Genomic DNA, 1153433 nt, shown 5'->3' with positions numbered 1-1153433 from the left:
CCAAAGAACACCGGTACCCACGATATAGTATTCAAATCCGTATAAATCATACGGTTATCTGCCCTGAGATAAGTCCCTGGCACTATGTTCGCCTCCATTTTGCTGTATTCGGCGGAACATTTAAGATCTTTATAGTTCCTATTCATTCATTTTTAGATCATCTACAACATTTACTCTTTTTTGTATCTTCATCTTTGTAGCACTGTATTAATCAATCCTTCTCCTCTTATGATATGACCCAGCCAATTCATGTTCTGATAAAGATTCTTTTTTCATTATCTCTCCTCCTCTTATTTTAATACAATTAAAAAATGCTTCTAATATAATTTTTTTTTAAATCATTTTTAGATTTTTTTTAAACCGTTGCTTTACTTATGAGTTTATTTCAATAAAGATTTATCATAATTCTTTCTTTGTATTATTTTACAATCTAACATAAATATCAACAAAAAAAATATCAGTAAAAAAAAAATATCCACATGTAACATATTTATAGAACAATAATAATTTTACACTCAAAATAAAAACATTTATGAACGTAATAACGCGATTCCATTCGAAATATTCTTTATATATAGAGTTAAACAAGACATAAATCAAGAAAAATATGGCAAGAATTTCAGATCGATACAAACACTCTACTCTATATTGTGACAAATGTTTCTATCAAATCCACTTACTGCACAAATACATGATTTATCAATATAAATATTTTTATACATCAAAACGCTATAAATAAATAATTGATCAATTTTTTTTTATAAAAAATTTAATTTCAAATATTGAATAATTTTACTTCTTAGTAACAATAAGTTAAAAAATAAATAATCCGAAAAATTATGTTAAAAACTTAAAAACAAGAATTTGAATATTTCATAATAAATAAATATTCGAGCAATCAGAATTCAAGATGGAGTTCGATCTGCTATAATTACAAAAATATGTTTATTGTAAACGTTCAAATATAAATTTTATACTTTGAATTTACTGTAAAAATAATTCTAACTAAAGTAATATATTTATATAAAATTGAAATACCTTTGTATGTAAACAATGTAAATTATAAAAAATAAGTTTATATGTAAATAAAATTAATATTTCTTACCTAAACGCAAGTCTAATGACAAATCTTGCTAACTAATCAAATACTGGAACGTTATTATTTTCTCTATTTACTATATATTTTTTTTTAACCTCCGGATCCGCAATCAATTCTTTCTGCAGAGGATGAGATGAGTGTTTTGTAGCGAGTGTGACAAATGCCATGCCTGACCGGGATTCGAACCCAGGACCCCCTCTATTGCTATATAGATAATATTAGAAGTTATCTTCCATTTGACTAGTAAAATTAACTTTTACTGTCCGATAAATTAAAGTTATATAAATTCTTATTTATTTAGTTATTTTTTTGAAATGAATATATATACTAGCGGACCCGACAGACGTTGTCCTGAAGCGGCATTATTCTATAATAAATGCACATACATAAATATAAGTAACTTAATCAAGTTAAAATTAGCAGGAACGTGTTCTAAATTTCATTAAAATGACTATTAGTATGATATTATCAGTTTGTGATTGTTGTATTATTGTAATGGGTTTATTTATTAATTATGTGTAGTATGGTTAATATTTATTTTCACTAAATATTGAGATGTCCGATGAAAATTGAATTAAAAAATCGAAACGTCGTAAAATTAATAATAAGTGTAATTAATAAATTTTCATCCACATTTAAGTGGATACTACTAATTTTCACTTAACAGCATTCTAAAAAAGTAACTCCTACATATTTTTTTTTTGTTTAATAATTTTGATGTTCATAACCATGTAATAGCTTAATTAATCAATTAATAAAAAAATTAAAGCACTGTAAAAAAGCAACGTAGTTAAAATTTTAGTAGAAATTTTTATCATTTTTCTCATTCTTTATTTTAACATCTATTTTATCAAATTTTAGATAATTGTAAACTAAAAATAATTTTAGAAAACTTTTTATAAAATTAATCAGCTAAAACATTATAAATTCAACTTTTTAAATATACTTTAAACAATATTATAAGTAACTTATATTTTAATTTTATAAATGTTATAATTTATTTTACAAACTTAAATTTTTATTTTCAAAGAGCCGTTCAATACTTCATAAATTGCATAGAATCAAATGAGAACTGATAATTTAAATTTGTAGGTTAAGTTGATTGTTATTGAATGCACGTGTATACATCATTAAAATTCATGAAAAATCATGTAAAATACTCACTTCAATACTGCACCTTACAAATTTGCACAATGTACATTTTTTAATTAAACTTTGAAACGTTATTTCAATAAATAATAATATAATATTCTCAATACAATTCTAGCAGACTCGGCAATGCTTCGCTATGCTGAGTATACACACAGATTAAATGACAACAATTGAAAGTTTCATAAAACCTTAAAAAACTGAACATTAGCAATTTAACAAAATTTAACCTTTCACTTTATAAAAGTCAGAATGTAAATAAATCCAAATGGCAAAACAACAGCACTACCTATCGGATTTAATTCACACCACTCTATAATCACAATATTCGGTGGAAAATAAATTTTTTACGAAAAGTGTTGTGGCTGCAAAATAATTACAATTAATACTGAACATTAAGAAACTTACAAAACATTACGGAACCTTATAAAATTTCACCTTTAACTTTATAAAATTCAGAATGTAAATAAATCCAATTGTCAGAACAGCACTACCTATCGGATTTAAGTCAAACTATTCTCTAAACACAGTAGTCCGTTAAAAATACGAATTTTAATGTAAGAACAACACTAAGCTACAACACAAGTAACTGATATGCGAAAAAGCAACAAAATAAAAAAAATTCCTAGAATCCGATCCGGGTTTGACTGATAAACCAAAAATTAAAAAAAAACTTCTAAAACGCGATTGCAGCTCTGGCTACCGGACCCACACGCTGCCTACCAGACCCAACTGTGAACCTTAACCATCCCAAGATCAACAACACATATATAAATGTTAAAAAAATTTTCACTTCAATACTGTACCTTACAAATTTGCACAATGTATATTTTTTAATTACACTTTAAAACGTTATTTCGATAAATAATAATATAATATAATATTTCTCAACACGCGCACAAATCTAAACGCGATCGCAGTGCTGCCTACTTGTTACTTAATCAGTTGAGATTTTGTTTACATTGGCAACGGCCATACGGGCTCTTTGTGATTGGTCGTTGTGTTTGACAGCGGCCATCTTGCATTGATTTGGTTTTCCTTTGTTTACACTTCCATCTGATTTATTAGCCTCTTATTTATTAAAAAACTGTTTTCTCGCGATTTTTTGTAACACAAATAACACAAAATTACGAAATATTTTTCTTAATTTGATCGCAGCATCAACTGTTAGGACAAACTTTATTAAAATAGAATATTATTGAATATTCGATACTGCGATGGTAGCGCAATCTGCCGGATCCAATGTAAAACATTTCAAAATCAACAACTACTAATAAATAAAAAATTAATTAAAAAATCATTTTCCAGTGGACCAAATTGTGAATCTAAACCATTCTCGAATCCCCTTGAACACACACAAAAGATTTCATCAAAATCGGTCCAGCCGTTTAGGAGAAATTCAGTGACACACACACGCACACAAGAAATATATATATATAAAGATATAAGATATATATATATATATATATATAGGAGAAGATATATTTTTTTAAAAATAGAATTATAATATTAACACTTTTAATATTAGCTTTTTCATTAAAAAAAAAAGGTTTAAAAGATACTGAATCAGTATAAAACTCCATGATTACAATTGATACAAGTGTAAAATAAAATACCATACATAAACAATAAAATAAAAGAATAATCTGAAGGTTTTGGAGATAATTTTTCATAATAAGCTTTCATTTGAATCACCATTCAGAATAAGATCCTTATTTTTATTACCTATTTAACAGAGTTACTTTAAGTCAAACATAACAAAATAATTCTGAGTTTTCAGGGCAGAAGAGAAATTGAGTTTGGAGGGGGTAGCTATTGACTTGATGTTTGCCAATGACAATGTCATGTTCACCGACAGTGATGCTGAGGCCACCGGTATTCTCTATGATATCTCCCGCATTGTCCAATCTTATGGCCTAAAAATAAATGCGGATAAGACATATGTACCAACAACAGACGGCTCACACCTCATCGTCCAACTGGATGGTATGCAAATTGAACAAGTGCAAGAATTCAGATATTTGGGCTCAATGATCCAGGAGAACAAAGTAGCACCTACGGTGGAAATCCGCAGTCGAATTGGTCAAGTAACCGCAGAATTTGTTTCTCTAAAGTGGTGCTTGTGAAAACAAAGCAACATCTCGCTGAAAACCAAACTTCGTCTTTTCCGAACCCTGATCCTGCTAGTTTTACTGTACGGACCAGAAACGTGGACACTACTTAAGACAGACCTGAGCAAACCTGAAGTGCTCCAAATGTGATTCCTAAGTAAGATCATCAGTATCACTTTACGATCACATCCGAAATGAGGATATCCGCCATCGCTGCGAACAACAGCCAACAATCGAGGAACAGATTCAAAACGAAGACTGCGGTGGTGAGTCCATGTCTGCAGAATGACTGAAACCCGATTATTTTACTAACTTTTCTGGCATGGACTACTCACCCACTGGAGAGTCCAACGAACAGCTCCAAAGAAAACGTGGATCAAGCAGATAGATGATGATATAAAAAACCGCAGGCTAAAGCTTAATGAAGGCAGGACAACGGCCATGGATTGCAATGCACGGAAGCGTCGTATTAGTGAAATCAAAAACACCATTTCCACCCGCAGCAGCAGACGGGCTTAGGAATCGATCCAATCCAAACACCAGCTAGGGATCAAAAGAAAAAATATGTCAAACATAAATGATTGTGTTTGTCAATCCCCAAATTTTTGTCTTTTACCTCAGATTTCTCAAAAACTACTAAAAATACAGTTCTGGGACCTATTTAAAAAATTTTAAAATCATATCTCATATAAAACTGCTACATTTACCCAGTAATTTGAGTCCCAAGAACTACAGTTTGGCTTAATATTACCAATACCCAGAAATCGGCGAAATTTATCGCCAGCTTACAAAGCGTATCCGAACTTAAGTTTTGATGAATTTATTTTTTTATTTTCACCAATAGAACATGTTCTGAAGGTTTGTTCCATTTTTCCTGAATTACTGTGTGCGTGTGTATATATACATATGAAACTTTATTTTATATTTTTTAAGCCCCCAAAGTATTGTTATTAACACGGTTCAGTAACAACATAACTATAGGTCTGAACTTTGTAAATCAAACGAGAGAGTAAACTTGTTGATAACTAAGATTGATTGCTAATATTTTATAGTACAGCTTAAAACCGTTAACAATTTCTATCTTTGTTTACAATATGCATTACATAATATATATATATATATATATTTTTTTACAAGATCAACTTATTGATGTGCTATTTAACCATCCTTATCATCTAATATAATCCGATCTACAATATGGATGTATTTTTTTTTTATCTATCCTCATTAGCTGTGTTTTCTAGGAAAATGATTTCATCTGATGGAAAATTTTCGTAAAATTTCATTTTACCTAACCTTTTTTTTCTTGAGAATTAATTCACCGCAGAAGTTCGAAGCTTATACCTGGGAATAAGAAAATTGAAATTTTTTAACCTATGAAAATGCCATACCTGACCGGAATTCGTACCCGGATCCTCCGGATGAAAAGTCGAGATACCACCACTCCACTACGGAGATCGACGGAGATGTGAATACCAAACAGACAAGGTGAAGACTTGACATTTTATCACAGTTTTGAATATATCTAATTAGTAGAAACACACCTCTGTTTAATAATTTAAAATAAAAATTCTATGTTAGTCTGTGTAATGACATTCTCTGAATGAAATTTGTGTGTAATGGTAACATTCTCAAACAGTTGCCTTCTTTTTTTTTACGAAAACTAGGAAGTTTATTCGATCTTGATCCTGAGTCAAGGCGGTATAATATTTAAGAAATAAGCCCGGGGTGGTTCCTTGATCTGAGGAATGTATTCATCATCACTTTCTTGAATCCATTAATTTTTTCTAATAAAAAATTAATTCAACTAAATATTTAATCCCCATAAAGATTTGAACAACCTTTTTTCTGAAACAAATGTTTATAACTCCGAAAATGTCCTCCCGGTGTTATTATCCTGCTTACATCATAGGATACATTTACAATATCCACGCCATCATGAATATTATAAAGTAGTTTTTATTGTTAATTCGATTTATATTTCATAGAAGCTAAGCAATCAATTAAAAAATGTTACTGTTGTGTCTAACTATTTGTAATACAAAGGTTGATGAATTACAATATTATGACTTTAAATAAATTACGTATATGACAAACCGGAATTACTTTTCAAGTTTTATGATAATACTGACACCGATGGCTTGAATATTTTAAAGATTTTCATTGATTCTTTTATTTGTCCAAGAATTATTTTTTTCTAAAAAACAACCTAATTCAAAATTTAAAAAAAACCTGGGAACAAGTTTTATATGAACTATTTATGACAGTTTTTTTTATACTTACAAGTAACAAGAATTACTTTTTTACGCGAGATGATTTTTTTTTTTTTTAACAGACTTCAAAAAACAAAAGGAAGTTCTCATTTCGACCCGTAAAATTCTTTTCTTCATTATTTTTACAAATACCATCAATTAAAATAAGGTGGTTCCATATTGTTACTGAGTAGTATTGGATCATTAAAAAAAATTATTCGGTAAAACACTCTAATCTAGGCAGCAGAACAAATTTATTGCTCTTATAAAACTTCTGCATTGAATACTTGCCTTACTCGATGCTTATTTCTGTAAACGAATATGTCTTTTACCGACTCTTTCGTTTTGAAATTTTTCACGTTGATGCTTTCCTACAACAGTGAATGAATATTCTTCAGGAATTTCAATAAAAATACGTTTCTGGATCGATGGAAAACTGTGATCTTTGTTCTTGAGTCTCATTTGAAACCGCTTGTGGATCAAATAATCTCAAAGTTCCCTTACAGATTACATTTCTTTTGATAATGTAAATTTTATTTACTAACACATTTTAGACAGCCTCTGCTAATGTATGATATCAGAAACTTGATTCCGAATCCTATGTATCTTTTCCCTCGTATCTTTAAGTTGTTTTGAACGAGCCTGTTTGTTCTAAGAGAACGTTCTTTTCTCTTACCAGTCCTTTGCAGGCTTGGTAAGAGAAAAGACTTAACACTATATTTTAAGTCAAGTTATGTAAAAAAAATCCATTCGGGAGCCGGAAGGCGGAAGTAGATTTCACCGGTGCTAAGTAGGGAATAAGACCCACCGGGTTGGTCTAGTGGTTAACGCGTCTTCCCAAATCAGTAGATTTGGAAGTCGAGAGTTACAGCGTTCAAGTCCTAGTAAAGCCAGATATTTTTACATGGATTTGAATACTAGTTCGGTGACACCGGTGTTCTTTGGTGGTTGGGTTTCAATTAACCACACATCTCAGGAATGGTCGAACTGAGAATGTACAAGACTACAATTCATTTACACTCATACGTATCATCCTCATTCATCCTCTGAAGAATTATCTAAACGGTAGTTACCGGAGGCTAAACAGGAAAAAAAGTAAGAATAAAAAAGATGTCCACCCTAAGTTAAGAAAAACTTCAAATTTACTCAAAACAACAATAGTTGCATGTGAAATGAAAAACAATTTCACATGTTTAGCATATCACAAGCCCCATCTTACAATTCCAACTACATTTTGGTCATACACAATTTTGATTCGAAGAAATTATAAAAATAAAAACATTAAAATAAATGTTTTTGAAAAAAAAACTTTCGCCGATTCCGGAAAAAATCATTACATGATGATGTACTGGGAGAAAAAATAACTTTCCATTACATGCTCAGTACAATCTTTGAAAACTTATCTTTGAAGTGGGAACCAAATTTTAGAATTAGCCTAAAACCTTAATTAATACCCAATACATATCTCAAGCGCTCGAAATTCATTTAAGATATGGTTCTAACATTTAAAAAACTGATTTCAAAGATTATATTGAGGGAATAATGGAAAAATTAATTTTTATTTTCTGTAGAATTGTTTTAACTTCTTGGAGTGGATTTTATTGAAGAACTTTTTATAAAAAAATAAATAAATATATCTAGGTTGACAGTTAACAACGTAAGACTTTTTATAAAAAAATATTGTAACTATTTATAAAAATTTGTTAAAATTAATTATATCTTTTTTATTGTAGTACATTACACCTAATTCCAAGTGACATACTTGAATAAAACACCGGTATCCACGATCTAGTATACGAATTTGAATACTGAATCGTGGATACCGATGTTCTTTGGTGATAGGTTTCAATTAACCATACATCTCAGGAATGGTCGAACTGAAACTACAATATTACACTTCATTTACATTCATACATACCATCCTCATTCATCCTCTGAAGTAATGCCTAAACGGTAATTCCCGGAGGCTAAACAGGAAAAAGAAAAGATATAGTTGAATAATAGTTAATTACTCTTTAGCATTTTTTTCTACCATAACTATCCACATATCATTTTAATTTTAATATTACTACAATAAAGTTGTTTTTTTGCTAAATAAGGGAAATTTAAAAAAAAATTAAATAATATTTATTACTTCATTGATATTTTGGTAAGATTTAAAAAAAATTAAACAAATGCATCCTGTATAATTTTTTATTTACTTTTTTTGAGTTATATATAATAATACAAATATTTATTTTTCAGGTTGTGATATGGGTGTTGTACCATGGCCTGTACCCAGTGATGAATCGCCAAATAATATTAAACTAGACGAAGAGCCTCTAATTGTTGATACAAAGTAACAGTCATTAACTGATTAAGACCAAAATAATTACCGATATTTTTTATTGTGATTAATAATTAGTATATAATTTAATATAATAAAACTGTCATTCTCATAATTTTTAATAAGTAATTATTATTAAAATAATGAATTATTAGAAAATTAATTAATTAAAGATTTTTTATTTATTACTTTATATAGTAGTTCGAAATATTTTTTAGTTATTACTTCTTTGATTCATGGTTTTAGAAGAGAATGTATGGTTAAATGTAAACTTCAATACAAATAGAAATCCAAATTGTGTGTTTGTTTGTGTGTGTGCTTGTGTGAGTTCGCTCGTGTGTTTGTCGTGGGGTTATGATAAGTTTTATTTCCTCGTATCGTTTCGTAGAATATTATAGATGTATATGTATGGTAATGGACATTAGAGAAACCACATATCAAAGAAAACGAAATACGGGTTATGAATTTAATTGAAATAACGTAATTGCTACTCGTATTTGCTATAGCTGAAAATTTCTACCAAATATCTTATAATTATTATTTATTATTTTTAATAGGTAAAACATTTTGCCAAAAAAGTTTGTTAAAAATAACATTGTTTTGGACAAATATTATTTAATTTTTCTTAAAAGAAAACATTTAATTTAAAAATAGTTTTCTAATACAAAGTAAAATAACCATAGAAACGGTAGACAAGAATTTACTTTACTTGATAAGAAAGTTGGATTGGGGAGACTCCTTCAGAAGTTAGAAAGACTTTTCAAGATATAAAATCACGTTAGATCTTTGTTTATGTGCCAATAAATATAATATATTATATAGTAGTTCAATTTTTTTCCGCTACATGGTAGCGCTCAACAATGGCTGCGCGTAGCCGCCCGGTGCACCACGTGTCCGCTCTGTGCCAATACCAGCTAAATTAAAAATGTGAGTACATACAACAAACAAATTCACCCACCATGTTTGGTTGAGATGAATGACAATTTTTTATGGCTGTGAAAATGCCATGTCTTACCGGGATTCGAACCCGGGACCTCCGGATGAAAGGCCGAGATGCTACCATTCACCCCACGGAAGCCGGCTCTAATAGTACTTAGTGTTGTTCTAACCAAGAGGTTTAAACAACACTAAGTACAAAAAAAGATGAGATTTTTTCGCTGGTAAAAATACTGATGAATCTCCTTTTGTTTTTATGGTTTAGTACAGCTATCCATACATGACCTGATATGTACGCCATTTTAGGCAAAATTTGAGGAAATTTACCTAATCTGAAAGAGTCGATCTCCTCTTGCTTTGGTTGTCAGTTTAAATTAGGAACACGACTCATCATTCGTTCCAGTTAGACATGAATCCAAGGTTAACGAAAATAATGTACTCTATGATAATCCGATCAAAAATGGCTGATTGACACCCACAAACTGCGGTTAGTTCACCTAATTACCAATTTAGTATGGTATTTTTTTTTTTCTTCTCTCCTTAATCAAAGGGTTGGTTGACTTTACAGTTTTTATCGTTGTATAATTATCTGTTAATATACTGTTATCTATTAATATCTGTTATATACTGTTAATTATCTGTTGTATAATTATACTGTTTTGTATTTTCCTCCCTCCTTGATTTCATCCATGTATTCCTATCATGGTCTTCTCTTTTCCATGAGTTCTTCCATTCTATTTTCAAGTAATGTTGAAAACCACTTGAATATTTTATTAAATAGTCCATCGTACTAATTTGCATTAATTTTTGCATGACTGATCGATTTTCATCCAACGTCAAAACTACCTCTTCATAATTTACTTATTCCATCTATGGAATCTTAGGAATTCTCCTCTAATCTCGAAAGATTCAGTCTTTTTTCTGATTTCCAAGACAATGATGCCTAATTTAAAAGTTTTAATACTTTATCTGGATCAAGTGATAAGTTGTTAATAATTTAGATTAATAGGCGAGGTGAGTTAATGGACGCTTTTAGTCAAGGTAGGTAGCCTAAACTTAACATAATGCAGAGTGTAATGAATAGAATTTGAAGAAAGAAATGCACTATTAAAGATGCTTCTAAACAAGATAGTTAATATTCTTTGTAAAAACTATTTAGCCCGTACTTATACAGAATGTTTTGAAATATATTTTTAAACTGAGATAAAAGTGCAAATAAAAGTAACATTAAATTTATAATAATGAATTTAACAATTGCTATCATCTGGAATGAAATTAAAAAAAAATAGCTAATGTAAAAGTTTTAATACTCTCATTGCAACTAAAAGAAAATCTGTAAAAACCGTACTTATTCATACGGAAAATGTAGATTCCTACCAAATTACAAAACTTTTTTCCTGTTTAGCCTCCGGAACCAGAGTAAGGCGTTACTTCAGAGGATGAATGAGGTTGATATGTACGAATTTAGATGAAGTCTAAAGTCCTGAGTCTTGTAAAGTCTCAGGTCGACCATTCCTGAGATATGTGGTTACTGAAACCCAGCCGTCAAAGAACACCGGTATCCACGATCTAGTATTCAAACCCTATAAAAGTAACTGCCTTTACTGGCATTTAAGTTAAAATAAAACATAAATTAAAATACGGTTGAACAGCGTTAAAAAAAAATATATAAATAATGCATTAAAAAATTTTAATGCATGAAAAAAATATACAGGCTTAAAAAATTATAAAAAGCAAAAAAAAACTTAAAAGTTAGCCTTAAAACATTGTTTGCTTGTTTTGGCACTCTCATCATCTTAAACCTTAAATTTTGAGTACTAGCTTAAATTTTTGCCTAAAATCTTGATAAGTTAAACGTAAACAGTCACAGCAAGGGACGATTTCTGAAAAATAGGACATCTTTTGGTCCATTAGAAATCTATAGTTTATTTGATGTGCGTTAAGCCCAACAAACAAAAGAGGAACACCTTCTTGGAAAGGCTGTTTCATATTGACCAATTATATTGAATACGTATCTTTTATATGCAGTAGCATACATTCGACTGCTAATTATTCTTCCGGTGAAAATGCCCTCAAGCGATATGTCACAATTAATAATCAGAATGAATAATGCTCTCTATGTACAGTGCAAATTTCCTTCCTCAGATAATGAAACATCTTTATGGACAGCATATCCATCATTTAGAAAATAAAAATATCTGTCAGCTGATAGTTCAGGAAGAACCTAAAATTTATTTTTACTAATCGTATTTCACAATTTCAACAAAAATACCGTACACCGTTGTAAAAGGAACGACGATCCGGCGGATATTGCTATCAGATTATCCTCAAATTGTTAAAAAAAAAAAAATAATTTTTTTTTTTGCTCCTCAGCTTTATTAATATGGATTTAAAAATAGTTTCATTTATGAGAAAAAAATTCCTAAATTTTTTGTGACGTATCTGATTTTATTTTATTCAACTGAAGATAAAAATATATAAATTCCTACAAAGATTAAAAATTAAAAATAAAAATATGAAATAAATAAAAATTTGTATGAATAAACATACAAATACGTACGTAAAACTAAAAAGCTTACTTCTCTTACAGGTTGAATAAAAATTAAAAATATATATATGTTTACGTATAAACCACACAATAGCATTCAGAAATGAAAATTTCTAATCAATGCACTAAAATATATTCTTTGATTAAAGTAAATTTTTATCGAATAAATATTTCTTGCTTTAATAACGGAAAAGTTATTTTTGAGAATTTTTTCAAATTAAATGTAAAAATAAATACAAATAAAGATTAAAAAAAAATTAAAGTAACATATTAAATGAAATGTTAATAAACAAAACTGAAATTCATAATTAAAATGTTGGAAATAAAATACAAGCCCTTAATAAATGCAATGCACATTGTTTGATTATATAATTGCATAAATTGAATCTTGTACTCTGAACATTCACAAAAGAGCAATTACAGAAACACAATAGCTGTAACATCCATCAAAATAGAACTTCATTTACACGTACTCGAATAATTACACCACACTTACTATATATACGGCAGTAAATTTCCTCTAACAATTCTAAATTCATAATGTTCAAATAAAAAGTGAATAAAATAATGAAAATTTTCTCCGTAATTACAAGTTTTTAACGATGAAAATAATTGAAAAGTCAATAAAAATTGTACGATTAGATGAAATATTTAATTAAAATAATCAGCAATGACGTTGCTATACAATCCGGGCAAACGATCAGAGATATGTCTCATGACCTTAATATTTATCTCACTACACCTGTGAGACCTGGACTTTAACCTAAAATAGTATAAATATTACATTCATAGAAGTCGGAAATACGAGTACATATTTAAAGTATCTTTTCCCAGCCAAAAACGAGTTATTAATCTCCCAAACACATTTACTTGCATAAATTTAATCCTCCTTTTTCTATATTTTATGGTGTTTTATGAGCCCTTGTGTTTTCAAAAACCAAAAATATGAAAAGGTGTTTTTTTGGCATAATCATCATAATTTCGTCTTGTTTTACAAAGTAAGAAAATAAAAGGATTATTTACTTAAATATAAAATAAAATTCTTTTTTCTGTGTAAACCCTAGATTTACTGTATTTTTATTTATTTATTACCACAATTTTATACAATAGAAATCAGTCAACAAGGCATGAAAGTCATATTACAATTTGATTTAAATTGTAACTAATGGAAAGAAAGAGAAATAGATATAAAAATAATAAAAAAATGTGTTGTTAATGACTTAAAATTAGTTAATGACCAACTGACTACAACTCAAAAGAGAGCTTTGGAGAAAAATATTAAAATTAATGTAATGAACTAATATTTAGAATCGAGTTTAATATGAAATTAATGTAATTTTTCAATGGTTATCCAGTTAGGATTAATTTTCTGTAAAGAATAATAACAATAATAACTGAATAATAACCATTTTGAAGAACAATAAGCGTTTATTTTTTTAAAGATTTTTTTTTTTTATTTATTCAGAAATATTATGGTAAATTTTGAAACTATAGTAAAACGGTACGTTTGTAAAAGACGAAGTTTTATGCTTAAGGAATAATACAGTATTTTTATGGCGAGTATTATAATTATCATAAGGAGCTATCATTATTTAATACAGGCATTAAATATTTAAAACTAATCAAAATCTTACTAAGTAGGTAAAAAAAGCATATTAAGTTTATTTGTAATAAAAAGTAATGAAATCATAAATTATCTCTTTTATAAAAAAGAGGTCAAGTAAATGGAAGGCAATTTGACGCTTTCCTTAATTTTTCTAGTAAGGACGGATGACTACTCAAATACTTAAAAAAGATTAAAATATAATAATTATAAAAACGAAATCGAAAAAAAAGAATACTGTCAATAAAAATTTACCCTAATAATACGAATTTTTTCTTTATGTTTGGAGCGTTTTTAAGAATATTTCATATATATTTTATGATCATTTGATTACTGTAATGTTCCAGGAAAAGTCTAAAAATAATCCAAGAATAATGCAGCAGTTTTGATATATTAAAGGTAACGTTATATTTAAAATCTCATGCGTATATTTATCAAAATTAATTAAAATAAGTATTGGATTTATAAATATTATTAATCTAATATTGCTTATGTATTTCAGCTCTGATTAAGAAAATATTGTACAAATAAACGAATACTTGACTGCTTTAAATTTTGTAAAAGTCAGCGTTTTAGTTGATAGATCCATTGATCTAGAAGGCCCTATGTTGTCTGACAGTAACATCTACATCCCCTGCCCAGGTTTTGAGAACCACCACCCTAAGCAATTTATCATTTCCGTTGACTAAACATTTACAAGTTGTAAATACTAAGAAAAACTATTAATAATGTAGGGTTATAAGCACAGTAAACTTTGGACTTGATGGTACCGATTGACTTGGAGTTTTGACTGTAGAATCGACCCAGAGATTGTAACCCCTTGGTCGTTCGTGTTCATGAAAAAAAAACCACGCATACAAAGCCTTATCTAAATGCCCAAGTTTGGATTTCTTTAGAGTAGCTCTATTTCCTAAACTATCTGTACCGACCATTTTCGCATAAACATTTTTAATGGCTTCCTATATTTTTTCAGTCGGAAACGTTTTGCTTCGCAACTCCTAAATAAGAGGGAATCTTTTTTAAGCTTTCTCCTTTGTATGTACTGTTAAGCGCATTCATTTTTTCTCTCATAGAAACTGTTACGCTTTTTCTTTTCGAGGCGATATTCAGTTACAAAAAACCAAACACGCTCGTATGAACATACATACAAATAAACTTTCAGCTCACCTATTGTACTCTATCAGCAATTAAGTTACGTATAATCTTGAACAGTCGTCATTAGTTATCTTATTCCCAAATATATGGCCTACAAACAATTATTAATACTACATTTATTTGTAGCATTTACGTTTACTTTTTTTTTATTGAGGCATATATGGATCTGAAATGTTTAATACAGTGTGTTTTTAAATCGGTTCGGATTTTCCGGCGGTCTGTATCATCGGGATCCAAATTAGCGCGAGTAACCGCGCTAGAAAAGTCTGCTCGTTTAGGTAAACTCATTTAGCAACCTAAATAATAATTTGCTCAAATCCAGTACTGGATTTATTTAATTAAATTCACTTGTAAGTTAATTTTTAACTTAAATGATTAATTATATATAAATAATATTAGTTGGATAAATAAATTCCAAAATCGTTTATTATAAAAATTTAATTTAAAATAAATAATTAAGTTTTCTTTTTTTACTAAAACTTCTACTTCTTTTATTGCTAAAAACATGTAAAAAAAATTTTGATTCGTTTGCAACAGTTGTCTCATTAACTAAATACTGCCTGGGATACCTTGTAATAAATTACTTCTGCTGCCCATCAATGAATATTTTCGGTCACGGTATTAATATTTATTTATTTTTACATATTTGTGTACATTTTTACTTTCCTGGAATCATAGCTCTCAAAACATTTATACATAAAAACCATAAACTAAAAATTATGATCATAAAACCACTGCTACTAATACTACTTACTAATACCAAACAATGAACGATCGAATTTGACCGAGGTCTAAAATTATTTGTTGAAAACAGTGCCGAATAGATAAATGTGAAACGTTATTTTGGTAAATGGTTACTTACTTCTATCAAAAAATCTATAAAAATTATCTATAAACAAAAAGAAAAAAGTATGGTAATTAAAAAAATAAGGTACGGTCTTTTTTTATTTCTCGACATTTCATGACCCAGGGACCCCAAAAAACAAACAAAAAATTAGGAGGTAATGTTCGTATAAGTACATTTCTTGACGTGTTTGAAGCTTAATAATTTTTGACTGGACATACATTAATTGTTTTATGAAAAAAAAATTTTTATTAAATTTTGTACAGATATTTGTGTATATACCTATTGGTAAAGTTTTGGGGTCAGTATCTCTATATATCTAAAAGTGGGGGAGGTGTTTTTTTGGGGGGGGGATTAGCACATACGTACATGCTTATCTTACCTTTTTTTTAATTTTTCCCCAACATTTCACCTTCCACAGAAATTGAAAAAAAAAACTTTTTAGTTAATGCATATTTTTTTTTAAATGAATTTGTTTTGTCTTCCTTTAGTTTTGCAAGTGATAAAAAGAATACTTTGGGTTCAATATTGGTGGTGGGAGAGCCGATCAAAGTTTAAAAAGATGGATTTTTGGAATTTTTTTTAAACTTTTTTTTGTTTTATTTTCGTATATAATTATTTTTCCACTATATAAAAATAAATAAACAACGCTAGGAAGGTATTACAATTTTTTCTAAAATTATTTTAAGGCTATTATTCAGAATAAATTGTAAATTAGTTTACTAAAGATATCCACATTTAATCATCAGCTTAGGGAAATCCAAACAATCTTTTAACAATAGATAATGTGAATCAAACTGTATTAAAATGACTTTTCTTACTTAGCCACCTGTTGCAAGTAGATAGACTCGTCTAGACTTTACAAACCACAATATACGATATTTATCTTAATAGAAGCTCTTATGTGATATTTTCAAAGTCATGAATTTGTTGTTTTAATTTTATATTTTTCATAAGAATCATAATGTTAAATACGAATCAAAATTAATAAAATGTTTAGTAGTAAGAATAATAATAAAAATTTCACTTCATCGTAAACATAACTTTTATCGTGAAGTAGTTCGACCTTAATTTTATTTTATTCCTCAGTTAAACGAGTTTTTTTGTGAAGTTCTTTATTACTTTTTTATTAAATTTCTACTATACAAAAATCAAAAAGATTCTTTTGTTGTAATAATATCATGAAATATTGTTTTTTTTTTTTTTAATATATCGTTGTAAACTTATATGTAATTGAATGTGAAAAGAATACAAAATAATGAAAAAACTAAATTTAGTTTTAATCAATATTAAACACAAATAGTTATTAAATATTGAAACTTTAAAAACAATGGAAAGACGATGTTTGCTTATATTTGTTTTCAAAGGGAAGTAGTAGGGAATAAAAGAACAAAAAAAGTACTTACTTAATATTTGAGATGCCTCAAATATTGTACTTTAAATTTATATTCTTGGATTATATTTTACTTGGATTGTATTAGACTAGTTATAAACAAAAATATTAAGTGAAAGTTATTTATAAACAAGTCACTGCCATCAAAAATACGTATAACTATTTCAATAAAAGAGTTGATCGTATATGGATGTAAATAAAGCATTTTACACTGATGTTTTTGTATTTGATGTTTAATTAGGTAGTTATTTATGTACAGAAAAGTAATAACTTTTTACTGCTTGTAATGATATTTATAAATTATTAATTAAGTGCATATGTGTAGCTTAAGGTAAATTATTTGTAAAATAACGCATAAATAAATAAATTACTTGTTTAATGAACATTACTCATTTATTTCTTTAACCCTCATTTCCGTTTTTTTTGTTAAAAATATTTGTATGAAATAAAAATAAGTACAAAAAATAACGGTATAAGTTTACAGTAAAACGCTCAAACGCTGTTTGCAATATAGTAAAAATATAAAATTAAATACTCATTTCAATTATTTAACGATTATCATCGGTAGTTTATAAAAGAAAAAATGTATTTCTTTTTTTCAGAATTTACAGGCTAATATCGGATTATAATCCCATAATATGACAGCGATAAAAGATGAATTTTGTAACGTGTAAATGTGTCTGTCTATTCATACAGAGATTCAAACGTAGACCTTTTAAAATAAAAGGCAGAATAACTGATAAGTAGAGTCAAGCAGAATAATAAACTTCGCTCACCTGAATTAACAAATTGAATTCTTTAACAAACTTGAATTATTAAAGTGAAAATTAAGATAACGTACTAAACGTAATTTTAGATGGTATTTGATTGTTCTAATTTTAGTCACTGTCAAAAATAACAATAATTTTAGTGTTTTTGGTAATATTATAACCAGGAATACCTGAATATTGATTCCAGGAATATCATACATTACTGATTGAGGACTACCTTAACTATAAACATTCATATATATACTATTTACATTCATACATATCATCCTCTGAAGTAGTGCCTTACGGTGGTTCCGGAGGCTAAACAGAAAAAGAAAGAAGAATACGATACCTTAATTATACACCCGTACTTTATTTTATTTTTTTTTAATTTATAAGATTATTTGTAGACATAAAGCAAAATTAGTATTTATAAACTTTCTTTTTCCTTACCTTTAGATAATACTTCACAGGATGATATGTATGAGTGTAAATGAAGTGTAGTCTTGTACAGTCTCAGTTCGACCATTCCTGAGATGTGTGGTTAATTGAAGCCCAACCACCAAAGAACACCGGTATCCACGATCTAGTATTCAAATCCGTGTAAAAATAACTGACTTTACTAGGACTTGAACGCTGGAACTCTTCAACTTCCAAATCAGCTGGATTTGGAAGAGGGATTCACTCTTCAATCGTATATAACTAAAATCAAGCAGACCGTTCAAATCATCTTACCAAAAGTCTCAGCTAATGGATAAATGGATTCAGTCATAAGACTTAAGCACTTTATAAATGATCCAAAAGGGAAGGTTTGTGAATTAGATCTTTTCAGATTTACTAGATCAATATAAACTTTTTCAGGACCAGACAAAAAATAAAAATAAAGAGTACCTATGAGGTGAGGAATAGTATGTGTTCCTCGCTACCTATATAATTATCGCTACATATAGTTTTCACTTCCCCACATTACCTTTCCCTGAGGGGTTATAGAAACCTCTCAGCTTCCTTAGCTAAGGAACACATCAAACAATGGCACGAAAATTTAATATTTGATATTAATACAGAAACAATTTTAGGATTTCGGATATCACTGAAAAGAGATTAATGAAATATAGTGACATATATATAGCTTTCATAGAACTAGAAAAAACATTTGACATTTTTGAGATTCTGAGGGTGGCGAGTGTAAAATATAGGGACAGAAGATTGATACGTAGTTTGTACTTTGATGAAACGGCAGTGATACGATGTGAAGAACATCAAGAAGAGGCCAGTACTCAACAAGATTGTACGACAGGGCTACGCGTTATTACCCATTTTTTCAATGGTTACAAAAGGAAAGGACTGAATGAAGTAGCAGAGAAGTTAAACGAAGTGGGAGAAGTAAGGATAAAAAGAGAAAAAATAGATGTGGTGAGACTTGCAGAAAATAAGCAGGATTTAATTAAAATTTTTGAAGAGAAAGATTCGTGCTCATTACAGAGTATAATATGTTCATAAATGGCACGCCAAGTTGGATCAAACTAAAGCACAATGCGTGCCGGAAGGAGATGTTAAGAAAATGTAGGTTACTTTACATATCTTTTTTTTCTTTTGAGGTGAAAATGCATTTACTCACGGAGTGTTCGACTCCTACTGATAGCTTTACTGATCGCCACCAGCAGACTACAGACTGAAACTACCCCCGTTTGGAGTAATCCTGCACACCCCAGAACCACCACTAGGCATAGGGTACGCGGGTTCCAGACCGGTTCACTCTAGCTTCAACGAGAGTTTGAACCAGCAACACGCCACAGGGACTTAAACTAAATTACTGTAATACTAAATTATAGTAACTATTACTATATCACTAAATTACTATAATACTACAATAATTATGTTTTATATATATATATATATATATATATATATATATATATATATATATAATACTACGACTACAACAGGAATTTTTTTGTTTCTTTTTTATTAGCCCTATGACTACTCAGGTGCGAACGGATACAAAAGTAGACACGATCACACTTAAACGCAAATAAAAACTCCGAAAACACAACATGATAAGCGACCCGACGCAACACGACGATAACACGGTAACGAAAAACGCAATAACGCGCGAATTACCGCGCTAAATTCACGAGATAACCTCTCAACACGCAAATAACATTACAAGAATTTACAAATACACAAATTACACTACAAGCTAAAAATTATACTTAAACTACAAAAATACACACGACATAACACTACGACGCGTTTTTTTCCTCTTTTATTTTATTTATTTATTTTTTCTTTTAAACGTAGATACGTTCACACGAAAACAAACAAATCCAAGAAAAACAACATGATAAACAACCCGACACAAACTACACTATAAACTAACTACTACACAAATTACACTACGAATTTCACCGGTTCTTGTCTTCCCCCCCCCCCTTCAAGGACATGGAGGACGTTATAAACCTGACCACGACCACCCATGACTCCTTGATTAGGAGCATGATTTCAGCTATGTTGTCCGAGGAGATGTGACCTACAACCCAGACAACATATCTCTCTCTCTCTCTCTCTCCCTGTGCGGGCAGTCGAAGATAGTGATCTCGGCGGTGTCCCAGTCCTCCGAGCAGTACCCTCACTCACGGGTGTCTCTCCCCCTTGCGGAGAGATAAGAATTGAAACACCTGTGACCGCTGAAAAATTGGGAGAGAAAGTAATCAAGCTCACCCCAATTCCTGCTGCACACCTAACTCCTGGTCCAGGCCCCTTTGTTGGAAGTGTGCCACCTCCTCTGCCATCGCTTAAAAAGGTTCTCCCTGGCCACACTGTGGGTGACACCCTCCTTCCTTTCACACCGCTCCTTGGTCATCAGATCCAAGGGAGGATTCCCGCCAAGACCATACCCGCCTCGTATGAGACGGTTTTATGGGAGGAAATGACCTTTAAGGCCATCCTCCTACATAACCTCTCCAGAATCTCTCTACCTCTTGCGACCTTTAAACCCGCCTCCCAGACCTCTCTCTCTTTTTTCCTGTTTAGGCTAACAGGTAACTACCGTTCAGGTAATTCTTCAGAGGATGATATGTATGAGTGTAAATGAAGTGTAGTCTTGTACATTCTCAGTTCGACCATTCCTGAGATGTGTGGTTAATTGAAACCCAACCACCAAAGAACACCGGTATCCACGATCTAGTATTCAAATCCGTCGCCGGGAGGCGACCCCACCGGTCTGATTGTCAGACTTGGACTACGTATTCTTTACATATCTGGACAGTAAGATAACGTCAGATTGCCGATCAAAAAAGGTATAGTGAGCCGTATCAATCAGGTTAAGAATGAATTTAACGAAAGCGTAATCTAGTCATTTCAAACAAATATAAAAATAAACTCAAGAAGAGGTTGTTAAAAAGCCTCTTAGAAAAAGAAGAGACTGTGCAGTGTGTTCTTGTACGGAAGCGAGGCACGGGCTTTTGGAATAAAAGAGGAGAATTAAAGCTTTTAAGATGTGATGCTACCGCAGAATGAAGAAGAAAATCTAGTGGACAGACAAAGTGACTAATGAAGAGGTTTTAAGGATGGTTGAAACTGATAAACCTTGCCTCTTGATCAAGTTAAAACAAAGAACTAATTTGTAAGATATAACGGGTTGAATAAAACAATGTTGGAAGGTGAAACGCTTTAAATAATGTTAGAAGAAGACCGAGGTTCAAGTATATCGACGAAATTATGAAATAGTGGTACCTACAGGACGTTAAAAAGACGTCCTGAAAATCAGAAACACTGGAAATCTACAGCAAACCATTCTAGGATTGTCAGTAATCCCAGTAAAGGCACCTTATAAAGTTACTTTTATACGGATTTGAATACTAGCATTTTTAGATTTTTTAAATCTTAATTTTTTAGGCTTGTGTATGTTTCATACTTTATAGCCTTTTATGCATTTTTTATATTTTTTTAACGCTGTATAACCGTATTTTAATTTATGTTAAATCCAGTAAAGGTAGTTACTTTTATACGGATTTTAATTCTAGATCGTAGATACCGGTGATATTTGGTGGTTGGGTTCCAATTAACCACACATCTCAGGCGGTCGACATGAGACTGTATAAGACTACATTTCATTTATATTCATACATATCATCCTCTTTCATCCTCTGTGAAGTAATACCTTAGGTGGTTCTGGAGAATAACAGAAAAAGAAAGGAAAAGTAATGTCAACAAAAGAAGAAAGATTATTATTATGCTATCATCAAAATTGTAAAAACTTCAGAACGATTAAATTAGGAACATTCTCTAATTTTTACACGACAGCCCAAAAATAAGTGCAATTTATTTAGGATGTACGTTTGTGTTGTATGTATGCATGTTTGTTCACTGCAGCAGCTCAATGGCTGAACCGATTAAATATATGACACCGCGTTGGAATCCTTACGTTATGGAATGACATAGGTTATATAAATAAATACATAGGCTATATAAATATAGGCTAGTGACATAGGCTACATATATAAAAACCAGGTATATATATATATTTTTTTTATATATATGTATACAAATTTTATTTGTTTCAGAAAATAATTTTTTTTTCATTATATACATATTTTGTCTTTTCAAATCAATCATTGAATATATAGCCAAAGTACTTTATTGTATTCAGAAAACAGTTCTATTCTCTAGTAATCTTTATTATATCTAATCTGTCAATATTGAATACTTACACGAGTAAAAAAAGGAACTCTATAAAATAAAAATAAGAATTTTCTGAAAAGAGAACAAAGCAAAAAAACAAACACAAATAGAAGAAAAAAAACTGTTGTAAGTACTGTGGATCTGTCGTACAACATCAATTTGTCGAACATCTTACGACTCTGTAAAAGATAGATTGTGTGTCCGAGTAGCACAATAGCTTCTCAGATCAAATGGAACTTTATCCCGGAATCGACTTACTTGGTAAATAATACATAAAAAGCTTTCCGGGTTCCATTCGTGAATGAATTACGAACCCGACTATCAAATATCCGTTGAAATAGTACATTGTTACGTAAAAAAGAGGGATATAAAAAGCGTTTTACTGCTAGAATAAAATACAAATAGACATTTAGTTATACATTTTTAAATATATTAAGCATTTTTCGTTACAAAAAAGATTCTTTTTTTCCTTTTTTTATATAAAAATACATTTCCCCATAAAATAAAACAAAAAAATAATATTTCATCCTTTTTTGAAAACAAAATGATTAAGAAATAATCTATAATGCCTTATTTTTCTATTTATTAAAATCTCATATGAAAGATTTTTTTTTATTAACAAGTAGTAATACAATTGCACGGTTTGTATTCATTACATAGGTAAAACTTCTATTTTTTTTTAATTTTATAATAAGAAAGGTGAAAGCAGTGAAATTTCAAATTAGTTTACAAATTAAAATTTTAAGACAAAGATTAATTATATAGCACAATCTAAAAAAAATGTGTTTCAATGTGATCGTCATTTTAGAATAGTAGTCGTAAAATAAGATTGAAATTCAGAACAAATAATTAATCCATCATTTTTTGAAAACTTATATTGGTTTTTCATTTCAGATCCACTATAATACTCTGAAGCTTAATTAAGGATAGATTTTATAATTTCCGTACATTCTAGAAGCTGAATTTACTCTGAAAGTAACTCCAGCAATATCTAAAACAAAAATTGAAATTTCCCTTTCAACCAATCCAACAAGGATGAAACAGGACGAACATAGGTTACCTAATTACGTGGATGTTCTTACATACATATTAGAAATTAAAACTGTAATACAAAGCGTTACACGAAGAATATAACAAACTTTCTTGACACGTTCTAATGGTCAAAATAAAGAAAAAGGTTCATATAGGTAACATTTCATTAGTGTTGGAGAAAGATTTCACCCTGATCTGCCCTTCGGTAAATTTAAGCCAGACCTATATTAAATTCTTGAGACCCATATTAAAAAGTAAATTTTAGTGGTTTTATATGAAATCTGACAAGAAAAATCGAACAGAATAGATTCCAAAACTTTATTTTTAGTAGTTTTCGAAAAATTTGAAATAAAAGCCATAAGATTATGTTTAAAAAACCAAATAATTTATGGTAATCTTAAAATTAGGAATCTTTCCCTTTAATTGACGTCTCTAATAATATCGAATATTCCATTTTAAATGAAAAAAGATATAAAAATAATTGTGCAACTTTTCAAGTTGAAACAAAAAATTATCAGTATCAACATAATGAAAATATATCAAATTTTTATGACGATTTAATGATTTCTCAAAAAATAATAAAGGAATGATTTTCAGGAATAAAAATTTAGACCACTGAATGATAAATTTAAAATAAGTAAATGTAAATTCATATTTAATAAAAACACAAAATCAAAATAAATTACATTTTCAATATATATACTCGTATATTTTACGCGATTAAATCAGAAAAATACGTGCTAGAATTTTATTTTGCTAACTATTGCTGAGATTTGTTAACCACAGAGATATAATTTAAAAACGGCATCCATGACCTATATAACAAATTGAACTACCTCAATGTAAGTTTAATTTAGCTTAAAATATATAATTTAATTCTTCCATCTTTATATTAAAATGAAGAACTTTGTTATATCTGTACAAAGTCCTCAACGAATAAAGTAAATCATATTTGGTTTCGCTATTTAAATAATAATTTTAACATCAAACAGAAAAGTCTGTCGCTAATTTGTTTACCCTTTATATTATTAAAATCTTGCTAAATTCTTTGTGGTTGTATACGGGTTGTTTAATGTGTAGCATTATAAATTATTAATGTTAATCAAGAAAGAATAAACTAAATTTTTGATATAATAATATAAGTGAAAAAATGTAAGAAAAACTACATTACGAGATAAAGTGGATCAGACTTTAAATCAGATTAAAGTGATGTGGAATTAATGTACATATAAAACATAGCAGTCTCAAATTTTTCTAAATCATTTTAAATGCATTTTGTAATCAAACTCTAAAACTAAAATTAATCATATCTCATCGTACAAAAATTTAAAAAAATTCAAAGTAAAAAAAGACAAAAAATTTCTTCTACTTCCCTTGGCATTGGTTATTATTCTTATTTAATGGGAAAATAATGCAACAAACTAAACATTTCTTGCGTTATTCTTATTTCTTAGATATTATGAAATATTTAAATAATAATATCTAAGTAGGAAATCTTGCGAACAGAAAATAAAATCGTATGTATTATTGGGAATAGAATTATGATTTAGTCTAAGTACGAAAATAATTCAATGTGAATGCAATATTCTATGTACTTACAGTCCATCTATAGAATAGAGTTTCAACTAGGAAATACCTAAAATCATCATTAGATATTCAGTAGCGGTTTTGCTTTAAAATTTTAGTAATTTATAGTGTATGGTAAAATATTCCGGAGGTAAAATAGTCCCCCGTTCGGATCTCCGGGTGGGGACTACTAAGGAAGGGGTCACCAGAAAATTAAAAAATAACATTCTACGAGTCGGAGCGTGGAATGTTAGAAGCTTGAAAAAGGTTGGTAGGCTAGAAAATTTAAAAAGGGAAATGGGTAGGACAAATGTGGATATAGTAGGAATTAGTGAGGTTCGATGGGAAGAGGAAGGCGACTTTTGGTCAGGTGATTTTAGAGTAATTAACTCAGCGTCAAATAATGGGCAGGCAGGAGTAGGTTTCGTGATGACCAAGAAGATAGGGAGGAGAGTGGAGTATTTCAAAACGCATAGCGATAGAATCATTGTAATAAGGATAAAATCAAAACCTAAACCGACAACGATTGTTAACGTCTATATGCCTACAAGCGCCCATGATGATGATGAGGTAGAGTGTGTATACGAAGAGATTGATGAAGCAATTAAACACGTAAAAGGAGGTGAAAATTTAATAATAGTTGGAGATTGGAATGCAAGCATTGGAAAAGGCAAGGAAAGAAATATAGTGGGCGAATACGGGCTGGGCAAAAGGAATGAAAGAGGGGACCGACTTATAGAATTTTGCACAAAGTATAATTTAGTAATTGCCAACACCCAATTTAAAAATCATAATAGAAGAATATACACTTGGAAAAAGCCAGGCGATACTGGAAGGTATCAGATAGATTATATCATGGTTAAGCAAAGATTTAGAAATCAACTCGTTGACTGCAAAACTTACCCTGGAGCAGACATTGATAGCGACCATAATTTGGTGATAATGAAATGTAGATTGGGGTTTAAAAACCTGAAGAAAAGGTGTCACATGAATCGGTGGAATTTAGAGAAGCTTGAGGAAGAGGAGGTAAAAAAGATTTTTGAGGAGGACATCGCAAGAGGTCTGAGTAAAAAAGATAAGGTAGAAAATGTAGAAGAAGAATGGGAGAATGTTAAAAAGGAAATTCTTAAATCAGCAGAAGCAAACTTAGGCGGAATAAAGAGAACCGGTAGAAAACCTTGGGTTTCAAACGATATATTGCAGCTGATGGATGAACGTAGAAAAAATAAGAATGCTAGTGATGAAGAAAGTAAAAGGAACTATCGGAAATTAAGAAATGCTATAAACAGGAAGTGCAAACTGGTGAAAGAAGAGTGGATTAAAGAAAAGTGTTCAGAAGTGGAAAGAGAAATGAACATTGGTAAAATAGACGGAGCATACAGGAAAGTTAAGGAAAATTTTGGGGTACATAAATTAAAATCTAATAATGTGTTAAACAAAGATGGTACACCAATATATAATACGAAAGGTAAAGTCGATAGATGGGTGGAATATATTGAAGAGTTATACGGAGGAAATGAATTAGAAAATGGTGTTATAGAGGAAGAAGAGGAAGTTGAGGAGGATGAAATGGGAGAAACAATACTGAGATCTGAATTTAAGAGAGCATTAAAAGATTTAAATGGCAGAAAGGCTCCTGGAATAGACGGAATACCTGTAGAATTACTGCGCAGTGCAGGTGAGGAAGCGATTGATAGATTATACAAACTGGTGTGTAATATTTATGAAAATGGGGAATTTCCATCAGACTTCAAAAAAAGTGTTATAGTTATGATACCAAAGAAAGCAGGGGCAGATAAATGTGAAGAATACAGAACAATTAGTTTAACTAGTCATGCATCAAAAATCTTAACTAGAATTTTATACAGAAGAATTGAGAGGAGAGTGGAAGAAGTGTTAGGAGAAGACCAATTTGGTTTCAGGAAAAGTATAGGGACAAGGGAAGCAATTTTAGGCCTCAGATTAATAGTAGAAGGAAGATTAAAGAAAAACAAACCAACATACTTGGCGTTTATAGACCTAGAAAAGGCATTCGATAACGTAGACTGGAATAAAATGTTCAGCATTTTAAAAAAATTAGGGTTCAAATACAGAGATAGAAGAACAATTGCTAACATGTACAGGAACCAAACAGCAACAATAACAATTGAAGAACATAAGAAAGAAGCCCTAATAAGAAAGGGAGTCCGACAAGGATGTTCCCTATCTCCGTTACTTTTTAATCTTTACATGGAACTAGCAGTTAATGATGTTAAAGAACAATTTAGATTCGGAGTAACAGTACAAGGTGAAAAAAAGATGCTACGATTTGCTGATGATATAGTAATTCTAGCCGAGAGTAAAAAGGATTTAGAAGAAACAATGAACGGCATAGATGAAGTCCTACGCAAGAACTATCGCATGAAAATAAACAAGAACAAAACAAAAGTAATGAACTGTAGTAGAAATAACAAAGATGGACCGCTGAATGTGAAAATAGGAGGAGAAAAGATTATGGAGGTAGAAGAATTTTATTATTGGGAAGTAAAATTACTAAAGATGGACGAAGCAGGAGCGATATAAAATGCCGAATAGCACAAGCTAAACGAGCCTTCAGTAAGAAATATAATTTGTTTACAACAAAAATTAATTTAAATGTCAGGAAAAGATTTTTGAAAGTGTATGTTTGGAGTGTCGCTTTATATGGAAGTGAAACTTGGACGATCGGAGTATATGAGAAGAAAATATTAGAGGCTTTTGAAATGTGGTGCTATAGGAGAATGTTAAAAATCAGATGGGTGGATAAAGTGACAAATGAAGAGGTATTGCGGCAAATAGATGAAGAAAGGAGCATTTGGAAAAATATAGTTAAAAGAAGAGACAGACTTATAGGCCACATACTAAGGCATCCTGGAATAGTCGCTTTAATATTGGAAGGACAGGTAGAAGGGAAAAATTGTATAGGCAGGCCACGTTTGGAGTATGTAAAACAAATTGTTGGGGATGTAGGATGTAGAGGGTATACTGAAATGAAACGACTAGCACTAGATAGGGAATCTTGGAGAGCTGCATCAAACCAGTCAAATGACTGAAGACAAAAAAAAAAAAAAAAAAAAAAAAATAGTGTATGATGTGCATCATTATCGAAAATTTAATGATGTTTTTAATAATCATTATGAAAATTATTTTAGGATAATTCTACTTAAATCATCCAATAAACCGTAAAAACATATGTAATTATCACAGCTTCATTAATTTAAAAAATCTGATGTAGACAATACATGACTCCCTTGAACACATTTTTTGCTGCACTTCATTTGAAAGTGAGATACAATCCTGTAATTCTTTAATAAAGTGGTAGACACCACATTTTTTTGTTGTATCCATATCAGCATTTTGTATTAGTTTATGTATTAATTTTGTTTCCCAGCCCAATTTACATAAGAATCTACCAACTTTACTCCTTAATTTGGGTCCAAAAAATTACAGTAGGACTTCTTTTTATTAGAAGAGCTGAAATTCGGATTATGTCTTTCGCTAGCTGTAATTCGAAAACAAAGCTTTTCCAAACCTATTTTTATATAGTACACACATTTTTCATTATTTTCACTAATAAGCATGTCCTAAAACTTTCTCCGTTTCTTCATGGGACTCTCTCACTCTCTCTCTCTCTCTATATATATATAGTGTGTGTGTGTGTGTGTGTGTGTGTGTGTGTGTGTGTGTGTGTGTGTGTGTGTGTGTAAATATATATAATATATTATATTATATTTCTATCAAATCCATAAAATGAAGTATGATATTATATCTTATTACTAAAAGTGCTCTCGAATCCTAAGGTGCATCATCAGTTAATATTCAAAAAGTATCTTTTGTCATGAAAGTACCCTAGAATGCAATAAAATCAAAGCGCAGGTAGACTAAAAAGATTTACACCCTTACGTACACACAATCTTAAAAATACTAATTCAGCTATTAAAAAAACCTTAAAATTTTTCAATTCTAATAGTAATAAAAAATTAGCAAAAAAAAATTCTGTAATATTAATAGAATTATGTATTAGTTAAAATCTTATTATTATATTGTTCAGCAAACAATCTAACCTATATCAATAAAATTGTACAATGTAGGTTTGCCTGTTTTATAAATAGCGATGATATTAAGTGTCTCACAAATATTAATTTGGTATTTAAAAATTTTACTGACATATGCTTCTTTATTAGACTACGAGTACACAGCACGGATGCCGTTAATGGACGGAACAAAAGGGGAGAACTAAAGCTAAAGCGTGGCCTTATTTCACAATTTATTAGTAGAAATAGATTATTTTGCAGTAAATAAATGTTATTTTTTTCATTTGCTTCTTATTTATTCTTTCAAGAGAACGTTGAAAAGTTGCTGGAATTTATCCAGAAACTTAGATTTGTTTGTATCTAGGTCTTAAATATGAAGAATAGTTGGATTTATTTCAACCAAATCCATGTCTAAAATATATATATATATATATATAAATATCTAACAGCAAAAAAAATTATTAAAATTATTCTCCATAATACAACACATCGAATTTCTATCCTTATATATTAAAATCCCTTGTCTGTATTTGTAACTGTAAAATTACCTGAATATGTGGTACTAATATTTTTTTTTAATTTTCAGTAAACTTTTTTTCTTCATTAAATCTATTTATTTTGTTATTTTAGTTTTTGAGGCGACTAAACTGTATTCGTCACGAATTTATTTTGTTGAATAAATTCATTAAATTTTATGAAATAAAGTTAGCATGATCCAAATCCATCCGATTTGACCTGATAGTAAAAATATTTCAGATATCTTCTGTTAATTGCTCAAATTGAAATCACATGTAGACATCATTAAACAATTTTGAGATGCATCTAAGACAGTTGAATAAATCTACTTCTAAAAAATGACAACTTATCGAAGTTATTTCAGATTTATATACGAAAGTAAAATCAATTTCCATATAATCAATCCTTACTTTCCTCGGAACTACGAATAGTTACTAAATTACCACAATTTATAATAATTTCAATTATAAGCAAATTTATATTTATTTTATATAAGTAAAATATTTTATTTAGATGAGGTTCAAAAGATTTATCTCTCAATCCAAGTTATCGCGATTTAAAAACGGGTTTGTCTACCACACCAGTAATGTTGATTACGTGGTAGGTTTAAATGTGGAACTTCAAGGTTTTTTATCTTGAAGTTACCATTCGAGACGTTACCACCCACCACGAAGATCGGCTTTGTCATATAACATTAAAACTAATTCTGAATCAGTATAAAGTTATTAAATAAAACATTCATAAACAGTAAATCTTATTTTTAATTTCATCTCGATAAAAGTGAAAAACTCCTTAAAAAATCGATTTTTTGTTGATGTTACAAAGTAACCTACTCGTTATTTTCTAATTCAAATGGTATGAATTTTTCAACGTTTGTAACGTCGCCGTCTTTGTACGGATTATTAAATTTGAAAAATGTAGTAATTCATTCGTCAGAAAATACTTTCGACCTTTTTATTATGATCTTTATGTATGTTTATAAAAATTACTTACAATCAAAAACTTTATTAGAACGCAAATTTTTCATGTCAATCCAAATATCATGACACTTAGAATAAAAGCTTCTTATACAATAATCAAATAAGTAAAAATCAACAGTTTATTAATTTCATTATATTTCTTAGTATATTAAGAATGTGCAAGCATTCAGCCATCAAATCAGCCATCTATTCCTGATGACTTATTTGGTAATAATCACGCTTAAAACAAAAAATTATAGGATTATTAATAAAATGAAATATTTCATAAATTTGTATATAAATTTATTAACGGTTAGATTTACGTTAAAATTGTAGTAAACAAGAAAATACGCCTAATGCTATTTTCTATAAGAGTAATATATTTTGAATATTAGTTAAAGATGGTGACGTAGGATTGATATTGGATCCCTTCACGATTGATATTGGTCCTTCTTTTCTTAGACAAATTAACATCTAGATAAAGAACATAATGCACGTAAAGAAAGCTCCTGCGTGCAAAAATAGAATTGGAGATTATTCTCGTCTGAAGATTTCTTATTAAAAATAATAATAAATGTATCAAAATAACATCGATGTAAGATTTTATGTTGAATATTTTGACGAAGGCAGACTAATATGTATAATATTAAACTAAAAATAAATGGGTTTTAAATAACTTATATAAATAAAATTATATAATAATAAAATTACCGGCTTTCAGCCGGTAGGTGGGGAGGTCTCCTTAGAGTAAAAGGACACTCTCCTGGGCCGAGCTTTACGTAATTGTATGTCCGGTCCAGGGGAGTAGGGGAAAAAAAGGTTAACGTAAGGATTCCATCGCGGGTCACACATCTAAATCGGTTCAGCCATTCAGCGGCTACAGTGGAACAAACATAAATACATATTCCCTAAATACATTACACTCCTTTTTGGGCAGTTGTATAAAAATAATAAATATGTTAAAAAAGGGCTCTTAATGATAGAACAGCTGTTCTTAAAACAGTGTTCTTAAATCTGTTGATTAATAAACCTAAAAAAATCTATACTTTTTTATTATGGCTAATTACAATATTTATTTAAGTAGTTTGTTTTTCCGGAGGAAAAAGCTTTGCCAGCAGCCGCCAGGCTGGCTCTGACGGCAGTGCGGGGTTCTCCACGTGTCAAGTTGTTTTATTTATAGTCTTTTTTCATGATGCAGTGTAAAGAAAAAAAAATTTTTCTTTTACACTGAAAAATAAAGTTGTTTTAATAATTTCAAATAATAATTTTTTAATTTTCTAAAGACTTTTCATTATTCTAGTTTTATAAACTTTGTACAAGGAAGTACCTTTCGGAAGTTTATGAAGAAGATATTAAAATTTATCCTTTTTTTAAGTTTTACGTTTTTTTATTACGTAAAAAAATTTCAGCCTCTTTACTTGAGAGGGATTTTTAGGTACAAATGAAACAAATTGCAAATTTTTTTAACTCTTTTCTCGAAAATCTTATTCTGATTTTGATAGTATACTTAATATCCATATAATACGATCGTTTCAAACTTAAAATAATTCGGCATAGTGTTTTAAATGAATGCGAATTTTACTTCATTAACTTTTTAAGGTGATTCACAAAGAATGTTAACAAACTTTCAGAATTTGTTTGTATTTAATTTCGTGAATTTCATTCATGCGATTTTGATCAGAAACAATTTTTTTTTAACTTTCATGTGCTTATTGTCCATTTAACACAGTTATTTTACGTCAAACATAAAATAGTGTGTTTTCTGACCCCCAAAAGTTTGTCTTTAACCCCAGAATTTTCGTAAACTTCAAAAAATACAAATCTGGAACTTATATTTTCAATTCTTCAAATTATATTTCATCTAAAACCACTATATTTACCCCTTAATTTGAGTCCAAAGAATTACAGTCTAGCTTAATTTTACCGGAAACGCAGAAGTTAGGACAAAATCTTTGGGAGTCAATACTCGCTAATAAAGCGTTTTCAAAGCTCCGTTTATTTGAACTTTCTTCTTTATTTCACAGCAGAACATGTCCTGAAAGTTTTTTACATTCTTCGTGAATCGCCCAGTAAAAACCAACCAGAATGGAAAATAATGAGAGATGTTATAAAACGAATATATATTTCTTCACTCATTACTTTCGAAAAGAAAAAAACTGTTTTGGAGCTCATGTAATGAATATATAAACCAGTTTATTTGTTACATGTATTGTTTGAATCTAAATTACAAAACGATATAGTTTTCAAAAAATGCTCAAGTTTTAAATATAAATGTATACGATACATATAAGCCTGTTCATAAATGATGCATATGTTCTAATATAGGTTATACTAAGATCAATACAGCGTAATCTATGATTATATATTACAGAATTGGAGATTAGCATATTGCTGATTATGAAGCTAGTGTACACTACAAGGGCAGCAGATGCACAAACATTCCACAATGTTGCATTGTTATTGGCACACATAACAGCTGAATATTGCATACGAGAATGGGTTAGAAGTCTGCATGTAAAAGAAAAATTAATACTCAATTAAACGACTTTGTTGGATGAATAATTGGAACCATAAAGTGAATCCCAAACCAGAAGCGTGGCTTCAGCATTCAAAAATCCACACGAGAAAATTTCTCAAAAAAAAAAAATTATTTATTTTTTAAACATTATTATTCCTAACGAAAATGGCTATTATTTCAAAATCGAAGAGTGGTGGAAACTCAATTATCCAGATCATATGAGAAACCTATTTATACATAAAATATAAAATATCCTCAAACCCATCTGAAGTAAAGAAAATATAGATATAGTTTAGATTCTTTACAAGCCTAGAACAATCTGAAAACCTAGAGAGCCAATAAACAATTATATTAATCAATGAGACGTTCAAGATCCTAACAAATAACACCTCCACTCTTGTGGAGGGTACTGATGAATTGGACAAGGGAGTTGGAACCGCATGTGTTGTTGTCATGGAGGCTGGGATTGAACATTCTCCGCATATGACAGTACGCCGGAAAGCTCCGTGGCTTAGGGACTTGACTGCTACAGGTAAATTGAAACCTGAACAGATTCTCTTTTTGCAGTCGACTACTCGGGACCTTTCCGAGAAGGATAGCAGCAGCATGGTTGCGCTCGGTCGAACGGATTACGTTTTGGTCGTTGACTCTTCAGCGGGGACCGTGGAGTGGCCTCTGATATCTGCAGGTCCATCCCGCGTGGGTGTTGGAGAATGGACATGATCGACAAGTGTGCTTTTGTTGTCCGCTGGGGCGGATCGGGAAAATTTTTCGACATGTGAGCAGAAGGTTGGGAAAGCAACTTCTTATCCATCTGATACGGGCGTCGCCACCACCGATGGCTGCAGGCAAGAAACGACTCGCGGGTCCACCGACTACCACAGTTGTGGTTAAGGCGGTGGGGCGGATCTTCGCAGATCTTCTCCGTTCGGTGAATGGGGCAGTTTCACCGGTGGAAACCCAATTATACTTTTTTTTATATTATATCTCACGGGGGTTAATTCTAAAATGTTAATTTCATTTCAAAAGCAATTATTCTTTCCCAGTTATATAGAATACATTACAAAGGAGGAGTCAAACTCCCTCTAATTAAAAAATTAATATTTTGACGTATGTACGTTGTATGTACGTGTATTAGCTTGTCTTTTACTTGACATCTCCAGACTGAATGTATCTTTCCGGATGAAATTTGCATAATACTTCATCATCATCATTTGGATAATTTCTACGAACGAGCATTGATTCCATTTAATTTTTATCATAATCGGTGAAGGCAACAGTAAAATACTAATCTTAAAATCGGTCCCACATCTTAAAATTTTACTCAAACGGTAGAGCAAATCTTTTCACATAGTTTAGCTCCCTTCAGATAAACAAAAACATAATTTTGATGGCCTTTTTCATGTTCAAACCTCCATAAAGATCTAGGAACAAAAACCCCTTTTTTCTTATTGTCGTTTCTGAACTCAGTCACAATATTGTAATAATTATTTGATACATTAATAATGTATCATTCTGGTTATTCATTTTGGCAATATCAAACAGGAATATGAGATAATAAGCCTTTTTTTCTTTCTTTTTTTTGACAGTTATAATTTTCCTAAATAACTTGAGACTGATCAAATGATTTTTATGAAATTTTGAAGAACGACTTCTAAATATAGGTCATTGATGCCATTTAATTTTAGTTACAGTTGGTAAAGAGGATGAGGCGCTACAGTCATCATGAGTTCCATATTTCAAATTTTTTTTCTCAGAGAGTAGAATGATTTACACAATTATTTACTTGCACACTCATATACTTTAACGTTCCACTTAACTTTCCTTCTAAGTAGTAGTCTCTCGAGGGTGAAACCCTCGGTAACTAGAGCGTTACCAAGGCTCTGATTATCAACTCTGCTTAATAATAGTTAAGTCTGGTTTTAAACTTTTACCGCTTTTTTTAACAAAAAAAAAAATTATATATAAATCCCTACGAAAAATAAACCCTTTAAATTCATTCCTACATATATATAATATATATATATAAAGTTAAAATTTTTCAGTTTCGTAATCTATAAAATTTAAATAATGTTTTCATTGAATTCTTCCTAAACTCTAGAAAACTCCAACTGTTTCAATCTTATTCCAGAGCTCCAAGAAACGTATTTAAAATCTCGACTATTATATAAAGAGACAACGTTTTCGTTTGTTCCCGATAATCGGCAAACTATCAAAGCAATCATTAGGAAAGTTTAAATAAAGCTTTCTTATGATCTCCGGAATGTTTACCATAAATCATACCTCATCAATTTCCCCTAAATAAAATAAAAATACCCCTATATATATATATAAAATATAAATTAAGTAAATTATAATTAAAAAATAAATTATAAATAAAAGAAAGTATAAATAGATAACCTAGAATTTATTTAATTTAATTTAATGACATTGTTTATGTCAACATTGACATCTGCACACAGACATAGAATTTATTGTCAATAAAAGATCAATTTTAATTATTATCATAATATGCGTAAAAAAAAATTAGTTTGATAATAAGATAAAAGGGAATGACGACTGTTTACATATTTAAAAAGTATTGATGGTTGGAGGAATACGAAATTTCGATACTGATATGACTTCTTCAGAAATTTATTATGTGTTTGATCACATTTAACATTATTGTCTAATCTGGTGGCGACCCGCGAGAACACATCCTCACGCGAGTAATATACGAGGGTAAGTCAATTATTATCCGTAATTTAGTTATATTTTTGTTTATGTTGGTAGTACTGTCGTGTTGCGTAGATGACGCATGCGTGGTTTAATTTTTGTTATGTCTGTGTAGGTTTGATGCTACTAGGTTAGTTCCATTATCGCTGCTCTGCCGTTAACCATGGCTGCTCCGCTTTCTGTTTGCACCAAAGAAGAGTGATCCGTTTAGTGATCCGTTTTTTGTAGTCGGAAGGTGTATCAGGGGCCGAAATTCATGGAAGACATTCGGTACAGTACGAGTGTGTTGCCGCAACGGAGTGCCTACGAATGGATTGGAAAACTCAAAAATGGTCGCACAAGTGTTACGCACAACGAAGGAGCCGGATGACCGTTTACCGCCACAAATGAGGAAAACATTGAGCGTGCACGTGACATGGTTTTCTTAGACGAGTAACTATCGATGAAGTGGCACGTCGCCTGCAAATTAGTCACGGTTCTGCCTACAAAATCATCTACAACAGACTTGGGTTTCATGAAGTCTGTCATGGATTCCAAAACAACTCACACAGTTGCATAAACAAACGCGCATGAACATCTGGCAAAAACATTTGGATCGCTATGGTAACGAACGGGACATCTTCTTAGACAGAATCATCACCGGTGACGAAACATGGATCCATCATTACCAGCCGGAGAGTAAACGGCAGAGTATGGAATGGAAACACTCAAATTCGCCCTGCAAAAAAAGTTTAAGACCCAACCGTCCGCAGGAAAACTGATGTTTACGGTTTTTTGGGACTCACAAGGCCCAATACTGGAACATTATGAGGAAAGTGGCACGACACTGCGGGTTACAGTGAGATGCTTACTTGCAAGCTGAAGCCTGCAATTCGAAGCAAACACCGAGAACTGCTGTCGAAAGTGTTGTGTTGTTGCACGACAATGCCCGTCCACAAACTGCTGCCCACACTGCTGAAACGCTCCAGAAACTCAACTTTGAAGTACTGGCTCATCCTCCGTATAGTCCTGATCTTGCCCCTTCTGACTACCACTTGTTTGGTCCACTCAAAGAGGGGCATTAAGGGGCCGTCAATTTATCTCGGACGAAACAGTGAAAGAAGCAGTGCATTCCTGGCTCGCAGCTCAACCAAAAACCTTCTTTATGAGGGCATCAGGAATCTTGTGCAACGAAGGACCAAGTGCGTTGAAATTCAAGGGAACTATGTTGAAAAATGATCTACATGTAGGTTTCCTATTTGTATTGCAATAAAATTTATAACTACATTGCGGATAATAACTGACTTACCCTCGTAACACTGTAGATTTTTATATACAAACTAAGAAATTCAATCGTTTACGCTTGGCTCAAAATCGAGTTCAAAGCCTTTGAGAAATAAGCAGCTTTTGATTACCACCCTGAAATTGTTAATCTGAATCTGAAAGATATTCATATAGGTAACAAATACGTAACCATTGCAATGCCAAACATGGAGTGATGAAACTCCTGGACTTTGCTGTGCCAGGGGCAACGTAGTTGAGTAACTTCAATAACCGCCTGATTTTTATTAAAAAGTTGATATTGGGAACTATCTGATATTTTTTATCTAAAAACTTGTTAAGATGATCCTAGACGGTACAGTATCGTGTTTCAAATGACATAATTTGGAGCAAAAGAAATAAGAGAGGGGAAGTTATGAATAATGATAACTCTGAGTTAACAACCCACACCTACTTACTAAAAAATACGTATTTCCAATCGTTTATGTTCTATACGTATATAGTGCGAGCGAAGCCGCGACGGGAATGGTAGTTCTGGTATATTTTCCCCAAACCAATTAAACAACATGAGCCGCGTATGGCTCATGAGCCTTTATCTGTTCATCACTGAGAAACTATATTCATAAAGTTCATATATATATATATATATATATATATATATATACATTATTTTTCTCTCTAAACGGAAGAATTGAAATAAATTAATTCCAAAAAGATGATCTTTAGGCAATTTTCGAAAGATTTTAATTTAACATTTTATTTGATAATATTTTCCATATTTCAAAATAATATGATATGAATACTGGAATGCAATATGAATAATAAAATAACTTATTTCTTTATTGGAACACAGTGCAACATAAAAAGGGTACATTAATTTATTTCTTTATACTATTTATCCCATACCAGCAATTTATTCCAAATGCGATGCCTACGCCAAATCATCAGAGTCTCACTTCGCAATCACATCCGAAACGAGGATATCCACCATCGCTGCGATCAACAGCCAACAGTCGAAAAACAGATTCAAAAAGGAAGACTGCGACGGTTTGGCCATGTCTGTAGAATGAATGGAAACCCACAACCATACAAACTGGCATGAACGACTCACCCATTGGAGATTCCGACGAATAACTCCAAAGAAAACATGAATCAAGCAGGTCGATGATGATATAAAAAACCGCAAGCTAAACCTTAATGAAGCTAGGACAACGCCCACGAATTGCCATGCATGGAAGCGTCTTGTTAATGGAATCATTGACACCCACAGCAGCGCACGGGCTTAGGAGTGGATCCAAATCCAGACGCCAGCTGGGGATTAAGTAGTAGTAATACTTTGATAAGCGTAACATGCTGATATGCAACAGTTCTTCTTAGTGGAAAAGGCAATGGGGAAATTTTTTAGTAAAAGTGTCATATCATGCTTGTTAATTAGGAAAATTTCGTTTTGTCGCTATGTCATTTTTAGAAGTAACATGTCACTGAATCATATCAGTTCGCCTTCTACCATTAAATGTATAGCATTTAAATTACATAATAGTCTTCATTATTTAGTAATCCTTTGAAAATTATGATTTATTAAAGAAGATATTTTTTCGGGGGGAAGCAGAAAAAGAATTATAATTAAATAAATTAATGGAAAACGTTGAAATACTGAAATTCGAAATATACGTTACGCAGATTACAACATCTGGGTTCAGTGAAGCATCGTATACATACAGTTGTACCTATGATTACATAAAAATTTAAAATAATTAAAGCAAAAGTGTGCAAGAGTAATTCTGAAAGGGAAATATAAATGTTAGAAAAAAAAACAGCAGCACGTTTCATATTTTATCTCATGTATTTTTCACCAACTGAAAAACCGACGAGGCTTCAGATGGAAAATATGGTTATTTTTTTCTTTAGTCATAACTTGAATGAATAATAATTATACGTATGGATAGACATATATGTTCTCTACAAAACCGAATTTAAATATACTTTGTGATTTATATGTAAAGAAATTCTTGAGAAATTTAACGCCTGAATGTAACGCTAACTCTAATATTTCATTTTAAAATAAATTTCATAGAGGTGAATAATCTTATATAAAATTAGATGCATTCTGATGAAAGTATTTATCATTTATAAAGAGAAAATAAATCAAACAATAATATTTCGTTTCTCAATATATATATATATATATATATATATATATATATATGTAATCGACTATTATTTATCAGAAATGTTTCATGATATTTACAAAAATGAAAAATCATTGAAGAAGAAAAGCAGACTTAGTGAGTAATGAAATGAATAAAAAACTGAATACACTTTTCCTCTTTTTTTCTTATTCTTGAACAATCCTTGAATACAAAATATGTTTACAAGTTACAGAAAAGAAATTTGCAAATATATTCAATCAATTTAAACACAAGAGTAAGCGAATCCTACCTAACCAACAAATATTTACAATTTTCTCCTCTGATACTTTATCTCCTGAAACGTTTTTATAAAATATTTCGCTTTTATTAACATAAATTCAAGAAAATGATTATTATTCGTGAAAATGTATAATTATATGTGGATTTAGCATATTTGTTTATTCGTAATTTAAATCAGCAATTAATTTAAATTAAATTAATTTAAGTAAGAAGATAGTAATTATTTTCTTAACAAAATTAAAATAATAAATAGTAAAGTTCATTAAAAAGATAATTAAAATAGTATTATTTAGTAAAGAAATGCTTCTTCGAATACCAAACACAAAATTAATCGATTTAATTATTTTATAAAACTGTATTATTCCCTACTTCTATTACTCTTTGAAATCAAATCAATCTCGTACTTAAAACAGAAACAATCAAAATGAAAAATATTTTAAAAAATTACTAAAATACCTCCCTCTTTTTTTACTTTCCCGTCTAGATAGCGCTATAGCAGGAAATACAGCTCTAGAAGGGAAAGTATTGTAATCGGTCCAATTTCGGAATAAACGGTTTTCACCGGATCTTGACGTTTTGACACCTAAGGAATTCAAAAACCGGATGGATTTTTCCGGATGTTAATGTTCGTATGTACGTGTGTTTATTCAGTATTGGCTTCTAAATCACCTTATATATCCAGAACTACTGGACCGATTTTGACCAAACTTGGTCAGATTACTTGTATATGTGGCACAATGATGCCATTAAATTTTCAAGAAGCTGTAGAGCAAGGTCAACCTCAGTATCTCAAAATTTCGCTTAATTAAGGTCATATTTTTCTTAGGCACATTTGTTAATTATGAAAAATGACAAAATTAGCAAAAAAACCTTTTGCAAAATCGCACCCTCATCCCGAAAAATGCTGTTGTAGTCGTCTGTTATGTTGTGACGTCACAGGTGAGCGGTAGAATTAAATAATTGAATAATATTAAAGTGTAAAAATGTAAGTCGGTCTGGCTGGGTCACAAACTCGAACGCCCAATTGACTCGGTACCTGGTACGTTAAGCCTCGCGGCTACACCAACTGCCGACCGTACATGCGAAATTTGTTCTATATAACTTGTGAGATTACATTATTTTTGTTAGTGCCGACCGCTAGTTGCCGCTAGTACCTCTACACCCGCGCGAAGTAAATACGGTATGCGCGCGTGTTAGTTAGAATCATTGAATTAAATAAACGAAAAATATTATATTTAAATAAAATTATAAATATTTTAAATTAAGTTGTGTGTGTAAGCCGTGCATCACAAACAACCCATAGTTGAAGGATTTTCCCGGAGCGCGGCTTTAGCCGCGTGACAACTAAAAAGAAAAGAAGCTTTTTTTTTGGGGAGATTAAAATATATTCATAAATAATAACCAATCACAATCTAATAAAAATCTGATGTGGACACCATATGACTTACTTGTACGCCTATTAAATTACATCTACACATTTTTTTAAAATAAAGAGTACACAAAATTTTATTTCAGTAATTACTTCTGTTATTTTTTTTGGTTTTTTTTATAATTATTATTGAACTATTTATCATAATTTCTCTTTTACAGTCTGAGATTCATAATTATTAAAAAATCAATATATTTAAATATAATTTTTTTTTTTAAATAAAAAGGAGATGAAGTCTGATTCAATTCTATGTGCCTTTCCCTTATAAGATGCAAACATTTCATTAATTAAAATTTCATTTGGCTAAAACTCGGAAACAATGAAAATAAGTACCACTTGTGATATATTGTTGAAAAGCTCTCAATCTGGGCTTATTAGCTTATTACTGCAGTTTACTATCTATCTGTTTATTCGTACAGTAATAACAGGTTGACCAATTATAATTACTTTTTACTTTTTCCTGTATACTAGATAAGAAATGATTTTCCAGCGAATGAAAAATGCTAAGTCCAACCGGGATTTGAATCCAAAACTTTCTGGATAAAATTTAGACACTTACCACTCTGCCACGAAGATTGACGAATTAATGGGGTTATTTATTAACATTAATTAGCATACTTAGCTCATTATCTCAAATTCAAGATTTCTCGTACAAAAAATTATCGATGAACATTTTAATTAGCAAAAAACCTTTTGCCGAATGAATTTTTTGACCAGTGTCTGTAGAAAACATAAATAGATTAAGAACGAGCTTTTTTTAAAATAAAGGAGAGGGCGATGAACTACTGAATCATAATTTAACTGGCGATGAAATCTTCTTATTTCGGAAAACTAATAAAAATAAACGCAATCAATATATTGTCATCATCCACGAACTCCTTTTAAAACCGATGAAAGTTAACAGAAACTCTAAACTCTCAGAAAGTGATACTGAAATTTTTCTGCGACTGATGGACTCTTACTTGTTGATTTCATGCAAAGTATACATATATAGATACATGATACTTAACCGAATTTGTCGAGCAATAATAAATAAACAACGCGTCAGTCGTGCAGCATTAGTTTGTTTTATGATATCAATCCGCTACAACTCAAGCGTTACTTCAAAAATTAGGCTGGAAAATATTCACCTATTTACCATATATATCAGATCTAATTGATTTTTTTCTCGTTTAATAGACTAAAAAGGAATTAATAAGGCAGTTATTATGGAAGTTACATTGTTCAAAAATATGTCGGTGAACGGCTCACCAAATAACGACGGTTTTCTTTATTTGTCAATAAAAGTTTTATAAATCACATTGTATTTCAAACTAAATTGTATGAAATGCAAAAAAAAAGCTGCACCATATTCAATTGCGCACAAATTTCCCTTTTCAAACATTAAAAACAAGTGAAAGTGAAAGACCTGCCTCAACGTAAAAGTCATAAGTTGTTACGAATATCATCTAGCTCTACCGTTTTCCTGCAACCCGCACGAATATACAAATGTAAAATAAAATTTAATGTTCTCATTTTTAACACATTTTATTAAAAGTACGGCTGTAATTTGACATTTTTTATGAACTTATTCTTAAACGTTTCTTATTATCCTGCACTTCCTTGTATCGTACAAACTGATACGTTTATTATTAATACCTAAAAATTTAAGTTAAATTATAAATTTTCAATACAAATATGGATTAACTCTCGTAATAATATAATACGTAAACGATCACTATGACACTATGAGATCACAAAGTCAGTGATAACGTTTTGTTGTTGTTAGATGAATAATTAAGTTGGCAACAGTTAATATTTATCATAAATTTAAACGCCAATGAAACGAAACGAAACGAAATTCCGAGTCAAAATCGGATTGCAATAGAAAAAAAACTTATCTTAACAGAACATAAACCGAAATGAATTTACCATTAACATTTCATTTATCTCGTTTCATTTACTGTTTTTTTTTTTTAATCTGGAGATAGTTTGTTATCAAAATAAGTATTTTATTTATTAATATTAAATCTTTACATTATCGTGTTTTTAATTTTATTTACTTCGGTGATTTGAGATGTAATTTTTTTCTAATTATACTGTGCTAATGATTTTAAAACTTTGTTTTACAAGTTATATTTATGATAATTTTATAATGTACTCATTTGACTGCTCTTACAGATTGTGTTATGCTGCTTTATTACGGTAATTCCCAATTTTATGAAATGAACACATTTCATTTTAATGTTTAAATATTATTACACAGTTTATTGAATCACGTTAAAATGTTAAAGATAAACTGTCCTTTATGGTCTTGAAATAAATTCATAGTTTAATTGACCCCCCTCCGCTGATGTCTGCAATGTAAGTAAAATTTAACAGCTTATCTGATACTAAACAGGATATGCTTCAGTCATTTACAATGAAGTTAAAACATGATTATCTCATATATAGCATTACAACAGTTACAGCCGTCTGATAACTTAGTTAACTAGTAGCTTCATATTAGTAATACTATAATATTATTGCTATTATTACACTGCAGTCGCTATAGTGATAATGATGTTCCAAATTTAACATTGCTAAACCCCATGAGAGACCAATATCTGTTATTCAGATTAGAGTATTTCATCTCTTTATGTTACCGCATGACTACCGCCACAGACTCCAATAATTCTATATCGTATTCGTCGTATGATGCCAGTAATTAAATTATCTCTTTACAATATTTATATATTCGCATTGATAATAAATCTGTATAGATAAGCAATTCCATAATAAGAATAATAATAATTTGAAGATTACCGTAAAAACGTATTCCCAATTCTTAATAAATAATATTTTATTGTAATAAACATTATCTTCAATCAACATCAACTCCTTTTTTTATGGGGGTTGGTCAGTCATTCATAACTATCTACGAATTGAGTAATTAAAAAAATATATAAACACAAAGATTGAAGATATTAAACAGCGATCAATATTGCATTTTAATGTTAGATCAACGTAACTTTTTTTCTTTTTTTCTGTTTAGCCTCCGGAACCACCGTAAGATATTACGAATGAGGAAGATATATATGAATGTAAATTGTTCAGACAACGCTGCTGTTTGACACCATGCAACATTAAATATGTGTTAGTATTCGTTAATTGTTAATGGGTAACACGCAATCATACGATAAGGCCTAGTCACCAAGCTTGTTGAATTATTGTCGTAAAATGTATTAAATTATGGCGGGTAATATGTTGAGACACAGCTCTTGATGATTCATTCGGCTCCTGTCGGATGCACACAGCTCCTGGCGGTTCACTCGGCTCCATCTTTACTACGTAAGCCGACCCGCACTACATGTCAGTCAGTCTGCAGTCATAGTCTCAGTCTCGCCAGTCTCGATTTATCATTTGAAGATTCATATTGTACATACATTACACTATATACATTTTTCAATAATTTAATACAAGTTAAGTTAAATCGTAAACATGTTAACGTACAATTGTTAATTCGAATCGGTATTTGTTTTATTCGCAGTCCATTTAACATAAACAAAAATAAGTGTAGTCTTGTACAGTCTCAGGTCGACCATTATTGAGATGTGTGATTAATTAAAACCCAACCACCAAGGTACACCGGTATCCACGATCTAGTATTCAAATTCCTATAAAAGTATCTGCCTTTACTAGAATTCGAACCTTAGAATTCTCGACTTCAAAATCAGCTGATTTGCGATGACGACTTCATCACTAGACCATCCCGGTGGATTTATCAACGTAACTTGAATTTAGATTTTCTACACACACACACACACACACACACACACACACACACACACACGCACACACACACACACACACACACACACACACACATATATATATATATATATATATATATATATATATATATATATATATATATATATACACGAGAGGATTTTAATGTATTAAGGATAATTATTTACCCGATTTAAATAAAGGGGTGATCTTCATATACAGCTATATTAAAAAGAATGACCCAATTTCAAAACCATACACTTATGCAACCACACATGCCCAGTAAGAAAAATTTTGGACCATTTGAAAGTGCGCTTCCTAGAGTTTCAAATACAGACTACCAGATTTTAATAATAGCGCTCAAATGTACGCTAACCTCAGTTCTAAACAACATGGCGTTTATTCAACACAAGGAGTTTTGTTTTCTACAATTTAGCAACACTGAGTCCGTAATAACTGTTCAGCGTGCGTTTCGATACCGTTACAGTATCGATCCAAACTCGGCTAACAACATTTGTCGCTCGTATAAACATCAAGAAGAATCGCAGTATTTATATAAGAGGAAGAGTCCTGAGCACCAGCTCTACTGAGGAAAATGTACAACGAATTCAAGAGGCTTTTCAGCGAGGTTCGAAAAATTCACTCGTCGCGTTAGCCGAGAATATGAGTGTTTAGTGTGTTTCAAGAGATTCCATTTCGAGCCACACATATAACAAATTGTACAAATTCCTCGTGTAAGTTGCAAAAAAAAAAAATGTTAACATTTTTGTGATATGCTCTTAGTTGATATGGAAGATGATAAGTTCTTACCGCGGTTAATTTTTAGTGATAAACAAACATTTCATTTAAATGGTACAGATTAACGTCACAGTGTTCTTAGGGACTTGGAAATCCGCATTAGATTGTGTATAGCAGGATCGAGATCTTGCAAAATTAATTGTATTTTGTGCGGTTCAATTTATAAAAATTTACGGCTCTTTCTTTTTTGAAGAAACAAAATAACCGGGCCTTTTTATATTGATATTCTGCAGGATTGTTTTTCCTATATTTAAAAGAAGACTCTGAAAAGTTTATTTTTCAGCAATTGGGGCCCCGCCGTAAATGATCACCTCGACGCTGGATAGGCTGTACGGGAGCCTAAGACTTGACATTACGCTCTTGATCCCCGAGATCCCCAGAGATTACACTTTGTGCCTTTTTCTTGCGGAGATATGTGAAATAAAGTATTTATGTTCCACCATTACCTGCTGATTTGGATGAGCTGAAACCAGGAGCTTCAGCAACGTCTGCAACAGAAGACTGTCTGCAACGCTTAGTGGACGAATTCAGCTATAATTCTGATGTTATCCGTGCAGCAGATGGAACGAATACAGAACTTGGTAAGTTAAATTTGAACAGTATATAATTTATCTTGTAATTTTAACATATCTATTATGAAATCGGGTCATTACTTTTGATATAAATTCTATTTTTCCAGAACTTCACTAGAATACAAAATGTATAAAACTAAATTAGAATTTAAGATACACATCAAAAATTAGAAAAGAAAACATGGAACCTGAGAATGAAAATCCTTAATTAGCGTAATTTTAAACAAATCTACACAAGAAATTGAAAGAGGATGCATCCTATTTAACAATTACATCATTAAGTAAGTGTAATTAAAGTAAGAAAGAAAATCATAAGTACAATTTTATAAAAAAATAAAAATAAATAAATCTAAATAATTCTTTATTATTTAGATTTAGGGTGAACATAAAAGGCTTTCCTATACAATAAAAACAACAAAAAATTAATAAACTTTAACCAATAAATCTGGGGCACGTATTAGAAAAGAGTACAGTCGCTTCAACGGATTCCTGGCAATTTTAATGGAAATTCTTCTTTCTTTCACAACCCTTTTCCCATCCCGCTATTAATTAAAATAATGTACTGACCACAATAATTTCTGCTGTTAAAATACTCTGCTCAGCCGAAAAAAAAACTTCCTATTTATAGTGAGAGATATTCTTTTTTTTATGACCACTATTATAGATTGAAACGACCATCAGAAAATTATATAATAATAACAGTAGAATGCTACATATAATTTTGTTGTTAAATTTACTTAAAGTACATTTTTTTAAAAGAATGTTTATCCGATATTTATCTAACCCTAACATTGTACTACGAGGATAGAGATGCACAATGGTGTATTATTTGTGCGTAATTTTCTTATATCTTTTAGGTATGTTTTTCAAATAGATTAAAAATGAAAACATTAACGTAAAACAAGTTTTAAAATGATTAAAATACAATGTTTTAAATGAACAAAAATAAAATATAAAAGAAAGTTAATCTAAAAAAATAGTTTAATTGTGGATCCAAATTCTAAGGAATAATATAGGATATTGCTTGTCGTGTAGTCAGAATTTTATACGCCAATCTGATAAACCATACTTGTACTAATATTATATTAAACAGAGAGATTTCTAGAAGTAGAAAGGGCTGGAATGATATATATAGATAAAATGAAGAAAAATACAGACAAAAAAAAATACAAAAAGAGAAAAATAAAAAAACCAGCAACAAAAAGGAATAATGGAAGAATTTTTAGAATAGAATAGACAACTCGAAACAAATAATTTAAAAATAATAATTGGAATAATTGGAGTTTTGAAATCATAAATTTGAATGATCAAGGGGATGGCTCGGTCGCTCTAACGTCAGGACTACTGCAGAGGCCCCGAGATATAAATAATGCCGAAGGCCAATGAGTGATATAGTATTTGCGATAACATTCAGTGTGTACGAATGAAGAGTGTGCGATAACAGTCAGAGCGTATGTGCGAAGAGTGTGTCACGAGTGTTTTCCATTTTTTTATAAAAATGCGACAGTATTTATTATGCGGTTACGTGCAAGCTGTTTTTGTGAGTTTACTTGTGAAAATCATAATTTATTTTTATAAGTATTAACTTGTTTCCTTTTGTAAATAGTTGGTGTAAATAATCCTTGTATAAAGTTTATTATTGTTTTTGTGATTATAATCTCACTCGCCTAATCGCTTCTAAAATTTGTATTTACATTCTTTAGTGATTAATAAATAAACAAGTTAATAATAAAGCGGAGTATTGTTTTTGAAATGTAACATAATTAATTTGTAAACAGTGCGATATTCAGTAATAAATAAATTTCACATTGTATATTTTTAAGGATTTTATATAAATAAAATAAAAAAAGTTTATTACTATTAAAACGATACATAAATTCCTATATTTTCATTTAAGCAACAGTTATTCTTAAAATGCCTCTTAAGTAAAAACATTCTTGTGTTAAATTAAATCATCTCAATAAAAGATACTGGAAACATATTACTGAAACATTTTGATGAAATAATAAAGAAAAAGAAACTCTAATAAAACAAAGAGAAATAAAGAAAAAATCTTATATCAAAATAGAATGGAGTACAATGAAATTCTTTCAATTATCTTCTTTTTTGTAATTTCCCAATTTTTCCTTGTATTTTCATTGGTATTACGACGAAAATATTTCTTAGTATTTGTATATTCAATTAATATTTTTTTATATTATTATTTTTTTTAATAATTGTAGAATGGTCCAATTGATTTACAGATGAGTACATATGATATTTCCAAAAAGTTCGATTTTAGAATGTCATCGAAGGGATATTTTTGTTTTTTATTATTAACTACTTTTATTATTTTTATATGTTCATTAGAGATTTTTGACATTTCATCATTCAGGGACCCAAATTTTTTTTAAAAAATCGGGGATAGTGTTCGCACGTACGTGCATGTTGGCGTGTTTGAAGCTTAATTACCTTTAATTGAATAAGCCAATTTTTATTAAATTTGACACCGAGACTGGTGTATATGAGACAATTTGTTGACAGAATTTTTTGACCATTATTTCAGCGGTGGGGAATTTTTTGGGAGTCAATTTTTTCAAAATTTTGCTAACTTAATTCAACTTTATATTAAACTCAGTACATTCGTACATACATATTATCTTACCATTTTTTTTAATTTGCCCCAAAAATCGTCCTTTCCGATAAAAAATCGAAAAAGTTTCTTTTATTTATTGCATATTTTTTCTTATTTAAAAATATAATTGTTAAAATGGTTGCCGCAGAATGTAATTGGTTGCTACCTTACATAATCTAACATTAATCCATGCAGGTTGTTGAAATTTTGCCTATTTGATGTGAAACTGAATGTTTCATATTTACAACAGAATTATGAAAATTATTGTAGCGGAATGAAGCTGACTGCTACCTTACATAATTCAAGATTATTGATCGTAGACTGTTGAATTTGCCTTCTACCTTACATTAATTTATTTGATGTGAAACTGAATGTTTCATATCATTATACTCGTATTTTCTTAGCCAAAGTAGTAGTGCAAGTAATTCAAAAAAAATACTTTTGGGGCAATACTGCTGGTAGGGAATCGATCAAAGTTTATAAATTTCAATTTTTTATAATCTTTTAAATCTTTTTTTGATTTATTTAAACCTTTAATACAACAAAAAAAAGAAAAAATTTATTAGTTGTAAAATCTCCAGTGAAATTTTTTTACGTTCTTACATTTAACATATTAAATGAAGAAAAATTAAAAAAATGTCTAACAAAAAGGATTTTGGAGGTAAACAGCAGAAAAAATTTTAAAAATATACCTTTTTTTAATTTTTAAAAATTCTTTTGGTTTACTTAAACGTATAAAGATAATTTTACAATAAAACTTCATCATAAATTACCTTTCCCTCAAAAAAAAAAAATATGAATCTTAGGTAACGTTTTTCATATATCATTATTTTTACACTATATAAGAATAAATAACCAATGCAATGAATTATTACAACTTTTTTGAGAGTAAATGAATCCAAAATTATTGAATTACTTCAATAATTTACACTAGTATTACCTAAAAGATCTCGAATAGTTTATCCCCTCACATGGATTCATCTACTGAGAATTTAATCTATTCAAAAAACATTAAGTTACATTTTACTTAATTTTTCTTTTCTTTTATTCATTACTAATCTAATTTCTGTAAAGATATATCTACATTTCTAAATTTTACTCTTTTTTAAATTAATAAATTGATTTTGAATATTTTTACGGTTTGTTGGATGATTTAAATAGATCTTAAAGTAGTTTTCATAATTATTAAAAACATCATTAAATGTTTGATAATTATGACCGTACTCTACCAATTACTAAAATTTTAAAGTAAAACCAGTACTGAATATTTAATAATGCTTTTAGGTACGTATTTCAACTTTTAAGCTCTATTCTATTGATTGAGTGTAATTAAGTACAATATTGTATTCACTTTGAATTATTATTAGAATATACCTTAATTCCATTATCAGCAATACATAATATCATTTTATTTGCTATTCACAAGAAATTTTACCGACATATTTTAATATGAACTTTAAATTATGCTACTAAACTACACTATACTTGCACTATTCATTGACACCACATTTCTATACAATTATTCTCTACCATACCCACGATTCTTTATGTTCCTGTAAAATAGTTAATTGCGTTATTACATTTATTATTTAAAAGAGTAAGCGTCCGACATTTTTGTAGTAAGTTTTTCAAAGCGTTTTTACCAACTTGATTGAATTTTGTTAATCGGTAGGATTAAACAATAATAAAAAATTCATATTGTACGTTAAAATTTTATACTTTTACTCTCCTGGCATCTAGCTATTGAGCTATTATGCAAGAAGGAAATATAGTAATCGGTCAAAAATGGAGTATGGAGTTTTTTAATTTCTCGGTTTTTCATCATCCAACGATCCCAAAAAACAATACTAAGTAGGGGTAATATTCGTACGTACGTGTTTTGGAAGTTTGGAGGTTAATAACTTTTGACTGGATAAATCGATTTTGATGAAATTTAGCACAGAGACCCTTGTATATGTGGCAATTTTTTTGTTAAAAGTTTGAGGTTAACAACTCCAAGCGATGAGTGGATAATTTCTTTAGGATCAATTTTCTCAAAATTTTGCAAACATAACCCCCCCCCCCCTTTATGTTTAGTTCAATGCATGCGTGCATGCTTATCTTACCATTTTTAAAACGTTTTGGTACCCAAATTCTCCTCGTTCCTCAAAAACTGAAAAAAAAATGTATTTTTACTTACTGTATATTTTTTAGCCAATTTTTACTTCCTTGTACGAAGTAAAGGAAGTATTGTGATCGCGAAAAAATATATGTTTTCAGGTTTCAACGGAAATATCCATTTTGAGCATTCCTGAATTCAGTTTCGTCGTGATATCTGTATGTATGTATGTATAATACGCTCGCATAACTCATAAACGATTAACCGTAGGATGTTGAAATTTTGGATTTAGAATTGCTGTAATATCTACATGTACACCTTCCGATTTTATTGCAATCAACTGAACCAAAAGTGTCCAAAAAAGCCCAAAATTCAAAAAAATTGAATTTTGGACTTTTTCTTAACTGCAGTAATAAGCCCTCATTGAGAGATTTTTAACAATATATCATATGTGGTACTTATTTCCATTGGTTTCAGAATTATAGTCAAATAAAATTTTAATTAATGAAATATTTGATCTTACAAGAGGAAGGCACATCAGTTCGAATCAGACTTCATCTCCTTTTTTTTTTTTGTTTTAATTTTTTTTTTTAATTTTAATATATTGATTTATTAATAATTATTAACCAACAATTGTAAAAAAAATTTTACGGTGAATAATAATTCAATAATAATAAAAAAAGAAAAACTATGAAAAAATATCAGAAGTTATTAATGAAATAAAATTTTATGTACTGTTCATTTTTTTTTAAAAATGTGTATATGTTTTTTATTAGGCGTACAAGGTATGGTGCTCATATCAGATTTTTTATTTGTCTTCCTAGGCATAGTAGCAGTGCAAACGATAAAAAAAAATTCTTTGGGAGAAAAATCGGGGGTAGGATAGCCGATCGAAAATTAAAGAAATTAATTTTTGGAATTTAAAAAAAAAATTGAATTTATTTAAATTATTAATAATAATATTACATTAAAATTCATCATAATTATCCCCACCCACAAAAAATAAATCATAGGTAACTTTTTATTGGTTGTACATTTTCAGTGGATTTTGTTTTAGTTCCTTCCATTTAACAAGTAAACGTAGACAAATCAAAAAAATTTTCTTAGGAGATGATTTTGATGGTGGGCGAGTAGAAAAAAGTAAAAAAATCTTTTTTTTAATTTGTTTAACCTTATTCGTGTATCATTATTTTCTACTATATAAGATTAAATAACAAGTGCCATGAAAGCATAACAACTTTGTTGTCTGCTTTTTTCATCATATCTCTTAAGTTTTCAAGCCACCAAACTAACATCGCTTTTTTAGCTTGCTATTAAATACGATAAATAAATTTGTATGAAAAATTATTAACATAAAACATCTATGACTATGCTTTATGCGGTAAAATCTAGTGATATCGTAAGTTAGGATAGTGTGATGTAGAATATTATATATTTTTACCAACAGTGCACTGGTGCCGGAACGCCGTTCCGGTACTGCTTTTTGTGAGAAATAAAACAATTATTTTCACAAAAAATTTTTATTAACTCCAAACTTGGCGCTATTTAACATTAAATGTCATATTTCTTTGGTTTAATGAAAGATATTATCACTTCCTTAAGTGGTGTGTGATGGACACAGCATGTTGTTTAAACATATTCTACAATACTGAGCAAGCGTTGTAAGTCCAGTAACTCATTTTTTTACGTCTAGCAAACAGAAATCCATATCTAATAACGTAACTTCGAAAACACCGGACCGTAGACAACGCTCCAACGAGACAAGCAAATACCAACTACTTTGAAGATCGCTAAATTTTTGTTGTACTCTGATGTTTCAACTATTAAATTTTAAGTTGTTCAAATATATTAAATGTTTTTGTTGATATAAAAATTGTTTGGTTTGATTTGATTTCTAACCCTTACTTCATTTTTATTTTTATAGTTATGTTATTAAAAAATTATCAATCGATAAAAAAATAACCTAAATTATAAAAATCAGACCGCCGAAAAATGTAATTTATGTCAGAGACATTGTTATTTTTCGGTGTGAGAATATCTCGTTGTTACGTCAATAAATAAATTCTTAAAGGATCTATCCTGTAATAAAATCGTTTAAGTTGTCACTTTTGTGTATAAACCATCAGGAATCGAAATTCCTGCAGATTCAGAATACTTGCATCTCCTATGTTCAACAGAAGTTGAGAAAACTGATCAGAAAAAACGTCATCTCTCAAATGAATTCATATGTTTTTTTTTTTTTACAAATAAATTTTCTCCTCAATTATCTGAAGAGTATTTGCAAGCCCAAATCGAATAAATATCTGGTTTATTATAGTCGCAAATGAGGAAAATTTGCATTTGTTGTTCGACATTTTTTTAATTTTCTTCACCCCTTTCAAAGTCAATTTCCTCAATTTATCTTCAATATTTTTTCTCTGGGCGTTGTATATGAATCAGTCAGGATAACTTATTTTATATATAATACGGATATACATTTTTTTCAAACAATAAAATCTACTGATTACTGAACAATCGAAACGACAACCTAATTTTAAATTTTAAAAAACATTTTTGGGAACGGTTTTGTTTTTCATTTTATTTCCGTTTAGCAAAGCTCTTTATTTTATTTAAAAATTAAATAGATAAAATAATTTCTATTAAAAGAAAATGTATAGTCGTATTTCAATTAGCAAACACTCAATTAGGAATATAGGACAAATAGAACAAATTTAAAAGTTTTATTAAAAAAAAAAGGAAAAAAAAGTAAACCCATTAATGATACAGTATGACAATTGTATAACTATGTATAAGAGAGTTTTACTTATCAAAACAGTTTGAACTTTTATCTGATTGTATATACAGCAGTAGAGAAGAAAGACATTATAAAGTAATATCCTTTGTGTATTCAATGAATAATAATGCAATCCCACCATATGCGGTACAATTTATTGCTCTCCTATCTACCTGTACGTAGTTATGAAAGATAGATTATTAACTGCAACAAATCTTGATGCATAGTTTGTAACAAACCGTACTTACGTTTCCATTCAGCTGGGACCCGATTCCTTAGAGCAATATACGAGTACATTAGTTTTATCAGTGAAGCTAAATGTGAGAAATAATATTAATTAGTTTTATCTATTCTCTAACTATTTGGGCTAAATTCAAAGTTCTTTCAAGGTTCATAATTAATGCAGCAAGAAATAAACACTAAAAACATTGAGTTATACTCAAATATTTGTATATAGTTGTTATATACAGTGTCTCCTTTAGATAGGGTTTGGGGTTTTTTTATTAATTGTATGCATTTTTTTAACCGACCGGTTTGGCTTAATTTTCATATGGATACAAAAAAAAATATTTAAATGAGCACCATATTTTTTTATGTTGCATACAAAGGAAATGCCGTCGTGTCAAAATAAAACAATTAACAGTTATTGATACCGTATGCAGAATATATATCTTGAAAAGCTGAAATTTATCAATAATTTAAAATCAAGAAAAAAATAAGGATAATACACATAAATTAATGTTTATTACCCGCATTTATAAATTGATAGCATCACATCAAAATTGATCTATAAGAATACATGAAAAAATCCTAAGTATTTAATGAATTTCATCAGAATTTAAATCACAGAAGTACAAATGTCCTTTCAATTAGCTCTATACAAAAAATAATCATCTACTGATATCGTTATCACAAGCGAGTGTCAACAGGCTGTCGAGGGGCAAAGATTCGCAGTTTACAAAGCTACAGTGCCCAGGACGCTGATGGGTTTGAAACTTAAGGCCAGCAATGGAGATGTGGATGGACATATAACATATCTGGTTCTGAGATAATACCGTGAGATGGGCCTGGCTTCTCATGTGGTAGAGGAAGGAATTCCAGTGTGTAATAAACAGAGTCATTGAAATTGAGATTCCTATATTCCTATAATAATATTCAACAGATTTAACATTCTTAAGATATGGTCATTCAGTAACCACCTCACTTTTCCACTCTCATCAAATCACTCACTCACTCTGAAACAATAACGACATACCTGCTGTAATTTTTTTTAGTCATATGGGCATCGTGAACCCTCTGTTACGATAGATTGTTCAACTTCCATGATCAGTTAATCCCTCTGTAGCAAGGCTAGCTGCCGAAGCACAACCCCACTCTAGAACTGCCAACCCTAGGGGTCGGTTCGGTACTCCTGTGGAACCAGCATATGTACTGGCGTAGAACGGATGCCCAATCTCGCATTAACTATAGGAAACTACTCACCAGAGCTTTCAGGGCTCCTCTGCTCCGACTTACATGGGCACGTGGACTACGGAAGGGTCTCTGTTACAGCTGCAATCACACTGACCCTGGCCACCACATAGCCAGTTGTAAAAAAGTGTAAGTGCGTATAACAATTGAAAAGAAAGTTTACATTTCCGAGGAAAACGCTAGGAGCCCGTTAGTCAATTATTGTAGTATTGTACTTATGTACAGCTGTTGCCGCCCTGGACATGGATCGTAGATGATATATTTCCAACGTGGGGATTATATACCTCAGGACGTTGTGTTGTTAATATGAAAAAATAAATACGAAAAATGAATGACGACATAATTTTTTTATACGAGTATACATTATATTTTATTAAAAACACAACATTAGGTATCGTATTTATAGAAAATAGTATTTATGCACTACACTAAAGAAAGAAGTTCTTTGTTTATAGATTGAATATAGCTTTTCAATATACTAACTTAACATTTTTAACAGCTTAACTAGGTTCTAAAATAGTTCATAACAAATATTTACAAGTGACACTATTGTGCAATATAACTGATGGGTAGTACAGTTAACATTAACATTTTAATTGTAATTACGTAATATTAACATTACTAGAAATACTTTTGTTATCTCGTTTGAAATTAGGCCAACATATCATGTGATACATAACATCTGATTAAATTAATGATTCGAATATATATTTTAACTTCCTCTTATGAAGTAAAGGAAGTATTATGATCGCGAAAAATTTCGGTTTCCAGATTTCAACGGAAATATCCATTTTGACCATCGCTGGATCCATTTTTCGGAGTGATGTCTATACGTACGTATGTATCTCGCATAACTCAAAAACAATTAGCCGTAGGATGCTGAAATTTTGGATTTAGGATTGTTGTAACATCATTTGATTGTAATCGACTGAACCAAAAGTGTCCAAAAAAATTAATAAAATTATTAACCTCTCATTGTAAAAACAATTTTACGATAAATTTTTTTTTTAATAATTCAATAACAAAAAATGAAAAAAAAATATATATATATATATGAAACAATATCAGAAGTTTTTAACGAAATAAAATTTTATGTTTTTTCAAAATGTAATTTAATAGGCGTACAAGGTAGTCATGTGTTGTCCACATCAGATGTTTTTTATTATGATGGAATTTTCTCTTATAACATAAAAGAATGCAAAGAATTTCTTTTAGCGATCATAAAATTCAGGGGTTAATGTTGCATTTTTTTTTTTTAATTAATAAAATTATATAAATATTTAATCAAACTTATATTTTTATTATTTTTGCATACTTTTTAAAAATTTTATTCCTAAAATAAAACAAATTTTGTATTAATCGTATACACACCTATAATATTTTAAAACTCTAATATGTTATAATTGCTAAATATACTAAATTCTGATAGCATTTAAAAAGATACTACAATTTGTACAAATTACAATCGATTACAAAGTAATTTTATTATGCCTTACAGCGAAGATATTTATATAGATAGCACTGTCCTCTATTACAATGTGAGATATGACCGTACTATCCGTTCTCTCTTTAACGTAAATAAAATAGTATGTTTATTTATTTATTACATTTGTTCACAATTCTCTATGTTTAACACAATCTATTTTAATCATTTAATTAGAAAAAGGATTTTAAAAATTAACAACGAAAAATAATTAAATAAAAAATATCCACTGCACAGTTCTTTTTTTATAAGTTTATATTTATATTAAAATATAATCTATTGAATGAGTTTTTATTTTATTCACTTAAATAAATAAAATCTAGAATTTATAAAAAAATTCTAATTTCTTTTTATTTATTTATTTTTTTAAGCTTGTACTGTGGGAATATGAAATAGAAATTTTGTAGCGTATAAAAAATGTCATGCCTGGAACCTCCAGATGGAAGTTCGAAATGTACTACTCCCCCATGGAGGTCGGTTATTTAATAAAACTTTATTGGCAAGGAGCTTTCAAATATAATAGCTCTCAACAACGGTGTTCTATAACAAGAAAGAAAAAAAGAGAAAACAATTTTTGATAAGGCTTAAATTATTTAAATAGTCATTATTAAGATAGTCGGTGAGAATAATCGTTAAAAAATATGGAGTAGAAAAGAGTAGATGTGTATAATACTTGCATTTTTTAAAACTTGTCTTGGACATTAGGTTTATATATACTACATTGCCCCCCCCCCTTAAGTGATATGTAACCGTCGGCCCCTTTACTAAAATGTACCGTAAAATAAAAAAGTAAAGTGTATCCCTTTTTTATTTTTTATTTTATTTTTTGGAAATAAAAAACGAAATAGATAAATAGATTCTGAGAGGAATCTGATCGACTTGTGAGTGAGGTAGAACATTTTTGTTTATGCAGTAGTATTAACAACGTGATATTTCATATTATGGTTCTTCCCGAGACGCCCTGAAATGGAATAACTTCACCCGTGTTCCTTATTATATGGATCGTGTGTAGTACTCACTCAACTATAAACAGTTCAGCCAGAATCCTGTAAGAGATGAAATCGAATAAGTACGTAATATCTTTAAAAAAATAATACCGCATGATTTCTATTGGTGGGATTCATTAATCAAAAAATTAATACAGAATATTTAGATATTTACAATAATTTATATAAATTTTCTCTTATCAGTGACTCCCAAATTTTTCTACCTGGCACCCTTAACGTCCTCGATCCTTAATAAGGATTTTCAGAAATAAGGAAAAATACTGAGCGTTTATTACATTAAACATTATTCAACAAAAAAATAGCAATGCAAACTTGTTTAGGCAATACAAATTTGTAGAAGTTTGTAGCGAAAGAAAATGCTATTCCTGACCGGGATTTGAACCCAGGACCTCCGGGTAAAATGCTGAGACGTTACCACTATGTATATATACTATTGTAAATTTTTTTTTAATAAATAAATCACTATACTTTATTGTTAAAACAAGTGTAATAAAGTTTATATTGTTAAGTTTAAAATCCTATATTTTATAACTTAGCTTTACTATAAAGAGAATTACCGCTTTCTCTCTGGTGTCTAATGCCATAGCTTCCTAGCGCCCCCCAGAGAGGATAATAGCATTCACTTGGGAATCGCTGGACTGGAAGAAGAGTTTACCTTATTTATATACATTTAAAATTTGTTTAATGTGAAATCAATATATGAACTTTTTTTCTTTTTCCAAATTCTAATTTCGAAATATTTATTTATAACCGTAAAATGAAAGTTAATTATAACGTGTTAATAGAATTTAAATATTTTAATTTCACCGTTCATTCATATTTTATTTATTTATTTCGCTCCAGTAATTGAAGGCTTAAGCCTAATTACAACTACATATGCGCAATTTTTATGATGGCAAATGAATTTTTTGCTGATGAAAAATGCCAAGCTGACCGGGATTCGAACCCAGAACCTTGCGGATGAAAATCAAATAGATTAATACAACTCTACAACGTTCGGTCATATTTATTTATTACTTTATTTTAAATTTATTCTTGCTAAAATTTTCATGATCACTTCTAATGGGTTTAGTCGTTTTATTTTTTATTTTAAATATTCTTTATGTCCAACATATTTTAGAACTCATTATCACAGTCATATGTATTCCTGAATTCCGCTTTCTAAGAACTTTTATTCATTATCTTACTTAATAAGTCATTTGGTACTGAATATTCTTCAGATTGTCAGGTATCTTGTTTTACTATTTGATAAAACAAATCGTTAAATAATTTTTTTTCTATAATCGGTCCAGCCGTTCTGGAACTACAAAACACAAACAAATGTTAACATACCCAAATACATAACTCCCAATCTGATGTAGTCGAGTAACAAACTTAAAAATAAAATAATAAATTTAAAAATTAGAAAAAACAGTAAGTGTTTATCCAATAATTTCAGAAATATTGTCAAACATTTTTATTTTGTAAAACAAAACCTAATTTCAAAAGATTCATGTTACTGATTAAACTGTTGGCATACAAGTGTAAGCGCAGTTACATAAAAGCATAATTTTTTTTAATATGACAAACACGAAATGCGATTGATATTTTATCACATCTATTAGTAGTAACGAAAACGTCTAAAAATGTCAATATTTTCTATATTCCATAACCTACATCTAACAAATTAAAAAGTTAACCTCACGTACTGATTCTGAAGTGTTTAAAACACGAAATATGCATATTTTCTCAAAAAATATTGCAAAAATAAATTTCTCAAATTAAAGTGTGTTGTTTTTTATGTACCACAACCATGACGGATAGAGACCTAAAAAGAAGGAGCTACTACGCGAAAATGGCGTAATTATTCTCAAGAATAAACAGTATTCCATGTCAGGATGACACAAGAAAATGTAGAATGAGTTAGTTTCCCGTTGGTGTGTTTTTGAATAAGGCGAATATATTGCAGCAAATCATCATTGCATCATTGCAGCAAATCATCATTAAATGCATATAATATTTAGTTGTAAATATGAGTTACCTTATCTACCACAAAAACCGATTGTATAATAAATATCTTTAATCGCAGAGAAAGCAACTGTAATCGTATAATTGTTTTTTACTTTAATTGAATAATAGCTGTAAGAAAGTATGACAAAGTAAAACACCAAAATAATGTATTTCTTTCTGCGGTTTCGAGCACGAATGTGCTTCACTGACCCGACCATTTTCTTAGAATAAATTTTGTAGAAATAGGGTAAATATGTTTAAACGTTTGCTAATGAAAACGTATATTAAATTAATTTCTGCATTTATATGTTATTCTTTGCATAGATACTGCCATCTGGAAATTTTTCCGCGAATATTTAACGCGTTTCTTGAAAGGTTTAAAAAAAACATAGGTTTGGACTGTAGAAATCCTTTCCTCGTTCGAATAAGCCATTTTAGAAAACCCAATTGTAAAGAACGAACCTAAACTACGATGAAGCATTAACAGTTTACAACTGACAACACTAGACGAGCGTAATGAATATATAACCAGTATTCGTGCTAGTAATAACAGCGATGATAGCAACATTTTACACATATTTACCAAAAAGTGTTCGGTGAACGCCCTGGGCAGCGATGCACTTTTGTGTTCGAATAATCATAGTGAGACAATTGACGCAAAACGTCTCATCAATTCCAATAATTTCTTGTTGAATGTTCGCCTTCAGTTCATAAATAGTGCAGTGAACTAATTATAAACTCTATTCTTCAAACAGACCCGTAGATAAAATCGCAATTAGATAAATCAGAAGAGCACGAAAGCCGCCCACCGCCCTTTCCCTGACAGTTCGTTCTTGTTGAACGACATGTTAAGCTGCAAGTTGATACACTTCATAGTTTCAAACTGAAATCATAAAGAATCTTTTGGCAAGATAAGTATTTAATACGCTTCGTTGTAATAACTTACATATAAATTTTTTCGGACTGGCAGAAATCTTTCTTTGAATCGGTTATTCTCTAAAGTCCTGATAGAAGGTTGTCTATTTCGTTAACCGTTTTCGTCAGTTTTTAACTAGATTGTGTGTTTTATTCTTTCCTGGGATATTGGTATTCGGAAATTTTTACGCGAATATTTAAAGCATTTTTGAAAGGATCCAAAACAAACATAAGTTTGCACTATAGCGTAATCCTTTCTTCGTTCGAATAAGGCGTTTTAGAAAACACAACTGTAAAAAACGAAAGTATACTACACTGAAGCATGAACAGTTTACAACTGGCAATGATGAATACAGAATCAATAGTGCTGCTGGTAATAGCAGCGACGACAGCAACGATAAAGGTAATTTCCTTACCTGAAGTTCGAGCCGGCATGGTGGGATTTTAACATTTTCTTCCTTCACAATTTCAAGCTGTCAAAAAATAATAATAGCCGTGAACCCCCTGGAGACCAAACATAAATAATTTTTCTTTTATTATAAAAATAGAATAAAGTATAATGGAATATTATTTCTGGGATATGTAAGAGCAGTTATTAAAACATTTTTACTAACAAAAGAATTTACACTTCTGTATATCCTCTTCTTTAAATATTATCAAATCAACAATAAAGACAATGGTCATAATAATAATAATAATAATAAGAAACAATAATAAAACAATTAATGAAAAATAGCTCACAATAATAATTAGAACAATGACAATAATGGCAACGGTAAACATTAATATTAAATGTCATTTAACAAACAAATAATCATAATTTGAATAATAAACAGAGATTACATACAAAACAGAATTCAAAATAATCGTCAGGATTTACTTACAGGTAGATAAATTAAATGAAAAAGCAGAATTCAGTCCCACTGACTCAAGACATAGCATGACTCCTACTCTTAACACTTTTAACCACTAGTCTTGTATTTCCAAACAGTAGTATAATAGATAAGGCAAGTATAAAGTTCTTCCACTCCAAATACGTTTGTTGTCCACAAATAAAACCACCCTAACAATTTATGAATGAAATCTAGTACATTATCTCTTTCACTTATAGTCTTACAGTAACTCACCGAACCACTACTTGTGACATTACCTAAATCGTGTCGATTTAGTTCACTTTGAAATTCGCTCCTTCCTGTCCTTTCCGCAAAATAGTCTCGCGGACTGATTCGCAGAACTCACATCGCAAACTCACATCTACAGACTCTCTCGCGGAACTGACGTCGTAACTTCTCACTAGGCTGGTTCGCAGAACTGATTTTTTACTGGTCTTCCACGGAGTATTTATACTCCTATCTTCTTTACCTGCCGGATTGGACCCAACTCGAAGCGTGAGAACGATCTACCGAGCCCTTTCATTCCCATGTATTCCTTAACCTGGTCCTGTAACTCTTCTCACGGAAGAACATCTGTTCGTTTGTCAGCGGGCAGTATTACAAAAGACGATTGTTAAACGAACCTGTTTTCTTTACCATTATTATATTTTCTTCTTAATTGTCAGGGACCCGTTACTCAGGCCCGTTATACCTTGTATAACGGTCTTGTTGCAATATGTTGAAAAAATTACTCTTTTTATTACTACTATTATTATTATTATTATTATTATTATTATTATTATTATTATTATTATTATTATTATTATTATTATTATTATTATTATTATTATTATTATTATTATTATTATTATTATTATTATTATTATTATTATTATTATTATTATTATTATTATTATTATTATTATTATTATTGCAATAATTATTATTATTCTACAGATAATACAGCAATATAACAGATTAGATTAAATAAAGATAAGCATTAAAACAAATAAAATATCTACACTTGTACAGTTAAATCGGCTGGAAAATACAAAAATTTATTAAATAAAAAAGAAAGATAATACAAATAGGAAGTTGAACGGCAAAGAAAAGCGTATCTAAATCCAGTTTAAAGGATTAATAATGAAACAAATCGGACAATTTCTTTCATATAAATTGAAACCGTTTTAGAGAGAAAAAACGGATTTAAAATCCATTTAAAAAGGATTTTTATATAGATATATATGAATGTAAAGACTTTATTCTAGTAACATTAAATACATTTTACGAATTAAAAAAAAAACTTATTCAAACCAAATTAATCATAAAATTAAATACAGATTACTTACAAATTAGGATTTAATTATTACTTAATTTATAACTTAAAGCGCTTCAAATTGTATAGAGTCAAATATTTAAAAACCTTCCTTTTTTTCTGATATACAAATCGAAAAGGCTTGACTGTATGCACTGGTGTTTTTAAAACAACCTTCTTCGAGGTTACTACCGTATTGAGAAAGGCACTCCCAATCGTTTTAGTAGTGAAAGTTCGGGCAGCCATGTGGAGATTGCGAGAGGTCCGGAGGCTGAGGTATTTGGGATGCGGTTTCGAGCTTGGCCAGTATCGTAGCCTCGCTGTGGAAGCATGGCGGCAGGAATGGAATATCACGACTAAGAGACAATCCTCGTTTAAATTTATAAGGATCGGTGGGGATGGAAGGTCCCAAGTTCATTTTTAAGGACGACGGAAGCCCAGGTGCTCGCCAACCACGTTAATTTGAGACAATATCTAATGGTGTATTTAATAAGCTTTTACCGTTCACGCTATTAAGTTAGCTCTAGGAGCTAAATAGGATAGTGGGCGCTTAAATTGTTTGAGGCACAGTAACCCTTTGTGGTACGGACGATCGGTCTTATTCTGTAGAGCGACCGAATATGATAGTGGCGGGAGAAAGCCAAATAAAATAAAGTAAACCAAATACTGCAAAACGATATTTAGTTCTTTATTTCCATACATTGTTTTCTTTTTTAGTTCGATTTATTGTTTTTTTAATTCAATTTATTTATTTATTTTTTTTTTTTTACTTTTTATTTTGCAGTCGTGTATTTTAATTTTTATAATTGTTTTTATCATTTAAGAATTGTTTATTTCGAGAAAAATTTACGATTCGAAAACTTATGTATATAACGTATTTAACGTACTGAGCCAAATGAGGAAACTAAATTTATCAGTTTATTTATTTATTTAATTGGCGTATACCAATCTAAACGCACATAATTCTCAAGCAATCGAGTTCCTCGAGAGACTTTTTAATGTGCAGATCATACAGTAATTTTCTGGCATCCAAACAACTAATGGCTAAACTCTCCAATTGTCTCACGCGACTCAGTGCTAGATAGGCCTGGTCCTTGGCAAAAATGTGAGTACTCAGATCTACGACAGCTCTATCTAAGGTAAAAATTGGAAGATTGGTTGCGAAGACATAACATTTCCGAATAACCGTGATCTGTTAGATCGAGAGTGTACCTAATGCATGCAAAAGTTAGCCTTCAATCTACTAACAAATACCCCGTCTGAATTTTGAAAATCGAACGATTATTTGCTGAGACATTATAAGAGTAAGAGCACCCCACTGCACCTCCTAAAACAGGGGCACCCCGTTTGTTACCAGTTGATGGTGATGATTGGTCTAGCCTCGCACGACGTGATCATAAAAGACGTATTTATTCAACAGAGATCTTTTTAATTTATTTAATATTTTATTCTATTTAAAGTAAATTTAGTTAGATATATATAGCCTATTAGCAGACCCGGTAATGCTTATCTATTGCTAGATTTGAGTATATATTTACACATTAAATGAACACAATTTAAGGTTTGATAAAACATTAAAAAAACTAAGCATTACAGAACTTCACGAGATTTAACCTTTCACTTTATAAAACTAAGAATGTAAATAAATCCAATTGACAAAACATCGGATTTAATTCAATTTACTCTCTAAAAACAGTAGTCAGTGGAAATAAACTTTTTAACGAAAAGTGATATGACTGAAAAATCATCACAATTAATATTGAACATTAAGATATTTACAAAACATTACAGAACTTCACAAACTTTAACACCTTTCACTTTATAAAAGTCAGAATGTAAAAAAATCCAGTTGTCAAAACAGCACTACATTTAGGATTTAATTCAGAGTACTCTTTAAACACAGTAGTCAGTTCAAAGTACCACGAACTTTTTTTACTGGTCAGATCGAGGATTTCAATAGCTTTAAACCTTTTCTGGACAACGCGGACCATTTTGCAAAAACCCGCGCGTAAATCGGTCCAGGAGTTTTTTAGTGTACAGCGGACACACATAAGAAGATAGCTTTTTACATATATAGAAGAAAAAAGTCTGTATGTACTCGTATATTTGTTTGTTTGTTTCGTAAATATCTCGACACCGGCGCCAACTAGCGGGTCCATTTTTCGCAAAAATATTTCTTTTCATGTAAATAATATATGTTCTGAATATGAACCAAATCGGACCATAAATACAACTGTTCGAAATATCTTGACTCCAGCGCCACCTAGCGGGTCCAAACAAATTCAGAAACCTTCGTGGGCGTGCGCACTACAACTCACTAAATTTTCATCGCAATCGGATGAATGGTATAGGAACGCATACGGGACAAACAAACATACATTTTTATTTATATTGATAACATTTTCAGTAACGCAAGATTTCCAACGCGGGGTCATACATCTAAATGGGTTCAGCGGTTGAGTTGCTACGGTGGAACAAAGATACATACGTACATACACTCTAAATTCATTACACTCATGGAATGTAAAAATGACGAAATCATTAAAATACTTTGAAAAGCACGTTTATTCCACAAAACAAAGAAGTTCAGAACAATTTTTCTGAATCAACACATCAAATAAATAAGAAAGGATAAAGAACTTTTAATTATTTAGACTAGTATCAATTTTACATAGTTTGTACCACTGTAATTAATCAATTCACGCGTATATAGCAGATTACAACAATTGCAGTATACACGGTCAAACATCGGCCGTAAGATTGCAACAGTAAGACAAATTATTAATAGATAAGAATAGTTGTGCATGTATTTTATTCTTAAACTGATCTGGGCTAAAGTGTAGCTTCGATTGATTCATGTTATAAAAGTGCGTTAGCAGGTAGAAAACAAAACACACCGATTCATAGACTTAACGGCATTTTAATAAATTACTCATCACAAACAATGGCCAAATACAAATTATGTTTCAACTAATGACGTCATGAACATTAATCAGGATAAAGCTATGAGATACATATATGAACGAAAATCATCAGTTCGGCGATTAAAAAAATAATTAACGAAAAAAGAAACAGCAACTGAAAATGGAAATAAGTTGTTCATATGTGTAGGTACCAAAAATAATCATCAGAAACTAATTATCTTTTTGAAAGTCGTTTGAAAAATAATTACTATATTCAAATTATTTTTCTCGTGCACAGTTATTTGAAGTTAACACCATAATAAAATGTTATTCCCCATTCCTACATTAAAAAAATAACAGTTTTTTATTGTAATTATTTTTGGGATTATTTTTGGGATTAAAAGAACAAAAACAAATTTTTAATCAAATGCTTTCTACTTTCAATTTTGTTTATCATTCTATTGGTAAAAAGTGTACACTGTTTAAATAAACAAATTTTTGTAGTTTATTTTATATTAAAATATTATATAAAAGTAATCTTAATTTAGAACTAAAACTCAAATTTTTATCCCTTTCCTTTGTTATTCTTGATCAAATACTTAAGCCCTTAGTAATCCTACCTTTGAATTTTCACATCGAACTTGGTTTTAAGTAAAAATAAAAAATAATTTTCATGAAACACACTTCGAAATCAAATTATGATGCGTTATTTGACCAAAAACTAATAAATGATTTGATAACCTGTAATAATAAACTAACAGAAGTAATATTTATTAATAAAATATTATGTACTGACAGTACCAATCTATTTTAATAGTCATTCTTTTCTATTTCTTTCATCAGTTTAATGATTATACGCTTGGAAGAAAAAATTAAAACATAAATAAATAACATAATTGTTGTCAGCTAAGAAAGTTTTAATAGTATTATTAGACGTAATTGCTTGATAATGGATAAGGAAAAAGACGACTTATCGATCTAGTTAGGGGTGGTTATTTATCGCTCAATCTAGTCGCATCAATAACTTTTGTGAACAAATGGCCCAGTGAGTTACATTTTAGCTGCAGTTTTTAACTGTAATTCTTCCAAGATAAGGAATCCAACCACTGACAAGTACAATAATTTTTAAAACTACCCGAATAATGTATTTTTACGAAAAAGCTTTATTACCTTTAGCGATGTAAAGAATGAATTTTATAGATGGGCTTTGATTAAATATATCGAATATTTTATAGTCCAATTAAGTGACAGGAAATTTATCGAATTTATTTCGTTTAATGCTGAATTCATAAAAGGCAGCCTACTTAAATGGTTTTTTATATTTACAAAAAACATTACAATAAGAATTGTGATTAGAATTTCTAATCATAACAGTACCACGATAATACAACTTTTTATTAAAAATTCCAAGTTTTGCAGTGGTATAATCTCTCAGTGTAATAAAACTATACCAAAATTATTTTACTAAACATTTATAAATTTACAGTAACTTTATTCAAATTGACTACTTATTTAACTCACAACTGAAAAAAGCCACATATGTCAAACCCGCTGCTGCAGCATGAATATTCTGTGGTTCTACGTCTACGCAACAATTATGGTTCTACGTCTATGACGACTACAAATTGGCGTTGTGGTTTAGGTTTACTTGTTTTGGCAGTTGTTTAATTGTTTTTTCATAGATTTTATTGAAAAAAAACGTGTCAAGCAACTCAGATTATTAATTCTTGTTTAATGAAATTTTATTTATTTCACTTAGTAAGTAACAACATATTGAAAAAATATTTATTGAAGGAACAAGAAATATTGACGCATTTTAAATGAAGGCATGTAGACGGTAGAGAAATATTAAATAGACAGACAAAAAGCAAATAAGGACAGTAAATGAGCAAATGAGAACACAAGCTCAATCAGAACATTTCTTGGAAGGTAATTTTGGAGGTGAGGGGAGCAAAAAAATACCAATTTTTTTGGTTTATTTAAACATGTGATGATGATAATTTTACAACAAAACTTCATTAAAAATTACCTATACATTTTTTCATCCATCATATTTTTCTACTGTATAAGAATAAATAACCAATAAAATAGAAAAATATTAAAATTTTGTTGGCAGCTTTTTTGTGTTATTTGTATATACTATTTGCCACTGAATCGAAATATAATCTAAAAATTTGTCTTACTGGTCTCGTTTGTTGGAAATGAGAAATCCAACAATTCTTCTAGCTTACGCATCACAATTTAAGGACATGTATAGCAATAAGAGAATTTTACTATTTTTTTCTAAGGATGATACAATATGATTCTTACCATATATGTGAAGACCTGAAAGAATTTGGCAAAATTTTATCAAAGCAATGCATCATAAAGGGCAAAATTTGTTATTCCTTAAGGCCATTTCCAGGATCAGTAGGGCAAAAATCGTAGAAGGAATATTTAAGATACGTAAGCTAAAGAAGGCTTCAGACTTTTGAGAGGAGTTTGAATGTCTGAGAAAGTAGGATTTGGTGTCATTTTAAAATATTGTAAATGTCATTGTTGGGCAAAAAGAAGGCTGAAAACAGTATTTTTTGAAAACGATAAAAAAAATAGAATGCAATATGTCTCTAAAAAACACACTTTGCATACGATGTAAGTGATGAGCTAGGTGAACGTTTTCACCAGGATACATCAATGATAGAAACATATGCTACCAGGGAAAATGAAGCCCGATTATGTTTGTCGATTACTACTGGAGACTGAAAAGGGATGTTACAAAATCTGAATACAGGAGAAAATTAAAGAAAAGCAGATGCTGGAAGATCCATTATACTGTAGACTACATAATTAGTTAAAAAAATCAGGTTTTATCTTAATCCATTTTAGTAAAACAATCTGTCCTTAATTTAATTTTGAATTGAAATCAGCATAAATAATATTTTAAAACACTCCTTATTGAATTCATTATTAAACAGAAAAGTTTAAAAACTTTTGTAGACCAGAGGAATTTATTGTGTCTATATCTATATATATATATCTAAACTCTAATATTATTACCTTTACTCTATTTTATTACCTTTACCATCTAAACCTAATATTATTTACCTCAAAGTTAGATTTTTCAAAACTCTCCAATAATTGGTTATCAGGTAATTTTTTTGCACTTATAAATATAAATCATGTGGACCAATTTTTTTTTTCTGGTTGGGGGGGACGAAAAGCACTTTTCCGTTATAATCGCCCGGACACAATATGTTAAAAATTCACAATTAAAGATTAATTATAAACAATCAAATATATTTTTAAATTAAAATAATATAATTACCATCTGCTTTACGGCAAATGGCATACACATAGCTGAAACACAGTAATTCAAATATTTGAATATAAACAGCCCTAACGAATATTAAAAAATAAGATAACTTCGTTTCATTATCTCCTAAAATTGTTCGTATGTTAGCCCCTAAGTTAAATTTGCGACGTAATGCCGTATAATAGATATAACCACAAGAATGTGGTGGATTCTTAGTTGGCAGTTGCAGCGAGCACAACAAAATAAGAAACAAGTTATTTTGGGGATGCGTCCATTGCTTCATCAGATATCCATGAGTGAGTGCATTAAGATATCCATGATGAGCCGAGTGTGCCCTATTCGTAAACAGCAGATAACAACCTCCTCTCAAAGGTTATTTCTGCATGAGGAGCTCCACGGTGATATAGTGTTTTTAACTAGGCGAATTTTATTTCTCATGGTAGCATCCCGTTAACTTTGCCAGTCATCATGAACTACCCTTTACAGAACCCAGACCAAATCGATAGAAGCAACGCAATTGGTAAAAGTAGGCTATAAACAAACCCACCGGGTTGGTCTAGTGGTTAACGCGTCTTCCCAAATCAGCTGATTTGGTAGTCGAGAGTTACAGCGTTCGAGTCCTAGTAAAGCCAGTTATTTTTACATGGATTTGAATACTAGAACGTAGATACCGGTGTTCTTTAGTGGTTGGGTTTCAATTAACCACACATCTCAGGAATGGTCGAACTGAGAATGTACAAGACTACACTTCATTTACACTCATACATATCCTCATTCATCCTCTGAAGAATTATCTAAACGGTAGTTACCGGAGGCTAAACAGGGAAAAGAAAAAAAAAGCTATAAACAAGCTTCTTTTGCCGCACTATCTGCGCGCTCGTTGTCTGAAATTCCTATATGACTGGAGATCCAGCAGAAACTCACTGTTGTATTACATCTGGTAATTTGGGAAATGGACTGAATTTCACATACAACGGGGTGTCTGGGGCAGTATACGTCACTAATCGCCTGTAAGGCACTCGTGGAATCCGAGCAAACAAGTACATGTCGAAATGTTGGGCTAATTATACTTAAGACCTTATTAATAGCAGAAAGCTCCCCAAAGAAAATGCTAGTGATGCTAAGGAGGGCAAACACGTGTTTATAGCACAAAATTGGGCACAAAATCACGCCCAACAGAATGTTCGGTTTTCAAAACTAGTTTCGGCGTGACGTCTGTACGTACGTACATATGTATCTCGAATAACTCAAAAATGATTAGCCGTAGGATGTTGAAATTTTTGATTTAGGACTTTTGTAACATCTAGTTGTGTACCTCCATTTTTGACTGCAATCAACTGAACGAAAAGTGTCCAAAAAAACCCAAAATCCATAAAAATTTGTATTTTGAACTTTTTCTAACTGCAGTAATAAGCCCTCATTGAGAGCTTTTCAACGATATACATAAGTGGTATTTATTTTCATTGGTTCCAGAGTTATAGCCAAATGAAATTTTAATTAATGAAATATTTGGATTTTAGAAGGCACATCGGTTCGAATCAGACTTCATCTCATTTTATTTTTTAACTTTTTCTTTTAATTTAGATATGTTGATTTATTAATTTGTAAAAAAATTACAATAAATAATAATTCAATAATAATAATAAAAAAAAAATCTGATGTGTACAACACATGACTTCCTTGTACGCCTCTTAAATTACATTTACACAATTTTCTAAAATGAAAAGTACACGAAATTTTATTTCATTAAAAATTTCTGATATTTTTTTCTTTAATTTATTAATCGTAAAACTAATTTTACAATCAGAGGTTAACAATAATAAATAAATAATTAATAATTCAATATGTTTAAATCAAAAAAAAAGGTTAAAAAAAGGAGATGAAGTCTGCTCTCCTAAGATCCAAATATTTCATTAATTAAATTTTTATTTGGCATAACTTTGGAATCAATGAAAATAAGTACCACTTATGATATATCGTTGAAAAGCTCTCAATGAGAGGTTATTTACAACAGTCCTAAATCCAAAATTTCAACATCCTACGGCTAATCGTTTTTCAGTTATGCGAAATACATACGTACATACAGATGTCAAGCAGAAACTAATCAAAATGGATTCAGGGATGGACAAAATGGATATTTCCGTTGAAATCTGGAAACCGAAATTTTTCGCGATCACAATACTTCCTTTACTTCGTACAAGGAAGTAAAAATATGAAAAAATATCAAAAGTTGTTAATGAAATAAAATTTTTCGTACTTTTCATTTTAATAAAAGTGTATATGTAATTTAACAGGCGTACAAGGAAGTCATTTGGTGGCCACACCAGATTTTTTAAATGTAAAATTTTTAGATAAAAAGCAATGGAAACGAATTTACTAACAAAAGGTGAAATTAGGAATTATTGTCTATTAAAACTAAGTTTTTCAAAATTTATTGAAAAAAAAAAAAAATAATATATATATATATATGTACAGCATATATATATATATATATATATATATATATATATATTCGTATTTAAAATTAATTAAATAACGGTAATTTTTTCTTACAAATACTGGGATTCATTTCAGTGTTTTTAGTAGTTAAATTTATGTAATTCTTGTAACATTAAAACATAATGAATATTATATCAAATAATATAACAGTTATTCAACGTCCAAATAAATAACCGAATATACAAGCGAAAGAAAAAAAATTTGTTTTGACTCATTATGTTTACAATTAAAAATTATTGCCATATTGATAACGTTTTATTAAAAGAAAAATTAGGTCGGCAATTTGAAAGAGTAAAATGTAGAAAAAATATGGCAAAATTCCAATTTCAAGGAGTGTGGATGTATTTACTAAAGACTTTTGTTCCAATTTTTAACTAAGTTGGATTTTATTGGAGTTAATTTTTCATTGCTCGTATATCTAACCCCTTAGAGATATAATATCTTTATATCATATCTACCGTTTTACCTATGTTTATTTGTCAGTAATATTTAATATATTATCTGAATATTTTTATAAATTTAAAAAAAATTTGTTAAATGCATTTCAAATTTAAATCCATCGCGCAAGTTACCTATTAGATTTAAAATGTAAAAATCTTGTTTTTTTTTATTGCTCTTACTCTTTAGTGTTTCTTGAATAAAATGTGAGCCAAATTTTTTTTTCACCCCTCCCCTTTCCAAACAACTTTAGAATTATGGCTATATCTCTTGTGTTTTTTAAACAACTTTAAAAAGTTTTTTTTTAAAGTTTATTATTACCACTTAAGGATTGTTTGCTTAAAAAATTAATATTACCCGAATGCTTCCCCTTGTATATTTTTGACCCTCCAAAATAAAAAAATAAAAATTTTTGTAATGCTTAAAGCGTATTCTGTTAAAAAATGAACTCCCTAAAATAACTTAATACCCCCCTGATGGGAAGCTTCCATATTTTTTTTTTTTTTAATTTCGATTTTAATTTATTTAAAATTAGTTTTATTGAATATTTTAATTATTAAAAAAATCCCCCTGATTAATTATCCTTCATATTTTCAAAGGTTGAAAAAATATTTTTTTGAAATTGTGATGTTGCTTACTGTTCCGTAACAAATTGCAAAGTATACATTAGGAAAATACATAAAATATAACTTTTTTTTTTTAAATATGTTGAAGAAATAATTGAAGCTGGGCTAATAGAATATTTTTGGTTAATATTTTGTTACACATTTGAACATTATATTTTTTCTGTTTTTGTATTTTTCCAACAATAAATTGCATATCTTGAATGACATACCCGAGACAGTTAAAGTTACAACCCTAATTTAAGTAACAAAATTTTAAAAATTTGTAATAGTTTTATATGTTTTAAAATAATTTTAAAAAACTTAACTTTAAAAAATATCTTCAATATAAAAAATAGTACTTAGTATTCTTCTCAGGGGATTTATTTAAAAAATATATATAATAGATAGAAATGCAAAGATGTTATGATTCCTACGCGTAAACGGCCAACTAAACACGAAAGAAATATAATTCAGTAACTGTTAAATTGATTTTACGGGTCCACAATTCCATTGTACAGAATAGATAAGAGTCCACTTCATTTATATCTTTCAGAACGTTCTATATATATATATATATATACATATATATATTCTTATTTATCATCTACCTTTCTACATTCTGAAAGGAGAAATGTACAGTCATCTATAAAATATCACCCATTTGAAAGAGGTCAGTTGTTTCATTTCCACGATTTTCACAATATGAAATAACCTTTAGAAATTATACTTTCTATTGGATAACTTTTATTGACAATCTTACTGTACGATCTTGAACGGATAAGGAAAATTTATCAAAATATTATATATAAGTTTTATAATATACTTTTTAAATAATGAATCGCACATGCTAAAAGGTTTAGAAATTTATCATACTATATCTTTCTGCTTTGAAATAAAATACGTAAATTGTTTTTAACTTTTCAAAGCATGTTTTTAATCTGTAGGAAAATTTTTTTTAATTCAAAAATTAGACGAAAGGAATTTTAAAATAAGGATTTAAAATAACAATACAGTTGTTTTAAATTTAACGGTATTTCTATGGACATAATCCTTTTTTTTTTTAAATTATATTTATATCATAAATTTACGTTTATTATTTATCGTTAAATCTCAATTTTGAGAATACCGTATTTATTCAAATACCCCCCGCCCCCGAATAAGCCCGGCACCTCGAAAAAAAAATCGAGTATATACCGGTATTTTAAAAAGCAACAGATATGATAAAAAAATTCGTAAATACGAAAATATTCAGAAAGTAAAGCATTTAATTCGTTTATTTAAATTACAATATTAATATTACATTAATAATTAATTACCGTAAGTACTAGTTTACTTCAGAATCAGTAGGCCAGTAAAACGAAAAGAAAGCATCATGTTGAAAAGGATCATTTCAATACGCTTTTTAATATGGGATTTTATTTTTAATTAATCACTGTCACTGTCAATATCTGTAGAAAAGTTACCGGAAGTCTCCACGTCGCTCTGCCAAAGGTGATCGTCTTCTCTACCATCAAGTTCATTGGATATTCCGCATTTTTTAAAACTTTTCCTTACTAATTCTGTAGAAATACCTTCCCAAGCGTCTTTTATCCAAACACAAATCTGAATAAAATCTGGGAGTTTGACTCTTGCTGTAGGCGTCAGAAAGAAATTTTCATCAGCCATCCATTTACTGTACAGTTGTTTTAATGCAGAATTGAAGAGGTTATTAATGCAGATATCTAGTGGTTGCAATAGAGATGTCAATCCGCCTGGAATTATTACTTGGTCTGTCATACCCTTTTTTAAAATGTCTTTCACTTTATCAGTCGTATACCCCCGATAACTATCCATTACTAGCATACCGGTATTTTTTTTATTAAGTAAATCTCCTGATCGCTTTTGCCATACATACCTGATCCTATCTAAAATTAAGGTTTCGTCCATCCAACCTGATTCCTGAGCTCTGATAATAACTCCATTTACCTGTACGATAAGAAGAGTTTTTCTTTTAAAAACAATGTACGGAAGTAATTTTGATCCATCAGAAGTAATGCAAAGCATAACACTACATCTTTGTTTTTCATTACCACCAGTGCAAATCGTAACACTTTTTTCACCTTTTTTGTTTACGGTTTTGTCAATGGCATTTCAAAATATACGGGGGTTTTATCAGCGTTTCTTATTTGAGAAGGCAAATAGCCTTTATTTATTATGTATTTGTGGACATGTAATATTTTTTATGATTTTTAAGATCGATAATTAAAATAAATCACCGTATTAAACTTTACAAGATAAACTAAACAGATAAAATGCACATAACCGTCCACATATACAAACAGTACAATGACTATGGCGAATAGACAAGACGACGATGGGTAACTGATACTATAACTGTAGTGTCAGTAGAACCGGAGGCAGCCTATAGAGAATGAATCAGTTTTTTAAAAACACCGTAACTTCGTTCCTATCGATAATATAAACAGGATGTTAATAATTAAGGATGTATTCAGTATAAGCGGCATCCGGTATTGATAAACGAAAGCCTAATGTAACTATATTTATGTGATTGAATTTAGGTACTTCTAAGAAAACGTTTACATTACATAAATTATCCTGGCTAAAGGCTATGTTTCAAGTAAGCCCCGCACCCTTATTTTTTTCTCTTCAATTCCAAGAAAAAAGTGCGGGGGGTACTGTAATAAATACGGTATTCTAAGTAATAATTTTTTTTCCGATAAAGGTTTTAAAAAATTTTTAAATTAGAACTTGTAATTAAACTAATTATAAATAAAATTCTATAATTGTACATTTAGAATTTATTTATAAGTAAATTTTTATTTATTTATTTATTTTTTTTTATGAATGAGTGAGCATCAACAGCTATTGTCATTAGTCCAATTGGTAGCATATGAAAAGATGCCATGTCTGATCGAGATTCTAATTCGGGACCTCCGCATAAAATGCCGAGACGTTACCCGCTCAGCCAGGGAGATCGACTTATTCTTATTATTTGAATAGTTAATTAATTTTGTATTAACAAGGAAACAATAGCTATTTAAAAACTTTTATGAAATTCTGAAAAGTTTAATAAAAATAAAGTCTAATGAAAAATTACCTGCTAACAAACTGTGTTCCTCAGTCTATTTTTCCTTCATGAAAACTTTTGAAATTAAATTATCACATTCAGTTAACTGAATTTAAAAAAAATGCTCAGCTTTTTATATTCCGACAACGGTTTTCCAGATTTCTTTGATAAATAAATCCTTGTTGGGTTATTTAAATTGAAGGTTCTATAGGTATTTATTTAGTGTGCGTTCTATTAGGTCCAAAAATTTATTTATTTGGTATGCTTCAACAGATTAGAATGAAGATCTGTTAATTTTTTTTTTTAACCATTAGACGTTTATTAATTCATAGTATTTTTTTTCATTTAAAATTTCATTCTGTTTACTTCACGTTTTAATTGTTAAAGTGTTAATAAATAACAAACAAATCACACAATTTTTATTTCAGATTAATTAAGAAACAAAACTCATATAATTTCTTAATCTAAATTATTATTATAAGCAAAAATTAAATCTGTGTTAAGAAATGGCTCATTTGAAGAGATAGAATCAATATATTCTACGATCAAATGTTGGTAAAGGAAATGTTATAGTTGTCTAGCGCGTCACTGCCACATATTTACATTATACTACGTGAATTTCTTCTTTTTTCAGATTTAACTTATTATTATATCAAATCCTTATCCAATTACCAGCACTTGTGCATTTTAGGTGCTACCACAGTTTGAAAAAATGTTTTCTCTAAAAATTATCGATACATGCTGATTACGAATATGTTACTTTGCCTATTTATTTAAAAAATATAATTTAACCAAACTTAACCTACGCTCACTTCGCTCGATTACCTTGACCAATTAACACAGTAATGTTTTGAGTATTTAAATAATAAATTAACGTAACGGTGAATGTCCTCTTCTTGAGGTCTTCGTTTGGAGAGACAAAGGTAGCGACGGTGGCGGTTCCGCCTCTGCTGGCTGATGAATTGCTGAAGATCATGCGCATTCGCGTCGGATGGGAGACTTGTGTGTTGAGGAGGTCCGCCGAAGAGCAATGTTTTTGGTGCTGAGGGTAGGGCACCGATCTAGGTCCTGCAGTGCTCCCGACAGGAGGAGGCAATGCTTTAATTGCGGGAGCGAGAGGCACCTTCGGAAAGATTGTCAAATGGAAGCCAAATGTTCCTTACGCAATGTTAGGGGACATTCATTTAGGGGCCGTGGCTGCAGGACCAGCAACAAGAAATGAGACCTGTACCCCTTCGTTACCGGGGATGGCCTAGGGATGGGACAGCCCCGTTCAGGAGGGATGGAATGCTCAGCTGTCCCACCTTCGATGACTGGACGGGACTACCTTGGTACTTCATAACGTTGAGAGGATAAAGTAAGATCGTACTCCCGGTGGAGGATCCCTTTGGGTTCCTCATTAGAGGCGAGGCGTCAAGGCCAGAGTCCCGGTGGGGAATCTCTTCAGAATACCCTCATTAGAGGCATGGTATGCAATTTTAGACTGGATCCCGGCTACCTGTGGAGAACCTTAGTTCCTGCCGAGGCAGTTTGAGGCTATGGCACTCCCTGGAGTTATGTAAATGCTTAATTGTGGGTCCTGCTACGGGAGAAGAGAAACAAAGGTAAATTAAAAAATTAAAAAATTCAGTAATTATTGCAATTATTTATTCATTTAAATAATCAAAATGTTACTGTTAATTAGTCGAGGTTAGCCAGCGAAGCGAACGTAGGTATAGTTTGGTTAATTTATATCTATAATTATAAGTAGCAAACTTTTGGGTTATTGTTAAATAATATCACCCGATATAAAAATAAATATCAAAAGAAAAAGATATTCTTAATCAGCATGTAAAATAGGTCTAGAATCGATCATTTTTAGACAAAAACGTTTTTCAAACTGTGGTTCCATCCAAAATGCACAAGTGTCCAGTCACCTTTTCACGTAACTAAGTCCATACATTTTTCTATAACATTTAAACATAAGTGATCATTTTTCATCAATTCACGGCAGATTCATCACAATACAAAATGGATTACAATAGCCAATTCGCCTAAACTATTGATCTATCTAACCAGAACCTGGACCCTCAGGGCCCAGACCGGCCCAGGAGAACACCGAAGCCAAATCAGGGTCTTCCCGGTGCCACGGGGAATATTCCAGGGCCGCAGAGCTTGCTTCGCTCGCCATTCCCGTCTACTCAGTTCGTTATCCTCTTGATTGTGAGAATAATATTAATTAACAATTAAAATATCAGGCTTTATAGAAACCTGCAAAAAGAAATTACAAAAACCAGAATAATAGTAGCCGGTAAGTGCACATACACCTTTGACAACGAAAAATTCGTAACTTATTTCTTTACCATGGTGACAATATAACAATGAAGTAAAAGAATTAATCTTTTTTATTCCTTAATGAATATCTTTAATTCGTAGCTTTACCCTCCTTGGTGGTGAAGAAATAATGAATATTTTTAATATTTTAATCTTCAAGGTAGCTAGAGCCTTAGTCTGTGGCTTAAATCCTTCTGTGGTATAATACGAATGTACCCTGAAAATTTGAAAGCAATCAATCGGTTGGTTCTATCAGATTTTTCGAAATGAAATATATCTATAAACCTTCTCAGTTATGCCAAAAAACATATGTATAAAAATTTGGTTGCGATTGATGGAGTAGTTTTTTTGTCTATCTAGAACAAACAAAAACCCTCTTTAACTTTATATAATAATACAGATATACACTCCGAAATATGTGCTTACTTATTTATAATATTTTCTTCGTCATTTATTTGTATTCGTTTTGCGACCTTTCCTTTTATATATTTATTTTCAGTGTGATGGATTATTTATGCATTGTTTGGTTGCTTCGAATTTAAAAATTGTTTTTAGATATTTTTATCGCTTCTATTTTTTTTTCATAATTTTTAACCAAATAATTATTTTATTTAAATTATAGCGTTACATTTTTTTTGTTTATGTTTGAGTTAAAATAACCTTCCTGCTTGTTCATCCATTGAAAACATACAAAAAACTGGTTTTAAATATCATTTATATTGTGGTTTTAAAATAGTATTAAATGAAAAAATTAGCATTCATTTTTATACAGTTATCTCTGAAGTGGATATAATTTTAAAGTTTTGACGGAAATGTAACCTATAAAAATATTTTACTCATACTGGATTTCCTATTCTTGCCGCTTTTTATTATTTCCTTTGTTACATTAAAACGATATCAACTCCTACAATTTTGATAACAATGCTTACATAAAAAGATTAATTTAATATTTTATAACTTAACATAATTATGAGTTTATTTAACATGATAAGCTCAGTATAATTCGTTTTTTTTCTACCGTAAACTAAGCGAAAGGAAGTCTTTTTCAAAGTTTAGATGTCTTATTGTTAAAAAAGAAATCTTGTATAAGTAAAGCAAGCAGTTATCAAAACAGATAAAATGTTATTTTATTTTATTTTATTACAATCATCAATAAATTCAAAATGTTATGAACGTGCGGGCATCAAGAGCTATAGTCATTTGCCCGGTGAAAATTGGTAGCGTATGAAAGATTCCAAGCCTGACTGGGATTTAAAACAAAACGTTTTAATATACATACAAAAAATATCTATTTATCAATAATATTAAATATTAATATTAAATAGATATAAACTACACAAAGAAAATATTTTTTCAACCAAAAAATTGTTCAAATAAACCATGAACATGCGTTATTTAATAAATATTTTATTAACTTACCAAATTTAGTGCGTATCAAAAAGAATGACCAGATTCAAACAGATATATTTTATAATAAAAATGTCTTACAATTACAAGACAAATTACATACTATTCAAATTTTTTTTAAATTTCATTTAACATGTTACAAATTTTCAATGTGGCCTTCATCTGCTGCATGAGTAGCATCAAAACGATAGCTGAATTCTTTCGCAAAGCGTTGCAGACAGTATTTTGTTACACAAATTACTGCAGCTGTGAATCCTTGTTTTCCTCTCATCCAAATCAGGAGGTAATGGTAGAATATATTCACTTTGTTTCTCATATCCTTATTCCACAAGAAAAGGTTACCAGATGTAATGTCTGCGGATCTTGGGAGCTAAGTATGTAGTGCCAAGTCTTTGACTTCCGTACACCCTATCCAGCGTTAAGCGGTTTCATTTAAAAACAGAAGAATTGAATTGTGCAGATCTGACGGGCTCTAGCTTGCTGAAAAATAAATTCTTCAGTCTTCGTTTAGTTGTGGAAACACCCAGTCTTACAGTTTCTCAAGATAAAAATTCCCTGTTAATGCGTTTCCTTAAAAAAAGAAGGGACCGTAAATTTTGTAAACGAAACTGCACTAAAAATATTAACTTTTAATGAATCTCGCTCCTGCTGTACAACCTCGTTCGGATTTTCAAGTTCCCATATGCGAACATTTAGACGTAAAGCTTCACCGATTAAATGAAATGTACTAATACTTAACCGCACTAAGAATCTATCCTCTTCCGTAAAAGCTAAGAACACATCACCGAAATCTTTACTTTTTTTGTCACACGAATCGCTTGAACTAGTTGTAATCTGTGTGGCCTGAAACGCCAGCGTCGTTTATTAACACATGACGAATAGTCATACAAGGGATTGCAAGGGTTTCTTTCCCTTACATAAAAACCAGGATTCTTCAAATTTTTACGATTAAGGTTACCGTTCGTTTGAGCGCTAAAATGGCAGTACGGCGGCCGATATTTGTAATTCTAGGACGCGCACTTTCAAATGGGGCAAATCTCATTCACTGACCATACGTAGTTGCATAAGTATATGATCTTGAAATCGGGTCATTCTTTTTGATACACGCTAATATTAACAGACAAAGAAAAGCTATACTATACAATAATAATTGGAAAAAGCTGGAGATTTAGAAAACCCTCAAAAAGATTTAACTGTAAAAAATCTTACTTAAAATCTAAAATTAAATGGTCATTTCGATTGTTAAGCAATCAAGATCAGTTGATATTGAGAAATAGAAATTGATATTCAAATTTTTACTAATTCACCGATAGAAAAAAACAAGTTTAATGTTTTCCAAGTTTGATGCCATTTCTTGAATTGCTTTTTTGCGTACATTACAAATCTGTAAATATAATTTTTCTATGACCCTTAGTTTTAAATAAATTACACTTCAAAAAAAATTAAAGGAAAATATAGTTAAAATCTATAAAATTTATAATTTTGCTTGGCCATACCTGTGTTAGAATGATTTCGCTGATTCTTTTCTTTTATAAACAGCCAAAGCATATCCCGAATTAATATCCAACAGTAATCGGCTAGTATTACATTTCCCTTTTTAGCGACTTTCCATCACCGAAATGCCTTGGTGGAAACGTTCACCGTGTTCATCACTTACGTCTCCGAAGTTGTCGGAAAAAATCCACATGTGAGTGCAGGAAATGTATTTTCAAAGACATATTACACGCCATAGCTGTGTTTGAAGTAAGAAGTTGATTAAGAATATCGAGGTAATTGTCGGATTTTTGTTTGCCGAGAAAAGTTTTGGAAACGTCTTTAAATGAAGCCCAAGCCGCACTTTCTACGTTATTTAACATCGTGTTAAATACATAATCGTTGAATTTTTTTTTCACTTACATTCGGAAATTTCTGCCTGATGTACAAAAATCCGGAACTATCCTTCTTTATTGTTTTACAAAATTTTTCGTTAGTTCTAGCTTGTTATGGAGGGGGTAAAAATATTATTTGGGTTCAACTAAGGACTCACGAATAATTTTTTCCCGATTTGGAGTGAAGCTGTCTCATTTTTTCCACTCTTTGATTACTTAGTGCTTATCCCTAGCTCGGCTGTCCCATTCGCAAAGAAAACACATGTACTTAGTATAGCCTAACTGCACGCCTAACAAAGTAGCTATAACTTTCAAATCACGACATATGTTTCAGCTATGTTTTTTATAACTTATTTTTCAAGAACGTCTTTCATCACATCGTATTTTTCTTTCAAATTAATACCATAAGCGATTGGTATCGAAGGATATTTTTTACCGTTGTGTAGTAGATCCACTTTTAAACTATACTTGGACGAATCTATAAAAAGGCGCCAGTCCTCAGGTTTATGAACTTGTATTAAGTGCAACATAAACTCATCAATATTTGTGTAATAAACCAAATTATTTTCATCAATAAAGTACTGAGAAAGTTATTTTTGTCGGCTTCGAAAACCCGAAATTTTTGTATTTTTTTGAAGTAAATTCCAACCTTGCAGTCTTGATCCTAACAGTTCAGCTTGTTTTTTTAATAAATTTAGATCCCTAATCAAGTCATTTCATTCACTTTGTGATATAAAATGTGGCTTATTGGAAGATAATTCAAAATCAAAATCATTGTTTTCTTCTTCAGTGCTGCCTGATTCTTCATCGCTGCTTTTGATACACATTCAGAGAGGTGGCTCAGGAAGTACAATAATTTCACTGTGAGGTACAGGCCTGATTGTAGATTGCAATGAAGGATATTTTACAATATGTTTAGATTTTTTAGAAATTCCAGACACACTTGTTAAACAAAAGTAACAGTCGGTAAGATGATCCTTAGTTTCACGCCAAACCATAGATACCCAGATGACAAAGCCTGCCGTGTACCTTTCAGCCATCCTTTTAAATATACAGAACAATTAGTGCATACTATATGAGAGCCCACGTCTTATCCTGATCACCAATTTTGCACTAGAAGTACAAACGATATACCTTTTTAATTAAAGGTGTAATGTTTTTTCTATTTGATTTTACGGTAAACTCACCACGTACATAACAAAAGGCATCCACATCATTTACACAATTTCGAGGCATTATGACAGTGCACTGTTAACAAACTTAAGACAGCAATAAGACTGAACAAAATTAATTCTTTTCTTAATACTAACAACACAACTGTGTTTTCAGCTACATGTTTTGACCTGCACAGACATGATTAATCTTGTCTATGAAAGCTCACTCTTCAGTATTAGATATGATGTCATAATGTATGACTATGATATGATTTAATTCTTTGTCTAGTATTGTTTATTTATAACTTAAAAATTATGTTAAAAAGTTAAACAATAAAGAATGAGCTAACAAAATCCCCTATAGGAGCTTAATATGTTAAAATACGGAGCTTAATGTTAAAATATTATTTAACTATACGTTGAAAAATGAAAAAAAACCCTTTAAACATTTTTCAAAAATGGTGGCTGATAGAAAGATTCTGAGTTCATATTCGTTTTCAGCATCAAAAATCAGATTAAAATCGTGTGTCGCATGTTAGGAAACAAAAATTATGTTTATCAGTGATAAGTAAATTCTAGGATTTTGTTTGTTTTATGTAATTTGTGTAACACGATTTTTTAACAGTTAATAACTATATCCCGGTGATTTCTAGTTATTTTATAGTTTTAAACTGTCTCGATTTGAAACCCAAAGGATGCTTACATTCTTTTGAATTCATTTTAACTCTGTATTTTTTTTAATAAGACGCATAGCGATAGAATCATTGTAATAAGGATAAAATCAAAACCTAAACCGACAACGATTGTTAACGTCTATATGCCTACAAGCGCCGATGATGATGATGAGGTAGAGTGTGTATACGAAGAGATTGATGAAGCAATTAAACACGTAAAAGGAGATGAAAATTTAATAATAGTTGGAGATTGGAATCCAAGCATTGGAAAAGGCAAGGAAGGAAATATAGTGGGTGAATACGGGCTGGGCAAAAGGAATGAAAGAGGGGACCGACTTATAGAGTTTTGCACGAAGTATAATTTAGTAATTGCCAACACCCAATTTAAAAATCATAATAGAAGAATATACACTTGGATAAAGCCAAGCGATACTGCAAGGTATCAGATAGATTATATCATGGTTAAGCAAAGATTTAGAAGTCAACTCGTTGACTGCAAAACTTACCCTGGAGCAGACATTGATAGCGACCGTAATTTGGTGATAATGAAATGTAGATTGGGGTTTAAAAACCTGAAGAAAAGGTGTCAGATGAATCGGTGGAATTTAGAGAAGCTTGAGGAAGAGGAGGTAAAGAAGATTTTTGAGGAGGACATCGCAAGAGGTCTGAGTAAAAAAGATAAGGTAGAAAACGTAGAAGTAGAATGGGAGAATGGTAAAAAGGAAATTCTTAAATCAGCAGAAGCAAACTTAGGCGGAATAAATAGAACTGGTAGAAAACCTTGGGTTTCAGCCGATATATTGCAGCTGATGGATGAACGTAGAAAATATAAGAATGCTAGCGATGAAGAAAGTAAAAGGAACTATCGGCAATTAAGAAATGCTATAAACAGGAAGTGCAAACTTGCGAAAGAAGAGTGGATTAAAGAAAAGTGTTCAGAAGTGGAAAGAGAAATGAACATTGGTAAAATAGACGGAGCATACAGGAAAGTTAAAGAAAATTTTGGAGTACATAAATTAAAATCTAATAATGTGTTAAACAAAGATGGTACACCGATATATAATACGAAAGGTAAAGTCGATAGATGGATGGAATATATTGAAGAGTTATACGGAGGAAATGAATTATAAAATGGTGTTATGGAAGAAGAAGAGGAAGTTGAGGAGGATGAAATGGGAGAAACAATACTGAGATCTGAATTTAAGAGAGCATTAAAAGATTTAAATGGCAGAAAGGCTCCTGGAATAGACGGAATACCTGTAGAATTACTGCGCAGTGCAGGTGAGGAAGCGATTGAGAGATTATACAAACTGGTGTGTAATATTTATAAAAAAGGGGAATTTCGGTCAGATTTCAAAAAAAAGTGTTATAGTCATGATACCAAAGAAAGCAGGGGCAGATAAATGTGAAGAATACAGAACAATTAGTTTAACTAGTCATGCATCAAAAATCTTAACTAGAATTCTATACAGAAGAATTGAGAAGAGAGTGGAAGAAGTGTTAGGAGAAGACCAATTTGGTTTCAGGAAAAGTATAGGGACAAGGGAAGCAATTTTAGGCCTCAGATTAATAGTAGAAGGAAGATTAAAGAAAAACAAACCAACATACTTGGCGTTTATAGACCTAGAAAAGGCATTCGATAACGTAGACTGGAATAAAATGTTCAGCATTTTTAAAAAATTAGGGTTCAACTACAGAGATAGAAGAACAATTGCTAACATGTACAGGAACCAAACAGCAACAGTAACAATTGAAGAACATAAGAAAAAAGCCGTAATAAGAAAGGGAGTCCGACAAGGATGTTCCCTATCTCCGTTACTTTTTAATCTTTACATGGAACTAGCAGTTAATGATGTTAAAGAACAATTTAGATTCGGAGTAACAGTACAAGGTGAAAAGATAAAGATGTTACGATTTGCTGATGATATAGTAATTCTAGCCGAGAGTAAAAAGGATTTAGAAGAAACAATGAACGCCATAGATAAAGTCCTACGCAAGAACTATCGCATGAAAATAAACAAGAACAAAACAAAAGTAATGAAATGTAGTAGAAATAACAAAGATGGACCACTGAATGTGAAAATAGGAGGAGAAAAGATTATGGAGGTCGAAGAATTTTGTTATTTGGGAGGTAAAATTACTAAAGATGGACGAAGCAGGAGCGATATAAAATGCCGAATAGCACAAGCTAATCGAGCCTTCAGTAAGAAATATAATTTGTTTGCATCAAAAATTAATTTAAATGTCAGGAAAAGATTTTTGAAAGTGTATGTTTGGAGTGTCGCTTTATATGGAAGTGAAACTTGGACAATCGGAGTATCTGAGAAGAAAAGATTAGAAGCTTTTGAAATGTGGTGCTATAGGAGAATGTTAAAAATCAGATGGGTGGATAAAGTGACAAATGAAGAGGTATTGCGGCAAATAGATGAAGAAAGAAGCATTTGGAAAAATATAGTTAAAAGAAGAGACCGATATAAGTCTGTCTCTTCTGGTGGGGGAACCCTCTGGGGGTTCCCCACGAGAGGTAAGGCATAAAGACCGAGATATATATATATATATATATAGTTAAAAGAAGAGACAGACTTATAGGCCACATACTAAGGCATCCTGGAATAGTCGCTTTAATATTGGAAGGACAGGTAGAAGGGAAAAATTGTGTAGGCAGGCCACGTTTGGAATATGTAAAACAAATTGTTAGGGATGTAGGATGTAGAGGGTATACTGAAATGAAACGACTAGCACTAGATAGGGAATCTTGGAGAGCTGCATCAAACCAGTCAAATGACTGAAGACAAAAAAAAAAATTTTTTAATATATCTCTTGTATCAATTGTAAACGTTTTTAATGATATAATATTTTTAAATTTAAAACATTAATAATACTAATAAATAAATATTTTTATTTTAATCTAATTTAGTCAATATTGTTATTTCTCTTTAATAATCCTATTTCTTTTGTTCAAATAAAACCGCTTAGAGCACAGTTCACGTACATTCATTACTCTTTTTGTTTAGTGTGCATTAGTGTATGTGTGATTCATACATATTACCACACTACGTTGTCGGTTATTGCTCTTTCATACGTTTTTATTTTTATTATTGTATTTTATTACACGCTGTGCGAACTGGGAATGTATTATTTTATATTTACATTGCAAGTTCCAAACCCAGTACCGAATGTAGTAATTCTTATATTTTTCCTCGTGTGTGTTCGCTGAGTTTTAAAAATGTATGTTTTAATTTATATTAAAAACAAATTTAAAAACTTATGTCTAAAAAATATCATGTGGTAAGTGAATTCCCTATTAAATTAATTATTTTATTACGGGAGTATTTGCTAGCTAACAGGAATAATTTGTGAAAAAATGTTCACCACATAATTTATTTCCCATTTGATACAAGTGAACTGCACACAAAAATATTTTAATATTAAAAGTGGAAAAGATAATAAGAGTAGTATTTATGTTACTTTTATTAATATACATAAAACCAATGTACATATTAATAGAAAAAATCTACTTGACTTTATTCTACTACGCTGTAAACAATTTTTACTTTTCTGAAAAAAATTGATCGCCGTTTTATTTATTCTGCTGTGTATTGATGTTCTACTTAGTAATCCGTATTTTAATCGGTATGAAATATTCCTCGATCACAATTTTCTAATGGTTAACAGAAATCGACGCCAACTTATTTGCTGAAATTTTTTTACATGTATCATTATTTTTCTACTATATAAGAATAAGAAACCAACGCCAGACAGCTTTTTCCTTTTCCGTCTAGATAACCCTATAGCTCTGAAAGAGAAAGTATTGAAATCGGTCCAACTTGTGCATTTGCGATTTCACCGGATCTTGACGTTTTAATACCTAAGGAACCGAAAAAACTGGATGGAAATTTTCGTATTTATTTTAGCATTAATAAATACGAACATGCACTGCGTGCGTGCTCTCTCTCTCTCTCTCTCTCTCTCTCTCTCTCTCTCTCTCTCTCTCTCTCTCTCTCTCTCTCTCTCTCTCTCTCTCTCTCTCTCTCTCTCTCTCTCTCTCTCTCTCTCTCTCTCTCTCTCTCTCTCTCTCTCTCTCTCTCTCTCTCTCTCTCTCTCTCTCTCTCTCTCTCTCTCTCTCTCTCTCTCTCTCTCTCTCTCTCTCTCTCTCTCTCTCTCTCTCTCTCTCTCTCTCTCTCTCTCTCTCTCTCTCTCTCTCTCTCTCTCTCTCTCTCTCTCTCTCTCTCTCTCTCTCTCTCTCTCTCTCTCTCTCTCTCTCTCTCTCTCTCTCTCTCTCTCTCTCTCTCTCTCTCTCTCTCTCTCTCTCTCTCTCTCTCTCTCTCTCTCTCTCTCTCTCTCTCTCTGTTTGTGTGTGTGTGTGTGTGTGTGTGTGGGTGTGTGTGTGTGTGTGTGTGTGTGTGTGTGTGTGTGTGTGTGTGTGTGTGTGTGTGTGTGTGTGTGTGTGTGTGTGTGTGTGTGTGTGTGTGTGTGTGTGTGTGTGTGTGGTCAGATTACCTCTACATATATCTCGATATTTCGCCTGATTAAGGTCATATTCTTCTTAGACATATTTTTTAACGATTAAAAAATAAAAATATTTACAACAAAACCTTTGCAAAACTGCACCCCACAAAAAAAAAATACTGTTGTAGTTGTCTGCTATGTCGTAACGTCACAGGTGAGCGGTAGAATTAAATAAATGAATAATAGTTAAAGTGTAAAAAAGTAACTCGGTCTAGCTGGCTCTCGAACACGATCGCCCGGGTAATACCGGTTATACCTGGTGCGTTAAGCCTCACGGCTACACCAGTCTGCCCACCGTACAAGCGAAATATGTTCTATGTGAGTTGTGAAATTACATAAGTTTAGTTAGTGCCGACCTCCGTGGCGCGAGTGGTATTTTATCCGGCCTTTCATCCGGAGGTCCCAGGTTCTAATCCTTGGCAGACACGGCACATTCACACACGCTACAAATCATTCATCTCATCCTCTGAAGCAATACCTAACGGTGGTCCCGGAGGTTAAACAAAAAAAGTTAGTGCCGACCACCCATCGAGTTGGTTAAGTGATGAACTGGTCATTGCAAATCAGCTGATTTCCAAGTCGAGAGTTCTAAGGTTCAAATCCAAATAAAGACCTTTATACGGATTTCAATACTAGATTGTGGTTAACAGTGTTCTTTGGTGGTTGGGTTTCAATTAACAACACATCTCAGGAATGGTCGACCTGAGACTGTACAGAACTACACTTCATTTACAATCGTACATATCATCCTCATTCACCGTCTAAAATAAAACCTTACGATGGCTGAACAGAAAAAGAAAGTTAGTGGCGACCATCGCCGCTAGTACCGCCACACCCGCGAGAATTAAATACTGTGCGCGCGCGCTTTAGAAAGAATCACTGAATTAAATAAACGAAAAAATATTATATTTAAATAAATTTATAAATACTTTAAATTAAGTTGTGTGTGTAAGCCGTGCATCAAAAACAACCCACAGTTGTAGGGCTTCCCCGAAACGCGGCCTTAGCCGCGTTACGGGAAAGTTCTAGGACTGTGTTATCAGCTTTTTTTTTGTAAAAAGAGTCGGAGGGACGAGGTTATAATATGCCGTCCACCTCTAGGATATATACAGGTATCTTATGACATCAAGCGTTATCCCCACGTTTCTCCGATGTAACTGCCATTTAACTGTCCATCACATTCTAGAATACTGTTTCGTGGCGTTACATCGTCTGTTTAGGCTGCAAAATAATAACATGCGTAGTATTTCGAGTGATAGATATAGAATGTTAGATAATGTTTTAAGTTTTGTATTGGGCGTAGGATAAAAAAGTAATCATTATACTGTGTAATGTAGCAAATATATTTGTTACGCAGAATTTGTTGAAGTTTTTTTTTTAATACTATTAGTGTCATAGGTATTTCGAATTTGCAACAACGCAGGAGTAGTTGGAAGATCTCAGAGCTGTACACAATCACTGTCCATCACCAAAAATAGTAATTACACTTCTAGAAAGAGGATCGTAACTGTAGAGCATCTTTCAGATTCTACTATTCTTTCGATTGCATCGCCACTATTTTTATTTGCTGTTAAGTTTTTCCAATAATTTGAATATTTTTTTTTTAATTTCTAAATTAGTTTATCTGACTTAAGACTTTCACCAATAAGGAAAATATATCAGGTGTTATGGAGATAACTCCACAAATAATTCGATGTCTATGAAATCTCACAGATAGCTAGCTATTTTTAAAATATACCTCCTTCTTCAGCCAAGTAATTAGAAATCCTATATTTTGAATTACTATCATATTTTTGAAATCATATAAAAACGAAACATATTTGTCTAACTCGTTTACTTTCTCAACACTGTCAATGGAAAAGAATTAAAAATATATATAAATGACTTGAAAATAAAATAAATTTTTTGCACCACTTCGCAAATACAAAAAAAAAGAACTAAAATGTTTGAAAAAAAACTTTTTAAGATTTAAAAGAAAATGAAATAACCCAAAATATCTACAAATAGAGAAAAATTATAAAAAGCATGCATGGAAATCACTTCCCAAAAAACGAGAAGCAAAATTAACACAAAAAAGAAGAGAGAAACCCTCAGAAAGAATGAACAAATGTGGAAAAACATACAGAGGAAAAATTCTAAATAAAATTTGGTAATCAAAAAAACCGCATAAAAAAATAAAAATAAAAATAATTCTATCCAATTCTTCTTTAAAATTTAATTCCACCTTAATCCTTTGTATCGATTTTCAAAATATCGAAATTTAAAAAAGAAGTGAATACAATTTTTTTTGTTTTTTTATTCGGATTTTATGTTTTTTAGAAAGTTTTATCTTAATATAAATTTTTACCTAAAAATAAAATTATTTTTGCTGGAATATTAATATTTATTTTAAATATATATTTTTATTTAACGAAATAATTATACGGTGTAAAAAGATAAAAACGTATAATTAATTATTGTATATTGTTTTTAAAATCTTTTCATTTTCTTTTTATTACCGAGTTATTCATTATTATTATTAGTATTATTATATTATAGCTGTATCTTTTTTAAATCCCTCCTGGTTCCGTTTTTAAATTTAGGTTATTGTTGATTTCATGTAAAATTTCCAGTGATGAAAGTGGTTTTATGGGAAGAGAAAGAGAAACGGGGTTAGCTGATTATTCAAGTGTCTCTTCATCATTTCCTCTTATGTTATGTGGCTGACTCAACTGCTTACTTAGATGTTTAGCAAATAAGTGAGCCTTTTGGTCGTAGCTTTTAGCCACAATCTATTTGGAGTCTTTAATGATGGAATTTATAGTGATGGCCGATTAAAGTTTCTTGTGGCTTTCCACGGCGAATAATCGTCTTTACTTGAGGGAGAAAGATTTTTAGATGACTTTTAAACGTTTCATTTTTAATTTTCTGGTTGAAGAGACTAAGTCTCTTCAACCAGCAGTCCTGTTAATCGTTTTATCTGCAGGATTTGTATTACACTACCAAATTCTCCTAATTCGTCTATTAGTAACTATTAGATCCATAGCTTCCCTTGGGTAGTCCGTGCCTTCCCATCCTTTATATCTTTTTCGAGTATTGAATGCCATGCTGCTTCTAGAAAAACGGATGTTAAACAGCGGGTTCCATTATTTATATCATAAGGGCGTTTCAGAGAAACATCTAAATTCAATTCCACTTATATCCAGCTTTGATATGAATCTAAGTCGGTTCTACTTTTATGAAGTATGGGGAATTTCCTTTTTTTATCACCATTAGCTAACCGTAAACAGAATAGCTGAATGACTAGAATAGAATAGCAGTTGTTTTTAACATTAGTGTAAAAAGAAGAAACTTCTGAAGCGATAAAAAAAGTCCAAAAACAGTTCGGAACTTTTATAAGATCTGTTGGTCAACATAGTTGAAATTACGTTTAGATGCGTTCTGTTTATACAATTTTTTAAGGCTTTCCCTCGAGTTATCAGTCGAGAACCCCAGTGCAAGTGTTTAGCGTTCCAGTCTCCTTCTTCAATAAAACGGGAACCAAGTGTTTTCGAAAATTGAGAAAATATATCATCTGAGGTCGTGGCAATAGATCGTGGATAACCTGAGAGGTCCATGACGATCCAAAATTTCAACGAAGTCGTCTTTATGTAATCGGTGCTGTTTGTCAGCAATTTATATTTTATTGTCTATTAGACAAGAACTGCAGTACCACCATGCGCTCTAAACTCCGGATGCGGGTTTCTGAAATAAATATTACATCTAACAAGTTAGAAAAGATCATAGTTTCTCATTTTTGTCGCTAATTTCCAAGACCATTGATGTTCCAAGTTTCAATTCGTAGAAATTTTACCATTTAGCTTAGTAATAACTTTGATTAGCAGGCCTAAGAGACTGGCAGTCTCTTGTTCAACAGATCGGCAATCTGTTGAACAAGAAATTCAATACTATTCAAGAGATTGTTTAGTTTTTCAAAAACTTCAGAACTGTTATAATTACCACAGCAGCGGAATAGAATCAAGTAAAATCACCGGAATGGCTCCTGAATTATTAAACCTTGTTTTTACCCAATAAAGGAAAGTTATTAATATTCAAACGGGGGTTCCGGAGGCTAAACAGAAAAAGGAAAATCAACAAATGTATCCGGTTTAATCCTTGATTCCTGAATAGGGGCATATTCTGCAGTAAAATGTATCCTATATTTTCGTTTCCTTTCAAGAATCTCTTTGTATATTCTACTTTTTTATTTTAATTAACAGGATGGTCCGAATGATATAAGGCACAAGTTGCCAGCGTACTCTCATCTTTTTTTAGACAATCTGCAATCCTATGGGTAACTGCGCATTTTACATGACGGTATGGCCACATAAAATTGTTTTTATTGTGCCCATTTTGTTGACAGCGCATGCACTGAACGATTTCAGGAGATTTCCTTGCCATCTCAAAATGTACACCACAGTTATCTATGTACTTTAAATTGAATATATTTTTGTTATTTCTTGGGGATCTAAATTAATGAAAGTTGGTAACGTCTGGTTTCTATGGATTGCATTAATATTACAAATTTTATGGCCGTGATTCTAAATTTTGTCCTTAATTATTTTAACAGGAACTGAAAAGTATACATTTTTTAGTACTACGGGAAAAGCCTTCTCATCCTTTTTAGTAATGACCTATTCGGTTATGTTCCAGGATTTTAACAATAATCGTTTTAGAAACATCCACACCCTTCAAATCTATTCTTAACTGCTTGTTAACGATACGTACACTACATTCGCTTTTGGCGACTACCGTTCCAGTTAGGTCAAATAGTTTCAATATGTCGTTACAGAACAATAGGAGGAGGTGTAACGGTTTTCTTTTCAACATTCTCATCGATAGTTCCTTCCCCGTTGGAAGGTCTTCAATAATATTTTAGCGGTAAGTCGGCATAAAAAACATCACATGACAATTTCGGTTTACGTAAAACCGGCACAGACTGCCACGGCAGACCAAGTTTATGAAATTCTGACACATCGTTTTCAATTTCACTGCCGGAAAAATCACTCAAACTATCCAAAATACCATCAGTAATTAATGCACGACTCGAGATCTTTCTTCGATCTGTCTTAGATTATTACGAGGTCTCCGTTTTCTGTTATTTTGTATGTTATTACTAAAGATGTTGATGGACTGTAAATATTTAAATCAACTGATAACTGATTCACGGTTACGCGGCTACACATTATGTTATAGGTTATATACTATTTCTAAAGAATTAAAATTATTAATAAACTGCTTTAACAAATAAATACTACTATCAAGAATATTACTGTAGATCGGCTATTTTACATGATGAAGTGAATGTTATCAACATAAGCTTTTAAAGAATCGAATATATTAGGAGCAGCAAACAAACAGTTCTTGTCACCAGTAACAACAGCTGATTGGAAAACAGAATTTTTATTTTATTTATTCTCCTAATTTGAACGTTGCAATCTGTTCGACTAGCGAACAATAAACAACTCCCTTCGGCCTAATGAGATGAGGATGATAAGTATGACATGTAAATGTGGTGTTTTGTTATACAGAATCAGGCCGATCATCCTGACCCACCAGGTTGATCTAGTGGTGAACGCGTCTTTCCAAATCAGCTGATTTGGAAAGCCGAGAGTTCCAGCGTTCAAGTCCTAGTAAAGCCAGTTATTTTTACACGGATTTGAATACTAGATCGTGGATACCGGTGTTCTTTGGTGGTTGGGTTTCAATTAACCACACATCTCAGGAATAGTCGAACTGAGAATGTACAAGACTACACTTCATTTACACTCATACATATCATCCTCATTCATCCTCTGAAGTATTATCTAAACGGTAGTTACCGGAGGCTAAACAGGAAAAGAGAGAGAGGCCGATCATCCTGAGACCTACGGTTAATTGAAGCCCAACCACCTAAGTACATAAATATCAAATGTCTAGTATTTAAATCGGTAAAAATCAACAAAATTTTACTAGAATTTGAGCCTTAAAACCTTCGACTTCGAAAATCAGCTGTTAAACAATTGATTTGCGACGAGTTAACCACAAGACAAGGTGAGCTACAAAATTTTAAACATAAATATATTAACAAATCATTTTCAACATCGTATTTATTTTAAATAAGATTTTTTTTATAATTATTTCATTAAATTACGGTTATAATATTTTGATTTTGTTATAAACAGAACTTTGTTTTTTAATATTAACTTTGTTTAATATTAACTTTTTAAATTGAACTTTGTTTTTTTAATATTAAAAAAACAAATTATACCTTAGTTTTTAAATGTTTATAAAATTTTATTCAGAATGAGTTGAATAACACTTTTCAAACAAAATAAAATAACAAAAATATCTTGTGCAAGTCGATCTTGCACAAGATTTTTTTTTATTTATCATTGTTATTTTTAGATTAACTATTGAATGAATATAGAAAATAGCAATTGATCTGTAGTCACAGAGGAAACTTTTTTAAGAAGTCTTGAAACAGAATCTTACTTTTTTCTTTTACTTAAACTTTTTTGTTGCTTTTTCTTTTTTTCTTCTTTTTGAAATGCATCCAAATGTCTGTTATTCAATACAAGTATTGAAAGTATTTTTAATACAAACATTTTACAACATATGTAATTGTTAAATTCACTTAAATTGAAATCGGAACTGCTTTTACAATACAGATAGATCAATTTACAATATCGATATAAACCTTTTTCCTTTAATTAAGGATTAAAATTAAAATTTGTTGTTGATTTATAAATCATCGTATAAGTAGCATTCATGCTACTTCAAATTATAATAATAACATGATCTAAATTTATAATAATTATGAATAATAAAAGGAATTGCTGACTGTGTGTGTGTTTGTGTGTGTGTGTGTGTGGGGGGGGGTGCGTTTGCGTGTGTGTGTGTGTGTGTGTGTGTGTGTGTGTGTGTGTGTGTGTGCGTGTGTGTGTGTGTGTGTGTGTGTGTGTGTGTGTGTGTGTGTGTGTGTGTGTGTGTGTGTGTGTGTGTGTACTAATACTATATAAGAGTTATATAATAGCTCGTATGTAATATATATATAAATAATGTTACACCTTAAGGATAGTGGAAGAACAAAATTATTTTTTTCAGCCGTTTATAAAATTTTCAGCTTCTAAAACATTTATTTGTGTTATTTTATTTTTAATAAAACAAATAAAAAATATGAATTACTTCTTCAGTTATAAACAACTTAATGAACTAAATACAAAAGATACAAAAGATAAATACTAAAGAAAGAAAATACAAAAGAGATCAGTACATATTAAAAACACGTGTCTTATAAGTAGCATAAGTCAACAGCAATTGTTTAAAGTACAGCTGCAATGGTAATAAATTATTCTTTTTACACATGAATCAACAACTCTCAACTCAGCCTAGATAGTGTGAGACTTAACACTATATATTCAGTTACTGTTATTTCTAATTTTGACGTTAATAGTACGAGTAATCTAACCGACTAACGATTTCGTATTCAGATTTATTTAACAGATACTCTACTTATTAATTCAACATAATACTACGATGATGAGAAAGCCTCTTAGTGGATGATGATTTTTACCCACCATGTGATCAGAACAAAAAAATTAATAAGGGATTAGTGTATAATCAGTACAAAATTCTATCGTATTTACTTCGTGACAATAAAAGAATATCAGTACTATCTATTTATTTTTGGCGACCGCTTGTAAGCAGCGGGGTTGAGAGTGACGATGGACACGGCTTCTTCGAATTATTTTACACATGAATCAACAATTCATAACACAGCCAAGCATGTGTTAGATTAAAAACTGTATATTCAGTTACTGTGATTTCTAATTTCGACGTTACTCGTACGAGTAATCTTACCGACAAAAGATTTCGTATTCAGATATATTTAACAGGTAATCTTCGTATTTAGTTAATAATCTAGTTAATAATTCGACATAATACTACTATGATCGGATGGCCTCTTAGTGGAAGATGGATTTTACCTACGATATGGCCGCAACAAGCAGATTGTTTAGGAAATAATTTATAATTTGTACAAATTTTCTATCGAATCGACTTCGAGAAAATAAATTAATATTACATCAAATAAACTAAATCCTTTTATAAATTATCTATTTTAGTTTGGCGCCCGCCGAAAGCAGCGCGGGTGAGAGTGATGATGGACACGGTAGTGTATCGTCGCGTGGTTGGTGCTTCTTCGAATACTTTTTCAAATGATTCAAAAATATTTAACAAAGCCAAGCTGGTGTGGGACTTATATTAAGTTACTGTTACTCCTAATTCCGAATTTTGTCGTACGAATATTCTAACACACTAATGATTTCGTATTCAGATTTACTTAACAGATAATCTGCGTATTTAATCATCATAATACCACGATGGTAGGATAGCCTCTTGGTATGTAATGATTTTTATTTACCGCGAGACCTGAACAAATAGATTACTTAAGAATTAGTGTGTAATTGGTGCAACACTACTATCGTATTTACTTCTAGACATAAACTAATATCACTTCAAATAAATTAATACCTTATTATAACATAGCTATTTCTGTTTGGCGACCGCTGAAAGCACCGGGGATGAGATTGACGATGGATACTATATTTTCATCGTCACGTAGTGGGCGCTTCGTGTAAATACTTTTGCACATGAATGAACGCTTCATAACACAGTCAAGCATGTGTAAGATTTAAAACTGTACATTCAGTTACTCTTATTTCTAATTTCGACCTTAATCGTACGAGTTACCTTACCTACTAAAGATTTTTTATTCAGATTTATATAACAGATAATCTACTTATTAATTCGACATAATATACTACGATGGAATGGCCTCTTAGTGGAAGATGGCTTTTACACATCATGTGACCGGAACAAAAATGTTACTTAGAGATTAGTGTATAATTAGTCAACGGTACTCTCATATTTACTTTGTGACAATAAACTAATATTAGTTGAAATAAATTAAATCGTTAATATAAACTATCTATTTATATTTCGCGACTGCTGAAAACAGCGGTGGTGAGAGTGACGATGGACACCGTGGTACATCGCTACGTTGTTGGCGCTTCTGCAAATTCATATACAGATAAATCCATTAAACGAAACACAGATTAACAAGTATGAGACTTAAAACTCTATATTCAGTTACTGTTATTTCTAATTTCGACGTTAACCGTACTCGTAATCTAACCGAATAATGAATACCTATTCAGAATTGATCAACAGATAATAAACTTAGTTATACGTCGTAATAACACGATGATAAGATTGTGTCTGGGTGGGTGATGATTTTCACCTACAATGTAGCCCAATCAAAAGGAATTACGGTCTAGGTATTTGTGTATAATTAGAACAAAAATAAGTAATACAATAATGAAACCGCCGATCCTACACTACTCTCATCATTTCAAGAATTACTGTATATGTATATATAACCATGGACACAGTAAGTAAATAACATTACGTTGTTAATTTATACCTACTTATATAATCTCAGTATTTGAACATGGCTCACAAAAACGGAAATAAATTGATAGGAAACTACATAACTTTAAATAACACATCGGTAGCAATAAACGGCGTATAGTTTAATGTAATTAAAACCTTTATTGAAAACTATCGTTTTATGTTTGGTGACCGGTGAAAACAGCGGGGGTGAGAGTGACGATAGACATTTTAGTGTCTTTGTCACGTGGTGTGCGCTTCTTCGAACACATCTATACATGTATCCGTTACTCGTAACACAGGCAAACTTATGCGAGACGAAAAACTACATAACAAATCACTGTAAAATCTTACTTATCTTAATCGATTTGATACAAAGATGATGGGTTGTACTCTTCATGAATAACAATTTTCACCCTCCCTGCGGCCAGAACTAAATGTATTATCTAGAAAAAAATGATTAAGAAGGGATGGTCACACGGTGGATAATATTTTGCAACCACCCTGCGGCCAGATCCAAAGGAATAATTGATATTCAAATACGACAATATGATGGCCCATTGATGGATGACTTTCTTACACAAAATGCGGCCAGATTCAAAAAAAAATCTATGGGTATAGTCTCCTCGTGAATGACAATTTTCAACCGCCCTGCGTCCAGATATAAATTTATTATCAAGAAATAATGATTAAGAAGGGATGGTCACACGGAGGATGATATTTTTACCACCATGCGGCCAGATCCAAAGTAATCATTAATATAAAAATACGACAGTGTGATGGCCCATTGGTGGATGACCTTTTTCAGACACGGTGCGGCCAGACACAAAAAAAACGATTTGTCTAATGACATAATAGATCCTATACTAGGAGTTTTTCTAATAATATGTATAGTTTTTGTCTAATCACGAACAATTATTTCCACTAACACTGTACTTAGGTCCTATTTAACACAACTTATAATCTTAACCATAATCATAATCTTAATAATAATCTCAATTTTAAATAATAATATTTCGTATAAAACTCATCGTTAAAATTAGTAGATATAGTTATAAATCTATATAAATGAAAATGTAAATGTTCGTTTGCTCAAAATCTTAAATCTCCGAAAGTTCTTCACCGATTACTTTGAATTTTTACACGACGTTGCATTCGAATACGCGCGCGTTTTTATATACCTAAGATGTCACACCTGTGACAGGTAAAAACATGCTTTTTTGAAAAACAGCTCTATATGTTGGACGTAAACGCAACACACGCTATACTATATATGTTACGATTCCATTTCAGTATTTCCGATATGTGCGTCCGCTATAGTCTAAAAAACTACTGGACCGATTTACGTTCGGGGGAAAAGAGAGAAAGGGAAAAATCGAAAAAGTTAAAAGGGAAGAAGGGGAAGAAAGATAAAGCGGGAAAACAGGGAAAGTAAATAAAAATCTTGAGTCTTTTTTCACTTGGGACGACCCAAGTGATCTTGGTTCGGGACGACCCAAGATCATGCGTACGTACCTTTCTTTTTCCTGTTTAGCCTTAGAGATTTGTCGTTCATGAATTACTACAGAAGATGATATGTATGAGTGTAAGTGAAGTGTCTTATACAATCTCATGCCGAGATGTGTGGTTAATTGAAACCCAACCACCAAAGAACACCGGTGTCTGCGTACTAGTATTCAAATTCGTATAAAAGTAACTAAACTGCCTTTAGTAGGACTTGAACGCAAGCTACGATCCCAAAAAAAAATTAATTGCTTAACTTGACGGGCGTAGCTATGCAATTCACTGTAGACTTTTTATCCTGTCTACTACTATTATTATTATTATTATTTAGTTATCAGTAAGTTTAAAATTCAAAATGTAGAAACGAAAACAGAATTCTTTTATTACATTTTACCAATTTATTTATATGTCTGTACTTTAAGAAGTTAATTTTAAGATACATTTCTTAAAAAATGTTTCCTTTGATTTGAATGTTTTTTTTTCATCCTAGAAGTCTATTTAATGTTGTAATAAAACAAAAGTATAAATATCTTCCTGTAATGAAATTTATATCCTATATTACTGTTCAGAAAACCTTTTATAGTTACGAAAGAAACGATTTAACTCGTTGATTCTAAAAAAAAAACAAAAATATTCTACAATATGAGCCTGTAGGCTCAAGAATATACAACTTTCTTAAATAATATATTAGTACATAGCTTACAAAAAGCTTACATTATTTCCATTTCAAATTATATCTTCAGTAGGAATCTTACTTTCTTCCATGAATACTCCATTTTAACAAAGCAAACCAGATGTCTATATATTTCACTTTTTTTCTTCTCTCTTGTTTGTGTTGTTCCTTTTTTCTCACTTTCGTTTACTTTTTATTTGATTTTTTTTTTTATTTCACGAATTTAAGTCTATGATACTCTAAATCTGAATTTTATTCAAAATTATGAATTATAATTTCATAAATATCTATTTATATTTTTTTTAAATAATAATTTATTATTTAATTATTAAAACTTAGTTTCAATGTAATCTGTTAATTATAATTTTTAAAGAATAATTTAAAGGAAAGTTATCTAATCATTCATTTCTATTTAAATTTAAATAAAAAAAGTAATAAATTTGTAACACTTTTTTTATAATAATTATACGGTTACGTACTTATTTATTTTCTTATTTTTACTTAACCCTTCACTGCTTTTGTTCCTTGTAATATTATCCTTCTTTTCTAATCCTAAAGGATTATTAATCCGTAGTATTTTAATACGGTTTTATGTAGGTTTATTTTTATCATCCTGCGCACTTAATAATTTTTCCTCGGTGTTGATATTCTTTCATGTTAACAACTTTTTTCATATTATTTAATCTACCTATATATTTTCTCAACTTATTCGGTGTTATTTATTCTTTCTTATCCATTTTTCTACTGAAATAGTGAATTATCACAATGAAGATTCTTTAAATACGAATAATATGTTTTTGTAAAATACGATAAATATAATACAATATTTCTCAAGAGTTTTACATCTATCATTAGTGGTAAATTTTTTATTAACTCGGGAATTCAGGTACATTTACACGATGGATATTGTTTATTTGAAGCCAAACGTTGCGCTAGATCGTTCTTTACCAAATTTTTTTAATGGAAACCTTTGAAAAACATAGTGTATATATTGTACTTATCTTGTATGGTAGGATATTGATTAACATAAAAAATGAATGAGCAAGCTCAATTTTAAAATAATAAGATGTAACCTCAGCCGACGACCGTGGCTGAGTAGATAGAGTCTCGGAATTTCGTGCGGAGGTTCTAGGTTCGAATCCCGGCTTCTTTTCATACGCTACAAATTTCCATCGGGCTAATGACCATACCTTTGATGCTCGCTCTTTCAAAAAAATATGTTAAATATTAAATACACTTTTTTTTGCGCGAGTTGGATCTACACTTACCACGATAAGGTATTTAATAAAAAAATGAATGATTTGTTGGTTTTCATCTCTACGATTTTTCATTTGTACTGTACGTACAATTTGATGACACACGCATACCACGTACATTTTTCAAACGTTTCAATAGCTTTGAAATTTATAACATAAGAAAATACAGTATCTTATGCTCCTAAAATTAGCATGCTGGCAATATAAAAACCACATATTTACATTTAGACCACCTAATCTTATTTCATATAAAAAGGAAGTTTAAGAAACAAAATTTAAACATAAAAATCTATTTGTTTTTACGTTCCCCTCTCTCATTTACACGCCCGCTCACTCACTATTTCTTATACGCGCATACAATTTAACCACCTTCTTCCGCTCTTTCCAGTAAACCAGAAACAAACTAACTACGAAAATGAAAACGCAATATTATTAAAGTAAACTTCATTCAACCCCTATTTACAGCACATTTACTCGGTATAAATTAAAATAAATCCGTATTAATTCCGTATAAAGTAAACATGAACATTTACTTTAAACATATTACGAAATATAAGCAAATCGTATTACAACTTCTGCGGTAAATTTGGTTAAAAAAAGCACTTATTACTCACTACTAAATAAATACTAACCAAAGAAAAATTACCATTCATTTATTTCATTTCTACGCTATTGAAAACAGTTATTAAAAAGTTTTTCGTTTACTGTAGTCGAATAAATATTTCAATTATGTAATTCTTTTTTTATTAATTCTTACACTTTAATTTGTTTACTCGTTATATTAACCGATCTCTTCAACTTATCTAAAAAAACACACGTAATTGTGATTCTAATATAAATTTTAAAAACTCATGAAATGTAAAAATAAGATTCTATAGTTATATCTAAAAGATACAGAAATATTCATTTTTATTAAGATTTCACGTTACTTAGTCCATTACTCCAACCTACGTTAACGTCAGGCCTTATTATTTACTTTCTATTTTTGATAAATTACGGTAACGATCTAAAAAAAAAATTGTTGGGAAATTTATTTAAAATTAATGGGTCAAACAATTTTAAAATATCTGATTTTACTGAACCCATTATTTAACTCGATTAATGAGGTTTTTTTTTACTGTTGAGCCTATTTAACACAAAAATTTTGAAACTTGTTCGTGAGTATATGGATATGAAATTTTGTAGCGTATGAAAAATGCCATGGTTGACCGGGATTCTAACCCGGGATTCTCCGGATGAAAGGCCGAGACGCTACCACTTGGCCGCAGAGATCGGCTAAATTATATTTATTAAATGATATTAATTATATTATTTATATAAACTTAAATTTAAATATTTTAAAATTATATTAATTAAATAAATCTGAATTTTAAATTTTTACACAAATTGTACAGAAAAATGATCAATGATGATTAATCGATGTTTAGTTCTTTGCATTATTCAAATATTTAATGAAGGTATCAACATTAATAAGGAAAAAAATTAGGGTTACGTGAAAACACAATATGGGTTATAAGGAGTTCGTGGAAATGAAAAGGTTGGGAACTGCTGCTGTAGAGCTATGATATGCCACGAAAGTAAAAATTCACCGACAAGTAATATTTTTCTGAATAATAGCGATGCGACTATGTTAAGATGAAAGAGAAAAGAAATTGATACGAAACAAAACAATTTTTATAAAGTTTGTAAATAAATGTTTGAGAACGGTATTTAACGTACATGTTAAACGAGTGGGCAGAAAATTCAGATTTATTTAATTAATATAATTTTATTTATTTGAATATAATTATTCAGAAAAATATTACTTGTCGGTGAATTTTTACTTTCGTGGCATATCATAGCTCTACAGCAGCAGTTCCCAACCTTTTCATTTCCACGAACTCCTTATAACCCATATTGTGTTTTCACGTAACCCTAATTTTTTTCCTTATTAATGTTGATACCTTCATTAAATATTTGAATAATGCAAAGAACTAAACATCGATTAATCATCATTGATCATTTTTCTGTACAATTTGTGTAAAAATTTAAAAAACCTATTAGTTCTTCAAACTCTTGCTTTGAAGAAATTGCAATACAATGACAGTTTCTATAAATATCATTATTATTCTCACACGCATGAGTTTAACACACAAACACACACACACACCACACACACACACACACACACAAAGGGTTTTAGACGCCGACCTCCGTGGCGCGAGTGGTAGCGTCTCGGTCTTTTATCCGGAAGTCCCGGGTTCGAATCTCGGTCAGACATGGCATTTTCACACACGCTACAAATCATTCATCTCATCCTCTGAAGCAGTACCTAACGGTGGTTAAACAAAAAAAAAAAAGAAAAAAGAAAGGGTTTTAGAAGGGAATGGCGAGCGGAACGAACTTTCAACCATATGGCGCAGGCAACGCCACAACGGAGATACTATTTATTAATAACACATTACAATAAAATTCCTCATAATTTATCCGCATCTAAAATAAGAAATCTTAGGTAATTTTTTATTGGTTGTACGTTTTTAAGTGGACTTTTTTAGTTTTTCGTTTAACAAAGTAAACGTAGAAAAATCAAAAATTTTTGTTGGGAGGTGATTTTGGTGGATGGTGGAGAAGAAAAAAGATTTTAAAATATCGATTTTTTTTTTAATTTTTAAAACTTTTTTCAAGTATCATTATTTTTCCACTATATAAGAATAAATAATATCAGGAAAGTATAACAACTATGTTGTAAGCTTTTAAATAATACTAATTTAAAAATATTTTTTAAATGTTTGTTTTTTTTGTATCCCTTGTACATGTGCTAATAATAATTTTCATTAACACCTTCTGAATTCTGAATTATTTTATAATATTTTTTTATTTTTAATTGTTTATATTATTTCGTGTTTATATTTTAAAAATTAAAATTTATTTTATGATGCAGAAGTGGTGTACAGTTCCAGTTTTATTCTATTCATTAATTCTGTACATAACAATCCTTCTCTGATCGGGGTAACTACCCGGTTACGGGTAGTAACCGTAAAGTGTATAAGAAAATGTAACGTAAAATTATATTCTGATCTGAAGACTGTTAATTTCGTAACATCTAAATTACTTAAATATTAGCTGATATCAGTCCTAGTTTACAGATTTCCGGGTTTTCTTAACGTATCTCAATAAATTTTTCTATGTTAGTTTATTTAATAAAACATTAGCAGATACGGAATAATTAGAAAATTATAAGGTAGGCTAATTTTTTTTGTAATCTAAAAATCAGTGTAACATATAGTCTAGCTGAATTATAAATAAAAATGTTACACAATTTGATATCATAGCTATGAGCAGTTATGTCTATTTATTCTAACTTGACTCGCTTTTTTATCTAGGAAGCTAACAAATATGCGAAAAAACCCACAACCTTAACAAGAATTAACTGGGAACGGTTTTTTTAAATCACTTTATTGATTTATAAACAAGCTTGTTTTTTTGTGTAAACAAGTAGAAAGATTATTACCCAAGCTGTAGAGTTAAAAGAATGCATTAAAATTGTATTTAGTTTTGCCAAATATTCCAGTATAATAAAGAGCAGACAAAAGAAAATTTGCTATTAGTGCCTTATAGTGTTATAAAGAAACAACACTAGGGTGTTGTAAAGGGACCCGACTAAAATTATGAAAAAAAAACAGCAAACAAGATTAGCGTTAAAAAATAGTCTTATTAAGTTTTATTATGAAAAGAAAATTAGAGACAAAGATTAACTTAAAAATTACAGTGATCCAGTTTAATTTTTAATGAAATTTCAAGAGAACAAAATAAAAGCTTCCCAACCGAATTGAAGAAGATAAAAAAGTATTCAGATATTAATTATAATTAATAATACTAATAACTATGTGGAACAAAAAAAAATTTTTTTCTCAGGAAGAAAAATACGAGATTCTGATAGTATTTTTTCTCCGGAATTCAAATATGATATCGGATTTCTCCATCACGCAAAGTTTCCAAGAGACAAGCATTTATAATTTCAAACATTTTAATACTTTCTACATTCTTAACTACACATTAAAACATTTGACTCACCTAGAAAGTAAGAAATGACGATTTTCTGCTATATTTCGCCTGTGGAGCATCCCTCTTGATGGTCCAACAATAATCGGCCACTATATTAGGATTCCATTTGTCTTGATACCTCTTTTCCATAGTTGAAGTCTCTTGATGAAAGTGTTTCCCGCCCTCACTGCGCCTAGATTTTCCGGGAAGATATCTAAGTTCGAGTATAGTAAGTATACTTTTAAGGACATATTACAACCCAAATTTTTATAAGATGTTATAAGATCGTAGACAATATCACGGTAATTTTCCGCCTTTCGATTTCCCAGTCATTTTCTTCAGAAAAATAGTCTTTAAATGCAGAATGACGATTACGACAAGATATGGCAAAGTATATATCTTTATATTCTTTTGAAGAAGATTCCATCCTTTTAGCAGGGAAGCATGCATTTCAGATTTTTTTTTTTTTTTTTTAACTTTAAATCTCGTATGAAATCGTTAAGATTTTCTTGAGTCAATAAATGAGATTCAGATAAACTGCTTTGTTCAAAAGTTGTATCACAAAAATCGGTTTCTTTTCCTTCCTTACTTCAATCAGATTCTGAGCTTTCTTCATCTAATGTCACATGTTCTGGAGGCTGTTCTTTGGTATGGACAATTCTTCGCAGTGTAGAACTGGTCTCATTGCAGATTGCAAGTTAGGGTACACCACTGTATGTTTTAACTTTGACGTAATCCCTTTAATGTTTGTTAAGCAGAAATAACACTTAGAAGAGTTATCTTTGGGTTCCCTTCAAATCACAGAGATTGCAAATTGGCATGCGGCGTGTGCCATTTTTCTATGCAGCGAAAAGCCTAGAACACGATAACAAACAGATATATGGGACGCAGGCTCTGTTTGGTCCCCGACTTTACACCCAAAATAAAGTTCATAACATTTTTTTACTAATGGAGTAAGGTTTCGTCTTTGAGATTTGAGCGTCACTTCACTACATAATTGTTAGGATGATTTAAACAAACTCTAGGCATTTTGTAACTAACGACTAATTAAAAGAAATAAAGTTGTAAATATGAAATACACAATAATTCAGACACACAATGACGTGTTTACTGGTTAATTACTATCTCACAGCTGGCATCGTTCTGATAAATGTGTGCTACACCAGATCACGTTTATACATGGCTATGCACGTTTGAATCTGCACAACACTAGCAACGCTACCCTTTGAGTTAGCTCATTTGGTTCCATCATATTTACAATGCTCTAGGAGCTTTTACTTGACAATGGACAAATGGACGAAAAACGTTTTAAAATATTTAAAAATTTCAAATAACAAAAAAGCTGCGGGTGATGGAGAAATTCCAAATACATATTTGAAAACAGGATAAATAATGCATTAAGTACTCGCAATGCATTGGTACTCGTGAGACAAAAATCATGTTGACCAGTGTAATTTATAATACTATATACTATACAACATAATAATATTTTATATATATATTATTAAAATTCAAAGTAGACAATTATAATCACTACTATCTCACCATCAAATTTTGTTCTTTTCATATCATGATTATTATTTTTTTGCAATATATGGCCTTCAAAGTCTAAAGTCATTAACCCTCGACACAATATATAAAAAATAAATAAATCAGCAGCAGAATCGTCCGATGAAAAGCTGATAGAACCCTTACATTTTAATAAAACACAAAAATAAAACTAACATGAAACATTTAAACAAAACATACACACATAATACTTGTAGAGTGTAAAGGCCGCTGACATTTACATAAAAACACAAATAGAAATAAAGCACACAGTAAAATAAAACACACAAAAAGTTTTGACAATACCATGTAAACTTGAGAACTCTATGTTCGAATGAAAGTGCCTTCATAATTCATACTGACTTCGCAGAGGGATTGCTGTAAGCTCAGTAGTAAACCGCGACCACATAGATAAAGAGCTATGTTTGCCATTTTCTAAATCGCCAGCAATATCATTTCTTAGTTCTTACCTCTTTCTGAGGTTTTCATGTATTTTAGATGCTTAAAAATAAGTGGTTTATCACATACACTGCACATTGGTCTTTCTTCCCCGGTTAGCAAATATGAAGTTTTTATTCGTGTGTAACCAATTGTTCACAGCGAGTTACTTTCGAGTCGCTCTTCCATTTATATGGAGTAGTTTTAATGACATTTAATTTCGTATTTAGTCTTCTCCGTTCACTAATCCACGTGTTTTTGATAATGCGAGACGATTCTGCCGTTACACACTGGCCATATCTGACAGTTTCCATAAATGGGCTTCTCCATTTATATATATATATATAGAACATCCAAATCTGAACATTGGAATAGATAGCGCGATTTCATATAATGCATCCATAGGACTGTTATTAAAGGTTTTACAGTTTGTATACTGGTTGGAAAGCCCATATATTTGCTACATATTTAATAAGATGGCGCTTCTGTTATATAGATATTGAATTAAGCTCCTAGAACGGAAAGCGCCTGTGGCATATCTGATTCCGTAGTTATGTGTGACGTCTAACTTCTTAGATGCGAGTTTTTTTGCCGATGAATATGCAGTACACACAGGTAATCGAGATTTATAATCCCAGCAATGTTCCTTTTCTGAGCCCTAATTGATGTTCGATAAACATCTAATAATGTTTAAAAGATGGCTCTTGCATCTAAGACTCATACCCTGTATGTGTAATTCCAAAGTGAGAGATTTATCTAATACACATTATTTTTTACTGAATAGGATGGTTATCGATGGTCAAAACTGAACATCGATAAAAGTTTTCTTCATTCAGAAGTGTAGAAAAATTTTGTGACGATCATAAACAAGGTACTCCGCAACCTCAAGTTATCGTCATTCACGTCCTCGTTATCTTTATTATCATTGTCATCATCGCCTTCACCATCACAAACTTCGTCGTAATCATCGTCGTTGAAGTCATCGCCAACGTCTTCACCGCAGTTATCATCGTCATCATCATCAACCTGATCAACGCCATCGTCATTTCCGTATTTTCATCATTATCGACTTCATGATTGGCGTTGTCATCATCTTCGTCGTCGAAATCTCAGCCTAGCCGAGAAAATTATGCAAATTCATTGCCGGATTCTTTTTACCAAATTATTTTTGTATGTCAGATATTCGTAAAACATTAATATTTTCTATAGAACTGAAAAGTTTTTCGGGTTTATAGTATCTTTCGAAATTATTTTTTATTCTCTAGGTTTTGTTCTCTTGTGAATCTTAATTATTTTTTTAAATTCTTTTTTCTATTTTTCCTTTACTGTCAAAGATTCCGATGGATAAAGATTTTTATTTCGAACGCTTTCACCGTTTTCCCAATTTTTTATAACCGTTATTTATTAATACATTATTATTTTATCGTCCTTTGTTTAAAACAAAAATAATAGTACAGAAATATAGCTGTCCTTATCTATAATTAATTACAAAAAGAATAATTTAAACACTTATTTCAAATCTTTATAAATACATTGATAAGAAATTAATTTTCTCATCAATTATTAGTTCACTTCTTGTCATGATTGAATAATTAAAATCCATATTTTTGCGTTTACTGTGTCAAAAGGTTAAAACCAATATCGTATTACGTCTTGTAGATTTTTAAAATGATATATTCTTTTAGAATACATTTTGTGACATGCATTAATATTTGTATACACTCAGCACAAACCTTTTCGTTCTTTACCACCATCCATATTACTTTGCATATTCCTTTTACTTAAGAAGGTACAAAAATATAGATGCATACTTCATACATCATTAAAATAAGACGTATTATATATATATATATATATTTATATTCTATATTACTACTTATATATACTGTATACATATATATACTTATATATATTACTACTTACATACTTATATTATATACTATCCAGGAAAATAAAAATATATTAATCGATCATATTAAAAATTAATCTTCAAGTATAATAATATTTCAGCGTAGAAATACGTGTTAATATTACATTTAAACGCGTATTATTATAGCACAATGAAGATTTTCTTTATTGCATTAAATAATTTAAATATTGTTATAAGAAAATATCATCCATCAAAATGTAACAGATCTCTTACGTAAGAATTCAATAGACAGCATTAAAGTTATGAATAACAATACTTTGACAAAATTAATTTTCATTTTGGACAACCATTAATCATTTTAAGTTGGCTTTGAATTCTGTCATTCTTTAACATTATTATTATTATTAACTATCCTTTCTAAACAAAAACAAAAGTAGAAAAATAAATTCTTCTTTTTAGAATTAATAATAATAAAATAATTTCTGAAAAAGTTCTTCTCAAGTAATAATTTATTTTTATAATGAATTTTATTTAATTTCATTTTGATTAATTAATAAAAAATAATTAGTATTATACAAAAATAATAATAGATTTTTGGTTGTTAATAAATTAAAAATGTCGGGTCTTATTTGTAATACGACCACCAGTCTCCAGTGATATTTTTTCATGAATTGAAGCTGGTACGTCACGATACGATAACTTTTAAAAATCAACAAAATTTTAATAGAAAATATTAACAAATATATAAATGTATGAAAATTATTAAGAAAATAAAAACAAATTTTAATTTAACTGCTTACAAGAAAACCAGTTAAGTTAGAAATTATATTAATTTTTCTGATGGCCAAAAAAAAATTTATAACGTTTTGTAAAATTTTCAATAACAAATCTTACTCCCTGATATTTCGCGATTCAGAAGTGGTGGAGTTAAAGTTGTTATAAAGATGAATACATTATTTCTTGAATATAATATTTAATTACATTACTAATAAAATCAATGATGTAAGATAAATTAAGTGAAGCTGATCGAAAAATGCGCAAGCGGTGGTCGTATCAATATTTCATTCATTCAGTCATAGTGTTCTGCAATTAAGGCAGGTCCTGTCATAGCTGCTGGTCTCCGCCTTATTCTATCCTTCGCTAACACCTTTGTTTCCACATATTTTCCCTTTTTCATAACTCCATCCATCATTTGAAATCTCTTCCTTCCTCTTCCTTTCCTTCCATTAACCTAGCCTCCTATCGCATCCACTAATAAACACCTTCTCATAAAATGTTCTAGCCGGTTCCTTCTGCTATATTCAATCGCATTTAAAATTTTCCTGTTCGCTACGATTCTTCTTAATACTTTATTTGTTCCATGGTCTCGCCATCTGACATTTATCTGCCTTTCTCATCGTCCACGTTTCAGCTCCATAGATCATCACTTTATAAATAAAACATACCAATAAAAACAAAATATAAATTTATATCTCATAGATATGCAATAGTAAGCAAGTATCCTATTCTAGACTTACGACATAACAGGTTAACGTGTTATACGAGTGATAACAAATAACACTGTTAGTATAGTCGTTTAGTATAGTCGGAAACAGGAAAAATTAGCAATGATTGTTTGAATTGTTTTCTTCAACTCTTTCAATGTGGACCAAAACTCTAGAAATTGGTTTTTAAATATTCACATGAAGATTAAGTATTCCAAAAATCAAGTTACGTTCATTTGTTACAGAAGATTAAAAAAAATATTAAAATTTAATTTTACTCCGTTTTAACCCTTTAAACTCGGAAGTTCAAAAAATCTAGAAATTAGCTTTTAGATATTTACATGAAGATTACACACACTAAAATCAAGCTCATATCTTGATTTGTTATCGAGAAATTAAAAAAATAAAATAAATAAATTTCATTTTTACTCCACTTTAATCCTTTAAACTCGGAATCTCAAAAAATCCATTCCTACTATGCACTTACGCCGTAAAAAGACCATGTATAAAAATTTTCATCAATTTATCTTCAGTATTTTTTGCTGGACGTTAATTAATCAGTCATTCAAGACAAGTTGCTTTATAGGTAAAGATATTTTTTTTATTTTGAATGTAAAATATAAATACACATTTTTCCGCCTAGATAAAGCAGTTTTATTCATAATGGGAATAGTTTTAAATTTTTATTGGGTGTAATAAATCGATTCAGAATGTTTTAGAAATTACTTTTTCAGATAGAAAAGATTGTAGAAATAAAATAATTTTCTGTTTATTTAGGTAAGAACCGAGGAGTTAAATTTTGATAAATTCTTAGACCCAGAGAGTAATTATGCTAAGGATATAACCAATTCGTATGCTGAAAAGCGTGAGAGTATCATGGTATCAATTTAAACGAAAATCTGAATTTTCGTTCGAATTCGTTATATTTCGAATTTCGTTATATTTTGCATACCGATGTACAAACGCATAGTTGGTTCAGTGAAGAAAGCAAAAGGAAACAAGTTAACAAATAAAATTTTCTTTAATAAGCCTGGTATAGGATTTTGTTACCTTAAAATCACGATTACTATTAGTTTTTTGATTTTTTTTTTTGAGTTCATCAGTTTTTATCCCCCCACCCTGGAACCAGACCCGAAACCAAGCATAAACACAGCTCCAGGGGGTGCCATCGCTTCAAACTGCCTAGTCGAGAACTGACGTTCTCGGTCTTTAATTAGTCGCCATGCCTCTAATGAGGGGAACTCGTAGAAATCCCCCCGCCGGGTCACCGGTCTTGACGCCACCCCTCAAATTAGAAACCCCAAAGGGATTCCACATCGGGACCTCGATCTTTCTTTACCCCCCCCCCCTTATCGAAATTCGATCGGAACACTAAGGGAGTCCCTGTCCAATCACTAGCAGCGGAACACCTAAGGGACCCACCCCCTCCTAGACAGGGCTGTCCCAATCCAGGTCTTCCCCAAGACACAGGAAAAGCACCTCATTATTTGGTTGGTCTTAGTCCTGCAGCCGCGTCCCTCGAGAATTTTTTGATTATTGCATTTACATATCATCACCTAATTAGGTCATACGAAAAGAAAAAGTTCTAGCGGAAAATTTCAAATGTTCTTGTAAATTGTTGATAGCGAAATTAAATTGCTTTCACAATAATCCCACAGAACCAACTCCAGACAGCCGTCTGCAATACATTAGAAACGGATACAAAGTTGAATTTACGTTATCGTAGGAACTTAATCTTATCCTTTCCGTTCTTCATTTAATCAAATAACATTCTTACATTGTTAAAAAGAAATAAATTGAGTGTTTAAACAAATAATCAGCGGCGTATTCGATAAACGTACTCTTTTAAAATAAAATTTAATGTAAGCAATAAAAGTGCATTGGATAATAAATGAACAAAATGAAGGCAAAAGCCACTACAAGAATAAAAATATATATATGTAGTGTATATGTAAGAGATTTATTGTAACACAATACCAAATCGGTTACGGTAGGCAAAACTGGATAACAAGCAATAACGATAAGCTGCTACTATAACAAGCTCTATATTACTATTCACAACTCATTCACCCATCAAAATATTTTAGAAATTGGCAATTACCATTAGAAATTAACAATGTAAATATGGCCTAGTAATAAAAACGGAAAATATAATTTTTAATAAATAATTGAACAAACGAAATATGTACGTTCAATTTTACTTGTATAAAATTAAAACAAATTTGTATATAATTAAAAGGAAATGTACTAGTAGATTATTTTAATGAATTACAACAAGAGAAAAAACAATCACCCAAATAAAAAAACAAATTTATTCAACTAATTTCCTGAAAAATAAGTATAGTAAATAATCTCTTATCTCTTCCTTATGAACATTAATTTTAGACACAAAAGTATAAGTAAATCATTTTATAATGAACAAAGTAACAATATTACATATATATATTTAAGCCCAATGAAAATTAGAAAGCTTTGTGCTGTAGCAAACTATAATTTAAACAGATCAAACTTCCTTCCTTCCGGAAAATGTATTTTATTTAACAAAAAAATAATCAATAAATCTGCTAACACACAAATACATATGTTTATATATATTATGAGGAATAAATAAAGAAACATTGAAATAAAAAAGTGTTCAAGAAAAATTATTTGCTTTATTTCCCTTAATTATCAAAATTAATTGTTGAGAATTCTTTGAAAATAATATTTTTACTACAATATTTATTTTCCTAATGTTTACGAGGCAATTTGTCAACCCCCTCTCAATTGAACCTCAACCACCAAAGTATACCCAATACACTGTCAAGTGTTCAAGTCCGTATAAAAGCAACTAGCTTTTACTAGGATTTGAACTTTAGGTAACAGGCTGAAATACATTAGATATAGGTACATACCTGAATTTACGTCATTGTGATAAGGAAATTAACTCTCATCTTATCCTTTCCGTTCGAGGAAATTAATCAAGTAGCATTCCTATATATTTAAAAAGAAATAAATTGGATATTCAAAAAAATAATTAATGTGCCGGTATTCGATAAAAGTATCCTTTTAAATTAAAATTTAATTGTAAGTAATAAAATTGGGTCGGATAATAAACGAACAAAATGAAGACAGAAGTCACTACAAGAATAAAAATAATAAGCAGTCTAAAAAGTAGTATGCCTTTTGCCCAACGAGATAGCGTTAGCGTATTCTGGCGGAAGTCGAGAAAGACTGGTATGTATGCAGCCATGACATCGCCAATGACCTAAACATCCATCACAAAACAGTGTTAAACCGTTTGGAGAAAGCTAGCTACAAAAAGAAGCTCGACGTTTGGGTGCCACACGATCTGACTCAGAAAAATTTACTCGATCGAATTTCTACCTGGGAATCTCTATTGAAACGTAACGAAATCAAGCCACCTACGAAGCAGTTGATTACGAATGATGAAAAGTGGATAACCTTCAACAACAAAGTGCAAAAAAGATCGTAGTCGAAGCGAGAAGAATCATCACAAACTGTGGCAAAGCCCACAGGAAGGTTATGTTGTGCTTTGGTGGGATTGAAAGGTCATAGTGCACCATGAGCTGCTGCCGCCAAGCAGAACGATAGTCTATCGTTCTGTAATCAGAGTCGATCTCAGTAAATGTCTGAATCAGACCTTTACTTTCGACAATTAGCTCGATTCCATCTAGCATTCAAAAGAAAGCTAAACGTTTGCATGCCACATGATCTGATTCAGAAAAAATTACTCGATCTAATTTCTATCTGGGAATATCTACTGAAACATAACGAAATCTAATCACTTCTGAAGCAGCTGATCGTTGCACCCAGCAATTCAAAAGAAACGGCCTTAACTGGTCAAGAGAAAGGGTATCTTATACCACGCTGACCACGCCAGATCGCATACATTTTTAACAACCCGTCAGAAACTGAGAGAACTTGAGCAGGAGGTTTTAACGCATCCACCATATACCCCGGACCTGGCACCATCTAACTACCATTTGTTTCGGTCTCTGCAGAACTCCCTGACTGAATGGGGTCAAAAGATTAGTTTCAAAAGAAGCCTGTAAAAACTACGTGTCACTATTTTTTGACCATAAACCACAAAACTTCTATAGCGACAGGATTATGGTATTGCCGGAAAAATGGCTGAAGGTCAGAGGAAAAAATGGTCAATATATGGTTTCAAATGTTATTTTCCAATAACAATAAATGTATTCTCAATTGTGGCCTCCAAAGGCTGAATACGTTTTAAACAACCTATATATATATATATATATATATATATATATATATCGTTTTATTAATATCCTTAAATAATATGCTACAAAAAGTTAGTTTCTTTTATACGGATTTGAACTCAGAACCTTCAAGTTCTAGAACAACCCGGTGGACTGAAATAACATTATGTTCAGGTTTTTTAACGTATCCTATTAACAAAATATATCGAACATTTATTTTATCACGTATGTATTACACGTTTGTATTTAACAGATGTAAAACTAGTTATTTTAGGTCATAAGAAACAGAATATAATTTACATAATTTTTTTTACATAGCTTATAACGTATTTAATACAACGGAATAGTTTCTTTTTAATTTTCTCCTGTAAAATATGTATACATTTTCATTTCAACATAGTAATCCTACATAGCAATTTAAAAATTTACTATTTTTTGGTGTTAACTATATTATTATTATATAAAACTTAAAAATAGATTCACGTTTAATCTCATTCATTTGTTTTCAACGATGTGTGAGCCCATTAATATTTTTATTTTATAAGGCTTTCTTTATTTATATCAATAGTTGAAAATTATATAAGTCCGTTATAATACAAAATTATCAACTCGTTTAATCCTTAGCATTTCTTACTTTTCCTTATTTATTTCCTGGATAGCGCTAGCGACACTTTATCTCCAGCTGCTGCAGAATGTAGATTGTTCAAACAGGAATTGTTTCTTGAATAAATATACAAAGTGGAGTAATAAAATCAGGGGAGAAATGATTTTTTTATCAAAATATTTATCAGCATCTCCATAGTAGAACCAGCCGTTTGACAAGTTAAATTTTCCTAAACTAGCATTCAAGCTCATCGCTTAAAATAAAGCAGTGAATCATTGATTTATTTTTAGTAGGCTTTATTAATCAGAACGGGTTAAAAAACAAATCTGACTTATAACAAACATCAGACTTGATTATTCGTCGATTTGAAATCGTATAAATTCTCCATTTTAATGAGCATAATGGAGATTTTGCAAAATTTTAATAATTCCATTCGAAAAACGCTAGATCTAAAACGCTAATTTTGCCAAAAATGTATTTCTTTGACTCATCAATACGATCCGTTTACGATAGTAAGTATAGTTATTTCATGAAAAAGTTGCATTTAATATTAATACAACTTCAGCAATTTCCTTGTTATAGGCTCTAACGAATGAATCTAAAGAATATGTTTTTGTCTTAATTTTTCAAATAATTATAAATAAGTCTTATAACTGTCGGATAAACATCCTACAATACATCTGTTGTTAAAACTACTTATCGAGACGATTTTATATTCAATACTGAACCTGTTTCATGAAATGTTTTTAACCGGTTTCTAAAAAATAACACTTATCATTGGCGGTTGCATTTTAAAATGATCGTTAAATATGAAAATAATATATTTATTTTAGCTTAATTTCCACGATAAACACGATTTCTTTCATTTTTCTTCGCATTTTAGTCCGACTAACCGATTAATTTGGTACCGACTAAAAAAACTGAAATGTTCTGACGAGATACGGTCCTCCCAACGTCTTATCATGCTTTTGATAATTTTATATCAATAAAAATCATTTGTAACAAAAATCGGAATCAAATTTTCACGAATAATATAACGGTTTATGTTTAAGCTGCACAATTTGTAGTTCAATAGTTAGTATTATTTATTTTATTTCTGTTTTTATTTAGTTATTCATATTTTAATAACAATTACAAAATAAAAATTTATATAATCATTTTAAATATTCATTCAACTTGAAAAAAATAAAAATTAATATATAGTAGACTAGATATAAATGCATTTATAATCAAAATAACTGGATTAAAAAATTTATAGTATCATTTTTTAGGTAATACTCAAGAATACGAGAAAAAGAACGGAAATCTCGATTAAATTCTTAATATTTTATCACTATAATTTTAAACATGAGGTTAGGAAGAAAAAATTTAATTTAATAATATTCATAGCATGAGAAAATTTTATATCGCATTAATAGTCTATTAATTAGGATCATTTTGCATTTATTAAATCTATAGATTAAGATTACTGTAATCTTTCTTAAACCTTTACGGATAAAACTAAAAAAATTTGGTAATACTGAGCTACCACTTTATCAACGAAAAATGTTTTTATATTAACATATGATTATGTAAACGTTCGGGTCAACATAAATTAATTGTTGGAAATGCAAAATAAACCATAAAATAAGCTTAATAGTCGTCAGAGTCGGACTTGGAGTCAGTCGTTAAGGTAACTGACCGTGTTCTTCGATGATTCTCCGTCGTACACATAAGTAATAACAAGGAACATATGATACAGTCTCTCACTCACTCTCTCTCACTCTCTCTCACACAATCTCTCTCTCTCTCGCACTCTCTCTCGATCTCTCTCACTCTCGCTGCCTCTCACTCACTCTCTCTCTTTCCCTCCCTGTAGTGACAATATTTCTTTTTAAATACAAAATCGCCAAGTGTTCTACGATACGATATTTAATATTACCAAACGTTTACTCTTTACCCTCAACCTCTCTCCACAAATGTTTAACTAAATCTAATTCTATCCTTAAACCTAACATCAGTCTACAGAATGGATTAGCATCTGAACAGGTCGTCATACCTCACAAAATTGATTAACTGATTAGACTACTAGTAACGCAGCGCCGATTTTTATTTCGTACGATTCACCCGCGGTCCAAACCTTTTTTCCCGACATTTAGGTCTTGTGTTTTACCTGATCGTAAGCATATTTACTGTAGTATATTAATAAATAAAAAAAAGTAAGTCGAGATCAATTACTCAGAATTACCAAAATTTTAAAAAGATGTTTGAAAAGTATAGCGTTCCTTCGTACTTTTAAAAGTAACACCGCCACGAACCGCAAGGTTAGCGTGAGATTTATGAATTTTCTCACTAAACACAGGGCCTTTTTTTAGTCCTTTTTTTAAACACTATGGGGACGACCGGTAATCGCCTAAATAAAAGTTGCCTCGATCGTGTACTAAACACAGAGCCTGAACAAAAGTTCCTTGATGCTGTGTCATTCTTATTTTCGGGCGGGTATTTGTTTAACTGGTGGTTATATATTAGTTTTTTTAGTTATGGTCGGAGTTGTGGATTGGATTTTAATCCTTTAAGACCAGACCGAAATCTTATACGGGTTGACTTTAGGAGACTAGCCGCGTGTGTTTCGTTCTCCCGGTGCACTATTCCTCTTCAGTCCATCCGCTTAAGGCCTGTCGGTGCAAGCACCTTAAGCGTTCATCACATTATAACAGTAGAAGTTTTTGAAAATAACAAATTTCACTGAGCATTTAATCATATTAAATTAGCAACTAATTAATTAGCACCATCAGGTTCTAATTATTAAAGAAAATTAAAATTTTTTCTATAAAAGTCGATTGAAATTCGGTTTTTACTAAAGTTTTCTCGACCAAACTAAAGTTTTCTGTAAATTTCAACCAAATTCGACCTCGTAAACTGACCTTTATTCATAATGTTTGGCAAGTAAGTTATATCCGATAAAACAACTCAAAACGAAATTAACTTTTTTTACTTCCTTGTTCGAAGTAAAGGAATTATTGTGATCGCGAAAAATGTCGATTTTTAGATTACAACGGAAATATCCAATTTCACTATCCCTGAAGCCATTTTGACTAGTTTCGGTGTGACGTCTGTATGTACGTATATACATATGTACATAAATAGCTATCTCTCATAACTCGAACACGATTAGCCGTAGGATGTTGAAATTTTGGATTTAGGACTCTTGTAACATCTAGTTATGCACCTCCCCTTTTGATTGCAGTCGACTGGACCAAAAGTGTCTAAAAAAAGAACAAAATCCAAAATATTTGGATTTTGGATATTTTCTTAAGTGCAACAATAAGCCCTCATTGCCAGATTTTTAACGATATATCATAACTGGTACTTTTATTTCCATTGATTCCAGAGTTATAACCAAATAAAATTTTAATTAATGAAATATGTGGATCTTACAAGGGGAAGGCACATCGGTTCAAATCCGACTTCATATACATATATTTATTAACTTTTTTTTTAATTTAAATATATTGATCTATTAATAAATATTAATCTCTGATTGTAAAAAACGTTTTACAATAAATAATAATTCAATAATAACAATAAAAAAAAAATACGAAAAAATATCAGAAGTTATTAATGAAATAAAATTTTATGTATGTCTCATTTAAAACAAAAATGTGTATATGTAATTTAATAGGCGTAAAAGGAAGTCATGGGGTGTCCACATCAGATTTTTTTAAAACTGCCTTAGGAATTAACAAGCATTTCATTATGTTTAAACTATTATCCGATTAAATATTATATTCACTCTTCGTTTAAGGATAATTGTCTCGAAAATATATTTTCTTAAATTTTCTAAAGTATTCAGCCTTTTCAGTTTTGGGCTAGTTGAAGTCATATTAAAGTCATCTATAGAAGTCATATTAAATTTTATTTTCGAAAAGTTTAATCAAAGTCGGTTATAATTCGTGAACTATATAAATAAACCGATTCAAATGTTACTATGACAAATAATTCTTTAACATAATTATTTAAATAATCTTGAAAATATTAAATTACAGACATTTATAATTTTCCTTTTTTTTATGAGTATATAACATCTTAACTAAAACTCTTAGAAATATGGGACATACTACGTTGGCTTTGTTGTTACGTTGAATTTAGTGTTGTAAATTAAATATTAAGGTAAAAATATGATGAGCAGGTATTTTATTACAACTTTTTTTTTATCTATTACATGGTGGTCGTGCAGGAGAAGGAAACCCAGCTTTTCCCGGTTCCATAGTCGCAACCAACGTATATGCCTGAAAAGAAATCTATTTATTTTTATAACCCAAAGGAAGTAGTAGTTATGAGTTTTCTCAAATCATGGATATAAAATGAAAATAAGTTTTATTTTTTAAACTTATTTTATTTTTACATAAAGAAAAATATTTAAATCAATTCTAACATGCTACGTATACCTTACCCAACTTTATTTCAGTACAAAAAAAAAATATGTAAAAAACTGAAAAAGATTTTCCTGGCATTTGGATAGAGCGAACATTTAATTCCTCATTCTCACTTAAAAATAAATAAAAATATTATTTTTAATTTTACAATCTTTCTTTTAACTGGAAAAAAGATAATTTAAAAAATATTTTTTATCGATTTAATACACCTAATAAAAATATAAAACTATTCCCATTATGAAAGAACTGCCTTATTGAGAAAAAATCTGACGTAGACATCACATGACTTCCTTGTACGCCTATCAATTTACATACACACATTTTTTGCTGCACTTCATTTAAAGTTATTTCATTTGAAAGTGAGATACGATCCTCCAATTCTTTAATAAAGTGGACAGTTACACAATTACTCTGTGGTGGGCTTCACATTTTTTTGTGGTGTCCGTATCAGCGTTTTATATTAGTTTATATATTTATTTTGTTTCACATTGCTTAAGTAGTTATATGGTGTAAGTGAAAACCTTGCGGAACTCGGATTTGAAACCTTGCATATATCGGTTCGAATCCGACTTCAATTATTAACTTCTGTAAAAATTTTTGAATTAATGAAAAGTATATAAAATTTTATTTCACGAACTTCTGATTTTTATTATTATTATTATTATTATTATTGCTATTATTATTACTGAATTATTATTTATTGTAAATTTTTTTGCATAAAGCTTAATAATTATTAATAAATTAATATATTTAAATTAAAAAAAAAGGTTAAAAAATAGAGATGAAGTCGGATTTGAACCGATGTGCCTTCTCTTTGTAAGATCCAATTGTTTCATTAATTAAAATTTTATTTGGATATATCTCTGGAACCAATAAAGATAAGTACCATTTATGATATATCATCAAAAAGATGTCAATGAGGGCTAATTACTCCAGATAAGTCCAACATCCAAATATTTTGCATTTTGGACACTTATGGTCCAGTCGATTGCAATCAAAAGGGGAGGTGCACAACTATATGCTACAGCAGTTCTAAATCCAAAATTTGAACATCCTACGGCTAATGGTTTTTGAGTTATGCGAGATACATACGTACGGCCTTACAGATGTCACGCCAAAACTAGTCAAAACGAATTCAGGGATGGTCAAAATGGATATTTCCGTTGAAATCTGAAAATCGAAATTTTTCGCGATCACAATACTTGCTTTACTTCGTACAAGTAAAAAAAAAAATATACATATAATTTTATAGAACTCGCATTTTTATAGAAAAGGAAACATTACTATCGCCTATTGATCTGAAAACGTCTAAAATGAGAGATAAATAGTTTCAAAATATTTATTCCACAAGAGTAAAAAATTAGAAAATTAATCAAAATTCAAAAATAAAATCAGTACAATTTTTTCATCGAGGGGATATTATTTTTCAAAAATTTAAATTTACTACCGAAGCGAGTCTTCAACATCTCTTATGATTTTTTATGTTTAAAATGTAGTTACAAACATGTTTTGCTATTTCTATCAATTTTAACTGAAATATAAAAGTGATTCCTTGATATTATAAAGAATGACCTATATATATATATATCTTTCATCAAATTTTCTGTCCCGCCAGCCTCCGTGGCGCGAGTGGTAGCGTCTCGGCCTTTCATCCGGAGGTCCCGGGTTCGAATCCTGTTCAAGCATCGCATTTTCACACGCTACATTTGTCATTCATCTCATCCTCTGAAGCAATACCTAACGGTGGTCCCGGAGAAAAAAATTTTCTGTCCCAAAACGGCGACTTTATTTAAGCATTATTTACAGAATTATCGAAGCGGCGAGCATTATCTGAATTCAATTAATTTTGTGGTTGATGAATTCATGTTTATGAACCAGATAGGCCTACTAAAGACATTTTATACAATTCAAGAAAAGAACGTATTATAATTGTCAGGAAGTAACGTATTAATTGTATTATTTTTATCCTATTTTTGTAGATTTCAATTGGAATTCTCGTTGACATCTCTACTTACTGAATACATTTCCGTTCTACCTTACTGTAATGAATTTCAAGTGAATACTGATCAAGATTGCAAAGGAAAAAAATGTTTTAAGAAAGACAATTACTATTTTAACTGAAAAAATTGGATGGCTACCTTTAATTAATAATAACAAATTTTTATAATTATTAATTGAATTTATATTTTTAAGGGAGAAGCCCACAAAATTTCAAAAATTATAAATAATTTGTTTAACCGATATTAATATTTTCCTTAGTTTTGTACCATTACACACATGAAATTTTTAAACGTCTCTTGCATAATTTAATTTACAAAATTAAATTTAAAAGAAATAAAAACATTTATTTTTAATCTAAAAAAATTGTGCAATAACCACATCTCAGTACTACATAGAGATATTTTTTCGTTTGTTCCCGGTGATCTCAAAAACGACTGAACCACTCATTACGAAATTTAAGTGTAGCTTTCTGACCTCCGGAATGTTTATCACAGTTCAAACCTCACCAATCTCTTATATAAATTATAAATAAAAATAGCATATAAATAAATAACCTAGAACTTGTTTTAGTAAATTTAATATCATTGTCTATATCTATAGATATTGTCTATAACGATCATTGTCTAATAATAGCCATTTATTCAGAAAGTTATTATGAAAAAAACAATTTTTATTTATATCGTATAATACACGTAAAAATAAATTATTTTTATAATAAATTAAAGGGAAGACTGTTTACATATTTAACAAAGTTTTGATGGTTGGAGAAACACTAAATTTTGATTTTGATATCGACTTCTTCAGAAAGTTAAGTATTTTACTAATATCATTGTCTAAACTGGTGGTGACCCGAGAGAACTCATCCTCACGCAAGTAAAGTAGCACGCTATAGATTATTATATCCTGAACTAAGAAGTTTCATCAGGGTAAGCCATACACATAATTGACATAGATTCTACTTTCAATTTGGCATTAATATTTTCATAATGTCTAGGTCGTTGAGATCACAGATAGGAAGAAGAACTTCTAGGTCTACAGAATTTATGTTCGTAGACAACGTGAATATATGTCAGAGCATTTTCAAAGAGCAATGTATATTTGCGGCTCAAAATTGAGTTCAATCTTCGACAAATATTTTAACTCTCAAATTATCATTTGACTATCTGAATTTGAAAGATATTTAGTTAAAAAGATATTTACGTATTAAAATACGAAATACGTCCATTGCAATGCCAAAAATTGGAATGATGAAACTCCTGGACTTTGCTGTCCCGGCGGGGAGGGGGGAGCAAAGTAGTTTCTGAACAACTTCAATATCCTTATGATTCCATTAAAAATGTGATTTTGGGAAAATATTTTTTGTGTCATTTCTTAAATAATCCTAGACAATACAAAGCTGTATTTCAAGTTAAATCATTAGAAGCAAAAGAGATGAGAAGGAAAGTTATGAATAGCCATTATTCTAAGAGTCAAAAGTAAGTATTCTATAAGTCCAAAAAAAATATTTTCAATTTTTGAAGTTCTGTACTCATATAGCGTGGACAAAGCTGCAACGGGAGATGCTAGTTAGCATATAATTTCTTCTAAATTTGTGTTGTGTTTTTTTGTAAAAAAAACTCTGTGTTTATATATAATAAAAAAATATATAGATTAAACTCAAGATAGTATTTTCATAAATTTTTATTTTTTAGGTTACTATAAAAATATAAAAAATAATTAAAAGATTTAAAAGATAATGAAGCCAAACAAAATTAATAAATTTTTTTTTTTTTTTTTATTTTAAAACTATTTTAACTGAAATTAAAAGTATAAATATTAAAATCGCAAAGCCGTTATTGCTTAACGGTCATTGTACTGGATAATTGGTCAATCTCATAAATACTTGCTTTCTGGTCGCGCCAAAAACAACCCTTCTAAAACTCTACGAAATAGATTTGTATACATTTTTAGCTTGATGTATATTAAAATATATATATTTTTTAAATTTAATTTAATATTCCAACAAAATTTTTATAAGCCTGAAAAATAAAAAGATAGAAACATTTGTTTAAAAAAAAGAAAGTTTACGAAGGATTATGACTTTTTTAACTATTATAAAAAAAATAAATTAAAATTATTCCTAAAGTTTTCTGTAATTTTAATAAAAAAAGTTATAAAATAATTTAAATAAACCTACCTATTTTACTTTATAATTTAATTTATTTCTTTTAGATATAAGAAATATATTTTGTGTTTAAAAATAAAGTTCTTAAAGGCTTTTGTAATAAAAATAGAGGAAAAAATTCTAAAGCAGTAAACATTTACGTGAACTGTCTGCTATAAAACGACAAATGAAAACTTCTCACCCTTTAACATCACGCATTTTACTCTGAGTCTACGGTGTGTGTATGTATATATATATATGTATGTATAAAACATTTATCACATCTCAAATGATTTCTGCAATGCGCAAAATTCGGTTCATTAAACGATACGTAAAATGAAATCAGATACTACTTAAACATCATCATAAAACAAATATTGTTACGTACCATCAAAGTAAAATTTCTTAAAGGAAAAGAGCTCATTACTGTGATAATCTAAAATCAGTAACCAAATATTATTTCAAAATAAACATATAAATGCACAATACATAAAACAAAAAGATATAGTCTTTGCCTATTATTATTACTTTTTAGAAATAATATTTTAGTAATACAATAGGAATTTATTTATTAAATAAGGTTATTTTAGAAATTTATTTCATAACTATTATTTTTGTTACTGTCGGTTAATTAACCTTTCTTTGTCAGTAAATCTGAACCTTTATACGAAATTAATAGAAAAAAATAAGGTTTTTTGCTAAATAACTTTCCTTTATTTTAATTACAATTTCTTTTTAGACTAGTGCCCAGAAAGGAGTGTAATGTTTTTAGGATGTATGTATGTTTGTTCCACCGTAGCAGCTCAACGGCCGTACCGATTTAGATGTATGACTCCACGTTGGAATCCTTACGTTTTTGGGAGTGTCATAGGCTCTATAAATATTTATACACAATATATATATATATATATATATATATATATATATATATATATATATATATAATTATATAATGTATAAAAATATTTATATAATAATTACCCCCCACTAGTTTTAGTGCACCAGCACTTACATATATATATATATATGTCAGTATATATGTATGTCAGTGCTAAAAACGTGCTGGTACACTAAAATTAGAGGGGGGTGCTCCAGAAAATTCTTTTATGGGCCTTTTCAAGGCCATGGTTAAGTTTTGTGTAAAATAAAAGAACCGAAAAAATGAATCAATAGAATAGCTGGAAGCAGGATAATAATCTAATTCTACACTTATCAAATTCAAGAATACGGTACATAAATACATTGTGCTTAAAAACCGTATTCGGTTTAACCGAATAAATAATTAAAATATCAATACAGATAATATTTTTTAGTATTATTAGATACTGCAGGACCGACCCCGGAGGAGGAGGAGAAACGGTGAGATATGAGTTTTAGTCGGTAGGGTGCGGGTACACATAGGCTCTTAATAGCATCTAGCCGAACCCGTGCGAGTCCGACACTCCCCCGTTTATGGGGGATGCGTAGATGGTATTTCTCAGACGCATCTGTAACAAAAACAAAAACCTTCCCTTTGACGAGTTCCTTAAGTTTATTTTTAAAAATAGCATTCACTGTTTCTAGTACAAAACCACAAAAACTCAAAAGCTAGTGTCATTGTGTTATATTGATATGATCAGAAACAGAAGCAATTTTTGAACACGTTCTTGGAATTATGTCTATTATTATATATTCAAGACACAGAGAACAAAAATAATAAAATAAGATTTCGTAATAAAAAATGAAATTAATTTTTTATTAAAGATTATTTATAACGTGAAAATTGCTAAATACCAAAGAAAAATAACCTCATATTATACAGACTTCTTAAACAATGGCTGTGGTCAAGCAGTATAGCCACAACATAGAAATAAACAAAGCATTCCCTGTGTTCGGAATAATTTGCACACTGCAATAGTTAATCTTTATAAAGAATAAAATAAAGGTATAATTTGTAAGACTGTTTTTATCTCCCTGCATTTCGATTGGATATGCATATTGATTTGCAGTAATATTTCGATTCAGTGAAGAATACAACATGAATCCAATTTTTCTCTTACTTCCTCTATAAAACCTAGCTTGTTATATTTTACAAAAACTATGTCATTTTTGGGAATAATTTAAATTCATGTCAGGTCATCTACAACTATAAGGTACATCACCTAACATCCACTATTAATTATGGAAGATTTATCAGCATTCATTTTATGTTTTCTCCAAAGTTCTTGTGACATTCATTTTTAAATGTAGAAATACTTCTGAGATTAATGATATTTACTAATTTGAAACGAAATTCTTTGGTGATCAGAGTGTAAGGCTGAATATTATTATGTTTCGGTAGCAAAAATACTTCCAGTTCTGTATAGAAGTCGTTTGTTTAAATCTGGAGGCTGAAGCTCTTGGACTAATCGTACGCGAAACGGATACAATTTCGATTTTTTAGCAGCTTCCTGAAAACTCGAATATGACAAACCAACTGGAAGGTTTTCGTAAACTTTTCCGTGAAGAATTGAGCAATCTTGTTTTCCTAAAACGTCATCTGTCAAACGAGTTGGTCGACCACTACGTTTTCTGTCGCAAACACTAACTGTCTCTCGAAATCGGTTTACTAGCCTATAAATTGGCATTTTTTCTGGAGGAGGAAAACCAACAAATTTAATTTGAAATGATTCTTTTACACTCGCGTACGATTTCGTACCAAAATATTGTTAAAAAATGAAAACTCGTTATTCTATGGTAAAAGACATTCTGTTCGTAACACGACCGGTAACGGCACAAAAGTTTACACAACTCAAGGAAAATCAACTCGCACTGCCGTATCTATACTGGTTGAGTAGCGCTACTAACTTCGAGTCACGAAACAAAAGTTCCCTTTCTTAGAAAATAATTACGAGACATTAACAATTGGGTAACAGGACTAAAAAATCACCCTGTACAATATAATGCAAATAATGAGATTTAATAAAATCAGTGATTAAAAAAATAAAATAAACTTAAAAGAAAACGCTCAACAACCATTTACATAAATTAAAAGTAAACAACTAAACGTGCAGTTAATTATTAAATTGTCTTCATCATTCGTAATTGTAAAATAAACACTTATGAAGTAAAACAAACAAATTTTTTTTCTACATACATAGTTAAAACTTTGTAGTACAATCTCTCTATGAACAGTCCAACTTGAAAAAAACTTTAAGCTTGCAATATATCCTCCGACAGCACTGTAAGCTAAACATTTGTTTTCAGTTCGGACTGTTCATAGCAACGATATTTAGTGTACAGTTTTCATTTCAATTTATAAATTAAAATAAATTCTTTGTTGTTGCTTCGTTGATATCTTTTATTTTTTTCTTTTTTTTACTTTCCCGTCTAGATAGCGCTATAGTAGAGCTATAGCTGTAGAAGGGAAACTATTGTAATCGGTCCAATTTGGGCATAGGCGGTTTTCACCGGCTCTTGACGATTTGTGATACCTAAGGAACCCAATAAACCGAATTAAAATTTTCCGGATGTTAATGTTCGTACGTACATGGTTTCATGTGTTCGGTGTTGGCCTTTAAATCACCTGATATCTCCAGAACTAGTGAACCGATTTTGACTAGACTTGGTCAGATTACTTCTATATATGGGACATTGATACCATTAAATTTTCAACTTAAAAGGTCAAGGGGATGAGACCGTAGAACAAAGTTACCCTCAGTATCTCGAGATTTTGCCTAATTACGGTGTTATTTTTCATAAACACATTTGTTAACTATTAAAAAATTACAATATCTGCAAAAAAAATATTTTTGAAAAATTGCACCCCTATCCCAGAAAATGTAGTTGTCGCCTCTATGTTGTGATGTCACAGGTGAGAGGTAGAATTAAATAAATGAATAATATTAAAACTGTAAAAAATTTTTTCAGTCTGGCTGGGACGATCACCCGGTATATAGTGCGTTAAGACTCGCGGTTACATCAGTCTGCCACCGTACAAACGAAATTTGATCTATTGATTCGTAAGTTGTGAAATTATATTAGTTTAATTAATGCCGACCGTCGCAGCAAGTATCGCCACAACCGTGCAAATTAAATACGATATGCGCATGCGCTTTAGTTAGAATCATTGAATTAAATAAACGAAAAAATATTACATTTAAATAAAATGATATATATTTTAAATTAAGTTATATATACGACGGTTATTTTCTGTTCAAGGTCCGATCGGTCACAAAATTAAAACCACAGTGAAGAAAACAAATTTTTATTTGTAAGTACTTACATATTTACGTTATTTCTCTACATAGTCGCCACTCCGATTTAGACATTTGTCGTAGCGTAGTACAAACTTTCCAATATCCTCGTCATAGAAAGGAGCCGCCTGTGTTTTCAGCCATGTTTCTACGCTGGTCTGCAACTCGATGTCTGTGCCAAAATGTTGTCCTACTAGCCAACGTTTCATCAGATCAAAGAGGGGAAAATCGGATGGAGCCAAGTCCAGGCTGTATGGTGGGTGATTAAACAGTTCCCAACGAAACCGCTGCAGGAGTTTCTTTATTACAGCTGCAGTGTGCAGCCGACAATTGTCATGGAGAAAGACAATGCCTGGATGACAACATTTCTCTCCGCTGGTTCTTATTCACCCACCATACAGTTATTTTTTTTTGTAAGTACTTGTTACAAAAAAAAATTTTATTTTCAATGTGGTTTTAATTTCGTGACCGATCGGACCTCGAAAAAAATAACCCTCGTACTCTCACCTTATGATTGGTTAAAAAACAAAGAATACGATCGGGTGAAATTTTTGGCCCGAAATGACAAGAATTACTCTCACCTTATGATTGGTTAAAAAACACCGAATACGGTGGTTTGGTATTTCACCCACCTGTGTGGTGGGTGAATAATAATAAGCGTAGAGGAATGTTTTCAGCAGGTATTGTCTTTCTCCATGACAATCGTCGGCTGCACACTGCAGCTGTAACAAAGAAGCTCCCTTAGCATTTTCGTTGAGAAATTTTTGATCACCCATCATGCAACGCGGTCTTGACACCATTCGATTTTCACCTCTTTGATCACATGAAACGCTGGCTAGGAGGACAACATTTTGGCACAGACATCGAGTTGCAGACTAGCCTAGAAACATGGCTGAAAACACCGGCGGCTCCGTTCTATGACGAGGGTGTTGGAAAGTTGGTACCACGCTACGACAAATGTTTAAATCGGAGTGGCGACTATGTAGAGAAATAACGTAACTATGTAAGTACTTGTTACAAATAAAATTTTTTTTATTTTCACTGTGGTTTTAATTTCGTGACCGATCGGACCTTGAAAAAACATATCTCTCGTGTATATATATATATAAACTACTGGTGATGGTTATTTAACAATCGAAAAGAACCTTCAGTTTTAGAGTTTACTTTAAGAAATCAGCTCTTCAGCCAAAAATTAATTATTCTGGGTCATTATATGAGTCGTTTTATTCGTACGATTGATTTTCTCATTTATGATTAGTTAATGTTTTGCGCTTTGAAAGCATCAATCTAACTTATCACGTCAACCGAATGGTTGTCTACAATTATTTAGTTGCGTTACCGATATGACATTTCATACATATTCATATAATGAGCATAATTTTAAATAGCATACATAAAAACGACCCTAAGTAATCACAAACATTTTTACAACAGTAAGGCTAATTTAAAATTATTGTCGAATTGAAATATGATAGTTCTATTCTGCTGAGGGTAAATCCATTAATGAAATAATTCACGAACGGAGTATAAAATTACACAGTAAAGTTAAATAGCTAAGTAAACAACGTCGTAGTTAATCTACTCAACAGCAGCGAATAACTGAGCGTATTACAGTTCTTATACTACTCTAAAAGCTTTTCAATTTTAAGTTTAACAAACAGATTTTATCAGAATTGAATATGTTACATAATAAACCTTAAACAACCAGTAAATCTTTATAAACTGTTATAATGAGAATTTAAATTTTTAATTAACATTTTCTTCAGCTTAGCTTTGGAATATTTTTTAACTTATAACCCAAAATAACCTAAATAATATTTAATCGAGTTATCAATAAGTAAATATTGAAAAATATATTGTTCTCGAGTAAATACTGTTAATTATTAGAGCAATTTTTTATTATTTGTTAACATACATTAAACACAAGAAATTCGAAATGCTTGTCCAGATTAAAATGAATTTATATAAATATAAAAGTAAATGAATTAATTTACTTTTATATAAAAATAAATAGAATTGGTTACTGTTGTATTTATATATTAACTTATTTCTTCTTACATATGCTATAATTTTCATCTTAGTTATTAACACCAGTATAAGTAGACGCCGCTATTCCAGTAGTATAAATAAATATTTTACAATTCGACAAAAATGTTACAATTAATAAAAATATAAAACAAATCACAATAATTTAATAAAATTACTTTACATTTTTTCCTATTTTGTCAATTAAGTATTTTTACAGAAATTTTGTTTCTTCAGAACGAATTTTTAATTATAATAAATCCCTTAAAAATATAATCCAGTTTAAAATTGTAGAGATAGGTATTTACTACTATTTCAGTTATTGAGATGAAATGGATCACTTTAATTCAATGATTGAATGATTATTTTTTTAAATTAATTTATTAAAATAAAGAGCTCTAGCTCTTGACACGAGCACCGGCGTTCAAACGCCATGCCCAACAACGTTAACGTTATGAACTATTGGAAAGATATTCCGGTTACTTCCCGTAAATCCCTTTTTCAACAAAACGACTTGACTAATTCATCTTAATTTTATCCTGATGTAAACGGACTAACATACTAAAATGTTTTCTAATCTGTTCGTCCAACAATAACGAATCAGTGAAATCATGCGCAAAGCGTATATTACACTCATCTTCCGGGATTATATTGTACAAATTCATTGTTCAAACACCGTTATATTGTTTCAAACAACATGCTTTATATAGACACTGTTAGAAAAAAAAAGTTATTTCTTTACGTTATTGCAGAATTGAAATGATTTTTTCACATTTTTTCTTTTTAAACGCCCACTATTGCTAAAATATTAGACGAAGCAAACTGAAACTGGATGAGGGTTAGATAGGGGTCCAATTTTCTTTTAACCTCCGAGACCGCAGTTAGACATTTCTTCAGAGGATGAGATGAATGATTTGTAGCGTGTGAAAATATTATACCTGACCGGGATTCGAACCCGGGACCTCCGGATGAAAGGCCGAGACGCTAACACTCGCACCACGGAGTCCGGCAGGGGTACAATTTTAACTTACGTTAACCGCAAAAATCGTCTTCCCACATTTTCTTCGAGCCCCGTTTATTGTTATTTAAATAAGTTCTTTATAAACCAATACAAACAGGAACAAGCCTTGATTTGGTACATTTTGCATTTTTTACGATGATTTATTCAGAAATTTTTGCAATCTATGTTCAGACGCAGTCTTTCACTTGCCAGACTATAGACTGAACCTCCATGAGTTCAGTTTGTTTACATGAGAATAGAACTTTAAAAAAATACAATACAGGTTTTTTTATAAGAATTAACTTGATATACAATAGTTACGAAACTGTAATTAAAAGACTTTCTTTGCACAAACACATTTTTACCGATGATGTATTATCACTTTGCATTAATCAATCTTTACACTAATCGTCAAGGTTCATAAATCTCAGTTGATGCGCAAGGTGGAGATGGATTGTCGGACAGGCAAAACTACCTTCGACGTCCTTTGCGAGTATGCTGTTCCCTCTATTACAATATTAACAGTGTCAGCATTACCTCAGGCGCGCCAAGTAAAACTAGTACGTATCTGTGTGTTTACGCTTATTTAATTTTGAGTAAGAATTCATCGGTCACTTAGTGAATAAGCAATTTCTTTGCAATTGTTGAAAAATAAATTACATTTTCGTATTTGAAAATGTAATTTAAATCATGGTTGTATGGATGAACAGTGTTCAATATAATTATTAAATAAATCATGAAAATTACTTTCGGTATTGTTATATATATATATATATATATATATATATATATATGAATTTGTATAAAATTTCGAGACTCAAAAATATCCAAACTACATCAGTTTCATTGAGTCGTTCTTGATCGATCAGGATGAGCTGATCTCGGTTGGACCACTTCTGAAGTCTGAATATTTTTAGAATAGTTACTGTGGGGCTTTGATGCGCTTCAATAAAATAACAAGAATTCTAATCGAAAAACTATTTTGCGCAGAAGATTAAATCTTTATTCAGGATTCTTTAACAGTTCATATATCCAAAATACTTCTTATTTATTTAAAAAAATAAATTTGAAGATACGGAAGACATAAAAACCCTATTTTTTAAAGATTATAGAGGTCAAGTTGTCATACTTGCCAGAAGGGGCGCTAGCGACGCCCCTCGATCATTCTAGTAACTCATTGAGAAATTCAAATATAATGGTCCAAACCGACAATTCTTTAATTTCTCAATAAAAATTTAATATGGAAAAAATATTTCGATGAAAGAATTTAGATAAAGATCTTAAGAAAAGATTGGCGAAATATTTCATCCGGAACGAGATGAAGTAGTATTGAATCATTTCTCATCTGAGAAATGAAGAAGTATTGAACAGAATTAAAGAACAAAAAAAGAAGATAATTAAAGTAATAAAGAACGGAAAAAGAAACCGGATAGGACAATGGTTAAGAAGAAAGTGTCATCTAATGGATAGTCTAGAAGATAAGGTGGAAGGAAGGAAAGAAAGAGGAATGAGAAAGTGTCAACTAATTGATGATATCAAGATGGAAGGGAACTACGGGAAAACAAAAAGATTGGTGGAGAATCGATTGGGTTTGGTGGTTGGCTACGTGCAGAAATCAACTAGACGGCAGGACGCCATCATCATCATCATTATATTGAAAAAGGACATACATTTTTGTCCGTTTCAAATTAAAATTTAGTTTTTGCAGTTTAATACCTAATTTATCTTTTTGTAAGCCTACATGCTGTAAAATGTAAATTACATTATAAAGTAGTTATGATAAATAAAATTAACATCACAATATAAAAATAAAAACTTAACTAATTTAAATACATTAAAAAAAAAATATATTTAAAAAGTGAAAAACTAAAAAGTAAGCCTTTTTTCTTCACGCACACACGCGCACATATATATATATATAAATATTCTCCCTGCAAAATAAGTTAATACAGTACTGCAAATAGAACAACAGATGAGAGTTGAGCTGTAATTACCAACTTAGAAAATATAAATTTCTCTATAATAATTTTTTTAAATTTTGAATAAGAAGGTACATTAAAATTCTATTATTTATTAAATAGACTATCTTTAAGAGCAAATTAAAATTATTATTTTTTATATATTTTTATTTATAGTCGTATCAACAATTAAAGTCATTAGCGACTTTTCTTCTTTTTTTTTTTGAAGGCGTAAAACGCTTTCGCACTATCATCGCCCGGATCAAAATAAAACTAGATTAAAATTAACGTATAAAAGAAAAATAACTAAAATGAATGTAAATTATGTAACATATGATTAAAAAACTTACGACTAATATCACATAAAACAGAAAAAAATAAAAAGCTAAAAATTAGATTAAAATTTAAATACTAAAAACTAGGAAAAAACTATTAAACCTTAAAGCTAATATCACAGATATCACTAAAAACTTAAAACTAAAAATCACAAAAAGCTTCTTACAACTAATATCACAGTCAGAATGTTAACAGTAAAATAAATTTATTTAAAAAAACAAATAAAAATGGAGAATAAAAATAAAATTTAACAAAATCCGTAAGCGGTCTAAATGGCCCCTTCACGGATAATAAAGTACGTTTATAATTAAAATAAAATAATAATAATAATAAAAAACATTCGCTCATGAATAAAGATTACAAGTACTAGAACTAGGCAGATATATATTTCCTGAGTCATATTTATACTTCGTAGGAATAACAGTACTTGATCTCACACTTTGTTGTCATTGCCCAGGATACTGCGAATGTTATTGAGTAGCTTAAATTTGCGACGTAAGGCCGCATAACGAACGCAACGCAATCCTCTAGGATGTGGCGCACAGTTAGCGGCAGTCATATCTTACGCATAGTGGTGTATTTTCCGCTGACATCAGGTAGCGGTGAGTGGCTCTCGTATGTCCTATCCGCAATCGACGGAGGACCACTTCCTCACGACGAGTTTTTCTGCATGAGGAGTCCCATGGCAACACAGAATCTTTAATGTGCCGGAGTTTATTATCAACGGTAGCCGTCCAGTCACCTTGTTACTTTGCTCGTAGAAATTGTTTTATATAATTAATAAAGTCAGAAGTAGCAATAAGTGTGGTGAAAGGAGGTTGATTACATGCGTCCCTGACAGTGGAATCTGCATGTTCATTACCTGGAATCCCTACGTGGCTAGGGAGCCAGCAGAAACTTACTTGTGTGTTGCGATTATTCAACTCAGCGACTGTGTTCTAGATTTCAATGACGACAGGATGTCTGGAATAAAGGTTTTCTAAGGCTTGGAGAGCACTACACGAGTCACTGCAAATAAGGATATTTCGGTACTTAGGGTTAATGGCATTTAGAGCCTTATTTATAGCGCATATTTCAGCAGTAAACACATTCGTAATACCAGGTAGACCAAACATATAAGTTCTACCATTGATAACAAACGCGCAACCAATGGTGTCGTTCTGTTTCGATCCATCAGTGTATATCACCGCGTCTGGGTCCATCTCGGAGAGAACACACTGAAACATTTGCTGAAAGACAGTACATGGTGTTGATTGTTTATTGTATATCGTAAGGTCAAACATAAAATTGATAAGGTTTATTCCCTACGGAGAATATGAGCACGGATACGTTGGAATGATTGAAAGTGTGTCAACATTTACATGGTGCAGTAAACGTTCGATACAAACACCTACAGGTGCACATTAGCGACATATCAGTGTAATTTAACTATACCCGTAAATTTGTAGTCTTGAACAAACTCAGGTCGACTACTCCTGAGACGTGTGGTTAATTGAAACCCGACCACCAAAGAACACCGCTATCCACGATCTAGTATTCAAATCCGAATAAAAGTAGGATTTTATTCAAATCCGAATATCTTTATTAGGATTTGAACCTGAGAACTTCAACTTCGAAATAAGCTGATTTACGACGAAGAGTTTACCACTAGACCAACCCGCTGGGTTCTCAATTTTATTTTAATTATTTATTTTCCAAAAAAAATAATTTATTTCTCACGTTTTCTTTTTTAATTCGTAAATTACTTAAACAATATTTCAACTGCAGGCTTATTTACATCGTTGTATATTTAATTTTTTTTTTTCAGTTTAATACTTGTTTTCATCATTAATGTAATAAATCAAATAGGCATTTAATTTGTTTCTGGTTATTTCATCTCTCCAATGAAAAAGCATGGTGCATTGGTTTGTTTGCTGTATGTTCTCACATTTTTATTTTAGCTGCTATTGGTAAAGAGCGGAGTGGTGCGCCGGGTGGCTGCGCGTGGCCGACTTTCTCCCGCTCCCTGTGCTCTCTTAGTCTTTCTTTCCCACAATCCGTTGTAACGTTCGTTTAAATAATTCGTTAAATAAATAATCCCTTTTTTTACTGCTAAATATTAACTAATAATCCCTCTTTTTTTATTAACATGTTTGAATAATATAATTATATAAGAAATTATTTTAAATAGTAATAAGAATTTTTAATTTAAATTTAATATTAAGTTATAAATAAGTAAATAACAATTACCTAATAAATTCTAATTCATACAGTATAAATAAAATAATATATTATTATATATTATATAAATACAACTAATAAATAATAATAAATAAATCTACGCATAAAATGTAAATTAATTGACAACGGACTGCTTCTAGCCAGTAACGTTTAGCTGTTTCTTGAGTTTTGATTTTTTAACACGTGAAACGCTTCATTCAAAATAAAAAACATATACAGCAAACAAACCTACTACCATAAGCATAAAACGTGTAAAATTTTCGTGGCAGCCCATAGTCCTGCCTTTTTTCTGGTAGGAAAACCTTTTGATTTGTTTTTTGTAGTTAAATTTTAATTCTGCAGTTAAATTATTAAACTACAAAATACATTAATTTCTCAAACATGGTACCGCTGATATGTTAAATGAATAAATTACCAATTAATATAATCCACCTTACCAGCACGTTGATATATGCACTAGATCTTTCGGTTTACTTGGAAGCCATCATCAGGAGTTAAAATTAATACATTTAAAGTCAGGTGTTTAAAAAAATCATAGTTAAGTATACTAGTAGTACCGGGACAGTCGTGACTTTTTTTAATATTTTTAGATTTTAACTATGAATTTTTAAACTCTTGACTTTAAATGTATTAATAATTTTAACTCCTGATGATGGCTTCCAAGTAAGCCGAAAGATCTAGAGTACATATCAACGTGCTGGTAAGGTGGATTATAATTAACTGTTAATTTATACAAAATAGATGTATATATTTTTTAAGTCCTTTTTCATTGCATTAAAGTAATTTTAATTCAGAAATTATTTAAATGGTTTGGCTTTGACCATCTTATCTAAATTTTTCACTGATTTTTTTACACTACAATCATTAATTTTATCGTAAAAATAGCACACATTTCGAAAAATCTAAGTTAGTTTACACAATTTAGCCAAAACTTAACTAAATATTTAGCTAGATTATTAACTGTGTTTTATGAAAAAAACGGTTTTAGAACTACGTAAATTTAACATAATTTTTTTCTTAAGTAGAACGCTGCAGTAAAATAATTCCACTTCTTTACGGTACCGTTTGTACTATTATAATATTCCTTTATTTCTCTCTACCAACATGATGAAACTTTATAAGAGGGTTGTATTTTAGTGTACTGATATCAAAAAATTACAATCTTTGGTACTTACTAATTAACGGTGACCATGTGAACAAAAACGTGTTATACTGTTGGTTAGTTATATTACTTAGTATAATAAAACTTATTCAGATGTTTACTTACGTTATAGGTTATTTATGGCGGTCAAATGGTTTTTATGCCAAAGTACGATACAGATGATGTCTAGCTGTACCATGTTATCTCTAATACATATGAAAAGTTGACTGCATTACAATAAACAAATATATTTAAATGAAAAATAATAAATGTATAGAGTAAGAAAATTAAATCTCTTAATTTATTATTTAAAATAACTTTGACATAATCAATGAACAAATAATATTAAAACTTAGATAGAGTAAAACGTAAACTTACGATTTATTATTCAATGAATACAATTTGCATAGTAAATCACGTGATACAATTAACAACAAGACTTAAACGGCTTAAAACTAGAACTGGATTAAAGAAAATAACAATAATAAATTACATTAAAAGTTAAATTAATTTCATTAGTTTAATTAACTAAATTAGATAAATTCACAACTATTGTAAAACGGGACAAGTTTAATTGTTGAAGGGTTTTTCTTAGCGCGCGCGCGCGTGCGTGTGTGTGTGTGTGTGTGTGTTGTGGGCAGGAGAAAGGCGGATTTGTAAAAATAATAGCTCTATATTGTAATGCCAGTCACTAGATTAAAATCAGTTACATGAAATTTATTCACTAAATGAATAATTACGTATCAATTATCATTAGACAGACTTACCAAATATAATATTTCTCCCAAATTAAGAACGAAAACAAATTTTTTTTAAGTAATCCAACTTATTCACAATCAACAACAGCTATCAATTTAATACGTAACAGATTATGTCATCAAATAAGTAAAACATATATTATTAAGTTTAATGTATTAATTAATTAGACAGAAAATAATCACTTTAACTAATAATACTTTTAACAAATACTTTTAATAATAACACTTTTAACTAATAAAGAGACAAAATAAATCATTTCACCAACTACCAATCAAGCAACTAATGTAACTGAAAAGCTGGTTAGTAAACAACTGATCGTCAGCTAGCTACCGGCTAGTCCAGTGAGCTATGCGTGCGCACCTTGTATTGGTAAATGTAATGCTAGCAGTAAACCAAGCTACACCGTACGTCCCAACACACACAACTCTCAGTTCAATGTAACAACAATTTGATACATAAGCACGACAGCCTTTAGTTCTGTACGTACTGTACATACGTCAAACACTTTGAACGTAACCCGTCTGAGCAAATTTGCAGTACAGTATATTTTATAAAAATAAAATTATAAAAACGTTTTTGAAATAAATAAATAAATAGTTTCCTATCTACTTAAAGTAATGTAAAGACTGCAGTAATATAATTAAAATACTTCATTGTTAAAGTGTCCATCTAATTAACAGTACTTATTATGTATTTAGATTTAAATAATAGTATGTACGAGTACGTTCAAGTTAAGATAATATTTAAAAGTTTTCGTGATTTATTTTTACAGTCTTTCTTAAATTTTTTTCAGTTTACTAATAGAATGACAATTAAAATTTACACTAAGGACAAAAAAATAATAATTATATCACTGATATTTTATATTTTCTTAGAACAATAAACTTCGCAAATAGGAATATTTTAGTAACCCTGGAAAATAATGTTTATTAACATTATTCCCTCGATGTTTAATAAAACTAAAAATGAATACTGAAATACTGAAAATGAATAATTAACACCAAAATGTTACAAAAAATTAAAACGCATAAAGAAAAATTACATTTAAAAAACTTGTAATTTTTTTACTTTCCTGGCAATCATAGTTGTACAGCTAAGCTCCAAGAAGGAAGGTATGGTATTCATTTAAAAAATTGGGTATGTGGTATTTTGCATTTCTAGACGTTTCATGACCCAGGAACCCCAAAAAATAAAAAAAAAGATAGAGAGTAATGTTTGTACATACGTACGTTAGTAGTACGTTGGCGTGTTGGAAGCTTAATAAATTTTGACGGTATAAACCGATTTTTTAAGAAATTTGATACAAAGACTCGAGTATTTGGGGCAATTTGTTGGTAAATGTTTGAGATCAATATCTCAGGAATGGGGTAGACCCTTACCCAAAAATGGAAAAAAGCTATCTTTTTATTTTATTGATGCCTACCGATTTTTTTCCTAATTTCGATTTTTTTTATGTTTTCCTAAGCATAGTAGCAGTGCGTGTGTCCCCCAAAAAATACTATGGGGAAATATTGGGGGTAGAGAAGCCGATCAAAGTTTAAAAAGTATCGATTTTTTCTTCCTTGTATGAATTAAAAGAAGTATTGTGATCGCGAAAAGTTTCGGTTTTCAGTTTTCAACGCGAATATCCATTTTGACCATCCCTGAATTCATTTTGACAAGTTTCGGTGTGACGTCTGTACGTACGTATGTATCGTATCTCGCATAACTCAAAAACAATTAGCCGTAGGATGTTGAAATTTTGGATTTAGGACTGTTGTAACATCTAGTTGTGCACCTCTCGTTTTGATTGCAATAGACTGACCCAAAAGTGTCAATAAAGCCCAACATTAAAAACAAAATTGGATTTTTAACTTTTTCTAAACTGCAGTAATAAGCCCTCATTGAGAGCTTTTCAACGATATATCATAAGTGGTACTTACTTTCATTGGTTCCAGAATTATAGCAAAATAAAGTTTTAATTAATTAAATATTTGGATCTTACAAGGAAAGGCACATCGGTTCGAATCGGATTTCATCTCCTTTTTATATATATATATATATATATATATATATATATATATATATATATAATCTAAATATATTGATTTATTAATAACAAATGATTTGTAAAAAAACAGTTTTACAATAACTAATAATTCAATAATAACAATTAAAAAAACAAAAATAATAACTTTAGTTATTAGTGAAATAAAATTTTATATACTTTTAAAAATGTATAGGCTATATGTAATTTAATAGGCATTATTACATATGTATATACGTTATAGATTTGGTGAAACATCTAATTATTTAATATTAATTGAAAATTATAATTTAGAATCTTATTATTTTTGGATTTTCTAGTTTAATTTCTGTTTAATTTTATTTAATTTTTCTGGAATTTCTGCTTAATTTTATCTACATTAAAGTTAACAAAAGGGTGACTGAAAAATAGACCACAAGAACAACATATATACTGACGCATACATACCCGATGTTTAATAAATTGCAAAAAAATTTTAGCTTTTAGTTCATTACTCCTCTGATATTGTCGAACAATATTCTTCATAAGTCGGAGTTGATCATTAATCAATCATTTAATCGCTCTTGGGTTTGATACAATTCTTCTGATCTTAATTTGTGTACACGTTCTCTAGTTTTCAAATTTTCTCTCTCTTTACATTCATCATCCTCTCTTAAACTTTTTATTATTTCCACGGTCTTCTTTTCTCGTCGAGTAAAGTTCTATTGCAGTACTCGTTCGATTCACTTCATCGTCCTATTTAATTCATCATTAACATATACACAAAATGATGTTAAAAGTTAATTATTTACAGTTAATTGTATAAATAAAATTCATGTTTGATTTATTAATATTAATTAATATTATAAAATTGATTTATTAACCTCTAATTGTAAAAAAAATCTTTACAATAAATTAGAATTCAATCATTGACCTCTGATTGTAAAAAACTTTTGCAATAAACTAGAATTCAAAAAGTTATTAATGAAATAAAATTGTATATACTTTTCATTTTTTTTAAATGTGTATATGTAATTTAATAGTCGTACAAGGAAGTCATGCGATGTCCACGTCAGATTTTTTTTAATTCATTAAAACTTTTTTTATTTTATAACTTAATAATAATATTATAATAAAACGCATCATAAAAAAATAAATCCAAAAAAAAATAAATCATTGATAATTTTTTATTGGTTGTACATTTATCAGGGAAATTTTTTTAGTTTCTTCTATTTAACATAGTGTAGAAGGAAAAAATTGTGTAGGCAGGCCACGTTTGGAATATGTAAAACAAATTGTTAGGGATGTAGGATGTAGAGGGTATACTGAAATGAAACGACTAGCACTAGATAGGTAATCTTGGAGAGCTGCATCAAACCAGTCAAATGACTGAAGACAAAAAAATTTAACATAGTAAACATAAACAAATAAAAACATTTTCTTGAGAGGTGATTTTGGGGATGAGTGAGCAAAAAAGTAAAAACTATCGATTTTTTAATTTTTTATACTTTTTTCATATCGTTAATTTTCTGTTGTAAAAGAATAGATTACCAGTGCCAGAAAAATACAATAACTTTGTTGTCAACATATTTACCCTGGATTTCAAACTATGTCGAAGAAATGTTAATATTGTAGCAATTGTTGGTAGTGTACGCTTGTTCGACTGCCCAAAATGTTGAGCAATCCTTATTTGGTATATCCCCTCTTTTCAATTCTCTTCCACTAACGTAGATGAATATCAGTCCTACTTTTTTTGTTAGATTTTCTACAGTAGACGCCCCGATTTCTGAAAAAATCTATAATACCTTAAACTAACTTAATCTACCTTAATCTGACCCTACGTAATCCCTACTGTTCCCTACTGAAAATAGGGTTCACAAGATTTTCACTATGGTTGATAAAATAGTTAGTTTAAAAACTCCTGGAATTCTAGAAACAGTGGACACCCAACGTAGAGTTGGGTATCCAAGGTAGAGTAGCTGTAGAGTTTCAACTTATAAACGTTTGAGAAATGGGGCGCCTACTGCTTTGAACACAAAGACCCTTTGTGTTTAATTTTGGACTCGGTAATTGTCTGCAATTCTTATTTTTAGCCAGCCTTTGATCTTACTCTTCGTTATAGTGATAACGAGTCGATCTGCTCCCGTTACAATAAAATTCTTGCTATACATTTGAAATGTATTTGAAATCGTTTTATTCAGCAAATATCTCTTTAATCCTTCAAAGTTAAAGTTGTCTTATATGTCGTAATTTTTAATTGATTTAAAAAAAAAGCAGAGGCGATTCAACTACAATTTTTTTGCAAAAGTCTTATTCTTCAACAAATGGAGAAGTAAATTTTTCCCAGATAATATAAATAGATGAATTTTTAACAAAAAATGACATTGTCTGCTGTTCTTGAAGATTTCTTTCTTTTGGTCATTACTTACTATAGCTTTATAGTCTGTTGTTTAATATTCACAGTATTTTCGTTCAAAAACTTTAAAGAATATCAGGTTAGAAGTAATACGGTACATATCTAATGTTCACTCCAGTGCCTTACCTGACGCTCGGTAATATTCTATTTCGTAATTTCATCGCATTCTTTTTCTTACTTTTATCAAGACACATGTTTCTTATCTTCTTTTCTTTCTTTCTTTTTCCTGTTCAGCCTCTGGGAATTACGGTTCAGCTATTACTTCAGAGGATGATATGTATGAGTGTAAATGAAGTGTATTGTGCAGTCTCAGTTCGACCGTTCCTGAGATGTGTAGTTAATTGAAATCTAACCACCAAAGAACACCGGTATCCACAATCTAGTATTCAAATCCGTGTAAAAGTAATTGCCTTTACTAGGACTTGAACGCTGGAACTCTCGACTTCCAAATCAGCAGATTTGGGAAGACGCGTTCACTACTAGACCAACCCGGTGGGTTACATGTTTCTTATCTGCCTTCATGTTTACATTACTAACGGCTTCTTTTAAAAGCAGCGTTTTTTTTTTTTTGTAGTCTTAACCTTATTTTAAATAAACAAAAAAGAAAAATAATAAAACCCTCTTACTAGAATAAAAAAAAAATATATGTTTTTACAATTCTTTTAGATTTCAGTTTATTAAGTCTCAGTTTCTCAAGTTGAAATTTAAAAAAAAAAAATTGAAAACTTATTAATTTTTTTTTTTTTTTTTTTTTTTTTTTTTTAATATTGTTACTTTTTAATTCTTAATAAATGTACCTAAGAAAAATCTTACCTTAATTAAGCGTAATCTCGATATACTGAGGGTGACCTTGCTCTACAGCCTCGCTCCCTTGATCTTTTAAGTTGAAAATTTAATGGCATCAATACCCCATACGTAGAAGACCAAGTTTGATCAAAATCGGTCCAGTAGTTCTGGAGATATAAGGTGATTTAGAGGCCGACATTGAACGTAAACATGTACGTTTGAACATTAAGATCCGGTTTTTCGGGTTCCTTAGGTATTAAAACTTCAAGTTCCGATGAAAACTGCATATGCCCAAATAAGACCAATTACAATATTTTCACTTCTAGAGCTATAGCGCTATCTAGACGGGAAGGTAATTTTTGATAATAGGAAACGAATTTTTTTAGCGTATAAAAAATGCAAAGCCCAGCAGGGGGATTCGAACCGAGAATTTTTCAAATGGACAATTTGGTGCAACCACACAACACGCTACTTTAGAATCCATCATATTGTTTTTTAATTTACTAAAAAATCAAAATTTATTTGAATATAATATATTAAAAACAATATTAAATTAAAAATGTAATATTGTTTTTTTTCGTGTATTATTAGAATTTTATTTTTCATTAAGTGTAAAATTTCATTTGAAATACTATTATCTTTCTTTCGTTCTTTAGCTGCAAAGGATTACATTTATTTTATGTAAATTTATTTATTTATCTTTAAAATATTGTATTTAATTTTATTTAATCGTGACTCATTTATAAAAAGAGTAATAAGTTGTTTAAATGTTAATTAATTAAATTATGTAAATAAATAAGAAAATTCTAATTCTTTCTGTGTTTTACTAGAATAAAAGATTAGAGCCAAAGCTTTTTTAATTAGAATAAGAGGTATCTATTTTAAAGGTAGACTGTATTTGCATATAGCTTAATAACCGCTTAATTTTTTATTTTTTTTTTTTATTTTTTTTTTTTTTAGATAAATTACAGACAGGGTCTTAAAGTTAAGTAGTATTAAACGTAATTTTTAAGAACAAAGCTTTAAAATAAATGCAATACTGAATTTCATTTAAATATTTTTAATTCCTTTATTTACAACATATTAAACTCACAGTATTAGAAAGTTTACATCAAAATCTGTTGTCTTGTGGTTACGTTTAAAACATACCTTCTATACAAAGTACTAAGTTTATAACTAGAAGAGGAATTTCCATCTTGTTTCTACAAAACTTTTCAATATTTACATGAATAAACAAACATACACGAGTATATTATATTACATACAAAAGATGTTAGCATTGTTATTCTTACAAGCCTGGTTAATAAGATAGTATTTCTGAAGTGACAAAATTTCTAATGAGATTTCATAGAAAATAAATAAAAATTGTGATAATTATCTTCTACAATTTTAACCGATAATAATACCTTTGGAAATATTGTTAATTAACATTTTATTATTAGGTTTTAATGCTCAAAGCCTTTTTTCCAAAAAATAATGAATAATTTTGTTGTTATTTATTGTTACTTGTATTATTTCCTTTATATTACACATGTTTCTCAGGCGAATGATATTAAATCACACATTTCAAAATTGCATCTTTAGAATCAAAATGGGATAACCTTTGGTAACAAAAATTTTACAAAAACTATTGCTGTACTAAAATAAATTTTAATTATTTATTAAATAGAAGTTGAAGTGCCCGTTCTTCAAAAATGAAATGAATTGAATTTTTACGTTTGCTTTCTTTGCCCATCGAGTGCAAAAAAAAAAAATCTTGTAACAAGTAGATACACAGTTTATAGTAATAAGGTCAGTTTGAAATTCGATCTGTAAATGGAGTATAAAAATGAAAATCTGATCTTAAAGTTGCATCCACCACAAGATATTCTTTTTACAAAAAAATTTTTCAACAGTTAAACTGTATATACTAAATATATCTTTCCAGTTTTACTCTCTTAAAAAAGGTTTAAAGTAAGATAATCCAATATATTTTCACAGAACCTTTAATATTAATTTTTAATTTCTATATCGCATGTTAAAAATCTATCCCCTACACTTTTATGGTTGGTTAATAAGGGACACCCAAGTGGAACGGAAATCCCAAATATTTACAGATATCGTTTGATTTAATTTCAGAGAGTAATTATAACTTCTGTATCATTGCCCGTAAAAATTAAATCCTCGCAGAAATAGTTTAAAGGGAAGCTGTTCTTCTTGCAGTTATAATTTATGCTAAATTTAAAGCTTCTACAATAAGTTCAGAAAATGTACGGAGATTAAATGGAATATATGAAATATAGCTTTATTCCGGTTTAAACCTCTTACGGGTGGTTCTAAGGAAATATTTCAAATCTTAGAATTATTAAAGATTATTATTGAAGTAAATGTTCCTGATAATTTCAGTATTAATTCTCAACTGGAACAAGATATGCTGGTTTTAAAACATTGATTTAAATTTTTTTTTATCCTCTTAAAGTGAGTAAATAATTACTATCATTCTAAGTGATGGAATACTTACAGTCTTGTGTAAATGAATGTGAACAAGAGGTAATTTTTAGTTAGTTATGTTAATCACTGATTCCAAATGTAGTACAGCTGTTTCCCTCCATTTCAAGTATTGCCTGAAAATATGTTTGTTTTGAGACGTTATGTATATTGCTTACCTATTATATTTTGGTTTTTTCTAATTTAAGTGATCTTTTGATTTCGTTAATAAATAGAAAAAAGTAGCAATATGGATTTAAATCCTAAGAAAAGAAGCAAAATAATAACATTCTATGAACATACTCGTATGACTCAAAGACAGGTAGCAGTAAAGTGTAAGTTTAGTCTAGCTATAGTTAATAAGATAAGTAGACAAAATCTTGAGATGAGTACAATTTCACCCCGACGAAAACGTCGCTGTGGAAGAAAACGTAAAACCACCGTAATAGATGGATGATGCTATTTTACTGTAGTAAATAAAATTAAAACCCAGAAAAATAGTTTTAGTTACAAAAAGACTTAGAATCGGCTAGTCTGAGAATTCACGATTCCACTGTACGCAGAAGACTTCTGGAAAGTGGTCACTGGAAAGTGGAAAGTGGTATAAGAAAACAACTTCTTACGAACGCCATTAAAAAGAAAAGGCTTCTTTGGGCCAAAAGTACAAAAACTGGAGTGCTAAGAATTAAGAAAAGTTCTTTTCTCTGACGAGAGTCAATTCCTAGTTCAGAGCGTAAGCGTGTCACATGTGCGAAGAAACGGTAATGAGCGGGTTTCGCCAAAACAAATCATACAAGTTGTAAATCATCCTTTAAAGAAAATTTTTTGGGTATGATTCAGCTACTCTGGACATAAATCTTTAGTATCCATCTCTGGAATAATGAACAGTGAAGTACATCCCATTATTGGAAAAGGGCTCTACCAAAACTTCAAAAAACTTGCAGATTTACTTTCGAAAACGTTGTTTTACAACAAGATTTGGTCACCTGCCATTCATCAAAGAAAGTTAAGCTTTTCATCTCTCAAAAAGGGATTCATAATTATGACCGGCTTGGAAATTCACTTCAGACCTGAACCCAAATGAAAATTTGTGGGCAATTGTGAAGAAAAGACTGGGAAAAATGGACTGCACTACCAAATAGAAGATGATTTGCGCTGAGATAATGGTGTGGTTTCACGGTAAAAAGAATTTGATGTGGACATCACATGACTTCCTTTGTACGCCTTTTAAATTACATACACACTTTTTTTTTTCTTTTACAATCAAAGGTTAATAATTACTAATAAATCAATATGTTTAATTAAAAAAAAGGAGATGAAGTCGGATTTGAACCGATGTGCCTTCCCCTTGTAAGAACAAATATTTCATTAATTAAACTTTTATTTGGGTAAAACTCGGAACCAATTAAAATAAGCATCACTTATGATATATCGTTCAAAAGCTCTCAATGAGGACTTATTACTGCAGTTAGGAAAAAGTCCGAAATTTAAATTGTTTGGATTTTGAGATTTTTTGGACACGTTTGATCTAGTTGATTGCAATCAAATGGGAGGTGGTCAATTAAATGTTACAGCAGTCCTAAATCCAAAATTTCAATATTTTACGGTTAATCGTTTTTGAGTAATGCGAGATATAGACGTACATACAAACGTCACGCCGAAATTAGTCAAAATTGATTCAGGGATGGTAAAAAAAATAGAAAAAAATAAATAAAATAAAAATATTAAAAAAATAAAAATAAAAAAAAATAAAGAAAAGAGAGGAAATAAAAAAATATTAATTAAACGCGTAAAATAACTTATTTAATAGATTTTTACTTCCTTGTACGAAGTAAAGGAAGTATTGTGATCGCGAAAAATATAGGTTTTCAGATTTCAACGGAAATATCCATTATGACCATCACTGAAACCATTTTGACTAGTTTCGGTAGGACGTCTGTATGTACGTATATACATATGTACGTACATAGGTATCTCGCATAACTCAAAAACGATTAGCCGTTGGATGTTGACATTTTGGATTTAGGACTGTTGTAACAGCTAGTTATGCACCTCCCCTTTTGATTGCAATCGACTGAACCAATAAAAGCCCATAATCCAAAAACAATTTGGATTTTGGACTTTTTCTTAACTGCAGTAATAAGCACTCATTGAGAACTTTTCAACGATATGTCATAAGTGGTATTTATTTTCGTTGGTTCCAGAGGTATAGCCAAATGAAATATTTGGATCTTACAAGGGGAAGGCACATCGGTTCGAATCTGACTTCATCTCCTTTTTTTTAATTTTTTTTTAAATTTAAATATATTGATGTATTAATAATTATTAACCTCTGTATGTAAAACATAGTTAAAAAATGTAAAAAATAGTACGATAAATAATATCAATAATAAAAATAAAAAAAGTTTAAAAATATGAAAAATTATCAGAAGTTATTAACGAAATTAAATTTTAAGTACTTTTAATTTAAAAAAAAATGTGTACGAGGTCTGTTCAAAAAATACGTAGACTAACGTCATAAAACAAAATGTACTTTATTTAGAAGTTACTTGTCTGGGTCCCCTTCAAAGTACTCTCCTCTCCGACACATACACATATCCCAACGGTGTTTCCACTTTTGGAAAGAACCCTGCAATGCTTCTTTTGTGATGTTCTTCAGTTCCTTCGTCGCATTTGCCTCAATCTCGGGAATCGTCTCAAATCTTCTTCCTTTCAAAGGTCTTTTGAGTTTGGGGAACAAGAAGAAGTCACAAGGAGCGTGATCAGGTGAGTAGGGTGGGTGGGGAAGAACAGTGATCGAGTGTTTGGCCAAAAACTCGTAAGTTCTGAGGGCTGAATTGGCTGGAGCGTTGTCGTGATGAAAAAACCGTCACCACTCTCGTAAAATGATTTCGAAATCTCGTAACATGATCCAACTGATATCCCACTCTTCAGCAAGCTCTCTGATGGTCAGATGTCGATTTGCCAGAAACAGGGTGTTGATTTTGTCTACGTGTGAGTCGTCAATTGACGTGGAAGGACGTCCAGGCTATGATTTTTGTTATAATCTTTTTTTTTCTTTTTGTATTTATTTATTTGAATATGATATAGGTTTTTTTTTGAGTGGTTATTTTTATTTTTAATTCTTTTTCTACTAGTTTAATTTTTTTTATGCAATTTTTTTTTGCATTGAAGACGCTCATCGTCTTGAATCGACTGACAACGATCTTTAAAACGTCCATGCCACTTAAAACATGTCGCATGCTTCATAGCAACGTCGCCGTAAGCCGTCTTGAGCATATCAAAAGTTTCACTCGCAGATTTTCCAAGTTTAACACAAAATTTACACAGAAACTCTTTGCTCGTTCAAGTCGCTCATTCTAAAATTCGCCAAACGAAAAAAACACATTTCAGAAACAATCGCGTATCTAAGCAACCAATAATGATAATTGCAATAAAAAAACTGCGTTGTAATCATCTGATCTGTCCGAACATGGTGACGCCAAGCGGATTTGACTGAAACCAACTGGACCCGAGCAATTCAAACAGTCATACGTATTTCTTGAACAGACCTCGTATATGTAATTTAATAGGCGTACAAGGAAGTCATGTGCATGTGCTGTCCACATTAGATTTTTTTGGAAGAATATCGCTGACTTTTCTGTAAGAAAGTAAAAAAAATTATTGGTGCTAAAATATAAAATTCTTGATTTTTTTAGTCTGGTTAAATTTAAATAAATAAAAAAATTATTATTTGAATTTTAAAAATATGTCAAGGGTTTCTACTTTAACATAGTGTAATATGATTACATAGAAAATTAAATTTCACGCTAAATACTTTCTTTCTAGTTCACTTTATAAAGCATTCAATCATTAGTTAGGCCGAATAGTTATTTATGCTTTATATTACATGGATGGTGGTTTATTTATTTGTTTTTATTTAAAAATGTATAAATAATAAGTTGAAAAATTTACAGAATTTTATCTAAAAACAGAATAATTGGAGCAAACATCTAATTAATATAATTTGGTTACTTATGGTTCTTTAGCTTAATTAATATTGAGTATATTAAACACGTATTTCAGAGCTTTGATTGACAAAGTGATAAATTTTGTGGTTTACTAAATACCTCTGTTAACTTTATAATTAATTTTGTAACAATTAATTATAATAACTCGATAAACAATATTTATTCTCGTACATAATTAAATAATTATTCGATTTTTAACCACTTTCAGTAAAATGAGAAATCTTTCAATTCGATCCGTGACATTATTTTATGAATTAAGTCTTTCTTTTTAATAATTGAACCGAATTCAATGATACGTTTTTTAAATCTATTTTGTAGAAAAGTTCCTCTGCTGATTCTGTTGAAAGTTTTTTAAAATAACTTAAGAGAAAAATATTTTAAATGGAAAAATGCTTAGGTATAATTGTATGAGTGATTTGGATAAAAGTCAGTAATTACTTTTCTTGAGTGGTTTTTTTAAGAAATTGTTTATGAATCTGAGAATAAAATATCAGAAATTGGTATACTTTTATCTTATCAGGTATTTCTTTTCCTTATAAGTAATTGCTGATAACTACACACAAATATTGATCCTGCATTAGTAATTTCTTAAAAGGCGTGAATAAAAGGGACAAAATACTTATTCTTATAAGAAATTACTTATTGCTTATTAAGGTACCTCCAAACCAATCTTATAATCAGTTATGGCTGCATTTATGAATGTTCATGATAGGAAAAAGTTATAAAAAGAGACAAAAATCAGTTGATGTAAAGAGCTACTCCGTTCTGAAGAAGAATCAATCGTTTGTATGACATTTTCCTACCGGACGAAGTAAACGAGAAAAGAGGAAGAGCATTATCATAGTAACAGAAAATGGAAATATTTCTTCGATATCTTGCAGACCCATGTTTTCAGACTGGAGAGGGAGAAAATTTTGGTGTTTACCGGACGACAGTAAGTAAAACATTCGATTATGTTTTGGATAAAATAACGTCAAAACCGAATGACTAGATTCATTTCCCGCAAAATGCTCAAGATGTTAATAAAGGCAAATTTATATGGAGTTCGAGGTTAAAAATGCCGTGTTTGCTGGGTGCCGTAGATTGCATCCATATTGAAATTAAAAAACCGGCGCAGTTTGGTGAGTTACATCAATCGCAAGGGTTATGCGTGTATTAATGTGCAGGTAACTTGTGAAGCACATGAGAAGGTAACCAGTGTTGATATGTCATGGCCAGGCAGCACCCATCATAGTCGTATTTGGAGACAAAAAGAAAGAAAAAATAAATCCCTTATCACCTTTTTATGCGCATTCAAAAAAAAAAAATGCGTAAAATTACTGGCAAAATTACTATTTCTGATACCCATTTCCTACTTTTTTGTTTTCTGTTTTTTTTTGTTTGGTTATTTTTTAACCATTTTAATGTGAATTTCAATTCTGCCGAGGCCTCCGTTTATTTCGCTCTTACCGGCAATTAAAGCTGACGAACCTCTCAAATGGTAATCAGTTTAGAGTGTATTGCGCACTGGTTACGGGAGAATATTTAGATTGATATTTCAGGTAAACTAATGAACCAGAAGATAATACAAAACAAAATGGCAAGTTAGTAAAATGAATAGTGATTTATAAGTAATAGTACGCAAACAGGGAGTTTATTTTTCATTTACTACTGAAATATGTATTTCTATGAAGAAGTATCTAAAAAGTTGCAAACGGGATTCAAAAAATGTCGGAAATGTATTATTCAGCATGGAAATAATCTTTGTTGTACGTGTGAAAAAATCCGTAGTATTATTTTTTATTACTAAACGAATAAAAACATTTTTAATTATTTTTTAGTCTAACACGATTCAGAAAGTTGTAAAAGCATGCAAGTTGGTATTATTCTCATCCGAATAATTAGATTATATTATTTTATTTTTAATTTTAATAATAATTTTCTACTTAATTGAACAAAATGGAAAAGTTATAAAAATAACAAAGTAAAAAAAAAAAAAAAAAAGTTATGACCTGTAAATTTAATCTACTATGAATCATACACTACATTACATCTTACGAGTTAAACAGATCTGTCATCAACAAGGGCAAAAGGACAGACAGCTGGTCGACTAGCCGACCAGTCGGCACGTGAACATCAGAGGGAGGGGTAAGAAGCCTTTAAAACGAGGAATTGCTGGACGTAGAAAGAGACAAGGTGATGCTTGAGCAATAGTAATAAACGTGACATCATTTATGGACATTTTCTGAGTTTTATAACGTTAGGATTAACTTTTATTATGTCCCGTTGAACACTTCCCTAGAACAGGCTATATACTTCATTCTTATATTTCAGTAAAATTTTATTAACTAAAATATAAAATCTACACCAGCAGTAAATAATTAAAATAATGTTAACTAAAATGCATATGAAGACTTAATACGTTAAATCGTGTATTTTACGGTTGAAAATTATTTTTAATAAAAAATGTTAATTTAATGTACAAATAAAACCCTTATTTTGTATAATACTTTAAAATTGAAGAACCGCTGGGCAGATTTTTGTAAATTTCTTCAAAACATTCAAAATGTTTTGGTTCCAAGATAGGTGATTAATTATTTTATTAAAATTTATTTTAACCCTTACTGATTTTGTTTACTATCGCTGTTTAATATTTTTACATAAAACTCTCTTCTCTAATATATATATATATATATATAGTCTAAAATTGAATGAGCTTTTTTGCACAATATAGCATTAGCTTCCCAAATCTCACAGTATATGAAACTCAGTGGGTCAGGCCAAATGTAATTTGACAGCTGGCAGTTGAAGGTATTAAGTGTGCAAAAAGTGTTGGAATTCATATATTCAGAAGTAAGTTATTGCACCATGAAGATGAGTGAACTTTCCACAAAACTGTGCTAAATTTTACAATTTTATTTTAATAAAGCTGCAGACCTGTGGGAAAATTTGTGCTGTTTATGGGCAAGATATGTTATCAAAAGTAACTGGCATCATTGAAGGCTGTGGCAAATATAAAAAAATGAATTATTGCACTTCACTTTGACTTAATAATACTGAGATATACTTTTGACTATGTAATTAACTGTGGTGCAGCATTCATTTTTGTGGTGATAACCATAACATATAGAACAAGTAATGACCCTTCTGGTTGTTTATTGTTCTAAAAAAATTTCTTTTTGCTGAAAAAGTATAAGTAAGTTTAGTGAATTGTAAATATGCGTTAATTAAGCAATACTATAAAAAAAAGCTTATTGACTGTAATAATTAAGGCATTGGAAATGAATCGAATAGACCCAATACATCACCAATCTACTTAGTGACCACAAAGTCAGTTCCATTAAAAGAAATAAGTATGAGTAGTTTTTAATTATTTTATTTAAAGCTTTTTTTAAATACATTTGTATGTGTTCCTCCATTCTTTTCACATTGTTTTATCAGTTGCCAAATGTGTATACATATTCTCTTCCATGTAAGAAGGATCAAAGTTGTTAAAACAGTCTCTGACAGTAGTTTTCACCTTACCAACATTCTTCAGGCTGCAAAGGGGAGATTTATTCTTTGTTTATGCTCCAAAGGGAGTTGTCACAGGTTGTTAAGCCTGGACTTCTAGGCAAAATTAAATTTCATAGTTTCCTCTGATCCACAGCCCTTCAAAATATTAATTTAAAAAGTACATTACCAACTGAACAAAATGAGCTGGAGCCTCTATCCTACTGTAAAATGGCAGAAAAATCCATAACAATCAATTGAAGCTAAGGAATAAAATAATTTCAAGCATGTTAAGATATGAAATGCTATTTACACTTCCTTAAGAAAAGTATGTTATAATCAGAAAAATTCCAGATATCGCCGATTTTACAGAATATTTACATATTCTGTAAAAATACTGAGAATGGCACTTATTTATCCTGGAAAAATATTATTAATTCATCTCACAATTCCAACAACCAAATTAACGCTTTCAACTGTGATAATCATCTAATTCTGTATGGAAAAAAGAGATTCTTTTTCTTTTTGCCCATTTTATCGCATAGTTTAGCAAATAGCCTATTCTGTAATGATCGACTTTTAATGAAATTAACCATTTTTTTGAGTTTACAAAGAATTTGTTTGAAATTTTCTGACATTTTTTTGTGGCAAAGCATGTCTATGAAGGAAGTCCATTCCACTCTTGATATAAAACAATCTTTTAATTTTTTGAAATCCATTGTTCTTTCCTTTTATCACCTTTGCACCATCACTAAATATTCCAATAAATTTTGTCCAAACTATATTATAGTTTTTAGTAACTTTATAAAAAACATCAAAAAGACATTGTCCTGTTGCATGACCAGATATCAATTTGCAAAATAACACATTTTCTTTTATTGATCTGTCCCTATCGTATTCATATCTCACAAAACATAAGAACTGAGAAATATTTACCACATCTGTTGATTCACAAAATTTAAAACTGAAAAATTCAATTGAACTCATTTGCTGAATTATCTGATCATGAACATCAGCAGTCATGTCATCGATTTGCCTTTATACTGTGTCATTAGAAAGTGAAATTTTTTTGCTTCTTCGTGCCTATTAAAACACTGACCATATCAATTGCAACAGGCAATATGAGATTTACTATGATTGTATGGGATTTGGACATTTTAGCTACTTTTAATGCTATGAGATGAGATGCTTCAAGTGTACTTTATCTGTATGGCTTGATTTACAAATAGAACCTCGTTGGTTTCTCAAAGTATGTAATTTCCTTTTGAAAAATTCCAAGAGTTTCCTTTTATGATCCGGATGTTTAGTTTCCAAGTGTCGAATTGGCATGATGGCTTCATGCTTTCATCATAGAAGACTTGAAACAAACAATGCACTGTGGCTTTCCGTCTAATGAGGTAAAACCACAATTTAAATAACTGTTATTGTCAATCTTGATCTTGTCTTACCAATCTATTCACTGGATGTAGATGGCTCACTTTGTTTTTTCACAAATTTATCCATTTTGCATAAGAATTTAATTGAAAGAACCATAAATAACTAAAACTAAGGCACACTAAAAACTAAAAAACTGAAACCTCAGTTATTATTTTCAATGAAACTACACTTTTAAAAACTTAAATAATGGCATCAAATGCACACTTTGGATTTGCAACTAAACTAATGTTCTGCAATCCCTTACCCCTGTTTTATACTACTGAAAGCACATGACATGTTCAAACATATCATATGCATGTTTGAACATGACACTCTCACAGCAAATATCATGCAAGCAGACAAGATTACAAGGAGCACATGCACATCAAATTGGAAGCTGTAAATTGCTCATGTTTGTACAGTTCATACATTCATGTTCACATGTGTTACTATCAACACAGCTAAATAGTTTTAACCAGATTTCATTAGGTTGGGGTTGGGGCAGTCACAAAATATTCATAATACTCGTATATTTTTTTTTACTTTTTGGGGGTTGTGGAACTAAAAAGGTTAAGAATCACTGCTTTGCACTAATGGTCCCAGCCTTTCTTGTGGCTATGATGAATGAGATACAAGGGTTACTAGTCAAAGTTGCTTTCTCCAATAGTAATGATATTCATTATATAATCAGTCCTTGAGATAACAGAATGATGTCACTCATAAACTTGAATGACCTGCTTTTAGTGGGATTAGTATACCAATATGCAACCGTACATTTGACTCAGCGAAAAGGTATTGGCAACCACTTCACTCCTCATTTCTCCAAGTAGCTGGCATGAAATGTTGTTCTCAAAGAATATTATGTTGTTTATTGAATTTAACACTTGTAGGTGATAAATCATGTCAAATCAGCTAAAACCATTACAGTTATGGCATTTCACATATACAGTAGTAGATATGGCATATCTAAACCAAAAAAATGATATAAATTAAACTTTAGATTAATAAATAAATGGTAGTAATAAAATAAAATTACTATAATAACTTAAAAACATACAATATTATTTTCAAGTAATTTAATCCTTAATGGTTTGAAATAGTCATGAGCAGTGGTATTACTTTATAAATGATATCCCAGATGTAACTGAGGTAAGAAATATTATATATCACATGAACTGTTTCAGTGTCTGTTAAATTCAATTTGTGGCTTTCAGTTCAATTTGGTTGAAGTAATAGATGTAGTAATATGAACAAAACAAATTGATTCTTCTATATTGTTCTAATAGTAGTAAAAGACTATCAATACTATTTATTACCATTTAAAGATAATGTGACTAAACGTTCATCTCCAATATAATTCTATAAATTTATCTTGAAACAATTATATTGTCATTATAGCAATCTAAAGATTCATTTATAAAGTAAGTTATAAGTGTCTATTATAAGTATTATTATGTTTCCTAAAATAATATCAATTTATAAAATAAAACTTATTACTCATGTAATTGGAGTGATTCACATAACACTTTTTTCCATATAGTATGTTAAAATCACATTTTAACATGTTGTCATATTTAAATATAAAAATGTTGTCATCATTTAAATTATTATGTCATATCAGCTTTTGCACATAGCAAAATGATAAAACTATATTTCCAAAGAAGGAACTAGCTACAGACAAAACAAAATTTGTGATAAGAACAAGTAAACTATCAGACCAGTTATTAACAGAGAAAGATTAAGAGCTTCATCCCTGTTAATCTATTACACAACAATCCTTAAATGTTAGGCAATTCATTTTGTTCCAGTGAAACATGTTTTCGTCTTGATGAAGCAGTTAGTAGTAGTAAGCTGACTGAAAACTTCTCATCAGCAACCTTTTCATAATGTAGGGCAACAGCTTTTTGCTATGCTTTCTCACAAAACTTATCTGTTTGAAATTCGTTTTGGAAACATAGTAACTATGAATGTTGATCTCTAGACAGACATATTAAACAGTTTTTTACTCCAAAAATCAGTAATATTTTTAATTGAGAGAACTTACAATTTAAGCTACTTGGAACTACAGCAAAAATAGTGTGAGCATGACATGATATATAGTAACACTACAGATTAAAAACATCCTATATGAAATACTATAATATGTAATGTTCAGTTTCATTCAGCTCCAAAATTAAGTTAGTAGCGTGTGCAAAAACAGACGCCGTTGAATTATACAAATTTTAACCACTAATTTTCTATTAAATACAAATTTCTTTTCTTAATATTATTGGTACACCAATAAAGTTTAATGCTGAAAGTTCATTTTAAGCAGTAGATATTCTGAATGTGTGCATGTCCATGCGCGCGCGCCCGCACGCACGCGCACACACTTACATACATACTCATAAAACAAAGTATCTAATTTAAGTATGTTGGAGTAAATAAAACAAACAAAATCACTTGTTCATTTATTTAATTATTATTTTTCATATAATAAAGGTAGATAAGCTTTTCTCCCTTCCCCCTCCACAGTTTTTGCTGTGTTTAATTTGGAGAGATTGGTGGAATATTTTTTCTAGCACTTTGCCCTTCCTATGTTAACCGATTGGAGGATGCCAGAAATACAAAATGTAAACAAAGACTGTCAAAAGAGAATGATTTTTTTTTAAATACTCTATCATAGCTTTTTTAAATACTCTGGTATGTAATTTAGCCTTTACTCAAAAAACTTTAAATTAATTAACAATTTTTAATTAGTATCAGTAAATTATTTTATTTTATTTAATCAATTAATCAATTTATATTATTTTAATAAAAAATACACAATGTTTAGTAATACCACATTAAGAACATTTATAGTATGAGGTGATGTTTTTAAAAGATTATACATTATTTCCTTTGATACTAGATTAATATTTCAAAAATATATGTATTGTCTAAAAAGATACTGCATTTTTGGGCTTTGTTATAGGTCTTTGGTTTACAAAATACAATGCACTACAATTTTATAACAAAATGAAACTGAAATAGTATGTATAAATGTATAGTATGGACCTATTTTCTTCATTTTTTCAGATCAAAAACCATAAGAAATCACTAATTCTGTCCCTTAGCATCCTAAAAATTTCAGTTCAACCTCATTTTACCAGGGTAGCTGAAACCCAAGCAAAATCTTTCACTAGCCGTAATTCACAAACAAAGCATTACAGGATATGTTTGTAGAACTTTTTCCATTATTTTCATCAGTAGAATAGATTATGAAAGTCCTGAGAGAACTTCGTGATACACCTGTATGCTTTCTAAATGACAAATAAACCATATTTAGAAAGTACGAAGTTTCAGCAGACTGAATTTCTGAGTAACTGATCAGCAACTAATTCACTGAAGATATCCACAATGTAGATGTTATGAAAAAATTTTTTAAGTATAATATTTACGATTAAATTTAATTCAACTTATCATTTAAAAAGTTTAAGTTTTATATGTTTGATTTTGTATCTCAAATCCCTTTTTGTAGCACTAACATCGTGTTTTTTTTTTTGTTTTTTTAATATATAAATTACAATGAGATTACACAGAAGTAAATAAATAGTCCTACTTCATACAAATTCAGTTTATCATTAAAAAATTTAATAGTTTTGTTTTAACAACTCTTATTTTTTTTTTAAATCAATATATTTGATTTCTTTGTTTATTAATTATATAAATATAATAGAATTCATTCTTGACATAATTTTATGTATTATTGGACTATATGCATCCATTTATTTATCATTTCCCATATAACAAAACTATGATCTTTATTTGGGAGCCAGATTATTAATACAGTAAAAGCTGGTGATAAAAAACAAATTAATTTTTAATACCTCAACATAAAATATTAAATTTAAACGTAATCTCTAACTTATAATGTCATACATTATTATTAGTTTAATAATAATCAGCAAACAGAATTATACATAACAGAGTAAATTATTAGCTATATAAATCTAAAGATACACAATATCAGATTCTTCAGATTGTATGACACGTGGATGTAATTAAACCTAAATAGAATGTTTATGTGTATGTATGTATGTTTACACACACAGGCTGCTTATCGTGTATGTGTTTGCACAATAGGGTAGATGATAGTTGTCGATTATAGGCAATGATGTTTGAGTATGTCTAGAAATGGGGTTAACTGTAAGTAAGCAAACAAGGACATAGTATGGCTCTGTCATGTTCCATTAGTGAACTAAATATTCTGCTGCCCTACACTCAGCATACTAATACACTGACAACCCCCTTACTCTTTCAACAGCATTAATGTTGCAAGAAACTCTATCAAATCTACTTATATATTAGATTAAGTAAATGTAGCTTAATAATAAATTTTTGATGATACTTTTTTTTAATGTTTTTAATCTAAATGTTAACCTCTGTTTTGAAGTAGTTCTATTTTGGCCATTTATTTAAAAGATTCTAGGTTTTAATTTTGGTTCTGGATTGGTATTTATTTCACAATACAAATTTAATTTACCATATGACCAATATGATCACAAGGGTTGAGGCTTCCTTTGGTAAATTAATCATAAAAATAAATTAATAAAATATAAAACTTTTTTGGTATGAAAATTAAAACTAAAAGTGTTCAATTTAAATACCACCCTTTCATCAATTCAGCACTTGATCAAATATATATTATCAACATCCCTACCACTTACTGGAATCAAATCATTCACATATGACTGTTGTCACAATACACTAAATTCTTTAAAACTACTAAGTTTTTTTTTAATTAAAACTGAATCGGATGTAATTAATACATAGGTTTTAAAACTCACATCACAATGCTTCCAGTTGCTCTTGTAGTGACTTGTGTATCTTGCAGTGATTCCTGCTCTTTTCATCCAGATGATAGGTAATATTATTGCTGATTTTTTTTGTTTTGTTTTTTTTTAGATGATTCACCACGTAAGCTTAAATGAGATATGAAATATTTGCAGAATATAAAAAAACCAAGCCGGCTGTGATTCCACAGCCGGCTACAGTCGACTTTCCGGATGCTACCACTGTATCATGTCTGTTTAGTTGGTATATTTTTAAATGTGTAGGTTTGCCATTGTGGGTTAATCATGTTTCATTAAACTGAATATGTACATATGTCTTTCTTTTCAATTTTAAAGAACTATGCTATGATATTTTTAGACATCACCTGATCTTGGTATATTAAGATGTGAAATAACTTTTTTCATTCCAATAACTCACGAAAGTAGTTCAAATCTATCAACTTTCTCTATGAGAACAAAACCAAATTTATTAAATATAAAATTGTGACAGGGCAACTTAAATCAAGATTTTTTATTTTTGTACTCTTATGAAACTGCTGCCAGGGTGAAACAGCAGTACCAGTCACTAAAGATGATAGCAAAAGTGACTAAAAGTTTTATGAGATGAAATATAAAAAAATCTAAATTTAATAAATATGGTTCAGTTGTCATTTAAAAAGTTAAAGTTAAGTAATTTTCAACAGCAACCATTGTGGACAAAAAATGGTATATAAATTGAAGATTTGTTTTATTCACAAAAGGAAAGTGTTTAAATTCTTGATACATTTTTCATAACACTATTTTTAATTTCAGTACAAGAAATTCTATTACAATTTACTCAAAGAAATCAGATTCTAATAAGATACCAAAACTGAGATCAGTGGTAAAATACAAGTTCTGTTAACAGAAAGGAAAACAAAGATCTGCAACCGCATTGATTGTATAAATAGTAATTGATCTTTGTTCATTAATTGATTGCCTACAATGACTGATTTTTTATGTCACTAAAACTAATACAAATATATTCATAAAAAATAAATAAAATTATGTTTTGAAATATTTGTTTTCAAATAAACAATTTGGAAGATTAGAAATTCTTAAAAGGGATTGCTTATTAAGACTTATTAAGAAAGTACAAACATTTTTTTTAAAAATAAATTACCTTTAATAAAACACATACAGTGAGTATTTATAATTAAATATTTATTTAACTTTATTTTGAAAAATAAGTATAGCAAGATATATGTCCGGCATTTGTATTAACTTCCACTACAGTAAAACCATTTATTTGTTTAATATGTTTATCTAATAATAATAAAACAATTCAAAATTAAAATGATGTAAATATTTAATTCCAGTCAGTATATAATATTGCATTAAATATATCATGTTAGGAGTGGGTGGCTTTTTTCTCTCTTCTCCTTTCTGGAACTGCTCTTGGAGCATTACCTCTGACAGGGGAAGTATACAGCCATCAGATGCAGGCATGCGGAGTGCCCGCAACTTCATTGCAGGCACTCCGCAATGGTAGCTATGCTACTGTAAAATTTAACAATGAAGGTATTTTATTTTGTATGCATATTGAAAAAAATTTATAATACTGAAGTTTTAAAAGAAAATTCTTTCATTTAATTTACTTTTTTTTAGGATTTAAAGTAGAAAGTTACATTAAAAATTATCGCTTTTAAGAAATTACAATTTTTAGTTTCATGTTTGTTCTATATTAGTAAACATTGTAAATTAACTAGATGTTACATAATTTATTCTCTACAGATCATTACTATTGTGTATTAGTAAGTAAATCTTCATTACCTAGACTAATGCACATACTTCAGTTCGAAAATATTGATTTATTTGATGACAGTGCTCTCTCACTAACATATTACAACAAACTGAACAACTAGTATTCATAATATATTCCTATTACCTGTACCAACTTGTTCTTTGACTAGATTGGAAAAATAGAGATCGTTAAAAACGTCAAACAACCAAACCATTATTTTTTTATTAGACAGCAACACTTAAAAAAGGATTGTATGCTTGGCTCTCTTTGTATATATGTTTGTAGCAATATAAGTCTTTATCTTAATTGACTTTTATCATTACAGACTCAAATAAAGTTCTAATATACAGAGTAGCAAAGATTAAATGTTTATTTAGAAAAAAAAAATATCTTTTAATTTATGTGACACCAGGAGGAGGGTTAAATATTTGTGTGGTACATCTAAACAATCTTTGTAACTTTAAAATGACTTGATCAATTTTCATGAAAAAAGTATTAAAGAATCCATTTCAACAATATGAGAGAGCAGTTATATAAGTGTTTTGAAGAAAGTAAAATGGTGGATGGTATGTGTCATTTTCTACAAACTGAAAGACTGAAAATATTTGAAACTTATCAAGTGGGATATCAAATGAAAGTGCATGAAAAGCAAATTTAAAAATCTGATGTGGACACCACATGACTTCCTTGCACGCCTATTAAATTACATATGTACATTTTTTTTTTGTAAATGAAAAGTTCATAAAATTTTATTTCATTAATAACTTCTGATACTTCATTTATTTTGTTATTGTTATTGCTGAATTATTATTTATTATAATTTTTTTACAATCAGAGTTTAATAATTATTAATAAATCAATATGTTTAAATCAAAAAAAGGAGATAAGGTCTGATTCAAACCGATGTGCTTTCCCCTTATAATATTCAAATATTTCATTAATTAAAAAGTTATTTGCCTATAATTCTGGAACCAAAGAAAACAGTACCACTTATGATACATTGTTGAAAATCAAACAATGAGAGCTTAAGTTAAGAAAAGGTCCAAAATCCAATTTTTTTTATATTTTGGGCTTTTTTGGACATTTTCAATCCAGTCAATTGCAATGAAAAGGGGAGGTGCACAACTAGATGTTACAACAGTCCTAAATCCAAAATTTCAACATCATATGGCTAATCATTTTTAAGTTATGTGAGGTACATACATACACATGTACGTATTTACAGACATCACTCTAAAACTAGTCAAAATGGATATTTCCATTGAAATCTGAAAACCAAAATTTTTCACGATCACAATATCTCCTTTACTTCACACAAGGAAGTAAATATGAGTTATGTTATAAAGTTTCATAAAATTTTTTTAAAAAATATATTGATTACAAGTAGCTGTCAAAACATTTTTTTAAATCAACGTGAATTAGAAAATTATTTAATGAATCGATAAAATGGAGTTACTGTAATATGAGCAGATATTTAAAACAAACCAAAGGAAATTCTTTTAAAGAAATTGTTTGAAATTAGTTTTAATAAATTAGTATTTAAAAAAGGCATATTTACAAATAGAAAAGAAACATTTAACAAATATCGATAATTCCAAATTAGAAAAAGCGAATCAGACAAACAAAATTTCCATCCAGTTTTTTGGGTTCCTTAGGTGTCAAAATGTCAAGATCTGGTGAAAACCACATATGCCCAAATTGGACCGATTACAATACTTTCCCTTCTAGAGCTATAGCTCTGTTATAGCATTATCTAGATGGCAAAGTAAAAATCCTTAAATTATTAAAATAATATTTTTAGAGTTTTAGATTTTTATTTCTTTATAAATAGCTTTTGAGTGTTTTCTATTTATAAATGATCTCCGTGGCAGAGTGGTAGTATCTCAGTCTTTCATCTGGGGGTACTGGGTTCTAATTCCAGTCAGGCATGACATTTTTCATACGATAGAAAACTTCCATTTCATATTCCCATGCATAAGCTTCAAGCTTATATAATGAATTAGTCATCCCAAAAAATCTATTATTATTGTAATTAAAGATGCACATTATTATTCATTATTCTGTTTCATAATAAAGTTTTAATAATCTCCTTTAATTTTTAATATTCATCTTCTTTTTTTTTTGTTTTAACCTGATTAAATCAGTATTGTAGCCCTGTAATTTCAGAATGGTTGTATCAGTTTTTATTAAATACATAGAAATTATTTTATAATTTTGCCTAGTGACAATGGTTATATGATAATTTAAAAAATCCAAATTTAAAACTATATATGCAGTTTTTTAAAAATCACAAAAAAGTTATTTAAAACTCACAAATGGAATATGAAATAGATTTTTTTAAATTCAAAAAACAAAATGTCAAATGGTGTAGATTGAGTCCTTCAGATATTCGGGTTCTGCTATTAGTCAAAATGGTAGAATGGAGGAGGAAATAGGTTCTAGAGTTTCTGTCAGGGGGATAAGTTGTATTTTGCTGTATCCAGAGGATTACTCCACACGAAAGAAGTCAGTGTAAACATGATGGCTGTTTTTAGATCTGTTATTTTCCTAGTTATATATGCAAGCAAAACATGAACCCTGAATGAGAGTAGTAGAAGTCAGCTGCATGTGCAAAAAATTAGGTTTCTAAGAAGAATATTAGGAAAGACTAGACAGAATCATATAAGAAACCAAAATATATAAGCAGCTTTGGATAGCAAATCTATAACACTATATAAATAGTGGGAGAGGCTCAACAAAAATGGTTTAGATGGACAAAGAAGGCTTGAGAATGCAGAGAGATTGTCAGAGAAAGCTTGGGAATGCAAAGTCAAGGAAAAAGAGGGAAGGGAAGGCCAACAGGAAGACTATATGGAATTAGGTCAACATCAGGAGTTGACTGGTAAATGATTGGAAGTAAAGTCTAAGATCACAGAACATGAGCAGCTCATGTAACCTCGATACTATAATGAGTATGGCTAAGTGAGAAGTAATTATGAACTTGTACTTTTTAAATGTTTTAGTTGTTTTATAGTTATAGAAAACATCTAACTTTTAAAAATTCACTAGGATTTACAAGTCTACACTCGTAACGTTTTGAAACATAATTTCACTTCACTTGTTGAAAAATCTCCTATAACGAACTTTAATGAAATAGGTCCTGGTGGTTTAGAAGTCTTTATTTTACATTTTTTCCTTACACAATGTTAACTTGATCACACTGTAGTAAGCTAAGAACTAAGACTGAATCAGATTGATCAAATAATATTTTATAAAACTGTCCTGAATTGCTATCATTTCTTTCAAAAAATGTTTGCTTTTAGTTATATACATTTTTAAAAACATTCTCAAAACATTTCTGTGTATGATGGTCAACATTTTCATGTAATTAACAAGTTTATATTTATAGTTTCATGTTTTTCTGTTGTATTATTAGGTAAATATTCTGTCATGACAGACAGGCAGTCAGCAAATTTAATTCACGTTTATATTTTGTTCAGTAAAAATATAAATGATTATAAACTAAAAGAAAATAATAAACTCACAGTACATCATAATAATATAACCAGATATTACTTCCAGTATTTCCTGTGCAGAACAATAAAATATCCAATAAACTCTATCTTTAATACCCATAACATACTACTCTAGTAGCCTTACAAAAGCAATAAATGATTTAATTACCAGGAATTAAAATCAGAAATAAGTCAATATTAACTATTAAAACAGTATATAAGGAATAGCATTAATAATACTACATCATATAATATTAAAGAGCTAATGAGTGGTGCAAAATAAAACGTGAAATCACAATAAAAAGCTGCTTCATGTATTCATTATTAAAAAATATTAACATATAAGTACAAAATAATAATAATTGTAAAGATATTTTTAAAGAAAATCTGTTATTTTGTTAAAAGAACTTGAAATATTATATCAAATAAATTCAAAAATATTAGATTCTAGTTATTCAACATTACTACCTTGAATCCATCTTCTACAGACATGATTTATTTTTACATCCAGCTTCCTAGGTAATATATATCATTCTACTTTCAAAAGTTTGGATGTGACTTTTAAACATTTCTAATGAAACTTAAATTTAAAGCAGTCATAACGTCAGTTGTAATGTTTCATCAAAATCAAACGTGTTTTACATATGATAGGAAGGCAAGGTGGGAATGAAAAACTAGCTGACTTCTAGCCCAAAACAATATAAATTGAACATTTTTTAACAATACTGAAATCAAAGAAGTAAATCAATTTCGAGAAGCACTGTTCTCGCACAGATAATCAGGTAAGTTAACTGACTGATTACAGTGCTCTCAATCAGGAGGAAGGAAATCTTGCAAGTATTTCAGTTATTCTTTTTGTTAGAGTGGCTTTCATTTCTGTTGCAATGTGATTTATTATCCTCATGCAAGCAAATCTAAAATGGAATTGAACTCATGTTAAATCCATCCTTGTACTTCAATTTCTAGCTCAAAGTCATGAGAAGCTTGATTTTTTGGCAACTTTATAAGCTGTCCTAAAAACATTAGCTGTTACAAATTTTTCACTCTCTAAGTTATTCATACAAACAGTTTCCAAAGATTTTTCTTTCCCAGAAGCCATTATTTTAACAGCATCATTTTGAGCTGACCCTTCTCTATGATGAATGGTTTCTTACAAAGAAATATCATTTGAGCATCTTTACTTTCTTCGAAGTAAAACACTGAAACAGTTGGTCACTGCTGTGAAATATCTTGTATGATTCATTCTAGGCCTAGTTTTCCCACCTCTTTACAAGCTTTGCATCCCAGTTTTTTGTTTTACACAATTAGCCACCTGTTTCTTCGACAAAAATCAACTTTTTGTTTAAGAGTCTAACAGTGAAGGAGATTACTTACACTCTTGAAACAAGAGGTACTACTACTCAAGGCAGGCCCCATGGAATGAATTTCTCTTCTTCTGAATGTTTGTGACCACTATTTTTTCTACCAACATCTTCAGAAAACATCAAATTTTTATTCAAAGTGAGTGAAAACAACAGAGTTATTTTCTGATTCCACTAGCACTTACACTCTGAACCGAACTTCTCAAACACATACATAATATATATATAAAACCAGCAACCCCAACCAGAAACAACAGAAAGCAATATTTGATATCCAGGAAATGACATCACCGCATCAGTTATGGCTGACAGAATCACTAAAATAAACGATGTAATTAAGCTAAAGGTAGATAGGTAAATTCGTAAATATAGCAGTGCTTTTATTTCTCTTAATGAGATGTTTAATAAATTTTTTTCTCCAGACAGTGAAAGTTTAGTGATATACATCTTAGTGTTCCTATGGAAACACCTCTACATTTAATAGATGATTGGCAAATGTTGACTACACTGCTATAGAGACTAGAGACCTTTTAACTGTTTTTGTTTGAGTTTGTGTCCTATTTTATCAGTAAAGAACACTATGTACTGGTATTTAATGAATGTGCTTAAGCCCATTTATTAAATACTAGTACTCACCATTTGGTGAGAGGTAATATTTAACAGTGATGAATTCTTCAATAAAGTCTTCCAGTGAAATAGACAGCTGATCAGTTTGTGAAACATACTTTTAAAAGCAAAACGGTATGTGAGGTTGGGTGCAGTAAAGTGTTGTAGATAACAGTGTCTGCTGTTGAATATCTGTATATTTTAGAATTGTTATTGATGATTGCTTTCTGTGATGGTGAGGTCCAGAAAAGTTATTTTTTGTGTTTATATTCATTTTTAAGGTTTAGTTTAAGGTAAACTTTGTAAACATATGTTAATTATTTTCAAACTGTTTTATGCACAATAAGATTATATCTCAACACATCTATACTAACATATTATTGTCAAATATTTTATTATTGGTAAGTTACAGAGAGACTTCTGCTAGGATGATGGAAATGAAGGTCAAATCCATAGGAAGACCACCAGTTTATGTGCAATGTTTGTTTTAGTATGTAAAGTAATTTTGTTTTATAACATTTAGTATGTTTATGTTCAGAGATGTCTTCTTCATGTATTCCATTGCATTTGTTTTTTTTTAGAATTAGGAAGCTTTCTATTACTAGAACATTAGTGTGTAAGTATATTATGTACAAAATTGTTACAAATAACAAGGTTAGTTGTTAAATAATAAATTTATCTTTAGAAACAGATTAATTTTTTCTGTCATCCTATAATCATAAATTTTAATTCTACTTTTAAAAATAATCTTGACTAGCATGAACAAATTAACAGATTAATCTTTCTTAAAAAGTAAATTTAGAAACTGTCTCACTTTTAAATAAATGTAAGTGTGATTCCAAAGTATTTTTTTTATAGTTATTGTATGGCTTCTTCACAGTTAGTGTTCCAGGTGTTACTACAATCAAATGATTCCAGGTTCTGATCTTAAATAGCCCTTTAAAATTTGGTCAAATAATGTAATTATTCTATATAGAGTTTATGTAGAATATTGTAAAACAATATATGTTTTATATTCAAACATATATTGTTTTAATTATTTAGTTTTAACATATTGTTTAAAAACAACATTTTATGTTGTTTTTTATTGAATGTAATTTGTTTGCAAACTTTAAAATGAGTGTGGTGAGTTCATAGTTTTTAAATACTCTGTAAAATCTCTACATGTTCTGGTTAATATCTCTGGTTGTCTGCAGTTTCTGTAAGAAAATTGTGTTATGAGTTCTTTTCATATATAGTAGAATGTGGAACCAATCTAACCAATGTGGTATTTAACACTGTCACTACAATTTAATCTGTACACAATTGATTTTATAAATGTTTATTTTGTTAGTTTGTGGTATGATTTTTAGAATTCGTTTTGTGATCTTGAAACTAATAATAACCTACTTTTCTAGAAAAATAGACAACTTTATAAAGATGTGTGTTAATATATATTAGTACAATCTTTTTTATTATATGTTATTCACAAGAAGACTATATATCGATTAACATGTAGATTGGTTTTTATTTAGAGCTTCTTAAGGTTATAAGCTAGTTTACTATATTATTCACATATAATATGCATTTATGCTAGTTGTTACTTCACAGTAGAAATGCATGTAAGTTTCTTAAACAAACAAATTAATGGCATAATGCTTATCAATATTGTAAATATGAAGAAGAGGATTGTAAATTAAGCCCTGAGTTCAAATAATTCTTAGTAACTTTTAACCTCTTAACTATCTTCCCAATTTATACTTTAGATTCTTATGACAGAAACCCCAACTTTACTTGATAGGCAACTCAGCCACTAGTCTGGCTTTTGGTACAAACCCTATTCAGAAAACAGTGTCTCTCGACAGTTCCACAGGCATAGTTGCTACCTCACTAAGTACAATAATGTAACTGTTCCCCTACCAACCTGCCCTTACAAAGCTAGACAGGTGACTAAAACAATCCCCATAGTACTTAACCAAGATAAAAAGAATGAAGAATATGAAAATGCAAAGGTAAAACACAATTTGTTTATTCCCTCTATGGAAAATGATGTTTTTATTTTAAGTTAAAACTTAACCACTTCCGGCTGCTCTGACCAAAACCTGATGACCAGCTTGGGCAGAACCTAACTCATTCTTCAGGTGTTATGTATATTTGTAACAAAATGTTATTATATATAACAAATCTGCAATTCTTGTATGTAATAATTAGAACAAAAATAAAAATTATACTTGTTTGCTAGAACGACAAAAAATCACTTCTCTGTTTCCCAAAACTATTGGTTGAAACAGACTAATTTAAAGACGTAACTTTACAACCAAAAACCAATTAACGTTTATTTGAACATTAACGCGTCTGACAAACATAACAGTTAGTGACTGTCAGTAGCACGGTTTTACATGACAGACGATGAAACACAAGACTAAATTCATTTTAGAATATTTATACGAACATATTTACAATTACAATTGGTAATACAAATAATAATATTATTTTTTTTACTGTTCAGGAAAATAGTTCAGCCGTATCTAATAAAATCAGTTAATTTTATATTTTGAAATTCAGACATTAAAGATAGTAATTAAAGATTTTTCCTCACTCTAAACAAATACTCAAAATTTAAAGCTTTTGGACAAGACCATGAAGCATAAATTCGTTCACAATTTTAATCATAAAATATAATTTGTCGTCATAATTGTCAGTTTTTACTACACTCGCCATAACTTGAATTAAAGTTTAAAGTAGACTTTTAAATCTCGTGAATCTAATTATTTTACAAAATAGTTCAAGAAATAATTACATTCTTGTACTAGTGAATCATTGTTCTTGCAATGCAAATCAACGTCTGTTAATACATTTAACATTTAGTTTCATTTGTGGAATATTTTGTTGTATAATGTTGGTATTAGTTTTAAAGACCAAAAGCCATAATGTTTTATAAGCTCGCGTTGGGTAATCCGTTAATGTTATGAATAATGTGTATTTTCTTAAAACTAAAGTTTTATAGTGTGAAAATGGTGTACAAGAATTTTGAAAAATTATGATTCTGTAAGTAAAAGATGAATGATTACTCTGAATATTCGTTACCTGAGACAATACTACGAGAGGGACCAATACTGGGTGGGCTATTCTGTTATTTCCTAATTGTTTTTGGTGGCATATTTGCACTTTTGAAATTGAATCAGTTTTTGTTAATTAAATCTGCTTTTGGCGTTTTACTATCGTTTTGGCTAGTTTAATATTTTATTATTTGTTAGACTGATCAGCCCGTACTTATGGCTATGAATTTAACGTATGTTGATAATGTTTGTGCTAATATTTTTACGTATTTAGACATCGTTAGTGTTAATGAAACGGAAAAATCTGGCCGCTACACATTTTTTTGTTATTGATCAGTCTGTAGAAACATATTTTGTTTGTTCTTTGCTTTAGATTTTTTAAAACCTTTTAACATATATTCAGTACTATACTTCGAGTTCTTAGACTAGTTTAATTGGGTAGAAACAAAGCAGTTTTCAATTATCAGTATTACTATTCTTCACGTAAGTAGTAGATTGAATCATTTATTTGAGCGTATGATTTTTATCAGTTGATAATTATTTGCTCCTGCTTTTGAAGTATAATGATGTGCAGTAAACTAGGATGAACTACATTGTCCAAAGTTACTTTCATTTAATATATATGTGTGCGTGTGTTTGTTTATGTGAGTATTTAAATCAACTATATTAGTAGTAGTAATAGTTGAATTGTTATGTTTTTCTTGAAAGAAAAATTGCTTGTTACCTGAAAATTATTTACAAATTTCTGGGTGATCATTAATTAAGAAATTTTTAGGATTATTAGTTACTTGATAGAATAAAGCTATAATTGAGCATGTTCTGTATTTAACTGTTTAGGGCTAACTTAATTTCTTATTGGTTGTGGTTTATAATCATTACTTCATGTTATGTTTAATGAAAAATATTGACAAATAGAGTAGCAACTCCAAGTACATACTGTACTGCAGTGTTCTGATTTTCAAAATAAGTTACCTTATTCCATTTAAATTAATAACAGTCATCAAATTGATAAAAAGATTATTGCTTGTAAAATAGAGTATTTATATAATTTGTGTACAGAACTCTGGCACTAGTATCCCAAATTTGAGAGTATTTCTTGATTTTCTTTACAAATGTTATATCTGTCAGTACACTTGCTACCCCCACAGATCCCTAGATCCCTGAGGTGATTTTATAATTATGTACTAATACAAATAAAATACTTTTTATGCAGTAATTTTTAAATCAAATGTAAAAAACTTGGATTGGTGTTTACTACTGGTAGCGATACTTTTTCGCTTTATGCCCCCCTCACCTTTTTTACATTTTTTCACAAAAGTTACTTAATATAGCATGTTTTATAATAATTGATGAATAAAACATTAGAGAAAACACACTAGCATCCTGTTTTATACCAGTCATTTTAAACACTTTACATATTAAAAAAACAATTGCTGAACTTATTATTGATATAATCAAAACATTACTATTAATTGGTCAAGGTTAGCAAGTGGAGACTAAGTTTGGTTAGTTTATATTTATAATTACTCTGTAAATACTTAATGATGTGGAAGAATCTGCTTCTGTTGTACTTTCTTTTTGTAAATGAGAACTCTTCTATTTCTACCATCATTCCTGGACCTTTTTTGGGTTTTTTAATAACTGATCAGCACACACCTCTCTCAGGTACATTTTCCAATCTATTATTGCTTCACTTGACATTAACCTACGCTCATTTCGCATGCTAACCGTGACTAATATATTATTACATTTAAAATTACTGGTATAAAACAGCATGTTAGTATATTTTCTTTAATGTTTTATTCACCAATTATTATAAAACCCTTTTTGATTTAAGTAATTTATATGATATAAATTAATTTAAGTAATTTTTAGGCGAAAAAAGTGGGTGGCGTAAAATAAAAAAGGTTCCCATGTAGCTTAGAAGAAAAGAGATATTTTTGAACCCACACCAGCTTTTTAGAAAGGTAGATGATGAAAAATAAGGTACTTACATATTGCCACCGCCGCTACAGCTTTATTTAAAATTTAGTATTTATTTTATTGAGTCTCTTTATTAATTTTAAGAAATGGTTATTTATATTTATTTACTTTATAAATATAATTTAACCAAACTTAATCTACGCTCGCTTCGCTCGCTAACCTTGACTAATTAACACCATAATTTTTTGAGTATTTATTTAATAAATTCAGTAATTATTGCAATTATTTATTACTTAAACAACAATAATTACTGATTAAAGAAATACTCAAAAACTTACGGTGTTAATTAGTCAAGGTTAGCGAGCGTAGGTTAAGTTTGGTTAAATTATATTTATAAAATAAATATATTAAAATTAATAAAGAGACTGTTTTGAATCTTTGAATATCGGCCCATTTTCCACCGAAATCCAATTGACTACTTTGTTTTTAAATAAAGCTGTCGCTGCGGTGGCGTTAATATGTAAATACCAAAAATAATTTTCAGAGTAGTGAAGAATTTTCAAGAATAATACTTTTTTGTCAATTTTCTCACCGAAAGAAGAGAGATAGGTAAATAAAACATTGGGCCAATCTTTTGCCTTGAGAAAATATGATTAAATTCCTTTTTGTTTCATCCTTCCAGGACAAATAGTTTTACAATTATGATTTTTCCGTAAATCCTTACAATCACAAAAATAGGTGTGCACACCGTAACAAAAATAGTTGCGCAGGTAAACTGCTTAAATAAAAAATGTTAAAAAAATAGTTTTGAGGTCCTGAGACATGTAGGAAACAAGTGGGTAAGTTTCAATTTTTTTGAATTGGTCAAGCAACCAGCCATGTTTTTTTGGGACACTACAAATGGATTGACCCTGTCCTAAAAATTTCAGTGCAACCTTATTTCACCTGAATACCTAAAATCCAAGTAAATCTCTGACCAGCAGTAACTCACAAACAAAGCATTATAGGACATATGTTTATGTGAACTTTTTCTATTATTTTCATGAGTATAGCAGGTTATGATAGTCCCAGTAGAACTTCATGATATATCCCTGTACATCAATATTTTTAAATTTATAGGCTATTTATTTATTAGTATTTATCAAACTGAAATGTTAAAAAAAGATTAATGTAATGTAATTTTTGTCAGTTTCACAGTAATATTTTTTCAATTTATTTTTAATTTAAAAGTAGTAAAACCTTTTGTTTAATGATTTTTTTGTTTTATTATTATTAAACTATGTCAATTAACATAACACTAATGGAACGGAGTAAGAAAATATTCTTATATAAAATTTTGTTGTGTAAAGTTCTTTTTTTTGGTCTATATGACAACCACAAAATTTTTATTTATACTATATTTACTTAATAATTCATGCACCTGAATTTTTAAACAATTTTTTTTTTAAATATACAGTCAAATAAATATAATTTTCTCACAGATTGCCTTATTTTAGTTTTATTATAAACCTACTTAAAATCATTTCCTTACATAAATCATGAACCTACTTTTAGATAAAAAATATTAGTTAAAAAATGTGTGTAAAAAATTGCATGAATTTTGCAACTATGATATATAAAATAATCACAGCATTGTTTGATGTTAGTGACAATATTTTTTAGGTAAACGTATCTTTATATGCCCATCCTTGCTGTACATAGGTTATAACTAATTTTTTATTAGTATGTAAATATGATTGATTGTTTTTTATTGTATGCAGATCAATAAATTTTTTTTCCATTTTTATTTTTGCCATTGCAGTGTTAAATTTTATCAATCTACTATTGTTATTTAACGAACATCTGTAGTTATAGATTATCCCTTGTTAACAGAGGTTTAAAAGATAGTTCTTATGGATAGAGCTATAGTATAGAGCAGTGATTTTCAACCTTTTTAGCTCCACGACTCCCAAAAAGTAAAAAAAATATATATTGAATATTTTGCAACCCCCAGCCCAACGTAACCTAGTTAAAATTATTTAGCTGTGTTGATCACTGAAATATAGAAATACTGGAATGGGCACTAGCGTTAGAAATCTGTGCCAACAAAGATAGCTGATTTAGATGTATACCTCTCTTTGTCTACAGTCTGTTCAAAAAGTTTGTGACCTCTCTCATCACAAATCACAAATTATCTTTCATAATTCAAGTTATTGTAGAAAGTTTTTATAAAAACATTTATATGATACAATGATTAACTCAACATTTATTTAATATTCATAAGCATTGAAATTTTTCTATTAATTAAATAGAATTATGAGATTTTATCACTTAATATTAACTACAATTAAGTTTTATGGAATCACTTTCTGAAGGGATGGTACGTTAGGTACAATGCGCATGCGCTGCACTGTGCGACAATGAAAACTATACCTCTAAATCTATCTGCCTCACGTTTGTTTTCCGCTCACGTTGGACATAGGCAGTGCCCATTCCAGTATTTCTATATTTCAGTGGTGTTGATAGCAACGGGTATAAACATGCATGTATGTAGTGTACAAACATGAGCAATTTACAGATTCCAACTTGATGTGCTTCTTGTAATTTAGTCTGCTTGCCATAATATTCGCTGTGAGAGCGTCATATTTGAGCATGCATATGATACGTTTGAACACATTGTATGTCAGCAGTATAAAAGAGGCATAAGGAATTGCAGAACATCAGTTTAATTTCAAGTGCGAATCATGCGTCTGATGCCTTTATTTAAGTTTTTATAAGCATAGTTTCATTGAAGATAATAAAAACTGAAGTTTTGGTTTTTTAGTGTGTGGTCAAAAGGTGTAGCTGTTTTTTGTTTTGTTTTTTCTATTAGATTCTTATGCAAAATGGATGAATTTGTGAAAAAACGAAATGAGCCATCTACATCTAGTTAATAGATCGTAAAAAGACATAATTGTACAGTTATTTAAATTATGGTTTTTTTACTTAATTGAATGGAAAGGCACTGTGTGTTGATGCTTTCAAATCCTCTCCGATGAAAGCATGAACTCATAAAAATTAATGGCTTGGATGCAGATCATAAAAGCAAACCTTGGAATTTAAAAATATATATATATTTAATTTGTGAATTCAACAAGATTCTATTTGTAAATCAAGCCATATTGATTAAAAAAAAAAACACTTAAAGCATCTTATCTCATAGCATTAAGAATACGTAAGATGTCCAAACATCAAACAATTGAAAAAAACCTCATATTGCCTTCTGCAATTGATATCATCAGTATTTTAACTGGTGTGGTCAAAGCAAAAAAATTCTGCTTTCTAATGACAGTATCAAAACAAATCGATCAATAACATGGCTGCTGATGTTCGTAATCAGATAATTCAGCAAATGAAAGTGAATTTTTTAGCATTCAGTTTGATGAATCAATATATGTGGCAAACATTTCTCAGTTCTATTGTCTTGTATGTTATTAATGCGATAGGGACAGATCAACCAAAGAAAATATGTTATTTTGCAAATCAATACCTGGTCATGCAACAAGACAATGTCTTTTTTATGTTGTTTATGAAGTTACTAAAAACTATAGAATTATTCACTGATTTCCTTTAATAACAGGAACAAAAGTAAATTAAAAATGATTAAAAATTAAATTCTCAATTATATTTATAGGAGTAAACCTATCATTCTTCCTACAACATTTCTTAGGATTAGCAGGAATACCACGATGATATTCAGACTACCCAGACACATATCTAATATGAAAATTAATCTTATTAATAGGATCATTCTTTTCAATAATCAGAATTATAATATTTTTGTTTATTATAACATAGATTGGATAAAACGTATTGCAGTGTGTAGTGATGGTAAAAAAGGCAACAGAAAAGAACTGTGGATTTCCAAAAAAACTTAAAGATCATCTTATACCAAGGGTGGAATGGACACACTGCTTCCTTCACAGAAAATATACCTGAAAATCTCAAACAAATTTTTTATAAAACTGTAAAAATGGTTAATTTTATTAAAAGTCAACTTTAAGAATAGACTGTTTGCTAAACTATGTGATGTGGATGAAAAGAAAAAATCTCTTCTTTTCCATACAGAAGTCAGATGGTTATCACAGGGAAAAGTGTTAATCCAGTTATTGGAATTATGAATTAATAATATTTTTGCAGGATAAACAAATACCATTCTCATTGTTTTTACAAGCTAATGAGTGTATGTTACTCTTTGCTTACTTAGCTGATGTATTTTCGCATTTAAATGACTTGAATGTGATTTAAAAGGATGTGATAAAAACAGTTTATTGACGACAGACAAAATTCATGCTTTCATTAAGAAGCTTGATATATGAGTTATTCACCTTCAAAGCAAAAATGTTTATAAAAATGTTTCCGCTCACTTCCAATTACATTGAGAAAAATCTGGAAGAAATGCTATTATTCACCATAGTTTGGATAGCATGAAGATACATTTGCATGAGCTAAAAGTTCAGTTGGAGGAGTATTTCCTGGAAGATAGATGATTTCTGAAAAAGAGATGGGTTCAGAATCAGTTTAGTCAAAACATTGGTGCAGCTGCTAAGTTAACAGTTGAGATTCACGAACAGCTCATCGAAATGTCTGCCAATAAAAATTACAATTTACATCTGAAGATTTAGATATGGTTTGGCCTGCTAGTCGAAGTGAATATGTAAATTATTCACAGAAACATGGAAAATAGTAATCCCTTTCACCTTGTCTTACCTCAGTGAAAAAGTTTTTAATGATTTCATTATTATTTATGTTTAAACTATAGGCTAATTTGGCAACCTCCAGATTGAGAAACGCTGTTATAGAGAAATTAGATAAACTAGTTATTAACTTAGATAGATAGGTCATAAATTTATTAGTTTATTCTATGTTGTACTTATTGGACAAATTATTTTGCAAGTAACATTAATTCTATGCTATATTTAAGATTAAATAAATATAATCATTACCAAAGATACGTTATGTTAGTTAATATATCATTATGTTAGCCTTAGCTAATGTATTTAGTAACATTATCTGTCCACCTAGTCATTCACAACAATACACTTTTGATAACAGCATGAACTGGCCAGAACATAGTTGAACTATTGAATTATTCCATTAAATTTTGTGGTCAAGCAATGGAATGCATATTGTAAAAATTGTATTAAGACAGCTTACAGAATTTAACCATATTAATATTAAACATAATCAGAATAATAATAATAAATAGAGTATGGTAATAAATTTTATTTATCTTTTCAATTGCAATTTCAAAATTATTTTTCATTTGGTGTTTTATTCTTTTTTGGTCCTTATCTGATATATTACAATTAATGAATTTTGAACTTTATCTTTTAACTTGTTAAAATCAAAAGATAGCTTAAAATCAGTTGATACAAATACAGAATTGTATCCATTGTTGATATAAAATAAGACTTACTCTTTACCTGGTTTCACTTTGTAATAATTTTTATTTCATTTTCAGATAACTGATGGAAATAATTTATAATTAGTATAACTTACTATATTTAATTTCTACTAACAAATAACAGAATGTCATTAAGTGCAAGCGCAGACAATTTGGCTGCTGATAATCAGGTATACATATATATTTTTTTTAAGTTTATCTAAGTACTTACTGTAATGTGTAACTAAGAGTTTGTTGTTTCTAACCTTGTATTTTATGAAGATTTAAGTTTTGAATTCATCTGATTTGGTTACAGGCTGTCACTAAGATTCTATTTCGTAAAGCCTAAAGGTTATAATTTTATTTATGAAACAATTCCAACATTTACAACCATATGAAATTTTCAATAACTCCAGTGATTGAAGCCTGCCAATTGTTTTGTATTTACAAAACAATTGCATAATTAACTTGTAAAAAAAAATAGTCCATAATAAACTGCTATAATTAATCTATATACAAATTAAAGTCTAATCTATAAAATTATCCTTAACAATTTTTAAAGCATATAACCCAGTACAACTGTACCATAAAAATCATTGACATATTAATTCCCGTTGATTGTGAGTAGGGCATACCACAGCTACTCATGGATACCTGATGTCAGTAGAAAACGTACCACTGTGCGTATGATGCGACTGCCGCTTGATTGAGCACCACAGCCTTGTGGACTGCATATGTTATGCGGCAAATTTGTTATTCGTTGCAAATTTGAACTATTGAGGGACATTCATCACATTCTAGGAAATGACAAGAATGTACTGGGTATTGTAACTTCTTAGAAGAATCAATATACTTCATAAGATTTAATGATTACTAACCATAAATTTTGATTTTATTTTGTTATTCATGTTACATATTTTTTCATAATGGTTTCACTTCTTTTATTATTTTAGTTTTTATCGTATTGTAATCTTAGCTTCCATCTTGGTTTTAACCTTATTTTATTAATATTTTAATGTCCAAGAAGGGGCATTTGCGATGACAAGTTCACCACTAGACCAACTTGGTGGGTTGGTCTAGTGGTGAACTTGTCATCACAGATCAGCTTTGAAGTCAAGAGTTGTAAGGTTCGAATCCTAGTACAGGCAGTTACTTTTATACTTTATACTGATTTGAATACTAGATCTTGGATACCAGTGTTCTTTGGTGGTTGGGTTTTAATTAAGCACACATCTCAAGAATGGTCAACCTGAGACTGTACAAGACTACACTTCATTTACATTCATACATGTCATCCTTATTCATCCTCTGAAGTAATAAATACTGTATGGTGGTTCTGGAGGCTAAACTGAAAAAGAAGAAATGACAGGAAAGGGGCTTTTTTGTTAATTTTTTGACCCAAGCAGTGATAATGTGAAAGTGTTTTTCATGCAAAAAAAAATGTTATTACAAATGTTATTGAATATTAGAATGATGAAGATTTAGAAGAATTAGTGAGGTAGAATTCTGATATGAAGAATAAGAGTGACTGTAATGAATACCCAGGTTGTGAATGCAAATCTAATTTTCTATTAAATAAATTTGATCTAACAAGATGAGCATACTCTTGGTTAATGGAATGAAATAAAAAATTAGAAGAAGTCTTGAATCTAATCCTGTATAAAGAAATTTATTTATTTAAATAAAATACAAATATTAATTAATATCTAGGCATATAAACACAACGAAATAAAATATTAGACATAAAAATATTTTTATCACCTTGCATGAAGAATTTCAATGATTGAAAGATAATTTTGATCATTGAAATTAGTTTTAAGTACAAACATCTGATAGTCTGCATACACAATTAGCTTGCATGAATAAGAAATCCAACTGTATATAAATGTCATACATATTGATTAATAAATAGAGAATATAAATTGGCAGTGGTAGTGAATATTACACCATCTGTATTCGGCATACATATGATTCATGATACTTGCCTGTATAAATATGTTCAAAAAGTTTTTTACGAGCACATATTTAACTTTAATAGTGTATCAGTCTATAATCAGTACTAAAATACCTTGATTATAAATTATTTTATCAAATATATGAGGGTGGTCTGAAAAGATATCAGTTTCATCCATAGAGCACAGCACTATGGTTTCATGATTTCTTTTTCCTGCATGTTATTACAATTGTTAGAAGGCCCCAAGTGAAATTACTTGTCATTCTGTCCAGCAGAAGCGGGTGGTCAAGTTTAAACGTAACCCACCGGGTTGGTCTAGTGGTGAACGCGTCTTCCCAAATCAGCTGATTTGGAAGTCGAGAGTTCCAGCGTTCAAGTCCTAGTAAAGCCAGTTATTTTTACACGGATTTGAATACTAGATCGTAGATACCGGTGTTCTTTGGTGGTTGGGTTTCAATTAACCACACATCTCAGGAATGGTCAAACTGAGAATGTACAAGACTACACTTCATTTACACTCATACATATCATCCTCATTCATCCTCTGAAGTATTATCTGTATGGTAGTTACCGGAGGCTAAACAGGAAAAACAAAAAAAAAGTTTAAACATGGCCATGAAAGTGTCCAGGATGATCCACTTGAAGGACATCCAAAACGTGTAGCCACACCGGTAATCATCGAAAAAATGCACGTATGATTTTGGAAGATTTACAAACAAAGGTGCATGAAATTGCTAAGACTGTAATGATTTCAAAAAAATATGTCAATTATGTTTTCCATGAATTTCACCTAAAAAAGCTTGTTGCGTTCTACAAAAAAAAGTGATTTTCTGTATTATGTGACAATGGATGAAATACGGATTCACCATTACACACCAGAATCGAAACAATCCATGCAGTGGACAGAAGCCGGTTCAACTATGAAGAAGGTGAAGCTGGTGACATCAGCAGAAAAGGTCTTTTTTTTGGGATGCAAAAAAATTTTGTTAATCAACTATGTTGAAAAAAGTAAAACAATAACTGGGAATGTTATTCTAACCTAAAGAAACTAGATGCAAACATTTGTGAAAACAGATCTGGCTTGCAGAAAAAAGTTATCCATCAGGACAATGTGCCTGCCCGCAAAAGTGTTTTGGTAATGGGAAAATTGAGGAATTTACACTATGAAGTGCTACAACATCCACCCTATTTCCTAGATTCGGCTCCCTCGGACTTCTATCTTTTCCCAAAACTCCAAGTCTTCCTCACTGGTCAGCATTTTACATCCACTCAAGAAGCAATTGCAACTCTAAACAGGTACTTTGCAAGCACTTCAGGAGTACAGAACAGAGACGGGAACTATGGCACTGGAACACTGTACTGGATGAAATGTAATAATATTAAAGAAGATTTTTTTTTTAAAAACATAAATTCTCATTTTCAGTATCAGGCCAAGAACTTTTCAGACCACCCTCATATCATTAATAAATAACAATCTTATAACTGTTCAGAAATCAGTAATAAAAAAATAAAATGCTGATATTCACCATATTCTATACTTCTGTCAGTACAAACCATATTGCAATAAAAAGCTTGAAAAAAGAAAGAAAGAGAATGATAAAAATTACACTAAGTGATCAGTATTAATTTATCTTTTAATGTACTAGTAACATATAAAATTAAAATTCAGTAACCTAGCATTAAATCGGGAGTCCATTCATTATTTAGCTTCTTTAGTGAATCCAGTATACCTTGAAAAGAAGAGAGGGTAGGTAATATCCTTTTTGATAAAAATAAGGAGTGAAAACAAACATATAAGATAGGTTCAAAAAATATTCATACAGTTTAGAATAGCAATTGTAGTACTGTTCCAAAAACTTTGTCTGCACATTTGAAAGAAACTCATATGGCACTGGCAGGGCACCAAGATTATAATAGGAAATTGTATATTTTGTACAATTCACAGGCAAAATTTCAGTCACCAGAATGGAAATCATCATTTCTGTATTGGCAAAATTTTATTTGGATAGGAGCAAAAATAAATTTGTATTGAAAGTTTTTTTTTTTATTCATAGAATATTATACATTACAAATTTATTCCTGTTGAACAGACCGTGAATAAGGAACTATACATTTTGCATCAGTATCCTTCGTCATTTGTGGGATCTGGTAGGAAGAAAGCATCCTGAAAAAAAAGTAAAAAAAATTGGAATATTTGCCCGATTGATTCTTGTCAAAAAATGATCTGGTACGACACTATGTATCAACTCTGGAGTTTATAATATTTATTAATATAAATTTAAAAAACATTGAAAACAATAAAACCTCAGTGTCACATACTGCATAGAAACAGGAATATATATTGTCTTTAAATACCTCAAACTTTGGTTGCAGCAGATCATATGTACCAGCACTTGAAAGAGATTAACGAACACAACCTATAACAATCTGCATAATTACCACTTTTAGTCTAAGTTTTCTACATTTAAAAAAATATATTGTTTATTGGTTTATTGTTTTTTCAGAATGTTGACCCTGTGTTTTTACCAACCACCTCATTTAATAACTCAAAACAAATTAATGATTTGGTATGTGACCTGGGTTGTAAAAAAAAAACAAAAAGCTGAATTTCTTGTTTCTAGACTTCAACAGTGGAACCTGTTAGATAAAAACACAAGTGTTTTGCTTTTTCAAAAATAGATTGTAACATTTTCAAGGTTTTATAAAATGGGAAGATCATGATCTTGATGGTTTAATGAATGAACTTAATATGGAACATATGCCCTCTCAGTGGCATATTTGCATAGATTCATCTAAATACAGTCTAAAAAATGGAAATCGTCCAATTGATGAAAAAATAATAAACTGCAAAAATTAAAAACTAACTTATACACTTACACTGTGTGCTGCTACAATGCGTTTAAAGATCCGTGAGCAATAAATAATCTAAAACAATACCACCCTCGCATGCAGATCTGTGTGATTAAGCACTGAGCATATTATAGCCATCATTCCAACTTACGTGATCAAGCACAGAAGTTACTGTAGCTCTTACATGGATCTGTGTGATTTATCATGAATGAGGTGGCTGTAGGTAAGTTATTCTTCTTTGCATGTCATGTGCTGCTTTAGTACATAAAAGAAAAATTGGTCCTGTTTGTTTTAATAACTTTTTTCCATTATTTCTGAATAACTAAATGAATTGTTTTCTTAGATTTATATTTTTAAATTGAAAAAAAATTTCAGAGTACTGGAGGCGGAGATGGAGGAAATATGTGTCTTGAATTAGCTTTGGAAGGAGAACGACTTTGTAAAGCAGGAGATTGTCGAGCTGGTGTTGCATTTTTTCAAGCTGCAATTCAAGCAGGGACTGATGATTTGCGCATTCTTAGTGCCATTTATAGCCAACTTGGTAACGCATACTTTTACCTTGGAGATTATAACAAAGCTATGCAATATCACAAACATGATCTGACACTAGCTAGGTAAGGATTTCTTTATTGTTTGTTGTATTATCAAAGCTAAATTTGTAAAATAAACTGATATCTCTAGTAACTTTAAATAAAATTTATAATTATTTATGATTTAATTTTTTTTGTGCTAGTGAAATTTAAAAATCAGGGTGAACACAGTATTATGGTTATGTTTATATTGCTTCCAGTGTTAACTTTGAATACAAAAAAAAAAAATTATTTAGAGATGTCACTTCAATAATAAAATTAATAACCTTAAATTGTTGTAGGATTCACATAAATAATAAATTTAAGTTATGCCACTTAATTAAAATAATGTACTTTATAATCTATTTGTATTTTTATATTCAATTCAAGGATTATACGCCAAAAAAACAATTATTCAAGTTTTGCCCGAATTCAGTTGGTTAGTGTGACTTCAAGTATACAATGTTGCTTATACTGCAATATACTAAATCAAAGTTAAAACTATAATTCATGCTTGATTACATATGAATATTATATATAATTACATCAGTTTATCCTGGTTTTGTTCACCTTTTATTAATATCGTACAATTCCTTTTAAAATATTAAATACCAAAATCTATACTACTTGCATAAATGTGTTAAATTTTTAATGTCATCTATGTTGAGAAGTCAGTGGATGGCTTAAAAGCCATATATTTTATAATTATAAACCAAATAGAGTAGAGTATTCTGAAAACTGAACCATTTGTTTCATATATTTCTTTTGATGAAGAATAACATTGACATATTTAGAGCCTGTTAGATGAAGTACCCATTCTTCATGAGGAAAAATGCTAATTTAAACTAATCATTATTAGTCAAAGAAACTTTAGGTAATTTTTCTTGACCATTCCTTTAAAAATAATCATCTAATTTCAACTTCCTGGCTATTCACAGAATTGGGAGAATTAATTAAAAGCTACTCTGTGATGCTTTTCCCCTATTTAAAAATTAACACCTCAGCAGTATATCATTGCTAACTTAAATGTTACATCACTTTCAGTATAGTCACTATAAATACAAAACTTGTTATTCAGTTTCACCTTCTAAAGAGGAAGCTTTAAAGTGAAAAGCAATATATTTTTTGTGGACTTTCATAGTATCAAATATGTTAGTGTTAGTTGCTATCATAAATTAATGCAGGAATTAGGGAATACATTCTATTTTACTTTAATAGAGGCAGTTGTAATTCATAAAAGTGCCATGTATGAGTGTTTAAAACATATTACATATTTATTGCACTATTGATTAGTCTGAAAATCCTCAAAATTACCTTGGCAAAGAGGCCTCTGTGACAGTCTTTTGCAAGTTTAGCAAATTGTCTGTTTCATATATTGCAGTCATATTTTAGTGAAAAAATTTTGATTCTGATTCCATTGTAATAAGTATGCCCATCATCAATTGTTTCTTTTGATTCCAGACCATATTTTACCGGAGCATATTGAATATAGTAATTTAGAACCAAGAATCAATATGTGACAGACTGAGATACTTTGGTGGAGATGATTTTATTTACTCTCTTTATGAATAAAAATGTGTATGAGCTTGTATGTATACTGGGGGGATATTGCAATATTGATACTGGGTGAAGAATGGAAAGGCTTTATACTGCATTCTAAGAGGTATTTGTTGGCAGAAAGAAATTAATGGGGTTCTACATAATTAAGAAAAAATCTGCATTATGGTTGTGGTTTTAATTTTTGTTTGCCATTCTAATTCTTGTAAATAGGAAGGTGGACATTGACACATGATTTCTGATTTAAAGTTTTACAAGAAAAACAGTGGTGTAACCAGTTTTTCTGTTAATGACTTCATTTTCAAGTTATAAGCATTCAAAGTTGCAATGGCAGAAAAATCATGTTAACAGTAAAAGAGGTAAAATGCGCTGCATTAACAATTTTATTGCATTTTAAATTCATAATCCATACAATAATGAACTTTAAACAGTGCTATAATATTGATAATAAACAATAACTAATAATTAACAACACAATAAATTAAACGGCTATATCAACTAATATTTATATATAGTACAATACTAAAGCCTAATTTTTAATATATTTTTTTAAACTGTTTGGTTTTCAGCTACTAAACAACAGTGTGTTTTTGCATCATCGTAAAGTAAGTTATATTAAGCATTTTTTTAATCATTTTACTATAGAGAATCCAGTTTGGCAATATAATTTATCTAAATCATAATTTAACATTTTCAGCTACTATTCTCAAGATATTTCCGATGTAGAACCATAAAGCTTTAAGGAGGCAATTTATTGTCTTACTTTGGAAACAATTTTTTCATAATTTTTATTTCAGCTAGAAAATAAGAATAAATAGCAGAAGGAAATTTGTTTTCTCTTATAAAGAAATGCTTTATACATTTCAGAAAATGTGTAACTTATTTATTAACTGGGGTACTGCGATCATTTTAACCAAAAACTTTCTACTGATTAGCAGACAAATGTGCTGAGATACTCCATACTATTTTGGTAAATTACAATTTTCTTGAAAAGGGCAATTTGAAGCATAGATAATTAATACTTTAAACCAGTTGAAATATAGGAAATTGAAAACATAAAATATAAAGGGCAGGTCATAGATAGGTAATTGAAATCATAATTAGTCTGTCAAGTTATTAATAAGTGAAAACTGATGTGTAAAATATTGTTGTGTTCAAACACTTCCATGAAGGATAAGTTATTGTTAAAGTTATATACGAGGTGTGTTTTTTTAGGTAAGGGCCATTTTGATATAAAAATTGAAATAAGCGAAATAGAAAAAACTTTATTTAAACAAAATAAACTTACATATATTTATACCATTATTTTACATATTTGCCATTCAATGCAATACATTTTTTATATCAGCTTACCATTTTCGTTTTCCGTTAGTAAAGAATTCTGCTGCCTGTGATTTAAACCAATAAATTACTCTGTTCTGAAATTCCTCATCATCTTCAAACTTCTGCCATTCAAGCCATTGTTTTAAATGGAGAAAAAGATAATAATCACTTGGTGCAAGATACTGACTGTAAGGCAAATGTTCAAAGATTTCCTAACAAAATCGTTGCAATTGTTCAGTGGTTTTGTTTTCCCTGTAAGGTCATGCATTATCACGGAGAAACAAAATCCCATTGGTTAGCTTCCTGCTCCTTTTGTTTTGAATTAAACATCTAAGTTTTGTAAGCGTTTCACAGTACGTATCGGCATTAACAGATCTTCCAAGTTCAAGAAATTGAATCAGCAATATCCCTTCAGCATCTCAAAAAACCATAGCCATAAGCTTTTTCATTGAACTTTCTCACTTAAACTTTTTGGGCTTTCGAGGTGAAGAATGCTGTCATTGCATTGATTGCTGGTTTGTCTCAATATTTGAATATTCATGTCTCATCACTAGTCTCATCAAACAAACGACAGCATTTGTGTACTTTACCTTCATATATAACACTGGTTCCATAAACATTGACAGTTTCTCTGTGAATATCAGCAGCAGATTAGTTTTTTGCCAATAGATAAGGAATTACTGATCGCAGTTCACAACTCACAGGATTATTTATTGTAGCACTCATTTCAGCCAGGCTATACACAGCAACTAACATGAATAACGTTAACCTATTGCTACAAACAGATGATCATTGATATAAATAAGCATGCTAAACTAGCGCCATCATTTCCACCGCATCTAATGGCAACAAATTGAAAACAGCCCTTACTTAAAAAACACACCTCGTATATTAAATTACACTGAAGTTGTGGAATGTGCAGATGTTGATTATTTATATTGTCATTATTCTAATGTTTTAGAACTATGGGAGACAAACTTGGTGAAGCTAAATCAAGTGGAAATCTGGGTAATACATTGAAGGTTATGGGAAAATTTGATGAAGCTATGATATGCTGTAAACGTCACTTAGAGATATCTCGAGAATTAAATGATAAGGTATAAGATCTTTGTATTTCTTAACATTGATGTATAAGATATATTTTCCCTAGAAAAATAAGTGCTTTAAAATTGCCAGTTTTAAAAATTACTACATATTACACTTTCTTTCTGCAATAATTCATACGTACATGCAATTAATCCGATTCAATAAATTATTCTCAATAAAACATTACTAAAATATTAAATATGCAGTTATAATAAAATAATCTACTGTTTGTGATTAAGTACACAAACTTAACCATATTAGTGCAGACTTTGCAAATCATCTGCCAACATTGTTTAAATATATTTGTATAAGATGACAATCATTTCTATACAACATAAAGTAAGTTCCTTTACATAGAAAAGATTAATATTTTCAATTCACTAATAATGCTAAAATTCTAATGTAAATTTCAATATCATGAAATTATTACCAAATTAAGGGTTTATAAGTTCTTGCAATCATGAGGTTGTTACTTCATGTTATGAAGTTAGTTCCCAAATTAAAAACAAAAATCCAAATGCAAATAAAAATAAAAGTATTGATTTTCTTTATTAATTTTTAGGTTTGTTTTATTTTTAAGTTAATTTCCTTGCTTCTGTTTAAATAAAATGAAGGGATTATAATTTATAAAACTTGGTATGTCAAACAAAATTATTTAAAACATTTTTTTTTGTCTAAAATTACTTATTTCTAAAGATAAAACAGCCAATATCTTCATGATGAAGTAGTAGCATCTCAGCCTTTCATCCAGAGGTCCCAGATTTGAATCCCAATCAGACATGGAATTTTCCATACACTATAAATATCCATTTTCAAATTCCCTCGCACAAGCTTCTGTGGTGAATTAATTCATCGGTCAAAAAATACATAAAAATAATAATGATGCAATGGTGAACATCATTGTAACCATAGAATAATTTATTCTGGAAAAAGGTATCTGAAACAAGCTCAAAGTGAATATCAAAGGTATGTGAGAGAGGATTACAAAAGTAATAATAGTAAACAAAAATTTATTGTGACTATGTAAATTTAAAAAAAAAATTTCAGCAGTAATAGAAAAATTTCTTAATAAGTTTCTTACAATATTAACACTTTTACTTGACCATCCTGTAAATCTTTTAGCTTTTTTACACTGTAGCATACATGTTTAACATTGCTACAAATTAGTTTGTATTTAGATTATAACTATTATACAAATTCGCTTTAAAAACATGATACAATTAATTAACAACATTAAAAATTAATTAGTTGATTATAGATTATTGGAAATTGGTTGCACATTAAAATTTAAACAATTTGAAATTTCTTACTTTTTTGTAATTATTTTAGGCCAAGTTAAAACTGAAGATACAGGGGTTATTTACCAGCTGATATGTAGATAAACAGGAGATTAAATAATGCAATGGAAAAAGATTTATTAACTGCAGTGCCCTTTCTCTTCTTCAAGTTAAACAGATTGCATTCTTCTTATCTCTTGGTACATTAAAAACTTCTAACTGATAATTCTATAACATTTTCTTCTATTTTACTATTTAATTTTATTTGTTATTAATTTAAAAATATTTGTCTTTAATGTAATAAACTATTTTCCACTGCTTTTTTTTTAATTTTTTTTTGTATACGATAATGTTCCGAACAAATGTCTTTGCTTGAAAATTGTATTTTTTAGTTTATGTACTTATAAGAATAATTTGAATCATATGTTCCTGATAACTGATAAAAATTAAATTTTCATAACTTATTCATTTTATTTAATATATTCTTGAAGAATCATATACTTTTAAAAGTTTTAAAGTGAAGAGTATTTACATCAAAACACTGCTGATCATTTTTATTAGTTATAGTACCCATATTTTTTTATGTGATTTGGTGTTGGTTATATGATATTTATGTTTTTCTAGTTAAGTGAAGGACGAGCATTATATAACTTAGGCAATGTTTACCATGCAAAAGGTAAACATATCGGTCGTGTTGGGCAGCAAGATCCTGGTGAATTTCCTGAAGATGTACGGGCTTGTCTTCAACAAGCAGTAACTTATTATGAGTAAGAATATGAAGTAATTTATTTGGTTACATTTATCAAATGTAAGTTTTATTAACCTCTTTGTTATTTGGTTTATTGAGAAAAATTAGTTCAAATCACTTTACATTAAAAGAACAAATTTTGAATGATATGATAATCATTCAGCATTTGGATGCATTGCTCAACGTAACGGACTTGTTTCTTCATAGATTACTCCACTTCTCATGACAATGCACTTCCTGTTTTTTGTTTTTTTTTAACGATTCCAGTCCCTTCTTCAGTTAAGTAGTACAAAGAAAAACATAAAACGATTGTATACCAAGAAGATGCACTGTACAAATTGGTGTGGTAGAAGAGATAAACTGAAATATTATATTGGCAACATTTGATAATAGTGTTCAGTTAAGTGAAAATATTCACTTATTCCTGCATCAGATATGCATAAGTAGTTTTTTTTTAGTTTCTATCCGGAGATATAGAATTCAAAACAGAAATTTGAAGGTAGTGGATCAGAAAAAATTTATGGAGCTTTGCATGGTTCTACTTTTGTTAATATAGACTAGTAAACTTCCTAGTAAAAGGAATCCAGGTTAAGGGAAGAGTTTTTATAAAGAAATATATCTCTTTGTACTATATTCATTGTAACAAATGTAAGTTTGTTTTTGTTTTTTTTTAAGTAATTGATGGATGAAACTGTTACTTAATAAAAATCCATCATAAGAAAAGAAAACTGATAATTCTGTATTTTCTTCTATTTTACTAAAATTTTTTTAAAAAATATTTGTCTAAATAAACTCTACAAATTGTTAAATCCTTTTTTAATTGCTCTTTTTTTGTATAGATAATTTTCTGAACAAATGTCTTTGTTTGAACATTATATTTCTTAGTTTATAAGAATAATGTAAATCATTTGTTCTTGATAATAGATATATTTTCATAGTTTATTTTGTTTATATATGGTTGGAGAATCATACAATTTTAAAAGGTTGTAAAGTGAATAGTATTTACATTTAAACACTTTTGTTTAAAAGACAAGACACGAGCAGTTTATTTAGGCAGATAATTGTCAACAATTTTTTTCTCCATCGTAGGTCGTAGAGAAGTTTTCAGTTTCATGCTGAATATCAGTTAATAAGTGGATTGTTCCCCACCATCTCTGAAATCTAAAGTTTTCCCATTAATAAAAATATATCTTATTAGTTAAAAATCATTTATATTTAAATAGCTAGACAATAGTCTAGATGTATCCCTCTCAGACTGTTAATGTTTATGTAAAGGTATTGTTTTGTTGTACCTAGTAGACAGTCTTTCTGATTGGTAACAGAAATTTCTTTCATGCTTTTATTCCTGATAGCAATGCTTTAAATCTACATTAGTAGTACCTTTTTCAACATAGTCAGATCTTGTATTGTTAACTAACGTGAACTTAGTACATAGATCAGTTATTGTTTACCAAATAGTCCTTCTAAAAGTAGGTTATAACACATATCATTTTCCTACCACTAATATCAAAGGCATTAAAGTGCTTGAAATTAAGAAAAATTAAATTCTAGTATGATCTGCTGCCTTAGGTGTGATAGTGAAAATGCCAGGATTACCTTTGGCCTCCATGCAATCACTTACTTGAGTTTTTATTTTTATTGTTACCTTAACTAAGTCAACAGCACACTGATATTTTTCCCAAATTTATGCTTACAGTCTGCTAGCTAGTAATAACCACTTCGCCATACAGGTTACTGCTTGCTAGTTTGTTTTTTTTGTCCAGTTTTAGACTGACCACTTCTAAGGTGAAGTGGTCAGTCTATCACCACTGAATTGAATCCCAGTAGCATTCGAAATTAGTTAATGTTAGCAGTACTTTATAGCTTTAAATTTGAATTCAAATCATGCAGTCACAGAACAGCTTCTTATTATCACTGGTGCTTACAGCACATCCAGTTTTTGTAGTTTATAGAAATAATAATATTGTAACCTTATTTCATTTGTTTATAAACTCATTGCAATAGACATATCTCTTTTTTTTGTATGATTGTTATTATTATATTTATATATGTTTGTTTTTACAGAGAGAATTTACAATTAATGCGGGAATTAAATGACACTGCTGCTCAAGGAAGAGCATGTGGTAATCTTGGAAATACATATTATTTGTTAGGGAATTTCCAGCAAGCAATAAGATACCATCAGGAGGTATGCTGTAATTTAATAACTATTTATGTTAAAATAATCTAAAAAAGTAGTCAGTTTTAAATTAAATTTAAATATAAATTCACAACATTTATGTTCTGTGTTTATTGAAATATAAATAATACACACAGAGTGCATGAGAAAAAAAAGGTGTATTTTATTATTTATTTAAAAGGTCCAGTTAAATTTTTTCGTATTTGGGTTTGTTTGTTTAAAAGTAATAGAATTGTAAAGATTTCAGTTACAAATTACATTCTAAAGTTAGTAAATAAAACACAAGTATTCATTTTAAAACTTAAAAGTAATGTATATTAATTTAATCTTTGGAATATTACTATGATTAATTTAACAGTTGTATTGTGGCAGTTACCCAGTTTCTTTTTTAAAAAGCAAACTCATAAACATTCTGTTATATAAAAATTACATTAAGATGAGGAAAAAAGATTATTACTACCATGTTACAAAGATTAGAGATTATTATGATATGTTTCATCCTATCAACTAAATTTACTTTACAAAATATTTGGATGGGCATGTAACCCTTACCATTCTTGTCAAGTTGTAAGGTTTTAATGTTTTCTGCCTAAAAAATATGCTTTCTTTTGTACATTTTTCTTTAAAAAATCAACTGTAAAAATATATATATATATATATTTTTTTTTTATTTATTATAAAGACATTTAAAATATTAAAAAAAATATATTTTTATATATATGCATCAAACAGTATATGTATGAATTGGTACATTCATGCAGACATTTTTCCTCTGGAATGTCAATTCCTAAAATATATTATTTTAAGTTCTTTTTGTATCTTAATGATAAAACAATTAAAAAATGGTCCAATTAACCAACCTCAGTTATTTCTTCATCAACATATTAAAAAAGATAATAAATAAATTAAACTAAAAAAATTACAATAAATCAAACAAAAAAAGCAAGATATGGAAATAAAGGACTAAACATCATTATGCAGTATTAAATAAAATAAAATAATGTGACCAATCAACTTTCAGACAGTTTTAATTAGTTAAAATATATTTTTCATGTTGTAGAAATAGCAGACATTTAAAGTTGTGTAATGATTAAATTCTCACCACATCTTACACTGATAAGAATGTTTTCTCCTTCAACAAAAATATTTAAATGCAGTCGGGAGGGCTCTGTAATGTAGGGCAATTACTTACTATTGAGAACCCCCTCCCACAACTGCATTTAAATATTTTCATTGAAGGACAGAATTTTCTTAACAATGTAAGACCTGGTGAGAACTTAATCATTAGATAACCTTAAATGCCTGCTATTTCTACAATATGAAAACTATATTTAAACAAATTAAAACTGTCTGAAAGTTAATTGGTCACCTATTATTTTATTTTATTAAATACTGCATAATGATGTTTAGTCCTTTATTTCCAAAACATGTTTTTTTTTAGTTTGATTTATTGTCATTTTTTTAGTTCAATTTATTTTTTTTGACATCGTGTTTTTCAATTTTTAAAATTGTTTTTATTATTTAATACTTTTTTAGTAATCATTGAGAAAGTTCACAATTCAAAAACTTATGGATATAAGTTATTTAACTTGCTAAGGCAAATGAGGAAACTGTAAACATTTCAATTTATTTATTATTTAATTTATTTATTATTGATCATCTTGGCTCAACAAAATAATGCAATAACCAAAATTTTTAATATTAGTATATTAGCATCACAATTTCAGAAAATATGTTTTTGATTTTTTGAAAATTTGGGGATCATGCATCATTTTGGGAGCCTTTTTTTAATGATTAAAATATTTACTAAAATTGATTTTAAATAAATATCAGATTTTTTTCAAAAAATTGAGTTTTTTTTTGTTTTAGTATTTGGGAACTCCCCCATAGGGTATTAAGTTAGTTTAGGGATTTGTTTACCAGATTATATTTTAAGCATTATAAATGTAAAATTGCAAAAACAAATTAGTTAATTTTGAAGAAAATAATTTCTAACTGATGATAATAAAATAATTTAAAAAAAGAACTTATTAAAATTATTTAAAAATATGAAGATACACCCATAATTCTAAATAAACAAGGTTTTAATTTTCTAGCAAGAGGTGGAACATTTTTGGCTAATTTTCTTTTTTTTAATAAATTCTAAAGAGTAAGGGCTATAAAAGAATTGAAATTAAAAAACAAAATTAATATTAATTAAAAAATATTTTTTGTTACCAGACAATTGGATAGGGATGGGTAAAAAAAAGTTATAGTGATTTGAAAAGGCCCCTATAATATAGAAAATATAAATTCCCATATAATGTACAGCAAAAAATTCCCATTAACTCCTTTTGTGAAACAAGATATAGTTAAAACAGTGATATATATGTAACGATAACTAAACTCTATTCCTTAATAAGTTAGAAAATTATTCAAATTAATAGAAACTTTTCTATGTTTCGCATTAGAAACCTCGACGTTTCACATTAGTAAATTTTCTAACTTATTTAGTTTATATATATATATATATATATAGTCATTTTTTGTTTAGGGGGTTGAATATTAAATAAAAATGTTTGGTAATTTATGATCTTGATAAAAAAATTCAACATTTGTAAGAAAATGTTTTACAAATTACCCTAGTAAAGATTTGAAATTTTATTTCTTCCAAAACACTCCGCACTCTGAAGGTAGTACCTGTCTACAAAGTTTGAAGAAAATCAGTCCACAAAGTCTGGATTTACAAGACCAATTACAAGCTAGTGTATATTAATTAATATATACAAACGTTCATCCGACAAAAAAATATTTTTTAAACTTGGGAGTATTGGAATAGAAAAATTTTTTGTAAGATTATTTACAATATATTTAAATCTATTGTCGCATGTTCGCAGTTCAATAAGCATATTTAGAAACTAACAAACAAAAAAATGTTATAAGTACACTTTATTACTGTAAAAACATAGAAAATAAAATAAATAATAATAATGACAGGTAAATCATAACCAGAATACAGCCTAATTTATTAAAAATGTTATAATGATTGCTAGAGACTAATATTACATCAACAGCAAGATAACACTAGAAAAATCTAAAGTTCATATAATTTAATCTTTGCTGTTATTATTTCTTTTATTGTTTTTAAAAAGACCTATCCTACACTTTATGAATGAACGTAAAACTGTCACCTTCATTATTGTTTACCAATAACTCATCAAACAACTTCTTGTATTCACCTACTGTCCACACTGGTATATTCGTGATGTCACTCATAGTTACCACACGCTTAGGCTGATATCACTGTTATTACGAATGCACCAAACATAGCCTCACTGAACTGCTCTCTTTCTGCTGGTCCCTGGCTGTATTTATACTTCCTGGTCTGCAGAACTAGTACCCGACTCATCCTTTTAATGAGTAAATGGAATAATTTTCATTGTCTGCTCTCTTACATATCTAACTTTTTTTTATCAATCTATATGCTTTCCTATTATTGCTGTAGCAGCAAATATCACTATAGCCAGGAAAATAAAAACAAAAATATTTAAAGTCTGTTGTAAACATCTTTTATAGTACATATTATAAATTGTAGTAAAATTATGCACAACTGCATGTCACAAGAGATTTGAGTGATTTATGTCATTGAATGTAATTATTTTAGTATCAAATATTTTTTTAAAATGTTTTACAATTAACGTATTTTAAAAATCAATCTCATTCATAAAATCCATGAATGCCTGAGAATTACTGTTATAAATCATGGCTGTGATAAACTATGATTATAAGAAAGTAGTGTTTTATGCAGCTGCAGCTGATTTTCTTTAACTGTATACAATAGCCATCTTTGATTATATGTTAACTTTACTAATACTAATTTATGTTGTAATACATGCATTGTGGAGCACTATGTACTATTGCTTCTCTCCTCTTATTAATGAACTAGAGGATTCTGTCTTTTAATAGTTCAGTACATTAATGTATATTCAGAGTTTAAATGTACTATTTAAATGAATTTTTAATGTAAGATGGTTAACTTAAGAACACCACAATTTTTAATTTATATTTTAAATTAAAATTCCAAAAAATGTAGTTTTCTAAAAAAAAATTGCGAAATGAGAATAATGAAAAAAGGCAATTAATGTTAAATAAAGGATTAGCTCATATAAGCATTCAGTAAACTGCATACAGTATAATAATATTCATTATTTTTCTCTTCTGACTAGGAGTCAAACATTGTAGTGAGATTGTTCTTTACTTAGGATCATTTAATAATTATTACATAAGCAGTTTTTTTTTACCCTCCATTGTGCATGAATAGAATCAAATAATCATACCCTCCCTTTCCTTATATAAAATTTCCTGGTTTAAATTTATTATTCATTTTATTATGAAATAATGATTATTACTCATTAATATTTTTTTTTTATTTTGCTACTATACAGTCTGACTTCCATGAAGTAGCATCTTTTCTTCCTTTAATTCTGGTTCAAATCATAGTGAGAAATGGCTTATATACATTACAAAATTCACCTTTATTAAGTAACTGTAATTAGGTGGTTAGCCTGTAGGTTATAAAAAAATTATTATCCCCTGATGTTTAATATGTATAGAATTGTTAGAATTTTCCTAGCATAATATCATTTCTCAGATTCATGTCGGTGAAACATATTTTGGAATGTTCCTAGAATATTACAGAAACTATATAAAAATTTATTTAAAATTTATTTGGAGCTGTCTATCTCAACTTTTTATAATCATTTGAGTAGCCCTCCTTCACACATTGTCAGAAAAAAAGCAAAGTGGAAATTCCCCTCTACTATAAATAAGATGGTTCTATAAATATTGAAGAGCTACATATCTTTAAAAGATATTCTTAATATTATAAATGTTCAGTTCAGAAATTCAGTGTGTTCTTTTTGTTTTAGAGATTGAAAATTGCCAGGGAATTTGGAGATAAAGCTGCAGAAAGACGAGCTAATAGTAACTTGGGAAATTCACATATTTTTTTAGGTGAATTTGAAACAGCTGCAGATCATTACAAGTGAGTATGTTGTAATAATTATTCACAACATTGTACAAAAAATTGTATTGTGTTTTAATATCTATTTTTAACTTTATAGACTATAAAGTAACACTGTGTAAATGCCAATGAGTAATGTTTGTTTTGTTTTATTATGTCAATGTGGTGCAGGAAGATGGATATAGCAGCTGAATAGCATGTAACCTGATTACATGTTGCAGGAAGTTTTTTCAGTTGTCATTGGCTATAAAAAAAATTTTACCAGTAAGTGCAAGTTCTTTCCCAATTAGGTTAAATTTTTCTTTGTCCAGTGTTCTTTAAAGTGTTACTCCCTGAACCTATATTGCAGTATTTAATTAATTCATCAACTAAGAGGTTTCAGGGATGAAATAAACCAATCTATGGCTGTCTTGTTATAAAGTTGGAACAGTAATAACTTTTGGTTATTTAACCTTCATAAAAAAAGTACGAGAAGATGTAGTAACTGATTTTACTGCATTTATGAAACTTAAAGATTGTTTGAGGTTCACCATTTACATGTATTTTAAAGAAAATAACCATTAAAAATGCTGCATATATGTAAAAGAGGAATCATGAAACTAAATATATCTCATTCTAGTTTCATAACTTTATCAATTAATTTTTGAAGACTATTATTTTCTTAGGCAGAGTTCTCCTTTTTTGAGTCGAGCAAATAAATTTTTCATTATTTATTTCAATTCATTTCTTTTATTTATTTATTTCTTTTTTGTACCATCCAGTACATTTTGTGAGAATTTTAATATGTTGTAGTTTCTTCAATTAATGTGATTTATTTAAAATATAGTTTATTGTTTTTTCCACTGGAAACTTTTTATCTAGAATCAGTAGTATTGTTTCTTGTCCATTCCACTAGCATGATGTACTTCAGTTGATTTGTTTTGTATTCTGAGATGTATTTAAAGACCTATTGTCTGACTTAAAACTTGTGTTTCAAAATTAATATCAGGGTTTTAAGGTTGTTATATTTGTTAAGTTTTACTTATATTGATAAATTTATACGTGAAATGAAAGAGCAACTCAAACAGGTTTTCCTGTAATTGTTCAGTGTGAGCACCATTCATCACACGGCACACATCCAACCGATCGGAGAGTCATCCTATAGTTTAATCAGCAAGTCTGGCGTAATTGATGCAATATCTGTTTCAATCCTTTGTCTCAAGTCTCTAGGTCTGCTGGTAATGATGACATATACACACTTGATCCATGATAAACCCCCAAAGAGAAAAATTGCACAGGGTCAGATCAGACAAACATGGAGGCCACGGCAAACAAGCCCTGCATCTGGTCCCCAGCGACCAATCCAGCAGTCAGGGAGAATTTCATTCAAACATTCACGTTCAGCATTATGCCAGTTAGGAGGTGCACCATCTTCTTGCCAAATAAAGTTCTATGATTTGTGTTGCAATTGAGGAAAGAGCATAGTTTTAGCATATCAAGATAGTTCATTCCAGACACGCTTGTGTTGAAAAAAAGGCCTGTAGACTTACCGTCAGGATGCGGCACAAAAAACATTCAGTTTTGTGGAGTCACATTCACACTGAATGATTCCCATTTCATGAGGATTTTCTAATTCCCAAATACACACATTATGAATGTTTACTTTTTTATTAACATGAAGTGTTGATCGTCACTGAATATTACAAAATAAAGAAAGTCTTCATCATCCCAGTGTATCATTTCATTTGTGAAGCTAGCACACAAACCATAATCTAGGCTTTTAGAGGTTGTTACAGCTGTAAACGATATGGACGCAGTTGTGTTTCCTTAAAACCCTCCAATGGATTCGTACAACTAACCAACCCTTTCCTAACGGATTTTCTAAGGCTACATACAAAAAATTCTCTTACACATTCAACATTGTCTGAACAGACTCGGTCATCTGGTACTCTTTGCTTTACAAATACAGCCTTTGGTTTCAAATTGCTTATACCATCTGTGAATGTTATTGTCACTTGGGATCACATTGAATGCTAATTGCAGATTCACACTTCGAAACACAGAACGCTTTCTGTTGGGTCCTCTATCTTTGCTACTTGTGTTTTCAAGCAGAAGGTACACAAAACAGTTTACGAGCTTGCATGCAGCTAAAACTGTTGAGTTGCTCTTTCATTATATATATTAATAAAAAAAACCCCAATATTCATTTTGAAACACAAGGTAAAATCTTCAGTATATTCTGATATAAATTACAAAAACTTAAATTCTAAAGTGTTTCAATTCTTTTCCACAAATGTATGTCTTAAAATAGATGGCAGTAGTAACATTTTATTATGTGTTATCTTGGTTTGAACTGACTTCAGTGATGTAATTAAAGTATTAAATATGATAAAAAATATTAGGCAAAGTTGAATTTCTTTACTACACAGTTTGCTGTGTGTACAAATGAAATGGACTGTATTTGTATCCTCTTTACATTTTTATTTGAGTCTGGTTTAAAAAAATAGTAATAATATTAAGATGGGTGACAATTGGGAAACTTTTAAGATACTCATTAATAACTTATTCTAATTTTTTATTACTTATATTTATTGGAATTAATTTTTAATTATTCTTACAGACGTACTCTTGTACTAGCTCAAGAATTGGGAGATCGTGCAGTAGAAGCTCAAGCGTGTTATAGTTTAGGTAATACATACACACTGTTGCGAGATTACCCAACAGCTATTGAATATCATTTACGACATCTTATTATTGCCCAGCAGCTCATGGATAGAGTTGGAGAAGGTTAGTCTTATAATTTTTTTACATACATTCGGTATAGCTTCTGCAGCTGTTAAAAAAGAGTGTTGAAAAGTTATTTAGAACTTATTTCCTTACTGAGGAGTTCACATTCTAAGAAAACCCCTTTAAAATTCATACCGTAGTTATTTAAAATAATCAGCTTTATTTTACATTGTGTAGAATGTTTAGCTAAACTCATCATAAATGAAAAGATTATAAAAGAAAGTTTGTCAGTTGAAAATGAGAGATCCTGTTAAAAATTTCAGAAGTTGTTTCTTATAAGAGTTGTTAGAGAATTTGTGGGCTTCACATGAGCTTTAGGTTAACTTAATATTCATACTGCTTTCTGCAAGCAGTTAGTAAACTTAATTATTGAATAGCCTCTGTATTTTATATTTATATATTTAAACCTCCACCTCTATTGCTAGTATTTATTTGATTGATAAACTTTAGTAGGAATGTCTAGCAGAAAAGTTTATAATTAAACTGAACACAAATCATAAAATTCTGGGAATGGGTTTTTGTTTGTTGTGAAAGCATGATTTTTCTCTTTGGCTGGATCTTCATCTAGAGGGAAATAATTTGTTGGAGGATATCTTTAAGCTGATCAATGCTAAATCATTCACTAATAATCATCCTGGAAAAAGGTACTCATTGGCCAGTAGAATCATGGATTGATGAAAACCTATACCTGGAGAGCCCTAGAAGCACTTTTTTTGTTTTTTATCTGTGACTTTGCCTGGCTCCTGTTCTTATTACCTCTTGAGTGTTTTACAGATTTGATTTTGACAAGTACTCACTGGAACCACATTAAGAATGTAGGGACCTGTAAAGCTATTAAATCCCCATGTTTATGTGGTGTGGTGAAGACAGCTCTTCTTAGGGCAAGTCAATGTAATGTTTCCTTTAGAAAAAGACCAATTTAGCCAAGAGCTTGCTGACTAAAAAAGCCAGGTATCTTAATCCCTCCTAATATTTATATAACAAATGAAGTCATTATTTGAAGATACCTAATTCCTTCCTCCAATTTAAATATTTATAAATTGCATGTACTTATTTAAAATATGTATATATTGTAGGAACTTATAAATTATAATTTTTTTTATTTCCATAATGCTGTCTTTGGAAGTGGTTATAATGTTGGTTTATTAAATAAGTATATTCAATGTTAAGTATATTGATAAATTGTGTTAGGTGGTGAATTTCTTCCACAAATACATACATGCATACATACATACATACACCTATATCCTGAATTGATAGTTCCAACAAATAAAGTGAAGTTAATGAAAAATTGTTATTTTAATTGGACAGTACTTAGATTGTATAATTTTTTTCCATTGAAAATATTACATATAAGAATAATATAAAGTTATTTGTTTTGATTTTTTTACAGGTCGAGCATGTTGGAGTTTGGGAAATGCTCATTCTGCTATGGGAAACCATGAAAAGGCATTATATTTTGCTATGAAGCATTTGGAAATATCAAAAGAAGTAAGTGTTAATATTAACATTTAAATGTAAAATTAATAGTGTAAATTAACATACCCTCAGGAAGTTCTATAATCTTGAAGCTTTTAAACATTTAATTTTTAGTTTATTGTGTAATAGATAGATCTCTTAATTTAAGTTAGTTTTATTATTTTCAGCCTTTTGTAATTTATCTGTTAAAGGTATCTGGTCTATTAAATGTTACAATTTTTTTTAAATTTATTAATTATAATTTTAAAAGCTTTTGTTTCTTTTCAATATAATCTATTAACTAACTTCACAAACATATTTAATCGCTTTTTATACATTAGCTTGTGAATCTTTCAAAAAGCGGCTAGATAAGAGTTGGCTCTAAATATTTTTCAGAGTATTACATTAAGGTTATTCTTATTTATTTGCTAAGTATTATTTGCATACCAAGCCCTCCAAAAGCCTCTAAGTGATGTCTGGTGCTACAACTGAACCTCATTCACCACAGGGACTAACTTTATAGGAAATAGCTTTACTCTAGATAAAGAAACTCTTGACTTGTGCTCCTTGAATTTAGCTATCATTGCCATAAGGACTAGTGGGGCAGATAGGCTAAAGCAATGTACGATTGAAACTATTTCCTGCTTTGAAATAATATATGTTTCGTACATTACTTCCATTCAGCATGAGAAAAAACTATGTAACAAAATTGCTTTTATGTTATCTTATATATTTTTTTTATTTTATAATCTTTATGGCATATTAATAAGTACCTTTACTAAGTAGTAATTATAAATCATTCATGACAACAAACATGCAAAATAATTACATTGAAGGTCTCTGACAGGGATTTTAGAAAAGGAAGGTTTTCCCTTAAAATTACTACCCTGATTTTAGAAGAATTCGTGTGTTTATAATTTCTACTTTCTTGTACGAAGTAAAGGAAGTATTGTGATTGCGAAAAATGTTGGTTTTCAGATTTCAATGGAAATATCCATTTTGACCATCTCTGAATCCATTTTGACTAGTTTCGGCGTTGACATCTGCACATATGTATGTGTGCATATGTATCTCGCATAACTCAAAACGATTAGTCATAGGATGTTGAAATTTTGGATTTAGGACTGTTATAACATCAAGTTGTGCACCTCCCCTTTTGACTGCAGTCGACTGGATCAAAAGTCAATTAGGCGAGCTAATTGTGAACTGTAAATTCCTCTTTCCACTGTTGACAATATTTTACATAAACAGCTCCATTTTCAAGCAAACAAGTTATGACTTCTTTACCACATTAAACCAAATGATTGTTGCCTACCATATCAGTTTCCTGTGGAGATAATGCATCTTGTCGAAAACAATCATAATTATATCGATACATTGTTATTTAGTGATGAGCAACCTTTTATATATGCAAGAAACTTAGCAAACACAATTGTTGAATTTGGGGCACTGAAAACCCTCACGCAGTAATCAAAAATGAAATGGACACAAAATCAGTAAGTGGTTAGGACTGCACAAAAATGGTGTCATCAGTCCTTTTTTTTTTTTTTATGGAGCCCACTGTGACAGGACACATACCTTGACGTGCTTGAGAACTTTGCTGTTCCTTAGATTACTGCAGGCTTTATATTTTTCAACAAGATGGTGCTCCACCACCCTTTCATTGAGATATTACAATGTTCTTAAACAGCACTGCCCTCAAATGTTGGATTGGACGAGGAGGTCTAGCTGCATGGCCACCTAGGTATCCAGATATCACTGCTTTGAACTTTTTTCTCTTGCTGATATTAAAAGTTGTGTATACCAAATAAAATTTTGAGATTTTGACGATTTAAAACAGAGAATTGTTGAAGCTGTTTCTTATAACGCCATAGATGCTTCTAAACACTTGGTATGAGTTAGATTATAATCTAGACATCTGCCAAGCTACAAAAGGTGTACTCATTGAACTTGACTAACATATATTAAAACTTGGTGAGTTACTGTGTTAATCACAAAAAAGTATAATTATATTTACTGATTCTCTTACATAAACTGTTGCTTTTGGATACCTTTAGTCCAAACATCCTGTATAATATTGTAATATATATTGTTTGATTCAGATATATCATAACAGCATTTAATTTAGGAAAATATGTCAGGTTTAAAAAAAGAATATTAGTATGGCTTTCAGTTTTGGTATTCTTTTTTTTTTTTAAGTTGGGCGATCCAATGGGACAAGCAACAGCTCAAGTGAATGTGTCCGATCTAAGAAAAGCATTAGGAATGCCTGGAGATGAATTATCACCTGAAAGTCAGCAGCTGATGAATACATTTTGTCAGCCATCACCAGCTCCTACCCTTCGTCGATACAGGGTGAGAAGGCAAAGCATGGAACTGCTCGACCTTATTAAGGTAGCATGGTTGTTGTTTGTGTTTATTGTTTTCGTATAAATTTAAACGTAACGTCTATTGGTTATAAAGATTTTCATCATTTACTTCAGTATTCAGGTACATTTCTCTAGTTATTGTGAACATTGGTTTTTTTGTCACTGTTCTTGTTCTGTTTTATTTTTTGTATTGCTTTTGATGTACACAGCTTTAGTAGTAAATTTCTTTCACTGGAACACTGAACATTAGTAAAGAAAATTTTCTGTCATTACAATTGCTTATTGTATAAAAAGGGAAATACAGTAACATGCAAATTAATTTGAACACAGTAAATATTTTATTTCTATGTTTTGGTTACACTGTTGGACCACACACATTCTTTAAGTTGTCTGTGTAATGTGAAGTTGTTCTTGGTTATTTAACAATTTTCATTAAATATTGTTTAGTGAAATTTATTTAATTTTTTATTACAAAATCATATATTTGTATTTTTTGTTCTGTACGTCTTGAATATTTAATAATAACCCTCAAGAAAGCATTCAAATTGTTTCTCTTTCTGAGCATACCAGTACTGCATGACAAATAGCTTCTGAATGTGGTGTTTGACTAGAGACAACGAATGCTATTTTAAAACAATTTAAAGAAATGTTCCTATTTACCTGAAAGGAAAGGCAAACGTAGTTGTAAAAGAAAAACTACTCCAACACAGGATCGGTTATTGGTGAGAAAAAGTATAAATTTGAGCCAAAATTATCTTCTGTGGACTTAAAATGAGAATTAGCAGCCAGTGGAACAGATTTACTTGTAGTAACTGTTAGACACAACTTCTTACAGTTGGATGGAAAGCTCATCGGCCAGATAAAGAGCAGCTTTTATCACCATCAATGTGCAAAAAAAGGCTCTTGTGGGCCAAAACATGTTAACTGGACCAAAAAAAAAAAAAACTGGAAAAATGTTGTTTTCCAATGAGTCACATTTTTTTGTTTAGGACAAAGGATTCCATATGTTAGAAAAGCATCAGATGAAAATACATCACCGGCTCAAATCCAACAATAATCATCCCTAGAAAAAAATGTTTTGGGGTTGTTTCACATTTGAAGACTCTTGTTCATTACTTTCACTAGATGGTATATTGAAAAGTGATTGTTATCAAGATTCTGATGGAAAATGTTGTGTCACAACTTCAAAACAAGTTCCCACAAGGTAACAGAGTGTTCCAACAAGATTTGGCACCATGCCATACCACCAAAAAAGTGGGGAAAAAATGTCAACAAAAAATGAACAAAATATTAAAGTGCTCTAGTGGCGAGGCAACTCCCCAGACTTAAACCCAATTGGAAATTTTTGGGCTATAGTCAAAAAATGACTCAAATGAAATGTACCACAGAAATTTATCTCATTAAAGCAATAATAACAGAATTGTTTAATGATGAATGTATCAAAAAAATGTGTAGGGGACTTGTTGAATCAATACCAAATCATGTATGTGAAGAGTGATTAAGAATGAAGGACATATTAATTACTAAATATTCACAAATTGTACAGGTATGATTTTTTTTCTAAATATAGTTCGTTTTTATTTGTGATCAAATTAATTTGCATACTATTATACATCTATATATGTATATTTCTTTATTTTTTTTTACTAAAATTAATCTTTTTAAAATTTCATTTTTTTTTCTATACTGTTAAATTATATTTAAATTCTATTAAATAATACACCACCTAGTTCAGAATATTGAGTTAAGACAGTATCTTAGATAAGAAATAATTCTGTTGTAACCGATTTATTTCAATCATGACTGAGGATGTGGGATCCCACAAAAGTACTTTCTTGAAAAATTAAGGTAAGCTATGTCTTATCTCAGTATTCTGTACTAGGTGGTTTATTTAATAGAATTTAAATATACAAGGTCTGTAAATAAAGTAATGAGACTGGACAGAAAGATTTTTTATTTACAATTCAATTATATATGGACTCTTATCACCTTTGAAATAGTTCCCTTGGGAAGCCACGCAACACACTCTTCCCACTCTTCATAGCAGTGTTGGAACTCAAAAACTGGAATATCCTTCAGATAGTCACTGATATTTTTTTCTATGTTTACTACTGTTCCAAAATGGTGTACTTTGAGGTGTTTTTTTAAAGTCTGGTACAGGAAAAAGTCGCAGGGACTCAAGTCAGGTGTGAATAAGATGGTTGAGGAACTACAGGGATGTTTTTCTTTGCCAAAAACTCATTAATTGAGAGTGCAGTGTGACAAGTGGTGCATTGTCATGATGCAACATACAATTGTCTTCGATGGCTGGTCTCACGCGGGCAACTCATTTCCACAGTCTTTCAAAAATTTATTGATATACATATTGATTTATAGTCTGTCATGTAGGCAAAAATTCCTTATGTAGACAATGTCATTACTATCAAAGAAACAAATTAGCATGGTTTTGATTTTTGATTTGTTCATTTTTGCTTTTTTGGGACATGGTGAGTTTGAGGTGTGCCACTGCTTGCTCTTTGTTTCTGCATTCCACTGCATTTTGTTTCTGGGTCATACTCAAATATCCAAGATTCATCACCATTAATAACATTTTTTAGAAAATCAGGATCAATTTCAATTCATCTTAGAAGATCACGACACACTTCCACCCTCTGTTTTTCTGTTAAACAGTGAGATTTTTTTGAACCAATTTTACACAAACTTTTTTCATATCCAATCTGTTTGTCAAAATTTGATGGACTGTGGTATGGTTCAAATTCAATTGCTCTGCAATTATTCTGACAGTTAATCGCCGGTCATACCGTATCAACATTAAACAGTCTTCAGAGTGTGAATCGTCTGCAACTAATTCCTTGTCATCTGAAGATGCTTTAAACCACCTAACCACTTGGGCTGCTGATAGAGGGTCGTCTCTATATGTTCTTTTCAATTTTGAAAAAGTTTCAGTAGCATTCTCACCAAGTAACACTAAACTTGATTGCACAACGTTGCTCATAGTTAATATCACTCATTTTTGTAATGCACAACAAAAACTCATTTCACGAAAAGTTTGTTTACATCTCATGTGGCAACAATAGACCAAAAAATATTAATACCTAATATAAATCAGCTGTTCATATAACCTTTACAGTTCATATAACTTTACAGTGTTGCCACTTTGGCTGCCAAAAAAAACTACTCTCATTACTTTATTTACAGACCTCGTATATTATACAGTTTGCCCGTAAAATAATAGTGACATTTTAAATGGTTATAGCTTTGGAACAAAGCATTGTAACATGATGAACAGTATGTTAAATGAAAGAGAAACACTTCATGTATATGTGTGTAAAAGTTAGTGCATGCGTGTTGTGTTTCCAGTACATTCAAGCAGCACATGTGCATTAGTAATCATGTGCGGTGCAGAGGAAGTGTATTGTGGCTTCCTATGTTTGAGTCAGGTTACACGTATTAGGTGTGAATACTGTCGTCTGTACAATGAAGATTCCCCACATGAAAATGTGGGGAAATGTAACCTTTGTGATGGGACAAACAACTAACTCAAGAGCAAGAGATTTCTTGCTTTGTCCAAAGAAATCTGTGCAGAAATGTTCCAGACTGTTGAGCATTCCTAAAACAGCTGTTCACATAATGTATTAAAAAGATGGTTATATTGCAGTGTGTACAAAATTCAGTTGTTACAACAACTTTATCCACAGGACAAAGTGAAGCGATTTGATTTTGATATAGACATTCTGGATAGGTTAGAACTGGGTGATGATTTTTTAAACAAGTTCATTTTCAGTGATTATGAAGCAGCATTTCATGTTTCTGGATGAGTAGATCAGGATAATCTTCATGTATGGGGGTACTGAACCTCTACACGCTGTTGTTCAACAACACACGGACAGTAAAAAGTGAATGTGCGATAAGCTATTGGATGAGACAGAGTTATTGGCACCTTCTTTTTTGTTGAAAAACATTAACAGGAACATCTTCCTGGATATGTTAGAAGGATATGCAGCACCCCAAATACCAGAGAATTCCATCTTTCTGTTAGAGATCTTCCAGATTTTCCCAGAATCATGCAGGATTTTCGTAACAAAACATTTCCTCTGTGATGGGTCGGGTGATGACTGGCTCCCTGGGTCTCCAGATCTTATCCCCATGGATTTCAATTTTTGTAGTATTTAAAAGCACAAGTACATTCCATTCAAGTTCAAAATCTGAACCATTTAAAAGAAAGGACCACTGAAGCTGTTTCTTCTATCATGCTGGATGTTCTCTGCCATGTATGGCAAGAGACTGAATATTATTTTGATGTCTGCAGAATAACTAAGGATGCATACAACAAAATCTACTGAACAGATAAGAAACGTGGAGTGTTTCTCTTTAGTGTGTAGTTCATCTCTCTACAATGCTTTGTACCAAAACTACAACCATTTAAAAAACCTCGGTATTATTTTACAGACACAATACATATATAATAGGTAGTTTATCAGATATAGATGTGTAAATAGTTTATCAGATATGTTTGTGTATCAGATCTAGATCTACAGTATAACATTTTTATTATTTTTGATTACAATAAAACCTATATTAACTGAAATTGGCTTAATCAAAACAGCCTATGTATATTTTTATTTTTACATGCAACCATAAAGTGAATTCATTTTAGACTAATTATATGTGTCCAACTGTTTACACAATTCATGAAGGCTCTCATTCAATCGCTATAAATCTTGCAAACAGCATTCTGTTTTTAAAATCTTGTTCAAATTCAAAGGTGACAAATCTATCCTTAATTTACTGTATTCCTATAATTTTTAAAAAGTTTATTAAAAAAATGTTAACGATGTGTTTGATGTTTGAACGCGACTCATGTTTTGTCAATGTTTAAAATTTCATAAATATTTTGATCAAGGAAGTAAGACAAATCATTTATGAATTATTTCAGTATAAAAATAATAAAAAATGTAAGCTAGCCATCTGATATTCTACTACTCGCCTAAAAATTAATGAAACTTCTACTGCTTTAAAATTAAAAATCTTGTTTAACCTGAAACTAACTGAAACGTGCTATTTTATTATTTTTTTTATTTTTTGTTGCACTTTCCATGGATTAGTTGTCAGCTGTTCTCCATATGGATTATTTTATAATCTTCTACTTCATTTCTTTATATAAAGTGCAATTTATGTTCTTTATTTGAGTTGCGCATTATAATTTTGATTTTCCTCTTTATAGCTTCCCGTCAGTGTAAACCCTAATCCCTTATAATGTGCCCATAAGTTTTATCTCTGTACTATACAAATTTTATTTTTTTTTTAAGATTTTTCTCCAGTTCTGTCGTGAACTTCATTGCTGACTTTGTCAGTCCACATTATTATCAATTATCTGTAGCACTACAGTACTGTATTTCAAATGAATCTAGCCTTCTTTTTCTGTTCCTGTTTTCTAGGTTAACAAACATGTAAATTAATGTTAACTATAAATTTGTAATTATTGTTGAATGCAGCTTTCATTAGTCTTATTTCATATATTTACCAATTTTACTTGTTTAAAAGGAAACTCCAACTTCCTCTAGCCTTTCTTCGTTAATTTTATGCATTTATATTATTCTGTCTGCCTTTCCTGCAGCCATGACTTTTGTTTTATATATGTTTTCATTTTGGTTATATTCTTTACTGAGCTTCCATTACATGAGTACATAGTGTTTTGTGAGATATTAATTTTCATCAATAATCTTATTTGTAGAACTACTGTATTAATTTTTTCTACATCTACTGTCATCCCCACTAGTTTCTTTTTTAAATCTGGAGAATATCTTGTAAATATGTATGTATATGTTAAACAATGCAGGGGACATGTAACAGCCATGTCCAATACCTTTTTGTACTTCCACTTCTTTCTGTATTTTTCTAAAATGAACCAGTTTATCACGTTAAAAGTAATTTTGAACTCTTTTAATTTTAGATTTAGTTTGCTTAGTATTTTGGTTAATGAAGGCTCTAAAATCAATATGAAGACTTTGTATATTATAAATCTCTGTGTCATAAAACACACCTGTCGTGTAAATAAGTTAAGATTTATATATCAGCTTCTTTAATATGAAGAAAGGCAAAACTACTGTAAAGATAATTTTCTTAATTTCAAGTACCTCTATAAAGTTGCCATATGTCCATGATTCTTTGAGAGATCAGGAATCAACCCAGTTGGTATCTGATTATGAACATCTTCAGGTACATTGATCAAAATTGTGTATCTAACATGTAAGCGAGTATCTAGCATATATTATTTCTTGTTAAAAAACATACCCCTTTATTATTATTTTAATTTTATAAAATATTGCTTATTTTAATGTTTTTAACTGAATTGTTCTTTTACCTTTCCATCTTAATCTTTAAGATATTTATTCAGAGAGTATTGATTTAATTAAAGTTTAATAATTAAGTTTATTGAAACATATACATTTTTACTTAATTGTATTGATTTTATTACAATAGCTTTAAAAAAACTGAAATTTACGATTATTTAAATCATATTTGAGTTCTAATGTATTTATTTTGCACCTTAAGAATACTTCATATTTGCAAGATTTTGTTGAATTAAAAAACAATAAAAAGAAAATTGACATTTGTCTTTCTTTATGCCCCTTTAGTGGGTAGATAGTCCCTGTCTTACAGCTTACCATTGTTCTAGACCTCTTGTGTTTATATTTATTGGGTTCAAACAAAATTCCCTTGAATCTGTTGAGTAACTGGATCTTTGGTATTTGTGCAGTTTTATGAGCGCAATTGTGCCTACAGATATATACTGCAATTGATATCTAGTAAGTCTACAGTTTATCAAAGAAGCCAGATTTATTATTGCTAATTTATTTCCATGGGAGGTGTGTTTTATGACTGAGAAATTCCTTAGAAAGATTGTAAAAATTCTAAATTCACACAATTATTTATAATAATATATCCAGTTTTCATATTGATTATAGAGTAAAGCCAAACAAACAAAATACAGGGCTGACCCAATCTAAAATTAAAAGAATTGTAAATTATTTGTAATTGTTAAGTAACAAAAAAAATAAATTACTAATTTCAAGCATCTTAACAAATTAACAACTACTAACTTACTATATAGACTTCGTTTACAATGTAAAATGAAATATGTTAAAATTGTTTTATTGTGCTGCTTCAACTGTCGTTAATAGAACAAAATAGACCAAAGAATTACTCCAAAGAAACTGTGGACATAGGTTACATGCAAATAAAATAATTTAAATATATTGATAACAAAATATATGTAATACATCATTAGAACAGGAGTTCGAATGATCAAATGGTTCTAATGGTCAAAAGCATTTGACCAGTGACATATTGACATTACAGTAGGCTCGAAAAATGATAGGCCTTAATGAATTTTTCTGTAGTTCTCTGAAGACTGGTTGAAAATGACATCTAATACACTTCGTACAAAGTTGAAATGGTGGCAATAAACTCTTGCGTAAAGATTCTGCATGAACATTTTGATGAAGAAGATGGTTTCTTTTATTTCCTATACTTTGTTGAATGTATTTTAAATTAGTTTTCTATTAATGCAACATATTAATATAGGAAACAGAAAGCCTTAGAGAAACTGTGCAGTAAAATATATTACCCAGTATATTAATAATATATTAGGTATATTATGTACCTTTTTCTTTTTCCTGTTTAGCCTCCGGGAAATACTTGTTCAGGTATTACTTCAGCGGATGACATGTACGAGTGTAAACAAAGTGTAGTCTTGTACAGTCTCAGTTTGACCATTCCCGAGATGTGTAGTTAATTGAAACCCAACTATCAAAGAACACCGGTATCCACGATCTAGTATTCAAATCCGTATAAAAGTTACTGCCTTTACTAGGACTTGAACACGGGAACTTTCAACTTCCAAATCAGCTGATTTGGGAAGACGCATTCATCACTAGACCACCCCGTGGGTTATATTATATACCTTCTTCTTTTTCCTGTTTAGCCTCCGGTAACTACCGTTTAGATAATTCTTCAGAGGATGAATGAGGATAATATGTATGAGTGTAAATGAAGTGTTAGTCTTGTACATTCTCAGTTCGACCATTCCTGAGATGTGTGGTTAATTGAAACCCAACCACCAAAGAACACCGGTATCCACGATCTAGTATTCAAATCCATGTAAAAATATCTGGCTTTACTAGGACTTGAACGCTGTAACTTTCGACTTCCAAATCAGCTGATTTGGGAAGACGCGTTAACCACTAGACCAACCCGGTGGGTTTATATTATATACCTAAAGTGAACATGTTTTGTGCTATTTTCTGTGGGAAGATGTGTAGACTTGCAACTTTTTCACAAGCACACAATAACTGGAGGAATTTATCTCAACATGCTGATTGAGTGACTAATGTCTCAACTTGAAATCGCTGAGAATTTGTTCTTGTATAGGATGGACCTCTGCCTCATTGATACATAGAGATTGAAAATCATCGGCAGAACACCTTCCAACAGGTAGATTGACCAAACAGGTGACAAAGACATGGCATTGATACATTGGTCATCTAGAAGTTCAGCCTTAACGCTTTTTGACGTTCTCGTTGTAGGGTTTTTAAAAGACAAAGCTTTTGTCCTTCCTATTCCTTTTGGTATAACATTTAGATATAAACTTTACTAAATTTTCTGTACAAGTGTGTTAACTAATAATTTTCATATTTGAAAAACAAATTTTTCATTACCACTTAAAAGTATAATATAAGTATTAAAAGTATTTTATTTCATTTGTAATTATTCTGTGTATTAGCCAATATTTTGAAATTCAGAAGCTTGTAAAATTATAATGAATTTCTAAACTATATTCACATTATATTACATAAGAGTGAAATTTTATTAAATTATCACCTAAGGATTCATTGTTTTCAATAAATATATTATTGTAGTCACATTTAATGATACATAATAATAGACACATGCACATATACTAACATTATAGTTATATACATAGTTTACAATTCATGTCATATATCTGTTTTATGGTTTATTAATCAGAGATTTTTATTCTAGTAGAATATCACTTCAGTTGCAATGACATTTACTGTTTTGGTACTATACAAGAAAAATATCTTGTGTTGTCTATATATGTTGTGCTGTAGAAGGAAATTAAATTTAGGAGATAATGCAATTAACTATTTTTAGTTTTTTTTTATGTTATATTAGGTTATGTGCTCACATAGACAATGTGTTGGTGCAGTCACTTGAATCATGATTTTTTTATTTGTTTTAAAGGATGTTTTGTAAAGCAATTCTTTTTTTTATTTTGCATGATTTCTGTTTAATAATTTGGCTGAATGCATTTAATTTATTTACTGCTTTTGTTTTGTTTTTTGTTTTTTTAATTGCTTCTGTTTTATGTTAATTGTTTTTAAGTGTTCTTTTTTTTGTGAATTTATGTGAATATTGTAGTGGTTTATAACCTTTTAAACTCCATATTGCTTTAGCTTAATACTGTATAACTTTAAATTAATTCCATCTGTTTTTATCTATCTTCACCAATGTGCTCATTAATTTTCTGTTTGTCTCATATTAACATAAACGTTTGTGTATTCTAAATTAATTTATTTTGTGTGTAAATTTGTTTAATGATCCAAATATAAATTTATTAAACATACATGTGGATTACATACATACATATACATACCTTTAGAATATGTACATAATTTTCTTTAATTAAATACAAGTTGTGATTGGAAAGTTTTAAGACTGGGCTTGTAATTTCAAAATGGCAGTACATACAGGCTACTGGAATGGATCTTCTTCAAAGTCCCCATCTCACACCAACTCAAGTATTCAACACTTTTGGAAGCATTCTTGAATATTCTCTTTCTTAAATGTGTTAAGAACTACCCTCTTTGTATCTGCCTGGATGTTTTCAGTTGAGTCTCTTTCGGCAAAAATTTCAGTTTAGGAAACGGGTAGAAGTTGGCAGGGACTAAATTAGGGGATAGGGGGTTGCAGAAGCATAGGAATTTGGAATTTAGCCAAAACTTCCACCATTGAGAATACACGATGAACCCTTGTGTTGTTGTGAAGAACCCAATTCGTATCTCATCATAGTGTAGGCCTTTTCTTCTACACATATTTGTGCAAATGCTGAAGGACACTATAGTATTCCTGGTTGACTCTACCCCCAATGACAAATTTGTGATGCACTACACCTGTAGAATCAAAGAAAACCGCCAGCATTATCTTCACATTTTACTGCCTTTATCACAATTTTTTGGTCGTGGCAAACTTGGACACTTCCAGTGAGAAGATTATGCCTCTGTTTCTAGGCCATACCCATAAACCCATAATTCGTTGCCTGCAATTACCTTATTTAACAAGTCTGGGTCAGTTTCAGCTTGATTGTTCTTGAGACACTTCAAGTCACTGCTGTTTTTGCCTGTCTGACAACAATTTTGGAATGAATTCAGAGATATTCTATGCATGTTCAGATCTTGACTTGACTTAAAATTGACTGAACCATGTAGAAACTTAAATTCACTTCATCGACCATTTACCTAAATGAAAGTATTGTCACTAAATCACCAACTTTCACTATGTTATGAATGGTTTTGAAGTAGAAGGCCAGCTGGACCTGGGATCATCTTCGACTGATCTGTGACCGTCTTTGAATCTATTGAACCTGATAAAAACATTTGACAGGTGCAGACATTTATCCCCAAAAGTTGTTTTTAAAAGTTTTAAGACTCTGAATCTGATTCCCGGTTTTCAAAGTTTGACACAAACTCATTGTTCATATCCATTTTGCAAAATCAATACCAATATCAACCAAGAACCAATATCACATCTTCACTCACCAACCAGGATGCCAGTCTCTACTGAACAAAGATATCGCGGTGATCTTTTCAGGACGTTTCAAGGACAAAACAAGCTTCCCCTTCTACACTTGCAAATAAATCTAGCCGCGCCTATTTAGCAGTGGCTAAATATCATTAGTCTTACAATTTTCGAATCGCACTTCATCTAACATGTCTAGCACTGACCGTTTTTCTAGCATTTAGTCAAGAGACCTTTTTTTAGAATAAGTTTCTATCCTGTTCTGTGTCCCTTTAAGTATTGGCAATAAATAATAATGAAATACCATCTTTTCTAGTTTATTAACAATAGATTAATATACAGTTCAAGAAAAGTTTAAAAATCACTTTGACAAAAGAAAAAACTAACAAATATAATTATATACTTAAAAGGTAAATAAAAAAAATTATAGAAAAGTTGATTAGAATTGATGTAAACAGGTGTTTCCAATCAACTATATTAATTGGTTGTAAAAAAAGTCTAAAGCATTTTGGCAACTTAAATAAAATTAATATACGATTCAGTTATGAAGAGGTCAGTCACTAGTTCCAACTGTAATTCCTCCTATTTTTTACTTATTGTTGTAAAACATTAATGAATTAATTATGTAGAATGACTAATCTGAATATTCATACAACAAAATTTTTGATCTTGTATAAATTCATGTTTTTAATTTTGAATAAACTAATAAAAGTAAAATAAAAAATTAGCACAAAGTATTACAAAATTCAATAGGACTTACATAAAAGTAAGAATTAAATAAAAAAATAAAAATACATTTATAGAAGCATTTATTTTTATTTAACTTTTGGAATTACTTTACAGTTATTCTTAACTAAATAATTAACAATTTGTGTTTTTACCAGACAGGCCAGATCTGTTGAAAATTAAAAAAAAAAAAAAATTTAACATGTTCAGGTCGATTATGCTTTTCTTATTGTAAATAAGATGTTTGTAAACTTTAAACAGTGTGTAATTCGTTAAAGCAATGATAGAGACTCTTTTTTTCCAGTATTTGAAAATTTTAGAAGCAAAGTTTCTTACTGATACTTTCCAGTTTCTTCTTAAGTATTTAATTCAAATTCTAAGTATTGTGTTGTATTTTAAGATCTTTAATAATTATTTGAAATCGCTAATAATATTCATTTATCACTAATTAGGAGGGTAAATCAAAAAGTAAAGGGAAATTTTGATTTCCCTTCCAATAACATGTATGGCAGCAATGATTGTTCTGCTATAACTATTTACCTCTTTATCAGCTGTTCATTGAAAGTATTGTTTCATTGTTAGCTATTTGTGATTATGTTTAAAAGTTAATTTAAAATGATTGCTTCTTTCTCTGATTGCACCAAGAAGAAATGCGAGCAGTGATACGTTTCTTCAGTTCAGAAGGGGTGAAATCAGCAGAAATTATTCTTTGAATGCAGCAGCAATGAAGAGTTAAAGCCGTAAATATGGCTTTAACTCTCCATAATACCATATATATGGCTTAAATATAGAGAGCATGTTAAATTAATAAACATTATTACTTAACCTTGTTAAAATAATAACAAGGTTGTTGTGTCGTTTACAACATGAAGCACGTGCATTCTTTCTCTGTCATTCACACTCATTCAGACTGAAAGTAATTAGTTCAAATAATGGCCTTTTTTTACAGGCAACCATTTGTTATCGTGTACAGAAAAAATTAAACTTCAATTTAGTATATAATTTTTTTTTTAAAACAACGATGAACGTAAATAATTGACAATAACATACCTGTTTACACCTGGCAACTTGGAAATTGCGGCTGACAGAGAGCTGGCAACTATTTTTTTTTTTACCTTCACATCATTTTCTTTCAAATGACATTTTAATTCACTTTAAAAAAATATAGTTGCAATTCGTTAAAATGCAGTTAACTTTTGCTAGGCAACCCGGCATTAATGTATTAAGTTATCATTAATCATTCATTTAAATCGAGTTTCATTAAAAATCAGATAGCTGCAGAAATCAGGTGCCGGATCTTAGAGTATTAAGTTCAATCAATAAACAATGACAACTACTGTGAGCTACTGCGTTTACTGTAGCAAAAAATCAAATCCTGAAGCAATGAATTTTGTTCAGGATAACACTCAACCTCATATAGCCAAAAAAAAAAAAACAAAAAAAAAAACAGTCTTTTGCCTTCAAGATCTTGATTTTGAGCTGTTGGACCACCCTTAATAAAGTCCAGACCTGGCTCCAAGTGATTTTCATCTTTTTGGTACATTAAAAGAAGAGTTACAAGGGAATCATATTCAATCTGCTGAATAGGCCATAGAAGCAGTGAAAAACGTTTCTGTACACAAGACCGAAAACTTTAGAGTAGTAATTTTTTATGTTGACCGTAATAGTTCACAGATCGTTAATTATTAGTTAATTTTCTTATATAAGAATATTTGTGGTAACAATAATAATATGAATTTATTTAAATAACTTAACAGAATATATGTTTAATATAAATATAAAAATAAAGTTAATAATAAGCTTTACATAATATTAACTAAAATAATTTTTAATCAGTTCTGGTAATAATAGCTTGATGACGGCCATCAGCCAGTCGGTAGATCAGTTAGTTTTACTGTAAATTAAGTACTTATTGTATAATATAGAATACACAGTTCTAGTAAACACAATCTAGAAAACATATCAACAAATTTACAGGTAAAAGTAAATTGCACAAAAAACAAGATTATGGAGTAATAAACAATTAAAATAACCTGATAACACCTAATTTTAGAAATAAGTAATCATATTTTTTGACAAGGTTATTCACCTTTTTTTTTGCACAACAGTGTAATTGTTTACAATCTACCAGGATAATAAGTTAAAAAGAAACATTCTTTCCTTTTTCTTTTTTTTTGTGCCTTTTGAATAAAACATTAGCCTACAATAAACAATATATGCCTAAGGACAAATATTCCATAAACATACACATTGACCTTCATGCTTACACCTATAATTGCTATGCATAATATCAGTACATGCTTAAACACACAATGTTTGATAAAGAAAAATTTGTTTTCATCAAAGGAAATTATGTATACTTTCATATCAGTCATGTATTGGTATTTTCAGTTTGATTTCCTCATTAGATTTCTTTATAAAACCAACATTGTTATACTTTTGTTCTCTCCTAATTAGCGATTAGAAATTTCCTTGTTGCTCTTCACTCTAAATGTGTTCTTATTTCTTACAATAAGTATTTTTTTTAATACAGAATCTATCAGTAGTTTTGGCATTATTAAATTGTTATATAAAGCTGATTTAAGTAATTAAAGAAGAGCTTCTTTTAAACTGTTAATTTTTAAAATGATGGATGCAATATATTGTTACAGTCTGTATATAAAACACTTGTTCGGTAGAGTAACAAACTGGTTTTAGTTATAGTCTAATTTTTTTTTTTAAGTGCAATAGATAAATTCAAAAATCATAATTTAATTTGGTATAGAATTCAGCTGTTCAGTTCTCACAATGTCTAAAAAAACTAACAGTATAATTGAGACTGGGTTATCATCTTATATTCAGTCACAATTATTTTTGTTCTATGAGAACTTAAATGAGGTAATTATTTTAAATGTTTTTTTTATTGTTTAATTTAATTACATTGCTGATACTATAAAATGTGAACTTACTCAGAAATTATCATTGAATAAATTTACATTCTTTAAAAATTAAATTTATAAATTCATAAAATTGACAAGAAAATCTAACCATAACCTTTATAATTGTTAACACAACTTTTGTTTATAAATCACCTGTGTTTGGCTGTTATCAATCTCAATTATCATTTTCTTACATTAATTTTTTTATGGCAACAAGTATTTTAGTAAGTAATGTTATTACTCATAACTGAATAATAAAATTGATTAAATTTAATTTTTACAATTATTCTTAATAAATTAATCCATTATAAGAATATATGTATTACATATACTGTTATAATTAGATTACATAATATTATTATGTAATCTAATCCTGATGCTGTGAATTTAATTGCTTCAGTCATGTATATACATTTTCTGTATTACTCCTAATTTTATATATATATATATAATTTTTTTTTTTTGTTAAATAATGATATTTATTTTTAGATGTATTTCTTCTTTTTTTTCCAGTTAACTCCAGATGCAAAAACAAGGCACAGTGCTGTTAATGAACCTCCATCATCTTCTGAATCACCTAAGGTAAATTTATATACTGCATTTATTTATTAGTTCCATTTTAAAAAATGGAATTATCTAATGTTTATTAGAAAAAAATTATCAAATTTCTTTTCTTTTCTCAGTTGACTACAACACAGAGAGATCCTGCTAGGTTTCTAACCGTGTAAGAGTTGTAGACATTGAAAGTGCTGATGAAGCTACTAAATTAGCATCACATATTCAGCCAACCCTCGAAGAGCTTATAATCTATTTTGAATATTTTATCATAAAAATATCACTTGAAGGGGAAGTTCGCTAATAAATTGTTTGGCCATCATCATCAATTAACATAACTTATTAAAAATATTTTGCCTTGGAAGAAGTTGTCTTTAGTTGATTATACTTGGTATATTACAAATGACATGCACTTAATATATGCTATTTTTGTGTTGTCTGGTCATTGATCAATGTATTCCTTAGGATTAACTGCTGATAAAAAGGTTTGTCATTTTCCGTGATATTGGAAAATCAAGAAGTTTGGCATTCATATGAACATGCAAGCTACCATGAAGAATTGGTGCTATTTTCACCATTTCACTGTCAATTGTCACTGTTTAGTTATTGCTATTTTTACTTCTTAAAGCTGTTCCAGTAGGTGTTAGCTGATAACTGTTGCTTCGTATCCAACAATTATAATTTTTTTCAAGATTAACTTTAAAAGGCTTGTTCATAACTATATCCAAAATCTGTAACTGTGAAGTCATACCACTAGGTATTATAACTAAATCTGTGTTTAGTTTTTTTACTTCCGATTTTATATGTTCAGTCAAATGCTTCCAATATTAACTTAGATTTCTGTCTTCTAAGATTAAATTTCTAGATCAGAGCTTTTTAAGCCAAACTTTGATGAAAGACTCATCCGTTCAACCTTTTTCCTTTAATCGTAAAATAATTTTTTTTGTAGTGTTTCTTTTGGCAATGTTTTTCCCTTTAAAATCACAAATGGTGGCTATTTTGATCCATCAGCTAAAATACAGCATAATAGTTATCCACGCTTTTTCATCTCTACGTGTTTTAATTAACACAGATTTTTCACATTTTGCATTGCCTGTTATGTTTTTAGATGTCTGAAAAACAGGTGTTTGATCAGCATTATCGATTTAATATAGTGGGTAATTGTGTTTTTCTTAAATTAATAGCATGTTTCTAGAAAGCCATAAGTTTTCCTCATAATCCACTGGTAATCGTTGATCTATTTTTGTACAACTTAAAGCTAGCCCATTCCTTTTCATCATGCACCTATACCAACCTAAACTACCTTTAAAATTTTCTATTCCTGTATCTTCAGCAGTTTCATGGCCTTTAATCATGATTACATCTTTTGTATTAAAAAAACCTTTACTTCTATTTTCTTTAATGAATTTGACAACTAAATCATATATTTGTTGTAAATGGTCTGCCTTTAGTCCTTTGAAAGATTTCTGGGAAGATATTACGGTAATGAGTCTTTCTGCTTCCTCCAGCAATGTATGTTTTTTCATTAACACCATATTTTTTGACTGCAGTACAATTATTAGACTTTTCGGCTTCACTTATTACTTGTAATTTAAATTTTGCATCAAAAATTTTGGCGAAACCCTTTATACTTTTATTCATCTCTGGGGGCGGGAATTATAATAAACTCTTTTAAAGCATGATGATACCTTCAAGCTAAGTAGCTTTAAACTGAGAATTGAGAACAAAATCAAAGTTTATATACAAACAAAACAATATGAAAGCTATTATGAATTGAGTGAAACCTATTTAGCAGACACCTCTATGTAAAGGACAATTTCAAAATTACCAGACCCAAAGTTAGGATTTTAATGCATCAATTTTTATATGTAAAGACCTTGTTTGCCTTCCACATTGTAATCCTAACTGTTCATAACCCTTAACTGGACTTGCTGGTAGATAATAAGTCCGAGGGTTAATCCCTGTACTGAATCACTATATCAAAATAGAAAAGAAATCAAATTAACAAAAATAAATGTTTCTATTAAAGAAAAAATTAAAATTAATGAAAAAAAAGTGGTTTCACAGAAATGGGAAAATTAAGAACATTCACTGATTACATAGAATCATTTGATCATTCCTTTTCTTCAAAAGTTTGAAAACTTAATAATACATCTTAAATTTACCTTTATTCTAATTTAAAAAGTCAATATCTTTATAAAAAGAAATTCTTAATTAGATACTTTTATTAATAATAATAATAGTAACTGAAGTTTGTTATTATTATAAATATAAAATATAATAAGTTTCCAATCACTAATATAGAAACAAAAATAAACTATGAAACAACTTAAAAGCCTGGTAAAATCAAAATGTAAGTTGGTTCTGCATGTAGGTTGACCCCCATTTTATGCCAGAAAATATAGGAAAAACCTTTGACCTATATGAGGGAAAATACAATATATACATGTGTGTTTATATATATATATATATATATATAAAACAAAAAGGGGGTTTATTTTCATCTTTTGTAGTCTAAAATGACTGTTTTTGTAAACATTTCAACTGTTTTTTTTAAACATCTCATACTTAAATTTTATTCATTCTTCAGAAAATGTCAAAACTTACTTGCTTTATTTTCATCTCCACAAATAAGAAACTAAACACATGTGTCTGAAACTTCACTGCACAGCATCTAAAGGATTATATTTAAAAAATATGATAGCCATTTTGTCATTTCTGTGTCAGGTATAGAACTCTCTGAAGAGCCAAGCTCTTGGCTCTATATATAAATGTGTATTCCCTTTATGTAGTAATATTTTCCAAAAGTAAAGTAATTTTTTTTTACTGGAATAGTTTTAGTATAGACTTACTTGTCTATAATGCTAACTATAATATAATGAATAACTGTAATCTTAGTAATACAAAAGCTGACTAACTTTAGTGTTATTATTATTACTATTAACATTATAATTGCAGTTCATCTATTTGCAGGTGATGTTACCATTCTGTTTCTGAAATTTTCTGTTATTTTTAATTAAATTTACTGTTTTTTTTTTGTTTTTTTTAGAAAATTCAAATTTTGAGACATTAGCAGTTAAATAAAAAATGCAGCCTTAAACAGTTTGTAGTCTGTATTGAATGTTGAAAGTAGGATGTAGGTAAATCACACTTCCATAAAGCCAAAGGTTGCATATTCATAAAATCTCTTCAAATTAATTTTTTGAAAGCTGTCAGGAATAGAATAATTACAAAAACAAAATCTATTTTTTCATAGTATATATTTTTTATTATTTACCGTATTCTGTTATTGAATTCAGTATTATATGAGAATTTATGTTTTTATTGTGTTAGATGGAACATTGTGATGATGAAGACTCATTTTTTGAACTATTATCACGCTTTCAATCCGAGAGGATGGATGACCAACGTTGCTCTTTAACTGTACCAACCGGTGACAATAGGTTGCCAATTAGACCATCAAGTGTTCAGGTTGTACCATCTGGGGACAACAAAGAAAATAAAAATCCTTCAGTACCAGTACCTGTTCATAATAATGGTAATATTATGTTTATTTAGGCATAGTTTATTTTTACTTCTGTTACTTGAATTTTATAATTTTTTATCTAATTTAATCATTAATTCATTTTAATCAAAACTAAGGAAATCAGTTAAGTATATATAGTTTGAATTTTCATATTAACTTTATATTACATATTCTATTTAGTTTATAATTAAGCTTCTTTTTAACAGTATAGGAAAATCAATTTTAAGTAACTAGATAGGTAGTTGTTTGAAACATGGAGTGCTATTTATTTATTTTTTAACATAAAGTCCTTCAAGTGAATTTTATCAGTAACAAGATATTTCATATTATATGTTGGTTTTATTAACTGTAATATAATACACCTAAATATGTATTAATATCCACTTTTAATATTTAAAGATATATAAGTAATACTAACAAAAATCTGATTTCACAATAAGAAATTTACCTCAGACATTTTGAGACATGTCCTCCTTACATTATGCAGAGTAAAGTTCTCTTGGAGCGATTGATAAAAACTACAGGTGTGTACAGGCACTATAAATATTACCTGGTATGCTGTACAATGTTACATTACCTGCATAGATAAGGAATTGCACATTCAGAACTACAGAAAAAGAAAAGTGCCTTTAAATAAACTGTATGACAAAAGTATTATAAAATTTTTAGCTTCTTTGGTATTGAAATTTTTTAGATCATTCTATATGAATAAACGTCTGGCAGATGGCTGTTAAAAAAGATGATTTTGGGGCTTCACTGAATTTGATTGGAGTTGACCATCTAATAGAAGGGAAGTTTCATTGGATTATGAAAAAAAATGTAACAAAAGAGTGGAGTAGCTATTTGGACAGGTGCCATTAGGCCAAGTTTTAGAACCTTGGCATACAATTTATAATATTGTCACACATTTGTTGTTTAAAAGCAATACTGAGAGATAACAAACAAAAATTCTTACAACTATAATTAAATTATATACGGCACTCCTAATTAATGTACAAAATAAGTCGATTACAAATAACAAAATACAATTAAGATTTTACTATACATCTTACAATAGCTAATACAATCATACAAAATGAAATAGAGGTTATAGAGGATAGTAAGATTACTATCACAACATCAACAATTCACTTATACTAGAATTATTCATTTTTAATGTTTACAAAAAGAATTTTGCTTACACTATTTTAAATGAATAATGTTAACTTTGTCTTTTTTTTGTGAGGGGAGGAATGCCATTTACACATTACGTGTAGGGCTCACTAACAGTGTTGAAGTGCATATGTAAGCCTGCATCCTACCGACTAAACCTCCACCTCACCAACTCTCTCCTGGGACCAGACCTGCAATTAAGCATTTCACAGCCCCGGGATGTGCCTTCAAGCTCGGGGGATTCAGAGTTCCCGTACCTCATCACGTTTCCCATCCACAAGTGCAGACAAATGTCGGCTCTGCAGGAGGCTGACCTTCACCCCCTTGCTCTCCGGTCCATGACTTCACCTGAACTAAGGACTTATCCGTAATGATCTGATCCTCCCAGATGTGGTCCTTTTCATACCAGTCAACATCCCATTTCTGATAATCTTCTCCCTTTCTCTTTTTTGTCTGCACACCAGGTTGTTCCAATGCCCGACATTCATTCATTCCACAAAGCGTAAAGCTTTCTGTGTTTTCCGGTGTGAGCCATCCCAGACCCATTTTCTCTTTGGTGTTCTTCCATCTACCACACTCATAGAATGTATGCTTGACTGTATCCAGCTCCCTACAGTAAATACACAGGGGGGGTTGAAATCTCTCAAGTAGGCACAAAATTCACCCTGTCCTGAAAGCTTCTACGTTATGAAGAAACCTACTTCCCCATGTTTTCTTATCCACAGTTCTATATTCAGGATGAGCCTTCTAGCCCAGACCTTCTTATTGGCAGCCTCCCAGTAAGCCTGCTATTCCCATGTCAGTAAGTTATTAGCTTCAGACTTATTCATATCCTCATTTGTTCTTTTTATCTGCTCTACCCTAAGATGAATAGGTGGCACACTCGCTATCACCTGTACCACTATACCTGACACGGTTCTGTATGCAGCAGCAATTTTATTCGCTACCCTCTTCTGTTGGGAAGCCATGGCTCTTGAATTTCCCTTCTTCTTCAACGCTTCTGCCTACGTCAGAGCAGTATAAAGTACGATGGATGTTGCCGCTTATCAGATGATCCTTTTGTTTGCTCTGGGTCTCTGCCTGTTTCCCATTAGCTAGAACACCAATAGCTTTTTCCATCTTCTTTATGGCTTTCTTTATGTGACTGCTAAATAATCCAGACTTATTGATCCATACACCAAGATATTTTAAATTCGATGTGTTCACCCTAACATCATCCATGGTGATATTTTTCTCAATACCCTGCAACCCACCATTGCTAATACAGTTGTCTTTTGAGGTGCAAATCCCAAACCCCTCCTCCTAAGCCAGTCACGCTGATCTTCATTGTAGTTGCGTTCACTGTGTCCTCAACATCACCTTCAGTGCTGCCTGCCATCAGGAGGGCCAAATCCACATAGGTCACCACAGTACTGTCACCCAGAACTCCAGCCCTAGTAGGTCGTCAAAGGCAAGGTTCCAGCATATAGGAGCCAACACCGAACCCTGTGGTATGCCACCATACATCTGGTATCATGTAGGTAGTTGTTCAGGACAACTATAATGTATTCACTGAGGGCTCTTATCCGCAATGGTTCCAGAACGACTGGCCAGGGAACACTATTAAATGCATTTCTTAAGTCTAGCAACACGATCAAGAACATCCTCCAGGTACCTGCCACCCTATCTTTTACCCAGCCAATCACGTCCACAGTGGACTTCCCCCTAACAAATCCGTATTGCTGCAGTGAGAAGCCCCCTGTTTCCTCCAGCTCATCTCTTGTCCATTCAGCTAACATTCTCTCATAAACTTTCCCCATAATATTTAAAAGACAGATTGGCCTGTATGTAGCTTCCTGTCCTGCAGCAGCCTGCTTCGGGATTAAAACTTGTTTCTCTCCAGGATTTGGAGAATTCCCCGTTGGTCAATGTCCCATTCAATATCTCCAATACTTGCCAAGGATATGTCTCAGCAAGCCTTTTTATAAGTATACCCAGCACACCATCGGGTCCCGAACTCTTCTTTATATTGATTCTCTTAGTAGCCCACTTGAGTTCCTCTATAGAGAACCTACTCTCCTGAACTACTGTAATTTCCATGTGTTCCGTTCTGTCACTGGAAACTGATTTAAGGCAGCTCTGAATGTTTGCGCCCTAGAAAGCATGGAAAGAGTCTGCCAAATCTTTTCATTGCAATCTTATATGCCTTCCCCCATGGGAAAGCCAACTAATCTTGTCACATCTTGCTTTCTTTGCAGATTTGATCTCTGCAGAGAGCCTATTCCTCGTGGCCCTGTATGCAGATGCAGCCTCTTCAATTAATTCAGGTCATCTTCTTCTTACCCTTTGCAAGCGCCTTCTTGCTCCTATTGCATCTGCTCTTAAGTTGTATATGGTTGCTGACCACCAATAGATCTTTCTTTTAAGCATTCTGTTTTTCGGCATCAATCTGCTGCACTCATCCTTTAATGCTGCCTGGAAGTCATCAGCGTCACAGCATACCCCTTAATTTTGCAGCTATTGAGTCAAGGAATCTTCTAACCTCATTCCAGCCTGTTATCTGTGAGATGATTCTTTGGGACATGCCAGTGATAACTATCACTGAGCTCTCTCCCCCTCTAATGTTAAGACTACATGTTTAGTCGTAGGTATTAAGAGGTATTTAATACCTCTAATCCCATTACTCCAAACATTGTTGCCAGTGTATATTTTAGATACACTTCCACTTGTAGATTTTAGTACACAAAGTTCAATGCACTTTGCATTCCCCTGTACAAGTCAGGACTTAGAAGCCCCTGTAAGTATTACAGGTCTCGTTGAACTCTGTATGAATCTCTCCAGATCTGTCAGAAACTCGCTGAATCTCTTCATGTTACAGTTGGGAGATATATAACAAGACACTAACGTGCAACCCATTAAGTCCATTAAGCCCAAAACTTTGTCCCCCATTCACATTGAATTCACCAGCTTCTCATATTTATCACTGTCCAAAAAATGGAATACTCATGATCAGTATTTGCTAGTTTGTTTCCATACACTGAATGGAAACTTACCTCACTGGTATCTGACAGTATTTATATCTTCAGGCTTAGGTCTTGACTTTTTTTTTTATACCTTGTTAAACACCCCCAACATCTCCGGCCTCTGCTGTTAGGCTTTGCGCAGGAATGTCGGAGTGTCATGGCAGTCGACTGCCCCCCCCTGTCTTGCCTTATCCTTGGCTTCCCAACGGGGTCCTCCCAGTTTCATTGAGATGCAGCAGCCCTCCCTTCTGGACGACCACTGCACCCCTCCGCTGAGAGGCTACCCTTCCCCTCCCTACATACACTAGGTTGTAGGCTACGCCTTGCACGCAGCCGGCAAACTACGGCGTCCCCCCTCTCATACGTGAGGGTCCCAGATGCCAACATTGGAAGTACCCTGATCCGTCCACTCTTGCGTGTATACGGACCAAAGCATCCTAGGCATCCATTAGGTCTTGACTTGTAGTGACAATAAATAGTCGGCCCATCCTTTGTCCAAGAGTATGATTTCTTTTGTTCACACCTTCTACGTTTTTTTCCTTTTTATAAATTCTTTCTGAAAATAATTTCCTTGCTGTTTATTCAAAAATTTTTCCTTCTTCATTTTCCTTATTCTTCCAGAAGCTTCTCTGCCCATTACAATATGAAATGTTTTATCGTCCTAGATTAAAATAAATAGTTCTGTTACTTATACAGAGTTTAATAGTAAGTTCCTTTTTCATTTGGAAAGGAAGCACCTCTGAATCTCAATGAATTATTATCCTTGGGGGTTTGAAGGATGAAAATGATGAATTGCAGAATACAAATTAATGAAGGTAAACAGTCAATGGTATTTTCTGTATTATTTAAAGCAAAAAAATTAATTTATAAAAGCTTTTTTTTTTACATAATTAATATCTAATAACTTTCAGTGAAAAAAAAAATGAAATTTCATTTTTTTTCATTAGAATTTTAGCTAATCAAGTTAACATCAAAGTTCAGGTTCACAATCCTTTTGTTTATCATAAATGTGATTATTTTGTTGAATTTAGAAATACTTAAGCGGTATAATTTGAGACTAAATACTATCTCTTAATTATTTTCATGTTTAAAAATCACGATTACCTTTGCCTAGTTTATTTTAGCAGTTAAAAAATGAATCCATTTTTAGCTTTTATTGATAAGCAAAAATGTTTTGACTAATGATTAAACCTAAGTATAAGATATATTTTAATTAGCAAAAATAAACACATCACATTTTAATTTGTTTGGATAAAAATATTTTACTGAAATTTATATTTAAAAAATTCTTATCAGAAATATAAAATTATTTCTAAGTAATTTTTCATTTTCTTTCATCATTAAAAGGCATGTTTTGTAATTCTTGAATAGCGTGATTGTAATAATTCTATTCATTTTTTTAGGTGAGCTTGCAGATGATTTGCTTGATATGATTGCTGGCATGCAAAGCAAAAGGATGGATGAACAAAGAGTAGAGCTACCACATTTACCAGGACTATGTCCACCTGGTGCTGGAGGAGAAGCTGGTGCACCAGATGAAGGATTTCTTGAATTATTAGTACGTTGTCAGGGAGCTAGACTAGAGGACCAACGAAGTACACCACCGTTACCAGCTACTGGTACAGGTTCAACCGTCCCTGATGAAGATTTCTTCTCATTAATAATGCGATTACAGTCCGGCCGTATGGAAGACCAGCGGGCTACTGTCCCACCTCGTCGAAATAAATAAATAAATCCAAAGTATTTTTATTAATATATACATAAATATATTATATGTTATTGATATAATCTTACATCTATTATTAAGGGATTTGCAGATTTTATTTTTTTAATTTTTATATGTTTACCAAGTAATTTCCCTAGAACTGAATTTGATCGAATAATTTAATGGTGTAGAATTTTTTTTGTTCCTTATTTCTGTAAGATAATCCAAATTGTATATCCACTTGTGTAAATTAATTCTTCCACATTTGAAGTCGCTCAGTCTCTCTCACTCACAAACACATTTGCTTCAAGCAGATTTTTTGCCATTAACTTAATGACATATTTTTTATAATATTTATAGTGATGTTATCCATAACAAGTATATAAAAAAACAAAAAGTATATTTAACACTTTTGCAGTATAAACTCTGAAAAATAATTACCTCAATTGAAAATAGTGTGGGTACTTTATAAAATATTCCGTTATATTTTAGATTAATAATTTATTTTTATAACTCTATTCCAAGACAATAAAATATATGTGATGAATTGTTTGTGATCATAATATACCTACACAAATAAAATGATTAATAACAAAAAAGGAACATCATATTCTTTGAAATCAGTTGATTAATTTTATAGATTACATATATTTTTTTTTAAATTAATGTTGTGCAGAATTCAAACTACTTATGCTTGAATAAATAGTAGTATTATAGATTCACCACCAACAGTTCCATAATGTACGCAAGTGTGAATGCCAATATTTCAATCATTTAACACTACCGTTTTACTCCATTACCATTGTCATGTGGTGAATTTTATTAGTCAGATAAATTTTTTCTTTTAATATTTACCATAAAAACTGAATAAGTTTAACTTCAGCTTAAAACTGAATACCTATAAAAATGGTAAAAAAATTTGATTGGAGTCTAGAGTTGCTGAGGTTCAGTGATCTTGATTACAGGTATTAATTTATACAAGAATTGTGTACAAAGAGGTATTACTTTTGGTCGGCCCTCATTAATAATGATAATAAAATACATAGGGGAGAACTTTGAGTCTCCCCTATGTGAATTCTGTGATCTTTGTCATTTTCTACATAAAGTTATTATTTTAATATAAGTTTTAAATGAAATAACATTTAAGCATTTTAAAACACCTTGTAACATTGTGCCATTTTGTTTTAATTTTTGTTCTTGTCTTGTTTCTTTATAAGTTTACTTTGTCCTGTTATAGACATTTAGTATTATATCCTGTTAGTACATTTTTTTAAAACTGTTAGTATAGTTAACCATATTTATTAAAAGTAATTTTTACTGTCACATTGCAGTGCCATAACTGTAATTTATCTGTTATTTTAAAGCATATCCTTTTACCTGAAGTTTCTTTTAACCTATTTGCTCATTTTGATAGTAATATTTTTTTAAAAAAGCCACAGCAGGTCATTTAAATTTTTTCTTTGAAAATAAGGCATACAGTGATTTTTCCCCTCTATTGATGTCAATTCCAACTAATTAATGCAGTTGTTCTTAAAATAAGACACCAATGCCCAACAATTTATTTAGTGGAGATTGAAGTTATAATTCTTTGTTGATAATAATTAGATATTTCTTTTTGTTTTACCTATGTAAAAGACAACAATTTTGTCAAGTTTAGTATATGGAACTTTTTAACCAATAAAAAATTTACTATTGTAGGTGAAAAAATATTGAAAGAGTTCTGTTGTGCTCTAGAAAAGCTCATGAGCAAATGGGTTATCTGATTTATTGTTATTTCTTATCATATATTTTTTATACTACCCCTCTATGTCTTATTGTATTTAAATGTAAAGCAAAGAGGTTATTTTTCTATATTTATGATAAAAATATAAGGAATGAATTTTAAAAAACCTCTTGTATAATGAATGAATTCCTTTTGGATCATACATTTTATTAATATTTTGAGATAGCTAAGTAATTGAAATTGTATTTTAATTGCTTTATATTAATTTATTAATATAAAGCATATATTATTATAAATTAATGGGTTTTTCATTATTCCTTATAGTAAGAGTAATATACAATTTTTTCTTTTTTTGTGTCTAGTTCATTATTTCTTCAGTATCTTTAAATTAAAGAAAATAATTATAACTAGAGGTAATTAGTTTTTAAAATACCATTTGAAGGTAAACCGACAATAAAATTTTAACATCATCCATGTATTCTAGTTTATAAAATTTACAACATTTTTGTTTTATTTGGTTGTGTGTATGTGTGTGTGTGTGTGTGTGTGTGTGTGTGTGTGTGTGTGTGTGTGTGTGTGTGTGTGTGTGTATGCATACATAGAGTTTCTGAAACGATGAAAGAAGTGTAAACACACCGATTAAAACCATTTTCATTTCCACAAGCTAACTTCCCACTATTTATACTTATTGGATACATAATTACTTATATAATAATAACAATAATTTTGTTTAAAATTAAATCAAATATTACAAATTTTATTGTTATTCAATCTTATAATCAAATTAATTTAGATTTCTTCATAATACAATTCAGACAACACTCCAGATTATTGGAAATCTGTAGAGCAGTGGCAGCTCATAGTTAAAATTAGTGGTGGTATTTATCCAGAAAATGTTTACCCTTTGTTTTGAAATTGTGTAAAAGAAAACAAACGTGTAAAAAAGAAAATTTATACAGAAACTTGATAAAATCCTAAAAGAACAAAATCAAACATTTTTTACTGACTTTAACCTAAACTGTTACAGTTCAAACTTGATCTATTCATTTAAAAATGAAATTCATTCTTATTTTAATTTCTGTGAAATGATCAATAATTTTCTCCTTGATCTCTGGATGACAACTGAGAAAATTTTTCTTCTCCATTGAAAGCACTTAAGCGCAGTATTTTTATTAGTCTTCTGAATTCATAGTGCTTCTTAGAAAAGGTTTTATTTTCAATGTTGAAAAGTAGCAGTCTGCCTCTGATGTAGTCATGGGAACTGTCAACAGGATTTTTATGAGTTTTGTAATTTCACTAAGAACATCATCTAGATTGTTTTCCTAGATAAATTTCACCACCTCAATTAATTTGCAATATTCATGAATATCAGACCTACAATAGAATACTTTTAGTTCAGTTTCAAGCTTTTCTTTGTTAAAGATGGTAAACACCTTAGCATTTCGATGTAAGAGGTTTTCCTTTTTTTGGATCCTGTACTTCCAGTCTTTATTATAGGCAAATATTCTCCACGGTGTGGAGAACATTTTGATGTTTTACCATTGGAATGTTCCTGATAGATTTTACAGTTTGTTGGTTTGCCATTGCCTTCCCAACCCCTCCTCCTTTACCCTAAGAAAAGGTAGATATATGTACTCAGTATAAAAATTATGACTATCTTAAGACAATTCTGCTAAGATCATCATAATTATTATTAAAATATATATATATATATACATATATATTTTTTTATAACAATTCTAATTAGTTTGAATATATTTGAAATTTATTAGTTAGCTAATTTGAAATTTAAAAATTACAGAAAACTTTTATTTTCAAACAAATAATCTCTAGTAAAGAAATGTTGTTTGACTTTAAAAAAATCAGCTGTAATCTATTTGTAAAAATTAGGATTTCAAAAATTTAATTCCATCCCATAACTCCTACAAACTCTCACATATTCAAATAATTTTTTTTTCTGAAACAAATACAACACTTAACAGTTGACACTAACTTACAAAAATCACAAAACAACCCACAAAAACACATAAAACTGAGGAGCAAAATTCAACATGTCCAATCTCAACCATTGTAATCATAGTAACCATATTTTAATTAACACTATTAAATTCTTATCTAATCACTACTTAAACTTATTTTAAATCTAAAAACACCAAAATTTACAGAAAATTATTCTCTACACACTAATATTTACTAAATAATTATTAATTAAATGAAGCTATAAAAAGCTAAAAGTGAGGAATGTGAAAAGTATGTTTTAACACGGCCCTCTTACCTAAATTGTAAAATTTTATATAATTTCTCTTGATGTTTACCAATTAAAATTAAATTTCACATGATTAAAATATACACTAAAGAGTGGTTACCTAAATTACCAAACAGAACGACGAGACAACATGTGGTTGTAACACGACCCTCTTAACTGAAACTCATTTTCGGTTATAAAAACTTTATTTATCAAGTGATTTTAATCCTAACTCGTATGATTACGCACAACACCCTAGCACTTTACACTGATATAAAATTTTTTTAAGTAAACCAACCACTAAAAAATTTTAAACTACTGCAAAACCCAGGTCTTCTTTTCAGAAGTCGCCATCTTATTAAAACCCAGTCTTTATTACTGCTTGTCTTTTGTTTCTTGCATAGTAATCTCTTAAATGTTTCCATTTCTTCAGTCAGTTGTCGACTGTAAAGAAAGGAAAACATTTCTTATAAATATTAAATTTATTATAAGCCTCTATTGTTAGAATTTCAGTTTTGTATCATTATACCTAATTTTTTTCCAGGTATTTGTCAACTGGAATGAATTTCAACACTTTATCACATGATTTTTTAATCAGGAGGTCAACTTTAGCATATATAATTAAGAGAAATTTCAGTATCAGTTGAATAACGTAGTGATAAATTTTTTACCTCTTTTCTTCTTCATGAAATTTTCCTTATCCCGTCTTCTGACGTACTTGACAATGATTCCGTCAGACATATTATTTTTCTCTGGCAATCTGTGACAAGCATCAATCATCTGATCCGTAATTTGGAAACCAATTACTTCTCCCCCTTTTTTAATTGTATCAACAACATCATCATCTTTTTTGGGGATACCATGAATTTCTATCGTACTTTTAAGATTATATTGCTCCGCATCCTAAAGTCTGAATTCAAGCTGTTTAACTTTTGACAAAGATTATGGTTTTCAGCTGTCAAATTCTCAATTTTTTGAACATACTATTCTAATTTTAGTGCCTGGTCAGCAATGATTTTTGAATTATCATCAATCTTTTTGTATAGGAGGTCTGACGATTCATTCATATCACTTATCATACGTTTCTGGGCTCTCTTTAATTCAATTATCACGGACATCACATCATCAAGTGTAAAGTTGTTTCCTTGTACAGCAGTTTCTAGTTGAAGATTTTTTCTTTTGTTTAAGGTGTAATGTTTACATCTCCAAATTTCATTATTAAATGTTAACAATTTAATGTCATCTTTTCTCATATTTTTACAGCTTTTATGAAATAATGTCTTGCAGTCAGTGCAAGTTATTTTACTATATTTAGTGGTTATATTTTTATTACAAATGTTGGCGTAAACAGCAATGTATGAAGAATAATAAACCAATAATAGATGGCATATATATCCTCTGTTGATATGTATTCACATTGAATGCAAAGTTTAGTTTCCTTAAAAATTCTGTTCCATTTCATTATATAATTACCATCAATCACTACCGTGAAAATAAGACTCCGCATTTCACCACTTATCAAACATCAACACGCTAATTGCTCCTGATGTTTACTCCTCGAACTCTGAATCAAAACTGATTCATATCTCTTCTGTTAACCACTTTTCTACAATGTGGACAGTTGGAGTGAGTGGAAATGCATTTAAAACAAAACAAGTGTCCACATTTAGCCGTAACTGCATTTTTAATTTCAAAACACAGGCAACAGAATATAGGATACATTACATTCAGTGTATCACCAGGAATAGAAAATATAAAAAACAGATCATTGGTACTAGCTATCTTATTTCATTTTTTAGTTTTAGTTGATGAATCTTGTTGAATGTTTTCATTTGTACTTTCTTTAACAGAATATATATTATTATACTGAGAATTTGAATGTTCAAATTGTTTGTAACACATGATTGACTTATTGAAGCATTTGATGATGAAGTTCTTTTTCTGCAAACTCAAGTAGCAGATGCGATTTCAGAACTGTTGACCAATGAAACTGTGATATTACAGCCCACAGATGAGGAACTTTTACTCAATATGGGAAAAAAATTTTACTGGCAACAACTGAATCTTCCATTTAACAGAAATATACCAAACACCAATGGATCACCTTCGCCATTCATTATGGTTGGTGACAAAGCCTTTGGTCTCTACAGAAATCTGATGCTTCTTTTTGTAAACAATTACATTGATAGGAAAAAACGTTATTTTTAATTATCATATTTCCAGAGCACGAAGGTGTCATAAATGCACATTTGGTGTATTGTGCAACAAATGGAGAGTTTTGCACACTGCTATTATCAAGGAATCAGATTTTGCAAATGCTGTAGTAAAAACAGCATTTTTCATAACTACATTCGCAGAAGAGATCGTCATATTTTTGAAGACGAACTGTCTTTATATAACTTGGAATCACTGATACATGAAAGCATCTCTAGGCATGCCAGAGACCATCTGAAAAATTATTTCATAAAAGAAGGTAAGGTTCTGTGGCAGGATATATATATATATATATGTGTGTGTGTGTGTGTGTATACTTCAGTAATAATAATGAAAAGTTAAGTGGTTTAATAAGTTGCAAGGATTGCTTAGAGTAACATTAACAAATAAAATGTAACAAATACCATAAATAATAATGTAAATGTATCATAAAATATTAAGATTTAAATTATAAGAATACTCACTAGTTTCTTGTCGCTTTGTTTTTTTTTTTTCTGAAAATGTAATTGAATCTACATACATCACTTCAGCAATTTCATCCTATGACTGCCTCTTTGCCATTCTATCACTCTGAGATATCCCACAAACAATTGCATTTTGCCATTCTATAATAATTCATTCCATATCAAACATTTTAGAATATTTCAGTTTAATATTTATATTAAATAAATATTTTTAATAATTAAAATAAATAAATTAGTAATTAAAATAAATATTTTATTAACAACACACATCATGTAAAACCACGTTACTACTAAAACCCAACTATGTGCACAAACTGTTCAGTACAGTATGGTGCATTGCGATGTAAAACCATGTTGGTATTTTTGCTGACGTGCCCTCAGATGGAACATCCTTTGGTCTGAAACCGAAAAAATACTTTGAGCAGCGTAGTTGTAAGTTCATGCTCGACAGACTGATGCATCATCAGCTTAGTGTGGCATCACCACCCATTTTATATAGCAATTGGAGTACCAACGTTATGCCACTGATGATCTGCTGCATATTATCCGTCTAATGTAGTGCCACCCTTACTGTTTGTAATTTTAATCTGGTGAGTTATAGGTCTAACCTGGTGGAGTTTTTTGAATTTATTATTCTTCCTAATTGCCAGAGAAGGATTCTATTAAAGATTATATAAGCCGAAGTGTAGCTGTTGTGTGTAAATAATAGAATATTTATTACTTGTAAAAGATTAAATTATTGTTATATATGAATATTAGCCATTCTAGCCAGGGGCTTCACCCCCTGGACTCCAGACACATTTGTTAACCTCATGGTTGTGAGAATTCTAATGTTTACAGATATTAAAGAAAAAAGAAGTAGCCATTTTACTTCATTATGTTTCTATTGTCACGGTGACAGAAATATAATGAAGTAAAAGCATTAATCTGTGTTTCTTTAATGAATATCTTAACCCCCAAGAGGACTAGGGCCTCGATCTGTAACGTAAAACCTTCCCTGTGGTAACACAAATGAATCTTGAAAATTTGAAAAGTCAGTTGGTTCTTGCATGACGCTTTTGAAAAGAAACAGACAAATCCACAAACTTTCACATTTATAATAAAGATTTTAAACAATTTTTGTTAACTATAATAAAAATCTTATAACGTGATATTTTTATACTCTGATTCATAGTAAATGATAAGTGCTCAGGGAAACATAAGGTTATATTTTATTATCACTCTTTTAAGACAGTTTTTTCTCCTGGCTCAACAATGGTTATAGAACCCATTTTTATATATGTTAACCCCTTTATTTTTTTTAAAAAAACTTTTAATATCATATTCTGAGATTTGTTGAATATATTGATAATTATTAGAACAAAGTTGATATTATGGTTGGATTATTAAAAAAATGTTTACATTTATATGATTCAGAAGGAAATTGTTTATTTATTTATTTTTGTTAATCTTTCAGACAGATATTTATTAAAGAGTGATTTAATGATAATATATTAGGCCTACCTATGCTAGGAATAAAGTTTTTGAAGAATTATGAAGAATTTTAATTAGCATTTATGGCATGTTATTAATATTTTGTAGTATGTTATTATTGTTCATTAAATTATTTATAGTTGAATTATTATAATTAAAAAAAGATATATATGCATTAATTGTTATAGATATATTGTTTGTTAAATGTTTTTAAATATCATCTTTTTAATAATATAAAAAAATTCACATAAATTTTTTTCATTAAAGTAATTAATTACATAAACATTAGTAATAACTAGTAGATGGTTTGAAATTTTTTTTTAATGCACTTTATTTTAGGTTAGCAGGTTAATGTTTATTGTCTACTGAAATTCAGTTCACAAGTTAAGTAGTTATAGTATTTTTATTGAATTACATTTTAGCTGAGAAAAGATTTGGTCTACAAAAAAAAATACATACATTAAAGTATGAAATTAAAATCTTAAGACAGCAATTCCCAAATTTTTTGTTAACATGAGTTTCCCTTTTAAATTAAATATTCAGTCGGTGCCCTTCCAGTCAAAGAATTATTAAACATTTATTTTTAAACAAGGATATAATTACCTTGGAGTCACAAATTTTATGTGTTTTATTATTTTATACATGTTATGAATAAAATGTATGATTTTTTTAAATAGTAGATTTTATTGTTGTGCCACTTGAAGATCAGCTTTTAGCAGATGTCCTGAGGATCACACAAAGGATGTGGTAAGAGACTGCTCCAAGACCGATTCTATCAATTTACCAGCCTGACAGTTACTATACTAAGGATGTCTTCATCTGTAATTCTCTGAAGCCACAGCACTCTTCTATCATCAATATTTAACTGGAAGGATTCAAAACTGTTCCCCCTCTGTACCTTTGAATCTTCTGACATTTTATTCTGTTTATCTACGTTATTGAGAATTTTGCCTAAGTAACCCTGAATTTAGCTCAATCAAAACTACCCGCAAAAAAAAAATAGAATTTAATCACTTACTAAAAGGTATTACATCAAACACAAACAACCCACAACTTCAGATTACATTTTTTTGTGGGCTTATAACTTCAAGTTTTATTATTTTTTAATTTCATCTTGTCATTAAAAATGTCTTGTTTTAATTTTTTTATAATGATACACCATTGAATTAATTATCTTTTCTTTTAAGTATTTTATTGTCATATCAGCCAAACTGATTGCATCTTCATTTTCATTTATGTCTTTCAAGCTCATTAACATATCTGTTTTAATTCTCTTTCAAAAAATCCTTTGTTTTTCCTGTAACTTTCACAAGTATTGTAGTTTCTTCTACTAAATAGTTAAGAGGTAATTCTCTTCTACTAAATAGTTAAGAGGTAATTCATTATTTATTAAATTAAAAGTTTCTGATTTTTTTTTAATTTTCATGTCCTGTTAGAGCTTACCATATCTAATAAGGTGTAAGATTACATTAATTTGACAGTTTTTTTCTCAGAAGTATAGTAAAACACTTCCACACAGATCATAGCAGGCTACAACATATGTAAAACTTATTAATAAGATTATATTTATTAATAAGGTTATATTAACCTTATTGATCATGCACCACCAACCTTATTAAGAAAGCTGTAGTCCCTTGTTTTCATTATACATAAATTTAGAATTGTATTCAACCTCAAGCCTCTTTCCAATTATCATGCACAAAACATTTCTTTTGAAGATCTGTTGTAAGTTTTCTGTTTATTTAATTGTCATTTGTTTATTTATTATCACAGTACATTTTTCTTAATATATCTTTTATTTTAGATACAGCTTATTAACCTTCCACCCTCTTACAGCCCACTTATCATTAATTGTCCCATTGCAATGGCCTACCACCAACTAAATGGTAGGGATTGCAAAATTCCTACCGGCGAGGCATCATTAATACTCACTTAGAGAATCACTGATTTAAGTCATGCTAATTTATATTTTCTTAAAGTAAATTGCTTCAAAAAAATGAAACGCTGAAAAATTTTCAGTTAACTTAATATTTTAAACTAGTTATTGAAATTTAAAAACCAAGATTATATAGATTTTTTCCTACATTTGTGAAGCTACAAAATTCAGAAAAACTATTACATTTAATAAGCATAAAAAAGTTACAAGATGAATTTAATGGCAAGGCTAAATGGCCTATTAGAGCTTGAGTGTGAAAATACGTTAAAATAGTTTTTGTCATAAACTCATTTTCTTTGTCGTTTGATGTTTCACGAGATTGTTTATAATTATAATATACACCAGTCATGATTAATTATTTGATAATCTGTTGGCATATTACAAATTGCAAAAGTGTAATAAATGTATACAAGTTTTTTTTTGTTAGAAACTATTATAAAATATACTTTCTTAGAAATCATAAAAAAAACTGGTATCTTTAGATCAAATTAAAAGTAAACAGATATACTTTTATTTGGATTTGAACGTTAACCTAATGATTTGAATCTCATCCAAACACCTCATAGAATTATGTAAAAATGATGAGTGGGGTTTTGTCTGGTTAAAATTTGTTAACTTGAAAATAGTATGTACCACTAAGTTTGATCGACGAGAAGGTGAGGGTAAAGAATGTAGTTTTATGGTAATAGAGTAACGTTTCCATTCTCTGCCACAGATTATATTAGAAAACTCGTCGGTCAAATTTAGTATTTACATAAAATGTTTTAATAAAATACCATGATAAATACAATATCATAAATTTAATAAATATGTATGTATAAATATCTGCAGGTCTCTCTACTTAGAGATTTTTATTGTTATTTTAAAAAAATGCCAAATTAACTTCTATAAATATTAATTATATTCTGTATTATATTAAGGTTTTAGTTTTTTTGTGTAATTTATTGTCAAATAACTAATATTTTATTTATGAAATAATATCTAAGTAGTATTTTATTTTATTTTAATGTATTTGTATATTATTATTTTTATTAATATTATTTCTTATTATCATTATTTATGCTTATTTTATTAGAATCTCTACCAAAATATTTTTATTAGTTAAGTTGCATAAAATACAATCCTTTTTTTAATACATAAACATTATAATCACGTATCATAACATTATTTACAAATTAACAAACAATATAGTGTAGTCATAGTACAATCTGTTTTTTTACTGTATTTTTTAGTTAATATAATCTTCATTATTTTTATAATTGCACTGTTTGTAAATTTAATAGTCTTGTGAACATAGTGCAAGCTTATCTGCTTCTTGTCTCCACTACTTTACTCTAAACCAGATCATAATAGCATGCTAAAAAATGTATGCATTTTACCAATTCTGATTTTCATTCTAAATGGTTTTAAAAATTTTCATTCTAAAATGGTTTATAATATTTTGTTGTAATGTAGTAATAATTTAATGTGCATAATATTTCATTTAATCCACTCATTATTTTTGAAACTTTACTCAATGCCGGGCAAAAATTTGAAAACTAATTTTTTTTAAATTTAGTTTTTATTAGTATATTAGCTTATTAACTCAATAAAATAACTTTTTCTAAAGTGTTAATATGAATGTATTTCACTTACAGTGTATTTACCAAAATAATTATAAAACATATTCCCATAACGTAACAGTTATACAATATAGTTGATAAAAAACTGAAAACATAAGAATATCTGTTAATCTAGTAACAACAAAATTAATAAGTCTTACTCCACAGTATTTGTCAGTAAATAGAAATATTTTCAGAATTAATACGCTTAGAGTTTCCTTTTTAGGTTTTAGCTTTGACATTTTTTACAACTCATCTGAGAAACGATACCATTACTAAAATTTATTAAAAGTACATCTTTTTTTAATAATATGATAATTTGAATTCATTGATGACTTATTACTGTATTTAGAACAAAATAGAACCAATGCTGCTTATATCATTTGTTTAAAACGGTAAAAATTCCTGTTTTATTGTGAACATTTCTGTGTTGTATGGAATTGAATGATTAACGATTCTCATGTTTAACAGCACGGAAGTAAGAATTACATTGGCTTATTTATCTCTATGTTAAAAATATATATCACTGTTCATCAGCAGGTCCTTTGCATTGTATCAGTTATGCTAGGATACACAGTGCATATTGGCACTGGATAGTAAAATTATTGAGAAAAATATTCAGTTTATATAAAGTGAAAACACGAATAAAACAATAAATTATTTGTTTCAGTGAATAATAAATGGTTTTTTTTTTTTTAATTTGCAGCATTGAGCTAGAAAAAAGTTTTTCTTGTGTGATTGGTTTATGTTGTATTATTAAAAAAATAATAATAATGAAAGCAATTAATTGATTGTAAAGAGATGTTCAGATTGCATAATGAACATTAAGTATTACTGCCAGAGTGAAACAAAGTTTTTTTTTTTTTACCTACAACTTTTGTCATTTCATATGTGTATTAGTGATTCTGTTATGACCAAACATGTTTTCTAATTTTTATGAAATTTTGCACTAAGATTCCTTTGTATTAGAGAAATAACATTAGTGTAACAATTTTTCATAAAATTGCCCATTTCAAAACACTGGCAGATATATTTATTAGGTAAGGCAAGGAGAGTTCCGGTACTCTAGAAATTTTTGTTCCACAGCCATTACTACCAACATATTGAGCATATGTTGTTTCTCCTCCACACATGATACCACATCTGTTGTATAGGTTTTGCATTAAATAACTCCATTTTTTTTTTTTTTTCATTTTATTCAGTCTATAACGTAGCATTTGTCCCTGAGGCCACTCTCCTACTACTCTAAAGCATCTTGACTTTTTCAATACACAATTGATTATTTATTTTCGTTTTTAATAAATTTATTGTTTATCATTTTCTCCTCTAATTCCTTAATAAAATGGAGGATAGTAATTTTTTTTTTATTTAGTTAAATTAGGAACATTCATTTATAGTATGCCATAAAACAAACATTTTCTTTCATTAATTAATTAATTATAAAATGTGCATAATAGTTACTTGTTCAGATAGTTATATCATAGTACTGGCAATCAGCAAGCACATACCTCACTAGACTATTGAATTTATAAACAAAGTAGTTATACTGTTAGGTTTAACTGTTACATTGTCTGTGCCAAACTGTGTTTATATAATGTATAAAAAAAATGTACATTGGAATGGATTATTGCTTAATATCTGTGAATAGAAATGATTTAATCAATTAAACTAAGTACTGAATACATTGCATTGAGATGTATTTATATTTTTTATTAGTTTACAATATTCTTTTCAGTATTGGTTTATAATATAATTAGTTTACAATTATTTTTATTTGTATATTACATGTATTATAGAATAACATGCAGCTGATGTTCTTTATTTATCATTATTGTCATTTATGTAATTTTTTCCTGAAATACGCTTACATTTTTCTCCCTAAAATTTGATGTATAGGATCATCTATTAAGTAATGTTCAGTTAATAAAACAATCTTAGGTTCAATTAACAAATCTTTTTTTAAATTTGCCAAATCATGGTGCAGGCTGATTAGTGATGAACCCCATTCATCTGGGCTAGATGAGGTCAGCCAGACGGACCATGGCTGCATGGTCTGGATGAATGAAAATCTAGATAATCCAAAAATATTACTTAGCCTGCTGAGATCCCAATTAGTATCAAGTGTAAAATACATCAACTATTTTGTAATTGTTTTTACTATATATATATATATATATATATATATTGATATTGATATTGATAAATTTAGTCCTTACTTACAATTATGAGGAAAGGAGATCTTCAGTACAGTCATTAGGGTGGATGAATTCAATGTGCTATCGTGGACAAAACAGCTTATGCTTATATATAAGCATATGCTTTTATCTAATCTAATTTTTGATTTACTGATGAGTTAATGTAATTTTCCAGTTATATTATATTAACCTTAAAATTAATAAATTGTTGTAATTAATAAATTGTAATATGTTGTAAAGTAAATAGTATTTCCAGTTTTAAGTATATATATATTTATAATTATTGTACACTTCATTTTTGAATGTATTATGTTGCTTATTTCATAATTTTTTTTTAGTTGTTAAAGAGCAATTTTTTTAAATTATAAACTTTTTAATTTAGTCGTTCATTAATATTCAGTTATGAACTATTATTTTTAAACAGTTATTAAATTTTTCTTTAATGTTGTTTGATAATAACTATATTTTTGTATTTAATTTCAATAACTCTTTATTTCCATATTAATTGACTAGTAATTCAAAATATTAATTACAAATTGATATAAGAAATTTCATTAAAGTCCTGTGCTCTTCTGTCCATTTTTACTCTAATCTGTAAGATGCTATTTTCTAATTTTATCTAACAGTGTGTTTTTCTTTAACAACGATATATATACATATGTTTGTTTCCATAAACTTTATTATTAGTTTTAGTTTATTAAAATTTTTAAATTAATTTACATAATTTTGTTTTTGTATTAAATTCTATTTTAGATTTATTTATAGATTTCTATATTAACAATACATATCATTTTTTAAACGGTATTTGTAATTTCATGTGAATGAAATTGAATCAGTAAATTTTTCTGTGCTTTTTCATAATACAGGATCTACTACAATGTTTTTTGTCTTGTCCATGTACTTTATAATTTTAATAAAAGTAAATAATTAATAAATTGATCTATTTTGGTTGTTATTTGAATTTAAATGGATCCTATGATGTCAGATTGTTTATAAAATCATTGCATTCATGTTTTTACAGTACAATTCTTTCATTTCGCCTAATAATAACAATGAAATATAAAATGATGGAATTGTGTTTTAGAGGGAAAAAATTAAGTGGCACCTGTGTTATGAATAGTACCAGTTTTTGTTACCTGTTTTATATATAAGAACAAAAAACCTTCTATTTTTTGTATAGATTCAATTCCAGTTATTTGTTTCCAGTCTGTATCCATACTACTGTGTCTGTACTAATACTGATATTATATTTATGTTAATATAATAAAATGTATTGTCTGTCTATTCATTAAAAACTTTGTTCACAATTTTTTTTGTTTCTAGGAATTTCTTGAACTGGATTTGATTATAACCATCATTAACTTTAGCCATGTTATGTATTAATTCCCAAAAAATGTTCAAGTCTCATTACACATTTCTACTATTGATATCATGTAACATGCTGGAGTAAGGAAGCATGCAGCAATAAAAATCCTTAATCCCTTCTAGATTTTTTATTATTAATTATGCAACAGAGCCGGAACAAGTCCCCAAATCACTTCTGTCATGGTTAGCAATTGTACATTCCCAGAAAACTACTCTAGCTTGTCCAGTTCTCAATTACAGAACCTTCCCAGTCAAGTTAAAAATATCAAAATCTCCAGAAGCTTCCATGTCTAAAGGGTTTCATCTTCTAGAATTGTGTTATGCAGTCTGAGAATTTAGGATCAAATCATTCAGTAGAATGAAGCCGGTGAGAGTTTGTCCATACCAAAAGACCTATTTACCCTGACCAACTTGCAAATCAACATTTCAAAATTTTTTAAAATATAAAGAAATAATAATTTTGATGAAATAAAGCTACATATCATCGTAGAAATAGATGTTCTTAATGAATATAGGTTTGTTTTTTTATAAATATGTATGTGATAATCCTCGTAATTTCACGTTTTGTAATTTGAAAATGTGAAATTTTTGTTCTAACACTGTTTTTTTTCTTCTACCCTGTTTACGAACCGGGCCGCTAGATAGCAGTACTTGCAAGATTATATTTTATTAAAACAGAAATAAATTGGTAAAATTTTTATTTTATAATTAGAACTATTTGGTGGTGCTATTTTGAAAAACTGTATTTATGGTCTGATTTAGCTCATATTCAGATTATGTATTAGTTAAATGAAAAGACATATTTTTGGGAAAAAATGGACCCACTGGGGTCGTGATATTTTGAAAAATTGTACGTATGAATATATATATATCATACACTTGTATACATATATATGTCTACACAAATATATATATGTATTATTTTTTCATTGCTTTATATTTATTTAGAATTAATATTAATGTTTTTACCATTTTGAAACCTGTATTCTTGATAATTTTGTGTCAGCACTGTTAAAACTTTTTTATTAATGCTGAACCGATTTCACATTATTATTGCAATTGCTTAAATCAATGAAAGTAAAAACTCAAATACTAATAGATGAGTAGATATCGACTAGAAAAACTGACTGATATGAATTAGATCAGTATTAATTTCATTTTTACTACAGTGAAAAAAAAGATTTTCATTCATGAAGATAGAATACTTTATTTGATGAGAATTTTGAAGTTGTTTTTTCATAAAAATAAGAAGAATGTTATTAATACATGACTAGTTATTGACTAGACTTTATATATCGCCTAAAATTTCACAGAATTTAATTAACGAACAGAAAACAATAAACAGATAATATCAAAACTCCCAAAACAATATAATTGTTAAGGTTTTGGTGAGAGTTTACAATCAGTTGAAAACATCGAAAAATAAAATTCAACAATTTAGTTATTTATTGTTCTTCAAAAAAACATTGTCTAAATCAAAAAAGTACAGATATGTATGAAAGGTGAGATAATAATTGTTTTATATTTCTCCTACTTCATTTTCTCAAACACAAAAATATGCACCGTTAAATATTTTCTTCCTGTTCGACTAATATTGTAAATAAATAATAGAACTTTTTTAATATAAAACAAATACAAAATTATCGAGAAATAAATGGAGATAAAAAATATTTTTATATACTTGATAACATAAATCGTATAATAAAAAATTCATCAAATTTTCTCAATGTTGATTGAAAATGCAAAAACTCTTCCCACACCAATTTCATACTTAAATAGCTTCATAAAAACTAATAATTACTGATCCATAAGCAAGTGTTCTCTTCTTGACTTGCTTTTGAAAGACGATAATTCACAATGCAAATCATATGACCAATCGATCATTCTCTGATAGTATCAAATGATTCAATCATTGAAAATAATTAACTGAAAAAATATTAATGGTTCATAAATTTCTTTGTTTCAAAAATTAATTCAATTCTAGAAAAAATGTACAATTTCAAAATAGCAAACCAAAACGTAAATTTTGTTCATAAAATTTAAATATGTTTAATAATTTTTTTATTCAATAAGTTAATTTTTTCCAAGCTAATTAATACACATTTAGAGGCAGGCAGTAATGATAGTTATGATACGTTAGAGTGAAGGTGACATTAGAAATGATTTTATCACTTGGAAATTTAAAAATATCAAGAAAACATTTTATTAAAGGTAAAATTACATGTGATTAATAATTGTGCAACTTTTTAACCATTAGGAACATATGATAAATATATCAATAGAAACCTACGAATGATAATTAATTCACATAATGTGTGTAACATTCACTCTAAATAATCACAACGACCTGTACTGCCCCTAATGTTGATCTTTGAACAACACTTGATCTGTTCATTAAGTGATCTTTTTACTGAAATCAGAAATTGATTATTGTTCTTTATAAAGTTTTTTCGCCATAACAAACAAGGTTGAACTTATTGTTGAGATTGTAATGCATTTCTGTAGAACAATAAATAATAATGTTTAAGCATAAAATATTGAAGTTTTTAAAAAAATGAAATCAAGCCTGCAAGTTTTTGCGTTTTCAATCGAAAACATGTTCGAAAAAATTTGACAAATTTTTTATTATGATTTGTATTAAGTGTATAAAAATATTACAGCCATTTATTTCTTGATTTTGTATTTGTTTTATATTAAAAAAGTTCTATCATTTAGTTACAATATTAGTAGAACAGGAAGAAAATATTTAACGGTGTATATTTTTGTATTTGAGAAAATAAAGTAGGAAAAGTATATGACAATTATCTTGCCTTTTATACATATCTGTACTTTTTGATTTGGACAAGTCTTTTTAAAGAACTATAAATAAATAAATTGTTGAATTTTGATGTTTTCAATTGACGGCAAACTCTTGCCGAAACAACAGTTTTATTGTTTTGGGGGTTCTGATAAACTTAACAGAAGATATCCTAGAATGCATTCGGTTGTGTCCAGTAATGAAAAGACAAACCTCAAATATCTTTTATGTATCTAGATTTTGGCAAATTGTAATATATTAAAACAGTCAAGTAAATTCACAAAGTGACTGTGAGACTTTGAAGTGTAAATTTTAGTAATTTATTAGTTCTCTCCCTACGTTCATGGTTTCCTGGCTATAAGAATTGATTGGACAACTCTACTGTGGACTGAAATAATAGCATCCCCGGAAACAGTCCCATTGCAGTATAAATTAAAGTATATTAACACTATAGATGTTATAGGTTTTAGCCGGAAAAATTTGGAATACTGGTTAGATTTAGCCAGTACCACATAATACTATTACTCCACATAGATCCATCCATTCCTGACCATTTACACTGAAACCATGTTTGAAAAACATAACTTTTACTAATCTGGGTATGAAATCTTTCCCTTCCATTATTTTCCTCATTTTACACTAAATGAAAGAAGTCTTTAGACATATGTCAAGTATAGTGTCATTGTAATATCAGTTACAATAGAGTACTGATTAGCCTTAGGTTGTTGCCTACCATCCTGCATAATTAACAAAATTATGAGTCTCTGTTATTGGCGTGAATAGATGCTAAGAGTAGTATTATTTTTTTTTAAAAATAACCCTAAAATTCAAAAAGTGATTACAACAATTTTCAGATTTACCCGTTTTCCAGACAGAATATTTTGTAATCCCAATTTTACATAAAATCCAGCTCAACCAATTTTAATCAAAGCTTATCAGATAACTTTATCTAACCTAATGTAATATATTTTTTTTTAAATTCACTGGAATTTTTCTTTATGAAAAACTTTTGAAGATAAAATTGAACCTATTACCATATTTTTTACATATGAATTTTATTTTTGCTTACAATTCAGATCAGGATAAATAAATGGAAAATATAAAAATTACTTTTACATAATTTTGAAATTTTCTTTTACCCTCCAGCAAGTTTTAATTAAAAAACAGTTTATAGTTTGGTTGGGTACTTCCATGTGCAACATGATTCTGGGATTTTCTTAAGGAAACCAATCTGTGTTTAGCAATTTAAAACAATTTTTTAATGAATATATTTGATCTGCTGAATTCAAAATCATTGGATCAGTAATATGCTGCTCCTATCCTGTAATCTTTTACCCTGGTCTTTTGAGGCATTATGGTAATGACTGAGCACATTATCTGGAAACTTTTAAAGCGATCCTTTTAATGGAATTTATTCATTTAATCATTTTGTTAACTGTAATTAAATGTTCAGTTCATTTGAAGGACATGGAATGTTAAAGAGTCACTGCATTACATTATTATTTTAGAAGTTTATTCTTGTAGAATAAACTTTTAAAATGTTTTGGTGGGCTACATCAACATGACACTTATCAATGTTGATGCATACACATTTGCAGCTTAAATATGAGAAGTTTGTGTGATAACAAAAATTAAAGCCCATAACCTTGTCTAAATTTATTTTTTAATTTTATTTAGAGTATAGCTGACCCGGCAATACTTCACCATTGTTAGAGTTGAGTATATATAAAAATTAGATGAACATAAATGGAACTTTAATAAAACATTCAAAAACTGAACATTACGGTACTTCACATAATTGAACCTTTACCATCTTCTCTTCTCCCCTATTTACATTTTTCGGAAAAACATTTCTTTTCATGAAACTAATATATATTTGAATATGAACCAAATATGACCATGAATACAACCTTCTGAAATATCTCGACCCCAGCACCACCTAGCGGGTCCAAATTAATTCAAAAACCTTCGTGGGCGTGCGCACAACTCTCCAAAGTTTCATCCCAATCGGATGAATGGTATAGGAACACTACGAGACAAACATTCATTTATGTTAGAAAAAAGAAACTGTAGAATCTTATATATATATAAGATTTGAAATTTTTTTTTCCAACAGATATAGTGCAAATGTGTGGGCCAGATCGGTTTAAAATAACCCATCGGGTTGGTCTAGTGGTTAAAATCGTCATCGCAAATCAGTTGACTTCGAAGTCTAAAGTAGCAAGGTTCAAATCCTAGTACAGGCAGTTACTTTTATACGGATTTGAATAACATATCGTGAATATCGGTGTTCTTTGGTGGTTGATTTGTCAATTAACCACACATCCAGGAATAGCCTACCTGAGGCCGTACAAGACTACACTTCATTTACATACATCCTCTGAAGTAATATCTTGTGGATCCGGAGGCTAAATAGGAAAAGAGAGAGAGTACCTTATGTTGCCAGCCTCCGTGGTGCGAGTAGTAGCGTCTCGGCCTTTTATCCGGAGATTGTGGGTTCGAATCCCGGTCAGGCAAGGCATTTTTACATATTACAAAAATTTCCATTCATTTCATCCTTTGAGTTACCTAACGGTGGTCCCGGAGACTGATTTATAAAATAAACTTTTTTTTTTGTGTATACTTTACACTATAATTCTTAATATATAACTTAAATATCAAAATGCAGTATTAAAAAAAAATATTGTTTGAAAATGTTTATACATTTTATAAAGGTGATAATTAAATAATTATCAGATTTACATAGAAATAATTTGTCATATTCTTGTACTTTGTTAATTTTTTATGACTACTATTGCTCATAATATTAACTATCTTATCTCGATCTGTATTTCACAAATATAGTTATATATTTTAATAATAAAAAAATAAATGTTAAGAACTTGTTATTCACAGTCGTATCATTATTGATATGTAAATTTTTGTCAATCTTTGCCATTTAAAACATACTTTTGCTCAGATATTACGTAATATTTGTTTTTATTAAATTAAGCGCATTAATGTTATTAATTTTTGTGTTCAATTTTAAAAGTTTATTTTTTGTTAAATTTTAATTATTTTGCAAGTTATGGTTTAATTATTAATCAAAAATGTTTAAAATAAAATCTCTTCAAGAAACTACAGTAAATGAAACCTAATTTTTATCATTTGAGGCAAGGTTAATTGAATTGAACCGTTCAAAAATTGAATATGTAAATAAAAAATTAATGAAAGTTAAATATTTATTTATAGCAAATAATTACTAAAATATAGAAATTTTAATCCTTAGGAACAGAAATTCTTCCAGTAGTTGTTTAGAATTAAGTACAGGTAGTGTTGTATATAATTTTTCCTGACTGAAAATAAAGTATTTTTCTCTGAAAATAATGTTCACGTTAGGTGACTGTTGAGTTTATAAAATTTTGCTCAGCTCTTCATTACATTCATTCAATTAATCAACATTGTTTTTGAATGAGTATTTGAACAACTATCTAAGGCTGTAGATATTAAATAATATCCATAATGTAATAGAATTACCATCTGTTTTAAAAAAAGTATTGCTATAGTTATAAGTCGTTAGTGTCATATCCAGAAGCTTATGTGGTAGTTAAGAATACATGTAATAACAGAAGTAACTTATTGTGGAGTTTGTCAGTTAAACTTTGTAAGATTATACCATGTTTAATACATGGATATTAGACTTTTCTTAGCAAGTAGTGCATTCTAATTTTGTTTTACTTTACACTGCTTAATATTTAATTCCCATACCCTCAAGCTTCTATCAAACAAATTTCTACATACTGCTTTTTTTTAATGTTTCTATGTTCAATTTTTTTTTTTTTTCATTTAACACATTAAAGGATGGCACATAATGGAGATATTTTTTACATTGTTACTTTTAATATATTTTATTTATTTTACATCAAAGTAATATTATTATTAAAAGTGAACGATAAAATAAACTGATAATTAGATTGCTGTGTCTGCTTTTACATTTAATCCAAAACAGAAAATTTTAATCCAAACTATCCAACTTTTCCTTTTTCACAATTTTAATTTATCATTTTGTTACATTATCTAACAGTAAATAATTTGAAAAAATATATACAGAACTGAAATATACTTAATACTGTGGTTTTTGTAATTTAAGTATTCGCTACATACACAATTTATTTAAATTTTCTAGGTTTTTTTTTTTTTAAAAAAATGACCTGTAATCCCATTTCATGACTTACATGGAATTACAAAACTCCTAATTATTTAAAATTTTATTGTACTCTCTTGGCTATGAAAGAACTTATAAAACTGTGTTTATCTTTTCTATCAATTTTAAAAAGGAAAAATTTTGACTTAAGAAAATAGTATCATACAGGAAAATTTCTCAGTTTCTCATTAATTTACTGAGTTTTTTAAAATTATTTTAAATAGGAACTAGTTTCATAAAATATTTAATAGAAAAATATGCTTTAGTATAGTTCTATTCCTTAAAATTTTAAGTATATTCAGATTACAGTACTGTCATTATAAAAATGGTACAATAATACTGTTAAATGTCTAAACAGAATGTTAATTTTCAATATTTGAATAAATGTATATATTCTTCTACATTAAACATGTAACATTTCATTTTTTTTTTTGTATAATACAGAAACATATCTAAATATGTATGCTGATCTCCATAGCCTTTCATCCGGTGGTCCTGGATTTAAATCCTAGTCAGGCATGGCATTTTTCTAATCTCATAGGGCAAAATGACCAATGCGACTGCTTTGGTCATTTTGCATTGCGACTGCTTTGGTGATTCACATAAACCCTTTTAAGATATGTAATTAATTATTATGACCGAAGTTACCACGCATTGGTGATTTGGTTGAATGGTTTATGTATCAGGTTGATGTTTCCACATGGTAACAATTCTGGAAATGGGGTGCAAGTTTTCCTTAGGGAACTTTGAGCATAATCTTTTGATGGCTGCTTAGTAGCTGGAGAAAGATTAACTTTTATTTAAGCTGGTCAACTGAAAATTACACTCAGTATTCTGAGTATGGATAGTCACTACCTGGAGGGACCTTGAAGTACTCTCTCAGTTGGGTTTATTTTGTTTCATACCACTGGTTAGAATGTCATCTTCCTTCATGTTTGATCTCTTCTTTTTCAGGGTTTTTTGCTAGATGCCCCTTAAATCTGTGTCGAATCTTGTGAGGATCTGAAAAATTTCTGCATCCTTGCTATTTATTTGTAGTTTGAAAAAGGCTGGCTCTACCTGAGGACCTGTTCAATAGTGAATAAATTAAGGCTCTACAAATATGTAACCTGGAGCTTAGGCACTTGTGTAAGGCATGTTCAGAAAGTAAATAGTTTCCAGATTAATTAAAAAAGAGTGCTTCGGTTATCTTTGCATTCATTCACCCCGAGCTTCATGTATTACCTTGCTACAGATTCTATAATGGATAAAGCAGTTTTATATATTTCAACCGTTTGAGAAAAGTGACTAAAATTCAATTACAATTTTTTTTAATAAAAAAAAATGAAATCAGATTAGATTCACTGGTAGAGTTAGTTGTAAAGTTTGTAGTGAAAAAAAAAATTCAATGGGTGATGAAATAGTGAGAAAACATAGGACAAGAAAACATCCACAATCCAAGAAGGGAAAACTTCTGGTAATAATATGGTGCAACAAACATAAAAATAAAAAATTGTAAGAATAGTTTATAATTTCATGATTTTCCACAAATACCAAGATCTGTTGTTTATACCTGCAACTGTAATCGTTCCAAATATCAGAAATTCTGTTAAAAAAATATCCTAGCATTGCAAAAGGAACTAATTGCATGTTTAGTACATTAAACCAGAATTGATTGGAACATGTTTTTTTGGGGACACCTGCATAATTTAGAAATGTTGATAAATTTTTTAATGCTGCTTCAAAGGAAGAAAGAATATTAGCTTTCCAATCTGTTCAAATAAAAAAAATCTGAATTAAACTATGTTTACATTTATTTACACATATACATAATCATAAATATTTTATAAAATTCAGTCTTTCAAAACAATACCACTTATACTATTGCAAAATCATATCACTGTTTTTAATACTTCATTTTTCTCTCCAGTAACAATTAAAAGTTATTAATATCCACAAGAGATGACCTAACAGAAAAAATTTGATAAATAAGTATCCTTCAATTTTCTACCTACACATAAATCTCAATAAAAAATGAATAGAATTTATTAAGAAGAAATAAATTTTTTATCATGGTCAAGATGATCTTGAGATATAAACTGACTGTCACTTCCCAAACTATCTTCTGTTGATATAGGTATGCTAACTTCACCATTTTCAGTAACAATAGTTAAAGTCTGTTCATCACCACAACCTGATAATGTATAACTGTCCATATCCTCAACAGAAAACATCTGCGACTGTAAAAAATATTAAAATAAATACATTAAAAATTTAGATAAAAGCAATATTATCAAATCACATATCAATGTAATTCAGCAATAACATAATTTATGTTTTGAATGAAAAGACAGATTTGTTATATAATAAATAAAATAAAGTGACCAATTAGAAGAGCTTTATTGTAGTCTGCCAAAACATTTTGAACTGAAAGGTGAATGAAAATTAAGAAAAAAGCTGTAACTGCCAGTAGTGGAAATATTCTGCAAAAATAGAAGATAAATGATTATTTAGGATTTATGGGTCGGTGAAAAGAATCTAGAACCAATAAAGCTTTTATGATAATGTGAAAGTTAAAAGGGAAAAATTTGGTGGACTCATTTTCAGAATTACTAGACGTCTAGATTGGAACCCAGTAAAAGAAGGTCTTATCAAGATGTGCTGCTAGGTAGCAGGAGCCTGCAATCAGCAGATGTTGGCACGCAATTTAAAAAGTTTTGTCTTTTTTTGAATGAATCTCGTAAACCTTGGCAGTGCAGTTTTTATAGGCCCTTGGTCTCCTCAGCAGTACCTCGAACTATTCTTTGCTTAACATATCCAGTTTCTGGTGTTATATTTTTGTCATCTGTCTTACTACTAAATTTCTCATTTTTCTGAGAAACTTTTTAAATTGCGCGCCAACATCTGCTGATTGCAGGCTCCTGCTACCTAGCAGCACATCTTGATAAGACCTTCTTTTACTGGGTTCCAATCTAGACGTCTAGTAACTATTGATTGAATATAAGCTGCTCGTCAGATTAGTGAAAAAAACAAAAATGAAGGAGAGTGTGTAATTTTGCGTAAAATTTAAGATGTTCTTTAAAGAAGTTGTCATTTGCAAGCAGTCCCTGATGGATTTCATGCTTCTGGTCATATGTCAACAAACACAGCACAAATGGTCATATGTCAACAAACACAGCACAAATTTTGCACTGACACAATGTAAGTTTTTCAGTCAGGATTTGATAGCAAGATCCTACACTTAAGCCAACTTCTTCTATAACCTCATGAACAGTTAAACAACGATTTTCAAAAGTCTGAACATGTTGGTCATCTGTTGATGTGGAAGGTCCTTGGATTTTGGGCAACCGAACTTTGCCCTCCTTAAAACACTTAAACCAATCATAACACTGCATCCAGCTCATGTAGTCATCATCTGATGAGCAGCTTATATAAGACCTCTGTTAACTAGACAACTAATGCGTAGATCAGAGCCCAGTAAAAAGAGATATGCTAGGTGTGCACAGAGGCTGGAGCACCATTTGCAGACGGTATGCAATTTAAAAAGTTCTCTTTTTTAGAACAAAACTTGTATATACCAATTAAATTCATTCGAGACGTAACAAAGAGATATCAGGATGAATAGTTTATGAAGCTAATCTTGTCAAAAAATCAATAAATACAATAAAAATTGTACCTATTAGAAAACTTATTTTGAAACAGACTGTTAGTCAATACCTGCAACAATACTGAGTTCAATTTTTCTGCCTGCCAATAATTTTGAGCGACAGTGAGCACGTGCAACAATGTTTACTCTTCCCACTTTTTCTATGAAAAACCTGTTAAACACCACGAGTATTTAGATGTATAGGCCAGTTTCAGTTTACATATGGCATAGTTTTATCATTGATTGATTTTTTCATTTGAAAAAGACAAGCTGAATCAATTTCTCGGACCTGTGACAGCAATCAAGGCAGTGCTAGTTCAAGGGTAGTAATGTGAATGGAAATTACGATTCCCTTCAAGATTCTCAAAAATGAACTACGCTTGGTAAATTGGTGCACTATGACATTATGTGGCATACAAAATAAAATCTCTGGTGTTTAATGAAACGCACTTCTGTTTTTCTGAAGCAAGCATTGCATGCTTCACATGCATTATTTGTGTTGAAAATCAAACAGAAAAACTAAATAATATAGGTGAAGAACTAATATTATCAGCTACAAAATATGAAAATAATACCGTAAGCTGCAGAATAAAAGAAATGTCTTGCAACACTAAATTATCTGTAACAGTAAATTGGTGGGGGATACTATGATTGTTCTACAATTAAATGAAATATAATTGAATATAATTTATGTATTATTGAACAATTTTTATTTTGCCAAAAATTTAAAACCACAACTACAAGCAAAGACATTATTTATGACTGTGTTAATAATACTACTTTGTTGCAATATAATATTTCAGGGAAAATCGCATTTCTCTTTATACTGACAAGGCAGCAGCATTAATAGGGAAAATCAAAACTTTTTATAAGTTTTGTCAGGTAAGTGAAACAGACTATAGTGAGTATCCTTTGCTTTTTGCGTATGAAGATGTTAATTATGAGAACTATTGATGGGGGATCTTTAGAACGGGTGTTAAGAACAACTACTGAAATGACCAATTATTTTAAAATAAGACCATTTAAATATAAACTGTTTGAAAAGCTTTGCAAGACTATGGGAGCTGAGGAAGCACACCAATTTATTGCTGCTTTCAGAAACCTGTTTGCTTTTTAAGAGTAAAGCACTGATGCAAGTGGTAGAGCTTCTTATTTTTTATTTTTTTTTTTTTGAAGACGAAAAAGCAGAGTATGCAAGACTTTAGGAAGATTATTTTTTGTGTGTCAATTTAGTATATCTTACCAAAATTTTTGACAGATTGAACTCTTTGAATGGAATCATGCAACAAAAATATTACATCTTTTTAATTTATTTCTTTAGTATTTCTTTCAGCCACGTGTTGACAAATTTTGTGGAGTACACTAAGCACAGACTCCACATTAATTTTAGTGGTGAGTTTTAAAAAAATTTTTTTTATAACTGGACTTCCAGTATAGCTATGTCAGTATTTCAGGCACTGATCTTTGTCTTTCTCTAATGCTGCTCGACATGTTGCTTGTATTTAGAAGAATGCTCCTGCTTTCAGGTTAACATTGGTCTATGTATATTATTGGATGTCTGTCAATTAAAATGAGATACTACATATTATTATTACTGGTATCATCATTAATATAATCAAAAAGAAGTCACGATATTGTTGGCAGTCGGTGAAGTGTGTTGTCGGTCAAAAAGATTGTGAACTACTGGTATTTAGTGTTGAAATTTTAAGGCAGAGATACAATTTAGCTTACTTATTTTAGTTTTTATTTTATGTATTTCCAAAACAAAAAATTTGATTAAAAATTTTTTCTGAATATTTCTAAAACAGCTTAAGCATTAAGCCAAAGTATTTCTATGCACAAGATGTTAATTGTAATGTATTGCGTGCCTGCAAACCATTAGTTTTCTTCAACGTTTTAGATAGATATTAATAATATATTTTATGTTACAGATAAAATTTTTAAATTCATGCAATGAGATGTTAATTTTATGGATTCTGCAGTCCCATAAGGGAAAAGGGATAAATGGACCCAGATTTTTTATTTACATTTTTATAATAATTAGTTATTTTTCTTCTTCAAATAACTGTTGTTTTATTTTATATCTTGGCTGAGACTTCACAATCATCCAGAAAAAAGCAATGTATTCTAGGTCATAACTCATAATTACCCCTAAAAAAAAGATTAGCATTTTTTTATACCATTAAGGCAAAAAACCCAACTCAATTTCATTTTGTCATTTCTGAAGTATCAGTATCTATATTTTTCACTATAAAAAATTTTGAAATTTGTTAAACTTCTTCAGTTTGATTTGCCAGTTATTACAACAAATAAAAACACTTATAAATTTTACAAAAATTGGCACTTTATTTTATATAAAACTATATAGCCACTTGTTCCAATGAATCAATCTTCAGTAGTAACAATCAGCATTATTGAACTACGGAAAGGAAGACAGGTAGCTTCTGCGACTATCTACCTAGAAACATTGTTATTCTAACGAATTCTCTACGGATTCTCATTTCCGTATTTCAATAATACAGATTGTTACTACTGAAGATGGTTTCATTGGAACTGAAATGGCTATGTACTTATAAAGTGTCAATTTTTTTTTTTTTTTGTACTTATAAAGTGAAAATTTATGTCTTTATTTTAAAAAAAATTTGGTCTTTTGAAGAAAAGATACAAAAAATTGCATGAGGTAAACATTGTCACACTCAGTGCCCTCTATCACTTATGAAATATTGCCAAACTTTTCAGAAATACTCTACAGAATTGATTTCTGAAGTTATTCTTTAAAATTATTTACTAAATTTGTTATCTACAATCAATTGCCAAATTGTTTTCCATTTTCGATGACACTGACATTTTTCCACTACACTGACTGACACCATTATGTAAAAAAATGTACTGACCATCATGTACAAAAATGTACTGACCATCATGTACAAAACAAATGACAATGAAAATGAATGAAGAACTAAAACAGTGGTGTCATTTATTTTTGTGTAGTTGTATAAGAATACAACCAACACAAAAAAGTAACAAACAAAATACTCACAGGAGGAAACATTTCTGCCACATCTTCATTAGTGAAAACTTTAACAGTGTGACTTTCCTGTAATTTAGCCATCTGTTCTGGTGTAGCACGAACTATCTTAAAATGCCCTCTATTTGTACGTACTACCTAAAATAAGAAATAAAATATTTTATTTTATTACTGGGTTTCGCGCAATATGGGTTAATATGTCTCTTATATTATATTTATTAGGTTAATGATGACCAATACAGTAAATAATTACTAAAAATAAATTTCCTATAATTCATTCATCAAGAGTATATAAAGTAACTTACATAAAACGCAACTAAAAAGGGCTTAGCGAAGTATGAATGCAACCCATCCAGAAGAAAATCTAGACACAAACTCAAGTCCTAGGATGTATACGGTACTAAATATCCCTACTATATTCATGTTATTGCTGCAGTAAGTAATTATTGTTTACAATTTTAATCAATTAGAATTGATGTCACAATTGTCTGCCAGAAAATATGTAAATGTATCAGATCAATTTTTTTGTCAATAATGCAATCAGTACAGGAAAGATCAGTGAAAGATTTAATGAAATAAATCCTTATGAGATTATAATGCATATTTTGTTCTCAAAATTACTAACAGCAACCATAAATAAATTATCTGATATAGAAAGTTATAAAGGTTTTAAAAAACAATAACAAATTCTCTATAATATTTTCTATTTTGCAAAGTTTAATTACTTACCCCAGAATCGCTATCTTCAGTAACTTCTTCACTAGATAATGAATTAGTTGATAAAATAAATGGTTTACTATTATGACCACCATTTTGTACTTCATCTGTTCTACTATTTAGCATTGGATTCTGAAAATTGAATAAAAGATTTATTACAAACTGTTACAACTTTTAATTGACAGTATCTGTCTTGATCTTTCTTATAGTTGTGACATATGCATAGCACCTGAAGCATCCTAGCATATGTATAGCACTTAGTGTCTCTTATAACACTAAATATAACCTGCATTTTAATGTTCTTGCATGTTCATATGTATCAATGTTTTTAGTTCAGTAAAGAAGGCAATAGAAATTCACTTCTATCCTTAATTTCCTAAGTAATAATGTCATGTTTTAAAGGATGTGTCCTGATTCATGTCAAGTCACCAAAAATCACTATGGTCATGGCACTTAACATATATTTGGACACCATCTCATCTCCACCAGCAGACATCCATTACAACTATAGTTCCAGGAAAAAGAAAGGGCACCTGAACAAGAAGGGATTGGGGGAACAGAAGGAAAGTCTTAAGAAAGATCTTCTGAAATGAAAAACATTAAAGAACATATTACATTAAAATGTTATATTGCTGCAACAATTTACGTAACACTTAGCCAGTTAGCCGAAATAAGCTCGGAAAGAAAAAACAACCATAATTATCCCTTAGTTAAGTGGATTACCAATATTGCACCCATATCAGGGAAGGTCACAGCCAAATAAAAACAAACCATGTGATTACAAACCAAGGTCAAGATAGTCCATCGAAAACTACAAGATAATAGTAAAACAACAATAAATATAAGAAGTATGTTCCAGGATTAAATTAAAATCAAGATCCAAATAAAACTTTAAATCAAATCAAAACTTGATCTAAGTAAACAATTAAATAAAGATAAAAAATAGTAATCAAATTTAAAATTAAATCACAATTAACATTAAAACAAAAAATAAATAATATCAATATACATAAGTATTTCACAAAAATAAACTGAACATCTTACTATTTCTACTTTCAAAGAATTACATACTCAATTTTTTTTATAAACATAAAATATTACATATATATATACATATATAAAATATAAATAGTGTATTTGAAAAGTATATCCATATAAACATACACCCATATAAACATGATTACATAATGAGGATTATATTTTGTGAGCTGCAAACAATTTTTGCTAAAGTTGGTAATCCTGCATTGTGTACAATTTACTTCCGCGAGCCAGTCAGGCTGGTGACCTTGAGAAAGAAGGTGTGTCTGATTACTTTGTTGTTTGTTCATTGGCTTTTAATATTTGAGACTGTGTCGTTCCATGTACATTAGAATAGTGAATATTTTTTTCAATTGAATATGTCTTCTGTGAGTAAATACAGATAGTGAAAGATCAGTTTTCAATAAGATTTCAAGGTACACCTATTCCTAATTAATTTAGTAAGTGATAATTGAGAAATTTAAGAAAATAGGGTCGGTAAAGGACTATGACTATGTGCGAAGTGGTAAACCATCATTACTAAATGAAGAAAAACGGCAAGACATAGCAGCTACGCTACGAGACAATGTGAGATTTCACCAAACAGAAAAACACTGGTGTTGAAACTGCATATAAGGCAGTTCATAAGAAGCTCTGTCTCATCCCATATAAAATGAAAGCAGTTCTAAGGTTACTGGTCAGACTGTGGAATTCAATACTATGTATGGTTTCAATAGTTTATAGTGCATAATTCTGACAATATTTTGGACTATGTTTTCTATACTAATATGGTATGGTTCTATTGTATCAAAGCATGAGCATGCACAGAACTCACATTTATATTCTGCCAACAAATCACATACCATACATGAAATTCCTCTATGTGATCAAAAAATTGGAATGTGGATTGCAAAATGCAGATGAAGAATAGTTAGCCCAACATTCTTTGCATAAACAATAAATTAAGCTTATGTTTGTGAATTCATTCCTCAGAGTTCATGGGGGATCTAATGAAGGACAAAATTAATAATGCTTGAATTCAACAAGATGGCACAACTGTGCATACAATCAGGTAATCCATGAAGTTAAAGCAAGAGGTTCTCAAAGATCAAATCATTCCTAGGAGCTTGTGGCCACCTTGTTCTCCAGATTTAAGTCCAACTATTTACTTCTGGGGTTATGCAAAAAGTAATGTTTATCAAGGAAACCCCCACAGCTTTCAGGAACTTCAAACATTCACGTTTTCACCAAGAACATTCCACATAAAACACTTGTCAGTCTTTGAGAATAAAAAGCACGTCCAGATATGTGTGGAAGTTCACAGGAACTATTTCCAACTATTACATATTGTTGTATTAGTGCATGAAGATGTAAGTTACTTTTCAAATGCACCATACATAAAATAAATTATAAAACATTACTTCTTTCATGCACACATTAAGTTACAAACCTTATTTTCACCCAACAACATTCCTCGTACTTTTTTTTTCCATGCTGTTCTACATTTTGAATCAATATTTTGTTTTATTCTATACCAATCTTTTTCAGTTATTTTAAATTTATATAAAAGATGAGAACGAATACCATAAATCTGGAAGGAAAACAACACCAAATGTAACAAAAAAACTATACAACTCATTTTTAAATATTATTTTCAATGTAATGATTTTTCAATAGAATTAAAAAATTAATTCCATTTCTTTTTAATTTAAATTTCTATTAATATACTAATATACTGAATTGAGGTTTCTAATGAAATTCAAACTAAAACTATAAAACCAGTGTGTTATTCTATAGAATAGACTTGATTTATGATGAAAATATTTTTAAAAAAATTAAATAAATGTCTAAGTAAAAATAATTAGCAAATACATGATAAATAAATCTGTTTCAATAGTCTAATTAACTTGTTTTGGCTAAAAAAATAATTCATTCCAAATTTTTGCGTTCACAACAATCAGACTTTTATAAAAGCAATATAAAATGTTCAATTTGTTTGCCTGAAAACAGCAGGCGATTTAATCAAACTCATCTAACTTGATTAAACTGCTTCTAATAACATTCTATATGTAGTAAAAAATTTTCTGTTAAAACACAAGCCAGCACAGAATAGTTAATTAAACCTCTGAGAGTTCAATGGAAGCCAACAGTTTTTCATTGCTATTTCTTTCCAACACTACACCTCACTACTAATAATGAGCCATTTTGTTTGTATCACAGAAATAAAGACCACTGCAGTAACAAATGTAAAAAACTGTTTATAAGTTCATATGAAATCTAAAATATTTCCTTCCATTAATTATGCATCTTCAGTCTGCATTAAAATTAACAAAAATCTCATCTAATATATATCATATCTTATAATCTCATTTCTAATATATATATAGTATATCTGATATAATCTCATATCATAAATCTCATATCTTAATATCTAATATTAATACCATAAAATGGTATCTCATATAAACCATTCTGATATATAACAAAACATTTTACCATTAATGGATCAAGCTGCTTCTTACAATGTCTTCCTTTACCAGATAAATTTGATGTAGCTAAAACCTCCTTTGGAAATAAATAATCTACTAATACAATAGCCATTTTTCCTGGGGTAGAACAATGTGTATTAATGTGCAACAATTGTCTGAAATTAAAGATACGATAAAAATCTTCAAAGTAATTAGTAATACAAAGTAACATCATAAGGAACTACTTTACCAACAAAGAATTCTATAACATTTATTTTTTATTAGAATATTTCTAATTATTTAAGATTTGTTTCTTAAAATAAACACCTTCGTTTACAATAATTCCTTTTTATTCATGATAATACAGAGAATGAATAAAATGAATGTAATCATAATACATATAATAAAATTACTTATTCTTTTATCTTGTGGTAGTCTTGTGAAATAGTTATTCATTTTTTCCTTCAGACAAGTGTCCCTGCTACTCCTAGTAGCATTATTTACACTATTTCCAGTGTTGGAGAACACTGCATTTCTTGCAGTGCAAGTAATGGCTGAAGCCTAAAAGTATAATTTTTAATCATGCTGTTCATTCAACATATGTAGTTTTCTTATGTTGCAGTTAAAATCTGATGGATGTTTGTGCTGTCACCTTTTCAAAATAATATCTGTAAAAACACTGAACAATATAATTTACACACTTGCAATACTTGCTTGTGTAAAACAATTTTAAAGTTTTATTCTCTTTACCAGCAAAGAAATTATATCTAAATAACAATAAATATGCTATAACCTGAGATAGATTTTTATCAGGATGGAAAAAACTGCTGAATTGTTTTTATACACACTACTGTTTTATTAATAACAGAATTTTAAATTTAAGTAGTTCAAGCAATATAACAGACAGTAAAATAATAAATTTCACAAATGCAATTTATAAAATTCTGTAAGTACTAATAAACATGTGAATGATTTTTACATTAGGTGTTTAATGCTATATTAAACGTATAGTGCACTATACATATACACAGGAAATATCCAGAAGCTTTAATAAAATTTTGAAACATAGTGGCATCAAATATGTGAACAACAGTTATCCAAAATCACCACAGTTACTGAACAGTAACTTTAAATGTTCCTGTGAAAAAGAGATGTTAGAGTTCCCAGTTGTAAAGTGAAATTTAGAAATTTTAGGAAAATAATGTGAAACACAAAATAAAGTCTCTGTGTTTCTGGAAACATAAAGAAAAATCCATGTTTTTTTCTAAAATCACTTTCTTTAATTTATGTGTACAGCAAAATAAAATTACTACTATTGTTGATATACTGATATGTAAGAAAATAAAATCTTAATCGATCAGTTCCAATAGAGTGTTTAGTGTTTTGTTACATAACCTCTGAAATTGTTTGTGGATACTTTTTTATGCCACTGAATGTCTCTCCACTGTACAACTGCCAGTTTCATGATCGTTAAACAACAAATTTATTTTCTGAACATCTGAATTTTCCTACTGATTTATATGTCAAAGTTCTGATAATCAGTTGCTGAATACAGAGTTGTCTTAATTCATTTATATGATGTTCTCTACTGATCCAATACTACTTTTTTTTTAAAAATACACCACCTCATCAATTAGCCTACACAGGTCAGTAGAACAGTTTGACAAACTGCTTAGTCCAGATTAGACAGGTAATATAATAGATTGTATCAATACAAAAATGCACCAATAACAAAGAACTTCAAATCAAAATTACTTAATCTACATTCCCCCTGGCATAAACATTTTAGTCTTGCAGGATTAGAGAATAACTATTTAAACCTATCAACGACTATGGTTATCCTCAATCCTCTAATGAGTTCACTTAATGCTTGATAACCAGGGACAAGATGTCAGTCAGTATGTGCAAGTACATTTATAGATGTATACAACTAAATAGATTAATATTTACTGATTCCTATTTGAATAACTTCATTAAAAAAATCATCATACTAAAATATGTTATTTAAAGTTTAAAAATTAGCAAAGCAATTGTTCATTACTTTCACTTTTTTTGGAGTTCAGTTAATTGACTTGTCTGGTGCGTTCTCCTTTTATTATTGGATTGGAAAGTCTCTATAATTAATTTCACTCAAGGAAAAAATTCAAATAAATATTCTTTCCCATCTTAGAATACATTATTCATTAACACATGATTCACAAAATCAATTCCAATCTTCCTCAAAAAAACTTGATTAATAAATAATTTTAATCTATTACAAAAAAAAATCCTCCTTCTGAATTTATACATAAAATGAACAAATAAAACTATTAAAATCTTACGCTGGCGTAATTGGAACACGAACTCGTGCTTCAGGGTTATTTTCATCTCCCAACCATGATCCATCAGGAAAATCTGTCTCGCTGTTTAATGTAATAACTTGCATATTTGAATCTATTCCAACTTGGGTTTCAACTTTAGGCTTCATTTGAGGTAACAGTACTGTTAACAATGAACTGAAATTAAATTAAAAATATATAAATAATAATAATTTATGAAAAAGTTTATACTTAATTTTACAACACAGAAGTAAAATTTAAAATCTTTTTATCAAACATGTTAACACCAACTTACTTAAATGAATAGTAAATTAATTATTTCAACAACCATATCAGCTTTAAAATATTCCTTACTCTGGTACTTAAGAAAGTTGTGAAATGTTTAATTAGATTTGTTTTTAGAAGTCAATGTTACTAACCATATCAAACAAACTGACCTTATCATGTTTGGTGGTTCATATGTTTAAAGTTATTGCTATATTTGTATGACTTTTAAGTTATAAATAAGATGTTAAATCATCTTTTTCAATAACATAAAAAGTCTATAAATGTATAACCATCTCTTGACACAACAAAAATTGAAAAGTACACCTTTGAAGTTAAATACAAGACTGTAACAAGGTTGTTAGTTATATTTCTCCAAGTTGCAATTGATGTTCTTGAGAATAGAAAAGAAATTTCAACACAGGTACCTGATTTGTTATTTTCTGCACTGCTTTATGCTGATAATAATGTAATAATTCAATCAAAAGATAAACTACAAATTGAAATGTTTAAATCTGCTTATTATTTATTTAGCGAATTTGTTCAAGTTATCAGTAAAAAAATCTAAAGTTATGGCCTTTAAAAAACAGACCCATATGAAGTAAAACTGTGACTGTTAATAAAGTGTTTAAGTAGCCCATTTTTTTTAAAACTGGGCTGTGATATCTTGAACGAACATTACATAATCAAACTATGAGAAAGAAAAGTTACATAAACTATTATGGGACTATACATAAACGATTAAAAAAGAAAACCATAGTGGATATGAGTATAGTTTTGTATGACGATTCCAGTAGCAATTCTGTTGCCGCAGTAACTGTTGTATGAAAGTGAGACACAGGTTAAATCAACAAGGGACCATAGCTTGATAAGGGCAACAGAGATGAAGTTTCTTAGAGACAAGATAATGTAGAAAATTGCATAGATTAGAAATTTCAATATGAAAAAAATTAGATACTGTCAGTTTTAATGATAAAAGCATAAAGAATTACACAAGATGGAGTGTGAACCTATTAAAAATATTCAAAGAAAGGCTCCCTTCAGCACCTTTACACTATCAACCTGACATAAGAACAAGAATCACAGGCAAATCTAGATTTCAATGGTTGTCAAGTAACATATTCATTTCTAGTATTTGGCTGAAGAAAAAATAAAGATGTTTTAAAATAATACTAAAATGTTTTTAAGGTGAGCCTCTTTTATTTAACTAATTATGCAATTAATATTTTTCACTTAATAAAACAACATAAAAGAGAAAGACAACCTTTTGTTGGGCAACTTTATCAATTTTCATTCCTGAAAAGATAATAATTTTTTAATAAAATTTACATAATGATTTGGTCTTCGCCAATACACAACACATTTTTTTTTTTTGGAAGGAACTGCTCAACTTCCATGTTTTTCCCCTTTAATCTTATTTTAATAAAAATATTACAAAAATGTAATTAAATCCAGATGTGATTTTGAATTTCTATATAAAACATTGTTTTATACTTTATTCAGTTTACAACAAAGGCCTACAGCTGCCATCACAGTTATGTCACACTTCTACTAAAGGAGAAACAAAATATTTGTTTTGAAATAATAGTAATAAAAATCATATGATTTCTGATTTAGAATTCTGTATGCAAGTAATATTTTTTAAAGATTTTCAGAGTAATTAAGATTTCTTTGAATCCATGTATATTTAACTGTAAATAAAAGGAATTACAGAAGAGTCTATATTGTTCATAAGTGAAAATTTTTAATTTAAAATTAAATAAAAATCAAAATTCTTTCAAGCCGTATCCTATTCACTGTATTTTATTTATAGTTTTTGATAGACAACATATTTCTTCTTTCTTTACTACCAATTTTAAATGGTTTTTTAAATATAAAATTTATAACATTTAAACAATTTTATAATTATTCTGGGCATAAATACTGTAAGAACATTTAATATATATTTTTTTAAATTCTCTTTTCAAGTGTTTTTTTTATCAATGAGTTTATCAATTGTCATGTAACACTCATCAAGTGTTATATGATGAATTTTGAACAATTATGATTTTTCAAATTGTAATAATTATTTTAACTTTCAAAAATAACCAGTAACTAACATATGAAACTCAGCTGAATAATTTGATATTTCACAGAACGTTGGATACTTTTCAGCTACAGTTACCAAAATCACCAGATTAAACACATTACCCAACTTGTACAGCTGAATAAAATTTGTCCATAATAACTAACTAGAACACGGGGTGGGAGCTCCTGGTGCAACCTCTAATAAATATAGCTTAATGAGAATGCATTTACATCTACCTCCCCAACAATCTTAATACTCATCTTGTCTTTCAATCCCAATTCCTTCTTACAAACACTTTATGTATGAACTGCTTTTATAAGCTAGTTAAGAAACTTACCAAAAGAGATTACTCTACACTTTCAGTTTAAACTATGGTTAAGTTTTTATCAGGAAAAGTTGATAAAGGTATATCCTCCTTTTCAGAAACCCACTAGTAAAAAGCTAACAATTAATTATATACGTAACTTGAATAATTGAAAGTAATACTTAATAGAAAACTGTATATATGTTTCTTTGGTATAAACAGAGAACACAACCATTTTCAGTAATGCCATGTTATGTCATACAAAGTGATTTTTTTACAAGGTCATTTAAAAAGTTTCCCAGACTGCAATTTACACTGAACCACAGAGGAGAATAAAGGTTATTTGCGATTATGCATACTCAGTCAGTCTACAAAGTGGTAATGCATTGTGTTTAAAAGTTCAGACAATATGTATAATTTTATAAACCCAGTTTTTATTAGTTTATGATAGCCAATAAATTTCAACAATATGCTTTTTATCATTTTGCATAAATCTCTCAATAAACTGGTTATCAAACCTTAGGAATGCTTTGAAAATGTTTAGTTTTGAAAGCTAACAATCATCAAAACTCCAGAAAAGTTTTTTAAAAAAATCAGAATTTTGTATGTGTTGCCATTAAGGACAAACTATGAATAATAAAACATAGTTGGAATCAGTTATGGAGCCTGTAAAAAAAAATCACAACCAAAAACATGATTTTCATAATTTCAGAGATTACTACTGAGAAGTTTGCTCATAGACTCTTTTTACTTCATCAAAAGCAAAAGATATGTTCATGCAAGCCATTAAGATACAAATAGCAAATAACAATAAAAATTTAATTTCTTTGGTTATCTCAAGTAATTAGATTTATGTCTACAATCTAAATAGAAATATTGCAAGGTAGAAATAATCATTGCAGTGGAAAAACTCATAATCAGAAAGATCAAAGAAGGCATGCAAATTTGAAATGGAAGAAGTGTTTTTTCCAAAATAAGGATAACATTCACTAAGAATCTGTTTCTCCTGGTGTTATGGTGAATTTTGATTTTAAGTGAGATTTTTGTTGAGGAGGTTGTGAAAAAGATAAAGATATACTTATATATAACAATGGAAAGAGCAGAATTGGTTGTTGTATCATGATAATCCACTCACTCACACCTACCAAAAAACAATGTAGATTTTTGATAGAAAACAACAGAATAGTCATCCCATATTCTCTGTTCATATACTTTACCTGTCCGCCCGTGACTTTGCCTTATTTTTCAAGAAACTTGAGTTAAAGACACACAGCTCTGATACCAAAGACAAACCAAATAAATACTGAATGACCCTCAGGAGACAAACTTCTTTAGTACTTTCAAGCTGAAAAAAGACAGCATTGCTATACATATATTTCCAAGGCTATCTCAAAACGAATGTTGCAAATTTTTAAATAAACTACACTTACTTATTATTTTACATGTAGTCCACAAGACCATATTGTATTCATGAAGTATTTATGCACATTCATTATATGATTATATGTCAGGTATATTTATTGTATGGTTTTTACTCTAAATGTAATGATGTGGTTTTATACTTTATCTTTTCTAAGGTTGTAAGTAAAACAACCAGTATGGCCCCTTCAATACCTTTTAATTTGCATAGACATGGGCATCACTTTGAAATATAAATCAGTAAAATATCTTCGTTAGATATTCTAATTGTTTCCCTCCTCTTAAGCTTTTCCTCTATATACTACATTCTAGAATCAGAATTACTTCACCAGATTATTTAATGCAAGGCCCACATATATATCTTTCTTTAAAAAAAATTTTTTAAGACAAATAAAGCTGTAATTAACAAAAAAAAGATAAATTTTCAAAATAGATACTTACCTATCTTCACTTTTTTTCCCATTCTGTACTGTATCAACTGATGTATTAGCATAACTAATAATTTTTTCAATCATATTTTCAATATTAGACAATTTATGCACTGCCTCTTTAGAACATTTATGCTCTTTTAAATTATTATCATTATCACCAAAGTCATCATCATCTTCGTCATCATCACAAGTTGATGTACTTCTGATTAAAGTTGATTTCATATTACTATTGGTATTATTACCACATGTATTAATATCATCACTTTCTAATCGTTCCATCAGACCAGTATAACATGTGACTAGTAAATCTAATTTATGTTCTAATATAGATATTCTACTACTAAACATAGTTTGTAAATCCATAATCTGATTACTAATTTTATGCAAAACACTTGCATCAACTATATTACTGGATTTAAATCTTTTACTTACATTAGTTGAATTATTACTGCTACTACTTAATGACATTTTTTATGACCTAGAAAAACAAATTATATTGAATACACTAAATGCATCTGAAAAAACAGAAAACAAAAAAAAAGCTAAATAGGCCATTAACAAAATAATTACTTAAAAAAGTGGCCATCAGTTTACCAAAAACAATCATCAATAATAATTAGCACAAAATGTCACAAAAGGGGGATTTTCACTCATTCCTATATAAAAATAAAATCAAAGGATGCATGAAACCATCTCAAACCATTGAAACCTGCAATGTCAAATTTTTTGGGCTAGTTTTTCAATTTCAATTGGAATTGTCTAGAATGGTTCAACTTTTCCCCCAAAAACAGTTGTTTTTATTGCTATTCTATTGGAACAATTGGTAAAAAAAGCTAGTTTTATGAGCTAGTAATTATGATAATAATTTTTTTATACATTCCTGTGGGTCTACTGATGATTGTTTAACAGTCTAGTCTAGGTGGCCATGTAGTTTTGGATTTTAACTTTTATTTTGTAAATAACCCTTGCGTGTTTTCTTACTTTCCACTCTGTATAAAACTTATTTATTCCCAAACCATTAAGATATGAAAGTACTTCAATTAAAAAATGGAATTTTTTTTATACTGTACAATTAAAAAAACTGATTTGAGCTAATACTAAATACCAATGCTTTTAATAAAAGTAAACACTTACCCTAATCATACTACACATTAACTAAATCAGTGTATAATATATAAATAATTGATATTAAAATAACTTTTTATTTTGCAGAACTTTATAATAATGTAGTACACATATTAAACCTATCACTTTCTTATGCTGCTACCATTTACTTGAATGTGTATTGCTTTTGTTTAAATTTTAAGATTTATCATAAGAGTAATTAAAACTACATGTGCACACTTACATAAATACAATACATGCTTTTTTCGATTATGAGCAAACTGTTTTGAATAAAACTGTAATTACAAACCCCTAAAGGTTTGAAAGGTCTTAGTTAAAACATAAAAGAGTAACTTGTGCAAAAACTACTTCAACTTTTGTAGAGGTAGTTTCACAAACGATTCTCTGGAGCTCTTAGAACCATCAGGAATACAAAAGTAGATTGAAAAGCTTTAAATTAAATTACAGTGGATTGAAAACAGTTGCAGTATATATACATTATCATTACGTCCTAAAATATAACAAGGAACAAACAGCAGATTCATTAATGGGTTTATTTAATAACTTGCTTAAAGCCAAAGCATTCCTTGAACAATTAAAAATAATATTTAAGGTTAATTAGATGAGATTAGTGAACGTTAGGTTATGTTGATATTGTATTAGACAGGATGCTAACCAAAAAGTACCAAAATTAAGACCTTTATATAAACACAATGCCAAAATTAACTAATAAAACCAAAAACCAGACCAAAAATTTCAAATTTGTAAGAATGCTTCATTCTATCTTAAAAATATTTGACAAATATATTCATTCAAAAGTTAAGAAAATCATGTCAATGAAAGTTACATATAAGAGGAAGTATAAAACCAGCTTAGAAAAGAAAAGTTAATTAATAACTAACAAAATATACAGATAAATCTTTGTTTTTTATATTTTTTACTTTATCCAAATTTGGGTTACACTTTTTTCAAAATATTATGAAACAAAAATATATAAAAAAATTTCTTTATTCTATATTCTTACAGTTACATTGTTTTAAAATAGATATCTTTAAGAAAAAAAAAATGCAAACAAAAGAACTTAATAAGTGTATCCTGGCTAAATTCAGCAATAAGATAATTTCCAGCCATATGATGACTGGCAACATTACAAATCTGACAATCATTTTGCAAAAGACACTCAAATCTGGATTGGTAATAGAAATACTATTTTTAACTTGTCAAAATTTAAAAAGCTCAATTGACATGCCAGGTGTAGATGAGATGCAGGACTCCTTCAACAATACTTCACACAGAAGTAGTATGTGTCTACTTTTCACACTTTCTACACTTCTATGAGTAATATTGTAAGTGATTCAATAACTGACATTTTTCAATGCCATTTAAGATATAAAACTCTCAGAAAACTGATGCTCCATTTCATGGAAATTCTGATTCACCTATACTCAATTCAGTCACCAAAGGAAACAGAAAAAAATTAAAAAGTTCTGCACATATTCATGATACAAATTCTCAGCAAATTTTCGAGCAATTTAACTCATAAATATTTTTCACTCAATTATAAAATTATTATAAACAATTCCTAAAGATTACATTTAAAAATCCCCTCCATCCTAATCAAATTAAAAGATGTCTTTTCCACCAATGAACACTCCCCACTAAAACCATTATCATTTCTACCAAAATCCCACAAAAATCAATATATACTGATAAAAAAAAAATTAAATACTGAGACTGAACTACAAAGTTTCTTTATCAAACATAGTGCTTCAATTGCAAGTTGCTTAATTCATTCAGTTCTTAGCATGTAATGTAAAGGTCCCAAATGATAAAATAACTGTTGGATTGGTGGACTTCTACACCTTTTTACTCCTAAAATGTGTAAATATATCTAAATATCAAATCAGAACTACTGGCCTCAAAAAGTTGAAATTCAGTTCCTCCTCCTTTATCAAACCACACAGTGATTCAATAGAAAGTTGCTTCATTCGTTCAGTTTATAGCATGAGATGTAAAGTCCCAAATAATAAAATAATGGTTGGCTTGGTGGATTTCAAAACATTATAACTTCTGAAATGTGTAATTATATAAATATCAAATCAGAACTACTGATGTTAAAAAGTTGAAATTCAGTTTTTCCAATTTTACACCTCTCAAGTCCTAGATATTTACAAACAAATCTCTCTCTCAAATTTATTTTTAAAATACACAATTTATAAATTGGTGGTTAATATTTGATGTACTGTCATATATTTGGTCAGGTAAATATAATTTTATTTAATTTGAACAAAATATATAGTTTAATATCCACAACACAAATATTACTCAAAAGATTGATGTAATAAAGGATGAAATTTGACTTTTTAATAAAATAAAGATTTTGATGTTTAACTGGCCAATTTTAATCCACATACTAACAATGTCAACTTTGCTAAAAAGTTAATATTATCAATAAGATTAAATTTATGACACATTTTTGACATGACAAAATAATGGTGTTCAAGAATCTACAAATACAGTTTTCTTTACTTGTAATTTATTTTTTAATATAATAGCAAAAACTTCCATCAGATATTATTAAAATAACAAATGTATGTTAAGTAATAACTGTTTACAATTTAAAGGTAAATAACTAATACAGGTAAAGTAACAAGAGCATAAATACAAAAAGATGTTACTCTGACAAGCCACACAACAAATCAAGCTGTCAATTTTTTATCTTTAAATGTCACGTCGTATGACACCCAACTGTAAGAAAATTAAAAATTACTTCCCTTAAAACACAGGCCATATAAACTGAAATCTTGTTTATAAATACATTACAAAAGATTATTTATGATTAGTACGAGGAATATCTGAAAATGTTAGCAATGGCATTTTAATAGGTTATAAATAATCACAAATACCCTACAACTTGAATTAACCTCAAATTTTTATGTTTTCGTTTCTTCTATACTTCAACACAACAATAACTCCTTTGAAAAATTTCATTTCAGTACTCAAAAAAGTAAAATAATATCAGAAAGTTAAACTAAAATAATTATAATTCCATCAAGTAAAATGTAAACAAAAGCGAATTGGACTCACGATATACTTCAAATTCCCTCCTTTCTTAATATCACGTAGAAATTCACGTTTTCTCGTAAATAGCGTTGCAAAGGCAATAACAATGGCGTCTACCTCCTGCTAACCAAGTAAAAATCAATCCACCAATAGGAGATTTTGTTTTGTAAAACCAGTCATTTTTGGACCAGTAGAATTAATCGTTTTATAACAGGCTAGGTATCAGTAGTGAAGAGTGAAAATCGAAGTCCGTGTTGGTGGCTGTTGTTTTGTTTATGTGCTTTGTGGAATGCTGTTTTAATATCTGATAGTCTGCTATCTGTGGTATATAGCATTAATTATTTTACTTCTAATTAATCTAATATAAATTGAAAAGTGAACTGTCAAAATGGCTATGGCAGCGACGCAAATGAAGCAGCCTGGAAATATGCCCAATGCTGCTGGCGGTCATGGCTGGCCGAGGAGAGCCCAACCACAACCGCCGGGGCCTCCTGCTTTTGAACAAAAGTTTGTTCCTAATCAATCTCCAGCGGCTATTAACAGACCTATTAATTTGTAAGTAACTTAAATTATTTTTTTTTTACAGAGCGGTTATGTAACTTTGTTACCCGATAGATTTGGGCTTTCAGCAGCTTTGCATTTTGAATGTATTGTTTTTAAATGGCTGCAGCGTTCTTTTTATAATTTTTGATTTTATTTCTTGACTTATTATGAACATTTTTGGGTTACGGATCAGTATTACTGACGTTTTTATTTTCCATTTTTCATATTTTGTTCATCTAAATAAATTTACAAATTCTTAATCCGAATTAATTCTAAAACAATGTGACTATTATTTATATCATTCGTAACTTCCAGTAATATACTGCAACTACATAAATTTTGTTCCTACTGTTAACCTATTTTTCACTTTTTGATGTTTTTATCATGTTGCATGATAAAAATTATAATTTATTTTGTTACATCAGGTTAGATCTTTGCGAGGCTGTGTAACTACTGTTTTGTGTTAATGTTGCCAGTTTCTATCAAAGTTCCAAAAGCCTTCTAGAGAATTGATGATAGTATTTAATTTACTGGATACACATTCAGTACTTAACACTTTTTTAAAAAATGTACTTACAATTATTTTCGCTTCTTGACTATAACATCAAGAATTTCACATATTTTTTTATTGCTGTTATAAATTTTTGGTACCTGCAGAAACTTTACAAAATGATAATTTTGGTAAATAACAGAACCAGATTAAAACTGGCACAAATAGTGTTCACTTTTTTAAGTAAAAATGTTTTCCAATTACATAAGATAATCTTCCTTATTAACCACGTTTCTCCGATGTAAGTATAATTGTTCACATATCTCTGTTTAGTATAAAAAGTAAAGTTATACTTTTTTCTGCTTGATTGGGATATAAAAATATATATTATACCTTATGTAAAAAATTGTTGATCATGTTTTAGTGTTTATAAGAATTAAATGTTTAATTAATAAATAACATGTACACAAAATTTATGATGTTATATAAAAAAATATTTTTGAAATATTTGATTTTATGATATAATTTAAAGCTTTTTGAATAAATCCACTCTTGTAGAACAATTCACATACTTTTTTTTACAGATTATAATCTCTTTTTAAATGTTCTCCTGCCCAAACTAATATTATCTTGTATAGATTTAGCTTGCTAGTTTTTTTTTTTAAACTCAGTGTCACTAAATTTATAAATAAGGTGATATGACTTCATTTTTTTGCAGAAGTGTTAAAGTGCTTTAAAAATAAGAATGATACCTGATTATTATAACTAGTTTGTTTTATGTAGCTGGCCTCTGTGGGGTGAGTGGTAGCATCTCGGTCTTTCATCCGGTCGTCCTGGGTTCGAATCCCGGTCAGGCATGGGATTTTCATGCACTACAAATCATTCTTCTCATCCTCTGAAACAATACCTAATGGTCCCAGAGGTTAAAAAAAAAGTTTGTTTTTATTCAATTGTAACATGCATGAAACAATGTGTGAGTGAGTGAAAAAAAATGAACCTTAATAAAAATTGAATTGTTGCAGTGAGTATTTTTAAATTTGTGTGCTCTTCAGGTTTTTATGATTTACTATATTATTACAGATATCCATTGACTAATTACACGTTTAACACAAAAGAACCATTGTTTGAGAAAGACCCATCTGTACCAGCTAGGTTTCAACGAATGAGGGATGAATTTGATAAAATTGGAATGAGACGTAGTGTTGAAGGTGTATTATTAGTGCATAAACACGGCTTACCTCATGTTTTTCTTCTTCAGCTTGGTACAACATTTTTCAAACTGTAAGTGTATATAATTTTTAACTTTATAAGATTTATCTTAGTTAAATATTAATTTATTCATTACTGATTACATATATTGCGTAAAAACTTGCATCTTGCCATAATTAAATTTTGACAAGTAAAGATTCAAGCACGCAGGTAAACATATAGATAAGGCAAAGCCGAGGTGGGGATACTGGTATATATATATATATATATATATATATATAGCTAATTATATAATATAAACTTATTCAGTCACTCCATAAAGTGTAGAATTAAAGAACATTCTTACCTTACTTTTTTCCACATTAAAGTGGAAAAAAGTAAATGAAGATGGGCTTATGCCTTTCAGGCATAAGCCCATCTTCATTTACAATTTTACATTTACACTATAGATAACAATACGTTAAAGTCTTTTAGAACAAATATTTGTTCAGTCAATAAAAAAAATTTTTTTTGAATTTAAACTGTTAATAATATAAAAATTTCCTTCGCCATGCTATTTTTATGTTAATACAGTACTTTACTGATCATCTAATTTATTTAAAATTACTTATTAGTTTATTACCAACTTAATTAAAATAATATTTATAGGAATGTTCTCATCAAATTCTGTTTGCAGATTCATGAGGCTGAATTTACGTGTATATATATATGTTAAAAAAAACCTTTCTAAAATTTCAAATTTTTTCACAAAAGTAATAATAAAAAGTTAGAAATTTTAGAAAGATTATATGTGTATAAATATAAACGTAAATTCAGCCTCAAGAATCTGCAGACAGAATGTGATGGGGATGTTCTTATAAACATTATTTAAGTTTGTAGTAAATTTGTTATATATATATATATATATATATATATATATATCTATGAATCATGAGACCTTGCCGTTGGTGAGGGGGCTTGAGTGCTCAGGGATACAGAGTAGCTGGACCGAAGGTGCAACCATATTGGAGAGGTATCTGTTGAGAGTCAAGACTAAGGAATGATTCCTGAAAGAGGGCACCAGCTCTTTCAGTAGTTGTTAGGGGCGTGAGTCAGAATGACTTAAACGGCCATATCAACATCACTCAGTCCTCTGAGTACTGCGCAGCTGAAAGCAATGGAAAACTACAGCTGCTTTTTTCCCAAGAAAATGTGGCTCTGCATTTTCATATAGCAATGATGGAGGCGCCTTCCTTGGTAAAATATTCCGGAGGTAAACTAGTCCCCCGTTCGGATCTCCGGGTAGGGACTACTAAGGAAGGGGTCACCAGAAAATTAATAAATAACATTCTATGAGTCGGAGCGTGGAATGTTAGAAGTTTAAAAAAGGTTGGTAGGCTAGAAAATTTAAAAAGGGAAATGGATAGGATAAATGTGGATGTAGTAGGAATTAGTGGGGTTCGGTGGGAAGGGGAAGGCCACTTTTGGTCAGGTGATTTTAGAATAATTAACTCAGCTTCAAATAATGGGCAGGCAGGAGTGGGTTTCATAATGAACAAGAAGATAAGGAAGAGAGTAGAGTATTTCAAAACGCATAGCGATAGAATCATTGTAATAAGGATAAAATCAAAACCTAAATCGACAACGATTGTTAACGTCTATATGCTTACAACCGCCCATGATGATGATGAGGTAGAGTGTGTATACGAAGAGCTTGATAAAGCAATTAAACATGTAAAAGGAGATGAAAATTTAATAATAGTTGGAGATTGGAATGCAAGCATTGGAAAAGGCAAGGAAAGAAATATAGTGGGTGAATACGGGCTGGGCAAAAGGAATGAAAGAGGGGGCCGACTTATAGGGTTTTGCACGAAGTATAATTTAGTAATTGCCAACACCCAATTTAAAAATCATAATAGAAGAATATACACTTGGAAAAGGCCAGGCGATACTACAAGGTATCAGATAGATTATATCATGGTTAAGCAAAGATTTAGAAATCAACTCGTTGACTGCAAAACTTACCCTGGAGCAGACATTGATAGCGACCATAATTTGGTGATAATGAAATGTAGATTGGGGTTTAAAAACCTGAAGAAAAGGTGTCAGATGAATCGGTGGAATTTAGAGAAGCTTGAGGAAGAGGAGGTAAAGAAGATTTTTGAGGAGGACATCGCTAGAGGTCTGAGTAAAAAAGATAAGGTAGAAAATGTAGAAGAAGAATGGGAGAATGTTAAAAAGGAAATTCTTAAATCAGCAGAAGCAAACTTAGGCGGAATAAAGAGAACTGGTAGAAAACCTTGGGTTTCAGACAATATATTGCAGCTGATGGATGAACGTAGAAAATATAAAAATGATAGTGATGAAGAAAGTAAAAGGAACTATCGGCAATTAAGAAATGCTATAAACAGGAAGTGCAAACTGGCAAAAGAAGAGTGGATTAAAGAAAAGTGCTCAGAAGTGGAAAGAGAAATGAACATTGGTAAAATAGACTGAGCATACAGGAAAGTTAAGGAAAATTTTGGGGTACATAAATTAAAATCTAATAATGTGTTAAAAAAGATGGTACACCAATATATAATAAGAAAGGTAAAGTCGATAGATGGGTGGAATATATTGAAGAGTTATACGGAGGAAATGAATTAGAAAATGTGTTATAGAGGAAGAAGAGGAAGTTGAGGAGGATGAAATGGGAGAAACAATACTGAGATCTGAATTTAAGAGAGCATTAAAAGATTTAAATGGCAGAAAGGCTCCTGGAATAGACGGAATACCTGTAGAATTACTGCGCAGTGCAGGTGAGGAAGCGATTGATAGATTATACATACTGGTGTGTAATATTTATGAAAAAGGGGAATTTCCGTCAGACTTCAAAAAAAGTGTTATAGTCATGATACCAAGGAAAGCAGGGGCAGATAAATGTGAAGAATACAGAACAATCAGTTTAGCTAGTCATGCATCAAAAATCTTAACTAGAATTCTATACAGAAGAATTGAGAGGAGAGTGGAAGAAGTGTTAGGAGAAGACCAATTTGGTTTCAGGAAAAGTATAGGGACAAGGGAAGCAATTTTAGGCCTCAGATTAATAGTAGAAGGAAGATTAAAGAAAAACAAACCAACTTGCTTGGTGTTTATAGACCTAGAAAAGACATTCGATAACGTAGACTGGAATAAAATGTTCAGCATTTTAAAAAAATTAGGGTTCAAATACAGAGATAGAAGAACAATTGCTAACATGTACAGGAACCAAAAAGCAACAGTAATAATTAAAGAACATAAGAAAGGGAGTCCGACAAGGATGTTCCCTATCTCGTTACTTTTTAATCTTTACATGGAACTAGCAGTTAATGATGTTAAAGAACAATTTAGATTCGGAGTAACAGTACAAGGTGAAAAGATAAAGATGCTACGATTTGCTGATGATAAAGTAATTCTAGCCGAGAGTAAAAAGGATTTAGAAGAAACAATGAACGGCATAGATGAAGTCCTACGCAAGAACTATCGCATGAAAATAAACAAGAACAAAACAAAAGTAATGAACTGTAGTAGAAATAACAAAGATGGACCACTGAATGTGAAAATAGGGGGAGAAAAAGATTATGGAGGTAGAAGAATTTTGTTATTTGGGAAGTAGAATTACTAAAGATGGACGAAGCAGGAGCGATAAAAAATGCCGAATAGCACAGGCGAAACGAGCCTTCAGTCAGAAATATAATTTGTTTACATCAAAAATTAATTTAAATGCCAGGTAAAGATTTTTGAAAATATAAGTTTGGAGTGTCGCTTTATATGGAAGTGAAACTTGGACAATCGGAGTATCTGAGAAGAAAAGATTAGAAGCTTTTGAAATGTGGTGCTATAGGAGAATGTTAAAAATCAGATGGGTGGATAAAGTGACAAATGAACAGGTGTTGCGGCAAATAGATAAAGAAAGAAGCATTTGGAAAAATATAGCTAAACGAAGAGACAGATTTATAGGCCGCATACTAAGGCATCCTGGAATAGTCGCTTTAATATTGGAAGGATAGGTAGCAGGAAAAAATTGTGTAGGCAGGCCACGTTTGGAATATGTAAAACAAATTGTTAGGGATGTAGGATGTAGAGGGTATACTGAAATGAAACGACTAGCACTAGATAGGGAATCTTGGAGAGCTGCATCAAACCAGTCAAATGACTGAAGACAAAAAAAAATATATATATATAATAATAATGTATATATCTTAACATAATATAAAGATTAGTAACATCATTTTATTGTTAGATAATTCTTTTAATTCTTTACTCTTTTAGTATAATGGTATTTTTATAAAGTCAGTTTATAGTATGCATGTTTGTTATGATATTTATTTAGCATATACTGTTACACAAAAATATTTCAAACTCTTCCTACAAATTGTCCAAAACTTCAATCTCATATTACTCTGTGTAAAAAATAATACATATATGAATGCTGACATTTTTGACTACATATTGTATAAGGCAGTATGTTACAAAAATATGAAAAAATAAATGAATAAACTTGCAGAAAATCTTTTTTCCAAAGAAATGTCATGCGAAAAACAAAATATAACAAATATGTATACAAAAGATGTTTGAGGTTTGATGTTACTGTCAATTTTATAAGAAGTTAAAGTAATATAAAAAATTTTTGGTATTAGTCTATTATAACGGCACCATCATGGTTGGAAGGTTACAACCAGCATGACTGGTGGCGAGTTAATTAACTACGTTCTACTTCTTATGAGTAAGACAATAAATTAAAAATATTTGTTAAAGTTAACAGTGAACTTAAGTAAAATATGTGCCTTTAGAATCTCCCACATTGTGAAGAGGAAGCTGTTAAATTTTTGCAAGAATTGGGTATTCTGAAGGGACAAAAATGTACCAAAGAACATTGACTGAACAAGAACAAGAGAAGTTGCCACAGTAAATAGGTATATGCATAGGTAATTAGATGAAAGGCAGCAAAATAAATTTTCTGAATGCAGTCCATTTTATTTATGCCTGGGTGTATGAAATGAGTGCCAATAAAATTATAAATATAATTTAAACAAACTTAGCCTATGCTTGCTAACCTTGACTAGCAGGTTTAGGTTAAGTTTGGTTAGATTATATTTATAATTCTAGATTTATTTCCCAACCATAATCGCGCCATTATACATAAGAACCAAATTTATTTCTTTAAAGAAAGATCTAAGAGGAAAGTGTTGCATTTGCAACATTTTTCTCTTGCATATAAAAAAGTTATAAAAGTATTTATATCACGTAAAATGACTGTTGTATTTTTATTTATTATCTGCAGTTATAATGTTTGAATAATTCAGAATTCACAATTCATAAAAAATTTGGTCATAGTTAACTAGAAAAAGGTTTTACTGGAAGAACCGAGTATACAATTCCGTATAATTTGCCGTATAATTTACTTTCCATTCTGATAAAAGGTTCATAAAATTTGGTAAATGAACATTTTGTTCATTACATTATATTTGTTGGAGGAAAAAGATTAGTGTTAGTATGGTGGCCATTTTATACTTTCATTCTTATTTTTCACGATATTGTAAGTTATGATTTCTTCTTTGATCATAGAAAAAAAAATAAATTGCTGAGTTTTTTTTGTGTTGGTCCAAAACTATTATCTTAAGTGTTTCTAGTAATAATTTTCTATATTTTCTTTTTTTTGCCAGTCCTGGTGGGGAATTAAATCCAGGAGAAGATGAGGTGGAAGGATTAAAGAGACTATTGACTGAGGTATGTTTTTAAATTTATCATAATGAGCTGATGTAAAAATAAGCTACTTACATATGACATTTTTTATTTTATTAGGCTTAGATTTATGTTATTATTACTATTTTAGTGTAAAATGTAGTAAAGTACTGATTACCTTAAGTAATTGAGATCAGAATCTCATTCTGAAATAACATGAATATTTTAAATACTTAGCAAAATGTGTACCACCAATTTTATTGAATTCTCTTACCGTTGTGCTAAAGAAATCACACAAGTAAATTTCTTGACTTTCAAATTCTAATTAGTTTAAATTGTTAAATTTTAAAGAGTTTTTGAATGTTTTCATGACTTGGTTGTAACCAAAATCTTATAACAGTAGCCAACTTTTTTTTGAAGTTACCCTTTTACTTAAGGAACCAAAAGATTAGAATCCAAAACAAAGAGAATGAATATTTTCTTTTTATCAAAAGAAACAACTTGTCATATGCATGTTATGCGTTTTTCTACCCTGTGATAATTTAGGAACATACAACAGCAATATGAGTATGTAAAGGTAGGAAGAATAGAGATTTTGTAAAAATTTACATGTTATTAAGGCTCACTGTCTAATCAATCCTGGTTTCAACCTTTGTATGAAAATTGGTTATTTACAGAGAATTCAGTCCATGGATGATTATACTTTATATACATATGTTTTTTTTTGTTTTTTTTTTTTTTTTATAATAGTGAATAAGTAATCTTTATATTATGTTCAAATAAAAAAAAAGTTAACATTTAAATTAAATAAATTTTAAGAAACTGTTTTCATTAATTTATTATTAGTAAGTGTATATAACGTATTTTAAAATTATATTAAAAACATAAAAAGCATGAATAAATCATTTATGCAGAAGTGATTGTGTTTTATGTACATTCAGTTTTCAATATAATTATGGAAAGAAGTTTATTGAGAAAATTTTTTTTTGTAGGGAATTAAATACATTTTTAATTGTGCTTACAGAATATATTGCTAGAAATGTTGTGTTTTAATGTGCAGTAGGATGTTGATAATTTGTTCTGTAAACTCAAAATTGAGAGTGTTAACTTAATTGTTTAATTTGGACACATTTGCACGGTGTGCACAATTTATATTTCATTATTATTTTTAAACATTTAGCATTAAATAATTGATTGTTAGTCTTAGCCAGTGTAGAAATACTATGTCTGATGAGATTTTACATATATTATCATTATTAAACTTGTAGAGAAATAGTGCATTCCTATGTTTGTGTTGTATAATTGTCAGATTAAAAGAAATGGCTTACCAGTTTTCTTGAGAGGGGGATTCCTAAAAAGAAAAAGAAAAGATGTGTGTGTTTGTTCATATATTTAAAATTAATATCACAGATGACAGTGTGCATATTTTACACATGATTATTTATAAAAAGTTATTTTCTTAACTAACTACTTTTTTGTAAAAAAAGTCTAAACTTGTGTACTAAAAACTTTATTAATGAATTTACAACTTCATATGTAAGATGGCCTCCTGAGTAGTCCCTGTTACTGGCAGCACATTGATAAAAATCTTTCATTTTTTGGAACATTAGAATGCTTCTTTGGGGAAGGCATCCAAGTATTGTATAATATGTTCCTTAGTTGTGTTATGTATTGAAAATGATATCATCTCAAAATTACCTTAGTTTATAAAACAAAAAAAAAAAAAAAAAGGGTAGCTGAGGTCAAACTAGAGAGAGTAGGGTGTGTATGAACAGTTTTCTTGTGATTTTTCACATGATGGTAGATAAAATGTTATACTGGTGCATTGTCATAGTGGCAACATCAAACTCTGGTTTTCCCCACAGCTCAGACCTCTTTCTTCAAGTAGCTCCCTCAAATGTTGTAAAACTTCCTTGAAGAACTCTTTCTGTACTGTTTGACCATTTAGAGCAGGTTCATGATGGGCCATGCATTTTTTCTTAAAAAAAACCACCATCATTCATATTTTACCAAATCATGCTGACTTTTTTGGCTCAAATTTATGTTTAATCTTAATAGAAGTATCAATTTTCTTAGAATTAAATTCTCTATAAAGTTAACTAGAAACTTTTGTTTTTTATTGGTAAATTAACAAAGTTATTTTAATCCAGATCTAAAAAATGTATTTTTTAATAAAACATTTCTGTGTTTCTTCTTAAAGAAAACGCATTCTTAAAGCCTAAGTAAGATAGAAGTCTGGGACCACTTTTATTCAATTTCTTAGATCAAAAACCATAAGGAATTTATCCCCCTATTTGTACCCCAAGAACTTTAGTACAGTTTAATTTCACAGAGGTAACAAAAAGCAGGGCTAAATGTTTTGCAAGCCAAAACTTGCCAACAAACAATTTCTGACCTTTGTTTATATGAACTTTTTTTTTCTTATTTTTTGCTATAGAATCATCTCACAAGAGATTGCTGTGCAATTTGGAATTTTACTGTATAATGTATGATAAAATACACTTTAAAAAAAAAATTAATTTTGAAATTTCAATCAACTTTGATTCAACTCAAAACATAAACATTTTCACTGTAATTTTCTGCATAACCTATAATGAAATCTTTATAAACACACTAAATTTTTCAATTCTGTTTGTAATTTAATAAAAGTTAAAGTTTATTAGTTAATACTAACTTTCATTTATAGTATGATATTTCATAAAAGACTAAATAATGATAGAAAGTTTCCTGTTTTTTGACTTAAAGTTTTCTAGGGATACTAGAAATACCACAACAGTGATTTATTCTTAAATTTGTGGCTACATTGCCATCTTATAATAATTTAATAAAGCCATTTATTTTTTTGTATAAAGATATAAGGGGGTACATTGATAAATTTTTAATTCCTATGTTAAATTGTCTTTCTTTTTTTTTTCGTCATCTTCAATTGGTGTGCAGAATATTTTGTTCTGTAAAAAAAAGCTTCAGAAAATAAATTTACACCATTATACACATTATTTAACTAAAGGATTTTCAAAAAGACAAATAATATACATGTTTTTGTAGACAAAGAGATTGTAATAAGTTAACAGACACTGGTACAGCTTACTTGTCAGTCTGTATATTAAAAGCCATACAACATTGTTGTATATTTGAGGTACAACATTTGTTAGTTTTTGCCTAAGTTTAATGTCTTTCTTGCTTTGATTTTATATTATGTGTCCTTAAATTCATTTTTGATTATCTCAATTCTACTGCATATGTAATTAAAATCAGTTTTTAAATCGGTCTAAAAATCATGATTTTTTTTTATTCTGTAATGTATAAAATGGTTTGATACAGATATTCCTTGAATGAATGTACTAGCATGTGATTTTAATTAATTTTATTTGTATTTAAAATAAATGATAATGTATCTGACAACTAAATTCAGTACTAATTTTTTTTTATGGGTGTATGCTTACCTAGATTTATTATTACAGTAGAGTTCTGCAGGTATTTTTACTTACTACTCAAACAATTGTGGTAATGCTTACTAAAGTGTAGACCATTGAAGGTAACTGATTATATTTAAATTATTGTATATTATAAAAAATTGTTTAACATAGAAACATGTCAGAATTTACCGTAATTATTTGTTTTTTTTTTTACATCTTCAGTTTGATTACAGTCAGGTTGGAAAGAAGTGTTTTTTAGCACTTTTTAAAATATAAACTTTATATTCAGCTGACAAAAATGGTTAGAAGTAAAAAAAATTGTTACTTTATAGTCACTTAATTCATATGTGCAGTTTTGAAGAATACAGATTATTTACATTAGACTTTACATATGACCTGTAAAGATACAGATTTTTGTAACCGTATCCTTATTTATTTTAGGGTTTGTATTTCACTATTTTGTCGAAGCAGTTTTCATTTTTAGAGTAACCACCTCATTAATTATTGGAGATTGAATACAAACTTCAAATTATTATGTTGGCAGGTGCTGCTGGGACAGTGAACATTGTGTAATTCCTTCTCATGTTCTCTTTAAATTGCATTTTTAAGTAATTATTTGTCAGATAATTTAGTTTTATAATTATTTAAAATATTATTGTATAAATTAAAGTTCCACTTAACCAATAATTTTAAAATACATTTCCAAGTACTTTTGGAGTTGCTACTCCATCATCAGGCATTTCTTCAGATGTTAATTCAAAATTCATATGTATAATTATATTTAAATTAAAATTGTTATATTCATATTCAACATCTTAACAGACATGACATTACAGTCTTATTGATGTATAAATTATTTTTTATTTCTTGATGACAGACTATTATGAACATAACAATTAATTGAAATATAATTATACGTATGACGTATGAATTTTGAATTAACATCTTATAAGAAATCCCTGATGATGGAGTAGCAACTCTGAAAGTACTTGGAAATATATTTTAAGATTGTTGGTAAGTCGAACTTTAATTTATACAATTGTATTAATACCAGTGGTGGCAAATGCTTAGAAAATTGTTTTAAATATTCCTTAGCTATAGACAACTAAGCTGAATATTGATAATTATAGTGTGTCCTGCAAGAAAAGCTTGTATTCAAAGCGTTATGGACCACTTAATGAAAAAATTGAGTCTTATATCTTTATAAACATTATTGTCTGTATTACCCTTAAGGGTTTCAATTTATTTTAAGAAAAAAGGTTCGTAGAAAATGCCCAACATAAATCGGAAAATATGCATAGGAAGTGTCTCTATTTTTGTCTGACTTTGCAATGGAGCAAATTTAATGTTTCATAACTTCATTAATAGACTGTTAATTAAATATATAGAATGTATATTAATAAATTTGTTCATCATAGATTGAAAATTAGTGTTTTTAACAGTTTTAACTGTTGTTTAAGTTGTGAAAATTTCTTCAGCTTGTCTCATTGTGGCTACATTCCAAATTTGGATTTTTTTTTTTTTTTACTGAAGTGTGTTTTAATAATACTATTGTAGTACTTAGATAGTTTCATAATATTAATTAATAATGGTGTACAAAAACCGATCTGAAGGAAAATATTTTCTGTAAAACTGCTGGCAGTCTCTCTTTGCAGTGCTAAATTGCAAAACACTGATCCAGTGAAAAACATTTTTGTAGATAACTACAATGTCAGTGTTATATTCCATTTTAGTTTTTCTATACTCAGGGTCATGGGAAGAAATCCCAGGCCCTGGGGACGTATCATTGTGGGTCCTATCTCCAACTAGTGTAGGTGTATTTTGTAATTGTAATTTAAACCTTCTTAATATTTTAATGTAGACTTTAATTTTGATAAATGGTTAAAAAGAAAATAACAAACACAAATAACTTCATAAAAAATCAAATTTTAATTAAATTAATTTTCACATTACAACAATATTTTTAACTTGATTGATTTTCTTGCCTTTTTCTTGGCAAACGTGCCAATAATTTCATTGAAGTTAAGTTGTCTCACTAGAAAAGGTTGCATGTCAAGAGTCCCCAAACTATAATCGATCTTTAGCCATTGTGAGTGGAAGTTCTTCACTCTTGCAAGTGTGTTTCTGCTTTAGCTAACTGTACAGACAATGTGAAAACAATCGGAGAACAATACATGCATTTGAAAAAATGCTACTGATTTTCTGTTTTTCCAATGTGTTATAGGGGAAGGGTCATTTTCAAAGTTAGCAGGCTGAATCACGTTCATGTGGATAACTTCATTTATCATGTCTTTGGATACATCACTGTTATAAGTGTTTATTAATTTGTTTGTTCTTTCATCAGTTCTTTTGAGAATGTTGGAAATTTCCATAAAAATTGGAACATTCATCAATATTTCGTATAGCTGTGTAACGTCTTGTTATATTTGCAATCACACACTAGCAAAAAAAAAATTCTCCATTTGAAACTTCTTCAGGACTGAAATCATTTACTTCAGTTGACCCATTGGATTGTTTTTCAGGAAAGGTTGCTATGTTGATCTTGGCACTAACCAGCTTGCACTCTTGCAAAAAAAATTTCCAATCACTTCTTTAAATGTTGCAGATTTATTTAAGCCAAGTTGTTCACTTCTATATTGATTGGTGCTTTCATTGCTTATAAAATTTTATTTCTGTAATCAATTGTGGTTAAAACTTTATATCAAACTGACACCATAACCGCACACTCAAAATAGTCTATATTTTGCAAGTCTTTTCAGATCACTTGATGTCTCAACAATTAACTTGAAATTCTGCACTTCACTGATCGCTCTTTGATACCAGATAGGTGTGTAGAAAATGGCTTGAGACATTCAATTCAGGAGACCATCCTGTATCAGACATGCTATGGAGTGAGTTTTGTGTTTTTGCAAGATTTTCCATTTCTGAGGGTTGAAACCAAATATAATTTTTGGAGATTTCTAAAAAAACCATTTGCCTGAAGAGATAACATTCCACAGTCTTTAGACCACACAGATTCAAAATGTGGCAAGCACAAGGTGAAAAAAGAGTAGAAGATTTGTCCTTCCAGCGTTGTGCCCCTTTATACTGTCGATTCATATTACTTCCATTGTCATAGCCTTGACCACAGCAGTTACTTAATGGAATGTGATGTTTGGCCAGATTGTGTTAAATCAGTTTTGCTATTGCCTCTCCAGTTGTTTTGCTGCATTCAACAAAGGCAAGAAATTGTTCTTAAATTTCAAAGAAACTGCTTTGATACTTTCTCGATAAACTGAGGTATCATAATACAGGCTGATTCAAAGAAATGGGAAATTTAAAAAATTAAATAACGTTAATGAAAAATTTTTTTAGAAAATGAATTTTATTTCATGTAATTGTACAAATGTTGCCATTTTAGGATACATACATTTTAGTTTATTTTTTAAAGATGACATCTTGCAGGTGACACCTCCTCTTCTACGTAAACACTCACGAAGTCTCTTCGTTAAATTGTTCATGGTTTGACGTAACATCTCAACTGAAATTTCCGCAATTGCTTCTCGGATCTTTGCCTTCAGTTCTTCCGTTGTAGCAGGTCTATTGTGGAACACTTTGCTTTTAAGGTGACCCCACAAAAAGTAATCGCAAGCTGAGAGACCAGGCGATCTGGGAGACCATCTAATGTCACCATTTCGTGAAATGACACGTCCAAACAATCAGCGTACAGCTGCCATCGATATTCGTGCAGTATGTGACGTTGCTCTGTCTTGTTGAAACCAGACTGTGTTAAGAATTGGTGGAAATCTCTTTTGTTGTTCCACAACAAAGGTTTCAAGCAGGACTACGTAACGAGCCGACGTCACTGTAATCGCAAGACTGTTGTCATACTCAAAAAAATAAGGGCCTATAACACTAAGATGACATAGCACACCACACGGTCACTTTCTGGCTGTGCAACGGACGCTGGTGTAGCTGCGGTAGGATTTTCTTGTGCCCAGTATCTGAAATTTTGCTTGTTAACAAATCCACTGAGGTGGAAATGCGCTTCGTCTGACATCCACAGTTGTGAACAAATTCTTCGTTATCATTTATCTTCTGAAGCATTACATTACAGAATTGTGTTTGCACAACTGCATCGTTCGGTTTCAGTTCCTGGACGATCTGCAACTTGTATGGATGGAATTGCAAGTCCTTCACTAACATTCTTCGAACACTTGAACTATGCAATTGTAAAGATGCTGAGAGATGACGGATTGACCGATGTGGACTTCGTGTGACAGCATCTTGTAAAGCTTGAACATTCTGTGGTGTACGGACGGTTCGCTTACGGCCTGGAGGTTTCTTTTTCATTGCCAAACCAGTTTCCTCAAAATTAGATATCCATGTTTTAATTGCATGTGCTGATGGAACACGGTCGTGCCGTTCCAGATTAAAATGACGGCGAAATTCACTACGCGCTCCCTCCACACTGTCATTGTTTTTGTAAAACGCTTTGATAGCAAATGCACGTTGCGCACCACTCCAAGGATCCATGACAACTAAATGGCAGGTTAGGTTAGAGAGGCTGGCACCACTTATCAAGTGGTACTAATCGCCCACGGCTACCAACACAACTTTCAAAATTTCCCGTTTCTTTACATCACCTGTATAAAAACTACCTGTTCTTCATGTGACAAGTCTGGTGTTGCATTTACAATGATTGAATAATATTTAGCATTTTCTATTTTAAAATAGCTTGTGTGATATGGTCAGATGAACATTGAATAAACTCATTTTGACTATCTTTATACAGATAATGTACTTGAAGTTGGCTGTGAGCTGCCTGGAACATGTCTTTTAACAGATGATTCTTTAGGAGTAGATTATAATTACTCAAAAATTACCAGAAAAGTACTATTTCGTTGGTTTAATAATACCTATTAAAACTACCTCTCCAGTGTTATGTCTAATTAAGGTTTCACTATTTTTAAACATAGAGCCATTAGCTCCTGATTTATTTTGAATGTTTGACTGCAGTGGAGTCTGATCTGGCTGTGCGTTTCCAATTGTTGAATTAGGATTAACATTGTCGTCAGTGTTTTGAATACTAACAGGTTTCTTGTTCTATTGAGATTACACAGTTTGTTTTTTGTTTTTTTTTTAAAACCCTCATACTTTCAAAAGTAATCAGTCCCTTTTTGTCTGCATTTTCTCTTTTTTCCCCTCTTTTTTTTCCTCTTTAGCTCCTGACTTATGAACATAATGCATTTTCAGCTGCAAAGTTTTATGAGACTTTGTAATTAAAAGTGCAGTACACTTTTCCCCAAGTTTAGTTAATAGCAAGTTAACTAATTATTTATAAACTTTACATACCATCTTATCCAGTTTGCAAAACACCACGTTTACTTAGGCCTATTTCATTCACTGAATGTCTCAAAAAAACATGAACAAGTTCTAAATAGTTCATCCTTAAAGATTGCAAAAAAAATTGAACTTGCATTAATTGAGTATTTCATTGTTAAATTCCTGTTATTGAATAATTTTCCTTTTAGAATAAACTGTCGTTATAAAAAGTTTGAGATTTCATACTCTTCGCTTATGATTGAATTTCTAATAAGTGTGGTGGTAACATTTGTATTGTAGCTAAATTCGCGGTGTACAATAGTTAGCAGTAAGCAACAGTGTAGTGTTGCTCTAGGGCAACGGAACACCCCATGAGCAATGCGCTACCATCAGTCATGGCGACTAATCCTAAACCAACTAACAACTTAGAGATTTTGCTATAATCATCTCAAGATAAATCTATTTTTGTAAACCTATATTTCAAGCAAACTGTATGAAATTATTCTCTAATGTAAATAAGTTTTGGAGAACAATCCGTATCGTTCAATAAAAAAAGTGTATTTATAAAAAAAATGTGTCAGGCCAGGCCCCAGGGATATAACCCTGGCTTCCCATTTTCTTGTCAGGCCTGAATATATTCTTTTTTAACGTAAGGAAAAGTTTCTCACTCATTTTAATAGGAATTCTCCCTTTCACAGCTGTTGTTTTCATCTATTTGTTAATTGAGATTATGAAAATTTATTGTGTGTAGTGTTAGAAAAACATTTCAGTGCAAAAAACATTCTTTTTTTTTAAATATCGGATAATTTTGTTTTTAAATACTTAATGACAAATGAAACTATTCTTAAATATTGTATGGTTACCAGTAATTTTTTTATAACCATTAAAAACTTACAGAATATTGAAATTGCATTACTATTACCATGAAAACATGTGACAAACAGGGTATTTTTTTATTCATAGTTTACCTATATGTAAATAGAAACGTAAGGCTTTCTATTAATAAATTGAAGCTTTCCAGAATAATGCAGTACAGAACTCAATTTTTTTTTATTTTTACATTGTCGTGGATGATATATCATTTTATTCACAAGCTGTTTGTTTTATGGATACAATCACTATGAATCTTTGGAAAAGTACAGTAAATTATTACAGTAAGTAAATAGAATTAATTTTGGGTTTTTACTTCTGTTAATTAATTTCAGTAAAATGTTGTTTCGTGGTTATTTACTAAATAGTTTTTATTTTTAATTCTCATAAATTCTTTCTCAAACAGAAACATTGTTATTGCTGTTAACAATTGTATTGTTTTCAATCTGTTTGACCTTCTCTAAAAGATAGTCAGCTTTCCTAAATAATTTAATAATATTTTTTTAAAAACTAAAAAGAAATGAATATTTGGCAAAAATGATTTATCTATTAGTGTTAATACTAATAAATCTTTATTAATAATTTAAAAAATAATTTCTACTACATTGGTTGAAGTGAATAGATTTTATTCCAAATTTCTTTAAATTTACAACAAAAAATGTTTAAATATGTTCTAAGAAAGTCACAAAAATCTGCACATTGAACTAGTACATTACGTGGACTATATGTCCATCTAGTGGAATAGTTGCATTTTGGCCTTTCATCTGGAGATCCCGGGTTTGAATCCCAGTGAGGCATAGCATTTTTAATATGCTACAAAATTTAATTTTCTTATTCCATGCACAACCTTCAAGCTTGTATGGTGAATTAATCCCAAACAAATAAAAGACTTCTTTGACAGCAAGCTGAGAGTTTTTAATTGTAATTTTTTATTGGCTTCAGTACTACAAAAGCCTTACAGGATGTTAATTTATTTTTGAAATACATATCTCATACATTTATGATTTTTATAAGCATTCATATGATGCCATCAAATAATCATTACAACACACAGACACACGTGTTAAAAAAAAAATCATTTTGAAAGATAGAAAAGTAATTTGATCTTGATGAAAATTGACCAGGTTAACAAATATTTTGATAACAAGTATATAATATTTCAAATTTTTACCTGTGTCCATGTTAAATCTAGTAAAAATCAAGGGTGATAAACAAAAGTTAAACCATAGGTTTTAGAACAAATAATGAAATTTCAATAGTATTTTTATTTGTATCTTGTGATTTTTTTCCCTAGAAACATACTAATTTGTACACTCATTTTTCAGTGCATCAATAAAAAAGCATAATATGTCATGCTATACCTTTGAGGATAGTTTTCTACATATATAATTATATAAAGTATATTTATTCTTAGATTAAAAAAAACATTTTGTTTTGATGCAATAAAACTACAGAAACATAAATAATATCTGTTTCCACCATATTGTATTTGTCAATGATAGTGTTCTAAGTTGGCTGAAAAAAGTGTAATTCATAATTAGGAACTTTACTGAAACTTGAACAGTCAAATTCTATCCTTATGACAAATAATCAGCTGATAAGCTGATTATGATGTTAGAAAAATCTGATTTTCATGGTTGTATAATTTTTTTTAGAGTCTAAATTTGTTGTGTATTTTTATTTTATGTAATTCGGTGCTTTTTTTTTTTTGTTTTACCATTGATCTGCGATTCTTTATTGTAGTTAAATTTTTTATTAATACAAGCTGCTGTCTATGTTAAATAATCTGTACAACAGTTATGTTAGTAATTTAATCATTAACATGTTTAATAATTTAAACAATTTTTTATATGTAAATTATGTAGATATCAGATAAATTAAACCCACATTATGGAACTAATTATAGACTAATTTTTGAATTATAAAGTTGTGCAATTTTGTTAAACATAAAAATAATTACTTTAAATGCATATTAATTTAATTAATAAAAACAACCAGCATGCAATGAAACTGTGTTCAGAATTGTTTAATTTCAGTGTTTCATGATGCCATGAAATACTGAAAAAGTTTGAAAATGGGAAATTACTTATGGGAATGTATTTTTTTGTTGGAATTTTATCTCTATAACTTTATATCCTTCAGTTTTCAAGGTGTTACTCCTGAGATGTTTGACGTGTTATAGTACAACCAGTTTGTTAAAGGTAGCTGCAGTTAACAATCTTATGGGACCCAAAAATGTGTCTGTTTAAAAAATATATTTTATATTTTTTCAGTTCCTTTATTATGATAACTTTTATTCAACAGTCAAGTGTAATAACAGTTATATTTAGTAATTTACTGTTGACTGAAAAATAATATAGATCTATTGGTCTTATATTTCTCTATGGAAAAAGGTGTTAATAATGCTGGAACTTAAGTAAATTATAAACATGAAAGAGGAATTTTTTTTTTTACCAAGCTTCTTTAGGGGTACATATAAGGATACAGAATGGAAGTTTTGTCTGATAAATGATTCTGGAACTTGGCATGCAACAAAATTTTTGTAGTTATGAAGTTGTTTAAATTTGTTCCACCGTTAATTTTTTACCCTAATAATATGCTTGAGTAATGTACAACTTTGATATTAAACGAATAAAATTGCTAAAAAATAAATCTGTAATGAAAAACAACTATTGTTGGCATAGTAGAAAGTGGGTGTGTATGAATTGCATTGATCAATAACTGTATCTTAAATCACTTATTGATATGGATTTGGCTTCTGTGAAAGGAAATAAATGTTTGTTCAGTCTGTTAAATAAAAAAATATATTAATTTTAATATAAAATTATTGTGTAAGCATTTTTGAATTTAGTTTGTATAAAACTTTTAGCATAATCGTTATTTTGTATTAATTAATATGAGTTTTTCCAAAAGAAAAGATATATATATATATATATATATATACTCTCTTAATTTCTTTGGTTGTGTAATAAACACAAAAACTTTTGTTTTAGTCTAAAATTTTATTAAAGAAAATCTTTTAATTCAGATTTTTATTGAATTTGGACCAATTTCAAGCTCCTAGTTTTTACTTTTTTCCTTATTTATCATAAACTTAAGGCTTGATTTTTAAGTTTTAGATTACTTTAAATAAACATTTATTTATAGTTACGTTTTAAAGAGGTTTATGAACAACTAATAATTTCTAAATAATTAAAAGTCTTGTCAATTTTTTTACTGTTCTTTGGGTTATCTTGCTTGGTTCCATAATTTGTAAATTTTAACTTAAATTATTATTACCCATTCATTAAGCCTTAGTGTTTTGTTTGATTATTTTTTATACTTTAATATTTTATTATGGGATATAGTGTAATGAAAATGATTAAAATATTCATTGTACAAAGGCAAACCATAATATTATATATAAACATAGTCTTATTCATTTCTGTGTAATTTTTTTTTTTTTTCAATTACATTATAATGATTATTTTTTGTTGTTGGTTTTTTTTTATTATTATTAAATTGTATTGTTTTTTTGTTAGTTACGCTTTTAAGTCTATTTTCTGTTTTATTGGATTCTTACCTAGTTCGTCCTTGTTCTTGTTTGCTTTATATTTGTTTTAGAAAAAATGTTATTAATTTATTTAATTATTTTTATTTAAAAAAAGTAAAAAAATAAAATTTTAACTGGTTTGCATCAAAAACTTGCAAGTGTAGTATGAAATGATTTTCTGTTCTGATGATGTTTCATTATGATTCATTCTTGCTTTACTGTATTTTTATTATTTATATGCTGTGTACAAGAAAGCAAGGTCCAGTTTGCCTCATACAATTTTTTATTTACTTATCAACTACAAGCTTGCAATTGTTCCAGTGTAATTATACAGTTGTATATTGCCTTACCTTTAAAGCTGTGCAAATATGCTAGGTTTATTCACATATAATAGGTTGAAACAAGCTTACAAACTACATCTTTACTTCTAAAATTAAACATCTTTACTTCTTTAATTAAACTTACATCTGAATTTAATTAAACTTTTTACTATAAATTGTTTGAATAATTTTTACCCAACTTAAGGTTTTTTGTTTTCAAGTAGTTTTTACTAATATCTAAGTTGATATTATGGTAATGAATAATATTTTTGTCTGAATTACTATTCCCTTAATTACCATTCAACAAAAGAGTGTTTTCCACTTCTAATTTTGGATGCTAAAAAATGTATTGTTCAGTGAAAATGGGCAGACCGGGTTGGTCTAGTGGTTAACGCGTCTTCCCAAATCAGCAGATTTGGAAGTCTAGAGTTACAGTGTTCAAGTCCTAGTAAAGCCAGATATTTTTACATGGATTTGAATACTAGATCGTGGATACCGGTGTTCTTTGGTGGTTTGGTTTCAATTAACCACACATCTCAGGAATGGTCGAACTGACAATGTACAAGACTACACTTCATTTACATTCATACATATCATCCTCATTCATCCTCTGAAGAATTATCTAAACGGTAGTTACCGGAGGCTAAACAGGAAAAAGAAAGAAAGGGCAGTATAATTGATGCTATGATAAAAGGATAATTGCATAATTATTTAAATTTTTATGTAAGTATTAAAATTGTATTTGAGTTTTGGGATTTGAAAAGTGAATAACAGTAGTGTATAAAAAGAAAGAAGACCATTGCGGTTAGTTCTACATACTATGTAAATGCAGTACTCTCCAAGAGTTACAAACACTATTTGAAATGCCTCTATTATATTTAATTAAATTTATTTATCTAAGGCACTAATAAAAAGTATTTTCTCATTTCCACTAGTAGGATAAATAAAACTAGAAGGTTAAAATAAATATTGTTTCTGTAATTTGTTCAAAGATATTAAAATATTACTTAATATACATGAAAATATTAATCAAAGTTAAGTAAAATTACCTTTTTAAATCATCTGATTTAGGATGGTATATTTTATTTTACACAGAGGAAAATCTTGTATTTATTTTTTTCCTTAAAATGTTTAAAAGAAGGTTTTTCTTATAATTTGATAGACTAGAGATAGATTAACGTAATCTAATTAGAGTATTTTTTTTAACATAATAGTATTCTTATTATAATTAATTTTCATTCAACAGAAGAAATTTTATTTATTGTATTAGAAGAATATAAACTAGTTTACCTGACTTATTAGCTGTTAAAAGTAAAAAATTTATATTGTCAAATTGCCACATATATAAAAATATTTATAAAAGAGTGGATTAAATATTATTGATAAACGACAATATAATCCACCATTTGTTGAACATAAAGTCATTGTTCCTTTTTGGGAGAAATGACATGTTTATTAGTAAACTCTTTAATTATAGCTAGTAATTAGAAAATATTATTTCAGTTCATAAAATAAACATTATGAATGCATACAGATCAAGGTAATGTGCAATATAAATATATGAACTTATAAATCAGTTTAAAAACACCAAAATTATATGCAGCTGGGCCTTACTTTAGGTAACTCTTGTACAATGATTGAATATAATTTCTTTAACAAACATATTATGTTGATTAATGGTTGATGAGTCTTTCTGGTTTTCTGATGACACTAATTAATATGAGGATCATTCAAATATAATCCGGAATTTGTTTACATAGCTTTATTGATTTTAGATAAAATTACAAATAAATTACTTTATCTTTCTACATAATTTCCTTCAACAGAAATAGATTTTTTTCCACCGGATAGAAAATGATGAAGAAATCAGATAGCTTCCTGATCCCCTCATTAAAGAAAAAAAAAATGGCTGCCTCAACAATCAATTGCATACATAATGTTCAACTGCTGTAGTGTCTTTGAATCTTTCTCCTCCTAAAGCTTCTTTCAGCAAACCAAATTTGGAAATCATGTGGTGACAAGTCTGGACTGTGTGGTGGGTATTAATAGAGGCATCCATTGAATTTTAGCAAGTGTATTGTGAGCCGGTGCTGCTGTATGTGGCCATGCATTGTTCTGGAGAAGGAGGACATTGTGAATTAGGTTCTGGTGTCATTTTTTGCAATAACCAGCCCTGATGTCATCCAACAACTGGTACCTTCTTTCATGCAAGAAACAATCAGCAGCACTTCTTTTGAGTCACAAAACACAGTTGCCAGAACTTTCCAGCTGACAAGCGTTTCTTGGTCTTGATTGGTGCCTCCTCCCCTCTACACCATACATATCTTGCTCTCTGGGGTGTACCCCAGAAGACCTACATTTTGTTGCAGGTCACAATACAGTTCAAAAATGCTCTTCTTAAAGCAATTCAGAAGCCACGACTTAACGTCTTTCTGGACATTTTCCTGTGCCTCAGTTAGAACACATGGAATCACTTCACCGGCACTTTGCTGTATCAAAAAGTGACTGACCACATTGAATACATAATACTTGTGCCCACCTCTAATGCAATTTTAGCGGCTGTCACCATCTACAAGGTCTGAATGGCCTGAATGTTGTTATCATTGATGCTGGTCCCCTGACAGCTTTTGTCACTGTTATCATGAATTGTTTATTGGACTGCAGCGCTACTGTAGAATTCACCGTAGAAATTATTACCTCATATAGCATTTGGCCCCATAGATGCAAGTTTTAATAGCTGCAATAGTCAGTAATACAAGGGTCATTCAGGAAGCAACAAACATTTCGATATAGGTAAGATAAGAATTAAACAGTTTTTATTTTATATGTATAGAAACCCTTAAAGCACATTTTCAACATATTCACCACACAGATTCAAACAGTTTTCAAAACATGGTAACATTTTTTCTATTTTCATTGTAAATGTCTGTGTTGCCAAATTCATCAACCATTCATTGACAACTTCTCTCAGCTCATCATCATAATGAAAGTTGCCTGCCTCCTAAAAACGCTTTCAAGTAAGGGAATAAGTGATAGACACTAGGGGCCAAGTTAGAGCTGTGTGGTGAATGCTGAAAAACATCGAAGCCAAAACATTTTTCTTCAGTGATGAGGCTTGGTCAACCAGAATTTTTCCATTGGACATATTTCTTCTTTCCCTTTAAACTTAATGCAAAATTTCCTAACCGATGTTTCATTCATCACACTATAATCATAAACTTCCTTCATTTGTTTGTAAATTTCAATGGGCCGAAAGATTTTTGCATCCAAAAACCAAATCACATTTAGCGAGATTTTCTATTTTGTCACGTATTTTGAAAGCATATAAGAAAATGTATAAACTTCCATACAACGTTGCATTTAACTCACACTAAGCTTGTGGAGTTTAATGATACACCAACAAATGGTTGGCAAACTGGAGGTATGTGCCAAGGTCAAATGTTCGTTACTTTATGGACAACTCTCACTTGTATTGTTCTCGATTTGAAAGGGCTTAATTACCAGTTTTCTACCCATATTATCTTGTCCTTCTTTTGCATCAGAAGAATGTGATTCCCTCAAATAATATCTTTAAAGTTTAGGTAGATTCTTGTTATTGAAAGGATGAAATGTGGCTTGGTTGCCATTAGCATAAGTAGGTTGTTGATAGTCATTCAATCTAGTGTTATACATTTTCATACTTGCATGAACTTATTAATTATAAAAAGTACTAGTTTTTATTGCTACTGTTCAAATCCCTGAAGGAACAGAAATACATATCTTGAATAGAAGGTTATCAGCAAATTAATAAAGTGGTAGATTATTTTCATTCGGATTTTTTACTTTTACATTGCATGTAGGAGAAAGATTTTCTTCAGTTTCTGTAACCTGTCAAGGCTACACGTTCATACAAGATTAGTTTAGGTGCAAATTTCAATTAAAACAGCTGAAAATGATACTGGTTATCTTTTTATTTCTATTATAGGCTTCTATTAATTTTTGTTTTTTAATAACCTTGTTATAATAAAATACTTACTGCATCTATGTCATTCAATGTTAGTGAAACACAGTAAATCTCCACTAACCCAGATAATGAAGAAGGTAGAATCATAAGTGAATTGATTAGATTTTACTCCTCTACTACATTTCCCTCTCAAATTCAGTCAAACAATGAATATGAGCCTCACTGTATGTGATAACTAACTTGAGTCTGTGAGGTATCGTACTTTAGTGTGGGTATGTGCCAAGGGTTAATGCCCTGTATGGTGGGATTCATAGCGCCACCATACAGGAGTAGTAGTAGATTATTTATTAAGTAAACAAATGCCAGTTGTAAAATTATTACAATTTAATTTTTTTTTTAATTAGCTAAATTTCTTTAAAACACCATAGATAATGTACAATCCAAGTTGATCTGTACTGTTTTAAATTAAAATTAAATTTTTCTTTTCTTCAGAAGCAATATTCAGAGTAAATCTTTTTGCAAGAAGAAGAAGGAGAATATTGAATTGAATTCAGATACATAGCTAATAATATATTATATGTTCAATAATGTTAAATTATGTTATTTGAATTATTGATAACTTTTATTAAGGCTCATTCTGAGGAGTTCTGAATTTATTTAGCCAGAATATCATTTGTATGATCTGCAGAAGAGTTATATGTGTACCAGTTTGGTACTGTTCCTTATGTTTTATCCAGTTGCTGCATAATGAACATAAAATAGCTTAAATACTATTAGGTAAATCAAGGAGGTATCATGATCCTTTTTTAAAATATTTACATTTGTGTGTAAATATTTACATTTAATGGAATGTAAGTAAAAATCTGTTTTTGCACTAGGAAGATTTTCAGTTAAAATGTATTTAAAAGAGCTTGTTGAAAAGAATGAGAATAAATTGATGCAGTGTTTTTCAAGCTGCTCCCCCATGATGAAAGATGGTTTTTCACATCGACTTCACAATGAACATTGAAGAGTCAAAATGGTTCCTTTACAGCTTTGATTTCAGCTAAAGGAACAGAAAAGTTAGACAGACCAAACCCCAGGCTGTATGTAGAATGCAGCACATTTTTTATGTTTTGCAGGCCATTGTTGTCCAATACTTTTGGACAACAATGTTAGCAGTATGAGAGCCTTGTAGTTGTGATGTAGTTACCATCAGGAAATTAATGTAGCTCTGCTGGACATTTTCATCAGAAGTATTCAGTCAGAGTCTTCAAAATTTTCATGTAACGATGCTCAGCAACTGTTTTGTGTAAGGGACACTTCATGTGGGTAAGCCATGCCATGTTAGTCAAAGAAGAAAATTATCTTTTCTGTCAACCAAATAGCGTTGATGTCTGAAATGAAGGGTACTTCCTCACTGTATTCGCCTGGTTACTGTCAGAATCATAGTGATGATGCCAACTCTCATTACCAGTAAAGATTGAATGTTGCGAACCTGTTCTACTACAAAGTTGAAGTTTGTGTCATACTTGTGTTTATATTAGCAATCTTTGTACCCATTTTGCACAGACATGTTTCATGTTCAAGCGATCAGGTAGAATGATGAATGTATTATGGGATATGTGTAACATGTTTACCAGTCCATCCACTTTTCAGCCGTCTTCCCTTATAATGGTAGCAGTTGTGTTAATCATAATCTTGTTGTTGGAGTGCTTGAATCACCCTGCCTGAAGACCAAACACAGTCCTCCAGAAAATATTGAACCACAGAAATACAGTAGATTGCAGAAGAGCTTCTTCTACATCTATGCCTACTGCAATATTTCATGTGTTTCCATGCCAGTTTCTGCAGATGGGTGTAAAATTTTTAATCTGTGTGCTTCTCAAAATGAAGTGACTATTTTCCATTTATTTAATGATCACCACTGGCACAATGCTTTTGCATGCATATCTTATAAGAGCCGATCTTCTCACTACAGTTTGTTTATCACTATATGCTAATAAATCATTCTCACTTTTTGTCATATGAAATTCCTTGGGGCCAAAATAAATTCTGTTCTAAAAAGTTTCTGACTTATAGGTTAGTGAGGTTTTTGGAGTCTTGTACATTTTTATTTGTTTAGACATGCATTTTTAATAATTAATACATGTGTCTGATTTATTGGTTATCAGTATTAATGAATGAACAGTGACCTAATCAGGAAATAAAATAGAACTCGCCATTTAAGACATGTCTTTAGTTTCTTAGATTACCTTTCTTATTAATATAAGTTAAAAACTGTAGAATAAAAGTAAAGATTGTTTAAGGATGGTAAGATCTCTGTCAGTAAATTTTGTTTTATTATTAAGTGGTGAAATTTATTATTAATATTAAATAATAAATGATTGTGTTAAATAAAATGTATAATTATTTTTTGGGTTCTTTTTTATTTTTATTTATTTTTAATCCTTGCAATTACAGTAATAATTACAGATTTCCAAAAGGATGAAACAAATTTTGTTTTAAAAATCCAAAATAAAGTAGAACTGTGTACATACCAGAATATACTTTATAAATATTTCTTCTTTTTAAATCTGATTTGAAGTATAAGTTTAGTTACTCTTTTATTAAATTTGTTTTCTTAAGTTGTTTATTTTATTGTCATTCTGATTATTATGATGTACTGTTGTAACACATATTTGTAGATAACAGATGTGTTGCAAAATTTATTGACAATCATGGATTTATATTAACTTATGTTTATTGCATGTGTAATAAAATATGTTTAGTTTTTTCTAACTCCTAGACATTGTTAATTGTGCTTTATTCTCTCTTGACTATCAGTTATAATATATAAACATATAATATATATGTATCTGTGTGTGAGTGTGTATGTATCGTGTGTATATTAAATTCGTAATGATAAGAAGCATTTTTATGCTGATTATTGTAATTTCTAGAAAATTTCTTGCACCTTCTGTTGAAGTGTTTGATGTATGTTTATACATTTGTGTAAATTCTACAAACTGAAAATTAATGATTTTTTTTAAGTACAGTAAAGCCTCCCCAAAATGTAATCTGATGTAGCCGAGTAAGAAATCCATTTTTAAAGATTTTCATCTTGCAGAGTTTTATTAAAAATAAAGCTAATTTATAGTAAGGTCCTGTGGATCATGAATTATACGAATACAATATAAAATAAAATTAATGACAACGATATACATTCCAGAATATTCTGGAAACTTATACATTGTACATAAGACTACATTATTCACAAATTTTTAAAAATTATAAAAGTGAAATAAGTTATTCTTTTTAGAGAATACTTATACTGTTTACTGTGTAAATTTTGACTTACCAGAATGGTAGTGAGTATTGTTTTCATTCACATTTCACAAATATAAAACACTTATTTCTGTCTTCAATTTAGTTATATTTCATTTGAAAGTTACACTTAAACGATAAGAAATACCCTTAATCTAAAACACAAACTAAACGGATATCGAAGAATCAAAATGTTTATTGTTGTTCAAAAATAGAACAACAATAAACACTCTTGACAAATTGAAAACTATTACTGCTTCCAATCACTGTGTTCACAGAACTGAATAAAATTATTCTCAATTTATATATATATATATATATATATAAATTCTAAAAATCTATTAACTTGTTGACAAGATACAGCACAGAGATTGTTTACATAAGCTATCCCTGCTACCTTACTTTATTATTGACTAGGCTTATGTTAGGAAGTTGAAGCGTATCTTGTACCAAACAACAATTAGTCATCTACTGCATTTATTATTTCACAACACTCTTATTTAGTAATTAATTTATTTAATCAGTACTTTGGAAACTATAGTTTTGAGGAGTTAACATTTTTAAGAGGTCTGTTTTGCGGAGGTTTCACTGTATTAACTTTTATAAATGTAAAATCCTTAATGCTTATTTTATATTATTTATTTATTATTTTTTTTTTAATATGAGTAATCTTAATCCTTTTTTGTTACTAGTTTTCTTATGTTTCATTCTTCCTACATAAGGATTGTTGCACTGTATTTTTTTTGTATGGTTATTGATTTATCCTTAAAATTTTCTGTTATTTATTGTATGATTATTTTTAATTGACTGAAATAATATATTTTAAGTAATAAAAATTCAGTTGTGGCTTGGCAAATTCATTTACATCAAAATTATTATTTCAGGAGTTTTTTTTTTTAAGTTTTTTTACTGATGTTAAGTGGTAATGTAAACTCCTTAAATGTTTTTATTTGTAGGACATGCTAATTTTAACTGGCTTATGTTGTTTTAATGAGACTATGGGTAATCAGTCTTAAGCTTATCAACTACATAAAAGACAAAAATTGTATAAAAACTTACTTTAATATAAATTTCTTTGTTGCTTTTTATCAAAATCATAGAGCTATATTAAAAAAAATTACAGTTTTGGTAAATTTACTCACACTTTGGTTATTAACTTTTCACCTGTGAGGGTCTGATTGAATAGTCCTGGTTCTGTCAGACATTTTCTTGTTCAATACAATTTTAGATATGGAGAAGATTCCTACCGAGAGCCTGTTGCACAATTGTTCATCCAAATGTAGACTTTCATAGACCCATCCAGGGTTTCTGGTTCCACAAGAAGGGCTCAGCAGCTTGTAGTGTCTAAGTATTCAATTTATAAGAAAATTGAAGTTAATAAAATATTAAATCCTACGATTTAATTAGGATGGTTCATATCACTTAGAGCAGGCCAGGAATTTTGAACATTCAACTGCGTGGCATTTTCTGATCATTGAACTCAACCTTACAGAGATGGATGTGGTTTCTGCTTTGCACTTCTGTAGGCAAAGCATCCATTTAAATCCTAAGTCTGCTCCATTTAGTGGGGGACTGGGAACTAGGTCAGCTGTCTGTGGTTAGTTGCTCATTGGAAAAGTTTCCATCTAGTATCATGATTAAACTGGAGTAGGGTTTCACCAAGCTCATAGCCATGTATGAGTCCCAAAATCAGATCTGTTTTCAACATAGAGTCTCACCTAAAAGAGAGGATTGATTTTCATGCATACCTCTGGCATTTATGTGACCTTTTGGTAATTGGGAATGCTACTGAGCTGCATATGCTGTCACAGAATGCAGGTGATAATGTTCAAAGGTAAGCAGCTGATTGAGGTGTTAAGAATAAAAGTGAATCGGTCAGTGTCATTCTGAATTCCACAGGGGTTAGTGAATATTCATTCTGCTGATCACCTGCCAACAAACTGTCATCCACACAAGGAAGCTGTTTGATTTCTGAGGGAAAGGAATTTTTTTCCACCACTTACTTGTTCACACCACACAAAATGTTCATCAGTAAAGTGCTGCTCTCATTTTTGGTCAAAACATTTGATTCTTGAGTAATTGTATGTTCTATAAATGTCTATTCTCTAAAGGAATCACAAGATATTTGTTTAGTTTTTGTCTAGTGGCAATTCCCCATCATCCAGAGACAGTGTATCAGCAGCTATTCTTTTCCCATATTTTTTATCTCTTTCGACCATTCTTAGATTTTGTGAGTGTGTGTTCAAACTGTGTAGGCTGTACTTAGAATACCAGATCCTGTAGAGGTTATTGCATGCATCCTTAAGGCATATGCACTGATCCTGTGATCAGTGGATGACTATATGTGGGCCATTCTTAAGATATTTCCAGTCTGGAGCCCATTTGTTTGAAGTGCAGTGGGTTAGCCCTAATAGCTACTGAAATGGTAAAGTAGTGGCTGTTGAGAAAAGACTATCAGGGTAATTTACTGTTCTTTTTGTCCCTAGAGCAAAATCTTTTACTTTGTTCAGGATCTCACAAATGGTTATTTTATGATTAGTTGTTGCACCACCATTTTTTACTGTGTTGCACCTCTATCCTGTTGCCTGTGTCATAACTTGATCTAAGAATGCTACACCACTTGTAGATTTGCTTGAGAGTTTGGGATAGCATCGGTCGAGGCTTTACAGGTAGATTGTATTTCTTTTCTTTTTCTTTAATTGTTATAAATTTTATTGTAAAGGCACACCTAGTACTGTATGTTACTTTTCCTTTTCATTTATATTTTTCCAGTGTTTTTTTTTTTTAAATTAAGTAACTTTCATTTGTTGCCTGCATATAGTAAATTCAGAATGCATAAAATTATTAATTTTATTATGTTTTTTTTAATTACTTGATTCTATATTGCTGATATTGATAAAATGAGTTGCTTTGTACTTAGAAAATATGTATTTTTAAGATTTTTCTTCATTAGGCAGTACTTTATTTTTAATATATTTAATTCTTAAATATACTTTGTTCAACATGATTTTTAGATGTTGCTACTGAGAATTAATTTAATAAATGCCACATATGTATTCTATTCCTCTATTTCATGATTATAATAGTTATCTTTAATGCCAGTCACACAATTTATGTAGCTTTTTTTTAATTGCTTAAAATGTGATTTATGTTTTATTTGTTAATTGTTTTTTTTTTAAGTTACAATGTTTAGGTGGTACAGTTTATTTCAAATGTTTCCAACAAAAAAAAATTCCATGTATTATAAAAGCGCGTGTGAATGCATAAAATTTCATTAGCAGACTGTATTTTGATTTAATTTTTCCCATGAACTTGTTTAAGTACAGGTTACTTTATTGTGTATAATAAATAGATATATATAAAAAAAGATGGCATGTATGTTTATTTAACATATTCAGTAGTAAATATGCTCGATGTTGTTATTCTTATAATTTTAGTACCACTATGTATTAAATATTTTAATATTTAAGGTTTTGTAGTGAAATTGCAGTATAACGTTACAATATTTGTATACAGTTTGATCATTGGCCATGTTGAAAATCAGTACTAATGCGCTTGTGACAATTATTTTATATTACCATTGTGAATTGTTGCACCTTTAAATTTAAATTGTTCCACATATGAAAGTGAACGATGGTGTTAGGCAGAGCACAAATAATTTCTCACTGGTTTATGTGAAAAAATAAAGGATATAAGTTAAAACTTGTTCTATCTACCATTGAAAATATTTATATTTGTTATTATTATTAAATTTGATTTATTTATCACATACCAATTATATTAATATCATAAGTAATATACATAATCTGATAGTATATGTTTTAATGCATGATATTGTTTTAACATTTTGGAGCTTCATTTGTGATTTATGCATATTTAATGATTAGAAATTAAATTAACAGACTATTGTAATTCACAGATATTATAAATCATTAAGGTGTTGATTATTTTTTTTTCAATAAAGGAAGGAGGTTTCGTGAAGAAATTTACATATGTTGATTTTCGTTTTTCATCTGACAAAGTTAATTAATTTTTTAATTCTTTAATGTTTTTTTTTTTTTTTTTATTATAAATTTAACATATATACGGTTTCAAATTTTCAGTAATTCATTGCTAAATTTTTATCTCCAGAGTGTTAAAATGCTTAATTTGTAAGTTACGGATAACATATTATCTCTTTTATAAATTAATTTATATACTTAATTTACTTAGTATAGATTACTTTTCACATCTAGTATTAAGCAGAAGCAAAGGTTTTAAATAATTGTTTTATTAACTTTTAATGCTGTTATTTAATGTGTTATTAAATTTATATTAATTTGTTTGTTATGTTTATAATTTTTAATTGATAATATGTTTTTAATATTAGTATTATTTATTTTATTATTTTTTTGTATATAATTTTAAAAAAACAACAATAACAAAAACTGATTGTCAGATTTTTCGTATTTGCCTGCGTGCAAATGTTATAGACTCTAGGTAGACAAGACGGTGTCAAGCAGGAATGGATTGTAGAAGACACTATCGGTAATTGGTGGCGCCCTAACTTTGAGCCGCCACAGTACCCATACGTTCCTCCACATATCACCAAACCGAAGGAACATAAACGGCTGTTCCTTGTACAGCTGGCTGAGAAGGGTAATGAACTTGAAGATTTACATAAACATTTATTTTATTGCAATATTTTATTTGTATATAAATGTATTATAATGTAATTAGATAATTACTGTATTTATGTTAATTGCATGAAACAAAAATTGTATTCTTTATACACTTAATTTGAGGAGGTAGTACCTATTTTTTAACTTGTATTCAAAAAACATTTAAAAATTTTTCTTTGTTTTATTACCAGAAACTGTTCCTGTAACAGAAATGCTTAAAAATTAGCTTGTAATTTATTTCTTATAAGCTGTAAATTATCTTCATTGAAAATGGAATTTTTTATATGTACAGAAGAAATTTCTATTACAATATGACAATTTATTTTACTCTCTTTTGTAATTTGTTACATAAAAATTCACTAGTGAGATGTTTTTATTACAGAGCCTTTGTATATCCCTTATTTTTCTTTTCATAAAATATTTAAGTTATAAGTAGGATAAGAGTTATATTTTGGTAAAAGATTATTCATGAAATTAAAATCTCTCATTAGGATAGATGTACATGATTTGTAAACAACTAATGATTCTTCAATACCTGCAACAAATTATATTAGTATAAAATATGTTGTTATTGGTAATTCATTTTTTCTCATTATTATTTCACACCTTTATTTCTGTATTTTTTCCAGTTGGTAATTTACATATTTCTGTTCATTTTATTATAATTTTGCTTTAGAAAATTAAATTAGGTCATCATTGTATTTTGTTTACAGTAATTGCCCTATATCTGCAGGTAACACAATCCACGTCCTACAGATATTCACTACGTTACTATCTAACTCTATTAATAAATAATTTTTCATTTACATATGTTAAAACTTAAAAATAAGTAAATAATAAAACACACTTGGCTAACAGTAATTTGTATATAATTTTTTTTTTTTTTAATTATCTGGAGAAGTTTTAAAATAAATTTATAATTTCTCAAATTTCAGTTTTTAGTGTAAAGTATAAACAAAACTAATTTATATTTAATTTTTGTATTATTTTTTTACTTTGGTAAAGAAGGTGTGAAAATATTTTATTAAAGAAAAAAATAACTTTAAAGTAGATCAAATCTCATTGGGCCGTGGGTGGGGATTGCTTTTTGTTTACTAGTTGAACAGATTCCAATATACACGTTAGAAAATAAAAAAATAAAATAGATTAAAGTGACTTCCCATGTTTAATTACCTGATTATACTTTTGTATACCAGCATTTCAAACCCGCTAAAATGCAGCTCTGTGAATGACTCTTTCACTGCCTGACTCTGTTCACCAAGACTGCCTGTATAATTAATTACATAACTATCAATGAAGTTACAAGTAAAAACTGTACCCCAGATCTTTTATATAAATCATAGCCATAAAAAAGACTGGGACAAACAGTGTAAATCAATAAATATAATTTACCTGTGTGAGAAACAATAACCTCCATTCAGAGAAGGATTATGATTTTTTTTTCTAGAAAATAATCTTAAAAGAAATTCTAAAATGAAGCTTCAAATTATCAGGAGTTTATTTACGTAGTAATTTACACATTTTAAAACTACTGTTAAATTCCAGGTTGCAGTATATTGTGGTTACAGGGAAAAGGGGGGTTCTGTGTGAAGTACAACTCATTTTCTTTTCTTTTTTCCTAATGAACTCTGTCATACATATATACTTATATTTTAATGAAATGAATTTCCAGTGAAATATGCCTGACTGGCCAGACATTGACCCCCAACCCAAGATAGACCACTACCCCAAACTGGCTAACTATTTTTGTTAATGTTTGTCACTTTCTAACATAAATGAAAATTTATAAATAACATTTAAATTTTTATTTTAATGAATATTTTGTATTTTCTTATTATATTGGAAGATATTTGCTTATAAATCACCTAAATGTCTTAAAAAGCCATCTAAATTAAATTAAATCATTACTGTTTGGCAGGATTTTTTTAAAGCATTTACAAACTTTAAATTTGACTTCAAAGAATTATTTGTATTGTTATTTTGTGTGGCTTGTGGAATATAAATAATATTTCCTTTATCCATCAAATTACTCATATTTGTTACTTATAATAGATTTAATGTAGGGTATAAAAAGTTGTACTTTTTTGTATTATTTTTATTTGTCATTTTTGGACATTATAATGTTGGTTTTTAGTAATAATTTTAAAAAAATGTTTTTTTAACATTAAGTTTCCCCATAGAAAATTTTTTTTTTTTAATTTAATATTTCTTGATATTCACATTTGTCTGTATTTCACAGCTATTCCTGGAGATGGTGATCCAAAGCCAATTGCTGACCTTCATTGCACTCGTCATTTTAAACTAACAAAAATACCAGCTTGATTATAATTATTTTTGGTGGTACTAGTTTTATTATATCATGTTCCATGATATGTTTGGATGTAATGTGTTGGACATGTATGAAGCATGTTTTACTATAAATTATGGAAGAAAACCTATAAGATTTGATGTTATAATATGTTGTTTTTTGTATCGATATGAAAGCCAAAAGTTCTGGACTGTTGTTAGTTCTTTGTTTGGAATTGTAGTGTGCCCACGTAGCAAATAACCTTTTATTTTCAAGATACAACTCTTAATTTCAAAAGATGTTCTAAGTATTATGGATCTATCAAGTAAGAACATGGTGCACAGTTTTCTGCTCTGCATAGTTTTTTTAATACAATCCATCAGATTTCTGTTTCATCTCTATCCATTTTTCATACTTTATTTTACTCTGTTTCTTATGTTGTATTGTTTTAACTTCAGCTTTTATCTGTTCTATTTTCATTACATGGCCATTTCAGCTGTTTATTTTTGTCTCAATCTGTTTTCAAGATGAAGATGTGAATTTATTTCACTTCTGATTTGTCTTTGCTTAATTGCTATCTTTGTTATAGAAAGATATTTAACTTAATAATTATGCCCCAGAGTATTTTAGTATAGAAATTGGTCAAAGTCAAAAAAGAAAGTAAAAATTTTTCCTTCTACTCTGCATTATGTCAAGAACTTTTGGTTTCTGGATCACTTTTCAGTGTATTAATATATGTATACTGCGGATTTCAGCGTCATTTCTTAATGCTGACTGTTTTAAACATTTATGTATTTATTAGAAAAATCCATTACAACCACTTATGTACATACAAGGAGAAATTCTAGTTTTCTCTATCAGTAATAAGGAATTAAGAATTCTGTATGTGTCTTTTCAATTCATGTAAAATAAAATGTTTTTAGTTCTTTAGCATTTGTTATTTTACTTAGGTTTTACGTATCTGAAATTTATCCAGTCTAATTTTTCCTGTTGTAATTTAATTTTTTTAAATTTTAGTTTTATTTTTCCCATGAAAGTTATGATTGAATTCAGGTTTTGTTTTCATTCCAAAATAATTTAATTTTTATTAAAATGTTCAGTGAATTTTACATTCACCCTTCAAACATTGTTAAAATGAAAAAAATTGTTTACTCACATCATCATTTCAACTAATAAAGAATCAGTTCTATTTACATAACATTTTGACAGGAGTATTGTAGTATATTTAATATTTATTGATTTAAATATTATTATATATAATTGAAGATAAAAATATTAACCAATAGAGGAAGTAATTTATTTTACATTTTGATGGCCATTTTATATTGAAGGTAATACTTATCTGGTGCTGTGCTGTGGACATGTATTATCTATCAGTGTGGAATGCCTCAATGTAAAATAACTTGAGTTTTCCTATCGGTGTAATTTAATAATACTTTATGTCTGTAATAGTATTATTATATGATTGTAGCAGTTGACACTAATATTTAATTTATTTATTGTATAAAAATTAAATGTTTTTGTATAGGATGTTTCTTTTTTGTAATTTTATTAAAAAGCTGGTGTTCTTGTTGTTTAAATGTGTAATTTTTTGTTGTATTTCTCAGAAGATTGTTAATCAAGAATATTTATTTATTAATTAGTTTTATTTTATCTTTTTATTCTTCATAATTGAATATTTTAACTTGTTAAAATCACACGCATAAAAAATTGTTCCTTTTCTTATGTTTCCAGTAATGTTTGTTTTATGTAATTTATAATCTTTATAAGGATTTTTACTTCAGTCTGATACCAAATGTGTTACGTTCTTGTAACTTCCATGTAAATTAAGTATTCATCATTTAAAATTATGTAGCTTGTTTCTCTTCGGCTGTTTTATAGTTATAATTCACTAAATCTCTTGATATTTAACTTGTTCAGAATATAACACTTTTAATCAATAAGAAGTGTATATTTATTTCCATTGATACTGAAAACATATGTGGTAAAATATATATGTGATGGTGTGTCATCTTGAAATGTCCATTATACGGTTTCTTGTGGATAACACAAGATTATAGCCTGTACTGGTACAGTGGTGTGTATGGTATATTCATAAATTGGCATGAGCAATAGTGGTAGTGTTTTTGACTGAGTGATACACGGTTAAAGAAAAATTTTTTGGTTTCACTTAACTGAAATTACTGGTAAAAACTTTTCACTCGGTTGTTTGTTTGTGGACATTTCTTGGTGATACATATTAGTTATTTGTTGTATCATTTGATTCTATTTATATTATGATTTCATTAAATTATGTACAAAATACTCTTAAATACAATAAATTATTAAGGTTTAGATTCGCATTACTAAACAATTTAATTTTAATTAAGAATTTTTTAAGTAGTTCTAGTCCTCTAAACCTCTTATTATTCAATGTAACCATTTTACAGAATCTTTTTCTTATTAATTTTTATTATATATAGATATATGTGTTACAAATTGTTATCTGATGAAATAAATTTTTATTTTTTTTTTAATTCAGCAAATTGTGTACACCCAATGTATTTCGAATAAGATATTTGTAAATACAATAGCTAAACTTAATTAGAATACATTTGATCAAAAAACAGACTATAATACAAGTTTTATACACATGAACACATTTTTAGTTAACACTTGACACATTTAATTATATTTGTTAATGTGGATTTAATATGACATATTAATGATAATTAAATAATTTGTAATCATGTCTAATAATAGTTAGTGATGATTTAATAATTATTATTATTAAAAAATCTATCAACAATTTTTTTATGATATACTCTACATAATAAACTCTTCTGAAATACAATTTTTTAAAAATTTATTGAATTTTAGTTATTTATTATTTTTAGTTATTTTCTTAAAAATTATGTAGCCCATATTGTTAATTTTTTTTTTAATAGTTTTGTATTTACAGTAATGTTTTGAAATTTAAATTAGTTAAGTAGTAGTTACCTGCCTTTGCCTTACCAGATTTTTTTTCTAATAGTTTAATTACAACAGTATAATTTTCAAAGCATAATAATGTAATTCTGTGTTCTTTATATAATTAAAGTTTTTTTAATTTTATAGGGTTCTGAAATTGCCCCTAGGTAATAGAAAATTGATAAATTGAATTTGTTTTTGTTGCTTTAGATAAAGAAGTAGATCATTTCTCTAGCCATCTTAGTCTGAAAGGCTTTCTGTATCCAACATTAACGCCTGATTGTAATATGTGAGCTGTGACAAGCTATGAAATTTAATAAATTAAGCTCATCCTGATTGGTGGTTCAGTGTAGACCTTTTTTTCATTTAGAATCTCTTGAGGTACTCCCTAATACTCCTGTATCCATTTATAGTTTTCTGATTCCCTTGATCAAGGACTCTCCAACACTATTTTTATAAATCATGATTAGCAAATTCTCATCAGACTTATATGTTCAATTAAATCTTATAGGTAGTACAATGGTTGCTGGACCCATGTATACTTTATGAATTTACTAGGATATTTTATTACCTATATTCTTTCTAACCCTTTGTATCTCAACACCAAGTCTACATTGTTGCTGATGATAAAATTTGGAGCTTGACATCAAGGTGAAATTATTAGTCTACAATTAAAAAACCTGTACTTGATTATATGTCTGTCTGAATTATCCTTTGTAACTTTTGCAATGTTTTATACAAGTAACAAAAAGCACGCCTTTTGTTTGTATACTTTGCCATATCTTATAAGTACCAATTAATTTGATTTTTTTTTTTAAATATTCTGGTCTAAGTTAAATTTTTACTCCAGATCCTGCCAAAAAATTTTTTTTTTTTTTTTGCTTTGGTATTGGCTATAAATTACTGAAAAAAGTCACAGAAAAACACCAGACTTCTGATACGTTTTTTTAAATTTTGTGGTGTATATTGTTTCCTAGACAAGTATTATGTTGCTATGTTCCAAAAGATGAGAAGTGAGACAACACAACACTATTTAGCATGTTCAACCATATGTTTCATAAATATTGTTTGTGGTTTCTTCTTAAATATTTAAGATCAAACAGTTTTATAATTGTTAGTCTGTTCCACAATTATCAATCATAGAGAAAGTTATCACAATTCTCTATATTTAATTTTCATTTTAAATTGTCTTGAATAATGGGGTTTTCTCATTATGTCGAATTTGATTCTGGCCAAATCATTTTCGGTAAGAATAACTGTATGTATTGTTCATAAGTGAGATTTAAGAAAGAAAAAATAAATTATATTTGTCTGCAATCGATCTGATTATAACAAAGTTTTTGGATCGCATTATTAATTTTAAAAGATGGCAACAGTTTTGTTTTGCTCTTTTTTCTTTGTTGAAATAAAAGTATATTTATTTGTATTGCTTTAAATTATATATTTAATAATTCCATGTTTATAAAAAGGAAAGGATTTTTAGATAATTTAATTTTTTTTATAAACTGATATTTCATAAAATTGGGTTGATAGATGAATTCTTTGAAGATTTTGATATGTTTTCATGTAATTATTAAATTTTTTAATTTGTAGTATGTCACAGTAGGTATCTGGAGGAACTGAAAGAAAAAGCATTTTATTTAAAAAGATACAATAAATTAACACATTGATTTTCTGTTTATTAGTACATGACATTCCTTCCAGAGCTGTTATCTTAAGATAAAATATTTTTGGATTGATGTAACCATTTTTGCGTTTGTAAAGAAGAAAAACATTCATCTGTCATGTATGTAGTTCTCTGATAGTTTTGAGGAATTTTACATGTTTAACTAGCGATGATTCTAGTTAGACTATTCTACATCCATAAATTAAATTTTGTTTCATTTATTCAGAATGCTCAAAATCAAACAAGATGTGAGCTTTCATTTACAGACATTGATTTAGGAAGTACATAGCGATATTACTGTCAGAGCATGCAAGACTGACTTATTGTGATGGTTAACAGTATTTTTCTCTGTCCAGTTTTTGTAGAACAAATATCATGACTGGGTGATGATAGGATGAAAATGTTTGGGTGATGATAGGATGAAAAAGCAAACTGGGGGACTTACTATGTCCTGTAATGCCAAGTTATTCTTAATTATGATAAGATGTAATTAGTGAGTACATTTATTTATATTTGAAGAGCAAGATTCATTGTGAGATCCTTAAAAGAAAAATACTGTTTGTTTATTTTTTTTTTTCAGTTATTAGCAACTTTAAAACCATTTTTTTTTTTTAAAGCAGTTAATGTAGCAACTGTTCATATTAAGTTGATTGAATTAAAAAGCTGTAATTATATTATGTTGAAAATTGCATATTATTCTTTGAAAAATGTGCTGTTGTACCCATTGACTTGTGCAAAGTAATAAAATGTTTCTTTTCAGAAGTACAAGATTGATTGAAATTTATTTAGATTTCTCTTTATGTGATTTAATAATTTTGTAAATATTCTAATTTTAAAAGTCGTATAGCACCGATTCAGTTTTTAATGTTGTATCATGTGATAAAATAATTCCTTAAGATTAATGGGGCCGAACATGATAAAGATGTGTGGGTTATTGACAATAATAAACAGTTGTAAATTTACATATTAATTTGTAAATTTTAAGAAAGTTGTTATTCCAAGAGATTATTTGCTATTATATACAAAATAATTATTTGAAAGTAGAAAAAATATTAGGGTTGGATTATTAAAATTCTGTACATTATTTATTTGTGTTTTGCTTATTGTAATAAAAAAAAAAAAAAAACATTTACTTTAAAAACCTAGTTAATAGATTGTTGAAAAAAATAAACATTTTTTAAACTGTATAAAAATTATGATAAATAATATATTCACAAATTAACTTTTTATACATTTCTAAAAAACTTAAATACATACATGTGCTTAAATTTGTCGTTTTGTTTATTAATTTATCTATTTATAGATAAGAAAAAAATCTGTGTTTATGTATTCAATATTAGTACTTTCTTTTACTGCTCTGTTTCAAACATTTTTTAAATACACCAAATTTATTAAAAAAAAAAAAAATAGTTTTAGAAAAATTCCTGCTTAACTTAAAATATATATTTTTTTAAAACTGTTGTAAAATATTGAAGTTTAGATTCAAAATTTTTGTTTGTTTTAAGGCATTTTTATGTGCATGTGAAAATTTGACCTTTCTTGAATTAACTTATTTAATCAAGTTACCAATACAATTAAGTTTTGTATTTCCATTTTGATTTAAATACCTTCAAAAATGTATAAATACAGAAGCAGCAAACTGTAATTTTGTAATAATGTTTAATTCATCTTAATTAGTGCAGCATTAACTCTTTTTTTGTGTTAGAATTATATTTACAAAAGCTGTACAGTTTGCCTATGAATAAATTATTAATTAAAATAATATGGAAATTTCTTTCTTTTTTTTATATATTATAAAAATTTTCTGTTTTTGCTTTCTTTCTTCAGGTATTATTTAATGTATAAAATTGTCATCTGTGTAATGCTAAATTTTTTGTCTACATAATTCTGTTAATTCCTAAAAAAATTTATTAATAGTCTCAGCAAAATAAATTTGCAACGAATGATTTTTAAATACATATTTTATTTTCTATAAATTTATTTTAAAAATAATATGTACTGTATGATAAATTTTACATAAATATAATTTTGTTTCAAATCTCAAAATAAAATGAATGACAGTCAGTATAGATTACTATTGATTTACTATAACTGTCTTTAATTTTTGTTACAACTCTTCATTTCGTCTCCTGAATTTTATTTCAAAGGAATATTTTTTATCTCATCTGTTGTAATTTATTCCTATTTCTGCTTTTGTAAAATTTGGAAAAACTGTTGTTGGAGATGTAATGTAAAAATCAGTGAAACTATAGTTTCCTATTATATGTATTTATTATTAATTAATGTATTAACTTAAGTTAGGGAAAATAATTATTTTAATTTTTTTTTAAGAAGCTATGTTTTATTTATTTAGATAAGTTTTTTGAAATACACTTTTTAATGAATATCAAATATTGAATTACCATTATGATTTCAGTAGGTAGACAGATTTTTTTCATGGGCGACAAGTTATAGTTTGATAATTATTATTGTTAATTACTTCCTGTATATTCTTGTTTTATTTATTTGTTTCTATATAGAGAAGCAATAAAAACATTTCTTCAAATCTGTTTTTATATATCTCATTAAGTAATTAAGGAATTGTATAATTTGTTTTTGTTTTTTTTAAGAATCTTCATTTATGACAGAAGAATCTTTTGTTTTCAGCTATCTGCTAATAGATGGGTTCCATTGTAATGTGTCATATTCTGCATTTAGATATGCTGACCTGTTAGTAGATAAAATTTATTATTTTAAAATATTTCCTACTCCCTGAAGCTTTATTTAATGTATAAAAATAACTTTCCTATCACGGAACCTTTTGTTTACTGTGAATAGGTAGCTATTATTTTAGAACATAACTGTAGTGAAGATGATATAGAAAACTGCTAATCAGATCTCAGAAGTATTAGCTCATTGTACGGTTTATAACAAAAGAAGAAGCCTGCACTTAAAGCTACATCATGCATTTGCAGCCGCAATGTAAATTCATAAAAATTTACCACATGGCTTACTTTAAAGCCTTTTTCTCCTGTTAAATATTTTTACTAAAATTTTGGTTGTATTTTTTATATGATATTTTATGCAACTATTTACCTATTTGCTATGATGGGTTTTACTGTTTATTTAACCTACTGCCCTAAGTAACTTAACATTCAGATATTAATGATTAAAAGAATTTTTGTGACTCATTAAAAAAAAAAATAGATCAATCCATTTGCATTTGATCTGTCTTCATAAATAACTATGCCTCCCTATGAATTTGGGTCATGCTTGATCCTCAGATGAGAAAAGCTTTTTGAATTTTATTTTATAGACAATTTGATTGCATTTGTCTAATATTTTCTTAGAGAGAATTTATTTTATAGAAAGTTTTTTTCACAATCTTTCTATTCATATAAAAAATATGAAAACAAAAATGATCGTAATGATAATAATAGAAATTTGATCAAAGAAAAAGTTATTTTAAAAAATGTATAGAAAGATTAAGAATAGAATGTGAATTGATTTGGGATTCTACCGAAATAATAAAGTAATTATAAAAATTAGACAACATAAAGATCTGAAAACAGAAAAAGGAAATTTTATCAGAGATTAAATGTACTATTAAAAATAATTTCAGACGAAATTAATGCAAAAATTAAATCAAATCATAAAAAAATTATGATTCCAAAAACAGTAAACTCTTTAAAGATTAAAAAATTACAAAACCTAAATTACATTGTATTTTTTCCACCTCATTTAAAATTATGTACTAAATAATTTATTTCATTTGCACTATTTGAATCGAATGTGATAATCATCCTCCTGTCGTGATACTCATGATTCAGCTGTGGCCTGTATAGCCTTCATTTTTATCAGCACGAATAAGTTATTAAAGGTTACTAGTCCATTTATTTGAGATTATCTTTCATACCATTTATTAGCATGGTTAATTTCCATGGTAAAAATTTGCCCTGTGAATCAGATAATCTCACATTTCCCCCACCAGTGTTTTCTATTTGTTGGGTTTCAGTTATTACAGTTGTTTAAAAATATGTTTTCTATTACTGCTAGCTTAGAAAATAGTTTAAATAATATCTGTATATTAAATAAGGGGTAAAGAACATTTACTCCCTTAACACAATGGTATTTTTTGCATTCATGTTCAGAATGGTGAGGGAAGTTCTGCAGTCAGTAATGATTTTTAGAAGAGGTTTGATTATAGAATCTGGGCTTGTAAGAGTTAGTGTTAAGTAATAATTCTTTATATACGGTTGTTTATTTCTTTTAACCATAAGCTGCAAAACTCATTCAAATAATGTGATTAATGAAATTGAGCATCATCTTTAATTGCTGAAGTAAATAAATAGATGTATACTCATATTCAAAATTTCTCAGAAAGATTATTTACATCTTACCAATCTCTGGATTATTCATTTTTTGTAATAAAAAAGAAATATATATGCTGTCTTGAGTTAATATCTCAGCACTATTTCTGAACCTTTTCAAATTGCCTGAACTACTCCCAAACCACTATACCAGTTCTTAATTTTTCCTCTAACTCCTGTTTTTAAAGGAATTATTTTGTGTAAACAAAAGTTTCTGTGATTTTTTTATATTCAGATATTAAGTGATTTTTTCTTCCTAAGATCAGAAATGATTTTTTCTAATGCTATTGCTGCTGAATCCATTTCACTAGAAGGCTGATGTATTCTAAAATGATGCACGTGTGAAAATATATGTTCGAAATTGCACTCATTACATTGTCTCATAGTTAACCTTTGAAAGATTTTTGCAAAAATCTGGTATTTTTCCCCTTTTATAAATAGCTGTAGAATGCTTAAATTTTTTTTTTTACAAATATATATAAATAATTGAGTATTTTAATAATAATAGGTTTTTTCCTTTAAAAATATCTGTAAATTTTTTTGACAAATGTATATGAATAAATTATGAGAATAGCTTAAAATGTGAATTGTATAAATTTGTGGTAATAGACTATTCCGCCCTAAAGCCAGGATTTATCTTTCATTACATTTAGTACTTTGGCCTATTACTCCCTGTAGTCTGTAACAAGAGCACCTAATTGATATTATAATAACTTAAAATAACATGCAAAATAAAAACATAAAAAGACTTGACACAATATATAGTTCTGCCTTAGGCAAATTATATTTTGTTCAATTTAAGAGTTTATGAGAAATTACAATTCCTTATGAATTATTAATAATTAATTACATTTTTTAGGGTGCTCTAGAAATGTTACTAAAATTTGTATTGGGAAGATTATATTTAATAAAATTATTTCAGAAGGATTTTTCTATGAGATTCCATTTTGCAAGTGTGATACACCTTGGCTAAAACTAAAGAAAATTCATCAATATTGTTGTAAATTTCAACCAGGGGTTTATCTGTTAGTTGGATTTTACTGTTAATTGTTTACTATTAAATTACGTATTTTAAGAATCTAAATGGTTTGGCTTTTCTTTTTTTGGTTATTTTATGTTGTTTTTGAAGCACTATCAGTAATCATTAGTCAGTACTTCAAAGTAGTAGTTCTCAAAAATGCTATTCAATTCTTGTATAACAGTAGTTAAGCTTTTAACTAGCATTTGTATTTATAATTATTTATTCAGGTTTTATCATTTATAAAATGTTGGCCAAGCATAAAAGTAAAATCGTTTAAGGATGAGAACAAATGCCTTTTAGAAATTGTGCAGTTGTAGCAAAGAAGTGCAGGTCTGATTAAATAAATAATAAATATTTTAAGTTAAATTTTTTAAACATGGCACCGTTCTTGGTATGCGAAATTAGTTATATAAAAATCAACATTTGTTGGTAAGGTTGATTTTTATTTAATTTTTAAAATAATTTAATAATTAAATTTTATATAATTAATAATTTAATTTTTTAAATAATAAATACCTCTGTCATTCTTTTTAGAGTTAAGAGATTGAAAAACTGATTAGGTTGTGTCTACTTGTTAGTCTGATTAAACTTTTAAAAACTTAGATTATGATAGTTTTGGTTATCATTAAGTAACTAAAAAAAAGTGATCATAACCAGTGGTCCTTATTATTTCCTTACGTTCAACTTTAATTAAATTCATGAGTAAATTTTGATATGTGCTCATGGTTCCTCCTAAAAGGATGAGCTGAACTGAATTGAGTGGACACAGGGTAAGGAATTATTTTAAAAAGTGGTATTACTGTGGTAAAAGTAAATCTTACTATTATATTGTATATTTCCTTTACATTAACTATCTAAATGAAATGAATAATGGATAATCTATTTTTATTATAATATTTCATGCCAAAGGTATTCTTAGTTATGACTCATAATTTAAATATACATTGATTTTTTTGTTTTTTCTTTATTCAATCTATCCTTTAATTGTATTAAATTTTAAATGATGTCATTGTTATTTGTTTTCTTTATTTCAGCTCTGTTTGCTGTACCAAAAAATTATAAGCTAGTAGCAGCACCATTATTTGAACTGTATGATAATGCGCAAGGCTATGGGCCAATCATTTCTTCATTGCCTCAGGCACTGTCGAGGTAATTTTTTATTATTATTGTTGTTTACAGAACCCAACAACCAAAAGTAATAAAAAAAATATTACATTGAGTTTTAAGATCTTTATTTGACTTTTACTATTAAAATGTAGCTGTTGCTGCTTAAATAAATATGTTTAAAAAAAATTACAGAGGAAAATGAACATTTATATACTGTAAAGGTCTATGTAAAAAAGACAAAAAAATAATTACAAGATAATGCATTTGCTTGATAGTTTATATGTAGAGCAAGAGGCAGAAATATCCTTGCATTGGTCAAAATGAGGCGGTTAATGTAAATCTTAGATTTATAGCTGTGACTGATAGAAAAAAAATAAAATTAGATTGTTGACATTAAGAGTAGTTCTGACAAATTAACCAATTAATTACTCTAAAAGTGTATTGATCTATTTATTATTTTCCCGATATATCTTGTCGTTTTTTATTCCTTTCCATTTTATTATTTCACGTGATGCATATTTCTAATATGCATCAGTTATGCATATTCAAACCTATGATATGGAAGTTTTATAATACTAATTGTTTTCTTTTTATAAATTTTGTTAAAAAAGTGCTGATCTGGGAATTTTTTGACAGTTCAGAAATTGACTTAATTACGTAGCATTTACTATTTTATACTGTTATATGTTTGTATGGTCTTAATTTTTATAGAAATTATTTAATAACAGTATGCAAAAAATGTATTATTTATACATAATATACCTTTAACTTGTATGTAATATAATTATACTTTCACACAGAAATTCTATTGGACTCGTTTGGTAATCTATTAGAAATACTCAATATATACTGTGCTAGACCCTTGTAAGCATGCTTCCTGTAATGATTTTTAAATAGCCGCAGTATTTTGACTGTGCTAAGGTAGCATAGACTTTTACACATTATTCATCTGTTTTATAATCTTCAAATCATAAATAATTCGGTAATGAAAAAGGGAGCCCATGTTTAATATGTGTTTATTTAAGTAAATCTGGACAACATTCATAACGAAAGTATGATGAATGGTGTGAAAGGAATTGTTTTCTTTAGAGCATTTAATGTTTGGTGTGCTGTAATTGAATTTACTTAATCTTTTTACTGGCAAAATCATCCTAATCACTACATATTTGTAAATTATAGTTATTCTCTTCTGAGTAAATAATGTACTTTGGAATGCATGTATTATGCAGCAACAGTATGGAAATTTATTCTTCTTTGAAGTGACTCAAAGAATATGTGTTTGTTATCCAGTATGGAATACACAAATATTAGCCATGTACAAAATATTTTCTAAATGTATATTCTTTCTTATTTTTCAAATAGAACCTTTTATATATTAAAGTATTTTTAATATTTACTATTATTTTTCTATAAATAATATTTATTAGTGTAAGAAATAATTTAATGGATATATTTTGTTTGTTCTAGATAACTTTAATTCATAATAATTTTTCAAATAGGATCAACTTGATCTAGGCGTTCAATATTTAGAGTTAGCTACATTACATCCTTTACTGAATTATTTTATTTGTTTTTTTATTTATTAGTGCCAAAAATAATGTCCTTTTAAAAAGGCTTAAAATCTTATGCAGTTCCTTTGAATATAAATGGCATTAAATTCATGTATATATGAATTGGTAAAAAAAGGTAGTATTATAGTCTACAACCAAAAACTAGGAAACCCCCAATAAGACAATTCTATTCTGTTGAATTTAGCTATGTAGGTTGCTGGTCATAATAGTTTTCTACCTTTTTGACGTGCAGGAAGAATATGAATGAATCTTTTAGTGTTGTCAACATGAAGTCTCTCTGAAACAGAAATCAGCTTTCAGGCACAAAAAATGGCTCTCACTTTGATTTGATTTATAAATTTAAACTAAATTTTGAATTTTTCCCTTATTACTGAAGATTGTATCTGTTCCACATTTTCTTCCACAGGCATATTCAAATATACTCGGTTTACAAATTTTGCCTCTACAGATAAATAAAAATTTTAAGATATCTAAATTATTAAAAAAAAATATATACACACACACACACATACCACCACCAAATTTATTAAAATATTCTTCTTGTTTGGATAGATAAATTTCTATTTAATAAACAGAATTTAAGTACATTAGCCATATTTTTCACAAAAAATGTTATTGTGCTGGTGTGGTATATTGGGTGACATTATACATTCAGTATAGCATATTACACTTCTTTTTTAATTATCTATATCAACAACTATTAGTTTGCAGTCAAAGTTGATTCCTAATTTTTGTAATAAGTAATGACATTTTTTTTTTACATATTCATTCATTTATTTATTTCAATTAATATTTGTATTACTTCTTTTATTCTTCTATATTACGTACAAAGTACTTTGTGCTTCAGAAAGTTTATGTATAAAAAATTATTCTTAAACTACAGATTATTTATTTATTTTCATTCCCGATTATTGGTTGACTCCCAGTTACAATTGCCATACATTTTTTTTTGGATAAAGATGAGTTATTATCAGATGATAATATACAAAGCATGGTCAGGATTCAAATGTAGAACCTTCCAGAAAAGTAATGTAACACCTTCCCACAAAAGTGATGTAATTGTGCATTGATTGATTATTTATTATATGAAGTAAATTAGTCACGCAGGTAATTTTTGAAATTAATTAAAATTTGTGACAATATTAAAACGTACACTTCTGTATGTCCAAAGAATGAGAATAAATGTTTGTTTAGAATATTTTCATCTCCTTTTGGATCAAAGTGATATTAAAGTTAAGTTAATTTATGACATTGAGCAATTGTGCTTCGAGGGGAAAAAATTGTTCAATTTTTTTCTGATCTTAAGATTAATAGAAAAGAGGTAAATTCTATAGTTGTATTTTTATATTACTTTTGAAATTTTGTAGATGAAAGTCATAAATTTTATATTATTTATTTGTGGAGAAAGCTGTATATGGTGTTCCATTTATTAAATGTGCTAGTCTTTCTGAATCACCCAACATTAATAATAAAACTATTAAAAAAGATGTGAAGAATAGATATTATTACATTGTATAATAAATTAGTTATTTTTTAATTATTGATTCAGATTGTTCAAATTGTATTTTGAACAATTCTTAAAGTTATTAATATTCTATATTCTTCCTCATAAGCCAAAGGTGAAATATTGAGTATCAATATCTGTGTAGTTGGTAAAGAACGTAAATGTGTTTTTATATTTTGGGAAACCTGAAGTATATATTTGTGATGTAATTTACAGTGTAAATGTGTTTATTTTGTGTGTTTCAGGTTTAATTTCATATACATCTGAAGTGACTGTGAGTGAGGATTAATCAGTCTATGTAATAAGAGATTGAAAGTTTTTAACGTTATGGGGTTCTGTGATTTCAGCCCTAATTTAATGTATTAATTCATTAATAATAACAATAATGTAATTTAATTATTAAACATTTGTTATTTTACTATTTTACTGATGATGATGATATTGATAAAAATGTCAGTGGTGGTCATAATATTTAGACGTTACAAATAAATAACTTAAGTTGTAATTGATAATTGTTGTCCTATATAATTATAAAATGGTAAATATATTGTAACATTAGTATAGTAAAATAATCACCTTTTTTACATAATTTATTTTCACTTACCCTTGATAATATATAATTTTCTACATATATATTAGATTGTATAATAGACATTATATTGATATGGTTTCTTTTTTTAATTTATGAAAGATTTTATTGTTTTGTTAATGTTTACAAGAATTTAAAATATGATACTAACACATTGGTTGTTAGACTATATAAGAAAGTGCTGTAATAGTTAAACAAGGTGGTAAAAACAGAAAGTATGAAGCTTCAGTTTGGTCTATAACTAGCTTTAAAAAATTTTAACTGTAGGGAGGGTGCAGATTTGTTGGTTATAATTCCTTGTGTTTTTACCTGTTTCCAGAATAAAATTTATATTATAGTAATGGTAGTAGAAGTTTCTGTTACTTATTCATGGTTCATGAAAATTCTTGAGGAATGGCCTCTGGCAGTAGCTAATGTGTTATTACCATATTGATGTTAGTTAAAAGGATGTTTCTTCTGTAAAAACGGTGGAACTTAGAAAGGTGAAGCATCCTTGAGGTTGTGCAGAACAATAAAAGAAGTGGCAGAAGTTGTAGCTGGTCATGTTCCAAATGCAAACAAGATCCAATGGTATAGCCAGTTATATTGCAAGTATTAAAAAATTTTATTTAATGAAATTATTTTTATAAAATTATAAATACAGTAAACCCAGTTTTAATATTGTCAAAAGATGAAAAAATGTATGAGCAAGGAAATCATATTAGTTTAAAATGTAATTTTACTGATTATGAAATTGATAAAAATGTTGACGGTGGTCATAGTATTTAGACATAAAATAATTTAAAAACTTTAAAAAAATTCAGATTTGTAGTGTATTAATTTTGAAACTAATGTGATATAAAGTTCAAATGATATAAAATACCCTAGTTAGCAGTGGCAGCATTCGTGTAGGCATCGTGGAACTGCAGCATCCCTATTTCCACTTGATATTATCGATAACATTTAATATAATGAGTTTTTTTCTCTTTATACTTGTACAATATATAATCCTTAAGCTTAATGTCAGTAGCCATCCCCCAGTTTATGAAAAAAATATAAAAATCTTTATATGAAACTGCACTTTACAGTTCTATTGGGTGTAGGTTTGGCTGTTGTGTTCATGCGCACATAGGAAGCTGCATGCAAGGCTGTGAGGGAGAGAAGCACTGTTGCTTCCGCAGTGCCGACCCTGGCGTGCTGGTAGAAGGTAGTTTTTATTTACTCCACTTGTGTTGTGCTTAAAAACCGTATAACTTATTCTTGAATGTGATAAGCATATTTAATTAGGTTATTATCCTGCTTCCAGCTATTCTTTTATTTTATAGTAAACTTTAATCATGGACTTGCATCTCCAAGAAATAAGTTCTGTGACTGTAAGTGAACTTCAACAGCTTAAATTTTCACAGCTGTCACTCCACAAGAAAGTTATAGTTAAGAAAAGAAGTTGTTCAACACCTGATGTTCTTATATCTCAGCCAAGCATAAGCAACAACAAGAAATATATTCATAGCTTTAATTCTGAATGGTACCAACGGAAAAGTTGGCTTTGCGGCTATGAAGTAAAAAAATGCACTGTTTTGCTTCCCTTCTTTGCTGTTTGCAGGTGATGTAATGTGGACCAAAAATGGTTTTAGAAATATGAACAAAATGAAAGAAAAAACTGAAAAGCGTGAGGAGTCAAAGAAGCAAGCACATTGATAATGTAGTTTCACTGTCACTTATAGCAACTGAAAAAATTAAGGAGAAACTTAGTGAGACATACAGATTTTCAATCGATGAGCATAATGTAAAGGTTAAAAAGAACCATGAAATTTTGTTCAGAATAATAGATTGTGGAAACTTTGAAACTCCCTTATGTGGACATGATGAAAAAGACTATTCAGTAAATCCATGGGTGGGTATTTAGAGAATTAATATATTTTGCATTTAAATTAGATTCAAATTTGAAGAATCACTTAAAACCAGTGAAGTCTTGAAAGGTGTTTCTAAGACCATTCAGAATGAGATACTTGACTGCTTGCTACAAATATACCATACGGAGATAAGGACAGAAATTAGAAAAGCTTCCCTTATCGGCTCCCTTAACAGCTACAAGGGAGTAGCTGTCATCGCTGTTGACACAAGAGATGTTTTGGAATATACTCAAACGGTCCTTGTTCTACGGTACGTATTGAGTGGCGAAATATTTGAGCATTTTTGGAGATCTTTATTTCGGAAAATCAAGCTGCAGGTGGAATATCAAAACCTATTTTAGAACAATTGGACATAATCCTTCAAGGAAATGGACGAAAACTGGCAGCTCAGACAATTGATGGTGCAGATGTCATAAAGGCAAGAAAGCTGGAGTTCAAGCAAAAATAAAAGCAATTTATAGTAATGCACATTTCATTCATTGTTATGCATATAACAACTTAATTTAATAATGAGATATGCAGCAAGTATTATATGAAATGCAAGAATATTTTTCTCTAACATTCTTCTCAAGATCCCCACATGTGTCCATTCTCAAGAAGCATATGGACGTCAGCGTTCCACTGCACCCTCTACAAGGTGGAACTTCAGGACACGGACCATAAACAGAGTTCATGAAGATTTGCAACCTTTAAAAAACTGCATTACTGAAATTCAGTCAACATCAAATGCAGATCAAATTATTGCAGAGCTACAGAAATTTTTGAAATTATAATTTCAAGTTTTGGTTAGAGCTTTTCATCAGATTATGCCTCATGTTGAAATAATTTACAACCAAATGCAATCTCAAGAAATTAGTGTGTTTAAAGTTAATGAATATATAACAAATTTCAAAACTGCTATTTTAGAATTAAGAAATTCTAAGTACTGCGGGAATCCCTCAAAGACGCTCATGGCAGATGCTAACGAAGTTTGTAACTGTATATGAGTTGATATAATGGGCAGATATTCTTTCACTAAACCTAGTAGCTGCTAAATCCTTTAACAAGAAATACTTCACTAGTTTTGAGAATGACCATCTTACAGAAGAGACAGTACTGACCACTGAAGCATATCCCATGATTGACAAAGAAAAGCTTGAAACTGAACTTAAAGTATTCTATTGTAGGTCTGATATTCATGAATATTGCAAATTAATTGAGCTGCTGAAATTTATCTTGGAAAATAATATACATAATGTTCTTCGTGAAATTACCAAAACTGATTTTAAATGAATAGATCAAGCTTGAACTGTAACAATTTAAGTTAAATAAATAAAAAATGTTTGATTTTTGTTCTTTTAGGATTATCAAGTTTCTGAATAAATTTTCATTTTATACAGGCTTGTTTGTTGCCTTTTACACAATTTTATAACAAAGGCTAAAAATTTTTGTTTAAAAAGAATTGAAATCCTTTTCCGACGACAAAAAACTGTTTTATTAAATTATAAAGTACATATACATTATGATTAATTGGGGTGCAACAGATCCTTAGTGTTCATGTATATGTATATAATATTTATTTATTTACAAAAAATCTTGATTGTATTAACTTCTCAGTTAATGTAAATAGTAATGGTCAGATGAGAAAATTAAATTTTTAATAATCTAGTTGTAGTAGATGGTCTCTTTTCCATAATACATTATTTTTATATTTTTTCTTTAAATTTTAGTAATTTAGTTTTATCTTCTAAATTATGTCAGATTGTTAACTTCTAAACTTAATAAGTACTACAATCAGCTACTGCCATAACTTTTAGTGGGATCTTATTAACACAGGAATATTTAATTTACAAATTAATGTTAAATTTGAATATTTCAAAATTATAAAATTGCGTTTAAATATTCCATGTAATTTTACCATTTAGTTTAAATATTTATTATACAGTTGCCCAATTTTTAGTCCTTCCAACTTTGTAACTAATGATGAAAATAATCGTCCATCAATAAATAAAATTAACACATTGGAACTATGGAATTTTTGTTTGTATCTATCTCTTGAGTAATTTTTACATTTTTTATTAATTTAATACAATAAATGTTTAGTACTTTTGGCTTGATACACCGTGTAAATTTGAAGCTTGTAAATGGGATATGGAAATTAATTTTGTAGCGTATGAAAAATGCCATGCCTGATGGGGATTCAAACCCAGGACTACCAGATGAAAGGCGTAAATCGGCTTTCTTTATTGTCAGTTATATTATCATGTCATAATCTCTTTGCAATAGCGTATCATACAATAATACTACCACTAACATATTTTTTTTAAATATGCTTTCCTGTGGTGTTTTATTTTTTGGTCACTATATACATTACCCCATTTCACTAATGAATGCGAGAAAAAATTCATCTAATAAATTAATGGATTTATAAAAAAGTGTTTTGTGTACACCATATTTTCTTATGGAATTCTTTGCATTTTTTGCTTTCCTTCAGTTTTCTCATTCTCAAAGCAAACCTTATATCTTCTATTTGTATTTGACTTATTTTCTGTGGCACATAGTTTTTCAGGAAAATGACATGACAGGTGGTTCACACTTGAGATTGTCCTTGCTGACTGAGATTGAAAGAATCATGACCTAGTACATTTTGTGTAATCTACAAGGATTTATTCAAATGAAGCATCTGAAATATAGCAAAAAACTTTATCACTGACAAAATTACAAGCAAATTTAGCCAATCCAGGGTCTTCAGACCAGTAGTCCCTAAGTATAGGTTTTTTCACCAAACATACATGTAAAACGGATACAAAAAACTTGTACATTTCACAGACTTTACAGTAATCCATTTGTTGATTAAGGAATGAGCTCTAATTCTATTTTGACAACTGAACAGTATCAATTTGACTAAAATATTATATTTATATTAATATCATATTTTTATAAAAATTTTATGGTTGATGAATTGTAAAAAACAGTCAAATTCTGTCGAACTTTCATCAATTGGGGCTTTTATTTATGTGTTTTTTAAAAATATAATTCAGCCTGATCATCAACCTCAGTCCATGCTAAAAGCTAAGTACGAGTGCGAGTCAAAGTTATCTAAAAGTTATTTACACAAAGGTAGGTGTTAACATGTACATCCCTTGTCAATGCACTTGATTCAGTGGCCCACAAGTTTACATATTCCTTCCAAAAAGAAGATTTTCAGTTGATTATGAAGCCACTTTTGCACCGTTTTCTCCACATCTTAAGTCTATGGAAAATCATCCATCTTGCAAAGCATCCTTGAGTAACCCAGACAGATACAGTCATAGGGAGCAAAATCTGGGCTGTAGGAAGGGTTCTTAAGAATTTAACTTATTGATGGTTTGAATGTTATGATAAGCCGTGTGTGGGCAAGTGTTGTCATGCAATAACAAAACTTTCTTCAACAATAAATAGATCTTGGTGTATGTTATGAATTGCCGGCTTCAGCTTGTTGTTTTCGAACATTTCAGTGTAACTCGTGCTGTTGATAGTATTCTGTACCTAGAAGTCTTCCATTATAGGCTCATTTGGGTCCCAGATAACAGTTAGCATAACTTTTCCTGCCTCAGTCTTGAATTTTTTCTTAGTTTAAGATTCTAAGTGTTTCCACTCCATACTCGTGTTTCGATTCTGGCTCATAGTGATGAACCACCTTTCCTCATCAGTGACTCTTCTGTTCAAAAATGTCACCTTCCTTGTTGAAGTGATCGAATAAATATTGACTGATGTCAACATGTTTGAGCTTATGTTCTGCAGTAAGTAGTCTTTGTACCAGTTGCACACAGACCTTATGAAAGCCAAGCTCATTGTGAATGATTTGATCAGTAAAACTATGACATGTTCAAAGAAGATGCTACCTCATTGATGGTAACTCACCTATTTTCCAGAACAATCCCTCAAGCTTGCTGAATCTTGTCATCTGCAGTGGAGATTGATAGGTCTGTGCTTCCTCTTCATGCATCAAACTCATCCAGCCACTTTTAAACTTCTCAATCCATGATAAAGCACTGTCCCTGTATTGTCATAAAAGTCTGTTATGAATTTCACACCTTCCAACCAGAGAAATCGGATCTCTGTTTTTTGGACCTCCTTGGTACAAACTGCTATCGAAGCAGACACATTTACACTAATAGCTGGAAGGCAATTGTGATCAAATTTTGCATATGTGACTGCAGTCGTACCAACTCTAAGCACACTTGCGCAGAAGGTTGTCTAGTATGACAACCTTGAAGGCGTTATGGCAGAAGTGTAGATCATTTTTGATACTGTCTCATATTTTGGAGGTTAGGGTTCACTACTAAATCGGCTCATACTTAAATAAGTAAATTATTAAGACTATCAGTCAAATCATCATTTCTCGGTTTGTCTCATTGATATCAGAATCATGTTAATCGTAATCAGGAAATTGATCAACTACATGTTCATCAATAATTTCATTGTCGGAAGTATCATCTAACTCCGGTCATTATTCAAAATCTGATATAATTCTAACCAGAGTAAACCATGATCGTTAGTCATTATAATAAATAATAAACAAATTTATAAATACATAATTCACTAATAAAACACCAACAGTTGACTAAAACAAGATACATCACTACTTGAATAAGAAAAAAACCAGTAAACGAACCTTAAAACATCTTTCTGAACTTAGACAAACATACCCAGCTGACGCACTAAAAAATTCAGTTCAATTTATTTGAGACAGTGGTGCCTCAAATGTTCAAAAATGAAAGCAGAAAGGCCAAAGAATATAACAGAAAAATTTACAGATGTAGGCAGTACATTAAATGTGGTTAAATAACTAAGTAAATAGTAAACATATAGGATACAACAAAATCTTTTAAATTCGTAGGCCTCAAAGTGTCTTTAAGGGAAATAAATTGTCATTACAACTAGTTAGTTTTTTTAAGGTGTTTCAATTAACCACTATCATTTTTTTTTAACATTTACCTCATAAAATTTGAAAAAAAAATAAATGAAAGGATCATCACTGCCATTGCCACTTACATTCCGTTTCATGATTTCCATTTGAGCAGAAACAAAATTTATTAATATGACATGTTCTGCCTTCTAGTCTTTGCTTTTGTTAATGTGAAAGTTTTTTTTGACATGAAACTTGTTTTCAGTTATAAAATTTCATTGTCTTTAAAAAGTTGTGTTTTAAATTGTAAAATTTTATTTTCTGGAAGAAATTTGTTTGTTTCTTATGATATAGTTTGTTTGGGACCATTAAAACACTTGCAAGTAAGCATTTTTTCATATTTTATTGTAAATTTTACAAAAGTTATTATCAGATTCCATACTTTTCCACTCTGCTGTTAATTAGTTTTTTTAAATCATATTTTCTACCCCCTACATGGTGCAATGCTTTACCTTTCTATTTTCACCTTGCTTTAAGTTATTTTACATTATGAAAATGAATTAGAAAATAATAAGTAGAATTTATTCATATCTTCATTTTATTACATAATTTTTTTTTGTTGCATCCCTAGAAAAAACTTACAATACTTTTTCTTATGTTTTCTTATTAATCACAATAAAGTTTGTTAAAAGTGTGTATTCATAAATTATTTAAGATTACATTTTTATCCATCAGTTTTTAAGGTCTGTTTTGATTATTTATAAGAATTGTATAAATTAAATAAAAATTCTGTTTACACTATTAGTATATTTAACAGATGTAACACTTGTTTTGATATTTTCCTTTATTGTTAATCCTCTGCAATTTTATGGTATAGTTCAGTGATTCCCAAACTGTGCACCATGGCGCCCTGGGGAACTGCAGCATCTTCACAGGGGTGCTGTAAACTATTGTAAAAGCTTCATAATTGATCCAAGAGTTTTATTTTTTTTATATCTTACGAGTAGTCATACTCTTACTTAAGGTAGTAAGCCATGGAAATATTTTAATTGAAAAAGGGTGCTGTGACTTGCAAAAGTTTAGGAATCGCTGGTATAGTTACTTCAGTTCAGATCCTATAATAATGTTTCTCTACTCTTAAGATTCTTACATGCCCCGATTAGATTTTATATTTACCTTGGTCACTACTCTATTATTATATCAATATAATTTTCAGAATTATATGTTTCAATTTTATGTTTCAGAAGTACATAACTGTCTTTTTATCATAGAAATATCAAGTTCATGCTTTACGTAATTATTCTTAATTTCCAGTATTGATTAAATAAAAATCGTACTTGTGAACTCTTGAATACCAGCATGCTGTTTATGGCAGATAAATATTAGTAATATTGTTTTATGTGGCAGGAAAGTTAAACCATTTATCTAGATGAGGGAACAGCACTGGTTATGTTTATTTTGATACAGAGAAATGATCTTAAAATGGCACATAAATTTTATTTCATATAAACTATTACATTATGTACTGCGTCTTTATTTGTCATTAATAAATAAAACCTTATGATGTATTGACTTACAGAGCAATTTAAAACAGATGCAATAATGAAGAGTTGTCTACATAAATAGATCAAGAAAAATATTGATATAATGAAATGTTTCTGAAAATATAATATACATGAGGATAGGGTAAAAAGTTTCAGGCCTGGATAGGAAAACGACATTTTTCTGCATACATTTTAATTTATTTTTCAACATATTCACCATTAAGGTCTATATACTTAGCCCAGCTTTCCATAAGAGTGCTTATGCCAGTTTGGTACGTCAATTTATCCAACTCCGTAAAATAACCATCTATGGCAGCAATAACTTATTAGTAGAAAATCTCTTCCCCAAGCTTTTTTTTTTTGTGAAACAAGTGGTAATCACTGGGAGCCAAATCAGGTAAATATAGAGAGTATTAGAGTAATTCGAATTGTAATTCATAGATTTTTACCACTGCAATAACAAGTATGAGCTGGAGCATTACCTAGATGGAAAAGGATTTTTTGCCAAACGCAGTCATTTTTCCTTAATTTCATTGCCAAGATGTTGCAGGTGGGTCACATAATATTTTCTTCATTTACTGTTTCTCCCTTTTTAAGATAATCAATGAAAAGTATTCACATGCATCCCAGAAACACAAACAATTGCCATAACGTTTTTGGTCAAGCATGAGCAATCGCAGCTTGTTCTATAAGTACTGTGCAAGAATTCTCTTGACATGCCTAGACTCTGCTAATGCACCTACATGCCAAAACTATTTTATGCACTTTTTCTGTCATTTCAGAAGGGCATCCACTGGGTGGTTCATCACTAGTGTGTGTTCGACCCATTTTAAACTCTGCAATCCAACCTTTGACTGTTGTATTTGATGGAGAAGAGTCCCAATGTCATATCAAGGTCTTCTTTAATTTCCTTTACACTTTAAGCCTTTCAGAAAAAAGTATTTGATCACTGCACTAATTTCCAGATTTTTCCAAAAAACAACCTAATTCTCCACTTTGATAGACTGTAATTACTATACTAAGTAATGCAGCGACTTGAAACTCTTATAGTAAACAATGAAGAAGAATTATGCGACACCATCAAGAAATTAAATGTACTAACGCCAACTCTATGCAAGGCTGGGAACTTTTCACCCCACTCATATTGTGCAGTAAATTAATCTGAAACGACTGAATAATATTGAAAACTATGGTGACATCAGATTTATATTAAACAAGTTTAATTTTCCAAACCATTGAAATTTGCTTTACCATGAAGGTTGCTGCTGATAGTGTGGACTATTTTAAAATTTTAATTAGTCAATTATTTTTATGTTTAACTAATAAATAGTAATTATCTTTTCACATAATAAACATCTAAAGTTCTTTTAAATATTTTTTTATAAGAACTTTTTATTGTTCTTCAACTTAGAATTAAAAAATAATCATGCCGAATATTGTGACTGTAATATACCAAATGAAGTATTGACATGTTACTGAATAAATAACAGTTTCCCATGTTGGCTGTTATCACCATTGGATGTTATATTTCATAATGAAAAATGCATATTATTTCTTTATTCCCTCCTCCATATATGTTAGAACTTATTAAATGTACAAAAAAAATTTTATTATAAAGACTATTACACAATTACGTTATTTTTGTCTTAAGTAAAATATAAGTGGATAAGTTGCGTAATTACTGTGTGATTAATTTACAGAAGAGGTACAGTTACATGTATTTAATTTACTTTGCAGGTTGTTTGGGAAAAATAATAATGTGACAAAGTTTTGTGATAAATCTAAAAAAAGAATTACAAATCATAAAATTTTTCATTGTTTTTTATTTTTCACTGCAAAATAATTACAAAAATTATAAAATTGTTTTTTTGTAATTATATGTTTTAGTATATATTAGAGTTGTGAATTAAAGATGTTAATTGTTATTCCATTATTTTTAATAATTTGTTGTTTATTTTCTGTAATTTTTTTATTAGAAAGTAAGACATGAATATATTGTATTGAAATTTTAATCATATTGAAACTATTATAATTTTAGTTAACTGATTTCTTTTTTATCAGTTTATAAAATTAAAACTTTTGACTGGTGATTAGGCTTTGTATTATTTTTATTAGTGTACTAAAAAAAAATTGTGTTCTTTCATAATTATAGTTTTTAAGTATACATTACTACTTACATTTGTTATAGGTGTATGTGTGTTAGTATGCATTGAATTGTATTTTTTCATTCTTAACAATTATTTACTTTCAAATTAAAATTTAAACAAAATTTATTGGAAAAGTATGTGTAAACTGATTTTAAAATGAACTGATAGTTTAGTATGTTGTGATACTGAAGAGTTCCACTGTCCAATTTATTGCCGCAATGATTTTTTTTATATAAAAAAAAAGTGGTTTATATTATACAATATTTGTATAGTTTTTATATTTTTATATCTCTTCTGAATCCTTATTTTAATTTTGTAAAATAGACTAAATATACACTCAATTAAATATATTATTGTCGTTTTCTTTAATTCTGTCTCATATTTCTAAAATATAGTCGTCAAAGAGCAATGTATTTGATTATATTATTTTGATAAACTGAATAGTATGTGAATTCTGTAAAAGAATGATTGCAAATTAGAGTTGTGTCTTTCAAGTATAGATTGGTCGCCATATGGTAAAAAGACATTCCCTCATAAATAGATAGCACCGCACAGTTCATTACTAAGAAGTTAACAGAATATGAAACAATTTTTATAAATGTTGAATAGTCAGAAAAAATTGTTTAGTTAGCTATAAAATTACAGTAGAATGATTTTGTTTTAAGTAGTAACTTTATTGAAAAATTATGGAATTTATAGCGGTTTTTTTTGTAGTTTATTAATGATGACCAACAAAGTACAGTAACTAGAAAATGCAAGAATAAATTTTCTCTTTTGTTTTTTTTCTCTTGTGCTGTTTAATGTAAATCATTCTTTGGTTTTTATTTTTTGTACCTGTATGGCACAGTGTTAAGTCTTTCATTTGGGTGGTCTAAGGCCATCATTCAGTGCCAATTATAGACTTCAGATTTTTTATATGCTATTTTAATTTTCAAATCATTTCCTATAAGCAAGCTTTTGAGTTTATTTGATAAATTAATTGGCAAAGAAATTTAAATAAATATACCAAAAAGCTATGCTAAATGGTTACTGAAATGAAATCTAAAAACAGAAATATTAAATTTAAAAAAGGTAATAACACTAAATAAATGTTCCTTTTATAATAGTTAACTATCTAACCCTTTTCTGGTTTTTTGTTGTTTTTTTGCATGCAAAATGTATTTATTATACACACATACAAATATATGTAATATTTGCAGAATTTCCCATCACACATATACAAAATATTTATGCCATTAGCTTTATAATTTTATCTACACACAAAATATTTACATAATTATACACTTACCTACTGATATATTTAAAGAATTTCATGATATAATAAGAAATACAGTGTTCTGTGTGTTAGAACACCGTAAATAAACAACTCGTCAGCTGATTACTATCAAATATACAAAAATGCCTCACTTTATACACTCTATTAAAACTAATAACTAGTGTTATCTGTCACTGCAGAATACTTGTTTTACTAATGTAAAACAACCGAATATTATGACAGTGAATGAATTAAAACTGTATAAAAAGTTGACTAAAGAATATTTCAACAAAGACCCTAATAGTGGACATCAGCTACGTCGGAATATTCCTTCTAAGACTGGTAAGGGGTTAACCTGGAACTTGCACAAATGCATCTGCCTCTTGCTATATCCCATATACTCTATATGCACCCATTTATTTTCTTGTACCTATTTTTTAATGCACCGTTTTTCTTAAAGACTTTCTTTAACATTTTTGAAAATCTATTTTATTTAGCTTCATGTTAAATGTGATTATTTAATTTAAAAATGGAATTTTTAGCATTTCTATTACTAGTTTTTAAAATTAAATATTTAATTTAAAAAATATGAATATATTTTTATTTTCATGTTTTTATGTTAAAAAAAAATGATTTATAACAATTTATAATCGCAATAGATCTAAATAAATACTTTTTCTTTCTTAATTTATTACTCGCACAAAATAAGATAAACTGAATCATTTTTTTTCATGGTTATATATCTTCTGAAATAATAATAGCCACATATCCTAAACGGTCGTATCATTCAGTCTAATATTAAACAATGATATTTTATAAAATTAAATTTTCTGTAACGGATTCATTATAATACTTAATAAAATTATTCACTTAAGTATTCCCTTATATTTATACAGAGATCTTTTAAAAGTAAACTATAGGAAAAGGTTTAAATTGAAATAGATGTCAGGTATTTGGTAAATTTATTTCAATATTTTTGTTAACCTTTATTATTAATACACTTTTATAAAAATGTTAAATATTGTTAAAAAGAAAAAATGCAGGCGAGGGCATGTAATTTAAACAAGCTTATGATAACTATGCTTCCACACAGTCATCATACAAGGTTGATACTTAGAAATTAGTAAAAGTATACATAATAAAATAAAGGTAAAAGAAATTTCAATGGTGCTCCATGCAAAAATAAAAAAAAAGCAATTATCTTTTATGTATTACTAGCTGGTTAGGGTTCTGCCCACTACGTTAATTATCCTCATGCTTGTAAGAATATCATAAGTTACAATTAAAGCCTGTTCAATTTATAAAACTATCAGTGTATTGTAATATCTTCAGAGCAACAGTTTGGTAAGCACTGAACTTGAAACTTGGAAGTGATCTGAAGAATGCGGATTTCATAATAGCCAGTCCCATCTTACAAATAGTACTCTTTACCCATTCTTCATATGAGTTAAAAAGGTATTTTGTACAGTTCTTAGCATTACTAGGTAAACATCACAAGGACTGACCATACTTTGATTCGCATTTTTTACTTTTTTGTGGAAACATTTGTGAACAACGAAAGACATGTATAGTATTTACGGCTTTTCCCTCTGTGTATATATACAGATTGTTCCTACAGGAAACTCTGCAGTAAGTCTAAAGAAATGTATGCCATACATCTTTAATGCTATTTTTCTTGATAATCAAAAGACAGACATTTTTGTAGAAAATTAATTTCAAATCCTGAAAGTAGTGTCTAAATTTAAGGTGGATATTTTTCTAATGTGTTATGAAAACCAACATACACATATTAAAGTGAAAATGATTTTATAGTTTTGGAAGTAGATTTTTATACCTTGGTGATACTATAAGTATACATAAACTAATCTCTTAAAACCATAACTATTTAAACAAACTAGCATACTAAGAAGCAGTTTGTTGAAGTAAAAATCCTGTAATGGAGAAAGGAAAAAGAATTAATTTTTTTTATTTCAGTCAATGATTGCAATAAAATAACAAAACTGTTGATTTCCTCTGTTTTTCGTAAATAAATAATTTATTATGACATTCTTTACATTGTTAGCAAAATAACTTCTCTTCCTGTTTTTTAACCCATTAATCATATTTTTCCTAAACTGATAACATTTTGAAAAATAAAACAATTTTTTTAGATGATGTGAATTGTAAAATTAATTGGGAATTATTTCTTGAGTGACAGTTATTTCTTTTGGTAAGATGAAAACTTTAATGGTTTAACTAAATTACTTGCTTGAAACAGTTTGTCAAATGTTTTTTTAAGATTCAGTTTTTATTTAAATACATCATTCATTCTTTACATGTGCCGGGTGAGTAACTTAAAAACAAACAGCCAGTTCAAATTGCAGTACATTAGATTCCCTTCAATGCTGCTATTTTAAGGCCACTGTTGGTTTAGTATGTTACTACTGTCATCCAGTAATGTCAGTTGTAAACAAGAAATCAACGGCAGTGATAATGTTTTGCATTAGGTGAATAACTTGAGCACAAAAGTGCATGCTATTCATTACCAACATCTTTTGTAAAAATAAACATGTAAACTTTTGTTAATTTAGATAACAGAATTTAATTTAATTTATACAGTGTTACATGTCGCAGCTGGGTTGAGTATGTAGTGGCACAGTTTTAAGTTGCTCACCGCACATATATATACCATATATTTTGATGTATGTTATAGTATGATATTAAAACATTAAAATAAATAAATTTTAAACCTTTTTTTTTAATTCTAATATTTTGTACAACAGAGAAAAACTGAACTGAATTAATGTTATGAATGGAGCTCTAGCATTGCATTTTATATATTAATAATGTAATGCTCAAATCCTATTCAGTAGCAGACAATAGGAAATTATTGTTCTCTTAACAGGCTAATGGTGCATAAACAAACCTTTTCATAAACATTTATTCTTCTAAATTTTTAACGATTTTCACAATTTGCCATTATTTTCTTAGGTGTTGTAATCACAAAAAATAGATTATATGGTAATAGGCTTTTAATTAGTGAGTTTATTTATGTACCAACTTTTATTTTGAGATCATATAATCCCTTCCATATAAAGTATATAATGATCGTGATTTGCTTGTTAAAAATATTTCCATTTTATTCGCTTATTTAAGGATTTCTTTTATTCAAATTCATGAAAATTATTTATTTTAAAAACTGATAATGAATGCTAGTTGATAAAGGTGCGATGACGCACCTTTGGCTTGTGTTGTGATGAAGTATACTCTAGGTGTGCAACATGTTATTCTTGCATTACATAATAACTTCACAAGCCCACATTGCACTGTTTTTATGTTTGAATAGTTAAATTTTTTTTTGTCTCATTTTATCACATTGATATAGCGTTTTCTTTAGTCATTACATTTTGTTTTGATTTTACTATTTTTATAGAAATCATTATTTTATAAAATGTTCAGTTTCTATGACTATGTACTCAGTCAGTTTTATATTAGTGAAGTATTGTTTACTTTGTCATACCCATATTTAAAAGTATTCACTTTGTTTTACTGAAGTATAAGAATTTGTTAAAATGTGGAATTTTGAAAAACTATTGACCCTTAAAGAATTGCATTACATTTTAGAAGATGAAGATAATTATTTCACAAACAAGTGCTATCGATGCAACTTATATTCCACTTAAAGTTGATAAATTTAGTGACAAAGATACTGATGAAAATTTGCTGAGACCCCTTCAACAGGTATAACTAACATAGCAGATACGTATGAGATTCATTTGCATACTGAAAAAGACTGTAAACCTAAAAGAAACTGGCACTGTTAGAGAAAATAGGCTTCCTAATTGCCCATTAAACAGTTCTAAAAAATTGCAGAAAATGAGTAGGGGTACATTGATGAAAAAAAATTATGCAGTTGCTTGATGGAATGATAATGAAGTGGTGACAGTTGCCAGTAAGCACAATGACATATCAAATACGAAAAGAAAGGAAAGACACCATTATTGCTCAGCCATTAATGACATATACTAAAAGTATGGGTGGTGTTGATTCCTATGACAATGATATTGGAAATTATGAACTTCAAGTTCCATACAAAAAAAAATTAATGGTGGCCATTGTTTACAAATTTTATAGATTCTATTATAGTAAATTCATGGAAAATATACAGACTTGCAAATAATAGTAAAATAAGTCAAATTGATTTTAGAATTTTGTCGATATTACCACTGATAAAGAGTAAGGGAATAAAAATACCATGAAGCATTGCTTAGTGAAGAAAAAAGTAAATAATTTTCCTTCATTACTAAAGGTTGTCCATCAAAAAACAGTTTGCCAGATGTTCATTATGATCAAATTGGGTATGTTATTTTAGAACATGTGAAAAAAGCTAGACAAAGATGTATGCAATGCAAAAAACCATTCAATTTTTTTCGTGTATAAAATGTAAAGTGCATCTACATTCAAAAATTTCATTCGCAGCAAAGAAAATAATTTTTTATAAAAAAAAAAAAAAAAAACAGTTTATTTATAACTACAATATTTTTAATTTAATAAACTATTCATGTCATAATTTTCAGAAAATTACATTTATTGTATGCCTTTTGGCAAAGGTGCATAAATAAACCATTTTATTGCTAAGTGATAATTTATTTTTTGGTTGATATGAAAATATTTCTAGCTTTATAAACTTAATGCATAAAATAAAGGGTTTACTGAAGAAAAAAAAATTAGTTTGCTTATGTCCAGCAGTTAATGAGTTAAATAATTTTTTTAAGATACTTAATATACCATATAAGATACTTAAATGTAATGTGCTGTCTTCTGCAGGTAGTTTGTACACCACAAATGACAGCCTGTTTTCTTCAAGGAAAGAAAGGTATCCTTGGAATTTACTTAGGAAGATATAGATGGTGCGTATCATGTCAGCATTTCACACAGTCTGCAGTGTCTTGCTATGCATGTTGTTCCCAGAAATATCTGGATTTGCTATTTTTTTTATTATGGAATTCCTAATGTGGAATAATTTTTAGATGTAAAAACTGCCTTTATTATATATATTTTTTTAATTGATTGTATTTACAGTCAGTTTTTCTTAAGTGTAAGTTTTGTATATAATAATTAAAAATTATTCTCGTGTATTTAAAAAAATATAGAAATGACAATTTATTTTAATTTTACTTAACCATTCTTCCCCTTTACTTTATTACTGACCTTTGCTCATTAAAATATAATGTTTTTGTACATTTAAGTGAGAATTTTTTATTTTAGTAATATATAATAAATGACAGCTTAACTTATGAAATACAATTTCTTTTTTTCAAAGTACCAATTATTTACTCACAATATTATCTATACAATTTGCACAGATAGAAATATGTAATTTACATTATTTTACAAAGACTATAAAATGACTACGCAAAACTAAAAAAAATTATGACCGAGGATGATATTTCAAATTAATGCTTCATCTACACAGATGAAGCATCATCACATTTAACTAAATAATTTTTCTTGATGAGTTTTAACTTTAAGATGTGAATGTAATAACAAAGTCTTTGTTTATGCGTAGAGATGCAGATTTTATTTTAGAAACATATTTAAATAACGTAATTTTTCATTTATGCAAGAATATGTAAGTTACATCAAAAATAGAAAATTTAGCTTACTGGGCACCAAAGCCATGTGGAGTTTTGGAGATACATTTTTTATAGTTTTGTGGTTTAATAACAGCGTGAAATCTTATATTTTGTTATATTTTTTCTTGTCCTCTAAAAAAAAAGTCAAACTTTTCTTTTGAAATTTAGAAAATTTTAAAATCAAGGCAATAATAACCTAATCTTTCATAAAATACATGTACATTATTTTTGTATTATGAGAATGCAAAAAGGGACGTACAAAATAATTCAGCTAAATAAAACCCAAATATTTATTATTACCCAAGTTTAATTTGTGAAGTGCAAAGGAAAAATTTTTTCATCTGTTTTAAATGACTTAAAAACTAGGGCAAACTCAAACTAATCATAAATGAGAATTTGTTATCCTTAAAATAATGATAATAAGTAAAGAATTCTTTTGAGGCTAATTGCATGAACAATACTTACAATAATTAATATTGCATGATAACATTAATTATTAATAATGTATTACTAGTAATATAAAACTTTGCTGTTATAAATTGATTTTTCAAATAGAAACATTTTGTTAGTTAAAAAAAACGTTTATTTAACATAAAGAAATTAATTTATAAAAATTAGTGACCAATTACAAAAAATTAACATATACATAATTTACAAACATAAAAATAGGAATAAATAAAAGTTCAAAATATTTATTCTTTTTTTTCCAAAGGAGCATAGTTAAGAAGCTTTTCAATTAAATCGACATGTCCCAAAAGCATACGCCGACAGCAATAACGCTTCAATCCAAGGGCATCCAATGCATCTCTATAAAATAAAAAATAAATCAATGTAACAAAAAATTATGATCTATATTACAATTATGTTGTGTTAAAGTAAATGATAACTAGAAAGTAATTAAAATGAGTTACAATATTTATTAGAAAAAAATTAACCCAATGAGTATTATGAGAAAAAAACAAAGTAAATTATGGTTAGTGTTGTGTTAATGTACATGATAACTAGAAAGTAATTAAAATGAATTACAATATTTATTAGAAAAAAATTAACCCAATAAGTATTATGAGAAAAAAACAAAGTAAATTATGGTCAGCATACATAATGTCTTCTTTTTGTACAAGCATTCTTCATTGCTGGTTACTACAACATTTATATGGTAAAATGTTTAATTTCACAGAAAGGATTTTTTGTTAACATTTTTGTCTGCTGTTTAAATGTTCTATCAAAAATTGGAAGACCGAAACACAAAATAGAAAAACGATCAACATTAACAACCAAGTGCATCAAATTATGAAAACTAACAGTTTATATTAATTTGTTATTTTACTACATAGCATTAACTTACAAATGAATTATCTACAATAATATACTGAAGAAGAAACCACCAATATTACACAAATACTTCTGTTTACAGGTATATTTTATTGTTATGTGTTAATTTCTGAAAACCAGAAATTTTATATTATATTCTACAAACATCTCCATCAAATCTTTGATAAGCTTCTTCTACCATGTTGATTCACTACAAAAGGCTTGAAACAATTTGATATCTATTTTGCCTGGGCATATTCACTGTTTACTTTTGCAAATAATTCAAATTAAAAATTGACTACTAAAAACATCAAAGAATATGCTTTAAAAGAATTCTAATATATTACCCACATTCGTGTATATAAAATTGCAAGCGTTGCAAGAAAAATTATATTGTTATTAAAAGATAACAGACATTATTTAGTTTTGTTTTTAAAACTAATTAATATAAAACTAAAAACCAATTGATACAATAAAATATTGCCAAAAAACAGTATTAAATTAATTATAAAAAGTCAAAATTCAATATACAATTTTTTATTTTTAGAAATTTTAAATATTTTCATGCTAGGAACATTCTTTTTATACTTATTTCTTAAAGTAAGTAAGAAAGAATTAAATACAATTACTAATAAAATTTTAACTATAAATAGATGCAAATAATACATAAACTGAAATCAAATGCTAGTAAGAAAAATAATTAATCTTATAATATTTTAATAAATATTTACTCACCCTTCAGTATATTCTGCCTGAAGAAGCCCTAAATAAGCTTCCCATTTGTTGCCAATAACTTTGCCACAAGTAAAGCAACGAATGGGTATAATCATTTTTCATTAATTTAACCTAAAAAACAATTTCTATTAATATAACCATAACATTTACTGACATGAAATGCATTATTATATTAAATATATTTTCATAGATATGAATTGAAACCAAAATTCAGAAATGTTGATCTACTAAGGTAGTACTGATTGTGAATAAATTTCCTTTAAAGTACAATAAAATTAACAATATCTGTAACAACATTAAACATATAAAACATTGGGGGCAGAATAATTGATATAGATAAGTTTCACCCACCCAAAACCCTACATCATGAATAAATTTCTTTATGTGCATCAATCTATTACAATTTTGAGAAATAAATTATTTAATGCTTATTTCAACTCCTATTCGATTAAATATTACCCACTTATACTTTGTGAACTGTAGAAATTCTTTATATGCTTAATTAAAATATACTGTGTTTACATTTCAGTCAGATAAAAATATTCATGTGTTTAAACCTAACCTAGGGGTGAATGTTTTTTTAAGTTGTTAAAGCTATAAAAAAACCTAGTTACAAAACATAACATCTAAACTTGCAACACATTAAGTTGTACAATCGTTTTAAATTATCTAATATAGCAGAAAATATTATTTGGTAAATAATTTTTACTGCTTTTATGAATGGTTGCAATTAGACAATTTTTTTTAAAAAACATGGAAGAGTTAAGCAAAGAAATTGTGAAATATAAAACAAAATTATCATAAATAAGAATTTACAATATAGCTTATTATTTAATTTAGCACACAGATAAATGAGAATTTGTTTGTACTAATACCATAAGAATAATTGCTTAGCAATATTTTCTGTAAACAATTTTTGATACAACATGAAGAAATGGCTATAAACAGAATCAATAGGCTCGGAGAGAAAATTAATTAATGAATAAATCTTTTATAGTTTTTAAATCGAGCACTCCCAACATAATTATATCCGAACATAAATTAATGAATAAGTTTCGCACGTTTTGTCACGAATTGAGGTTATGTTATTCGCAAACTGAAAACTTCAACATTTCCATTAAGAATATATGTATATATATTTACGTAAATTCATATATATTTTAAGTAAACAACTACATATCGCTGAAACGTCCATTGGATTCAAAAAGTTCTGAATATTAATAGGTAAATATAAATTGTTTACATACCTTTTTCAACTTCGTTAAAATCGTACCTCTCTGTTCGGAAGTTCTACTCGGGAAAATACGACTATGTCGGCAACAATAATATACATTAGCTATTTACATGTTTGTATTGTGCTGCAATCTACAGAAGTAATAGTGAACACAGTTTTATCAGTGCAGCAGACGACGTAAGATCAGTATATGGTAGTTCAGTTGCGCAGCGCAGGTGGTATGTAATGTGTCGTTGATTCTGTGTTTGTGTGTGAAATTGTTATTGGCTTCAAGTTATCGATATTTGGGGCGTTCTGATTGAAATAATATTTGCAAATTTTAATGATATCTTACAAAAATTTATTCAGTTTATTATTAGTTAACTATGAATTCTCCAAAATTAGGCGATAAAGTGTGCAGAAATCAAAGCAAGAGAACGAAACACCCCGGACAACCCTCTATAGATTTAAGCGATGGGGAAGCGGAATTGTCTCCGGTATGTAAATTATATTTTTGAAATGCATCTCTCTTATCTATCTACGTTCATTCATATTTCTTTTTTAACATTTGTTATTTTTTATTTAACTATTTATAATTAATGCCGTCTATATTTACGCGTCCACGGTTCATGATCTTGGTTGATTAGTAATTTTTACTAATTTCTTATTGGAGTTATGTTAATTTTGTCATTCCTGCTGTTGTCTGGCTGCTGCATTTATCATTTGTCCACAGTATGCGTGCATCGGAGAAAAATAAATTATTCTCTCTTAACTACAAGCATTCTATATATTGCTAGAGATGGCTGGGGTTTGTGTAACAGCTGATGGTAACATTGTGGTACCGATTAAAAGTCGAAAGCAGGTTTGGATAGATAACGTCAGCATATACATACACTATTTTCTCATATAACTATACCTCAATTATATTTTAAATATATTTGTTGACTTCAAATTTAATTACTGATAATTTTGTGTTTAGTTATTACCTTAAAAATAAAAAAATAATGTTTGTTAAAAGTTTATTTTGAACTTATTAATAGATAAGAAGATTTTAATAATAGATACTGTAATATCGGTTTTCACGTAAATTTCAACTGGCATATAGTTAATACTTTTTATTATTAAAACTTATAACTTTCTGAAAATTAATAAAAAGTATGTTTCTAATTTCAGAATACCTATTTCATTTTTGAACTTTTTTATTAATATATTCTTAACACATAATTTAATGGGAAAAATTATCATTGCAACAATATAAATTTAAAAAATGTACATGTTCTTGGTTTGTTTGATGAGCCAAGTACGAAGTATAAGCAAGTATCGGTTGTACGCTTACCTGCATTTGTACTTTTTTGTTATTTTTTTTTTTTTTTATTAATCCTAGCACAAACTGAAAAACATTTTCTATAAAAATTTAAATCCGTGTGAGATGAAATCTTGCCGAAATAATGACTTAGATCTGTTAAGATTTTTTTTTTAATTTTCACGTCTTTTATAGACATTTGGGTACTTACGTATTAACGCCACCGCAGCTACAGCTTTATTTAAAAATAAAGTAGTCAATCGGATTTTGGTGGAAAATGGGCCGATATAGAGTTTAACATAAATAAATAAATATTTATTTTATAAATATAATTTAACCAAACTTAACCCCCGCTCGCTTCGCTCGCTAACCTTATTAATAACCTTAATTGCAATAAATTGCAATTTGATTAATCAAATTGCAATAATTACTGAATCTATTAAATAAATACTCAAAAAATTACGGTGTTAATTAGTGAAGGTTAGCGAGCGAAGCGAGCGTAGGTTAAGTTTGGTTAAATTATATTTATAAAATAAATAAATATAAATAACCATTTATATTCTGTTTTGAATCTGTTTCCATTTTCCACCGAAATCCGATTGACTACTTTGTTTTTAAATAAAGCTGTAGCTGCTGTGGCGTTAATGCGTAAGTACCGACATTTGTTAGCAGCATTTCTCTCTTCAATAGGTAATGAATCTTTTTTTCTTGTATTTAATTTGAAATTATATTTTTTAATTTAAATAATATTTGGATTAGAATATCGTCCTTCGCATTTTAATTTTTTTTCTTTGTAAATAAATTTTTTATTCATATTTTGTTAGTTTTTTAATAGTTCGTATTAAATTAATATAAAATAAAATTTAAGGGTTTTCTTACAAATATTATACAACAAAAGGTACATGATAACATTTTATATTCTGATTATGATTAATAATTCGTTTCTAAACTTTAGATATTGAAGTATTCAATTTTGGATTAATTTACTTGTACATGTTTAAAATAGTACAGCCGATGATTAATAAATTGTTTTTTATCTTTATTTATTGAATCGATAACATATGTTGTTGATAAACTATTAAACTTAATCAACGAAGTAGCAATATTTAAGGAATGATGATATTTTAGTGACCTCAATTCGGAAGTCCGATATTCAACTTTAATAATTTTCTACTTCAGTAGCCGGGCAAAATCGATAACAGATATGGGAATTTTTTTTTATAACCTATCATTTCACAAAATAATTATAGAATGTTCGCAGATGTACCTTCTATGTAGAAAAATATTAAATTTCGCGTTAGTTCATTTATTCGTTGATAGCGTTTTATCAGGTTTATGAATTTTAATAAAACTTTCAAAGATTGTTCATTAAGCCTTCAGAGTTAGTTAGTATGTGTATTAGAAGAGGAAAATTTGGCATTCGGGACTGGGTTACATGTTGAAAAATGGCTACTTGATCTTCTGCAAGTATTTTTTAATATCTTTTTTCCATTCATTTTACAATCACGGAACATTCATTCATTTAAAAAGTTTTAAGGTTTTAAGGAAAATTTGGCATTCGGGACTGGGTTACATGTTGAAAAATGGCTACTTGATCTTCTGCAAGTATTTTTTAATATCTTTTTTCCATTCATTTTACAATCACGGAACATTCATTCATTTAAAAAGTTTTAAGGTTTTATGCGATTCAAGAGTAAATCTCATAAGAAGTTGTAAAATCTACTGTTCGACAGTCGGCTTGTTGAGACTTAGTCCGATCAATCCTGAAGCAGAGATGTAAATCTCAATAACCAAACTACATCGGCTAAGAATGTATTAAAATCCATATAAAAGAAGCTACACCTTTAATTGGATTTGACTCTAGATCCTGCAACTCGTACTACTCCCGTATACAGCTAATTAGTGATGAAAATACGCCCACTACTTAAACTGATGGTTTCTTTTTTTGTTGTAGAACTACCGGATGAGTAACTTTAAACCGAACCTCTACAGATTAAACACAGCTGCGACGTGTAACATTTTTTGAATCAAATGAAAACGTAATTTAAATTAAATCGTCTATTTACATTAGCAAAAATTTACCATATTTATAAAAAATGTATTAAAGTGAGCACCCTGGTAGCGGTGCGCATTTCTGCTCGTAAATTAAATTAAATTGTATATTTACGTTAGCAAAAATTACCACATTTTAAATTAACAATTATTAACCGGGCGATCGAGTTCGAGACCCAGCCAGACCGAGTTACTTTTTTACACTTTAAATATTTTTTTCTTTATTTAATTTTACCTCTCACCTGTGACATCACAACATAGCAGACGACTAGAATTTTATGGGGTGAGGGGGTGCGATTTAAAAAAAAAACATTTTTCAAATTATGTTTTTTTTTTAATTATTAACAATTGTGCCTAAGAAAAATATGACCGTAATTACGCGAAATCTCGAGATACTGAGGGTGACCTTGCTCTACAGCTTCACCTCCTTGACCTTTTAAGTTGAAAATTTAATGGCATTAATATATAAGTAGTCTTACAAGGTTTGGTAAAAATCGGTCAAGTAGTTCTGAAGATATAAGGTGATTTAGAGGCCAACGCCGAACACACGTACTTATGAACATTAGCAACCGGAAAATTTCCATCCGGTTTTTTTGGGTTCCTTAGGTGTCAAAACGTCAAGATCCGGTGAAAACCGCATATGCCCAAATTTGACCTATTACAATACTTTCCCTTCTACTTCTAGTATTTTTCTAATACTTTCCCTTCTATTCCTATAGCGCTATCTAGACGGAAAAGTAAACATTTACCATATTTTTGGGCAAAAGATATTCAAAGTGAACGTCCTCCGCAGCAGTGCACTTTTCTACTCTAGTTATCATATTCAGAGTCACCTGATGCAAAACGTTGTTGTCAGTGAAAATTGTTATCGATTTCTTGTTGAATATTCGCTTTCAGTTCAACGGTTGTGTGTTTTCGTGTGTGTATTTTATTCATAAAGTCTATCCTTCAAGTAACCCCGAAGGAAAAAATCGCAACTAGACATATCTGAGCGATACGGAGGCCACCGCCCTTTGCAGTCAGTCCATTATTTTTAAAAGCCGCATGTTTGCTTGGTGGTGAATTGTTTGATGTGTCACACGTTGCTCCGTCTTGTTGGAAGAAGCCGTACTGTTTTTCACGATCTGTTAACTGAGTGTAGAATTTTTCGAAGTTTTTACGGTACAGTTCAACATTGACGGTCCGGTCGATAAAATTTGGGCCCACGATACGATTATCAGAAACAATACATCACCGATTTTCTTTTCGTGCAGTAGACGCTCAAACAGCTAGTGATGATTTTCTGTTATCCGATTCCTGGTGTTGTGCGAATTAACATGCCTTTTTAAATCAAACCGTTGGCATAAAATAACAGCATCGAGTGTGTCTGTCCATCGTTAATGTTTTTGAGAAGCCAGGTCCAATAATTAAGACGTTTCGTTTCAACTTTCTGTAAAGTTTTTGCTCATTTGTTACACGATACGGTTTCAAATTTAAATCATGATGAATTTTATGATTGTTTATATCGCCACATAAGCTTGAAGCTGTGCGTGGGGTATAGAAATTTAACGTAAGAAAAATGCCGTGCCTGACCGGGATTCGAATCCAGGACCTTCGGATGAAAAATATTTTCTGTTTACAAGATAATTAAATTATTATAACCGTAATTTGATGAAATGATTAAAAAAAACGAATAAATCCTACACACAAACATAAGATTTAAACTCGCTCACCACTATGAGTGACTTATTGCATAAGAGCAGTGGCGGCTCGTGTATAAAAACTGGAAATGCAGCATCCCCTATTACCACTTGATATTATCGATAACATTTAATATAATGAGTCTTTTTTTCTTTAATTCTTTTTTTATACTTGTACAATATATAATCCTTAAGCTTAATGACAATAGCCATCCCCCAGTTTATGAAAAAATACAAAAATCGTTGTATGGAACTGTGCGTTTCACAGTTCTAGCGGTGTGGTGTTTGGGTGTTGTGGGCATGCGCACATAGAAAGCTGCACGCGAGGCTGCGAGGGAGAGAGAGCACTGTCGGTCCCGTATTGCTGACCCTGGTGTGCGTTCTGGTGGAAGGTATTTTTTTTTCACTCCGTGTGTGTATGGAACTTTCTTTGTTCGTTCCCTTTACTAGTTTAGTCGGTGGAAGGAATATGAAGGCGGTTTAGTTGTTTTTTCAGTAATGATCAGAAGATGTCGGAAAGCAAGGGCTCTTTTATCGCCAAATCTGTCCAAAAACACGCTGGAAGGGCGAAAGAGAAATTAATTTGTAAAATCTAATTATGTATTTGTTTTTGTGTACGTAGAAATTTCAATTAAGCACCATTGAACTATAGTGTTCTTAAGCGGATATTTTATTAAGGTATTATCTAATAATACTAAAAAATATTATTTGTACTGAATTTTAAGCACAATGTGCTTAACAATGGCCTTAAAAAGATTCAGAAAAAATTTTTCTGCAGCAGCACCCTCACTAGTTTTATCTGTGAGCCACCACTGCATAAGAGCGTATGAAAAATACACCAATACAAATTCAACTTCAACGTTACCTCAATTTGAGGTTATGTTGTCTATTGTAGACCTTAAATTGAACGTAACTGAAAAAATCAAGCTTTTGGAGCTTAAAAGAGTTTTTAAAAGGAATTCAGTACTAGGTAAAGTTAGGTCACCCAATGGGTTGGTCTTGTGGTGAACGCGTCTTCCCAAATTAACGGATTTGGAAGTCGAGAGTTTCAGAGTTGACGTCCTAGTAAAGGCAGTTAGTTACTTTTATACGGATTTGAATACTAGATCGTGGATACCGGTGTTCGTTGGTGGTTAGGTTTCAATTAACCACACACCTCAGGAATGGTCGAACTGAGACTGTATAAGACTACCATTCATTTACAGTCATACATATCATCGTCATTCATTCTCTGTAGTAATACCTGAACGTTAATTCCCGGACGCTAAACAGGAAAAAGAAAGAAAAAAAAGGTAAAATTAGGTGATTTACAGGTTAAAGATGGCAAAATGGAAAAATGGAAAATTTTTTATGGAAAAATGTTTCGGTTAAGACTTACGTATCTTTTTCCTAATTTGAATCCAAATTCGCGGTGAAAATATGTGTGTTCCATTAAAAAATGAACTTCCGGTCTAGTTAGCTCACTTCCGAAACCGTCGAAACCGAAAGTTAGCAATATGACTAAAAGGTAGAGCGCCCCCGAATTGGTGATCAAATTTTTTTGGCATTTTCCAGAAAAATCACTTCCTTCAATTTTAGGAGTGGACTGGTGGTCTAGGACACTCGGTATATATATGCACGAATATATAAATAACTTTTAGACCGATCGAAATAACTTATTTAGAGGGAAAAAATTGTTACCTGAACTTCTATATGTGGAAATGGTAATGGGGCTTATAATAAATGTAAAAAAATAAATGCGTGAGCATTGTGGTGGAGGGTTGAAAAGGCGTGAAAAATTCTAGTATTGTGATTTCCGGCGAAAGTGACGTCAAAAAAATTTGTGATTATTTAAGACACAGAAAGGTATACTTTTATCAAGTTTCGTCAAAATTATATTATTTTTGCGGAAATAAAAAATAACAAACGAAAAAACAAAGTTTTCGCATTTTTCTCGGAAATTTTGAGGTTATGTTAATTAGTGACCACTACAAAAGTTGTAGATTTTTGCATGATGTACAACTTTTGTATTGGAACATTTTTTTCAACCCCCAAATCACCCCTCCACCACCTCCGTTCACGCATTTAATTTTTTACGTTTATTATAAGCCCCTTTACTATTTCCACTTATAAAAGTCCAGGTAACAATTTTTTTTTCTCTAAGTATAATTTGGTGGGACTGTTTCTAGAAATTCAAACAATTCATAAACACACTTGACTGCTGTGCCAATTAATTTTGAACAATAATAAAACGGTTACCGAACACAGTAAAATTTTGGTATTAATTATTAAAGTTTTTTTTGTTAATGTGTTTGGTAATGTTTTATTATCACTACCATTCACATAAAATGTGATTTTAAGTAAATGGTATTTTCGTACCCCTCATAACGTAAATAAAATTTTTCTAAGAAAAACGGTAAAAAATACTTTCTGTCTTGTTCTTAAAAAAGATGTACTAACATTAAGGAGAACTTAAATATTCCATTAGCAACTATACTAACGTTCATGATTAATTTAATTGTACAATCTATTTTCATTTAGAATTAAATGCTAAACTTTTTATATTTTTATGGAGAGGATCTTAACAAATTTATTTGTTCTAAAAAGGGATATCATATGGACTATCTTGGACCTCATTGTTATATCCTTTGTAACATTCATGTGTAATATTACCCTGGTTTGGTTCGAATCTTTGTAACATGCAGTTTTTTTTTTACGTAAGTATTCTTACGGTAAAATTACCGTATTCTTTATGGGACATAATATTTTATGTTCCATAAAACCTTTATAATTAATTTTAGTTAAATTTTATTTTCATAAGAAAAAACAGATACTAATTTTTATTTTAGAAAATAGAAATGATAGTTTCAAGTTCAAGGTTTTCAAATCTATTTGTGTCATAATTTTAGAGAGAGGTTGTAGCCTCGTAATTTTAAATAGATTTGAAATGATCTAATAGTTAATACGTATATATTTATTTGTAATTTTTTATTTTTTTTAATTTGCTTCAGTTTATTACTATTTGAAATATAATGTATATATATTTATTGTTCACATACCATGACGATATTGCGTTCGTATTTAAATTTTTAAAAATAACTTGACTGTAGACAGTGGTACAGTGATGTAAATGTGTAGATATTATTTCGTAATAAGAGTGTTCCATTATTACGTGTAAAAGGTAAGGCCATTTGTTGTAATTACATTATTATTCAGTTTTTGTTTGTTTTTTTTTTAAATTTATTCTTTACTTTTATCTTGTAAATAGAGAATTTAAAAAAAATGTATTTTTCCGTTTTTTAATTAAGTTTGTTGTAAAATGACGATGTCCTTCTATGAAGTATGATTCATACTTGTTTTGTTTTAATTCAAAGATTTAAATTGATGTGTGTGTGAGTGTCGAGTTATTTTAATACTAGAATTTGGAGCTACTTGCAAGGTGACTGTATTTTTTAAATTTTATTTTATTATATATTTATTAATGAAAGAAAAGTTTGAATTGTTTATTATAGTTTCTTGTTCAGCTTTGCTACTTAAAATAACCTCGTATTTTATGTTCAAAATTTACTTATTTTAAGTAAGTACGATTGCTAATTTAAAGTTAAATATAAATTAATGAATTATTAACTTTTAATGCAGTTTCTTTTTCTATCGTAAACCGCTGTCGTAATTGTGTAATGTTTGTTACTGCTTCATATTTGTACAGTAATCGCTACTATTGCGTCTTTTAAAACGTATTTATTCGTATAGTTATATTTTTATTAGGCGTATCTACATAATCTTCGTGATACAGATGATAAAACGGCTTGTATTATTTAGTTAATTATTATTAGTAATATTTAATTACTATTTAATTATTTAATTATTATTAGTATTATTTAGTTTAGTGTCATTTAGTTAAAAGATACAGAATAGTACAATTTGATCAGTTACCATATCAGCATAATATTTCGTAAATGTATATCATCTTCAACGAGAAAGTAATAAATATACGGTATACATTATTATCCGAATGAAGCAAGTTCCTGTTTTAACTCAACCTTTTTTGTATATCATCTTCGTCTTGTGTGCAAAATGGGCTTGTTTACCTTTTCATTTAAATAGATTTGGCCATAAGGTTGCTTATTATTAGATGGAACGACGAGAGTTCTATTCAAATCCTTTCTTTTTCCTGTTTAGCTTTCGGTAATTACCTTTCAGATAATGCTTCAGAGGATGATATGTATGAGTGTAGTCTTGTACAGACCCAGTTCGCTCATTCCTGACATGTGTGGTTAATTGAAACCCAACCACCAAAGAACACCGGTATCCACGATCTAGTATTCAAATCTGTGTAAAAATAACTGACTTTCCTAGGACTTGAAACGTTGGAACTCTCGACTTCCAAATCAGCTGATTTGGGAATATGCGTTCATCACTAGACCAAGCCGGTGGGTTAAGGTTAAAATCCTAGTAAAGGCAGTTACTTTTGTTCGGATTTGAATAATTGATGGTGGATTCCGATATTCTTTGGTGGTTGAGTGTCAATTAACTACACATTTCAGCAAACATACGCAGTACGCGATTTAAATAATTGACTGCACCGAATAGTGCACGGCCAGCGATATAACTACGATAAGATAAGATAGGTTGAAATATAATTACTACTACGAAAGATAAGATAAACAATAGATATTTAATATTGTATATTACTACTTAATCCAGAAATAATTTACATAATGATACTAGTAATTCAGAAAATGAAAATTAAAGAAAATTAAATTAAAGAAGAAAATGAAAATTAACTTGCCCGCTTTTGAAATAAGACCCCCGCTAAATCCTTTTTAGGATTTTGAAAAAGTTTAAATATATATGAGTAAAATAATTAATTAAATTATAAAATTTAATTAATTAAATGAACAGTTGAGGACATACATTTACAACCCAAAGAAAATTCAGTATTAAAAAATCGAAATTCTAAATTGTTAGCGATAAAGGTAAAGTTTATTTTGGGTAACAACTTGACATTGTGATATAATAAACTACTGCATAAGAATATTATCTTTTCTTTACACCACTGATATGTAAATATTATAAATTGAAAAGTGGACTGATATTTTAAAATATGAATGCCCGACTATCCCTTTCAAAAAAAATATTTCATCAAAATTGCAACTTATAAGGTCTGAAGAAGCAGTGTCTTAGATCCTTCTATTTTATGATGTCAATTAGTTTTCCTGATTGAACTGTTCACTACAAGATCCTCTTCGTGAGAGTCTGTTGTTGTTAATTCGCTGTATTTGTCCGTAGAATGTAAGCCTGCGTTTTCTGATCGTATCTGTGAATATGTCCGTTCGTTCATTTAATCCCTGGTTGGCCTCTTCATCCATCTCTATGCACTGCTCCAAAACGTTTTCTAAGTATTTTCCGTTTAGTAGAATTAATTATAACTTTTTATAATAAATACTGTTATAACTGTTTTTAACTGAAGGAAAGAGACAGTTAAAACATATTGCTAACCACATTACGCTTTTGTTCATTATAGCCAAGAATTGAAACTCTTTTATAGACTTGACCTAACCTAATTAATTCCTCTTCGTAGAATAATTATTTATAATTATGTTACAGGTTCTCTCCATTCACAACTATCCCTTTCATAAATCAATTATGAAATATAAAAATCGTTTCAGAAAAAAACTGTACCTTATTTTATTTTCAATAAATTTTTAACATTGTTCGTTTTAATTTTTATTTTACTTTTAACACTTTAAAGTTAATTTTTCACACTATGTAACTAAAATGAAATAATAATGAAAAAATTTAGTTTGTTGCCAACTGGGTTGTTGATCTGGCAAAACGCCACAGTTTCATCTCATGACATATCGTTACCATCACTGATTGCTACATAATGTTCGTGACGACGGTCTGTTGCACTATTAGATACATAAGTATTATGTTAAATTAGTTATATGCATTGTACTTTAATTATCTTTGATTTTATCATGTTGTAGTTAGTGTTACTATCTTGATAAATTTAATAAAAATAACGTAATTTTATGTTTCATATTTATTATTTCTATATTACTACGTAAGCAAAATTTTTATACTATGATATGAGCAAAATTATTTTGTTTATTGTTATTATTATTATTAGCAAACATTTTATTGATTGCCCAAATAACTTCCGGTCATTCTTTTAGTGTTATAGGCGTTGTCAATATTTTTCCACCCTCCTCACTCTACCTGTGTGTGTGTGTGTGTGTGTGTGTGTTTCATTCAATTGAACACACCGGAAATTAATACCGAATCAATTTTATTTAGTTTTTTTTTTCTAAAACTAGGTTCCTCTGTTGAGTGGATTTGAATGCTTATTGTTTGAATGTAATCTAATGCTGAATATTTTATTTTTGCATTGTGTTATATTGTAAGTCTCAGAATGAAACTTTCTCTAATTTTATATTTAAATATATTTTTAGGTCTACTATTAGTTACAAAACATATAAATTTAGTGTTATTAGTGGAATTGTATTAAAAAAGATTTTACTTTATTTATTGAATAATATTATTTTAGTGTCATTAGGAAAAGAAGTAAATTATTTTCGTTAAACATTTTTTATATAGTATGTTGGATTTGTGCCTAGAATTAGCACTTACCTTATCATGCGGGAGGTAGACATTTCAAGGACATGCGAATTATATTTTGCGTCATGAAAGAAAAACAATTTAGATTTGAATATTGATATTTTATGAAGCAATTAACTTAAAAATGTTAAATTTCATCCCAAATTAAAACTTGATATTTTCTGCTTTATTGTTGTGAGTTTCAGTGTATTTGAAGAAAGCATTTCGGAATTACGGAAATTACACGTGTACCGCTTTTTTTTTTTTGCCTATTTCGCGGATAGTAGGATTTCAACGTATTAAGATATAAATTAAGAAATTATATAGAATACTAATTTCAGGTTCGTTTAAAAAGTTTTTCCTGTTGTTAAAATATAGATATATTTCAGATGGTCGGTTTTGACAGCTAATTTTTAAAAAACATATATTTTTCTTAGTAAAGATAGGTTTTTTTTGGTAACCTATTTACACACATTTTATTTAAATTTTAAGTCTAGATGGCCATTTTGATTAATAATCATCACAATAGACACCACGGAAAAAGTTAATATAATATAAATTTATAAAAAAGTAAATGAAGTAAAACGAAGGCATAATAATAATAGATAATGTCCCTTTGCAACTAATCAGTACTTAGAAAAAATTAAATGCATATAAATAAAAATGTAAATGTTCGTTTCTTCAAAATCTTAAATCTCCGAAAGATCTTCAGCGACTGCTATGAAATTTTGACACAACGTTGCATTCGAATACGCGCGTGTTTTTATATACTTAAGATGTCACACCTGTGACAGGTAAAAATATGCTTTTTTTTTAAAAACAGCGCTATCTGTTGGACGTAAAAGCAACCCACGTTATACTAAATATTTTACGATTCCATTTCAGTGTTTCCGAAAAAGGGAGAAAGGGAAAAATCGAAAAAGGTAAAAGGTAAAAGGGAAGAATATAAAAAGCCAAGAAGGGGAAAATGGAAAAAGGGGAAAGGGGTGAAGAGGAAGGGGAAAGGGAAATAAGAAAATGAGAAAGGGGGTATGAAAGGGAAAAGGGGGAAAGGGAATATGGTAAAAATGAAAATTGGGAAAAGAGTAAAAGGAAAAAGTGAAAGGTTAAATTTTGTGAATTCCGTAATGTTCATTTTGTTAATATTTTATGAAACTTTCAATTGTGTTCATTTGGTCTATATATATATATACTCAAAATAGCAATAGCGAAGCATTGCCGGGTCTGCTAGTAAATAAAAAAAATTTTGTTTTACGAAAGCGTGCAAAAAACCAAAACATAACATTATGATGGTTCTAATTTAATTTAATTTAGCGCAATCCATCCGAGAAAAAACACTTCTTTTTACTTAAACATAAAAATGAGGTAAAAATAACTTGTAATACAAAAATTAGAAAATTGTGAAAAAATTATAGATAAATAAACATTTTTAGAAAGTACGCGTTACCGCTATATTAAAATTTCATCAAGTAAAAGAGAAAAAAATATTTCTTACCTCAATGTATTTCTTCAATACCCGATAAGCTGCTGTCTGTTGAACCATTGTATCATTTCCCAAATTTATCACATTATTTTCACACAAACTGTCCGCTTACCGTGCTTTTTTTCTTTAATTATATGTTGAATGCAATTTTTCCAAGAATTTGCATCTACTCTATTGACACCTTTTATCAATACATTTTTTACGTCATTTAACTTAAATATTGTGTTATTACTCGCAATGTAGCCTTTGACTTGTCCCCATATCAATACTATCGGGTTAAAAATACAGTGGTATGGGGGAAGACGCAACATGACACAATTATTTAATTTTGCTATTTCATCGATTTTTAATAAATATGTTTTTGTTTAACTGAATTTATTAATCTTATAAGTTCTACTTTTAACACTTCTTCGGTGTATGCGATTTTATTCGATTCTAACAATTCGGTAATTTTCGATTTTCGGGTCGAACCGTTTGGATTTTTTCAGTTTTCAGGCAATGGTACGGCGCATTATCTATTACTATGACTATTATTATTATCCTTTACTAGGATGTGAACGTTGGAACTCCCGACTTCCAAATCAACTGATTTCCGAAGACGCGTTCACCACTAGACCAACCCGGTGGGTCTCCTGTAAATATCCTGCATTAACCAAGTTTCTTCCGTTTTTAGTTTACCCACGAAAAAATTACTTAAAAATTCATATATATCCATTATTGTTGTTTATATTTATTTATAAATTTCAATATTTCCTTTGAGGTGATTGTTTAATAATCGAATAGCCAGGATTAGATTGTAAGTAAAAATACGTAAAACGATTTTTGAAGTGTAATCTTTTTGTCCAAATTTTTTTTTTAATATTTGATAACACTATTTAATGAAGTATTATCTATTCACGAAGCGAAGAATGTTGTACAAACCTTGTACTTGTTGGTACAACTATTTCACTATCTTGCTGTTTGAGGAGACATTAAAAGACGCTAAGATTTCCAACAGTTTTAATGAAAGTATTTCTTTCTTTACGTCACTTTTCTGTATCCTGTTGTTTTAAATAATTTTTTAGTTCTGTGAAATCAGGTCATTTATTTATTTTTTTTGTTTAATTTTTCATAATTCCTATAAACTTTCTCGAAAAATTTGAAATTCATAACAAAATACAAAAAATGACAAGTTTTAATACGGTTTTTATTGAAAAGTTTTCAAAGCTAAGCATTTTCTTTTATGACATTTATTAATTCCTACACGCTATCTCCTCCTCAACACTATCTACCATTCTGTAGTCTGGTTCTAATTTATAACCCGTTTTTGGTTGGCAGTCCAGTGTTGTAACAGACTACAAGTACACTTTCTACAACTATTAAAGGATGCAACTGTGTTTGGGTTCCGAATTAGCGAAACTGCATTAGATATATGGAGACCTTTAAAACCAATCCAATCATTCAATAAAATAATTTTTTAAATTCTAAAGATTTCTGTTAAAATTAGAAATAGTCAAGTTAGATTTTATGTTGAAAAAAAGACGTAATATAAAAAATAAAAATCTCTTGTACACTCTATAAAATTATTTTATGGTACTTTTTCGTTTTACACACCCCACTTTTTTTCTCATAAAAATTACTTAATACAGTATGTTTTAGAATAATTGATAAATAAAAGCAAAGAAAATATAATAACATGTTGTTAGTTATTTTAAACAAATTAGCATATTTTACATAACATATTAGTCAAGGTTAGCGAGCGTAGGTTAATGTCAAGTGAAGCAATAACGGATTGAGAAAATGTACCTGAGAGAGGTGTGTGTGCTGATCTTTTATTAAAAAACCCCAAAAAGATGGTCCAGGAATGACGGTAGAAATAAACGAGTCCTCATTTTCAAAAAGAAAGTACAATAGAGCCAGAATTTTTACAAATCTGGAAAGTATTAGCAGAAAAATATAAATGTAATCCAAGTATATTTCATTTTAAATCAACAAATTTTCAAAAATTTTATTGCATCACTATTTTTGATTTTGATGGTAATTGTTATATGATAACTACCCACCTTCTAGTGGCCAAAAAACATTTTTTTATATTGTTAAAAGATTTCTTTCTTGAGTAATAGACTATTTTCTAACTTGCAAACAGGTAAAAACAGCCATTTTCGTCGGTTTTTCCATTAGCTGTAGGATTCTTATTTTACATCATACAGAGATCAAAAAGAGATTTTTGCAAAGAGTAAAGATAGAATTTCATCTTAGTATTTTCAAAATTAATTTTTTACATAACCAACCTTGTAATGTTTACTGAAGTTACGTTTACAAATTGTTGATTTTCAAATTTTGGGCCCAAAATAAATAATGAAGGGCTTAGAGAACAGGCCTATTTTTTACCTTTTAACTTTTAGGTACTAGTAGTACTTAAAAAAAAAAATTGGACTGTCACCGAGTGTCCATTAAAAAAAGGCCGCCAAATCGTTTGATTTTGAAAATGTCTCATTTTTGGGGTCCAAAAACCACATTTGAAACAGGTGGAAAAATTCTGAAATGTTTACAGCTGTAAGTAACTTTTATTTATTTTAAAATCATATAAAATTTATTTTGTTACTCAAAGGGGTTGACGAGTAATGAAGCCATCAAAACCGCTAAAAACATCGTTCCTTCTAATCGTGAACAATGTATCGAAAAAATTCACAGCATGTATTTTTTTCAGATAATAATGTAGGCCTACTTTTTTTTTTTTTTTTGTCTTCAGTCATTTGACTGGTTTGATGCAGCTCTCCAAGATTCCCTATCTAGTGCTAGTCGTTTTTTTAATTTTCTGGTGACCCCTTCCTTAGTAGTCCCCACCCGGAGATCCGAACGGGGGACTATTTTACCTCCGGAATATTTTAACAAGGAAGGCGCCTCCATTATTGTTATGTGAAAATGCAGAGAGCCACATTTTCTTGGAAAAAAAGCAGCTGTAGTTTTCCATTGCTTTCAGCTGCGCAGTACTCAGAGGACTGAGTGATGTTGATACGGCCGTTTAAGTCGTCCTGACTCACGCCCCTAACAACTACTGAAAGAGCTGCTGCCTTCTTTCAGGAATCATTCCTTAGTCTGGCTCTCAACAGATACCTCTCCGATATGGTTGCACCTTCGGTCCAGCTACTCTGTATCCCTGAGCACTCAAGCCCCCTCACCAACGGCAAGGTCTCATGATTCATAGAGGAGGGTAGGCCTACTATACAGAATATTTTGATATGTCTATAATGAGGTAGCTTATATGTTAGATAGTTTATTACGTAAAGCGTGACATATACACACAAACTTATGTTTAAACACGAAAGTGAATAGACATGAATATTTGCATAATCCTGAATGTAGACATTGTACAAGGCTCAGTTACTGTTTTGATTTTAATGTGATATGTTGTATTGTTAATATTGTGATTAGGTAATGTAGACTTGTTTATAAAGTAATTTTATGAACAGTGAACATCTGATACTTTTATTTTTAATTTTATTAATTAGATAAATTTTTATTTCAGCTGTAGAGAAACTGGGATAAGACAAAGCGAGGTGCAGTTGGTAGTTTTATAGTTTATACCAACTGTATTGTTATTGTAAGAACTCTTGTATTTTATAAAAACAGATTATGGAGTGTTCAGTTGGCATTCACACTGATACAGTGTCACAAATTGACTTACAATAGAACTTCAGTATTGCACGATATTTTAGAGTTTACTGAACAGCAAATAACATTGATATCTTTAAGAAGTGGATGAACTGAAACAAAAAATATCTGTACTTTTCATAAGGCCGAATATTTAGATACTCTGACCCATCTAGCTGTTACACTAAACCGGTTAAGAAATCTCTTCGAAAAATATCTTTGTCGCTTTCACCAAGCAATCCAAATTTAAAATTAATTCCAGGCAGAGCACTCTGTACAAAATATTTAAACAAAATACAAAAACCACAAAATGATTCAGAAAGCGAACCGGAATGTCAAGATATATTTGAGTCTCAATGTGTTATAGTCGAGTCGGTGAATAAAGATTGCTCAGCACTTGGCATTTCCCCCGTGAAGGCTCAAAAATTATCGAGCTGCGCAAAGGAACCAATTTTAAAAAATAAAGTTACAAAAATAGCCAAATCCCAGTAACCATTAAAACCAGTAAATTAAACGATTCCTTTGATTTAAAAATTTCTACAGAAGAAACCAGTTTATTACCACAAAATTATGCTGATTTACGTAGCTAATATGAAGAATTAATCACTAAATTAAGGGATAAAATTAATATTTTAAGTTTATTACCAAGCAGCTGGAGCATTAAAAAAATTCAAAATTAGTTTAGTGTTAGTCAGTATTTAGTCCCTCAGTGGTTTTCTGTTGACCATTGTGAACTAACTACTCAAATTCTTTCATTTCAAGAATACTTGTGTAATCTTACTGAAAATTTAAGAAATCTAAAAAAGCATAAGAAGAAAGAAGCCTGAAGAAAAGTTGTCAGATGAATCGGTGGAATTTAGAGAAGCTTGAGGAAGAGGAGGTAAAGAAGATTTTTGAGGAGGACATCGCAAGAGGTCTGAGTAAAAAAGATATGGTAGAAAATGTAGAAGAAGAATGGGAGAATGTTAAAAAGGAAATTCTTAAATCAGCTGAAGCAAACTTAGGCGGAATAAAGAGAACTGGTAGAAAACCTTGGGTTTCAGACGATATATTGCAGCTGATGGATGAACGTAGAAAATATAAGAATGCTAATGATGAAGAAAGTAAAAGGAACTATCGGCAATTAAGAAATGCTATAAATAGGAAATGCAAACTGGCGAAAGAAGAGTGGATTAAAGAAAAGTGTTCAGAAGTGGAAAGAGAAATGAACATTGGTAAAATTGACGGAGCATACAGGAAAGTTAAGGAAAATTTTGGGGTACATAAATTAAAATCTAATAATGTGTTAAACAAAGATGGTACACCAATATATAATACGAAAGGTAAAGTCGATAGATGGGTGGAATATATTGAAGAGTTATACGGAGGAAATGAATTAGAAAATGGTGTTATAGAGGAAGAAGAGGAAGTTGAGGAGGATGAAATGGGAGAAACAATACTGAGATCTGAATTTAAGAGAGCATTAAAAGATTTAAATGGCAGAAAGGCTCCTGGAATAGACGGAATACCTGTAGAATTACTGCGCAGTGCAGGTGAGGAAGCGATTGATAGATTATACAAACTGGTGTGTAATATTTATGAAAAAGGGGAATTTCCGTCAGACTTCAAAAAAAGTGTTATAGTTATGATACCAAAGAAAGCAGGGGCAGATAAATGTGAAGAATACAGAACAATTAGTTTAACTAGTCATGCATCAAAAATCTTAACTAGAATTTTATACAGAAGAATTGAGAGGAGAGTGGAAGAAGTGTTAGGAGAAGACCAATTTGGTTTCAGGAAAAGTATAGGGACAAGGGAAGCAATTTTAGGCCTCAGATTAATAGTAGAAGGAAGATTAAAGAAAAACAAACCAACATACTTGGCGTTTATAGACCTAGAAAAGGCTTTCGATAACGTAGATTGGAATAAAATGTTCAGCATTTTAAAAAAATTAGGGTTCAAATACAGAGATAGAAGAACAATTGCTAACATGTACAGGAACCAAACAGCAACAATAACAATTGAAGAACATAAGAAAGAAGCCCTAATAAGAAAGGGAGTCCGACAAGGATGTTCCCTATCTCCGTTACTTTTTAATCTTTACATGGAACTAGCAGTTAATGATATTAAAGAACAATTTAGATTCGGAGTAACAGTACAAGGTGAAAAGATAAAGATGCTACGATTTGCTGATGATATAGTAATTCTAGCCGAGAGTAAAAAGGATTTAGAAGAAACAATGAACGGCATAGATGAAGTCCTACGCAAGAACTATCGCATGAAAATAAACAAGAACAAAACAAAAGTAATGAAATGTAGTAGAAATAACAAAGATGGACCACTGAATGTGAAAATAGGAGGAGAAAAGATTATGGAGGTAGAAGAATTTTGTTATTTGGGAAGTAAAATTACTAAAGATGGACGAAGCAGGAGCGATATAAAATGCCGAATAGCACAAGCTAAACGAGCCTTCAGTAAGAAATATAATTTGTTTACATCAAAAATGAATTTAAATGTCAGGAAAAGATTTTTGAAAGTGTATGTTTGGAGTGTCGCTTTATATGGAAGTGAAACTTGGACAATCGGAGTATCTGAGAAGAAAAGATTAGAAGCTTTTGAAATGTGGTGCTATAGGAGAATGTTAAAAATCAGATGGGTGGATAAAGTGACAAATGAAGAGGTATTGCGGCAAATAGATGAAGAAAGAAGCATTTGGAAGAATATAGTTAAAAGAAGAGACAGACTTATAGGCCACATACTAAGGCATCCTGGAATAGTCGCTTTAATATTGGAAGGACAGGTAGAAGGGAAAAATTGTGTAGGCAGGCCACGTTTGGAGTATGTAAAACAAATTGTTGGGGATGTAGGATGTAGAGGGTATACTGAAATGAAACGACTAGCACTAGATAGGGAATCTTGGAGAGCTGCATCAAACCAGTCAAATGACTGAAGACAAAAAAAAAAAAAAAAAAAAAAAAAAAGCATAATTTTGTTGCAAAGAAACAAGCTAATTTCCTCAATGTAAAAGGAAAAGTTGTTGGAGGGTGAATGTATTGTAATGGGATACTTATCTCAAAATCTTCCTTTAGTGATACAGGATGAAGTCCGGTCATAGCACTGGTCAAAAACTTATGCCACAGTACATCCATTTCTCATATATTTTAATAAAGAAGGAAAGTTACAAAGCCAAAGCTACTGTGTGATTAGTGAGTACTTGATTCACAGTACTACATCGTTCTGCTTCCAAAAGCAAATTATAAATAAAGTAAAAACACTGTTACCACAAGTTACACAATTTTTTTATATTTTTCTGATGGCTCCTCAGCTCAGTATAGAAACAAAAAAAAATTTCATAAATTTGTGCTACCATCAAGAAGATTTTGAAATCGCAGCTGAATGGCATTTTTTTGCCTCACCATGGTAAAGGACCAACCGTGTGATGGTATTGGTGGACCTGTAAAAAGGACTGTGACTAAAGCAAGTCTTCAAAGGATAGTCAGCAATCAAATTATTAGACCTTCTGAAACGTACAATTATTGCAAAGACAATATTAAAAATATAACTTTTATTTTCTGCTCTAATAAAGATGTTCAAGAGACTAAGAATACCTCAGTTCTCGTTATCAGGTAATTAAAACAGTCCCAGAAACAAGAACCTTTCACAGTTATGTTCTAACCAGTCAGAAATGTATTCTGAAAGTCTGGGTGACCTGTGGATCAGAAACATTTACGTTAGTATTGGTACACAAGGACATTAGTGTTTCTGATTGCTTTATAGGTTTACCAAAGCCAAAATGTAAAAATTATATCTTCTGCGTATACGATGGCAAGTGGTGGTTAGGCGAAGTCATTGAAGTCAAAGTACATGAAAATGAAGAGGAATATCGAATACACGTTTTCCATCTACAGACAGGGTCCTGGTACTCCATTCAAGAAATCATTGAGGGATAATCAAACATGGGTTCAACTGGAAAATATTATAAAGATTCTCACACTTTCAGAGCTTTTTTATCAACTACTGGAAGAGGACACAATATTACACCAAAGATGAATGAGGACTACTATCAGTTCTACTCAATAAAAAAAATGGCAGGAGCGCTAAGTTATGTTAAGTTTGTTATCAAAAAGTGCAAGATTTATTCATAACTTCCATTAGCAGGAGTAAAATAAGGTAAAAGTTAATTGAACAACTTGTTAATATATTTGTTAATATTAAATTGTTTATCATTTTGTAATTGACTATTATTAATTATAAACTTATTCATTCTAGTGGGTTTAGTTTTAATTTTTATAATCTGAAAAAAATGCATAACATCAGTATTTTTAGATACGTTGTTTACGGTTAGAAGGAACGGTGTTTTTAGCGGTTTTGTTGGATTCATTACTCGTCAACCCCTTTGAGTTGAGTAAATAAAAAGTACTTACTGCTGTAAATGTTTCAGATTTTTTCCATCTGTCCCACATGTGGTTTTTTGGCCCCAAAAAGGAGACATTTTTAAAATCTTACGATTTGGCGGCCATTTTTTCTAATGAAGGACACTCGGTGACAGTCCAATTTTTTTTTAAGTACTACTAGTACCTAAGAGTTAAACGGTAAAAAATAGACCTGTTACCCAAAGCCCTTCATTATTTATTTTGGGTCCAAAATTTGAAAATCAACAATTTGTAAACGTAACTTCAGGAAACATTACAAGATTTGGTTATGTAACAAAATGAATTTTGAGTACACTAAGATGAAGTTCCATCTTTACTCTTTTCAAAAAGCTCATTTTGATCTCTGTATGATGTAAACTAAGCTCATAAAAAAAGTGACGAAAATGGCTGTTTTTATTTGTTGGCGAGTTAGAAAATAGGCTACTATTCAAGAAAAAATCTTTTAAAAATGTAAAAAAATATTTTTTGGCCACTAGAGGTTGGGTAGTTATATACGAAATATCAAAATCAAAAATAATGATGCACTTATTTTTTGTTGAATTAAAATGGAAACCCCTCCAACCAAACTTAACCTACGTTCGCTTCGCTCGCTAACTTTGCCTAATTTACAGTAATGTCTTGATTATTTAAATAATAAATTCAGTAGGTTAAGTTTTGTTAATTATATTTATAATTTTAAGCAGTAATGCTTGTAATCGATTTTTTAATGTGTAAAATATATTAATATGGAGTATGTTTAAAGTGACCGGTATAAAACAGCATGTTAGTGTGTTTTCTCTAATGACTTATTGGGTTATTTTTATTGAGTTATAGGGTTACTACAGTATTTCTATGTTTTATTCACCAATTATTATAAAACATGCTGAATTAAGTAATTTTTTTTCGAAAAAAAATTCGAAAAAAGTTGGGGGAGGCGTAAAACGAAAAAATACCTATTTTATAAATCTTTTATTTATAGCTTTAAATAATATTTAAATAAATATTTCCTTAATGGGGTTGTTTATAATTAATGGCATGTCCAGTATTGTCTCCTTTTATTGATCGTGGAAAACATCTGTTGTAGTGCAAGTTTAATAAAATGAAGCGTTGTTCTCAAAATTATTGGGAAACGTAATAAAATCACTGATTTAAAAGTGTAAAAGGGAAAAGAAATGGTGTACAGACTGGATCTTTCTTATCTTTAATAAACTGGATGGAATGTTATTGCAATAATTCTTTGTATTAACAAACTTTAATAACTTTACGTTAACGATCTGATTATAAACCATATTATACGATTATAATTTAAATATATTTATCGCAAGGCCAAGATCTTGGTAGTAGCGTAATTAAAATATCTTGGGTTATGTTTGTAAAAGTTGTAATAATTCAATAAATAATTTTTTTTAAAACATAGTTGGCGGATTATATGTAGCTCTTTCTCACTCATCTGTCTCTCTTTCTCATACACATTTTCCAAAAGTAAGAAATAATGTGTGCATCACACAATCTTCTATACTGATGCAAGCAACAATTACGTGTGCGACCAATTAGGCAACATAATGCTCAGTTGGGTGGGGGCTTGTTATGATTATAGCCAATGGCCTACGAGGAAACTAGGTTCTCTTCCTCCAACATCTAGCTTTCAACTGTGAAATTACGGGAGGACGCAGTCAAGGCCGTAACAATTAAATGAAAAGTAGGAATAGTTTACTCTTCCGATTTTTGAAGAGAGTGAATACACGAGCCATGCAAATTTTCAGTTAGCGTTTATTTTAGTCATAACAAGTCATTACCTATAGAAGAGCGCAACAGACGAATACTCGACGGGGTGCAGAGGCGTATTGCTCAAGACCATCTCGGCGTACACCTCTGTATCAACGGAGGCCGTAATGGTTGTGGCGGGAATTTCGCCTCTGCAACAGCTAACCAAACAACGTACTCTAGGATATAACGGCGAATCAAGAGAAGAAGCACAGGCTGTTTTAATGCGCGATTGGCAACGGAGAAGAGATGTGTCCCATCGGCTGATACCCCGAATCAAGGTGTGGGTCGGGAGGAAGTTTGGTGAGACCAACTTCTGGCTCGCACAGTTCTTGACAGGGCATGGGGTGTTTAGGAGCTACCTGTGCGGCCGGAGGAGGGCTCCGATCACAAGGCTGTCAAACTGTCGCGCACACAGTTGTTAATTGTAATAGTATAGAACAGTGGTCCCAAACTGTGCGCCGCGGCCTCTTCACAGGAGCGCCGCGAAATATTGTAAAAGTTTCATAATTAATTGAACCGAGACATTTATAATTATTAATGTTAATAAAGTAAAAAAAAAATTAATGAAGATACACTATATATTTTTATTTCTCACTTACGAGTAGTCATACTTTTACTTAGGGTAGGGCACCATGGAAAAATTTTAATTGAAAAAGGGCGCCGCGACTCGGAAAAGTTTGGGAACCACTGGTATAGAAGCTTGTATGAGACGCAAATACTGTTGCGACTTTTTCAGTGTGTGTTTGAGAAAGAAAGAAAGGAGGGGAGAGAAAGGTAAATGAAAAAGAGCCGTATGAATTTTAGGATATTTTGAGATTATATATATATATATATTTTTTTTTTTTAATTTATTGAAATATACATTGTTATGAATAATAATTAAAAAAATATTTATTTGTGTTCTGGTTAGAAAAATATTTTAATCCTACAGCGATAAATTTAAAAAGTATTGCCTTTAGTAAATATCTGAGAACAATATTTTTAACATTTTTTTATTAAGATTACTTTTTATTTAAAAATTATCTCGATAAGATTGATTAAAATTTTTTTTAAATACCCAACGAACAAAATGTTAAGTTATTACGATTAGGATTTTTTTTTGCGCGTTTGACATGAGGCGAGGAGGAAATTACAAATAAGCGATAATGAATGTTTTAATTTGTTTAATGTGTTAGAAACCGTGGGAAACAGGCTAAAGCGGGTAATTAATAAAATATAATTTACCCATTATATTATTATAGTTATAAGAGTAAAACCAGTGGACTATTATTAGAATCATTGATCAATCAAGGCTATACATACATTACTAGTTAGCAAGATTTCTCTGCATAATAGTTAAAATTTATGTACCTTACCTTCTCACAGATTAAATGAACAACTTGTATAATTTTTGTATAGTTTCTTTATCATTATTAAAAATATATGAATGTTAAAAATGTGCTACATTTTTAGTTTATAAATTAATCTGTAACTTGTATCTAAAGATTTCACAAGTAACTTTGTAAATTCATATATTTTTTTTTTTACAAAAAACGTTTTACTGTAATGTGAATTATTTAACTATTTTCCAACCAGCTTCGGTGATCTATTACAATAAGTTTATTTGATAAATTCTTTCGTCCGTTAGGACTTCACGAATTTCTTTTTCAAGATGGTATTCCATAATAGTTAGTAACAGACGTCGCAAAGCATGAGGTTGTAAGAGAATGCATTTACTATCTTACCAAGAATTTTGCATTCATTTCTCATCTAAATTATCATGAATCAGGAATTACTATTTTGCAGCTGATGTAGACCAGATTCGATTATTAAACAATCATATTTTTACTTTGCCGTCTAGATAGCGCTGTAGCAGAGCTATAATTCTTGAAGGAAAAGTATTGTAATCCGTCTAATTTGGGCATATGCGGTTTTCACCAGATCTTGACGTTTTAACACCTAAGAAACCCAAATGGAAATTTTCCGGATGTTAATATTCGTATATGTACGCGCGCGCGCGTGTGGTGTTGACCTATAAATCACCTTATATATCCAGAACTACTGGACCCATTTTGATCAAACTTGGTCAGATTACCCGCGCCAATTAAATACGGTATGCGCGCGCGCTTTAGTTAGAATCATTGAATTAAATAAACGAAAAAATATTACATTTAAATAAAATGATAAATATTTTAAATTAAGCTGTGTGTCTAAGCCGTACATTAGAAACAACCCTCAGTTATAGGACTTTCCTGGAACCCGGTTTCAGCCGCGTGACGTGAAAGTCCTACAACTGTGTTGTCAGCTTTTTTGAGTAATCAATAAAATTTGAGTAAAATTTTATCCGGAGGTACCGGGTTCGAATCTCGACTAGGCATAGCATTTTTCATACATAGAACATTTTCATTTCATATTACCTCTGCACAAGGTTCAAGTTTATTTGTTGAATTAATCATAAAAAAGAAAAAGTTTCTTTGCTTTTCCTCTTTTTTCTTTTTGTATTTCAGATTTTCTTTAGCCTTTACTCAAGTTTTTCAATCCAAAAATCCGAAATATTATAGGTTGATCCAAATTTCTGTGCACAAAACGTTGGGGGATCTTATTGGCCGTGGGAGGGGGGTTGCTTATTGTTCTTTAGTTGAACAGATTGCAATTTCCGCATTAGGAAAATAAAATTAAAAATAGATTATTTCTATGTAGCATTGTACTGTTTAAATTTATTGTGAGATAATAAAAAAAAAAATCTTAGGTAATAGTCGTATTTATACGGCAAACACGTCATACTAAATTTCATTTCGGTATCACCTAAATCAGTTTTTAATGTTAGAAGTGGATTATAATAAATCTGTACTAATTAAATGCGAAGTCTTCTGATTCTAAGCATCCACGTCATTTCGAAGGTAGTTTTAATCAGCTCACCACTTCTTCACTCTCCCCTCCTCCAATCTTATGTACTATAAGAGAGTTGCTGTTCATATATGCCCTAGCAAGGTAAATAAAATAAAACGCAGTTGAACTGTGTTTAACTCTTTGCGGCAAACTGTTGAATATTTACAGCGCATTTGACGTATTTTCGCCGTAGAACAAGCGTTGTTCGCTGCTGCTTAACTTTTTGGGATCGCCTACCGGATTTAACGCAAATTTTAGAATTGTTATGAAAACGATTTAACTGCAAAATTACATAGCTTTTATTTTTTATTTATTTTTTTTTTTTTTTACATTATTTTGTTGTATCAGCAACTTAATATGAAGTTGCCTCATAATCGATTAAAAATGCAATCGTGTTATTATTACGTCTTAGGATTTTTTAAAACTATTTAAAAGTAGTAAAAATTAATTTCTGCATCGACTCGTAATTTTTGATGAATTATGGATTCATAACTACACACCAGAAAAAGAGTCACTCGAAACAATGTGCTGTTGGTAGTGCTCCAAAGAAGGTAAAATTCGACTGGAAATATTATGGAAACCCTTTTTTGGGAAGACATAATATCCTTAAAACGAAAAAACTATCAAAAAAAGAATGTACAGCATTTAAAGATCAATTTAACGATGAATCAGGCAAAAAACGAGCGTATTTAATAAAGAAAAAAGCTTCGTATTTTTCTTCATGACATGTACCTCAACTCACATAGTAAAGTTTTCACAACCAAAATTACATGAATTACTTTTTCAAATTGCTTTAACAGTTCCTACATTCTTAAGATTTAGCTTTGATTATTTTTTCCTACCCGCAAACGTAAAAAAATAGCTTATTGAAAAGAGAGTTGCATCAAATAATGAAATAATGTTTTTTAGGTTTCGATAAATCATATTTTTCTAATGATATCAAAATCTTGTTTGTTATATTATTTTTTTTAAACATTAAATTCATCTTTATATACAGAAACATGTTTTTTCGTATATTTCATTAAATATATTAAAACTGACACGCTAACATATGTCCATTATTAAATTCAATTATAATTTTTTAAAATCAAAACTACATTTAGTTTAAAGTTATTCGTCAGTAAAAATACCTTTTCATAAGTAAATTGCAGGAAGTTAATGTTTTAATTACTTTTTTTGGCATAGAACAAACATACCAGTTTTTTCTTAATAATTTTAAAAACTAACAATTCATATTTGAAGTTTGTATTACTTGGGGAAGAAATAGCTGAAAACTGAAAATTATTCATCCAAAGAACGTTTTTGTATTGGACAAGGAAACAAGGTCATTTTAAAAAAATAAGTAATTTTTTTTTTCATTTTACATGGGCACATAAATTCAAGTTAGAAAACAAAAAAAAATTAAAAAAGATGTTTCGTTTTTTTTCTCACCTTTTTGTATGAAAAAAAAATCTGTAGAAGTTACATTTTGTAGAGGTTAATTGAAATTGGGAAATAAGTTAATACCGTTGGGATTTTTACTTTTTAAAGTTCTTTTTTATCCTAACAATTGTATTTTGCGAAAAGTTAGTTGGAAAAAATCTATTTTGTATCTAAATAATTTTTTTTGTTTTCTATATTATTATTAAGAAGTCTGAAGAAAACCAAACCTGTAAATTATTGGTAAAAATTACTTCATTTTCGTGATATTGCAATATATAACCTTTTTAATTTATAACGTTTACAATTAGTTTTTAAGGATACAGAATTTAAGGACAGAGTTTTAAATTTTCTCATTGTACTTTTCCATGTGACGGATATTTAAAAAAGTTGCTATTTTGGCTCTTGATATATATATATATATATATATATACATATATTAGCAGGCCCGGCAATGCTTCGCTATTGCTAGATTTGAGTATGTATATAGATTAAATTAACGCAATTGAAAGTTTAATAAAACATTAACAAAATGAACGTTACGGAACTTCACAAAATTTAACCTGTCCATTTTACCCTTTTACATTTTCCCCTTTCCTTTTCCCATTTTTATTTTTACCATGTTCATTTTCCATTTCTCCTTTCCCAAATTTTTCTTTCTGTTATTTCCCTTTTCTCCCTTCCTCTTTCCCCTTTTATTTTTCTACTTTTCCCGTTTTCCCTTTTTCTTTTCCCATTTCCTCTTCCTCCCTTTTTACCTTCTTCTCTTTTCCCTTTTCCGTTTTTCCCCCGTGCGTAAATCGGTCCAGTAGTTTTTTAGTCTAGCGGACACACATATCGGAAACATTGAAATGGAATCGTAAAATATTTAGTATAGCGTGTGTTGCTTTTACGTCCAACTTATAGCGCTGTTTTTAAAAATAAAAAAGTATGTTTTTATCGGTCACAGGTCTGACATCTTAGGTATATAAAAACACACGCGTATTCGAATGCAACGTTGTGTCAAAATTTCAAAGCAATCGGTGAAGAACTTTCGGAGATTTAAGATTTTTAACAAACGAACATTTACATTTAATATGTTTGTTTTCGCAAAACTATATATTATTTTTTCAACAGTATTACAGTTTGTATTTAATTTTACAACTTCATTTAACTACGAGTAGAAAAAGAAATGTAATTAAAAAGAAGTATTTCCATTAAAACTATTGGCAATCTTTACCATGTCTGAAGGAAGAATATAGTCGCTTCACAGTGAACCACAGCGAAACAGATAACGACAGAAAACAACGGAAAGATTATATGAATTGATTTTACTCATTCTAAGAGGGATCGAAATCCCTGTCCGTTTTAATGGAAATGGGTCCTTTGTAACACTTTTACACCCCAATGTTGACTTTTATGTTTATTGAAATTTTGAAACCATTTACGAATATAATTTGTTGTTAAAATAGTAAAGTGCAAAAAGATTTATTTTCAATAAGGGTGTCCGATATAAAATCGATCTATATCAGTAGATATATTTAAATAAAAAAGGTATTTGTAACCTATTGAATTAAATATTTTATTTCCAAACTTTTCAATACCTTTAATTCTGGAGTAAATGCTGCTGCCATTTTCAGGAATATACGCTTCCACCCTTTAAACTGTGTTTCTTGCAACTGTTTTCAGAGTTTGTGAATCGATATTTAAAACAGCTTGTTCGATATTGACCTTCACTTGTTCGTGGTTTATTACTGTAGGGTTTTTCTTAGAGGTGACATACAAAAAACTCTGACGCATTTAAATTTGGAAATCTTGGTGGAAATATTGGTCGCCACGATCAATAAGGCGATCACCAAAGAATTTCTGATCAACGAAATCAGAATTTGAATGTACGTTGTGTGATGTTAAACCGTCATGTTGGAACGAGCAATATCGATCATCTAAGAGTGCAATGAATTACAATAAAATATTCTGGTATCGTTCTGTAGTAAATGTATACACGAAGAAAAGAAAACCAATAATTTTTTCGTGATATCGCACACCATACTACGTCCAACTTCTGCGGATGCAACTGCTTTTGATGGTACGCGTGGGGATTTTCAGCATTCCAAATCCTACTGTTACGGCTGTTTACGTAGTGTCCAGATGGAAACCACGCCTCATCTGCGAAAAAATTGAGTCCATAATATAAATACCCTCACAAACAAACCGATGAATCCGGTGACAATATTCTAGCCGTTTTTCTTTATCTGGATCAAGAAATTGATGAACTGTTTGAATTCGATATGATCGTAAGTTTAATTTTTTTGTCGCCCGATGAATGGTTGATTTAGGTAAATTAATTTCAGCTGACAATCGCCTAATTGATTATTTTGGCTAGGCAGTTATTCAGTCTTTGATTTCGGCGACTGTGTCTGCATTGAACACTGACATCTATGTTTTGTGTTTCTTGTTCTTAATAGAACCTATCCCTCTAAATTTAACCACTAACCTCAAAACTGATGTCTTGTTAGGTACTAATTAATCACGGTTCTTACAGCAAAAAGATTTTTGCACTGCAACCACTGATCGTATGCTAAATTACGATTTATGAATAAGAAACACGTTCATGTTATGAAAACACTATCTTCTCTCTAACAATGCACTGAGCGTTATGATCGCTTTGTTATGGCTATCAGTAACAGTCTACTGCGTTGGCGCGATGTTTACTTGTTGGACGAGTCCATTCCAGTAAAACGTATGGGAGTTGGGTAGTCAATTCAAATATTATAGGAGGCTGATTGGTGGGTTGCGTTTTAAATGGGATACTCTTTATGTATATATATTTTTTTTTTTCCGTATCGAATCGGTGGGAAAAGTTAAAAAAACAACAACTTATGAGCGATAGAAAAAACTGTTTTTTAATATACTTTTTCTACTGCTATATTGTAACGTTTGAATTACGCGGCTGGAACCTGTATCATAATGAAGGTCATTATGAAAAAAATTTTCAACCGATCAAAACCGTACTCTTTTCTGCAACTGTCCAACTAGAAGTGGATATTGTGTAATCTGTCAGCTGTTTTTTTTACTTTGATTTTAATCCAATGTAATAATTAGCAAGCAGAGGTTAATTTTAAGTATATCGATAGGTTAGTTTCTGTATAACACTGCTTATCCTTTATTAATTATGTCGGATTCTGAGGAAGCAATGTCTTTAATACCGATCGATGTTAAAGAAAAGGTTGAACTTATGACTAATAACCTATTGCCACAAAAATGTATCGTTTATACTATTCTTTTTTTAATTTTAAAAATTATTCCGTAAACAGTTTATTCTATCATTGATTTAAATCAATAATTCCAATATTTTCTCAGCGTAGAAAAAATGGGGTATGCAACTTTCTATAATTGCCATTAATGCATTCTTGCGAAGTTTACGACTACGCCAAGGCTCGCGTCGTAACTTACTTCGCATTCGTGTATTGATGGTTATCATTATAGGCTCATATAATATGCCATAACATAAATTTGATGCGTAATTTTTATTATAATTTTATAAAAACTTTGAAAGTGGATTACCGTGAAAATATGAAAAATTATGTACATTAATTAGACATTTCTGTAATTCGTACATGATGTCCTCAAATAAATTGAAACTTTTAAGATTATTGCAGAAAACATGATGTAATATAGTAGACATATATTTTTACTTCGCTGAGTTTATTCCCCGGGTTTATGGTTATTGTGTAACCATAAAAGTCATGGGGAAGTCAAACTTTGCACTGCGGTTTTTTTTTGTAAATTTTGACCTTTCATGACCTCTCTAACAAAAAAAACAAAAAAAAAAACAATTTTAGCACTGAAAAGTTTCGGAAGAATATATGTATGTATGGTGGCCTGATTTTTTTTGTTTGTCATCATCATACTGGATGGACCGATTTAAATAAAATTAGATATGATAATTTATTTACTGGAATGTTGATGACATTTAATTTGGTTACAAAAAGGAAAAAAGAGATTCGGTATTACATCACGGATTGGGTATTTCAAGATTTTAATAATTGAAATTGGATAAATAATTTTTTCCACATAATTTAATGCCCCTTAGATAGCTAAAATATTTTATGATGGTGTACGGTCTTATTGAATCAATCGTAAAGAGGAGAGGACAAAAAACATTTTTTAAATTACACTTTACATTTTTTCATGTATTCCTTCGTGCAGCATACCTTTCAGAGCTGTGTAACAAAAGGGAAAGGTTTTGCAATCAGTCAAAAAATGGGGTATGGATTTTTGATAACCTTTTTTTATGATATTATTATGTGGGATTATTTCAGTATTGGATACATAGATATTTGACCATTTCTTGTTGTTTCAGGGACACAAAAAAACAAAAAAAAGTGGGAGGGGGTAAAGATCATTCGTAAATATTTTATGTACATGTTGGGTGTTTGAAGCTTAATAACTTTTGACTGGTTGAACCAATTTTGATGAAATTTTACACAAATTTTATATTTGTAGAGAAATTTGTTGGTAAAGTTTTTTTGGGGTCAATTTTTTCAAAATTTTGCAACTTAATCCCACTTTATATTCAATTCAGTAAATGCTTATGTTATTTTTTTTTATATTTTGCTCCCCCCAATTTCTCACTCTTTCCCCAAAATTGAAAAAGTCTATGTTTTTATTTATTTCATATTTTTAACCGAATTTATTTTGTCTAGATATTGCAGCAGAGTAAACCACGAAAAAATTAATAAATACATTAGACGTAGAGGAACCAGAGTATAAAAATATCGATTCTTGGAATCTTTTAAAACGCTTTTGGTTTATTTTAACTTTTAATTATAATATTACAATAAAATTTTATCATAATTCATCCCCATCCGCCAAAGAAGAAATCTTAGATAACTTTTATTTAGTTTTACATTTTTCAGTGGAATTTTTTTAGTTTCTTCTATTTAACATAGTAAACGTAGACAAATCAAATTATTGTATTGGGAGGTGATTTTGGGGGTAAGGGAGCAGAAAAAAGTAAAAAATAATATCAATTTTTTGAATTTTTTAATCTTTTTTCATGTACCGCAACATTATTTTTCCACTAAATAAAAATAAATAACCAATGTCAGGAAATCATAACAACGTCTTTTGTCAGTTTGTTTAAATTTACAATATTTTTTAATTTTTAAATACATTATGGTTTTGTTTGGTATAAATAGAATTTTTTAAAAATACCCGGTTTAACTTTTCCGCTGAATTCGGGAAATTGCGTAACACTTCAAAGATAAACTTTTACTTTCATAGCAAATCCTTATGTTTTGTAATATATTATTCATTTTTCATCATCCACCGATCAACCTAAATTATTTAAATAAGATATTTTTCCTTTAAAAGTTTTTTATACTGAGTTTGCACGATATCAAGTGGGTTACGACGTATATATTTTACATACGTATCGTTCGTTATAGTTATAAAAAGTCATAATAATTCTTACACTGCATTTTGTTGTTTAGTGAATGTAAAATTGTTATAATATTAAATAATGTACTGCACAATTATAAAATTTATTTAATATATTGAATGATAAATTATATAAGTGTGCTATTATAATATTGTACTCTTAAATAATGTTAGTTATTTATTTCGTTTAATTTTTTTTCTATTTTTATATATTATTACAAGTTATTGCAGTAATAACCGGCTACTTTTATTGTTAAAATACTACAGTACGTTATATATTTACCAAGGCCGTAATAACCACGTTAGGTTGTAGTGCATTTCTGCTTTATGCTTTTATTCAAGGTTAAGCCTTGATTTTTATTTATTAATTTAATATATCTGTGCTATATTAGTAAATATATATATATATCCTTTAATTTAAACACAGGTAGACTATTATACTTTTTTTAAATATACTTTGATTATTTATGTATCTTTTAGTAATTATTATACACCTGAAGTTAACAATTTATTTGAAGAGATTAATTTAAGATATTAAAGTTTATATTGTTTTATGTGAACTGTTAAAATTAAATTCACCGACTTTTTATTATTATCTTTTTTATTAATAAAAAAAAAATTAAAAAAACGGGTAAAGTATTGCATTACTTTCCCGACCATTAATAATAAAAATTAAAAGAGATATAGCAAAAAGATAAAAAACAAAACGTATATTTTTCAGGGGTGGGGAAAAAATTTAAGAAATGTATTAAAAGATTAAGGTTAACAAATCTGCTTATGTAAAGTTTTTTTTTTCTAAATATAACACCCCTTTCAGTAAAGGCTAAAATAAGAAAAAGGACATTTTCAAACTTCTATTTTATGCATTTTAGATCCGGGGTTTATAATTTTTTTTTTAAATTTAACATTTCGTGATACTTCTATATATAGAAGTATAAACTTTCAAAAATATTTTTGGAAAATATTTAAACCGAGATAAAGCAAAATAACAAAAAAAAAAATTCCGATTTTAAGAGGTGTGGGTTCATTTTTGAAAAAATAAAATTGGATTATTTGTATATAAATTGTAGATAACAAATTTGTTTTAATAAAGTTTTCTTTAAAATGAATTTGAAGGAAATCGAAATTGTTTTTTTTTCGCGATACTTCATCCTCTTAACGAATTTTTAGAAAAAATAATATGATCAATACCCCCATACGTAGAGGAAATATTTTAGTAAAATTTGAAGAAAATCGGTTTAATCGATTCTGAGTTATAAGACCAACAGCAGCGCGACACATATACATACGTATACGTACGCCCGTACATACATATGTATGTTTTTTACTTCTGTATACGAAGTATTGTAATCGCGAAAATTTTTGTTTTTTCAGATTTCAACGGTAATATCCATTTTGACCATCCCTGAATCCATTTTGACGTGACGTCTGTACGAACGTACGTAGTATGTACGTATATATCTCGCATAACTCAATAACGATTAGTTTAGAATGTTGAAATTTTGGATTTAGGAGTGGTGTACATCTAGTTTTGTCTGGATAAATTAAGAGAAACTTAAAACTTAAAGGTCTGGAAACAACCGATTCCCTATTTTTGACATGATCACCATACTTATAACTATATTATAATATATAGTTATACTAACTATATTTTCGCCGTAATATATATATATATACATTTTTTCTATATATTCACCGTAAAAGTAAAAATTATAGATCTTTTATTTCATGTATTTAATATACAAATTTCTAAATTTATGGATCAATGATACGGAATCGGAACTGGTTGCAATTTTTTTTTTTAAATCCATTTAATTTCTGCTTGTCTACAGTTTTATATTATACCCACATAATACATCTACACTACATGAAATGATTTCACATAAAATACACACATTCCTCAAATTTGAAAATACGTTCTTTAATGAAAACTAAATTTTTATAAGTATAAATTCATGAGTCATACGTAAAATCTTTTTATATTTCACAATATTTTTCTGGAACCATCTAGGAGGCAACATCTCAACATCTTCACCACGTAGGCGAAGACACCCGTCATGACACAGTTGCGGTCACTACACCAGCCCCTCCGTACCAAGTTCTTATGGGCTTTATCGGAGGTCATCTTCAAAACCTCGGCGAAAGGCTCCTTTCAGCCTCGTTCTAGCCTCGGTCAGGATGCCATTGATGCGAATGCCACATGTGACATACCCATCGGTGTACAACTATCCCTAAAAAACAACAAAACTAAAAACAAAACACATCTTACGTTAGTCTCAAAAAAGGATTGAGTGAACAAAATACGGAAAGGAACTGAAATCCACCATCTACCCGAAGGTAAAAGAAGTGAATTTTACACACAATTACAATAAAACAAACCAACAACAAAAACTTACAAATTACAAAACAAACAAAAGAAGAATGCGGGAAAGCCCATGCAGCACCTTAAATACCCTCGGCAATCCTTTCTTTTGCCAAATAGTATATGAAATTCCCAACTATTATACATTCGTCCTGGTTTTGCCAATTGACATGGAGATCCAGCGCCGACTCGATAATATCTTAACATCTCATTTATACAATAACATCTCAACGTACTTGTATTAATCCCTCATACAGTAATGAAATAAGTTGGCATTCAAAGAATTTCAGCCTGATAAGATAAACTAAAAAACCTACTAGTTTTGTCTAGTGGTTAAACATCGTAAAATCAGTTTATTTTCAAGTTCAAGTCCTTGTAAAGGCATTTGTTTTAATATGGATGTGAACGCTAGACTGTGGATAACGGTGGTGATTATTTGGGTTTCAAATAATCACATATCTCAGGAGTAATCAATCTGAGTCTGTTCCAGATTACATATTTACCGGTTCATTTACACTTACATTGCAACTACGTCCGGTCTGACAAGCCGATAGCAGTAATTGCAATTGCTTATACATATACACCCAGATCCGGCAGTAGCTAGAAAACTGGTTGGAGAAGAAAAAAGATAAGCTAAAACTGTTTTGAATGTTGTTAGTCATTTAAAAAAAATTTTTTTTATTAAAATTGTATATGATTAATCCGTCAAATGGTTTCATTCCTTATTCAAATTGAATTTCTTGATCGTTTCCCAGTTTCAGGTTGACCAGTCCTGTATTATTTCTGTTAAATTAATTCTAATAAATAATTATCAGCAGTAATGACGGCGTTAAGATATAATTACGTAGTCTATATTTTTCGGTCAAATGATCATTAAATAGATTTTTTTATCAAAGATATCAACTAAGAGGAAACTGTATTATACTGGTTGAACTAAACGTTCAGTTTTCTGAGTTAATAAAAAGAGAAAAGTTAATAAAAAAAAAAGTTAGTATTTTTTTTATTTTTTATTATCGCCTATCTGTCTAATACGGTGATGAAAGTGTCGTCTTTCTGCCCTTGTACATTTTGTCAGCGTTCAACTGCTGAAATACACTTTTTTTCTAAATGTTTTGTCCCTTTTATAGGATCAACTGAGTTTTTAATCTATAGCTTGAGACGGTTCAGATCATTTGACTTGAACCGTGTCGTCGTTTTGAAGAAAATTCCATATCTTTGACGATCTCCCAGAACGGCTAGACTTGTGCCGGGACGCTATTCCGGTACTACTTTTTGGAAAAAGTAAAAAATTGTTCTTTACATAATTTTTTTATGACTTTAAAGTTTTGCCTACGTTTGATTTTAATTTTAAATATTCAATGTTATCGTATTTCTTAATGAAATATACTATCACTTCCTTAAATGGTGCGTAACGAATATTCATATGTTAAATGTTTTTGTGAATATTAAAATTGTTTGGTTTGATTCCTAACCCTCACTTCACATTTATTTTTGTTAACAAATTATGAGCAGATAAAAACTAAACCTAAATTATAAAAATCAGACCGCACCAAAGCGGTATTTGCTTTTGGATATCCGCAGGCAAACTGCCACAAAATAAGTTGTTAAAAAATTAATTCACAAAGTTAAGCACTTGACATGAAAAAGATAAGTTTTGAATTTTATCAATTCAAACACCGAAATGAGCACGTATTTTTTATAAGATTCTCATGTAACCAGCCCTGTGATTATGAACTATATTCTTGCAATCTGCTGTATTAGAAAATCAAACGTCCGGTATTAGAAAATTTACAAATGCATCTCGGTCCTAGAACGGAAAAACGCTACGCATCAAATCACATGAAAGTACTAGAAATTCGATTGTTTCTCGGTATACTATCTATTCAGGAAAAATTCGATCGAGGTAGTGTCTAATGTGAAGAGTACAGTACAAAAGTGATCCATCTTGTTTATAAAAATAAGAATACAACAGATTTCAAACACAGGGTTATTTAATTACTAAGGAAGATATTTCTTTGCGAAAAAATATGCTCCCAACACTTTTTTTTTGTTATCCTATACCAAACAAGAAATCCTGATACATAGAATTTTTTTCTTTACAATTACGTATAGATTTTTGTCAGACTAATAGATATAATTATGACCGTCATTAACTTAGAACTGCTTCTAACTTATAATTAAGGAAGGGTTCATTAAACTGTATAACTGAGGGGATAAAAGGGTTACAAAGGTTCATTCATAAACTTTTTCTGGGCATTTACAGTTTAACTCAAACTTTTCTAGTTAACGGTTCAGAACTCGGATTACTAATATCTCTTTAATTTGTTAGTTTTCTCAATTGTAACTAGGTCTAGGCTTACCGGGTTAATCTAGTAATGAACTCGTCCTCGCAAATAAGCTGATTTCGAAGTCGACAATTCTAAGATTCAAATCCTAGTAAAGGCTTTTATACGGATATGAATACTAGATTGTGGATACCAGTGTTCTTTGGTGATTGGGTTTCAATTATTCACACATCCCAGGAACGGTCGACCTGAGATTGTACAAGATTATACTTCAACTTTAAATTCATACATATCATCTTCATTCATCCTCTGAAGTAATACATTACTGTGGTTCCGGAGGCTAAACAGAAAGAAAGACAGGGACAGAGAGGCTTACTTGATCCATCGCCTATATTACAGGGTGATTTTTTAGTCCTGTTACCCAAATGTTAATGTCTGGTAATTTTTTTGTAAGAAAGGGAAATTTTGTTTTGTGACACGAAGTTGGTAGCACTACTCAACCGGTATAGATACAGCAGTATGAGTTGATTCTCCTTGAGCTGTGTAAACTTTTGGGCCGTTTCCGGTCGTGTTATGAACAGAATGTCTTTTACCATAAAACAACAAGTTTACATTCTTGAACAATATTTTGCTACAAAATTGTACGCGAGTGTAAAAGAATCATTTCAAATTAAATTTGTTGGTGTTCCTCCGCCAGAAAAAATGTCAATTTCTAGGCTAGCAAACCGATTTTCAGAGACAGTTAGTGTTTGCGACAGAAAACGTAGTGGTCGACCAACTCGCTTGACAGATGACGTTTTAGGAAATGTGAAAACAAGATTGCTCAATTCTCCACGGAAAAGTTTACGAAAAGTTTCCACGCAAGTTCGTTTGTCATATTCGAGTGTTCAGGAAGCCGCTAAAAAATTAAAATTGTATCCGTTTCGCGTACGATTAGTCCAAGAGCTTCAGCCTCCAGATTTAAACAAGCGATTGCAATATTGCCGTTGGTTTAGGACTCTCGTAAATGATAACGGAATCGAATTTTTAAACACAGTGTTCTTTAGTGATGAAGCTTGGATCCATTTCGACGGTTATGTGAACAGTTAAAACTGTCGAATTTGGGCGGTTGAAAATCCTAACGCTTTACAAGACGAATCTTTGCATCCTGAAAAAATTGGTGTGTGGTGTACGATATCTCGTCATCGTATAGTCGGACCCATAGTCTTCGAAGTAAATGGTAAAGTATACAGGAATATTGTGCGCCACTTTTTGTTCCTCCTGGAACCTCAAGAACGGCATTGCTGGTTTCAGCAAGACGGCGCTACATGCCACACGTCTCGAGAAACAATGGATTTTCTGCAAGAGTTCTTTGATGATCGAATAATAAGCAAGGGCTTATGTATGGTCTCCAAGGTCCCCAGACCTCACATCTCCTTACTACTTTTTGTGGGGCTTTATTAAGTCCGAGGCCTTCAAAAACAATCCTCACACTATTGATGAACTTTCCAATGCAATGTTTTCGAATATTTCCAATGCAACTCTTAAAAAAATATGCTGAAAAGAGTCCGTGCGTGTATAACCGCAATGGTGGGCATTTTGAGCATGTTCTTTAATCATTTTGTAAGTAATAGCTTTTTATTAAATCTGTTTTGTAAGTAACAAATACATTTTTTTATTCCACCTAAATTTCCCTTTCTTAAATTACATTTAAAATTGGGTAACAGAACTAAAAAATCACTGTATTTTCAAATTTTGTGTTTAACTTTCATAAATGTTAACATCGGCAATGAAAGATTAGAAAATCCTGCATGGATATCTTCATCGACGACGTCCGTATCATAATTTTTCCCACAATCACTGAAGCATAAAAATTTGCTCTTTTTCTTTTTTAAAAGCTGTTATTTAAAATGCAAATTTAAAAATAAACAGAATAATAGTAATAATAATTACTTAACAATAATACATATTTTTTATATTAGCTGATTACTACCAACTGTAAAACCTAAATTTCCCACCTATTATAAATTTTTACAGAATTTATATCTGAGTATTGGGGATTGATTTTTTAGTTTTATTAAATGCATTTAAATTAAATTATACTCTAAGATTTTTATTAAACTTTGATAAAATGTAAGACATTACACATCTCGCCTTTGCAGCTTCCCTTAAAACATTAATAAGTAATATACCGTGATAAAACAGTATTGATTTTAAATTGATTCTAAATATAACTAATTAACAGTAATATTTGTTTCACGTAGAAAATGTTTTAAATTTAAACATAAATAAAGGATTATGTTTTATTATGTCGTTTGTTTCAAAATTAATATTAGGGTTTTAAAGTTATGTAATATTTATTAAGTTTTACTTACATTGATAAGTTATATATGAAATAAAAGAGTTAGCTAAACAGTTCTTCCTATATAGTAACGAATGGTTGAGCACCATTCGTTACACGGCACACATCCAGCCGATGGGAAATTTCATCCCATACTGTAATCAGCAAGTCTGGAGTAGTTGAAGGACAGCTGCTTCAATTCTGTGTCTCAAGTCGGATAGGTCACCCGGTAACGGTGTCATATACACTTGATCTTTTTAAAATCCCAAAGAAAAAAATCTTACGGTGTCAGATAGTGCGAACTTGGAGACCATGTAAACAAGCTCTGTCGTCTGGGTTCCCGGCAACCAAACCAGCAGTCGAGAAGAATTTCATTCAACCAATCGCGTACACCGTTATGCCAGTAAGGAGATGCACCATCTTGTTGCCAAATAAAGTTATGTGGATCGTATTGCAGTTAAGGAAAGAACCGTAGTTGTAGCACATCAAGATTGTTCGTTCCAGACCAGTGGCGGCTCGTAGCTAAAATTAATGAGGATGCTACTCCAGAAAATTTTTTCTGGGCCTTTTCAAGGCCATGGTTAAAGTTTTCTGTAAAATAAAAGAACCGAAAAAAATATGAATCAAATAGAATAGCTGGAAGCAGGAAAATAATCTAATGCTACACTTTATTACATTCAAGAATATGGTACATGGTTTTTAAGCACAAGTGCTTGAAAACCCGGTTTTACGGGTTTAAGTTCATTGTGCTTAAAAACCGTATTCGGTTTAACCGAATAAATAATAAAATGTCAATACAGATAATATTTTTTAGTATTATTAGGTAATAACTTAATAAAATGTCCGCTTAAAACCACTATAGTCCTTAATTTAAATTTCTATGTTCACAAAAACAAATACATAATTAGTTTTTACTAACTACCTTCTCTTTCGCACTTCCGGCGTGTTTTTGGACAGATTTGGTAATCAAAGAGCCCTTGCTTTCCGCCATCTTCTGATCAATACTGAAAAAACAATTAAACCGCTTTCATATTCCTTCCACCGAATAAACTAAAAAAGGGAACGAATAAGGAACGGTCCATACACACGAGGAGTAAAAAAAAACACTATCCTCCACCAGCACGCCAGGGTCGGCACTGCGGGAGCGACAGTGCTCTCCCTCCCTCGTAGCCTCGCTTGCAGCTTCCTGTATACGCATGCGCACGACATCCAAACACCGCCGCTGGAACTGTGAAGCGCGCAATTACATATTACGATTTTTGTATCTTTTTCATATACTGGTGGGGGGATGGCTACTGACATTAAGGTTAAAGATTATATATTATACAAGTATAAAGAAAGAATTAGAAAAAAGGACTTATTATATTAAATGTTACCGATAATATCAAGTGAAAATAGGGGGTACTGCTGTTCCACAGTAACTATACGCGAGCCGCCACTGTTCCAGACATACTTGCTTCTGCGAAAAAGAACGGCCCGTAAACTTACCGTCGGGATACGGCAAACAAAAATCCAGTTTTGGAAAATCTCGTTCACCCTGCATTTATTTTGTGAGGATTTTCTTATCCCCAGATAGGCGCACATTATGAATGTTTACTTTTCCGTTAACATAAAATGTTGGTTCGTCACTGAATACGACACGATAAAGAAAGTATTCATCTTCACGGTGTATCATTTCTTTTGCGAAGCTATCATGCAAACCCTAATCTGTAGGCTGTAGAGCTTGTAACAGCTATAAATGATATGGACGAAGTTGTGTTTTCTTAAAACTCTCCACACAGACTTCACTGGAACTGCTAATTCGCGCCTAGACTTTCTAGGATTACGCACAAATGACGTCTTATACGTTCAACATTGTCTTCGGACATATTCGGTCGCCCTGGACTCTTCCCTTTACAAATAAGACAGTGGTTTTAAATTGTTACATCTACGAATATTATTCTCACTCGGAGATCACAACGGAACGCACGTTGAACGGTAATTACATTCATACTTTATTTATTTTCGGGGGGGTTGCCATCTGTGCTACTAGCGCTTTCAAGCGGAAGATACAGGAAATAGTTTATGAGCGTGTGCACAGCTAAAACTCTTTGAGTTGCTCTTTCATTTCATGTATAATAAATAAATCAATGTACGTGAAACTTGAGAAATATTACGAAGCTTTAAAACCCCGATATTCATTTTGAGACATACTATCATTGAATTTTTATAATAATATTGTACGTGTCTTTTATTTACATTTCGCTAGAATAAAGAACATTACTAATTAATTATCTCATTGCATTTTAATTTTTTTTTGTTTTTGGGTTATTAACCTTGTGCATTTAATTTCACAGTTGATATTATTTATTGATTGTGTTTCATTGTTTAATCTTATTGTAGATTAATTTGCAATTAATCATTCAAATTGAATTTTTTATTATTGTTTATTTAATTATTATGAAATATAAAATTGTTTTGAGTTATCATTACGTTTATTTATTTTTTATGATTGAATTTTTATTTATTTATTTTTTGTTTTGATGGATCAGGATTTTACTTTGATATAACCTTATGCAGTAGTATTATGCAAATGTACGAACATTCGTTAAGGAATTCATTCAAAATAATAAAATAATATAATTCTTATTATTATATATAATATAATATTCATTAATTAAATTGTTTTATGTTTTGACTGAAAAAAAATGAATAGATGGAAATAAAATCAAGATTTGTTAAATACAATTCTTTCTAAAGCATCAGAATTTAATCTTATGACCAACTAAAAAAAAAATTAACGTTCGACCCTAATCTAATGTACCTACATGTTTATGTACGTCGTTCCGAGGAGATAAAAATGTTAACGGCGACCTATTTATTTAACCCGATGAGAGACCAAGGCCCAAGATGTAACGTCAAGTGTTAAAGAATTTTAGGGTAATTTTCTAAATCATCCACATGTTTATTTCTAAGGAATTTTTATTTCTTACATTTTTATGACTTATGCTTAATGTTACTTTATAAGTTATAAAAAAATATCTATCCAGAAATATTGCAATTTGTGCGTGTTTTTTTTTTTTAGTTGAAATTTGTTAGGGTCTTAAATTATCCAAAGATTAGCTCACATTTTTAATATTTATATTTCATTATTTATTTCAAGCATTTTGGTAGGTTTTATAATAGATTATTTTATAGCCATAATTATTCCTCATATTTCCAAATTATCCTAAGATTAATCCGAAAAATGTTCAAGTTTTATTTATCTAGAAATAAAAAAAAAAAGTTAATTCAGTATCATTGTCTCCGTCTCTCTTATAAACACAAATAAATGTCAATCAAATGTTTTCATTTTTTTTCTACTGATATAATATCGTAAATATTCCACGAATTATTTATAAAATGCGTTATATTCACTAAAATAGAACTAAAATCCATTCAGTTAATATTAGAAAGAAATGTAATCTAAATGCTTTATCAAAAACATTACAAGATAAAGAACGTTTCAATGACTTTGTAGTGCTGTTTATATTTTCATGTAAGGGAGAATTTTTACCGCGGTTTTACCCTGTTTAAAATTCTCTTAGGTTTATTATGCAGCGGACAAGTAACATTGTCCACCTGTGCAGACCTCACCTTGAAAATCACATCAAAAATGCACTGTACAGGTCTCTTTTCTTTCTTTTTCCTGTTTAGCCTCCGGTAATTACCTTTCAAATAATACTTCAGAGTATGAATGAGGATGATGTGTATTAGTGTAAATGAAGTGTAGTCTTGTACAGTCTCAGTTCAACCATTATTGAGATGTGTGGTTAATTGAAACCCAACCACAAAAGAACAACAGTATCCACGATCTAGTATTTAAATCCGTGTAAAAATAACTGACTTTACTAGGACTTGAACGCTGTAACTCTCGACATCCAAATCAGCTAATTTGGAAAGAGACGTTCACCATTAGACCAACCCGGTGGGTTACTGTACAGGTCTCAGTATACTTAATGTGAACTTAGTACCGGCCTCCGTGGCTCGAGTGGTAGCGTGTCTGCTTTTCATCCAGAGGTTCCGGGTTTGAATCCCGGTCGGGCATGGGATTAAAAAAAAAAATGAACTTAGTAAGGTGATATCTACATTTACAGCATCGAAAATGAGGAATAAATTATCAAAGATTAGGAAAATAGGTTGGGTTGTTAAAAAAGGACAATTAATCAGGAGATGAGTCAAAATACTCCATCCACCCGGAAGAAAATTCAAGGGAGCAGCTCCTTTAGGATATGGACACTTATCCTGCCCGCAATCGCTAGAGAGATCAAGATATGTCTACTCAGGATTTTGTATTGGCCAACTTAAACATATCCTGCAACAATCTCCTTTACTTGTGAATAATAATGAGCCAACGAAGTTGAGACTTAGGATTCTCTAAGGAGACCCACCGGGTTGGTCTAATGGTGAATGCGTCTTCCCAAATCAGCTGATTTGGAAAGCCGAGAGTTCCAGCGTTCAAGTCCTAGTAAAGTCAGTTATTTTTACACGGATTTGAATACTAGATCGTGGATACCGGTGTTCTTTGGTGGTTGGGTTTCAATTAACCACACATCTCAGGAATAGTCGAACTGTGAATGTACAAGACTACATTTCATTTACACTCATACATATCATCCTCACTCATCCTCTGAAGTATTATCTAAACGTTAGTTACCGGAGGCTAAACAGGAAAAGAGAGAGGATTCTCTAAGGAAAACTCTCGTTCATTCACAAAATTGTGTTGCATTTGAAATATTTATCTGATTTATATAATCAGATAGATTTCCAGTATAAGGATAGCAAGAGTTAGCAAGAAGCGTTTGCTAAACACTGTAATAATGATTGTCGGATGAAGTAAAATATATTTTTTATGAAGTTTCTGCCATGAGTAATAATATGGATTGAAATACGGACCTTATCATTTATGCCTTAATGAAAAGGAATAACAGTTCAAAAATTGGCCTATATCATCGCTTGCAACAGAAAGATTTTATATATATATTTATTTATTATATAGATAGGAGTATGGACTTATCTCTTATTAAAAATTGTAATTTTAATTACGTCGCAACAAACATGGTTTTTACCGTGTAGGATGTTACATAACAAAGGAACGACAACAATATTTTTTTTTCATTAATATTTTAATTACCTTCGTAAATAACTAAAACTTTTATTACCTCTATTAATGTCAGTTTCCTTAAATTCATCATAATGTCAATACCGTGTGTAACTCAATATGAGCATCGTTTACAGCCCTCGTGACATCAAACCGATAATCCATTTAATTCCACACTCTGGCGTTCAAATCTTCAGGAATTTCTTTCATGGCTGCTGTTATTTTTTGGCGCAGGAGGTCGAACAACTGATTTTTTTGTATACCATATTATTTATGTAGCCCCAAAAGAAAAAATCCAACGACTTCAAATCGGGATTTCGTGGAGGCCATGCGATGGGAGCTTCTCTGCCTATTCGACCTTCTGTGAACCTGTCGTTGAGCACAGTCTACACAACTTCTTCATGATGTGGATGAGCTCCATCTTGTACAAAAGACAATTTCGCCATATTTCCATCTGCGGAGACATAAAGGTCTCTGAAATGTCCGAGTACACTGCTTGTAATAATCAGTTCATGGAAAAAAAAACAAAAATTCGATTTTGCATGATACCACACCAGTTACTCACTTTCGGACAGTTTCGGATGAATTCCACCAATTAGTGTGAATTTTTTAAGCCCTATACTTGAAAAATATGACGATTCCTTGAACAATGTTGCTTCTTCGGAAAATAGAATCCTTTGTAGATGGTTTTCATCGGCAAAAATTAAATGTAACATGGTCGTTAAAAATTGAACTTTTTGTGGCTTATCATTAGGTTTAATTTCATGGAGAAGCTACCGTTTTTAAGTATGAAGTTTCAAACGCTTGTAAACAACATCATGGACAGTGGTTTTAGGAATATTTAGTCGACGACTAACTCTTCGAACTGAACGCCTTGGACTTCGTTGGAAAGGCAGTCGCATTCTTTCTATGTTTTTGGCACCCTGGTGAGTGTTCTTTCAAAACGCTTCCGGTCTCCAAAAACTATTCACACCATGTACATCTGTTTTTGTGACTCAGAGAATGTCTACGATAAACTGGCGTATAAGTTCTTTGTGCGACAGTACTTATTTTATTTCTGTAAACTGTACACGCAATATGCTTTCTCTTGTGATGACGCCATGGTACTGAAAAACAGGCTCATAACAGCTTGACCTGTGAAACAGTCTAACGCAGTTGTTATCCAAGGGAGAATGTGTAAACTACAACTTAATTATTGTCAGTTCAAGATTACGCAAAAACAATATTGAATGCTACAAAATAAAAACTATTCTCGTTGTTAAAACCCCTGCGTTTTTTTCGGACACCCGGTATTGGAAATTGTTGTTATTGTTCTTGTTTTTCATTTACGACTTTTCTTAAAAGATATTTGTATTGTCACAGTGTATATTAATTGAAAACAGGACAAAAAATATAAATTTTGTGAATATATTTTTATTTCTACATATTTATACTTAATTGAAGGAGAAAAAACATACTGTTTTCTCATAATTTTTAATATAAGTAGATATTTGTATTAATTGAAATATCCGCGTTTATCTCTTTTAGGTAGATTTCATAAGAAAGCTACCTATTGTAATGGGTACCACGATTCGATTTCCGGAAAAATTAGACATATCTTCGCGTTTCACTCTCCCAGACCCCAAAATCACGGTTAGTTCAAAAGTTTTTATATATATGTATTTCACTTTCATGTAGGCACAATAACTGCCGTAATTTTACGCCAATCATTTTCAAATTGATACATAAAATATAACGACCCAAAATCTCGGTCGAGTTCGTTAATGGGCAAAATCGGACCATGGAAATGGGTGGGGAATATTTTGTTTTTTCTTTTTCGAAAAAACAAAATATCGCTAGAACTTTCTTATTAAGTAAAATATCGAATTCGTTTAAAGTTCCTACTATTCTTTGGATGAGGGCCTAAAACTTATTTAAGTAAAGTTTTTTGATATCACTAACCATTGGTCTAGTAGAGGGTGGAAAAAATGGGATTTCGAAGACAAAAAAAATCATACCTCCCTCAATAGCCACAGTATCGAATCGGATTAAAGTGATCATTAGTCATCTAAACATTACCTAAAACCTTTGTCTGAAACAAATTTTGATATGACCAACGCTTACGGTAAGGGATGACCAAAATACTGCTGGAATTGTAAGAAAATGGGGTTTATCGTATGCTAAATATGTGAAACTTTTTTCACAGGCAACCATTTTCGTATTGCAACCATTTCACATGTACCATTATCATATTAACTTAGTGCATAGTATCTTTGCCGATTGAAGCTGAATAATTGGGATGAAGGTTCATAATAACTAAAAAAATCGAGGGGAATCTTATTTTACTCCCTAATTTTTTTTTTTATTTACCTCACTTTGTACCTAGAGGTAAAAAGTTATGTTTTGATTTATTTGAAATGCAAAAAAGGTTGTAAAAATATCTTCTGTTATCTTTCTAGTAACTAATGTTTTTTTCATTTACTCTCCCAGGACGTTTTTGGACTAAAGAGATTTTAGTTACTGGCCGATGTTAAAAAAAATAATTACCATCCCTGATTGTCAGGAATGAATACTTTTTTTTTAAAATTACTTAAAAAAACACTGGTATGTTCATTGTGATAAATTGATAAGACATTTACGTAATTATTTAAGTAATAATATTGTAAATAAAAATATGATTGATATTTGATGCCAGTCCAAACGATGTCGCAAGTAAATGATTCGCGCCGCCTTATTTTACGAGTAGCAGCCTAAGATAGCAGTTAGAAAGTATGTTGTAACGTGGTTTTATTTTATAATATCTTCCTCTGTGCAGTAGTTAATGTACAAGTTATCTTAAAATATTTTTTTTATATATAATTTTTTCCCTTTTGTATTAATGATTACTTTTAATTTTCTTAAAATTAAAATAAACGGAATTGAAAATGAAAGAAAATGGGATATTTGTTTTGATTCGCTATTTTAATCTTCTAAAACAATCATTTTTTTATTATTATTATTTCTGAAACATTTCCTGTAACTGGAAGCTGTTGTAAAAAAAAAACTTGAATGGGTAAAGACAATGAGGATAGATTTGTTTATATGTAGTCAATTTCTTATAGAGGACATTCATGAAGAATTTTCTGGGTACTTCACTTTGTTTTTTGGGTTTAAATTCTAGTTAGGTGAAAAGAATAATCAAAAAGATTACTTTTCTTCAGTTTTTTTTTTTTTTTAAATTTCAGTAACCAAATGATATTGCATAGTTCGCATAGATAGGGAAATAAAACAGGATTATACTCGATTATTTACTATTATTTGTAGCGAATTATTAAGGAACAAACTCATCAGCAAAGATATAGAGAGCAAATTTTTAAAACTCATACGTATTATAGAGAAGAGAATAGTTTCTGACCCACTTCAGTGTTGCATTATACTTTCAATTATTCTTTTTTATGACATTTCAGACCAACAATAATCTACTTTTACTATAAACCTTTTTGTTGTTTAGCCTACTACTAAAATTTCCACATGATATTATGTCACAATGTATAGTAATATTAATATATATGTATATATATATACACCTATACACATACGCGCACGCTCATACATATATTTATTTATTATTGTTTTTAAACGTGTGAACTAAATAAATAATGAATGTTCAGAAAATAACGTAACCTAGTTTATATAAATAATAATTATTAAAATTATTATATTTTTGTTTAGAACCTTTCGTTTACATTTTAATTTTAACAGTAATGAGTAAAATTTCTATATACATACGTATTGCCAAGTAATTGAGTTGGCTTGTGAGACAAGAGTCACGTGGTTTATTTTAAATAGTAGATACTTTTACCTTTTGTATGTTTGTCTGTATATAAATACAGTCTACTTTGTGGAATAGTATGCGTTATTATAGTAATATTAAATTATTATAGTTTACTATACGTCCTTGTGACGTCATCTTTATCCTTATTCAACCAGCCGTGCCTGTAAAGGCAACTTTACTTGTTTTTTTATACCACTGTTGTTTTTTTTCTTGTTTTATCAAGTTATTTTTACTTTGTACTTAAATATTTTTTTTTATTATAAATGCAGTTTATTAATCTTATTCTATCTTTATATTTAATCTTTATTGTTTTAGATATCCTACAAAGTGTACGGTTTAGAATAATTTTTTTTTTATTTTCAATTATTTCAAGATTTTTTAGTATTTATTTATTTATTATCCTTCTTGTTTTAAGTATGTACTGATGGGAATTAAAAAAAAAATATTTAAAGTTCACCAATTATATATTTTTGATACTTGAAAAGTGATATTTAGATAGCGTGGCAGTTTAGTATGTTTGTTCAATTGAACTTCGGTTGAAAATTGCCTTTACTTCAGCAAATTTCCCACCGAATCTTGGGAGTGTTTCATATCGTTAATTTTTATACGAATTTCTAATTCTAAATGCGATCGAAAAAAAGTGTTTTATTATAAAATATACAATTATGTATTCTGACGTAATAGAAATAAGAAATACAATCAAAATGAAAATGAGCAATTATATTTAATAGTTTTTTAAACATTAAATAACAAAAAACTTTAAAAAAATTAATTAATAGAAAACCAAAATGATAGGGAACCCTTCTAATCAATCGCATTAGTGGGATGATCTTCAAATCGTTTGCCGCATTATTGAAGAAAACAACTAATAAAATTATTTTAATTCTGTACTTATTATGACGTCATATAATTGATAAAAAATAAGGTTCTGTAATTAAATTAATCTGTTTCCTTTTATTTTAGTACGAAATCATTATTCTTTTTTTATCCAACTTAAGAAAGGAAGAGGTTCTTTTTTTGAGGTGACAAGTACCGATTGCTTTGGTCATTTTGTCCTACGATAACGGAAATTTGTAGCGTTTGAAAAATGACATGCCTGACCAGAATTAGAACCAAAGAGGTTCTTAATTTGACCCGAATATTTTTTTTTGAACTGGTATAACAGTTCACCAGTGCATAAATTTATTATTATTGTTACTACTATTACTACTAATATGTACGTTTCAATCAGTTAACCTAGTGAACAATAAGCACCTACAACCCCAAGATCAACGAGATATACGTATGACATCTAAATTGGTTGTAGACTCAAGCCAACCATTTCTAAAATGTGTGGTTAATTTAACCCCACCCACCAAAGTATACTGGTATCCATTGTCTAGTATTCAAATACGTAAAAGAACAACTAACCTTTATTAGATTTTTTTTCTTTTCCTATTTAGCCTCCGGAAATACCGTCAGGTATTACTTAAGAGGATGAATGAGAATGATGTAAGTGAAGTGTAGTCTTATACAGTCTCATGTAATTGCATTTATTAGGATTTGAACGTTTGAACTCTCGACTTCGAAATCAGCTGATTTGCGAAGACACGTTCACCACTAAACCAACCCGGTGGGGTTTAACTTTACTAGATTAAAACTTAAAACCTTCGATTTCAAGAAATCAGCTGTTAAACAAGTGATTGGCGACGAGTTTACCACTAGACCAGCCATGTGAGCTAAGTGAATAAATTTGAATGATTTTTTTTTTTTTTAATACAGGGGATTCCAAGGTGGTTCCGCACCATTATTGTATACGGGACCATTTTTGATCCAGTATCATTTTATTAAAAAGTATATCATTTATTATTAAAAAAGTATATTATTAATTACGGTTAGGTGTACAAAAAAAATGCAACTCATTTGAAAGAATCGGTTCGTAACGGCTCTAGACGAGAAACCGTGTAGAGAATATTATCGACCTTGAATTAAAACTGACTGTGGAATGCAGTACGAATATATTAATTATTCTTTATCTAAAAACTTTTCTACCGATTTTTATTTGAAGTTTCGAATGGAAATTCTTTGAATACCAGAACGATCAGTCCACCAGTATCTCATGTATCAGTCTATAAAAAATTACACAATAATAACCAATATTAAATAATCAACAAAAATCAAAATAAATATTTTCATATCATCTGTGTAACAATGTAAGTTTTCTGTTGTATTACATAAAAAAAACTTCTTACAACGGGACCAGCAGAGGAACTTTTTGTACAGAATAAAAAATATAATATTGTTAAATTTCGTTATTTGGGTGAGGTTTTAAAACACATTTAAAAAGAAAAAAAGGTTTTCATTTTTACTTCCTTATACGAACTAAAGGAAGTATTTGATCGCGAAAAATTTCGGTTTTCAGATTTCAACGGAAATATCCATTTTAAGGTCATTACTTGTATGTATCTCGTATGACAAAAACGATTAGCAGTAGGATGTTGAAGTTTTGAATTTAGGATTTTGTAACATCTGGTTGTGCACCTCCCCTTTTAATTTTAATCGACTGGATCAAAAGTGTCCAAAAAAGCCAAAAATTCAAAGAATTTTGATTTTGGACATTTTCTTAACTGTAGTAATAAGCCGTCATTGAGAGCTCTTCAGCGATATGTAATAAGTGATACTTATCTTCATTGTTTCCAGAGTTATCGCTAAATAAAAGTTTAAATAAAATATTTGGATCTTACAAGGGGAAGGCACATCGGTTTGAATCCCACTTCATCTCCTTTTTTTAAATTTAAATATATTGATTTATTAATTTTTTTTATTCATTTCAGCTTCTTGGTTGCAAAATTAAAGTTGTTTGAATACAGTCATTTTTTATCATGTACTAGTGTAGCAGGTATTTAAATTTAGTTTGAAATATCAGGAAAACACAATTTTTGCCTTCTTTTTTTTAATCAGCCATCCCTTCCCAGACCGCCTGAACGCCTTCAATTTTCTTTGGGCTTTCTACCGCTCCTCCTGAAGGCCTACCAGCGCCTGCAAGGAGGCGTTATCGTCTACTTTGAGAACGAACAATTTATATAGTAGCGAGACTAGTGAGGGTTTTTTTTTTTTTTTTTTTTTTTTTTTTTTTTTTTTTTTTTTTTTTTTTTATCCCATCCCCCTAGGACCGGACCCGCCGCAGAAGCTCACTCGGTCCTAGGGGTGCCACTGCCTCTAACCTTCCGGGCGACCATGCCGAAGCCGGCTATGCCGTCCCCGGCACGGGGTACCACCCGGTCAGCCGGGACTAGGTCTTCTCAATTGCCTGCCTCAAATCAGAGGTACACCACACGGGACCTCCAATCGGGACTTGGTCTTTACACTTCCCTTCCTACTCACCCAGGAGTCCCCGCTCACTCATCGGAAGTGCGACACCTCAGCATTGCACTCCTTATGAACGGGGCTATCATGAACAGCCACACCCTACACTATCCCACTAGGTAACATCCTCTTCCTCTCCAACTCCCTCCATCGCCTTCCTTTTCAGAATGTTTCCCACCATCTTACCAATTAGGTTTGGACTGGTGAGGTTTGAACTGTGGTGAACATTCCGGGGTTCATATGAAAGGTACAGTAAATTTCGTAATGATTGGTTCAGTAGTTTTCGCCGTTATTGTAATCAAACGAAAAAGAGGTCTATATAGTAGTGGATGTCATTGTTCAAACTAACACTTCGATTTTAATATTTATTTTTCTTAGAATTGGTTCATTACGAGTATAAAAGTTCGTCACGTGTAGACATCGTTGAGGTAAACAAATACGTAATAAATGCATTATAATGTATTCATATACAAAATAATTGTATTAATTATACAATTCATTGTATAAATGTGTTTTCTTTTAATTATTTTTTTTTGTTTTTCTTTTTTTTACTTTAAAGTTTGAAATTAATCGAAAAGTAAGTTAATATTTAAGTCTCTCCGAAACAAAAACTAACTTTATGTGGTTTGTTATTGTGAAATTTTTCGTAATTGTTCCTATTTATATAAAAATAAAATAAATAAAAAAGTAGAATTGTGTTGGTTGAATGATAAAATATTTTAGTTATTTAAACTGGATTTGCAGGTTACACAGCTCCTAAATTATATCAGTGGGATGTGGACGAGTCTATTTTTTTTATTTTGTTTGGAATTTTTAAGTTTTTATATATTCATTCACTAATTTGATACAAAAGTGTAGTTATAGGTTAATATTTTTATATAAGTTGTTATTATTTTCATCTTTTTAACGAAGTAAGATGAATTTCGTTTAATCTGCTGGCGTTCAATTTGAAAAAAAAAATTAATCTTTAAATATTTTTACTTACTTGTACGAAGTACAGGAAGTATTGTGATCGCGAAACATTTCGTTTTTCATATTTCAATAGAAGTATCCATGTAGTGTACAGTCGCCGCCGAGTAACGGCGAGCTTGGAGAGGCGAGGACTACCTAATGTATAACATACATCATGTTTATGCTACTAAGAGATGACTAATCATGATGCACCATTGTTTCATAATATAATATTAACGTCGGGGCTGAGCATCCAACCTTGCCGTTACGTGGCGACTACTGTACTTACCTTTCTCTGAAACATTTTTTTTTTTGAATCTTCAAATATTTTGATGTCCCGAGATTAAATGTAAACTATAACTGAATTTAAATAGGTATATCAATTTAATACAAAAAAAAAATGATAGGATTTCAGTTGGACAGTCTAATTGGGCTGAAAGTGTGGACCATCCGCCTCGTCCGTCAATCTACATTGGTGTCAGATGTTCACGTTAAAATATGAGAATTTTTTAATTTCTTATACTTACATAAATAATACATACAATTATAATTAGTAAATTAAATTAATAAAGATCGTGTCATTTCTTCAATTTTCGTACAAAATTATAGTTAACTGGTAATTTATATACGTGGATCATTAAACTTTCTCCTTTCGTGTTAGAGCATTTAAAGCTTGTTTTATTGGGTTAAGACTGCTAGAGGCCGCATTTAAAAAGTTTATTTTATTATGATGGCCTTCGTCAGTAGATTTTTCAGGCTTTTACAATAATATTTATACTAGGTTACTTAATTTATGTACAAACTTTATCTAACAAGCGTCATCAATCAAGGTTTATTCATCGCAGTTAGTATTTTGTATAATCTGTTACGCTGTTACGAGTTGAGTATGATCTGATATTATATATGAAGCTGTCAATGTTATCATCTAGTTTCCATATTGATTCCCCCCATTTTTTTTTTTCAAATGCCTACTAAATCCTACCGGTCTTGAACATGCAGTTTAAAAATACTTCCATTCTAGACCATCTGTCTGAAGAAGTCGATGAATTCTATTACATTTTTGTGTTGATAAATGATGAAGTTTAAAAGTCAATAAAAAGGCGAGGTTTTTTTTATAATAATTATTTGCGATTAATTTTGTAATAAATAATTAGATAAAAGTAGAATAGAATTAAGTAATTAGTAATTATCTTTATTTACGAGTATATTTATTTGTTTTAGGGAAAGTTGGTAATTACAATACAACAGAAAAAAATTTACAATGTACAAAATTATTACACTTCCAAATAAAATGATAACATATACCTTCTTAAAAAAAATAAAAGCAACTTACAGATTGCAAACTAGATAATAAAGTAAAAACCACATGAAAAGGATACAACAATCAAAACGCTTTGCAAAACCACTGAACCATTAAGTCCTTTGTTTTTAAAAACTTCAATAACATAACAAAAATAACCAACAATAATCAGTTCCTATAAAGGATTTTATCTGAGATAGATCTCTTTTAATGTACCGTGTAAGAAGTATACCTTCCTAAGATCACCGAAATCAGATTTATGTGGCACAAATCACATGTAAAATCATTAGAACATGGCTTAAGTTTCTTTGAAAGAACGACTTACAATCATCATTAATTTGACTCAGTCTCAGCTTGTCCATTATTTTCTACTTTTTATAGCCTTGTTCGGAGTTGTAAATATGGTTCATCACCTTAAAGGAGCTTATATTTTTAAAGAAATAGCTAAAACTTGAGTGAATGGCTGAATTTATACTCTTTGAAAATTTTAATCTTTTCGATAATTTTAGATATTAATAAAAACCGTTTATTATTATTTGCATTAACAGGTATGTAATTCTTTTGTACAATTCGTTTCGGTCTCGTTAAACATTATTTTTTGAAGAACACGGGCATTAACCTAATTTTTATTAAAAATTTAAAGGTAGCAATTTGACGTGAAGTGCTTTACAGAGTTTTTTTAATAGGTGGAATTTAAGTATTAAAATAATTTATGTGACGTTGGGCTGAGCCCGAAACCGGTTGTAGAAAAAAACTTTATATCTCCTAATGTAAGTAATAATAAAACTTTATCATTAATAAAAAAAATGCAGGAAATAGGGCTTTATAATAATTTTAGATATATACTTCTTTTTACCCAACCAAATCCTTGCTTAAGGATTAAGCCTCTTAGGAAAGTAGTTTAGATTTCCGTTGGGAAAACCAGTTATACCGCAGATCATTATCTCTACCACCACCCAATACTATATTATACTCTAAACATAATTTTTGTTACCTATCCTATTCCAAAGACTTTAATTTTACCCCTTTTTCTTCAATATTAGCCATTCTGCATGATCTATTCGTTTCCAGACGAACTATATAAAATTATTAATATTCCATTTTCAGAATGAAAATGTATTTAAAAAACTGAGTAGAAATTACATCGATACATCGGAACTCAGATTTCAGAAGCGTTGAATTTATTAAAGCTAAATAATTTAATTTTTATAGTCCATGAATCTGACTGATTTAATTAAAATATCGCGTACTTTACCAGATGATAATTTTGCCCTTTTAACAAATTACTTCGAAGGCGCCGCAAATTTACTAGAGCAGGGTTTCTCAACCAGTGGATCGCGAATTTAGTCCACAACTGTACACGTAAGCGATAATGAAATAATTTTATGAGAAAAAAAAAATTATTTATATATATAAGTAAACGTGTAAAGAAAATAATTTAATGAGATGGTTGCATTTGTTTTCCATTTAAAAATTTTTCCATATGTGGATCTATGTGAGAAATACACAAAAGTAAATTGTTTTCAAGCGGTAAAAGAAGATTCGTTTATTTTGTTTTTAGTGGAACTATAGACGAAAAACCCTCTTCACAGAGGTAAGACGTGGCGAAAGAGATTCATACTTTCAATGCTTCTGTGACTAAATTTCTATATTCACTTACAACGTACCTAAATCTTCAGATTTGAATTTTAGTTGTAACACTTTATCGGCAGATGTTTTGATGAACTGGTCGTGAATCTCAACCGGTAACTTAGCAGCTGCAACAACATTTTCACAAAATGGATTCAGTTCCCATCTCTTCGAAAAATTATTTTTATCTTCCAGGAAATACTCCTCCAACTGAATTTTTAGCTCACGCTAATACATCTTCATGCTATCCAAACTCTGGTGAATAATAGCGTCTTCCTCAACCAAATTTTGCTCAATATAATCGGAAGCGAGTGGAAACATGTGAAATTTTTTGCTTTGAAGGGGAATAATTCAGATACAAATTTCGTAATGAAAGCATGATCTTTGTCTGTCATAATGAAATTTTTTTTATCACGGTCTTTGTAAATTCAACATTCAAGTCGTTTAAATGCGAAAATACATAGGCTAAATAACCTAACAGTAACATATACTCATTATTTTGTAAACACATTGAGAATGGCTTTGTTTATCCTGGAAAAATATTAACTCATCTCGCAATTTCAGTAACCGGGTTAACTGTTTTCCCCGCGATAACCGACTTTTGTATGAAAAAGAAGAGTTTTTTCTTTTCGTCCATTTCATAGCATGATTTAACAAACAGCCTATTCTGTAATGTCGACTTTTAATAAGATTTAACAGTTTTTACACTTTTACAAAGAATTTGTTTGAAATTTTTCGGCATATTGTTTTTTACAAGAGCATGTCTGTGAATGAAGCACTCCCTCCATTCCGTCCTTATTATAAGACGATCTTTTAATCTTTCAGAAATGCAATTTTCTTTCCTGTTATCGCTATTGAACCATCATTACGTACTGCAATACATTTTGTCCAGTCTATGTTATAGTAACGTCATAAATACATCAAAAAGACATTGTCCTGTTGCATGACTGTATTAATTTGCAAAAAACATATTTTCTTTGATCGATATGTCCCTATCGCATTCATATCTCACAAAAGAAAACAACTGAGAAATGTTTGTCACATTTGTCGATTCATCAAACTGAATACTAAAAAATTCACTTGAACACACTTGCTGAATTATCTGATCGCTAACGTCAGCAGCCATGTCATCGATTCGCCTTGATACTGTGTCGTTAGAAAGCGAAATTTTTTTCAATAGTTTTGCTTTTTCCACACCTATTAAAATAACGACCATATCAATTTCAGAAGGTTTTCTGCGATTATATGGGGTTTGGACATCCTAATCTACTCTTAATTCTACGAGATAAGATGCTTCAAGTGTAGTTTTTATACCTTCATTTATTTACAAATAGAAGTTTGTTGATTTCTCATAGTATGTAATTTTCTTTCGAAAAATTCCAAGGGTTTGCTTTCTTGATCCGGATGTTTAGTTTTCAAGTATCAAATTAATTTTGATGGCTTCATGCTATCATCTTAGAGGACTCAAAAGCAAACAACGCACTATGGCGGCTTTCCATGCGATGAGGTAAAACCATAATTTAAATAACTATCGTTGTTCAATCTTTTTACCAATCGATTCATTGGATGTAAATGGTTCACTTCGTTTTTTCATAAATTTATCCATTTTGCATAAGATTCAAATTGAAGAAAAAATAAAACAGTTACATTGTTTGACCACACACTAAAAAACCGAAATCTCAATTATCATTATTTCAGTGAAACTACGCGTTTAAAAACTGAAATAAAGGCACTTGACGCACGATTCGAAACTAAATTGATGTTCTGTAATCCCTTATGCCTCTTTTATATTGTTTAGAGCCAGACATGTTCAAACTTATTATATGTATGTTCGAACCTGATACTCTCACAGCGAATATTATGCAAGTAGGCCAAATTACAAGGAACACGTACACATCAAGTTGAAATCTGTAAATTACTCATGATTGTACACTTCATACATGCATGTTCATAACCGCCACTATCAACGCAGATAAATAGTTTTAAATATGTTTCATTGGTTTGGGATTTGGAGATCGCGAAATATTCATTATATATATATATATATATATATATTTTACTCTTTGAGGGTCGTAGAGCTAAAAAGGTTGAAAGTCACTCTACTAGTGGATGACAATATTTTTCCCAAATAACTAAACCGACCATAGACTTATATTACTTTCCCGTCTAGAGCTATAATTCTAGAAGGATCTTGACATTTTGATATTTAAGGAACCTAAAAAAACCGGATGGAAATTTTCCGCAAGTAAATGTTCGTACGTACGTGTGTGTGTGTTCGTTGTTGTCCTCTAAATCACCTTATATCTCCAGAACTACTGGATCGATTTTGACCAAACTTGGTCGGATTACTTCTATATATAGACATTGATTCCATTCAATTTAAAAGATGAAGGGGCTGAGGCTGTAGAGCAAGATCACTATCCTCAGTATCTCGATATTTTGCCTAATTAAACTCCTATTTTTCTTAGGCACATTTGTTAACGATTAAAAAAATAATATTTCAAATAAAAAATTTTTGCAAAATCGCACCCCCACCGCAAAAAATGCTGTAAACTCCTACCATGTGGTGACGTCACAGGTGAGCGGTAGAATTAAATAAATGAGTTATATTTAAACTGTAAAAAAGTAACTCGGTCTGGCAGGGTCTAGAACTCGATCGCCCGGTTGACTCGGTACCTGGTGCGTTAAGCCTCGCGGATAAACCAGACTGCCGACCGTACAAGCGAAATTTGTTTTATGTAAGTTATGAAATTAATTAGTTTATTTAGTGCCTACCGTTGCCGCTAGTACTGCCACACCCGCGCGAATTGCGGTATGCGCGCGCGCGCGCTTTAGTTAGAATCGTTAAATTTAATTAACCCCGCCGAGTGACAGTAAAGTCCTACAACTGTGTTATTAGCTTTTTTAATTGTTGTTAAAGTATACAGGCCAACCCTTCTTGTCCACTGCTCATTTTGATCGGAAAAGATTTTGTTTCTCCTGTGTTAAATAATTAGCAGTACAGTAAATAATTAATAATTACAGCTTATCAATAAAATTATAAGTTATTTCTAAAGGATTTATAATGAATCAGTTGTTATAGTACAGATACTTTATTGTCCATCTAATCTATTAAGTTAAGAGTGTAAGTTATTTTGATAAATATACATAATTATGAATTTTTCATATATTAATTTTAGGAAGCGATGAGTTGTAACTAATTTAGACTGATCATCTCTTCCAGCAAATTTATAAAAGTTCCTTCAACTTTTAGTTTGAGACTGATTATAGTTATCCAGATTGCACTGAATATTTGACTTCAGTCTGTCTAAGATAAGCAATTAAGGAATACACACGGTGTTTAGTTTGTATGTGTAACTTCCTTTAATTGTTCCTCATCTTATGTAAAACCCAACAGAGCTGCAGTGTTGCAGAGCTGGAATGCATACCGTTGTGAACATATGCGACTTAATTGTAGGAGTTAAAAGAAGTAACTTCCATTCTTCTTTCACGCTTTCTTGTTTAAATTTAAGATTTTACTTTTTGGAAAAAAAAAAGTGCTTTGGTTAGATCTTATTAAATTAAACTGTTATTCATGTTTTACGATAAAATAAAGTAAAAATGTGTTTTTTAATAAAATAAAAATACGTGAACTTTAATACTTTATTTAAAATGTTCGAATATTATTTCAATTTAGTAATTTATTATAATTTCTCAATAAATTTTATGTACTATCTTTATGAGTTTATACTTTATACTTTATGAGTTTTTACAGCTTTAACTGTAAAAATATTGTTTTTTTTAATTTCCAATGTTGTTAAAAAAAATTACGGTTTAATACTTTATAGAATTTATGACTAATTTTTTTTGTTATCTTCAATAAAAGAAGTTAAATAAAAAATTACATACTTAATTTAATTGAAAATGATTTATTTTCTAACTGTGAAGGATATTTAGTTGACATTGGGTGGTGTTAGATACAGTATAAAAGGTTCTCTTTCAATCTCCAATGAAGTTGAAAATAATCAATTTGACGCGGCTTTTCAATGCAATTTTCTTATTTATATCTTTTGTCAACTGTTATTGTCTGCCCTTTCATTCAGTACTGTACATATAATATCAAACAATCTTATTGTAATTTATTTATTTCATCCATTTTTATTTAACGAATAAAAAATTATGGCTTATTTGAATTACTTTTTTTTTAGTGAAAATACAACAATAAAATTGATTAGTAAACCGGTGATAACCAATCAGAAGGTCAGTGATTCATATTTTGTAAAAATAAAACAACTGTGGACAGGTTACTGTTAATTAAACGATCAAAAGAATTTACGGAACAATATTCTCCCGAAAAATGTTTACAGATAATATGCGGAATTTTTTTATGGTAACAGGTTATGGGGGGGGGGGGGGGAGAAAAATGTATAAATGTGTGTTTTTTTTTTAATATTCAGCTAAAATACAAGTAAATGTAAATTATTCAGCGCATTTTAGGGGTTAAAAAATGAACAAAACTATATGGCGCGCGTTGATTTTTTCAAACGTTGGTGTAGAAACTACTTACTGTGACCTTGAATGAATACGCCGGCCCGATGTAACGAGAGGGAAGATCGTCAGTTGAGCAATGGCTACCACGCAGGAAAAAAACAATGCGCGTACTATGGTTTCATGAAAACCGATGTGTTATTACTGTTCGTAAAAGTTTTCGTTTAGAATACGGCCGTAATCCTCCTAATAAAGATTATTATTAAACGTTGATATCAGCATTTTAAGGATAGAGCTATCACACAAAAAGATACTGACAGACCTTCCATCTCCGAGGAAGTTGTGGATCGGGTAAGAGAAACGTTTCAGAGAAGCCCGGGTAAATCGATTCGTCGTAGGAGTTTAGAACTGGGAATACCGAAATCGACAATTGTGAAGATTCTATACAAGCGCTTAAAACTTCATGAATACAAAATCCACTTGTTGTATGTAGTTGAAGATGATGATAAACCGGCCGTTATAATTTTTCTGTCAACATAAAAAAAGACATAGAAGAAATGGAAATTAAAAAGAAAGGCATAGAAAAGAGAATTTTTAAGGGAAAGATTAAGAAATCTAATAGTTTTCGGAAATAGAAAAGAAAAAGACAAAGAACACTTGGTGCAAGAAACAATTTAATTAAAGAATTCAGGAAGAAGAAGAGAATAAGAAATTGGAAAGTTATTTCACGAGGAGATGAAAGTTGGCAATAGAAGAATATAGTTCTGCGGAAGACAGACTTTTCGTTATTTTATTTTGTATAAATTTACGCAAGAAATGCTCAGAACATAAATTAAATGTGAAATCTAAAAGAGGTATAATTTAAAATATATATATATATATATATATATATATATATATATATTTTCTATTAATAAAAAAAAGAGATTATTATAAACGTAATTTGATGAGATAATTAAGAATAACGAGTAGACCCTACACACAAGCATAACGTTTAAACTCACTCATCAATGTGACTCATCGCATAAGCGCGTATGAAAAAAACACAGTCAACATAACCTCAAATTGAGGTTATATTGATCAGTAGTTTTGGAGACTTTTCGAGCTACAAAATTTTCAGTTTTTTAGAACATTGAGCGTAATTCAAGAACGAGTCAACAAATCTTCATCAAATTCTTACATGATGCTCAACTTCAGATATACTACTACAGCATATCTAAATTTCAATGAAATCGATTTTGTAGTTTTGGAGATTATCTAGCCACAAAATTTGTACATAGACCTATGTACTTGTATGTATGTTAGGAAATTATATTTTAAATGAATGGTACTTTCGTACTCCTAACACCTAAAAGCGTAAAGAGAATTCAATTTCATCCCTCAATTCCACCATGCGACCGAAAGTAAGTTATGTACTTGTCTATAAAAAATAAAACGAATCATCATACATAAAATACAGTCACCATTAAATATAACTTCTCTGGAATATACTACATAAACTAAACTGCTCCAATTGCACAATGTTTTATATTGATTAAATGGACGCAGTTTTAAATGAAAATACAATGAACACATAAAATGCCCTCCACATCAACGTAGGAGGTAACATCATTTGCTTACCGCCTGATTGAAAAAAATCACAAATTCACCAAAATTGACAACAATCTTCTTAATATTCAACGTTTGGAAAAATCAGGACCACACTTTAACGCTTGAACACTATGAAATACGTATAAAACACTCAACAAAGATGTATTAATTGAATAGACATTTAAATTACGCTCAGTTTTCGACCACATCTTTAACACGTATCGGCCTAACTAAATATAACCAACAGTAGTAACGACAACAGCTAACGATGTAAAAACTACACCACAAGTCATGGAGGACGCTCGAAAAGACAACTAAAAATATTTTAAAATAAAGTTTTTTTTACACGGCAAAAAAAATAGGAAGAGATCGTCGTACATCGTTCGTTTGCATTAAAATATATATAGGGCATTTATTATGCGCCCAAAACATTATTATCTGAAATTGAAGGCGTTACTATCGCGTGTTGTCTATTTTTTTTTGGGGGGGGGGAGGGAAGAGGAAGGATTATTTGACTAAATGTGATAAGTGGAAGTGGCTATATTTCTGACTTTTGTCGTGCATGGTCCCTTGATAATATATTTTTCATAGCAATTAAACAGTGTACATTGTATAAGTGGAAAGATTTATAAATTTTATTCTACATTTTTTTATGTATGAATTGATTTTATTTTTATAAAAATTAGTTATTTAAACACAAACTTCAAAAATGTAAAAACAAAAGAAAAAGTAACTAGAAGCGAGTTGTTGTTGATTATTATTTATTATAATTATTATTATTACCGTTTTAATTTTTTCCTTTTTTGTTTAATTGACGTCATTCTATGTTAATTATTCGTTACACATTTTCTTTAAAATTATTTCTTATCGTTTAATTTTTTTTTTTTTAAATAAAATTTTTATTAATGACTTTTCTTTCTGTTTACGGGTTATAAAATACATGTTACTTACATATATAATTGCTTAAATCGCTGTTTCTTTGTCTAAGATATAAAATTAATTCAATTTTTTATAATTTAAATCGTTATATAATTTAACTAAAAGTTAGATTAATAAAGTAAATTAATTAGTATTTATATATATATATATATATATATATATATATATATATATATATATATATATGTATCTTTTCTGACGTATTTTCAGAATCGTTTTTACATTTTCCCCCCTCCTCATTAGGTGCTATTTATATACTTGTGGCTAAAATGCTGTAATTAAGAATCAAGTTCAGAAATTCATTTATTCGACTTTTTCGTTATTCATATTTATAAAATTGTAAGTAGAATTTTTCATTATAATTTTACAGAATATTCAATACAAAATCAGTAAAAGGATTTCCTAAACATTTTTATAGGGCTTTTTAAAACGGGAAAAGTACAAAAAAAAGAAGTAATTAATAGATTAATCTGCACTATGAAACTTATGTAGGTTTTTAAAGTATACCAAATTATTTCGAATTAAAAAATAAAAACTCATAATAAGATTTACCATTACGTAAACCTAAAAGAAATTCAAATTAAAAAAAAAATCTGATGCGAACACTACATGGCCCTTGTACGCCTACTGAATTACATATACACATTTTTTTACAATAAGAGGTAATAATTATTAATAAATCAATATATTTAAATTTAAAAAAAAAAGGAGATGAAGTCTGATTTGAACCGATGTGCCTTTCCCTTGTGAGATTCAAATATTTTATTAATTAAAACTTTTATTTGGCTATACCTCTGAAACCAATGAAAATAAGTACCTGATATGATATATTGTTGAAAAGCTCTCAATGAGGGCTTATTACTGCAGTTAAGAAAAAGTCTTTTTTTTTGGACACTTTTGGTACAGTCGATTGCAATCAAAACGGGAGGTGCACAACTAGGTGTTACAAAGTACTAAATCCAAAATTTCAATATCCTACGGTTAATCGTATTTGAGTTATGCGAGATACATACGTACGTACAGACGTCACGCCGAAACTAGTCAAAATTGATTCAGAGATGGTCAAAATGGATAATTCCGTTGAAATCTGAAAACCGAAATTTTTCGCGATCACAATACTTCCTTTACTTCGTACAAGGAAGTAATAATAAAAGAAAATTATTCTGAACTGAGATACACTTATTTAATGTTTATCTCAAACGTATTTTTAAATTACCTTACTGAGTTGTAATGATTTTATAAAATGCATTGGTTTACAAAAGAAAGGGGTTGGTCAATAAGTTGTTATCTAGCATAGTCTTTATGACGATTAGACGCAAGTTAAGTTTACCTTTGTTATAAGAGTCACCAATCAGTAATGTTTGCAGAAGATAATGATTTACATTACGCAACCAATGGCTTTGGTGAACATATTGGTGATATCTCTTGTAGAATATCATCTTTATTTTAGCTGGGCTTTGCATTTTGATACGCAACACGGTTTAGTGAAGCAAGCAGCTAAAACAGCTCACTTTTCACTATCTCAGTAAGCCTGGCATGGTATGCTTGTTATTCTTAAGAATTCAGTTTTGGAAGTGACTTTTGATTCATATAAGTCGTGTAATACAATTATGTTAATACTATCCAAAAAAAATTTTTTAAAGAACCAAATAAATGTTTTCAAAAATATTTCCGCTCGTTTTTATTGTAAGGAAAATACCAAAATTTTAAAATAGAAAAGCTGAATTCTCTATACTCAAAAAACTGCACAATGGTATGACAATCAGTTTCAACTGCAGGACACTGATTTGACTGTTTTTACGGAATATAATTAACTTTTACAAATTATTTAATGTAATCAAAGTAACTAAATTAATTTTTTAGCTTCGTATTCAGTTAATTTTTTTTTTTCTTACTGAAAACGTCAGCAAATGGTAGCAACGCTCCTAACAATTGATGACGAAGATTCTGGTAGAAAAACTGAAAACTCTTCTTATTGATAAAACATAAAGTAAGATCTTTTTTAGTTTGTTTTAATGATAATTTACCTCATAAGATCGATGTTTATGTTTGGTAATTTTATAACTTATGAAAAATGATTCAAACGCGGGTAATTCCAGTTGAAATACTGAGACCGCTACTGCCATGAAAGTCAGCTGTGTACTTATTTTCCGGGAGGAGGGACACCTTTAACTTAATTTCATTTTTAACAGAAAGTTTTTCATGGAAAAAAAAACACGATTAAAATTTTATGACAAATTGTTATCATAAAAAATATAATAAATTATGTTTTAAAAAATTTTTGGATATTCAGAAAAAGTGCCGTATTGTCCCAAATAAGGGGATTTTTTTTAATGGAAATTTTATAAAGCCAAAAATGTGTAAAAGTTAACGATGAACAAAAGTGTCGTCACGGAAAGGAAATTGGTCTTTTTAGTTAATTTTTTCCAAAACTTTTGTTTTTGATGAAGGCTATTATTACTTTTAAAACCATTGTAATGTCTCGGAGCAGCTACCAAAAATTGCATTTTAACTTTTATTTTTCATATCTGAAGCAAATAATGATTAAAAAATATTTTCTGCAATAATTATAATCTAGAATTTGTTTTTAATTTTAAATTACCGACGAATTGTGTATGTAATTAGTTCATTCGTTGTCTTATTTGGGTTTTAATTTTGTTATGTTTTGCATTATTCTTCTTTTTTTTTGTCTTCAGTCATTTGACTGGTTTGATGCAGCTCTCCAAGATTCCCTATCTAGTGCTAGTCGTTTCATTTCAGTATACCCTCTACATCCTACATCCCTAATAATTTGTTTTACATATTCCAAACGTGGCCTGCCTACACAATTTTTCCCTTCTACCTGTCCTTCCAATATTAAAGCGACTATTCCAGGATGCCTTAGTATGTGGCCTATAAGTCTGTCTCTTCTTTTAACTATATTTTTCCAAATGCTTCTTTCTTCATCTATTTGCCGCAATACCTCTTCATTTGTCACTTTATTCACCCATCTGATTTTTAACATTCTCCTATAGCACCACATTTCAAAAGCTTCTAATCTTTTCTTCTCAGATACTCCGATCGTCCAAGTTTCACTTCCATATAAAGCGACACTCCAAACATACACTTTCAAAAATCTTTTCCTGACATTTAAATTAATTTTTGATGTAAACAAATTATATTTCTTACTGAAGGCTCGTTTAGCATGTGCTATTCGGCATTTTATATCGCTCCTGCTTCGTCCATCTTTAGTAATTCTACTTCCCAAATAACAAAATTCTTCTACCTCCTTAATCTTTTCTCCTCCTATTTTCACATTCAGTGGTCCATCTTTGTTATTTCTACTACATTTCATTACTTTTGTTTTGTATTTGTTTATTTTCATGCGATAGTTCTTGCGTAGGACTTCATCTACGCCGTTCATTGTTTCTTCTAAATCCTTTTTACTCTCGGCTAGAATTACTATATCATCAGCAAATCGTAGCATCTTTATCTTTTCACCTTGTACTGTTACTCCGAATCTAAATTGTTCTTTAACATCATTAACTGCTAGTTCCATGTAAAGATTAAAAAGTAACGGAGATAGGAAACATCCTTGTCGGACTCCCTTTCTTATTACGGCTCTTTCTTATGTTCTTCAATTGTTACTGTTGCTGTTTGCTTCCTGTACATGTTAGCAATTGTTCTTCTATCTCTGTATTTGAACCCTAGTTTTTTTAAAATGCTGAACATTTTATTCCAGTCTACATTATCGAATGCCTTTTCTAGATCTATAAACGCCAAATATGTTGGTTTGTTTTTCTTTAATCTTCTTTCTACTATTAATCTGAGGCCTAAAATTGCTTCCCTTGTCCGTATACTTTTCCTGAAACCAAATTGGTCTTCTCCTAACACTTCTTCCACTCTCCTCTCAATTCTTCTGTATAGAATTCTAGTTAAGATTTTTGATGCATGACTAGTTGAACTAATTGTTCTGTATTCTTCACATTTATCTGCCCCTTCTTTCTTTGGTATCATGACTATGACACTTTTTTTGAAGTCTGACAGAAATTTCCCTTTTTCATAAATATTACACACCAGTTTGTATAATCTATCAATCGCTTCCTCACCTGCACTGCGCAGTAATTCTACAGGTATTCCGTCTATTCCAGGATCCTTTCTGCCATTTAAATCTTTTAATGCTTTCTTAAATTCAGATCTCAGTATTGTTTCTCCCATTTCATCCTCCTCAACTTCCTCTTCTTCCTGTATAACACCATTTTCTAATTCATTTCCTCCGTATAACTCTTCAATATATTCCACCCATCTATCGACTTTACCTTTCGTATTATATATTGGTGTACCATCTTTGTTTAACATATTATTAGATTTTAAATTATGTACACCAAAATTTTCCTTAACCTTCCTGTATGCTCCGTCTATTTTACCAATGTTCATTTCTATTTCCACTTCTGAACACTTTTCTTTAATCCACTCTTCTTTCGCCAGTTTGCACTTCCTGTTTATAGCATTTCTTAATTGCCGATAGTTCCTTTTACTTTCTTCATCACTAGCATTCTTATATTTTCTACGTTCATCCATCAGCTGCAATATATCGTCTGAAACCCAAGGTTTTCTACCAGTTCTGTTTATTCCGCCTAAGTTTGCTTCTGCTGATTTAAGAATTTCCTTTTTAACATTCTCCCATTCTTCTTCTACATTTTCTACCTTATCTTTTTTACTCAGACCTCTTGCGACGTCCTCCTCAAAAATCTTCTTTACCTCCTCTTCCTCAAGCTTCTCTAAATTCCACCGATTCATCTGACAACTTTTCTTCAGGTTTTTAAACCCCAATCTACATTTCATTATCACCAAATTATGGTCGCTATCAATGTCTGCTCCAGGGTAAGTTTTGCAGTCAACGAGTTGATTTCTAAATCTTTGCTTAACCATGATATAATCTATCTGATACCTTGCAGTATCGCCTTGCTTTTTCCAAGTGTATATTCTTCTATTATGATTTTTAAATTGGGCGTTTTCAATAACTAAGTTATACTTCGTGCAAAACTCTATATAAGTCGGTCCCCTCTTTCATTCCTTTTGCCCAGCCCGTATTTACCCACTATATTTCCTTCCTTGCCTTTTCCAATGCTTGCATTCCAATCTCCAACTATTATTAAATTTTCATCTCATTATTCTTTTATTAATAAATATTTTTCTCTTTATTGTTTCAGGTAAGTTGGTGGAAATTACCGCTTTACTATATTTATGTAAGTAATATATATTATTTGAAACCCTGTAGAAAATAGACAAAAAATGTAGGTTCAATTTATAAATTTATAGATTACTCGTATTTATCAAAACATTGAAGTAAAATAAAGATAATTTATCTATTCCTATTTTTTAAATTCATAGAAATAAAAATATTTTTTTTTTTTTTAATGACGTGGAATTGTTAACTAATAGAACTATTTTTAAAAGCATTTTGTATTTTCCCGAGATTTGACAACAGTTTATTTTATTACACAACTGCCCAAAAAGAGGCTAATACATTTAGGGTGTATGTATATTTGTTTGCTGTTGCAGCTCAACGACTACCCACCGGGTTGGTCTAGTGGTGAACGCATCTTCCCATATCAGCTGATTTGGAATTCGATAGTTCTAGCGTTCAAGTCCTAGTAAAGGCACTTACTTTTATACGGATTTGAATATTAGATCGTGGATACTGGTGTTTGGGTTTCATTTAACCACACATCTCAGGAATTGTCGAACTGAGACTGTATAATACTTACACTTCATTTACACTCGTACATATCATCCTCTGAAGTAATATCTGAACGGTAATTCCCAAAGGCTAAACAGGAAAAAGAAAAAAGTAGCTCAAACCTGAACTGATTTAGATGTATGACTCCGCGTTGGAATCCTTACGTTACCGGGAGGTCATATTGCACACTTTAATCATACTATATTAGAAACCACTGGCTTTTTTTGTTTCTTTTTTGGCAGTCGTTTTTTCTAATATTTATCTCTTTTTTATATTTTGATAAATGTTAGCGTACAACTTTATATATTGCTTTGATTGTTATTGTTTTTTGGTTCGATAATCTAACTGCTGAACTGATATTTTTACTAGGTCATCTTCCTTACATAGAGAGTGTATATATATATATATATATATTGTATCGTATTTCAGCAGTTATTTTGTCTGATCTGATGAAGAATTCCCATTAATATATCATTAAATGGTACTGAATTAGTTAAAATGTTTAATTAACTGTAAATTTAGATCATATTTTGAATAGGAGATTTTTAATTTAACTATTAATATCTTCATTATTCCAATACCTGTAGAATCTTAAGTCACTTAAATATCGTAAAATAAAATACAAATATTAATTTTATTGTAAAAAAAGTTTCTTAAATTTTTACCTTTAAATTTTCTGTTTACTTTTATTAATTTTTCTAGGGACTTTTTTGTTTACATAATCATCTAAGATTTACATTATACTGGTAATAATTATTTGTATACCTATTGCCAAAATTTCTTTAAAAGAACAAATATTAAAGGCTAACAATTGACCGCTTAGAAGAGAAGGATCCAAATTTTTCTCCTATCTAAATTCATACCGCCGTTCAAGGCCAAAACAATTTCTTCATTCTACATAACATAAAAATCAAAACAACAACCCAAAATTTAAAATGGACTCTTCTATTACTGAAGAGGAGTCGTGTAATATGTATCGCTCAGCATCGCGTTTATAGATTAATATGCACTGGATGCCGGCGTTAGTATCTTGTCAATTGTGTTATCTCCAGATCACCTCATTTGAACTACTCTTTCTCATTCGATTTAAATTTAATATTTTTATTGTATTACGTCCACAGTTCGTAAATATTGAAAGTACATACAACGAAACTTTTTATTAATACAAATTTTTTTCACTTGTAAAAATGTTTTTTAGAATATTTGGAAAGAAATCTTAGTTACTTCAAAGCGCGTTAACATATATGTATATTTATTAATTTTTTTGTCCTTCATAGGAAATTTTAATTGACTGTACGCCGAAAATTTTACGATTTTTTGCTGGTCGGTACAATAGTTATTAATTAAAATGAAAAATTTACCGGATTTTTTCTTCTTCAAAAAACTGCGCAGTTTGCTCCTGTTTCAGTTTTGAATAAATTGATCGATTCCAGTGTGATTTTCTGTAGATTATTAGTTGTTCCATTAGCTGTGTAAATATCTGAAACTCAGTTTATATAACTATAACTGTATTGCTTTTCTATTACTTTTTCATTTGACTGAATTCTGATTTAGTACTCTTAAACTGCATTTTTGTTCTATTCTGCAAAATAATAGCGCAGAATTTAATTACAAAACGAATCGTAAACCACTCTGCTGTACGATTGTTAGTACAAGAAGAGAATTATATACGATTATGATATGCAATGGAAAATAAATAAGAATTCATTAAATTCTATTATTTTATTATTGTGTGCTGTATGCAGAATAACCTTTTTGTTATAACAAATTACGCTAGTATAATTCCTGCACAGGTAACACTCAGAAGTACCTAATTTCTCGCACTGTATCTTTCAGCTTTAATAAGTCAACTTATCTTAAAAATTGTGTCAACAAAAGAATATTAAATGTAAGTATCCCTTTTGGATATAATTTCAATTTTTTAAAAATAGTGTTAAGCTTAATGTAAATTATTTGGCAGTCGCGGTGGGATGCGAGTGACAAGGGCAAATGGACGTGTAAATTAATACCTGATGTGAAACAATGGGTGGGGCGCCGACATAGGAAAGTAGATTTTCGCCTTACCCAATTGTTGATTGACCATGGGGATTTGCGGTTACCTGCAGAAATTTAAACGCCGCAGAACGGCGGCTTGCGGTACTGCTCGGAGGAAGATAGTGTAGAACACACTGTGTTTAACTGCGATCAGTGGGCATGTGACAGGAGATTATCGGTGCCTATTACACCGCAGGCTGTCATTGGACATGTGCTAGGTAGCAAGGAGGGCTGGGTGGAGGTTGCTAATGTTATTAGCACCATTTTGAGAACAAAAGGCGAAGAGGAGCCTATACAACCGAGGGAAAAAAGGGCTTTAGTTATTATGAGGGTCGAAACACGGCATCGTTTAGGTCAGGGCGGCAGCCTCCAAGTCTAGGACGTCTGGGCTCGCCCACAGGCAAGAGTGGGGTCGGGAAGGGCAGCCCACTCACCTAGGAGGGTCTCGGCCATCCAGAAGAGGTGGTCGGGACCCTTTGTTGAAGTGGGGGGACGCCGACGGGTGAAGTCCAAGGGAGGACTAAGATAGGGGGCCAGTCTACTGCCGTGACATCTGGGGGTGACGGACGGTATGCCTAGCGGCGATTACTGGTTGCCCCTAGGATGTTAAAAAAAAGAAAAAAATTTTACGAGAAATAAAATCATTCATTCATTCAACTCTGATCGAGAGCTTCTTTTGCGAACATGATGGCTAGCCGTGATCATCTGTGATCGACTGATCGTATCTAATATGTACCCTTTCGCGTAAGCGGATAAACCAAAATTTAAAATGTACCAACATTTTTGCCATCGAAGGTATTAAATATCGTGCTAGAAATACTTTCGTATCACCGTATAAGACTAGTGTGATCACCCTTTCGTAGATTATTGCGTAGGTAATAACCTTGCATAGGCTATTATTACCTAGGCACCGGCTATTTGCACTTGGGTGCCTACTAAAACCAGTAGCAAAAAGAATGGTCTTACGGCTAAAATGATATTTGTTTAACTTTATTAGATATATCGGAATCGTACCTAACAGTCTTCCGTCAGGTATCGTATTCGTTGTATTTACGTCAGCTAATGGAGGAGGTGAGTTGTCCATAAATTACTTAAGTATAAAATTATGATTTTTAGATGAGTTTATTTTCACCTGAAATAATGTCAAATTTTAAAACATCTCCCTCCCCTAGTTTTTATGTAATGCAGTACTGATTTAAAAAGTAAAATTAAAATAAAATTTAAAAAAATAGATAATAAAGGCTGGATTTCTAAGGAAACAAGCTCCTTGTTTCCTTAGAAAAAGAGTACTTAACTTACCTGATGATGAGGATTAAGCTACCTCAGCTACAGTAATGAATGAATTCTAATTATACCCTCTCTCTTACTTCCTTTCCCATCCACCATTAGACGACTTATATTCCGCCTTTCTCGACTGTACTATAGTATAAGCATGTACTACAGCAGAAGGCATGCTTTAATTAAAATTTATCTTTTATAATAAAATTGAAATATACATAAAAAAAGAGTTGAATTTTTAAAAACTAACCTCTTTTTGACCTCTTTTCATACTCCTACTACTCCTAAAACAAGGAGTGGGTTTTATTGTTGTATCTTTTTTAAAATTGATATGACATTTTTGGAGAGTTATAAAATTGTTTTGATTTATTATTCTCTAAAGGAAAGGTTTTTTTCACTTTAATAATTTTTATTTAGTGTATATTATCCTTAATACAGTATCATTAAAAACATACCGATCGGGTTTAACGTAAAATCATCTTCTCTCCAAAATTTATTTATTAGCAGACTATTTGCGCAAGAACTTTAATTGACTATATAAAAAACAGCTACTTGCAAAATCTCTCTTTTATTCTTGATTTTTAACAAAATGTGGAACTAAAATTTATTAATTATTTATTTCTTATTTAGTTGATGAAATTATTGAATAATCTGGTGTCTTATATTTGCCCCTCTTCTGGTGAAAAATGAATTTGTACCATTTTCTTATTTATTTTGAATTCTACCTAAACGAAAATTTTGGATTTTATTAAACCAAAACCACTATAAGGTATTACTTACAGTGGTTCCGGAGGCTAAACAAGAAAGAGAGAGAGTAGTAGCAATGTATTATACAAAGTACTGTTTCCTGTTTTAAACAGTATATTATTTTTACATGAAATGCAAAAAAAATTGTATGGTCGCGTAATAATTAGTAGCATTATTAACAAGTAATGAAAACATTATATATATTCTTTATTTGTACGTAATAAATATTGTAAGGTTATATAAAGTAAAATTTGCCTCGATGAGACTTGTCACAATGTAGGATGACATCATAGCATCATGGCATCCACTAGATCGTGGATATCGGCGTTCTTTGATTGTTGGGTTTCAATTAATCATACATCTCAGGAATGGTCGACCTGAAACTGTACAAGACTACATCTCATTTACATACAACATCTTCATTCATGCACATCATCCAGAAGCTTGTCGAAAATCAATAGATACGTTCTATTAGTAGATCGGAATTTTTCATTCAATAATGATCCTGTACCACTCCATAATGGTGTGGGTCATTCATAACAGTGGGCTCATTCTATATTGTTAAAAAAAAATATTTATCCAAATTGTTGTACTTTATGAAAAGTTATACGATGGCAAATAAAATATACGGGTCGAATTGAGAACCTTCTCCATTTTGAAATCTGTTTTAATATAGATAGTTGTAAAATTTTTCATATTTTTACTTGAGCAATCGGGGAATTTGTAACTAATTTAGAGATTTCATTGAACTGGAGGGAATTTTCAAATTTGAAACTCCTACCTGCTCACATAAGTTGCCTTAACTTAGCTTGATAGAGCTTTCTTCTTCCTCATAGATCACTGTGAGTGTTTATTAAGTTTACAAATTGGGAATGCGGCTTTAATTTATTATTGCATTCAACATAATCGTAATTTAGCGGTCTATTTATTTACGATATTATTATTTTTTATTTTATTTTTTTACTATCAGTAATTATGGTAAGAAGTAAATTGTTCTGATAATAACTTAATAATTACAATTTAAGAATACAATTCCAATTAAGAATCTTACCGAACATTATAGTAGAATAATGTAAAAGAAAATTAAACTTGACCTTGTAAAAATGGTTATTTTTAATATTTATATTTGACCTAAATTGAAAATTAATTAGTTATAAATTTTTTATATTAGCATGTTTTATATTTGTCAATAAGAGGAAAATAATTTGTTATAGGAAAAACCACTTTGGTTTTCCCCAAGTATTATTATTTTTGTTCCATAAAAAGAAAATTAAGTTTTTATTGAACAGGAAATTCAGAAGTATGTAGCCTATTCTATGAAATAATTAAGTTATATAATTGTTTTAATCTTTTTTTTATATTTCGTTGTATACTGTAGATATACCGTATATAAAAATAAATACAAAAATGAAATTATGAAATCTCAAAAAAAATAAAACCTAACAAAGTCTTTGAAAAAGAATTAAAAAATTATTTATCTTTATTTTAAAAAAAAAAGTTTACATTAAAGTTGTTATAGTTATCATTGGTTTTATAGTGGAAAAATAAGATCGTGAAAAAAGTTTAAAAATTAAAAAAATCGATACTTTTACAATTTGATTGGCTCCCCCTCTCCCAATATTGCCCACAATTTTTTTTCTTTTTTGAGCCACTTTCCATACTGCTATGCTTTAAATTACGTAAAAAAAATCAGTTAAATATACACAATAAATAAAAATGTAGCTTTTTTTAACTTTTGAAAAAGAGGGAGATTTCGAAAGCAAAATTTTGTTTAAAATGTTAAGATAAGCATATACTCATATACTGAGTGTATATAAAGTTGGATTGCACAGTTTGGAGAAATTGACCCCAAATAAATTATCTACCCATCCCCTAAAAATATTGACCCCAAACCTTTACTAAAAAATTACTACATGTACGTCTTAGTGCCAAATTTCATCAAACTCTGTGCATCCAGTCAAAAATTATTAAGTTTCAAACACGCCAACACATGTATGTATGTGCTTGCGAACATTATCCCCACTTTGTTTTATTTGCTGAGGTCCCTGTATCGTGAAACGTTGTGAAATGCAAAAACCCGTTCCATATTTTTTGACTAATTATCTTACTTTCCGTCTTGCAGCATAGCTTTAGAGCTATGGTTCTAGAAAAGTAAAAATATTTATTTGTTTATCTATGTGTATTGCTAATGCGTAAGTTGCAATCTTTTCAACTTGTAAAAAACAAGCAATCGCTCCCCTACGGCCCAATGAGGTGAGGATATTTATGACATGTAAATGTACTCTTGCACAAACTCAGGCCTACCATTCTTGAGACGTGTGGTTAAATTGAACCCCAACCACCAAAGTACACCGGTATCCACTACCTAATATTCAAAATCGTATAAAAGCAGCTAACTTTTAGACGGATTTGAACCTCAAAACCTTCGACTTCGAAAACCAGCTGTTATACAACTAATTTACGACGACGAGTTAATCAGTAAACCAGCCCGGTAGACTTTTCTTTTTCTGTTTACAGAAGTGTTTAGAAACACTATAAAACGAATATTTTTACCCGGGATTTTAAAATACAAATAAAGAATTTTAAAAAAAGCTGTTGTTCTAGGCAAACCCAGTAGAAAGCGTAAGTGCAGTTTAAAAAACTTAAAATTTATAAACTTCCTATCAGAGCGTACAGCTTCAAAAAAAAAAATATATATATATTGGTACAATTTCAAAAACATTTCACTAAAATTTTTGAGAATAATAATTTAGCAATTAATTTTAACTTTTAGAAGTCAGTCAAATTAAAGTTCATTAATTATTGGTATTTATTTTTTTATAAATTGGAGTTTATTATTTTAAGGAATATTTGAAAAAGATTGTTTTTTCAAAATTTTTTATTTATTTAAACTTTTTTTTTGTGATGAGAAATTAATTTTTGGAGTAAGCCTGCTCGAATTCCTCATGAAAATTTGAAACACTACCCGCTTCTATACTCCCCCCCCCCCGCCAAAAAAAAGATGGGATGAACGTCATTATAAAATGTTATAAATGAAGTATTTACTTTGGTGATGTATCAAAACTGCACACTATCAAAATAGATATAATACCAACACACATTTGTATTAAAAATGTAAATTTTAAAAATAGATTGGTGTATGTTAGTTACTTCGACCACAACTGAGAAAATGATCTGACAAAAGAAAGACTTGTTATATAATAGACTACTTGTTCATGTGCACGTGTATCCATCCACAATTTTAGTTTCTATTTCAACCTTTCCATGAAAATACATATAAATACGTAAGTACATAGTATACTAGTACTAGTATTATTAATATGTTAAATAAGTACAGATTATTGCATACATTTCATGTTTATGTTACCAAGATGATAACGTTTATAATATAATAGTAGTTTAAAATATTTTAGTTTAAATATTATATTAATATACGCAGAATATTATATTATTGTCGTTAAGTAAACGGAAATGACTGTAAAGAATAATCTGCGTTACATTAAAGGAAATGTATTAACACACACACGCACGTACACACACACACATTTAAATAATCAGCGGAATCAAATCATGCTGATATTGCAATTTATTTCTAGTATTTGTTTTATAAACAATAAAAATATCTTCTACTTATACTATTTACTGGAATAATTTCTGTCAGTTTCTCATAAAAAAGTTAAGATATTTTTAATCAATGGTTTTTTTTAACTGATTTTCTTTACTTTTCATCTTAAATAGAATCTTTTAAAAATATTTGCCAAAAGAATTACCTATATTAAATTAAATAAATCGATCATTATATACCTCATTTTTATTTTTTTACTGATCAATTTGGGAAGATATGAAATTAAGTTGAATGTTTTTTTTATCGGTACATAACACATTCTACAGATCACATCAGGAATGCATAGAGATTCTATTTCACTGATAAAAAAAGATTGCCCTAGCATTTACCTTGATCGATTATGGGAAAACGTGGTAAAACCTTGATCAAAACAGCGCCACAAAATATACAATTTATTATAAAATAAAAAATAGAAGCGATTTTAAACCAAATTAATTATTTAAAATATAAAGGTATGAAATAATTTTTAGGTAAATAAATGAAGATACAAAATTTAAAGAATTCTTGTGCAGTTCTTCGCAAAAGACCGATTTTTCATTATTTTTATTTTGTATAATTATTTTCTATAACTTTTTTTTGCGCAAGAAATATTCAAAATATAAATTATTTAATATTAAAATAATTTTCTATTAATAAGAAAATTAAATTATTATGACCGTAATTTAATGAAATTATTAAAAATAACTAGTAGACCCTATACATAGACATCAAATTTAAATTCGCCAACCACTGTGACTCACTGCATGAGGGCATATGAAAAATACACCAACACAGTCAAGATAACCTCAAATTTTGAATATGTTGTCTATTGTCGACATTAAATTTAACTGAAGAAGGACTGAAATTCTATCATATTTTCACGTGAACAATTTTAGATACACTACTACATCTTATTTAATTTTTAGTGAAATTGATCAATTAATTTTTGAGATTTTCGAGCTGCAAAATTTTACACATTATGGTAATCTCGTAATACAAATACCTCAAAATATAAAGATTAATTTTCACCCTACAATCTCACCATGCGACCGAAAAGTATACTTCAAATTGAGGTTACGTTATATATTGTCTACCTTAAATTGAGCGTAACTCAGAAACGAATCAATCAATCAATCTTCATCAAATTTTCACACGCACAATTTCAGTTACACTACTATAGCATATTCAAATTTCAATGAAATCGATCTGGTAGTTTAGGAGATTTTATACGTAGGCCTATCTATATAAATAATGTAAATTCTAGTTTGTACAAAATCTTAAATTTCCGAAAGTTCTTCACCGATTGCTTTCAAATTTTGACCCAACATTGCATTCGAATACGCGCGTGTTTTTATATACCTACTATTTATATACTTTTTTTTAACCTCCAGGACCACCGTTACGTATTGCTTCAGAGGATGAGAGGAATGATTTGTAGCGTATGTGAAAATGCCATCCTGACCGGGATTCGAACCCGGCACCTCTGGATGGAAGGCCGAGACGCTACCAATCGCACCACGGAGGCCGGCTATTTATATACCTACTATTATATAGATGTCACACCTGTGACAGATAAAAACATGTTTTTTTTTAAAAAAACAGCGCTATCAGTTAGACTTAAAAGCAACACACGCTATACTAAATATTTTACGATTTCATTTCAATGTTTCTGATACGTGTGTCCGCTGTAAAATAAAGAACTACTGGACCGATTTAGGCGCGGGGAAAAGGTATAAAGGGAAAAAGCGAAAAGGGTAAAAGGAAAGAAGGGAAAAATGGAAAAAATAGGGGAAAAAGAAATGGAAAGGGGAAAAGAGAAAAAATAAAAGGGAAAAAGGAAAGACAAATGAAAAAGGGAAATAAGGGAGAGGAAGCGGGGGAAAGAAAGGAACAGAAATGGGGGAAAGGTAATATGGTAAAAATGAAAATGGAGAAAGGAGGAAAATGGGAAAGGTTAAATTTTGTGAAGTCCCGTAATGTTCATTTTGTTGATGTGTTATCTAACTTTCAATTGTGTTCATTTAGTATATATATATATATACTGAAATCTAGCAATAGGGAAGCATTGCCGAGTCTGCTAGTATATATACTAGTGTATATATATATATATATATATAAGATGAATGGTATTTTCGCACTCATAATTTAAGTAAGCATTTAGAGTTACTGTATATTAGTTCATTTTTCTATATTTATATATTTTATGTAATTTATATTTTTTTCTTAAATATACGTTCATTATCCTCTAGTAATATTTTAAATCTAACAATTTTTTCCAATGTCCTATACTTATGACATTGTATTTATTTTCATATGTAATGTGTTCATTCTTATTATTGTACGTTACACAGATTAGTTATTTTATATTTCCTACAGTCTATATAATTAGAAAAGAAACATTTACAAAAAATTGTTACATTTCAAATAATAGCAAAAATATTTTTATTTTATTTTACTGTCGCTCGCTATGATTTAAATCATTTGAAAAATGAATTCGATAAGAAACAGAATATATATACGGTGAGCATTGTAGTGTGTATTACGAATACACAATACATTAAGATAATGTATTGTGTATTCGTAACAATAGTCTAATGTATTGATTCTCAAACTTTTTCGCCCTCCGCCCACATTGAAAATCAAAAATTTTCTAGCGCCCCCAAAATTTTTAAACTTACCATCTGTTAAGATGCGCTTTTAAATACAGCAATTGCAATTATTGTTTTTAAACGTGGCATTTTCTGTTCCTGAGTTGAAACTTATATTTTTTAAATAAGAGCAATTTCTCTCAGATTTTTTTTAATTTGATGATTTAGTATACTGTCAAAAAGTAGCGTATTCAAGCTTTAATTTTTTTTTATTCGTTTCTAAGCCTCTTTGTTGTAAAGTTAAAGTAGTTTGAATACAATCATTCTTTATCATAAAATATCGGTGTCCCTATAATTTTTTGTACTAATGTGGTATTTAATTTTAGTTTGAAATATCAGGAAAATATAATTTTTGCCTTTTTTTTTTAAATCAGCCATCGCCTGAACGTTCCCAATTTTCTGTGTGCCTTCTATCAACTCCCTGAAGGCCTACAAGGGAACGTTATCGCCCACTATGAGAACGAATGGTCTAATGTTTATAAAAACCATTTTATTGATTATTTAAACATTTTAATTTGATAAGTTATTGCGCTATAGGAAAATTAAGAATGGAAAATGTTCGTTGAAAAAATATTCACAAAAGTTTTGTTGTTTTATTTACTTTTTTATTAGAATTAATGTTTTTAAAAATATACCTAACTGGATTCTAATTCTTAATTACCCGAGTAATTTGGTCGTTTGGATCTAGTTAGTGAAACTATCTCAAGAATGAATAGTACTAAGTATCAATCTTAGACCAGAAATTCAAGCTCTTATAAGACAGTATAATATTCAAATAAAGATTATTTTTGAAAGTTTTCAAATTTATAAAATTGTTATCTCGAAGTTTATTTGTGATTATTTAAATTCAGTTTTTGTTATTATATTCCCGTAATTACCGGTGTATAAATATTAATAAAAATTAGTATACTGTTGTAACATTGTTGAGGAAAACATTTTGTACTCTTATTCTCATATTCAATATGAATCGTAAGCCTTTTTTTGAGGGAGGAGTCGATTAACTCGCATCAGTTATATTGTCGCATTGGTCAGTGGCCGTTGTCATAGCTACTAGCCACCACCCACCACTCCTTTAAGCTCAAAATGGGCGATTAATAGGATGGTTATTTGCGCCTTCGTCTTTTATCATTGTTTTAGCAATTTAACACAGTGCTCTATTGCCATTTGTAATAGAATATAATAATAAATACGATTTTTCTTAGAATTAGGTAACACAGTCCAGGAAAATCCCACTCTGTTTTTCTCTTATGTCGTTTTAACTTCGATTACAACGCCAGCTAATATTTCTACACGAAGTAATTTTTTTTTTTAATTTACCAACTAAATTAACGTATTAAATGCTATATTATTTAATCATTTTCTTTATTTTTATTTCGTATTAATTGCGTGGATTAATTTAATATATACATTTTTCCACCCTCGAGCGGAAATTAAATAATTTTTATTTATTGATTTAATAATTTTAATTTTTATTAATTGACTTTTATTAAACTTTTTTTTGCTTTAATTAGTGAGTTTTTTAATTTCATGAATTTAATGAATCCACTCGAAAAGTTACATATACTGTTATAGGTAGAATAAGGGGAAGAAGCTTGTTTATACAACTATATTGAGCGTGTTTCAAAACTTATTATCATGACTAATTATATCGTACTAAAAACTTTTGAGTTAGAGTTTTACATCCGTTTGCGACGTAAGATACTAACTCATATAGTTTGACTGAGAAAAAAAGAGAGAGAAATAAGTTATACCCACTTTTTTGTAAGTTTTATTAACCCGTCTGCTGAAATCATATATTTACTCGTATATTATAATTATTAAAAATTATTATAAATTTGTACATTAAAAACACTTTAGTTAATCTCAGTCGGTCAAAAAGTGCAGCTCTTTAAAAATCGGTAAAAACTGAGCAATAATTCGACATAGTATATTTTTACTTCAGTTCTGTTACTAGTTTCGACGATAATCAGCTAAAGTCAGTTGCGGGTTCTGGGAGAGGAGGCCATAGCCTTTCCCATTTTGAAAATCTAGTTTGAAAAAAATTGAAACCAATACTGTATTGTCAAAATAACCAGTTGCAACTCTTTAATTAACGTGAGTATATATTTTATCTTAATAGGTAATTAAGAGAGACTGTCGTCACTTGCTCTAATGCTTATTCATAACAACACGCATATTGATAGATCGCGTTATCGATCGGTAAGCTAAGATGCGTAATCACCGACATGAATTTATTTTATAAATACATTATTGTATGAAGTAAAATGTGTAAAATTCTGGGTTGTAATGCAGTAATTATAAATATTGAAATAAAAAACAACTCGATTTAAATCTTTAATTTATTTTTTATCCCATCTTATATTATTATATAATTTTAATTGTTTGTGTGGCAGTTTTGATTAAAGTTGTTAGGACTATGCAGTCCGAGCTTACAGTTAATTTAGCTTCTGGAGTCCCCGTGAGGGTCACTTCGAATAACTTACTACTTAATTTTTATAAATCGAAATAAAATTGAAAAAATTTAAGCACTTATTTGGTTTTGCCGTAACCGATCCTTTTTGTCTCTTTTACGGCAATACTGATAAACGATTTTTCGGGTTTAAAAGTAGGTCAGAATATAGTATGGATCCAATAAAAGTGTATGAAATATTATATACCCAACACAGTTAGAAGGAAGTAGGAAAATGTTACCTCTTGTCTCCAGTGGCTCCCCAAATTCAGTTTCTGGATCCGCCCCTGGCTAAAGTAGGTATTTAAAATAAATTGTGCGATTATTTTTCCACGTACTTCACAAATAAAGGTAGTACATGTGTATTACATTGTTATAAAAAACAATCTGCTCGTGAATTAATTAGTAGTTGGTGATTTCATGGTATGAGGATCTTAGTATAGAATCTTGAAGATGTATATTTAATATTAATTAAGCGTCATAATTAAGGATTTATTTTATATTTAAAAGGAGTGCTAAAAGTAATTTTGAGAATGGATAAACTCCGAATCGCGCCGTTTACGAATGTTACGAGTAACAGTGCTAGGAAAGATAGAAAATAACACTGAAATCAATAATGATATAAACCTTTATAGGAAAATTGAAAGTTACGTTTATTTTATATATATTCAAACCACATTAGTAGTTTTTACAGAGTGGTAATTGTAGGAAATTATTAATCATAATTTACATTTAACTGTAAATTTATCATGCTTTTCGTGTTGTACTGAATTAAGTATTTTTTATTTATATACAACCTTGAAGAAAAAAATCGTGTATTTGTTTATTTTAAATGATAATATATTTAAAGAATTAAATGTAAAGAAAATAATTGTGAATACATGATATATAACTTAAGTAAATTATATTATTGTAATTATGATTTGAAATTTTACTTACAAATTTGAGATTTAAGACTATATTTACAAATCTAAGTAGTTTCTTTTATTTAAACAGCAACATTTAAAAGAATTTTTAAAAATGGAAATTTATAAATGTAGCTTTATATACTGTTAAACAATCATTATTATACCTAGTAAATATTTAGTCATTAATTTAAAACAAATATAAATGCAAACGCAAAATATAAAAACATATTAAACACAATTTTAAAAACAAAATTAATAAGGAAAATTAACAACATATGAAGAAATAAAAAAAATTACTAGCATTTAAATAATAAAATTAGAAAAACTATTTTACAAAATGAAATGAAACTTAGGGGTCCAAATTGAAAAATGGTTAGTAAATAACTTTATATTTTAACTACAGGTTGTATAGACCAGTGTTTCTCACCCATTTTTTTTTTTTTTTATGGTGGACCGGTAAAATTATGGAAAAAATCGATTGTCGACACCCTATGACTTCCTTGTACAACTATTAAATTACATATGCACATTTTTTCCCCTTTTTTTTAATGAAAAGTACATGAAATTTTATTTCATTAATAACCTCTGATATTTATTCATATTTTTTACTACCGTGTACGAAGTAAAGGAACGAACTATTGTGATAAACTATTGCGAACTATTGCGAAAAATTTAGGTTTTCAGGTTTCAAAGGAAATATCCATTTTGACGATCCCTGAATCCATCTTGAATAGTTTCGGCATGACGTTTTTACGTACGTATGAATCTCGCTTTATACAAAAACTATCAGCCGTAGAATGTTGACATTTTGGATTTAGGACTGTTGTAACATCTAGTTGTGCACTTCCTCTTTTGATTGCAATCGACTGAACTATAAGTGTCTATAAAAGCCCAAAATAAAAATAAAAAATCTGAATTTTTGACCTTTTCTTAACTGCAGTAATAAGCCTTCATTGAGAGCTTTTCAACGATGTATCATAAGTGGTACTTATTTTCATTGGTTTAGAGTTATAGCCAAATGAGATTTTAATTAATGAAATATTTAATATTTTAATATTTAATGAAATATTTAAATAAATATATTTATTTAATGAAATATATTTATATTACAAGGGGAAGGCACATCGGTTCGAATTCTACTTCATTTCCTTTTTTTTAACTTCCTTTTTTAATTAAATATATTTATTTATTTATTAATAATTATTAACCTCCAATTGAAAAAAAAAAATGAAAAAATTAAGAATTTATTAGTGAAATAAAATGCTATGTTCTTTTCATTTTAATCCAAAAATGTTTACATTGGTTAATAATTACTAATAGATCAATATATTTCAATTAAAAAAAAAATGTTAAAAAATGTATTTAATTTATATGAAGTCGGATTCGAACCGATTTGTCCATAGTTACGGAACCGACATGTTTTCACTTACACCACATAACTACTTGAGCGACGTGAAACAAAATTAATATATAAACTAATATAAAATGCTGATACAGACACCACAAAAAAATGTGATGCAACGTGGTGTCCAACACAATGCAATTGTGTAACTGTCCACTTAATTAAAGAATTGGAGGATCGTATCTCACTTTCAAATGAATTAAGTTTAAGTGAAGTGCAGCAAAAGATATGTATATGTAATTCAATAGACGTACAAGGAAGTCATGAAGTGTTCACATCAGACTTTTTTAGTTACATATATATACACACATTAATGTTTCAGTTAAGGTTTCTCCTTGTAGTAGTATGTCAAGAGTGAAACCCTCGGTTGAATAATTATCCCAGCTTCGCCGGGAAAACGTCGGTTAAAAAATAGATTAAAAGTAATTTAGAATGAATGAGTAGGAAACGACTTAATGTAATTAATGTAATGTTAATCGTTTTACTTTACGTGTAGAATGAAATTGTAACGGTCACGAAACTCTCAACATATTTATTTAATTTATTTGTGTCTGTTTTAATATTGAACAAATAATATAGTTTTTCCAACTAGTCCAGTAATTAATTGTGAGATCGGATATATTATTATAATACACTGATTTTCATGAAATAGATCTCAATCCATTACTCGTTTCATTTGCGGAAATAACACTAGGTACGTGAAATTTGAAGAAAAATAAGTAAAAAACAAAATATCAAAAGTTAAGCGTAGTTTTTCCAATTTAAAATATTGCCTGAAACTCATTAATGGCGTATTAAAATTATAATTACTTCAAAAGCGGATAAAAGAAAAATATAAATAGTTAGTATATATATATATATATATATATATATATATATATACTACATCCTAGTCGCAGGTTGCACCCGCGCTATTTGGTTATTTGCGTTTCCCGTCGCGGTTAATTCTTTTTTTATGTTTTTAGTCAAGCAACCGGAGGCAGGTGCAGCATCCAGTCGCGTCGCAAATAAAGTAATAGTGGTAGTGGTTTTGTTGCTTGAGCCGCTGCATCGTACACCGTCATATCCCTTAAAATTGAAATTCAAATAAACCGGAAAATGGTTTTTAGATATTTATCTCAACGGTGTAATCTGCAAGCCCAGATATAATAAATTTTTTGTTTAGTATAGTCAGAAATGGGGAAAATCTGGAATCAGTGTTCGAAATTTTTTTACCTTTCTTCACACTCTTTCAAGGTCGAATTTTAAAAAAATCTAGAAGATACTTTATAGATATTCACATGAAGATAATCTTAATTTTTTACCAAGATATTAAAAAAAAAGTTAGTAAATTTCATTATTACTCCATTTTAACCCTTTAAACTCTTAAAGGATACTTTAATCCTCTAAAGGATTTCAAAAAATCCTTTCTTAGTGTACACTTACACTGGAATGTGTATACAAATTTTCATCAATTTATCTTCAGTAGTTTTTGCTGGGCGTTGATTTTGAATCACTTGCTACTTGTTTTAAATATGTATTATAAGATAACGTAATAATATTCTTTACACTTTTTTTTTTTTTACACTTGTATCGTCTTTTTTTATTGGTTAGCTATTATTACAAAGATATTATTCTGAATTAGGAAATTTAATATCTATATTATACATCCTAAACCACTTGCGTAGATTTTTAATATCCAAAATTTCTTTCTACATCTCGTAGTTGGTTGTGCGGTAACTTTACTTCGATGTCCTAGAGATTTGACATAAACGTATCGTTCTGCATTCTAGTATTCATAATTTCTATTCATTATTTTATCTACTTTATAAGATTTATTTAGTTGTTTTGGAACTGTGTTTTTGCCATTAATAATATCAGTAATTCTATAAACATAAAAGCTGACAACAAAGTTGTAATATTTTCCTGGCGTTGGTTATTTATTCCTATATAGTGAAAAATAATGATACAAGAAAATAAACCAAATAAAGTTTTAAAAAATGCAAAAAATCTATATTTTTAAAATGTCATCAGATCCCCCACCCCCAATATCGCACCCAAAGTATTTTTTGTCGGATTACTTGTGTAAGTAACCCAAAACAGCTATAGTGTGCCCTTTTTTATCGAAAAAAAGCTATTGTAGTAGTGTTATCGAATTTTGAGAAAGGGCAAATTTTTCTTTTTAAGTGGTAAGATAAACATGCTTTCATGTACTGATCTTAATATAAAATGTAATATTTGTAAAATTTTGAGAAAATTGATCCCAAAAGAATTATCTATCCCTCTTGGAGATATTGTCCACAAAAATTCACCAACAAATTACCCCATTACACGAGTTTCTATACTAAATTTCATAAGACACGGTTTATCTAATGAAAACCTATTAACCTTCAAACACGCCAACACATGTACGTGCGAACATTAATCGCCACATTTTTTTTTGTGGGTCCCTGGTCATGATACTAGAGAGATGCAAAAAAAAACATATAGCTCATTTTTGAATGATTATCGTACTTTATTTCTTGCAGCATAGCTGTAGAGCTATAATGCCAGGAAAGTAAAAATAATAATAAAATTATAAAGATTATTTATGTATTCAAAATAAATTTTAATTGAATTATTATTTTTTTTTTTTTTAGAAAAATAGTTGCAAATAAATATTGAAGATAGATTAGAAGAAAAAACACCTCTTACGGTGTCATTTTACAAAGGTCCATGTTTGTGGACGGTAACAATAACATGTACATCCGGTTTAATCATATACATATAAGAAAGAAGTTTGACCTTGCTGTGTCATTCAGATAAAAAGTATGTAATAAAAAATATAGTGTTATTATGTAAATATAAAATGTAAAAATGTTGTAAATAAATAAATAAATATATATATACAAGACTATTACATATAGGTGACAGTAATCGGTGTGATACATTAGTGTAGGGAATTGGCACCGCCGTACGCATTTGGCACAATCGGTTATAATTTTATAAGTTCAGTTCCAATAGTTTATTATTACTGTGTTGAATTAAACATAAAATTATATATACATAATAGCAGACCCGGCAATGCTTCGCTATTGCTACATTTGAGTATATATATATATGTATACGTATACGTATACGAGAAAGATTGTAAGATGTGAAGTTGATGAAGTGGTTCCGTAGATCGTCAAAGTTAAACAGCTAATGCTTCTTTTCTTTTTCCTGTTTAACCTCCGGGAATTACGGTTCAGGTATTACTTCAGAGGATGATATTTATGAGTGTAAATGAAGTGTAGTCTTGTACAGTCTCAGTTCGACCATTCCTGAGATGTGCGGTTAATTGAAATCCAACCATCCAAGAACATCGATATCCACATTCTAGTATTCAAATCCGTATAAAAGTATCTGCGTTTACTAGGACTTGAACGTTGGAACTCACGATTTCCAAATCAGCTGATTTGGAAAGACGCGTTCACCAGTACCAACTTCGTGGGTTCAACAACTAATGCTTACTGTTAGCAAAGCTAACGAGTATAATATTATATTCCGTTCAATTTTTATATTCATTTATACAGTACATCAGATCGGTTAAAAATTTATCGCGTATATACTTGACATTAGTTTTTCTAAGTATCAGTCGAATTGTTTTAAAAACCTTTTATTTATTATGAATTAAATATATATATATATATATAATATTTTTCATTATAATTGTTATTTGAATGTTATAATAAATATTTTATTGACACAAATCATTATTTGGATAAACTTAAACCTACTGATGCGCACACACATAAATATTAATATTACACTTTTGTAATGATTGGTAAAATAAACATTAATTTTTCAGTGTCAATCGTGCTCTGTTTGTTATTCATCTTGTTTGTATATTATTGTTATATATGTAAGAACATGATGTTACATTAATAATTACTGATAACAGTTTATAATCGTGACTTTACAATTTTTTTTCTACCTTAACCTTGTAGTGTGTATTAAAAACTGATTATATTAATATTAAGGATAGGATTTTTTTTTATTTAATGCATATTTAATAATTGTAATTAGGTATTAAGAAATAATATGTGTGAAAATTTAATCTGTAATTTTTTTCAGTTTTGTAAGAGTAATGGGCACCTGAATGGGGTGATAAAATTTAACAATTTAATTGCTATACCCAGAACAGCAATACACAGCAACAAAAAAAAATAATTTTTCCCTAATTTTTACTTTACCGTAGCGCTATCTAATCGCATTAGAAGGGAAAGTAATGTAATCGGTCTAATTTGGGCATATGTGGTTTTCACCATATCTTTACGTTTTGACACCTCAGGAATCCAAAAAAACTGGATGGAAATTTTTCGGATGTTCGTATGTACTGTGCGTTCGTTGTCGCCCAGTAAATCACCTTATATCTCCAGAAGACTACTGCACCGATTTTGACCAAACTTGATGAGATAACTTCTGTACATGGGGCATTGATGCCATTAAATTTTCAACTTAAAAAGCCAAGGGGATGAGGCTGTAAAACAAGGTCATCCTCAGTATCTCGAGATTTTGCCTAAAGGTCTTATTTTTCTTAGACACATTTGTTAACAATTACAAATAACAATATTTGCAAAAGATTTTTTGCCGAATCACTTCGCCAACCCAAAAAATGCTCTAAATAAATTAGCGGCTAAGTGGGTATAGTACGTCATTAGTACCCCCTCTCAACACAAGGAGCGCTATTATAGTACTGACGTACAGCTGCTTTAATTGTCTTCTATGTTGTGATGTCACAGGTGACTTGTAGAATTAAATGAATGAATATTTAAAGTGGCCGCTAGTATTGCCAAACCCGCGCGAATGAAATACGGTATGCGCGCGCGCGCTTTAATAAGAATCGTTATTTTAAATGAAGTTCTCTCTCTCACTCTCTCTCTGTGTGTGTGTGTGTGTATGTGTGTGTTGAGCCGTGCATAGGAAAAACGTCGCGTGGAGTGAAAGTCCTACAGCTATGTGTTGTCAGCTTTTTTCAGTCTATAAATTTTTCTATAAAAAAATGTCATTCTGTTTTGAATTCTGTGTAATTATAATAATAAAAAAAGAGGTAGATTTGGATCCTATAGTATTGCGATGAGTGAAACAGAAATTAGTGCCAAAAAAAAAACAAATTGCGAATGATACATAAATGGATGTCTTATAATTACAATACAGGTATACTGTTTTGATTACTAGGATGAAATAAGGAAAATAAACTTTTCGGTTATTTTAAATAATGAAATCTATAATTTTAGATTTGTATGTTTCATATCGCACACGGAAAAACTTTACAAACAATTTTTTTTTATACTAAAAAATAGGCGGGCCCGCCGCGAAAATGTTCAAGATTTATGTTTCACTACGCATAGATTTTGTTAAATGTTTTTTAATGTTTCTTAATTTTTTAGTTTAAATTTTACAGCATTAATCATATCTGATTTTTATTTTTATTTATTTATTTTTTTTTTTTTGTTAAAAAAGAATCAGTTTTCAATTATTACAGCTGTGCAGAACTCGGTAGCAAGTGAGTAGTAGTTATTTCCGTACGGTAGCACTTCATTCAAAATAAAAATGTGAGCACTTACAACAAACAAACCAACGCACCATGCTTCTTCATCTGGTTGATATTATTCAAATTTTTATTTTTTCTGTTACTTTGTAATATCATAATTCAGATATCTTTGACCAGAAAAAATCGATTCAGCCGTTGATTTTCTACGGTGGAACAAACATACATATATAAACCCTAAATACATTTCTTTCTTTTTTGGACAGTCGTGTAAAAAGCAGTTTTTAAAAAAAATTTTATAACATTTTTTTAATCTGCAATTATTTCTTTCTAATAATGATGTACAAAAAAAAAATCCAGACACATATCCATAGCTCATCCCTGACAATGGGTCTTAATCCGTTTTCTGATCTAACTAACAAAATTATTCTAAAAATTAATTTATTTTGTAAAAATCAACTGTTATCAAAATAGGTCTTATAACGTTGCCGCACTTATCATTTTAAGACTCAGAATCGGGTCTCATACTAGTCAACATGTTAAATTGGTTGCTGCATGATGTAACTCGCGAAAATTTAACTTGGTAGCTTTGGAAGGATTTTATTTCAATGGAGAAATTTCACACTGAAATTGTCGCCTAATATTATGTTGTAAAAGTAGCAGTAATGTAATTCATTTGTTCTGATTTTGTAGTTTTGCTGTATGTTTGGCGCTAGACTTTCGGTGGAAGTTTGTAATGGGAACGACTGGAAAACCTATATTTTTCAGCTACACATTAACTCGATGGTTTTTAAGATTATTTTGAAGGTGTTATTATATATATATCAATAACCTATATACATACACACACACGCGCGCGCGCGCGCGCGCGCGCGAGTATCCCAGGAGTTGTTGGTCAAACTTAAGGGACTAATTCAAGACATTAAAATTAATAAAAAAGTTGTAGTGAACAAATATCCCTATCTCACTTCATTTTCCCTCATTCCACAATTTTGATTTTGTTTTTATAAAAATTTATATAAAAAATATTAAACCTTTTATTATGAACAAAATGATACCTTAATTGTTCAAATCGATCGATAAAAGCCGATAGTATTAAAAGTAAACCGCAAAAATTATGTGGTTTGAAAAATAAATTATGTGCCTGTTTTCATTTCCTTCACGAATTGAATTATAATTGAATTTCTGTTATTAGTAAACAATGGAAAAATTTTATTAAGCGATTTGAACAGATGAGGTGTCATTTCGTTCAAAATAAAAGATTTAATTAATATTTTAACTAATAAATCATAATTCAATAAAAGTAATATTTAGAAAACTACTGATTATTAATGATTAAAACATTTAAATTAAATTTTATTTTGAAAAAGGTAAAGTTTTCATAATTATTTATTTAATAAAGATGTTATTGGGTACTTGTACACAAAATTTCATTAAAATTTATCAACTCGTTCTTAAGATATGAATTTTTATTCAATATACACAAAACTGCGAACACAGAGAAAGTGAAACAAGATAGGGCATTCGTCCTCATGAACGTTTTTCGTTTATTTTGATGTACTTAGTCACTTTCTTTCCAACACTCGCGGTACATACCTATACACACACGCGAGCACGCGCACTCACTCTCTCTCTCTCACACTCACTCTCTCTTTCTCTCTCCTCACTCGCTCACTCTCTTTCTCTCTCTCTCTCTCTGTGCGCGCGCGCGCGCGCGTGTGTGTAGAAGATTCGGTGGTTTCATTTTTTTTCATTCTGATTCTGCTGTATTATTAAAATATTACCTATATAAAACAATAATAATATTTCTGTCAATAAACCTACCTTTTATTTACTTAGAATGAAAATAAATATAAAAGCCTTGAAAATGCTTACGTGCTGGTACATAGAAAATATTTTATTTCTCGAAAATAACTTTACTTCATCACAATCGTAACACTCTGTCTCTTTATGAAAAATACGAGTCTACATATTAGAAGATACGTTGAATTAGCGGAAAAATTTACTGGCACGAGTTCCTAAAAATTCAATTTCATTTTTTTTTATTATTTTTATTTTTAAACGGAATTGCATTTATCTGCGGACATTTTCTTAGCGTATTATATTACAGATTTTATTCTGAGTTAAAAATTACTGAGAAAAGTTTTTCAATAATGTATTTAATTTTCTGTGATCCCACAACGAAAACATTATTATCATTGTCAATCTTCGTGGCGGAGTGGTAGCGTCTTTGCCTTTCATCCGGAGGTCCCGGGTTCGAATCCCGATCAGGGATGGCATTTTTCATATCTTACAAAATTCATCAGTAACTTATTTTGCGTCAACCTGTTGATGCTAAATAAACGAATAAATTATCAAAAAGAAAAAATCGACAAAAAAGGTATTTCCTCATTTTTGTAAAAGACAATCATTTTTCATAGTAAAGAAAATTAATTTGAAGTATACATTTTTTTTTAATTTTTAAACCGTTTTGATTTTTAATCTTATTTTAATACACAATTAATATAATATATATATATAATATATAATATACGCATTAATACACAATTTTAAAATGGTCAGTTTGTATTTTTTTTTTTTAAATAATCATTTTTTTTTTTGACCAGAAAGAGTAAATGTGTTCACTTTTAATTTCCGGGAAAATATTGCTAGAAAAGTTGTATTAGAGGGGAAAGTACGGTGATCGTGTCAAAAATAGGTTCTCGGGATTTTTTGCAAGTCTTTACATTTTAGGGTCCAACTGGTTCACCTAAACCAGTGGTTCCCAAACTTTTCTCAGACGCGGAGCAGTTTTTCAATTAAAATTTTTCCATGGCGCTCTACGACTACTCGTAAGTAAGAGATAAAAATAAATAAAACTCTTTTATCTTCATTATTTTTTTACTTTGTTGACATTAAATTAATAATTATAAATGTCGTGGTTCAATTAATTATGAAGCTTTTACAATATTTCGCGGCGTCCCTGTGAAGAGGCCGTAGCTCCCCGGGGCGCCGCGGCGCACACTTTTGGGAATCACTGATCTAAACCAAAGAAAAAAATTATATATATACGTTATTGCAGTGTATTTAACCTTATATCTTAGGACTGACGAACCGATTTTCTTCAAATTTGACAAATATTTCTACATATTTATCATATTATTATTTTTTCACAATTCGTTGAGGGGATGGGGGATTTCGCGAAAAAAACAATTTCGATTTTCTTCATGGGTACTTAAGAAAAACTTCGGAAAATTTCTTATCTTCGTTACATATATAGATAATACCAAAAAAAGGTTTTCAGAAAGTTAGACCCCAACTCTTACCATTGAAATGTATGTTTTTTGTTCTTTCTTCCATTTTTACTTCAGCTGCTTAAAGTGTGGTATGTGAGTATTTTTTTAATTTCTGATTAATATATAATACATCCATTCAAAATTACGAGTAGATTATTTTTTGACATTTTTCACAGTAGTTAGCATAGAAAGATTTAAAAATAATATTTTTCTGATAATCTTATTCTGTTTTTTATTTTTTTTTTTTAGCTTGAAACTGACATTTTTTTTAATTTGTAACCGGTTTTATTTTCTTAAAATAATAAAATCAGGTTTATCTGAAAATTATCAAAGTAGAAATGATAATTAGCGAGATAGCAATATTTATAAAAAAAAACATTTGAACATCTCTTGTGCAGTTTTGCGTAAGAACAACATTTTGTTTCGACATTTCGCAGTCAGAAACGCACTGATTTTCAGAGTACAACGCAGTATATACGTTCGATTAACCAGTAGACCCTATAAACCGGCATCAAGTTTCAACTCGCTCACCACTGTGACTCACTACATGAGGGCGTATGAAAAATACACCAATCCAAATTTTTTTTTAACATTACCTCAAATTGAGGTTGTGTTGTCTGTTGTCGACCTTAAATTAAGCGTAACTCAAGAACGACTCAACCGATCTTCATCAAATTTTCACATTTCATACACTACTACATCAAATCTAAATTTCAATAATATTGATCTAGTAGATTTTCGAACCACAAATTTAAAAAAAAAAAGAGGGAGAAGTAAATATATAAATTACATTTTAATTGAATGGTATTTTCGTAGTGGTCATACCTAAAAAATAAAGCAACTTCATTTTCATTTTCACCCTCCCCCCCAATCACACCGTGCGACCGAAAGTAATACCGTATATTTTCCTTCGAAAATTCGATAAAAAAATTATCGTAATTCCAAATTTTACCCAATTGAAATTTTAATAATATTTCCACTAGGATTATCGTAATTGATTAGAGTGTTATTTTCCGTCTTTCCTAGCCGTGTCACTCTAACATCCGTAGTTGACGCGTTTCGGAGTATCTCCATTCTCAAAATTATGTTTGACATAAGTTTTTCTGGCTGTATTCGAGGATTCTAGCACAGGAAGACTCGATGTTAAAAGTAGTTTTAAAATGGAGGAGCCTCCGGATCGCGTCAACAACGGGTATTAGAATGTAAATGCTAGGAAGGGTAGAAAGTAGCACTCAAATCAGTTATACCCAATTGATTTACAAAATATATCTGTGAATTAAAGTCATTTATAACAAATATAACATAAACTTTCTTTTCCAAGTTTTGGCTCAAGGACAAATTTTTCATAGAGACCTCGGTATGCTCGGTTTAAAGAATAAAAAGTACAGCTGACAAACCTTACTCAAGATACCTTACCACTTATTTATGTTCTTCAGTTATTTAATATTCATGCATCCCTGCATATTACAACATTTATCTTTATACTTGATACTTGCAAGCATATCACGAGAGATGTAGAGAGAAAGATGAGAATACGCAGACCATTAACTATAACGTAAAATGCAAGTGCAAAATTTCTTTACCACCTAACTTGTAAAGTGAGAAACATGTATATATATTTATATATATATATATACTCGTGTCATATTTTGTAATGTTGTCATTCGTCCTCATTGCTGTTCTACTTTCACTTCCGACTGCAGTTTGTAGCCTGAACGTTTACCATACCGCCACTACTCACTAATAACTGACATGACTGTAATAAACGTACAGTAATATAATGCCTTGGGAAAAAACTTGACAAACTGATTGCAGTTTTAACTCATAGTATAACTGCATAAATGTTATTTATATTAAAGTAATGCACGTTTAATTTTATGACATTAGAATATTTATTATTTTTTTTAAACGTATATTTTTTTATAGTTGCTAAGTTGTTAGGTGGGTATATATTTCATGCGCTTTCTTTAACGTTTAAAAGACATTTTATTTTAATTTTTATATATATATATATATATATATATGTTATAATAGTGAAAAGAAAATCATTTATTTTTTTTAAATTTATTATTGTAGTAGTTTATACAATAGAAGAATATTCATTAAAATTGGCCTATTGTATTGAAAATAATTCTCGTTTTTCGGGCTACATAATTCTTCACCAATTATCGCAAGGCAAATAATTTATTTACAAAGTTTTATTAGAAATTTAATTAATTTTTATGATTTTATTGTGTAAAGAACAGCAGAAATCCTGAAAAATAAGTTCGGAGGTACCCTGGGTACCTCCGAAAAATTGGATTGCGAAAAATGTCGGTTTTCAGATTTCAACGGAAATATCCATTTTGACCATCCCTGAATCCTCCGCACAAAATGCCAAGACGATACTTACTCAGCCATGGAGGTTGGCTGAGTACATTTCTTGTCCAATGTAGGAAAACGAATTTTAAATTCGTTCAAAAAGTAAAAACAAAAAGGTAAAAGATTTTTTCTACTTTGGAAAAAATATACATAGATCATTAATGGAGTAAGTGTAACCAAATTGCATAATGGCATCCTAAACTTATTCAATATTTCTGCTGTTCTTTGTATAAAAGAATATGACGTGGACACCACATTACTTCCTTGTACACCTATTAAATTACATATACATATATTTTTTTATACAAAGGAACTAATGAAAATAACTGTCACTTATGATATATCGTTGAAAAGCTCTCAATGAGGCTTATTACTGCAGTTAAGAAGTAAAAAATCCAAATTTTTCTGGATTTTTGGACAATTTTGGTTCAGTCGATTGCAATAAAAAGAGGAGGTGCACAACTAGATGTTACAACAATCCTAAATCCAAAATTTCAACGTCCTACGGCTAATCGTTTTCGAGTTATGCGAGATACGTACGTACGTACAGACGTCACGCCGAAACTAGTCAATATGGATTCAGAGATGGTCAAAATGGATATTTCCGTTGAAATCTAAAAACCAAATTTTTTTGCGATCACAATACTTCCTTTACTTCGTACAAGGAAGTAAAACCTTAAAAATTAAACTTCCTAATAAATACACAATATTTTTATCTGCTTAATAATAATAATCATCAATGTAATGTAACAGATTTAATTTGTATCAATTAAATCATTTGGTATAAAGTGATGGATCGATATTTACATGAATATCTTACATACATGAAAGTATGATGAAGTTCCATACGAGTAAAAGTATGATAGGAAAATTAAAAACAGACAGTTCAAGAATCGACTGATCGGGTTTTGGTAACTTAATCACTAATCAATCAACTTTTCTGTAACGATCATCTAAGTAAAAGTAGGCAGTAGTTGAAAAAAAATTGGTCTGCAAGAAATATTAAATTTCTATTGGTATTAAATTCTTAGGTCACTCTCACTTTGACAACATTTTTCTTTTTTGAATATGATTTACTTTCTACGTTAAAATGAAATATGGAAAAAAACAACAATAAAGAGCAGAAAGATCGATTGCTAAGTATCATTTAATACCAGCCCACTAATTCGCTTTCATTCCAGTTCCTGTAGGAATTCTTCCCACTCTGCATGTATAGGCCTACTTTTAAATTAGGATTTGAATACTATTATATTTGTGTTTGTTTTTTTACGCAAATATCTACTGCTTTCTTTTCTCGGAATATTGAGTAGATGTGTTGTTTTCCGATTATTAACTTGGAAGGAAAGCCCAACTTAACTTCTCTATATTCCCTTTATTCTTGCTGGCACCTTGATAACGGCTGTTTGATGATGATTATAAATTAATTTTTTGTAGTGTATGAATAAGTGCCATAACTCTCAGTCAAACATCCGAAACCTCCCGGTGAAAAGCAGAAGCAGTACCCCGCTCTCTCGATCAGGTCAATATTAACGACACGTTTAACTGCTGGTAACAGATGCTTATACCAATTTTTATCTCATCATTTAAAAAAATCCCTTTCTGCACGTCGGAAGGCGGAGGTAGATTTCACCGGTGCTAAGTAGGGGATAAAAATATGTCCACCTTAAAGTTAAGAAACATTTCAAATGTACTCAATCCGACAATGGTTGCATGTGAAAACGTTTCACATATTTATCATAAGACAAACCCCATTATTTTACAATTCCAGCAGTATTTTGATCATCGGGTTGGTCATAGCAAAAATTGTTTCAGACAATAAGTTTTGAAAAATGGTTGATAGATAACATTATGGCAGTATGGCAGTACTTCTCGAAGGAAGGGTTATCGTTACGGATAACATCCGATATCACTCAAGAAAGAAAGAAGAGATACCCACTACTTCTTCAAAGATGGGTTACATTAAGGAGTGGCTTACATCCAAAGTAATCTCCAGAAGACTCTCTGAAAAAAGAACTTCTTATTGAACTAAACAAAGTTAAACATAAATTTAAAATTTGTGTCATTGACGAAATGGCCAAGAGGAAAAAATGATCGTTCTTCGTTTACCACCAATATTACTGCCGACTTAATTTTATTGAGCTCGTATGGATTCAGTTTAAAAGTTTGTTGCTAAAATTTAACCATACCTTTAAAATGGATGATGTACGAGCACTAATATCCAGGGAGTTTGCTGCCGCAGGTGTTTCACAATGGAAAATTATTGCGATCACGTGAAAAAAGTAGAAAATGAAATGTGGTAAGCAGACACAGCCTCCAAAACGATTTACCTTTAATAATTCATCTGAACAACGAAGAGTCTGAAAATCATGACGATAGTAATACAGATAATTAAATTTAATTTTCCCAAAAAATTAAAAAAGAATCAGATAAGTATGCACTCAATGAAACCTTATGCCGTTAATAGTCTTAAGCTTGTACAAATTATTAGGCAATATTCAGATATTTTAATCACAATTGAAATTTGTTACCTGATTGAAATTGCCGTTATATAAATAAAAATGAATGTTTGTTTGTCCCTTATGCTTTTCTATACCATTTATTCAATTGTGATGAAACTTTGGTGAGTTTTGCGCGTGCCGGAGAAGGTTTCTGAATTAGTTTGGACCCGCTAGGTGGCGCTGGGTTTAAGATATTTCGAAAAATGTATTTATGGTCCGATTTGGATCATATTCAGAATATGTGTTACATACATTGAAAGAGACCTCTGCAAAAAAAAAGTGAACCCACTAGATGGCGCTGAGGTTGAGATATTTGGAAAAATTACATTTATGGTCCGATATATAAAAGCCATATGTATGTCCGCTAAAGACTAAAAAACTACTGGAGTGATTACGCGCGGGTTTTTACAAAATGGTTCGCGTTGTCCGGAGAAGGTTTAAGCAATTGAAATCCTTGATTTGAACAGAGAAAGAAAATTAGGGGTATTTTGAACCGACTGCTGTGTTTGGAGAGTAGTTTGAATTAAATCCGATAGGTAGTGCTATTTTGACAATTGGATTTATTTACATTCTGACTTTAATGAAGTGAAAGGATAAATTTTGTGAAGTTCCGTAATGGTCAGCTTTTTAATATTTCATCAAACACTCAATTGTGTTCATTTAATATATATACTCAAATCTAGAAACAGCGAAGCATTGCCGGGTTTGCTAGTTTGTTATAAAAACAAATTTTGAAATTATATCGATAACTTAAGCGGCGGTGTGATGAACTGCCGATAACTTAATAGAATGTTTTTATTGTGAATAGTAGTCCTGTAAAAAAATTACGGTCCATACTACTCCGTAGTCTCAAATAAACGTGTCGTTGAGTTTTTTATATTGCTTTCCTGGCATCATAACTCTAGAGTTATACTACTAGAAGGAAACTACGGTAATCAGTCAAAAAATGGGGTATGGGTTTTTTGCATTTCTGGACGTTTCATGACCCAGAGACCCCAAAAAACAATAAAGTGAGGGGTAATGTTCGTAGGTATGTATGTGTGTTTGTATATTTGAACCTTAATGACTTTTTTTTGACAGGATAAACCGATTTTGATGAAAATTTGCACAGACTCCTCGTGTGTGTGGGGCAATTTGTTGGTAAAACTTTGAGATCAATATCTTCAGGAGCTGGAATAGATCTTTTCTTTGGAATCTATTTTCTTAAAATTTTGCAACTGTAATTTCACTAAGCTCATTTACTTCAGTACATGCGTTCGTTTATCCTTGTCTTAACATTTTTAAAAAAATTGCCCTAAATTCTTCCTCCTCCCCCAAAATTGAAAAAGCTATCTTACTTATTGTATATTTTTTTCATCAATTCCTAAGAATAGCAGTAGTGTAACTGATCCCAAAAAATAAAAATACTTTGGAGACAATATTGAGAGTGGGGGAGCCGATCAGAGTTTAAAAATACAATTTTTGAAATTTTTATAACTTTTTGTTTTGGTTTGTGTTATCGTAACCATTCGCATAACACCATATCATCAAAATGTAATACTGGATTTAAAAATAAAATTGTTTACCGATGTAAGAAAGTATAACAACTTTGTTGTTTGCTGACAACAAAGTTATCTCTTTTTACTTCCTTGTACGAAGTAGAGGAAGTATTGTGATCGCGAAAAATTCCGTTTTTCAGATTTCAACGGAAATATCCGTTTTGACCATCCCTGAATCCATGTTGACTAGTTTCGGCGTGACATCTGTACGTATTTATCTCGCATAACTCAAAAACAGTTAGTCGTGGATGTTGAAATTTTGGATTTAGGAGTCTTGTAACATCTAGTTGTGTACCTCCCCTTTTGATTGCAAAAATCCAAAATATCAAACACAAATTGGATTGGATTCCAAAATCCATAGCTTTGATTTTTGACTTTTCCTTAACACCAGTAATAAGCCCTCATTGAGAGCTTTTCAACGAATATAAGTGGTACTTATTTTTATTGGTCCCAAAGTTGTAGCCAAATAAAATTTTAATTAATGAAATATCTGGATCTTACAAGGGAAAGGCACATCAGTTCGAATCAGACTTTTCTCCTTTTCTTTTTAACTTTTTTTTTTAATTTAAATGTATTAAATTATTAATAATTATTAACCTCTGATTGTAAAAAAAAAATTACGATAAACAATAATTCAATTATAACAATGAAAAATAAAAATAAAAAATATCAGAAGTTATTAATGAAATGAAATATTATGTACTTTTCATTTTAAAAAAAAATGTGTATAGAATTTAATAGGCGTACAAGGAAGTCACGTGGTATTCACATCAGATTTTTTTTTAAGAGGGCTCAGGAATCAGTAAGATGCCATATTGATTTTATTAGTACTTAGAAATAGAAAATATATTTATTAAAAAATAGTGATCGAAATGTTTTATTTTTTACGCACATCAATCGACCGATTTGTTTTAGGTTTACGGGATATACATTTCAATAAAAACGAAGGTTTTATTCCTAGAAGAATTATATTTTTTTTTTTTTTTTGTTTTTGGACAGTAACTAGTTTCTATGAAGTCAGATGGATGGATGAACAGTAATGAAATTTTGTTTTACTTATTTTTTCGTTTGTAAAGATTTATATTTTTATTATATTGGTTATTTGTGTTCTCGATAAAAACACTTCAAACGTTAAATGAACTTTATCGATTAAACTGATTTATAAATTATAATTATTTGAAATATATATAAACAACTGTGCTGGTATGAAGTGGAAATTTTTTATCACTCCGTGCGTGAATGCTTAACAGACTCGTATTGATGTTTATGTTAGTTAAGTACAGTTATTTCGCGGATACTTTTTTTTATTAATGTTTTTAAATTTGTACCATAGTATTAATTTACCCATTATGACAGTGACGGTAAAATAGAAAATGAATCAAATTAAAGAGATGATTAATTTATCATTTTTGTTTGTTGATTAGTTAATGGAAATTACTGTAAATTGATTTAAATTAATTGATATTTCCATCGACATAATGTCAGATACGTCTTATGGAGTTCATAACTCAATAAATCATTTATTATTATAACATTATTTTATTAGATTAAATTAACAAATCCTTTTTGCATACGATTATATTATTTTGTCTCTCTCTTGTTTTCTTCGTCTGTTTTTTTCTCTTATTACTTTATAAATAACAAACACACCTAAGTTTGTACTATTGACCTGTATTTGATTTTATAATGTACTTATTCATCATTAGAACTGTTGGTTTGTTTGCGCATTAGAAGTACTATTGAGTTGTAGCTGATTTTTCCATTTATATCAATAGTGTTGCTATGACAACCGACAACTCAAAGTTGCTACGGTGATGATTAGATTAAGTGTAACGCAGACAGGTTTAAAAGAAGGTACAGATGCTGCACCTTAAGTTCCTTAATTAATAAATTATTTAATAAAGATAAATGGAATAAATAATAATAATAAATAAATAATCATTAAAAACAAAAAGTCGTTTTATTTAAAAATATATATATGACAAATCAAACTCAAAACAAACAATTTTATATAAATTTATTTTATTTTAAATTGTTAGGATTTTTTAAATTTCGTTTGGACCATCCACGGATTACATTAAAACAACTTTACTTTAAATTTTGTTTTTCCTTTTCTGTCAGTATTTTTTTCATTCTTTGACTAACTTTGTCGCTCTCTTTTGGGAAAAATTTCCAAAGAATTTCCTCATCGTTTTTCTTGAAAACATTTAAAATATTTTATTTTATTTTTTAAAGTATTTCTCTATTTTTTTTCAATTTCTTGAAACCAGCCATTTGTAGTTTCTAATTTAAAAAGATAATAAAAAGGTTCTTTTTGTTAGTCTGTTATCCTTCATTGTTTTTAAGTCTCTCTAAAAGCCTAACTTCTTTTTTTTATAGAGTTAGTTATTTTTTTAAATCTCTGATGTATGTGTGTAATTTTTTTACTGTTACATCATTCTTCTAGTTTCTTTCTTTTCTACCGATATTCTTTCGTTCTGATCGCGTTATATAATTATAACCTTAAGGTTATAATTATATAACTAGGTTATTAATTTTTTTTTCGTTTGTTGTACGTAGGTATTCATAGTTGCTCTTTAACGAATATTTGTTTATTTAGTCTCCGTTCGACCATTCTGTATACTTGGCCCAGGAATCTTTTAGATATCCTTTTATTTCTTCCTACTGTTCTTGGTTGCAATTTAGTCTATATCGTTCTGTTGTTTTCTTGGGAGACCGAGAATTATTCTCAGTGTTCTCTTTATTTTCTTTAACGGTTCCAGTTTTTTTTTTTTTTTTTAACCTCCGGGACCATCATTATATTTATTCAGAGGATGAGATGAATGACAATTTTTGTAGCGTGTGAAAATCCCATGTCTGACTGGGATTCGAACCCGGGACCTCCGGATGAAAGGCCGAGACGCTACCAACGGTTCCAGGTTGGCAAGGTGTAACATTTCGCTTCCATGTAGCAGTACCCTTATACCAGTTTTACTTCCGTAGTACCATTGTGGCGTAATATCTGAATATGACCCTTTTTGAGGGGTTCTTTTTGCTGTAGATAACTTTGATTGGGAAAAGTAATCTATCCGGTTTGTTTCTCTCTCTTCTGTTGCCTCAACAGCCGTACTTTTGTACTTTATTGTTTCCTCTAGATATATGAAACTAAACACCACTATAAGGTTTCCGTATTCTGTGCTAATTTTCTTTTTGGGGTAATTATTGATGCTGGACATTATTTCCGATTTTTCAAAGGATATGTGTAGGCCTGCTCTCTCAGCCATCTGCTCTACATCCTCTACCTGTTAAATCGCTTCTTCCTTTATCTACAAAGGCCACTCATCTGATTTGGGTTTCGCTGTTGTTTTTTCCTATCCTTATTCCTTTTTTTTCCAGAAGTCTTTACTATTTTGTCCAAGATGAAGTCGAAAAACAGGAGAGATAGTCTGTTTTCTTGTCTTAATTGTGTTTTAATTTCGAAATAAGTGGTTATATGTCCTTTGAATTTAACTTTTTATATTGTTTTGTGTCGGTTAGCTCTGTGATAGGTTGTTTTGTTATGTACCCCAAATTCTTTCATTGTTTGTAGTAATGTTTCTCGTCTACAAAGTCGTATGCTTTTTTGAAGTCTACAAATGTAATAAATTCTGTTCTGTTCCGGCTTTTAATGTATTTTAGTTTGTATTTCTGGCACATTTTTTTGTTTTATTGTTATTTAATAGTTTTTTTATACGGTAAATTGTACATTTATTTACATCTTGAAAAGTAATAAGTAACTAACGGTGGGAATCCTGAAACTGTAATATGTTAATGAAAAATTCCCCTACTAAAAGAAAAAATCCAACAGGAAATAATAAATATGTAATTTCATGCTCTTACAACATATATGAAGGTATTTTTTAAGCTTATAATTTTTTCCAATGTCACGAGATTTAACGAATGTTATGTTATATACATTAATTTGTGTGATTTTTTTGTTTTCATAATAATTTGTGGTAAGATACTTTTTTGTATGGTTATTAATAGCTTGTATCTACTAATGCATGTATTATATATATTATACTCGTAAAAAAAAATAATGAAACGTATTATTATTTTCTTACTTTGTATGAATGAAACCAATTTAATTTAAGAAAAATAAATGAATAAAGCTAATTGATTTATATCCTTTTTTATACATCCTTTTCTTACTTAATTTTTAAAATTTAATTAGAAATGATAACGTAGATTGAAGTTTTCTTATAATTTTCTGTGCTAATAAAAATATTTTGATTTGCATTTGTGTTAATGAAATATTTTAATCTGCTAAAACATTACTTTTAAAAGTTAATTATGGTGTGTAAAATTAAAAAGAAAGCTCGTGTGTACTTATGTACGCACGTAAGAAGTCATACTTCTTTGGTGTGAATAAGAAAATAATTTTTTTATGCATTCAAATAAATTTTAACCGAGTCATACGATCGATGGACGACATTAAATACCACGAAAAAAGTTTGAATAAATATCACTTAAATTAGATGGCATTTATTTTATACAGTTTAAAAAGTATTGAAGTATTAGTTGTAAAAAACAAAGTTCATCGAATATATTTCGATTAGTTAGTTCCATTAATTCTTCGGATGACGATTGAATAGGCACGAGGATTATCAGCGGCTTATGATATGAAAAATATGATACAAATAGTTTTATTTTATAATAATGTATTTTATCAAAAATTTGTTTTTTTATAAATTTAAAATTATTTATGCAAAATCAAGAATTTATCTGATTTGTGCTATTTTGTATATCACTAAAAAATATAATTTTACTCATAAAATTAATACTTAGATAAATATAACCTCAAATCTTGATATACAAATAAATAAATAAATATTCCCTACAATATAAATAAAGTTTTATGAATATGAAAATCAATATTCACAGTTCAAAATATCAGTCTTCAGAAATCCGTGTATATAAATATATATTTATTACGACTCAATTATCTGTTATATTTACATGTGCTAATCGCTTAATTGCATTGAACGACTAACTGAATTGACACTACACGCATGTGCGTACAAACTGATCCATTTGGGCCTGCGCAACTTCATGGTGTTACATCGGCACCAGCAGCTTCAACTTGGTGAAAATACACTCTGATCAGTTTCTCCTAACGCGCCAAAAGAAGTATAACTTCAGAAAATGACAACAGAGTTGTAGGACTTTGTAGAACTGTAGTTTGTTTCCGCGGCATATACACACAACTTAATTTAGAATATTTATCATTGTATTTAAATATAATATTTTTTCGTTTATTTAATTCAGTGGTACTAACTAAAGTGCGTGAGCATATCTTTTTTAATTCGCGCGGGACCAACCTCTGAAATATTAACTAAAATAAATAATTAATATTTAAATGTAAAAAATAATTTCGTTGGCAACACTGTAGAGTTTAAAATTTCCTGGTCTAAGAGGACAAGGGAAAAGGGAATTTCTCACAGGAAAAAAGAGAAATTCCAAAATGATTGACCGCGACACTAGCGCTCCTTGTAGTGACAGGGGGTACTATTGACGCGGTATTCCCACTTAGCCACTAGTTTAGAGAATTTTTGGGGTGGGATTTTGCAAAAGACCTAATTTAAAATTATTATTAGTTTTTAATTTTTAACAAACTAGCTAAGAAAAAAATGACCTTAATTAGGCGAAATTTCGAGATACTGAGGGTGACCTTACTCTGTAGCCTCACCCCTTTGACCTTTTAAGTTGAAAATTTAATGGCATCAATGACCCGTATATAAAAGTAATCTGACCAAGTTTTGTCAAAATCAGTTCAGTAGTTCTGGAGATATAAGGTGATTTAAAGACCAACAACGAACACACACGTATATACGAGCATTAAAATCCCGAAAATTTCCATCCAGTTTTTTGGGTTCCTTAGGTATCAAAATGTCAAGATCCGGTGAAAACCGCATATGCCCAAATTGGACTGATTACAATACTTTCTCTTCTAGAGCTATAGTTCTGCTATAACGGTCTCTAAAAGTGATAGTAAAATAGTTTATATATTTTGTTAAATTGTTAATTAATAATAATATTTCGTAAAATTATTAAAATAAGCGAACCCACTATGTTGCTCTAGTAAATCACTCGTCTTCGTAAATCAACTGAGTCGAAGTCGAAGTTGTCAGGTTCGAATCCTAATAAAGGTTACTTTTTCGGATTTGAATATTAAATCGTAGATACCGGTGTTCTTTGGTGTTTGGGTTTCAGTTAACTACATGTCTCAGGATTGGTTGGTATCGGTCTGTTCAAGACTACACGTTTACCGGTACAATTAACACAGATATTGATGAGTTGCTAATGACAATTGATGTGTCTATAAATAAAAAAAATAAAAAAATTCAATTTTTCTTTTAAGTTGTACAATTTTTAAATCGGTGTCAAAAAAAGGAAAAAAAACAGTAATAAAAAATTAAAAAAAAAACAATAACCTACTAATTTAGTAACTACTAACTAACTTAGTAACCCATAATTTCTGCCGACTTTAAAAAACGAAAATTTAAAAAATTTTTTAAGAATTGAAAAAGTGTACTATATTTTACTTTTTAGTGTTTGCTTGAAATCGTTTTTATTACTGATATTCCGACCTCCACAATAGCGTCTCTGTCATTCATGGAAATGGTAACGTCTCTTTTCATCAGGGAAATTTTGTTTCGAGTCCCTGTCAGGCCTGGCTACAAAATTCAGTATTATCTATTATAAAATTACTATTATTGGACTTCAGTCTATTATTGCTATTTATAATCTCGGTTTTTTAATAAGTTGATTGGTTTATCCTATCTCTTACAAACCACTATTCACTACCAATCAAATATTTTTAGTAATAATTCACTCCTTCCTTGTGTAAAGTAAAGGAAGTATTGTGATCGCGAAAAATTTCGGTTTTCAGATTTCAACGGTAATATCCCATTTTGACCATCCTGAATCTATTTTGACTAGTTTCGGCGTGTTGCTATACGTACGCACGTATCTCGCATAACTCAAAAACGATTAGCCATAATACGTTGAAATTTTAGATTTAGGACTCTTGTAACATATAATTGTGAACCTCCCTTTTTGATTGCAATTGACTGATCCAAAAGTGTCCAAAAAGACCCAAAATCCAAACAAATTTTGATTTTGGACTTTTTCTTAACTGCAATTATAAGCCCTCATCGAGAGCTTTTCAACGATACATCATAAGTGGTACTTATTTTCATCGGTTCCGGAGTTATAACCAAATAAAATTTAATTTAATTTATTTAAATTTTAATTAATTAAATATTTGGATCTAACAAGGAGAAGGCACATCGGTTTGAATCAGACTTCATCTCCTTTTTTTAATTTTTTAATTTAAATATATTGATTTATTGATAATTATTAACCTTTCATTGTAAAAAATATTTTACGATGAATAATAACTCAACAACAAAAAAAAGAAAGAAATATGAAAAAATATCAGAAGTTTTTAAGGAAATAAAATTTTACGTACGTTACATTTAAAAAAAAATGTGTAAATGTAATTTAATAGGCGTACAAGGAAGTCATATGTTGTCCACATCAGGTTTTTTTAACTAGTCACGTAAATATTCATGGTTGGTTGTGTAGAATGTTTTATCCACTCACAGCAGTATAATAGATATATTACTTTAGTTAATATATTATATTTATTAGTTAATAGTAGTACGCAAACCTTTTTTGTTTAACTGTTCCGAATACCTTACATTTACTTTTTTACAAATTTTATCAATAATAAGATATTTATACACAGTAGTAAACATTTCTTTATTTTTTAGATATATTAGTCTTCTATTTTTTATTCTTTATTATTTTAACTACAAGTTAAAAGCCTTTTTACGCTTATGCACTATGATGATTGATACGAAAATCGGCCTGGAAAATATAAACAGGTATTCTCTTAAAATAAAATTTCAAATTTACATATTTAAATTTCTTGTATATAAATCGGTTCATTAATTTTCAATGTTACATACATCAGTGGTTCCCAAACTTTTCCGAGTCGCGTCGCCCTTTTTCAATTGAAATCTTTCCATGGCGCTCTATCCTAAGTAAAAGTTTCGTAAGTAAGAGATAAAAATAAATAAAACTCTCGTATATCTTCATTATTTTTTTACTTTATTAACATTAAATTAATTATAAATGTCTTCATTTAATCAATTATAAGCTTTTACAATATTTCGCGGCGCCCCTGTGAAGAGGTCGCGGCTCCCCGGAGCGCCGCGGCGCACAGTTTGGGAATTACCGACATACATGATAATTTTTAATTTATTTAATATCTTATTGAATTACATATGGTTATTAAACTAAGGAAAAGTAAATATAGGTAAAAATATTGTAACAATATTTGTAATAGAGATTGTGTCTAATACTTTTAAGAATACAGATCCACATGCATTTAATATATCTGCATATTTATGATTGTATATATGTATATCTTCTGTAATAAAATTTATAAATAAGTTTTTATGCTGTAATGACGTCAATATGTATAATTGTTTTTGGTCAATCGTGTTTAAATTTTCTTGTTATGACTGTTGTAGAATTGTGCTTGTGTCAACAACATTTGACGCAGATTAATAAAAGGCGCCGATTGTCGGGAGCAATCTAATTGTTTTTCAGTTAACGTTGAATAATAATAATAATAATAATAATAATAACTTAAATAAAATGTACGCTGTCCCGTAGCAGGTTTTAGAATTTCCAAATCTCGAATGCACTCTGGTCTCGCTTTTCTAGAAAAAATATGGATATCAAAAGTTTCTTTTTTTATTTCTAACCATTTTCTTTATCATTTTCCTGTTGTAGTGCACATTCAAATACCTCTTCCTTGTTTTATTATGTCTTTTAATACATTTTTGTCTTCCAGTATTTACAATATGGTCATTTCATCTTCTTGTTTCTGATCTGTTATGTTTCTTTTTACGTCTATGAACAATCTATTATCTTTTAAGTCCGTTTTTCATCTCTCAGTCCTGCAACACATCTCTCTCTTGTTTCGCTCATCTCTCTTTACATACATAAATTTTCCGTATTACATCGAAATATTTTACAAATTTCTATTCCTCAAGTTTATTTTCAAACAACTCTTTCCAATCTTTTTACTTTTCACAACCGTTTCACCATTTCTTTACTTAATGACCTCGTTTCAGCCATTATTATTACTGGAATTAGCTATTAGTTAAGTAGTATTTCTTGTTCTCTTTCTTGATACCATTACCAAGATATCCTTTATTTCTAAAAAGAATACCAACAAAGGTTAATGCGTTTGTTTACTATTTGCTATATCATTATCATCATTATTTCATTATCATTTGCTACATCGTTAATCCGTACTTTTTTGTGTTTACTTTCTTTTCTCGAGTATATATAAACTATTACACCTTCTATAATTTCATAATGTTAGGTTAAACTACATGTACCTCATTATCTCTATTGGATATTGTCATTATTCGTCGTTTTCAGCCCAACTTCTTTAGTTACTTCGTCTAACTCTCACCAAAATCGCTTGCAAAATGCAAGTGATTTGTCAAGCTTAATTTACGAGTATAACTTTGCTGCTTTCATAATCTTTAGTGCCTGAAATTACGTAATCAACGTTTCATTAATTTTGTATTATCGTAAGTCAGGAGTCTTAAGGTATAACATTTTTAAAGATTTATTTTCTCCAAAAAGAAAAAAAAAATTGTAAAAATTATTACAGGAAATCAATAAAGTGATTTATTTAGTAATTTTAATCGTGTTTACTGGAATATTTAAGGGTTTATGAACAAATTATTCATTATAATAACGTTTAATTATTTATTCTAAATTTGCGGCTAGTTTCCTGATTTATTCTGCCGAAACTCGAAGAAGCAATGATTTTTTAAAAAATATTTTTATTTGGATTTCTCCAGATGCTCTTCTTTGAAGCTTGGTTTGTAGAGAAATCTATTGATAATACTGAAGAATCCAACTTTCAGTTACCAACTTGATTTTCGTATATTTTTCTATTTGTTACAATCTCATTTTATTTTAGATACGTACTCAAGCGAAAGTTATGTCTTCATATAATTCATTAAAAAGAAATTATGAAAATCTATTAAATTTTTTTCTCCTGATCATCAGTAATTTAATCAGTTTATTACTGTTTCTCCATATTCTTTTGTACTAATTTAATAACATCAAAATATCTACCATTTCCTACATTACCCATTTAACTGTTTTTTTATATATTCCATCCAATCTTTGCTTTCCTCTACATTTTTACTTTACTGTCTAGATAGCGTTATAGCCGAGCTATAGCTCTACAAGGGAAAGTATCGTAATCGGTCCAATTTGGGGATATGCGGTTTTCACCGGATTTTGACGTTTTGACAACTAAGAAACCCAAATTCCGGAAGGAAATTTTCTAGATATTAATATACGTATGTACGTGTGTGTTCGGTGTTAGCCTCTAAATCACTTTATATTTCCAGAACTACTGGACCGATTTTGACAAAACATGGTCAGATTACTTCTATATATGGGCCATTGATACCATTCAATTTTCAACTTAAATGGTCAAGGTAGTGAGGCTGTAGAGCAGGGTTACCAGCAGTATCTCGAAATTTCGCCTAATTAAGATCATATTTTTCTTAAACACGTTTGTTAACTATTAAAAAATAAAAATTAAAAAAAAAAACAATTTTAGCAAAATCGTACAAACACCCCAAAAAATGTTCTAAACTAGTAGCTAAGTGGGCATACTGCGTCAATAGTACCCCCTGAATCCACAAGAAGCTCTTCTAGTGTCGCAGTCCGCCATCTTGGAATTACCCTTTTTTCCTGTGGTTAATTCCCTTTTATCTCGTCTTCTTGGACCGGGAAATTTGAAATTCCATAGGGTTGCCGACCAAATTATTTTCTATATTTATATATTAATTATTTATTTAGTTAATATTTCAAAGGTTAGTAGCACTGACGTACAACTTTTGTAGTCGTCTGGTATGTTGTGACGTCACATGTGAGCGGTAGAATTAAATTAATTAGTAATATTTAAAGTGCAAGATAGTAACTCGGTCTGACTGGATCTCGATCGCCCGGTTGACTCGGTGCCTGGTGCGTTAAGTCTCGCGGTTTCACCAGTCTGTCTACCGTACATGTGAAATTTTTTCTGTGTAAATTGTAAAATTACATTAGTTTAGTAGTGGTGACCGTCGCCGCTAGTACCGCCACACCCGCGCGAATTAAATACGTTATGCGCGCGCGCTTAGATAGAATCATTGAATTAAATAAACGAAAAAATATTATATTAAAACAGAATTATAAGTATTTTAAATTAAGTTGTGTGTGTAAGCTGTGCATCAGAAACAACATAAAGTTGTAAGATGTTTCCGGAACGAGTTGCCGGCCTGCCGGGTAAGTCCTACAACTGCGTTGTCAGATTTTTTTAATTTTTCGTACATCTGTCTATTACCAATTTTTAAACCGGTTTGCCTTATTGAATGGCCATCAGCGTAGTTTATCTGTTTACAAGATTGTAACATAAATTTCTCTCCGCTATTGTTCTTTCTATTGCATGCCCAGTCATTTCATTTTCTTTTATTTAAAGTTGGAAGGTCAATCGGGCGAAATGAACATTAAATTTTTAATTTACTTTTGTTAATTTAAGGAAAAAGATTTATAGTTTTATTTTTAGAAACTGTTTATTATTTAATAATTTTATTATTTATTGCTTCATTGTTTATAATTATTTTTTCTTTTGTTTTAGGTGAGTTTTGGTGGTTAATTAATTGACAATTTTTGGCTGTATTCCTATAATTTTATTTATTGTGAGTAAAATAACATACATTAGTTTAAATATAAATTTATGCCTTACTTTTTTCTTTCTGTTATTATAATCTATAACTACTTTTACCAGCAATTTGACATTTAATTTTTTTGAACTATTTTTTGTTAATTTTAAATCAATCAACTATTTATTATTAAAAAAAAAGAAACAAAAAGAAAAACCATAACTTCTTTTAAAAACTATAAATAGAAATAATAAAATAGTTTACGTTTTCAGTTGTTATATTTCACTCAGGTGTTTACGTATTTTTTAATGAAGTACCTTAAAAGTGTTTGTATATATCCAAGTACTTATAATGCAGAACATGTCAACCCCTTAAGTTTTGTTACAAAAAAAATTTTTAATTAGATTTTAGTTCATATTTTAGCTTTAATTAAATCAAGTTTACATCATTTCACTTCGTAGGTTCTTGCACTTTCAACATTTGATGAATGAAAAAAAAAACCGAAACTAACATTCATATAATAGTAATCTTGGGAAAATTAATTGAATATACTTAAAAATATTAAAAATAGATTAATTTGTATAAATCTATTTAAAAATCATTAAACAAATAGAAAATAAATCTTCATACTAATTATGTATTTATCTTTAATATAGTTTTTCTTTTGTAGAAAAAAAAATAATTAGATAAAAGATTAAATAAAAAAAATAATTAGTGGAATAAATGTTTTAATGGACGGGTGGATTAATTTTATGATCAACTGCACTTTTTTTTAATACAAAAACTGTTTGAAAAAATTATGAAATCTCAGTAATAATATAATAGGATTTTTGTGCAAAAATATCTTTTTCTCCAGTGATACTTTTATTAATAAGCAATTTTCTATAATCTTAAAATTATAACAATAAAATAAAATGGTTTTACATAATTTTGAAGATATTTATAAAACGTTTTCATGTGATAAGTTTACAAACAAACGAAAAAGAAATAGTTAGCCGTAAGTTTTTTAAATGAATACTTCACTAAGTTATATATTTTGTGATTTGGCTACTACCAGCAATTTGATCGGAAGTGGCAATTTATGTCACTGAAGAATTATACTTACCATTTCATGTTTGTGTTATCTATTCCAATTTTCTTTTTACTTTTAAAAGTATTTAATGCGATGAAAATATGTACATACATTATCAATTTGTAGGCTGATAATTTTTTTTAAATGTATGTATAAATTTAAAAAAAAAAAGTTAATTTTTAATGTAAAACTTCTGTTATAAATAAAAAGTAAAAATAAATTCAAGGTAATAAAATAACATTTGAATAAATTTAAAAGTATTTATGTAGTAGAAAATTGATGCAAAAGAATTCAAACAATATTAAACACTTTATTAGTTAAGTAACCTGTGATGTTTGTATTAACCATTTTTTAACTACTCGTAAAGTTCATAATCTCTGTTAGTAGCAGGTCTATAAATGTTGATTTCTAAATAAGAATTACAATAACGCAATTATTTATTTATTATACATTATGCATTTTGTAGTTACGTTATATTGAATATATATAAATTACAGAGAAATAAAAAAATATTTTTCTTAAAAAAAAAAGAATTAAAGATTTAATAAAATATTAGAATTAGAGCTTTAAATTGATTTTAATGTTACTTTTTTTTAATTGTAGTAATTTTTCTATTAGAAAACTCATTTAAACGTAATATACGCCTACATAAAGATTCATAAATAGCCATGGGCAGTGGCGGCTCGTAGCTAAAATTAGTAGGGGTGCTGCTCCAGAAATTTGTTTCTGGGCCTTTTCAAGGCCACGGTTAGAGTTTATTGTAAAATAAAAGAACCGGAAAAAAATGAATCAAATAGAATAACTGGAAGCAGGACAATAATCGAATTCTACACTTTATCACATTCAACAATATGGTACACGGTTTTTAAGCACATTGTGGTTAAAAATCATATTCGGTTTAACCGAATAAATAATAAAATGGTAATACACATAATATTTTTTACTATTATTAGATAATAACTTAATAAAATATGCCCGCTTTAAAACACTATAGACTAATGGTATTTAATTTAAATTTCTATGTATACAGTAACAAGTACATAATTAGTCTTCACTGATTACCTCTCTTTTGCCCTTCCAGCGTGTTTTTGGACAGATTTGGCCATCAAAGAGCTATTGTTTTCTGCCATCTTCTGATCACTACTGAATAAACAAATAAACCGCTTTCATATTCCTTCCACCGACCGATTAAACTAGAAAAGAGAACGAACAAGGAACGTTCCATACACACGCGGAGTAAAAAAACTACCTTCCACCAGCACGCCTGGGTCGGCACTGCGGGAGCGACAGTGTTCTCTCTCCCTCGCAGCCTCGCGTGCAGCTTCCTATATGCGCATGGTCACAACATCCAAACACCACGCCGCTAGAACTGTGAAGCGCACAGTTCTATACAAAGATTTTTTGTATTTTTTTCATAAACTGGGGGATGACATTAAGCTTAAGGATTAAATATTGTACAAGTATAAAGAAAGAATTACCGAAAGAAGAATTCATTATATTAAATGTTACCGATAATATCGGTAACATTAATATAATATCAAGTGGAAATAAGGAGTGCTGCAATTCCACAGTGCCTATACGCGAGCCGCCACTGTCCAGGCATTGGAGGCTGAGTCTACAACTGAACATTTCGAGTTCACTTTAATATTCCTCTTGTCTTACAATCTCTTTTCTTTTCTTTCCCTATTTTTAGCCTTCGGGAATCACCGTCAGGTGATTAATTCATACTTCAAAGGATGAATGATAATGATATGTATGAGTGTAAGTGAAGTGCAGTCTTGCACAGTCTCAGATCTCATTTCTCATTTCTGAGATGTGTGGTTAATTGAAACCCAACCACCAAAGAACACCGGTATCCAAGATTTAGTATTCAAATCCGTATAAAAGTATCTGCCTTTACTAAAATTTGAACGTTGGAACTCTCGACTTCGAAATCAGCTGATTAGCGATGATGAGTTAACTCTACTAGAGGAATAGGACCCTACTACATGCTTAGCTTGGTGGGCGTATTTGTTTATCCTGAAAATATATTAACTCATATTGCAATTCTAATATCCGAGTTAACACTTTCCTCCGCGATAACCCTCTAACTTCTGTATGGAAAAGAATATATTTTTTCTTTCGCCAATTTGATCGCGTAGTTTAACAAACAGCCACAGCTAAGTAGTTTTAACTAGGTTTCATTGGGTTGTGGTTGGGGGTCGCGAAATATTCATTATATATATTTTTTCTACTTCTGGGGGTCATAGAGCAAAAAAGGTTGAGAATCGCTGCTGTAATCAAATATAACTTGATTATTTTAAATGTAGTTATCGTAAACGTTTAACTAAAAAATGAATTCTTTTTAAAAGAATTTTAATGTAAAAAAAAGTACTTACAAAAAAATGTTTGCACTGTTATATCATGAAATATTTTTATGACATTTGATTATTAAAATACATATTGAAGATTTTCGGACCAGTTCTTCAAGATAATAATAAAAAAATACCTGTTTATTATATTCAACATTTGTTAGTTGCATTTCATTTAATTTGATAGTTCTTACGTTGACACTTTTTGTCTGTTATGTTTATTTGATATTTATCTATGTACTAAAATTTGAACTGTTTTTAAAGTATATCGTATTTTAATTTCGTAGGCTAAATGTTATTACTCACGCTATCGTTAAAAGTAACTATTCATAACTTATAACAAATAACCTTCACATTTTTTTATAAATAATAACAGGTATGTAATTTGAATGACGGTTTTGAAATAAATTTGAAAATATAATTTTTATATTAATTAAAATATTTTAATATAATTTTTGATTGATATTTCTTTACAGCCGTCACTTGAGGTAGTAACATTATACACAAATTTTAAACTTCAACATTCTTCTGGTTATATTTTTAGCATAAAGAATTCCGTTTAATGTTTTTCTGCGTTTATGATTAAATAATAGTCAAACCTCAGTAATTCGAATGTCAAGGGACCAATCTTTTTATCGATTTCGGAAGTTTTTTATTAGAGAAGTAAAATATGAAACTAAAAAATTGTACAGAAAAATTTCATAATTTAATAAAAATTTATGTTAATCTATAATAATGTACTACAGTACTAAATTATGTTAGAAAATACATGTGTATAGTATTATATAAAAATAAAATAAAAAATGGAAGTATAATACCTTTAATTATTTCTTGAAAAAAGTCTGTAATTTTTTTTTTTTAGTTTTCTTCTGATAGATTAAAAAATCAAGGGCATTTTCAATCTTCACTAATACACAAAATACATCATCTACTTCGCTTGAACTTTCGAAGAATGTTCAAAGGTTATTTATTGCCGATTTTGCGTCTTTTGCTGTAATTGTAATTTCTATTTATTCCGTTTCGTCTTCTTTATCGGAATCCTTATCGACGGTTGAATGTGACACAGACGCGATGATATCATCGTCGGTTGGAGCGGCACTAAATGCAATATCATCATCTAAATGTGCGAACAAGTCAAATGAAATTTAGTTTATACTTATGTTAAGGTTTCTACATTCCATTCTTCTTCTGAAACTGAGAAAGGGTCTACAAATTCATCTTTATTTTATACACTGTTAAACTGAATTTACTGCTGTCTACGCCTCTTTGTAAATCATGTACAGTATGTATATTCTTTATTGAAAATTTTAAAAAACGTTTTCATCAAAGAAATAATATGTATATCATGTCTTCGAAATTTTAGAATAAAGAAGGTGATTTAATTCGATTTAGAGAGGTTTTTTAAAGGGGACAAAGTAAATATTCGACTTAGGGAGTTATTCGAATTAAGGAGGTTCGATTTAGGGAAATTTGACTGTGTTAGTCTAAGGATAATTTTTAAAGAAGGTTTAACCGAACATTTTTATTATAATTAAACGATCCTTAACAAAAAATAAGTTTAAAATAATTGTTTAAAAACATTGTAAAAATTAGTATAGTATAATTTTTATGATAGTAATGAAGAAAATACTTTTTATTTTAGGTCCCTTTAGTATATTTTAGGTGTAGAAACACTTTTGAATTCTCATTGTAATTTCTAGAAGCTTAGATTTAAAATATTAATTGTAAAGAAAACATGGATTGCTTTATTTATTGATCGTTATCGTGGGTTAAATACTAGATTATTTTTCCTACCCGTTGAACTTAATGCTTGGTATGATTTATGAATTGCCAGCGTCATTTATAAGACAATATCTATTCCGCTAGTGTTTTTGTAACTTCCGGGATAAGGAGATAAGGGTTCTATGTTTGGTAGAGACGTAAAAAATTAATAATACACTGATGTAAACACTAATATTATACTATATGTAATCACTGACTATTGCAGTTCTATATCATTGGCGATACAAATATCTCACAACAAACAGTAAAGAATTATAAATCAAGGAGTTTCTCACTTTCTAATTCTATAGTGCTGGCAAAGCTTTGAAAAAACTATCAGTCTTATAGAAAACAATGTTTCCAGATGTTTTGTCGTTATGTTCACATACGAATACGTGAAGATAAATAATATGTTTGCGTACTTTACAGTTTTGGTTGTTGTTTCAGCTACGACATACGCATGTGCACACCATTATTATTATACCCAACGGCAGGAGGGCTACATATTTCGTAAATATAATGTATTAGTTCTTTACTGCGCGAATTAGCCATGCGGTTTCCCCAACCCCTTCGTAGATACGAAGGAGAAGAATTATGAAATATTTCCTGTTATTATCATCTGTGGAAATTCAAGAACATGAGACTTTCTTTCTTTCTTTTTCCTGTTTAGCCTCCGGTAACTACTGTTTAGATAATACTTCAGAGGATGATATGTATGAGTGTGAATGAAGTGTATTATTGTACATTCTCAGTTCGACCATACCTGAGATGTGTGGTTAATTGAAAGCCAACCACCAAAGAACACCGGTATCCACGATCTAGTATTCAAGTCCGTGTAAAAATAGCTGGCTTTACTAGGACTTGAACGCTGGAACTCTCGACTTCCAAATCAGCTGATTGGGGAAGACGCGTTCGCCACTAGACCAACCCGGTGGGTCCAAGAACATGAGACTGCTGCCACCCTTACATACGCGAATAAATTGATCTAATATTGATTGTAATTCCCCCCTCCCCGCACTCCTTTATCATACCAACGGAGAAGAAGAAAAGACCACGGAAGACAAATGAAAAAGAAATCCAGCAGCTTCCGACGAGGAGGCCTGTACTCTACACTGTGATACCCTTCACAGAGTTCACAGGTTACGGTTGTAAATATTTACCATCAACAAACAGAGAGAGTGAGAAAAAAAGAAGAAAGGACACGAAATAAGCATGAAGGCCGTCTCATGACACTGAATTCAGCCCAATCCAAACTGCCGGAAGAAGAACCTCTCCACAACATAAATTCCCTTTCCTTCCTTCATCTTACAATTACTAGTCAGGCACCCGCCCACAGATACCATATGCTGCACTCTCCGCGAAGTGAATACATTCGACCCTCCACAAAACTGAGGTCCCATCAGGCGCATTCCGGTTAGACCGAAAGGCATTAGCACTGAAAAGCCTTCCTTCAGTGAATGTACTGAAGAGGAATCGCATCAGGAGTAGAACGCAAATATCTTCCTAATCTCAAAAAAATAAGTCGAATAAAATACATTATAAACACGATATACAGAATCGAAATGGAATCCTAAACAACGTTCGTCAAACTAAAAATAAACGTAAATTTGTCAGTTAAATATAAAGACCCAGAAGGAAGGGGCCAGGCTTTGAAATGAATAGAGGGACAAAATATCCCCCGACATTTTTGCGTTCCTTTCCTGCACGCGTTGCCGAACCAGTCAAGGAGAAGAATATATATTTATTGTGGAATTTAAAAAGAATGTAGGTTATCTTTGGCAGTAGTGGCCATAACGTATACGATTGTCGTATAACGTTTTTCTCTTTATTATGCGAGCGCGCGCGCGCGCACACACACACTATATTAACGATTCTAAGAAATTTTATCACAACTTATTACGCTGCTTTTATTCGAATTTTATTGTTGAACTATACAGAAAAATCAAGTTGGCAAATTTTCTGAGCAATCGTTTGGCTCAAATAGTAATTTTTAAATATAAAAAAAAATTATTTCTCTTTCTGATTACTACCGAAGTAGTAAAAAAATACGGTTTCTAATAATTTAGCTAAACTAAATTTTAGCTTATAATTCCTTTTTATAAAAGCTAAACTGTACGTATAAAATATAATAAGAAGTTTTTTTGTGTTACATCATTCAATCATTCAAGAATTTTATAGTTTCAGGATATAAACAAGAATAATATTTTTTTAATGACAGTAACATATATATATATATATATATATATATATGTCGGAGAGGCGAGGAGATTTGTCAGGGATTCAACGTTTTGTGTTTCACTCATTTTTATTATTACAAGTGGAGAATATATAAGATTATAATAAAGTTCAATTAATAAAAATGAGTAGATAACTCGTACAATGAAATAATTACAAATGATAATTATCACTTATCAATAACTCAGTAGTACACGAATTATAATATAAGATTAATTTAATTTAGAATTCAAATAATATTAAAACAACTTGCGATAGACCGAGGCCCAGGGAAATAACGAATTCGCGATCACCAGGACGTCTGTTCGATCTGGGTTCCAAAGCAAGACTGCCTTTTCTCAATATTCTCAAATAATATGCCTACTGCATATTTCCTTTTCCTTATTAATTTTATGATACCCCTATCGTCCTGGGATCCCGACTACGTTGACAACCATGTGCCTACCTAGGCCTAAGCCTACCGCAATAAAACAATTTAAACCTTATTTTACAAAATATTACAAGTAATAGTACATTTCTTAAAACTACTAAAAATACAGATATTCTAAAGAATATTCTCATCGTTTTGTCGGAAGATACTCCACTGTACTTTATTCTCCGACATATATATATATAAAATAATAATTTAAGTTTTATTGCTCCATGTAACTTCGTATAACTTATTGTTTTATAGGAGTACAGTATAAATTTATCTACTTACATTAGACTATGATACATTAGTGAAAGTTTGTTTTAACAAGTTTTAAGTTCACTATTTATGCGACTTGTGTGTGTGTGTGTGTGTGTGTGTGTGTGTGTGTGTGTGTGTGCGCGCGCGCGCGCGCGCGAATAATTATTACTTCTTATTATGTTGCTTGGATACTTTATTAATTTTATTGGTATAAATTAAATACAGTTATATTTTTATTGATGTCACTTAGTGTAAATTTTAAAGACATAAATAAAAATAAAATTACGGATAATAAAGATTGAGTTTTAATAATAAAGTACAAATTTTGTTTCCTTTTTTAAATTGTGAAATTTTTATTATTGTTTTTATTTTCGTTGTTTTTATTTGCATTACTATTACTATTTTTTATTGTTGTGTTTACTAAAGCGTACAACAATTTTCTATAATTGCATTTTGACATTTAGTACTTGGAAAAAAAAACTTTCTCATCGTTTATATTTTTGCTAATATAATAATTATTTTCAAGAAATCCATTACTGCATTATAATTTTTCTCATGTTTAGTAACTGCTGAAATTCTATGGAGGAGCGAGCATGGACCGCTATCGGTTAGTAGAGCTTACATAGTCATTTACTCATAATCTTTTAATTCTTCTACTTCAGAATTATGCTGTTAGCTAAATTTATCTTAATCTGGAAGTGAGAAAACTTCAAGATTTTCATCGCTTTGAATCTTCTAACTTCCAGAAGTAAATATCAACCACTTTTTTATCGGATTGTTAACATAATCTTCATTTTATAACTTCTCGAAAATATCCGTACTTTCTAAAAACTTTATTGTTTCTTATTTTTTGTATTTACCAATATGCTATTATCATCTATTGTTTTAAAAGAAAGATTCATTCCTTAAAAACGTATTCAACTGTATGAAAAACAGATATCAAAAATATTTTCGCAAAAAAAATTAGTGAAAAATATTTTCACTACTAATTCTAACTAGTAGTATCTCAGTAGTATCACTCAGTGTAGTATTTTGACCCACAAGAAAGGGACTACGCCATTTGTAATAAATTAACAACTTATTTAAAAGGTTATATCACCAATATTTAAAATAAGAAAATTAAATTTAAACGTTCTTTTGTTATATTTATTTTATGTTTAAGAGTTGTATACATATTACTCTGTTAATAAATTTTTAAATAAATAAAAAACTAATTAATTAAACTTAAATTATTTGCATCCTTCTTTAAAACATTTAGAAATAAACTCAATTGTAGTTCATTTCAAGCTTAGTTGAGTAGGTTGACGGTTGAAAAGATTAACCGCCCACCTCACCAGTGAAATTATATTATAGTTTGGCTTATGAAAGATCTCTTGGGTTTAATGTATAATTTAAACTTTATAGAATACCACTTTTTTGTGAAAGTTATTATAAAACTGTTTAGAAATTATTTCGTTTCAAAAGCGGAGGTTAAGATATCTTCTTTAAAAAAAAAAAAAAAAATGTTGCTAAAATAATTACAGAAATGATATGAAATTGAATTATAAGGGTATAAACGGGCGGATCCAATAACTGAATTTGAGAGAGGAGCATTGTGGATAAGGGGTTACATTTTCCTACTTCTTCTAATTGGGTTGGATGTATAATATTTCATACACTTTATTCCATACATACTATATTCTAAACTATTTTTAAACACGGAAAATCGTTTAACCAATCATCAGTATTGTTATAAAGGAGGCGAAAAGGATCGTTTACGGTAAAATCTAAAAAGTACTTAACTTTCTTAATTTTTATTTCGATTTATAAAAATTAAGATGTAAGTTATTCGAAGTGACCCTCACGGGGACACCAGATGCTAAATTAACTTTAAGCTCGGACTACATAGTCCTAACAACTTAATAAAAATTGTCATGCAAAAACTAAAATTTATATAATAATATAAGATGGGATAAAAAATAAATGAAGATTTAAATTAAGTTGATTTTTATTTGTTCATTTATTTCAATGTTTATAATTAATCCATTACAATCCAAAATTTTACACATTTTATTTCATACAATAATAATAATAATAATAACACAATAATATTTACAAAGTAAATTCATCTCGATGAATACGCATCTTAGCATACCGATCGATAATGCGATATACTCGTATATCACTCTACATGTCGTTATGAATATGCATTAGAGCAAGTGACGTCAGCCTCTCTTAATTACCTATTAAGAAAAAATATATATTCACGTTAATTACAGAATTGCAACTTGTAACTGCTTATTTTAGTATTGGTGAACTGTTTCAGTTCTTTTCAACTGGGTTTTCAAAATGCAAGGCCTTCTGGCTTTTTTTGGGGGGGGGGCATGGCCCTCCTGGATCCGCCTGGATTTCGCTCAAATGTATATATATATGTGGGACATTTATCATATTATTTTTTTTTCAAAATTTGTTCGGTGGGTGAGATATCGTGAAAAGCGAATTTCGATTTTCTTCAGGGCACTTTGGAAAAAAACTTGGCGAATTTGTTACCTATATTCCATTTATAAATACTCCAAAAAAACTTATAAAAAGTCAGCCCCCCTTTAAAAAGTTAAATATATATATATTTTTTGTATTTTCCCATCTCCCTTCGGTTTTAGTATTTTTGAAACTTTTTTTGATATTCTATATATCATATATAGGGGTATCAAAAAAGTATACAATTTTACAAAATTAAACCTCGGATTTTAAAAGTTTTAAAAATTTATATTTTTTTGCTTGTTTTAACCTTCAATGGAGGGGCGTTTTCTGCCAAAAAAACACCTGAAGGAGCGTTAGATTAAATCTAACGCCCTTCTTTATTGGTAAAGAGCTTCTCTTTTAGTTTAGAAAACTACTGAAGCGGGGATTTGTTAAACTTAACTTATATATGAAATTTTTAGGAATTCTTTTTAAAAATTTATTGCTTACCTTTAAAAAGTATAATTTATTGTCTTTAACTATAACTCTGTTAATTTTTATTATAAAAAAAAGTTTTCTTTCACTTTAAGGGGAATTAAAATTTAAGTAGTTTTGATCTATATAATATGTCCCGGACCCAAAATTAAAAGTAGTGTTTTTCATTACTACCATAAAAGTTATACTTCATTTTTTCAATACTTATAAACAGTTTTCTTTTTAAATACATAATTTATTGTAGAATCACTTTTTTTATTACAAAAAACCTTTACCGAGTTGTCCCCATAGAGTAAAGAAACCCACAAAAAAAAAATTATTTGAAATTTTGATGCTTAAACCTTATTTTGGAAATCATAATGAATAAAAGAGTCGCGCCAAAATTTTTAAAAATTTCGGAAAAATTCTCATATTTTTTTTTTTACTTATGTATAAACTTTCATTATGACATAAAAATTAGACTTTTAGTGATTGAATTGCAATGAAAAAGCTATATAAGTTATTGAATGAGTTGATCGGCGTAATCGGTAACGTCATGAAATAGTTTGTCAGCTTTTATTTATTTATTTTTGTACGTCAACCTAGGATGTAGGAAAATATGAATTTATTTACAAAAAATATAGTTAATTATAAAACATTTCTAATTCAGGTGTCTTCTTTCGTTAGGTACATTATGCTTACCACTTATCCTTATCCAGTTAAAATATGGAAACTATTATTTTCAATATCTATAGAAATTTATTTCTGGTCGATAGTGCACCATCGAAAACCAGTAAATTTAAATAACCAAATCCCATTCTATTCATTTTTAATTCGAGTTATTTGAAACTTTTTAGTAAAATTCAAGTTCCAATTAATAGTCATAAAATTACTCTTTACAAAAAAAAAAATAAAGTTTACTGCACAAACGTGAAACTCGAGAAAATGTGCCACCATATCTAAATACTAATAATTTTTTCTTATAGCCTCCGACACCACCGTTAGGTATTGATTCAGAAGATGAGATGAAATGACAGTTTTTAAGTGTGCAAAAAAACCCATGCCTGACCGGGATTCAAACCCTGGACCTCCGAATGAAACGCCGAGTCGCTATCACTCGCGCCACGGAGGCCGGTACCTCATCTAGAATCCGATAATGGTGACATATTATCGGCTGAGAAAATTCAGACGGGAATTTTCAATTGTCTATTAACTGACTTCTATCTGTTTAAAAAGTAGAAGAAATCTTTGGGCGGTAAGCGATATATGATGAATTAAAAGAATCTATTAAGTTGTAGTAGAGTAAGATGAAGGTGTTTTAAAGTTCTTGGTGTACCAAGAAAAACGTCTCTGTTGGTACAAACAACGTTGAGTGATACATGTTTGAGAAAAGAAACATTTAACTAGAATATTTTATATTAACTTTTTTTTTTTTAATAATGAAACTTTATTTACTTTCAAAATATTCCTTAAATTTATTTCATTCTACATGCTTAATTACCTTTTTTATAAATTTCAAATTGTTATCTTCTAGTGCATATTTTTTATCCTGTACACAACCCTCCATTACCAAATCAATTAAACCATTCAGATTGTCTTAATATATTGCCCATTAATCTAATTAATTTGATTAAGTTTCTGTCACAAATTATTTTCTCATCTTCGTTCCTGAAACATCAAATATTTGAAGCAACTGTTCTTTTTCTTTTTATTTTTGCTCACTTCTTACTACGTAGCAACATTTTTTAACTCTAGCGTAGCAACCTTTTATAACCTTTCTTTTTCCTGTTTAGCCTCCGGTAATTACCTTTCAGATAATACTTCAGAGGATGAATGAGGATGATATGTATGAGTGTAGATGAAGTGTAGTCTTGTACAGTCTCAGTTCGACCGTTCCTGAGATGTGTGGTTAATTGAAACCCAACCACCAAAGAACACCGCTATCCAGATCTGGTATTCAAATCCGTGTAAAAATAAATGCCTTTATTAGGACTTGAACGCTGGCACTCTCGACTTCCAAATCAGCTTATTTGGGAAGACGTGTTTGTTTTTTTTAACCCAGAAAGCTGAAATTTTGCGTACTTGTCTAAAATAAATGCAGTTATACAAAATAACATAAAAAAATAACTTTCGGTAATAATAAAAAAAAGTTTTTTTTCTTTCAATTGATTCATTTATATTTGATGATTAATTTTGTGAAATTTATTTTTTGATGTACATTTGAATATTTTTTAACAAACTGGAGGATTTAATAAAGGTCATTCTGCATTAATAACAAAAATATCGATTTAAATGATAACAACTTACCAAGTGTCATAAGTTAATTGATGACAATAAATGTATTGACAAGTGTAGGAAAGGTATTATTACACTTAACAAGATTAGAGAAAAGGGACTGCAAGGAAGTTGTATAGATTTCGTTTTTCTGTTCATTTCCCATCTATAATAGTATTATTAAATAAGCTTCTTGTAATCTGTTGTAAGATATAATTATTAAGAAAACTCATTTCACCTGGTCAACCTCAATTTCTCATAATTAAATCTCATAATTATAATATTTTGTATGTATAAAAATACTTCTTACAATAAAATTCATGAATTAAACGAACTTGGAAAGTTAGAAAAGTAGATTGTAGAAGAAAAAATTTATCTTGCTATAGAAAAGTTATCGTCAACAAATTTCTTTGGCCATTACATAAATAATCTTATCTCGAATCAAATCATTTGAACGTTTAGCTTATTTTTCTATAAAATATTATCTACGATAAACGTTTATTGAAATAATTTTTTGAAAATAAAACTCAGAAAATTTTCACAAATAGGTTCCCTTAAAAATCTAAATTAAATAACCGATGTAATTTTTAAATATTATAATCAGTTATATCAAGGAAATGATTAACATAAAAAAATAATTATTAAAGAAATGATATTCAGTAATTAATTAATAAATAATACTTAAAAATTATAAAACAACTATTTTTTCATTGTTTTTAGTATAAGCGTTAAAAATAAACAGTTTATTTCCTAATGGAATCCTAATCGGAAGTTAAATTTAGTTTAAATACATCTGAAATACTGAAATCTCAAACTGATATTAACCTTCTTCTGTTAGAATAATCTTTTTAAACTGTTTCTTAACTTCTGTTTAATCAGTTTTTTAAATTCTTAAATTTAATTTACTGTTTGTTCACAAAGAGAATAACCCGATTTCAAACAGATATATAATATTTATTAATATAAATATATTACAATTACAAGACCAATTACGTACTATTCAGAAATGTTTAGAATTTCACTTAGAGTGGGCTGCGTATTGCTGTGCACATAGGCTGACGGCTGGTTTACCTATCCTATTAACTATCCTGAATAACTATGACAATGTACTGCGTACTATGTAGGTATACGGAGCTATGCGAGATGTTTTCGTAAAGGAATGTGCACAACTATAAGCCACCCGCTACACCAAGTTATAAATAATGTTCTATATGCTCGCCATCTGCGGCACGAATAAGACGATAGCTGAATTCTAATGCAAAGCGTTGGAGACAGCCTTCTATTACAGAAGTTACTGCAGCTGTGATTTTCGTTTTTATCTCGTCCAAATCAATAGGTAATGATGATACATAAACATTTCGTTTCTCATATCTACACAAGAAAAGGTCATCAAATATAATATTTTCGAATCTTTAGGGCCAAGAGTGTAGTCTTGATTCCCGTACGGGAAGACGCCACGTGACGATCCTGGTAGCCACACTACCTCCTCAGTTCCTAGCTCTCGTGGACTTGACCGGAGGTCATCTTTTAGACCCTTTAAACTTGATAACACAACATAGTCATCAGTTTGGCCTCTGACAGGATGCCAATGTCTCGGCAGACATTTACATCAGTGTATTTATACAACCTACTATCGCCTTCGTATGGCCTCTTCAATCACGATCACCTACTACAACTTACAACTGTTGACTATAATATTAACCGATTCGCGGAAGCGCGATCCCCATTCCTTCCTCTAAAACCGAAGGTTTAACACAAAACCTCTTCCTGTACATAATTTCAATTAGATTACGCATTCAGATCACTACTTGATTGAGTCCTTAAATAATATTTCCGAATCTTTGAGGCCAAGAGTTAAGTGCCAAGCCTTGGGTTTCTGTACGCTCTATCTAGCGTTAAGACAATGTTTCATTTAAAAACCGATGAATCAGGTTGTTCCGATATGGCGGGGCTCCATCTTGCTGAAAAATAAATTCTTTAGTCTTCATATATTTGGTAAAAGCCGGTCCTGGAGCATTCCAAGATAAAAATTCCCTGTTACGGTGTTTCTTTCACAAAAGGAACGGCCAAAAGTTTTTGTAAACGAAATCGCACAAAAAAAAAAACATTAACTTTTCGTGAATCTCGATCTCACTTTAACCTTTCGTAAATCTCAGATCTCTGTTCTGTACAGTCTCATGCGGATTCTGTAGTCCCCGTATGCCAATATTGTGACGTGAAACCTTATCGCTTAAACGAAATTTTGCTTCATCACTAAAATTTAACCGCGGTAAGAATCGGTCATGTTCTTTGTCGACTAAGGGCACGTCACAGAAATCTTTACTTTTTTTTTATCGCTTACACGAAGAGCCTTTACCGGTTGTAATCGGTACGGCTTAAAATGCAAGTGTCGTCTTAACGCATGACTGATAGTGATATGAGAGATTGCAAGTTATCGGCTTACGCGAAGAGTTGTTCGGGATTTGTGGGAAAGCGTCTTGAATTCATTGCACATTTTCCTCTGAAATTCACGATCGTCCTGGATGGACTTTTTCCTTTCATAAATACCCCGATTCTTCAAGTTGTTTTCACCAGCGATGAATGTTCTTAGCTGATGGTAAATCAATCCTGAAAAGCTGTAGAAACGCACGATATTGTAGAATACAAAACTAAATTGTAGAACACAAAACGTCTCCTGTTGAGTAGACGCCTTGTTGTTTACGGTTAAGGCTAAAATACGTTTGAGCGTTAGTATTGCAGTCTATCGGCCAGAATTTAAAATTCCAGGACGCTGACTTTTTAAAATTGTGGAAATTTCATTTACTGACCATGCGTGGTTGCATAGTTGTTTGATTTTGAAATCGTTCATTCTTTTTTATACACTGTATACTTAAATTATATATATGTATACATTATTTGCACAAACAAATTTCTACTTCCTTGTATGAAGTAAAGGAAGTATTCTGATCGCGTAAACTTTCGGTTTTTCAGATTTCAACGGTAATATCCATTTTGATTATCCCTGAATACATTTTTACTAGTTTTGGCGTGACGTCTGTACATACGTATGTATGTATTTCTCATAACTTAAAAACGATTAGGTAGGATGCTGAAATTTTGGATTTAGGACTGTTGTAACATCTAGTTGTGCACCTCCCTTTTTGATTGAAATCTATCATCAAAAGGGTCCAAAAAAGCCCAAAATCCAAAACATTTTTATTTTAGAATTTTTCTGAACTGCAGTAAGTCCTCATTGAGAGCTTTTCAACGACATTTCATAAGTGGTACTTATTTTCATTAGTTCCAGAGTTAGAGCCAAATAAAATTTTAATTAATGAAATATTTTAATCTTAGAAGGGGAAGGCATATTGGTTCAAAACTGACTTCATCTTCTTTTTTTAATTTAAATATATTGATTTATTAATAATTATTAACCTCTGATTGTAAAAGAAATTTTACAATAAAAAATAATTCAATAATAACAATAAAAAATAGAAAAAATATCAGAATTTATTAATGAAATAAAATTTTATTTACTTTTCATTTTTAAAAAAAATGTGTATATGTAATTTAAAAGGCGTACAAGCCATTCCTATTTTTGGGAATGGTTTTGAACATTTTACAATTGTCCAATTAATTTCTGTTGTTTAAAATTTTCTTTATTAATTATTTACGCGTGTTATGTTTTTGATAAATTATAAATTTTTTTTATTAAAATGTCAAAAGGGTAAAACAAACACATGATGGTGTTCATTTATTTTCAATTTAATTATGCATTTATTTTTTAATATAAATTAAGTAAATAAGTATTTTTTAAATGAAATTAAAGTTTTTCAATTTATTTCAAATTAAATAATTTTTTACTTATAAATAAATTCACCACAGAAGTTTACAAAGAAGCTTGTGCTTGGGAATATAAATAATAAAATTTGTAGCACATGAAAAATGCCATCTCTGTTCAAAATGTGAAACAGGGACTTCCGAATGAAAGGCCGAGATACTACTACTTTGTCACAGTGATCGGAAATTTTATTGCTTTATTTATTTTTTAATATTATTTGTAGTTATTACTTATAATATGTTTTAAAAAAAGAAAAGTTGTGAAAATTAAAAACAAATAAATGACAGGTATGAACTTTTAAGTGTTGAAAGCTGTTTTTGTTCTCGCTACATAGTTAAAAACATATTCTTTCTTTCGTTGTTATTTAAATATTAGTTTAAATAAGATGGATATTTTATACTGGAGAAAGTATGAAAGAATTTGTGATTATCTTTTTGGATATTCTCCAACAATTTTTATTAAAAAAAAGAAAATATTCTTGTAAATGTGGTAGATATTTTTTAGAAAAATAATAATTATTATGTGGTTATAAACTGTAAAGTACGATGAGAAATTTAAATCACTTTTTTTGTCATTATTGTATTTAAGTAGTCGCATTACAGTCAAGGATAGGAAAGTTGTTTAGTGTTAAATCTAAATATATATATATAATTCTATACCGCTTGGTAAATTATGTAATTTTAGTTAACCTATAATATTTAACATGACATTGGGAAATTTTTTATTCATTCTTTATACATCTAATATTTTTGTACTACGCTCTTAATATTTTAAATGTTTCATAGAATAACATTACTTATGAAAAGTGCTCGTTGTAATTTACTATTATCAACCTGTTCAACTTCTGTGGTGCACGCACGGTATCATATTATTTTATATAACATCTTATGTAGAAACTTTCCACCTGAATTATTAACCGTAAATTTTGTTTACCTACATAGTAAAAATATACGTCTTTCATTTCTTAGAAAAAATTACGGCTATGTATTTATAAATCTTTCAAACGGCTGTTTTCAATATTATTTAAATTTAAGATTTTCAACAAACTATGGTAAATCTCAACCAATCGAATGGTTAGGTTTTACCTAAAAATAAGTAAAGAATAAGGGTTCTGATTTCTTTCAGCCTTATTTAATATGTATATCGAAGATTTGGAAAAATTCTGTAGAAAAGGATGAAGAGATCAGCACAGGAGAAAAGCAAATAAATTTTATAATTGATAACTTAATATGTTTCTAGATTATTTCAAAATTAGAAGACATTATGGCAGAATACAGAACGAACAAAAACGTTATGAAACTGAAATAATGAGGACAGGAGACAATAAGCCATTGAATATTAACACAAAACAAGGAAGCACTGCACAAGCATAACAGTACAGATGCTTAGGCAAAATGTTAACAGAAGATTACGTAAGTGAAAATGAAATAAAAATTACAATACAGAGTGAGCAACATAAACCGAACCCATAACGTAATCGCTGCAGAATCGGTAGGTTATATTGGTTTTAGAGGTTAAATTTTATGAATGTTGCGGATAAATTAAATAATAAAAACATAAAACGTAATTTAAATGTTGCATTTACTTACCTTATTGTTACAAAAGATATTCATAATGACCACCCTGGGCATCGATGCGCTTTTGTGCTCGACTGATGATATTGAGAGTCGTCTGACGCAAAACTTTATTGTCAGTTGCCTTGATTTTTCATTGATTGTTCATCTTCAGTTCATATTCTGCGAATTAACATGGCCGGATAAATGGAACCATGCTTCGTCTGACTGAAATACGACATCGCGTCTGTCTGTCCACCAGCAATGTTTTCGGGAAGCTAGTTGCAATAATTAAGTTGTTTCGGTTTATCTCTCTCCTTCAGTTGTTGCACAATTGTAACGCGGTATGGTTTCAATTTTTAATTCATGAAGAATTTTACATGATGTGTGTTTAACACGCAGATTGTTGGGATAACATGCGTAGTGATATTTTTAGACCGGTAGTAATTCTCCTTTCATTACCGACAATGGCATGTGGATTCCTAACGGAAGGTTGCCTATTTCGTTTTGCATTTGAAACCGAACCTGTTGTACGCCCGTTTTTTAAAAAAACTAAATCGTGTATACTACTCTTCGCTGGGATACAGGCATTTATTTTTCTACGATTACTTGACGTAATTCTTTAAACGATCTAGAACGAATATAGGCCTCAACTATAGCTATCCTCTCCTGGATTGAATAAGGCATTTCACACAAACACAACCTTTTCTTTCTTTTTCCTGTTTAGCCTCCGGTAACTACCATTTAGATAATTCTTCAGAGGATGATATGTATGAGTGTAAATGAAGTGTAGTCTTGTACATTCTCAGTTCGACCATTCCTGAGATGTGTGGTTAATTGAAACCCAACCACCAAAGAACACCGGTATCCACGATCTAGTATTCAAATCCGTGTAAAAATAACTGACTTTACTAGGACTTGAACGCTGGAACGCTCGACTTCCAAATCAGCTGATTTGGGAAGACGCGTTAACCACTAGACCAACCCGGTGGGTCTACACAAACACAACTTTTTTTTTTTCCCTACGTCCCTGGGCCGGACATCCACTCAAGTATACTCAGCCCAGGGACGTGTCCTTTTGACTCTAAGGTGGCCTCCCCGCCCACCGGTACACAAACACAACTGCACTCACAATACTGCACTGCAACAAAACGTATACTTCACTGATACTTAACCACCTGACAAACGGCAGCAACAATCAGTAATAACATATACATTCACTAGTCGCGCTGGTTGTGTGAGAATCCTTCATAAATAGTCTCGGGTTTCATTACGGGTTCGGGTTATTGTTCACTCTGTACTAAAGGCTAAGGAAACGTTTAAAAGAAAACAAAATTATTTTATAGTAAGATATGTTACGTTTGAATCGTACTTCTCCATTATTCCTCTGAAAAATGAACACTAAAAATAAATAAGATTAAGAATTCCAAATCTTTACAACTCCGCCGACCTTCTAGTCGGTGTGGTAACTTCTCAGTTTTTCATCCGGAAGGTTACGGGTTTGAATTCTGGTTAAGCGTGGCATTTTTCATACGTTACAAAATTTCCATTCTATATTTCCACAAATAGTTTTGAAATTATGTGGTGATTTCTGGGAAAAATTCGGTAATTAATCATTACCAAATTTTAGTAGTAACTGCAGTATTTTTCTTGGCGCCAAAATGTTGTCAAGTCCGAGTTTTCTGTTCGGCATGAAAAATCAACAATTCACCTGCATGTGGAATGAACATATTATGCGGCTTTGCGTCGTAAGTTTAAATTGCCCAGAAACATCCGTCGAATCTTGGGCAATGATAATGAAGTTTTAGACCGGATGTTTCTGTTTTTGCGTCGTGTTGGTTTTATACATAAAATTTTATGTGCTTGCGTATATGTTTTGTATTGGAAGAGTTTTTAATAAATTTTTGTGTTAGCTTTTCATTCTGTTATCCGTGAAGGGAGCCTTTACACCCCTCTCAAACTTTGTTAAATCCTGTTTATGTTTATGTTGAATTATGTTTATGTAAATTTTATATAGTTTTTGTTATTATTTTTAATTTTTGTTTCTTTTAAAAAAATCGTTTTTCTAATATTCGGACTGTGATATTAGTTTTAAGTTTTATTTCGTTTTTAATATTTTAGTTTTTCTGTTAGTTATGTTTTTATGTTACTCCAGTTCTTTCTGTTATCCGAGAAGGGGCCTTTTACATCCCTCTCGGACTTTGTTAAATTCTATTTATTTTTAGTTAAATTTTAGATTTTAGCTGTGATATTACTTGAAAATTTTTTTTTAATTTTTTAGACTAGTTCTAATTTATTTTATTTCTTTATAAAATCATTTTATTCTGGGCGATGGTAACGCGAAAGCTTTTTTCGCCATCCAAAAAAAAAAAGAAAAAAAATCACCCATATGTTTAATGATTTTGATACAACTTAGGGAACAACTTTATGCTTGGTACAAGGTGCGTTTCATAAGAGTGAATGAAATTCATCTCCAATTTGTTGTTGGTTTCGTAAACGTTTGCAAGGCTTTCCAAATTTTGAATCCATTTATTTTTTTTCTGAAATTTTATTAAAGAGTAGTTTACATACCCGACGTTGTTCGAGGGTTATACTTTCTTCACAGCTTCATCCATTTCCTTTTTTTACAGTAACTTTCATTAACTTTCCACTTCAAACATAAACCTCATTTGCATTCCTTCATGTTGAATTTAACCTTCCAAATCTAGCCTGTTTACAGTTGGATCTTGGTCATATTTATTAGTTTGTTTTTTTATTAAACATTTATGTTTCCACAGCTATGTTACAGAAACTTTTAGGAAGTTCTACAGATTTCCAAAATGTAATAGTGTTCGAAAAAGTTCCAGAATTTTATAATAAGGCTTTCACCCCCTCACCGTTCCCGAAGTAGTTGCGGTAGAGATATCTAACAACCACAGTATTTTTGCTCAGTTAGTCAATAATAATTGTCCCAAGTTTGGTTGAAATCGGTTCTGTGATTTAGGAGGAGATGTAGTAATGTTCGTTTATAACCACGTACATATACATACACGGACATTTATGTTAAGATTAAGATTGAAGAAAAGGACTCTGCAGAAATTCTTCAAATACTATTCATAAAAATCTTTGAATGCACTGATATACTCGTAAATTGAAATCTACATTAAAAATTAATTTTTCAATCTGTCTGCTGGAGTGTGTACGAATTCGCATTCAGTTTACAGTACTCCCATTATTTCAAATTGTATAGTTATTATATTAAACCATATCTGAAGGTTAAACCGTTAATTATCTATAAATGTATCGGTTTTGGTTTTTAAATTATGAAATAAGCGTAAATAGCTTAAAATACATGAAACTTGTTTTTAAATTAAAATATTAAAAATAACTTTGACATTATATAAATAACTCCTTAAATAATTAGTCAGTAATGTTTTGTTTTCACAGTTATATAAATAAATCAACAAAAAAATGGTATTATTTGTTTATAATGATAAATAAATTAAGAGAAAAAAAGTTCAGGTTATAACGTATTCTTTATTTTGAAAAGTCTGGTTAAAACGATTGCTGTCTGCATGCGTAAGGGATTGACTGACAGAAGACCACTCAGTAACCAGAAAGAATTGAAATGACGGAAGGGAACGAACAAAACAAATATGAAAAGTAGAGACTAACAATAGAACGTCTGTCTCATTCTTTTACTATACCGTAACGTATAGCTCTGCTCATTTAAAAGTACTGGGTTGTACAAATAAAAATCCAAAATGACAGAGAACTTCTTTCCTTTAAAATTAAATAGCGATGTATCATGAAAGTAACAAACAGAACTTGTTTTAGGCTTATAATTTTTTTTATAATTAAAATTAAATTTAAATCTTAAGTTGATTTAAAATTTTTGGTATTGCGTTCGTATTTATTTTATTAATTTTTTATTTATAATTATGAATTTTTTCAACGTTCAATTCCAAGGATGATGAAAATATTATGATATTATGATTCGGTAATTCTTGAAAAATTATGAATAAGATATCATAAGATCTTTTTCTTTTTTTCAAGTATTTACTCTTTCGACCGTACAAAAACATATAATGATTAAAACGAAAAGAAATGGTGTTTTATTCGAGAGATCTTAATTCATTTCAACAGAATGATATTTATCATCGAGTCCATGATGCATTATCATCATCACAAAGGTTCTAAGTTTGAATCCCGGTCAGGGATGTAATTCTTTTTTTTACGTTTCCAATTTCCGTACTTTATTACGGAATCTAGTCCACTGGTCTTTAGGCCGTAAACATACTGACAAATCCTTCCCTACTTAATTAGGAAGAAATTCATTCATAGTGTTCTATAGTTAAGGCAGGTCACGGCTGTTGGTTTCTACCTTGTTCTACCTTTTTTTAACCTCATTGTTTCCTCTGATCATATTTAACATTTTCTTATTCTCATCGATTCTCCTTAATACGTCTTCATTTCTTACACGGTCTTGCCATCTGACATTTATCATTCTGCGCCACACTTGCATCTCAAAAGCTTCGATTCGATTTCTGTCTGTCTTTCTCATTGTCCACGTTTCAGCTCCATAAAGCATTACACTACAGATTAAACGTTTCATTAATTTCTTCCTTAACGCTGGGTCCAACTTTCCACAGTGCAGTCTTCTGTTATTTTTGGGTGATATTTTTTCATTCTTTTCAGTTTATTTGGAGGGGATAGAACTGTACTAATTTTATAGGAAATGCTTACGCATATATATATATATATATATATATATATATATATATATATATAGAGAGAGAGAGAGAGAGAGAGAGAGAGACTGATTCACGAAAAATGTAAGAAACTTTCAGGACATGTTCAACTGGTGAAAATAGAGAAGAAAGCTCACATAAAGATAGATTCGGAAACACTTCGTTAATGAGTCGGCTGGTGAAAGATTTCGCGCTAATTTTTGCGCCTTCAGTAAAATTAAGTCAGACTATAATTTCTGTGATCCAAATTAAGGTGTAAATTTAGTTTTTTTTTTATGAAATCTGACCTGAAAAATTGAAAAAAGTAGATCCCAAAACTGTATTTTTTCTGGGGTAACCGGTAAAAGATTGGGGTCGAAAATACACTATTTTTTGTTTTACGTAAAATAATTATTAAATGGAAAATAAACACATAAATATTTTAAACAAAACTTGTAGAGAATTTATTCTGAGTAAAATGGTTAGAATATAAAGTCAACAGAAACTAAATATAAACCCATGAATTTCGATTTTTATTAAAACCACATTTTTAGGGAAAACTTAAAAAAATATATAAATCGAGTTATGATGAAAGTATTTCCTTTTGAAAATTTTTATTTAAAACTGAAACAAAAACAAAAACTGAAACATACATAAAATCTAGATTTAACGCAGTCCTAAATGTTGTGACGCAGAGTATGACTTTCCATGCTTAACATCATGGATTGACGATATCTTTACCCTTTCCCGAAAGGGTAAAGATCCAACCTCGCACTCCACATGACAGCCTCCCACACGCTATTATTATTTATATAAAATTTTATCTACAGTTACGAAGCCAACGGTTTACTATAAAACCGGTTAAAAACTAATCTTTAAATTTTAAACTTTCATAATTTTAAGAATAGCGTGCGCCTGCGGCAGCCGCCTACACTTGCGTTTAATACAGCTTTCTAGCTTTTCAAGACAGGCGTCTACGCCTGTCTTGTCTCCTTTGACAAATCTTTTCCCGTGTGTTGTAGAACCTCCGATACCGTGTGTGCCAGCTCCTCTACTCTGTGTGACGCTGGATCTTTCCCCTCTTACGGAAGATCCGAACAAGTTACCAGTTCCCGGTGTTTTGCTTCACGTCAATTCTGATTGTGGTGTGAAGGTGGAGATATTGTCTATATAAATGGCGCGAAATCTGTATCGTGCCAGTATGAAATTTCCTAGACATAACTACCTCGGCCCTGGACCGGACGACCCCCGGTCGACATCGTTAATCAGATCGCGCTTGATCACGACCTCGCCAACGTATCAGCTTCGTTCTTCTGTTTAGCCTCTTGGAACACCGTAAGGTATTACTTCAGAGGATGAATGAAGATGATATGTATGAATGTGAATGAAGCGTAGTCTTGTACAGTCTCAGGTTAATCATTCCTGAGGTATATGGTTAATTGAAATCCAACCACCAAAGAACACCGGTATCCACGATCTAGTATTCCAGTCCGTATAAAAGTAACTGCTTTTACTAGGATTTGAACCTGAGAACTCTCGACTTCGAAATCAGCTAATTTGCGATGATGAGTTCACCATTAGATCAACCCGGTGGATCCTTCATCAGTTACAGAATATCATCATATACGTGCAGCTGATAGACAGGCGATCGGCGATTTTGCTGGGGATTTCTATCAAACTGGGAATTGGCATAGCCTCGCTGGTGCCGCTGTTCTGTCAACAAAATACACAGTTCAATCAGTTACTGGAGTATTATATCCAATAATGTCATGAAGTCGTACAACGGACATGGAGATGACTGACGAAGCTCCAGCTAAGGTAGTTAAAATAAGCAGTAAAACGTCAGCACATAACTCGACTGCTTGGGCGGCCGACTTTATACACCGACCAATTTTATACTTCAAGACCGGCAAGCTTACCTTGTATCATCATCGTTTCATGTGGTCTTGTGGGTATCAATTCAAATTCGTTAGCTGAAGATGAAAATCTGCCGAAGGTTGACTAAGGATAGATACATATTTTAAGTTTTTCATATCCGTTTTCGAACCAACTATTATGTTGTTAATTTTTAACTAACATAAAAAGCTGTTAGTACGCGAACAAATTTCTGTTTTCGGGCTCTATTTCAATAAACTGGATACCCATAGATTTTCAGAATATACGAAAAAAATTATACTGTTAGCTTGAAATAATTATAATTTAAAAATTAACTAATGCATAGGGAATAGAATAAAAGAGATTGTTTGATTTTTTTATATAATTTCATGCTCAGTTTTTCTTTCGATTTCTTTCTTCTCTCTTTTGGGAAGCATATGTGATCTTATTCTGAAATAATACTCATGAGACGAGGCTGCTAATAAATATTAAAACTATTATAGCCTCACCAGAAATCTTTTCCATTGAATAATCAGGTGTCTAACTAATTTCAAGAGTGAAATTGTTACATCACAGATAAAAGTATTTATTTTTTACCTGAAGACTGTGTTTTTTTTTTTTTACTGTAATTGTACTGGTAGTAATGTTTCGACCTATATTGGATGTTTTCGGTAGGACTAGTATTTTGAGACGGCTGCTGCTGCCCTTCCCCTTTTAATAACGGAATAGACGAAGTCTTATAATAGGCATACATTTAAACCTAGATAGGTGACAGAAGTGGGAGAAGCCTTTTGTATTTTTAAAACGAAAAATTGGTCTCTTGTTCAACAGTCCCAACGGATTTCTTTCATTGTATGTGGTAAGCATGGGTTTTTTTTTGCTTCCTACTTGTACTAACAATTTGTTTAAAATATACCATGTTTATCTAGGATACATTAACAGTTACACAAAATCCTACTGAAGAAAAGGAAAACTAATAGACTATAATTTCTTTATATTATCAATATTCTGGTTCTTAGATTTTTCCGAACTGTGGTTGGACCTTCATAATTGGATGTCTTTTTTGACATTGACCTTGTAGAGGTTGTTTAAAATGCTTATAATGTAAGTAAAAAATTATACTTTTTTACTCATTCATTAATAATATTTAAACTAATGCGAGGAAGAAGCATCATGATCAACTGCAAAGTAATGCAGTATTATTTATAAAGACAACGATAAAAAAAAAAGAAGGAAAAAAGTTTTTTTTAAACATTTATTAAGATTATTTTAATTTTTTTATATTTGTTCAGAACCTATTAACGTTAAGGTAACGCCCTTTTTTAACATATTTTCTATTTGATTTCAAATAAATCTTTCAATAAAATAATCTATTTAAAGTAAATACTCGAATTTTTGTTAATAAACATAAAATAGATATTACATGAATTGATTCTTGACATGTCCTCTTTTTCAAAAGTTGTTTATGTTTTACGAAATTTCTTCTTAAATTATAATATTTTGTTATCGTGTATTCCACTTAAACAGTAAATAAAAACAATAATATATTTTTACATATTTCATACTAAAACTCGTTTTATGTCCTCAAAACAAATTTCACTGCCATTAAAATAGCGTAAACAAATACTTCTCTGTCTTTCTCTTTTATTTATATACAATTTTGTGACATTTTGTAAAAATAAAGAGGAAGAAAAAAAGAAAAAGTATGTAAATAATAATGATAATAAACTTTATTTTTTAAATGATATGCTAAAATATTGTAGGCATAATATCATTATAAAAGAAAGCAGCGAGATCAATACGTATTACTTTGGTCAAGATGAAATAGAAAGTGATTTGTGTGTTGTGTGAGAACAAGTAGTCTAAGCAAGTCTGTAGGCTATAATACTTCTTTAGTATTGTGGCAGTAGTAGTATTAATGTTATGTTATACGGTTTTGCACATATTTATATGTGTATACTGTATACAGGTTCAGCCGACTGGTTTGTAAGAATAATCACAGCTGTTACGACTGGGGTCACTCGAGCTGAGTTTAAATGTTGTGTCTTCTGTCCTTCTACTCCCCACTCCATAAAAAATAACTTACCTAACCTTTCTTTTATTTTAATCCATGAACTTATCTTTTGTTTAAGTTTTACCGGTAACTTTTTTATTCTATTATAATAAACTTATTTATTTATAAATAGATCCAACTTTTCTGATAACTGAAGTAAAAAATTGTAGGAATATTCGTAGATCCCTGTTCTAGGTAGATTTCATAATAAAGCTACCTATTGTAACTGGTATAAATCACTCTGTATAAATGTTTAACTTCTGCTCCGTTCTTTATTACTTAATGACCTTTTTACATTTTGATGAAGAATTTAAATTCAGAAAATCTTTTTTATCGGTCTTAACAAATGCCAGTTGAAATCCCCCAAAATCCAAAATTTAATAGTAACAATATGTTATATGTTGTCATTGGAAGTATCAAGTTTGAACGAAAGTCTGGTGGAATTTGAAAATTTCAATTAAAACCGTTATTTTTTAATTAGGAGATGTTGAGGGGAAAAAATATTATTTAAAAAAGCTTAAAATAAGCAATTAAAATTTTCGGTAAGTCCAGTTCCAAAAGCTAAGCTATGAGCTCTAAAATCTATACCACAGGTTTGAGATTTTAAACTTTAATATCGTCAATTCCATGCACAAAACACCCTGAATTTGAAGATTTTTGTATCTATCCCGTACTGAATCCGTAAACTAGATGCCAACATATACACTCACACACACACAAACACATACATGTATAAACGAAAATAAGTTATTATTCATCCTCTTTTTTATTTCTCGACGTTTCATGATCTCCTGAGTCCAAAAGCCCAAAAAATGGAAAGATGATTTTTGTTACTGTCATATTTTCCTCTTGTTTATAGTGTCTACTGTAACTACCAGCAAAGTAATATATTCTATTTCGCGTAATATTTTAGGATTCAGATATTGAAAAAAAAACCACACGCAATTTAATCTGTTTAAAATCCGTGAAAAAGTATTTTTTTCTACCTAAATAAATCGTAAAAACAAAAAAATACAATCTACAAATACAGCAATTCTGGAATTATCCGGTATCCATAGTTCTATTGTATACCTTCCAACAAATCTATTAAATCATGCACTGTAATCGATCTTTAACTGCTCTTGGGAGGAAATTTCCCTTAATATACACTAAATTAATTCAATCAGGAAATAACTGATTTTTATTCAGATTGATTTTTCTTTTGTTTGTCTTCTTTATTTTGAATTTTCTTTGGTCAATTGACTTCTCTCACTATTCTGGCATCATAGCTGTAGAACTACGTCCAAGAAGGAAAATATGGTAATCAGTCAAAAAATGGGATATGGGTTTCTTTTTACATTTATCAACGTTTCATGACCCTGGTACCACAAAAATTAAAAATATCTGATGTGGGCATCACATGACTTCCTTGTATGCCTGTTAAATTAAATATACACATTTTTTTTTAAAATGAAAAGTACGTAAAATTTTATTTCATTAATAACTTCTGATATTTTTTCATATATGTTTTTTTTTATATTATTATTGAATTATTATTTATCGTAAAACATTTTTTACAGTCAGAGGTTAATAATTATTAATAAATCAATATATTTAAATTTAAAAAAGGAGTTAAAGTCTGATTTGAACCGATGGGTCTTCCTCTTCTAAGATCCAAATATTTCATTAATTAAAATTTGATTTGGCTATAACTCTGGAACCACTTATGATATATCGTTGAAAAGCTCTCAATGGGGGATTATTACTGCAGTTAAGAAAAAGTAAAAAATCCAAAAAAATTGAATTTTGGACTTTTTTTGACACATTTGGTTCAGTCTATTGCAATCAAAAAGGGAGGTGCTCAACCAGATGTTATCACAAACCCACCGGGATGGTCTAGTGGTGAATGCGTCTTCCCAAATCAGCTGATTTGGAAGACAAGAGTTCCAGCGTTCAAGTCCTAGTAAAGTCAGTTACTTTTACACGCATATGAATACTAGATCGTGAATACCGTTGTTCTTTGGTGGTTGGGTTTCAATTATTCACAAATCTCAGGAGTGGTCAAACTGAGACTGTACAAGACTACACTTCATTTACACTCATCCTCATCCTCATTTATCCTCTGAAGTATTATCTGAAAGGTAATTACCGGAGGCTAAACAGGAAAAAGAAAGAAAGATGTTACAACAATCCTAAATACAAAATTTCAACATCTACGGCTAATCGTTTTTGAGTTATGCAATATACGTACGTATGTACAGATGTCAAACCGAAACTAGTCAAATTGGATCCAGTGATGGTCAAAATGGATATTTCTGTTGAAATCTGAAAACCTAAATTTTTCGCGATCACAATACTTCCTTTACTTCGTACAAGGAAGTAAAAAAGACGGTAATGTTCTTACGTACGTTTCATGTATTGGCATGTTTGAAGCTTAATAACTTTTTACTGGATCAACAGATTTTGATTAAAATTTTTGTGACCCACCTATCCGGGTTAATTTCTTGGTGAAATGTTGTAGTCTCCATGGGATGGGAGATTTTTGAGGGTCAACTTTCTCAAAATTTTGCAAATATAACTCCACTTTACATTGAGCTGATTACATGCGGCATACTTATCTTACCATTAAAAAAAAAAAATTCCTCATAATTTCCGCTTAGCCAAAATTCCTCTAAATTGCGTTGAATTAATATAAAAATAAAATTTATATTATGTAAGAGACCTTTTTTCAAAATTTAAACTTATCTCTTATTTAATATATGAACAATTACAGTTCATATGTACATCATCTGGTAAAATTTAACATTTTTAATTCTATTTGAACGAAAAACTTTTATCGAATCAGATAAATATAAACGATATTTGAAAAACGCTATTCTGATTGAAGGCTCAGCCTTAAAATTTTTGACTTGAATATAAACTTCCGTTGTCGAATGATTTGATTCGATTCGTTTTGTGCAAAAAGTAATTATACGTGTATGTTTTTTTTTTTTTTACTAATTTACATTTCTTTTAATATATACGTGCATAAATTAATTATTCGTAACCGCAATATAAGACGTGAGTTTTAAATAATGTATTGATTAGGTATTAGTTTAAAATTCCGTAACTCGTATTTGCATTTCCTTGTAACCGTATTTGTTGATGCGTATAATACGTTTGAGTTTAGTACGCGACTCTTGTAACTTGAATATTAAATTATATCACGTTGGATATTATCTGATCATGTGATGTGGTTACTGTAATATTATATTAAAAAATTTGTTCTTTATTTGGTCACTGATGGAACTGTTACCTATTTAGGCTACGTAACTTTAATTTTATGTAATTTATTTTCAATGGCTTCCTTTAAATTTAACGCTACTTGAATTAAAACTTACTAATTTTATTTTAGTTGAATATATATCTGTTTTTATTTCATCAAACAATAGAAATGTTAATAAAAAGTACGCAATCTAAATATAGTCGGTAAAAGAAGGTTTGTTGTGTGGTTTTACCATTTAGTTATACCGAGTGATATTTAAGTGTGAAAACAGCTTTATACTTCTTATCTGAGAGGTATTTGGAAGCAGAAAGAAATGGGGTTCAACATAGTTAAAAAATAATTTAATTACGGTGGGTTTTTAATTTTTTCTGCCATATTGAATCAAACTTAATTTTTTTAAAATAGGAAGATGGACATATGACACATGATTTTGATTTAAAGCTTTACAAGAAAAATAATGGTTAATGCCTTCGTTATAGAGTTATATAAGCATTCAAAGTTGCAATGACGGAAAAATCGTATTAACAATAAAACGAGGTAAAATGGCTTGTATGAACAGTTTTATTGCATTTTATGTTCCTAATGGATACAATAAAGAACTTTAAACAATACTATAATATTAATAACAGTAAATAATAACTAATAATTAACAACAAATTAAACGGTATAACAACTGATATTATTTATTAATAATTAATTAATTAGCTGATATTTCTTTCTAATTTATTATTATTAATTTTTATTACATTTATGGAGGAAATAAAAACGGGTAAAAAATTATGAGCTTGCAATATGGTGTACAAGCGTACTGCGGGTTAATTATCTGCAATCACTCGATTGTTTTTTAACGGATTTTTACAAATGAGGTGTCATTTTGTTGATAATAAAATGCTTAATAAATTTTGTTATAAGTAAAAATTTGATCAAACAAATAATTACAAAGATATTGAAGATTAAAATATTATGATGGCCGCCATTTCGAAAATTTTGAAGGTGACGTTTTCATAATTTTTTTTTATTTTGTTGAGTAGAACATCAGGCTTAGTCTTTACAAATTTAAGTAAAGTGAGTTTACCCGTTCATGAAAAATAATTCTTTTGTTGAAAATCAAAAAGTGGCGTCCAGAAGGAAAAGAAAGCAAAATAGGACTTACGTCGATATGAAATTTTTTTCTCATTTTGGTTTCCTAAATCAGTACCTAAAGTGGGGGGAATATGTCCCGGAACAATCCCTATAACAGAAAGTATGTTAATAGGATCAGATTTTGTATGTCGGGTTTTTTTGCAGGTATTGACGTCCCTCTTTCCAAAAAAACATGACCCTCTTTCCAAAAAAACATTGAAAAATTTTGGAAGAATGTGTTTAAGCACGTATATATTTGTATGTTGATTCATGTTTTGCTTAATATCGTTTGACTGGATGGATAGATTTGGATGAGATACAGAACGAAGATTTCGGTGCATTGATGCCATTTAATTAGTGAAAATTGGTCAAAGGGTAAGGGAGATGGGAAGCCTTATGGATTCCGTACATTTTATTCAAAGTAAGATAACGGTTTTTCATTATATAATGTCCTTTAGGTTGCTTAGATCTTTCTGATGGTGTTTGGTGTTATTCAGACAGCCATAAAGTGGCGGCGGATAAAAAACTTTTTTTTGACGTTTCTGGAATCGATCACATTGATGTACTAATTACACGACTCCATTACATTACTATGTCATTTTGATTACGTATTTGGACAATCTCATTCACCTTTAATAATGAGCTCTTTTCCCCCCTTTTTCATCAGTTATCGCTTTGCTTAATATCAACAGATTGGATTTACCGATTTTTATAAATTTCGTAAGATAAATGTGGGTCGTTGATAATAATTAATTTTAGTTATAATTCGTCAAGAGGTATAGAGGTATGGTTACCATGAGGTCTCATAATTTTACTCAAACAATAGAATTCTTTTTACATAATCCTTTAATTGCGTACTTATATACTTTAATGTTCTAATTAATTTCCCACCTAAGTAGTAGTCTTTCGAGGGCGAAGTCTTGATAGCCAGAGCATGAATGATATGAAATTCTTTTCCAGTTTTTTTTTTTTGTTTCAATCTTATTGTACGTGTTTTATCACTGGCTTATACGAAATTAATGATAATAGATTTAAATTTTGTTGTTGAAATTTTACATCCTCAGTCTGTCATTCGTTGTGTAAAATAAATGGGATACGTAAATCAACTAATTAATTATCTTTTGCTGACATTTATGAATTAACTATTTTTTATTCGAGATCATATATCCACACAAAGAAACCAGCGAGAAAACATTGATAGAAATAATGGGCTAATTGTTTGTTATCAAAATCAGAAGAAAATTTCAATAAATAATTATGATTGTAGTCCATAAGGGATTTATCGGGGTAAAAGGGTACGGAAGAGTTTTGCTTGGCGAACGTAACCGTCACATGGAGGGTTCTTCCACTACGGGGTTAGGGTGAATTATTCCTTAGGAGATTAGCAAGATATTTGCGTCCTTTTTCCCCGATGCGATTCCCTTTCAATCCGTCCACTGAAGACCTTTCGGTCTAGTAAAAATACGACTGATAGGGCCCTAGTTTTTGGAGTGTCCAGTGCACTCCGCGGAGGAAGTTCCATGTGATATCTGCAGACGGTTGCCTGACTAATAGTTGTAAAATGAAGGAAGTAATATACTCTTACATATTAGCATATCAATCAATCTTTTGAAATGGAAATGATATTTCAGTCCTACAAATGACTGACCACTTTTTTAAATGTAGGTTGGCACCTCCGCACGACAGACTGACTGACTGTTGACTTTTCTATCTTTCAGTTGCTCGCTCTACACGAGCGAGCAACACATAGGTATACGTTTACACATAGTAGCTCTAAGCAAATATGTAAACCTACAAATTAATACAACTCTTTCCGTTGCGGAACAGTACCTTATATAACTGCCCTTATTCGGTTGGAAATATTTTATTCCATTACTAGGAGATTAATTTTATTATCTTTGTTAATTTAAAAAATAAATAAGTAAACTTTAGTTTTTAAATAAATGCTTGTATATTGGTAAAGCGTTTAAAATTAGTTTGGAGGACTCTATTCATTTTCTTCGTTTTTTTATTTGAATATAGTAAAATTTTATACGAACGTACACGTTCGTATAAAATAGAACGTGTTCGTACACGTTCGTACAGAGTTAATAAAATCCTACAGGATTTTATTAACTCTGTATTAAATAAAAGGCATACAGAGATTGCAATAAAATATAAAGAAAGGTTTAACGTTTTAATTTGGTTATTTATATATAAAGCAACCGAGTATATATATATATATATATATATATATATATATATAATATATAATATATATACTCTTTAGACTATATATATAAGATAGACTATATATATAGACTATAATATATATACTCTTTAGACTATATGTATATATATATATATATATATATATATATATATATATAGTCGTGTATGTACTTTTTTATTTCGCTGCTGCAGCACTACAGTAAAATGACGAGGAGAGAAGACATAGTGGGGGTAAACTATAGATCACATGGCATATAATTTTACGTTTGTAAATCAGGGTTGACAACACAACCCTAATAAAATTAATTTCATGCACACTAAATGTTTTGCTGTCTATAAACGTTGCCAACTGACCGTATTGTAATAACACAAATTATTCCTGCAATATAATAATAAAATTACTGCAATATGTATTTTGAAATGATTTTTTTCGATTTCTTATTTTATACTGAAGGTAGTTTTAATTGAAAATTATTATCGTGAAAATAATCGGTGCTTTTAATTTATGTTTAACCTAAAATTAAACATTATAGTTCGTTTATTTGTTAAAAAAATCTGTATATAATTTATTTCTAATTTCATTAACTAATAATTAAAATTATTATCTTTATCTTGTAGGTTGATTTCTGCATAAACTGTTTTAATTATAACGCTTGATATCAAGTTTCCTGCAAGTTAAATGTTTGCTTTTCTATTTGGAAGGTCAAGAAACTGAAGTCAGCCCTACTAGTTAAGTTTTTTAATCATCAATCGGATCCTTATCTGCCTTCATGTAACAGTTAATTTTTTCCGCCCAAGCATAAAAAATCTGTTGAACTAGTGATATAATATAATTAAAAGGGATGCATTAGTTTATTATTTAACGGTACGTATTGTAAGTCGCCTTCTTTGAGAGTAGTGATAATACCCAGTCCCTCTTGAGAACAGAGTAAGATGTTTTTTGTAGGTCTGAATATCAACTATGGTTGGTTCGAAAGTGAATATCTGATGCGGTATAATCGAATTGCATAATCTAATTTTTTGGTCTTTTTTTATGAGCAGAATATTACGGGTATAATGTACTCAAAAATGTTAGAGAACTTTATTTTCGCAGATTAAAAATATGGAAGGCTAATTTTCCTACAGGATGGAGCCCCTCCATATCATGCAGAGGTTATACGGGCTGCGCCCGACGAAATGTTATCAGTGTGCCGGATAGGCACAGAAACTTCTATCACTTGGCCAACGCGAAGTCCCCATTTGACACAATAGATTTCTTCTTTATATAGTCTTCTCTATATTCTATACCGGATAATGAAAGCGTTGGTTTTTGCGCTATAATTCGTTATATATTCTTTATAAAGAAGCTGGATAAACCAGCTTCTTAATACAATGTATACTAATATAATTCTAGTGAATAATAAATACGTTAAAATTGCATTACTGTTTTCTGAGCACTTAAGCTTAAATTTTGCAATTTAAAAAAAAAATATATTTAAGATAAAAAATATTTAAAATTTAATGCTGTAATTCAATTAGAGCGACATAATTCCCCAAATAAGTGAAAAGTAGTTTTTTTTTTGAAAGTATATCGAAAACGGTTGATTTTGCCATTAAAAAAAACCAGGGATTCCAGTTGCGTTCCTTATAGAAGTGTCATATTCAGTTATATAAAAAAATTGATAGTTATATTTTTTTAGTAATCTTATTTTTCTTCTCTTTTTGTAAAAACTAACTTTATTATTTTACCATCATTAATACATTAAACAGTATCATAAGAACAACTTTTCTTCTATATAACAAATGAATTTAAATAAAAATGTTGTATAAAAAAACAGGCATGGTGATCGCATCTTATTTCTTGAGATATTACAGTATCGTGGAGATTATGGCCATAGTTGTCCTTTGTAGACGTTATTATTATTAATAAAGCCTTATATTTCATTTTAATTTACCGTGATTCCAAATGAATTTAATTACAGGTCACATAAATTAAGAGAAAGAAAAAAATGTTAAAAAATCACGTCCCAAATATTTGGTCTTAACATAAAAAAAGTGATGTGATCAATATTTCTTGTTTTTCTATAGCATTAGTAATTGTAATCTTACTATTTAAGAGAGTAGGCCAGCGTTAGTATTCATAACCGCAACAGTGTGAGTAAACGTGATTAGTAAATTTAATACAATATTACACGAATATTCATGGAAAAATTCTATGGATTATAATAAACGTACGCTCTACAATTAAGAAAATTACATTTAAATTGCATGAAATAATTATTATTTTAATGAATTTATATGCATATTTAAATTAAATTACAAATTATGAACTAAAATCCCTCTTAAGCCGAATAGAAAAATAATTAGTGTTACACGCTAAGTGTACCGTTATCTTTTAAAGATTTCGAAGCTTTATTTCTCCAGATAGTGGATAAAATGTTAATTTTTGTATTAATAAATAGAATATTTATTTTTTCTCATAGCATGTAACAGGAGTTTTCTCAAAATTATGGAATAAAGTAATCGTCTTTTGTTTAAAACCCTTCAAATAAGAAATAGTTGGCGATTAAAATATTATGGTTTGAATGATTTTTATTGACAATTTTTAATTTTTTTTATTACAATTTAAAAAAAAATTAAACATTTAAGTCATCTAAAATAATAACTGCTATATTGATAGTTTTATGATAGTTGATTTCTCGTATTTGTGTACTGAATTTAACAAATTGACTCCCATGACGAATTAATTAAGTAAGAATTTAAAAAAAATACAAAACAAAATAGTCCATCGTAATTGACCGTGAAAGATTTAACCACTTCAGAAATAATACGGGTGATTTAAAAACAACTTCTTTAATGACTTCTTCAAAAAAGGATAACTTTAAAAGAATATAAAAATGTATTTAGATAACTTAAAGATTCAGTTGAGGTCTCATTTCATACCAAAACACATTAAGTTTTGACTCACATAATTCATTAGTACCGAAAACGGCCACCAGCGCTGTCACTATTGTTGTTAAAAAGAGATAAATTTACTGGTACGGAACTTGTTCGCTTTGTGTTTTGGTTTCATAATTTGCAGTCAGCAATTGCAGTTGATCGTAATTTTCGTAGAGAGTATAGTAAAGCCTCCTAATAGGCATAGAATTTACTCTTGGCAACAAACCTTCGTTGAGTTAGGTTATTCTGTTAAATTTACCAAATCACCAGGACGCCCACGCGTCCCTTAAGCTGCTATGGAACAACTCGGGGAAAGCTTTGCACGTAGTTGGAAGAAATCAATCGGTTACGTGAGACTGGCATTCCACAAACGACTTTTTTGCGCGTATTACGTAAACGATTGCACTTGAAGCCGTGCAAACTAACCGTAGTGCAACACATTACAGATGACGACAAAGTTACCCCGGTTGCAGTTTTGTGCGGAAATGATGGATAGAATTGCAGGCAATGATACATTTTTAGACGGTGTAATTTTTAGTGATGAGTCGTCGTTTCACATCAGCGGCAAGGTGAACACCCATAACTGCCGAATGTGGGATAGCGTAAACCTTCGTGAAACTTTGCAACATATTCGTGGTAGTAGTAAGGTCAATGACTTTTATGTGCCTTGAATCAAAGACTGTACGGCCCCGTTCTTCTTCCAGGAAGCAACCGTAAATGATATCGTTTATCTAAACATGCTTCAAAGTTTTCTATTTCTTCATTTAGATGATGATGACCAAGATGAATATCATTACTATCAGCAAGAGGGGCACCGCTTTACTATCGCCTGGAAGTCCCAAGATTTTCTTCATACTCGACTCCCAGGTCGGTGGATTGGTCGTGAGGTCCAATTGCATGACAACGTCGCTCCCTAGATTTGATCCCGCTAAACCTTGTCTTGTGGGGTTTCGTTATAAAATCGGGTTTATATACCACCTTAGCCTGCGGATCTTGTTGAGCTAAGACTTTTCGAATGAACGCCGTAGACGCAGAGGTAACGCCCGATTTGTTGGCTACGGTCGAATGAAATCGGCTTAAGGTAGGATATATGTCGCATTACAAATGGAAGCCATATCAAACCAAAGTGAATTGGGTGTCATATGGAAAGCCATATCGAAAAAACTTGACGTGTTTTTCTATGAAATGAGACCTCAACGGAATCTGTAAGTTACCTCGATAAATTTTTATGTTTTTAAAGTTGTGTAGAGTCCTTTTGAATCACCTGACTACGTTAGCAATAATGTATTAACACGGATATCGGACATCACTGATAAGTATGAAGGAGGTACTTTTACTATATTTATTTATTTTATTTTATTGTCAATTGAGAATTACAACTGTATACAATTTTATTCAACATATTTATCCTTGAGGCAGGTAGAAAAAGAAATCTTCAGTGCTAGCCGCGAGTTCATATCATTATAACAGGATGATTAATAAAAGAACTAATTAAAAATACAATATTTAATTATATAAAAATACATGATTTTTATAACATGATAAATAAATAAAAAAATTAAAAAAACATAAAAAATTTAAATTATAAAATTAAGTTAAATAAAATAGACTTTAAAGAGAAAATATATATATATTCCAGTGTTTTTTGTGTTTTTTTTATTAAAAAAAAATAAATTATTTTTCGATTCGTTATGAAGTACTCGAAGAAAAGCGTATTAAAGAAATACATGTTTATGGAAACTCAATGTAAGATTAAGTACTTAATCTGTTCTGAGAGAAGCATGATGCTCTGCAGTAGTTACAGAAAGACACTAAACAAATTTACTAAAAAAAAAAAAAAAAATTGCTTTAGCTGTTACAAAGAACGATTGCCAATCTTTCTTTGAAGAATCATTCTCTCAGAAAAATGATTCAAGAATGATATGCCATGACAAGGGATAATTAATAGAAAAAACCTTAAGTGATTTCCCGATACCTTCATTGAACGAATTTACGGTCACATATCACCGAATGATGTTAATATTCAACCCTACCAGTGACATTTTCTTTCTTTGACTAATTTTATTTGTACTTAAGATATGTCACACTCCCAAGAAATTGTATGACAAAGAGTGTAAAGCAACAAATTAATTTACCCTTTTTTTTGTGTAAAACAAGTGTGTTGTTCATACACTGTTTTTTCACTGTATTTAATTTTATTTTCGCTTTAAAAAACCGTATAAGAAGTGTAACATAAAATACTTAAAATCCAAAATGAGATACCATTTCAGTTGTTAAACAATCATTATCTATCGTCACTAACAAATAGTGTATGTAAGAACTTAAATAAAGTAAATGAAAAACAAAAAGTAATTAACAATCAAAAGTATTTTTTATTCATTTAATATTTTTATTATTGTTTTTTTTTCTTTTAATTATTTATTTATTTTAATGCATACTGAATGACTTTTATTATATACTTAAATGAAGATTGAGAGAGTCAGAGTATGAGGATAAACAAAAAGAGGACAAAATGGTATCAAGTGGAAAAGAGGAGAGGATTGAGATTAAGATAAGAAATGATGTTTTAGAGCAGGTGAAGAAATTGCAGTGCTTAGAGACCTTTATAACTGATGATGACTTGACTTGCACAGTAGAAATTAAAACAAGAATAAGCAGCCATTTAATAAGAAAGGTAGACTGCTGTATGGAAAATTAAACTTAGCGTTAAGGAAGAGATTAATGAAATGTTTTATTTGGAGGGGTGATGCTGTATGGAGCTGAAACGTTGACGATGAGAAAGGCAGACAGAAAACGAGTTAAAGCTTTTGAGATGTGTGTATGGAAAAAATTAATAAATGTCAGACTACAAGACCGTGTTACAAATGAAAAAGTATTAAGGAGAATCGACGAGACCAGGAAAATGTTAAATGTGATTGAATATAGGAATAGGAACCGATTGGAACATTGTATGAGAATGTTTATTAGTAGATGCGATACAAGGCTGGAAGTAAAGGAAGAGGAAGGAAGAGATTTCAAATGATGGATGGTATTGCGAGAAAGGGAAAATATGCGAAAACAAAGGCGTTACCAAATGGTAGAAAAGGTGGCGAGCAGCAGCAGTGACAGACCTCTCTCTTTTTCTGTTTAGCCTTCGGTATTACTTCAGAGGATGAATGAAGATGTTATGTATGAATGTGAATGAAGTTTAGTCTTGTACAGTCTCAGATTGACCACTCCTGAGAAGTGTAGTTAATTGAAACCCAACCCCGCTGGGGAAGACACCAGCCTTGTGACGCTTCCGATCCAGCCCGTTCGTAGCCCTGATGACTTTAACAAGAGTCGTCTTTCGCCCTCTAGCTTTTTATATCTCACAGTAATAAGCCAGGCCTCGGTAGAATTTACATCGGTGATTTTTAAACTCAGGTTTTGACTTCGCTGTAGGCCTCGTCCGGACATCTTGAATGTCCTACATCGTCCCTCTGAACTAGGTAACCGAGTTCGCCGAATCACGAACCCCGCGCCTAGTTCTACTTTTACTGAGCCATTTTTGTAGTAAATGTCTCGTAAATTCGAGGCAAATTAAACAAAAACATACCACTAAATATGTTGATCACAACAACGAAATTTAGTCCTAGTTCCCTTAGTGAACTCATACTTTCAGTTCATCCACCAAAGAACACCGGTATCCACGATCTAGTATTCAAATCCGTATAAAAGTGACCTTTACTAGGATTTGAAACTTAGAATTCTCGATTACGATGACGAGTTAACATCTAGACCAGCCCGGTCGGCTAGCCGTTACAGAATCTGTCCTAATGGCAGAACACCGTGAATGAATGTCTCACGAAAAAAAGGAAAGAATTTCAGAACATGTCCTACAAGCGAAAATGAAGAGAAACGTTCGAATAAACAGAGGTGGAGTGAAAACGCTTCGTTTTCGAGCTTATAGCTAGCGAAAAATTTCGCCCAAATTTTTGTTTTATATTTTCAAAACTATTTCTCCATAAGTAATTGTCTTTTTAAATATTTTTAACTTAATACAATGAAATTTAAATAATGATATTTAACTATCGTCTTATTTTGTTTTAGATTTTACCTTGTACCTCCTTGCTGCTCCGCAGCGTTTTACAAAGAAATGTAATATATTATTTAAAAATATCGGCTAAAAACCTATTCCATTTGCAACACGTCTCACTCCTAACGCCCTTGTTTATCCTTCTTTTCCTACCACAGGTAAAATGCGTGCTCAAAACCTATTTCTAGTCTGTCCAGACGTTCTATTGGACGCATCGGGCTGATGTTTTTTTTTATTCTGCTTTTGGTGGCCTGCAGGTGTGTCATCAAGCATCGACAGACCTTCAAAGTGATTTTCCTGTGAGTACTAAGTTCTAAAATTTCCTCAATTAAGTAATAAATATGGGGTTTTTGAGGAATTCTCAGAGGAGATTCAAGTTTAGGGTCCGATGACGCTTGATGACCTGTCTGTGGTTCATTCCGAACAGAATAAAAAACAAATCATTTCGATCTGTCCAGTAGAACATCCACACGGAAATAGGTTTTAAGCCCAATTTTTTTTAATATATAAGATGATTCATATTGTTTCTAGGTGTTTTCCAATATCTTATTGCGATTTAAAATTAAAATATAATTTTTTTTGCCACGTTTCGGTCTGATTTCTTTTTAATAAAAGTTAAAATTTTTAAAAACTGCTCTTGCCCATAATTTGTCGCTACATACATAGATTTTTCTCAGTATTAAATTTCTCTACATATATGGCAATCTAACGAAGTTATTGTATAGCATATCTAAAAAATTGCATTTTTGACACCATTTTTTTTGTTTAACAATAATTTTCTAAAATATTACTATCTTATCCAAATTCTCGTAACAAAAACCATATGTTACCTACAAATTTATCCCTTAATTTAAGTTCCGAGAAATTCGGTAAGGGTTTATTTTATCCTTGGAGCAAAAATTTGGTTGAAAATTTTAGCCGTTATAATTGAGAATTATTTCTGGACTCATGTTTGTATGAACTTTTTTTATTAACTATCACTTTTTTAACAAGTGAAATTCTCTCGATTGTTGTTTGTTTGACATTCTGTCTAATGATGATTTTATCCTTTATTATATTTTGTATCTAAATAATATCTATTTTATATGTATAACATATATTTATAGGATATAGGCATTTTGGATTGAATTTTAGAAGTATAAAAGCACTTTACTTGGAAAAAGTAATAAATATTCGTAATAAGCCTGTGGGTGACTTTCCTTAAAACCAGACCACTGTAATTGTGACAGTTTTACACACACACACACACACACACACACACACACACACACACACACACACACACACACACACAACACACACACACACACTACTGTCTCCTTACTTTCCACTGATGACTGTTAACCAAATTAGCTTTAATTTTAGATTTTAAATATTTTTTATTTTGTTAACTATTTGTAAATGTTTTATTGTTTTCTATTTATTTCATAGTATTTAACTTAGCTCGTTATTTTTACGGGGTTGAATATTTAAAATTTCCTCATTTTTTCCATCTTTAACTTATTTTATGAATATATTTGTGGTTCATATTAGACTGGTAATTATTATTTTTAATGATAGCATTTGTAGTTGCATATTTTCGTGCATAATAATAATTATATTATACCAAACGTTGTAATAAATTACATAATTTTTAAGTAGGGCATCATTTCAACAATATTGTTAGATAATAATTTCGTTTGTTTACATTACTATATAGTATAAATAGTAACAAAAAAACATGCTGTTTTTTTTTTTTTTTGCTACTTGTGTTACACAAGCAAATTGTCAGTAGATCTTAAAATAAATGTTTTACAGTAGTAATATGGACACATGAGAACTAGAAAAAGTCGGAGAAAAAGCATGCTTGGTAAAACAATTGCCCAGTTTCGAAACTTTCCCCTCCTTATTCTACAATGTATGCTGTATCTTTATAAAACATTGTTTTAATACCGTAACGTCAAACATTTGGAAAGCAGATTTATCCCCACTTCTAAATGATAATTTATTTAATCTCTTATCAGTTATGATCTTCACCCAATACGCGCACGAGCCTGCTGTCCTACTGTAACTCATCTTTCATTATATTACGCCAGTAGTAGATTTGAAGAGAGAGTCATATAAATGTGTTTGTGCGCGATTCTTCACTCTTGTTTTACCGGTTCGGTTGTCTTACTATATTTCTAATATTTTTTGTTCATATTTTTATTTATCTTTTTTAACGTGTAAATATAAATGGGTCAAGGTTTAACAACTAAATCTAATGTAACATCAGGTTTATTTCTACAACAAATTGAAGAGGAACAGGTATACAAATTTATGTTGTGTTAAATCAATTTTGCTTGTACTATTTTTTTATTAAATGTATTTATTATTGCTTAGTTTATTACCGCTGACTATTAAATGTTAATTCGATTATTTTTGATAATATAAAATAAATAGATGACCTCGGGTTCGATTCTCGTGTAGTAAATGAAATAGTTAAAAAAAATTAATTAATCTTTCTCGTTAAAATAGGTGCAATAGCATATTTGAGGTCATAATAATAAGTATAACTAAGCCTCTAAGCAGCCTAAACTAATGTATATATTTAAAAAATTCTGATAAAAACCTATTCCATTTACAATACGTTTCACCCCTCAACACCCTTATTTCCCTCTTTCTTTGCCTACACAGGAGAAAGGTGTGGTCAAAACCAATTTCCAGTCCGTCCAGACGTTGTACTGGACGGATAGGGTTGATTTTTTTTTATTCTCCTCGGACTGGCCCGCAGATATATCATCAAAGAAAATCACTTTAAAGTGATTTTCCTATAGCAAATAATCTCGGAAAATTTCTCAATTAAGTAATAATGAGGAATTTTTGCGGCATTCTCAAGGGAAAATCAAGTCTTTGGGTTCGTTGACGCTTGATCACATATCTGGAGGTCATTCCGACCAGAATAAAATAAAAATTAGCCCGATCCGTCAAATAGAACGCCAAACGAAAATAGGTTTTCAGCCCAATTTTTTTAATATGTAAGATTATTAATTTTTAAAAAAATTATTTCCCCTCATTTTACTTACCCAATTATTATACAACTTAATGAAGAGAAAGTATTGATATTATATATATATATATATATATATATATATATATATATATATATATATTATTGATTACATAATTTTTTTTTTATTCCTTAAAAGGGATCAAAAAAAGGAGGTAGGGTGTATCGTATCTTACAAAAATATGGAAAAGTATATTTTATGTCACATTTTACTATTACTTATTCGATATAAGTAATAATTTTAATCAAAGCTGGTTTTGACTTACTGGTTGGTTTAAATAGTAGTCTTCCCAAGATATTAATGCAGTTTAAGCCGATGGGACATAGAAATATCGGGAAACCTAAGAGAAGATGGAAAGAATTACTAAGATTACAGTCTTTTACTAAGTCGAAAGGCCTAAAGCTTAAAGAATATGACCGTGTGTGAGAGGTCTTTATAAAAAGATAAAAAATAAAGCTCATCCAGAGAATAACCGGAACCCACCGGGTTGGTCTAGTGGTTAACGCGTTTTCCCAGATCAGCTGATTTGGAAGTCGAGAGTTACAGCGTTCAAGTCCTAGTAAAGCCAGTTATTTTTACACGGATTTGAATACTAGATCGTGGATACCGGTGTTCTTTGGTGGTTGGGTTTTTCAATTAACCACACATCTCAGGAATAGTCGAACTGAGAATGTACAAAGACTACACACTTCATTTACACTCATACATATCATCCTCATTCATCCTCTGAAGAATTATCTAAACGCTAGTTACCGGAGGCTAAACAGGAAAAAGAAAAAAAAGAGAATAACCGGAAGTTATACGACATGTGTTCGTTACTATTACATAATTTTTCATCGATCAATTTAAAAAAACTGCCCGCATTAAAAGATTTATTTTCCTTCAGTATTAAAAGAGCTACAACATAATTATAGGATTCCTAAAAGATTTTCAAATAGTGTGACGTCCAACTGATCTAAAAACCGTTTAGCCAGACAGTCTATCTAATAAAGGATTGTTTAAAATATTATCATCCTAATTTTCTAAAGAAAAATACGACTGAATTTTATTTTTGTCACATTACGTGACTTTTCAACGAAATCCAACCATCTAACCAATCTGTAATTATCATATTACTATTTTAATTATTATCCGGTTTAATAGAAATAAAAAATTATGATAAGATAGTAATCTAAATTTAATTAAATAATCCTTTATAATCTTTATTTCAAGATCAGCTTGTTGATTTTTTTAACATTAAATGTGCTATGATAAGAAGGTATTAATTTCATTTATTTAACATTATATGACAGTTTATATAGTACAGTATCAGTTTTAACGTTATAACTTTCCGTTATTATGTTGCGTAATTCGAATGAAGAAATACTAATGTAAAAAGGGTTTAACATTTACTTAATATTTATTTAAGGATTATTTGTATATGTATTATATTCTTTTTCTCGTGAAAAAAGTTAAATATTTTTTGTTTATTTATTTTATTTGTTTGCTGTGTGTTAAATAATATAAAATAAATATTATTTCGGTATTATAAAATAATTAAAGTCTTAATTGTTCAGAAAAATATAATTTTCACGTTCTATTTTAATAATTTAAATTAATTCAGGATGAAAAGTTACAATAATGCTTTGTAAATATTGATCGATACGGTTTAACAATAATGAACTTTCTTAATGATAGACTACAAAATAATTGAATATCCGTTTTAATTTTGTCGTTTTTACTTTCACATTTAGTTGCGCTATAGCTCTAGAAGGGAAGTATTATAATCGGTCCAATTTGGGCATATGCGGTTTTCAACGGATCTTGACGTTTCCACACCTAAGGAACCTAAAAAACCGTATGGAAATTTTCTGGATATTAATATTCGTATGTACGTGCGTGTGTTGGGTGTTGGCCTCTAAATCACATTATATCTCCAGAACTACTGGACCAATTTTGACCAAACTTGGTCAGTTAATTCTATATACGGGGCATTGATGCCATTAAAAGGACAATTTAAAAGAACGAGGGGACGAAGCTGTAGAGCAAGAACATCCTCAGTATCTCTAGATTTCGCCTAATTAATGTCAAATTTTTCTTAAGCACATTTGTTGACAATTAAAAAATAAAATTTTTATCATTTAACATATTTGCAAGAAAAACGTTTTGCTAAATCGCATCCCCACCACAAAAATCTACTATGTTGTGAAGTTACAGGTGAGCGGTAGAATTAAATTAATGAATAATATTTAAAGTGTAAAAAAAAGTAACTCGGTCTGACTGGATCTCGAACTCGATCGCCCGGTCGACTCGGTATCTGATGCGTTTAGCCTCGCGGTTATACCAGTCTGCCGACCGTACAACCGAAATTTGTTGTATGCAAGATGTGAAATTATATTAGTTTAGTTAGTGCCGATCGTCGCCGCTAGTACCGCCACATCCGCGGGAATTAAATATGATATGCGCGCGCGCTTTAGTTAAAATATATAATTATTTAAATGAAATTATATGCGTATGTGTGTGTAATCCGTGCATCAGAAATAAACCTAAGTTGTCACTTTTTTTAATTTAGTTATGGATTTTAGTTAAAATTTTTCTTTTACAATAAATTTGAAATTTTATTTTATTCTACGTTTACTTGATTTATGTATTTAAATAACATACTTAGATTAGTCTTTTGTATATAATACCGTTATATAAATACCAATGGTAAAAATATATTGATAAAATTAAAATTTTACCGGCAAGTGATTCGAATAAAATACTATAAATAATAGTATTTAGATCTAAAATTTAGATTATTTATAAAATATTCAAAAATATTTGTGAAACTTAGATTCTACAATTAATTTTCTATAAAACATTTTTAATTTTGTCTTTTAAATAAATTATATCTTAAATTATATCTGAATTCAATTCATCCAATTTTTTGAAAACAATGCCTTCTGCGCGCGCGCGTTTATGTGCCTTTCTTTGTCTTCCTTCATTTTATTGTTTTCGTTACAACTAATTCAGTTAACATCAAAGAAATATAAAATTGGATTCATCTTATTTAAACATTCTTCTGTAACAGCAAAAGTTAAAATAAATAAAATGTAAAATTACGTAGGAAATTTATTATCAGTAACGAATATTAAAAAATAAACAAATTAAAAAAATTTTAATATTTATTTATTCTTATTTAAATATATCATTTAATATAATATTTATTTTTAATATAAATATTATTAAAATAATTATATAAATATTTAATATTTATTTTATTTTTTAACAAAAAAAATTTATTTATAAAATATTTTTATACTTATTTTAATACGGTATTTATTTATTGCTATTTAAGATTTCCATTCGGGGCCTTTCCTATTTTTCCCCCACAATGGGATTTTTTCTTCCAAATCAGTGGGTATTTGAAGTTACTTGGAGGGAAATTATAAACGTAACCTTGTGATGGCCCTGAAAAGGGCCTTGAGAAGAGCTGTTGGGCCCGGAAGCTGGTCTCCGGCAAAGTCGGGGAGTTGCGGCTCGTCCATTAAAGTCAGACCGGTTTTCCCTCAGCGGCAGTTGGGTCCCCGCTACAGCGTGGCAGTGGTGGCCCCCAGAGCCCCGCAGTGTCTGGTCGGTGTCGGTCGTACTTCGCCGGTGCGGCCGAGACGGTTCTACCCGAGTGATCTCACGCTAGGCCGGTTCCTGCTGCTGAGTCCGCCGGCCAGGGCGATTGAAGCCCAGCGAGCTGGAACTGGAGCGGTAAGGTAGCGTCCGCGTCCAGCGACTCCCTCGGCGGGTCAGCCAGGTCTGCTGCTCCGGCGGGGATGTTGGCATCCACCGGAAGGTCCCACGTTGAGGCGGCCGGGGTTCTTGTTCTGGCTTCTTCCATCTTCTTCTTGTTCTATTTGGTCTTCTCCAGGTGGTGGTCGACGATGAATTGAAAATTCACTCTCGTGCACGCTCTTTTATTGGAGCCTGAGAGTGGTGAGGCCGCTATGTTGGGAGAACTGCGCGATCATCTGTGCGGCGGCAGTGATGCTTGTATCAGCGCGTCCGTATACTGTGCGCCAGATCGCATCTTATTTGCCACCGTTTACGCTCGCCGATATTAAATTAGGCATATATGTGGTAACAAAATATAATCTAACCAAACTTAACGTACGCTCGCTAATCTTGCCTGATGAGCGAATTATATTTATAATTTCTCTAGAAATACGTCCCTCCAAATGCGCACTGATATAGTGTGTAACAACAGTATTGTTATAAATTTCTTACATGTAAATCTAATTTTAAAATGTCAATACGAAATGAAATAAAATAGTTTAGAACAATTACTTTGTTAAACTTATTAGACCTAATTTTTAGAGTCAATATGTAGGTAAGTCATTAAAAAATAACAGTTATTATTTTCTTAATAAGTGTAAATAGTTATTCTTTAAAAAAAAAAAACATTGTGAGGGAGAAACAGAAAAGACTCTTCATTTGTTCCACACAATGTAAGGTTAAAGTTTCTGTAGTAAAGCTAACATTAAACTAAAATATAAGCTGTATAATAAGTGGCAAATTAAACTTGAAGTTGAAAAAAAAAACTGAAAATGAAAGTGTATTTCGAAATATAGTATGTTGTCTTGAAATCAAAACTTTTCTAAAAGAACTAGACTACTTTTCTAAGAGAAAATCCAGATTTTAGAAATGTGGATTTGGGAAAAGATGAAAGTTATATTAACAGATAAGTAGATGAATCAAAAAAGAGGACCGGTAAAACGTTTCAAATACATAGATAGCTTTAAGAAGGGAATAAACATAATAGATAATAAATATATTATTTGAAGTGAGATCAAAGAGATGACCATGAGAATATGAAACCAATCGCACAACTCTTGTAACTTAACCACCTTATTCATTATTTGTTCTAACCTAATATCAGTACAGTGACGACATGAAACGTTTTCTAATTGGCCATTTAACTGCGAATAAAAGAGCATGCGTACACTACACGCACGTTCTGGAACTAGAACTAGCGTCATCAAACTCGATGCATAATAGATTGTAGCATAAACAACGTACATGTAGTACACACTTCCATTGTCTGTTAGTGGGAATAAATAATTTTCAATATGACTAAGCTGTACCCCTCCACACGAGTCCAGTTTGTTTACATGAGGATAAAACTAAGAAAAAGGGTTAAAGTTCAACTTTACGAGTATTATTACTGACAGGAAAATAATATTTTATAGTTTTAATAATTACATTTACTAGAAAGAAATTATCGATCAACCTGCAAGAATTATGAGGCCTCTCTCTTATTTACTATTTTTATATTTTACAAATTTCAGTTTTCAGATTTCAACGGAAATATCCATTTTGACCATCCCTGAATCCATTTTGACTTGTTTCGGCGTGACGTCTGTACGTACGTACGTATGTATCTCGCATAACTCCCAAACGGATTAGTCACAGGATGTTGAAATTTTGGATTTAGGACTGTTGTAATATATAGTTGTGCACCTCATCTTATGATTGCAATCGACAGGACCAGAATTGTCCAAAAAAGCTCAAAATCCCAAAAATTTGGATTTTGGATTTTTTCTTATCTGTAGTAATAAGCCCTCATTGAGAGCTTTTCAACAATATATCATAAGTGGTACTTATTTTCATTGATTTCAGCGTTATAGGCAAATTAAATTTTAATAAATGAAATATTTGGATCGTAGGGAAAGGCACAACGGTTCGAATCCGACTTCATCTCCTTTTTCTTTATTATTAACTATTTTTTAAATGTAAATTCATTGATTTATTATTAACCTCTGATTGTAAAAAAAAATTACAATTGCAAAAAAGTAATAATTCAACATAACAAATAAAATAAAATATGAAAAAATATCAGAAGGTATTAATGAAATAAATTTTTTTTTTACTTTTCATTTAAAAAAATATGTGTGTATGTAATTTAATAGGCGTACAAGGAAGTTATGTGGTGTCCACATCAGATTTTTTTTTTATTAAAAAATAGTAAAGCTACATTTTTTAATGTAAACCAAGTGTTCTTCAGATTCCATAAAAAAAAATTCAGCCTTGGCGGTAAGTAAATGGGCCTATGAGATAATCAACAAGAAGACCACACCACACATTAAACGAAAAAGTGCGTTGGAAATGGCAGTCTCGTGGGGATATTCTTGTTCCCAAATGTGAATTACAATGCCATTTCTAGTACCAGTAAAACAGGATTTATCAGTAATTATAATATTACTTAGGAAGCCGGAATGATATACATATTTTTTAATGAACCATCAACAGAATTTCATCCGTTTATCAAAGTCAGATGTTAACACTAGGGTTATTTTTTTTCAAGGTCCAATCGGTCACAAAATTAAAACCACAGTGAGAATAAAAAAATATTTTATTTGTAACAAGTACTTACATAGTTACGCTACTTCTCTACATAGTCGCCACTTCGATTTAGACATTTGTCGTAGCATGGTACCAACTTTCCAATACCCTCGTCATAGAACGGAGCCGCCTGTGTTTTCAGCCATGTTCCTACGCTTGTCTGCAGCTCGATGTCTGTGCCAAAATGTTGTCCTCCTAGCCAGCGTTTCATGTGAGGAAAGAGGTGAAAATCGGATGGAGCAACGCCCGGGCTGTATGATTGGTGATCAAACACTTCCAAACGAAAACGCTGCAGGGGCTTCTTTGTTACAGCTGAAGTGTGCGGCCGAGCATTGTCATGGAGAAAGACAATACCTGATGACATCATTCCTCTCCACTTATTCTTATATACCCACCATACAGCCAGGGCTTGGCTCCACAGTTACAAAGGTAACTTAAAATTTTTGTTTGTTTATTGGTAAATTAACTAACTGATTTTATTGCAAACCTAAAAAAGTGTATTTTCTGAAAAATCCTTTTCGTGTTTACCCCGTTTTTCTTGAAAGATTAAGTTGTCTGGGACCACTTTTATTCAATTTATTAAATAAAAAATTATAAGGAAGCACTATATTTACCCTTCAATTTGTACCCCAAGAGTTTGAATGCTGTTTAATCTCTTAGAGGAAGCAGAAAGAAGGTGTAAATGTTTCGCGCGCCGAAACTCGCTAACGAAGTGTTTTCTGACCTATGGTTATATGAACTTTTATTTTCTTACTTTTCGCTATAGAATCATCTCCCGAGAGATTACCGTGTAATTTGGAATCACTCTATGTATTCCTTTCTTTTTTCTTTTTTTTTTTTTAACTTCCGGGACTCCCGTTAGGTATTACTTCAGAGGATGAGATGAATGACAATTTTTTTTGTAGCGTGTGAAAATACCATGCCTGACCGGGATTCGAACCCGGGACCTCCGGATGAAAGGCCGAGACGCTACCACTCGCGCCACGGAGGCCGCATTCTGTATATTCCTAAAAATATTTTTTCTGCAATTAATACGAGTGCAAACCGATCCTTTTTTTTCTTAATTAACACACTTAAATGAACGCAATTGAAAGTGTAACACGAAAACAGTAACAAAATGAACATTACGGAACTTCACAAAAATTAACCTTTCCCTTTTACCCTTTTCCCTTTCCCCAATTTCGCCTCTCCCTTCCCCTTCCCTTTACTCCCTCTTTCTCTTTCCGTTATTCTCCCTTCCCCGTACTCTTTCCACTTTTATTTTTTTATTTTCCCTTTCCTTTACCTTTTTCCCGTTTTCCCTTTTTTTTCCATTTTTTCCTTCTCCCTTTTAACTTTTTCGATTTTTCCCTTTTCTCACGCGTATAAATCGGTCCAGTAGTTTTTTAGTCTATAGCGGACACATATATTGGAAACACTGAAATTGAATCGTAAAATATTTAGTATAGCGTGTGTTACTTTTACATCCAGCAGATAGCGCTGTTTTTAAAAAAAAAACATGTTTTTACTTGTCACAAGTGTGACATTTTAGGTATATAAATAGTAGGTATATAAAAACACGCGCGTACTCGAATGCAATGTGTTAGAATTTCAAAGCAATCTGTGAATAACTTTCGGAGATTTAAGATGTTTAACTAACAGAACACTTACATTTTTATTTATATAGATTTATAATTCCGGAGGTGGTGAAATTAATTTTAAAGCGAAGTTAATAACATTAAATACATATGTTTTGTTAATATGCATAACATAATTTAATTATTGTTAAACATTTTGTTATATATGGATATGGAACATACTATTATGAATGATGATAGTGCGTGTATTTTTTTATGATCTACACAATGTGTACTCCTCACAGTAGACAGTCTCTACAGTAGTAGTTGTAGTAACGTAATGTAATTTCATAATCTAGTTCACATAAAAGCATAAAATGAATAATTATAATAATATATTGTTATAACAACAGTAATAATAATAATAACAACATCAAAGTGCATTGTTTTCTTTAAACATGTACCAGTTTGATTATAATAATAGTAATTAAGTAATATTATTATTCAGGTGGCATTGGAGAATGTGTTTCAGTATATGACTTTACATGAGTGAATGGTTTTTAGTTTCCCAGGCCAAAAAAAAAATAAAATAAAGAAATAAAAATTGTATTACTTTTTTATGTTTCATTGTATGTATGTTGTATGAAAGCATTTTATTTTAAAATTATCTTGCATAGAATTTTTGTTATAGTTAAATTTTTACGATTATTATATACGTAAAAATGTCCAATTAGAAACTAAATATTTATGATTGATTGAGAATATACTTGGGATATTTTATAGTCTTAATTTGTTGTGCGTAAATAGGTGTAACTCGTAAAATAATTATTGTAGATCGATTTTTATTTTATTTATTTTGTAATAGATTGTTGTAGTAAAAACTAGACCAACATTCAGTACTACCAACGTATGTCAATAAAATTGCAACCGATAATAAAAAATTTAAAAAAAAGCTTTAACTTTATGAATATTTTTTTTATCTCATGAACTTGCTAAGTGAATTATCAGACAGAAACTATGATTAATATCGTTTATACCACAGACGGTGTACCTCATGTACACCGTACACACTCACTCGCTCACTCGCTCACTCCCTCCCTCACTCACTCACTCACTCACTCACTCACTCACTCACTCACTCACTCACTCACTCACTCACTCACTCACTCACTCACTCACTCGCTCCCTCGCTCACTCGCTCCCTCCCTCCCTCACTCACTCACTCACTCACTCACTCACTCACTCACTCACTCACTCACTCACTCACTCACTCACTCACTCACTCACTCACTCACTCACTCACTCACTCACTCACTCACTCACTCACTCACTCACTCACTCACTCACTCACTCACTCACTCACTCACTCACTCACTCACTCACTCACTCACTCACTCACTCACTCACTCACTCACTCACTCACTCACTCACTCACTCACTCACTCACTCACTCACTCACTCACTCACTCACTCACTCACTCACTCACTCACTCACTCACTCACTCACTCACTCACTCACTCACTCACTCACTCACTCACTCACTCACTCACTCACTCACTCACTCACTCACTCACTCACTCACTCACTCACTCACTCACTCACTCACTCACTCACTCACTCACTCACTCACTCACTCACTCACTCACTCACTCACTCACTCACTCACTCACTCACTCACTCACTCACTCACTCACTCACTCACTCACTCACTCACTCACTCACTCACTCACTCACTCACTCACTCACTCACTCACTCACTCACTCACTCACTCACTCACTCACTCACTCACTCACTCACTCACTCACTCACTCACTCACTCACTCACTCACTCACTCACTCACTCACTCACTCACTCACTCACTCACTCACTCACTCACTCACTCACTCACTCACTCACTCACTCACTCACTCACTCACTCACTCACTCACTCACTCACTCACTCACTCACTCACTCACTCACTCACTCACTCACTCACTCACTCACTCACTCACTCACTCACTCACTCACTCACTCACTCACTCACTCACTCACTCACTCACTCACTCACTCACTCACTCACTCACTCACTCACTCACTCACTCACTCACTCACTCACTCACTCACTCACTCACTCACTCACTCACTCACTCACTCACTCACTCACTCACTCACTCACTCACTCACTCACTCACTCACTCACTCACTCACTCACTCACTCACTCACTCACTCACTCACTCACTCACTCACTCACTCACTCACTCACTCACTCACTCACTCACTCACTCACTCACTCACTCACTCACTCACTCACTCACTCACTCACTCACTCACTCACTCACTCACTCACTCACTCACTCACTCACTCACTCACTCACTCACTCACTCACTCACTCACTCACTCACTCACTCACTCACTCACTCACTCACTCACTCACTCACTCACTCACTCACTCACTCACTCACTCACTCACTCACTCACTCACTCACTCACTCACTCACTCACTCACTCACTCACTCACTCACTCACTCACTCACTCACTCACTCACTCACTCACTCACTCACTCACTCACTCACTCACTCACTCACTCACTCACTCACTCACTCACTCACTCACTCACTCACTCACTCACTCACTCACTCACTCACTCACTCACTCACTCACTCACTCACTCACTCACTCACTCACTCACTCACTCACTCACTCACTCACTCACTCACTCACTCACTCACTCACTCACTCACTCACTCACTCACTCACTCACTCACTCACTCACTCACTCACTCACTCACTCACTCACTCACTCACTCACTCACTCACTCACTCACTCACTCACTCACTCACTCACTCACTCACTCACTCACTCACTCACTCACTCACTCACTCACTCACTCACTCACTCACTCACTCACTCACTCACTCACTCACTCACTCACTCACTCACTCACTCACTCACTCACTCACTCACTCACTCACTCACTCACTCACTCACTCACTCACTCACTCACTCACTCACTCACTCACTCACTCACTCACTCACTCACTCACTCACTCACTCACTCACTCACTCACTCACTCACTCACTCACTCACTCACTCACTCACTCACTCACTCACTCACTCACTCACTCACTCACTCACTCACTCACTCACTCACTCACTCACTCACTCACTCACTCACTCACTCACTCACTCACTCACTCACTCACTCACTCACTCACTCACTCACTCACTCACTCACTCACTCACTCACTCACTCACTCACTCACTCACTCACTCACTCACTCACTCACTCACTCACTCACTCACTCACTCACTCACTCACTCACTCACTCACTCACTCACTCACTCACTCACTCACTCACTCACTCACTCACTCACTCACTCACTCACTCACTCACTCACTCACTCACTCACTCACTCACTCACTCACTCACTCACTCACTCACTCACTCACTCACTCACTCACTCACTCACTCACTCACTCACTCACTCACTCACTCACTCACTCACTCACTCACTCACTCACTCACTCACTCACTCACTCACTCACTCACTCACTCACTCACTCACTCACTCACTCACTCACTCACTCACTCACTCACTCACTCACTCACTCACTCACTCACTCACTCACTCACTCACTCACTCACTCACTCACTCACTCACTCACTCACTCAGACGATCGGAAGTACCTGAGAGGAAAAGATTAGAAGCTTTTGAAATGTGGTGCTGTAGAAGAGTGTTAAAAATCAGATGGATGGATAAAGTGACAAATGAAGAGTTATTGCGGCAAATCGATGAAGAAAGAAGCATTTGGAAAAATAAAGTTAAAAGAAGAGATAGACACACACACACACACAAGAGATAGACTAATAGGCCACATATTAAGGCATTCTGGAATATAATATGGCTTATATATATATATATGGCTTCAATATTGGAGAAACAGGTAGAAGGAAAAAATTGTGCAGGCGGGCAACGTTTGGAATATGTAAAACAAATTGTTAGGGATGTAGGATGTAGGGGGTATACCGAAATGAAACGACTAGCACTAGATAGAAAAGCTTGGAGAGCTGCATCAAACCAGTCAAATGCTGAAGACAAAAAAAATTTAGTTTATCTGAAATTGATGTTTTTATTTGAAAGCTGCCATTTTGTTTCTATAAATGCTAAAAGGTTAAAAGTTTCACAGAACATTTGTTAAAAGATCTGTAAAGTGATACTAAAACTAAAAAGTGAGTGATACTAAAACAAAAGCGTATACCTCTTCGTGGGACACAGATATATATATATATAATTATATATATATATATACATGCATACATACGCCCACAAAGCCTTATTAAAATCGTAAAAAATATTCATCGTGTCTGGAATGCAAAAGTACTCCTTTTACATTCAGCTTTGTTTGGTTATGATATGTATTGATTTTCTTCTTTTTTTTTTAAAAAAAAAGGAAAAAATAGTACATTAATTATTTTATCAAGAGGCAGGGTAAAGTGAAAAAAGCAAAAGTACACGGTACATGAAAAGATATTATCTGTATGCTTTTATTTTTACCGCAATTTATACCATTTGTATGCATCCTACATCTCTGAATGTGTGTGTGTGTGTGTTTTATTTTATTTTATTCTCAGTCTCTTCAAATCTCCCTTCATAAAATATATATATATATGCAACTATTATTCATACTTTTTACTCATTCTATAGATGAGTATATTTAAAAGAAAAATTAATAGGAGATTTCACTCATATTTTTATTTTACCTTTTATAAAAAGTTATCTACAGTAAAACATGTTTTAATCTTCCTGTTTTGCTAAACAAGTAGGGAATTCCATTTTCAAACAACCCACAATGTAATGCTAGCAAACACGTGTTACTTATATAGATTAGTTTGAGTCATTCGGTCTTATGTGTAGTGGTAAGTCTATGTAAGTCTAAATCAATAAAACTACATACACTCTCATATGTGTTTATGCGGCGCTTACTTTTTGAATTTAAATATGAGTAAGTTGTTATCAATAGAAAATCAACCCTTCTTTTATTATATGTACCTCATTAATAATAATGAATAAGGATAAAGTTTTTTTCTTTTTATGTTATTTGATGTAACCAATTATGATAATTATCAGTAAGCTATAAATTAATTGCATAATTAATTTTTTTATCGTTATTTTTTATTATTATCTTCGTATCTTATCATTATATAGTTATTATTGTGATAATTTTAGTAAAGGATTATTTTTGTGTTGTAAAACTTACGTAATTCATAACAAAAATAACGTGTAACCCTATAATCTAACGTGGATATGAAATTGCATGTTTTATCTATAATGTGTGTCATTAATATTCATAAATTTATCTATTTTTGTGACACTAAGATGAGTCATATTTTATATTTATATATATATATGTTTTTTTATTATACTAAAGATTTTTTTTGTAGTATCCTTATCAAAATATACAGTGATCATAAATTACTCAATGCATTATAAGTGTTAATAAAAAAAATCACGAAGCAATTTAGTTACATGGGTGTTTTATTGTTGAACAGGGTATTTCAAACAGTCTTTTTATATCGCATTTTATTTTTCCTGCTTAGCCTCCGGGAACCTCCGTCAGGTATTACTTCAGAGGATTATATATATGAGAGTAAGTGAAGTCTAGCTTTGTACAGTCTCAGGTCGACCATTCCTGAGATGTGTGGTTAACTGAAACCCAACCACCAAAGAACACCGGTATCTACGATCTAGTATTTAAATCCGTATGAAAGTAACTGCCTTTACTAAGATTTGAACGTTGGAACTCTCGACTTCAAAATCAGCTGATTTGGGAAGACGCGTTCACCACTATATCAACCCGATAGGTTGAATTTTCTTCTCTGGCTATGAGTAAGTTTACGCCTTCCTCAATTTTCTTCTTGTATATCCCACTAATTTCACCTTCCGTGATAATAAAGTGGAATTATAATACTATCCTAGCGTTAAACGTATTGTAGTTTAAAGAAAAAGAATCCGTTTACAACAGAAAATATAAAATTGAAAAAATTTTAATGACTACGATAATTTTCGTAAACAAAACACAACACGATGTTTTTACAAAACAAATACTTCCACTTTATGTTCAATTTTTTTATGAATCAAAAAAAATTTGTTACAAATTAAAATATCCTTAAGTCAATTTGTTATAATAAACTAGCTAACCCGGCAATGCTTCGCTATTTCTAGATTTTAGTATATATATATATATATATATTTTAAATGAACACAAATGAAAGTTTGATAAAACATTAAAAAACTGAACATTACGAACACAACAAAATTTAACCTTCCCTTTTTTCCCTCTTCCCATCTTTCCCTTTTTCGCAAAAATATTTATTTTCGCGTAACTAATATGTATTCAGATTATGAGCCAAATCGGACCATAAATAAAATTTTCCGAAATATCTCTACCCTAGCGCCACCTAGCGAATCCATTTTTTGTGAAAATATTTATTTTCACGTTACTAATAGATATTCTGAATAGAAAACAAATTGGACCATATATACAATTTTTTGAAATATCTTCACCTTCGTGCCACCTAGCGGAGTCAAAAATAATTCAGAAACCTTCACGGGCGTGCGCACAACTCACGAAAGTTTCATCGCAATCGGATGAATGCTGCAGGAACGCATACGGGACAAAAAAACAAACATTCATTTTTTATATATATATATATAGTATTGAAATTATTTTACATCAGTTGTAATTTACAAAGATTTCTTTTTGTAAGGGTCCGCCACAGGAAACGGACGTTTTACAAATTAACGACACTCCACTATTTTAAGGTTAAAAAATAATTTATTGGCAGAAATAAGTTTCTGAGAATATGCAGTTTGACTTACCTATGTACGAAAAATAATATCGTTAAGATGGTGTCCATTTTCACGCTGACAAATGTGGAGACGCTCTCTGAAGTTAGCCTCCACTCTCTCCAATAGTTGACGATCGATCTGAGTGATGTTCTGCTTTATCGCTTGTCGCAGTTCAGCCAATGTACGAGGTTTGGTTTCATACACCAAAGACTTTAAATACTCCCACAAGAAAAAATCACACATCGAAAGGTCTGGTGAGCGAGGGGGCCAATGCAGATCATCGAATCTGGAGATAACGCGATTAGGAAACATTTGTCTAACAGCAGCCATCGACACTCGGGCAGTATGGGCCGTAGCTCCATCCTGTTGAAAATAAACATCTGGCAGATTGATTCGTCGTCGTCTCAGCTCAGTTTTCAAGAATGTTTTCACCATATTTACGTAACGATTAGCTGTTACGCTTACAGTGTTCCCGTTTTCCTCAAAAAAGTAGGGCCCCACGATACCAAATTTCCTGACGCCGCACCAGACCGTAACTTTGGGGCTGTGTAATGGTAATTCATGTAAAGTGTGTGGATTTTCACAGGCCCAGTATCGGAAGTTTTGACGTTTCACCATTGAGTTACCACTTTGAGTTTCACCATTGAGTTACACCATTGGGATGAAAATGAGCCTCGTCGCTCATTATCAAAATCGAATTGGGCTCATCTTCAAAATTTGGAGCATCGCTTCAGCAAAAGCTGCACGTTGTGGGTAGTCGCCCTCTGTTAACTTGTGCACAACTGGCATTTTGTTATTCATTACGACTTGAAACTGGAATTTGTTTGTGCCTCCCCAAATATTCTTCGAACAACAAATATAAAGCTAAAAAGAGAGATTTATTTTTCCTTTAGTGGATTCATTTATTATAAGTGGAAAAATCCTGATCTTTTATTCATAACAGGCTGAAAAACATTTCCATTAGGTCATATAAGTACCAAGGTAAACTCACATCCTTAACATTAACTCAGTAGAAAAAAATAATCGAATACCATCACAGAAAATAAAATTAGTTTAATAATGAAGAGAAATAATCTACCCGTTAAGTGACTGGAAAAGGACACAAACAACAACAACAATCCTAATCTAAGAAGTACTTCAAGTGCTCAGTCAAGAATGATCATATTATCCTTAATCTTAATATTATCCTTAATCCTTAATCTTATTATTCTTAATGGTTGCAACGCATTACGAATCAATGATTTAGCATTGATCAGACCATCTACATGGTGGAGCTAATCGCGTTTTCTTTAGATATACTGAACATACTTGAAGAACAAATTAGATTTTTTCAAGGAAAACCCTCCCCTGTTCTGGAATTATGTGGTGTGCAGTATTATCCGATTGAAATATTAATGTAATAAACTGTTCAATAGGTCGACTAGAAACTGTTATATCAACTTTTCATTCATACAGGATGATATTAAAGTAGGGAAACGGTTTCACGTTTCAAAACTGAGGGATACTAGGAAGTAAAAAAAAGAGCGGATCTGCATAGTTACAAAATTATCTGTCTGCTGTATTTGATTAAATTTTTAAATTAAATATTGCGATAATTAGATTAAATAATTTCAGTTAACCTAGCCATTAAATTTGTAGTAGTATTGCAAATTATTAGTTAGTGTTTTATTATTACTGTTATTAATTATTGTGAAGGCAGCTTTTATTAAGCTTCGGCCCATTAATTCCAACATTAATTGTTTAAAGTTTTTTATTGGATGTATTTTTGAAAGTAATACGAAATAAAAACGTTACTACGGAATGTTTTGCCTCGTTTTATTGTTACTGCGTATTTCTCTACTTCTATTGTTACTGCGTATTTTTTTTTTATTGTTACTTGTGCATATTTTTATAACTTTTATTACTTATAATTCGAAAACGAAGGCATTCATTGAGAGATTGTTCTCGCCGTCGTTTTTCTGTAAAATTTTTCATTACAATCTTGTATCACATGACCACCTTCCTATAAGTTTGATTCAAAATGGTACATCAAAGATGACGGACCAAAATTTCAGTTACACCATAAAATGGTAATTTTATAACAATGTAGATCCGAAATTTTTCTACTTCTACTACCTTTCTGTTCTGAAATATGATGCTGTTTTCATGTTTTATAATCACACTGTATATTAAGTTTATTATTATTTTTATTTATTTTTTTGAATGAACGATTAATAAATTTTCCATGTTCTTTTTTAAAATTATTAAATTCGGATAGTATAATCTTGGATGTAATTAAAAAAAACTTAAGTATGATATTTTCTTTTTGTATAATAGTTCTTATACGCTAGATATGCTTTTTTGAGGGTAACCTACCGGGTTGGTCTAGTGACGTTCTCGTCATTGCAAAATCAGCTGATTTCGAATTCGAGAGTTTTAAGGTTCAAATCCTAGTAGAGAGTGTTACTGTTTTTATACGGATTTTAATACTAGATCGCGGATACCGATGTTCTTTGGTGGTTGGGTTTCAGTTAACCACACATCTCAGGAATGGTCGACTACATTTACATTTATCCTCTGAAGTAATACCTTAACGGTGGTTCCGGAGGCTAAACAGAAAAAAAAAATAGACGTACTTTTTTGGGGGTAAAGCGTACCACATAAACCATGGTATTCTTTTCTTTAATAGTAGGGTCATTTGTTACCATTTTATGCTACGTTTCTGTTGATAATTAATGGAACTGATTCAGTTTTTGAAATTACGCTGTTATTATTTTTCCTCTTCTACTCCGAACTAGGCACAGTTTTATTATATTTTTAATTCAGCTCGATCTTTAAATTGCATGTTGGTGTTAAATGTATGATTATGAGTTTTACTTTCTATTATCACTGCAATGCTGTAGCAACTTACGTTAAAAAATTCTCTTAAAATTATTAAAACTTTCTAAAAATGTCACTTTATGATATTATTACACGAATTAATAATTTTAGTTCAGGCATTTTTAAGAATGCGTATACCTCAACCACCATGGATATACCTTTATTTTTAAGTTAAAAAAAAATATATCTATGTATTAATTAATTTATATTTATATACTACAAATATGAAATTGTGAAGAACAACTGTATTATTTTTCCAAGCCAGTTGTCTAATTCCGAATGGTGTATGTCCTTAATATATAGTTCATTCTGTTTTCTAAACCTTACTATCATGACTAATTTTCTTCCTTTTTTTTTCATAAAGGTAGGACTTGGTAACTAATATTTTACTCGTACAATTGGCATTTTAAAAGTAAATTTTACTCAACAGTAATTATAAACAGGATATTTTTAAAATGGTGGGCTGGCTATAGTTTTTCGGATTCTGCTTCTAAAACTAAACAAAATATATCTTTAGGAAAAATAGCAATTTCTCCTTCGTTCTCCTCCTGTCCGCCATTTTGTTATTTTTATATCAAAATTTATAACTCAAGTTAGGTTAGATCACTGAAATATTGAAATACTGGAATGGGCACTAGCGTTATGAATCAGTGCCAACAAAGATAGCTGATTTAGAGGTATACCTCTCTTTGTCTACAGTCCGTTCAAAAGTTTGTGACGATCTTTCTCATCACAAATCACAAGTTATCTTTCATAATTCAAGTTATTGTAGAAAGTTTTTATAAAAACATTTATATCATACAATGATTAACTCAACAGTTATTTAATATTCATAAGCATTGAAATTTTTCTATTAATTAAATAGAATTATGAGATTTTATCACTTAATATTAACTACAATTAAGTTTTATGGAATCACTTTCTGAAGGGACGGTACGTTAGGTACAATGCGCATGCGCTGCACTGTGCGACGATGAAAATTATACCTGTAAATCTGTCTGTCTCACGTTCGTTTTCCGCTCACGTTGGACATAGGCAGTGCCCATTCCAGTATTTCTATATTTCAGTGGGTTAGATGAATCACATTAATATTTAGTAAGCGTCTTGGTAATAAAGTTTTAAAATTAGCAAAAAATCAGGACTTAAATACCTTCGCAAATGACAAAATGGCGGCCATGTTTATTTTTCAATCCGTTATATCACCGTAAATATTAGTTTTATCAAAATATATGTTATTTGATTAAATATTAAGCCTTTTATTTTGAACAAAGTGACATTTTACTTTTTAAAATCGATTAACAAATAGTCGAGTTATGGGAGAAAACTGATGTAATTTTGTGACATAATTATTAGGTCTATTATTTTGAGAAAATTATTACTAAATGTAATATTAATTTACAATACTAGAATTAACAATAAATAAAAAACAATTAATATTTAATCGAATTGAACGTAAAGTGGAGGACATGAAAACAGACACAAAATTGCAACAACACTTTTCAGCCGTAACTCGGCTATTTTTGAACCAATTTTAAACAATGAAATTCATTTTTTTCAAAATAAAAGACTTAATATTTTAACAAACAACGTAAATTTTGATAAAACAAATATTTACGGAGATATAACGGATTGAAAAATAAACATGGCCGCCATTTTGTAATTTGGAATGCTTTAAGTCCGGTTTTTTAAAAAATTTTAACAATTTATTACCGAGACACTTATCAAATATTAATGTGATTCATCTATCCGAACTTGAGATATAAATTTTTATATAAAAATAACAAAATGGTGGACGGGGGAGAACGAAGGAGAAATTGCAGTTTTTCCTAAGGATATTTTTTGTTTAGTTTTACAAGTAGAATCTGAAAAATTATAGTCAGTCCACCATTTTATAAACAAATATACAGTATATGCTTTTGAATTTATGTGGTTATACATTTTAAAATCGTATTGAAAAAGATTTTCTCGTTTTGTTTCAGGTATGTTTCAATTTGGCATAAGTTAATATTTTTCTACCTGTAAGTACCGTATTGTAAGTTATTAAAAACGTAACATTTAAGTTTATTACTATTTACTAAGATGCAGATTATAGTTAACAAAATATACTGCCCGATTTGCTACGAGTCAGTCGTTCACTATAATCATTATGTAAATTTACACGTCAAGCAGTTACAATCAGTCTTCAGTTGATTTAAGGTAAGATATGTAAGTAAAATGGAATAGACAGTTTGTTTTAGTTTACTGCACTTCTTTTCGCAAATTACAATAATTGGATATAATAATTCATGCCAGTGTTCGAGTTAATAGGTCATATGTAAATATACAGTTTCCATTAATTTTTTACTTTTTTTTGTTTTTCTGGACGAAAAACACTTTCGTATTACCATTGCCCGAACCCGATATACTTGTAAAAAATATATGTTAAAAAAAAATGGACAATTAAAAATTAAAATCCAGAAACGCAAAATTACATTTTCAAAGAAAATAGTAATACGGCATAAATAGTTGAACACACTACAGTAATTTATATATATGAATATAAACGGATGGCCCTAAGAAATTGTAAAACATAAGATAAAAAGATTTCATTATCCGCTAGAATAGTTAACATGTTAGCCCTTAGTTTAAACTTGCGACGCAATGCCGCATAACAGATACAATCTACAAGGATGCGGTGCACTGTTAGTTGGCAGTCGCAGCGAGCACAAACTGTTGCATCTGTTTGACTAATCAGATATCCATGAGTGAGCATAGTGTGCCTTAATCGTAAACGGCAGGTAATAACCTCCTCTCGACGGTTATTTCTGCATAAAGAGCTCCTCAGTGACACAGTGTTCTTAATTGGGTGAAGTTTATTGTTCGTGGTAGCATTCCATTCAACTCACCGACTTGGTTTAGTGGTGAACGCGTCTTCGCAAATCAGCTGATTTGGAAGTCGAGAGTTCCAGCGTTCAAGTTCTAGTAAAGGCAGTTATTTTTATGCGGGTTTGAATACTAGATCGTGGATACCGGTGTTCTTTGGTGGTGGTTGGGTTTCAGTTAAACACACATCTCAGAAATGGTCGACCTAAGACTGTACAAAACTACATTTCGCTTACACTCATACATATCATCCTCATTCATCCTCTGAAGTATTACCTGACGGTGATTACCTGAGGCTAAACAGGAAAAAGGTAAGGCAGCATATTCACTTTTCCACTCATCATGAGCCACCTTCTTCAGGAAACAGACAAGTCGTTCGAAGCGACGCGAATGGTGAAAAGAGGCTGGAAACAATCCTCCTTTGCCTCACTACCAGCGCGGTCATAGCCTGAAATCCCAATATGGCTGGGGATAAAGCAGAAATTCACAGTTGCATTACGGTGGTTTGTTTGCGAAATAACACGCTGAATCTCTCAGACCACAGGGTATCTGGAGTACACGTCACTAATTGCCTGTAAGAAACTCATGGAATCAAAGCAAACAAGTACATGTCAAAATATTGGGCTAATTATATTTAAGACCTTATTAGTAGTAAACAGCTAGGCGATGAAAATAATGGCGATACTGGGGAGGCCAGATATGTATGTTCTGTTGCCTACCACAAACGCACAACCCAAATTTAATTTAATTTTTTACTACATTAAAAATTAAAAAAAAGAATTGTCCTCAGCACTAATCTGTCAAAAAAGATGACAGATTATTATTTTTGTTAGTGGTTTGAATTTACTTTTATTTATCTAATTTATTAATATATACAGTTAGTGAGGTAAAATTAGCCTCACACAGAATCATAATTAAACTATCGACACATCATAGATTAAAAAAAAACTAAAATTAAAAAAAACTATTTTATTTCAAGCTTACTATAAAAATTCCCAAAACTAATAAAACTCTGGTTAAGAAACCAGAATTAAGTATTTTTAGAGATTCGACCCTAATGATCGGTCAATGGTGGAGGATGATGTAAGGCTAGTTTTATCCGATCCATAATTTACTAGGGTTTTAATAATGATTTAGTTTCTGGGATCTTCAGAAATGAATCTTTATTTACGTTAATCGAAAAGCATACTGACAAACCTGCATTCCGTTCCACATGTTGAGATTGATATAAACAAACTCCGCTTACTGGTGGGGTATATCTCTAAGCTCACAAAAAATTCTTATCGCGGCACACCTTAATAATTTAAAATTGGTACACAATATTACAATAAATTTATACTGATATTTTTATAAGAATTTTATTTTTAATTTTATTTAAAATATCTTTACTTTTCTTATCACTATTTATTAAGATGCAGATATAGTGCTGATGTTTGTTTATTTTAGTGTATGGTTGATACACACAGAATTCATAGGGACACAGTAAGAATTATTTTACCTACCCAACCTTATGTTGAATGGTTTGTTTACGTCATTTCTAAGTATAAGTGGAGCGAATTATGTTGTCTCTTTTTCTATTTAGTCTTCGGAACCACCGTAAGGTATTAGAGGATGATATGTATGAATGTAAATGAAGTGCAGTCTTGTACAGTCACAAGTCGACCATTCCTGAGATGTGTGGTTAATTGAAACCCAACCACCATAGAACACCGGTATGTACGATCTATTATTCAAATAAAAGTAACTGTCTTTACTAGGATTTGAACCTTAGAACTCTCGACTTCGAAAGCAGTTGATTTGCGATGATGAGTTCACCTGTAGACCAATCCGGTGGGAGCGGATTATATTACTTTTATTTCTGAGCACATTGCTTGAATTATGACTTATGAAAACTTGGAAATATTTTATGATTTCATCCATTACTATTTTTTTAAATGTTTCTTCTTCTTCTAGTTTGCTTCAACGTTATTTTTCATGTATTGGGCAGTGAATCACCGTCCAAAAGACTTTTTTAAATTCTCAATAACGTTTATTATTTTTTTTTCTGAAATATTTTACTGTTTATCGATCCAAAGATCTCTTAGGCCTTTCTTCTTACGATTTACTTTTTGCGTCAGTACTTTTCTTGCTATCTTTATCCTTTTCGTAAATCCAAAACAACAAAATTTAAACTCGGGCTTTCCCATATTTGTAATTCAATTCTGTCTCGCAATTAATTATACTCATCAAGAATTTTGTTATCATTACCAGAATTTTTATAACTGTTCCTTCGTAAATAAAGATCTATTAGTCATAACTATTAAACATTTCCTTTTTCGTTTTAATTATCATTTTGGTCATCATAATTCCTTTTTTTTTACTAAATAAATACTTTTTATTTAAAAAAAACAAAACAGATTGTATTATTAGATTTTCTTTAAATAAGATATTAATTAGATATTGACTTCCTTGGTTGGACGTTAATTATAACTAATTTTACATGTGGTGTGGTGCGCGTGTATGTATGTATGCCTACATGTATATACTGTATGCTGTATGTAGGTCAATGGTTAAAGAGATTTTTACATAGATTACTTTTTAAGTAGCAAACTACTGTATGATTTAATGATTTTGCTTTTTTTTAAATTAGTGTATTATATATGTTTTCGCTCCAATTACATAATACTAATGAGTAGTTTTTTAAAATGAATGTAGAATGTAGTTCACATAATGAAAAGCTATTATATTTCTCAATTAAAAATTGAATTAAAAATACTCGTTATTTTTAAATAGATCTTTGAAAATTACGATTCCCTTCCTAGTGAATACATTTTAAAATAAAATTACAGTAAGAAACTGTATTTATTATTATTAACCTTAATGCGTTTAGAAATTTCTTTTTTCGAAATTATAATACCTTACTACAGGCTGTAATCCCAGTTACGTTTTAGCTGTTAGTTTTGTCTGTTTTAATTAATCAATACTGAGACAATTCCATTAATTGAATCGTAAAAATCAAATTATATCGGTAAATAAAATTAAAGGTATACAGAGTGACATTGAAGTATGGAAACGGCTACATATTTCAAAACTGAGGGTTACTAGGAGATAGAAACAAATGCGAAACTAGATAGTTACAAAATGATTACTTTACGGTGTGTTTGAAATTTTTATCCGCCATCTTGTAAAATGGTATGCTTTAAAACTCTACTATATAAAGTAGTTTAGTAGAATGGGGTGATGACGGGAGAAATGCCAAGCAAACCAATGTTTGATTAAAAAAAATCCGCCATTTTGAATCCATCTTGTAGAATTGTATGTTTAAAAATCTACTATATAAAGTAGTTTAGGACCGAAAACGAAAAACATTCGGTAAAGAAGCTTATGGTTACTTTTTTTTGGGACTAAAAAGATGCCTGTCGATTTTAGTGATCGTGAACTACTATGAATGCTGATATTTATTTCGAAACATTAAAAAATCTTACAGAAACTACAAAAAAAAATTTAGTTCTGTTACCTTACGGCATATTATTTTTGAATGAAAAGACCCGGCCACTTGCGGTGAATCACTCAGTGAGGCGTTTGAAAAAAATTCGTTAGAGAATCTTCGTCAATCGTCCATCCTATAGGCGTGACATAGCTCCCAGCTATTATTTTCTTTTTTTTCACCTTAAACATCGGGTTGCATCACAAAGGTTTCATGACGATGATGAACTGAAAAATGGCATTACTGCTTGGCGGCGGTATTTCTTGATGAGGAAATAAAGAAGCTTATGAAATACTATGAAAATTTATTGAAATTGAAGGGAGCTATGTAGAAAAGTAGTAAATAAATATAGTTTTTATGCTTAAGTAATAAATTTTGTTATATGTTATTATATTTTTCAGTTTTATTTGAAAACGGACCTTCCTTTATTTCAGATACTCGTGTATTTTAGTTACTGTTGCTCAGAATGAGATTTCTAAGACCTCAAATCACATGGATCGACGCTATTCCCAAATGTTAAAAAAAATTCTCTCTGAACAACATAAAGGACCTTTTTCTATTAATAGAGATTTGTGCAGCTGAAAAAAAAAGAATCGGGTTGAATTTTACCAGTTACCATTTTTTAAGTAATTTGTATATTATATGCAGTAATATATTTATGAGATTGTAGTATTATTTTTCGATACTGCAAGTATGAGGAAAACTATTTATTGTGTAAGTATGAGATGATGCTGTAGAAAGGAACTCGGGCACTGCTGGGAATGTTACAAACATTTCTTTCATAGAAAATATATAATCCTCGTTATTTTTATTGTCTTTTTAAATAACCAAAAATCTTAAGAAGTTTTTATTATTTTCTTTGAATAATCAGTGGCTCATCTAACGTTCAGGTGGAATTTCAGAGGGAGGGGATTTGTTATTCACCTATAAATAAAAAGAATCATCAAAAAATGGTTTATTTTAAGTTTTACATCACGGCAGTGGTGAAATTAATGACGTCTATTATATGTACCGATTGATATATGTTTATAACTTGCCGGTCAAGGTTCAGTTCACTTGCTCTTCCCGTCTAGCCAGGGGACTCCGCCCCCTGAATCCCCGCTACGTTCATTATCCTCATAGTTGTGAGAATAATACTGATAAATAACAATTGGAAGCCTGAAAAGCTCTCTTTCCTTCCAACGTTTCTCTCGTTCTTGATGTAGAAGCAACTCTACATCAAGTAGAGTTCCTGCAGTTGTCGAAGGTACAACTCGAGTCTGGGTGTAGCGATATCGGTCAGCAGCTATCCGAGAACCAAATACCGGCTGGTCTAGTGATTAACTCGTCATCGCAAATGACGAGTTGCAAATTGCCTCAGCTGATTTCGAATTCGAGAGTTCTAAGGTTCAAATCCTAGTAAAGGTACTTACTTTTATACGGATTTGAATACTAGATCGTGGATACCGTTGTTCTTTGGTGGTTGGGTTTCAATTAACCACACTTCTCAGGAGTGGTCAACCTGATACTGTACAAGATTCTGATTCATCCTCTAATACCTTACTGTGGTTGCAGAAACAAACAGAAAAAGAGAGATAGCTAACCGATAACCACGCCACTTCAGCTGTTTTTTGAGAACCGGGATACTTTCATTCTTTAAGAATACTTTGAATAGTAAGAAAGGTTACTTCTCTTTCTTGAAAACTTTTTTAACTTTTGATAATCCAATATCGACCGCCAAACTAAACAATCAAAACCCGTAAAAACTGGCTAACCTCGCAAAACTTCAGCAAATTACAAAAATATTAAATATTTTACAGATTTCGAATGATTTGTATATACATCTGAATTAAGAGATCTTTTATTGTTACCATTGTAACAGAAATATTACGAAGTAAAAGAATTAATTTCTTTCTTTAATTGATATTTTTAATATCTTAACCCCCATTAAGAATATCGACATAACTCTAACGGGAATAATTCTAAAGAGCAAGCCTCTAAAGTATAAAGTTGCAAACTTTTTTTAAAATCTGTCCTGTAGTAATTGCATGTTGCACGCATAGGGACGACCCTAATTATCATTTTATTTTATGTATAGAATATTTTTATTTTATGACGCATATTTTATTTTCTATTATTAAACTATACTAAATTACACATAATAAAAAAATAGTGTTTATTAATTATATTAACGTATACTTTTCCTTTTTAAGTAATATTTATTAAATTATACAGAATGTTCGTAACGTATGGTAACCCTTAGAATAAGATTTCAACCATAAGTAAATAAAATTTACCAAACGTCCTTAAAAACTCTATATTTTTCGGTGAGAAGCCACTACATGGAGTATCTGTAAGTCACTTTTGAAACTAGCTGTTTAAAATATTACAGGTCGTCACTTTGGTTCGGTTTATATTAGCCTGATGTTTTTTAAACTTGGAAATTTTTTATTTTAGTCATCATTTAAAAGGGATTTGTTTCTTTTCATTAAAATTTTTTTAGAAAAAAAAAATTTCTATATCCTGAGGTTTTTAGGCTTGTGTGTTCTCCATACCAAAAATATATCGTTTTGAGGTAGATGCATTTGGTAAATTTAATTTTTCTGTTTAACGGTTGTAAGGTTATTTAAGGGTTCCCGTACAGAATGAAAACTTAATACTCCTATATTTCATTTTCATTTTAGAAATTGTCTTATTGTTCGTATAGTTCATCTCAGTCTGTTTTGTGTGTGCGCGCTGTAATAATTGTTGATTTGTTAAATGATATTGTAAATGGCTATAAAGTATTAGATAGGTAAAAGTTACTTATGGTTGTCGATGATTTTTTTTTTTTGCTCGGAAAATTAGGAATAAGTGCGAATTTTGAAATAGAAAACGAAGATTAGGTTATTTTGAAAGCTGTTTTTTATCGATCCTCTTTTTTTATGATTTAAAAAGTTCCGGAAAATAAAAATATATTCTTCGTATTACATGGTTATTAGGAGGCATCACTCTTGCACTATTTATTTTACAGTTGTGTTTATTTTAAAGAGATGTCTATTCATTAATTTAAAAAAGCAGTTATATCCTCAGTGCAATCTTATTGAGAGGAAAACCAGTTGGTAATTTCTCTTATTATTTTTATTTTTAACTTTTTAATTGTAATATATTTATTTATTACTCCATGGCCTCAGGAACACGAAAATTCATCGATTTAATAAAAATCCAAAACGTTCTCCTAAGATGAGCTACTCGGGTCACAATCGCAGTCTCTTCACCTGACTTTCCGTAGATTAAACCTAATATTATCTTCCCGACGTGGTCCTCTTTCTTTTTCCTGTTAAGCCTCTGGGAATTACCGTTCAGGTATTACTTCAGAGGATAATATGTATGAGCGTAAATGAAGTGTAATGTTGTACAGTCTTGATTTCGACCATTCCTGAGATCTGTGGTTAATTGAAACCCAACCACCAAAGAACACCGATATCCACGAGCTAGTATTCAAATCCACAAAAAAGTAATTTCCTTTACTAGGATTTGAACCTCAGAACTCTCGATTTCGAAATCAAAGCTGATTTGCGAAGACGCGTTCACCACTAGACTAACCAGATGGGTTTCCCAACTGGTTACCCAAAGATCTCTTCCAATGGTCTCCCATTTAAAATCGTAGCAGTTACTCTTTCGTTCCCCCTTCGCACGACGTGTACCGCTCAGTGCAATCTATGTACGACTTTAATCATTCTTACTTTATCCCGACTGGAATTAATCTATACAGCTTAAAATTGAGCGGTTCTTCCACTGCCCAGTTTGTCAATTACAAAACAAAACTTTTCGTGGAATTTTATTCTCCAAAATTTTAAAATATTTGTTTTTAAATTTATATTAACTTTTTGACAATTTTTCGAATTAAACTTGACGTTCACTTTACGAATACACCTCCTATATATAAAAATAAAACATTTTTTTTTTTAGCTCCGTTATAAATTTAGAATTGTAGTTCTCACTTAATAAATCCACACGATCACTGTTTTATCAAAGTTTATTAGTATTTTATCAAAATTTGTACCTAAATATTTCTTAAATATTATGAGATTTTTAATAGTAATTTATAAAATTTTCACTATGAGATTTGAAATTGAAAAAAATATCACGGTTTTTACTATAATAACTTTAAAAAGAAATCGAAATTTATAAAAGAGAAATTTTAATTTTTTACGTTGGCTAAAAGAACTTGAACTTGATGATTCATAACTAATGACGTTGTATTTTGTATGTGGCTACATATACTTATAATGTTAGCATAATTATTATACATATACTTCACATTTACAGGTGTTATTTATTATAACAAGTGTAGGCTGCCATATGTATATTTTTTTATTGAACTTGACAACGTATTTTATTTCTATAATTTAATTTCAGTTCAGTATTCGGCGTTTAAAACATTACTTTAGTACCCGTTTCTTTTGTAGTTATATATACATATATATTTTTTTTAATTTTTATTTTTTAATAGTCTGTGCAAATATGTTTATTGTTTGTTATTAATGAAGCGTTCTTTACTAACATTAATTTTTAATTTAGCAGTTAGTTTTCGTACTTATATTGTTTCTTTTTTCTCTTTATCACCAGTTTATCGTTTACATCATTCAATTCGTTCCTTTTTAACTACCTCTACGACATCTGATAATGTGAGTAATTATTTTGTTTTAATTTCTTCTTTTTTTGGCAGTTTTATGAAGTTTATTTTATTAAGTAATTTATATTGTTTGATTTTCGTTTTCTTTTTAATTAATTCTGTTGATTTTTCTTCTATTTCAAAATTTATTTTCCGTAAAAAAATTGATAAAAGGAAATAAAATTACCATTTGCTTTTTCTTATTTATAAAAACATCGATAAAACTATAAATATATCTACAAAACAACATATATTCATAACTAAGATGATTCTTAAATATTTCAATCTTACATCGAAAGTTTTCAATTGAAAATATTTTCCATTAAAAAATATTTATGTTTTTTTTTCTTAAGAGTATCATGATTGTTCATTGTCATGAAATAGAAAACTTAAATTGTTCAAGTAATAAGCATGAAACAGTTTACCTAGCAGTACTTCTTTTCCAGTTCTGGTTTGATGAATTACAATACATTTCTCTTACGTTTTATTCTGTATAAAACAAGATACTGTAGCATACTGAACACTCTCACTTACACTGTTAAGTATAGCCGATCGTATTAAAAATGACTGTTTGTAATTGTACTATTGCATGATGAAAAAAAATGAAAATCGTGATAAAAAACTAAAATATTGTCATCATTTGTTATTATCAAATGTTAAAGAAATCGGGAAGATTTTCATAGAAGGTATAAAACATTTTGAGAAGGGTCATACACAATATTATGAGTAGAAACCATATTTGAAACTGATACAACGCAATAGAGATTATTCTCCAACACCGATCCGATCTCCATTTTATTTCTTTGAGTATTACATTAAAAGCTACGTGAATTTAAATCTATTTTTAAAATTCTGTTATTAATTTTTATTTTAAGAATTCAAACGTCGTGAAATATTTATTATAACGTCTGATATATGTATATTTCAAACAACAAAAAACTGCACAGGATGAATTAAAATAAAGGTGACTTTAATCGAAATCCTATTTTAAATTATATAAAAATAACTTTAATAAAAAAGTACGTGAAATTTATAATTTTTATTTCAATCCGTTTTTTGTTTATTGTAGATATACAGAGTGATTCGGGAGGATAGGGCAATACTTTAACAACTCTGTTAGAGGCTAAAAATAAGAAAAAGGTTCATATAAACATAAGTCCGAAAACGCATCGTTAGCGAGTTATACAGAGTGAAAGATTTCGCCCGAGTTTCAGTTCTTCCGGGTAAATTAAGGCTTTCTAAAATTCTGAGAAGGTCAATTAAGGAGCAAATTCAATTGTTTCTCGTGGTTTTTGAGCTAAGAAATCGAAAAAATAGGTTCCAGAACTGTATCTCTCTCAGTTTCTAAGATAACCCGTGTAAAACGCCAAAAATAGGGTCAAAAAACACATTTTTTTTACGTTTAACGTACAATAACGTTATTAAATCGGCAATAAATCATACATTTTTTAAACATAAATTGTAGAGAATTTAATTATAAGAAGATTGATGTAAATAATGTCAAAAAAAAATAAAATGTTAAACATGTCGACTTTCATTAACAACATAACCGACGAAAACTTAGAAAAAAAATGTTACAAAAAAAGAAATGTGAAATGTGTAGGAGCTCCATCAAGTTGTAATACATTACAATTCGTTTTTCTAAGGTGATATTTTCCAGCAATATAATAAATTGATTACGTAAAAATTCCAGATAATTTCTCCCTGTGACACGATGTTGTAGTATGAAAGGACCAAAGGATCATAATTGGTCATCTATGATACCGCACCAAACATTCACTGAAAATCGTTGCTGGAAATTTTTTTCCACTGTAGCATGTGGATTTTCTTCAGACCACCGATGCGCATTCCGTGTGTTGTTTATTCCGTTACGAGTAAATGTAGCTTCATCCGAAAATAGTGAAAATGGAATTAAATGTCGATTCCTATTAACCCGTTGACAAAACTGCAGCCGGCTGGCGTAGTCATCAGGCTGGAGATGTTGCACTTTCTGAATATGGGAAAAGGATACTATCCATTATTATTTAATGACCTCCATACTCTACTTTGTGAAATATTGATTAGTGTTGCAATTAATCGTGTGCTTGTTGGCGGACTACGTTGAAACAATCTGCAGAATGTTTTCACCTTCATCAGCATGATTTGCTTGTCGTTCAGATGAAATATGAGCGCCGGGAAGTGTACCGTTCTCACGAAGATTATTAAAAATTCTAATAAATACTTTACGATTTGGTACAACTCGATCAACATACCTATGTCGATATTCCGTAACCGCTGCTGCAGCACTTCCATTGCAAAATCCATAGATGAAAATCATGTCGGCATATTCGCCATTAGTGAAGATACGCGGCATTTTTCAAAACAAAACCAAACAGAATTTCACTTTTTTTAATAGACTTGATTTTTAAGCGCCTTAAAATTAATACAAAATTACACTTCTTAACAGTTTTCTGAAATTTTTACGATAAGAATTCGACGTAATACTGCAAACACGATTGATAAGCGAAAGGTTATTTAACACATTACCACAATTAACTGACAACAATGAGTAGTATTTAAACAAATTGTGATGAAAAAAAAATCGGTGTTGCCGACTTGTTTTCCGTAGGTCTAAAACTATTGTACCTTCTAGACACATGTGTTTTCTTTTTTTGTAACATTTTCTTCTAAGTTTTCGTCGGTTTTGTTGTTAATAAAAATCGACATGTTTAAAATTTTATTTGTTTTCTGTTGACATTATTTACATCAATCTTCTTATAATTAAATTCTCTACAATTTATGTTTAAAAAATGTATGATTTATTACCGATTTAATAACGTTATTGTATGTCAAACGTAAAAAAAAATGTGTTTTTTGACCCTATTTTTGGCGTTTTACACGGGATATCTAAGAAACTAAGAGATATACAGTTCTGGCAGCTTTTTTTTCGATTTCCCAGCTCAAAAACCATAAGAAACAATTGAATTTGCTCCTTAATTGACTTTCTCAGAATTTTAGAAAGCCTTAATTTACCCGGAGGAACTGAAACTCCGGCGAAATCTTTCATCCTGTATAACTCGCTAACGAAGCGTTTTCGGACATATGTTTATATGAACTTTTTTCTTAGTTTTAGCCTCTAGAATGAGTTGTCAAAGTATGGGCAATACTTTACAGGAGGATAGGGCATATCCTCCTGAATCACTCTGTATTTTTAAAGTTTATATTTCCACAAAAAAAAAAATTATATAAAAATACTTTTTTCCTTACTTTTGATATATATATATATATATATTTTTTTTTTAATGTAGAAATATACATTAGTTTAAATACAAGAATAGTATAACGTAAAAACCGAATGAATCTATTTACTACTGCAGTCTCAGCTAATTGAATATATAGTACAATATTATTTCAACCGTGAAGAAACTAAGAAGTTCGAGAATATTTCTATTACAATAGGAAAATGTAATATTTGTAGCCGTATGCATTGAACCGTGAAAGGCCTATTTATTAAAAAAGAAATTATAAAGTCACAGTAAAAGGAGTTAAGTTTCCTTAATAAAATTCTTGGAATCATATCAATAAAAAAATTATAGTAGCCGGTAGGGAAGTACTTAGCATAGTCGTTGATCGGTATTATTAATTGCTTACTTGGGCTGCATTAACAGTCGTGTGACACTGCAAGATACTGGTTCTTAACCAATAAAATTAGATCCGTTAACCTATATTACTACAGTGTAGTTTGACGTAGCGAATTGAACTAACGACATTATCTCAGATTTGATTAGACCAACTGTTTGAACTGTAATTGTACTGGAAACGTGGTATTAGGTAGTTTTTCATTTTACACTAACAGCGCCCGCTCTAAAGGCGGGTAACCCGGACATTTGTCCGGGGCGTCAAAATTTGGAGACAGTATTTTGGCTATAAGTGTGAGAAAAATATTGATGTGTTAAATATCCAATTAATAGAAAATTTCACATTCGATTTTTTCGTTCGCGAAGTTAAAGTTTTCCCCAAACCTTATTGAAGGTTTAAGAATATTGCTAACGAAGAACTGTAGCAAGTGGCAAAAGGAGTTAAAATTAATTAAGAACTTTTTACGTTTAACTACTACACAAAATCGTCTTAAAGGTTTGATCATTTTGGCAATTGAGCGTGAAATTGCTGATCAAGTAAATTTAAAAGATGTAATAAAAAAGTTTTCAAAACTGAAAGCGAGAAAAAAAAAAGTTTTTTTGTGATTTTAGCAATAATTTTTTGTTTGTGCAATAATACGCATTTTTAACAGTATTTAAAAATTTAACATATTATATGTTAGGAACAGATATTTCCTAATTAATTTCTACTGTTTTATACGGCTTGATTATCAATATTATGTTATGTTATATTTATGTTTCTAAATATATGCTCTAATTAAAATTTAAATAAAATGATTTGAGTTTTATTGAAAAATATGTACCTTTATTTGAAAAAAAAATATATATATATTCTTAAGGGGCGGCAATTTGCCTTTTTGTCCGGCGCGAGTAACCGTTAGAGCGGGCGCTGACACTAAGTGAGCTGAAGGTTTGTCCGTCTTTGTCAACCGAACTGTCGGCTGGTTTGGGCAGGACGGGCGAGAGGGGTTTGTTGTACTATCTAACCAGATGACATCATCCAATTATTAATAACTTGACAGGTTGGTATATAAAATGCTAACACAACAGACTAGTACAATGCAGTGACTAGTACACTAGACACACCTGTTGGCGAGGAACAAACTTTTAGCTCACGTATTTTACTTATGTCTTATTCCTACAGTAAAATAGTAATCTTTCTGTTGCACGATGTTTTCTTGTATTAAAGCTTGTAGAGGTTAGAATGATACATCAAAAAATAACAAACGCTTCATAGAGTTAATGATTTTTTTCAGCACTGTATCTTTAAAACTTAACAGCTTTTATGAATGTAGGTATTTCAATTGGTACAGAAATTTCCGGGAGCATTTTTGTACCGTCCGGTGTATAATGTCTGTTTTATAAGCCAAAATAATTGATAAGATTCTCACGTGGAAATAATTTTTTTAGTTTTTCTACCTTATTCATTTTATGTATATATTATACATATAAAAAAGTACACTACAGAAAAAAAAACTAGAACATAATTACCATTCAACAATTTTACTTGTGTAGTTTTTGGCATAGTACATGATTCAAGACTAGTCGGTTTTGCAACATTGTTTGCTAGTCTTTTTTTTCCTGTTTAGCCTCAGGTAATTACCGTTCAGATAATACTTCAGAGGATGATATGTATGAATGTAAATGAAGTGTAATCTTGTACAGTCTCAGTTCGACCATTCCTGAGATATGTGGTTAATTGAAACCCAACCACCAAAGAACACCGTTATCCACGATCTAGTATTCAAATCCGTGTAAAAATAACTGACTTTACTAGTATTTGCTATAGTCTACCACTTTCCACTAATTTCAGTGGTATTTCACACTGGAATTATTAAGTTTTATAATAAATAAGACAATCGATGTTGCCGCCGATTACGAATTTTGGGCAGTGAGATATTTATTTATTTGATTTTTAAAACGTGAAAATTCGCGTCACTCGGCCTCCGTGGCGCGAGTGGTAGCGTATCGGCCTTTCATCTAAAGGTTCCGGGTTCGAATCCCGGTAAGGCTTGGCATTTTCACATGCTACAAAATTCCTATTTCATATCATCCTTTGAAGCAACACCTAACGGTGGTCCCGGAAGCCTCCCAAATAAAGCTAATTTTAATATACCACCGGATTGATTTAGTGGTAAAAATAAATTGATTTAGTGGTGTGCCTAGTGTACTAGTCACTGCGTTGTACTAGTCTGTTGTGTTAGCATTTTGTATGCCAACCCGTCATGTTATTAATAATAGAGTGATGTCATCTAGTTAGGTAGTACAACGAAACCTTCAGCTCACTTAGTGTCAGCGCCCGCTCTAACGGTTACGTCGCGCCGGACAAAAATACAAATTGCCGCCCCTTAAGAATATATATATATATATTTTTTTTAAATAAAGGTACATATTTTAAGTGGAAAGTTTTGAGGTTCTAGCCCTAATAAAGATAATTTACTTTTATGTGGATTCGAGTACTAATCAGTGGATGCCAGTATTATTTGGTTGTGGATCAGTTACTTCATATCTCAGGAATGGTCGGTCTGAATCTGTGGAAGAGTTCAGCTCTTTTACACTTTATATATATATATATATCATATCATCCTGATCTCATTATGCCATAAGGGGATTATTGGTTATTGTTCTCTAGTTGAACAGATTGAAGCATACCTCATTAGGAATAGATAAATAAATAAATAAAATTCTGATCTGACAATTCAGTGTGGAAACTGTATTCATGCTAGATTTTAAAATATTAAACCTATTTTTACGTTGTGTAATGCAAGATGTGGATTTCGACATTTATGATAATTATATAGTATAAATTTGTGTTATATCAGTTTTAGTTTTTTTTTTTTTTTTAATAACTAATCTTTGGCGGTACCCGTGCATGACTTGTCTAACCTCAATATGTTTATTTTCTGCGGTTAATACTAGGCTGTATTTTGGTATTTGTAAATCAAAAATGGTTTTTATTTTAAGTAAACAATCTGCTGTTATTGTTAGAAAGTAATTATTTCTGAATTTAATCTTCAGTATGCTGTTAAGGTATGTTTAAAGTGAAAGTAAATAGTGTTTCTTTTTCTAAAATAAATAAATCCCATTGTTTGTGTAGAAATAAAAAATTAATAAATAAAATAGAATTTAAAAAAAAATAGTAGAAACAAGTACAAGAATATTCAATTTTGAATTATTTTCTTTTATAACGATTTATAGGTTTAATTGTAGTGAAAAAAATGAAAAACAGAGTTTAAAATATTTTATGTCTAATATCGATTTTTTTAGATGATGATACCTCTATGTGTTTTTTTTTGTTTTTAAGTACAATGCATTATTATCATTAATATAATTGTTTCCGGTTGAAAAGTTCATCATTGAAACGAATGATTGTTGTAAAAGATAAATAATTATATTGGTAGGTTTTATAGCTTTTTAAATTTTTTTTAATGTTGTTTCATGCGCGTGCGCAGGTGTATAAGGTCAATCATTAGATTAGGTAGACTTTTTTATAATCTATTAATACTATTATTATCTATATGACTTGAGAAAGTGAAAACAATCACCTGCCTGTATTTAAAAAAAAAATTTTTTTTATCTTAAAAAAGCTATTTCAATGTCAGTAACATCCACTGGAAATGTTTTTTCTCATCATCGAATACATGTAATACGGTATAAAATATAAAATTTTGATTTGGCAGTTCGTAGAATAATGCGCTGGAGGAATATAAACGCTTAGCTTTACGAAGTTGTGGTATATGTACATTATACTACAATTTTCAATAATATTGTACTCGATCAACCATGTATTGAGTTATCTTTAGTTTGTTTTCTCAAACAAGTTTTCCAGCTACTGCCGGGTTTGGGTGAGTGTGTGTATGAAATAGCAACTGCAGTCACCGTTACCGGCTTGGCAGGCGTGACGTAGTTGCCGATGTAGTGCATATGAGTGTATCCCACCTGGTTGGTCTAGTGGTTAACGCGTCTTTCCAAATCAGCTGATTTGGAAGTCGAGAGTTACAGCGTTCAAGTCTTAGTAAAGCCAGTTATCTTTACACGGATTTGAATACTAGATCGTGGATACCGGTTTTCTTTGGTGGTTGGGTTTCAATTAACCACAGATCTCAGGAATGGTCGAACTAAGAATGTACAAGACTACACTTCATTTACACTCATACATATCATCCTCATTCATCCTCCGAAGAATTATCTAAAACGGTAGTTACGGGGGGCTAAACAAGAAAAAAGAAAGAAGTGGATATAAGTGTAAATGTACTGGTAAACATGTAGTCATAAACTGACTCAGGTCGACCACTCCTGACACGTATGGTTAATTGAAAACCAACCACCAAGAGAACACCTGTATCCACATTCTAGCATTCAAATCCATATATAAAAGCAACTGTCTTTTACAAGGACTTGAACCTTAGAACTCTTGATATTTTTTACCAGTAGAAGATAAATTAATAGATTTAAGAGGCAGATGCAATTATTAATTTTTTTCAGTTTGTTATTACATTCGCGAGTGTCACTTTTATTACACATTGACTTTATATATATATATATATTGAACATTTCTTAATCAGAAGCATTTTATTTAAAACTTAATGTAATAAAAATAATTAGTGTTTTATTCAATTACTCTAAATATTTTTGTGCTTACTGGATTTTCTTGTTGTTTTTTTTTTTACGAAAATATAATTGTGCGAGGGATGTATTCACTACTTTGCTAAAACACACTTATCTATATTCAATTGACAGTTGAATGCCTATCGGTGAGTTCCTACTTATGTTATATATCTTCCCTCCCTCATTTAAGTGTAAACTGTGTGTGATGATGCTCCCCCATCTATGCCAGCGTATGGTACTTTAGAGTATTTTTAACGCTGCATATCTTTACGATGTGAAATGTCTCTGTACCTTATTTTTCCCTTCCCTTTCCTATCGAAGTGCGCATTTAAAACGATCTACGTAGAAACTGCAGTTCAAAATTAACGCAACTACGCGTGATTCTATAGGTGATTTATGAAAACGTTTGCTATTAAAATTTCACTTGCAAAAGAGTCAATCTACGTACAAGAAATAGTTTTTATATCTGTTCTAGGTGTACTTATATGTGCATCCCGTAAAAATGAACGTAACTCGTTTGTGTTAAATTTCTGGTGTAATAATACGATTGGACAGGAGGTAACTTTTGTAAAATCAACTTAAAATTCATTCCAAACACAAGAATAGTTAATTATATATGTGAAATCTGTAAACTCATAAGAATTTATTAATAAAGTTTCTGTAGCAACAAATTTTATTTTTATGTATTACTAGCAGACCCGGCAATGCTTCGCTATTGCTAGATTTGAGTATATGTATGGATTAAACGTACGCAATTGAAAGTTTGATAAAACATTAACAAAATGAACATTACGGAACTTCACAAAATTTAACCTTTCCCTTTTACCCTTTCCACATTTCATTTCCCCTTTCCTTCCTAGTTTGTCTTTCCCTTATTTCCCTCTTCTCCTCCGATTTCCCCTTCCTCCTTTTCTTTTTTCTTTTCTCTCCTTTCCTCTTCCCATTTCCTTTTCCCCGTTCCCCCTTTTTTTCTTTCCCATTTTCCTGTTCTTACCTTTTTTCATTTTTCCGTTTTTCCCCGCGCGTAAATCGGTCCAGTTTCTTTTTTTTACAACGAACACACATATCGGAAACATTGAAATGGAATCGTAAAATATTTTGTATATCGTATGTTGCTTTTACATCCAACAGATAGCGCTGTTTTTCAAAATAAGCATGTTTTTACCTGTCACAGGTGTGACATCTTAGGTATATAAAAACACGCGCGTATTCGAATGCAACGTTTTGTCAAAATTTCAAAGCAGTCGGTGAAGAACTTTCGGAGATTTACATTTTTATTTATATAGATTAAGATTTTTATTGTCAAAAATTTGTTTAATTGTTTTATTTTAATAAGTTATATAGCAAGATGTAAATTTAGTAATTCAGTCACACATGTTTTTTTCTTATCATAAACCAAAATTAGAATTAGCATTAATAGGAAACTACTGATTGTTTTAAGTTTTAGAAGTTTCGGTCAAAGTAAATAGTTTCCAAATTCGTCAATGATACGAGAGACGGCTTCTGTGGATACATATGCGTGTATGCCTCTGTATATGTTGGTATTTGTATGTGTACATTTATTTTCCGTCATTTACGTATAAAGAAAACTATAAACAACAGGAAAGTATAATAATCATAGCAAAAACCTCTTTTCCCTTTTTTTTAATTTTAGGCTGGAGGGAGTTGTGAAATGTCGAAAAATGCAACAATAAAAGAATTGGAAGGGAGCAAATTCAGATCGTCTATGGATATATGTTGGCGTCTGTTCAGGTTGCCGGGATTGAGATGACCATAGATTTTCAAAGAACCTTGTGATTTCTATATACAGGGCATTGGTGGTATTAAAGTTTTGAGTTAAGGACACTAAATAAGTGATTAAATATAGAACACGTCCGGGATCATCTCTCTGATCGGTTTTTACTTAATGAAAATTTTACTCTTATAAGTTTTAAACTTTTCGAAAAGATTCAGATGCTTATCTTTTAAAATGTTCCTCAAATATAAAAATTACTTTTTTAATCGACGTTTTCTACTTTGTAATTCGTTAAACATTTTCACTCGTATTTATATGTGTATGATTGTTATTATTATTATTAAATATTGATTTTTAGGTTAAGATAAAAATAATGTCCAAATGGAATATTTTTTTTTTAGCATCGCTGGGGTTACAGACCCTGGTCAAGCTTGATATTTTTTATAGCTACAAAATTAATTTAACTTCAATAAACTATAATTGGTGTCAGACTGTTGTTAGTAAATACATTTTTATATTCAACAAACTCTTTTACTCGGCATTGCCCGGGCTTTGCGCAGATTACAGTATGGAGACTTCATTTAAATATTTTTATTTCGCGCGCGCGTGTAAGTGGCGAAGGAGGAGTTAGTAGATGGTATACCGACCACAGTTATATTTATCTCAAAGTTTTTACTGTAAGTCCTGACGGTACATTACGTTTTTTGTTTGTCCGTCCGGAATACAGACAAATAAATTATTTGTCGTACTAACTCTTAAGCCAGCTAGATATAATTGGCCAAGCGAAAAAATATGGATTTTACAAGTTCCTGCTGTAAACGAAGCTTTCATTGTTAGGTATTTCTTCTCACGGATGGTTTTTTTCTTTAGCTGCATGAATTATCTGACCAATACTTTTTTCTTCGGTAGCATTTCGATAGTTTTGAAGGATACGGAGTCAAAACTTCCAAAATCATTAATTTTTCAACGCTTTTTTCCAACTCCAAATTATTTTCCCAGTATTATTATTTTTCAACTTCTAATTGCCCTACCATTCGAAAATAATTTTTGTTTTTAACAATCATTGATTTCCATAGTAACGATTTTATGTTCATACTATATTTTTGTAAACTTTATCACAAAATTTGAGATTTAGATTAGGCTAGGTACGCTGACCGAGCGAAAAATTGGGTGGGGGTAGTTTTTTCAAAATGAAATGTAGATAATAATTTTCCTATTGTTTGGAACTATTAGTGTGCAAAATTTTATCCGAATAAAACTAGATCTGTATCAAAGACAAATGGGTCCCACATTCTTCTTTGTATATATATATATATATATATATATATATATATATTATATTTTCCGATTTTTTCAGTTGGCTTTTTAGCTGCTTTTCTGTAGTTTATCCCTAGCTTTCTTCACTGTTACTTGTTTAAATCTGTCATCTGAGCTTGTGAGAATCACTATGGTAATAGAGTGATAATAGAAAAGGCGATAAAAAAATAAATATTAATTATCATATTGATGGGTAATAATTTAAGGATTTTCTTTTAAACTTAATTAAATATTATTACTTATTTTTTCCGATAAATTTTCTAATATAATCACCGTAAATCCCCTGCTGTCCATTTAACATATACAACTGTGCATTTTCCGCGAACGATAGCAGCTGTTACTTGTCATAAAAATATCTTACTACTATTACTACTAAGGTTATCATTTGTGTAATCTACTTCACCTACTGAAAAAGAAAAATAACTTATTTAAAAAAAAAAAGAAAAGATTAATAATAAAAGAGAGAACTGAAGTAACACTTAAGCTCTAGAGAATTTAAATGAATTGATAAATAAACACTTCAACCCATTCGTTCATATAATAGTGTTATATATGTCAACATAGACTGTTGAAAACCAAAATAAGTGATATTATACGACCAGTATAATTCACTCGTATCACAAGGTGCATCCAGATTTAAAGTTTTCTTCTTTTCTTTTTCCTGTTTAGCCTCCGGGAATTACCGTTCAGGTATTATTTCAGAGGATGAATGAGGATGATATGCATGAGTATAAATGAAGTGTAGTCTTGTACATTCTCAGGTCGACCGTTTCTGAGATGTGTGGTTAATTGAAATCCAGCCACCAAAGAACACCGGTATCCACGATCTAGTATTCAAATCCGTATACAAGTAACTGTCTTTACTAGGACTTGGACTTCCAAATCAGCTGATTTGGGAAGACGCATTCACCACTAGACCAACCCGGTGGGTATCCATATTTAAACTATATAGTGCATTTGTATCATCTTCCTATTGCAAACAATGATACAATATCATCCATTTTTATGATTACGGTTAAATAAATCGTTAATATGTGTTTTGATAAAGGTTATAATCATAAATGATGCGGATGCATATCGTAGCTTTAAAGTAATATCATCACTTGTACTCGTATTGCGTATCTATACTTCAAGATACGTCTTAAAGATATGGACCGTATCACCCTGATACCCTGTATCACACTGATTATTTAACCGTATTAATGCAGGCAGTATCGTTGTACTTGTATTATCGATCGTAACAGGAAGTTCAGATAAAGAAATAACTGTGGATTTACCATAAAGACGAGACAGTTACAATTACTTGGGGACATGGCGTTCAGTATCCCGCAATGTAATAATAGAATTTAATTATGAGATATGTTGTTTTATCTTTTTTGTAATGTTTATGATGAAGATAATGTTATATAATTTTTAATGATTTTATTGCATCATTAAAAACAGATATTTTCTAAACAATAAGAAAAAAACTAATAACACTAATAATAATACTAATAATATTTTATTGTCACAGTGACAATATATATTGTTTAATGTACGTCCATTATAATACATTAGTTTTCATAATACGGTCTATAAAGATCTAAATCATTAATACAGCAATAAGTAATAGATTTATGTAGCTTTAAATAACCTTATAGAAAAAAATATAAAAATTTAAACTAATCAGTGTAAAATTTACAGTTTACTCGGATATTTAATAGCGACTTTAATTATACTCGTAATTAATAATTGATCCGTGCGGATATAGTAAAAGCTTACCAATTACTACAAGATGCATCTTTCTTTTGATGGCAATTAGAGATTCTTCCGAACATTAAATATACCTGTTATGTTTTTGGTATCCACACCCCAATCTGGATTACCCCGTGACAGTATGAATTCCATCGCGTATTATGTAAACCATATCATTTGTTTTTGACACACCCACATTTCCATATTTAATTTCGATGGTGTTTTTTTTGTTTATCTTGGCATAGGACCTGAGGCGTTTTTATTTGTTTTATGCTTCTTCATTAATCCTTAAACTCACTAGCATAGTAAACCGGCTCTTTTTTATTGTGATATATTTTATTTTGGTATTGTGATCGCAAAAATTTCGGTTTTCAGATTTGAACGGAAATATCCATTTTGACTAGTTTCGGCGTGACATCTGTACGCACGTACGTATCCTGTATAACTCAAAAACGATTAGCCGTAGGATGTTGAAATTTTGGATTTAGGACTGTGGTAATATCTCTAGTTGTGCACCTCCCTTTTTGATCGCAATCGACTGGAACAAAAGTTAAAAAAAAGACCAAAATAAGCTCTCATCGAGAGCTTTTCAATGGTATATAAAATAAGTGGTACTTATTTTCATTGGTTCCAGAGTTGTAGCCAAATAAAATTTTAATTAATAAAATGTTTGGATCTTACAAGGGGAAGGCACATCGGTTCGAAGCCGACTCATCTCCCTTTTTTTTTTTCATTTAAATATATTGATTTATTAATAATTATTAACCTCTGAATGTAAAAAAATTACGATAAATAATAATTCAATAATACCAATAAAAAAAATATGAAAAAATCAGAAGTTATTAATGAAATAAAATTTTTAATAATTAATAATAAATAATTAATTTTTAATAATATGTATATGTAATTTAATAGGCGTACAAGGAATTCATGTGGTGTTCACATATGATCTTTTTTCTTGGTATTCGATCTTTGTAATTTTGTACATCCATATCTGATAATTGTGAGTGTAATTGAATTACAGTTATGAAATTAAATATCTTCTCATAAATATGTCCATTTACTCTTTGCGTAAAAATTGAAATTAAAGTAATAATGTGAAAATAAAAAACAAATTAATTTATGTGCTTAAAATTTAAAAAAAATCAATAAACCAAAGGACATGTAGAGAGAGGTGTAATTATATTTTTATTATTTGATTAATGCAGCTTGCTGGAAGGATATCAGAGGGAGTGACTTTGATAAGTACAGGGGTGAGTGGTATTTGTTCTGGAAGGGACAGAAATAGATGTGGCCGGACCATTTGCTTCCATGTGGTCCTGTAGAGGTAGGTGATCAGCACACCGGCACATGCAATCTTCTGACCACGTAATAATCAACTACCAGCCGGCCCGAACGAAAATATTACTGCAACATTTCCGCCTACATAATTACAGTAGCAACACTTGGTCTAAAATATTGATCACTTAAATGAAGTTTTATTTTATCAACAATTTGACGTCATTTTTTAATATCAGGATGAGCCGTGTTCAATGAAACATCATATCCAATTTCACTATTTTTTCCCCCTGTTTTTCATCCGGGAATTGGATAATATTTATGATCGCTTTATTTGCGTATCTCTTTTTTTCAAATATTTCATTTTCATTAACCATTTCCAAAACGGTTAAAATCGTTCTTTAATTACTTTTAAACCCTTGATTTTTATTCCAGCTATTATTGCAGTCGTTTCTGAAAAAAAATTGTTGGGACCTTTTATTTTAAATGATAATAAATTCGGTCCTTCATACTTAAACGTTTTGCAAAATAATTTTCCAGATCTATTGGAAGATGTACTTCGATAACAAGAAGGCAGATGATTTTCCAGCACGATGAAGCAACTGCACACTTTTCTCGTAACAATTAGACTACACTTAAGTGCGACTTTTTTAAACAAGTTGATTGGACGTGGCGAATTTATTAATTGGCTTTCAAGGTCGCCTGACATCGTCAAATAAGAGAACTGTTGTTTCGTATTAGTTGTACCGTACTAGTACAAATTATTAGAATTATCAGTTCACTACAACTAATACAAAACAACCTTATTGAAATACGGAAGCCAAAAAAAAAAAGATTGTTCGTTGGGCAGATTGCTATATCCATTGTGGCGGTAGACATTTTTAGCTGTTTATTTAATTGTTTATAAGTCGGTTTTTTATGTTTAAATTTCTTATTTTTCTAAAACATTTAATTGTTTTCTTTTGTAATATTGAAAATTTTGTTTCATAAAACTTTAGTTAAAATCTGCCACATTTTGATATGTTTAGTTTTTAATAAACTTCGAAATTATTACGTTTGTATGATTGTATAGTTTAATACCATTTTCTTCAAAATCAAATTCTCTACAAGTTTCGTTTTAAGACTTTTATGTGTTAATTACTTATTTAACAAATTTATTTTATAACAAAGATAAAATAATATGTTTTTCGACCAAAATCTTTTGTCAGTTATACCAGATTTTTTCGAAAACTACTAAAAATACAGTTCTGGAGTATAGTAGTATTTTTTTTTAAAAATAAATATCAGATCAGATTTCATATAACACCACTAAATTTTCTCCTTAATTTCACTCCCAAAAATTACAGTTTGGTATAAATTTACCGAAGGCGCAGAAATCAGGGCGAAATCTTTCCCCAGTCGACACTTGCTAACAAAGCATTTCCGAACGTATGTTTATGTGAACTTTATCCTTTATTTTTACCATTAGAACATCCTGATCTTCTGTTAATTCTTCGTGAACTATTTTGTGTATTGCTTGATTTCTTTTACATTGATCAGACATCTTTTTTGCGTATTATATTTGCGTTTCGTATTAAAACGAATCTTATATGAAGTATCATTGTAGTCTATAATTTAACTTTTTTATACTTGAATTTTTTTTTTTTTTTTTTACTTTTTGAGTTCATAACCGTAGTGGTGAAACTGTTTTGATGGTAACCAAAACAGAACAATCTCAAAATAGAATAACCAACATTTTCAAGAATAACAACGTTACTAAGGAATCCCAAGCCAGACGTTTTAAAGAAAATTATCTATAATTTTTCATTATTTATATTTTTTGAATAGAATACGTTGTGACTTATCATGTCTATCAAAATGTACGTGTTATTCACTCGGTCCAGTTCAGTGATTAGATGTATAGTTTTAATAAATATCACTAATTCTTAGAGAAAAAACTCTGAATTGTGTCTCTTATGTTGCAGGTCATTTACATATTTTAAAGCTAAAATAACATATTAACCTGCTGAGAAACAATACATTGTATATATCTTGTATTAATTTGGAGTAAGTTTCAACTTATCATTTTGGAACTTTTTTATTTTGTTTTTTTAGTACGAAATTAGCCTTTACCATTCTGGATTGTTTTAAAAAATTATAGCCTTCTTATCATTATGATAAGGGTATAGCTGGATTTTTTCAGATTGCGAAAAATTAAGCCCTTTGTAGCTACTGCGTTTCATTATAATCTAGCTTATAAATAAAAATGAATGTTCGTTTGGTCAAGATCTTAAATCTCCGAAAGTTCTGTCACCGATTGCTTTAAAATTTTGACAAAACGTTGCATTCGAATACGCGCGTTTTTATATACCTACTATTTATATACCTAAAATGTCATACCTGTGACAGGTAAAAACATGCTGTTTTTTTAAAAACAGTGCTATCTGTTGAACATAAAAGTAACACACGCTATACTAAATATTTTACCATCCATTTCAATGTTTCCGATATGTGTGTTCGTTATAAAAAAAGAAACTGGACCGATTTACGCGCGGGAAAAGGGGAAAAATCGAAAAAGTTAAATGGGAAAAAGCAGAAAATGGAAAAAATAAAAAAGGGGAAAAAGGGAAATAGAAAATGTAAAGGGAAAAGGAGAAAAAGATAAAGAGGAACGGCGAAAGGGAAATAAGGGAAAGAGAAGAGGGGAAAGAAAGGGGAATTGGGAAAGGGAATATGATACAAATGGAAATTTTAAAAGGGAAAAGTAGGAAAAGAAAAGAGGAAAAAGGAAGGTTAAATTTTGTGAAGTTCCGTAATGTTAATTTTGTTAATATTTTATCAAACTTTCATTTGCGTTCATTTATTCTATATATATATATATATATATATATATATATATATAATCGAATCTAACAATTTATTTGCAATTCACAATTTACAGAAATTGTGAACCGACGATTTTCTCGAATTGCCTCATCCACTAGCTCAACGAGATCATCGGTTGGCATTTGATTCCTTCCCTGACCGCCTGCATAATGAACATCTGTACGTCCTGCTTTAAAGTTCCTGCACCATTGTCGCACTTTGCTGTCACTAATTGAAGTTTCACCGTACACATTACTTATTCGTCGATGAATTTCAGCCGCATTACACCCCTCAGCCTGATGAAATCGAATTACCGCACGCACTTCACACTTGGCGGGAGATGCTATTGTTGTAGACATGTTTACGTGATAGCTGCGTGTTCACAACTAAACGAAGTGACGCGGCGTGATTGAAGGCCAAACTAGAGACGCTGCGCAACACATATGCACAAAGGTTCATCCGATTTTTGCGCGGGTTTTTATTTCGCAACTGATTGGACCTTGAAAAAAAAATAACTCTCGTATAAAGGGGAAGAGGGTTTTTGTTTGTTCGGAAGAAACAAAAAACTACTCGATCAATCGCAACCAAATTTTTACCCATGTTTCTTGCAATAACTGAGGAGGTTTTTAGATTAATTTAATCTCGAAAATTCTTGAAAAAATGTATATATATGTAATAGTGAAGATTTGCCGGTTGAAGCACAAACTTTAATTAACTGTAAACCTCCATCACTGTATGAACTGAGTAATTAGAATGAATAATGTTACAAAAATAATAGTATTAAATTTAAATTAAATAAAATAATATTAAAAAAATTCTATTTATCAATAATGGGCTTCCCGTGAGAACTGTATCTGGGGCTAGAGTGGTGAGGTACACGAGCATCTCGTGGGAGGCTAAATCAATTTTTATCATCAACTGACAGCCAACGGGGTGCTCCTGGGGCACTGTTTTAGGAGGTGCAAGGCGGTGCTCTTATAATATCTCTGCAAACGTCGGAATTTCAAAATTCAAATGGGGTATTTGTTAGTTGGTTGAAGGCTAACTTTTGCATGCATCAGGTACACCCTCAATCTAACATACCACGGTTATTCAGAAATTTATATATATATATATATATATATATATAAAGCTTGTCTGTTTGTTGTCGCATCACGCGAAAACCAACCGACCGATTACTTTCAAATTTCCGGGATACATTTTTGTTATCCCAGGGAAGGTTTTAAGCAATCGTCCGAAATCGTAGCTCCCTTCTAAGTTAAGATATTAAAAATATTCATCATTTCTTGGCTCCCAAGGAGGATGAAGTTGTGAATTAAAGATATTTTTTAAGGAAAAAATAGATTAATCCTTATATTTCAATATTATATTTCTGCCACCGTGGCAAAGAAATAAGTTATGAATTTTTTCTCGTCGACGGTGTGTGTAATTTAGTTACCTTAATTATTATTATTTTATCTTATGTAATTAAGTTTCTTTTTCTGGTTTCTACAAAGCCGGAATACTATAATTATTATATATCAGTATTATTCTCATAACTAGGAGGATAACATAAAGTGCGTGCGGGGGTTCAGGGGATGGGCCGTCTGGTTTGATGGGAATGGCGAGCGAAGCAAGCACCCGTCTGTGCTGTCCAGGGCGCCGGTCCCCCTGGCAAATTGGGATTGGCGATCGAAGCGAGTTCTGCGGCAACGGGGTAGGCCCCTTGACTTCGGGAGGCCCCGAGGAGCCCCGTAGTTGGCTCCCAGATTCGCCTGGGCTGTCTTGGGCCCTGAGGGTCTAGGTTCAGCTAGACGGGCCGGGTAATATATAATATAGGTCAAGGTAGTTTTGTAAGGTTAAATTTTTTAATTTATATATGTTATCGTTCTACAGCTTTATTAACAGATTATTTTAGAATATATGTCTTTTTTTTTTCTTTACGTATGAAAATAAATAAATTATATTAAAATATTGTGAAAGTTCAATGATATCAATGTCAGTTATTTTTTCTTTTGGGGTCAGTTAATTTTTTAATAAACCGTCATATGTGTTTTTAAATTTGATTCTTTGTTACTAAAAGTGAAAGTTTATTACAGAGAATTAAAAAAAAAATTCGGTACATGTGTACATTTATTATATTATTATTTTTATTATTATTATTAAAGTAATAATTTGAATTCATATTTACAAATCTTGATGATGATCCGACCTTTATTATAAAATATATTTCTATTTGTTAAATAATAAAAACTGTTGTGTAGAAATTACAATAGATTTCTAAAGAAATGACGGTAAATTAAAATATGTTATTTATTATAATATATTAAGTTATAATAATATAATATTAATTTTTTTAAAATTATATCGCTCATTATTATTTTATGCTATAAATTTAATATTCTGATGTAAATATAACATTAAATTTATATTTCAATCAAGTTGTTACACGATTTTATTATTCCAATGATAAGCATCATGTTACGGAAGATTCTCTATTATTTTCTATATTATCTAAGTTACATTACCTATAAATATTGTACATACATACAAATTTAAGTACAATTTTCTTTGAATGTTGTTAACATTGTATCCTGTTCGATTGTAACCTGTGTGTGTATTTTAATGTTATATTCTAAAGGGTAATTTAACATTCGATACTGTCTATTTATTTTTACTACAACGTTGCATGATATATAATCATGATGTTTATTTTTTATACATTAATTATAATAAAAATGAAAAAAAATCCGTGTAATATTATTGGTTTTATTGTACTATATATTTTCATGGTATAGTTATATTCTATTATCATTTTTTCCCAACCTTTTTTTTTAATTCTGTTTTTTCTTCCCTTTCCTTGATGAATTAATTATTTCAACGCAAAAGTTTGTACGTGGGAATATAGAAATAGATTTTTGTAGCGTATAAAACATGCTGTGCCTGACTGGAATTCGAACCCAGGACCTTCGGATAAAAGACTGAGACGCTGTCACTCCTCCACGGAAATCGCAATTTAAAAATTTTAATTAATAATTTATTAAATGAATAATAAATAAATAAAAAATTACAATGGAACTGTAAACCGTACAGTAAAAGTCTCGCAGATATCATTTCTTCCGCTCAAAAAACAAAAACAAAAATTTCTGTAATATAAATAAAATTGTTTTTAAAAAAACGATAGTGATATCAAAAAAGGTAAGACACTACATTTCTATCATCAAAATCTGTTATTAATTTAGAATTTTCTTTAAAAAAAAATATATGTAATAAACATTATTAGATATACAGTAATAGATAATAAACAATGTTTAAGCGTTCCATATATTAAGAAAAGAAAATTGTTACAGAACTCTTACCGGCTCGATTTCATTTATTAAACAACGAATAATCATAAAAATTGTATTATTTCTGTAATTGTGATATGTATTACATATAAATGAAATCGGGCCGGTAAGAATTCTGTAACAAATTTTTATTTTTTTGCTTATTATATGGAACACTTAAACATTGTTTATTGTTAGTACAGGCAATTTGTCATCAAAATAGGCTGTATTTGAAAATCCTTACCTACCGATTGATCCTTTGTCCATGCGTTAGGAGTGGTGAGGGAAGCTTAACTCAAGATTTTTAACATCCCCTCCCTAGATTTTTGAAAAAACTAAAAAGTTTTTGAATGCGTTTTTTTCTGAATCTATGCATTTTAGAGAAAAGTTTTTCAAACAAAAAATGTAGAGGACATTCTCCTCTACAATTAACGTCTTTAAGTTATGCCGTATAATTTGAAATTGAAATACTAGATGGCGCTGAATTTGTAAAAAACGTTGTAAATGAGTAGACCGGTTTCGAATACGAATTAAAAAAATTGTTTCATCTTCAGTATTTTCATTTACATAAGAGCATTTACTATTAAAACAAGCTGTAGTATATTTTCTTTTAAATGTTGATTTATTTCAAGTACATTTATCAAGTTTTTGTACGCTACCTAGTACTATCTAGCGGCGCGATTCGTAAAAGTACATTAAAAAAAAAATAATAAAATGGCATATTCGAGTCCCGCAGTTAATCAAATGGGGGAAAAAACGTTTTATAACAAAATTCGAGGTATTTTTTGAAAGTATTCTTTATTACAAATCTAATCTTACTGTAAAAGTAATTCGTTGACTTCGTCGCCTCTTACAGACGAATTCTAACCAACCGTGATGTTATTAATGTACTTAATAATAATTCTTTACTTCTATTTGTTAAAATTTTTGAATTTCGTAAGAATTTTCGTTTTTTCTATTATTATTCTTTTTTCCAATGTCGTTTTTTTTTATTTCATTTTGAAAAGTATAAGGTTTTTTATATAATTATTATTCTAAAATTTAACCTTTAACAACTTTTTAATGCTGTAACCTTCTAACAATTTTTAAGCATGAATTTGTTGATGTCTTTTTATAATTTATGAAATGAAATCGATCTTTCTTATTATTAATTGAGAAAACAATCAGGTTTCACAGATAAAAATTAAAAATAAAAAAAAAACACGTAACGGCAATGAGTTATGAAGGATTAGAAGATACGACTTTACCGGATAAGCGATATACCTGTCGGATACCAAATATAGGAACATGTTGTTTACTTAGACTTTCATTAATCACAAAAATACTGGTCATTTAATAATTAAAACCACAAATTGTTTTAGAACTAAAACGGTGTTTCTTTCCTATAAAAAAGGGTGGTGCGTGGATTTGTTTGTTTGTTTTTTGTGCTCATATCTTTATTTTAGCTGTTATTGACGCAGAGCGGACCAATGATGGTACACCGGGTGGCTGCGCGCAGCGCACTAATTATTCATTCGTTCGAACGATTTATACTTCTGGATACGAACGATTTATCTGAAAATTATATTTGTGTGTTGGGGATAAAAAAGAAAAACATTGTGGCTAAAGCTGTGTTAAAAAAATCACAACTCAAGAAACAGCTCAAAATGTTCAGAATTTTGAAGGTTTTCGTTGTAAAAGTTTTTGTTGTAGTTAGTACGCTAAATTCATCAACATTATTTAGTTACAATTGGCAAAAATAAATTAACAATATCATGTGTAATGAAAGATAAATCATATAACATTTTCGCGGCGGGCCATTGTCCCGCCCTTTGTCCTAGTATTCTAGGACATTCTAGTATTCTGTGTCCTAATATTTAATCATTTTTTCCACTTTTCTGATGAAAAGTGGAAAAAAGTCATATAATACGATTGTTCAATCTCTGGATCAACTTATTTATGCCTACTGCAAAATAATTTTTATCTTGATGTTTGAGACAATTTAGCAAATTTTCTTTGATGGGCATGATTGCCATTAAACTTCTTACCATGTAGCACCTCCTTGAGTGGACCAAACATCCGATAGCATTAAATCAAGATATAAAGGAGATGTGGTAGTACTTCCCGAAGCAGTTTTTAGACGGTTATGTGAGCCAAGTGAGGTATACTTGTGCGTAAAGCAGAATGATTCCTTATAAAAAGTTCTATGAAATTAAACTTTTTGTATGCTTAATAAAAAAAAATCTTGTTTATAACTTTGAATACTAAAATATATATTTCGAATGATATATTAAATACTTTGCGAATAAAATTTTCTTATAGACAATTAGCTACACAGGTAAATACTCTATTTTTCTTTATTAACTTTCATCTCTATTTACATTAAAAACCACGTTCAAATTAAAGTGAAGATTTATAACTGTTTTTTTTGCATTTTTAAAAATCAATTTTTTCTCTTTATTTTAGATTTAAATTTTCAACTTATTTTTTTTGTATGGGAATTTCAGTTTAAAAAAAACAAGATTGATCATTTTTATAAACATTGTTTATATAATTAATTAATAAATAACTTTTTAATTTTGTAGAACAAAAAAATTTAGTTTATGTTGTTAGGTGACAATTTTTTTTCTTTGTTTGCATATCAAACTTATGTTCTTTAAAAAAAAAAAAAAAAATTAAACGCGGAAATATTAAAATCCAGTTTCATGATTAAAAAGTATATTGTTTTTTTTTAATTTAAGATTTTTTTAAGTGAAAAAAAGAAAAAAAAAATTGTAAATTAATTACATTTCAAGTTATCACAATATTTACTTATATGGTATAATGTGTCTCTTTTCTCTTTTTTTATAGGAAAATGTAACAAAATACTAATTGATTTATCATTGCATCATTAATAAAATCCATTAATAAAAATAATTAAATTTATCTTTGTTTTTTCCTATATTTTTAAAAATTAGGCATGGTATGGTAATCATATATATATATTCTTACAATTGCTAGTTATATTTTTAAAGGAAGTTACATAAAATTCTAAATTATTGCGTTCTCTGAACTACAACAATAAAAGTTACAGTTAATTAAATATTTGTTGAATCCTTGGTAAGCAATAATTATTTAGTTTATTTACAAAAGAAGAAATTAAATGATCTGGTATAAATAAATTATATAATTTTATTGTAGCTGCTTAATATAAAATAAATGGTAGTCTTTCTTTTATTTACCGTTTTAAGATATGAAAATAAGAAATAAAAAAATATGTTTTTAAGATTTAAATACTTTTAGTTCTAATGGAAAATAAATTATGCGATCACAAAATAGTATGAACTTATTATTATTTTCATTTACGTCTTTCCAAGTTTAGATTTTCTTTAGATTCAGTTTACTGGTTTTATGCTATTTTTTATTCCTTACTGTTCTATGCAACTTTAATATAATTCCTAGATCTGAAATCTTCAATTATCTGTGTTTTTTTACCTTCTACACTTCCTTCCATCAATTAATTAAAAAAATAAACCTGAATGTCTTATTGGCCTACTAACTTATATTTTGCTAAAAACCTCTCTCCTATTAGTCGTAAGATCTCTTTATTTCACATTCTATCAACCCATCAAATTTCAACATCTTCCTTTCAACAACAAACACGATATTTCAAACATGTTTTTTTTGTGTAACCGTTTTTATTATTGTCAATTCTAGATTCTTAGATCTAAATTTGATATTACAGACTTTTTTCTGCATGAAGGCTTTCCTATTTTATGCCGATCTGTTTTGAAAGTCTTCATTTGATTCATCTATTGTAAATTATACTACTTAAATAACAAAATTTTGTAAATTCTGGTGTATTATGCTTCCTTAATCTTCTAATTGTCCTCCTTTCTATTGCATTTCATTATATTTATTTTATTCGACTTTATTTTGAAATTGAAGTTCTTTTTTTTTGATAATAAATCTTTCTCGTTCAGTTTTTTTTTCTCTTAGTCTAAGAAGAGTATCATTAACGAATCTTTTAATTTTTTCTCCCCGAGTTTTTATCCCGCTGTCAAATTTTTCCTTCAATTCCTATACAAATCCTGTTCAATTAGAAGTTGTTTTCTTTTTACTCAGGGACGCACTCGTAAATTTTCTGATCGGGAATCATGTAATGTTGTAGTGTAGAAACTGCAAGAGTATGGTCCACAGCCATAGGCTGGTTACACGACAGTGTTATGAAAAATGAAATGAAATGCACATTCATTTCAATGTTTACTTTGATAAGAAGCGAAATTATCTTTTTCATGTCAAATGTTTAATTTTTTTTGTGAATTAAATTTTTAACAACTTATTTTGTTACCGATTACCTACTTGGGATGAGTTAATTTTTTAAAATAAAACATGTATTTTGAAATTTTAAATTATATTTTACTACTAAAAAAAAGATTTTGAATATCCAAAATCAAGGACCATTTACCTGGAGTCTGATTTTTCTAACTTGGGTTATATTTTTTATGTTAAAATTAATAGTAAACAATATTTTTTAAATTAAAACAATTTCTTTTGTGAAAAGGCAATTTTTTATTTCTCCCAAAAGAAGTACCGAACGGCGTTCAACTACTGTTGCACCCCTGTTTGTACTAGTTAAAAAACAACGGGATAGACTACGAACACATCATTGTTTCACTTCTGTTTGAATCAGAGCTCGCCTTTTTTAATCTTCAATTTTTATAATTGCTTCCTGATTCTTTTACATCTTAAATAGTTATATCATGACCCCGTAGGGGAAGACACCCTCCGTCACCCCCTCCGTTCCTAGTCCTTATGGGCTTTACCGGAGATCATCTTCGAAACCTCGGCTTTTGACATATTCCAGTCCTCCTCGGCCAAGCTGCACCGATGCGAATGCCACTAGTGATATTCCCATCGGTGTAATACTATTTAATGAACTCAAAACAAAACACATCTCACCGAGTCTTAAGTAAGACTGAAAGGACCTAACTAAAAAGAACTAAACTACCTACCCGTAAAGGTAAAAGTGAGTTCAACACACAACACGAAATTTTGCACGTAACAATAACAACGCAGTAAAATTGAAACAAAACAAAGGACAAAACAACAACAAAATATAATTTATAAAATTAAATATCAACAAAAACAGAATACAAAAAAAAATTCAAGCAGGGCACTAGGTCCCCTCAGCAATCCTTTCCTTTGCTAAATACACTATAAAACCCTCCATTATCGCGCATTCGGCCTGGCAACTCCAGTTTACACGGAGATCCAACGCCGAACCGATAAGATCGACCTGACAGATTGTATCCGTGCGCATTAACTCGTACTTCGAGCACTTACAGAAACCAAGGTAGATATCATCCAATTGTCCACACTGAGGACACATCCCAGACCAAATTCTATCAGGCCAAATTTCTGCAGTCTGTCCCTAAAAACAACATGGCCGGAAAGAAATTGCAAACCAATAACATTTGGGAAGAGATCATGCGTGTAACGCCCACCCTCTGCCTCATCCTATCTGGCCTGCCACAAGGCACTGCCATGTTGTTCAGTTTTTCGAACTTTATCCGAAGTCAACTCACCGGACATCTTAGCAACATACCACTGCTACTTTTCAGACACAATCAAGTCTATCGGTTTCACACCCACAATCACTAAGACAGCCTCCCGTGAAATAATACGGTAACCATCCGTTACCGTTAACAACATTAGGCGTTGAGCCCTTAATAATACGTATGTTCAGATAACTTTTATATTTTAGCCTATCCGTCCAAACAGGCGCAAATAATTATATCACTTCTTTTCGTATATTTAAGCCGAATTTTGTTATTATTACATTCTACATTATAAAATGTTTTTTCCTGAATTACAGGGGTATATTGTTTTCTTTATTCTTTTTAAGCCTGCCTTATAAAATTAGTCTGTGAACTAGAATCGTTGTTCTTTTGAAACCGAACTCGTTTTGTTCCTTTTGTTTACTCATTTCTGATTTGATGTATATAATTTATAATTATATATCGATTTAAATAATGCATTCTTAGCCCGATTATTTCTGGGTCAATACGACTAATTTAATACCCGTGCGAAAATCTGTTTTAAATAAAAGTAAGTAATATTACTGTTAACATTTATTTGGATTTCAACTTATATCCTGCAACATCACAATAAAGCAAAATGGGAACGACGGGAAAAATTTATCCAGTCAGCTAAATTAATTTTATTATTATTATTATTATTATATACATTTGTAATTATTGTTAGTTAAATATACCTTATGTATTAATTTATTATTTATTTATAATAAATCAAATTTTATTTCACTTGACCTGCATAAGGAATTTTTATACTTTATTATTAATATTATTTTATGTTATCTTGATTTCTTACGTGCATGTATACAATACTAATTATTACTATGTTGCATTTCTTCAACGACTTCAAGTTGTTAGAAACCAGTAAATAGCTTTCTTGATTTTCTGTCTTTGTCGTTTATTCATTCAGCCCTCCCTCCTTTCGGCTAAATCTTCTTTCTTTTATATTTCTCATGCCCTCACAATTATTGTTTATTATTTGTTCCTACATATTTATATCAATCATTCTCGATTTTGACGGTTTAATGACGACGTAAAAACTGTAGTGGTGTTTTTAACATGTATACAACCTATTTTAAATTATTTGTGTGTGAATATAACAATTTTTAATGTACACGTTAGTTGGTTAAAAAAAAATATTGTATTTGTATATATTAATTATGCCTGTAATTATTTTTATAAATAAAAAAATAAGTTTTTATTCCCGTTTCTTATTTAATTACTTTAGGTAATTTATAAAAATATCTTCTTTCGGTTGCTGTAATTAAACGATTAGAAATATAATTTGACTACTTGTTATTCTAATTTTTCTTTTTAATTAAGGTTTTCCTCAGTTCTGAAGATATTTCCAACCATGTTTCATACCACTGATGCACAAAACAGACGTACAACTGTTTCGAAATTATCTGTAAAAATTATAAATTTTTAAATTGCCTGTTTCGAAATTATAACTGTAATGAAATTATCTATTTAAAAAAAATTATGTTGGACACCATATGACTTCTTTGTAGGTCTCTTAAATTACATTTACACATTTTTTTAAAATGAAAAGTACATAAAATTTTATTTATTAATAAATTCTGATGTTTTTTTTTCTTTTTATTTATTTATTTTTTTTTATTGTTATTATTGAATTATTATTTATTGTAATTTTTTTTTACAATCAGAGGTTAATAATTATTAATAAACCAACATATTTAAATTAAAAAAAAGTTAAAAGAAAGGAGATGAAGTCTGATTCGAACCGATGTGCCTTCACCTTGTAAATTACAAATGTTTTATTAATTAAAATTTTATTTGGCTATAACTCTGGAACCTATGAAAATAAGTACCACTTATGATATATCTTTGAAAATTTCTCAATGATAGCTTATTACTGCAGTTAAGAAAAGTTCCAAAATCCAGATTGTTTTGGATTTTGGGCTTTTTGGACACTTTTGATCCAATCGATTGTAATCAAAAGGGAAGGTGCACAACTGGATGAAATAAATCTAAAATTTCGACATCCTACGGCTAATCGTTTTTGAGTTATGCGAGATATATATGTACATAAGGACGTCACGCCGAAACTAGTCAAAATGGATTCAGGGATGGTCAAAATAGATATTTCCGTTTAAATCTGAAAACCGAAATTTTTTCGCGATCATAGTACCTTACTACGTACAAGGAAGTAAAAAGCTTTCAAAGCTTACTGAGCTGTTTTTTTCTTGCTTTTATCAGGTGATTTCTCATTCAAGAACTAGATTTGACAATTTTGGGATAACCATCCCCGAATTGGGGATGTGCCCGAATTTTTTTCTTATTATATATCTTACTGTTAAGTTTTGCTTTAACTTTATTGAGCTTCTCCTCTATCACCATTATTCACCATATTTAAGTATCTTACTTTTTAATATTTTAATATTGATCTTTCTTCCAATCCCCCTCTAGCTGTAGTTTATCTTCATTCTTTCTGTTCATTTTCCACACCTCATTTCCATTTAATATAATACTTTAATAAACAGTGTATTATTAAATTAATTACGTTGTCTTCGTAATGATATTTCCACTTTAAACTCAAAATTCCAGTCTTCTTTTTTTAACTACGGTTGATCGTCTTATCATATCTCTATTTTGAATGTACCATTCCTTTTTATTTATTTATTTATTTATATATATATATATACATATAAGAGTGAAATATTTTCGGGTATATTACAGATAAGATTCCCCCTTTTATATTTTGTTAGTTTTATTCAAGTTTGAATAACATTAGCCAATTTTGATATTTCTTTCCTCGCATTACGCAAGAACTATGGACCTGATTTTTAAATATGTTTCTAGTATCATAATCATGTTTGAAATTTTTGTTACATCTTTAAATTATTTTTTTATCTTAAAATATATTTGATTTCCCCAATTAATAACAAGATTTTGTATATTTACTCACTCATAATTCATTTAAAAAAATTTTATATAATACGTTTTATGAATCATTTAACAATTCTCAGGTTTTTAATAGCTTTAGTGCAGCTTAATTTAGTGGGACACTTATCTTACTGTTTTTCTTGTTTCTTAAATTACAATGTGATGAAGTGTTTTACGTCTCGAGCAAGGATTTCTTGTAAATTAGAATTTTAAAAAAGATAATTTTTCGAGAATAGAAATAAAGATTTGTCAGAATTTTTAAATATCACGATTGGATCTCGATCGGTCTTCTTTCCATAAAAATATTTGAAAAGCTAAGCGTTTAAAAAATAAATCAGATAATAAACCTATTTCAGTTTTTCTATTATTTATTGAATAACTGATTTCAATGGTTGGTTTCTAGAATGCCTTAATTGTGTATTTTTTTAGTAAATATATAAATCTTATCAGACCCGGTTTCAAATGACATATTTTTTTAAATTTTAAAACACTACAAAATAATTTTCTAAGTTTATTAATTATTTAATTTTGATACAGAAAAACTATTTAGAAATTACATAATATTATTAATATTAAAAATATAAATCAAAAAAGTTTCAGGTGACCTGATATGTAATACAAGCCACTCCTGTAATCTCAAAATAAGTCAGCCCTACCCGATACCAAATTTACTAAATAAATAATAAATGTAGAAAAATGAGGAATGAAGTGGTTTCCCGTAACAAAACCACACTCAGCCGAAAATACTGTTGTACATCAACATGCCGTGCCCATCAACATAAAAGGGTTCTACAATGAACATCTTCATTCTGTTCACAGTAGGGCTGTATAGTAAAATCAATACTTAGTGGAAGAGTTTTTAAATAGTAGGCTAGGCTACCTTTTAGGCGTTATACGCGCTTCAACTGTTACGTTAAGTGGCTGAATCATGTGTACTTTTCCATATTTGTTTGACATTACCATCATGAATCTGGGAAGAAACACGAAGAGGATTCTTATCCAACTTTTTACTAAGTTGTTATCAGTCCGTATAATTTATAAAAAAAGTTAGATTTTCTTCTGCACAAACATTACCGTTTAGCATTTATTTTATTCATTTTTATCATATTTAGCACATACTACCCAAAATAATAATCGTAATATTAAATAAAAAAATGGTGTCGCTACTACCTCAACGAAAACCATTCCTTTAAAATACCACCAATAGCGTGGTATTTAAAAGTTTAAATACCACGCTGTATAAACGTTTAAAATTTAAATATAATTTTTTTTATATAATTATTTATTCTATTTGTACACTATCGGAAATAATCAATTTCTGTGCAAATTTGTTTGCCATTAGAGCTCTTTCATATTCTAAACAGATCTGCTAAGATGAATATCAGAGATTACATTTAATGAATAATAAATAAAAAATTATTTGTCTAATGAAACAATAAAATAATACTGTATGATTATTAATAAGGTTATTAAGATTTGTTTTTAATTTTATCCAAGAATGAATTAAAATAATTTATTGGATTAAAAGAAAGGGATTGAATTCATTTTATTAGGCTATCGGTAATTGAAATTGTAAAACAAAAAAATAATTTTATTTATGACTATATAACTTTAATTAAATGTTTATGAAGAAATTACACTTTTTTATCTGATTTGATATTATATTAATGACGGTAAACCCACATGTAATTTCATTCTATTTAATTTTGGTAATTTTATTTGCATGTTTGATACGTGTATTTGTTTACTTGGTTGGATTAGTTGCGTGTTAAAAACAACGCGGATTTGTAATACTATTGTAACCTTAATAAGTTTTGTGTTGTAAATTTATTCTATTAGTTACTTTTACGCTTTTGATAATCTAATCTAAAAACCTGTTGAAATATTTAACAAATTATGTAATGTTAATTAAAATAATATGGCATTCAATTAATTAATACATATTATTGTTTATCCGGTGAAAGTTGTACAGCAAATGTGTCTCTAGTTATTAATAAAATATTTTTTCCTTTTTCTTTCTGTTTTTTTTTTTTTTTTTTTTTTAGACGTTGGCGGAAATGAAAGCTTTATTTCCCTTTTTTAATTAATTTTTGATATAGACACTACTACTGTAATAGTATCTATTAATTTTATTGGTTGGGAAATTAGTTTTAAAATTAGTTAAATTTAAATAATATTTGTCCTGCCTGGATTTTATTTGTTTTACGTTACTATTAAAATATTTGGATACTAACGAATTACTTGCAGTACTAGAAGCAGTCGTAATTATTTACTTAATGATTCTTTTTCATTATAATTTATTTCATATAATGATAAAAATTAGCTACTTCTATTAACTAATAGTAATATATAATAAAACGTAGCTTAATATAACGTTTATACATATTTAACTTAACAAGAGAAGATGGACGAAGCAGGAGCGATATAAAATGCCGAATACCACAGGCGACACGAGCCTTCAGTCAAAAATATAATTTGTTTACATCAAAAAATAATTTAAACGTCAGGAAAACATTTTTGAAAGTATATGTTTGGAGCGTAGCTTTATACGGAAGTGAAACTTGGACGATCGGAGTACCTGAGAAGAAAAGATTAGAAGCTTTTTAAATGTGATGCTACAGGAGAATGTTAAAAATCAGACGGGTGGATAAAGTGACAAATGAACAGGTGTTACGACAAATTGATAACGAAAAAAGCATTTTGAAAAATGTAGTTAAAAGAAGAGACAGACTTATAGGTCACGTATTACGGCATCTAGAATAGTCACTATAATATTGTAGGGACAGGAAGAAGGAAAACATTGTGCAGGCAGGCAACGTTTCGAATATGTAAAAAAAAATTGTTAGGGATGTAGAGGGTATACCGACATGAAACGAGTAGCACTAGATAGAGAATGTTGGAGACCTGCATCAAACCAGTCAAATGACTGAAGACAAAAAAAAGAGAAATCTAGTAAATTATTTACATTTTAATATTTTATTTACACTTATACATATCATCCTCATTCATCCTCTGAAGTAATATCTGAACGGTAATTCCCGGAGATTAAACAGGAAAAAGAAAGAAAGACAAAATATTCTTTCTTTTTCCTGTTTAGCCTCCGGGAGTTACCGTTCAGGTATTACTTCAGAGGATGATATGTATGATTGTAAATGAAGTGTAGTCTTGTACAGTCCCAGTTCAACCATTCCTGAGATGTGTGGTTAATTGAAACCCAACCACCAAAGAACACCGGTATCCAAGATCTTGTATTTAAATCCATATAAAAATAACTTTCTTTACTATGACGAACGGTGGAACTCTCGACTTTCAAATCAGCTGATTTGGGAAAACGCGTTCACCACTAGACCAACCCGGTGGGTATAATATTTTGTCTAATATGTTTTTAAATCACTTAATGAATATTTAAACACAAATATGTAGTTTTTTTACGTACTGTTCGAACATTGTTTATATTATGAAACATCAAAAAGTATTGGTAAAGATAAAAGTAATATGGACGAATAGAATTTCATAAATTCTAATGTATCTTGATTGGTTATTCCTTTTCCCTATGAATCAGATTTGGAATCTGACAACATTCTTGCTTGGATGTTGACGTAATGATTTTAATCACAAATTTATTAATCAACTTTAATTCGCTATATTTCAACTAAATGCACAGGTGTAAAAAAATTAAACTAAAGATTCAACTTTGCAGTTATTTAGTCGTCGCTATCTGGTTTTCTGTCAAAGCGGCAGGTCCTTTACGTCATTGCTGTCTTCATCCATATCTGTCCAAAGTCTTCTCTTTCGTCACCTCGTAGTTTCCAATCTTCTTTTAGTTTTTTCCTTCTTTTTACTCATTTTCTTTCTCCTTCTTTATAGTTATCTATCTTTTAAATACACCGCAATTTTAAAGCTACGACTTCGATTCAGTTATATGTTAAAAATCACTGAATGTAATGTTGAGGCTTTATTTGACCCGGATCTCCAGTCGTGGTACTCGGTTTACTTTGGTTACTTTGGTTTACTTGATCGCGAAACATATCGATTTTCAGATTTTAACGGAAATATCCATTTTGACTAGCTTCGGCGTGACATCCTTATGTTCGTATGTATCTCGCATAACTCAAAAACGATTAGCCGTAGGATGTTGAAATTATATGTAAACTATATGTTGAAATATATAGTTGGGCACCTCCCCTTATGATTGCAATCGACTGGACCAAAAGTGTCCAAAAAAGTCCAAAATCTACAAAAATTTGGATTTTTGACTTAACTGCATTAACAAGCCCTTATTGAGAGTTTTTCAACGATATATCATAAGTGGTACTTATTTTCATTGGCTCGAGAGTTATAGCCAAATAAAATTTTAATCAATGAAATATTTTGATCTTCCAAGGGGAAGGCACATCGATTCGAATCAGACTTCATCTCCTTTCTTTTTACATTTTATTTTATTTAAATATATTTATTTGTTAATCATTATTAACCTCTGATTGTAAAATATATATATATATATATATATATATATATATATATATATATATATATATATATATATATATATGCAATATATATACAGCTTTTATATGCTTTATATATATATATATAAAAAGAAAAAAAAATTAAACTGGTAAACGCTTGTTATAGGAGTTGTGAATGAAATAGAAATCACATCTAAAAAGTCACTTGGTTCGATTCTTTATAAAAAAAATATATTGGTAAATTGTTGTAGTCTCTTACATAATCCTTCTCAAAATGTAAAATAGTATTGAAAAGTTTTATTCCCAGTAATTTCTGCAATATTTGATTCGTTATAGTAATTTTAAATTGAAAACTGTATTCATTTTTCTGCTGTATAAGAGAATTAATGATAAGAGATTGAAAACATATATTTCAAATATTATCTATTTACTTTTTTTATGTCTGTAATTACAACCACCTTATCAGTAACATTTACTAATAGATAAAAATAATATTAACTGCTATTATTGCGTTGAGTTATAGTGTTATTATTATTTTTTCCGTCGTTTATGTTAGTATTGTATTTATTTATTACAGACGTTTTCTTTTTGAACTGTTACAACTTATTAAAAATAAAAATATTGATTTACAAGAGTAAAATTGAAAACGATACACATATTTGTAAGTATAAAATTTTTGTCGTTGTTATGAATTATATTAATTATACTTCTTTAATTTTTTTATTTATTTTTTTTTAATAATAAAATTTATAATAAGTATATACTTTTTTCGGTCGTTTCCCGTTATCCACCCCACGTCATCACCCAACGAAGTTAATGTAAGTTAAATTTAGGATAGTCCCCACCAAGAGGTGGGTGCATTTATTTTTATTACGTTAACTTAGCAATAATATTCATACTTGTTTGATTACATCATCGTGCTGGGAGTACTGTTATTTGGATTGTTTGATATTTATTTTTAAAATTACCTCAGTACATCGTAGTTATTCCAACTGTGTTTTACTGTTGTCAATTTTTTTTCATATTTAAAAAGAAAATATTTGGACACTTTTGCGCATTTATGTATTTTTAAATTTTTTATTTTTTTTTTTTTAAATGTAAAGTTAAATTTAAGAATTATTAAAATATTTTTCCTGAAAGAAAAACGCATAAAATAAATGGGAGAGGATAACGAAGAACAACCGATAATCAGTATTCAAAACAAATGTGCAACAGTTAATAAAAATTGAAATAATATTTATTATGAATTACTACGTATTTTTAAATTGATATGCATAAAGTAACTTACTGAATCATTTAAGTAATTTATCATTTATGAATATTACATTGAAGTAGTTTTTTTTTTGTTTTTGTTCCTACCTACCATTTAATTTTATACGATGTTTACTCGTAAAAATGCTTCCTTCTTTTTTGATAAAATACTTCAAATATAAATTTTACGATATTTAAAAACCATATTGTAAACTAAAATTTGTTGTAAGTCGCTTTTAACGCGTAAAAAATTGAATAAACTGAAAAAAATGGTATTTTTAATGGTTATTTGCTAGATGTCAAGATGTTGATGTTCTTCTCAAAGTTGAAAATCTTTAAAAAAAGTAATAAAAAATGCGCAGATTTTATTAGCAAGTTATTAGTATCTTGCGTCGAGGATTATAAATAAATTAGTGCTCGCTTCGCTCGCCCTCCCTGTCTGGACAGGATCCATACGGTATTCGTTGTCTTCATGTTTTGAGAATAGTACTGATAAATAATAATTAAAGCCTGAAAAGTTTTCTTTTCTCCAACGTTTCCCTCGTTCTTCACATGGAAGCTATTATGCGCTCCTGCTGTAGACGAACATATCCCTTTTGGTTCCCCTTTTCATTACCTTAAATCTCGAAAAATGGTTAAGGACTGAAAATCGGATATGTTGTAAAATGCATAATTTGGACGTCGAAAACCGAGAATTAGATCGTCGTCTGAGAGGAAAAATTGACAACTTGTTAATTTTTACCCAAGGGGACTAGGGCCTCGATCTATGGCTTATAATTTGACCTAGTATCCTGAAAATTTGAAAGCATTCTGTCGGTTGATTCTTGCGTGATGCTGTTACAAACGGACAGAAGCGCCACAAACTTTCGCATTTATATATTAGAAAAAAAAATGATATGTTTTACCCAAAAATAATTGCATATTTTCGCAATAATTTTTTAAGTTTTCATTATACGATTCTATTTTAGAAAAATACAGTACCGTGTACATCAAACACAAACGCCGTTTTTAATGGTGCGCACTGTAGTTTCATGTTTGAAAATATTAGTTAATCATATTTATACTCTGGTACAATTCGTCCACAAAGAACATTTTAAAACCATATATTTATTTGTTCTTATACTGATAGACAATTAAATAAAAATAATAATGAAAAAAATATTACATTTATAAACAATCAAAAATTAATTAATTAATCGGTACATAAAATTTTATTTCATTAATAACTTCTGATATTTTTTGTATTTATTATTGAATTATTATTTATTGTAAAAACGTTTTTTAGTCAGAAGTTAATAATTATTATTAATAAATCAATATATTTAAATAAAAATAAAAAAAAGTTTAAAAAAGTGATGAAGTCGGATTCGAACGGATGTGCCTTCCCCTTGTACGATCCAAATATTTCATTAATTAAAATTTAATTTGTCTTTTACTCTGGAACCAATGAAATTAAGTACCACTTATTTGATTTCTCAAATTGAAATCATCGTTGAAATTCTCTCAATGAGATCTTATTAACGAAGTTAAGAAAAAGTCCAAAATCCTAATTTTTGTGGAGTTTAGGCTTTTTTTGAACACTTTTGGTTCAGTCGATTGCAATCAAAAAGGGAGATGCACAACTAAATGTTACAACATTCCTAAATCCAAAATTTCAACATCCTAAGGCTAATTTTTTTTTTAGTTATGCGACATACGTACCTACAGACGTCACGCCGAAAGTGGTCAAAATGGATCGAGGATGGTTTAAAGTAGATATTTCCGTTGAAATCTGAAAATTGAAATTTTTTGCGATCATAATACTTTCTTTACTTCGTATAAGGAAGTAAAAAAGAAATCGGGATTTTAAAAACATTAAATATTTCTTCACTTAGATTTACAGTAAGGAATCACAAGTAAATTGACAGAAGCATTTTTAAAAACCCTTTTTTTGTTTAATTTTATATTTTGAGTCTTTTAATTTAATTGTTTGTATTATTTTCATTTTTATATTTGATTTTTTCCTTTTGCTTTATTTTTTATATTTCTCACAGTATTCCTCTTAACTCTACCCTACAAGTTTTTAATGTGAGCACCTTTCGTTACACGGCACATATCCAATCGATAGGAAAGTTTATCTTATACTCTAACTAGCATGTTTGGTATAATGGAAGCGACATCCTGTGTCTCAAATCGGATAATCAGTAAGTAGCGGAGGCACATACACAAGATCTTTTAAAAAAACCTAAAGGAAAAAAATCTCATGGGATCAGATAGGGTGACCATGGAGGCCACCGAAAAGGAGTTCTCTTATCGGTTCCATGCCGACCGATCCAGCAGTAGAGGTAAACGTCATTCAACCGATCCGTACGAATTATGCCGGTGAATAGGTGCACCGATCTTGTTGCCAAAAAAAAAATGTCCCGTCCATATTGCGGTTGAGAAATTACAGATTTTTAAGATTGCGCAGGAAAGATCCCCTGACATGTTCAATCTTTTCTTCAGACACACTTTGTTGTCTCGTACTCGTCCGTTTAAACAGATATCGGGTCTGTTCAAACCGGTTACGCCGTCGATCAATATTATTGAAGGAACACAAACTTTCTGCGGAACGTAAGTTGAACTGTTACTACAAATTCACCTGTAGTAAATTGCAAAACAGAATGCAATTTTGTTCAGGAGTCATCATGTTTGGTAGTAACGCTGATTTTTATTTAACAAATAAAATGAACAAGATAAGCCAAATAACACTGGTGGCAAAAAAATCGTAGTTAAATATTAATTATGTACATTTTCCTGTTTGTTGCTTGCTCTTATTTAACCGGGTGTGAATACCAAGTAAACAGATTAAAAAAAGCAAACAGACCACTAATTTAGAGACGCTTCGAAAGTGAATGTTTTTTTAAAATTATTTTTATATTTGTTTAATTTGTCCTCTGCTTATTACAGTTAGATGAATTAGTGGAAAAAACTCGGTATTTATTCTGCGTTTGTGTTGTTCATTAAAAGTGAAACTCATCTTTCTGTGAATTTTATTATTATAAATATCTTGTTAAACAAGTCCGCGTAACCTGCCCAATAACGCATTCATTATTTATAATTTAATGTTCATTTAGTCACTATATATACTTCAGTACATAAACGGGTTATCGCAATGCGTACGATGAAAATAAAAGCTCGCTTCCACAAGGAAGATAGTCGCTCTGCAGGGTCATTATATGACTTTTTTCTCGTAACATTAGGCTCGTTCAGAATCCGAGTATTCTGCAATACAGTACTGTTTAACTGTTTTCTTAAACAGCAAAAATTCTTTCCACGATTATAATTAATTATAATTTTGTTCAATTTCAGATAATCTCTTTAAAAATGTTTAGCGCACTTATAAAAATGTCTTGTAGTACACAGTACAACAACTAATTGTTTGTATTAATAGATTATTATTATACTTCCTCCATCAAAGGAGTCATAAAATAAATGACCACGTTATACAAATAAAGGTTATTATAATATTTCATTTCAGTTAAATTTATATGTATGTCTTGAAATGGATATTAGTATTGTTGATGATTTTTATTATTATAAACATAATTAAATAATAGCCTATACCCTACAAATTATAATAATTTATAGCTTATAATTTATTTATAGCTTAGTCATTTTTTACCTATTCATGGGATAGCTGAGAAATTTTTGTATCGCATTGATGACTAATATTCAGTACTGATATTTAGTTTTCATTTTCAGTAAACTGATTTAGATCAATTCTTGGCGTATCCCGATATGAATGGTATAGTAGTTGTTTCCTTCTCTAACGTGTAGCGTATTAGTTAATGTTTTGTGTATATTAATCAATTATGATGTTTTTTGTTACTGAATTTTTTTTTCCAGTGGTAGAATTTAAATCCACCTAAATATCATTTTATGGTAATCTAATACGTAACGATCTAAGGACCTAAGGTTATTACTTGTTGAAAAAACTTGTTTTGCAATTTTTTTTATTTGGGTGGGCGGATAGTAGATGGGGGATGGTTTTTGAATAGTTGGGAGTAGGGAGGTGAATGATGGGCGATTAGTGAACATTGGATGGAGGGTGGTGAGCGGTGGGCGGTTAGTGGTCAGAGGGTGGTTGGAAATCGTGAAAAAATTTTAAATAAAATTTTTTGTATACGTTGTTTGTGAAAAAAATAAAAAACTGCAAGGAAGTTTCAGGACCTGTTCTACTGACGAAAATAAAAAAGAATATAAACTTTCTTGAAAATTTTGTTTCTTTAATACCTAATTAAAATTTGCCACGTTTTCATAAGTTTGTTTTTTTAATAAACTTTTAAGTTCTTACATTTGAATTTAGTTTCTGCGGACTTACCATTTTACTCGGAATCAAAATTTTCAATGAGTTTTATTTGAAGAATTTTTGTGGATATTACTCTTTTAGTAAAGTTAATTTACGCCAATCATAAAACAGTGTGTTTTTCGAGCCCAATATTTTGTCTTTTACCCCGGATTTATTGAAAACTACTAAAAATGTAGTTCTGGAACCTATTTCTTTTCCAATTCAGATCAGATTTCATTTAAGATCACTAAATTCACCCCTTAATTTTGGTCCTAAGAATTACCTGATTTTACCGAAGGCGTAGAAATCAGGGCGAAATCTTTCGTCAGCTGATACTCGCTAACAAATCGATTACGAACGTATGCTTATATGAACTTTCTCCCTCATTTTCACTAGTATAACATGTCCTGAAAATTTATTACTCTTCATGAATTACTATGTATATAGACATTGTTTTAATCATAAATAAGCTTTTCAGTATAATTAAAATTCTGGGATTAAAAATAAAAATCCCTTTCGGCACACCGGAAGGCGGAGGTAGATTGCACCGGTGCTAAGTAGGAGGTAAAAAAGATTTCCACTTTAAAATTAAGAACAACTTCAAATTTACTTAATACCACAATGATTGCATGTGAAAAAACTTTCACCTGTTTAGCATACGACAAGCCCATCTTCTTACAATTTCATCAAAACTTTGGTCATCCCTTGCCGTAAGGGTTGGTCATATCAAAAATTGTTTCAGACAAATGTTTTAGGTAATGTTTAGAGGACTAACGACCACCTTAAACCTATTCGGTACTGAGCCTATTAAGGAAGGCACAGTACCTTCCTGAAATTAAACTTTTTGTTTTCAAAACCCCATTTTTACCACCCCCTGGGCCAGTGGTTGGTGATATCAAAAACCTTTACTTAGATAAATTTTAGGCCCTTATCCAAAGAATAGTAGGCACTTTAAACAAATTCGATATTTTACTTAATAAGAAAGTTATAGAAATATTTTTTTATTCTGCTTTTACATGTTTTTTTGGTTTTGGTCATCCCTTGCCGTAAGGGTTACTCATATCAAAAATTGTTTCAGACAAAATTTTAGGTAATGTTTAGAGGATTAATATACACTTTAAACCGATGCGATACTTTGCCTTTTAAGGGAGATATGATTTTTTTTTGCCTTTTAAATCCATTTTTCCACCCCCTGAGCCAGTGGTTGGTTATATCAAAAAACTTTACTTACATAAGTTTTAGGCTCTTATCCAAAGAATCGTAGGAACTTCGATCGTAGGAATTCGATATTTTACTTAATAAAAATGTTATAGCAACATTTTGTTTTTTCAAAAAAGCCACCCTATTTCCACCCCCATGGTCCAATTTTTGCCGTTAACAAACTCGGCCGAGATTTTGGGTAGAGTTTTTTTTAGGGATTAATTTGAAAGTGATGACGCAAAATTACGACAGTTATCGCGCCCAAAAAAAAGTGATACATATATATAAATGCATTTATAAACTTTTGGGATCTGGGGGGTGTGAAACGCGAAGATATATCGAAATTTTTCGGAAGTTGAATCATGGTACCCACTACATTACAATAGGTAGCTTTCTTATGAAATGTACCTAAGATGACTTTAATAGAATAAGCTAATACTAGTAATAATCATGAGGTAAAATCCATAAATTAAAACACGATGTTATTTAGCGTAGAGTATACAAAACAAATAGAATACAGTTTACTTAACGATTTACTTGTGATTGCAAAAACAGCTTATAATAATTACAATAGTGATAATTGCAATTACTAATGCTCTGTTTTTTTTTTTTTTTAATTTTAGTGTATATTTAACGTTAATAAGACGAGGTTAGCGAGCGAAGCGAGAGTAGGTTCTGTTTGACTTAAATTTAAACTTCCTTTTTTTACGAGGGTTTCTCGTAAACTTTTTACGTTTGAGATTGGTATTGGGTGATTTTTTTTTTTTAAATTTCTAGTTATCGTTTCGACTCCAACCAGAGCTTATCTGCGTTTGTCGCCCTATACTGGCGGAGGTCTGAATAAGTAAATATTTCGGTCTTTCACCGACGTATTTGGTACGTGTCTATATTCACCGGAGAATAATCGACATTTGCCAGATATCGTACTTTCACGGTAACATATATAAATAACTTAAATACATGCCGTGTATTTCTTAATGTTTGATTGAACAATTTTGTTCAATTCAATACCCGTGTAACAAAAACAAAAACAATTTTCACAGCTTCCATTTTGGTTTATGTTTTACGAAAATATTACGAATAAAATGTTTAAAACGGAAATAAGTAGTTAAATTTGTATTTCAAATCAAAAACTTTTTAGGTTGATCTATTCTTTCGAAGAGAACGAATCATTAAGGATATCAGTTACAAAAAAAAATTATATATGCGTAAAATGTCATCTCTGCTCTTTTAGTAGAAGAGGAAAGTGAGTTGCAGCAGCAGAGAACTACGTGCTATACTGAAAACATTTAATGTACACTTCGATTCACTATAAATTATAAAACTGTTGTGATGCAAAGCAGTGACGAATGTGTTTAGTGTAGAAATGACGGATGAACTTTTACGTAAGAGTGTACCCCTTATCCCCTGACAAAGCTTATACAGTGTGGATGTAGTAGTAGTAATTAATATAATATTTCTATAATATATAATATTAATATTAATATTATATTTAAAAAAAATATATATATAATTTTTTTTTTAGTGGTTTTAATCTTTTTCTTTTCGTTTTTTGTTACAGGTAAGCTTCTACTTGGCTTAAATAAATCGTTTGCTACATTTAACTATGGTGATAATTATTTGAAATCTTAAGTGTTATCCGTATAACTTTGGTAAATATATTATCTACTTTAGTCAGTTATTGACCATGTTACGAAAATATACATAATATTTAAATATTGGGTTAGTCATTTTAAAATAAAGTAAAGTAAACAAAATAGAAAAAAAATAAAAATCCTTATTTATTTCTAATTTTGTAGGTTATAAAATTATATCTATTACTATAATAAGTTATAATTTATTGATTAACGACTTGTACATTTATCTGGTTTCATCAAGTTTAGATTATTCTTTATATATATATATATATATATATATATATATATATATATATATAAATCTTACTTTAAATGTAGGGTAGATGAAAAAAAAGGATAATAAAACTAAGTTAATTTAGTATTAAATAAGCGATTAAATGTAAAGAGAGTAGAACTATGGTAATAAGACTTGAGACCGGAAATGTCCTCGATCTGTTGGCTCACTACTTGATTTTATATAAAGTTATCCTGCATAGAAGAGGTCACTTACTTTTTCCCCACTTTTATTTGCTACAGTTATAACATATATATGGCAGTCGTTCTACACTATCAGTTTGACATCTATATGGCAGCTGGTAGAAAAAATATATATTACTTAAACAGTTCTGACTTTAATATATTTGGTATTACATCTAGTTTATATTTGGTTTTTTTTCTGACAACAGATTTTTTAACCGGTATTTGTAATCCTAGGGGTTTGCTGATATCATTGACAACTGTTCTACGTTCTTTATCTATCTCGATTGCAAAAATCTATTGATTTTTCTAAATATATACTTTTATTTACATTGTAACAACTAAATGAATGGGCGTATTTTGAAATTGCTGGTACCGAGATTTGGCTATAAATCACATTTTGACTTAAAAAGATCTAACTTTTGAGAATCTATTTTAATCTTATTCTATTCTATTTTAATCTATTTGAAAATCTAGTTTTAATCTACTTTTGAGAAATATTTGATTATTTATTATTTTATTTTTTTTAGCTTGTATTCAAATCAAATCAAATTACAATTTTTTAAGTGCTCCATTTGTATTTTAATCGACAAAAAAAACGAGGAGGCATATTAAATTCTATTCATTGATTTTTCCTTCTTTTTTTATATATATTTAAACCTTATTTTTAATTAAAATAACTGATTTTAATGATTATTATAATTTTTTTTTATTACAATTTTTTCTGTGGTCTATTATAAGATTTTTTAAATCTTACATTTACGTTGTTAAAAGACTTTTTCAAACGAAATATTACATACCTATGTAAAACGTTTAAAGATAGTTTCTATTTGTATGTCGTATTCACTACTTATACATAATCCAGTTAGCTTATAGAGTTCAAGTAAACAGACTGCGCGTTCAAGTGTTCAGCCGGCCGATTCACAAGCATTTCCTGCAAATTCTGATGCGTATAAAAGAAACTACGCGAAGTTAATATTCAGTAAGCACGCGTTAATTATACGTATATTTTAAATTTAAATAAATTAAGACACGTTAAATGGTCGATAAATATTTCTTACTTTGTTCGGCACATCTGATAATCCACGACTATTTTATACATTAAAATTGTTTATTGTGACGTAGTGTCCTTGAGTTTTTTAAGAGTTATGAAATTGTCAATTGTCCTCTAACAGTAAAAGTTCACTAACAAATATTTTAGATTAAATTGTGCGATAATAAACAAATGATAAATTCAATTCAGTTTTCGTCATCTGTTGCAAGAAATCTATAGTACTGTCAGTATCAAGAGATACTGACAGTACTATGGATTTGAAGGCTCAATTTTGTTTTCTATTATATTATACAATTCAAAATAGTTTGGTTCAACAGTAACCGTTACTTGTTTTATAGTTTTTCCATTTCCGCTGGCCCGTTTTGTCGATGGCTTTTAAGCATGAATTTTTAACACCAGATATTTTAAAAGTAGTATTTTCTGACGCTACGTAACTTTTGATTTGTCTTCAAATTAACTCGGTTGGGTTGATTTCACAATGGTAGAGAGGTAGTCGAAGTCCGGTTTTACCACTAGATCTTGCTAACTCGTCAATTTTTTACACATTAAAATTACACGATTTTACACTTTTAAATTAAAATTATACACTTTTAATATGCGAAACCCCTTGCAGTAATTGAACCTTAAGTTCATCCTCTTCAAAAATAACTTCTTTTCAATTAAGACCCATTTTTATATTATTCTTTTTACAAGACACGGCTGGAATTTTTTCCTTTTTTACATGAATGATAAGTGGTGTTGTTGAAGACAATATTAACCGAATTATCTTTTAGAAGAGGTAACACATCACTAAACCATTTCTCAAAAAACATGCTCGTTATCTCGTTATGATAGTCTCCTGTCGATTTAGATTAAAAAATCCACAGACCACCATGACAAACCCGGAATCACTAGTATTGTGTATAGATATGGCCACATTGTGAATCGGCACTGATACACGAGATGTGACTCAACAGGATCATGACAAACTCATTCACACAAATGCAACGTTGTTTATTCTTCACTTAAAGCTAACTGAATACGGTATAGTATTGGATTTTTGAAAGGTTGAGTTGAAACAGTGTATATAAAACCTACTGAGATACATTAATATGTTTTTTTAAATATTTGTCCAAGTCTTTCTTATGATGTATTCTACAGCGTATTCCTAAAGTGAGCAGAATAGTGTTTCACTTGTAGATCTGAATATTGCTTGTATTTCGATGGGCTTTGCCCCTGCTGATATGAAACCACATACTTGGCTCAGTTATAAATATAACAGGAAACCACTTCACTCCTCACTCTCCTTGAAATCCAAGCATGAGATTCTTGCTTTCTTGGCTATGGTTGTTCAGGGTGTTTATATTATTTTTGGGACTGTTTTGTGATTTATGTCAGGAGTAGCATTACAGTTATATCATTTAACATACAGTGATGTTCAATCTTATTATGTTATTCTGATAAAGTATTTTCGCGTGAAAATTCAATGAATGTATTTAAGAGAGCCTTAATTCAGATTCGGTATTAGACTCTTTCCTTGGTTTCTTTTTATTTCCGTTTTATTCTTATCGGTTTTTTGTTGCCGTTTCGTTTCTTGCGATGACTTGATTTCATAATGGTAGCGTTTTTAATAGGTTTGCTCTATTTAAAACAATTTTTTTCCTAACGTGTACGTTTCAATCTGTTCAATTATTGAACAATAAGCAACCTCTCCACGGCTCAGTGAAATTAGGACGATAGGTATGACATATAAATTATATGTAGTCTTGTAAAACTAAGGCCGACCATTCCCGAGACGTGTAATTAATTTAACCCCAGCCAGCAAAGTACACCGGTATTCACTGTCTATTATTCAAATCCGTATAATAGCAACTAACGTTTACTAGGATTTGAACCTCAGAATCTTGGAATTCGAAAATCTGCTGTTAAACAATTGATTTGCAATGACGAGTTAACCACTAGACCAGCCCAGTGGAATCAGTGTAATTAAATTTTTTTTTTTTCTTGTATTCATTTCTTTATTGATTCATCGATAATTAAAATATTTTCGAAACTATTATTGTTGTTTTTAATTATTGACAAAGGTAACTTATATATCAAATTTTTTTCTTTTAACTTCCGGATCGATCCACCATTAGGAATTCTTCAGAGTATGAAGATGAATGATTTGTAGCGTGTGTGAAAATGCCATGTCTGACCGGGATTCGAACCCGGAACCTCCGGATGAAAGACAGAGACACTACCACTCGCGCCACGAAGGCCGGCAATGTATATAAACTTGGTTAAGTATTACTTGACTTTCCTGGCTATTAATAATAAATATAAAAAAAAAACAAAAAAACAATATATTTATTTTTTTTAGAACTGGGGAATAAATTTTAACAAAAATTTTCTAAAAATATACATAGGTTATGCATAACAAATTTTCTTAAGTAAAGGTTTCTCTAAATCTAACACCTCCTTCAATAAAGTCTTTAAGTAAGAAAAATAAAGCTTTCAAAAATCTTTCCTAGATTTTAATTCCTTTCAATTCATTTTAATTTTTTAAAAAAATTGTAGATATTTCCTGATAGCTCTATATATGAAGTATAAACTATCGAAAGATTTTTGAAAGATATTTAAACCGAAGAGAGGTAGAACAAAAGGACAAAAACATACATTTTAGTTTTAAGAAGGGGGGGATTTTTTAAAATTATTTATATACGTATGTAGCTTTAATAACTTTCTTTAATAAAGGTTTCTCAATAATGCCTCTGAAGAAAATCGAGATTGGTTTTTTCGAAATATTTCCCCACCCGAACGAATTTTTAAAAAAAATTAGTATGATCAATGCCTCATTATATATAAATATTTGGGCCAAATTTTAAGAAAATTGGTTTGGTCAATCTTGAGGTATCAAACCAAAAACTGTGTGATACATATACATACATGTATGTCTAGTCTTTTTTGGTGTTGTGAATTAATTTGACCGTAAAACATAATGATTTGCAAAAAACCCGATACTTCGTTTTTCATATTATCACCGTACTTTCCACTTTATGTGGAAAGTAGTGAATGTAGCTATCCTATCTACATTCGCCTGGAAAGTAAAATTTTAATTATACAGTGGCGATTTATGTGATTCGTTTCAAATAAAATTATTTTGACAGTGAAATTTTTATCCATAGTTACTTATTTTATGTGTAATTGGGTAATAATACTTCTCGTTTTCCATTGTGAATCTGATCCTTATCGGTGTTTAAAACGGTCAATATATTAATCCAAATTATGGATTGTATGTATGAAAAATTGACGATATGTATAAACGAACAATATAACACCAGATTTTCCAATTTATATTAAGGTGAATTAATTTAATTATATAGAATTTTTATACGTGTAATGAATAAATGTCCTTGAATAATTCTCAACAGTATAATTTATTTAATGAGCATGGGTTTTGGTATTAATGCAAGTGTATTTACATGGTTACCGACTGGACGAACTATTAAATAAAATAGAATAGTAATTCATTTTATCAGTTTGAAATATCTAATTATAATTATTTATACTAATTTATTCAATGCTTTGTAGTTATTTAATGAATATATATTTTACTTGAATTTATGTTGTTACGTCGTTTTATTTAAATTTAGTTACATAATAAAACAAATAGTATTATGCAAATAGTGCGACAACTCGCTTACTAAATAAGCAGAAGTCTTGACGTTATTACTCGTTTAAAATATTTACTACAAAAGTTGCAGATGTGGTATTAGGAATTACAGTCCGGCTAAAATGAAATTTGCCCTGATATTTACGGTGAGTACTGAATAAGATGGAATAACTCACCGAGTTTTGTTACCTCTGTAATTTCTTTCTGATTGTATATGCATAGTATAATGTAATTTTGTTCCTGTCGTGTTGTATCTTCTCAGTCAGTTAATAAATTCTGGAAACTGACCTGCAATATACCTATAATTTTATCACATCCAATATAAATTTTAATTTTTAAAACTTAAATGTCAAGTTTATTTATTTGCTATAAAATGACTATTTATCTTGTAATAAATAAAATAAAATATAATTATTTTTAATAAATTTGTGACCTTGAAATTTATTACGTTATTCTTATTTTAATAATACAGTAGTAATTATGGTATTTTGCTTATTTACATAATAAATATATTTAATATGGTAAACTGTTTCAAAGAAAATAGTTAATGAGACGCAAAACATGATTTCTTGATTAAGGAAAAACTTTACCTTCTAGTAAAAATAATAATTGATGAAAATTTATTTTTATATTGTGACTCATCTCTTAGGTTCCTGTATCTCCTAAGATTAACCAGACTGAACGATGTTCGAAAAAATGTAATTTTAAAGCAGGGAATCGAAACTGTAATGTAGTTATTATTAATATTAATTCAGTTTTTAAGACAGATATATTTAAACAATATACATATTAATTCACAAAAATTGTAACAACGAACTTTCAAGGCATTTTCTGCTGGTGAAAATAAAGAAGAAATTTCATATAAACATAGGTTCGGAAACCCTTCGTTAGCGAATGTCGGCTGGCGAAAGTAATTTTTGCGCCTTCGATAAAAGTAAGCCAGCTTCAGATAAAAGTAAAGCCGATTGGAAGAATTAAAATGTAATTCTTAGGACGTAAATAAGAAGTAAATTTATTGGTTTATATTAAATCTGACCTGAAAAATTGAAAAAAATCCCTTTCGGCATCCCAGATGGCGAAGGTAGATTTCACCGATGATAAGTAGGGGATAAAAAAGATTTCCACCTTAAAGTTAAGAAAAACTAAATTTACTCAATAAGAGAGTGGTTGGATGTGAAAAAAAGTTTCAGATGTTTAGCATACGACAAGCCCCATCTTACAATTCCAGCAACATTTTGGTCATCCCTTGCCGTAAGGGTTGGTCATATCAAAAACTGTTTCAGACAAAGGTTTTAGGTAGTTTAGAGAACTAACAACCACTCTAAATCGATTCGATAGTGTGCCTATTAAGGGAGGTTTGATGTTTTTTGCCTTCAAAACCCAATTTTTTCAGTAGGCCCTTATCCAAAAAATAGAAGGAACTTTAAACGAATTCGATGTTTTACTTAATAAGAAAGTTATAGCGATATTTCGTTCTTTTTTTCGAAAAAGCCCCCCATTTCCCCCCCCCCCCACCGTCCGATTTTGGTTGTTAACGAACTCGACCGAGATTTTGGGTCGTTATATTTTATGTATCAATTTGAAAGTGATTGGCGCAAAATTACGGCAGTTATCGAATCCACAAGAAAGTGAAACATATATATATATATATATATATATATATATATATATATACATACATAAACTTATGAACTGACTTTGGTTTAGGGATATGGAGGATGTGAAACGTTTTTTATCTGCGATAAAAAACAAAATATTGGGGTCGAAAAACACATTATTTTATGTTTTGGCTAAAATGCTTATGTTAAATGGGTAATAAATACATAAAGTTTTCTAACAAAACTTGTAGAGAAATTGATTCTGAGTAAAATGGTATGAATAAAGATCACAGAAAGTAAATAAAAATGGTAAGAATTTCGAAGGTTATTAAAAATAAAACATGCAGATTTCAATTAAGTATTTAACGAATCAAAATTTTCAATAATTAAATTTCAACACCATTTTATTCAAAATCAAATTCTCTACAAATATTGCTTAAAATTTTTGTCAGTTTATTATTCGTGTAAGAAACTTATTTTACTCCACATATGAAATAATGTGGTTTCGACCCAGCGTTTTGTCGTTTACCTCAGATTTTATGAAAGCAACAAATACAGTGCTGCAACCTTTTTTTTCAATTTTTCAAGTCAAATTTTATCTAAAACTACTGAAATTCCCTGAAAACTTCTTAAATTTCCCATCTTTCGCTAACAAAGCATTTCTGAAAGTGTAATTATATGAATTTTTTTAGTTTTACCAGTAGAACATTCTGAAAATTTACATTTTTGGTGAATCGCTCTGTGTAATACACTATGTTGAATATCTTGTTTGTAGCAGAACTATGCCTCAAAATAATCATTATTATTGATTTATTTGTAAAATATTTCTAGTAAATCGTATGATTTTTTAAACATTTTATAATTGATTTATTATTGCTGTACGTATAGCAATTCTGGTATAAACTTATTTCTCCTTTCGTTGACAGTTGTATTTCACCATAAAATTAAAATTATCGTTTTTAAACTTCTTTAAGCAAAAGATATTGTGTGTAATATCATAATGAACAATTCTTTAAAAACTAATATTGGTGTTAGTTAATTTGTATTTATTTATTTCTGATTAAGCACTGAATTCTACTGAATTTTATTTTATGTCGGAATGGTAGTGAGGATCTCGACTTTTAATTTGTTAATTGAGGCATACTTAGGGGTCTTTTCCATCTGGTCTGATCGACAAGAAAATTTTGCCCCTATTTTCATGTTTTGAATCTAATGTTCCTACTCTAAGAGCGACTCTTATATAAATCATTGTGTCGCCACACCCGAATAATAATTTTTACTTTCCTGGCATTATAACTGTAGAGCTTGTGCGGCAAGAAGGAAAGTACGGTAATCAGTCAAAAACTGGGGTACGGGTTTTTGCATTTCTCGATGTTTCATGACCCAAGGACCCCAAAAAACCAGTGAGGGGTAAATATTCGCACGTAGCTACCGTTGTTGGCCTTTCTTCTTTCTTTCTTTCCTGTTTAGTCTCCGGTAACTACCGTTTAGATAATTCTTCAGAGGATGATATGTATGAGTGTAAATGAAGTGTAGTCTTGTACATTCTCAGTTCGACCGTTCCTGAGATTTGTGGTTAATTGAATGAAACCCAACCACCAAAGAACACCGGTATCCACGATCTAGTATTCAAATCCATGTAAAAATAACTGGCTTTACTAGAACTTGAACGCTGTAACTCTCGACTTCCAAATCAGCTGATTTGGGAAGACGCGTTAATCACTAGACCAACCCAGTGGATTACCGTTGTTCTCCTGTTTTTAAGTTTAATAACGTTTGACTGGATTAATCGATTTTCGTAAAATTCTGTACCGAAACTCGTGCATATGGGGCAATCTTTTGGTGAAACTTGGTATCAATATCTCTAGGGGCTGGGAAGTTTTGGAGATCAATTTTCTCAAAATTTTACAAACAGCTCTATCTTATATTAAGTTCAGTATATGCGTACACGCTTATCTTACCATTTAAAAAAAAAACAAATTCCCCGAAATACCTCCTTCCCCAAAAATTGAAAATAAACCATCTTTTTATTTATTGAATTTATTTGAACCGATGTTTATTTTACGTCTTTCTGGGCATATTATTAGTGAAAGCGAAAAAAAGTACGTTGAAATATTGGGAATGGGGAGCCCCAATCAAAAGTATAAAAATATCGATTTAAAAAAATTTTTCAAAACCTTTCTTAGTTTATTTATTACTTTTAGTTACAGTATTACAATAAAATTTCATCATAATTCGCCCCCACTCCCAAAAAATAAATCTTAGGTAACTCTTTATTGGTTGTATTTTTTAGTGGAAAATTATTTTAGTACATCTTCCACGTAACATAGTTAACGTAGAAAATAAAAAAAAAAATTGTGGAAGGTGATTTTGGAGGTAGGGAGCAGAAAAAACTAAAAAATACGGATTTTTTGAATTTAAAAATTTTTTTTGTGTAAATTAATTTTCCATTTATTTAACTAATGCCAGGAAAGTATTACAACTTTGTTGTCGGATTTTTTTAATTTATCTATTGTTATATTAAATAGATAGCGACTCTTATCCAAATGATTGTGACGCCATATCATAATAATAATTTTTTAATTAATATTCCATAAAACTTTGTAATCTCTTTTACCTTTGAAATGGTGTGCAAAAATGTTTTCTAGATTATTTTGTTCACGACGCAATAATTTTATTTGAGGTTGTGTATAAAAATGCATACGTAATTTATACATAATTATTCCTATTCTTTTATTATTATTTTGTATTTTATTTATTACTTGCGATATCTTTTTTTCTTAATATAGTATAAATTTATAATATAAATTGTAATCTGATAACAAGGACAAAAGCAATAATCTTCTCTGTCATGAAAACTTCTGTTTCGTAGGTGAATTTATATTCTATTAACCTTGACTATTAAAACAATTAATAGCCTCGAACTTGACTTCGCTGTTGCTAAGTTATAATACTTTGTTTTTTTTTTTTTAACTATTGCAATTAACTCGTTTATTAAAACGTAAATCTTCTTCGACCAGTTTTTTTTATGAGTTATCCAGTTATAAATCTACCCAAATATTGGTAGTTCAAGATATATACCAGAATACTTAATTGACTAACATATTATTTCTATTATTATATTAAATGATAAAAATTGAGAGCTTTAATATTAATTATAATTGGGAGCATTTTGTAGTGCTAAATATTAATTGCATAAATTATAATATAATAAGTAGTGATCCCAAGAGATAAAAAATCGACTTTAAAATGGGTTAATTTACAATCTCCGGATCTATTGAATGTAGAAAGTTTTACGTGGAATTTTTTTGGCCTTATAAATATTTATGATACTGTGAGGTAAAATATAAAATTAATATAATGATTAACAAAGCAAAATAAAAGTTTCTTTCGTACAGACGATTTTATACTTTTATAGAGAATCTTGTTCATTTTTTTAAACAGCCGCCGTATTGCAACTGGTCATCGGAAATGATTTTTTTAATATTCACATAAAAATTAGTATTTTGTTTTGCATACTTTTTCCGTCTTTCGATTACATTTAACTTATATGAATCGATAAAATGGAAAAAAACCCTTAACCTATATTTAAATATAAATTTAAATATATATAGATGTAAAAATGAAGTTTTTTTTTAAAAAAACTATAAAAAGTTTTTAAAAAAATATGTTTTTTTTTTTAACCTTTAGATTTTCTGAAGTGTAAAAACAGTTATGAAATCTTACTAATCATTAATTTGGAACTCTCTTCATATAGTAAAACTTTATAGAATTCTTTGTTTTTTAATTTTTTTTTTTAATTCCGTCCCAAATTTTTTTTAAAGTTTATTTTTATTTCAAATAAGCGAAAGAATACTTCATCATTATCGTCACCGTTAAGTATGAAACGGGATCCAAATAATTCATATAAAGAGGACCGTTACGTTAGCCTAAGGCTCTTTGAACCCGGGGTGGAACAAGGAACGCTGCAACTATACTGCCGTAACTGGGCATTTCGAGGTGGGGACCATCGTTAGAACGATATAACGCAGTTCGGTGGACTTCGGCACTGTGACGAGTTTTGTATCGGGAATACTGCAAATGAAATATCGGGAAGCGAGGGGGTGAGGGACAGCTCCATACGGAGCTGCCGTTTGCCCGTGCTTGCACGGGTGGACGGTGGTGATGAAGTGCGAGGACTCTCGAGCCCCTGAGCTAAAAGACTGAGTCCTGGCGGGGCCGTCCTCCGGGGGTTTCCCCGTTAGAGGCGAATCACAAAGGACCGAGTCCCGGTTGCTGGGTGATGGCGGCCGGGAACGGCATAGCCGGGGCTGGCGTTTCTCTCATCTGGCGGCTTGATGGGGGGGTCTGGTTCCGGGAGGCAGGGGAAAAAAGAGAAAAAAAGGCTCTTTAAAGAACATAAATAGTTATTATATTTTACCTTGTTATCCACAGGGAAATTCTTTGTTTTCAGAAGATCATTAGGTTACATATAATTATTCTATAATAATTTAGGAAGGAAACGGTTGGAAAAAAAAGAAAAAACTGGCTCATCAAAATACTGATCGACTTCTAGAATCTTGTCCTTTTTTCAAGTCCCCGTTCAAGTATTCAAATTCGTATAAAAGAAACTAACATTTACTAGGTTTTGAACCTCAGAATTTTCGACTTCGAAAATCAGTGTTTAACAATTAGTTTGCGTTGATGAGTTAACTTTTAATTAATTTTATTTATGTTTTTAAATTTGCATTAAGTAATTCAATTTATTTATATTTTTTGTATTATATGAATTACATTTTTAATTGTTTGTTACATATTTTATTAAATTATATTCATTTAACTCACTTTTATAATTTATTTTTTATTCATATATTGTTATAAAAATTGTTAAAATTTATACGTATTTACGATTATATTTCTTAAAAAATTTAAAATATTCATTTTAATTTTTTTTATGATTAATTCATTATATAAGCTGGAAGCTTGTGCGTGAAATGTTGTAGAGTATGAAAAATATCATGCCTGACTTAGGTTGGGATTCGAACGGGGAACTTCTGGATTAAAGGCTAAAATCTACCACTCCTCCACAGAAATCATCTTAATGTATTTATTTTTTAAATATTCCGTTATTTGTTTAAAATGTGTTATTGGATTATAACAACGCATCCTGCTTTGAAAACACTAGGATATTACATACATTCTGCATCTATATATATATATATTATCATTTTTCAATTAAGGTACGGAGGTGCTTAGGGTCACGGCTAAATAAACCTGTGTTTTATATGTATATACTTATCTTGTATACTTTCCGGATTATCATATGTTAAGACTCTCATTCATGGTACGCTCTTTCTCTAGAACTTTCAGGGTCACAATTTCTTCATTCATGCTACGCGGTTATTACGTCTTAATCTTTCTCCCTTTTGTTCAATAATGTAAAATTTTGTTCTGAAACAGATCTCATTAAAAGCAACTCCAATTATAAAAAAAATAATCAGAAAAATGTTTTTAAATTAGTACGTTTTATCATATCCCTTACCTAAAGTATATTCTCATTTATGTTTTATTTTGGAATAAAAACTAAGTTGGGTAATTTAAATGCAATGCTATTTATCGCGTTAGCTTCATATATATTAAATATAATAATATTTAAAGTGTAATAAAGTAACTCGGTCTGGCTGGATGTCGAACTCGATCACCAGGTTAACTCGGTATCTGGTGCGTAAGCCTCGTGGCTACATAAGTCTGTCGACCGTACAAGCGAAATTTGTTCTATGTTAGTTGTGAAATGATATTAATTTAGTTAGTGCCGATCGTCACCGCTAGTACTGCCACAACCGCGCGAATTAAATACGGTATGCGCGCGCGCTTTAGTTAGAATAATTGAATTAAATAAAGGGTAAAATATTATATTTAAATAAAATTATAAATACTTTAAATTAAGTTGTGTGTGTAAGCCGTACATCAGAAACAACCCGGCCGCGTTTCGGGAATGCCCTACAACTGTGTTGTCAGCATCTTTTTATTTAAAATAAATAAAACAAAAATTAATTGAAATGGATTGTATGTCCTTTTGCTAAATTGATATTCTAAACAAATTTAATGTACTAAAAATTATCATTAGAAGATACAGACTATACAAACATTTTGTCTTTTGATCGTGACCGTCAACTGGCTGCAATTTGTGTTCTTATCATACTTCAAAATATGAACAATGTATTCTTAAAATCTTACCATCTGGCTGAATTTTATCATAACCTATTATTTTCTAAGATTTTACTGAATAAATTTTACTTTTTTCAAATTGGGTTATTGTGGAAAGATGTGTAACGGTTTTTGGAGAGATTAGAAAATCAAATTTTGTGGTTTCATTAATCTTTTTTACTTAAAATTTCAAAAACCCTTTTCAAATAAATAGCGTTCACTTTTTCACTGTATTTGTTTGGGATTGGCTGAAACGCATTATTTTATATTTCTTTCATAATATACAGTAATGTTTTCCTTAAATCGTATCGATTCGATATTTTATTAAAATATTGTTTTAATATAAAACCGATAAAATTTTATTGATCTCTCTTTGTGCCAACCCATATTCCCCATTAATGGGTGCATGTGTGCTTAATTACACTCAACGGCAGAAGCCGATATATTTCGTAAATTAGGTGGGTTACTTTGTTGCACAATATCCCAAGTTAACTTTGGCAACAGTGCCCATAGTATTGTTGTATAATGTACTGATGTTTAGTAACCATTTTATATATTATAGAACGATGGAGTTGACCCACCGGGTTGGTCTAGTGGTGAACGCGTCTTCTCAAATCAGCTGATTTGGAAGTCGAGAGTTCCAGCGTTCTAGTAAAGGCAGTTACTTTTATGTGGATTTGAATACTAGTTCGTGAATACCGGTGTTCTTTGGTGGTTGAACATACCTCAGGAATGGTCGTACTGAGATTGTACAAGACTACACTTCATTTACACTCTTACACATCATCCTATGAAGTAATACCTGAACGGTAATTCCCGGAGGCTAAACAGGAAAAAGAAGTACGATGAAGTTGTCCATCACCGTCAACCTTTATTGTATCTATTATGTAAAACTACTTTTAAATCTACTTTTATGTCCGTAAAATAATAGCGGGGTTGTAAATGGTTATAGCTTCGAAAGAAAGCATTGTAGAGAGATGAACTATACTTTAAATGAAGAGAAACACTCTTTCTTACCTGTTAAGTATCTTTCGATGTGTGCTCCCGTAGTTGCCCTGCAACTAAACGTCAAGACGATATTCATTCTCTTGCAATAAATGGCAGAGAACAGTCAGCGTGGTAGAAGAAACAGCTTCAGTGATTGTTTCTTTTAAATGGTCCAGATTTCGAACTTGAACATAATATTCTTGGGCTTTTTTTTTTACTTACCCAAAAATAGAAAATATGAGAGTAAGGTCTGGAGACCGTGGTGGCCAGGCAATCTTCTCTCCGACCCATCGCTGAGGAAATGTTTCGTTAATAAAATCCTGGACGATTGCCGCAAAATGTGGAGGAGTTCCGTCTGACTAGAAAACGAGATTCTCCGGTATTTGGGGTACTGCATACCCTTCAAACATATCCAGGAAAATGTTCCCGTCATTATTTTATGAGAAAAAAACCAATAACTCTGTTTCGTCCAATAGAGTACCACACATTCACTTTTTCACTGTCACGCTGATGTTCAAGAACGGCATGCGGGGCTTTAGTACTCCATATACAAACATTATGTCGATGTACTCATCCAGAAACAAGAACCGTTGCTTCATCACAGAAAATGAACTTGTTTACAACAATCATCATTCTGCTCTAATCTATCCAGAATGTTTACAGCAACATCAGATCGTTTCACTTTGTGTCCTATGGATAAAGTTGTAACACCTGAATTTTGTACGCAGTGAAACGTAACCGTCTTTTTAACAAATTGTAAACAGTTGTTTTAGGAATGCCCTACTGCAAAACACTCGCACTGATTCCTACGGTGTACGCAAGAAACTAGTTCGCACTTAATCTGAGATACGGAAGAGGACATGTCTTGTTCATTGGTCTAATTTTTATCTGTATTTCTGTTCTGATTATATTGTTACCGTAGTAACTTGCGAGGGCGTTAAATGATAACTTAATCTGAGATACGGAAGGGGGAATGTCTCTTACATTGGTCTAATTTTTATCGGCTTTCTATTCAGATTCCATTGTTACCGTAATAACACTAGTTCGGACTGCTTCAATCGTTCCTACACTGATGTTTTTCCGGGACGTGTTTGTTTCAGAGCTACGTTTTTCTTTGAGTTTTTGTTTCATTGCTGAATATTGTTTTCATATAGGAAATTTTCATTGTATTCACGACGTTACTCACGCCTAACACGTGTAACTGATTCAAGTGTAACAAGCTAATCACACCTTGAATCTTCCTGGACCACTTCCATGATGACTAACGCGCATGTGCTGCTTGAGTGTACGGAAACATAATGGGCATACTCTAGCTCTCACATATAAACTTGGTGTTTTTCTCTTTCATTTAACGTATAGTTCATCTCTCTACAATGCCTTGTTCAGAAGCTATAACCATTTAAATCTCCAATGTCCTCTTAATTTTTACCCGCTCACTTCAGAATGTATATGTTGAGAACCGTTTATTATTATTCAGTACAGAATACTTTACGTATTATTCGGTTATATTTTCTTTTCTTTTCTTTTTCTGTTTAGCCACCGGAACTACCGTAAGATATTACTTTAGAGAATGAATGAGGATGATATGTATGAATGGAAATGAAGTGTAGGCTTGTACAATCTCAGGCCAGTTATTCCTTAGATGTGTGGTTAATTGAAACCACACAATTGAAATCTAGTATTTAAATCCGTATAAAAATAACTGCCTTTACTAGGATTTGAACCTTAGAACTCTCGACTTCAAAATCAGCTACGTTATATTGGGGTTTGTTTCTAGTTCTAGTGGTAGTTTAAATCTTTATTAAAAGTTTAACGTTCATAAAATGAAAAATAACTTTCAGTGATTAATTGAAAGCACTGATTAGAAATAGGTTTAAAACAATTTAATAAACGATTTTAACGAACTTTTTTTAATTTATAAAATAATTCAATTTCTTTATATATTTTTAATGTTAATCTTAATTAGTATACTTGATGGTATTTATCAAATATTTGTTACATTTCAGTCAATATAATGTTGTGTGTCAGCGGTATTTTTAGGATCAATGCCCCTGCATGTCGCGTGTTGTATTTCTCTGTATTTAGTTTTTTCTTACGTATTGCGTGCTTAATGTTATTCAATCGTTGAGTCACACTTTTTCTGTATTCTTTTTTACCCACGCCGCTTGTACTAGCTCTATTGACAATGCACATGACGCAATACATTTACTTATATAGATTACATGAGCGTTCTTTTTCTCTAATTATTAGTCTCTATATTTTATTACTATTTTAAATTGTGATCGAATTATTTATGTATAGTGTATAATAATTATTTACGTATAGCTTGAATTGAATGAGTAAAGAATTTTGCTTTATATATTTGCGAAAAAATATTTTTTTATTCATATAAATATTTCTTGATTTTATTTAAACTAATTGACTTCAAAATTAATGTTGATGACTCATTATACAATTCATGTCTAAAGTCATCAAATGTCGTAGTCTGAGGTATAAATTTTGAGAATGGTTTACATACAAATTTACAAAGTAATGTGTTTTTTTTACGTATCTACTTTTCTTGGCTTATTTTTTTAAAATAGTTTCATTATTTTTTAAAGTTAGATTATTCTCCTTTAACCCAATGAAATTTTTACAGCTTCTGCCTTTTTATACAAAAAGTTTTATGTTTGCATAAAATTCACTTTTCGAATTTTTTTAAACACGTAATTCAACACACGTCCTTTATATAAAAAGAAGAAAACCAATTAACGATAATTATTTTAATTAACCAAGCGGTAGGGTTGTCCTCCGTTACTCTTCACCCATTTATTTTGTCAGTATTTCTGGTAGAAAATTACTGTAGCATTTCGAGAAAAATATTTAAAAATTCTTTCAGTGTTACTTTAAATTTTTTTAATTTAATAAAAACAGCTAACACAGTTGTAGGACTTTCCCGTCACGCGGTTTTTTCTGATGCACGGCTTACACACACAGCTTAATTTAAAATATTTATCATTTTATTTAAATATAATATTTTTTCGTTCATTTAATTCCATAATTCTAACTAAAGAGCGAATGCGGCGGTATTAGCGGCCACTTAAAATACTTTTTTACACTTTAAATATTATTAATTTATTTAATTTTACGTTTACTTTTTTCTTTTTTTTTTTGTTTAACCTCCGGGTCTACCGTTAGGTATTGTTTCAGAGGATGAGATAAAATGATTTATAGCGTTTGTGAAAATACTACACCTGACCGGGATTCGAACCCGGGACCTCCAGATGAAAAGCCCTATGTTCACCTGTGACTTCACAACATAACCGACGACTACAACAGTTGTACGTCAGTGCTACATTAGCGCTCCTTGTGGCAAGAGGGGGTACTAATGACGCACTATACTCACTTAGCCATTAGTTTATTTAGATCATTCTTTGTGATTGGGGTGCGATTTTGCAAAACAATTTTTTTTAATTGTTAACAATTGTACCTAAGAAAAATAAGACCTTAATTAGGCGAAATCTGGTGATACTGAGGGTGACCTTACTCTACAGCCCTACCCCCTTGACCATTTAAATTGAAAAATGAATGGCATCATTGCCTTATAAATAGAAGTCATTTGACTACTCGACCGATTCAACTTATTATTTGAGAAATCAACTTATTTCTCCAGGATTTAGAGTGTGACAGGAACCTTAAAATCAACTCATACATCATACAACATCCGAAAAATTTCCATCCGGTTTTTGGGTTCCTTGAGTGTCAAAAAGTAAATCCGGTGAAAACCCCATATCCCCAAATTAGACCGATTACAATACTTTCCCTTCTATAGCGCTAGACGGGAAAGTAAAAAGTACAAATAAATAAATGTGCAAAAAAATGGTAAAAAAGCTTTTTAAATGTAAAAAATATGTGCAAATTGTAATGATTAATTACAAACAACTCTTTGCGATCATCCGTTTACAATTTTCTCGCCATAAGAATTTCGCATAAGTAACTGTACAGAAACTTTCTTAATATGCTTGATTTAATCTTGATTTACTTAAACTTGACGCTTATTGTTTTTTTAAACGAGAATGGGCAAGAGACGTCCATCACGAGAATGGACTACAATCACATCAGCTTGATATTCCGTCATGTTGAAAAACTTAGTTGCGCAAAAACTATAGACATTTCCATAACGATTTTGACGACGCTTAGTTTCAACAAGATGGACCAACATCATATACAAAGCGAATATCCGATGGCTGTTGTACGCCAATTGTTTGACAACCGTATAATTCCGTAAAATGGTGACATTTTAAACGTGGAAGATTTAGTAGCATTTTGACCTGGAGGCCTCCCAGGTCTCTCGATTTGTCACTGCGATTTCTTCTTGTGGACTCACCTTAAAAGAAAAATGTGTAATAGTCAACAGAAGAACTAAAAGCCAAGATTCGAACAGCAATTGTTGAAATCTCTATTGTGTTGCATTGAAACCTTACTGATTTTCACTAAGAGAAAATAGGAATATCCACGCAAAGACTGATCTCCCTGCGAGATGTGATCTTCAAAAAATAAATTTTGTTTATGAATTCGTAAATGGCATGTCTTTTTCTATTTAAATTTTATAAATAGATTTATTTAATATAATATTTTTTTCATAAGAATATTTGATTTAAAAAAATTCCATCTTCCTGAATCACTCAGAATCTAATATTTTCCTTACTGGATAAAATTCTTTCTAAATAAAATCTACGCTTTTAATCTATTTTTTATATATTTTTTCAGTAAGGAAGACTTTTTAAAATCTAGTATTTTTTATTCATCCCATCAATCCTGTCGTTTTCTTATTTTTTTTTTTAAATTATTTATTTTTAATTCGGGTATCTAAAGTAAGAATATTTTTAGTAGTTATGAATTCTTTTTTTTTTTCTGTTTAGCCTCTGGAACCACCGAAAGATATTACTTCAGAGGATGACATGAATAAATGTAAATGTAGTCTTGTACAGTCTCAGGTTGACCATTTCTTAAGTGTATGGTTAATTAAAACTTTACCACCGGTATCCACTATCTGGTATTCAAATCCGTATAAAAGTAACTGTCTTTACTAGGATTTGAACCTTAGAACTCTTGACTTCGAAATCGGCTAATTTGCGGTGACGAGTTCACCACTAACCAGACCGGTAGGTTTAGTTATGAATTCTAGAAACAACTTATCTATCGTAAATAATTTAATTATAATTTGCTTGTCTCTATTTCAGGATTGGAATTAGTGATTGAGGCATTCCTGTTGTAAAATTTTATTAAAATGATATTTATTCTTCATTTAATTCTACTTTCTAATATTATACATACTTCTGTCATTACTTTTACCCGAACACTGCACATCCCACTTCTGTAGAATACAGTAAAATTGTATTTTATACTTCAAGAACCCGTTCTTTGTACAGGTTATAGAGCTTTTAAGCTTTCTCTCTCTCTCTTTTTTTTTATTATATCTTTTCCTTTTTCCAAATCAGGAAAATATTTTATGCTTTAAGTTTTGAGTCAAACAAACATGAAATTAGATTTGTAACTGGAATTTACTAATAAAAATTTAATATTAAAATGTTGTTCTTCAGTTGATACTTTTTTTTTATACGTTTCCGTAGCTTTAGAAATAAAAATGGAAATACGAAATTCCAAAATCCAGTTTTACCCTCTTAAGGATGGTTTAAAAGATAATCTCGAAATGAATTTCGTATATTTTACTTTAAATCCACGCTGAATTTTCATTTTTTATTTGTCGAAATTTCGAAATCAGTACTTTTCCTATTACAAACTTCTAGAATTTTTTGTTAAAATGAAAGATTTACGATTTATTTTTCAGATATTGTTGGAGTTACATTTGGGAGCGGAATACTATTACAAAATTGGGTCGTAAAATTTACCCTTAATTCAGCATCATAATTTTAAGTTATTTTAAAGGAAAATTTGAAGAATGTTTGATTATCATCAGTGTTTAACTTTTAGCTTCTATTTATGCATATACTCAGAATTTTTTTTTTTAATTGACACCTTTCTCAGTAGGAAATAGTTTTACTTATTGGTAAGTCTTAATATTTTTCCTTTCTAAATTTTCAGCAGAAATTTTGGAATAAAACTTTAATCTTGTTTTATACATATCGTATGATTTTACAAGTATACAAAGTATTCACAATCAGTTGGAAATGTCCAAATTTGACAACCAGTCCAGAGAATTCGGAATCACTTGATGTAGAGTTCCGAGATCACCGTCAAACGCTCGAAGTGGGCACTCCGTTACAATATGTTCTATTGTTTGCCCTTCCGTTACACAGTCGCAGTCGGGAGGTGGGCGGAAACCCCACCTCTTCAAGGTGTAACCACACCTCCCTTGACCCGTCCTAACGCGGTTCAGCCTCAACCAGGTTTGGCGCAGTAGTTGGAATCCCTCAACCTTCTTTGGTGGATCTTGAACCAGGTGAGCATTCATGTTGGGTGGGCGTTCATTCCGCCGTTATCCCCACTTGAAAGCCACGTCAGCAAAATTGATACTTTCTAAATCAGCCCAGGACGATTTGCGTGACTTCAGCCGAGTTGTTGGTAGATCTTTTAGGGTATCGTACTAGGGAGAGTTCTTATGAGAAATGATCCTCCTTAGCAAGTCCTGTTCCTAGCGAGCTTAGCTGCTTTCCTCCTCAGATCTTGCAGAGCAATATTAGCCAGGACAGGCAACCACTGAATGGGAGTAGAACTAACAGTACCAGTGAACAAGGGCGCAATATTCTCCAGTCGAATAAATCCCGTAGGGGAAGACCGCCTTGTGACGGTTCCGGTCGCCGCCTCCCCCCCGCCCGTTTGCTGTATGTAGTGCCGTACAGCGTAGAGTATTGGCGTCTGCACCCCAACTGCTTCCTGCTATCTTGCGAGTAGATTCACTCTTGAGCCAAGTTTCTTAGATAACCTGATGCACTGTTGTTTGAATATCAAGGACCGATCTAGAATGATTCCCAAATATATTGAATTGTAATTATAGGGCATTTCGGTTCCATCGAAAGTCACATGTTAACAACATATCTGAAGTTAGATTAAATATTAACTTGAACATTATTTGTGTAAATATTCCTGACAGGTTTCAGCGTTACATATCAATAATTGGATTTATATATATTATATACAGAGTGATTCACGAAGGTCGTAACTGACTTTCAAGAAATGTTCTATTGATGAAAATAAAAAAGAAAGTTTATATGAACATGGGTTCGAAAACGAAATCACAGCAAGTATCGGCTGGCAAAGATTTTGCTCTGATTTTTGCGATTTCGGTAAAATTAAGCGAGACACTATAATTTTTGGACCCAAATTTAAGTGGTAAATTTAGTGGTTTTGTATGAAATCTGACCTAGAAAAAAGTAGAACGCAGAACTGTATGTTTAGTAGTTTTCGAAAAATCTGGAGGTAAAACCAAAAAATTGGGATCGAAAAACACACTATTTTATGTTTGGCATAAAGTATCTTTGTTAAATTTGTAATAAACATGTAAACGTTTTGAATAAAACTTGTAGAAAATGTAATTCTGAGTGAAATGGTATGAATAAAATCCACAATGTCTACATAAGGAAAGGATTTTGAAGTTTATTAAAAATAAAACGTGCAGATTTCACCTAAATGTTAAACGAAACAAAATTTTCAATATTACAAAACAAAAAAAAAATAAATATTTTGAAAAAATAAACACATCAATAAAAAAAAATTATTGGAATTTTTTGAAATTAATTAAAAAATTAAACGTTCTGAAGCGTTTCTGCACCTATGTTTATGTGAACTTTCTTCTTTATTTTCACCAGTAGAACATATCTTGAAATTTTCTTACATTCTTCGTATATTATTCTAGTTTTGAGAAATCATTATATTCTATAAGGGATGAACGCAGAAAAAATCCCATTTTTGTTGTAGCTTACCATCTAAGGGAACACCCATGCCAACTTTCAAGTCTCTTGCTCTTCCGTTCGTTTTTAATCACTTATTAATATTTAACCCCTAATTCAACAATCACAAATGTAATGTTTTCTCAATTTAAAAAAAAATCCACCTTACGATTTGGTATGTAAATTTATATTTTTTTAAATTTATTCAGCAAATAATAAAATAACTGAAATTAATTCGGTAAAGATTTTCCCAGTTCTACTCGCGCGCGCGCGTGAGAATAGTTTTGAGAGATTAATTATAATTTAACAGGTGGCAGTTTTATTATTTTAATTGTAGTTTTTTTTTCCCCGCATTACTGAAGCTACTGATAGCAAACATAATTAATACTTTATATGATAGTGTAGTACGAGTACTTATGTACGTATATAAAAGGTACATAAATTTTTTAAATTATGTACTTAAAATTCTAAGTAACATTTTCTTAGTCTTGTTATTCTAGTTTTAGTTTTTATTTTTGGATTGCACATTATATATACGTATTATGTCCTTATTGACTGACTAATGTAACTTTCAATTCAACTAATATATCTATTTATAATAAAATATCATGCAATTAACAACGTGTATCCTAAACAGTAAAATAGCCACTTTCACTTCATATTTTTCTCTTCAACTCCTTCTTTCAAAAACGGGTAGTTATAATAAATAATATGTTTAATGCATTGTAACATATATATATATATATAATTTAAAATTAATTTATTAATACTTCTTAATTATTTCCTTGATGTTTTATAAATCGTTTGAAAGAGACTAAATATTTTTTTTATTACCTGATGAAATTAAGTATCGTAAAAATATGCTGTTTTAGATAATAAATTAAAATTTTACACATTATGTGTTATGCTGTAAATAAAAAAAATTCTGCTTATAAATATTACTTATGGAATTTGTTGATGATATGCTGTTTACGTATTAAAAAATGAATTACTTTACTATCCTGCAATCAACGAAAAATGAAGCCTGGCTTTTGGCTTTTAATTTGAATCCATCTATTCAAATTTATACTAAATAATCGTAGTTATTAAAGATGTGCCAGAAACTGATCTGTTTTCCTACTAGTATTGAGAATGAAGTAATAATAATAATAATAATTATTATTATTTTAACGAATGGTACAAATTAATTCCTAGTATCATGAGGCTAAAGCTTTTTCTAAATTATTTAAAAAAACATTTTTTTAAATAAAAAAATATTTTTTTTTTTGCAAGAGACTAATCATGCATCAAAAATCTTAACTAGAATTCTATACAGAAGAATTGAGAGGAGAGTGGAAGAAGTGTTAGGAGAAGACCAATTTGGTTTCAGGAAAAGTATAGGGACAAGGGAAGCAATATTAGGCCTCAGATTAATAGTAGAAGGAAGATTAAAGAAAAACAAACCAACATACTTGGCGTTTATAGACCTAGAAAAGGCATTCGATAACGTAGACTGGAATAAAATTTTCAGCATTTAAAAAAAGTTAGGGTTCAAATACAGAGATAGAAGAATAATTGATAACATGTACAGTAACCAAACAGCAACAGTAATAAATAAAGAACATAAGAAAGGGAGTCCGACAAGGATGTTCCCTATCTCCGTTACTTTTTAATCTTTACATGGAACTAGCAGTTAATGATGTTAAAGAACAATTTAGATTCGGAGTAACAGTACAAGGTGAAAAGATAAAGATGCTACAATTTGCTGATATAGTAATTCTAGCCGAGAGTAAAAAGGATTTAGAAGAAACAATGAACGGCATAGATGAAGTCCTACGCAAGAACTATCGGATGAAAATAAACAAGAACAAAACAAAAGTAATGAAATGTAGTAGAAATAACAAAGATGGACCACTGAATGTGAAAATAGGAGGAGAAAAGATTAAGGAGATAGAAGAATTTTGTTATTTGGGAAGTAGAATTACTAAAGATGGACGAAGCAGGAGCGATATAAAATTCCGAATAGCACAAGCGAAACGAGCCTTCAGTAAGAAATATAATTTGTTTACATCAAAAATTAATTTAAATGTCAGGAAAAGATTTTTGAAAGTGTATGTTTGAAGTGTCGCTTTATATGGAAGTGAAACTTGGACGATCGGAGTATCTGAGAAGAAAAGATTAGAAGCTTTTGAAATGTGGTGCTATAGGAGAATGTTAAAAATCAGATGGGTGGATAAAGTGACAAATGAAGAGGTATTGCGGCAAATAGATGAAGAAAGAAGCATTTGTCAAAATATAGTTAAAAGAAGAGACAGACTTATAGGCCACACACTAAGGCATCCTGGAATAGTCGCTTTAATATTGGAAGGACAGGTAGAAGGAAAAAATTGTGTAGGCAGGCCACGTTTGGAATATGTAAAACAAATTGTTAGGGATGTAGGATGTAGAGGGTATACTGAAATAAAACGACTAGCACTAGATAGGGAATCTTGAAGAGCTGCATCAAACCAGTCAAATGACTGAAGACAAAAAAAAAATTGCAAGAAAATTACTTTTAAAAGAATTTTCTGTTTATGCATCATTAAAAAGAAAAGCGCGGGACGCCTCTAATTATTAAGTCGTATATGAGAGCGTATTTTTAGTCACGCATAAATAAATAAAAATTTTAAATTTTTTTTATAAAGCATGTTATATATTTTTTTCTACTTTTTAGTCATAATTAAATGAAATTGTTATATTTTACATTAGTCTTATTTGTATATCTGACTAATATATGTATATGAGAATTAATTTTTATTGTTATAAATGATACCAATGTTTATAACTAAATCGAATAATTTATTACCCATTTATTATTCTTGTTCTAGTTGTGTTTGATATTTATTGTTTAATTATTTATAGTCAAGTTATATTTAAGTCGCTAATTACTATTATCGTTGATACGACTATAAATAAACGATGGATAAAATCAGATGATTAGCGTACATAAATTTTAGAGGGTAAATTTACACTAATTATTTCAAAACTGCTTCAACAGCCACCTGATCTATTTATGCCGATAAACTCACAATCAATCGAATCGATAGTTATTATCAATTCAGCTCCCTTCCTCAAGGTGTTCTCTCCGTATCTGTGACAACTTATATATAAATGTTCTGTAAATGAAATATATAGATATATGAAATTAACAACGGAATTATATTGTCATCCGACTTACGTCACTGTGTAAAATTTCCCCATTGTATGACGTCGGTAAATATGTTTAATTAAGGTTGCAAGATTTGAGAACACGGTTGAACCATTATAAGTTAAAGTAAAGCATCTAATTAATGGATTCGAGAATATGTCATTCAAACAGCGATTCCTCATGTTCGAGATTACATACCCACATAATATCAAATAGTCCTATTTGAAAAAAAAGCTGGCAAAGTATTGTATGACTTTCTCGGTTATTAATGATAAAAATCTGATGTGGACACCGCATGCTTCCCTTGTACGCTTATTAAATTATATATACACATATACACATTTTTATTAAATGAAAAGTACATAACATTTTATTTCATTAATAACTTTTAATATTTTTTCCATTTTTTGTGTTAATTGTTGAATTATTATTTATAGTAAATTTTCTTTACAATCAAAGGTGAGTAATTATTAATAAATCAATATATTTAAATTAAAAAAAAAGTTAAAAAAATAAAGGAGATGAAGTCTGATTCGAACCGATGTGCCTTCTTGTAAGTCCAAATATTTCATTAATTAAATTTTTTTTTGCCTATAACTCTGGAACCAATGAAATTAAGTACTACTATGATATATCGTTGAAAAGCGCTCAGTGCAGCTGAAAAGCTCTTATTACTGCAGTTAAGAAAAAGTAAAAAATCCAATTTTATTTTGGATTTTGGGCTTTTTTGGACACTTTTGGTTCAATCGATTGCAATCAAAAGGGGAGATGCACAACTAGATGTTACCAAAGTCCTATATCCAAAATTTCAATTTCCTACGGCTAATCGTTTTTGAGTTATGCGACTTGCATACGTACGTACAGACGTCACGCCGAAACTAGTCAAAATGGATTCAGGGATGGTCAAAATGGATATTTCCGTTGAAATCTGAAAATCAAATTTTTCGCGATCACAATACTTTCATTCCTTCGTACAAGGAAGTAAAAATTAAAAGCGATAGAGCCAAAAAAATAAAGATAAAACATTTTTAATAATGTAATGAATAAATTTTAAGAAATATTTTTTTTATATAAAAATATTTCTTAAAATTTATCAAGTATATTTTAAACTTAATAAATATACTTAATTAGTTTTCCTTAAACCTAACACACCGTTCCATAAAGGCTAAAATAAGAAAGATATACAAAAAACCTTTTCTGCTTTTTGGTCCGGATCTATCATTTTTGAAAATTGTAGACGTTTCCTTATCTCTACATACGAAGTATAAATTTTCAAAGATTTAAAAAAAATATTTAAACTATGGGAGATAGAGCAAGAACATTTAATTTTTTTCAAAAGTGGAGGTTAATTAAAAAAAAATTGAATTATTTATGCATGCTTGTAGCAAAAAAATCTTTAAAAATCTTTCAAATCTTTAAAAATTCTTTAATAAGATTTTTTTTAAATATTTTTGAAGAAAATCGAAATTATCTTTCTCGATATTCTCCCACTCCCTTAAGGAATTTTGAGAAAAAAAATGAAGACGATCAATGTCCCATACATAAAAATATTTGAACCAATTTGAAAAAAATCGGTTTGGTCAGTACGAGATATAAGGTCAAAAGTAGTGTGATACATATGTTTTTTGTTTGTTTTTTTTGGTTTAGATGAACTAATTGTGCACTAAAACGTAAAGATTTGGAAAAAACCGAAACCCAATTTTTGACACCATGCTTTTCCCCTTTAATTTAGTTATTCTTCCTATATTCACCGGAAAAGTTTCGGTTAAAAACGGAGTCCTTTTTACTCGCAGAAATAATTATTTTAATGTAAATTTTAGAGCGTATTTATCAATCATAATATTTATGTATGTTTGATGTGTCCCATAACCGAAACAATTATCGGTGACGTTTTCATTTTTTCTGTTTAGCCTCCGGGAATTACCGTTCAGATATTACTTCAGCTGATGAATGAGGATGGTATGTATTAGTGTAAATGAAGTGTAATCTTGTACAGTCTCAGTTCGACCGTTCCTGAGATGTGTGGTTAATCGAAACCAAACCACCAGAGAACACCGGTATTCACGATCTAGTATTCAAATCCGTATAGAAATAACTGCCTTTGCTAAGATTTGAACGTTGGAACTCTCGAATTCGAAATCAGCTGATTTGCGAAGACGCGTTCACCACTAGACCAACCCGGTGGGTTAATCATAATAATTTGTTGATACTTAATCGAAAATTTCTTTGCACACTTTAAAATTTGATATGTTAGTTACATAATTCTAACTAAATTTGGATTTTTTTATTTCCTTAAATAATAATTTTTTATACCGTTTGGCTAAACCTTAGTCTTAGATGTTATTGTTACCCAGAAAGGTAATTTTTATAATTCTATCTCCATCAACACAAGCAATTTAGAATAACTTTTGTATTTAGATACATATCTATCAAAGGATGTTGAATTTAACGTTAAAAACATCTTTATTTTCTATTAAAAAAGTCATACAATTAAAATATTTCGCTCAATTTTTTTCGTAAAGTGTAAACTTCAAGAAATTTTACTTTCTTAAACTTTTTTTTTAATGTATTCATGACTTTATTTGAAAATCGCATTTTTTTATTGATATTTTAAACATGAAGCCCATTGAAAACGTTTCTTGTACATCAGAGATTAATGAAAATCGGGTTTTCCCAAGTTACTAAGAGCTGCGCTATCGTTGCAAAGAACATTACATTATAAATGCTGTCTATAGTTGCTAGTATAATAATAAAAATATTAACGGAAAACTTAACAGCCTTTTTTATTATTTTCATTGTTTGTTAAGTACAACGTGACAATAAAAGTCACCGCGCCCTTTCCTTCCATCATTTAACTTGTTATACACTTATACTTTATATAATTATTCTTATTACTGTCTATTATTGTTTCGTGTTATTTTGTTTTGATTGTCGCTGTACGAAGTGCTCAACACTTATTTTATTTGTTGTAATTTAATTGTTTTTCAACACATTGTATACATTCTTAAATTATTCTTTATTCATCAATTATTCAGCAGTTTTAGTTATGCGTTCCATTTCACACTACTGTAGGCGAAATATTTTATTATAATAGAAAAAAAATTTATTGAAATCTATATAAATAAAAATGTAAATGTTCATTTGTTCAAAATCTTAAATCTCCGAAAGTTCTTCACCGATTACTTTGAAATTTTGGCACGTTGCATTCGAATACGCGCGTGTTTGTTTATACTTACTATTTATATACTTAAGATGTCACCTGCGACAGGTAAAAACATGCCGTTTTTGAAAATCAGCGCTGTCTGTTGGACGTAAAAGCAACACACGCTATACTAAATATTTTACGATTCCATTTCAATGTTTCGGATATGTGTGTCCGCTATAGACTAAATAACTACTGGACCGATTTACGCACGGGCAAAAAGGGAGAAAGGGAAAAATCGAAAAAGGTAAAAGGAGAAGGGGAAAGGGAAATAAGGTAAAGGTAAAGGGAAAAGGAAACGGAAAGGGGGAAGTGGGGAAAAATAATATGGCACAAATTAAAATGGGGGAAAGGAAAAGGGAAAGGTTAAATTTTGTGAAGTTCCGTAATGTTAATTTTGTTAATGTTTTATCAAACTTCAATTGTGTTCATTTAATCTACATACATACTTAAATCTAGCAATAACGAAGCATTGCCGGGTCTGCTAGTTATAAATATTTGTTATGTTTTTAAAGAAACTTAGTGTTTCTTATTGTGATCATGACGGGGCGAGCTTAAATCCTAAATTATCGACTGTTTATTCTTTTTCATTATTTTTATAAAAAATATGTAATTTTTTTAATAAAATGCCGATCACCGTCGCGGAATGGTAGCTTCTCGGCCTTTCATTCAGAAGTTCCGGGTTCGAATCCTGGTCAGTGTTGGTATTTTTCATACGCTACAAACTTCCATTTTCATATTCCCACGTAAAACACATATCCCACGTAAGCATCTGTGGTGAATTAATTCATCAGTCAAAAAGAAAAAAAAAATATATATATATTTATCTAATTTAAATAAACATCCTGAACCTGTTATAACTGACCAATTTGTGAAAGAGAAAAAAACCAAAAGAAAAAACAAATAACATTTTTTACTACTTTTTAACGTAACCCGATTTTTCGCTAATATGGAAAAAAGGAATAAAACAATTGAAACACACTTTTTTCAGTTTTTATTTACATATCTTTTGTTGTATGTCCACTTTCTCCATTTTTAGATAAAACGTTTTCGGTTGTTAAAGAATCGTCCTTAAGTCTCTAAATTCCCAGTGTTGTTATATAATATGTTTTTCTTCCAACGATGAGTTTAGCTGAATAGTTTGGTTAGATAAGACTCGTTTATGTACCGCACAATTCTGAGTTTGAATTAGGATCTTTTTCAAAGAAACGTGAGCCTCATCGTAGGCGGTTCTTTGAAATTTTGAAGTATAAACGGTTAGTTTTTTGCAGTATGTATTTGAGCTGTTGAATTTAAGATTTTGATCATTTATTTTCTTCTCCATTCCAGTGAACGTACAAAGATTTTCCGAAAATTTTCGGCGAAATTGTTGGCACTGCCTGCATAGTGCCTCGAAACACTCATTTGACTGAGTTTGTCTGATATATTTTTATGGCATCTCTTTATCGCATGCCACTCGTTATCCTTATCTTAAATCCTTTTTCTCTGGTGGTTTCAATTATAGTGGATAGCTACTAAAAATGTAAATACCGTACAATATTCTCGGTATTTTAGATGCTTTCTAAGAGTGTCTTTCCGATGGATTTTCCGCTTTTCTCGTTTCTAACTAATTTCTTTACAAAAGTCCAACTTAAGCTTGTGGAGGAGTACATTATTGGGTAAGACCAACCTCCTAATTAGTACATACATGTAATTGGCCCCTAGAAATTTCAATAAAAAACACTTTTAGAGTTTTTGGCTAATTAAATTTGTTGAATTACCAATAAATAAATTGAAATTTATTTTGGGTTTTACAATAATTATTTCGGAGACTTTTGAAGATAACAGTTCTGGGACCTGGTTTATTCGATTTTTTAAGGTAAAAAACATAAAATTACTAAATTAGGGTCCGAAGAATTTCAGTGTGCCTACTGAACAACCAAGAATGTTCATTTTCCTCTTAGAACAAAAATCATTTCCGGATGAACGTTTATACGATATTTTTTCTTATTTTTAACTCTAGTCACCGGTTGAAATAATGTCCCTTCTCTCTGGAACATAAATTAGTAGTAGTAGTGTAGTTATAAATTGGTTGATCTGAATTGATATTGCACTCTTGTTACATTCCTGTATCTATAATACTGGTCAGTATTTTTCTTTTAAAATGTCGCTTAAAACGTTAGCATGTATGTTAAAGCTAAAAAGTTACACAAACCTAACTAGAAATATTCTTCCTACCTTGTAACAGAGTTGAAAAATCATGTCTTCATTTTCTTTCTATTTCTCGTTGTTCTAAGGTCTTCTGCCTCAAACAATTTTTTATCCTTACAAACTCGTGTACGGTTGGATGTGTTTTCTCCAGTGGAGGGGTAAATCGTTTCGTAAACAATTAGAATATGTTGTAAAAATTTGTTGATTATTTTTGCTTGATATCGCCTCATAAGCTTGAAGCTTGCGCCCGGTTTATTGAAACGACGCAACTTTGTAGTGTTTGAAAAATGCCATGCCTTACTGGGATTCGAACCCGAGACCTTCGGATTAAAAGCCGAGACGTTACTACTTCACCACGGAGATCAACGGAGTGGTAATGAATGATTGATTTAATAAAAAACTTTACTTAGGAAACTTTAACAAGACATTAAAAAATATATATTTATATATTTTTAAGAAATTTCCATTCCCGTAACATAAAAATTTCGTGAATGACTGTTTTTTCTTAATACAATTAATTAAATTAATGGATTTTCACATTCTACTATTTATGTTAACTGCCCAGTTTATCCGCTACACGTTATGTAGCGCGCGCATTTGTATGTGTATCCGTTCTGTTTATTTGTTAATATTCGACGTTAGATTAAAAAGATAAATAATTAAAGAATTTAAGGTTAATAGTGATACTTTCCCCCTACACGCACGCGCACACACATTCATTCACTCACTCGTTCATTCAGACCCTTTTAAACATCCAGTTATTGATTTTTATGAGTGAATGTGGAAGGTTGTAATTATTTTAATACCGTTATTTTTACACGACATGGCACATACACACTAAGACGTTAAAAAATAAATTTAATTTAGTATTTAATTACTATATAATGTATTTTATTAATCGGTTAGTTTAAAATTATTTATTAAACATTAATATAATTCTTCGTGATTTCTGTTAATTTAATAACGTGTTTTGTTATTTTATTTATTGTTATTATTTTTACTTTTGATTTCTATTATAAAATATTCAATAAAAAGCAACCTTGCTACAGAAAATACTACTTAATATAGAAATAGAACTTTGTGCCTGTAAATATTTTTAACTTTCCTTTTAGAAATAATATTTCCTTTGGTGAATAATAATGACAAGATAGAATTAACTGTAAGTTTAGAATTAAATAAAAAAGTAAAGTAGCAAATGGAAAACTTAACGTAAAATTCTTCAATAAATTGAACAATATTTTTGTCACATACTCACATATTAAGTACAACTTAACTTAAAAGAATTCCATCTGTACGAATTCATTTCGACATTATCCAACGAAAAAGAATAGATTTTACATATTTATTTAGTTAAAAAAAAATAATAATAAATAATACATTTCATTTCTGTTTTTTCCTCATACATAAAAAAAAAATCGTTCGGTATGTATTTTGCTTTTCGTTTCAAATATTATAACTTCAGATCTATTTTAACGAGGAAAATGAAATGGATAGATGAAAACCTTTTGCCGTGTATCGAACTCAAGGCCAACTAATATAGACTCCAGCGTGCTAACTTCTATTCTAATAGGTCGGCCAATACATTTATGTAGCCTTACGATTTTTCTCCTAACACATCTTTAAATAAAAAAATTACTTGAATCTACGTACACGATTTTGAAATAATTTTTATTTATTTGTCATTATTTTTTCTTACTACAAGGTACCACCGGGTTGATCTTGTGGTAAAACCGTCGTCGGAGCTGTTTAACAGCTGATTTTCGAAGTCGAAAGGTTCGGAGGTTCAAATCTTAGTAAAGATAAGTTACGTTTTTACGGATCTGAATACTAGACAATTGCAGGGATTCAATAATCACCCGTATCATTACAAGACTGCACTTATTTATACAGAATGTTCAAAGAGTAACGTAACCTTATGGGAAAATGATTAAATTACAATAGTTGTAGAAGATAGCCTCCATTATACGATTAACATAATTGAATACGACGTTGCATGCCCTTAAACATATGTATCGTTCGTTGAGGAATTGCAGCGACACATCGTTCAATTTCGCTCTGCAATTCCGGAACGGTGTGAGGATGAGTTTTGTAAGCAGCATCCTTTAAGTATCCTCACAAAAAAAAGTCAGGAGGGGATAAATAAGAAGACCGTGGGGGCCGCAACCCCTTCGAAATCTCTTGTCTTTGAAAACACTGATCCCAGAAAGGCATAGTATTGTTGGCTGTATGAGCCGTAGCATTGTCCTGCAGAAACCACGTCTAGCCGGTCTTCAGGTACAGTATTTACAAATTGTTGCACCGTCTGTATGTAGCGCGCCCACTGTTCACTGTGCCATTAAAAATCTCAAAAATTCGCCTACTTGAAATTGCACACCGAAGACCCACTTTTTCCCGTGTACAGGAGACTAGTGCAGCTGATATGGATTTTCCGTACACATGTATTCATGTATCCATCAATGTGGAACCGTGCCTCGTCAGACAGAAACCAATCGTCTAGCCCTCCCCATCTGGCGTTACAAATGACATGAACCACTGCCAAAAGCTGCACGTTTTCCAGTGTTTGCAGGTAACAACTCGTGAACAATACGATTCTGTACGGATGCACCTTTAAACACTTGCGCGATAACGTGTGGGTACTACCGACGGAGAGACTAGACTGGCTAGATAGGCGTCGTAAGACTTTTTGGAACTAACAGAATACACAGTTTGCACGTCGATCAACTTTTCTAGTGTTGGCACTTTCAGTCGACCACTTTTGGCTGCATCTGCCACATTCCCTCTCTCTTAGAACTTCCGCTTGATGCAGGACTTGTTTGGTGCATCCACACCATACGTTTCTGCGAAGGCATTTTGGATCTTGGCATACGTGGCACATATAATTTATTGGGTGACAATAGTATTCTGTGTTAAATTTTATAACCCATATTGCTTCAGTCAAACCAGCAACAAAATAAGGAAATATTCTTCCATAAGATTGCGTCATATTTTCAATGCTGTATGTCATTCATATCATCTCGTCTCGTTGAGCCATGAGGTTTCTTATTGTTCACAAGTTGAACGGTTTCCAACGTACATATTAGTAATAAAAAAAAATACTGGGTTGTTAATGGTTTCTTTACACCGTTCTCTGCATTATTTTGATTAATATACAGATTTCTCATCTTTAGCTTTCCTATTTCCATATTTAAAATAAAAAAAACGTTTTGTTATGAAAAATACCTATTTAAAAACCTAACTAAAATTAAAAGAAAAATCTTTTTTTAAATTCATCTTAAAATTTCAATTTTCGCAATTTCAAACCTTATTAACAGTTATTTAATTGTTATTAGATGTTGTTTTTAATTTGGCATCAAATTGTCAGACTTTAAAGAATTGAAAGCATTGTAGTTTTGTTATTTAATGTGTATTTTAAGTCGATATATTACTGTTTTTTTTTATTATTTTTAAAATTTTATAAGTTAAGTTTGTATTTTTACTTGAAAGTAATAGACCCGGAAACGCTTCGCTATTGCTAGATTTGAGTATATTTATCTTATTTATCTATATATATAGATTAAATGAAAACAATTGAATGGTTGATAAAACATTAACATAATGAACATTACGGAACTACAATAAATTTAACCTTTCCCTTTTACCCTTTCTCCCTTTTCCCTTTTTTACTTTTCCCCATTTTCCTTTTTAATTTTTACCTTATTCCCTTTCTTCCATTTTCCTCTCCTTTTCCCTTTCCTTCTCCCATTTCTCTTTACCTTATTTTCCCTTTTCCCCTTTCAATTTCCTTGTCCCCTTTTTTATTTTTCCCATTTTCCCCTTCTTCCCTTTTTCCCCAAGCGTAAATCGGCTCTGTAGTTTTTTAAAAATAGCGGACACACATATCGGAAACATTGAAATGGAATCGTAAAATATTTAGTATAGCGTGTGTTGCTTTTACGCCCACCAGATAGCGCTGTTTTTCAAAAAAAGCATATTTTTACTTGTCACAGGTGTGACATCTTAGATATATAAATAGTAGGTATATAAAAACGCGCGTAATGGAATGTAACGTTGTGTCAAAATATCAAAGCAGTCGGTGAATAACTTTCGGAAATTAAGATTTTGAACGAACATTTACATTTTTATTTATGTAGATTTTACTGTTGTAATTTAACCTGAAGAAGTATTTTTATCCTATGTACAATTTACGTGATATATATACATATAAATGCTTATCACAGTTTTGAATAAATTTTAGATTTTAGGTAGTAAAGCTGCTGCCAAGGTATAATAATTATCATTTTATTTTTACAATTTATTTTTCTAAAAAAAAAAAATAAATAATTTGATTGGACGATTTCTTATTGATTAGGTGTGGTAAGACGGAGGAGTTAAATAGAGTTCAAAGAAGCATAATCTTTATAGTAATATAATAATTTAATGATAAATAGTTTACAGGTTAATATTATATTTTCGTACTTCATAAAATTTTCGCATGAAAACGGAAAAATAGTGTCGTGTTACTATACCTAACATTTCCTGTTTTAGCAAATTCATTTCTTTTGTATTCATTAGTTAATCGCGCGTGTTCCTATATATATATTTTCGTATGTTATTCTGTAGTGTCTGAGTGAGTACCAGATGATTACATTAAAAAAAAAATATATATGTTTATATAAGTGTTAATAGACTAACTGAGTAAACGCAGTAGCGTATTTAATGTTAAAAATTTCTCACAAAGCTCTGGTAAATTACTGTTATCTAATCCAGTCGTTTCTGCTCTCATCTGACATTTCTGGTTATTATAATGTAAGTTAGTTTGTTTTTTTTTTACAGGAAGGATGTTATAGTTAATGTTTATAATACAGTTGGCGTTTACAAATAAATTGTTAGTATGAGTAAAAAATTATTTTTCTTTTCTATTTAAATAATCGCGTTTTAAATGTCACCTCGGTAATTCAGTCGATGGAATAACTTGCTGGTATACAAAGTTAAATTTCCGGTTTTGGTTTGACATTTTCCATCAGTTACTATTCATCTAATTGATGAATAAAGATATAAAGCATTAGTAGAGCTACTCCTTACAAAATAATAATAATAATAATAATAATAATTAACAAAATAAAGAATTAACTTTCTTTATTTTTACTCAGTTGTTAAAATGAAATTTATATGCTACATTAACTACAATTATTTACTTCTAATGGCCAAACAAGATTTAGTGTTTTTAAAAAGTTAATTTGATAATTCTTTAAAATAAGAAGACCATAAATGCATATACTTTAACATATTACGAAATTGTACTTAACTGTAATGTGTTGCATGTTCACTCATTTCGTTTTGTAGATCAGCGAAACAAATTTAAAAAGAAATTATGTACTTGGATTACTAGCAGCCGGTTGTCGCAGTTCCTGTTATCCAATTATATCAATTGTTGCTTACAATTTATGTAAATTCTTACTAGTTTTAATTCTGTAGTACGGTCAGTAACCACTTCAAAAATAATTTTACAATGCATATAGTTCAGTGTTCATCAAGTAAATTTGAAATTTGTGTCGTATCCTGCGGTGCATATTTAATTGCTTACAATTCATATCTCTTTTAACTAACCTTTTTACTTTCCCGTCTAGCGCTATAGCAGAGCTATAGCTTTAGAAGGGAAGAAGGTATTGTATTCGGTCCAATTTGGGTATATGCGGTTTTCACCGGAACTTGACGTTTTGACACCTAAGGAACCCAAAAAACCGGATGGAAATCTCCGGATGTTCGTATGCGTATTCGGCATTGGCCTCTAAATCCCCTTATACCTTCAGAACTTCTGGACCGATTTTGATCAAACTTGGTCATATTACTTCTGTATATGGGGCATTGATGCCATTAAATTTTCAACTTAAAAGGTCAACGGGGTGAGGCTATAGAGCAAGGTCACTCTCAATATCTCGAGATTTCGCCTAAGTAAAGTCTTATTTTTCTTAGGCACATTTTTTAACAATTAAAAAATAATATTTCAAAAAAAAATATTACAAAATCACATCCCAACCCCAAAAAATTCTCTAAATAAACTAGTGACTAAATGATTATACTGTGTCAATAGTACCCCGTCTCACCACAAGCAGTGCACTGGCGTGCAGCTGTTGTAGTGTAGTAATCTGCTGTGTTGTGAAGCCACAGGTGGGGGGTAGAATTAAATCAATGAATAATATTTAAACTGTAAAGTATTTAAAGTGACCGCTAGTACCGACACACTCACGCGAATGACGGTATGCGCGCGCGCTTTAGTTAGAACCATTGAGTTAAATAAACAAAAAAATATGTTTAAATAAAATGATAAAAATTTTGAATTAAGTTGTGTGTGTAAGCCGTCCATCAGAAAAAAACCGCGTGACAGGAAATTCCTACAACTGTGTTGTCAGCTTTTTTTTGTTATTAAAAAGCATTCATAACGGAGTCCTTTATTATTTTGTGTTGTAACAATTGAGTTGTGATAATATCCCACATCGTAATAATTTGGTGGCCCTACTCAGTACTGCGTTCCTTAGCAGGCAAATACAGTAGAATATTTATTTTAATTCCAATGGATATTTTTTTTTAATTTAAAGATATTTGGCAGGATTTTTTTATTTGCATAATACGCTTTTTTTATATAATTTCATACGGTATAAAATTTATTAAATATCAATTAAAATGTAACTGGGCGTTACAAATAAATAAACGATATTATACTGTTTATTTATATAATTATTTGAATAATTAATCGATTAATAATAAATATTCCTCATATTTATGTAATATTTAAGCAGGAAGTATGCAGAATTATCAGTTTATGAAATATTGCTGACCATATTATTCTTCTTCTACGAATTTAATACAGTAAGAATAATTTAGATTGGCCTATGAATGTTATTATAACAAACGAAAATTAAGTTTCAAAATGTTTAATTTTTACTTCCTTGCACGAAATTCAAGGAAGTATTGTAATCGCGAAAAAATTCGGTTTTCAGATTTCAACGGAAATATCCATTTTGACCATCCCTGAATCCATTTTGACTAGTTTCGATGTGATCTCTGTACTTACGTATCTAGCACCACTCAAAAACAATTAGCCGTATAATGATAAAATTTTGAATTTAGGACTGTTGTAACATCTAGTTGTGCACCTTCCCTTGTGATTGCAATTGACTTGACCAAAAATGTCCAAAAAAGCTGAAAATCCAAATAGATTGGATTTTGGACTTTTTCTTAACTTCAGTAATAAGCCCTCATTGAGAGCTTTTCAACGATATATCATAAATAGTACTTATTTTCATTGGTTCCAGAGTTATAGCCAAATAAAATTTTAATTAATGAAATATTTGGATCTTACAAAGGGAAGGCACATCGGTTCGAATCAAACTACATCATCTTTTTTTTTACTTTTTTTTTCAATTTAAATATATTGATTTATTAATAATTATTAACAACTCTGTTTGTAAAAACTTTTACAATAAATAATAATAATTCAGCAATAACAATAAATAAATAAAAATATGAAAAAAATCAGAAGTTATTAGTTAAATGAAATGTACTTTTCATTTTTAAAAAAATGTGTGCTTAATTTAATAGGCGTACAAGGATGACATGCGGTGTCTACATCAGATTTTTTACTGTGTACAAATTTTCATATTAGAAACATAGTTTAATGAATGAGTGAAACATGATATTGCTTCATTTCAGTGGAGATTTTTAAGTTTTTTAACATCTGCCTCGAATTGTGTGGAAGTTTGTCTGCAATTTATTACAGTTAATTTATATTATTTCATTTACACTGTTGGTACATATAACGACATTTAATTATTAATTTATTTAATAGAATAAAACTTTATTGCCTTTCTGTATTATAGAATCTACAAAATAGATTTAACAAAATTTAAATAGTAATTAGTACAAGAAAAATAAAATTCTTACAACTTATGGTAAAATAAATTGCAATAATCGAAATACTGAGATGAAAAATAAAAAGAAATACGTTTTTAAAATAAGTTAAAAAATCAGTACATTGCAAGTTAAAGGCACTGAATACATTATAGTTACAACTTAATTGAAGCTATAATAAACGTAGTCTTGTATTTTAAAATCTTCCGTAGCAATATGTTGGAAAATGTAATTGGATATATCCATTTGAATTTAATGTCCTTATGTGAATGTTTTATATTTAGATGGTATCTACTAATATGGAAAATAGTATCATTATTGATTAATATGTTTTTATAATATGATACTTAATCACTGCTTTAACGCCTGCTGTTAATGTTCATTTTTTCTCTTTTCGAATTTATTAATTACAATTCTATTTTAGCTAACTGCAAATTAATGTTGTTTATTTATTTTTGCACCGGTATCTTTTCGATTTTATCGTTAGGAGAATTAAAGGAAACATTTGAACTGTATTAAATGCAGTTTATTAGTTGAGATCAGAGCGTCAGCAGATGCGACTCCCTCCGGAAAGGGGGTCATTTAGGTGTACTTTTCGCTCGCTAGTCAAGATTAGCGAGCGAAGCGAGCGTAGTTTAACTTTGGTTAGATTATATTTATTTATTTTCTTATTTCAATATAACGTTTCAGTGGCGCCATCTAAGAACTAACTGACTAACGGAAGCGTTGTGTGCATATCACGGATTTTGATGGGAGAAATCTGCAAAATGTTTTTTTTTTATTTATTTACACTATTTATTTATATACTTATTTATTGGTTAATTGTTTTTATGTTTTACTAAACAAATTAGTTCACAATATTGAACTTGTTTCACTGAATTGAAAAAAGAACTGGCAAAGTATTCCATGCCTTTCCCGGCTACCGACCAAGTTATACAATACATAATCTTTCCGGTTCACCGGAAAATTTTTTTAATTTAAACTTTAAATGTTGATTTCTTGAAAAAAATTTGTTTAGATTTATATCTATCGGTCAAAATCCGTTATATGTCCTCAACGGTTCTGTAGTTAGTTCTTAGATGGCGCCACTGAAACGTTATATTGAAATAAGAAAATAAATAAATAAAATTTTAAATATAATCTAACCAAACTTAACCTACGCTCGCTAGTCAAGATTAGCGAGCGAAGCGATCGTAGTTTAACTTTGGTTAGATTATATTTATTTATTTTCTTATTTCAATATAGAGTTTCAGTGGCGCCATCTAAGAATTAACTGACTAACGGAAGCGTTGTGGGCATATAACGGATTTTGACCATATCTATCCATTGTAGGAAACAAATTTGCTTTAATAAATGCAATTAGTAAATGTTATTAATTAATTACATTGTTATTTAATAAATGTTATTTATTAAACTATTATAGAGAAACAAATTCTCTTTAAAATTACTAAAAAATCGAAAATGACTAAGAAAATCGAAATTGGTTATTTCGCGATATCCTCCCATCCATTAACGAATTTTGAAAAATATTAATATGATCAATGCCCTATATATATATAAATATTTAAGACAAATTTTAAGAAAATCGATTTGGTCAATCCTGTGAAATAAGAACGAAAGAAGTGCGACACATAAACATATATACAGTTTTGTAAGTGCTGGCTTATGAGCAATGCTAACTCTTAGTTCTCTCGATCCAGTAACAAAGTCTGCAGACAGGAATACAGAGAGCAAACCTTCATCTGTCCGTTGTCCATGACTATTACAGATCTTGGTGACAGATTTGGTAGCAAGTGCCACACAACCCGTTTTAAAAATTATTAAAATTCATATAGTCGTGGTATTCGCCCGTTTTTTCACCCGACTTAAAAATTAGGAAAGCATTTTCGATAAAACCGGTTTCTCCCCCTGCGTTAACTATTATTATTCGACTCCCTTTAGAAACGAGAGCTTTCAGCCCATCTGAAGAAACACGGGTCGATGCTTGACCCCCTGCATGTGCAAAGAATGTATATAGGTTTCATCTACATATATAATTGGACGATTCTCTTCTCTGTACCGTGTTATAGAGCGCAGATAATACAACCTTTTATTTCGTACATCATCATTCTCGATGAGAGTCTTTCTGTTGTTTTCAATTTTCTTTCACCGGAAACCTAAATTTTTGATGACTACACGAAAAGCCTAAACGTCCCCTTCAAATGTTATTTGCTCTTTTATTAATGGCAAACATTTCCTCGGAGAGGTGCGTTCTCCAATGCCGCAAGTGAGACTCATTCCTCGTCCTCCGAATAACATCTTTGTTGAAATTGTCCAGATCAGTTTTCAACTTCTTCCTTGGCCGTTTTTTACGAGTACTGAATTCATTTCTACTAGTTTGGTGTTGTTCTTGTTGGTTTAAAATGCGCTGAAGGGATCTAACGATACATCTGTCGTTTTAGAAACACAAAATTGAATTTGTTTTAGATTTTAAGCTTGTCCTTCGTCTTCTTTCTTCATAAAATTATAAATATTGAGAATCACTGATCGAGTCTGACATTTGATAATAATACTATTTCTCCCATTTTCCCGGTTTGCCGACCTTATGGGTTTACGTTTACACTTCATCAATTAAAGTTACGAACAATTCAAATAGTTAACTAAAAAAATAATGTTTCTTTAACTCATTAACTAACTAGCACTATTAAATTATTAACAAATAAGAGCAGCGAACAAAGGTCGATTATGTAAGTATTAAATCCAGTTAATGGTTATAAAAGACGTATACAATGTTTTCAAATAAGTACATAAACAAGATATTTTATCGCTTTCTGATCTCGGAACAGACCACAAGTATAACGGGAGAATTTGTATCTCCCTACCAATCGCAGAACCTGGGCAAATATCCCTTGCTGCTGTGTCTTTCATTTATCGGGCGATTAATTATTTATTTAGTGGGGGTTTTAATTATTTTGTATTATGTATGGACGAAATTATTAGCTGCTTTCCGATCCTTTAGAAGAAATTGTTGACGGGGGCTGTCCTTTGGGAGACTAGCCGCGTATGAGCTTCGTTCTTCCGGCGTGATTCCACTTCAGTGTGTCCCCTGAAGTCGTTTAGGTGCTAGACCCTTCCGGTCTAGCAGGAGTGTGCCCTTGCTGGGGCACTAGTGTTTTGAGAATGCAATGCCCGTTTCCCCTTTCCGGAGGGAGTCGCATCTGCTGACGCTCTGATCTCAACTGACAAAGTTGTTTACCCCTTCAAACCCACCGGGTTGGTCTAGTGGTGAACGCGCGTCTTCCCAAATCAGCTGATTTGGAAGTCGAGAGTTCTAGCGTTCAAGTCCTAGTAAAGTCAGTTATTTTTATACGGATTTTGAATACAAGATCGTGGATACCGGTGTTCTTTGGTGTTTGGGTTTCAATTAACCACACATCTCAGGAATGGTCGAACTGAGACTGTACAAAACTACACTTCATTTGCACTCATACATATCATCCTCCGAAGTAATACCTGAACGGAAATTCCCGGAGGCTAAACAGGAAAAAGAAAAAAAGTTGTTTACCCCCACCACAAACTATTGCTACGACGCATCCAATTTCTATCCGCCACCACTGAACAAACAAGCTGTAAATATGTTTTTGTTTTTTTTTTGTCTAAATTAACTAGTTGGGTTCTAAGATATACAAATTTGCGAAAAACTCGATTTCCGTTTTTGACATCATCACTGTACTTTCCCCGTTAATATAGCTCTTCTAGCTGTATTCGCCGGGAAAGTAAATATATAGATAGTACTTGATTTACGTTAACTTTGTTGATTTATTATAACTATTTCTTTTTCGTTTAATCGTTTCATGTGATTTATTCTAATCGATTGTGCTTATCATTAATCAAAATAATAATAAATTCATTGTATAAAATGAATTTAATATTTATGCGTAGTTACATGAAATTGCAAGTAAGCTCTGAAAATGAAATTATTTGTAACATGGTTATGAATGATCGACCATTTGTAAAAGTAATGGCAATAAAATAAGAAATTATCAGCCTAAGTACTATAATCATTCAAAATTAGTTGCAGTATAGAAGTAAATTAACTATGAAAGAAAAAATTAAATACGTTACTAATATTCATTATTTTTACGCTTTCTTGTTAGGTTGTTGTAATTAAAACATTTTATAAATTCGTTTTAGTGTTTAATTTGTATTAGATTGTAGTACTTTATGATATTGTTGACAGTAGAGAAATTTTTAATTTTAAATAATATCTATTTATATAAACTGAAGTTGAAAAATTAATTTGGTACGTTGGTAAAACTGATAAAAAATAAAACTTAAATCATATTAGTATTGTTCATATAATCTACATGGCATTCGCTGAATTTTTTCCCTTCGCTGTTGTTAAGTCGCTTCGATTGCTTAGAAAATAAATCAAACGATTTATGTTCGGAAAGGTTCCCGATTTAATTCTCGATTATCGACGCAAAAGTGAAAGTATATATATGAATAATCCTTAAAAAAAAAAAAAAACACTTTTATTAAAGTTAGTTTTATTTTCAGATCAATTCTACGATAAAGTTTTACACATACAGCTATCAGAATAAATTTTTTTAATGAATAATATTTGAAAAATACAAGTCTCACAGATATTTTAATCTAGAATCTTCCAGGTAAAATCAGAGAAACACTCACTATTACTTCACCGACCTTCGTGGTAGAGTGTTTTTTTGTCTTTTTAAGAGAAATGTAGAACCAGTAATTAATCATTTCGAAAACTTTCTACAAAAATACTTTTGATGTTGAAAGTCTTTCAGAAACATTTTTTACATACTAATTATTTTTATTAAAACGTGAAAATTGTTTTACATAATTTCGGTTACGTGTTATTTTTTTATCTTAGTTCAAATCTAATTTAAATCTATTTTTAAAAGAGTTGTAATGGACTTTTTATTGTATATGTCGGTTGTTGAATACTTTTTCTCAGGAATAGTCGGTCAGTCTAAGATTGGAAAAGTGCCAAATATTAATGCATAATTTAGTCTTTCTTAGGAGTGCTTTAAAGAATTATAACGGGAAAATATAATTGTAATAAAGTAACCTTTTTCATCAAAAGAAGAATAAACTTTTAGTACATGAATTTTAAAATTTTTTCTAGTTAAAGATGTTTTATGATATATTTTAGTAAAAGAATTATAATAATAATATTTTTAAGATTAATTATTTAATAATTTATTAAATATAATATTTGATTTATTAATAATAATAATAAGAACAAGAAGAATATTTTGCTAAAGAATAACTAACTATGCTCAGAATTTTTTTAAGATGCAGTTTTAAACAAATATATAAAATTTACTTAGGTTGGAAATAGCTACTCTTCCCTCGTAGCTATTTTATAATTTGAAGTAAATGAAGAAAAAAATTCGATTTAAGTTGTGCAAAGTTCTTGGAAAAAAATCAGTAATGTATTTATATATTGTGGAGAAAATCAGTAAAATAAATTGCATTAATAATTTTTTTTTTTTTGGGTGCGCGCGCGTGTATCGCTTCAGATTATGTATTTTTGAAGGATTTTACTTCAGGATTTGATATCGTGTGCTGTAGAATTAAGAGCTATTTATAAGTTATATCAGCTAATAATACCATTTAGGAAAGACGGTAAATCTAAATTTAAAAACTGTCAAAGTCTGAACGTTACGCGTTTAGACAGACTTATTCTGTATAATGGACTGTATGTTAACGAATAATTTAGTTTTCATAGATTATTATAACATTTTTTCACTCATAAAATACGGCTCTGAAAACATTAACGTCATATTAAACGCACGAAAACGTAAGTGTTCTTACTCCGCACACTGTTTTAACTGATATGTACAGAGTATAAGTCGGCTGAATTGCTAAGAGGACCGGTGTGAGCATGCGGATTTGTTATAATGTCCTCATGCCCCTCCCTACCAACAGTAGTCAGTATATCCATTATATTATTAAAAATGAACTATAAAACATTATTCATTACACACGTCATTACCATGTTTTTTTTAATTTTGCTTTCCCGTCTACTTCCCCGCTATAACTCAAGAAGGAAAAATATTATAATTGATCCAATTTGGGCATACGCGGTTTTTAACGGATCTTGACATTTTGATACCTAAGGAACCCAAAAAACCGGATATTATTCGTATATTATTCTAACTACCGAACCGATTTTAACCAAACTTGATCAGATTACTTCTATTAATGGGGCACTGATGCCATTAAATTTTCGACTTAAAAGGTTCAGGAGGTGAGGTTGTAGAGCAAGGTACCTTCAGTATTTCGAGATTTCACCTAATTTCTTATTTTTCTTAGGTACATTTGTTAACAATTAAAAATTAACAATATTTGAAAAAAATATTTTTGCAAAATCATACTCCCACCCCAAAAAATGCTGTAAACTTTTGGCTAAGCGGGCATACTGCGTCAATAGTACCTCCTCTCGCCACAAGGTGCGGTAGGTCGCAGTCCACCATCTTGGAATCTCCCTTTTTCCATGTGGAAAATTCCCTTTTTCTTCGTTCTCTTGGACTGGGAAATTTGAAATCCCATATGGTCAACCAAATTAACTTTAACACTTTAGATATGAATTATTTATTTTATTTAATTTAGTTAATATTTCAAAGATTGGTAGCACTGACGTACATCTCTTGTAGTCGTTTGCTATGTGTGACGTCACAGGTGAATGGTAGAATTAAATAAATGAATAATAGTGCCTTCGTCGCCGTTAGTACTGCCACACCCGCGCGAATTAAATTCAGTGTATGTGTCCGCTGTAGTTAGAATCATTGAATTAAAGAAACGAAAAAATATATACTTAAATAAAGTGATAAATATTTTTAATTAAGTTGTACGTGTAAACCGTGCATCAGAAATAACTGTTGTCAGCTTTTTTTTAAAAATTGAATAACTTTTTTTTATAATAACAATTAGCATTCGTTTGAGTGAATTCCTGAGCGGAAATAATATAACAGTATACTTCCACCAGGTTGGTCTAGTGGTGAACGCGTCTTTGCAAATCAGCTGATTTCGAAGTCGAGAGTCCCAACGTTCAAATTCCAGTAAAGACAGTTACTTTTATACAGATTTGAATACTAGATCGTGGATACCGGTGTTCTTTGGTAGCTGGGTTTCAATTAACCACACATCTCAGAAATGATCGACCTGAGACTGAACAAGAATAACTTCACTTATACTCATACATATCATCCTCTGAAATAATATCTGATGGTGATTTCCGAAGGTTAAACAGCCAAGTATGAGTATACTTAATATAACAATTTTTATTTGAAATTTGGGAGTTACTTTCTGATGATTTATTTATTAAATTTTTATCAACACTGAGTTTTATTATACAACCTGTTATTTTTAAAATCATTTAACATATTCAGTGGTCGATAACAATTTTTAGTAATGTTTCATTTTTGAAAGGATATGGGACGGACATGGATTGGTGCAAGGGCCTGCTCTGAAGCAGGCCCTTGCACCAATCTTCCTTTATTACCTGGTGAACATTTTACCTCCTGATAGATCCTATTTTCAAACCGCTTTTAATATTTTTAGTTGTAATTTAAAAATCATTCTTCTTCAGTGATACACTCTAGCTTTCGTACTCTAAATTCTAACTAAGCTTCTATTTTCGTTCAGTTATTTTATTTTTTATCCATTTAATCTTTATTAGTCTTTACCACGGACACATTTTAAATGTGTGTAACTTTTCTTTTTTCTTAGTGTTCATGTTACAGGACATACAAGTAATTAATGTTTACAAATTACATAGTGACAAATTATACTTATTATTCATACATAAAGTTTTACATTTGGAATAACGTAGCTCTAAAATTTGTAACATATCATTTTTATAAACAACGCAATGAAGTAAACTCAGTTTTGTTTAGATATCTTATGCTTGTAACAGGTGGCTTAACAGTAAAAGAAAGAATTATCAGTTTAAACTTTTAATAAAATATGGAGAAAAAAAGATTAGTTTCTGTTTTAAAGTGGTAGACTAGTTTGATTGGTACAAGACTGTACATGGGTAGTCTTGTCTAGTAGACGAGCGTGCTCCATTCAATAACCGATGTAGTTGTGCCAAATCACATCGATTCTTATTTATTAAACAAGTCCTCTTAAATAACTTGAATTTAGTTGTCCTAATCTCGCTTTCTGTACTTCAGTATCATCATCAAATTTATCTAAGGCTTCTTCCTCCGAATGCATAGTTACAGTAATTTATACACTCATATTCGAATAATTAAAATATTTAATATAATTATTATATTAATATATAATTAATCAAGTAATTATTAATCAAAATAATTTGTTTACAGATTAATAAGTATAATTTATAAATTAAGATAAATATTTTTCTTATTGATAGTACGGTAATTAACTTTCATGGTTTTGGTTCCGCTTATAAAGTCGCGTTCTTTGAATGAAATTATGCTAAGGCTATAAATAGTTATAAGCAATTTATTAATTGTTATTATTCCGTAATTATAATTATCCTTATTAATATTCAGATATTATTATATTATTGAGAAAGTTGACCCATTTACCGGTCGTAGAGTATATTAAAATTATTGTCCATTGAATTGAATGCAATATATATTCAAACAATTTTCTTTATTTTCGTGAATGTATGTTCTTTAATTATTATTTTAATTATGCTTCGTTCTGTACAACATTTGTTTTTTATGGTCAAACCGCTTGTTGATATTAATTATAATTGCTATTCTATATAATCTGGTTGCAGCCTTTTTGAGTGTTTTATAGTAAGCTACATATATTTTTACTCCCGTTTTTTGTGTGCATATATATATATATATATATATTACCGTGTGTCTCACGAAGAAGTATACGCCTTTGATTTAGTATCACTCGCCCATTACACCCCCCTCATCATCCGGTTCTATTGAGCCGTAGCAGACCTTTTAGCGAAGGTTCTAAAAATGTTCTGTGAAATTTTCAGATATATAGAAATAAAATGGCGGGTTTCAAATAAAAACATTAATTTCAGATAAACCACTTTTTTCATTACAAAATAGCTAGTAAAAATTATTAAAAAAAAAACATGATAATTAGAATAATTAAAAAACACTTAGAAAATTATTCATGTTATTAACTTGTTTTATTCAATTTTAACAGCGGTTTAACAGTACATCATTTTTTAAATCATTTTTACCAACTATTTTGTAATGATTAAAAAATGTGGTGTAGCTGAAATTGATGTTTTTAATTTAAAGCCGCCAATTTGTTTCTATAAATCTGAAAATTTCACAGAACATTTTTAGAACCTTCGCTAATGAATCATGAGACCTTGCCGTTGGTGAGGGGGCTTGAGTGCTCAGGGATACAGAGTAGCTGGACCGAAGGTGCAACCATATCGGAGAGGTATCTGTTGAGAGCCAGACTAAGGAATGATTCCTGAAAGAGGGCAGCAGCTCTTTCAGTAGTTGTTAGGGGCGTAAGTCACAATGACTTAAACGGCCGTATCAACATCACTCAGTCCTCTGAGTACTGCGCAGCTGAAAGCAATGGAAAACTACAGCTGTTTTTTTTTTCCAAGAAAATGTGGCTCTGCATTTTCAAAAGCAATAATGGAGGCGCCTTCCTTGGTAAAATATTCCGGAGGTAAAATAGTCCCCCGTTCGGATCTCCGGGTGGGGACTACTAAGGAAGGGGTCACCAGAAAAGTAAAAAATAACATTCTACGAGTCGGAGCGTGGAATGTTAGAAGCTTAAAAAAGGTTGGTAGGCTAGAGAATTTAAAAAGGGAAATGGATAGGGTAAACGTGGATATAGTAGGAATTAGTGAGGTTCGGTGGGAAGAGGAAGGCGACTTTTGGTCGGGTGACTTTAGAGTAATTAACTCAGCGTCAAATAATGGGCAGGCAGGAGTAGGTTTCGTGATGAACAAGAAAATAGGGAGGAGAGTGGAGTATTTCAAGATGCATAGCGATAGAGTCATTGTAATAAGGATAAAATCAAAACCTAAACCGACAACGATTGTTAACGTCTATATGCCTACAAGCGCCCATGATGATGATGAGGTAGAATGTGTATACGAAGAGATTGATGAAGCAATTAAACACGTAAAAGGAGATGAAAATTTAATAATAGTTGGAGATTGGAATGCAAGCATTGGAAAAGGCAAGGAAGGAAATATAGTGGGTGAATACGGGCTGGGCAAAAGGAATGAAAGAGGGGACCGACTTATAGAGTTTTGCACGAAGTATAATTTAGTAATTGCCAACACCCAATTTAAAAATCATAATAGAAGGATATACACTTGGAAAAAGCCAGGCGATACTGCAAGGTATCAGATAGATTATATCATGGTTAAGCAAAGATTTAGAAATCAACTCGTGGACTGCAAAACTTACCCTGGAGCAGACATTGATAGCGACCATAATTTGGTGATAATGAAATGTAGATTGGGGTTTAAAAACCTGAAGAAAAGGTGTCAGATGAATCGGTGGAATTTAGAGAAGCTTGAGGAAGAGGAGGTAAAGAAGATTTTTGAGGAGGACATCGCAAGAGGTCTGAGTAAAAAAGATAAGATAGAAAATGTAGAAGAAGAATGGGAGAATGTTAAAAAGGAAATTCTTAAATCAGCAGAAGCAAACTTAGGCGGAATAAAGAGAACTGGTAGAAAACCTTGGGTTTCAGACGATATATTGCAGCTGATGGATGAACGTAGAAAATATAAGAATGCTAGTGATGAAGAAAGTAAAAGGAACTATCGGCAATTAAGAAATGCTATAAACAGGAAGTGCAAACTGGCGAAAGAAGAGTGGATTAAAGAAAAGTGTTCAGAAGTGGAAAGAGAAATGAACATTGGTAAAATAGACGGAGCATACAGGAAAGTTAAGGAAAATTTTGGGGTACATAAATTAAAATCTAATAATGTGTTAAACAAAGATGGTACACCTATATATAATACGAAAGGTAAAGTCGATAGATGGGTGGAATATATTGAAGAGTTATACGGAGGAAATGAATTAGAAAATGGTTTTATAGAGGAAGAAGAGGAAGTTGAGGAGGATGAAATGGGAGAAACAATACTGAGATCTGAATTTAAGAGAGCATTAAAAGATTTAAATGGCAGAAAGGCTCCTGGAATAGATGGAATACCTGTAGAATTACTGCGCAGTGCAGGGGAGGAGGCGATTGATAGATTATACAAACTGGTGTGTAATATTTATGAAAAAGGGGAATTTCCGTCAGACTTCAAAAAAAGTGTTATGGTAATGATACCAAAGAAATCAGGGGCAGATAAATGTGAAGAATACAGAACAATTAGTTTAACTAGTCATGCATCAAAAATCTTAACTAGAATTCTATACAGAAGAATTGAGAGGAGAGTGGAGGAAGTGTTAGGAGAAGACCAATTTGGTTTCAGGAAAAGTATAGGGACAAGGGAAGCAATTTTAGGCCTCAGATTAATAGTAGAAGGAAGATTAAAGAAAAACAAACCAACATACTTGGCGTTTATAGACCTAGAAAAGGCATTCGATAACGTAGACTGGAATAAAATGTTCAGCATTTTAAAAAAATTAGGGTTCAAATACAGAGATAGAAGAACAATTGCTAACATGTACAGGAACCAAACAGCAACAGTAGCAATTGAAGAACATAAGAAAGAAGCCATAATAAGAAAGGGAGTCCGACAAGGATGTTCTCTATCTCCGTTACTTTTTAATCTTTACATGGAACTAGCAGTTAATGATGTTAAAGAACAATTTAGATTCGGTGTAACAGTACAAGGTGAAAAGATAAAGATGCTACGATTTGCTGATGATATAGTAATTCTAGCCGAGAATAAAAAGGATTTAGAAGAAACAATGAACGGCATAGATGAAGTCCTACGCAAGAACTATCGCATGAAAATAAACAAGAACAAAACAAAAGTAATGAAATGTAGTAGAAATAACAAAGATGGACCACTGAATGTGAAAATAGGAGGAGAAAAGATTATGGAGGTAGAAGAATTTTGTTATTTGGGAAGTAGAATTACTAAAGATGGACGAAGCAGGAGCGGTATAAAATGCCGAATAGCACAAGCTAAACGAGCCTTCAGTAAGAAATATAAGTTGTTTACATCAAAAATTAATTTAAATGTCAGGAAAAGATTTTTGAAAGTGTATGTTTGGAGTGTCGCTTTATATGGAAGTGAAACTTGGACAATTGGAGTATCTGAGAAGAAAAGGTTAGAAGCTTTCGAAATGTGGTGCTATAGGAGAATGTTAAAAATCAGATGGGTGGATAAAGTGACAAATGAGGAGGTATTGCGGCAAATAGATGAAGAAAGAAGCATTTGGAAAAATATAGTTAAAAGAAGAGACAGACTTATAGGCCACATACTAAGGCATCCTGGAATAGTCGCTTTAATTTTGGAAGGACAGGTAGAAGGGAAAAATTGTGTAGGCAGGCCACGTTTGGAATATGTAAAACAAATTGTTAGGGATGTAGGATGTAGAGGATATACTGAAATGAAACGACTAGCACTAGATAGGGAATCTTGGAGAGCTGCATCAAACCAGTCAAATGACTGAAGACAAAAAAAAAAAAAAAAAATCTTAGAAGGTTGAAATTTTCATAGAACATTTTTAGAACCTTCGTTAAAATATATGTAAAGTTTCAATATAGTCGGTGGGAGAATTGGTGAGTGATACTAAATCAAAAGCTTATATTTCTTTGTGGGTCATACTGTGTGTGTGTGTGTCAGTCACACACGCTCGTTTAGTAGTTTGGTGTGGTAATAATTTGGTCGAAAAAAAACATTTAATAATCATATTATTATGAATGTGAGTGAATATATATATATATATATATATATATATATATATATATATATTCACGATATAATCATATCATTCTTATCATAGTTGAAGATGACTAAAACAGCACTATACCATTTGTCGAGTTTTTTTAATGAGATACAACTTTGTGTATTAATTTCCCAATAGTAACTTCTGTTCTTAAAATGTAAAGATTGGATATATGAAATTCTAATCAGTTAAGACATGCAAGTGAAACATTGCGTGCGTGTGGCTGTCATGTAGGTCTATTACTTAATTATTTTTAAATTGTTTGATGTGGGAAGTCTGTACTATTAATAATTATGATGATTATATTTATTATCGTGAATTAATAATCGTTATTTCATAATTTTCGTATGTGAACTTCTCTTTTTCTCTCTCTTCTGTCTTTCTTTCTACAAATTCTTAGCATACCCTTAGACGAACACATATAAATCAGAATGATCGAAAAATCACGCAAAAATATCGTTAGAGATGGATAATATTTAAAAATAAATTTAGGAAGTCTTATTCATAATTTTAAAACAAATTTTCTAATTAATCTTCTCTATTTAAATGCGTGGTTGAAAAATCAGAGGAAGAAGGTCTGAAGATCAAGGAGCTAAGGCCATAACCCTCGAAAGTCAGTCGATAATCCTAAAAAAAAATGTGGTACAACACTTTTGTGTTGAATTGTACAAACTGTTCCTTCGCATTTATTGGGGTGTTTTATCCAGTATGTAGATAACACTCCGCTGATGCTCTCTCGTAGAGAAAAATAACACCGATAATTGTTCTCCTTTCACTACGAACTATTAACTCCAGTTATCGTATAATGAAGTAATTACTTGTAAAATAAAAGAGTCTTCCTAGCACTCCAAATTTTACTGGTTTGGCTATTTATATATTTACTGAGATACAATAAACGTTTTCTATAACACTAATATAATTTTAAACGAAACGTATAAATTCGTTAAACTTATTCATATCACTGTCTGTGAATTTTATAATGAATAGTTAACGTGAATTCAACATGGATGGAGCTTTCAGACGTTTTCTCGCTTTTACACAGCACAAAAAAAAATTGTTAGTTTCATATATCGTATGCTTTTTGATTCAAAAAATTAAATAAAATAGGACCCACAACTACATATGTCTATAATAAATTTTGAGAAACTTAATGTAAAAACATTAAAAAGTTTTGAAGCAAAACTTTTTTTTTAAGTATTTTTTTTTTTTTTTTAGATTTGACGTATAATAACAAACGTTAATTTGAGATTAAACAAAAAAAAATCTATATATATATATATATCTATATATATCTAAACGTGGAAAAAAATCTTTATTGTAATTTTAAACTGAAACAAGAATCATTTCAATATTTGAAAATAGTATAAAAACAAAAAAAAAATAAAATTAGGTATTTGTGTTTTGAGTAACATTAACTACAATGTCCTAACTAAAAACATTAGCAAAACAACATTCATAAAGAATCGATAAAGAAATCATTTTTACGATGGTCCCGAATTGCGCACCAAGTACTTTGATATAAAGGTCAATTACGCAAACTTCACCCTAGATAAAATATTTTATAACAGACGAAAAGTCTTTTCTCAGTTTACCTGGGTAAAATAAATAAATAATTACTAATGTATGTAATACTGTAATAACAAAAAAAAAATTGATAAAATAATGAACGCAAATTTTGTTTAATATTAAATTATAAACGATTAATTTATAATTAATTCTTCGAATAATAACGAAGATTAATTAATATTAATATTATTTAATATTAAATTATAGTTAATATAAATTTATTTACAAGATTCAAACTTAAGTCGTACCTGTAAAATCATACTTTATTAAAATACCCTAAACATTTCACATACTGTCATTTCATAATATTTCCCATTTCATAATATTTACTTATATTATTTTTTAAAAAGTCATTTCGATATCTTGTTAAAGGATTTTTAATTCTACTAAGTTCGTTTACACTTTTCGGTTTGACAAAACTATCTGTTTGAAATACTAAAAGAATATTTTCAAAATTATTTAAATACAGGTGGGCTTTGTAAAACCATCCGTTAAATGGTGAATTAAACGACTCGCAATAATTCGGTTACAGAACAGTATAACAGATTGACGAAAAATATGATTGAAATTACAATTATTGATGGACAAGAGAGGAGTGGGATTTCCGGCCACCGGAGATTTCCATTATAAAAATAATAATAATATTTAAATAAATAAATATTTTCCAGTAGTAACGGATTAATAAATCCACCACAGCCCAGTAATAGGCTTAATAAATTATTCGTGTTGTTTTCTAGAGGTGTACTCAGCAGGTGATAAAAAGAAATTAAGCGAGGGCGTAGTACATGAACGCCCAATTTTATATCATTTTTATAAATATCATTCTAGGACAAATGCATTTTTTTATCGTTTATTTTCAATTATTAATATTATATTTACACTTCGTCTTGCCATTCATCCGAAGATCCCGGGTTCAAAACCCGTTTAGCATTTTCATGCGCTACAAAATTTCAATTTCATAATCCAACGGCACAACTTTCGAGCTTACATAAAAAATCATAAAAAAAATTGTCACTATGTATTAGAATAAATGTATTAATTAAACACAAGGGACCATAGCTTTAATGCTATGCTGGAAGAAGGGTCCGTATCTTCTTCTAACTACAAAAAATCTGTCATTTCTCCAAAAAAGTTGTTTTATTTTACTTTCGCGTAAGAATGAAGTATGGTAATCAGTCAAAAAAATGAGGTATGGGTTTTTTTGCATTTATCGATGTTTTATGACCCAGGAACCACGAAAAACAAAAAAAAAGTGTGGGAGGTTAATGTTTGTTCGTATGTATGTAAGTGTATTGGCGTGTTTGAAATTTAAACTTTTGACTGGATAAACCGATTTGATGAATGTTTTTCCAGACTCTTGTACATAGGGCAATTAATAGATAAAGTTTTGGAGCAACATCTCCAGAGGGTGGAATAGTATTTTTTAGGATCAATTTTTAAAAAATTTTGCAAACATAACCTTGTTTTATATTAAGCTCAGTACCATTGCTTATCTTACCTTTTTTTTTTAAATTTTTCCCAAAATTTCCCCTTCCACAAAAATTGAAAAAGTTATCTTTTTATTTATTGCATATTTTTTAATTGATTTTTTAAAAATGTTTTCCTAACCATATTAGTAGTGCAAGTGACCCAAAGAAAATAATAATTCTTTGAGGTCAATATCCAGTTTGAATAAAATTTTATTTAATTTGGGTCGGGAAGCCGATCAGAGTTTAAAAATGTCGTTTTTTTTTTTAATTTTTAAAATTTTTTTGGATTATTTTTATACATCATTATCTTTCCATTATATAAGAATAAATAATCAATGCTTAAAAAGTATTACAGCTTGTCAGCTTTTTTAAATTAGAAGTATTATTAATAATGTAATTAATGGTACAAAAATACCCTCGCACCACAGCTTCTGGGACATTATGAAAGCTTGGTCTATCATAAAGTAACCCTCTCCATATAATACATATATATATATATATATATATATATAGAGTGGAATATCTCCTTATATTATATAGTATCGTTTATTTTATAATCGCTTGAATTACTTGGCGGATACCAATTTAAATTACTCCGGATACCAATTTTTAAATCGGGCATTATATGATATCAGAAAAAACCGGGGCTGTTGCTGATATCACAACAACAAACAGCTGTTTGCTGTTGTGATGTCACAAAACCAAACAGCAAACATATTTTTGCGTCATATTTTTTTATGAAATGACAAGATATGGAAAAAAAATCCGTTTATCAATTTATAGATAATTGATTCAAACACAATTATGTAACAATATATCTTCTTGGTGTCAGTTTAACGGCGGGTATTCTGGATCGGTGAATGGTATTTTGGAGTGCTTCTTTATACCGTAAGAGTTATAATATTAGAAATAATTTTATAGGAACATTTTTAATATAATATGAATCGCTGGTGTAAATATTATTATTTATTTTTCTTTTTTAAATTAATTAGAAAAAAATATTTAATTACAATATTGTAATTTACGGTGAGACGTTTGTTTTATTGAAAAAAAGATTCATAGAATTATTATTTTAACAGTTCGTGCTTAGTGTATTCAAAGCGTTTAGTTCCGGCAGGTCATGTGAATGAATACCTTCACTTCCCTTAAGCTCTTTCTTGATGAAAGAAGGAAACAGTACAGTTTGTGCTTTTTTACGATCGGATTATTATCACAGGAATATTTTGCATGCAAAGTTTAATGCTAAATAAGTTGTTAAACATATTAATTATTGTACAAAACGCAAATTATGTACTTGTTTATAATTATCGATATAACATAAATTGTTTATATGAAATTAAAATTGATATATTTTTATCGGGAACGAACTCCTCTTAATTCAGTTATTGCTGTTTACTTGAAGCAGTAAATATCAACAACTAATTGATTTTCAACTGGCCTTAACCTCATGATGTTAAGTTCACATTTTAATGTAATTCTTTTAGATGTAACTTATTATGATAAATATTTCAAATATTATTTTATCGGTTTTTTAATTTTATTTTAAAAAAACTCATCGAGCACAAAACTGTGAGCTCATTACATATGATCATTACATATGAATCGATATAATTCCGTTGCCGTTCTTAGCACGGTATCATCTCTTATGGAATGAAATAAATAGAAAATAAACAGTAAAACAAAAAAATTTAAATAATACAATTTTAAATATTAAATTTAAGGGTTTTTCAACTTGAAATACTATCATATAATTCGATTTTGTTTCTGAACAACGTATTTTGTTCGGTTTGATTCTGGTATGGTGAACCTAGGATCTAAAACAATTACTGTAGGAATAAATTAGTTAATTGATGACATAGCGTTATAAAAAATAAATTTTAAACATTTTTATCTTAGCTACAGATGTAAAATTCATATTGAAAATATCGACAAACGAATGATGAAAAAATATATATTTGTGAACAAATGAATTTATAAGATGCCATTTTACTCTCCCTAATATTTATCATTTTGCTTTATTTTTGTCGTGAGTTTGTTGTGAATACTACCACGAACACTCGTATATTTTAACGAAACATGTATAGTATAATTTCATTAACTAGAAATTTGTGAGACGACCTGAAATTATGGAAATAAATTGAATATTTTGAGGGTACCTAAATGAAAAACCCCGCCAACTATTCCCGAAATTGTTTGGTGTACGGAAATGTCCGAGTGAATTATAAGACCTCAGTTGGATAAGGTAGTATTTCGATAATTACGCGACGTAAATTATTTTATAATTAAAACAAAATTTAATAATAAGTTGATGAATAATAAACGCATCCCTTATTGTGCTATTCGTTTCCCATCACTTAAAGAAATAAGAATGATACTCTTTAATGATAATAGTAACGTCCGTTTCATTAGAAGATTGCAAGAAGAAGAATATACATTTACGGGTGATACATTTGCAGCAGTAGATGAGGATTAAAATAAGCTTTAATACTTTTACTCTCCTTACCTCCCTACTTTGTTCAATATTACTTAAGTTATTTGTATTGTACTTAAGAAGGGATTATGAAGCCTGGAATTATCCCATGAGTATTTTAGCTACTAGTCTTATTGCGAAATCTCTGACAAAACACGGGATCCGCGGATCGATTCATAGGTAGCCTCCTCTCTACCAATTCACAGCAAAATTCAATCCACAGCATGATCAGATCTACATTCACAAAACCAAAAATAGGAAAGAGAAGATTAAATGTTGGAAAGACAATGGACTATAAAAATTTATGATCTAACTGTGAAGGAAATTCAGCACAGGATTGAAAATTTCAATTAAAAAATTGTTCAAGGCTTCCTTGAATCAGCAGAAGCTCATCCTACTAACAATCTCTAGAAAGATTTGACTTTTTATACCCAGGATAGAAGCATATCAATGATTCATCAATGATTTTTCGTTAATCAGCTTAAATTTATGCCGTAAAAGAACGAACGTTTTCCTCAGGAAATCAGAAAGCCGTTTGAAAAGGTAGGTATTTGTTTCCTTAAAAAAAAACAGACACGTCCTGTCCTGAAATTTTTTGAATGTGGAAATGTTCAGCTGAATTTTAAACCGTTCAGTCACACTTCTACTGGTGATAAAAGATGTAATTGTTCTTACGTATCGTTAGAAACATTTTTTCAGTGATGCATCGAAGCAATATAAGATTTCAATAAAAAGATTGTAAAATCATTGGTTAAAATAGTTCTTTAAATTTATTTAAATTTAAAGTTAATTTATATTTATGTCAAATAAATATTTTTATATATTGATTTTATAAATTTTGGGTTTTACATCGATTTATTTTGATTTTGTATTGAATATTAATTTAATGTGGTGAAGTTTGTTATTACATTACTAATTTGATATTGTTTGTTAGCATTTAAAGTTCAAGTTTTGCACGGTTCAGCAGTGATTTAAATCTAAAATGAAATTCCTTCGAATAATATTCATTGTATTACATTTTTTTCTGTTTGTAAAAATAGGATCTTCGGCTTTAAAGGAGCTAATAAATAATCAAACGTTAATTGTATCAACACTTTTTTATATAAATTTCGTTTAAAATTCTTATGTTTAATATTATAAAACAATTAATTTTCTTCATTCTATATATTAATAAATTTCACTCCTCTGAAGATTATAGGTTAACGTAAATTTTAAACAAAATAAGATCGTATTTTTCATAAATAAATTTATTGTAAAAATTTATTGAGTAAGTAAACACTAATTTGTCATTAGTGTCAGTTATCAACATAGTATAGTATTGGAATTTATTTGTACGAAAGGTAGTAAAAGTCCTCTGTGATTAGTTTGAATGCCCTAACAGTATCTTCCCCTTTTGTAATGAAGTAACAGGAAAACAGTTTCATGTTACTAAGGGTCATTTAAATAACTGAGTAGAGTTAGAGAAGAGGTTTCCTTGTCAATTTTAGTCTTAATGACACATGACACTTTTAAAAATACTCTACAACTGTTCTAAAAAGCATATATATATATATATTCATTCGTACGTAAACATACACACACACATGCACATCGTTGAACCACAGCTAATTACGGTACTAATTTTAACCAGTATTAAAATAAATGTGGTACTTTAATTCTCTCTCTACGGTTAATGGCTTAAAACGGTAATGGAAAAGGGGAAAATGTAATAAATTGCGTCTTCTCTTTTTTTGTACAACTTAGGTGAAAACGCAAGGGAGCTTACTTACAAATACGCGCGCGCGCACACGCGCACAAACACACCAACAAACATTTATAATACCAATATTTCGATAAAATTTCTCGAAAATGTACGAAAAGGATTTTTTATCAAATTGTTTTAAAATATCGATAATTAAGCATTTTTCGTTTCAGAAGGTATTATTTTTCATTTATACCTACAAAGTTTACAATCTATTGTTACAAATCTATTTACAAATATTACAATCTACATACAATTTTTTTTTTTATATTAAAAAAAAACTTTTTATAAGTCACTTTTTCTAAACCATTGGAAAATCTACAACGAATATTCATATAATCAGATTTAAAGTAAAGATGTCGGTAGGTGATTTATTTAAAACATGGCAAACTTCTTACGATTGTTGTTAATCGATTAATAACATCTAAAAATCTTGTTATGCTCAATATCACATATATCTTACGGAGAGACCCTTTTAGCAATATTTCGTCGCTTTGTTATAAAATGGATGAAAATAATTTTAATGTAATCTTTTATAAAGTGGATATTATTGCACTAATTCTACTAGATTATTAAGTTACTCTTTCGATAGATAGAAAAGGGCCTGTATTTTCTGCATAAATATAAATTTTAGTTATAGAGATATAACATGTTTATAATATGTATAATTTTAGAAATATAGATTAGAAAAAGAGGTGCCTTAATAGTAATCTGAGGGACATATATAATTCTTTGAGGTTCAACGTCTTTTAACCATCTTAATAAGATTATGTAGTTGGGATGATGATAACGCCAAAAGTTAAATCTAGTTGTACCGAATTTATAGATTAAAAATATAAAAACTGTCATTTTTCGTAGGTGTTGTGGATTAGATGATTATTGATTAAATCGATGCAGTGGACTGAGAGGTGATGTCGCAGATTTTATAATAAAAAAAAAATGTTTTTTTCGTTTCTGCTTTTTCGAACATATGTGATCTTTCAAAAAGTAAAAAAATTATACAACCCATATAATAAAAGGACATACCCCAATGAAAATGGAAAAATCAACGAAATAAATGCACAGATGTGATAAAGGAAAAGAATGAACATGTTAGAAAATTTAGAAATCTTTAAATTAAAAAGGATCAATAAAACGATCATTAATGAATAGAACAGTAATCAAGCGGATGTCCTTTTCAAGAACTTCAATTTATTGAAAGCAGGAAATAGATAAAGAAAATTAAACCTAAGTAAAACCATTAATAACAAATAAAAAAGAAGACCAGCTAAGGCATGATGTGAAGTAAAGGGAGGGGCCTTGACTAAATGCTATTTAAATATAACAGAAATTTCAAGTACTAGTACAATAAGTTTTGACGATGGAGTGATTCCGAAACACGTCTACATATAACAAAAGAATGAAGCTAAAAAAGGTAAGGTACTAAACATACAAAAAAAATTTTAAAATATCGAAAAAATTTAATATTTTTGGATAATTAAAAACCACATATATGATCACTCCAAAAAATAAAAAACATTTTTTTACGATAAAGCAGAACTTAATGTTATGAGCTTTATTAATAAGTCATTTTGCCTTGGCTGCTAAAGTCAAATTTGTTGTAAAATATTGACAACTTTCATTGTTGGATTAAAGAGCAGGAAATTTTCTTATTAGGTTTCTTAGATCCCTTCAACTATTCATTACTAAGGTTAAATTCTCCCAGTTTTATTACACAGGGTTTAATAAACAGGGTTCATCGATCTCTGTGTCAAATCTCTTTCTCATTTGCTTTTTTGTTTGACATGACTAATTCAGTAAGTACAATTCCAGTTAACAAAACGTGTTTTTGCCGAATTTTATCGCATATTCATCTCTCTTTCACCAAACTTTACGGGTATCACCGTTTCATTCTCAAATAATATGTTTATTTATATCATAATTTTATTGTAGAATAGTTATGAACAAAAAATGCCATCCTTAAATACAACTAGCACACGAGATACAACTAGCAAAGACTAGCAAAGATTAATCTGCCTCATTCAGTTACAAAAATTGGAATTCTGATAACATATTAAATAATCAGTTACAAGAAAATGAGCGTACAAACCAATTCCAAATATAAAGTTTAATAATTCGAAATACGAGTATATTGAAAAATAGGGCGGATCAAATGAGATTTCAGTTAGGATAACAATCGAGAATCAAATTACTTACTAGGCAGTTATTAGTGTGTAATTTTATATTTTGGGGGGATGTAACGTCGTGTTGAATGAAAAAGTAGTCAAATAAGTGCACTATTATTTTTTTTTCAAAATTTTTGAGGATAAAATTAATGAAATAAAATTATATTCCTAATTTTTTATTTTGGAAATTATTTAACGTCAAATTTATTGGCAGTGATACGTTGCTATTTTACGATTATTAATCTTCAATCTCTTCTTTTTTTTTACGTACTACTGACATTTGTATCAAACGGATGCGCACTTGTACCACGTGTCCGTATTGTCTTCATGTTGCAACCGTTGTTCGTATCATTATGGCTAAATAAATAGGAATAGTATATTTTGGTAAAACAAGTAATATGGTTTGTGGTGAGCAGTAGATACTAATAGAAATACGCGGTATTTTTGTTAACATTTTAATCTTTCATCTTCGCCGGGCTGGGATAATCAGTTGCTTTTTACTGCTACTTTACCTGGAATTCCATCTTTTAAAACTTTTAGATTTAGTTTCCATTTTTGAAATCAAATTGAGTTTCTACCGTTCCCCAATCTATACGAGATCTGTTCATAAAATAACCGAACATTTTTAATTATGCGCCAATGTAGATATTTAGTGACGTACGGTTGGCAGCATTGCGTTCAGCATAACCTTCTCTGTAACTACATGTTCTTGGGTTGTTATTATCTCGTTTAGTTTTCGTGTTACTGTTATTTGAGTGCAGCGTTTTTCGGTGTTAGTTCCGATTTTTGTAATGTGGGCTTTTCAGGAGCAACGATAGAACGTAAAATTTTGCGTGAAACTGGGAAAACTTTCATATAAATGTTTCAACTTTTGAAACAAGCTTATGGAGATGATGCTGTGGGTCGTACGCAATGTTACAAATGGTTTTAACGATTTAAAAGTGGTCGTCAGTCGATTAAAAATGACCCTTGATCAGGTAGGCCTTCGACTTCTACTGATGACACCCAGGTTCAGAAAATCGACAATCTGGCGCGTGCAAATCTCCGATTGACTGTCAGAGAACTTGCAGAAGAGTTTAGCATCTAAATTGGATCATGCCATGACATTTTGACTGAAAAACTGAACTTGCATCAAGTTGCAGCAAAATTTGTTGCTTGTTTGATGACCGAACGAATGGACTTTTGTCGGCAACTTCTTGAACAAGCCGATGACGATGAAACGATCATGCAAAGGATCGTAACAGAAGACGAAAGCCGGGTTTACGGCTACGACATCGAGGCAAAAGTTCAGTCCTCAATGGAACGGCAAAGGATCTGTACGCCCCTAGAAAGTACATCAGTACCTTCCTTCTCGACAACGGACGACAACGCGTCCGCACACTCAGCTTTGTCAATTCATCAATTTTGTGCCAAAAATCAGCTGATTGCCCTCCCTCAGCCTTCCTACTCGCAAGACTTGTGATTTTTTCTTGTTTCGGAAATTAAAATCGGTGATGAAAGGACGCCGTTTTGAGACTATTGACATTAAAGGAAATTTGTCACGGACCTTAAAGGACATTTCAAACGAAACTATCCAGGACTGCTTTGCGAAGTGGAAACACCGCTGGGAAATAGGGGAGGGGAGTACTTTGAAGGGTTCAAAGACCAATACTCTGTACAATTTATAATAAAGATTAAAAAAAAATGAAGTTCGGTTATTTTCTGAACAGACCTGTTATATTATAGATAACTTTTTTTTTACCTTTCATAAACTTCTATCAAATCAAAGAATTGAACCAAAAGTTTTTACGTATATACTACCATTAAATTCCTTATTTAATAGTACACCTGTATTGCTTTTTTTTTGTGTATACGTTAATGAAAGAAAAAGAAGTAATGAATATTCTAAAGAACTATTCTTATATTTGAAAAGGAAGACAGTAGATTTGTTTTAAAATTGCAAATTGTGATTTTTTATAGTTAATTATACGTAATCATATACGCTCTTGACAGTTGTACTTCATTAACTGACTTTCTTTTTTTACAATTTATATACATTTATATATACATATGCATAAAGCATATATTGCCGTTAAGTGTATAATAATGAATAAAACATTAGCTTTTAACATTAGAGTACCTCACAATTAATGGAAATTTACTTTGATATTTTTTCGGTTACGTTATATCTTTGTTAATTTTTCTCTAAATCGATCCTTTATTTTTTATTCTGATATTAAAAACTAAAGTAGATCTATTTTTTAAATTTATTTTTGGAGACGTATTTATCTCATTTTGTTATTATTCTGTAGCTTTAATTTTATTTTTTATTTTAAATATTCTTTTACAACTAGAAATTAATGTGTAAAATAATAAATTTGATTAATTGTATTTCTGTATTAATTTATTTATGTTACCTCTTTGAATTAAAAACGATATGTAATAGAAAAGGAGAATATATAAAGCAAGTTGAGTATAAATTTAATTTTGCTACGAATTCTACGCGAGGTAACATTTATGAATAATATTACACACCAGCCCAATTTAAGTTCCCCTATCGATAATGCTGATTAAGTTTGAAAATTTATAAATATATCACATAACTTGTATAATTTAGAATAAAATCAGCACTCTTTGAAATAGAAAGTTAACTTGATTTTCCTTTTAATGATTATATATTATTTTATTTAACTTGTTTATTTTTTGAGATTATCATATTTATAGAAAAAAAAAATTAGAAAAAGGCTGTTTTTCCTATTACGTATTTAAAAAAAAGACTGCGTGTAGTATATTGTAATAACTGTAATTGCACAGATGTTCTGTTCATTATATTTTATATATAACAATAATTTTAAGTAGGGATAAAACAGGAAGAAGGGGAAGATCGGCGGATTAATCTATTGTTCTTTTTTATTCACAAACATTAGAAAAACGGAAGATAGAAAATATAGGCTAAGGGTTTTTGAAACATTTTTGTGAGCACCTGGTAGTTAATATTGTTAGTAGCATTTATAGACCTCTAGGCATTATATCGTTCACAGGGAACTGTATAATGTTTGAAAAGTATTCAACCGGAATTGAATTTTCTGTGTTAGATGGATCGAATTCTTTTTTGTATATCCCTCAATATATATATATAGTTGCCATTTATATAATCTTTTTATAAAATATATATATATATATATATATATATATATAGCCATAATATATTGTTATCAAACAGCTGTCGATTATACGTTAAAGAATTAAAATCTGCTGTTCAAATATTAAAGAAATTTCAATATTTATTTTAGCTTTAATCTTAGTGAAGTAATTCTATAAATTGGGGTGGGGAATTGACCCAAGGTCGACATAGAATCTACTGTGATGAAATAATTTTTGTTATGATTATTAACCTACTTTTAAGTAAAATATTCAATCAGTTATTTTGAAGGGAATGTCATTGAATAACATTGTTTTTTAATTACACTCTAAAATTTAAAGTTTAAAAAAATTATATTAATATAGTTATATATGAATTTAAGTACTACGTACTTAACATTTTAAACGTTTATAGTTAATACAAGTTAATAATTTATGAATTTGATCGAATAATGGAAGAAGAGTTATGAAAATAATTTTTTAACAATATTTGTGATCGTATTGATTTTTTAAAGCATTAATGCATACATATCTTATAAAAAATAATCATCTAGCACCAGCTGCATAAAATATTCTGCTTTATGGACAGTAAAATATGTTAGTCAATACAGTGTGATTCAGGAGAAAATAGAAATAATTTGGGAACTCATTCTAGAGCTAGAAGTAAGGAAAAAGGTTCGTACATGTTTGTTTGGCGGGTGAGATGGCGTATAAGCCGCGCGTACTCTTAGTTGTCTCCATCCAGTAAAAGAGTTCTGATCTGCCGACAGGAATACAGTGAGCAAACCTTCATTTACAATCATAGTTAAGAACACTCGGCTCCATAATGCGCCTTCGCCAAAGTTTCTTATGTATTATACCCTAATGTATTACACTTCAGTAGCTAATCATAAATCTACTTCAGTAAAACAAAGCTTGTCTTTGATCTTGTCTTAATTATGTATAGTTTTAGTTCTATATTTAGCTATATGGTTGTGGATAGTGATATTAATTTATGATTATTTTAATTCCTAAGAATCATTACCACATGCCCAACGTACACAATTAACAACACTATACCTAAATCAAACGTATTAAACAAAACATACGCTATAAATTTTCTCATAAATTTTAACTCAATTGATGTCAATAGAATCTAATCTCTCACCGAAATAATAAAAAAAAAAATCATTACGAAATATTATGATCATGATGCTAATAGTAATGTAAAATATTAGCTTATTAAAAAACCAAGACGAACCATAATTCCAAAATTAATCAGATTATAAATTCCAAATTGGTTTCATAAATAATTTTTACTAGATTCACTAAAACAACACATTACCTAACTTTCTTTCCAATTTACACCATTTCTTCAACTCCGCTCAGTATGTCCTCCTCTTCGTTAACATTGTCGTAACTGAAATCAGTTTAATGTAATTTTACAATAAAACGCTCAGAAATTTCGTCTGAGATCGGCTCAGGTTTTAAATAATTTTTCTCAGAATTTTCCATAGTTTTGCAAACTGCCTTTCAGAAGTTTATATTTATTTCTCTTTATGTTTTTCTTTTGCCAGTTCTATTGTGTCTTCTAAATTGAATATTACATTCTTTTGGGGAATGTAATTTTTAACACAAACCCAGACATTCTCGATAACATTTAAGTCGGAATGATAAAGTGGTAATCCGACAACAGTATGTCTTTTTTAGCAAATAAAAAATCTATTCTGTACTTTTTAAATCGCGGTTTATGTAGTTTTATCACTTTATACAATTCAGGTTTAAATATTTCATGTGAAAATGGTATGTTGTTTTTAATGAGGTAGTCGATCATGTCTTGTTTCTTTTTTAATTCGAATTAGGAGCTGGATTTATACACACACACACACATATATATATATATAAATTTAATAATTGGATGATTTTCTTCTCTGTACCGAGTTATGGAGCGCAGATAATCCAACCTTTTATTTCTTACATCATTCTCGATCAAAGTTTATCTGTTGTTTTGTACTTTTTTTCCACCGGAAGCCTAGATTTTTCATGAGTACATAGTTTCTTATTTTTTTGACCTGAAAAATTAAATAAAGCAGGTCCAAGAACTGTATTTCCCGTATTTTTCATGATATCCTTCATAAAACAGAAAAATTCATTGACGAAAAACACGTTTTATTAGGTTTGAAATACAATAACTTGGTTAAATGACTAATTTTTTATGACTTTTTCCATGCTCCCTTCAAACGTTACTCTTACCAATGACAAAAGTTTCCTCAGAGAGCGGCGTTCTCTCTACCGTAAGTGAAACACATTCACCGTCCTCCGAATAAAACCTCTGTGGAAATAGTCCGTTTTTAACTTCTTCCTTATCCTTTTTTTTACGAAGAGTATTGAATTCACTTCCACTGGTTTCGTGTTCTTGTTGCTTTGGTAAAGGGATGAAACCAATACACCGGTCGCTTTAGAAACACGAGTTTGGATTTGTTTAAAATTTTTTGCTTGTCCTTCTTGGGGGCTCTTCCAAATTTCTTTCACCATAGTCCCCCAAATATTTTTAATTTTTTTATCGACTTTTTCAAGAAAAGTACGGTACTATTTTCGGTGTTGATTGGGGGGGGGGGGGATGAAATTAAATTTTCTTTACGTTTTTAGGAATGAGGAGTATATTTATTTAATTTCTTAATTTAAAGGGATAACTTAAATAGGATAACTTAATTTAAAGGGTTAGGAGTAAGAAATTTCCTTATATATAGATCTAAAAATAAAATTTCTCTTTCGGAAATCTCCAAAACCACTTGCTCAATTTCATTTAAATATATACGCTGTAGTACTGTATCTGAAGTTGTGCATGTGAAAGTGTTATGAAGATTGGTCGAGTTGTTCTTCAGTTACGCTCAATTTAATAATGACAACAGACAATATATTCTCAATTTGAGGTTATATTGACTTAGTTTTACGCGCTCATGGAGTGAGTCACAGTAGTAAGTGGGTTTAAAGTTGATGCTTGTGTGTAGGGTCTTCTCGTTATTTTTTATTATTTCATCAAATTACGGTTATAATAATATAATTTTCTTATAAACAGAGAATATATTTTATATTAAATTTAAAAAAATTATAACTCTTAGTTTTCTCATTTAATTTATGTTTTGTATATTTCTTGCCCAAAATAATTATATAAAATAAAATAAAAAATTCGGTCTTCTTGTGAAGTGTGAAAGAGTTTTTACTTTTCTTCCTTTGCTTCCTTTACTTCTTCTCTGTTCTTCCTTTACTTTCTTTCTTTCTTTTTTATGTTTAGCCTTCGGCAATTATCGTTCAGATAATATTTCAGAAGATGATTGAGGATGATATGTATGAGTGTAAATGAAGTGTAGTCTTGTACAGTCTCAGTTCGACCATTCCTGAGATGTGTGGTTTATTGAAACCCAACCACCAAAGAACACCGGTATCCACGATCTAGTAATTCTTTCTTTGCTTGTCCTGACTATTAAATCCTCTTTGTTTTTTTACATGATTAGAAATTTACTTACGTTCATATATATATCGTGAGTTATGCATAATCAATACTTAAGTAAAAACTACTGAAGATAAATTGATGAAAATTTTTATACACGTTTTTCTTCAGGAGTACTAAGAAAGAATATTCTCAGGGCAATAAGAAAGAATATTTTGAAATTCTGAGTTTAAAGGGTTAAAATGGGATAACAATGAAATATACTATTTTCTAAATTTGTCGATAACAAATAAAGATATCAACTTGATTTCTGGTGTGTGTATAATCATGTGAATAACTAATCCTTGTCTCACGAAACCGTGTAGCAGATATAAATATTAATTCAATATGTATTAATAATATCTTAGTAGTTTAGGTTGAGTCATTCTGTCACTCTCACGCAAGTACAATTATTGTTTTATGCGTAAAATAGTGTATTGTAAGCTATCACTTGTCCGGCTCTGTGGCATGCCGAGATAAGGAACTGAAATTTTGTTGAGTCTGTTATTTATGTTTAATAACGATAACATCATTTGTAATGCTTCACAAAATTATTCAGTTCAGTGAATCTGTGTTATTGTGTTACTCTGTACGGTATGATACAGTTTTATATTTCATTTTTTTAACAGTTTTATTCAGTTTTATTTTCATTAATTTTAATTTGCCCTTTGTTTTTATGCCAATTGAGTTATAACAATGAGCGATTTTGTCGTGAAGAATAAACCGGGAAAACCCTTAAGTAGCTCCGAAAAAAAGCAACGTATATATAATTTTATAACAAGATAAGCCTGAAACTGCAGTCAGAAATAGAGCAAGTAGTGTAGCAAGCGTTAGCGAAAGAACAATTTTTAATCTAAGAAAAAAATACAAATTGATTATAAACATGTTAACCCTAAAAAAAACCGTCGAAAGTGTGTGAAAACGATTGAAAATTTGGACGATTTTTATTAAATCCGCTATCAGAAAAATGCCATGATTACCGATTCTGGACTGCCCGAATTTTTTTAGAAGTACTTTACATTGTGCTTTAAAAACATTGAATTTTTGTTTCATGTCAAAAAATAGTAATTCTTTATTTGACTGAACGCGAAGTTATTATTTCATGGCGCAGGGAATATTAAGAGAAATTAAGCGATTTCGTGAAGAGGGTAAGACAATTTATTATATAGATGAAACTTTTGTCAATGCGGTTCATGTATAGGAAAAGATATAGGGGGAAAAAAAAGTAAAGAGCGCAAAAGATGCTATTGTGAAAGGTTTGTCAACTGGGGTGAAAACCCTGGCTGGAAAAGGTAAACAATTAATAGTAACGCACGTAGGAAGTGAGAATTGTTTTTTGAACGATGCTTTATGGTTATTTGAATTCGGATCTTTGCAAGAGTATCACGATGAAATGAATGGTGACAGTTTTAATGTGGTTTAAAAAAAATTGTCGAAATTATTGCTGAAGGATCCGTCATAGTAATTGAGTCGTACCATTGCCTGAAAACTGAAAAAAATTCCAAACGCTTCTACCCGAAAATGGGAAATTGCCGAATGGTTAAAATTGAAGAAAATCGAGTACATCAAAGACATGTTAAAAATAGAACTTATAAGATTAGTAAAATCAGTTAAACAAAAATATATTCATTATAAATTAGATAAAATAGCAAAATGAGAAAACTTGTCTCGTGTTTTGTCTACATGAGACAGAACACAATTGTCTTGGGAGTTATAGCACAACATTTAAGTTAAGTGATGTAAAAAATCTACTGATAGAAGGTGTTAATAGAATAGATGCGAGGCTTGCAAAAATTCTATTCAACACATAATTAAAGAATAAAAAAGCATGGGAAGCTTACAGTTAGTGTGAAAATATTATTGAAGATATTGTGATAAACTTGGTTGATATTGTGGTACTTGACAAGAGATATTGTGATATACTTGGCATTTATAGACCTAGAAAAGGCATTCGATAACGTACACTGGAATAATATGTTCAGCATTTTAAAAAAAATTAGAGTTCAAATAGAAGAGCTATTGCTAATATTTAAAGAAATCAAACAACAGTAATAATTGAAGAACATAAGAAAGAAGCCGTAATAAGAAAGGGAATCCGACAAGGATGATCCCTATCCCCGTTACTTTTTAATGTTTACGTAGAACTAATGTTGTTAATGATGTTACAGAACAATTTAGATCCGGAGTAACAGTACAAGGTGAAAAGATAAAGATGCTACGATTTGCTGATGATATAGTAATTCTAGCTGAGAGTAAAAAGGATTTAGAAGAAACAATGAACGGCATGGATGAAGTCTTACGCAAGAACTACCGAATGAAAATAAACAAGAACAAAACGAAAGTAATGAAATGTAGTAGAAATACACTATGGACCACTGAATATAAAAGTAGGAAGAGAAAAGATTATGGAGATAGAAGAATTTTCCTATTTGGGAAGTAGAATTACTAAAGATGGACGAAGCAGGAGCGATATAAAATGCCGAATTGCACAGGAGAAACGAGCCTTCAGTCAGAAATATAATTTGTTTAGATTCAAAATTAATTTTCAGTCAGGAAAACATTTATGAAAGTATGTGTTTGGAGCGTAGCTTTATATGGAAGTGAAACATGGACGATCGGAGTATCTGAGAAGAAAAGATTAGAAGATTTTGAAATGTGGTGCTATGGGAGAATGTTAAAAATCAGATGGTGGATATAGTGACAAATGAATAGATGTTGCGGCAAATCGATGAAGAAAGGAGCATTTCGAAAAATATAATTAAAAGAAGAAACACACTTATAGGCCACATATTAAGGCATGCTGGAATAATCGCTTTAGTATCGGAGGGACAGGTAGAAAGAAAAAATTGTGCAGGCAGACAACGTTTGGAATATGTAAAACAAATCGTTAGGGATGTAGGATGTAAATCCAAAAAAAAATTGTGATAAATTTTTTTTCTCTATTACCTAATGAAATTTTAATGTAGCGGTAACGTACTTTGTTAATTTTTTTTATTTTTATGTAAAATATTGTATATCATTTTATCACAATTATCTAGTTTTTGTATTGCAGGTACGTTTACTTCAATTTTATGTTACAAGTAAAGATGAGTGTTTTTTCTTGGATGGATTGCGCTAAATTAAATTAAAATCATCATACTGTTATATCTTGGTTTTCTTCACGGTTTTGAGGATAAATTTTAAAACCAGTCTCTAGATTTTTTTAATTCGACCTTGAATGAGGTGAGAAAGGTAAAACAAATTTGAACAGAGATTGAATATTTTCCCCATTTTCGACTATACTAACGAGATATTCACTAGATTTGGGCTTTCAGATAAATATCTAAAAACAATTTTCGGGTTTTTTGGAATTTCGATTTTTTAAGGAGTTCGGCGGTGTACAGCGCTGCGCGGTGGCTGAACCTACACAGCCACTGCCACTGTTACTGTATGTGCAACCCGACTGGCTGCACCTGCCTCCGGTTACTTGACTAAAAAGTTTAAAATAATAAAAACATTTGACCGCGATGAAATTCACAATTTATTAATTAAACTATTTTAAAATCAATTTATCATGTTTTAAATAGTATTTACTTTTCTTAAAATATTATTTTAAATAATTTTTTATACATTTATTTTTTCAGTCTCAGATCCTGGAGCGAGTTAAATCGGACAGAGTGGCGGTGACAAAACCGGAAGAGGACCGCAGAAGGCGGACCATAATTGTTGAAAAGAAGAACGGATCGTATGGTTTCACACTACAGGTATTTATGATTCTTTCTTATTGTATAATTTAATATTGTTTTATTATTGCTTTATATATTGAGAAAATTAATTTTCTGACAAAGGTTTATAACTTAATTACGATTAGATTTAATTTTGAAACTTTCAATTTGTTTTGTATTATTTATATTTTGTGGTTATGCGTATACGTCTAGTTAAAACAAAAAACTGTGCTGAAGTAAATTCATTAATGGTATTACAAACCGTGTACAGCCCGCAGGTTTTAATCCTGTTAATATGAAAAGTCAGTACTTAATTTTAACTTATGCGGGTTTGTACGAGTAAAACACCCTCATGATTTGAATAACAATGAAGCTCCCGTAAAAGTATGTATATAAATATATATATATATATATATACATGTTTATTTAAAAAAAAAAAATATATATATATATATATATATTTATATATATATATATATATATATATATATATATATATATATATATATATATATAGATATTTACCGTACAAATATGGGTTGAGAGAATAACTACCATCGTCAATGATTAGAAATTAAATTGGTTTGCTTGTTGGTATAATGTATTTATTTTAATTTGTTCAATTAATTTAGTATTCTTATTATTTATTTAGGGAAATGAACCACATCCACCCCTTAATAATGTATAAGTTTTCTGTCTGAGGATAGTTCAAATCCTACCAAAATTATTTTCAGGGAGGTTAGTGTTTTAAGTGTGAAAGGCCAAGAATTAAGGGACTAAGCCGGTTCCTTTCTACATCAAAGGTGTACTATCGGATAATGGTTGCTAATTAAGTGTAGCACAATTAATATCGTACAGTAACATATGTTAAATTGATAAATTTGTTATTAGTTGCCATACGCAAACGTCTGTCGACCTGACTTGATCATTCATTGTTCCCTAAAATATTTATCAGTTATTCCCAATTTGAAACATACAGAGCATATTAAAGAAAGGAGTGAAATGGTTTTCCGTTGCCTTTTTCATTGAGCTAGATATATTGTTGTTTATTAGCATCCCTTTCTTATCCCATTCTAAAAGGGAGAACTTTATTCTGATTGTTGAAGCTTAATAAACACAGAAAGCAACGTTCTTAAATCTTAGATGGATTATAGTAGTCTTACCATAAGAAAGACCGGAACATATAGAACAACAAATTTATGTAACTTTTTCTATGAGGAACAGTAACATCTCCAGTGTATAAGGAAATTGATGAATATTCGATTTGATACAAGTAAAATACAGTAAGTCTTGCAGCCAACTTCTTAACACATGATTTTTACCATTCTTCATCTTTTTTTGGATTTGCCTCATATTTTACTTTCGTTTAGCGTTTATGGATTTTACCCTCTTTGTTTATTTTAGTCATTAATTTTTAGATTGATTTGGTGCTATTTTGCTTGGCTAATCGTTTTATGTAATTCGGTGGTTTCCAGATACTATATCGTGTTTTTGGTAGTTGGGTTTCAAAAAACCACACGTCTCCAGGAATGGTCGACCTTAGACTGTACAAGACTACACTTAATTTACATTCATACATATCATCCTCTGAAGTAATACCTTACGGTAGTTCCGGAGGCTAAACAGAAAGAGAGAGAGAGAGAGAGAGAGATCTAGTGCAGCTTTCTTAATCTGGGAGCACTAGATAGCTGCGTCCCTTGTTTTCCGCTTAGATCTTATAATATTTTTATAAGAAAGATGTTAAATCTTTGTTTTCCGCTTAGATTTTATACTACTTTGTTACCTAAATTTGTATATCGGAGTGGTGCAGATGCAAGCATTAAGTCCTTCGTACTGGAGAACGATTCGGTTGAACCAGTTATATTTCAACGATAACAACTCTTTGATACTTTCCTTAATCACCATTCTGTTGTTAGATTCTAATTAACAACATGTATGTTAGTGTGGTAATCCGTAGATGTAAGAAAATATACATACACTCATACGAACAAGGGATATTTGAAAACCTCCGTATATGAATTAATAAAATAAAACAAATTACCGATTCACTAATCGTAAATGTTTTGAACACAGTATAATTAACCAATCTTTTCATCTTTTCACCACATTCTCCGACTAAGTATATTTTCCAGTTCATTGTAATTTTACTGTATAAAAAAAACATTTCTTTGTTTAATTTCTTCATGTATTTGATATTAGCAATATTATTTTTACATGAAGATCTTTCTTCTTATTTTTATCATCCTATTTCCGTCTAAGTTTTATAATCTTTACCTAAATAAGTAACATTCTACTTTTGACGCTCCATTTTCTATTTTTGTACATTAATGTTTATTAGTTTTCTCCTTTCCTGTCATTTTTATTTTTTTATTATTTTCTTTAAATGTAATGCCTATTGCTGTTTATTATTATTTTTTAAATCTATTTTATGCAACTATTTTTCAACAAAAGTAATAGTAAACTAATTGTTACTAAAAAATAATTATAAATAATATGTATCATTATTTAAACATAATATAACTAGAAATATTTAATAGGTACAATTCTAAGTATTGGTGTGTTGGTTACAACCTATATAAACTAATAATTTTAATTTTAATTCTGTTTGACATAAAATTATTAATCTAAAGATTATCTTTCAGCGCGTTCGCTTAAGATTTATGTTACCGTTCTCGCTAAAAGATTTATTAAAACTAAACAATTCTAAGCTGATTAGAATTTTTATCTACTGGTTTTATTTTTTTAATGCTTTTATTTACAGTCGCATCAACAATTGCAGTCATTAGCGACTAAAATAACACTACATGATCATAAATAACAAGAATAAACAATAAAGAAACAGGAACAATAAAGAATAAATAAACACAATAAACAACAAACAAACTAAAAAACATAAATCACACAAAAACCACTAAATTGTATTCTTCATTCCACTGTAGGAAAGGAATCGCACAGACTGTTTTTTATTATTATTAATTGAAAAATAATGAATATTGTATATAGATATAATACATACCTAGCATCCCCATAGCGGTGAAGGGATGTTTAGCAGGTCAGGGCTTTGCCCCCTGGACCATTCTGTTTTCATTAAATTCATGTTTGTGAGAATAATACTGATAAATAAAAATTGAAGCCTGTTCAATTTATAAAAACAATTTATACTATCCACATACGCGAGCTTTATAAAACAATTTATAAAGCTCGCTTAAATACGCGAGCGAAGCCGCGAAATACGTAATCAGAATTACAAAAGTAAATTACCATCACATTGTTAACAAATCTCATAAAGATTGATTCAATAACGGTAACATGAAACGACAAATATGTAAAAACAATTTACGTTCTCTTTACTCCCTTAAAATAATAAAATTCAGAAACCCCGAAAATGGTTTTTAGATACTCGTATTTATATGAAGAGTATTTTTCAAGCCCAAATCGAACAAATATTTCGTTTAGTGTAGTTGGAAATGAGGAAAATTTGCAACTATTGTTCGAAATATTTTTACCTTTTTTCTCCTCTTTCAAGTTTTAATTTCAATAAATCTATAAATTGGTTTTTAGATATTCAAATGAAGATTACACATACTAAAAATCAAATTGTTTCTACATCTGTTAGGGAGATTAAAAAAAAAAATCATTGTTACTCCATTTTTAACCCTTTAAATTCGGAATTTCAAAAATCCTTTAATAATATGCATTTACACCGTAAGAAGTATACAAATTTTCATCAATAGTGTTTGCTGAGTCTTGATTATGATAATTCACAATTCTTTTATATACGTATGTATATGTAAGTAATTATATGTATATATATATAAATATATATATTATTTGAACATAGAATTAGAACTAAATAATTTAATTTCATTACTTTTAATCAAGAATGATATTTTTGTAATGAAATTTTTATTTAAAAAATCACAGAAATTATACAGTTGCGTGCGCGCGCGTATGTAATTTATTCCTTTTAATAATGTATTATGTTAAGTTTACATGATACAACAAGAAATAATATTAAATGCATGACTAAGATACCGTGAACGTACAATGTCACTGACAGTAAATTCACTCACTGTAATGTAAAATTACGTATATATACTGTATAGAATAGAGGCTACTTAGCAATTCAGTGTAGCAGAATATTATGATCATATTGCACTTATTTATAATACAGTATGTAGAATTTATAACGCTTTGCTGTTTTGTCTTTTTTATTAAACAAAATATTTTCCCGATTAAGTTTTCATATAATTTTAAATTATTTTACTACGTTAAAGATGTGCAAAATGAGATAATAAGTAAAAAAAAAAAAAAACGTTATTGTGCTTATGCACGCGTTTTATTTACTCGTATATACAGAGGAGAATGACTATAAAGTTCTTTACAATATTTAACACGTAAGCTGTATTGAGTGGTAGGGTAGGTGAAGTAACAACAGAGACAGACGTATGCACAGCACGCGTTTTTAACAGATGTTAGCTAGCCGGTAAAGGGTGGTGAGTTCAGTAAAGTCTACTGTTTACTGGAGTCTGGGAAGGGGACATCGTGCAAACGTGCGCACCTGCTCATCTAATAAGAATAGCTTTTTTTTTATTTATTATAAACTGACTCGACATTCAATAGCTTTAATTTATTATCCGTCTGTATGTCTGTTCTCTCATTCTAACTATGTTTAATAAAATATATTTATTTATTTTATTATGTGAGTTGTATAAAAGAAAGAATTATTTTATCTGCATATTTTAAAAATGATAAATTTTATTTTATTATCTTCGTGGAATAATTTAAATTTAAATAAATGGTTTATTTAAAAAAAAAACATAACGTAAAAAAAAATAATTACACAATAAATATTGTTTAAATGAAAATGATTTTGAATTTTCAAGCACTGAGATTAATATGAACATTAAAAATTTAATTGAGTCACCTCTTTCTATAGTTTCCATGTTCCAAATTTATTATTATTCTATTTATTAATTGTTACTGTTTTCCTGTCTTTGATAATTCTAAATGACGTTTAATGTTGTGGTTATTTTTCATGAAATGCTAACAGCATGTAGTAATCTAAAGATATTTTGCACCAAATTTGTAAATCAGCTAATTTCGAAGTGGAGAGTTCCAATGTTCAAATCCTATTAAAGGCAGTTTATATTTTTATATGAATTTGAATACTAAATCGTGGATACCAATTGTCTTTGGTGGTTGGGTTTCAATTAACCACACATCTCAGAAATGGTCGACCTGAGACTATATAAGACTACACTTCACTTACACTGATGCATATCACCCTCTAAAGTTAATACCTGAACGGTAATTCCCGGAGGCTAAACAGGAAAAGAGAGTGTTATGTGTGCACTGTATAATAATTGTTGATTTCTTAAATGATATTGTAAATGGTTATAAAGTATTGGATATGTAAAAATTACTTATGGTTGTCGATGTTTTTTTGTTTTTTTTTGGCTCGGAAAGTAAGGAATAAGTCCAATTATGAAATAGAAAACGAATATTAGTTTATTTTGAAAGCTGTTTTTTATTGATCCTCTTTTTTTATAATTTAAAAAGTTCTGGAAAATAAAAAGATATATTCTTCGTATAACATGGCTATTAGGAGGTATTCATCATTCTTGCACTAATTATTGTAGCATTTATTTTACAAATGTCTTTATTTTAAGGGGATGGCAATTTATTAATTTAAAAAAGCAGTTATATCCGCAATTAAAACTTTTGAGAGGAAAACCAGATGGTAATTTCTCTTATTTATTCATTTTTATTTTTAACTTATTTACTTACTCCATGGCCTCAAGAATCCGAAAATTAATAGTCGTTTTAATAAAAATCTAAAACCTTTTCCTAAGATGAGCTACTCGGGTCACAATCGCGGTCTCTGCACCCGACTTTCCGTAGATTAAACCTGATATTATCTTCCCAACTTCGTCTTCTTTCTTTTTCCTGTTTAGCCTCCGGGAATTACCGTTCAGGTATTACTTCAGAGGATGAATGAGGATGATATGTATGAGTGTAAATGTTTGATTGACTAAAAAAACTACTGGACCGATTTACACGCGGGGAGAAAGGGAAAAATCGAAAAAGGTAAAAGGGGAGAAGGTAAAAAGGGAAGAAGGGGAAAACGGAAAAAGAAAAAACGGGAACAGGAAATGGAAATGGAAAGACAAAAGGAGAAAAAAGAAAAGGGTAAAGAGGAAGGGAAAAGGTTAAATTTTGCGAAATTCTATATATATATATATGCTCAAATATAGCAATAGCATTGCCGGGTGCTAGTATATATATAAATTAAATATTATTAAATTATTATTAACGAATAATTATGAATTATTAACAAAAATAATAATAATAAAGGTCATTATATTTTCTGTGTATTATTATGATGGAAGGGTAAACAGTAAAATTACAGCTGAATTAGGATCGGCTGATCTCGGATGACGTAATTACCATTTAAATAGGAAAATACACGTGTATGACATTTATTATTAGTAAATAATAAATAATAAAACTTAATAAATATGCATATTATATGAAATAAGTGGTTTTGCAAGGGAAAATCGACAACTACAGTCAAAAGGTAAAATTATCCATTTTTTATTTTATTTTTATGTCACAAAATAAAAGTACAATCTCTAAAGTGATAAAAGACGAATATCATAAAGAGAAAGAAAGTGATAAAAGAGATTATAACCATAATGACTCATATCACAACCACCGACAAGAAATTAACCTTGAAAATTAAAAAACACAATTGCTCTTTAATATAGGATAATTAAAGAACTTGGACAATCGGAGTATCTGAGAAGAAAAGATTAGAAGCTTTTGAAATGTGGTGCTATAGGAGAATGGTAAAAATCAGATGGGTGGATGAAGTGACAAATGAAGAGGTATTGCGGCAAATAGATGAAGAAAGTAGCATTTGAAAAAATATAGTTAAAAGAAGAGACAGACTTATAGGCCACATACTAAGGCATCCTGGAATAGTCGCTTTAATATTGGAAGGACAGGTAGAAGGGAAAAATTGTGTAGGCAGGCCACGTTTGGAGTATGTAAAACAAATTGTTGGGGATGTAGGATGTAGAGGGTATACTGAAATGAAACGACTAGCACTAGATAGGGAATCTTGGAGAACTGCATCAAACCAGTCAAATGACTGAAGACAAAAAAAAAAGAACGTGCGGGTGGCGATTTTGTGTATAGTATTTGTATAAAGTATAATTTTTGTAAATTTTTATACATCCTGTGACGCTCTTGGTAACGTAAGTATTCCAACGCGAAATTTAAATCGGTTCAGCCGTTGAACAGCTACGGAGGAACAAACATTCATATACCTTAAATACCGATTTTTGGGCATGCATGTGAAAAAACAATGTTTCATTGTATAAGTGTTAGCGAATCACCTTGTGACAAAAAGCATTATGAAATCAAAAAAAATGGTGAATAATATAAACCCCCGAAAAACATTTACGGTATTAAAAAAAAAAAACAATTGTTGGTCCGAAATCCGAAAAAAAAGATATTTTTAAAATTACAAAGGTTCACTCTCTACGGGGCCGTTTCAAAATATTACAAACAATTGGTTTGAAAAATCACAAACAAAAGACAAGCAAGCTACTTAATCGTTATGAGCAACATCTATTTATTTAGAGTAACATTATTTTGTTATTTATTGTTTTATAATTGAAACAGCCTTGTGAAGAGTGAACCTTTGTAATTTTAAAAATAACATTTTTTATTCGGATTTGAGACAACTATAGTTTTTTGAGGGATACCTTCACACAGTATCTGTTTTTCGGGGGTTTGTATTATTCACCATTTTTTTGATTTCATAATGTTCTTGTCATAAGGAGATTAAGTAACACTTATACAATGACATTGGTTTTATGGTAGTTGTGATTATATATACTGTATTTATTTTCTTTTGGACTCATTTAGAGATTAGATGCTGTTCTGTAATCCTTGCTGTTCATTATTAATTTTTTTTAAATCTCAACATATACACGACATTCTATATCATCAGTTATGTTTTATATATTAAAATCTGTGTGATATATTATCAAATTAACTTAATTTATATGTCTTAATTCGTGCTTTTACAAGATTCTTCCTCAAATTTCTCTCAAATTACTATTGGTCTTAAGACCACCTAATTTTTAACAATTTCTTGTAGCTTAACATTTCAAAGCACTCTAAAATATGTTTTATTTAAAATATTTTTATAACACTTTTCAAATAACCTTGCTTTTATATATTCTTATATTAAAACATGTTGACTTTCGAATCAACCGGTGTTAAATTTACTTTTTATTATGCTCTGGTAAATTTTGTTTTACTAATCATTTCATTCATCGTTCAATGTTTTAATAACAATCATCATAAAAAAATAATGATAATGATCTATTGTTGCGGGAAGTAAAGCATGATTGAGATTCAGTGGTATTTGTTTTTTTTATTCCGTTATTCAATCTCTTGTTGGCTTTTTTTTTGAACGAGTTCTTTTTCTGTTTTAGCCTCTTAAACTACCGTAAGGTATTACTTCAGAGGATGTATGAGAATTATAGGTATGAATGTAAATGAAGTAGCCTTTTACAGTCTGAGGTCGACCAGTCCACTCGTTTGGGCTAGTGGTGAACGCGTCTTCTCAAATCAGCTGATTTCGAATTTGAGAGTTCAAACGTTCAAATCCTAGTAAAGGTACTTTTATACGGATTTGAATACTAGATCGCGGATACCAGTGTTCTTTGCTGGTTGGGTTTCAATTAACAACACATCTTAGAAATGGTCGACCTGAGACTGTACAAGATTACACTTCACCAATTCACTTACACTCATATATATCATCCTCTGAAGTAATACCTAACGGTAATTCCCGAAGGCTAAACAGGAAGAAGAAAAAAATAAAAGGTCGACCAGTCCGGAGATGTGTGGATAATTGAAACCCAGCCACAAAAGAACTGTGATAATTGGGTTAATTGAAACCCAACCATCAATGATCACCGGTATCCACGATCAAGTATTCCTTTCTTTTTCCTGTTTAGCCTCCGGTAACTACCGTTTAGATAATACTTCAGAGGATGAATGAGGATGATATGTATGAGTGTGAATGAAGTGTAGTCTTGTACGTTCTCAGTTCGACCATACCTGAGATGTGTGGTTAATTGAAAACCCAACCACCAAAGAACACCGGTATCTACGATCTAGTATTCAAGTCCGTGTAAAAATAGCTGGCTTTACTAGGACTTGAACGCTGTAACTCTCGACTTCCAAATCAGCTGATTTGGGAAGACGCGTTAACCACTAGATCAACCCGGTGGGTTACGATCAAGTGTTCCAATCTGTGTAAAAGTAACTACTTTTACTAGGATTTGAATCTACAACTCTCGACTTCGAATTCAGCTGATTTGCGATTACGAGTTCACCATTAGACCAAACCGGTCGGTTTTTTGAACAAGTTAAAAATGAAACTTTCTATTCTATTTTTCACCTAGTTAAAAATTAAAGAACGGAATCTGGTGGGAAAAATTCCGCCCAAACACAAGAGTAGATGAAGTAGCCGTAAAGACAAAAAATTATTTATTTGCGGGATAATTGGAAAAAAATAATGGTATCTTTAGCTTTTCATTTCAGTTTGTTTTCTGTGTTTACAATGGAATGAGCCATGTTATTATGGTCTACGGATGATGATTTACAGTCATTTAAATATCTTGAGCATACGTTTATTAGTGTATGTATGATACCGGAAATGAAATTTAACGATTACATGCATTTGTTTTTAGTATTTAGTATTATTTTGACATGATTTCTCTCGACGCATACGTAAATGATAAGTGAATGTACAAACATAGTTGATATATTGATTTCTTAGTTGCATAATATCTGTTTATCTGCTACAAAATTATATCTTTTTCTTTGTCTTTATTATTTGTTTTCTTTTGTTTATATTCATGTTATTATGTTTTCCTATATTTACGTAACTCTTTCTCTTTGATGTTTTTTTTTATATGTATACAGATATCAATCTGAGTTACATTATCATCAAACGTATCATCACTTATTTTGTTTAAATTAGTGTAGTATTGTGGGGTTTATTTATTTATTTAAAATCTTATCATAATTTTATTTACTTAATGATATATTCTTTTCTTCTAAAAATCTTGATTCACAAGTTAAAATCTTTTGTTTACATAATAGTTCTTTCTTCGTCTTTTTCTATTTACGATTATTTACTTTAGTATTGGCTGCATCCTGTTGTTTCTAGGACTAGAAATATGTTAGATCAACAACTTCATTACAAAAGTTGGAATTTTTTATATAAAACATGTAACTGAAAAAGCATTTTTCTTAAATTGTGTCTTATTTATTTTATATAAAAATTGTGGTAACTACAAATCAGAGCAATGGAATATAAAAATTAATATTTTCTTACGAAAATATATATACACTACATACAGAGTCCGGCATATAAACCTGACCATTTTTGAGGGATAGTAATTAAACTGTGTTTCGTACTATTAAAACATTTAATATATAAAATTAAGATCAATTTTTGCAATTTATAGTGAATTACTTACATAGATTTTTTATTTTTTTTAATATTATGTCGTCCATATGTTTTCCATTACTCCTCACAGGCTCATTTAACCTCATTCTAAAATTTGACGTTGCTCGCTCAATCATCACTTGTGGAACCGCTTCAATTTCTCGTTGAATGGCCTCCTTGAGTTCTGCAATTGACTGTGGTCGACTACTGAAGACTTTATGTTTGAGATACCCCTACAGGAAAAAATTACAAACAGCCAGATCAGGTTAATGCGCTGGCCAAGGAATGTCGCCAAATCGGGAAATCAAACGTCCAGGAAAGGTTTCTCGCAGAACATCCATTGCGATTCTCGCTGTATGGGCGGTGGATCCATCCCGTTGAAACCAAATTTCATGTCCTTGAAAGTCATTCGGTTTCGGTCGCAGAAATTCATTCGACATGTTTACGTATCGATGAGATGTTACTGTTACTCTGCGACTTAACTCTTCAAAAAAATACGGGCCAATTATGGCGAACTTTGAAACCGCACACCACACTGTAACATATTGAGTGTGAAGTGGTTTTTTTTTTTAATTTGCCGTGGATTATGCGAAGTCCAATTACGGTAATGTTGTTTATTCACAAATCCTGACAGATGAAAATGCGCCTCGTCACGTAAAAGAATAATGGCATCCTGGTTGACATTTTCGAGGATGACCTCGCAAGCTGCTTTGCGAGACGCCCAATCATTTGCATTAAGTTACTGCGCTAACATCATCTTATACGGATGGAATTTCAGCTCGGTATGAAGAATTCGTAATATACTTCGATCAGAAATCGCTAGCGCAGCAGCACGTCTCGCTGCTTAACGTCGTGGAGACCGCGTAACAGCTAACCTTACACCGTTAATGTTTCAGGCGTTCTCACAGTCCGTTTTCGTCCTGTTGGTTTCATTTTTAATGCAGACGATGTGTTCCTAAAATTCTTTATCCACAACAATATCGTATTCCTACTAGGAACAGACGCGTGTCGATTTAAATTGAAATGTCTGCGAAATAAATGCTGTGTTACAATAACCGAGTCATTATTTTTAAAATAGGCTTCAATCACAAACGCTCGTTGTTCACCAGGCCACGAAATACTGGCTACTGAAATAGCATGAATAGACCTGTCGATGTACAACACTCCCGCCTTCTGATTGACAGTGGTGCCAACATAACAATTACTACAAAATCGTCAGATTTATATGCCGGACCCTGTATAATACTATACATAAAAATCTGCTGTAGACACCACATAACTTCCTTTTACGCCTATTAAATTACATTTACACATTTTTTTTTTTTTTAAATAAAAAAGACAGAAAATTTTATTTCATTAATAAGTTCTGATATTTTTTCATATTTCTTTTATTATTTTATTATTGAATTATTTATTGTAAAAATTATTTTACAATCAAATTATTTTACCTACGATTATTAAAATTAATTTAAAAAATTTATTTGGTTATATAACTCTTGAACTAATGAAAATAAGTACCACTTATATATCGTTGTAAAGTTCTTAATGAGAGTTTATTACTGCAGATAAGAAAAAGTCGAAAATCCAAATTTTTTGGACACTTTTGGTCCAGTCGATTGCAGTCAAAAAAGGAGGTGCACAAATAGATGTTACACCAGTTCTAAATCCAAAATTTCAACATCCTACGACTAATCGTTTTTGAGTTATGCGAGATACATACGTATGTACAGAATTCACACCGTAACTAGTCAAAATGGATATTTCCGTTGAAATCTGAAAACCGAAATTTTTCGCGATCACAATACTTTCTTTACTTTGTACAAGGAATTAAAAATTTTAATTAAATACAGAATCAAAACAGTGTATTCAAACGATATCGAGTTATATAATAACATTAAATATAAAATTAATCGACAGTCTTTTTACAAGATTAATAATTTTAAAAAAGAAGAAACGAAACTAGAAATTAAAGTTCACACTCGTATATTACGTCAATAAAGTGCAGATAATTAAAAAAATAAATCCCAATGAATAAGATGGTGATTTTCTTCAATTTATATAGTTATTAACCTTTGCCGCGGCTTCACCCGAATTTTCGAATTTTTGCCTAGAGTAAGTTTTCAAACGAAAGATTAGATTTTTGTTAAAATTATTTTATGATTTGAAAGGTTGATGTTTAATGGGCATATTGTCAATTTTGTTTATTTACTTTATCGAGGAGTTTGGCCTTGTCAATTTGTTTCTAGTGGTTGGCTTTTGGGAATGTTTTAAAGTACAGACTTTGTTGACCAGCGATGTTTATCATTCGTAAACTATGAACTTTTACGCGAGTATAAAACACTACAAAAAATGTGTTTGAGCACTTCTTTGTAAAGTATATTAGCGGTTTTCCCTTCAGTTGCGAGAATGAGCAGTGAATTAAGTCAGTTCACTCTGGAATAGTCCATGTCCATGAGAGAAGCAATTTCCTTTAGGTCAATTCCTGCCAACTTCCTGCTCCTGGCACTTGATAGTCACGGCGATACACACTTAGTAAGGGAAACTGAAATTTATTTAAACTCAAAAAGATATTCTGTTGGTATAATAAGTATTCACAGAATCTTCTTTGGCCTCATTTTTGTCCGCCTCCATGCTCCCGAAATTGTATTTTTGAAAGTGAAACACGGTTTAATTTGTTTTTAAAGAAGAGTCGAAATACTAATTTTCATAATTGTAACACCGGTTTCTGAGATGTAGAATTTACATTAAAAAATTTGTTCCCCCTTTTTCATTTCTTTATAGACGTAGTTTTCCGAAATCCTTCCGTAGTAGGTGCCTAGTGCCTATGTTATAAAGAATAATATACCCTCAAAATTCACCTGTCTAGATTGAGCAATTTGAGCTGTGGGTTTATGTGTCAATAGATCGGGGCACTTTTTTATATATGTAAACAGTTCATTAAACATTAAACTCATCGGCAAAAATATAATGGGAGTAAATATAATGTTAACACTTTTGTTTTACAAAAGATATCCTTATTACATTTAAATCACTTTTAATACATTACTTTTTAAAATCAATTCTTCTGAAATTTAATCATATACTTTTACAATCGACTACATTTTACTTTCCTGGCATCATAACTCTACAACTATTCTGTCAGAAGGAAAGTACGGTATCGGTCAGAAAATGGGGTACGAGCTTTTTTTTTGCATTTCTAGACTTCAATAACTCAGAGATCTCAAAAAACAAAAAAAAAGTGGGAGGTAATATTTGTACGTACGTACGTATATACGTGTTTTGGCGTGTTTGAAGCTTAGCTTAATAACTTTTCACTGGATTAATCGATTCTGATAAAATTTTGGACAGAGACTTGTATATATCGAGAAATTTGTTGGTAAAATTTTGTGGTTATACCCCTGGATAGGGGGTATATAATTTTTTGGGATCAATTTTCTCAAAATTTTGCAAATATAACCCCACTTTATATTAAGCTGTGTACATGATTGCATGCTTATCTACTATTTTTTTTTTTAATTTACCCGAAAATTACTCCTTCCCCAAAAATTTAAAAAGCTATATTATTTATTTACTGCATAGTTTTGATCTGATTTTTATGTCTTCTTAGTCATAATAGTCGTGCAAGTGACCAAAAAAATACTGGATGGATAAACTGATCAAAGTTTAAAAATATCATTTTTTTGAAATTTTTTAAACTTTTTGGTTTATTTTCATGTATCAGAATTTTTTTACCGTGTAAGAATAAATGACCAGTGCCAGGAAAGAATTTGTGGTCAGCTTTTTTAAAAACATGATGGTTTCTTGATTTTAAATAAATATTGTTTTGTGGGTACTTTCTTCCACCCAGTTTTTCAATTTAAAAAAAAAATATTTCCCTTTTATACATGTATCAAGTGGTTGAACGTAACGTCATGTCATTTCTGAGGGAATGAAAACTTGTTCATATTTTTCATTAGCCATTCTTTTAGTCAGATGAACTCGAAAAATCACTTATTTACGCAGCAGTATTCCAGACATATTTTGCGTAGCCCACCGTCTAGTAGTCTAGTAGTTAACTCGTCATCGCTGATTTCGAAGTCGAAGAGTTCCTAATGTTCAAATCCTAGTAAAGGCTACTTTTATACGGATTTGAATACTAGATCGTGGATACCGGTGTTCTTTGGTGATTGGGTTTTAATTAATCACACATCTCAGGAATGGTCGACCTGAGACTGAAGTGTAGTACTGTAGTACTACACTTCATTTACATTCATACATCTCATACATGAGATGTATGAATGTAAAGGCGGCTAAACAGAAGAAGTTTTACCATACATGACATGTAAAGGAGGCTAAACAGAAGAAATTTTACATAATAACAAACCAATTTTTAATCTACCCAACCTTCTCTTACTATTTTTTCCTTACATTTGAATAAAATTTACCCTTTAAATTTTTTTTTTCTGAAATTTGTTTTTGATTTACCGTCGGTGTAATACAAAGTTTTTACGTTTCCTAAACCTGATTTACTAATATGAATAAAATGAAATATAGCATTCTTAATTATATATCTATTTTTTTATGAGGATCAGTTTGGAAAAAAGGTTTTTTTGCGGATTATTCGAGTAAAAACGGTAAAGTATATGAGCTCTATTTTTTTTTCAAAATTTAACAAATTTTTTTTTGACTTATTAATTCTTTTTATTTTTATTTATTCTTTTTTCAAAATGTGAAGATTATATGTGAAAGAATTATCTTGGAAAAATAAAATGTGTGATTTAGAATTCCTGAGATAGATGGTTGGATTAGAATGAATTTTGTTGTTTGGAAAACTTTAATTAAAAAATTTAATATTTTGGTCTGTTTCTGTTTTTTCATCTATAAACACTTTTGGATGAATAAATTTTGTAAAGGCAAAGTTTTACTTAACGGGTAGATAGGGTAGCAAAAATCTTTCAAAATATGTCAAAATGAAATATGAAAGTTAAAAAGAAATTACCTGGGAAATAATCAAATAGTGTTATGAAAGTTTTGAGGAAAGTATTTGAAGAATAAAATCTAACTTAATACTATTACGTATGTTAGTTGCTTTAATAAAATAGATAGTAAGCGACCTGACATGAGATAAAAGTTGCACATGAAACTAGCTTAACTACTCTTGCAATATAACAATAATCCGATGCCAGATTTATTGAAGAAAGTGAGAAGTGTAATGGTTTCACAAATACTCGGTTCACCAAAGAGATTGGTTGTGCTATGAACATCATTACTTTCAGTGAAAGCAGTTCTTGCTAGTGCCACTTGTTCCTCGATAATTTGCATATAAGCAACAATCTAATCAGTGGGAAAATGTACTGCTACAAAAATAAAAACACTTAATTTTTTTTAATTGATACGTATTGCTAAATCGAATTGTACGAAGTTAAAGGTAGAATAACTAATATTTCAGATTTTTAATTATCCGAAAATAATTAATTAGTTTATGTAAATTACTGAATAATTTCAATTTCTTTTGATTTTTGTTTTCCTTACGTTATATTTTAATCGTTTCCATAAGTAATTTATTGACTTGGAAAATTTCAACCTTCAAGCTTAAGTTAAAAGTACCGTGAAGTAAACGTTAAAATTTGTTATAAAAAAATAAAACTGCCCGTGGTTTAAAAATCACTTAAAAAAATTTCACTTATTTCAGCTTTGTATGCTTATTTAACACGTCCTTCATAGTTTAATATTATTTATTTTGTTGAAATATACTGTAAAATGTTAATTCAAAATGTAATGCTGAATGTTATTTTTCATAATATTGCTTAAAATTAATCTTACCTAATTCATTTTTTAATCTGTATCTTTATTTTTATTACTCAATTTTATTTTTTACTACGGATGATTGAATTTTTTTGTTATCTTTTTGTGAAAGTTTTATAAAATATCTAATTTTAATTAAAAATTGGTTGGTTTTGGTTTACGCGCGCGCGCGCGCGGGTGTTTGGATAGAATGTAGTGTGTATATTTAAAGATTTTATAAAATTTGTTAGTGAAAGTTTTACCATCTTTTCCAATTACTGTTAATGATTTACAATCGAATTGTTAATTTACATTCCGATAGGGAAATAAAATTATTATTATTGCTTTCGTGTTTATTTATGTTTTATAAATATTTTCTAAATATTATGAAAATTTGTATTATATTTTGTATTTCAAAACAAAGATTCAATTGTTCTCTTGTATATCAAATTATAAATTAATATATATATATACATTCATTTAAGTAACAAATCATTGTAAAATTATTACGTTATAAATCGATTTACAAATAACAAATCATGCATAAAACGTAAGTGATAGGAAAGACCTTTAAGAAAAATCAAAAAATCAAATTGATCTATAATTATGTTGTTTTATTATTTTTTCCGGGGAAAATTATCGATGAAAACAGTCTCCTCTTTTATATTTTCATTAGGAATAATAAAATGTTTTAATAAACTGCCAAAGAATTTATTCCGATTGCATTCATCTTTAGTACTTAATAATGCCGGCCTCCTTGGTGCAAATGGTAGCGTCCGGCCTTTCGTCGGGAGGACCCGGGCTCGAATCCCGGTCAGGCATGGCAGACGCTACAAAATTGTCAATCCATCTCATCCTCTGAAGCAATACCTGACGAAGGTCTTCGAGGAACAAAAGTACCTAATAATAATGCCAGTAGTTAATGAACTGTCTATTTAACTGTTGTGTTGACCATTTATTTTTATTTATTTATTTTTTGCTCAGTTCATTAATTTGTTGATTTATGTGTACTTTGTGTGCATTTTTAGTTATGTTTATTTACGTTGCGTTTAATTGTATTATGCTCTGTACATATTTTATTGTATTGTCTTGGGAGGTATTATTTTCTTTCTCGTCATTATTGCTTTATTCGATTTACTTGTAGTCTGTTTGGAAAACTGATTGTAAATAAAACAGTATAACAAAAAAAAAGGTCAATTTACTTTTAAAATTACATCACTGTGGTTTATACTGTAATAATTTACAATAAATGTTCGAAAATTACCTCATTGGCCAAAATTCCAAACTTTTAAGTGCATAAATAAGTATATTTAAATATTAATTTTAATTTTGTTTCTTCCAGTTTGGTACTGCGATTTATGGGTTATATATTTCAGCTAAATGAACGAAACAAAAAACAAATATTTCTATTTTATGTTTTTGTTTCAATGGGGTGGAACCTGGGATTAAAAACGATTTTTTCCCCAAAATTTGACAAGTTTTAAAATTAATTTTAAGTTTCTATATTGGATTCTAATTAATATGGGTTTTTTTTTTAAATTGGAAAAAAATTTCTTAAAATTTAAACTAGATTGTTTCGATTACTAAAAACTCATTATCAGTAGATGCTGAGAAAATATTAACTAATAAAAAATGTTTAATAAACATATAGTTTTTCTTCTTTCTTTTTTACCCGGTCCCCCCAGAGCCGAACCCGCAATTAAGCATAAATACAGCTCCGGGAGGCGCCTCAAACTACCTCGGCAGAACACAAGATCTCACCCAGGTAGTCGGGACCCGGTCTTTCGATTAGTCGCCATGCCTCAAATGAGGGCACCCCGAAGGGATCCCCCACCGGGACTCTGGTCTTCACGCCTCGCCTCTAGTGAGGAACCCCCAGAGGGATCCCCCACCGGAACTGTGGTCTTACATTACCCCCGCCTTGCCTCTAATGGGGAACCCACGAAGGGATCCCCTACCGTGACTACGGTCTTGCTCTTGCTCCACAGCAAGTACACCTCACTTCCGGTGTACGTCTCTGCAACCTCGGCTACCCCAAAGCGTGGTCAGAGGTTTTGCAGGAAGTTTCAGCGGGCTTCCTTAAAAAAGTTACATTTTTATTTACTTTTTTATCTACCATTTTTTCAGTGTCTACTGATGATAATTTTATTTCACAATTAAAACGGCTATCTCTTTTTTTATAAAAGGTTTTTAAAAATTGTATTATTTTTAAATTATTTCAATAACTGTTTAAAAGCTCTCTTTATTACTATATATATATATATTTTTTTTTTGTTATTTCAACTTAAAAAATTTATTGAATGTAAAAGAATTAGTAATTTGTGTACACAAATATCTATTTATTTATCTTTTATTTTTATTAAAGAACAATAGAAAGTTATTGTTTTTTCTTATGGTGGTTTAAAAAAAAGAAAAGAAATTGAATAATTATTCTGTGTTTATTAATGTATTTATTTTTACAATTATGTTTTAAAATTATTCAGTTTTAAAACCTGAACTTAACTCATTTTTAGGCTATTTTCTTGGAGTCAGGGAATGTTTATTTTTTTATATGTAATTTATATTCATTTATTATTCTATCATAAAAAAGGCAACTATCAGCCTGTTTTTACTTCCGAAGTACAAGGAAGTACTGTTATCGCGAAAAATTTCGGTTTTCAGATTTCAACGGAAATATCCACTTTTACCAACCCTGAATCCATTCTGACTAGTTTCGGCGTGACGTCTGTACGTATGCATGTTTGTATCTAACATAACTTAAAAACGGTTAGCTGTAAAATGTTGAATTTTGGATTTAGGACGTTGTAACATCTAGTTGTGCACCTCCTCTTTTGATAGTAATCGACTTGACCAAAAATGTCAAAAAAAGTCCAAAATCCAAAATATTTGGATTTTGGACTTTTTCTTAACTGCAGTAATGAGCTCTCATTGAGAGCTTCTCAACGATATCATAAGTCAGTGATTCCCAAATTGTGCGTCGCGACGTTCGGGGAGCCGCGGCCTCTTTACAGGGGTGCTGCGAAATATTGTAAAAGCTTTATAATTAATTGGACCAAGAAATTTATAATTATTAATTTAATGTTAATAAAGTGAAAAAAATAATGAAGATACACGAGTTATATTTATTTTTATCTGTTATTTACGCGTAGTCATACTTTTATTTAGGGTAGGGCGTCATGGAAACATTTCAGTTGAAAAAGGGCGCCGGGACTTGGAAAAGTTTGGGAACCATTGTCATATTTGGTCCTTATTTTCACTGGTTCCAGAGTAACAGCCAAATAAAAGTTTAATTAATGAAATATTTGGATCTTACAAGGGGAAGGCAGATCGGTTCCAATCCGACTTCATCTCCTTTCTTTTTTTAAACTTTTTTTTAAATTTAAATTTATTGATTTATTAATAATTAATTATTAACCTCTGATTGTAAAACAATTTTTACAATAATTAATAATTCAATAATAACAATAAAAAAATAAAATATATGAAAAACCATCGGATTTTATCGAAATAGAATTTTATGTACTTTTTATTTAAAAAAAATTAGTATATGTAATTTAATAGACGTATAAGGAAGTCATGTGGTGTCCACATCAGAATTTTTACTATATGAACAAATAAATATAAACGTGCAAGTATACTTACATTGAGGCTACTAACTACTACTGCGTAAGGTTTGAATAAATAAAATAAATAAATTTTAAAGTTATTTGTTTTTGCTTAAGTCAAACAAGCTAAGTAACTTAAATATCTAGTAATATTATTTCCTTTGTTAAATCACAAACGTTTTCATAGATAAGTTTATTGAGTATGGTGATTTTCCCAGTTGATTAATTTCGTAAAAGCTGAGAAATAATTTTAAATATTTGTCTTATTCTATGTTTATCGATATGTATAATATATAATTATCATTCTAATTTTTGATTTCACACAAAACATTGTTAGTTACAAGAATACATTATAATCTTGTGGTATTTTCAAATTTCGTATATATATATATAGTTACGGCAGATTTGATTAATCCGGTGATAATGCATAATTACCGGAGAATTTTATTAATCGCCTCCAATGTTGAAGAATAACATATGTAATTTGTATTTTTAAAGCTAATTAGATGAGGTTAGCGAGCCAAGCGAGCGTAGATTATGTTTGGTTAGATTATTTTTTTATTTATTAATTTTTTTTTGTTTTCCGGAGGGGGAGGAAAAAGTTCTACCAGCCTCCGCCAGGCTCCCTCTGACGGCTAGTGCGAGGCTCACACCCGTTGAAAACCTCCCCCTCAAGTCGCACAAGGGCCGGACCTAATCCGTGAGGCATGTACACAGCCCTCATGCAACATCTCAATTCCTCGCCGAGGGGAGAAGATCCTGCCTCGTAGCGTGTCAGGTCGCTACACCACCCCCTCCGTTCCTTGCCAGTAGTGGCTTTAACGGAGGACATCTTGCCCTCAAACTGATCACATTCCACAGTGTTCAGCCCGGCCACAGTGAGATGCCACCGATGCAGATGCCCCTAGGGACATCTACATCAGTAATCCGCCACGAGAGATAGTAATGAGTTCTGCTTTCCGAAGAAGGCAGCTGACACCTAACGCTACCACGTTGCCCTCAGGAACTAAGCAAAAGCCTACTCGCGGAAGAAAGAAGACCCCGCGCCTACCACAATCAGCCTTAAACTATACTATACCCCTAGTGCATAGATGCATCAAGCATCTACGACAGCATATCAATCTACAACTTCAGTCACCGCAACGGATCGTAATAAATTTAAGCGATTGGAGCACAGCCGCCAGTACAATAAACCTAGTCCCAGAGGTCTTCAAGTCTGGTCCGTCGGGAGCTGAGTATAACCTCTAATCTCCCACTACAGCTCCAGTTTAGAGGGCCGCTCGGAATAACACCCAGATCGATCGCAACCAACATCACCCATCACCCCATAACAAGTGTGCACTCCAATTCGACAAATCGCCATGCTAAAGTTAATAATCGTGCTCGGAGCCCTCATGCAACAGCCTGGGCACACCTAACGGCGATGTAGAACAGCGGCGACGACGTCCTCAGGAGGCCATTGATGAATGACGACTCCGAGGAGCCCCGCCACTCACCCCTAGAGGCTGGCCGCCCACCACCATCCACTATCAGCATATCTGTGACAGCCCGGCGGCCGTTACGTCTTAGGTAGTCAGCAGACTCCTATCCTCCCTGGCCCTCTCCTCCACTGCCTTCGTCAAGATCATGGTTATCACAGCATTTGTGATCCTAACCCACGTTTCTCTGTCTTGCAACATCGTTCCAATGATGCTGTCCACTCGTACCCCGTTTTGTTCCATCAACTGAGCCTACAGACCCTTCCATCTGACACACGAAAATATAACATGTTCAGCCGTGTCCAATTCTTCACAGTCGTTGCAGCTCCTAGTGTTGCTCCTGCCTATCCTACAGGAAATTCGCGAAACAGCCGTGTCCAGAAAGAAACTGGGTAAGTTCATAGCCTGTGTCACCATGTTTTCTTTTCTCCCAACTCCTGACATCTTGAATGACCCTGTAGGTCCACCGACCCGTCTCGGCTGTACGCCATCTGTCGTTCCGAAGTTGAAACATTTCATCGATAGTCACCGTCCTGTCAATGCCCGAGGCGATGGCAGATCTCATCCTAGCCTGCAGATCTATCGGGGAACTCCTGCAATTACCGACGCTGTTTCGGAACCTATGGTACGATATCCAGCTATAACTCATAGATTGAGCCTGCATTGTTGGCTCAGTAACCGAACATAACCTCAGTAACCAACTCTAACCAAATAATTATAATATACAGTCGCTTCGCTCGCTAACCTCGATTAATTAACAGTAATGTCAAGTCGAGTTGTTATTTTAATAGGTAAAATATGTTAATATGGAGAATATCACTGACCGGTATATTTAATAAATTACTACACACTTATTAAATTCTCCAACATTGAAGGCAATTAATCAAATTCACCGCTAATTATGCATAATCACCGGATTAATCAAATTTACTGTAAGCTATATATTTGTTAGCTAAGCCTAAAGATCCACGTAAGTATCTTGGACTAATTGTCGTTAAATTTTGATAGTATTTTATTATTTTCTACGCTTTCTACACTTTAAATTTTATACATATAATTATTTTTTATGAGTTATAATTATTATATTTCTTAAAACTATTCGTTTTACTTTTTGAAAGTAAATAATATGTATAAAACAAAACCACTCGTTATTAATTTTGAATTGCAAAAAGACTTCTATTATATTAAAATTATCTATTATTTTTCCGTACCTGAGGAAGAATACTATAAAATTTTGAAAATAAAATAATTTTTTATACTAATCTTTAGTTCATTTATTTTTACTACTTTCATGTATATTTCACTTCCATATTTTTATTTTCGAGAAACTAAATATATTTATTTTTTATTCTATTATTCATATTACATGATGCTACTTTTACTCTTTTTAATGACATACTTGTATGCCATAAAACATACTTTGCTGGCCGTGTAAACCGTAATCGGTTTGTTGCAACATTTTTTATTTTCCTTCATTACTGTCTACCTAGCGTAATGTCCTTGTTTCCTATCAGTGATTGCAAAACTTTTTCCACTGTAATTATTCGAATGCAAAGAAATATGAATTTAAAAGACAATTTTCATACAATAATCGATAAAATATAAAAAATTAATGTATAGTAATTTAAGTATAGTAAGTCATTATTTTAGATCCTCATTAAAAACAATTCTCTGCTCATTCGTTGAAAGTGTGGAGATAATAATGTTCTCTTTGGATATTAAAATATGTCGGTTTTTTTCTAATAATATATATACATGTTGACAGCCTGCTTTCATACCTGTTCAACTTATTTCCTTTTGTATCAGAAAGAAATTTGGTAATGTCGATCACCTTTACTCATCTTCATCTTATCTTAATTTTAATATTTAATTTATAAAATTAAAAACATAAAACATTTCAAACTTCAGTTGTTTCTAATTCTATACATTCATTCAAAATACTTTTACGAATAATGTTTCAATATTTCAATTTAAAAAAAATGTATTATGGCTCTAAAATCAGTCTTTTTCGGATTTACAAAAAAGTCTTCTCAAAGAAACTGTCTGAAATATTATGTAGGTAATCAACAAGTATAATACTAAGAATAGTAAATCTTTATTATATACTTTATCGCATTTTTTTTTGTTGTTGAGATATTTGACCTCAAAATTCGTTGGATCTCTTATAATATGAGTATATAATTGGATTTTAAAAAAATCGAACAACAAACTTGTAATACTTCCTGACATTGGTTATTTATTGTTATATAGTGAAAAAATAATGATACATGAAACTAAGCCGAAAAAGTTTCAAAAAATGTATATTTTTAAATTTTGATCGGTTCTCCACCCCCAAAATTTTCCCGAAGTATTTTTTTGCGGTCACTTGCATTACTACTATACCTAGGAAGACATAAAGAAAAAAAATCGGTTAAAAAATATGCAGTAAATAAAAATGCAGCTTTTTCAATTTTTAGGGAAGGGATAATTTTTTTTTAATGGTAACTTAAGCATGCATGCATGTACTGAGCTTAATATAAAGTGGGATTATGCTTGATAAATTTTGAGAAAATTGATCCCAAAAACTGTCTACCCCCTGGAGATATTGACCACAAAATTTTACCAACAAATTGCCTCATATACACGAGTCTTGTAAAAAATTTATTCAAAATCGGTTTATTCAGTCAAAACTTAAGCTTCAAACAGTCACATACGTACAAAAATTACCCCTCCACAACGTTTTTTTTTGTTTTCGGGACCCTGGGCAGTGAAACGTTGAGAACTGCAAAAAACCCATATCCTATTTTTTGGCTATTACTTTCCATTTTACCCGTTTTTGACCATACTTTCCTTCTTGCATCATAGCTCTACAGCTATGATACCAGGAAATTAAAATGATTTAATTAATTATTTTTAAATAATTTGATTAATTTTAAAAATTTAGTTACCGATTCAATTTGTTAGTCAGTCTCACTACTTTTTACTTTTGTATGAAGTAAAGGAAGTATTGTGATCGTGAAAAAATTCGGTTTTACATTTCAACGGAAATATCCATTTTGACCATCCCTGAATCCATTTTAACTGGTTTTGCCGTAACGTCTGTACGTACGTATGTGCGTATGTATCTCGCATAACTCAAAAACAATTAGTCGTAGGATGTTGAAATTTTGGATTTAGGACTCTTGTAACGTCTAGTTGTGCACCTCCCCTTTTGATTGCAATCGACTGAACCAATTATATCGAAAAAAATCCCAAAATCCAAACAAATTTGAATTTTGGACTGAGGGCTTATTACCTCATGAGAGCTTTTCAACGATATATCATAAGTGGTACTTATTTTCATTGTTTCCAGAGTTATAGCCAAATCAAATTTTAATTAATGAAATATTTGGATCTTAGGGGAAGGCACATCGGTTCGAATCCAAACTTCATCTCCTTTTTTTTTAACTTTTTTTTAAATTTAATTATATGTTATATTAATAATTATTAACCTCCGATTGTAAAACAGTTTTACTATAAATAATAATCCAATATTGTTTTAGCATTGAAATTAAACTGGAATTTAAATTTTATCAAAATTAAATTGATTTTACGCGGTCTTGTGAACTTGTTATCTTCTTTATTAGAATCAAAATCTTTCCATGAGGATTTTTTAAAAATCGAGCTCTATTTTCTACTAAACATTTGCTTTTTTTATATTATTTTAAGGATTAAGTGAATAATATATAAAAAAATTATGAAAAAATATCAGAAGTTATTAATGAAATAAAATTTTATGTACTTTTCATTTTAAAAAATGTGTACGTGTAATTTAATAGGCATACAAGGAAGTCATGTGATGTCCACATCAATTTTTTCAATATTGTTAAATTAAATACTGGAATAGTTTTATGCTTTTATTAGCTGAAGGAAATCTGTTTTTGGTGATTACGTAAAATGCATTTGGAATTTACATAATATTTTTCATTTCTTGTTTAAAAACAAATGTTTTAATTTAGAATACTTATGCTAAATGCCACAACCGAAATGTTGTTTGTGACCTTAAACAAGACAGCAGGATTACATATTTTTATTTTTCATAATTAAAAATAAATTCATTTGGATATTTTATGAAAAAAAAAGAATTATTAAAGATTTATTAATTTTTTTTAATAATGGTTATAAAAACAATTATGGTAATTATTCAAAAGAAAATCAATCATTAAAACGTTAGTTTTTATAAATAAAATTAATTTTGTAAAAATAATCAAATTCTGGAATTTTTATTGTTTGTGTGATATTTTTTGTTCCTTAAAAGGAAGATATGGTTTTACAGAGTTTTTACTTAGAGTTATAAGTGATGGAAATAAGTTTACTTCTTGTCATTATGAGTTTTAAACTATTTTTTTTAAATAATCGAAAACGATTTGTAATGAACTTCCGAATTTTCGGTATAAAATAAAACAGCAAAAAATTAAGGTGGTGAAACTGTTGGATTATTTTCATAATGTTAACCAAAGTGTCTTTAACAAATTATTTCTCCTTTCTTTCTTATATATAAGTCACATTAAGGTGTTTTTCTGTCGTTCAGAATTTGGTACTATATTAGCGGTTATCACGCGTCCACCCACACCATATTATTATCTTAAAACTAAGAGATAGCCATGTTGTTGCATAGATTTCAGTTCTCTACAAGATTATTGATAAAATTTACGAAAATTACTGTAGAAGATTTTCTTTTATGTTAATGATCGATCATGCTACACTGTTATTTTTTTCCAATAATGAAATGATTCTCGCTTTGTTTTAAAATTATAATTAAGTTATTTTTTTGCAACTTTTCGTTGTGATTTACTTTTAATAGATGTCAAGTTTCTTAAACCTGTTTTCGTATTCATTTAACATCACTTAAGTAGATTTTTTCAGAATTAAAGCTTCTAAAAATTTTGTTGCAAAATTCTATTCGTTTACCGTAATCGAATCATTATACCTGAAACCTAAGAAAAATCCATGTTTTGCGATACCAGTTTTTAGTGTTTTAAAATAATTTTCTCAAAAATTGAGGTACAGTTCTGGGACTTGTTTCAATTTTTCTGATTAAAAACTATATGAAACCATCAAAGTTACACCTTATTTAAGTTCAAAAAAGTTCAGTACAGTTTTATTTTACCGTTGAAGATGAAAAATATTAGCAAGATATAACGAAAACGAAGCGTTTCGTACCTATATTTATACCAAAGTGTCAAAAAAAAAAAAAAAAAAAAAAAAAAAAACGGGAACTTTTAAAATGCGTAGTGGCAACAATGTAAGTTGGCAGTATTGCTGTATGCAAAGGTAGCTTCGCCACTCAGTCATCACGGAGCATTGGAATGGTCGGTCAACTGTGTGCTTTCGTTGTAAAAATGTTTTACAAAACCAGCGATAGTTTGGAAGTTGCAGAGATAGAGAGTCCAAAAATTCTCGTTTTTTTTTGTCACTTGTATATTCAATTGTAGAACATGTGAAATTCTCTTCTTTTCTTTAAGAGACACCTGTAGATATCTTGTATTAACTCGTTGGGTTACTCTAGCGGTTAAACTCATCACAAAATCAGCTGATTTTTGAAGTCAAGAGTTCTAAGGTTCGAGTCCTTGTAAAGGCATTTGCTTTTATATGGATCTGAATGCTAGACTGTAGATACCGGTTTCCTTTGGTGGTCGGGTTTCAATTAACCACACTTTTCAGGAGTGGTCGGCCCGAATCTGTTCAAGACTACGCATTTATCGGTACATTTACACTAACACGCCAGACTGCGAACAGATGCCTTGGCATCTCTGCAGAGTACAATTGACATCACGTCACTGTGCTGTTACTCGGTAACCCGGTATAACATAAATTAAATAAATAAATATATATTTATAAATAACAATAGTATATAGGTGCGATTGATTAAACTTTAGTAGTGTTTGAAACAAGTAGTTATTTGGGAAAAAGTGAGAAATTCGTAGAAAACTTGTATGAGACCTTTCTTCAAATCAAACCGCTGTAATTCAGACACTTCATTGAATAATTGAAGAATTACTTCAATTATTCATTTAAAACGAATTGTTTGTCGTAATTCAAATCTATAATTAAGAAAATTTTTAATTAAAAAATAAGTTTATTACTTGTACTTTATTAATCGTTATTATTTTAAATATGAGAAATAATTATTATAATGTGGAATGTAATAATATAAATAAAAATGAGAATAATAATTTTTTCCCTTGTAATTTGCATATAAATAAAAGTCACGTAATTAGATAATTACATTGCGTTACATATAATATTACTTTTTTTTTGTTTTAATAATATGTAAGACTATCTTGTAACTTTGCAACAGATTATCTCATACGTTATATCTCACATAACTGAATTATTATATAATAAACTGATGTAAGTCGTACTATGTGAATTAATATGATATAACTGTAAAAACATTATAAAGTTATGTATATAATTTCTTTGGGGTCGTATTACCACGTTTGTTGCATGAAATATTATATTATTAAACAAGATGATTTACTTGTTAATAAAATATTTTTTGCTGAGGTTATTAATTAATAATTTTAATTACTGATCCTTTCTTTTATTAAAATCGATTTATTTGAAAGGATGTAGGTAGCAAGTAAGAAGAACTTGTCATTTTAGCCTAAAATATTTTGTAAAATTCAGTGGTAAACCCAATATAAAAGCATCGTAATGCACAACTATTAGTTTGAGCTGTTGAGCCTGAGCTAGTGTTGAGCATGAGATTGGAAGTAGATCCTCGCTGACCAAATCACTGCCTGTTTAATACTATTTTGTAAATATTAAATATATTGTTTATTAATTTCATACATTGTAATTAAAATAGATAGAAAAGTAATAACAAATATATAGAGTGATACAAGAAAAGTGTAACAAACTTTCAGGACATGTTCTACTGGTAAAAATAAAGAGGGAAGTTCATATAAATTAGATTCGGAAACGCTTCTTTAGCGAGTGGTCTGCTGAAAAAAACTTCCGCCCTGATTTCTGCACCTTCGGTAAGATTAAGCTGAACTGTCATTTTTGGGACCCAGATTAAGGGGTAAATTTAATGAAAATAAAATTCTGGAAAAACTTTTTTTGTTTCTTTTAATATCTAGTTGAAATTTTTAAAATTTTATATATTTTGTTTTTAATAAACTTTTAAATTCTTACGTTTCTTCTGTGAACAGAACAACGTCATTTTCTGTGGACTTTATTTATACCGTTTTACTCAGAATCAAATTATCTACAAGTTTTTTTTTTAATGTATTTATTACCAATTTAACAAAGTTATTTTACGACAAATATAAAATAATGTGTTTTTCGACCCCCATTTTTTTGTCTTTTACGCCAAATTTCTTGAAAATAGTAAAATATAGTTCTATTTTTTTTTTTTTCAATTTTTCAGGTCAGATTTCATATAAAGCTTTTAAAATTAACCTCTTAATTTTGGTCCCAAGAATTATTTAATTTTCCCGAAGACGTAGAAATTGGAGTTATTGCCAGCCGACACTTCTTAACGAAATTACGAATCTGTATTTTTATGAACGCGTTCTATATTTTCACCAATTGAACATGTCATGAAAGTTGGTATAGCATTTTATGTGAAGCACCTGAACACATGGATATAAAATTAGGCACTTAATCGGCTGTCATCATCAATTTTGAAGTCAACGAAAAAATTAGAAATTCGTCAAATATTTGTTGTGTACAATTTGATGCCGAGTTCTAAGATCAGAAATTTTTAATTGAGTTTCTGAATAATTTACAATAATATTTTTCGTAAAATTTAATGATTTAAAAAACATCTGGCAATGTTTCTGCAACCTTCACGCGGTTTTTTCTGATTCACGGCTTACATGCACAACTTAATTTAAAGTATTTATCCTTTTATTTAAATACTAGCAGACCCGGCAATGCTTCGATATTGCTAAATTTAAATATATATATATTTATAAATAGATTAAATGAATACCATTGAAAATTTGATGAAACATTAACCAAATTCCTTCACCCACTTCTTTTTATTTTATTTCCCTTCTCCCTCCTCTTTTCCCATTCCCCTTCCTCTTTTTCCCTTTCCATTTCCTTTTCCCTCTTTATTTTTTCAATTTTCCCCTTCTTCCCTTTTAGCTTTCTCGATTTTTCCCTTTTTCCCCGCGCGTAAATCGGTCCAATAGTTTTTTAATTTATAGCGGTCATACATATCGAAAACATTGAAATAGAATCGTAAAATATTTAGTATAGCGTGTGTTGCTTTTACGTCCAAAAGATTGCGCTGTTTTTCAGAAAAGCATGTTTTTACCTGTCACAGGTGTGAAATCTTAGGTAAATAAATAATAGGTATATAAAAACACGCGCGTATTCGAATGCAACGTTGTGTGAAAATTTCAAAGCAATCGGTGAAGAACTTTCGGAGATTTAAGACTTTGAACAAACGAACATTTACATTTTTATTTATATAGATAATTTTTGTTCATTTATTTCAATGAATCTAACTAAAGCGCGCGTGCATACCGTATTTAATTCGTCCGGCCGTGGCGGTTCTAGCGGCCACTTTAAATACTTTTTTACACTTTAAATATTATTCATTTATTTAATTCTACCAATCACTTGTAATGTTAAAACACAGCAGACGACTTCAGCCAGCCGGTCTCTGTGGCGCGAATGGTAGCGTCTCGACCTTTCATCCGGAGGTCCCGGATTCGAATTCAAGTCAGCATGGCATTTTCACACGCTACAAATCATTCATCTCATCCTCTGAAGCAGTATCTAAGGTGGTCCCGTAGGCTAAAAAAAAAAAGAAAAAGAAGACTTCAACCAGTTACTTTTATACGAGATTTGAATACTAAATCGTGGATACCGGTGTTCTTTGGTGGTTGTATTCCAATTAGCCACACATCTCGGGAATGGTTAACCTGAGACTGTACACTTCATTTAAATTCATACACTATCATAGTAATACCTTATGGTATTTCCGTAGGCTAAACAGAAAAGAGAGAGACGACTACAGCAGTCGTACGTCAGTGCTACACTAGCGCTCCTTGTAGAGAGAGGGGGTACTAATGATGCAGTATACCCACTTAGCCACTAGTTTATTTAGAGAATTTTTTGGGAATTAAAAAAATTTTTTAAATTAATATAAAAAAATTTTGTAAGTCGACTTTTTAATATGAATTTGAATTAGTTAAATTATTTAAAGTAATTTGTTATTTATTAGCTTAATTGTGTCTGATCGTCCGCTGACTAATTATTTCTTTTTGTATCCTCTTGCAGTTCATATATATTAATCCTGTCATATTTTTTTTTATTATATTTGATTATCTTACGTACTACTTATCGTTAATAATAATCTGATAAGATATCTATGTAATTTTAATAAATTAATTAGCTTAGACTTTATAAAATCATTAAAAATATCTTATATCTTTTTTATAATAATTATTTACAAGTTATAACTCTTATCTCCGAATATGTTATCATAAAAGATTTAAGTCGTAAATAAAAACTATTTTTAAGTTGTAAAATAGACTAAAAAACGCATTAAAAATTTTTAAATAATTTTTTATTTTAACAAAGTTTTTACATCTGGGTGAATTCAAAAGTAAATTACCGACATAACATAAAAAATAAACTAAAATAACCGTGAGGTTAAAAAAAAAACAAAAAAAACATTAATTAATCACTTAAAAAGAGAGCTATTCCTTCCATTTACCGAACCTTAGAAAGAGAAATTATCCCCAAATTCCAACTAATAGATTAGCTATTTTTACATTTAAAATAAAAAGGTAAAAGTCTAAATTAAATAAAAAGTTATTCTTGCGGAGTTGGGTGCTAATTATATTAAATATAATTAGCCCAACATTTCGACACGTACTTGTCTATTTGGATTCCATGAGTGCCTTACAGACTATTAGTGACATCTATTCCAGACATCCTGTTGTCTGTAAGATTCAATGTGTTATTTCTCAAATGTGACCCAATGTAACACAATTATGAACCTCTGTTGGATCCCCAGCCTTATTGAAATTTCAGGCAATGAGCGCGCCGATATTGCGGCAAAAGAGGGTCGTTTCCATTGTATTTTCACTAATCGTGGTTGTTTCTGATCTATCTGTTTTCTGAAGAGGGTGGTCCGTGATGAGTGGGAAAGTGATTGCGGAATACTACTTTCAACAATAAACTTCGTCCGGTTAAGAATGTTGTATCACCTTGAAGCTCCTCATGCAGGAATAACCCTCGAGAAGAGATGTTTCTTGTTTGCGAATGGGACACACTAGGCTCAATCACTGATATCTCATGACTCAGACCGATGCACCCATTTGTATTCGCTACGACTACCAATTGTACACCACATCTTTGTGGATTATGTCTGTTATGCGGCATTGCATCCAAGTTTAAAGGAGCTAACTTCTGAAATATTTAGAAGACAATAAGACGATGTTATCAAACATTCTACGATTTCTTAAGGCCTCCGTTTGTATTCAAATATTTTATATTTACTATACTATGTGTTAGCTATTTATGCCATTTGGCGTATGGTAGATGATAATTTTATTGTTTTAATTTGGATTATTAATGTAATATTTCATTGTGGTTTTATTTCGCTTTAGGAAACGTCATAGGCGTTATCCATTTATGCTGTGTTTTTATACTACTGGGTTGTAGTTTTTAAGTTAATATTTATATTTATTTATTCTACTATTTAAATATCGTGTCCAGGCGCAGATGACACTTCGTTGTGCGTCCAGGAAAAAAGTTATTCTTACTCTGATAATAAATTTATAATTAAGAAAGTAGAATTCTGTTATTTTACGTAAGACAAGTAATTATACATTTAATTGAAAAGAAAATTGGCTTATTCGTATGTTTGTTTTAGTAACCCTTAATTTCTCTTTGTCAAAAAAAAAAACAAATAAATAAAAGAAACAAAAACGTATTATTGTTTACATTTTTAAACATTCCAAGTTGATTTATCATTTTTTTAAAACTATTTAATCTAAATTTTTTTAACTTTATTTAAATTACGAATGAAGCTACAGAAAAATAGTGTCCATATGAAAAAATCGTTTGTAAAAACAATTAAGCTGTGACCACTATTAAATGTAAACTAAGGTTTCTGGAGTATGGTAATATGTATTATTTTTAGTTAACTTTTGTACTACTACTAGTACATTCATTTGAAAATATATAAGAGGAGTTATCCGTTGTTTTCAGATAAATTTGAAATCGTTATTAAATCTAATTTTTAAGTTAACGGAAATTTTATAACTAATTTTTTTTTTTTTTTTTTAAATTTGAATATCAGAATTCCATTAGAAAATAAGATTGTGTTTTAAAACATTAAAAACGACATACATACAAAAGAATATTTTCAAATTAACTATCTAGACAATGTAAACCTTTTTCCTTACAAAAAATATTTTGTATTCTGTGAGTTATCTGGAAGAAACGGGAACATTAAAAAAATTCCTCTAAAAAAATAAAAACATCAATATTGTGCTACTAAAAGTGTATGGACTAAATATAAAAAAAAGTATTATATTTGCTGCCGGTTATAAGGTAAAATTCAAAAATTCTCTGAACAAATATAAAAAGAGAAGTTTTGTATTTTTAACCGTTAATAATTTGACTATACATATAAGATATTTTTAAAAACTCGAAAATTATTCTTGTGTAAAAAATTAAACTGATTATTATTTAAAAAAAACTAATTGTTTGCAGTGAATTGAAAAGGTAAGTTTATTTTAATAAAAAAAAAAAACAAAACAAATACTACCGCATTTTAATTAAATTCAGTTATATTGTTCTCTTTACTTAACGTTTTTAATTGAATTATATGCTTTATTATTCAAAAAGAAAAAAATATGTAAATTTGTCTTTACATGTAAATATTATAGTTGTAAAGATTTATTTTTAATAATTTTTTTTTATAAGCAATTTTCCCTTTTCTTTTTTTTCTTATAATTTACAATCATTATACAGTATAATAATAAAAAACTCTCTTGATAAATATAGGTTGTTTTTTTTTAATAAAAATATCGTAAAAATAAATTTTTTTTTTTAAATTCCTTTTTTTTAATCAACGCCAAATTAAAAATAAATAACAGGTTATTGACTATTAATTGGGGAATTAAAAAAATGATTTGATTTATTTATTTTAAATGTTCAGTTTTATTTTTACCTAAAATATATGAAGACCTAAAAAAATGATACTACATATATGAGAAAACTACCTTTAAAAATCGCACGACTAAAGGAATTTATTTCTTAATAATAAATAAGAAGAAAATGCAGAGAAAACGTAAAGAAAAAAAACTATTATTATTTAACATGAACTTAATATACAGAATGATTCCCGAAGAATGTAACAACCTTCAGGACATGTTCTACTGGTGAAAATAATGAAGAATATTCATATAAACATAATTCGGAAACGCTTTGTTACCGAGTGTCGGATGGCGAAATATTTCGTTCGGATTTCTGCGCCTTCAGTAAAATCAAGCCAGATTGTAACTCCTGGGACACAAATTTAGGGGTAATTTTTTCCCTAATGTGTACTTTGCACTCTTTTCAACTAGTGGACAATAAGCAAACTTCTCATGGATTCGAACCTCAGAACCTTCGATTTCAAAAATCAACTGATTTGTGACGGTGACTTAACTACTAGAGCAGCCTGATGGGCTGATCTAGGCGAATCTGGCCTGAAAAATTGAAATAAATAGATTGGATCTGTCTATTTTCTCAGAATATCCAGATTCCGCCCGTGTAGAAAAGCATTGAAACATCTGAAGATTGTCATATGGCACCTTCTGGTAATCAATAGAGCAGCCGGTTCTGTACTGGAGCTTAGTAAGATAGTAGTAACCCTTTGTCACGGTTGTCCAAGGACGGTATGAAAAAAATTCATATTCAGTAGTCTGTTTTTGGCTGAGATAACTTTTGCCTCCTATCCTTATTTCTCATCAGTAAACTGTCATTGCTTCCTTTTATTTTTATAATGAGGAATTAATTATCCTATATACTCATATATGAGTATATGATGAATATATTACATACAAATATTGTCTATATTGCCTTGTCAAGAATGTACTCGTATTATTATTTTAAACAACGTTACTTTGGAATTACTAGAAAAATGTTTCTTTAAATGAAATAAACAATAATTTTAGAAAATACTAAAAATTTCGAAGAATTTAAAACTAGAAAAAAAAAATTCGAATGTAGAACTTTATTTGTATTTTGTAACCTGTTAAAAATGTGTAATTGAAAAGTACAATGACACTTTTGTCCTGTGTTCAATTCCTGGCTAGTGTTTGGTATGTTCTAATTATTTTAATCTTCTTACCATCATACTCTCTTAAAAGAAAAATAATAGAATTTGTAACTACTACTATTACTTGTTGTTGAATAAATAAATATAGGACAATGTTTCCTTAATTTCTTTACGTTTAACTCTCTGGTAGTGTCCAATTTTTCGTAACCATTTCTATATCGACAAATTTTGGTGAAATTATGTATTAAAATGTGAGCTTTTTTTATTTTCAAAATATTTTATTTTTTTCTTTACTACGGAATATTAAAATAAATAAAAATAAACTTATTCTTAAGTATTTGACAAATTTCCAAAAAGTATAACTCTTTAATAAACCTGCTGTAACTTATTATATCAAACGAACGGGATATTAATCATTAATCAAGCCTACCAACATTAAAAAAACAATTTATATAAATTATTCTATACTTTTAAATAAACATTTAAATATTTTAAAACAAGTTCAAAAAACTTTTAATTCTGAAAATAAAACACAGTTCTATAATTAAATAAACGTTTATAAACACACCTGTTATTATACAGAAAAATAATCTTCTTGGTTAGTCATGCTGTTAATCCATGCACGTCTGTGCTTACGTGAATCTTGCCTTGTTTTTTATGATAATTTAATTTAAATTAACCCTTATTCTTTAAGTGTTATTAAGTTATTTTACCGTTGTAAAAAAAATGAATAAAAAATTTATTAAAAAATTCAAAGTGTTTTATTAAATTCTCTATTGGCAAACTACTATTTTGAGATCCATGATTTTCCAAATTTCATGGAAAGGAGTGAGTAAATGTTTTAAATAAGAATATTTTTTACCTCCAAATTGAAGGGATTGTTCAGTTGACCCATCGTATTTTGTTAGACTACTTCTGAAAAAAAGAGAGACCGGTTGGGTGACCGTCAACTGATTGCGGCCGTTCGGTTTTTGAAGGCAGGTGCCAAAGCTACTTTAATTTTAATAACTCTTTAAGCGATGAAGAAAAATACAAATATATATATATATATATATATATATATATATATATATATATATATATATATAATAAAAAATTAAAAGAGTTAGAGCCAAAATAAGCTATATTTTTTAAAGGTAAGGAATAAATCTTAATAAAAAAATAAAAATATTCGTATACAAGTTAAGCTTAAAAAATCAGCTTATGTAAAGTTTTCATTAAATTTAATATCCCAACCAATAGAGGCTAAAATAAAAAAACGTACATTTCAAAAAAAATTTCTTTATTTTAAATCCGGGTTCTATAATTTAAAAAAAATGTAGATATTTCTTGATTGCTCTGTTATCAAGATATATACTTTATACACTATACTTTATATAAAGTATAAACTTTAAAAAAATGTTTGAAAAATATTTTATCGAATAGAGATAGAGCAAAATAAAAAAAAAACAACGTATATTTTAATTTTAAAGAGTGGGGATTGGTTTTTTGAAAAAAAACTTTTTTAAAATTATTTTTATATGCTTTGAAGGTAACAAATTTAATAAAGTTTTCTGTAAATCCCTCGAAAAATATTTATATAGGTTTTCTACGCGATGTTCCCCCAATCCCTAAACGGATTTTCAAGAAAAGCCTTATATACTCGTAGAAACATTTGAGCCAAATTTGAAGCGGTTTTGGCCAAAAGCCGTACGACACATATGTACGGGCATACTCGTGCATACATACATACACACTTATGTTTTCTGGTGTAGATGAACTAGCTGGACCCTAAAACGTAAAGATTTGGTTAAAACCTGATACCTCCTTTTCAACATTATTCTTCTTTAATATAGCTGTTCTAGTTATATTAGCCTTGAAAGTAAAAATATTATGTTCACAACTGGCTGTGCCGCAGGGTCAGTATTTACTGACACCTGAGTCCTACATTTGAACATATCGTATGCCAAGTCGCGGCTAAATTATATATCGGTACTTATTTGTGTTTGAGTATTGCAAACATATTGTATCAACTTACAAATGTCATTTTAATATAGTTATCTGCGCTGATGTAATCCCTTGCAACACGTGTGTCCTCCATTCTCCTTTATTTTCAGCTAATTTTTTGAGATATTAATACCTCCCATTTCCTTTTACATAGTTTTTACTGTTTTTTGGTCTTACCATTTTGCATCTTTTACTGATCCTTCAACGCTGTTTTAATGATGATATATGAACCAACCTGTTATTTATTTATTTTTTATTTTTTAATCTTTGTGATTAAACTTTCTATTTTCGTTCACTTTCCTCGTTATTTTTTTCATTTTTCACCTTATCTATCCGTGTAATCTTCTCAAATTTCCACGATGCCTACATTTTCCAAACCTGTTGATTTTTAATTTTTCTTTTTCGTACAACCTATCACTAGGTGCTTCTTTAAATTGTAAGTCCATCTAAGTGTTATTTTGCTGTTAAAATATTATGTTTCTGTTAAATGTTTTTTTATTAACCATTACTATACTTATTTTTATTACTTTTGTTATTTTTACAAACTTTTGTTAAATCGTACCAAAGAATTTGTTTTGTTTTAATTAGTTAATATTATGTTATATAAATTATGAATTTCAAAAATTAAAGTTTGTAATAAATATGAATTATATACGAATAGGAAATAAGGAAATTAAAAAAGAATCAATAAAGTTTAATTTCATAAAAACTAATTATTAATAAGTATAATAATCAATTCGATCGTTCACTGTAATTAGATTAAAGCTTTACTGAAAATATTATTTTTATTTTAATCATATTTTTTATTACACGCGCGCCCGCGGGGGATATAAAAAAGTCCAATATTTTGGTTGTCTTTCTAATATTAGTACAAAAAAAAAACAAAACAAAGGTTGGGAAACATCTCTATAGTTTTTTTTTAATTTTGTATAATCATTATTACTTAGATATTTATATCTACAGAATGGATTTATCTGTTTTAATAAAAGGTTGGCATATATATTTAAATAAATAATCTCTACGAAATAATAGTTAACATATAAATTTTAAAATGTTAATAAATTTCAAAATGTTAAGTCTTAATTTTTCCTTATACAATAGTTCAAGATAATTAAATATTAGGAGTATGTGTTTTATCAGCTAAAATTTTAAGTAATTCGTAGTAAACAAAATAACGTCTTTTTTTCAAATACAAATTCAAACAGCCAAGTTATAATGGAAAATATTAGTATTAGTCTTTGTTCATATTAAATAATTTAGTTTTTATCTCCACTATGTGATAATTTTAATTAATACCACTCAGACAGTTGTGAAATAGTGGATGTATATATAGGCCTATAATATTATATATTAATTTTAGTTTTTAGTTTTTTAATTAATTTTTAACTGTCTAGTTTTTTAGAACAATTATCGTATTATCGTACCCGGGCGATGATAACACCAAAGTATTTTTCACCCCCAGAAAAAAATAATATATCTAAAGCCGAATTTATTTAGTGTTTATTTTTTAAAAAAATAAATAAATAAATTAAGTTTTATTTTATTTTATATTACTTTTTCCTTGAGCGCTACAATTTAATTTACTACATGCTTGACTACAATACAATTATTTTTACGATATGGATATTCCAGATTCAGGAATAATTTATCAGTGCACCCCAATACACCGGTATGAAGTTACTTGCCGACCGGCTATAAAAATAGGTTAAGCTGGCCTTATCGTAAATGCTACCGACTAACTTATACAGGTGTATTATAAAGTAAGGCCAGTTACCTTACATCGTAGAGATTTTATTACCCTGGAACTTCAAGGCCGTGAGGGGAGAGAAACTGACCTCATTAACGGAGAGGTATTATGGTGCATTAAGTTCGAATTGTCTGACTGCATACAAGTTCTCCGATGAGATTGCGATGTTCAGTCGTTATCGTTAAATCGTTAAATTGGAGAATTCTTCTGCTCTGTGCTAATATAAACCCGGTCACGACAAAATATATAACAATAGTAGTGTACAGTGACTTATTGGCAAAGCTATCAAGCGGTTCGAGTGATAGTTCAGGTAGTTACCTACTTTCTGATTAGCAGTCATTAGTCATTTGGCAAATGAACTAGATGTATTCAATTCATAATTAAGTAAATTAATGATAAAGAAAGAAAAACTTATGCAGTTTAGTTATTTAATAAATACCAAATGATGAAATAATATCTATCTCCTCGGAGGTATTTAAAATGAAAAACAAAAATCGAATATACATATATATATATATATATATATATATATATATATATATACAATAATAATAATAATAATAAATTAATTAATGAAAAGCAAAAAAAAAAAAAAACAAATTAATTAAACGTCAAGAGCTACATCACTGAACAATAATAATAAATTAAAACTATAATAATTAAAAAACTAATTGCAGTTGCTTGTAATCGGTTAAGTAGATAAGTAACAATACATATGAAATTTTATTATGATTCGTAAAATACTGCTAAGCTACTTTTTACTAACCTAAATTATTAATAATTTTCAATTAATGTGTGGCTGTTAAATTAGGTTAAATTTATGTTTGTAATTAAATACATTATACAGAGTTATCGATAAAGATTGCAGCAATTTAAAAAAATCGTATCTCAGAAACTGCTAGAGAGATATTCAAGAGCATTTTTTTTTTAAATTCATCAGCTCAAAATATTTTTACATACCTTAGAATGATTCAGTATGGGCTCCTTTGATCGTTCTGCAAACATCCAGACGATAATCGACTTCTGCCCAGGTCCGGTGGATCATAGCAGGCGTAACTCTGGCAATAGCAGCGGTGATCCGTTGTCTTAAATGTTGTACTTCTCTGATTTTTTCATTGTAGGCAATGTTTTTAATGCATCCCCATAGAAAAAAGTGTAAAGGTATCAAATCTGTGCTTCTCGGAGGCCAAAGCATAGGACCCGCCCTACCGACCCAACGATTAGAGAATTTTTCATTGAGAGCGCGTCGACGCTTAGGCTAAAGTGTGGAGATCTTATTGTCTCCATCTTATTGAAACACTACAGCAACGTTACTTTCCTGTTCGATTTGGTCAAGTTGCGGGAAAACGTACAGTTGTAGCATATGTAAATATAAAATATTCCCTGTGATAGTAGGCTCATGAAAAAATAATGGGCCATCAAACGATAGGACATCAAACCTCACCACTAGTTAATTTTTTGGAATTCCCAGACATACTTAATAATTTCATCGGGTTGCTTGGATCCCCATAGCCTATAATTATGCCGGTTGACACAACCACTGACATGGAAAGTCGTTTCATCCGTAAACATAACACGTTTTAAAAATGTTTTGTCATCGTTAATGTTATTAAGCAGTTTACTTGCGAATTCAACACGTTTAGGACGATCCGTAGGTTTAAGGTATGTAAAAAAAAAGGTTTATGAGTTGGTGAATTTAAAAATAAACACTGGTTTGATTATATCTAGTAGTTTCTGAGATACGATTTTTTTTAATTGTTGCAACCTTTTTCGATGACCTGTATATGAAACATTTATCCAGTTTTGTTAATTTAAAATCATCATAAATGAAAAATATTCGTATTCTATTTAGGAATTGATAATTTTCTTTTACAGATGTTCAGCCATATGAGAACTTTTAGTCTTTCTTTAAAAAAGATTTCAATTTTCATCAAGACTCTCGTTGAGGTAACATCCGCCAAAACCACAAGAAACATGAAAAACGGGTGTTTATTCATTTACAGTAACAGTTTAGCTTTTTATAAAAGGTTTTTTCATAAACATCTTGAAAAACGGGACTGTTTCAAAATATAACAAATAGTTCGTTTAGAAAAAATACGAAGAAAGCAGACAAACTACTTAATCGTTAAGAGCAATATCTATTTAGTTTAACATTATTTAAATTATTTTTTAATTGAAACAGTCCCGTACCTTTGTAATTTTAAAAATATCTTATTTTTCGGATTCGGGATAGTTAATGATTTTTTTTTTTTTGGGATACCTTCACAATATAACTGTTTTTCGGGGGTTTGTATTATTCACTATTATTTATTTATTTTTTTATTTCATGTGGAGATTCATTAATACTTTTTTAATGAAATTGTTTTTTTGGTGGTTGTAATAAAAAATACACTTTTAATAAACTATTTGTGTTTTCCGATATAGCTGAAATTAAAATAAATAACGCAGGTATCGTACATGATGTAACAGTTTTATGCGGGTAAAAACTTTCTAATATTGTTAAGAGAAACGTGTAACTTTTGAAATAGAGTTTAAAAACTTCAGTATCCGGAATTTTCTAATATTTAGTGTCAGAGAAATCTAAACAATTTTAATATCATCTGAAATAATTGTTATCAACTTAGATAGGGATAGGGGAGAGGTTCGTAATATCTATTAAATAATATGTATACAGAGATTCGTTTTAAATTTTGTTATTTAAAAAAAAATGTTGCCGTCAGAGTTCTGAAATGGCTGTATTATACTTTGTAGAGTCAAGGTTAAAGTATGGGGTGATATGCTGGGGTGGAACCTACTGCGTTGTTTATATTGCTCAAAAGCATGCACTACTTATAATATTGGGTAAAAGTAGACGACATGAATCCTTCCCATAATTCAGAGGTCTTAAGATCTTGCCACCGCGTCATATGTATTTCTGTAGAATACTATTGACGTATTATAAAGGCTGTAAACGGAGCAGGATCCTTGGTTATAAGTATCCTTGATAGCTCGTAGCTAAAATTAGTAGGGGTGCTGCTCCAGAGAATTTTTTCTGAGCCTTTTTAAAGGCCATGGTTAAAGTTTTCTGTAAAATAAGAGAACCGAAAAAAAAGAATCAAATAGAATAGTTCGAAGCAGGATAATAGTCTAATTCTACACTTTATCGCATTCAAGAATATGGTACACGGTTTTTAAGCACATCATATTTAAAAACCGTATTCGGTTTAACCGAATAAATAATAAAATGTCAATACAGATAATATTTTTTAGTACTATTAGATAATAACATAATAAAATGTCCGCTTAAAAACACTATATTCCAACGGTGCTTAATTTAAATTTCTATGTACACAGAAACAAATACGTAATTAGTTTTTACTAATTACCTTCTCTTTCTTCCTGCCAGTGTGTTTTTGGACAGTTTTGGCAACCAAAGGGCCCTTACTTTCCGCCATCTTCTGGTCGCTACTGAAAAAACAACTAACCGCTTTCATATTCCTTCCATCTACTAAACTAGAAAAGGGAATGAACAAGGAACGTTCCATACAAACGCGGAGTAAAAATTTACGTTACGCCGTTACGCGTGAAGTGTTTAGTCATAGACATTTTAACCCACCGGGTTGGTCTAGTGGTTAACGCGTCTTCCCAAATCAGCTGATTTGGAAAGTCGAGAGTTACAGCGTTCAAGTCCTAGTAAAGCCAGATATTTTTACATGGATTTGAATACTAGATCGTGGATACCGGTGTTCTTTGGTGGTTGGGTTTCAATTAACCACACATCTCAGGAATGGTCGAACTGAGAATGTACAAGAGTACACTTCATTTACACTCATACATATCATCCTCATTCATCCTCTGAAGAATTATCTAAACGGTAGTTACCGGAGGCTAAACAGGAAAAAGAAAGTCATAGACATTTTATAGCAGTCTTCCCAAATCAGCCGATTTGGAAGTCGAGAGTTACAGCGTTCAAGTCCTAGTGAAGTCAGTTATTTTTACATGGATTTGAATACTGGATCGTGAATACTAGATCGTGTTCTTTGGTGGTTGGGTTTCAATTAACCACACATCTCAGGAATGGTCGAACTGAGACTGTACAAGACTGCACTTCATTTATACTCATACATATCATCTTCATTCATCCTCTGAAGTATTATCTGAAAGGCAATTACCGGAGGCTAAAAAAGAAAAAGAAAAGACATTTTATTGTAAAACTTCCTTCCTGAATAGCAAATGATATTTATTAAATTTAAATTTCCCGGTAAGAAGTTGAAGTTTATTTGATTAGCCAAACAATTAGGAGAATTTATTTTGTTGTTCAAATTTTAGGTTTTGATAGAAGTACGAAGATTTGACTGTGAAGTGATCGGCCAAAACATCGTTTAATATTTTTAGTTTATAGCACATTTTAATTTTTGTTTTTTACTATTATTTGATCGCTTATTATGAGAATAGTAGTATTCCCATGAATAGACGTTAGATCTTTTACATTAAGCGACCTCAATAGGAGGTGGTAAAATAAATTCCAATAAATCAAGACTAATGACTCCAAATTTCATTGTTCTGTAATAATTCCATTTACAGTACTAAAATTGGTTTTGTTCAGCCTCGGATTGTTATTCTTGTGACAGTATCATTAGTTTTCCGCTACAACCAAAGTACACCTTATTTTTACGCTTTATTTAACGATTTTCTAATAGTGCCTATTTATCATTTAAACTATTTGAATTTTTGTAAAACCTATTTGTTTCAAAACGGCGGTCAATAAATCTTATTCGATCGGGGTCAATTGAATTGTTTATTTTGTTTAAAGTACACAAATATTTGTCAAATATCTTTACCCCAATATAACTCTTTTGTGTGGTTTGATCTATTTGCCTTTTTTTCTCTCCTTAAAAAAATTTAAATAGTTTTCAAATAATGTTTTGTATTTGTTCTTTTCATTCATTTTCTACATCTGCAACTAACTGTTAATGCATTTATTTTATATTTTATATCAGGCTTTTTCTAACTATCAGGGTGTTAAATTCATTGCCTCTGTGTATTTTCCTGTCTTCTCCATTTTTAAATGGCCGAAATATTTTTTTTAGATATTAATTTTTTTTCTCAAATATTTATTAGGTTGTTTATTCCTTCTTGTTCACTGTACTAGTTTCTGATCTATTTATTTTTATATTAAAAGAACCGATCTTTTTGGTACGTTCATTATTTCATTTCATATGAGAAAGCTGTTATTAAACTTTTCACAAATAATTATGTCGCATTATGATAAAATAATTCACTTCGATCTTAACAAATTTTGTTATACGCCAAGCAATACCTTGCAGTGATTATTTGAAATTTTGTTTCCCTTGACCAACCACAAACATTTTTATTTAAGTGGAAAAATAAGAAATGAGGGAGACCACAAGCTTTTGGTTCTCATTGCGACCGGTAATTTAGTCCCTTGTTTCCACTAGTAGTATATTTCTCAAAGAAATCAACCATCAATGGTGAGAAAAATAAGCAATCGGTTATTCAGTTTACAACAGTAATATCCCTCATACTGCTAAATCAAGTAGTCGTTTTATTTACTTGCAATTTGGTCCCAATTTAAGAATATTTTTATCATAACCTCCCTTACTTTATTATGTTAAAAAAATAATTTAACATTTTTTTTACATCGCCTTCAATTTGAATTTTAAATTGATATAACATTGCATTGATCGAACTTATAACGCTCGTAATATATTGAAATATTTTTACTTTATTACGTAAAAAGAATAAATAAATTTCTGTAAATTTATATGAAAAAAAATAAGTATCAGAAATTATGGTTATATGTTGCCTCATGTGTAGTCAATATAAGTAGGTTATATCTAAGAAATATGTTGTATTTTTCTCCTGAAGTAAAAAGTATGAAATAAAATAATATTTTATTTTTGTAAATGAAGAAAACATGCAAAGAACAAAAAATTGTTCAACCTTTATAATTAAAACAACCAAAAAAAATCTGATAACACAGTTGTAGAACTTTCTTGTCTTCCTGGCTTTTTTCAGATGCACGCCTTACACACACAGTTTAATTAAAAATATTTATAATTTTATTTAAATATAATATTTTTTGTACAGCTGTACGTCAGTGCTCCTTGTGGTGACAGGGGGTAGTATTATCACAGTACCCACTTAGCCGCTAGTTTAGAGTATTTTTTAGGGTGGGATGGGATTTTAAGAAAATTTTTTTGCAAATGTTTTTTAATCGTAAACAAATGTACATGAGAAAAATAAGACCTTAATTAGGCGAAATCTCTTGATACTGAGGGTGTCCTTGCTCTACAGCCTCACCCTTTTATCTTTTAAGTTGAAAATTTAATGGCATCAATGCCCCATGTACAGAAGTAATCTGACCAAGTTCGGTAAAATCGGTCCAGTAGTTATGGTGTTATAAGGTGTGAGACACCGAACGAGCACACACACACACACAAACGAACATGTGGAAAATTTCCATCCGGTTTTTTGGGTTCCTTAGATGTCAAAACGCCAAGATCCAATAAAATCACATATGCCCAAACTGGACTTGACTACAATACTTTCCCTTCTATAGCTGTAGTTTTGCTCTAACTCTAGATGGGAAAGTAAATCTTAATAAAAAAATCCCTTTCGGCACGCCGGAAGGCGGAGCTAGATTTCACCGGTGCTTAGTAAGGGATAAAAAAAATTTCCACTTTAAAGTTAAGAAAAACTTCAAATTTACTCAATACGACAATGGTTGCATGTGAAAAAAGTTTCACATGATTAGCATACGACAAGCCCCATCTTCTTACAATTCCAGCAACAATTTGGTCATCCGTTGCCGTAAGGGTTGGCCATATCAAAAATTGTTTCAGGCAAAGGCTTTAGGTAATGTTTAGAGGACTAACGACCACTTTAAACCGATTTGATACTCTGCCTATTAAGGCAGGTATGATTTTTTTTGTCTTCGAAAGGCCATTTTTTTCCACCCCCTGGGCCAATGGTTGGTGATATTAAAAAACTTTACTTAGATACGTTTTAGGCCCTTATCCAAAGAATAGTAGGAACTTAAACGAATTCAATATTTTACTTAATAATAAGAAAGCTATAGCGATATTTTGTTTTTTCGAAATAGCCCCCCATTTCCACCCGCATAGTCCGATTTTGCCCATTAACGAACTCGAACGAGATTTTGGGTCGTTATATTTTTATGTATCAATTTGAAAGTGATTGACGCAAAATTACGGCAGTTATCATGTCCACAAGAAAGTCTACATTAGTAAACATTGTTTCAATTGTAACAAGAAAGTTTTCACTAAACTTATGGCATCACTTATCAATTTTTTATGTGTATGATAAAATTTCTACCTCAGTAAAGAATACAGCAAGTCATCCCAAGAGCTGAACTCATACTGAAGTAAATTTTATTGCGTTAAATTATTCATTACTTGGCCCATTGACATGTCTATACATGACTGGCTTGACATGAAATGACATCATTCGATTGCTATGTATCAAATATAAGTCTACAGCAAGTCACAATATAAATCAAATGTGAATAAGTAAACATTCCAGATTAACTTATTTGTACTGTTTGTTCCACGAATGATGGAACAAATGAATTTAAGGAGTTCTTTTCCTGTTTTGCCTCCGGGAATCACGTTCAGATATTAGTTCAGAGGATGAATGAGGATATGTATGAGTGCAAATGAAGTGTAGTCTTGTATAGTCTCAGTTTGATTATTCCTGAGATGTGCGGTTAATTGAAACCCAACCACCAAAGAATACAGGTATCCACAATCTAGTATTCAAATCTGTATAAAAGTAACTGCCTTTACTAGGACTTGAACGCTGGAACTCTCGTCTTCCAAATCAGCTGATTTGGGAAGACGCATTCACCACTAGACCAACTCAGTGGGTGAATTTAAGGGGTTGTAACTTAAGAATGTTATGTGGTGGGTTGTTTCGGAATACATATTCTGATGCAGCATATAAAATACTATACAGAACACCTACTCCCTTTTCAGCTCCAAATTTTATGTTGACCAGTGTTATTATAAAAATATAGAAATATGCTCATGATTATTTTAATTTTACTCTGCAGTTGTTATAATATATAATTGGGAAAGTTTATTATTATTAATTGTAGTTATCGATTTCAACTTTTTTACCCATAATATATTTGTTTAATATTATGACTTCATTATATATTTGATTATCGATTATTGTTCATTTGTATATGTATATTTTTTAATATGTTGGTATACCTACTTTCTCTAAAGAATTAAAAAAAAGAGGTATAATTATTAAATTAATTCTTGAAGGTTACACTTGCTTTAGTTTAGTTCATTATTGATGTAAAATATGTGAAATTGTCTACTACAATGTATAAACATAATCTTTATGTTAATAAATTAGTCATTAGACCGTCACTGATTATTACTCTAGTTAATAAATGCATGGAACGCATTTTTCTTTTGTTAAACCTATTTTATTTAATTAATTTTCTTAAATTAATTGCTTAATTAATCTGTTTAATTGATTTTATTTTAAAGAATTAATATATAAACTTTATTGATTTACATTAAATTGAATTCCATATACAGACTGTATCACGAATTTCTCCCGGGACTTTCATAACCTATTCTCGTGAAAATAATGGAAAAATTCATATAAACGTATGTTCTAAAATGCTTCGTTTGCGAATTGAAAGATTTCTCTCGGATTTCAGCTATCCCGGTAAAACGAGGTCGAACTGAAATTTTTAGGACATTAATTAAGGGGAAGAATTAGTGATTTTTTTATGGGGTTTGACCTGAAAATTTTAATAAAAGAGGTCTCAGAACCGTATCGGCAGTAGTATTTGAGAAATCTTAGGTGGAACTAGTAAATAGGGCCAAAACCCCTTGTTTGTTTTACATATGACGTATAATAACTTTGTTAAATTGATAATAAACACACAAAACGTTTTAACAAAACTTGTAGAAAGTTTAATTCTGAACAGAATGATGTAAGATAAGTTGAATAAAACAAAGAAAAGTTAGAAAGATTCAAATTTTTTTTAGAAACAATACATTACTACATATGTTACAAAAGTACTTTAAACAAAAACTTATTTTTTGGTGACATGAAAAATTTGTAATAACAAAATTTACTGTTAAAAATTACTGATAAAATTAAAAAAAAAAAACTGAAAATCACAACAATTGTAAAATAAAAATAAATAAATAATAATTTCTCAGATAATATTTTTTTTATTTATAACAATGAATTATTTCAAAAATTATTTTTTCAAAGTTGGAAATAAAATAGCAACAGCTGATCAAGAATGCACTATACTGCATTAGTAGTTAAGATATTTTCCTTCTGACACAATCTTGACCTGTGATCCAGCCAAAAATTAATAACCACGGTTTCATTTACCGAAGATCATGTCACGTCACAACTAATATAACCTAGCCCATGACGTCACCTGTATGTCGTTCGCTACGTCGCCCCACTAATACGTCACTGGTAAGGTAACAAAAGTAAAAGATCGAAACGACCCGCTTTATGGGGGTGGTAAATTGCAACGAATATACGGTACCTTTCATCAGCTTGAATTCCAGCCGATGCGATTGCGTAAAAATTTACCGTCGGCTACTGGAGGAACTTTTGTCACGTTGTTGCAATGCGATAAAAGCGGAAGATCGAAAAGAAGCGCTTTATGGTAGGTGGTAACCAAACTGTGACGGGCGTATGATTGCTGTTATGTTGTGGGTGTATTTAGCAAAAGATCGGATCGGTACGTTTTACGGTGGATACGTATCGCTATGATATGTTCCACATAAGCTATGCGTAGCTACAATGTCATCGTTATTCAATTCCAGCTTTGTACAGCAATTCGGGTGCATGATTGATTTCTTTTCGTTTGAATGTTCGAGACCTAATACGTATCCTATTTCGTGAGTAAGAACCGAATATAGGCTGATTTTATCACGTTCGGCGTTTAAACTGTAATCCCACTGTTCTTCAGAGTCGATATGGATTTCGATTAGGAATTACTTCGATCGGGGTGAAACAAATAAGCTAGTATTAAACTTTCACCGTCGAATTTCACCGGGCATAGTGATGGTTTCCTCCTTTCATTCTCGTGACAGTCTTGTTTGTTCGATATCAGGATTATTTCTGTAGTGGTAAATCGACAGTCTTGAGTGAACGGACCACATCTCAAACGCTCTGCGGCGGTATCTAAATGATTTTGTTTTACCAACGTATAATGCCAAAACAGTGTCAGCTTTCTCCATATTATAGAATAGGTTTTGTAATTGTTTAAAAATCCTGTTCGCCGCAACGAGGTGTCTTCATTAATTGCCGGGTCTCGTTGTTCAGTTCGCCATCAATCGGCAACTTGTTCTTTTCTTGAAACAGCATTACGGCTTCTTTAATAAGTTTTTGATCTTTGATTTTGAGGTGTGTGTTACGCGATTGTTTAGTATACTCTCGAAATCAGCATTCCCAACAATCGGATCCAGGTCAATGTTCTGATAGTTTTTGAACTTTGAAAATAGGCGGGTGGCTGAATTTGTCAGGGTTTTGCATGATAGAGTGGGCCGGTTCATTGTCAATACAGCGACGTAAATGATCTTTAATTTTTCCATCACTTTCACCATCTTTATGGTAGAACTTGAAACAACGCTTGCATACAATAATTTCGCAATATTGCTGCGTTAACTGCGATCTAATCAGATCTAACCAGATGTTTTATTTGAAATAATTTGCAAACTAAAAGTAAACAACAATATTCATACTAAATGGTGATTCTGTAATGAGTTTTTTCATCCATTGCAACATAGATTGCAGATTTTAATACAATCATTGGTTTACTGAGCATACAGGGTTACTTAACCCACAGGGTTAGTCTAGTGGTGAAATCAGTTGATTTCGAAATCGAGAATTCCAACGTTCAAATCCTAGTAAAGGCTTTTTTATGGATTTGAATACTAGTTTGTGGACACCGGTGTTTTTTGTGGTTGGGTTTCAAATAACCACACATCTCAGAAATGGTCGACCTGAGACTGTACAAGACTACACTTCACTTACACTCATTCATATCATTCTCATTCTCACACTCATATATATCCTCTGAATACATGATGGTGATTCCTGGAGGATAAACAGGAAAAAAGGGGAACCTTATTGTGGAGCAATTCATTGTACTAAACATGAAATGGTTTTAATAGAGAAACCATTGATTTTATGTAGAAAAGAATTGATGAAAAAATTTAGCAACTACATAAAAACAAACTAACTTACTCATAATAATAAAGAAGAAGGATCGGATAGTGTGGGAAAACTTAAATATTTTCCCTATACAACAGTGATGTTTTAAAAAATCATATTTTAATGAAACCTTGCCTATTCCTAAAAAAACTGGTCTCTGTCCTTGGAAATGCTACAGATAAAACTAAATTTAATCAAAAGAATAGAAATTTGGATGTATAGGCCAAACTAAAAGAATGAATTTGAAGACAAAAAAAAATTAAGGATCTGTTGTACAATGAAGTATTATTTATATCTGTAATTGTTTACCATTAATTTCTGTAAATAAACAAATCCTGAAAATTATAAAAAATACTTGAATGATTCTTAGAGTATTTGTTGAAAATTAAAGATGATTTTTTTTATTTACCAACAAATAAAATATTCAGGAATTTTTAATTTCAATTAGCTGCACATAGTGGAAAAATTATTTAAAGTTATTGCATTTCTTTTAGAATTGAAAAATATTTTTAGCGGGCTTTTGAACATTTATTATAATTTCATTTATTGACAGGTTGCTTTTGACTTTATACCAACATTATCAGGTGTGTTTACTGTAGTCCCTTGACATTTCTGTCACAAGTACATTCATTACAATTCTCTTGAAGATGTCTGTCAATAAGAAGAATCACTTTGTTTAATTTAATTAGACGAGGAATTATTAACAAAATTATTTTTATTTGTAAATGTATTCATAGTTTGATTTTAAAGCTCTCTTTCATTATCTATCTCGCTTTAAATATCATACTGTAACATACTGAATGATCTGTCCGTGTTATATTCTTAAAGTATCCAAACATCTACTAAATGTTTCTTGATTACTAACTCATATTTAGATATATTTTTTGTTAATGTAATTATATGTACTTGGTTGTTAAATCTGGAAATACCAGGAAATGTTGTTAATTACAACTCAACAGAAGGTCGTTCAGTAACAGAATCAAGAAGCTATAACAGCTATAAAAAAATAAGTAGTAGCATTATTGTGCAGCACTTTGTTAGAAACTGAATTACTTTACGTAATAATCTAATTCATATTTATAATTAATTATGTATTATTTACTACTTGAAGGATACATTGTTTGGGAGAGAGATTCATTTAATGATGGTAACTTCTTTTTGATTTTGAAATGAAAACACAGAACATTGCTTTACCTTTTTAGCTGATTTAAGAATGATATTATGTTAGGCTGTTTTGTTTGTTTGAAAGGGTATGAATTTATAATTATTTAAATCTCAGCTAAAATATACGCATTTCTGATAATTTTTTTACAGATCCAATTTTTTTGATAGCTTTAGTTTCTGCTCTTGTTCTCCCTGTATTGTATTCTCACTCACATAAAATCTCACATAAAATCGGTTTAAAACATAAGTTATAATATCTTTTCTTTGAATTATTCAATAACTTCCTCTAGGAAAGAATTCTAATATTTTATTTTTTCTAGGAAATTCAATGGTGATTTTATTATCCAATCTTAAGTGTTATAATTTTAACTTTGTTTCAAGATGATGTGTTTTACAGTTTTATACATGCTATTAACATATGCACATAAATAAATAACAATAGTTGTTAATATTTATTAAATAATACAATAGTTGTTTTAGTTACTTTTATAGTATATATAAATTTGCATATTTCTAATGTGCCTGTATTGTATGTTTTTTTCTTTCTTTCTGAAATAACAGTACATTCAGACTGGTCAATGTTCTTATAATTCTGCATATTTTATTACTAATCATTGTTATGTTGTTACAGAACGAAATTATGTATTGAGTATTCAGTGTATGTATTCTTGATTCACTTCCTTTGCTTGAATTCTACGCAGTATAATATACTTCATTGTATATTTATGATGTTTATTATATTATTATTTTTATGCAAAAGAACTGGAAGTATTCAAGTATTGCACTGGGTATAGGCATCATTTTTACCGCTATTGGTACATTTTACTCTTTTATGTTTTAGTTAATTTGGATGCACAGATCGGTGGTATAAATTAGACTTACAAAACTTCTTTGTTGTTTTATTTCATTTATAAATTTTGTCCATTTTATCATTAAAAAAATATTTACATTAATAAATATATAGAAATAATCTTTTCTGTAAAAAAAATAGATTTAAAAGAAGAAAATAATGTGTAAAAATGATTATTTTTCAATTCTTTTTTAAGTTTTAAAATCTATGCCAAATTAAAAACACCTGCCAAAACTTAATTATTTGTAACTTTGTTCAGACTTAAAAATTTTAAAAGTATCTTTTATTATGTTTTTTTATCTCAATTTTGTTTTATTAAGGTATTTTACTTTACTTTAATTTTTTTAGTTTACTGCTGTTTATAATTTTAGTAGTCCAACAAAACGTAGCCCGCATGAAAGAGATCCAATACATGATGGTTTTTCTTGGTTTTCTTTTAAATATATGACACTTTTTATATAACATTTTGTCTATTTCTGTTATTTTTTTCCTTCAATTTTACACACATTTATTTTATTTTCCAGTTTTTCTGAAATTTATTTCAGAAAAAATAAATTCTAATATTTTACTAATATTTTACTTGTAGTTTAAAATTCATTCCTTGTATTATTATTTTATTTATTTATTTTCTTTTTAATATAAAATTTGTCTGGTTATTTACCACAAAAAAAAAAAATAGTTTGCAAGAAACAGAAAGGCATGAAATCTGCATCTTTATAAATATAAAAAAGAAATGCAAAGAAACATTAATATACCAACATTGTGCTAAGGCTCTTTAGTATGGGACTATAATTATGTTATTTTTTCCTTAGTTTAATAGGTTTTCTTGAAAATATTCTAAATGTTAGAATGACTTAAAGGCACAAATCACTGAATTATAAAAATCCAGAACTATGTAATGATACAGAAAACTATTTGAAATTGTTTATGTAGATTGTAATATTTCATTTATTAATCTTCCTCTTAATTTACATGAGAAAGCTTAGTCTTATCACTAGAAGAATTTTCTCTGTAAAATTTTTTTCATTGAAATTGGTTCATTTTGTCATATGTATGGCTTGAATATATATAATAAAACATATAGTTTAAATTGAAATTTTCCCCTGTTTAGTGAAGTTCGTTAATAATAGACATATTATAGTCTAGTATATATGATAGACCTATTTTATATATATATATGTGTGTGTATTTTATGAAAATAGTTAATGAAGAAGCCATTTTTATTATTCTATAGTTTAACTTTTTAAACTAATATTAACTTACTGTATGCCAGTTTTCAAAAATATTATGTTGATCATCAAAAGGAAGGATATAATTGTAAATAAATAATAAAAATAACCAGCTTTTAGGATAATAAACTTTTATTTACTAGCATTTTTATTTATTTAATGTTTTGTTTGAGAATCATAGAAGAATGAAAAATCGCTTATATATCTCTTTCACTAAAAAGAATAAGAAGAATAATTGTAGGATGATTAATTGCACACTTTCAGTTAGTCAACTGTATTGGTAAATTTTAAAAGGAAAGATAAAAAAGAAATGGTTAAATTAGAAAAACAGGATAGTTTCTGATCAAAAAGATTGTGGGTGGACAGTTTGATTGAAAAGAAAATTTGATATCTGGAATTTATCTGAATTTGACGTAAAGCCTATGAGTATTCCAATAAACAAGTCTTGGCGAGAACAATACAGGAGTGTCTGCTTAGGTTCTATTTATTAAATATATTCACATTTTATACTTAACCAAATTTCTACTTCACCTTGAATTATCAGATTGCTATTCTCTAGATGTTCATGTTATGAAAGCATCAGGTTTGTAAAATTGCAGTTTACTATTTTATCATTTGTTAGAAAAGTATGTTTTACTATTTTACTACAGTTGTTTTCAATTCATCTGATGTTTTTTTGATTTGTTTTATCAACATTTATTCTACAGTCAGGTGCAGTATTTTATTTATCTGTTTAGAAATGACGGATTTATTTGTTGTCTGTAAATTGAAGGAGTTCGATCAACTTTGCTTTAAATCCTTTATGGATTGGATTCTTGAGTTTCAGGATAACTTCCATTTCAAAACGTGTTATTTGTAAGTAAAGTGGGAGTATGAAAATAAATTTAGGCAGAATTTATACCTTAGTAATACCTTATGTATACCTTACTTTATTTACACCTGACTCTTACTAATTCAGAAATGTAAAAACAAACTTTGGAATTCCTCTTCCCCTCAAAAAAATATAAATAAAGTTATTAATTTTGTGAAGTTGTTTAATTTTGTTGAACCATTGATTTTCCTCAACAATACTTAAGCTAATGTATTGGTTTAAATCAAAAATTAATTCTATATCAGTTTTAATCAGTTGTTCTATACTTTAAAGAATTGAAAACAATAATAAACAAATAAAAATTAAGAATAAATAATTATTTTTTTTAAATAACTTTTTTCTTGTTCCTAAACATGGAATTCTGGTTGCACTTTCATTGTATGTAAGGCAAATTTATTACAGAATGACTATAGCAGTCAATGTCAGTGTCACTTTAAGTAAAAAAAAATAAGGCAAAAGCATTGAATAGGATGAGTAACATGTATATTGTCATGATGTAAAAATAATTTGTATGGGAAGTATCAGCTACAAACATACGTACAGTATTTAGAAATGAATTTAATTACTATTAACTTGGCATAAATCCCAATTCCACCTTCTCTTAATTCATCTAAGTAAATTTCCTGGTAATTAAAGATGTAGACACTCCTCATATCTGTCAGTTTCTCCAAATAACAAGCTTTATATGAAAGCACTGATGAAGTATCTTGAACACTTAATTTACACATTACGTGAAGTATATATTAAGGTATATTATGAAATATCAATCAAATTAAATTGGCAAAACTAAAATCTGTAAATTATAGTGAATTTTTAAACATTTTTTTCTTGTTGCTAATATTTTATCAGTTTATTTTATTGTAGTTAAATAAAGATGTATTTTTAAATGATAAACATGGGAGAAGAAACACTTGAAAGTGATGGTTTCACTATTGTCAAGTTAAGGAAACAAAGGTGGCAAAGGATTATTAAGCCCAGTAAAGTCCTTTTGCTTGGGATAGCCATGCAAGAGACTTTACCAGCCTTATGCAGCATTGTTTGGGAGGTATCTTTTTAATTTCACAATGAGGCAGAGACTCTATTTAAAAAATTTTGTTTTGAGAGACCACATTGTTATCATTAGTGGTACGAATGGCACCAACAGGTAATTAATAGTAGGTAGGTTTTATCATAATGCACTAGCATTATGATAAAAATCAGAAGATGACATACAAGGGCCATCCTTTGCTGATTCAACGCTACCATGTTTGAAGCAAACTGAAGGAAAGTGAACAGTTAGATGAGGAGACTTATTAGTGTGATGTTTCATTACTCCTTTATGATTCAAATGGTTCTCATTCATTATATGTACATGTGTCATAGATGCATTCAAATTTAGATAGCAAAGCAGAACTGAATGAAGCCTATGACAGTATTCCGACTATGTCTAGTTTAATAATTAACATAAATAACTGATCCTAAAAATATGTTAAATTCTAATAATATTATCAAGCATGTCATTAACTGTTAAACTGTTTTTAACCTTCTTAAAATATCACTCTCTGATTCCTTCTCCCTGTAAAGTATTAATCACATTAATATTAAGATTTCCCTTATATAAGAAAATATTCAATACCTATGAGATAAAACCAAAGAAATTGAAATATTTTTTTCATTAAGTTACCAACAGATTTTGCATGTTTTTTAGAACAGTGGCTGACCAAGACAGAAGCAGTTTTTGAGCTAGGTAATTTAAAGGTTTCTGAAGTATTTTTTAGAACTGCAGATAAAAATGGTGTAGTTTCAATTTTTGTTAGATTATAATAAATTTGAAAGTTACCATATATTTATGGAAGAATTTAATTTTGAATACTGTAAAATTCAGTGCCCTAATCTAAAATTGATATTGATGGTAATTTTATAGGTCTTTTTCTGATTCTTTTGAAACCTTTGTATGTAAACTATCATTTTTAAAATTCCATTTTTAAAATGTTTCATTATATGTCTCATTATATATATGAGATAATTTTACTGTTAACTTACTAGACAGTTCTAGTATTATGACAAATGTACTATTAACAGTGTACTATTAACTATTAATAGTGTTTAACCTCATTGCCAAACTGTAACATCTGTTTCTCAAAGAATTGAGAGTTATAGTAATTTCTTGCTTTACATTATCTGCCCAGTCTCTTGTGAATGTGATATTTACTTACAGTATATAGCCAACGTAAAAGTGAATTTATTGTTAGAGTTGATATCTCTGAGAATAGTGATGTTATACTACTAGTCCCTGTAGTGAATATAGTGAAGATCTCACTTTTAGGGTTAAATATCTTTTGCATTTTGATGGGCTTGGCATGCTTTTGTATAGTATTATATTAGCTTAATGACAGTAAGATTAAGAAACTAGTTTATTCATTATCTTCCTACTAATTCTGGTATTTGGTTGGTTAAAATTCTTAAGAATGGTTATAACGCCATGTTTGTTTGGTTTATAAAGAAAAAAAAATAAGTTAAAAAACTATCTTAAGACATTGATTTTAAAATATTAAGTGATTTAGTAGGAATAATATCATGGTTGTAGTCTAGCGAAGTATTCTACCTCATCAATAGGCTTTTTGTTAACATTAATTTAAATTTTTTTAAAATATTGTAAATAAATTATTAAATGAAAAATTGTTATTATAATTATAGTCAATTAATTATTTTTACAAATGACTCTTGTTTTTTATTATTAAAGATGATTATTCTACTTTTCAGAGTTATGGCATCCATTACAAGAAGGAACAAGAGATAGAAATGATAACGTATGTTGATTATGTAGATTATGATGGGCCTGCTTATAGAGCTGGCATGAGAGAAGGTAAATGAATAATTCATTAAAACATATATATATTCTATTTTAAGACAGAAATGATTACTTTTATCACCACTACTTGACAGGTTTGAAATGTTTAATGTCAAATGTGTGATTAATAATTGATTTAATATGTAATATAATTGTTGTGCAGTTATATTACAAAACAATCATATTTTATCATCTAATTTTAGTTGTCTCTAAAGTGAAAAACTTCATATTTTTCAGTTTTTACTTGTACGAATTATAAATTTCTAAAAAAAACAACCTCTAGAAGCTAATATCAAGCATTATATAGTATAGATTATCACAAAATTGTAGTTTCTCTTTTTTAAATAGATTAAAAATAATAACTATTTATTCATCAGTTTTGATCTAATATGATCGTTTACAACTACAATTTGACTAAAAAAAAGACTTATGGGTTTCAGTAACTTAAGTCACTACAAATGTTTAATTTCTGTCATGATCTCTATTCAAAATGTGACTGTACTTTGGCTCTTAAAACTTCCCTTTCTGCTCTTTTAATATCCCCCAAGGGCCACATAAGAAGTTTTGTAAGCACATTTGACAACAGTACCTCACTTGTTTAGTAGCAGTGCTAACAAAAACGCTACATTCTGACTATCTGTTTTACAATCATGATGAATGCAAGGAATAGAAACAAATTTCCCTTCTTAACAACAAAGTACCTCCTTCTCTTGAAAACATTGTCATGTATAAACTGTGTTTACTCTGATGAAATTTCTTCTTGTGACATTCATGAGCTTAGGGTAATCGTAGTTATATAATGAATGATACAGGATTCAGCATTTATTTTCTTGTATATCGGATAGATATATAGATTACAAATATCTAATAAAAAATGAACTTTTAAAAATATATTTGATTAATTCTTATTTATTGTAACAAATAATAATGTCATTTCAACATTTTCATTTTTTTTTTTCTGTTTAAACAAGCTTATAAAAGTTTTCAGTTTAGCAGGATTGGTAATTAAAATTGTAAAGAAAAATATATATTGTCATTCATAATTTTTATATCATATATTTTCATTTTAATTAAATTGTCCATTATATTACAGTTTTACTTTACCCGATAATGCAATCAGGGAAGGCAGATAGCGTGTTTTACAATCTGTTTATGATTAATTACTTATTCTTGCTTCAATTTATGACTGAAATAATCATGGCAACTAATAAATAATATTATTCTTGTGTTGTTAGAAGTTTTGTAGGATGTTTAATTCTACTAAAAATTGATAATGTTGTCTTTTTTTAAAGACAAAAGTACTTGACTACAAAAAATTTCTTTTTTTCCTTCATAATTAATATTTTATTTACTCTTCTGTAATTGTAATGACATTAGTATATAATATAAGATAGAATAAATATAAATTACAATACAATGTAAAATATTTTCTGTAGCTGTTTTTTTGTTAATGATCATATAATATTTACTAGTTACAACTTATGTACACTTTGTTCGATGAGAGGTTATTGAAGTTTTATTTATAAGGTAACCTCAATTTGTAGATGAGGATTTTATAAAAATAAAGATAGTTCTAAAGTAGTGAAAATTGTTTTTTTGTTTTGTAATCTGATTAACCAAACATTTTTCATGTAAAAATAAAATAGTAATAAACTCCTATTTTCATATTACATACATTTTTTAGATGTTTATTTTAGATATTAGATTTGAAAGTTTAAAAGAATTGTTATATATTCTTTAGACATCAGCTTATATGTATCGCAGTTTTCTGGACTCTTGAATATTTTTATATACTTGTAGCCTTTGTATTTCTTCTTTTATTCGCTTTTTATATTTATATATGCTGCATTTTATTATTTTACCTTTTATAAGAAGTTTTAGGAATATATTGTTGTTGCATCATGTCCTTACTCATCATCATAACACCTTTGCTTTCTCTACTTTTATAATTTTGAATAAATACATAATTTCCACCATAATATAGATCTATTTGTACTGAATTTAAATTTATCTTTACTAAACAGAAATTGTAGCCATTAGTAGTAGTGAAACTATATCTGATAGATTCAAAATCCCACTTTATGTTTTATGTACATTACTTATTGTTTGCCATCTTGTCTGATATCAGTATTCTGTGTAATAATGGAATAAACTTACTAGTTAACAGTAGAACTATTATAAAAAAGCAAACTAAAATGTGTTATATGCTATAACCAGAAGTTGTAAGCAACCTAATGTAAGTAACCTAATGTGACGCTTGTCAAAATAAAAATGTCATAGCCATCTCAAAAAATAACAAGCAGCTCTATACCATACAAGGGAATATGAGGACAAGATGGTTTTGTCTTCACTACTTTATGTGAACTCACCCACTTTAACCTACCTTGAGTTCAGCTGCACATCACCATATTGAACCCTGTGAATTGCAGAAGATAATGAGCCATAAAGTGATAACCTTCACTACAGGAACTGACTATGTAGTGAATAACTACTCTCAGAGGAAACAATTTAATTTAGTACGTTCATCACTGGATAAAGAATAAAGTAACAAATTAATGTGCCCCTTCTGCTAAGAAATGATACACTTTAAACACTGTCTGTATTCAGTAGGAAAAACTTTCTGATATAAAAACTGTTATATGTACTTCATTTAAAACTGAAAAACCAGTAGTATCTAATTAACTACAACTTTCTTTTCCTGTTTAGCCTCCGGTAACTACCGTTGAGATAATTCTTCAGAGGATGAATGAGGATGATAACTACAACTATTTTATTTTAACTGTTTTTATATTTAAATAAATATTATATTTGATATATTGATCTGTTATTTTTTTAGGAGATGTAATATTATCTATTAATGGGCATGATATGGAAAAAACGGACCATAAAACTCTAGTCAATTTTATTAAGAACTGTGATTCAAGAATGCGAATGGTTGTTCTATTTGAAGACTGTGTTCGTAAAGTAAGACTTTTTTCCATATATTTTAAAGTTTTGTAAAATTTTGATAACTTATAAGAATTTTTTAGAATATCCTTTCATTTCTTGTAATAAATTTTAATATTTTAATTTGTCATATCACATAAAATAACTGATAACTCTAAAGGTATAGCATTGATTATTGTTATTACAGTTTGGCATCTCATGATTACTTTACTTAAGACTTATTAACTATTAACATTGTTCTGGATTTATGAGATTAATCAGTTGTGGTCTAACTAAAGTAAACTATTAACATATTCAATCTCATGTGTAACTAAAGAATCCTTTAGTTTACCTCTTTCTATTTTGTTTGGAGGTAAGCTATTACTGTATCATAGCACACACTTTACTAATTTTATTCTTGTCCACTCTTGGCCAAACAGCCCTGAGGTAACTCTATTCTATTATTTTAGTTAGGTGAAAGTTTGAGTAAGCTATACCTCTGATATAATGTTTGGTGACAAGAAAATGATTAGCATAACTGCCCTTGTTAAATTTTTCCTTTTCTTATAGTATCTATTTTGTTTGTTAATATTTGAATTGATGTATTAATAATGGATCATAATGTGTAGCATACCAAAAACAAATAAATTGAATCCCAGATACCAAAGATAAAAGATATCTATCTATTCAGCATAAAATTTGAACCTCAGTCAATCATATTGCCCATGAAAACATCTGATTGCTTCGTTCCATGCTTAAAACATTTTATATTATTCACCATTTTTACAGCTTCTTTAAATAGTTTCATATCTTTTCATTTAAATATTATAAAAATAGGAAGAAGAAGAAAGAAAGGAGTGTTTTTCTTGGAATTTTTTTTATAAAACTTGCTTTTTTATTTACTTACTATGTGTGTACTGAAAAGTGGCAATTTTCCATATTTAAACTATTTAAGCACATTTATGAAATAAATATGCTTAAATATTATGCTTCTCAGCTGAATGTTATTAGCAACTGGATTTTATTAAAATCAAGAGGAGGGGTTTTTCATCTGGAGGTCCCAGGTTTGAATCCCAATCAAGCATGGTATTTTCATACACTACAAAATTCCATTTTCATATCCCACGCTCAAGCTTCAAGCTTATGTAGTCATACCAAGTAAAAAAAAATCAAATTATTTTTCGCATTGAAATGGATTTCAGTTAAACTTACTACATTAAAAAACAATTAGCATACAATATTTTATATTTTACTTATTACTGAGGAAAAGTAGGTTAAGCAATGTAGTTTGTTAGAACTTGTTTTCCTGCCGTAGGGAAGTTGATAGCTTGAGGCCAGCCTGATCAAATTATATTTTATTGCTAATGGCATATTTCAATAATGTTTTCTCACTACCATTTTATTTTCAGTTTGTATTAACAGTACACCTTAGGCTGGTGATCCAAAGATGTAACAATCTATAGGTACAATCACTAAGAAAGTAAATGGTGTTGCAGCCTATGAGCCCTGAATCAAGAAATCTGCTCTAGATATCAAGAAAATTAAATATTATCAAATGAGTAAATTAATCAAGGAAATTTATTATATTATTTTCATGTGCTTCATGATTATGTGATTTTTTTATACATATTTTCTAATGTAATTAGATATTTTTTTAGGTAATATATTCAGACTTTCAAAATATAATTAATTATACATTTTCAATTTTCATTAAATTTTGTATTGGATTGTGAATTTTTGCTGTCTTACCATTGTCCTCTTCTCTTTCACTACTATCCAATTCTTCCTCACCAGAAATGGCTTGTTTGATTACTTCTAAAATAATAATTACAAAAAGACATAACCTCTAGTAATGATTACTACATTATCCATACTAATTAAGAAATAGAAAAATCTTCAGTCATTTCAGTTTCAGGTTTATGTTTATGTTTTTGTTAAACATTACTTACTTTCTTAAAATTGTTTGTAATGCTTTAATTTTTAATATATTTCCATATTTTTAAAATCATATGGTTAGCATCTAACAAGTACATTTGTGTTACTTTATGAGTTCCCCAGAAATGTTTATTTATGGCATTTTGAATTTTATTTTATTAGATTTGTATTTTATAATACAAATGAAGAATTTATATATAATGTTTTCTTTTTTTTACTAGCGACAGTATTAGTTATTAGAAGATTCTACTGAAAAAAAATTAACAGATTATATTGGAAATTAGAAGGTTCCATTTAATAATATTAGCTATGTTTTAAAGATAAGATTTTAAATTATTACCTATCTTTTAAGATTTATTTTAATTGCATATTATTGTTTGTAGTAGGTCTTAAGTTTTATTACAGGTAATATATATATTTTTTAATTTTTAAATCTTAATTTTTATAAATTAATAAAACTGAATAAAGAATTTATACATGTGTAAGAAAACAAAATGACAAGGACAAATAATTATTCTAATAAATGAAGATGCACTGAATTTTCCAGTACCAAAACATTTGATTGAATTATAGCAGACTGCAAGAATATGATCCACAATCACAAGTATCTTGACTCATGACAGTATTATGAAAAATGCACATTCATTTTGCTGTTTACACTAACAAGAAGCAAAACTTACCTTTTCATGTCAAATGTTTAACTATTTTCATGAATTAGATTTTTAGTTACTTATTTTTCCTCATTTCCCTATGGATAACTACAAGCAAGGACCATTTTCATATGGTCTGATTTTTATCATTTAAGTTATATTTTATATTAGCTCATAATTTCTTAATAACATACCAGTAAAAAAAGGTAATGTGAGGGTTAGGAATCAAATCATACAATTTTAATATTAACAAAATATTTAACACATGAACATTCGTTACATAAATTTGTCACACACCATTTTAAGGAAGTGATAATATCTTTCATTAAAAATATGGTAACAGTGGATACGTACTGTTAAAATAAAATATAGTTCAGACTTTACTTAAAACAAATTTATTGTGAAAGGAAAATTTATTTCTTCCAAAAAGCAGTTCCAGAATGACTTTCCATCATCAGTGCACCCCTGCTAATAAAGGAAACTTCAGATAACATAAATTCACATTACTGACTTTTGGATGTATCCAAATAACAAAACCCATGATTTTAATTGTAAACTACAGTAATGCTATTTGAATTTCAATTTTATACTCTAAAATGTTTATGCCTGAATATATTAAAAAATATACTCGAAAATGATTGTACTCTAAAATACTCTATACTCTGAATTTACTGTAAAATATATTCTTGAATTTGTTCTACTCTATAGTGTTGATTTTATAAAATTCTATGTACTAACATTACACCTCAATGTACAGAAATTTATATCAGCTATAACTTACTTAATCAGTTTTGATTAATATCAAACATTAAAATTTAATATCATAACATTTGAATCAAAGATAAGAAATTTTGGAATGCCTGAGAATTAAATTGTAATATACTTATTTTTATCTGACAGGTTCAAATAAAATAAACTGAAACCTTGACTAGATCGACTTATGAAATTTTCTTTAATTAATTCTTATAATAACCTTAACTGCTATAGCCATCGGCCAATATTATACAAGTTGAAGTATTAAAATTATAAAGTTGAGATATTTATTCCTTTAAAATAATTTTTATATTAACATATATATTCATAATTACACAGTGTGTACATTAAAACACAATAAACCATACTGCAGAATATAATTTTCATGTTAACATTTATTATCAAGCAATAGTTTTATAATTAACCTTGTGTTTTGTGACAAAAAAAAATCACATATTATAGATTAACTATATTTTTCATGTTGCATAATGTTATTTGCTCATATGTTAGATTTACCTTAATTTGTTTATTAACCATACGAAAGAATAATGTTTAATCTTTTGCATCATAATTTTTATTCGTATGATCTAGTTCACCTTCCTTCTAATTTTAAATTATTTGCTACCTATATTTTTAAGCAATTGCTTTACATATTATAATCTTTTGTCTATCCTTACAGGTTTTCCCCCTTCTTTACACTTTTACCTTTCTTCTGGTGTCAGATTAACAAATCCAGAATGCCTTAAGATGTAATAGTAAAAATTTAAGAAGGAAAACACTTCTGTAGCATTCTGGGAGCAAAGTCAATGGGGATTCTAGGTCCCCATATCAGCTGGTTGTTAATGTAATCAAGATTGACAGTTTCATGTTTATATAAAAGCTTCTTTTTTTTTTTTTAAAGTAATAAAACATGCATAAATTTAGAAAAATTTAAACATATATTTAGTTCAAGTAATAGTATAATTAATTACGTTTAAATTTGAAAAATAATATCAACCACTGTGGCTTTTTTTTAAACTCTTCAATAACATCTGGATATAATATATATTGTGATTCAGTAACAAATTATACATAAAAATTTTTCTTTGAGTTTACATTTAGTTTGTAGATTATTAGTACAACTTTATTTGTGATAAAAAATAATACAGCATAATAAAATACTAAATAATACTAGTATCTGTTAAATTGCACAATCTCAGAGGCCAGTTGATATTACTGTTTCACGAATGAAAGAATTCTGCTCTAAACTTTATTCACAGTAAAGTCATAGTTTCATTAGTATATTATACTAACTTGTAACTACGTGTCATTCAGATCTATATCAATCAATTCTAGCCACAAAAAAGTCTTTATCACTATGTGGTAAGCTATTCACTGTAAATGGGTGGCTGTCTTTATTTTCAAAAACGTACTCTATATTTCTAAATTATAGTTTTTAGATATGAAACCTAAAAACTAGGTCTATTCTGGTATAAAATCTTACCTTTTCTGTATGAAATCTTTCCTTGCTTGTGCTAGTTTGTGTCTGATATCTTCTTTGCTTTGTACATCCTTTACAATTTTACTACTTGCTAAAAATGACTACATCTTGAGTTATATTATGATATCCCATTCTTAATACAGAGTGCAGCATAAATCAGTTTTACAAAATCTAGTTATCTTATTTAATGTGAAATGCATTATAATATAATTTATAGTTAAGAATATTTGACAACATGTAAAGGGGCTCAATGGCCTTGAAGACCTTGAAAAAGTCCATATTTCATGAGGCAATTCACTGGATCAGTCAACCTCGGTAGTAAAAGGAAGTATCTTGGCTAGACTATGCTTCTATAATCTAAGTATTTCATTGTTGGTATTCTAAATCAATGTTTTTAGAAAATTCAGTTGTGCAGTCAGGGCTACACTTCAAACAAAAGGGATAGAAAAGTATTTGCTTTATGACATCACTTTTACAGTTATTAAACAATCTTTATTTATGAAATTGACTGCATTTGTTTTTTCAGTGCACTTAAATTCTTTTCCTTCGTTTATAATTTATAACAGCTCAGAAATGACAAACATTCTATAAGATCTTATGAAAACTAAGTTCTATTTAATTCTTTAATTTATCCAAATTATGTTTTTTCATATGCCTTGAATAAGCAAAATTCTCTTTACTTAACATCTTAATTAACAAAAATGTAGCTTCATCTGCCTTTAAAATCACTACAGATTGTATGTTCTACCCTTTTGGAATTTAAATTATTAACTTTACAATTTTGACACCCATCTGGAATGATTTATTATTTTGCATGAAGCAATTTAGATTTGAATGGTTTCATTACTGAATGTTTTAATTTTCTTCTCAATTCTGACAAGCTTATCCAACTTTCAAGGTTGATAGGTTAAGTAATGTTTACAATCAAAAAAATTTGTATAGTGTCTTTTACTTAGTACAATTTTTTGACTTGCTTTAGAAATTATGTATTTTTTTAAATGAAATTTTTAATTATTGTCTACTGTCATTGATTGATGCAGGTAGAATTACATATGAGGTATATACAATTACAAAGGATATTACAAAAAAAAATGGTTGAATTAGAAAGATTATGTTTACGTGAAAGAGAATTATTACAAGGGAAGTGGAAAACACATAGTTTACCAGCTCGTAAAAAAGCATCCTCTTCTAACAAAACTTCTGATGTTAGTACACCTACACATCCTGAAAATGGTAATTTAGTTTATTCATTTATTTTATTTATTTATTTATTTACAAGTTGACAAAGCAAAGTTCATATTCATGGTGAACCACAGCACTGTTGTTTTGTTTGGCTATAAACAGAGATGGAAATATAATACAACAATACAGTCTGGGCTTAGTCCTACTGAACAAACTAACATGTTTCTTAATCTGTTCTAAACAAGAAATGCTGTCCATTTAAAATAGGTTACTGTATTTTTTGGAATCTGTAATTTCTTTCTGATTATGATAATAACACAATTAGAAATATTAATTTACATTATTGTTATTGTATTCATAAATGAAATAAATTTTATCTGCAATTTATTACAATAATTTAATTAAGTAAACGTTTTCACTAAAATGGTATATAATACCTCTACAAATTACGTAATGCTTATACTACATGCCTATTTTAAATTTTTAACCCATAATTTTATGACTCAGACGTCTCTGTTCATCATAATATCATTACTTAATAATATTATTCATAATATTATTCATAATGTATTTGTTCATAATATCTTTACTTAAATCAAAATAGTTGATGTAAGAAATTTATACATTAGTTACTTGTGTATACTTTTTTAGTATCATATATTTCATCCTGCTTGTGTTTTAAAGCACATTGACTAACAAAGAAAACAATTGTTCTTATTACAAAATAACAGGGCAAAAGATAAAATTCATTATTTGTATAAAAATAGGGGTCTTTTCTGTTTTCCTCCAAAATGGGTTTTTTTACATTACATATTAGATATATTTTTTCTTCCAAATCTGTGGGTATCTGGAGGTATTTGCAGAGAGATTATAAATATAATCTAACCAAACTTACCCACACTCACTTCGCTTGCTAAACTTGACTAGCGAGCGATGGTTGATGAGTGTAGGTTAAGTTTGGTTAGATTACATTTATAATTTCTTTGCGTACACCTCCAAATACCCACTAATTAATATATACATAGTATGTAATGTAAAATACCATTGTGGGGGAGAATCAGAAAGACCCAAAAATAGCTGTAAGTTAATTAAACAGAAGAAAAACTGATGTTTTATCATTAAACAATGAAATTAAAATGACATCAATTAATTCATTAATATGAAATTAATATAAATAAAGCCTAATAAATAATATAATATTATATAACACTATCATGATATGCATCTGTGTCCATATACACAGACAGTAATGTTTAAAACAGTAATCTTATCTTATGGCAGAAGTTGCAATTACCTGACTAGTACCACTGGAACTGACTGTACACAGCAGTAGTTGGTAAACTCTCCGAATATGCACCTCACGTTGTCGATTAGTAATTTACTTTTATTCATATTATTATTTATTAATATAATTATTATTACTATTGTCCAAGCTAGCATTGATTTAACTTTATTTTATAGTTGTAGTATTTTTTTTTAAAAGTTAATTTAAAATAATATTTAGTTATAATCATCTGGAGTATTAACCATCAGTACCAATGAGAGAAACTTTTACGTGTACATGTACAGATGTACATGTAGATCTGTTTTCTGGAAGTCCAATTAGCTGGACTAGACAATTTAAATACACTATTTAAAAAATCTAAAATACTATTCAAATAATGTTTTGTATCAACAGTAAATATATTTTATCGATCTTTATTTTTACTGGGTTTTTTAATTGACTTTTTTCCAATTCGTATAGTGTAAAACATTTGTATAGGCCTGTGTTAAACTAATTATAAAATTAACTTCTGAAAAGCATGATGGAAACATATTAATTGATCAAGCTTGAACTATGATATAATGACTTTTATTCAGGGCCATCACACAAAAAAGCTCGTGAATGTTTGTTTACTATATCATTATAAGTAGTTGGAGCAGCAAAAAGGATGCAATTCTGTACAGATTCTTTGTTTGAACTGTTGCGTGATCTTTGCAGTCATAAACAAAGAACAACATTAAAGCAAATACTGATACAATATTTTTTTTTAAGAAAAATAGTGTTTTTAAAGGTATGTTTTGATCATTGACTATCACTAAGTTTTGTTCTATTAAATATTTTGTAAATTTTTCAATTTTTATTTTTGTAATGTTTAAGAAATTATATTTTTATTACACACAATAATTAATTACTCAATTTCTCTTCAATATTTTTTTTTATAAGATTTTTTTTAATAAGTTGTTTAAATTACATTTTTTATAAAACAGTAGGATAGTTCATTTCTTTCAGACAATTTTTGTAAATTCTGATTCTTTTACAAGCAAATTTCTACTCATTGGATTTTTTGCAAAGCATTACTCTCTCTGTTTTTATCACATTGTATTTATGTTCTGCTCTCTCTACGAATCATGAGACCTTGCCGATGGTGAGGGGGCTTGGGTACTTATTGATACAGAGTAGCTGGATTGAAGGTGCAACCATATTGGAGAGTTATCCGTTGAGAGCCAGACTGAGAAATGATTCCTGAAAGAGGGCAGCTGCTCTTTCAGTAATTGTTAAGGGCATAGGTCAAGAGGACTTAAACGCCCATACCAACATCACTCAATCTTCTGAGTACTGTGCAACTGAAAGCAGTAGAAAACTACAGCTGTTTTTTCCAAGAAAGTGTAGCTCCCTGCATTTTCATCTAAAAAAGATGGAGGCGCCTTTCTTTATAAAATATTCTGGAGGTAAATTTGTCCCCTGTTCGGATCTCTGGGTGGGAACTACTGAGGAAGAGGTCACCAGAAAATTAAAATATAACATTCTACGAGTTGGAGCATGGAATGTTAGAAGTCTAAAAAAGGTTGGTAGGTTAGAAAATTTAAATAGAGAAATGGATAGGTTAAATGTAGATGTAGTAGGAATTAGGGAGGTTCAGTGGGAAGAATTAAACGACTTTTGGTCAGGTGATTTTAGAATAATTAACTCAGCTTCAAATAAAGGGCAGGCAGGAGTAGGTAATGAACAAGATAGGAAAGAGAGTAGAATTTTTCAAAATGCATAGCGATAGACTCATTGTAATAAGGATAAAATCAAAACTAAGCTAACAACGATTGTTAATATCTATATGCTTATATGTTTAGAAGATTTTGAAATGTGGTGCTATAGGACAATGTTAAAAATCAGATGCGTGGTTAAAGTGATAAATGAAGAGGTGTTGTGGCAAATTGATAAAGAGGGAAACATTTGGAAAAATATAGTTAAAAGAAGAGACAGACTTATAAGCCACATATTAAGGCATCTTGGAACAGTCGCTTTAATGTTGGAGTTGCATGTAGTTGGGAAAAATTGTGCAGGTAGGCAACGTTTGGAATATGTAAAACAAATTGTTAGGGATGTAGTATGTAAGGGGGTATACTGAAACGAAACGATTGGCACTAGATAGGGAATTTTGGAGAGCTGCATCAAACCAGTCAAATGACTGAAAACAAACAAAAAAATGTATGTTCTGAATATCTTTTTTAATTTTTTACTGAGATACATATATGTTTTTATATTTTTGTCTTTTTGTTATGTAACCCATTCAACAATAATGTCTAGTACTTACAGTGAACCTTGTTTATTTTTCCATTTATCTGGATTTGGCACTGCAAGATCAATCTGGATAAACGATGTTTCACTGTACACAATTTTTTTCCTATCAACTATGTCATTAGCAGTGAATTTTGACTAATATATTCTTTGACAAATTCATTTTATAATGAAGTTGTTTTATTCTTATGCACATTGTTCAATTTATTATCATTGCAGGTGATATTGCTTATTGTAGGCCTACTGTATCAACAGAAGATGTTGCTAGAGCACCACCACAGTTTTTATTATATCCACCATATCAATATATCGATCCCCATAGTAGATCTTACCTATTACAGTCAGCAGGAACTCCAAATAGCTCAGGAGAATATCTTGTTAGTTGGCAGAGGTAAGTTTTACTGTTTGTATATGTTTATTACAGTTATTCTTTAACAATAATTGCTCCCAAGAATCTAATAATATTGATGAATTTATATGAAATAAGATAAAAATGCCAGCTATAAAAACAAACCAATACCATAACATGTATAGAATATTTTATTTAACTACCGCAGTTTTTTTTATTGTTGTAAAGGATAGCTCTTGTGGTTGAAAAAGTATTATATATAATCTGTAATCTACAATGTAAATTTTTGGTTTTTGGTTCTTCTTAAAATTATTTAAAAAGGTGTACATCTATAAGTATTAATATGTTAGTGTTTAACATATTCAATGCAGATATCTCTGACAACAATAAAATAAAATCTTATATCAACTAACAATAAAATTTGTTAGAGCTTCATTGTTGTAAATGTTTGTATTTCTGTTAAATTCAGTTTTGGTTTGCCTCTTTCATAATCTAATTTTACATTACCTTGTGTTAAATTAATGTTTTTATATATTTTGTTTTTGCCAGTACAACTTACATGGTCATGATTTTCTACTGTTTTTGAGGTCTTTAAATCTATAGGTTGGTGTTTCTCATTCTGTACCACTGTAGTGTATGTATATATATATATAGATATATAGAAATATATATATATATATAGAAAAGCTCTCTAGGTGTAGTAAGGCACTGGATTACAGTTTATTTATTTCTGATCTTAACAAAAATAATCTGTTCAGTCATTATGTAACGTGTTGGAAGTTTGATTTATTTTGAACACTACAACTATGATTGTTTAAGCAGCTTATTCGACAACAGTTATTTTTATTGAAACATGTTTTTTCTGATTTTACAATAATTAAATAATAATTATATTTATTTCATCAATTAGAAAAAATCATAACAATGCCATCAAACATACAAAAACTAATAAATATAAAGAAATCCCTTTTTAATAACATAAAATAAATAAATTTTAGTGTATAAAATATTACTATAAATAAATTTCTACATGAACAGCATAATATGATTTATATAGTGATAAAATTAATTGAAAATGCTTCCTTTTTTCTTTATTTAGGAAAGAAAATTTATGAAAACTTAAAAACAAAAGCAGGAAATAATAACATATAATTCAGATGAAACATAATTTTAGTGAAATTATTTTATGTGGAAAAAACAAAGGTATTACCCTGTCTGAATGACAGTTGGAGTAGTTATTAAAATAAAAAATTATACAAGAAAAAAGAAAGAAAAAACAACAAAACTTAACCTTCTAATAGTAGTATTTATTTAAATATTTATTCCATACTTTTATTCTCTAGAATTAAATTAAAGTAGGAAAATACTTCATGCAATAACAATGGAAATTATAAATATTAAGATTTATATGTATTAATTTTTGTTATCAAAAGGTTTGTAGCACATGTTTTCAGTTTTACTGGATTAATAAAAATTTGTAGGTAACACAGTATGTGGGTAATAAGGAAAAGGAAGAATAGTTGTCTCAGGTGATACATTATTCAGATATTGATTTATAAGGGACACTTCATTAAAAAATTGAGTTGTTCCTAGAAATAGAGTATAATTTGATTTGAAAATACTGTATTTGTTATATGGCAACAATTATACTCTACTATGAATTCATTGTTCTTTATAACTGCAGTGCTTATTTTATGAATGCAATCAATTTATTTTCTATTGAAAAATGACTTCATTTCAGAAATATAAAAGTTATATTGATAGTTACAAATTATATTGATAGTAACAATAATTATACTTGTATTTGATTAATACAAATTAATTCAAACTTAGGCTTCAAACAGTAACATTCAGGACTGTACAAAAACATACATTGTAGTAAAAGAGTTAATTTTTAGAATTATTTAAAACTATTAAATTTTTTAATTAAGAACTGCTCTACATTTAATAAATATAACATTTTCAAAACTCATTTCATAGTGTTTTCAGTCACTTTTACAATCATTTTTAATGATTGATAGAGCTGATCTCATCTTATTATCAGCTGATGTTATTGTTGGTGGTTTTTTTTTTTATATATAACATGTTCAAGAATTATGTTAATTTGAATTATTATGTTATGTTTATCTTTAATTGTGTTAGATTTTGATTACCTATCTTAATTTACTTTATTAATAAAATACATTGACATAATAAATACATCTGGTATCATTGATTTTATTTTATATAAAACCATTCCAATAAAACCACAGTCACGTACTGAAAAATATGAATTTTTTATTAATTAATGATATCTGAAGTATTGAAGAAAATCTAGTCTTCACAACTGATGGAGGTGAATTTGAGTGTTTATTATAATTTGTTAATAATATATTATTCATGTTCATATTATTATACTGTTCATATTCATACATTATTCACTGCCTTCTCATATTAATAGTTAAGCTATGAGATAAGACTGCAGTTTTAGTTTGTAAGTACTATTCTACATGCCTAATTTTTTTATCATTTCTTTATTATAAAATGCAGTTAAATATTGTTGTTTTACAGTAATTATTCATCTGGTAGCGAAAGGGTGAGAGCAGCCAGTAGAGAAGGTTCATCACGCCAAAGACAAGGACAGCAACAATATGTAGAAAGCAGAAGAACAAGTAGCAGTGGTTTACCGACAGAGATGAGTCGTGGTTACCATCAAGCTAATGGCGTTTCTTCATCATCATCCCACAAAAGTAAAGGTGGGTGGAACAGCAATAAATCAACGTCACTGCTGCATTCTAGTGATACTTACTGGAAACAACAAACATTTACGGAGGCTGAAACACAAATTTAATTAATGATTATCAACAGCAATATACAACTGCCATAAGTCATGTAGGTCAGAATAAAATTAATAAATATTAATTATTTTTTATTAAAAAACAAATTTAACATTATTATTAAATTTTTCTAACAACAATCTATGTACAATTTCATGTTATTCATTGTTTCTGTACATTTGTACATACAGCTGTGGTGCTTAAGTAAAACACCATTTCGGAAACTACAAAATGAATTAAATTAAATCTCTTTTACTAAAACAAAGGATAAGTAGTTGTAATTAATAAAATCTGAGCCTAACTCTGACACGATTTCAGATACTTAAATTTTTTATTCCTACTGTTAAATAATTTTTATGTAGTGAAATTACTTGTGTAGTATTGTCAATGTAATGTGTTAGTTATTTAAAGAATTTTGTGAAGAAACAACAAAATAAAATAATTTTTGATAGAAAACAACATTGCAGAAATATTAATTCAAAAACATTTAATAAAGTTGTATACATTAACCTATTGGAAACAAGTTAAAAAAAGGTTAACTTTAGATTAACTATAATAAATTTCAAATTTTGTAGTTGACATCTGTAAAATTTAAGGTAAAGCCATTGATATGTTGATTGAGAATTTTTTTTCTCCTCGGTCTGAGTCAGTTATATGGGATATGTTTTTTCTGTACATAATTTCCTCTTATTTAAATTTTTCAAGTTTATATTCATTACAAAATAATGTTTCTGCTTAAACTGTTTCTATTCACTTAATTAATTATCAATTATATACCTTTAGAGTTGATTGTCAACATCACTTTAAATTTGTTGTAACTTATTATTACATTCTTTGGGAAATTCTAGTTTGTCAATCTCTATTGTTAAAAACAAAAGCAGGAAATAATAATCAAATTTTTACTTCTGTTGACATTCTTTTTCAACTTTATAACTTTCTGGAAATATAACTGAAATTTTTAATATGGTTGCCATCATAGCTGTAACTAAATGTGTGAGTTTTTGTGTCTTCATTTTATTTAAGTTCTCTATTATGCTAGCCTGTTTTATCATTTTGATTCTTTATATTTCATTCATTGTAATCAAAATTTAAAGGTAATCTTCTCTTTTGAATATCAAATATAATAACACATTTTCATTGTCTAATTTCCTTCCAAAATATATTTACACAGACTTTCAGTTGAATATTATTTAGTAATGCATGATGATTAACATTATATGAATTTTCCTTTCTCCCTTTAAGAGAAAAAAATATTTTAATCTTAAAAATATTTTAGTGTTGATTTTTTAAAATGCTTTATATGTTTTTTACCATTACTAAATCTACTTCATCTAGTTTAAGGGACAAAAAATTGTTTTTACTCATATCTTTAGGATTTAAAGTTACAATTTATTTCATGAGCGCGTATAGCAAACCAAAATATGACATTATGATGATTTTAATTTAGCACAATCCGTCTGAGAGAAAAAGACACTTCTCTTTACTTAAGAAGTAGTGTCTCTATGTAAAAATGAAGAAAAAATAAAATGTAATAAAAAAATTAGAAAATTGAGATAAAATAAATTTACCTTAAAAATAAAAATTTTAGAAATAAAGTACATTACCACCATATTAAAATTTCAAGTAAAACCGAAAAAAATATTTGTTACCTCAATGTATTTCTACAATTTCCGATAAGCTTACTGTCTGTGGGACTATTGTCATCGTTTCCCAAATTTATCATTATATCTTCAATATTATTTTCACACAAACTTTCTGCTCACTTCCCCTGATTTTTTCTTCTCTAATAACATGTAGAATGAAATTTTTCTAAGTATTTGCATCTACTATCAATAAATTTTTTACATCACATAACTTAATATTGTATTACTTAATGTGGGTTATTACTCCCAATGTAGCCTTTGACTTGTGTCCATATCAATTCTGTCTGGTTAAAATTGCAATAGTATAGAGCAAGCCGCAACACAACACAACAAAATTTTTTAATTTGTGATTTCATCTACTTAATAATGAATATATTTTTGTTTAACTGACATCTCTTTGGTGTATGCAGTTATCATTTCGTAATTTCTGATTTTCAGGTCAAAGCGTTTGGATTTTTTTCAGTTTTTTGGCAATGGTAAAGCGTATTATCCATTACTATGATGAATCCTTCATCAACAATTTTTTTAACCACTGCATAAAATTGTTACCATTCATTTCATTGTGATACTCTTGGGAATATCTAGAATACTCATAAACCATTGTTCAAAGACCCATTTTCACTTCTTATGTGCATTAATATTAAACTTACCTTTTCCAGCTGGGATTTTCACCTTAATGCTTTCACAAAAGCATCTTTTGCACTCTTTACTAATTTATCCACCCGTACCTTTTCCTGTACACATTAACCCAAGTTTCATCTAGGTAATGAATTGTCTTACCCTCTTTACAAAACTGCTTAATTTCTCTTAAATATTCCCTACACCATGAAATAGTATATTCATGTTCAGTCAATAAAGAATCATTTTTTCTGGACATGAAACAAAAATTCATTGAATTTAAAACATAATGTACTTCTAGAAAAATTGGCAGTTCAGAATCTGTATTCACAGCATTTAATATTTTGTTCATGTTAGGAAGCTTGTTATTGAAATAATATAAATGAACTTTTTTCTGATTGCGGTTTTAGTAATCCCGACTTTTCAGTTATTTTCACATGTTTTTGAGTAAGTTTTGGACTAACATATTTACCATCAAGTTAGTGTTTTTTTTTATTATATTAAAAATTGTTCGTTTTGCTAATGACTGTTACACTACTTGATTTCCAAGCAATGTCTCTGCCTTTCAGGGTTATCTTGTTTTAAGATTACATATACATTGCTTTTAACTTTCCCATCTAGCTAGTGCTATAGCAGAGCTACAGCTTTAGAAGGGAAAGTATTGTAATTAGTCCAATTTGGACATATGTGGTTTTCACCAGATCTTTACATTATGATACCTAAGGAACCCAAAAAACCAGATGGAAATTTTTCAGATGGCATGTGTGTGTGTGTGTGTGTGTGTGTGTGTTTTCATGTAACACTCTAAATCACCTTATACCTCAAGAATTACAGGATCAATTTTGACTAAACTTGGTCAGATTACTACTTTTATTTGTGGAGCATTGATGCCATTAAATTTTCAACTTAAAAGGTCAAGGGGGTAAGGCTGTAGAGCAAGATCATCTTCAGTATCTTGAGATTTTGCCTGATTAAGGTCATATTTTTCTTATGCACATTTGTTAACAATTAAAAAATAACAATATTTGCAAAATTGCACTCCACCTCAAAAAATGCTCTAAACTACTGCTATGTTGTGACATAAGAAGTGAGCAGTAGAATTAAACAAATGAATAATATTTAAAATGTAACAAAGTAACTCAGTCTGGCTGGGTCTTGGACTCGATCGCCTGGTCGACTCAGTACCTGGTGTGCTAAACCTCGTGGCTACACCAGTCTGTTGAGCACACAAGTGAAATTACGTTAGTTTATTTTGTGCCAACCGTTGCTGCTGGTACCACCACACCTGCACGAATTAAATATATTAAGCATGCACGCTTTAGTTAGAATTATTGAATTAAATAAACAAAAAGATGTTATATTTAAATAAAATGATATTTCAAATTAAGTTGTTTATGTAAGCTGTACATCAAAAATAATCCACAGTTGTCAGCTTTTTTTTGGAGCTAGATAAGGGTTTTCCTGGTTTATGTTTCAAGACACTTTTTATATTGAAGTGATCATTGTTAAAACCCAATTGGCACAAAAACACAAGGTAAATAAAACTAATGAAAGTAACACTGAATAAAACTGTTATAAAAATGAAATATAAAAATATCTTACCATACAGAGTAATACGATGACATAAATTGAAATACTCTCTTTCAGTGAACTGAATAATTGTGTGAAGCATTACAAATGATATTATCATTATAAACATTAAACAAAGACTCAACTAAATGTTTAATTGCTTATTGGCATGTCATGGTGCCAGGCAATTGATAGCTTAAGGTACAGTATTATATGCATAAAGCAATAATTGCATTTGCACGTGGGAATGACAGAATGATTCAGCCTAAACTACTGAGGTATTACTTGTACATGCTAAATTCACATTTACCGGTATATCTGCTGCATCATTTTGTGAAACAAATTGCTAGTAGTTATAATGGTTGAAAAAGTCATGGAATTTAGCAAAACTTTTTGCATAATAGTATTCTAATCCTATGGAAGTTTGATCATAATTAAATAACGATGCAGGCTCAAGAAAATTATTATTCAATAGTTAAGTAATAATATTTTCAGTCGAAAGAATAAATGATTTAAGAAAAATCAAGTTTTCAAAGATTTCATTATTAGACTCTTCCTTTAAATAAACTGTTTTAATTATATTAAAGAAATCCATTTGTAATTAAAAGGTTGTTCGTACATGCCCAATTACAGTTACCTAATTTTAGGTGAAATTTTGTAATACAAGAGTGAAAAATGCCAAGCCTGATTACGATTCAACCCCCAGAATCTTTTAAATAAAAGGTATTAAATAAAAGTCAGAGACACTGTCACTCTACCATGGTGGTCAGAAATAGTTCAATTGTAAAAAATGTGTAGAGGAGGTAAAGTGAGGAGGGAACATTATAAATATTTTTTTTTTTTTGCTTAACATTTAGGAAGAAGAACAATTTTTTGATCATATTTGATTTTTCATTTAGAAATAAAATAACTAAACTTAAACTATAAAAAAAAACTTTAGGTCTTATTGCCTACTTTTTTTTTTGTTTAACGTCCGAGTCCACAGTTAAGTATTACTTCAGAGGATGAGATGAATGATTAATAAATTTAAACCCGAATTTATAAAATGATGTATTTTGTGTATTGTATTAAAAAAATTAATAAATAAGTACATTTCAAAACGCATAGTGATAGAATCGTTGTAATAAGGATAAAATCAAAACCTAAACCGACGATTGTTAACGTCTATATGCCTACAAGCGCCCATGATGATGATGAAGTAGAGTGTGTATACAAAGAGATTGATGAAGCAATTAAACACGTAAAAGGAGATGAAAATTTAATAATAGTTGGAGATTGGAATGCAAGCATTGGAAAAGGCAAGGAAGTAAATATAGTTGGTGAATACTGGCTGGGCAAAAGGAATGAAAGAGGGGACCGACTTATAGAGTTTTGCATGAAGTATAATTTAGTAATTGCCAACACCCAATTTAAAAATCATAATAGAAGAATATACACTTGGAAAACGCCAGGCGATACTGCAAGGTATCAGATAGATTATATCATGATTAAGCAAAGATTTAGAAATCAACTCGTTGACTGCAAAACTTACCCTGGAGCAGACATTGATAGCGACCATAATTTGGCGATAATGAAATGTAGATTGGGGTTTAAAAACCTGAAGAAAAGGTGTCAGACGAATCGGTGGAATTTAGAGAAGCTTGAGGAAGAGGAGGTAAAGAAGATTTTTGAGGAGGACATCGCAAGAGGTCTGAGTAAAAAAGATAAGGTAGAAAATGTAGAAGAATGGGAGAATGTTAAAAAGGAAATTCTTAAATCAGCAGAAGCAAACTTAGGCGGAATAAAGAGAACTGGTAGAAAACCTTGGGTTTCAGACGATATATTGCAGCTGATGGATGAACGTAGAAAATATAAGAATGCTAGTGATGAAGAAAGTAAAAGGAACTATCAGCAATTAACAAATGCTATAAACAGGAAGTGCAAACTGGCAAAAGAAGAGTGGATTAAAGAAAAGTGTTCAGAAGAGGAAAGAGAAATGAACATTGGTAAAATAGACGGAGCATACAGGAAAGTTAAGGAAAATTTTGGGGTACATAAATTAAAATCTAATAATGTGTTAAACGAAGATGGTACACCAATATATAATACGAAAGGTAAAGTCGATAGATGGGTGGAATATATTGAAGAGTTATACGGAGGAAATGAATTAGAAAATGGTGTTATAGAGGAAGAAGAGGAAGTTGAGGAGGATGAAATGGGAGAAACAATACTGAGATCTGAATTTAAGAGAGCATTAAAAGATTTAAATGGCAGAAAGGCTCCTGGAATAGACGGAATACCTGTAGAATTACTGCGCAGTGCAGGTGAGGAAGCGATTGATAGATTATACAAACTGGTGTGTAATATTTATGAAAAAGGGGAATTTCCAACAGACTTCAAAAAAAGTGTTATAGTCATGATACCAAAGAAAGCAGGGTCAGATAAATGGGAAGAATACAGAACAATTAGTTTAACTAGTCATGCATCAAAAATCTTAACTAGAATTCTATACAGAAGAACTGAGAGGAGAGTGGAAGAAGTGTTAGGAGAAGATCAATTTGGTTTCAGGAAAAATTTAGGGACAAGGGAAGCAATTTTACGCCTCAGATTAATAGTAGAAGGAAGATTAAAGAAAAACAAACCAACATACTTGGTGTTTATAGACCTAGAAAAGGCATTCGATAACGTAGACTGGAATAAAATGTTCAGCATTTAAAAAAAATTAGGGTTCAAATACAGAGATAGAAGAACAATTGCTAACATGTACAGGAACCAAATAGCAACAGTAATAATTGAAGAACATAAGAAAGAAGCCGTAATAAGAAAGGGAGTCCGACAAGGATGTTCCCTATCTCCGTTACTTTTTAATCTCTACATGGAACTAGCAGTAAATAATGTTAAAGAACAATTTAGATATGGAGTAACAGTACAACGTGAAAAGATAAAGATGCTACAATTTGCTGATGTAGTAATTCTAGCCGAGAGTAAAAAGGATTTAGAAGAAACAATGAACGGCATAGATGAAGTCCTACGCAAGAACTATCGCATGAAAATAAACAAGAACAAAACAAAAGTAATGAAATGTAGTAGAATAACAAAGATGAACCACTGAATGTGAAAATAGGAGGAGAAAAGATTATGGAGGTAGAAGAATTTTGTTATTTGGGAAGTAGAATTACTAAAGATGGACGAAGCAGGAGCGATATAAAATGCCGAATAACACAAGCAAAACGAGCCTTCAGTAAGAAATATAATTTGTTTACACCAAAAATGAATTTAAATGTCAGGAAAAGATTTTTGAAAGTATATGTTTGGAGTGTCGCTTTTTATGGAAGTGAAACTTGGACAATCGGAGTATCTGAGAAGAAAAGATTAGAAGCTTTTGAAATGTGGTGCTATAGGAGAATGTTAAAAATCAGATGGGTGGATAAAGTGACAAATGAAGAGGTATTGCGACAAATAGATGAAGAAAGAAGCATTTGGAAAAATATAGTTAAAAGAAGAGACAGACTTATAGGCCACATACTAAGGCATCCTGGAATAGTTGCTTTAATATTGGAAGGACAGGTAGAAGGAAAAATTGTGTAGGCAGGCCACATTTGGAATATGTAAAACAAATTGTTAGGGATGTAGGATGTAGAGGGTATACTGAAATGAAAAGACTAGTACTAGATAGGGAATTTTGGAGAGCTGCATCAAACCAGTCAAATGACTGAAGACAAAAAAAAAAGTACATTTATAAAGTAAAAAGCATTGAAACACTGATTTCTGATATAGATCAACCCAAATACCCTTGTTTTATGCATACATTAGCATTTGAAGCATACATTGGCATTGCCAGTTTTGGCAATATGACCTCCTACTTGTAACACATTAGGATGAGATGTAATTGTTGAACAATTTATCACATTAAAATAAATAAGAATGAAAAATCATTACAAAGTAAAAATTAGAAAACTAAAGGTGCATTTCTGTTATTAAAATGTCCTTCGTTAAAAAAAATTCTATAAAAATGATCATAAAATAAAAAACTGAAAGCTCAAAAAATACATCAACCTAGCTCTCAGCTGTACAAAAAGAAAGAAAAGGTTATCTTTAATCAGCCTACATCAGATTCACTATCAGGGCTGAACATGTAATACTTCTGTTGGATTGGGCATGTTTAGCTAGTCTTTAGCCACCAAGAAGTGGTCAAACTTGACATTAGTGCCAAATTTTTTATAATAATGAATTTTTGTGTTAATTTCTATTTCTATCATTTTATTTATAATCTTCAGTGACACACATGTATTTTACCTGGTAGCTGAGACAATAGGATCCTATTTCAACAAGAATAAAATGATCAGTGAAACAAATGTCTGAAATTTGCCAGAAATTGAACCAAGATCAGTGAGCCAGAGCCGCATGTTAACCAGTGTACCAAATAGCCACCTATTTTTTCTTATATTAATCTGTTTAATAAAAGTTAATTTTATTTTGTGATTTATCATAACTCAGTTGGCAAGTTTTGCATATTTTAAGTTATATTACCAACACATTTGTTTCCTACTTGGACTATTCATAGCTAGATTGGACATTTGTTTTCTGTTTCAGTTTTATATTTTATAAACATTTTTTTTATTACTTCATTGCAGTATTTTATTTTGGTTTTTCTAATTCCTTTATAATTACTGACAATCATTTAAAAATAGAAATTCACATTTAGTTATTCATATTTAATCTTTGCTCTTGTGTGTATACTCTTAGTCATATTTTCTTTCAGTATCCTTTTAACCTAGTTTATTGTATTCTTTGTTTCTTCTCTGTTGTTAAAAACTTATTATGTTATTCTGATAGCATATTTAATGACTATTTATAAAAACAGATTTAATACAAATTTTAAAGTTTTGCTGTTTAGAATTGTATGCTGTGCTTGACATTGCAGCTGTAGTCTCAGTTCATTCTTTTTTATCTAGGGGCTGATTTCAGTAAATTGTCTAATAATCGGAAGATTTAAACAGTGAAATAGTAACAAATAAATTTTGAAAATGTTAGAATCAATATATTCATGAATGCTAATAAAAGTAAAGTTCTATTGTTTGCTGTAGGGGAAATATGATAATTTCAGGAAAAGTATGAGAATGCCTGATAATTATTCCTAACGCATACAAGTTTTGTTAAACTTGTTTACATAAAAAAAATGTTGCCTGAATGTATATGTACCTATTACTAAATATGTAACACCACATAAGATCTCTAAATTTGTATTACAGCAGGTTGGTGGTTCTTGCTAGTAATTCTGTCTAATTAGTGATTACTTCTTACATTAAAATTTAAATGTTAAAATAATTAGAATATTAAGCAATCACTTTGTGAATTATGTAATTAGGTTTAGTTTATTTTGATAGTGTTTTAGTTTATGGTGTTTTACTTAAAACATCACACATTTAAATTTTGAATGTTATTCTTCTGTCATATTCTGTTTAATAACATTTATTACTAACATCTTTTTTTTTTTTTTAAAATAAGCCATCTAAAATGTCTGTTTATTCCTTAGGCCAAATTCAGTTTATTGCATTCTTTTCCAAAGGCTTAATTTAACAAAGCATAAATAATCATAATTTAGATAATTACTATAGCATAACTGTCTTGTTTAACATATTTTATAATATTAAAAAAATTCTCCAATAATTCATAAAATTTATTAAATTAACTCTTATCTGTCCAAAATCATCATCAAATCTGTTAATGTTGAAGTATATTGTTGCATGACTTATGCCATTTATGTTACATTGTTTGTTGATCACTTTCATTTTGGTGATGTAATATGTTTGTTTATATTATTAACTTAATACTGTACATTTATTACTACTATTTGTATGTAGATTTGAATCATAATTTTAAAATTATTTAAATTAAACTTATAATAATTTATGTGTTTTATCTATTTTTATTTTCATAGGTTGTGGTAGAGAGTGGTGTTGATAAATCATGTTAGTTGTCTGTTATGTCAGTATATAATGGATTTTCAACTTTAATCTTTTACATTATACATAACTCAATATAGAGATAGATACCTGGAAAAAATGGTTTAGCTTTCAGATTTACGAGTATGTGGAGTACATTCTAATGCTTTATTTCCAAGTTAAACTGCATAATTTTTCAGAAGTATCAACTACTTTTTAATGTAAAGAGAAAAATAATAATATTGTGGAGTAAAACTTTTAATCAATGGAAAATCATGTATTCTTTGATTGGCATGATGAAATGTGATTTTTTTAAATTCATCAGTCATTTGACTGGTCTGATGCTATTCTTCTATTCCGAGCTAATCTTTTAATCTCTGCATATTAACATTGTTTTTATGTTTTATTTTATACATTCCAATTTTTGTATTTCTACACAGTTTTTATCTTCATGTCCCTCTATCACCAGATTTATAGAACGTTTTTGTTCATGGCACACCTACTTTGTCTCTTTTTAAGATTTCATCTCAAATATCTCTCCTCTCTTAATCGTCTTAAGACCTCCTCATTTCAATATTTCAAATTCTATTGATCTTTCTGATTTTCAACATTCTCCTGTAACACCACATTTCAAAAGTTTCCATTCTTTTCATTTCTGTTTTTTTTTTCAGTTATCCATGTTTCACTACATAAACCGTTATACTCCAAACAAATATTTTTAAATATTTCTTAGATTTATTGATTTGAGTATTGTTTTCTGCCATTCCTAGAATTGTTACTCTAACATTCTTAGTTGATGTGTTTTGGAGTATCTCGATTCTCAAAAGTACTTTTAGCACTAACTCTTCCTAAGTTCGAATTGTCAAATAAATAGCGATGTTAATCTCCTTCTACTCCCTCTGTTAATAGCTTAACATCACAATTTATTTGACGATCCCAACTTAAGAAGATTCAGTGCTAAAAGTAGTTTGGAGAATGGAGGTACTCCAAAACACCATTAACGTACAAATTTTAGAGTGACATTACTACGAATGACAGAAATAAGACCCAAATCAATCATCATAATCCTAGCGGAAATATAAAATATTGTGAAAATCTTAGATTTATATTTGATACTAGCAGAGTTCTATTTTTGCTCCTTCTTATGATAATCTGCCTTTGATTTTTATATTAATATCTTATATAATTTGTATTTTTTTTTCTTTGGACAAATATTTCACTCAGAAATCTGTATTTCAATTCCTGAATTGTTTCATCTGTATATAAATTAAAATGAAGTGGTGACCGACCATTTACTATCGCTATCTGATTTTTGTACTGGTTGTGTGTAAAGCCTCTTTTCCTTTATTTCAGTTCAGTTTTATTGGTAATCTAATTAATAAAAATTATTAAAAATTGCATACAATTTATTTTCAAATTATGTGGAAATTGTTTTTCCAGGAGATCTTTTTATAGCTAACTTATTGAAGAAAGAGCTCTTATTGTAATTAGCTCTGAAACTATCTCAAGGAAGTACAATTTCAACTTAATCTGAAAATAAGTTGATAGTTTTTTTAGTATTAAAATATCATTTACTTTCTAAATATGTAGAAATATATTTCCTAAAAATCTTTTTGGATTTTTTCACACCTACAAAAATATTTATCCCTGAATATAAATTCTATATATTGATTAAAAACAATGAATTCAAATGTTCATTAGATTATACATACTATTTTGAGAAAAATGTCATTTAGATCAATTATCCTATTCAAACATTCAATAACAGTATTTCCCAACCACTTCAAAAAACTACCTCTTTTTTAACATGATTTCTTCTGTATGCACAAAAATAAGATGAATATGTAACCTAACAGCAGCTTTACCTACAACACTACAGATAAAGGAACTGATTAGTAACTGAAAAGATCTTTAGGAAGTACATTTCATTAAATTAAGAAAGTGAATATTTTTTGTATATAATAAAATATTATACAGAAACATATATTTGTTATTAATCTTTTAAATTACATTTCATTACACTCATCTATGAAGTTTTATTGATTTAAGAAGATTAGCTAAGTGCTCAGAGATTATTATTAAAAAAAATTACAGATACCAAAGAAACTCCTACTTTTTTCCGTTATTAAACATCTTTAAAATAGCCTCAATTTCTACCTGAAGCTTCAATTTTTTTTTAAACATATTAATGCCTTAACTTTGTGATACCTGCTTATGTGTATGGAGCAGGGTGTATTTTATTTATAATGAGTCAGGACCGCTGTAGTTCTTCAGAAGGGATTTCTTAACAGCTAATTCTAAATCTCATGAATTTTAAATCATTGGAGAAAAAGTAGTGATGTTATGCAATAAAAAAAAATATTTTTAAAATTTACAGATTAAATTTTTTTTTTAAATTTGAAATAAATGGTAGATTTGAAGAACTGGCTCATCATTGCTGAGAATGTTTTGAATATTGCATGTGTACTATGAAGTAAGGAAATTAAAGAAAGGAAGTAAAGAATATAATTGTAGATTTGGATTGTTAAACAGTGGTATTTGGAACAGAAGTATTTGGAGTAATGAATTGAGTTAAACCAGATAAGATGAAATTTCTTGTTTAAAGGTTGCAGAATTAATTTAGCTCAAATCAGCTGGAATTGTAACCTAATATATTGGTAATATGACCTAATTTATGTTATAAAATGAGTAATCATGTTCATTTGGTAGAGAAATTATAAATGAATTTTATAAAATATTCAGAAAAATTCTTTATTTTTAACTAGACTCATCTTTAATCTGTTTATGCAACAGAATTTTCATTTGAGCAATATTACCTTATCTTCATTACAGTAAAGAAAAAACAAGCACATTATTTTGATATTGAAGTGGATCATTTAAATTATACAAATTAAATTATAAAAGATATTGGTTTTTATATATTATTAAAGAAATTATGTAATAATTGAGTTACTGATCTATACTTAATTTAAAACCTTTTTATATTAAAAATACTTTAATATAACTCTTATCAATATGTTAAAAAGATTTTATCATGTTTTTCTGGCATCCATACCAGTAAGATACTATACAATATGTATGTAAGTATACGCACAATAATGCTGTTTTTAAACATATAATCATGATACTAAAACGTTATGTTATGTTCTTATTGGATGAATGTGATACTGTTTAATGTTTTCAAATACTTTTAACAACATATTAATGGTACTGGTGTTTATCAATCCTCATGAACTAAACCAACAACAAATATGTATATATATTTAGGAATATTTTATTAGCATGAGTTGTTTCTTTACTGAATACTCAATATATTTTACTTTCATTTGGTCAAATAATGAGAATTTATAAATGACGTATTATTTTACAGTTACATGATAGTAAACATGTACAGTATACAGACAGTGTACAGTATACTTTTAGTGTTGTTCATATTTCTTTTTAAAAACAATTTTGTATGAATTTTGATATGAATCCCTCACAGTGGTATATAAATTATTTGTATTTGTGTTTCTTTTTTTAAATGTAATCTTATGTACTATGTCATTTACTTGTATCATAATGTATTTAATACTGATGAATACATTTTGAATTGTTTTATGTAAATCATTCTTATTAACATTAACAATTATCTTTTTAGTTCAATATTGTGTGTAGTATTAACAATTATCTTTTAGTTCAATATTGTGTGTAGTATTATTTGGTGGTTTGATAAACAGTTCCATGTATTAATACTAATAGTTTGAATTTTTATATAATAAAAATTCAAATAAAATTTGAATTTGAATTTATAATAAATAAAATTGTTATATATTTTTCATATTTTGAAAATTGAAAAGTTTTTAAAAAGCGATTTCAGTACACTTTTTTAAAGGTAGAAGTTTTAAAAGCTTCTTCAGAGAAGTTTTACATAGAAAAAATTAGTTTTTTTAAATACTTGTCTTTAAAATAGTTAATTTTTAAAAACTTTTCAAAGATAAAGCTAATGGCATTTGGAAAAAATATATATAATAAAATGACTCTATACTTTGTAGCTATTTGCAACTAATCTAGAAATAATTCTGTTATAGTTTCTTATGTTTCTTAGTTCCGTATATGTAAGTATTTTATTATAATAAAAATATTGAAAACTGAGATTTTATTAATGAACTCAGAATAGTAGTAGATAGTGACTGCCTATTGTATCGGTAGATTTATTTTGCAGTTTCTCCCCAAGGCTACTACACTCCTCAATAAATTTCATTTACATCTAGTATTCATTAGTTGGACAGACAATTCCTCAATATTTTTTGGTCCTAGTCTAAAAATCTATTGTCCCTAAAATGTAAAAAATTTTCAAAATTCTATTTTTTTTTTGGAAACAGCTCAACTTTTGATTAAGCTCCAAATAATTATTAAAACAATCCCCTATACAAGGACCATTTATAGTTTCCATTTTTTTTTCTTAGGAAGCAGCTGGAGTCAAGAGAGGTGGAACTTACCTCAGTGTTGTAATTAAAATTGATGTGTACACAACGCCTTTTATCTAGTAACTGTTGTTACAGTCAGTCACTCTCCCTATCACCTTGTATTTGTCATATTAAATACTGTTCTGTATTATTATTTTGTGTATAATGACATAAGATGTTGAATAATATATTGCATCAAGTTTGGCTGAAAGCTCAGCGATACTAACATTGAAACTAAGTAATATGAAAGTTTCATTAAACATTGAGAAATTATGCTATAGAAGTTACTTACATAAAAAAATGGTATAATCATTTCAAAAATGGCTGAAAATTGGTGTAATGTGATGAATGTTGATGTTATTGAAATTATTTAAAATTTAATCATGAAAAGATACTCTACAAGATCAAACAGTTAATTATTATTAAAAGGTTCTCTGTTATTTATTTTATTCCTATTTGCTGCAATAAACCTATGAACAAATCATGTAAGTGACAACAACCTCACTCATTTCTCATTCCTACTCCAGAACTTTTTAAAAAAACATGTAGATTTTCAAAACAGCTTTTTTTGCCTTAAATATGATATCGTATGATTTCTGGTTGTACACAAAACTTAAATTAAAACTTAGAGGACTGTAATTTGAGAGCTTGGAGAACATTATGAAAGTTACAATTTAGCTGAATGCTATTCTGAAAGATGACTTATAGAAATTTTTGAATATTGAAAAAACCACTGACTATATGAGATATTTTTATTATTGGACAACTTTCCAACCCTGATTTAATGTACATAATGTAGTATTATTATACATTGATATGAGCTGGAATGATTGCTAGTTTCTAGTGTGGTGGGGAGATCATAGCAGGCCATTTGTAAGCAAACAATTCCAAGAATAACTCTATACCAATCAAACAATGAACATACATGGTCGTTTTCATTTCATTCACTTCTCGCACTTGCTTGACACTTGTGGTAGAATAGCTTTCACAGCTTGAGAATTGTGGTGGTTCAGATCGGTAGAATAGCTTGCATCTGTGTTTTCTTTCTGTTGGAAAACCGATTATAATTATAATTTTATCTAATTATATTCTTTGTCCTTAGGGGAAAAATTTATTATATAGTTATTACGGTCTTTTATATTTAAATTTATCATTTAATTGCTGTAATTTACAGAATGAAATCAAAACAAAAAGGGGGCAGACTCATGGTGAAGCCAGGGAAATAGAAAAATAATCAATAACTATAATAAAGAGCCTTGTCTAGGAAAACTTGAACATAATATGTTGAAAAAAAGGAACATGTGTGCATGGACCTATACCAGAATAACTGTGTGTACAATCACCTCAATAAGGAAGGAAAAAAATGAAACTGAAGAATCTAAACTGTCAACACCAGGGAAGTTGTCCAAGAATCATTTGTTGGGTGACTTCCCTGTGGGTGAAAATTTGAAATTTCCTGTGATAATTTTGACTGTTTAGCAATCCAGAAGTTTTGATCAATCATTCAGAGAAGACATTCGAAGATCTGGGCTACACTCATTAATTGAAAAAACATCAGAGTGAAAAGAAGTACAAGATCGATAAAATATTAAAATTGAATGGTCATTCTGTAATGAGACTTCCACCGTACATGTGCGAGTTAAACACCATTGAACTCACTTGGACAAAAGTAAAAAGATTACTGAGAAAAAAAAATGCGTCCATAGATTTGTCTTTGACAGACTTGTAAGACACCAGAAGCCATTAATCCTGTGAAGAAGATGAGTAAAAATTGCAAACATGTGGAACACATTGAAGAAGATTATTGGAGAAATGATGTCTACATCATTGAAAATTTTGTCATATCGGCGAATAATTTCAGCACTGAAAACACTATCGTTTGTGATGATGAGGATGATGTCGATAGCAACGTCAGTGATGAAACGATACAGCGACCCACATGCAGAAATTCTAAAATAAATAATATTGGTACCTTTCTCATTCCTTTCCCTGACAAACTTATGTTTTTATTAAGTAAATAAAATTATGTAATACATAAAAATATAGATTAATAAAAAATAATTTATAAAAAATTTAATTTATTAAAAGATATTTTTTTTTAAATATAAAAAAGTAAATAATACAGTAATTAACAATATTTGTTTTTTGGTGCGCACGCACGTGCGTGTGTATGAATTCACACGCATGCATAAAATGGTAGAATGAGGTAGTCTGATACAGAAAGAAAGTGTATGATAGAGAGAGAATGATAGAGCCTGAATGGTAGGGATAATGTGTATGAACGAAAAGACTGATGTTTTTTAAAAGTAGACGATAGTTACTGCTTTTGTCACATAACCTTCGTGCTAGCTGTAATTAACCGTATTCCATAGCCTAGTAATCATTCCAGCTCGCACCATACTATCAAAATAAAATATTTATTTATTTTGGTTATGTTATCCATTTTATTTATTTTGGATATAGTGGGATACTTTCTTTAGCAAATTTTTAAGTTATTGTAAGGTATTTCTGGGAAAAGATAATTTTCATAATAAAGATTTTTCTACATATAATGTAGTTGACTAAAAACTCGAAGTCACTATATGCATTTTTTAACTTTGACTTTTAACTATTACATACTTTTAACTATTCATTTTTCTTTTATTATGATTTAGTGCTTTTTAATTTTAATTGATCAAGTATTATATTTTTTCAATTCAGCTTAATTTTAATTAAGCAGCATAAAGAACTGCCCAATATTTATTTAAGCTTTTTGTGGTAATTTTTGACATCTCTATTGCATTTGCTTTTTTTTTAAAGAATTCTTCGTAGATAAATGTTTGTATTTTGTTTTTCTGTAAATTGTTTATAGATTTTAGTTTATATGTAATATGAAACAGTTGGTCCAAATTTTTTCAAACTGTTTATTTGTTACGCAACATTTTCCTCTTCTCATTTTACTTTCAATTACATCTAATTATGAGAAATATGTTTATTTGGCTTTTATTTATTTTAATCTATAACTAATACTTAATTATTTTACTAACACAGGTATTTCATGTCTTATTTCTTATCTACTCTATTAATCTTATTTTGTTGTGTGTATTTTTACTGTTTATTAAAAGTATTATAAATAAAACTCATCATGGATTTGGTTCATTCTGCATGGTAATTATAAATGTCGTTTTTTTTTTAAATTTTGTTATTTAATTGTGTGGTAGTTGATTTTATTGTTGATGAATTAAATTTATAGGAAGCAAGAGTGGTGGTGGGCACCATTGTAATCCTTGTGTACAAGCAAGCCCACAGGATAACACAAGTTTAGAGGCTTATGATTTAGCCTCACCATGCTGTCATTCGCATTGTGTCCCATCGACACGAAGGCGATCACGTATGCGCCACCACCACAAATCAAAACACAGCAATTCAGCTGCCAATGATTCTTCAAACAACTCCGGTAGAGGTTTGTTCGATTCATTCGGAAAAAGCGATTCAATGTTATTTATTGCTTTCACTTATGTTTTCATTGGTATATTTATAATTTTTCATGAGTTTTCTTTTTAATTATTTCATTATTGTTTTGCTTTCATTTGATTTATTCAGAAAGAGTTATAATTTTTGTTCCCCACTAAAAGTAAAGCTTATTTTTTAGGTCAGAATTTTATATTTTTTAATCTTCATTTTTAAATTATTATTACTTTATCCTATATTTATTTGATGTAACTGAAATGATTTAATATGAGAATTGTTTAATGTGGCTCATTTTCATGTTTTATTTTTCACACTTTATAATTTTCAATTGCATGTAATGTATTAATCTTTTTTGCATGTAAAAATAAAAAGTATTATTCATAATATTTGCACATAAATTAAAAATATTTGATAAGTAAATAACATTAGTTTCTGAAATTAAATTTACACATACATTATTTGATTATTATTATTATTATTATGTTAATTATACTTAATTCTGTCAATAATGCATTTACAACTTATTTTATGTATATAGGTTTAATATTTACAGAATTTGTTTAATATAACAGTTTTATTGTGCATGTTTTATACATCATACATTATGATGTATACTTTGGATTCAAGGAGCATAAAAAAAAACAAAAAAAAAACAATAAATTGAGACTTTTTAGTTTAGTTCTTTCTTTGATTATCCATTATCAGTATTATACAAAATGATTGAACATAAACAATTAACACCAATGTGTGTATGTAAAAGTAAATATACATTAAGGTAAATATACACATGTGAAATTCAATATTTTATACTTTTTATGTTTATTTATTTATTCTTCCTTTGACAACTACAGTTCTATACTCAATTAGGAGTTAGTCACCCCTAACTCCTTTCTTTTATTGATAAGAAATTAATAAATGTGAAAATGCCCCAGCTTGACTAGTATTAGAACAAGTACTAATTTAATGTCTTCGCATGAATTGTTCTATATGCTGTTGTTAATTTCAATATTCTTTTTGGACTAGGAGGAAGGATGAAACTAGTCAGAATGGCAAATAAAACAGTTTGTACGATTAAAGTGTTTATTAAATTATTACTTATAACTGAGCAAAAACCAAGTATAGTAAAAATAATAATTACACATTAAAACAATACTATTCACTTTAACACTCAATCACATTAATAAAAGCTGTTTGAATCCAGGTTTAATGCTGTTCTTCTAATATTTTTTTTTTTAAAAACTAAAATTAATAGCTATTTTATAGTAGAAGTTATATAAGTAGATATTGTTACTTAAGCTCTTAGTTGTCTATACATGGTCTTTAATTACAATAATAAAAATAAATTACTGAAAAGTAAAATAACATGATTATCAAAGATTGTTTGGAATGAGCCATACATAAAAAATCTGTTACAGAAATGCAGTTTGAGTACAAGTTATGTGCACATTAACACACATTGCTTGACTGATGAAAGTAGATATTCCAAATTTTGGTTTCATTAGACTAAAAAATGAATAATAAAAAAAATTTGAATGGTATCAATCTAAATAGAATTCACAAAAAAAGGGCATATAACTTTCTTCAACAAATTATTCATACACCAGTTTTTTCTACCACCTGGAAGTATTGTAGATTTCATGTGAATGTGAGATATATGTGGATATGAAATAACCTATTAGCATGTGCTGATGAATCTGGATAAAAAAAATTATCTTCACTTGTATAGAATATTTCATTACGCATTATAACTGTGATATACTATCTGATATTAATTTCTTATAACATTCAGAATAAATTATTCTTTTTACTCTGAATAATAATAATTGCAATTATTCTTTACATAAATTGCAAAATTCAGTTTTTGAACAGCTATTCTAAATAAATGTCAGTTTATTACCACTCCATATCATATCCTTGTACATTTTTCTAAAGATTTTTTGTTTGTATTAGCTTAAAAACTTATCAAAAACATTCAGAGAATTAACTCAGACAGAACACTATGTTGAGCATTTACTGCCAAACCAGTCCCTTTAATAATTGATTAGATTATGTGCTGTATTGCAACAATGAAAAATAAATTTCAGGAACCTCCTATCGTGATTTTGTTGTACCTTTGTGTAACTGTGTATTCTTTACTAATGAAATTGTTCAATATGTTTTAACTTTCTTTCTTTTTCTGTTTAGTCTCTAGAACCACTGTAAGGTATTACTTCAGAGGATGAATGAGGATGATATATGTTTGAATATACATGAACTGTAGTCTTGTACAGTCTCAGGTTGACCGTTCCTGAGACGTGTGGTTAATTGAAACCAATAAGTTGTAATTGCTTATAGAAATGTGTGCACACATTAATTTTTCTTAACTCTTCCCATATTAGTTATTGGCAGAATTTAGTTAATGAATATAACAACACATATATCATTAACAACCTTACCTGATTATACTAGTATTTTCATTACTATTTTACTTATGTTCATCATCAGTTTCAAATATTTACTAATATCAGTTTCTAATTTTACTAAATATTTAATAGCAAAAATGTGACATTTGAACAGGAAGATGAGTTCAAGAAACAGAAAATTGCTACTTATTGGCTGACAGCCACCACCACCATATATTGGCTAACAATTACTAATCAGCCAGAAATATTATTTGTAAAAATCAATGATTTTTTCATATTGCATATAATTAGTTATGTAAATTATTGTTTAGCCTTAATGTTTTCTTGAAACTTTGTGTTTTTTTAGTCATCATTTGAATGACCTATTTGGTAATCCAACAGTGAAGAAGTAACAGAAAATGAAATTTTTCATTGTTAGTTCAAATTTTAATTAACAAATTAATTTTAATCTTTTTTTTTTATCCTGCTACATTTCTTTTAATGAAAAACTTGAGATGGATAAATAAATGCCAGATTCTTCCCAGGAACTGAACCCAAGACCAAATGTTGCAGAAACTAACATTTACCTCTACTGTAATGCATTTTGAAAAAAAATACAATACAGTTACAGTTTAAAAATTCTAATATTACCCCATTGTTAATTGGGTTGGTCTAGTGGTGAACTTGTTTTCACAAATCAGCTGATTTCAAAGTTGAGAGTTCTAAGGTTCAAATCCTAGTAAAGGCAATTACTTTTATATGGATTTTAATACTAAATTGTGGATACTGGTGTCCTTTAGTGGCTGGGTTTCAATTAATCACAGGAATGGTCAACCTGAGACTGTACATTCATCCTCTAAAGGATACTGTACGGTGGTTCCGGAGGCTAAACAGTAAAAGAGAGAATATTATATCTAAATGACAAACATTTGATTATGTTCAGAAGACAGAAAAATAAAAATGAATCAACAAAATTTTAGTATAGTAACAGTAATTATTTTTAATAAATAGTATGAATTATATGAATAACCAGAAACAAGAAAACATCTTCAAAATTCTATATCCAGTTGTAATTAAACAAAGAAATTCTGTTTTGCTATAATAAATATTATTTATTTTTTTTAGAATCCTGCACGAATTGTAAAAATGTATCTGTGTTTAATGTTATGTATATTCAATGATACAAAATCGGCTAATTATAAACCTATCCTTTGTATTTCATTCTACCTATTTATTTTTTTTTTTTTAGGAGGTGAATGGAAAGAAAAATGCTGTAGTAGAGCTGTCCAAGTAAATTCATCCTCTTCAGGTTATGGTGGTAGTAACAGCAGTGGTGGTGGTGGAGGAGGAGGGGTATGTACATCTCCAGGTGGACAGCAGTCAACATGTCGTGGTGGAGGACGATATTTAAGCCTCGTCAGTCAATGTAGTTTACATTCGTGTACTTCAAGTGAATTCAATAGTGGCGGAGGAAATGGTGCAGGTAATACCACAGCTAATGGAAATGCTGCGAGTGGAGGTGTTGCCACTAGCGGGGGTGGTGGTGGTGGAGGTGGAGAAAGTAGTGCTGCATCATATACAACTTCATTAAGTACAGATACTTTATACTGGGAACCACCGAGTGATGGACAAACGACACGTCAACATTCAGTTAAAAGTACTTCATCGCAACGTGGTCCTGTTAAACCAAAATCATGGGATAATCTTACAACGAAAGCATTCGGTGGTTATGGTTTTGGTTACGGTTATTTTGATCGTGGTGAAACAAAAAGCCATACAACAGGTTCGACTAAAAGTGGTTCATCCGGTAGCACACATAGAAAACAATCACAACAGCATCAGCAACAACAGCAACAACAACAACAACAACAACAACAAAGATATGTACAACCTACAAAATCAACAGAATCATTATTACTTTTACCTCAGTATCCAACATTATCTGATTCTAGTTTAAGTTGTGAATGTTTAGATGCAGCATCGCCAACATTAGTAAGTGAAAAAAATGGACGTTTTTTTACAATTGTTAATGGTGAATATTTTTATCAACATGATAAAGCAAGTCAAACTGAAAGTCGAAGAATTGTTAATTTTCAACAAGCTCCTGAAGTAACTCGCCTGTGATAATAGAATACAATAGAGTGAATGAGTTTAATTATTGCCTGTTTATTATATTTCTTTGTTTATCATTAAACAGATTACCAAAAAAAAAGATAAATCAATAATCAAAGCCAGTTCTTTACCTAGTATGTATTTGAATATTTAAATATTTAATTTAAATATGTATTAACACCTAGACTGCTGAATTGGGTTATTGCAGCACCTTAAAATGTAATGGAGAATAACCAAAAGTGTTGTCAATTAATTAGTTAGATTCAGCATACATACCTCTGTTTTGATAATTTATTTCATCAATAATTATGATGTCTACTGAAAAATATTGCTAGTAATGTTAGTAAAACAGAATGGTACTTAAAAGAAAAAGCTGTTAGTATTTGTGTGTTGGTGTGTGTGTGTGTGTGTATGTGTGTGTGTGTGTGTGTATGTGTGTGTGTGTGTGTGTGTGTATGTGTATGTGTATGTGTATGTGTGTGTGTGTGTGTGTGTGTGTGTATGTGTGTGTGTGTGTGTGTGTGTGTGTGTGTGTGTGTGTGTGTGTGTGTGTGTGTATGTGTGCACACATCCAAGTTGGTGAATTAAACATTCAAAATGTAATAAAATAACATTTTTGATTTCTTAGTGAAAACTATCTTAGTAAAATTATCACTGTAGTACTTACCAATCACATATTGAAATAATAATAATGTAATTTTCAAATGAGTATTCGTTTATTAATTGTTTTAATTGGTTTCATTTAATTATTCTTCATTTAATTAGTTTAATTACTCTATTAAACTTTCTACCAAAAATTTTATATTAAGTGATGGTGTTATTTTGAATAATAATAATAATTTCTAGTCAATCAGACAAACAGAAGATGCACAAATATTGTCAAATAAACTAATCTTTTAGTTTTATGATGGCTGAAATCTTTTAGTACTTGATTAGATGTTTATTGTCATATGGCATGTAAGTAATGTTTCATATTTGTTCTGAAATGAAAGAGCCAATGAAACTATTATCTGAATTATATATAAGATATTAATGTCACAGTACATGTAATTCTTTGAGTGTATTGTGGAAATTAATAATAAATTTATTTTTATTATAAAAAAAGTTTAATGAATTGATATAATCTGTATGTCATCTTTAGTAAAACAAATTTTCTGAAATCTTTCAAGAACTTAAAAGGTAGAAAAAAAATCACTTTATATTTTAAATATATTAATGTAAGAAATGGTAATTAAGAAATTTTGGTGTGGTTTTCTTTATTTATCAAAATTATTAATTCTTTTCTAGACATTCAAAACATTTTGCTGTATGTATCAGTTTCATGCTGTGGAATTTTATAAGGTTTTTTTAATTTTGACAGTGTAGTCATAATTTCATCTTGTATTTTTTTTTTGTTTTCTAAATAAATATATTTTTAAGTATAAACTGTATATCATGATTGTTGTGTAGGTTTTTCTAATAAAGCAAATTGTCGTTTGGGTGGTATCAAATGTTTTATGTATAAGTAGTATATAAATGCTAATTAATGTGATAACATTGTTATAAAATTGAATAGATGTGTGTTTGTTTTTAATAAATTAGGATATATTTTTACTTTAATAAGTTATTACTTATTAAAAACATTTTATTGTAGAATTTCAGTTTACATTTTTAATCCTGTTAAATTGGGAATCTTAAATTAATATAGTTATTTAATAACATAATTTAAAATCATTTAAAAAAATTACTTCATTTATAGACAACATTTTTTTTGTCTTAAGTATTAAAGTATTAAATACTTTTGATGCTTTGATTCCAGTAAATAGTTCCCCATACAGTGAAAATTAGTTTGTTTATCCCACAGATTCATTCTACATTTTATTTTTATAATTTTAATTGTGTAGGGAAAGTCTCGGAACATTAACAAGCAATAGCCAAAGAGTTGATTGCATTGACCTTTCTTGCTAGTGGAAAGAGCATTGAAAATCTTAGTGCCAGTTCCAGGACATTCTAGTTCACTCATTGCTATTAATAACAATAATCAGTCCAACATACAGACGTTTTTTTTGTTCTACTCAATTACATTATTTTAGTGTATTATTGAAAGATTATGTTAAATGATTATTATAATTGCAGGCTTGTGTATATGCTTTATACTTATGGAATGATTTCCATAGTTACCCTATAAATTTGTATTGTTTTTTGTGCTGTTTAAATGTTTTCATTGTTTTAGTAAGCATTGGAATAATATATTTCTTAAAGAAAAAGTAGAAATAACAATGTTCTCTAAAATAATGTTTAAAATATTGTATATTTGCTTTGAAAACAAACCTATTAGTTTAGATGGCTAAATAGCTAATTAAAAAGCAAATTACTTGCGTATAAAGTTCATATATAATTACAATAAACATTAATAATTTTTTTTTTTGTAGTAATAATACTAATTTAGTTCATTATATTTATTTTAAAAAGAGTAAATAAGTGAAACTACTTTAAAATAATATACTTAATTGAAATAATATTTTTCTGTAATATGGAAAAATAACAAAAAAATATCCTGAAAGCAGAATTGAACACTACTGAGTGTATAATTGAAGGTTAAAAAATTCATGTAGTAAAAAATAGAAGGTGGTTAAAAAGAATACATAACCATTTACCTAGGAAGTAAAAGAATTATTGATATTATTTAACCTATATCTGTATGTTAGGTGCCAACTGAATGATTGAATATGACCTAACCTACCACACCAGTAACCTAAATAATATAAAGTATTGTACTTAACAAAGAGAATGAAAAATTTGTTTATATTATTAAAAAAAAGCAGGTTGTAAGATATGAATTATTCTATCTGTTGTGGTAAAATATCTCTTTTACAGTTCAATCATGATTATAACTTACTCTTCATGTTTGAACTTTCAAATACTTTATACTACTTCCAAGTTATCTTTAGTTTCTGTAGGAGAAATGTTTCCTAATTTTCTTTAAGTCCCTTTTATTCAGTTCTATTAACAGTTCTTGGTGGAAAAATTAAAAATAAAGGAAACCTTCATTAATTCTGATAATATTACCACAAAAAAACATACACCTTGAATAACTAAAAAAATTTAAAATTAATATGTTGATTTTCCTCTAAAAGCCTGGACAATACTAAAAAATATGTGGATAAGTAGAATATATATTGTTTATGAAAAAAAAGTATTGTATTAATAAAATATTAAGTTAGTCTAAATATTTAATAATTACTGTGAAATAATGAATTTTATTATGTAATTTCTACAGACTAATTGCTTTACTTTTAAGCATTTTTAAATAATTAATGAAAATACAAAAAATTACCTGTAGAAAACTGATGAATAGATTAATAAAAACTGAAAAATTCAATAAAAAAAAGAAAATGTTCAGAACCAACTGCCTAACTGCCCTGTGTAACTCATGTATTACGTTATATATGTAGGTTTAATATTAAGTTAAACCAGAAGTGTGTAATTGAGTTATGATGCTTGGAAAGAAATGTAATAGTGAATACAATTTAGTTAATCACTTGGATGGAAACTTATGTTCATAACCACAAAATGTATCGACAATAAAAATCGGTCAAATGAATGTTATATGTTTTTAATGTAATGCTTGCAGTTTTATCCTTATAAAATGTATCTATACAAATAAAATAAAATTGTATTATTACAGAATTGTGAAATTTAAAATTTAAGTATTTCAGATTTATCATTTAGTCTGTATAAGTTGACCTTATTTATATTAAATCAACATTTATTTTACACTATTCCTATTCGTACTAACAGATTTTTATATGTTTAAATAATGATAATATTAGTGGCTAACTAGAATTGTATTAATAAATATAACTTTTAGCTCAGCCTAATTTTATAATGGGCCCTTTTATATTTAATCAGCATTTCATAGTAAAGATCTACATGAATTGGGAGACTACATAATTGAAATATACATACACACCTATAGTTAAATTACAAATGGACATTTCCCTATATTATTGTATAAAAAATTTATTAATGTTTTAATGATTATTTAATAATCACACAAACTTCAGTGTTAGGTATAATTGTATTTGCAGATAATTTGTTTTTTGTTAGCTATAAGCTGTTATTAATAAAGGCAAATGACTTGTTAATTTAAGAGGATGAATATTACAATTATTTTGAGACTTTTTTTAAATAATTTTTTTCAGTATTTGATTCATATCTCTTAACCTTAATAAAATCTTTTTGGCAGTACAGATATAATAATTTTTAAAGCCAACACTTCCAGAACGTGAAACACAGAGATATTAAAGAAACATCTTAAAAAAACTGAATATTTTAATCCACCCTTCCTAAAATATTCCCGTAACTCGAACACATACTTTACAATACCATTGAAATCTTATGTAAAAATATGTATCATTGTGCAATTTGGCATTTTCTAAAATTCATAAAAATTGTATTGTTAGATTCAAAAATATTAACAAAATTTAGGAAAAAATCATAACTGCCATTACAGTAAAACCTAGTTAACATGATGTTCCACATTAATTTAAGAGTGTAAACTGCAGTTAATGTCTTACATAATGTATGATATTGCATCATTCAGTCTTTAATTTAATGTTTGTTGAAAACTATGCAAAATTCATTTTTATAAAAATTAATACATTTATAACAATGATTTTTATGGATGTTAAATTACATTTTACTGATAAATCAACATTTTCTGTACCAGTAATTTTTTTCTATGTGATTCAGTGTAGGGGTAGAACAAGAAAAGATAGATAACTGATGTATTCCACAAAATTTATTTATTATATAAGACTATTGTACATTACTACTGATTTCTCTCAAAACATTTTTGTCTGTATGAGTAATATCAGCGTCTGAATGTGGAAATTCAGTTCCAAGTATTACTCCTTAAAAGAACAACCTTAAACTGCTTACTTTGCTACTGGGCCATGTAACCTAGCCCACTTCTGACAGTTCATAAATCTATGAACTACATGAGCATACAATTCATTTGGCTGGTATATCAAGTTTGCACTCAATAGGTTAAGTTTTAGTTCAATTTAAAAAAAGAGAAATTAATCTTTTTTTAAACATTAATTAGTCATTTTCTCATTTTAACAACCAATATGTTTATAATTTATGTATTCTTAAAGACCCTTCCTACTTTAAGTTTGCTGTTATATTTTGTATTTTTTCGTTTTTGTCATTTACTTTCATACAGAATTTCTCTTTTAACATTGAATCAATGCCATTTAATTTTTATTCTCATTCATTCTTTTTTAGTTTTACCAAAACAAAATCATCTCTAAAAGAATTAGTATTCTTCATCAGTATATGTTAAATCTTTATTTTGCCTCCATAAATGTTTACATCACCCTCAAACTTTTCTTTTAATCCATTTAATTTACTGCTTATTCTATGAAAAGTTAAAAGCCACAAGAATACACTATATCTCTCTTCTTTCAGAATTGGGGCTTGTTGTTCATTATCGTTTATTCATATTGTAGCTTCCTGATTTCTATATAGATAAGTGACACATTTGTATATTTTATAAAATATTTTAAAAAAAGAAGAAAATTAAGAGATTTTACTTAATTAAAAAACAATGAAATTCATTCTTCTTGTAAATAAAATATTCTATTATTGCAAACTGTTGATTCAATTAAAGACTGTTTTTTATCTTTGTCTTTAATGAATCGTAAATTCTGTACATATTTTTAATTTTCCTTATACTCTTATTGCTAACAAAAGAACTTATGTAGAAGGCATGTTTATAAAGCAAGTACTGTTAAATGTGGTCACAATACTGCTTTGATCAGTTCTGTACAGACACCATACGGAAGCAACAACTTTTTTTTACAATTTGATTTGTATGTTTTAGGCTGGTCAACTACCAAATATTGTCTGTATTAGTTTCAATTCAAGAAATAAAAAATCTGCTGAAATTCATCAATAGATCAGTGAAATTTGTAATGAAAATGTAATGAGTGATAAACTAATGAGAAAATTATGTCACTTTATTATATTATATTTCTTCATCTGAAGTGATTCATTGCTAGTCAGCAACTGAACAGCAATGATGGCATCAAAAGAGATGTGCAACATTGACAATCTTCAAAATATGTATGCAAAATAATTTTATAAAAAAGGAATTCAGAAATTGATTCCATACTGATAAACTTCTTTTCATTAATATTAAAACATTTTAGTTATGACCTTTCTTGTAATAATAGAATTGTTTAAAATTAAATTATAATTATTTTATAATAACCTAACAGTACTTATTTTCTGAATGTGCCTTGTATAATTTGTCTGTTCATAATTTATGACTTTTAGGATGAAATTTATTTTTTCACTACTAAAAAGTAGTATTTCTGAATCTCTTCTGTACATAAACTATATTTCTATTTCATGTAAGTGCATGGATAATGTGTAAACATTGAATATTTTTTTCAAAAGTCTTGTTTACTTTTAAAATAACTTATGCTAATTTTAATTTCAAAGATTCATATAACATTATATTTTGTATTATTGTTATAAAATATTCTTATATAATAATTTTTACTTAAGAAAAACACTAGTTAATTACTCTTCCTACATAAGTGGTTTCTATGTTCTATTTTAAGTTAAATTTACTTTTCATTCCTTTGTAACAGTAATGATTCTACATATAATATCTGAATTTATCTTGTTTAGTAATTTGAATTTATTCATTTTTATATATGTAATTTTTTTCATTTACTATAAGATGGAGAAATGTGTGTTCCCAAGCTGATATCTTATCTATATAAGTATGGGTGTGTTTCCCAGTTGATATTCCATGCATATAAAAATATTTCTGTACTAAACAGACAAAACTGTGGAAAAAATACAGCTTGTAAAATTAAAAACAATTTAAGTGGTATTTACTTCAATTATTTTTTTATTACTTATTCTTATTCCAACTCTGTGCCAAGGGATTTAAACTTAATGAATATTTGTGAAGTGTTATTCCATGAAAATATTAATCTAAATTCTGCCTGTTGTAAAGCTTTATGTAATTTCTTATTAAAGTTTCCTACCACAACCTTTTTTAATCAGTTAAATAATTTATTTATAATACTTAAAAGTAATATTTTTGCAATATATAAACATCATTTATAGAATTTTTTTACATTTCATGTAAACATTTATTTTTTTATTTTATCATTTTTTTTCATTTGTTTATTAAACGGATAAAAAAAGTTAAATTACATATCTTTATGCTGATAAACAAATAAATACTTATTATAAGAATAAATACTTATTCTTAGGTCAGAAAGAAAATGTCAACTATTTATTTTAAAATAAATACTTCAATGGATTAATATTTCAAAGAAATAATGATTTTGATCACTTTATGTAATTTTCTGTGTTCGTATCTAAATCCTCAGAAGAATTAGTCAATAATTAAATACCATGGTTAACACACACATTTGGACATTTTGAAAATCTGAGTTTTCCACTTTAGTAAGAGAAGTGCCTATTTCACTTTTGTTTTTGTTTTGTTTCAATTTGTTGCAGGCAAAAAAAAACTTAGGGATCGTTTTGTCTATTTAGTATAAGACAGATTTAATAATTATTAGTCTTTCTGTGAATGTATGGAAAATTAATAATATGTTTTGTTAGTTTTTGTAGAGAATTTGTATTTACAATGTACCCCATTTATTTTTTAATTCTGTTTGTAGCATTATATCTATTAATATTTGATATACCATAATTATTTTTATTTATCATACTTTATGTATTAGTTATATTCTAGTTAAAACCTTAAAAATTGAAATATATTAAATGTGTGTATATATATAATTTAATAATAATATTGTTCCACAAGTCTATATATATATATATACATTAATATAATATTACCATGATAAATTGTAAAGTATTATTACCAAAGATTAATAAATAAGTCAATTAAATTTCTTATGTTTTTTTTATTATTTTGTTCTTGTAGTTTAGACAAAAAATCCACTGAACTTCAATTTTTGGTTTTATTAGCTGAATTGAGTGGTGTAGAATAGGTTATCAATTTTTTACATATTAGTTATAAAATACATTTTTCTTTTAAGATATTTTAGAGCAAAACCATAAATAAATTTAAATTTCCAATTGGCTGTTTTTTTTCTTAGATAAGGTTCTATAATATTTTAGATTCAGTAGGCTTACACTCTTTAATATATTGAAATGTAAAAAATAAAAACAGTATTTATAGAATACAGTTTTAATTGATTCTAAAAAGATAAATTTATGAATTATTATAACAGTTATAAAGTAATATAAATTAGTATAATAATATACTAATATTATTATTAGTTACAATAGTTATCAGTTTTATTTCAATGAACAATATGTAAAAAATTGTTGTATGAATGGTTTGTTTTTACTACTATGGTTGTGGATCTTTTATATTTTGTATTAGTAATTTCTGCAAATTTCATTCCACTATAGCTGAAATCAAGATAAATAATTATTTTGTATAAAGTAATTGAATTATTAACTTTTGTTTCTTATCTATAATTGAATGTTTTATAATCTGCTGAGTGTATGCTTGTTGCACATGAAGACGTATATAAGATTGCTCCTCCACACTATTATTCCTTTCTATAACTACTCATGAGAATTAATAATGTTCTGTTCAAAACTAAATAAAACAGTAATTGTAGAAAATACACTGGAATACAGTGTACATGGTCCATTACATATTTGTAAAGATTGATATAGTTTGAGGAATGTTATTCCATAAATCAGTGTTCACATTAAACTCTTTTAATGTGAAACTGTTCTTCCAGAAAACCCTTCAGAATTATATAGCTGCTGCTTCAGTAGAGTTACTAACATCATTCTTGTTAATGGCACCAATCTTAAAAAAAAAAATATACCTTTTCATCTCTCACCAGTTGCTTATGGTTTTAATAATTTTAAAGTCTTCATTTCACCATGCAGTTCAATAAATATTGAACTATTTTCATTTTTTTAAATTTATTTGTGTAATTTCACTTAAAAATACAATGAAGACTAAATATCATAAAATAGAAGATGATCATGAGGATACATATGCAGAGGTAGCTGATTGAAAACTATTATAGTAAACAAATGAAAAATTATACAAATAACTTTTCTATATTGCTTTAGAGAAGCTATTCAAAATAGTTTTTCTATTCACTTTAGTGCTGATGCTGACCGAAGTGTTTACAGTAAATGTTATTGCCACTTCTGTACATATTACATGTTGACTACATATCAGGTCGTAACACTACAAGTAAAGCTTTTTTCTACCATTTTTTCACCAATTATTTTTCAACTATTTTTTTCATTGATAATAATTCAAAAAGACCTAGGGAGAAAACAGAAAAATAATCATAATAGTTTAAGAAAATAAAACAAGGCAGATAATTCACTTATTTATTTTTAATTTTTTTTTTACTTTTATACTACAAGTATTGTTTATTTTAAAATTTATTACCTTTTATCATCTTGGATGAAATAAAATTATCACTATTAAAAACATAACTTAAATTTTTAAATAAAATACTGAAAAATAAACTTGGCAGATAAATTTAAAGTAATCTATGCTAAGGATATTTATATATATAATATACATATATTCATTGATTTTTTTCAATAAATAAATATTTCTCTTAAGCATTCTACTTTCTCTTTTTCCTTTAATTTGGTTTGAATGCTTTCTGAAGCCATAATATTTACGTATAATTTTGGTTTTTGTCATAGTAATTTATTTCAATTTATTATACAGAAGTAAAAAAAATAATTTTCAGACATTTACACTAAAATCAGTGCATTTGGGTGTTCATCTCTGGTGCTCAGTAGAGGATAGTCAATTAAAAATAGGACTGGTAGTTACAAAACAAGTTTGCAATACATTACATGCTAGTTATAAAAACTTACTGTTAGTTTTAATGTAGAAGAAGAATTTTAAGTTATGTTGTATAATTTAGAATTATTATTATTATTATTACTCTTTCCTTAGAATGGGCTACAGCTTGAACCAATGTAATTGTTACACATTACGTAAAGAAAGTGTACTACTTTTTTTCTGTATGCATTAGTACATCTAATGTATATATCATTATCCAGTAGTGTATGCTTCTTAAGAAGGAAAGGAACTAGCTAACAATAAGATAAGAGTTTGGCTTAGTCAATAGTATATACTCTATAGTACTCCATAGTATAGTATTTCCTAGGCTTTATGCAATTAATTATTGCTGAATGTATATTGTTAAGATTCAAGCCAGCGAAATCTTGTAATGCACACATTATTAAAAATATTTATGTTAAAATGACTCAAATTCAAATTAATTGGCAACTGTTTTAACATCGGAACTTCTGGAAATAATTAGCAGTTCCTCTTTCAATGACACCGCAAGTGCCAGTCATTGGTATACAACAATTACTGGTAACACTGATAACAGTGTCATTGGTATACAAGTGACACTGTTAATGGTATACATTTTAAAAATCCTATTAGTTGTTAGGTAGATAATATATTTATACTATGTTTTCTCATTAAGTTTTGGTATAAATTTGACAAAAACAATACATTAAATGAAAAAACAAAATATATAGATCAAATATTTTAACTACAGATAAAAAAGAAAATTAACTATAACAACAGTGACAAAGATCTTAATTTAGAAAGAGTGCATAGTTACCACTGAAAAGATCATTTGAAAATATAGTTTTTATTTAATTTGAAAATGATTATTAATAATTTTAAAGTTATCAAGCTCTAACATGTTGTTCAATAAATTTATTATATTACTAATGTGCGATTTACATTATGCAATGTGCAACATTGTTTGATTGATTCCAATGTGCATCAGTTTTGACATTGTTTGATTGATTCCAATGTGCATCAGTTTTCAGGAAGTGTTTTACTTCCTGAAAACGTTAAGGAATTCATCCTTGATTTATAACTTTACTCTTATGAAGAAAATTAAGGCATTAAAAAACTTGATTTATGCTGCAATCATAAAAAGCAAGGCAACAATCAGTTACAGATTTAAACTAAAAATGTAATTTAGTACAGGAATTGAACATTTGAATCTTTCTCCATTGTCAAAAGCTATTGGCTGCTAAATCCCAAAGGATTTAGCTGTTCACATCTTTAGTTAATCAAATTAGCTGTCAATAATAATGGTGAGCCTTAAGTAAAATTAATTCTCATGAATGAAAGTTAATTATAGTCCTCCGATCATTTACTTTTATTATATTTTGTTATTGTAACTGCAGGTAGTTGATACAGAAAAAGCTGCTTTGGTTGCTGTTTGAATTAAACTCTCTTCTTATTTAAATGGTATAAGTATTCATTATATGTTAATCACAATACATGTAAAAATACAATGATTGATCAGTGGCGTAATAGTGTGGGTGTTAAAGTTTATAAACCTGCTGAACCAAACCTAAAGGCATAATATAAAATAAATTTTTGTGATGAGAAGTCTGACAATGCTACAGTAACCTGAAGGTGATATATGTGGTATATAAGGTGTTATATGGTCTTCTGTTTCATATACAATCATCTTTGACTAAATCACACCTAAAAATATTTGACAATGGTTTCAAGCAAACAGCAACTGTTGTGCAATACATTAAATGTTATAACTTGTAAAGTTATTAATTATTGAATTTTTTATCAAATAATAACACATAATGTTGCTATTTCATTTTTAAAAACACATAAATACTATTTTATTAATTTCCTTTTTTTACAATATTAATATTTTTATTAAATTAAATGTTTGTTTTTAAGTTGGAAGTATAAATGCATAACTTCTCTAAATGTCTAATATGCTCTTCAATTCCTTAAACAACTTTAATATTTTGACTTCATTTTCACATTCAAAAACATGAACATACATAAATATTTTGTATTTCAAATCGCTTGCTTATGAATAATTAAACAAATTATAACAATTAAACAGGAATATTTAATATGTAAATGAATTTACTTAAATTTTTCACAAAACATTTTTCTTCACAATTATTTAATTGAATTCAAATAAACATAGAGTAATGAATCGTACAGTAAGATAAAACCCTGAATGAATAACTGGTAACAAAAATAATAATAAATGCTAATAATTGAAGTGGTTATTAATTTTACTTACATGTAAAAACACTTTCAAATATTTTATTTTAAATGTATAAAATTTATTTAATTACAAAACCTGATTAAACCATTGTTTTATAAAACTGGCACCTTTTTTACTGAAAATATGTACAATGTTGCACCTTGAAAATTGTATTTAAGAATATGTTCATATATTTGTTAAAATATTTATCCTAGAGTACTCACTGATGTGTCATTGCAGCAGTAACAAAAGTAGAAAGTATGTCAAAATTTAACAAAACATTATTATACACAATAAACATAAGATAGTTTTTCATGTTGTGTGCAATGTCATTTCGTCTCATTTTTTTTATATAGTTGTATCAGTTTGCCTTTTTTAATTTCTTTGTACAATAACATATATTACCACATAAGATTTTAAAGCTGAACTTTCAATTTCAAGGAAATTTTGTACTCAGAAGTCATAGAAATTAAATTCAGTCAATTTGGACTTACATAAATATTTTTTTTTTACTCAATAATATATTAACGTGTAAAATTTTTGAGAGAACTTGGTTTATCAGTCAGTGAAGATTTAGTAAGTAAAAGTGTAAGATTTTATGTGTCCTATTCTATGAAATTATTTGCAAATGTTGAAAAAACTTCCAATAATTACTAAATGTGGAAAAAATGCAAATTTTACATGTAGAACATAAAAACTCCAAAACATTCTTGATTAGTATAAGATTTGCAAACAAAATAATTAGAAAAAACATGTATTAAAGAAACTCTATACACATAAAATTTACTACTTGATCATGTACTAAAAATATTCACAGGCATCATAAATAATACAACTACCTGAAAATGGCTGTGTTAAGTGAATAATTTTGTTTTTACAAAATTTAACTAAGTTCATTCTGGTTGATAGATTAAAATATATAAATAAAAAAATAAATATAAATTTAGCCTACATAATAGAAAAATGAATTGACTCAACTACTCATGGTAAAGGAATCCCTTTACCATGGCTTTATCCAGTGATAAATCCATGATTATAGTAGCCAGGTGTCAGTGAAGAAACCAACAGGCACTTTTCCAAACTTTCCGTAACAAATTTGGTATTGGGTTTTCATTGTTCTTGAAAATGGTATGTCACTTTCAGAGTAACTGATGTATTACGTTATGTTTACAGGGTATATTAGGTTATGGTGTGTACATACATAACATCATATCAATTTTATTTATTTGCAGAATTAAAGGCTTTAAATATTCAAAACTATATTAAGTGAAAGGGCCTGCATGACAAGATTATTAAGAAACTTTTAACTAATCCATTATTTCAATACTTTGGGATTATATTTACTTAGGTGGTACATTAAAATTGTAGAACCTGTTGTTTTGGATTGGTCTCTGCTTAAGTTGTTAGGTGGATATTTTTGTAGAAGGGAAACTGACATCAGATTTACAAAAACGGCTTAAAAAAGTTGAAAAGAGGTTGTTAAATCATCTTGTGGACGAGTTTAAAAAAAAAATTAGTCAGGTTAGATTTTACTGCAGATGATTCAATAAATTAATTTTTAGCTTGTGAAAATATTTTTATTGAGGTTGTAATGGTTTAGGTACTTACAGATCGAACATTGTTGTAAACTACGCGCCATCTTTTTCTCGACTATTACTGTTTTGTTTGATATTTAATTCTGTTATGAAAGTAAGTACACTTCTGATCAGTTTAAAATACGATTTTGAACTGTTCCTACAATTGGATTACGCGCTAAACAATGGTTGCTTAATCTATTCGAGCAAGAGTAATTGATGCTATTCCATTTATAACCTTTTAGCTACTTTTAACGTCTAAAAAATTATTATACACGTTTATCTACACTTTGGATTTATTTTATGTAAGTTTATATATATAAAATATAGTTTTTTAAGGATATGTACACATATGATTTATTTGTTGAAAGAATTTTCCAAAAAACAAGTAAATAAAACCATTTATTTTGATGATTTATTTTTTCAAGGTAAATTTCTACATTACTTTTCATTTGCTTTTTACATAACTTTTCTTTATAAAATTTGTACAAAGAAATTATAATTCAATTGTGACTAAGCTTTCTAGGAACCTAACCAAGGTCGCATACTCACGAGGCTAGGTCCTGAATTACGCGGTTGGTTACTGTTCGATTGTGCATTTGCAGTATTATCCTGCTACACAGTTATAAATACCCGCCCGGTTTTTACTGTCTTACTTCTATAGAAGCTATTTCATAGAAAATGGCACACCACGTTGCTGATAGTGTAAGTAGATATTTTATAGTTTGTGATTTTTCTTTTAATTTTCTTTACAGTTTATTCTTTGTATATTATTCACGTGCTTGTATGTAAATAGCGAATCGAAGATGCCTTTTTTGCGGTATATTGGCCCTTAAAGAACTGTAATCTGTTGTTAACTTTAATTTCAGTTTTGCCAAGATTATGCCGTTTTTATTTTTCATACAGTTGTTAATGTTATGTGCACACAGAAGCAAATTCAGTTTTTCACCTTGCGGATAGTAGTAGTAAAATATTAGCATATCATCATAGTGACGCAATTTTTATTGTGCAGGTCGTTAAAATTTGTGTAATATTAATTAGCACTATTTGCAATGTTTTTTTTAAGTTAAACTTGAAACATATCATATATTGATCAGACAAGAAAACGAAAACCATACACTGATCACTGATGTTAGTCGATTATTTTCTGCTGTTTTAAAAAGTCATTTGGAAATTACGTATGTTTAAACTAGAATTCGTTACCTATGTGTAAATAGATTAAAGTCTGCAGTAATTTTTTTTTTTTACTGCCCTTTTTGTTTTCGATTGCTGTTTGAAGTCATTTATTTACAGATAATTAAATATATATTTACTTGTACAAAAAAAAATTCAATTAAAAATAAGTTTAATCCAGTAGTGAATTTAAATTCCACTTTGTATTTGATCCTGAATGCAGAAATAAATAAAACATTTAATTATGATACTCAATTTTTTGCATGGTTAATTTTATTAATTTAAAAAAAATTAAAAATGTTTAACAAAATTATCAATTTTTTGTGTATTAAGTATAATAAATAATTGTTGCCAATGGTTTGTTATAGTTTTTAAGGTAAACAAATTTTTCATTTGAATATTTTAAAAGTACTACTACTAAAGCTAAATATACCATTTTGGCCATTTACTTTTGTTGATATTAGTAAAAAAATTAATCAGAAATAACTGGGAAAGAGTGTAATAATACAAAATTAAGTTAGTTGATTGGTAATTTGTCACTTAAAGCCTGTTGGCACTAGGATTGGGTTGGAAATGTGTTCGCTAGGATGAAAACCATAACTTGCTACAAGTAACAATTCTTAGATGTTTTGTGGAAGAATCTTTATAGTGTTGAAACCACAAATCTACATTTACAGGGATAATAATCTTCTAGAGATATTAGAAAGTATAAAATTGCTTAAAAATTTCAAAAACAATTTTTTTAAAATTAATATATACAATATAAAGAGGGGGAAGTGAGTTCATCCCACTTGATGCTTAATGTGCCAGAGCTCTAATTAATTCATTATGTAATAATTAATTATTTCAGTTTTAGAGTTTCACTTTCAAGTAGCGCCTTTTTTTATAAATCTGAATGCTTCATCAATGAGACAAAATTCTGTTTACGTGTCTCTTAAGACAGGTCTATTCTACCCATGGAATTTCATATATTCTTGTGAATCTTAGTTAACTCCTTAACATGTGACATTAGAATTAAAATATCTTCATTAGATAATTTTACTGGGTACTGTTGAGAATTGTTGAACATCTTTTTCACATGAAAGTTTTTCCTAAAGTTCATATTGGCTTGAATGACATAGTAGCAAAATACAATAAAGTATGGTTATAAATAATTGCATGATTTTACTAGAAATTATATAAAATTAGTAATTATTGTATTGAATTCTTACCTGTGTAAGGTAATTTACATGTAATATTTTCATATAATTATACACAGATTTCTTCTTTTTTTTGTTCATATTTTCTTTATCATAATAAAAAAATATGATGGTTATCTGTTTTGAGGCAGATCTCTCATTAACATGACTTCTCTAATCTGTTCAACTTAGGTTAAACTTTTGAGTTCTTGATAGTTAAACAATTTCCTTTTAGGTTGGCTATAAGTTTTTTTTACTTCTGTCCTCTTCATTACCTTGTTTTGTCTCTTACATGTTTTAATTAATCTTTCCCCTCTCATGGTATATGTGTCAGGCAGTTAATGTTCCAATTCTGCAGAATTTTTATGATGAGATCTCTATGCCCTTTTATTCTCCTCATTATATCTTCCTTTTTGCACTCAGTTTTTTCAGTTATTCTTTTTACTCCTTTTCTTGGTGTTTGTTTTCATCCATAGAAGAAATACATTCAAAACATAATAGAAATTCGCTAGACCCTTTTAGGTCTTGCTCTATCTTGCAATTTTGTTACCTTCTTCAATTTGTGTTTGAAGCAGTAATGCTTAATTTTTTGATTCTTTACCTGTAAATCTTTTGATGGATCCGTGTGAGAATTGTTATTCACTTATATTAAACTTTCTGTTAATTTTTATTTATCATATTGTCATCCTACCCTACTAAAGGGCATTTGTCTGTGTGTCCGTCCCCCTTAATTTAGCACCGGAATGTACCGATCTACTATACGTATGTATAGTACGTACGTATTATGTTTCTCGCATAACTCAAAAATGATAAGCCGTAGTATATTGAAATTTTGGATTTAGGACTGTTGTAACATCTAGTTGTGCACCTCCCCTTTTGATTGCAATCGACCGGACTAAAAGTGAACAAAAAGCCCAAAATCCAAAACATTTGGATTTTGGACTTTTTCTTAACTGCAGTAATAAGCTCTTATTGAGGGCTTTACAACAATATAAGTGGTACTTATTTTCACTGGTTCCAGGGTTGTAGCCAAATAAAATTTTAATTAATGAAACATTTTGACCTTACAAGGGGAGGCACATCGGTTCGAATCAGAACCTCAGAATATTAGTCATGTGATGTCCACATCAGATTTTTTAATGTATGAAAATCGAACTTGAAATAATTTAAAGAAAAATGTTATTGCATAATATCGTAATAAATATTAGACTGAACATAACATATTATTTCTAATTGACAAAGTCAAGTACCAAACCTGAGATACAGGAAACTAAATTTATGTAATTCTGATGGCAGTAATAATTTATATTTTTGCAATAAATAGCCCATTACAAAATTTTTTGTATGATATCTTCCAATACTATTACATAATTTTTAATTTATTTTTTACTGAAGTATAAGTTAATAGAATACATAAATTCTTTTTTCCGCGAGTATTTTTCTACAATTTTATTGTAAAATTGTTTTCTATATAACATTTTCTTTTAAAATTAATATTGTTTTACAATTTATTAATAATCATCTGTTTTGAATTTAAAAAATAACTTTACAGAATAAATTGATTTTTCATGATATAAAAATTATATTTATTCTACAGTTTTGGTAGTATGTTGTGTATAATACTGATAAGACATAATCTAATCGTATACATGCAGTAAAAGCGACTATACCGCACCAAGATTATCATTTTCAGGTATAATGTAAATGAAACGTTGCTTTGTCAGTTTACAAATATGCAACAGATTAAAATCCTATAAATTTTAGTTTTGAGATATGAGGTATGAATGTAGAAATATTCTGTCTGTTGCATTCATCGTTTAATTTGTAAATGTTGTTTTTAAACTATGTGCTGTAAAATAATTCTACGAATAGAATGTACAATAATGATGCATGCAAGCGATACGTTTAATAAACATACATGCTCATTTATGAAAACAGCGGGCTGTAAATTTATAAAAATTACATATAATTGCTAGCCTTAATTGGAAAAAAGAATGTTTCATTTATTTCATAATAGTAATAAAACAAAGTGATAACAAAAATCAAGAATTTATGTTAGTTTTCTGTTATATTTTTAACCACATTGTGGTTTTGCAACACAGAATTGCCTCTGGTGGTAATATCTTAGAAGTAAAAAGATAAACAATAAGAGAATAATGTATGGAACAAAAAAAATATTACTGTTTAATAAACCAGTTGCTGGTATTGTAATTAAATACTAAGCGAAATTTTCGTTTGGTTGGGCAGGGCAATTAACATTATTACATTTTTTTTTGTATTGATAATATAAAGGGAGAAAGTCTTTTAATGCTTAATTAATGATAAAAAATTAGCTAATGGTAATAGAAAAGAACAAAGTGTACTACCAATTTGTTCTAGATGAACAGACATATTTCATGAAATGTTGAGCAAAAATCATCAGCGTTAAAATTGTTTACTATAGAAAATTAAAAATTAAACCCATTTGTTCATGTAGAAAATATTACTGCTGTGGCGTTGTTTTTATTAATTTAAAATATGTAGTTCAGATACGTTTGTGAAAATGAAGTTTTTTAAAAGAAAGAAGTATTAAAAAGTTTTGATAAAAGTAAAAATGTTAATATAATCAATTTTTTTTGCCTCTAGCACGTTAGGTATTGCTTCAGAGGATGAGATGAAATGAAAGTTTTGTAGCGTGTGAAAATGCCATGCCTCACTGGGATTTCAATCTGGGACCTCCGCTACAAAAATTTTCATATCGTTTCATCCTCTGAAGCAATATCTAATGGTAGTCCCGGAGGCAAAAAGAAAATCAACTGATTTTATTAACATTGTAAATCAGTTATGTTAGTAAGTTCATTCATTTCAGTTGTATTTAAACAATTATCTCTTCTTAGCATCACTCGAAGGAAAAATTTAATTTTTCTGTTTTGTAACAAACCTTGTTTTTTAGAGAGTTATTCTTGGAATTTGCAAATTATTTAAATACAGCCTTTAGAAATTAGAGGATATTATTCATGAATCGAACACTGTTTTTCTCTTGTTTTTCCGCCGCCACAATTTCAGCTTTACATAATTTCATTAATTTAAAAAAAAATTGTTTGAATATGTTTAAAAACAGAATTTTTTCAAGTTTTTCTGACGGTTACTTTCAATTTAAAACAATCTTGCATTTAAAAACGTTATGGGACATCGAAGGTAGGATGTTTTTTTGCACTGAGCTATCATGTTTTAAGAAATTATTTACTAAGTTTCGTAAAAATTAAATTCAATTAACAATGGGTTGTTAAAAAGGTTTGAAAGAAAGCGACTTTCAGTTAAAATAATCATTTACTCTGATCTTTACGCAAATAATACGTTATAAAGATAACATCAGGAATGAGTAGATGAGCTGCTACTTCGTAGTTAAAAAAGGAAATGCCCCGGCATTTGCCTGGACGGATCAAGGGAAACCGTGGTAAGTCCTTGATCTGAGCAGCATAAGATAAAAAAAAAAGGTGTGATTAAATTCTAAATTAATTAAAGTACAGATACATCAAATAATGTTAAGGGTTGTTAAAAAGGTTTGAAAGAAAGCGACTTTCAGTTAAAATAATCATTTACTCTGATCTTTACGCAAATAATACGTTATAAAGATAACATCAGGAATGAGTAGATGAGCTGCTACTTCGTAGTTAAAAAAGGAAATGCCCCGGCATTTGCCTGGACGGATCAAGGGAAACCGTGGTAAGTCCTTGATCTGAGCAGCATAAGATAAAAAAAAAAGGTGTGATTAAATTCTAAATTAATTAAAGTACAGATACATCAAATAATGTTAAGGTATTAAATATAAAAATAGCTACAAAATAATATAAATATTCTTAAGACTTTTAATTTAGAGAATTCGCTTTACGTAAGCGTAGAATATTTTATAGATCTTTTATCTGTACAATTGTTCAGCTCTGGTGAAGTCAATCGGTGGCTGTATTCTTTTACAGATAACAGAGATAAAGACTAGTTTTAATATAAACTGGTTAGATTTTTATATTCACGAACTTTATTCATGGCATTTTTATTGAATTATGAAACTGTATTTACTCCGTAATATATTTAAAATAGCTCATTGCAGGGAAAAAATTATCTTAAAAGATACCCCAAAGAAATTAAACGCATTGTTGGGCCAACTTATCCTACAAGGTGCATTGTAGACAAAAGTCGAAAACATTACTTGCTAGGTCGCCAACTTTTATACTTACGGATAAAATGGATAAAGAATGGAAGAAAATATCTTAACCGTAAATAAACCTCTTCGTATTAAAATATACCTACCTAAATCGTACATTTTTTTAATCTTATTTACGAAGTTGTGAAACAACGAAAGAGCATTATACGAACGCAGAAGAAAAACGGATCACCTTTTGTGCATAATTTGCTCTAATTTCTAAGGTTTCTTTAAATAAATTGAAACCATTAAATGCGGTGCAAAACTCAGCTTTTTCCATGCAGTCGTTCACGTTACAGTAGAGTATTAAATAATGGTTGTTTAATTTTAGGGTAGTATTTGTATGCATGTACGAGTTCTTTTTTTCAGTAAAAAACCACTAGAATTCATTACTTATTAAAAAAAGTAATAGTATAACAAATTGTTAAGGAATATATTTTACCTTTAAATGTCTTTTTTTTTTTGTTGAGGGTCGTTAATTGTTTATCATCAAGGTTACTCTGAATAGATTAGAAAAGTATATAAGTACCGTAAAAATAAAGTTACACTAATGACTAACTAATAACGAATTAAATTGTTTTTATTGATTATAAAACCTATTAAAAAGTACAGTAGCGTGCAGATAACAAAGATGTCATTTAATAAAAAGTAACTCGAGAAAAAAATCATACCTACATAATTTGTGAATATCTAATGATTAATACGCCCTCCTTTATTGTTAATTACTTCTCGATTTGGTACGTACACGTACACGATTTGGCATCGATTCAGCAAGTGTACTATACATTTTTTTTATTCATCATGAAACCATACCGATAATTGCTTTAATGAGGTCAATTTTTTAGGTACACTCATTTTTGAATCTTTTTTTGACTATTGCCGAAAAGTTTTCAATTGGGTTTAAGTTTGGGGAGTTGTCTGGCCACAGGAGCACTTTAATGTTACGTCCTTCGAAAAATGTTTCCATTCTTTCGGCAGTACGGCATGGCGCCAAGTCTTACTGGAACACTTCCTTGCCTTGCGAGAATTTGTTTTGAAATTGTGTCACAACTCTTTCCTTCAGAATCGTGATACAGCGTTCACTTTTCAACTTACAATCTACTAGAAGTAATGAACAAGGGTCTTCAAATTTGAAACAACCCCAAAAAAATTGTCTGGAGATGTTTAACCGAGTTGGATATGAGCCAATGCAGTCGTGATGTCAGAAAAAATACTTTTTCAGTTTTCTTTGGTCCAGTTAGAATGTGCTACGGCTCACAAGAACCTTTTTTTTGCACATTGCCGGTGTTAAAACCTGCGTTTTAGCTGGCCGACTTTCCGTCCAGCTACAAGAAGTCGACGTCTAACAGCTGTCACGTGTTAATCTGTTCCGCTGGCTGTTATTTTCTATTTAAAGTCCGCGGCAGATAATTTTGATTTTTTTTCTTACTAATAACCGATCCTTTGTTGTGTAGTCTTTCTTTTATGGCCGCATTTGCCTTTCTTTTGAAGTAAAATGGAACCGGTTTCTTTAAATTGTTTTAAAATAGCATTCTCTGTTTCTAGTTCCAACACTACATTTAGAAGCTATTTGTCGTTTTGTCATATCAAAATGCTTAGAAAGAGAAACAATTTTCGAACGCTTCCTTGGAGTTATCTGTAATATGTTCAAAACACACACAACAAAGAATACGAAAATATGTTTTGTAATAAAAAATGAAATACATTTTCACAAAACACTACTTATAACTTGTTAAAAATAACCAAAGAACAATAACCTCACGTTATACAGACAACTTAAAGAACTGGTGTGGTTAAGCAACGAAGCCGTAACATAGAAATTAAAAAAGAATTCCCTGTGTTCGGATTAATTTGCATGTTACTGTATGTAATCATGAATGATATTGTTGATACCGGGTTAATACGGATACGAGGCAGCAATCTTATGTTTTATTTCGTGCTGTTTGTTGTGTAACTGATTAAAATAAATATTTTGATATGCTTCTGGAAAGTTCTTGTTATTTGTATAATTCGGTGAAATTTACTAGCAGGTAATTCGGTGGGTGTGTGTATGATTGTTTTTTTCGCGCGCGAATGCAGTATGAAATTGTTTAAATGTATTACATAATATCAAACTGTAGAAGGTGAACAACTTTAGTAGACAATCCAGTTTGTGCTGGGAGAGGATTACAAAATTTATATTAACTGTATATTTTCATTTCCACTCAAATGATCTGCATTCTGTTACATTGAACTACGGGTAATTTTTCTTACTTCTAATTCGTTGACAAATATTAAAATTCGTATGTAATCGAAGAAAAATGAACTGGCATTATGGGAAATAAAACCGGTAGTAATATTAAGAGAAATTGTTGTAACTTATTCTAGAATAGCGAGTCACGGTTTGTTAAATCTTACTTATTTCATCAGTATATTATACGACGCACGCACCGCCAACAGTGTTTCAACCTGCGCAATATATGAATTCAAAAATAGGCAGGGATGATGAGGGTAGGAAATTCTAACATTGATTGTATATATTTACTATTTTTATTCTATGTATCGGTTCTTATTATTTTATAATAATTTTTCTATTTTAATTATATACGTGCATGATAAATTTACATCTACCATGCGTGAAGGAAGTCGCATAATTGAATGCTGTTTTTCGTTTATGTAAGATTATCTATGGTAAAATTTAATTGATCAAGTACAAGTAAAATCATTGATTAAAGGAAAAACAGTGCGAACAAATTGAATTAAATAAGGAAAAAATAACATTTTCTCAGTAAATAAAAATTTTAATTTTAATTAAAGCCTAGTTAGTGTCAGTTCTTATAAATAGTAATGATGATTGATTAATGTAATATTGCGGAACAATATATTTGGTCTATGTAATATTATTTTTCTTGATATCGTGCCTTTATTTCTAACTTGATCAACACGGATTAAAAGGACAAAAGCAATTTTTAATATTATATGATATCAATCTTAGATATTAATATCCAAACCAAAACTTTTTAAATCTGTTTCAATTGTAGGACAATTTTTCAAGCCTTTTTAACGCTTACCTTACCTAGCTGGAACTTTCGAATCGAAGTCTGTTCATTGCCCCGCTCTAGAGCCTCCTCCATTCCTGCCTGTGATCAGCCATACCAATATCTGCACTCAACATTCCAACTCCATCTCCCCGTGTAAGTTTGTGTCTTCCCAAAGGGCGTGTACCGTGGAGTTTCCATTCATAAATTTCCCTAATGATGTTTCCTCTACGTCGTAGTACATGTCCAAGCCATTGTATCCTGCTCTTTATGACCGCTTCACAGTGTAGTTTCCTTATCTTTGAATTATTCGCTCACCTGAACTTACCACCTTCCTGCACTTCCCCAAATATATTCCTTAGGACCTTATTTACGAAAACTATATCAGTTTCCTCGCCATTTTCTTGCTGAATCCACGTCTCTGCCCCGTACACCAAAACTGATCGAACAGTTGTTTTGTAGACCCTAGGTTTATTAGTTCTCAATAGCAATCTAGAGCTCAAAGCTTTACCCATAGTGTAAAAACATCCGTCGGCACTCTTAATACGCGTCCATATCTCTTCCTCCATGTTATTCCAATTCACTATGCTTCCCAAATATGTGAAAGCTTTCTACCTTCTTTAATGTGATTCCAATCCTTAAAGAGCTTATCAGTACCTCCCTCTTCCCTTGCTATCACCATATACTCCATCTTCTTCGGATTAACCCGCAGTCTAACCTTCCGTGCCTTCCCAAAAAGGATCTCAACCAACTCCTCAATCTGCTCATCCTCTTCCACCGTCACCACATCATCCGCAAACGCCAGAATTTTCACTGTCGCGACAGTATACACACTTCTACCCGTTGCTGCAGCCTTTTCCAGTGAAAAAGGGTGGGGAAGTACAATCTCCTTGACTCTTGACTCTAGTTTCCATATCAAAACAGCCAGTTTCCTTCCCATCCACCTTCATTTTACACTGAATTCTTAATGCAAAATCTGACAAGTTAACTTATCCGATATTCCTACTTCCTCCATAATTTCAAAAAGCTTTCTCCTGTCTACCCTGTCGTATGCATCCATCCTTTTTATTGTATTTCCAGATCTTCACAACCATCTGTGTGAGCACGAATATCTGATCCACTGCAGACCTGTTTGCGCGAAAACCCACCTAAACTTGTCGTACGTGTTCCTTAATGTAAGGGAGGAGTTTTTGCAACAACAGTTTAGAGAAGACCTTATATGTACTGCATAGGAGTGATATTCCTCTGGAATTCCTGCATTCGACTTCCTTTCTTGTACATTGGGCATATGGATTCTTCCCACTCCTGGGATACCTTCTCCTCCTTCTATACTTGATAGTCATCCTATATTCAACATCTACACGTCTCACCGCCATATTTTAATCACCTGTCCTTATGCTATCAGTTCCTGGTGGCTTGTTTTGAATCCTTTCTAGTGCATCTTTTCTCATCGGTTCTTCCATCAGAGATTGGGTTCTCTCATATATCATTCTTCTGTGCTCTCTCTCTTTCTCTTCTTCCACAGGATTATTGAGCGTCTCCTGGAAGTAATGTCTCCATAACCGCTAGTTCCCTTCCCCCTTGTCAGTCACCAGCTCGCCCCCTCTTGTTCACCATCATCCCTACGCGTGGTATATAATTTTTAATCCTAGTGTACAGATTTGGATTATGTAGGAATTTGAACCGAGTACTGATCATATGAAATGATAATTATTTTATACATTGTGAAAATTGCATTTTAGGAACACTTTTAGTAAGTAAGCTTCCTAAGTGCATAAACGTTTCTACTGTGTAAATAATTTTTTTTTTGCTTATTAGGATTTCTAGGTTTTAATAAATAACAATTAAATTTTATTTTTATCAAGTTTTACTGCGATTTAATAAAATCTGAATGATATCGAAAATAATATGCAAAGGTAGAGTAGGACAACAGACGACATAGATCATTGCTCCACATCTCGGGCGCCATTCAAATCGGCTACGTTACGAGTTTCTTTTTTGTCGACTCCCACATTTCATCTTCCTTAACAGTGTACTGTAATCAATACAAATAAAGAGGGACCACTAGAATAATAATAGATTAAAAAAAATATTGTTTTCTAAATTAACAGGATTTTAATAACTCACATAAAAGAAAAAATATATGTATTATAAAAAGTGTAATAAATGAGCCTACCGACATTAATAACGTAATGAAAAGTTAATTCTTCAAATAAATACATTGATCGTAAAGAATCTTTGTAAAACAATACTTACATTTTTATTATTTTTCTAAAATTGTTTTATAGTTTCGTGACTAGTAGATTTTATTGAATTATTAAAATTGACCTTTCATGAGATCGAAGATTTGACAGTTTTATATTCTGAATGTTTGCATACACTAATTTTTTTGATGTTTCTTTTTTTCCATTCTTTACAAGTTTGTTTTAACGAGTACAAAAGGAAACTACTCGTTCACGGAATTTTTACAATGGTAAGATTCCCATTTTATCCAGTAAAATCTGAATAAAATCTGGTTTTGTTTATATTATAACCGTTACATTTTAACCGATTAATGTCGCTAAGGTAATTCGTGCATGAATTTCTGAAATCTACCGAGGTTTGCAAATTATCTAGTTTTATTACTTTTAATCTAAAATGCAGTAGATGATTTATTTCTATTTTCACTGAATAAAGTTACACTAACAAAGAAATTAAAATTGATCAAATTTGTTGAAAATGTTTGTATTTTCGCAAAATAAGAATTGCGTTTAGGTAAGTTAAATTACTTTTTTAAGGTTTAGAAAATATTCAATTATTCCTCAGTAAAATAAAGTCAGCCATTTTTAATTATAATAGCGATTATATTATGACTTCATGTTAATGTAGTACAGTAGCGTGTATACTTCAATGCCAGGTTAGCCGGGTGTAACCTTCGTAACTAGGATGCGGTATTTTTACACCTATATATACTTATCGACGTCATCGTTAGAACTAGCAATCAAACCTCTTGATAATCGTCATCGCTTAGTTGCCTGACCCTCCTAGTAAATTTACGGATTATAAAGTTGGTTAAATTTATATATTCCTCTACAGGTAACTGTGAATATGTTTCAAATTACCGTGAATACTTTCCGTTCACTTAAAAATAAAATTATTTATATATATATATAGATTTTTTTTTAATGTGAATTTGCCATAAAGTTATCAGTTTGTAGACCGTAGGGACTTTTTGGATGACTGTATGTTGATATTTAGCTTTATTAACTTATTGGTGGTTTACTTCTGCAATTATTTAATTTTTTTGGGCTGTGTTAAGCAGTTTTGGATAAGAATTTTAACTACCTTGATTTTCCTTGGTAGATTGCATTTTTGTCACCCATCTCTTATACTTATTCCTGACATCTTCTCTATTATCATTCTGCAGTTATAGAGTTGGTTGCTAGATTTACCATGAAGGTGTGGGGATCTGAAGAACCTGAGCGTCTTTAACATCACTAGTTGCCCCTTGCTGCTCTGCGTCATTGTTACAAAGTAATGTTATATATTTTAAAAGAATCTGCTAAAAACCTAGTGGACCTGTGCTGCTCCATAGCGATATTACAAAGTAATGTTATATATTTAAAAAAATTGTCTAAAATCTATTCTGTTTACATGTCTTACCTTCAGTCCTCTCGGTTTTCCTCTCTTTGCTACCACAGGTAAAATGCATACTCAAAATTTATTTCCAACCATCAGGCTGATTTTTTTTTATTCTGTTCAGAATGGTTTGCAGATATGTCATCAAATATTGATTGACCTTCAAAGTGGTTTTCCTGTTTTTAGTAACTTAGGAAAGTTCCACGATTGAGGATGAGTGAGGATTTCTCAGAGCAGACAATTTTTGAGTCATAACGCTTGATGGCATATCTGTGTATCATTCTGAGCAGAATAAAAAAAAAATCAGACCGATCTGTCCAGACCGATAGGTTTTCAGGCCAATTTTTTAATATATAAGATAGGAAGTTCTATAGATGAAGCTGTATGGGTACTGGTTTCTAATGGTTTTTTTGTTTAGTCTGCATTATTTTTTCCTGTTTTGATAAAACAACAATTTTATAAATGTTTAAGTTTTTATTTTTGAGGCTTATTTGAGTTGGATCATCTGTTCATATGGGTTTCATATTTAGTAAAAAGTTTCCTATAGAAAGTTAGAAAAGTGTTTAAAGCTATCCATTTCAATCTTCTTTTTAATGGTTTCTTTGTTTAATTATTCTCTTGTTATTACTGGCTGTGCCTGATTACAGTTACTGTTTATGATGATAAAAGTACATTTTTTCACATGTGGAAAAATTCACGTGAACAGGATTCAAATTTCAAGTTTAACTTTCCAGTCAAAAGGTCATTTTGATATTAGAATATTTTTCCATGTGTTAATCATCAATGTAATGTATCATATACTAGTATTAAAAATATATATTTTATAATTGAACTAATAGTAATATTTTCTTTTTCAACTGTAAATTATAAATTTGTTATACATGTCAATATTATTATTCTATAATATAAATTATGAAACTGAGCAGTAATATAAACTGTTTGTCACAGTCTTTGTATAATTAGAAATTGTTTCTATACTAGATTGAGTTGAATTAGATAATGCTAGGCTTTTGTGTAATAAGTATTTTATTCATATCAGTAGATAAAATTTAGGGAATGGATTTATGTGTTACTATATAGATAACAAAAAAGGACTATTAAGAAAAACTAATTAAAAGAAAACCTTGTTTAAAGCAGCATCAAATGGAAAAATAACAAAAAATAAAAATGATGAAGTTCATATTAATTTAAATAAAGAGATATTTAGAAGAATTATTGAAACAAGATTGAAAAGAGAAAATTTCAAGAATTGTTTAAAACAAAAAGAAAGGAAAATCCATAACAAGATGTGAATTTTGATTGCTAAATGATTATCATCAGTTTATATGTAAAGGAATTAATCAAAAGTAAATATAAATTCAAAAGAAAAACAAAGGAAAACGTATTAATGAATAAAGTTAAGGAAAAAACAGCGTATCAACACATTGCTGCACAATTTATACTTGTATGTATAAAAGAATAAACCAAAAAAAGTACAACCTAACTCTTCACCTGAATTTGGCCATAAATTTGTTTTGTGCCAGTTTTTTAAACTGAAAAAAGTTGTTCAATTGATATTTAACATTTTCGATTAATGAATAGAACTGGCAGATGAAAAGTTGTTAACTGGATTTGCATGTAGTGTTTCAATCATTTGGTTTATTGTAATGTACATTGCTGAGTGAGAATGGAATGGACAACTACTGATATAGAGTAATGTTATACTGCTTTAGTGCTTTCAAGACTTTGTATCGACAAGGAATGTTGATATTACATATGATTTCTAAAGAAATCTTTGTGATAATTTTTTAATTCAATAATATTATTAAATTAAAATTAATTTGGCATGTAATTTTTCATGATCGTTCATTTGGTAATTACTGGTTTTAGAGTTACATATTACTTCAAAATTTAAGGATTATTTACAAAAATGTTTTAATTTACATCTTCAGTGTGTTAATTTTTAAATGGTAAAATTATTTCATTTAATTAAATTGAGAAGATCAGGCGGGTGGTCTCTGTTTAAATAAAGCCTTGGTAATAGGAGTAATATATTTGATAAAAGTCATCGTAAAGTTGTTTGTTTATCTCTTCTCATGTTATCATTCCATTAAACAAGTATGAGGTACTAATGTTGCTGCTGTTATGAAGGCACTGCCCTCTATCTGTTATACAATTTGTTATTATTTACTTATTGTTATATTTATGTACATGGTACAAAATATATACTTATATATTTTTTTATAACATCAATATCTATTTCTTCATTTATAAAAGTATAGGTGTGTGGGTCAGATTTTTTTTTAATCTCATGTTTGGAATTAAATATATATATATATATATATTTCAAAATATTGAAGCTTGAATAAAATCCAGCTTCTCATTTTTTTTCTTATAATTATAAATAAGACGTAATAATTAAATATTTGTTTATTGATTCATGAAATTTTTTTTCTCATAATTATAAATAAGACGTAATAATTAAATATTTGTTTATTGATTCATGAAATTTTTTTTCTCGTTGGTCTCATTAATGACATTAATGTTAATAAGGTAGATTTTACTCATAAAATAATTTTTTATTGAAATATTGATTGCTGATAATTACTACTTAAATGGTTTAATAACCATTAAGCAGACATTTTATTCTACTATATATTTTTTTTGTTGCAAAGGAGATATTTAAATAAATGAAATATGTGATTTATCCAAAAATCTATAAAACCAATGAAACTAAAATCAATAGAATTATATCTTTCAATGAGTAACAAAATAAAGAAAGTCCATTCACTTGTTTTGCTTATTGATTTTGCATGCCCGATATCAACAGATTTTTTTTTAAAGATCAACCCAGTAAATTTATAAGATTGCTCTTCAGCAGTTTTTTAACAGCTTTAAAAAAAGGAAGTTCTCAGTTTGACTTATAAACTTATTATGCACGTTTAAGTCATATTTTGTATCAGCTAAATTGATTTTGATAATCATTGTTTTTGTTATATTGTAGAATTATGTAATACAACCTGAAGTTATTGTCATGTTTAAACTGTTCTTTAGACGAATTCAAGAAAATTATTGGAAAAGCTTAAGGTATTGGGAAAAGACTACTTATTATTTAATCCCAGACAGCCTTCAGTCTTGCAATAGTTTTTGTTGTTTGTATCGTGGAGAAAAATATCTTAAACTGCATAATGCTTTTCTTATTTTTTTTATCAGTGTGCAGGATTTTCTGCATTTTGAGGGTTTTTTTTAATAATGTTAACATATTTTTTTAAAAAATTTAACCTAATTTTAAATAAAAATAAAATTAAGAAATATAAAATAAACTTAAATAATATAAAAATTGTAATAATTGTCAAAAAATAGTTTTTAGTTTATCTTAAAATTACAGCACATAATTTTGATACAAACTTATTGGAATTCTAATATAGAATGACCATTTTATTATTTTTAAAGAAAAAAAAGCTAAGATGACCTTCAGTCCAGTTCAAGTACAGATTGTACACGTTTATAGTTATGTAACATCTGTTACTGTAAATCTGAGGACTCCATCGGGTGATCAGCTTTCAATAAGCTTATTAGGAAATTCAGCTTATTTAATAATAACATATTGCATCACATTATAAAATTAATCTGATAATGTAATTAATTATCTGATATTAAAAATACTCGGCAGATGACTTCTTGTGAATAATTTAAATAAAAATAAACAATGTGGTGTGTTGTTTTTTAATTATTTTCTCCATAAACACTTTTTACTGTTAAATTGGTTTTTGTATACATTATTTGAGAAGCTAAAATTATTATGAGGTTTCTACCCCTTTTAAAAGAAATAAGAAAAATTTATTTCTAAAAGAAAATAAGTACATTTTTATATCTTTAATAGAAATTGACTGGCTTGTTCAAATAAATTTTTATTAATCTCAAATATTTTTTAATATTTAAGTATGAATGTTATTTGTTGATAAGTATCAGGTGTTTAAGAACTTTTTCAGTTTTTTGTTTTGTTACTGATCAGTACATTACTGATTAGATACTGATACTGATTACATACATTACATTACATTAGATACATACTGATTAGTACTAGTACAACACCAGTCTTCCAGTATATTGAATAACAGTCTGTTACACAGAAATATATTTAAATTTGTTTGTTAGCTACCGTAACTACAGGGTTGTAGACCACCTGACTTGGAACTTAACGATAGTTTTCTAAAATAATTAAGCAGTTTTGTAGGAAAATGAGGAGGGAAGTGATTTCCCAAATACCTTCATTAGCCAAATATACAGTTTTATTTAAGAATACCAAACCCAAAAAATTCAGGTTATATTGACTCGTACAATATTAGTCATACGATGTCATGCCTGCACACAGGTTATCCTTTGTAGTTATTGTTTTCCTAATTATATATTGTAATTCTTATTTTTATGTCTTATTTTATATGCGAGAAATAAAGGTATATTCATTCAATATTAACACTTGACTATTGGGACTGGCTGTTCAGTGAACATTACTAATCTCCGAGAAGCAGTTTTTAAACCATAAGAAAAATATGTGATGTATAGCTCAAAGAAGCAAATTCATGTCGGTCAGGAAACAAGAGTAGGGGATATGAAGCTATATTTAAAAATAATAAGTTTCTGCTGTTATTGTCAAATTTTCTTCTTAGTGTTTCTGAATTTTTTTGGATCATCCTTTTTCAAGGATTTCTTTTCACATTGTCATATTCTTTTGCATTCATTTTTTATAAAATTCATAGCATTCATTCAAAAATAAACCTCATATAATTGAGTTCATAGAGATTTTATTATACACTTTATATTTTTACGTACACTGACAATTATTTATTCAAAACCAAGAGAAGTATAGATTGTGAGGTAGGTGTTTAATTAAATTAGTCATGACTAATTCACTTAATCTTGTCTTTATATCTACAACAAAGTGCTACAGTATTTTTGCATTAATGAAACTATTAGCATTCAAAGTTATAAGATAATTAATTTTTATATTATAAAGAAACAAATGGATTATTATTCACTAAAACCCTGTACTCTGTATTATGAAACAGGTTTATCTAAATCAATGTTACCCTGGCTCATTGTTTTAATGATAGAATTAATGTTTTTTTGTTGTTTTTTTTTTTTACTAATTTTACTTAGTTAGCTACTATATTTTACTTAGTTAATACTATATGAATATAGATATTAAAAAATAAAATTTAATTTACAGAATAAATATCTTGTTTAATAAATTGAAAAACTACCCTTTTTTTGTTGCGATAAGTGATTTAAATGTTTTATAGAATTATTATGGCCATTTCCTGACAAGTTATTCTGGGATAAGGAATAAATTATATTTACAGAAATTATCTCTCTCTGCAATTTACATAATAAGTTATTCAACTTTATCTGCCATTTTGTAAATTATCAACATTTCTTCTTGTATCGCGACATTGATAAAAAGTCCAGTCATTTATTAATTATATTAATAACATTTTCACTGTCAATATTGTAAATCCCATAATAAAAGAATTTTTCCAGGCAGTAGTCTCATCATTTCCCAGTTTCTTTAAATACTTTTACTATTTAACACAATAATATGTTTCAATTGAATATAATTAATTACATGTATTGATACCTGGTATATTGTTTATTACAGATATACTGTCATATCTAAATACATTGTAATAAATGTGATGCATAAAAAAGATATGGCATGTGATATAACTTTACAAAATACATCAATAAATGAATGTTTCCGATCGGTTAGACAAAATGTATTTGATATAGCTAAATACAAGATCTCAGTGGCTCAAGTCTAATCTATATTGATACTACAATAATGAAAAACATTGAATTATAGGACAAATTGTTAAAGGGGTTGATAAGTGGTGATCAACTTCTCAGTATGGTGAGGAAATTGTTAATTTTATTAGATACAATATGCAATAGTAAATGTTTTATTAACTTTTTTGTTGGCCCAGTAGGTTTTATAATAAGATTACAATAAATATATCGGCTTTTGTGATCATCGGTTATCCTTTATCCTACATTTACTACATAAAGCTTTCCAATGAGTAGCTGTGCTAGAATTGTTATCATTAGGTTTTTGTAAGTACGCAGTGTTAGAGAAGAATATTAATATACTGTACATAGATTATGCATTGTTTTACAATAGAAAGGAGTATGTTTATATGTTACTTTAAATAATCAGCCCTAATCTTTTTTTATGAATGGGAGGCGTGTAAAGTGTTGAGGTTCAAGAGACACCAGTGAAAAGTTGGTTTTCCTTAGAGTAATGGTGTGTTCATTCCCTACATTAATATGAGCCATCGTATCGCTTGTAAGACTAAATATCACCTGTATTTTGGCTGGCTTAACATGCTGATATGAACAGTGCCTAGTTCTCTGGAGAAAGCAGTATGAGACTACTTCATTGCTTACTTTACCAAGTAAGCCTGGAATGATTCCTCTTATTCTAGAATAGCTATGCCATTTTTCAAGACAAGTGATATGAATAATGGTCAAATTTCACTTGATTTTTCATGGAACTTATTTGATAATTTATTTTACTGATATTGAAACACACACACACATATGTACATATATATTTATATATATAGAAAGAGAGAGTGAGTGTTGGGGGGGGGGGCTATTTGTCATTTTATTTTACATAATATTTTTAGATAAGTTTAAAATGGGTGGATTTACTCGTTTTTATCAGTTTGAAAGTAATGTTGTTTTTTCTTAATGTGCAAAGATAATAATATATTCATAATGCTATACTATTAAAAATATTATGCTATTTGTTTGTAAGAAAAGATAATAATTAAACTTGTGGGCTATAAATTATTTTATTATTGAGAATTACTGTATTGTGTTAACAAGTGATTATAAAAAGTTATAAAATTGTTATTATTATTAAAGTTCATAATAATTTCTTTGCAACTGGCATTTGTTGTTGCATAATATTAAATATGCTTTATAATTAAAAGTATTTTTTTATTTTTTTTTCTGTTTATTGAACACAACTATCAAAAGAGACTGGTAACGTAAAAATTGAAATCCAATTAAAAGTAACTATGAAGTTTGCTTATTAAAAAACTGAACTGTCTACTCTATTAATAACAATTTAAAGATATCTGTACCTGAAAAATCTGTTTTGTCTTTCACTGTCCCCAACTTTTTTTTTCAAATAGAAAATTATGTTTATTATAGTTTACCCTAGTTTGGAATTTTGTTTTGGCAATAATAATATACCTCGATGTTTGTCCACTTATATTCTTTTTAAATATTTTTCTAACTTTAGAGAATTTGTGATTTATCAGTAGATATTTTGCATTTCATTATCAAGTTTTAATTACTGTGAATAGTGTTGTTTTGGTTTTTTTAAGGATATTTACTACAATTCTATTAAAAGTAATGTTATTTACTTTTACGATCTTGAAATTTTTTTAATTATAGAATTTTTCCTCTTGGAAAAACAAACAATTACTAAAAGTCATCTCAGAATGATATAAACATTAAGACTAGAAAAAGAGAGGAAATTGTTAAATTGAATTTTATCACATTGTAGAACTTGCTAGGAAGGCAGTACTCATGAACAACCCAAGGACACAGCCAGTACAACCACAGACAACACCGGTGTGCAAGGGCACACCAGTATAACCAAAGTTTGCCCATTCACTATGCCAGCAAGACTGTCTCTGTTAGCTTCACTTTTATAAACAGATAGTACTTAATTAAATTTTTACTGTACATTTTATTACTTTTTTACTTTATTCAATTTTTTTATTTCACGTATTTAATAATTTTTTTTTATACTTATGTGTAATATTTTTAAATTTGTTAGACAAAATATAATTATTCAAGTTAAAAGTAGTAAATTTCATAAACAGTAATGAAGCAGAATTTGAGTATAACATTAATGCAAAAACTTATGCATAATTGTTATAAAGATTGAGGTATTTTAAAAAGTGCCTCATTCAAGATCTGCTCGTTTAAAGTTTGTTGACCTGAATTAGATATATATATTAATATGTAGAATTAGATAAGAACAGACTCACTCATTTTTGAAAAACACTGGATTGATAAAAGTGTATAAATATTTCAGTCTTGAATACACTGGAAACATTAGTTTATAACTGTATATAACGGTAACAAGAATTATTTTTTTTTTTTCAATAAAATCTTTAATGTAGAAATTCATTGTATCTGCAGATTTTTAATCTTCTTTCTAATTAAATATTATAATGTTATTATTTTCATTATGTAATATTAAAAAAAACTGAACATTTTTAACGAAGCCCCAATATGATGTAAATTGATACCTAATTTTAAATTACATTTGCCGAATTCTTCACCTGGATTTACAATAATTCCCTGTTAGATGTAGCTCTTACTATCTCAGTTACATTTTTAGTACCTGTAAACTTAACTAAAAAAAATTGGTTTTGTACTGCACTTGCATATTTTAAATGATGAATACAAAACAATTTTTAAAATCAAAACAAACTTAAAAGTAAAATTTTATATATGTTCTAAGTAAACAACTTAAATAAGGCAACTAAAGAAATCAGTGGAAATGGAAAGACATAACTTATATTTTACTTAATCTTTTTATACAAACAAATTGATATAAGCAAATGTCTAGAAATGTGAGTATATCTGAAATGTAGTAGTGATTACTAAAATATAGTTCTAATTAGATATGCTCAAGAATATTGAAATGAAATGAAACATTTCTAATATCTTCCTTCATTGGAGCACAAAATCTTTGGCAGTTATACCACAAGTAAAATTACACCACTTGGTGTAGTTTTTCAATTAATGTAATAGTAAGTGATTAAAGCTTGCTCATTTTTTTAATCAGAATTATATAAACAGCATTCAACATGCAGGCATAAGAATGTCTAATATAAATCAGTATACTAGGAAGTTTAGGTGACTAAAATAAAGATTCTTAATTGCTCAAGTTCCACTGAAGTATAATAGCTGGTTCTTTTTAATTAAATTCAAGGAATGAGGTTCTAGTCTGTATTCACAATTTGAAAGTATTTTACACTTTTCTTAGTCATCAGTTATTGCTCACTTTTTTACTGTTGTAATATAATGATTTATAGCTTAATGTCATTCTGATATTCTGTGTATTTCATATACATATCAGAGAAAATTAATTGGAAAATAGCATGTAAAAGAAAGAAAAAAGAATACACAATATTTTTAATAAATAATCAGTATTATAAAATTTTGCATTCCTTTACTTATTTTTATCAAGATATAGGTTTATCACCTTTTTATTTCTTGAAAGTGTGTATATATTTGCTTATAAAAGACTTAAGGTCTATTAATTTTTTAAATGAAAGTAAAACCAAAATAAACTTGATATAAAAAAACTGTAAAATCGGTTTCATAAAATTCGAGTTACATTTTTTTATAAATTTCTTACTTGTTAAAATTGACATCAAAATTTGATACAGATTCTAGAAAATATTGAATTAGTAAATTTGAAAAGCGTTGTTTTTCATTTTAAGTGAGGTGGTTTTTTTTTTACATTGTTTCTTTTCGTAGTAAATACATATACATTACATAAATATTGTAATAATTTTTGGATATTGGCCAAACAGGAAAGTATATGGTTTTTATCTGGCATTGAGATCATTGGAAAGTTTTATTGCTTTAGGTGATTTGCATTAAATAAAGTTTCAATATAACTGTTATAATTATTTTCAAAAAAGAAATATTTCACTCATCCTAATTAATGATTTATCTCAGTCCCCATTCTTTTTGTTTATTACACCATATTACATATAAATATTATTAATGTGGTCTTTTATTTTTAATTGCTATAATAAAGTTATTCTCATTTTTCTGTTTTATTTTTAATTATCATTATTTATGTGCTGTTTTTATTGATTTTTTTACTCTTTATCATATTGTAAATAAATTATAATGATTATATAATTGAACGATTTTTAAGTTATAAATCTTATATTTTTGTTGCACTTGTGCAGTCATGAATAGATTCAATATTATGATGTCATAGTATATTTTTTCTGAGTAATCTGAGTTGCATCTAATGTTCTAGGTTGTGATTTTTTGCTAATACTTTCTTAGTTGCCTAGTAATCTGACCTTCTGTAATAGTATGAACTTTATTGGAAACTAAATCAAAATTTATCAATTTCTTTTTAAGTAGTTGGTATAAAAAAAGTTACGCAAAGTTACTTGACACCTATAAATGTAAAAAGGATACTTAATGGGTTAATGTCAAATACTGATTTATAAAGAACGTTTTTGTAGAAAGTGTTTGACAGATGGTCATAAAAATATTTATTTACCAGATATTAATAGCATTCATTTAACAATTTTATAACATTTTTAGAAAGGCTTTTGATATGACTAAGATCAGAGGCAGTCCTTTGTTTTTTAGGTGTTTCTTACATTCCTTTCTCTTACTTTTCCTCCCTTCTTTCTTAAAGAGAATTATGGGTTGCATAATTTTTTTTGACAATAATCTTAGTATTTACTAAAAGTTTTTAAGTTTTAAAGAAACATTTTTTAGTACGAATAGTTCTGGTGGATGATGTTTTAATGGATATTTTTTTTTTTTATCTATTATGTGATGTATATTTTATATGCAAAGTTTGTTTGTCATGGCTCAGAATTTCCTCATTTCATGATGTCTATATATTTCAGCCTGCAGTGAAGCAAATAAGATTATGCTAGGGACGCTGATTCCTTTGAAACAATATTTTCATAATTTTTTCTTACTTTAGTTGTTTAAAAATGATTAAAATTTGTCACATTTTTCATTTTTTGATATTGGATATGCATTCAAACTAGGTAAAAGTATTAATGCAATTTATAAAATAAAAATTGTTCTCCCAAGAGAGTTTGTTGTGCTCCAGTTACATACATTGCATGCAACATTTCTTAAAAATTAATGTTTTTTATATGTCATTAATTAAAAATTTGAATTTAAATGGTGTAATATTTTATTTTTTCCTTTGGTTTCTGAAAACCAAAAGTTGAGATATTTTACTAAATCTGTTCGGTTTTTTATTTATTTTTGTATTGAAATTTAAAGTTTTTTATCTAATAAACTGTTAATTCATTTAATTAACCATTATTTTATTTTTTTATCTCGGATGATTATTATTTTAATGTCTTATTTATTTAGTGGAGAGTAGGCTGTATCCAGTGTTATCTCATAATAAATCCCAAGATAACAAAATATCTTGCTATATTTTAATGTGTAGTTTGCATGGTCAGCAGTTATAGTGCTTATAAGTCGGGTGTATAGTTGTAAATATTATACTTTCATTGAGTATTAGTAATGACATAATATTAACTTTTAAAGTTCACTATGAAACGGTGCGTTTTTATTTCTATATTAATTATAATTCTGTTTATTTATTTTGTTAGTTGTGGTGAAAATAAAAAAGAGAAAAAGGGTAAAAAAGATACTGAAACAAAAGATAAAGATTCAAAAAAGAACTGTGGGATACTTATACACAGTCGGGTCAGTCATTTAGTTTGTTTTTTATTTGAAAGTTCTTTTTACGTAATCTTTAATTTATGTTAGTTTCAGTTATTTAGTTTTATAGTTACACATGATCATTGGTTTATCTATTGATAACACTGATAAACATAATTTTTGTTTCCTAACATGCGATACATGTTTTTAATCTGTTTTTTGAAGCTGAAAATGAATATGAACTCAGAATCTTTCTATCACCCACCATTTTTGAAAAATATTTAAAATTTAATTAAAAGATTTTTCTTTATTTTTAATGTATAGTTAGTATTTTAAGCTCTTATATTGTATTTTGTTAGCTCATTTTATATTAACTTTGTTAACATAATTCGTAAGTTATAAGTAAACAATACTAGACAAACACTTAAATCATATCATAGTCACATATTATGGCATCATATCTAATACTGAAGAACGAGCCTTCATGGACAAGATTAATCATATCATAGTCACATATTATGATATCATATCTGATACTGAAGAGTGAGCCTTCATGGAAAAGATTAATCATATCGTAGTCACATATTATGACATCATATCTAAAACTGAAGAGTGAGCCCTCATGGACAAGATTAATCATGTCTGTGCAGATCAAAACATGTAGGTGAAAACACAGCTGTGTTGTTTGTATTAAGCACTGGATTTAGGAATGAATTAATTTTGTTCAGTCATACTGCTCTTAAGTTTCTTAACAATGCAGTGTCATAATGCCTTGAAATTGTGTAAATGATGTGGGTGCCTTTTTTTATGTATGTGGTGAGTTTACCATAAAATCAAATAGAAAAACATTACACCTTTAATCAAAAAAGCATATCATTTGTACTTTCAGTGTAAAATTGGTGATCAGGATAAGATGTGGGCTCTCAGTACTTTATTGATGAAAGTAATTTAGTTTATAGCACAAATATTGATGAGCTTATGTTGCAGTTAGGACAACTCCATAAACCTGATGACTGGTGCCTTTTCATAGATTCGTCCAAGCGTAATTTAAAAGTGGTTCTACTACACAATGGTAACAAATACACTTTGATACCAATGGTTTAATTTGAAAGCGACATATGATGTGATGAAAGACGTTCTTGAAAAAATAAATTATAAAAAACATAGCTGGAACATATGTGGTGATTTGAAAGTTATAGCTATTTTGTTAGGCATGCAGTTAGACTATACTAAGTACATGTGTTTTCTTTGCAAATGGGACAGTCGAGCATGGGATAAACATTATATTACCAAAGAGTGGAAGAAACGAGACAACTTAACTCCAAATGGAAAAAATATTATTCATGAACCTTTAGTTGATCCCAAAAAGTATTTCTATCCCCCTCTCCTATCAAGCTGGGACTAATGAAAAATTTTGTAAAAGCAATGAAGAAGGGTAGTCCTTGATTTTTGTACACAAGCAGAAATTTCTGAATGTAAGTGAAGAAAAATTAAAAGGATTATTTTTTTTTGGTCCTCAAATAAGAGAGTTGATCAAAGATGAAGTATTTAACTCAGTGTTAAATAATGTAGAAAGTGCAGCTTGGGCTTCATTTAAAGATGTTTGCAGAACCTTTCTCGGCAAACAAAAATCCGACAATTACCACAACTTCTTACTTCATACAGAGCTATGGGATGTGTAATGTCTTTGAAAATACATTTCCTTCTCTCACATCTGAATTTTTTTCCCGGAAAACCTTGGAGACGTAAATGATGAATACTGTGAACGTTTCCACCAAGGTATTTTGGTGATGGAAAGCTGGAATAAAGGGAAATGAAATTCTAACATGCTAGCCAATTACTGTTGGACATTAATTTGGAATGTGCCTGAGGCTATTTATAAAAGAAAAGCATCAGCAAAGTCATTCTAACACAGGTATGGCCATGTAAAATTATAAATTTTACAGATTTTGACTATATTTTCCCTTAATTTTTTTTGAAGCATATTGTATTTAAAATTAAGGATGATAGAAAAATTGTATTTATAGATCTGTAATGTATGCAAAAAAGCAATTCAAGAAATGGTATCACACAATTAGAGAAACATTAAAAAAATGTTTTTTTCGATCAGCGTAAATAGTTTTCACAGATGAATATAAAATAATCTCTTATATGTATATATTGAATATTATTCCTTTTTGTTATTTTATTGTATTTTGTTACTCAAAGTCTCTATAAAAGTCATTTAAAACTTAATTATAAAAATTATTATACCACCTACAGTTATGATTATCTCAGTACAATAAATTAAATTACATTTAAACATTTTTTTCTTTGTATGAAATCTTAGCATTCATCATTTCATTTGCTACATTTCCATTTGTAATGTGTACAGTGTCTGGGCAATATAGCAACTCCTGTCAACAAGATTGGCGATAATGCTACTTATCAACATCAGTGTTAACAAACGCAATGATGATCCTTCACTGTAATTCTTCTGTGTCAGCAACCTGAGAGTTACAGACATGATCATTGAGAAAATCCCATATAAAGAAATTGCAAGGCGTTAAGGCTGGTGACCTCAGTGGCCAGGCTGTTGAACTTCCGTGATTGATTCATCAATTAGGACATTTTTTATTGAGAAATTCACAAATGTATTTAGCCCGATGTGCCATCTTGCCCAGGGTGCCATCTTGTTGGAAGATGGTGTTAGATTGTAAATGTTGTAGATGACAGCATGCAGATATTTTCTGACATATCTAGGTCACAATATCAGGTCATATCATATCTAGGTCTGACATATCAGGTTGATGTTCATCGGTCACAATTTGATCATCAAAGAAAAATGGGCTGATCACGTTTTGTCATTTATCATACAATTGTCACACTAGTTTTTGTCTCTCGTATGTATATATACATGTGCATCATGTGAAAGAGTACAAATATATACTCTTATGTACATGTCTTTAATAAACTACTTTATGTCTCAAAAAAAAACCTTGATTCTAATAAGTAGGTTTCTATAAAATAATATGTAGAGAGCAAAATTTTAAAAATGTTACTTAGAAATGACAGTTTGGTTCTTAAAAGAACATTCTTAGGAACCAGGAGCATTCACAAGTCTTATGTTTCACATTAACAAGTGAAACTTGAAACGTGTTTGTAGAAATAATATGTTTATTTCAAAATCATTTTAAAATATTTAATTCATGTTTTAAAACAAATTGAAATGTAATATAAAACATAATTTTTATTATGTACTAGTAGATTGTATTAGCAACAGTTCTTTTTTTACTTAAATTATAAGATATGATACAACTCTTGATATTTATTTCTACAGTTTTTAATTGTATTTAATTTAAAAAAGAGTGTCCATTCAGAGTAAACAAAAATTTCTATAATAATTATAAATGGAAATAACAATAAATTTGTTTATTATGTTTAGGGCTGAGCTCACGGTAACTATTTTATTAAATAATACAACAGGTAATAAATATGTTCAATTATGCAATAATTTATTCTCAGTTAAGTGTATTTTTTTATTAGTTGTATTTTAAATCATTTCTGAGAAAGTTAAAAACAATTTTTCTTTATGTGAAAAAACTATTTTTGCTTATTTAATAATTTCATCAATATGAAAACTGGGTGGAGCTTCCACTTCGCTCCTTTATGAATACTTGAGGTGGCTTCAAAACTCATGTTGCCATTTGTTCCCCTTTTCTTTACATGAATAAAAATTAAATGAAATTTATGTACCTGCATTATCATTAATGTAGATTTTAATTAAATTTCAGAGAATCTTTTAATACGTTAAGATATTTTACATTGAGAGATTGAAATTCTGCCCAGATTTCACAAGCATAGACATCATTTTATTGTCACAGCCACCTTTATAAAATTATCTTATGAACTAGTTGAGGTTAATGCATGTTTGAAATCTGATTTATACTGCCAATCATTTTATTTGCCACCCTTATTTGTTTATAAGTTTTAGAATCCAGTCATAGTAAGAAAACCGTATTTTTTTGTACTGATATAAAGCTGAAAATTGTGAACATATATATATATATTATAAAACTCATGACTTGTTTGTCTGATTTGGGAATGTATGATTTAGTTTATAACATTTATTACTTTTCATACCATAATCCTTATCCTTAAATCCTAAATTCCTTTATTTTATTTCCAGATTTCATCCCATCCTCAATGAAAAAATCAGAAGATCATAAAACTGATGGTGCAACTAATGTAAATGATGAAAATCCTTTTCGTGCTGATACAGGCAACACAGCAGGTGTTGGCCGTAAAAGTGATAAAATTCGTCATAAAAAGAAAAGTATTGATGCGAGTAATATTAATAATGATCCTGTTCTTACTAGTCCAGGTGCCACTGATGACCATAAAGATGAAAAACATAGTGTTCATCACAAAAGAAGATCAAAAAATGTGAAATCAAGTGAAAATACTGATGGGGAAGCATCTGGTACATCTGAACAGAGTAGTGATTCAACTGGGAAAAAAAAGAAAAAGGCATTTAGTGGTGGCGCTGTTCCTATTGCTGCTGCTGCTGCTGCTGTTGCAGATGCTGTTTCTGCTGTTGAAAGAATAACAGGTAACAAAGGCATTAGTAAAGATGTGGAACCAGAAAAGAAAATTGATGGCGAGAAAAAACATAAAAGTAAAAAGGTAGTTAGTAATGGTGGTGTTACTGATCACACAGTTTCTGATAATACCAGCATAGTCAGTGGTATTGAATCAAAAAAGGAAACTAGTGGAAAGAAAAATGATATAACTGTTTATCCTGTTAAAAAAAGTTCTAGTAATGACGTTAAAATCAAAGAGTTGGTACAAAATAATATGAAAGGAAACAAAATCGAAACTTCTGAAAAAGTAAGTAATGTTGATACTTCTTCCCTTCAAGAGAGTGCTATTAGTGATAATTTACAAGATAGCAACCTCTTAAAGCGTTTACTAGAAGTTCAGAAATCAGAAGCAGAAATAGTGCCTGAAAATAATGAAGTAGCTGATTCAAGAAAAACTTACAGTATTCCTGTTAAGCCATTAAACTGTCATCTCGTGAAAAATGAGGTATTCATTCACATGTTTATATTAATCAGTTATTGTAAACAATTAATTATTTAATTTCAATTTGGAAAATTACTCTACTGATCTCTTGTTAAAATATAGCATTTCACCTTTCATCTAAAATTTTCAGGATTTTTTCATTCTAATCAGGATTGAAATTTTTCATATGTTAAAAAAATTTTCATATGTGAAATTCATTTATCAACATTATTTACGTTAAAAAAAAATTCTGTTTGTAAAAATCTCAGTTTTTCGTGCTGCTTGCTGCAGTGTTGCCATATTTTTACATTAAATTCTGTGTAACTAAATATGTGGGTGTCAGTACTCCCAGATTGTTTTCATTTTATTCATGAAGGATTTTTGATGTCAGTTAGCCTTCATCTTCTTCTGCCCATTGTAATGGTGTTTGTCAGTTAGCATTAGATGTCATCTAGCTTGAATTCACTGATTGTCGGCCTTTCCTTTCTTCTTGATAGCTTAACTTCCTTCATCATTATACATACACAGTCTTGTTTCTGTGAAATATAACCACAAAACACAATTTTCTTTCTCTCGTCTATCCCATTCTTTTTTACCTTCAGTATTTCCATCGGTTGCTAATAGTATTTTTTCATCGTTCACGTGAAAGTCTCTATTTAATTATCGTATTTCTCAGTTTATCGTTTGTTGTTTTCATTACTGCCTATGTTTCATTTCTGGTAATGCAGGCTTCAAAACTGAAATGCATATTTCTTCTTCTGCATGGATGCTAATCCTCTTGTTCTGTAATATTGGAGAAATTTTAAGTTTGGAATTTACATTGACCATAGACCCAAGTACAACACACCAATTATTTGCAGTTTCACTGCATGTTATTATTATTTATCACTGGCTAATGACAGGTCAATAAAAAGCATTCCACCTTGTTGGCAAGAAGATAATCAAGCTGATAATATTAAAATATAATACATATCAGTCTTATTCAAATTGTTGATGTGGAAAGATCAACAAAACTGTAGATGCAACCAGATACAAACTAACCCTTTTTTTTTTTGTCTTCAGTCATTTGACTGGTTTGATGCAGCTCTCCAAGATTCCCTATCTAGTACTAGTCTTTTCATTTCAGTATACCCTCTACATCCTACATCCCTAACAATTTGTTTTACATATTCCAAACGTGGCCTGCCTACACAATTTTTCCTTCTACCTGTCCTTCCAATATTAAAGCGACTATTCCAGGATGCCTTAGTATGTGGCCTATAAGTCTGTCTCTTCTTTTAACTATATTTTTCCAAATGCTTCTTTCTTCATCTATTTGCCGCAATACCTCTTCATTTGTCACTTTATTCACCCATCTGATTTTTAACATTCTCCTATAGCACCACATTTCAAAATCTTCTAATCTTTCCTTCTCAGATACTCCGATTGTCCAAGTTTCACTTCCATATAAAGCGACACTCCAAACATATACTTTCAAAAATCTTTTCCTGACATTTAAATTCATTTTTGATGTAAAAAAATTAAGTTTCTGACTGAAAGCTCGTTTCGCCTGTGCTATTTGGCATTTTATATCGCTCCTGCTTCGTTAATCTTTAGTAATTCTACTTCCCAAATAACAAAATTGTTCTATCTCCATAATCTTTTCTCCTCCTATTTTCACATTCAGTGGTCCATCTTTGTTATTTCTACTACAGTTCATTACTTTTGTTTTGTTCTTGTTTATTTTCATGCGATAGTTCTTGCGTAGGACTTCATCTATGCCATTCATTGTTTCTTCTAAATCCTTTTTACTCTCGGCTAGAATTACTACATCAGCAAATTGTAGCATCTTTATCTTTTCACGTTGTACTGTTACTCCATATCTAAATTGTTCTTTAACATTATTTACTGCTAGTTCCATGTAAAGATAAAAAAGTAACGGAGATAGGGAACATCCTTGTCGGACTCCCTTTCTTATTACGGCTTCTTTCTTATGGTCTTCAATTATTACTGTTGCTGTTTGGTTCCTGTACATGTTAGCAATTGTTCTTCTATCCCTGTATTTGAACCCTAATTTTTTTTAAATGCTGAACTTTTTATTCCAGTCTACGTTATCGAATGCCTTTTCTAGGTCTATAAACACCAAGTATGTTGGTTTGTTTTTCTTTAATCTTCCTTCTACTATTAATCTGAGGCGTAAAATTGCTTCCCTTGTCCCTAAATTTTTCCTGAAACCAAATTGATCTTCTCCTAACACTTCTTCCACTCTCCTCTCAATTCTTCTGTATAGAATTCTAGTTAAGATTTTTGATGCATGACTAGTTAAACTAATTGTTCTGTATTCTTCCCATTTATCTGACCCTGCTTTCTTTGGTATCATGACTATAACACTTTTTTTGAAGTCTGATGGAAATTCCCCTTTTTCATAAATATTACACACCAGTTTGTATAATCTATCAATCGCTTCCTCACCTGCACTGCGCAGTAATTCTACAGGTATTCCGTCTATTCCAGGAGCCTTTCTGCCATTTAAATCTTTTAATGCTCTCTTAAATTCAGATCTCAGTATTGTTTCTCCCATTTCATCCTCCTCAACTTCCTCTTCTTCCTCTATAACACCATTTTCTAATTCATTTCCTCCGTATAACTCTTCAATATATTCCACCCATCTATCGACTTTACCTTTCGTATTATATATTGGTGTACCATCTTCGTTTAACACATTATTAGATTTTAATTTATGTACCCCAAAATTTTCCTTAACTTTCCTGTATGCTCCGTCTATTTTACCAATGGTCATTTCTCTTTCCACTTCTGAACACTTTTCTTTAATCCACTCTTCTTTCGCCAGTTTGCACTTCCTGTTTATAGCATTTCTTAATTGCCGATAGTTCCTTTTACTTTCTTCATCACTAGCATTCTCATATTTTCTACGTTCATCCATCAGCTGGAATATATCGTCTGAAACCCAAGGTTTTCTACTAGTTCTCTTTATTCCGCCTAAGTTTGCTACTGCTGATTTAAGAATTTCCTTTTTAACATTCTCCCATTCTTCTACCTTATCTTTTTTACTCAGACCTCTTGCGATGTCCTCCTCAAAAATCTTCTTTACCTCCTCTTCCTCAAGCTTCTCTAAATTCCACCGATTCGTCTGACACCTTTTCTTCAGGTTTTTAAACCCCAATCTACATTTCATTATCACCAAATTATGGTCGCTATCAATGTCTGCTCCAGGGTAAGTTTTGCAGTCAACGAGTTGATTTCTAAATCTTTGCTTAACCATGATATAATCTATCTGATACCTTGCAGTATCGCCTGGCTTCTTCCAAGTGTATATTCTTCTATTATGATTTTTAAATTGGGTGTTGGCAATTACTAAATTATACTTCATGCAAAACTCTATAAGTCGGTCCCCTCTTTCATTCCTTTTGCCCAGCCCGTATTCACCCACTATATTTCCTTCCTTGCCTTTTCCAATGCTTGCATTCCAATCTCCAACTATTATTAAATTTTCATCTTCTTTTACGTGTTTAATTGCTTCATCAATCTCTTCGTATACACACTCTACCTCATCATCATCATGGGCGCTTGTAGGCATATAGACGTTAACAATCGTCGGTTTAGGTTTTGATTTTATCCTTATTACAACGATTCTATCACTATGCGATTTGAAATGTACTTATTTATTAATTTTTTTAATACAATACACAAAATACATCATTTTATAAATTCGGGTTTAAATTTATTAATCATTCATCTCATCCTCTGAAGTAATACTTAACTGTGGACTCGGACTCGGAGGTTAAACAAAACAGAGGTTAAACAAATTATGGTCGCTATCAATGTCTGCTCCAGGGTAAGTTTTGCAGTCAACGAGTTGATTTCTAAATCTTTGCTTAACCATGATATTATCTATCTGATACCTTGCAGTATCGCCTGGCTTTTTCCAAGTGTATATTCTTCTATTATGATTTTTAAATTGGGTGTTGGCAATTACTAAATTATACTTCGTGCAAAACTCTATAAGTCGGTCCCCTCTTTCATTCCTTTTGCCCAGCCCGTATTCACCCACTATATTTCCTTCCTTGCCTTTTCCAATGCTTGCATTCCAATCTCCAACTATTATTAAATTTTCATCTCCTTTTATTTGTTTAATTGCTTCATCAATCTCTTCGTATACACACTCTACCTCATCATCATCATGGGCGCTTGCAGGCATATAGACGTTAAAACCTCCTCTATGAATCATGAGACCTTGCCGTCTGTGAGGGGGCTTGAGTGCTCAGGGATACAGAGTAGCTAGACGGAAGGTGCAACCATATCGGAGAGGTATCTGTTGAGAGCCCGACTAAGAAATGATTCCTAAAAGAGGGCAGCAGCTCTTTCAGTAGTTGTTAGGGGCGTGAGTCAAAATAACTTAAACGGCCATATCAACATCACTCAGTCCTCTGAGTACTGCGCAGCTGAAAGCAATGGAAAACTACAGCTGCTTTTTTTTTCCAAGAAAATGTGGCTCTATGCATTTTCATATAGCATAGATGTAGGCGCCTTCCGTGGTAAAATATTCCGGAGGTAAACTAGTTCGGATCTCCGGGTGGGGACTACTAAGGAAGGGGTCACCAGAAAATTAAAAAATAACATTCTACGAGTCGGAGCGTGGAATGTTAGAAGTTTAAAAAAGGTTGGCAGGCTAGAAAATTTAAAAAGGGAAATGGATAGGATAAATGTGGATGTAGTAGGAATTAGTGAGGTTCGGTGGGAAGAGGAAGGCGGCTTTTGGTCAGGTGAATTTAGAATAATTAACTCAGCTTCAAATAATGGGCAGGCAGGAGTAGGTTTCATAATGAACAAGAAGATAGGGAAGAGAGTAGAGTATTTTAAAACGCATAGCGATAGAATCATTGTAATAAGGATAAAATCAAACTAACCCTACAGTTCCTTAATGCTTCTTTGTACAGCAGGTAGTTAAAATTTATTTATCAGCGTTTATTTAAATTAAAGTATTGTGTTATGTGTTATACATTTTGTTTAGGCAACTTTTTATATTATTTTATGAAATTCTGTTAAGTCAAACACTGGATTTTAACACTACTGCAATTGATTTTAAATTTTTACCAATATGGCTCACAAATTGTTTTTGTTGTATAATTCTTGTGAAAGTATAATAAATAAAGAAAATTACTTATTATAATTCAAAATTAAAAAGAAAATCAGTTTTTGAAAAATGTATGGATTCTATTTTTCTACAGATGGTAGGTAAAAAAATCAGTTGGACCCAGTTTTATGATCCTACAATGTGTTTTCATGGACTAACCCTAATGTACATAAAAAGAGAAGAGTTTATTTTTATATTTTGTAGAAGCTGAAAAAACTGATTTTTTATAACTGTATCATATTCTTTTCCTCTGTTATGTCTGTTAAAGATAAACACAGCTGCTGCTTCACATAAGTCTATGGAGTATAGTCCAGATCCTTTCATTTATCCATTAATTTATTTGCCTTACATTGAAGCACCCAGAAACGAATGTACTATTTCGTAACTGAAAGCTGAGATTCATACTCAAAAGTTTCCTTCATAAACTTTCTTCAGTTTTTTCAGAGTTAAGAGAATTAAATTTATCAAGCTATGTATGTACATTAGTAATGATGAAACAGTTCAGTACAAAATACTTATCTTACTGCAAGCCTAAGTAGTATTAGAAAAAAATTTAATCAACAGATAAGACTGCTTTTAAATGAACTTAATTTTTTTTTTATTTAGTCTTTTAATAAGGTCTCAAATGTTTAAAATTGCTTAGTATGACAATAAGGTACTTTTTGTGTATAATTTTCTACGATTGTTAAATGTTTTTCTTCAAATGAATTATTCCTGTTTGCAATGTAATAATAATAATAATAATATATAATAGTTAAAATAAAATACAGAACAAAATAAACTTTTATTGTAAAATAAAAGAAGACAAATTTTGTGGGACATATGATTCGAAAGGATAGATTTAACAAAAAACTTTATGATACATTTTGGAAATATAAAACTCCGACCCCATACATAAAACAAGTAAAGGAAGACCTAAATAAAGCAAATATAGAAATAAAAGATTGTCAAAATGAAAATAAATTTAGAGAAAAAATCTGCAGAATAGAGGTTCTTGTAAATACGAGGGTTATTATTTTTTTTCAAGGTACGATCGGTCGCGAAATAAAAACCTGCACAAAAATTGGATAAACCTTTGTGCATATGTGTTGTGCAGCATCTCTAGTATGGCCTTCAATCACGCCACGTCACTTCATTTAGTTCTGAACACGCAGCTAGCACGTAAACATGTCTACAACAATAGCATATCCCAGTAAACCAAAGAAGTTCAAGCAAACCTGCAACATCGAGCTGCAGACCAGCATAGAAATGGCTGAAAACACAGGCGGCTCCGTTCTATGACGAGGGTATTGGAAAGTTGGTACCATGCTACGACAAATGTCTAAATCGGAGTGGCGACTATTTAGAGAAATAGCGTAACTATGTAAATACTGTTACAAATAAAAATTTTTTTATTTTCACTGTGGTTTTAATTTCATGACCGATCGGACCTTAAAAAAAATAACCCTCGTATAATAAAGAAAAGAGAGCGCATGTGCTGAATAGAAGAATGAAAAACACAACATAGTTAAAGTGTGAGAGAATTCTGAAGGAGAAAAAGGAAAAAATCAGAACATAGAGAATTGAAATGATATTTGCTTGCCCCTCCAGGTCTGTTCAGAAAAAATAAATCAAATTTCCTTTTTTATCAAATTGTTCATATGTAACTTCAAAGATGAATTTTTCTTTTGTGGTGACTGGATTGGTTTTGTTGGTTACAAAAACAATAAGTAGATAATTTTGAAATATTTTATTTGGTTCATTGTATGTGACAGAGAGCTTGTAGTTTTAGATATAGTGAAGCCCAGGAAATTAGTAGCGAGATATAATATTTCACTCAAAACATTAATCAAATGATAATTTATATTAAAAAAAAAATGTTGTTTTAAATAAATTATTTTGTTTCAGCCTTTTAATATTTGTTTCATGTTTTCTTTGTAACTGGTTCTAGCTCATTGGCTTTTGTTTGCATTTATTCATATTAAACTTTTTATTTACATCACAGTGCAGTATTAGTTTCATTTTTCTTGTTATTATGGCATTCCAATATCTTAATGTAATAATTATTAATTAGTAATATTTTTAAAAAAATTCTGTTATAATTGAAGTACTTTTTTTCGGTATATGTTTTTTGTCTATGGTCATTAATTAATTATTTCTGCTACAAATGTGATTTCAACCATTTATTTAATTTTTTGTTTGTATTCAATTTTTGTTTAAAATCGTTTTACTATAGCTTTATTTTTATAATAGAATTTATATTTAGACCAGTACTAGCTAAACTAATTGGAGAAATTGTCATGTGATGCAAAAATATGTTATGAAAATGAGATCTGTGGAAAAATAAGAAAACTGTACAGAAAAGAAACCAAAGTAAACCATACAGGATTTTTCTTAATTGTGTAAAAACACTGAATACTTAGTTAATTTGCCTTTTCTATTATATCATTTTGTTTACGTAGTACAGTAGCTTGCAATTAATCTGAACACAGATGTTATTTAATGAAAACTAACTTTATTTAGAAAAAAATTCTTATCTGTACAATTTGTAAATATCTAGTAATTAATATGCCCTCCTTTATTCTTAATCACTTCACTTTCATGTTTGGCATTGATTCAACAAGTGTACTACACATTTTTTTTTATTTCTTCATGATGAAACCATATAAACCAATATTATTGCTTTAATGAGGTCAGTTATTGTGGTACAATTCATTTTTGAGAGTAATTTTCTTTTTTTGATTATCATTGTCCAAAGATTTTCAATTGGGTTTAATTATGGGGAGTTATCTGGCCACAGAACATTTTAATGTTATGTTTTCAATCAATTTTTCCACTTTTTTGGCAGTATGACATGATGCCAAATCTTGTTGGACACACCATTCCTGTGTGGGAATTTGTTTTGTGGTTGTGTAACAACCATTTCCTTCAGAATTTTTATATATCCATCACTTTTCAACATATCAACTTTTTACAACTGGAACTATTGAGCAAGGACCTTCACAAGCGAAACAACCCCAAAACATTTTTTTCTGGGAATGTTTAACTGATTATTAGATATGAGCTGATGATTTATTTTCATATGATGCTTTTCTAACATATGAAACCTTTTGCTCTTGAACATAAAAATGCGACTCATCAGAAAACATAACATTTTTCCATACTTTTTTAATCCAGTTAGCTTGAGCTTTGGCCCACAAAAGTTTTTTTTTTCATACTGCTGCTGTTAAAAACTGTCTTAGCTGGCCAATGAACTTTCAGTCCAGCTACAAAAAGTTGGCAACAGAAACAGTTGTCACATGTAAATCTGATTCACTGGCTGGTAATTCTCAATTTAAGTCCACAGCAGATAATTTTGGATCAAGTTTACTTTTTCTCACTAATAACTGAACCTGTGTTGGAGTAGTTTTTCTTTTAAGCCATACTTTGTTAAAAGAGACAATGGTTCCTTTGAGTGAAAAGGAACCATTTTCTTTAACTGTTACCTGGAGGGTGTCTTCTCCTACAAGGCCAGTATGTATTATCCATGATAACATTTTCAGAACTACTGGTTACCGACTATAAATTTTGAGGCATGTTTGTAAGAATACCATATAGAAATTGATCTAATAATTTATGAGAACATATTGATTTAGAGAATGAATTATTTATTATAATAATATACTTGTACATAATTTTGTGTTGCTTTAGAATGAAATTAAGTGACAATTAAAAATTTAAAGTTGTTATTTATACTAGACAATTAAAAAAATTATAACCCATTTAAAAAATAGGTTTCCCAATTATTGTGTTACACAGAAATATTACAATTTCTTTTTGTTTTTTTATTTGTTTTCAGTCATTTGACTGGTTTGATGCTGATCTCCAAGATTTCCTATCTTGTGCCAGTTGTTTCAATTTGGTATACCCCCTACATCCTACAACCCTAACAGTTTGTTTTATGTATTCCAGATGTTGCCTGCCTGCGCAATCTTTCCTGTATAATCTATCCCTCCAATATCAAAACGACCATTCCAGCCTTAATTCTGTCTCTTCTTTTAACTATATTTTGACAAATGCTTCTTTCTTCATAAATTTGCCGCAACATCTCTTCATTTGTCACTGTCCACCCAACTGATTTCTAACATTCTCCTATAGCACCACATTTCAAAAGCTTCTAATATTTTCTTCTCTGATCGTGCTCCGATCGTCCAAGTTTTACTTCCATATAAAGCTACGCTCCAAACATATTTTCAAAAATGTTTTCCTGACGTTTAAATTAATTTTTGATGTAAGCAGCAAATTATGTTTCTGAGACTGAAAACTCATTTTGGTTGTGCTATTTGGCATTTTATATCACTCCTGCTTCGTCCATTTTTAATAATTATACTTCCTAAGTAATAAAATTCTTCTACCTCTATAATCTCTTATATTCATATTTTTATATTCAGTGGTCCATCTACATTATTTCTACTACATTTCATTACATTCGATTTGTTCTTGTTTATTTTCATGCGGTAGTTTTTGCATAGGACTTCATCCATGCTATTCATTGTTTCTTCTTAATCTTTTTTACTCAGATAAAATTACTATATCATCAACAACTTTTATCATCTTTATGTTTTATCTTGCACTGTTACTTCTGATCTAATTTGTTCCTTATCATTAACTAGTTCTATGTAAAGATTAAAAATAGTGGGGATAGGGAACATCTTGTCAGACTCCATTCTTTATTATGGCTTCTTTCTTATGTTCTTCAATTATTACTGTTACAGTTTGGTTCCTGTAAATGTTAGCAATTGTTCTTCTAATGTTCTTCAATTATTACTGTTACAGTTTGGTTCCTGTAAATGTTAGCAATTGTTCTTCTATCTCTATACTTGAACCCTAAATGTTTTTAAATGCTGAACATTTTATTCCAGTCTACGTTATCAAATGCCTTTACTAAGTCTATAAATGCTATGTATGTTGGTTTACTTTTCTTTAATCTTCTTTCTACTATTAATCTGTGTACTAAAATTGCTTCTCTTGCTCCTTTGCTTTTCCTGAAACCAAATTGATCTTCTCCTAACACTTCTTCCACTCTCCTCTCAATTGTTCTGTATTCTTCACATTTATCAGCTCCTGCTTTCTTTGTTATCATAACAGTAACACTTTTTGAAGTCTGACAGAACTTCCCCTTTATCATAAATTTGTATAATCTATCACTTTCTCATCTGCACTGCACAGTAATAATGCAGATATACCGTCTATCCCAGGAGCATTTCTGCCATTCATCCTCTTCGACCTCCTCTTCTTCCTTTATAACACCAGTTTCTAATTCATTTCCTCCGTATAACTCTTCTTCTTCCTTTATAACACCAGTTTCTAATTCATTTCCTCCGTATAACTCTTCAATATATTCCACCCACCTATTGACCTTTTCTTTCGTATTATAAATCAGTGTACCACCTTTGTAAACACATTATTAGATTTTAATTTATGTATCCCAAAATTTTCCTTAACTTTCCTGAATGCTCCGTCTATTTTACTAATGTTCATTTTTCTTTCCATTTCTAAACACTTTTCATTAATCCACTCTTCTTTCGCTTTTTCCACTACCTGTTTATAGTATTTCTTAATTGTCTATAGTTCCTTTTACTTTCTTCATCACTAGCATTCTTATACTTTCTACATTCATCCATCGGCTGCAATTATCCTTTGATATCCAAGGTTTCTACCAGTTCCCTTTGTTCGCTTCTGCTGATTTAAGAATTTCCTTTTTAACATTCTTCCATTCTTCTTCTATATTTTCTACCTTACCTTTTTTACTCAGACCTCTTGCGATGTCCTCCTCAAAAATCTTCTTTACCCCCTCTTCCTCAAATTTCTCTAAATTCCACACAGATTCATCTGACACCTTTTCTTCAGGTTTTTAAACCCCAATCTACATTTCATTATCACTAAATTATGGTCACTATCAGTGTCTGCTCCAGGATAAGCTTTACAGTTGACAAGTTCATTTCTAAATCTTCGTTTAACCATGATATAATTTATCTGATACCTTGCATTATCGCCCAGCTTTTTCCATGTGTATATTTCTCTATTATGATTTATAAACTGGATGTTAGCAATTACTAAATTATACTTTGTGCAAAACTGAATAAGTCAATCCCCTCGTTCATTCCTTTTGCTCAGCCCATATTCACATAGTATTTCTTTCCTTGCCTTTTCCAATGCTTGCATTTCGATCTCCAACTGTGATTAAATTTTCATCTCCTTTTATTTGTTTAATTGCTTTGTCAATTTCTTGGTATACACACTACCTCATCATCATCATGGGCACTTGTAGGCATTTAACAGTCGTTGGCTTAGGTTTTGATTTTATCCTTATTACAATGATTCTATTACTAAGCTTTATGAAATACTCTACTCTCTTCTCTAACTTCTTGTTCAGTACGAAACCTACTCCTGCCTGTCCTTTATTTGACGTCGAGTTAATTCTAAAATCACGTGACCAAAAGTCATTTTCCTCTTCCCACCAAACCTTACCGATTCCTACTAAATCTATATTTAACCTATCCATTTCTCTCTATAAATTTTCTATACCTCCTAACCTATTTTTAGACTTCAAAATTCCATGTTTTAACTTGTAGATCGTTATTTTTTAATTTTCTGGTGACCCTTCCTTAGTGGTCCCCATGTGGAGATCCAAACAGGGCTAGTTTACCTTCGGAATATTTTACTAAGCAAGGCGTCTCTGGCATTTTGAAATATATTGTTAAAAGAAGAGACAGACTTATAGGCCACATGTTAAGACATCCTGGAGTAGTCGTTTTGTTATTGGGGGGACAGGTAGATGGGAAAAATTGTGCAGGCAGATAATGTTTGGAATAAAACAAATTGTTAGGGATGTAGGGTGTAGGGGTATATTGAAATGAAACGACTGGCACTAGATAGGGAATCTTGGAGAGCTGCATCAAACCAGTCAAATGACAGGACAAAAAAAATATGTGTGTTGTTAATTTGAACATTAAAAGTAAGTATTACACAAGAAAACTAGAGCTGTTATTATACAATTTTTAATTTAACAAGCAGTCCTATATTTCATCTTTAATTATTAAGTCTCATTTTATAATCAAAAGAGCATATCATTTATACATATGTATATTACATATCTATTGTCTGTATCAGTAGATTAATTAAATTTTAACAAGTTAAATTGTTGATATTTGAATATTTCAATTTTATAAATTATTTTTTAAGTTTTGTAACTATTGTTAATTAGTTTATTGTTTATCAAGTTCAGTTTAAATTTAATTAGAAGTTTTACTGTTTTTTTATATAGTTTTCTGTATTTGTTTTAGGATGACCTTAAATCTAAGTTGCGAGATGCTGGCAACAACCTTGTTGTCATTGATTTCTTTGCGAAATGGTGTGGCCCTTGTAAGATGATTTCACCAAAAATTGAGGTTAGTGAAAACTTAATTTTTTTCATTTGTTATTTTACATATAAACTGAAGCAGTTTCTTATTTTATAATTCATTAAGCTGTTGCTAAATATTTAACAATTTGGTATTACGAGGTGCGGTTCAAAAGTAGGGCCATTGGCAACACTGATTGGCTCATGCATGCTCAGTAAGTTTAAGTGATCTGTTGGGCATTAGCCGCATTGCTGTCAGTTCATTGTTGTTTGCTTTTGCGAGACAATGTGTTAAAATGAGTGCGGTAACAACAAATCCTGCCAGTTGTGAAGTTTGAAGAGTGGTTAGATTTCTAAACACAAGACATAATGCTCCTGAAATTCACCTTCAGTTGTGTGAAAATATGGACCTACTGCAGTGAATGTTGGGAAAGTGAGGCAATGGTGTCAAAGTTAGGAAGGCTGTTCAAATGTTCATGATGTAAAGAGAACAACAGGTAGGCAGGTTCAGGCCTAGTGACAGGACTGACAATCTCATTGAACTTGTGAATGCAAAAGTGAGAGAAAATTGCTTTTGTTGACCGCTTTAACCACATGGGAGATGAATTTTTTTCTCTTAATGTCACCGGTGACATTTCAGTGCTGAAATAAAACAATTTATGCAGTGGCACCATTACAGTTCTCATAAACTGAAAAGATTCAAAGCAAGCCCAGTCATGAAGGAGAATCATGATGGTAGCTGTATTCTGGTACCAAAAGGATGTGCTTTTGATATGGAACCTAGAACATCCTTCATATCACAAGTCTAGTATGAAACTTTCTAAACTGCATTGTGCCATTGAAAACCCATGGTGGGGAATGCTGAGATGAGGAATTGTTCTTAACGATAACACACATCCACACATGGCTGTATGGACAGCAGTGTAGCTGTTTAAAAATACAGATGAGAGATTTTTTGTCGTCCCCTTACCTGATCTTCCACCCAGTGACTACCATTTTTTCCCTACACCTCAAAAATTGTCTTTCATCTCAATGATTCAAGTGAAGTGAAGAGTTTAAAATCTCAATACAAAAGTGGTTACTATCCCAGGTGGCAGAATTTTATGCAGTGGGTTTGAAGAAGCTCGTTTCACGATATCAAAAGTGTTTGGAATGAAATGGTGACTATTTAGAAAAATGAAGTAAATACATAAGTATTTGAAACCAGTAATAAATTGTTAATTTTTTCAAGTGTTATCATTTTATTACTGATTGGTTCTTTTGAACCATGTTTTGTATTATGTGTAAGTACATTTTATTACTAGTTAATAGTGTAGGTACAATAATAATAATAATAATTATTATTATTATTATTACTTAACAAAGGTATTAATCTAAACAGGTACTTAACAAAGTATTAATACTTTGTTTAAGTACCTGTTTAGATAGTGATTTCTTAAAAATTAAAATGTGTTTGTGTGTACATGTGCCTAGCATAGTTTGTGATTTTTTTAATATACTTTTCTATGTTCTTTCTTTCTTTCACTAAATGCATTTTGCTGGATTAAATATTTTAAAGCTTTCTGAACAGAGGATTATTTTAGGAACAGTGGTTTACTGAAGAATGTTCTATTATAATTAAAATGTAATTTTCATGCTTCCTATAGTTTGATAAAAAAAATTAATCTGCAGAACGAGGTTGACTAATTTTAATAAAATATAATATAATTATATTATTTAATATAATAATGCTTGTAATTTGTATGTTAAGTTTGAAATATTCTTTATTTATTGTTTATCTGAAAATTGTGCGTAACTTTTATGACAGCTTATATTGTTACACAGGTTAATAACAGGATAATTATTGTTATAACTCGGTATGAACATTAGTAAAAAAATAATTGATTTGTGTGCAATATACTAACTACTAGTTTAAGGGGCATTCTTTTTTACTGGAGCAAGCATAACAGAGTTGCTTTTGCAGATATATTCTGCAATGTATTTGAAGTCATTAGGTAAATTCCAATTGATTATTGATCTAGCAGTAAGGGGAAACATTCATCTGAGCCCATTTAGAGTTATGGCAGTGAGAAGGCCATCTTGTTGCCAAATAAAAACTTTTGTGGTCCATCTTGCAGTTAAGGAAAGAGCTATGTATGCAATATATTCAAAGCAACTAAATAAACTTAAAACATTAAAAAAATTTCCTTAAAACATTCCATACTGTCATCATTGGCATTGTTAATTTGCAGTTTGTCTTCTTCTTAATGGGAGGTTTTAGGAGGACTACACAAGATGACTTTGAAATATTCAACATTTTCTTCAGATACCCTTGGTTATCCCTATTTCTTCCCTTTATACAGATAGCTGGTAGTTTCAAATCGATTATGCCATTGATGAATGTATTGTCACTTGTTGGATCACATTTAAACTTCCTATAGAACGCTTGTTGAAGTTTTACTACATATTCATGTTTAGCAAACTGCAAAACATAGAAGGCTTTCAATTCAGGAGTCGCCATCTTTGCTAGTTAGTTGTGAAGCAGAAAGATAGGGAATCAATCTACAGCCATACCAAAACTGTTCTTTGATTCTAGCCTTAAATCAACATTACACCTCATCCAAGCGGTATAAAAAATTTAAACCTTGATATACATATTAAAACATTACGTACATTATTCTTAATTAAAACATTTACCCATTATATTTTATATTGAAAGATTTGTGCTGAAATACTATCTCACATGCATAGTAAGATTGGGAGTTATCAAAGCCTTTACTGATGCCTATTGGTGTGATACAAAGGTACCTGCTGGCTCCTCTACTTTTCAAACAATTTAAATGATTTTATTTCATACTTTGTTCTATGTTATGATGGGTAGAGTTGGATATATATAATTAATGTATTTGCAAACGTACAAATAACGGTATTCAGGTGAATGGAGCACCCTGCCCCCATTTGGCCTGCCATCTTGTGAAAATAGGGTCGCTATCTTGAAAACTATAACTCCCACAAAAATTTTGTAAAGAACTTTTATTTTATAACTTTTTGTTGTAACTTTTATAATAAAAAAGGTAAAAAATAAATTAATTAAAGGATTAATGCATTTAAGGTGTAATAACTGTTTTCTTTTTGTTTTATAAAGAATTTATATCACAGCTTTTTTTATAGAGCTTTTCTTAATGAATAATTTGACTTATTAATTTTGATCATTTTCTTTATTTTCTGAGGTGTTTTAGCACTCTAAAGCGAAGCAACTAAAGGGTTAATGAGGTACATAAATGTATAAAAATTTTATTTATACTTATTTTACATGTTCTTACATTTTATATTATTAGTTTCTTATATTTTCATAAATATTGAAAAATAATTATAGTTTCATAAATTATTGTAATTACTAATAATTTATATTAATTATATTATTATTATTATTACATAAATGTGTGTGTGTTACACACACACACTACATTTATACTTATTACTTGTCTACATTTGTTCTTTATACTAAATGTTTATATATTATATTGAATTCATTCCCAACCACCCTTGCAGTAGCCTTGGTGTTTTTTTAGTGTCCTCTGTAGGCCTAATCCACAAACTGTCTCTCAATCAATTATTGTAGCCTGGGTCTTTTGGGTCATGTTATGGTACAAATTCCATGGGCAAATTGAAAATACTTGTGTATATCAGTATCAGGTTCAGTTTCTTCTTCAGATGAAACATTATCAATACTATGATGCACTTGTGCATGGTTGGCCCTTTTTTAATGCTGGATTTACTGTTCTCATAATGTTATTGGAAATATCGCTCACTTGTTTGTTCCTGTAAAACTCTTGTTTGAAATTTCTGCTGTTATAGAAAATCCAGCCAACTGTAAAGTGCATGCTATCATCTGTTTTTTTCATTCAAAAAACATAGCTGCTGAAGTAGTGCTGATGAACACACAAAAAAAGATGATGGAGTCATTAACCTTCCTTCACCGTTACCATAATGAGAAGGATGAATTCCTTAACCATATTGTAACAAGCGATGTGATATGGGTAAAATTTGTTAACGTGGAAAGCTCAATCAATGCAGTGGGGGCATACTAGTTCTCCTCAAAAATCCTTAAAGGCCTGTCAAACACATTACCCTATCAAAATACACAAGGCCTGTCAAAAAAAGCTGATGGCATTGGTTTTTTTTGGGATCGTAAAGGTGTGATCTCGGTTGATTTTATGAAAGAGGCACAACAATTAACACTGAAACTTACTGCACGACATTGAGAAAGGTCATACAAAACAAAATGTGAAATGCTGAGTTCAGTTATCGTTTTTCTTCATGACCATGCTTATCCACATACTACAGTATACATTTGGTGCCAAATCAACAGTTTCAAATGGCAGTTCAGTCATCCTTTGTACAGCCCTGATTTGGCTCCCAGTGATTATCACAATTTCCTGAAAATGAAGTAATGGTTAGCAACGTAGCATTTTGAAAATGATGATGAGTTAAAAAATGGTGTTACTACCTGGCTTAATTCGCAGGCGGCAAAATTTTATGATGTGGTTATTCAAAAACTACTTGACAGATATGAGAAGTGCCTTAATTTGGTTGGCAATTATATAGAAAAGTTAGCTAATAGATGTATCTAGTAAATTATTTTTTATCAATCAGTGTTTTTTTAATAATGAGCCAAAGCTACTTTCTGAATAGCCTTCATATGGAAACAGAAAGGGATTGTATAAGAAGTGGAAACAATTAGTAGAGAAATTTGGATCTTTGGGAGGGGATTGATGGGTGGGTGTTGACTATTTCAGGTTATTTCGGATGGGATTAAATAGGATACAAAGAGGATAGATGGATGGAATGTTGTGTTTGGTCAGAATTTTGCTCTGCATGCAGTAAGCTTGAATCGATTAGGAGGGGTTACAGTTATAAAATAGTAGATTCAATTGCAATATTTGCAGTTAGGCACGGCCATGATTACTTTAGATTACAGACCATATAGGAGAAGAGTATGTTTGCATCTGCTATCAATTAATCTCCAGGAAGAATATGAAATTTAAATACTAAAAGTAAATAATGAGGGAACAAGTATTAATTATTTTAAACTTTGCCTTTTATGAGTATATCATATACAGTGTTGGAGTTTTATTTCTTGACTGGTCAGATCACTAGGTGATGTCTAGGTGTGAGATTAAATTATGTTTAAATTGATGATATATTTTATTTAGATTGTAATGTTACATTTGTTTATTGGTGTATGTGTGTGTATGTATATTTTCTTTTAATATAATAAACACTTATTATGTTTGTTGATGCACTGTAATTTTTTATTGTGTACACTGTTTTGAGTATGACTACAAAGGTATTTAATTACTAACTTATTTATTGCATGTTATAGTAAGTTTAAAATAATCAATTAAATGTGAAACAAGAAAAGAGTTGTGGGATGTAATTGGAATTAATGATAAAAAATAAAATTGAAAGTCTATATAGAAAGTATTGTGAAATTTATCTTGCATAATATGATGCAATTTATTATGACTTTAACAAAGCAAATTGAAAAAAGTACAGGGAAATGTATAATCAATATGTTGTAAGTTAGCAGGATGTTAGTTTTATAACCATATTTTAACTTATCATTTATTTTATTTTTATATAACACTTACCAACATTTTTTGTTATTTATCTAAAGTTGTTTTGTTTTATTTTATTATATTTTTACCTTTCTATCTTTTATTTTTTAACTTTAAAATTTATTGTACTAAATTTCAATGAAATCATATTTGTAAATTCTTTAAAATTTAAACTTAACTTAAAACAGTTCTAATAATCTATCTTAATTTTTATTTCAGACTTGAAAGTAATAAAGTTTTGTGAAATCTAAAAATTTGAAAACCAATGTAAGATTAGGTAGAGTTTCCCCATTCGACTTTGGTTGGTTAGATATTGAATAGAAACTACCTGAAATTACCTACTTAATGAGCATCAGATTTCAGTGGATTTTTTTAAATATTTGACTGTCTTTGAAACCAGTTCACTAAAAGTTGCTAGATTTTTCCATTGGCATTAAGCCTATTTTTATTTCGTTTTCAATTTGGTGCCTATAAAATCAATTAAGCCATTTGAAATGAGTGTCTGTTATAATCATTGTTTTTTCACCCCTAATAAATTTGGTAATGGTAGATTTTTCTTTCTGTATTTATTTATATTGTAGTGCAGAGCAGATAGATTAAATCATTTACAAAAAGGCAACAGTTTATGGATGCACATTTGTTTTAATGCCATTTGAATACCATTTGGGATACGCATTGTGTTCAGCCCATGTCATTTAAGTCTGAGTGCAGAATTATGATAAAACTTTTTCAGCATTGAATAGGATCTTTTTGGTAAACAAAGGAATCTAAATATTCCTGAATAAATAGTCACTGTAAGGGCTACAATGCTTTAAATATAAACTCTGCATTCAGTTTGACTTCGATGTCAAACAGAATCCTGATCCCATTGTTCGTCAGTTTGACTTGTCTTGTTGAGTACTAATGTTAAGAGAATTCTTAATAAGGGTTTGCTTTTTTTTTAATTTTTTAACAGCAGTTTTTGTTTACAAATTTTTCACTTCGCCAAATAAGAATTTGGGTTTTATTTATATTAAATAAGTACTTTTCTGACAAAGTAATAATGTACTGTTTCTAAATAAAATTTGAATGTTTCTAACCTTTATTTTTTTATTCATCTTATCTTATTCCATTTTGTTCCGAATTAAATTCTCTAAAAGTTTTGTTTAAAAATTTTATGTATTTATTACTTACTCATTTTACACTGTCATTGTACATCAAACATAAAAAACATGGTTTTTTACTTCAATTTATTTGTTTTCATCCCAGATCTCTCAAAACCTACCACAGATACGATTGTGGGACCTATTTTACTCAGTTTTTCAGGTCAAAAACCATAAGAAATCATTCTGTTTCTTAATTAATTTTCTAAAAATTTCAGTACGGTCTCATTTCACGAGTATAGCTGAAATCCAAGTGAAATTTTTCACTAGTTGTAACTCGTAAATGAAACATTTTAGGACATAGGTTTATATGGACGTTTTTGATTATATTCATTATTAGAATAGGTTATGAAAGTCCCAGAAGAATTTTGTGATAACATCTTGTATATTGTTTTTTTCAGCCCATTTTTCTGCTATAAATGAATAAACATCTTTTTTATTTATTTTCTTACTCAGTGGATATTTGTCAAAACATGTTTTTTCTTTTAGTAATAATGGTGATAAATCATATCAGTATTACATTTAAATTATTACAAATAAAAATACAGTTTATGATCTACTGATATACTATTCAATATATGAAATCTTTTACCAAAGTGTAAAAAATTCAATAGTATTTTCTTAATCTACTCTCCTCCATTGTTGTAGAAGGTTTATTTTTAGCCTTAAGAAATGTAAATTCAACATTTTTCTACCAAAAATCTTCCTCACATTGCATCTTAATCATTTCCTGTGTATGTGATGTTGAGTTGTAAATAATTTATCACTCACATCTTTGTTATTTGTTCAAATTTATTAGTAGATTAGATTAGAGAATGCCAGGTATCTGCGAATGAGATTGATGAATAGAGCTGTCATGACTTAATTACATCTCTGTTAAAATATATTACATATATGTAAATTATTTTTGTAAAAAAATTATTTTATTCTGTAAATACATGTTGTATATATGTATATATATTTACAGGAGCTTGCCAAGGAATATCCCGATGTTGTTTTTCTGAAAGTAGATGTTGATGAATGTGAAGATATTTCATCAGAGTACGAAATTTCATCCATGCCTACTTTTATTTTCATTAAAAATGGAAACAAGGTTAGTATAATATTTTTTTAAAGATTTTTTAAAACCTTTTATTAATGTTGTCTTATACTGTTAAGTGTTGAGGTTCTACATCTTGTTCACTCTTAAAACTCCGTCGTTCTTTGGCTTATGGCATTCCTCACTCCTCAACATTTCTTATAATGTACCTCTCCTGCGTCTTCCTGAAATACAGAATAGACTACCCTTGACAGAGCAATCTGTATGTTGGTTGATTATTCCCATTTGTTTCCCCCTTTCCTTATCCATTGTTCCCTCTTTCTTGGCAAAGTAGAGTTACTTCAGCTACCCTGATTCTGTCACTGGGAAGTGGCAGCATCATACTGAAACCTTCTGGTTATCAGCTGGACAGCCACTTCTTTACTGCAGCTGCCCTTTATGTAGGGATTGCACAAAAAGCCAAAACCAAACCGGTGGCTGAGGTGACCATTGGTAAAATAAGTCATTGTACTCCTTTTCCTAATCAATCATTCAATCTACACTCCCAATCAATGATTTTTTAGGCGATCTTTCCTTGCTCATTTTTAGGATTGTCTATTAAATGTAATTAATTTCTCTCTTAATTAGAAATCTCTCAGATAAATTTTAATACAGTTTTAAAAAGCTAAAGCTTTCTTTATTTTCCTTCATTTACTATCTAGAATCTGACCCTCTGTAGATTTTAACAGTGTCCTAGGTTTTTCAAAAGAAACTATTGTTTTTGTTTCATTTAGGCATATTCTCTTCTCTAGCTTTTTACATTGTTAAGTTTATGCTTCAGATTTCTTAGAAAGTTTGCTATATGCATTTAAGTATCTGTGTCAGATTGCTCTGAGCTTGCACCTGTAATCTTCAGTTTCATAACATGAATTTCCCTTCTATGGCTCTTCATTTTTCTTTATACTATCATAAGAATTATGAAAAAAATCTGTCACAGTACCACTCTGACTCAGTCTAGTTCTTGTTTAAAAATGCTTACAAGTTACATTCCCCCCACTCTTATGTTCTGCATACAAAAAAAGATAAAAAATGTATTAAGTGCAATTAAGTTAGGTTAGAATGCTTTAAGTTAATACTTTAAATAAAAAATTTCACTTGTTTAAAATTCAACACTTGGTAAGATAATCAACGAGATTTCTTTTCCCCTTAGATTGGTGCAAAAAAATGCATTGAGACAAAAATATGATAAAAAACTACAATTCATAAAATGAACTTTATCAGATGTGTTGCACATTTTCATAAAATTGCAAAGCTTAGAATATAATAGAATAATACTTTTCCAAGCTGCAGGATTATTAAAAATAGAAAGATAGCAATTCATTCTGTAGTTAAAACAGCACATTTCTTATATTTTACCTTACAGGTGAGAATTTCAGTTTATGATAATGAATAACCAACAAAACCCAGTACACCTTTTCAACCAATCACAATAGGTTTCCCTGGCTCATCTCACCATAACAGGGTATTTTTTTTTTTTTATATGAAATATACCAAAATCAATTATTAGCGTATTGTTATATTAGCTTTCATTTATTATTTTCTAAAAACAGTAGTATTACAGCATGAAGACATAAATGCATGTTTCAAAATACTACTAAAATAATTGAATAAAAATACCATAATTCCACAAAAAAAAAGAAGAATTTAAGAATTCCTACCTACAGTATTCCTTTAAATTCCTACCTACCTAGCCAAGGTTGAGTCTGTAGTAGTTATTGACAGTGCTTCGGATCATAATACCCTTTTTGAAAAACTTCCAACGTCATCAAGCAAGAAACAAAACATGACTGGCTACAGAAATATCATATTCCATTTTCATCCCAAATGCTTAAACCACATTTGTATGAATTAGATTAAGTTGAACAGAAAACAATACCCATTTGATGAGTTGGTTCTGTGGCTTCCACCTTACTATCCTGATTTAATCCAATCGAAATGGTATGGTTAGAGGTAAAACAACATGTTGCAAGCCACAACACAATGTTTAAGATGTCAGAAGTGTAGAAACTGTATGAAGATAAAATGAATTTGATGAGCGCTGAACACTGGAAACTTACTGTGAAAAGGTTAAAAAAATTGAAGGTGAATATTGGAGCCAAGAATCATTAATAGATTCTCTGACAGAATCTTTCATTGTCTCTTTATGTAGTGACAGTGATAGTAGTGATAATTATACTGAAGGTATGATGACAGTGAGGAGAGCATTCTAGGTTTTTACAGGACTTATTAAATTTTTATAGTCTTATCGTGTATTTTGGGACAGTCCAAAGTGTTACTGTAAGACTGATACCATTGCTATGAGTTTATTACGCAGTGAGCATTTTCCCCTACTGGTTTTTAGCATGTTAGATTAATTCTAAATGGTATCAACTGTTACGGTAACAGTTAAGTGATTGATGAATGTAGGAACTTCTGTTTTGTGGTGGGGGGGGGGGTCTACTTAACATTTTTTTAGTAGATTCAGCTTACAAATGTGCTGCTTGTTTGGTCTTATGTCTTTGTCGTACATATTTTTTATGAATAGGAGTTATTAACAAAATCACTGCCAATGAGAACTTGGATACACTGAATATAAATTACTTTACTAGAGAAATTGTTATACGTGTATGATTATAAATAACCTTTTTTTTTATATATATATAAACAATATTTAAAGCTGCACACTGGTGTAAAAACTTGAATTATGAATTTTTGGTTGTATAGTTTCAATCAAATAAGAAAGTCATTTTTTCATCCTTTAGGAAGACTACATAAAAATATACTAATGGTTTAATGATCAACTCGTATTTATTTTTTTGTAATTTTTTTCTAATATTATTTAATCTATAAAAACGTTTTATTGAATAAAGGAACTTCTGCTTTATTTTCTTGTAACATTTATTTTTATGTAAAACATCCCTCCCTTATAATTATTACATCCTGGTAACCAGAAAGGTTAATTTTTATTTGTAAATGTTGCATGTTGTGAAAAGAAAACCTGAATCTTGGAAACATTTGAGTGTGCTAATAACAAAGATAAAATCAAAGATTTGTTTTAAAGCAAAATAAATGAATAAAAATATGATTCTCCCACCTTACAGTTATTTCATTTTCTAATAATTGGTTTTGTTTTTTATTCCAGCTTGAATCATTTTCTGGGGCAAATTATGATAAATTGAAGGACACGTTATTGAAGCACAAGTGAACATTTATGTGGTTTTTGCAGCCATGCTTAATAATAATATTGTACGTGTACTTTATCTCAGAAGAAGCGCAACAGAATCATTTATTGTATTTACACTACTGCTATTTTAAAAAGAAAAAATATATTTAAAAAGAAATTAGGTCTATCAGTAAGTTGTATTAACTATTTTTTTGTTTTTTAATAAAGTATTGTGGATTATATGTGCTGTTAAAAAATATTGTTCTAATCATAAATTCAAATTTTCGGATAATAATATTTTCTAAAAATCAAATAATTTTGTGATAAATATTTTTGAAATTTTTTTAAACATAATTTATATGAATAATGTATTTTTATTTTTTAATGGTTTTTATTTTAATAATTATTACTTTATTTACTTTTGTAAATTGCCGGTTAAAATAATCATTTAATTTGAACAAACATTTTGTTGATTTTATTTTTTCAATATTTTGTATATTTTTTTTTACATTCCGCTTGATTGTCATTGTGTAAATGCTAAAAATGTTTATAATATAAAATTGGCCTTAATAAAATGTATTTAAGTTTGAAAATATATTTATGTTTACAGATACCAATTATTCTTTTAAAAATAATTCTTTTTTTTCAAATTGATTATACATTTGTATAATTAATTGTCATTTGTTTCTGTTTTGATTAGAATCTTCGGAATTGTCTACAATACTGGGTTCAACCCTTAATTAAATTGGAGCAGAATAGTAGAGGCAAATCATTTTTGTAACTTTTGATATTTTGAATAATTTTGTACTACGTGGAAGTATATATTTCCCTTACACATACATCCAAAAAAAATTTACTGTTATCAGTCTGCCACTGAAATTTGGATATCATTTGTATTGTTGTAATGTTAAACATAATCCAATATTTGGTGTATAGGATTATAAAAATAGAAAGAATTATTGTGGAGTTCTTTCACAGTGACATAATATGCTTCAACTTACAATAAAAACAAAATAGTCATATTCGATAAAATTACATTCTGCAAAACTGGTCCTCATTTGCTTTGGTTTTTTCTTGTCAGGTATACTGTAAGCATCGAAAATTGTATATACTAGATTTAGTACTCCCATTCTTGGTATTTCTTAAAATATAAATGAATTAATATTCATTTTTATAAACTAATAAATTTATTATGACTTAAGAGTCATAATGCATATAATCCAGTTATATTTCTTAATATCTGGAAGTATATTATGCAGTTCCTTTCTCTTGGTGCCATTATTGATACTTGTCTTAAGTCAATGATGAGTTCTTTTAAGTATGTGATCAACTCTCATTTTTCATATAAGACCTTTCTGTACTTTAATATCACCTGTATAAATATTCGTACGAGGGGAATTTGAAAATTAATCTCCATTGAAGCATAGCAATAGTAGTAGTGTTAGTGGCGTTACCATTGACATGTTGGTGTACTTTCTGAATCAGTGCACTTCCAGCTGTGTCAGTATGAGCTGTGTAGTTTAGCCCATTTGATTTTTATAACCTAAAAACATGAGTGCTGCAATAGAAAATACCAAAATGCAAGATGTATGTTGTCATAAGATTCTTTGGGCACAAAATATTTTGGCAGCAGACATTCATCGCCAGTTGTTAAGTAATGTATATGGCCCAAATTTTATGAGTGACAGTGTAGTGCATCAATGGGTCTGATTTTTAAAAAATGGAAGGACAAACATCCATGAAGAAGAGAAGAAGGCCTCCTGTTGTGAATGACCTTGTCAGTGAAATTGACAAAAAAGATTCACAGTCTCTGAACTTTCTGAACGATTCCAGAAAATTTCTTGTATGGTTTTGTAAAAGATTGTCACCAATAAATTAGGCTAGTAGAAGTTCTGTGCTTGGTGGGTTCCAAAATGCTCACAGAGATCTATAGAATCAAACGAATGGACTCTGCCTTAAGACTTCCTTCCACAAATAAAAAGTAACACAGATAAAGTTGATCACATACTTAACAGATCTCCCTGTGCTTTAAGACGTCATTAACAACACCTCTGAAGAAGGAACGACATAATACATATTTTTGGAACGACATATTTACAGATTTTTGTAATATATGCATTATAACTACTATATTAAGTTAAAATATATATTATATTTTAAAAAATGGGAGAAAATATACATCTATTAGCTTTTAAATTTTTGTTTTAAAACAGATTTATTTACTACCACAAGATTTTTTGGCTTCCAACCTTTGGGGCCGCTGAAACAGTAACAAATACACATAAAAGAATTTATAAAAAACAATTCCTGTTATAATTAGTAAGGACTATTTGTTAAAGAAATTCTATATTGAACATAAAAACATAGAAATTTTCTTATAAAACAATTTTTCTTTGTAAATATAAAGAAAACTGAATTTAAAAATTCCATTTGGAAAGGTGCATGTTCAGTTCACTGAACAATGTCCACTATCATTCTTCCTTGCCACATACTATAGGTAGAGTTTTTCTGAGGAAAAGTGAAATTTTCCTCATGGAATTTCATTTCTAATTTTGCAAATTAGTTGTTTAGACAGCTGATTTTCGAAATTGAAGGTTCTGATGTTCAAATCCTAGTAAAAGTTAGTTGCTTTTATATAGATCTGAATATTAGACAATGGTGTACTTTGGTGGATGGGATGAGTCTGTACAATATTACACCTCATTTACATGTTATACATATTATCCTAATCTCATTGAGCTGTGGTGGGAACTGCTTATTTGATTTGATGAATTATTGACATTCTTAAAATTTAATGTTTTATAGCATTTGTTTAACCTTTTTAGTGCTAAGCATCTGGTTTTCCAGACATTGCATTATGTGCGTAAAATGCTGACGTCCACAAAATCGGACATTGACGGTCTATGCAAATGTTTGAACGTCTGGTTATTAGGACATTAGAAAAAAGCTTTTCAACATCATCCAATTTGTTGTTACAACAAATTTTTTTTATGTTTTACATGCAACAGAATCCCAAGAAAACGATCTTTCCAACCATATATCGTAATAATCTCTGCATAATAATAATAATACCAACTGTGCTATACAGTTAGCAATATTATTGAGACATGTCTATTTGTAGAGTGTAATAATTGTATAAATTAGTTAACAGTGATACCAAAAATAGTTTATTTGTGGTTTGTAAAGTTAGCAATAGAGTCAGTATTTAGTTAGATGTTTGTGTACATTTTCTCATTTTGTTTTATTTCATTATATGTGTCATTTATTCACTAAAATATTATTACAATGAAGTGGTCTAGGCTTTTGTTAGACAATGACGCTGTAAATAACGATTCTAAAAATAATTTTGTAAATGTTAATTTTGTTTGTGGTATTGAAGTCAGAAGGCCCAGTTCTAGCAGTAGTGATTATCATCATATGAATCTGATGCTGATGATATAGATCATGACCTGGATTACATGCCAGATGAGGTTTCAAATGCACCTGGTATTTCAGGTACTACTGGCGATCAAATAGTTTTATCAGATTCCGAATTCTAAGAGTGATCAAACTAGGGGGCTCAACCCAAAGGTAAGCGCAGAGGCCAACCGCCTAAGCAATCTGATAATGATTCTTCCAGTGATTCAGAAGATGGCATTGAATGTACTGAACTAATTACTGACAAAGACAAGGGTTATAATCACAATTTTAGTTTCAATGAACTGCCTGAATTAAAAATTGTCCCCTATGTGAATCAAAACCAGTTGAATATGTTACAATTATTTTTCACTACTGTCTTATTGAAAACCTTTGCCAAATTTTCCCCATCAAAGGGTGTATCTACTACAAAAAAAAAGCACAGCAAAACACGACTCTGTTTTCCTCAATAAATCAATACATTAAAGATTGTGGCAGTATGTAAGTAAATAACTCAATACATTATAGGAGATTGTGGCAGTATGTAAGTAAATAACTCGGTACATTAAAGATGATTGTGGTTGTATTAAGGTTTTTTTTTATCATGAGAGCGACCCCCTTTTTAGTTAAATTTTCTCCATGAAAGAGTCTATTAAGCATAATTCTGTTTCCTTCATAAGATAATACTCATTAATTACAAAGGAATAAAAATAATACATGATGCCCCATTCTTTTACATGTCTTTATTACCAAACGTAATGATGCCCGATCTTTTTCAAAACAATGTTATAAATTTAAAAGTGATCAGAACTGTTAACCGAGTGGTTACTAGATAATAAAAACATATTTTTATTTTATTTCATCATCAAATATAAAAATATTGTGAGAAAAGGGTGTATCTTGAGAATGGTTGGACTTCGACGCATGAAACTAGCAGCTATTGTTCCAGGAAGTTGGAAAGTCCCATTATGCCTTTCAAAATCATGTTAAAAGTCGTCTAGGATGCACCATTTTCGAGATACATCTTTTTTTTATTTATGATGTGATGAATAGTTATAAAATAGACATTATAAACATTATAGACATAAAATAATCAAGATCACTATCATAGCTGAAAGTAATGATGCCATAGTTAATAAAGAACTAACAATGGTTTTGTAGTTTAAACTGACGTTATAGACAGTAAATAATCATTATTGTTTACATTAAAAAATAATCAATGATTTATTTATATCCTTGGACATTCCTTTAAGTCACTACCAACTTAAGACTGCAGAAAAGAGTTGTCCGTGTGAGACCAGCCATCAAAGACAATTGGATGCTGCATCATTACAATGCATGTCACACTGTACTCTCAATTAATGAGAGTTTGGCAAAGAAAAACATTACTGTAGTTCCTCAACCACCTTTTATTCACCTGACTTAAGTTCCTGCGACTTTTTCCTGTTCCCGACTTTAAAAAAACGCCTTAAAGGATACCATTTTGGAACAGTAGGTAACAAACAAAAAAAATGTAACCGACCATCTGAAGGATATTCTGAGTTCTAACACTGCTATGAAGAGTGGAAAAACCATTTGAAGCGTTGCGTGGCTTCCCAAGGGAACTATTTCGAAAGCGATACAGTCCATGTATGATTGGATTGTAACCAAAAAGTTTTCCTGAAAGTTTTCTCATTATTTTATTTACAGACCTCGTAGGTTTCTGAAAGAAAACATACACATTATGGGAGATCCAGCTGGAAAAAATCTGAAGAGAAGAATCTAAATAAATAGTCAAGTTACAGCTAAGAACCAACATACCATCTAATCATTCTCAAATTGGCGTATTACTACTAGAATTAAAAATCACACAAATAAATATTTTGCAAGGGTTAACAAAATTTCTTATTTCATAAAAGAAATGTTACATAAAATCATGAATATCAGAAAATACAAAAGTGAAACATAATCAACTAAAATTTTTAGGGAAGTGGGATTCCATGTTGCTTTCTTAACCGCAAACAAATTTAGGACCATACAATGCATTAACAAAGACAATAGTAAAAACTCAACCAAGGAGTATATAAGTTAATCTGTTGTGACTGGGTCAATTACATTGACCAAACATTCAACTGCAGTTACAGATAACAAATACAAGCACTCTACACAACTAAAAGTGCTTTTTTTATATCTATTATGGGATTTTCACTGATACAATAACCTATTAACCCATACTTAAAATAATGCAAAATGACTCCTATTATATTATTTGTTTTTGGGGATTCTCAAATATATGACTTTATATGAAATATGGTTTTTTTCAGTGTTACTGTTAAAACAATATATTATATATATTATTATAAATGATCAGTTTTGATTCCTTGGACAATTCTGAACCATTTTTTGCTAATCATATTATACTTACATGCAGAGGTACAAGAATAAACATAAACTCATTAAAGCTACAAACATACTCCAAAAGTATAAAATTTATAACAATGAAAAATATATTTATTTTTTTTGCAGTTTACATATATTACTAATTATTAAAACATAGTTCTTAATAAATTTATAATAAATACTATCAGTAATGTTATAATTAACAATATTACAATAACATAATTTAACACAAATGTACCTCACATACACATTTATATAACTTGTTTCCAGAAAATTAAAATTAAAATTTTTTATTGCAATTCTTACACTAAGAATAACTTTAAAGTTATACTTCTTAAAACTTTCAATTTTAATTCACTCAGTTCAAAAATGCTATGAAGCTGAATAGAAATTTCAGTGGAACGCCGATTATTTGAATTGACCTTTGTAAAAGTGAAACTGGATAATTTGGAAATTAAAGAAAGAAGGTTTTATGAGTATCAAGCTAAAGAAAAAAAATTATTTTAGTACCATTCTGTATATATATATATATATATATGTGTGTGTGTGTGGGGCAAACATGACATACACGTGTCTGAAAAGTTCCCAAACTAAATTTCTGTAGGCGACAAGTAGCGCCATATCTCGGACCACCAAGGAACGATGTCGGACGAGCGTGTACAAAATTTTATCACGTCTCGTCACTCCAGTCTCGAGTTATATTCGGTTGCGTTCATGTGAGCTTGCAACATGGAACAGAAAAGCGCGATAAAATTTTGTGTTCGACTTCAAAAATCTTTCGTTGAAACTTATTCTATAATACAGCAAGCATTCGGTGATGAAGCCACATCTCGTACTACAATACACTTGGTGGAAGCGGTTTAAAGACGGTAGAGAGTCGTTGGATGACAACGAACGAAGCGGGAGGCCATCAACAGCTATTCACGGCGCGCACAACTGGTCAAACCGTGAATTCTAAATTCTATTTGTTAGTAAAGAAACGTCGAATCCGGCTTGAGTGCTGGGAGTTGGACTCTCTTGCATAACTATGTCTCGGCAACAGTTTTAATGCGTTATTACGCCGCAGATCAAATCACCGTCTTATATCATCCGCCCTATTCACCCAACTTGGCTCCAGCCGACTATTTTTTGTCCCCGAAACTCAAGTTTTTCTTCGGACTTGGCATGCTGATATGTTTGACTCGATGAAGAAGGCGATAGGAAACATTTCAGTCCTTAGTAAATGTGGCAGGGATGCTTGTTATTCTTGAAGAAGGCTCTACCATTTTTAGAAGTAACTTGTGATTCATGTTAGGTCATCTACAATTGTTATGTCCGTATGGAATTTAATCATATATAAGAATCCATAATCATATTTGCAGTACAATAATACTTCAAATATTATGGTATAATAATGTGTGTGTGTATATATATATATATAGGGTCCGGCATATAAATCTGACGATTTTGTAGTAATTGTTATGTTGGCACCGCTGTCAATGAGAAGGCGGGAGTGTTGTACATCGACGGTCTATTCATGCTATTTCAGTATGTCGTGCTCGGGTGAACAACGAGCGTTTGTGATTGAAGCCTATTTTAAAAATAATGACTCGATCATTGTAACACAGCGTTTATTTCGCAGACATTTCAATTTAAATCGACACGCGTCTGTTCCTAGTAGGAATACGATATTGTTGTGGGTGAAGAATTTTAGGAACACATCGTCTGCTTTAAAAATGAAACCAACAGGACGAAAACGGACTCTGAGAACGCCTGAAAACATTAACGCTGTAAGGTTAGCTGTTACGCGGTCTCCACGACGTTAAGCAGAGAGATATGCTACTGCGCTAGCCATTTCTGATCGAAGTGTACGACGAATTCTTCATGCCGACCTGAAATTCCATTTGCATAAGATGATATTAGTGCAGCAACTTAATGCAAATGATTGGGCGTCTCGCAAAACAGCTTGCGAGGTCATCCTCGAAAATGTCCACCAGGATGCCATTATTCTTTTAAGTGACCAGGCGCATTTTCATCTGTCAGGATTTGTGAATAAACAAAATTACCGTTATTGGACTTCGCATAATCCACGGCAAATTCTTGAAAAACCACTTCACAGTCCTTATGTTACAGTGTGGTGTGCGGTTTCAAAGTTTGGCATAATTGGCCCATATTTTTTTGAGGAGTTAAATCGGAGAGTAACAGTAACATTTCATCGATACTTAAACATGTTGAATAAATTTCTGCGACCGAAACCGAATGAGTTTCAAGGACATGAAATTTGATTTCTACAGGATGGTGCCACCGCCCATACGGCGAGAATCGCAATGGATGTTCTGCGAGAAACCTTTCCTGGACGTTTGATTTCCCGATTTGGCGACATTCCTTGGCCAGCGCGTTCACTTGATCTGGCTGTTTGTGATTTTTTTCTGTGGGGGTATCTCAAACATAAAATCTTCAGTAGTCGACCACAGTCAATTGCAGAACTCAAGGAGGCCATTCAACGAGAAATTGAAATCCACAAGTGATGATTGAGCGAGCAATGTCAAATTTCAGAATGAGGTTAAGTGAGTGTGTGAGGAGTAATAGAAAACATTTGGACGACATAATATTCAAATAAAAAAAAATTATGTAAGTCACTATAAATTGCAAAAATTGATCTTTAACATGATATACTAAATGTTTTAATAGTACGAAACAGTTTAATTATTATCCCTCAAAAATCGTCAGGTTTATATGCCGTATATATATATCTAACTGTTACACAAAATAAAATACTGTAAGAATATTGGAAATAATAATAAATATTTGAAATGTCAATGATCGGGTTATCTTATGACACGAAATGGCTTTTACAATCAATAATAGTAATACTCATTAAATTAACGAAAAACGTTTATCTTTTGAAAATTCATACGTATTGAATCTAAAGATTGTTTTCAAAAATGTAGTTTTTGGACATTCAATGAAGTTTTTTTCAAATTTGGTATATATACTCTGCATTAGGATTGCTGAATATAATATTCTACGTGATGTAGCATTTTTTACATGAAATAATAGGCAGTACATGCAAGCAACATAGAAACCTGGCTGAAATGTGTTATTAAGCGTGTAAATAATATAGTATGAAATAATTATGAGGCGGGTATAAGAACCAGGTGGACAGAGGATTCTGTTTCACTATTTACTAAGGAGAAAATAGTTAATAAAGAAAGGTTTTATTACGTCCAATTCACATCAAAAGAAGTGTTGTCCTGTTCTTTTGCGTTAATACAGCATTTAACCGATGAAGTACATTTTTTTTTTTTTTTAATAAAGTTTGATTCTGATTTATAAAAACAGGACAAATAATTAAAAGCTTCAGATTGTTCAGGTCATTTGTATTTAAATGAAATACAGTGTCTTTTTTGTTTCAAAATAATGAAAATTGTAAGGCGTCAAATTACACGAATCTGGTTATTCAGTTGTTCCTTTGATGACTTAAACGTTCATAAAAGGTTTGATCGAGATAATGTCTATTTTGACCACTACTTTACTCAAAACACAGGGTTGTTTAATAGCTCAGAAATAAAAATAACAGTATCTTGTACGACTCCATAATATTTTTTAAAGGGAAATTCCAATATGGTAGCGGGTTAGGTTAAGTTAGTACCTTTTACACGGATTTGAATACTAGATCGTGGATACCGGTGTTCTTTGGTGGTTGGGTTTCAATTAACCACACATCTCAGGAATGGTCGAACTGAGAATGTACAAGACTACAGTTCATTTACACTCATACATAATTAGCCTCTGAAGTATTATCTAAACGGTAGTTACCGGAGGCTAAACAGGAAAAGAAAGAAGAGGTTATAAGATACCGGTCGAACTAGTCCGCATCTTAGTGGAAGAGACACCGGCGGAGGTCCTCCGAGTATTTAATATCATGCTGCACCTCGGTTCCTATCCGGAAGATTGGAAGTGGTCGAGGTTGGTCTTGATAAAGAATCCTGGTACGGTGGAGGCGCCCACTTCGTATAGGCCCATCTGCCTTATTAATAATCTCGTGAAGCTTTTCAAGAGGATGCTCGATGCCAAGCTCCGTGAGAAGATTATAGTGAACGGAGGGCTGCGCGTGAGTCAATATGGTTTTCGACCAGGGTGGTCGACGTTCGATGCAGTTGACGCGGTGATGAAAATTGTGGATGCAGCAGAGGCACAGTTCTGTACGGAACTGCCGTTTGCACGGGTGGACGGTGGTGATGAAGTGCGAGGACTCTCGAGCCCCGGAGCTAAAAGACTGAGTCCCGGTTGCTGGGTGATGGAGGCCGGGCCTGGCGTTTCCCTCGTCTGGCGACTAGAGGCAAAGGCACCTCCCGGAACCGTGTTCATGCTTAATTGGGGGTCTGGTTCCGGGAGGTAGGGGGAAAAAGAAGTTTATAAGATACCGGTTTCCTTGGCGCTAGTGGTAGTGTCTCTGCCTTTCATCCGGAGGTCCCGGGTTCGAATCCCCCTCATGGATGGCATTTTTACACACGCAACAAGATATTCATCTCATCCTCTGAAAAAATACCTAACGGTGGTCCCGGAAGTTAAAAAAAAGAAGTTATAAGATGGCTTTTGAAGTCGAGAGTTCTAAGGATGAAATTGCAAAGGCAGTTTCTTTTATACGAATTTGAATACTAAATCGTGGATACCGGTGTTCTTTGGTGGACTACGATGTCCACCAAAGAAATCGGATGAGGCCTGCGGCGAAGGCAAAAGCCGAGTTTATAACACTTGCAAATGTCTATCGAGGCATTTACATCAGTGGCATCTCAACGAGGCCTGGCTTACTACTATGAGATGTAAAAACTTAGAGGGCGAAAGAGGACTCCCGTTAAAGCCCATCAATGCTAGGAACGGGGGGGGGGGGGGAGTGGCGACCGGAAGCGTCACAAGGCGGGTGTTTTCTCCTAAGGGTTGGGATGTTCTTTGTTGGTTAAGTTTCAATTGATCACACATCTCAGGAATGGTCGAACTGAGAGTGTACAAGACTACACGTCATTGATACTCATACATATCATCCTCATTCATCATCTGAAGTAATACCTGACGGTGATTCCCGTTGGCTAAACAGGGAAAAAAAGAATGGCGTAGAATAAGACGGGGCGTGGCCAAGAGGAGGAAGCGGATCTAACATGACGGATGCGACACTAGCGCTCCTTGCGCCAACAGAAAGCTTATGGCGCGGGGTTCATACGCCTAAATCGGTTCAGCCGTTGAGCTGTTACGGTGGAACAAACACACATGCACTTGCCCTAAATACGTTACACTCCTTTTTGGGCAGTCGAGTAAAAAATATCACTCCATTCATTCGTAGCCTGTTGCACGAAATAATATTTAATAATTTCAACAACTACGAGCTAATCGCCCGATTACAGTTACAATGAAAGGTGATTTTCGTACTGTACGAAAAATGCCGATCCTAACTGGGATGAACCATTCCAGATGAAAGGCAAAGTCGGTCTACCACTATGACATGGAATCGGCGAAACAGGTTTAGAAATCATTAAGATAATGATTTCATAAATAAAATAATAATAATATTATTATTATCTTAATAATCATTAAGATAAAATTAAATTCATAAATAAATGGTGAATAATAAATAATTTCGTTTCAAGTGAACAAAAAGTTGTAAAAAAGATATATACGCGTATATGTATATTACTGTCCTGGATAGTATCTTTAACTAGTTCAGCTTTACTAGCTAGTTAAGTCAATAGCTGACATTTACTTAATATTTTTTTCTTATAAATCTATAAATACATCAACTGTCTCCTTCTTACTGTTATTAATTAAGGAAATTAATTTGTATATTCAGCTAGCCTATTTTATCAGCTGATATTTTATATTAGTAATTGATTATTATTAACGCACTATTCAGTTTAAATTTAGAGATCCTACTGTCAATATACACACCCATTAACATATATCTTTTTGAAAAATATAATGTAAAGTTATTATTTTAATTAAATGTTAACATGTAATTATTAAAATTAATCATCAAATGGACAATGTCTTTTATTTACTACAAAATATGAACCAGCAAAATTATTATTAGATTAATTACACCTGAGGTATTGCACTGAAGCGGTTAGTTATTTGAACATATTTTGGTCCGCTGACCACGGATGCTGAATGAAGGTTCTACAATTCAATACTTCAATTCATAATTAATATCAGAGAAAGGATATGGGAAATATCATTTCCAAATCATTTGAATTGAGTTTGCAACATTCATATTATTTTAATTTATTCAATTTAATTAATCTTTATTATTATTAAAAACAATTGCTGTACGAAGAGGTACTTTCATTAACTTTAAATGTGGAATAAGTGAAGATTGATACTGTAAAATTTAACATTTTTTTAGCTATTTTATCCAAGTTTATTTTTTCATGTATTGTAGAAATATTAATAAACTAGTTTAAATACAGGATCAATGCCACTATCAAAGGGATATTTTAAATTTAACTGTCCAAGGACTATTTCTTCTGGCGCAAATCTTATAAGTACAGTGACTTAAAACAAATTGATAGCAACTTACTGAGATAGGATTTTTCCATGAAAATGAAATCAAGTATTGAGATTGGACCTAATACAAGGTCCTCCAAAATCCAACATGTGATTTACTTTTTAATCTTTACATGAAAATAGCAGTTAATGATGTTAAAGAACAATTTAGGTTTGGAGTAACATTACAGGGTGAAAAGATAAAGATGCTACGATTTGCTGATGATATAGTAATTCTGGCTGAGAGTCTGCAAAAGATTTAGAAGAAACAATGAATGGCATAGATGAAGTCCTACGAAATAACTATCGCATGAAAATAAACAAAACAAAAGTAATGAAATGTAGTAGAAATAACAAAGATGGACCACTGAATGTGAAAATAGGAGGAGAAAAGATTATGGAGGTAGAAGAATTTTGTTATTTGGGAAGTAGAATTACTAAAGATTAACGAAGCAGGAGCGATATAAAATGCCAAATAGCACAAGGGAAACGAGCTTTCAGTCAGAAACTTAATTTTTTTACATCAAAAATGAATTTAAATGTCAGGAAAAGATTTTTGAAAGTATATGTTTGGAGTGTCGCTTTATATGGAAGTGAAACTTGGACAATCGGAGTATCTGAGAAGGAAAGATTAGAAGATTTTGAAATGTGGTGCTATAGGAGAATGTTAAAAATCAGATGGGTGAATAAAGTGACAAATGAAGAGGTATTGCGGCAAATAGATGAAGAAAGAAGCATTTGGAAAAATATAGTTAAAAGAAGAGACAGACTTATAGGCCACATACTAAGGCATCCTGGAATAGTCGCTTTAATATTGGAAGGACAGGTAGAAGGAAAAATTGTGTAGGCAGGCCACGTTTGGAATATGTAAAACAAATTGTTAGGGATGTAGGATGTAGAGGGTATACTGAAATGAAAAGACTAGTACTAGATAGGGAATCTTGGAGAGCTGCATCAAACCAGTCAAATGACTGAAGAGAAAAAAAAAATCATTTCCGATTTTATTTTTATCTTCTTTTTATTTAGGCTGAAACAAATAAATTAGACGATTGAAATTAATTTTATTAGAATTCCTTTTTTAAATTATAAGAAGACCCATCGCTGAATCATAAAAGTAAAATTGAATGATATAAGCTCGGTTATGGTTTATTTCAAATTTTATAGATTAATTTTAATGTGTTACGTTAAGAACGTTTTACTCATCGGCAAAAACATTAATATAGTATTGAGGTATATTATTTGAACAGGAGGTATTTTCTTTACTGGTTTCCACATCGTGGAGGTAATTAAATAGTAATAAAAAAACACATGTTAGTATTAGATCTGTTATAATTTTTCTTTTTCTATCGTAGAGTATACTCAGAGCAGAGAATGAAATAGCACGTACCTCACTCGATCGCGTTGCAAGTAAGTTTTTAATTTATATATTGCATTGATTTTATGTTTATTTTAATAATACAAACAAAAAAACGAAACAAAATACACACTAGAGCTGTTTAAAATTTCCTTCTGTTAAAAATGTTTTGCAGATTAATTCAACAAAGTGTTACACAAAACGGCCAGCGATGTATGTAGCCCTCTTGCGTGTCCGTCTGTCATTATCTGTTCTGTAGGGTGCCGGAAAAGCATCGCTCGACAAAGGCTGAAACCTGTCGTGCACTCACGTGAACCGTTACGAATATTGTACGATTAGTTTTTCTGGCAGAAGGAAGAACAGAGATCTGCCACTGACTTTTTTGTCATGAAATGTAGACGTTAGTGTGCAACTGAATTATCATTTTTGGTAAAAAAAATCTTTATCCAAGATTTTTTATTTTCTTTTAAAAGTATACGCAATTTCAAATTTTTTATTTTGGTTTATATTTTTGATAATTCATGAAAACTAGTCGTGTATCTTTCAAATATTACTCGCTAAGCTTTAAAAGTTCCAGACAACTTCGATCAAACTTTTTCTGAATGTTTAGGATGCTGAGAAACAACTTCGAACGGCAACCGCATTCGTATGATTTGTTGTTCAGGGGAATCTTAAGAGACGTGACATTTTCTTCATATATCCTGACTTACTACTCACAGTCGATTGAAAATCATTTATTTGATTTCATAAATCGGACAAAAAGTTTACGAAAATAATTTGTAATTCGGTAGTAAATGCCATCGTGAGTGCATAAGGGGGAAAGAAAATGATCTTTTGTACATATTCATTAAGGTATGATAAACGTGTAATAATAAAAATCATTTTTTTGTCAACTTTTTCTTTTTAACTACCTTCCTGTTAGTAATTGGGAAATTTGATTTTTAGCCCCATCATTGTACTGGAACGCATAACAAAAAAAAATTTGATCGGTAAATTTTCCATCAATTTGTGTGAAAAATTTCTGTCATTGAATTAAGAGATCTTCATATTTTTTTGTTAATTTTACAAAGGTATTCGATTAAGATTACGATAAGCTGTACTCCATGTTGTGCTTTAAAAGTAAGTTTGATATTACAGAGTGACAAATGCGCAGAGTCGTACAGTTTCATTGTAAAGATAAATTGACAGGTAAGGTTATCTAATTTGAAATATAAAAATAATTGTAGTTTCAAAACCGATTATCGGTATTTAATATTTTGTATTGCGTTGTTTTAGTCATTTTTATAATGGGAATTTTTACTTCCTTATTCTAAGTAAAGGAAGTATTGTGATCGCGAAAAATTTCTTTCTGTTTTCAGATTTCAACGGAATCTGAAAAGACCAGTAATTCTAAAATTACTGGTCAAAGTAATTTTAGAACACTTCACATAAACGATAGTAGACTTGAAGAACGTGAATACTTGTTGAATACTCGTGAAATAAACACAATACATGTAATATTCACGATGAAAGGAATTAATCGGTCGAAGAGTTAATAAATAAAATTTATTTATTTACAAAGAAAAAAATTATTTTGTAACATTTTCATCATTGTCATGGCTGGAAAACTGTGAAATATAAAACTGTATGCATGCGGGAGGTTCACAATTTGAAGCCCACCGCTGCTATCGGCCACCATTCTGTTATTAGTCTCTAATGAATAGTACAAACAGGTGGTGATGGATGATCATCCATCACCACCTGATGAAAACAGACATGGAGACTTCTGGAATATCGAGAATAATCTGCTAGGAGTTTATAAACTCACCATTGTTTTTAGAAATGTAATATTATAAGAAATGGCTCGTGTTATAAAATAATGCAACCATTGAACATTTTTTCAGATTTTCAATTTTTTAAGCATGTATTTAAAAATATACCAAACACTATTTTTATGGTTACCGGATTGCACCTCTGCAAAATGTAAAATGAAACTAAAAGTTATTTATCTAAATTATTATTTTTTTTTTTTGAGAATTTACTTTATAGATAAATCGATTTGGCAATTTCTTTGTGATCTCAGTTCAAAAAGCCTATCTCTGCCAACTTTTGTTCATGTACTTGTGAATGCAATATATGAAATATATATATATATCTTTTTTTTCTTCTGTTAAGTCCCACGAAAACTAAACGCTTGTTTTTTAGGATTGCGGTATGAAAAATGCCAGGTTTTCTTGTGGGATTTGAACCCAGAACTTTCCGGATGAATTAAAGAACTACAATTATGCATAGATTATCTTACACTCGGAATTAAAAATTTGTAATTATTTTAATTCTGCGATATCAAATAAGTTTTTAATAAAGTAGAAAAATATACAGCTCTATATTTTCAATTACTTTTATTATTTTGATTTTGTAGATGAAGCAATTTAAATAATACCATTAGCTATATCTCTACAACAGTAAATGACTTTTCACATCTACCGACTCGACACCGATGCAGACATGACTCGGTACAGACATCTACAAGACAATTTTCACATTACAAGTTTTAACTTAGTTATTGTCTACCGGTTTCAGTGATTTTTGCCTTGTCTTTTACTACTCAAAATCTTTTTATTATTATTCAATTTGTTGAATTGACTAGTGTTATTAACAACCAAAATGGAACTGGAATGGTGGGAGAGAGGTGAAATACAAAAGAGGGAATCTCGTGCGTGGATATATATATGTATGGTTTTAAAGGAAAAGCGACGATGATATAGTCTTACGTAAAGTTTTTTGTGTACATGCAAAGACCTGTTGAAAAAGAAAATAGTTTCTTTAATCGCTTAATTTTTGTTGACGAGTGTACTATTCAATTATAAAGTTCAATAGACACGACGCTCGAATGTGGGAACAGAAAACCCTAGAGAAACTGTGCATTATATAAGCGATTCGCCTAACGTGAAAATGATTTATGCTTCCAGTGAAAATGAATATACGAATCGTTATTTTTACACAAATATACAATAATGAATTTATCTCGACAATGATAAGTGAATGGCTAACGCCTCAACTTGATGAAGACATTGAGAACTTAATTCTTGTACGACATGGAGATCCGCCTTACAGGAACAAAGAGGTTAGAAATTATCTTGAAATATATTCTAAGAGATGGGGTTGGTCGAGCGACTGACGAAAACGCGGCGTTGATCCGATAAGTCCACGAATAATGCCTTTCGATTATTTTTTACGGGGTTTTATAAAGACTGAAAATTCTCCCCTTCCAGTTAATGAAGATGAATTAAAACCGCATATCACAAATGCTATTTGTATCGGTGAAGGAAATAAGCTTTTAAATATTTCGGATTACTTGGACTGCCATATCGTTATCTATTTTGGGACTCGCAGCGCACACACGGAATTAGATAAAATCATTAGAAATTTCTGTTTATTTTTTTTATAAAGGGTTATTTACAAAAAGAGTAGCAAACGTCTAGCATATTTTTCCAATGGAGAACATAAAGAAGAAAGTTCTTATAAACATAGGTTCAGAAACTCTTCGTTAGCGAGTGTCGGCTGGCGAAAGTTTTCGTCACGATCTCTGCCTCTTCGGTAAAATTATGCCGGACTGTAAATCCTCAGGCTTAAATTTTGCGGTTTTATATTAAATTTGACTTGAAAGAGTTTTTAAAAATAATTCCCAGAACTCAATTTTTAGTAATTTTCGAGAAAAATGAGGTAAAATACAAAATTTGTGGCCGAAAAAAATATTATTTTATACTTGGCGAAAAATAACTTTGTTAAGTGGCTAATAAACACGTAAAGGTTTTAAATAAAACTCCTAAAGAATTTGATTTGTCTAAGTTCACAGAAAGTATAAATATAAATGTAAGAACTTTGAAGTTTATTTAAAACAAAATATTTCAAAATGGGGTAGATTTTAATTAGGCAATAAACGAAACAAAATGTTAGTTAACAGCAATAAATATTTACTGCTATTCAAATATCGTGGAATCAGTATTGCTAAATAAATTACTTCAAATAAAATAACATAAAATTAATTTTTAATTAGCTTTAAAAATGACTAATTTATTGTTTATTGATAGTTTTTTTGTTTTTTTTTTTTAATATTTCGTTTATTTTTCTAAAATATTTTTTTTGTTTTGTAATTTTGAACATTTTATTTCGTTTAATACTTAATAAAATCAGTCAAATTTTCAAATATTTTTTTTTAATAAACTTCCAAATTCTTTTGTTTGTGTTCCATTTCTATGCAATTTATTCATACTGTTTTACTCGAAATCAGATTCTCTACAAATTTTGTTTAAAACCTTAATATGTTTATCACCGATTTAACAATGTTACTTTACACCAAACGTAAAATACTGTTTTTTTCAACTCCAATCTTTTGTTTTTTTATCCCAGATTTCTCAAAAAATTATTGAAATACAGTTCTAAGACCTACATTTTTCATTTTTTTTAGGTAAGATTTCATTCATATAAAACCACAAATTCTCCCTTAATTTGGATCGCGATATTACAGTCTAGCTTAATTTTATCGTACGCACAGAAATCAGGTCGAAATCTTTCGCCAACCGACGTTCGTTAACGAAGCGTTTCCGAACCTATATTAGTATAAATTTTCTTCTTTATTTTCACCAGTATTTCACGTCCTAAATGTTTGTTATATACATCGTGAATCACTCTGTATTAAACATATAACCGATATGTGAAATGCTAGAACTACGTTGCATGTTTTCCTTTTAATACAATATTTTGGAAGTATATTTTTCTTAATTTGAGACGGTAAGATGAGTTCTTCGTCATTTTTGTGCCTGTAGCGTTAGAACAGGTCCTGAAAGTTTGTTATATTTCTCGTGAATATCTGTACATTGCTGTCTTTGTAACTTCTCTAACGTTTATTTTCTTGATTCTAGAACTCAATTTTCGATCCTTAGATTAGCATCTTTTCTCATCTTAAAATTGTATTAGTCAATTCTTCTAACTCCTTTATTTTTTCTAAATGTATTTAACACTTGAATTAATAATTAGAGCATTCTGTACCTAACAAACGAGTCAAGACTCATTTTATATATTATGGTGGATATTAAAGTTTTTCAACATTTTTTAACATAAAAACTGTTTTGCAATGAAACGAACTATTGGCTTATTAGATTTTGAAATTATTCAATTACTGTCAAACTTAACAAAATTTGCGAATAATTTTCGTTAAATATAATGAAAAAATATCAAAATTTAAAAAAGAAAGTTTAATAATATAGACTTTAAAAAATGCATTTTTGAGAACCACAGAATTGAACAATATTAAGTCCGTAATCTAGGACCCTGTAAACGTTTGCAAAGGGGTCAATAACAAACCTCTTAATCCATTTTAGCGCACCTTGTGAGTGTGCACTATTGGGTGATTCAAAAAGGACTTCACAATTATAAAAGTTTATTTAGATAACTTACAGATTAGGTTGAGATCTCATTTCACAGAAAGTTTTGGCTCACGTAGTTCATTAATACCGGATTCGGCGATGTTAAAAATAGATACACTTACAGGTGTGCAGCTGCACACACAATTAACGCCGCAGCTGCAGATGTAACGCCCGACTTGCTGGCTACAGTTTGAAATGAAAAAAAAATCGACTTCAGGTTGGATATACGTCGCATTACAAATGAATGCCATATCGAACCAAAGTGACAACGTTGATGTGTTATTCAGTGAATGAGTAAGTTATCTAAATAAATTTTTGTGTATTTTTAAAGTTGTAAAGTCCTTTTTGAATCACCCGGTAGTTAGTCGCGTAGAAATACTCATAATGATCTTCTCTCATTCATCGTTAAGATTTAAAGTCTAAACTGGTTTTTTTATTAATATATGAGGTACAGCAGGGAGAGGAACGGTAGACGGCAGCGAGGGGCTTTCGTAGAAAAATGTTCGGGAATGCTTTGATTTTTGGGGAGAATTATGTTATATGGAACTGCGGATTCCATTGCACTTTGGCAAATAAGATATCTAGGTTCTCGAATACAAATACCGGTTGGTCGGCTAACGTTATTTCATTCCAGAGTTACGCTTAAAAATTTATAAAATAAAAAAATACTGAGAAAAAGTTTTGTAAATGTACTACGAAAAAAATAGTAATTGGTTTTGAATTTAATGATTTTTTTTTAATCATTAAGGTTATTAAAATCTAAAAATGACGTTCTTGATTCCACACACGATTGACATAATTTCTTTTTTAAATAATTATATTTTCTTAAAAATTGTATTACACTGTTAAATTTTATTGAAATTAGTATTGCAAACTTATGAAATAAATTATTAATTAGCTTTAACTGTCAAATAAGTTTAATTGATGTTAACGTATGATTATTTCTCTTGAACATTTAATTCTTTTGTTCCATAATATTGTACATTTTGTTTTGTTAAATACCTTCTGCCAAATTTTGATTCGGTCCAAAAAAACATTTTATTTATAAATATTTTCGGTAGATGTACATGCACGTATTTTAGCTTTTATCTCAATATTTCAGGATTGGCGCGACAAATTCTCCGAAAATTAATTTTTTTTCTCGATTAAAGTGCTTATTTAAAATTCCACAGTTTCAAGTCAATCGGATTCAGGGGGATGTTGAATTAAATTTTCAATAGTTTTTTTATAAAAAAGAGGATCTCTTGGGACAACTATGAAATTTTTTGATTTTTACAAATTTCTTATATTTTAAAAGGTTTTTAAAGCTTTGGCTGTTATTAAGAATTTTATATTACGTAGCTTACGTCACTGTTGAGAAAGGAGTCAAATGGGACCCAACGTTTTAAATAAAATTTTGATTTTACTTTCGCGTCTAGCGCTGTAGCACTACAAGGAAGAGTACGGTAATCGGTCCAGTTCGTGCGCATGTGGTTTTTAACCAGATTTTTACATTAGAAACGAAAAAAAAACGGATAGAAATTTTCCGGATGTTCATACGTACGTGTGTGTTCGGTGTCGCACCCTAAATCACCTTATATCTCAAAAACTACTTGATCAATTTTGGTCCAATTATATTTAAGTTGGGGGAAGTTTACCATAAAAATAAAATAAAGGTCATCTTACCATGATTCCATGAAGACTGCAGGTATGAAGTGTTCGAAGCACGTTCTGCGTTTCTTCCTGAATCTCCTCAATTGTGTTAAAACGACCTTTCAATTGAAATTTTATTTTCGGAAAGAGAAAAAAGTCGCACGGGGCAAGGTCAGGCGAATAGGATGGATTAGGAATCACTACACTCTTTTTGGAAGCCAAGAAATTCCGAACGGCTAGCGATGTGTGCGCGGGCGCGTTGTCATGGTACAGAGCCCAGCTGTTGTTACCCCACAGATCTGAACGTTTGCGCCTAATGCTTTCACGTAACCGCTTCAAAACTTCACAATAGAACATCCCATTGACAGTTTGACCAAGAGGAACAAATCCCTTATGGATAATGCCTTTGATGTCGAAAAAACCATCATGGACTTCACACGTTGCTGCGAACTTGGGACGTTTTTTTGGCTGCGGTGAACTTTGCGACGACTGCTGCTTAGTTTCAGGGTCATACCCATGTCTCATCACCGGTTATGGTGTTTGAGAAGTTAGGGTGTCTCTTGGTGAATTTTTCAATTCACTACAGACAGCTACGCAATTTTGTTTCTGGTCGCTGTTCAACAGTCTCGGTACGAATTTTGTAGCAATGCGTCTCATGATCAAATTGTCAGACAAGATGCGTTGCACGGATCCATATGACATTTGTACGATTGCACAAACATCATGGATTGTTTGTCTACGATCTGCAACAATAGCCTTTCGCGATGTTTTCCGGTGTTGCGCTTGTTGACGGTCTTCCTGAATGCTCATCGATCTTTGAATCGTTTGTACCACAAAAGATTTACTTTTACTCATAGCATTGTCACCAAATGCTTCCACAAGCATGCGATGGGTTTCTGCAACAGTTTTTTTAAGCATTAAGCAAAATTTTATGCAGGTTCTTTGCTCTTTAAAATCTGCCATTTAGAACTTCGCCGAAGCAGTAAAACACAACCGCACGAAAGTCAACAATGCAGCCTCTCACAGTCACAGCTGTTGGAACACTGATTCACAAAGAGTACTGTTGGCCACATCTAGCGGCAGCAGGTAGTACCAGCATTGGTTCGCACGCGAAATTCAAATCCCCCAAACTTTTGTGTAGCACCTCGTATATATAATCAAATTATGTATATATGAGGGCTTGATGCTATTAAATTTTCAACTTAAAAGATCAAGGGGGATCAGGCTCCAAAGCAAGGTCATCGTCAGTATCTCGATATTTCGCCTAGTTAATGTTTGTCTTAGGCACATTGTTAGTAATTAAAAAATAATATTAAAAAAAATTTTTTTTTGCAAAATCGCATCCCCCAAAAAAATGCTCTTAATAAATTAGTGGCTAAGTGTATGTAGTGCCTCCTCTCACCACAATGAACGCTAGTGTAGTACTGACATAAACTGCTGGAGTCGTCTGTATGTTGCAATGTCAGAAGCGAGCGGTAGAATTAAATAAATGAATAATGAACTGTAAAAAAGTATTTAATGTTGCCGCTTGTACCGCCACACCCGCGTGAATGAAATACGGTAAGCGCGCACGCTTTAGTTGGGATCATTGAAATAAATAAACAAGAAATATTATATTTAAAAAAATTATAATTATTTTAAATTAAGTTTTGTGTGTGTGCGTGTGTAAGCCGGGAAAGTCCTACAACTGTGTTTCAGCTTTTTCTTTTGGCAATTAAATACATTTGGTCAAAAGGAAAATGGAGATGCAAAATGTTTTAAATTAAAAGTTTAATTTTAATTTAAAATAAATTAAAAACATAATTTGATCAAGGAGATCAAATCTGACCCGTTCCCCAGGTAAAAATGATAGACGTTCAAGGCTTACTGTTCATTAAATTGAATGATTATAATGATAATTTTGTGTACTTTGTAGTAATTCCTCTGGTAATCCTGAGAAAAGTTTTTTTTATAACTTACGTGAACAGTTTGAAGGTTGGATTGTTGTAGTGTGATGATTCATATCCCAATGTCATTCTTTTATTTAAAGGATTTTGCGCTCGTATATTAATTTATTGTTTTACTACTTATCATTTCTACTTCTTCTAATGAAATTCAGCACCTGTTTCAGGATAATTTCTGGACATGACTATTTGAATGCTCACCTAAATAGAATTGAAGCGGCATTGTGAGTTATGCAACTTGGGAGATCTTATGAATGGCGTTCATCTCAATACAGTTCAGTTCATGGCGTATAACAAGTAATTTTTATCGGGCTGCTTGATGTAGAATGATGTTAAACCAAAAAATATAAAAGGTGTTGGGAAAAAAATTAAAAAATGCAAATAACTTTAAATAACCGATTACACTGATTACAATATAATGACACGTAATATAAATGAGGCAATTTTTTCCTAGTTATCTCTTTTTTGTTCAGTTTTTTTTTTTTTTTTTAAAGAAATTTATGATAAAGTATATTTTTATAACAGTACACTTATCATCAAGCATTGAAATAATAAAAAAATGAATAAACAACTTTTGAGAAATATGACTAATTGAATTAAAAAGTGTCAGACCTTTTAAGATACAAAATGCAGGCGTTACACTTTAAGACCTCAGCCAGAGATTAAAGACTTCCAACTATGGTTACTTAAGCAATATTCTTGCATATAATAATCATCTGCTACTCAATTTTTTTTTTTTACTTTCAAGTACTTATACAAAAATTTTCAAGTACTTAACACATCTAAAAATATATATTAAGTAAAACTGACAAATCATTAGTAATGAACATCTCATCTCTAAGACATATAAATTGCCACTTACATATTTGTGTTTTGCTTGTCATGTGAATCAGTAGGTTTATTAAGTGTTATTAGCCCATAAGAGTAATGCTACTATGAATGATTTAAACAAAAAAATAAGATATGTTTTTACGCTTATTTTATTTTTTTGTACAAAAATTCAGTCATTACGAGTCCAAATTAAAAACTTATCTGCTAAAGGCACAAAAATGGAAAACACTGAAATGGAAAAACTGCAGGGGTACAGTCTTACATAAGGAATTACACCTCAAAAAGTTTTTCAACTATAAAGATTCACAACCATATCATAAATAAAAATAATTTTTTCTATCCATAATTAATGAAAATAGGACAAAATAATTCAATAAATTATTACTACAAAAAAAAAAATTGGACAACTGTTCAATAACAATAAAAATAAACATCTTTTCACTTATAATGTATAAAATACAACTGTCAATTTTTCAAATACCTCAAAAAAAATTAAGCTAATCTTATATAAATTGCAGCCAATGAAGCCCATAACATATCTAAAATTAATACTATTACATATAATTTATTTTATAATAAATAAAACAATAATAAAAATTTTAAAAAAATTTTGCATCTTCTTTATACAAACATTATATACAAGTCTATTTGAAGAAAGTATTATGAACTTCATTAACATTTAAGTACGCATAATAAAAAGACAAATTACCAGTTTTAAATATTAATTTTGTAATAAGAAAACTGCACAAATTCATCTTATATTAAAAATTACTTTACAAAACAATACAGATTAATCACACAACATCACACTGCACTTGCTGGACTAGATGAACATGAGAAAATCTGACTTTGTACAGACAAATTATCATCATTTTCGGTCCCTGAATCGGAATGAAGTGCAGAAAATCTCTTCCGTAATACTTTACTTAATATATCAGAAGGATCATCTGAAACTTTTTTTGGAGTTTTCAGAGGATTGCCGCCTGGCGATCTGAAAAAATGTATAAAATTACACTTTTAAACAACGAAAATTTAACAAGGCCTATCCTATGGAATTAAAATTTTAGGCGCCACATAGGTGCTAGGGAAAAACTTTGAGCGATATCAACTACTTGAGCAAGATTGTCTAATATTACAATGAAGATTAAAAATGGCATAAAATTATTTTGTAATTTGAACACATTTTTTACAAAATAAGACATTTTTGTCTTATTTTGCAATAACTCGCATTAAAATTTTTCATAACTTGACTGTTTGATGCCTGATTTGAAAAGAGTTTACAAAGAAAGGCTGAAAATTTTAGCTAATCATGAAGTAAAAAATTGGATGCGATTTTGAAATTTACAATTGTAGAAATTTTTATTTACTTCATAAAGAATAAACATTTTAAAAAGGTATGATGCCAAATTTAATGTTAAGATATTAAACAGACAGAAGATACTCAATCAACTTGGTGTCAATATAATATTGGAGATAATAGAAAATTGTAGTATCCTCTTTGGTCTTCCCTCTTTATTATTTTTTTTATAATTTTATTTATATTTTTATATTGAAATCTTATTATAAAGAGAGCCTTTGTTTTGTTGTTAAGAGATTCTCATTAAATACTGACCAAAAACGCATTTTTAATGCATTTCACAATTTCATACAGTAGCACAATGTTCTGTTTTAGAAATCTAATATTAGTAAACTCAAATAAAAATTTTCATTACATGAACAAAATTGAACAAAGAAAAGACACACATACCCCTAGTCCTGAGAAAAATACACATCAGTTCTAGAAATACTTCCTTTAATGAGGTAAATTTAAGCAAAACACGAGATGCGATCAAAAATAAAAAGAATTTTTTAATAATCCACACTAAGTCTTTTCAACTGATTTTGTCTTTTTCCCGTGAAATGTAACACTGTACGTTGTAAATAAACACTTTCAGTCCTATTAGACATGTAGTTAAAGTTTGGCAGCTGAATAATTGGGATGTATTTTAAAATATTTTATTTAAATTTTGCAGTAAAAGTGGAAGCAACTGTTTATGAGTGTACAAATGTTTTCAAGATGACAAAAGATGTTAGAGGATATCCTCTAACACATCAACAAAATAAAGGACATTGTGGTAAATAATTGTCGTCAAATCACGATTACAGAATTGTTTGATTAGAGGAATCTCATGGCTCATGTGAAACAATTTTTACTTACATTTTGGGTATGAAATTACTAAAATTTGTTATAACAGTGATGAAACACTGTGGAATGGTTATGATATTGAAACGAAGGTCCAATCATTTCAATGCAAGCTTCCTAAAGAACAAAGACAAAAAAAGGTACAAAGTCAATCAAATATGAAAATTCTCCTTCCTATGTTGTCCATTATTAATTCTTACCACAAGACAGGTAATATTAACTTAAGTACTCAAAACAGATAATATTACTCAGTAGTTATTCACAACTTACATGAGGATATCCAAGAAAACAAACATGGGCAAATTCTACTATTAATTTGTGATTATTTAGTCAAAAATAACACCAAACTGGGGCTGCAGCCTCCATACTTCCAGACATGGTATCCTGTGACTTTTCTTATTCCTGCGGATTAAGATAACACTAAAAGGACAAGGACTAGTGACGATAGATGCTACCGAAATTATGGCTTTCCACAAATATTTTGAATTTTGGAAGAAACACTGGCATAAGTGTGTCGCATCTCTGGGGGGGAGGAATACTTTGAAGTATTCATCAATGTAGAAGAAAAAAGTTAATTCTTTTTGATAAAAATTAAAATTCTCGTTATTTTTTATCACACCTCATATTTTGGTACAGAATAGATATACAAAAAAAAAACTACGAAAATACAATATTTAAAAAAAATGTGTGTGCATGTACAAACACACTTTTCCCAATATATTATCAAAGTAAACAGTCATTTTATAATTAACAGTTGCAGAAAAACTTTATGTTTGGCTAAAATAAATAGAAGTTTTGGTTTTAAATGTTTTGACTTGCAGTACATAACTTTAATTTTAATATTTATGACTTGCCTTTATAAATTCTCATTTACATTTTGGTATTTGAAATTAACCATAATAGCATGTAACATTTGCTAATTTGATAGTGGTAATATATCTCCAAGTCAAATTTAAAGTCTTCATTACTTCTTGTCTTTACTTCTCTATTCTTCAAAAGAATACTTTGGTAATGCACTGCAAAGACGATAGCATTGCTGTCAAAAGCTGAGAAAGTAACTAGCCTATCATTGAATTCTAGATTAAGTCATATTGCTTACCAAAAGTGACTCCAGTATATTGAACTGTTTGATTCACTCAGTGGTAGGTTGCTTCATCAAAATGAATTTTGTATTGTTCTTGAAGTTATATTTTCCAATTCCTTTTTTAGTAGGCATACTGCATCGTAAGAATTATCTTTTCGTGCATTTACTTTCAATAGTAATCAGTTATATATTTTATGATCTCCTGGGCCATCAGCTTTAGAATATTTATAGTACTAGTCAGAAAAAAACAATTTTAATTTTTTTTAATATCAATATACAGTTATCTCTATCACCAATAAAATTTTTGATTAACTTTCTTAATTCATCATTCCATGAATGAATTTCTACAAAATTTCAGAAGTCATCCATGCTATTTTACTGATAATTAAACATGAACAAAATGCTTTCAAAAATTAAATGAAAATAGTCTTCAATTTTTCTAATACATACTCTTCTCATAATACCAGAAATCTACACATCCTTCAAATTAATTATTTTTTCACATTTATTTTTGCTTTATCTTTTTATTGTGATACGTATAGGGTGTATGTGTATATATATATTACATTAAAATTATTTTAGATTCAATAAAGATTTTTACAATTTTCTTTTTTTTGCAAAATATTATACCCTTACAATATTTATTTTACACATACACTACAGTCATGTATTTTGATAACTGTGCATATTTTAATTAATTACATAGTAAAAAAAAACCCAGATTTAGATGGCTTACCGTTTAACTGGTCTAAGTGCAGGACGCTCTCTGGTAATTTCTCTTATAACATCACTAAGCATACTAGTAGGTGACTTTTTTGCATCAATAGTTTGATTATGTCTAGCAGGAGTACGAAATAAAGGCCTAGGAGTTAAATGAAGGAAATCTAGTGGTGGTGGTGGCGGTGGAGGTGGTGGCGGCGGCGGTGGCGGTGGAGGTGGAAGTGGTGGTGGCGGCGGCAATGATGTTACTGCTGCTGCTACAGAATTCTGACTTGCCAACCATGAGCTCACTGTACTTCCACTTTCATAATCTATAAAAAAAAGTAAAAACACTTCAATGAAGTATAAAATATTAAAAATGTTCACGTAACAATACAAAAGGTTTTGCATAGGATGGTAAATTGATGTTAAGATGGAAATTTAACATTTTATTTAATACCTCTTTCCTCATGTAATAATCAATTATTAAATAGTAGAATAAAGTAATATTTTGATTGATTACCATTTAACTGGTCTAAGTGCAGGACACTTGTGATTTCTTGTATCATCACATTTTATAAATATATGGGTGATTAATAAATTATATAAAACAAGTATATTAGTATTTATAACTAATAAACCAATGGTCATTCAGAAATTCTCGACCTGTCACAGAAATGGTGCTAGTATGACCAAATGACTGATATTTGCCAAGTATGATCCTTAAGATGGCATGTTGTGAAGTTTCAGACATGTGTTTAGCTGCTTGTATATAATGATCAAGTGAAGCAAACAAGTTTTGAAATTTTCTGAAAAATGAATAAAACTAAAGCTTGCAATTTGTTTGTATATAAAGAGTTAGATTCCACTTTAAAGGATTCTTCCTTCATTTTCAACAGTAAAACAGTGGGCTGCTTAATTTAAATGTGGTCATACTTTCATTTGTGATGACAACTCCTTGAGATGCCTAAAAACTGCTACAGCTGATAAAAACATCATAGAAATCCATAATGTTGGATTAAATGATTGCCAACTAAAGGTATATAAGCCACAAACTTGCTGACATTACAAACATCTGGTAGACCTTGTGCACTACATTTTACATTATGTTTTGGGTATGAAAAAGCTCTCTCCTGGGTGCTAAATTTGTTAAGAGTCAACAAAAAAATCCACATTTGACAGAACACTTCTCATGGATGATTACACTTAAACATGATTTCTCAGAGTTTTTTTGATTGTTTATAACAGTCGATAGTTGGAATAGGCGAAGGTGCACCAAAGAAAGAGAAAACAGTTTCATCTGCAGGAAAAGTCAAGGCTATGGTTTTTTGTGATGCTTATAAACTCCTGGAAAAAAGGCAGGACAATCACCAGGGAGTATTTTGCATTACTACTGGCCCTACTGAAAAGTACTAATCTAATTGTCTACAAAAAGAAAGCGCACTTTCATCATAATGTGCCTATACACACATCTTGGATTGTTGCTGCAAAAACTCCACAACCTTTGCTTCAAAGTGCTTCCATATGCATCAAATTTGGCTCCTAGTAATTACTTCCTCTACCCAAACTTGAATAAATGGCTCACTAGACAAAGATTAACTTTAAATGACCAAAGTTAAAACAACCACTAATTTTGCAGATGTGGGCAAATCATATATAGAGGGAATTAAAAGTAATTGCTCTAAATGTACCAAATTGCAAAGGTGAATACTATGATGAAATTTTTTTTTTATTTCTAAAAAATTTCATTTTTATTGTCAGGATGAGAACTTTCTGAATAGCTTCTGTTACCATGTGGTAGTTCAGGATACAAGTTCAAAACTAGCCTAGGGTAATCCAGATACAAATTCAAAACTAGCCTAGAATAATAAACTGGGCAGTAAATTACCGTTATACTAATTTTTAAAGTTGTACATAAAACATCATCTGCAAATTTCTTTCTCATCTCCCTGCATTTTCATTGCTTCTTATCATATCAATCAATTTACAATCATTTTTCTCTTTTCTCATTTCAAGATTATAGATAGTATAGCTATTAGGAAGAGCACAAATTGTTAACACTCATTTACTTATTAAGTCGTGGAAGTACTTCTTGACAGTTTAGTAATCAGTGATGTTCAATGTTTCTGGAAATAGTATTCATTATAAATACAGTAAGATTGTATTTGTGGCATTGGCTAAACCTTCTGTTCTTCCACAATCTGTTAATATTATTTCACTTTTATATTTAATGTAATTAGTTTAGTCTCATTGTGGAGGTAAATCTGTTGTATTCATACAAAATGAGTTAAGATCTATTTTTCACAGAACTACTAATTAATAATCTTAATTAAAAAAGCTTCTCAAAATTTTAAGAGTACATTTAAAGTAAATATTTTTCACATAACTAATACATTTTTTTTTTACAAAAAGAACCATATTTGAAAACTGTGATGAACATGTACGGCTATAAAAGTATTAACTCAAATTTGATTTCATTAGTACAAAAAAAAAATAATCCCATTAAAAATCTCTCCCTTCCCATAAATCATCTAAGAATTAAAATTCTATTAAATTAGTAGACAATAATCTCCATACGTTTAATTTTTCAAAATTATTTCCATAAACATATAATTCTTCATAATATTGCTTCTTTTTAAATTTTGGTAAAGACAAACATGTGCCAAATGCAGACTAATAAATTATAGGGTCAGATACTGCGAGGATGAGGTGAGACATTTTCAGTCTGACATACATATGGTACCCCATCAGGTCTAATTTCTTACCGGCATTCTATAGTCCTATTTTTCACTAGCTTTTATACTAAATTTCAGGTTAGTAGCTCTGTTAGTCTCGGTTTGATAGCCTATTGAAAAAAGATACCTTTATTATTTTCATGAAAATGGAGAAATTGGAATAACAGTTACCAAATACTTCTATTTAAAATGTTTGACATCATTTGAGATCAAGAAATGGATTCAATACTAAAACATTTTTCTCCATCATATTCAATGATAAAACAATGGATTTATGAATTCAAAAAAGATCGCAAAAGCACTGATGATGAACTATGCTCTGGATGCCCCGCTGTGGTCATAACTCCCAAAATGATAGAGAAAATCCATATAATCATGCTGGGGGATTGCAGAGACTGTTAAAATGTCAAATTTTTGACATTTTAGCAACCAGAGACTATCACCTATTTCTAAACTTGGACAACAATGTAATAATTGATGCTGTAAATGGGTATTTTGAGAAGCTTAACAAATTGTATTATAAAACAGAGCACCATAATGAAAAGTGTATATCTCTTTGTAGAGATTATATTGAAAAAAAAGCTAAAAAATCCCACCCCAAAAAAAAAAATTTCTCAGGAAAAACAAGATAGTTGCGTAACATTAGTACAACCAGAAGTAACTGCAGAGGGCAATTCTAAATGATGGACTCAATTTAGTAACTGTACTTCCTGAACTATAAATTGTAACTGATCTATGTAGTAGTTGGGAGTTATGTAAACTTTACTGTATTATAATCAGATGTAATTTACTCCACATTTGCCATTAGTTCTTAACTTGGAATACAGAGTTATGAAATTGACTGTCATTTACAATTATCCTTTATAATTCATTTTGAATTATCCTGTATATAAATCAAGTCAATCAATACAAACCAGAAGTAGGGATCTGAAGCATAATTTGGGCAACTTGCTGTTGTAAAGTCCTCAATTGAGATTCTAGACTACGAATTTTTGTGTGTGGAGTCTCAGGTGTACTACATATCTCTGGACTCATAATACTTCTGAAATAAGAAACAAAATTATAAAAAAGAAATTAATTAATTTAATTTAGAAAATTAAATAAATTGTAGCACAATTTTATAAAATTACATTTTTGTCATAATTTATATAAATAGTTTGATCCACTTATATATATCCTCTTCTATTCTACTATTCTTCTATACAATACTTAAAAGTAAATAAGAGATGATTTACATATACCAAATTAAAATTAAAAGGAGAAATTTTCATCTCGTCATATATTTTTAACTTTAACACTTCCCTCTAATACCAAATCATCTGACAATACACGTCATAAATCAGAAAGATCCATTGCTTTAAATTATATGACACCACTTAATTTTCAAAAACTTTTCTTAATATCATATTTCAAAAACTTTAATTTTTTTTGTTTCCATGTTGTTCATAATTCACTGATTATTATTAATAATCATAAAAATAGTCCAACACTCAAAATTTCTCTCAAGATTCTTAAATATGATTGATATAAGTAAATTTTTTTTCAGGTTGAAAATAAGTTTCTTTTCATATCTTTTCTGCCAACTTTATATATATATATATATATTTTATTTTTTTCTGATTTTACATCTAAATCTAGATGGATACTTAATTTTTAAACAATTATCAGTAAACCTACTTAGAAAATAGTGTAAATAAAAAAATTTAATAAATAAATAAAGCAAAGGAAGAAATGGTAATAAAAAAAAATACATCATCAACAAATAAAAGAGTATTTATGAAACCCTATAAAACGACTGTTATAATACAAACTATTATAATTTCAAGTAATTTCTATAGGAAATATAAATTTAGGTTAAAATCATTTAAGCTTTTAACCATTTATTCAAACTGCCCACCACGACTTAATGAAATGCCTCTTGAATAGGTTGGGTGGATGAACTTCAGAAAGATACAGAAGCATTAATCTTAAACCAATCAGAGCCAATAACAAAATCTAAGGGAGGTGGATAACTGTTTAATGCTTCTGGTTTAAAACCTTCATAACAATAATATTTTTCATTAATTCAAAATGGCTGTTAGATATTAAATTCAATAATGATATTTTAACATCACTATTGATAAAGTACACATTTCAAGTAGCTCCTGATTATTGCAAACATCTTTTAAATCTATCACTTCTAATACACTAAATTTGTACCAGTTTCCAGGTAGTGCTTGGCTGCAGCCTAATATCTGGCTTTCATATTTAAATTGAGCCAAATGTTTCTTTCATTCTATTTTAAAGCTTTCATTTAGTTTTTCCTACATGTCTTGAATTGCAACTGCTATCTTTTTAATCTGTATAAATTAAATTGTAATTTATTTTTAAAGACATACAAAATGAGCCAAAAAATCATAATGATTTTTATAATGGTGATGCACAACAAAAAGAATTTAACACCATCCTATAAACAAGATTGTAAAGAAGATATTGAGGTTGTATTTACATATAACCCACTTAAGCTACCAACTTGTAACATTACTACAATGAAAGCTCACCACTCTCTGCTAAAATTGTTATTAAGGGCTAAAAAGTACCACCTGAAGCAAGTCAAAATTGTGGACTAAATTAAAAATTTTCACAACTAATATAAAAGTAACAAGAAATACTACTTTTAAAATAGGAAATATCACAAAAATTATTAACTTATATAAAAATGTTGCCCCCTTAATAAAATATAACTACTTATACAAAATAACATTAATATACTGACAAGTAGAATGTGGAATTCTCCTTATGCATAGAAGGCAAATAATTATCTTCATAAAAAGATCCAAATGGAGTTGAACACAATGGAACATTAATATGAATTCTAGGAGCAGGGCGTAATGGTAGAAAAGTTGATATTTTCCGAACCAAGCTGACTTTGAATAGACTCCTAAGAGATGGGTAAACCTGAAAATAAAATTAACTACAGATTCACAATAAGTTGTATAAGTAAAAATAATTATTTTTTTGTATTTTCACAGGATCACTAAAAAATTAATATTTATCAAATTAAAAATTATAAAATCAAATGAAATAATCCCACTTCTAAATAAAATATGCAAACAAAAGTATAAAATTCATAAAAACCAAAACAAACAAGATTATATAATGAAAAAGAGTATTATAAAATAAATGTGAAAGTAGTACAGCAAACAAAGGGGGCTGTAGTTGTTGAGTTTACATTTTAAATGGCACTCATACTGACTTTATTAGGTGCAATAGCTTGCTACTACACAATTATAACTATGATTATTAAATTATTGTTTATTCTAAGGCAGATTCTTAAAAATAAATTTGTTGTGAAAATGAACATATCATTACAAAATACATCTCTACTAATTACAATAAATATGAATTTATTTATTTAATGGATTTTTATATTATATTTGGGTTGATTTCTTTTACCCAATAAAGAGTGGGAATGTAATAGATGAATAGTAGGATATCACAAGCGTTATTTTAGTTCAGTCTAACTAAACTTCTCATATTTTAGACAATGCAAAAAATTGTACAGCAAATATTTTTTAATGAACAACAGTAAACCTAAAATGTCAAACAACATTAATTATCATCCTTCCAAACTCACAAGTAAAGAACCTGCCTGTGGATGGACTGCTGTTGCCATGTATACTGTTTAGCTAAGTTAAAGCAGTAGTTGTGCAGCACTATAACATATATTTTTGGTTCAAGTAACAAAATGCAATGAATCTGGGACATTTTGTCAAACCTGTAATGGGAAAATTTGTAATTTGTTAATAAAATATGATTAACTTCGTAGGTTTTCCTTACATATAAATTGCTTTTAAAAAAGTTCTTTAATTTCATCAATTTTCACAAAATATAAACTACATATGATGTGACTGACAAACAAAAGAAAATAGTATTTCAAACAGGCTTTCCATTAAGTAAAAATGAGTTCTTCCTTCTAATTAGGCACTAAAATTAACTTCACACGGCTATTCCAGTAAAGTAATTACTATACTTATAAAATATTTAATAATTTCAGTGGAACGTAATACCGTATTTGAACGTTAGGTTACTTAGAGGTTGAATGACAATTGTGTATTAGAAACAAAAACAACAGAATGTAAACTACTACTTATTTTACAAAATTCTAAAAGCTACCTTAAATATTACACTAAAAACAGCTTTAACTGTATCCAAAATATGAATTAAACCAACGTAATTACTCATGATAACAATTAAACAAAATATCAACAAATAACTCACAAAAAATGAAAACGGTTACACATTTAACTACAAATCCATTGCCAACACAGCATACAAATTACTTATATTCTCATGATTTTAAAATTGGTTTTCTAATAAAGTTTAAAATTATTTCGTATTTCTAAAATTTAAAAATATTCTTTAAAAGACAATAAATTATCTTAATTAATAACAGAGTAAATTAAAGTAAAATACAGTAAACTTTAGTTTTGACGCAGTAGTTTCAACGACTATCGCCAGACTACGTCTTAAACACCTATTATGTATCTACCGACTATCAATCTTATTTTCATTATTACTACTTTTAATTTAAAAAAATCTTCTAAAAAATTAATTATGGGGTAAATATCCCTAAGATCATTGTTTTAATAATAAAAATCGGCTATATCCGTTATGCGTAACTGATGTTTATTAGCTCCAAACAAATACACTATGGTCAAAGAACTTCGGCAAAAAAGAAATAAAATAATAATTTAATTTTGTTATTCCTAAAAGTGTTTGCATAAATATTTATTTTAGGCAAAGATTCTAAAAAGAAAGACAGCATATGCATTTCCTAGTTTTCAAAATAATTGGTCTTTTTCATAAGGTATAAACAAAGTATTTCATAGTCATATTTTTATCAATGCTTGCTAAATATAATATACATATATTTATATAAGTTCAAAGTAGGTTCTGTGAATTACTATATTATTAAATGATTTCAATGTAATGAACAATATTTTTTCAAATAAAACAAGTTAAACATTTTTACCAAAAGCTAATACTGCATTAATGTTTTTACAGATTAGAAAATGGATATACTCAAAATCCTTATTAAGATCTTTCTGAGAAAGTACGATTAAATACAACTATTTACACTGTAAAAAAACAAATAGTTACATGAATAATGGAAGATTTAAAAAAGCTAACTACAGTTTATAAGTAGATGGAAGCCCTCAACAAAATGCCCATATTACATTATGAGTATGGCTGAATACATACGGCAATCTAATTAGAAGGTAGAATATATACAAATTTTGAAGTATTATAAAGTTTTACCAGAGTGCAAATTACTGAAACAATCATTACATGATTTTATTTTTACCATTTGACTATTCACTTAACCATTTTTTTTCTCGTCATTCACAATGCTTTGTAGGTAAAATATCTGTACAATGGGCATTTTCAGCAAATATCAGTAACAAATATAAATTACTTCAACATACATAAAAAAATATACATGCAATTATTTAATAAAAGATTTTTTCAATTTGTGAATGAAGTACGTAAGGTAAAAATTAGTATTTTTTATTGGAATCAAAAAATTTATATGATAAAATAATATTTTCCCTTCAATCTCTCAAATTCAATACACACTGAGTTTACATCATTATACATAGATGAGGTAACATTCATATAATACAGAAGATGAAGAATGTATGAAAAAATCTATATAATAACTTTTTTTTAACTATGAAAATGTAAAAGTGTGTAAAGAAGTCCCTTGATTTATGTGGTTAATTTATTCCTTTTATCAGTGCATAAAACGGTACTGCAAAATCAAGGCCAGTTTTTGCATTAGAATATCGTAATAGAGCTTAACCGGTTCTATTGCTAAGAAAAAAAGAATATGAAGATTTTATTCTTCTTCTAATATGTTGTAATTAATACAAAACTGAATTAAATATTAAAATACATAATTATTAAAAGTGTACAAATGTAGATCAAAGAATTAGTACTTTTCATTCTAGGTTTACAAAAGAGTTTTTGGACTGATTGTACCAGTGATATTATAAGATATATAGGTTATCAAAAAATGTATTGATGTATGTAAATATTTTTTTGTTACTATTAGGCTACAATCTAATCAGCAAATAGAAATATTGTATTATAATACATCTTAACTATATAACCATGTAGTTATAGACGTATGTGCTAGGCATTTTACTGTGTTAGCTTAGACAAGCTTATTTACTGGATCAGCTATGTTATAAGTGTGAAAAAAACTTTGAGAGGATTAGATTGTTACATATAAGTAGGTTAGTGTATTGGGCTTAATCATTTCAAAGTGAGTTTGTTATCTACTTTGGATATAGTAAAATCCAGGAAACTGAGTGAATTATAACATTCATGTTCTGCAACAACCAGAAAGTTGGAATATAATTTGTTTATAATGTGAGAAATGTAAGACATTGTTTTGTGTTACTTTACTACATTCATTTGATGCTATCACTCGTGTCATAATATTTATCTTACAGTTTTTCCATTGATTAGTTTAAGCATACTTTCATAGTGTATTAAAAATATCTCAGCCAAGAATTAAGAAATGATTAAACTGATTGGTAGGTGTGACTGAGTATAAGATTTACTGTTATGGGTTGTCTAAGATTGTTTTTTATTGTGCATTTTATTGGATTGTGGTTTTTATTGTTTCTTGATAATATTGAAAAATTTCTTGTAAAAATATATTAGTGAAAATGATTGAGTCAAAGGATGGAAGTGCACATTTATGTAGTAATGTGTACATCCTTAACTTTTATATAAGTTAGATATAACTGGTTATATCAATATATGTAAATGAAGAATTACATGAAGTATACTTTCTTTACTACTGAGTATGTTTGTGTTATCAGCTACTATTTTAATTATTTTAATTTAGTTATTGATGTCTTATTTCTATATAATTTAATAATATTTTCTCTGTAATTTTCTATTTTCTATGAGATTTTTAACTTTTAAAGTTTAATTTTAAAATTTTAAATATAATATATACAATTAATTTTTAATTTTAATATGTAATTTGATATGAATAATTTGTAAAAATAATGTAATGCAACTGATGATGTGCAAAATTCACAAAAGCACTTTTGCATGTGTAATGGAATAAGTTTAATAAGTATCATCCTATTTTATTTATTATTCTATACTTAGGTTGATCAAATAATTTGTATATTAGTTCACAGAAATATGATTCTTAAAAGAATTGACTTTAGGAAAATATATATGTTACATTTTTGAACATATTAATTCAAAACTACACCAAGGAAAAAGGACCACACTAAGTCAAGGGACAGAGAAAAATTTGAACCAAAGTCAAAATCATGCATAGCAAATTCTATTACACCAAGGGATTCCTGTTTATTTGTAACACACAACTGTAATTTGAAATTAATTTTATAAAAATTATTAAAACAGAGTAAAATTGAAGCATACACCAACAAGCATTTGAAGAAGACTTAAACTTATTTACAAGCAAAATGTGCAGAAAGAAAGAAAAGGAAAGCATAAGTTAAATATTTAACTGTCAGTAAAATTTTATTTGTTTTTTTATTTTCAACAAGGCTGTTCAATAGAAACTGATTGAATAAAAACAAATACATAATAAAATTGTTTTAAAATCTAATCAAAAATTTTGAGGGAATCTATATTTACAACTGAACTATGGGAAGTCAAAAATGTGTAAGTGTGGAACTACCATGAAAATACAGACTCTACAATATCAGTATATTCTATATGCCATTAAAGTTGATATTAACTTTCCATATGAAGAATTAAATCTTATTTTCATTGTTTGGTAAACTACTTTCTTGACTTCTTTTGACTTTCCATTATTAAACTGCAGATAGAACATGATTCATAATAAAAATTAACAGGTAAAGCAAAGAACAACATTAAGTACAAGCAGATGCCATCTTATGTCATAATTAAAGATGGTTGTCGCACATAAATTACAGTTTTGCTCTACATCACTGTAAGCAGTGACTTTTGTAACATTTCACATAACACCATATAAAAAATTAGTAACAATTATAATAAACTAGAGATAACAAAACAGATTTAAAATAATAAATATTATAACTGAAAAAAATAATCTGGTTTATAAAAAAAAGTGTAAGAATACGATTATAGAAACATAAACCATCATAAAAAATGGGGTAAACCAACAATTTGGCTCTTACTCCACATGAAGCTCAATTGATTGAACTTTTTTCATACTATAAAATAATCATTCTAACAAAAATTATGAACTATTAGAGCTGTCTCTGGCGGACTCTGGTATGTGTCCACAATGTGGATTTTTGGACGATCCTTATTATGTGATTTAAGAATGTGCTAGATATGACTTAATGTGCACAGAGATCATTTGTCAGCTTGATATTATCAGGTCGACACTTGATCTTCGTGTTAATTGAAAAGACCAGGCCAAATGGGGGATCGTATGAAGTTTTATTGGATATTTGGCAAAAGAAAGGATCGCAAAAGGGGTGTGATGTTCTCTTGGACTTTCCTTCTTTGTGTTTATGTTTGATTTTATTGTTATTCTGTTGCTGTTTTTGTTCTGTTTGGTTATACATTTTTTTTTTTTTTTAGCTATGTTATATTAATTATTGTTATTATGTTTGTGTTTTTGTGTCGTGTTTTATGATTTGTTGTCTGTCGAACTCATTTTTACCTTTCAGGTAGGTAGTGTTCAGAGTTCCTTTGTTCTTAGAAAGTTAATCAGTCTTGTTTGAGACTTGACTAGATGTGTTTTGTTTGGAGTTTATGTTAGTAGTAGTAGTAGTACACCGATAAGAATGTCACTTGTGGCATTCGCATTGGTGGCATCCTGGCTGAGGCTTGACAGAAAGATGTCATGTGAGGTACTGAAGATCACCCCTGGTAAAGCCCATAAGCGCTAAGTACAGAGGGGGTGGTGTAGTGACTGAAACCATCACATGGAGGGTGTTATGGTTTCAAATCCTGGTCAGGCAGGGCAGTTTTTCACACATGCTACAAAGCATTCATCTCATCCTCTGCGGAAAAAATGCTTAACTGCAGACCTGGAGGTTAAACAAAAAAAAATAAAGTAAAAATATTAAAGTAATTTTTATTCAACACACTAAAATAAGACCAAACAAATATAAATACTTGTCTTTTACATTATGGCTCCAAGTTATTCATTACCACCATTCCATGTTGAACATAAACTGAGGTAGGGAAGCCAAAAAAGATAAATTTTACCCAAGTGTTCGGACATTTTTTGTACATATTGTAGAATTATGGCAGCAATAGGATATTAGCAAATGGACAATAGAAAAGAATACGTAAAGTAAAAGAGGCTTTTAAATTACGGTGTTAGAGAAGAAAGTTAAATATTTGGTTGGTTTATATAGTTTGAAACTTTAAAGATGTTTGAAGAGGAATTAAGAGAAAACAAAAAAACAAATAATTCCTTGTCTGAAATGTTGGAAGGTCATTTACAACCAATCTGGGAATTTATTTATGGTTCAATTAAGCAGCTTTAATCTGATACTTCCCATGATACTGTTACTGAAAATTATACTTCTGTGTTAAAAAATTTATAATGAATTACAAACAATTTTAGTAGCATGGTGGACATTGATTATGTATGTAAATAAACTGCCAATTTATCATGAAACATTTTGCTTGTATTAAGGTCTAATTAATAAAATGTAAAAGTGACAAAGATAAAATAGTTCACTTATGATAAATATTGAAAATAATAAAAGTGGTAGTATGTAACAAATACATTTTGTATGCTTTTATCCATATCAGTTAACAACGAAGACAATCTTTAAAAGCTAATGTTTCCAGTTATTCTCACATAGCCATTTTCAACAACTGATGCTTTTATTCTTATTTTAAAGTCAGCCAATGTAGAGCTGTATTTTTTTTTAAGTTAAAAAACAAGTATTTATAACATATTGAAAAGTGTGCTAGATTTGAATGGTATCTCCTCACTTTCCCGTTAAAGTCCAACATGGCAAGGGGAACGGGGAGGGGGGTGATGACCGGACCGTCACTAGGCAGGTATCTCCTCGCTTAGCAAATAATTTTTTTTTTATTTCATAATATTCAAAGTTAAGATGTTCTCCTTTATTAAATGCACAGAATATAAAGGTTTTTACAGAATATAAAGGTTGTACAGAATATTAATGTTTTTATATTTATGATTTGAATCTATAAGGTAGTTGGAAAATGTCGACTATGCTGCTTTGAAGGGATTTTAGGGTTTACTGTATCTTTGTTACAAGCTGCAGTTGAGCAATAGAACGCAATTTGAATGTGCAGAGTTCAATTTACATACATTTCAGGAGAATTTTTATCAAGATTTCTTTTAAATTTGAGAAATATTTTTTCTGAGGCTCTTTATGCAAGTAAATGTAATAGATTTTTGTTTTATTTCACCTATTTAATTAATTTTGTGTAGAAGCGGACCAATTAGCAAGATGTTATATCAGTTTTTGTAAGGCATTTTATATTTTTGATTGCTTTTATGTAGTCTTCAGGTGAAATGGGTGTGTTTAGTAGTATGTAATCAAACTAACTAACAAAAACAAATAGTTTAAGTCAGAATAAAATGTTTGACGTGTGACTAGTATCAGTTATTAATTTTTTTCCTCTATATTTTGAGTGTTTTAGTCAGCCCATTTTATGACAGGTAGGTTAAAAAATTCTATATTTTCTGTTATTCAATTGTAATTTAATCTAAGATGTATTTAAAAAAATATATATTAATTGTTTTGTGTTACCTTGGAAAGATGAACGAACCTTGGCATATACTTGTTCGGATACATTGATAATTCACCATTTAGCTATAATGATACAAAATAAACAGATAGTTAATTTCAACTACATTCTACATACCAGTACATTTCTGCCAGACTTAAAAAAAAAGGCAGCAGTAACATCAGTTGACATCAAGTTAAGAATAACAGCTCCAACCATGATGATGACCACATGAACAACTGAAAACATTTATATACGTTTTGAAATTGTTATAATATTATTTTGTTTCAAATTTCTGCATAAAAGTTTACAGTTCTAAAAAATATTAAATTAAATTAAAAAATTAGAACAGAATACAATAAAAAAGGAGTGGAAAAGTGCATTAAACTGGTCAATTATGACTGATGATAAAAAATAAATTAAATTTCAGTCTTTATTGAACAACCTTACAATTTATTAATATTAAAATATTTTGACATTGAGGTGGTCTTTTTTTTTTCACTTTATATTTTATTAACAACTATTTTTTACTTACTTATTTCAGTTATTTAAAATTAATTTACACAACACATGACAGTATGCTTTATCTGGTAATTTATTTACTCAATTGCTAAGATAGAATGTAAGTCGTGTCTTTTTGCACACAGTATTGATCAGTAAAATTTGTTGTGGTAACTGCTAACTGAACATTAAAATTGAGAAAAAATAATTATTAATAACAAAATTATATTACAATAATATGTTACATACAATAATAAAAATTCATACAGCACTAACAATAAGATTTATACAAAAAAGTACTCAGATTTTTCCAGCTAACATAATTACAAAATAATACAAATACTCCTACAAAAGGTTTTAGTTATACATACTTTTCCCATTATATTAATTAATATCCATGATAATCAATTACAACAAAGGCTGTTAATAAGTAACAATAACTGTACAAGAATGAACCAATCTATAACAAATGTAAGGAAAAAACTAATAAGGAACAACAGAATTAAATGTGTAAACATTTTCTAAAGGTTTACACTTAAAAAGTTCTTATTTTACACATTAAAGAAAAAAAAATGTTACAAATAAATCGAATACAAAAATTTAACAACTAGAATGCAATAAAAACTTGGAAGACAAGTTTTCTGTTTTTTTTTTTTTTAAATCAGACTTAATAATAAAAATATTAATTACAAGGTTGTAAAATTTTAACATAATGGGTGAAATTAATAAAAAAAAAAAAAAAAAAAAAATCAAATAAATTTTTACTGATCTATTTTTCAAAAAATAGATAATTATATGAGAATAAAATTAACACTTTTCTGTTTTTGCATGTTTCTATAGTATTTACTGTAAACTACATACAAAAAAAAAATTGTTTGAGTCTGAACTTAAATGAATTAAATAAATGCTTCCTTTTACGTCTAGTTTTAGTAAATATTGGACAATCTTTAATACTGCTTTAGATCAACATTTAAAATAAAAAGGAAGAGTTTGTATTATTATCCGGCTGTTAGGCTAATATGAACGCACGAAATCATAAAGCGCGTCAACTATTCACTTTGATTATGACCACACTTCCTCAGTCAAAATTCGGGATAGTCCATAAAAGAATTGCTTCAATAGGACTGATTTATTGAAACACGTTGTTTTTAAATCAATTTATTTCTTATCAAAAAACCTAAATATTACATTGGTTTTTAAACATTTCACATACGACAATATTGATATTGGATACGAAAAATATTGACAAGTTCAAATAAAAAATAACATTTAAATATGCAATATCTGAGGCTTGACTAAAACCTGTAATATTGAAGTACAAATGAATTGTCCGTCAACCAACTAATTAAAAAAGTCTGTTTAGATAGTGTGCATTAGAGTTGTTCTATATTCTTCATTGTACCAATATGTAGAATGTTTCCGACTACGAATGTACTAATATCTGAATCAGAAGACGTGGTATTTACTAACTGTGGTGTAAATTGTAATTGAACCAAAGAATAATTACTTTGTAACATACTATTAAAATTGTTAGATCCGGTAATGTTCGTAAATAAGAAAAAAAAATTATTACGAAATTACTCGTAAAAAACATGATTTAATACATCTGATTAATACAAATTATGTTTTAGATGTAAATGCGAACGCCTAAAATTATCAAACTATTTTCAGTATTTAAAATTACACTGATAAACATAATTATTGTTTCCTAACATGCTATACATAATTTTAATGTTTTTTTGATGCTGAAAACGAATGTGAACTCTGAATCTTTCTATCACCCACCATTTTTGAAAAGTTTTTAAATTTTAATTAAAGGATTGTTACTTTTGAACTGATTGTTATTTTTATTTAACAAGTGTACCTGGAATTTCTAAAAAATGTAAACATACTGTAAAATATCCTATGAGCCTTTAGTTGAACTCAAAAAAATGTTTTTATCCCCCTCACCGTATCAAGCTAAGGCTAATGAAAAATGTTGTAAAAGTAATGAAGAAGGATAGTCCCGGATTTTTTACATCAGACAGAAATTTCCGAATGTAAGTGAAGGAAAAATTATAAACGAATATTTGTTGGTCCTCAAGTAAGAGTTGGTCATAGATGAATCAATATTTAATAATGTAGAAAATTTTCTCGGCAAACAATAATTCGACAATTACCACGATATTGTCAAACAATTTCCTACTTCATACAGAGCTATGGTACGTAACACGTCTTTGAAAATACATTTCCTACACTCACATCTGGATTTTTTCCCGGACAACCTCGGAGACGTAAGTGACGAACACTGTGAAGGTTTCCACATCAAGACATTTCGGTGATGGAAAGCCGCTAAAAAGGAAATGGAATACTAACATGCTAGCCGATTACTGTTGGACATTAATTTGGGATGTGCCTGAGGCTATTTATAAAAGAAAAGCATCAGCGAAATCATTCTAACATAGGTATGGCCATGCTAAATTATAAATTTTACAGATTTTAACTAATTTCCCTTAATTTTTTTTTAAAGCGTAATTTATTTAAAACTAAGGGTGATAGAAAAATTGTAAAAATATAAATAATTGAAAAAATCTGTGTATTTACAGATCTGTAATGAACGCAAAAAAGCAATTCAAGAAATGATATCACACTTAGAGAAACATTAAAATTATTTTTTTTTGTCTATCAGTGTTGTCATCGTTAATATAAAAAATTCACAATACAACATATTGTGAATATGAAAAATGTAACGAGACATTCAGCTGAATTAGTGTCAGCAAAGCAATCGACTTCAAAGTTTTATGAAACAATTGAAATCTTTATTATTAATAACCGATAAAAAAGGGCAAAGCTGACGTTGATGTAAATGCGATGAGGAACGTGGGAACAGCTCTGTAACATGATACCGCAACCTACACATTCCGCTTAACGCTATCGTTTAACTGTATTTTACGACAGACGAAGACATTAAGTACCGTAGAACTTAATGTGTAACGATATTATTGATGAAGAGACGACGAACGCAGGTTATTTAATTGAGGAATATTGCGGTACGATGGTGAGATAACGTTTCCCGTACAATAGAAGTCTGTAACGATTTAAAAAGTAAATTGCTCTGTATGCTTTGGAAATATGGTTCAAGTATCTTAAGAGGAACGAAGCTCAAACTGGAGGGATGACTGACGAAAAAACAAGCTCATAAAAAATTAGCTATTTAGACTAAAAATTCACTAACCTAAAATAAAAAGTGATTTTGACATAATCGTTTTATTTTTATTTCATGCAGTTGTAAGTCAGCAATATATGCAATAAAGAGAGTACAAAAAAGTAAACATTGCAATCATTATCTATTAATACAAACTGCCTAATGCAGCAATTGAAATTTGAAGTGTATGTCACCACATCATTGAGTTAAATAATTACTTTAATGTACGGTAAATGCAGTCACCTACTCATAAATATATGCCACACAGAATATTTAACTGAAAAAGTATTTATGAATCAAGGAAATGTTTTATGCGTTAGCCACTTTTAATTAACTTCGGTTTATATGATAAAAATATTAATTTTAAAATGGTATAACTCCATAATAAAAAATAATGTAGTATGATAATATAATATTATTACAGACCTAAATATTATTACATACATGCTTTGAATATAGCTTTTTGATCATTTTAACACAATTTTAATTCTATCATATCATAAAATTTTTAATAATACTACTTTTAATGGTCTCAGTAATGTGCTAATTGATTAGTTGAATTAATATTATATCAACCAAAAACATGATTTGAATTTAAAACAATTTTTCCAAAATTTCAAGTTAGATAAATGGCAGATAACAATCAATATTTTGAATATCAATAACAATTTTAAGCAATTAATGAAAAATCTGAAATACCAGATTTTAAATACAAATAAGTGCATACACTATTTTATACAAGTAAATAATTAACGAGAAAAGTGATTGAAGATGGCTAGAATTTTTTTAAGTCAACTAACTATCAATCATTACAACAGTGATATATGAATACAGTTTTGTTAGCAAAACACCTTATGATGTGATCTTTACAGAATTTATTGTCTAGGAGCAACTAGTTCATGTTTTTCAAAGAAAATCCTTCATTACTAGGTTATCCAAGGGTATGTCATGGCAAAACATCTGTACTTACACTATCACTAAAATGAAATAACTGTTTATATTGTGACCTTATTAAAAAAATTAATGAATTCAACATAATTTATTTAAAACCATCTAAAAATATTTAATATAGTTATCAGATACTTGGATTTTGATAATCAAGATTCATAACCTAGGAAAAAGTGGAATTTCATTAGAAACATCAATCATTCAGTATTTTAAATTACCAGGATGTAGCTTCCATAATATTCAATAATGCAGATATAGAAAATAACAAAATAAGGATGACATTTGCTTGTTTATTACTTTAACACACAAAAATTATAAAATTAAAAATAATAATACAAATACAACAAAAATTGATCCTTATCTATACTATTAAGATATTTACACTGTCATTTAACAGTATACAATTTTATGAAGTACATTTATAATAATACTCATATTTCTTAACTTAATATTATGTAATACTACATAAAATAGTAATGAGACATATTAATGATAGTAACATTTTTTAAATTCAAATTATTCAAACTATTATTCTTTTCTGTTTTTACAAGTATGTATGTATATACATTACAGATGAAGTTTATATATATATGTATATATTTTAATTCTACAAAAATTTACAATAACTTTGAACAAACTGGAAGACACTTAATTTTATTATTAATTTGATAAGTTTTCTCAATTCTACTGTAATACTTGCACCTTAAAATCAGTAATTTCTCTGATTAGGATACGGATAGCTAAAAGGTATGACTGTAGACAAGTTTATCACTTTTTTACAATATAGTTTACAATTTTTTTTTAATTTAACCACAATGCAGTAAATATGGACTATACATTTTAGCTAGTAACAATACTTGACATTAATTTACATCAAAACTCAACTTTTCATAGGTTATTTACTTAGTAGGATAGTTTCAAAATAAATAAAAAGTGATAGGAAAGGTTTACCAAACTCAATTTCATAAAAAGTACACGATTAAAGTCAATTTTATCCCAGAATTATCTCAAAATGGAAACTGAAAAAAGAAAGTAATTTACATATCATTTACACATCTTGTAATAAGGCATTTGATAATAAGAGTAATTTTTCTTTTATTCAAAGAAAATTAAATCTGAAATATGAAGAAAAAAGGGTAATTTACAATCTGAAGAAGGAGGTATTGACAATAAATATAAAAATTCAATCTTCAGTACAGACAACTGTGAGACAAGGAATAATCACACCTACTGGTTTTCAGCTAAAGTGTAGATGAAACAATAAAGAAAAATGATAAAAATTGATATTACTCTTTTTGCAGAAACTAAATGGCAGAATAAATGATAATAATTATTAAATTAAGAGAAATTCAGATAGAGAGTAGAATAAATAAAAAGTATAAAAAGTTACACAATTTTAATTGTGTCAGAAAAGAAAATAACAGCAAGTTAAATATAGCTAGCTAGCTGGCCAGTCAGTCTCAGTCTAGCAGTCTTCTGAATCTAATTATTTCAGATCCAAGATCTGATTCATGACAAATCACTGGGACTTTTTCTATGTATCATTTCATTCATAAACAGTCTTTTTTACTTTAAAGAAGAGAAATACAGCAATACAAACAGACGCTTTAAATTATAGAAGAACACTGAAAATTAAGTGAGTTGATAAGACTATGAAATGGAAGAGGTTTACTAAAATTAGGTGGTAAAGAAACATTTGTGGCAGAATCTTGTATAAGTACAAGAAAGGGCAAGGTTGGGTCAATACATTGAATAGAAATTCAGAATTTATGTATCTACTACCTTCTTTCTTTTTCTGTTTATCCTCAGGAACAACCATAAAGTATTACTTCAGAGGTTGATAAGTATGAATGTAAATGAGGTGCAGTCTTGTACAGTCTCAGGTCAACCATTCCTGAGATATGGGATTAATTTAAACTCAACCATCAAAAAACACCGGTATCCACAATCTAGTATTCAAATTTGTATATAACCTTAACTAGGATTTGAACCTTAGAACCCTTAACTTCGAAATCAGCTGATTTGCAATGATGAGTTTAACCACTAGACCAGCTTGATGGGTTAATGTATCTAGTACTGGAAGGAAAGTATCAGGGATTAAAACCGTAAAGGAAGACAATGATTAAAATGTATGAAACATATAACTGAGGATTTATAAGAGATGGAGAATGTAGTGGTGCATTAAATCAGGAAAAATGACTATAGATCTAGTGAATGAAATTTTTTTTTTTAATGTGTGTACGTATATTTTATATAAAAGCATAAATAAAATCAGTTGTTTATACCAAAAGGAAAGGTAAATTACAGAAGCTATCAAAAGTAGCTCATCACAAATAAGGGGGAACTTTAATATAGAAAGAAATCTGACATTACAGGTTTAGGAAGGAAGTAGAATTTCTTTAAAGAATTAGAATGAATTTTAGAAGTTTAAAGATGAGAAGGATAGATAAGAAAACTAGAATGGCAGTAAGCAAAAATAACAGTTTTAAGAAGAACTGAAGAAAAAGGAATTTTTTTTACATAAAGGTGTAAAATGAAGAAATAGTTTGGCATGACATAATACAATGGACTCAGGGTTTGTTAACGTTGCACAGGTATGGAATTGCAGAGATTAGAGAAATCATATAAATAAAACTGATTCAGTTTTTGCTAAATTTTGCTCATCACAGTAGGTAATGAAAATTAATTGAAATTAAACTTCTTAAATTATAAACCAAACCAAATTTTTATCAATATAACCACATCATCTTCAATGACTGAAGATGGTCACTGGAGCAACTGAAAATATTATGATCCAACTTTTTATGGTTTGCTGTTTAAAAGGTTTAATAGACAAACAATAAATATATATATATATATATATTTATTGTTTGATATATATTATATATATATATAATATCAAATTATACATATATACCAGGTGTGCAAGTGTAAATATGAAACTGGAATTTTTCTATAAAAAATACACATTTATTATATGAAAATGTTAAAAATCCTTTTATTCGAAATATTGTCCATCCCTAGTTATACATTTTTCCCATCTTTCTGACAATTTATGAAACTGTTGCTCCTTTGAGGCAAACTAGTCATTGAGTCATTTGCATAAGAAGTGAAGCCTGGCTCAGCAAGTGTCCCATCGAAGCAAATAAATAGCAGTCGGATGGAGCTAAATCTGGTGAATAAGCTGCATGCGAAAGTATTTCCCAACTGAACGCCTCAATCGTTTCCTTGACCAGTTTTGCTGCATTATCATGAAGCAAAATCACTTTGTGTTGCCTTTTATGATATTCTGGTCATTTTTTATGCAATACACGATTCAAATCGATCATTTGTTATTGGTAGCGTTCAGTATTGATGGTTTTGCCAGGTTTTAGCAGCTCATAATAGATCACACCCTTCTGATCCCACCAAACACAGAGCATTATCTTCTTTCCATAGCGATTTGGCCTTGAAATCGATGTCGATGGTGTGCCTGGAGTTACCCATGATCTTCTACGCTTAGGATTGTAGAAATAAATCCCGTTTTCATCACATGATAATTCGATGGAGAAATGACTTTCTTTTGTACCTGGCGAGTAGCCAGAGTGGTTTTTTGGTTTTATTACTGTCTTTCATTCAGTTCATGTGGAACCCATTTTCTGGATCTTTCCCATGGCTTTCAAACATATGGAGACAGCTTCTCATGCTACATTTAATTGATCTGAGAGTTGTTGTTGCGTCTGAGCATCATCCTCATCCAACAATGTTTGCCTTGTCTTCAAACGTTTTTGGTGGTCTTCCACATTCTTCGTTTCTCACGTCAAAATCACCACTTTTGAATTTTTCAAACACTGTGATTTACCAAGAGCATGCTCACTGTAAGCTTCGATGCGATTCTGCAGCAATTTTATTTAAATGGTAACAGAAAATCAATGCTGTCCATAAATTGTAGTTAGTAGGTAAAAAACTTGACATGTTCAACGCTAATTAAAACTATACTGTTGTATGAAACTTGTATTGTTCTGAGTTGAAAATCTTTGTCAGCTGCCAAAGAAAGAAAATGGTGCCAATGATGTGGTTTGACGGTAACTACATTAACAGCTAGGGCCATCTATGGGCAAATTCTAGTTTCATAACACACATGGTATATATTTAATTTGATACGAATGATTTATAAAAGTTATGTGGAGCAACTGATGATGCGAGTAACTTGTGAAGCGCTAATAGTGTGAAAGTGCATGAATAATGGAATAAGGTATGTGTCATTCTATTTATTATTAATTAGTAATTCTATATTATTTATTTATTAATTCTATACTTAGGTTGATCAGATTAATAAATATATTATATATATATATTTTTTTCCTATTCCTAATAAATAAGTTGCAATCTTTGCAACTTGTGAACAATAAGCAATCCCATGGCCAAATAAGATGATGATATGTGGGACATGTAAATGAGGTGTAGTCTTGAACAAGCTCATGCTGACCATTGCTGAGATGTGTGGTTAATTGAACCTCAATCACTAAAGTACACTGGTTAGTATTCAAATCCATATAAAAGTAATTTACCATTACAAGAATTCGAACCTCAGAACCTTCATATTTGAAAATTAGCTGTTAAATAGCTCAATGATGACAATTTTTCCACTAGACCAACCCTGTGGATCTGTTTAATATGATGTAGGAAATGTTACCAGTTAAAAATATATGTTGAAATCTAGCATACAAAAAAGATCCACGACATATTTTGTTTTTAACATACATAATAAATTAAAACTACAATTTTTCCAAATTTTAAATAAGTAACAACTAGTTACAAAATAAGTAATGCAATAATAATTATTTATTTTGTCTCATACAGTTGACATACCTTGTCAAGTGAATATAAACTGATATGAGGATACATTAAAAAAATATTTAATTCTTATTACATAATTATTTAAAATAAAGATCTTGAAGTCTAGGATGACAAAGAGAATAAGGCAAAGTTTACAGACTTCTTTGTAAACTAATTTATTAAAGTAATGTTGATGTATACTTATAAGAAATATAGTACAATAATCAGAATTATTGTCGTACTTATTTTAGAATAAATCACTATTTGTTGCAAGTTGATACTTAAGTACAGCGGAGACGTTTTAGCAAGGCGTTTTTCCCTCTAATTTGAGTAACAGGCTGAAGCATTTATCGTAGTGGAGCCTCAGATTTCTCAGTTTTCAGTCTCACATGTCAAGTTCAATTCAAAGTATAAATGTAAGTTAAAAACATTAGCTACAGTGCAATGATTATTGTAGATGTATTGGCAGATATGTTGACGCAGGGAGTACTATGTACTAGCAATTTACATGCTTTGGCCTCTGTTGCAAGCAAACTAAAAGCATTGTTATTTTCTATGTCTTTTGTGGTACGGTAATATTTAAAAAACAGATTTCATACACTTGATGTAGCATATGTAATTGTTGAGTTTTATTCTAAATTATATATTGATGTTGTGATCTAGGCCTACTTCCTGTTGTATAGCAACTAATAATAGTACAATCATTATGACTACTGTGCTATTTATGAACTGTTGCAAACACACAACATGCAATTCTAAGAATTTCATTTACTTATTTTTAATCTACTCTAATCATTGCACTGTGAAGAATCATATGTCACACATCGCTTGTAATTATGTTCTAGAAGTGGTAATATAAGAAACATTTATTGCATGTATAAACATTTATTGCATGTATACTTTACTTAATAAAGTGATTATTTTTACTATTTGTTGTGTTGTTTTCATTTACATCTTTGACCTAAATTCAGTCATTTATATTTTTTATATTTCAATACAGTTATTTTCTTTTAAAATGCCCAAGTTAGGTGAAAAAGGTACACTAGTTCATAGTCAGGCAAGGGAAATTGTATTCAATCTTTACAATCTCTTTTTACAAAACGATGCTGAAACTACTATAGTTAGGAAAACTGCAGTGTTAAATATGGTTGTCATCAGTGCTCATTTCACCGAGAAAACATGTAAATCGCCTCAGTACTGTACACAATTTAGATTCATTTAACATGGATGCTTTGAGGTGCTTAATAAATAAGTTTTATGTAACCAAAAAATGTGTTCCTACTGTGAAAAGGATTATCCAAACAGCCCACGAAAGTAATCTCAAAGGGAGTGAAAGATCTTTAAGGAGAATATTATGTAAAATGGGAGTTAGAGGGAAAAAAACAGAAAAGAACAGAAAATACTGATAAAACGACATGACATTAAAATGTAAAGAATGAAATTTAGATGACAAATTTCTCTTGTTTCATGAAGAAGTAAGACCGACTGTATACACAGATGAAACCTACATTCACAGTAGTCATGCGGGACCAAAATTGTGGGTAGACACAACAAATCTACATTAGGAACTGAAAACACCAGTATCCAAGGGCTCACTATTAATAATTGTTCATGCTGGCTGTAATAAAGGATTCATTACTTATGTATTAGTCAAATACGAAAGGAGATTATCAGAAATTGGTGGATTCCGAACAGTACATGAAATGGACTTTTTCCTAGGTTCTCTTTACTGGGTGATTACTGTTTCTTGCTGTTTATCGTGTAATGAAGAGAAATTTACTTTTTTTTAAATTGTTTTTAGCATGAAACGCAACCAAGAAACATTCAAGGTAAATACAAAGATCTGCAATAGTGATAAGAGAAAACCAGCGTAAATCGCTCTTCAGATGAGAGTTATTAATAATGAATCATTACAAGTATTCTGCAAAGTAAGACCATTACAGAATGATAGTGAGTTATCTTGTATCACTGTTATTAAACCATATATAATAAAAGTTAAATCACCAGAACTTAATTGTGATGTAAATTTTAAAGAAATACAGTATAGGTTAAAAATACGAGAGGCCAGACTGTGGTTGGAGGTTGAGGTGAGTGGTGGACTCTCCCCTAGACAGTTTGGATTTGTGGGGGGGGGTCCACTGTTGATGCACTGAATCATGTCATCAATTGAGAGAGATAAAGCTACTGGTTTCTCGCGTCATAGGAGGATTCCGCTTATGGTCCTCCTGGACATTAGGAATGCTTTTGGAAGCCTACCATGGTTGGTAGTTAACGAATTGCTTACTGAGAGGAACATAAGCATGTATCAGTGATGTATAATAAATAATTACCTGCATGAAAGAAAAGCTTTCATCAGTACAGAAGATGGTGATACAGAGATCAGCTTGTTTTTAAGGGAGTGCAGCAGGGGTTGGTCCTTGGCATTTGACAGAATATTGAACATAGAGCACAATGGCGATGTTGAATTAACAGCATATGCGGATGACCTGGCCCTCCTGGTTGCAGGCCACACAGAGCAGGAGGTTGAGGAAACAGTGGTGGTCGCAATTGATAAGATTGATCAGTGGTTGGATGGAAGAGGCCTGAGACTAGCTTCAGACAAGTCTTCAGTGGTTGCATTCACTGGCAGGAGAAAAACTAGAAGCTTATCAGGACTGTTGACACTCTTGTTCCTGCGATGAGGTGTGAGAAGTACCTGGATGTTCAACTGGAGAACTGGCTTTTTAATGCACACCTGGGTTATGTAACTGAGCGAGCCAAGAAGGTGATCACTAAACTGAACAGGCTGATGAGTAACCACTGGGGCCCAAGGTCGTCTAAAAGGAGACTAATAATGACTGTGGTGACGACTATTGTCATCTATGCCATGCCAGTGTGGGTTGCTGCCTTTGATAAGAGGAAAAACATTAAACCTATTGCTATAGGTGTTACATCTTCCTATAAAACAGTCTCACGAAGTGCTGTGGAAGTGGTAGCTGTCATTCTGCCAGTTAAATTGAGGGCCACTAAGTTGTGGAGGATATTTAATGGCATTCCCAAGTCAGAGACCAAAGTGACTAATAGAAGAGTGGCAAAGTGAATGGGAGAATTCAAGGACAGGAGGCTGGACAAAAAGACTCATATGTAGGTTGGATTACTAGGTTCAGCGATGTTTTGGTAAGGTAACCTTCCCAGCTGCTCACCAAAAATGGTAAGTTTGAGGTCTACCTCCACCGGTTGGTTCAGAAGAAGAGACTCAGCATCATGCAGATACTGTGGTGAGCAAGACACTGTAAAACATACTGTCTATATTTGCTATGGGTGGGACAGAATTTGATGGAGTCTTTGTCTGATGGGACTTATGCTAGAATGGACGTACTGTTTATGCTCACAGGAAGACAAGAGTGGAACTTTGTTGTAACTCTTGTGACCAGGATACTTAGAATAAAAGAACAAGACACACATGAATGGGATACAACATAGAAACAGGTAGGAACTTTGAGGTTAGCCCTGCTCAGGAAACTGTAGCTCGTTTGGGCTTGCCTGGATGGACTGCAGTTGATGAGAGACCGAGGACCCCTATGCTTGGGAACAAAAAACCATGACCTGGCTGCTGCCTTCCTTGAGGGGCCTCAGTTAGAGGCATGGCAATAAAGGACTGAGTCCCGGCCCTTTTGGGTGAATGACTCCTGTGTGTGGGGTCTCGGAGGGTTAGAGGCCATGGCACCCACGCACATTGTGCAATGCTTTAGAAAAGCAGGACCAACCTGTATGGTTAGGGGAAAAAAGCATACAAAGTAACCTTATACAATGAATGGTACATCAAAAAATAAGGAAATAATGCCAAGATGTTTAGATGTATTATTCAAAATTCCAAACTTGGAAATATGTTTTTAAACCTAATAAAAAGAATGGTTTTGATATACAATAAGATGCTTAGGCAGATCTAGAGGGAGAATTAATCTCAAATAAAAAATCACAATCTAATTTTTACAAGTAAGTTATTGATATATAAATTCACTTGCTATATATTTTCTCCCTCTATGAATAATGAGACCTTGCAGATGGTGAGGGGGCTTGAGTGCTCAGTGATGGACCGAAGGTGCAACCATATTGAAGTGGTATCTGTTGAGAACCAGAAAAAGGAATGATTCCTGAAAGAGGGCAGCAACTATTTCAGTAGTTGTTAAGGGTGTAGTTCAGGAGGATTTAAATGGCTATATCAACATCACTCAATCTTCTGAGTACTGCGCAGCTGAGAGGAAAACTACAGCTGTTTTTTTTCCAAGAAAATGTAGTTCTCTGCATTTTTTATGAAAAAAAAATAGAGGTGCCTTCCTTGGTTGAATATTCTGGAGGTAAACTAGTCCTCTGTTTGGATCTCCAGGTGGGGGCTACTACAGAAGGGGTCATCAGAAAATTAAAAAATAACATTCTACGAGTCGGAGCATGGAATGTTAGAAGTCTAAAAAAGATTGGTAGGTTAGACAATTTAAAGGAAATGAATAGATTAAATGTAGATGTAGTAGAAATTAGTGAGGTTCAGTGGGAAGACATTGCAAGAGGTCTGAGTAAAGTAGAAAATGTAGAAGAAGAATGGGAGAATGTTAAAAAGGAAATTCTTAAATCAGCAGAAGCGAACTTAGGCAGAACCAAGAGAACTGGTAGAAAACCTTGGATTTCAGAGGATATATTGCAGCTGATGGATGAACGTAGAAAATATAAGAATGCTAATGATAAAGTAAGTAAAAGGAACTATCGACAATTAAGAAATACTATAAACAGGAAGTGCAAACTAGTGAAAGAAGAGTGGATTAATGAAAAGTGTTCAAAAGTGGAAAGAGAAATGATCATTGGCAAAATAGATGGAGCATACAGGAAAGTTAAAGAAAATTTTGTGGTAAATAAGTTAAAATCTAATAATGTGTTTAACAAAGGTGGTACACAGATTTATATAATTTGAAAGGAAATACCGATAGGTGGGTGGAATATATTGAACAGTTATACAGTGGAAATGAATTAGAAAATGTTGTTATAGAAGAAGGCAAATTGGATGAAAGGGAACAAACAATACAGAGATCTGGATTTAAGAGAGCATTAAAAGATTTGAATGGCAGAAAGGCTCCTGGAATAGACGGAATACAAGCAGAATTACTGCGCAGTGCAGGTGAGGAAGTGATAGATAGATTATACAAACTGGTGTGTAATATTTACGAAAAGGAGGAAGTTCGTCAGACTTCAAAAAGAGTGCTATAGTCATGATACCAAAGAAAGCCGGAGCAGATAAATGTGAAGAATACAGAACAATTAGCTTAACTAGTCATGCATAAAAAATCTTAACTAGAATTCTGTGCAGAAGAAATGAGAGGAGACTGGAAGAAGTGTTAGGAGAAGACCAATTTGGTTTCAGGAAAGTATAGGGACAAGGGAAGCAATTTTAGCACTCAGATTAATAGTAGAAGGAAGATAACAAACAAACCAACATACTGCAACTTTGCATTTACAAACCTGGGCATTCAATAACATAGACTGGAATAAAATGTTCAGCATTTTAAAAAAATTAGGATTCAAGTACAGAGATTAAGAACAATTGCTAACATTTCCAGGAACCAAACAACAACAGTAATAATTGAAGAACACAAAAAAGAAGCCATAATAAAAAATTAATCTGACAAGGATGTTCGTTCCCTAACCCCGACTTTTTAATCTACATAGAACTAGCAGTTAATGATGTTAAAGAACAATCTAGATCCGGAATAACAGTACAAGGTGAAAAGATAAAGATGCTACGATTTGCTGATGATATCGTAATTCTAGCCTAGATTAAAAAAGATATAGAAAAAACAGTGAACAGCATGGATGAAGTCCTATGCAAGAACTACCACATGAAAATAAACAAGAACAAAACGAAAGTAATGGAATGTAATAGAAATAATGTAAATGGACCACTGAATGTGAAAATAGGAAGAGAAAAGATTACGGAGGTAGAAGAATTTTGTTATTTGGGAAGTAGAATTACTTCTAAAGATGAACGAAGCAGGAGCGATATAAAATGCCGAATAGCACAGGCAAAATGAGCCTTCAGTCAGAAATATAATTTGTTTACATGAAAAATTAATTTAAACATCAGAAATACATTTTTGAAAGTATATGTTTGGGATGTGGCTTTATATGGAACTGAAACTTGGACGATCGGAGTATCTGAGAAGGAAAGATTAGAAGATTTTGAAATGTGGTGCTATAGGAGAATGTTAAAAATCAGATGGGTGGATAATGTGACAAATAAAGAAGTGTTGCGGCAAATTGATGAAGAAAGCAGCATTTAGATAAATATAGTTAAAAGAAGAGACAAACTTATAGGCTACATATTAAGGCATCCTGGAAGAGTCGCTTTAATATTGGAGGGACAGGTAGAAGGGAAAAATTGTGCAGGCAGGCAATATTTGTTATATGTTAAACAAATTGTTATGGATGTAGGATATAGGGGGTATACCGAAATGAAATGACTAGCATTAGATAGGGAATCTTGAGAGCTACATTAAACCAGTCAAATGACTGAAGACAAAAGAAAAAAAAATATATTTATAGTATATTAATAACTTAATAATAAATGTATTTATACCCATTTCTTTTAAGAGCAGTTTTGAGCATATACAAAAAACTTAATGTAAGTGAATTATCCATTCAGTTACTAATAAACAAAAAAAACTAAAAACAATTAGGGTATAAAGACATTGCTGTCAGTCATTACTCAGGTTATCAGTGTCCACATTCTTTGTTGGGAGATATCTGTTCAAGTAAGTGCCTATAGTGTATTTTTCTCTCCCTCCCCTTTTTCCCTTGTTATGGAATGTTTATCAATTCAGATGTAAAATTTCTTGGTGTTAAAACACCACTGCTGGAACGTTCTTTCTCAGATTTATTTAGTTAACAACTGTTTTGATGACTAAATCTAAGAGTATTATTACTATTTTTGTAAGATATTAAAACACTAATATAAGAGTTTTTACAAGTACACAAAATGGTTACTGAAGAAGTGTATTTCCAACTTGCCACCATGGTTGGCCATTGTACTAGATAAGCATTGTATCACAACGTTCTGCTACAAAAAGCAGCCAAATTCTAACTCTTTAAAAGGCAGTATGATAGAATGGTTAGTCGAACAATGAATTAACTGTTCTCCTGCTGTGACGAAGACTGAATTATGTAATAGTGTAAAATTACACATACAAAATAAAAAAATCTCTAATAGATGATACTTTCGAAAATTATAGTCACACTGTTTTACGGTTGCCACCGTATCACTCTCACTTAAGCGCTATTGAAATGATTTGGAGTCAAGTAGCTATAAGAAATACAACTGTTTAATAAGTTGGATGTTCTTAAGTTAGCTGAAGAGGAATTTCATTAAGTGTCTGAAGCTGAGTGGAGCAGTCAACATAAAAAAAAAAAAATACATTGAAGATGAACATTAATATCATATACACATCGACAATTTTGTGGTAAATGTGAATTCAGAATCGGACATGAGCTCTTTAGAATCTACTGATGACAACTTCGGAATTTGTGAGCTACAGCAATAAAGTGAGTAGAAAAAAAAACTATTTAAAGTACTTTAAAATAATAATATTAATTGGGATGCTAAACTAGTTTTAATTAAATAGCATTGTATGTATTTTTGGTTATAAATATCATCTATGTTAAACTTACAATGTTTTCAGCCGGCCTAGTACTGTGCCAAATGTTTGTTGAATGCTAGTAGTCTTTTGTGCCAAACTAATGGGTCGATAAATCTACATGCGTAATGTGCTGTCAAGTTTTAAAATTTTTTTAAACTGTATTATAAAACTTCTAAAATAAATTCATTCATTTGGTAGGTTATCGAAAATGTACAAACTGTTTTGAACATAAATTTTTTGTAAGCATCAGTTTGCATCCATTAATGTTTTTTATAAACAATTTCAAGGCTCTCACTGCCAGCTACGAACAATTGAAATAGTTTAAATGTATTAATCACCGAGCTTGGTCTTACTTCCTTCCAATAAATTGTTGGTTTGTTAAAATTGAATGTGTATGCAAGTCATCAGTTCAACAAAAAAAAAAACAAAAACAAAATAATATATTCTGTATAGTATAAAAAACACTAAGCGCAGTCGTTATTATTGAAATCATCGTATGTACTTATGTAAAAATTATTAAGAGAATAAGTTTTTACACATTCATTTATATTTTATGATAAAATATTTTTATTTATTGGTTGTATGATTCTGGACGTGTTTTTATCGTTAGAAGTTTTACATTTGTTGTTATGAAAATTCCAAAGAAAATTTGTGATCATAAAGTTTTACATGTCATAAAGTCATTTTCAATTCTTTAACGAAAAAAGAAGCCGCACAAGGTCCATAGTTAACAAAGAAGTTAAGGGTTGCCGAAGCAACTGCTGTTTCTCGCTGTAGTATCAGTGAATAACTGAAGAAAGTAAAAAAAATGCAGCATCAGATAGTGGATTTTGTTCTCCAAACAAAAAACGTTTGCGAAATAAACTGAAAACAGAAATTGCTAACTTTGACAAATGTATTATTAGACAAACGATAAATAAATTTCATGTTTCACAAGGTCAATGATCTACTATAAAAAGTTTATTAAGTGGTAAAAAACAAAATAGACTTTACGAGTGGAAAATGGGCTTTGTGGAAAATTATTAGCCGATTAGGGTTCAGATGGAATAGAGAAAAATTATATTTGGGAGAAATAAATACTACGTCTACAGGCATTAGAAAAAATACAGATCTGAAGCATGACATGTCATTTCCATGTTCAAAACGTATGTGCATTCAACATACACACACATGCAAGGCCATATTGTTGGACAAACAATTTTGATGAAACATCTGGGTTAATTGCTTCGATTTCTAAAGGTCAAAGAGCAATTATCGTTCACAAACAGAGAAAACAGTTTGTAAAAGACACGTTATTGATCTTCAAATCTGGACAAAAACATGGTGATTACTATGTTAGTATAAATTATATAAATTAAGGAAAATGGTTTACAAATCAACTCATAAAAAATTACCACAACATTCTGTGTATCATTGTCTTGTTTGTCATTGACGCGCACCTTATCGCAATCTGAAGTTGATTGGTGCACCAAAATCAACCTCCAAGAAATCTGAATTGATTGAATGACTTACTGAAAAAAATATATCACTCAATGAAAAACTATAAAAACATAAAACAATAAAAAACCCAAGCTATGTAAATACATTTCAGTCAGTAAATCAAGATTTAAAATATATAAAATAGATTCTTTACTTGCTGAAAAGGGTCACAGTGTGTTATGGCCTTCACTATATTGTCCAGATCACAATTCGATTGAGATGATTTGGGCTAATGTAAAGAATTATGTTGCTGATAAAAATGCGACTTTCAAATCGGATGATTGTTTAAAATTAGTGCAAGATAAAATAAGAGCAATTAATAAAGATGATTTGATGCAAAAATGCCAGCATGTACAATCTGTGAAGAAGTACAGGAAATTATAGTGAACACAGCAAATGATTGCGAAAACTATACTGATAGTAACAGTAACAGTGAATTCAGAGATGATGATTCAGATAGTAAAATTAACAGTATTGAAGAGTTACATTAATTAAATTAAATAATGTTACGTTTAATTATTTTTTACATAGGTTATTATACCGATTATTGTATGTTATACAATATACATGTACTATTTTAGTCTTGTTATGTATTCCTTTACTTTCTTTTTCCTGTTTAGCCTCCGGTAACTACCGTTTTTAGATAATACTTCAGAGGATGATATGTATGAGTGTAAATGAAGTGTGGTCTTGTACATTCTCAGTTCGACCAATCCTGAGATGTGTGGTTAATTGAAACCCAACCACCAAAGAACACCGGTATCCACGATCTAGCATTCAAATCCATGTAAAAATAACTGGCTTTACTAGGACTTGAACGCTGGAACTCTCGGCTTCCAAATCAGCTGATTGTTATGTATTCCTGTCTGTTATGTATCTTCCCTGCATTTGTTGTGTACCTCCGCAGCTATGCATCTATTCCCCTCCGCAAGCCCCTTGCTATTACTGCTCGGCTGTAATTTGATTATAATTATAATATATGATGAATTAAATAAATCAATCTCTGATTAATTCATATTTATGTTGAATTCAATGTAGTAGTTCTAATAGAGTGTAAATAAGAAACTATTTTGCGAACACTTTTTAAGTGTTTTATGGTGTAACACTCAAAATGTTACATGGATTGAAATGTAACATAATTAACATTCAATTGGAAGAGTTCTTTCCATAAGTTTCTGGAACCATCAATACAATAATTCCTTGATAATAGTTCAATTTCTTAACAAAAAAAAAAAAAATCAAGAAAAAGTTTTTCTCTCTTTTATAAAACTGTAATCATTATGAACTGTTTTGTGAAAAATCTTATTCATAAAAAAAAAAAAAAACTTTAAAAGTCTGATAATATTATTTTATTCATTTGATTTCTAATTATAACTATTAAAACAGTACAAAATCCATATTTATTGGAACAGAAATTTTTCTTATTTGGTCCATTGTAATGAAACAGCGTAAAACATGGTTAAGAATAAATTCACATATAACTTTCTTTTTTGACATTAAGTAAATTTAAAATTATTTCTGTAGCTGTAACCAACTGAAAGTAAAATTAAAAAAAAAAAAAATTAAATTGATAACACTTTAGCAAAATTTAAAGAATATATACAAACATTTTTTTATCAAAGTTTTTAAAGGATTTAAAGAAAAATGTAATTTATAAACTGCAAAGTAAAAAGCTACAGACTAAAAAAAATCAAATTAACATATAATATCATTTTAAAAATACAACTCTACCACTCTTCTTAAACAGATATATATTTTTATTCCTGATATGCATTCAGTGAAAGTATTAAAAACAATAAATCAACTACTGCATGATTTACATAAAGCAAAGCTTTTTTTCGTAAGAACAAAAAGCTGGCTATCAAGGTAGAATATGTGTGTGTATAGTGAAAATCAACCCTTATAAAACAATGCATACAGCTACGACTGGATATGGGAAATTATTATTATTATTCATGGTTGTCATCGATAATATTGTAGTATCTAGTTTCATACATAATTCTCTATTAGGGTTTGAATTCACATACGTAACAATGCATAGGTAAACAACTAATTAAGAATATAATCTCATAAATATTAATTTGAGACTGGTTACATCAAATAGCTGAACTGTAATATTAGGCAAACAATACGTAATAAGCAGTAAAATCTTTAAAAAAAGTAAGGGAAATTAATTAAAATAAATGGAAGATGATGTTAAATGTTAAGAAAAATCATCATTAACCCAATACACCATCTTTCAAGTTTGCTGTTTTACAGATTTAAAATACAAAAAATATTCAAAAATTTTCTTCTAACTTCCATGTTAAAAGAAAACAAAAATATATAAAATGATTTTATTACATATACATATAAATTATTTACAAATATACATTATTTCTCCAGTCAATATTTTCAGTTAAGAATTTATCAGTATATGATACCAACTTTTGTAAATCCTCATTAATAAATTTCAAATACTGGTTCACCATTCAATTATTAACTCCATTCGTGAATTTCTCAATGGTTTCTAAGCATTAGGTAGCAAACCATAACTTCATATTGGCAAACATTAACTTCTAATTACAACCATTACACAAATTTTATAAAAACAATAAAAAATCCATATTTAGTGGAACAGAAAATTTTCTTATATGGTCCATTGTAATGAAATAGAATAAACCACAGTAATTGATTATAATCATTTGAAAATTAACGATCTTGTGAAACAATATTTTATCAATGTGTTTCTCTTTCTCCAACTTTCTAGCACCAATATCAATCTCATAATGCAACCACTTATTATTATATTATGGATGCAACACATTTATCAATGAATGTTGGGGGCAATGTATTTTTCTGTTTGCAAAATAAATACCATGACATACAGCACATAAAAGGAACAATGACAAGTTGCATATTTTATCGACTATTGATTTACCAGCAATGAATATAATGGATGTGAAACAAAATTTTAAATTGCTAATAGCTAATGTACTTACATATGTACAGTGTTGCTACAGCATCTGGTTTATTTTCAACAACCAATTAAAAGTAACATTTTTTTCTGTATGGAATGTCTTATATGTAACTGAAGCATGGATTATGGGGAAGAAACAGACAGACTGGATTGAGACTTTTGAGATGTAGATACGGAGAAGGATGGAAATGAAAAGGAATGAGCAACTAATATACAGGATTAAAGAAGAAAGAACATTTGTGCACAAAATACATAAAAGAAAAGGAAATTAGTTAGGATGTATGGTTAGAGGAAGTAGAATCTTGATAACAGTATTAAATTACAGTAGCACGTTAGTGGGGTGGTAGTGTGTTAGAAGGTTGACTTCTTTACTGCTCGGGGAATTGTTTTTATCTTTAGTAGCTAGTACTGTTACTTACAACTGTTATCAATTGTGGATAGTGGACTATCATAACTCAGACTGATAAGCGCTATTGGAAATTAATTTTATTAATTTCTATTGTTTTTGTTATTGTCTGATGGACAATAAGCTACAGTAGTAGCTTAAATAGCTTTAGTAGTAGCTTTAATAGACAAGAATCAACTGTTGTTAGCTTGATAGCATTAACTACCATGCTATATACAGTTAAATATACTATGGTATCTACCCCAGTTTTATAATTAGAACAGACCATCCTGGTTCAGGAAGAAAATGGAAGAGGTTTTCCAGCCGCAGAGGAGCCTTGCTTGTTCACCGGAGGGTAGAATGGACATCAGACCGGTGCACTGGGCCAGCCTGCTGGGTATTTTCACCACCACATACCCAGGCATAGAAGGAAGCCAAGTTGGCATGGAGAAAATTGTAAAGGATGCTGGGCGAGTTCTGAAGAGAAAAATCAAGGTGTTAGGAGAAAGCAGCGAAGGTGATGCAACGGAGGGTACCGACATGGACCACCTTATGGAGGAGATCTATCATTTGCTGGAACTCATCAGAAGAAATCCTAATACCAAAAAAGAAATCAAAACACATGCAGATGTAATCCTGGAGAAGGCACTAGACACTGATCTGGTGGTGAAAACACTGTATAAGAAATCACACCCAAAATTGATGAAGACCATTGAGATGCAGACTGAATATGAGGGCTTATCTGAGAAAGAGGTTAAATTCAAGGGGAAGAGTTAAGAAATCGAGAAAATTCTATCTAAGGGTGTCATCCAAGGGTTGGAAGAAATCAAAGAATCATGTTGGCTAAGGGAGCGCTATAAAAAGGTGAACATTACAAGAGGCTCATCAACCACAAATAAAGACATCGCTCAGGTTTTTATTGCACCGAAGGATCAAGGTAGAAAAAGCCCTCACATGGGTACTATTCAAAGACTAGCGCCTGGAATTGGGTGGAGACTGGAGATAATTTCAAACATACCAAGAGGAACAGTTCTCAAATACTTACGCAACACTACAATATTCTATCCGGAAGATGAGGATGAAGACAAGTTACTGTTTTTGTAATTGTGATGGATGAGAGCAATAAGATGGTATCCCAGACGGTGAAGGCGGTCTATAAACTGAGTTATGCGGAAAACACTTGTTTATCGTTCTTTGCCCCTAGTGATGGCACAAGGGAAAAGTTTCATAAGGTACTAGTATCGGGCAAGGAAGAACGATCAATCTAATATGCAATGGCCCTTATACCTAACACAGAGAATCTGGTAAGAAAATTATTCAAGGACCAGCGACATCAGTGGTGGAAAGCAGGAGTCAGTTATGCTGACTTTTTAAAGCAGGTCAAGGGCAACATAGGCGAAGATATTGCAGATGATGTCTTGTCAGACAGGAAAGGATGCGCTTACACCATGGAAATTAGAGTGAGAGTCCTCAAATAAAAGAGTATCTTGTGAAACGGCTTGGGTCCCAAGTAGAAAATGTTATAGTGAATGAACACACTCATGGTTCACGAAGGGTGATTTTCCACATGAAAGGACTTGACATTGATGCAACAGCTGAAGAAATAGACTCTGCAGTCAAGAGAGAAATTGGAAATGACACTCCAGTTCACGTGGCGTCTTTAAGACCAGCTTACAGATGCAGAGAGCGACGGTCTTTCTCCCCCCAGCTAGCTGCGCTAAGATACTGGCGAGTAAGGGGCGAATACAGATTGGATGGTATGCCTGCAGGGTTGAAACACAACAAGGTTAAATGCTACAGGTGTTGGAACTTCAGGTACTGAGCGACTGAATGTTCTGGGCCGAACTGTCCGAGACTGTGTTATAATTGCAGTGGCGAGGGACATCAAATAAGAGACTGTGATGAATGCAGCAAATTTCTGGGCTGTGGAGAAAGAGGACACTGGACCAGAGGCTGGGAATGCAAACAGCATAGATCATGAAGTGCATCCAGTTAAATGTGAATTGCAGATTGACTGCCCATGATTTGGTGTGGATGTCAGCGGTTAGAGAGGACGCCAACTTTATTCTTCTAGCTGAACCAAATCAAAGATCAATTGTCAGTGGTGGCTAGCACATGGATGAGGATGGGGACACCACAATATGAATGGTCTCAGATTGCTTCGCAATTTTGAATATCAAGACCGGAAGAGGTTTTGTCGTCATGCTTGCTAATTAGTGGATATATTTTGCCCAATTGCAAGAGAACTTGTTTTGAGGAATATTTGGCAGATTAGGAGGAGGTAATAAGAGTGACAAGACGCCAATTGGTTCTGGCAGGTGATTTCAATGCCGAATGCATCGAGCTAAGTGGGATGAGGTTGATCCAATGTAGGAATAGATTGGCGATGATACTGGGTGTGCTTGACATGGTTACACTAAACACACCTGCTATTAAAACCTTTCTTGGCAGAGGGATGGCTTTCGCCAAGACTGGACTTCCGGAGGGTGCTTGCAGAAGACTTCTCCAGTGATTATCTCACAATCCAATTTAATATTTCTATTGGAGAATCGACACGTAGGATCAAATGACAGAACTGGAAGCCGACAGAAATACAAATCGCAGCCTTTTCAGAAGCTGTGAGCACCAAGCTGAAGTTCAGACATGACTGGACCCTGGAAGAATTCTTCATTAGCTTAAAGGAAGAAAGCAACAAATTGAGACTGCAGCCCAATCCCAGACATAAGAAAGTTTATTGGTGTCTAGTGGAATTGCAGACTTGTGGAGAGCTACACTTGTGGCTTGACGTAAATTTCAGAGATTGAGAAGGCGTAGACCAGAAGCAATGAAAGAACTAGAAAATGCATATAAAAGGGCTAGAAACTCTCTGTGTGCAGCGATTAAGACTGCTAAGCGTGCAGCCTGGAAGAACTTGGTTCAGCAATTAAATGACAGCCCATGGGGGGGGGGGGTACAGAATGTTGATGAAAAGATTTGGTGTGCCCCTTCCCCTTCCAACTTGTGGAAAAATGCTAAGAACCATTTGAGAACTCTTCATAACAGATGAGGCGGATCTGGTGAATATCATACAAGGTGTGTGAGAAAAGTAATGAGATTGGCAACACTGTGTCTACCGGTCTGTGCTACACCGGTTTGTTCATCCCTTCCACATGCTCAGTACGAGTTTCAACTCCATTCAGCCAACATTATTTTTGACAGCGCCATCGGTGAAGTTATGTTTTTGTTGTGTGTTACGAAAATGGAGTATCAAAATTTAGAGCAACGTTGTGCAATCAAGTTTTGTGTTAAACTTGGGCAATCTGCGAGTGTGACCTTTGAAAAATTGAAACAGGTCTATGGGGAACATTGCTTATCAACAGCACAAGTTTTCTGCTGGCACAAATCATTTTTGGAAGACTGAGAACATGTTGACGATCAACCTTGCTCAGGGAGACCTTCAACTTCAAAATCTGACGAAAATGTTTAGCGTGTGAGAGTTCTTGTGAGATCAGACTGTCGTTTAACAATAAGGATGAGTGAACAATTAAATTTAAACACTTTCACCGTACATCAAATTTTGACAGACAATTTGGACATGAGAAAGATTTGTGCGAAATTGGTGCTGAAAAAGCTCACAAAAGAACAGAAGGACAATCGAAGAAATGTGTGCGTTGATCTTCTGAGAGGATTGACAATGACCAAGAATTCTTCAATCGTATGATCACAGGTGATGATCCTGGATATCTGAATATGATCCTGAAACAAAGCGGAAAAGTGACGCGTGGCACACTCAGTCATCTCTTCAACTGAAAAAATGTCGAATGAGCAAATCAAAGATCAAAACCATGCTGATTAGATTTTTTGACAGTAGGGGTATCGTGCATAAAGAATTTGTTCCTCCAGGACAAACTGTCAACCAAGTGTTTTACAAAGGTGTCCTTGAAAGGCTCAGGAAAAGAGTGATTCGCGTGAGACCAGACATAGCAGACAAGTGGATGCTTCATTATGACAATGCCACGTGTCACACGGCCATTTCCATTATGGAATCTTTGACCTAAAAACGCATTCCTACGGTTCCTCAACCTGATTTGAGTCCTTGTGACTTTTCCCTTTCCCAAAATTGAAACATGTCTTAAAAGGATGTCATTTTGGACTCTGGAGAACATTCATATAAAAAAAAAATCATGGAGTTATTTTAATTCAAATTATGAATGCAGCAGCATTTTCAGGAAGAAATGAATAATTATTTGACAGTAAAGCTAAAATGTAAATATCATTATTAGTTTTATAAAGTAGTGTAAGGAATGTTAATACAAGTTTTACATATATCATAACATATAATCTGATAATAATAAAGTTACTCACAAATTTTTCAATACTTTCAAATGAAAATTAATGTTATGTATAAACAAAAAAAATAATACTAAGATTAGCAATAAATACTTTACAGTCTTATTAATATTACAATTATCACTAAAACAAAGTTTTACTTTTCATTGTTAGATCTCAAAATCTAATGCAACAAATGTATAATTTGCTTGAACCTAGACAGAATTAATGATAGATAAAATCAGTTTCAAGATAAGATCAAGGAGGTGTCCTAAAGAAACTATGAAACTTCTCTAAAACTATTAACACTGACTCTGAATAAAGTACAGCTACCTTAAAAACTATTGTAGGTAAGGTCAGCATTTTGCAATTTTGTATTTGAAAATTAATTTCAGATAAATGTCCAAATATAAAAAATAAGCTCTAATAATTCATCATAATTTTTTTTTTTTTTATTAAACTGCATTGACTTCAATGGTCATTTCTATTTCAACTTATAAATGTCAACAGCATGGAGTGAAACTGGTCCAACATTTTTTTATCTCAGGTGGTCTACAAAAAACTATTTTTCAAGATATGGTTTTGGTTACTGCCAATTAATTTAACTTCACAAAAACTCCCAGATGCATTTTAGAAACATCAGATTGTAAAGGGATTCATAAACATCTAAATAACATATGTCCCTGGGACATCAAAAGCTCATTCCATACGCACCCTGGGATATTCAAGATACTCTAAAATGTTGCAGGATGTTTTGAAGTAACAGGACAAGCAAGATGTCTCTTTATATCCTACATTCTGTTTACAAGGAATATTCACGACATCCAAAAAATTCACTAATATACCACAGTATCTGGGCGATTTATAGATCTGCATCTTTTTAATTGCAGTTTAAAAGATGAATAGATGAACCTTTTACTCCTAGGTTCTTAACAATATTTGATATTGCTTAAATGGATATGTAAATTATAATTTGATAAAATTTTAACAATTTTTATCATTTAAATTTAATTTCTTTAAATTTTTGGTTTTGATTTGTTCACCACACGAATATAATTTAACAAGCCTGTTAATTGTACCTAAACAAGTATTACCAATACCTAAACGTGTTTACATTACCTATTATTTATAAAAAGACACTATTACATTAATTAGCAGTTTTAATTTAATAACTGTGTAAAATTCACATGGTACTAGCAAGTACTATCAGCAATTCCAGGTATGTAACAGACAGAACCTCTTAATGTCTCATGGGCGTTCTGTGGAGTATAAACAACTTCAAATTATATAATATAGTCCTTAGAATATACTAAAGACTATACATATCAGATCCCAAAAAACACCTATGGGTTTTTTATTTACATTCTGTTCTACTTTAAGAATATCATTAGGACTACACATTTTTAGATTATAAAATTATCCTCATATCAAGGCATTTGTCAGAGAACATCTAATGATACAAATCAAGAGCATTACAGTCATTACAGTTTACTTTTATCATCCTCGACGTACATCATAACATTAAAAAGTAATGGTCATTTTTCTAATAAAAAATTGCAAATCTGACTGTAAGAGTATTTAAAAAGATTTTTTTATGCTATAAAACTTCAAATTGTATATGGTAAGAATTTTAAGAACTTTCTTTTTGTATTGTTGCTTTTTTGAAAAAAAAAAAAACAACTAATATTGGCAAAAACTGAATACAATTTTTCTCAGTTTAAATTTTTTTATCAAAATTGTGTTCATAAATATCAGTAACTTTCCTCTCTGCTTAAGAAACAAATAACTCTGAAAAGGATTTCATCATTTAATTTCTTCTAGGTCAAAAATTCCCTGTAGATTCCCCACAAAGAACAGAAAAAATTAATAGGGCTATGTAAAAATAATGACCACTGTATATTCATAAAAAAATATGAGAATTACTATGTGGCAGAACTATACATAATTAATATTAAATTTAAAAAAAAAACTTTATAAAATATATTTTTAACATTAATTTGTGAAGAGAATTAAAAAGTCATTAAATTTATAATATTAAACCTTATCACATATTTATAATTAATTACTCTTTTAAAGCTTTAAACATCACGTACTACCATACATATGGTACTATAAATCTATTACACAAGATAAACATATTTACAAATTAGAATAATGTATTATCTACAACACTATTAGTTAACACCTAATAAAAACTGAAATAAATTTAATAACTGCAGTAAACAAATGGTATAAACTTAGACTACACCTTATAAAAAGAAAAATTAATTAAAATATGTTTTAACTAAGAAGTAAACTATAATTGTTACTTATAGAATATAAGTAATACATTGAAATTTCCAGTTACAGACCTCTGTCACATAAAATTAATAATAATTAATTAATAATTGCACTGATTTATAATCATATAATATTTCTCAAGTGTACTATGTATTTCTAACCCATAATTTTGTTCAATTATGAAATATCATTCATTAATATCTATGTCTGTCATTAGGAAACTAAAATAAAATGTAAATACAATACACAGGGAAAGAAATAACATCTACAAATAAAAACTGAAAAAGTGACCTGTCTTTTCCATTTATAAACAAAAAACTGATAACTATATTAGTTAACAAAACTACTTTATGTACACTGTCAACGTACTTTTTTTTTACAAATTGTTTAACTTTTTTAATACAAAACAAAATAGAATTAGTAATTCTAATATGGTTTCCAAAAATAAAATGATATATTTTAAGATATTTATATTAATTATACTTTTATGCAAATAATATTATAACATTCCATTAAACCCTACAGTATTAAAAGAAATATAAAATAATATAGCAAGCACTTGATATTTTTATTCTGTAAAGCAATATCAAAGACTGAAGAGGAAATAAAATTAAATGACTACATGGATAAATGATAGATAACTATCTGCTTAATAATAATAGAGATAAATGCTTAATAATAGATAAGAGATAAATCACATTGCTTTTAAAATCAACCTGCATTTTTTATCTTTTAAGAATTCTTTAATAGTCCATAAAATATTTTTTAATATTCAGTTAATTTTCAAAGAATAAAACCAAACTAAATTATTTAACTAAATTCTCACAATATATTAAAAAATTTATATATTTTAAATATTGTATGGATAATATATGTAAAATTCTTACAGTAGTTTTGTAACTGAATAATTAATTATGACGATGAAAACAAAATAACAGAAAACTGAAGTATGAATATTGCATGTAATTCAGCTTATTCATCAGTTTAAATTGACTTACTTATACTCACTTTAAAAGGTAAGAAAGATAGATTCTTGTGTGGTGTTCTTTGTTATAACTTCAAGACACCTGCACAACCAATAGAAGAATGCCAGTTCTACTGCTTTGATGTAGGTCAGACTATGAACCATGAAATAAAATAATGAATTGTATAATAAATACATTGTTTTAACAACAAAATTAAAAGAGCGCCCACAAAATCTTTACGAACATAAAATTGTTCATCAAATGTAGCACATGAATAAATATTTCTATATTGTACAATACAATAATAATAATGATGTGTGAATTTATTTCATAAAAATAAAACTATGTGCTACAGATATATAATTAGTTTCGAAAAGTGTGAAATTTTTTTTCTTATAAAGGACATTAAAAATTATGTAACAAAACTAATTAACATAAACCAGCAAGTCAAACAATAGAATAAAATGTTTAAGGACTTACTGTAATAAAATTCAACCACAAAATATTAAGTTACACACAAATAAAGCAATAACTTATTACATTTACCTACAGAGTCCTGACGCAAAAATGGAATCCTACCAACAATGTTTACATAAACATTATAAATAACATTGTTTCATAATACACATTGAGTATTAACTAGTTATAATCATTTAAAGGGAACATAATTTAACAGTGAAATACAGTGCACTGATTACATAGAATGTGAACTTATATTTTACCTGTAATATTGAATAAAAATCCCTAATGAAATAAAAATTAATTTTATTAATCATCGTCTATCGGAACGAATAGTATTTTTATGACCCCCTCTACCACCTCTCTGGCTAGGTTTTGTTTGTGGTTTATTTCCTGACACTTGTGGTGGTGGCGGTGGTGGTTGTGAAGGTGACTCATTTGAAAACCTGCTAGAAGTATTCTTACCTCCACCTGGCTGAGTAGAAGGTGTTGGTCCAGGACCAGAAGATAATGCTCTTCTACCTCCATTACCATTATTTTGGACTGAAGCAGGCTGCTGATTTTGAATAATGTTCAAATTCGGTTCACTCATATTTAACTGTTCATTGAACACCATACAGAATTCACCTATTTTATCTAAATCACCTGATTTACCAGAATATAATGTTAAACAATTCCGCCATATAGCAGCGTATCCTTTTGTTAACCTAACTATATCTCCTGGAGCTAATAGCTTTCCAGGTTCATCCCAAACCGACATATTAATACAAGCAGTTGCATCAGCTACTTTTAATGTACGTACTTCTCGATTTTCTTTTAACAAGACTGGATGTCCCACTTCTAAAACAATGAAAGTTATATTTATATTTTTGGAATCTGGCCGTATGTCTTTTATATACATTGTTTCCATTTTGATTTTGTACAAAATGTCTAATTAAAACACTGTTTACACTATTACGTGTTTGCACGGTTCCCCTTTCTGAAAAAAGAAGAAAAATAGAAATATATTACAAAAAAACCAGTTTAACTTTGACATAAGTTATTATACAGGTGTCCCTTGAAGAAAGTTTCGACAATGACATTTTTTTGAGACTAAATTTTGTGTTTTACGTTGGAATCCTAAAAACTACTAGAGCTACAATTCTGGGAGCTGTTTTATCCCATTTTCCATCTCAAATTTCATAATAAATCACAAATCCTTAATTTGGGCTCCAAAAATTACAGGGATTTATTATTATTAGAAGAGCTGAAATCTGTGCAAAATCTTTTGTTAGCCATAACTAAAAAAACAAAGCATTTCCAGACCTATGTTTATATGAACTTTTTTCATTATTTTCACCCATAGAACATGTCCTGAAAGTTTCTTTCTTCTTCTTGGGACATCCTATATATTAATCCATTTATGTTACTGGATATGACATATATTACATAAAACTTCCAACAAAAGCCACTCATAAATATACGAATTAACAGCATGTTCACTGAAAATTTAGTAATTTATCCAAAAAGTGGCTTTCATATTGATTTCTCATCAGTTATCTAAATGCTATCTTGGGCAGCGAAGTAGTTGAAACATTTTGAACTAGTTTGTAATAAACTAGTTGTTCACGTTAACTTTAATGAAGGTCGTTAATTACCTGAGATAGTATTCAAATAATTGATTGATTGTATTTAAATAATGATGATGTGATGGATTTGAAAAACACTGTTATGCAAATTGGTAAGTTCCCACTGAGCTGGCTGTTAATTAGTTTATCGGTGGGTTTTGTTGGTATTATTGTTTGCAACACATTTGACATGTTTATTAATATACATACATAAACACACACACACACACACTCACAAAGACATAAACTTCTTGTCTCAATAAGAATCATCCATAATTATCAGTAGCAGACATGCGCTGTTATATACAAACAATGTTTTGCAACTTTTTAAACTGAAAATATTTTATTAGCTAACAAATACAAGCAAAACAACAAATATCTTTTTATTTTTCAGTTTAGCTATTACAGTTCATGTTTTTTTCACATTGCACATTTTCCTCATATTAAACAATATATATTTGTTCTCCATTTGCTGTTTTTATTAATGAAACGAACATACTTTCTAATGAAATATTCTTTATTTAATTGAAAAAAATAATTTTTTAATGAACTAAATATATATGTAATAATTCCTCCACAATCATTTTTATCTACTTCCAAAATTTTCAAAAACAAAACACTCATGAAGGGGCACATGCCTTTACGCATGTACATTACCATACGAGTTACCTCATTTGGAACTTGATAAAAATCTATTATTCTAATCTTTCTGATAACACTGTGCAAGCATGCTCACATACACATATATATATATATATATATATATATATATATATATATATATATATATATTATTTTTCTAAAATCAATCCTTTCGGGAATCATATTCCTCTACACTATACAAATTATATTAATCCGATAAATAATAACATGTATTATAATATTAAGTTTAATATGTAATTTGTAAAATCTGAATCTTTCCTAGTTGGTATTTACAATTATTTTTCTAAAATTGATCCTTTCGGGAATCATATTCCTCTGAAATACACGAATTATATTAAATCCGATCAACCCAAGTACAGAATTAATAAAATAAGATGACACCTACCTTATTTCATAATTCAAGCAAGAGGGCTTTCACGAGTACCTTGCATCATCAGTTGCTCAATAATTTTTCAAATCTTTCATTGCAAATTACACACTAAAATTAAAATTTTGATTTAAAATTGTTAAAATATCCTTTTCCAATTAAATCAAAACACAAAACTAATTTTTTTTTTATATTCAAAATTTTTAATTGTAAATTAAAAATCGCATATATATAAAATATGAAGTCATTAATAAAAAAATTAAATTAAAGACCAAAATTAAAATTAATACTGAAAATAAAATAGGAATCCATGTAGACTAGCTAGTCAAAGATTTGTGATTGCACAAAGTTGAAATATTATGAATTATGTCAAAACAAGTGCTACCATCTACAGCAGTTTTTATGATTGTGTCATCCTCATATTCTGTACGTAGGTTGATCAAATTAAATTTACTTTTATATATATAAAAGCAAAATCTTTCTAAAATGTCAAAAACTATATTATTTGTATTCATATTATATTTCTTAATTTCCAGTACTTCTAAATTTGTATGAATATTGGATATTGAATGTGTATAATAAGATGATAAGAAACATTACAGAAAGCCACTTTTCTACTTTTATAATATCTAGTGTTCATCAAATCTAATTTTAAGGATCTAATGGTTTTACCTATTAAATATGGTCACAATCATTGCACTTTATTTAATAAATACCACACAAATTGTGTAAATCATATGAAGCAGTACGTATTTTATTTTTAAATGTTTTATTAAATGGTTATTTGTCTGGTACGCAGGTTTAAATAAATTTTTATCATAAACCCTTGTTATGTTTTCAACAATTTATAAGTAAATACATATTTTAAATATACATTGTCAATTTTCTGTGTATAACTTACTGGTATTAAATATGTATTATTACTAATATATTTAGCAATTTGTTTTATAATATCTATTTATTTATTATTATTCCCATTATACTTTGTGTAATTGATTGCTCTTATAACAATGTTTGTATATGTATTAATTTTGTGTGATCACGGATGATTTGAATACCTACATTGGTTGTGGGTTTCCTATATACTGAAGTTATAAATTGATTATTTTTATTCCATTATCTATTTCAATACAAACATCTAAGTAATTTATTCTCCTATTTTTATCAGTTTCAAAAATAAATTTCAATTCATAATGGTAAGAATTTAACTTGTTCAAAATTATTAAATGTTCATTACATATAACTAGATTATAGACCACAAAAATATCGTCAACATACATAGCCCAAAGTAAATTATCATGAACATAAATAATGCTATAAACAATTTTACTATCAAAATTATGTAAAAAAATCTCAGATATGATGGCCGACAATGAAGAGCCCATTGGTAAGGTATTTTCTTGAGTATAACATTTATCATCAAACTTAAAATAATTCTGATGGTAAATATTTCTAATAATAACAATAATATTATCAATAAATAAAAGTTCTTCATGATTTTGTATTAATTTATTTTTTATAATGTTGGTTGTTTCATCTATGAATATACTAGGGGGTACATGTTACTAATGTCGTAACTAACCATCCTGGTGTTATCCCCAATTTTTAAATCCTTTAATTTATTTACAAGTTTGTTTCCATTCTTTATATTATATTTATAATCTAAATTCATTTTGATTCTACATATTTATCTATTATTTTGGAGATGATATAAGAAGATCTGTGAAATTAATTAAAGGTAACATAGGTATACCAGGTTTATGTATTTTTGGCAGTCCAGTTACTACAAGTGCACTTTGTTCAAAAGGGTACAATATAGAGTGACATGTTAAACTTTTATCATAATTAAAAATATTTCGGTATTTTGTTATTAGACTTTTAGTTATTCTTAAAAATTTTTTGGTGGGGTCATTTATTTTTTTAAAATTATTTTCCACTAAACATTGTTCCATCAAATTTTTATATTTTTCAGAATACATGTGACAGGTGTGTTTGATTTATCTAATTTTAAAATTATACTATTATTGCTATTTAATTTATTTTTCAAATTGTACATTAACTTTTTATCAAAAACAGGTTTGTAAGTAAAATTTTTATATTTGATATCGTGAATTTTATTATTAAAAGTTTTACATAAAATTTATTTATCATTATAATTTACTTTATTGACATTTATTTCTTCATTCTTATTCAGATTAAAACAATAAGCTAAAATAGACTGTTCTTTATTGACAAGGACAACATTTGTTTATTTATCAAATCAGACAAGTATCAGTAAAGTAACCTGAATTCACCTGTATATCCCCAAATTGCAGATTATCACAATCACTATTCCCCAGCAAATCTCCTTTTATTGAGAAATAACCCAAACCCTTATTATTATATTCTTTATAACATAATTATGATTATTTTTATTATTATAATTATTCTTTGGGACGAAATGATTCCGGAACCGATTTAAACTTTCTCCATACTTAAAATCTCAACAAAAAAAAATCGGTTTGCGCCTCCACGTTGGTTCGACTGGATAACCAGTTAGAAACGTGGAGATTTCTACTGGTGAACTAAATCGGAATCACCTCTCTGGATCACATCCAGAGTTGTAACTCGGGAATTTATTCCCACCCAAGGCTGACTTGCCTTTGAAAGTCAAATATGGAAGGTCTTTTAAGAAAAAATCCACCGTCTGGTAAATACCAGAGAAGGCTGCACTCGGATCCGGTGGGCAGCTGCTTAAAAGATAACAATGAATTGGAGCGTTTGGAAACACCCAAAAACAACACAACTTCAAAATTGAGGATAAGACACAAGCAAATAAACTACATTGCCACTCACAACATTAATTCTCTAACTCAACCCGGCAAACTAAAAACTCTAACAGACATAATGGACAAACAAAATATCCTAATCGCAGGACTTCAAGAAATGAGAAACACCGATCGAGAGTGGTTTGAATCTCAGGGTTACAGAATTTACAAAGGAATCCCCGGGAAACGTGTGATGAAGAATTGCCCACAGTTCGGAACAGGATTTGCAATCAATCTTAAAATAATTGACTCAGTCGTAGAATTTAAGTCTTACTCCCCCCAGGATTTCAACCTTAACCCTAAAATCAGCCAATAAATTCTACACCATAATAAATGTCCATGCTCCCACCAATGACAAAAACAATCTTAAAAAAGATAGAGAAGAGATGGACAAATTCTGGGAACTTCTTGACCAAACTGCAAACAACATAAATAAGACCCACACGAAGATTTTAATAGGGGACTTTAATGCCCAACTTGGTAAAGAACGAAGATATCGTGATATTATCGGAAAATGGCCTGCCCAAAAGAAAACTAACAAGAACGGCCAAAGACTTGTCGAATTTTGCAGAAATCATAATATGATCTCAAAATCCACCTATTTTATGAGAAAACCAAACAAATTGAAGACTTGGAAACACCCAGATTGGAAAAAAGGAGAATGGCAACTGGATCATGTTTGCATGGACCGGAATTATCACAAGGAGATTTATAATGTAAAAGTCTTGAGAGGAACAGATACTGGATCCGACCATTACTTAAAGTTAAAATAAAATTCACCCCGCATAAAAAGAAAAAATCCCAACCTAAAAACAAAAGAGCTTATGATCCACATAAATTAATAAACAATGCCATCTTTGAAGAAACAACAAAAAAAATCAAATTAACTAATAATTTAAAAGAACTGACATCCCAACTGAAAGAAATAGCTGAAGAACTAGCCCCTATAAACCCAAGAAAAAAACACCAATGGTGGAATGAAGAATGTGACAAAGCAGTCAAAGACCGACACTGGGCTTGGATCAACCACCAAACCCAGAAAACTGAAGAATCTAACCATGAATTCACCAAACAAAGGAAAATAACTCAGAAAATTATAAGAGGAACCAAACGACAAGCCCAAAAAAACTTGATTCAGCAAATAGAAGAAAGTTCCAAGAAAACTAATTTCCGAGACTATTATAAAATTTTTGGTCAGGCTCTTCAAAGATATGAACCACCCACCCTTATGTTGAGAGGAAGAAAAGGAAATATGGCCCACACCAATAAAGAAAATGCTGAAATTTTGGCAGAAACCTTCAATAGACTCCTCAACTGTGACGACCTCCCAGAGCTTTTTGAGATTGACACTGAAACTCCAGTTAAAACTTAACCAGTAAATATCAACCCGCCAACAATTCAAGAAGTTCTCGCAGCCTTAAATGAAATAAAAAACTACAAAGCAAGCGGAGAAGACCAGCATTTTGCAGAACTCTGGAAACACTCATCAGTTTATTCAGTCAAAACTTCCCTACATCTATGCCTCGTGAAAATATGGAACGAAGAAAAACTTCCAGAACACTGGACCACAGCCCTCATCCATCCATTACATAAAAAAGGGGATAAAACTAATCCGGAAAACTACAGAGGCATATCTCTCCTGGATTGCACATACAAAATCCTGTCGAGAATCATATACAACCGATGCAAAGACCAACTTGAACTGGAACTTGGGGAATACCAAGGGGGATTTAGGCCATGGAGAGGTTGCCCGGAGCAAATAATATCCCTAAAACTTATGATGGACTTATATAAAAGACGGAAAAAACAACTAATAATCACCTTCGTCGACTTTAAAAGGGCCTATGATTGTATACACCGACCATCCATGCTGAATATTCTGAGAAACCTGGGCCTTCACCCTAAACTCGTAAACATGATAAAATTAACTTTAAACAATACCCAGTCCAGAGTGAAATTCAGAGGTGAACTCTCTCAACCCTTCTACATAAAAACTGGATTGAGGCAAAAAGACGGCCTCTCACCACTCCTTTTTAACTGCGCCCTCGAATTTGTCATGAGAAAATGGTATGAAATAAATCCCAAAAATATAAAAATGGGTACTAAGAAAAACTCCATCACTCTAAATTGCCTAGGATTTGCAGATGACCTCGCTCTTTTAGCAAATAATATTCAAGAAGCCAAAACACAAATCATGAGCCTTCAAAACCTAGCACAAAAGATAGGGCTTCATATCTCTTTCGAAAAAACTGAACTAATGGCCATAGATCCTCTGGTAATAGAGCACATTACGGTAAACAATCAGAAAATTAAAATAGTAAAACAATTTAAATATCTAGGGGAAATAATAACTTATAATTTAAATGAAAAAGTGACATGGCAAAACAGGACAAATAAAATGATTAAATCCCAAAAATTAACTTGGTCAACATATAACAAAAAATGCCTTTCTGCTAAAACAAAACTTAAACATTATAAAACTGTAGTACAGCCAGAAGTCACCTACGGAAGCGAGACCCTTTTCAAAATCACTCAGAAAAACCAAATTGAAAAAATTCTGAAAATAGAGAGGAGAATTGTCAGAACGTGTATCAATAAAAAACACCAAAAAGAAGGCCAATGGTGGATTGTGCCAAATGAGGTGGTGTATCGAGAAATAGAGCCTGTTACTGATACTATGCGGAAAAAAAGAATCTCTTTCTTCGGTCATCTCATAAGGACACCGGAAACAAGACAAGAAATATCATTGAAAAGCTCTGGTTCCAAAAGCTAGAAGTAGGATGGATCAAAGAAATTAGAGAAGATATGAAAGAATTGGGAATTTCCCTGACTGACCTACAGAATAAAACTGGAAAAATTACAAAGCTAAAAGATAAAAGCGTTACATTTAAACAAAAGACAGACAAACGACAAAATACAACGAAGAGGGTGTTTACAGATGAAGAAAAGAAAGCAAGATCTGAACGGATGAAGAAATACTGGGCAGCTCGAAAGAGTAAAATAACACGTTTTTCTCAGAAAAGATCCAACTAAAATTGACTTAAGTGGTCCCATGTTGGCCGTAAAAGCATAATAATAATGATAATAATTATTCTTTGTTTTTATCAAATTATCAATCTTTTTATGTTTGGAATCATTAAGTTTATATTTATACATACCCATATTAGTCATAATTAAATCAAATATAAACAATTTTTTTACTAAGTGAAGATGTGTGTTATATAATTCAATATTTACCAAATTTCTTTTATAATATGCAAATTTGATTTCTTGTTTTACCCTAAACTTTTCAGCAAATTCTTTTGTTTTTCTTATACATTTATTAGACTGGTAATTTTTATATTGATTTTAGCATATTTAGATATTACATCTAATTTAAGGCAAGTTTTTGTTAAACCTTATTGAATGTATTATAATATTAAGTTTAATATGTAATTTGTAAAACCTGAATAGTAATTTTGTCTAGTTGGCGTTAACAGTTTTTCTAAAATTGATCCTTTTGAGAATCATATTCCTTTGAAATGTACAAATTATATTAAATCCGATCAACCCAAGTACAGAATTAATAAAATAAAATAGGATGACACCTACCTTATTCCATAATCTAAGCAAGAGTGCTTTTGCACTCAAATTACACATTAAAATTAAAATTGTATGTTGCAAATTGCACATTAAAATTAAAATTGAGATTTATAATTGTTAAAAGATCCTTTTCCAAATAAATCAAAACAGAAATAAAACTAAAACTATAATAAGATCTTTTAACAATATTACATCTCAATTTTAATTTTAATGTGTAATTTACAACGCAAGATTTGAAAAATTATAGAACAACTGATGATGCAAGGTACTCATGAAAGCGCTTTTGCTTGGATTATGGAGTAAGGTAGGTGTCATCCTATTTTATTTTATTAATTCTGTACTTGGGTTGATCGGATTAATATAAAAAAATATATATATACATATGTGGGTGTTACAGATGATATAAAATGCATTGGGCATAACAAATATAATCAAATTTGTGATTATATTTGTTATTTAATCCACTGACAAGCAAAAACAAAATTTTAAACTAATGCAGTGATTCTCTATCTTTTTAGCTCCACTATCACCCCAAAAGTAAAAAAATATATAATGAATATTTTATGCCCCCCAACCCCATCAAAACCTAGTTAAAACTATTTAGATTTGTTGATAGCAACAGGTATGAACATGCATGTATGAAGTATAAAAACGAGCCATTTACAGTTTCCAACTTGATGTGTACTTGGTCCTAGTAATTTGGTCTGCTTGCATAATGTTTGCTGTGAGAGCTTTATGTTCGAACATGCAAATGATAAGTTTCATTATAGATAGATAGGTTTCAGTATAAAAGATGCATAAGGAATTGCAGAACATCAGTTTGGTTTTGAATGCGAAGCTTGCATCTGGTACCTTAAGTTTTTAAAAGTGTAATTTCAATGAAAATAATAATAATTGAGGTTTTGGTTTTTTAGTGTTTGGTAAAATGGTGCAACTGGTTTTTTTTTTTTTCAAGTGAGTCGATGTTGCTATATTCAGTGAATTGATTGGTTAAGACAAGATTGTACAGCGATAGTTATTTAAATTATTTTATTATTAGATAGTTATTATCTCATTGGGTGGAAAGCCACAGTGCATTGTTTGCTTTCAAGTCCTATCCAAAGAAAGCATGAAGCCATCAAAATTAATTTGACACTTCAAAACTAAATATCTGGATCATAAAAGAAAAATGCTGAAATTTTTCAAAAGAAGATTATATACTGTAAGAAATCAACAAGCTTCTATTTGTACACCAAGCCATCATACTGATAAAAGTACATTTGAAGCATCTTATATTATAACATTAAGAATAGTTAAGATGTCCAAACTTCTTACTATCGCAGAAAATCTCATACTGCCTGCTGTACTCAATGTGGTCAGAATTTTAATAGGAGAGGAAAAAGCAAAAAAAAACTGAAAAAATTCTGCTTTCTAATGACAGAAGGCAAATCAATGACATGACTGCCAATGTTTATGATCAGGTAATTCAGTAAAAGCGAGTTCAAGTGAATTTTTTTGTATTTAATCTGATGAATCAAAACAGATGTGACAAGAATTTCTCAATTCTGTTTTGAGATATGAATGCGAAAGGGACAGATCAATCAAAGAAAATATATTGTATTGCAAATCAATACCTGCTCATGCAACAGGACAATGTCTTTTCGATTTTTATGAAGCTATTAAAAACTATAAAATAGATTGGAAAAAATGTATTGTAGTATGTAGTGATGGTGTAAAGGGAAAGAATAGTGGATTTCTGAAAAGATTAAAAGATCATCTTATACCAATGACGGAATGGGCGCAATGCTTCCTTCACAGAAATGCTCTTGCTACAAAAAATATGCAAGAAAATCTCAAACAAAATTCTTTGTAAAGCTGTAAAAATAGTTAATTTTTTATAAGTCGACCACAACAGAATTAGCTGCTTGCTAAACTATGCGATGAAATGGATAAAAGAAAAAATCTTTTCCATATAGCAGTCAGATGGTTATTGCAGGGGAAAGTGTTAACCCGGGTATTGGAATTGCGAGATAAATTAATAATATTTTTCAGGATAAACAAATGTCATTCTCAATAATTTTATAGAATAATGAGTAATGTTATTGTTGGCTTGCTTATTTAGCTGATGTATTTTTGCATTTAAACAACTTGAATGTTAATTTTCAAGGGGATGATAAAAGCATTTTATCAATGACAGACCTAGTTCATGCTTTCATTAAGAAGCTTGATATCTGGATTATTCACCTTCAAGGCAAAAATATTGATATGTTTCCAATCACTTCTAATTATACTGAGAATAATTCAGATGAAGAAAACACCACTAATCACCACAGTTTAGATAGCATGAATAAGCATTTGCATGAGCTAAAAATTCCGTTGGTGGAGTATTTCCCGGCTGATAAAAACTTTTAAACTCTTTTTCTTGAAGAGATGGACACTGAATCCATTTACTGAAAACACTGTTGCTTCTGCTAAGTAACTAGTTGAGATTCATGACCACTCATCAAAATGTCTGCCAATAAAACATTACAACTACAATTCACATCTGAAGATTTAGATACATTTTGGCTTGTTTGTTGAGGTGAACATGAAAATTAAGTCACAGAATCATTGAAAATATTAATCCCTTTCGCTACATCTTACCACTGTGAAAAGAGTTTTTCTTCTATGGTTGGGCTAAAAACTAAATAAAGGAATCGTCATTTATCATTTGAAAACAATTTGCTTTTGTGCGTTTCTAACATAGATCCATGTATGGAGAAACTTTTAAATGAAAACAAATGCAACCATCTCATTAATTTATTTTATTTATATTTGTACTTATAAATGTAAGTAAAATATTTATAATAAATGATTTTTCCTCATAAAATGATTTCATTATTGTTTATGTGTAAAGTAGCAGGCCAATTTCGTGACTCCCCTTTCCTATCACCGTGACCCCCAGATTGAGAAACAATGAACTAATGTAACTGTTTACATGGCCTACGTGAAACAGTAATGGGATGGACTTGAAAATGGTGAACATATTGATGAAACAGAATAAAAAACACAATCCATTCGCACAAAACTATGTATACGTGTAACATCTGACCTATGTAAGTGATACAGATAAAGATTTAAGAAAGATACATTATAACATTACTCTTGTCAAACCAGACAAGAGTAACACAACAGAACTGTTGTGTATCTTTTAAAACTGAATAAATATATCAGTATGACTTAATACTGATTACTTAATATACTTAATAATAGTATCAGTTGACTTCATAATGATGAAAACCATCAACATAATCTACAATTAATATCATTTGACATAACAAATAAACTCGAGATATTAGTTTATTTGTTAGTAATAGAAACACTATCCATTCTCAATACCAAATTCCTTCAACAATTTACAAAATAAAATTTCATCACCAAACAAATATTAAACAAAACTTGATGAACATAGATTGTATGGGCTCTCCTACTTCCAGTATCCTAAAAGAAACCTTCTTTCAACACACAGAATCAAATATGTTCAGAAAATAATAAACAGGCACAGATATAACATCATTTAATTGTACCAAGGCAACATAGTACATTGAAAACAATTGATATATGTAAACAAAATGCAGCACAAATAAATTTTACACCTAAATACAAAGCCAATAAACAAACAAATTTTTTTAACCTAACCATCACAAAAATCACATTTTCAAAGTAAACAGAAACCCAACAGTGACTGACACTTGTTCAAAATACCTATCTAATCTAACTTATACTGTTATCTGCTTTACTGGTACGATCCACAGGCTGTTAAACTTTTTCATGTCATCTGAAAACCCCATAGAAGCACTAACCACGAACTTACAGGTATAACAGCACACTCACTGATACTCCCCAATGTAAGATGAATAAACACAACAAAAATGTACTGCATTAACATCCATTTATCTCAGATCCAAATCACACATCTACCAGTGTTATCAACCTTGATATTCAACAGATGTCTTATAATTATAAATTACAAAACAACACACATAGATAAAAAAAATAAACAGCTGACAACTCATAAATGAAATGGACAATTCAAATCCTACATAATAACCACATCTAAATGTCTTCAAAAAAAACAGCAGCTGATGCCAGAATGAGAATGCAAAAGTCAATGAGAGAATGAAAACATTCAACACATTACTTTTGAATATTCCTAATTAAATGAATTTAGTAACCTCTGCTATTTAAGAAGTAAACTTTCAACAACATTCACTGCCAACTATCATGAACAGAAACAGCAAGTATAAGTGAATGGAGATCAGCAATTTTAATTAGAATACTACACTCAGCAGTTTAGAATTTCAAAACAGTGTAAACAATTTTGAATGATTTACTTTCATAAAATTTGTTTTCTAATACTAGGCATTAACATGCTAACCTCTGGGGTGGTAATATTTCTGTCTTCCACCTTGAAATTTCAAAGTCTGAATCCTCAAGTTTATCATATTCAGAATTCTTCTTAATTATCTGCTAACAGGCTGTTTGTCACCTATTGTTACTTTGAAATATAAATAAATTACGTAAAACTTTCGTTGATTAAAAATTAATGTTACGGGTCAGGCAGTATGCGAACAGAAAATATTCTACTGTCGGGCCTTTAGGTTTAATTTTCACACAATTCTGACCTGATACTCGAAACGTACATGTCGTAATTCGCTCAATCATTTATCAAAGAAATTCAAAATGGTTCGTAATTGTTTTATTCTACCATGGACTCGTAGAATAGTAAACTCTATCAATCTCTTTACAAAATCTCCAATCTGAGAAATAAATTATAAAAATGTTTAAAATACTACACAGAAAAACCAATACAATTGCATTTATAAAAAACATACTGGAATACAGTAACAAAAAACAATCCGTAGCGACTGGACGACATAAAAATGCTATTAAAAAACTCCCATTTCCAGAGTTCAATTTATTCCAAAAAAAAAACTGGACATTAATCAACTTTAAAAAGAACTAAATGTTACGTTATAAAATATCTCACCTAATCACATTTAAAAATAATATTTAAGACTAATTAAAAGAATAGGAATGACCAAAAATGTTCAAATTCTAGAATGAATCAGTTTTGCTTTAATTGTACCGGTACACCTTTAACATAAAGTAGAAATAACGATTCAGAAACAAGAAAACTGGTAGTTTTGGCATAGCATGATTATATATCTCACATTTTTATAAATAACAATGACAATAATACACTGGATTGCAACAACACGTGAAAAATTATAGTATATGAAAAAATCACTTTGAGGAACTGAACGTCATCGTTGTAATTAGAAGTTCCCAGCATTCAACATTATTGCCTATTTTTATTGATTAACTTTAGCAATTACTAGTAATGCATCAAAATTACTCTCAAGTAAAGAATTAAATAAAATAATTGTAGAACAAAAAAATTGGAAAACAGCGAATGAATTACCTACATGAAAACAAAAAATTAACCTCACATTTCAATTCTAGAACTAACTCACCACGTGCCAACTGTTAGTACTAAAATGGAGCTTAAGGAGTGAAGCGAATAAAATTCGGTAATAGCTGAGAAGTAATTACTGGTCTAGTATAATAATTACTAAGTACAAGAAATGCTGACATTTGTGTGAATAACCTTTTACTATTACTGATCACTAATAACTGAAAGGAATCAGTATTGACGTTTAGTGTACTGAAGTATGTATTTACTTATAAATGATTCACTTCCACGGACAGAGTAATACAGAATTTGATTCATTATCAAAAGCTGAATGCAATAGAGCAGCATTTTTTAATGCGCTTAAGAAGAATTCAGTAGTTTTGAACAGATCATTAACCTCTAAAATAGTTGTCTCAATTGAAAAGATTTTGATCGATATAAAACGTGATTATGAGAAAAGTATTGGCGAAACAATTTCCTTAGAAAAACTGAAGAGGATCTTAAATAACGTAAAAAATGAAATGAAAAAGAAGATCGACAAAAAGTTACCGGTAATAAAAGTATAACTATTAAAGCGTGGGAGAAAGATTTTATTGACTTGCTGGAAAAATAAGTGTTGAGCTTGTCAGTAAAGAGAAACGACGTGAATCAAGCATTGAACATAAACAACGGTCACGTCGACTGAAAGTACGAGCCAACATGCAGAAACTGGAAAAGCAATTCAGAAAAGAAAAAGAAATAGCTTCGAGACAGACGAATCGACAGCTTTATCAACTACTGACTTGCAGCGACTTCTTCTTATCGAACAATTCGAGTTGATAAGAAAAACAGACTTAAAATTGCAAGAGTTACAAAATGAAATTAAAAATCAGAAAGGACCCCCAAGCCTAAGATGAAGAGGATAATTTCATTTAATCAGATTGTTTGGTGCTGCCTTAATTTAATACAATTTGATGTTTTCTTTTGTTTTTAATAATGAAGTAAGTAAAGAAAACCCTATGTCCTACCTTGCCATTCCTTTCCTTAATAATAAAAAAAAATTAAATAAAAAACAACTCTTATACCAAAACGGGCCCATACACATGAAGGCGTCTGCTGACTAGCGTTTGATGAGGTACACAGAACTACATTGCGTATACTTAAGTAACACACACTTTTGCCCTCATATTTATATAACGATTAACATCTAACGCGGCGTTAAATACATTAATAAGCGCTTGTGCAATTCTGTGTAAATCACTAGTGACGAGCGATAGCAAACACCCTGAAATCAATTTTTTATCGGCCTTGGTAGATCAACATCTAGTTGAAACCAGTTGATTCAACTGCTGATAATCCATAAGGGGATTGACAACAATTGCTCGACCAAGTTAATCTGTTGCTCTTATCTCTACGTTTCGTGTCTACGTCAGATAAATATATATTTTTTATTTATTGTTTATTTATTTAACGTTTTTGTTTATTAGATTTCAGCAAAACGAATTACAAATGAAAAATTACCGAAAAAAAAATGAAAATAACAAATTAAAAATGAAATTAATTAAATTAATTTTTTATAACAACAGCCATCACCACATTTCGCTTTGATTGACCTCTTTTTCAGAATTCCAATTCTGTGATTTCTATATCCGCTTCTTGAACTTGAATTTCATCATCCTCTTCATACACATGTTCTTCGTGGCCGTTCTCATCTGGATTATATTCATTATGAAGGGTTTTCCCTACATTGTGCAACATGGCACAAGTGACAACAATCTTAGGGTCATTTTCCAATTTCACTCTTATTAGATTGCCTAATATGGCGAATCGCTTTTTTATTTGACCGAACACTCTTTTTTTAGCGTGTATGTAGTTAAAAATCCTTTGTTTTCTAGTCTCAGTTGGACTAAATGGTGTCAGCAGCCAAGGGGCTATACATAGCCATTATCTGCCAAAAGGCAAATGGCGCCATTTAACGCTGATATTTCTTTACAAACATAACTTATTCTCCAAATGCGGCTGTCATGGGTGTTGCCAGGCCATTCAGCTTCATGCTTGTTATTTTTTCCTCGGCATTTGACCTGAAAGTTTAGGTTTGCGTGACCCTTTCTGTTGACATAGAAATCACCAAAAGCTCTTGGTTTTGCAATCTCGATGTGAGTAAAGTCAATTGCTCTAATTACGCTTCACATTCTCAACTTATTACGCCATTTTTCTTTAGCGTCATTAACTTCATCTACGATCTAAAGAAAATGAATCCTAACTTTAGCTGTCTATCCTTCAGTAGAAGCTTTCAGCAAGGGTCTTGGTATATTGAAAACGTCTATAGTAATTACTTATAACTTTAAGTTATTGGAACCTTTTATTCACACAGTTTCCAGTATGTACTGAAAGAAATCAGTAATTATGTGTAGATTCAGGAAGTACTGATTAAGTACAAGAAATACTGATGGAAATTAATAAGTTATGCTTTCTTATTCACTTATACTTCAGTATTTACTGAAAAAAAGGTCAGTATAAGTAATTACTAATTTTTATTCACTTCACCGAAGGAGAGCTTAGAACAAGACTATCTTGCTTTTTCCTATTTAGCCTCTAGGAATTACCATCAGGTATTACTTCACAGGATGAATGAGGATGATATGTATGAGTGTAAGAGAAGTGTAGTCTTGTACAGTCTCAGGTTAACCATTTCTAAGATGTGTGGTTAATTGAAACCCAACCACCAAAGAGTAAGTGACCCAGTTGAGTAAGTGACTTCGTACGGGAAATACGTGTTGGTTTCTCTGTTATTTAGTGGTTTTTGGACGGTTTTTTGTGTTTTATTTTTGGATACGGACGTCAGCGATTGTGGCTTGAATTACTGTGGACAAGTTTATTCAATTTTTCGAGTTTAAGGATAACGAACGACTTTTTTTATTAATCCGGGGAAAAATTGCTTAGAGGATCTTGTTGGCATAGCCAAGGGCCTGGTTGCCGGCGACCCCTTCCTGCCGAGAAGGTCACTCGGTAGGTCTCTGCCGAGACCACAGTTCTCCGATAAGGAGGTCTCCACGAAGGCAGTACTGCGCCCAAGTGGACCGGCGGATTGCACTCTAGAATTCCTGCCGAAACCTTCGCTACAAGCTGTGCGGGGAAGGCTGCGGCTGGAACCGTGCAGGGAGTGCACGGTTGCGAAGGGAGAGCCAAGGCTGAAGGGCTGCTCCCCACGAAGTCGGGGAAATTGGAATCCGGCGATGTGGAGATCGGCTCGGTGCGACGTTCTGCAGAAGAACGGGCTATAAGCTCAGTTGCTGGCCGAGTGGAGGACGCGATATCGGTATATGATATGCCAAGGGCGATAAGGGTAGAAGAGCCCAAAGTTCTCAGGGCCGTGCATGGTCAAAATCTTACCTTGGATATGGCCGCCGAGGACTTTCTTAGGGAAACCGAGGTGGTTCGGCAGCTGGGAAGAAGGAAGCCCTAAAGAGTCACTGGGTTTTAGAGACCTCGCCTAAGATCCGGCAGGTCTTGGTGGCTGGTGGATGTCTGTTTTTCCGGTGAACCAAATGAAGGGTTGTCGATCATATAGAAGTCGCCCGATGCTTCAAGTGTCAAGGCTTTGCTCACACCTCTTTTCTGCTGCAGAGCATAATCGGAGATGTGTGGTCACTGTGCTCTTCTGAGGCACAGGGCAGCCAATTGCCCTGCCATTGCGTCGCTTTTACCTGGTGAAAGGCAGCGATGCTGGACACCGGGTCGGAGGTAGGCAGTGCAGGGCGTAAGAGATAACTCGGGCGAGAGCTGTAAAGAATGCAGCTTATGGCGACGCCTCAATTGGGGGAAGCCTTTTGGATGGACTCCACCACGTCGAACGCTTTCGCCTTGGGCAGCTAAACCTGCATCATTCCCGGGTGGCCACCAGTGAAGTTATGAGGCTCCTTGAGGAGTACAACCTCGAGGTCCTCTTAGTCCAGGAGCCTTACGCGGTCGGGGATAGGGTGGTCAGGTTCCGTGGGGTGGATGTTATTAATTCTCATGGGGGACGGCCGCTCTATGCGATCGTGGTTGACTCAGATTCGTTAGGTATCTTCTAGATGCCCCATTGGTCTGATGGGAAATTCACCGTTGTGCGAATCAGGAGGGGGTTCGCTCGATGTCGTACTGGTGTCGGGATACTTCCAGCTTGGATGGAGTATCGATGACTTGCTGGCGAAGTTGGGCAGGATTCTGAACGGTCTCCCGGGCATCAAAGTGCTGGTGGCTCTGGACTATAACGCCAAGTCTCCCGCCTGGGGTTCACCACTCACTGACCCCCAGAGGCACTGGTCACGAACAGTTCATTGAAGCCAGAAACCTCTACTTGATTAACGACTCAGAACAACCGCCAACTTTCTCTTCTGAACTGGGAGAACGTTTCATCAACGTCACATTGGTGACGGACGACTTGCTACGAAGTACAAATAGTTAGTTGGACTGTCTGGCCCGAGGCCAGTGTGAGCGATCATAGGCTTATAACCTATGAGATCGTTTACGGAGGCGGTCTAAGAACTCCAGATTCGTGTCGCTATAACCTAAGGGCCTTGGTTCAGGACAGGCTGCAGTGCAAGTGCGTAGCTGCCTTGAAGGGGTTGGAATGGTGCATGGAGCACAGGGAGGAGGTGGAATTGATGGAGACCCTTCGGTAGTGGACAGTCCGCTGATCGGAGAGTGCTTGGAGTCGTCATGACCGCTGCTTCCGGGGAGCCGTCTGTTAAACGCAGGCGGAAACCCGGAAAAAAGTAGTGGTTCTCTGACCTTAACGTGCTGCGCGCAAAAGTTAGGACCGCTAGGAGAAGATACCAGTATCGCCCCACCTAACGGGGATTATCGTTGATGACGTGCACGCTGAGTGCCTGTGGATCTACCGGTGTGCCCATAATGACTATAATCATGCCATTAAGGAAGCCAGTCTCAAGTTATGGCAAGACTCCATGCGCGAGTTGCAGCGCAACCCCTGGTAGCTCGCAAAATCATATTACTGGCTAAAGCCACTGCACATGCCGTCCAGTGTTCGATGCGTATTTGGTGGTCGTGACCACACTTTAACATCTGAGGCGACTTACCAGTCGTTCCTGGATACTCTGTTTCCAGATGCTCCGGAGGGTGAAGCAGAAGTCGGCGTTAGGGCATAGTCGGGGGCTATGCCCTTCCCTGGCGTACGGGCTGTGAATCTCGTTGATATAGATCGAGTGGTTTCTCGAATCCAGTGAGGTTCTAGTGAGGATCCTAGTGAGGTTGGCAGTTATCGACCCATCAGCCTCTTGCCGGTAATTGGCAAGTTGTTTGAAAGGCTGGTTGTGGAACGGCTCTGGGAAAGGATTGAGGTGAACTATTTTCTAAATCGAGGCCAGTATGATTTCACAAAAGGGGTTGGCACCAAGGATTGCATCTTAAATGCTCTTGCCGAGGTGGAAAGCGCCGACTGTAAATATGTTTGGCAATTTTTATAGACATAGAGGCAGCATTTCCTTCCTTGAGTTGGAGTTCTGTCCTCTGTGAGTTGAAACGCCGCAATGTTCCCGTAGCCCTGCAGGCCGTGGTACTAACCGTACGGCTCTACTTAAGGATGCACACCTAGTTGTGGAAAAATTCGTTACCAGAGGAAGCTCACAGGGTTTCGTTCTCGGTCCCCTGCTGTGGAACCTGGTATTCGACGGATTTCTGGGATTGATATTTCCAGAAGGGGTCACGGCCCAGGCTTTCGCCGATAACTGTCACCTTTTAGTTATTGATAATTCACGACCACAGCTAGAAGATTGGGCGCAGGCGGCCTTGTCAACCGTAGAGGGCTGGATGGACATTCAAAATTTAAAGATTTCTGTGCCGAAGATGAAGTTTATGCTTCTCAACGACGCAGAAAAATTATTGTACAGTCGTAACCCCCATATTAAATATAAAGACTGTGTAATCAACCGAGTTAGAGTTCATAAGTATCCAGATGTAACCACATTAGGCAAGTAGCGGCGGACACCGTCTCAGTGATGCACAAACTTGGGAAAGAGTCTCCCAATCGATTTAGTGGTGAAAGTTCGGGAAGCCATGTGGAAATTACGAAGAGAACGGAAGGCCGAGGTATTTGGGATGCGGTTTCGGGCCGGGCCAGTACCGGAGCGGAATGGCAATCACAATGCACCGGATCTAAATTTCGTTCAGTTGCCCATCTCCCGCCTGCGGAAGTGGCGGCCTCGCCTCGCGATGGAAGCCGGAATGGGACACCATGACTAAGAGACGATCCCTGTACACGTTTATACGGGATCTGGGGTATGGTATGCCTCGAGTTCGTTTTTAAGGGTAATATGTGCCTAGGTGCTCACCAACCATGTTAATTTAACCAATATCTGTTTCGGTTCCGCCTGGCAGATGATGAGCTGTGCGTCTGCGGGGAGGTCCAGTCAAATGAACACTGATGTTTAACTGCCCAGCTGTTATGGGGGGGGGGGGGCAGAAATCGAACCACCTTGGAATTTAGAGGTCAAGGGTAAAATTGGCCACTCACAAGTGGCGAGTCAATGTGGTGAGAGCCGCATTGTTGGGCTGTGTGTGAGTTCCTTGATGCGGTTGCTTTTTTTAATCGACATCAGTAGTTTACTTAAGGGAAAGACTTCTATCGCACTGCTGTGGGAAGCTAACCTAGAGATATGGCTGACCACCAGCTAATTAAGGCTCCAAGCGCTTTAATATGGTGGACAGGTACTTGCTGGCATTCAGCGACCTAGGCGTAGCAGCGAATTGCTATCTAGACGAAGTAAATTTTAATATATGGATGTCATATATATTTTTAGTAGTTGACGGGGTGCGCCTACCCATTTTAGTAAATATATGACAAGTGAGCGGTTGGTATACGTAAGCTGGTGGTGTATAGCACCGCGATTAGTTCACTCAAGCTGTTAGGTAAGCTCTAGGAGCTATTTGATTGGTACATTATGGTGCCTGTTATCTGAGCACATTATTATTACTTATTGTTGTACGGAATGACATCACTTGGGATCAATGATCTCTATATAACTGGATAGAGGATCCCTTGTATTGGAATTGGTAAAATTTGAAGCATATACTAGCGCAACCAAATGAGTGGCTAGAAGTAAATAAAATGAAATGGTGCATGCGCAGAGGTAAGTTTAAGAAAAGGAATGAAACCGTGTTTTAAGCTCATGCAATAGAACTGTTGTGATTTTATATTTTGAATAGTGACCTATTTTTATTGCATTAAAAAACAATTGATTTTGATTATGAATATTTGTAGATAGAAAATAAATCTGTGAGTAAATATCATGCGGAAGTGACCTTCTTTTGGATACGTGCCTTGAGTAAAATAAACATCGCTACCATCATGATTATAGTCGTGTAAGCGTACAGTCCTTTTATTTAGTTCCCAACCACTCATTCTGGGGCGTTGGAATATGCTTCAATATTGAACAGTTGATTGTATTTTACACCATAAGGATCCTCCTTCCAGTAATATAGAGATCAGTGCTCGGACTACTGGTGTTTTATGTGCTAAGCTAAGGGGGACGGACACACATACAAATGCCGTATAGTAGGGTAGGATATATAAAAGAAAGAATAATCTCGAAAACAAACAATAATTCAGATTTTACTAATTCACACTTACAAGTAGTGTGCTTTCTAATGCTGCACGAGTTTTACCTTCTTAACAGAAAAAATTATGTATATATATATATATATATATATTTTCTACCCGAAATTAACACAAATTCAGAAATTAATAAAGATTACATGAAATTAAATATATAAAAAAACAAACAAAATTCCAATCTGATAAACCATCAGACAATGTTTAGGGAGATGTTTTTATAAAAACTCTTAACAGATAGCAGCAGTCATATAATAAATTAGTATGAAATTTTCATTATTTTAATACTTCTAATTTTTAATATGCAGTTTAATTAAACATTTCAGTTATGACTGAGGATGCGGAATCCCTCGAAAAATACATAGTGGTATATATATATATATAATTATCTGAAAGAAAATAAGGAGTTCTGCAGACTCTTAACAATGGCTTTGAAATGAACAGTTCAAAGTCGTCCTGCTCCTGCCTGCAACATTTACATTATTATAATGCTGTAACATATATATTGTTCACTACAGTATATAATAATTTATAAATTATTAACACCATGGTAAACATAATTTATCAGTTCATAGTTTGCGTGAAAAGTATTACTGAAAATGATTTCAACAGTCTCGATTAACACTTTTCATCACATAGGCAATTTCAACGAGGAACGGCGACTCAAAAATGATAATTTTAAAATTCTGGATCTGCCATCGCATAGGATCAACACATTAGGATGTGAATAATATACATCCCCCTTCCCAGGTCAAACAATGTTTGGCACTGAAGTGGAACTCAAAACCAGAGGATATTTATAAGATATTCCAGACAATATGAGAAATAATTTAGTAAGGTGATACGAATTGAAAAAACCAACATTTGTTTTTCTATCATTAATGTTACATCAAAGTGGAATTAAATTGTTTTTGTCTGTAATGTAGAGAAGTGAAAATTATTTAAAATTGTCAGTTTTTTAAAAACAAAATGAATTTTTAAAAAATATAACTTTATAAAAACTCATGTCATAATAATTTCACTTGCTTTTGCAGCCACCTTCAGCTACTTTTCCTCAGCATCAGATTATTAAGTTAGAAGAGAAAGTATTTTTAAAGTGGTAAAAAGTATGAAGAATTTTAAATTTGTTTGGTAATTTAGTATTTGAGTCTACCAATGTAGGGGACTAAATTCGATAAGCGTGCTGCTTGACTATATGGCTGTTGATCAGTGAGCATAAACAGATTAGAGTGTCTGGTATTATAGGCAGCTGTTAACTTCAATGATGTGGAGATAATGCTAAAATGTTCACTGTATTAGCCAACTGAAGTTGGACTAGCTGGTAAAAGGAGGCTTCCCAGTTTTCAAATCCATAAAGGAATCTAAGCTGTGCAGGTTGTCTCACGTTTCAACATCAATTTGTAGATGGTGGCCTTTGCAGGCTAAACTTGGTACCGCATAGTAGGTAGCCACGGGCTAATGAGGCCTTGTGATTAGCTGCTCTTTGATGGGGTAATTCCACCTAAAGATAGTAATCAAATGAAGTTGGGGAACAGGTTTGGCTGTTTATGATGCCACAAATCAAGTCCGCCCTTGACAAAAATCATTGCTTTCTGCATTTAGCCAACACTTTTTGCCAGAGGTAAACAGTATTAATACAATTCATGGTGATATGTTGATAATAGGAGAGCAGCTTGCAAACTACCAAGGTGGTAACTGGTGCTGCAGGGAGCATAAGTGATTGCCCTCAAAGGTAGGCTGGAGCTGTGGTTTTGCAGTCAGGATTAATCAGGTAACACTTGGTATGCAGAACTCCATCGAGTAGGTTCATGTTCTTTGTTGTTATTAAGCTGCAGTTACATAACACTGAGTCTGGAAGAATGCTCACTTTCATTTTATGTTTTTTTTGTCATATACCAGTGCCATATTACAAACCTAAATACACTTGCGTTATTTATTCTTAATGTTTTCTAACATTATGAAGTTTACACTTTGACTCAAAAAAACTGCCAGCAATAACAGCTAAACTAGGGTGAGAAAACTATACTTGATGAAGGTGATGACAAAAGTGACTGGAGCCTCATCTATGTGTTCCAGCAGCTACAAAGAGGGTGCATACATAATCAGACAAAAGGTCTTAGATGAAAATCCAGATCACACACACACATCCTCAGAACATAGATCAGACTCTGAGCACAGAGAAACTCACCTGCCTCACCACTGCTGCAGTGATTCCAACTTCCTTCTGGCACATGCAAAAGATAAATTCTTTTGCTATTTTTAAGCCAAATTCAATGACTGGCCAACACAATTCTCTTAAAAGCAAATTTGCAGTTAAAGACTTCTGATAGCAAGATTCTTCTAAAATTGGAAAGTAAGATCCCTTTGTTCCCCAATTAAGACAGTTGGGTCAGTGTTTAACTGTTTTCTAAATCAGCTGGTCTCAGGTTCAATTTTCAAATAGATCTAAAATTTTTCAATTAATAATTTGATCTTTCTTGTTACAATATATGTTAATGCAAATTTGAGATCATAAAAAAGTAATTTTGTATTACTCCGACCATTTTTCAAGTACACTACAATCCAGGAGACCAATAATAAATAAATGATCACAGAGTTTGTACTCTTTTTTAACCTCCAGATATGCAATATTCCAGGACCCCACAAATATATAAAAAACTAAGCCATGAATTGGGCTTTTTTATGCAACCCATGGACAGGATATAGAGTCCATAGAAAGTCAGGGTCACCATTCTACTGAATCATGAAAAATAAAAAAAACAGAATGCTCTAATGGCTATGGGAAGATACTGGCATGGTTGCTGACATATTTCTCATGGCATTTATGGGATGCAGAACAAGAACAGAGGAAGTGGGGCAATTAATTGACAGAGGGGTTATGTCTGATTAACAGTGGTAACCCCTGATGAGGGATCTAGTTCACCTTTTTTTCCAAAATCCACTGTCACTGAATGAAACTACCAAAAGTTAAATCATTATACACCCTAAATTATGTAATTAAAATTAATTAATCATTGATATTTTTGGAACCAACAACAGTTTTTGAGTGACAGATAAGTTATATCCATATCCCAGTTTACGACTCGATTGGTAACACATCATTTAATTTCCAAATAAACAATACCTACTCATTCAGTGGGATATAAATAACACCGCTTGATATATCAGGGAGCTGACATAACCATTATAATATTTAAAAATAATACAAAAAATACAATGATTTTTTGTTGAAGCCCAGGCTTCCCAACCCTATGCTCGTGGGCACAATGGTACAACCTATTGACCACTTTGTCACATGTCTGCTGCAATGCACTTTTGTGGTTGGTAGAGATGGAGTGTATAAAATTCTTTAAAGTATCGAATACAAATTTGACATTTGGAGGTTGTATTCAATAATTTTTATTTGAAAACTTTTGATATGCATTCCCCAATACAAGTAAAAAGAAATTGAAATCAAAATACTTATTAGATTCATTCAGGTAGCGAGTTTGTGTATTCGAATGTAGCTGTCTAACTGGCCTCCCCTTACCTTATGATACTTAAAAAATATCTTATCTTTTTAAAGACTAAGGAGAGGTTTGATAGTGAAGGAGAGATCAAGATGAAATAGAGTTAAAGGAAGCTGATATGAAGAGGTAGTGATAGTGGTTGGGCTGAGTGCATAGTTGAGCCATATCACTGCATTTTATGATCTTTAAGCTTGATTGAAGAAATAAAAACATATCATCACGCCAAAAATGAAAATTTTGATGAACTGACTTTTGCTGGCTAGAGGATTTAGACTTTCTCACAGACATCATGGAAAAATTGAATGTTTTAAAGTTGGAGCTACAAGAAAAAGACAAAAATATCACTAAAATGATAGGCTCTGTAAACTGATTTAAAGCAAAATGGGTTTTATGGATATCATAACTGCAAACGGGATTTCTCGTGCATTTCCCGAATTTGAAGAAAATGGTAGGCGACATTGAATTTAACTTGTCATCATTAAGCATCTTCAAGTACTTAAAGAACAGTTTGAAAAGAGATTTTAGCAGTGTACTATCATTGACCCAATGGTCCTTTTTTATCAATCGTTTTTACTTGCCAAATAAATAAATAGAAATGGCTCCATACATTGTAGAGCTGGTTCAAGTAAGGGCTGAAGAACTGGAGTGAGAAATTTTGGATCTTCAGAATGACATTATGCTAAAATCTCATATATCATAAGAGAGCTTGGAATTTAGTGGACAGAAAAAGGTTTCCTTTTTTAAAAAGAGCAGCATACAAGATAAAATAATTTTTTGATTTTACATATCTGTGATAATGACAATGATGATCGAAAATCATTGTTTTCAATCATGAATATCATAAAATCAAAATATTATGATTGTTTACATACAGCAATATCATCATACTGTCCTATATTATTAGGAACTGGAAATCCAATGCCAAAGATCACACAGTATGAGATTAACATTAAAAATTTTTTTTCTAAAAATAATGTAAACTTTTTATGCAGTCATTTAATATAAGAATTTAAACAATAAGCTTTAGAAATTTTAACTGTTAAAATTTCAAGTAGAAATAACATTTTTTTGTAAAATATATATATTATTACAACTATGAATTTGCTTTGAAAAAATAAATTGTGCTTGCTGCCTGGTTTTACTGCTTACTGGTATTTTAAAATGTGTACAAAAAGGCTGGGAACTTTTGACATAGACAGTAAAAACTCAAGTGGTATTATATTATTTGGCAATTCTATCCCATAAATAACAAAACACGGAATTCATAACTACACTAGAGCCATTATAAAATATCTGTTACTGTATTCATGTTAGGACCTAGTGCTTTTGGCAGTTCATGGCTCAGTACTGTACAGTATTTTGGTGTTGATCTGGTTATTGTTCTTGAATGTAGTTTCATTAAACCAAACAACACTAAAAAAACTTTAACAGATTATGAAGAATGAAATGGTTGCTTCTGTTCTGATCACTGTAAGTAAGGTAATACCTATGGTATACGATTTCATGCTGATATAACAAATTAAGACAAATAATGTTTAATTAGATTTGTTTTCACTGAAATCAACAGAGGTAAACTGGTGCTGTAATGCTGTTCCAGTACTGTTTTTTGGGAGAAATAATTAATTGCTGTTTCATATAAAATTTATTTTAACTTAATGTCTGGCCTTTGTTTTATTTTAATTTAAAAAAATCTAAATTATAAAAATTAGACTGCATGAAAACAGTCCTTGCTTTTGGATATCTATAGGGAAATAGCAACCTGTAATTCATGGAAAAAAGGTTAAACATTTGAGATGAAAAATCATTGATAAGAAGTTCTGCTTCTTATCAATGTAAACATTGAAATGAAAGTGCATTTTTCATAACACTGTAGCCTGTAGCAAAACATTCTGGTACTAGAACATTTATAATTGCACCCCTTGAAATCAACAAACACATTATCATACATACATTATCTTGGAATTTAGCCTAGCTTGAATAACCATAACATGCACTAAAAGATTTTTTTTTAATCTTTGATTAAAAGTCAAAAGGGCTACTGACCAACAAACTTTTACATGAATAAAGAAAAAAAATGTAATTTTCAACGGATTGTTGCTAAGGAAGCAAGAAAAACTATTAATACAAGAAATTTTTAAATACAAAGAAATTGAAGTACTAATATGCTGCAATGAGAAGTGGCATGGATTGTTATAGTCGGGCTATGGGGAAAAGGCCTTAGTGGGCGTGCACATGAGAAGCTAATATTTGTTTTAAAAGTAGTAGTCAAGTAAACGCAATGCTAACCACTTATCAGACTTTCAGTCATTATAAAATCAAATTTGAGTGCAGTGATCATGTTTCTATTACTAGTGTTTGTGTTTTGACTGTCACTCTTCATATTTATGGTCAATTTTAGGGATATGTAATGACAGTGTTTTTAGTTTTTTTTTTTGTAATTGCACAACTTTTTTAGTTAGTTTCAATAATTATGATGAAAAAAGATTTGAATATTCAAAAATGAGGTAAGGGAAAGCAGTGAGCATGACGTTCTAACGTTTCTGCTAACTGTGTAAGAAGCTGAGTAAATCTTCTTGACTTTATATCATGCACATTACTTTTTGATTCTTATGGAATACAGTAGACCTATTGATATTCTCATTGAAAAAATTAGTGAACTACGATTTAAACATGTAAATTACGATGTGATATGTCTATCTTTAATGCTTTTAATAGTTATACGCTAGCCTAAGAATCCTAATTTGTGTTATGATGTGTTGAAGAAATGAAATGATACATGCAGAATTATGAATAAAAAATTATTTTAAATACTTATATCTGGAAATGGAGTTCTAAATTTGGAAATGTTATTTTGAGTTACTTGCAAAGGGTAAGTAGAAAAATAAATTCTAATATTAGAAACCATTAGTATAAAATAAGAAACAATTTGTTTTCATTTTATAGGAATGATGAAATTATAATTTGGGTATACAGTAAGAATGTGTGTGATAATATTAATGAGTCAATATTTTAAAAACGATTTAGTTTGTTTACAGAGAGAATATTATCTCAATCGTTCTTACTTTAATATTACTTTTCATAACGGCATATCAGTACTGATTCTCATTCACTAATTCATGGTCAAGGTAATAATAACCGAAGAAATTAAAATTCCTAATAGCAATTTTTTTCATGTATGATGAAAAAGAAGACTGATAAGAGATTATCTTTTTTCTCTACATTCCTTTTCACAACTACAAAACTGAACAGATATATGAATATATCGTAAGGTTTTACAAGTACACGAAAGTATCCACTATCAGATGGAAATGTCCAAATTTGACAACCAGTCCAGAGCATTTGGGGTCCAGTAGATACCCCTCATGGCTCCATTGAGCTGCACATCAATCTTTGTTGTGTGGATGCTGTTTTCCCACACAGGGGCGCAGTATTCACCAGTCGAATACACAAGAGCAAGTGCAGGAGAGCATCAAGTATTGGCATCTGCTCCCTAACCGCTTCTGGCAATCTTAAGAAGTAGATTCACTCTTGAGCCAAGTTTCTTAGATAACCTGATACACTGTTCTTTGAATGTCAAGGACCGATACAGAATGATTCCCAGATATATTGGATTGTAATTATGGGGCACTTTCATTCCATTGAAAGTCACATGTGGCTTCCTTAGGACTTCTTTAATATTTAGATGGAATGCAGTAACCACAGTCTTATTTGGGTTTCGCTGAAGTCTACATTTATGGAAGTAATCACTCAATTTCATCAGATCATCTGTCAGCACACTCCCACAGTGCATATGATCCTTACTCTGAAAGACCAGTGTTAGATCATCTGCATACTGGATTTTCATGGAGGATATCTGAACTGATGAAATGAATTCATACATTTTTTAAATATGAAATAAAAACTGGGAAGTAAGAAAACCTAATAATAAATAAACTAAGTGTTCTTCCCCTTCCATTTTCTTTGGATTTGAAAAGCAAATAACTTGATATACAACAGGAAAAATCATGTATAGTAAACATAATTTATAAAATAAATGATATTTTTCTCCCAGAAGTTAATCAATACATCTAAACTTAGTGACTTACAATTTAAATAAGTTATAATTTGTTAGTGATCAATTCACAAAAATTAAGTTTAAAAGGAAGTTTAAGAAAACAAGGAAAATATCATTTATAGAGGGATAATGAAACGCTTAAGAAAGGAAATAAATCAATGAATGAAAATATAAAAAAAGATAACATTATTAATTTATACATAAGTCTAATTACACACAGTATATTTCTTAGTCATCTATGTCTATTTCTCTTTTTCTTTTTCTTTTAACTTTCTGTTTTTTTAATGCATCTATTTTTCTTTTCTTTTGCTCTTTCTTTTTCTGCTGTTTCATTATTTTACGTTTAGCAGCTTTTTCTGGAGCAGTAATAACCTGCAATAAAAAGATACAAACTTTATAAATAAATAAAAAATCAGACTAAGTAATTACTTTCTTTACTTAATGAATGTTCAAAACAGTACACATAACCTTTTAAAATAATACACAAAACTACAGAAGAAAAGCACAATTGAAAGACTAAAATGAGTAGTTAGTTTTGGCAATAAATAGCAAGTTGCTACACTGATTCTTCAATCAGTTTACATCAAATGCTTTTACAGACTTTTACATTTATTAGGGAGGTGGCACATTACAGATATCAAGGTGAATTTCCAAGAATATATGTAGAAAACCAATCCAGCTATTGTATAAATTACTGGCTGATATTCTAAAGGAGAAAGAAAATCGTACTTCTCTGTGATTCAAGATTTTGTTCATTATCTTACCAACCTTGCCTTTATCTATCTTGCCTTTATCTGAAAGTAGATGGGCTCAAATCAGCCTTCAGGTTGATAATTTATACCAATTTGGTTAAATATTTTACTACAAACATCACTACTTCATTATTTAATACTAATCAAATCAATGTCTTAATAAAATCAATATATAATGGATATATCAATATATCAATGGTATACAAGCATTAAATTTTAAAATTATCAGTTGTATTATCTCATAATTTAAATGGGAAAAGATATTAAATAAAACCATCAAATCAGAAATAAATTTCTGATTTTAATAATTAATAACTGTGAATTGAATGATTGGCTATAAACTAGAATATCAGGCAAACTCTAAATAGATTTGAAAACCAGAAATTGTAAGGTTATGATAATTACGGGATAATAAGTCAATTAGAATGTCTGTAAATGAATGCATACAAGAAATCAAACTCTATTTACTTAAAAAAATTACATAAGTGAACCAACTTGTACGTGATTTACTGCAAATAATTAAAAAGGAGTATTGTTCTTTAAATTGTTATAAAGATAAAGAGGTAAATAAAATCAACCCAAAAAGGAAAGATTTTACTTTAAAATTTACATAAATATTACTATTTACCCGTACACTAAAAAACAAGTAAAATGTTCTCCAGATTATGGGCCCGATATTATTCAATGGACAGCTCTTATAATTCACTATAATGAAGAGAATTATTAATTTTGTAAACTAAATTAAAGTAATTAAAGTGAACTAAAGTAACTAGATTACCAATATTAATTGATAATTTTAGCTTATATTTTATTGCAAGGTTACTCAAGTTTAGCACAAAAGATACCATCTGTTTATCAATAATTTTTACAGTTTTTCTTAATATCTTATTAAAAATGTACATTATTGATCTGTACTGTGGAACAACAGCAAAGGACTTCAAAATGAGTTAAAAAATGTTAAATAGGCAAGAAGTACTTACTTATTACTGTTAGGTTATAAACTAAATTAGTAAATAACTTATTAAGTTACATAGAAATAGCTTTACAACAATCTCATGCAATAATTTTTTCCACTGGTTCGCAAGTAGATCACAAGAAAGTAACTGTACGTAATAAAAAAGAAATAACTAGTAAACCTAAGATTATAAGGAGTTACAATAATTGCATGGGATTGACAACAATGACCAGATGTTATATTATTATTTAGATGAAGGAAAAACATCCATGCACTGGAAAAAGTAATTTTCATTATATTTGGGCAAGGTCTAAAGTGCATATTATTATAAGAAAATTTCAGTAATTCTAAACCAATGATCAAGCTTCAATTTACAATAAGTCTCTCTCTCTCTCTGATGAATAGTTAGCAAATAAATCAAATCATATGGATGATGGCGTGCAAGAATTGGCAATACAAAATTATCTGGAAGAAATGAAAGAAATTGCTGTGTATGCAGTGCAAAGGCAGGTGTGGAAAGGGTCACATTCTGCAAAAACTACAAAAGAAGTTTGCATCCCTTTTGTATATTAACCAATGTTAATTTTAATTTATATACATATATTTTATTTTTTTTATATCTGTAGGGTCTATTTACAAATATGTTTAATTTACTTAACTTACAAGACATTTTTATTGCCAGCTTAGCACTTGAATGTTTAAAAAACAGAATAATATTGTTAAGTACATCCCTCTGGTTTTTATGTCAGTTTCATTAATTACAAAAACGTAATTTTCTAATTTTTTGATAAAATTGATTGAAATTTTCTTTTATAAAATAAATAGTAGTTGACAGTGATACAGAAAACTACACATTTTTTGTGTACTACAGAAGAGCTGAACCTCAAGAAAATTTTTTCAAGGTAAACTTTTTATTCATTCCATCGTAAAAATTGTAATTTATTAAAACATTTACTGATAATTTTAAAAATTATATTTCAAGAAACTGTAAAAAATTATAAAATTCCACCTATTATGACAGGTTCTATAGCTCATAAAACAAATGGCTTAATTAATGCAAAATTGTTTAAAAACGAGTGACATTTTATTGCCAGACCACCTAGTTTGTCTTCACAAGATTTAACATAAACATTTCACTCCTTTCCTGTTTGTGTTAAGACCTCTTCATTTTAAACTTTATCTGTCTATCTAATTTGCAACAGTCTACATTAACACTTTAATATTTCAATAACCTGTACATCATTTTCCTTTATGTTTTTTACGGTTTCATTATCAAAAAGTACAACCTTCGAACAAATATTTTAAAGATCTTTTTGGAGGACGAAAATTCTCTATGCTTGTGCCAGACTACTTTTGAAGTCTAATAAACCTTTTGTATTACCTGTATTAGAAATGTATATCTAAATAAATTCTACAACTCCTGGTGCATAAATGCTCCTTATTAATACAATAGCTTAATATTTAATTCTTTATTATCCCTCTCTTTTTTATTATCTTTGTTTTATTCTTTACTATTTTGAAAGTAAATTTCTCTCTCAACAATAAATACATGTCAATCTGAATTTCTTTCTGAAACTCATTTTTTGAAACTACCAAAGAAGCTTTAATGAATTAATGATTTTGTTATTTTCACTCCACAGATAGTTACTGAAATTTTTAATAAATATCTTGAGAAGAAATTCTTGCAAGTAGGTATTTATAAGTTAACATTAATCATCCTTTCACCTTTATAATATTTGTTATAATTGCAAGTGTCTGAGGTGAGACCAAGTGAATAATTTTCTAACTATGGCCCTTTTTTTCTGTTTAGCCTTCAGAACCAACGTAAGGTATTACTTCAGAGGATGAAGGATAAGTGAGGATGATATGTATGAATGTTAATTAAGCGTAGTTTTGTACAATCTCAGGTCAACCATTTCTGTGATGTGTGGCTAACAACACCACCAAACACTAACTCAACCACCAAAGAACACTGGTGGTGTTCTTGGGTTATCAATGATTAGTATATCCATATTCAGTATGTTGATGGTCAGTGATTCCATGATCTAGTATTGTAATCGGTATGAAAGGAAGGCCTCTACTAGGATTTGGACCTTAGAACTCTTGACTTTGAAATTGGCTGATTTGCGATGACAAGTTTACCATTAGACCACCAACGTGATGGGTTCTAACTATAGCCCTAAGAAAATTTAGGTGGAAGCTGTGTAAATGAAAAATCTTTCACCAAGTTACAGGTAAAAAGAAGTTTACTTAACTTTTTCTAATAAAGCAAATGGTGAAATAACTAAAAATAAAAACCATTAATTAAATTTAATATTATATTTTAATAACTTAATTTACTTTAATACATTACTTATATTTTAATAATTTAAATCATTATTTATATTTAAGTATAAACTATCAAAGAACTGACAGCAGTTATAACGAAGGGCATGCATTTCAAATATAAAGATAATAATAATTCATAATCTACAATAATCTAACCAATAATTTTTAATGACTAGGTTATAGAGTCATTAAAAATTATTTTAACACTAAATATGTGAAGAATACAAGGGTACAAATAAAAAAGAGTTCACTTGCCTGTTGTGCTCTCTCCTTTTTCCGTATTGCACGTTTAATATCTAATCTTGATGTGTAATTTGTAATTAATCTATTAAATTCTTCTGATCCAATTTTCCTTTTTACATATCCTGAGGCTTCTTTAGCAATCTGTTTAAGTGTAGGAGCTCCTTCATCGCCCATGTTCATTTCACGAACAATAGGTGCTATTATATGAGGTACCACTGGCAATAATGATTCTTGTTTCAGTTTTAAAGCTATTGCTGCCATCCAGTGAAATACCATTGTACGCTACAACAAGAAAAAGATCTGCAAATTATATTTAATGTAAGAAAAGGTTTATAAATTAAATATAGATATTAATACAGAATATTAATATATCTGTATTAATATAGATATTAGATACTAATTATAGATATTAATTTTAAATATATAAATGATACAGAAAATAATTTTTTTATCATTTTACTATTATCTAAATATGAAATTTATTAAAATAAACAATTGTTGCATAAACAATACAACAGATTACGCTCTGGATAAAATCAATTTTTTTTAATTTGTTAAGTCCTGAGACTAAACTAAAGTTATGAAACTGCAATTAATTGTACTTAAAAGGGTGAGATTACCTTTTCCATAATCGGGAAAAAGATGGAAAGATTACCTTTCCATTACCTGGAATGGCTTTGAATATTACAGATATACAAAAAGTTCCACACCATAGGTTAAATATTTTTATATTTCTGTTTTGTTTTGTCTGGTAACGATGCTGTCACAGGAGGAAATGTGGAAATCATCCTATTGTGTGGCCAAGATAATTCACATCGTGATATTAGTAACGAGTTTAATCAATGTCATCCTGAATACAGACCGTATCACACAACGCTATGGGAAGATTACTTGACAAGTCTAAAGAGCTTTCCCCAATGAGGAAAGTGATGAACTGATGACCCAGTTCATTTCCTCTCATAGAATGGAAATGTGTGGATGGTTTTTGGACATGACTGAAGAGAATGCGGATTTCCTATCCTCTGTACTGCTTTCTGATGAGAATAATTTTTTACGTAAAGGTGAAGTCAACAGACAAAATCTGGGATACTTGTCATAGAACCCTCATTGGTACAATCCCTCCATACAGCAAGGGTCTGTTCATTTAGTGGTGTGTGCTTTTTTAAAAGAAATGTGGATGGTGAAAATACAAACTGGCTGATTCCCACTTTAAATATCATTGAAGTGTCCTGAATGATTCATGCAAGATGAAGCCCCCCCACAATACCACCCGTATTCTGTATGACACTGGCTGGACGAAACCTTTCCAGTACACTAGACTTATCACACAGGACCTGTTGAATGGGCTCCATGGTTGCTAGATTTGAATCTAGTGGACTATTAATTCTTAAAGTATCTGAAGTTATGACTGTACAGTGTGAAAATTTGTGATGTGGCCCACCTATGAACCAGGAATGAGGATGAATGCCATGCTATAGACAATCATTATGGCCCCAGGGTATTAAAGAACATGAGATTCCATCTAGAATCTTGCCTCGAATTTGACAGAGAACAAATTGAACATACTGTGATTTTTGTCTATGGTGTGCATGCATTTTGAAAACTAGTAACCTGTAAAAACTGTACTACATTGACATAACAGAACTGTTACTAACAATTAGTAAGAAAGCAATCATACACTGCTGTAAATTTACCTTGTTGTTTCTATAAAAATAATCTGGATGCAACTTACAAAATGAACCACTCTCATAGTTAATTGACTACCAAATTGGTTTGTAAATAAATCTAAATAAAAATCTAAATAAATAAATCTTCTTCTCTTAAGAGAAAAAATAAATTTTTCCTCTTAATCTCCAAACTTTCTTAAAAGAAAAGGTAAACATTTACTATTTTCACTTATCTGAATAATAATTGTTTTATTCCAATAATTAAAACATAATTGATAGCTCCTCTTTATTTTTTATTAAATATATATGTGCAATTAATATTATTTGATTATAAAAGACAAAGTAGCAAAGAATGGTCTGTATTTTTTAAAAGTACTATAATAATATAGATAAAATTTCTCATTTTAAAAATTTAAAAAGAAAAACAGGAACCATTTATTTTATGGAGCTTAAAGAAAACTCTAGGTGTATAAAATAGTTGATTACTATCATGTGTGAATTGCTGGAGAATGATACAATGGAAAGGAAGAAAGGAGCATTCAAATCCTTTTACCTGATCTTATTCGATACAAATCAGGTTTATCATTTTATTAATATACATATTATTTAAATTTTATATTACTATTATTGGATTTTGGTTGAATTAGCTAAAAATGTTTGGTTATGGCACCTAACATATAAAACATGAAGATTTTATAATAATTCCTTCATTTCTCAACCAAACAATTTTTTTAACTACATTTTTTTAATTTTCATTAATTTTTCTATTAACTAAATGTTTTAGCTTAAATTATATCATAAGTAAGGTTTCATACTGTTCAGCATATTTTGTTTTCTGTTACTTTTTGTACATAATAAAACCCATAAAATTACAGTACATTAAATAAAAAGTTTAATAATTAAGAAATTTACTTTTACATCACTTGCTTTACTTTTACAGCAAATATAAAAATGTTTGTGGAAAAATTTTTTTTATTATTTCTTTCTTTTTTTGTTAAGAAATGTATTTGAATTCAAGTTCTTACTAAGATGTTATGCAACTCATAAATATTTACAGGATAAGACAAATTTTTAGCTGGAGGAAATGTTAATTGGAAGTTGGCACCAAATACAATAGGCTCTCAGTAATCTGACACATATTGGGCAGCCATGGTGTTGGATTACCGAATTTGTTGGATTATTGAAATTACCCTAATTTCAGTCGAACAGAAAATGTTATGTACTTTCATATGAATTTGAATAACTGATGTAAATTGATTAAGAAAGTAACAATATAACTACTTACTTGACAGAAAAATACTGGTCGACTGTCTTTGCTTTAATTTTACTTCTTTACTTTACTTTCTGTCTTTACCACTTAATTTTCTTCAGCCCACTTGATAAACACGTTAAATGTACTCATTCAAAGTACTTTCATGAACTATGGTACTAATCGATTACAAAGATGTCACATTTTCATTGTCATCATCGTTTTCATCCTGATCCAGCACATCTTCAATTACCACTCAGTCAGTCATCAATTGATAATTTTCATTTTCAATTCTGGTCAGACATTCATTTAAATCGTCTTGTGTCAGTCCTTCTGAGTTGTCCTGACAGCACAATTAGGCTACGTTAGACATCTCTAATGTCGTTTATTTCAGCATCAGGACTGAAAAACTACTTTTGGATGTTGTTGGTATTTATTAATTTTCCATTGGCTTTTTGCATTTTTCTTATAAATATAATAGGTGATGAGTTGGCCACAAATTTTTCTAGCAGCATACTGTTGTTTTACCAGGAATCTTTTCCTTTGCTTGCTGGAGATCAAACATAATGTCTTATTTCTTTTAAATATTTTAAAATAGGCGTAACTTCCAATTTCCTCATTACACTATAATAGACTCTTTTTGTAATTTATTTTAATAATCTGGATTATAATTTGATCCACTGGCTGTATGATAGCCATAACATTTGGTGTTATGAAATAAGACATGGATAAACCCATCTTTACTTTATAAGCTTTCCTAATCTGGGTGCCCCGTACAGTTGTCTAAAAGTAATAAGGCTTTTTCTAGTAATTGTCTTTGTTTAAGGAATTTTTTTACTGATGAAACGAACTGCTCATTAAACTATTCAAAAAATACTTCCCTTGTCATCCGCACTTGGCTTTGATTTTGTATTCTGCAAGAAGTCTTAAGTTTTTAAAAGCCCTAGGATTTTTGGACTTACCTATAACAAGCAATTCAAATTTATGGGTACCACTTGTGTTTGAACAAGGCATAAACATAATTCTGTTTTCCAATATTTTGTAACCAGGAGCGCTCTTTTCAGCACAATGGACAAATGTTTTTTTTGGTAGCAGCCTCAAAAATAACCCACTCTCATCAACTTATAAACCTGGTCAGGACCAAAACCCAACTCTTGGACTATCTATATAAATTTTTCTTTATATGGCTCGACAGCAGTAAAATCACAAGAAAGTTTCTCACCTGTGGTGGTTAGTAAACAGATTCCATAGCGCTTCTTAAATTTGTCGAACCACCTGTCACATACATGGAAATTTTCTTTCTTCATCATTTCTTTATAGAAAAGCTTAACTTTTTCTTTGATGATTTCACCAGACAGAGGAGTATGTTTGTAATGTTCCTGAATAAACCAAACAAAAGGTGAATCTTCCATTAACAGGAATGTGCCAGATTATAATGTTTTCCAATTACTTTTACAAATAATTCTATTTTTATTCGATGTTTTTGCAAGTCATAAGTCATTGCATGTCCAGTTCTGAACACTGAAGCTACATCATCAATTTTTTTTGCCTCTGTCAATTCTTTTAAGAATTTCTGTTTTTTGAAATAAACATAGCATGATGTGCTGAAATTTTGTGTTTTCAACATCTTCAAAACTAAAAACAATGAAGCTTGGATACTCTGTTTAAGATAAGGAAAACTAGACATGTTAAAACAAATATGACAACTAAATAAGGCACATGATCATGCGATACTGAGATGTGTAGTAAGATACCATATGAAGTTTAATGCTGCCTGTAAACCCATACTATACCCGTACTGTATACTGTACTAGTCGCCAGCCAGCGGTGCTACGTGCTCAACTATAGACAGAGCTGTCAAATGACATTGTCAGAATGATCAGAAGTACTGCACTGTAATTTATTACAGTATTCCACATAACCTACTCACTCAAAATATCATATTCACCACTCGGCTGTGGTGTCTGTTTTATTAGGTTCAGATAGCATGCATAAAAGTCAGAAGTAAAAAAAAAAAAAAATAGTGGCATTATATATGAATTGCCTCAGCAGTCAGACGAAAAGTGTCAGATTACTGGAGGTGTCGGACTAAAAAATGTTAGATTATTGAAGGTAGACTATAATGAAAATTGTTAATAATACATATAGATACTTACAACAATTGTAGAAGACTGTTGTGTTTGAGCTACTTCGATGTGAATTAATTTTCTCATGAGACGAACTAACCATGATAATGATAATGGTGTCTTCTCACCTTGTTTTGGTTTAACATCTTGTAACACTTCAGCAACAAAAACTAAATTTTTCATACACTATAAGAAAAAAAAAGTAAAATAAGAGAATCACATTAACAGAAATTAAGTGAAAGAAGTTTTAACATACATAAATTTTGTTCTTTTTGACCTTTTGTTATACAAAATGAAGAAAAATTAATAAATTTGTCTGAGATATTTGCTAGGATGAGAATGGATCTGTAGAGAACTCTGTGATGGAGCTGCAATGTGGGAGGGTGTACACATTGACCTTGGTCTTGAAAGCGAACCAGAACAGAGAGAGAGATAGGCTTATTAAATTTGTGAATCTGTTTCTTGATTTTTAAGTAAATCAAGAGGACTTTGAATAAATTGAATTGTAGGACAAAATTTTTGTTGTGATCAACAGTTGTTTTATTGGTATCATTATACTACTTTTGGTGTTTAAAGACTCAATGAAGTAATACTGAGTGCATAGTCTAATTGAAGTTAGATGTAGGAAGAGTTTTTGTATGAAAGCTTTGCTGTTAGAGGAAGGCGCGGGGATTCTGCTTTTGCTGAATCAGTTAATTTGATAATTGTGGGTTGTAAGTTATGGTAGGTGGTCAGGGTTGGAAAAGGCAATATGAAGGCGATAGTAGGTTCATAAATACACAGATGGAAATGTCTGCCAAGGTGTTTGCATCAGTGGCATCCTGACAGAGGCCAAACTGATGACACTTGTGTTATCAAATTTAGAAGGTCTAAAAGACAACCTCCAGTAAAGCCCATCAGGGCTAGGAACAGAGGGGGTGACTCAGATCATCACCATGTAGGTGTCTTCTATGACGGCTATCAGGTTTTATCCGGATGTGAGGGGGCAGTATTATTCTGTTTTTGTTGTGCTACACCGTGAAAAATTAGCATGTGTGTATGGTGCTTGCTTTCTTCTCGATCGTAATACAATCTCTGGAAATCTATGAACATTCTGTACATCTTACTGCTGTCGGCTTTCATGTCATCGTATGGGTAGTAATCTGAATTGAGATAGACTTTCAAATTCTTTGAACTTGCAAGAGTTAAATTTCGATATGTCTTTGGTCACTTAGTTTTTCCTATCTGTTTGGAAAGTCAGTATCACATATCTCGGTTTCTTATCTTGCAATGTGGTCTGCACTGTCCATGTATTTGTATCGTTTTATGTAACACCTGACCACTCATGTGTATCCCAGGTATGGAAACTAATCATCAGTTTTTTGTTCATCTCCAGCAGCTTGTCCAAGATGACCGCCTATCTTAGTGCTGGTTTCAAATAAGGAATTTCCCATGCAATTTTTCCCTGCATTTTCGACTGCTTTTCTAAGACCATCTTTCAACAACAGCGTATTCTTTATGGTGGTGGTCACGCCTACATTCTTAACTCTCATTATTTTTATCCTGTTCAATATGTAACGGGTACTACTTCAAACATTGCTGCTGTACAGAGGTCCTAATGCTGCACAGGGCTTTGTAAAATTACTTGAAATACAAGTCAAAAGTGACAGGGAAATTGTAATGAAAGAAAAAGGTACTTACACTACAAGACAAATTGAGACACAACACGATCAATAATTGAGATATGTGTAAGATACCGTTCAGTTCTGAAGCGAAAACCATAGCCACTTTACCGGTAGATATAGACAGCGCTGTATAACAACTGCAACCTCACAGAGCTATGCAAACCAGCATCCCCTTCTTCATCCACAATCTGTTGGGTTACGACTCTCACTTCATCATAAGAGAATTGGACTATGACAGAAAAATGATATACGTGATACCGAAAACGATTGAAAACTTCTTTAACTTTACTACAAACATCAGCGAAAACATATAGGTAAAGTATGTAGACACGTTCCAGTTTATGATGGCCAGCTTAGACAAACTAGTGTCCAACTTGCCGAAAGACGCATTCCAGCATATCCGCAAGTACTTCAGTGAACAAGACTTACCGCTGGTAATAAGAAAAGGTGAATATCCTCACAATTACACAGACTCCTGGTCAAAGCTCGAAGAAATGACTTTGCCATCTTAAGAACAGTTCTATACACACTAACCGAATCACACACAGGTGAAGACGATTGATTACAAACATACATAGAATGTTCGAAATCACTTCACTTGTCACACGTTCTGTTACTGACAGTCATATGCGAAAACGTTCGTTCGCTATGCTTGAACACATACAATCTAGATGCAGCCCATTATGTATCCAGAGCTGGCTTTTGACAAAAGGTGCCCATCCTAGTAGATTAATTAGGTCTTGAATTATTAAATTTTCTTGTTTTCAGCATTTTTATTATACTTTATACTATAGGGAGGATTTCTTAAAGTAATTATTGCCTAAATCTAATATATAAATCCAAACATTTGTGTTTGGTTACTACAACATGACGCAAGAACTAGCCAACCAACTGCTTTCAAATTTTCAGGATATATTTTTTTATCCCAGATGTTTTAAGCCACAGATGATAAATTGAGGGCCTAGCCTACTGGGGGATGAAGTTGTGAACTAAAGATATTCATAAAAGTAACAAAAATTAATCCTTTTACTCCATTATATTTCTGTCACCATGAAAGCAGAAGTATAATGAAGTAAAATGACTAATCCAGTTTTCTTTAATGAATATCTGTAAAATATTTAATATTCAAACTAATATAATTACTACTATTCTCTTTTTTAATCACGTTTTTTTCAAATATTTGTAAAGTCTGTATATTTCCTTCTTCATAGTTTCCTCTTCTCTTTTCTGTTTTTGTAAATATGTCCTTTTAATTATTCATTTTCCATCTTCTTCTTTCCATGAAGGTTTTTCAATCTTTGACATTATGCCCTTTAAGAAGAGAACGAATCTAGGATGATCATGAAGTGCTGCAAAACATAGCTGGGTCTCATGAGAACAAGAAACCAAAGAAAGAGATGAGCATCTGTAGGTTGAACGAGCATATAAATATGAATGTTTCTCACAACCATGTGAGGGTAATAAATGTGTTTGGGAGTCCAGTGGGTGAAGCCCCCCGACTGCTCTGACTGGCTAATAAATAAAATTAAAATTATGAAACAGCACTAAAAAACATTTTGTTTAATCTATTTAACATAAGAAAATATTGTACTGGTGTTGTCGAATTATACAAATATGTTTAGTTTACTAAATCACCAGTTTGTTACTTGGTTTTGCCACCTACTATATATAAATATAATGTTTGACTTAATTTGTAATTATATGGATACAATTACCAAAAGAATGTTTTTTTATGAAAATTAACTGTTTTTGTACTTACAGTTTTCTTGAAGATAAAAAATATCCCAACTGCCAAAATAGTTTAAAAAAAGAATACACTTACAATGTGATTTTTTTTTCTTAAAGAGTAGAGTAGTAAGCATAACAGAAAATCTGTTAAACATAAAAATTAATACTGAATAAAACTACATTATTAAGCAACATTATATTTCCTGTATGAAAGGAATAAAACTTAAATAACCATTACAAAGTCTTGTAAAAATATCCAAATCAGGAATGCTGCTGGTTGATAACATTATGAAACTTATAATTAAATGTTCAAAGATACAAAACAATTAAATATAAAATCATTGAAATAAGAAAACTTACCTGCATTAATAATTTTTCCTGGATTTCTACACCTGGTGATAATTGATAACAATGATCCAAAGTAAAAGACCTAATATTATCTCTTACATCATTTAAAAGGAACCCAGTTCTTTCAGATTTGTCACCGTTGGCGATAGCAGCAACTTCTTCTGGGTTTAGAACACTGATGATTCTCCCTAGTAATTGAGCTGCACTTAATCGAACCCATTCATGAGGATGAGCTAACATTTTTTGCGAATTCACTATATAAAAATAAAAAATTAAATCATAAAAATTTACATATAATTAGGATTTATTAATAACTTCTTTACTTTAAATTCTTTACCTAAATCACATTCTCTGAAGTCACACTGACCATACAATTAATAACTCTCTGGAACAAAATATTAATCTGTCTTCCCGTGAACAATCTTAATCGTCAGTCATTCTGAATGGTTGCAAATTTTTCATGTACAATTTAACAATAAATGGGGTACCCATGGAAGTTCCTTACCTTCTTCATAGAATAGGGCAAGAATTTCTTTAAGAGAATAAATTTTTACCCCACAACAGAAGGAAGGTAATCTGTTTGAGAGTTTTGTATAATCAGCAGTCATGCCCATTGACTGCTGATTATACAGCATATACAGCATACAGGGGGGGGGGGCGCTAAAATATAATGCACAGTTGCTCATAATTTGTAAAAGATAGATAAAACAAATAACGCAAAAAGGTACATTTTATCTGCTACAAAAATGTATTTATTTTTCAACAAAGTTACCATTTATGGCTATACATTTCTTTCAATGGTGAACCAATTTTCTCTTTCTGTCAATGAAGAATGCTGACAGTCATTCCTCGATCCATGACCTTACTGCATTCTTCAAAATTCATCATCAGTGGTGAAATGAATACCCTTCTTATTATCGTTTCTTTAACTGCGGAAAGAAGTGAAAATTATAGGGCGCCTCTGGTGAGTATGGTTGTTGTAGAATAGGTTCAAATTTTAACTTTAAAAGAGTTCATCAGTTACATGCATTGTGTGGCCAAGCATTATCATGTTGCAAAATTATCAACTTCATGGTTTGTCAAATGCCACACACAGTCTCCTAAGGTGTTTTAATGTCTCTATTTATTGTACAGAGTTTACAGGCAATCTGGATTTCAGACAGTCAGTCATGTACACATGTTTGGAATCCCAGAACATTAAGAGAATTTTATTTGCAGAAGGTTTTGAAATTTTTTGATTGTGGTGAACCACAAAGCCAGTATTCCATACTCTGGCATTTTTCTTCTTGTAAGTAATGGCGTAGACAAGTTTCATCTTCTGTCATAATGTTGATAAGAAAGTCATCATCCTGGTCATGATAATGTTTCAGAAACTGTTCACAACATTCCTTTCGTTGTATTTTGTTCTTTTTTATGAGTTTGCGATGCACCCACCACAAATAGATTTTATGGTAGACCAGTTGGCAATAATATATCCTACTCGTTCTTTCAATAAACCTATCTGGGTGGTGATACACTGTCTGATTCTATGATCATTTTGAATCGATTCATCCACCTCCTTTTGGTGCTTCTTATCAGTCACAGAAACTACTTGATCACTGCAGGATTCATCCTCAGTATTACTTTTACCCGCTTCTGATGTATAAAATTTTATTGCTCACCTACTCATAGGTAGGTCATCATCAAAATGATGACTTTCGTCATCATTTTAACAACATAAACAACTTTTATATGATGAATGTCACTTGCATTCACTTTTTCCACAGTTAAAGATTCAATCAATTCTTGTTGTCTTAGGTGGATTGACTCCAAAACAATGGTGACTGACAAAAAATGAGAATGGGCTTGAATCAACGAGTTTTGAAATATTAGCAGCAAGGATATGAAACTAAAAGATGGCAGCACCTATCCACTTTTTAGGACATTTTGTTCTCCTGTTACATGCCAGTGTGCACTACATTTCAGCCATCCTATATATATGAGTTTGTTTATGTCAAAATTCACAGTAAAATGCAAAAAAATACAAGGTTTTCAGAATTTATTACTGTTCCTCAGACTTACTTCTGAAAAATAATATTCTTAAAACATATACCTAACTGTATAAAGAATTACAAAACACAATACTTCTAAATTAGTTCACTTTAAGAATTTCTGGGGATAAGACAACTGAGATATCTCTATTTGTCTACATACCCTGATTAAAACAAATAGCTTTATCATCAGGTGTGTCTTGTCTTGTCCAGAGTAGGTTCATTGAAAATTGTGTTAAATAAAACATTAATTTAATTCTCAAAATTTAAATGCCCCTTTGCTTAGGAAGGACAATATATAATGTGCAGTGGTTAGAAGATAATGGTCAAACCAAACAGTAAAACTGTACACCTAAAGGTGTAATCCTTCCACTCTAATTTAAAAATAATATTCAAATCCTTCCTAAACAATTTCATACTGAAAGAATCTCAATACAATTAATACTTCTGTTTTAGGTTTTAAAAATCTATTATTTTTTTATGAAACTGCATTTTAAATCACAGTTTAGAATACATACCAGCAATTGTTTCAATATTTTTTGCATATGCAGAATTTGTTAACATTTTTGGACAATGTGTGGTGAGTTTAACAAGCATGAGTAATAACTGATATAAATGATGATCTTGCATTGTACTGGCAATTGATTCTTGGTCATTATCTTGTTGTAATCTCACATACATCCCAGGTTGATTTTCTTTAAAACCATCATAAAATTGTTGAAGTATTATGGGTAGAAGGGCTGGTAAATTATTTTCAAAGTTCTCTTGTTCAATCGTGACAAAAATACCACACAACTGTGCTGCGAGCCTCCTATGAGATACCTATGGACCATTAAAATAAAAATTTATAATACAATATAATAAATTAATCATTAAAAAAATGCTAAAGTTGGATGATATACATGACTTGATAACAGGTATTCAGTAAAATACAAGCTAAACTGTATGCAGTGAAGGAATTAACGCGTTATCAATAAGATTCCATTTATCCAATAAATCTTTGTTAAATTTGGTAATTTTTATAAAAAAAAAACATTTCTACACCATAGTGCTATGGAGAAGCCTTAATATTATGTGATGAATTAATTATTATAAAAGAAATAATACTGTTGTATTCCTCCTAAAAAGGATATTGCTGGAATCTATAATCAGTTTTACGTAAAAAAGATGTAATAGTACAAGGTGGCTGGCTGGCTAATTAATCATTCTTAATGCACTGGAATTATTACCAGTTAGAAAAGCAAATTTTTTTTTAATACAGTTCTTGGAAATTTCTATTTTATCAAAGTATCTCTCTTATCAAGCACCCCAGGTATACTTATAGAAGCATTCGTGATATAATGATTTTAAGATCAACTGAATAATTGTTTTTATTATATGTGATAAATGATTATACTGTAATAAATGTTTTGGAAAAAGTTTGAATTACACTTGTATGACTGTATGGAAGGTTCTCCAGTGTAGTCTAGAATGCAATTTTTTCTTGAGTTTGAGCAGCGCTCTGTGGCCGAGCGTTGTTGTGAAGCAGAATGAAATCTCGGATTGGAAATTGATGTCTTTCTTGACGATATGTGAGTTTTGCTTTATCTAAAAGTTTGTATGCAGAATTCACTGTACGATGTTCACGGAAATCAGCATGCAACATGCCTGAAAGGCTTCGATGTTCTCTCTCTCTCTCATATAATGTTAATACTTTTGTCGCCTTCATACTCTTATAAACGTTGTAGTATTTCTCTGTTGAAATATTCTCTAGTTCTACTCGTCAGTGTTTCGTGATTTCACCGATCTCTATGTTTTGTTTTACCTCGTTTCTTTGTTAAGTTATTCTTCAAATTCACTATATTACGTCTCTGTGGAAAGTGTTTCAATCACTACATACTGCCAATTCTATCGACGCCGAATCTTCTCGAGCTGCTGATTACATTTTCATCGATGTAGAATCTCTCCCAACTCGTTGCTACATATTTGAGACGCCACGTCTCACCCCTGTATTCCTGATACACCACTGCGGACTACGCCCAGGATTACTGTATGTATTCATTTACCTTCATTCACGAGTTCGTCTCTTGCTAATATTTGTGTGCTACAGGCAAATTCAATTTTCATTATTTATTATGTTAAACAGTTATTTTATCATTAAAATTTGTGGAACATTCAGTTCATCGTACCTTATGCATTTCACTTTCAAGTTTAGTTTACAAAAACCATTTACTCACTTAAGTACAGTCACGACAGGTGACTTATATAAGGTTGTGTCATTGTTCAGCTGCAACCTATTTTACGTGCCTTATTATTGCAATTTGTTGTCATGATAATTAACTCTATAATTTAATCTTGTAACTTTTTAATTGCCGAGATTAATCCTTTTCTACTCTTGAACTGTATTCATAATACTTCTTGTAAATTAACCTAAAGCAAGTTACTCCTGATGTGCAGTTATGTTTTAAGACTTTGTAATTTTATATTTCCAAGAATGCTTATTTACCAAAATGAACTCTATTTATATTATTATTTACTTTATTGTGATTATATTGTAATTAACTCTTTTTTATACTGAAATTATTGTAATTTATTTTTCTAAGTTAATGACATCTGTTCATTGCTAATTTTTCAATATTACAGCATATGTCAGTAATGTAATAGTTTTCCAGTCAGACTATGTTTATTAATGTTTTGTTTTTCTAAGTATATAGTTGAAAATAAGGTGTTTTATGTTCTCTTGTTTTCAGACTTTGTTACATTGTGTATTTGAAAAATGTATATTCATGTATTTTTTCATTTAACATCATTGTTCATATGTTGATTCAGCTGATATTTTAAGTATCATTAAGTCATGTTAATTCATAATTTCTTTTTATGTTTTAAGGTTATGATTTTAACATTCATTTTGTTTTATTTCCAATTAAAGTCCAATTTCTTTTGGCAAATACGAGCTGTGTGTTTTTTGTTAACTTTACCCAACAAATGAATTAAATGTTGATGTAATTGCAAGTTAACTGAATATAAGCCACAATTTGGCATTTTCAATCGTCCATGATTCTTCAACTTTTGGTCACTGGGTGCCACATCAATAAATAAATATCCATAAAAAGAAACATTTAAAAATTTTGCAGATGATTTCAAAACATTATAAAATGAAAGATACTCATTTTGAAGCAGATATTAATCGTTGATGAGATGTGGGTCTGCCGTTGAATTCAAATGTAAGTGACAAAATTCTATCATCCTTCATCTTCTATTGCAAAAAAAATTCAAAACTTACATGTCTCTAAGAAAGTTGATGATGATTTTGTGGGATATATTCTTAAAAAAATAACAATATTTACTTCTACCAAATCAGACGACAGAATTGTTTTAGTGTAACTTACTTTGGCGTATGAGAAAGAGCCTAATTATGCTTCAATTGTGATTTTTAATAAATTACCAAATCATTTAAAAAATCGTTCCACCAATTTATTTAAAATGCAATTAAAATATTTTCTTTTATAAGAACAATATTGTTGTATAAATTAATTTTTAATGATAGTTTTTTTTTAAAAAACCCTGTATTTTCAACATCCTGTTCAACTGGTACATAAATAAGTGGTCAAATAATTTTCAATAACGCCTTCTAAACTGTGAATGAATTATTTGGTAGTTATTTTTTTTTTTAATTTAATAACTTAATGTACTTAATATATTTACTTCAAAATTATTTCATGTGTTTATATTTTAAATAATTAATATGCACTTTAATCACATCAATTTTTATCTTATAATTAATTTTACACATTCCTGATATTATTTATTATACAATGTACTGATCAGAATAAACAATTTCTTTATTTATTTTATAAAATCCTGTTTTTATTCAGTTCATACCTAAAGGAGAAACAATTATAAATGATAACTTCTGTGACTTACTGTTACAATGAAGGCAAAAAAATCAAGTTTGATATGCATAGGACCCCGAGCAATTTTTTTTCTACTGAAAGAACAGCTATGAGATTATCATTTTCGTTCTGATGAAGAGATCACAGAACCAGTAGAAAAATGGCTTGGCTATCAATCCAAGTAGTTTTTTCCAGTAAGGAATTCAAAAGCTTATTAAAAATTGGGCAGAAGTATAATTGGACCTATGTTAAAAAATAAGCTTATTTTCATTCAAGCTTATTAAGTGAAAACAAAAATAATGGGTGTTTAAATAACACTTTTGTTTCAAGTTAGCCTTTGATGAGCTGATGCTCACTAATATAATTGTTTAATTGAAAAGATTTGAGAAAACTGACGCTTCACCATGTCATACTGGTTTTTGATATTTCATGATTTTTTATTTATGAAGTTTTGACTGAAAATTATGCTATAAAAAAGTGGTGTCAGATGGTGCCAAAAATGTTAACCAACACATACAAGGGAAAAATTCTTCCTGTAGTACATGAATTTTTGTGATGGTAAAAAGTGATGAACTGTGTGATCACATTATTACTGTAGATGAGACCTGGATTTTTTTCAAACATTATATCAAAGCAGCAGTCAAGGCGATACATATCCAAATACAATACATCATATTCAAAATCAAAGAAGTTCAAACAAGAATGCTAGGAAAAAAATCTTTTGGCTTCTGTTTTTTGGGACAAAAAGGATGTTTTACTGGTCAGATTTGTGATTGCAAAACTTGAAAGCTGATACATACAGTGAAACATCGAAATAAAATCTTAGAAGAGTTACGAAAAGTTAAGAGTGTCCCATGAAGAAACTTTCAGGACATGTTCTAATAATGAAAAAGTTCATATAAACAAACATAGGTCTGAAATGCTTTGTTTTCGAGTTATGGCTAGTGAAAGATTATGCCCAGATTTCCTCTTCTAATAAAAAGAAGCCCTACTGTAATTTTTGGGACCCAAATTAAGGAGTAAAGTTGGTGGTTTCATGTGGCTAATTCTGAGCTGGTAAACAGGATAAAATAGGTCCCAGAACTATAACTTTAGTAACTTTTAAGATATCCGATGTAAAACGCAAAATTTGGTGTCAAAAGAACAAGTTTTTTTTAGGTTTGTAGTACAATAACTTTGTTAAATGACTAATAAATGCAAAAGATTTAGTAACAAAACTTGTAGGGTTTTTTACTGAAGCAAAATGGATGAAAAATGGACAGAAAATTGTATTATTCTTTCTGTAATAAACATTCTTTTTAAAAACAAAAATGCTAATTATTGAAAATAATTTTAAAAGAAATACAAAATTTATAAAACAATATTTTAGCTGTGACTATTCAATAATTTACACAAGTAAAAGAAAATAATTGTGTAAAAAAAACAAATTCTAATGTACAATTGTAATATAATTACAATACAATTGCAATTGTATTACTTTAGAAATATTAAAATAAATTTTATTGTATAGATTGGCAATACTAACAACTGCTCAACAATGAAAATTGTGTACTTCGTTTTAATCTGTTGTCATAAATTATAATACAGATAAAGGAAGTGTATTGTTATCATATCATAGTGTTAAAATACCATTTCAGGTTTGTAACGAGGAATATGACGATATAATTTTTGTTTATGGATTCCATAATGGAAATTCTTAAACTGCTCGACGAGAATATCAGGAAAGATTTCCTGGAAGGCAAATTCCAAGTACAAAAACTTTTTCTTTGGAATATCAGCATTTATGAATGAAAAGGTAATTTTGAAGGTATTTTGTTTTCTGCTGAACGCCAAGTAAATCATCATTTGATTCAGCATATTCAATATAGCTCAGGCACTAATACTAGGCAAATTTCATATTGCACTATTTTGTCAAAAAACAATGCGGCACATCCTACAAAAAGAAAATATTTATCCTTTCTGCCTGCAGAAGGTTCAAAATTTGTGGCCAATAGATTACCCCCAGTGGTAAAACTTCTATCATTGGCTTCTAGACAATGCTGATAAGGTAAACTCAATATTATTTACTGATGAAGCCACTTTTATGAGAAACAGATTCACCAATTCTAAAAATACTCATTTATGGAGCAAAGACAATCCACATGGTACTGTGGAAATTAGTTTCCAAAATAGATTTCCACACATTTAGATTTAAATCACAAATAGCAATCAGGGGGAGTAAAGTTCATTTTTATTTATAAATAATCTTAACAAGAACATAAAAAAAATTGTTTTTTAAATATATACATACTGTTTTATCCTTCATCCAAAGTAGAACAATATCAAAAAGATTATTCTTTTCATTTTTATTAACATGTTGTAAAAGAGATGTAATTATTTCAGCAGCTTTTTGACGACATTCTGGGACATCATCATTCACAAGTCGTACAGCAATAGTAACAAATAATAGACCACTATGTTCTTTTAATCTATTCTGTAAAAAAGTAAAACAAAAATACATTGTACAGTGAGTGACTACAATTTGGAGTGCAATTATAGAATACTTTATAAAAATACTAGCTGGTCTGGTTCCAGTCTACCCAGAAGGCTCCACCTCCTGGACTCCTATTGTGTTCATTATACTTAGGCTTATGAGAATAATTTTGATAAATAACAATTAAAATCTGTTCAATTTATAAAAACTATCAGTGTATTGCAATTTTTTCAGAGTAACATTTTGGTCAACACAGGACTCAAAAGATCTCTTGAGTGATCAGAGTTTCAGAACGGTTGCCCCAATCTTAAAAATAATAGCAAGTAACCAGAGGCAGGTGCAGCCAGTTGTGTTGCACAACTAGTAACAGTGGCAGTGGTTAGTTAGCTGCTGCGCCATACACTGTTGCACATTTAAAGCTAATTTTCTCGACAACCAAAAGAGATATTGAAAACGATAAAAAGAGATCTATTAAAGACATTTTTTTTGTAGAAAATTTATCTCAAATTATACAAGCAGTTTCGGAATTTGACTGATCAGTTGAGTATCAGCAAGGAATATAACATGGTTGTTACCATAAGCCATTAAAATGGTCACCACCTTGAAAGAGTGAAACGTTCTTAATGGCAATAGTCCTATATTCTTCCAAGGTATGTTCATGAATAAATTTCAGCTCAATTGGTTAACCCAATCTAGGTCTATTGACAATCTAGGTCTATTGGTCTAGTGACAAACTCATCATCAAAAATCAGCTGTTTTCAAAGTCAAGAGTTCTAACGTTCAAATCCTAGTAAAGGCAATTACTTCTGTACGGATCTGAATATTAGACAATGAATACCGATGTTCTTTGGTGGTTGAGTTTCAATTAACCAAACATCTCAGGAATGTGTGAGCTGAGACTGTATAAAACTACACTTCATTTACATTAATACATATCATCCTCATTCATCCTCTGAAGTAATACCTTACAGTGGTTCTAGAGGCTAAACAGAAAAAGAGATAAGAGGTCTATTGGTTGAGTAGTGTTTGTATGAAAGAATAACAGATTCACAGAAACCACTACATTTAATTTTACAAATAAGATCATATAGACAAATAATTATAATTAACAGACTATCAACGATAAAAGTAATAACAAATAAATAAATAAATAAAAAAACATATATAATAAATAGTAAATGCACATTTAAGAAGAGTACCTCAGGTAAAGATTTAACAAGTGTGAGAAGCATTTCCAAAGCTGATTCTCTACCAGTTTGCAAATCATAGTCTACTTGTGTCAGGTAAAAATTTAAGTGCTTTGAAAATTTTTTACCAAGCTGATATTCTGATAGAAACTGTAGCACAATCTGAAAAGATATTAAATTGTACCATAAAAATAAATGAAAACAGTTTCATAAGTAAAGATAACAAACAGTATAGAATAATAACGTAAGTAAAAATAACATACTGTAAATAAATAATTAACAAAAGTAAAAAAATCACAAGAAAATCAGCAACTGCAATTCTTATTAACAGACATTTTCAGCTTGTGGAATAACCAGTAATCACTGGGAGTAATATCAGGAGAGTAAGATTATGGATGAACCTGAGGAACCAGATCCAAGAAATGGAGTTTCCAGTTTTTGGAACCATAAAAAATCAAGATTTCTGAGCTTGTCCAAATCTTATATTTTAGAAAATAATGCAATATGTTCATTATATACTTTTAAATGAATAAACGAATGAAAAAATTACGATAAACATAAAATTGTGGAAAAAGAACACTTAAAAAACAGTTGCATCAAAATTTTAATTCGTTTTGTAAAATATTCTGCAAAACTTATCAGATTTTTATTGTAAAAGCTTTTTCAGTTATTAAATGAGAAGTCATAAAATTAATTTTTTTTTGTAAAAATATACCTTTTCTTTATTTTGAATATTTTTGTTTATGTAGTAAAACAAAAAAATTCTAATGTTCAGAATAATGTAATAGAAATCGAAACAGAATTTTAAGACATACACACATGCTATATATGCTTAAAATGAAGATTTCTTTTGTTACATAAAATCAGAGAAGTTAAAATATCCAATCACAAAAAGGTGTCAGTGTTAATAGACAAAAATAATAATGAATGGCTTCTGCATGGTGACAATTTAATCACCAGCATTCTTCTTTTCTTCAACTGTGATCCACTGACATTTAAACAGATTCTTTTTCTTACAAAAGAAAATAAAGTAACACTGTAATAAGAGAATGATTTTCATCCTTATCAATAAGGAAAGTTTAACAAATTCATGTCTGGTGTACTATATTTTGGAATTTTTTAGCAGATTATGTTTTTCTAGATTTTAAAGCTTGTCTTTAAAGCAGTTGTCAAAGTCTTTAGGCCATGATTAATAATAAATTAAAATAAGAAAAAATTGCAATGTGATTTGGCAAATCTGAGGCTGGAGGAGGACAGTCATCTGATTTTTGACAGAAAACTGACAAAGCTGAGTGAACAGGTGCATTGTTGTGGTGAAGGAACCATTGAGTTTTCTTGCCACAACTCTGGTCTCATTTATGGATTTCTTCAAGTAACCGTTGTAAAACGCCCTGATAGTATGCACGGTTCACCGTTTCATCTTGAGGCAAGAATTCAAAATGCACAATTCCATTAAAATTTAAAAAAACACAGAGCATCACTTTGACATCACATCAAGTTTGCCAATCCATTGTGATGATTGAACATTTGTCTTGATGTTGTAACATAAACCCAACCTTTGCCTCTTGTTATGATCCTTTGCATGAATGTTTCATTGTCATTGGCTTGTTCAAGAAGTTGCCGTCAAACATGCACTTGATGTTTTTCTGCTGTTCTGTCATTAAATGAGGAACAAACTGCTGCAACTCTATGTATGTTCAATTTTTTAGTCAAAATGTCATGGCATGACCCAATTGAGATGCTAACTTCTTGTGCAAGTTCTCTGACAGTCAATCAGCGATTTGCACATATCAGATCGTCAATTTTCTGAAAAAATCAAAACACTGGTGTCATCAGTTGGAAGTTGACAGCCTTCCTGGTCAAGGGACTGATGACTACTTTTAAAACTGACTGATGACCACTTGACCTTCCAACCTGACGACCTTCCAACTGACTGATGACCACTTTTAAGTTGTGAAAACCATTCGTAACATTCTGCATGACCCAGAGCAACATCTCCATAAACTTTTTCAAAAGTTTAAATGTTTCTGTGAAAGTTTTCCCCAGTTTCAGGAAAAAATTTCTGTTGTATTGCTGTTCATGAAAATCGCACATTACAAAAATCACTAACACTTAAACAACAAATTTGTTACACTCAAATAACAATTACACAAAAACAACAAAACGAGAATCAACAATCCATGAACTTGTGGTTACAGAGGAGGTTATGTGGAATACAATGCTTACAACTGCATATCACTAGATATGCAGTAAAATGTAATTAGGTATGTAATTAAAAATGTTTGGTTATTTTCTGAACAGACCTCATATTACATGTAGATCAGAAAGTAGTTCTGTGACAAATTTTTTTTACAAGTTTAAGTCTAAAATATGAAATTTTGAAAGCTATTAAAAAACTAGTCACTATCAAAAGTGGACCAGACTGGAGGTTTAGTAAATTTAAATAATGTTCAAGCATTTCAAATGCTTGAAAATTTATGGAGAGGAGTTCCTGATTAGCTTAGGTTGTGTGTTTGTGATAAATTAAAACTACTTGATCTTAGGGCAGTTAGAGGTCAAATTCATTGCTATTACATTAACAGTATTGAAGTGGTATGAGTCCTTTATGGTTTTTGTCTAAATTTAGACACAAAGGATGAACAGGTTTTGCTTTGCAGTCAATAGGAATTAACACGAATAATAGGCTTCTTCAGTTAACTAAAATGAGGGACTGGATTCATGCTTCCATTGAAATGGTTAACAGTTGTGAGGGCTATCAAGTAGGATAGAAAAGTGAAGACATCTAAAGAAGACTAAAACAAAGTTAAAAGATGTGCATAAATCATAGATGGAAATGTGCATTGCTGGCATCCTTTCAGAAGTCCAGCTGATGAGTGAGTTATATAATCAATGTCTGCAGCCAATAAGATAACAATCAGTAAAGCCCATCAGGACTAGGAATGAGGGGATGGTGTGGTGACTGGAATCTTCACAAGGCAATTCCCCTCTTAGGAAGGGATTCCTGACCTTGCCTTTAGAAGGTCAAGATGTTAAAAGAGAAGTCCTGAATGTTACACTGAGGAACACTGTGATAGCAAATGTCCTGAACATCTCTTCTATTAATGACCTAACTGAAGAAAGAAACAGTATAAATTTAAGCACTTGAGAATATGATTATTTTTCAATGATAGTTGAAAAGTATTAGGGTGAAGGATGAATAAGTTTGGAAGATCATGAAGAAAGTAGCGGGATTATTTCTTGAGGCAGCTCAAGCTGATGCCTAATATTTTTTATATAAAAGAATAAGATAAATTGTATTTCTTCAAAAAAAGTAAATGACATAATTTTAGAGTATGTCATGAATGTATTTTTTTAAATAACATAAAAAATGTTTAATTTTCAAATATTTTTATTTATTACTGTAAACTTTTGGTTAAATATTATTAACTATTAAAGGTTTTGTGTATAAATTACCTGTCTAGCTTGAAGTCTACTGTGATCTAGATGTGAAGTTATGCTTAGTTCTTCAACTTTAACCATAACTTCATGAAGTTCAGGTATATTTAATTTGCGTCCTAATATTGCCTTTAATAATGTAAAAGCAGTTGCCTGACGGCTATGATCATGTATATCTTGTTCACAATATAATAACAATGCTTGTAACTGATCATTCTCCAGTTTATAACATTTTACATCTCTTACTATAACTGCAACTGCCTGTAACAATTTTTTTTTTTATAAAAAAATGTTTAATTAAAAAATAATGTACAGAGTAATTCAGGAGGAAAGACAAATAATTTTGGAAATGATTCAAGAGCTTGAAATAAGGAAAAAAGTTCATACAAACATATGTCCAAAAATGCTTTGTTATAGAGTTACGTCTAGCAAAAACTTTCAGTTCTCCTGGTCATAATTAAATTTTTCAGGTCTTATTTAAAGAGTAAACTTGATAGTTTCTTATATTTTTTGACTTGCAAAAACGAATAAAATAGGTCCCAGAACTGTATTTCCTGTAGTTTTCATGATATCAACGTAAAACAGAATTAGTCAGTGATGAAAAATACATATTTTTAAGTTTGAAGTGAGATAACTTTGTTAAATGACTAATAAATGTTTGAAAATCTGACCTTTGACATTGATACACATTTCAATGCATTTCCTCCATTTTCTGTCACTAACCTAATATGTTCATGTTCTTTCATGAGGGCAGCAGGATTGAGAATGCAAGCGATCTATTCATAATGTTTGTCTAGTCTTTGCTTGTACATTTCGCATTTCATGCATACCCATAACAGTAATTTAAGGGAGTAAGGTCCAGTGATCTAGGTGGCCAATCTACCAGTCCTCTGCATACGATCCATTTACCAATAACATTTTCATTTAAGAATTGTCTTACTTCATTTGTAAAATGTGTTTGTGCTCCATTAAGTTGATATTACAAATCCATTCAGTTTGCTAATGAGAAGTTTTCAAGCACTGTAAGAAATTTATGGCTTAAAAATTCTCCCCATGACACTTTGTTCGAATATGAAATATTAAGTTGTCGATCATACCACATCAAACATTCACCAAAAATTGTTGCTGGAAATTTGATTCAACTACAATATGTGGTTTTTCTTCAGACCACCAATGTGAATTTAGTGTGTTATGTCAATAAACATAAAAGTAGCTTCATTCGAAAATAGTATGAATGGAATTAAGTGGTAATTATTGTTAACCTATTGACAAAACTATAGTCATCTGGTATGGTTACCCAACTGAAGGTGTTGAACTTTCTGTACATGATAAGAACACAGTCCATGAGCATGTAATATTCTCTACACTGTACTCTGTGGAATGTTGTCATGTAGAAATTCTTCATGTGCTCATTGTAGGACTAAGCTGTACCACCTGAAGATAAGATATTAATGTTCAGATGAAACAAGAGTGGTAGCGAGTGTACCATACTCACAAAGATTATTAAACATTTTTCAAAGGTCTAAATTTATTGTACTAAAACAGCTGTTTTTCCTCAACTTTTTTTTTAGTGGATGGACATCATTTTCAACACATTCTGTAAACTATTATTTATAGACTAAATTAAGTGATGGGACTTCTTTTAAGTTGAACACTCTGTAAACGGTAGGATACAATCAAATTAGCTCTAATCATACATGTGTCAACCAACTAAGCTTATACTCTACTCAAAATTAAATGTTTCATAATTATAAAATAACTACAGTTAAGTACACCTGTGATAGATTCTATGTTAGGTAGCTTGGCTGGGATAAAATTATTCACATTCATTTAGTTGCATGATTAGTTTACATCGGCAAGTATATGTACAAAATTGAAAAAAAAATTTGCAGAAGTGAATTTTTCCACTTTATTAATGATATTAAAGATTGCAACTTCCTCAAAGAACTCCGATATGGTTGACAATAGATAACAATGTAGCTTACACCACAAAATTGTCATAAATGAGGCCACTTCCTCCTGACCTTGAAGTTTCAAGGTGATCTGACTTTTAGTTCTCCCCCCAGAAAAGCAGGGCAAAAGAAAAGATAATATGAATATTGAGAAGAATTTTGAACAATAATCTAAGCAACCACTGCCTTTACATACATGTTAGAGCTAACTGCATTCATTCAATATATATTCTTTAACAAAGTGTCCACTTATTCTAGTATGTTTTATTCATTTTCTTCAAGGTGGTAAAAAAGCAATACAAAATAAAAATACTTAAGTAATAACATTTAGGGATTTAGGGTCCTAGGCATGATGGCTAGGATCCTAAATCCCTAATGTAGAATTGCCAAGGGTCGAACACAACTAAATAGCTCATCTTCATCATTATCATAATGAATGTTTTCTATGATTGTTAATCATATACGGCTTCTTTAAGCTGTGCTATTGTCTTGCTGGTGTTGCTTTTGATGGTATCAAGCCAGCGTGTCTGTGGTTGTCCTGTTTTTCTTTTTCCACTGACCATACTGAGCAAAACCAATGTTTCTCAGCAATTAGCGCTCATGACATGCCAAATTATGTCAGTTTAAGTCTTGCAATTTTAGCTTCGAGTGAAATTTCTGGTTTTATACATTCGAGGGCTTCTTTGTGATTTTGACACTCCATGGCATTCTCAACAGACTTTGCCATCATCACAACTCGAACGCATTGATTTTCCATCGTTCTGATTTCCTAAGAGTCCAACTCTCATAACCATATATGATAATTGGAAAAACTATCTATCGCCTGCATGAGTCTGCATTTTGTATCCAATCCGACATCTCCAGTTTTCCACACCTTCTGCATACTAAGCATCATGTCCAAGTACTATACAACATTTAATTTCAGGTGCCGATTCTGCATTGCAGTTGATCTTGGAACCAAGGAAAATGAAATCTTGGATACATTCAATTTCATTGCCATTGATTTTTACCCTGACATTACAATCACCTACAGTAGTCATTATTTTTGTCTTCTTAATATTGACATACTGATCTAATTTTTCACCTTCATCTTTGATTCTCTGAATTAAATTTTCAAGTCGCTTTTTGTTTTAGCTAATAAAGTTGCGTCATCTGCATACCACAAATTATTGATGTTCCAACTGCCTAATTTTACTCCAACATCCGACTCATCTAGTTGTGCATTCCTCATAATTTCTGCGTACAAATTAAAAAGGAACGGCAAAAGGATGCACCTTTGCCTTATGCCTTTACCAATTTGAAACCAATCAGTGTCCCCAGCTGATGATCTAACCATTGCTTCTTGATCCATGTGAATGGTATGAGGTGGCATGCCTAATTTCTTTAGGGCTTCATACAATTTTGCATGTTGGATGCAGTCGAAAGCTTTGCTGTAGTCTATAAAGCAGATGTACAGCTCATTCTGGTATTCATAGCACTTTTCCATAATCCAGCGCAGATTTGCAATGTGATTGCGAGTGCCATGGCCACGCCTGAATCCTGTCTGAACATCAGGCAGTTTTGCTTCGACAAATGGTCTCATTCATTCTTCTATGAGTTTCAGAAGTATTTTGCTGGCATGTGAGATCAAAGCTATTGTTCGATAATTTTAACATTCTCTAGCATCTCCTTTATTACGTAATGGGATGAAGATTGATCTCTTCCAATCACAGGGCCATGTGTCGGACTTCCTCATTTTCTGATATAATTTCGTTCCATCTGTTCCTTACTGCTTTCTGATCTGTTAAATCTTTCCTATTACCATCTCTCAATGTACTTTGGCGAGCAGTGAATTCTTATTTTCTTGACTTGTGCGAAGAGATTTCTGGTGTGTTCCTTACCAAATTCATGTTCCAGATCTTTTTATAGATTTTCCCAATACACCTCTTCGTCCTTTCTAGTGGCTCCCTGAAATTCCACATTTAGATGCCTCCTTCATCTTGATTACCATTTGCTCTGGCTAATCTTCATTGATCTGCAATTTTTATGGTGTTTTCTGATAGCCATTAGTTCCTTTTCTGAGGTTGTTTTAATGGGACACGCTCTTTTGCAACATCCATGATTATTGAGTTGATGCTTTTCCATAATTCTTCTAGTTGGCTTTCATCCATATTAAATAATCTAAAACGATTTTTTACCTCGATCAAATATGCTGTTGGCATCCTTGACACATCAAATGTTTTAGGTGAAATGTGCCCTTTTGATTTTTGCAAATCTGGTTTTTATTTTGGCTACTGGGAGTTCATAATTTGAATTCCAATCTGTACCAGAATATGTTTTCATTGTGTCACTAAACTTTTGCATCGTCGAATGTATAAAATGTTGATTTGATTTGATTCTGATGTGGTCCAATGGGCACTGTCCATGTGTAAAGCCACCATTTGTGCCATTTGAACCAAATGTTTTAATTATCACGCTGTTTTCCAAGCAGAACTGAACTAGGCGATCACCCTAGTTCCTTCCTCATTCCTTTCACCTAGTCCAACTGGCCCAACAATGCCTGCTTCTTGTTGACTGTCCACTGGCATTGAAATCTCCAATGATGTAGAAAATATCCTGTTTTGGTGTTGCCTCAATGGATCTTTGCAGGACATTGGTAAATGCCTCTAGAACATCTTCCGAAGCGCCTGTTGTTGGGGCATAGGCTATGAGGGTACACTCAGCAGTCTTCCTCTTATTCAGATGGACACAATGCATTTGTTCATTATTCTAAAGCTTTCAACTGCTTGAGAGATGTTTTTGCAAGCTATTAAAACAACCCCATTTCTTCTAATGGTGTCATAGCCAGAGTAATAAATGGTAAAATCATCTGATTGAAGATATTTGCTACCAGTCCAATGCAGTTCTGCAATTCCAACTTACCCCTACCACATTACCACGAATATCAACTTAAAAACAAAGGGATATTAAGTAATAATGAAATTTCAATGGTTAAATAATGTTTAGTCTTCCTATGAAAAATAATATTTAGTGCCCAATTACCAAAACAGGAGGTAAAAAATGAAACCTACAAATGGAATCTGGAGAGAGGAATAAAATTATTAAATAAGAAAGGGCATGAAATTATTTCTAGTAACTATAGTTATTTATCAATCAATGCAATAAAATGAACAAATTTCGTACCTTAAAAGCAGCCATGACTAGATCAAAATTATCTCCTTTGCTAAGTCCAGCAGCAGCATATTTATGTAAAATTGAAAACAGTGATTGGGTAATTTTTTTAATATGATCTTTTACAGATGGTAAATCCTTTTTCAAAATCCAGCAGAGACACTGAATAGCTAGTGAATTTATCTGTAATAAAAAGAAAAATTAATTAATTTAGTCATTAAAAAAAATTATTCTATTCATATCTAAATTAAACCATCAAGAAAAGGTTAAAACACATGAACAATTTCAAATAATATAAATTCAACAAAAAATCCTAAAAAATATACAAAATGAGATTTTTTCAATTTTATACCTAAAATCTAATGAATATTTTTATCCATAAAAACTGAATACACATAAAACGATTAATAACAAGATTTCATAACTAACAAATGAATAACATAACAAGTACATAAAAAAATAAAAATTAACCCATTATTCTAAGAATTAATAACTTTTAAAAGTATTCATTGATTATTCTTCTCCCTTCCTCCTCATGAACTCACTTTAAAACTTAATTAATTAAACTTATCAAATAATACAAATGATAAATACTTTGATTAAAGTACATTCATAAAAATATTATAATAACATTAACAATTTGTTCATCATATAACATTCAGAACAAATATTGTCAAAAAAAAAAAGAAAGATTAACTTGTATTAAATATTCATATTTATATATTGTTTCACATCAAAATTCCAAATCCACTGGAATACAGGTGATCTTCAGCTCTAAAACTCCCATTACCTTCACTCTGTTTTCCATAAGTTATGTAATGAACATTGTACAGCCAATCAAATAATGAACACTATCTGTTGACCTCTATGGTGGAGTGAAGTGGTAGCATCTCTGGTTTTCATACAGCAGATCCTGGGTTCGAATCCTGAACAGGCTTGGCATATTTCACATTATATAAAAATTCATTTCTGATCAGTGGCTATAATTTGTTTGATCAGTACTAATTGTATCTCAGATGCTTTACATATTTCACTGTGATAAGAAAGTTTAGTTTATGACTAACAGTATAAAGCAACACGTGTTTGTTTCTGTGGGAAACAAGTTATATACATAGCTTCCATCCAATAAGGGTGAACATATAAACATAAACACAAAAATATTAAAAAATTAATCTTTATCGATACCTTCATATGTTGTGATGTAAGACAACTGTACAAAAGAGAAACGACTGGATCTAAATGTGGCCTGAACTCAGGACCTTTAACTTTATCCCTCTTCAAAAGAAAATGATATAACTGTAAGCCAAATTCCACTAACACGTGTGCATTTGTTTTAGCACACTGTTTGGTTTGAAATTTTGGTCGTGTTTTTGGATCTGAAAAGAAAAATAGCAAATATATGAATAATAATGGACATTGCTAAAATGATAAGAAACATCATTATTTTTTATATATTTTTTTATTTATTGCATTTTTGGATATGCTAGACATATATTTTAATAAGGAAGATGAGATTGTTAATACTTTATTATTTGAGGATTGATTTTTATTTAGTACAAATGGTGTAAAACCTTTGTTTTACACCATTTGTACCAAAACATATAAGGACACGTAACTAATATATTGGTTCTAAAACACATCTGAAATTGCCTCCTTTTTTTTACCTAATAGAAAAGAAACTGTCATGCACTTTGTCTTAATACTCTCAACCCTTCCTTTCTAAATTGTTTTTTTGGAGGAAATTAAAACAATTCCATTAAATCCTTGCCTTGCATTTTCAGAGATAGCTTAAGGAATTCTGGTCTGATTATTTGCATTTCCAGTAATTTTGATGTTACTATTTTTCCTTTTTTAATAGTAACTAAATAAAATATTCTTTGTACAGTTTTTTTTCTTTGTAAAGTATAAATTAAAAACTTTTTTGACAAATTGAAAATATTTTTACCAAAATCAATTCAATTTATATGAATTAGTACAATATAAAAGGAATAAGGTTATTTCAGTTATATTGGTACTAGCACTAGATGGGGAATCTTGGAGAGCTGCATCAAACCAGTCAAATGACTGAAGACAAAAAAAAAGGTACTAGTCTAGGCAGCTGTTATAGATATGCATATTCATTGATGAGGCACTTAAATACAGATGAATATTAGTTAGTCATTGTAGGTTAGTATTGTTGTTCATTCAATTACGTTTCTTACTTAATTCAGTACTTTTATATCGTAAGTATTTACATTTCTTTAATAACTTAAACACTTACTGTTGAGCAACTGAAATAGATAATGGTACATAAATAGTGCAATAAATGATAAATTTAAGCATGCAACTCTAAAAACCCATTAAAGACGTGTTCTAAAAAATCCCTGTTAAGTTTAGAATAACATATAAATTTTAAGTACCTTCTGGTATCAAAAAAGAATCAGGTTTTAATGGCACTGATGTTTCTTTCTGTTTCTTATTTTTTTCATCGGAAGCAGTATTATGATTTACTAATGAAGGAATGCTTTCTGATGTAACTCCATATGCAAAAATAAGCATAGATTCAGTATTAACAAATTTATTATCAACCAATCCGAGTACCAATTGTCGTAAGCATTCAGCAGCTTTATGGATCACTTTATGTGAAAGACTATTTGACAGTTCCTGAAAATGACCAGATTATATTAATAACATACAAAGACTTATAATACACACAGACTTTGTACAATTAAAAAAGGAAGACATTTTCAATCAATTTTTACTATTTTTTTTTTCCTAGTTTATTTTATATTAAAGCCCTTGAAAAAAAAAACTATAAAACCCAGACTGAAATCTACTTATCCAATTAAATCTACCCTCATATTCTACCTATTTATATCTATCAAGCTATAGATTAAAATTTAACAACTACAGGAACTGTTAGTTAATATGTGAATGGTTATTAATATAAAACTATTTTCATTATGATCAGTTACAATTATTGTGTTAAGTTTATTACATTTACTGCTTCTTTTAACCCTTTAACCCATTAATTATGATGATGAGTAATATCCCCTAACTGCGTGGATTATTTTATTAAGTGACAGCAGGTCGTGTTCTTGAACTTTAACTGCATGTACTTCGCTTTATATTCATGATACTAGTAGAAAAATTTCAATATAATTACATCTTATAAAAAAAAACATATGTACATTAAAAAAAAAATTGCACTTCTTACCTCTAAAAATTTATTTTTGTTTGGTAAATCTGAAAGCAAGGATCTACACAGAAACCAGCCTCACAATTTGGACACCAATATGAAGATGATTCCTTCCTTTTTCCATTCTTGTAACATACAGTATATCTCTTTTGAGGACTGGCTTTCTTGCCAACTGCTGGAATTTTTTTGGGAAATGTTTCTCTGTCAATCTTGCTGGATGAGGATGGAATGATGGGCAGCTGGAAGATGATTTCTTATTTTTGTTGTGTTCCTGAATTAATTCACTAATTAAAGCTAATCTAAAGGCCAGATGTCTGCCTGGAGGTTATTACTTTTTCAAATAATAAATGAATTTTAAATTGTAACATTAATTAATTTTTTAAACAGTTTTGTGTACCATTTTTTTCACGTTTACATCCTACAGCATAGCATTGTAACATTTGGTCCTGATATTTTGGTCTATAAATTATGTCCTGTACATGTGGATGGCTTCAATTCAGTTTTATTGTATTTGTTTGTTTTTTAACCATTTCCACGTTGTGATAGGTTACATGAATAAAACTACATGCTTATCACACTATTTGAACACAGATATGTTACACTGTAATTTCACCTTTTGCTAATTTTATATTTTTAAAGTTAACTGGAACATTTTTTCTATTAAGCCTAAGTGTCCCTACACAATCAGTTTTATTTATTTTTAATAATTTAGCTAATTTAGGACTATTGTAGCCAGTAAGCCAGTAGTATTATCCACAAAGTATATCCCTTACCCGACAGGTTTTCAGTGTCAAGACTATACTCTGATTTATTTGATTCAGAAGTGATAAGAGCTAAATCAAACTGTATATTTTTTCCAGTATACACCATGAAAGATCATGTATAGCCTGTGGTAGATTCACACAGTTCAAATGTCTTTACACTGAACTTTGCTGCCTTCAATGGTATGTACTGATGAAAAGATAAGAAGCCTTTCCAAAAAAAGTAAAGATTCGTCTATGCAAATGTTCTTTCATAAAACATAAACTGCCTGGAATTTACTATTTTGGCGAGACAAAATAGGAACAATTTTGAATAATCTTTTGGTCCTTGATAGTTATTTAATTCAGTATTGTCAGAAAAGTGTAAAAAATTTGACAGTAATTGATACTGATCACATGTCATAATAGTAGAGAATATTCTAGATTCCAATAAGGGAGGAGGGAGTTTTTGAAAAATATAAACGTATGGTTGGTCTCTGCGATATGCCCATTAGAGTAAACATTGCTATTAGTAAATAAATATCATCATTGCTACAGTCAGACAATTTCCATTGCCGAGAAAACATTGAAAACAACATACCTAATTTTCCCCTTTCTTGTGCATATCTGTTGTTTTCTACAATTTTATCCACACCACATTAGTCAAAAGAATATACTTAAATGTTTCTGAAATATTGTTAAAATTCACTTATGGTCCAGGATCACATATAAATTCCTCACTATTACTAGAATAATTTTCCATACCTCCCAAACAAAGTTATCATCATTTATATCTAGTGGTACATGAACTGCATCCCTAGAATCCAAATAAATCCTACAACCCCCAAAACCTAAATTTGTAAATATATTATCAGATTCATCCTCACTATCTGTATCAAACTGAATAAAATCTAAATGTTCAACATCAGATCGTTTTGAAATAGATGATAGGTCATCCAACAATTTTTCTATTTTAGCATCGTTCAAATGTTTGCATGTACTTGCACCTGACATGGTTTAATTTATCTTGTAATTTTTTTTAAATAAAATGTACTATAATAAATAACTATTTTATAACCTTAAACCATAAACTAAAACAAGAAAACAATTCACATATTGCGTAAACACCAAATCTAAGCACTATCACCACATTTTTCTTCAGAATAAACTGAACTAAAATAAAAATATACAACACAAACTCTGCAAATCAGTAGAAAATTACTAAAACGTTCATATACGAAAATATAACCAAGAAACTACAAACCAAATGTGTATGAAAAGTCAAACTATGGAACAGCTAGGATGAAACACAGAACGAATAAGAAATGTTTTGTTCCTTTCAGACTTTGTTATTATTCATTGTATAATAGTAATTATACAGAAAAAACCATTTTAAACGTACTACATTTAGTCTAACCTTTTAGTACAAATTGCAGTTGCTAAAGTGTAGAATCTGATGGCATGACAGAATACATAATATTACAGCAAAACGCATGGGGATGCAATACTTGACAGCGTAATATTATGGCAAAACACTTTAAAGGATTAAAGACTGTTTTTTTTTTTCAGAAGTGCTTTTGCACTGTGAATTGCTTTATTATGTGAATATGTACAAATTTAGTTAACTGAAGTTTTTTAAAATATAGGTAAAGTACATCAGTGACTGTCATTCTTTCATCTGTCAAAAATTAAACTGTATATAATTTATTCTGTTTTACAGTTTTTTAAACTGTATTGCATGAATGAGTATGTAAATATATATATATATATATGGTAATGTAAGAAATGAAATGCAGGTTTTCATAATTAATAATAATGAAGAAACTTCATTGTTGAATGATGGTACTGGGGAATTAATATCCAATAATCAAAATAGTCTTTTAGAAATTCAAAATTAAAAAACCTACTTCCTTTTTGTTTCAGTTTTCTACCAAAATAATTATTAAACAGTTATTTTCTTCATTTAAATTTTTTTCATGTTTGATTTAATGTTCATGCTACCTCGATCTTTCTTTAGTAAATTTTTATCTTACCAGACTCTGTACAGACTTAAGAGAGTGATGGGAAATCTGAGATGCAGATTTCAGTAGTTGAGAGGCTTTTAAGCTAACGTTATGCTAATAATTGGGACTGCCTAAAGATGACCTCATTCTGTATTTTTTTATATTTATTCTATTAACACAGAGATTTTTGATGAGTATCTTTATTAATTAACAAATATTTTTTAATATCGTATTACGTTCCCACATAGCGTTGCAGCAGAGCTATAGCTTTAAAAGGGAATGTATTGATATTGGTCTAATTTGGGCATACGTGATTTTCACTGGATTTTACATTTTGACACCTAAGGAACCCAAAAAAAACAAAAACTGGATGGAAATGTTCGCATGTAGATGTGTATGTTCGGTGTTTCACACCTTATATCATCAGAACTACTTGACCGATTTTGACCAAACTTTGTCAGATTACTTCTATATTGATGCCATTAAATTTTCAACTTAAAAGGTCAAGGGGGTAAGGCTGTAGAGCAGGGTTACCCTCAGTATCTTGAAATCTCACCTAATTAAGGTCTTATTTTTCTTAGGCATATTTGTTAACAATTAAAAAATAATAATTCAAAAAAAGTATTTTACAAAATTGCATCCTACCCCAAAAAATGCTCTAAATAAACTAGTGGCTAAGTGGGTACAGTGCGTCATTAGTAACCCCCTCCCACCGCAAGGACTGCTAGTGTAGCACTGATGTATAACTACTGTAGTCATCTGCTATGTTGTAACGTCACAGGTAAGTAGTGAAATTAAATAAATGAATAATATTTAAAGCGGCGCTAGTACTGTCACACCCACGTGAATGAAATATGGTATGTATGTGCGCTTTAGTTAGAATTATTGAATTAAATATACAAAAAATATTATATTTAAATAAAATGATAAATATCTTAAATTAAGTTGTGTGTGTAAGCCGTGTATCATACAAAAGCTGCGTGATGGGTTAAACATTTTTATTAACAGCTTCTGGATGTTGTAATTTATTTTTAATATGATTTGCATAATTTGACTTTTGTTTTATATTTTTAGGGTATGTTTGTTTAATCATAGAACAATAAACTATTTAATACAGGTATTTATTAAACTACTTTATTTATTATAAAATTGAACATAAACTTCATTTTCATTTCTTTTTTTTACTCTTATTTACACCTCCCATGTTCCTCATGGATACATGGACAGCTTTTGAGCCTGAAACTTATCCTCTTAATCCTTTTTAAAAAACAAAATATATTTATTTTGGTTACAATTTATGAATAAAAGTATTTATTCGGCTCTTAAGTAAACTAACATAAGGTACAGTGATTTTATTCCCATTACTATGATTCATCCAGTGAAAGCTTTATTTTGGGTTTTTAAAAATGATTTTTAGCCAGTTTCTTCATCAGCTCTAACTGTCCTGTAATTATAAGTTTTTAAAACCAATTTTCAATAATTTAAAATTGATTTTAAAAACTTATAAAACCAATTTTAAATTATTCACTTTAAAATAAAATTTTCAACTATTTTTTGCGAATTCAAAGACAGCCTGACTAAATAGTAAGTTTACAAAGTTTTTGTTAAAAAATTTTTTTTTAATAAGATCTTTATACTAGAATAAAAAGTGATATTTAATTAAAGATATTTACCTCTTTTAAAGGCAAAACAACATCTAGAAGACATTTCTCTGAAATAAATTCTCCAAGTATATGGAATATGTTGTAGCTCTTATTTGCACGAGCTTCAATTAATTTACTAGCAATCTGTGCAACTTCCTTCTCTTCAGATGCATTTCCAAATAAATCCAGTTTACAAACCTAAAATTAATATTATTGTATTATTTAGGCTAAAGCATTACACTTGTGAGTCTTAGACATGTGAAAATACAAAAAAAAAGAAAAAATACAATGCAGTATATCAAATAAAGAAAATAAATTAAGTCAATACATAAATGAGGATTCAGAAGTCAATAAAGTCACACTACAGTCAATCGACACAAATAGCAATCATCTATGATAATCTGCAATATCTTATCCAGTCAACTCTTAAAAACACCTGCAGATGGAGCTAAGTATTGTTTGAACTAAGTATCATTTACATACATACCAAAGCAAGACAGCAATCCATAAATGATACTGCAAACATAGATTGCAAACTTAACTGGGCTAATACACGTACCTTGTGTGACTTCGTTGGAAACTCAAAATTTATGCAACTTAGTTGTAAGTAATTTACAAAGAAGATACAACTGATCAAGAACTCCTTAATCCACTGGCAAATGGGGCCATGAATTCTGTAATGTTCCAATTTATGATGTAATCTACTTGAGGGACTGTCAAAATTGTGCTCAAAGTCCAAGTAACATCTATTGAGTTTTGTACATCAATTACTTGAAGCCAGTCATAGAGAACGGTCAACAGATTGGATACAACACATCCGCCATTAAGGAAACCATGTTGACAGCGTGAAATCATAGCATAGTTCAAAACAAAATCCGTTACATTCTTTGAACAGCGCCTTCCATAATTTTACTTAATGAAGATTACACTTACTGGTCTACAGTTAGCAGGTGATACGTAGTCTCCCTTTCTTTTGTAAATAGTAATAATAGCTGAAGTGCACCAAGAAGTTGGAATAATCCCATTTTTGATAGATCTATTAATCAAAATTGTAAGAGATTTAGCAAGAGCCTCAGAACAGTTAGACAGTAAGGACAGGTTATTCTGTCTGGGCCAAGGGCTGATGTCCACATTATCCAAAAACTTCTGTACAAATTATTCACTGAATTCAATTGAGGAGACTGCCTCATCCAGTTAGGTAGAAAACACCTTAGAAAGCTCTTTAGCAAGGATATCAACGATATCATAACTATCAATGACCACACCAATGGAATTCTTAAAAAAATCAGCACCCATTCATTCCTTATGATTGAGTTTTGTACTTATAAATTTGAAAAATGATTTTCTGTTTGTTAGAACACCACCATTATATTTCTCTTTTCTTTCTTTTTCCTGTTTAGCCTCCGGTAATTACCGTTCAGATAATACTTCAGAGGATGAATGAGGATGATATGTATGAGTGTAAGTGAAGTGTAGTCTTGTACAGTCTCAGTTCGACCATTCCTGAGATGTGTGGTTAACTGAAACCCAACCACCAAAGAGCACCGGTATCCACAATCTAGTATTCAAATCCGTGTAAAAATAACTGACTTTACTAGGACTTGAATGCTGGAACTCTTGACTTCCAAATCAGCTAATTTGGGAAGACAATACACCAATACACCAATCCAGTGGGTTAAACCATCATTATATTTAGCATTCAACTCATGTGCCTGTTGAATTAACTCATTAGATAATGATCTGAATGCAGTATAACTGGCACAATCACCAGTTCTATAGTATTTAGCCTAATCTTCTTTTCTTTTTGGCATCAAACAACTGAGCATTCATCCATGTTTGTTTATATTGTACTCTATTTTTTGTCATGGCAATATGTCATGGGCAATATGGTAATTAATAATTTCATAGAATTTAGACTAGGTCAATTCATCATCTGTTGTCAGTTAGAAAATTAAAGTCAGTCTCTTTCAACATCTTATTTATGGCAACATAATTTCCTCTTTTAAAGTTAAACCACAATTGGCCGGTTGCAAATACTGATAGAGGGACAGTATGCATATGTGCCATGATGATAATGTGATCGATCAGTCCAACAGACAGTAAATATTCAATCATGTTAATGAGGTCTGTATTATTCAGTAATACAAGTTCAGGAAGGCTGACTTGTTCATTGCATTGTATACAGGTTCCCTAAGTTACAAATTGTGAAAAACCAAGATCTGCAGTTAGATCAAACATAAAGCTGAAGAGGATCTGCTGTTTATCACATTATAATTGTCACATGATATCTGGAAAGTATTATCAAATAAAAAATGGTTTTTTTATAGCAATAGAGTGCATAAAATCAAATACACCATGGGTGTTGTCGAGTGGAGGTTGGTAAATGGTAAACATAATAGAGATAAGATGCCTTACAGGCAAACACACAATCAAGGACAATGACATATTTTTATTAATAATAATATTAATATTTTTATTAATAGATCTAGAGAGTATTAAACTGAACTGAACATTTCCTCCTTGCTTCTTGAAGCTGTGATTGAATAAACACAGAATTTTCTTTTTCTGCTTAGCCTCTGGAACCACTGTAAGACGTTACTTCAGAGGATGATATCTATGAATATAAATGAAGTGCAGTCTGGTACAGTCTTAGGTCGACCATTCCTGGGGATGTATGGTTTAAAACCCAACCAACAAAGAACACCGGTATCCACTATCTAGTATTCAAATTCGTATAAAAGTAACTGGCTTTGCTAGGATTTGAACCTTAGAACTCTCCATTTGCAATGATGAGTTCACCACTAGACCAACCTGGTAGGTTAATAAACACAGACTCCTACTCCCCGTCTATTGAAGTGGTCAATGTGAAACAAGCTGTAGTCAGGAATAGAAACTGTGTTGTCTATGATATCTGCATTTAGCCATGGTTTGGTTAATTTAGAAAAACACTAATATCTACAGTAATGTCTGTAATATCTGTAGTAACGTCCCTGATAGGTATATTTACTTTTTTTATCAAGATACAATACAAGGAGTACCTCTAGAATACTTAATTTAATTCTTTTTACTGCCATCCAACCATGCCTGAGACTGTTGTTGCAAACTGGTAAGATACTGCCGTTGAGAAACAGTTTGGTCATTGAAAACATGGAAACCTCTCTCTGAAATGGTGAAAAACAATTTCACCATTTCTAAATTTTCAAGAAAAATCTTGACCAGTCTATGCTTATCATAACACTTATTCTTCCTCAATCTACTGACATACAGGGCAATTTAATTAATTAAATTTTTTATGAATCTAATATCCTCAGTGGTAGTAGATTACCCGAGCAAACCAAAAAATGATATTTTGAAATCTTTCCTGAAGCTCCATAACTTCACATCTATTGTTTTCATACAATTTGCATGTTAAGGCAGGGGTCAAAATCTTCTTAAGATCAATGATTTTGACCTGTTGTTAACCAATAAATAATAATGCTTTTATGATGAATAAGTTTACACTGAGTAGAAATGTTGTCATAGGCTGTGCTGAAAAATTTTATTCCCTTCGAGCAGGATTTCAATAATGTATGTCCCCTTTTGTAAAATCTGTACATGAAACAGTTATAACAGTCACAAATAAGGCTACATCTACCTCTATTAGTTTCTGTAACTTCCTTTTTGCATTCTGCACAATTAGTAGATAAAAACATAGTAATCTGCTAACTCAGTAACACAAATATAACAGATTGAAGTGAATCGACAGGCCAATAAAACAATAACAGCACGGCATGGTTGATTGACTAATAAAAGCAACAGAGATAAGATAAGACATGTCCGTTCGCTTTAAACTCTACACAGACTGAAATGTTAATTGGAAAAAAAGAATTATCAATTGAACGTAATAAATAAAAGGAATCTTAAAGAAAACCAAAACAAAAGGTTTTGGGGAAAATTATTACCAATGAAATCATACCAATTTACAATAAACACAAAGCAACAATGTTAACACAATGTTAAATAGATACTTTTAAAATATTAAATATTATTGCACAATAACTCATTTAAATATGTACTACTTTACTTAATTTCATCCTAAAAGATACGTAAGATCAGACAAAAACAGAAAATGAATGGAAACTATTAATTACATCATGTTCCTTTTGCATAGTCGATTGGTGTTAAGAGGATCTGATAAAAAAAAAACCTCCACCAAATCCATCATATCTGGAAAAAAATTTAACATATAAAATTATAATGTTACATTTATTCTGCACCTATTAGCCATGCAGGTAAATATAATTTTTAATAGAAAAAAAATTAACTCACCTGTAATATAGGTTGCACACAGATGTCTAAATGGCCTACTTGAAATAAATCTTTCATTGATACAAGGACAGAATGTAATGTGTATACAAGCACATGTACATGAAATCCTTTTGTTAACAATTCTGTCATTTCTGTGATAAGCACAGATAAATAATTAGGTCCCAGTGCAATCATAACTTTCTGTAATGTCTCTCGTGTAACTCTTCTAACACTATCTAATCTTGATTTAAGAAATGTACATAATTTCATAAATATTCTGTAAATAAAAAGTAAGTAGTTAATATTAGACTTTATAACATTAATAATTATAATTATTTGTTATTAATAATTATTAATATAATTATGTTATTTAGTATAATTATTAATTGAACAGCTTTATTAAATATATTTTTATAACTTAAGTAAATTTTTCTATATTATAATACATTTGCAGACAAACACAATAGAAAGGTTTATGTACAACAATGAATTCTTGTGATTACATTAAGAGCCACAGGTAGACTTAATAGAAACACAATGAAAGTGAATTTTCTATCAATTTTATTTTCAGTTGCTTTAAATAATTTATTTTAAAACTTTTACATCAAATTTATTTTTTTACAAAACATGAATTGTGAACTACAGTAAAGAAATATTTAACGTATATCCACACAAACAGCATGTATGTTATACATCTCATACTACGCATAATGCAAAGAATGAATTATATACACCAAGATTAATAGCATTTCAGAAAATATATAATCTTTAAAAAAAATTTTTATCTTTGTCTGAGCTAGCTTTTGCTCTTGTTAAGCTTCTTCAGAGACTTAAAAGAACCTAACATTGAGCCAATAGAGCATACAGCATAGAGCAAAATTTAACTTAAACAAAGGTAATGTTCACTGAAAAAGATTACATTTTTTTGTGCTAATCATCTTTATATGTCAATAGGATCTTTAAAATAAAGAACTGAAGACAGAAACAGACAATGTGGCCACTGTCCATTCACTTAACATATCTGATGATTTTTTATACTTAACTTGAGATAACTATAATCTCCTTATATCCAGATAATGATAGTTCTAGGAAAAGAGCATTATAAAAAGTTAAATGAAAATATCTAAAAGTAATTAAACTAAATTAAATAATTTTACTAAATTATTAAATAGTGTAATACTGTACTTCTTAAAACAGAATACTGCAGGTGTCTACTGCAATGAAACTCGATTTTCATAAAATATGAGTATTGAACATTTTATGATGCATTACAAAAGTCATGTTTTGATTTAACATCATTTAATATACATAGAGTAATGAATTTCTATTTATTAATTAATGTTAGCAATTGGGAAGGGCAGTCAGTGATACTTGTCTCATAGAATACGGCTACTTATAACAGTGAAAAAGACATGTTGCATTTTTTTAACCTACTTCAAAAATAAAACAAGATTCTAATTAATATGGGTGGACCAAAGGTAAGGTATATGTTTCTAATGAAATAGAAAGAAATTATTAGCAGTTTATTGTAGAATGGAAGTCATTTTTAAATTGTTAGTAAGGTTCTACATGGTGGCCATTAGTATACCTGCACAACTCAAATCATTTAATGGCATACTGAAACCCAACCTGCACAGAGCATGTACACATCTATGAAAACTTATAAATCATCCAGGGTTGCAATCACAAGATTACAGAACAAGGATTTTGATCCTGGAGAGTTTGTATGAATTTATACAAAACAGTGCAGCTAACAAAGCATCTCAAAATTCAACAGGATGTCTTTAAAAATATTGCTAAACAATTTAAGCTATGTAAAGATAATATTGGTAATTCTATAGAACCTATTAAAAATAACTTAAAAAAAACAAATATTGTAAATATTCCATTTTATAATAAATAAGTAATTTATGAATTTGATATATTTAAAATAGTAGCTTTCAAGAATGTTTCAGGAAAAGTTTTAGCCATAATTGTTTTCTTGATGTTTACCAATATTTCAAAAGAAACTCAAATTCTTGAGATAACTTTGATTTATGGCAGCAAATATATTGAAGATGCATAAGACAATTAACAATACCTTCTAATCATTTGTGGGTTATACAAGGATTTTCTGAAATTAAAAAAAAAAAATTATAAATACCTTGATTTAACTTGTCTAGCAAATTCTTTCTTACTGTGTGGGTATTTTTATAAAGAAAATTTTAACAAATTCTCCTAAAGTAATTATAAGCACACTTTCAAGGACATGATTATTTTTGAATATATATACAAAGAATTAATCATAAACATGATGTATTTATTATTAATAACTGCAGCAGATCAGTAGAAAAATTCAAAATAATGTTAATATTTATATGCTGCTTGTACCTACAGGCTGACACCCAACTATAGTTGATGTACTTTTATTTTGAGCAAGATGAATTTTGTATTGTATTGAAAATTTCAAGCTTGACTGGAATTCAATTTAAGAACCTAATGTGATAAAATAACCATAAATGTCAATAACTGCTGTTTAATGAGCAATTACTGATTATTATACGTGAAATTATTCTATTACGTAAAAGGGAATTAATATTAAGCTACCTAGAATTATGGTAATATATGAAACTGACAAATTGGGGTACACTAAAAAAAGTCAAGGTTAAAAAAGTCAATTAATTCATTAAATTTTTACCAAGTGGAAAAAAATTGGAAAAGGTTTTGTAAAATTGGAAAGAGTGGTTCTTATCAGATATGTTTCTGTTAACATATTTTAAGTATGAATTTTATTTGCTCTAACAGTGCTGTTTTAGATTCATATTACAGGTGGTCTTCTGACTGCAGAGTAAAAAGAAACAAATTATTATGCAATTCAAATAAATCTATAATGTTTGTCAATTATACCCTAAAAATTCAATTTACTTCATTTATCATGCCAAACTTCAATTAAGCAGTGACCAATATATAGACAGACGATGTCTTTCAATAATAAAACTGATAATATAAGTAAGACGTCATTTACATTTCATGGAAATAGTGCACATACCAACAAATTATCTGAAATTTACAAATGATAAAGACATACAAACCCAATTTAATTTACTTTTTATGACCATATTTAATAATGGACCTGGGCAAGATGCTATTATGAAGAAAACAAAAGAAGAGAAATGAATGCAAAACTTTTAAGAGCAATAGCGAGAAGAGAAATTTATGGCAGAATCTTGTAAACAGATGAACTAGGTTCGTAAAATGTACATATTACGACATCCAGATTTATTTAATTTGGTAACAGATATACATGCAGAAGATAAAAAATATATAAAAATAGAAAACATCTATATAAATATATTTGTATATATGAAATATAGAAAATATTTATAATATTTATAATATTAAAAAATATTTTATCAAATATTTGTCAAAAAAAAAATTATATTAGATTAAAAAATATTGATATATAATTGAGGATACAGTATGTAACAGAACAGAAACGAGTGAAAAACAGCGTTGATTAGGGTATATATATATATATAAATATGGCAACTAATTCACAATAAAAATAAGATTAAAGAAAATTTTATTATTTTGAAACTGAATTATTAGAAATGTTTAAAGTGTATAAGAGTGTAAAATTTGTTGTTATTTTAAGAGTATGTTTAATATTCAACAATCAAATTGATAATTTAAAGCTGTAGATATTACAAAAAGGTTTATTCTTAAATTTAACAAAAATTAGTAATTGGCTACTTTATGTTTTACTCCTAATACAATTAGACATTGTACAATCCCGTAAAATATTGCTAGAAATTTAAAAAAAGTGTAACAAAATCAAAAATTACCCAGATAAATTTTGCTCCAAAATTTCAACAGGAAGCTTCTGAAGTAATTTAACTGCAGCTAGAGCAATAGGTATTCTTAAAATATCTTCTTCATCTCTATCAGGACCTAACTGTTTTCTATTTAATTTATGGATTATATCACTTTGTGATCGCATGGAGATAGATCTTAAGAGTTGCACCAAAAGGTTATGCCTAATGATTCTGATTACTCTCACAGCACCAGATTTACTTAGAACTGTTATTTTGTCTACAACACAAACTAGTGATATCTTTGATTGCTCATTTTCTAAACAATCTTCAATTGTTTCTTCTTCTACATCTTCACGAACTGCCTTTGCTAAATTATCTTCTAGTTCCTTTTCCTCTTTCTCATTATCATTCAATACTTCATTATCTCCTTCTTCATCTTCTTCGTTATTCTCATCATTACTACTACTGTAATTATCTTTTATCACTGTTTTCACTTCATTCTCATTTTTATTAACTTCCATTTTATTCTCATTTTCATTTACAGATGATATCACTTCATCTTTATTATCTATCATTGATTCATTACTGTCCACTACCATTTCATTTTTTTCAGATGATATTGCTTTGGATAAATCAAAATGAAAACCATTTAATATTGATACAATAATTTTAACCAACTGTTTTTGGAAATCAATATTACGTTGCAATTTTCCAAGATAATATCTTAATATTAATTCATACTGATGCCACGACAGCAGTTTGCTAACAGTTCCTAGAGCCTGAAATTAAAAAAAAGTTAAGATTAATAATAACAATAATTATTTAAAAAATGAAAAATTTAATTTAAAAAAAAAAATATGAAGTGTTTAAAAAGTAAGGGTTGGCAGCTGATTATAAAAACAAAGTAAGAGAATAAAAGTTCTATTACCTGTAACATACTTGTACAATGTTATGTTATTTTTCTACACAGTAAGCATTGTCTTCTAAGCATTAGAAAACATTAGTGTCTAGAAACAAACTGTTTAACTTTATAAAAATCTGCTACCTGAGATTTCAGCCACTTCAATACAGCTGATTTCAACTAGCCACTGTCCTCAAATGTTAACAACTAAGCACTTTTTTAGGTGCAGGAAGAAATGGAAGTCACAAGGTGCAAGGTCCAGGCTCTGAGTGGGGAAAACAAAAAATTCCCAACCATAATGATGAATCTTCTGAACAATCGGGGTATGCACTAATGTAAATGGTTATATAATGTTCCTTTGATTTTTATGCATACAGTAAACATTTTTGGGATCCATCTTGCACGTGGTTTACGATTGCCTGACTTTGTAGTTTAACTGCAAAGCTACACACTGCATTACAACGCACTGCTCTATATTGTATTCTATGAAATATGTGAAAATTCTATAGCAAGAACAGTAATATTAAGCATCAGTTTTCTTGAGCTTATATATTCACTTGAACAATAAGCTCATCTCTTTGAACTGTAGGACATTCCTCTGCTCATTATGAATATTGTATGGCTTTGATATGTACAACAAATTGTATGTAAAGAAATATGAATTAGATTTTTTACTTCATATGAATGAGAGTTCTATAAATTAGCAAATGACAAGTGAATAGATGAGCACAAAAAACTATTTTACAAGAAAAATGTATAAAGTCATAAGTAAATACAAAAGCTATAAATATACATAAAGGAAATTAAGTTTATTTACTCTAAAACTTTAGTTAAATTTTTTATTAAGTTTATTTTTATCTTTTAAAAATGAAATAAATAGTATAAATAATTATTATATAGCATTATCATGCTTTGCAAATTTATACTGATAAATATGTTCTAAACTTATACCTTCTTCTTTGTATGGTGCTACAATCCTCTTCCAGACACCTTTATCCATTGTCAACTCTCTTCATCCCTCTGCCCATCACCACTAGGCACTTATGACATTATAAGTCTACCTCTTTCTTTTATGCAATCTCCCTCATTATAACTCTCACTATTGTGACTCTATCAAATCTTCTTATGTAGGCCAACCAGTTTAATGTTTTTGTTTTTATAAATCTAATGATATCCTTTCCCTCAATGAGACTGTTCTTCATTCTTCTGCAACCACCAAAGATTTTCCTGCTTGTCAGTCCAAAATATTCACCTCAATATTCTTTTCTCAAATCGACTTACTAGATATACAAGTAATTCTGACAATATCCATGTTTCACATCCAAATGCGATAACCAAGTGAATTAAGTTCATAATGGGCAGTCAGGTGAATTACAATCAATTATTATTTTTATTTTGATTCAATAAAATATGATTATAATTAATTTTAAACAGTTTTTCATGTCCATCTATTCACTAAACATATTTTACATTAATAAACAGAACTCTTGTTCAGATTAAAGTAAAAGTTTTGTTGAAGTTTCTCTATATTTACTTTACTACATTGCTTTTCAAAATTATTAAGAGAATTTTAATATTTAAAAGAGATTTAAAATTTCTTAGTGAAATAAAAAAAAAAAAAGGTTGGTATATGTGGCTTCTAAATGGCAAATATGTTTGACTAATCAATCACAATAAATATCTTATCAATGTACACATTGTTTTTTTATTAATGCTATTATGCTCAATACAATGCATATGTAATCAATGACTGTGTATATAAATAAGTTTCTCCATCTCTCTCTCTCTCTCTCTCTTAGTATAGTTTTGTTAATTAAACAATACTATATTATAACATTTCTTGTTCCTCAGAGATCATGGATGTTTTTTGTGGATGGTGGGGTTAATATAATCGTAAAAAATAGTTAGTTTTATTATATTAAGGAAAAAAAAAATAATAAAATCATTTGCTGCACTTGTTACACATGAGAAAAAAGGTGTAAATAATAAATGCAGCTGTTAAAACTTTAAAAGATTAATGATGCAAGTTGGCAAGCACTGTAATAGACTATATAGTTATGTTATAGGTAATACTAGTTTGTGAGAAAGTTGCACTGGATTTACCTCAATAGCTGCATCAACAACAGTATTCTTGTTAATATATTTTTCTTCACACAGGAATTGTGTAACTAGTGGTAATATTATCTGTGTCACTGTTCGAGGACTTGGTGCCTTTTTTAATTCCTTTAACACTTGCGTTAATCTAGAAAAAATATTAAAATTAAACAATACAAAAATGTTTACATAAACACACTATTTTTACAAAATAACTAACAAATTTTGTTGTTGCTCTACATGTAAACACATTCAACTGAACTATAAAATAGAATGTGTTTGTAATATCATTAGTTGTCAATTTTTAATGTCATCATAATTAGGTATAAAATTAGGTTTAAGAAACTAACAGTTAAAATATGACTATGTCAGGGACCAAGTCAAAAGTCAACTGCCAAAAGATAACTTGATTCAGAATAATGCTAGAGATAAAAAGTGATCAGGCAGCAAGGAAATAGCCTATCATTACTGTATATGTAACATTGTATGAATCACATCATATAATATGATGTATCTAGAAATGGGCTCATTTAGTTCTGGAGTCAGCCAAACCATATTAGCTAGAATAGTTTATATTATATTTAATCTTCTTACATATTTCAAATTAAATATAGTACAGCAATTAGAGATACATATTTTTGAATGCATTATAACAAAAGATAAAATCAGATAAAATTTTGTTCCAAAATCAATTTTGTTCCCCAAAATTTTAAAAGTTATTTTCCTTGATTCTAAAATAACCATGATATAAAACTAATGATATTTTTCCAAAAAAAGAAAAAATGCTTAAAATAGCTCATAACTGAATTGTTTATTTCAAAAATCCATTATGTGCAATGATATTCACATGGAACGTGCCAGGTTTCTGAAATAAACGAGCCAATTATGATTTTTTAAGTTGGAACTTCAAAAGCTGGAGATATTTTCCAATATCATCAATACAAAATTAATCTCAATGTAAGATTAAAATATATTTCACAATATAAGTATTTAATCTTATTCACAGAAATAACTGGAGTTGGAGAATGAATTAGTCTAAAAATATTTCTCAGTAAAAATGTTTTTAAACACTCACCTCTACTCAATTCTACAATATTAAACTCTATTAAAAAATTACTCAATAATTTCAAGTACTCACACACTTACAATATATATATATATGTATGCATGAATACTTACTTATTCATTAAGCAAATTGTTTTAGATATGTATTTTAAATTTGTAGCCCTGTTTAAATATAAATATATAATCATAATCCTGGCTAGACCTTCTTCTAATTTGAATACAATTTGGTTGGATTTAATTGGTTACCCATTGAAGAAACCTGCTGAACCCAGCTGCACGTTATTGAAAAATCACTGATGAGAATTTGGCTAGAACATTGTCTAATTCAATGAGATTTCAATAAAATCTGATTGGATTTTTTAAAGCAGGTAATGGAACTCTTAATTTGTAGCATTTATGTTAGGAATAAATATATATAAGGCTATAAAATGAAAAAAAGGGTTTTTTATAATCAATTTAATAATCGGTTCACTGAAGAATCCAAACTTGAATCAGATGTATAATTTACAGAAAGAATTTCAATGAAATTTTCTTAGTTTTTTCTGATGACTGAAGGCTCTTCAGATGAAAATAAGTAGTCATCTTTTAGTAATTTTTCTGCTCAAATAAAATTTTTCAAGTTTTCCCTGACATTTTACATATTTGAGTAGATTTCCCTGACTGGTAATTTTTCAAAACCTTCACGATTAAATTGAAATTCCCTAACTTTCCAGGGCTGGGGAACCCTGAAAACGTGCTTAAGAAAAAGTCAGTAACAGTTATTAAGTAAAAGGGTAAAAAAAAAAAAAATTCCTTCATTTCCATACCAAAACACTTGTAGTTGACCTGATATGAGAAATTGCCACTCCTAAAAAATGACGTAGTCTGTACTCAATGAAAACAAAGCATCTCATGGCATATATCCTAAGGAAAGTGATAAATAAACTGATTTTTATTGTTCTTTCACTTACTTGAATTTGTTATTGCATATCAGCATACCAAGCCTTGAAAATACAGGTGATATTTAGCCCTAAAAGTGACACCTTCACATTAAACACCAAAGGAATTTATGTATGAATATCAATACTCTCAAGAGAAAGGAATTCTGAGAGATAAGACAGTGTAAAGCAAATAAATTAATGCATCCCATTTTTTTGTGAAATAATTAATTTTATATATATATAGATATCTCAATTAAACAGGAGGCATATTTATTACAAAGAAATGTAATGATTATTTTAAGTTTACATTGCTAAGATAAATGAAATAATTTAATTAATATAACTTTAAAAATAAAACTTACTTTAAAAGTGCTCTCACTCTTCTATGTAACTGGAGATGTTGAAGGTTTTCAAAGAAATCAACTTCTAAATCAACTTTATTTCCCAAAGGTGATAAATCCCTAAAAACTGGATGAAGTTCATGACATTCACGAACCTAAAATTATGGAAGAACAAAAAATAATAAATATAAATTTGAATTCCATTGAATAATGCAGCAAAATTGAGTACTTGAAAAATTATAATCTTTACAAATTGCAATTAATATTCTTAAATATCATGACCACAAATGTGAACAATGAAACATTAAGAATACTCGAAATATGGATTACTATTTTATTAAGACTAAAAATTTAAATAAAAAAATTTGTCTTATAGCAAAAATTCTTTTTTTATTTAATAAATCGAGATGTGCAACATAAAAAGGTGAAATACATAAAAACGAGAATAGTGTTCTTATTATATGCAAAAAAAAATATGAATGAGTTTTTTTTTATCTTAGCTGAAATAAAAATAAATTATATTTTTATAATTAATACTGCATTAATTGCAAGTTAGTATTGAAAACAAGTTACCTATAAACACTTTTAAACAATTAACAACATCATGCTTATCTTAAAAAATTACATCTTAGTACAGGAAATTCTTAAAAGAAAAATATAAGGACAGACAATTAACACAGTTATAAATAAGTGGCACTTAAAAACGTTTTTTCTATTTTATTTCAAGGGGAATAATAGTGCTTGGTTGACATATTAAAAATATAATGTATTATGCTACTATTTTTATTGCTTAATGTTGAATAATTTAAACTGTACGGTATAGAATACTACTAGCAAAATTCAGAATATATTATATGAGAACTTCTCATATTCATATCATTGAAACATTATACTTCTCTTTTATAAAGCTTTATACATAAGAAATCAGAAAACCAAGATCTAATTGTATTACTTAAATTATAACAACAATGTTCTAGTTCTATCATCTGTTTACCACTAATCTGAAGTTTTAATTAACAATATGTCCTAATATAGTTAACATATTACGTAACAAATGTTCTAAATACAATTAATAAGTAGGTTGATTTTCTACAGGATAAGAAAACAAAGTGAAACTGCATTTCTGAATTAGATGTTTTAAATGGAGACATCTGAATTATCATTTGACTAACTTGTATACCAAACTCTTTTACAAGAATATTGTGTACACAAAATGCAGATGACAAGCAGCTTTGATACGTTGAAAAGGACAAAAACATTTGTATAATTCAAATATAACAGCAAACAATAAAACTGAATACAGAAAAATAATATTAATCCCAAAACAGGGTAAGAAAGTGACAATAATCTAATGAAACACATTATTTTAATCCTTATTTGTAATTAGAAAAAAAAGGAAGAAAAAATTGATTTTTTATTCTGAGTTCAACTGCAAAAATTGACAATACAAAAAATACAGGAGAAGAATGAATTGGACTATAGTTGTGCAACAAAAAGTATAAAAAAAATATTACGATACATGCAAAAATTATTATTTTTATTTAAAGTAAACATAATCTTATAATGAATGAGATAAATGACAGTGGAAGTTTTTTAAAAATCTACAACCGAAGTACACTTACCATGTACCCTAATAGAACAATAGCTTCTTGCTGAATAACATCACACTGTTTATTTCTAATAGATGAGGCTATTAATGGCAACAGTGTTTGCTCAATAAGGAGGTCACGAGCATTTTTATATTGCAGACAAAGCGAAGGACACAAATGTTGTAAGCAACGAGATGCATTATCTCTAATTGATAAATCCTTTTCCTGAAAAAATAAATTAAGAAAACTAAAAAAATGTTACAACTTTTTGTGATATAATGATTATTTACATATATATTCAACAAACTGCAATATAGCCATACATGAAATGAATACACAGGATGAATACCTACAACCTACAAGAACACAATATGATCTTGTTGTCCTGTAGTCATGGGCTTATAATGCATAAACAAAAGAAATAACAGAAACACTTTGGTAATGAAGCTAGATAAATTTAAACCAAAAAAACATAAGCAATTTATATATTTCTTTAGTAGCTCATGACCATTACAATATAGTTCTACGAATTTTGTAAAATCAAATAAAAAAAGTAAATGTAGAACAAACAATAACATTCTGATTTATTTTTCTAAAATCAATATTTCAATCGTATAATCCATTGAAAAACAATAAAAAAAAACAAACTTACAGTTCTGAGAAAATAAAAGCAAGTATAAATGATGATAATTCCCATATCAACAGTTAGCTCATTTGCGTCAGTTTGAATTCTAATTTGTTTAAATGCATCCAAACGTCGATTAAAGTCTGGCTGCTCAATCCATCGTTTATCATACGCATTTAGGTCTTCTATCAGCTCTACATCAATTTCACTGCCTTTTCTATAAAATCCAGCGAAAAGGTAAATTATTACTCATAAAATTTTTAAAAAAATACTTAAAATATAAAATTTTGTTACTTATAAAATTTATATTTTGTAATATTAAAATAGCTGAAATGTATTTACAGATGAAAGCTGATTGGCAGCTCCACTGTATAAGCATTATTCTGTAATTTAAACTGTATTTTAAAAACAAGTAAAAGAATAAACTTAAGAATAATAAGAGTCACAATGTGGGATGCTAACATAGAGAATTAAACTAAACAGAAAGTCATCTACTGTACCGGTAAGTCTGTGCTATAACTGAGATAGTTGAGACTACTACACGAATTGTAGCAAGAAGGCGTATTGAAGATGTCAAGTTGCAAGCTGGTGTACAATAAGTGCTGTCTGGGAAGTGTGCCAATGTAACTATTCTGCTAATAGTACTGAAAAAAGTCACTCTATAATGCACTTAGCATGAGCACACAAATTTCTTACACTATTACCAAATTATATAATTTTATTAACTTAAGCTTCAGTTTTAACCAAAACCATGAATTTATTTGATAAGGTTTTTTTAAGTTGTAATGCCTATGTTTTTCTTTTCACTGATGGGTATTTTTTATTATTTTTGTAACTCTGCAATAAAATAAAAACTACAAACGTTAAATTCTTTCAATCTTGCAACCACTTCATACAACCCGTACAACACGCAACATTGAGAAAAATAATAAGAATAATGAGGTAAAGCTCTTCATTACTAAATTGAAAAAATGAATTTACGTTATTCATTCAGTAAAACAATCAATATATTTTCTTTATAACTGAATATTACTAGAAACAAGTCAAAAAAAATTATACCAACATTAAATATAAATATTTTTACAATTGTAAGAATATATTAGTGATGAGCTGCTGCAGTTACATGAAATAAACACAATGTGTGGAAAACACTACTAAAGACTCATATAAAGGAGGAATTACATTCAGAGAGGAAGGCACTTCAAAACTAAATAAAAGGTTTTTTCAATTATTAATTATCAAAATGGTTCATTTTCTCTCCCAACTGATTCTTTTTAGTTCACATTCCTATCCTGTACTGTAAGACATATGGGTAATTTTTTTTTTACTTAACTGTTATATATAATTACCACTAATGTATATTAAATAAACACATTAGTAAATGTCTAAAATGCCTAACAAATGTTCTGATTATAATAAACCAACTAAAATTAAAAACACTACAGTTTTAAAATAATAATTAAAATTAATACCTTGATACAGAGACAATAATTTGAGTTAAAAGTCTTCTAGATTCTGCAGTGGAGACTAGTCCAAATAGTGGTGCAAGTTTATAAATGTACGATCCTGGATTGCAAACATTCTTAATTAGATTAGCCACAGTGTTTAAAATTGGACAAAGAACTTCATTGCCAGATTTTGCTTTTTTTAATATCATTGGAAAAATTAATGAAAGTAATGTGTCACTTGTTGCAGAGTCTGTCACTAATTCTGTTGCTCTAGATAATATAGTCAAATCTCGTTTACCAAGATGGTATTTACCTCCTTTCCTTGATAATTTTATCTTCAATCTCTCTAAAATTGATGGTATATGATTCAGAATCAATAAACTACCATAATTCAATTTTTCGATATCTAAAAAATTTTAAATAGAAATAAGATAAAAAGAGATACTTTCACTTACAACTTAAATTAAATAATCACAATGGTATGTATTATCATAAGGTTAGATATTCTCATCATGCCAATAGATAAATTAAAATTTTATACATTTTTACATATATGAAGTTTGATAAAAAAATATAGAGAATTTTTAATTTTCCTGGGCTGTATAAGTACAATTGTCATGATTTTTTTTGTGCTGTGTTAGCACACTTGTCCCTAACATATATTTACATTGGTAGTCATACTGGATGCTTAGCTGTTGGCTGTCAAAGAGGTTACATCTGTTTTGGTATGATTGGTGAATTTTAACTTGTGGAAAAATGGAACAAAGAATTTGCATTAAATTTTGTTTTAAGAATGGAATAAAGTGCAGCACCACATTAGAAATGTTGAATGTTGTTTTTGGTGATTCTTTTATGAATAAAACAAATGTTTCCAAGAGGGTCATAAAGATGTAGATGATGAGCGCCCTGGATATTCCAGCACATCAACAACTGATGACGTCGAAAAAGATTATGGCCAATCACCGAATCACTATTAGAGAGGTTGCTGATGAAGTTAGCATATCATTTGGTTCATGCCAAGCAATTTTTTCAGATGTTTTGGGCATGAAACGTGTGGTAGCAAAATTTATTCAAAAATAGTTGATTTTTGACTAATAGAAGTGTCGAACGAACACTTCTGAATGAAGTGAATAACAATCGACAACTACTTAACGGGTCATTACTAGTGATGAAACATGGGTGTACGGGTATGAGATCGAAAGTAAGCCCAATTGTCCCAATGGAAACTTCCTGAAAAGCCAAGACTGAAAAAACTCAACAAGTTCAGTCAAATGTAAAGGTTCTAATTGATGTATTCTTCAATTTCAATGGTTTAATGTATCATGAGTTTTTACAACCAAGTTGTACAATCAATGAGTACTACCTGAAAGTTCTATGCCATTTACAATCTGAAGAAAATGCCTGGAATTTTGGTGAAACAATTCAAGGCAACAGCACCACAATAATGCACCTGCTCACACTTTACTGCTTGTTCATGAATTTTTGGCCAAAAACAACAATGTTATGATGCCTCAGCTTCCGTATTCATTGGACATGGCCCCTTGTAACTTCTTCCTATTCCCCAAGCTGAAAAGAACCAAGAAAGCACAACATTTTTCCAACATTAAAGAGATAAAGACAAAATCGCTGAAGGAGCTAAATCTCATACCAAAAATTACTTTCCAGAGGTGCTTTGAAGACTGGAAAAAGTACCGGCACAAATGTATTATATCTCAAGGGGAGTACTCTGAAGGTGACAAAATCAATATTGATGAATAAATAAAGATTTTTTGAGAAAAACTGAAATTCCGCATATTTTTTTATCAATCCTCAAATACTTAGAAATGTAAGATTTTATGCAATTAAAAATTCGAAGTTGCACAAAAAATTATCAGAACATAAATTTCTATTTCAAGATTATATGCCATTCAACAGGTTATGAGGCTGATAATATTTTGGCAGATTGGACTCAAAAACATATACTTAATTAAGTTCTAAAGACCAAAATAAATATAAAAATAGAAAAATGCATAAATACATCAACAATTTTTTTTCACCAAGATGTAGTTCAGAAAATAGGCATTTACTTTATAACCCAATATTTGATTTTCTTTAATAAAAACTGAGAATATCCTTGGTATTTTCTGAAGATATAACAAATTAATAAACTCACACTACGTGAAAACTGAATTTTACCAGAATATATTATTTTAGATATATCACTTATATTTAAATAGTTAGGTCAAGTAAAATCAATTTCAAGGGACCTACTGCTGCTATAGCAAAGTAACAGAAAGTATGCACTAGGTATTTTTCTCTAAAAATAAAATGCATAATTTAATTAACAAAGCAAAAAATAAATAATATGAAAATACATCATCAGAGAATTACTTAAGATAACTACATAATTTAAATACTTACATGGTTCAGCTGCTGTTTCACAATTAAAAACAGCGGCGTTATTTACAACTAGTGGAATAACAGTCTCTTTATTACTTTCAATTTCAGAAACATGAGCTTGCTGTTCACCTTCTTCCTTATCTAAATCTTGTAAAGTAAGCAAATTTTCCACCATTTCCAATATTGCATTGCATACTGAATTATGAGTTCCAGCAACGACTAATAATTCCATAACTGATGTTAATGGATCCAGTGTCTTATCATCATTACATTTACCCAGAAGAGGAAAATATCTAAAAAAAACCAAAAAAGTAACTTTCAAAGATCACCAACATTTATAGATTTTCTTAAAAGAGAGTAGACAAAACAGAACATGTGAATTAAATTTTTTTCCCAAGTTGATAAGAGTATAAAATTTATTTATTAATTTTTAACAAATTAAATGATTTCATTTTTCTTTTTTAGAAAATTTAATGTAATCTATCTTTAAAAAGATAATTAAAGAAACTAAAAAAAAATAAAATAAAACAGATTTTAAATTTTGGTATAAAATAAAATGAATGAGATCAATTTAAGGTACATTTTAATGGTGTCACTGAATTTTTTTTTATGGTATTCAAAAATGATCCTTATTCAATGTAAGTTACTGCATTTTACAAGTAGTTTTCATTCTGAAAAAATTAACAATTTAAGAGATTTTTGGAAATTAATGTGTCACTAACATAATGGAAGTATGAGGTCTGTTTAGAAAGTACTGAGCATTTTTAATTACATGCCACCAGAGATATTTGGCGACACGTGGTTGGCAGCAGCATTGTGTTCTGCGTAACCCCCTCTGTAACCACATGTTCTTGGATTGTTGATCTCTTGTTTAGTTTTCATGTTGTTGTCATTCAAGTGCAATGTGTTTAACTATTAGTTAAACTGTTAGATTTTTGTAAAGTACGATTTTCAGGAGCAATGATATAAAATAAGATTTTGCGTGAAACTGGAGAAAACTTTCAAATTGCTTTATCAAGCCTAACTTGATATGCAGAGGTGGAAGGAAAATTTTATTTGGATATATGACAGTGTTTCGGAGCACATTTTTGGTTCCAGGTTCTAATGAATCTCTTTTTGGCCAATCTTTCCTTCTCCAGTGATTTTTCTGTCTCTGCTATTCCATTTGCTCAAAAGACAAGTAAATTTTATGTATCCTGCTTGGTCCTAGGAGCATCGATATTATTTTGAGATCATGTAATCACATGTAATCCACTTATGATTGTTGTATTTTATTTTATCGAGAACAAATTCCAAATTATCATAACTCTCTTTTAAAAGGACACAATGTCCAGCAGGTATTGATGGATACGTATTCAAATTGCGAAGAAAGGCAACTTTGAGGCTTCTTTTGGATGAATCTGTGAACAGCCTCCGATCGATACTTTCATATGGAATGCTAAATTGAGTCAATAATCCAGGTACAATAATCCAGTCAATAATCAGTGCAAAGACTAATTCTACTTCTTCTGAAAAATATGAAAGAAAATCCTTTTCTCTGTACTGAATCAGGAAAATGAGATGCCAGCTGCTAGCAGGTTCTTCTCTTTAAGCCTCGAACCAAGCAATTCCGAATCTTCTTTGGTCAGATGTAAGTCTCGAACCAAATCGTTCAGTTCAGACTGTGAATAAAGCTCTGGTGCATAGCTATCTCCGGGTTTGTACTCCTTGATGTTATCTTCACTTAAATCACTTGTCGAACCATCTAATTCAGGTGAATTTTCTGGTGGAATTGGCACTGGTACATCTGGGCCATGACAAACTGGGCGTAAAGTGGATGGCATATTTGGATAGATTTTTTTGTTCTTCAAATTGAAATCATGAACACCAGTCGAACAAAAGTAACATTCATTGGTATGATTTCATGGTTCTTGCCACACCATTGCATCTCCAAATCTGAATACTTTTTGTTCACCCTTTGTTCACTTTGTCTAAGTGTAGCAAACGCAGTGGGGTGCCCAACTTTTGCACTCCGAAATACGTAAGGTATACTTGTCAAATGAAACTTTTGTTATACTTCTTTTTTGCCTTTCTACCGTTAACTCATTACAAATGTAACAAAAAAGAATCTGCAGAATTTTTGTAGCCTCTTGAAGACATTTTGAAAATGGAAAGTTTGCTTTATGGCCAGAAAATATATTTTCCACCAATAAAATCGTGGTTGATCAAATAGGACGGAGAAAGACTTGATTTATGCACGCTGATGGTTGAAACAGCACTGATAGTAGATGCACGGTAGATAAGTGGCACAGACAGCTGCCAATAAACATGTTACATCTTGTTAAGTCTTGTCACAACCTGTAGGCCAAGCTCTCCCACTGTCTTATCATCTTCAACCCAACTCCCCCACACACTCCTTTTCAGAACACTCAACTGTATAGCTATTAGAATGCACATTATAAGCCAAATAAGTGAATATATTGTATTAATTTATTATTAAGAAAAAAAAATTTTATGTCTATTTTATAGTATCACATTTTTGCAATTTTTCAACTTTTTAAAATTTTGAAATTTGTGATTGGCGAAAAATCCTGATATGATGGAAACAAATGAAGGTTATTTTTGGATTCAGCGCAAAAAAAATATAAAGTATCAATTATCAAAAAATAAAAATCATTCCACAACCCAAATTTTCCAGGCTTGTGCATTCTACATGGACTACTTTTCAAATTAATGCACACAAGTAGAACTTTAAGCATGATTAAAATTTAACAGCAGATAATAAACAAAATTTTTTTTTAGTGATATATCCTAATACCTCATCCTGAAATCAAGTTATGGGTGCATTATCTTCCTCTTTTGTAACTAACAAAATATCAAACTAAGAAATCCTTCTTTCTTAGTTTAAGGAAAACAGAAAAAGAATTCCTAGTGTTTTTTTTCTGTTTTCCTTTCTTCAAATATCTAAAATACGTGAATCTAAAAATATTTCACAAGGAAAATGTATAAAATGTCTGGGGAGATAAGCATTATTCAATAGCAGATTTATCAATCAACTACACAATTCACAGTTCACAACACCTTTTTTTTTTTTTACAAAAATATGAGTACCTGAAAGACGAAGATTATAAGAAAATTATTGTTTTTTTAATTAATACTGCAACTCTTACCTCTGAAATTTACTCCATACCATAAATAATTTAAGTAATGAAGTAGGGCTATGTACTCCTTCTACTGATAATTTAGGTAACCATGGCCAAACATATATCTACAAATTAAAAATTAAAATAAATTTTTTATTAAATAATACTATGAGAAAAGAGAAAGATTATGATAAGAAAATTATACACAAGCACTCATTTTTAATATAATCTATTACTGCTGTTACAGAATGCTGTAATTGTACTACCACAAAAACAGAGTACTTTTCATGCATAATTTCTACAGGTTTTTCTTAATAAATCAAAACTCTCAAGAATAACATAAAAGAAAACAAGGGTCTCCAAATAATTTTTTTTTTCCATCTACCACAGATAATATGATCTGTTCCACATTTGAATTGTTTTCCTTACAGAATTTAATACACGTTGCCATGTTTTAGTACAGTGTGCATAAACTACTACTTAATTTTGAGCATTATGTTTTTATTAATAATTCTCCAAATTCTAAACAACTATTTCACCTTAGCCCAGACAGTTAATAAATTGGATCATTATGAACAGAATCTTTTTTCTTTTCGGTGAAAATTGTAATTTACAACAAAAAATAAAAATAACTGATGGTAACTAAAATGTAACGTATGGTTCTTTTTTTATTGTATAAATTAATTACAACGAAACAGCTTTAAAAATAAATTTCATATTCACAAAAAGTCAGTAACTTCAGTACATTCACACATTTACTACAAATGTTAAGATGAAAAAATTAATCTGTGCATTATTTTGATTTTAAAAGTAAATTCTGTTCAGCTTATTGATCTTTAAAAAAAATGTCATTGTACTATTATAATAAAGAAACAAAAAAAAAAATCATCAGGAATAATAAATATGGTTTACAAGATGTTGTCACGTTCAGATACCTGGCAACAGTACAAACAATTTGTAGATGGCAATACATTGTAACCAGCCATCCAAGTAGCAGGCAACTAAGTTAAATAAATTTTAACTAAGCTTTACTTAGTTTAGTAAAACTACCCCCCCATTAAATGAACTTTCTGAATAATATAAAAATAAAGTGATAGAAATCTAATTGGTAAAATGTTGATAGGTTTTTTCATACCTTTTAATTATAATGCTATAAACAAATAAATGAATAGAAATGTGTTGATTTAAAAAATACACCCTCCAGATTATAAATAATGTAAATTTACTGAGAGCTAAAAACAATGTTTAATGCTTAATTAAAAAAAAGAAAAATCATAAGCATAAGAATTATGAGTAAAGGGTTTTAGGGAAAAACTAGTTAACAAAGTATTTACATCTTCTAGATTTAATTTTACTAACATAAATACAACCCTGTCTGTGAGTCTTTTTCTATTCATTTTATTTTCTTTCTATATTACCTAATTAGTATCAATCTCTTTATCAGTTTGTATCTTAATAAAATTGTTAAAAAGTGAATTAAATGTAATCAATTTCAAATCATTTTTACAAATAAAATTCAGCACGACTGTTAGTACATCTGAAAATGTTGACTATTTTTTCTTTCTTCCCATTTTTGTGGAATATTTTGTAAAGATCAGTTTAAATGACAGATAGAAAATAGATCATTACTGCTGATCTGCTAGTTCATTAAGGTTCATTATTATTGCTGCTGGTTATTATCCACTAGCAAAACTTGCATATTACTAGAATTAATTACTGCACCGCTTTTAAACTAGTGAAGAATTTACTAATAATAAAATACCTAAAGTTTTACTTATAACACAGCACAAAAAATACAAGTTTATTTGCAAATTGCACAAAAAATCATTAACATCAGAGTCCATAATCTTTAATCTAAGCAAGAGGTTTTTCTCAAAAACACATTCATACAATTCATGACAATTATAAAAAGGTATAAAATTTACTTAACAATGATTAATAAATAAAAGAATATAAAACAATACTAAACTACATACAGTTGTAATAATATGGTGAAATACAATTATTCAATGCAATTATAGATAATTTACAAATAAAAACTCAAAAAATTTTTCTCTTAAACACATATTATGATCTGGCAAACAGACAACAAAAATAGTATATAGTAAGACGTTATTTTATATTGTTAAAATAGAAACATTCTAAACAGTCATTCTACAAGTCTGTAAAGGAAATTTACATGTACTCGTATGAAAAATACAGTGTATATTACAGTTTGCAACTGCAAAAGTTTTCTGGTATGTAAATAATAACTGACGATGGACTCAGTGGTAAATCTACTAAACCTAATGTTAATAATAATAAAACTCAACTAAAAAAAATGATTTAACTAAAATGTTTGCAAGTTTGAAAAAAAAAATTACTGAACTATACCTCAAATACAGCATCCAATTCTTCAGCAGTCCAAGGATAAGTTTCAAATAATTCAAAGAATTTAGATAATGAATCTAATGCAGTATTTCTTATCAATCTTAAAGGTGCAATATAACCGGGATGAATTATACTTCTATCTTTAAGAGCGCAAGCAACTATCCTTCCGATACAAAAGAGAATTTCAAGCAAGTAATTTAATACAGCAGTACTCATAAGACCTCCGCAATAGGTCAAAACTGTGAAAAGTAAATTGATAGATGACTGCAATCTTCTGGGAGGAATCATACTACCTAAATCTAGAGTAGCATCAACATATTTTATAACCTCTGTTGGAGTGTCTGTAACACAAGATAAAATAATAAAACAATTAAATATATTCAGATTTAAAAAAAAAAAGTTAGTTTCAATTTTGTTTATACTGCTTTTATATAAAGTTTGATATTTGAAAAAAGTAGAGCAGAAATTAAAACATAAAACAATGTAAGAAAAGTCAGAACTGTTACCTGAGCAAATCTACTCAAAATACCTACACCACACAACTGGCCAATTAGAAAATTAGTTTGTAACAACTTTTATGTCAATACTAAAATATTTGTAAAGTAAAAAAAAGAGGAAGCTTACTGGATAGAATGTAATTAGAAAAATAACCTGATACAGCAGATAAAAGAAATAAAGTTATGATAATCATATTCTCTGCATTGATTTACTTCAATGTGTTGTAGATGATGAGATAATTAGTATTGTTTTTTAATGAAAAATGTTGTCAGTATAATGTCTATATCAGTTATATTTAAACATTATTAGTTCTTTGGTATGTCAATTTGGGTTAACAACAAATCCTAGTGAAGGATTGTACAACCAACATCAAGGGACACAAATGTCTATGAGTCTCAATTCAATAAAGCTACCAGAATATCATACAAATCAATGAGTTCTCTTCAGTAAATGAATGGCAATAAGTATACAAACATAGTACAGAGTGCCAGGGAAAGGATGAAACCTGAAAAGAGTTATTTTTTATAGTCAAATAACAAAATTAAAATTTACCTCTAATATCTTGAATAAAATATATTTATGACAAAAACAATTTAATAATGACTATCATTTTATTTTTTTATGGTAGCATGATAAAATTTTGTCTTACATTCTCTTCAATGAAGAGTAAATACTTAATTTCGTTCACGAATAAAAATGCATGAATATTTAACCATTCTTGACAAAAATTTGGGATCTTATTAGTCTTCTGCTCATTGCTGAGCATCGTGACCCTGTTGTCCATATGTCGCCATAAAAGCAACTGGGTTGTCAAGGGAAAATTATCAGTGGTGATTTCCCGTTGCCTTTCACCGACATCCAAATCCTGTCTGTTCACAAATTCAGTTTTCTGCTGGGATTGGGTACCCAACCTTCCACTCAGTTGCTCAGCTTGCAAATATTTATCACAAATCTTTGCAAAATTTGGAAGAAAATGTTTGCAAGGAATTTAGGCATTAAATTATTGTAAGAAAAGTTTTGAGCCTAACATAGAAAGACGTATTTTTCTCAGTCAAATATAGTTTTATTTTTCAACAGTCTCCTTTCAAGTCAATACACTTTTTCCAGCGATGTTCTAACCTCTTTAACCCTTCCAAATAGTAGCTTTCTCCACAAAATAGGCATTTATGTATGCGATAACCTCCTCCTCTGATGAAAATTTCTTTTCTCCAAACGAAACTTTAAAGTTAAGAAACAAGAAAAAGTCGCTTGGGGCCAGATCTGGTGAATATGGTAAGTGGTCAACCAATTCAAAGTGCAATTTGTGAATTTTAGCCTTGGTGACTATCAAAATGTGAGCAGGCGCATTGTCCTGATGGAAAAGACACTTTCTTCTTCCTCAAATGTGACCGTTTTTTTGCAATTTCTGCCAGCTTGTCAAGTAATGATGCGTAATACTGTATCATTATTGTTTTACCTTTTTAACATAATCGACAACAAAATTCTGTTACTATCCCAAAAAACAATCGCCATCACCTTCCTGGCTGATGGAACCATCTTAGCCTTTTTCAGAGAAGGTTCACCCTTTGCAGTCCACTGTTTTGACTGTTGTTTCGTCTCAGGAGTGTAGTGGTGGATCCATATTTCATCTACAGTTTGTTGATTTGTCAGATTTTTTCCAACAAAAAATCTGACTTGTTTTGCTTAAACTGCTCCACCAGGGCCTTGGAAATATTCATTCAAATGCATTTTTGGTCCAAAGTGAGCAAATGCGGTACCCAACGTGCGAATAGCTTACGCATATCCAATTCTTCAGTTAATATATGACAAATATGTTCTTTCGATATGCTCATAGCCTCTGCTATCTCTCTAACCATAATTCTTCAGTCATCCAATACCAATTAGTGAACTTTTTTGATATCGGTGGTGGTTGCAGTTCTTGGCTTCTTGGCTATCCCAAATGCTCATCAACCAAGCTAGTATGACCATGTTTAAATTCAGCTGCCAATCTTTTCACGGTGGCATGGGACAGAGTCCATGTAAACAGTGTCCTACTCGGTTTTAATTTGTGTAGGCATATTGCCTTTCAGATGCAAGTATTTAATCATGGCATGATATTAGATTTTTTCATTTTTACAAAAATACTCACATTTATTCAAATGATTGTCAAACAACAACTGAACATCCAAAATGGTTGAAATTTTAATGAGTACCTTTCAATGCATGCACAAATACATTCCCTAATTTTTGTTGACGTGTGCTGCCATCTTCATGTTGAGGCTCACAACTTTTTCAGACAACCCTCGCATGTATTTAATTACTGAATAATATACAAAAGATACTTTTCTTTAGATACTGACAGTATTAATAAATTGGTTATTGAATTGTCGTGCAAATTTTTATTTCACATTTACAAAATTAACATATGATTCCTGCAAATTTTCTTATTTTCTCAAATCTTACCTCAGAAACTATTGAAGGAAACACAACTAAAATAATATGTTTTAAAAACGCTTCCAACAGAAACTGGGCTTAGTATGAAGAATTACAAAATGTAATTCTACATTTAATACAGATGAACAAATTCTGCATAAAAGGGATAGGGGAAACATAAACATACTCAATTTTTTTTAATTTTAATGTTTACCTTTTATGAAAGGTGTATAGATCCTGAAGGCCATTTGTAAATATAACATTATTTCATCTGTATGGCAACCAGCTAAAAATCTAAGAACAAGAGAACGCCTTAGTTGACCAGCTGATTTACTTCCTGTCCTTACACCACTCTTATTAAGCATTTTGCTATACAATATCCTGTTAAACAAAAAAATAAAGTTAAAAGGTATTAAAAAAATAATACAATATTTCCTGTTTTATTCATTATAAAAGTTAAATTAGGTTAATATGAATAGTTATAATCAATTTTAATTGTTTTGGTAATCCAACAAACTGAAAGAGCTTTCTTTATTATGCTATTATTGTAATATAAATATGCTGGCTAAACACCACTTTCCCCAGCATGCAATTCCCAGCATGGGAAATTTAAGTTTTGTAATTGAGAATAATTATCATTCAGTTGTTGATCAGTTTATTATTGCATCTGGATTAAGAATAATGAATTAAATAATAAGTAAATACATTAAGATTGAGATTTTAACTTCAGTTGATGGAGAAATAAGAATTTTGCTGAATTCCACGAAGAATTTTGCTTGAGATTTCCTTATTCACTTGTCCATCCATCAACATTTGGATGAGATGAAAATTGAATTTGAAAATACAGGAGGCTTCGGAGATGCTCAATGATCAGGTAGCTCTAGAACTAGTTGCAGTTTAGTAAACAAACAACTTGCGGAAAAATTAGTTAAGAGACCTCAAATATTAATGAGAAAGTCTTCTGTTTAAATAACCAGAACTAGTTTAAGAAAAATTCTAAAGGAATTTAAGTTACCATGTTATATGCCAAGATTATTTAAATATACTTGAAGATAATTTTGATAGAAGAGTGAGATTTTGTGAGAAATTTATTATTTGTTGAGAACCAAATGTTTATTTTTCTAGTTCAGAAGATTCTTGATGATTTGAGATGTTCTTCCAGAAATATTAAACAATCATATGTTTGACATTGGCTGACCCTATGTTTGGCATCAAGATGGACCTCATGTCCTTAAAATTAAAGAACATCTCAATCAAATTTCTTGAATGGATAAGATATTGGGTAATAGTTGAATGAATGTCCACTATGTTTACATGATTTGATAAACTTAATATTTTCTATTCTGGGAATCTTCAAAAATATGTGATATCAGATAAATGAGACCTATGAGATCTATTTTCTTCTGATTAAAATCCTCTCTACTGATTGAAAACTAAAGTTGATCTTATAAGTTAGGACACAATTATATTGAAAAAAAAGTGAAATTTGGTGGTTAAACATTGCTACAAATGCATAATAACAAAATGGTGACACTTTTGAACACTTCCTCTTATGTACATTAAGCATATAATCAAAATCTTTTTGTTTAGCTTCTCTTATTACCTCCTTTTATAATTAATTGGCTAAAATGATTTTTAGGACATGGCAAAACAATATAAAATAAGTAAGAAAAGACAATGCAATACCTCATTACAATTGGCATAAGATCCTGTCGGTGTTCAGGTCTCACCATATCACTTTCAGTATCGATTCTGAATAAAGTTATTTCATCTTTAAATGATTTATCATCAATGAGACCGTACAAATGATCACTGGAAAAATATTACTGTGGTTAATAACAATTTATATAAAACAAAAATACCAATAATTTTTAATAAAAATAACTAATATTAAAAGTAAAATTATCAATGAAATATTAAATACTCACACTAAAATGTTTCTGCATTATTAAAACATAACCTCATCATTTTGCTACATTGAAAAAATTGAAACTGTTTGCGTTTTAAAATATAACAATAAAAAAAAAAATTTTATTAAACTATTTGAGGTTATTTGTACAAACTAAATGTAACTAAGATTTAACTGATTTATTTTTTTCAGGAAATCTCACTTATAATAATGAATTCACAATATTTAAAAGATAACACTTATTTTAATAATGTAAACAATTTTTAATTAAAAAAAACATCACAATTTATATTCTTAAGGAATATCTTATATTTACTATTTTCTATGGATTAAAAACAGTTTTTAGAATATACATACAATAAAAGAAATCTGTAACTCTTTGTTTTAAGTAATAATCAGATTATCTCATTATATCTACCGTTAACCAATAGTCTGAGAAGGTGAACATTTTAATTGCTGTCCAACAAAGTATCAGCTAGCATTTTACTGACGTTCTTTAATAAAAAATTTGCCACAACCATACCATTTGATATAATGGATACTTTAAAACAGTAGATATTCAGTAGAAAATAACAAAAGAATTTATATTTTATAAATAATTAAATCTAATTCTTTACAGAATGGAAACATGTATATAGTGCATTGTTTCTCTATAGCTAGGAAAACATAAATATCTTGCTTTAATTAAGATTATGTTAAACATGATTTATTTGTTAGGAAAGCACTGATCGAGTAGTAGATAATGATCTATCTCGTTCTCTCTTGCTGATGCAATAATTGTAAAAGATCTGAGTTAGTAGTAGGTAATGGTAATGTTTAGGATTACCTTCTTTGAGAGTAATGATGTCCATATGATAATCCTAGAAATGAAGAGAATGAAAGTGTTCCTTGTAAGGCTAAACACCACTTGTAATGTAGAGGACTTGGATTTGCATTTATCACCTCACAGTGGTAAAAGTAAAAACCATTATTTTCCCCAGTAAGTCTTGCATGACTGCTTGTTATTTTTGAGAATGATTGAATTTACATATGTGGTAAATATCAGATTCTGACAACTGTTACAGTTTAGTCAGCCAATATAAAAACAGAAGTTATTATTTTTTACCAATGCATTTAAAAGGAAAAAATACGCACTTAGATATGATAATAGTTGTAACTAGAATAGGTTTCCTGCCAATTTTGGTACAGTCGTAACATCTTTGTTTTTTATTTAAAAGGTTCTTGATCCTTTTCACATGCAACAAAATTAAATATCATATTTTTATATAAAAACCTTGATTACACAATGAATTAATCATCTAAAAAAAGTAAGGACAATAGCCTAGTCGGCAGGTTTATGGATTGTCTCTGCTATCCACCTCTCAGAAATTATATAAATATTTGGTGGCCATGAAAAATTCAATTACTAATGGAGGAAGATGAAAACTGCTAATGATAATTCATAGTGAGGCAGTGGATGATACCTACAAACAATGTTTTGGTGTGTCAACAGAAATGAGGATTAATAAAGAAGATTCCATTTGAATATGTCTAGAGAAAGCATATAAAAAAAAAAATGTCAATAGTAGGAAAACACTCAAAATTTGTGCAATTTCAATGATAAAGTTTTGAAATGGCAAACATCATCTAAGGAAGTAATTTAAGAAGTTTGTTGTAAAATTGTTCAGGCATGTGGTACAGTATCTTACTGAAAAGGATCACTAAATTTAATTATAATTACTGAAAAACAATGGATTTGTTGTTTTTCTCTACACTGCAGCTGCCAATGGGAGTCCTGTTTTTGGCAATGAATTGAGGAGTCTATCTATAACCAGCCTATATGACTTAATATTTCAAGGAAAAAGATAACTACCATTATGGCCACAGGTTATATATGGTAGAAGTAAGACCAGAGCTGTTCTCTTTAGTGGATCTGAGTTATACAAGACTATGAAAATAAACTGACACCCAGATAATGTTAGTGTTCAGGAGAAAAACCCAGATATTTTACAAATTAATACAGTTTTAATATATATTCATGGAATTTTATTGACTTGCACTGTATCAGGAAAATTTTCATCAACTGTTTATTTATTTTGTATCAGGGTCCAAAAATCATGCTCACAAACCACTAGACACATATCACACAACTTTTTATCTCTTCAACTATATTAAAAAAAAATTGAAAATTCAAACTGACTAACAAATAAAGCTTCTGATAGATAAACAAATATTAAAACCTTTCTTCTTTTAAAACAAATGTGTTAACATTATTATAATTGCAATACTTCCAGAACACATTTCCTACTTCATTCTTTCTCATATTTCCTACAACCAAAACACATTTTATTTTTATTTAAATTAATTTCATCAATTAAAAAAACAACTAATAGATGTAAAGAAATGAAAAATGGACTCACCGGTATGGTAAAACATGTTTATATTTATACGCCATAATGCAATCTAAAGAACTTTTTTGAACTTCAGGATTTTTGTGCGTTAATAATTCATAATATATATTCCTTAACTCTGTTTCTTGATACATTGATTTAGGATCACGAAGCTGTCCAAATATACATAAATGTGCTAAGAGACTCCTGAAAAATAAATATCATTAAGTATGTAATAACAAACAATTTTTAGAGAATTAAAAGAACTATAATATAATTTATTAAAAAAAGAGAGAAAAGAAGAAAGGAACTTAATTAATACTCAAATAACATACTGTAAATTGAAAATGGACTTTATTTTTACAACTATCTGTGTAACCATTTGATGTAACTTACCTTTAATATATGTTAATTTATTTTTAAAGTAATTAAGCTAATTTCATTTTTCTTGAACAAATATTTTTAATACATTAGAACATAATTACATACATTATAAGTAAATCTTATTAGTTTGTTCCTGTTTAACCTGCTAGTGGTGAGAGTTTAATGGATGATGCGAATCCTTGCAGACCACTCAAATTTAACAGTAATCTCATTATTCAGATGAAATTCATCAGCTATGCTTTCTGATTATTCTTATATAAAAAGCGGGGAAAAAATATATAAAAGTATAAAGTTGATTGCAATGAATAGAAAAAACAGATGAATTGGTGATTTTTTCTTTTTCAAATGACAAACTATAAAACATTGGAATATAAATTATGTCATTACTAATAATTATTTTGAAATAATTTTACAGATTAAATATTTTACTAAACAACTTAATCTAAGTTATTTAAATTTTTTACTTCTTAATAGTTACATACAATTAAAACATATAAAAAAATATATGTTCAGTTGGACACTACACAAAACAATGCATAATCCTTTTATGAATTTAATTTTTGCACTTTAAAATATATATATAGATATATGATGAATAAAGAAAGGGCATGTTAAGAATCTGATGATACCTATTGTTAAACTGATGGACAAGTACTATTATTAAATTTAAAAAAATATTTATAAACTGAAAGTAAATATTAATTAAATATAAATATACTGAAAATAATATATTAATAAAAATAATATCAAATATAATAGCAATAATGTAGTAAATATAAATAATACAGTATTATAGTAATATAAATAATATAAATATATTACTAAATATTAATACTGTTGAACTGATAGACATAAATCAACAATTCAATGATTTTTATTCTGAAAAATTGCAAAAAAAATGCAGGAAGAGAGTTGAACAGAAAAGAAAGTGAAAAAAATTAGGTCTGCTCTGTGACAAATGCATGAATGTTTGAGTCATGAACCTTCACTCATTATACAAACTCAAACAATGGAAAAATACCATAAAATTGTATTATATAGGTATCACAATTAAGCACTATTTTGCTCTGGAGGAACTTAAAAAATGCTAAGCTTGTCATTATTATTAAATATTTATTACACTTACAAAGTCTAATGTCATATCTTGGGGCTCTCTCAGAAAGTCAGAACAAGTTTTTAAAACATAAAAATGGACTATGAGATCATTATTAGGTGCCCATAAGAATGAATTGTGTAGACCTTATTTAGAAAATTAAATTAACTTATTAACTTAATTAACTTATCTATATAAAATTAACTTATCCTTATGATTATATTTATGAATGTGCAATCTTTGCTAAATGGACACTTACTTTTTAAAAATAACAATATCCACATTTACCAAACCAGACAATGGAACTGTTTTTGTATAATTCAGCACAACATTCTGACTTGTGAAAAAGGGCCTCAATATTTTTCTGATACAATTTTTTATAAATTACAAAACTATTTGAAAATCTTCCCAATCTATTTAAATATAATTAAAAGATTTTCTTTTATATAAACAATAATACTGAATTGATGAATTTTGAAATAATTTTTTAAAAAAACAGGATTTATCAACATTTCATTCAATGTGCACATAATTTACAATGTACTAAAATATAATATGTACTAAAAATATTTTTCAGTAATGATTAAAGTATTTTTTACTTTCACATTATCTCAAGTGCTTGTATTTAAATAATAATTATAGATTTTAAACACATCTATTATTTTTTATCTTATAATTTGATTTTTTATTTATACTTGCAGGTACCTGCAACTTCACACACATACTTGTAACAATGTAGCCTACAAAAAATATTTTTTTAAAAATAAGATTCATTAGAATTGGTACAGTAGTATTTGCTGAAAGAAGAAATTTACTCATTTCACAGAATAACTTATCTTTTCAAAATTGCCTATTTCTTCATTTTTCAAAAAATTAATGTGTATGATATCTGGTTTTTTTGTACCCTTTACATTTTTCTATTAAAAAAAATAAATGAAATAAAAAAGATTCATTGAAATAGGTGCATTAGCTTTTTGTACGACTGAGAAACAGGCAAACAAATTTTCAGATTTATATATTAGTATAATTAACGAGCTCTATGTAATGTATTACTGTTACGATCAGAATAAAGATTTATTTATTTATTATCAGAATTTATACATACTAAAATTTTTAGATAAAACACAATTTTTTAAATATAATTTTATAATACAATTTCAATTTTAATTTGGGATAATTACTCTCATTAATATTAGCTTCTATCTTTGAACTATCATGGTTAATTTCAATTTTTATAAAGTAAGTTGTTATATTTTATTGCTTATTTAGCAGATAAAATGCTTCCTCAGTGTTTGTGTATGAGTTAATTAAAAAAAAAAAAAAATGTTGTCAATAAAATTTTTATGTGCTATTAATGCTACTGAACTACTAGCATGGAAATTGCACATTAATAAACTTTCTATTTAATGCTATAAATTTTTTAATGCTATATTTTGACACATGTCAAATTTTTGATACAATGCTGTACAGCTATTTGCACTGTGTATTGATGATGGATGAGTAATAGGAGCAGACAATTGTAATCTCAGCTTGAATTAAATATGCTTATTGAAAATTCTTTCGTTTTTTTTTATTGGTATATAATAATATGTTATGTATATCACATCTTTATAAGATAATAAATATAAAAACAAATATACAATAAAAAATAAATGTGATTAAAATCAATATAAATTATTATTTAAATAAAAAACACATGAAATGAGATAATACATTAAATCATAAAAAATTACTACAAAATTTTCACAATTTATAAGGTGCTACTGAAAATTATTTTGAGCACATATTTATATACATGGCTGAATGAAATGCAGAAAAATCAAGGTTTTTTATTATTATTTTTGAATTAGGATTATCTAAAAATTGAACAACAGAATAATATCATTTCTATAAAACCCAACAGGTTCATGACAAAGAGGATAAAATACCAATACTGAAACTATGCTAATAATTGTCAAGTCAGTTCTCAAAAATCAATGAACAAATAAAGCTAGGTGGATAACATTAAGAGAGCATCATTTTTTCCTTTTAGTTGTGCAATTATAAATAAAATAATTATGATTTAGAGAAAAAAGAAATGCTGACACAAATGAACAATACAACCTTTTGTTATTTAACATAGTGGAATGCAAGAGTATCAGGGGATATTTTATCCCTGTATAAATTACAGAGCCTGAACATCAGTCTTGCTGCTGGGTGTTTCTAATTATAGGGCGAGTATTTAATTTTTAATGGCGGTTATATGTTTGTTTTTATTCTAAGATAGACGGACTTCGGAATTATGTACCAATCCTTTGTAGATCAGGTTTTGAAATTTTTTTACTTGTTTATTCCTTGGGAGATTAGCAAGGTAAGATGTTTGTATCTTTCTTGCAATGTGATTCCCTTTCAGTCTATCCACTGAAGGCTTTCCAGTCTAGTAGGTATGCGCCTGATGGGGCCATTTTTTTTTGTAGAATATATGCACTCCCAATAATGAGGTAGTCGAATGTGTTATCTGTAGGCTAATAATTGTAAGATCTAACAAGGATTTAACTCCTATTATTCTGTTATAATATGTTCAACTGAAAATTACAAATTATTGGTTAATTTTCTTTAAGAGAATGCTTTAATTACTATTAATTTTTATTAAAATAATTACAAGCAAAATTAATGTCCCAACTGATTTACAAGTACTGAGTAAGAAATGTTGATAGAATTGTTAACCAAAAATGTAAAGAATTTTTATATTGGATTAAAAAAATTCATCATTATAAGGAAAAATTTATCTTTTCTCATCAATTTTCAATCATAGGACACCCTTAAAAAGTATTAAGATCTTGCAGAAAAAAACCATTTCTCACTTTATATAAAACAAAATTTATAATGAAATAAATATTATACAATAACATACTTTGAAGCAGATTTTCCAGGAAGAGAAAACTTAGGCAGTTCGGTAGATGCACTCTCATTTACACAATTTTCAGTCTTCTCTGTATTATTTTCATCAATTTTATTTCCATCAGTAACATCTTCATCGATTTCCATAGGTTCTTCACTTTCATCACTCTTTGGATTAAGTTTAATATTCCAGTTTGAAGCTACATCAGCATTAGTTCTGAAATATTCTTCTCTGAAACATCCAAAATTTTAATTAACTGCAAAAAAGCAAAAATAACTACTAAAAGCTAAAAACTTAAAAAAAAATAAAATAAATGTTACAAAATAATATAATTTATGATAACCAAAATCATTTTTAAGCCTGCTTTTGTATCAAAACATTCTTGATATAGAAATGTGAATGCAAAAAATGGAACTTCTATTTTGTTGTAAGCTAACAATGAGACAAGATTTTACTGAGCTACTAAAACAGTTTAGTCTGTAGAGTCCTTCAATAAGCGTTTTAGATTCATATGCTTAAGACACAAGTTAAATAAATACTGATTGAAAAGGAAATACTTACTCAAGAAATGAAATAAAAAGAGGTACAATATCTCTGTTTTTAGATTCACATACTTCTGAGAACTCAGGCATAATTTTCCATAACATATTTCGATAATTCCAATGATCTGGTTTGTCATCAAGTGAATTAATTTTAGAATAAAAACCATTCAAAGCAGTATCTGTAAAACAACACATGTAAATATAATATTTTAAAATGTTACATTTTTAAACTGACATTTTACTTGAAGTAGCAAATTCAATAATTGAAGTAGCAAATTTTCAATAATTCTAATTTTGCAAAAATCCACATTTATGTGCCTAATATTTAACATATATAAGTTAATAGATGTTGGGTATAAATAATATCTAACGCATAATACAAAACACATAAGACCAGAGACAAATTATAATCTAAGGACAGAAAGATGGTGAGAGTTTTTAGACACTGAAAGAATGATCTCTTACTTGTTAATTTTATGCCAAGTTGAACAACGATAAGTTCACAGGCGTGTTTTGTTTACACGAAACACTTAAGTGATTAAGTTTCTGATTAAACCTGTGATGAATCTTTATAAGGAAAACCATTACTAATAAGTGTTACAATCTAAATAAACTGCATAGAAAAATTAATAAAGCCTTTTTGTAATTATCACATATTTTTAACTGTTATTTGATTTTATAAATGTCTTTACTTTTTGGAGGATCCCCAAAAATGTTGTGAGAAAAAATTTGTATTAGATGACTGGTTCAAAATTAATACTAGTCCAGTCTGAACTGGTTCAAAAGAAATAACAAATGTTTTAATTACAAATAATCATTTTTCCCAAACAAGATTAATTTAAAATTGAGTACCAAAGATTTAATCAATTGGTGGTATAGTTTTAATACACAATGTAAGTACTATTTTAAAATATTTTATTCCTAATTATTAAAATGTTGTTTTTAGACACAATTCGTTTATTGTATACTATAGTTATACGTTTTGATAACAGAAACAGAACTTTCTTGAAATAGGCCAATTAAAAAAAGTGTTTTAGTGATCTACAACCTCTTTTCTAGGTAAATTTGAGTAATGGAGAATACTCTATTCACTTATATGTACGTCTATATTTATTAGAATATATGTATGTTGATATTCAGCAGTTCTTTAGGCCAATTTTGATCATTTTTTTATGAATTGTAAAAAAACCTTGACACAAAAAGGAAATGACCAATTAATATTTCTCCAACCAAGTAATTGCTACAACCAAGTTAAAATTAAAAAACATATATAATTTTTTTCACTAATTTTGTTAATTTTCATATTAATATTTACTCATAATTGCAGTCTTGACACTTTTACATATTCCAGTAGTTTTACTTTTTTCAATTTCCTTACAAGCACATTTATTAGCTTTATTATAAAATAGGATCCAAATAAATTTGATGAAAGAGATGTGCATTTTCAATAGGTAATACTCTGGTACTTCTCTGTGATCTTATGTGTTTTAGATTATTGGTGGACCAGTTCTGGAAACCCAGGTTCCTAACCTGAAATTCCTTTGAGATGTTTGAATTCTTTTACAAGTAGACAGAATGTAATCCAATTAGGGGTAGGGCTATCTGTAAGAACAGTTCCATCGTTAGAATCATTGCTTTCTGAAAATCAGATTTTATTTACTACAAAATCTTATATTTATTTTCCCATGTAGTAGCTATTTACACATACATATTTTTTGTAAACAGTGAACCAGTTTTCTCATTCCGTCAGTGAAGAATGCAGATGGTCTTTCCTTGATCCATGACATCACCGTGACCTTCAATTAATCTGTGGTGAAATGAATACCCTTAATATTTCTCTTTATCTGCAGAAAGAAATGAAAATTGCAGGATACCAAATCTGGTGAGTATGGAGTGTGAAATAGGTTCAAAGATCTTCGGCGAATACATGCAATGTTTGTGGCCAAACATTATTGTTTCGCTGAATTATTGCCTCCATGGATTATCAAATACAATACACATGAATCATAAAGTATATTAATGTTTCTACATTGCACATAATTTACAGTCGACCCGGCTTCCAGATAGTCAGTCAGTAAATTGCAGATCACTGAATTTTTTCCAGAGTTGTGTTTTAAATTTTTTTAATTGTGATGAACCGTAGTGGTAGAATTCCATACTTTGCAATGGAATGCAGAGGAAAATGTCAGTAGCATTCATTCACTTTTTCCAAAGTAAAAGGTAAGAAAATATTCAATCACTGTATATTGTTTTAGATATGTTGACACAGCAGGTGTATTTGACTCTGTAACAATGACAACTGATAAAAAATGAGAATGTAGGTCAATGAGTTTTGGAATGTTAGCAGTAGAGAAATCAAACTACAAGTTGGCAACACCTGTTAGTTGCTTTGTGCGAAATTTAGTTCTGTTTCATTCTAGTGTGAAATACATTTCAAATGCCCGTTGTACTTTATTAACCCTATGAATCCAACCTATCAATCAACAACCTCATTGCTATTATTCAGATCACTATTGTATAAAAGCTAAAATTAGATCTTGCTGCAATAAAGCCACACAAGAGATTTAAATGATTAAGATAAACAAATTGAAATAAGGATTAAGATTGAAATAAGGATTTAATAGATTAAGGATAAACAAACTGGAAAATAATTTAGATTTAATTTACTAAGCATCTGGCACTGTTGGTATTAATACAATTGTATAAATTAAATTTCTACTCACCAACAATTTAAGAAGTGTAAATCCTAGTATACTTTTGGAGCTGTTACTCCATCTTCAGGAATTTTCTAAAAGAAGTTAATTTAAATTCAAATCAATAATTGTTTTTAAATTAAACTGTTATGTTCATAATAGTCAGTCGTCAAGAATAAAATTAATTTGTACATCAATAAGACAGCAACGTCATGTTTGTAAGATGTTTGCGACTATTATGAAATAGATTTAATATTAAATGAAATGTTGTTACCAACCTGTTAATAATTAATTATTACATAATTTGTTTATAAAGGATATCATTATCAAATCTGACCTGTTCATTCATCAATTTATTATTATTATTATTCAAATATACATGAAATTTTTCTGAGATACTGGTTTTATAAAAATTATTATTGTATTCTAATATTTTAATATTTGTTGGGATTATAATTATGTCCAGTCTCTAAAATGTGTTTAGCAAAATTAGATTTTTCTTTATTATTTTTAATAGTACAATTAATATGTTCTTTAATTCTTATGGTGAATGAATGATTTGTCATTACAATATATTTTAAGTCACAATTTTCGCAACTAGACTATATACTGCTTGTTTTTCTAAATTATAATTATTATTTTGATTTATTGTAATAGAATGGTCTTCATTATTTATGTATTTTATTATTTGTTGTATACGCTGTTTTTAATTTAAACGCTTTTAATATTTTATTAAATTTATTATAATTTATATTATATTCAATCTTAGCATATTCATTTATTACTGTTCGTTAGCTTTATTTTGTCTTTTATGCGTATTTTATTTTTTATTCTGTTGTATAATTTAGTACCATATCTGTTATTTAAAGTTATATATTTAATGTTATTCATTTCATTATTCAATTATCATATTTTAAGTATTTTAATGTTCTATAAATTAATGAATTAAATGCTGCCATTTTTTGGCAACCTTTTATTAGTGATAAAATTTTAGTTAAATTTTATGTCCAGATAATTAACACTGTAATTATTTTCTCTGTTTAAAGTGAATTTAATATTATTAATTAAAGAATTCGTTTCTGTAATTATTGTAATTTCTTCATTGTTAAATTGTTGATTATATATTATCAAGATGTCATCCTCATATCTTTTATATAAAATAATTAGATATTTATTAATTGTATTGGATATCAGAGTTTTCTAGTTCATTCATAAAGATATCTGCTAAAATAACTGAAAGTGGAAATCCCATCCTTATTATTAAATTTAAGATAATTGTATTTAATACATAATTCTAATAGATTTGTTATTTCATAAACTATACTTTTATTTATTTTTAATTCAGTTAGAATATTATTAATTATATTTATGGTTTTATTAGTGTTGATGTTTGTATACATATCTTTTATATATAATGTAATAAATTTAGTTGTATTATTTATATTTATATCATTGATTATATTTATAAATTCATAACTATTCATTAAACTGTATTTATTCTCAATTTTAATATATTCTTTAAATTTATTAGTTAAAAATTTATTTAATTGATATGTACGAGTATTAACATAATTTATAAGGGGGTCTTATAGGCATGTTTTATTTATGTATTTTGGGTAGTGCTTTTAATATTGGAGCATTAGTACTGGTATTTTTAAATATTTTTTGGTGTATTCATCCTTGATTAAGTATTTGCTTTTTTTAATATTAGATGTTATTTATTTTTTGATTTTATTAGTGGGATCCTTTATTTCTGTAAATTTATTGTCTTTTATAAATTTGGTTTTATTTATATATACATTATTATTAATGATATCTGGAGTATTAGTCTTATCTGATTTGACTATAAATGCGTTATTATTTTTTAATTTGTTTTTTATACTTCTATAAACATTATAGTTTTTATTAGAATCTTTATTAATGATATTCAAGCTTTTATTATTCTTAATATTATCAATTACATTAATGAAATTATTTCTTAATTTATTTTTATTATCTGTGTTATCAATTTAAAATAAATTATTTTCTACATTAATAATCGTGTTTTAGATAATTTTATTTTTGTTTAAGGTTGGTACGTCTTCTTGATGTACAAATTAATTTTATTCTTGACGACTGACTATTATGAACATAACAATTTAATTTAAAAACGATTATTGATTTGAATTTAGATTAACATCTTTTAGAAAATCCCTGTAGATGAAGTAACAGCTCTGAAAGTACTAGGATTTACACTTTTTAAATTGTTGGTAAGTGGAAATTTAATTTATACAATGGAAAATAATTGCTTATCTAATGAATTCAGTTAAATTTCTACCTCTGATATCACTTTTTCATCCATTTCAGCATGCAAATCATCTAACTACCAAAAATAACCCTACCATCTTTATACCTAAATAATACATAGAACGACAGGCTAAATTAATAAAAAAAACCATGTTGAACATTTCTGATTGAAATAACCTTAAGAAACATTACCAAAATATAATACAAAATAATACTTAACAGAATATAGAAAAAACTTACTTTCAAATAATTCTTCTACAGTAGTATCACTTTTATTTTTAATTTGTTCTTTAACCAGTGAAAGTTTTGAATAGAAAACTGACCAAAATTCATTTTTTGGTAACTGAAGGGCGTAAGATGTAATAAGTTTTGTAACTGGATCCCACATCAACTTAAAATTGACATATAAGACACCCAACAAATACTGCAAAGGCAATGTACAATATTTACTTTCAACTAGAGCCTGTAAAAAAAAAATACATATTATAAAAGAATAACAATATTAAAATTGGTAAAATATAAATAAAATGGTTCTTAAATAGCTTTTAAGGAGAAAAAGGGATTAATTTACTTCCGCAGCAGTTATAAAAAATTACAAATTTATAAGCAAATGATTTTTTAAATCGTGTACTAATTATGTTCGAGTTCAAACATTTGCATAAGTGATTAAATACAATATTTCTCTTTTTCATATTAGCTATTAATACTTCATAAATAATTTTATTATTTTTTTAATGTTACTTGTAACTAGTAATCAAACCTAAAAGATGGTCTAAGAGGTAACACATTACTCATCTGGTGAGTTCTGCTTTATTAGGCAGTTCAGTGATTAATATTTCTACTGATAATCAATAATCCTATGCATCCTATGTTTAAATTATCTTAATTTTATACATACATATGAGTGTGACTTACCGGGCAGCATTCTATCTTCTGTAGAATTTTTAATTTTTCTCTGTAATCATGCACAGTAGTTGGTAAAGATTCTGCTTTTGCAATAAATTCCAAATATCTTATAATTTCATAATTTTCTTCATTACCAATCAGTTTTAATAAAAGGTTTGTACACAACAATCGAACCTATTCAAATAATATTAGTAATAAAAAAAAATATATAACACAAAAATATATGAAGTGTTAATAATAAAAAAATAACTATATTTCGTAAATAAGTAATATACAACTTGAAAAGTGCATACATAAAAAATGTACCTCAAAATATAATTTTTAAATGTTCAAAACTTTTATACAGTAATACTCTAATGAACAAATAAAGGCTAAGGAGTTGGTCAACCTCTATCCACCTCAACCTTAAAGACTTTTTGTGCATAACTGTCCTGATTCCTACACCCCAGTTCTATGCCCTTAGCATGTTACAGAACTTAGTAAACTAAATAAGAACCTATTAAAAAAAAAAAGAAGAAAACAAGTTTTTCTGACTTCTACTTAAGCGCTCATAATATTTTTCACTTAAATGTTAAGAAATTAATAAACATATTCTTTGCCCAAATAATCAAGTAATAAGATTAAATAATAAACTTCCCACTTCAGTAAAAACTATTTCTCCTAAAATGTGAAGATATCTGTTTCTGAAAATATTTTCAGAATAAGTTTAAAGAAGTAATAAATACTCAAATATGGAGCTTCCAGTAAAGTTACAACAACTATTCTTTCAGTTAATTAACTGATAAAACAAGGGTAGTTAAAAAAAAAACATTTCAAATGCAGTGGCACAAATACTATGAGTCTTCTGAGCTATACAAAGAGAAAATACAATTCCTTCTGTATCCAATTAAACCATGTGAGTATTCAGTTCAAAGAATAATTTGTTGGTTACAATTTTAGGGCCCATGTGTGGCCTTTGTTAATTTATTTTCAAGAAGAGATGTATCTGTAGTTAATTTTTATGGCCAAAAAAGCAAAAGTATATAAAATCTCAAAAAATTAATTAATTCATCAGTCTGCACTAATATTTCATAATTACATCAAGAATACCAAAAATTTGTATTAATGGTGTATTTGTATTTTACGGTGTGAAATTCACTAAGCAAATCTGTTAACATAAGAGTCAATTTTAAAATGTTAAATTTCACTGTATTTAGTGAAAATGAAATGGTTAAAACAATACTGAAATTAAATAGATTCAGTCAGTGGGATAGGTTAAGTTTTCAGAGAAAGGAGTAATCTGTAAAAATGTAGTTATACTACTTGTGGAAGGTTATGTAAATAGAAATAAATAATGCATTTTGTGCAATCTGCCATAATTTATTTTCAGTAAAATTAAGAGGGTCTTTATAAATTGGTCATTATAGTGAGTAATCACAAATTTAGGAGGAGATGGAGAATCTATTGTACATTCTTGTAACAATTTTTCTTCAGTATATGGAAGTTTCCTCAAAATAAGACAGTGGTGATGAAACATATTTAAGTTTTAGTTATACAATTTTATTTCACATAACTATTTCACAATATTAAAATATGACAGATTAATTTGATAAATATTGTAGAGATCTGAGGTCCACTATGCAATCAGTCCATTTATTTACATTTACATGCTTAGAGATGATCAGCGTCTTTCTTATACAGAGTTATTCAAAAAGAAGGAGCAGATTTTAAATATTTATTTGTAATGAACGACAACAGGTAAAAAAAATCATTTATCTTTACATTTTTTATCTTAAAACATCTGTTTTTTCCCCTGTGAATTTAAATTTTACTTTTATTAGTTTTTAGTCAAACAGGCTAAATGACTTCTTAATTTAGCAACAAGATGTATAAAATACTTTTCTTAATAAAGTAACAAAGGTTGAGTAAAATTATACTAATAATTAACAAAAGCTTTGATTTTTTGCAATTTCTGTGTACTCTTTCAGAAGTCTGATTCATTTCATTTCATCCACCTCTTCTTCATTATTAATCCATTCGATTATTTTCATAAGTGACATGTCCTGAAAATTTTAAGTAAAAAGCATACACAGGTATACTTCTTTCTTTTTCCTGTTTAGCCTCTGGTAATTACCTTTCAGATAATACTTCAGAGGATGATATGTATGAATGTAAATGAAGTGCAGTCTTGTACAGTCTCAGTTCAACCATTCCTGAGATGTGTGGTTAACTGAAACCCAACCCCCACAGAACACCGGTATCCATGATCTAGTATTAAAATCTGTGTAAAAATAACTGACTTCACTAGGACTTGAACGCTGGAACTCTCGACTTCCAAATCAGCTGATTTGAAAGATGCGTTTACCACTAGACCAACCAGTGGGTTACACAGGTACACTTGCCTTCATTTATACAATACTATAGAGGTTTCATTATTAAATATTGTTACAGGTAAATAAAAAAGTTGTACATCCTAATAAATTCTCCCTCCTACTATCAAAAATACAACTTTGTAAATACTACACTGTCTTTTAACTACAGTTTTTGCAGCAATACTGTGTAAAGCAATGATCAAGGTTTTGTACTAACAGTGAAACCCCGAAAAAGTGAAAGTACATAAAATTTATTGACTAAATAAGCATTTTGTTTTTAAATTTATTTAATTTAATTTGTGTAAGTAGATTAGACAATTTTTTTTATTTACATTTTAGATATAAAAATGTATTTTTACTTAATAAAAGAAATAAAAACAAAATCTTCAAAGCTGCAAATGGTAAAAAGATTAAAACAATCAACTTGATTAATTTAAAAAACATATTAAAATTATGATTTGGATAAGTTTAATGCATTGGGCTTTGTTAGCCAATAAAACATAAAATACATTTTTTTTCAGAAAAAAAAAACTCCAGTTATGGACACTAAAAAAATTCATATATGAATTGAATAAAATATAAGTGTAGTATTTTTAAAGTAATAATAATAAAATAAAAGTAAATAAATAATAAGTAAAAAACAATTTTTTAGAGAGTAAAAAAGTGGATTTCTTGAAAAAAAAAATTTATCAACTTTAATTTTATAAGAAAATAATTTAAGTTGATGAAATTAACAAGCTTATATTTATAATTAACAAAATTATAATTATGCAAATATTTAGAAGAGAAGCAACAAATACTTTTTACATTGAAGGAAAGAATACTGGCAGAGGGTGAGAGAATAAAGGAGGAGAGAGACTCCATAAACAATAATGAAAAGAGTTAAGCTTTGTATAAAAAAATGTATGTTGTCAAAGGGCAAGTATCAAACACACAACCAGAATATATCGTTTTTTAGTTTTATTAAAACTAGATTTAAGCAGAAATAACTCTTTAGAAGCTATTTTATTTTTATATAAACGCATCATAAAAACAATTTCTCCATTTATTTTTAATAATATTAAAGAAAAAAGAAAACTAAAAATAGGTTTTATAAATAATTCTCAATGATCTATGCAGCTAGTATTATTTTTTGTTCATAAAAACAAAAGTTCAAGGCCGATATTAAGTATTTTGTGCTTGTTAATTCATAAAAATAACTATTAATAAGAAATTTCTTTTTTCAATTCCGAAAGTTTTATTTTTAAATTAATATTTGCAAACAAGTACAATTAGCCTCAAAGCATGTGAAATATTCATATCATAAATGAATCCAATTTAAGCAATGTCATTATTACTTAAGAAAGACATTATTAGACATAAAGACATAACGATTAGACATAAAAACATTATTAAGAAATTAACTTTATTATATTTTTAGGTAATATAAATAAAATATAAATTTCAAGTAGAGATAATTCAAACAATTGACATACATACCTGATGAAACGGTGATGAAAGACCATCCACTAAATTACCCCAACATATATTTTTTATTTCATCGCTAAACATATCTTTATTATCTTGTATACATAAATCTAAACAATGTAATACAATCAATGGCTGTGAGTGTTGTTTAATTAATGGTGTCAAGGATTTCACTATTATATCTGGTAAATTAAATTCTTTAATATTTTTAAACTTCTTAATAAGAATACAACATTTTATACAGCATAAAAGGAAAAATAATAATTTAGAAATTTTATTATTATCTTCTATTGATTCGTAATTACATAATTTATTACAAACTGTTTTCATTAAATCTTGAATTACTTTTAATGCATCTGTTTCACAAATTGGCTCGATGTGTGGTATTATCAACAATATGCTAAGTAATTTTTCAATATCATTTATCAATTTATTTTCATCTTCTGTAGAAAGCTCATTCAGTAACAATTTACTAAATGTAACATCATTTAGTCTAAAAAAAAAAAATACCAACAGTTTTAAAACAAAGTGTTACTTCCAGTAACAAATAATAAAATAAAATTTTATTGTAGACATTAGTGAATACAAGAAATTGTATATATATGCTATTTAAAAAAAAAAAAAAATTATAAACAGTGCTATTTTTAAAAATATATAAACTGAACTACCTATTTTTCTCCACGTGTGAGATCTTAATTATTACCCATACAGTAATATAAAATATATTCATTTAAACTTTTAGTTTTTTCCTTAATCCTTATAATTTGAAATCTTTTATTAAAACTCATCCACAACACGTAAATAACAAGAAAAATATTCCTTATAAAATGAAGGAAGAAACTTCAGTTGATATTTCTAGGTTTCTGCAAAAGTTGTATAAATACTTAGTACTACTTGACTTTTTAAAATGCTTGACAATATTTATGACAATGATATTTCAGCTAATAGTTTTACATGATGAAAAATCAAAAAGTAAAGGGACATTTTAATTTCCCTCGCAATCATATACCTTGCAGCACTAACAACACTTTTACCAAATCATAACCTCACTTCAATTGTTGACTTTAAGTATTGTTTTATTATTAACTTTGTTTGACTGCACCAAGGAAAAGTATGAGCAATGATACATTTTTTTTAATTCAGAGAGACTGAGACCAGCAAAAGTTATTCATAGAATGCAACAGCAATGTTGAGAGAGATTTTTGATAGGAAGCAAGACCTACAAATAGATTAATCACTTTAAAAATGGTAAAAATGAACTACACAAAAAAATTTCCTCCAGGAAGAAATTTAAAAGCTTATTAAAAAATAGACTAAAAGCGCAAGGATGTAGTTGGGGATTATGCTGAATAATAAGTATAATCATTAATGTAAGTGCAAATAAAAACATTGTTTTTAAAATTCTACTTTACTTAATTTATGTATGAAAATAATTCTTGTTGATTAAAACATTTTTGTGACTTACTTGTTAGAATGAAAATCAATGATGTATCTGTTAGATTCATTTGCTGAAAAATAAACAGGAGGAGCTTTATGCAATATAACTTTAGTCCAAAGATTTAAAGTGTCATTTGGATGCTCCTTAATTGAAAAATCAATAAACTTTCTTAATATGAGTAAATCGAATCCAGAATATGTTGTTGTATTTTCAATAAATTTCTTTATTATGACACGATTGGAAATGGACAGCACCTAAAGACAAATATAAATTTGAAGAAATTATGAATAAAATAAAGATTAATAAGTTAATGAAAAAATAAATAAATAAATAAAAATTCATACTTAAAAAAAAATAAATAAATAAAAGGATGAAAATAAATATGGATTGTACATGATAAGCTAAAGAGCATGTTTATAAGAAACAAACATGTTTAAGTGAGAATAAATCAATGCTCTCCCTCTATGAATCATGAGACCTTGCTGTTGATGAGGGAGCTTGAGTACTCAGTGATACAGAGTAGCTGGACTGAAGGTGCAACCATATTGGAGAGGTATCTGTTGAGAGCCAGACTAAGGAATGATTTCTGAAAGAGGGCAACAGCTCTTTCAGTAGTTGTTAAGGGCGTAGGTCAGGACGACTTAAATGGCCATACAACATCACTCAGCCCTCTGAATACTGCGCAGCTGAAAGCAATGGAAAACTACAGCTGCTTTTTTTCCAAGAAAATGTAGCTCTCTGCATTTTCATATAGCAATGATGGAGGCACCTTCCTTTGTAAAATATTCCGGAGGTAAACTAGTCCCCCGTTTGGTGGGGTACTAACGGGTCACCAGAAAATTAAAAAATAACATTCTACAAGTTAGGGCGTGGAATGTTAGAAGTCTAAAAAAGGTTGGTAAGTTAGAAAATTTAAAGAGGGAAATGGATAGGATAAATGTAGATGTAGTAGGAATTTGCGAGGTTCGGTGGGAAGTTGAAAACGACTTTTGGTCAGGTGATTTTAGAATAATTAACTCAGCTTCAAATAATGGGCATGCAGGAGTAGGTTTTATAATGAACAAGAAGATAGGGAAGAGAGTAGAGTATTTCAAAATGCATAGTGATAGAATCATTGTAAAAAGGATAAAATCGAAACCTAAACTGACAACGATTGTTAATGTCTATATGCCTACAAGCACCCATGATGACGATGAAGTAGTGTGTGTATGCGAAGAAATTGACGAAGTAATTAAACATATAAACGGGGATCAAAATTGAATAATAGTTGGAGATTGGAATGCAAGCATTGGAAAAGGCAAAGAAAGAAATATAGTAGGTGAATATGGGCTAGGCAAAAGAATGAAAGAGGAGACTGATCTATAGAGTATTGCACGAAGTACAATTTAGTAATTGCCAACACCCAGTTGAGGAATCATAATAGAAGAATATACACATGGAAAAAGCCAGGCGATACTGCAAGTTATCAGATAGATTATATCATGGTTAAGCAAAGATTTAGAAATCAACTCGTTGACTGCAAAACTTACCCTGAAGCAGATACTGATAGCGACCATAATTTACTGATAATGAAATGTAGATTGGGGTTTAAAAACCTGAAGAAAAGGTGTCAGATAAATCGGTGGAATTTAGAGAAGCTTGATGAAGAGGAGGTAAAGAAGATTTTTGAGGAGGACATCGCAAGAGTTCTGAATAAAAAACATAAAGTAGAAAATGTAGAAGAAGAATGGGAGAATGTTAAAAAGGAAATTCTTAAATCAGCAGAAGCAAACTTAGGCGAAACAAAGAGAACTGGTAGAAAACCTTGGATTTCAGACAATATATTGCAGATGATGGATGAACGTAGAAAATATAAGAATGCTAGCGATGAAGAAAGTAAAAAAAGGAACTATAGACAATTAAGAAATACTATAAACAGGAAGTGCAAACTAGCGAAAGGATTAAAGAAAAGTGTTCAGAAGTAGAAAGAGAAATGAACACTGGTAATATAGATGGAGGATATAGGAAAGTTAAGGAAAATTTTGGGGTACATAAATTAAAATCTAATGTGTTAAACAAAGATGGTACACTGATTTATAATACGAAAGGCAAAGTCGATAGGTGGGTGGAATATACTGAAAAGTTATACGGAGGAAATGAATTAGAAAATGGTATTATAGAGGAAGAAGAGGAAGTTGAAGAGGATGAAAGGAGAGAAACAATACTGAGATGTGATTTTAAGAGAGTATTAAAAGATTTGAAAGTATTTAACTCTGTAAGTAGTGTAACTCCTGTAGAACTAAAATAACCATCAGTAATTACCTTATTTTTTGTTTACAATTTGACAGTCAAACTATAACTCTATGCATAGTGTACTGTGAGGTAGTGTAATTCCAAATAAATAAAGATAACTTAACAAAACGTTACATAAATTCTAAAACAAGTTTAACAATGATTAACACTACTCCAAATTAAATATTAAAATTTTAAAAATCCAAATCTGTTACCCAAGTTAGGTAAAAACTACTTATTTATAATTAAACTTTCTCTAGAAACACATAATTTATACCTGGCAATTATAAAAATATCATCCTAATAATTCATCAAAGTAAATAATTCATTTCTTAAATAAATAAAAAAAACTAAAAATCAAAGTTTATCATTAAGAATACAAAATAAAAAGTAAAATTACATTATTAATACAATGACTTGACTGTTCTTGAGTTAAAAGTAAACGTGGTGATACAATAACCATTGATAAAGTATCCACTATAAGCAACTGTAATTTTTCAAAATCATTTTGAAGTAAATGAATTAGCAATTTTAATAGTATAGCAGGATCATAATGCCATGTTGCATCACGCCATTTAAGTGCTTTCTGCATAAGCTGTACAAGAAAACACAATCCTTTAATAAATTTCTCATCTGAATTATTCTTCCAATTATTTAAAAATTCCTCTGAAACAGTCTGAAAAAAAAACACAAAATTTACAACTCATAATATTAAACTAACAGTTATAATAATATAAACATAATAATCACAATAAGAATAATTTTAACAGTAGCTTATATGTAAATTTATTAATTATAAAGCATTTATAGAATTTTAAACTACACAATTTACAATAGCCTAATATTAATAATATTCTTAAATCAGAGAAGCAAACTTAGGCAGAAAAAAGAGAGTTGGTAGGAAACCTTGGATTTTAGACGATATATTACAGCTAATGGATGTATGTACAAAATATAAGAATGCTAGTGATGAAGAAAGTAAAAGGAACTGTCGACATTTAAGAAATACTATAAACAGGAAGTACAAACAAGCAAAAGAAGAGTGGATTAAAGAAAAGTGTTCAGAAGTGGAAAGAGAAATGAACATTGGTAAAATAGACGGAGCATACAAAGAAGTTAAGGAAAATTTTGGGGTACATAAATTAAAATTTAATAATGTGTTAAACAAAGATGGTATACCGATTTATAATATGAAAGGCAAAGTCAATAGGTGGGTGGAATATACTGAAGAGTTATATGGAGGAAATGAATTAGAAAATGGTGTTATAGAGGAAGAAGAGGAGTCGAAGAGATGAAAGGGGAGAAACAATACTGAGATATGAATCTTTTAAGAGAGCATTAAAAGATTTGAATGGCAAAAATGTTCCTGGAATAGACAGAATACCTGTAGAATTACTGCGCAGTGTAGGTGAGGAAGCAATTGATAGATTATACAAACTGGTGTGTAATATTTATGAAAAGGGCGAAGTTCCATCAGACTTCAAAAAGTGTGTTATAGTCATGATACCAAAGAAAGCAGGAGCAGATAAATGTGAAGAATTCAGAACAATTAGCTGAACTAGCCATGCATAAAAAATCTAAACTAGAATTCTGTACAGAAGAATTGAGAGCAGAGTGGAAGAAGTGTTAGGAGAAGACCAATTTGGTTTAAGGAAAGATAGAGGGACAAAGGAAGCAATTTTAGTGCTCAGAATAATAGTAGAAGGAAGATTAAAGAAAAACAAACCAACACACACACTTGGCATTTATAGACCTACAAAAAGCATTCAATAATGCTGACTGGAATAAAATTTCAGCATTTAAAAAAAATATGGTTCATGCACAGAGATAAAAAACATTTGCTAACAATTACAGGAACCAAACAGCAACAGTAATAGTGGAAGAACATAAGAAAGAAGCCATAATAAAAAAGGGAGTCCAACAAGGATGTTCCCTATCTCCGTTATTTTTTAATCTTTACATAGAATTAGCAGTTAATGATTTCAAAGAACAATTTAGATCCGGAGTAACAGTACAAGGTGATAAGATAAAGATGCTACGATTTGCTGATGATATAGTAATTCTAGCTGAGAGTAAAAAAGATTTAGAAGGAACAATGGATGGTATGAATGAACGAAGTCTTGCACAAAAATAACCTCATGAAAATAATCAAGAACAAAATGAAAGTAATGAAATGTAGTAGAAATAATGAAGATGGACCTCTGAATGTAAAAATAGGAAGAGAAAAGATTATGGAGGGAGAAAATTTTGTTATTTGGGATTAGAATTACTAAAGATGGACGAAACAGGAGTGACATAAAATGCCAAATAGCACAGGCAAACGAGCCTTCAGTCAGAAATATAATTTGTTATATAAAAAATTAATTTAAATGTCAGGAAGAAATTTTTGAAAGTATATGTTTGGAGTGTCGCTTTATATGGAAGTGAAACTTGGACAATGTGAGTAGCTGAGAAGAAAAGATTAGAAGCTTTTGAAATGTGGTGCTATAGGAGAATGTTAAAAATCAGATGGGTGGACAAAATTACAAATGAAGATGTGTTGCGACAAATCAATGAAGAAAGAAGCATTTGGAAAAATATAGTTAAAAGAAGAGGCAGACTTATAGGCCATATATTAAGGCATCCTGGAATAGTCGCTTTAATATTAGAAGGTGAGGTAGAAGGAAAAAATTGTGTAGGCAGGCAACATTTGGAATATGTAAAACAAATTGTTAGGGATGTGGGATACAGGGGGTATACCGAAATAAAACGACTAGCACCAGATAGGGAATCTTGGACAGCTGCATCAAACCAGTCAAATGACTGGTTTCACACCAGTCAACAAAACAAAAAAAAAAATATTAATAAAACTAGGCAAATCAAAAATTATTTGTGCATTCATCGTAGCACAGCTTGCCACACTTCTTTCTGCATATGCATGCTTTAGAGTTGATACTGCTTGGATACACTTTTGAAGTTGACCTTGATAAGTGTTATTTTCCTATTTCTGTTTCAGTGTAATGAAGTTTGCTCTGTTAGCAATGTATACCGAGAAGAAATGAAGGGGAGTGATTTGATTTCACTATTTGAAAGGTATGACAGGGGGCTGAAATTCAGCAGAGACTTTTGTAACAAAATTCAGGGACTTGATCTACTATGGAGACATGTGTATAAGTGGATTGAGAAGTTTAAAAGTGTGATTCATGAGAAGGGAGCACGACACCCATCAACCTTCATCACTGACAGGAAGATTTAGCAAGCTTGAAAAATGGTACTGGCATAATGATGAGTTACCACAGACAATGCAGCATATGAATCAACATTGCAGGATACAGGATTTACTGGCCAGCAATTTGCATTAAATGCCAAGGTCGATTGTCGAAGTAAGAGTTGTTGGATGACAATGGATGCCCATACATAGCTGGCCAGATCATTGACATATTGCCCATTTGGATTTCGAGGTGCTGAATTCTCTGTCTATATTCCAGTTCTCATCCCTTCTGACTATCATCTCTTTGGATTACTCAAAGATGCTTTACAAGGTTGTCAATTTTCTAGGAGAAAGAAGTGCGGGAAGTGGTGCATAAATAGTCGGGCAACCAATCAAAAACCTTCTTCTATGTCAGAATATGCAAGCTTGTAGACCGCTGGACTAAGTGAATTAAAAAAAGGGCTATGTGGAAATATGACTTGGTTGTTCAACTCTACATCATTTTGTAAATAAAAAGAAAAAATGATGAATGGATTTTTTTCTTTACTTTTCTTCATATATTTCCTTAGATCAGCTCCTCCACTGAATAATTAATTTCTCACCTTCTTCCCCCCAAAAAAAAAATTCATCTAAGGATTATTCAAGTCACTAATCCACATCCATAAGATCATGAATATATAAGTTTGCGTTCACAGGCTTATAACCAATTAATAATGTCAACAAAAGAAAAACTAACATTGATTTTTTTTACTTTATAACCTCTACCAACAGTTATAAACAAAAGTGTGCAACCTACATTATTCGTAAAACATTGTAAATAACAGAACTGATTCTTTTGATAGTAAATTATTATAAATAACTCGCCAAAAGAAAAATTATAAACTGTTAATAAATAAATCTAAAATATTCACTTACCTTAATAGTACTCCAGAATATCTCACTATGCTTTGGTGAAATTGAATCTGTCATATTTTCAACCATACTATCAAGTACTTGATGTAAAAGATTCCTAGGAAGTTTTTCATCAGATAGTGATTGAAATAAAAAATATAATAAAGGCTGTGCACAGCTATGGAACTGGTTGAATATACCACTAACAGTTGCAAACAGCAATCGTCCATATCCAGAAACTCCCTTAAAGCACAAACCGTACAATAAAAATCATAATTTTATTAGTTAACAAATTATTCATATTTGTTGTATTCAATTAATAATTAATGTTTATGTGACTGATCTTCAAAAATTAAATCCCAATTATTACTTCAGAACATTTATCAATTATATAATAATAGTTGTCAAAATTTATGGATTCACTGGTAGTAGACCCAGCTTTACTTGAATCCCTGAAAGCAAGGGATGTATCTTTATACATTTTTTCTGATGAAATACAACCGAGGCATACACAAGGCTACAGAAACCTCTTTTGGAAATTTCTTAAAAATTATATATGCCGTTAATATGCGAAGGGTATGCAATGAGGAACAGAATGGACTGAGCAAACAGCCCAACTCGTTCACTCTGCCATTAATTCAATAAATTTCCATTAGGCGCTGTATGTTTTACCAATTAAAATTGAAACAGGAAATATTGGAAATGAGTTTCCTGGTGGTCTTCTTCAACAAGCTAAATATATAAGTACAACTGATGGCATCAGTATGCCAATGAAATTCAAATTGCATTCAGAGGTAAAAACTGTACACTACAGGGACATCATTTCCATGAAAACATTTTCAAAATTATATATAAAAATAACATTGGCCTATTCATTTTGTTCAACACTATTTTTTTACTCTGATTATTCTATAAATAATTAATTATAATATAATTAGGCATAAATAAAGTTTTTATAATATTCAATAAAAAAATTCAATTGAATTATTTCATTACACATTATGTGTTTAAACTACAAATGCTAACTTATTAATTCAATTGAATTGCAACAAATAACAATTAAGTTAATTGTTAATTTTATTAACTTAATTCTAACAAACTATTAACAAATACAAGCTATCTGGAATATTTTTATTATAAATTTTAATCAGGCTTACAATTTCTTAGATACAAAAAAATTCACTTTTAACCCAGAAAAAAAAGAAACTGTAATTACATGTCAACTTATAGTTATAGAATAAATCATAAAAAAAACCAATGATAGGATCTATAAAAAAGCATAAAAACAGGAAAATAATTTACTTACATCCTTAGTTTTGTAAAGTGAACTGAGTATTAATTTTAAAAGACTTCTCTTATCTTTAACTTTACGTGCCACAAATGCAAAAGAATCAGCAGCAAAATTATTGATATACTGTGGTTTGTTATTACTTAATAAAGGAATAAGGCTATCAAATACACTTGTCAAATCTTTAACTATGTATCGCCAAAGTGATTTAAAAAGATAGGCAAGACAAGTAAATGTCCATTCTAGTTGATCAACATCTTTTGTATTGAGCAAACTGATTAATTTTACATGAAACTGTGGGTAATAAACATAAAATTCTTGAGTTAAGTCTTGTGCCAATGCGACAACTAGCCTGAAAAAAAAGAAAAATGTTAATATGAATTACAGTGAAATCAAATGAATGCTTGGAATTATGTGGTTTGATTAGCCCAGATGCAAATCTTTACAATTTTAAATACAAACTTTTAAACAACTATTACTACTTTTTGAGATATGCTGGGTACACTTCAGATTATTTCAATTTAAATTAATCTTTTCCCTTGAAGGACAATATGCAGGTGGCGCAGAAAAACAGGAAAATTTTAAATAATTAGAAAAAATGAAGGTCAAGTAACTAACCTTTACGATGTTGATAATATGTTGTACAAGAGTGGAAATCTCAAAATACATTACTTTTTAAAAATTACTTTTCTTAAGTGCTGTCCAGTTTTGTATACATACTCAGTAAATTGATTCTGAAAATTTTGCATAGCGCAATGTGTTCTACGGTACGTTAGCGATTTCCTTTTCAATCTGTTTTGAGCTGGGCAAGATTTCTTGGTCTAGTCTGGTACACAACACTCTTCAGATGTCCCCATAAAAATAAGTTGCAAACTGAAAGGTTTGGATACTGGGGGAGCCAAGCAATATTAGCAAACTTTGAAATTATGCAATCCCAAATAAACGTCTCACTGCTGCCATAGACTGTCAGGCAGTGAGTGAAGTGGCTCTATCCTGTTAAAACCAGGTTTGTTAAAGGTCAAAGGTTTCGAAGAGAATGGAGCCTAGTAGCAAAAAATGTCTCTAGCATGCTGACATAATGTTGAGATGTCACAGAGACAGCAGACCCCCGTTCTTCTTCAGTAAGGGTGTACCACCCCACAACATGGAACTTCACACCACACAGTAAGTTTAGCATTGTGTAACAGACGCTGGTGAAGGTGAGCAGGATTCGTTTGTGCCCAGTAAATGATGTTCTGCTTATTCATATATCCACTTATGTGAAAATGGCTTCATCTGACATTAAGATTTTCAATAAAGTTAACATTCTCATTGATTTTAGACAACAGTTTTTCACAAAATTGCAGTCGCAATACACAATCGTTAGGTTTCAGTTCTTGGACAATCTGAATCTAGTAAGGATGAAATTTCAGTTTATGGAATTTTCTTGCATACCGAATATCCGAGTTCCAATGATGAGACAATTTTCTGCACCGAATGATGACTCCTAACCACTGCAGCTTTCATGGCACCAATGATTTCAGGTGTCCGTAGAGACAATACACACCCACTAGGTTTTTTTTTCAAAGCCAAACCAGTCTCTTCAAAATTATGGACCCAAGTTTTAACTGCATGTGAAGAAGGAACTTGCCCGCAGGGCAGGATCTCAGTCATCGAAACACTATGTCATTGAAACTAAATGTCCATTATTGCTCTACAGATTAACATCTTTCTTCAACTTATGGTACACCTACAGGGCTGCCAATATTAAATTCAAAATTTTCCATTCCTCTGCGCCACCTATATATGTATGTATAATATATATATATATATATATAATATATATTTTTGTTGTAGATTATAAATATATAGTATTTATGTAAGTAAAGCTATTATCATGCAATTAATTATAATCTACAACAACAAAAAAATTTATATTGGATGCAGTGACAGAAAATTAAAGCTAAAAAATGTATCTTATCTGTACCCAGCATACAAAAAAAAAAACTAAAGTAAATGCTACATACAACGAACATTACTTCTACAGTACTAAGGCTTAGCAAAAACACTATCTTCTTAAAAATTAAGATAAATGTAAGAAAACGAAGGAGAAAATCAATATTTTAACATTAAAGAGGTTTTAGGCTGAATTAATCTTAAATTAATTTAAACCTTTCAATCAGATATCACCCGACATGTACGCATATGTCTTTTACCATATTCCTTAATTTAAAGACAAAAAAGTGTTAACGGATTGCACATTGTCCTGTAATTATGTCTTATATGCACTATCTTTTTGACAGATACAGTTATATAGTTTTTAAGTGTACTTTTTTATTGAAGCTAAAAAATTTTACCTTTAAGTGTATCTGTTGAGTGGTAGAGATTTAATATTTATTACTTAGATAAAAGTGGAATTTTTATCCAAATAATATTTTTACTTAGAATATAATTTTATTATCATGATTTTTTTTTTGCTTCATTATAAACAAAATTGTTTTTGTTAATTTGAAAATCCTGTAAACTAGCTACAATTAAAATTGTCTTTCTATCACAACTGATATACATAACTATGGAATATAAAAAAAATAATAACTCATAGAGAAATGCTCTTCACTGTAAGAAACATGCACAATAAATGACAAAAATATCATTCCAAACTTTTGGCCAACTGTTCACCTGGGATTTTTACACATGTTTTATGATTCATTTATAGAAGCAATAAACATTCTTTGCATTCTAAACTATAATGAAGCATCAATTTAACCACACTCATCTAAATTTATTAAAGTACTTCTGAAAATGTGCACCATAGTAAATGTTACATAAATCAAGGTGGCAGAATTAAATTAATACAAATTTACTTTAGATTAAAAGAAAGTAAAAGTAGAATAGAAATAGTAGAAAATTAAAGCAGTAGTTGAAGAAAGTAAAAAAAAGTTTTCTTACTCAAGGATAGCTTGAACTGACAGAGGATTTTTATTTTCTAGATGTTCCAACAACACTTGAACCACATGATCCTTTTGAACTAATAATTCAGGAAGAGTTTTAATACTACAAAGATCAATTTCATTTCTAAAAATTCCATAACTTTCTGATTTATTTAACGTATTCCATTTTTTATAGGCTACATAAAAAAATGTATCATCTTTATCTTCACTTTCTTCATATTTATGACATACCCGATGAAATACATCAACATTAATATTGGATATACGTTCTGAAAATGGTTGAAACTGAAACAGAAAAAAAGGTTTTGTACAATTCATTTTTTAAACCAAATGAAAATATTATTAAATAATATTATATAATATAAATATTAAATAATATTCTTATTCCAATGTATTAGAAAATTTACAAATGTTAAACCACATGTATTTTTACTTAGGTTGTAACAATATTAGTTGACTTGCATCTTCCATAGTATCATTGTTATTGACTAAATTGGATTAACAATTAACATATTTATTTTCTCAATCTAATAAAATTACAGGGGATAGTTGCAGAGCAATCAACTGGGTAGTTAGTTGTACTATAATTAATATACTGGCTAATATATCAGCTAGTGTTAAGTTTGATTCTGGCAAAAAAAAAAAAAAAAAAATCCATATCTGACATAACGACTTTATAGATGTATTTATCAGTTTTTATTTATTACGCAGTAAGAGGATTTCAAAGAATAGTATAAGGATCAACCTATATATCATCTAAATGTCTTAACAAAAAGTAAATCCAAGAATAAAATTTAGATTCAAAACAGTTGTCAGTAAAAAAAAGTTATTAAACATTTCAATGTGTAAAAAAAAAAAAAATGAAAGACTTATTTCAGCGATGAATTAAATTTAACTGATGTATTCCAGCATTTAATGTGTATAACATAATAGAAATCATCTATCTTTTAGAAGACACCAAATTTTCAACTGCAAGATAAAGGACTACAGTAATTATAAGATTAAGCAAAATGGTACCAGCTAAATCTCATACCTTCAATACGCATTGCAGATATTTTTATATCCACTTCATTTATCAATTAGAGGCAAAAGATATATCCATTCTGTAGAATACACAGAAGAACGTTCGATGCTACTTTAGTATGCAGTGTCCACCATCATTATGAGGTCTAAAGAAGCACCATACCACCTACTTCGTTAGTGTCCCATTTAATTTATTTTAAATAATAGTAAACTAATATTATAAATTATATTCAATTTGCATATAATTTATAATATTAGTTTACATAATAATAATTTAATGTTAATTAGATGGGGTTAGCGAGTGTTAGGTTACAAGGGTTTAGTTAAGTAACCTCATTTCCATGTAATAAACTTCATATGATACTTTTTTCTTGTTTAGCCTCCATGAATCACCACCGTTCAGGTATTACTTCAGAGGATGAATGAGGATGATATGTATGAGTGTAAATGAAGTGTAGTCTTGTACATTCTCAGTTCGACCATTCCTGAGATGTGTGGTTAATTGAAACCCAACCACCAAAGAACACCGGTATCCACAATCTAGTATTCAAATCCATGTAAAAATAACTGGCTTTACTAGGACTTGAACGCTGTAACTCTCGACTTCCAAATCAGCTGATTTGGGAAGACGCGGAAACCACTAGACCAACCCGGTGGGTTTTCATATGATACCTAACCAAACTTAACCTAACACTTGCTTTGCTCACTAACCACGTTTAATTAACATTAAACATATAGATTGTATACAATTATATACACAATGGTATGGTAGTCTGCATAATAAAATAGCATTGAATGTTCTTATATAGTGAATGCACCTCCAGTTCCAAAGGACATAGCTCACTCTACAGAGCCTTAATATACTTCATGATAGTATTAGGTTTCAGGTGTAGAAGGAAAGGTTTTATCTGACAAGACACCTCAGCCACTAATTTAGTGCAATCCTTAGATGAGAAACTTAGTGTGGAAAGTTCAACAAAGAAATTTACCACTTATCTGAACTTTGATAAAGTAGTAGCTGTGCTGCCATGCTTTGTGGTGCCAAACAAGGAGCAAAGATGGCAGCTCATAAGAATTCCTGTGGGGGCTGTCCAAGAAAGAAGGGATTAAAGTTAAACTGGATAAAAGTGACATTTGTAAAAACTACATACATAGCGTATGTTATAAATATGTCATTCTCAAACTGGACAGTCATCCTTAAGAATAAGAAGTATCTCTTGCCAGGCTTAATAAAGAAAGTGAGGAGTGAAGGGGTTTCTGTAAGACCTTTTTCACCAAATCAAAACTAGCAGCATGTCAAACTCACCAAAATGTAGCACTAGAAGTGATATCTTCATTTTTTCACTACCGTGATTGGCTGCATAGTGAGGATTATTAATCCCAAAGAGAGTAACAATGATTGATGCCTCTTGTATCTTAGATGCTTTACATAAGAAAAGACTGCCATACAAAAGACTGGGGTATTACAGTTTAAAGCAAAAACTAGGTGCAGATGGTAATTCTAAGTAATTACTTAATCTTGTTCATACTTTAATAGAAATGCTTAGGATCAGAAAAACACAAGCTCTAGAAAGCAGGTTTGGACAGTGGATGACCTGTGCAAGGTCAAAGACTGTGCTGTGTTATCAGTACTCTAGTCAATTAGTTATTAGCTTTATGAGTTATTGAGACCTGTTGTGATGCTAATAAATTTTGTGGAGAAAATTAGGGTTAAAGAGAGTTAGAGTTAAGGTTAAATTTTTGTGGAGAAAGGTTAGAGATAAATTTTCAAGGCATGGCAATACTTCACCATTACACCATAAAGTATGGCAATACTTCACACCAACCCACGGGGCACTTGGCTGAATTTATTTTTGGACAGAAATATAGTCAAGAGAGAGAGAGAGAGAGAGAAAATCTCCTTAGAAAGAACGCCATAAGTCATCTTCTATGGCTGACTTCGAGTCAGACTCTGACAACTATTAAGGTTAGTTAATCATTTATTTCTCTCTCCACAAAATTCTAACCTTAACCCTTACAGAATGGATTAGCATCTGAACAGTTCATCATAACTCACAAAACTGACTGCAACTTAACTAGAGTACTGATAATGTAGAATAGAATTGAACTTTGCACACGTCACCCACTGTAAATTGAGAGTTCTAAGGTTCAAATCCTAGTAAAGGCAGTTACTTTTATATGGATTTGAATACTTGATTGTGGATACCAGTGTTCTTTGATGGTCGGGTTTCAATTAACTACATATCTCAGGAATGGCTGACCTGGTTCTGCACAAGACTACACTTCATTTACATTGATACACATCATCCTCTGATTAATACCTTTTTGGTGGTTCTGGAGGCTAAACATAAAAAAAAATGAAAGAGAGTGTGAGTGGGAGGGAGTGAGAGAGAATGGGAGAGGGAGAGAGTTTGGACCCATTGTCCAAACCTGCTTTGTGACATTTTGATCTTGAGTTTTCCTAATCCTACGCATATCTACTATATAAAGTAGGAAAAAAATTTAAGGTGATCAAGAATTTGCTTAGAATTATGCGCAGGTAACTTACAAAATCAAACACAAACTTTCACACAAAAAACTATATAAATAAAATAGATGAAGGGAACCAATCTAAAGACTGCTTCTGATCAAAATAGTTTAGGCTACTCTATCCACTCAAATATTATGAAATATTGAAGCAGTTAATTGATCCTTTTATAGGTTAAGTAGACATGACTTACAAGTGAGGTCGTAGCTGAATATATTAACCAGTTAATATATTCACAGTATACATATTTGGTTAATATATGTACCGTTGACACTCTCAGGAGGATGTAATCATTAAGCTTTATTTAGTCTTCTACACTACACAGGTGCTGGTAAAATAATGCTAGGGTTTCAAACAGTCATGGTTTTGGAAAAAAGTATGACAGAGATATGAAATATACACCAAAATAAAGATAGACTCTCCAAGAATATTTATTTTCAATAGATTTTGATACGCACTGCTATAATTGTCCTGCTGACATTAATACAATATTTAATCTTTTGCCACACATGATCCAGTGTATCAGATTAAACAAGTTCAGTGATCTGTTCATTTAAATGATTTTCTTACTTGAACAGAGAGAACTTGCATCTTCATTCTACAAATAAAAATCCATATGAGTGAGATCTGGGCACTGTGGATATCCACTCCTTTTTATCTTATTTGTCACTGAGCAAATTTTTCATTCATCCATAGGAATATGGGAAAATATGTGGAGGAACCCTAACTGGAGATTGGAAGCTAGTTATATACAGTTACGCACTCACTTCTGATTTTGATGAAATTTGGAATATATCATGTTTAGGATGTAAGTTTTAGTTACAATTGAAATTATTTGTTAGAAACGACTTTCACCCAAGTTATTTCCTTCATAAGTTACACAGTATCCAAAGTAAAGTGGTTTTACACAGTGAAACCAAATTATTTATTTTACAAATAATGTCTATTACACCGTGCTGTGGTGAATAACAACATTTTCACTGAGGGTGATGTGTAACTTACGAGGTACGTAACTCAGGTGAAAGGCAATTCTGATAAATAATTTCAATTGAAACAAATAACTTCGGGCCTAAATAAGATATATTCCAAATTTCATCAAAATCACTGGTGAATCTGTAACTATATATAATTATTAATTGGAATTATCCAGTGTTTAAAGTACTGCATACCCTTTTAACATATCAAAGAAATTGCTTCTCTGTCATAATTTTCTCATAAAAAAAAGAAGGGACCAATGAAATTCTTTCATCCAATTAAGCACCACAAATTAACTTTTGATGTTCCATAATGACATTCATTCAGAGGTTCACTATCCCATTTGCAAACACTATACCAATATATTCATACCAAAACATAATGTATTGTTTCATCAGTGAAAATAAACTTGTTTAAAAATTCTCCCTCATTATGTTATCTATCCTTTCTTTTTCTGTTTAACCTCTGAAACCACTGTAAGATATTACTTCAGAGCATGAAATATATGAATGTAAATGAAGTGTAGTTTTGTACAGACTCAGGCTGACCATTCCTGAGATATGTGGTTAATTGAAACCCAACCATCAAAGAACACCAGTAGTATCCATGCCAACCTATCCAAATCCAAATAAAAGTAACTGTCTTTACTAGGATGTAGTCTACCCAGAATACCTGTAATGAATTCAAATTATTTAATTATGTCCTGAAAAGGAACTTTATGAAAAATCTTAATTTTAAAGTCAATAAACCAGTCATTTTTTTAAAAATTGTAAACTATTATTTTTGGAATAACTAATTATACAGAATATTTCTGCATTGATTTTTTTGGGAAACATAAATAACTTGTTCACAGAGCTTTAATAGTCTTATCAGGCACTCATGTGCATCAAACCGTATGAGACTGCTTCAGTAAGCTGACTGTTTCTCAGAGCGTTTGTTCCAGTGTTGAATATTATTTTTGTGCGATGGTTCTTCATTGAACACACGAAAGTATTCACATCTAATGTGTAACAACTCAGAGTTAGCAAGCCACAAAACACACTGAATCTTCCTTTGGATCACAATCATGCAACATAAAATTGTTTATGTATCAAAAATTTGGACCATTTCTCTTCATTCTGATGCATATATCATATCTCTATAATGCTTTGTTCAAAACTATGACTGTCTGAAACCCCACCATTATTTTATTGACACAAGATATCCAGTAAAATTACAAAATTATGGAATGAAGTAAACAAATCATAGCTGTCTTTTACAAGTAAAATATAAAAGATAATAAAAATCCAACAAGTAACATAAGCTATAGTAAAATGCGAATGAAGTATGTTAGTTGGCAATTAAAAAAAAAACAATAAAATGTTGATATGTCATCCCAATTTCAGAATGGCTTATGACAACAGGAAATATTCTGCTACGGCAAGAGGCCTAGTGAGATTAACACACTAAATCATCCTTGTGTATATTTTTACACTTACCACTTAAAACAACAAAGAAATAAAATATAACCAAAATAAAGATTCTGCAATCAAAAAATTTGATGCCACACAGTGGTTTTGAAGCCAACTTCTTAACTGCTTATTTTTGGCTTTAATTCTTGACAAGACCTGTGGTCTTGTCATCACTTCAATTCCTCACTATCAGAAAAAATTCCATATATATATATCAGTCCCACAAACATGAGGGTGATGAATAAGTTAGTAAATATTTATAAGTATCATAACCTAAACTTAAGTATCATAAGTATCTAAACTTTTAACAATAAAAGTTGTTAGAAAATATATCATCTTCTTACCTTAAATGTGTTAAGTTCTTTATGCCGAAGCGGTTTATTCTTCATATTTTAAAAATAATTAAACAATATTCATAACAGACACACATCCCACATGGCGATCACAATTAAAACGTGACGAAAGAAATTTACGTTAAACTAAAATTCCCTCCAGAAGTTAATTCCCTATCGTGTTTTGCTTGTCTGTGTTTTTAGGTTCAATTTCGAATAAAACTAATACTTATAAAATTACCTTATGATTACTTTTAGGGATTTTAAGTTCTAAAAGTCCTTTCGGTCAAGAAAAGTAAAGTTCGTAATAGTTACAATTTCTTCCTATCTACATCTTTTAAAGTAGTCGCTGAACTTTGTACGTTGGTCACATTGCACAGATGGATGTTCTCTGTTTTTACCAACCACTACATAATTGTAGGTTATGTTTAGTATACATATGGTTATTATTTAATAACTTTAGGTTTTAATAATATAAAGATATATCCACTTGAAATGAACCGAGAAGCTGACTTACGCTCGGAGAAAAAACAGTCAAAAAGACAGAGTTTTGACGAGGATGAACTGAAGAGGTATGCACTTATTATTCAGAGATTTTAATTTATAAAATAGTTTTGTAGTTAGTACCAGAAATTCCTAACTGTATTGAACCTTCGATTTGTCTTTTTAATTAACTTTGCAGAAGCTGTATCTCTTAAAGAATATGGTTTCATTAGTCATTCAAAATATTGTTACAGGAAAGAATAAGGCTGTAGTATGTGAAATGTACTTCCGAAAAATTTTTGAAAAATCTTGTGATATAACATTTTTGTATATTATTTTAATTTTTATATATTTTTGTTCTTATAAACCCTTGCAATACAATACATTTAGACAAATGACTTTCCACACCTTTAGACCAACGCAAGTTTTCCAACTTTGCAAATCAAGTGGTTGTCTCAGCTTTGACCTCATTATTTTAAGTGGATCTTCATACAGTGAGCCATTTCTTCAGGTTTGGGAAGAGGAAATAATCGTGGGTGCCAGATATGGTGCATGTGGAAGCACTTAGAATTACAGGCCATGGTGTTTTGCAGCAATGACCTGAGTTGAATGTGCAGGCACACTATAATGAGAAAGAGCATGTTCTTTTAGGCCAGATGTAGACATATAGACTGAATAGCACGCTTATATCGATCCAGTAGTAGCATATACTTTCTGGTGATGGCCGTTTTCTTTCCAGGTTGTCTATGAGCACCACATCACGAGAATTCAAAAAAATTGTAGTCACGACCTTTCCTGCAGATGGAGTAAATAGTTTTTGCATTCTTTGATGCATTTTCACCTACTTCCACCCACCATTTGGATTGCTGTTTAGTCTTATATATAAAGAATCCATATCTTCTTGGTGAATACATGTTTCATCTACTGTTATAAAACACTGAAGAAACTTCCTGTGACTTTCTACATTTAAATAACTCTAAATATCCTTAAGATGTGTTCACTCTAGTGTGTTCTGGTTGACCACAAATGCGGCATCTTCTGAGCAGAAAGCTTTTGCATTCCCAAAACATTGTGTAAAATGTAGTGGACATGATCTATTGAGATGTTTGCAATAATATCAGCAAGCTTGCATACCTTAAGTTGGTGATCATTTAATACAGCATTGCCGATTTTTGTGATGATTTCATCAGTCATAGTAGTTTTTGGGTGCCCCAAGGTTCATCATCTTTATTGGCTGTAGGATCAGATTTAAATTTCACTTTTTTGCCATCAAAAACAAAGGAGAAGAAGCCTTTAAAGGAGAAATCAAACTCTTGTTTTTCTAATCTGGGGTTAAACATTTTAAAACAAAGCACATTATAACAGTTGAAACCCACTTTTATCCATTTTCAGAAAATGTCAAAACTTGTTGCTTTACTTGTTTGCCACAAACTATTAAATGCATGCATTTAATTGAAACTTCATCTGAAACTTTGCAACGTATCATCTAAAAGATTATAATTGACAAATGACATAGTCATTTAGTCATACTTTTGCCAACTCTCTGTTAGGCTGAGAACTTATGAATGATCTTTGTAAGTATTACTGCTTACCTGTACGGAGTTATCTACATTAATTTATGCCCGAAATCTTGCTAATAGTTCATTAAAAACAAATTTTAAGATTCTTTTAGATCAGTCCAGCAATTTCTGTGTTTTAATAAATTTAACATATAAGCATATCAGGATGTTTTGATTTGTGTATAAAGATGATATATATTTACATATATAAAGAAATATTTATATATACCTTAACATTAATACAAACAGGTAATCATACTTGTGCTGTAAACATATTACATCAACTTTTAATTATCAAGAGTATTACTTCTATGGAGATGCATTTTTGTAAGATTAGATGTGAGTTTAGTGGTTAATACACCCATCACCATTGGACTGTAGCAGGGAAAATCTTGCAAACACCAGTAGAAAATTATTTTCTCAAAAATAACCTTAGCAACCCATAGATTAAAGGAAAAAACTTGTTAACTATGATTGCATGAACCCGTAAACCATTATTAAATTTGTTATTGCAATAAAGGAAAATGTAAGATGAAGATGGTGATAATCTTTATTTGCTTGACTCAAAATTTGGCAAAATTTCTTCATAAAATAATTTTATAAATCCAAAAAGTTATTTGTTCTTTTCAAAATGTATTATTGTTAAAAAAATACTTGAATAAAAGTTAATTAAATTGAATTTGTTATTGATTATGAATTTGAGTTGAAATCATTTTCAATATGCCTTTAGAATTAAATAAGTTTTGCTTTAAAGTTGTATTTATATGTAGTTTTATATTTAATTTTTTTTTTTTTAATTTGTATCCATTTTAGATTAGAAAAACTTGTTTTTGGGGACCCATCTCATCTATTTGAGAATTCTGTTCCAAAAAAGAAAAAGAAAAAAAGAAAAAATCATGACTCTCTAAATTCATTTCTTGATGATGATGATAATGATGATGAAGATGATACTGATGGTGTTAGTGATACTGATTATGATAGAAAAAATGTAAAACTGCCTGCATGGGAAGATGAAGATGATGTTAAGACTAGGTAAATATATTTTTTTGTAATATATGTATATGCATGTATGTGTGTGTGTAATAACAATGTTTCTAAACATTTTATTTGAAAATACAAATATTAATTATAAAATGCACATAATTATAAAATTATGTGCATTAACAAACAGTGAGCTGATATTTTGAGATTTTTTGTCATTTCTTACCTAAATAAAAAGTTTATGTTTGGACGATCTGTCCAAACACAAACTTTTGGTATGGCATAAACTTTTTGGCATAATGTATGATTGATTAGAAGAGGTTAATCACACAAGAGAGGGAAATTTCCCTTTCTGTACTTAGGTTTTACATGTAGAATGTTAAACATTTTTATAGAAATTTTCATTTTTTTGCAGCATTAAAATGGCCCATAGTCTGCAAGGAAGACCAAATGATAATCATGTAGGTCGTCCTTCAGATTCGTATTCTTCATTATTAAAAAGGAGGTTTGAAAATATTGTTGGAAATCCAAAATGGGCAGAAATAAAAAAGAAAAAAGATGAAAGTGATGATGATGAATCTTTATTACAGGTAATTTTTTTTCTATTATATAAATACATTTTTATTCTGACCTACTTAAAAATATATAAATCATGTCAATGTAAGATAAATTATAAACATCAAAACAAATTATAAGATAAGAAATTAATGTGTTTAAAGTCAATATTAATTATTTAAATATAAACACATGAAATGATACATTAAACATAAAAAATTGCTACAAAATAATTCAGAATTCACTATCGAGAATTATTTTGAGCATATATTTATTTACAAGTTTTTTCATTTGTAATTAATTAGTATTACTTAAAAAATGATCAACAGAATAAAACTGTTCCTGTAAAAGAAAATATTTTAATTGTATTTTAAATAAATTGGTGGGAGGATTTTTTTGGATGGTTCAGCAATTTATTAAAAATGGCAAAGGAAGCACAAATAAGACTCTTTGTAGCCGAAGTATTGTGTTGAGTTATATGAAAACAGTTCTGTTGTCTGGTTTGGTAAAAGTGGATATTGTTGTTTTTTAAGAATAAGTGAAATTTTTTTTTTTATAGCACAGATATATATATATAAATATTTCAGCCTTGAATATTGAATCTCTCAACTCAAAACCTTAATTATTCAAATTATTTTTCTGTTTCCTTTTCACTTCATAAAATAAAACGTTTTTAAATAGAAAAAATATTTGTTATCTAACTTACATTTTTTTGGTGGTATACCATAATATTTAATTACTGTATCTAAACTTTTATAGGCTAGGTAAGTTATCATTGTACGAAAATGTTTCATAACTTTTGGTAGTCAAATTACTCTGCCTGATTTCCTTGTTTCATTTGTATCATGACAGGTACAGTGACTATTTTTACCCTAGCAAGACTAATCATTAATCCTTTGCAGATTTATAGAGTATTTGTTTTAGAACTTATCTTTTAGTTTCTGTTTACATATTCTATTTACAAAATTTTTATAAGGTTTGAATTTAAATAATATTATATTTTTAAAGTGAGACCATTTTTAGGTATTTGAGTGATAAGAGTAAACCTGTCTCCATATTTGTGTATCCTCTTATCAGAGATTTGCAAAACTGACAAAAATATTTAAATTTGCAGGATTAGTGCAATTGTTTCAACAAAATCTCATTAATTCTTCTGATTTATGCATATATTTATTTATATTGTATATCTCACTATAACTTAAGATTCTATGGAAAGATATTGTATCATTGTATATTACTGCAAATCGTATCAGATGAGATTCCAGTAATTTTAAGAAAACATATTTCTCTTCAGCATTCATATAAATAAATAAGTTGTGTGCATGTATGTGTGTTTAAAAAAAATTCTAAATATTACCTGCTCTCTTTTTGATTATTAATAATATTATTGTTACTAACAAATGAATAAACCAGTTTCGTATCATTGTATATTACTGCAAATCGTATCAGATGAGATTCCAGTAATTTTAAGAAAACATATTTCTCTTCAGCATTCATATAAATAAATAAGTTGTGTGCATGTATGTGTGTTTAAAAAAAATTCTAAATATTACCTGCTCTCTTTTTGATTATTAATAATATTATTGTTACTAACAAATGAATAAACCAGTTTCGAGTGATAAAACTCATCTCTCAACTATTGAGAGATGTCTTTTGGTCTTTAATTCATCTTTAGTCAAATTTTTAATTTTAACTTACAGTAAAAAATAAGAAAATAATCCTGATTTTTAATTATTATTATTAATGAAGTAATAAAAATATTTAATGTAAAAGATAAACATTGAATAAATAAATATAAAAAAAAATTGCATCTGATTACATTTTAATTGGATCATAGACTAAGTGTAATAAAATTTATGGTCTGAGTCTTAAGGTGCCTTTAGACTAACATCATTGTATAACAATGGATTATCACAATTGTTTAGCTAGCTTATTGATGGAAATGATCCAGCCATTTGTGGCGATATTTTTGTTTGGTCAGTAATTGATGGTGTTGTCCACATACTGTGGACCACGTTGTGATTAGCTCATGCACATTTAATCAATCTATTTCTTCCTGTATGTATCTCTGTGTACATACTTCTCTCCCTCGGCATGTATCTTTTGTTTTTCCATCATTCAGTATGATGTTAGATCTCTTGTTTCATGTGTTCTGAATTGGCCTTGATGTTGTATAAATCTGTTCAGCTAGTATGTGAGCAAATGAGAAGATACTTTACTTAATATTTCCAATTCAGTTACACCCAGAATTATGGGAAGAGAAAATGTTTTGAGTTTCTATGTAGAATAGAAAAAAGATTACTTAATAAATAAATAATAAAAAGGTAGGTACAATGGCCTTAAATACATCAAACTATTGTAGGAATCTTAAGTAATCAAAAAATAGAGAGTGATTAATAATCATGTAGTATGTCAATCAAATGTAAACCAGAATTTTATTTTTAACATTTATTAGTACAAAATATAAATACCATACAGATTTATTTCTTTTCTACATAGTGTCCCTGAATTACTGCAAATTTTTTCGAGTACATATGGAAGGAAGTACATAAGAACAATCACATGCTTCATTTTTAACATTTTTTAATTTTGTATACGTGGTTACACAGCAAGTTCTAACTATATTGAACAATTTTTACATGTTGAAATTGAGTAGTATTCCTAATTTTAATTGTGGAAAGTTGGTGTTTGTGTATTTATTTATGTATAATAAAAGGTACTTTTAAAAGTACTAAATATGGTATAGTAAAAGGTACTTTTAAAGTACCTTTTTTTAAGTCACCCTCAATCTTAGGATGTTTTCTGAGAAATGTTTATATAGGGGATAAAATTCTTGTCATCAGTATTATTGCTGTATCACTTAGAGAGAACTCAATAAAAAAGTGTTTATAACTTGAATGAGAGTTAAATATTGAATTGAGTTAAATATTGTACTTGTTAATATATTTGCAAACTGCCAACTTCATAATGACAATTACAGAAAGATTTATTATCAAGATACCACTTAAGCTGATACTTTGGTTTGTTATGTATTTGGTAATTATAAGTTACATTAACTGATGGCTTTTTTTAATATTATTTATTACTTTATTTAATATAAATATGTTTTTTAAATATTATTTATTCTTTATTTAATATAAATATTGTTTGTTGTAACTATATTTATCTTCATTTTTTCAGAGATGTGGAAACTTCATAGAAAAAAGGAGTAATTTATCTAGTGGAGTAATTAAATTTAATCCTGTAAAAGATTTAAATGCAGAGACCCGATGTGAAGGTAAAGTCATCAAATCTATTGAATTTCATCATAATTCTGCTTTAGCATTAGTTGCTGGAATAAATGGAGTTGTTTCACTTTTTGAGGTTAGTTCTTTTATTATATATTTTAGTGAACCGAATTTTTTTCTATTATCTTCTGCTGTACACCTTTTTTTCTTTTCAGTACTTAATAACTTTGTATTTTAATTTTCTTTTGTCAATAATTTACCTTTAATGATATTCTTAAGTTATTTTAGAGGCTCTTGGTCACACATTCTTTATTGTAAGGTATTGCAGACTACCAGATTATTTTTCAAATTGATAAATTGTATTTTAGAATTAAAAAATTAAAATTGATTTAGATTTATTTGGCTAATGGGGAAAATAAGTAGTTGGCTGACTCACAGTTAGCGCACAGTTAGTGCAAGGAATGAAGAATTATTTGTAAAAAAATCGCAAATAATTATTATATGATAATAAACAGATTGTGTGGGTAACAAACATAAGTTTGCTAGTAAGGTGTATCTAATAACGTTTTTTTTTTTGTAAGAGAGGGCTGTATTTGTTAGGTTACAGTACAGTTCTACCTTTTTTTGTTGTCTTGAATAAATGTCCAGAAACAGAATTGTCCTAACATCATTACATAAGAGTGCTGCAGTGTAAATTAATTAAACTAGATATTTAATTTTTGCAGATATACTGGAAAAGAAATAGGTATAAAAACAAAATGAAAACAATTGCAAATAGCCATGTACAAACTCAAAAACAATACTAAAGACCTCATTAAAGGGAAGTCAGCAAACCAAAATAGGTGTAAAACAACCATCACTAGAAAAATTCAATTAAGAAAATAGTTGTATTTATATATATATATATATATATATATATATATATATATATATACACACACACACACACACACACAATTATTTTCTTAATACCTATTACTATATACTTACTATTTTCTTTATACCTAATCCAGGTGGGATTATTAAAAAACGTTCCCATGTAAATAAAGGAAAATAATGCTTTAAAAATTAACTAAAATTCAAACAGTACAAAAGTTTGGAATAATTTAAACAGCTTATCTGTTTTGGCTGTTTATAACCCAGAACACATTAATTTGGTTGGCATGCTTGTTTTAATTTAAACATCAGTGAAACGTAATTTTGTATAATGAAGAATGCAGCTATCTATAGGCTTTAAATCGAGAAAATAGCTCTAGATGTTTGGAGTTTTGTAGATTATGATCCAAATTGTCTAAAATAACTAATTGTCTAAATAACAAATAATTGTCTAAAGATTTATGATTAATTTTCAATAAGTTTTTAAATTGTTCTAAACTAGTCCTATAAGATAAAATCATTATGATAAATTATCCCACTTAACTCTATTCATCTTCATTATTAAATGTTTAAAGAAAATATGAATTTAAATTAATTAACCATAGTTTTTGCACAAAAATTACTGAGATGCCTTTCCTAACTTTTATCTATTAGAATATGCTACCCTGATGGTGGAAGTGAATATCAATGTATAGATGTATTTACCAAGCCTTACAGTAATTAATTTTGTTGTTTATATATATAAGAATAATATTTAAGTATGATGAAAATAAAATTTCTGTCAACATGATCTTCTATGTAAAGTAGAAAATCATTAAAATTGATTAAGTTGATACTGAACATATATTTAAAATAATCGTACCGTATGTACTCGTGTAATTCATGCACCTGAATTTATAAATAATATTTTTTTTAAATATTCAAAAATAAAATATTCAGTCAAATAAAGATAATTTTCTCACTAATTATCACATTTTAGTTTCATTATAAACTTTGTAAAATTATTTCCTCGATAAATCATGCATTACTTTTAGATAAAAAATGTTGGTCAAAAAAGTATGTGAATTACTTTTTTGACGAGTAAATACAGTATCTTTTTAAAATATGTATATAATTCTTAGAAAACTTTTTTGGGAAATATTAAAACTTTTAAAATAAATTTTCTATTTTAGGTTGATGGTAAGAATAATTCAGTGATTCAAAAAATAAAATTTCCTAGGTTTGATATCCATTGTGCAAGATTTTCACATGATGGTGAGCAGTTTATTGTGGGATCAAAGAGTAATCGCCATTTCTATACTTATGACATGACGTCTGGGCGTAGTATTCTTGTTCCTATTCATCATGAAACTAAAATTACAAATCTGCAGGTAATCTTTTTAATGAGTTTTATTTATTAAATATTATTATTAAATTGTATCAAGATAAATTTTTCAGTAGTTTTGTATTGATGCTATATTTACTTCAACAACTTTAATTTTTAAACAGGCACTCATTTCATCTTTATTAGCACTTCAAAATTTTTATTTTGTATATCGTAAATGTTGGCACTTTAAACAATTTGAACCAGTGTACTCCATATCTTCCATAGTCTAGTTCAACATTACCTTTTCCTACCATCTGTATTTTTCCATCTGAAAATTGTTAAAAAATTACATGTGTTTATAAATATTGTACATTAGATTTATTGTACATTTGAAAGCTGTATTTTAATTTTTACAATTTTTTATGTAGTTATAATTAAATCTAAAAGTGGTATAATGTAGATGTAAAATTTTAATTCATAAAATGTTAAATTAACTCTTTTTTTATTTTCACAAAACTTCATTTTTTAATGGAATTTAAAATGATCATGATTGCTTTTGAATTTTCATTTGTGTACCACTTGTAATGTTGCAAGAAAGAAAATTAGAAAAGACTATTTACTGATGATATAATTGTCAGTATTTTGAAGGTTTAAATTTCATCTTATAATTGCCTGTCCTAAGGCAGGTCCCTTGCACCATATCCATCTCCATTCTCCGTTATTTCGTGCTAAAATATTAAGTTCATGATAGCTCCCATTTCTTTTTAGATCATCTATCATTTTTATTCTTGTCCAAACTTTCTTTTTTTTATAGTTTCTACTGATCCTTCTAGTACTGTTTTAATCAGTCCTTTTCTCATGATATGTCTCAGACAGTTAGCTTTCCTATTATGAATTTCTTTAATTATGCCTTCATTCTTATTTATTTATTCTCCTCCTTACTTTTTTATTTTTCTTTCACTTTGCCCATGTAATCTTCTCCAATCTTAAGTAAAAACAAAAATATGGTTACAAAATTCAGCCTCGTATCTTATTTATAAACAGTTTATTAAACTTTCAATGCAAAATGAAGTTACAAAATGTATTGTAGTCTTTTTCTCGATATTAACTAAACTAATTAGTATTTAACAAAAAAGAGAGTTTTTCTTCAACACATATTTGTGAAAAGAATATAACTTTTAGATTGTAAAAGATATGCTATTTTCATAATTGTTGGAAGAAAAGTACAAGATATATAAATGACTAAAGAGGGAGATATATCTGTTGAGATATGCATCGAATATGTGAAACAGATCGGCATCAAATATTTAGAACAGATGGGTCAATCCATACATTTATATTTCTTTAAGGTCTAATTGGCTAAATTTTTTAATTTTATTTATGTATCTCAATATATTTGTAAAGCTTGTTTTATTTAGATGTTACAACTTATAATTGTAATTTTAAGACACACAGGAAGAGGAACAGAAGGATAAACAGAAACAAATATTTATTAAACAATACGATGTGTAACAAACTTAAAAATGATCAAATATTGAAGGTACAAGTCTAGTGGGATCAGTGTATGATCAGTCACGTATGACAATAAGTTGTTCTAACTGGCTTCCAAAGGGTGCCAGATACTCTAATTAAAATTTTTATTTTGTATATCTTAGATGTTAGAATCTTATCTACTCCTGATCAGAGGCAGATTATCTGTAGATCAGACTGATCAGTGGACAGATTGTCTGATCAGAGGCAGATTGTTGAATATCCATTCTTTGTATAGTTACAATAGGAATGTGTCAACCACTGTCCTGGGTTCATCTGTGGTGCCATGCTAGAAAATTAAGCAGTATCTGGTAAGAATGAAACTCTGTTGAACTCTGCCAGATAGTGACTATCTAGGATACCTGTTTTCTATTCGGCAGTTACACAAAAAAGTCAAGTAATGGTTGAAATTCTTATTGGATTAGCTGTACCTACTGCCACAACAATTTTTATATAAATTTGTTTGTTAACATTATTTTATTTTTACAGTTCAGGTTATTTTAATTGTTTTATTTAATCCTTTTTTTTTAATTTTTTGTAGAATTTTGAAGTTTCACCCGATGGAAGAATTATTGCTGTTTGTGGAAAATTTGGAAATATTTTTCTGTTAAGTGCCAAAACAAAAGAATGGTTGGGTTCACTTCAAATGAATGGGGAAGTGAATGGAATCAGTTTTAATAGTGATGGATCTTTACTTTATTCTCATGGTGGTAAGAATTGTGTATTTATAATCTTCAAAAGAGTGTTTCTGTTTGTTCTTATATATTTACTGCAATATTATTAGTAATTTTATTTTGATTAATATCTTTTTTTATTATTTCCTAATTTATTTGGTAATTATTTACTTGTTAAGATGGTTACCATACATTGAGGATTTCTTTATATTTCTTAATTCATTATGATCGTATTATAAACTATTCTTATTTTGGAATTGTATTTGTACTAATTATTATTATTTTTTATATTGTTTTCTTAAGTTTAAAGTAATTTATCATATTAATTGATTTCACCATTACATTGGATTTTACTTTGTTTATTGTTTAGATTTTAGATTTGGTTATTTAATTATTGTAGTATTACTTTCTGGTATATGTTTTTCCATATTTTTTTTATGGTAAATTCAATACAGAAGCTTACAAAGAAGGTTGTACATGGGAATATGAAAATGGAAATTTGTAGCAAGTGTGTGTGTTACAAGGTGTAATTTTAGTGTTGGTACAATGATAGGCAAAATACTTAAATATAGACATTTTATTATTATCACATTGTGGACTGGTTGCGAGAATTCTTGTGATTTGTCTCGTTTTGCCAAAAGACCGTTCAAGAGAATCACTGGGTTTTGTACATTGGTAACTCTCATGTGATCTCTTATATTTTTTGTAACTTCTTATTGGTTCTAAAGGTTCGTAGCCTTGACTGAATATTCTCTGAACATTTACACATGTTTCGTTATTGAGTACCTATTCATACTTGACCTTGCAGACATCATTCATATCAACTGTGTAAGAGGGTATTTACAGCCAGTCTAAGAATGGCGTCACGCAAGTTGATGGATTTAAGTCATAAATGTGACGAAAAAGATAATAAATTACTTCATAATGTACTGTCAGATTGTCCTAGTGAAGATGATAATGTGGATTTTAGTGATAGTGGAAGTGTTATAAAACAGCAAAGTACTCATAAAAGGCCAGTGCCATTGAATATTAGTTTGGATTCAGAATCAACCAATTTGAGTGATGACTCAAATTCAGGTAACCCGTGGAAAGTTATAGACAATTTACCAAATTTAGAACCTTTTGAGGGTATTCCAGGTGGTAGGGTTCTACCTACTAATAATGAAAATATAAATGATATTATAGAACCAATTTTTGAGAAAGATCATTCTGTTATGATGTATAATGAAACAAACAGGTGGGTACCACCAACAAATAATAGGAGTACACAGACAGTGATCTAGTACTCTCAAATGGAAAGATGTGACTAAATGAAATGAAAGCATTTTTGGGCCTTCTTGATAATAGGACAAGTAAAAAAAGACCACATTAGAGACTACTGGGCCACTGACTCTTATATTGAAACACCAATTTTTTTTTTAAATTATGAGCAGAGGTAGATACAAACAAATTTGGCAGTTTTGGCATTTTAGTGACAATAAACAAGTAAGAAATAACACAAACAGGTTGTACAAAATTGCACCTCTGATTTCATATTTTCTGGAGAAATTCAAAACTGTTTATAAACCCAACCAAAATTTGTCTTTAGATGAAGGAATAATTTCCTGACGGGGGTAGGTTGTGGTTTTGAACATACAGTCCTGCTAAAATTATGAAATATGAGTTATTAGTCAGAATGATATGTGAAAGTGACACAGGTTATGTTTGTAACATTGAACTGTACACTGGGGAAGGTAAAAGATTGAAAGAAACTATTCTTTCTGTCCTTGATTGTAATCTTGGTTTATGGCATCACATGTATTAAAGTAACTATTACAATAGTGTTTCAATTGCTGAAAGGTTATTAGAAAATAAAACCAGAGTTTGTGGAACAGTAGGGACTAGTAGAGGTTTACCATACACTCTGAAAGCTAAAATTGAAAAACTTGAAAAAAGGGGAATCCACATTTGTCCCCTTGAAAAAATTTGAAAACTTGAAAAAAGGGGAAGAGTGATGTGCTACTGGTTGGGTAGAAAGATGAAAGGGAGATCAGAATGATTTCAACAATCCATGGTAGTTAACACCAAACTGGTAAAAGGAACAAAAACAGGAGACGAAATATCGAACTATGCATTTTAGAATATAACAACCATATGAAAGGTGACGATCATCCAATTCAGTACTTGTCATATACTCAATTAAGAGAAAAAGAAGAAAATGGTACAAGAAGGTACTCTTCCTAATAAATTGTGGTCTTTTCAATTTATTCAGAATATACAATTGTTTGGACCCCCCAAAAAAAATTATACGTAAGAACTTTTGTTTGGCTGTGGCAAAAAATTGGACACCTAGTAAAGGAAACCTCACAAGATTCTGACTTCGATTCAGATCCTGACAGTGTTCGTCCATGTCCTTCCCAACCAACCAAATGTGCCCCATTTAGTCAAGTGACCCCCTGCATATAGACTGAGTGGTGACGTGAATAAACATGCTCTTGATGTTATTGTTCAGTTCTGGAGGGAAAAAATATCCTACAAGAGCATGTAGAGTGTGTGCTGCAAAAAAACCTTAAAAAAGAAACAAGCTACATTTGTAAGTTTTGCCTGGTACCACTTTGTAAACCCACCGGGTTGGTCTAGTGGTGAATGCATCTTCCCAAATCAACTGATCTGGAAGTCGAGAGTTCCAGTGTTTAAGTCCTAAAAGTCAGTTATTTTTACATGGATTTGAATACTAGATCGTGGATACCAGTGTTCTTTGGTGGTTGGGTTTCAATTAACCACACATCTCAGAAATTACTGTATGATTTTCTAATAAAACTTACCATGAAGCAAGTTGTAAAGCTAAAAACTTTGGCCTGAGATATTAAAATTTTATATTAATTAAATACTTACTTTACCATATTATACTACACTACTATATTATACACTGTTATATTATATTATACATTACTACTACTATTTATCATTTATTTACTTTATTTATATTTGTTGTTACTTTAAATTAATACAATGAGCTTAATTTTAAGTTGATTTCTTGATAGTTGTTGTTGCTGTCAGGAATTGAAAAGTATTTGTTTATTAGAAAAAGGTTTTGTTATTATTACTAATTATTTTAGATACAATCATACATTTAAAAAAGGCAGTCGTTATTATTTTGTTAAAATTAATTATAAATTTTACCACTTACTACTGTTTCTCTTTAATTCATATACAGTATTTTTGCAGATCTCTTCTTCTTCAGAGTGGTTTTTTAATATGATAAATCGATTAAAAAAACATAATCACTGTTTTTCATCAATTTTTTATGATTGAGGTAGTGAACAATTGTAAGTCTGACAATGGATTTTTTTTATTGACTTGTATTAAAAAATCATTTTGAACAAAGAGGAATTTGTTAAATTGTTTTCGAACCTTTTATGTAAGTATAATGTGATATTTTGGATTTTTAAATCTTTTTAAAATAAAAACCTTTACATTTCATTATAATTTTTTTTTTATAAATATTATGTGTATATTTTACTACAGTTATTTAATTTCAGATGATGGTAAGGTGTATGTATGGAATATGAAGACAAGGACTTGTATAAATAAATTTGTCGATGATGGTTGCCTTAATGGCACCAGTGTGTGTATATCACCTAATGATAAATTGTTAGCTTGCGGATCAAGTTCAGGTGTTGTTAATGTATATGATACGACTACATTACATCATACTAATAGTCCAAAACCATTGAAAATTCTACTTAATTTAACAACAAGCATTACATCATTGAAATTTAATCATTCTTCTGAAATATTAGGGATGGCTTCATTTAAAAAGGATACAGCAATCAGACTGGTTAGTTTCTCTTTTTTATATTTTTATTTACTTATAATTTTTTTCAAATGATCAAGTTACAGCTTTGATTATTGTGCCAGTTTGATCTATTTTAAGGTAACCTTGTGATTTATTTCAGTTGCTTTAGGATTTATTGAAATTAATCTGTAAATGTAATTCATATTATAGAGTTAGAAGATTCACTTGGCCAGTTTGATTGTATACTCATTAACCTTAGTAGATTTAATTAATTATTGTTAGCTATTTCAGTGTTATCAGAGAAAAATGTGGTGAAAATAGTGATATTTACTTGCAGACATATGATGTATTTCAGGATAAGCTTTTAGTTATTTTAGGTATTATTGTATCAATCTATCGTGTATCAAAGTATTTTTTGCTGTTAATTTTGGTACGTGACTATTTGATTTTAATTGCATTTGTAAGTTATAATTAAGTCAACTAATAGTTCAACAGTTACTAATTCTGGTTATTATAATAACCATGCAGAAACATTTCAAATAAGTATTTTATTATTTTGCTAATAAAATTAATAAATTCTGTTGTACTCATTTTTTTTTCAGATGCATTATCCTTCATTAACTGTATTTAAAAATTTTCCGAATCAGAATAGAAGTACTGGTATGATTAACTGCATTTCTTTTTCACCACATTCTGGTTTCATGGCTGTTGGAACAAATTGTACCAAAGCCCTTTTGTACAGGTTGGTTGTTAATACACACACATATATATATATATATATATATATATATATAGTAATTAATTTTTATTTTATTACTCTTTTATCATTATTTTATTTCATTCTGTGTTGATTGATGTTACATCAACTGAATTTATTCAGTAGAATCATTTATACTTTATGTAAATTTTTACTGGGGTTTTGTGTCACCTTTTATCTGATTCTATAGGTACAGTTTCAGTTAGTGTACAATAGTATAGCATTTAACTAGTCGATTGTTAGTAATAATTTTGTTTGCTTCAGTAATATTTTCTGATAACTGTTATTTACATATTTAAGTATGTGGATTATGAAGGGTATAGGATAGTGAATAAAAAATCTGTGTTTCTGGATCTTTAAATGCAATTTAATTTCTTTACCGTTCATATTTTGGTTACCTGAAATGTTTTCAATTTATTATCAAGAACAAGAATGATGTTCTATTTTTATGTACTAATTTAAGAAAGTTATATTGCTTTTAAATAGAATTCTTTTACTGTGGGCTACTCATAGATCAATATCTCTGTGAGGGTTAAATTTTAGCAACAATTTTAGCTTATTTTGTGTACTTCATATTGCAATAATAATAAGCTTAGACATTTAATTGTGTTATGTTTAAGTACTGTCATATTCTGTTTGTATGTGAATAATGATAAGAAATACCCATTAAGAGGAGAGAGAAGGTTATCCATTAATGTATTTTTTTTTTAAATTAACAGAATATTGTTTTAAAATTATAAACTAATTTATAATGTTATTATTTCATGTTATTATATATTTATTATTATTATACTATTTTAGTCTGTTTTTTAAATAAAATTTTAGTAAATATTGATTTTTTTCAGGTTGAACTATTTTGGAAATTATTGATTTGTTGAAGTAAGTATATGCGTGAATATCCATTTGTTTGTATTTATGCATAATGTTATAAATATTGCTTTGCAGTAATATTTTTTTAAGTGAATTGTTATAATAATATTAATATTTAAATTTTTTAGTTGTGTGTTTTTTATTATCTTTTTCCTTTTAAATGTATAGTTCTCTCTCCTGTCCATTTTATTTTAAAACATCATATATTAATTTTTAATTAACTTTTCTTCTCCTTATCCACTACCCTAGATTGAACAATGGATCGTGAACTACCATATAATTTATTTTGATTTTGAAACAAGTATTAAATGTTGAAGAGATATGAACTCCAAAAGTGTTGATTTATTTATTCCTTGAATATTTCACAACACAAATTAAAATTTTTAGTGAAAAAAAATCTGTGGATAGAATTTACTAATTAAAGAAAGTGTTCACTTTACCTTTCCCTTCCCTGTATTCTGTTATATCTTCAAATTCAGTATAAGATTATAATTATATAATTTTTAGTATAATCATTTGTTTTTTTTAATTTTTATTGTAATAAAATGAAATGCCTGATCTTAGTAAACAATATAATTGTTAATTACACTGATAAACATAATTTTTGTTTCCTAACATGCGATACATGATTTTAATCTGTTTTTTGATGCTGAAAACGAATATAAACTCAGAATCTATATATCGCCCACTATTTTTAAAAAAATTTAAATTTTAATTAAAGGATTTTTTCATTTTTCAACATATAGTTAGCATTTTAAGCTCCTACATTGTATTTTGTTAGCTCATTTTTTTTTTTATTGTTTAACTTTGTCAACATAATTTGTAAGCTATAAATAAACTATCAAAGAATTAAATCATATCATAGTCACGTATCATGGCAACATATCTAATACTGAAGAGTGTCTAATACTGAAGACAAGATTAATCATGTCTGTGCAGGTCAAAACATGCAGCTGAAAACATAGCTGTGTTGTTTATATTAAGCACTGGATTTAGGAATGAATTAGTTTTATTCAGTCTTATTGCTGTCTTAAGTTTGTTAACAGTGCAGTGTCATAATGCTTCGAAATTGTGTAAATGATCTGGATGCCTGGGATACCTTTTGTTATGTAGGAGTTTACCATAAAATCAAATAGAAAAAACATTACACCTTTAATTAAAAAAGCATATAATTTGTACTTTCAGTGTAAAATTGGTGATCAGTATACCGTGGGCTTCTCATAGTATGCACTAATTGTTCTGTATATTTAAAAGGATGGCTGAAAGGTACACAGGCTTTGCCATTTGGTGTATCTATGGTTTGGCATGAACCAAAGGATCATGTAACCGATTGTTACTTCTGTTTAACAAGTGTGTCTGGAATTTCTAAAAAATCTAAACACACTGTAAAATATCCTTCATTGCAATCTGCAATCAGGCCTGTACCTCACAGTGAAATTATTCCAGTTCCTGAGCCACCTGTGAATGAATGTATGTTTCGAAAGCAGCAATGAAGAATCAGGCAGTACTGATGAAGAAAACAATGATTTTGATTTTGAATTATCTTCCAATAAGCCACATCTTATATCACAAGGTGAATTAAATGACTTGGTTAGGGATTTAAATTTATCAAAAAATCAAGCTGAACTGTTAAGAACAAGACTGCAAGGTTGGAATTTACTTTTTAAAAAAATAGAAAAATTTTGAGTTTTCAAAGCCAACAAAAAAAACTTTCTCAGTACTTTATTGTTGAAAATAATTTGGTTTATTGCACAAATATTAATGAACTTATGTTGTACTTAGGACAAGTTTATAAACCTGAGGATAAACATTATGTTACCAAAGAGTGGAAGAAAGAAGATCAGTTCATAAAAAAAACTGTCTTTCTGTATTTACCATCTATTTGTATTTATTAATAATAAATAAATTGTCAGTTCATAAAAAAAACTGTCTCTTTCTGTATTTACCATCTATTTGTATTTATTAATAATGAATAAATTGTACTGACTTAATCTTTGTGTACTAAATGTATTTGCTTTCTGTTGTGTTTAACCTGTGAAGTGTCAGTTTTCAATTTAGTGTTGTATATATTTTTTAATCATCCCAATCCCATAGGAGAAGACACCCCCACCTTGTGATGTTACCAGTTGCCACACCACCCCCTCCATTCTAAGCCCTGAGGAACTTTACTGGAGATCATTTTTAGACCTTCTAACTGATTACATCTCACAGTCATTAGCCAGGCCTCGGTTGGGATGCCACCGATGTAAATGTCTGGCAGACAGTTGCATCAGTAAAATACAAATCAAATTTGGCCTTCATGTAGGCCTCAAATGGACATCTTCACATCCAACCTAACTAACAGAGACCGTGGAAGCTCAGACCCCATGCCTAATCTAAATTTAACAACACCGTTTGTGACTGCGAATGCCTCAGAAAACAAATGAGTTGCAAGTCAAATTAGTGCTACACTTGTATCAGTTAAAATGATGTTTTACGCAACATACAAATTCAAACCTACACCCAATAAGTTGACCAAATTAGGTCACCTAACAAGGAGAATGTAACCTCATTCCGGCCTGCACAGAGCCAGGGACAAACCCTGTACTCCCACCCGGTCCCATCATGGAGTCTTGCATGGCATTACCAAGTCACAATCAGGGACCGTCACTGGCAGAACAAAGCCACACCCCTGGTCACACAGACTACCATACCCCGGCAACGTGGCCACCCCTGCCAGTGAGATACCAATATAACCGTGGCACGATGACAGTGTGCCTAACTACTCGGGATCCTACCATGATCAAAAACATCAATTAAACTCCCTCTGCAGACCTACACACCGCAAGGCCGGAAAGAAAACCAGCCACTATAGACCACTCCTCGTGGATCATCCAGTTAATATGGAGATTCAGAAAGGAATGTATTCTCTCAAGTTCCCTAACAGCTTGTGAATGTTCGACCTTATATCGGGGACAGACATAGAGGACGTGGTCCACTGTATCATCAGTCCCACAATCTGGGCATTGACTTGAATCCACCAAACGAAACCTCGCCTGAAAGGCATCATGTCCAGAGAGAAACTGTATGGCATACTGATTGGAGGAAACCCATCTATTCGTACCTAAATCTGATGCTGTAGGAAATATACCATGTATGTTGCAACTTGTGGGGGATTCGCCCCACCTGACCTGCCAAGATGCAAGGCCCTGGTTTTCAATCTGCTGCTTCCGTTCTGATGTCAATAGCTTATTTACCTTGGAAATATAGTGTTCCTTACGCTCATTAGCCAAAATTTCTATTGGTTTGACACCGGCCATAACACAGATTGCCTCCCATAAGACTGTTCTATAACAGCCAGTGAGAGAAGTTGCTGGGTCCACAGCAAAATGTCCATGTAACACTTAAAAGCCAAGCAGTGAGCACAGACAGGTGTAGCATATAGCATAATAGCCTCACTGTCACCTTTGTAAAGGATATGGTACGGTAATTTAACCCCCAATTGGGATGAATGACTATGGATTCCATAAAAAGCATCAGTGGTCTTTTTTGCTACATACTGTGGATGTTCCTTGCACCAAAAATTCTCATCAAGGATAACACCCAGGTACTTTTGAGCTGTAATGTGCTGAATGGGGAGACCAGCCATCTGAACCCGGATTTGTCAGGAAGCAGCCAATCGGCTCTTAAGCAACATCATTGTTGTTTTCTCTGGGATGAAAATCATTTTATGTTGGAGACTCCACAGCTGGAGTGTCTCACAAGCATGAGCAGCTCAGAACTCTACTTTATTACGTGAATCTTCTTCAGTCAGCATAAGCAATGACATGGCAGCCTCAAATGTAACAAGGAATCGAATTCTATAGTCCAAAGAAGGTACTCAGAACCAATATTTTTTAATCAGTACCACTTATTAATCATTAATTATTTCTTTTATTTCTAGTGTTGTAGTGTGTGGGTGTTGGGGTTATTAGTTAAAAAATTATAACAGCATACAGTAAAACTACACTTACCGTCAGAAAAATTTCATCTGTGGGAATTTTCTTCATTAAACATGAATTTGGCAAATGGCATTTCATCCTTATTCATACCCTTTAATTTCTAGGTGCATTATAACTATTGGTTAACAACCTTCCTTGAATCATTCAAGGGTTGCAATTGTTAATTGTGTTCAAAATGTAATTGTAATGTAAATGTAATTGTTAAAATTGTATTTAAGTGTAGTGAATAATAGTTGAATTATAAGCAAACTGTAACCACGCTTATTAACTTGAACATAATTACATTATTGTATACATTATATTGTTCGATGATACCCATTGAAAGTGTTTAGATAAATTACAAATGTATACTTATAGATGAGATTGAATTTGATTTGAATATAAAACACAACATGATTGTAATAATTGAACATGTTAAAGAATTGCTCTATATGAATAAATTGATGCGACATGTAGAATTTTCTCTTGTGGTTATGTTTCTTTGAGATAAATTAAGTAGAAGATTTTTTTGGCAAAATTAGTAATTGTATACTGTTTGTATGTAGACTCTATATTCTTTTCTTAATTAGATTTTTGTTTTGGTGTACTATTTTTTAATTTTATTGTACTGCTTCCTACAGTAGTAAATCCTAGGTGGAGTTTGACCTTTTATAATCTCAGTCCATAGCCATTATTTAAAATAAAAACTTGTTCATATGGCATCTAAACTCACTGTTGTACGTTGGTGATAAATAATTTGTGGGAATCAATATATTAAATGTAGTTTTGGCAACTTAACTCTTATTCTTTTATTTTTCAACTATGTATCACTGAATTGTAAGATGATGATACACCTGGGAAAATATTGATTGTCATATTCTTAATTATTAAAATTACAGACAATTGTTGAATTACGAAAGTTAAAGTGTCAAGCTTCAGTTTTTACCAAATGTGCTGATTTTTATTTTCTGAATTTTAATAAAATTTTCTTGTGGTTATGTAATAAGTTTAAGAATCTGCTACTTTTTCTTAAGATATTTCATTACTTTTAATCATCATCTAACAGTGTATACATTATTCTTAAATGAATTACAGTGAAAAGGGAATCATAATTAGTCTTTGTTCATACAAAAAATTCAACTTTTATCAGATACTACTTCATGACAGTCGTGTATCCTTATCTTTTACTAGAAAGGTTCTGGTTTTGAATTTCGTGCAGGTTTGGTATTTTTCACATGCTATAAAATTCATATTTTATAGCATATTTATTGCATATAATGCAATAAATTGCATTATATTTACAGTAATTGCATATTAAAACAAATATTTATGTTAAATTATGCTACTGCCAGGTATGGGGTTGTGTGTGTGAGTATAGACAGGTGCAATTACTGCTACCAGCTTGCCAGTCCTGATGTAGCTGCAGATATGCATTGTAAATGTAAATGTACCAGTAAACATGTAACATGGAATGATAATTGAAACCCAACCACCAAAGTACACCAGTATCCAGTTTAGCATTCAAATCCATATAAATTATGTTAAATTATATTTATATTTAATATTGATAAATTATATTTTGTATTTTTTATTTCATCTTAAAATCATCAGGTTCCTGTGACACTATAGAATGTTATAATTTTTTGTAAAGAATGTTATTGGTATTTTTTTTTTATTAGTGTTATAATTATTAAATAAATAAATTTTCATCAGATAGACTTCTTAAACTGGAAATAATTATAATGCTTAGAGTTTGGCTTGTTGTACTTCATATTTATGACTATTTCTATAGTTGAGTATCAACATATGATTTGATAATGCTGATTTAATAACAGTTTACAGATAAATAAACAAAAAAACTATATTTAATCAAGTCATGATATTGTATAACATGAAACAAAAATTGATTAAAATAGCTATGGATTCTACAGCATTATAATCCCATTCTAATACTTTTATTATTAATATACTAAAATACTGTATTAATATTGTCTTTATTATTAATTATATTTTACTGCAAGCCTTTTAATTATCTGATACGTACCAAAACAACAGACAAGCTCCGTCTGGTTGTTCTGTGTTCATATATGTTGTGCAGTTGATTAATGAAACGACATAACTTATTTTATGTTGCAGTAATATTTCTTAATCTTTAAGAATTAGTTTGTCATTGGCTATTGAGGGAAACTTGTTATAATTAATTTTAATTGACCTTATTAATTCTTAAAATGAATAAGTGTATTGCCCAAATAATAAATTTGATTGAGGAATGCTGCACTAATTGTGTTTTGTTTTTTTTATTATGTTGTTTTAATAGAATCTAATTAATTTTTGTTGTTTGTAGTAATAATATTTATTAAATACTATAATTTATTTTACTAATTTTACTGAAATATTTTGTCTACAGCATTAATGAAATTTAATTATTTCCTTTATTTTACTAATTAGTATAACATTTTAGGCATAAATCATTGTAAATTGAAGTCTTTTGTCAATTTAAAAAATAGGGAGAGGTTCCCTAAAATTCATTTTAATATTTGTGTAGTGGTCGTAGAAAATAGAGCTTTATTATGATAAACAATAACTACTTTTTAAATTATTTAAAATTCCATAGCTTTGCCAGCTGGATTTCATGGACATTCAACATTATTTCTTATTATTCTAACATTAAACTCATTGACTAAAAAAAAATTGAAATTTGGCTGTACAAAGCTCATTGGTTGAGGGCAATTCGCATGCTGAGATAGAGCTTCCAGATATTGTTTCCATAAAGTACTGCTACATTATTTGAAAAATTATATTAAAACATTGTTAAACAAACAATAAATAAAATGCCAAACAAGTTGTATAACTTTCTGGCTCTGCCCTTATTTACAGTATGTCAAGGGTTTTTAAATATTAATTATGTAATCAGCAATATTTAGAATACAACTACAAAAAAGAGTAGTAAAATGTTTAAATACAACTGCAAAAATGTTTAGTAAAAAAATCTGGGTATGAGTATCTCAAATTATGAGTATTAAAAGTATAAATGAAAAAAAAATTTAATTCTTTGTTAAAATGTTAGGGTCGTAATTAACTCCCTTGACCAACTGGTATTTTATCACAAAAATTATACTGCATTAGACACAATTTAAAAAATTAAATATTTAAAAAAAAACTTTGAGTTCATTTAACTACTTTGCTTGTTAGCTACCTCATATAATATTTTTAAAAACAGCCACAACTTAAAAAAATTAAATTTCAAAAATTGTAAGAAAATATTTTGTTATAATTTAAGTCAAGTTCCATGCGATTTTTAAAAAGTTCCCATGTCATCTACATTAATTAATATCAATCACAATTGGAATTTCAAAACTGAAAATTAGTTAGATAATTGATATTTTAACTATGAATCCCATTCAGCCCCCATGTTTATTGGGGTTTAAAAGTTTATTTATAGGAGTAATAATTTATTTGTGCTAACAGTAAATTAGCACAAATAAGGTGCAATGTTATTAGATAAGACTTAACAAAAAAGGTTGTTAAAAAGAAATTAAGTACTGTGATATCCCCTTGTTCACCAGGGTTAAAATTCAGGCCAAAGCTGTATTATATAAACATCCCAAACCCCATAGGGGAAGACACCTGCCTTGTAATGATTCCAGTCACCAACCCCCCTAGTTCCTAGCCCTGATGGGCTTTAATAGAGGTCGTCTTTTGACACTCTAACTGATTACACCTCACAGTAATTAGCCAGGCTTCGATTGGGTTGCCATCGATGTAAATGCCTGTACATCAGTGAATTTTTGACTCAGCCTTCACCTTCGCTGTAGGCTTCTTTCAGACATCTTGACTGTCCTACTTTGTTGCCCTCTGAACTAACTGAGTTCGTGGAAGCACAAACACCAGCCTAGTTCTGCATTTTAAGTAAGCTACAAGTGAGTAAATGTCTCATAATTTTTTTTTCAAACCAATTTCAGTTTGAGAAAGTCGTGTTTTTAACCTGCATAGATTACATGTTAACAAGAATTCTTCAATAATATACTTTTATAATGATAAGAAATATATATCCATTAATAATAGTAACGGATTTAATAATAATATCTGTAAATGTTCATTAACACCAAAATTTTAAACATTATTGAAACTAGAAAACATGACTTTTTTGTTTCTGAAGTATATTTTTTATTCTTTATATCTTGGAACAACTTCCATGAGTAGCTTATAATAAAAGTATCTGAAAGAAGGTCAACTGAAAGATTTTTCACAATGGAAAGGTCACACATAATTAATAACATTATTAAAGGCTATCTGCGTTATATAACAGCAAAAACAATTTTATTCACCTGACTAGCTTTGAATTAACTGTAAAATCAGGTAGGTGATTAATTTAGCTAAAAAAAGGTAAGGAATGAAGTATTGAGGGTGGAACGTTTGTAATTTTTATGATGGATTTACACCAAAGTTTTTATAGTAAGTAACTTGCTTGTATGTAGTTTCTTCTGATAAAAGCAAACATGATCCTCGCTTTGTCCTTACTGAAATTATTAAAATCTTTTCTAATGAATAATTACTTCCCTAACACTCAAGCTATCAAAGATATATTTTTTATCTCATTGTAATAAGAAATCTAAACTGAACAAATAAAAACGTTTTGTTAAACAGTTTAAAATAGGATTTTAATTGTTGTACTTAATATTTTTATCTAAACATTTTAAAATTTCATTTATGTATTGTTAAAAATTTTGGGATTTAATGAACCTTTACTAATACTGTTATTTTTATTAATGAATATATATTTGCACATCATTATAAAGATATATTTTTAAGAATTCTTAACTGACATGTAATCGTTGCAGATAAGTTCATGATTTTGCTTATTTTTTTATGTATGTAGTTTTGAAATTTAACTTTTAATGTGTAATTTTTTTGGATTCATTCTATTTTGAACATATAAAATTCCTCCTTTGTAACCCACTAATAAGTGTGATTATTCTGTCATATTGTGATGAACCCAATTTGGGCAATCACAGTAATCAATGTTGTTATCATATATAAACCAAATAAAAATTGTTGTTTTTATCATTCGTAAGAATGTAAACATATAACCACTTTAAGAACATCAAGTCTTGACTTACCAAAAATCGATATTATCTTGACCTTACCACATTAAAGTTTTTTATAAAGATAAATAGAAATTTTAATACACCAATTCAATATATATTCCAATTTCTTTAAATTTAGTTTGACTTTAATTTAGTTCATGAAGGTATGTAATCTATGAATTTGGTACTTTTTTGGTATTTATAAGAAAGAAGATTTATTTATTAATAATTCATTCTATGGTTTTCTAGTAATAGAGTAAATATTTCTCAGTATTATTTCTTTTCTATATAGGAGTGTACACAGTCGCGCACACAACTGTGTATACTCCTATTTTAGTTTAAAATGTAGTACTATATAAAACTTTTTTATATTCCTAAAGTGTATGTTGCAATATGTTCAACTTATGAACAATAAGCAACCCCCATGGCCCAATTGATGAGGATGACATGCAAATGAAGTGTAATCTCGTACCAGACTCAGACCTACCAATCAATATGTGTGGTTAATTGAACCCCAACCACCAAAGTACACCGCTATCCACTATCTAGTATTTAAATTAGTATAAAAGCAGCCTTCAACTTCGAAAATCAGCTGTTAACTAATTTGCGACAATTTAACCACAAGACCAGTCAGGTGGGCTAGCATAAAAAAATGTAACGATAAAATTAAATCTAAATAATTTTAAATTATATTATTCTATTTTTAATTATTATATTACAGTATGCACCTAAGCCAATTTCTGGCTTATTATGCAAATTTCCTTATAAGGAAACGATGTTTCCATATATTACCACAGGTAGAGGTTACGTCCCACTTAATACCAATAAAGAAGCAGCTGGCCTGCTGGCTATTTAAGCACCATGGCACAATGGATGGATCTTGTTGGAAATTATATTACCCACATATATGTTTGTGATAATACAATTTTCATGGTTCCTATCTCTTCATGTAGTAGGCAGTGCAAAAGTAGTTAAAAGTCTTACCCAGAACCAATTAATGAGATCAATGTCAAATATAATTTGAAAATAACAAAACATAATATACTTGTAAAATTAAAACCTATAGTATCATATAATTGATCCCTTTCTCTACCCAATTACACCTTGGTACCCCTTCATTCTAATATCATTCATTACTAACTCGTACATACAAAAAATGAAACCTGACTGTAAGAAGATATACCATTAAACTGAGTATTTGATTCTACGAGATCAACCCATCACTAGAATTGAAAACTTTTCACATTTTTTTAAGGGAAGTATACGCTATATTATTAAAGTAAATTGTCAAACTTTTAGACGTATTTACCTTTTTGATTCAAAAAACAAGTTATTTACCTCATAACTTTCCCAGTTTACTGATTTTTGTGCAGTTAAATAACTTCAAACAAAACTTTTTAATTTATTTTCATTTACCACATTTTTCTGTTTTTTCTATAAAAAATAATGAACAAATTTTTCTGTTGAGTGATTAATGGCTGGCTAGAAAGAGCACATTTAAAACACTCTAACACGGTTCTAGCATAAATTTCATCATCCTAGCTCAACAAGTTTTTGAGAAAATTATACTTAAAAATTTAAGAATAACAATTTTCACAAATAGAACTGCATGAAATAGTCACTTAAAATAGTCACTGCATGAAATAGTGTTTAAATAAACATAATTTCCTAAGCAACTTCATTGAAAGAGAAGACAGCATCATATACTTCAACTTTGAATGCATCAAGTCCAATGAAAACATTTTGGGAAGTCTGTTCCAGATGACACTATAAAAAGATTCCTTGTAATTTTGGGTAATGCCATGTAAACATTTCCATAACAGGTTTCTATCTGATAGGCTTTCAAAGATTGATTTGATAGCTTGAGCTACAGCTGGTGGTAAACAATGTTTGTGAGTACACTGTTCACCTCTTGATTTTGGATCTACTGAATCTGCACCACAAATTTTTCCCTAATTTTTGTGCAGTCTTTGATAAATGTATATTTTATGTAAAACATTTCTTCTCATTTTTTCTAAATGAAAAATATTTTTTTCTTTGTAATCTTCAAGTAACCATCTCAGATAAGACCCTATTCACTTTTGTATGTGCCCAATATATTCCAGCTTTTCAATGGGAACATCATCAAAATACAGTTTTCTTTTGACTACCTAAATGAAGGCTTTGCAATAACTATCACATTCACCCAGGTACTTTGAATACCTATTATTATTATTACTCACAGATCATTAAATATGACCACTGCACCTGCAACTTCCTTTCTGCCACCAACTCCAGTATAGCTCATCCTAAAATGAATAAAAGTACTTACTTTATGTTTTTCCAGTTTTTCTTTACCATTTTTTTTAATTTTCCCTCATCTGGCAGTATTTTCTAAGTATTTCAACATCTATAACCTTACCTGTGTCAACACCGGTAGTGTTTATTGAAAATTAAATTCTTATTTAGTAAAATTTTTAACAGAATTAATAATTCAGAAATTATAAATGACATCAAGAATGAGTCTGGTACAAAAGAAAAAAAGAAAGGGGAAAGACAAATTAAAGAGAGTTTATCAGTTAATGATTTTAAGCAAATCTGATAACACTGAAAAGGAAATTTTATTGAAATAAGAAAAAAAGGATATAATTAAATCAATTTTATGAAATAATAATTCAATAAATTCAAAAATGGAATAACAACATGATTATAATCTTTTTCTAATAAACTGTTGAAAATAAATGATGAAAATTAAAATTAAAAAACTGGAGAAAAATTTTAATTACTAAAAATAATAATATAAACCAGTACTTGAGAAAATATAATTGGGAACCCTTTGAGAAAACTTGTGCATGTTTTTGATATTTTGAATAGAATATCACCTGTAGTTTGGTTTCAGTTAAATGAAGTAATGATTGACAATTATCACATAATTTTTTAAAGAAATTCTGAAACTTACAGACTACCCCTATTAAATAGTCAAATTTAATTGTTTTCGAACTAAAGTTAAGTTCCTGAAATGTACAAGAAAAAAAAGTAAAAGTAAAATTTTCAGATATTGGCTAGGAGAATCTGTATAACCATGTTTACATGAATGAATCTGTCTACTGAAAATTGGTAGATCTTCAAGGTGGCCAGCCAAATCTATAGAGAAAAGTGTTGTTCCACAACAGAAAAATTTATGTACTGTTAAATAAATGATAATATGTCTGCAGCTAAAGTTATACCCATCCCCGGATTTAAATCCTTAAAGCCATGTGCTGAAATACATATGTAATTGTTAATGATAATTAGAATAAGAGTTAAATCATAAATGTAGTGAATTAAGACTCTTAAAGGGACTGCCGAGTTACTACAATTACTTGTTTTTCAATTCCATTTCTGCTTGTGTATTATATAGAAACATTCAATTAATTAAAATAAATTTAATTACGTTACTTACTGAATTCAGAAAATTTTTTCTTCAATGTTTTAAGTTAAGCATTTTCACTTTTTACTCTATTGTATACCACCAGTAATTAATGAAGAGTTAACCTACGATTTGTTTAGGAGCTTCATAGGAGTATTGTCTTTCTCTGGATAGACAGATTGATGATTTTTTCTTTTTGGTTATGGGAATGAGTGTGTGTATGTTGTTTTGTTGTACTTGATTGATAATGGGGATATAGTAATATCTATGGATGTGTGTGAAAAAATGGTGTTTGTTGTACAAGTTAAGCAAATTCATTTTTACTAGTTACCGGTTAGATGTGAATTTTTAAATTCTGCTATGATAATGGGAGATAATTATCACATATTGCTGTGGAAGTGTGTTAATGATGTAAACAATAGCTTCTTAATGAATCAGAATAACCTAATAATTCACCAAAATATTAAGAATTTTGATCTTTTTTTATCATTGGTAAGCAGCTGGAAGATTAAACAAGATATTGTCTTTCTGAGACATACACGAAATCAGTTGATGAGGCTTCTTTATATAGAATAGATGGATATATATAATATTTTTTTGTGTAGTCATTTTTCTAAAGCTACTGGGCTTATTGTGTTTGCATCTGTTATGGAGGGTTTCACTTGTATGACAATACATTGTGAGTCACTGTATACAGATGAGATGTTATTCTTTTAGAGTATACTTAGTTTATTTTTTACACTCTGTGTTTATAGCTGGAATAAGCAAAATTAGACTTGAAGACATTCACCTTCTCCTTCTTCCTACAATTCCAATGCAATACCTTATTAATATAAATTAACAAGGTATAAATTTAATTAATTAGTTAAATTAATAATAATTAACATTAATATTAAAGAATTGATAATAATGATGAACAATATCTAGAAATACAAAGTATGAATGAGCAAAAAGGAGCTCCTCACAGCTCCTTTTTGCCCAAAAAAAAGTTAACTTTTTTTTTGTGCAAAAAAATGGATACTAGAGTTACTGATAATGATAAGCCAACCAGTATTTATTATATTTTTTATAAATCAAGTTTATATAAACACAATATTTCTAGTGTTGTCATTTTGACACATTTTAATGGTCAAAATAATTTTGTTGAGGATTTTAAAGAGTTCTGGATTATGATAAATTAAGGTCATATTTATATGAACATGACTGGAGTAAAATTCTTGATAATGATGATTTTCAGTTTAATAACTTTTTAGATATTTCATTAGGGTATAATTAATCAAAATCTGTTGGATTATCATTATCATTAATCAATTTATGCCATGGACAACAGTTGGGCTGTGCATTACCATTTCTCAGAGATGGATTGTATAAGAAATGGCATAAAAATCCTCATCCAAAAAATTATACTGAATATATTAAATTTAAGAAAAAGATAGATGTGTGGATTATGGCAGCTAAAATTCAATATTTTAAAAATATGAATTACCTACTAAGAATCAGTGAAAAATTATAAACCCCTATACTTGTATGTCTACTATTAAAAATAAAATGTGTAAATGGTAATGTTGTTTCTGATGAGGATGAAATTGTGAAATGAATACAGTTCTTGGACCTATTGTATTTATAATATTTATTAATGACCTATTTTTACCTAAATTTTATGGTAAAGCTACATCTTTTGCAGATGATACTGCTCTACTATATTCATCAAAAAATTGTTTAGATTTCAGACATCTGGAAAATTCAAGCTTATGGTTTTGTCAATAAATTAGCTCTTGCTTTAAAAACCCAATATCTAATTTTTACTTTATCATTTGCTTCAAGCTTATTAGCTCCATTAATATACCATAATGGTGATTGTGCTCATATTTAATTACAATGCAACTGAGGCATCTCAGGTAATTAAATACTTAAGGTTGATGACAAATTTCCATGGAATTTGCATATAAGAAGTTAAAAGATATTAGTTTATATGCATTAAAAAATATTTTTCCAATAGTATCATTCAACAAATCTACTTGTACTACTCGATGGGATTACAGCAGGTAACAATATTTTAAAAATAAACTGCCAAGAATCAGTGGAGAATTATATATCAGTAAATGGGTATGTCTGCTATCAAAAATAAACAAATAAATAAATAATCAATATATGTATATGGTAAAGTTATTTCTGATGAAAGTGAAATTGCTAATTTTTTTATGGTTTCTGACTTTATGGTTAAAAGGTTTCTGGGTATTTCTTGATATTCATAAATCAACAGATTAAACATTTGCTTTTATTAGATAAAATGTGTAGTACTGAAAGGTCTAGCTTTAAAATGTTTTGCATATTATCTGGAGGGCTGAAGTAAGTGCATAGTTGTGCGCACAACTATGCACTAGAAATATCCTGCAGGTGAACTGTGTAGTCCCCTCAGTAATCAGTTCTTAAGCATATTCTATTCATAATCTTTATTAATGATTTGTTTTCGCTTTCACAAATACTTTACGGTAAAGCTTATTAGATTCATTAATAAACCAAAATGTTGACTGTAATCATATTCAATTTAAATGGTATGTATGTTTATTGGCACCGACCTGGTAAAAATGTAAAGATATTGCGTTGTCTTAAGTGAGAGAAAGATAACTGATGAAAACAGTGCATGTGTGATGTGAAGTGAATAAAGGTTTTTTTTTTATTTTAATGTTTTGCTAATTATAATTGTTTATCTGGTACTCCTACCTATGGTCAAGCTTTAGCTTTGTGGGTAGTATATTTTCATATGTAACTACAAGTTTAACCACTAGACCTACTCGATGGGTTACACTTACGTGCATTGTGTACTGTTTCTTGTCTTTTTCATGTATGTATTATGTATTAACAATTGAAAATAAATATATTTATTGTTATTAATGTTGTCTTGTATTTCAAAAGCTCCAGGTTTTAGTTTTATTCGCGAGGAACTAATGAAATCTCAGTTATGAAATTGTACTTACATTCTTTACGTTTGACATAACCTACAAATGTCACCTCAACTTATATTTAAACTAGCACAGAGTCCCATATTAACACTATTTTTCAAATAACCCTCGATCACCTGCAGGTTTATTAAATATATATTGGAATTTTCGGGGCCTTTTTTTGTAGTTAAAAAACAATATAAACATAAAAACAATATAAACAAACGATCAACTAAAATTGACAACCATAGCCAGTGTTTACTTGATACTGCGGTTATAATTCTAGCAATGAAGACAGAGCCATAATTGCCTTTTTAACATAAAATATCCATATGTACAAGGGTATGAAATATTATTTTAGTACAGTAGATTATTCAAAATGAATTTTTACTAAAATACGTAGGCAAGTAAATGCTCGCGCACTGTAATATTTCGGTAACAAAAATTCAGGAAAAGTTTCAAAGTTATTACATCTTTTTTAGATTTTACCTGAAGATTTATTTACCTGAGTACGACTCCTCTTTGAAGTAAAAGATCATTTTAACAGATAGATATTGGTAATATAAGCTGCAAAAATGCTGGACTTCTTACTGAGTAGTATTACACTTTTTTTTAACGTAAACCTATTCAAAGGATAAACTTACTCAGTTTTTTGAGATGCGTTTTACTTTCAGAAAAATAAAAGTACCACATCGGCGAGGGATATTCAAAACCCGTCTTGGCACAACAGTCTCTCCCTTCAGCTTCCTTAATTTACAAAAATCAAATTATTGCATTGTCAAAACTTGATTTTTCCAAAATATTATCTGCCTTAAAATAACTGAAAATTATGTACTGGGAAGTTCATCTGTTAACCTTAGTGAATATTATCTTCTAAAGAGAATAAGATGTCATCAACTTCCTTTAAAGAAGACAAAGTCCAGTAAGGGTGTCCAACAGGATTTCTGAGATCTGTAGCAAAAGAAACAAACCTGAAAATCGCTTCTAATTAATATTTTTAACACCAAAAATCCTGAAGAATACACGTGCACTAGCTGCTTTTAATTAATAGAACGTCTTACAAATTGATATTCAACTTTTTCAAATATGTTCATTAAATAGATATAAAATGTAATCATGTCATTTCTTTAAAAAAATTGGGCCAAGATTTACATGTGGTCACTGATCTCTACTGGATAGGGGATCCTTATACGTAAAATACAATAAAATGTTCAATATTCACCACAAAAGTTCGGGTATCTGGCCACCATTTCTTTGACTATTTTACCTGGAACCAAATCTGGTCTTGGACTCTTGTTGGGGTGTAATGTCACCACAGCATTCTTGAGCTTCCCGATCGTGAACCTCGTGTTGTGTCCAATTATCTCTCTCCATTCTGACTCAACTACTGGGAAGATCTTTTCTTCAACTCCCAGCGCCACCTCACTAGGAAGAGGGAGGCTGATCGTCCAAATCGGTCCATGACCAGTTTGTAAGCACCCTCTCCAGGGGTTTACTTCAAGGTCTTCCAGCAGTTCCGTGCCATACTCTGACCTTGGGGTCCTTTATTGCATTTGTTAATGTCTTCCCGACACGGCAGTAATCTTCTCTTAGCCCCTCGTTTACCCTACCGTTCCTTTTAGTACCTTGCTACAGCCTCCTCCTCGAGGCAAGTGTTGTAGCTCTCCTTTATGACAGAGGACCACCAATAAACTGTAGAGTTTGAGGAAGGAAGGTCCGAGTAAGCGTAGGCTTACTCGGACCTTCCCTTTCCCAGTGCACGTCTGCATGCATTTTCTATTCCGACAATCTTTCTGACGTGATCAGAACATACCCGATACCTTGTCTACAACATCTCTTGTCACTGTCTGTAGGTTTCCAACGTGAATCTAACTAGTCCAGGCCGAATGTGCCCAACGGTAAAGATGATTGCGTGGTGATCTGTGCTAATTCTTCTAAATGGTCAACCTGAGACCGTGCAAGACTACACTTCCCTTAAAACTCATAAATATCATCCTCTGAACTAATACCTGACGGTGATTCCCGGATGATAAACAGGAGAAAGGTGTTCAATATTGAAGCATGCTCCTGCGCCACGGAATGAGCAGCTGGGAAATAAATAAAACCATTGTACGCATGTGCGACTATAACAGTGATGGTAGGGATGCTTATTTTACTCGTCAGATAACCAAAAGAATGGTCATTTTCGCAACACAAGCAGAAATTTACGGAAAGTTATGGAAAATTTAAATCAGTTTTCAAAATACAAAATCAGAACACTTCTACTGCATCAGTTTAAAACGTGGTTTTATTCCTATTCTTATATCTGCGCAAGCGACGATTCATTTTAGTTAGTTCTACCACTCATTTAGTGGTGCTAGTTCATGCTTCAAAGTTTACCAATTCCAATACACGGGATCCCCTATCCAGTTATATAGAGATCAGTGCGTGTGGTCTACAGAGGTGATCATATGCGGGGTGGTTTGGCTGTGGCAGAGGTAGGAGCCGGACCAAGTTAAGTCTCAGGGAGGTAACCCGGAAGGCCTGGGATCGCTTGATAGAGGATCTGAATGACAATCCGTGGGGGAGGGCTTATCAAATTGTGATGAAAAGGTTTGGTAAGCGACTCTTCCTCCTTTCAAAGGATCAAACAACGAGAGCGGTATTAACCCTCTTCGCAGTCATGGATCTGGACTGGATGGAAGTCGAGAGCGCGATTCCCAAGCCTTTCACGTAAGAGTAGCTTCGGACTCCGGCCCTGAGAATTACAGGACATTAGAGCCCAGAGCCTGACGAAGTTCCTTGCATTATTGTTAAGAATCTGGTGAGCCACCACCCCGTTGACTATTCGTTACGTTGTGAACTGGGCCAAGACTTTGCGGCAGGCACCTGGCGAAACGCATTTTATAGTGTCCCCTGGAAGGGACAGGAGCAGGGGCCTGAGTGAATATCTGGTGGCGATAGCTAACAACTATCTCCACGATCGGAGTATCATCGCCTATACAGAAGAGGTGATGCGTTTCAACACTACGTGTGGGGGTACCACAAGGGTCGGTGCTAGGTCCAGTCTTGTGTTATATGGTATACGACGGTGAAGATGGAGCTTGAAGACGAAGCAGAGGTGGTGGTCACGTATGCCAACGACCTGACACTACTACTTGCTAGCCGCACGGAAAGGCAGGTGCAAATCACCGCCAATATTGCAATAACATGAATCAGTAACTGGCTGAAAGGAATGAAACTTGCTCCAAGGAAGATGGACGGTAGCTGTTGTGGGACGCGTGGACTTCAAACTATAGCAATCGAGGTTGACGGGGTTAGGGTGGTGGAACAGTGGAGTGCAAGGTATCTAGGTTTCTGGGTAGATAATAGATCAGGGCTCTTCACCATCCATCTCCGGGAGATGAAAACTAAATGTGAAGCAGTTATTGCTACATTAGGTCGACTGGCAGTGCGGGCAAGCCCGAAGGCCAGCAAAACAACTGATTATGACAGCTGCGCGGTCAACACTTATGTATGCAGTTCCGGTCTGGGTGGACGCACAAAATCTGAAACGAAATGTGGACAGGCTGGCCTCGCTGCAACGAAGAGCAGCGATTAAGGTGACGGCTGCATATCAGGGCATGCGGTTCAAGTAATTGCGGGCATCCCACCGATCTCGAGGTGCAAGTCAGCGGCATGAATGGCAGGGCCTTTGGGGTGTCTCGCGAAAAGGCGCTTGGACTCGACGGTTGATCCTCCATCTGACCCCCTGGATTCAGAGGAAGCATGGAGAGGTTTCCCACTTACTGACTCAGTTTCTTTCGTGGCATGGGAAGTATGGGACCTATCTTTTCAAGTTCAACGAACTCTCCATATTGTGTTTACTTTGGATAGCTGGACATCCCAGAGCACAAGATTTACCGTTGTGAAAAGTGGGCGAGTAGCCGCCTACAAGGACCGGATTGGCTGATGCCAGAGAACACGATCGGCCATATGCTTAAGAAACAAAAACCATGGGGAGAGGTGTCCAGACTGGTCACGTGCATCCTAAAGACCAAGCTGGAAGAGATGATGGAATGGGGCCGACTGAAAGAACAAGCAGACAATATTGGCGGTGAGGCTCACGGGTTCCGGTGACGCAATCATTGTTACAGTTACTACCATTTCTTGTTTAATGTTTATTTTATGTTAGTTTAAGATATAATTGTGTTTTTAAGATATGTCAAGTGGCCGTTGTGGTTATGACTGTTGCTTTGTTCAGTTAATTAAACCCATCGTGGGAACTTCCGTGCTGGGCCAAACCACGGATATTTTTGTTCTTTTCTTTTTCAACGAATTACAGTGCTGTAATTGTGTCTATTTTTTCATATGCGTTTCCTTATCAATCAATTTTTCTTTATATCTATGTATTTCGGTAAGGTGAGTTATCTTACCTTACCGTAGTTATCTTACCTTAGTTTTCATACACGGTTCTCCTTTTTTTTCTGCCTGGATCTAATAGATAGAAAGGCTGTTAGTGTTCTCCTTGTATATATTTTTCGTTGTCGTGTCCTCCACTCGAGATCGGTCTTTCTATGAACAATAGATTACCCAAGAGTCCTTTTTGGGTTCGCAATTAAGTGGCGATAGATTTTTGATTTTCTTGTACATGATGTAAATGATGATATTTGTATATGTGTATTTTATTTTGTTCTATATGTCAGGTTAGAAATGTATATTTAGATGTTGTACACAGGCCGTGTTTTATTTACCTCCAAATTAATTAACGTTTTAGTATATGAACTGTTTATAAGGGACTTGGCCTTTCTGTCTGTTTTTCATTTAGTATGTCAATGACGTAAGTCGTTCGGATTCTTTGATATGTGAGCATTTGTTGCTCAGGGATCTTTAAAAAAAGACTGGGGAAAAAAACGAGATCGCCAGGGATCGAATCGTGGACACGTGTAGGGACAAGAGAGGTAGCCTCAATGCTGAGGCTGTTTTAGTCATCCACATGCAAGAGTGGTTGGATTGGGGGCTCCGATGAAGCATTGAGGACCCTCAAGGTATGCGAGGTTGGCGCGTGATTCAGAGGGGGTATGCGTGGGGTGCATACCCAGACCCTGATTAGGATATAATGACGGGAAAAGTAGCGTTCTTGGGGAGAGGTGTTGTGGCGACCAGAAGTGGTTGTCATGATGTCTCAATGAACCAAGAGGGACCCCGACCTACAGTACAGCGTTTTTAGCTGCAAGCACTGGGTGGGTTATCTACAACCACATCACTCAGGGCCGACCGAGGCAGCGTCTTCTAAGCAATTACCGGTTGCCCCTGAGTATTTAAAAAGGGTCTGAAAAAATATAAAAAAAGGTACGATTCAGGACACCAAAATGAGAAAAAAGTTCATATCTGGGATCAAGTGTTCAACGGTGATCTAAGATCTGATCAGTGCTAAAAAAACAACTGATTAGTAGTGGTGGTGGTGACATTTATTGTTATGTTAATGTACTAAACAAACGTTTGTTGTGTATTTGAGATTACACTAATGGTTAAATCATTGATAGACATTAGCAATATAATTTGTAAAAATGTTTAAGCAAGCAGTTTATTATATTGTCACCACCATGCTAAAGTAACGAATGTGAAAAATTGCATTTTTTAGATTTGTCAGATTATGACTAATCTGAACGTCCTGCATGTTGTGCTAAATTATCCAATCTCTTTTAGGAAGCCTAGTTTAAACCTTTTCACTTTTATGAATATGCATTCCTATACAAAATTTAACATTGAAGCTGTTGTTTAACTCTCCTGAAAAGTTAAGTTTTTCACATTTGTTACTTTAGCATGGAGGGATAATATATTATTTGATAATGTAAATTTATTGTGTTCTCACAGCTTTTTGCAAAACACAAATCAAATTTTGTCATCAAATATTAATATTTTGTCAGCGTTATGTTAATGTACCAAATCTAAACTAACATTTGTTGTGCGTTTGATATTACAATAATTGTTAAATCGTTGATAAACATTGCCAATAAAATTTGTAAAAATGTTTGACTTAACAAGCAGTGTATTATATATTATTTGATACTGTAAAATTATTTTGTGCCCTCGTCGCTTTTTAAGTCCACAAATTAAATTTTGTCTTCAAATATTAAATGTAAATTATTTGTCAGCGTTATGTTAATGTTCTAAATAATCTACCCTAATATTTGTTGTGAATTTGAGATTACAATTATGGTCGATAGACATTGGCAATATAATTTGTAAAAATTTTTAAGCAAGCAGTATCAGTATATTACATATAATTTGATAATTTAAATTTATTTTGTGTGCTTTTTCCACGTTTTAGGTCAGAAATTCAAATTTTGTCTTCAAATATTAAATGTAATCTTAGAGCAAGTCTTTCCCAAAACCCATTTGATATAATAATGGATAATTTGACCAGGAATTTGCGTGTGAACTACATTGGTCATACTACTATTTTAAATGTGGGGTACCTAATTATTTTAACAAAATTTGTTTCCGATTTAGATAACTGTTGTATAATGTTTGACTTTTTAGTAAGCGGTATGTTATATTTTATTTGATAATTTAAATTAATTCTATGAATAAATTTACTTCAGACAACTAACTGTTCAAATACACATACAATTGGGAGTGAAGAGATGCTATAAGTATGCGAGATATATGACTAACACTGTAGTAGTGGTAAGAATAATATTCTGCTTTTTATAGACTTTCTTTAAACCTTAACGGACTTTCAAATATAAACTAAACAATATGACTTTGTGCCCAACTTTCTCATCTCGACTCTCAGTGAACCAAAAGTAATCAAAGAATTTTATTGAGAAAATCTATTAATTCTCTGTGAAATTTTAAAAAATCTTAGGGAATTTCACATATGGAATTAATAATAACTGTTCTTACTGTAACTTTTTTCCAGATATTCATTTTTATGAAAATTTACTAATTAATTAAATTTTTTATGTACCCGGGCATTTTATTTTAATCTCTGTTGGTGCATCACTTCTGTCTGAAAAATATACTAATAAAAACTTACTATAATTAAAAAACAATAGAACAATGTTAAAGCCTGACTGAAAATTATGATGTTAATTGTATTTTAATCCTAGCAATTTTCAAAAAAATTAGAATTTATGACTAAAGTATATATTTTATAAAGAATAATAATCTGCCGATTGGTGTGTTCTCAATCCAATATTTATAGGCACCCAATATGGTACGAAGCTAAAATTGATGTTTACGTTGCCACTGATTGTAATGATTACAAAAATTAAAAAAAAATTAAGTTTTTTCAATAGGAATGGAATGGAATGCAAAGTTGGCAGGAGTCTATTACTCCCTACTTTATCGCAGAACCTGGACAGAGTCCCTTGCTGCTGGATCATTCTAATCGGGCTTGTTTTTAAAAGGGTTATTTTTTTTAATCTCGGATCTAATTTTTCAAGTTTTGTCTATTATTATTTTAGTGAATTTAAGACGGATTTAATTGCATTCCAATCCGTTGTTAAACCAGCGTTATCGAACCCATTTCATGGGCCGACCGCGGAAGGCTAGGCTTATAAAGCCTGTCCTCCCGACGTAATTCCCCTTCAGACCGTCCACTGAAGTCCTTTCGGTGCTAACTCTTTAATAGGCTAGCAGGAATACGCCACAACGGGGCTTCAATAGGAAAAGAGCAGTAAACATTTTTCCAAAATTCTTACTTAAAATTTATGACTAGTGAAACTATAATACCTTCAAATGTAAAGGGTATACCCACACTCAACAGGTAGAAATAAAGTGGGTGGAGAGGTTTCAATGAAGTGTTGCACCTAAAATATTCACAAACAAAAGTTTCCTCGGGTATCTTCAGCCTCAGTAGTAGAGTAAAGCAGCTCAGACAATTTTGATGCAATAAATTAAATATTAATTTATTGCATAGATATTATATTTATTAATAATATAAAATATAGTATATTTATTAATACGCCAATAAAAAATAATTCCACATCAGTAATAACGACTGGTCTTATCTATAAATAAAAAAAAGCTGACTTTCCCAAGGGAGAAAAAATACCTTGAATTATTCTCAGCAGGGCCTTGTTGTGATCACTACAACCCAAAATTAAATTTAAATACAAATGGACCCCATAAAAATTCATAGTCTCGCGCAACTGGTAATTTTACCCTTCCTAAAACTAATAAAATGATGGTGAAAATTATAATGAAACGGGAAATATTGGCAATGCTTTATCCTGATTATTTCTAAAATCAAATGAATGCATCTCCAACAATATTCAACAATATACTCTATTAGTATAAATATTAAAACCATAATAAGTATGTCATCATTATATCAAGTATAAAATTAGCAATTACAAAAGCAAAATTAATTTAACAAAATCTCAAGGATAAGCAAAATTTAAAAAAATATATATATAACAAATAAATTGGACTAATATGTGTTTAAAGTGTATCAGTGGTGATTCATTCCACTGATAACAATATTTTTTTGCCAACACACGCACACGCGCGCACACACACACACACACACACACACACAATGCAGTCTATGAAACCATGCCTTAAGTAGGAAAAATCTTTTTTCTGGTTTCCACCGTTGCTAACAGAACACAAAATTATATAATTGTTGACGGTAAAATCTTCCTTCTATCATAAATATGGAATTGATTTTTCAAATCTGTTATTCTGAAATGTTATTAAATAAATAATAAGAGTTCTTACCTTTAACGTTATTCCAGATGTTGATTCTTTTTTATGATCATTTACTAATTACTTAAATTCTTTATATACCTGGGCATGTTATTTTAATCTCTGTTGGTGCATCACTTGTGTCTGGAAAATATAAAAATAAAAATTTACTATAATTAAAAAACAATAGGACAATGTTAAAGCATGAAGGAAAATTATGATGTTAATTATATTTTAAACTTAACAATTTTCAATAAAATTAGAATTTACAACTAAAGTATGTACTAATAAACAATAATAATCTGCCGATTGGTGTGTTCTCAATCCACTATTTATAGGCACCCAATATGGTACAAAGCTAAAATTGATGTTTACATTGCACCTGATCATAATGACTACAAAAATTAAAAAAGAAAATATTGAGTTTTTTCAATAGGAAAAGAGTTGTTATGTTTTTCCAAAACTCTTACTTAAATTAGTCTGAATAATTCAAAATTAATTTTTATTTATTTATTATAATTGAAATACTAATTGCAATATACTTAATCAGAATGTATTTGCTTTAAAAAATAAGTCTAAAAAAATTCTTGAAAATTACATAACCATTTACAAAAATGATTGTTTACATCAGATTGTAAAAATTTGAAAAACTTAATCTTTTCCTTACCTTTTTTAAAAAAAAAGTAATTCACTTGTTATTCAAGTTGAATTAATTTAAAAAATATCAGCTGGTTTGAGAGAGTTGAGCTTAGAAAAGATTCACATATTTCCACCATAGATTGTTTGAAAATAATGATAATATAAAAATCACAAACAATTGGTATTGATAAAAAAAACAATAATTATATAATTATAAAAGTACAAAAAAATTACAAATCTGGAATTAATAGTTTATTTTTGCAAACTTTCCTAAAGGCGATAAAACATACTCAAAATTTCAATTTTTGGGAGGAATTTCCAAACCCTTTGAAACAAAAATTATAGTGAGACAAGGTGATGGTCTCTTCACTAATATTGTTCAACTGCACTCTGGAAAAATTTACTGATAAATAGAATAGGATAATACAAATATTTAATAAAAATGGGGCACAACATCTATATGTTTAAATGTAAACGTTTTAGCATCTGCTGATGATTTGGTAACTTTGGCAATAGACATTAGAGAATTCAAGAATTAGAAAAATGTGCAAACAAAATCAAGCTGCAAATTTCATATAAGTGATTCCAATAATAAAAGTAGAATCCAAACCATGAAAATTTCAGAATAAGAATCAATCAAACAGGTACAAAAATTTTAACATTTAGGTGAAATAATTACTCTGAATGTCTTTAAAAAGAAGTAAAAGCCAGAACACAAAATATGAAAGTGGCTTTCAAAAAAAAAAAATTCTTATTCAAAAACCCATAATTACGACACTAAGAAAGCATAGTTTTAGAGAAGTGTTGTGTGGTATGTAAGGTCTACAGAATTTTTAAGGAAAACAGTTAAAAAAATAATTTTAAGAAAACTCTATGGTCAAAACACAAGGATAATTCTTATAAATTAAGCAAATTAGAAGAAATTTATCGAAATTTTGAAATGTTATAATTTAGAAAAAGAACTCAAATTTTAGTCACTTAAATTGAATGGATGATACTAAATTAACAATTTTTTTTATAAAAGGAAATCCTAAATAATTATGTTTAAAGTTTTTAAACTAGTCTGTTTCAGATTAATAAAAATCTTTCTTCCAAATGTCTTATGCAGCTAATTAATTAATTTATTAACAGCACATAACAATTCACAAAAATATAATATATATATATATATAATATATATATTTTACCTCATTCCTACAAGAAGCAGATTTAAAAAGGAGCTTCAAAAGTCTTTTGCAAGAAAAATTTTATCAATTTGAATATAATTTAATAACCTAAGTATTATTTCTTTTTTTTGTTATGCTGTTAAATGAATAAATATATACTGTACTATGCTTTTCACATTTGTATAACAAATTTGAGTTTATTAATAAAATATTTTGAAGGTGTAATTTAAATAATTTGTCTCAGGTAATAAATGTTTACGTGTTTCTTTATGTACAAATGTTAAACACTTTAAGCAAACCATTAAAATAGACAGCTAGAATGGGGAAATCATTAGCTACTTAATATTCAGCAGGAATAATCAATATGCAACTGATAATTTTGAATAAAATCTTTAATTTTGTGATTAGAACTGATAACAAGAAAATAATGCAAAGTAACTTAGTTGATGAATACAAAAAAAAATATTAAAACAGTAAAAAAAAGTTTCCAAAAATTTAGGTCTAAATTACAGTTTGGTTCAAATTAACTATAAATGTTAACGTCATAATCACTTATATTTTTAATTTACCTAGTTACCTCTTTATTTATTTATTTACCTATTTAAATAAATACCTCTTTATTTATCACAATTTATCAAGTATAACTTTACAAATACTTAATGTATAAAGCCGCCTTCAAAAACTCACTTTAATATTATATACAGTAATTCAACAAAATTAAATAAATGCCATTACTTACTTTTTTCATCCACTTATTTAGAACGGATTAAATATATATAAATCATTACACACTTTTAGTACGTGGAGCAAGGGTGAAAAATGTTATTTCACTATTCACAGAAACCAATCAGTAGATCTATAAAATAATTTTTCGTAGTAAGCATTGGCAACCTACACCAACAGACGCCACTAAATTACTTAAATAACAGCTACTAACGTAGCGTTTGAAAGGACGCTATCTTTGCATCAATATTAAACCGGAAAATCCTGTACTGCCGACATTTTGATTTTTTAAGTCTACGCGGGAAACAAGTCAATTGTAAATCTTTTGAATGTAACGTTAACTAAATGTATTAAAACCAATATTATTTTGGGACTTATAAAACACCTAATAAAAAAGAAAAAATAAATTAAAATACTATCTATATTTATAATATATTATTAATTCACACGAATTCATAATTTTTTTTTAATACACTTCTTAATTTAAGTAAAGGAAGTAATGTGTTCGTGAAAAATTTCGGTTTTCAGATTTAAGCGGAAATATCCATTTTGACCATCTTTGAATTCATTTTGACTACTTTCGGCGTGAAGTCAGTATGTACGTTTGTATCTCGCATAATTCAAAAATGATTAGCCGTATGATGTTGAAATTTTGAATTTAGGACTCTTGTAACCTCTAATTGTACACTTCCCCTTTTGATTGCAATCGACAGGGCAAAAATTGTGTACAGGGGTTTCTTCAATTTTGAAACATTTCGATTTTGGACTTTTTCTTAACTGCAGTAATAAGCCATTGTTGAAATCTTTTCGGCGATCTATCATAAGTGGTACTTATTTTCATTGGTTCCAGAGTTATAGCCAAATAACGTTTTAATTAATGAAATATTTGGATCTTACAAGGAGAAGAAGGCACATCGGTTCTAATTAGACTTCATCTCCTTTTTTTTAATTTAAATATATTTATTTAAAATATTCTTAAATTTTTAATTTTTGTTGGTTGTTCCAAATTAATGGTTAGGTGTTTTTAATTTGGTGTAATTTTAAAAAGTTAGAATTTAAGGAAAATTAAATAAAGGAATTTTTACTTTTTGTGCTTTTTTGAAATCAGCCGTTAAATTAATTTTCCATCAGATTAAATTAATCTGCCAACATTTTTTTCAATCCATGTTACCAGATGACTAGTTTATTCTAAAGAGAACTGAATCAAGAACAACATTTTCTGATTGTAAACTACCCCTGCCCCCTACTGTTTTAACACATTTTTCCTAAAAATTATTAATATAAATATAACTTTATACCATCAAATACTTTCTAACGATTTGTAGCTTAAAGATAAGAAAAATAGTTGACCACATCTGATGATATCCTCCATCCTTTTTCCCTGCAAAAAGAAATAAAAATTATATAATAATAACAATCTACAATCTCTTATCAATAAAATATATAGAAAGGTTTTCACCTGTTACACCAGTCTTCAGGAGAATATAGAAAAAATGGAGTGAAAAAACACATTATACGTTACGGTGGTTCATTACAAGCACGAGTATATTACTTCAATTCTAACGATCGATTATGAGTACATTTTTGATAAAATATTAAAAAAGTCTTATATAATAAAAGGAAAATTACAATGAATGTAATCGATATGTGGATTATTAGAATAAAAGTTCTTTGAACAATGAACTCAAACATAGAAATTTACAATTATGTAATCTATTCTGATCGGTTCCAGATAAAAATCTAAAGTATTTTGATCCTGTGTACTGATATTTGTCATATATATGTATTTCTGAGTTTTGCAACAAAAAAAAAAACACATCAGTTATTTTCCAGTTATAAATAAATCAAAAAATTATTGTGCTTTAATGAGCAAATATCGTTTACTATGCTTAATTTACAAAATGTATGAACAGAATTGTGCCTTTCATACGAGTGACGTAAACAAACAAATCGTTTCCAACTCTAGATGAGGGAGATTAAAATCAATTTTTATTTTTTAACTAATATTTCTTCTGCTACCTCTTTAGGCTACCTAATGATGGCATATAGACCCGCAATCTGGTCTTTGGAATTGTTGCTAATTGTAATCTTAGTTAGCAGTCATTTTACTGTTAAAGCTAAATATTTAAAACTTATATTTAGGTATAAAATAGATAATAGAGTACATAGGGCTATTAGTCCCTAGTCAAATGTACGTAGACTACTCTCGCATCGATTTAAAATACCAAATTTGGCCTTATAATTGGTAAAATAAAATAAAGTTAAAAGAAGTCAGGGACGGACTCCCCTTTTATGACTAGACTAATTTACTGTAACAAATTCTTCTTTTAGCTGCACGATTACCATTGCAGTCGATGTCTATACACCGTTATGGTCACAAGCAAGAATTTAGCTATCGAAAGGATCTACCTTCACAAAAAATAGACTAATTTTATTTTTCGCTTTTAAGTCGGTTCAGCTATTAATTACGTTTTGATTGTTTTGTAATACATTTACCATAACTAGGCGACAATTCAACCGACGACTTTCAATGTAACAGGGGGAGCAGTTCTTTTTCCGTTGTTACAATCTTCATTCGTTTTATTTATTTAATTTTAAATATTTAGCGATATTTGATATCAAATTTCTATGCGCGCGCGTGCGATTGTTTTAACATGTACTTTTATATTAATAATAAAGTCACCTGATTTGAGGTTTGTCAGAAATGGAACATTAAATAAACGGTAACTATCAGTTCTATTTTATTTATCGTAAATAGAGGGTGATTTAGGAGGAAAGGGAAATAATTTGGGAACCGATTCTAGATTTTGAAATAAAGGAAAAAGTTCACGTACAAACATATGTCCGAAAACGCTTCTTTGTAAATTTACGGCTAGCATAGATTTCGCTCGGATTTCAGTTCCCCGGTGAAATAAGTCATACTGAAATTTTTAAGGCGTTATATAAGGGGTAAAACTGATGGTTTCTTGTTTTTTGACCTGAAAAATAGAAAAAAAAACCCAGAACTATCATCCCTTATTTTCACGATATCCAGCGTAGAACAGAAACGTTCAGTAACGAAAAACACGTTTTTTTAGGTTTGAAGTAGAATAACTTTGTTAAACAAACTTGTAGAGTTTAATTCTGAGAATCGTTGTAATATACTCTATGGAAAAAAAACTTTAAGGATTTGTAAAAGTAAAATCAACCGTTTTCTTTTTTTATTTAGTAAAATATGTTTAACCTTTGAAAAATTAAAATAATAGTTTTAATTTACTTTTAAAAAAAAATACTCACTGTGGTTTATATATTTTTTTTTAAATTTAAAATAAATGTTGGAAAATTCCACCGTTGACATCGATGCACTACTTTTCAACTCGTTTCCTTGACGTTCCTTGATGGGGACAGAATGCAAGCGATCAGTTCGAGAGGGGTGGGGGGTGAAACAATGCAGGTGGCTAACTTCACTCTGATTGGCTACCCTCGGACAGTACTGGTCACGCGATGGTACAACAATTCAAATACAACCGTAAATGTGCGTACGTGTGTGTGTATTGCGGTCGAATAACAAAGTTAATATCCCTAATATATTTCTTATATAGACGTTCGATATAAATTAAATTAAATCAAGATTTGTCGATCATTTTATATCTCTATTATTACATTTTATTTAAAATAATAATTAATCTCCCTTAATTTTAATAATTTTTTTAAAAATATTACGATTAAATTTATCAGTTTTGTAAAGTAATTTACAAAAAAAAATATTACATAATAACAGATAAAATTTTTCCAGTTTTATTTACAATTCGACCTCGTAATCTTTATTAATGATATTCCTAACACGTATTAATACCTAATACATTTTTATATTTATTTATTTATTTATTTGTATGGGCAATAGACCCACATTCAGTTCGTCACTTACTTTTATTTCAAATTTTAATAAAGCGTATAAAAAAGCCAATTCTGACCGAAATTTGAACATAGAACTTTCTGTCTACCTGTACTACCTACAATTCTGGTGTCTTTTGCCAATGTTTTCATTACTATTATTTTTGTTTTTACTTTTTATTCTCGTAAATACAAGTTTAAAATTATAATTTATCACCGATAAATTTCAAGCATTTTAAAATACGAAATTTAATATTTCAGAAACGAATAAAAGTGAAATACAAAATACCGTAAGAATTTGGTACGAAATTATATACTTATTTAGAGAATACGATTATCAAAATAAGAGTCGCTCTTGGAAAGTAATAAAACATCACAATCACTATCATCACCCCGTCTCTTAAACCTCACTCTGTCCCAGACAGCGCGAAAATTCTCTAACACTCACACACTCTCTCTCTCTCTCTCTCTCTGTGCGTGTGCGCGCGTAAATTTTGAGGGGTATAAAGATCATTTAATTTCTTACCGAAGATGCACTACAGTGGATAATAATTTCGTTATCGGATCTAACTTCTCAAGGGCGCTTTCAATTTCCAACCTCCACGATATTTATTTTATTTATTGTTATGTTAAATATTATAAGGAATAAATATAGTCAAATTAAATTTAATTCGAATCTCTGACATATTTTTTTATGTACGTGTATCGATTCTATGAAATTATTTCATAAGTACAAAAATTATACTTCTCACTGTAAAAGGAGAGTAATCCCGTCTAAATTTTTTAAACGTTCAAGTTGATCGTCGCATCGAATTTACAAACTTTAAATAGACTTTAAGTGAAGAAATTATTTTATCATAAATGATGTTTTTAAAAAAATAATTTTATAAAATGTAAACTATACACTTTATATTTTAATTTGTGTAATTAAATATATATGTATACACACATAAGATGATTTAGGAGGAAAGAGAAATAATTTGGGAACCGATTTTAGAGCTTGAAATTAAGAAGAAGGGTTCGTACAAACATACGTCCGAAAACAGTTTGTAATCGAGTTACGACTAGCAAATTCTTTAAGAAGAATTAGGAAGAAGCCGTTTCCCGTTAAATACTTTACTTAGCTAACATATGTTGTCGCGTAACAAGGTACTAACCTACTGAAACGGAAATGATGTTCAGTCGTACAAATGTACCGTACCGAGCATCATTACTATCAGAGAACGCAATTCTTATTAGTACCTCCTATACCAGAGACCGTTTATATTTATCACAATCACAAGAAAGAATGCGACAAATTAATGGATTCTTTTTTCAGGAAACTATATATTATACACAGACTCCAGTCCGTGTGGAATATAGTAATTAAGTCTATATCAGATAGTTTTCTACCGATATTATTTATTGTTTCTTAAAAGCACTTTTACAAAATTAATAACAAAAGTTATCGTAATCATTTTTTTTAATAAAATGATCAACAGTTTTGTAAAAAAAAATCGAACTAGCGAGTTACAAATTAAACATTTTAATTGCATGAAAAATGCGTATTATTTTTACGAGTAAATCCAGTATAAACTTTTCTTTATACTTTTGTTAATGATTTTTTCTTTATAAATTAAAAAATTATAGTTTTTATGAATGAAAAAAGTCATGGAAAAGGGCAAAAAGAGGCTTGACATTTGCCCCAATAGTAGTAAACTAAAAAAAATGTACCGCTGTCTATCTACTTTTGAAGTATTGTGTCGGGTTACATGAAAACAGTCTGATTTGATTAAAGTGGATTTGTTCTTCTTTTTTTTAGTATCTTTGTGAATAAAAAAATGAAAATTAATTACAATATCTTAAAAAATAATAATCTTTATAATTGTACAATTTAATTAAAAAGTTGTAGTGGCATGAACTTGATCGATATTATTTTTCTAGGTTAAAAACTTAATATTATTTTATAAACTGCAAATATTACTAGGAAATTGAAATCGGTAAAACTAGAAATGAAGGATATATACCAAGATCTGAAGATCTAAGGTTTTTTCTCAGCTTGGAGAGGGTTTGCAGCAGCGTAATATGCTTATAATTAAAAAAAAAAAAAAATTATTCATAACGTTAAGACACCGTAGTTGATTGTTAGTTGCCGCACAGAATTACTTGCGTAATGCTTCTGCCTCAGATCGCTTATATTCATATAAATATTAGATACGGAATCGATTTATTCTTCCTACAGTTCAGATTTACTGACGTAAATCATCTGTAAATAAGTTCATAATAAAAATGTTAATAAAGAACCGATTGGATACGCTGGAGAGGTCTCAGGTTAGTTTCTCAATTTAGACGTAACTTACAAATCTACATGCTAACCAGATTTAAAAAAAACTGAAGATACTAGGTTCCGCTCTTTCAATTAGCGGTTTTTTATATTTTATTCTTAATCTGCACATAACAATAATTCTTAAGGCGACAACAAATTCAAAAATCAATAAATAAATAAAAACCATCAAACGGTTTAAATAAAAACCAGCAAACGTAAAGCGAAAAGTTGCGTGTCTTATTTTATATTTTTGACTTCATTTAATTTAATTGTTTTATAAGATAACTCAATTCTCTATCGCGTAAGGGATTTATTTATTAAAGCGCGTCAGACTGTTAACCTTGAACCTTTGTAGTCGGCTGGAGTGAGTAATATTACATAACTGTGTTCAACAACGGGCGCTGGCCAGACAGCGCGGGAAGGAACTTGTCGTGATCTTAATACGCATTATTAAAACAAATATTCATAATCTATTTTATATTAAACAATTTATTAATCTAAACTGCCAACAAATTAATATCCGGTTATTTTTTTCTCTTTAATTATGAAATGAATTTTTAGGGTGTAAGAATATTGAGCCTGTCTGGAAAACCAGAACCTTTTGCAACATATCTTTATTTTCAAACGGTTTTTTTAATACAAGAATCAACAGTGTAATTTATTTATTAATCTATCTTATTGTACGCATTTTAAAATGTAACAATTGTATTTGTTAAAATGGAATATTTGTGTAGACAATGATTTATTAAATACAATGATACGTAGTTTGTTTATTTTGTATAAATAAGGAAAGGAAAAAGAAGATTTTCGAGTTTAATATCGCACTGAATAGTCTCTAAGGGGAGGTTAATAAAATCTTGTGTGTGTGTGTGCGTGTATGTGTGTGTTTTAAACGATGGCAGATTGTCATATGTACGTAATCTTTTTACTACAGAATAAATTAAATATAGATAGGTTTTATTCGTTGAAAAATTTAACGTTTTGTTTTTGAAATAACAAACCTTGAAGAAGTTTCAGAACCGTCTAATTTAGCTCCCGATTCATCGAGGATATTTACTAATGATATGAAACTTTATATATTTTTAAATACGGTTATAAAGAGTTCCTAGACTGTAAAATCATTAAACGTTACTTAATTCCGATCACAGATGGCAGTTAACAGGTTGGAAAGTTGGAAAGCAACATAGTTGCTTTCCACAGTTTTTTTCCGATTACTTTGTTATAGTCAAAATTTCTTTTTCTCAGAAAACCATTGAAATTCAGTTAAGATAATGCGATTCTAATTGAAAATAAGAATTAAAGCAAACCAAATCGAATGTCTGTTAGAAATCAATCCTTTTGTTTTTTTTTTGTGAAAAAATTATTAATTACATTTAAAAAATACATTTTTAAATATATTATATTAAAAAAAGTTTAAAAATATTTTAATATAAAAACATTAATTAGAAAATTAAAATTAATTATGCAGATTAATAAGAAAATAATAGTAAAAAAAAACCTAACAGAATAAAATAAAAAGATGGGTTCTGAACTACGGATAGAGCGGAGAAAAAAATTTACTAACTGCGGTAACTTGTACGTGTTGGTGTATGTAAAAGGGAGTGTACAGATAGAATTGATCAGGAAGCGTAATTGCTGTGACTGTATCCGACTATTTCGTCCTTCTACTTTGTTCGGCTACAATTAGTCAAAACAACTGCGTGTGTCAAAATATTTGTTACGTTCATGAAAAATTATATTTATTTATATTATTTATTACCTGCTTCCATTATATACAGCGATGTAGTAAAAATAAAGAAAACTTAGATTGTAATATTATCTAATATTTTCTTTCTGATAACTTATTAATCTAATATAAGTAGTATTAACGAACGATTAACGTTGTCATGTACAATAAATGATATTTATTTCTTTCCCATCTAATGGTGTTTTTAAAACCGTATCAAATTTTGTTTACTTATACGTTATTTGTTTTCAGTATATATAGTAGTGTTTTACACGAATCTAAACGACCATTTAGAGAAGAATTCTACATGTAAATTAGGTAAGTTCTTTCAATAAAATATTTTGTAATAAGCAAAATAGTACACAAATAATGTGATTAATTACAAAAGGTTAACTCATTAGCAGGAATTATGGGAATTTAATGAACGTTTCATCATTTGCAAATTTTGTTTGGGAAAAATGATTATTTTTAGCTTAGCGAAATATATTTTTATTCTTGTTATTTTAATTTAAATTAAATAAAATTTATATACGTAGATTACTTTATAAAAATAATTTGCTTTCAAGTAAGTACCGTTACACTAGAAAAGGGGTTGCTCATTTTTTTGTATACTAAATTAATTTTTATTATATGTGCTCTAATAATTGCTACTTATTATTTCGGATATCAATATTTTATTGAAGTTCTGTTTTTTGTTTTAAAAAATTTACGTTTCTGTTAACAAATTGTTTTACTTGTGTCTGCATTTGGTGATTAATAATTTAGCTATCTATTTTAGGAAGGTAAATTTCCTTTTATTGTCACCGTGAAATACTTTACAAATATTTTCACACTTTTCTTGAAATTTATATTGATGTGTTCTGCAGATCGAAACGGTCGGTTTTTACGTTAGACGGTCAGATTTATTATTAATTTTTTTATTCGACAAAATTTAGCCAAAATTTTTGTTCTGACTTTTTTTTCACCGTGATAACTTACAAATTGTACAACATAATAAATGAAAACAACTTTTAAAATTCGCCTGTATGTGTTAGCTAAAAAACATAGCTAACGAGTACATAAACGGGTAATTATGAGGCTTTCAATTATTTAATTTTATCTAATATTCAATTTATTATATATAATTACAACCGCGCACGTAAACATAATGATTGCACGTATACAAAAGCACATTCGCGTGCTTGCTTTTATACTTTTTTGGTAAATATAATTAGCAATAAAAAATGTAATGTTGCCGCTTCAGTGCCACAGAAAACGTGCTTTGCTTACTAAATCTTAAACCAAAGTCTTGGGTTCGATTTCAGATTAGTATCTGAAACATTTTCCACAACTAAACTGAACCGCAAATTATTATAGATTATAAAAAAGATTAACAAGTGGTATGTAAGGGGGTAATGATACGATTACACTAATTATAAATTTATCTAACTTAGCCGATTACATCGTTTACTGTAAGCAAATCTACAATACAAATACGCACGCGCCCAAACACACACACACACACACACACACACACACACACACACACACACACACACACAGTGAGAGAGAGATGAGATCTATTTATTTATTAATAATACTAAGATTAAGTAATGTGTGAACTAATCTACCTTCGTTTAGACATTTTAAGTTAAACTTTTTTCTTATATACCAATTAGCTGTCATATAGCACAAAAAATTTAATTTTTTTTTTTAAAACTTAATTGTACGAAGTAAAGAAAGTATTGTGATCGCGAAAAATTTCGTTTTTCAGATTTCAACGGAAATATCCATCTTGACCGTTCCTGAATCCATTTTGAATAGTTTCGGCATGACGTCTTTACGTACGTATGTATCTCGCATAACTTAAAAACGATTAGCCGTAGCATGTTGAAATTTTGGATTTAAGACTGTTATAACATCTAGTTTTGCACCTCCCTTTTGATTGCAATCGACCGGGCTAAAAGTGTCCAAAACGGCCCAAAATCCAAAAAAATTTGGATCCTGGACTTTTTCTTAATCGCAATAATAAAACCTTATTGAGAGTTTTTCAACGATATAAGTGATAATTATTTTCATCGGTTCCAGAGTTATAGCCAAATAAAATTTTAATTAATGAATTATTTGGATCTTACAAGAGGAAGGCACCTAGGTTCGAATCAGACTTCATCTCTTTTTTTTTAATTTAAATATATTGATTTATTAATAATTATTAACATCTGTTTAAAAAAAAAATTACAATAAATTATAATTCAATAACAATAAAAAAACATTTTTTAAATGAAAAAATATCAGAAGTTAATGAAATAAAATTTTATGTACTTTTCATTAAAAAAAAAAAAATGCGTATATGTAATTTAATAGGCGTAAAAAATGAAGACAGTGATGTCCTCATCAGATTTTTTTAGCCTCTGAGACCAACATTAGGTATTGCTTCAGAGGATAGAATAAAATTATACAAATTTGAATTTTGTAGACTGTGAAAATGCCATGCCTGACCGGGATTCGAACCCGGGACCTTCGTAGGAAAGACCGAGACGCTACGCTCGGCTAAAATGTTAGTGTTCATTAAGTGGCATGAAACTAAATATTATCGTGTCTCATTTTTATTTTTTTATTTTTTTTTTGAAAAAAATAGTTACTATCTTTCGCGTTAGAAAAACAAATACTCAATTAACCCATTTAAATTAATTAAAAAATTTGCTTTATTTTTGTCTTAATATACACAAGTTAGGTTACCGAATTTTCTTTTCTTTCTGTTTGAAAGGACAGACCGTGATGAGAAAAATAACGATCACACGCACACACAGCGAGAGAGAGAGTGACTGAGAGATTTTACACACACACATACACACAGACAGAGAGGCACGTAGCTAGGAATTTTTTCGGGGGAAGCTAAGGGGGCTGGTGATGATGATGATGAGATAATAGTAATAATAATGAAAATCATTTTATATTGAAACGGTTTTTTATACTTTACTGCACTTGAAAAATAGAAAACATACGCTTAGATTTAATACATCATTTACTACGAAAATAAGAATCATAATGTTAGTATATCATTTTTTTCATAATCCACATTTACACTCCAATAAAAGTTATCAATATTATAAAGGTACTCGTCGATTTTTCTTTCTCGCCATAATATCTAAAACTTCATCAGGATTAACAGTAATATCTCTATGCACTGACAAAGAAACTAACGAACGAACTTAATCTTCCATCCCCCGACTTGTTACGCGCAGTCATTTTGACTCTCTTCATTGTGGAGAACGAGCGTTCATTATTACATGTTACCGTAAGAGTCGTTAAAACTTGTAATGGATATTCGGCAAACATTCTTTGTTGCAGCGATCCGTTATTTCAATCGCTTCCGATTTTAAATTTTAAGATACTCCGCTTGGAGGACAGATTCAGAACATTTATTATCGTAATGCATCGCTAAGAGTTTTAGTTCATCCGCTTTTCCAGGACTAGCTGATCCTGGCAAAAGAGCTTGAAAACGTTTTGAAGATTCTTGGACCGAGTTTGGATTGCGATAAGCAAGTGCTGCGTTTCTGGTTTGCGGGGAATCCCCGGTAATCAATTATTTTTATTAGTATTGCACCAGAGTGAGCCCGGCTTTCACACATCGAGTGACGGCGTTACTCTTGCAGGTTAAGGTATATAAGTGTGGATTAATGACTAAAGAGATGATTATGTACCGATTTATCTCAAATTTTGTGAAAATACTTTTGAGATGTTATACATTACGAAAATTTAAAACGCTAAAAATTGATTTTTTGTACCCGACTTATTAGATTTAATCCCTGAATGATAAAATCTAATAATTGTCGGTCGAGGGAGGAGGGAGGCAGCCCCAATCGCCCGACAATTTCTGCGAGGGCTATAGCCTCCTTAGCCGCTTGCTAGCTACGTGTGTGATATATATATATACGTACATACAGAGAGAGAGAGATATAGAGAGAGATTTGGTGAAGATAGCTCAGTGGTAGAACAGTAGAACATTTATTGTCTAATCCTAAAGTTTCTGAATCCGTAAATATATTTCTTTCTTTCTTTTCCTGTTTAGCCTCCGGTAATTACCGTTTAGATAATTCTTCAGAGGATGAATGAGGATGATATGTATGAGTGGGGATGAAGTGTTAGTCTTGTACATTCTCGGTTCGACCGTTCCTGAGATTTGTGGTTAATTGAAACCCGACCGCCAAAGAACACCGGTATCCACGATCTAGTATTCAAATCCGTGTAAAAATATCTGGCTTTACTAGGACTTGAACGCTGTAACTCTCGACTTCCAAATCAGCTGATTTGGGAAGACGCGTTAACCACTAGACCAACCCGGTGGGTTTCCGTAAATATATTTACCCTCCTTAATGATACTCGCAACATTTCATTTGTAGTTAGCGTCTCTTCTTCAGTAATGGAGTCTGAGAAAGATGATTAGGCGCGGTGCTAGTTTCAAAACTCATTATCTAACATCGGATTATATACTATCTATAATTATACATTTTGAATTACCGCTGTAATTTTTTTTGAAAATGGAAGTACTGTTAATCGAAATTTTGATAGAGTTAATCGCAGAATATATTTATTTTGAATAGATTTACTTGTTCCGATTTCCAACAAAGGAAATTTTTTTAGTTTTTATTAATAATTAATTCATATAACAATTGAATCGTACAATAAAACTATGCGTATTTTACGGATAGATGAAACCTTGGAAGTCCGAGTAATTGAGAGTAGGATTAATAAAATCACTGAGAGAGAGCGTATTAATACGACAGTACTGAAAGGAATGAGAAAATTTAAACAACAGCATTACAACTATGAATTTCATTTATTTTTTTTACTGCAGATTTATATACTACGTGCTACGGAAATGTATACGCGAATGTAAAATGTGTTATTTTACTGAATCGGTTACATTTTATAGTCGGTGGTCCTGAAAACGTCTCCAGCATTATTCTGTTGTCGAGTTCCGTTAACAAAATATCCTAGCGTGGAGAGTATGTTTTATGTAAATAGGTAAAATCGGTTTAAAACAGCAAGATAACATCTTGTTTTACAACGGCCGCATTAATTTGCTGTTATATTCTATCCGCCCCAGACTTTATTGTAGTTATAATGTATCTTCTTCTTCTTCTTTTTCCTGTTTAGCCTCTGGTAACTACCGTTTAGATAATTCTTCAGAGGATGAATGAGGATGATATGTATGAGTGTAAATGAAGTGTAGTCTTGTACATTCTGAGTTCGACCATTCCTAAGATGTGTGGTTAATTGAAACCCAACCACCAAAGAACACCGGTATCCACGATCTAGTATTCAGTTATAATGTATCTGAAATATCTCAGATACTAGAGGTAAGGGTCAGAATTGCTTTCTCTGAGAGTAATAATATTTATTATACGAAACTCTTACAAGGCTGAATATTATCTGTATTTTGGTGGGCTTCGTATGTCGATTTGCAATCGTATATTCGGTTCGGTAAATCGTTATCTCCTGTCTTCACTTTTCCTTGTAAGCCTGGCACGAGAACTTGCCTTCTTTATAAAATTATAAAGAACTTTTTACTCAAAAATTAAACATAATAATTCAACATTAATATAGAAGTAAAAAAAAACGACACTAAACAAAATAAAAATATATTTTAAACAACGATAGCGAACAGTGCGAGATAACTTTATGTGTGCGATTACGACGTTGTTTTAAGACAAAGAGAGAAAAAAGTATATGTCGTGTAATTGCTTTATGTGCATTATTGGCCTGCTAGCTGTTGTAATCGGCTCGTTTAATGTCTTTCTCTAAGCTGATTCTTTCTCACTCATTATCTCTTTCTTTCTATCCGATTCGTACCGCAATAGTCATCTGATTTATTGCACGCGTCAAAACATCCTCTTCAATACAAAAACAAAATAGAAAATTATTTTTTTACACAAACTGTAAGAAATTTGAATAATAATATTTAATATTAAGAAAAATAGTACGCGATTAAATAATGCGATGGAGGGTATAATATAGTGGGTTAATATAGCGTTTATCAATCTTTCAGTATTTGCGACCCGATTTTCAATCATAATTTTCATCGCGCCCACTAACACACCCAACGCACACAGAGAGCAGACTGGCGACAGCTGGTAATGGCATCGCACACAGGTCAGAATTGTAATAATAAACAAGCTTGGGTTATGTTGTTTATAACACCATTCACTGATTTGTTGACAAAACCTAGTCCGTTTAATGCGAAATCGGAAAAACCGTTGTTTTTTTTCGAACAACGTTGTGTCTGCGACCTTGACTAAAAACTGAACAAACAGCCTTCACTAAACATATACCTTATATTCTGTAATATAAATTCATATTTTGATAAATAATTAAACGAGTCAATAATATAAATTAAATTAAAAATTCCAACCGTGTCTAAGATTCACCCGGGACCTCCGGACGAAGCTTCTTACTTAGGAGGTCGGTCGGCAAACGGTTTAGTTGATGTTTGTTGATCTATTAAATAACATTATATTTTATGTTCTTATAAACATTAAAGAATTGCATAAATGTAGGAATGTAGGTTGTTTATAGCGTGTAACGCAACATTATATTTATACACTTTTTACATTACATTACATTTTTTTTACATTACATTTTTACACTTTTAGGTAGTAAAATAAGATAAGAAATCCAGAAAGAAAAACACCAGAAAATTTAGAAATTGAATTACAATGTTACAAATTAAAGTTGATGATTTTGTACCCTAAAAATGAGTTTAAAATATTCGTTCTCAAAGTGGGTGATAATGCTCCCTTGTAAGCACTGGAGGCAATCTGGGGGGGCTCACAGAAAATTGGGGGTGTTCAGGCAGTCTAAAAAGGCTAACTGATTAAAAAAAAGGCAAAAATTATGTTTTCCTGATATTTCAAACTAAATACCTACTACACTAGTAGAAAAATTGTTAATATGCTATCACTATTGTTATATAACTATACACAATTAACATTTTTCTGAAAGCAATTTTAATAAAAATACTTCTAAATATGATTAAATATGTGTTTTCATTGCTCATTTAAAATGTTAAGTTTCAACTCAGAAATAGGCTATACCACATTTAAAAACTAATTGCAATTTGTTTTTAAGAGCGTATCTTAAAAACACCAATTGCAATTATTATTTTTAACAGATGGTAAGTTTAAAAATATTGGGGGCACTAGAAAAGTTTTGATTTTCAATATGGGCCAGTGGGTGAAAATTTTGAGAATCAATGGTTTAAAAGAACATTACTATAAGATTACTATAACATATAAAAGAAGCATCATGAATATTTTCACTGTACAACTAGGCTAGCCAGGGGTTTGTTAAGACCTTCATCATTTGGCCACTAGCATTTTACTTTATAATCTTCAATTTCCAGGATCTTACTCTGCACAATGTTGTGGAATAATCCAACGGTAAGGAGTTGTAGTAGGGTAAGATCTTACCCAAACCTCCCACCCACTGCTGAGTTGGTTATAATTTAGTAACAAAAAGAATGATCTACTATAAAAGATATGAGAAGATATAATGTTAAGAATTAATTAACATGTAATACTAATTAAACACACTGAGATGAAAAAATAAGTAGAATTTTGGAGAAGTTTTTAAACATAGCTTGGAACAAATAAAAATACATTTTGAATTGTTTTGTAAAAGAGGAAAATTAAAATTTGTTTTAAATCAATTTAACAAAATTACTTCCCTTGCAGAAAAACTGATTCATTAACTTCTTCCATTTTCCTTAAAAAACTGAATTCTAGTTTTAATTCTCTAAATACATTTGTTTTACATTTACTTTTAATTGAGTCCATATTAGGTTTAAAGTTTGACTACCAGTATCATATTAATGAAAGAAACTCTTCCTTCCAAAATGCCTTATGCAGCTAATTATTATTTCATTCCTATTTACCCCAGGAAGGTGCCAATAATTAGCTACACATGACTTGGGAGAAAAATTACATTAATCTGAAACTCAATTATTAATAATTTTAGTTTTATGTCATGCTGTTTAATGAATAAATCCACTATGCATTTCACAATAGCATTATTACAAATTTGAGTTTATAAACAAACGTTTTTGAGGCTTACATTATCATTAGTGTGAGGAAGTAAATGTTTAAGTAAACCATTTGAATAGATAGCTCTAGGATGGGTAAATCATTACTTTTATTCAACAGCAATGTACCAGTATGCCTTAACACTGAAAATAATTAACATGGAAATTAGAACTAACAAGCATGAATAACAAAACGTAACTTTGTTTACGAGCTCAAAAAATATTATAACAGTAGAAAGGTTTCAGATGATACACAAAAGTTAGGTCTAAATTGTAAACCGTAACAGTTACTCTTAAAAGTTACTCCTAGTTTTAACACAATTAGTATAAAGTACAACTGTAAATAATTAATGCAAAACGAATTCAGAAACTCACATTCATATTATGTACAACTAAGAAAATTAACCATATGATCATTACTTACTTTTAGTAAAGGACCACGGCGCAAAATAGTATTTCATTATTCGCAAAAACCAATCAGTAGAACTATCAAATTATTTCTCTTAGTACGCATTCATGTTAGAATTGGACTAACAAATTAATCTACATCATTAAACTGAGTAAACGGCCGTTAACGGTACGGTTGGAAAGGACCCTAATAATACACAACCACGCCATGTGACGTACTTAACAGGTTCTCGCGTCGTTTACGAGATGTAGAAAACAAACTTAATCTTCCGACATTTTTGATGCGTTTTTTAAAATCTACGCGGGAAACAAGTCAAGTGAAAGTTATAACATACAACCGTTAGGACTATAACCTTTCAAGGTTAGACAGCTATGTATCTGGGCAACTCTGTACCAGCGGTTGCTAGGAAACCGAATCCTCCCTTCCTCAATTCCTCTACATACAACCGTTCAAAGTTACACAGTTAGAACGTAAATGCATCACTTATATTCTGTATTTTATAAAATTATAACTATCCAAAAATATAAAATTAAACCCTTTAACACTACAAACGTTTTCATCACCGATGTATTTATTTTTTTATATTGGTTGTGGCCATTATTTCGATTGAAATTATTGAAAAAAAATACTTGTAAGTCAAAAATTGAATTCAAGACTTTTTTAATGTATGAAACCTAGCTAACAACTGCCGATGGTGGTGTCTAACATGAGACTCGAACCTAACGCCTTCAGTATATCAGTACATTTTTAAAATCTTTTATTATGAATTTATATATAGATGTCGATGTAAAAAATATTTATTTGTATAAATAAATATTATAAATAAATACACTGTGACTGTGTGAACATTAGGGTTCTGCCGCTACAATTTTTTAATTAAACTGTACAGTAGACTATAAAAATTATTATTTTTTTAGATATTTTAATTAATTTTCATTTCTTTTTTTACAAAGATACTACTAAAAAAGAACAAATAGGGTATCATCTTACCCAAGCCTCCCTCCCACCGTTGAGTTAGTTATTATTTAGTAATGGAAAGAATGATCTACCGTAAAAAATATGAGAAGATATAATGTTAGGAATTAATTAACATGTAGTATTTATTGAACACATTGAGATCAAAAGATAAGTAGAATTTTTGGAAGCGTTCAAGTGACATAACTTGACCTTATAATCTCAAATATAAATAAATTTTGAATCGTTTTGTAAAAGGGAAAAGTTAAAATTTGTTTTAAAACGATTAAAACAAAATTGGAGAAAAACTGACTCTTTAACCTGTTCCATTTTTTCTTCCTTTAAAAATCTGAATTCTAGTTTTAATTCTCCAAATATGTTTTTTTACATTTAATTTTAATTAATGAGTATATAAGGTTTAAAGTTTGACTACCGGTTTCAGATTAGCGAAACTCTTTCTTCCAAAATGCCTTATGCAGCTAATTATTATCAGCTATTCCTATTATTCCAGGAAGGAGCCGATAATTAGCTACACATGTCTTGGAAGATAAATTACATTAATCTGGAACTCAGTTATTAATAACTTTAGTTTTATGTCATTTTTTGTCATGCTGTTCAACGAATAAATGCGCTATGCATTTCACAATAGCATTATTACAAATTTGAGTTTATAAGCAAAAACTTTTGAGGCTTACATTTAAATCATTTGTGCGAGGAAGTAAATATTCATGCGTTTCTTTAAATACAAGTATTAAACACCTTAAGCACACAATTAGAAATAGATAGCTAGGATGGGTAAATCATTAGACACTTTTTTATTTGGCGGCAATATCCAGTATGCTTTAATAATATTAAAAATGATTAACATGAAAATTAGAACTTACAACAAGCACGAATAATAAAACTTTGTTTACAAGCATTAAAAATAATATTAAAACGGTAAAAAAAGTTTCAGACAAAAGATCAAAAAGTTAGGTCTAAGTTAACTATAAACATAAAGCCTTAAGAGTTACTTATAGTTTTATATTATCTTGATAACACAATTAGAATCAATACAACTGTAAATAATTAATTAATGTAAAACAGGTTCAAAAATTCACATTCATATTATGTACAATTAAGAAAATTAACTATACTTCATTACTTACTTTTAGTAGTGGACCACGGCACAAAATAGTATTTCATTATCTGCAAAAACCAATCGGTAGACCTACCAAAAATTATTTCTCTTAGTAAGCATTCAAGCAAGATTATTTTATGTAACAAATTAATCTACATCATTAAATTGAGTAATAGTTGTTAACGGCACGGTTAGAAAGGACGCTGATAGTGCACAACAATGTCATGTTGTTTGCAAGATGTAGGAAACAAACTTAATCTGCCAACATTTTTGGTGCATTTTTTAAAGTTTACGTGGGAAACGAGTCAAGAGAAAGTGTTATAACATTTTTTGTTTCGAAAGAAATTTTGATTATTAAAAAACTAAGCCCGATAGAAAAAATTCATTAACATATAAGAAATTAGCATAAAAAATACTATAAGAGATAGCCATTTTATTTAACAAACAAAAAATTTAATTTTGTTGACCGGTGTAAAATTATTAAACTTGTTTTTAATTTAGAATTGATAAGTTAATTATTAAATACATTGCATTGTGCACTACCGATACCATCCTATTTATAAGTGTATTATATCAGTGTAAATGTGTATTTTATTATTAAGTCAAAATGTATTTTATTTTGCTTTCCTTTCAGATATATTTGTATGCCCCATTTAGTGTTATCACCCCCCCCCCCCACCACCACTAGGGGGCACAGCCCACTGGCTGAGAAACACCGATCCGGACAGTCATCTGCTGTAATGCGAACTTTTAGTTCTTCTTTTCTATTTAACACAGCGACCTTGACCTTTATAATTCCAGAGTTTATTGAAGACATGTTTTGTTTAGCTTTGATCGGTTATTTGTCCATAGAATTTTAGTCATCGTTTACTTATTGTTACTTCCAGGTCTTCAATTTATCATACATCTCTTTATTTATCTTATAAATCTTAACCTTCTGAGATTTATAAGATTTATAACCTTATTTCTATCTTGAGTATATTTTCTATTCCAGTTACATCTGTAGTTTCCATGCGGTACAGAATAACCGGTTGTACAACTGTGCTATGTCTAAATTTTACATTTATATAACAGTTCTTTTTATTGAAAATAAATAATTTTTCTGTAATAGTTATGTTGTTATGATTTGTGTTTTTTTTGTTTTAATCTCTAATTTACCTTTCTACAAATTATTTCTCAGAAAAATATTTAAAATGATCCGCGATCATATTTGCCAAGCTTTCTATTGACGTTTTTGAATATTTACACTTTGCACTTTATTTGCACTTCTCATTATTTCTGACTTTGCCCTTATATTCGCCCTTCTGCATTATATTCGCCCTTATATTATTATTTGCCCTTCTGCAAGCCCTTATATTCAGTTACTTCTTTCAATCGGTTAATTTTGTAGATTGTTTCCCGGTCTGATTCTGCAAAGAAACTAAGTCTTCATCTAAAGCTAGATATTCAATTTTCAATGTCTGTATAACAAATATATACAGTATGTATATATATTTGCTTTTTTATATGGATTTTTAAATTGCATATTAAGTAAAATAATTTCTTTCTAGAAGGAAATATATTTTTGTTACGCTAATTATAGTTTTACTTAGACTGAGTTCAGGCATTATTCTTTTTAAAATTAAAATTAATAATTAAAAAAAAAAAATGTAATCTAGCGAATGAAAGCGTACACCTGAACTTAAGCTGCAATAAAATTCAACAATAAATCCTAATAAAACTGGTTTCTACCTTTCTATGTAAGCTTATGAAGAAGTTATTTACAGAAAAATAAATTCAACGTTTACGTCTTCGAAGAAACGTAAGAAAAACTCCTTACAGTTTGATGATTCCACAACATTGTGCAGAGTAAGATCCTGGAAATTGAAAATTATAAAGTAAAATGGTAATGGCCGAATGATGAATGGCTTAACAAACCTCAGTCAAACCCCTGGCCAGCCTAATTATACAGTGAAAATATTCACGATTCTTCTTTTATATGTAATAACGTACTTTTAAATCTTTGATTCTCAAACTTTTTGCCCACTGCTCACATTAGAATCAAAACTTTTCTAGCGCCCCGAAATTTTTAAACTTAACCATCCTTAAAAAATAATAATTGCAATTACTGTTTTTAAGATGCGCTCTTAAAAACAAAAATGTTTTTGAACGTGGCATATCCTATTTCTGAGTTGAAACTTAGATTTTAAATGAGAGCAATTATAATGCACATTTAATCATATTTAGAAGTATTTTTATTAAAATTGCTTTCAAAAAAATTACAATTGTATCTATACAGTTATATAACAACAATAATGATAGTGTATTCAATATAACAATACAATAATTAAAACAAAGCTTTCGATTGAAAATTTTTTTTTATGTGGTAGGTATTTAATTTTAGTTTGAAAGATCAGGAAAACATAATTTTTTCCTTTTTTTAATCAATCATTGCCTTCATTGACCGTCTGAACAACCTCAATCTTCTTGGGCCCCGTGAATGCCTCCAGCGCTCACAAGGGAGCATTATCACCCGCTTTGAGAATGAATGTTAAACTAATTGTTTTTTAATCGGGTACAAAATCTTGAATGTTAATTTGTAACATTGTAATTCAATTTCTAAACTTGCGGTTGTTTTTCTTTATGGATTGCATATCTTATTTTACTACCAAAAAGTGTTAGTTATGTGGTGTATTTACATATTTTATATTTACAACTTTATTATTTTTTCCTAAGAAATTCCATAGGGCTTTCGAACAGTATAAGACTTCAGGCAAAACTAATGTTCTTTAGCGTGTTAATTTCACTTTTTTGAGCGAATATAATATTTATAAATAACACTTCATAATGCGTGTATCATAGAATTATAGAATCCAGCAGAAGTAAATGGAACATGAATGAGTGAGATCATAGGTGGTTCTGTTACTTAATTTGTGTTAAGTTAATGTGTAGCATTAAGTATCTTCTAAATAACTATATTAAAAATGACTATGTAAAGGCAATCATTATTTAAAAAAAAAAAAATACTTTTCAATGTTTGTTAATTGTAATGAAATGTTTTTAAATGAAATTATTTTCATGAAGACGCTTTTTTAGATAAAACATTGTCCAGTAGGATACAACACTGAATGAATTCTTAAATGTAGTATATTGTTTGTTTTGAAGAAGCCACTTTTGTTGTAGTTTAAAAAAAGTTATAGTTAAGAAAAGTTTTATAGTTTTAAAAAAGTTACAAGTCTTAGGAATTCTTGAGAAAAATTGTTGATTTTTTGATCAAGTTATTTTATTTGGCTTCTTAAGCCGGATGAAATTATAAAGTGAATCTGCCGAAGATCTTTTTTTTTGCCATTCCTGATAAATTTGCTAATTACAGTCGTTCAGTTAGGAAAATTCAGTGTATAAATGTGTGAATCCAATTGTCAATGCAAAAAGATGTGAACTAATAAATAAAATAACGTGCAGAATCTATAGCCAAGAATGTTATAACAGATTGATTCAGTTTTGTTTTGATAAGCTAGACTACATTTCAAACGTTATAGCGTATCCTGTTATTTTTATCTCGTTTTGTTTGCAATTAGACCTTGAAAGGATCACCAGGTGTAGTCCAGAGTTCTTTCTTGTCCAAATTGTTTCATTTTTCCCTAAACTTTTCTCTCCTTTCTTTGGTACAGTCACCGTGTTTCATTTTCTGTTGCTTTGGAAATGTAGATTCAGTCCACTAGTTTTCTGAAAGAATTCATCAAAAATTATTTCTTTGGAAATATTTAAATGAATTCGAGTTCTTCAGTTGAGAATTTCAATCGATCCTCATTGAGAACTTGCTTATTTGATTTTCCTTTTTTCAAAAAAAACTTACATATTTGTTTTATTAATTTAGTTTCATCCATTCTGTTCAAGTGACTGTAAAATTTGAGTTCTTTTTCTAATTCCATGACTTTTCAAAATTTGTTTAATTTATAAATATCATCTCAATATCTTTGAGTTTTCTTAAATTAATTTTTTCGACAATTACTAGATTTTCCTAGAAGTTCTGTATGCCTTCTGTACTATACAAAAGTCTGGAAAACCATGATTTTATAGTGTTTTTGTTTTTTAATAGGAATTTTTTATTTTATGTTTCTTTAAGATGAAAGCCACTCTTCATTTTTTGTGTTCTGGAAATTATTTCTTTTTTTTTCTAATATATTTAAAGTAATGATTTTACCTAAGCGTTTCAACTTTTTGACTCTTTTGATTGATTCTTCTGAAATTTTCATGGTTTGCATCTACTTTTATTATTCGAACCCATTATAATAAATTTCTAGCTTGATTTATTTTGTTTGCATGTTTTTCTGGTTCTTGAAATTTCATTCTCCTATCTAAAGTTTTTTTCCAAAGTTACCATATCATCAACTAATGGTAAAATGTAAACATTTAGATGTTTACTTTTGTGTATTTTTATTTACAAGTATTTGTATTTTCATATTCTATTCTTTAATTAATTTTTCCAGAGCAAAATTGGACGATGTGAGAGGCCATCACCTTGTCTCACTGTCATTTTTATTTGAATGGGTTTGGAAATTCAACCTTAAATTTTAACTTTTGAGTATGTTTATTTTATAATGCTTTAGTGTTATTGACAAATTCTTTCAATATTTTAACCAGAGCTTCTATTGAATAGGCCTTTAGTAATCTTAGAAATAAAAATATTAATTCCGGATCTCTAATTTTTTAGTATGATTATTATAATCATATTATAATTATTATTTTTTTTTTTGCAGAAACGTGTTTTAGATTTTTACGTTATTATTCTAAAACTATCTATGGTGGAAATATGTGAATCTTTTAAAACTCAACTCTATCAAACTAGCTGATATTTTTAATTTTTCAAATTTTTTATCTTTAGTAAATAACTGTTTTTTATTGGCTTTTAAAATTAACTCGGGTACTACTTTTTATCTAAAGGGAAAAAATCAGATTTTTAGATTTTCTCATTTTTTACAACCAGACATAAAGTATGAATCACTTCTGAAAACGTAAATATTCTCAAAAATAGTTTCTTTTTTTTTAAAGCAAAAATATTCCATGTAAGTATATTCCAACTAGTATTTCAATTACAATAAATAGACTTAAATTGTGAATTATTTAGGCTAATTTAAGTAAAACCTATGAAAAATCTATACTATAGTTTTCCTTTTGAAAAACTCATATTTTATTTTTGGTTAATTGAAACCCAACCGCTAAAGAACATCGGTATCCACGATCTAGTATTCAAATCCAAATAAAAATAACTGACTTTACTAGGACTTGACCGCTGTAACTCTCAAATTTCAAATCAACTGATTTGGGAAGATACGTTCACCACCAAACAACAAAATAATTATCGTGTTATACTTTCATTAGTTTTATTCATACTGTACAATCTACAGTAATAGAAGCGTTATATTATGAACTTTGTAGTCTAAACAAAGTAAAGACAAAATAAAAACACAAATATCAGAATTGATAATCATTAATTTTATTATAATAATCAAACAAAAAGTTAATATTTAATCAGTTATGATCGTAATACATTACATTACTGAAAAACCAGTTCAAAAAAATAACATAAACAGTAGTAAATATTAAAATGGAAATAATAACAATAAAAAATTGAAACTAAATGTAAACTAGCGTAAATGTACTTATGGTAGATTTCAAAACATGGAGTTAAATTAAGAACCGGTTGCAAAGCACACAATGAACAATAATATTGAGATTCTCTTTTGATTACACTATTTTTTGCACGCACACTCGAGCTTCATTGGTTTCCATTTGCTGTAAAATATGAATTTGGGTCTTGCCAGTACCTCCATTAAATGCTTGATCCAGCCTTATTTACTATCGGTTAATACAGATTAATTTTTAATAAGAAGTCAGTAATGATGTTCTTACACTTAAATTTCACCTCATCTATCACACAACTGATTAAAATTAATAAAAAAAAAAATAACCAACACAATTGAATGTAGAATAATGGTGTTAAAGAGTCCACTGAACATTAAAAACATGAATTATAGCGGTTATAATATTTGTAATCCATTGTGCACTGAATAAGTATGAAAGACTGATTAACCAGTCAAGCAGACAAATGTAACTTTTACTAAGAAACATACCCGAATCCAGATTAAATATGGAGAGGGAAAAATTATACATACTTGTATATTACAACAGCTATAACTTGAATAAAGAGATGGAAATTAGATCAGCTGTTAAAAGGTAGTGGCGCATCCAGGAAGGATGAAAAAGACAATTATTCCCGTAATACCAATGTCTGTGATAGAAGGAATGAAGATTTAATTTTCAATACCATCATTCATTTCCTATAAATTTACAGTTATTAGTAGTTTGTCTAAAAACTTTAATTTTTTAATGAAATTTTTTTTGTTGAAACTATTTCAGAATTTGGTCATTTCAGAATAACCTATTTGAGTCATTTCAAATAGGTTATTTAGTGAAAAAATATTGCTCTACATAATTCATATATCTTTTCATATTTTTTATAGGCAGTGTGATAAAATTGTATCGAAAAAAGTTATTTACCGGTGGAAAGTATAGTTTACAAATCTCAAAGCTAACCTACTTTAAAAAATCTTAACTGTAACCTTATGGTAAAAGAAGGTGAAGATAAATTAAATAAAAAACGATATCCTTGCTTCCAAGGATAAATACATAAAATACCTAAATAAATAACAGACTTAATTAGTCCTGGATGGAATGGAAAGAGAGATAAATAAAAGAACTCGAAGCTAGCCTACTTGTCAAAAATCTGAAATTTAAACTTACCTGCAAAAATAAAGGTGAAAATAAACCTAAATAAAAAACATCCTTGCTTCAGTAGAACCTAAGATATTGAAAATGAAACAGATCTAATCGGTCCTGATATTAGACAGAATGAAAAGAGACATAAATAAAAGAATAATGCCTGAAAGAAGTTTTCTGAATAAGAGAATCCTATGTTGCAAGAAGAATCAATTAATTTGAGATCCACATGTATTTCAGTGGTGTTTTCTAAAGTGAAACCTTGACATTGAGTTCAACAGTTTGCAAGCTCAAGAGATGTGACAGTAGAATAATGATTAGTTAAGACTAGGGAGGACTGTATACAGAATCTTAATACAGAGTGTTAACAACAATTACCGCATTCAAAAATTGAAAGAATCATAACGACTAAAATGACTCAAACATCTTTTATAAATGATTAAGCAAAGATATTTCAACCGATAACATGATTGATTAGTAATCCTATCCATTTATTTGTAAAAATTATAATAAAATTAATGTTAATTTGAAATACAGACTAATTTAGTCTGACATTTTTTTTAAGCCATTTGATAAAATTTCATTCTTACTAATCTATATTAAAAATGACAGATTAATAAAGCTCAGGCGACCAATAAGATTTTAACGTAAAATTTGATGTTGATGACTGAATATGAAATGACATTCCAATCGATAAGGTGTTAAGTAATTGAATCTAAATTATCATTTCTGTACTTTATTTTTTAAAACATAAAATTTTTTTTGAATTCAGTAATTTCATACGGTAACTAATAAATTCATTGTAGAAATGCCTTTTTGTTTTATTTTTGTAGTGGATAGTCACGACTTCATATTCATAATTAAATATACATAACCTTGAAAATAAATGATTTTATTTATGGAAAGCAATGAAGGAAAAAAATTCATTTTTTTCTGTAATGTTCTTTCTTATTCCTGTTTAGGTATTACTTCAGAGGTTGATATGTGTGAGTTTAAGCGAAGTGTAATCTTGTACAGTCTCAGTTCAACCATTCCTTAGATGTGCGGCTTGAAATCCAACCACCAAAGAACACCGGTATCCATGATCTAGTTAGTATTCAAATACATACAAAAGTAACTGCCTTTACTAGGATTTGAACGCTGGAACTCTCGACTTCTAAATCAACTTATTTGGGAAGATGTGTTCACCACTAGACCAACCTGGTGGGTTTTCTGTAATGTTAGTTTAATTTGAAATTATGTAGTGTTACATATGAAGTTTTAATTGATCAATTGCATGCATCAACGTGTTTATCTCAGTATATAAAAAAGTTTAATTTTATGCAAGAATATATATGCATAAAAATAGAGGTACTTTTGAGGTGATCACATTTAATATGAATACAAACATAACCTCACAAATTGGTGAGTTTAAAAGAGCGAAATTCTTGGTTCATATTTCTAGGTAGTATTTTTTTTAAATGCTATAAATTTTTTATATGAAAAGGAATACGATGTTAAAAATAAAAATTTAACAGTTTTTTCTAAATTGAAAGTGACAGAAGTTTAACCAGCTTTTGTCTTCAAATAACACTAATGCTACATTTTAAGGAAATAATGTTGACTGATGTGAAGTAATAATATTCTATGATTTAACGTAAAATAATACATGAAGTTAGGTGGTCTAATCCAGAAACATGAATATGCATCCATATTTATACATGTATTTTCTTTTAATTTAACTAATATTTTTATAAATACAATATTTTTGTACGGCAGGTATTTTAATTTAAACAAAGTAAAATTTTCAGAATTTGTTTCATTAATTTAAATATAAAAGAAATCAGTAAATCCTTAATACGTTACTGTACAATCTGTAATCTGTAACCTGTAACTTACTGATTCTTTTATTACACAAACCTTTTTTGGATAAATAATTTTCACAGGTCCGCAGGAACCGAGGGAAAATAAATGGAAACTTATATTTCAGGAAACAACAAGAAAATGGAGAGGAATTCTGGGTGACCTGTAGTTAAAAATAAAGGAAAAACTTAAACAATATTTAAGACATTGTTTGTAGAATACTGAATCTGTATTCTAATACTGGAAAAATCAATATTCTAGTATCGAGTTGGGATTCTAAGTACAAATATTAAAATGTGAGATCTGCTAATTAGCTTTGCGAATGTAGAACTATTAAGGCTTGGCTTGTATTATGGTCTCTACTCAACTAGAGGAATCCTATACGTGTAAATTATTCTTTTATAAAATGGCAAAAAAAGTGATTACATTTTTCTGGGATCCAAATTATTGTATTACTATTATTTTAAGGTCGATATACAAGAAATTAAAACACGGACTTTGCACATAAAAATTAAAGATTCAGTTGCTACTGATGGAATTCCTTTCTCAATACTTAAGTCATAAACAACAAATTTAATCGATAAATCTTTCATTAGTAGAAGATTTATCAGAAACCTCAAAATCTCTTATTATTTTGTAAAAGAAACTAACAGTATTTAATTTACAAAACTAAAGATTAATTTTCTGGAAAAAAGGACCGGTAATAGATTCACAAATTCTTGAATTACATGTATCGATAATAATCAGCACGGTTGAAATTCTATTGAGTTTCAACTGTTGAAATAACTATTTCCCAGCTGAATCTTTTTTAAATAACAGAAAAAATGCGTGGCCGTGTTTTTTTTTTGTATTTTGTACCATTTTCTCTTTCTTTGGCACAATTTCACGCAACCATTATTCTTTGGTCTGTGACATGTAACGGTGAATCTGTGTTTCATGTAGTGTAATAGAACGTTGAAGAAACTGAGTGGAATTATATTTAAATAAATTTATAATAGCCTTGAGAAGTTTATGGTCAGTTGTTAACAAATGCAGCACCCATAGAGCAGAAAGTTTTTCACATCTAAAATGTTTATAGGCGTAGTAGACACATCTATTGAAATGTTTGCGATGTCAACTAACTCATGTGCATAATTGTAGCGGACACCGTCATGACTCAGTGATCATTTAATACAACATTGTGAAATTTTTTTATGATTTTGTCAGTCTTAGCAGATTTTGGATGTGCTGAGCTTTTATCATCCTAAATTGATCTACATTTAGCAGCCCACTTTTTTAATTGAAAAAAATGAAAACGAAGAATCTTTAATTTAAAACTTTTTTATGTCTGTTAGAATTACCGTTTTTAACACAAGTACTTAATAACAGTTCAAAGTTAATAAATTTTAACCATATTCCAAATAATATTAAACTTTGTTTTATTCTTGTGCTATACAACCGTGAAAATAAACGTATACATCTGATACTTCATAGCATAACATCTAAAGAATCATACTTAAATAGTAATTTGGTCATACTTGCACCACATCTGTGTTGGGTGGAGAACGTTTTGAACAGCCTTGGTAAAAGATATATATATATTATATTTTAAAATGTATGTAGGGGTATATATTTATTTATATGCAGGTTAGTGCTATCACTGATTAAAATTTACTACTACGTCACTAACATTACGTCACTACTATTAACAAAGTTACCGTACTTACATTTTTCTTCAACTCTAACATTGCTTAAAGATATCTTTTTATATTATTAATGTTGAATCATTTAGTTTCAATTTTTGAGTTAATAGTTTTTTACATTCTATACTTGTAAACTACTTTCGATATATTTATTTAAATAGAAATTTTTTAAATTTAATTAATAATCTTTTACAAAAAATGAGAATTTCTAATTGATAATAAGATTTGCTTTGCTTTAATCCTTATTATTTTCAATCAAAATTGCACTATCTTAAATAAATTTCAAAGATTTTCTGAAAAAAGAAGTTATGACTTCAAAAATGTAATCAGGTATACTTAACTATGTTACTTTCTAAGTTGTTAATTGCCACCTGAATGGTTTTAACTAACGTTTAATGATTTTACATTCCAGGTATTCTTTATAACCGTATTTGAAAATATATGAAGTTTCAAATAGTAATTAAATATGCCTCTAAGCACCTCAGTATACCTACGCGGCTGCGCCGGGGCCGGTTTCTGAACTACGGCTACTTCCTTAAGCTTTGAGGCAATATTTTCGAAACCCTTCACGAGAGCTGTGAAAGCTGCTCGGAGGAATTCTAGACGAGGCAATAAGTTCCCCTTGGTAGCTGCACTGGTACTCTTAGGGTTTGCTAAATAGGAAAACAACTCTTCTATTCCGTCAAAACATCATGCATGGGCCAATGGGGCAGAGCTGCCAGGCCTGCACCCGGCTTGTGAAAACTCTTCAACGATTGGGTTCATACCCTCCCGGGTGGTCACCCCTACATCCATTTTCGAACCAACATTATCTGAACCAGTGTTCGAGGAGGGCGAAGGAGAAGGCGAGTCAATATATGTGGCTGCATTGTCTGAACGTGTGGGAGTTCCTGGATGCAGTTGCTTTGTCAACCGGAATCCGTAGTTTACTTAGGAAAAAACTCTTACCGCATTGCCGTGGGAAGTTAACCCTGAGTATGGCTGACCACCAGCCAATTATTATGGCTCCAAGCGCTATAAAATGGTGGACTGGTCGCTAAGCTGTTCGAGGTTCAGTTGCCGTGTGTAGCACAGACATTTGGTCTTATGCTTTAGGGTGACCGAATGGAGTGGTAGCGGGAGAAATGCCAAGCAAACCAATATATATATACTTTTATTTTACATCAATATATTGCATATTTTCTATATACTTGTGTATATATATATATATATAGAAAGCGCTGAGGAATGTGCAACAATATGGTTAAATTAGATCGTGCCACGATTCTATCGGGTAAAAAGATTTTAAGAAAAAATATTTTTGGAAAATACGTGAGATAAAAATATTAACATATGCACATAAATGTAATAAAAAATAAACTAAATATGAAGAACTACATATGCCTGCGCAGATATTACTTTCAAAGTATACGGTACTTGTTTTGATGGAAATATTTATTATTTTCGTTAAAATAGGGCGAAATTAAAAAAAAAAAAATTAACAGTAATTCTTTCATAGAAAGCTTAGGATCACTGAAGGGGAACATAGTTCGATATAATGTACTTCAAGCTACACACACACACACACACACACACACACACACACACACACACACACACACACACACACACACACACACACACACACACACACACACACACACACACACACACACACACACACAAACACACACACACACACAAACACACACAGAGAGAGAGAGAGAGAGAGAGAGAGAGAGAGAGAGAGAGAGAGAGAGAGAGAGAGAGAGATTTTATTAAGCCCCTCTTTGAAACTGTTGAGTGCGTTATTACAGCCGAAAACCGACTTTATTCCGTTTGTTATTTACACACAATAAATAAACTATCTGACATAGTAGTTATTAAATTTGTGTCTGTTCAAATATTTTATTTCAACTATTGCAATGTCAAATTTTAAAATACGTACGTTAGATAGATTAATAAATCACAGTGTTGATTCTCTGTGTTTACAAAAATAAACCGTTTGAAAATAAAAACGTGACTCAATATTTTTACATCCTCTTCATTTCATAATTAAAGAGAAAAAAAAAATTAGATATTAATATGATGTCAATCGAATTAATAAATTATTAAAGACGAACAGATTATGAATATTTGTTTTAGTAATGGCGTGAAGACGATAACCGTTAATTGCCGCGCTGTCTGGCCTGCGTCTCTTTGTTATGTAAGGTTGTGTAACCCTTCCTTACTCCATCCAAGTATAAACGTTCAAGGTCAGACAGGCTACATGTTAATACATCCCAGAATAGAGCAGAATTGAGTATGCTATTTTATAAAATAATTAAATAAAGTCAACAATATCAGATAAAACGTTCAACTATAAAACGCTAATTCAAAGAGTGGAACCCAATACATTTAGTTTTTTTTTAATCTGGTTAAACTGTATATTTGTGAGCTGATGTCTAAGTTGGGAATCGAACCCGAGATCTTCAGTGTTTCAATCGGTTCTTTCCAACATATTAATCAAACTTGTTTACAGATGATACTTAAGTAAATAAAATTGAACTGTGAAGAACAAATCAATTCCGTATCTAATATTCACATGAATATAAGCAATCTGAGACAGAAGCATTACGCAAGTAATTATTTGTAGTGACCAAGAGTCAATCCCGTGGCTTTAAGATCATGAATAGTGTTTTTTACAGACGATACTCGGATAAGCATATTATACTGTGAACTGTCTCCAAGTTGAGAAAAAATACGGACAAAGTCGTTTGAGTAACCTTTTTTTGATAGCTAATATTCAAACAAGCAATAAACATATAGGCTAGTTTCCAAGCCGAGAATAGAACCCAAAACCTTCAGTGCATCATTTGTTTTTTTATATTACGGAGGTGCAAAATAGATTATAAAAATGAAAATGAGACCCAAAAAAATCTAATTTCATGTCATTTAATAGAATCTTTGGATTAAAGTGTTTCATTCATTGATAGCCAAGTATTATTTAAAAACAAAGAATTATATTTTAAAAGATCTAAATAAAATTAAATTAGGCTTTACGTGTATACTAAAGTTCATTTATAAGTAGATTCGTGTACGTGTATGCACGCGCGTACACACACATCCATTTGATTTGAATATTGAATGTTGCTGAACTATAAAATATGGAAGTCGGTTAGATATGATAACTTTGAACTTTAGAAATAATATTAATCATTACCTCCTTACGTACCATTCATGATTTTTGTAATCTATGTCATAAAAGATGCCCTGTTTTTTTAATTCCTGATTAGATATTTAAAAAATAATAGTGACACTAAACAGAAATTATTGATGGGCTTGCAGGTCTGTATTGACATGTACGAAATGAGTTTGATTACATACATAACAGTTTGTTAGATATAATTAATTAAGTAAAACATTTAAGTAAAACATTTAGTAATACATTTATAAAAGATATTTTAATATTTTAAAATATTAAAATAAATAATAACAATATAGTAAACTAATTTAATATTAGACAACCTATGCTGGATGATGAGTTGTTAAACAAAAAAAAAAAAAAAAAAAAAAAAAAAAATAGATGGAATAATTTTTTCATTACTTTAATGTTTAAAAGTACTAGTTAGAAGATGTCTGTTGATGGCGGTCGCGCCGTAGTGGTGGGAAGACAGGCAAACATAATGAGTGCAAACAGAGAAATAACTAATCAAGCCAGCAACTCTAGTACTGGACTAGCGGGAAATTGTCGGTAGATAGATTGATTACGCATACGCATTCAGTTAGTGCCTCGAGTTAATATTCACTCTGTTTTAACATAACCCAATCCAGTTGTTAACGTCATCCAGTTTATATCTTCTGTATGAGGTCTGTTATTATTGACAAAGGTGAGTTTTATTTTTTTTTATTAATATTATTACGGAATATTATATTCAAATTATTTATTAGATTAAAAATGTTAGAACTCAGTTTACACTCATTTATTTTTACAAAATAAAATATTTACTGTGTTTATCTGTTGACAATGTATCCAAATAGTTCTAAATAGTTGCGAACCAGAATCGCAAAAATAAACAAATAAAAATGAAATGAGTTATATAGGTTATTTGGCCATTAATTAACTAGGGAAGTAAAATTTATTGTATATAAATTTACTGATGTAAGCCAAGTGTATTTCATGTGTTAGAAAGAGGTTTTCAACATGAAATTTATCATATCTCATTTTAGATATATTAATTTTTAAGTCGGATCAGTAAATAAAATCATCAGTAACTACATTGAAGGTTGATTCGTTATTATGAGGGACCCTAATCGGAATCAAACACGGGGCCTTCTGTTTAACAGGCAAACATGCTTATGCCATCGAACGGATAAAAAATTAACAATCTTTAATTATAGCAATTTTATCACAAATTACATGAATAATTTTTAAAGAAAAGTGGTGTATTTAAATTACAAAATAATTTGTTGAGAAACAACGTTCACTTTTCGCAATCATAACTTCTCAACTGTATGATAAAACGATAAAAATAAGCATAAAAATATTGTTACAGATAATTTTATTTTTTTTTATGTTTTCTATTCATTCGTTTAAATGAAAGAATGTGTGTTATTTGTGCTGAAAAGAGTAGTAACATTCCTAAATAATAACTTTATTCACCTCTGTCAAATTAGAACTACGTTTTTTTTGCTGCACAATACGAGTTTACAAGAGCCTCATTTTTCTTCCCGATAACTTTTTTAAGAAATTACAAAACTATTTAATAGGCTCTTATTACCTATTCATTCAAAATAAAATTAAATGATCTTACTTTACAGAACCAATGTTAATCAGTTAATGAACTTTTAATGATTAATTACAAAAAAAAAACTTGAATATTCTGCATCTTCAATTAATATGTACAAATGTTGTATAGTTAAATGATTTTCATTAACGCTTTCTAAATTGTATATATTTTATAAACATAATAACTTCACATAATTTTAAAGGTAATTATGCCATTTTTTTATGCGTCGTTGAGTGACGTATTACTCAATTCCGCTGTATTCTACTTATTATATACCAACCACAATAAAAAAAATCATTTACATTATGTGTTCTGTTAAAAAAACCTAATCTTCTGAAATACAATAATTAAAAGAGAGTGAATCATGTTGTGTATATATATATATATACAACATGATTCATATATATATATATATATATGCTAAGCAAGAAAAACATTCCCATCGGTAGCGTTGTCAAAAATATACTGAAGCTCCTGGGTTTGACTCCCAAGCAGCTTAACGTTTATATACCAATCAAAGTTATGTTGTTAATTATTCATAAATGAATATATGCTCAGGAATAATACAAAAAATAAAACAACAATCTTTTGCTTGTAAAGAAAGCAACAAAAATAAATAATAATATTAAAATGTTCAGGACATTGCCTTAAAAATAAACATATCATGAAGATCCGAATAATCGAGTGTTAAATATATATTTGTTTCCAAAATAATTACTTCCATCCAGACATTTAAACGTAATTTTGGTTATTAAAAATTATTTTTAATAACCAAAAAACTTTTTGGGGAAATTGAAAGCAATGCAGCATTCGGATAAATGAACATTAGAAGTCCGGTTAATTGCGAACCATCTAATTAAATACTTTATTATAATTAATTGAACATACATTAAAAGTAATTCAATCGATATTTGAAGTTTGAAATTAAAAAAAAAATATTCTTTATTCTGATAAATTTTCGCGTGTACAGTGGCAGAGCTTAGAGTATTTAATTCAAGGATATCAGGTTCGAATCCTAAACAGATTCATTAAAAGTGGTTGTAATAATGTACAATTCCCGTTCAACCAAATTGTAGCGGACACGTTATCTACTGTGATGGAAAAAAACATTCGAGGGTCGGAATGGATTCATCACTCGTTATGTGCCTCTGGCTGCGAATTGTAATAGCTCTATGTATGTTGTCCCTTTTCTTCTCTTTAGATCAGAGGTTAAATTTTGTTTTTATTTTTAATTTACCGTTAACAAGTTTTTGTTATAATTCTAATGAGAAATCGTTTATTCTTTTTCGCTTACGAAAAGACATTAAAAGATTTAATCAATATTTTAGAAAAAAATCGTCAAAAACTTAATCAGTAATTTTTGAAGTGTTAGCAAAAATGTACTTTCGGCGAAAGAATTAAAAAAAACCGGAACAAATGTATGCTTGTTTAAATAGCCTACGGTATTATGCGCGCGCACACACAGGCACACACAAATTTATTAAACTACAAATTATCACTAAAATAAATTAATAATTTTTCTTTATAGAAAGCTTAGAACTACTGAAGACGAACAAATTTCAGTATAATAAATTAAAAGTGCCACGATTTTATTGGATACTAAAAATTAATTATTTCTTAAACTTGTAAAATAGTACAGTCAATTTGTATTTTTATTTGAAAATCCTTACCTACCGATTGATGTTTTTTCGATATGTTAGGGGTGATGAGGGAAGCTTAACTCCAGATTTTTAACATCCCCCCTCCCATAGATTTTTGAAAAACTCAAAAAGTTTTTGAAATGCGTTTTTCTCTGAATCTATGCGGTAGGATCAAAGAATGAGGTGTTAAAGTTTCGGTCTGTCAATAGTATTGTAAATGCTCCAGCATTTTATAGAAAAGTTTTTCAAACAAAAAATGTAGAGTACATTCTCGTCTACAATTAATGTCTTTGAAGTTATGCCGTATAATTTGAAATTGAAATACTAGGTGGCGCTGAAGTTGTAAAAAACGTGATTTTTCACCGGAAAATTTTGTTTTCGTCTGTATTACATTTGGAAAAGTTGTTAATCTCAAAAAAACAGACAACTTTTATTTAAACAATTTTCTTATACGACTTAGCATTCCAGAGTTATAGCGGTACAATGGCAACGCAGCGGTCCTATTGTTACTGTAGCCGGGGAGATCGGCATTGTTGAGCGACTAGTCCGGTTTCGAACACGTGCCCAATTCACAACATTTTCACACTTCCACAAGCTACAGCTCCAAAGCGGTAAGTCGTACAAGAAAATTGTTTAAATAAAAGTTGTCTGTTTTTTTGAGATTAACAACTTTTCCAAGCAATACAGACGAAAAACAATACTTTCCGGTGAAAAAACCGAAAAAACACGGTTTTTACAACTTCAGCGCCACCTAGTATTTCAATTTCAAATATTACGGCATAACTTTAAAGACATTAATTGTAGAGGAGAATGTCCTCTACATTTTTTGTTTGAAAAACTTTTCTCTAAAATGCATAGATTCAGAGAAAAACCTTTTGGGTTTTTCAAAAATCTATGGGAGGGGATGTTAAAAATCTGGAGTTAAGCTTCCCTCATCACCCCTAACGCATGGACAAAAGATCAATCGGTAGGTAAGGATTTTCAAATACAGCCTATTTTGATGACAAATTGTCTGTACTAAAATAAATATATTTCTATACATACTTAATTTCTTTAAAGTAAATCGTGTATTAAGGGTCGGATAATCGACTCTTTTACAGATATTAATTTCAAAGATACGGTGTAAATATTTAACTGTTATTTTGATTAAAATAGGTAAAGTATATTCTTTAGCCAATTTTTTTTATTTATAGAATGCCTAGAATCACTGATGAAAAACTTACAATGTACTAGATTATAAGATACCACGACTCCATCGAATAACAGGATACTAAGAATGAAATACGTAAAACAATATTGTTAACATATGTACCTAATTTCATAAAATAATACAAGGTATGAAGAACCTGATAATCGACTGTTCCGTAGATATTAATTTCAAAGTATATTTATTTTGATGGAAATATTTATTTATTATTTTCATTAAATTAAATAAAATATTTTTTTTTTATAACAAATTTTTATTGAAAGCTTGGAATCACTGAAGAGGAACATTTTTCACTATAATATACTTGAAGCTATCAACTGTATCGTAAAATCATACAGTGGAAATTAACTATTTTCGTAAAATATTACTATATATACTTAATTTTCTTAAAATTAAATTGTGTATGAAGCACCGAACAGTCGACTGTAAAATTGATATTAATTTTAAAATATATTTATTTTTATATAATTATTTAATCATTATTTTGGTCATAATAAAATTCTTAGATGTTGGCAATAACTTCAAAATTGAAAACAACACACACTTTTGGATAAGTGATTATTAGAACAACCGGTTAATCGATAATTATATAATTAACATTCCTAATGTAATTAATTGTCATCATAAATGTAAATAAACGAAAGGTATTTTCATGCAATTTTTTAAATTTGAAATTCTTTAAATATTTATAATTTTTCTCGTGATTGACTGAAGTATTTTATGTACAAGTGCAGCGCTTTGGGTTCTTAATTCAAGGATCGGGTTCAAATCCACTAACAGTTTTGGCCTAATGGATATTCCTGTGTCGACTCATTTAATACGGATACCTACCCTTTATAAAGTATCATGGAAAATAAGACTATTTTCCTAGATTATGATAAAGGCCGTCGGGCGTCGTTATGGATTCATTACAATCTTGCGTACCCCTTGGCTTCGAAATTTGTAGCTCTATCTATTCACTCCTTTTCGTCTTCATGGTGGTTCAGGGAATAACTTTAATTTTAACTTATAATTTTCAATAATATATATTATTATTTTTTAATTCTAGAGAATTATATCATTTTTCATAAGAAAAGTATCGATCTACCAATCAAATTTTAAGGAAATTTATTCAGAAAAATTTAGGAAATTTTATCAGATTTTATTTCTGTAATTACAAAATTTTGCTAAAACAAATTTTAAATGAAAAAAATAAATTTGTACTTTTATAGGAATAGTATATTTAAATTATAAATATAATTAAAATTATGTGCGTGTGTGCCCGCGCACGCGAATAACACATACATACACATGCACGAGCACACGAATAAATAAAGTAATGTATTATTTATCAACAGATATTAATGAAACTGAAAATTACTTCAAAATTATTTACTTGAATTATTGCATGTTTTACGTATTACTCGAATTAGCCGAGAAATTTTCTTGTTAGAAAATTCAGAAATTAATTCTGATTCAAATTAAGTGTAATGTGAGGTTAATATTTATTTTAAAAAAACTTCGATTATTCGGACCTGCATACTTCAAACATTTTGACTTAAAAGCAATGACAAATCTTAAGAGAAGAAAATAATAAGCTGAAAAAAATGTTGTTGATTCTTGACTAACGAAGGTATTAGTAATGTAATTTCACAGCTAGTGGTAAATAATGACGTAATGCGCTAGTATCTCAGTTAATCGCTTTTATTTTTCTCGTTCATAGATTTGTATCCTATGAAAACGACTAAATCTTACTGGGATTCAAACCCAAATTTTTCGTAGACGCTACCACTCTTTCCGCCTATGTGTTTCCTCAGTTTCATTCAGAAAATGTTATTATTCTGCTTTTTATTTGCGATAAATATACATGTTTTCGTTATATTATTCATTTATTAAACTCATAACAAAAATAAAGCTAATTAGCTAGACCGTGAATTTAAATTATAAATTCCTAGACTGTCCGCTCACGAAAAGCCTTTATTCTGCATTTACACCCACAGGCTGTTTCTTCATTAAAACAAAGATTATAGGAAAGTAATTGGAAGCAATAACATTTTTACAGGGATTTTACCGTAAATGAGTTAAACTTTCAAAACTAATAATCGTCTGCATCAATAATATTTTACGGGGCCTCGTACATATAATGTTTTTGGCATCTTATAAAATTGTCTTTTAAAATTTTTATTTCTTTGAAATTAAGATATAATAAAATGTATTATTTTTTTGTTATGTTTATCAGAGATACGATTAAGGCATAAATGAGCCGCAGGGTTGAACATTGTACAGCACCTGTACGAAGTTAGATATGGTAACTAATCGGTACTACACTGCATCTTGAGCGAAAAATTATTTACTCTCCTTTATCTTGTACTTGCGCGCAAACACGGGAATGCATGCGCAGGGGTGGAGAATTTTGGATCTTTTTTATTGAAGATAAAGAAGGCCGTTTAAGTCTTTTGACACTTGTTATCTTATTCGATCTTCTGGAAGCAGGTATTTTTAAATACGAGTAGTTTGAATATTTAATATTTCCTTTTTTAAATATTAATTGGGCCATCTAGACAGGGATTCTTGCAATTTCGACTGTCATTTAGTGTTTTTGTTTCATTTGATATATGTATTAATTATATTTTTAAAAAAATTGCGGTTTGAAATTTTTGTTAATCGTTGCGTTCCCATAAACTGCGAGATAAATTTTTTGATAAAAACTAAATAAAAAAAGCAACTTGCGAATGTATTTACTTCTAATAAAGTAAGTAAAAACCGACTGGATTACGAACATAGCGGTTTAACTCATTTCTTTTTTATATGTATTATGCAAGTTCTATATTTATTTCATCTTTTAACGCCGAAATTTATAATTATTGTTGTTTTTTTTTTTCATATGACAATACGGTAGATAAATATTTTGCTACGTAAATAATTAGTGGAATTCGGATTCAGAATTTTCCGGATATAAGTCGGGGACGTGATAGATCTTATCTGATAAACGTAAAATAAAATGTCCAATTTTAGTCTACCAGAACGGTAGTAGTAAAAAAATAATAACAAGAAATTTGTGTCTGTTGCCATTGAAACACATATTATGTCTTAGCTGTGCTAGTTAATCATGTCAATTGACCTTATAATTTCTAATACGTTCTTTAAACTACCCTTCTCGTACGCATTTTGCGCCAATGAAATCAAAAGGTGGATTGTTAAGTTTTGAGTGTTATGTAATTAAAGAATAGTGGAGGACGCTCGCACACCGAGACATATACATAGTTTTTATTTATTTAACTGTTGTATATGTTAATAGTGTGTGGGCGACGTTGCATCTGAAGACCATCTGCACTCCGTTCTTTTAGTTCACTATTCACATGGGTTTCTACTAAATCGGCAGTATTATATACTTAGCTTCAATTATTACAGTATATATATATATATATATATATATATATATATTTTTTTTTTTTTTTTTAACCTCCGGATCCACCGTTAGGCATTCTTCATGTGTGAAGATGCCATGCCTGGCCGGAATCCGGAGGTCCCGGGTTCGAATCCCGGTCAGGCATGGCATCTTCACACGCGCTACAAATCATTCATCTCATCTTCTGAAGAATGCCTAATGGTGGATCGGGAGGTTACAAAAAAAAAAAAAAATATATATATATATATTGTAATAAAGATATATATAATAAAACAGGCAGAAAAATTATAGAGTAATTAATTTTATTATAGTAAACAATATGAAAATAACTGCGAGAGGACATTACTGTCGGATAAAACGTTCTGGGTTCGATTTCCGGTTTTGTATGGTATTTATGGTACGGTGTAAAATTCATTACATAAAAAAAATAAAAACATAATGGAAAAAGATGTGACCTTCGTCATCAATACGAATAAATTAATAAAAAGTAATACTGGTTGTAAATATTCGTTTAATATTAACGTGTAATAATCTTAACAATTTTCGACAGAACTGCTTGCCGAAGCACTGTCAACAACTCTCCCATTGCTGTGTAAGGTACCCCCTCCATCAAAACAATCAGTGCCCTTTCAAGGTTAAACAGCTTCACTACTGCGTTCCGTTCACGCAGTAGCGTAAAGCACGTTTCAACAAATAATTAAATAATAGTTTGTACTACCGGGTGATCATTTGAAAAGTTACCGCATTTATGATTCAACAGATATCAGTCCCATTCTATTTCTGTTTGCAGGCATGTATACCATTCTCAGGGGTGAACCATTATAAAATTATTTTCAAAGGGGTGGAACGTATCCTCTCCGCTATACCTACCACAACTCAAAAATCTTGTATAACAATAACATTTAATTCTATTAATTGACAACCCCAAAAAATAATGAATTTTGGTGAAAAGAGAATTAAAATCCGCCCACCCCTTCGCTCTGTAGGTGCGAAAAACCATTTCGAGTAGTACTTTTTTAAATTTCAGTCCAACAAAAATAACTATAAAGTTACATGATATTATTTCTTAAATCGTTTTAAATAATCATAATCTGTGGATTAAAACTGTGAAAATTATTTTAAAATTACCAGCACAAAATTTCGCCCTTAAATGTTTTATAAATTTTCAAGGGTTGAAACTTATTTTTTAAAAAATAAGACGATGTAGCTTGTGAGACCTCATTGAAAGGCCTTTTGAATGACAAGTAATTTGGTAAAAATTAAATAAAAATTGCTATACTGGTATTCAAGTTACGATAATAAATGTGGGTTTTTTTAAAAGTTATGTTGCGATACAGTGTTAACCAAAGCATCAGGTCTGAAATCGTCCGTTCTTGTTAAAAATATGGGTTTTAGGTTTCTCCAGCATTGAAAAAATGTACCAGTAAACACAGCATTATAACATCAGTTAAACATATGAAAAACCAATAATAAGGTACCTACTTCTTTGCTGGCAACACGTTGAAAAATTTATTACTAGATAAACTTAATGATTAAATAAAAACTAATTTGTAAATTAATAATTGTTAATCAAAAAATAAATCTTAAATCATTGATTAGTTAATTTTGTTAATAAGCTTTTTGACAATAGCAGACCTTAAGAAAAAATAAATGAAACGCTTTTTTCCTCAATAAAATAAACGGGTTTCCAAAATTGTTTCCAAAAGTTACGGGTTTCCAAAATTGAAAACACGAGTATTTACATCGCCCCAGTATCCACAGTTATGTTTATTAACAAAGCCGTTTAGAAAGAAGGGGAATTTGTCATTGGATCCGCATTAATCGAATCATTTCTTCACAGAATTCAATCCTTCAGTCAGTAATCCTCATTCAGTTCTTGATACAGTTGAATTGTATACGGAAATAATTTATTCAATTTTAATGTAGTGAAAACAAAACCATAAGAAACCTCAGATTCACGGGATATTTATGAATTGAGTTCTGAGGATTTGCTACTACATTTCCCCAAGATTTTCAACCAAAGTTAATTCGTCTAAAACATTTTGCCCTGCACGTTTCTTATTCATGACAGATCCCGTTTCTTGGAATTTTTTTACAAGTTTTACAGTGTAAGTGTGTGAAACATTTTTATTTGGATGCCGTTCATTAAATACTCGGACAGTTCTTGTACATTTATTTTGTTCTTCATATGTAAAAAGTAGTCGAGTTCTTTCTTCCAGATTGTAAGTCATCTTTGCGAGACAAATTTACTAAAGACAAAAAATGAAATGTCAAATGGTAGAACAATAACACAAACCAGATGCCAATTTCAACTGAAGAACACAACAATTTAAATAGAGTATGATGAAATAAATACAATAAATACTTTTTGCCAATAATTACATACAATATGAAAGAAAACAGTTTGCAAAAATTTATTGTAGAAACTAAGATCTTAATAATTGGCAAAAAATTATAACCTGTTATAATTATACCTATTATAATTATACCTGTTATAAGTAGGTGATCAATTTTTCAACATGTTAGCAGCAAAGAAGTACGTTATTATTGGTTTTTTTGTATGTTTAACTGATGTAATAATATTGTTTTTACTGGTACGTTTTGTCAATGCTTGGGAAACCTAAAACCCAAAACCCTCATATTTCACAAACGGACGATTTCAGACCTGATGCTTTGGGTCAGTATCACTGTATCCCAACATAACCTAAAAAAAACACATTTTTAATTGTAACTTAAATACCAACGAACCAATTTTTATTATATTTGTACTAATCTACTTATAATTCAAAGGGCCTTCCAATAAGGTGTCACAAGCTACATCGTCTCATTAAAAAAAAATAAGTTTTCAACAAAACATAAGGGTGAAATTTTGTGTTGGTAATTTAAAAAATAATTTTCACCGTTTTAATCCACAGATTATGATTATTTTTAACGGTTTAAGAAATAATATAATGTAATTTTGTAGTTAGTTATTTTTGTTGGACTGAAATTTAAAAAAAGTACTACCCCAAATGGTTTTTTGCACATACCGAGCGAACGGGAGGGCGGATTTTAATTCTCTTTTCACCAAAATTCATTATTTTTTTCGGGTTGTTAATTAATGGAATTAAATGTTACCATTGCCATATAAGATTCTTGAGTTGGGGTAGGTGTAGCGGAGAGGGTAGGTTCCATTCCCTTTGAAAATAACTTTAGAAAGGTTCCCCCAAGAACGGTATACTTGCATGCAAACAAAATACGGTAAAACTGATAGCGGTTGAATAATAAAGGTCTATTTACACACATCGTGCCGTGTCAGTTCAGTATCAGTGCTATCCGTGGTCGATCAGTAATGCCGATTCACACGCATCCGACATCTATCCGTAGTACATACCACACAGTACGTACTGCAGTACTAATTGGCGTCACTGAACGATCAGGATAACAGTGATACTGATCTGACACGGCAGTGATGTGCGTAAATAGATCTTTTTTTTTGTTATAGATGAGTGTGAGAAACGCCATTTACGCAACCACCATAAATGGGGGAGTGTCGGAGTCGCACGGGTTCAGCTAGATGTTATTAAGAGCCTATGTACCCGCACCCTACCGACTAAAACTCCATCTTACCGTTTCGCCTCCTCCGGGGTTGGTCCTGCAGTTTAAGCATTGCGTGGAACCAGGAGGTGTCTTTAGGGTCCAGGGGGTTCAGAGTCCCCGTACTTCATCACCGTCGCCCATCCGCACAATTGCAGACGCATGACGGCTCCACAGGAGGCTGTCCTTCGTCCCTTCACCATCAAGTCACTTTCTTCGCCTGTGTCTCAGGTCTTTTGTATGGAACTCTGATTTTTTGCTGGATGATCTTCAGTCCTCTTAGTTAGTGATTTGGGTCCTAAATCAGGCTCTATCACATTCTGTGGCTTCTCTCGCGTAAATAGACTTTAAATGTGGTAACTCAAATGATCATCCGGTACATAGAGGTTTAAATGTAAAGGGAAAGAGTTCTGTATGAATCAGAACATTATAATCAGTCATTAATCACAATTAAATGTCGAAATCTGGCAACTGATTTATAAATACATACTATTAAACATAATGACGTAATATGTGTTGATAAAAATAAATACACATAAAATGTTAAACAGTATGCGATGTCAATTGTAAACATTTCATTTCCTTTTCCCGCGGCTGACCGTGGAATTACGATTTTTACTTCCTTGTACGAAGTAAAGGAAGTATTGTGATTGCGAAAAATTTCGGTTTTCAGATTTCAGCGGAAATATCCATTTTAACTAGTTCGGCGTGACGTATCTATCTCGCATAACTCAAAACCTATTAGTCGCAGGATCTTGAAACATCGGATTTAGGACTGCTGTAACATCTAGTTGTGCACTTTCCCTTTTGGTTATAATCGAGTGAACCAAAAGTGACTAAAAAAGTCCAAAATTAAAAAAAAAAAAATGGATTTTGGACTTTTTCTTAACTGCAGTAATCAGCTCTCACTAAGAAGAGCCTTTCAACGATATATACCACATATATCGTTGAAAGGCTCTTCTTAAGTAAATAAGTACCACACTTATTTTCATTGGTTCCAGAGTTACAGCCAAATAACATTTTAATTAATGAAATTTTTGGTTCGTTCAAGGGGAAGGCATATCGGTTCGAATCATTTCATTTCCTTTTTTTTAACTTTTATTTTTAATTTAAATATATTGATTCAATAATTATTAACCTCTGATTGTAAACATTTTTTTAAAACTATTTTTTTATTTATATTTTTTATTTAAATATATTGATTTATGAATAACTAGCAGATCCGGGAATGCTTCACTATTACTAGATTTGTAATAATATATATATATAATATATATATATATATATATATAAATACAATATATATAATATAAATTTATTTATATAATATAAATACATATATTAAATGAGTACAATTGAAAGTTTGATAAAACATTAACATTACGGAACTTCATAAAATTTTACCTTTTCCTTTTCACCCTTTTCGCTCTTTTCCTTTTCACATTAACCATATTACCTTTCCCTTTCCCCATTTCCTTCCATTCCCCAATTTTTATTTCCATTTCCCCTTCCTATTTCCCCATTTTCTTCATTTTCCCAGTTTTGTTTTTCCATTTTCCCCTTCTTCCCTTTCTCCCTTTCCCCCCACGTGAATCGGTCCAGTAGTTTTTTAGTCTATAGCGGACACATATCGGAAACATTGAAATGTAATCGTAAAGTATTTAGTATAGTGCGAGTTGCTTTTACGTCCAACAGAGCGCTGTATTTAAAAAAAAACATGTTTTTACCTATCACAGATGTTACATCTTAGGTATATAAATAGTAGGTATATAAAAACACGCGCGTATTCGAATTCAACGTTGTCTCAAAATTTCGAAGTAATCGGTGAAGAACTTTCGGAGTTTTAAGATTTTGAACAAACGAACGTTTACGTTTTTATTTATAAAGATTATTAATCTCTGATTGTATTAAAATGTGTATATGTAATTTAGTAGGTGTACAAGGAAGTCATGTAGTATCCACATCAAATTTTCTTTTAAAAAGAATAATACGTACTTCAAGTCATCTCCTTTTCTTAGCCAGCCTCCGTGGCACGAGGGTTAGTGTCTCGGCTTTTCATCCGGAGATCCCGAGTTCGAATCCCGGTCAGACATGGCATTTTCACACACGCTACAAATCATTCATTTCATCCTCTGAAGCAGTAACTAACGTTGGTCCCGGAGGTTAAAGAAAACAAAACAAACAAGTCATTTCTTTTTAAACAACTGTCTTACCTAACCGTGTTTTGTATTTAGTTTAACGTAAATATAGTTTAACGTAACAGAATAAACTTTTTAATTATGTTTGTTTTTTATTTTATTTTACACTCCTCTTAACGTTTTTTTTTTTTGCCGTAAATAATAAAATAAAGAACTATGATTTAAGGTTATGTATATAAGATTTTCGTTATTTTGAAAAACTTTGTTAACAAGGAAATTTAGGAGCTTTTTTTATGTATTTTACCATCTTGGAACTTTAAAATTTAAATGATTAATTTAACGCTTGTTTTATTATGTACATGGAATAATTTTTTTTAGGTAAATGTTTATTTTTGTTTCTTCTCTTACAAATATTAATACAAAAAAGGTTTAAAACCACACACACTACGCGCATGTATATGTATATATAATTAAATTTTATTATTTTTTTTTTACTTTGTAAAAATTGTATAGTTAAGAAAATATCAGTTATTGACGTAATTAACTTTATTGATAAGATGGTACGCCTAAATATTAATTAATCTACCTTTACCTCGTCCACTTGTGAGTGTAACGTTTCTCGTTATACTTAAAATATCACAAAACTGGAACAAAGCACAACATAACCTAACCAACAAAGACGTTTTTACAACATAACCAAACATATTAAGAAAACCGAAAACAACTAACAGACTAATCGATATTTTGATTGCACTACAGCCCAAGTATGTAGCATTTTATTAACAGAAAGAACGGGTTTTTTCTGAGAAAAAAATTACAAACTGTGTGGAAAAAACATTCGTTTAGGGTTTCTTATAACTTTTACTGGAGTCCTGATGAACGGACGTTGGCACTAAAAGTGTTAATAAATCTATTTGGCTGCCCAAACTTATAATGTAAGCTAATAAATAAATAAATATATTTTATTACTTTATTAGTAAAATTGAGCTTTTTAATTTGTTATCATTAATGAAATAAGTGCAGCTTAGTCATGCTTGATACTCAACTTGTATGCATCAGCTTAGCCTATTTGTATTACGACCTCATAAATAAAAAAATAAAAAATACATTATAAATTCTATTTTAGTATATAAGGAAAAAACACAAATACTACATCAGTAAGCGAATAACATTTTAAAAACAAAAGATACTTTTGCAAAGTGCGTTTTTAATGAAGAGAAACGTTTTCCCACGCGAGGGATTTACGTTTGTGTATATGTGACTTTATTGGGTCGTTCGCTAACCTCGTGGACTCTTCGAAACAGCTGATCATCGTACTGGTCAACCGGCTATTGTGTCAAGGACACAATAGCCCCTCCACCGTTCCTTACCGTAACATGGCAATGAACGATGGTTGGGGTTGGCGACCGGAAAGTCACTAGGCGGGTGACTTCCCTACGACTTGTGTCTCGCGACAGGGAAGTGAGGATGCCGAACTTCAACGAAATAGGCCGATTGTAGTCACGCGCCACACTACTCTTGCTTGGCGCTTTATTTGAACGCGCGAGGATGCATGAAAATATCAAGCAGTCGGATTTATTATTAAATAATATTAATATTAAGGGATAAAAATTATTGTGTAAATAGGCTTCTGAAATAAGAATTAATAATAATTGAACTAAATTCACCTGGTTTCCCCTCTTTCCTCATACTGTGATTCTGTTAGGAGTTAAGTAAGTATTTCTACGAGTGGCAAATTATATTTAGACTAAATCTATTTCTTATAAATTTCAGTATCACTAACTACGTACACCCTTTCAAAATTAATGAACGGAGAATATTTAAATTTTCAAAAACAATTCCTCATTGGTGAAATTATAAATAATGTGACGAGAGAGTAAGGTTACACAAAAATCTGATTTCAAGAACATACGTCTGTCTGTACGCATCCGTTGTAAGATTTTCCAACGTCTATAATAATCGAAATTCTAAGTATTCTCAAGGAACAGCAGCTTATATAAACTTTCAACGTTGTTAACCTTTCCTCAGTTTTTTCTCAAAAAATATTTTATTTGATGTACGTCTTCTATTCCCTAGTTAATTCTTCCTTGAATTGAAAAAAAATCCTTTTTAGATAATTTACTGTAACTAACATGTATTTTTTTTTAAAATGACCTTGCTATTTATAAAAGTATTACTAATTCCGTAATCAAATATGCCACTCACCTGTTCGTTAGGAGGGATTTATGCCACTTATCGCGTTGTATTTGTTCACACAGATTCACACTTTTGTACTGCATGTAAGTTTGTATAAATAGGATCTATCATTGCCCTGTTTGTTTCGCACTCTCGATTGTTTTTCAGTTGTCGAAAGCGATGAAATCCTTTTTGGTATTTGGATCCTTAATACTGTCAACGAAATTCTCAGAATGATTGACATTGCAGTTATTAAAATAATAATCCCTATTATCTTTTCTGCTAATATCACTATAGTTTTTGTGTTGAGTACTCTTTACCTTTCTTAGCTTTATTCTTTTATAATTTGTTGACGCGTGTCCGAAATACTTCATTGTCAAAAAATATTGTATTAGTAATTTTAAACTTCTGTTAATCTTTATATAGCATTTAGTCAACACCCTTCCTTATATTTGACGTCATGCCTTATCTTTATTTCCTGTTTAGCCTCCGGAACGACCGTAAGGTATTACTTCAGAGAATCATATGAATGAATGTAAATGAAGTGTAATGTTGTACAGTCTCAGGTCGACCATTACTGAGATGTGTGGTTAATTGAAACCCAGCGATCTAGTATCCGCGATCTAGTATTGAAATCCATATAAAAGTTACTGTCTTTACTGGGACATGAAACTAAGAACTCTCTACTTCGAAATCAGCTGATTTGCGATGACGAATTCACCATTAGACCAACCTGTTGCCTTATCTGGCCTTCTTCTTGTTTATTTGTTATTAATTTTTATACTTATCTTTTAATTTTATTTATCTATTTTCTGCTTTTAATAAATTGAGGTTGAAAAGGACACCCGCTTGACTGTTGATCTGTTCATTTATGATCGTTTTGTTGTTACTTTTTAATTTAAAGATTTTTAGATATTGTAAAATGTTCATTCTTCTTCCTTTAACACATTTGTAAATGTATTTTTAAAAAATCTCATGTGTTAGTTACATCTTAATTTTAATTTTCTTTCCGTTTGTTAATGTATGTTGCACTGCATTTAACATTTTATTTTGGATATACACCATTACTTTCTATATATCTTTTTCTTCTATTTTACTTCTAAAAATCAAAAACAAGATTTTAATTATGTAGCGCATTTAATAAAAGAAGGACATTCCCCAATGAAAATGGAAGCATCAATGAAATTAATTCACAAATTTGTGAATTCTCATTTTTTTCGTGGGAGTAAAATATACATGTATATAGAAAAATATTACTTCCATATTTCAACCTTTTTGGTCAACTCGTTTTAGATACAATATTGAATATCCCCCCCCCCTCATATATTGATTGACTTAAAACTTTGGAATTTTTAATGAAGAGAACCACGAGAAAATTTTTGACCACTACACATAAAACAAAAATTCAAAATGGCAACAACTACCCTCCCTTTTTTAATTTTCTCCAAAATTTAATGGCATCTAGCCCCTTATATAGAAAATTTTTGGGCCATTTTCGAAGAAAATGTTCGTTCAGCCACTAATTACACTTGGATATTAATCAAAATATAGGCCAACAAATGTACATACATCTTTCCGAAATTTCTACGGATTTTTAAAAACCCGTTTTTTGGACTCGGGGGGTTATGAAACGTCGACATTTGCAAAAAAAACCGATATCGAAATTTTGGACCGATGAATATGTTATACAAACTCTTTATAGTTGTAGCCTTTACATAGAAGCAATAGAGCTGCAGTCGATAAAGTAAAAATACCGGTATTTCTAAAAATATGTTATAAAACATGCCCTAATAAAATAATAATTGAAAAAAAAACAAAATAGTGTTTAGTGCAGAAGTATGTACACAATTTAAGTATGCAAGTGAGCATACTTCCCATGGTTTACTATAGAAACGGTATAGGCTGCAATGAACCCGTTCTGTTTATCAACCTTCTCTGTCTCTCATGCCGTCCTCGCATTACTTACCCGCTGACTCATCTTTTCACCTTGAACATCCAGCTAACACAAAAAATTATTACCTCTAAAATACCTCTGCAAAATATTCCTCTGTCACTGTATGATCAAAAAATATTTTATAAATATTTTGCATTGCCTATTGAACTATTGCCTATTGCTATTATAGCTATTGCCTATTGCCTATAGCTATTGCCTATTGAACAATTTTGCATTGCCTATTTTATTTTTCATTTATTAAATACTATTTATTACTTTAAAAAAATTATTTTATTACTTTTATTTATTATTAAACATTTCGTTTTAATCACAATATGAATTTTTTTGTTTAAGTTTGTACATACGAGTAAGCATTATTCTTGTTTATATTGCTTTAAACAAATTGTGGTCTATATCTTATAATATTGCATCTATAAAAACATCGGTGAGCTTGATAAACTCCCATAAGATTATTATTTTTTTTTTGTTTAACTTCCCGGACCACTGTTAGGTATTGTTTCAGAGGATGTGATGAATGATTTGTAGCATGTGTGAAAATGCCATGCCTGACTGGGATTAGAACCCGGGACCGCCGGGTTTGTACTATCCATTACAAAACGGTGGCTGGGTATAGTATTCAGCCTTGAATTATCAATCTCCCACATGCAGTTAGGGTTAACAATCTCTGCCAATCTAACACCTAAAATGCATCAGATAAACAATATAAAACATTTTCTGAAATGATCCAAAGATAGTGATCACAAATGACCCAGGCTAAATTACAGTTATATATTTCACACAGTTTGATATGACAGTGTTGAAAATATGGCAAAATATAATTTTTCTTGGTAAATAAGTAAATTTTGTATATTTATTCTCTTCAATTGATTAATTACTTTCATCATGAATATTAAATGTATTTTATTGCATGAGTATTATATATATTATTTGGGTAGTTAATGAGAAGTGGCTACTTAATAGTGAAGTGGCTTTCTCTTTTTGGGTTGTTAAAAGTAAATAGTTTCATAAGGTAAATAAGTTGAAGTGTTTTGAATTATTGATGTAAAGGCAACCTTTTGATTATTGTTTATCCATTGATTATTTTGTCAGATTTTCATGTGATTATCATTCAAATGTATTAAATTCATTTTTACATCTCTTGTCATGTATGTTTTCAATTTTTGCTTTTTGTTGAACCGGTTTGAAATTGTTGAATTTGATTGAGTAGCATTACCTACAATAATGTGCCTTTTCATTCACACTTACTGGCTTTTCACTGCACCTATCAATGTTTGATTATGGAATTTTCAGAATAATGATGTTTGACACCACTGAATTAATGTTCACTGAAATAATAAATTTGGGTATTTTCATTTTGAATATTGTATAATTTTGTTTTTTCACATTTTTTTAATTTTTTAGGGGCGATGCCTTTTGGTTGAGCATATTCATTGGTTTCGGATTATCTTAATACATTATGATGTAAGGTAAAAGTAATACTTCATTTCTTTTGTGAATAGCAACATCTAATCTGATAAAATTCACATTCAAGTTTTTAGGAAAATTAACAATGTGTTTTTTTTTTTACCATTTCCAGAAAACCCTTTTGCATTTTGCTAACAGTGAATGTGACTTTTTCATGTTTTATTCCAAATACTAGTGATATGCCACAGTCAATGTACAAGTTTATTGTTGAAATGTTGAAAACTGAACTGATCATAGAGTAAAGTTGTGGAAAATAAGTTGTGTAAAGTTGTGGCCTATAACAGTTTCTTGATCATGATCCAATCATTTTCTATTTAAAGAATCATCAGTGAAAACATTGCATTTTCCATCAAAATAACACAACATACCCATTGAACAACAGCATGTGCATCTCCTCAGTTTTATGATTATTGACAGTTAGATCTCTTTCATCTGGAAATAAACATTCAATTGTCAATTCGATTTGAATCATATTTGTTTCTTTTGGAACTTTGATCTGCAATATTTTACATATTGTTGGTACATTTAAAAGACTGCAATTCTTTTGTTCTTATGACTTTGAAGAGTAGCTATAAGGCATTTTGGCAGGCAGGCTCTAACAAGTTCAATGTGGAACTTGGAGAAATAATATGGCACTATATATAACATATTGATAATTATCAAAATTACCAACCAGCACCTAAAACTAAACAATTTAAATTAGTTTTAACAAATAAAAAGATTTAAAAAATATTCAGTGTTAATTGTAGTATAATAATAATAAAAATAATGTCTAAAGCTAAGAAAAAATTATGTTTGTAGGTATGTCAGTTTGACTCAAGAGTGTGGTAGATTTTTGAGCCCTATGTATTTTAAAAACATATTTATCGGTGATTCATGCAAACATGATAAACCTTCCAAGATAAAAAACTTATAACAAACAATTAGTTTAGAAAAAATATGAAAAAAGCATGCTATTCAATTGTTAAGAACATCTATTTAAAGTAACATTATTTTGGTATTTATTATTTTGTAATTGAATCCAAATGTAAAAAACAAATGGTTTAGAAGAAACACGAAAATGTAAGCTACTCAATCATTAAGAGCAACATCTATTATTTTGCTATTTTATTATTTAGTATTTAAAACAGTTTGCTTAACTTTAATCCCCTTTATTCATATTGGCCATTCACTCCAAAAGTGGAATGATTCAGGAATCATAAGAGGTGTTTAATATTTTTACTCGGTTGTTTAAACGATTATTTTGTTTACTCTTTAATTTATTGTATATACAGTGAAAACAAAAACAAATGTAATAAAATGAGTAGACCTGGAAATGTAGCCATTCTTTATAATGATCCTGATCTGACTTCCACTTCTAGATCACTACATTGATTGGGCACTATGGTCATGGCTTATTGTAGATTATGTATAATAGAAAATGATTTTGAAATCGAACTTACACCACCATTATAACTGGTAATGTGGCAGCCAGGGTTGATGTGATAGCAGGTGTAAAGAGAGCCTTCTGTACTCACTATATACTTTACTATGTAATGTTGAGAGTAACAAATAGTATTCAGTTTCTTTGTACATCAATTTTTTTTTGATTCAGAACAAACAATTGTTTTTTTGGGTCTTTTTTCAACTAAAAATGTTTTTTTTTTTGGGAAGAGGATGAAGTATTATTTTTTCTGGTAGTAAATTGTAATTGATGTGATCTATTCATATTGAGTTAAGGTTTTCTAGACAAATTCTTTTGATTTTGGTTTGGTCATCATGCTTAGTAGTAGTCCATAATGCAGATAGTGTGTTCAGATATTTTTTTGCTAGAATTAATGATTCATCTATTGTATTTATATTAAAATCACTGCTAATTTTCCCCTGATTTATTTCAATTTTCAGATATTCTTCTAGTTATTCAATAAATTCAATTATGCTTCCTGATAGTGGTCTATGTATTACTATTAAGTGATGTTTTTTTTTTTAACTATTGATAATTTCAATTTCTATAGATTTTGCTTTTTATATTTTTGCTTTTGGATTGTATACCTTACATTCTCTTTTATAAATATTATAATTCCATTTTCTTTTTAATGTTCTCTATTTTGATATTTTATTATATCCATTTACATTACAAATATTAATTTTACATAAATTGACTTCTGATAGACAAATTATGTCTTTTTCAATTCTCATTCTTTTTAATTGCTTATTCAGTGTACACCAGTTTATATTAAGCTGTTTCTGTTTAATGAGGATTGTATTTAGATTAGGCTTGTATTTATGTTTTGTACTGTTGTATTTTCCAATTTGTATTATATATTTTTTCATTATTATTTATTAATATTTCATGATTTTGCATTTTCAGATTCATTTTTGTTTGAGTATCTAAATAAATTTTTAGTGTTATATGTACTTTTTGTCCAATGAAGAAACATCAAAACCAGTATATATAAAATTGTGACTAAGCTTGGTCCTTTTCCGGTGAGTGGGTACCAATTTTTTCAAAAAGTAACAAAGTACCCATATTTTTTTTGTTTTTTAATAACCAAATTAACCTCCAAAACATAATTTTTATTAAAATAACACAATAGCTCTTTAGGGTCACATTCCTTCTTATTGTGATTTTTAGCTCACCACCATAAACTTTCATTACTTTGGGTATATGCATCTGTTTTTGGATCAACAAAGTTTTCACTATGGTTTTCTGTATCATGTTTGTAATTAGTCAAGGTTAGCGAGCAAAAAGAGTGTAGGAAGTTTGGTTAGATTATATTTATAATTTCTCTACAAATACCCACTGATTTGAAAGAATTCTGCCTGTATTGTACTTTCTTTTTGAAAATGAGGACTTGTCTATTTCTACTGTCATTTGTGTAAGTATATAATTCATACCTTTTAAATCTTCTATACAATCAAATGCTTTTCATAAATCTGATATGATTTTAGTACCTGGTTCAATACATGCTACAACTATAGACATTAATGTCTCCTTTGTTGTATCAGGAACAGCACACATGAAACATTTTTTTGTTTCATGATAAATTTCTCCAAAAACCAGCTATTGTGGTAACATTCAATCTCTATTATATTTTCTTTTAGAAAACAGAGACTTATAAAAACTACAATTGTTCCAGGTCCACCTAGTTTTGTAATAATTTAAAGGCACATATTTCAGTAATAAATATAATAATAATTATTAAAAAAATGTTATTTGGTTATTGTTATATAAATGTAAAAATGTTTTTATTATTTTTAAAAACAAAAAGAAAAAGGTTGTACCCATTTACTGAAAAAGGTCCTTAAGCTTTTATTTGCTTTATATAAAAATTATATTTGGATTTGGAGTTGGTTTTACTATATGTTCTTATCAGATGTATAGTTTTGATTTCCAGAAGAATCTTTTTTGTTGATTTGTAAAGTTTTTGATGTAAGTAAATCTTTGGTATATACATATTTTTTTTGTTGATTCATTTCCATTACCTCTTTTTTGACTGAGATATGATCTATTGTTTCTCATAGTCCTGACCATTCAAAAAGGACTTTTCCTTGAAGAACTAAATGGATTACTTCCCAAAAGAATTTTTTTTATTGATTTGTGAAGCTTTCATGCATATAAATATTCTGTTCATCCAGTTTGTTCTCTACATCTGTATTTGTTATAATTGTTTTTCTTTAGTTATAAATTTTAATCCTTGTTTGAGTTATACATGAATTTTACTATGCTATTTCCTTCTCTTTATCTTTAATTTATTTTATTGGCCATATATCTGTAGATTTCCTCTATGTCTTTTCCCCCACCTTGTTCATCATGTTTCTTTTCTATTTTATAAATAATTTGTTGTAGGTTTTTGTTGTTTTGCTTCTTTATTCCTATGATTTCTAGATTAGTTTTTCATTGGTTATATTAGAATATTTTGATTCTATTTGACGTTTATTGCATTTTTATTTCTTTCTCTTTATCTTCTTCTTCTAGTTTGGTGAATTGTTTTTTAAATTCATAGATTTATTTTTTATTAATATTTTTGGGAAAGTTGTTCTTGTATATTAAATTTTTGTTGATAGATTTTTGTTTTGTTATTCTATTTTACTTTTTAATTCTTTAAAGGACTGTTTGGAGTTTGTGTCATGACATTCAGTTTCTTGTTTATTAATTTTTCATTGCTGAAACTTAGGGTTCACATAAACCCTCTCGTTATGAACCAGCCGTGTTGTCAGAGGTGAAAAGAAAAAAGAGGTTTAAATTAGTGCGTGTTCATAATGAGGTAAGGAGTTTGCAGAGAGCTGTTAACTAGAAGAGTTCACTCAGACCTTAGTACCTGGTGATTATGAGGGAAGGTGGTAATTTAGCGAAGATAAGCCTTTTCTTATTGTTCATGAAATAAGTAGTTATGTGTTAGCTCAATAAAAAAAATCATAACTACCAAAAAAACATTAAAAAAGTAACCATTATATAAAGAAAATTACATAACGAAGCTGTTTTACTGGTTATCATGTTAGTTATGTTTTTTTGGTGAACGAAATGTTGTGACTTTTCATAAGAAGCTTAATAACCATTAATGTAAATAATTCCATTCATCGTTTTCTTGCGTGTTTTCTTCACTCTTATGTTTGAGGTTTTAGTGGAAATTCACTTGACTCTCAAATGGGAAGTTTTTCTAAGTATTTACTTACATGTAAAACTTTACAAATACATTCAATGGTTGTTTGAGTAAATTTAAAATTCTTTTGAATGAAAATAAAAGTGCATCTGACAGACTAAAAAACCATATAAAATTGAGGCTAAGGTTCAGGTACATAATCCACCAGATGAACCAGTTATGAAAGTATTTTTTTCAGAACCTCCTCTAAAGAGCCTTTGATGCCATTTTCTTCTCAGGTAATCTTACTTACCAAACCAGAGAGACCATTTAAAACAACATAAGGGGTGACTGTTTCTCCTTTTTCATATAATTTTAGACAATGAAGCAATTTTTAGGATGGAGAAGAAGATAAAGGGTTGGCCAAAAGGTAAACTTAGAAATTAATTCTCGTACATAAATAAATTGATTTGCAGTGAAGCATCAAGGATATTTGACAGCATCCTTGAGTTTCTATGATTGTTAAATGATCTGGACCCTATTTGTATATATCTGTAAGAAACCCATTTTCCTAAGATGATATTTTAAATTAAGAAAGTGAAATATTCATCTGTGAGATCAAGCTTCAAGTGTAAGGGTCAGAGGTCACAATCAGAATGAAGCACCCATTAGGTTACTCTCTGCAACATACACTTACCAAACTTTGACTGGAAAGAGGATGAAAGACTGGAAAGAGGCCCAGCTTCCTCCACCCACTACCCTACTACTAATGGGTGACTAATGCACATAATGCTGTTTGGGGATTAGACTGAATAAATCCCCAAGGAAGAGAGTTGGAAAGGCCCCTTATAAATTCTGAAATAGTTGTATTAAATAATGGCTCTGTTTTAATGCCAGAAGCTTAATGAAATCCTGCATAGATTTATAGTTGCATCAATTGCATCAATGTACTCTTTCAAGGTTTTGAAAAAACCTTCACAAAAGTGACCACTTTTGGTGCAAATTCAACTGGTGCTCTAATGAAAATGAATCCCATCTGTAAAAGATGGTTATTCGACAAGGCAGCTTGAACAAGCTTCATTGCTAACACAAACCTCCCAGAAAAAACTCGAGTTATTGAAAGCGATGTCATCACAATAACTGATTTTATATTTGACTCGGCTTTAATACTTATTTACAGAACATCAGGGAGACCCAGGAAACCACCATGAATGGTGGAATAATGAGATTTGTGAAGTGATCAAAAAAATAAAAAAACATACAATGCTTTCAAGAAATGTCGAACATTAAAAACTTTAGTTGCCTTTAAAAATACAGTATTTGCAAAAAGGTGTAAGAGATTAAAAAAAAATTATTGCAACAATGTGTGATCCATTAGCAGAAATATGACTGTGGCAGACATTTGAAAGAAAGTTTAAAAGAAGCTTTCTGTGAGAATACATACTTTCACCAAGGCATGGCCAACATATGGCCCGTTTAATGAATTTATGCAGCCTGTGAAAAATTCTTCAATATTAGCTTTTTTTTTGTAAGCAATTAAATAGTGGAAAATACAGAAATTTAAAAAAACTTGCCAAGAAATATTTAGTAGTATTCAGCTCAAAATATATTTGTGAACAAACCTATTTTTTAATGAATCTAAATAAAAGTACAACAAACCATAATAAAATTTTGTTTACTTGAATCGTTTTTGTATTTAATATTTTTTAATTTTAATATTCTGTTTGGCCCATACTAAACAGTTTTTTTTCTAATTCAGTCTCGAGGCAAAAACTGTTAGCTACACCTGCTTTAACCAAATACATTGCCTTCAATCTGAAGACATATAGTAGATTCATCAAATGAAATTGCTGAACTATTAGCCACTCAATTTGAAGAATTTAGTAAAATGGTCAATTTTGACCTATGATGACCTATTCCAGACCAGCTGGAATATGGTATTGTGAGTAAGCAATTAAACACGAAGTTGCTTTGCCTGATACTTTAGCAAAAGATTTATAATTGAAACTTTGATTTCAGTGTTCATAGATTTCAGTGTAAATCTATGATGAAAATTACAAAACTATGTCCCACTCTCTATATTTGGCTGCTTACCTTTTCTTACTTAAACATCTATCGTATTTGCATATAATTCCAAGTTAATTATGTTAATATTACAGTTTTTGCTGTGACTGCAAAACAAATAGCCTTCAATAATGTTATTAAATGTTATATTTTTGGTAGGATTGTTTTCAAGTAACTAGCCTTGTAAAAAAATGCAGTGCATTTTATTACAAGCTAATCATGGAAACGGTTCAAAATATTAATATTGCCTCTTGTTACAAAATCTAGGTATCTCACATTTTCAGATTTGAATATTTACAAAACCTAACTTGGAAAAAACATTTCTGAACCTTAAGATTTTACTGAATAAGTATTGTTTTTGTTGTTGGACTAACAATTCACGAGAGAATTGTTATGAGCCGTACTTCTGATGATTTATCATGCAAATTTATTTTGATTGATTGTACGATGTTATACTTATTAACTCAACCAAGAATGAAAGAAAAAATGTTTATAACAGTTATTAATATCAATAATGGAACTTTTGATATATAACATTTTAGATAATTAAAAATACTTTTTCTTAAATGTAATTTTAAAATGATAAAAGAATTATTTATTAATATCAAGAATGACAGATGTAATAATAATATTTGTGAACTTTCATGTGACTACAATAATAAAAATATAACTCTCATTAATAGAAGAGTATTAGTTGAAAAATAACATGTTTTAATGAACTTCTTATTTAAGTTAGCTGAAAGCATACAGAAAATTCAAGGTAATCAACAAATTTTTGTAATTAAATTTTTTTATGTGAGCTTTCAAACTTGAAAAACTTTGAAAAATAAAATATAATAATATTTTGAATAAAATCATTAGAGGTGTATCTTATGAAAATTATGTTTGATTTTGTGAATAGTACTTTGTAAAACTGAGGAAGATGTAACTGTAAAAATGCAAAATAATCTCAAATCTTAGAGAAGTGTTAAATTATATTTTAGTTATCATCACAGATGACTGTGTACTGTCTATCATATAATTTGCTTCAATAATTTATGAATGCTTCATTTATTTTTGTAAAATTATAACACAAATAAAGCAATTATGATTAATTAAGACTGTGAATGGATATCCTTTCCAGATTTATTTCACCCATGGTTCTATTTGTTTGAGAAAATTGTATTAATATCAAGAGATTGCAGTAAAGCAATGTTAGGCCTTTCAACTACAAATCAAAAAGTGTTTTAAGGACATATAACAATAACAATTCATTGGGCTGCAACTGTCAGAATAGAAAAAAATTTCTAAAAATTATACAACTGAGCAAGCAATTTCAGGTAATGTTACTGCTATTCATGTTTATTTGCTATTCTTGAAATTTGTTATTCTTGTATTTTTACTAATGACCTCATCTGCTTGTATATATACATTCTACATATTTCCCAAGGATGTCTGATATGAGGTGTTAGATATCAGCTTATGTAATTTAAGGTGTCCCAGGGATTCGGGTACAATTTTATCTGCAGAATAATTTGGATAAGATGATGTCATAATTTTTAATTAAAAGAAACCTTGAACACAATGAAAGTACATACACAGATATTTTGGATGTAGTTTTCTTTTTCTTCAGTCATACAGTACTCAAAACGAAATGAAAATTGAAAGAAAATAAAAATCCAAACTTAAAGAAAATGTTATAAACATATTGTAAACTTTACATTTATATTATTTCACTTCTCAGATTATTGTAAATATGAATTTATTTATCAGATTAGAAATAAGTTAAAGTCAATATAAACGTTAACTTATGTTAACTACTAATAAAAAACTTCCTAATAAAAATAAGATTTAGTTAATAAACATCTGCAGCATGTATTAACAAAAAGTGATTGTTGATCGATATTTTGCTTTAGATCGTATTTTGGTTGTGATGGACCATAGTTTATTTACGTAGTGCATAGACTCTAGCCAACTAGAGTTCAAACTGAGTTGTTAATTGAAATCCAACCTTCAAAATACAACATTTACAGACTTTGAAGGTGAAATTCATGTTGAATTTGAACTTAACTCACCAAAATCAATCCATTTCTTATCCTTTCCTTTTGTTTCTTAAAGCTGTTTAGTTTTTTAGGACTGAGGTAGAAGAATATTCATCCACAAAAATTTCATTCATGGTGTTGCTTTAAAGCTAGACCACAAAAAAAGACTTCAAAAAAACAAATTGATCTCATTTGCTGCAGGAAAGGTAGTATTCTGATTGTACCTCTACAGCTACTATGAATAGCATTATCTGCTATAAAAACCAATTTCATTATCATTTTCTTGTAGATAGTCGGCGTATGATTGAAATGACTCTATAAAACTAATAAATAAGTATTCTTTAAAACATAAGTTTCTTTTACACCCTATGTTACAACCAGTAAAAATTTATGAATAAATCACACAAAGCAGCATAAGAAGGTAAAAAATAGTTTGTTTTTGTTTTGCATTGGTAATTAATTTTTTTGACCAGTTTGTTTAAGCAACATTATTTTGCTAGTTATATATAGTAAATGCTCTAAAAGTTTTAAATTAAGCATCATATAATTCTTTTTTCATAATGCCACAAATCAGTAATAAATTGTAAACTTTTCCGTATGAGATAAAAATGTTTGTAAATTTTTGAGCTGAATATTTTTTAAGTATAAAAGTTTGTTTCATTTTTTAAAAATGTATCTGCAGCAGTAAGCTACTTTATCATGATGAATGAAGTTTAACTTCATCTTCTTTATTGACAAAATATATTTTGTTGTACAATAGCTTGCCTGCCAACTGAAGGAGATATTCATCATCACAAATTTAAATATATAAATTTTTATTTTATTTTAATTAAACATTTATATATTGTAATTAAAACAGATTTGATAAATAGCAAAATGTTTTAAACACTAATTATCCTAGATGGTTCATATAATACTAATATTTAATTTTACAATCTACATTGCAAAACAAAAAAAAAAAAAAAAATGAATTGAATGGTGATTTTAGTCATGTACATATTCATCATATAGATCATTATTGTTATCAAATATAAATATCACACCTCTTAGAGAAATATATTGAACTGGTATATCACCCTCATATATTTATCTAAATATTTTTTAATAATCTATGGATTAAAACTGATAATGAAGCTTTTATTATTTTTTCATTTTTAGAACATGTAAATGTGTTGAGCTGTATGTAAAATAATCATAAATTAAGGCTATAATTATTGAACCAAATCTTGTAATGAAACCAACAGCAAACAGCTATGCACCCAAATACAAAAATGAAGAATATTAATAATATGTAATTTGACAAATATATCCTGGAAAAAACACAAAAAAAAAAAACGTTATTGAGAATCATACAATTATGTATTATTATTACTAATATTTTTATTATTATTTTTTTACAAACAAATTGTCTCAACATTCACGCCCACAGGTATGCTTTAAAATACCTGTGACTGTTAAGGAGCTGGTTCAACCCATATCAGTTCCCCATGTCCAGCCATGTCTGATCTCTGGGATCAGTCTGTAGGTCTATCTGCCATTTGTTGATTGATCCCATCTTTTGCCACCTGCAGAGACTTGTTAAACACTTTAATAGAGTAATTCATATTTTTAATTTTTATCATTGCAAGAACTCTTAAAATGAGAACCAGTGATGACAAGTTACTTTTACAAAAGCATTCATATTTCACTGAATACTACTCTACAGTGCACAGAATAATGTAGATTAACTGGAACTTAATCTTATAATAGTAGTATTGTATTAGTACAAAAGTACTTTCATTTTTTTTAATAATGACTATTTATCTTACAAAAAAGCTATTCAATTTTATTAAAAAAGTATAGTGATATCTTTAATCATCTGTATAAAAATCCATGTGTTATTTGTTATACATCAACCAAGGCACACGAAAGACAAATAAATCTGCCTAAATATACTACTCACTTTATTTGTAGATATTAAGAACCCTTTTGATAATGTCAAATGGAATGAGATATTTAAAATTGTGTTGGGGTGTAGCTAATGAATAATATATACAATTTATAGAAGGATAGTTGCTGTTATAATAGCAAGAGAAAATTTACAAGATTTAATTTTGAAAGGAATTGGACATGAATACTTCAGCCTATGACTTTTCTTAACTTGTACGTATAATTAATGAAAAAGCAAGTTTAATAAATATAGGTTAAAAATAAGGATTTAGCTAATGATATAGTTGTTCTGGTGGAAATAAAAAAATTAATTAAAATAAATTCTGGTAGTATTTTGATACAAAATATAAGTAATGAAATATGACTGACATAAAGGTAGATGTTCAAAAATGTTGAAAAGAGGTGACATATCAGAATTATGAGAATTTTGTTATTTAAATGATAAAATCACAAAGGAATGGGTAAGTAAAGATGATATTAAAAACAGATTAGCACCAACTAAGAGAACCATTTATGCAGCAAATAAATCTGCTTGTACCAAATATAAATGTAGGGATTGGTCAGAAAGGAAAGAAAACTTTAAAATCATTTGTATAACAAGAAAATGATGCAGGTTCATAAAATAGATGAACAAATTTAAAGAAGTTGAACTATACCCCCTTGTAAAATGGAGTATTAGATCGATAGGTTTAATGGTAATCTTTCCAAATTTGGTTAGTGAGGTTTTGTAGAGTATAATAACGGTATGGGAAAATAGACATTAGTATAAATTCACTGATCAGTTTGGGAAAATTGATAACAGTATAAAAAACATTAATAACTCATTCTCAGAGCAGTAGGTTTTTAGAAGTAGTATTATTTGAAAGTATAATAAAATTTGTTTAATGATATCACATGATGAAGAATGATATAAATATTTTTGAGATTAGCAGAGAAGAATAAAAACAGAGAATACAATCTAATGTAATGCTTAATAAAAAAAGATTCAGAAAAACTAACCACTTTGCCCTTTTCTTTGCAGCTGGAATAGTTGACAAATTGTCTTTTAATAAGTATTGTCTTATTCCTCTCATATAATTATAAAAATATTCTTCCCAATTAATATCTTCAATATTAAATGGAAATATTTCTTTATCTTTTTGATCTAATGATTTCCACAAATCTTGAGTATTCTTGTTAGAATAATCCCATTGTCTTGTAGAGAAATGTGATACTAACTGTGAAAATTTGTCAACATTCTCTGATATTTTTAGCTGCCTGAAAGTATACCAACAAAAATAAAATGAATAACATGTTTAACACATTTTTTTTTCACTAAAAATATTCACCAAGACTGCTATAAATAAATACATGCATATACATTTAATAAACAATAAACACTGTATTTTTGATATTAACACAAATTTGGAAATATTAGAAATTAATAAAGATTACATAAAATTAAACGTATTAGAAAAATATTACATGTATAAATTCAAACAAAATTTCAATTTGATAGCCAGGGACAGTATTTGAGGGAGACTTTCTTATAAATACTGCAACATTCCATTTCCAGCACGCATGGAAATTAATACACAATCATTATTTTAGTATTTTTATTTTTATATTTTTATTACAGAATAACTTCAATCATGACTGAGGATGCAGGATCCATGAAGTACTTTAATGAAAAATTAAGGTAAGGTATGTCTTATCTCAATATACTGTACTAGGTGTTTTATTTCAAAAAAAAAATTAAATATAATTTTAACAATACAGCAGAATAATATGAATTTTAAAAAGAATAATTTCAGTAAAGTAAATGTAGGTATCGGTATTTAATTAATTTTTCTGTTAATTTTTATTTTAGAATTGTTTCTAACTTAATGTTATAATTTAGCATTAGGAAAGTATATGAAGATAAAAAAAATTGTAGGTACAAATTTTCTGGATTAAACACTGTCTACTCAGCAACTTTTTCAACTAATATCCTCATTTTCTGATTCTTTTATAAAACATTTATCAATAGAGTGTGATTAATTGAAATGTGCTAAAAGTGAAAGTACATTTGTACATTTGAAAGTGAAAGTAAATGAGTGAAAGTACATTTCTACAGCACTAACAGCAGGACTTACAGCAGTAAGTGAGTAGAGTGATGTAATTACTGAAGGTCAAATATTTAGAAAGAAGTAATCTTTAAAATGTTATAGAAACTATTCAGGAAAGTTGAGCAGTTCTTATACTTATCCTCTCTCCTTTTCTGTTTCAGCTTTTCAGCTTCTGGAACAACCGTAAGATATTACTTAAGAGGATGAATGAGGACGATGTGTATGAATGTGAATGAAGTGTAGTCTTTTACAGTCTCAGGTCGACTACTCCTGAGAAGTGTGGTTAATTGAAACCTCAACCTTAGAACTCTCAACTTCAAAATCAGCAGATTTGGGATGATGAGTTAACCACTAGACCTGCCCAGTGGGCTCTTACCCTGGGAAAATAAATGTATCTTTACCTTCATATAAATAGTCTGTATCTATTTTTAAAAGTATAGGCTTTAATTAAACTTTTTATTATGATTTTTTAAGCAGAACCAACATGGTTTTAGATAGTTTTTTTTTTAATGTGGTGTTAAATAGAATTGGATATTTATTCAGTTTTAATTTTATCAAATATTAAACACCTCTGTGCCATATAGTTTATTGTAGTATTTAAATTTGATCGAAAATAATAGGCCTACTAATAGTAACTATAAAAGACAATAAAAGTAAAATTTTTTTTATGAATACAAAATCTAAATAAATATTCACAATGTACCTAATATAAAACTGTTTTTTTTTTATGTTTGTCAGTGGTGGTATGCAATAAAGATTGTTTTTTTGAATTATCGACTCTTTTAAAGGCAATCTGAACTAAATTAATGAAAAATTTAAAAAAATGCTTTCAAATATTTTGAACATTATTATGGCAATCTTCAGTAACTCAATGCTATTTTTATTTAAAAGAATGAATGGTATTTTTGAGTTAAGCAGAAAAATATTTAAAATGATACAAAAAATGTGTCAGATTTCAAACATGTCAGTTCATTTCTTTCTTTTATCACTACGAATTTATATATACTTAATGTTGTTTGTGTTGAAATCTGAGCATTTGTTTTGTGTATTTATGGAAGTTTTTCAGTTTTGGTAGATCTATAACTTTAATTTGATTTAATTTCTCTATGATATGGTTAGCAAATGTTGACTATGTATATATTATAGGCTATTATGTGTGTGGTATAGTAATTTGTTTCTCTATGTAATGGTTAACTTGAAACAAAACAAATTGTTTGTTTATACATGCTTTTACTTTATATATAAGCATGATGTACTTTTATTTGTGCAGACAATGACAACTGAAGCCTTATTTAGTGAAGTATTTCTATATATAAAACCAATATCTAAAAAATTGGCAATATTAAATTTATTACAGAAACTATTAATAGAAGCTTAGTGAATCAGTTATACTATAAATAAACTCTGCCAAATAGAAATCAGTCTTCTGAAAATCAGAACATCTACTCAACAACCTAATATTTTAAGAATTTTCATTTTTATAAGTAACATTATTTTTACAATGATTGAATACAGCTGGATTAGAAATGAACAAGAACATAATTCGTAACTTTATTGTGGGTTATTATGCCTTTAAATAGTGGATAAATAGTCCTTTTGAAGTTATTTGACATGCTTAACAGAGTTTTATGTTTTAATTAAAACTATAATCTTTATGGTCCATAACTTAAATATTTTATCTCTGGAACTGGGTTTAATTTAAATTAGTCTACGAACAATTATTGAAAAAAATTGAATAAAGAGAAAAATAAAATCTGTTTATTGAATAAAAAATTTACTTCAGTAACTAGTTTTTGTTTTATATTTTTTAGTCACAGGTTCAAGTAAAGAACCTGTCCCAGGTTGGATTGATAATTTGAATGGCACTTCTGGAGTTGGTGTTGGATATTCAACTGGATTTATAAGAATAATGGAATGTGATCCTAATGTTTCAGCTGATATAATACCTGTTGATGTGGTAGCTAACATAATAATTGTTTCAGTATGGAATTTAAATTGTAGGTGAGTTTTAAATTTTAATAAAAATTATAATACAAAAAAATATTTTTAATCATAAATTGAACCAATTTTAATTTTTAAGAAATTAAAACTGGTCTTGTGCAAGCAACTCTTTTCTGCAGTCTTTCAAGAATTTCTTGGTAAACATATTGATTTACAGTCTGTCCTGTAGGCAAAAACTCCTTATGGACAATGCCATTACTATCGAAGAAACAAATTATCATGATTTTGATTTTTGATCTGTTCATTTTTGCTTTTTTGGGACGTGGTGAGTTTAAAGTGTGCCACTCCTTGCTGTGGCATTTTGTTTCAGGGTCATACTCAAATATCCAAGATTCATCACCAGTATTAACATTTTTTTTAACTGATACACAATTTCTGTCCTCCCAGGCTTCCAAGTTCCTTCCACCATCTTGAGCTTTCTATGACGGGTGGTGGATGATGTGCTCGAAGAAGCAAAGCAACTATAATTGATTTGACTGAGGCAGAACTTGAATCTCTGCTTATTGAATGATGAGTCATACACTTTGGTCACTTCGTCTGGTAGATTCTCATGCATCAATCTATTCTTGAGTTCAGCATTCCTACTTCTATATCATACTTGGCGCATGTCCAGAAACTTCTTTCTGTTTCTTCAGAAACAGCCAAGATATGCTGCTCCGCTAGGCAACAGAGCTCAGCACTTTTTTTAGCTCTAGATTTTCAGATACCTCCAGTACTACTGTTATTCAATGTTATTATTACCTCCTTTAGCGGCCTTCTCCTGTAAATTGTTGTTTTCGTTTTTGTATATAAAAACTACACGCATCTGGTTATCTTACAAAAAGTTTTATAATATGATAAACAGCATGAATTCTGATGCTATAGTTCATACAGATGGATCTAAACATGATAATTCTGTTGGTTGTGCTTCTGTGGTTGGCAATAGAACATACTCATGTGTTTGGCCTTCCCAGCATAGTCAGCATTTTTGTCGCAGAGTTGTATGCTATTAATAAAGCCTTAAGTATAATTAACCAAACATATGACACGTAGTCATCTGTTCAAATTCCATGAGTGGCTTGCAGGCGATTAGTACTTCCAGACACGTTGGTGTCTGTGAGATTCACTTTATCATATCTGAGGTAAAACAGCATAACACAAGTATGAGCTTCTGCTGGAGCACCAGACATGTTGGAATTTCAAGAAATGAGCAAGCTGATAGTGCAGCAAAATTGGCTAGTTTCTAGCCTATTTCAACTAATCGCGTTGTTTCTGATGACCTTGCCTGTTTTGGCAAAAAAAATGAATGGAAAGCTACCATCAACAATAAACTTCGTCCAGTTAAGAACACTATGTCATCGTAGAATTCCTCATGCAGGATTAACCGTTGAGAGGAGGTATGTGAATAGGGCACACTATACTTACTCATGGACACCTCATGAATCAGACTGATGCACCAGTCTATGTTTGTTGCGACTGCCAACTAACAGTATATCACATCCTTGTGGACTATGTCTGTTATGCTGTATTGTGTTCCAAGTTTAAAGTAGGAGTTAATATCCAAAATATTAATGTATTACAATTTCTTAAGGCTGTACATCTGGATTCAAATATTTGATTTTAACTGTAATGTGTGGCTTTTAACTCTATTTATGACTTTTAATGTACAGCAATTCGTTATTTCATGTTAATCTTTATATTGTTTTTATTTTTGTTTCATTTTGCATTTAGAATACCGCATAGGTATTTTATATCTGTTCAATTTTTAAGGTAAATTTTGATTGTTAATTTGTAATCATTTACTATAGTAATTTTGGGCTGATAACAATATCTCATTGTACACTCAGGAAAAAATTTGCCAAAAGATCAGATTTGAATTGTGTCTATTCAAGTCTAACATTTTCTCTAACTTTATTTATTTTAATTATAGTTTGGAAATCTAATTTTCAGTCTTTTTTCTTCTGCACGATACTCTTGATTTACCTTGTTTTAATTGCGTTCAGTCTTTTCTTGGGTTCAACCATTTAAGTTAAAAATTTTTCTGGGTAAAACTTTATGTTTTACCCAGAAATGTTGGTGTTATTATATATAATAGGGTACTTTTTACATTTATATTTGTTTTTGGGTTAATTTCACCTTTAATTATTAGTTATAATAAACAGGTAGTACATATTTTCAAATCTAATGTGCACTTTTTCTGAAATTGTTTTTTGAATTTGTGTTAATGAAAATCCAGGTAACGGAGACACAAATAAAGTTAAATGTACTTTAAATTTAACTACCACTTCTCTAAAGGAGTCTCAATATATAAAAATAGTTTTAGTCATTGATTGTTTTTTGCATTAAATTTGAGAGGAGCAGATTTCAGCCTAAAAGCTTTTTTGTACTACTATTCTTCTGAATCTTTAGCACAATTCTAGGTTCCTAGCAAGACCTACAACCTGGCCTACCAAATCAGAATAATTACATGTAGAGAAATGCTCCAGAAGTTCTGTTCCTTCAGTTTTGTAGTAGCACACATTTCAGAAGTAAATGCTTATCAATTACAATTGATTGTTGTATACACATAAAAACTGTTGATTGATTGTTGTTGGGTCTTCTCATATAATCTATATAAGACAACATAATCCGAGAAAGAGTGAATGAATGATTGTTAAACATATTATATTAGGTTAGGAACTCTTTAGTAAAGAAAACACAATAGGATGTAAAAAAACTGAAAAATATTTATTAAAAAAACCTTTTAATATTTATTTTTAAAAAAAATCACCTAAAAAATGCTGTCAGATAAGAGTAAGTTACTTTAGAATGTTGCTGTATTTTTAAGGATTTTCTTCAAGGTTTGCAGTAAAATATTTTTACTTGGAGTAATATTATCATTAAGCCCATTAACATTGCTGTAAAAATGCACTTATGAATTTCTTTCTGAATTCAGAACAGTATGACAAAATGTTGTGAAAAACAGAAACTTTAATATTTTACATTAAGATTTTTTACATATATACCATTAAAAAATTTTTGAATTTACAAAGACACTATTTAATTACCTAATCCTTCATCTACTATTAGGTACACTTTCATTGCCTGTACAATCTAAATAGGATATTCAGCAGGAACTTAGTAAATTTTTGAGTAAGATGACTTAATTTTAAACTTTAGTATAATTTAATATGAGAAAAAAAGGTGTTCAGTTGTTTACTGCAGTCTGTTTATGTTTACATTATAAAGTGCATAAGAATTCATTTGTAGTATATTTCTTAGTTGACTTTGTGTAGCTGTAGCTGTAGTTTGAATCTGCAGGTTTACTACTTCCTGTAACTTCAAAAGTTTAGAATTTTGAGGAAATATAATTACTGTAATACTAATGAGATATTTTTCAAACTGAAATAAGCTAATCTTATACTATTTTTCCTGTATTTTTACCATAAAACTTTTAAAAAATTTGTTACAGAACAAAAAAGGACAGTATTAAAGATCCACCAACGAATTAAGACACAAAATCCAATGACATGGGATAATTTCTGTAAACTTGGCAAAAGATTGTGGTCAATTTCCATCTTTGCCTATACAATTCCCATTCTCATTCTGGTAAAGGACAATTTAAATTCAGCATTTTTAAGTTCTTTCTCCATTATCTACCAGCATTACTGATAGATATAATTGCACAAATCTTTGGTAAAGAAAAAAGGTAAGCTTTTGTTTTTAATGACAATTTATAACAGGAAACTAGAGCCAAGACTGGCGAGAGTTTATTCCTTGATTACACTTTTGTAAGTATTACTATTATCCACTTAAGAAAAGGAATCATGCCAAATCTTACCACTCTATCATAGAGGTGGACAAAATGGTTGAAATGAGTTGAAATTATAATTTCATTTATGAAATTACGTTTATATTTATGTAAACAAGTAATGTATTTGTAGATTAATAATTTCTTCTTCCTAACAAAAGAATTGGTCCTCCTCTTTCTCTTTTGTTAAACATAATATTTACATGTTTATAACTACCCCTCAGATTTTTTTCTATACACACTTTTTAACAATTCTCTTTTACTTTTATTTCATTTATTGTTTTCTAGTGTTTTATTTTTCTGTTGTTTTAAAGCTAAGCTATGAGTAATTTTAAATCTACTTAATTGTCTGCTAGTCATGATTAGGAGTTTGTTAGAATGCATCTCCTGAGTAATTCCTGTTTACCCCTACTCACTTAAAAGTAAGTTAGCTCAAGTTAGTTGTTACCCCACAAGGTATTTTAAGCTCAACTCTATTTTTGTTTGTTCACATTACACATTTACTCTAAAAACAACAATTACAAATTATTTTCTATAGTTTAAATACTTTCTATCAATGAAATTTATTAGTAATATATGCTAATAAGAAGAAAGGAAATGGCAATAATCTAAAAATTCTTAGCTTACTGCATCTTCTAATGCTGATTGGACTTCTTATATTAGTAAGTTATACATTGGAGTGCTTATAACAGTAACTGAGCTGTTGTACTGATATTGAATTATTTAAGACTATTTGGGACATTTATCTTGATTTCCACTTTTCCTTAATATGTCAGAATTTTCCTTCATCACTTATACTGTAATTTTTTTTAATGATTTCTAATCTCAAACCAATTGTTTTTGGACATTGAAAATAACTGAGCCCCAAATTATCAAAGATAAACAGTGATATATGTATTCATACCCAAATAGTAGTAATTACTTCTTTAATTGGATTTGAACCTGGGTTCAGCAATGTACATAACAATTCTTAGACTATGATTCTAATCACTAATCTATGCAGCAGCAGATTTGATAAAAATAACTAGCTGCTGGTATTCTGAAGAAGACTGAGAATTTATTTTAATTTTATGTGCCATATTAATTATTTTTTTATTAATTAATATAGAAGGTTCAAGGAATAGAATACTTATTTATGCTGGGCCTTACAATAATAACAGGAAGCCCTTTACCATATTGTTTAATAAGACTTTCAGCAACCCTCTTAGTATATATGCATGTATTAGGACAATCCTTTAAAAATCTTATTTCTCTAGAATACCAGTAACTATTTGCAAGTATATGCCAACCACATATGAAAGCATATTCATTTATTCTAATTTAAAAATTACATCTTAAACATTTGGCCCCTACATATGTATGACATGCATTTTAAGCGTATCTATATTTCTTATAGCATTCACTTCATCAACAGTGATGGGTGTAACTATTCAATTATTAAGTATTCATTCGTATACTGAATTCATAACAAAAAGAGCTTTTCAAAGAACTTTTTAATATGATCTTTCTGTGTCATGTTATATTCTATCACTACAAATGAATAAATATGACAATATATTTTTACAATTTAAAACTTTCTCATAAAATAATCGTATCTGTGTTCTTACTAGTCATTTTTCTGGTTTGGCCTTAGTTTTCCAACAGAAAGTAAATATTTTGAATAGATTTAATAAAAAAGAAATAGAAAGTAATAATAAATAATGAAATTTAATACATTATATTAAGTTAAAAGAAATTATTGAATAAAATTACAGTATTATACTGGCTGAATCAGATTACTGAAATTATATAATGTATGGACATGAAGAGAAGTAATAATTAAAAACATTAAAACTGGGCAGGCACACCAAATATTTGTTGTTGATGATTGTGTAGCTATTTATCATAGTTTAATAAAAAAATTCTTGTTAACACTTTTATTATTAAGACTATTTTAATATAATAGTGTTAAACAGATTATTAAAGTATGTAAAGTAATCACTAAAAAGTGAAATGTTAGTAATATGAACTTTCTAAGGCATAGACATGCAGTTGGGTATCTTTGCAACACATGTCCATGATCATTATTGTATACCAGTTTGGTTTAAGTAAACAAAATTTATAGTTTCTAAACTTACTGTAGATTCGAACTTTGTTGCTTAAGTTTTAATCATATTAACATTTCAAAGACGCAGCTAATATGTATGCCACATTTCACAGAAAATAGGACTATTGAGAGAATGAGGCTGGCTGATACCACTGCAATAAAAGTAACTGAAGTAATTGATCCTGTTTACTGACCTATCATTGAAATAACTGAACTTGGACAAGAAACAAGACAGGAATGTTATAAAAAGCGTATTTGAACTACACAAAACCAAGGTCAGATTGTTTTTAGTACTGAATGAATCAAAAAAATTAGTAGTTCTTGTTAATCGTAAAGAAAATAATGGAAAAGACATTAGAGAATGTTAAACAAAAAAAAGAAAACCTTGATTCCAATTCTTGAAAAGCAGAATCTCAAGCAACTGATAAAGAGAATTTAAATGTAGATTTAATAGAATCTTGTGATAACCATCTCGTTAATAATATTATCATAAATTCATCTGTCACCTCTGATCCTTCAGAAAATGTATTTTATATCAAAGATTTGGTTCAAAAAACTTATTACCAATGAAATCTGAAATAGTAGTTGATGCTTGCACATCTCATTTAAAAAAAAAAAAAACTTGTATTTTCCAAAGAAGAATGATGGGGTAAAAAGAATAAAGTCAAACAACATAAGTATAAATAAAAAAATGTCTGATGCTTATCATAAAAAAAGCAAAATTTGCACAGAAATAAAAATATATGGAGAAGAAAGAAAAACAGTTAATTATGCAACAAGTGTTGAAACAGTGAAGAAAAAGGCAAGCGTAAGAAAAACATAAAAAAAAAAATTCTGATGAGATATTACCTGCGTATCAATATGAGCAACAAAGCTGAAATAAATACCAGTGATAGTGATGAATGTGATATAAATACCTATGAACTTTATTAATAGTAATAGTTCTGACTTACCTAATTGTGAAAATTTTTGTGTTTGTAATTACATAATAGCTTTGTACGGTGGTTCAGAATTTCCTAGATTAGTTGTAAAGTATTAAAGATAATGAATATGAAGTAAATTCCATGAAACAAAGTGGAAAGATGCCTAATTTTTGGAAGTGGCCTACAAAACCAGACCAAATCTGATGTGACAAAGAACATGCAGTGAAAAGTATCTTCTCCAATACTGGAAAATGTTAGAGGAATTTAGAGTTTTCCTTAAACTGTGTTTAAATTTGTAGGCAAAATAGAATGATGAGAACTTTATATAGGATAATTATAAGTTCAGAGATTATTAATTTTTTTGGCTAACTCAAATTAATCCGTTTCCACGTACAATATTATTCATTACTTGCTAATTATTGTTCATTCACTATTGATTTTGCACTTTCTAAATTTATGAACATTTATTGTTGTAATCTTATTCAAAAAATATTAAAATAGCTATTTTAATTTTTCAGTAATTTCTATAGAATATGTTAAATATATTTCTGTAGAATATGTTACAGTACTATTTTATCTAAATGACACTAAAAATTAAATTACTGAAAGTTAAAGCTATTCAAGCTTCTACAATTTTCATTCTCTGGAGCATTCATCCTATTAAACTTGGCTTTTGATTATTGCACAGTCTTGATCATAGTTTTACAAATAAGAGTTCATCTTAATTAGTCTGGCAAAGAGAACATTCCAGTTATGTGAAAAAGTAACTAAACATAAATATTAAATAGTATCTTTCATCTTTGAAACATACAGAAAACAGCAAACTAAAGTTATGATTGTTATCTGTAATAGTTAAAGTCATTATGAACTACTGAGCAATAATTGGAGAAAAGGAACAAGTACTCTTGCTCTTGAAGATAGACTATAAGAAATCATTATTGCCATTTAAGTTGGTGCATACCTCCATCAACACATACACGAGTAACCTCAACAGAAAAACTCAGGGTTTTGTCAAACAAAATTCCAAGCCTTAATAACTTAATATAGACTAGTCATTATAAAATATCATTTATGGAAACATGTAAGTGACTTGAAGTGATGATGTTACCAAGGAGTTAGGGATAGCCCCCTTCTTCCTCTCTATCGCTCTAAATATTTTGTATATATGAATATATATATATACAAAACATATACTGGGTGGCTGAAAAGCAACTTACATCCCCCTCTAATTCTTTTTATGATTGAGATAATTGGTTTCAGTTTGTATTGTTCTTACTTCTTGCACCAAAGGCTTACTTCATTGAAGTTATATATCATTCTTTTTAATTTTTGGGTGGTGGGGTTAAGGAGAAACTCAAAAATTTCAAACGGGACAACGGCCATTTGATATATCATTTTAAAGAGTTTGATAATATGAGATAAATTATTTAATTAAAACTAAATTCTGATTGCCCAAAATTCAGTTCCAGTTATCTTTATTATAAAAAAACATTAGAGGGGATGGGTGTAAAGTTACTTTTCAGCCACCAGTATATATGTTTTGTTTTATCCACATTTAAAGACAAATGATAATATTCAGCCCTAATGAGACAATATCAATGCTTTATTTGCAGCATCAGAAATGTTATTTAAGTAAAAATTATTACTTAATATAATTTATGAGTATAAACATATACATTACATTTATTAAATATATATTTTTAACTTATTTAAATTAATATTATGAAGAATATAGCAAAGGCTTTAAAATAGTATTATTAGGAGAAAGTCATATGTCATTGATTCATAGCTAGATGGATACTATTAGGTATTTTTAATAATGCTGTTGCAATACTATGGTCCAGCTGGAATCCACATTGATATTCATGAAAGAAATTAAACGCAGATTTATACCTGTAATGGTCTAATTGCACCTGCTTATACTAGTTTGTCAATGGTTCATGTTCATTCTGTTATGGGCGACAGTATTCATAGCATCAGCAGGAATATTAAGAAATGTTATACTTAATGTTGTCATCATTTTTGTGATGGTTCCAAGTAGTATTGAACCCGATATAATGAATGCCATCCAGTTTTATAGATTAGTTAGTCAATTGGACTTAATTGGAACATATGATGTACACCTATGGCAATAGTACTCAATAAAAATGTCTTACTAAAGATAAAAGTTTGTTTTAAAAAATTACTGCATTGTTATAAGATTTACAATAATTATTATTACATGGGTGTAAGTTGACCCAACTGCTGATCATCACGGCATTCTGTTATAATGATTAATATTTTATCATCAATGGGTGGTTCATAAACTTTTTCTTCAATTTTACTTAAAAGACAGTTTGAGTAAGCTGTAGATATATGTACAAATGCCTGGAACAGCAAAATTAATTATATTTATTAAATCCCTATTTATATGCACATAACACGTATAGTTTGAAATAAAATTAGATCATTGCCCATGAAAAAAAACACTACTCATGATTATGAAAATTGTAATATGAAATGAATGGTAAATAAAACTTTTTTAATGTTCTCTAAATATGATTCCTTTTTTACGTTTTTTTTTTTTTAATAATAATTGAATAATAATAGAATACATTAATGTATTTATTTATACTAATTGAATTTATTCAGCCATTATAATCATCTTCTGCTTCTCAAATTCCATGCCTGACTACTCCCTGTAAGTGCTTCACTTGTTATTTATTTTTTCACAGTCTCAGCTACTTTTCATTCTCTCTAAATTTCTCTTCTTTCTCAGTGCAGTAATAACCATTTCCAAACCCTTATTAGTCTCCTATTCTTCAGCATGGTTTTATGAATGCACACTTACAAACTACATCTTTTTCAAGCTCAATTAAAATTTTACTAGTACAAATTAATTTTAATTTTAATTTCAAATCATCTAATTTTTATCTTGAATTCTCCATATTCAATTTCATAAAATTATTTCCTCATTCCTAACCTTCTCCTTTAGAGAACTAGTTTACCAGAACTCATGTCTATTGCACATTTGTTCTTTGTACTCTAAGAAACAGATTAAGTAACATACATATTTAACGATTTTCTACATACTTGTACTTCTTGTACATATTCTTAGATGTCTACTTCATTCCACAAATCTGAGTAAATACATGACAAACATTTACCTCTCCTTTTTTCGCTATATTGGTAATGTCAGTTTCATGTCTAAAATTTGAAATTAAGAGATGCAAAGATGAATTTGAGTTTTTTTGTTTTACCTGTTGATATTTGTAAATCTCTTTTATGCCATTCAAATTTAAACAAATCTGAAAGTCTGATTGATGGCTTCTCATAATTAACATAAAAGTAATATTTTTCAAAATTATTTGAAATTATACATACAAAGTTAAACTGGTTATGTATTTATTTCCTTTATAGTGTGTAATGACTTATTAAAAAATGCATATATATGTCTATAATAAACACTTTTTTAAAAAACCATTTTTTCAAAAAAACTATTCTGTTCTTGGTCTGTGGAACAGAGTAGTGCCATAGAGTTCAGTGGAACTCTACCTCTCTCTTTACCATTAAATACATTATATCCCTTGCATCATTTTAAATTAACAAAAAATTGAAAAAAAAATTATGTGATATTCAAAACACATTGTACCTTTAAGAAAGCACAGGAAACTTTATTAATGGTGTTCAAGAGGTGCAAGTCTTGATTTACTTGGCCACTGTGTGCCACTGCAGCAGTCATTTAACAGAAATTAAAATATTCCAATACTCAAACCATTCTTGTCAAAAAATGATTCTATATATGGGAACTAAGATAAACTGAATATTGTGATAATTTGAGTGTTATTCCTTCTCTAGGCACTTTAAATTCCAAGGTTTATTGTAATTAACAAATTTATTAGTATTGTGGTGTAGAAACTTTTTTACTACTTTTCCTTTGGCACAAGTAAATAAAAGAATTTCATCAGAGATCAGTTCTACTACTTCCTGGGGTCCTCTATTCACTTCAGTTTGAAAAAATATATATAAATATTGCATTATTAGTGTTGCTGTGGGATCTGGTAAAAATAAGTATCAGGATTCGCCTTTATTTAAAGTATTTAATAGACGCATTCGACTATATATTCTAATTTTTTTGGTTTAACATAATCACACAGGACTCTTGTAAAAAAAAATTACTTAAATTTGCAGGTTTTTATGGTAGAAACATAATTTTTTAATTTTAATTTCTGGCTTTATATAATAATTAATATATTTACTGTTACATAATAATTATTATTACATAATAGTTATACAACCCACATAAAAAAAATATTTAAGTAGTTAACAACATTAATAATTAATTAGAAATAATACTAATAATATGTCTATTGGTGTATATAGCATTAATATTCCAACAGAAACTATAAATTATATTGCAATCACATACTACTTTATAGAAAGGCAAAAAATATTCATATAATTGTTGTATTGCCTTTTTTGTATGGAATTTTGTATAAGTAAGATTGATATTTACTGATTTTCTCATATTTTTCATATTATTTATACTTCACATTACAGATTAACTACTATTGATGATGTTCACATAGTTTGACCTTGTAGTTCTTGGATTAGTTTTAAAATACACCTTAAATATTTAATTTTTAACTGACTTCATAAATCAAGCAGGTTCTCGGCCAAGCTCATGAGTTCGGATATTATTTGAGAAGTATCCCACAGATCATGATAAAGCTTTAGCAAATGAATGTACATTGTCAACATGCTGTATGGCAAGTAACAGTTCATCTTTTTGAATCTTAGTCTCAGGCTGATCAATTCTAAAACTTACAAAAAAAATATTCCAAACACTTTCTTATTATATTCAATTTGTTTTATTACTTGTATTTATCACTACATTGTGGCAGTAATATAACTATTCAAACATCTGGAAAAGGGTTGCATAACTTTTTCAGCTATAACTTTGACAGATTTTTATTTCAAATATCCTGTATGGTTTTTAAATGTTATTTACTTAATTATGAATTATTTAGATTACAATTGTAAAAAAATGAAAATGTTCATTAAAATGTTTTGAGTCCAATTTGCCCCTTTTGATCAAAGGACTTTTTTAACCATCAGAATTATGTAGCATTCAAAGTATAATTGAGAAAAAAAAATTAGTAAAAAATGTTGGATCTAATTCATCTCCTTGATCAAATTTTTTTTTGTTATCAAAGTTACAATGTATTTAGAGTATAAGTACTTAAACAAAAAGGTTCCATTTGAATCCTTGCTGTCAGCTATCACATATGGAATCCATAACTTGAAAAATGAATAAAGCATGAGAAATTACAAAAAAAAATTACTCCATATTTTGGGTCCTATGGAACTTATTTTTCAGGAAAGTTTCCATTTTGTCTACTAGATACTAGATACGGTCGAATTTTCAACCCTGAAAATTAAAGTTTAAAAAGTTGTTATTTTAAGTACAGGTCTCATTTATCCTCCTTTTTGGGGGGCTTAAAAGTTTATTTGTTAGTCCTGATTTTTTGCTAATTTTAAAACTTTTTTACAAAGAGGCTTATCAAATATTAATGTGATTTTTATATAAATTTTTAATATATAATTTTAATTAAAAATTTTATATAAAAATAAAAAAATGTTAGATAGGAGGAGAATGAAGGAGAAACTGCAATTTTTCCTAAGGATATTTTTGTTTTAGTTTTACAAGTAGATTCCAAAAAAAGTATAGCCAGCCCACAATTTTAGACACTGTGTGTATATATATATATATATATATAAAATATGTTAATATGTATACATAATCTTCCAAAAATTTCTATAACTTTATGGACTAAGGGAGTCTTAAAATGTTCACATTTGCATACACACTGACCCACAAAATTTTGGTCAATTGCTGTATTTTCTTGTTATAATTGTTTTTGTTATATAGCAACAGCCGAAAAAGTAAAACTAAAAGAATCTAATTTTAATTTTTATTTACAATATTACCATTAAATATTTCATTTTATTTGATAAAATAAGCAAGTCTATTGTAGCAATAGATACTGCCTTTGATATTTATTGTATTAATAGATACTGCCTTTTTGATTTTTTCATAAATCTAACTGTTGCAGCAGAATGAATAATTATAGTTACATTTTCTTTAATCTCCTTTTGATCGCAGTTGAAAGGCTGAACATAGGTTTACTACAATCACCATTAATAAAGGAAACTTTTTCTACCATAAGCGGATTCACTTTTGAAAAGATCTGTAAAAGATAAAAAACAAGATTGTAAAATATATGTATATACATATTTTATCTTTGATAAAATAATCAAAATTTAACTTCCATTTATTTTAGTAAAAATACAACCATCTTGCATCTGATACTAAATTGATATACTTCTTTATATTATGAAACAATTTTCTAGTATGTGGAAGATGTACAAAATACTAGATATATAAAAATTTAATTTTTTTCATCTTTAAATAAGAGAAAATGTGTTTCTTCCTTGGATAAGTTAAGTAGAAAATAAATAAATAAATAATATTTTTCAGTTCAGAATGATGTTGAAAAATCTTTACAGTATTATTATTTAATGACTTCAATCATGTGCTGTTCAATAAAAAGGTTTTCTTGTTAAATTTTTAAAAATTTAACTAACCATTATTTATCTTACCACGACTAAGGAAGGTCTTTGTATAGATTTATACAGGATCTGGGGGGACGGTATGCCTCTCCTTCGTTTTTAAGGCAACAGGAGCCTGAGGGCTCTCCAACCATGTAAATTGTTTCGGTTCCACCTCGCAGGTGATGAGCTGTGCGTCTGGGGGGAGGTCCAGTCGAACGAACACATGATGTTCGACTGCCTAGCTGTTGGGGAGGGGGGCCAGAACTCAGGCCACATTGCATTGGAACTTAGTGATCAAGGGAAAAATTGGGAAAAATTCGTCACCACACAAAAAAACAATCGCTAAAAACGTATTTTTTACTCAAATGAGTGACAGTTATTAATAATACATTTTTTTGTGATACTGAATGAAATTATATGAGAAAAAAAATTGGTCATTAAAATCGTTTTACTTCCTGTATAGGTGGCACTCAAAGTGTTAAATAACTACTTCTTTGTAATGATACTGTATAACATAATAGAACATAAAAGTTTTTTAAAAAAAATTACGAAACTTTTTAGTTGCATGTAGTAATATCCCTAATGAAAAATTTTCTAATTTTAAGAAAAAAAAAGACAATACCCTTTTTTACAACGAAATTTTCAAACTTGGAATAATTTTATTATATTTGCGATTTTGAGGTTATCCTCGTGAAGAAGTGAGGAATACTGTTATTTATGACCACGCGGTATTAGAATGTCTACACAGATTTATTATCCTTAATAATAATAATTTTTCACAAAATATTTTTTATTTATATGAAAGAATTTTTGTGCGATCGACCTTCGAGATATATTAGATCAAGTGATTTATTAAAAATCGCGCTGGGATTTTTTTTTAATTGCCCTTTTAAAAGTATAATTTCTAGTTGCGTTTATGAAGTAATCTCTGATAAGTATCTGGAATATTTCAGTGATATTCAAAAATGTAATATAAATAATAATAATAATAAAAAGTAAGCAACTAGACCACGAAAAACTACGTTATCGAAGGTTACATGCTTCATAAAATAAGAAAAAAAGTCGCACAGCGACAATAAACATGTATTAATTACAATTGATACACTAGTAATCTTTCCTTTCCTGAGTGCCTAATATCACGTTTCATCGCGCTCTTGAGAACAAGAACATACATCCTGCTGGGCTCTGTGGCCGATCAACTTAGCATACCTCATATATTATGTAAGCAAAACCACACATACCATATTTGTTAGAGAATCGCTTTATTTAGCTTAACAGTAAACGCTGTTTACAAGATAACGTCATATATATATTATACACTTTTTGTTTCGCTTGTATTAGTATTCTTTTTCTAAAAATAAAAATTATCATTCTTTGTCTGAACAAATATTCATCTTTAAAATAGACCTACTTCGAAAACAGTTTTATTGAACGAAGTATGGAACTTATTTAAGAGAACTTGCCCTTCATTTTTAAACTATTCCTTCGATAGCAATTTATTTTAAGTAAAATTTCTGTTTTTTATAACGTAGAACGTTATAAAGAAAGTGATAAGAAGTAAATTATTAAAAAAAGGAACGCTCAGAAAACGTTAATAAAAAAAATATTGAGAAATTTTGTACGTGTAGAATGTAACAATAAAGAATATCTGGCTTTTCATTTTCGGATCCTACGTAACAATATGAACAAATAAATTTTCAATGAAAATAATGTGGTTCCCGTTCGTTTTTCTTCTGTTCGTTTTTTAAACAGAAATTTATATTTCAAGGTAGAACTGAGGAATCGTAATAATATTTGGTACTCTTGTTTATGTCAACTTTCTCTAATAAATAAGAAGTTACACTGTAAATACGAGGGCTATTCAGAAAGTAAGGAACGTTTCTATCTGACGCCTCCAGGCGCACGCCAATCGCGTATATATTTTTGTGCTCGTGCTCGGCACCTCAGTCAGCGTCCAGCCGTGACAACGGGAACATCTCCACACTGCCCGGTTTTTTTATATACAAATTTGAAATGTGTGCTGCAATCAAAAATTCCGCCAGTTGTGAGGTGCGTTCTGTGATTCGTTCTTTGTTGGAAAAAAACTTAAAACCAAAAGAAATTCATTGGGAACTGTGTGAAGCGTACGGGAACAACGTAATGAGTGAAAGTTCTGTCAGGAAGTGGTGCATTCAGTTTAAAAATGGCCGAACAAACGTTCACGATAAAGAGAAGAGTGGACGTCCGAGCATTGTGACTGACGATCTGGTCTCCAAAGTTGACGAAAAGATTCGTGAAAACCGCCGTTTCACAATAATTGAATTTTCTCTATGTTTCCCACAAGTTTCACGGACTTTATTGTTTGAAATTGTTTCACAGAAGCTAGGCTACCACAAATTTGGAAGAGCTCCAAGTACGCGTCACTGAGTGGTTGAGATCACAGGCGGCAGAATTCTATGACACAGGAATTTCAAAGGTTGTCCACCGCTATGATAAGTACCTGAATTTGTATGGTGATTATTTTGAAAAGTAGTATTTTAGTCCCTCTTTCACATGTATATAATAAAAAGTTTTTCTTGTTCTTGGTTTTTTAAAATTCCAAAACGTTCCTTACTTTCTGAATAGCCCTCGTACATTCACAAATTCCAGTGGTGCCCGCATCAATTCTTTAATCTTTTTTATCTCGTTTATAGGAACTTAGGAGAAAAGTTCCTGGGTAATCGTAACCTTTCACGGAGAATTTAAAAAAAATAAACTTTTCAATTGACATTCCATAATCATAAAAGTTCTGCATTCAGACAGTGCTCCTCAGCTTGATTATATTCTGGCATATTCCGTTCATTGAAGTCTTGATTTCAGTGAGAGAATTAACTTACATTTTCAATAAGTAAAACAAAGAAAAATTGATATAAAAACAATTTTTTTCCAAAATAGAATAAAATAACCATAACAAGAAAAATAAAAAACAAATTAGTAGAATAAATTACTGTTACTAGTACTAGTACTACTACTTCTACACCAAATTCAGAACGATAACTCTAACAGCAGTAAACTTTTATTACAACTGTTATTATTACTAAATTAAATATATTATTTATTAAATGATTAACAGTTGTTAATAAATTTAATATATCAATAATATTAAATATATTTATTTATATATATTTATTTTTTTAAGGTATTTGAGTTTACCGATTTTTTATTGGCTGGGGAGGAGAAATCCGGCGGAAAATTGTCATTAATTTTCTACAATAATTTGGCAACCCATTTTCAGAAATAAGGTGTCGTTATGTACAATAAAAGGTTTAAAATTTTAGTTAATAAACGATAACTGAGATATAAAAATTGACGTGGCTGCCACTTTGAAATTTGTGAGCGTATTTACACAATGTGTTTTAATTAGAGAAAGATGATGTAAGTAAACACGTGTACGAAATACAGGGAGATCATAAACTGTTCAGCACATTTTAGGTGTGAATAAAAAAGTAAGAAAGCAATGTACTTATGTGTAAGTTCTATTTTTGAACAGATCATTAAAACATTTTTGTTTGTACATTTATTAACTTCAAACAAGTTCTACATAAGCACTTTTTGTGGCGTGTAAAGTATTTAGACGGTATTCAATTTCATGACACACTTTACGAAAAATATCTGGAGTTATTCCATAATTGCATTTTCAATGCTTCTTTTTAGTTCATTGATCTTGACTAACCCCCGAAGAAAGAAATCGAATGGCTTAACGTCAGGGAATCGAGGTGGCCAGGGATTTGGTCCGTTACACCCAATCCAACGTTGCGGAAATTGTTCGTGTAGGTAATTCCTAACATGTAAACCCCAGTGAGGTGGTGCGCCAAGTTGTTGGAAGTAAACCGTGGATTGCCGATATTCAATTTGTGGCACAGCATACTCCTGTAACTCGTCTTGATGACTAGCGCTAGTAACCGTTGGCTCGGCGAAGAAGAATGGTCTGATTTGTAGAAATAGTCTGATTTTGTATGCGTTGACCGTCATCTTCAATTGTATGCACAGACCGAAGTTTGCTTGAAGTTTTAGGCGCTTTGTAGAACCTTCACAATTGTCGATTGCAGTATTCCCAGTTCTAAACTCGCACGACGAGTCGATTTACTCGGGCTTCTCTGAAAATTTTTTCTTATTCAATTCACAACTTCCTCGGAGATGAAAGGCGCCATGATGGATAATTAAAATTAACCGGTTTACATTCCCTCAAGATGCGAGGTGTGATTGGAACGTTTGAAGACAGGGCTTGTAATTTCAAAATGGCAGTACTTCGAATCTCCTCCAAAGTAATCCCCTTCTTACTGAACGTTCCGACTCCAACAGTGTTTCCAATTTTGGAAGCATTCCTGGAAATTTTTTTTTTAAGCGTGTTAAGACCCTCTCCGTATTTACCTGGATGTCTTTAATTCAGTCAAATCTATTCCCTTTCAGCAAAAATTTCAATTTAAAAAACCGGTAGAAGTCGGCAGGGGTTAAATCAGGGAAACAGGGGGTTGCGGAAACACAGGAATTTAAAATTTGGACAAAAATTACGATATCGAGAACGCACGATGAGCCGCTTGTTCTCGTGGTGTTGAAGTCAATTCTTGTCTCGTCAGTGGCACCTTTTCTTCCGCACATTTTTGTGTAACCGCACATTCGATCGACTCTATCACGCGTTTTTTGGTCGTATCAATCTTGGACAAGGCGATGATTATGCCTTTGTTTGTAGGTCATACCCGTAAACCCATGAGTCATCATCTGTGATTACCCTATTTAACAAACTTGGGTCAGTTTCAGCTTGATTAATCAGTTTTTGGAGCACTTCAAGACGGTGTTGTTTCTGCTAGTGTGACAACAATCAGATTGAATTTCGGGGACACTCGATGCATGTTAAAATCTTCAGTTAAAATTGATTGAAACAAGTAGAAACTTAAATTCAATTCATCAGCCATCTCCCTAATTGTAAGTCTCTGGTCAAAGCGTACTAAACCGCAAACTTTCTTAATGTTTTCTTTGGTTTTTGAAGGGAAGGCCGGCCGGGTGGGGGTCATCTTCGACTGATTCGCGGCTATCTTGAATCTGTTGAACCAGAAAAAACATTTTACCGGCACAGACATTTATCTTCTAAAGCTGTTTTTAAGCAATTTCAAAATTTTCCAAGCTGATTTTCCAGTTATCAAGAAAAATTTTACACAAGCTCGTAGTTCCGTTTTTTCATTCATTTTGCGAAATCAATAATCCCTCGAGAACGGAGAACACGTCTTCATTCACCAGGATGCTACTCTCTACTGAAAAAAGATATCGCGGTGATCTTTCAAGGACAAAACAAGCTTCCTCTTCCACAGTCATGGACAAGCTTAGCCTCACCTATTGAACCGTGACAGCACTATTTTTAAACTTTTCACTCACATCTCGTAATGATGAATCTTTAATCAGAAAGGGAGCCGCATTTTATTCAGTAACTTTCTGAAATGACTTTCACACACACACCCATCTATCAATTTAATGAGGTTAGATGCTTACCCAGGTATTTCATAGTTGGTGTTTCACCAACGAAAAAGTTATGTTACATTAATTCAGTATTTTAAAAATCAACTCACCGGGTTGGTCTAGTGGTGAACGCGTCTTCCCAAATCAGCTGATTTGGAAGTCGAGAGTTCCAGCGTTCAAGTCCTAGTAAAGCCAGATATTTTTACACGGACTTGAATACTAGATCGTGGATACCGGTGTTCTTTGGTGGTTGGGTTTCAATTAACCACACATCTCAGGTATGGTCGAACTGAGAATGTACAAGACTACAAACACTTCATTCACACTCATACATATCATCCTCATTCATCCTCTGAAGTATTATCTAAACGGTAGTTACCGGAGGCTAAACAGGAAAAAGAAAGTGTAAAAAGTATTTTAAAAATCAGAGAGCAGAATGCAACGACCCTAGTTGTATCTATTGTGAAAAATTCTGACTAATTTACAATATCGGGTAGCAGTATTCGCTTTGAAAGATTTATTAGACGAGATTACTTACTTGCGCAACTATCTGCAAACAAGTGATTTAACAATTATACTCATCAATAAAAATTAAAATAAACAGATTAAAAAACAAATATTTGGAACAAGAAGTCTTTTGGAATGACACTGTAAGAAAAATATTATCGGAACGTCAAAATTATATTGAACGATTATTATTATTTGATCGATTTATTAAATGTGTATATTTGCACTTGGAGAACAGATTTGCAGATGAATACTTAAAAGATTAACAAGCATTTGATAATGAAATTAATATAAATTCAGGAAACAATTTTGCTTTCGAAAATCAAAATACAATACACCTTTCTACAAAATATTCAGAATTTATGGCAAATAAAAACGTTAATGCAGATAAAATATGAAACGAATATTCAGAATTGAAATCTCTAGAGGAAACTAAACTAGGGGTTTCAATACTTTATTGATACATTAACATTTATCTAAATTAATTTTTTTTTTTATTTTTGCTTCCGGGACCACCGTTAGGTATTGCTTCAGGGGATGAGAGGAATGACAATTTTTGTAGCGTATGAAAATGCCATGCCTGATCAGGATTCTAACCCGGGACCTTTGAATGAAAGGCCGAGAAGCTACCACTCGCGCCACGGTACCGACTTGTCAAAACTAATCCTGAAATTTATAACTTTTCCTTTCTATATAACATTTTGAGAACTTTTCAAACAATCAGTGCAGACTGCGAACGTAGATTTTTTTGTTATGAATTCAATAAAGAAAAATACTGAAACAGACTCGAAAATGAACACTTGGGTGACCTTTGAAAAATTAAACTACATTTAGCCGACGGTGAAGAAGTAAATACAAATGAAGTTTTCAAAAAATAAATTTCTATCAAAGACAGAAGAGAAAAAGTTTAAAAAGTTAAAAAAAATGTTCGTTTAAATTAAAATTTTCGTTTAAATATATATACATATATGAATGTATTGTTTAATTGATATATATGTGTATATTACAATAAAAAATGTTGCACAAATTGATAACAATTAAAGATAACTTTGTTCTTCGGTAACCTTACAAACGGCATCTATATACGCTAACCATCTTTATTTATTCTCTAAACTTCTATCTTAAATATATTTAACTACTGTAATATCATCATGGTACAAACTGTCTAGTCTCTTACAACCTTTCACAGATCTCAAGTACCTTTTTTCCGATGCATGAATTGTCTTCTTACACGTGCAAGAAGAAAATTCATGTAAGCCATGTGGCTTTTTTAAGCTACTTATTTAACCCACGTCTCTGAATTATATATTAAAACCGATACGGCTACAGTTTTATAAAATTTTAATTTGATCTCTTTCTTAGTCTTATTTGTTATCATTGTTCGACGGATTGTTTCATGTAATAATTGAAACGTTTTCAGTTTACGATTCATATATTGATCAGCATCATATGTATTGCGAAATATTTTTTTTTTTTTAGTGTTTTACTCTTTATATTGGATATAATTAAGAAATTTTTTTAGATGAACTATTTTAATTTTTATTTTTTTCACGTTACGTATCGGTAGCTAATTTGTATTATAATATTGTACTTTCAAAAAATGTTGTCAATGGACATAGATATATTTGTAAACATAAAGAAGTAAAAATTAAATTAAATAAAAGAAAACAATTAAAAAGAAAAATTATTTTTCTATTATTTTAATAAAAAAATAAAATAAAAAATCTTTTTGTGTGATTTTTAAAAAATGTTAATATTTTTTTAATTAGGAAAAAATTTTTGATATCGAGTATATCAGGTATTCACTTTTAGATTGGTATAAGTTATTTTAATTTTTAGACAGATCATTTACACAACGTGTACAAACAAATTATTTATTTTTATTTTTTTTGTTTACATTAGTTGCTATGACGAACGCTTAGTTGTTTAGTTTATCACATACCTTTAAGGTTAACAGATTAAATGACTAAATTTATAGTGGAAAATGTATAATAAAAATGTACGATTAGTATGTGATAAACCGTTTGAAATTTTAATATCTGTGGCGTTTCAGTATACATGTATTGGATTTGCGATTTATGTTTTTTATATTTTATGGCAATTTTGATTTAAAATATCAAATGATTTATTACATTCGTGATTACAATAAAAATATGAACCTTATGCTGTTCTGTCTAGTGGGCCACTTGTGTTCCATCATTTTCCCTCTTCATATTTGTTTTGATATATTTACAGCCATTATTAAGGTAAATAATTGTAACTTAATTTTTATTTTTAACAAAAATAATGTTTTGACGGATCCGTTTCCGGATAGCCGGAAATTTAGAAAATTAGTTCAAAATCCGTTTCATATTAATATATGTTCATATTAATTACATACACATTTTTAATTTAATTTGAATTTAAAAACGTGCTGTCTAGTAATACAACGCGTTAATTTTTTAGCAAAAAAATTTTTATTTTATTTTTTTTCTGCGGCGGTCTCATGCCCAGCGTTTCATCAGTAAAACATGGATTTCGATACAAAAGCAAAGCTAATAGTATTGTTTTCCAAAAGTTTTCCTGAAAGTAGAATTCTTTGTCTTTGTTAGAAGAACCGAAGGAAAAACGCCATATTTAGTTATTTAGCTAATTTATTGTTTTTTTATCTAATCTTTAAATTGGCTGCAACATTTTTTTTTAAACGCTCTATTATTTATTTATGCAATTATTTAAGTTATTTTTCATTATTTCAAACTATTCTTCATTTGAAATAAAAAAATAGGTCATAATCAATCATTTATTTCAAACTATGGAATTAAATGATATAGTAACTTGAAAAATCTAAATAGTAGTACAAATTGAGGAAATTAAATCGAATATTAGATTTATACTGATACATATAGGAAAGCGTAGCAGTTTTATACGCGTATAAAACTCAGCTGAACTAAACGATGTTAAGCAACTAATCCTTTTAAATAGTGAAGCAAATTTTATATATCGGTTAAATTGTTCTGATGTGCAAACTACTACAAATACATTTGTTGTTTTTTGTTTCTATTAAACTCGTTCTGCATCTGATCTTTGCGAAATAAATTGTCTGATAATGTCTCTAAGAAAATCTAGGTAAAATATATACACTTAGGGAGTCGCCTCTGATTATGATGAAATATGGAATATACGTTATATTAAGACCTAAGTTATCATTACAATTGAGATTATTTATCGGAAACGCCTTTTACCCGAATTATGTCCCTCGTAAATTAGATAGGACAGTACCCGCACTCAAAATTTCGTTATTTTGTACTGTATACCTGTAATATACATTATTTTCTGACTAAATAATTTTACTTCGGTTAAATTTAGTTAAGAATAAGATTATATTTGCTTAAGATTAAGTTGTCTTAAAAGTAAGTTTCAAGAGTCTTCCATTGTGACTTCAGATAAATGACGATAAGTTTGTCAAATTTATGAATTACTAACCTAATTTTTTTTTTTACCTCCGGATCCACCATTAAAGCATTCTTCAGAAGATGAGATGAATGATTCGTAGCGTGTGTGAAAATGTCATGCCTGACGAGGATTCGAACCCGGGACTAATCTAACCTAAACCTAACCAAACCTAAACCTAATGACCTAAATCTAACTTAAACTCAATAAAATTTCACTTATTTACTTCTTAATAATGTATATTGCACATTTACCAAAACCCTACCTTAAGTTTAACCTAACTTAATTTAGTCGTACGTGAATCTAATCTCATTCTTAATTTCATTTTCCTGAAACTAAATTATTAAGTACCATTTATTATTTTTTTAAATAACAATAAAAACGCGAATTTTTACATTTACATAGCAATAACGAAATAAACCAATAACCGAATAACTTTTTTACCCAAAAAGTACCAATTTTCCATATCAATCATTCTTGGATTAGTCTTCTATATTTTATTATTTCTACTCGTAGATTTTATTCAAACATGGGTCTTCCAAATATATATAGAGAGGTCCAATATAAGCATTATTGCTTGTAATTGTCAATATAAATTATACATAATCTACGTTCGCTTCGCTCGCTAACCTTAACTAGCGATATAATCATAATTTCTTATAATATCTGTGCAAATACCTCCAAATACCCACTGATGTGGAAGAAAAAAAATAGTGGTACTCATTTACCGAAAAAGGTTCTATAATGTATATTACACTTGTAGCGTGCTGGGTACTTTTCGTTTCACCCCGTCACCAAAAATTTGCAAGTTTTTCAGTTGGAAATAACTCAAAATTTATTTTTGTTTTCAGTCATTTGACTTGTTTGATGCAGCTCTCCAAGATTCCCTATCTAGTGCTAGTCGTTTCATTTCAGTATACCCTCTACATCCTACATCCCTAACAATTTGTTTTACATATTCCAAACGTGGCACAATTTTTCCCTTCTACCTGTCCTTCCAATATTAAAGCGACTATTCCAGGATGCCTTAGTATGTGGCCTATAAGTCTGTCTCTTCTTTTAACTATATTTTTCCAAATGCTTCTTTCTTCATCTATTTGCCGCAATACCTCTTCATTTGTCACTTTATCCACCGATCTGATTTTTAACATTCTCCTATAGCACCACATTTCAAAAGCTTTTAACCTTTTCTCAGATACTCCGATTGTCCAAGTTTCACTTCCATATAAAGCGACACTCCAAACATACACTTTCAAAAATACTACATTTCATTATCTTTGTTTTCTTCTTGTTTATTTTCATGCGATAGTTCTTGCGTAGAACATCATCTATGCCGTTCATTGTTTCTTATAAATCCTTTTTGCTCTCTGCTAGAATTACTATATCATCAGCAAATCGTAGCATCTTTATCTTTTCACCTTGTACTGTTACTCCGAATCTAAATTGTTCTTTAACATCATTAACTGCTAGTTCCATGTAAAGATTAAAAAGTAACGGAGACAGGGAACACCCTTGTCGGACTCCCTTTCTTATTACGGCTTCTTTCTTATGTTCTTCAATTGTTACTGTTGCTGTTTGGTTCCTGTACATGCTAGCAATTGTTCTTCTATCTCTGTATTTGAATTCTATTTTTTTTAAAATGCTGAACATTTTATTCCAGTCTACGTTATCGAATGCCTTTTCTAGGTCTATAAACGCCAAGTATGTTGGTTTGTTTTTCTTTAATCTTCATTCTACTATTAATCTGAGGCCTAAAATTGCTTCCCTTGTCCCTATACTTTTCCTGAAACCAAATTGGTCTTCTCCTAACACTTCTTCCACTCTCCTCTCAATTCTTCTGTATAGAATTCTAGATAAGATTTTTGATGCATGACTAGTTAAACTAATTGTTCTGTATTCTTCACATTTATCTGCCCCCTGCTTTCTTTGGTATCATGACTATAACACTTTTTTTGAAGTCTGACGGAAATTCCCCTTTTTCATAAATATTACACACCAGTTTGTATAATCTATCAATCGCTTCCTCACCTGCACTGCACAGTAATTCTACAGGTATTCCGTCTATTCCAGGAGCCTTTCTGCCATTTAAATCTTTTAATGCTCTCTTAAATTCAGATCTCAGTATTGTTTCTCCCATTTTATCCTCCTCAACTTCCTCTTCTTCCTCTATAACACCATTTTCTAATTAATTTCCTACGTTCAATATATTCCACCCATCTATCGACTTTACCTTTCGTATTATATATTGGTGTACCATCTTTGTTTAACACATTATTAGATTTTAATTTATGTACCCCAAAAGTTTCCTTAACTTTACTGTATGCTCCGTCTATTTTACCAATGTTCATTTCTCTTTACTTCTGAACACTTTTCTTTAATCCACTGTTCTTTCGCCAGTTTGCACTTCCTGTTTATAGCATTTCTTAATTGCCGATAGTTCCTTTTACTTTCTTCATCACTAGCGTTCTTATATTTACTACGTTCATCCATCAGCTGTAATATATCGTCTGAAACCCAAGGTTTTCTACCAGTTCTCTTTATTCCGCCTAAGTTCGCTTCTGCTGATTTAAGAATTTCCTTTTTAACATTCTCCCATTCTTCTTCTACATTTTCTATCTTATCTTTTTTACTCAGACCTCTAGCGATGTCCTCCTCAAAAATCTTCTTTACCTCCTCTTTCTCAAGCTTCTCTAAATTCCACAGATTCATCTGACACCTTTTCCTCAGGTTTTTAAACCCCAATCTACATTTCATTATCACCAAATTATGGTCGCTATCAATGTCTGTTTCAGGGTAAGTTTTGCAGTCAACGAGTTTATTTCTAAATATTTGCTTAACCATGATATAATCTATCTGATACCTTGCAGTATCGCCTGGCTTTTTCCAAGTGTATATTCTTCTATTATGATTTTTAAATTGGGTGTTGGCAATTACTAAATTATACTTCGTGCAAAACTCTATAAGTCGGTCCCCTCTTTCATTCCTTTTGCCCAGCCCGTATTCACCCACTATATTTCCTTCCTCGCCTTTTCCAATGCTTGCATTCCAATCTCCAACTATTATTAAATTTTCATCCCCCTTTACGTGTTTAATTGCTTCATCAATCTCTTCGTATACACACTCTTAATCATCATCATCATGGGCGCTTGTAGGCATATAGACGTTAACAATCGTTGTTGGTTTAGGTTTTGATTTTATCCTTATTACAATGACTCTATCGCAATACGTCTTGAAATACTCCACTCACCTCCCTATCTTCTTGTTCATCACGAAACCTACTCCTGCCTGCCCATTATTTGACGCTGAGTTAATTACTCTAAAGTCCCCTGAAAAAAAGTCGCCTTCCTCTTCCCACCGAACCTCACTAATTCCTACTATATCCACCTTTACCCTATCCATTTCCCTTTTTAAATTTTCTACCCTACCAACCTTTTTTAAGCTTCTAACATTCCACGCTCCGACTCGTGGAATGTTATTTTTTACTTTTCTGGTGACCCCTTCCTTAGTAGTCCCCACCCGAAGATCCGAACGGGGGACTATTTTACCTCCGGAATATTTTACCAAGGAAGGCGCCTCCATTATTATTATGTGAAAATGCAGAGAGCCACATTTTCTTGAAAAAAAAAACAGCTGTAGTTTTCCATTGCTTTCAGCAGCGCAGTACTCAGAGGACTGAGTGATGTTGATATGGCCGTATAAGTCATTGTGACTCACGCCCCTAACAACTACTGAAAGAGCTGCTGCCCTTTTTCAGGAATCATTCCTTAGTCTTGACTCTCAACAGATACCTCTCCGATATGGTTGCACCTTCGGTCCAGCTACTCTGTATCCCTGAGCACTCAAGCCCCCTCACCAACAGCAAGGTCTCATGATTCATAGAGGAGGCACTCAAAATAGCAGGAAATATTGTTATTAACAATAACCAGGTTAGAGAAATAACCCGATAACACACTAACAAGCTGTTTTATACAAGTCATTTTAAACATTCTCCATATGAACGTATTTTACATATTAAAGATATAAGCATTATTGTTTATAATTATAAATATAATCTAACCAAACTTAACCTAGGCTCGCTTCGCTCGTTAACCTTGACTAATTAACAGTAATATTTTGATTGCAATAAATACTGAATTTATTATTTAAATACTCAAAACATAATTGTTAATTATCAAGGTTTAGCGTGCGTAGATTAAGTTTGGATGGTTATATCGGGTTATTGGGTTATTTCTCCAACCTGATTATTGTTAATATCAATATTTCATGCTCAATTTTGTTTTTTCTGTTTTCTAAAAACCGTTTTTCTGTTTTTGATTTTATCAAGTTATTCATTACCGTATCAATGTTATCTTTTTGTCAATAATAAATGTATTTATTTTTTTAAATTCTTGTTTTGTATTATAAAGTGTTTATCAAGAAAAATAAAGCAATTTTAAACGATAAGGTACTTCGTAATAACAAACAACATGGATTTAAAAAAAATAAATTTGTGTATAACTGAAAATTAATTAGAAATAATTAAAAATAAAATTAATTAAAGGTATACCAAAATTAAAGAAAAAAAGAAAAAAGAAAATTTTTTTTAAATCAAAAAATTAATCTTGAAAAATTCAGCGCATGAATTTTTCAACAAAAAAACTTTAGAAAAGTAACAAAAGAACTTTTTTTAATTCTTTAAATTACATATATTTCTAGTAGCTTTTGACTAAATTGTTAACAAGGTTAAAAAAAATCGAGTAAAAGAACACTTTTTTAAATTTGCCGTAAATAATTTTTTTATTACCAATAAACAAATAAAGATTTATAACAAATGCCACAAAATTTTTCTGTTTTACGTTGAATATCAAGAAAAAAACAGGAGGTACAGTTCTGGGACCTATTTTATTTGATTTTCCAGGTCAAAAAACATAAGAAACCATCAAGTTTACCACCTAAAAATTTCAATATGACCTAATTTCATCGAGAGAACAGAAATTTGGGCGTAATTTTTCGCTAGCCGTAAGTTTATAACAAAGCGTTTTCGGATGTCTACTAATATTCAATTTTTTTAAATTTCAAGTTCTAGAATCAGTTCCCATAAGTGAGAATCAGTCTCATCATTCATTCATCCGTCTTGCAACAAGTGCGTTTCGGTCAAGCCTCATGATAAGTCTGCTGGTGGAGAGTGGTAAGCCATCTCTCTTGTAATAGACTGAAGTAATTGACATACTCCTATGTGGCTCACATAAAGCGCAACCAAATCATCCAACCTTTGATGTGGTATTAGATGTGGTACATCAGCATGTTAATCATTACCAGGAACAGCCTAGATCTGTTGCTCCGCTAGGCATCAGTACTTTTTCTCAGCTCTAAATATATCTCTAGTCCTTATTGTTGCTTCTTGTTATTACCTCCCTTCGCGGCCTTCTCTCGTTAATTACCGCTTTGATCTTTCTCAAAATAATAAAAATAACACAAATCCGGTTATATTATGAAACAAATTTTATAATATTATAAATAGCCTGAATCCTGATGGTACAGTTTATAAGAATGGCTCTAAAAACGTTAATTCCGTGGATTGTACTTTTCGTGATCGGCAGCAGAACATACATGTCTGGCCTCTCCAGCATAGTCAGTATTTTCGTCGCCTACCTTTTTGCTTAGATTTCGATATGTACTTGTTTCCTCGGATTCTATGAGTGCCTTGCAGGCGATTGCTGACATATACTCGAGACACCCTGTTTTCTGTGAGATTCGGTGTATTATTTCGCAAATGGATCACCGTAATACAACAATGAGCTTCTGCTGGATCCCAGCCGTATTGGGATTTCAGGCAATGAGCGCGCTGATGGCGGGACAAAGGAGGCTTTTTTCCAGCTCCCTTTTCCCAAGCGCGTCGCTTCGAACGATCTTGTCTGTTTAAAGCGAGTGGGGTGCTAATATTTACAATAAACTTCGTCCGATTAAAGACATTGTCACCCTGGAGCTCCTCATTCAGAAATAACCGTCAAGAGGAGGTTATTTGTAGTTTGCGAATAGACCATACTAGGCACATTCATGGATATCTATATAACAGATGAATCTCCCCCTTTGTGCTCGCTGCGACTGTCAACTGACAAGTGTGCACCACACCCTTGCGGATTGTACCTGCTATGCGGCATTACGTCGCAAATATAAACTAGGAGCTAACATGCGAACTATTGTAGGGGATAATGAAACGAAATTATCTTATGTTTTACGACTTTTTAGGATCTTCCGTGTATATTCCAATATTTGAATTACTGTATCACGCTAAAACTATTTATGCCATTTGCCGTAAAGCATACGGTATTTTGTTATCTTAATCGAGATATATAAAATGTTTGTATAATCTTAGTGTTTTTATTTAGATTTTAGCATACGCTACAGGTTTTTTTTTCATTTTAACATGTATTTTTACGTTTCTGGGGTTTAATTTTCAATTATCAATTTTTAACATTTATTTATCTACAACGAATATCTAGTGACCGGACGATGATAACGCGAAAGCATTTTTCGTTCTGGAAAAAAAAAGAATCTGTTACCAAATTATTTCCTTGTCCTCCTGAATTACTCTGTATAAAAAAGTCATATTTATAAAAAAGCCTGTGAAAATATAAATTCACATATATGAATGTAACATACAGATAATTACATAAACATGTACATATTTGCATACATTTAGAATATTTTAATCGAATTATTAAAATTTTTGACCCTGAAAACATCGAAATTAATACGAAAGGCATTATTATTTTTTAACAGTTGCTAAGTATGTCTGTTAATTCTGGGAAGGTAAAATTACTTATAAAGATTTGGATAACTTATTTTATCTTTAATAATTAACGCGTTTTTACATTAAAAAGTTTGAGTAAGATGTCAAACTTATAATACACGCAGTATTTTGATCGACGGGTGGATCTGATATTTTTAAAATTTTATAAGTTTTGTATTTTCTTTATACGAAGGTGCCAAATCATATTTAATTACTTCAAGCTAAAAAAGAGTTAACGATAATTTATTATACTTGTTAATTTTTACTATAATTACGTTCTTACACGTAAAACCAATTAGTTTAACAAAAAGTCGATTATAGATCTTTTTTTATGTTAAACCTATTTCAGCGAAGTTAATCTTAAAATATTGTTATTTCATAGTTATTATTTCATGTATTCTGAATTTTAATAGGAAAAAGGAGTAAAAATAGATATATGATTGCTCTCCAAAAATAGTTTATTTCTTAAAATTAGTTACAAAGCTTTAACTAGTTCAGTAAATTTAAGTGTTTATCAAAGGTTATTTTATGAATTAAATGTCATGTATTAATAGGATATGGTTTTATTCTTATCTATAATTTTCCGGTTATATATTACAGTAAATTAATTGGAATAATGAATTATTACTCTAGGATTTATTTAGACGGTTCTACATTAATAATAATAATAATAATGATAATGATAAATATAATAAAAATAATAATAATAATAAATAATAATAAAAGGCTGACAACAAAAGTTGTATAATACTTTCCTGGCATTGCTGATTTATTTTTATATGATGGAAAAATATGATATGACAAAAAGTTACCTAAGTTTTCTATACTGTAGTGAGATAATTTATGATGTTTTATTGTAAAATTATCATAATATATTTAAATAAATCAAAAAAATCTGATGTGGACACCATATGACTTCTATTTCTATTAAAATATAAACACATTATTTTAAAATGAAACGTACATAAAATCTTATTTCATTAATAACTTATATTTTTTCACATTTTTATTATTATTGTTATTATTGATTTATTATTCATCGTATTTTTTTTTTTACAATGAGAGGTTAATAATTACTAATAAATCAATTTATTTAAATTAAAAAAAAAAGTGCCTTCCCATAAGATCTAACATTTTATTTAGCCATAACTCTAGAACGATTGAAAATAAGTCCCATGTAAATATATCAGTGAAAAGATATCAGTGATGAGTGCTTATTATTGCAATTAAGAAAGTCCAAAATCTAATTTTTTTTTTGTTTCGGGCATTTTTGGTTCAGTGGATTGCAATCAAAAGGAGAGGTACACAACTAGATGTTATAGCAGTCCTAAATCAAAAATTTCAACATTCTACTGCTAATCGTTTTTGAGTTATACGAGATACGTACATACATAGTATGTACGTACAGACGTCACTACGAAAGTAGTCAAAATGGATTCAGGGATGGTAAAAATGGATATTTCCGTTGAAATCTGAAAACCGAAATTTTTCGCGATTTATACTTCCTTGTATAAGGAAGTAAAAAGTTCAACAATTAGAAAAATTTTGACAGCATAAAACTTTTTTGTGTAGTTCCAAAATCATCTCCCAAGAAAGATTTTAATTTTTTTACTTTTACTACGTTCAATGGAATAAACTAAAAAAAATTCCATTGAAAAATGTACAACCAATAAGATGTTGTTGTTACCTAAGATTTCTTTTCTTGTTTTGGGTTTTGGGGGATTTTTGTTATGGGTACTGGGTGAATTATGACGAAATTTTATCCTAATATTATTACAATACAAAAATTTTAATTAACCCCAAAAACGTTTTTAAAATATCTATATTTTTAAACATTGATCGGCTCCCCGATCCCCAATATTTTACCCCCAACGTACTTTTTTTTTGGGAACACTTTAACTACTATTGTGCATAGGAAAACATACAAAAACTGTTAAAAAATTTGCAATAAATAAAAATGTAGCTCTTTTTCGGTTTTTGGGGTAATTTTTTTTAAATTGTAAGATAAGCATGCACACATGTAAGTAGCTTAATATAAAGTGGTGTTTTATTTGCAAAATTTTGAAAAAATGACCCCAAAAACTATCTACCTACCCTGGAGATATTGATAACAAATTTTTATCAAAATCTATGCTTCAAATACGTCAACACATGTACATATGTACGTACGAACATTACCCCCAGGTTTTTTTTTCTGTTTTTTGGGGTCCCTGGGTCATGAAAGGTCAAGAAATTAAAAAAAATCAATGCCCAATGTATTGACTGAATATCAACATACTTTCCTTCTTGCATAGCTCTAGAGATATGATGTCAGGAAAGTAAAAGAGGCAATTCTCAAATCCATCTGTATATATTTTTTATAAGACTTTTAAGTGACCGATTTCGACTATCTTCTTTATTTTTTTAGGGGAAAAATTCTTCCGGTTGTTCCGGATTACGTTTTCTTTCGAACAAATGAAAAATGTTTTAAACAAAAATTCAATGATCCGCATAGACGATTCGGAAATTCTTTTTTCGTTAATTTGTACAATGAAATAGTTATTTTAGTATAATAATTTAACTCCTAATTTAATTTAAAATCTGATCTGATTTAATTTTTTGACATTCAAAGGATTCAAAGGATCATCATGCAAAATTCCAAAAAAAAATTAATTGGACACAAAATTTGAGATAAGTGTAAGATATTTATGTTTCAAAAACTTAGAAAACGCTCTGATTTTTTTTTTTTTAATATATAAAGATGCAGATTTATATCGTATTTTGCAGTCTTTTTTTGTAGCCTAATCTATAATTATATTAGAGATTAAAAAATGAGAACTACAAATTACACTAAAAAAAACTTCATCAGTTCTTTAAATATTTTACTTGTAAAATTTAGTGTAAATTCAATTTTAATTTGGTGCAGCCGTAAAAATTTTAAAAATATTTTTAAAGGACGAATTGAACTTTTTTATATTTTTAATTTTTTTTTTTTTACGAAAGAACATATTTACTTTCTTGTACGAAGTAAATGAAGTATTGTGATAGCGAAAAATGTCAGTTTCCAGATTTCAACGGAAATATCCATTTTGGCTAGTTTCGGCGTGACGTCTGTACGTACATATGTGTCTCGCATAACTCAAAACCGATTAGCCGTAGGATGTTGAAATTTTGGATTTTGGACTGTTGTAACATCTAGTTGTGCATCTCCTCTTTTGATTGCAATCGACTGAACCAATGGTGTCCAAAAAGTCCAAAATCCAAAAAAAATCTGGATTTTGAACTTTTACTTAACTACAGTAATACGCCTTCATTGAAAGCTTTTCAACGATATATCATAAGTGGTACTTATTTTCATTGGTTCCAGAGTTATATAGCCAAATAAAATTTTAATTAATGAAATATTTGGATCTTGCAAGGGAAACGCACATCAGTTCATACTCGACTTCATCTTCTTTTTTTACATTTTTTTATTTTTATTTAAATATATTGATTTATTAATAATTATTAACCTCTCATAGTAAAAAAAAATAAATTACGATGAATAATTCAATAATAACAAAAATAAAAAATATATAAATAATATATAATAAAAAATAATAAGTTTTTAATGAAATAAAATTTTATGTACTTTATGTACTTATTTTTTTAAATGTGTTTAGTGTAATTTAGTAGGCGTACAATGAAGTCATGAGTTGTCCACATCAGATATTTTTTATGTTCAATTCAGGTGTAATGGATTTATATAAATATGTAACCAAAATCTGGAAATTTGTTCGTTTCTTAGTTTTGTAAATTGAATCATTTGAATTGATGTTTTTAAGGTATATCTTACCCAGTAAGTTATTTTTATAGAAAAGAATCAAAACTGTTAGTATCATATTTTATGTTTTGTCTTGAAAAATAAAGTGATTTAAAGCAAACCGAATCTTTATGGCTCTATTGGTAAACTTACAGTCGATCAACTGTTGTTGTGTAGGACTAACAGCTGTTTTATATGCACCATTTCATTCAGCGCTCTTGTTAGGCTTCGTTCATATAAATCTTTTTTTATTATTGGATGAAAGATTGTTTTTTTATGACGTGTTTTTTATTTACACCCTTTTAGAATATTTTCGTTCTTTGTGTATTTATTTCTTGGTTTTTCTAGTTGTTGTAAGAACCCTTTAAAATTCCAGTGTTAGGCTAATCAAATTTTATCATTAATGTCACTTTTGTGTAGTTTAAAATAGTTTTTTATATATAAAATTCCTCTTGACTTCTTGGGCCCTTAAAAATAAATATGGCCTTACTTAGTTATTGTTAACCTTAATAAACTTTATTTTAAAACAAAACATTCCTCTCTTTTGTTCTTTCTTTTACGTTGTCTTTCATTCGGCTTTTTTTTTAATTTTTTTGAACTATTTATGAATTGTTTTGAAAATGGTAATAATATTTTATTAGTCGACTAAGTTAGGAAGAAGTTATATTTGTTTCTCTGTAATTTCAGAGCAGCTGAATGGATTTAAAAAAAAAGAAAATAGAAATAAAGTAATTCATAACAATCTAGCGATGACAATCTAGCGATGACATTAGATAATAAGGTTGACTAATGTAGAAGTATATATCAAGAAAGAATGCCATTATGAATTTTAATAAAAGCAATTAAAACAAATATCCTCTCACATGAACAAAAATCAGTTTAATATTATGTTTGTTTTTCACAAAAAAATGTTTAATAATAAATTTAAAACTGTTAAGTGTTAATGAAAAATGAACCTCTGTTTGGTATTCATAAAAGATGTTTTTACGTCATTATTGATAAAATTCATATTAAATATGTATTTTTTTTAATAAGGTAATTTTTCTATCAATTCTCAAGCAATATTGTCGTAAGTTAATGAATACCATTATCCGTAAATTAATAATTGGTATTCTAAATTGGAATTGTATTTAGAAATAATTTATAAATACATGCTCTTTCAAAGTTTAGCTTTTAAAGTTTTTAGCTTTAGTGTTTGCAAGAAAAGAAATGAAATTTCTAGCCGGCACGGATAACGTTAAAGTTGTAATTTTTTAAAACTTTTGAGCCTTGCTATACGGACGATAACATGCAATATCTATTAACGGTTTCAAAAGTTCTGATTTTTTATTATTCTTGAGGTAAAGTTTTGTTGTGTTTATCAGTTTTAGCTTTGTATATTACCAAAGATTTCGCTAGTAAATGTAGTGTAATATATTTAATAAAATTCATTCTTTTTGTGATAATATTCTGGAACAAGTAGCATTTGATTTGCTTAATATAAACCGAATTAAAAGTTGATGTAGAAAAAACTAATAAAACAACTAACTAAAAATTTAAAAAAAAATCTTCACCTTTAAATAAAAGATCGATTTTTTAAAGTTGGGGATAAATTGAGTATTAACTAACTCTTAAAGAGTTAATAACTTATTTTGTGTGACTAATTAAACTGATTAATTAATAAAAATGCTTTGAAAAAAAATATTTTTAGAATTTTGAAACAAAAAATTATTAGTTATATAATTAAAAGAAAAAAACTTAATTCATTTAGTGCTGTAGTAAATATGTTGTATTTTTTTACAAAATTTATTTAAAAAAAAAACTTTTTCTCTTATTTTAGCTTGTTTACTCTGAAATATTTGATGCGTTATTTAAATTAATTAAAAAGATACAATTTTACAATAAAAAGAACTGTTGATCATTGTTTATTTGCTTTAAATGAGTATTTTTCTGAATATTATACAAAAATATAAAATATATCATGTATTTTATATGTGTAGTTAAGCTAAAGAAATCAGGTGTAGTTAGCAGCTACCTATTCCTAGTATTTGATAAGAGACTGACTGAGGAATGTAGATATGCCCCTTCCACTGTACAACATAAAATCTACATCAACCCTCACTTCTAACTCTTCTTACTGCTCCTCTTTACAAAGTGGTATAGACTTCTTATCTAACTTTTATTTTCAACATTAACAACTACAGGTTGTATAAAAAATTTCTGTTACTAAAATATTAGCCTACATCTTTAATGTTGTCTACTTTTAAAGTTACAGTCCGAAAGAGAATAAAAAAAATTAGCTGAGAATTATTTTTACTGTATTTTCGAATTTGGTAGAAGATAGAAGAATCTCTATAATACCCTGAATTTTTTTAAAGAAAATTAGTGGTTCTTACAAAGAAAAGTTATATTTTTAATTGACACAATAGACTGTTAGACGTTTTATTATAAAAGATTGCAAACACACAGGACGAAAAAAAAATAGTAATCATACTGATATATTTAAAATCGTATGTTCTTTGCCAGATGTACCTAAAATTGTCAGTTAATAAATTTGATTTTATCAGTAATGGTCCATGTTGCCGTTCCCAGATATATTTTAAATCTAATCCTGAACAGTCGTTTTATTGTTCGTGTAATATTCCTCATAACTCTGATGAACCTCTGCTAATTCGTAGTAGGTAAGCAGCAGCGTCCCTTTTATTCGTAAATGATGCAGTTTGCTACATCTACGGATCACCAGCCCAGGAAATGTTGTTAATTAGAAACAATAACAGGACTGTAGTGGAGAGAATTTATCGAGGAGCGAATAAAAACAAATACAGACCGGGTGTTTGTAAAAATTACACTTAGAATTACAAATATATGTTTTATTACACAAAAGTACAAAATCTAAAGTTTTTTTTTACTTTTTAATATAACTCAATATGAATACCGTTTACAGCCCTGCAGACATCATCCATATCATTCCACATTCTGGGGAGCATGTCTGCAGGATAACGTCCACAGCTGCTATTTTTTTGCACAGGTGGTCGAGTGACTGGATTTTTCTTTGTATAAGATATCGTTTACTTACCCTGAAAAGAAGAAATACAGTGGCGTCAAACCGAGACTTTTCGCGGTGACTAAGCGACGGGAACATTTCTGCCTATCCGACATTTTGGGAAACTGTTGTCGAGCGCAGTTATTCTGCATGATGTGGAGAGGTTCAATCCTGTTGGAAAAATTACGCTCTCCGTATTTTCAATCAGCGGAAACGCAAACTCTCTTAACATTTCCAATTATTCTATACCCGCAATACTCTGCTCATGAAAAAAAATCCCAAAACCCAAAAATTCGGTTACGCATAATACCAAACTAGATTCACTCGGACAAATGCGAACAAATTGCACAGATTCGTGTGGATTTTATGAGCCTCATACTGGAAAATTATTGGCGATTCACGATTCCATGAAGATGAAATGTTGCTTCAACAGAAAATAAAATGCGCTGCAGGTAGTTTTCATCAGCAGAAATGAAGTCTAACATTGTCGTTTACAAATAGAATTCTTTTTGGCTTATCGTTTCAATCGCTTGCAAACAATTTCAGGGACAGCGCGTTTAGGAATTTTAAGACGACGTCTATCACTACAAATTGAACGTTTTGGACTTCTAAAGGCAGTCAAATTCTTTTTGTGTTTTCAGCACTTGTTTTAGGCCTATCCGGTGACTTTCCTTTTAAAACTCTTCCGGTTTTCCAAAACTATTCGTATCACTTACGTATGATTACGTGTACACTTCGAGAATTTCTACGAGAGATTCGCGTTTAATTTCTTTGTATGATAAAACTGATTTTGTTTCAACGAATTGGTACACGCACATTGCTTTCTCTTGTGGCTACTCTATGGTATTAAGGATCGGGCTCATAACACCTTGGTCTGTGCAACAGTCCAACGCAGTTAATATCTCACCGAGAATGGTAGGATAAAATTTGATTGTTGTCGCATTCAAGGTTACACATAAAAACACTGTTGATGGCTGCAAGATAAAAAACTATATTCGTTCTTGAAAACCCGGAGTTTTTTCTGTCACCCGGTATAGTCTGGTCGGGTCATGAACTTTCCGCTCGTTTTTTCTGCTTAGCGTCCGGAACTACCGTAAGGTATTACTTCAGAGGATGATAAATAGGAATGTAAATGAAGTGTAGTCTTGTACAGTTACAGGTCGACCATTTCTGAGATGTGTGGTTAATTGACCACGATCTAATGAACTTTCTTCTATCTACCGTACAGGAACTTTTACGGACTAAATTTTTATACAGATTACTCAAAACCTTTCCTTCTTAAAAGATTGAATCTAAAATAAAGACTTTCTTCTTAATCTATTCCATTTTGTAGTAAACTTTTCCAGTTGTACATCAATATTTACAGACAATTCTGTACAAGAGAATATTTTTACTTTTGTATCCTACTGTGCAAATTGTTATTGCTGTATCTTTTTCGTAGTTATCAGAGATTTTTGCAAGTGAAATTTAAAAAATAACTAAAACACAATTTTTTTATTATCAAAGTAAACGTTAAGATGCGTATCATTCTTGTAATAAGCGCAACAAAAGAATATCGGTTAGGAAAAATTATGCATGAATTACTGGATTTATGTTATCTTTATTTAATTATTGTTATATTTTTCCGTATCATCTAATGGTATTGATAATTTTACAATCGAAAATCTAGGTTTAGATTTTAAGTAAAAACGTTTTGAGCGCAATTTTGTTTTTATATATATTTTAATAACTAACATAGCACTATATTAATTAATTTAATATAATGAAGGAAAAAAATATATTTTCAGAGATTATTTTTATGATTTTTTTTTTGCGGGAACGCGTTATCCTTCCCCAACTACCGAGACCTTTTAACTTAATAAACTATTTGAAAAATTTTGAATCTTTATATAACGTTAGTGTTCTTACCAGTTAAAGTTTCATGCTAGACAATTTTATCAGTTTCCTTACAATTTTAAATCTATATACTCAATTTTTATTGTGCTTTAGTTATAAATTTTAATTCTAAAAAAAATCCTAGTTTGTTACATATTTATGAAGAATAATATTGTTTTTTAGGAGAACCTGTTGAATTCAACAGTTTGAAAATGATTTTTAAAATGTAGATTGCATTACAGAAAAGTTTTCGAAGTTAATATTTAAGTTATGTCAATACAGTGTTATTTAATAGTTTATTTCATTTCACTAAACTTGTTTGATATTTGATCTGATAATTACGGTGCCATTATTCGAATCGATTTATATATATACTAGTAATAAAAATAATAGATAATAACTGTTAAATAGTTTAACAAAAGAAAAATTTTTAGTTGATTAAACTAAAGGCATATTTTGTTGTATAGTGTAATATTTCGACATATTTTAGTAATTACAAGCACGCTAAATTATACAGTGCAGTGTTTAATTTATTTTAGATGACATTAAAGGTAGATAATATAAAAATATTTGTTCATATTATCTACTGACCTGAAATAACTCTCTTGCGATCTCTCTCTCTCTCTCTCTCTCTCTCTCTCTCTCTCTCTCTCTCTCTCTCACACACACTCTCTCTCTCTTTTAATGTCAAACAAATTTATATAATTTTCGTAATAATAAATTACCTTAACACAAGTACCACCCACTGCTCACGTTTTTTCGACTTCACATGTTTTTTGTAATAAATTGATAAAATCTGATCGATTAAATGATTTAAGTTTTATACAAAGTGCACCACAAAGTTCTCCCGGGATTTTTATAACCTATTCTATTCGTAAAAATAATAGAAAATTTTGTATAAACATTTGTCCTAAAATGCTTCGTTTGCGAGTTACGGCTAATGAAAAATTTCTCTAAGATTTCAGTTACCCCCGGTGAAATGAGGTCGTACAGAAATTTTTAGGACGTTAATTAAGGGGCAGAATTTCTTATGGTTTTTGATCTGAAAAATCTGATAAAATAGGTCTTAGAACCGTATCTATTTTTTGATAACTCTCGGGTGAAAACCAACAAATTAGGGTAAAAAACCCTGTTTTTATGTTGATGTACAACTTTGTTAAATGAGTAATAATCACATAAAACCTTTTAAACAGAACTTGCAGAGAATTTAATTCTTAACAAAGTAGGACTGTTGTGACATCTAGTTGTGCACCTCCCCTTTTGATTGCAATCGACTGGACCAACTGTTCAAAAAATCCCAAAATCCAAAAAATATGGATTTCGGATTTTTTCTTAAATTTAATAATAATTCCTTATTGAGAGCTTTTCAATGATTATGATAAGTGATACTTATTTTCATTGGTTCCAGAGTTGTAGCGAAATAAAATTTTAATTAATGAAATATTTGGATTTTACAAGGGGAAGAGGCACATCGGTTCAAATCAGACTTCATCTCTTTTTTAACTTTTTAAAAAAATTTAAATATATTGATTTATTATTAATTATTAACAGATTGTAAAAAATCTTTACAATAATTCAATAAAAAAAATCAGAAGTTATTAATGAAATAAAATTTTGTATACTTTTCATTTAAAAAAAAAAAAAAAAAACTTAATAGGCGTACTATGAAGTCATGTCGTGTCCATATCAGATTTTTTTTTATCTTGAGCTCTTTTCAGATAGTTTCTTAAAGGTTTTTCTTGAAAAAAATTAAAATATTGAAATGTCTATTTATCAATATGCTCTTAACAATACAAAAAAAACTTAAGTAACTTAAAACTTAACTAACTTAATTGTCAGATAAGAAGTAGCTTTAAATTATCTATGTAGATAATATAATTTTTCTTTTTATATCATCTTTTAATTAAGTTATCTATTGAAAAAAATCGGATGAGATTTCCTTATAAAACAAAAAAAGAAAACAATTGAAATCTCTTCATTTAGTGAAAGGATTGAAAAATATGAGAATTTGTTAAAATAAATAAACCAGCAACATAACCGTAAATATGAAATCCATTTTTCCAGTTTCTTATTTAAATATCACCTCTTAGAAAAGCCGGTGCTAATTTAAAAACGAATTATCAATAACTTACTAATTTTGTGCCAGTTTCGAGAATTTGAAAGAAAAAATAGTGTTAAGATTTTTTTTTGCGAATTTTTTGAAATTTATTTTATTAAAAATAATGTTTATTTAATTTAATCTTTAAAATTTTATTTTAAATATGAGTAGGAAAAACACTTAAAAGAAAATCGTATACAAAATTTACTTAGATCAACATCTTGGTTCTGTCAAATAAAGAAAAAAATTCATACTTTTAAATCTGTTAAAAATTAAAAAAATACGATTGCCAAAAAAGAAAGTTAATAAAAATTAGGCCAGTGAAGATCGGCCCCTAAATTTCGAACTATTGCCATTAGATCCGTGAAGGGTTTTATGTTAATAGACTTTATTAAAATATTTAACGTTGTTAAAACGCTCACGTACTACAAAATTCCCTTACTATATCTTGGAAATGGCATTGTTAGTTTCGTTCGACGTACTAATATTTCTGCGTTATTTGTATATAGAACCTCCTCTATGAATCATGAGACCTTGCCGTTGGTGAGGGGACTTGAGTGCTCAGGGATACAGAGTAGCTGGACCGAAGGTGCAACCATATCGGAGAGGTATCTGTTGAGAGCCAGACTAAGGAATGATTCCTGAAAGAGGGCAGCAGCTCTTTCAGTAGTTGTTAGGGGCGTGAGTCAGGACGACTTAAACGGCCGTATCAACATCACTCAGTCCTCTGAGTACTGCGCAGCTGAAAGCAATGGAAAACTACAGCTGCTTTTTTTTTCCAAGAAAATGTGGCTCTCTGCATTTTCACATAGCAATAATGGAGGCGCCTTCCTTGGTAAAATATTCCGGAGGTAAAATAGTCCCCTGTTCGGATCTCCGGGTGGGGACTACTAAGGAAGGGGTCACCAGAAAATTAAAAAATAACATTCTACGAGTCGGAGCGTGGAATGTTAGAAGCTTAAAAAAGGTTGGTAGGGTAGAAAATTTAAAAAGGGAACAGGGTAGGACAAATGTGGATATAGTAGGAATTAGTGAGGTTCGGTGGGAAGAGGAAGGCGACTTTTGGTCAGGTGATTTTAGAGTAATTAACTCAGCGTCAAATAATGGGCAGGCAGGAGTAGGTTTCGTGATGAACAAGAAGATAGGGAGGAGAGTGGAGTATTTCAAAACGCATAGAGATAGAATCATTGTAATAAGGATAAAATCAAAACCTAAACCAACAACGATTGTTAACGTCTACATTCCTACAAGCGCCCATGATGATGATGAGGTAGAGTGTGTATACGAAGAGATTGATGAAGCAATTAAACACGTAAAAGGAGATGAACATTTAATAATAGTTGGAGATTGGAATGCAAGCATTGGAGAAGGCAAGGAAGGAAATATAGTGGGTGAATACGGGCTGGGCAAAAGGAATGAAAGAGGGGACCGACTTAGAGTTTTGCACGAAGTATAATTTAGTAATTGCCAACACCCAATTTAAAAATCATAATCAGATAGATTATATCATGGTTAAGCAAAGATTTAGAAATCAACTCGTTGACTGCAAAACTTACCCTGAAGCAGACATTGATAGCGACCATAATTTGGTAATAATGAAATGTAGATTGGGGTTTAAAAACCTGAAGAAAAGGTATCAGATGAATCGGTGGAATTTAGAGAAGCTTGAGGAAGAGGAGGTAAAGAAGATTTTTGAGGAGGACATCGCAAGAGGTCTGAGTAAAAAAGATAAGGTAGAAAATGTAGAAGAAGAATGGGAGAATGTTAAAAAGGAAATTCTTAACTCAGCAGAAGCAAACTTAGGCGGAATAAAGAGAACTGGTAGAAAACCTTGGGTTTCAGACGATATATTGCAGCTGATGGATGAACGTAGAAAATATAAGAATGCTAGTGATGAAGAAAGTAAAAGGAACTATCGGCAATTAAGAAATGCTATAAACAGGAAATGCAAACTGGTGAAAGAAGAGTGGATTAAAGAAAAGTGTTCAGAAGTGGAAAGAGAAATGAACATTGGTAAAATAGACGGAGCATACAGGAAAGTTAAGGAAAATTTTGGGGTACATAAATTAAAATGTAATAATGTGTTAAACAAAGATGGTACACCAATATATAATACGAAAGGTAAAGTCGATAGATGGGTGGAATATATTGAAGAGTTATACGGAGGAAATTAATTAGAAAATGGTGTTATAGAGGAAGAAGAGGAGGATGAAATGGGAGAATCAATACTGAGATCTGAATTTAAGAGAGCATTAAAAGATTTAAATGGCAGAAAGGCTCCTGGAATAGACGGAATACCTGTAGAATTACTGCGCAGTGCAGGTGAGGAAGCGATTGATAGATTATACAAACTGGTGTGTAATATTTATGAAAATGGAGAATTTCCATCAGACTTCAAAAAAAGTGTTACAGTTATGATACCAAAGAAAGCAGGGGCAGATAAATGTGAAGAATACAGAACAATTAGTTTAACTAGTCATGCATCAAAAATCTTAACTAGAATTTTATACAGAAGAATTGAGAGGAGAGTGGAAGAAGTGTTAGGAGAAGACCAATTTGGTTTCAGGAAAAGTATAGGGACAAGGGAAGCAATTTTAGGCCTCAGATTAATAGTAGAAGGAAGATTAAAGAAAAACAAACCAACATACTTGGCGTTTATAGACCTAGAAAAGGCTTTCGATAACGTAGACTGGAATAAAATGTTCAGCATTTAAAAAAAAAATAGAATTCAAATACAGAGATAGAAGAACAATTGCTAACATGTACAGGAACCAAACAGCAACAATAACAATTGAAGAACATAAGAAAGAAGCCCTAATAAGAAAGGGAGTCCGACAAGGATGTTCCCTATCTCCGTTACTTTTTAATCTTTACATGGAACTAGCAGTTAATGATGTTAAAGAACAATTTAGATTCGGAGTAACAGTACAAGGTGAAAAGATAAAGATGCTACGATTTGCTGATGATATAGTAATTCTAGCCGAGAGTAAAAAGGATTTAGAAGAAACAATGAA

The 1153433-nt window shown here is 29.9% G+C and overlaps 10 protein-coding genes and 2 long non-coding RNA genes across 25 annotated transcripts in view; 8 read left to right on the top strand and 4 right to left on the bottom strand.

Annotated features, from left to right (window-relative positions):
* Positions 1-8953, top strand: part of LOC142329497 (uncharacterized) — a 237641-nt gene extending 228688 nt beyond the window's left edge. The window contains exon 8 of the mRNA XM_075374170.1: positions 8856-8953. Within this exon, the coding sequence (XP_075230285.1) occupies positions 8856-8953 (98 nt within the window). The remainder of the gene's footprint in view (positions 1-8855) is intronic.
* A 159553-nt stretch (positions 8954-168506) lies between these two features.
* Positions 168507-227456, top strand: pins (G-protein-signaling modulator pins). Of its 2 annotated transcripts, none has more exons than XM_075373708.1 (13): positions 168507-168630; positions 176047-176159; positions 181148-181386; positions 185183-185318; positions 187209-187351; positions 189397-189520; positions 194419-194534; positions 197113-197279; positions 198673-198770; positions 200937-201092; positions 216085-216153; positions 219460-219664; positions 225210-227456. In XM_075373708.1, exons 2-13 carry the CDS (start codon positions 176115-176117, stop codon positions 225533-225535), a joined length of 1824 nt encoding a protein of 607 aa, XP_075229823.1. In that variant the 5' UTR covers positions 168507-168630; positions 176047-176114; the 3' UTR covers positions 225536-227456. The 2 variants fall into 2 exon arrangements, with proteins under 2 accessions (XP_075229823.1, XP_075229822.1); XM_075373707.1 differs by having other exon boundaries at positions 200937-201131.
* A 22026-nt stretch (positions 227457-249482) lies between these two features.
* On the bottom strand, positions 249483-269687 carry LOC142329049 (uncharacterized). 3 transcript variants are annotated; one of them, XM_075373319.1, is made up of 8 exons: positions 269558-269687; positions 265377-265844; positions 260884-261057; positions 258591-258738; positions 257545-257685; positions 255090-255209; positions 254373-254498; positions 249483-249926 (listed from the first exon to the last, which is right to left on the bottom strand). In XM_075373319.1, the coding sequence occupies exons 2-8, from the start codon at positions 265832-265834 to the stop codon at positions 249735-249737; spliced, it is 1359 nt and encodes a 452-aa protein (XP_075229434.1). In that variant the 5' UTR covers positions 265835-265844; positions 269558-269687; the 3' UTR covers positions 249483-249734. The 3 variants fall into 3 exon arrangements, with proteins under 3 accessions (XP_075229434.1, XP_075229435.1, XP_075229437.1); XM_075373320.1 differs by lacking the exon at positions 269558-269687 and adding an exon at positions 269395-269536; XM_075373322.1 differs by lacking the exon at positions 254373-254498.
* A 76-nt stretch (positions 269688-269763) lies between these two features.
* On the top strand, positions 269764-330628 carry Cpsf5 (cleavage and polyadenylation specificity factor subunit 5). Of its 2 annotated transcripts, XM_075373323.1 has the most exons (6): positions 269768-270088; positions 271647-271847; positions 277439-277502; positions 302600-302765; positions 316095-316209; positions 319488-330628. In XM_075373323.1, exons 1-6 carry the CDS (start codon positions 269922-269924, stop codon positions 319507-319509), a joined length of 735 nt encoding a protein of 244 aa, XP_075229438.1. In that variant the 5' UTR covers positions 269768-269921; the 3' UTR covers positions 319510-330628. The 2 variants fall into 2 exon arrangements, with proteins under 2 accessions (XP_075229439.1, XP_075229438.1); XM_075373324.1 differs by lacking the exons at positions 316095-316209; positions 319488-330628 and adding an exon at positions 305028-305565 and having other exon boundaries at positions 269764-270088.
* A 7086-nt stretch (positions 330629-337714) lies between these two features.
* On the bottom strand, positions 337715-340599 carry Polr2L (DNA-directed RNA polymerases I, II, and III subunit Rpb10). Its single transcript, XM_075374057.1, has 3 exons — positions 340448-340599; positions 339201-339311; positions 337715-337961 (listed from the first exon to the last, which is right to left on the bottom strand). Exons 2-3 carry the CDS (start codon positions 339293-339295, stop codon positions 337847-337849), a joined length of 210 nt encoding a protein of 69 aa, XP_075230172.1. The 5' UTR covers positions 339296-339311; positions 340448-340599; the 3' UTR covers positions 337715-337846.
* Positions 340600-340636: 37 nt separating this feature from the next.
* On the top strand, positions 340637-731399 carry ssp6 (PDZ domain-containing short spindle 6). 5 transcript variants are annotated; one of them, XM_075374056.1, is made up of 9 exons: positions 340849-340910; positions 523233-523291; positions 635783-635902; positions 692338-692440; positions 695262-695389; positions 701209-701401; positions 705126-705297; positions 707806-707990; positions 729354-731399. In XM_075374056.1, exons 4-9 carry the CDS (start codon positions 692377-692379, stop codon positions 730226-730228), a joined length of 1617 nt encoding a protein of 538 aa, XP_075230171.1. In that variant the 5' UTR covers positions 340849-340910; positions 523233-523291; positions 635783-635902; positions 692338-692376; the 3' UTR covers positions 730229-731399. The 5 variants fall into 5 exon arrangements, with proteins under 5 accessions (XP_075230166.1, XP_075230171.1, XP_075230170.1 ...); XM_075374051.1 differs by lacking the exon at positions 523233-523291 and having other exon boundaries at positions 340637-340910; XM_075374055.1 differs by lacking the exons at positions 340849-340910; positions 523233-523291 and adding an exon at positions 557218-557329.
* A 13016-nt stretch (positions 731400-744415) lies between these two features.
* On the top strand, positions 744416-797630 carry LOC142328698 (thioredoxin-2-like). 2 transcript variants are annotated; one of them, XM_075372632.1, is made up of 4 exons: positions 744416-744596; positions 785996-786100; positions 793761-793886; positions 796993-797630. In XM_075372632.1, exons 1-4 carry the CDS (start codon positions 744573-744575, stop codon positions 797053-797055), a joined length of 318 nt encoding a protein of 105 aa, XP_075228747.1. In that variant the 5' UTR covers positions 744416-744572; the 3' UTR covers positions 797056-797630. The 2 variants fall into 2 exon arrangements, with proteins under 2 accessions (XP_075228747.1, XP_075228746.1); XM_075372631.1 differs by lacking the exon at positions 744416-744596 and adding an exon at positions 768389-768559.
* A 23340-nt stretch (positions 797631-820970) lies between these two features.
* LOC142329593 (uncharacterized) lies at positions 820971-882392 on the bottom strand. 4 transcript variants are annotated; one of them, XM_075374301.1, is made up of 7 exons: positions 882342-882392; positions 868334-868847; positions 838063-838163; positions 829925-830106; positions 828084-828211; positions 824472-824766; positions 820971-821460 (listed from the first exon to the last, which is right to left on the bottom strand). In XM_075374301.1, exons 2-7 carry the CDS (start codon positions 868776-868778, stop codon positions 821274-821276), a joined length of 1338 nt encoding a protein of 445 aa, XP_075230416.1. In that variant the 5' UTR covers positions 868779-868847; positions 882342-882392; the 3' UTR covers positions 820971-821273. The 4 variants fall into 4 exon arrangements, with proteins under 4 accessions (XP_075230416.1, XP_075230415.1, XP_075230418.1 ...); XM_075374300.1 differs by lacking the exon at positions 882342-882392 and adding an exon at positions 881903-882281; XM_075374303.1 differs by lacking the exon at positions 882342-882392 and adding an exon at positions 882087-882281.
* A 15256-nt stretch (positions 882393-897648) lies between these two features.
* LOC142329325 (small subunit processome component 20 homolog) lies at positions 897649-1001575 on the bottom strand. Its single transcript, XM_075373808.1, has 36 exons — positions 1001263-1001575; positions 994941-995227; positions 992031-992364; positions 990749-990967; positions 987044-987319; positions 984400-984626; positions 982947-983427; positions 979126-979290; positions 978451-978673; positions 973251-973410; positions 972702-972920; positions 968362-968538; positions 965740-965865; positions 964268-964434; positions 961147-961484; positions 958801-958898; positions 955673-955944; positions 953297-953678; positions 951852-952041; positions 951233-951424; positions 949632-949765; positions 947294-947432; positions 944320-945068; positions 940517-940772; positions 936239-936406; positions 931044-931287; positions 929830-930020; positions 928657-928827; positions 923561-923803; positions 920120-920269; positions 918738-918920; positions 913094-913397; positions 910558-910799; positions 906836-906991; positions 901776-902045; positions 897649-897857 (listed from the first exon to the last, which is right to left on the bottom strand). The coding sequence occupies exons 1-36, from the start codon at positions 1001305-1001307 to the stop codon at positions 897714-897716; spliced, it is 8322 nt and encodes a 2773-aa protein (XP_075229923.1). The 5' UTR covers positions 1001308-1001575; the 3' UTR covers positions 897649-897713.
* A 41-nt stretch (positions 1001576-1001616) lies between these two features.
* On the top strand, positions 1001617-1019825 carry wcd (U3 small nucleolar RNA-associated protein 18 homolog wicked). Of its 2 annotated transcripts, XM_075373810.1 has the most exons (10): positions 1001617-1001822; positions 1004106-1004324; positions 1004689-1004863; positions 1008009-1008191; positions 1010104-1010301; positions 1012309-1012477; positions 1015963-1016261; positions 1016822-1016961; positions 1017822-1017855; positions 1019629-1019825. In XM_075373810.1, the coding sequence occupies exons 1-9, from the start codon at positions 1001746-1001748 to the stop codon at positions 1017844-1017846; spliced, it is 1485 nt and encodes a 494-aa protein (XP_075229925.1). In that variant the 5' UTR covers positions 1001617-1001745; the 3' UTR covers positions 1017847-1017855; positions 1019629-1019825. The 2 variants fall into 2 exon arrangements, with proteins under 2 accessions (XP_075229925.1, XP_075229924.1); XM_075373809.1 differs by lacking the exon at positions 1019629-1019825 and having other exon boundaries at positions 1017822-1017973.
* Positions 1019826-1052367: 32542 nt separating this feature from the next.
* On the top strand, positions 1052368-1054138 carry LOC142329568 (uncharacterized). The gene is made up of 2 exons (XR_012757519.1): positions 1052368-1052630; positions 1054066-1054138. It is a non-coding gene; the product is annotated as an uncharacterized LOC142329568 (long non-coding RNA).
* Positions 1054139-1070585: 16447 nt separating this feature from the next.
* On the top strand, positions 1070586-1117279 carry LOC142328607 (uncharacterized). Its single transcript, XR_012757316.1, has 6 exons — positions 1070586-1070819; positions 1103180-1103375; positions 1107625-1107684; positions 1109905-1110094; positions 1113525-1113761; positions 1116063-1117279. It is a non-coding gene; the product is annotated as an uncharacterized LOC142328607 (long non-coding RNA).
* The last annotated feature ends 36154 nt before the right edge of the window (positions 1117280-1153433 follow it).

Source organism: Lycorma delicatula, chromosome 8, assembly GCF_047948215.1.
Source record: "Lycorma delicatula isolate Av1 chromosome 8, ASM4794821v1, whole genome shotgun sequence".
NCBI lineage: Eukaryota > Metazoa > Arthropoda > Insecta > Hemiptera > Fulgoridae > Lycorma > Lycorma delicatula.
This window is presented reverse-complemented; position numbering and strand designations above follow the sequence as displayed.

Bases quoted from the DNA above. Each gene is read 5' to 3' on its own strand.
- pins (XM_075373707.1), top strand. From the start codon at position 176,115: ATGTCATTAAGTGCAAGCGCAGACAATTTGGCTGCTGATAATCAG. The intron at 176,160-181,147 runs GTATACATATAT...AAAAAATTTCAG, and splicing joins ATTTGGCTGCTGATAATCAG to AGTACTGGAGGCGGAGATGG. The intron at 181,387-185,182 runs GTAAGGATTTCT...CTAATGTTTTAG, and splicing joins CATGATCTGACACTAGCTAG to AACTATGGGAGACAAACTTG.
- LOC142329049 (XM_075373319.1), bottom strand. From the start codon at position 265,834: ATGTCATTAAGTAGTAGCAGTAATAATTCAACTAATGTAAGTAAAAGA. The intron at 257,686-258,590 runs GTAAAATGTTTT...TTTTCCTTCCAG, and splicing joins AGCAGCTTGATCCATTAATG to ATTTATGGTATTCGTTCTCA. The intron at 254,499-255,089 runs GTAAGTAATTAA...TTCTTATTTTAG, and splicing joins CTGAAGATAGCGATTCTGGG to GTAGTACGTACAAATAGAGG.
- Cpsf5 (XM_075373323.1), top strand. From the start codon at position 269,922: ATGGCTATGGCAGCGACGCAAATGAAGCAGCCTGGAAATATGCCCAAT. The intron at 271,848-277,438 runs GTAAGTGTATAT...TTTTTTTGCCAG, and splicing joins GGTACAACATTTTTCAAACT to TCCTGGTGGGGAATTAAATC. The intron at 316,210-319,487 runs GTAATTTTTTAT...TGTGTGTTTCAG, and splicing joins TTGCCTCAGGCACTGTCGAG to GTTTAATTTCATATACATCT.
- Polr2L (XM_075374057.1), bottom strand. From the start codon at position 339,295: ATGATTATACCCATTCGTTGCTTTACTTGTGGCAAAGTTATTGGCAAC. The intron at 337,962-339,200 runs GTGAGTAAATAT...TTTATTTTATAG, and splicing joins CAGGCAGAATATACTGAAGG to AGATGCATTGGATGCCCTTG.
- ssp6 (XM_075374051.1), top strand. From the start codon at position 340,800: ATGAATTCTCCAAAATTAGGCGATAAAGTGTGCAGAAATCAAAGCAAG. The intron at 635,903-692,337 runs GTATTTATGATT...TCTACTTTTCAG, and splicing joins CGTATGGTTTCACACTACAG to AGTTATGGCATCCATTACAA. The intron at 692,441-695,261 runs GTAAATGAATAA...TTATTTTTTTAG, and splicing joins TAGAGCTGGCATGAGAGAAG to GAGATGTAATATTATCTATT.
- LOC142328698 (XM_075372631.1), top strand. From the start codon at position 768,404: ATGAAACGGTGCGTTTTTATTTCTATATTAATTATAATTCTGTTTATT. The intron at 768,560-785,995 runs GTCAGTCATTTA...TATTTGTTTTAG, and splicing joins GGATACTTATACACAGTCGG to GATGACCTTAAATCTAAGTT. The intron at 786,101-793,760 runs GTTAGTGAAAAC...ATATATTTACAG, and splicing joins TGATTTCACCAAAAATTGAG to GAGCTTGCCAAGGAATATCC.
- LOC142329593 (XM_075374301.1), bottom strand. From the start codon at position 868,778: ATGGAAACAATGTATATAAAAGACATACGGCCAGATTCCAAAAATATA. The intron at 838,164-868,333 runs GTAAGAATACTT...AAATGTTTTCAG, and splicing joins TTCTACTCAGCCAGGTGGAG to TTGTTCATGTGGTCATCATC. The intron at 821,461-824,471 runs GTAAGCCATCTA...ACATTTTTTCAG, and splicing joins GCACTTAGACCAGTTAAACG to ATCGCCAGGCGGCAATCCTC.
- LOC142329325 (XM_075373808.1), bottom strand. From the start codon at position 1,001,307: ATGAAGAATAAACCGCTTCGGCATAAAGAACTTAACACATTTAAG. The intron at 945,069-947,293 runs GTAAATCCAGTG...TTTTAATTTCAG, and splicing joins TTGTTGATGCAGCTATTGAG to GCTCTAGGAACTGTTAGCAA. The intron at 936,407-940,516 runs GTGAGTTAATTT...TATTAATTTTAG, and splicing joins GTGTGCAACCTATATTACAG to GTTTGTAAACTGGATTTATT.
- wcd (XM_075373810.1), top strand. From the start codon at position 1,001,746: ATGAACCGAGAAGCTGACTTACGCTCGGAGAAAAAACAGTCAAAAAGA. The intron at 1,004,864-1,008,008 runs GTAATTTTTTTT...TCATTTTTTCAG, and splicing joins ATGATGAATCTTTATTACAG to AGATGTGGAAACTTCATAGA. The intron at 1,016,962-1,017,821 runs GTTGGTTGTTAA...GATTTTTTTCAG, and splicing joins ACCAAAGCCCTTTTGTACAG to GTTGAACTATTTTGGAAATT.